This window comes from Chiloscyllium punctatum, chromosome 5, assembly GCF_047496795.1.
Source record: "Chiloscyllium punctatum isolate Juve2018m chromosome 5, sChiPun1.3, whole genome shotgun sequence".
Classification (NCBI taxonomy): domain Eukaryota; kingdom Metazoa; phylum Chordata; class Chondrichthyes; order Orectolobiformes; family Hemiscylliidae; genus Chiloscyllium; species Chiloscyllium punctatum.
Genome location: NC_092743.1, coordinates 87372924 through 88526356, shown reverse-complemented (window position 1 = coordinate 88526356; position 1153433 = coordinate 87372924). Strand labels below are relative to the sequence as shown.

Here is a 1153433-nt window from a genome sequence, read left to right as displayed (position 1 = left end):
ACATGGTGGGAGGTGTCCCCACACGTAATGGTGGTATCCATGTCGACATTCCGGTATTGTCCTGAAAGCTGGGCAGTTTGCTACGAACAATGATCTGTTTGAGGTTTGGTGGTTGTTTAAAGGCGAGAAGTGGAGGCGTGGGGAAGGTCTTCGCAAGGTGCTCAGCCTCATTGATAATGTGTTGCAGGCTGCAAAGACATATGAAAGAACTGAAACCAACATGGTCATTCTAAAAGATGAGAGATTTAACAAACAAGCCAGGTCTTTTTCAAAATATAATTTCAGTTACATTACACTGAACCTTTGCTATAAATTCTGTGTCTTACAATCTTATACTCCACAACCACCTGATGAAGGAGCAGCGCTCCGAAAGCTATTGCTTCCAAATAAACCTATTGGACTATAACCTGATGTCGTGTGATTTTTAACTTTGTACATCCCACTCCAACACCGGCATCTCCAAATCATGACACACATTTAAGAGCCATTATTTTGCCTTTATCCCTTTTTTTATACCCAGTGAATGTACGAGCTGCTTTTTTATTGTGTACTCTGTCTTTGCAGTCCCACTCTGAGTTTCATTGAAACAGTTATCTGGATGTAGTGCATTATCTGCCATTTCTGCCACCTACAATCAAACACCATCACCAGAGATAGATTTCCCTCCCCACCCTTATCTGCGTTCCGCAGAGACCATTCCTTCCACAAATCCCTTGTTAGGTCCACACACATCCCTCACCAACCCATCCTCCACTCCTGGCACTTTCCCTTGCCGCCGCAAGAAGTGTAAAACCTGCACCCCACACCTACCCCTTCACCTCCATCCAAGGCCCCAAAGGATCCTTCTACATCTAGCAGAGATTTTCCTGCATATCTGAACATCTCATCTACTGTGTCCGTTGCTCTTTATGTGGTCTCCTCTACATTGGGGAGACAGGACACCAACTCACAGAATGTTTCAGGGAACATTTCTGGGACACACACACCAAACAACCCCACCACCCTGTGGCCGACCACTTCAACTCCCCCTCCCACTCTGCCAAGGACATGTAAGTCCTGGGCCTCCTCCACCACCAAATCCAAGCCATCCAATGCCTAGAGGAAGAACACTTCATCTTCCACCTTGGGACCCTCTACCACATGGCATCAACATCGATTTCACTAGCTTCTTCATCTCCCCTCCCCCACTTCATCCCAGATCCAACCCGCCTGCTCAGCACTGCCCTCTTGACTTGCCCTATCTGTCCATCTTCCTTCCCACCTATCCAATCCATCTTCCCATCTGATCTGTCACCATCACTCCCCCATCTGCATCTACCTATTGCCTTCACAGCTACCTTCCCCCAGCCTCATCTCCACCCTCCTGTTTATCTCTCAGCCCCCTTCTCTTCCCACTCCCCCGCAACTTTCCTGATGAAGGACTTTTGCTTGAAACGTCGATTCTCCTACTCCTCAGACACCGCCTGACTTGTTGTGCTTTCCCAGTGCCCCACTTTTCAACTCCAGCATCTGCAATCCTCACTTTCTCCATCATCAAAACAATTTTCCTACAATGCCACCATATATGCTTAGGTTATAAGCCCTATGTAACCTCATTAACCAACACCCACCCCCATTTCCCCCAACCCAATTAGTTTACACCCATTTTAACAGCTCTAGTTATTTGATTTGCCAACACACTGGTCCCAGCAACGATCAAGTGAAGCTCATCTGAATAAAACCAGCTCCCTACTACCTCAGTACTGGTGCCGATACTCCATGAACGTGGGATCAGTTTAGCTTAGTTAGCTGTTTGGTTGGTTTATAAAGCAACTCCCATTGCTGGCTGAGGTTACCACTGAAGGACTTTCCTTCTCAACCTCTCCCCTTGTTGGAGATACAGTGGCCCTCCCTTTCTGTTGAGAGAACTGCTCTATGGTCCGGTAAGACCATGATATGCAACATAACATAATACCCGATGTATTGAACCCCATTTCTCCCATACCAATCTTTAAGTATATATTTAATTCCTCAACTTTATTTACCCTGTACAGTTTGCCAGTAATCCTAAATTATCATCTTGGAGGGTCTGCTTTGTAATTTAGCTTTAAACTGTTCAAAATCTTTCAGCAGAACCTCTTTTCCAGTCTATCAATGTTGTTAGTACAGTTGATAGAGGTACAGTTGATAGAGGTCTGATGACTTTTATGAGGGCAGCCTACAGATGGCCTTGCAGGACAGTACATACAATGATGTTTGACACATTATATTGCCAAATGAATATGCAAGATAAATGAGGAGTCTGGCTCCAATGAGGTTACAGGCATTGCACAGATTTTGGAGTCTATTGTTTCTACTGGGAAAAGCAGGAATTCCACAGTCACACCCATTTGGGGTAAGGAGTGTGTGGGGAAGGTGTGCAAGGCATGCTGGTCCTTTCTAGTCAATTAGCTTTCCTTCTGTTGTGGGCCACCTTTTCTGGCAAGGGAGAGGGCAGAATGACAGTGACTGTGGTTGATGTGCTTGGGTTGTGTGCCTGCCATAGTTGAATATCTGTGGGTTTGCAGAGATATGCAATGCTGACATGATTGGAAGTCGTGCTTTCTTGATGTGTGATATGAGCATGAAGAACATCCCTGGTGCTGCTAGGTGTTGCCTGCATTCTGCTGCCCAAAATATTATGCCAGTGGAGGCACATGGAGGACCTTGAGTGGGCAATAACTGGCAATTTAAGAAAACAATAGGCCTAAGGGCGGGCAGGGATTGGGTGATAAGGTGGTAGGCTAGCCACCTGACATAAATTACCATTCTGAAGAAGGGGCACTGGACCCAAAACTTTAACTTTGCTTTCTCTCCCCAGATGTTGCCAGACCTGCTGAGGTTTTCCAGCAATTTCTGATTTCCAGCATTTGCAGTTCTTGTTTTTTGTTAACTTATCTTTCATCTCTACTTCTGTATAGAATCAGCAGCTATTTTTTAAGTTTGACTACAACCCAGAAAAGATTTTGACTTCAAAAGATGGTCTACGTAAATGGAAAATCAAAATGTCTATCTGAACCTGCTGGTTTTTTTTTGTAATATATAAAGTAATGTAAAGTATTGAATGCATCTAGATAAGTCAAAACCTTCCTCTACCACTACTGTGATTCAGAGATTCTGTTCTCTCACTGAGCCTGTATCTTGGTTCAACTGGTTTTCAGCTTCAGCCTGTTCCTGGATGAAATATCAGAAAATAATTCCTCTGCTGCTTTTGGATTTCATGGTGACCTCCAATTTTATCACCCCTCTCATCTGCAACAGAGCCTATGTCCTTCCTGGATCTTCATTCCTGTAAAAATATCCCTTTTTTGCCACCTACCTAGGCTTGACTCCCTGTGAAGTACAGCACCTGCAGTAATTTGTGCATTTCATAGATTTCTGACATTTAGACTTAGACAATCCAATCAGCACCCTTCCATTAAACCATCTGGCAAAACTTCCTTTAATGCTCCACACTGTCCTAGCCCTGAACTCTTATCTTTCTCTAGTTCCTCTTCTAACTTCACCTCCTGCCTTCTCCCAGCTTCTCTTGTAAATAAGATCCACCTCCTGCTCCTTCAATTCCATTCCCACTAAAACTGATCACTCCCATCAGATTTCCATCTCTGAAACTGCTCCTAAAGTCAGCAATGATATTCCTTCTGACAGTGATAAATATAAACATTTATTCCTCATTCCTGTCAACCTGTCTACAGCTGCAACACCTCCTCCAATCTTTCCACTGTCATCCAGCTAGGTGGGACTACTCTCATGTGGTTCTATTCTTAAATATCTAATCATAACCAGAGAATCATGAGAATGACTTCTCTTCCTGTTCTTACACTCTAGATCACTTAAAGATTTATCCTTAGTCCAGTCCTAATGTGCATCTACATCTTGACCCTTAATGACGATGTATCAGCTTGCAACTGCTCCAGTGAAATAAAAATCCTTGAGAAGGGAGGCCTGAAATAGCAACTGAAATAAACAGGACATCAAAATTGGCCAAAATGCAAAGTGTGCTAGGAATGTCTGAACCAAGACAGACACAAGAGACGATCCTAGGAGAAAGTAAGGACTGCAGATACTGGAGATCAGAGTCGAGATCGTGGAGCTGAAAAAGTACAATAGGTCAGGCAGCATCCGAGGAGTGGGAGAATCAACGTTTCAGGCATAAGCCCTTCATCAGGAATGAGGCTTGTTGGTTGGGGCTGAGAGATAAATGGGAGGGCGGTGGAGTTTGGGGGACATAGCTGGGAAAGTGATAGGTAGATGAAAGTGAGGGAGAAGGTGATAGGTCAGAGGTGGTAGTGATGGACAGGTCCGGAGGGCAGTGCTGAGTTGGAGGCTTGGGAGTAGGATAATGTGGGGCGTGGGGGGCAGAATGAGGAAGCTGCTGAAATCCACATTTATCCCGTGTGGTCGTAGGGTTCCAAGGTGGAATGAGGTGTTCCTCCTCCAGGCATCTGGTGGTAACAGTTTGACAGTGGAGGTTTGGCAGCGTCCTGTCTGCCCAATGTGGAGGAGACCACACCGGGTGCAACGGATGCAGTAGATGATATTGGTAGAGGAACAGGTGAATTTCTGATGGATGTGGAAGGATCCTTTGAGGCCTTGGATGAAGGTGAGGGAGTGGTGTGGGTGCAGGTTTTGCACTTCCTGTGGTTGCAGGGAAAAGTGCCAGGAGTGGGGTGTGGGCTGGTGGGGGGTATGGACTTGACAAGGAAGTCGTGGAGGGAATGGTCTTTTTCGGAACGCTGATAGAGGTGGGAGGGAAATATAACTCTGGTGGTGGGGTCCACACCTTTCCCTGCCACTGCAGGAAGTGCAAAACGTGCACCCAGACCACTCCCCTCATCTCGGTCCAAGGCCCCAAGGATCCTTCCGCATCGAAGTCCTGATGAAAAAGCAGCGCTTCAAAAGCTAGTGCTTCCATATAAACCTGTTGGACAATCACCTGGTATTGGGTGATTTTTAACACTGTTTAAGCAAGTGATTGAGAGCCATTAGCAGCATTTCAAGATGGTAAAGCCAATTAATTCGATGCCTCTGATCAAAGTCAGAGGTCAGACAATATCAGGTTATAGTCCAGCAGGTTTATTTGAAATCACAAGCTTTCAAAGCACTGCCCCTTTGTCAGGTGATTGGCCAATTCCTTGGAAAGTTCCATACGATAACTAGGAGGACATAAGAAGACAGCCTGGCAGGATTTGGGGTACCCACTCTCCAGCCTATCTAGTGGCACGTCGGGATGCAGCAGTGACCAGAGCAGCTCACCTCTGATCAGAGGGAGAATCAACCTATGAAGAGAGGAACAGATTGAACAATTTAATGAAGGGCTTTTGCCTGAAACACCGATTTCGCTGCTTGTTGGATGCTGCCTGAACTGCTGTGCTCTTCCAGCACCACTAATCCAGAATGAACAATTTGACAGACCAGCAAATTTATGAGCACCTTGGAAGTATTTCAAGTTTCTAAAGAATCGGATAGTTAGCAGTAGACTTGTTAAAAGCATGAAGTTTAACTCCTAACCTTTGCTGTCTTCAAATAAAGTTTAAGCTGGTTCACTGAATACAGACTCGTGCTGTGTAGTTGTTTCCTGATGAAGAGCTCATGCTTGAAACATCGACTCTCCTGCTCCTTGGATGCTGCCTGACTGGCTGTGCTTTTCCAACACCACACTTTTCGACTCCTTTCCTGATGTATGGTAAGGTGCCTGGGTAAATGAATACTGGATACACTGGTTGAGGAGTCTGTGGGATCTTGGAGACACCTTATTCTGGACATCATCCAAAGGCACAGTGTTAGTTTTCACATGCACACTGAAAATACACAGCTCCACCACATCTGATTCCTCCACTGTTGCTAAATTATCAGACTGCTTATCTGATATCCAGTGCAGATTGTGCAGAAATTTCCTTGAATTAAACCAATGAGGTCCAAAATTTGTTTGAGTAGAGTGCTGTATCAGAGAATTCACTGATAGGGGTATTTCTGGGGAGGATAAAGATCTTGGATCTGTACAGTTTCAGTGAAGGCTACTAAACACAAAAAGTGGCAGAGGCTATTTCTTTTGAATACTGTGGAACAGACAAAAGCCAAAAGAATTAGTTGAATCTAAAGCCAGAGACAAGCCCAGCTGGAGACTGAAATCTTTGAATCACAGGCGCTGTAGGCAGCAATAAAAAGTAGGAAATTATGCAGATAAAGGTAGAGTCTCATATACTTCTTCCAGCACCATTCAGTGCAGAAACATCACGTTGTCCAGTGACATCCAGGAATTAGAAGCTAGAATTGAGAAATCCACAGTGTGGAACTAAACCTTCACTAGAGCTCACAAAGTAAATTGAGAAATATTGCTTTGAACCATATCAGACAGAGGCTATTTAAACCAAGAATTAACTTAAATTTGGCTTAAAATGCACCCAATGTTAGAATCGGGAGTGAAGATTTAGAGGGAAGAAAGAGTATTGAATGAACAGCAGAAGAAGGACATAGACAGATATACATAAGGCTAGATTTTATAGGCACTGGGTTCCCTTGCCCTCCCTTCCACTGACTGAAAATTCAGCAGGGAGCCCTCCCACCCAAAAGCTGACTGCCTTACAGCCACTTTACACTGGAAGTGTCGGAGGAGAAAGTCCCATTTTAGAGAGCTGTCAGTTATGTAACCACATGAGCTGGATTGGACAAACCAAAGGAAGAGGGATAAGGGACTATTAAGGCCCTAGAAAGGGTGATAAATTTGCTAATTTTTTTTTAATCCCATGTCCAAGACACTGACATGTTTGAGAAACTATGATTGTTGTTGGTAACAGAAGGATCCCAAAGTACAAAGGACAGTTGATAGAACAGCCAAAAGCAACATGAAAAAGAATACATATAGTATGTTATTGTGATCTAGAATGCAGCATCTGAAAAGATGGAGAAGCAGATTCAATAATGAAGGGAGATAAGTAGATAAAAAAAATCTTTATTTCTTCAGAGTAGGGAACGTACACATAGCACTTGCAAAAACTATACAATCACATACAATCACCTATTTTTAGACCTCCAACAAACTATGCAATCCAGTAACCAATCAATAACTTACCAGGGAAATCCCATCATTAAATTATTAAGGTGCTGCACATACAGAATCTCAAATACTATGTTTTCATTATCATGTCATCTTCTATAAGTTATTCTTGTTCTTTTGACCTCTATTAATTGGGCAGCTGTCTTGAAACCTTAAAACATAACATTCTTAGTTCCTGCTTGGCATCAGGGATTGGTTCACCATCCAGGAGATAACTATGCTTCTTCATGTGTTTACCACATTCCATCCCAGAGGCCTTGCCTTGTACCCATACACAGATAGCTCTGCTCCATCCCATGTTCTTGCTTACAGCTGGAATCCACTTTCACTAACTTACTCACCATATTTTCATAATGACACCATATCTATTGTCATTAAAAAAATCATCAAAAGCAGTCTGACTTATTGAACTTGCATGGTCCCATACAATCTGCTTCCAGTTAAAATGTTTCAGTTTAATTGAGGAACATGAATCTAACCCTATAACAACAGTCGAGTTATTTTTCTGTCTGCTCTATATTAATGTTTTCCAGTGCTGGAGAATAGTCTTCTGAATATTTCAATTGGCTTTGAGGTAGACAGAAAAAGAATTATCCCAGGCTTCAACAGAGATTATCATTTAGTGATTATACTTTAAGTATGTTGTTGTGTGCCAAATAAAACCTGGAATAGACCATCAAGCCTATAGGTTCAGAGTGATTGAAAAGAAAGTTATCCCTTCACACTGCAATACAATAAGAAAATAGTTGCACTACAAATTTTCTGTTATATCCCTGGGAAAAAGTCCAGGCTGTCAATCAACGAACAAAAGAAATTGAAGGAAAACATAATTTGTAAAACTACCTTTCTTGCTTTATTTCAACGACAGGCAACAGGTGCTAACCCATCACCTATCATTACAAGAGTAAAGTAAGATTAAAAATTCCTACATGAACAGTGATAAATCTGTTCAGCTGTTGCACAAAGCCATTCTTCTGTTCATACAGGGACTATCTATAGAGCTAACAAACATGGAGGTAAAAGTTTGAAACACTGCCATAACTGTTTTAAAGGGATGATCCAATCAATTGAATCACACTATTTTAATGGGAGATTGCAAACACAGTTATTATTGGATTTATAACAAAATAATAAATATAAGTAGTCAGTAGATTAGGATGAATACTTTATAAGTGAAGTAACTGTTTACAAAATTTTATTCACATTAAAGAATGACCAATTATTTTTGTATTTTGATAATATTGAGAGTACCTTAAGAGAAAAAAAAGAGTATAATCAGATCGACCACTTAACTGCTAAAGAGACATCAAATCAGGAAATGATAAAGTTACATCCTGGGGGCTGATGTGACCCAGTGGTAACCTCCCTACCTCTGAGCCAGCAATCCCAGTTTTAAACACCATCAGCTCTAGAGGTGTGTAATAACCTTTCTGAAAGGTTGATTAGAAATTATGTAAAGGTACACCCAGCTAAGTTGACCTTGCAATGTCCTCCTCTAACACCTAGGGACTGATGCCAAAAGGCAAACCATTCCATTAGTCAAGCAGCAGTATAACATAATCAGATTCTCAGAATCATACACATCAGAACCCCTTATTCACCATCTCTAGGTATGTCCTGTCCTATCAGCAGATCTACTACCAGAAGTAGGGGCACAATATCATAGGAAATGGAATAGCTAAAGCTAAAAATACCACAAAATGCTATGGTTTCAGGTCAAACATGGGAAAAGGAATTACCTGATGATTACCATGTACACACTCCCTCAGCTGATGAATCCACATGCGTCTATTTTTGACCATTTAGAGGGAAAATGACAGAAAGCAAGAGGCAGAAAATACCAAGCATGGAGGAGCTTTAATGTCCATGACAAAGTTGGTTTTAATTGCAGCAAAAATTGACCTGTCAGAACCCTCAATGTCACAGCTACCAGTAAAAGAACCAATATGAAGAATAGTCTCATTCTCACAATCTACCCATTACTAGTATGGTTGTCCATGACAACATTGACAGGATGGCTTTAATCCTGGTGGAGACAAAGTCCCATCCTTTGCATACAGAACAACTTCATTGTGTCATATGACATTGCTACCCCCAACCTGCTGTTAAGATGAATAGTTTGGGAATTGAGTCAGCAGATCATACTCTGCATCCATAAGGTACAGTGGGCCCATGATAATCAAGTTAGGTATCCATCACTGGTTCACTGTAAAAGAAAGGACCAAGAGCAATACCAGCTTTCTTGAACATAAAATGCTCTGATGAAATGGCAATACAGGATGATATGCTTGTCAAACAAAAATATCAAGGTATGCTATAAATAGATTCAAGCAGTCGAACAACCAATAAATCAGGTCAAAGTTCTATAACCTTATTACATTTACTTGTAAATGTTAGCGATTAGATTCCCTACAATGTGGAAGCAGGCCCTTTGGCCTAACAAGTCCACAATGCCCCTCCGAAGAGCAACCCACCCAGACCCATTCCCCTAACTAATCTACCTAATACTACAGGCAATTTAGCATGGCCAATTCACCTAACCTGCATATCTTTGGACTGTTGGGAGGAAACCGGACTACCCAGAGGAAACCCACATACACACAGGGAGAACGTGCAAACGCCACACAGATAGTTGCCTGAGGCAGGAATTGAACCCAGGTCCCTGGGGCTGTGAGGCAACAGTGCTAACCACTGAACCACCATGCCACCCTGGTAGTGGATAGTTAAAAAGCTTAGAAGGAGGACATTTCCCCATAAACATTCCCATTCTCAACATTAGCAGAGTGCACTAACTGGGTGCAAATACAAAACTAAGACATTTAACCAGATGTATCAAATGAATGATCATTTTTGCTTCCACTAAAAAAACACAACGAACACAGACAGTGGTGTTAATTCAGTTCATCACAAATGACATCAGTAAATGTAGATAAAGAACTATGTTTGTTGGAGAACTGAAATTCATGCAGAAATTGAGAAAATACGTAGCAGGTCTGTCAAGACCTGTGGAGATCTGATGAAGGGTCATCAGAAATGTTAACTATGTGCATCTCCACAAAAATAGCGCCTGAATTGCTCTGCATTTCATTTGACATCAACAAACAGTCATGTCAAATGAACACAGTAAATATATGATTTGGACAATCACCTGATGAAGGATCATCGCTCCGAAAGCTAGTGTGCTTCCAATGAAACCTGTTGGACTATAACCTGGTGTTGTGTGATTTCTAACTTAGTAAATATATGAACAGAGACATAGCTACTAGACTGAGTCTGCAGCAGGCAGAGAAGAAACCAACAAGAGAGAAAAACATAATAGATTACATTCCCGCAAATCTGTTTCCTGCAGATGCATCTTTCTATGACAGCATTGGTAAGAATGACCACTGCGCAGTCCTTATAGAAACAAAGTCTCAGCTTCACATTGAGAATGCTTTCCATGATGTTGTACAGTACTATTGCCATGCTAAGCAGGATAGACTTTGAACCTATCTAGCAATTCAAGACTGGGCATTCATGAGGTGCTGTGGGCCATCAGCAACAGAACTGTACTCCAACACAATCTGTGATCTCATGTTGCAGTCCATCCCTAACTCTACAATTGCCTTCAAGTGAGGGCATCAACCCTGGTTCAATGAAGAGTGCAAGAAGATATGCCAGGGTCAGCACCAGGTATCTCAAAAATGAGCTGGTGAAGTTACAAAACAAGACACTTACATGCTAAACACCATCAGCAACAAGTTACAGACAAAGCTAAGTGATTCCACAGCCAATAGATCAAACCTAGTCTCTGCTGTCCTGTCAGATCCAAGCATGAACGGTGGTGAATAGTATGAGGAAAGTGATGGCCTTGTGGTATTATTGCTCAACTATTAATCCAGAAACTCAGCTAACATCCTGGGGACTGAGGTTCAAATCCTACCATGGCAGATGGTGGTATTTGAATTCAATAAAAACTATCTGGAATTAAAAAATATACTGATGACCATGAAACCATTGTTGATTGTTAGAAAAACCCATCTGATTCACTAATGTCCTTCAGGGAAGAAAATCTGCCATCCTCACCTGTCTGGCCTTCATGTGACTCCAGACCCACAGTAATGTGGTTGACTCTCAATTTTGCCCTCTGAAATGCCCTAGCAAGCTGCAATTGCTACAAAGTCTTAAAGAAATGAAATTGGACAAATCACCTAGTATCAATCTAGGCACCAGAAAATTCCTGAAGAAGGGTTATACCTGAAACATTGACTTCTCCACCTCCTGACGCTGCGTGGTTTGCTGTGCTCTTCCAGCCTCCTGCTTGTCCACCAGAAAATAAAATGGCAAAAGCAGCCCTGTCAACACTGAAAAATCCTCCTTGCTAACATCTGGGGGCCCAGTATGATTTCGATCAGCAGAGAGTTTGCCTTCTGATACCAATTGATTCCAGGTTTGCTTGGGCTTCTTGATGCCGCATTTGCTCGGATGCTGCCTTGACGGCAAGTACTGTCATTCTCACCTCACCTCTGGAATTCAGTTCTTTCTCCATGTTTGAATAAAGGTTGTAATGAGATTAGAAGCTGAGTGACCTTTCAGAACCCAAACTGGGAGTTTCTGAGCAGGTTATTGCTGAGCAGTTGTTGCTTGATAGCACTGTTGATAATACCTTCCATCATTTTACTAATGATCAAGAGTAGACTGGTGCGGTGGCAATTGGCTGGGTAGGATTTGTCTTGCTTTTTGCGAATAGAACATCCCTCAGCAATTTTCCACATTGTTGGGTAAATGCCAATGTTATAATTGAACAGGAAGAACTTGGCTGGGGAGCAGCAAGCTCTGATGGATAAGTCGTCAATACTATGGCTGGAATATTGTCAGGGCCGTTGCTTTTGCGGCATTCAGTACTTTTAACTATTTCTTGATATCATGTGGAGTGAATGAATCAAATTGGCTGAAGACTGGTATCTATAATGCTGGGGACCACTGGAAAAGATGAGATGGATAACCCACATGGTACTTCTTTCTGAAGATTGTCTTGAATGGTTCAGTTTTATCCTTTGCATTTACGTTTTGGGCTTTTCTATCATTGAGGATGGGGATAGTTATGGAGCCACCTCCTTCACTAAGTTGTTTAATTGTCCACCACTATTCAAAACTGGATGTGGCAGGACTCCCAAGCTTAGATCTGATCCATTGTTTGTGGGATTGATTTGCTCTGTCTATCATTTCCTGCTTATCCTCTTTGGCATACAATTAACCGCGTTCATTAGCTTTGGCAGATTGACACCTCATTTTTACATACACCTGATGCTGCTTCTGGCATGCCCTCCTGAACTGTCCATTGAACCAGGCTAGATCCACTGGCTTGATGGTAATGATTGAGTGGGAGATATGCCGGGCATTGCACTTGATGCTGAAATAAACTTCTGCTACTATTGATGGCCCACAGCATCTCATTAATGCCCAGCCTTGGGTTGCTAGATCTGTTTCAAGTCTGTCCCATTTAACACGGTGATGGTACCAGACAACACGATGCGAAAGTGGGATTTCTATGTCTCCACAAGAACTGTGTGGTTGTCACTCTTAATGTTACTGTCATGGACAGACGCATCTGCAACCAGCAGATTGTTAAGTATGAGATCGTGTATGGTTTTCCCCTTATTGGTTCCCTCACCACCTGCTGCAGATCCAGTTTAGCAACTGTGTTCTTTTGGACTCAACTAGCTCGATCAGTAGTCACTGAGTCACTCCTGGTGGTGGACATTGAAATTCACCACCTGGAGTACATTTTACGCCCTTGGCACCCTCACTGCTGCCTCAAACTGTTGTTCAACATAGAGGAGTACTGATTCATTAGCCAAGGGAGAACGGTACTTGGTAATCAGCAGGAGATTTCTGTCCCATATTTAATCAGAAGCTGTGAGACCTCATGGGTCTGGAGCCAATGTTGAGGACTCCCAGAGCAACTCCCTCTCTACTGTATACCACTGTGCTGCCACCTCTGTTGGGACAGGAGATATGGTGTCCAGTGATATGGTGTCCAGAACATTGTTTATCAGGTATGATTCCCTGAGTAGACTATGTCAGGCAGCTGTCCCAATTTAGGCACTAGCCCCCAGATGTTAGTAAGGATGACACTTTGCGGGATCAACAGGGCTGTTTATATCATTGTCTTTTCTGGTGCCTGGATCAATGCTGAGTGGTCTATCTAGTTTTATTTCTTTGTTTCAACTTTGTAGTGATTGATACAACTGAGTCGCTTGCTAGCTCATTTCAGACAGCAGTTGAGAATCAACCACAGTGCTTTGGTTCTGGAGTCATATGTAGGCCAGAACAGGTAAGAATGGCAGTTTCCTTCCCTGGGGGACATTAGTGAACCAGATGGGTTTTTCCAACAATCGGCAATGGTCGTCATTAGACTATTGGTTCCAGATATTTATTCAATTCAAATTAAACTTTCTGCCGAGGCAGGATTCAAACCCAAATCCCCAGAACATTATCTGGGGCTCTGGATTAACAGCTCAGCGATAATACCACTAGGCCATTGTATCCCCACAGATGACCTATAAAGACAGCAGATTTCCTTCCCTGAAGGATATTATTGAGCCAGATGGGTTTTTTCAACAATCAACAATGGTTTCATGGTCATCAGTAGATTTTTAATTCCAGATCTTTAAAAATTGAATTCAAATTCCACCATCTGCCATGGCAGAATTCAAACCTGGCTACCCAGAACATTAGCTGAGTTCATAATTAATAGTTCAGTGATAAAACTCTAGGCCTTTTGCCCTGTGACAAATGTTATGCTAAAATGGCTTGCAGTTTCCTGCTTCCTATCTCCCTTACCTTTTGAATAAAGGTGTTATATTTGCTGTCTTCCAATTTAATCGGACTTCAGGGAATTCTGGAAAATAAAAAGCATACATCAACTATATCACTAGCCACTTCTTTAAAGACACCACAAACTGCATCAGGACCCAGGATCTGCAGGTGACAAGTACGCAATAATTTAGTCAGCACGTCTTCTTGGGGATTGTAATCTTCCTGAGTTGCTCCCCCTTTCCATTTCTTGCATTATATGAAATAGCGTTGCAGCCCCATGACTAACCAAGCCTCTGACTAAGCTGTCTAGTACAGATACAACACTGGCATATAATATCAAGATGGAAAATTGCCCAGGTATGTACTATACATAAAAAGCAGGAACAAATTTAACTAGCCAATTCTAACCCTTTCAACCTACTCCAAATTATCAGCAAAATGATAGAAAAAAAATCAATAATTTATCAAATGGCACTTACTCTCCAATTATCTCACATTTCCAACATCCATCAAAAATCACTTGGCTCCAGATGTCATTCCAGATTTGCTCCAAACATGGACATAACAGTTCACCAGACGTGAGGTAAGGTTACTGACATTACCTTCAAGGTTGTAATTGACCACATGCTAACAAATTGAGGGCCATGGGAATCAGGACAGGTGGGTTGACTCATGTCTACCAGAAATAAAGGTTGCAGTTATTGTTGGAGAATAATCATTTCATTCCTCAGACATTATCAAAAGATAAGGGTGTGTGGTGCTAACTGCATAATGTTTAGCACCATTTGAATTTTTCACATATTGAATCAGTCTATGCCTGAATGCTGCAAGACCTAAAAACTTCCATGGTCCTCAACAGGGTCTTTTTCTTTCAGTTTTTACCTGGCATTTTACCTCCACCCCTGAGATGATTTAGCCTGCTTAAAATATAAGATTTTTTTGTCGCACCCCACCAACTATAGATTCCAGTAAGACTACCATTTCCTGCTCCCAGAAAACCAGAACTGAACAAAAGAACTATGCAAATCATTTGAAAAATTCACACGTATTCACTTGCTCTTGACAGCAAGCCTATTTCAACATCCATTAAGCTAGGGCAATAAAACCTGGCCTGAAACACAATTGAATAAAGGCAGTGCTCTATTGATATGCAAAAAGAAATTGAAATCCATTACCAAAAATCTTGAATCCAGTACATAATGATAATTCCAAACAGAGTTTGTAAGCTTCCTGATCAGGGCCTACATATGTTGATTAGATTACAGTGTGGAAACAGGCCCGTCGGCTCAACAAGTCCACACCGACCTGCCGAAGTGCAACCCACCCAGACCCATTCCCTACATTTGCCCCTTCACCTAACACTACAGGCATGGCCAATTCACCTAACGTGTTCATTTTTGTCTGTGGGAGGAAACTGGAGCACCTCGAGGAAACCCACACAGACACGGGAGAATGTACAAACTCCACACAGTCAGTCGCCTGAGGTGGGAGTTGAACCCGGGTCTCTGGCACTGTGAGGCAGCAGTGCTAACTGCTGTGCTACCGTGCTGCCCACAAATTATGCTAGAGAAAGTTCAATGATTTTAGCAGCCATGTAGATATTGTATTTCTCGTTTTTTAGGAAGATTTTGCCGGAATTTAGAAAGAAAGTAATTGAGTCATACAGTCATAGAGTCATTGAGATGTACAGCATGGAAACAGACCCTTTGGTCCAACCCGTCCATGCCGACCGGATATCCCAACCCAATCTAGTTCCACATGCCAGCACCCGGCCCAAATCCCTCTAAACCCTTCCTATTCATATACCCATCCAAATGCCTTTTAAGCGTTCCAATTGTACTAGCCTCCACCAATTCCTCTGGCAGCTCATTCCATACATGTACCACCCTCTGCGTGAAAAAGTTGCCCCTTAGGTCTCTTTTATATTTTTCCCCTTTCACCCTAAACCTCTGCCCTCAAATTCCGGACTCCCTCCCCCGCCCCCCCACCGGGAAAAGACTTTGCTATTTATCCTATCCATGCCCCGCATGATTTTGTAAATCTCTACAAGGTCACCCCTCAACCTCCGACACTCCAGAGAAAACAGCCCCAGCCTTTTCAGTCTCTCCCTATAGATCAAATTCTCCAACCCTGGCAACATCCTTGTAAATCTTTTCTGAACCCTTTCAAGTTTCACAACATCCTTCCGATAGGAAGGAGACCAGAATTGCATGCGTTATTCCAACAGTGGTCTTACCAATGTCCTGTACAGCCACAACATGACCTCCCAATTCCTGTACTCAGTACTCTGACCAATAAAGGAAAGCATACCATACGCCTTCTTCACTATCGTATCTACCTACGACTCCACTTTCAAGGAGCTATGAACCTGCACCCCAAGGTCTCTTTGTTCAGCAACACTCCCTAGGACCTTACCATTAAGTGTATAAGTCCTGCTAAGATTTGCTTTCCCAAAATGCAGCATCTCGCATTTATCTGAATTAAACTCCATCTGCCACTTCTCAGCCCATTAACCAATCTGATCAAGATCCCATTGTAATCTGAGGTAACCTTCTTTGCTGTCCACTACACCTCTAATTTTTGTGCCATCTGAAAACTTACTAACTATACCTCACATCCAAATCATTTATATAAATGATGAAAAGAAGTGGACCCAGCACCGATCCTTGTGGCATTCCACTGGTCACAGGCCTCCAGTCTGAAAAACAACCCTCCACCACCACCCTCTGTCTTCTACCTTCAAGCCAGTTCTGTATCCAAATGGCTAGTTCTCCCTGTATTCTGTGAGATCTAACCTTGCTAACCAGTCTCCCATAGGAAACCTTGTCAAACGCCTTACTGAAGTCCATATAGATCACATCTACTGCTCTGCACTCATCAATCCTTTTTGTAACTTCTTCAAAAAACTCGATCAAGTTTGGAGACATGATTTCCCATGCACAAAGCCATGTAGATTATCCCTAATCACTCCTTGCGTTTCCAAACACATGTACATCCTGTCCCTCAGGATTCCCTCCAACAACTTACCCACCACCGACGTCAGGCTCACTGGTCTATAGTTTCCTGTTCCTTCTGTTAAATTTCAATTTTATTTTCTAAAACAGTATTTCCTTACTTGGTGATCTATCCACCGGAAAACTCATTCCCCACTGTGCAACTCCATGACCTTTAATGGAATCTATTGATCTTGTACATGTGCGTAATGACCCAGGCCTACATCTCTCACACTGTATTTATTCACATCAAGAGACTACTGTTCAGCATAGACGCATTTCCGCAAATGTATCCCAACTAGGCGAAGCTAGTGATTCTACTGCACTTTTCTGAGTTATCAGAAAACTCCTATAGGAAAGATGCTGTGAAAATTGAAAGGGTAAGGAAAGACTTACAGGGATGTTACCAGGATTGGAGAGGCTGAATAGACTGGGGCAGTTTTCACTGGAGTATGTCGGATGTTGAAGGGTCGCCTTATAGAGTTTTATAAAAGGGGCATTGATAGAGTAAATAGACATAGGTCTTTTCCCTGGGGTGGTGGAGTCCAGAACTAGAGGGCATAGGTTTAAGGTGAGAGGGAACGATTTAAAAGGGACGTAAGGGGCAACTTTTTCATGCAAACGGTGGTGTGTGTATGGAATGAGCTGCCAGAGGAAATGGTGGAGGTTGGTACTATTACAACATTTAAAAGGCATCTGGATGGATATGAATAGGAAGTGTTTAGAGGGATATAGGCCAAATGTTAGCAAATGGGACTAGATTAATTTAGGATATCTGGTTTGCATGGACGAGTTGGACCAAAGGGTACATTTCCGTGCTGTTAATCTCTATGATGCTATATGTTTGTGTACCTGTAAATTTGGGTGTGGCTGAGTGTGTATTTTATATCTGCATTTGGATGTAAGTCAGTACGCATTTGTGTATTTATGTATTTAGATATGATTTTCTGTGTATTTGAGTCTGTAGTTGTAGAAATATGTATTTTGATGCATGCATGTGTCAGTGGCTGTTGGAGGGTTTGAGCTATAGAGAGAGGCCGAATAGACCAGGGCTGTTTTCCCTGGAGCGTCAGAGGCTAAGGGGTGACCTTATCGAGATAGACCAAGGTCTTTTCCTTGGGTTGGGGAAGTCCAGAACTAGGGGGAATAGATTTAGGGCGAGAGGGGAAAGATTTAAAAAGGACTTAAAGGCAACTTTTTCATGCATGTAAGGAATGAGCTGCCAGAGGAAGTGGTGGATGCTGGTACAACTACAACATTTAAAAAGCATCTGGTTGGGTATACAAATAGCAAGGGTATTGAGGCATATTGGCTAAGTGTTGGCAAATGGGACCAGATTAATTTAGGATATCTGGTCAGCATGGACAAGTTAAACCGAAGGGTGTGTTTCCGTGCTGTACATCTCTATGATTCCATCATTCTTCTACTGTATTATTAATGTGGATCAGACAAAATAGTGTTATTCATGTGGATCAGACAGAACCGCTTTATTAGTGTGGGTCGGACAGAACTATTTTATGAATATGGATCAGACAGAACCTTATTGGTAATGTGGATCAGACGGGGCTATATTATTAATGTGAATCAGACAGTGCTGTGCTATTAATGTGAGTCACACAGAACCATGTTATTAATGAGGATCAGACAGAACCATGTTATTGATGAGGATCAGGCAGAACCGTGTTATTGACATGGACCAGACAGAACCTTGTTACTAATGTGAATCAGACAGTATTGTGTTACTAATGTGGATCAGGCAGAACCTTGTTAGTAATATGGATCAGATAGGACTACATTATTACTGTGGATCAGACAGATTTGTGTTATTAATGTGGATCAGACAAACCATGTAAGTAATGTGAAGCAGGCAGTACAGTTTGATTAATGTGGATGAGACAGTATTGTGCTAGTTATCTGGATCAGACAGTACTATTTTATAAATGTGGATCAGACAGAATCATATTATTAATATGGATCAGACAGTATCATGTTATTAATATGGATCAGACAGTACCATGTTATTAATGTGGATCAGACCAAACCTTGTTAGTAATGTGGATCAGACAGTACTGTTTCATTGACGTAGATCAGACAGTACTGTGCTACTATCGTGGATCAGACAGTACTAATTTATTTATGTGGATCAGACAGAACCATGTTATTAATGTGGATCAGACAGAGTCGTGGTATTATTGTGGATCAGAAAGAGTCATATTATTAATGTGGATCAGACAGAACCTTGTTTATAATGTGGTTCAGACAGAATCATGTCATTAATGTGGATCAGACAGAACTGTATAGTAAAGTGGATCACACACTACTGTGCTATAAATGTGGATCAGACAGTACTGTTTTAGTAATGTGGTTCAGACAGTAGCTTGTTATTAATGTGGATCAGACAGAACCTTACTGGTAATGTGGTTAGGACGGGGTTATATTATTAATGTGGATCAGATAGAATTGCGTTATTAATCTGTATCGGACAGAATCATGTTATTAATGTGGATCAGACAGAATCATGTCATCAATGAGGATCAGACAGAACCATGTAAGTAATGTGGATCTGACAGTACTGTGTTATAAATGTCTATTGGACAGTACTGTTTTATTAACGTGGTCCAGACAGTATCATGTTATTAATATGTGACCATGAGGAACCTTGTCGGAACACCTTACTGAAGTCCATATAGATCACATCTACTGCTCTGCCCTCATCAATCTTCTTTGTTACTTCTTCAAAAAACGCAATCAAGTTTGTGAGACATGATTTCCCACGCACAAAGCCATGTGGGCAAGTTGTTGGAGGGAATCCTGAGTGACAGGATGTACATGTATTTGGAAAGGCAAGGACTGATTCGGGATAGTCAACATGGCTTTGTGCATGGGAAATCATGTCTCACAAACTTGATTGAGTTTTTTGAAGAAGTGAAAAAAGATTGATGAGGGCAGAGCAGTAGATGTGATCTATATGGACTTCAGTAAGGCATTCGACAAGGTTCCCCATGGGAGACTGATTAGCAAGGTTAGATCTCATGAAATACAGGGAGAACTAGCCATTTGGACACAGAACTGGCTCAAAGGTAGAAGAAAGAGGGTGGTGGTGGAGGATTGTTTTTCAGACTGGAGGCCTGTGACCAGTGGAGTGCCACAAGGATCAGTGCTGGTCCTCTACTTTTTGTCATTTACATAAATGATTTGGATGCGAGCATAAGAGGTACAGTTAGTAAGTTTGCAGATGACATCAAAATTGGAAGTGTAGTGGACAGCGAAGAGGGTTACCTCAGAATACAACAGGATCTAGACCAGATGGGCTAATGGGCTGAGAATTGGCAGATGGAGTTTAATTCCGATAAATACGAGGTGCTGCATTTTGGGAAAGCAAATCTTAGCAGGATTTATACACTTAATGGTAAGATCCTAGGGAGTGTTGCTAAACAGAGACCTTGGAGTGCAGGTTCATAGCTCCTTGAAAGTGGAGTTGCAGGTAGATAGGATAGTGAAGAAGGCGTTTGGTACGCTTTCCTTTCTTGGTCAGAGTATTGAGTACAGGAGTTGGGAGGTCATGTTGCAGCTGTACAGGACATTGGTTAGGCCACTGTTGGAATATTGTGTGCAATTCTGGTCTCCTTCCTATCGGAAAGCTGTTGTGAAACTTGAAAGGGTTCAGAAAAGATTTACAAGGATGTTGCCAGGGTTGGAGGATCTGAGCTACAGGCTGAACAGGCTGGGGCTGTTTTCCCTGGAGCGTCGGAGGCTGAGGGGTGACCTTATATAGGTTTACAAAATTATGAGGGACAAGGATAGGACAAATAGACAAAGTCTTTTCCCTGGGGTGGGGAAGTCCAGAACTAGAGGGCATAGATTTAGGGTGAGAGGGGAAAGATATAAAAGAGACCTAAGGAACAACTTTTTCACGCAGAGGGTGGTACGTGTATGGAATGAGCTGCCAGAGGATGTGGTGGATGCTGGTACAACTGCAACATTTAAGAGGCATTTGGATGGGTATATGAATAGGAAGGGTTTGAAGGGATATGGGCCGGGTGCTGGCAGGTGGGACTAGATTGGGTTGGGATATCTGGTCGGCATGGACGGGTTGGACTGAAGGATCTGTTTCCATGCTGTACATCTCTATGACTCTATGGCTCCATGACAGAACCTTATCAGTAATGTGGATAGACGGGGCTTTATTATTAACATGAATCAGACAGAATTGTGTTACTGATGTATTATCAATGTACTTCAGACAGCACAGTTTTGTTAGTGTGGATCAGACAGCCTTGTGTTATCAATATGGATCAGTCAGAACCTTGTTAGTAATGTGGCTCAGACAGTACATTTTTAATAATGTGGATCAAATAATACTGTGTTACTAATGTGAATCAGATACTACCGGTTAATAATGTGGATCAGACAGTACTGTGCTATTCATGTGGATGATAGTACTGTTTTATTAATGTGGCTCAGACAGTACCACGATACTAATATGGATCAGACAGAACAGGTCATTCTGCTATAGTGCACGTTTCGTGAATGCAAATTCACTATAATGTGATTCACAAATTGGAGACACTATTTCTAAAGCATGAACTTCTGAAGCATGAATTTAAATGGTGCTGCTATCACACGATTGCACGGGAACAGAACTACCACATTATAGCAGAACCAACTGTACCAGGAGGAGCAGTGAGATCTTGGGTTCACGTCCATAGATCCCTCAAAGTTGCCACCCAGGTTGATAGAATTGTTAAGAAGGCATATGGTGTATTAGCTTTCATTAGCCGGGGGATTATGTTTAAGCGCTGCAAGGTTATGCTACAGCTCTATAGAGTCTTGGTTTGACCACACTTGGAATATTGTGTTCAGTTCTGGTCACGTTATTATAGAAAAGGTGGGGAAGATTTATAGAGGGTGCAGAGGAGATTTACCAGGATGCTGCCTGGACTGGTGGGCATGTCTTATGAAGAAAGGTCGAGTGAGCTGGGGCTTTTCTCTTTGGAGTGAAGCGGATGAGAAATGACTTGATAGAAGATGTTGAGAGGCATATATATATTGGATAGCCAGAGACTTTTTCCCATGGCGGAAATGTCTATCACAAGAGGGCACAATTTTAAGGTAATTGGAGGAAAATTTAGGAGAGATGTCAGAGGTATGTTCTTTACTCAGAGAGTGGTGGATGTGTGGAATGCACTGCCAGTAGTGGTAGTATAGTCAGATACATTCGGGACATTGAAGCGATTCTTGGATAGGCACATGGAAGTTAGTACAAAGAAGGGTATGTAGGTTAGCCTGATCTTAGAGTAGGATAAAAGTTTGGCACGATGGCCAAAGGGTCTGTACTGTGCTGTACTGTTCTTTGTTCAATGTTCTATGTTAATAATGTGGCTCAGACAGTACTATTTTATTAATGTGGATCAGACAGTATTGTTTTATTAATGTGGATCAGACAGAACCTTGTTAGTGATGTGGATCAGACAGTACTGTGCAATTAATGTGAATCACATAGTACTATTTGGTGTGGGTCAGACAGAACCATGTTATGAATGTGGATTATACAGTATTGTGTTATTAGTGTGGATCAGTCAGAATTATGGTATTAATGCATGGTATTAATGTGGATTAGATAGTATTGTGTTATTAATTTAAATCAAAGTTGGAAATCACAACACCAGTTTATAGTTCAAAAGGTTTATTTGGAAATACCAGCTTTCACAGTGCTGCTCCTTTGTCAGGTAGCGAGTAGGGCAGGATCATAGGACACAGAATTTATAGCAAAAGATCATAGTGTCATACAACTGATGAAATATATTGAACAAACCTAGATTTCTGTTAAGTCTTCCATCTTTTAGAATGGGTTGCAGGTTTCAATTCATTAATGAGTAAATCCCAGAACTTCTTTCAAGTCACATTCCCAAGACAACTTAAGGTTTCATTAAAAATGGTGACATCTCAGCTCAGACAATGCATTAAAGGAGTGAGGTTAGAGACTGTATATATTCCAATCTTGAGTCAGACTGGTTCTATTTCCAAAGTAGGAATTTATGAAGTGTCACATGGATTGACTGCCTACAGATTGTGTGCTTTTTGAACAAAATATGATGTATCTGCAAATGCAATGAGAGTGAGAAACTGTGATTGTGTGTGCATATATGCGTGCCTGATAGTGTGTGTGTGAAGTGCTCTAAAAGCTAGTACTTCCAAATAAACCTGTTGGACTATAACCTGGTATGTTTGATTTCTAACGTTGTCCACCCCAGTCCAACACCAGCACATCCACATAATGTGGATCAGACAGTATCATGTTATTAGTATGGATCAGACAGAACCATGCTGTTAATGTGGATGAGACAGCATTGTGTTATTAAAGTGGATTACACAGAACCTTGTTAGTGATATAGATCAGACAGTACTGTTTTATTAATGTGGATCAGACAGAATCTTGTTATTAATGCTGATCAGACAGTATTGTGTTATTAATTTGGAAAGAATCATGTTATTAATGTGGATCAGCCAGCACTGTGTTATTAACGTGGATCAGAGAGAATCATGTTATTGATGCATGTTATTAATGTGGATCAGATAGTATCGAGGTTTAACGTGGATCTGACAGCATCGTGTTATTAATGTGGATCAGACAGCATTGTGTTATTAATGTGGATCTGACATAACCTTGTTAGTAATGTGGATCAGACAAAATTATGTCATTAATGTGTATCAAACAGAACTGTATTAATTAGTGTGAATCAGGCAGTACTGTGCTATTAATGTGGTTCATACAGTACAATTTTATTAATGTGGATCAGACAGAACCTTGTTAGTAATGTGGATTAGACAAGACTGTATTATTAATTTGGATCAGACAGAATCATGTCAGTAATGTGGATCAGACAGAACCATATAAGTGGATCAGACAGTACAGTTTTATCAATGTGGATCAGACAGTACTGTGCTATAAATGTGGACCAGACTGTACTGCTTTATTATTGTGGCTCAGACAGTATTGTGTTATTAATGTGAATCATACAGTATCATGTTATAAATGTGGATCAGACACAACCTTATTGGTAATGTGGATCAGACAGTATCGTGTTAACAATATGGATCAGACAGCACTGTGTTATTAACATGGATCAGACTGAATCGAGGTTTCATGTAGATCTGACATTTTAGACTTATTAGCATGGATCAGACAGCATTGTTTTAGTAATGTGGATCAGACAGGACAGTATTATTAATGTGGATCAGACAGAATCATGTCATTAATGAGGATCGGATAGTACCGTTTTAATGTGGATCAGATAGTACTGTTCTATAAATGTGGATCAAACAGTACAGTTTTATTAATGTGGCTCAGACAGTATTGTGTTATTATGGTGTATCAGACAGAATCGTGTTATTAATGTGGATCAGACAATACGGTGCTATTAATGTGTATTAGACAGCATTGTGTTATTAACATGAATCAGACAGAACCTTGTTCATAATGCGGATCAGACAGTACTGTTTTATTGATGTGGATCAGACAGAACCTTGTTCGTAATGCGGATTAGACAGTACTGTTTTATTGATGTGGATCAGACAGAACCTTGTTCGTAATGCGGATCAGACAGTACTGTTTTATTGATGTGGATCAGACAGAACCATATAAGTAATGTGGATCATACAGTGCCGTTTTATTAATGTGGACCATACATAACATGTTGTTACTGTGGATCAGACAGTACAGTGCTATCAATGTGGATCAGACAGCATTGTATTATCAATGTGGATCAGATAAAACCTTATTAGTAATGTGGATCAGACAGTACTGTGCTATTAATGTGGATCAGACAGAACCGTGTTAGTAATGTGAATGAGACAGTATCTCATTATTAATATGGATCAGACAGTATCATGTTATTAATGTGAATCAGAAACTACAATGTTATGCTGCACAAGGCAGCGGATGGTCTCACAGATCTCTCTTGCTGACAGATTCAGATTTATTTTGTTCTGTTCATCATCATCATCTAATGATTCTAGCTTTTTCTCTATCTGAAGCAGTCAATCAAATATCAGGTTTCCAATTCTGCTGGCACAATTTCCATGAACAATCATAATAATCAGTAGGAAGAGGAGGATATTCGGCCCCTGAAGACGTTTCCAGGATTCAGTAAGATGACAGCTGATCTACTCCACCTTTGTGTCTGCCAACCAAAACCCAGGATTTCCTTTTTGATCAAGAATCTGTCTAACTCAGCCTTGAATCTTTTCATTGACCTAGTCTGTAGCTCTCCAAGAATTCCAAAGATTTATAACCCTCGGAGAAAATAATTTTTCCATACCTCAGTCCTAAATGAGTGACTTCCTATTTGTAATTGTTTCCCCTCATTCAAAATTCCCCAACAAAGGGAAATATCTTCTCACCACTCACCATGTTAAGCCCTGTAAGAATTTTACATGTTTGAATAAGATCACCTCTAACTCTTCTGAATTCTGATGGACACAGGCTCAACCTTTCCCTCAGGAAAGCTCTTTCATGCCAGGAATCAGCCTACTGAACCTTCTCTGACCTGTTTTTAAGGTATATCTGTTTTAAATAGGAGATCCTTTATTTTTTAATTTTAGTTTTAAATAATTGAAGGCAACACAGGAGAAAACTTCCTTTAGGATCTACCCTGATCAGTCCCCTGAACATCTTATATATTGCAATAAGATTACCTCTTATTCTCTTCAAATCAAGCTGATAAAGGCTCAGACTGTCCAGACTTTCCTTATGAGGTTTTTGTCCTAGGAATCAGTTGAGTGAATCTTCTCTGAAGTTCTTTCAATGCAAGTCTATCCTTCCACAAGGAAGGAAATCAAAACGGTACTTTCAACAGTTGCAGCAAGAACTCCCTTTTATATTCCTTTCCCCTTGCAATAACTTACAACATTCCATTTAACCTTTTAATCCCTTGCTGTTTTACTGTCATCTGATCTTTTGTAATTCATGAACAAGAACACGTAATTCCTTCTATATTGCAGCACTCTGCAATCTTTCTCCATTTAGATAATATTAGATTAGATTCCCTACAGTATGGAAACAGGCCCTTCAGCCCAACAAGTCCATATCGACCCTTCGAAGAGTAACCAGTCCCCTACCCTATATTTACCCCTGGCTAATGCACCTAACACTATGGGTATTTTAGCAAGGCCAATTCACCTGACCTGCACATCTTTGGATTTTCTGCCTATCTATTCTTCCTGCTAAAATGGCCAACCTCACACTTTCTGAGGCCAGGCTCCCTCACATTTCCCCCCTAAAGGAAGACTCTCAGAGGGGAATGAAGGCACAGACCTCACTGGCATGCCCTAACAACCTGCTGTCTTCACTCTGGTGTCAAGCACTGTCTTCACTCTGGTGTCAAGCACTGTCTTCACTCTGGTGTCAAGCACTGTCTACAAACTTGTCTACACAGTCTTACTTGCTGCAGGTACTGAACATTTCTAGTATGGCTGTTTCAGGATGACAATGTAATCACTCACTGAAGGAATCTTTGTGTTTCAGGTACAAATATAGGTTTTGAAGGAAAAAGAGAAAGGACCACGCAATTTTGGGTGAGGGTGGTCAGACCGGATTTTGCTGCTTTCCTAACTCTACCATGATTTGGATTGCACCTGGTTATTGTGGTTCTGTCTCAGCAGTGGATGAAACAGTTTTCAGCAACTCAGGTCCAGTCGTCCCCTCTCATCTGTTCCATCATTCAACAATTACATAACTGATTTTCTCCAGTAACTCAGATTCATGTAAGAATAATAGATGTGGTTCTGTTCGCTGAACTGGGAATTTGTGTTGCAGACGTTTCATCCCCTGTCTAGGTGACATCCTCAGTGCTTGGGAGCCTCCTGTGAAGCTCTTCTGTGAAGCGCTTCTGTGATCTTTCCTCTGGCGTTTGTAGTGGTTTGAATCTGCCGCTTCCGGTGTCAAACCACTACAAATGCCGGAGGAAAGTTCACAGAAGCACTTCACAGGAGGCTCCCAAGCACTGAGGATGTCACCTATTCAGGGGACGAAACATCTGCAACACAAATTCCCAACTCAGCGAACAGAACCACAACAATGAGCACCCGAGCTACAAATCTTTTCACAAACTTTGAAGAATAATAGAATTGTAATAGTAGGGGATTTTAATTTTCCAAACATTTTCTGTCAAAGTGTTTAAGGCTTGGATGGTGAGGAACTCGTTAAATTTGTTCTATTTGTTTTAAAATAATATGGAAAAGGACAAGCCATCCATAAAATCTGAAGTTCTTAATTGAAGTAAGGCAAATTTTAATGGTATGACAGAAGAAATTTTAAAAAGTTGATTGGAGTAATGGGCTGAGGAGTGGCAGATGGAGTTTAATTCAGATAAATGCAAGGTGCTGCATTTTGGGAAAGCAAATCTTAGCAGGACTTATACTCTTAATGGTAGGGTTCTAGGAAATGCTGCGAACAAAGAGTCCTTGGAGTGCAGGTTCATAGTTCCTTGAAAGTAGAGTCACAGATAGAGAGAATAGTGAAGCAGGCATTTGGTATACTTTCCTTTATTGGTCAGAGCATTGAATACAGGAGTTGGGAGGTCATGTTGCAGCTGTACAGGACATTGGTTAGGCCACTTTTGCGTGCAATTCTGGTCTCCTTCCTATCGGAAGGATATTGTGAAACTTGAAAGTATTCAGAAAAGATTTACAAAATTGTTGCCAGGATTCGAGGATTTGAGCTATAGGGAGAGGATGAATAAGCTGGGGCTGTTTTCCCTGGAGCATCGGAGGGTGAGGGGTGACCTTATAGAGGTTTATAAAATCATGAGGGGCATGGGTAGGATAAATAGACCAAGGTCTTTTTCCTGGAGTGGGGGAGTCCAGAACCAGAGGGCAGAGGTTTAGGGTGAGAGGGGAAAAATATAAAAGAAACCTAAGGGGCAACTTTCCACACAGAGGATAGTACGTGTATGGAATGAGCTACCAGAGGAAGTGGTGAAGGCTCATACAATTGCAACATTTAAACATTGGATGGGTATATGAATAGGAAGCATTTGGAGGGATATGGGCTGGTGCTGGTAGGTGGGACTAGATTGGGCTGGCATATCTGATTGGCATGGATGAGTTGGACCTTAGGGTCTGTTTCTGTGTTGTACATCTCTATGACTCTATGACTGACAAGTGGGAGGCTTTCAAAAGTATGGTAATGAGAGTTCAGAGGCATTATGTTACTGTTAGAGTAATAGGTAAGGCTGGTAAGATTAGGGAACAATGGATGAACAAAGATATTGAGGTTCTAGTCAAAAATAAAAAAAAATCATATACAGTGTTAGATATAGACAACTGGGCCCTTGTGAATATCTTGAAGAGCATAAAGAGTGGCGGGATTACACAGAGAGTGGTAAGTTAACTCAGCCACATTAGGGAGATTTAAACAATCCTTGGATAAGCACATTAATAGTGTAGGGTGATGAGCTTGGATTAGTTCACAGGTCGGCACAACATCAAGGGCTGAAGGGCCTGTTCTGCACTGTATTGTTCTATAATCTATCTTTTTAAGAGGAAAATCAGGAAGGCAAAGAGGGGATATGAGACAGCCTTAGCAGATTTGATTAATCCAAAGAGATTGTACCAGTACATTAAGAGCCAAAGAGCAAATGGAGAGAGAATAGGGCCTGTTAAAAATCAATGAGGTCATCTTAGTGTTGAACCTGAGGAAATGGAAGAGATATTAAATGAATATTTCACTTCAGTTTCTACTGTAGAGAACGAAATGAAGGCTAGAGAACTTGGGGAAATAAATATGGATGTTTTAAAAACAGTTCACATTACAAAATAGGAAGTGCTGGGACCTGATCAAGTGTATCCCAGGGCATTGTGGGAAGTTGGGGAGAAAATTGCGGTGCACCCAGCAGAAATATCTGGACCGTCTATAACCAAGGGTGACATCTCAGAGCACAGGAGGTTGGCTATTCTTGTGCCTTTATTTAAGAAAGGCTGTAAAGAGAAGCTTGGGAACTACAGACCTATGAGTCTGACATTAGTGGTGGTAGGTTGTTGGAGGTGTTTCTGAAAGATAGGATTTATATGCCTTTGGAAAGGCAAGGACTGATTAGGGATAGTCAGCATGGTTTTTTGCAAGGTTAATTGTGTCTCACAAACTTGACTGAATTTCTTTGAGGAAATAACCAAAACAATTGGTGAGGGCAGAGAGATAGATGTTATTTACTTGAACTTTAGTTAAGCCTTTGATAAGATTCTGCATGGTAGACTAATTAGAACTGTTCAATCACACGGGATTCAGGGTGAGGTTGCCAATTGGATACAAAATTGGCTTCACAGTAGGAGACAGAGAGTGGTGATGGAGAGTTGTTTTTTTGGACTGGTGGCCTGTGGCCAGCAGTGTTCCACTGGGACTGGTGCTGGGTTTACTTTTGTTTGTCATTTATATAAATAATTTGGATGAGAATATCGGAAGCATGGTTAGTAATTTTGTGGATGACTCCAAAATTTGTGGTATGGTAGACACGAAAGAAGGTTATCTAAGATTACAAAGAGATCTTGATCAATTTGATCAATCGGCTGAGGAGTAGCAGATAGAGTTTATTTTGGATAAATGTGAAGTATTGCACTTTGGTAAAACAAACAAAGGCAGGATTTATACAATTAATGGTAGGGCCCTGAGTAGTGTTGTAGATTGAAGCGAACTAGGTGTTCAAGTACATAATTCTTTGAAATTTGCATCACAGGTAGACAAGGTGGTAAAGAAGGCATTTAACATACTTGCCTTCATTGCTCAGACCTTTGAGTATCAGGGTTAAGACATCTTGTTCAGGTTGTACAGGACATTGGTGGGGCCTCTTCAGCAGTTCTGTGCAGTTCTGGTTGTCCTGTTACAAGAAGAATATTATAAATTGGACAGTGTTCAGAAAAGATATACCAGGACATTGCTGGGAATGGAGGGTTTGATTTCTATAAAATAGGCTGGATAATCAGGTTTTTTTTCACTGGAGCATAGGAGGTTTAGGGGTTACTAGCAACTGTCTTTTTCCTAGGGTGGGGAGTTCAAAACTAGGGGGCATATTTTTAAAGTGAGAGGAAAAAGATTTAAAAAGGACACGAGGGACAATGTTTTTTACACAAAGTGGCTAATGTGTGAAATGAACTGCCAGAGGAAGTGGTGGATGGTTACAACATTTAAAAGCTATTTGGATAAGCACATGGATAGGAGAGATTTGGAGGGATGTGAGCCAAACGCAGGCAAGTGGGACTAATTTAGTTTGGGAACATAAGCATCATGGACTAATTGGACTTAAAGGTCTGCTTCCATGCTTCTATGACTGTAAATCTCTTTTCAATTCTGATAGATTGACAACTTCTATATATTCTTACAACTGAAGATTCCACAAATCAACACTCTTCTGTTAGGCAGAAAGTATTCCCCTGAACTGCAAATTTGATTGTCCTGCAAGGGAAAAGCTTCTTCCTTTCCAAATTAAACTGATGAGTTTTTTAAAATCAAAAGCTAAATTAATGCTTCCTTCGGGTTTATTTCCTCTGTCTGGGTTTAATCAGCTGCATAAACATTCCATCCAAGGGGCTCTTTTGGTATACTAGTTGCGTCTCTACCTCTGAGCCAGCAGACCTGAATTCACATTCCACCTGTTCCAAAGGCACATAATAATATCGCTGAACGGGTAGATTTTTGAAAAAAGTCTAAATATTCCATCTATTAATACAACAGATCTCCTGCTCGTCACTTGACTTATCACATGTCTTCTTGGAAAGGATATATTTCCAAGTGACTTTCTGACCTTTGTAAAGTGCAAACAAACCTTTGCAGATCTGAAACTACACATCTATCTCTATTTTAAAAACCTATATTCCTAAAATGAATATATTTTATGAATATTTTCAAATATGTTAAAGTGACTTCCCCATTTAATTACATAAAAAGAAAATTAGAGGCTTGATCCAATAGTCATAAAATAGTGTCACCAACAAAAGCCTATTTGAATGGGTTGTATTAGTGAAAAATAACCACAATGAGGCAGTGCCACTTTAAGAACCAAAATTACCGAAAAGCAAGGACTACAACCCAATCAAATTGTAAAGGTAAAATTATTAAACTATGAATGTTTCTATAGTTGTAATTGTTGCTTCTTCTGCCTCTAATCATAGCATTCAGCAACACATTTGTAAACTGTGTATGACCATTGCAGTTATTTGGGAGTTTCTGTAACTCAGGTTCATAGATCAGTGGCAAATTTTAAAAAGTGACAATTTTCGTTGATATGAATGCTTCGTGACATAAAATGGTCCAAAACAGAGAGGAAAATGAAAACAGTTGCCAATCCAAAGAAGAGGAGAATAAGAAGAGTAGGAAAAGCCTTGAAGACAGAGTCAGTGAGGGAAAAGGACTCGAGGAAGTGGATAAACCAACCATAGTTAACCGTGTAAGTTACAGATAGCATCAAACTGAAAGAAAAAAAAAGTGGCATAGATCAGTGGTGAGCCAGAAGATTGGGAAGGTTTAAAAACCAGCAAAAGTCAACCAAAAAAGTAGTGAAGAGGAAGGAGATTAGTTGAGAGTAAACATGCAAGAACTTTTTTAAATATATAAAATGGAAGAAAGACGTCAAGGGAACATCAGCCATTTAGAAAATGTGGCTGAGGAAATAATAACACGGAAACAAGAAGTAGCAGAAGAGTTGAATAAAGACCTTGCATCAGTCTTCCCAATAGAAGACATTAATAGTGTTCCAAAATTACTAAGTACTCAAGAGCAGAAGGAAGAGTGGAAATAAATAAAACTATCACTGAGACAAACCGTGCTAGGGGATCTAAAACAGCTAAAAACGAATAAGTCACTTGGACCTTTATGGATGCATCCTAGGATATTAAATGAAGTAGTTATAGAGACAGTAGCTATACAGCAAAAGACTCAGCTGATCTGACAGCATCTGTGGACAGAAAACAGAGTTAACATTTTGAGTCCAGTGATCCTTTTTCAGAACTGACAATAGTGAGGAAAAGGTTGGTATAAATGCTGAAGCTGGGGTGTGGTGAGGTGCAAGAGTAAACAATCGGTGGAGATGGAGCCCAGAGAGAGGGAGGACCATAGTTGGAAAACAAAAAGAATGGATAAAGGTCAGCCTGGGAGTGTCAATACCTGCTAATGGGGACATGGTGAGGACAGTGCAGGAGAGAGAGAGAGAGAGAGAGAGAGAGAGAGAGAGAGAGAGAAAAACACCTGCACAGTTACTGCCTTTGCTGTTTTTGAATTCATGTGTCGCTGGACATCGGAGTGCATCTGGGAAAATTAACAAACAGTGAATTTCACAAATAATCTTGGAGGATCCGATTTGGGCGAAGTTCACAACACAGAATCAGATAAGTTAATTGTTGTTTTAAGTTGGTCCAAGAGAAAGGCTGTATTAGTAAGTAGAGTGGGTTATTTCTTGATTATATATTTTTGGAGATAAGTCTTTTGATTAAACTTAAAATATAAGCCATAGCTCTTAATTTAACCTGGGGCAGTGTTTTGTAGAGGAATAAGACGGTGTTATTTTCTGGGTCTGTAGTTTGTGAAGGAGCAAAAATGGCCTTTGCAGTGATATGTACTTCTTGTCAGAGGTGGAAGCTTAAAGAGAGTTTAAGGGTTACTGCGGATTATATCTGTCTTAAATGCTGTTGGATGCGAATCTTATCAGATCAAGTGGATCAGTTGGAGAGACGGATAGAAGCGATGAGGAATTTGCAACAGCAACAGTATGTGATGGATGGTAGTTATAGGAAGGGGGGTAAGACTCAGATACAGTCACATAGATGGGTTAACCCCAGGAAGGGTAAGAGAGGTAGGCGCTGAAAATGTGTTGCTGGAAAAGCGCAGCAGGTCAGGCAGCATCCAAGGAGCAGGAGAATTGACTTTTCGGGCATGAGCCCTTCTTCAGGAATTCCTCATGCCTGAAATGTCGATTCTCCTGCTCCTTGTATGCTGTCTGACCTGCTGCGCTTTTCCAGCAACACATTTTCAGCTCTGATCTCCAGCATGTGCAGTCCTCACTTTCTCCTAAGAGAGGTAGGCACCTAGGACAGGAGTCTTTTGTGGATATACCAATTTCAAACAGGTATGCTGTTTTGGAAAAAGTAGGGGGTGATGGATTCTCAGGGGAACGTAGCACGAACAGCCAAGTTTCTGGTATTGAGACTGGCTCTAATGCAACAAGGGGTATGTCAGCTTCCAAGAGATCAATTGTATTAGGGGATTCTGTAGTCAGAGTTGCAGACAGACGTATCTGTGGCAAGCAGAGAAAAAGCAGACTGGTGTGTTGTTTCCCCGGTGCCAGGATCAAGAATGTCTCAGAGAGGGTATAGAATGTTTTCACGGGGGAGGGGGGCAGCAAGAGGTCATTGTCCACATTGGAACCAACAATATAGGAAGGGAAAAGATTGAGATTCTGAAGGGAGATTACAGAGAGTTAGGCAGAAATTTAAAATGGAGGTCCTCAAGGGTAGTAATAAATGGATTACTCCCAGTACTACGAGCTAGTGAGGGCGGGAATAGGAAGATAGAGCAGATGAATGCATGGCTGAGGAGCTGGTGTATGGGAGAAGGATTCACATTTTTGGATCATTGGAATCTCTTTTGGGGTAGAAGTGACCTGTACATGAATGACGGATTGCAGCTAAATTGGAAGGGGACTAATATACTGGCAGGGAAATTTGCTATAACTGCTTGGGAGGATTTAAACTAGTAAGGTTGGGGGTTGGGGGGGGGGGGGGGTGGGACCCAGGGAGATAGTGAGGGAAGAGATCAATCTGAGACTGGTACAGTTGAGAACAGAAGTGAATCAAACAGTCAGGGCAGGCAGGGACAAGGTAGGACTAATAAATCAAACTGCATTTATTTCAATGCATGGGGCCTTACAGGGAAGGCAGATGAACTCAGGGCATGGTTAGGAACATGGGACTGGGATATCATAGCAATTACAGAAACATGGCTCAGGGATGGGCAGGACTGGCAGCCTAATGTTCCAGGATACAGGAAGGATAGAAAGGGAGGCAAGAGAGGGGGTGGGAGTGGCATTTTTGATAAGGGATAGCATTACAGCTGTGCTGAAGGAGGATATTCCCGGAAATACATCCAGGTAAGTTATTTGGGTGGAACTGAGAAATAAGAAAGGGATGATCACTTTATTGGGATTGTATTATAGACCCCCTAATAGACAGAGGAAAATTGAGAAACAAACTTGTAAGGAGATCTCAGCTATCTGTAAGAATAATAGAGTGGTTAAGATCAGAGATTTTAACTTTCCAAACATCAACTGGGACTGCCATAGTGTTAAAGGTTTAGATGAAGAGGAATTTCTTAAGTGCATACAAGACAATTTTCTGATTCAGTACGTGGATGTACCTACTAGAGAAGTTGCAAAATTTGACCTACTCTTGGGAAATAAGGCAGGGCAGGTGACTGAGGTGTCAATAGGGGAGCACTTTGGGGTCAGTGACCATAACTCTATTAGATAGAAAAGGATAGACCAGATCTAAAAGTTGAAGTTATAAATTGGAGAAAGGCCAATTTTGACAGTATTAGGCAAGAACTTTCAAACGCTGATTGGAGGCAGATGTATACAGGCAAAGGGATGGCTGGAAAATGGGAAGCCTTCAGAAATGACATAACAAGAATCCAGACAAAGTGTATTCCTGTCAGGGTGAAAGGGAAGGCTGGTAGGTATAGGGAATGCTGGATGACTAAAGAAATTGAGGGTTTGGTTAAGAAAAAGAAGGAAGCATATGTAAGGTATAGACAGGATAGATCGAGTGATTCCTCCGAAGAGTATAAAGGAAATAGGAGTATACTTAAGAGGGAAATCAGGAGGGCAAAAAGGGGACATGAGATAGCATTGGCAAATAGAATTAAGGAGAATCCAAAGGGTTTTTACAAATTTAATAAGGACAAAAGGGTAACTAGGGAGAGAATAGGGCCGCTCAAATGTCAGCAAGGCGGCCTTTGTGTGGAGCCGCAGAAAATGGGGGAGATACTAAATGAATATTTTCCATCAGTATTTACTGTGGAAAAGGATATGGAAGATATAGACTGTAGGGAAATAGATGGTGATATCTTGCAAAATGTCCAGACATACAGAGGAGGAAGTGCTGGATGTCTTGAAACGGTTAAAGGTGGATAAATCCCCAGGATCTGATCAGATGTACCCGAGTATTCTGTGGGAAGCTAGAGAAGTGATTGCTGGGCCTCTTGCTGAGATATTTGTATCATTGATAGTCACAGGTGAGGTGCCAGAAGACTTGAGGTTTGCAAACATGGTGCCACTGTTTAAGAAGGGTGGTAAAGACAAGCCAGGGAACTATAGACCGGTGAGCCTGACCTCAGTGGTGGGCAAGTTGTTGGAGGGAATCCTCGGGGACAGGATGTACATGTAATTGGAAAGGCAAGGACTGATTAGGGATAGTCAACATGGCTTTGTGCATGGGAAATCATGTCTCACAAACTTGATTGAGTTTTTTGAAGAAGTAACAAAGAAGATTGATGAGGGCAGAATAGTAGATGTGACCTATATGGACTTCAGTAAGGCGTTTGACAAGGTTCCCCAAGAGACGCTGATCAGCAACGTTAGATCTCATGGAATAAAGGGAGAACTAGCCATTTGGATACAGAATTGGCTCAAAGGTAGAAGATACAGAATTGGCTCAAAGGTGGTGGTGGAGGGTTGTTTTTCAGACTGTAGGTCTGTGACCAGTGGAGTGCCACAAGGATTAGTGCTGGGTCCTCTACTTTTTGTCATTTACGTAAATGATTTGGATGCGAGCATAAGAGGTACAGTTAGTAAGTTTGCAGATGACACCAAAATTGGAGGTGTAGTGGACAGAGAAGAGGGTTACCTCAGATTACAATAGGATCTGGACCAGATGGGCCAATGGGCTGAGAAGTGACAGATGGAGTTTAATTCAGATAAATGCGAGGTGCAGCATTTTGGGAAAGCAAATCTTAGCAGGACTTATACACTTAATGGTAAGGTCCTAGGGAGTGTTGCTGAACAAAGAGATCTTGGAGTGCATGTTCATAGCTCCTTGAAAGTGGAGTCGCAGGTAGATAGGATAGTGAAGAAGGCATTTGGTATGCTTTTCTATATTGGTCAGAGTATTGAGTACAGGAGTTGGGAGTTCATGTTGCGGCTGTACAGGATATTGGTTAGGCCACTGTTGGAATATTGAGTGCAACTCTGGTCTGTTTCCATGCTGTACATCTCTATGACTCTAACTTTAATGACTGAAAGTAGATTGGTTGTTGTAAGAACCCATGTGATGACAAGGTCTGATGCGTGAGGGTTGGGGTAAAGACATGAGAGAAGGTGCTCAGGCCCTAAAATTATTGAACTTAATATTGAGTCCTCATGTCTGCAGTTCTCCAAACAAAAAAATAGCTATTCTTCCAGCATGAGCTTTGCCTTGCTGGAGCACTGAAGGAAGCTTGAGACAGAGATGTTGGGCGGCAGCACATATCTTAAAACTGAAATGATTTAGAGGTGCCAGTGTTGGACAAAGTTAAAAATCACTCAATACCAGGTTATAGTCCAATAGGTTTATTTGGAAGCACAAGCTTTCAAAGAGCTGCTTCTTCATCAGGTGATTGTCATGAACGATATAGAGAAGATTAGCATGGTCCCTATGCAAAGATGATACACAAATTCATGAAGTTTTAAACATGACTTGTCTTATTATCCACCCAAAGGAGAGACAAAAATATTAAGACTGACATTCATTGCAGTATGGAGGGATTTTTGCACTGTCATAAGTGTAGTTCAGATGAGCCAAACCTTCTCTCTCCAGTGGATGCAAAACAATGCATAACACTACTTCAGAGCAAGAACTTTGTCCCAGTATCCTGGTAAATATTAATTTTTCAACCAATACCCATTAAAATTAATTGCCTAATGATAATCACATTGCTGTTTGTGTGCAATTGGATGCAATATTTTCTACAATATACACCAATGACAACACTTCAGAAACAACTGTAACTCTGTGCAAGGCAGTATATAAAAGCAAGTTATCCTTGTTACTTGATGGAGTTTGTGCTGTTTGTGCCTTGTGCTACTCCATACATCTGAAGAATCATTTGCTCTTTAGGACTAACAGTCTCACATTAAATAGTACAGCCAGCGTTCTCGAATGGAAAGGAGATGAAATTAGTCCAGACGAAGTGGACTGCAATTTCCAGACATAGTGTTCACTGTTTCAGCCATCAGGATCACTCAAGCGGTCAGAACTCAGCCATCAGAGCATGGTTTCTTCTGAATCAATTTTCTGTAAGGCAATTAAGTAACAAGCACATCCAGATTCACTGTCCAAACAGGGATAGCAGTTAAGGAGTATGGGGAAAATCTGAGGGCTGGTACTCTCTGAATTAAAAGACCGCTCTCAGTTCTTGTATCTGCCTGCATATGCCCTGAGGCTTGCCATTTGCACCACTTAAACAGTCAAACTGCCACGTATTTTCGTGAGTCTCCGGACTCCAGCTGTGCAGCCAGCTCCTCTGAACAATTGAGATTTTAACATGGTACTACACTATCAAAATTGCACTGCCCTTACATTTTTTCTGCTATGTGTCCATTAAAAAGTTTGATTGGCCTCTTGGTGCTTTTTAATACTGTTGTGTTAGGGATTTGTCTTAACTACATCGCAGAAGCATAACTGTAACTCTACTGTTGACCTCAAGTTAATTGGAAAATTCATTCTCTTACAATTCAACACTTTGTTCTTCAATATGATGCACCTGCATTTTCTACCTTCAAGCAAGTGCACTTTTGCTGTGCTTTTAGAACGCGTTCAGCCCAATGCAGCCTTTAAAAATATAAGACTGGAACAGTTGCATTTATTATTTCTAAGGTAAACTGCAAATCCTTACTAAAAACTTTCCGCAATATAACCTCTCAAACTCTGCCATTCAAGGCAACCAGCAATGGCAAGGATGTGTCACCATCTCGAACTCATGTAACATCTGTCTAATATCTAGTTACTGGTTTATTTAGAAAAGCCAGATCAAGAAGGCTTGGCCAATTATTACCAATTTTGAATTCCTGATCAAATTCCTAGAATTCTCAAACTACCACTATTGATTATGACCTCAACTGTTAAAGAAGGACTACCTCAACCTTGTCTAAGTAATTAGGCAATTATTGAAGCCTTTTTGTTATCACACTCTCTCACAAATTTTTTTTCTATAAAAGTAAGCTATTAATTTCTACCAACTGCATATTAGTATTTTTTGTAACTAATTTTACAAAGAAACATGCATTACAAACAGTAAATATGAATCCATGAAGATACCTTCAGTAATTTTCCATTCAAACTAAAATATTTCATTTTAAGAGTCCAAAATTAGGGATCATAAACATTTAATTATTAATATATTCAATAAGTCAGTCAAGAATGGGGAGAATATGGAACTCACTATTTATGGTTGAACCAAATGCCATTACTGCATTTCAGGAGAAGCTAACTTTTTTATTCACTCACAGGATGAGGGTGTCACTGGGTGGCCCAGCATTTATTGTCTTTCCCTAATCTCTAAGTAGAGTCAATCATATTGCTGTGGTCTGGAGTCACATGTAGGCCAGACCAAATAAGGACATTAAAGGACATTAGTGAACCAGAGGAGGTTTTCAGACAATTGATAATAGATTCATGGTCATGAAGTCGTAGAGATGTACAGCACAGAAACAGATTGTTGAGTCCAACTCGTCCATGCCAACCAGATATCATAAATTAATCTAGTCCCCTTTGCCAGCACTTGGCCCATATCCTTCTAAATCCTTTTTATTCATATACCCAGCCAAATGCTCTTTAAATGTTGTACTTGTACCAGCCTTCACCACTTCCACTGGCAGCTCATTCCATCCATCACCCTTTGTGTGAAAATATTGCCCTTTAGGTTCCTTTTAAATCTTTCCCTTCTCACCCTAAACCTATGCCCTCTAGTTCTGGACTCCTCCATCCTAGAGAAAAGACCATGTCTATTTACCCTTTCCATGCCCCTCATGATTTTACAAATCTCTATAAGGTCATTTCTCAGCCTCCGACACTCCAGGGAAAACAGCCCCAACCTATTCAGCCGTTCCCTGTAGCTCAAATCCTCATAATTTCAGATTTTTATTTAGGTTGAATTCAAATTCCACTATCTGCCACAGGATTCGAACCAGGTCCTCAGAACATACCTGAGTGTCTCGATTTACAATCCAACGATAATACCACTAAACGTTCACCTCCCTGTAAACTATGCACGTGAAGCAGAAAGGCATCGAATATACAGCATTAAGACAAATCCAAAGTATTTGAATATGCTAGAAATTTGAAATAAAGACAATGAAAATGCTCGGTAGGTCAGGCAGCATCTGTGAAGTAAGCTCAAGAATATTAACAATCTAAGTCAATTTGGATATCAAATCAAACAAAATCAAACCCTGATGTTCCCCTCTACCATTTTCTGTATATTTTAGAAAGATGTTTTGATGGGATTATGACTTGAGGTGCTAGTGTTGACTGGGGTGGACAAAGTTTTTAAAAAATCACACAACACCAGGTTTTCGCCCAATAAGCTTTCAGGGCGCCATTCCTTCATCAGGTGGTTGTCTGATGATGTACCAGCTCTTTGAATATTAGTGCTTCCAAGTAAACCTGTTGGACTATAACCCGATGTTCTGTAATTTGTAACTTTGATGGGATTAGGTGAAGTTTCTGTGGTACGTAAAAAATCAGTGGAGACCTGTTGGGCTGAATGGCCTTTATCTGCGCTATAAATGTACCTTTTGGGCACTCACCCTATCCGTTGCTAGGTGATCGCATTATTTTTTTTAAACCAAAAGCTTAATCGAAATTCTCGTGTTCAACATCCCAGATGCCTTTCCTCACCCACCATCTCATTCCATCCTCACAAAGACCCTAAAATGGTGGAAGAAAGCCGTTTTATTTTTACCCTCCCCGTGTACCCCTGGGGTTAGGCCAGAAGACAAAACTTCAGAGGGGCACGATTGGTGCGTTTAAACGGAGGCGGGGGGGGGCGCGCGCCTGCCTGTTCTGGAAGGTATTTCGGTTGGGCGCGTGGCGGAAGGGGCGGCATTACTGCTCAGAGTGAATAATGTCACTGATGTTTGTTGCAGAGTATTGTGTGGTGTTTCTGCTGTGGGAGTGAGGTGTACAGGAGGTTTGGTTCTTTCAATGTTCCTTTTCTAAATCTGAAAGCGGATGTGCTGTTTTGAACATTCCAAGGAATTACAGGATATTGTGCGGGCAAAACATGCTCTTATCTGAAAAGGGGCAAAGCTTCTCGAGGTGGTTATATTAAACGTAGATTAAACCGTCGTTTTTTTTTGCTGGTTCGACGAAACTTTTCAGAGCCCGCATCGGTCTCTCAGAAGGTAGTCCAAGGATATCTTGAATTTTCTGACCTAACGTGAAAGAGAACCTGCCATACTGGTCTCCTTTCACAAGTCGGAAGCTGGTGCTATACTGTAACTTGGCAGACTTATGCAAAACGGGTGAATGCAGGTTGTATAGTTGCTTTCCAATTAGGGCTGTACGTTGCATTGCCGCTGTTTCGTTTTAATGTGCATTTGGAACGTAGCTTCTGTGTACAGTTCTCATCGTCTTGCTATAGGAAGAATGTACTTAAATTGGTAAGGGTGCATCCAAGATTTGTAGAACGTAGAATAGTACAAGCCCTTTGTCCCACGGTCAACCTAACCTACACACCCCTCAATTTGCTTCCGTCCTTGCACTTGTCCAGTAGTCGCTTAAATGTCCCTAATGTCTCTGGTTCTATTACCACTGCTGGCAGTGCATTCCATGCAGCCCCATAAAGAATCTACCTTTGATGTCTTCCCTATACATTCCTTCAATCACCTTAAAATTATGACCTCTAGTGACAGTCATTTCTGCCCTGGGGAAGTCTCTGGCTATCTACTCTATGCCTCTCATTACCTTGTACACACTATCGATTCACCTCTCTTTCTTCCTTCTCTCCGGTGTGAAAACTCTAACTCACTCAACCTCCATTCAAAGGACAAACCCTCCAATCTAGGCAGCATCCTGGTAAATCTCCTTTGCACCCTCTCTAAAGCATCTACATTCTCTAATGAGGTGACCAGAACAGGATCCAATATTCCAAGTGTCGTCTAACCAGGGTTTTATAGAGCTGCAGCAAAATCTTGTGACTCTTAAACTCAATCCCTTGGCTAATGAAATCCAAAACACCATGTGCCTTCTTAACAACCCAATCACCTTGAATGACAACTTTGAGGAATCTGTGTACGTGAACCCTGAGATTCTGCTGTACTACCACACTGCCAAGAATCTTGTCTTTAACCATGTATTTGGCCTTCAAATTCAACATTCTAAAATGAAACACTTTGCATTTATCCATGTTGAACTCCATCTGCCACTTCTCAGCTCAGTTATGCATTCTGTCAATGTCGTCTTGTAGCCTGCAACAGCCCTCGACACTGTCATTGTCAAACTTACTAACCCACCCTTCCACTTATTCATCCAAGTCATTTATAAAAACTACAAAGAGCAGAGGCCCAAGAACAGATCCCACAATTCACCACTGGTCACTGACCTCCAAGCAGAATACTTTCCATCCACTGTCTTCTTTCGGCCAGCCGATTCTGTATCCTGTACCTCCTAACTTTCTGAATGAGCCTACCGTGGGGAACCTTGTCAAATGCTGAAATCCATATACACCACATCCACTGCTCGACTGTCAACTTGTCTTGTAACATCCTTGAAGAACTCCAGGCTTGTGAGGCATGACTTGCCATGCTGACTATCTTAAATCAAACTACATTTTTCCAAATAGTCATAAATTCTATTTCTCAGAATCCTTTCCAGTACCTTGCTTTCCACAGATGTAAAACTGACTGGTCTGTGATTTCCTCAAGGTGTCGCATTTGCTTCCCTTCAATCATCCGGTACTACTCCCATAGAGAGTGAGGATGCAGTGATCATCACCAGAGGCATAGCAATCTCATTCCACGCTTCCCGTCCCGTAGTAACCTTTGATATATCTGGTCGGCTCTGGGGGGCCAACTATCTTTTTTTTATAGATATTTTTATTAGAAATTTAAAATTTTTACAAGTTTACAAAAATAAACAAAACTCTCAAGTACAAACATTGATATACAATTAAATCTTAAATATATAATAACCAAAATTTAACAAAAGAAAAATACTGAGGAAAAATAAACAAAACTCAACTAACTACTAATCTAACCTACAACTAACCAGAGTGTATATTTAAGTCTCTTACATTATTCAGATAAGAGAAAGGAAAAAAAAACAGCGGATAACATAGAAATTGGGTAGTGAGATACATGCTCAGAATGTGTTAACATCAAATGTAACAAAACCCGTATTCGTGCGGGATTCCTCTCCCAAGGGGCCCTGGACCAGCCAGGTTCGTAATCTCAATTAAATAAAAGCCCTTGTTAGGATAGCCAAAATATCTGTATTCATATAATTCAAGGGCTGCCATATTTTATAAAATAATTCGGTCTTTCGGTGCACCATATTTGTAAGGAAGTCAAGGGAAATACAATCTATAATTAATCTGTGCCAATTTGAAAGTCCAGGGGGACCCTCAGCCACCCAGTTTACCAAAATATTTTTCCTTGCACAGAAAGAGACAATAGAAAATAGTCTCTTCCCATGCATGTCCAGGGAGGATAAGTTCGAAAAGCCCAAAAGGAGAGACACGGGGTCCACTTTAATTTCCGTTCCTAAAATTTCTGTCAGGGCACTTGCTACTTTAGTCCAGTATCTACGTATCTTATGACAGGTCCATAGACAATGTACAAGAGTCCCCACCTCTATTTTACATTTGGGACACATTGGAGATGCCCTGCCTTAAATTTTGCCAATCGATCCAGTGCTATATGGGCCCTATGAAGTATCTTCAGCTGGATAGCCTGAGTTCTGTTACAGATGGTGATTCTTCTGGCGTTTTCCCAAATGTCATTCCACGTTTCTATAGAGATTTCTAGTCCCAATTCCTGATCCCATGTTTTAAGCAGATTGTCCATATCTCCCAATACTACTTCATGTAGTAAATGATAAATGGTACTGATGGAGGATACCCCCATTGGTCGTAGTACTCTACATTCTCTATCTGATTTATAAAGACTATCTAATAACGTAGTCTTCTTCTGTATATAGTCTCAAATTTGGAAGTATCGATAGAGGTCTTTATTAGGTAATCCGAATTTCTGATGCAGCTGTTCAAAAAACATCAAGACCCCATCTTTAAATAGGTCCCTTAGACATGAGATACCCCTGGATCTCCAGAGTTTAAAAGTGGCGTCTGTAAACCCCGGTTGGAATCCCTATGCTCCCACTATCGGTGCATAGGGGGATGTTTTATGTGAATTGCCCTCATTTTGCCGCATTATATTCCAAGCTTTAATTGTATTTAGTATTATAGGGTTTTTACAGTAATCTGTAATGATTTTCCTCTTGTCTGAAAATAAAAGGTTAATAAGTGGGCATTTACTTGAGAAGCCTCGATGTCCAGCCAGATTGATTGTGGATCAAACAAGACCCAATCAGCTATGTAACTTAATAAGGAACTTAACTGATATTTCCTAAAGTCTGGGAAGTCCAATCCTCCCCTTGCCTGTGGAAGCTGTAGCTTCTTCAGCTTAATGAGGGGTCGTCTATGATTCCAGCTATATAATTTATGTAGTGCCATCCTCGGCAGCATCACCGGAAGCATTCTCATAGGGTATAGGAGACGGGGCAGGACATTCGTTTTAATTAGTGCTATTCTACCCAGCCAGGAAATTGGAAGGTCTCCCCATCGCTGGAGGTCCTGCCTTATCCTTTCCAGTAAATGCACAAAGTTAGCCTTGTATAACTGACCAAATACTGGGGTAATAAAAATGCCTGAATATAAGAAACCCTCCAGGGACCAACAAAACGGAAAATGGGATCCATCCACTAAGTGGGGTATCATAGCAAGGCCACCCATTGGCATAGCTTCCGATTTTGAGAAATTAATTTTATAGCCTGAGAATGCGCTAAATGTATTAATAACTTGGATTAAGCGCGGTACGGACATCAGAGGATTACTGAGGAATAGAAGAACATCATCTGCATACAGGGAAATTTTATGTTTACCCGTACCAATCCTCGGGGCCGTTATATTAGGATCAGCCCATATAGCTTCTGCTAGTGGCTTAATTATTAATGTAAATAACAATGGCGAGAGAGGACATCCCTGATGGCAGCCCCTACCCACACTGAAGCTATTCGAACCTAATCCATTGGTAACCACAACTGCTTTGGGATCACTATACAATGTTGAGACCCATTTGGTAAACATCTTTCCAATGCCAAACCTTTCTAATGTGTAAAACAAATATGACCATTCAACCCTATCAAATGCTTTTTCCGCGTCTAATGAAACTACTACTCCTGGTATCTTTCCCTGATGACAGGCTTGAATCATATTCAAAACCCTTTTAATATTATTGGATGATCTACGGCCCTTAATAAACCCTGTCTGATCCTCCTTTATGATATATGGCAGTACCCTTTCTAGTCTCAATGCTAACGTTTTAGAAATGATTTTAAAATCTGCATTTAGCAAGGATATTGGTCTGTATGACGTACAATCTCCTGGGTCCTTTCCTTTTTTAAGGATAAGAGAGATATTTGCCTCTTACAGCGAAGGTGGGAGACAACCCTGACTATATGCATAGTTATACATGTCCATAAGTGGACCAACCAATATTTCTGTAAATTCTTTATAGAATTCAGCTTGAAAACCATCTGGGCCAGGTGTCTTACTGCTCTGAAGTTGCCTGATTGTGTCAAGTATTTCTTGGACTGTTAGGGAAGCATTTAAGACCGATACCTGTTCTGGAGTTAGGCCCGGAAAGATCAAATTTTTTAAAAATGATTGCATCCTCCTAATCCTGCCTTCACAATCCTACGATTTATGTAAATCAGAATAAAATTTTCTAAAGATTGCATTAATCTTTTTATGATTATGAGTCAAAATACCCGTACTTTCCTTGATAGATGTGATGGTTTGAGGGGCCTTTCTTTTTCTTTGCAAGAAATGCGAAGTATATACCCAGTTTGTCGCCAAATTCATATAACCTTTGTTTTGCAAATAATATTTCCTGCTTAGCCGTTTGGGTAAGCGTAGTGTTTAGAGCTGTCCTAAGGGCCGTAATCCATTGCAATTTAATAATAGAAGGTCTATCAGCATATGCAGTTTCAGCTGCTTTTAAGCGAGCTTTGAGCAGACGCTGTTGGTCTCCCTTTAATTTTTTCTGGGTCGCTGAGTAGGAGATGATCAAACCTCGCGCATAAGCTTTGATGGTTTCCCACGTCATTGATGGGTTGCTAGCCGTACCTAAATTAATTTCTAAAAAAGTTTTAAATTCTTGAGAAAAGTACTTTACAAATTTACTGTCTTTCATTAGGAAGGGGTCCATACGCCAGTGCTGAGGGGATGTCCCATTATTCCTCGCCTTGGTTTCCATATATACAGCAGCATGGTCGGAAATTACTATACTACCTATTTTACAGGATGATATGGAATTTTAAAAAATCGAGGGGGCAAAGAACACATCAATTCTGGTATGGCATTTATGTGGATTGGAGTAAAAAGAAAAATCTCTGCCCTGTGGATGAAGACATCTCCATACATCTACTAATCCTAATTCTTTGTTCAGATCCACCAATTGTCTAGATCTGGGAGATACTCCTGCAGTACTCTTGGGAATCCTATCTATTTCTGGATCCATAATACAATTAAAGTCTCCCCGTATAATTGTATGACGGGCACCAAGAGTCATCAATTTTGAGAAGGCTTCAGTTATAAATTTAAAGGGGTGTGCCGGGGGGGGCAGTACAAATTTAAAATCCCATATTCTTCTCCATTTATAAGGGCTTTAATCAGAATATATCGTCCAGATTCATCTTTTATCTGATTTAGGATTTTGAAAGGGAAATTCTTCCGGATAAGAATAACAACTCCCCTACATTTTGAGCTAAAAGAAGAAAAAAAAGGCCTGATCAAATCCACCCTGTCGTAATTTCAAGTGTTCTTTATCCGACAGATGTGTCTCCTGTAGGAGAGCTATATCAACTCTTTCCTTCTTAAGATTTGATAATATTTTCTTCCTTTTGACTGGCGAATTACTCCCCTTGACATTCCAGGTGCACCACTTAACTGACTGATCAACCATAATCATCCAGGCAAATCCGAGACCCCTCGGGAGGGGCAACCCTATCTAAAACATCCCGAGCATATAAAATTCACAAAAATAAAGGCTCTCTAATACACTCACTACAGTATAACAAAAAACTATTTCTAAATAATAAAAAAATAAAACGTATATAACGTATTTAAATGGAGATTTTTCCCCCTTGTTCCCAGGGGGTGTACTTCCTTTCCAAAGGTCCATCGTATCCTCTCCCAACCAGTGCCCCACCCTTGACCCAGGCACTCCTCAATAGAATGAGGAGAATTCAGATATAATACAAAGCTAGAGTTAACCCCGCCCCCCCCCCACACACCTGGATATATTTGGTAATGTTAATATCATGTATAAACATATATAACTATGAAATTACAACCTTAGCAAATAATAATGAAATATAATAATACAAAATAGCAAGGGAAAAACAACCCCGCTCCTAGAGACAGACGTAAAATAGAATAAGGTAACCACCTCCCCCACCAACATTAACTAAACCCCCTGGCTAAGGTAAGAATAAAGAAAAAAAAAGGGGGGATATAAACCGGAATGGGGGAAAGGCAAACCAACATCCATTGTCTCTTACAATTTATCTAAGAGTCCAAGAATTCCTTAGCCTTTTCTGGTGATCCGAAGTTATACACAGATCCTTCATGGTTAAAGCGTAGCATCGCTGGGTAGCGTAAGGAGTATTAAATATTTAAGTCCCTTAAACACTTTTTCGCCTCATCGAATGCCTTCCTCTTACGGACCAGAGCTGGGGAAAAGTCCTTGAATAACATGATCTTGGATCCTTTATAGATCATGGCTTGGGAATCTTTTCCAAGATTTCTAGAGGTTTCTAGGAGTATCTGCCTCTCCCTATAGCTCTGCAGCCGGAACAGGACCGGGTGTGGGTGCTGGTTCGAGCCGGGCCCACATATTGCAACCCGATAGGCCCATTCCACCCTTACCTGGCCTGATCCAGCTTCCAAATTTAAAAGCTGTGGCAGCCACTGCTCGAGAAACACTGTAAGCTGGCCTTCCTCTTCCCGTTTGGGAAGGGCCAGCAAACGAATATTTTTTTCACCGACCTCGATTATCGAGGTCATCAGTATGATTCTCTAATGTCCGGACTCGCTGTTCAAGAGTCTGGACCTGATCCACGGCCGGTTGCGCTGTAGTTTTGGAGGTCGCGGCCTTTAGCTCCACCCCTCCGTCTCGGCGCTCGATTTCTTTAATGTCTCGGTCGTGCTTTTGCAGCGCGGCCGAGAGTGAGTCCCATTGACTTCTGGATTCTTCAATGAAAGTGTCGATCTTCGCACCGAGCCCAGAGATCATTTCCATGAGGCTTGCCACCGTAGGTAAGTCCCCCGGGGCGGCTGCGGACGCCTCTGCTGCAGCTGGGGGGGTGGGGGGTTCCTGCTTGCTGAGAGCTGTGGGCTCCCTTCCCTTTAGTCATTTTTGCTGAAGATTAAATTGTTTAAATTCAACACTGATCAATTAATTAAATTAAACAGTTATTTTAAATGATTTGCTGAGTGTGGTCGGGGTGGGTGACCCACTTTGCCCAAGTCTTGGGAGGAGCACTGTAGACTCAGACTTGCTGGGTCGCCGCCATCTTGGATCCCCCGGACCTATCTATCTTGATGCTTCCCAGAATTTCCAGCACATCCACTTTCTTAATATCAATCTGTTCAAGCCTATTAACCTGGTCCACTGTGTTCTCACTATTAACCAGATCCCCCCTCTCTAGTGAATACTGAAGAAGAAAACTCATTTAGGGCTTCCCTTCAGACTCCAGGCACAGGTTCCCTCCACTATCCCTGATTGGTCTACCTTCTCTGATCATTCTCTTATTCCTCATGTACATGTAGAACACCCTTAGGTTTTCCTTAATCTCCCCACCCCACTCCCCTCTTTTTTGTTTACCCCCCCCCCCCCCCCCCCCCAGGCTTTCTCATGCCCCCTCCTAGCTCTCCTCGGTCCATGTAATCCTCTAAAGCTGTGCTAGATCTTTGCTTCCTCAACCTTAAGTAAACTTTCTTCTTTCTCTTGACGCGAAGCTCCTCTGCTCCTCATCCAAGGATCCTTCATCTTACCAATTCTTGCCTGTCTCAGTGGGCCAAGGTTATCCAACATGTGCAACAAGTGCTCCTTAAACAGTCTTTGCACTTTTGTTGTGCATTTCCTGTGGAACAATTGTTCCCAATTCATACTCCATGTCTAGTATAATTCCACCCCACCCTCCCCCCAATTAAATACTTCCCACACTCTGTTCCTATCCCCTTCCATGGCAGTTGTGGTCACTGACACCGAAATGCTCTCCCATTGGGAGATTTGATACCTGTCTTCGCTAACTACCTAGCACCAAATTCAATACGGCCTCCCCCCAGTCAGCCTATCTACAGATTCTGTCAGGAATCCTTCCTGGACACCTGACAAAATCAACTCCATCCAGACTGTGTGCACTATGGAAAACATGCAATAAAGTGATTACTCCTTTCCTGTTCCTGACTTCCACCCATACTGACTCAGTAGACAAACCCTTCTCAACAGCCTCTTTTTCTGCTGTTGTGATGCCCTCTCTATCAATGCTACTCCCCCTCCTCTTTTACCCGCATTCTTTTTAAAAGATTTTAAATCCTGGAACATCCAGCAGCCATTCCTTTCCCTGTGAAATCCATGTCTCCATTACGGCCACGGCGTCGTAGTTCCAAATACTGATTTATGCTCTAAGTTCATCACTTATTCCTGACTCTCCTTTTATTGAAACAGACGCACTTTAACCCATCCCTTTGCCCTATCAACTGTACATCCTGTATTCTATTTCTTCCCATTCAACAACTGCCCTCTCCTCTGATCTGTAGTCTGGTTCCCATCCCCCTACCAAACTGGTTTAAACCTTCCCGAAGTGTTCTAGCAAATCTCCTGCCCAGGACTTTGGTGTCCCTCCAGTTTAAATGCAACCCATCCTTCATGTACAGGTCCCACCTTCCCCAAAGGTACACCAATGATCTACATATCTGAAGCCCTTCCTCCTATGCCAGCCCTATAGCCACATATTTAGCTGCACTCGCTCCCGTTCTTCGCCTCGCTTGCACTGGTAGTAATCCTGAGATTACTACTCTGCTTGTCCTGCTTTTGAGCTTCCACCCTAACTCCCTGAAATCACTTTTTAGATCCTCATCCCTCTTCCTGGCTATGTCATTGGCACCAATGTGCACCACAATTTCTGGCTGCTCACTCTCTCCCTTCAGAATCTTTTTGTAGATTCAATCAGATACATCCAGGACTGTGGCACCATCCAGTTTCCTAATGTGAGGAGCTGGAGTTGGGTGCACTTCCCACAGATTAAGTCAGTGGGGACACTAGTGGTGACTCTTACCTCCCACATCCTCCTACAGGAGGAGCATGCAGCCGCCCTAATGTGTTCCTACTGTTCTGAATTCTCAAAGAAACTATTGAGGAAAAAATAACTATAACGTTGCCAATTTTGGTGCACAGAACCTTTTTTGGTTAGGAAAAGAGGAAGGGTGGGAGACATAGCCTGAGTAGTGTGCGGCTGCTTTACCCGAAACAAATATATTATCTCACTTACTTAGCAGTCCTGTGTCTGCTCCTGCTCAGCGTGTGCTCTTGCCTAATCACGAGAAGTTATTAAAGAATGAATTTACCTTTCCGGCAGCTCCCGGTCCTTGGTCTCACTACTACTGATGCTGCTGCAAAAATGAAGGCCACTGGAGAGTTCGAGTTATAAAGAGGGCTGGAAAAGCTGGGACCTCTTTCACAAGTTGAGGGGTGACCTTGTAGAGGTTTATAAAATTGTACATAAGGTGACTAGCCAAGGTCTTTTCCCTGGGGTAGGGAAGTCTAAAACTAAAGTGGGTTTAAAGTGAGATGGAAAAGATTTAAAATGGAAACAAGGGGCAACTTTTTCACGCAGAGGGTGGAATGTATGTGGAATGAAAATACAATAGGAAATGGTAAAGGTGAGTACAATTACAACATTTAAGACATTTGGACGGGTACGTGGATAGGAAATGTTTAGAGGGAAGTGAGCCAAATATGTGTTCCAAATATGAATTCAATGTAGCTAAGTGTGAAGTCATTCACTTTGGTAGGAGTAACAAGAAGATGGATTACTGGGCTAATGGTAGACTACTTGGTAGTGTGGATGAGCAGAGGGATCTTGGTGTCCATGTACACAGATCTTTGAAAGTTGCCACCCAGGTAAATAGTGCTGTGAAGAAGGCATATGGTGTACTGGGCTTTATTGGTAGAGGAATTGAGTTCCGGAGTCCTGAGGTCATGTTGTAGTTGTATAAGACTCTGGTGCGGCCTCATCTGGAGTATTGTGTGCAGTTTTGGTCGCCATATTATAGGAAGGATGTGGAGGCATTGGAACGAGTGCAGAGGAGGTTTACCAGGATGTTGCCTGGCATGGTAGGAAGATCGTATGAGGAAAGGCTGAGGCACTTGGGGCTTTTCTCATTGGAGAAAAGAAGGTTTAGGGGAGATTTGATAGAGGTGTACAAGATGATTAGGGGTTTAGATAGGGTTGACAGTGAGAACCTTTTTCCGCTAATGAAGTCAGCTGTTACTAGGGGACACAGCTTTAAATTAAGGGGTGGTAGGTATAGGACAGATGTTAGGGGTAGATTTTTTACTCAGCGCGTTGTGAGTTCATGGAATGCCCTGCCAGTAGCAGTGGTGGACTCTCCCTCTTTATGGTCATTTAAGCGGGCATTGGACAAGCATATGGAGGTTATTGGGCTAGTGTAGGTTAGGTAAGCTTCGGTCGGCGCAACATCGAGGGCCAAAGGGACTGTACTGCTTTGTGTTTTTCTATGTTCAAATGCAGGCAAATGGGACTCATTCAGTTTTGGGAACCTGGTTGGTATGGATGTGTTAGGATAAAGAGCATGTTTCATGTTGTAAACCTTCAAATCCTGCCTGCTTTGTCAGTGCCCTTTGAGGAAGAGAAACTGCAACCTGAATTTCTATGAAAAAAAAATTGTGGATGCTGAAACAAAAATTGCTGGAGAAACTCAGGTCTGGCAGTATCTGTAGCTGGGGTGGAAAAAGACATATATGTTCAGTTTCCAAAGTTATTGAATTCAATTCACTATTGAGTCCTAAAGGCAGCAGAGGAAGGGTTCCTCAGGGTTTTCATCTCATCTGAGGAACCCCCCCACCACCCCACCCCAAAAACCTCCACCCTCTTCCAACTACATACAGCCCACTTCAACTTTCTACCCCAAATCCTCAAATCAGACTGCCCAGGTAGACCTATTGTTTCTACCTGTTCCTGCCCCTCCGAGCGTGTCTCATCCTACTTTGAATCAATATTTTTTCTCCCTTCGTCCAATCCCTCCCCGCTCACATCTGCAAATTTTCTGACTCTTTACATCAGTTTCAGAATTTCCAGCTCACAGCTCCAACATCCTTCTCTTCACCATGCAAGTGCAATCCCATTATATGTCCATCTCCCATTGGGATGATCTTGAGCTCTCCACATAATCATGGAAAGAAAACCTGAACAGTCCCATCCACCACTATCTTTCTCCACCTAGCCGAGCTTGTCCTAACTTTGAAGAACTTCTCCTTTTAACTCCTTTTTTTTGGTGTGGCCATGAGTATCTACATGACCCCAATTTTGCATGTCTCTTGTGGAGTACACGGAATCTTCCTTGTTCCAATGCTACTTCAGTCCCTCCCCACAACTCTTTCACTGGTACGTTATTGATATCATTAGTGCTGATCATTTGGAACTGAAACCATTTATCAATTTCATGACCAATTTCCACCTTGCGTCTCCTCCAACTGGTTCATATTGGACTCCTCCATTTCCGAGATGGAGGATGGAAAAAAATTGTAAGAGCTGCTTTTTTTTATTGTTTTGAAATGTTTTCAGTGTTGGGAATTGATTTTTCTGGAACTCTAGAAGCAGTAATTACTTTTTAAGTTGTTGCAGTGTTTTGGAACTTTGAGCAAGGTGGGGAAGATCAAAACAATGGCACTTTGTCTGTCTTCCTCCTTTTCAAAGGTAATGACCACATGGGCAGTGACTCAAATGGAGAAAGAAACCTATACTGCTGTATGATCCAGCAGTAATCTGCACAGCTGCTTCCTTTGCTGACTGGTTTCAAGTATCTCTAGCCATCAGAGTTTGTTCTAAAAATTGTGAAACTCACAGCTAACATTGGAGAAACCTGTGTAGGTGCTCACAGCACGAGAGCATGTAAAAATAGAACCTTACATTTTCTTTTGTAAATCTACAATAGTGTGTAGAGTTTTTTTTGTGTAGTGTCATAGAGATATGCCTCTTGATAAAACTTTAAAAGTATAAAAACGCAGATACTAAGCTAGCCTGGAGCAGTAAGTCTGTGCTATTTTCTGGGTCTGTTGATAAGATACAAAGATGACCTTTAATAGTGATGTGCTCTTCCTGTCATGTGGGAGGTTAGGGAGAGTTTCCATGTTACTGATTATGCCTGCAGGAAGTGTGTATGGTTGCGGATCCTATCAGATAGCATGGATTAATTGGAGTAGTAATTAGAGGCAATGAGGAATTTACAGGAGCTAGGGGGTGTGATGGATGGAGTTGCAAGGAGGGAGATAGTGAGGTAGATGGGTGACTTCTGGGAAAGGGAGGCGGGTAGTGCAGGAGTTTCCTGTGGTGTAGGGGAGAAGGATTCATATTTTCGGATCATTGGAATATCTTCTGGGGTAGAAGTGAACTGTATAAGAAAGACATTGCATGTGAATTGGAAGGGACGGGATCAAGCCAAGGTGGCAATAGTGAGGAAAGATCAGTCTGAGACTGGTACAGTTGGGGAAAAGGAGTACATCAAACAGCCAGGACAGGCAGGAACAAAGTTGAACGAGCTCGGACTGATAAATTAAACTGCATTTATTTCAATGGCCTAATAGGCAAGGCAGATGAACTCAGGAATGGTTAGGAACATGGGACTGGGATATCATAGCAATTGCAGAGACATTGCTCAGGGCTGGGAGCTTAATGTTCCAGGGTACAGATGCTAGAAGAAGATTTAAAAAGGGAGGGCAAGAGAGGATGGGGAGTGGTGTTTTTGATTAGATATAAACATTTTGGATGTATTCCGGGAATTACTTAAGTGGAACTGAAATAAGAAAGCGATCATCACCTTATTGGGATTGTGTGATAGATTCCGCCCCCCCCCCCCCCCCCCCCAACACTAAACTGAATACCACCCCTGCCTCCAAAATAGTCAGCGGGAAATTGAGAAAAAAAAGTTAGAAATCTGTTATCTGTAAGTATAACAGGGTGGTTATGGTAGGGGATTTTTACCTTTCCAAACGTTGACTGACATTATAGTGTTAAGGGCTTGAATGGAGAGGAATTGTGCATAAAGTTTTTTTTCTGATTCAATATGTGGATGTACCTACTTGAGAAGGTGCAAACCTTGACCTACTCTTGGGAAATAAGGCAAGGCAGGTGACTGAGGTGTCACCTGGGTGAGCTTTGGGGCAGTGACCATAATTCTATTAGATTTAAAATAGTGATGGAAAAGGATAGACCACATCTAAAAGAGTCCAAAGACACTGTTCCTGTTAGGATGAAGGGGAAGGCTGGTAGATAGAGCAAATGCTGTATGCCTAGAGAAATTGAGGGTTTGGTCAAGAATAAGAAGGAAGCATATGTCAGGTATGGACAGCAGAGATTGAGTGAACGTGATCTATATGGACTTCAGGTAAAGAGTTTGGCAAGATTTTTCCCCATGGTTGATAGGTAACCTAAGTTAGATCTCATGGAATAGAAGGAGAACGAGCCTTTGTATACAAACTGGCTCAAAGGTAGAAGACAGGGTGATGTTGGCTTGTTGTTTAGACTGGAGGCTTGTGATCAGTGGTGTGCCTCATGATCACTGCTGGGTCCACTGCTGATTTCGATATGAACATAAGGTGTATGGCTAGTAAATTTGCAGATGACATCAAAATTATGATGTAGTGGACAGCAAAGAGGATTACTTCAGAGGACAATGGGATCTTGGTCAGATGGGCCAAATGCTGGCAAATGGGACTAGATTAATTTAGGATATCTGGTCAGCATGGACGAGTTGGACCAAGGATCTGTTTCCGTAACATCTCTGTTCCCATTTCTGGGGATAGGCTAGCCACTGGAGATATCCACTAGAAATACTGACTCCCACAGTTACCTGAACTATACATCCTCACACCTTGCTTTCTGTAAAGACTCCATTTATTTTCCTAGTTCAACAGCTGCATCACATCTGTTCCTATGATACCACCTTCCACAGGAGTACCTCAGAAATGTTCCTCCACCAAGGATTCCCCACCACTATGGTTGACAGAACTTCTAGCTGTGTCCGACCTATTGCCTCTTTTTTTGCATTCACCCCTTCTCTTCCTTCCCATAACACTGATAGAATCTCCCTGAATTTTATTTTCAATCCCAATAGCATCCGCATCCTAAGTATCATAGCTGCCACTTCTGCCATGTCAAGGTGCCATCACCAGACATTCCTTCCCTTCCCTTATGTCACCATTTGTAGGACTGTGCCCTCTAGGGTGCTCTGATTCACTCCTCCACTCCCAATACCACGTCACACTCCACAGGGCCTTCTGATGCAGTCAGAGAAGGTGCAACACTTGCTTGTTTGACGTCCCCAATATCCAAGAATCCAGACACATTCTAAGTAGCAATTTACTCACCCTTCACTCGATCAAGTCCACTGTATTCACTGATCACATTGTGGTCTCCTCTGTATTTGGGACATGAAACACGTACTGGGTAACACTTTTTGAGGCTCAGCACAAACGAAGAACAGCATCTCATTTCCCACTTGTGGATCTTTACAGTCTTCAGGACTTTCTAAATAATAGAATCAGTACACCACCTTCTATGTCCTATCCCAGGCCCTGTCATGACAAGGGTGGTTTTCAGTACAACCAACCCATTTTCACCTACTTGTGGTCCCCATGATCAGCTTTTCTTTCTCCCTGGCATAACGTAATTGGTTCTGTCTCCATAGGTTCCATTTCTGCCTATTCACTCACTCCTCCCAACACACCCTCTGGCTTTGGTGTATATATGCCACCTTTTCCTAACAGGTCTGAATAACGGTCACTGGACTCAATGTTAACTCCACTTTCTCTTCACAGATGCTGTCAGACCTGAATTTTCCAGCAATTTCTGTTCTGACCCAGATTTCAATTCAGGCCAGCACATGCTTCCAGTTCGAACACTATAGTTCACTCTTAACATATTCCCAACAAATTATTATTTTCTTGAAAGCCTGCTTCAATAGATTAGATTACTTTACAGTGTGGAAACAGGCCCTTCGGCCCAACAAGTCCACACCGACCCGTCGAAGCGCAAACCACCCCCACGTTTACCCCTTACCTAACACTACGGACAATTTAGCATGACCAATTCACCTGACCTGCACATCTTTGGACTGTGGGAGGAAACCGGAGCACCCGGAGGAAACCCACGCAGACACGGGGAGAATGTGCAAACTCCACACAGTCGCCTGAGGTGGGAATTGAACCCGGGTCTCTGGCGCTGTGAGGCAGCAGTGCGAATCGCTGTGCCACCCACAGTAGTATTTTTTATAGCAAATAATACCATTTGTATTCCAGATTTATTCATACAATTTGAATTCTACCAGCCACAGCAGTGGGATTTGAACCCATGATCCTAGATCAATAGCGTGGACCTTTAGATTACTGGTGCAGTGATGTTACCAGTATGCCACTGTCTCCCAGAAGTACAGGGGTATTAATAAGGATGTTGTCTACAATTTTTCTACAGTTCTAGTATAATCTCAGCTTTGGCAATCAATCTTGGCAAATAAAGGAAATTATTTCTTGGCAAATAAAGGAAATTATTTCCTACTGTACCTGTCCAGCTGTTATTTGGAAGAAGTGAAAGTTGTCATTTACAGAGAATCATTGCCATCTTTCCCATTAGAGACAGATGACCTATGGTGAGTTCAACCTGAAGGACACCATATCCCATGCAATAGGTAAGTTTAGGAAGGTAGAGCCTTCATGGTAACGTCAACCAGAGCAGGGATTAAACTGTTGTTAGTGTCACACTCCACACAAACTAACCATCCACCCAGCTGAACTATCAGATATATGAACGTACATTGAGCAGTTTAAATGCTTTAAGTTTTGCATGATATGAATGAAGGGGTTGACTTTAGTTTAGGTGGAAATGTGAGTAGTTAAATGTAGCTGTTACTAAATTGTCACTAATAAAATTCAAAGAATAGATATCAGCTGTTGGTTCTATTCTCCAAAAGTAAACCTTTTTTGTGTAGCTATCTCTTTGATATGAATTCGGGGGTGGAATGGGACTGATTATAGTGCTTTAAGAGACCTGGCATGGATTCTGGGCTGAATGGTCAACTGAGCTGTCATGACTATAACACTAAAATCACTGCAAAATTAACTAATTTGCATTATTCCCTGAAATTATCTAAACACCAAATGTCTAATTTTAAAAGTATGACTTGGAAAATATTCTATAAATGGTAGTTTTTAAGTGATATGTAAGGCTGTTGTTGCATGGTGGTAGTGTCCCTACCTCTGAATCAGGAGGCTAGGGTTTAGGTCTCTCTGCTTTGGGGGTGCATAATACCATCTCTGAACAGGTTAATTTAGAAAATATGTTTGAAGTGGTAATAACCTTCCTGTATTTGAATGTCATGAAAGTTAATTACCTATGTTTCCTTAATTATTTTAAATTCATTGGAACATTACAATTTCTGTACAGCAGATTTAAGGCATCTACACTGAGGTACTTGTTTGATACCTTTTTTGCAGTGCATCAAGTAATAGGAAAGCTACGTGCAGAGACTTGATTCAAGCCACAAAATGAAGTACTTGCCCTATTATCTATTACTCGATTCTTTGCTAGAACAAACTAAAGCTGATAAATTTGTTCCATATCTGTACTTAACTGTGTGTGTACAGTTCCCTGAAGCTGACAGGGCAGGTAGTTAGTAATGAAGACCTAAAAGTTTCTCTTTTTTTTTTAGCTTAGATACACAATATATTGAGTAGGTTGATTACTTTAGAACTGCATAAAATCCTGGAGTAGTCATAGGATGGGAGGGATGTGAAACAAAAACAAATTACAGGAGAAACTCCACTATATGTAGAGAGAAAGTGGAGTTAAAATTTCAGGTCCAGTGACCCTTCAGAAATGGGTTGTGTTTAAGATGTTAAGGTTACCTCAGATTACATCAGGATCTGGACCAGATGGGCCAATGGGCTGAGAAGTGGCAGATGGAGTTTAATTCAGATAAATGCGAGGTGCTGCATTTTGGGAAAGCAAATCTTAGCAGGACTTATACACCTTAATGGTAAGGTCCTAGGGAGTGTTGCTGGACAAAGAGACCTTGGTGCGCAAGTTCATAGCTCCTTGAAAGTGGAGTCGCAGGTAGATAGGATAGTGAAGAAGGCGTTTGGTAGGCTTACCTTTATTGGTCAGAGTATTGAGTACAGGAGTTGGGTGGTCATGTTGCAATTGTACAGGACATTGGTTAGGCCACTGTTGGAATGTTGCGTGCAGTTCTGGTCTCCTTCCTATCAGAAAGATGTTGTGAAACCTGAGAGGGTTCAGAAAAGAATTAAAAGGATGTTGCCAGGGTTGGAGGATCTGAGCTACAGGGAGAGGCTGAACAGGCTGGGGCTATTTTCCCTGGAGCGCGAAGGCTGAGGGGTGACCTTATAGAGGTTTACAAAATTATGAGGGGCATAGATAGGGTAAATAGACAATCTTTTCCCTGGGATCAGGGAGTCCAGAACTAGAGGGTATAGGTTTAGGGTGAGAGGGGAAAGATATAAAAGATACCTAAGGGGCAACATTTTCACGCAGTGGTTGGTGCGTGTATGGAATGAGCTGCCAGAGGATGTGGTGGAGGCTGGTACAATTGCAACATTTAAGAGGCATTTGGATGGGTATATGAATAGGAAGGGTTTGGAGGGATATGGGTTGGGTGTTGGCAGGTGGGACTAGATTGGGTTGGGATTTATGGTCGGTATGGACGGGTTGGACCAAAGGGTCTGTTTCCATGCTGTACATCTCTATGACTATGACTCTGTTAAAATGAATATTTTGAACAATATTGCCTCTCTTGAATTCTAGCTACAAGGAAAACCTAGGAACTATTTGCTATGCAACATAGGTTAGGGGAAATTTAATTGCAGTGTATGAGTGAATATGTCCTTAGTAAGGTCAATAACCAAGTAACATTACTAAATAAGGGGAAAAAAATCAGCATATAATGCATACTGACGATAGCAGTAGAAATCAGGAAGAGAATGTCAAATGCAGGAGCAAGGCCGAGGCTAGAATAAGGAAGGCTGAGGAAGCATGAGCAAGAGATGGCAGGCTACACTAAAAGAAACTGTAAAAAGAAACAGTAAAATGATCTTCATTCATATTAACAGTAAAAAAAAATAAGTGAAGCATAGAGTGGGATCTATAAGGAATACGCAGAGTAAGCTGTTCACTAAAGCAAGGGAAATGGTAGAGGACTGAATGAATATTTTGCTTCTGTCTTATTAAATTAGAAGATGGTGACAAAGGCCGAGTCGAAAATGTGGGCATTGAACAGCTGAACAGTATAGTGATAGATGAAGAGGTGCTTAAAAGGCTGGCAGCAATCTAGGTAAAGAAGTTACCAGCCCCAGACGGGGTGCATCCTAGATTGCTGAGAGGGGTAAGGAAGCAAATTGCAGAGCCATTGACAGGGAATTTTCAGGCCTCTTTGAACACCGTATTGCTCCCTTGGGACTGAATGACTACAAATGTGACACCTTTTGTTTAAGGAAGGGTCAAAGCATAACCCCGGTAACTACAGACCAGTCTGCTTGAGATCAGTTGTGGGAAAACTGGAGGCCATAATACAGGATAAGGTAACTTTTTTTTTCTCCCAGTGTATATTTAATACTAGACAGTCAACATGGCTTTGTCAAGGACAGGTCATGACGAACAAATTTAATTGAGTTCTTTGAGGTGCCACAGGCAATGGTTTAGGTTAGAGCTGTGCATGTTGTATGTTTGGACATTCAACATTTTTGATATGGTGTTGCATGGCAGGTTGGTTAGCAAATCATAAATGTTTGTTTGGGATTAATTGGTCCTTGGCTGTATCAATTCTATTCTAATTCATTCTTTGTGGAAACAGGCCATTTGGCCCAACAAGTTCACACCCATTCTCCAAAGGGCATTCATCCGAGACCCAGACCCCCCTACCCTATCCCTGTAACTCTGCATTTCTCATGGCTAGCCTACACATCCCTGGACACTATGGGCAATTTAACATGGCCAGTTGACCTCGACCTAACCTGTACATCCTTGGACTGTGGGAGAAAACCAGAGAATCCAGAGGAAGCCCACACAGACACAGAACATGCGAACTCCACACGGACACTGAGGCTGGAATTGAACTGGGTCCCTGGTACTATGAAGCAGCAGTGGTGGCCACTGAGCCATTCTGCTGCCCCAGAAGTGAGGGGCTTGTCTGAGATCTGTCTACATTAATCTGCAGACTCTGTCATCCTCATCACTTGATTTCAGACCTATTTTTGTGCCATTCACAAATTTGTCTGTAGTACATATATATAATAAATAACTGGCTCCAGCACTGGTCCCTGTCACACTCCACTAGTTACATTTTCCAAATCTGAAAAGGACCCATTCATCCCAACTTTGTTTCCTGTTAACCTATTAGCATGGATCAGGGTTTGGTTATCCCCAAAACTGAGGTCCTAATATGTTCCAAATTCCATTGTATTCATTGGATCCCAGGATTACACTTGGAGGGCATGTGTATGATGGGAGACACATTTTCCACAATTATTTGGTTGCTCAAGATTAGAAATAAATTTGCAAGAAAGGGTAAAGACATGAGTTGTACAACGGTTCTTTCCACATCTGGGAACTTGATTCAAATCCAGCAAATAGCAATTAGGGACGTCCCCTCTGTCTGCAGAGGTTGTGTGGGAAACTAGCTCCAACTGATCATAAAAATGAATACGAAATTATTTAGTATTTAGTGTTAGTTAACAATTTTATTGATACAGATCAGAGATCGCTGTTACAGGAAACCAATAATTCTGCTGTAGTTGGGAGCTCTCCTAAACGTATACAAAGCTGAAGGTTCTTTAATCTCTCAATTTTGGCTGGGTTGAATGAAGATAAAAGAAAATGTTTTCTGGATATTTCATTGATATAATGGTTTTGTTACAAAGCTTCTGTTTTTAAATCAGATTAATGTCTTCACAAAAGACAATGGAAGTGCATTGGTAAAATAGGCCGAGTCAGCATGCCTTCATCAAGGGGTAATCATGCCTGACAAATTTGTTAGAATTCTTTGAGGAGGTAACAAGCAAGTTAGACAGAGAGACAGTGGACATGATCTATTTGGTTTCCAGGAGGCCTTTGATAAGGTGGCATGCTAAATAATATAAGAGCCTGTAGTGTTAGGGGCAAGGTACTGACATGGATAGAGGATTGACTAACAGAAGGCACAGTGGGGATAAAGAATTCTTTTTCAGGATGGCAGCCGGTGACTCGTGGAGTTCCCAAAGTCCATGTTGGAACTATGACTATTCATGTTATACAATAATGATCTGGATGATGGAACTGAGGGCATTGTTGCTACGTTACAGATGACACAAAGATAGGTGGAGAGAAGTTGGCTACAACATTGGAAACATATAGATAGGCATTTCGCAGATTAGATACTAGTTCTAAATGGCCTGGGGATCACTGTTGTGACCCTTTTACAATTTCTGAGTTATATAAACTATTTGGAGATGGGTATCGAGGGCAAAATTTTCAAATTTGCACACACAACTAAGCTAGGCAGAACAGAGAATTGTGAGGATGACAGAGTGACTTCAGAGTGACAAGTTGGCCGAATGGACATTCACTTGGCAGATGAAATTCAATGCTGAGAAATGTGAGGAAATGCATTTTGGTGGAAGAAACAAACCATATGGGCTCAATGGTACAACTTTAAGGGGTGTACAGGAGCAGAGAGGATTCACATGAATGATTCTCTGAAGGTGGCCAGGCAAGGTGAAGTAGTTAAGAAACCTTATAGGGTCCCTGGGTTTATAAAATAGAGTATAAAAGCAAGGATATGATGCTACACCTCTACAAATCATTGGTCAGACTATATTGGGAGTATTGTGTTCAGTTCTCAGTAGCTTATTTAAGGAAGGATGTTAAAGCCCTAGAGAGGGTTCAGGTGAGGTTACTAGAATGATTATCAGGAATTGGAAATTGTAGATCCAAGGAAAGGTTAGAAAGTGGATTTTATTTCGATTCAATTCCCTCCAGTGTAGAAACAGGCCCTTCGGCCCAACCAGTCCACACCGACCCTCTGAAGAGTAACCCACCCAGACGTGTTTCCCTCTGACTCATGCCCCTAACGCTATGGGCAAGTTAGCATGGCCAATTCACCTGACCTGCACATCTTTGGGCTGTGGGAGGAAACTGGAGAAAACCCACACAGACACTAGGAGAATGTACAAACTCCACACAGATAGTCGCCCGAGGCTGGAATCTAACCTGGGATCCTGGTGCTGTGAGGCAGCAGTGCTAACCACTGAGCTACTGTGCTGCTCCTTTGGAGCAGAGAAGATTTAGGAGGTGACCTTATTGAGATGTTCAAAATTATGAACAACTTTTGACAGTGTAAAGAAGGATATTCTGTTTCCACTAGTTGGTACTACTGTAGTTATGGATCACAGTTACAAGATTCAGCAAGCGAGCTAGGAGTGATATGAGGAATTTCTTTACTCTGACTTGTTCGGATTTGGAATATGCAACTTGGGAGGGTGATTGAAGTGGATTCCATTGGAGGTTTCAAAAGAACTAGAAATCGATTTGAAAGTAATTAATTTAGGTGGCTACAGAGTTGGCTTTGGAGAATGGGGCTAGCTGGGTAGCTCTTTTGGAAGCTTGTACAGACATGATGGGTTGAATAGCCTTCTATGCTGTAACCTTTTATAAATGTACTTTGATTAGGTTGATGCACAGTTTAGCACAGGTAATTTCTCAGTAAACCTGCAAGAGCTGTAACGTAGTCACCAACAAGTAAAGTTTAATGTGCAGTAAAATTTTGAAAGAACATCATTGGTCCATCAAGTCCATTCTTAATCACACAATAATTCCCTTACTGAATTTCTGCAACGAAATACAGTTGAAAGTTCAGTATTTTTAAAAAAGCTTTATCCTGTTTTGAGCTTAATATAACTTGCACAATGCTCTCTGTAATGTACCATACAGATAATTTGAGTTAAACATAGCAAATGACTTGCATTCAACCATTTAATTCCTGTATCCCTGCTGATTACTCCAATATTCCTTTTTTTTTGTTTCAAAATAATCGAAGGTTTTTTTGCAATTTTCTTTTCTTAAAAATGCTCTTTAGAACTTTAGAACGTAGAACATTACAGTGCAGTAGGCCCTTTGGCCTTTGTTGCGCTGACCTGTGGAGCCAATGTGAAGCCCATCTAACCTACACTATTCCATTTTCGTCCATATGTCTATCCAATGACCATTTAAATGTCCTTAAAGTTGGCGAGTCTACTACTGTTGCAGGCAGGGCATTCCACACCCCCTACTACTGAGTAAAGAAACTACCTCTGACATCTATCCTATATCTATCACCCCTCAGTTTAAAGCAATGTCCTCTCCATCACCATCTGAGGAAAAGAGGCTCTCGCTGTTCACCTTAACTAACCCTCTGATTATCTTATCTCAATTAGGTCACCACTCAACCTTCAAGGATCTATGTACATGGACACAGATCTCTCTGCTCATCTACACTATCAGGAATCTTATTAGCACAGTAAAGTATTTCTGTTGCTCCTTCCAGAGAATCACCTCACACTTTTCCACATTAAACTCCATTTGCCACCTCTTAGCCCAGCTCTGCAGCTTATCTCAGACCCTCTGAAACCTGCAACATCCTTCAGTGCTATCATAGCTCCACCGACCTTATTGTCCTCCACAAATTTACAATCCCATCCTTCTACACCCTCGTCTTTGTCATTTATAAAAATGACAAACAGTAGTGGACCCAAAACAGATCCTTGAGGTACACCACTAGTAATTGAACTTCAGGATGAACATTTGCCATCAACCACCACCCTCTGTCATCTTTCAGCTAGCCAATTTCTGGTCCAAACTGTTGAATCACCCTCAATCCCATGCCTCTATTTTGTGCAATAGCCTACTGTGGGGAACCTTATCAAATGCCTTACTGAAATCCATATACACCACATCATCCACTTTACCCTGATCCAATTGTTTGATAACTATCTCCAAAGAACTCAATAAGATTTGTGAGGCATGACCTAACCTTCTCAAAACCGTGTCAACTATCCCTAATCAACTTATTCCCCTCTAGATGATTATAAATCCTATCTCTTATAACCTTTTTCAACACTTTTTACCCACAGCACCCCTTCTTGATCCTCCAGTTTTCTGGCACTATTCCTGTAGACAATGACGACCTAATGATCAAAGCCAAAGGCCCTGCAAAGTCCTTTCTGGCTTCCCAGAGAATTCTGGGATGAATCCCATTGGCCCAGGGGACTTCGCAACTCTGGAAAGTGTGGAAAATAGGTAACACCTCATCCTGATGAACTTCAATCGCATCTCGTCTGTAGCCTGTATCTCCGTATTCTCCTTGACAACATTGTCTTTTTCTAGTGTGAATACTAACAAAAGATATTCATTTAGCGCTTCCCCATCTCCTCTGACTTCACACACAACTTTGCACTACTATCCTTGATTGGCTGTAATCTTTCTGTAGTCATTCTTTTATTCCTGATATACCTATAGAAAGCTTTAGGGTTTTTCTAGATCCTACCTGCCAAAAACTTCTCATGTTCGACTCTTGGCTCTTCTTAGCTCTCTCTTTAGCTCTTTCCAGGTTAAGTTGTAACTCTAGCATCCTAACTGAATCTTCACATCTCATCCTAACATACGCTGCCTTCTTCCTCTTGAGAGATTCAACTTCTTCAAACCATCATCTCCCAGACCATCCATAACCTCATCACCTCAGGGGATCTCCCATCCACCTCCTCTAACCTCATAGTCCCACAACCCCGCACCGCCCGTTTCTCCCTCCTGCTCAAAATCCACAAACCTGACTGCCCCGGCCGACCCATTGTCTCAGCCTGCTCCTGCCCCACTGAACTCATCTCTGCATACCTCGACACGGTCCTACCCCCCGTAGTCCAAGAACTCCCCACCTACGTTCGGGACACCACCCACGCCCTCCTCCACCTCCATGATTTCCGCTTCCCCGGTCCCCAACGCCTTATCTTCACCATGGACATCCAGTCCCTGTACACCTCCATCCCCCATCACGAAGGACTCAAAGCCCTCTGCTTCTTCCTTTCCTGCCGTACCAACCAATACTCTTCCACTGACACCCTCTGACTGACTGACAACTGGTCTTCACCCTGAACAACTTCTCTTTCCAATCCTCCCACTTCTTCCAAACCAAAGGAGTAGCCATGGGCACCCGCATGGGCCCCAGCTATGCCTGCCTCTTCATAGGATATGTGGAACAGTCCATTTTCCGCAGCTACACTGGCACCACCTTTTCCTCTGCTACATCGATGACTATATCGGCGCTGCCTTGTGCTCCCACGAGGCAGTTGAACACTTTACCAACACCTTCCACCCCGATCTCAAATTTACCTGGACCGTCTCAGACTCCTCCCTCCCCTTCCTAGACCTCTCCATTTCTATCTCGGGCGACTGAATCAACACTGACATTTACTATAAACTGACCGACTCCTACAGCTACCTAGACTACACCTCCTCCCACCCTGCCCCCTGTAAAAATGCCATCCCATATTCCCAATTCCTTCGTCTCTGCCGCATCTGCTCCCAGGAGGACCAGTTCCAGACCTCTCCGCCCCCACCCCCACTCCGGCTGATCACCTTCACCTTAACCTCCTTCCACCTATCGCATTCCCAACGCCCCTCCCTACCTTTTATCTTAGCCTGCTTGGTACACTCCTCATTCCTGAAGAAGGGCTTGTGCCCAAAACATCGATTCTCCTGCTCCTTGGATGCTGCCTGACCTGCTGTGCTTTTCCAGCAACACATTTTCAGCTCTGATCTCCAGCATCTGCAGTCCTCCTTTCTGCTCTCATAATACTGTCCTTGACTAACAATTCCAGACCTCACTCTCTTTTACTATTTTCTCTGATCTTACTGAAACATCTATATTCCAGAACCTGCAACAACCATTCCTGTCCCTGCTCCAGCCATGTCTCCAAAATAGCCACAACATCAAAATTCCAGGTACCAATCCATGCTGCCAGTTCACCTGCTTTATTCCGGATGCTGCTGGCATTGAAGTAGACGCACTTCAAACCACCTTCCTGCCTACTGGTGAACTCTTGCAACATTGCCATATTTCTGACCTCACTACTCTCAATGTCCTGGACGCTGGAACTACAATTTAGGTTCCCATCTCCCTGCTGAATTAGTTTAAACCCTCCTGAATAGCATTAGCAAATTCCTCCCCAGGATATTGGTACCCCTCTGGTTCAGGTGTAGACCATCCTGTTTGTAGAGGTCCCATCTACCCCAGAATGAACTGCATATCTGCAGATACTACATATGACTCCAGACCTACAGCAATGTAGTTGACTCTTAAATGTGCAATGAGGGTTGGGAAATAAATGCTGGCCAGTAATGCCCTCATCCCATGAATAATAACAAAAAAAAACCATCAGGAAAAGTAGACTGTTCAGTCCATATTCTGCTCCTCTGTTCAATGAGACTATGGCTGATCTGATGATCCTCAAATCTTCTTTACTGCCTGTTCCCCATAACCTTTGATTACCTTAAATCCATCTGTCCCAGTCTTGAACATACTTAAAGATGCAGTCTCAGCAGTTTTCCATGGTAAATAATTTCACAGATTCAAAACCCTTTGAAGAGATTCCTCCTCATTTGTCTTAAATGTGTGACCCCTTATTCTGAGATTATGCCCTCTGGTCCTAGACACTCCCATAAGGAGAAATTACCTTTCCACATCTACCCTGTCAAGTCCTTTTAAGAATCTTGTATGCTTCAAGAAGGCTCTATATATTTCAACAAGTACTGTCCAAATCTATTCCAACTAAACCAGAGATCTGATCTGGTGTATTCTAGGATGTTGTGAGAAGTTAGGGAGGAAATTATAAGGCCTCTAGCAGAGATAGTTGTATTATCTATAACTACAGGTGAGGTGTCAGAGGACTGGAGAGTGGTTTATGTTGTACCTTTTTAAGAAGGGATGTAAGTAGAAGCCTGGGAACTACAGACCTGTGTGTGAACTTCAGTGGTAGGCAAGTAGTTGAAAGTGAATCTGAAAGCTAGAATTTACATGCATTTGGAGAAGCCAGGAAAGACTGGGAATAGTCAATGTGGTTTTGTGCATGGGAAATGGTGTGTCTCAAACTTGATTGAGCTTTTTGAGGAAGTAACCAAGTAGATTGAGAACAGAGCAGTAGATGTTGTTTACTTTGGACTTTTTGACCAGGTTCTGCATGGTAGATTAGTTAATAAAGTTAAATCACAAAGGATTCTGGATAAACTTGCCAATTGGATACAAGAATTGCTTAATGGCTGGAGACAGTGATGGTAGAGGGTTGTTTTTCAGACTGGAGGTCTGTGAACAGTGATGTTCTACAGGAATCCGTGCTGGCTCCAGTTTTATCATCTATATTCTCCTCTAAATCACTTTATATAAAAGGCATGTTTAGCAAGTTTGCACTTAACACCAAAATTGATTTATAGTAGGCAGTGAGGAAGGTTATCTAAGATTATAAAGATATCTTGATCAATTGTGTCAATGGGCTGAAGAGTGACAGATGGAATTTACTTTGGGTACATGCAAGGTATTGCATTTTGGTAAAACAAAGCAGGCAGGACTTGTACAATTAATGGTAGGGCCATAGATAGTGTTTTAATAGATAGGCTGGATAGGCTGGGAATTTTTTTCCACCGGAGTATCAGAGTTTGAGGGCTGGAAAGAGTGTAAAAGCAGAGAATCTAGCATTAATGTTGGTAAACTATCCTCTTGGTAGAAAATATAGGCGAGTCTCTCCATTCACCTTCTCTATCCCCCTCATGATTTTATAAAACCTTTTAGGTCACCCCTCAATATCCTATGCACCAGTGTGGGTGGGGGGGGAGGGGAGAAAGAGAAGAGAAATGTCCCAGCATATCCAGCCTCTCTTTACAACTCAAATTGAACTTCATCTAATTGCATGATTCAATTTGAAGTTGAGTTTATTAATCCTTAAAGTTATGTGAAACTAAATTTGAGGGATCACATTACGTACGTACCTCTCTGCAAAAGTTAATATCATTGCTATTTTGAATTTCAATACAGGACAAATATTTTAGACTTTCTGGCCAAAGGTAGGGACACTATCATTGAACAGCAAGAGCTCTCTCAATAGTGCATACCATCTATACTCATGTAAAGGTCAATCTCATGGTCAAAAATCTTGCATTTTCCATATCTCGAGTAAAAATCGGCCCTACTATATTGCATTATAAACCTCTTGCAAAGAAACTGTGTTCTCATTAACCCACTTAAACACAAGCACATTCATCCATTCAATCATTCATACTAGTAACTCTCTACTCATCATTCTTTATTCTCTATATTGCGTCTCTAGTCATTCATTCAAACTCTACTCAGCTCACTTAGTTAACTACAGTATGTTTTCATTCATTTAGACCAATGCTACATGTATTGGTACTTATTGCACTTTGTTCACTATACATCCAAAAGTTAATCATTTTAATTGTGCCGTTATATCTGAATAGAAGTGAGATATATTAGCTACATATATCTTTGGCAAATTTAATATTGCTGAGGCTCATTACATATGAGAGTAAATGGGAGGGAAATGGAAGAATTTGGTGGGAAAGTTACGCTTACACATTCAGAATTTAGTAAATGTTTCATTAAGTGTGCCTTTATACCAGGCCATGACTATGTTGAGCAGTGTGATTTTGCAGGAGTTCAGTGAACCATTGACGTTAAATTTTTGTCCAATACGTAAAGTCAAATAAAATTTACTACCAGTAAATCATTCTTGTTTCTCTTGCTTTTATCTGCTAATTATCTTTACCCGGTTTTAGTTGAGCTCTAAGGAAAGATTAGATTGGTTGAGGTTGTACTCCTTGGAGCAGCAAAATTTGAGAGGAAACCTGATGGATAAGATAAGGGACATATATGTAGGATGGATAAGGAGGCATTTTTTCCAATAGTAGCAAAAGGAATAACCAGGAGATGTAGACTATGTTGGATTTAAGAGTTGAGGTATTTTTCACTGCAGATGGGAGTCCAGAATTCACTGCCTAAGAGGGTGGTTGAATTAGAAATTCTTGGAACATTTAAGCTGTATTTAGATAATTTATTTGCATTGCCACTACCTTCAAGGCTTTAAGGTAAAAGCTGGAAAATGGGATTTGTGTAGTCAGATTTTTTGACCAGTGTGGACGTGATAGACTTGGATGTTTGTAGTAAAGAAAGCACCCACCTTAATCCATCAGTTCATATCAGTTTCAGTTTTATATCGCTTCCTTTTTTTTTTGTTTAAATTAAAGAACTTCCTTTCTAATGCTTTGGCATTAGTAGTATCCTCTAAACCCTTCAATGAGAATACTATTTGAGTACAATTTGTGAACTCTAAGCCAAAATATATTGATTGATCAAAGTTTAAATTTAATAAATTTCGTGTTCTCATTGCTACTGATTTGGATACTTTACAGCAATCTTGCTATGATGTGCAACCGGTATTTTATCGAAGTTGTAACTAAAGCATTATTCCAATTGCCATTTGTAAGGTACTTCCTGTTACTTGTGGCTTCCACTTGTAGAGTAATAGAGATGTACAGCAGGAAACAAACCCTTTGGTCCAACTCATTCATGTTGACCAATATCCTAAATTTAGTCTAATCCCGTTTGTCAACATCTGGCCCATTATCCCTCTGAAACCTTCCTATTTATATACCCATCCAGATGCCTTTTAAATATATTAATTATACCAGCCTCCACCACTTCCTCTGACAGTTCATTTCATACGCACAGTATTCTGAAAAGGTTGCCCTTTGGGTCCCTTTTAAGTCTTTCCCCTCACCTTAAACATATGCATTCTAGTTTTGGAGTCGGCCACCCTGGAAAAAGACCATGGCTATTTATCCTATTCATGTCCCTCATGATTTTAAAATCTTTGTAAGATTAGCCCTCAGCCTCCAACACTCCTGGGAAAATAGCCCCGGCCTTTTCTTCCTTTCCCTATAGCTCAAATCCTCCAACCACATCAACATCCTTGTCAATCTCTTCTGCATCGTTTCAAGTTTTGCAACATCTTTCCTATAGCAGGAAGACCAGAATTGAAAGCAGTATTCCAAACGTGGCCTAATCAATGTCCTATACAGCCACAACATGACCTAACTCCAATACTCATTGCACTGACCAGTAAAGGCAAACCTATCAAACATCGTCTTCACTCCCTGTCTACCTGCGACTCCATTTTCAAGGAACTATTAATCTCTCTTCCAGCATCTCTTCGCTGTTTCAGCAAAACACCAAAGGAACGTTCATTACTAACCCAAATAAGTAACTAGATGGAACTTCTCAGCAATCAGTACATTTTTCCCTTTTAAAATATCAATCTAACATATCAATCCTTAATTAACTTTTTGAAAGTCTCTCCCAAACAACCTTTTCTGATGCAGTTATACAGATTTGCAAACACCTACGTCCCAAGTTTCCCTTGCTTATGGTCATTATGTTCTGCTCCATTCATATTTTGCATATTGTCATGACTTGAGATGAGGTTGGGATAGTCAGCTGTACACTTTGTGTTGTCATTTTATTGCAGCTGTTTTATTTGGTATTATTATTGATAAAAGAACAAGCTGTTCTTCCTGAAATAACTCCCCAGAGGCCATTGTATTATCATCAAGCCACCCCTTATTTACATGTGGAGAGTCCTGAACACTGATCCAGCTCCCTCAAAGCTGGCTCTGAGTGAACAGGATGTCTAACTTTTTTTTATATCACTCAGCCAGGGCTCCCTAATTGGTCTAGATTAACAGTGCCAGTCAGTGAAGTCCTATTGATGTCACCTGGCTGACCTTGTTACAATCACTACATCCCTATCCCTCTGAGTCTAAGAACATAGGCCAGTTTTGTTTTTTGGCTTCTCCAGGAGTGTTTTAACAGAGGGCCAGATTCTTCCAACTGCCTCTGATACGGGTGGCATGGAATGCACAGTTGCTCTCTTCTTGTGCCTACTGCACCTTGAAAGAAATTCAGAAAGTAAAGATGTTGAGGTGGCAACATCAGTGTACACCTCAGATTCTGAGGTGATCTCAACACTTGGAGAGGGAGAACCCATGGGTTCTGAAACAGTCAGAAAGACTGTCAAGGGGCTGGGCACATTTTGCTCCTGCACAGTTTGCAAGTTTGTAACTTTTATTCTTTTGCACTAGACCTGACCTCTTGTTTACCATGCCTCTTACCTATGCAGGGCCATTTCCATGCTTCCTTCACCAAACTTCATTCCCTGAAGTAAATTGTTCCCTTCACTTAGTGGAGTCTTATGTCTGGCATTGGTGTCCGTGTTCAGGAAGATCAGATTTAACTCTGTGTGGAAGCTTCTCCCTATTAGCAACACTGTTGGAGCTAACCCTGTAGTTTTATAAGGGGTGGTCATATAATCAAATGGGAACAGGGACCATTTGGTACCTAGTGAAACTGTAGACTGTTTCTACAGCATTTGTCTTCAAAGTTTGGACTGCTCTTTGTGTTAGACCACTGGCTGATGCATGGTATGGAGCTGTCCTCGTGGTGAATACCATTTGATTTTAGAAAATGCTCAAATTCCCTGCTGGTAAATGATAGCCATCATCTGGGCCAACATATCCGGGAATCTGCATATTACAAAAGATGTGCAGTTTTCTATTGTCATCCTCATGTTTGACAAATGAACTCTATGTACATTCAGCAACTGAGTGGCTCAATGCTTTTAGTCAATGAAATGACCTGCTTAGTTGATGTGAAACCAAGTGCAGGGTTTGCCAAGCCATTCCCAAGAATGTGGGGGGGGGGCTGTTAGCATCTGGAGATTTGGCCCCTGTTAGCACTTGGCACTGCCCCATCAACACAGTTATGTCTGCATCCAATCCTGGCCATCTACATAACTTCTTGCCAACATCTTCACAGGATCACCCAGGGATTTCCAAAATGAAGTTCAGCCAATGTCTGGTGGTGACCTTTGCTTGGGACAATCTCACTCTTGCTTCCTGTAATAGTATACTGTCTGGCCTCTCCAAATGCAAAAAGGTTTCAATTCTGGTTGTCATGGCCCTTTGGTTTCCCCCTTCACCACCAGTTGTTAGTTTTGCCAGGACCGGATCTCTCTGCATCTGAAGCCTGATAATGTCAGCTGTGACAGGAAGTCTAACCAAAAAATCTAAACATTAGACTCTTTCAGTGGTGGTGCCATCAGTGGTATATCTGCCAGCGTGAGGCATCTCAATGCATTTGCTACTTGGCCTCCCGAATGGTGTTCCAACTTGTAATTAGATTGGGTTAGTAAATTTGCAGATGACACTAAGATCGGTAGAGTTGTGGATAGTTCCAAAGGATATTGTGGGTTAGAGAGGTGGCCAATGGAGTTCAATGCAGAAAAGTGTGAGGTGATTCTCTTTGGAAGGAGCAACAGGAATGCAGAGTACTGGGCTAACAAGATTCTTGGTATTGTAGATGAGCAGAGAGATCTCTGTATTCATGGACATAGATCCCTGAAAGTTGCCACCCAGGTGGATAGGGCATACGGTGTGTTAGCTTTTATTGGTAGAGGGATTGAGTTTCGGAACCATGTGATCATGCTACAGCTGTCCAAAACTGGTGCAGCCGCCTTGGAGTATTGTGTACAGTTCTGGTCACCATTATAGGAAGGATGTGGAAGCTTTGGAAAGGATGCAGAGGAGATTTACTAGGATGTTGCTTGGTATGGAGGGAAGGTCTTACGAGAAAAAGCTGAGGGACTGGAGTGTGTTTTCGTTAGAGAGAAGAAAGGTGACTTAATTGAGACATATAATATAATCAGAGGGCGGATAGACAGTGAGCCTCTTCCTCGGATGGTGATGGCTAGCATGGGGGAACGTAGCTTTAAATTGAGGGATGATAGATATAGAACAGATGTTGTTTCTTTACTCAGTAGTACGGGCATGGAACGGCCTTCCTGCAACAATAGTAGACTTGCCAACTTTAAGGGCATTTAAATAGTCATTCGATAGTCATCTGGATGAAAATGGAGTAGTGTGTAGGTTAGATGGGCTTCACATTGGTTTCACAGGTTGGCGCATCAACTACATTATGCTGTTATGTTCTATATGCACTTAGCTTAGAGCCCACTGCTGAATTTGGCCTGAAGTTGTGGGTGGGCACTGCTTTGTCCTGTTTATGCATGCCTAGGAGAAATGTCTAAGGTCAATTAAAAGTTCACTAAATGCTCCTTATTTGTCTTCCCTATTAGTAGCATGTCATCTAGATAAATGACGACCAAGGGTAGACCTTGGAAAATGTTCTCCATCATTTGCTAAAAAACTGCACAGCTGACGATACCCCAAATAGCGGTCTTTTATACTAGTACAAACCCTTATAGGTATCAACTCTTCTAGGAATCTGCTTCTAATTGCAACTGCGAGTACGCATGGTTGTTCTCCAGTTTCATGAAGCCAGCTTTGTGCATAAACTGCTTTTCACGGCATAGAGGATTTATCATTTACTTTAAATCCCCACAAAGGCAAACCAACTTGTCAGACTTCACAACCAGTATGACTGATGCTGTCCATTCAGTAAATTGTACTGGTGTGATGATTCCTTCACTTTCCAGCCTTCTGATTTCTGCATCTATGTTGGCTCATAAGGCAAATGGTCTGGATTGGTCTTGCAGAATCATAGATTGCTTCCTGGACAACGTGCAAAGTGACCTTGACTCTTGTGATAATCCTGAAAAATCTCTGGGTATTTAATTAGGACTGCACTCAGGCAGCCATTTTGTAAACAAAAAATTGAGCCAATCTAGGTGAATCTTTCTCAACCAATTTCACTCCAAGCTTGGGTCCAAGCCTTTTACTACAATCAATGGTGCCTGACGCAGCTGCTTCTCATAAGAGGTTGGAACCAAAATTGTACCATTGATCTATAAAGGTTCCCCAGTATAAGATCTGTCTAGCCAAGGTCTTGCGCAAATAGGTTGAAATACAGAGCAAATTTTGTGAAGAATAGGTACTGTTATCACTGAAAAAGCTGCATTGGCATCAACCTCCATTACAACCGGGTGACCATTTAACCAGACTTTCATTTTTGGTTCTGATTTGATTGTTGCTAAGCAATTTAACTGTTCCAAACGAGATGTAGGTGACCTTTCCAGGGTGTATACTAGCCTATGAGTTCTCTTACTCAATTTAGGTCTAGTGGGACTGTTTTGCTGTTTTGGGTCTCCATACCAGTAGCAATTACATTGGCTCACTAGTCTGGATCCTGAAGAAAATTTTAACTGTTTGGCAGAAGCTTGGCTTTATTTTGGGCTGAGCTAGAGTTCCTCTGTTCAGGATATGTTCTGAGTAAGGCTTTGCAATTGCCTTTGCCCAGGGAGTGTCCCCCAAGCTCAGTTGGACTAGTGAGGGTGTCCACTTCTAACAATACTGTGCAACTTGTATGCTGTACTTGCCGTTTTTACTAATGATAAAGCCAGTTGTAGTGCCTGGTTGAAGTCCAGTTGGGCTTCAGCTAGTAGGTGCTTTTGCATGCTTACATCATTAATCCTACATACCAAATGATGTCTCAGCATCTCAGTAAGGGTTAAACCAAAGTCCCATACCTCTGTCAATCATTTTAACATAGTAAAAAATATCCCAATGCGGATTCTGCTGGTTCTCAAATTGGGTAAAAACAATGACTGCAGATGCTGGAAACCAGATTCTAGTCATCAATTTGTGGTGCTGGAAGAGCACAACAGTTCACACAGCATCCGAGGAGCAGTAAAATTGACGTTTCGGGCAAAAGCCCTTCATCAGGAATACAGCTGTGAAAATTGCTGAGTAACACCAATAGTAACTCATTTTCTTTGCCTCTGTCTGATCTCACTACACATTCTGAATAGGTTGCCTTACCATTTGTACTCCTCCACTCACCTTTCAGATTTTTTTCCAAACTCCAAGGGTAGCAAATATGCCATTATTCAAGGGCTGCAAAGAAAAAAAAGCCTTGGAACTACAGACCAGTAAGCTTAACATCTGTGGTGTGTAAGTTACTTGAAGATATACATGCATTTAGAAGACAGGGTTTGATTAGGAGTAGTCTACATGGCATTACGTGAGGGAGATCATGCCTCACAAATTTAAGAGTTCTTTGAAGTGACCAAGAAGGTTGACAAGGGCAGGGTGGTAGATATAATTTGTATGGATTTCAGTAAGGCCTTCATAATGTTCCACATGGTAGGCTGCTCTGGAAGGTTAGATCACATGAAATCCAGGGCAAGCTGGCAAATTGGATACAAAATTGACTTGATGGTAAGAAGCAGAGAATAATAGTGGAAGAACCCTTGTTGGATTGGAGGCCTGTGACTAGTGGAGTGCCTCAGGGATAGGTGCTGGACCCACTACTGTTTGTTATCTATATCCATGATTTGGATGAGAATGTACAATAGACAATGAGGAAGGTTATCAGAAATTGCAGCAGAACTTTGATCAGCTAGGAAGAAATGGCAAATGGAGTTTAATATAGATAATAATCTTGCATTTTGGAAAGTCCAAATCAAGGTAGGAGTTCCTTGGTGAATGGCAGGGCCTTTAAGGAGTGTAGTAGAACAGAGGGATCTTGGCATTCAGGTTCACAGTTCTCTGAAAGTGGAGTCACAAGTAGACAGGACAGTGAAGAAGGCTTTTAGCACACTGATCTTCATCAGTCTGGGCATTGAGTATGGATGTTGGGAAATTATGTTGCAGTTGTACAGGACTTTGGGGAGGGTGCACATGGAGTATTACTTTCAGTTTTGGTCACTTTGCAATAGGAAGGATGTTATTAAACTGGAAAGAGTGCAGAAGAGATTCACAAGGATGTTGCCTGGACTCAATAGTCTGAGTTGTAGGGAGAGGTTGAACAAGCTAGAACATTTTTTTTAAAGAGCTTAGGAGACTGAGGGGAGATCTTAGAGATGTTTAAGATCAGTAGAGGCATGGATAGGGTGAATGCACTTGGTCTTTTTCCCCAGGGTTGGGGAATTGATGACTAGAAGGCATCAGTTTAAAGTTAGAGGGGAAAGAATTAAAGAGAACATGAGCGGCAACCTTTTTAGAGGGTGCTAGTTATATGGAATGAGCTGCCACCGGAAGTGGTTGAGGCGGGTTCATTAACAACATTTAAAAGGCATTTGGACAAATACATGGATAGGAAAGGATTAGAAGGATATGGTCCAAGTGTAGGGAAATAGGGTTAGCGTGGACAGACATTTTGGTCGGCATGGATCAGTTCTCCTGTCTTCCTGTAGCTCCTTGCTTCCTCAATTTTCCACTTGTTTCCCTTTCACCGTGTCAGTTTATAAACTGACATTCTGCTTACAATCCTTTGAAAAATTCCATTGTTGCTAGTTTAACATTAATGTTTAATTAATGCTTATGTATCTTGTTAGCTGCTGCTACCTGGGGAGCTAAGATACAATGAAGTTGGTGAATAAGAACTTTTATTCAAAATTGTACGCCCTTGAATTGGGAGAACTTAAAACTTATTGTCAGGGCATCTCCAATGTTCTCACTATTCCTTCTAACTATCCTAAATATAATGGAATCATTGGGTCCTTGGAATATATCACTTTTTCTTTCTTCATCCTTACTGTTTTGCTTGTGTTGCTATGGGTGAGTCCTAATGCCTGATTCAGTATTGGCTTTCTTGATGTCAAGCGTGCTGACATTTTCTTGTACAAGGGCAAAGTAATCATTCAGCATCTATTACTTTTTATTTCATTGACTAACATCCCTTATTAGTTTTCAAGGTGCTCGTGTTGCATGTAGCCATCTTTCTTTCTTGCTAACAATTTTTTGAAAAATATATCAACTTTGATTCTTTATAAGTTTCATATTCCTTATCTGTTTTCCATAGTGCAGTGTAGTTGGAGAAATTGTGAATGTATTCAAGGCCACTGAAATGGTTTGGTTGGGTGAAGACAGTATGGAATTTGATCCCTAAAGCATTGATTTTTTTTTCCAAAGAGTTCAGTGTGTTAAATTTTTCTTTATCTGTTGCTCCAGTTGTAATGGTTTTCTTTAAAGATATAGACTAGGACTTCTAAAGTTCATTGGTGTGAAGGTGCCGGTTTTGGACTAGGGTGGACAAAGTTTTTAAAATCGCAGTGCTAGGTTATAGTTCAACAAGTTTATTTGGAAATACAAGCTACCTGATGAAAGAGCACCGCTCCGAAAGCTTGTACTTCCAAATAAACCTGTTGGACTATAATCTGGTGTTCTGATTTTTAACAAAGTTCATTGGAACAGTGGTGATTGTAACTCTGCAAAAATATGGCAGGACGAATATAGAGCCAGAAAGAACTAATGCTGTACCAAGCCAGAACATGCTTTTTTTTTAGTTACTTATCATAGAAAACATTAGACTTTTCAGGGACCTAAACAAAAGCTGGTACTGAAATTGAGAAAGTTATGTTGTGAGCAAAAGTTTGCTTACAGAGTGGTTCAGGAGGAAATTCCAGGGGAGTGGGATTGGTTAGTTTGAGACCACAGCTGCCAATGCTTGTATGACAGTAGTGATGCTATGTAATTGTATAGAAGTGGGGGGATAAAGTGGAAAGTTCAGTTGTAGTTCTGGGTGTTAGCATTGTAATGAATTAAAACGGATTCGATTTTTGTCAACATTTTTCAAGTCTTGCTTTAAACTATGCCAAGATGATGCCAATACAGCGATATGGCAGATCAGGTGGAGCACTGAATAAGATTAAACATTTCTGCTCTGTTCCAATTAAGTACCTGGTCTCCCTCCTAGGAAGGATGTTGTGAAACTTTAAAGGGTTCAGAAAAGACCTACAAGGATATTGCCAGGGTTGGAGGGTTTGAGCTATGATTGGGAGAGGTTGAATAGGCTGGGTCTGTTTTCCATGCTGTATATCTCTATTACTCTAGACTCATTAGTCTTAGTATTATCTGAGAAGCAACCACTGAATTTCAGTGCTCATTATCTGCCACCTTTTTTGTAATTTGTTTGATTGCTAATGCTGGTGGAATATATTGCCTTTCAGAACTGAAACTACCCCATTAATCTCTCAATCACCATAGCTAACTTAATTGCTACTGTTGGTCTGTGCTAGAGAAGTAATTTATACTGGTATACAAATGCATGCATTTGATATAGTCCCTGGAATTTTAATTTTAAGTTGTACTTGCACTTGTTTAAAAATGCATTATTAAATTGCTGAAGAAATTATTTTTCCCAATACGCTTTTTCCATTAATTGAAACAATATAAACAATTAATACTCTTGTTCTTTCTAACAGTCATAATTCCATTGAATGCTTCAGTCATTATTTACGAAGTATGGCATACCTGGACTACAACGTCTGTGTGGTTAAGTAATATACCTTTTTTGATCTTTTGACTATGTAGGTGTGGCCTGTGGACATTTTAGAAGTTTCAGTCAAAAGCTGTGGAATGTGAAGAAGCTGAACAAAAAGAGGACATAATCAGAAGACTGTTGCAAAAGCAGTTCTGTTTTTCTAGTTTACATTTCCTATTAAAAGGATATGGGGATCTTGGAATCAAGAATTCCTTAAAGTGGTTTTTCATCCTAATTTAGGTTAGTATTTTTATATAACAAAAAATGCATGAATTATTATTAGTGGAAGAACCTGCCTTTGTGTCTAATGTAGAACAGGTTTTAATTCAGATGTAGTTCTCCCTGGTATGTGCTCAGTGCACTGTTTGTTTTTCATAACCCACATTTTGGAGTTTATTTCATACTTGTGTTTATTTGAACATAATTGTCCAGACAGAGTTCTGTCAGAATGTGCTCTTTAGGTTGTCCATAGAGCCTATACAACTTAATCATGCTAAAAGCTTTTGATTTCTTCAAGGGTGATTCCTGTCCTTGAAAACTAAAGAACAATGTTGCTCCAGGAATATTCTTTGGAAGTGTATTTGTAAATCTTGTTTTTCTCAAACTTTTAAAGGATTAAAATAAAAACATGGACAATTAATGAAACCACTGCCTTGGATTTGGTGCAGGATTTTTGAGAATAAAACTTCGTGGGAAATAGATCTTCTGAAACTTAGAGTTGGTTAAATGTACAATGTTCCTGCTACTAAACAAAATTAAATGTTGTTCTCAGTCTGTAGGTTTTATTATATAACAGATCCTATATAGAAGCCATAACTATTGATTTTTCTCCTTGGTTACCCAGGATCTGATCCTAAAATATTCCTTTTGTTACCTTAGGTTCAATGGGGCATTTTTAGTGAGCTTTGCTCAAAGAATTTCTGTTTCAAATAGGAACTGGTTTTGAAAATTCTGAAAGTCCTTTAAAACAAATTTGAGTAGATGTTTTAAGGTACATGATATTCTCTGAATTGCACTGGCCATTTTACAGTTAAACACAATTGATTTTAATTAGTGCTGATATTGAGGAATGTTGGTCAAGACCCTTGGGAGTCTACTATAGCCTTTGTGCTTTTGACATGTAGGCCCAGAGAAGAATAAATGCAATTGAAAATACACCGTTTGAAACTAATGAGAAAATATGAACATTTAAAACAATTTCTTATAGCTGTTCCATGTTGTCAGGTCTTTCCTTGAGTCATAAAAATGAAATACTGTGGTTAGTTATTGGCTACATGTAAGCTGATTTGTATTTGTAATAGATCATGTCGTCATTTCTGTGTTTTGTATTAAACCCAGATAGTTGAAAATAACATTTAAACAGCACTTGCAAACAACCATCCTAAAGTATCAATGCTTGTGCAGTCATAAAGATGAGTGCATGAACATGTTACTTCAGGTATGCACTTTTTTTGGGGCAGGGGTGGATCTGCTTCATGCATCCAACTTGATCCACATAAATAATTGAGACAAATGAATGGCATTGAATTACAACTCTGCTTGTTCTACTTCAGAAACCTGCCCCAAGGATAAAGTCCTGATGCAACAGACTATATCGGTCATTCCTGATTAAATCGTCTGTGCATTTACAGTGTGATTATTCAGTTTGTACTAGTCAGCACAGGAATTTACTGACATCATAACTTGGAAGTCCACTCACTCTCTTTTTGGGTGTGTTGACTGAATGATTTAAACAGGCGTTGTGCAAAGCTTGCAGATAGAATATTGCCTGCAGTGTACTTCAAAATCTTGGATCTAAGCATAAACTACTTTTGTCAAGTTAGCTGGATGTTTCATGGAAATTCAAGTTTATTTCAAAGCAAAATTCATTTACCAGCAAGATTCAATCATTTTATTAAACTTAATTTTGAAGTTTTTGCTGCAATCTCAAAATCCTATCCTAAAGCTTTGAATCAGAGCTTTCACTATTAATTTCTCACATCAATTTAAAGTTCAAAACTACTTTTAAAAACAGGTGTAATTTAATTGCAATGATTTTTCAGAAGTCTGAAAGGGTGTCAGATTAAAATGCTAATTATTGCATTTTTTGTTTCTAGTGGCACAGATCCCATTTGTTTCTTTTGACTACATTCACATTGCACGGAGCTTTTTTTTTTGCCATAAAATAGACCCTTTCTGTTAAGTTTGTATTGAACCTTAATCCAATTCAAGAATCAGCTTTGTATGATTTGGGCTGGGCCACTTCGCTCTCATTAAGTGTAACTATGTACTGAATCTAGAGCATCTGTCAATGTAGGAGAAAATCACTGCAGATTCTGGAATCTGTACTGAAAACAGAAAAATGCTGGAAATCACAGCAGGTCAGGCAGCATCCGTGGAGAGAGAGAGCAAGCTATTGTTTTGATACTAGATGTCTCTTTTTCCAAGCTGACGTGAAGTTTGAAGGGGCAGCACTTATGCAATTATGTTTGGGGGTGGAGTGCTGGGGGAGAAAGTGTGCTGTTAATGATCAGAATGTGAGAACAACAGAACAATGGATGCCCAACTGCCAAACTATAAAGAACAGATGGTCACACTGGAGTGGGAGGAGGGAAGGGGAAATGGTGACAGAATGCAACAAGTAAAGCTAAACTCAATATTGAGTCCAGAAGGTTGTAATATGCTTACTCTGAAACTCTTCCTCCGGTTTGCGCTGTGATTTGCTGGAGCGTTGCAACATGCTGAGGACAGACAAGTGGGCGTGCGAGCAAGATGCCATGTTAAAATGACTGGCTGCGGAAAGGTTGGACTGGAGCTGTTCCACAAAGTGGTCAGCTAGTCTGTTTGGTCTCTCCAATGTAGAGTAGGTCACATTGGGTGCAGCAAATGCAATAGACCCAGCGTCTCGACCGTTGCTTCAAAAAATACTTTTTCTTTCTTTCAGTTGTCAAGGACTGCAAGCAACTTTATTTTCTCTGACACCAGTCCTGCACTGCCTTCCTCCTTTCCTCCTATTGGACCCCATCCTCTCCTGTCATTCAGAACCGATCCCTTACCCTCCCTTAGCATCCACCTGTTCCAATTCTCGGGTGCCATCTCTTTCTGCAGAGGACCTGACTCGTTTCGCACCCCCCCCCCCCCCCCACCAAATCTCTGAGGCTCAACATACTGTTCTCGGCAAAGGACTCAGCTTCATACTGTTACGCCTCAACCTTAATGAATTTCGGGCTCTCCATGATGTTGAACTGTTTTTCCTCAGTCTTCGTTTTCACTTCAGCAGGAACTCTCCACCCCACTCTCCAACAACCCCAAAGATCCCTTCACCCACTTCCAGTATTCACCCTCCACTTGGACCCCTTCTTCTGGCCTCTTACCTACCCTCCATCTTTTCACTGAAAACTGTCGGCGTGATATCAGCTGAGTCAATTTCTGTGCTCCTCTCACTCACTAACTTGTCCCCTTCTGAAATTGCTTTGCTCTGTCAGGTCCAACCCTAATTTTGTCATCAAACCTGCCCACGAGGATTTGGAGACGTTCAACACCAACTGTCAGGCACTTCTTCATATCTCACCCTGGACTATGACCCCAAGTCAAGCCATTGCTGCCAGGACTGGCACTGACCTTATTACCTCTGGAGATCTCTGTCTGGCACCCCAGCCCTAACTGTCTCCTCTTCACCATGGATATCTAATCTCTATACCTCCATTCCCCACCAGAATAGTCTGACAGCTGTGTCAGCTTTATCCTTGACCAGAGGCCTGCACTATCCCTATTTCCCATCATTCTCCTCTGCGTGGCTAAAGTTATTCCCTCACAGAACAATTTCTCCTTTAATTCATCTCGCATCTGCCATATCAAAGGAGTGGCTATGGACACCCTCATGTGTCTTATACCTGCCTGTGTATGGGGTATGTGGAACAATCATTGTTCCAGGTCTACACTGCCCCCTCCCCCTCCCCCACCCAATTTTTTTTTGAGTACATCGACTGTATCAGTGCTGCTTTATGCTCTTGTCTTGACATTGAAAAATTTGTTAATTCTGTCTCCAACTTCCACCCCTCTATAATTTTTCATGGGGTTGTTCCATGTCCGATACTTCCCTTCTTTTCCTTGACTACTTCATTCCGGGTTATAAACTATCCTTCTTCCATAACCTTAGTTTCCTGCCTATTGTGGTTGACAAGGACATGGAAGATATAATGTCTTGAAACACACAAGTGGATAAATCGCCAGAACCTGATCAGGTGTACCCTAGAACTCTGGGAAGCTAGGGCAGTGATTGCTCGGACCTTTGCTGAGATATTTCTATCATCAATAGTCACAGATGAGATACCAGAAGACTGAAGGTTGGCTAACATGGTGTCACTACTTAAGAAAGGTGGTGAGGACAAGCCAGGGAACAATAGATCGGTGAGTCTGATGTCAGTGATGGGCAAGTTGTTGGAGGGAACGTGGCTTTGTGCATGGGAAATCCTGTCTTGCGAACTTGATTGAGTTACTGAGTACAGAGACCTTGTAGTCACAGGTAGATAGGATAGTGATGAAGGCGTTTGTCATGCTTTCCTATATTGGTCAGAGTATTGAGTACAGGAGATGGGAGGTCATGTTGCGGCTGTACAGGGCATTGATTAGGCCACTTTTGGAATATCGCAAGCAATTCCGATCTTCCTATCAGAAGGATGTTGTGAAACTTGAAAGTGTTCAGAAAAGATTTACAAGGATGTTGCCAGGGTTGGAGGATTTGAGCTACCGGGAGAGGTTGAATGGGCTGGGGCTGTTTTCCCTGGAGCATCAAAGGCTGAGGGGTGACCTTTACTGAGGTTTATAAAGTCATGAGGGGCATGGATAGGATAAATAGACAAAGTCCTTTCCCTGGAGTGGGGGAGTCCAGAACTAGAGGGCATAGGTTTAGGGTGGGAGGGGAAAGATATAAAAGAGACTTAAGGGGCAAGTTCATGCAGAGAGTGGTATGTGTATGGAACATGCTGCCAGAGGAAGTGGTGAAGGCTAGTACAATAGCATCATTTAAAAGGTATCTGGACGGGTATATGAATAGGAAGGGTTTGGAGGGATATGGGACTACATTATGGACAGCATGGTGGCACAGTGGTTAGCACTGCTGCCTCACAGCGCCTGAGACCCGGGTTCAATTCCCGCCTCAGGCGACTGACTGTGTGGAGTTTGCACGTTCTCCCTGTGTCTGCGTGGTTTCCTCCCGGGTGCTCTGGTTTCCTCCCGCAGTCTAAAGATGTGCAGGTCATTTGAATTGGCCATGCTAAATTGCCCATAGCGTTAGGTTAGGGGTATGGGCGGGTTGAGCTTCGGCGGGTCGGTGTGGACTTGTTGGGCCGAAGGGCCTGTTTCCACACTGTAATGTAATGTAATGTAATCTAATCTAATCTAAATTAGGTTGAAATATTTGGTTGCCATGGACGAGTTGGACTGAGGGGTCTGCTTCCATGTTGTATATCCCTATGACAGAACAATCTTACCTAATGAACTATGCTTCTGCCCTTGCCCCTTCCCATCACACTAAACGGTCTGATTGAGTCCTCTTGTCCTCACTTTTCATCCCATCGGTCTCTACATTCAAAGGATCACTCAGTTGAAATTGTCTATGCCACCACCAAACACATGGTCCCTCTGCTCCCCCGTCTGCATTTTGCAGGGACCTTTTCCCTCCAGGATACCCTTGTCCACTCCTCGATGGCCATCAACAGCACCCTCCCTGCCCGTGTAACCGCAGAAGGTGTAACACCTGCCCCTTGCTCACCATCCAAGGGCCTAAACAGTCTTTCAGGGTGAAGCAACATTATACCTGTACCTCTCCAATCTGGTCTATTGCATTCACTGCACCCAATGTGGTCTACTCTACATTGGAGAAACCAAAAGTACTTCTGTTCCATGTCTTCCTGTAGCCAATCATTTTACCATAACGTCCTGCTCACATGTCCACTTGTCTCTCCTTGGCATGCTGCAATGCTCCAGCAAATCCCAGTGCAAACTGGGGGAACAACATCTCAGCTTCAGAATAGGCACTTTACAACCTTCTGGACTTAATATTGGTTCAACACCCCCAGATTGTGAACACTCCCTTTCTTCAAGCTTTGTTTGCATTCTCTGTCACCATGTTCCAATCCCCATCCTCATTCCAGTGTGACCATCTGTTCTTTCCAGTTTGGCAGTTAGACATCATTGCTCTGCCATTCTCATTCTGGTCACTTAATCTGCACGATCAGCCCCCTTTCTACCCCAGCATTCCTCCACCACACTATATTGTGTGAAAGCTTCATCCTCCACTCTTCATGTCAGCTTGGTTGAAGATTCATCTAGACTAGAAACATTTGCTTGCTCCACAGATGCTGCCTGACACAGATTTCCAGCATTTTGTTTTCACTAAAGCATCTCACCTCCACTTGTTGAATCTGTCTGCAGTGCGTACCATTACCTTCTGATATATGCAAATATTCTACCACTAATTACCATTCACTCTATTCATAGTAGTTAAATACCAAATTCTATTTTTGTTTGTTCTAAACAAATGTAGAACTTTCTTCCTTTCAATTTTGTAAAATGTTGGCTCACCAAATTAATCAGCATTGTAAAAGTGAGGCTTTATTCAATTTCATAAGCTTGTACTTAAGCAATGATATATTGAAACACTGTTTGTTTGAGACAGTAAATACAGAAAATGCTAGAAAAACTCTGGTCAGATAACGTGTGCGCAGAACAAATAAGTTAGTTACAATTGTATGCTTTTGTGATCACTGTAGTATTTTAATTACTATCTTAGTCACAGTTTGCATACTGTTAGCTGTGAGAATCATTAGTAGCACCCTTATCTCTGAATTAGAAGGTTGTAGGTTTAAGTGCTACTTTTAAAACTAAATAAAATTTTAAGCCTAATATAATTTTGCTGCATAGTCTGAATGTTTTCTGCTTCAATATTAAATGAAGGCATACCTGCTTGTTTGAGTTGGCTTCCGTCTCATGACACTATTACAAAAGAAAATGAGCATTCAGGCCAACATTTATTCTCAACCAGTGACACCAAGAAAATATTATTTGACCCTTTATCTAATTTCTTCACAGGATCTTGCTGTATGCAAATTGTCTGCTATATTTGCATACATGTTTAAAGTAAAAAAAACTGCAGATGCTGAAATCCAAAACAGCCAGGCAGGACGCTAGAAGAACAAAGCAGACCAGGCAGCATCAAGAGGTGGAGAAAGAAGATCCTGAAGAAGGATTACACCTGAAACATTGACTTCTCCACCTCCCTGATGCTGCCTGGCCTGCTATGTTCTTCTAGACTCCTGCCTGTCTATATTTGCATATATAAACTGACCTCTGGATACTCCACTAGCTGTGAATATTTTTGGATCTGAAATAATTGCTATTTCATTTTTGGTAACATAAGATTTGTATAGGAATTTATATAGCCAGTTCTTTCTACTTGCCCTGATTGTAATTAGTTTCAGCTGGACCTTATACCTTAAAATTCATATTTGAATTTTAAGGTATAATTTTTCAGTTTAGTGCTGCATTGTGGATCTTGCCATCCGTCTGTTTGAAATATTGAATTATTTGGTACAAACTTGAATTTACTAAACATTATTAAAAATGTACAAAAACCTACAAAAGTAAAGCAGGTTGGATCATCTTGAGGCCTCAATGGTCTTGTCAGTCAACTGAAGAGCTAGCAGGAGACATGCTGTCTGTTTCAGAAAGGCCTGCTGAGTCAATAGGTCAGTCAGATTGTGGCAAGGGTGCCAGCAGGCCTTCCATAGTCCTTGGAGGTGAAGCCTGACCTAATGAGTTGTTGACCAACCAGCAGCATCACAGGAGAGCATGGCTGGAAGAACAATTCTTCTGAAGTCCCAGATTGTGAATTAACCACTTATCAATGGTAAATGGTGAGGCTGGTCTTGGGTTGAATCATAAGAGTGTGGCTCACAGTAGGCACCCGTCCGTCCATCCATCCAGTCACTAAATTTAATGCCAGCTACTTTTTTTGAGTGAGACCCCATACACATGTGACAGAATGACCACAGGATAACTGCTGTCATGCATAGTAACAGGCCCATTTGCAGCTAGGTTAATTCCAGGGACAGTGGGTTGAGAACACTTAAGTGGTACTTAATTATCCACTTAGCCTTAGTTGGTGGCAGAAATGGGAAGGCAACAAGGTTCATTTACAGTACCACCCTATCTTTTCCTGTCTCCTTGCTTGCCACTTCTGAGAGCAAAAGGTTGTGCCTGAAGCCTTGCATTTTTGGACTCTGTTTGCCCTTGTGGAATATGAACAAAACAACTCAATAAAAGATTTGATCATTTCAATGTTTTCTGATCATTGCTGTAGAATTTATCTTTATATTTATTATATTGTGTATCGTAGCATTTAATAAATTACCAAATCAGTTGATTTGTGTTTAGTCTGAGTTATTTGTGTTAATTGTCAACAATTCTAAAAGTAAATTTCAGCAAGAGTACACTTAATATGCATTGCCTTTACGTTATGTTGAAAACACTAGTAAATGCTATTGTGGTCTCTTTTGACATAATCTGGTATTTCATACAGAAGACATTATCATTACTATTATAAAGTGATACTAGATGATCAAGCTAAGCATAACTGCAGCTTTCAATCAGGAACAGGGATCCAGTTGGTTCCTTGATTTGAAAATTGGAAGTGTTGTTTCTTTATGTAACTACTGAGTTTAAAAATAACAATACCAGACTTCTCCCTTGCTTTATCTCCTTCCACTTAAACTTTGCTTTTATCCTATCAGACTTGTAGATATTTTTTCCTAATCCTAATTGTTAAATGTCTAATTGAAATCTGAAGATATGCTGTCTGAAAAATCATAGACATTGTTCAGTGTTCTACTGATCCAGATGAAGGGCTTCTTTTCAAAAAAATTAACCTATTTTTCTAATCAACCTGTTCAAAGATGTTATTACACTCCTCCTGGAGGAGTTGGGACTTGAACATGGGCCTCTGAGGTAGGAACACTACCACAGTGCCACAAGAGAGCCGTCACAAAGAACATTTTGTTACCAATTCACCCATCTTCTTTCATCCCCACACTTCTTTAGACATTTAAGCAGATGGTTGATTTAAAAAGCTGAAATTCTCCAGTCTTTTCTCTATCTCGGTCTTTAATACTACAAGTTGCCATTCAATAATGTTAGTGACTGGAGTTGGATGCAGTCTTTGAGATGTGACCTGACCAGAGCATTATGCAATTTGATTACAGCTTCCTCTGACTTCATTGTATAGTTTAACATCTTATTGGCATTGCTTTTCTGCATACTTGGAAATGTGGAGTTCCAGGTCTGTTAAGACTTAATCAGTCAGCTGGTGGCTTAGTGCTTGGACTTCCAGTGCCTCTGTCAGAATGTTGTTAGTTGAAGCCACACTCGAGACTTGGATGTGTAATGCATGTTGACAATGTAGTGCAGTATGAAGGAGTACTGTCTTATGACTAGAATGAGAGGAGTTACAAAACTTGCATTCAGGTGCAAAACAATCCCATGCTGTTATTTGCAGAGAAGAACCCTGGCTGAGCACAAATTAGCAGTAGCAGACTAAGCAAGTAGTCAGATGTATAGTTATCACTCAGATGGCATCCTGATTCTAGAAACATTTACACAGATGACCACTGTAAGCAATAAACTGAATGTCCTAGCCTAGATTCATAATTTTCATCCTTTTAATCCAAAAATGTCTGTGCCATGCTTTACTGTCCCATTCTTCTGATGTCTGCATATTCCAGAGCACCTTGATTCTTCTGGCTCTGTTGACGAGGCAGGAAAATTAGTTCTGTGGAGTCTTCAGAAGTGCAATGGAAAGATACTATTGTTGGAGATGCTCCAGCTATAATATAGTTAGCTGGATAAATGTGGAAGCAAAGAAGGCAATCTCTTAAAACTACACAATGGAGATACAATTGAGAGCTGCAAAACATCAGGATGAACTTAGAGAGATATATCAAGTCAGGCTTCTTTAAAGCTGTGGCAGAGATGGAGTCCTAATTGAATCTTCACATGGAGTTCCGGACTAAATGGGCGTGCATTTGGATGACTTTTGAGAAATCTGGTATACAGAGGAACGTAACTTCCAAGGACCGAAGTCTAGTGTGGGTTTGTGGTATAGATTAAAAACAATTTTGAAGATGAAGCAAGACAGTATATGAGTGTGAACAATGTAAAATATCAGCTAGTATGGAGGTCAGGTTGAACATTTGGTCAGCAATTTAGTGGGATTGGAATCAAATGATCCCACCCCATATTTACCTATATCATCATAGGTAAATACTGAAAATCTATTTTTCATTGATCACTTCATCTGCATATCTCCATCATTCCTAAATGCTCATCCTCTTTTGCATATTAAAGCTCTTTTTCTACATTACCATCTATGAGCCTTTTTTGTTTGGACTGTTGTATTTCCCCTTTTATTTACCAATTTATTGTTTGCCCCAGTTTTTAAATTTGTTAGTCCATTTATCAATGGAGTGCTTATAATTGGCACCAGTTAAGAATCAATTTTGTACTCTGTTCTGTTTCTGTTCTGAATATTTCCATAGTCCCAAAAACTATCTTGTGCTTTAACACTCATCTGGCCCAGATTCCTTCTTTCAGTATTATTATTTTTGCAACATCCTTATCAATACCAAATTTAGTTTCAGACCCACACTAACCACAGGGCACCCTTCGTTTTTGGCAAGGCTTATATGACATAACAGGCTACAAAGCAAAGAGAATAGAATCGCGGACAACAGTACATGAGCTCAATGCAATCTATGCTCTCTTTCAACAGAAAGGTAGTGAAACTATATCGCCTGTCCCATCTGTCTCCGATACACCTGTACCCTTGGTCACTGCTTTAGATGTTAAATCAGCCACCTTAAAGGTGAACCCACAGAAATCAACTGGCTGGGATAGGGTCCCCACTTGTGCAGACCAGCTGGCAGGAGTACTCTGATCTTCAACCTTTCCTGACAATGTAAAGTCCTCACCTGCTTCAAGAAGACACAATCATCCCAAGAAAAATCATGCAATGTGCCTCAATGACAACTGCCTGATGGCTCTGACATCCATAATTATGAACTGTTTTTGAGAGGTTGGTCATGGCTCACGTTAATTCCTGCTCCCAGATTGATTCCTTGCAATTTGTCTACTGGCACAACAGGTGCACAGAAGGTGCCAACTCATCCCTGGAACATCTGGACACAAATACCTGTCAGTTCTTTCTTATTGACTACAGTTCTGCCTTCAACACCATGATTCTAAACAAACTCGTCTCCAAACGGCAGGATCTAGATCTCTGCTCTCCCCACTATAACTGGATTCTCAACTTCCTGACCAAAAGACTGCAGTCAGTAAGGATAGGTGACAACACTACTTCCACAATAATCCTCAACACTACTGTCCCCCAAGGCTGCGTACTGAGCCACTACTATACTCCTTATATACATACAACTGTGTGGCCAAATTATGTACCAACTCTTTTTACAAGTTTGCTGACAACAACATCATTGTAGGTTGGATCTCAAAAAATGACGACTGCATACAGGAAAGAGATTGAATGCTTAGTGGCATGGTGTAAAGACACCAATCTCTAGAGCAACATGAGCAAAATGACTTCATTGACTTCAGAATGCAGAGTGGAGGTCATGCCACTGTCTGCTTCAATGGTGTTGAGGTATAGTTAATAAGTGTGCAGATAACACCAAAATTGGAGGCATAGTGGACAGCGAAGAAGGTTACTTCCCATTACAATGGGATCTTGATCAGATGAGCCAGTGGGCTGAGAAATGGCAGATGGAGTTTAATTTACGTAAATATGAGATGCTGTCTCCCATCAATTGAGGTCGTCTATACATCGGGACAGAAGGTATGAAAGTTTGTATACACGTAACAAAACAGATTCAAGAATAGCTTCTTCCCTGCTATTATCAGACTTTTTGAATGGACCTCTTTAATATTCATACTCTCTCTGCACCTTTTTGTCAGCTATAACATTGTATCCTGTACTTGATTCTGTTAAATATGAAAGTATGACTTGCGTGGATTTTGGACCCAGGAGAAAGCATACTGATAAAATTATAAACTGTTTTAACAACAAAAACAGAAGGTCTCTTGTTGGAAGTCTGTTTAATTATATCTGGAAGATTGAGTGCAAGGGCTTTTCTTCTGTAGCAGGGATAAAAGTCAAAGTAGTTTTGAGACTTAATTGTCCAGCCAATGTACCTGCTGGGACCATAGTATAATGTATAAATGCAGTGTAAGCACTTTTGGATTTCTCAATTAACTAATGAGGAAGTACCTTTTCAGTAATTTGGTATGATTGCTTGTCTATTGAGTAACATAATGTGAAATCTTATGTAATTCTTTTCACCTGTCACTTGGAAGTTTATCTAAGTTATTGGGATCTTGGGGTCATAACAGTTGTTAGCTATGAAGCAGCTGATGGTGAAATTGCAGAAATGTATAAATGACAAATGTGGAACATTATCCAACACCTACAAAGACAGGACAAAGGTGCAAAAATGAGATACAATGAAGCCTTACTAACGTGATAACTGGAATATTGGAACAAGGGGAATGTTTAACAAAATTTCTTTGTGGGTGATAATTGGAATGCAGAAGCAGAGCCCACAAACTTTTGTTTAAAACTTAATTTCTTAAAAGAACTATGTTACAGGATATGGTGAGTGTGCACTAGTATGAAATTAAAATACAGACGCAAAGTGGATCAAATAGCCTGTTGAAGGTCTGTAACATTCCATGATTAGAATCCAGTTTGTCTGTTTTGTCAACTTGCTAGTACTCTACTGTTAAACTATCCCTAATGGCATGGCTAGTCTTTACCTTTTGAAAATTACTATCAATCTACCTGTCTTAAAGTGACCATTCAATCACTCTCCTCTCAAATAATCTCCCCATGTTAAACTTTTCCTTAACCATATAATTGCAACCTAAATGCATACCACTTATTCTTAGTGCTGTCCCTCCCATTGGTTTCAGATCCAACAATAGCATTAGCATTTCAACCACCTTGATCACAAACATCACTGACATCTGTGAGATTGTTAACACGTTGTCAAAGGCAATTGGGGGGGGGGGTTCCTAAGATGGCAGCGATCTGAGAAGATCAGGACGACCCTTTAACCTGCCCAACCCAGCTCATCGGGATTTCTTGGGACTCCAGAAAGATTGTGGAGTCCCAAGAAACGCCTAAAAATTAACATCTTTATTTTCAGCTGTCCAGAGATGCCTAAAAAATGAAGAGCATCTGAGGCCGGGACTGCAGATCAGCCTGCAGCAGCCCCTGAGCCTATTACTCTCCAGGATCTGGTGAACCAGCTCTCGAAGACTCGTGGGATGCTGGGGAAACAGATTGAAGAAAAGCTGGCTCCAATCTCTCTTTTATGCTGCAGAAGCATGAGCAGCAGCTAGGAGACCTGGAGCTGAGGACAAATGAGGTGTAGCACAGGGTCACAGTGGTGGAAATGATGCCAGTTCATCCAAGGATGAGATCCAAGCCTTCAAGACGCAGGTCTGTAATTTGTGTGGCCAAGTGGATGATCTTGAAAACGGGCAGGAGAAAAAACATTCGGATCATCAGTCGGCCTGAGGGTAAGGAAGATGAGTGGCCTGCAGAATTTGTTGAGGATTGGCTTCAAAATTCCTTGGATTTGGAAGCTGGCATGTGAGGATTGAAGATAGAGCAGACTCATTGGGTTGCAGCGCGGAGATCGGGTCTGGGTCAACGTCCTTGTCCTCTCCTGATGAGTTTCCATCATTACTGGGAGAAGGAGAGAGTCATGGAGACCAGGGGAAGGATCCGAAGTCCCTAATTTACGAGGGCTCTAAGATAATGTTTTTTCAGGACTTTTCAGTGGTGGTGATCTGAAAACAAAATCTTAGAATGGTGTCAAGAGGAGACTGAGGGAGCTTGGGATTCAGTACTCCAAGATATCCGGCAGTGCTTTGGATCACCTTGGATGGATCCATGCATCTCTTTGACACATCGCAGAAGGCAAGAGACTTTGTGGACAAACTAACCTAATTTGAACAATTGTAGTATGTATAAATAGTGTTGTTTGGGTATGTGGTTGGGTATGTTTTATCACTTTGTAAAACAAAAAATGGAGGAAATCCAGTTGGAGCTTTATTTTTCCTTTTTTTTTTCTCTATTGATAATAATTTGGTTTAAACTATTTCTAAATTAGGATATACCAAGGGATGGGTGGGGTATTTATTCCCACGCCCTTTTTTATATATAATTTTTTTTATTCATATTGATATTCTATGGGCGGTTTGTTCTTTTCAGCTTGTGTTTGCAGTGCGGCTCTAGCTGGGAGAAATGAAGGTGGTTGGAATGGTTAGATGCCTACTTATGGGCAGTTCGGGATGGGTAGTTGCCCCCTTTGGGCAAGAGGTGAGTTCCCCTACTCAGCGCTGTTGGCACTTTGTATGTTGGTCCTTTTATTTTGGTTTTTGTTTTTTTATGATCATTTTGTAGGTTTGTTAAATGTAGTGGTTTTAATTTAAGTAGTTTTTATATTTGGTGGATCATGTGACACTAAGTCTCAGCAGTTTGTGGTTCGGGTTCCTCCTTTCTGGAATTTAAATGTCATTGGCCATAATTTTCTGCAATGATTCGATTAAATGGTGTATCTGAAATATCAAGGGAAGTCACTCACCAATTAAGAGGAAGAAGGTATTCTTGAGTCTGAGAAAGGAGAAGGTGGATATTGCTTTGTTACAGGAGACACATTTGGGTGACCAGGAACATCTGAATTTACAGCAGAATGGCTTTGACAGAGTTATCTTTCATTATTTAAAATCAGAAGTAGGGGAGCTGCCATATTGGTTAGGAAAAATCTCCCATTTAAATTGTTGGAATGTGTTAAAGACATATCCAGGAGGTTTGTAATTCTTAAAGCTTTGACAAATGGGGAAGAATACAGTGTTTTAAATGTTTATTGTCCCCCCAGCTCATCCCCTTTAAATTTCTGGTAGATGCTTTTTATAAATTGGTATGTCTCTAGTCCCGGCACATCATTAAAGGGGAAGATTTTAACTGTCTCATGGATCCCACAGTAGACAGGTTGCCCAAAGGTCCCTCGATACCCTCTGTATAAACTAAAGTTAGTGGGTTGGTGTGGAGGCATCTCCACCCTACAGGTAGGGATTTCATGTTTTTCTCCAATCCGCACAGATGTCACACTAGGATTGATTTTTATTTTCTGACCCCTGCAGTAACCCTGGATCTGATGGCATCTTGTACGATTGGTAATATTACCATCTCTGATCATGCTCCAGTGTATCTGACGGTTAAGACTAAGGACGTTACAGTGGGTTCAAGGTACTGGCGAATGGATCCCTTCATCCTCATAGATAGTAAGTTTGTGGAGTATTTCTCTAGGAAATTTCAGGCGTTCCTAGACATCAAAACAGACTTGGTTGATAGCTCATTTGTTTTCTGGGAAACTGCCAAAGCCTATGCTAGGAGGTTAATTATTTCATAACTGCCAGTAGGGAGCGGCAGAATGGTGAGCAGCAACGTCTCCTTGAAGCATGATCGAAGGCAGCCGAGAAGGCCTACTTTGACTGACCCTCGTTGGTCAAACTACAGAGGATTACGGCATTGCAGTCTGCATTAAATTCCGTGCTCACGCAGACAGCAAAGAAGGAGCTGGCTTTTGCAAAGCAAAGGTTACACGAGCATGGTGATAAGCCAGGCAAATACTTAGCAAATCTTGCCAGAAAGAGGAGTGCCCCACAAACCATTACGGCGATTAGGGAGGGGTCTGGGAACCTAACCTGTGATTCTAAAAAGATTAATGTGGCGTTCCAGAGATTTATACCAATCTGAGGATTGTGAGGAGGGGCAGGCCAAAATGGAATCCTTTTTTAAACATCTGAAGCTCCCGGGTGTGACTCCCGAACAACAGTTCTTTCTCAATGCCCCATTATCAGAGCAAGGAGTGCAGGAATCTGTGGAGCAGTTTCAGAGTGGAAAGGTGTCCGGTCCTGACTGGCTTCCCAGTGAATTCCATATGTTTAATGACTCATACAGTCATGACTGTCTCCCACCATCTCTGAGAGAGGCCAATATTTCACTTATCCTTAAAAGGGAAAGACCCGGAAGACTGCTTCATACAGGCCCATCTCGCTTTTAAATGTGGACTTTAAAATCTTCTCTAATGCTCTTGTGTTAAGGCTGGAGACTGTGCTACCTTCTATTATTAAAGATCAGACGGGCTTTATAAGGGGTTGTAGGTCCTCCAATAATGTTAGGAGGCTGCTTAACGTAATTCAAGCATGCCAACAGCAGTCAATACAGGGATTGGTGATTTCTTTAGATGCAGAGAAGGCATTTGACCAAGTTGAGTGGCCGTACCTTTTCTATACTCTCAGCGGTTTTGGTTTGAGCGAAGTCTTCATAAAATAGGTAAAGGTCCTCTACGGTGTACCTCTCGTGGCGATCATTACCAACTGGGTACGATCAAGCACTTTTAATATTTTGGCTGCCCATTTTCACCATTGCTTTTTACATTGGTGATTGAACCATTTGGCAGAGGCCATTAGTGGGGATCTCAATATATCAGCTCCAGAAGTGGGATCAAAATTATGTATGATCTTGTATGCAGACAATGTCCTAATTTTTTTTTTGACAATTCCAGCAGTTTCAGTGCCTCACCTGATACAATGCATTCACGCGTTTGACGCTTTTTCAGGGTATAAGATTAATTTTGCTAAATCAGAGGCTATGCCTATGGGTGGTCTTACAAAGGAGCTGGCTCTTGAGGGTAACTATAGATTCCCACTTAAGTGGTCATGGAGGGGTTTGTGTATTTGGGCATATTCATCACTCCAGTTCTCGATTGGCTGTTTAAAGCCGATTTTATTAAGTCTCGTAGTTGGGTCGGATAGCGCTTATTAAGATGAATATTCTCCCTTGTTTGCTATACCCTATATGGATGCTCCCCCGATTTTCAATAAACAAATACTGGGGAGACTGAACAGCTGGTTCAGCTCCTTTATTTGGTATTGTAAGTGGCTCCTCCATTAAATTAACCAAACTGCAGTTGCCTCACAGATTGGGGGGAATAGACCTTCCAGACGTTAAAAATGATCAATTAAACTTGCTTTTGACCTACGTGAGTGAGTGGGTTTGTGGGGATCCCCTTTCAATATGGCTAGATATCGAAGCCTCCTAGGCAAGGTGTTCCCTTACCAGTTTGCTGTTTTGGACAAAATGAGGACAGTTAAGGAATATTGCCATAACCCAATAGTCATCAATACGGCTAAAGCATGATTTAGCAGAGGGAGGGCAATATGGCAAAACATCTTTGGTTACACCTTTAGTGGATATGCCAGGCTTTTTAGCCGGGTATAATAGATTCAGGATAAACATTGGGCAGCTGGGGGTGTGTCTTGCATGGGTGATTTATTTGAGGGAGATGTAATAATGTCCTTTGATCAGTTAGTGCAAGTTATCTAATAGAGGCCTCTTTTTCATTTTATCATTAGGGATTTTATTTAAAAAACCCACACTTTTGACTGATCCCTGCAAATCTGACATAGGCAGGTGCTAAGGGCTAAGAGTACACTCTCTGTCAGTACTTTATATCATCAATTTGGGGGGGGATGCCATCTCATGAGTCTGATCGACTCTACACGATGTGGGAGAGAGAGCTGGGTGTTGAAGTTTCCTCAGAGGCATGGGTGGATATTTGGGAGAATGCAAGGAAGATATCAATTTGCAATGGGACCCATGCTTTACAGCTGAAGATTCTCCACAGGGTCCACTTGGCTCCGGACCGTTTGTCAAAATTTAAACCAGGGGTCTCTTCATGTCCGAAGTGCAAGGTCTGCACGGGCATTCTTACCCATTGTCTGTCTTTGTCTTACAAGAGGCTTCAAACAAATTGGAGTGCTGTGGCAGGCATACTGGAGAGGATTTTGGGTGTAAAGGTGGAGAAGGACCCTATCTCTCTCCTTTTGGGCCTACCCACTGTATTTCCTGCAGACATGCATAAGAAAAAACTTTTCAATATTCTCACGTTCTGTGCAAGAAAGAATATCTTGTTAAGTTGGATATCCGAAAAACCCCCAGGCCTGTCGGGTTGGCGGAAGATTGTTATGGAGCATATTCCCTTGGATTTTCTCACAAATATGGTACACCACAAAACTGAGAAATTTTACAAGACATGGGAGCCCTTTTTGGAATACCTGGACACAGATTTATCTGCCACACTAACAAGGGCTTTTATATAGCCGTAACGATTGTGTTTCACGAGTCCAGTATCCAGGGACGAGGAACTGTGAAGTATGAGTGTTTTGTTTGGCTGAGCTGAGTTATTACTATTTGTTTGTTGGTTATTTATTTAATTAGGTAGCTAGTTTAGTTTTTTAATTTTATATTTTTCTATATGTGTTTATACATTTGTACAGGAGGGTGGGTTGGGGATTTTTTTTATTTGGGTTTATTTTTGTACTGTTTTGAATTGCATTGTTTTGTACTTGATGTAATATTTTTTAAAAATCTATTTTTTCTCAATAAAAATATATTGCTTAAAAAAGCAGCAGAGAGGGTGAGCAGGACATCCGTCCTCTTCAACTGCTTCTCTACAATGATTCACTCCATGGAACTTGTTACAGTTACTATTCAGTTGGTACATCTACAACAGTTTCTCCTTCAGTAATTATCATTTTGTAAACCAGCAACTGCTCAGAACATAACCCACAGTCATCACATAATGAATCACATTTGATTCTGCTTCTTCATCTCCATCATCAGTGACTCCAGCATTGTAGGTGTGCTGAGTCAGTATTATATACTAAATGTTAAATGAGCCAATTTCTTCCAGAGATTGGTATAGGCAGGACTGAAGTATTTTCTTCAACTTCCACCTGCTTTTGGCTCTGATTTAATCAATTCTTCCTACCTCCAGGTAACTCTGTACAAACCTTTTCTTTTACAAATAACAATACTTCCAGTTCACAAACTTCAGATAGCCCATAATTCCAAGTGGTTTATCTATTAGTTCTGTCCAGACCCTGTTTATTTTGTTCTTTATGCTTCTGTAAATTATTTCATGTTCCGTCTCTATTATTGTCTCACTGTATGTGGATTTTGTTTGTAATGACATCCCATTGTGCTAAATGTAGATTGCCACTGCTATCCAATTTCCCAATCTCTCTCTCCCTCTAACTTTGTCCAAACCTCATTAACTCACTACTAATATGCAATTCCTTCCTTTCAATTATTGTTTTTCTAAAATTTCTCTTCTGTCAAATCACTGTGAATGATGGGACATTTATAACTATTACTTTTAGTGAATAATTGAAATGTTTATGAAAGTGATTTGGAGTATCCACCTAGCTTTTTGTCTCTAACAAGACTTAAACCCACAACCCCAACTGTCCATCTTGTTCACTAATGTCCTTTATGGAAGGAAATCTGATGTCATTAATCTTTCTGGCCTACATCAGTCCCAACAGGACTGTACTTGATGCTCAACTCCTATCTGAAATGAGGTGAGTGTGTGGTGCTGGAAAAGTACAGCAGGTCAGGCAGCATCTGAACAGCAAGAAAATTGATGTTTCATGCAAAAGCTCTTCATCACAAAAGTTTTTGCCCAAAACATCAATTTTCCTGCTCCTTGGATACTGCCTGACCTGCTGTGCTTTTCCAGCACCACACTCTTGACTCTAATCTCTAGTTCTAACTTTTGTCTCCCATCTGAAATGGCCTATCAAGCCACTTAGTTGTATCAAAATGTTATACAGTCAAAATGAAATGAAATCAGAGAGATTGTGCAACGTCCATGGACACAGGAAAGTACAATGGCACACCCAAAGGTAAAGGAAGACCCAGAAAAGAGTTCCCTAACACCACAGCTAGAGAACAGGAGCCCTAGCCAAACTGGAATCAATGCGAATCAGCGAGGGAAATCTCCTTGCTGAATAGCTTCACACCTAGCATGAAGGAAGATAGTTGTCCAGTTCAGATTCCAGTTTGACAAGGTCTCCTTTATACCACTAGGCAAAAATGAGGACTGCAGATGCTGGAAATCAGAGTCTAGATTAGAGTGGTGCTGGAAAAGCACAGCAGGTCAGGTAGCGTCCGAGGAGCAGGAAAATTGATGTTTTGGGCAAAAGCTCTTCATCGGGATTGAAGGTTGGGAGCCTCCCGGGTGGAGTTTATACCACACCTGATCAAATACCAACTCATGTTACAGGCAGGCAAACTCTGCCCATCAATTGGGCTGAATCTTGTCTTTTTTTCTTTGGCTCAATATCAATTTCGTCACGAGTCATAAAGGATTTTTCTCAATGAGGCTGAGCAAGTTTCCTGCACTATTATCCAAAACCCACTTCATTAATTACCTACCCCACCTCATGGCATACCTCATATCTAATGCTAGTCCAATAAGTTGTGGCTGTTGGACATCAGTCTTCTCAGTCTGACAATATCACTGCAGGTTCTCTTCAGGTTAGTGTCCGGGGGCAACTATTTCCAGCTGCTTCATCAATAACCCTGGTCAAAAATAGAGATGTTTGCTGATGATTTGCACAATGTTCCGTACCATTCACAACTCCTCAGCTACTGAAGTGGTCCATGTTTATTTGCAGTAAGATCTGGACAATATTCGGGATTGGGCTGTTATGCGGCAAATAATACTTATGCCACATAAGTGCCAGTCAATGACACCTTCGAGCAAGACAAAGTCTAACTATTGCTTGATGTTCAATGTCTAAGCATTCCTGAATTCCCCAATATCAACATCTTAGAGGTTAAAATTGACCAGAAACTAAACTAGACCAACCAAATAAATATTGTGGCTACAAGCCAGATCAGAGGCTAGGAATTCCTTGCCATGTAAATTGCCTCCTGACCCTCCAAAGGCTGACCACCAAAGCTTGTCAGGAGTATGATGGAATATTCTCCAGTTGCCTGAATGAGTGCAGTTCCAACATCACTCAAGAAGCTTGACACCATCCAAGATCAAGTGACATCATTGTTTATCACCCCATCTGCTACCTTAAAAATCTTGTCTATCACTGATGTACATTAGCAGTAATGCGTGCCATCTACATGGAGCATTGTAGGAACTCACAAAACCCTCTTCAACAGTATCTTTGAAATATATGATCTTTCCCATTGAGGAGGACTTGGGCAGCAGATGTGTAGTAACAACATCACCTGCAGGTTCCCATTTATTTTGATTTGGAACAATGTCATCGTTTATTCAATGTCACTGGGTCAAAATCCTGGAATTCCCTTCCTAACAGCACTGTACTGGAACAATAACAAACAAACTGCTGCAGATCAAGAAGAAGGCTCACCATCACCTTCTCAAGGCCAACTAGAGATGGGCAATAAAGGCTGGCTTAGCCAGTGAAACCACATCCCATGAAGTGACTTTATAAAAGTAAATAAATTTGCATTTTGTGGGCAGTTGTGCCTGTGAACTTGGTGTACAGGACTGCATTATTGATTGGTTGCTAGTCTTAATGGATAGCTTGGTGATCAGAATTTTGTAATTAAGTTATATTTGTCATTCAAAAGTCAATCTACAATAAATGTTTGAGTTCTGCAATTAACAGCAGATGGTTGTGTGTTTCAGTATTTCAAACTAGAGAGTGTTGCTGAACAAAGAGACCTTGGAGTGCAGGTTCATAGCTCCTTGAAAGTGGAGTTGCAGGTAGATAGGATAGTGAAGAAGGCATTCGGTATGCTTTCGTTTATTGGTCAGAGTATTGAGTACAGAAGTTGGGAGGTCATGTTGCGGCTCTACAGGACATTGGTTAGGCCACTGTTGGAGTATTGCGTGCAATTCTGGTCTCCTTCCTATCGGAAAGATGTTGTGAAACTCGAAAGGGTTCAGAAAAGAATTACAAGGATGTTGCCAGGGTTGGAGGATCTGAGCTATAGGGAGAGGCTGAACAGGCTGGGGCTGTTTTCCCTGGAGCATTGGAGGCTGAGGGGTGACCTTATAGAGGTTTACAAAATTATGTGGGGCATGGATAGGATAAATAGATAAGGTCTTTTCCCTGGGGTTGGGGAATCCAGAACTAGAGGGCATAGGTTTAGGGTGAGAGGGGAAAGATATAAAAGAGACCTAAGGGGCAACTTTTTCACACAGAGGGTTATATGTGTATGGAATGAGCTGCCAGAGGAAGTGGTGGAGGCTGGTACAGTTGCAACATTTAAGAGGCATTTGGATGGGTATGTGAATAGGAAGGATTTGGAGGGAGATGGGTCAGATGCTGGCAAGTGGGACTAGATTCGGTTGGAATATCTGGTTGGCATGGACGGGTTGGACCGAAGGGTCTGTTTCCACGCTGTGCATCTCTATGACTCTAAGACTCTAAGCCTACCTGACCAGCAATAGGCCAGTGTGAAACTAAAGTAAATGTGTGTATTTTTACATGTCCATATGTGCATGTTTGTACATCTTTGAAAGCAACAGAACAGGTAAATAAGCTGATTAAGAAGACATATGGAATACTTGTCTTTATTGATCAAGGCACTGAATACAACAGAAAGGAGGTTATGATGGAGCTATGTAAATGTTAGTTAGGCTGTAGCTGGAGTACTGTGTGCAATTCTGTTTGCCACACTATAGGAAGGATGTGGCTGCACGAGAGAAGACAGAGAAAAGGTTCACCACAATGCTACTTGGGCTGGAGCTTTGAAGAGAGACTAGATAGGCTGAAGTTATTTTCCTTAGAGCAGAGAGTGGGGGGATCTAATTCAGGTGTAAGAAGTTCAGAGGCATAGACAGGGATAGGGAAAAACCTTTCCCCTTATTCCAGCAGGTCAATAACCAGGGGCATAGTTTTAAGGGCAGGAGAAGGAAGTTTAAACGGGATTTAAGGAAAACATTTTTATCCATAGGGTTGTGGATTTCTGAAACTTAATGCCTGAAAAGGGTGGTAGAGGCAAGAACTGTCAAGACATTTAAGAACAATTTAGATGAGCACTTGAAATGTCATAGCATACGAGGCTACTTGAGGAAAATGGATGAAAAAAGATGGATGTTTAATAACTGATGTGGACATGATGGGATTAAGGGCCTCTTTCCATGTTCCAAAAGCTCTGAATTGTCCTTAAATGTCTTGACTGTTCTTGTCTCTACCATCCTTTTCAGGCAGTAAGTTTCAGAAAATGATTATAGTTTGAGATAAAATGAGGAGTATTCTCTTGACTTTACATATAAAAGAGGATTGACTAATGTCTACTTCACGGTGTTATACTGATTATGTTCATTTTTCAGTTTTATACAAATGAGACAACTTGTTTGTTCAAAGCCTAAATTTTAATCTGTTAAGAGTATGTTTCCAGGATGCTATTGAAGAAAGATGAATAAAACTATTTTGACACATAATAGATCCCAGTAGTATGTAAGAGTTCTCTATAATGAACACTGCAACTGATCTAGTTATTTAATAACAAAAACATTCAGAGTTTATGGGGCATATGTCCACTTGTGTACAATGATACTGAACCTGAGAAAATAGCTAATGTAAAAACTCACCGTGACTCAGACTCTTCCAATTAAGGCAGACAAAAAAGCTTATTTTCTGCCTAGTTGGATTACGATTGCCTTGTTTCTGGATTAGTGGTGCTGGAAGAGCACAGCAGTTCAGGCAGCATCCAAAGAGCTCCGAAATCGACGTTTCGGGCAAAAGCCCTTCATCAGAAATAAATTGCCTTGTATTTAGTGTGGTTCAGGGGGCTCATTTCCTGTTTATCAAAGTGTAAACCTGTGATTATTGAATCTTTGCATTAACTTGAATGTCTTAATTTTCTGTTGGAGGATAATACCTGTCCACAGATTTTAACAACTATATATTTGGAAAATTATCCTTCTTGCGTTGACCTTTGGTGGTCTCTAACTTTTAGTCAATTTTTCTGCTTAAATGTACCAATCATTTACTAACATCTTGGGCAGCATGGTGGTTCAGTGGTTAGCACTGCTGCATTACAGTGCAGGGACCTGGGTTCAATTCCAACCTTGGGCAACTGTCTTGTGTGGAGTTTGCACGTTCTCCCTGTGTCTGTGTGGGGTTCGTCTTGAGTGCTTTGGTTTCGTCCCACAGACCAAAGATGTTCAGGTTAGATGAATTCACCATGCCAACTTGCCCATAGTATCCAGGGATGTTCAGGCTAGGTGGATTAGCCATGGGGAATGCAGGGTTACAGTGATAGGGTGGGTCTGGGTGAGATGCTGTTTGGAGGGTTGGTGTAGACTTGATGGGCTGAATGGCCTGCTTCCACACAGTAGGGATTCTATCAAATGGAGAAATTTTTCTAATGACATTTATTGAGTTTACAATTCTAGAAAATTCCCTACATTGATCCAAATTTTGGGGTAATATTTCACAAGCATTTTTACAGGTACTGCCAGGAATATGCAATTTGAATTCTACCAGTGAATCTTTAAAACATTCTGGAGATGTACTGCTTATGCAAAATATATCTCTGAAAATATTAAATCTAATTAAAACTGTAAATCAAAACAACTTATGGGTTAGTTGAAGGAGATGTGAATTTGTGGTCTAGATTTTGAAATAGTAATGATGATAGAAGTATCAGTGTTCACTTCTCTTAAAATGTCAGCAATGCCTGGAATCCACTCATATGCAATTAAACACAGAAATCAAGAAGTGATTCTATACTTCCCCACTGGGGGGAGGTCCTCACAGACTGCTTAGATCTCTAAATTGTAAAGAATTTGTTATTTTGCACTTTACAGATCCCATTATGTGAGCTGGTGAAATTTAAATATAATTTATACAATCTAATTGAAAACTAATCTCAACTATGGTGACCATGAAATTACCATCAATTGTTGTAAAAATATGTTTGGTTCACTAATATTCTCTCGAAAAGGAAGTCTGACATGTGTCTTCACACAAGTGTCTTCCAATCATTAATTTTTCTGTCTGTAAATTATTAATTAAAATTGAAAACCTAGTGCATTTTATTCCTTGTTTTCAAATCTATAAGTATATTTCAGTGGTCATCTGCCTCACCTGTTTGCTGAGATCAATGCAGCTAAACTGAGGGATATCTTTGAATTGGCACAAGATTCAAACTGACTTTGGGAAAAAGGAAATCCATGCCACAGATAACACTAGATCTTTCTACATAACAGTCAGTGAGCAATTAATATGAGTCACTGGGTTTTAAGTTTTTACATAACATAATCACCGTAACACAACAAACAAAGACAAAAACAAACAAATTGTAATGTCAAGGCAGTATGCCAATATGACTTGTGAACCATTTACGAAGGCACATGGTATCTTATTGTATGTACAGGATCTAACCAGCTTTAGTGCTTCTTCAGTGCAAGGTACTCTCCCTAAAACTTGTTACTTACGCATAAGAAATGCATACATTCTATTCAAATCTGAAAGAGCTTTTTACTCTTCCAGATTTTTTGATATAATCAAGTCACCCTGACATCTTCATTATATTCATTATATACTTTCTGCTGATGTCTCATTATTCTACATCTCCCCCCAGGTCTTTATCCTCCTTATGAGCATCCCTGTCCTTCAAATGTCTCAGACTTCATATAGTTTGTCTTCTTGGTGCTTTGAACAATCTTTGTGATCTGGTCTCATTGTAATGAGATGGATGCCTTTCCTGAATGTTTGTAGAGCTATGTCTTTTCCTCTTCTTCTCATGGGAAATGTTTCCACATTTCTATTAGTTTCTTGTTCAATTATGTTCAATTAATTCTATCACTGCTTTTCCTGTGATCTTATGTAAACAGTTTTCCTCAATTTATCTCATCATCAGGAGTAACTCATGAAATTACTCCTTGTCTGACCATTGAAACCTCTTTTCGTTGCCTTAATCTAGGAGTGGGTGTGGCACTTTCCTTGATGTGTACGAGTGAATTGGTATGATACCTCAGGGTAATATAATACTCTGCTAGTTCTCCCAAACCTTTATACAATACAGCATGGAAACAGACCCTTCAGTCTAACTCGTCTATGCCGACCAGAAGCCCTAAATTAATACAGTCTCATTTGCCAGCACCTGGCCCATATCCTTCCAAACCCTTCCTATTCATATATCCATCCGGATACCGTTTATATGTTGTAATTGTACCAGCCTCCACCACTTTCCCTGGTAGCTTGTTCCATACACAGACCATTCTCTGCATGAAAATTTAGATCCCTTATATCCCTTTTAAATCTTTCCTTTCTCACCTTAAACCTATGCCCTCTAGATTTGGACTCCTCTACTCCTGGGAAAGACCTTGTCTATTTAACCAGTCCATGCCCCTCAATTTTATATATCTCTATAAGGTCATCCCCCAGCCTCTGACTCTCCAGGTTAAATAGCCCCAGTCTATTCAGCCTCTTCCTATAGCTCAAACCCTCCAATCCTGGCAACATTCTTGTGAATCTTTTCTGAACCCTTTCAAGTTTCAAAACTTCCTTTCTATAGCAGGGAGACCAGGACTGCACACAATATTCCAATAGTCCTGTACAGCCGCAACATGACCTCCCAAGTTCTATACTCAATGCACTTAACCAATGAAGACAAGCAGACCGAATGCCTATCCTATCTACCTGCGAGTCCGCTTTCAAGGAACTATGAACCTGAACTCCAAGGTCTCTTTGATCAGCAACACTCCCCAGGATCTTACCATTAAGTCTATAAATCCTGCCCTGATTTGTCTTTCCAAAATGCAGCACCTCATATTTATCTAAATTAATTCCATCTGCCACTCTTCGGCCCATTGGCCCATTTCATGAATATCCCATTGTACTCTGGGATAGCCTCCTTCATTGTCCAATACCTCTCCAATTTTGGTGTCATCTGTAAACCTAATACCATACCTCCTATGTTCACATCCAAACCATTTATATGAATGACAAAAAGCAGTGGACCCAGCATCGATCCTTGTGGCACACTGCTGGTCACAAGCCTCCAGTTCTGAAAGACAACCCTCTACAACAATCCTCTATCTTCTACCATCAAGCCAGTCTGTATCCAAACTGCCAATTCTCCCTCTATTCCATGTGAACCAACCTTAATAACCAGTCTACCATGAGGAACCTTGTTGAATGTCTGTCTGAAACCATATAGATCATGTCCACTGCTCGACCCTCAACGATCCTCTTTGAATTTTTTCTGAAGGAGTAACAATCAAGTTAGTGAGACATGATGTCCCAATTACAAAACCATGTTGACTATCCCTAATCAGTCCTTGCCTTTTCAAATACATGTAAATCCTGTCCCTCAGGATTCCCTCCAACAAATTGCCAACCACTGAGGTCAGGCTCACCAGTTCCCTGGCTTTTGCTTTCCATCTTTCTTAAATAGTGGCACCACATTAACCAACCCCCAGTCTTCCAGCACCTCACCATTGGCTATCGATAATACAAATATCTCAGCAAGGGACCCAGCAATCACTTCCCTAGCTTCCCAGAGTTCTAGTGTACACCTGATGCGGTTACGGGGATTTATCCAATGTTACTTGTTTTAAGCCTTCCAGCCTCGTCCTCTGTAACATGTACATTTTTCAAGATGTCGCTACTTATTTCCCCATGTTCTCTATCTTCCATATCCTTCTCCACAGTAAACACTGATGCGAAATACTCAATTATATCTCCCCCATCTTCTGCTGTTCCACCCATAAGTGGTCTTGCTGATCTTTAAGGGGCCCTATTCTCTCCCTAGTTACCCTTTTGTCCTTCATGTATTTGTAGAAGACCTTTGGATTCTCTTTAACCCTATTTGCCAAAACTATCTCATGTCCCCTTTTTGCCTCCTGATTTCCCTCTTAAGTATATAATCTTATAGGGATTCACTTGGTCTCTGCTGTCTATACTTGACACATGTTTCCTTCTTAATCTTAACTAAGACCTCAATTTCTCTAGTCATCCAGCATTCCCTACACCTACCAGCCTTATCCTTCATCCTAACAGGAACATAGAGTTTCTGGGCTCTCATTATCACATTATTGAAAGTTTTCCATTTTCCAGCCCTCCCTTTACATTCGAATATCCACCCACAATCAACTTTTGAAAGTTCTTGCATAATATTATCAAAATGTTCCTTCCTCCAATTTAGTTCTTCAACTTTGAGATCCGGTCTATCCTTTTCCATCATTATTTTAAAACTCATAAAATTATGATCGCTAGCCCCAAAATGCTTCCCACTGGCACCTCAGTCATCTGCTCTGCCTTATTTCCCAAGAGTAGGTCAAGATTTACTCCTTCTAGAGTAGGTACTTCCACATACTGAATCAGAAAATGTTCTTGTACACAGAGGAAAGGACCTCGTCTGTTTACCCTATCCATGCTTAACAAATTCCTCTCCATCTAATCCCTTAACACTACAGCAGTCCCAGTCCATGTTTGGAATGTTAAAACTCCCTATGTTAACCACCTGATTATTCTTACAGATAATTGAGATCTTCTTACAATTTTGTTTCTCAATTTCCTATTTGGGAGTCTATAGTACAATCTAAATAAGATGATCATCCCTTTCTGATTTCTCTATTCCTTCCAAATAACTTCCCTGGACATATTCCCAGGAATATCCTAAGTACAGCTGTAATGTTATCCCTAATGAAAAACAACACACCCTCCTCTCTTGCCCCCCTTTCTGTCCATCAAACCCTGAAACATTAAGCTGCCAGTCCTGTCCATCCCTGAGCCAAGTCTCTGTACTTGTTATGATATCCCAGTCCCACGTTCCCAGCCATGCCCTGATTTCAATTGCCTGACCTGTTAGGTCTCTTGCACTAAAATAAATACACAACATTAGGTGATTGTCCTAATGAAGGAGCATCACTCCGAAAGCTAGTGTGCTTCCAATTAAACCTGTTGGACTATAACCTGGTATTGTGTGATTTTTAACTTTGTACACCCCAGCCCAACACCGGCATCTCCAAATCATAAAATAAATACAGTTTAATTTATCAGTCCTACTTCATTCTCTGCTTTGTTCCTGCCTTCCATGACTATTTGACTTACTCCTTTACTCAACTGTACAGTCTCAGACTGACCTCTTTTCTCAGTATCTCCCTGGGTCTCCCCCCTGCCGTTAAATCTTCCTGAGCAGCGCCAGCAAATCTTCCCACCAGTATGTTAGTCCCCTTCCAACTCAGGTGCAATCAACCCTACTTACACAGGTCACTTCTATCCCAGAAGAGATTCCAATAATCCAAAATTGTGAATCCTGTATTAGTTCCTCAGCCACGCATTTTTCTGGTCTATCCTCCCATTCCTACCCTCAATAGCTCATGGCACCAGAAGTAATCCAAATATTACTATTCTCGAGGACCTCCTTTTTAAATTCATGCCGAACTTCCTATATACGCTCCTCAGAATGTTGACCTTTTCTTTTCCTGTTGGGTTAATTCCAATCTGTACAATGATCCCTCTTGGGTTTTGCTTCAAAATTCATTTCCATCATTTGTATCTACAATATTTTTGATCTTGTGAATTAAGTTTCTGGTTTAAACACACATCTTAGATTAATAGAGAACATTCTTGATTCTGAATCACACTAAGAAGTTCTGTGATTTCTTTTCCCAATTACCTGAGCTTTGTTGCGAGTTGAAGTTTTATCCTCAATGATGTTCCTCTAAGTCACTGTAATTTCATTGATGAAGACTGCATTTTGATCTTTTTTAAGATTAAGCCAGTATGATAACACTGAGACACATGACTTAATATTCAATTTAGACTTCATGGTTTTCAGTTTGACACTCCAAAATTCATTCCCAGAACCACTGACTTCTCCCAGAATTGTTTTTTTTTCTGGTTTTGTAGCATTTCCACTTTCTGTAGTTGTGGCACACCAAAGACTGGCTGATGGGTTTGATCCTAAAAGGTGTTTAGATGAATCTTCTCTGTATTAAGAGGTCTCTGGTATAAATCATGGGCTATACAAAACTAAGCGTGGTTACCTAGGCCTGATCTCAGAATTTCTCCTATTGTTGCTCTCCTCGATTGGATTCAATGGGGTCCTCCTTCAATGAGATAGCTGACTTGGCAACTTTTGTCTCCTCAATGTGAAAGCTCCTCCATTGAGCCATATTTTGGTCCATGGAGCAAAAAAAACTCATCAACCTTGGTGATCTTTGCAGACATGTACTGGAGTGTTCCTTCAGTGTGGCCAATGCAACTGAACTAATAATAAACTATTCATAAGCCAGTAACCGACTCAATGATGTTACTTGCCTGCACATGACTGCTGTTCTATTGGTGCTGGGGCCCCATCTCCAGCTGCCTCAAGGGAGTCAGAAACAACCTCCTTAATGGTTACCTCTGTCATTCAGAAGCTAAGATCAGACCTGTGGTGTGGGCAGGAGCAGCTAAGACAGCCTCAGGACATACATTCAGAGAGGCTTTTTTGTGATCCCACACCATCTAAATGGAGTGGAAATGTTTCCTGTTCATAAGTGGTGTTCCTGTGGCTACATGTACGCAATGTCACATTTGTTGGAAAATTCATGTGAAATCCCCACCAGATTAAAGAGTACACCTATGATGGTGGAAATGCATGATCAGGCACTCATTGCAAAATGTTGCAAGGATCAGTATCAAGACCTTTGCTTTTTGTGCAATATACATTTGTCATTTACGTCTTGCTGAGCAGGGAGTAATTTCAGAGTTTTCAGATCACAATAAACTTGGAAGAATTGTAAAGTAAGACGAGGAAGGTGTGGAACTCCAAAAGAATGTTAACAAGTTAGTGATGTGAACCGATAGGTTACAGATGAGGTTCATTGCGGAGAAATTTCAGCTGTTGCACTTTGGTCAGAAGAACATTGAAAGATCATTCTAAAGAGGTGCAGAAATAGAGGCATCAGGATATATGTGCAAACACATCATTGAAGGTGGCAGGACAGGTGGAGAGAGTAGTTAATAAAGCATACAGTTTTATCAGTTTATTAATAGAGCATATTTTATAATAGCAGTGAGGCTATTTCAACTTGTACATGACACTTGTTAGACCTCAGCTGAAGTATTTTGTACAGTTGTGGGTACCACATTATAAGAAAGATGTGAATTCATTGGAGAGATTGCAGAAGCGATTTACAAAAATAGTTCACGGAATAAAGAACTTCAGTTATGAGGATAGCTTGAAGAAGTTGGAATTGTTTTCTCTGAAAAGAGGAAAGGTGAGAGGAGATTTTGTCTTGAACAGGCTGGATAAAGTAGATTGGGAGAAGCTGTTCTCACTCATAAAAAAGTGAAAACAAGAAAGCAGAGATTTAAAGTGATGCTTGAACGAAGCAAGAGTGACTTTATCACGATCGAGTAATTAGACCATAGAGATAGTTTTAATCAACCTGTTCAGATATGTTACGATACAGGTACTCTGGCATAGGTGGAACTCAAACCCAGGTCTCCTGGCTCAGAGGTAAGGACACTGCCACTGCGCCACAAGAACTGCAAATTAGGGTATGGATGCATTGCCTAGAAATGTGGTGAAGACAAGTCCCATTAAGGCATTCAAGAGGGCATTGGATGATTACTTACATTGAAATGATGTACAGGAATATGGGAGATTTGCATTTGATGATCCGTGCAGGTATGATCGGCTGAATGGCCTTCTTCTCTGCTGTAATAATTCTGTGATTCTGAGATCTCTGGATCCAACAACATAGAAATTAAGTAACTCACTAACAGTACAACTGTCATGGCATGGGGATCAGTTCAGCATGGTTCCAGATATTGCTGACCATGCTTGCCAGACCATGGCACATCCAATCATTTATTTTGAGACTTATAACCTTTGCCTGCACTGGGTCTTGGTCATGCCAAGATAGGGCCTTCTGAAAGAGTAGACCTTTCCCTCAGGGTAACATTATCTGCTGATATATCATACCCTTCCTCCTTCCTTCTGTGGTCTCTATTGACTCCGGCAACTCCACCAGGCTCTGGATGCATGTTGCCAGTGCTGCACTGCCTCTATGATCCATATATGGGATGATATCACGCCACTTTATTTCCACTTTCGTTTGCTGCAAAAATATGCCCTTCCAATTCCACAGGCTTCACATGCCCCTGACTCCCTCTGGGTAAGCCTCTATGATGGAAAACTTTATGTAGCTAGACTTTAAAATCTATGTGCTCTGCGCAGGGAGGCCCTCAGAGCTTATACGATTTGCCTTACAGTCATGAGTCACACAGGGGTCACAGGACCCAAAATGTTGACCCTGCTTTCTTTGCACAAATGCTACCACACCTGCTGAGTTTCACCACCAACATCTGTTTGTTTTTCATATTTCCAGCATCTGCAGTTCTTTTGTTTTAGTGAGGGCTCGGTCACCTACAGCCACATAAACAGGGATAGGACTTGTGAATCCAGCCACCATCTTGAATGCTTTGCAAAGTCTCCCCATTTGGTTCAAATATTTGGTCTTCATGAAAGTGAGAGCACCTTGATGTATCAAAATATATCATATATGGAAGTGTGCTAGCCCTCTACCCAAACTTCCTATACAATAAGTTTCTCACATAATTGACACCATTGGGAAGGCATTAAATAAAAATGAATAAATGTTCAAACCATGATTTTTGACACCCAATTTTATTGTATTGTGTACATTTTTCTCAACTAGTATCCATAAATTCAGATTGCACTGGGCCCCCCACAGTTCTCTGCATGAGAACAATTAACTGGTTGTTTTCTTTTGGATAACTAATTGTCCTATAATTAGCCACAGCATGAGCTAATTTTGCAGCATACCTTGGAATGAGATATTTGCCCATGCAACGCTGTCCTGCAGACAACACCTAATTTCAAGTTTGCATAGTGCAACTATTTGTCCTCATCAGCAGTCAAGAATGAGGTATATAAATGCTGTTTATCTTTGCTATTGTTTGTACATCATAGATGACTATAATATACACATTTGCATTTGTTTAGCAGAAAGGGGAGGTAGCCTTCAATGCATGAGTTCAAGAAGGACAAGGGAAAGTTTACCTTTGTTACAGTTACATTGCACTGAGCTTCAGTAGAACACTGCAGCAGACCTATGATGGAAATGTTATTATGGGATAAGCTGGTTTGATGAAATGGCAAGCAACTGATAGGTTGGTGTCATTCCCATGAACAGAGCAGAGCAGAGCAAAGCAGTCACCTGGTCAGAGTTTGATTTTGCCAATGAAAAGGAGACAGCTTTGTGAGCAGTGATCACAGGAGTCTAGATTGAAAAAAACATAAGTAAAATATTGCTTCGCCTCTGTGATGACATGGGAATGTGCTATTGGGGAGGGGGTAGGAGTATTGTACCTGGGTATGGCAGAGGGTACAGTTCCTGTGAACAGTAAAGGCAAAGGGAAGATATTTGGCGGTGGCATTCTGCAAATAACAGAGGATGATCTTGGTGGTGAAAACACTGGGTCAAACCTTATGCAACCCCAGCTCTTCACTTATTGTCAGAGTGCTCATTCACACTGAACCCTAGATGCCTTAAGAGGATTGCCTTAACTCAGGGCTCCCAGCACAGAAAGTAAAGGGCAACTTCTAATACCAGGCCAGGCCCGGCTCAGAGCTGTCAGAGTCAGGATTCTCCTTACATGACATGTTGGGCAGCACACCATGTATCTTGACATTTTCTGCCCAGTTGTTTTCATTATAGAATGAGACAGAGCTAGATGTTTATGGGATTAAAATGCTTGACACAGTTATTACTGTTGGTGGATGTAGAGAGCAACTCAAAGCAAGTAGGCAGTGCCAAGGGCATGCAGGACTCATCCCTAGTTGCCCAGATGCAATTAAGAATTAACCACATTGCATTGGTATGGAGTCACATGTAGTCCAGACCAGGTAAGGATATCAGTTTTCTTCCTTGAAGGACATTAGTGAACCAGATAGGTTTTTCAACAATTGACAATGGATTCATTGTCATCATTAAATTCTTATTTCCATTTTTTGTTGTTGAATTCACATTCATGGCAGGATTCAAACCCGCAAACTCCAGAAAATTACCCAGATCTCTGGATAACAATCCAGTGATAATGCCACTAGGCCATTACCTCCCCAGTGTCATGTTCAACTCACTAAAATACTGAATTTGTAAGTGGAGATTATGAATGTACTAGATAAGAATGTTATTAATATGGACATCCAAAAAGTACTCGATAGAACTGTGAGGAAAATAACAAAATTGTTTCGACACAGAAAAATGGCATTTTGTGTGTTCGCACTAACTCGGTGAATGAGCATTATAACAGCAACAATCTCTTGCCTTTTTCCAGTACCCCTAAGTATTATGCTCAAATAATCATTTAATACCCTCTTGAATGCCTCCCACCACCACAAATCCATGCAAGGATTTGGAGGCAGCCTTTTGACACAGGGAGGGAATTGTAGAAGCGAATGTAGGTAATACCTGTTATACTCCATTTGAATATGACTACCAGTATCTCCCACGGAGCTATATTGAGCCCTCAACCTTTTTATGTCTATAAGTTACTCGGATGAAGGAATATTTGCTGATGTCATTAAACTTGGTTTTGCAGGGATGTTTAGATGGGAGCAGAAAGCTTCAGAGACAAAATGACAGGTTAAGAAAGTAATTGAAACTGTGGCTAAAGCAGTTCAATATGGGAACTGCTAAGTCATCCACTTTGGACCAAAGAAATAGCATGGAATTTATAAAAGGTGTGAACCTATGAATTATAAAACAGGAGAGAAAATTGACAGACCCTGTATAGAAAACATTAAAAATCAAATGGAATAGAATATAATTAAAACACTAATGGATTGTTAGTATTCATCTAGCAACTGGGTGGTTCTGACAGGTGGGTTACTTTGGATAAAAGTTATGTTACAGTTGTATAATGCTCTGGTGTTAGACATCTTTTACTAAAAAATTAATTTTACAATCCTATCCTGGTTCTCAAAACATTCTTTAATGTGCATTCTCCTGCATTCGTCAGTCACTTGTTTGAGCCTATACCCTTTGTGTTTGGTGTTCCTCATGACTCACTACTTTTTACATCCAATGCTCTAGTGCCTTTATTTGCTCAAATATAGGTGATTTGTAGTGTGCCCAAAGATCAAATGGAAAACTCTTGATACAACATTCCTGGTGTTATCATTTAAGTTTGTACAATTTCAGAAAGCAACTGAATAAACATTTCAGTAGATAATGGCAGACTATAATGACCAAATGCATTTATTAACAAGAAATGGATAAGCAGACAGATGTAATGGTGTGGTAATTTTACAGTAGGTAGAGGCTTAACTGCCTTTCATTCAAAGAAAGGAAAATAATATTTACCTTGCTTCCACCGAACTGTAGTATAGATCTGTATATTAATCTTATGTAGATCTAGCAGCCAATCATTAATGAGTTTTGCTGTTTATGTATCTCACTCTAATAACTTTAATAGAATGTCCAGTTTGAGCAAAATGCAAAAAATACTTCTCAGAGAGTGATAAAGGACAAATTAAATTTAAAAATGCTCTCAGACCATCTTTCAGCCACCTAGCAGACACACACAGAGCAACCTGGAATTGCCTGCAAGTCCTTAAACCAGCGCTTGTATGGAGAAGGGAAAGTGTTTCTTCTGTCCCTTCAGTTCCTGAACCTAGCTGATTCGCAATGGCCTGGCTCATTTTAATAATTTTGACAGTCTCCAATGTGATTCATAATTCATGTCTGCCTGGGTAGTATTGAAAACACTTTAGGAGCATGCGGCAATGTATATTGAGCAGCTACACCTGGGAATAACTGAAATGATTCTTATATAATAAAATAAAGAACTATGGATGGTGGAAATCTGAAACAAAAATAGAAATTGCTTAAGAAACTGAGCGAATCTGACAGCATCTGTGGAGAGAAAACAGTTAATGTTTCACTGACCCTTCTTCACTGGACCCAAAATGTTAACTCTCCACAGATGGTGTCGCCAGACCTGCTGAGTTTCTCCAGAAATTTCTGTTTTTGAAATTACACCTAGCTTTTTAAAAAAATCTGCAGAGCAAGTTTGATGCATTCAGTTGGTTACACATCTAAATTTGCTGTCAGCACCATCACAATCCAACACCACCAATAAATAAAGCACAGGATTTTCAGTGCCACCATTCCATCGTATAAATTATAGAAATGTTCCATCATTACAATATGTTCGGGAGCTGGCATTACCCTAAGGAAAAATATGTCCCAGTTTCTATGTTAAAAAGCTATCCAGTAGAAATAACCTGGGCTATTTTCTGTGACCCAACATGAACCACACCAGAATAGCAGTAATTACATAATATTTGGGGCAGAAATACTTCAATAGGCTTCCTTTATTTCAGTAGACTGACAGCACAAGGCTGAGTGGATTATCTTGTTGTATCATATCAAATACATTGCATTACTTGCTGTTCCGGCCCATATGGTAAGCATTATGTCCAACTTCTGCCCCACCATACCAAGCGCCATTTCCGGAACAACTTGACCGCTCGTCACTCACCTGGTATCTATCACTGTTTCACTTGTATTTCCATCATCTTTGAAAGCCTGCAGCAAGGCTGGAATAAGATAGCTCCTGACAGCTCCCCTGCCCTGGGGACTCAGAAGACATGGTAGAGAAGGGTATTTGACACCACAGTTCTCCAACAGCCACCTGGTTGAAAAGTTGAAGTAGGGGAAGGCTGTACTCTGCTCGGAGGACCGGCAGAGAAGACTATGACACCAAGGAACGCGGTCCTTAACGGGCACTAATTGCCATCAACTCGCAACTTGCTTCACTCAGCTTGTACAAAGCATAAAAGATGAGGCAAAATGATCTCCATGATAACACACCTGGCCAGACTTTTTACCCGATCTAGCTGCACATCTCGCCATAGCTCCTTTACTCAGACCCCTAAAAGATTGCACCTACTCTTGTTAAGTCTTTCTCCACCTAGGCTTTCTCAGTATGAGTGCCACCATCATGGTAGCTGATGAGGTTTGAAGCTACATTAATTCTAACATTACAACACAGTGCCGTTCTTCTTTTGTGAACCATAATAACATTACTTGACAATGTTGTAGCTTAGACAATCCTAGTTCATCACCCACCATTGTGCTGTAACCTAAATATGGAGCAGCACAATATAATGATTGAGGTCACAATAGAGGTCATGAGTTTGTTTTTTTCCAAAATGATGGTCCACCTTTATGAATGTTGACACAAGTCACATATTTGGAGAATTTAATTACCATATATACTCAAGTAATAGTTGATGTCATGTAAAAGTTGACCTATCTCTGACCAAAAAATCTTGAATTTTCCATATAATCTCATGTCAAAGTCAACCCTAGTTCTTCACAGATAATAAATCAACATTTATGAGTCAGTCTGCCAGTGGTCCCGCTCACTCCGGGTTTTTAGAATTACTGTAACTTGTTTTATTTTCTTTAATTGTCCTGAGATAAATTGAGCTTCTGCTGATGATAAGGTATGAATTTTTACGGGCTTGAATTTCAGCCACTCACAAGTAGTATCGATGTAATAGTCAACGCCATAAATTTAACCTTAAAATGTAGTCAAACAAATTCAACTATTACTTGAGTTTTTATGGTATAAATTTCCAAAGATGCATATTTTTGTAAAATCTCTTACTTATTCTTCCTTGTGAAACAACTGCTGCTAGTAAAGCTGGCTTTTGTTGCCCATTCCTAATTGCTTTAAAGTTGGTGATGGTGAGCCATCTTCCACATGGTGTAGGCAGAACCATCAGAGAGATATTTGAAAGGGAGTTCCAGGATTTTGATGTGGAAATAGTGAAGGAATTATGACATAGTTCCAAGTCACACAACATTGTGACTTGTGGGGTATCTTGCAGGTAGTGATATTCGTATGCATTGCTGACCTTGTTCTTTCTAGAGCTCATGAGTTTGCGGCATTGGTGAATTTCCACAGGGCATTAGATATTTAAGACACTCTGGTGCTAATATGGTCAGTGTTGAGGGAACAAATGTTTAGATTGGTAAATGAAGTGCTGATCAATCAGGCTGCTTTATCCTGGATGATGTAAACATTTTTAATGTTGTTAGAGCCTCACTCATTCAAGACAAGAGGATGATGCAACACCACCATTATGATTGTCTTCAGAATGTGCTGTCAATATTGTTCTTTAGAATTGTAGCCTCTGAATTGTCCTGACAATATTTATACGTTCTTCTTCAATTATTCAATAACTTATTTCTCCTAACAATGGCATACACCTCAAGCAAAGATGTTTTCTCCCCTTAATATAATTTATGTGATTACACAGCACTATTACCCTTGATTACATTGCAATCTTCATGACATTAACTACCCTTTAATAGTACTTCACCAGATGTAAAGCATTTTGGGATATCTTGTGGTAATGGAAGACACCAGACAAATTTTGTTCAGTCTTTGCTTGACTGTGTTAGTGTGAACAATGAAGCTTGAGTAGAAGACGAGTTCGCCATAAAGTCTTCACTTAGGAATTTTCAGTTTACAAAAGTATTTTCTGCATCAGTGGACTAAATCATTTAGTTAGCCATTGCACTTTCCACATTGATCACAAAATATTGTGACTATGCTTTTATAATTGGGAACTATCACTTGTAGAATGGCTATATTGGTTTCCTGGTCATATCGTAAATACAGATCCCAAGCATATCCATATTCATCTGCTCTGTCTGTCTCAGCAGCTGCCTCTCAGCCAAATAATGTGAAGAGAAATAACTCAACCAGATGAATTCTCTACTTCTTGGGTTAATGGATCAATGTAATAAATGAGTTGTCCCTCCTATTAGAAAAGCAGTAATATAAAAGTAAAACTACATCAAGAAAACAATGGTACATCAGGTGACTGCTTTCCAAAGAACACCAGTGTTTAGACTGCAGGCATGACTCAGATTTGATTTGATTTCCACACCACTCTGACCTTTCTTATCCATGACTTGCCACAGTGTTCGAATGAAGTTCACACACTCAGGAAACAACACCTTATCTCCCCACTCGGCACGATCCAACATCCTCAGCATTGTATTCAACAACTTAAGGTGAGAATCTTTGCCTTCATGTTGAATATATGTTTTTTCTGTTGTGTTGCTGGGTTGGTCTTGCCTTGTTTCTTTCTTTATTCCTTCATATTACATTCAGATGGTCACATCAGATCTGGACACAATTTCTGATTCTTTACTACACCCATTCCCACTGTCTCTGGCTGGTGCATTTTGAAGTTTTTTGTTGTTTAATCCCTCGTTATCCACACTATCATGGGCCTTCTCTTTTGTTCTTCCAGCTACTATACAAACCTGCCATCCCAACCCCTTTCCATGTGCTTAAAACTCTAAAATGTATTTCTTTCTTCACTTTAATTAAAGGCTGTTTGACCTCAAATGTCAACCCTGTTTTTCAACACAGATGCTAGTTGATATATTATTTTCTGTTGTTTTTTTAAATTTAAATTGTCATGTACATGGTGAGGTTAGTGCAGGAGAGAGAGAAAAAGAAACCCACACTGCTAACTGACAGAGCAGTGAACCTGCACAGTTACTGCCTTTGCTGTTTGAATTCATGTATTGCTGGACATCGGAGTGCATCTGGGAAAATTAACAAACAGTGAAATTCACAATTGATCACGGAGGAACCTGTTTGGGAGAGGTCACAGCATAGAGTCAGAAAAGTGAATAGTTTTAAGTGTGGCCTTGGGGCCTTGCTGTAAGTCTGCAGGAGTGAATAGAATGGGTTCTTATTTGATTATATGTTTCATTGAGATATATCTCTTGATTAAATTTAAAAATATAAGCCATAAGTATTAAGGTAGCCTGGAGCAGTGTTTTGTAGAGGAATAAGATGGTGCTATTTTCTGGGTCTACAGATTGGAAGGAGCAAAAATGGCACTTAATAGAGTGATATGCTCTTCTTGTCAGATGTGGGAGTTTAGGGAGAGTTTATGTGTTACTGAGGATTATATCTGCAATAAATGCCATCGGTTGCGAATCCTATCAGATCAAATGGATCGGTTGGACAGCAGTTGGAGTTAATGAGGAATTTACAAGAGCAAGGGGGTGGGAGTGATGGCAGTTACACAAGGGGAGAAAAGTCACAGATACATTCACATAGATGGATGAACTCCAGGAAAGGTAAGAGAGGTAGGCAGGTAGTGCAGGAGTCTTCTGTGGCTATCCCCATTTCAAACAAGTATGCTGTTTGAGAAAATGTAGGGTGTGGTGGACTCTCTGGGGAATGTAGAATGAACAGCCAAGTTTCTGGTTTTAAGACCAGCTGTAATGCATTGAGGGGTATGTCAGGTTCCAAGAGATCGAATGTGTTAGGGGACTCTCTAGTCCGAGATGCAGACAGACGTTTCTGTAGCCAGCAACAAAAAAAACAAAATGGTGTGTTGCTTCCCTGGTGCCAGGATCAAGGATGTCTCAGAGAGGGTGCAGAATGTTCTCAAGGGGGAGAGGGCTCAGCAGGTGGTCATTGTACACATTGGAACTAATGACATAGGAAGGGAAAAGGATGAGATTCTGAAGGGAGAAAACAGAGAGTTACAGTAGGAATTTAAAATGGAGGTCCTCGAGAGTAGTAATATCTGGATTACTCCCTAGTGAGGGCAAAAATAGGAGGATAGAGCAGATGATTGCATAGCTGAGGAGTTGGTGTATGGGAAAAGGATTCATATTTTTGGATCATTGGAATCTCTTTTGGGGTAGATGAGACCTGGACAGGATTGCACCTAAATTGAAAGGGGACTAATATACTGGCAGGGGAGATTTGCTTGAGCTTCTTGGGAGGATTTAAACTAGTAAGGTGAGGGGGAGTGGAGTGGTGGGACCCAGGGAGATAGTGAGGAAAGAGGTCAATCTGAGACTGGTACAGTTGAGAAAAGAAGCGAGCCAAACAGTCAGGGAAGGCAGGACAAAGCAGAAAACAAAGTAGGACTGATAAATTAAACTGCATTTATTTCAATGCAAGGGGCCTAACAGGGAAGGCAGATGAACTCAGGGCATAATTAAGAACATGGGACTGGGATATCATAGTAATTACAGAAACATGGCTCAGGGATGAACAGGACTGGCAGCTTAATGTCCCAGGATACAAATGCTACAGGAAAGACAGAAAAGGAGGCAAGAGTGGAGGGGGGGGGTGGCGTTTTTGATAAGGAATAGCATTACAGCTATGCTGAGGGAGGATATTCCCGAAAATACACCCAGGGAAGTTATTTGGGTGGAACTGAGAAATAAGAAAGGGATGATCTCCTTATTGGGATTGTATTATAGCCCCCTGAAGAGTGAGAGGGAAATTGAGAAACAAATTTGTAAGGAGATTTCAGTTATTTGTAAGAATAATACGAAGGTTATGGTAGGGGATGTTAACTTTCCAAACATAGACTGGGACTGCCATAGTGTTATGGGATTAGATAGAGAGGAAATTGTTAGGCATGTATAAGAAAAGATTCTGATTCAGTATGTGGATGGACCTACTAGAGAAAGTGCAAAACTTGACCTACTCTTGGGAAATAAGGCAGGGCAGGTGACTGAGGTGTCAGTGAGGGAGCACTTTGGGGCCAGTGACCACAATTCTATTAGTTTTAAAATAAGAATAAAAAAAAAGACCAGACCTAAAAGTTGAAGTTCTAAATTGAAGAAAGGCCAATTTTGACGGTATTAGGCAAGAACTTTCAAAAGCTAATTGGGGGCAGATGTTCACAGGTAAAGGGACGGCTGGAAAATGGGAAGCCTTCAGAAATGAGATAACAAGAGTATAGAGACAGTATATTCCTGTTAAGGTGAAAGGAATGTTGGATGACTAAAGAAATTGAGGATTTGGTTAAGAAAAAGAAGAAAGCATATGTCAGGTATAGACAGGATAGATCAAGTGAATCCTTAGGAAAGTATAAAGGCAGTAGGAGTATACTTAAGAGGGAAATCAGAAGGGCAAAAATGGGACATGAGATAGCTTTGGCAAATAGAATTAAGGAGAATCAAAAGAGTTTTTACAAATACATTAAGGACAAAAGGGTATCTAGGGAGAGAATAGGGCCCTTGTGTGGAGCCGCAGAAAATGGGGGAGATACTAAATGAGTATTTTGCATCAGTATTTACTGTGGAAAGGGATATGGAAGATATAGACTGTAGGGAAATAGATGGTGACATCTTACAAAATGTCCTTATTACAGAGGAGGAAGTGCTTGAAACGGGTAAAGGTGGATAAATACCCAGTACTTAATCAGGTGTTCCCTAAAACTCTGTGGGAAGCTAGGGAAATGATTGCTGGGCCCTTTTCCTGAGATATTTGTATCATCGATAGTCACAGGTGAGGTGCAAGAAGACTGGAAGTTGCCTAACATGGTGCCACTATTTAAGAAACGTGGTAAGGAAACTAGACCATGTAAGCCTGACCTCGGTGGTGGGAAAGCTGTTGCAGGAAATCCTGAGGGACAGGATGTACATGTATTTGGAAAGGCAAGGACTGATTAGGGGTAGTCAACATGGCTTTGTGCATGGGAAATCATGTCTCACAAACTTGATTGAGTTTTGTGAAGAAGTAACAAAGAGGATTGATGAGGGCAGAGCGGTAGATGTGATCTATAAGGACTGAGGTAAAGCATTCGACAAGTTCCCCCATGCGGCTGTACAGGACATTGGTTAGGCCACTGTTGGAATATTGCGTGCAATTCTGGTCTCCTTCGTATTGGAAGGATGTTGTGAAACGTGAAAGAATTCATAAACGATTTACAAGGACGTTGCTAGGGTTGGAGGATTTGAGCTATCGGGAGAGGTTGAATAGGTTGGGCCTCTTTTGCTTGGAGCGTTGGAGGCTGAGGGAAGACCTTATAGAGGTTTATAAAACCATGAGGGGCATGGATAGGATAAATAGACAAGGTCTTTTCCCTGGGGCTTGGGAATCCAGAACTAGAGGGCATAGGTTTATGATGAGAGGGGAAAGGTATAAAAGAGACCTAAGGGGCAACGTTTTTATGCAGAGGGTAGCACGTGTGTGGAATGGGCTGCCAGAGGAAGTGGTGGAGGCTGGTACAATTGCAACATTTAAAAGACATCTGGATGGGTATATGAATAGGAAGGGTTTGGAGGGATATGGGCCGGGTGCTGGCAGGTGGGACTAGATTGGGTTGGGATATCTGGTCAGTATGGACAGGTTGGACCGAAGGGTCTGTTTCCATGCTGTATATCTCTATGACTCTAGTCTGATTCAGAGTATTAATATCACCAATGTACATAAACATGTCATCCAGAACTCTTGTTACAATGATATCCACTTGCCATTTGGATGTAGTAATGTTTTTCTCATTCCAGAAGAAAACCTCCCTGGCACAGCAAATACAGGCTGTAACTGGTCCTGCCAGTTAGAAAATTGTATTTAGTGTGGAGTTCTCAATTACTTTCTGCCCTACCCACTCAGCTGCCTAAACCCATCTCCATGCAAGGTTCTACTGATGAGTTTGTTGCAGTTATGTGCTTTTTAATAAATTGTTTTATATCACTAAAATCTAGTCTACATTAAGGCTTTGCACCATCAGCAATGCTCACAAATTCTGTGATAGCTGTATGACTTTTAAATCCCAAGAAGAATTGCAAGAGTGGGATGCCTCAACAAAAGAGGGACTGACCTGCTGGAGTTTCCACTTCAGCCAAATTACCATAAAGAGTGTGCCCTCAGTATCAGGAATGCCACTTTGGGAGTTTGCCAATGTGCATGGAAAATGTGCCTGTTTTTACAGGAGTTAGTAACAAGATTCCTATGCAATATCTTATTCAAAACCTTTTGAGAATCTTTTACAGCTTGTGTAGCATCAACTTCGTCAAAACCTTTTATTGTTTCCTTCAAAAATGCTTTCAATTTGTCAGTCATGACTTGCTTTTTTCTATAATTCTGCTTTAACTAATTACACTCTCACCAAATGAATATTAATTTTATCCTTTTAAATTACTTCAACAAGCATATCTATTAAGCCAGCCACTCTAAAGTCACCGTATTTATCACTTTCTTCCTTTTTGAATTAAGGTGTTAGATACTGCTAATCCTCCAGTTTTTCTGAAACAAGTTATTTGAAAGATTCTGCTCCAGGCCTTTGTTAAGTCCACTCTAAATTTCTCAGCATTTTATGCTGCATTCCAGCAGAAGATGTTTCACTATAGGTTGTTGTGAATATTTAATTCATGGTTCAAATATTTCGGAACATTTATTTTTTGTTTTAGGGATTAAAGTTAAATTGTAGAAAATGGGAGAAATGCAATTAAAACAAGCTCTGAGCCTCTTTACTTAGAAGATTGAGATAGCTGGTTTTGCAGAATGAAAAGAGCTAGAGATCAGATGTCTGCAATCCTGGTTCATCACCTACCACACTGAAAACATCACTGTGCTTGTAACCTAAATATGAAACAGCACAATATAATTAGATTACTTACAGTGTGGAAACAGGCCCTTCGGCCCAATAAGTCCACACCAACCCTCCCAGACCCATTCCCCTTCACCTAACACTACAGGCAATTTAGCATAGCCAATTCACCTAACCTGCATATTTTTCGATTGTGGGAGGAAACTGGAGCAAACCCATGGGGAGAATGTGCAAACACCACACAGACAATTGTCTGAGGCGGGAACTGAACCCAGGTCTCTGGCACTGTGAGGCAGCAGTGCTAACCACCGTGCCACCCCATAATTGAGATTACAACAGAGTTTGTTTTTTCCAAAATGATGATCCACATTTGTGAATTTTGACAGTATCACTTATTTGGAGAAATGTCTTGGGACTATATCCAATAAGTGTTCCTTATTGGTCTTCTCTGTTAGTAGCATGTCATCCAAATAAATGACCACCTGGGGTAGACCTCATAAAACGTTCTCCATCATCTGCTGAAAAATTGCACAGGCTGACAATATCCCAAACAGCTGTCTCGTACATTGGTACAAGCCCTCAGGGTATTCATTGTAGCATACTTTTGGGAATCCTCATCTGGGTGGCAGAGTAGCTCAGTGGTTAGCATTGCTGCCTCACAGCACCAGGGTCCCAGGTTTGATTCCAGCCTCAGGCGACTGTCTGTGTGGAGTTTGCACATTCTCCCCGTGTCAGTGTGGGTTTGCTCCGGTTTCATCCTGCAGGCCAGGTGAATTGGCCATGCTAAATTGCCCATCGTGTTAGGACCATAAGTCAGAGGGAAATGGGTCTGGGTAGGTTACTTTTGGAGGGTCAGTGTGGACTTGTTGGGCAGGCCTGTTTCCACACTGTAGGGAACCTAATCTAAAATCTGCAATTACAAGTACGCATGGCTCATGTCCAGCTTTGAAAAATGTGTTGCTGGAAAAGCGCAGCAGGTCAGGCAGCATCCAAGGAGCAGGAGAATCGATGTTTCGGGCATAAGCCCTTCTTCAGGAATGAGGAAGGTGTGCCAAGCAGGGTAAGATAAAAGGTAGGGAGGAGGGACTTGGGGGAGGGGCGTTGGGAATGCGATAGGTGGAAGGAGGTCAAGGTGAGGGTGATAGGCCAGAGAGGGGGTGGGGGCGGAGAGGTCGGGAAGAAGATTGCAGGTCAAGAAGGCAGTGCTGAATCTGAGGGTTGGGACTGAGATAAGGTGGGGGAGGAGAAATGAGGAAGCTGGAGAAATCTGCATTCATCCCTTGTGGTTGGAGGGTTCCTAGGTGGAAGATGGGGCACTCTTCCTCAAAGACTGAATTTCTCCTCAGACATGGTTGACGATGCTCTCCACCGCATCTCCTCCACTTCCCACTCCTCCGCCCTTGAACCCCGCCCCTCCAATCGCTACCAGGACAGAACCCCACTGGCCCTCACCTACCACCAGATACATCGTATCATCCTTTGCCATTTCCGCCACCTCCAAACAGACCCCACCACCAAAGATATATTTCCCTCCCCTCCCCTATCAGCATTCCGGAAAGACCACTCCCTCCGCGACTCCCTCGTCAGGTCCACACCTCCCACCAACCCAACCTCCACTCCCGGCACCTTCCCCTGCAACCGCAAGAAATGCAAAACTTGCACCCATACTTCCCCCTTCACTTCCCTCCAAGGCCCCAAGGGATCCTTCCATATCCGTCACAAATTCACCTGCACCTCCACACACATCATTTACTGCATCTGCTGCACACGATATGGCCTCCTCTATATTGGGGAGACAGGCCGCCTACTTGCGGAACATTTCAGAGAACACCCCTGGACACCCGCACCAACCAACCCAACCGCCCCGTGGCTGAACACTTTAACTCCCCCTCCAACTCCGCCAAGGACACGCAGGTCCTTGGCCTCCTCCATCGCCAGACCATGGCAACACGATGCCTGGAGGAAGAGCGCCTCATCTTCCGCCTAGGAACCCTCCAACCACAAGGGATGAATGCAGATTTCTCCAGCTTTCTCATTTCCCCTCCCCCCACCTTATCTCAGTCCCAACCCTGAGACTCAGCACCGCCTTCTTGACCTGCAATCTTCTTCCTGACCTCTCCGCCCCCACCCCCTCTTCGGCCTATCACTCTCACCTTAACCTCCTTCCATCTATTGCATTCCCAATGCCTCCTCCCCGAAGTCCCTCCTCCCTACCTTTTATCTTACCCTGCTTGGCACACCTTCCTCCTTCCTGAAGAAGGGCTTATGCCCGAAACGTCAATTCTCCTGCTCCTTGGATGCTGCCTGATCTGCTGCGCTTTTCCAGCAACACATTTTTCAGCTCTGATCTCCAGCATCTGCAGTCCTCACTTTCTCCTTCATGTCCAACTTTGTGAAGGTCAGCACCATCCTTGCCAGCTTTGCCTATAGATCCCCTATATGAGGAGCTGGGTATTTTTCCAGCTGAGAAAAGCAGTTTACTGTTTGTTCAAAATCCCCACAAAGGCAAACTGACCAGTCAGGTATGCTGACAAACTGGACTGCTTTCATGATTCCTTCACTTTCTCGCCCTCTGATTTCTGCCTCTACTTTTGCCCATGAGACAAATGGCACTGGCCAGGCCTTGCAGAAACTTAGAATTGCTTCCTGATCAATGTGAAAGGTGGCCTGGTCTCCTTTGATAGTCCCTAGACCTTCCTGAAAATCTTCTGGGTATTTAATTAGAGCTTTACTGAGGGAGCCATTTTCTAATTGAAAGATGTTGGACCAATCTAGGTGAACCTTTCTAGACAGTTACTTTAAACAATTTTCTTCATCCCTCTAATTGCCCTTACTCAAGTTGAGGATACTGATTTGAGACCTGAGTTGCTGTCCCTCAAACTGAACTAAAAATTCTACCATGTTTTCATTGCTTCCCCTAAAAGGATCCTGAACTACAAAATGTTTTTTATTAATCCTATCTCATTACACATTTCTGAATCTAAAATAGCTCGTGCCTGGGCAGGTTATGTAATTAGAGCTCTAAGAAACAATCCTTGATTCACTCTACAAATTTTTCTTCCATGTTACCCTTGCCTCCTGATTTGTCTCGTCAATATGCAGATTAAAATCACCATGACAATTATAGTGCCTTCTTAACTGCTTCCATTATTTTCTCATTTTGTCCTCCAGTGAGCCAACTCTTTGGGGGCCTGTAGAGCACTCCTATACATTTATTTCCTTTATTCTTTCCCTTGTTTTCCTTATGTCATCATAATCTATTGCACCTATATTGTTACTCACCAACTTTAATTAACAACACTACTGCACCTCCTTTTTTTTACTTATTTCTCTAGGAATGTCAAATACCCTTAAGTATTGAGTTCCCAGTCTTAATTTCTCTGCAACCACAACTCCATATTAGTTATCAAGTCATTTTCATTTATTTCTATTTGTGTTGTCAACTCATCTACCTTGTACTCTCCCCCCTCAGCACAGATACCTTTTGCCATCCATCACCAAGCATATAACAACTTATCCCAGTCCTGCTCACAGTTCTTCAGAGTCTTTGCCATGTGAAGCAAAATGGATCTTGCTCTACTCAAAATGATTAGATTTTGGTAATATAAATAACTTAGCAATTCTCTTACTTTTGACTGATTGATGATAGGTGACATCACTGGTGTTGACAACCTCAAATCAGAGACAAAAGAGTAACTGTTACTGGAATGAACATGCAGGAACAGCCAAGAATGGCCTAAGGTATGAGAAAGGTCATATCCCTCTAATCCTGCTGATAGAAGATTCAACTGCACTTTGAATAACCTTAATTTCTGAGGCTGGAAATTCCCTTGAATTTTCCCCATGTCCGGTGTGGCTTAATTCTGCCAGAACAGCAGTAACAAGTGTTTCCAATGCACTCCTGGTATGGGTGAAGGAGCAATGCCTCTAAGGATATTCTTGTCCCTGCCAAGTGTTCAACCACTTAAACGAATGGCAAGACACAAACTCTGAATCATTTTAGGTTGAGGTACCAACATCAAATTTGTAATAGGCTAGCAGGCACTTGCCACAACAAACATATAATTCCCACTTGCTCCACACAATCTGAAGATCTAGCATCTGCCAATTGCAGAATTAGAGAGAGAAGGCTGCTCAGCACCCTTACCAACAAGATCTCAACCGCATTCAAGGAGACTGGCCCAAAAAAAAATTTGGCCCATTATTTTGTTCCAAAATTAGACAATTTTTTTTTGAATAAAGTAAAAGCACATTTCAAAACACGGTCACTTGAAAACTACAGAATTTACCACTAAATTCAACATGTCTCCATTCTAAGATGCCTCAATTCAATTTCAAAATGCTTCATATTTACAATATATTTTCCATGTTAGGCGTACAGCCCAAGGACAAAACATTTTAAATTGAAAATTTCAGGAAGTGTGATTCAAATAAGCTTTTCTCTGTACACCAAGACCCATTACAAGATGCCTCAGTCCAATTTCAACACTCTGAATGTTCACAATACATGTTCCCAATCAGGCATACAGTGCAACAGATTCAATGGTTTTGAGCCCATCAGTATGCTATGGATGGGAACCCCCTTCCCCACAGTTTGGGTATCCAGGACCTTCCTTCTTCCTGGTGAACCCCACCTCCCAACAGCCAACTGGAGTCTACGGCATCTCGTTTTACTCAAGATAAGCGTCCTCAGCCCAATGCTGGGTCCCACCTGAGCCAGGGGAGTGGGATCTCTTGACATAGAGTGGAACTAGCATTGGCTCTGTCCTCTGAGAGCTGCCATACTCTTGACCATGCTTTACAAAACTCTGCTGTGGCCGCACTTGGAGTATTGTGAACACATCTGGACACTGCATTGTAAGATGGAAGTTGAAGCATTGGAAAGGGTGCAGAGGAGATTTACCAGGATATTGTCTGGTATTAAGGGAAGTTCTTATGAGGAAAGGCTGAGGGACTTGACGCTGTTTTCATAAGAAAAGAAAGTGAAGAGGTGACTTAATAGAGAGATACAAGATGATCAGAGGATCACATGGGATGGACAGTGAGAGCCTTTTTCCTCAGATGGGTAGCATGAAGGGACATGGCTTTAAATTGAGGGGTGATAGATATAGGATAGATGTCAGACGTAGGTTCTTTACTCAGAGAGTAGTAAGGGTGTGGAGCGCTCTGCCTGCGATAGCAGTAGACTTGCCAACTTTAAGGGCGTTTAAATGGTCATTGGATAAACATATGTATGATAATGGAATAGTGTAAGTTAGATGGATTTCAGATTGGTTTCACAAGTCAGCGCACTATCAAGGGCTGAAGGGCCTGTACTGTGCTGTAATGTTCTATGTTCAATGTTTTAAATGCTGAGTTCAAATGATGAGTCTCCGTCTTTGAGTTTTTACCATTATTCCTTATTCTAGATCTAAATTCTTCTATACTCTTCTGTTTATATTTTCCCACCTGCCATACTTGGATTATCGTTCATGCCTTCATTACTGTTACTATAAGGCAGTGAACCCTCCTGCTAATTAGACCAAACATCCAGAAAAGCTCACCTTGCCTCGTAAGCTGTTAAAATATGAGTGACAGAGAACTCCAAAATTCCACTATTTAAAGAAAATACTATCAATTTATTCTTTAACTTGAAAAGTTAACATTAACAACAACTATTCACAACTCTAAGCCTCCGTTTCTCTTAACTGCTTATTACCTGCTTCCGACTCTATAACAATATACAGTTCCAATAAAACACTTATTAAAATTACATCAACTTAATTTCAAAACCATACAGCAGCTGTAATCATTGGTGTCTTCCTTCTTCTGGCTGAGGATCTCCCTGGGTTATCTTTTTCTTTTACCTCGAATATGTTTCATACGAAAAGGTACCTTTGATAAAGAGTGTTTCAATGGCAGTTACTCTCTCAATGGCAGTTACTCTGGCTAACTTTCAAACTGTCTGCTTTTTTTGTATCTCCCCAACATCGGATCGTCTCATTGGTTCAATGTTGACAAAAACAATAAATTCAAACTTGATTGGGTTTTAGTATCCTGGGATATAATTTAAACTAATTGGTGACACTTGAATTGTTGTCAAAACAGCAACCAACTCAGGTAGCAATTTCACAGTCAAATGTTACATATTTTCAATTTTCCAATACACTCTGAGACTGCTAGTTAGTCATATAACAGGTGCTTGTCAACTCTCAGTTCAGAATAGCATTCACTCTCTTTTAAAGGAAAGGTACACACCTTCAACATCATATTACTACCCTGTACCATTGATCTCTTGTTTCTTTTCAATTTTTTTTTAAACATCCCTTCATTTGTACTCTTCCTCTACTAATTATTTTAAGGCCTATTTGTAACTCCAGTTATAAGATTCACCAGGACCCTTTTACAGCATGGTTCAAATGAAGCCCACTCCAATGGAACAGCTCTCTTTTTCCCCAATACTGATGCCAGTGCCCCATGAATCAGAATCTATTTCTCCCATGGCAATGTTTGATCCACTCACTTAACTCTAATTTTATTTGCCCTGTGCAAATTTACAAGTGACCCAGGTAGTAATCTTGAGATTATTACCTTTGTGCAGTTTTACTTTCTTAATTTAGCCCAAACTTCTTGTAATCCTTGAGCAAAACCTTTTTCCTGGTCCAAGTTATGTCATTGGTACCTATGAGGGCCGTGAAAACTGATTCCTTCTCCTCCCATCCAAGTTCATCTTGAGGCCAGGAGTGATATCCTGGATCTTGATACCAGCTAAGAGGGTAAATGAACATTTTACTTCTGAGAACACCTGAAGCTAAAGAGAATTCTTGAGAGGACTATGACATACTTTTGGGTGGTCTGTATCAAAATGATTAACTTTAAGACTAATGTATATTGTAAGAGAATTATTGTGGGAAGTAAAAAGTAGACCTGAGTATAAAACATATGGAGTTATAAGTCATGTTGTTGGGTTAATAATGCTTATTTTGTTTAATTGTCTTCATTGAATTTTGTTTTTAAAAAAACTTTGTGATGCAGTTATTGTGGTTAAAATCAAAAATTGTATTTCTCTCCGATCTGTGATCTGCTATGATATCCAGATCTGCAAAAATCATTTCCATCTTCACTCCTTCTGTCTGCAACTCCTCTGATAAACTGGTGGTTGTGCCTTGTCAGAACAATCTTGAAAGGCCACAATATTTTTATTTGCTTGTGGGATGTAGGTGTCGCTGGCTGCCCTTGAATTGAGTGGCTTACTAAGCCTTTTTAGAGGTCAATTGAGAGTTAACCACATTGCTGTGGGTGTAGAATCACATGTAGGCTTGATTTCGTTCCCTGAAGGACATTAGTGAGCCAGATGTGTTTTTCAACAATCTGTAAAGGTTTCATTGTTATCAATAGATTCTTAATTCAAGATCTTTTTAAATTGAATTCAAGTTCCATCATCTGCCAAGGCAGAATTCAAACATAGCTGAGTTTCTGGATTAATAGTCTAGCAATCGTGCTTTCCCTTTAAAATGTAGTCCTCCATCCTTTGTGACACTACTTGTTTTACTGATACTGCCTGGAAATGACTACTTCCTCTGGACTTTTTGTAAAGCATCAGACATTCAATCCAAAGGGGTGTCTTTTTCTGATAACTGAATGTCTGTTAAGACCATACACTTATCCATAGGTGATGTATTATCACAGTCCCACAAGTTAACCTTCTGATAGCCAAATGCTGAAGTAGAAAACCTGACACCAATCTTTTAATTAATACTAGAAGCTTTTTTCCAGAATGCAGTCAATGTCTGCCTCTTCCCAAACCAACATAATGACCCAAAAGACTTTCTTCACAAGTGTTCAAGATGCTTACAATAGCAGATCAGAGGCTGGGAATCAAGAAGTGAGTAACTCACTTCCTATGTTTCCAAAATCTGTCCACCAGCTATAGGATGTAGGGAAGGAGTGTGATGGAATACTCCCCACTTTCCTGGGTCAGTGCAGCTCCAACACTCAAGAAGATTAAAACCATCTAGAACAAAGCACTCCTCTGTTTGATTGGCACCATATCCACACACATTCACAGCCTTCATCACCAATACTCAGTCACAGCAGTGTGCACCATGTGCAGGATACGTAGCAGAATTCACCAAAGTTCCAACTATTTAGAAGGCAGCAGATACAGGGGAACATCACCAGCTCCAAATTCCCCACTAAGCCACTCACCATTCTGACTTGGAAATATATTGCAATTCCTTCCCTGTCACTGGGTCAAAGTCCTGGAACAATCTCCCTCTTGGCATTGTGGGTCTGCTTACAAAACACGGACTGCGGTGGTTCAAAAAGGCAGCCCACCATTACTTTGCCACTGTCGCCTGACCTTTACTTCTGCTGTGACTGCTTTCACCTTAGTTTGGGGCACCTATCAAACACCTAAAATCTCATGGAATTGTGCTATTCTTCAATAAAGAGCTCTTTGTATAGTTTATATTGTTACACTGTTTGGTAGTTTTGCATTAAGACAATAGTATACAGGTATCACAAACCAAATATTTTGGTCTCCAAACTTGTATTTTTTGCATTGGTCAAAAAATGGAGTAATCATGGACTGGCATAAAGAAATTGAGGCAGGAATGTGGATAATAAATTGGAAGAACTTGGGCGAACAATTGTAAGTAATCTAACAGCACATGGTCTACAGTGGTTTAAGAAGGCAGTTCATCACCATTCCCAATGGGAATTAGGGATTGACAATAAATGCAGGACTAACCAGTGATGTCAACATCCTGTGAAGAAGTTTTTAAAAAAGGCAAACTGTACTTGAGGTAAAGAAGCTCTTATATTCAATGATGGTTCCATTATTGTGCACACAGGGCAACATATGATGGGAAATTTAGAAAATTCCACAGCCTTCTGATATTTTTCGATATCACTGAAGAAAGTGTTCAATGTTTACTTGGCAAACAGTGCATCAATCATTTATTTGATACTCATACTCCCGATTGACTTCTATTGCTGACAATACTTTAAGTAGTATATATGGCACTAAATGCAAAAAGGTTCAGGGATATTATTATCTTCACTGCAATTGGTAGTTCTGTGTGTCTCCTGAAGGATGGTGGCAGGTCATCTTGCAATATGTGACACAAGTCTGGCACTGCCATCTTGGCAAAATGGAGCATCTACATTCCCCTTGAAATGTGCAGGAATATTTGAGAAGGTGAGAAAGGAATTAAGCAACCTTATAGCACCATCCTATAGCTTGAACAGCATCTGCTTTCCTCTTCTTTCTCCAAAATTCTCAATCAAAATCAGAATTCTCAATCAAAAGGTGAATCAAGCTGCTAGCTAAGGAGCCAAAATAACTACAGGCGAATTTTAATACTAACCCTTTTTATAAGGTTACCTGACGTAATAATATCCAATATTTCTGCACAACACCAAGAACTAGACATTAAAGGAAGGAAAAATTGAACTGATGTCTTCCCATTTATTTATGTACTTTAAGGCAGCTTTTGCTATTTTTGGATGAGAGCTTCTAGCTTTGCCAACCTGGAAATTGAATGGGCCTGATTTCAAGTACAAGTCATTGTAAATCTGGAAAAGTAATGCCAAATGCACTTAGATTTCTTGGGTCAGCACATTTGCATCTTTATGCATAGTCTGAAAACTTAAAGAAATCCAAAAAATTGGTCAGACTGAATCAATGCTAGCTCATTCTAATTGCATCCTTCCCTAGCAAATTATTCATCATTAAAGTCTTGAATTTTTTTCCATAATTTAACAAAAAGCTCACAAGTCTGCAGTCCAGCATTCATCCTAGCCATGTTCCTTTAGAGTGGTGATCACTGATGAAATTTCTGCTCCCAGAAATGAAGAGCACTTAATTAAGTGAGCGATGATGTACTTTAACTTCACTACCTCCCTTCTCCACTGGAATTAAATTCTGGTCAGGAAGGTCCATGGTCAAATTGACTAAAGTTGAGCCTCAGAAGCTCTGTACCACCTGTAACATCCATTGAAATTGTCCTCTTAGTGTTTGTAGGGAGTTGTCCCACCCTTACAGGCAACTCAAGTAGCTCTCCCACTATGTCAGTGTCAAAACTTTCACAAAATAATGATTTTGTGGTTCTACCACTTCCCTAGCCTTGAGCAAAATGAGTCATTGTTAAAGGTCAATCAGTACCCTATCCTATCTTGCTCCAGATATACTTAGGGAAGTCTTTGTATTTGTCCTTTGCTTACATTCTATGTCTCAGTATTCTGAGATTGTGACTGACATTGATTTTTTTGAACCATAATATTAAAAGTTACAGCACAGAAAAAGGCCATTCAGCCCATTATGTCTGTGCCATCTAAATACACTTAAGATTCTAATTCCACTTTCCAGAACCTGGTCCATAGTCTTGCAGATCCAGGTTCCCTTTAAAAGAGTTTCTGCTTCAACCATTCAACTGGACAGTAAATTCCAGACCACCCACCACCCTCTGGGTGAGAAAGATTCTTTTAATCCTTCTACAATCACTTTAAATCTGCTCTCCACTAGGGAAACATGTCTTCCCTGTACTCTATTCCCAGCCACTCACTATTTCGTACACTTCGATTAAGTCACCCCTCAGCCTCATCTGCTCCAAGAAACCAACCCTAGTCTATCCACTATTTCCTGACATCTGTAATTTTCAAGCCCTGGAAACACCGTAAATCTCCTCTGAACTTTTCTGAACTGTATACAAAACTTCAGCTGTGATCTAAGCCATATCTTGCATAGTTCCAGGATTACATCCCTGCTTTAGTATTCAGTAACTCTCCCAATGAAGCAAAGAATGTTTTCTTTACCATGTTATCAACCTAACCTGCTAATTTCAGGACAAGGTCTCATTCCCTGTACCCCTCTGAATACCCTTTTTTGTGTATTAACCTGCTTTGTTTGCCTTCCTTAATTGCGTAGCCTCACACTTCTACAGAGTTATATTTAGCACTTTTCTGCCTCACTCAATCAAACCATTGATATCATCCTGCAATCAACAGCTGTTGTCTTCACTATCAATCACCTGGCCAATTTTTTGTGTCAAGTGTAAATTTCCCAAAAGAGCCTCCCATGTTTTAGACTAGGTTATTAAAAATAACACAAACAGCAAGGAAGGCAAAATTGAGGCCTGTAGAACAGTGAAGGAACAATACATTTCCAAGACAGGACGGTGAATGGCTTGGAGGGGAACTTGCCAGTGGTGGTGTTCCCACATATTTGCTGCCCTAGTCCTTCTTGATGGAAGTGGCTTATAGGGTGCTGTCTGAGGATTTTTGGTGAATTTCTGCAGTTCATCTTGTACATAGTACATACTGCTTTTACTGATCATCAGTGGTTGATGTTTGTAGATTTAGTGCCAATCAAGTACACAGTTTTGTCCTGGATGGTAGCAAGCTTCTTGAGTATTGGTAGAGCTTCAGCCATCCTGGCAAGTGGGAGTATTCCATCTCACACTGAAAATGTGTTGCTGGAAAAGTGCAGCAGGTCAGGCAGCATCCAAGGCACAGGAGAATCGACGTTTCGGGCATCAGCCCTTCTTCAGGAATGAAGAAAGTGTGATGTCACATTTTCCTCACTCCTGAAGAAGGGCTGATGCCCAAAACGTCGATTCTCCTGCTCCTTGGATGCTGCCTGACCTGCTGCGCTTTTCCAGCAACACATTTTCAGCTCTGATCTCCAGCATCTGCAGTCCTCACTTTCTCCTATTCCATCTCACACCTGACTTTTGCCTTGTGGATGATGGATAGGCTTTGAAGGGTTAAGAGGTGGGTTACTCACTGCAGTATTCCTAGTTTCTGACCTGCTCTTGAAGCCACTGCATTTAATTGTTGAATCCAGTTGAGATTCTGGTCAATGGTAATCCCCAGGATGTTTATAGTGGGAACTCAGTGATGGTAGCACGACTGAAAGTTAAGGGGCAGTGATATTTCTTATCTTTTACTGTTGATGGTCATAGCCTAGCATTTGTGTAGCATGAATGTTGCTTGATACTTGTCAGCCTGGCCCAGATTTTGTCGCATTTGTTGCTTCAATATCTGAGGAGTCGTAAATAGTGCTGAACATTGTGTGATCATTAGCAAACATCCTCACTTCTTACCTTATGATAGAGGGAAGGTCATTGATGAAGCAGCTGAAGATGGTTGGCCTAGGACACCTACCCTGAGGAACTCCTGCAGAGATGTTCTGGAGCTAAGATGACTGACCTCCAACAACTATAACCATCTTCCTATATGCTAGGTATGACTCCAACCAGTGGAGAGTTTGACCCCTGGTGCCCGTTTGTTCCAGTTTTGCTAGGGCTCCTTGACATCAAGGACTGTCACTCTCACCTCACCTCTGAAATTCAGCTCTTTTGTTCATGTTTGAATAAAGGCAGTAATGAGATCAGGAGCTGGGTGGCCTTGTTGGAATCCAAAATAGGCATCACTGAACAGGTTATTGCTGAGCAGGTGCTGCTTGACAGCACTATTGATGACACTTTCCATGACTTTGTTGATGATCGAGAATAGACTGATTAGGGTGGTCATTGGCTAGGTTGGATTTGTCCTATTTTTAATGTACATGATATACCTGAGCTACATTAATTGACACTTCATATTCAGGTATGCCTGGCGCTGCACCTGACATGCCTCCTGCACTCTCCATTGATCCCTGGCTTTATGGTAAAGGTTGAGTGTATGATATGTTGGGCCATTACTTTACAGATTATGTTGGAATATAATTTTGCTGCTGTTGATGGCTCACTGTGCCTTATTAATGCCCAGTCTTGAGTTGCTAGATCTGTTCAAAGTCTGTCTCATTTAGTATGAGTGATCGTGTCTCACAATATGATGGGGGGTATTCTCAATGTGAAAATAGGACTTTGTCTCTCCAAAGACTGTGCAGTGGTCACTCTTATTGACACTGTCATAGACAGATGCATCTCCAGCTAACAGATTGGTAAGGATGAGGACAAGCATGTTTTTCCTTCTTGTTGGTTCCCTCACCACCATAACTATGTCCTGACCAGCTTGATCAGTAGTGCTGCTGCCAAGCTGCTCTTGGTGGTGAACATTGAAATCACCCACCCAGACTGATTTTGTGCCCTTGCCAGTGCTTCCTACAAATGTTGTTCAACATGGAGGAGTACCAATTCACCAGCCAAGGGAGGATGGTATGTGGTAACCATCAAGAGGTTCTTGCTCACATTTAACCTGAAACCATGAAACTTCATGGGATCCAGACTTAATGTTGAGGATTCCCAGGGCAACTTCTTCCTGTCTGTGCACAACTGTACCGCCACCTTTGCTGGATCTGTCCTGCCAGTAGGTCAGAACATATCTCGTGAGGTGATGGTGGTGTCTGGAACATTGTCTGTAAGGTATGATTCTGTGAGTATGACTGTGTCGGGCTGTTACTTGACTAGTTTATGAGACAGCTGTCCTAAATTTGGCACCATCCCCAGGATGTCAGTAGGGCAGGGTCGATACGGCTGTTTCTGCTGTTGTCTTTTCCAGTCCCTAGGTCGATGACAGATGATCCATCCAGTTTCATTTCTTTGAGACTTTGACACAACTGAATGGCTTGTTTCAGAGGGAAATTAAGAGTCAACCACTTTGCTGTGGTTCTGGAATCACATGTCGGCTGGACCAGCTAAGGCTGGCGGATTTCCTTCCCTGAAGGATATTAATGAACCAAATGGGTTTTCCCCTGACAATCAACAATGGTTTCATAATCATCAGCAGATTCTTTAATTCCAGATTTTTAAAAACTGAATTCAAATTCCATAGCCAGTATTTTCGAATCTGGGTCCCCTGAACATTGGCTGTTTCTGGATTAATAGTCTAGCGACAATATTACTAGGCCATTGCCTCCTCTGTTACATCCCTTGGGCTTTAACTTTCTGAACAGTCTTCAAATGCTTTACCAAAATCCGTGCAGACATCCACTGCACAACCCTCATAAATTCTCTTTGTTACCTCCTCAAAAAACCAAATTAATACAACATGACCTTGACTTAACAAAACTACATTCATTATTTCTGATTAATCCTTTCCTTTTCAAGTAACAGTTAATTCCATCACTCAATATTGATTCTAGTAATTTGCCAACCACTGAAGTCAAACTGACTGGCTTATATTTATTTGGTCTATTCCCCCCAATCCCTTTTTACAGCGTAAAAAGTGTAATGTTACAGCGTTAACAGATCTCTTGTCCTCTGGCTCCTTGTTTGTATATAATGAGAATTGGAAACTAACCCTCAGAATATCCATTATTTCCTCCATGGTTTCCTTTAACAGTCTAGGATACAATTCCACCATCCCTGGTGATATATTCACCTTCAAGGCGGTCAATACTTCCCTTATCGTTATACTTTTTAAAATCTAATATTTCATGTTCCTATTCTTCCTAAAATAGGGATAATTACTCATTAAAACACTGCCCTTCTACATCTGCTACAACCATAAGCAAGTTATCATACAAATCTCTGATTGGCCCAACCCTTTTGTCCTTAGTCATATTCTGTTAAGGTACTGATAAAACACCTTAGGATTTTCCTTACTTTTACCAACATTTTTCTTGCATCCTTTCTTTGCTTTCATAATTTCCTTTTTCGCTTTGCCCCATGCTTTCTAAATTCCTCTAAGCTTCCTAAAATATTACATTAATGAGATTGTCATAAACTCTCTTTCTCTGCTTTATCCACCCTGCATGCTTCTCAACAGCAGGGGGCTCTTGGTTTGGCAGAAGCATGCTTTTTGTTTGGGGGGGATATGTCTACACTGCAGACTTTTGCTTTCAAATGCCTCACATTGATTTGTTACTTTCATCCAAGTAGCTGTAACCAGTCCCACTTTTGCTAGATCATCTCTCAGCTTTGCCTTCCCCCAGTTTAGAAATTTTACTCCTGTTATATCTTTGAACCTTTCTGTAATGATGCTAAGTTTAACTGTATTATGATCACTATCTCTAATTGCCCATTGCAATTTCATCTACCTGTCCAACTTCATTTCCTAAGACCATGACTAGAATTATACTCTGTCTATGGGATCAATACTTACTGGCTAAAAAAAAGTTCTCTTGAAAGTAATTCAAGAATTTTTTTACCCTATGCCTTTTACTCTGTTTCCAGTTGATTAGGTAGTTGAAATCCCCAACAATAATTGCCCTCTTGCTTTTGCACTCAGAAATGTACCTATATATTTGCTTCACTAATTCTCTCCCACTTTTCAGAGGCCTATAGTACACTCCTAGCAATGTTTCTTGTTTCTGGACTCAACTCCTATAATTTTATTTGATGTTTCATTTAGTATAGAATTCCTCCTCACAGCTGTGATTTATTCTTTAATAATGCAATGACCCCACCTTTTTTATCCCCTCTATTCTGCATGAAAACACTATATCCAGAGGTGTTGAGCTGTGATCCTTTCCCTTGTGTAAGCTAAATTTCTATTATAGCAATAACATAACACTGCCATTTATATATCTTTATCACCAGCTTTATTCATTATACTATTTGCATTAAATACCTTTTAATCCAGTCAATTTTCTGTTCTGTACATTTTTAAACCTCTGTTGCCTTTGTCTTTCAGAATCACTCGATATGTTTTTACCTATTGTTCCATGCTCTCATTTTTCCTTCAGGTTTCAACTCCCCTGTCAATCTGGTTTGGACCCTCCCCAACAGAACCAGCAAATCTCCCTGCAAGGATATTTATCCCAGTCCTGTTCAGTTGTCATCTATCCAGCTTGAGTGTACAAGCCCAACTTCTCCAAAATTAATCAAATGCCCTCGAAATTTGATGCTCACCCTCCTACATCAGTTTTCCAGTCACATGTTCAATTGTTCAATTCCTCTACTTCTGTGCTTACAGTGTGTGAGTCGGGTACTAATCCTGAGTCTACTGCTTTAGAGGTCTGCTTTTTAATCTTCTATCTGCTTTCAGGATCTCATCTCCTTTCCTACCTATGTGATTACCATCAATTTGGACCACACCTTCGGCTGATTACCTTCTTCGAGGAGATTGTTTGCAGCCATTCCATAGTGACCTTTACCTTGCCACCAGGAAGACAATACGCCACTGGACTCATATCAGTGGCCACAGAAATGGCTGTTTGCTGGTGTAAATTGTTTTGCAGGAGTTACCTCACAGTGCCTTGTGCCTGCCTGTAGAATGTAAGCAAAGGACCCCTTGTGATGAGAACCTTTCGTTCACCGGCAGAATTTCCATTCTTTGCATAAAATGGACTCTATAGAATTGTAATGGCAACCGATCCAATATTGCTTTTATACACCTCCAAGAAAGTTGAAAATTCCAGCTCACATCTATGATACATGCACTTCAATCCTTGTGGAAGCAAGCTTATACCCTGAGATGCGACAATTGAATTGTTTTGAATTGTTGAGCTGTTTTATCTCACACAGAATAGACAATATGACCAAACTCACTGAATTCAATCTGCTTAATTTATCCTTGCATATAATTATGTAAAGAAAAGAACTGTGACTACTCCTCACAACATTTAAATAAGATGGCTTCTAATGATCCTCCAGTATTTCTAACTTCAACAAATGCCTTCACAGCTTTTTCCATAACAAATTTGACTTCAGTCAATGTTATTGGAATCTATATTTAAGGACAGGTATGATAGAATACTTAGTGAAATTTGAGCTTATTAGAGAAGCCAACATTAATTTCTAAATTAATAACCATATCTAACAAACCCAGTTGAAACATTTTGAGAAAAGGACTAAAGTAGTAGACATGGGAACTTTTTGGATGAGGTTTATATGGCCTTTCTTAGGCGTCAGTTATCTCAGTTGGCTGGGCAATTGGTTTGCGATGCAGAGTGTTACTTACAGCACTGGTTCAATTCCTGTATCAGCTGAGGTCAGCCATTTCTCAACCTCACCCCTCACCTGAAGCATGCTCAGGTTAAAGTCATCTTCCTCTCTAATGAGAGAACAGCCCTTTGGTTCACTGGAACTATGGCGTTTTTACCTATGTGGACTTCCGTCAGGCCATTCAATTAAGAAACTGTTAACTAAAAGTGAAGCCCATGGAATTATGTCCTTATGTAAACGATTGAGTGGAGATCTACTGCCGAGGTTGTGTAAAACTCTGGTCAGATCGTATTTAGAATATTGTGAGCAGTATTTGGCCCCGTATCTAATGAAGAATGGGTTGGCCTTAGAGGGGATCAAGAGGAGGTTAACAAGAATGATCCTGGGGATGAAGGGCTTGTCATACAGGGAGTGGTTGAGGATTCTGGGTTTGTACTTAATTTTGTTCAGAAGGCTAAGTGGGGTTCTGATTGCAGGATACTGAGAAGCCTGGATAGAGTGAATGGGGAGAAGATGTTTTCGCTAATAGGGGAGTCTAGGACCCAGGCACAGCCTCAGGGTGAAGATATGACCCTTTAGACTAAGATGAGGATACGTTTCTTCAGCCAGAGGGTGGTGAGTCTGTGGAACTCAATGCTGCAGAAGGTTGTGGAGGCCAAGCAATTGAGTGTATTTAATACAGAGTTTCTTGATTAGTAAGGGCATCAAGGGTCACATGGAGAAGGCAGGAGAATGGGGCTGAGAAAATATCAGCCATGTTCAAATGGCAGAGCAGACTAGATGGACTGAATAGCTTAATTCTACTCCTATTTCTTATGGTCTTATTGACCTGATTAAGAGGTTAGGTGATAGAAAACAGAGGGCTAATTCGGAAGGAAATGATTAAGGAGGTCCCTCATGAATTTAAGCTAGGACCTCCTTAGCTTTGTTTCGCTATGTTTTCATTATGTTGATTAATTAATTAGAATAGTATGTATCCAAGGTTATCAATAACACAAAACAGTATCATCTATAGTCACAGGTAAGGTGCTGGAAGACTGGAGGTTGGCAAACGTGGTGCCACTGTTCAAGAAGGGCGGTAAAGACAAGCCAGGGAACTATAGGCCGGTGAGCCTTACGTCAGTGGTGGGCAAGTTGTTGGAGGGAATCCTGAGGGACAGGACGTATATATATTTGGAAAGGCAAGGACTGATTAGGGATAGTCAACATGGCTTTGTGATGGGAAATCATGTCTCACAAACTTGATTGAGTTTTTTGAAGAGATAACAAAAGAAGATTGATGAGGGCAGAGCAGTAGATATGATCTATATGGACTTCAGTAAGGTGTTCAACAAGGTTTCCTATGGGAAACTGATTAGCAAGGTTAGATCTCATGGAGTACAAGGAGAACTAGCCATTTGGATACAGAACTGTCACAAAGGTAGAAGACAGACGGTGGTGGTGGAGGCTTGTTTTTCAGACTGGAGGTCTGTGACCAGTGGAGTGCCACAAGGATCGGTGGTGGGTCCTCTACTTTTTGTCATTTACATAAATGATTTGGATGCGAGCATAAGAGGTACAGTTAGTAAGTCTGCAGATGACACCAAAATTGGAGGTGTGGTGGACAGCGAAGAGGGTTACCTCAGATTACAACAGGATCTGGACCAGATGGGCCAATAGGCTGAGAAGTGGCAGATGGAGTTTAATTCAGATAAATGCGAGGTGCAGCATTTTGGGAAAGCAAATCTTATCAGGACTTATACACTTAATGGTAAGGTCCTAGGGAGTGTTGCTGAATAAAGAGACCTTGGAGTGCAGATTCATAGCTCCTTGAAAGTGGAGTTGCAAGTAGATAGTATAGTGAAGAAGGTGTTTGGTATGCTTTCCTTTATTGGTCAGAGTATTGAGTACAGGAGTTGGAAGGTCATGTTGTGGCTGTACAGGATATTGGTTAGGCCACTGTTGGAATATTGCGTGCAATTCTGGTCTCCTTCTTATCAGAAAGATGTTGTGAAACTTGAAAGGATTCAAAAAAGATTTACAAGGATGTTGCCAGGGTTGGAGGATTTGAGCTATGGGGAGAGGCTGAATAGGCTGAGGCTGTTTTCCCTGGAGCGTCGGAGGCTGAGGGGTGACCTTATAGAGGTTTACAAAATTATGAAGGGCATGGATAGGATAAGTTGACAAAGTCTTTTCCCTGGGGTCGGGGATTCCAGAACTAGAGGGCATAGGTTTAGAGTGAGAGGGGAAAGATATAAAAGAGACCTAAGGGGCAACTTTTTCACGCAGAGGGTGGTGCGTGTATGGAATGAGCTGCCAGAGGATGTGGTGGAGGCTGGTACAATTGCAACATTTAAGAGGCATTTGGATGGGTATATGAATAGGAAGGGTTTGGAGGGATATGGGCCGGGTGCTGGCAGGTGGGACTAGATTGGGTTGGGATATCTGGTTGGCATGGACGGGTTGGATGAAGAGTCTGTTTCCATGCTGTACATCTCTATGACTCTATGACTCTATTATGGCATAGAAAGCAGCGTAGATAGAAGCATAAAATTACTAAGAGACATTTATTGATTACATGAGTGGACAAAACAGGGATTTTAACAGTGTAAGGTCATTCATTTTGGACCAAAAGCAGATAGATTAAAATAATGCCAGAATGATAAAAGGCTATAAATACTGAAAGTGTAAAGTGATTGAAGGGTCCTTCTGCACAAATAACTTAAATGTAGACAGGTCAAGTATGACAAATAATTCAAAAAAGCAAATAGAAGTTTAGCTTTTATATGTATGGCTAGAATATAAAGGGGCAGAAGGTTTGCTTCAACCATCCAAAGCTCATTTAATACATTTTGTCCAAGTGACTTTCATTTTTTTTTCAGAATACGTTTTACAGGTACTTAAAAAAAATTAAAATGCATTTTCTTTTGGACGCCAAAACAATCCCAAACTATAACATGGCCCTTCATAATATCTGCTTTCTTCTCATTATATTAATTCTTTTTGTACATCATTTTCTTAGCATTTCTCTGCTTACCATTATATTTCTCGTCATTCTGTTCCTTCTCTGAACAATTTGTTCCAACACATCTTTGAGACAGTTTGTTTTTCAAATTGTCAGAGTGTCAGTAATCTGGAACTCATTGCCTGAAAGGGAGGTAGAAACAAAAACCTTCATTACATTTAGAAGGAAGTTGGATGTGCATTTGAAGAATATGGACCAAGTGCTGGAAAGTGACATTTAGACTAAATGGGTTTTGTCAGCATCACCAAGAAGATGGGTCGAATAGCTACCTTCTGTGCTGTAAATTTCTATTATTGTGATTCTATGATTATCTCACTAGTTTGTTTATTACTTATATTGGTTTTACTTTAATTTTATGCTGAATTTGTTTTAATTAGCTGTCTAAGAAATATAAACAAAATACTCTTATTTTCCTCCCATATAATTTCTTTCAAATAGATATTGCCGTTATATTCCCTCATAAAGCCTTTCTGGATCTAGGAGTTAAAAGATCATAGATTGTTTCAACCTTCCTGCACTTGGTACTATCACCGTCTATGTGACATCAAATTCACATGCAATCACTTGATCAGATCTAGTGAACATCTGGTCTAGTACGAAATACAACTTGTCTCATCTCAAGTGCTACCTTTCCTGAAGGACAATACCTTATAATACTCTAAGACCTTCTGGGAAAATTGGAACAATCCCAAACTCCACAGCTAATAATTTCTTCAAACCACCACCTTATATCTTCCATCCTCACTCTTGATGTCAAATACTAGGAGTTTTAAAAGTAAGGTAACCTATTTTGGTAACTTTGATTTGTTTGGTTCAGACCCTGATCCCTTCCCTGTCTAAGTTCACATCTTAGTATAATCAATTGATTTCTCCTGTCTTGCAATTCATAATTAAATCAATTTCATCATAAAATTCACTATTTGATTCTTTGGTACCCCCTTCTACTGCTCCAAATTTGTCATTTGCTTCATGTTTACTGGCAACATGAGTGTACTTTTGGCTTAAGCATTTTTCAAAACTACTGTTAGCAATTCCTCCTCAAAAAAGCTATTCTGGTGTCCCTCCATTCTATCTAACAATTCTGTTCCTCCCACCACCATCCCTAACCTTGCTCTCCACATTTGACATGCATTGTTTTATCATAACTATACTGCTAGCTCGATTATCGTTTAAGACCCTCCTCTGTGGGCATTAATGGGGATACCACTATAGAAGAAGTTAGAAGGAACATCCTATGTTATTGTGATCACAGCTTCCCTGCTCCAATGCATGTGACATCATCAATAGCAACTTTCTCAAACATTTCTTTTCCACAGATCACTCAGCTCTTGGGATGATACTTTGCCCACATAGCCACCACTGGTTTCCATCCTATGCCCATCTCGTCATTAGTATGCTCTCTTTGTATTTATTTAAGAAAAGTATACCCCACTGTATGACATAAAAAACAAAGACACTCAAAGACTTATCTTTGCTTCTGTTTTGACTATATATTTGTTATCACTCTCTCCAACTATCTGTCAACGAATTGTAAATTCCTCCAGCTACATGTTGTCAAATCTGAACCTTTTGATATCCAAAGATGTGCAGGTTAGATGGATTGACCGTGCTAAAATTTGCCCCTTAGAGTCCAGGGATTTCCAGGTTAGGTGAGTTAACCTTGGTAAAACTTAGGCAGGGATGGGTCCTGGCAGGATGCTTTTCAGAGTTGAATGGCCTTTTTCGGTACTGTCAGGATTCTATGATTCTATTCTCAGTAGTCTTGACTCTAACAAATTTCCTAGCTGCTACCTCAGGCTAGGGTCTAAAGAGTTGAACATATTGTGAATTGCTTAACCTTAAGCTCAACATCCTCTTTAGAACTGATTATTTTCACTTTGGAATATCATTTAATTGCACCCATCTCTCCCCCTTGTGATTTTGCATTTTTGCTCCTTGCTATCCTCCCTACCTCCACACAAAATACACAATGCTGCAGTATATGTTCTCATGCAACAAAAGGCTAGATTTCTGCCCTTGATATTGCACTGCCTTCTAACAAAGACGTTAACATGTTCATCTTTGCCTCCAAATCCCTCTATGACTTTATCCTCCTCTTTGATGGAGACTTCTATTGATTTTCTCCTCAACTTGCCACCGGCTTATATCTTGTTGCAAACATTTATCTAGTCGTCCAACAAAGACTGGATCTTCAGCTTTTATGATCCAAATCTTTAGAATCTTCCCCTCTGTCCCACAACCTTTCTATACTGTTATCAAAATCCTTCTTAATAGCATCACTTCTGATTGTGTTTTAATGCTATTTTCCCCTGCTCCCTTATTACCATCTGTTTATCTATTACTTTGTAAAGTTCTCTGAATGTCTGTTTTTGATGACTGCTGTAAAAATGCAAGTTATTATTGTACAGCACATATCGCACTAGTGTTATTACTTTTAGAAGAGGCTTAGACCCTTTAGAAACAGCTCCCTTAACAGTTCAGCCAGTTTATTCATTGAGTTTCTGAGCCATAAGATCAGCAAGATATATTCAATCTCTAAACTTTGCTGAGTTAGCAGCTTTCAGCCAGGACATCAACCAAGGCAGCCTAAAAGCTTCAACATTCCAGATTAGAGAAGGACAAAGTAGTCTGGAGTCACACAACTTATAGTCATGATATATTCTGCTATTTATATGTGCCATGGATGTCAGGAGAGGTTATGTTCAATATTACCCCACATTGTCACATAACTTTCCAGAATATACATGACTAAACACCAAAACAAAGGTCACTTGAGTGAGGTTATACTGGGTAACTCACAAAATTGTGACCATATTTCAACAAGAACAGTACATTCTTAGAGTGATTGTCACCTCCCAAATCGTTGCTCTCCTCTCCAATTCCCAATCTAAATCCCTCAGGTTTCTGAGGTTCTCAGAACCTCAGATTTCTTCCTCCCACCTCATCAAGTAGGCCTAAAACATAATTACAAGTGTATTTTGGTACATGATTCTTCATTAAATACCTAACCTGACTGCATTCTTCGATGCAGTTGATCACATGCTCTTCTCCTCCACTGACCAATTTAATGAGGCTATTCGTGCTTGGTTCACTCTTGCCTATATAATTATAGTAGAATATCTCCAATGATTGTTTCTTTTCCTATCTCTGCACCATTATTCTGGTTCTTCCAAGAACTCATCCATGATTGCTACTAATTTTAATGCAATTGCTGCACTATGCAGTCAACATCAACATGTAGGCTAATGAGACCAAGTCTACCACTTCTCTCTCAGCCCCACCACAGCTACTACACTGTCAAAACACTTATCTGACACCAAGTCATCTGTAATTTCCTCCTGCTAAATATGACAAAGACAAAATCCTCCCAGAAACTAAGTAGCCTTGCCATTTGTCACTGCCTCTGTGCCCTTGAGCTGTGATTCTGACTAGGTAGCATCACGATCATCAAGACAACCTATTTCCATCTCTGTAACTTTGTTCATGTCTGTTCTTTGATCCTAACAGTATATAAACAATGCAAACAGCTAATAGTGATCATAATATAATTAAATTCAATGCTGTGTTTGAAAGGTAGAAATGTAACGCGATTTCTAAAGTTCTATATTTAGGTAAGGCTGACTTCAATAGAGTGAAACAAATAAACTGGGAAAATCTATTCATGTGTAAATGAAGGGAAAATCAATGGGGACAAAAGATGAATTTGACATGACACGGAATATGAGGTAGATGATGGTGTGTGTGTGTGTTCATCCAGAACATCAGCAATGTGGTTGATTAATCTGAGCAATACATGTGAGTCACTCCCACATCCTGTGAATACGTGAGATAATCAAAAAATATAACCTGTCTACCTGAGACTCCATTTTTAAGGAACTATGAACCTGCACTCCAAGGTCTCTTTGTTCAGCAACATTCCCCAGGACCTTACCAGTCCTGCCCTGATTTGTCTTTCCAAAATGCAGCATCTCACATTTATCTAAATTAAACTCCATCTGCCACTCCTTGGCCCATTGGCCCATCTGATCAAGATCCTGTTGTACTCTGAGGTAACCTTCTTTGCTGTCCATTATACCACCAATTTTGGTGTCATCTGCTCTGATACAGTTTTTGATGATCTCATACTTGGCCTAATGCTGAAATCCATTGTCTACGTCTTTTCCAATTAACTTCAACTATCAATATCTGTTTGTAACTTTATGTTTCTATTTACATTGCTTACAATGCCTTCTGTATTTGTGTCACCAGGAAAGTTAGATATGTAGATTTCTATCTTGTCACCCATGTCATTAACAAATAGGGTAAATTATTGAGTCCCTAATACAGAATCCCTGTGCGACGTCATTAATTACATCCTGTCAATTTGCCTAACAGCCCATTATTCCTACTCTCTGTCCTCTGTTTCCTGTCTCTCAACCAATTTCATAACCAGGTCAATAATTTACCATCAATTCTATGAGCTTCAAGTTCAGCTAATTGCCTATTACGAGGCATTTCTCCAATTTCCCACTGGAAGTCCATATAAATAACATTCTCCTATCTGTTATTTTAGTCACCTTGTCAAAAGAATTAATTATATTGAACAGGCATGACTAGCACCTTATAAATACATCATTTCTCTAGTTAGCTGAAAACTTTCAAAGTTTCAATTACAGAATCTCATAATTTCATGATTATATTGTTCGTTATCTGATTTATAATGCCCTCTCTCACCTTTCTTGAATAGTAGAATGAGACATGCAATTTTCTAATATAAAGGAATGGGTCCTGAATGAAGAGAATTGCAGAAGACCCCAGTCAGGACTCCCCTGTGCTCTCTCCTACTTCCTTTAAAACCCTGGAATGTAAACAATCTGGTTCTGGGAATTTGTCAACTTTGACTGTCGTAATTTCTCACTCAATTATTTTGCATACATTGATTTTGGTGAGTTCTGCTGCCATTAAATTCCTCAAGATGACAAGCTATTTGCCCCTTCCTCTGCTCCAAGAACTTAACACAAAATAATTATTTAGCATGTCTGCCATTTTCTTACTTTGACACACACACACACACTCACACCAATATCTCCCTCATATTCTGTGTCATGTTAAATTCTTCTTTTTTTCCGATTGCTTTCCCTTGATTTACACATGAACAGATTTTCCAAATTTACTGTAAACTGTTTGTTTCATTCTATTGAAGTCAGCCTTACCTAAATATAGATCTTTAGTAACTGCTTCACTTTTCTACCTTTCAAACACAGCATTGAATTCAATTAAAATTGAATCGACCAAAATTGGAGGTGTAGTGGACAATGAAGAAGATTACCTTAGGGTACAACAGGATCTTGATCAGTTGGGCCAATGGGCAGAGGAGTGGAGGATGGAGTTTAATTTGGATAAATGTGAGATGCTACATTTTGGAAAGGCAAATCAGAGCAGAACTTATACAGTTAATGGTAGATTCCGGGGAGTGATGCTGAACAAAGAGACCTTGGAATGCAGGTTCGTAGTTCCTTGAAAGTGGAGTTGCAGGTAGACAGGATAGTGAAAAAGGTGTTTGGTATACTTTCCTTTATGGTCAGAGCATTGAGTACAGGAGTTGGGAGGTCATGCTGCGGCTGTACAGGACTTTGGTTAGGCCATTGTTGGAATGTTGTGTGCAATTCTGGTTTCCTTCCTATCGGAAAGATGTTGTGAAACTTGAAAGGGTTCAGAAAAGATTTACAAGGACATTGCCAGGTTTGGAGGATTTGAGCTATAGGGAGAGGCTGAACAGGCTGGGGCTGTTTTTCCTGGAGCGTCGGAGGTTGAGGGGTGACCTTATAGAGGTTTACAAAATTATGAGGGGCACCGATAGGGTAAATAGACCAAGTCTTTTCCCTGGGGTTCGGGAGTCCAGAACTAGAGGGCACAGGTTTAGGGTGAGAGGGGAAAGATATAAAAAAGACCTAAGGGGCAACTTTTTCACACAGAGGGTACGAGTATGGAATTAGCTGCCAGAGGCTGGTACAACTGCAACATTTAAGAGGCATTTGGATGGGTATATGAATAGGAAGGGTTTGTAGGGATATGGTGCTGGCAGGTGGGACTATGAGAGGCTTTGGAGTGACTTTACAGAGGTCTGGTAAGTGGCACATCAGAGGCTTTGGGGTGACTTTACAGAGGTCTCTAAAATCATGAGGGTCATGGATAGGGTAGATAGACAAGATCTTTTTCCTTGGGTGGAGTGTCCAGAACTAGAGGGCACAGGTTTAGGTTGAGAGGGGAAAGATTTAAAAGGGACCTAAGGGGCAACTTTTCACACAGAGGGTGGTGCGTGTATGGAATGAGCTGCCAGAGAAAGTGGTTGAGGCTGATAAAGTTATAACTTTTAAAAGGTATCTGGATGTGTTTTCGAATAGAAAGGGTTTATAGGCCAAGTGCTGGTAAATGGGACTAGATTAATTTAGGATATCTGGTTGGTATGGACAAGTTAGACTGAAGGGTTTGTTTCCATGCTGTACATTTCTATGACTCTATGAATCTACTTTCCAAATGGTGTTAAACTAGAAACAGTGAAGATCCAAACAGATTTAGTTGTCCATGGAGATTATGAAAACATGGAGGATAGGTTCAGAAAATAATCAGAGACGTTGTTGGAATACTGGCCTTTACATCTAAAGGACTGAAAGAAGGGAGCAAAAGTTATGTTATTGTTACAAGAAGCTCTAGAAATATCACATCTGAAGTATTGTGTTCAATTTGTGCATCATATCTTAGGAATGATAGATTGACCTTGGTGCAGTGTGTATTTACCAGAATGATGCCTCAATTCTGCAGTTAATATATGAGGAGTGATTACACAGCTAAAGTTGTATTTCTTGTGTTCAGAAGGTCATTTTATTTAGGATGAATACAGAAAAAATATTTCCACCAGTTGTAGCGTCTCGAACTAAGGGATATAGCCTAAAATTAGAGACAGGACATTTGAGAGTGAAGTGGGGAAATACTTTTCCATGCTCGGTAAATTGTTAATTTTAAATGTGATATTGATGGATCACAGAATATTTTATGGTGCAGAGGAATGCCACTTAGCCCATCGTGTCTGCAGCTGCTCTCCAGAATACTTGACTCCAGCAGATATTATGATTTAGTGCCATTCTCCTGCCCTTTCCCTTTAACCAAAAAACTTTGTTTTTATTCAATTAATCATTTAATGCCCTCCTGAATACCTCAAGTGAACTAGCTCTACCATACTTCTAGGCAGTGCGTTTGAAACTCTAGCTACTCATCATGTGAAAAAAGTTGTTCTCACATTGCATTTGCCTCTTTTGCAAAACATTTTAAACCTGTGTCATTTTATTCTCAATACATTTACAAGTGGGAACATATTTTCCTACCTATTCTATCCAGACCCTTCATGATTTTGAAACTTCTATCAAATCCTCTCTTAGTGTTTTCTTTTCCAAGTAAAACATCCCTAAATTCTCTAATCTATCCTTATATCTGAAGTTTCTCTTCTCTGGAACCAATCCCGTAAACATCTTCTGCAGTCTATCCAATACATTCACATATTTCCTGAAGTGTCATGCTCAGAATTATACAGAGTATTCCTGCTGAGGTCTAACCTGTGTCTTATATAGATTTAACATATTCTCTCTGCTCTTGTATTCTATGCCCCTATTCATGAAGCCAAGGACACCTAAATGTTTTATTAACAGCTCTATCTACCTCTCTTTATTTTGTACTGCCTCTCTGTGTTCTTTCTTACAAAATGTATCACCTCACATTTCCCCATATTGAACTTCATCTGCCATGTAATCTGCTACTTCTATTGTCCTCACAATTTGAATTGTTCCCAAGTTTTTTATCTGCTTCAAACTTTAAAATTGTTCCTGTATATCAAGATCTAGACCATAAATGCATATCAGAGAAAACACAGGTCCCAATACTGATCCCTGGTCAAACTCTATTACAAACTTTCTTCAGCTCACATTGATCGTTACTCTCGTTTGCTATTACCCAACCAATTTTGTATCCATGTTGCTACTATCCTTTTTGTTCCATGAGCTTTAACTTTCCTCATAAGTCCATTGTTTAGATATTTCAAACACCTTTTTGAAAGATCAGTGCACTAAATCAACAGCATTACGTTCATCAACTTTCTCTGATACCTCTTCAAAGAACTAAGCAAGTTGGTTAAACATGATATTCCCTAAAGGAATCCATGCTGGCTCTTCTTAATAAAACCATCTTTGTCCATATGGCTAATAATTCTATGTCGAGTGATTGTTTCTAAAAGTTTCCCAAGCAACCAAGTTAAACTTACTGGTCTGTAATTGCTGGACTTGTCCTTACATCCTTTTTTACACAAAGACTTAAAGTGAAATCTTCCCAGACCCTGAACAATGTGGACATTGGTGAGAAAGTTGGGAGAATTGGGTGAGATTGGCAGTGGTGAACTTTCCATTGTTCCCAAAATAAAACATTCCATTTTCCAAAGAAGGCGAGAGTCCTATTTACATGCATTAGCATGTATTAACATCTTATTATTGTGTCATCTTGTTTCATTCATAGAATCATAGACCATTTGGCCCAGCAAGTCCACACCAACCCTCGAAGATCCCACCCAGACCCATTCCCCTACCCTATTCTTCTACATTTCTCTGGACTAATGCACCCAACCTGCACATCCCTGAACACACTTCATTAAGGTACAGTTTCCTATTCTCAGACCACGAGATAGAAACTAGATGTCAGCAATTCCCAACATGAAAATCAGAGCAAACATCTGGCGATTTCAGTCTGCCACTTGCTCTTCTGGACCTCTATCAATCGCCAACATCTTATGGCATGATCCATGAGCAGTGACCAAACTCAGTTCCCTCCAGTAGGACTTCCAGATTCCCATCAATGAAGCAGGGTGCCTGTTATTCTGTATTTCAACCTGTCAAGGGCAAATAAAACAAACAGTGCAGGAAGCTGTAGACTGTCAGCACTTGACTGGATGCATGATTGGGCTTTAAAATGTTGCCAGTACCAAGAATCCCAGCAGTAGTCAATATATGTGCCTGCACATAGTGGAAGAATAGGACCGCAGGGCATCTCTGGGGCATGGTGTACATTTAACACAAGAAATTCACTAGTGCTTGGAGAGACAAACACATCCAAAACGACACTTAGCCAATATCTGATAAGATTCAAGCCATAATGCTTGCAAACTTCCTCTGAGCTGCACAATAAATAGAGATTTCTGCACATGCCAATTAGTGGGCTGCCATTATAACTGCTCTAGAATGTTTGTATTTTTCTGATTTCGTTGCAGAAGCTACTGCCCCTCATGGATCTTGGAGGTCAACACAGCAAAAAGAAAGATGAAAAGAAATGTTTGTAATTCTCCAGTCCTCTGGCACGATTCCTGAAAGATTATAGCTAGTACCTCCGCAAATTCCACTCCTACTTCCTTCGACATCTATGGATGCTTCTCGGTGCTTTGTCAAGTTGAAGTACTGACAACTTATCCAATAAACTCCTCCTTATCAATTTTTAGTGACAGAATTTCCTCTGCTGTGACCATGGTCTGGGTAGCATCTGTTTTCTCGATAAAGACAGATGTAAAATATTCAATTAATACATCTGCTGTGTCCCCTACTTCCATATGTAAGTCCCCTTTCTGATTCCAAATTGATTTCGTTGCCTTTTTACAATCTTTTTACTGCATATCTGCCAATAGAAAACATTTGGATTCTATTTTATGTCGGTTGCCAATCATATTTCACAATACCACTTTGCTTCTCTTATCTGCTTTTTCATCTTCATTCTGAAGCTTCTGTATTCAGCTTGGCTCTAAACTGTATTTTCAGCCTGAAACCTGTTAAAAAAAACTTTGTTTTATCTTTATTTATATCTTTTTTTTCATTCAGAGCTCTGGATTAATTCGCCTCATCTTTCCCTTCAGCAGGGATATCCCTTGACTTTGTGCAAACCATCTCCCTTTTGAAGGTATTTCATTGTTCAGCTACAGATTTTCCTACTAACCTTTGGTTCCAGTCTTTCCAATCCAGCTCTGTACTCAGTCCCATTGAAGTTTTCCACAGTTAATTATTCTTACCCTCAGTTGCTTATTCTCTTTTCCAGTATTATTCAAAATACAGTGATCACAAATTTCCCCCATTGACACTTTACTTGGTTCACCTAATTCCTGTGAACTGGGTTAAGATGCGCCTCCTTTCTCATTGGACTTGATATGTGCTGCTGTAGGGAATTCTCCTGAACGCAATTAAGCAATGTTTGTCCCCATTTACTCTTTACACCACCAGAATCCCAATCTACATTGGATAATTGAAGTCCCCTATTATAACTGCTCTAGAATGTTTGTATTTCACTGATTTCCGTGCAGATTTGCCCCCTCTACATCCTTCCCACTGGCTGGTGGCTTATTGTTCTTTGGCTCTAGTAAAATCCATTCTGTCCTTGAAACTTTTGGGATATTGTCTTTTTTAAGAACTTCAATGCTATCACCTCTCTCCTTTTCTTCCTTTCCTAGCTTTCCAATATCTTGCATCTAGGAATCTTTAACACCCAGTTCTGCTCTTCCTTGAGACAAATTTTTGTTATAGCAGTAACATCAGAATTCCACATGGCAATCTGTGCCTTTCCTCCTTGACCTATCACCTTCATCCCCTCCCCCACTCACCCATTGTACTCTATACTACTCTCTCCCCACCCCCACCCTCCTCTAGCTTATCTCTCCACACTTCAGGCTCACTGCCTTTATTCCTGATGAAGGGCTTTTGCCCGAAATGTCGATTTTGAAGCTACTTGGATGCTGCCTGAACTGCTGTGCTCTTCCAGCACCACTAATCCAGAATCTGTGCCTGTAGATCACCAGTCCTAATTAGCATACACTCAAGTATAAGCACTGTAACCTTGCTTTAGAATGCTTTAATTTCTCTGATGTTCTGACTCCGCCTATTAACCAACTCCATTTTAAATGTCTGTCCCTGTATTTTGCACATCCTACTATTTCTATCTGATAATATTTCCTGGTCTCTGCACCCCTGCTTATTCAACTTGTGAAATGTTTTTGCTGAACACTGAAATGGATCCCACACATGCATAGAAGTGGGCCATGCCATCAAATCAGCATGGCAGGCTGCAGGAAGTGTTTGTAGATACATTATTAATGTCGCATGTTCCATATGCAGTGATGTCAGCACCTGGCATTGGACACTCATTAATTTGTCAGATCCACAATCAATGAGAGTTTAGCCAGACAGAGGGAGCAATGGAGTCAGCAGCTCTGGAAATTGGCTATGTTAGCCCCAAAGCCTGAAAATAACTTTAAAGAGATAAGACTCCTTGCAGCTTTTGTTTTGTTACTTTGCAATAATGTGGCACTGCAAACCTGTGTTCCTGTACGTGTGTGGGCACTCTGCCTCACAATAAACACAGCCTTCACTTTAAACCCTCCCCAGCAGCACTAGCAAAACGCTCTCAATCCCTTCTCTGTCCAGGTGCAGCTTGCCTGGCTTGTACAGGTGCCATCTCTCTTAGAGTCGGTCCCAAGAATCTGAATCCCTCCCTCCTGCATCATCTTTCTAGACATGCATTCATCTGTCTTATTTTCCTATTTTTGTACTTGCTTGCGGGTGGCATTGGGGATTATCTAGCATTAATTTTCTATCAGACTCCCTAAATTTTGACAGCAAAATCACACAGCCCTTCCTGCCTCTGTAGTTGGTACCAACATTTACCATGACCTCAGACTGATCACCTTCCCTCAGAAGAATGGTCTGCACTAGGGAGGGAATATACCATCTTGGAGTCACATCTATTCCCCGAAGACCTGTCTGTTACCTTGATTAACAAATCCCCAACCACTACTGCTCTTCTGTCCTTCTTTTTCCCCTTCTTTACAGCTGAACCATCCATGGTACCACAGGCCTGCAGCACTTCTCTGAGAAGCCATTGCTCTCACCAGAATCCAAAACAAGAAAACTGATTAGCAAGAAAAATATTGTCTCATGGCACCTTCCACTATCTGCAAGACTATAGAGTCATAGAATTCCTACAGTGTGGAAGCAGGCCTTTCAGCCCATTGGGTCAACAGCAACCCTTCAAAGAGTATCCCATCCACACCCACCCCACCCTCCCCCCACATTATCCCTGAAACCCTACATTTCCCATGGACAATATGGGCAATTTAGTATGGCCAATCCGCCTAATCTGCACATCTTTGAACTGTGAGAGGAAACTGGAGCACCCAGAGGAAACTCACACAGACACAGGGAAAATGAGCAAACTCTTAATCCAGTCACCCGAGTCTTTTTGACTGTCTGACAGTCACCCATTCCCTATTTTGCTCCTTACCCCCATCCTGAGGTGTGACCACCTCTCTAACAGTGCTACACACATGGCTCTTGACTTCGAGGTTGCCCTACAGTGAATCTAGCCGCTGCTCAATCTCTGAAATCTGGGGCTTGGGTTTCTGCAGCCTGTATAACCATTTCCTGTATATGTGCTCACCTAGAATATGTGAAATTTTTGTGACTCCTTACATATCACACTTTGGGTAATCTCAGTGGTTGAACTGTTCTGTCTTACCTTAAGCCTACATTTGGACTATTTACCATGACTGGAGATCAGAAAGTAGAATTGCTCACCCTTATTCACCAATTACTCCTTGTCCTGTGCCTATAAATTGCACATTCAAGACTGTAAAGACCGAATTATCTTATTTTCTGTATTTTTGATAGTGGACTAAGATGGGGAAAAGATTGTTTAAAAACAAAGAACTGTGGAAGGAATTACTACACTTTTAAAACAAGTTACTGAAACTCATTGTATGTGGTGTTTACTCTGCTGTTTTGTTTAAGTAGTATGAGAAGATGTTTGTGGACAGGATGGTACTGGGGTGTGTACAGTGAGATTTGGTCAGCAACCAGTAGTTGATTAGTTTGTGCAATTGTGATCAGCCATGAATGCCAAAGATCATCAACTTTCTGGTACCTAATAACTGAACAGCTTGTGGTTTGAATGATACAGGTAGAAGCCTTTGGACTGCCAGAAGGACAGGCTGTTTGTTTGTGTGTGTCTGTCTCTCTTTCAGTCTCTACAGTTAAAAAATACCTGGATCCTAAAATAAAATGGTTATTTACTCCTATCAGTTGCTGTTAGTTGTTTCTTTTCACTAGTGTACTGTGGATGTGTCGAAAGAAGATTGAAGAACAGAAATCCTGGCAAGCAAAAAGCAATATTTCAAAAAAGAAAATCACATGGTGTGGTGTGACTGAACCATGTTTCACAGTTATTTTCCCTTTTCCCATGAAGCCAATGTCTTTTTTGTTTGTCTGTGTATGTATAGAGTCATCGGAAACAAACCCTTCGGTCCAACCCGTCCATGCTGACCAGATATCCCATTAGCCAGCACTTGGTCCATATCCCTCTAAACCCTTCCTATTCATATACCCATCCAGATGCATTTTAAATGTAGCAATTGTACCAGCCTCCACCACTTCTTCTAGCAGCTCATTCCATACATGCACCATGCTCTGCATGAAAAAGTTGCCCCTTAAGTCCCTTTTATATCTTGCCCCTCTCACCCTAAACATACGCCCTCTAGGGAAAAGACTTTGTCTATTTACTCTGTCCATGCCCCTCATGATTTTATAAACATCTAAAAGGTCACCCCTCAGCCTATTCAGCCTCTCCCTATAACTCAAATCCTCCAAACATGGCAACACCTATGTAAATCTTTTCTGAACCCTTTCAAGTTTCACAACATCCAGAGACCAGAGTTGCATACAATATTCCAAATGGCCTAACCTATGTCCTGTACAGCCGCAACATGACCTCCTAACTCCTATACTCAATACTCTAACCAATAAAGGAAAGCATACCAAACACCCTCATCACTATTCTATCTACCGGCAACTGGAGCTATTAACCTGCACTCCAAGGTCTCTTTATTCAGCAACACTCCTTTACCAGGATCTTACCATTAAATATCTAAGTCCTGCTAAGATTTGCTTTTCTAAAATGCAGCACCTTGCATTTATCTAAATGAAACTCCATCTGCCACTCTTCAGCCCATTGGTTCATCTGATCAACATCCCATTGTAGTCTGAGGTAACCTTCTTCGCTGTCCACTACACCTCCAACTTACTAACTATATCTCTTATGCTCACATCCAGATCATCTATATAAATGACGAAAATAGTGGACCCAGCACTGATCCTTGTAGCACTCCACTGGTTACAGGTCTTCAGTCTGAAAAACAACCCACTACCACCACCCTCTGTTTTTACCTTCAAGGCAGTTCTGTATCCAAATGGTTAGTTCTCCCTGTGTTCAACCAGTCTGCCATGGGGAACCTTGTCGAACGCCTTATTGAAATCCATATGGATCATGTGCACCACTCTGCCCTCATCAATCCTCTTTGTTACTTCTTCAAAACGCTCAATCAAGTTCGTGAGACATGATTTCCCACGCACAAAGCCATGTTGACTATCCCTAATCAGTATTTGCCTTTCCAAACGCATGTAAGTCCTGACCCTCAGGATTCCGTCCAACAACTTGCCCACCACCAACATCAGGCTCAACGGTCTATAGTTCCCTGGCTTGTCTTACCACCTTTCTTAAATAGTAGCACCATGTTAACCAACCTCCAGTCTTCCAACACCTCACCTGTGACTATCGATGATACAAATATCTCATAAAGGGGCCCAGCAATCACATCCCTAGCTTCCCACAGAACTCTAGGGTACACCTGATCAGGTCCCGGGGACTTATCCACCTTTATGTGTTTTGAGATATCCACCACCTCCTCCTCTGTAATATGGACATTTTTCAAGATGTCACCATCTATTTCCCTACATTCTATATCTTCCATATCCTTCTCCACAGTAAACACTGCTGCAAAATACTCATTTAGTACCTCCCCCATCTCCTGTAGCTCCACACAAAGATTGCCTTGCTGGTCTTTGAGCGGCCATATTCTCTCCCTAGTTAACCTTTTGTCCTTAATATATTTGTAAAAATCCTTTGGATTCTCCTTCACCTTATTTGCCAAAGCTATCTCATGTCCCCTTTTTGCCCTCCTGATATCCCTCTTGAGTATATTCCTACTGTCCTTATACTCTTCTAAGGATTCACTCAATCTCTCCTGTCCATACCTGACATATGCTTCCTTCTTTTCCTTAACTAAACCCTCAATTTCTCTATTCATCCAACATTCCTGACACCTACCAGCCTTTCCTTTCACCCTAACAGGAACATACTGTCTCATTTTTGAAGGCTTCCCATTTTCCAGCCATCCATTTATCTGCAAACATGTGCCTTCATTCAGCTTTTGAAAGTTCTTGATTAATACCGTCAAAATTAGCCTTCCTCCAGAATCAGAAAGTTTTCTTGTACACACTTAACAAATTCCTTTCCAACTAAGCCCTTATTACTATGGCAGTCCCAGTCTATGTTTGGAAAGTTAAAATCCCCTTTTATAACTACTCTATTATTCTTACAGATAACTGAAATCTCCTTACAAATTTGTTTCTCAATTTCCCGCTGACTATTAGGGAATCTATAATACAATCCCAATAAGGTGATCATCCCTTTTTCATTTCTCAGTTCCACCTGAATAACTTCCCTGGATTTATTTCCAGGAATATCCCCCCTCAGTACAGCTATAACGCTATCCGTTATCAAAAATGCCCCTCCCCTTCCTCTCTTGCCTCCCTTTCTGTCTTTCCTGTAGCATTTGTATCCTGAAACATTAAGCTGCCAGTCCTGTCCATCTGTGAGCCATGTTTCTGTCATTGCTATGATATCCTGGATAAATGCAAAGCGATGCATTTTGGAAGGTCAAACTCAAATGCTGAATATAGGATTAAAGACAGGATTCTTGGCAGTGTGGAGGAACAGAAGGATCTTGGTGTGCAAGTACATAGATCCCTCAAAGTTGCCACCAAGTGGACAGGATTGTTAAGAAAGCATATGGTGTTTTGGCTTTCGTTAACAAGGGGATCAAGTTTAAGAGCTGCAAGGTTTTGCTGCAGCTTTACAAGTCCTTGGTGAGACCACACTTGGAATACTGTGTCCAGTTCTGGTCACCCTACTATAGGAAAGATACAGGGGCTTTGGAGAGGGTGCAAAGAAGGTTTACCAGGATGCTGCCTGGGCTGGAGGGCTTGCCTTATGAAGAAAAGTTGAATAAGCTCAGACCTTTCTCCCTGGAGAGAAGGAGGAAGAGAGGAGACCTGATTGAGGTGTACAAAATAATGAGAGGAATAGATAGAGTCAATAGCCAGAGACCTTTTCCCAGGGCAGGATTGACTGGTACGAGAAGTCATAGTTTGAAAATATTAGGAGGAAGGTATAAAGGAGACGTCAGAGGCAGGTTCTTTACGCAGAGAGTTGTGAATGCATGGAATGCGTTGTCAACTGTGGTGGTGGAAGCAGAGTCATTGGGGACATTTCAGAGACTGCTGGACATGCACATGGATAGCAGTGAGTTGAGGGGTGCGTGGGTTAAGTTACTATATTTTACATTAAGATTAAATCTCAGCACATCATCGTAGGCCAAAGGTCTTGTTCTGTGCTGTACTTTTCTGTGTGCTATGCTCTATCCCAGACCCATGTTACTAACCATGCCCTGAATTCACCTGCCTTCCCTGTTAGGTCTCTTGCATTTCATTCATCAGTTCTACCTTGTTCTCTGCTTTGTCCCTGCCTGCCCTGACTGTTTGACTCGCTTCTTCTCTCAACTGTACCAGCCTCAGATTGATCTCTTTCCTCACTATCTCCCTGGGTCCCACACCACCCTCCCACCTTACTAGTTTAAATCCTGCCAAGCAGCTCTAGCAAATCTCCCTGCAAGTATACCAGTAACCTTCCAATTCAGGTGCAATCCATCCTTCTTGTACAGGTCACTTCTACCCCAGAAGAGATTCCAATGATCTAACAATGTGAACCCTTCTCCCATGCACCAGCTCCTCAGCCATGCAGTCATCTACTCTATCCTCCTATTCCTGCCCGCACTAGCTTGTAGCACTGGGAGTAATCCAGATATTACTACCCTTGAGGACCTCCTTTTTAAATTCCTGCCTAACTTTCTATAATCTCCCTTCAGAATCTCATCCTTTTCCCTTTCTATGTCATTATGTGTTTACAGGATCTTACAAAGGAGTCAGAGTTTTAACCTGTACAGCCATATGTTGATAATCTGGAGTTATTTAGTTGTAATTAGAGTTTACTTACTTGTAATAAAAGTAGTTCTTCTTAAATTCAGGAACCTGGTCAGTGTTTTCTGTTAAGTTGATTTCATTGAGCAGGTAAATCAGAGACTTTGCATGCTTTGATTAAATAATTTACTTCTGTGGTGACCATGGGAGTGATGGGGCTTGATAATCAGAGCACTTTCCCAAATGAGTCATAACTTGAGATTGGGGGCTTGTGTCTGGATTATTTTTAAACCGCAACAACAAGGATTTGGGTGTGGTATCTGTAAGTGAAAACAGGAGAGAAAATATTAGCTTTACTGCAAATAAAAAATGGCACTGGAAATTCTAAAGGATTTCCTGAAGTTTGTCCCTGATGGTCTGAAGTGAACTTCTCAAAATAAAGTTGCTTGGATATTGGCTTTCTCTGCTAAAACTAAGAAGGCAAACATAATTTAAGTATTAGCATAGCATTTGGGTTTAGTAGAAATACAAATAGTACTCTGGGTAGTGAAAACTTGGAGTCAGGTGATATTCAGTTACAGTTTTAAGTAAATTGAGCATGAAAAAAAGATTTAAAAGTTTTAAACTGGCTAAATTTATGCTCTTATTCCTTTAGTTTTACACTCTCAGCCCATCTGCCACTGAAACTCTCAATCAGGTCTCTATCTGAGTTTGGAATGCTGCTCTGTCAAACATCCCATTCCACACCAAGCTCTGCTTGTCCATCACATCTCACTTCAATGAATTTCACTGAGTCTCAGTTCCCCAGAATTAAGTTTGTATCCTGGTGCTTAAATACCTTCTTTTTGTTCTTCCACCATATTTCAGTATCCCCACTACCAGCCTTACCCCATCTTCTTAATATATCTAATTTTGAACTGTTGCTCATGCCTTTCTGTTCACCTTACATTTGCTGCTTTTAAGCTTTCATTTGCCTAGGCCCTACTGTTTGGAACTCCCCCTAGAAAACTTATGTCTATATACCTCCCTCTTCTAACTTCTTAATGAAGCTTTGGTCCTTTAGCTTGGCATTTCTTGGATTTACATGTCTGTTAAGCATTTGTAAATGTTTTCTGCCATACCAAAGCACATTATCAAAGTGAGGAGGGGGAATGTATTTGAAAGAATGTACAATAATGTGAAATCTTGAGAACTGAATAAGTGTGTTCACCTCTACAGGTCAGCTCACCATCATGGTTGATCTATACTTCAATTCAATTCAATATTTCTTTGCTCCCTGTCCCTTGACATCTTTACCCCCAAAAATCAGTCACATTTATGGTCATTTAATTATCCAGGATTAACAGCTTTGCTATTTTTAAAATCATATAATGACCCCAGTAATAGGACGTATGCATTTAAATAGTTGGAGGGAGTTAGCTAAACTTCTTACTTCTGTTTTTGAGGAGAGTATCCTGCCACTCATGAATTTAATGATCAGCTGTACATCTGCAATACTAAATTAGATCGCTCCCAAATTCGATCCACAATCTATGCTGAGTTAGCCCATTTCAGCCAAAGTAGCAGTGCAGACAATATGCAACTTGTCTCAGCATTCTTGGAAGTACAACATCAACTCGGGTTCCTGCTGTGATTGCTATCCATTAAATGCTACTCAAAGTACACCATTTATTGACGTTTGGCAAGAACAGGTTAACTTAGGCTTGGCTAAGATGCCACCATATTCAAAATGTTGCAAACACAATTTTATTCTCGGATCATACATGAAGAATAAGTACTCAGCTAAATTTTATCATTGGCAATGTGGCTTAATTGTCACTCCCAAGGGACTGCATCCCAGAATTAGTCACCTTGAGGGCTGTAGAGCCAGACCATGGAATAAAGTGTTTTCCATAATGTTGTTCATAATATAGATAAAAGAAAAAAAAGCTGTAGGATGAATCTCACATTTAAAGCGGGGAATTTATATCTTGAAACTCCTTGCATGTGTAGATGTGATGGCATCAAAGACTTTAGCTTTGATACCTTAGTAGCTGGGACAGTGAGAAAATGGGATACTGGAAATCAAGATGGATCTTTCAAGAAAACTTTTCAAATTAATTAACGGCATAACAACCAAATCCAGAGCATACAGCTTATTGTGAATGCACACTTTGAAAAAGAATGTGCACACAAAAACTATAGAAACATAGCAACATCAAAAATTTGGCCGCCCTTCAAGCCTGCTCCATCGTTCAATGTGACCATGGCTACTCAGTATCCTATTTCCGCTTTCACCCCATATTGTTTGTTTGCTTTAGGTTTAAAAACTATATGTCCAATGTGAATTTGTGATGTTGGGATAATTTTGTTTACAGACTGTTTTAAAATGGTGTCAAACTTTGGGAGTCTTGAGTTTGAAAGAATTATGGGATTATCCAAAAAAAACCAAGCAGGACGGGGTAAAGCCTGAGATTGTGAAGTTGATAGGGAACAGGGTGGAGATGGTAAAGGAAGTGTTACATGAGAGAAGCACTAGACTACAAATGAAGTAAGAGGATCAACCTTTTCAAAGCATCAGCAATGTCAAGGGCAACTAGGAATAGGCAACAAAATGCCTACATCCCACAAGTTAATTTTTTAAAAAAGCCTCTATAAATCAAAATAAAGCAATGTTGCAGTATACTTATTTTCAGCACTTGTTGAAGTTTTGTAAAGGACAACAATTCAGAGGCAATAGGTAGAAATCAGCAATATGAACCTATATACTGCCTCATTAGAGCATTTCTGTTTTACTTGTTTCAGTGAAATGACATTGTGGCAAAGCTTCCAAATGTCAAATTGGAAACAGGCAAATGCAGCTTTATCTTCACCACAAACAATAGGATTTCAGAAAACAGGAAGAATAGATTTTCTGGCTACTACTTATCAATGAGAAAAATTGTTAAAACAAATTATTATTGTGTATTTCATTTAGTTTGTGAAATCTTACTGTTGTGTCTGTATACAGCAGTAACTATGTCAAAAGTACTTTAATGCTGTGAAGCACTTAAGATATCATGGGGACAAATAAAAACATTCTGTTTCCTTCTACAGATTCTGTCTCACCTGCTGAGTATTTCCAGCATTTTTTTGTTTTTATATGAGGAGTTTTCCTTAAAAGCCTGATTAAAAGTAAAAGCAGTTGACAGCCCAAAGATACTGCATCATTTCTTCAGTTAAATGACTCAAAAATTTAAATATACATTTCTAAATGGCCTGGATGGGTGAAAGTAGTTGATCAAAAATGCTGATACTCAAATTCTTTAAAAGCAGCATTGCAGTTGGAAAAATCAATTTCAAAAATACCAACGCCATACTCGGTTTAAATAAAGGTATTTAATATCTGCACCACGCATTGGAAGGACCATAATAGGATATTGTGTTGTGTTTTAGGCACCATGTTGTAAATTTACGAGGATAACAGGATGACAGATTATAATTATCACAAGAAACGGGAAAACTGGGATTGTGTTTGCTGCAGCAGAGTAAATTCAGGAGAATCTAACAATAATCGTTTAAAGGACACATAATGAAGGTTTATTGCTGGTCAGCGAATCGAAAGCAAGAAACCAAAAAAAACAGTACCAGAAAGTTAAATCAATGGTTAGAGAAATGTAATGCAGAGCATTATTAGTATAGTTATGCATTATAATGACTGGCCATTGAGCTGAGTCAGTTATGACATTGAAGACGTTGGCGGGGTGGGGGAAGATGAGATAAATGCTTGGAGAAAATAATGTTTACATAGCACAAGGAAAACAGGGTAGGGGATTGAATTAGGGTGGATGTTATCTTCAATGCAAGGAGCTGACACCTGCACAACGTCCAAGCTGCCTTACTTTTTAAATTATGCATGATCCTATCGCATTGCTTTATGAAACGTCTTAAGAAGATTGCGGTGCATCGAGGAGAGGTGGTGAGAAATTGTCATTCTAAACAAGCCGCCTTTAACCCTCCCTCCTAGCATTGTTTGTTCAGAGCTGTGATACTGCTCACTGCTGGGTGTGTTAAGTGCCCTCTTTGCCCCTCTTTGCTGTATCTCGACACACGTGTAGCATTGCGCAAAAGACACAAAAAATGGCAAGATCCCTTGACAACAAGCTCTGTCTTAAGACATAGATAGACGGGGGTGGGTGGGGATTACTCATTTTGGGGTAGGAGGGCTTGACAAGATTGCTGCAGCGCAAGTGGGGGGGGGGGAGAGAAAGAAAGAGCGCCTTTTCTCGCCTCTAATGTACATAATCGATTTAATACGTCAATCATGCCGCCGTTGCCCGGGCAGCGCCTGACGTCATCCCGCCCTGCAGCCCATTGGAGGAAACCCCGTCGCGGCCGGAGAATCCACTCAGGAATCAGCTGAGAGGGAAAGGGGAGAGGAAAAAAAATCCCGCCCGCCCGCACCAATCAGCTCCACCCAGTGTGAAGTGAAGTGAATCGGCGGCAGCTCCTCCTCATTCCACTCACTTAGCGACAGAGTCACCGTTAGAAGCTCACTTGGACCGACACAGGTATCATAAATTTGAGGGAGACAGATCTAAATATCAAAAGGGGGGTGGGGGGAAAATACAGAAACAGTATATACGAGTGGCCGGTGTATTTGTTTTTCGATCCTCATTGTTTTTTCATTCAGGAGGTAGATATGGGGTGGGGGAGAAAAAACAAGAATCCGGATAGTCGGTAAATGGAGGCTTTGTACTGGGGGCGGGCCGAGCCGAGGAGGAGGGAAGCTGCCGCTTTCTGTGTGGCTCTCCATAGACCAGGGGAGAGAGAGGGAGAAGGTACAGGCCCCCGCGTGTTGTTAGACTGACCCCCCCCCCCCCCCCGGCGGCCGCCTTCTGAGGGGAAGTGGAGACCCTCCTCTTTCCCTCTCCTCCTCCATCCACAAGACCCACCGATAATATTGTCTCGGATACCGAGGCGGGCACTGCTCGCTCGGTACGTTTTTTTTCCAGTTTTCCATCCGTTATTAATTGGGGCGTTTTTTTTAAACAATCTCCCTTTTTTTCTTCACTCCTCCCCCTCCTCCCGTTGCGGGGTTTTGGGGGGGGGGGAGGGAGACGTGGGTTGGAGGGCGAGTCTTATCAGTTAATACCATGAGCTTTTAACAATAAATTAAATCTTCCCATAGGTATGAGTAGCCAATTAGTAAAGTCTTTATTTCTAATGGGAGGTATTTTATTTTCACGCTGGTTGATATATTAAGAAAAGCCGTAACCATTTTTCTTTCTTCCCCCCCCCCCCTCCATTTTTTTTTGCACACTGTTCAGAGACCGACAGCCAAGCCAGACCGAGACGAGAGAAAAGACCATCCTCCTTTCCCCTCCCTCTTCTCTCTCTCTCCCCTCTCACGCTCAATCACTCCAATCCCTCTCTCTCTCGTACACACGCATTCACTCTCTTCCTCATCCCCCACCCCCGGGACCAACATGGACAAGAACGAGCTGGTGCAGAAAGCCAAGTTGGCCGAGCAGGCCGAGCGCTACGACGACATGGCGGCCTCGATGAAAGCGGTCACCGAGCAGGGCCTGGAGCTCTCCAACGAGGAGCGCAACCTGCTGTCGGTCGCGTACAAGAACGTGGTCGGGGCCCGGCGCTCCTCTTGGCGGGTCATCTCCAGCATCGAGCAGAAGACAGAGAGCAACGAGAAAAAGCAGCAGATGGCCCGGGAATACCGGGAGAAAATCGAGGCCGAGCTGCGGGACATCTGCAATGATGTACTGGTGAGGAAGAGGTGGTGGGGGGGGGAGGAGGAGGAAGAGGAAAAGGGGTTTACATAATTACTGGTGTGGGATGTAAACTTGCATTTACATTGAATATATTTAAGATAAATTTCGGCATTGTCCTATTCGAATATCATGGGAGGGGGAGAGCAGAGGTGGAGGGTTGAATCCTTTCTCCCACCAACTTATCTGCATTTTTTAATACACTTAAAACATCTAAGGCACAGGGCAGGTCGCCATTTATAATCTTGCACCCCTCGTATTTTAATTAAATCTCGGTTTTTTTTCTCCCTCAAAATGGGAGGGGGGTTCTTGATTTTCTTCAGGGGAAAGGGAGGAGGCAGGCGACTTCTTAGTTTCGATTTCGCATAATGGTCTGGAAATGTTGCGGCCTGCGTTGTTTTATATGTTCAATTTTTCTGCCTCTTCTCTACCGTCTCGTTTCCCTTTCTAAATGGAGGAAATCTGCGGTGGTTCAGTGAGATCTTCGAATCCAGCTCAGGGCGGGGGTGGGGAAGTGAGATGTTACAATCCTTATTATCCAGCAACCGCAGCATTTATTTGTCTCCGCTTTGACCTTGTTCCTGTCAATCTAATAATTTAACAGTTCCTGCAAGAAACCTGATGCTGGGCTCGTCTATATTAGATCTTTTTTGGTGGGGGAGATTCTGGATTAGGTGAATGAAACGCAGCCAGTTCGTTTTGGGCGTTGCCAGTATTTCGTTTTGCTGCTGGTCCAGGCCTTGCAGTAAACCGCCTCCGGGTCATGGTTTTACGCTTTACTTGCTTTCCTCCAATTCAAATGTTTTTTGGAAGAAATTGGATACCTGAGCCTCGACACTAGCGATGATACTTTCGCTATTTAATCAGATTGGGTTTATGTACACGCACATCTACCTCCTTGTTTAACCTCGCATCTTGGTCGCGTTTTATTTTTGAAATATTTGACTGTTTTACTGGCTGCCGGGTTCGGCGGTTTTGGAGTCTTTGAAAGCTGCTGATAACCATTTCTCTTAGGGTGACTGGTAGTGACAATGGGCTAGGGAACTATTGCAAATTGTTAATTTGTTTAATCACTAGTTTGTAAATCTGGGAAAGGGTGGGGATAGGGGAGGTGACTTTGCAGCTGCCCCGTTTCTTTATTTGAGGATTCAGGTGAACTTTTCCTTGTAGGGTTGTTGTTGCAGCTGGGGAGAGTGGCAGGAATTCTTGCATCATGAGGTCATTTCCTGCTGCTTCCCCTGCATTATCCCTGATTTTTCGCTGTAATATGTAGTGCTAGAATCGATTTTCAATAGCTAACTGCAGCACTTGCAAAGTGAGAAGACATTTGAAGACTTAACCAACAAGTTCCCTATCACTTCTAATTCTAGACACTTGCATCTGCGATTTCAGAAGATCTTAGGAGCTAGTACACAGGCTAACAATACTACTTGTTTTCTAATTTAGTTTCTTGCTGTTCAGTTTCAAGCAATTATGATTAATGTTGCTTTGGACCTAAACCTGGAACACTGCAATTGCCAATTACACGTAGCTTGGATTTCTTAAAACCCCATTTGGCTTGTGGCTCATTGGCAATTTTTTAAAAAAATGTTGTGTTCATGTATAACTTAATTATCGTGCTTTTTAAAAATAGTCTTGAAATCAACTGTTAGCTAGAATAGTAAAACAAATGTTCAGTATGTTGAGCAAATTTCAAGTTAGGCTTAGCCAAAGTTTCTGGTTAACACTATACCATTTAGATGCTATTTTGATTAGTACAACACCTAGGAAAGCACTGCTTGATTCTTAGCTACATCATTCAGATAAGGTTTCAAATTGGTTGTCATAATTATTTATTCTGGTTTTTTTCTTGGCTCAAAGAAAGTGGTCGTAAAAACAATGTTTGTTACAGTAGCCAAGCAAGAATTCTGTTTTTGATTCATGGCTACAGGTTGTTTTGATCACCTTTATTGAAAGATTTGTCATTATTTGATTCTGGGGTTTTCATTTGTTTTCCTGCTTGGAGGAAATTTGCGCATCTTTAAATTTACTGAAATAGAAATTTGAAAAAGAATACTGATTAGGTATTGAGTAATTTAAAATAATTTGGTTCCACTGTTGTAGTATTTAGCCAATTAGCTTGAGCTTAGCTTTCTTCTGCTTCCCTAGGCCACCCTCTGATTCGGTCAAACAATGTCTAATATACACCTCAACCTGGTTTACTGTTGGTTCATAATATTCAATACCTGTATCTAAAGCTTTTTTGGTTTTAAATTTCAATGGTCTCAACTTCTGTAACCTTTTTGACGCGTTCTGAATTTCTGGTAACCTTTGTGAAAACTTGGAATTTTCCAATTCACTTAAAGTATTGGGTTCTGTGCAGTTGCAACTACCACTTTATTCTGGTGAATCTATCGGCTTTGATGTGCTCTTAAATCAGCTTTTTTAAAAATTCAAATGAGTTTTTTGAGCAAACCTAAATTCTACATGGGCTTAAATCTTGAAATTGGGCTTGCCAATCTTGGTAAATGTTAATCAACTTATGGGGCTACATTATTTGGCACCCCTCTACCAGCTTCCTTTTTAGCTTTTTTTCCTTTGCATGCTGAGGACAGTTATAAAGTCGTGACTGCTGACATCTAAACCTTTTTTATTACCTTGCCAAACTTGCTGTTTTTCCTTTGGATTATCTGTAATTTAACCAAGATTCTTGGTCTTAGTTAAGTAAAATTATACTCAGTGAGATTTCTCAGCCATGAGTTTGGCTAAATCTTGCAATTTTAACCAAAAGACCTGAATTCAGATTTTACTTCCCCCTTAGTTCCCAAGCTGGGTCAATTTTAAGCAATTTTGGATGTTCCCATATACACATTACAGTAACTCCCTGTTCTGAAACCTCTAGGTTAATTCTGTAAAATAGTAGAGCTAGCTTGCTTTGTGTATGTGTGCCAATCCTGCAGTTATCAAGGTTTTGAAGATTGATATACCCCAACTTCACTGCAGTCTTGAAACTGGCCTTTTTCAATATATGCATTTACCGAACAACCTCTATTATCCGAACAAAATGGGTAGGGAGTACTTTGTTCAGATAATGGATAGCGTTTTTAAGAAGAGTTCGGCTAATGGAGGGAATTCATGCAGCGTACTAGTCTTATTAATAGGGTAGAAAAGCAAGGACTTTGGTTAAACCCATACATAACACTGGTGTGGCCACAACTAGAATATTGCTTCAGTTTCAAGAAGGCTATGAAAGCATAATGCAGAAAAGTTGTATAAGTGGCTCTCATTATGAGGAGCTTCACTTCGACTGATGGAACAGTTAGGATTTTTTCTTTGTAGAATAGAAACTTGATAGGAGATTTTATAATATCCTTGTGTTTGGACAAAGTTGTGGAAAACTGCTTACATTGGAAGAATTAAGACTAAATGAATACAGATTTGGGCTGCTTGGTAGAAGAAGCAATGGTAGCATAAAGAACATAAACACTTGCGAATAGGTTCTGGAAATGGACTGATTTGTGGAGAGCAGTTCTGTTGTGGCTTTTGAGAAAGATCGTTATTTGAAAAGGGAAAAAATTGAACAGAACTGTTGCATGAGATGATTTGCTCCTTTGGATAACCAGCACAGCCATGACAAACTGGATTTCCTCCTGTGCTACAGTATTGTGAAAATTCATAGCGATGGAAGTATTTGATACTTGAAAGCTGATTTAAATTTAAGGACTTTGAAGATGAAGGGTAGGTGGTTGGTTGAGCTTGACAGTTGTCAACAAGCAGAGGTGCTCAGGTGGCTTTTGTATTCTCCTGTTCTGTTTTGAATGTAGTCTGGGAGTTAGATGCCAAGTTCACTGAGGAATGGCTTTAGTATAGGTGATTGTGCTGCCTTTCAGTAACTGGGGAAGTGGATAGCAGTGGCACTTTCAACTGAACTGATCAATCCTTGACATTTGAGCTTGGCTTAGGTGAGGCAGATAAAGAACCATTGGTTAATTTTTTTTCTTTTAAAGCAGATCTTATGGATAGCTAATGCCTTCATCTTTTGAATTTTAGCTGTTGGCAAATCTGTTTTAAGTTGAAGACAATACTGTGTTGGAAATCTGAAACAATGTTGGAGAAACTCCGATCTGGCAGCATTTGAGGAGAGAAACATTTGAATTTGGTAGATTCTTCAGAACTGTCTTTGGCTGTTAAATAGAAGCCTGGTGCAGTCTTGTGGACATGTAAAAGATAACGTGGTGCTATTTCTGAAGCCATCCTGGTGGCTATCTTCCATCAGCTAACTTATCTAGGATTTTCTCATGCAAATTGGTGTGGTCTTCTACAGTAGCTAAACATCATTGACTATAGAAAATGCTATGACTCCTTGATGTATTGGAAGGTCCTGCAGAAATCAAAGTGCTTGTTAAAACAGTTGCAGTGCTCCTTGATCTGAACAATGAAGATGAAGACCATTACAATGGGTAGCACCAGAAAAGATGATTTAATATTTTATGGGTACAGGAGTTGATGTGATGGAGTGGTTAAGCAGATAAACAGCTACAGAAATAAATGGTGAATGTGCACCAAAGGCATGGCAGTTTGCAGCTTGGACCTACAGCTGAAGCTAGTGATCAAGTGGTTTTTCTTTAATGCAAGTTGTGTTCAAATGAAATTCTTTGGTCAACTGGATGGCATGGAATTTGGGCAAGACCTTACTTGTAAAAGGAAGTTAGAGCTGTGCAATTAGGAAAGAAACCAAGATGAATTGTGAAAACTTAAAATATCTGGCCATGCATATTGGCATTATAGAAGCAGAAATGAAAGCAATTATGTATTTTGTGGAATTTGTTCTATAGTGAATTGGGGTCTTAAAAGGTGAGGATCACTACAATCCTTCTAAATGTTATGCAGAGTATTGCATAATGAGAATTTGTATGATGTGAACTTGAGTAAACAGGTCTTAATTTCAATGCTATTGGTTGATTGAATCAAGTTATAAATGCAAACTGTCATAGTATTATGTTTAGAATTCAGTAAAAGTAAATCTGATGAAGAGAAGTCACATTTTGTAGATTGGCTATACTAAATTACCCATAGTGTTCAGGGATTTGTAGGTTAGGTACATTAGCTGTGGTAAATGCAAAGTTACAGGGAAAGCATGGGGGGAGGGGGAGATGTTTTTGGAGTTGTTGGGTAGAACAGCCTGTTTCCACACTATTCTTTTCAAATGCAGGTAAACGTCTAAAATGAGAATTGTCTTTGTGTTAATGTTCAGTATACATCCTAGAATTGTTACTGAAACTATAGTGTAAATTTTGTTCATAGTGGATCCATGTTATATTTTTTATCACATTTGTTTGAACAATTTCTTGGAAGTATTTGCCCATAAGTTGAGGGGCGCATAGAACGTATCTATGACTTTGGCCATTGGATGATATAATTTAATGTGAGCAAGTGTAAGGTGTTTTTTTTTTTGGCGGAGACAAACAAAGAATGGATGCACTCGTGATGGGAAGATGCTGAAATGGGCAAGATTTATAAAGGCACCAGGTGGCGATAGTCAATTTTTTTTTTCTGGATGGAAATTCTTTGAGGAGAAGTTTGGACTATTTCAGGGGCCCTGTGGTCATCTGTGCTGTAAACGTCTATTTATATGCACAAGCTCTGATTCCTTGGTTATTCTATATCAATGCACACTCAACTTGGCAATCCATGGCTGACCTTGCAATATTTTTTCCAAATGGCCTTTTTAATACTAACCTACACAGCTGAGCATGCATCATAGCTAATAAAATCTAATTGGAATGTAGGTATTTTACTTTTACGATCTTGAACTGGCCACTTATTCCTAACTCGATATGATGAGTGCAATTTTCATTTGAAAAATGAATATACATGTTTGGAGACAGTTAGGTGGCAATCAGTAAATTTTTCTACTTGCGAGTAAATGAAAAAGGAATACAATATGGAGCTGTATGTTACTAAGATCTATAGAATGTCTCCTCTCCCTCTACCAAATTAATTAAACCAACTGAGCCTTCTGTGTGAAATACTAGTGTGGCCTTTTGAGTTGTCCTAAGTGTTTGAAAAAAGTCCAAGCAAAGATGTTTACAATTTCATAGAATTGCTGACATGGGTCTTTGGATTTGAGCAGGAACAGGCCATTCCGGCCTTCAAGTTCTTTATGCCCATCAGTCAGATCATGGCTTTTGTGATTTGTGGTCTGCTTCACTTTCCTCCCTTCCAAAGCCCTGGACTCCTTCGCCCATTAAATCCCTTCCCCTCTCTCTTCTCTTTCTGAGCAAGGTAATTGCACGTACTAACAAATCCCCAAGAGGGGAACTGATCTGTCTAAATTTTTTTCATAACTCCTTCATTCCAGGTATGTCATGTAAAGCTTAAACTTCTATCATTATCTCATTTTTTAAAAAAATGCAACAAACTATACAGTTATAGTACTCCTGATGCAGTCTTCACAAATGCCCTGTACATAAGCAGTAAGATGTTCCATTCCCACCTCAATTTAGTCAACGTTTGCATCTGTATTCTACCCTTTCCTAGACACCCAGATCCCTCTGCACCATTTGAATTATGCAATCTCTCAATTTTAAGTTTATCTTTCACATACTGTGTCTGCCATATTTTAGCCTATTTAACCTCTAACCCTTTGCAGATTTTCTCCTTTGCCACCTTAGTTTCCTATCTTCGGTGCCATTGGTAATTTGTAGCTACCTTTTATTTAGTCCTTTTCATCTGAATCATTGATATTGTAAATAAAGATTACATCAGTGGCACTCCACAATTTAGGTGCATACAAAATACCCATTTATCCTGCCCCTGTGCCTCCTGTTAGCTGATGAATCTGTTATCCATGCAAAAATATTAAATTTTTGCCATGTTTTTAAGTACCGTTTCAGAAATCCAAGCACTTTCAAATTTCCCTTCATCTACCTTGTTACTTCCCCCAAAGTTGATTTAGCTAAATACTATCTTATTTTCACAAAGCTATGATCAGGCAGTCAACATTGACTTTATGTATGCTGCTATAACTTCAGTGGATTTGATCAATAGTAGATGTTAGGAAAGTTGGCCAGTAGATTTACTGCTTTATCTCCCTCTTTTGAATAAACATCTATTTTCCAACCTGCTGCAACACTTCCAGAATCAAAGGAAGTTTGAAATGTTATAACTAATGGTTCTACCTCAAGCAGCTGCTTTAACCATCACTTGGGGTGGAAGCCACCCAGGCCTGGGGACTTGTCAGGCTTTACATTTAATCATTTTTCCCAGGATTTCCCTCGTGATTTAGTCATAGATGTACAGCATGGAAACAGACCCTTCAGTCCAACCTGTCCATGCCGACCAGAGATCCCAACCCAATCTAGTCCCACTTGCCAGCACCCAGCCCATATCCCTTCAAACCCATCCAAATACCTCTTAAAAGTTACAATTGTACCAGTTTCCTCCATCCTCTCAGCTCATTCCATACACGTACCACCCTCTGTGTGAAAAAGTTGCCCCTTAGGTCTCTTTTATAATCTTTCCCCTCTCACCCTAAACCTATACTCTCTAGTTCTGGACTCCCCGATCCCAGGGAAAAGACTGTCTATTTATCCTATCTATGCCCCTCATAATTTTGTAAACCTCTATAAGGTCACTGCTCAGCCTCTGACGCTCCAGGGAAAACAGCCTCAGCCTGCTCAGCCTCTCCCTGTAGCTCAAATCCTCCAATCCTGGCAACATCCTTGGAAATCATTTCTGAACTCTTTCAAGTTTCACAACATCTTTCCAATAGGAAGGAGATCAGAATTGCACACAATATTCCAACAGTGGCCTAGCCAATGTCCTGTACAGCCGCAACATGACCTCCCAACTCCTGTACTCAATACTCTGACCAATAAAGGAAAGCATACCAAACACCGCCTTCACTATCGTATCTACCTGCGACTCCACTTTCAAGGAGCTATGAACCTGCACTCCAAGGTCTCTTTGTTCAGCAACACTCTCTAGGACCTTACCACTAAGTGTACAAGTCCTGCTAAGATTTGTTTTCCCAAAATGCAGCATCTCATTTATCTGAATTAAACTCCATCTGCCACTTCTCAGCCCATTGGCCCATCTGGTCCAGATCTTGTTGTAAGCTGAGGTAACCCTCTTCACTATTCACTACACCTCCAATTTTGGTGTCATCTGCAAACTTACGAACTGTACCTCTTATGGTCACATCCAAATCATTTATATAAATGACAAAAAGTAGAGGGGCCCAGCACTGATCCTTGTGGCACTCCACTGGTCACAGGCCTCCAGTCTGAAAAACAACCTTCTACCTTTGAGCCAGTTCTGTATCCAAATGGCTAGTTCTCCCTGCATTCCATGAGATCTAACCTTGCTAATCAGTCTCCCATGGGGAACCTTGTCGAATACCTTACTGAAGTCCATATCTACTGCTCTGCCCTCATCAATCATCTTTGTTACTACTTCAAAAAACTCAATCAAGTTTGTGAGACATGATTTCCTGCACATAAAGCCATGTTGACTATTCCCAAAACATGTACATCCTGTCCCTCTGGATTCCGTCCAACAACTTGCCCACCACAGAGGTCAGGCTCTCAGGTCTATAGTTCCCTGGCTTGTCTTTACCGCCCTTCTTAAGCAGTAGCACCACATTTGCTAACCTCCAGTCTTCTGGTACCTCGCCTGTGAGTATTGATGATACAAATATCTCAGCAAGAGGCCCAGCAATCACTTCTCTAGCTTCCCAGAGTTCTCAGGTACACCTGATCAGGTCATGGGGATTTATCCACCTTTAACCGTCTATTTCCCTACAGTCTATATTTTCCATATCCTTTTCCGCAGTAAATACTGATGCAAAATATTTGTTTAGTATCACTCCTGTTTTGTGGCTCCACGCAAAGGCCACCTTGCTGATCTTTGAGGGGCCCTAATCTCTCCCTAGTTACCCTTTTGTCCTCAATATATTTGTAAAAACCCTTTGGATTCTCCTTAATTCAATTCTATTTGCCAACACTATCTAATGTCCCTGTTTTGCCCTCCTGATTTCCCTCAAGTATACTCCTACTTGCTTTATACTCTTCTAAGGACTCACTTGATCTATCCTGTCTGTACCTGGCATATGCTTCCTTCTTTTTCTTAACCAAACCCTCAATTTCTTTAGTCATCCAGCATTCCCTATATCTACTAGCCTTCCCTTTCACCCTGACAGGAATATACTTTCTCTGGATTCTTGTTATCTCATTTCTGAAGGCTTCCTATTTTCCAGCTGTCCTTCACCTGTGAACATCTGCCTCCAATCAGCTTTTGAAAGTTCTTGCCTAATACCGTCAAAATTGGCCTTTCCCCAATTTAGGACTTCAACTTTTAGATCTGGTCTATCCATTTCCAGCACTTTTAAAGCAAATAGAATTATGGTCGCTGGCCACTGACACTTCAGTCACCTGCCCTACCTTATTTTCCAAGAGTAGGTCAAGTTTTGCATGTTCTCTAGTAGGTACATCCACATACTGAATCAGAAGATTTTCTTGTACACACTTAACAAATTCCTCTCCATCTAAACCTTTAACACTTTGGCAGTCCCAGTCAATGTTTGGAAAGTTAAAATCCCCTACCACAACTACACTATTATTCTTACAGATAGCTGAGATCTCCTTACAAGTGTTTCTCAATTTCCCTCAACTATTGGGGGGGGTCTATAATGCAATCCCAATAAGGTGATCATTCCTTATTTCTCAGTTCCACCCAAATAACTTCCCTGGATGTATTTCCAGGAATATCCTCCCTCAGCACAGCTGTAATGCTATCCCTTACCAAAAATGCCACTTCCCCCTCCCCTCTTGCCTCCCTTCCTATCCTTCCTGTAGCATTTGTATCCTGGAACATTAAGCTGCCAGTCCTGCCCATCCTTGAGCCATGTTTCTGTAACTGCTGATATCCCAGTCCCATGTTCCTAACCATGCCCTGAGTTCATCTGCCTTCCCTGTTAGACCCCTTGCATTGAAATAAATGCAGTTCAATTTATTAGTCCTACCTTGTCCCTGCCTGCTCAGACTGTTTGTTTTTGACTGGCTTCTGTTCTCAGCTGTACTAGTCTCAGATCAATCTCTTTCCTCACTATCTCCCTGGGTCCCAACCACCCCCTGTCCCCCCCACCTTACTAGTTTTAAATCCTCCCAAGCAGTTCTAGCAAATTTCCCTGCCAGTGTACTAGTACCCTTCCAGTTTAGGTGCAATCCATCCTTGTACAGGTCACTTCTACCCCAGAAGAGATTCCAATGATCCAAAAATGTGAATCCTTCTCCCATACACCAGCTCCTCAGCCATGCATTCATCTGCTCTATCCTTATTCCTGCTGTCACTAGTTTGTAGCACATGGAGTAATCCAGATATTACTACCCTTAGACCTTTTTAAATTTCTGCCTAACTCTAATCTCCCTTCAGAGTCTCAACCTTTCCCTTCCAATGTTGGTTCCAAAGTGGACCATGACCTCCTGCTGGCCTATCTTTCCCCCGTAGGAATGTTTTGCATCCTCTGAGACATCCAGGGAAACAACACATCATTCTGCTTTTTCTCTGCTGGCTGCAGAAACTTCTGTCTGTACCTCTGACTACCGAATCCCCTAACACAATTGATCTCTTGGAAGCCGATGTACCCCTCGTTGCATTAGAGCCATTCTCAACACCAGAAACTTGGCTGTTCGAATTACGTTCCCCTGAGAATCCATCACCCCCTACATTTTCCTGTAGGGAAATTTACAGCATACCTGTTTGAAATGGGTATATCCACAAAGACTCCTGCACTAGCTGTCTACCTCTCTCCATTCTTGGAGTTAACCCATCTGTGACTGTTTCTGAGACTCTTTCTCTCTCTCTTTTCTCTTCCCACCTCTTTCCTTCTTCCCCCCCCCCCCCCCATAGCTGCAATCCATCACATGCTGTTGCAAATTCCTCATTGCTTCTCTGTATCTCCAACTGATCCACTTGATCTGATAAGATTTGCATCCAACAGCATTTATGGCAGATATAATCCACAGTAACCCTTAAACTCCCACATCTGACAAGTACATATCACAGCAAAGGCCATTTTTGCTCCTTCACAGTACAGACTCAGAAAATAACACCATCTTATTCCTCTACAAACACTGCCCCAGGTTAAATTAATAGCTATGGCTTATATTTTAAGTTTAATCGAGACTTATCTCCAAAAACACAATCAAGAAAGAATCCACTATACTCACTACTGCAGCCTTTCTCTTGGACAGACTTAAAACCACAATTAACTTATCGTGTTGTGAACTTTGCCCAAACCTGATCCTCCAAGGTTAGATGTGAGTTTCACTGTTTGTTAATTTTCCCAGATGCACTCTGATGTCCAGCGATACACTAATTCAAACAGCAAAGACAGTAACTGTGCAGGTCTGTTCTCTTTCTTCCCCCCCCCCCCCCCCCCCCCCCGTCCATCTTAGACCTACACTCCTCTCTTTCAAACTAAATGCAAACTATCAAATCATGATTGCTGTCACCTAAACACTTTTTCCTAAGGTTATTGATTAATCCTTTCTTATTACTCACTAGCAAGTCCAAGATTGCCTTCGTCCTGTTTAGATTAAAAACAACTCCTGCCATCCTTGGCATTCTTATTTACCCCATCTAAATTTTGATTTAATTCCTCCACAATTGTCAAAGAAGAGATGGGGAAGGAAATGCTTGAGGACAATGGGAATATGGTGGTGAGTCCTGCCTGTGATGGAGCACAAGTAAATAAGTTGTTCAAACCACAATTTGAGAAACCTTGTGTTCTCACAGATTTTACATCTTGTTCTTTGCTAATGTCTTCTCATTGATGTATTAATGACTGCTTTAACAATACTTAACACCTTTCCCTAGTTTTCTATCCTTTCAAAATGCGAAGATTCTTTAATATTCAAATTCAGTCTTGTCTTCCTGCAACAATACTTCTGCAATGGTAATCTGGTCTTTTGATGTTTCTGTGCACAATTCATCCATTTTGATAAACGTGTATTTAGAAACTGTTGTGCAATTTCTGACCTTATCCGTTGATGTGCTGATCATTTGAAGTTTGTACTTTACGCCTACCTGACACACTGGCTATCGTTTTCCAGTTGCTACACTGCTGTATTATTTGTTGCTTCCCTTTTGTGCCATATCTCATTGAGCCCCCCCCACCCCACTCTCACTAAAGTTCAAATTCCCCTCTATTAGCCTAGCTACATAATTTGAAATGACTAGTCCCAGCATTGTGCGGGCAAAGCTGGTTGCAACCATATAACTCATTTTACCTGCACTGTTGCTGTGCCAATACTTCATGAATTGAACCTATTTGTTCCAGTTTAGAGCAGTACAATAAAAGTTAGATAATTATCTTGGAAAATCAGTTGAGAAATGGAGAAAGAACTGTCCCTAAATTTTATAGCTGTTATCTAATCTAAGATGGAGGCAGGTGCTTAAATCATGTGAAGTGCCTTTGAACTGTGTTTAAGTGTTCTAATGAAAGGAGCTGTACAATAGCAAATTTCTAAGTTCTTGATTGTAGATGGGGCTTAAACTTTTATTATTAACTTGATAAAAGTTTAACTAATGCACTTCATTGCTGTCATACATTCAGCTGTTACTGTTGGAAGGCAAGTATATTTCTTGGTGCAACTGAAAGATCTTGGGTCATTACTCTCTGGGCAGATTAATTTTGTACATTTGTTTTCATAATTTTGCTAGTTAACATCAATCTGATTCCTTTTACCCTAGCAAATCTTGTTTGCAATATATTGAAATGGCATGTACTCAACTATAGCTAACATAATCTGCAATAGGACTGGTGTGTTTTAAACGGATTTAGAATGTGTCAATTCTGTGCTATTTGAAAGCTAAATCTGAGATTGTAGCTGCATTCTCAATTAGTTGGGAGCAAAGTAGGTGATTCTACTGGTGTAGGCACTTTTATAGAATTCTCCTGAGTTAATTCCGGTTTCTCAACTACAGAGGAACCTCCTATTATCTGAAGAACATAGGCGGGGAGTATTTCATTCAGTTAATCGAATGCTGGATATTGGGCCAGTACAATGGCACAGTGGCTATCACTGCTGCCTCACAGCACCAGGGACCCGGATTCAATTCCCGTCTCTATGCAAACTCCACACAGAGTTGTCATTCTCCCAGTGTCTGTGTGGGTTTCCTCTGGGTGCTCTGGTTTTCTCCTGCAGTCCAAAGATGTGCAGGTTAGGTGAATTGGCCATGCTAAATTGCCTGTAGTGTTAGGTGGATTAGTCATGGGTAAATATAGGAGGGGTGGGTTTCTCTTCAGAGGGTCAGTGTGGACTTTTTGTAGGTAAGCTAATCTAATAACATAGACAAGTATGAGGACCATGCAATCTTGTTTGGATAATCTGAAATTAGGTTAATCGAATGCTGGATAATCAAGGTTCCTCCATATTTTGGGATTCTTCACTGAAGTACAGCATGTGCTGATGTAATTTGCCTTCTGGAATGTGGAATTTGTGCAGTTAAATATAAGTTTCAGCTGCCAAGTAGAGTTTTTTTGGAATTGTTTGTGGAATAATCCTTAGTGTACCCCCCTCCTATGACTTTTCATGTTGATAATTGAAATTTGTCTGTTATTCCCAACTTGACATTGGACATCTCCGTTAATGGGGCTTCTGTGGTGCAGTGGAAATGTTCCTCTGAGCAAAGAGCCCTGTGTTCAAGTCTTGTCTGCTCCAGATGTGTGGACTTAACATTGGAAAAATAATTTCTCAACCTGTTCAGCAATCGGTTAATTGACTGGACCTTTGAATGTTGTTTCTTGAGCCATCCATCAAACTAGGTTTTCTCGAATATTCTATATTGGACGTATTGCAACTTTCATTGTGGACCAAGTTGGAAAGTGTCTATCTTGAGGAATTTAAATTTATTTATTAATTTGTGCTTATAGAATGTGGTAATGGTTGTTGTGAGCCTACTAGTCTGCTTAAAACATGTGAAATTTAAAATTTCATCTGTAATTTTGAAGCATTAAAATATTGATCATGGAATTAATCTTTCACTAGTTTGCCGTGCATTTAAATGTACTGAGACAGTTTCAGTTGTCAGGTTTTGATTTAAAGTAAACTAAACTGTACTTCAGTCATGTTGAAACAATAGTGAAATAAACCACATGTTAGTTTGTGACCAGGCTAATTTTTTGTTTTGTAATTTTGTTTTTAAAGTTCAATCTGGTAGTGCTGATTGTGTATTCCACTTTCCAGAATTGAGCAATGCAATCAATTCAAATGAAGCTCTAAATATTGCTGAAAATGTTTGTTCCACTTGCACATCAATTTGTCATTGCACCTGAACTTTAGGGTATCTTGCCATGATCCACTTTTGTTCTTTAATTGTATTCCTGAACTCTGTTATGAGGAAAGTAGCAAACAATTTTGCTTGACTCCACTGTGCAGTGTTGTAACTTTGCAGTCCTATTCACAATCAATGATGTGGACTTGCAAGCCTCCATCATATTTTCCATTCTGTATCTTTGTGGCACTTAGACATTACCGATTCCAAAGATGAAACTTAACTGACCTAAATGGAAATTAAGTGAAGTGATGTGCCTAGAGTGCGTTTGCAAAGACTCTTCATTTTGAAGGAAAGGAATAGGAAACTTCAGAGGAATTTCAGTGAGTAGGCTTAATGGTAGTCGCAGTTGAAAGTGAACCTTGTGATCTGTTTTCATTCTGCAAGAGCTATTTTGCTATTGTTCTAAAAGAAATCTGGTATATCTGGAACTTTAGTGAAGTGCCAGTTAGTCAAGTGTCAGTAGTGTTTTAGGACTTTGTAAATTGTAAACTTTTTTCCTAATTTAGTGATGTGATTTCCTGCAGAATTTGCAACTAAACCGTAGTGTTATACCAAAATGGTTTAATATACTGTATATAGCTGCATGTTATATAATAGTGTAGCCCTGCATACCTGTCATATAATCTTTAACTATCCAGAGGTCTCATGGCATTCATACCTTCCATGTGGTAATTAATAGCTACTATTTGAAGTTGGGTTTAAATCTAGTGCTGACTGAGTCTGTTCCAAGCTTTACCATTATTGCATTTGTGTTGCTCTCAGTTTATTGGGCTGATGTACTGTTTCTGATTTTTTTGATAACTACCAATAGAAGAATTGGGATACTTTACACTTGTATTCAGCCTTTTGACCAGGGTATTTAAATGAGTCTGATCAGCAATTGCATAATATACTCAGTTCAGTACAAGAACATGTAGTTTGGCCCATTTTAGAATGCCAAAACATTTGGGAAAACTGAGACCCCATTTTCCTATGGTGGCTAGCAGTGCAGTAAACCTGTTCTATAAACTACATGCAATAACTAACTTTTGTTTTTCAATTGCCAGCTGTATAAAGATTGAGTTGCTGTATGCCACCATGTCCTTATTTGGGTCTTAATTGTACACCTCTCTTGCTTTCTTTGTTAAAAGAAAAGTGGTAGCTACTGTAAGTGGGCTTATTTTGTGACTGACTAGGAGATAGTGGTGGCATTGTCATGTAGTTAGTTACCTAGAGCCTCTGGTTCTAATGTTCTCAGGGCATTGGTTCAAATTCCACAATGGCAGGTGGTGAAATCTGAACTTGATAAAATCTGGAATTTTAAGTTGGCCTCATTGTGGCTAACAATTATCATTTTAAAAAATTCATCTGGTTCATTAATTTCCTTGTTTTAGTGACTGAAATCTACTGTACTTGTAATTCCAGACACATGGTGGTTGCCTCTTAATTACCCTCTGAAAGTTCTAGCAAATGCTGGCTCAGCCAGTGATGTCAACATCCAGTGTACAAATTTTTTAACTCCATTTGCCAGTTATCTTTGTTTCTTCATTCATCCTAACTGACACACACTTCATTCCTTGAATTATTTGAATGAGATAACAATCTGATTTGAGGCTATGTGAAGGTAATACAGACAATCGGTATTGCCACTTCTGATTTGCCAGAGAGCATCTACAATGCTGTAGGTTTCTGATGAACGTGGCACCCTTTAGCTATAATTTATCTCCATTAGTGCATTAACATCCTCCATTTCCTTGGTGTAATGGGCTGTGCTGATGGCATATAATCAATGGTTTTACATTAATATAGTAATTTTTGCATATCACAAATCTAAAAACATTTGAATTAAAGATTGATCTTGTAAAGTTTCTTTATTTTGGATTCTTAATGTAGAAACTTGTGTAAAATATTGCTGAGTGCTGCATTTTAATTTTGTCCTGTACTTCAAATTAACAGGCTCTTCTTGATAAATACTTGATTACCAATGCTTCTTCTCCAGAGAGTAAAGTTTTCTACTTGAAAATGAAGGGAGATTACTACCGTTACTTAGCTGAAGTGGCTTCTGGGGATGACAAGAAAGGTATGTCAAAACCTGAAATTAGTTGAGTATAGATCTAGTACTTGATGCCATCAACTCTAACTTTCTCTTTAAATTTGCATGAAGCTATTTACAGTTTCAATTTAAGAACTAACTTTAATTTTAGCTTGTCTAAATTGAAAACTTGATCATTGTACCAATGTTAAAATGCACATTAAAATTTCAGTCTAGTGATGTTGGCGTTTTAATTTTGCTTAAGGAAACAAATGTTCCTACTTGGGTCCCTGGTTTTTCCCCCTGGGATGGAACATGTGATTTCCTACTGATGGAATGTGGTGTTTATGCTGGTTTCTTGATGTAGCTGCCTGTACTGCATTAGTGTAGTGGGAAGGTAGTGCTGACCTGATTCTTGACAACCCTGTTCCCCACTAGAAGGCACTGCATACTGAGACTGGTTTTTCAGGTACAGAGGGACCTCGATCATCCGAACAAGATGGATGGGCAGTATTTTGTTTGGATAATTGATTATTTGGTTAATTGATTCAATGGCTCTCCTCTTGGGCTCAAGTTTTCTGAAGTTTCAAAATAGTGCACATGGCTGCACATGACATTTTACTGCAATGTTTTGGCAAATTCTACCTTTGCCCTGTCACAACAATGTTGGAGAGATTATCTGGAGAAGGGGGGTTTAGGGTAGACCCCTGAGTAGAACTCCAGGGAAAGTGGGGGTGGCGAGAGGGTGGGGCAGTCAGATTAGATTAGATTACTTAGTGTGGAAACAGGCCCTTCGGCCCAATAAGTCCACACCGACCCGCCTAAGCGCAACCCACCCATACCCCTACATTTACCCCTTACTTAACACTACGGGCAATTTAGCGTGGCCAAGTCACCTGACCTGCACATCTTTGGACTGTGGGAGGAAACCGGAGCACCCGGAGGAAACCCACGCAGACACTGGGAGAGCGTGCAAACTCCACACAGTCAGTTGCCTGAGGCGGGAATTGAACCCAGGTCTCTGGCGCTGAGAGGCAGCAGTGCTAACAACTGTGCCACCGTGCCGCCATTTGGAGCAGGTGCCTGGCCTCCCATCAATGTCCAGGACTGTTCTTGGCAGCATTTCAGTCAGCCGCATTCATTTTTAATCATAAACAAAAGACGCTATCTGTTTGTAATGTTTCTTTCAGGACCATGATCGTCATTGGATAATCGTGGTTCTTCTGTTAACACCTCTACAACACCTGGTGACTAGTCTTCACATGTCAACCCAAATACTAAGGCTTTTTTTTTTGGTGGGTGGAAGCTGTTTAATTGCAGCAGCAACACAGCTAAACTTTAGATTCTGTACAGAGTGGAAACCAGTCCATACTGACCCTCTGAAGAGTAACCCACCTAAATTCATTTCCCCCTGACTAATGCACCTAGCATTATGGGCAATTTAGCATGGCCAATTCACCTAGCCTGCACATCTTTGGTCTGTTGGAGGAAACTGGCGCAAACCCACACACAGGGAAAATGTACAAACTCATATAGACTGTCTGAGGCTGGAATCTAACCTGGGACCCTGCTGCTGTGAGGCAGCAGTGCTAACCACTGAGCCACCGTGCTGCCCTTAAACACCTGCTTATGCATATTTTCACCTGATATCACTTCGTGCCATTTTCTTTCCTTTTTTATTCTTTGTTCATTTGCCCCAACCCCCCTCCCCCTTACAAGATTTAACTTCTGCTGCTGAGCTTTAACAAAGATTAAAAATCAGTGTATGTGGATTGGAGTTCAGGGGGTATGAAGATCACGAAGAAAAAAGGCTGATTTAGAATGGCCCAGCTTCAGGAAGTAGCATTTGCATTTTCTATTGAGGTAGATTGCAAGGGTTGAGCTCATGAACAGTTATGGCTTTTTTTTTTTGGAGAGGGTCAAGATTGCATTGTTAATGGTGTTGAGTGATTTTTAGGGACAGATGAGATGCCCTAGGTTTTCACAGGAAGTGAGGAAAGATTGTTGAGCCTTTGGTAATGATCTTTGCGTCCTCACTGTCGGCTGGAGTAGTGCTAGATGATTGGAGGGAGGCAAACGTTTCTTCAAGGAAGGGAATAGGGATAATCCTGGGAATTACAGAGCAGTCAGTCTTGCATCAGTGGTGGGAAAAGTATTGGAGAGGATCCTGAGGAGTTACGACTACTTGGAAAAGCATAGTTTGATAGTCAGCAAGACTTTGAAGTGGAGGTAGGTACTGCAGATGCTGGAAACACTAGTCAAGATTCCTGCTGGAAAAGCACAGCAGGTCAGGCAGCATCCAAGGACCAAGTAAATTGATGTTTTGGGAAAAAGCCCTTCCTAATGAAGGGCTTTTGCCCAAAGTGCAGATCTTCCTGCTCGGATGCTGCCTGACCTGTGCTTTTCCAGCACTACTCTAATCCAGGCTTTGACAGGGACAGGTCCTATCTTAAACCCTTACTGAATTCTTTGAGATGTGACAAAACATGTTGAAGGTAGAGCAATGAATGTGGTGTAATTGGATTTTAGCAAGGTTTAATAAGGTTCCTCAGGCTCATTTCAGAAACGGAGGTCTGGGATACTAGGAAACCCATCTGTCTGGATACAATCGGCTGGCCCATAGACAGGGTGATAGTAGATGGAAAGTATTCGGCCTGGAGCTCTATCCAGTGGTGTTCAAAAGGATCCGATCTGGAACCTCTGCATTTTGTGGTTTTTTATAAATGACTTAGACAAGGAAGTGGAAGGGTGGGTTTGTCAGCTTGCTAATGACAAAAGTTGGTGTTGTGGATTGTGTGGATAGCTGGTTGCAGTAGAATATTCCCAGCATACTGAACTGGGCTGAGAAGTGGCAGATGGGGTTCAACATGGGTAAGTGTGAAGTGATTCACTTTGGAAGGTTGAATTTGAATGCAGAATACAGGGTTAAAGGAAAGATTCTTGGCAGTGTGGAACAACAGGGGGATTTTGGGGTCCTCGTCCATCGATTCCCTCAAAGTTGCTACCCAGGTTAAGAAGGCATATGGTGTTGGCTTTCATACTTATAGTTTAAGAGCCATCGAGTTATGCTGCAGTTCTTTAGAGCCTTGGTTAGACCACACTTGGAATATTGTGTTCTGTTCTGGTTGCCTCCACATAGGGATGTGGACGCTTTAGAGGAGATTTACCGGGATGCTGCCTGGACTGGAGGGCATGCCTTATGAAAAGTTGAGGGAACTAGGGTTTTTCTCACTGGAGGGAAGAACAATGAGGGGTGAGTTGGTAGATGTACAAGATGCTGAAAGAGACTCTCCCCACCCCCCACTCCCATGTTGGAAATGTCTATTATGAGGGAGCATAACTTTGAGGTAATTGGAGGGGAAATTTAGGGGAGATCTCAGAGGTGCTTCTTAGAGAGTGGGTGTGTGGAATGCACTACTAGCTGTGGTAGTCAGATATATTAGAGACATTTAAGTGACTCTTGGTTGGGCACGTAGAAGATTGTACAATGAAGGGTGTGTAGGTTAGTCGGATCTTGGAGTAGGATAAAAGGCTGGCACAACATTGAGGGCTGAAGGGCCTGTTCTGATTTGATATGGAGTTTTTCTTCCAGTTCTTGTGGATGGAAAAATTGAACTCCTTTTTTGAGTGGGGGAGAATTTTAAAATCTTGCTTCAGAGCAATTTCCACTAAGCTAACAAATGACCTTTTCAGATCTACCAGCAAGTCGATTTGTGTTAACCCCATTTTGTGAACATTTTAAGTGCATGATTCTAATGATGCACTTTTTTCTAGCCCTTGTTTATCCCAACAGTATTTAACCTTGGTGACTTTCTTGCAACTAATTAGCTTTGCAGAATTTTGATCCTATGCAGAAAGATGAATAACATCAGTCAAGATGGTGGGTGACTTACATGGGTTACTTCGACATTGTTTGGCATAGTGCATAAAGTGTATTGTTAGAGCTAATTTTTGCACTTCTGGTTTACAGTGCTTCCAGGGTAGTTGCTTGAAAAAAAGTCTTAATTATATAAATGCTACCTTTTTTAGATTTACTTGAAGGTGATTATTTTCTGGGTGGTCTGCCATTATCGTGTAGGAACATTAGGAGTCTGATTTGTTTCCTAACTTGGTAAGATTGTCACTTAAGACTAAATATAGGAAATTGTTTATCCTTGAGGCTATAGAACCTGAGCCATGGGCCCCTCTAGATACCTGACCTTTTTTTTTAGGCTTTCTTGGTAACCAGTGTTTATTGCAGCTACAGGCCAAACTATTGCTGATAACCTTGTGCAAGTGACTAATGTTATAGAATTATGGAGTCAAGGTCATTCAAGTGAAATACTGTCAGCATTTCAAAAGAACCTGAATATGTATGAAGGTTAAACTTTGCACTTTTTGGATTGCTAAACTGAATTTTTAATTACTGCTCTTGAAGAGCTATAACTGTGTATTTAGGCAGTTTCTTCCAACATGTAAAAATGTGTATTGCAGATGCAAGTAACAGGACAGAGGTGGCTGAAAGGGGGTTCAGATTGGGATATACAAAAATGAGGTAGAGTGAGATAGCTTTTCCCCCACGTGAGGGGGAGGGGTTGGTCTTCAGATCAGGGCATGAGTTTAAGATGAGGAACAAGTGGTTTGATTACATTCCTGACAGTATGGAAATAGGCCCCTGTGCCCTTCGGAGTTGCCCATCCAGACTCATTCCCCTACCTATATTTACACCTGACTTGGCAATTTAGCATGTCCAATTCACTTGACCTGCACTTTGCAAGGAAACCCACGCAGACGTGGAAAATGTGCAAACTCCACACACAGCTGCCAGAGGTGGGAATTGAACCTGGGTCCCTGGTGCTGAGGCAGCAGTGCTGACTACTATGCCACTCCCTGCACGGAGGGCTCCCCTTTAGCAGAGATCAGAGTTTCTGCCCTCCCCAATACTACTCCCTGGTCTAGAGGGTAATAGATATATGCAATGTGCTGCCTGAGGGTGATGGAGGCAAGTACTTGCAACACTTGAGAAACATCCTAATGAGCCCTAAAAATACTAGGGCATAGGGTATGGACCAAGAGTAGGTAAATAGGATTAATGTTATGATGTTTGGACTACATGACCTATTTCTATGTGACTCTCTCAGCCAGAGACTATAAATTAGGAATGTCATTCATATTCTATCAGGTGGGAATTTTTAAAAATTAGATTCCCTATAGCCCAACCAGTCCACATCCTCCCTCTGAGGAGTAACCCACCCAGGCCCATTTCCCTCTAATGCACCTGAAGCTAATGGACAATTTAGCATGGTCAGTTCACCTGACTTGTACATCTTTGGACTGTGGGTGGAAACTGGAGCACCCAGAGGAAACCCACGCAGACACTGGGAGAATGTGCAAACCATAGACGGTTGCCTGAGGCTGGAATTGAACCTGGGACCTTGGTGCTGTGAGGCAGCAGTGCTAACCACATTTATGGTATCTTGAGAGAAGGAAAGCATAGTTTGAGGGTATGCAATTTAAGTATCAAAAGCGTGGCAAGCATTGCTTTAGTAAAGATTTGAGATGACATGGAAAAGACATGAACTATGGGTGCATTTTCAGGGTGGAGCTATTGTTAGCACCTAAAGAGCAAAGTTTATACAGAAGTTTTTCATCTATTAAGTCTGAGAACTTGGAAGTTGTGGGTGAATAAGAAGCCGCACAAATAGGATGCATATTATGGAGGGCAAGCAACCAGCCAGACAAGCATTGTGTTAATCTGCTATTGAGGTCATGGGGACAGAGATTAAGGTTTCAGTAACAGTTGGGCTACAAGTGGAATTAGGTAGTCATTATGATGTAAGTGCTGAGATTGGAAGTGATGTTTAATTTGGTGTTCAACAGGATATTACTGGGAGGGTCTTTGCATGACGTGCTTGGTCTGAGTTTGATCATGGAAAGGACAAGGCAAGCTTTTGAGGATCAGTCATTTGAATGAGATGGTAACAGCAACCATAAGAACTGTTACACCTTTATTGCCAGTAAATGATCTTCATTTAAGATGCCATGACAGCAGTAGGTTGCCATCCCTTGCATTGACTTTGTGCATTGACCCAACTCATTTTATCGTGTCAGCGTGGCTGTGAAAAAGTAAGTTAGCCTTTAACAGAACAACCACATGCTAATTTGAGGAATGTTTCTTATTATAGGATTGGTATGCACTTGAAGGTTTGAACCCAGACACGATCCTTGTAGATGTGCTTGTTGCAATGTGGGTGGGACCTTTCTTCAAGCTTTATTGATTCTATGGTTGTGAACATTGGGGAAAAAATGGCTACCTTTTTAAGATGACAACTTTTGCTTGCTTTTTCTTTCTGTCAAACTGCTTTATTCAGCTACTTTTTTTTTTCTTCCTTTTGAGCTCAAAGGCAAAAGAGACTGGAAACTTCCTTTATGGATTAACGTTTCTGATCCTGTGCATGAAATATGGGTTACATGGATTTTAAGTGATGTCATCTATTTTTAAAACTGTTCCTTTTGTTGAGTAAAACTTTGTAACTAGGGAATGCAAGTTTTCACTTGGTTCCTGAATTCAGCTGGGTGCATATCATCACCCCTACCCAAGTACAATGTGATTTACTGGGTAGTGATGGTACTTGTGCACTTCACTCAATCTGAAAATCTCCTCTTGTATAAACTGTTGGAACTGAGCATTGCTAGAATATTTGGCCATGGCATACTTGTCAGCGGTAGTGTTGGATAAAATTGTTTGGGTGCTCCCAATTAATTCCATTTTAGCAGTCACACTTCATTGACCAAATGAAGTCAATGATATAATCAATTAGCAACTTGGATAGAAAAATGCTTTCCATATTAGAGGAAAGGTGTTCAAGGTTTCTAAACTGAATGGATAAAACCACCCTAATCCAATATTGATATGTTGTAGAGAAACTATGCTTAATCGAATGTTTTATTTTATTAGTTTTGCAAGTAATGCTTCTTGAAAGTAACCTTTTTTGTAACTTGAGCTTTAAAGTTGGTGCTGACGTTTTTTGGGATATGAAGACCACGAGTTTGGGTGGGTGAACAATGGTTGTGAAGCCTCCTTAATTTATTCTCTCCATTTGAGTCTGTAATGTTGCAGTAAGTTTGTGCCATTTACTGTTATCATAGTTGTAACCTAATAATAAGGCACAGATATTTATGGTTTGCCTAATTTATATAAAATTTTTCATGTTTGTTCTAGCTGTTTGAAATAGTAACAACAGCACTTAAAATTTGGATCTTTAATCCAGTGAATCTGGTGAGGTCACCCATAAACTTAAACTCCTTTTTATTTTTGTTTTGGTCATTCTGTTACTGGGAGTAATTGAGAATTTTTCTTACACTACACTACATACACTACACCACAGGTCTGTTTCCTGTCAAAGAATGAAGTACAGTATAGAATTATTATCTGTGCAATAGTGAATTCAAATTGCTTGAGTTTACATTTGAAGCATATGGAAGTAGTGAATAATTCAGCAGTTTGCTGGCCTTTTGGCTTTGTATCCACTAGTTTGATTGGATGAAGTTTTCCTTAAGCATTGAATAGAGTTTGATCTTAACCAACGCCCACTAGAAACTGGATTAAGTATTTTATCTAATTTTGAGAATGATTGGCAACTTCAGTTAAGGCATAGAATGACTGAGGGAAATGGAATGACTGGTACAATATCAAGTATTGGAAGTTGTGGCAGAATAACTATCCAGCCTGGAATTGTCTGTGGGAAATGTTCCACTTGAGTATCAGCATCAATTATGCATTAGGTTATTACATTGCTGTTGTGCAAATCACTTTCGTGCTTTTATTTTGTACTCTACTCTAGCTTCTAGACTTGCATGTCTCTCTTAAAATGCAGAAGTGGGCCATTATGGTTTATATTTTGCTGCTTGTCCTTTTGAGCATTTTGCATGTACTGTGTAAAGCATCTGAGCATCACTTTAATTGTTTGAGGTGTTCAAATAGCTTTTTAAAGTTGGTGGCTTAAATGTTACATTTCTGAACGTATATTAGAAAAACATTGAAATGACTAAATATTTGGTTCACTCAGTCAATTCTGATATCCATATCTATAGGCCTTAATGTATGGTTTTGAATTGAGCTAGAGTTGTCAATTTTTTTTTTAGTCACTGTGGATCATTCGCAAAATGCCTACCAAGAAGCGTTTGAAATCAGTAAAAAAGAGATGCAACCAACACACCCTATCCGCCTGGGACTGGCCCTTAACTTCTCGGTGTTTTATTATGAAATTCTTAACTCTCCAGAACAAGCTTGCACTCTTGCGAAGTCTGTAAGTAAAAACAAAATTCACACTGACAGAGGTTTTACTATGATATTGTATCTAACTGCATTTTCTAATTTCCAAAGGCATTTGATGAAGCAATTGCAGAGCTTGATACACTGAATGAAGATTCCTACAAAGACAGCACATTAATAATGCAGTTATTGCGAGATAACTTGACAGTAAGTACAATATCCTAGAGAAACTTCCCTTAACACATTATATCAGCTGGTGGATGGTTTGGTAATCTGAGCACTAATTTCATTATGGTTTTAGTCAGTTAGTACTTAACTCTAAAAGCAATATAAGCAAATAATGCAGTGATATTGCACTGAGTTGGAGCTTTGTTCCCTATTGAAAGAATCCTGCTCCGAGGGGAACACCTGTACAACTCTTATCCAGCTAAAAATAATTTTCAGACATTTAGGGTTTGGGTCAGCTTGATTCGCTGCATGAGCATTGCTTGTGCTGCAAAGGCTAAGATTTTGTCACTTTGCTAGTTTTCATTCATCCTGTAGTGTATTGATCCAAAGTGTATGTAGTTCTCAAGTTTGACTTTGGAACAAATCCAAACTTTTTTCCAATTTGGGGGAAATTGAGACAAAACTGCTTTTGCATAGAGTCTGCTAACTCAGCCTTTTTATGCTATTGGTTGTAATCAAATCCTTGGATGTAAATTGCAGTCTAAACCAAAGCGCAGTACTGCTGAAACTGGAAATCTGAAATAACATTCCTGGAAATGCCTGGCAACAAAAAAAAACTAAGTTGTACATGATTTGTCTGAATACTGAACTTTTTCTGTTTTTGCATTTGCTGCTAGTACTGATGAGTATTTCCATGCTGATTTTGTTGCAGTGTGAACATTTACACCATGAGCACTTCAGTTTTGAAACTACATTTCCTCCATATTATTTCAGTGCTGATCCTTCATAAAACCTGAAGGAACATGCTATGCTTTAGTGTCTCAAAATAGCCAGTTACCTTTTTAATTTTAGGATACCACTGTATACTAATTTGAATTTGATTTTTTCTAGTTGTGGACTTCAGACAACCAGGGGGAAGAGGCTGACGCTGGTGAAGGAGAGAACTAAACTTCCACCTTCTAGTTCTGTCTGCCTCATTCCTGAATCTTCACCATCAAGACTATTTGTAATCTCTGCTGTCCCACTAGTTTCTATTTTAGGTCTTTTGGAGAGCTTCTGTCACTTCTGTTGGGTCTCTGTGTTTCCCATGTGGTTTGTGTTTGATAGGGGAGAAGAGCCAATTCATATTGGGAACTCTTGTACTGTATGTTCCAGGTGGCCAATGTAAATTCAGGGTGTGGAATTTTTTTTATACCAGTTTTAAACATTTGGTTAGTACTCTTTTTGTAGCTGTGGTTTACCACAAAGCTAATGTCAAATGTTTCCTGTACTAGCAAAGAAGGATGCCCATAACTTAGTGTATGTAATGGGAAATGGCATAGATTCAGTTTGAATTGTGCAATTTCTAAGGAGTTACTAATTGGTAGATCAAACCTGCACCGTCTATTACATGTCTCAGGATTTTTGGGATAGGGCAGAGGAGGATTAACATTCCATGAGTTGCAAGATTCACCATTTCTCATGTCTTCATTTTGCTACACAAATGACATCTGAACATTTTATTTGTATTTAAAAGAAATTATTGTCAACGTAAGAACAAATGTACAAGCAAACATGCAGTTAAAATTAAATGCTTAACTTTGATAATGTATGTTTAAGAGGTAAAAAAAAACCTTCCCATGTGTTTTTCTGGTAACTACCTTTTTAGTTTTTGCTTTGTGGTCTTGATTGCCTAACACGCATGTGGCTGTGAAATAGTTAACAGGGAAGTAATGAGATATATTGCTGTATGGCTAGCTGCATTCATGTCTTCTGGACTTTTCATAAGAACACAAGCATAATTGTTATCAAGAAAATGTGTAAAGTTGATGTAAGTGGAATAAAATGTTTTATGAATGATTTTTTAAAATTTCAATTTGACTTACTAAATTATATGCTGATACTTGTGTCTCAAGTGGAATAGAATTCACAAATGTAGTCTAAACGTATGAGGTTGAAGGCTTTGGAAGAATGCTCAAACTGCTGCCTCATAAATGAAGGAATAATTGTTCAGCATAATTTCAATCTAGATTGGTTTTCTGACTGTCTTGACGTATTCCTTGAAACTGTTGAAACCTAATTGAGTGGATGATATACCTCCATTTTAACTGTAAATAGTACATTGGCAGTGTTTTCAGTATTTGCTGAAAAAATTTGCTGTGCACAATTGTAAAACTTAAGATTATGCATCATCTGCAAATACTTCAGAATTTAAAGAGACCAAGCTTTACTTTTGGTGGACATCATACCAGTAGCTTTATAGTGATATTTTTTCCTAGTTCCCTAGTTAAATGATACCTATTTTAAGATGACCACTCCAATGTACTATGTTATGATGCATCGGTATCCTTTTGAAAATGTTAGCATATTAGATTTTTTTGTTTAACCTTCCACTGATTATCAAAGTTAATAAAAACCCATGCAGAAATGTCTGGCAGAATAAATGTATGGACCATAAGGGATCAAAGACCAAATGTGAGAACACAAATTCAAAGTTGAAAGGAGGCAGTGAAGAAGGAACCAGCTACAGAAAGGTGTAATTGTTAACAGCTGTGATATGAAGCAACAGTTGTTTGATTTTTGACAGCAAAATCTGTACTGTCTTGTCTTTTGGGGTAAAGAATAAATGTACCAAAAACAAAATTAAATATCTGGAATAGTATGAAGAACAGAAATAAGAGTTTCCAGATTGTCTTTGTATTGTCTCTGTCCTCCCTTCCATCCCAGCTGTTCCTTTCTCACTTGTTTAATGCGTTGAATGGTTGATCTTGGCATCCAAAGATATTACTACTTGCAAAGCGACTAAAAGCTAATGTTTTCTTTGCTTTTGTTAGAGCTGGACTTCCTATCTTGTCATTCCTGTTACTAAAAGTTGGCATTAACACAAGTTGTGTAGGCTTTCCCTCTAATGAAGTCACTTGGAGTTTCAAAATATAGTTCCATTTAGTATGGTATCCTGTTTGTAAAATAACTTAAAATTCAAAAACTGAACAGGATGCAATTTTTCCAGAGGTTGTATCAAGACCCAACAGTGAACTTTTTTGCAGCACCTTTCAGAGCATAATGATAGAGACCTGCAACTCATTGGCCTGGCCTTCACAGCCTTCTGTGGTGATGAATTCCATAGATTCACCACTCTGGCTGAAGTTTCTCCTTACCTCCATTCTAAAAGAACTTCCCTTTAATGCTGTGCCCTTGGGTCCTAGGCTTCCCTACCAGTGGAAACACCTTCCCAACATCTACTTTTGTCCAGGCTGTTCAGTATTCTGTATGTTTCAATTAATTCCACCTCAACTTCTAAAGTATAAATCAAGTTCTCAAACATTCCTCATGTGTTTTTTTTGTTCCTGAGACCATTCTTGTGTATCTCCTCTGAACATGTCCCAGGGTCAGTACATCTTTCTGAAATATTGGGCCCAAAACTGTGCTCAATTTGTCTTTTCAACTGCATTGTTATGAAGGGGGCAAAAGTCTTGAAATGAAAGTAAATTTGGTCTTTACTATTTTTAAAAGGCAATTCTTTGTATTCAATAGGCCATCTAAGTCCATCTTTTAAAATGTATTCTAATTTGTTAACATTTGAAGGTATTCCACGTTAAGTTGAAAATTAACGGCATAACGGCAGTGGTTTTGGATTGCTCCCAGTTTTAAAGACTGGCATTAGAATTCTTTGTATACAATGTATTTTTGTTTTCTGTCAAAGGAGTCTCCCTAGAACTTAAATGTTAATTCTGTATGTCTCTTGGTATTTCTCATTCCCACATGGGACATGGGTGTCTCTAGCTGGCATTTATTGCATGTCCCCAGTTGCCCTTGAAGGTAGTGGTTATCCATTGCAGTTGATGTGTTGTAGATTGGCCCACAATGCCCTCTGGGAGGGAATTTCTGGATTTTGATTCAATGACCATGAAGGAACAGCACTTTCCAGGACAGGATGGTGAGCAGCTTGGAGGGCAAATTCAGTTGTCCTCCATCTAGGAGGAAAAGGGCAGCAGAATAATGGGAAGTGGGGGTTTGGAAGTTATTGTTTGAGAATCTGAATTTCTGTAGTGCATCTTACTGTACTGAACATAAGTGGTTGAGCATGATGTACTAATCAAATGGTCATCTTTGTCCTGGGTAGTGCCAGACCTGTGTTGGAACTGCACTCATCCAGCCAAGTGGAGAGTATTCCATCACTCCTGGCTTATGCCTTGTAGATAGACAGGCTTTGAGGAGTCAGGCAAATTACTTGCTCTGGTATTCCTGGCCTCTGACCTGCCGTTGTAGCCACTGGTAACCCCAAGGATGTTGTTAGTTGGGAATTCAACAATTATGACATCATTGAATTTCATGAGTGGTTTGTCTCTAATAGTCAGTGTCTGGTGTTTGTGCAACATCAATGATACTTGTCAGTCCAAACCTGGATATTGTCCAAATCGTGTTGCATTTGAACACTACTTCAGTATCTTAAGTTGCAATTGTCCTGAAAATCGTACAATCAATGAACATCCTGACTTTATGGATGGAATGACATTGACATTGGTTGGGCTTAGGGCAATACTCAGGAACTCCTGCAGAGATGTCCTCCAACAACCGCAACCATCTCTGTCTGGCATGACTCTAACCAGTGGTGAGTTTGCTGCTGATACCCATTAATTCTAGTCTTAATAAGGTTCCTTGTTGCCCCACACATTAAATGTGGCCTTGAGGTCAAGGGCTGTCACTCCTCTTACCTCTGGAATTCTGTTCTTTCATACAGGTTTGAGCCAAAGTATAAAGAGGTCAATTCCTGGCAAAAGTGTCACTAAGCAGGTTACTGCTGAGCAGGTGCTGCATGATAGCACTGTGGATAACACATTCCATCACTACTGATGGAGTTACCTGTGGTGGTAATTGGCTTGGTTGTCTTTGACCTGCATTTTGTATATAGGACATAACTGGGCAATTTTCCAGTGTCAGATAAATGGTGCAACTGCACTAGAAAAGCTTGGCTAGTGCAGTGGAAATTTCAGGAGCACAAGTCTTCAGTATTATTGCTGGAATGTCAGGGTCTATAGCTGTTGCAGTATCCATTTGTTACCAACTTTCACACTGGAACAAATTGGCTGAAGATTGCTATCTGTAATGCTGGAGACCACTGGAGCAGCCTAAGACAGATGGTTCACTTATCTCTTCTGGCTCACAATTGCTGCAAAATCTTCAGCCTTTTGCATTGTGCTGGGCTCTTCCATCATTGAGGATGGGGGCTCTGGATGTAGGCTTGCTCACTGAGCTGGAACGTTTGTTTCAGACATTTTGTCACCATACTAAGTGAGCCTCCAGATGAAGCACTGGTGGCATAGCCAACTTTCCATTTGTTTGAGGATGGGGGATATTTGAGGAGTTGCCTCCAATGATTTCTTAAATTATCCATCACCATTCACAACTGAATGTGGCAGGACTTAGAGCCAGGCTCTAATTACCAAGCTCTATCACTTGCTGCTCATGGCAAGAAAATGTCCTGCTTGGTGCCTTCACCACATTAGCACCCTGTTTTTTTACATATGCCTAGTGCTGTTCCTGGCATGTCCTCTGCACTCTGAACAACAATTGATCCCCTAGCTTGATAACAGTTGACTGGAGGATGTGCAGGGCCTTGAGGTTAACAGATTGTGCTGGAGAACAATTCTGCCTGCTGTTGATGGCCCACAGTGCCTCATGGATGTCTTGAGTTGCTAGATCTGTTTGAAGTCTGTCCCATAGTTAGTGCCACATAACATGAAGGCTGGTATTCTCATTGCAAAAGTGGGACTTCATCTCCATGAGGACTGTGGTGGCTTAAACCAATACTGTGTTGAAAGATGAATCTGCAGCTGGCAGACTGCTAAGGATGAGGTAGGTTTTGCTGCAGATTCAGTCATTCTTTTGGACCCAACCACCTTTAATGAGTGGTGCTACTATGTCACAGTTGGTGTATGTTGAAATGAGTACATTTGTCACCCTTGTGACACTCATTGACAAACACTTGGGCTGAAGCACTATGACATACCAATTTATCAGCCAAGGAAGGACCGTGTTAACCAACAGAAGATTCCCCTGTCCATATCTAACCTGACTTCAGGGGGTCCAGATTCAATGTTAAGAACTCCTGTGGCAATTCCAAAAGAACTGTATACCTACTGTGTTACCACCTCTAGGTCTGTCCTAGTGAATCAGGACATCACTGGGATGCTGGTGTCTGGGACACTAAGGTATGATTATGCTAGACTATTGCTGGAGTAGTCTGAGGGACAGCCCTCCCACTTTGGGCACTAGCTCCCACCTTAGTGAGAAAGATATTACAGGGTTCCCAGGGCTGTTTCTGCCAGTGCCTAGATAGATGCAATGTAGTCTGTCCAGTTTCATTCTTGTTGAGACTGACAGTTGATAATGCTAGACTTGTTTGACTGTTTGGTAGACTGTTTCAGAGAGCATTGAGGGTCAACTATATTGGTGAGGACTAATAGTAGGTTTTTGTTGCAATCAACCTCCATATGAATTATTCATACTTTTAAAGGAAGAAACAATACAATTCCCTTAAATTCACAAACTAATCCTGATATTTTTAGAGTCAAGTTTAGTAAATGTCCTCCTTCCATCTGGCAGTGCACAGAAGTGCTAGTGCAGGTGCAGTAGCTGTAAATTGGGAATTGGTTCACTTCACAGGTAAAATCAGTTTCTTTCCAGAAATGAGACCGATGGGAACTGAGATCAGACTGGGAAAAGGAGAATGGTGGGGACACCCCATGTCTGACTTTATAAAAAGCCAAAGTTGCTGGGTAGGCCAAGTAGCCCACCTTGTTCACACATTTCTGAATGTGGATTGGAAATAGTCCTGTTCAATGCATTTACTTCCCAGTCTGTTACATAATGCCCTGTTTTTGCATAGCTTTTGTGCCAATGTATTTGGGGTCCTTCTGTGGAGACTAACTATGTTGGAGTCCAGTAAAGGCTAGATTGCCCAACTGATACATACTACCCTGCAAGATGGAGAACCAATACATCCATGTCATACACTCCAGCTGATTCCTGTGGATTTCTTTCAATTTCCCAATAAGGCTGGATGCTTTTCCCACTAAAGTTAGTGCTAATTGGTACCTATATTCAAGGATCTGGAGTTTAGTACCTGGGGTTTAAACTAAGAAAATCTCCTGGCTGCCATCAGATCTGTTCACTTGCTAATTAAGTTTAAAATGTGTTTAGTCTCAGTTTGTGATGGTCACAAATGCACTAGTCTCTTGGGATTGCTGACTTTCCAATCTACCCCAATTAATTGGTCACTACTGCCCTAATTTGCCTGTCTAACAATGCAAACACAGTCCTAGAGTGATTATTTCTCCCCATTTACTGTAGGGAATGGTGAAATAATGCAGACTAACCTGTCTCATGTCTGCTCAGAGCACATTGGTCTCTTACCCTTCTTGCTTCCTTTTTACTTCCTTTCGTTCATGGACAGTAGAATTTACAACCTTATTCACACCACCTCTAGATGCATTTTGTGTGTCTATGACTTTGCATTATCTCACTTAATCTCTCCTATCTCACCCTATCATAGGTGGAGGTGGGTCAAGATTAGAGTGCTGCTGGAAAAGAACAGCAAGTCATGCAGCATTCGAGGAGCAGGAAAATTGATGTTTCAGGCAAAAGCCCTTAATTAAGAATGAGGCTGGGAGCCTCTGGGCTGGAGCTGCAAAGACTGTGACTGCAACTGCAATAGGTGGATGGAGGTGGGGATGAAGGTGATAGGTCAGAGAGGAGGCTAGAGCAGCTGGGTGGGAAGGAAGCTTAATAGGTCATGACGATGGAAGGTTGGAACTGGGGAAAGGGGAAATGAAACTGGTGGGGTCCACATTGATGCCGTGGGATTGAAGGGTCCACAGGCGCAAGATGAGGTTTTCTTCCTCTAGCTGTCTGGTGGTGAGAGAGTGGTAATGGAGGAAGCCCTGGACCTGCATGTCCTTGGCACAGTGGGAGGGGGAGTTGAAATGTTCAGCCACGGGCTGCTGAGGTTGATTGGTACAGATGTCCCGGAGATGTTCTCTGAAGCACTCTGCGAGGTGTCCAGCCTCCCCAATGTAGAGGAGACTGCACCAGGAGCAACAGACAATAAATATTGTGTGAAAGTGCAGGTGAAACTTTGGATGTGGAAGGCTCCTTTGGAGCCTTGGATGGAGGTGAGGGGGAGGTCTGGGTGCAGGTTTTGCAATTCCTGTGAGGATGGGTTGATGGGGAAAGTGAGGACTGCAGATGCTGGAGATCAGACCTGAAAATGTGTTGCTGGAAAAGCACAGCAGGTCAGGCAGCATCCAAGGAATAGGAGAATCGACATTTCGGGCATGAGCCATCCTTCCTGAAGAAGGGCTCATGCCCGAAAGGTCAATTCTCCTGCTCCTTGGATGCTGCCTGTCCTGCTGCGCTTTTCCAGCAACACATTTTCAGGGTGGGTTGATGGGCACAGACCTGACCAGGTAGTCACAGAGGGAACAGTCTTTGTAGAAAGCAGTGGGAAAGGAAATATATCCCTGGTTATAGGGTCTCTTTGATGTTGGCAGATGATGAGATTTATGTAGAGGTTGGTGCGGATCTGCAGGGGTGGGGTGCATGGTTCTGTCCTTGTTGCAGTTGGAGGGGTGGGTGGGTCTCCTGTACACTGGGGAGACCGGACGCCTTCTCGCAGAGTGCTTCAGAGAACATCACTGGGACACTCATACCAATCAACCCCACCACCCTGTGGCCAAACATTTTAATTCTTTCTCTTTCCCCCCACCCTCCCCCCGCACTCTGCTAAGGACATGCAGGTCCTGGGCCGCCTCCATCGCCACTGCCTCACCACCCGATGCCTGGAGGAAGAACGTCTCATCTTCCGCCTTGGGACCCTTCAACCCCACGACATCAATGTGGACTTCACCAGTTTCCCCTCTTTCCCCCCTTTCCCCCGCCTTACCCCAGTTAACCTTACAGCTCAGCATCGTCCTCATGATCTGTCAATCTTCCTTCCCACCCATGTGCTCCAGCCTCCTCTCCACCCTATCACCTTTACCTCCACTTCCATCCATCTATTGCACTCTCAGCTACCTCTTCCACCCCCGAGGCTCCCAGCCTCATTCCTGATGAAGGGCTTTTGCCTGAAACGTCTGTTTTCCTGCTCCTTTGCTGCCTGACCTGCTGTGCTTTTCCAGCACCACTGTAATCTTCACCCTATCAAACACCTTTCCATTGCTGCTTCTTCCTCTTTGCTAAAGTTCGTTGCATTTCTAACTTTTCCCAGTTCTGGTGGAAGGTCAAGGACCTGAAATATTAACTTTCTCTCTCCTCATGCTGCCAGATCTTCTGAGCATTTCCAACAAATTTGTGTTTTTTAGTTCATATTTCCAACATTCACAGTTTGTGTATAAATGCAAGTTTGATAGGTTTATCCTCATTGAATGTCATGTGTAATGATACAATTCTGGTTATTGTCTTAACTGTGGTCTTAGATTAAGGGAAGAAGGCATGGTTCCAAATTTAACAAAAGTATGGTCATTGTGAAATGAAAAGAACAACCAAGACAAAAAAGACAAACATTGGATTAGTAGTAATTTATAATTCATGATATCTTTTTCTTTGCCTTTTGATGTGTGTAGTTTTTAAAAATCAATTAGGGAAGCTGCTAAGGTGGGCTAAAACAATGACATCTGCAAAAGAATTGAAGGATTTGTTAAAGAAGCAGTAGGTGGACATGTTATGATGAAATGTCAGAGAAAGAGGCTTCCTGATTTTAAGTTATAAGAATTAGAACAGATGTACATGGAGCTCTTGTGGTGCAATGGTGGTGTCCCTATTTCTGAACAGAAGTCTGGGTTCAAGTCCTACCTGCTCCAGAAGTATGTAATAACATTTCTGAACAGATTGTTCTAGACATTTTCTAATCAATGTTAGGTTCCACTATGCTGATGACACCTAACTTTACTGGACCACTAAATCTCAGAATGACCTGTGTCTCACAAAATGTTCTAATTTGACATCTAGATCTGAATACACAAAAAATCCAATTAATTAACAAGACTGAAACTGTTGTTTATAGTCCCAACCATGCACCCCATTCCATGCACCCGCCACACTGTGTAAAGAACCCACCTCCAATCACCTTAAAATTATGTCTCCTCGTGATAGCAATTACTGCCCTGGGAAAAACTCTCTGGTTATCCACTCTATCTATGCCCCTCATCGCCTTGTACACTTCTATCAAGTCACCCTTCATTCTTCTTCACGCCAATAAGAAAAGTCTTAGCTCCCAAAACCTTTCTTCATAAAACATGCCCTCCAGTCCAGGCAGCATTCTAGCAAATTTCCTCTGCATCCTCTCCAAAGCTTCCACATCCTTCCTATAATGAGGCAACCAGAACTGAACATAATATTCCAAGTGTGGTCTAATCAGGGCTTTACATAGCTGCAGCATAACCTCTCTGCTCTTAAATTGAATCCTCCTGCTGATGAAAGCCAACACATTGTACACTTTCTTAACAACCCTATCAACTTGGGTGGCAACTTCGAAAGATGTATGGCCGTAGAAGTGCCAAGAATCCTGCCTTTAATCCTGTAATCTGTATTCAAATTCAACCTTCCAAAGTGAATCATTTAACACTTTCCCAGGTTGAACTCCATCTGCCACTTCTCAGCCCAGCTCTGCATCCGATCAATGTACCATTGCAACCTATAACAGCCCTGCACAGTATCCACAACTCCACCAACCTTAGTGTCATCAGCAAACTTATTAATGCACTCTTCCACTTCCTTGTCTAAGTCATTTATAAAAATCACAAAGAGCAGACGTCCCAGAACAGATCCCTGTGGAGCACTACTGGTCACCAAACTCCAGGTTGAATACTTACCATATATTACCACTGTCTTCTATGGGCCAGCCAATTCTGTATCCAGACAACCAAATTTCCCTGCATCCCATGCCTCCTTACTTTCTGAATGAGCTTACCATGGGAACCTTATCAAATGCCTTGATAAAATCCATATACGCCACACCCACTGCTCTACCTTCACCAATGTGTTTTGTCACATCCTCAAAGAATTCAATAAGAGTCCTGAGGCATGACCTGCCCCTCACAAAGCCATACTGAATATCTCTAATCAAACAATGCTTTTCTAAGTAATCATAAATTCTCTCCAATACTTTGCCCACCACGGATATTAGAATGACTGGTCTGTAATTCCCAGGATTATCCTTATTCCCTTTCTTGAACAAGAGAACAACATTTGCCACCCTCCAATCATCTAACACTATTCCAGTGGACAGTGAGGATGCAAAGATTATCACCAAAGGTGCAGCAATCTCTTCCCTTGCTTCCTGTAGAAACCTTGGGCATATCCCATCAAGCACAGGGAACTCATCTATCCTCATGTTTGTCAAAATTTACAGCACATCCTCCTTCTTAACATCACGGTGGCACAGTGGTTAGCACTGCTGCCTCACAGCGCCAGAGACCTGGGTTCAATTCCTGCCTCAGGCGACTGACTGTGTGGAGTTTGCACATTCTCCCCGTGTCTGCATGGGTTTCCTCCGGGTGCTCCGGTTTCCTCCCACAGTCCAAAGATGTGCAGGTTAGGTGAATTGGCCATGCTAAATTGCCCGTAGTGTTAGGTAAGGGGTATATGTAGGGGTATGGGTGGGTTGCGCTTCGGCGGGGTGGTGTGGACTTGTTGGGCCGAAGGGCCTGTTTCCACACTGTAAGTAATCTAATCTAATCTAATCTAATCTAATCAACCTGTTCAAGCGTATCTGCCTGTTCTCCTGCTGTCCTCACAACTGACAAGGTCCCTCTCACTGGTGAATACTGAAGAAAAGTATTCATTAAGGACGTCCCCTACCTCCTCCGACTCCAGGCACAAGTTCCCTCCATTATCCCTGAAAAGCCCTACCCTCTTATTCCTCATATAAGTGTAGAATGCCTTGGGCTTTTCCTTAATCCTACCCAGCAAGGCTTTTTCATGTCTCCGTCTCACTCTCCTAAATCCATTCTTCAGTTCCATCTGGCTACTTTGTAATTGTCTAGAGCCCTGTCTGATCCTTGCTACCTCAACCTTAAGTAAGTTTCCTTCCTCCTCTTGACTAGATGTTCCACATCTCTTGTCATCCAAAGTTTCTTCACCCTACCATCCCTTCCTTACCTGTGGGACAAATCTATCCAGTATTTACAGCAAGTGCTTTCTAAACAACCTCCATGCTTCTGTTGTGCATTTCCCTGAGAATATCTGCTCCCAATTTATGCTCCATAGTTCCTCCTGAATAGCACTGACATTTCCCCTCCCCCAGTTAAATACTTTCCCATACCATCTGCTCCTATCCCTCTGCATTACTATAGTAAAGGTCAAGAAGTTGTGATCACTATCACTGAAATGCTCTTCCACCGAGAGATCTGACACCTGACCTGGTTCGTTGCCAAGCACCAAATCCAATATGCCCTCCCCTCTAGTCAGCCTAGTTACGTATTGAGGATACACCTGACAAAATCTGCTCCATTCAAACTATATGCACTAAGGAAGTTCCAATCAATATTGGGGAAATTGAAGTCGCACATGAAAATAACCCCGTTACTTCCGCACCTTTCCAAAATCTGCCTCCCAATCTGCTCCTCTGTTGCTATTGAGGGGTATAGACAAAACTCCCAATAAAATGACTGCTCCTTTCCTATTTCTAATTTCCACCCATAATGACTCAGTAGACAAACCCTCTTTGACAATCTCTCTTTCCGAGTGATTAGGAATGCCACTCCCCCACCTCTTTTACCTCCATCCCTATTCCTTTTGAAACATCTAAAGCCTGGAACATCCAACAGCCATTCCTGCCCTTGTGATACTGAAGTCTCTGTAAAGGCCACAACATCGTAGCTCCAAATACTGATCCATGGTCTAAGTTCATAACCCTCAGTCCTGACACTTCTTGCATTAAAATTGACACACTTCAACCCATCACACTGACTGCAAATTCGCCCTAACAACTATCTATCCTTCCTCACAGATTCTCTGCATGCTGTATCTGCCTGTTCACCAGCTACCCCATCCTATGATCCGTAGCTCAGGTTCCCATCCCCCTGCCACATTAGTTTAAACCCTCCCAAAGAGCTGGAGCAACCCTCCCGCCCAGGATATTGGTACCCCTCCAGTTCAAGTGCAACCTGTCCTCAACAGATCCCACCTTCCCCAGAAGGTATCCCACTGATCCACATATCTGAAGGTCTCCCTCCTACACCAGCTCTGCAGCCACGCGTTCATCTGCACTTGCTCTTTGCTCCTAGCCTCACTAGCCTATGGTACCATTAGCAATCCTGAGATTACTACCGTGCTTGTCCTGCCATTTAGCTTCCAACCTAAATCCCTGTATTCACTTTTCAGGTCTTCATCCCTTTTCTAGCTATGTCATTTTTACCGACGTGTACCACAACTTCTGGCTGCTCACCCTCCTCCTTAAGAATTCTGTAGACTCAATCCAAGACATCCCTGATCCTGCACCGGGAAGCAACACACCATTCGGAAGTCTAGCTCGCGAACACAGAACTTTCTGTCTATCCCTCTCATGACTGAATCTCCTATCACTATTGCTGTCCTATTCTCCCTGCTTCCCTTCTGAGCCACACAACCACGCTCAGTGCCAGAGACCTGGCCGCTGTGGTATTCCCCTGGTAGGCGGTTACCCCCAAAATATCCAAAGCGGTATAGTTATTGATGATGGGAACAGCCACAGGGGGTCCCTGCTCTGACTGCCTATTCCCTTTCCTTTTCCTGAGTGGTCACCCAGCTACCTTTATCCTGTAACTTAGGTGTGACTACCTCCCTATAACTCCTCTCTATCACCCCCTCAGCATGCTGAATGATCCGAAGTTCATCCAGCTCCAGCTCCCTAATGCGGTCTATAAGGAGCTGGAGTTGGGTGCACTTCTCGCAGGTGAAGTCAGCAGGGACAACAGTGGTGACCCTTACCTCCCACTTCTGTATCATTTCCAAGCAGTGTGTTACCTGGCACCCTCCTTTCTTTGTAATAATTTGTTTTGCATGCTGCACATCTAATGGCATGAGCTTCAAAGGGGATAAAAATCTCCTCTTAAAAATATTTCAGAGCTCTACAAACGCAATGATTTAATTAAAATCACATTGCAATTTGTTGTGTTCAAAATTGAGAGCCTCCTTTTTCAGCCATTGGCTGTCACTGTGATAAAGCACTGCAAATCACTCCTTCTGTGTAAAACAAAATCACTTTAGATTATTGACAAAATGTCAATAGATGCTGTTGAAGATGTCACTAATGAATCAGTGAGGTGGAGAGCCCTATTTCCTGTGTAGGGACCTGAAAACCAAAATCAGTTTCAAGTTGTAAGGGACTGTCATCATTCATAGCAAATGTGGTTACACTGTTATTTTTGGGCAACTGCAAACTTCTTTTGCCAAACAATCAGTTTCCTCTGGTTCTTGGCCATTTAGCCATTCGAACAGTTTTTCTCTACCAATTCTGTTGAGGCCACACATTATTTTGAATCTCTATCACAAGGTCATAGAGATGTACAACATGGAAACAGAGCCTTCGGTCCAACTCGTCTGTGCCGACCAGATATCCCAACCTAGTCTAGTCCCATTTGCAAGCACTTAGCCCATATCTCTCTAAACTCGTCCTATTCATATACCTATCCAGATGCCTTTTAAATGTTGCAATTGTACCACCACTTCCTCTAGCAGCTCATTCCATACATGTACCACCCCCTGTGTGAAAAGATTGCCCCTTAGATCTCTATTATATCTTACCCCTCTCACCCTAAACCTATGCCCTCTAGTTCTAGACTCCCCCACCCCAGGGAAAAACTTTGTCTATTTATCCAATCCATGCCCCTCATGATTTTATAAACCTCTATAAGGTCACCGCTCAGTCTCCGATGTTCCAGAGAAAACAGCCTCAGCCTGTTCAGCCTCTCCCTATAGCTCAAATCCTCCAACCCTGACAACATCCTTGTAAATCGTTTTTCTACCCTTTCAAGTTTCACAACATCCTTCCTATGTAAGGAGACCAGAATGGCTGCAATATTCCAAAAGTGGCCTAACCAATGTCCTGGAAAGCCACAATATAACCTCCCAACTCCTGCACTCAATGCTCTGACCAATAAAGGAAAGCATACCAAAACGCCTTCTTCACAATCCTATCAACAGCGACTCCACTTTCAAGGAGCCATGAACTTGCAACTCTTCAAATTTTCGTCTCCAAATTATATGGGAAACTTAAGACCTTCATCCTCAAAACTACTCTTTCCAGCAGTTGCACAATTCACCATGTGCACATTTGGGATAATTATTTTGGTCAGTGCAATTTTTACGAAGGGCTGGATCAAATGATTTTTTTTCCCATCTACAGGATTACATTAAATTATTTCAAAACAATTTCAAAACAATTATTAGTCCAATATACTTGTTTCGATGTTTGGTGGCAAAGTAAAAACAGCTCCATATTTACAGTCATATGTTTCATAATCCACTTTCCCCAGTGATAAAGCATTTGAGATTGGTACATTCCCAAAAATATAGCAGCCGTTTATCAATAACTTCTGAGGAGTTGTGGGTAAGACCTAAGTGCGGGATGTCACAGTGATTAAAGAAATATTTTCATTAAGAGAACTAAATGCTCATTTAACATTCCAGAATTGCCAATTGCACAATGTATGAATGGCTGGAAACGTTGCTTCCAGGAAATTGAAAAAAGGAAATGAAGTACAGGAAACAAATTAAGAGATGTTTGGAAATTTTATGTTAAGTCATGTTTAATATTGTGTGAAATGTAATATTACTTGCATATTTACAGAATATCTAAACATGGAAGAGCGCTATTTACTTTTCTCACTCACTCAAATTGTCTCAGAAATGCGCGCAAGTTATGCTACAATTTTTGATGTATCAAACAAAACATTCAACTTCAGCAGGAATGCAAAATAGGCACTATTACATCGCCTGCCCAATATCAGATCACATGCTTGATAATATACCATGTCAATTTTTCCTTTCAATAGAACCTGAAGCATGGAAGAGCACATGTTTAAATTTAGCAGTTAATCCATATTGTCAGAGAGTAGAGTAGAATAGAAAAAAAATTTATTTTTCATTTCTACAATATACACGTGAAACAGTAAAAATGAGACAGCATCCCTTCAGTACTGAGGGTGCTACATGGACAACACAAACTACACAATCGTACACGGCATAAAGTGCATAATAAGTGAAAAACACACAAATTACAGTGTAATGGAAGAATGATGTTTCTAGCCGCAATACGAAAGAATTTCAGATGGGAAAGAGTCCAATTATACGGTCTTAAGGAGCCTTATGGCTTGGGGGGAAGAAATATTTGCACAGTCTGGCCATGAGAGAACGTATGCTCCTTCAGATGACAGGAAGGAGAAAAGTTTTGAATGGGGAATGGGTGGAGTCTTCCACAATGCTCTCAGCCTTTCGGATGCAGCATGTGGTGTAAATGTCTGTAATGGAGGGGAGAGACCCCAATGATCTTCTCAGCTGTCCTCACTATCCGTTGTATGGTCTTACAATCTGAGATGATGCAATTTCTGAACAGGCGGTGATGCTGCAGCTCAGGGTACTCTCAATGAACCCTCTGTAGAATGTGGTGAGGATGAGGAGTGGGAGGTGAGCTTTCCTCGGCTTGCACAGAAAGTAGAGATGCTACTGGGCTTTCTTAGCTGTGGAGCACATGTTGAGGGTCCAGTGAGATTCTCCGCTAGGTGTACACCAAGAAATTTGATGCTCTTTACGATCTCCACAGGGAAGCCATTGATGTTCAGCAGACAGCTGTCGCTCCATGTCCTGAATTCAATAACCATCTCTTTTGTCTTGTCCACATTCAGACAAAGATTGTTGGCTCTGCACCAGTCCATTAGCCATGCACCTCCTCTCTGTAGGTTGACTCACTGTTCCTTCTGATGAGACCCACTACAGTCGTATCATCAGCAAACTTGATGATGTGATTCGACTTGTGCGTCGTTGCACAGTTGTGTGTCAGCAGGGTGGACAGCAGTGGACCAAGCACACAGCCCTCAGGGGCCCCCGTGTTCAGTGTGATGGTGTTGGAGATGCTGTTCCTGATCCAGACTGACTGTGGTCTCCCAGTCAGGAAGTCCAGGATCCAGTGAGGCACTTAGGCCCTGCAGACTCAACTTTCAACAGTAGTCTGATGTAGGTGTCCTTCTCTAGGTGGGTGAGTGTCAGATGGCGGGTGGTGTAAATGGCATAATTTGTTGAGCGGTTGGGTCAATATACGAACTGCAGGATATCCAGTGAGAGAGGCAGCAGGGTCTTAATGTGCCTTATCACGAGCCTCTTGAAGCACTTCATGATGATGGGTGTAAGTGCAACAAGGCGGTAGTCATTGAGACAGACCTCCAGTCCAAAAAACAATTCACCATCACCACCCTTTGTTTCCTACTGTAAAGCCAATCTTGTATCCAAATGGCAAGCTCACCTTGAATCCCACGTGAACTAACTTTACTAATTAGTCTACCATGTAGAACCTTGTCAAAAGCTTTACTAAAGTCCAAGACAACAACATCTACTGCTCTGTCCTCATCAATCTTCTTGGTTACTTCCTCAAAAAACTCAATCAAGTTTGTCAGACACAATTTTCCATGCACAAAACAGTGCTGACCATCCCAAATCATTCCTCGCTTCTCCAAATACATATAAATCTTACCTTTTAGAATCACGCCCAACGACTTACCCACCACCGATGTCAGACTCACAGAACTCAAGTTCCCAGGCTTCTGCCTACAGCCTTTCTTAAATAAAGGCAGAACAATAGCCACCATCCAGTCCTCCAGCACCTCACCCGTGGTGAGACAAATATTCCTATTAGGGGCCCTGCAATTTCCTCCTTAATTTCTCACAATGTCCTGGAATATACTTTGATCATGTCCTGGAGATTTATTCACCTTTATGTGTTCTAATATTTGCAGCAATTCCTCTTCTGAAATATGACCTGTTCTCAAAACAATATTTATTTGCCTGAGTTCTGTAGCCACCATTTCTTTTTCCACAGTAAAAGTTCATGCAAAAAATTCATCGAATATCTCTCCCATCTTCTGAGTTTCAACATAAAGACAACCTCATTGATCTTTAATGGGCCCTACTCTCTCCCTTGTTCTTAATATACTTGTAGAATCTTTTTGGATTATCCTTAACCTTTTCTGCCAAGGCAACCTCATATCTTCTCTTTGCTTTCCCGATTTCCCTCTGAAGAATGCCCCAACACTCTTTATACTCTTCGAGAGATTAATTTGATCCCAGATGTCTATAGCTAAGATTTGATTATTTTTATTCTTGATAGAATCTCAATACCTTTATTCTTCATTGTTCCCTAATCTTACCAGCTTTACCTTTCACACTATCAAGAACAAAATGCCTCTGAATTCTCACTATTGTGCTTTTGAAAGCCTCTCACTTGTCAATCGTCCCTTTACTTGCAAACAGTATACTCCAATCAAGAATCATGTCTGATACAATTAAAATTTGCTTTACTCCATTAACTTTTTTGGAAGGCTTACCTTTTCCATAACTACTTTAAAAATAATAATATGATCACTAGTCCCAAAGTGTTCTCCGACAAACACTTCAGTCTTTTGCTCTGCCTTATTTCCCAAAAGAAGTTCAAGGTTTGTTCCTTCTCTAGTAGAAACATTTACATACTGATAAGGAAAATTGAACATATTTAACAAATTACCCACCACCCAAACCTTTAATACTATGACAGTCCTAGTCAATGTTTGGAAAATTAAAATCCCCTACTATTATAGTCCTTCAATTCTTATGTATCAGAGATCTCTCTTTGTATTTGCTCCTCAATTTCTCTCTAACTATTCAAGGGTTTGTAGTACAATCCCACCAAGGTGATCATCACTTTCATATTTCTAATTTCAACCCACATTTTTTCACTGGATAATCCCTCAGAAATATCCTATTTACAGTAGTAATGTTTTCCTTAATCAAAAACACTACTCTCTTGCCTTCTTTTCTATCTTTCCTATAGCATCAAAAACCCAAAACATTGAACTGTCAGTTCTATCCTTCCCTCAGTCAAGTTTCTGTAATAGCTGTGACATCCTAGTCGCATGTTCCGATACATACCCTGAGTTCATCAGCCTTACTTGTTGAGACTCCTTGCTTTGAAATAAATGCAGTTTAATTCTTCAAAGTTAACTTGTTCTCTGATTTGCTCCTGTCCGAATTTTCTAATTTATTTGTTTTTTTTCTGATTTAAAAGCATCCTCAACTGTCTTTCTAGTTACTTAGGACTGATCCCCCTGCACCCCTTCACCCCCTTGCACCCTCCCTTCCTCCTCCCCGCATCCCCCCCCCAACACACACACACACCCCTATTGGTTTACAGGCTCCCAAAGTAGAACTAACAAATCTCCCCACCAGGATATTGGTTCCCTTCCATTTCAGGCAAAACCCATCCTTTTTGAACAGGTGTTTTCTACTCCAGAAGAGATCCACAATAATCTAAAACTCTGAATCCCTGCACATTGCACCACCACGTCTGCCACTGATTTATCTGCCCTATCCTTTTATTCCTTCCCTCATTAGAACTTGGCACTGGGAATAAACTAGAGAATACTACTTTTGAGGGTCTGATTTTTTTTAAACAACTAACTTCTTATGTTCTGTAAAGCCTTAACTCTTTCCCAAACTTTGTTATTCCTACCAATGTGTACAACAACTTCAGACTTCATTGAAACTAGAATAATATATTTTGAAATTACAGTATCCCTTTTAAAAAATGACTAATCCTGATAACTGACAATAGTTAAGAAGGTGGCATATAGCATGATTGGATGCCCCTTCAGTTTTCTTTTTAGTGTCAGTTTTCAAAAATTTCTACCACTGTAGCATCTGGCTTAGGCAGTCAAAGAATGGTTGAAGATAGTCCAGGGAAACATGAAAAAAAACGAACAATTTCAGTCAGCTCTGCTAATCATTTCCAATGAAACAAATAACAGGAGAGCAAACTGATAGTCTCCATCACAAGTATGAATGAGGATATGGTCTCACGGTGGGATCTGTTTGCTTTTGTTCATACATTCAAATAGCTTTTAATACATACTTTAATTAATGTTGGACTAACTGCAATATCAATTAGGGATAGAGTAAAAATATAACGTGAAGGTTTCAATTGTCTTCAAAGGGAGATATTGGACATCACTTAGATTCTGTGGACTTGTAGCCCAGTATGATAAGCATCTTCAGACAGAAGTGAAAATAGTTAGACGAAACTTAATTGGAAGCAGATTTGTCTGAAACAAGCAAGCAAAATTGCTTTGTCCAAGCATGAGATTTGGCATGTTTTAGTTGAGTGATACAGTCAGTAGCTGAGTCAGATGGACAGAAGATTTTAAGTTTAATTTCAATGTAGTACTCAGTTGGAAAAGTTTGGCAAAGGGTCAAGTGGTGCTCACAGATATTCTCCAGGTTTGGACTCCTGACATCCCCTATTGAAATGCATATAGTTTATTTGCAGCATTTGGCACAGCTACAATGTTCAAGTGATTGAATAGCCAATTCTCATTGCCAAGACTCAAACAAAGAATGAACACTTGAGGGGTGACTCCAGGAACTATCAAATATACATTGAACTGTACTCCAGCAAGGTACCAACAGCTACCCAGGAAAAGAGGAGGGATTGGAGTTATCTGAAAATAGGATTAAATCCTACCTTCCATATACTCAGCTCTCTTAACACATTTAAATTTATAGTGGCCTTGTGGACACTTAATTTGTATTCATTGCTTGTGCTATGCATTGGAAGAAGAGAATATCAATAAGAATGAACTCTTTGAAGAGAACCAAGAACCAACTACTTTGCTGTCAGGAGCCATGTGTGCAAAACCTCTACATCGAATTTACTGGGACAGAGAACAACATCATTGTAGATGTGCTGCAACTATTGTGCACGCTATTAATAATCACTGACATCACAATTTCCTGGAAATCAGTCCACTATTTAAACCACTTCAAAATTTCATGATACTCTGCCTTATAAAAGCCACTGAAATCATAATGTCATTTACAATATTGCAAAATTACCTTGGTGGGATGAATATACAGGAATCATTACAGGGGCATGCTTTTAAAAAGTGAATAATTCCTGTCTGCTAGTTATTAAAGTCTGAAGTATTCTTGATTAAAGCACAGACCACACCTTTTTGAAAATTAATATATTTTAGAATTTCAAGCTGACCATTTCTGTTTTGCTTCTGAAGGATCTCTTTGATGTTAGTCACAGGTGAAACATTTATTAAATTTATCTGCTGTCGGCCATATCAGATAATCTGTTTCTTCTTGTGGCCATACATTTATTCATTATTTAGTCATCTTTATAACTTTTAGAAACTTGCTATCAAAAATGTTCATTAGGGGCAGCAACAAAATAGAAATGGACACTAACGTGGTACTTAATGGTTTAATAGTGATTAATGGATTTGAAATATACAAACACAAAGCAGGTATGGCCTGGTGAATCCAGATGATTGCAGGCGGTGATGATGTTTTGGAGGTGCCAGTGTTGGACTGGGGTGTGCAAAGTTAAAAATCACACAACATCAGGTTATAGTCCAACAGGTTTATTTCGAAGCGCAAGGTGATGGTCCTGATGACCTGGCATTGTGTGATTTTTAACTTTTTTTTATTAGATTCCCTACAGTGTGGAAACAGGCCCTTCGGCCCAACAAGTCCACACCGACCCTCCGAAGAGTAACCCACCGAGACCCATTTCCCTCTGACTAATGCATGCAACACTATGGGCAATTTAGCTTGGCCAATTCACCTGACCTGCACATCTTTGGACTGTGGGAGGAAACCAGAGCACCCAGAGGAAACCCACGTAGACACGGGGAGAACGTGCAAACTCCACACAGACAGTCACCCGAGGCTGGAATCGAACTTGCGACCCTGGTACTGTGAGGCAGCAATGCTAACCACTGAGCCACCATGCTGCCCCAAGCCACCATGCCGCCTTTGCAGGAGGTGAGGTGGCAACTCATCTCCATTTTGTGAAGACCGACAAATGGTGGTTTTGTTCGACTGTGGACATTGTAGGCCAAGGCGATGTCAAACATGTTTTCCTTCTTGTTGTCATCACCTATATGCCAATAGCGAGATCAGGCAATTACATCATTAGGACCTGGCACCTTCTTCAGTAGTGGTACAATGAGGCATTCTTGGTGATGAGCACGGAAATCACTTGAAATACATTGTGCCCTTGGTAGTGTAATACTCAAAAGGCAGGCAGAGCAAGATCCTTTGTTTTTACACAAAGGTATAATTTTGTTAAGTTTTTTTTAAAGATGGACGTCATGCTACACTGACACTTCAGTTACTACTGATCACTTGACACCAGTTGACTACACTGTTTGATCACCAGTAGCCAGGATAACAAAATCTTACATCCTCCTTCTGGGGAGTCACAGTCCTTGTATCATATAGACATTCCAGCCAAGGTAACACAAAGAACTAATAAATAACATGTCCACCTCAACCAGTTCAGAACAAAGGACACCATCAAAACCCATAATTATTTGTTTTCTCGCTAGTGACTCCATGGTTATCTGCCACAAAACACTAAGTTTTACCTAAGACTTGAAAACTCACCTCAATAGAAGAGTAGCTAGCTAAACTAAGCTGGAAGCTACAGTCATATGATTCAAATCACTTCTTTGCTTGAATGACTTTTAATTGCAGTGCTTTCATCTTAATTTACGAGTCTGCGTATAGTAGAGTTAGCAACTTAACTAAGGCATGTTTCTTACCGCAATATCTCTAGACTCTGATTTCATGGAAAGAACCTGGTATTTTGCCTATGATTTTGAATAATTTCCCAGTATACAACTATTACACCTCCATCAACAATTTAATTGCATCTGAACTCCTAGGAAAGGGCCTTCTAGACACAGCCAATTTTTAAAAAAATCCATTGGACAATGACTTACTGAACATTAATTCACCTGAACCAACTCTGATATATTGGACTTTAAGTATGTGTAATTTCTTTCCTCTCCTTTTATTTTTTTGATACATGCAGATGAGAATGTGCATTGTGCACCACTCTCCAGAAGTTTTGAATGGAGTTATAAATCTTCGCTTTAAGCCCAAAACCTTTGCTGTGGGTCATTTTCAAATGGATTTCAAAACAGGATTGTGAAACATGCCTATTTCTTTAAACATTGGAAAGGAAATGAGAAAGATTATAAGACCAAATGTAACAAACAGGACAGGACTAAAAAATAAATAAAATTAAATTCACCTCTCTCTCTTGACCATGACGGAACTTGGTGTCTCACATGCAGATTGGATACAATAAAAATGTCTGACAATTTGACCAGTGCACAAAAGTCTGAGCATATTCCAAATTTACAATTAAGGCAAAATTGGTTAGTAAAAAGCAATCAATTGTAAGCAAGAGGAAAAAATTCACTGGTTATCTTTTAGATAAAAATAAAATACCACAGCAAGCTCTCTTCATCTAACATCAAAACAATAAGTTAAACTGTATTACAAAGGTGGGTGTCGAAAACAAACAGCTGACTAGCAAGACCGTAGCTTCTCAAATCTGAGAACCATTGAGATTTCAACACACCACCATGTTCCCTGGCCAACACCTGTCTTGGGCTTGTTGCAGTGCTTCAGCAAAATTCAACACCTCATTTTCTATTTGGGGACCCTGCAGCCTTCTGGACTCAACATTGAGTTCAATAATTTTAAGGCATGAGCACATTCTCCCTGGTCCTTACTCCAATACGCACATACCAGGCCTTTTCAGATGGGCTGCTACCACTTACAATCCATTGGCTATAACTAATATTCCCCAATAGCAGCAATTTATTCTCCCAGGCTGACCTTTACCCATTCCTTTGTCCGCTCAATTTGGTTTCTGTCTCTCTCTTGGCTCCATCACTACCTATCATTTACTCCTCCCCAGCTTCCCTTTTTTTTTGGTATATACAGAACAACCTCGGTTATCCGCACATCAATTATCCAAATTTTGGATTATCTGTACAAGATCTCAAGGTCCTGTAAAAACATTATCCGAACAAAATTCTCCCCGTCCGTCTTGTTTGGATAATCGAGGTTGTTCTATCTACCAACTCTTTCCTAACTACAATCAGTTCTGAAGAAGGGTCACTGGACCCAAAATGTTAACTCTACTTTCTCTCCATGACATCCTGGCTTTTGTACTCACATCCTCTCACTATGAAAGCCAACATATCATTTGCCTTCTTCAGTGCCTGCTGCACCTGTACTTGCATGCTTGCCATCAGCGACTGGTGTACAAGGACTCTCAGGTCTCATTGCACCTCCAGCATTCCTAATTTAACTGACATTCAGATAATAACCTGCCTTCCTGCTTTCGCTACTGAATTATCATATTATATGCAGATCATGTACAAAAATACCTCCTGAGGCAGTGACCAGAGGTTTTCCAGAAACTTTGTTCAGTCAAGTTGGAATCAAAATTCAGATCAGATTGAATGTGAACCAAAACTGATCAGAGTCTTACAACCAAATTAACCAGCTTTATCATAAAATGGCAGATTTAGCTGGAAAAGTGGTTAGAGAATGTTTCAATAGAGAGGTAGTGAAAAACAAACTTTCCAGCAAAAGATGCTGGAGATGAAATTAAAAACTTGAAAGGCAATCTCAAAAACAAATCAAAACATGATAGAGGGACATTAGCTTATAAGGAAATGGCTTGGTGATGTCCCAGCTCCTGTGTTCCAAAGTTTGACAACAGTCCACTGTAAAGTAAGTAACCAGAAAGGTTCTGTTCAACTACCCTGAGCTGAAGAGAATCTGATCATGCGAAAATAAAGAGATAGCCAATAAACTGAGAGAAAGCCATTGGAGTTTGAGATGAAATCAGAGTTTAATCGATTAACAGGGTCAGGATGAAAATCACCAGAAGTGAAAGGGCCAAAAGCAAGCCTATAAAGTGCATTCCAGGAGATAGTTCAGAAAAGCTCAACCAACAGCCACCTTGCCAGGTTTTGCAGAGTGGAGCACATTCAGAGATGCTGCAGGGGGGATGTAAAGCAACACATTAGGAATAATATGGCCCAAGAAAAGCTATCTGGATTTAAAAACAGGGAGATTAGGTCAGTAAAATCGAATGGGATCAGGAACAGTAATTTCAAGTGAGTTGAAGGGAGGGAGCCAAAAATTGCTTCCACAAATACATTCTTTAGTAAAATAAACAGAATGAATATTACCCACTGAAAACACGCAAATTTGTCGTGAATGTAAACTAACAAAATGGATTAACTGTTTAGTCTAAACATGTGCTCTTCCATGCCTCAAGTTCTATTGAAAGGAAAATCTAACATGGTATACAGTATTATCAAGTAAGTGATGTGATATTGTGCATATTAGGCAGGTGATGTAATTGTGCCTGTTTTGTGTTCCTGATGAAGTTGAAAGTTTTGCTAGGTACATCGAAAATTTTAACACAAACTTGCCCACATTTCAGAGATAACTCAGGAGAAAGTAAGAAAACACATTCAGTGTAATGGCACCAAATGTCCACATGGTGAATCATACCACTGTTGTGCCCATCTGAGAGTAGTTGTGCAACTGCTGGAAAGAATAGTTCCAACGATGAAGGACTTAAAATTCCCATATAATTTGGAGAAGAAAAGTTTGAGAGATATGATAGAGATTCAAAATAATGTGGGGCCTCAACAGGATTGATAGGGAAAAACTGTTTTAATGGCTAAATGGTCAACAACCAGAGGAAACAGATTGGCAGAAGTACCAATGCTGACCTGAGGAAATCCTTTTTTATGCAGCAATCAGTTAGGACTTCGATTACATTACCCACATTTTCTATGTCTGTAACCACATTTTCTATGAATGATTCTATGAATGATGACAGTCCCTTACTACTTGAAACTGATTTTGGTTTTCAGGTCCCTACACAGGAAATGGGGCTCTCTACCTCACTGATTCATTAGTGACATCTTCAACAGCATCTACCATCTTCTATTGACACTTTTTTCAATAAATCAAAGAGATTTTCTGTTTTGCACAGAAGGGGTGATTTATAGTGCTTTATCAGAATGACAGTCAGCCAATGGCCAAAAAAGAAGGCTCTCAGTTTCAAACATAACAAATTGCCAACTGTGATTTTAAATACATTGTTGCATTTGTAGAGCCCTGAAATATTTGTAGGAGGCAGCCCGGATCCTACAAAACAGATTATTACAAAGAAAAGAGGGTGCTAGGTAACACAATACATAAATCTCCTTATTTCCTACAAAGCTCGGCCACCTGAGTTGCAATTGCTGATTTTAGGATTCCTAAATTTAATTGGATGTATTCCTGGAAATTTTAACACATGACCAACACCTTCTTTCCACATAGTCACCTTGACATATCAATTTTCACAGTGTACTACATCCTCACGCTCAGAGTCAAATATGACTGAGGTTGCAAACAGACTGGCTTAACTTCAGACAGAGATGGAGTCAGAGGCTAGGGAACTGAGTTTGTGGTTGGGACTTTCAACAATGGTGTCTGACTTTCTATTATTTAGTTGGCGGAAATTCCTAATCATTCAGACCTGGATGTCAAATTAAGAAAATTTTGTTATCACAGAAGGAATTCTGAGATTTAGTGGTTCAGTAAAGTTGTGTGAAATCAGCATAGTGGAGCCTGACATTGTTGCAAATATTTTCTGATCAATGTGTTCAGAAGACATTATTACATACCTCTGGAGTAGATAGGACTTGAACCTGGGCCTCATGGTTTCAGGGTGGGGACACCACCACTGTATCACAAGAGCTCCTTGTGCATCTGTCTAATTTTTATGCCTTAAGTAAAATCAGGAAGCGTCCTTGTCTCTCTCTGACATCCCATCATAACATGTCCACCAGTCACTCTTTAACAAATACCTCTAAATTCTTCTGTATTGATGTTATTGTTTCTTGGTGAGTCCACCTAAATATATTCCCTAATTGATTTTTAAAAACTACAATTGTAGCTATAATTGTAGCTTCAATAGATAAAGAAACCACAGAAAAAATAAAAATCATCAATTATAAATTATTGTTAATTCATTGTTTGTCCTTTTTGTCTTGGTTGTTCCTCTAATTTCAACAGGATCCCATTTACTTTTATTAAATTTGGGACCATGCCTTTTTCTTTTAACCTAATGCCACAGTTAAGACAATACGTACAATTGATGGGTTTGTTGTTATTGCATGTCATGTGTAATGGAGCGAATGTGCACTAATACAAAAACTGTGGATGATAGAAATATGAACTAAAAACCAAATGTATTGGAAATGCTCAGCAAGTTTGGCAGCATCAGTGGAGAAAGAAATAGAGTTAACAATTCAGGTCCTTGACCTTCCATCAGAATGGGAAAAGTTATAAATATAATAGATTTTAGCAAAAATGAAAAACCACCAAAGGAAGGTCTATGATAGTGTGGGGCACTGAAAGATTAGATGAGAAAATGTTCCATAATTCAAAACCAAAGGAAGTGTTAATGGGAGAAGCAAAGGCACAAAAAAAATGATCGAGAGGAGGTGTAAATGATAAGATTGTAAATCTGGCTGTTTGCAAAGAAAGGAAGTAAAAAGGAAGAAAGAGAGAGTAAAAAATTCAAGGAAGAGAAGCAAAGATAATAGGAGCAGAGATCCCATTCTAAAGTTGTTGAATTCAGTATTGAATCCAGAGAATAGTAACTGAAAGAAAATAAATCGGTCCTCAAGCTTGCATTGATGCTAAATGGCACATTGCTATATGCAAAGGACAAAAGGAGTAGAAGCAAGATGGAGAACTAAAATGAAATGAAATGTCACATTGGTGGTCTGCACAGATATGTTCCTCAAAGCAGCCAACCAGTTTGTTTTGGTTTCCACACAGCAGGCTCACGCTAATATATGCCTTCCTGGTGTATTTGCAATTATGGAAAATTTTAAATTTTAGTTCAACATCCAGCTCAGTTAATATCGAGTTGAATTGCACCACCAATTGTCATTGCTAATACAGAGATATTCAGGCACTCTGCTAGCTCTTTCCTAATAAGTTCCAACAAAACCCATCAGAGAAGCAAGACACTCTCAATCCTCGCAATCTAAAAAAAAATGCATCATTCCATGTTAGAATCTATTGGGGTAGACAGAAAAGTGGAATTGAAGCTACAATTATAGCTACAAGCTATAATATTATCATATTATCAAACACAATAATATTAAATGGTGGAACAGACTTGAGGGGCTAAATGGCTTCCTGCTGATCCAAATAATATGTTCATATGAGTTTGACAAACTTGATTCTCCAAACTCCAACCATGTCCATAACCACTATGAGATTACATTAGCCCCTTCGCAAACTTGGTGTTCTATCTGACCTTCAGATGGATTACAGAAACCCTCTTCATGATCATGTGACTTCTTCCTACACAGGATTGCACGTCTCCATGCACCTCAGCTCTGCTGCTGCTGAAACGCTCAGGTATAGCTTTGTTAGATTTAAATTTAACCACTTCAATGCTCTTGAGTGCCTCCTACTTTGAATCATAAACTTATCCATCAGTCTGTTACCGATATCCTAACTTGGACCAAGATCCATTCAAAGACCAGCCCTCTGCTTACTGATCTAAATTGTCTCACCATTTACAACTTTGCGTTCAAACCAGTAAAATTTGCAACCTTGTTTTCAAATCCTCCATGATCTCACTAACACCGCACGCCCGCACCTCTGTGGCCTCCTCTAGCTTCACAGCTATCCAAGTATGGTTTCTCTGCTGATTCTGATTGCAACCACACCATCAATAGTGGTCATGCCTTCAGCTGCCAAGCCCCAAAGTCAGCAATTTCCTCCCCAATATTCTCAGCTTCTATTTCCTCCTAGAAGATACAACCCATGTCTTTTAATAATAGGTTTAATAGGTCAAGCTTTTAATAATCTTCCCTAATGTCTCTTCATTTAAATATGTATCAGTATTATTTGACAGCTCTTCTGCTGAGTGCTTTGGGATGTTTCACTTCAATCAAGAATGTAAAACAATGTGAGTTCTTGGTCTTTGAAGCATGGTCAAACTTCACCCAGTTTCATCCTTAACACCTTATGGGTTATTTCATGCTGGCATTACAGTAAAGCTCAATAGAATAAATCTGTTGATACTTCTGCCGCTAGAGGCAGGCAGACTCCATCAGCATGGAGCTAAACATTTGCTTCTGGAAATCACTCCACTTAATTATCATAAAGGAAAGAACAGGATTCAGTGGTGTTACTGCTGAGGTATTTTACCACTGGCACATTATGGGTTAAAGACTAATTATCACAATATTTTTAAAAAAATATTTTTAAATGAATGTTAGTCTTTATTAATTATTAAAAAATGAGCTTGAGATTAAAAGTTGTTTAACTAACAGTCAGGAATGTTCTAATCAATTAATGAAGAGTCTACTTACTCTTCAGTTCAAATTCCTTTCCTAAACCACACTGCCTCTCTCATTCCTTAAACCTTCAACAAACATTTGATCAATCATCTGTCCTAATATTGCATTATTTGGCTCAGTGTCAAATTCCATCTTTATTTTGACTACTCCTATGAAGAAGTCAAGGATGTTGTTACTATCAAAGGTGCTATATAAATGCAAATTGTTATCTTAAATCCTGATACCATGAGTAAGAACAAATAGTTCAGCACAGCCTAGAAATGGAACCAAAGATCTTTCTGGTCTGGAATCAACCATTCCATGGATAAATTCAATGCAAAAGAACAATAAATTAGCTATCATTTCAGACTTTTTAATTGTGCTTCATGCAAGTGCAGTCATGTGCTTTAAATGTAGAAGAGTTTTGCTTTTTGCATGCATTATTCTTAAGCTAGCACATCAGTAGGTGAACATTGAAAACTGTAGCACTGGCAAAAGCACAGCAGGTCAGGCAGCATCCGAGGAGCAGGAGAGTCGATGTTTCGGGCATAAGCCCTTTATCAGGAATGTGGAGGGGGAAGTGGGAGAAGAGATGAAAGGGGGGTGGGGTAGGGCTAGTGGAAGGTAGGTGGGATGGCAATAGGTGGATGCAGGTGAGAGGTAATTGTGATAGTTCAGTGGGGAGGGTGGAGCAGATAGGTGTGAAGGAAGATGGATAGGTAGGTCAGGTAAAGACAGCGGTGCAGGGTTGGAGGTTTGCATCTGGGATGAGATGGGGGGGGTGGGGTGTTATTGAAACTGGTAAAATCAATGTTAATGTTGTGTGGTTGAAGGGTCACTAGGCAGAAGATGAGGTGCTCTTCCTCCAGTTGGTGGGTGGCTTTTATTTGACAGTGGAGGAGAGCCAACATTGCATGTCCTTGGGGGAGTGGAGGGGGAGTTGAAATAATTGGCCATCGGGCAATGGGATTGTTTTTTGCATGCAGACCAGAGATGTTCCCTTAACCACTTTGCCAGTTGGCGCTTGATCTCCCCAATGTACAGGAGACCACATTGAGATCAGCGAATACAGTAAATGCGGTGGTTGGATGAGTAGAAAAATTTCTGCTGGATTTTAAATGATCCTTTAGGGCCTTGGACAGAGGTGAAGGTGGGGGGGGGGGGGGGGGGGGGGGGGGGGGGGAGGTGTGGGCGCAGGTTTTGTACCTAATGCTGCAGCAGGGGAAGGTGCCTGGTGTAGAAGGTGGGGAGCATAGATCTAACATGAGAGTCATGGAGAGAATGGTTTCTGTGAAATGAAGAGAGGGGTGGGAAGGGCATTCCTTCCGCTGTCTCCACCTCCAAGCTTATTTTTCGATCATGACTCCCACCCACCCTCCAGAGATCCCTTCTCCCACCTCCAACATACTCCATCCTCTTGGACACCCCATGCTGATCTCTTACTATGCCTCAACCTCTTCATCTCCAACTGCTGTTGCGACATTGACCACCTCAACGTGTCCATCCCTCACCCACTCCAACCTCTCACCCTCGCAATGCGTAAGCCTCCACCCCTTCCACTCCAACCCCACCCTCACCATTAAACTAGCTGACAAGGATAGGGTGGAGGCACAGTGGTAGTTTGGCGCACGGACCACTACCTCACTGAAGCCAAACACCAACATGCTGACACCTCCTCCTACTGCCTCTTCAGCCATGACCTAATCCAGTCTCATTTGCCAGCACTTGGTCCATATCCCTCTAAACCCTTCCTATTCATATACATATCCAGATGCCTTTTAGATGCTGTAATTGTACTAGCCTCCACTACTTTCTCTGGCCACTCATTCCATACATGCATCAACCTCTGCGTGAAAAAGTTGCCCCTTAAGTCCCTTTTATATCTTTCCCCTCTCACCCTGAACCTATGCCCTCTAGTTCTGGACTCCCTCAGCCCAGGGAAAATACTTTGTCTATTTATCCTATCCATGCCCCTCATGATTTTATAAACCCCTATAAGGTCACCCCTCAGCCTTTGACACTCCAGGGAAAACAGCTTCAGTCTATTCAGCCTCTCCCTATAGCTCAAATTCTTCAACCCTGGCAACATCCTTATAAATCTTTTCTCTACCCGTTCAAGTTTCACAAAATCCTTCTGATAGGAAGGAGACCAGAATTGTACGCAATATTCCAAAAGTGGCCTAACCAATGTCCTGTACAGCCGCAATATGACTTCCCAAAACCTATACACAATACTCTGACCAATAAAGGAAAGCATACCAAACACCTTCTTCATTATCCTATCTACCCGTGACTCTATTTTCAAGGAGCTATGAACTTGTACTCCAAGGTCTCTTTGTTCAGGACCTTACCATTAAGTGTACAAGTCCTGCTCAGATTTTGTTTTCCAAAATGCAGCACCTTGCATTTATCGGAGTTAAATTCCATCTGCCACTCCTCAGCCCATTGGTCCAACTGATCAAGATCCCGTTGTAATTGGAGGTAACCTTCTTTGCTGTCCACTACACCTCCAATTTTGGTGTCATCTGCAAACTTACTAACTATACCTCCTATGTTCACATCCAAATCATTTATATGAATGACGAAAAGCAGTGGATCCAGCACCAATCCTTGTGGCAAACCACTGGTCACAGGCCTCCAGTCTAAAAAAACCCTCCACCACCACCTGCTGTCTTCTACCTTCAAGCCAGTTCTGTATCCAAAGGGCTAGTTCTCCCTGTGTTCCATGAGATGTAACCTTACTAACCAGTATCTCATGAGGAACCTTGTCGAACGCCTTATTGAAGTCCACATAGATGATGTCTGCCACTCTGCCCTCATCAATCCTCTTTGTTACTTCTTCAAAAAACTCAGTCAAGTTTATGAGACATGATTTCCCATGCACAAAGCCATGCTGACTATACCTGATCAGTCTTTGCCTTTACATGTAAGTCCTGACCCTCAGGATTCCCTCCAACAATTTGCCCACCACTAATGTCGGGCTCACTGGTCTATAGGTCTCTGGTTTTCCTTACCACCTTTCTTAAACAGTGGCACCACGTTAGCCAACTTTCAGTCTTCCCGCACCCCACCTGTGAATATCGATGACACAAGTATCTCAGCCAAGGGTCCAACAATCACTTTCCTAGCTTCCCACAGAGTTTGAGGTTACACCTGAACTGATCCTGGGGATTTATCCACTTTTATGTGTTTTAAGATATCCAGCACCTCCTCCTCTGTAATATGGACATTTTTCAAGATGTCACCATCTACAGAGGAACCTGGATTGTCTGACATTCGTTTATCTGAATATTGGATTATCTGGCAAGATTGCAAGGTCCCAATGCTTGGCTAAACTGGGTTATCCGGCATTTGATTATCCAGAATTCGATTAGCCGAATAAAATACTCCCCGCCTGTGTCCTTCAGATAATTGAAGTTCCTCTGTATTTCCCCACAATCTATATCTTCCATGTCCTTCACATTAAACATGAAGCAAAATACTCATTTAGTATCTCCCCCATTTCCTGAAGCTCCCACAAAGGTCGCCTTCTGATCTTTGAGGGGCCCTATTCTCTCCCTAGTTATCCTTTTGTCCTTAGTATATTTGTAAAAACCCTTTGGATTCTCCTGAACCCTATTTACCAACGCTATCTCATGCCCTCTTTTTGCCCTCCTTATTTCCCTCTTAAGTATACTCCTACTGCCTTCATACTCTAAGGATTCATTCGACCTATCCTGTCTATACCTGACATACGCTTCCTTCTTTTTCTTAACCAAAATCTTAATTTCTCTAGACAGCCAACATTCCCTACACTTACCAGTCTTTCCTTTCACCCTAACAGGAATATACTGTCTCTGGACTCTCATCTCATTTTTGAAGGCTTCCTATTTTCCAGTCGTCCTTCTACCTGCGAACATCTGCCCTCAGTCAGCTTTTGAAAGTTCTTGCCTAATACCGTCAAAATTAACCTTCCTCCAATTTAGAGCTTCAACTTTTAGATCTGGTGTATCCATTTCCATCACTATTTCAGAACTAATAGAATTATGGTCGCTGGCCCCAAAGTGCTCCCCCACTGACACCGCAGTCACCTGCCCTGCTTTATTTCCCAAGAGTAGGTCAAGTTTTGCACCTTCTCTAGTAGGTACATCCACATATTGAATGAGAAAATTTTCTTGTACACACTTAACAAATTCCTCTCCATCTAAACCCTTAACACTATGGCAGTCCCAGTCTATATTTGGAAATTTAAAATCCCTACCATAACCAACTTATTATTCTTGCAGATAACTGAGATCTTGCAAATTTGTTTCTCAATTTCCCACTGACTATTAGGGGTCTATAATACAATCCGAATAAGGTGAACGTCCCTTTCTTTTTCTTGGTTCCACCTGAATAACTTCCCTGGATGTATTCCCAGGAATATCCTCCCTCAGTACAGCTGTAATGCGATCCCTTATCAAACACGCCACTCTCCCTCCTCTCTTGCCTCCCTTTCTATCCTTGCTGTAGCATTTGTATCCTGGAACATTAAGTTGTTAGTCCTGTCCATCCCTGAGCCACGATTCTGTAATTGCTATGATATCCCAGTCCCATGTTTCTAACCATGCCCTGTGTTCATCTGCCTTCCCTGTTCGACCTCTTGCATTGAAACAAATGCAGTTTATCAATCCTACTTTGTTCTCTTCTTTGTTCCTGCCTGCCCTGTTTGACTCACTCCTTTCCCCAACTGTACCAGTCTCAGATTAATCTCTTTCCTCATTATATCCCTGGATCCCACCCCCCCTACCTTACTAGTCCTCCAGAGCAGCAAATCTCCCTGTAATATTAGTCCCCTTCCAATTCAGGTGCAATCTGTCCTTCTTGGACATGTCACTTCTACCCCAGAAGAGATTCCCATGATCCAAAAATGTGAACCCTTCTCCCTGCATCAGCTCCTCAGCCATGCATTCACCTGCTTTATCTTCCTATTTCTACCCTCAGTAGCTCGTAGTACCGGGAGTAATCCAGATATTACTCCTCTTGAGGACCTCCTTTATAAATTCCTGCCTAACTCTCTATATTTTCCTTTTAGAATTTCATCCTTTTCCCTTCCTATGTTGTTAGTTCCAATGTGGACAATGACTTCCTGCTGGTCCCTCTCCCCATTGAGAGCATTCTGCACCCTCTCTGAGATATCCAAAACATCATATTTGTTTGAAATAGGGATAGCCACAGAAGACTCCTACACTACCTGCCTACCCCTCCTACCTTTCCTGGAGTTCACCCATCTACCTGACCACACCTGCAGCTTTTCTCCCTTCCCAAAACTGCCATCCTTCTCACCCCATAGCTCCTGTAAATTCCTTATTGTTTTTAACTGCTGCTCCAACCATTCCCTGTGATCCCTTCCTCTCACGCCCACTCAACCAGTCCCCTTCACCAACACGTTCATTCAAGTGGCAGAACTGGCTCTTACCCTCAGCAACTTCTCCTTCGAATCCTCCCACTTCCTACAGATTGGAGGGGTAGTCATGGGCACCCATATAGGCCCCAGCTATACCTGCCCCTTCATAGGATAAAGTGGAACAGACCATCTTCCGAAGCTACACCAGCACTATCGTCCACCTTTGTCTCTGCTATATTGACGACCGAATCAGCACCGCCTTGTGCTCCCACAAACAGGTTGGACAGTTCTTCAACTTCACCGACACCTTCCACCCTGATCTCAAGTTCACACGGACCATCTCTGACACCTCACTCCCCTTCCTGGACCTCTCCGTCTCTGTTTCCATCGACCAACCCAACACAGACATCTATTTCAAACCCACCAACTCCCACAGCTACCTTGACTACACCTTCTCCCACACCACCTCCTGTAAAAATGCAATCCCTTACTCCCAATTCCTCCAACTGCCGCATCTGCTTCCAGGAGGAGCAATTCCACCCCAGATGTCCTCCTATTTCATGGACCACAATTTCCCCTCCCCTCTGATTATCAATGCCCTCCATCGTATTTCCTCCACTTCCCACACTTCTTGAATCCCACCCATCCCAACCACAACAAGGATAGAACACCCTAGTCCTCACAATCCACCCCACGAATCTCCAGATACAGTGCATTATCCTTTGCCATTTTCACTACCTACAGTCAGATCCCTCCACCAAAACCTTACTTCCCTCCTCACCCCTATTGACGTTCCACAGAAGCCATTCCCTCTGTGACTCCCTCATTAAGTCCACGCTCCCCACCAACCCACCCTCTACACGCAGCACTTTCTCCTGCCACTGCAGGAGGTGCAAAACCTGCGCCCGCACCATCCCCCTCACTTCTGTCCAAAGGATAATTTCAAATCCAGCAGAGATGTTCCTGCACATCCACACACCTCATTTACTGCATCATTGTTCTCAATGTGACCTGTATATCAGGGAGACCGAGCACCAACCCGTGGAGCAGTTCAGAGAACATCTCTGGTCCGCACACACCAAAAACTCCCACCACCCTATGGCCAACTGCTTCATCTCCCTCTCACACTCCCTGAAGAACATGCAAATCCTGGCCCTCCTCTACCACCAAATTAAAGCCACCCACCAAGTGGAGGAAGAACACCTCATCTTCTGCCTTGGGATACTATAGCCACACGGCATCAACATTGACTTCACCAGTCTCCATATTTCGCCACCTCATCCTATATCCAACCCACCAACTCGGCACCCCCCTCTTGACCTGACCTTTCTGTCCATCTTCTTTCCCATCTATCATTTCCACCCTCCCCAGAGACCTATCATAATTACCTCCTACCTGCATCCACCAATTGCCATCCCACCTACCTTCTCCCCGGCCCCTCTATTTATCTTTCCACTCCCTGTGCACAGTGACTAAAAGCAAACATGCAGGTGCAGCAAGCAGTAAGGAAGGCAAATTGAGTATTAGCCTTTAGTGTGAAACAGTTTGAGTATAAGAGCTTATTGCAGCTGGATAGGGCCTTAGTAAGATCATACCTGAAGTATTATGTGCAGTTTGGCTCTCCTCACCTAAGAAAAAATATACTTGCCATAAAGGAAATGCAATGAATTTTCATCAAATTGATTCCTGAGATGGTAGGTTTTACTGTATGAGGAGAAATTAGGCTTACCGGAGTTTAGAAGATAGACAGAAGGTCTCATTGAAACAGGATTGGTGAGACTGGATGCAGAGTTGATGTTTCCTCTCTTTGGGGTATCCAGAACAAAGAATTCTGTAAGATATGGGGTAATTCATTTGTGACTGAGATGAGGAGAAATTTCTTAGAGGGTGGTGAACTTATGGAATTTTCATAGAAGGCTGTGACCAAGTCACTGAATATATTTAAGTAATAGATAGATTTCTAGACACTAAAGGCATCAAGAATCTTGCACAGAGAGGGACTAAGGAGTTAAGATAGAGGGTCAGCCATGACCAGATTGAATAATGGGCCAAAAGACCTACAAATACATGGCAGTCAGCGAAACGCAGAAAAGAGGAAGAACCAACTTAGCAGAGAAGGCAACCAACACATCTGCTTTGGCTGGGATATCCATGAGCACCTCATCAACTGCAGTACCAGTGAATACAATCCTAAACCCCTATTCAACAACCATAACCACATCCTACCCTTCCCTGCTTCCCCCACCACTACTGGTCCAAATTTGGACTAAACAATTTTAACATTGATGGTACCAATCTAGAGGCAGTCTGATGAACAACAGCAAGGGCACTGACAGAGTGGCACTGGCTATTATCCTGACAGAGTTCAGCAGGTTTTGTGCTCCAAAGAGACAGTTTCATTCCCCTGGATGATGTCTCAGCTGTCCTAGTTATGTGTTGGTGATTACTGGACTGTTGTGAGACTCTGCAAGCCCCTAATCAGGCACACAAACTGAGCAACACACTTTGATTGCAGCTGCTCAGTCTGGGCTTTCAGTCCTCAGATTCCACTTGAATACTTGTGTTGTGAGTTTCATCATAGTCAGATCTGCAAGTATTCTCTTGGAGTTGGTCAGCACTTCGAAGCACAGGCTCCAAGCACTGCATAAAGCCCTATACCCAATTGCTTCACCATGCTCCTTGACTGATATCAATGTGCAACCTCACCATACTTTTCAGTGCACCTCCAGTCAAAGTTCTCATCTGAATCTTCTACACTAAACCTGCATTACCTCACCACCTTGGGAGCTGGCATCTATGCAACTTGTTCTCCCGACACCAGCTGTATATGTATTAGCATTAACAGTAGCAATACTGATGATCACACATTTGGCTTCAAAGTTTTAAAGCAGAAATAGTATACGATCAAGAAGGCTCCTAGATTCAAAGGACTGCAGCAAAGATTTACCAGACTTGATGGCAGGGTATTGCTGCTGTCTACATCCTCTGATGTGGGTTCTTTAGGGGCTTATGTGATCTAGTGTACATGAGGGTAGCCACCTTCTGGTCTATTGAGAAGAGTCTTGCAGAGTAAACAAGGTGTACTCTATTTCAGCTTTGTGGTTACAGATTATCAGAATAATCTCCACATTACTACAAAGACTGTTGGCAATACCAAACCTTTACTGGATTAGTGGTGCTGGAAGAGCACAGCAGTTCAGGCAGCATCCAACGAATCTTTAGGTGAGCCTCCCCCTACATCCTACATTCCTCTTCCATCAAGTCCTAAAGATATCATCACAATAGGTGATACTTATTGGACTCAAATCAAATATTAACACTTTCAGACTCTTCTAGGAGCATATACATCAGAGTTAAATTATCATGTCGGATTGTATATGTATTTCCTTATGTAGGAAATTAAAAGGTAATCTGGTTGAGGTGCGTTAAAATGTGATAAGGATACTGGTTTGATAGATTTGGACATTGCTCTGCCAGAGGAAGCAATCAAGAACAAGAGGCATGGTGGCTCAGTGATTATCACTGCTGTCTTACAGCGCTGGGGTCCCGGGTTCAATTCCACTGTCAGGATTCTATAATAAGTGACAATGCGCTTAGTACATTCACCAACAATGTCAACTGCTAGTTATATAGCACCTTTCATATAATGAAACATTCTAAGGTGAAATCAAGGGTAGAATCTTCTTCGATAGTCAAGTGTCTCACATGTTGCTTGTAAAAGTTCCCAGACACACTCCACACCCTTAGAAGGCCCAATGGATCTTGTACCCATCAGGCACTTTAGCGGATGCTGCTGGGCCTTCCTCCTAACTGAGGACCCCAGGCTAGACATTCTGCTGTCTGGACCTCTGGGTAGTTGTGTTACAAACTGCCACAGCCTTTGACATGGCACAGTGGCTCACAGTAGTTACTTACCTCTGATTACCTGGCAGCTTCAGACAATGTAGATATTGCTGATCTTTATGAAAGAGCAGTGCTCTGAAGCTTGCAATTTCAAATAAACCTGTTGGACTCTAAACTGGTGTTGTGTAACTCCTGACTTTGTCCATCTCAATCCAACACCAGCATCTTTACATCACTGTGTTGAATGCCTTTTGAAAATCCATGTTCACCATATTAGCTTCGTCAGCCCTCTCTGTTACTGCTTCAAAAATCTCCAGGAAGTTAGTTAAATACAATTTTCCCTTTAGAAATCCACACTGGCTCTTTTTAATCAACCCATCTTTTATGCACGTGACTAGTAACTCTATCCTAATAACTGTTTCTAGAAGTTTTCCTACCACTGACTGGTCTGCTATTATGGTTTGTCCTTACAACATTTCTTGAACAAGCCTTCTGAACCGCCCATGAGTTTAGAGAACACTAAACAATTGTGGCTAGTGTCTCTGCATTGTCCATTCTAAATTTCTTTAATACCTTCCATTCATTTAATTCAGTCCCCATGCCTTGTTGACTAAATATCAACAATCTATCTAACATGTCTTTCTCATCAAATCTGAACACATTTTTTTTAAAAGTTCTAAATTTAATACATAAAAAGTAAAGGATATTTCAGTAACTGGGTAAAGCAATTAAATTTATGTCATAACTAGTGGAATAGTGGGACTAGAGAGAGTCAATTCACTTCTACAACCTCATCTTAACACATATTGTTCCACAGAATGTTAATGGTAAGGGATTCGGATACAGGCATATTTTCTCTTTTTGGAGAAGATCACACCTATCATTTGTGTGTTGTAAAGGTTACTAGCTAATTCTTACTCATAATTTTATGGGGTGCTTATTCTATTGCCAAAACACATGTAGTTGCAGCTTGCTGTTTTTCTGTTCTACGAAATGAGACTCACATGGCACGTGTCCTCTAGAAGTCAGAGACAGTGAGTTTGCCACAGATTGCCCCATCTACATCTACACAGGGCCAGTCCTGGGCATGGAGAACAAGACAAAGTGTCAATGGTCCTGGCATAGGTGTTGAGCAGGGATTATCCCTGCCTCCCTCTTCCCTTTCAGGGCCCTTCACTTGGCTGTTAACAAAATGCGAGTGAACACTTGGCTATTTCCATGTACTTTCAAAGCACTACTGCAACTGACATTTCAATGCAATGCAACATGGCCAAGCTTCTATGTTGAATATTATGTTATTCCTCTGATAAGGCCTACCCTTAGCTGTCACTTTGTCACCTGCTCCTGCTTCCATGTGAAGTGCCCTTCATTGTTCCATCCATTCCACCCACAACTGAAGCTTCACTAATAGGAATGTATCTGCCATTGTGGAGGATGTACATGTCCTCTGAGGTTTGAGCTACCTTATTACCTGGCTCCTACTGCACCTCCAACATTGTCTTTGCAAGAGGGATATGACCTTAGGGAGCAAAAACATTGGTGATAATGGTTGCAAACACTCAAATGTTGCTTACCGTGAATTGTTTTATGAATTCAAATACAGAAGCAACTCAGAATTATTTTCAGAATTACAACATGACTTCACCTTCCTATGCTGCCCTCCAATCTCTCCTTCAGTGATTGCCTGGCCTCCTGCCACCTTAGCTACCATGACATCCTCATCCACTGACTACAAGCAGAAGGCGGCAGTTCTGATGCCTCTCCTGAATGTTTTGCACTCTTTCCTGCAATGAAAAGAAGAATGAGGAATGTGTATTGATCATTCATATTTGATGAATAGGTGCACAAAGCTTTAGGTTCATGCATAAATGAAAGGTATCAAAGGAAACAATCCTTGTTCAATGGGTTTGCCATGAAAATCATGGTTGCAGCACATTCACCATGCCAACCCTCAGGTGCACTGCACCCAGTTCCTGTGCACAATATTATAGCTATTGACCTCATCAGTTTGGTGATGGGAAGGTTGGGGTTGGTAGTATAAGATAGTGGAGACTGGTGAGGGGGAGGTCATTGCTGAGTCAGTTCAAAGAGTAAGAACAATGAAGGGCATTTCACATGGAAGCAGGAGCAGGTGACAAAGTGACAGCTAAGGGTAGGCCCCATCAGGGGAGGGAAGCCAGCTCAGTTTGATCCAGGCGCTCATCTTTGTGGCACAGTGAAGGAAGATATGTGGGTATCTGTCAGTTTTCTGAGAAAATGAGGACCTTGAGACTTAGGCATATGAGTAGCCATCCTCCTGAAGAATTATATGCAGCAGGGCAACAAGTGGATGGAGGAACAACATAAAAGCCTCCATAGACGATTGGCAATGTTGCATTACATTGATATGTCAGTTGCAGTAGTGCTTTGAAAGTACATGAAAACAAAGAATAAGGGCAAAGAAGGGGAAGTGAGTTGGAAGTCTCTAAGTCTATTGCGGAGACGGAGTAATTGTTTACTGGAAGTTTAAACTTCTTGGGAAACTACTCGATAACCAATGTATCAAGACTTCAAAATGGTACAACTTTCAGAATATGTTGCTGCATTGGACCCGAAACATTAATTCCGATTTCTCTCTGCCGATGTTGACAAACCTGCTCAACCTTTCCAGCAATTTCTGTTTTTATTGCAACCATTCTTCTCCCTTTTGATTTCCTGCTTTCAGATCCCCAAAAAGACCCACCAGCCCAGTCACAGTCAACCAAGGAGAAGTGAAAGAGCAACAGCATCCCACTAATAAAGTGACTATACCACTTGATCTGACGCTTGCGCATGCCAGCTGAGATACTGGCACTGTGTGTACCAGGGAGGCTTGCATAGAAAAATTTGGAATCACCACATGGTCTGTCATCAGTGTATGAGAGGGTTGCAGACAGGCCAAGGGAAAGGACATTTGCCAGTAAACTGAGGTCTGGACTCAAAGGACCTTGATGGAGCACACTATGGGGCACACTGAGAATGCTGGGTGCACTGGTTACTTTAGCAGATAGCCTCCTGTCACTGTCAAAGAGCATGGACTGGCACAGTATTTCGTACAGAGTTTGCCCTCCCTATAGTCTCTGCTCCACCTCCCTATTGTGCTGCAGGCCCAGCATCCCTGCTACTATTGACTCTATACCTTTTGAAATGCCTATTTTTGCAGCTTAGTACTTGCTGTTTGTGGGGTAAGTGCTAATTTGTGGCTAGAACCTGTCTGGTCCAAATGAGGTATTCTGGCATTTATTCAGCCAGTCACATTGTGTGAAATCAGGATAGTGCTCTGTTACAGTCTTCCAGTACAGAATCATAGAATCACATCATTGTTATGATGCAGAAGGAGACCGTTCGGCCCATTATGCCTTCATCGGCTCTTCAAACAAGTACATATTGAGGATGCCCCAGCAGCACCCTCTAGTGATGATAGAGAAGAAATCTGCATATCATTACATAGAATCTCCACATTGTGGAAGCAGGCCATTTGGCCCATCGAGTCCACACCGACCCTCCAAACAGCATCCCACCCAGAACCACCCCCTTCCCTATCCCTGAATTTTCATCCTGGACACAATGGGCAATTTAGCATTGCCAATCCACTTAACCTGCACACCTTTGGACTGTGGGAGGAAACCTGAGCAAACCCACGCAGACACGGGGAGAGTGTTCAAGCTCCATACAGACAGTCACCCAAGGGAGGAATCAAACCTGGGATCTTGGCACTGTTAGGCAGCAGTGCTAACCACTAAGCAACTATGCCAGTTCTAAGGAAGGGTCACTGGACCTGAATTCTTGAGTATGGACCAGTTCACTGATTCCAAGCAGTCCTGCAGAAGTTCTTCGGCTGCTTCAGACCAGCACTGTACTATTTTCTGTGTTGGGTCCTCATGTTTCAACTTTTGCTTGCAAGCTGGGAGGAGGAACACAGCATTGTGATCTGATACTCCAAAGTGCAGGCAGGATATGGAGCGATAGGCATAAGTTGTGTCGCAATCATCAAGAATGTTTGGCCTTCTGGTAGAATAGGAGAAATGTTAATGGTATTTTGATAACACCAACTTGAGTTTGGCCTGGTTGAAAGTTGCCGGCTACGATGATTAAGGCCTGGGGGAGTTTCATCTCTGGTGCCCCCAACCATTTCATTGGCATAAATCAAATTGGCTGAAGATTGACATAGGGTCAGAAGTGTGGATGTTCACCAATGATTGCACAAATCCAACACCATTTCCAACTCCTCAGACACTGAAGCAGTCCATGCAACAAGATTTGAATAATATCCAGGCTTGGCAGACAAGTGTCAAGTTAATATTGGCACCACATAAATGCCAGGCAATGATCATCTCCAATAAGAGGCAATCTAACCACTGCTCCATGACATTCAATGGCTTTGCCAGCACTGAAGCCCCAACTATCAACCTCCTGGAGGTTACTATTGACCAGAAACTTAATTGGATTTGCCAAATAAATACAGTGGCTATAAAAGCAGGTCATAGGCTAGGAATACTGCAGTGAGTAACTCATCTCCTAACACCCCATAGCCCATCCACCATCTCCAAGGCATAAGTCAGGAATGTAATGGAATACTACCTGGCTGTTTGGATGAGTACAGCTCCAACAACATTCAAGAACCTTCACAGCATCTAGGAGGAAGCAGCCCACTCAATTGCCACCACATCCACAAGCATCCACTCTCTCCATCACTGACAGTTAGTAGCAGCAGTATGGTTGATCTACAAGATGCACTGCAGAAATTCGCTCAAGATCTTCAGACAGCACCTTCCAAACCCACAACCATTTCTATCTAGAAGGACAAGGGCAGCAGATACGTGGGAACACCATCACCTTCAAGTTTCATTCCATGCCAATCACCATCCCGACTTCCTTCAAACACAAAACTGTAAAGACTCATTGAAACAGTCACCCTTTCTCAATGAAGTTATCCTAGGAACAGGTAGCTAAACAGACCAGGAAAGTCTTAAGTCTTATAACCATCTCCTTTCAATCCTGAACTTCCGGTCACTTGACACTTTTAATTTCTATTCCACTCCCATTATGACTCTTTGTTCTTGGCTTCCTGCACTTTTCCAAAGAGCTTAAGTATCAAGACCTTATGTTTCTGTTCGACACTTTTCAGCCTTCTGGCCTTTACATTGAGCTTGAAAACCTAGATCTTAACAATATCATTTTCATTGTCTTGGAGTGTAACTGCTGGTAATGGAGGATGTCTGTGCCAGAGCAATTGGGAATGGAACAGGGATAAACTGAAACTTGATTGGTACACAGATGGCAGAGGTTATATCCAACATCCTTCACAACTTTCCCTCTTTGCCAAACTTCCCTTCTTCCCTTCCTTTCCTCATCAGCAATTCTGCTTTAATGATTTATACCTCCCTTGGAGCCATCACTTGTTTCATTATTTGTTTGACAATCAATCATTTTGCCTTACACTACCCTTGAGTCATTCATTACTCATGTCCTTCACCTTATCAGACTTTCCTTAATGTTCATTTATCTTGACCTTTTCTCAGTACTTGTTTAAAAACCATTCATCTCTAATGCCTTCCAGTTTGATAAAAGATTATCAACCAAAAAGTATCACTCTACACAGATGCTACCTGCAATTATTTCCCAGAACTTTGTGCTTTGATTTCAGATTTTCATTAATCAGTGTTTTGCTTTCATATTACAGAGACAGGTTGCTCAAATGAATCAGGGACAGGATTGTGTGCTTTTCCTTTAACCTGTTTAGCCTGTTTGAATGCTTTATAAAGAAACAACTACAACCAAGTAATTGACAATTATTCATAGATGACAAATTACAAGAGTTACAGATGATTTTGATTTTTACAGTTATTTCATGGGATGTGGGTATCACTGGCTAGGTCAACATTTATTGCCAATCCCTAATTATTCTTGGTGGGGGTGAGTCACTTTCTTGAAGAATTGAAGTCCATGTGCACATAATCCTGTTAGGAAGATTCCAAGGTTTTTATCCAGCCACAGTGAAGCAACATTGATTTTTTTTATCTCAAGTGGTGTGTGCTTTGCAGGGGAAAATTGCAGGTGGTGGTGCTTCGATGTATCTGTTGTCCTTGTCTTTCTACATGGTAAATATTATAGGTTTAAAAGATACTGTTAAAGGAATCATGGGAGTTTCTGTAGTGCATCGTGTAGGTAGTACATACCTATGGTGGTAGTGAAGGGAATGAATGTTAGAGGAGATAGATGGGATGCCAGTCAAACAGGTTGCTTTGTCTTGGATAGTGTTATGCTTCTTGAGTGCTGTTGGAGCTGCACCTAAGCAGGTAAGTGGAAATGAATGCATCCTGACTTGTGCTTTGTAGATTGTGTACTGGCTTTTGGGCGTCAAGAGATAAGTTATTGGCTGCAGAAGTCCTGGTCTCTGTTCTGCTCTTGTATTTCTTAATCAAGTTGATCCAGATCAGTTTCTGATCAATTATAACCCCAAAACCCTCCACCCCACTGCCAGAATGTTTATAGTGGGGAATTCAGTGTCAGAATGCCATTGATGGGTGGCACGGTGGCTTAGTGGTTAGCACTGCTGCCTCATAGTGCCAGGGTCCCAGGTTCAATTCCAGCCTTGGGCGATTGTCTGTGTGGAGTTTGCACATTCTCCCTGTGTCTGCGTGGGTTTCCTCCGGTTTCTTCCCACGTTCCAAAGATGTGCAAGTCAGGTGAATTGGCTATGCTAAATTGTCCATAGTTGCTAGGTGCATTAGTCAGAGGGGAATGGGTTACTCTTCGGAGGATCGGTGTGGACTTATTGGGCCGAAGGGCCTGTTTCCACAATGTAGGGAATCTAATCTAAAAAAAAAACAAGCAATTACAGTTTCTGCTGTTGGATATGATTATTACATGGCACCTGTGGGAAAATCTTACTTTCCACTGATCAGTCCAAAACTGGCTGTTGTCCACGGCCTGCTGCTTTTGGCCACAGACTGTTTCATTACCTGAGGCAACTGTGAATGGTACTAGATAATGTGCAGTAATTAGCGAACATCCTCACTCTTCCCTTATAACGAAAGGAAGGTAACCGATGAAGGAACTGGAGATTATCGGGCTTGGGCCACCGCCATAAGGAACTCCTACAGCAATGTCCTGGGAGGTCTGATCTCCAATAATCACAACCAATAATCCATCTTCATTTGTGACAGGTATGATGCCAAGTGTGGAGAATTTTCCTCTTGATTCCCTTTGGGTCCTAGGGGATGCTGCTGAACAAAGAGACCTTGGAGTGTAGGTTTATAGTTTCATGAAAGTGAAGCCATAGGTAGATAGGATAGTGAAGAAGGAGTTTGGTATACTTTCATTTAGTGGTGCGAGCATTGGGTATAGGAGACGGGAGGTCATGTTATAGCTGTACAGGGCATTGGTTAGGCCACTTTTAGAATATTATGTGCAATTCTGATTTTGCTCTAATCAGAAGGATGTTGTGAAACTTGAAAGAGTTCAGAAAAGATTTACAAGGATGATGCCATGGTTGGAGGATTAGAGGCTGAACAGGCTGGGGCTGTTTTCACTGGGGCATAGGAGGCTGAGGGGAAGCCTTACAGAGGTTTATGAAATCACGAGAGGCATGGATAGAGTAAAGAGGCAAGTTTCTTTTCCCTGGAGTGGGGAAGTCTATACCTAGAGGGCATAGGATCAGAGGGGAATCATTTAAAAGGGACCTAAGGGGCAACTTCTTCATGCAAAAGGTGGTGCGTGTATGAAATGAGCCAGAGGAACTGGTGGAGGCTGGTACAATTACAATATTTAAAAGACATCAGGATGGGTATATGAATAGGAAGGGTTAAGAGGGATATGGGCCAAGTGCTGGCAAATGGGTGTAGGTCACATTGGGATATCTGGCATGTATGCATCAGTTGGACTGAAGGGCCTGTTTCCATGCTGTATGACTAAGACTATAACTGCAGATGCTAAAAATTTGAAACAAAAACAGAAATTGCTGGAAGATCTCAGAAATCTGGCAGCATCTGTGAAGAGAAATCAGGTTAACATTTTTGGTCCATTTCTGAAGAAGGGTCATTGGACCTGAAACATTAACTCCAATTTCTCTCCAGATGCTGCCAGACCTATTGAAATTTTCCAGCAATTTCTATTTTTGTTTATTAAAGGAAGCATTGAAAGTTTAGATTTATCTCCCCTCCACAAAATTGGGCTCATTCAAAATATTGCTGTCATGTTGCAATTTGCTCCATGTCTATCAGTTCATCATCTATTCTGGCTGATTTACATTAACACGTTTAAAACTCGAAGATTTGGTATAAGTCTATTTATCTCTGTAACTTCATTTAGCTTTGCAATTGTCTGGTTTCTGCATTCCTTCAGTTCTGACCTTTTATGCATTCCAGATTTTAACCACTGTGCCTTGCCTCAGCTGCCTAGCCTCAGATCTGGGAAACACATGATCTCTTCCCATTTAAAACATGTTGAAAAGAAATAAAAGTTTGGTCCTCTGTCCTGCATATCTGCTTATATGGCTTAATGTCAAATTTAGTTTTAGAATGATTTTGAAGGAAGATTTGAAGGTTTTAAAATTAACTGTTTCTCTGTCCACAGTTGCTGCCTGGTCTGCTGAGTACTTCCAGCATTTTCAGATTTACAGTAATCACTGCACAGTATGTGTCACTGTCCACAGCCTGCATTTCTGAATTTCCACTCAACATTCAAAACAGAAATTCAAGGTGATTTACTTTGGACAGGCTTAAGATTTGTATATTTTATTTTAAATTGCAAAAATATACTTTGTTCATAATAAATTCATATATAAGTATATATAACAGGCTGCTATTCTGTTCTGTACAATCTTTCAAATGGGAAAAAAAGAAACCCAAATAATACCACGGAATTTTACATACGACAGAGCTACTATGCAGTTGCAAATAACAAGGGCAGTTTAACTCATGCAGGAAGAAAATATTCACATTTTCAGGCAATGAGGGGGTCTGAGCCAGGAACATGTACTTTGGTAGAAAGATCCTAGATGGTCTTTCCCCACCAGACCTTAATGTGTACCTCAGCATGTAAACCTGGATCTTGAAATATGCCAGCCTGTAAAACCCAGCTGAGACCCAGATAAAGAGTGCTTTTGATGAGTTGATGGACTGTTAAAAGTCAACCACATTGTGGTGGTTCTGGAATCACATGTAGCCAGACCAGGTAAGGATGGCAGTTTTCCTCCCTAAGGGTCATTAATGAACCGGACGGATTTTTCTGACAATCAACAACGTTATCATGATCATTAGACTCTAAATTCCAGATTATTTTTAAAAATTAAATTCAAATTCCACCAACTGCTATGGTCTCTGAATTGACAGTCCAGTAATATTACCATAAGGCCTCCCGACCTGGGTCTTCTGTCACCATGCTTCCCATTGTGATGAGTGATACTCAAGCAAAATTATTTTGCAGGAGCAGTGGGAAGCAATGGCAGGGCTGCTGAGAAGTTGGGTCCAAAACCAACATATAATGAAGAAAAATTGTTATCAATTTGCTCATCTGAGAATTTATTGCTATACAGTGTAATTATACATTCAGATCAGGTGCTGGTACTAGAAATTGAACTTCTTATTTAATACCCGATTACAGGGAACAATGTACCAGTGCTGAGTAACAAACTATACAGTTTAATAAACTTGTTTAATCATCATGTTTGTCAGGGAATAAATATATGAGAAGTGACAATTTTCTCTCAGCAGCAGACACTGAAGAGATTCATTTCAACCGCCTCTCCTCATGAATCAATCCTGCCAAATTTTTCCATTTCATTCCCAAGAACTATTCTCGAGATTATGTGTGGGAACTTTTAAATCTTTCTCATCGGTCTGGAATTGAGCAAGGAATTCATAACTCAGAGTGTAGATCTTTCAGAATTCCATTGCTATCTAATATTGTAGTTAATGTAGTGTTTGGTGCAGATTTCTGAAGAAGGGCTTATGCCTGAAATGTCGATTCTCCTGCTCCTCAGATGCTGCCTGGCCTGCTGTGTTTTTCCAGCACCACATTTTTCAACTCAATATTTGGTGCATATCCCACTTAATCCCACCACCTTTTTTACCTTTTGTAAAACAGTTAAATTGAGGAGATGTTCACAGAAGACAGTTCAAACTAAACATCCTCTATTTTTCGTGGCTCTGTTAACATGACAGCAGGTATTATTCGCGGAGTAATGACTTCTGGATTTTTCAGAACCAGATTTTCAAGATTCTATTAGCATATCAATTAGCATGTCTTCCCTTCCATTTTTACTGCACTACATTGTATATCTGACAGTTTTAATAACTACTACACGGTGTACATATGTGCACATGTAAAAGGTCTATAAGTGCCAATATTCTTTTGCAGGTATGTGTTTCTACTGCATCCTATTTTTGTTTCAGCAATCTTTTTACTTTGCATTTACAGCATCTGTTTTGCTAGTTTCTCATCACTGTCAACTCACGAGACTTGTCCTCCTGGTCTGCATGCTAGATAAAATTTTTAAATCAGACTTGGCAACCACCAACATTCCATAACTGAAGACACATAGCATTGAAATTGAAGAGATTTGTTACACAGATCATGGGTTAGTATATTTTTCAATTATAAAATCAATATTGATTGACAAGCATTTGATGAGTAACTATTAGTAACCAATTTAATTTCAAACAGGCTTGGCCCTTTTCAAAAATGACATTGCTGGATCTGAAAGCACTTTACAAGAATGGTTTAAAAATCCCCAACTTCTTGTCATCTTGACATTTTGATTCTCCATCTTGCTCCCACTCTGTTCCTCTAGTCCTCCAGCTAGTGTTCCAATGAAATGCCATGCAAACTTGAGGAATAGCATCTCATTTTTCAACTTGGCACTTTTATGCCTTCTGGCCTTAATACTACGTTCAACAACTTTAGATCTTCTGCCTCCATCCTGTACGGTGTGCCTTCTTTTATTGACTTGTTTCTTTCTTTATACCTGTATATGCATTTGGATGCCTGTGATGTAGCCATTCACACCTCATCTAGTCACAACTATTGTTCCTTTGCTATTTCCACCACCACTCCCTTTGGCTTTTGTTGTTGTTTAATCTCTTCTGTTCTACTATAGACTTCATTCTGTCTCCCCCCTCCACTGACTTAAGTATTCTTACTTTCAATCTTCCTTATTAAAGCTCATTGATCTGAAATGTTAACTTTTTCTTTTCACCAATCCTGCCTGACTTGCTGAATATATTAAGCCCTTTTTGTTTTAAAAGATCCTGTTGGTGATCTCTGACTCATGTTAAAGAAGGACTCACCCTCCCACCGCAGTAGACTGATACAGCACAGGAGACCTTTTAGCCCATTTTTGTCTGTGCTGGCTCTTTGGCAGAGTTATCCAGTTTGTTGCACTTCCATGCACTCTCTTCAATACCCTGTAAGTGGTGTTTCTTCAAGTATATTTTTCCCAATTTCATTTTGATTACTATCCGTACATCTGCTTCCACCATTCAGACCACCACCAGAATTCAAGTTGGAAAAATTAATAAAAAGAAATGCTTATGGGGTTGGATAAGGAGGGACAAATTGTTTGTTTCTAGTCTCTAGAATGTTTCTTCGGTTCAATTTTCAGTGCAAACATTGCATCAAACTCTCAGAAATGGCATAATTCAAATTTCCAAGTGGATCAGAGGCATCACAAAGTCCTATTTAGATAAAAAAAAAGACTTGGTAGTGAGAACAACAATTCTGTGGCCTTCTGTAACACTGTATTAAAAAGGGAAAGAAAATCTAATGGTCACTAAATCCCAGGACCAAATGGATCTCCATATAGTCTGGCTCAGATTCTCAGGCTGATGCAAATTTAAATAAAAACAGAAAATACTTATTGGGTCTGGCAGTATCTGTGGGTAGAGAAGCAAAGGTAAACAGCTAAATCACCCCATTGAAGGCAGGTTAGGAGGTGGGAGGAGTAATAAAATGGTGGTGAAATGCAATGGGAAGGAAGCCTAACATTTTTACATGGCAAGTGAATACTACCAAAGCAGGGAGGGAGGTTGCTCTGGGAGGTAACTAGGCATGTTAAACACAATTTAACTGCTTTCCAACCAGAGTTGTCTGATTTTTTTTCAGCATGTACATTGAAACAATGGGACTTCAGCACCTTGCCAGCTATAACAAGGCAGCGTCAGTGCTGGATGCCATTAGCAGCGATTGCAAATAGTATGAATTGGCAGAGAGCGCAGAATTAGTTGCAGAGATAACAGTCTGGAGTAGATACTAACTGACCGAGCACAGTAGGTCCGGGTTGCCTGGGTATACTCTCCAATTGATATATTCAGAGCCAGGAGAACGAGAGGCCAGAGAAGATTGTATTCGTTGGAGTTTAGAAGATTAAGGGGAGATCTAATAGAGACGTACAAAATAATACATGGCTTTGAAAAGGTGGATGCTAGGAAATTGTTTCTGTTAGGCGAGGAGACTAGGACCCGTGGACACAGCCTTAGAATTAGAGGGGGTCATTTCAGAACAGAAATGCGGAGACATTTCTTCAGCCAGAGAGTGGTGGGCCTGTGGAATTCATTGCCACGGAGTGCAGTGGAAGCCGGGACGCTAAATGTCTCCAAGGCCGAGATTGATAGGTTCTTGTTGTCTAGAGGAATTAAGGGCTACGGGGAGAATGCTGGTAAGTGGAGCTGAAATGCGCATCAGACATGATTGAATGGCAGAGTGGACTCGATGGGCCGAATGGCCTTACTTCCACTCCTATGTCTTATGGTCTTATGGTCTAAGAATGCAGCTACTTGTCATGTAACTGATCCACTTTGCTAAGAGACCTTTAAAGAGAAGAACAAAGAATGAAAAAATTACAGCACAGGAATAGGCCCTTCATCCCTCCAAGCCTGCGCTGATCCAGATCCAGATGGGCATTCATGTATCTGTCTAGACACATGTTAAATGATGCTATCGTGACTCTATTGACCTGTGTTGCCACCTTCAGGGAACATTGGACCTAAATACCCAGAGCTCTCTGTACATAAATTTTCCCCAGCACTTTTCCATTTACCGTATAGTTCACACTGGAATTAGATCCTCTAAAATGCATCACCTCTCATTTGCCAGGACTGAACTGCATCTACCATTACTCTGCTCAACTCTCCACTCTATCTATACTCAGCTGTATTCTCTGACAGTCCCCTTCACTATCTGCTACTCCACCTATCTTAGTGTCATCTGCAAATTTGCTAGTCAGACCACAGATACTTTCTTCCAAATCATTTATGTATATCACAAACAGTGTTCCCAGCACAATTTTCCATTTTGAGAAACTCCCTTCCACTACTACTCTCCTATGGCCCAACCAGTTCTTTATCCATCGCTGCACCCCATGTAATTTCACTTTCTCCATCAGCGTACCATAGGGAACCTTATCAAACGCCTTACTGAAGTGCATGGATATGACATATACAGCCCTTCTCTCATCAATCAACTTTGTCACTTAGAGTCATACAGATGTACAGCACAGAAAAGACTCTTTGGTCCAACCCGTCCATGCTGACCAGATATCCCAACCCAATCTAGTCCCACCTGCCAGCACCTGGCCCATATCGCTCCAAACCCTTCCTATTCATATACCCATCCAGATGCCTCTTAAAATGTTGCAATTGTACTAGCCTCCACCACTTCCTCTGGCAGCCCATTCCATACATACACACACACCATCCTCTGCATGAAAATGTTGCCCCTTAGGTCTCTTTTATATCTTTCCCCTCCCACCATAAACCTATGCCCTCTAGTTCTCGACTCTCCTCTACCCCAGGGAAAAGACTTTGTCTATTTACCCTATCCATGCTACTCATGATTTTATAAACCAGTGTAAGGTCACCTCCAACACTCCAGGGAAAACAGTCCTAACCTATTCAACTTCTCCCTATAGCTCAAATCCTCCAACCCTGGCAACATCCCTGTAAATCTTTTCTGAACCCTTTCAAGTTTCACAACACCCTTCTGATAGAAAGGAAACCAGAACTTAAATCAAAGAATTCTATTAAGTCGGTAAGACATGACCTTCCCTGCACAAACTCATGTTGCCTATCACTGATAAGCCCATTTTCTTCCAAAAGGGAATAGATCCTATCCCTCAGTATCTTCTCCAGCAGTTTCCCAATGAGTAATGTCAGGTTCACTGGTCTATTACCTGGGTTATCCCTGTTGCCTTTCTGAAACAAGGGGACAACATTAGAAATTCCCCAGTCCTCCAGGACCTTACCAGTGTTCAAGGATGTGCAAAGATATCTGGAAAGGCCGCAGCTATTTCTTCTCGCACTTTCCTCAGTAACCTGGGATAGATCCCATCTGGACCTAAGGACTTATCCACCTTAATTCCTTTTAGAATACCCAATACTCCCTCCCTCCTTATGCCAACTTAACCTAGAGTAGAGTTATCAAGGGGAAGCAAGGCATCAGAAAAGGAGAAAGCGGCAACTACAGGGTGTGTAACCCTGCTAACGAGAGACAATAGAAATAAGAGAAAGGAGATTGCAGAAGGGAACAGAATCAGACTCCTGCCTACAGAAAAACACCACCGACTGGAGAGGTTTTATGGTTGGGAGCCTCATCTTCCTACAACCATGGGAGGAGCATTGTCATTGATGCTTCTCTAGCAAGGACATTACCAAGTTGCCACAATAGTTGATGAGCCGAGCCCTATGGGAAGGAGTGGCCACCCAATGTCTGCTTTGTTAAACATCAACTGGAAATCTCTACACCTCAGGATCATTCTGAGAATCCACTAGAGATATCTGTGGCAGCTACCAATTTCCCCTCATTGTTACATCAAAATGGTCACTAATGCAATTCATTACTGCGATTCATTCAAGAAGGTCTGCCACGGTGTGTTTTTAATTGATCTGGATGGTCAAGATCACAGAGCTGTAGGATTTGGGGCCAATGGTGGATTCCCCAGCGTGCAGAGATTCATTGTGGCCAAAGCTGTTCACACAAAGTTTCCCACTAACAAGACAGCAGCCTTCAATACAGAGATGCTTTCACATCCTCATTATACAAGTGGTTCTTGAAGCTGCCATCACGTCTGTATTCTAAGGCAGTCTCAGGCATTTAATATTTTTCTACATTAACCTTCTCCCCTATCTCAACTCAATACTTTCAAAAGATGGACAAAGTCAAAAATCACATGAGTCCAGGTTATAGAACAACAGGTTTATTTGAAACCACAAGGATGGATACAAGCTGTTAAAAGGACCACACACCAAAGAGATAGCTACTTACACCTGTGAGGAACCCAAACACGGGTGCAGAGAACATATACAAACAGCCGTACAGGACTATTCAAGTTGCCACTACTCTATGATGCCTGAATAAATCTAGCAGAATCTCATACATCATGATGGTATGCAGTGGTCTCCACAACCTGGCCCTAGGAATGGACAACCTCTGAACAGAGTATACCTGGAGTGTGACACCTTCTCACCTAAGGATACGAAGGAGGATTGTAATCAGGTACAATAGGATGAAAACCAAGAGATATCAAGCAAGGTGCAATGAGAGATATGCAAGATGGCCTTGATTCAAAAAAGTTTCATATGAATTATACAAATCAATCAATCTAAGAAATCTTTAATCTTCTGAAGCCCTGTTTTTATGTTGTTGAATACCCTTATCGTCTTCCAAGAGTTATTACATTGATATTTTCCCATGCTTGTGGATGTTTTTTTAAGTGCTCCTATTTGGTGATGTCCTGTGTTGTCACCTGAGACAAAGACTGCTGATCTTTCAGCTCTTTGGCTTTCAGTGATTGTGACAATCATCCTCTAATTTCTTTAGACCAGGAGAGCTTTAATGTATGGAGATTCACCTCCAAAGGTCCAAGAGCCCACTCTGTCTCCATGGCTTCAAGAAGCTTGGTGCCACTATCAGTTGGGCTGAGGAACAGTTATTAATGCAAAAAGCACTCTAAAGGAGTCCCTGCACTCTGCAGATGTCTGCTCCTCTACTCTTACAGGGTCTACTTAACCTTCCTTGCCCACCAGTGGAGTTAGAGAACCTGGTGACAACTTCAGGCAAATCATCTTTCACTTTTGACTTGCTGCTAAAGCTCTCACTGATTCCCCCAGAAGCAGTGTAATATCACATGCTCCTAGTAAGCTCTTACAGATTGCACCAGCATTTCAGGATCTGATACTCCCCTGCGATGTCTCACTGGTTTTATTCTTCACCTGCTAGCCTTAGAATATCACATGCAACTCTACCACCTGTGCATGCTGCATGACTGGCTTGTCATCCTGGCAGCATATCTTGCTTGAGGTAAAAATTTTTAAGCAAGTGTAAAGAGGGAAAGAGCGGGAATCTTATGCAAAAGGGTAGAGAACACAGGAAATTAAAACATAAAACATTTAACTGTGCAGGCCAAAGGGAGTGGCAATAGAATGTATAAAGAAACAAAGTTGATGCAAATGATGAGATCCAGATTAGCTGCCTTCTAAAAAAGGTGGAAGAAAAAAAACCTGTCAGCTGTCCCTTGACTCAAGGATACCCTAGAACTCTGTGGAAGCTAGGGAAGTGATTGCTGGGCCCCTTGCTGTGATATCTGCATCTATAGTCATAGGTGAGATGCCAGAAGATTGGAGGTTGGCTAACGTAGTACCACTATTTAAAGAAAAAGGTAGTAAGGACAAGCCCAGGAACTATAGACTGGTGAGCCTGATGTCAGTGGTGGGCAAGTTATTGGAGAGATGGGATTTACACATATTTGGAAAGGCAAGTACCGATTAGGGAGAGTCACCATGGCTTTGTGAGTGGGAAATCAAGTCTCACAAACTTGATTGAGTTTTTTTGAAGTAACAAAGAAGATTGATAATCTATATGGACTTCAGTAAGGCAAGGTTCCCATGGGAGACTGTTTAGATCTTATGGAATACAGTGAGAACTAGCCATTTGGATACAGATCTGGCTCAAAGGTAGAAGACAGAGGATGGTGGTGGAGGCATGTTTTTCAGACTGGAGGCCTGTGACCAGTGGAGTGCCACAAGGATCGGTGCTGGGTCCACTACTTTCATCATTTATACAAATGATTTGGATGTGCGCATAGGAGGTATAGTTAGTAAGTTTACAGATGACACCATAATTGGAAGTGTAGTGGACAGCGAAGAAGGTTACCTCAGATTACAATGATCAGATGGGCCAATGGGCTGAGGAGTGATAGATCGAGTTTAATTTAGATAAATGTGAGATGCTGCATTTTGGGAAAGCAAATCTTAGCAGGACTTGTACACTTAACGGTAAGGTCCTAGGGAGTGTTGCTGAATAAAAAGACCTTGGAGTGCAGTTTCATAGCTCCTTGAAAGTAGAGTCACAGATAGACAGGATAGTGAAGATGACATTTGGTATGCTTTCCTTTATTGGATAGGAGTTGAGAGGTTATGTTGCAGCTGTACAGGATGTTGGTTAGGCCACTGTTGGAATATTGCATGCTATTCTGGTCTCCTTCCAATTGGAAGGATGTTGCGAAACTTGAAAGGATTCAATAAAGATTTACAAGGATGTTGCCAGGGTTGGAAAATTTGAGCTATTGGGAGAAGTTGAATAGGCTCATGCGGTTTTTCCTGGAGCATCGGAGACTGAGGGGTGTATATGAATGGATATGAATGGTCTTTGATGGATATATGAATAGGAAGGGTTTGGAGGGAAATGGAGCAAGTGCTGGCAGGGGCGACTAGATTGGGTTGGGATACCTGGTCGGCGTGGACGAGTTGGATAGCAGGGTCTGTTTCCATGCTGTACATCTCTATGACACAATGACATCTCCTTAGGGTAATGAGTTTCGGTTGTCGATCATTATGTGACTGAACAGGTTGACTTTTAACCCATGCTTGGGTACATGAGATGGAACATACAAGATATACTTTTTCCTATTCTTCTGTACTGCCACCCTATCTCACCATTGAAACATTTGGATCAAAAGTGTGATAAAGCTTGATGAACAAGTTATCACCACTTTGAAAGTTTTCCACCTCTTCCAGTCATTAATGCCAATTCTGCTGTGCTTCAATGAAAAGTTGTGTGTCTTTGTGGTCTTTTCTTTGTTATCCCTTGGGACACAAGTCATTTGAGAGTTGAGAGAACAGAACCTAGCACAGTGACAATTTTCCACCATCCAGTCACAATGTCCTGTCAATTGTAATTGATTTTGCAGGAACTTCTCCCAAATACTTGGAGAGCTGGCATCAAGGACACTAGCATCTGCTTGACTGTCCTTTCATTGAATCAATAGATGCACTGCTGGTGAAATTTCTGTTGCACTTTTATGTAGTCGCTCACATGTAGTCCATCTGGTATAGGAATATTCTATACATTAGGTAGCTTCTTGAGAGATGTGGCTGGCAAGGTATGGAAAGTGCTCAACATATTCCAGAGATGCTCCTTTCAAACTATATGGGAGATGAAATACCAAATCAGCAAAGAAATGTGAAAGGAAGAGTAACAGAAGAAACAGGAGTTTCAGACCTAAAATATTTTGTCTTGTCACAGACACTGCCAAAGCTTTCTGTGCATTTCTACCATGATCTGTTTTATTTCAAGTTTCCAACATTCACAGTTTTGTTGCTGATTCAAATTCACATGCGCTTTGAATACAGCAGCTGCGTGACACATGGAACAGATCCCCCGCTGCAGTCAGTGCTGCAATGATCTGTACATTGGATATAGTTACACTTTAGTGTCCATTTGGTTGTAATGAGATCTAATTTCAGGGAACGTTGTCCTCAACTAGAGAACATTTAACCATGAGCTATTTTCCCAGAGGTCCAGAAATCTGCCTAAAATGGTGCAGATTAATGTGGGGTCTAATAGCTGATTTCTCAGGGCAACTGGGGCTCAGACATCAGACCTGCTCTGCTCAGCTTTTCCAGGTGTGGCTGAAGCCTAGCCAGTTGCTGCCATTGAAAAAAGTGTGCTTATTTATTGACTAACAATTTACTTGAGACAACAGGAGCTCCACCCAGCTCCAAGCATTCTTGATAGCTGCAATTAACTCCCCTTCCCTTTCCTCTGTACCATCGTTCCTCTTCTCCAGCTCAGCAGCACTTACCCTGAGAGCCTTTAACAGAAGGCAGGTGAGAGAAAACCTTCTGCTGGATCTTTTTTCAGGGTTTGAACTCCACAACATCTTCCCAGTAGCTGACATCTCAGCCTTCCCCTGCCCATTTAATGGTCTTTGCTTCTCAGTGGAGCTCTGCCAGAGTCAGCAAGCAATGTCATGATCTCTCACCTTTCCGAATTTTGTCAAGACTATCAGAATCAGAGCCACGTGCTCAGAGTCCAGATTCAGGGCTGCCCAATGCCAAGTCCCAGACCTGCCACTCAGAATCTGGATAAAGCAGCTTGTGAAGTTTCTTGCAGATCTGCATTGGCTTGTTAACTAACACACTCATACATTTTCTATTTCTCACACCACTAATTAAATCCAGCCTTGCAATATGAGCCTGATGCAGCGAGGAACCAAACAGTCCAAGGTCATTACATCTAGGCTGGACTACAACCCAGGATCCAAAGGTCAAAAACTAGTGCCTAATCCATTACACAATCCAGCTTCAGAAACACTGCTGTCTCAGAAAATTCAAGTCACAAAAATTATATTTAAGATGGGTAGAATTAAATTTGCATTAATTTCTATGTTTATACTTTTTAAAGTAAGTACATCCTCATCTTTTAACTAGGTGTCATGTTCATTAATCAGAACTCTCACTAAGCTGAAGGCTATTCCTTGTAAAAATTTCTCCTCCAAAACCAGCAGCTGGATCTGGGCTTTAATTCCTGGAACAAGTCACTGTTTCAAGTCAGCGTGGATACTGGTCTGAAGCCCTTCCCACTGACTTCAAGAGCTGCTCACCACTGCTGCGTCTCTCATTTGCCCAGTAGCAGTTCCCAGATCATATTTTCTCTTTCTAGGACTTCTATGCTACATAATTATCTTATTCTCGTACTCAGTTGTCACAACCTTTCTGTCTCTGCTGAATGCTTCGTTTCTCCTGTGTAGTAGTGGCTGCTGCTTGGATAAAGGCACACAGCAGAGGACCCAAAGTAATCAAGAAATCATGTTCATTTGTCTTAGCCCAAGAGGAAACTCATTTCTGAATTCCTGTGAAAAAACCACTGAGATTTCAAAGTGCTGCTATGAATGAGACTTCATTTTACTTAGAAAATGTCTTGCAATAAACTCACAGGAGTTGTCATGTCCTAATAAGGTTCCAACTCCTCAGATACTGTGCCCCATTATCAAACCTGCAAATTTCATTCCCCTGCACCCGATTTCCTTAAAAAGACCTATCATTCACTGTCCTTCCATAATACCACCCCCATTTCAATCTTATCTTCCTCTTCGCCTATGAATGTGTTATTGCCTTCCACAGCTGTGTCCATTTTCACACAATTCATGTTTGCATTGCTTGAATTAATTTCTGTTGCTGCAACAGCAAAACAAATTCACATATAACCCTGTGACACACACAGACTAATACTAATGGCGCATTGTTCCTCAGTGTATTTTCAGTCTTTGACATGGTTGACCAGTCCCCTCCTACAAATTATGCCTTCTGTTCAGAGGGCCGACCCTTGCTTAACTCACTCATTGCCTATATAGCTTTTCCAGGAAAACTTCTCCTTCTACTTCAGTGTAAAAATCTGGAGCTCCCTAAGGATCAATCTTCAGCCCTTCCCCAAATGCTCCGCTTTAGTGGTATGATTAGCAGACATCAAGGTCACATCTATTTTGACATTAACAAGCTCTACATTTTCATAATTGTCAGAGACAGCTCAACCAATTTTGTAACATTAGATTGCTTGCGAGATAGCCAGGCAGTAGGCACATCAAAATCACCTAGTGGGGTTAATTAACTAGAAAATACTGAGAGCTAACCTACAGGGATGTACCTAAGACAGGCAACTGAATCAGCCACCCAAATCCAGCAGGGGTCCTTTTAAGATAATTATGTCAGTTCCTGATGACATCATCAGGATCTAGTTGCAATTTTTACCCATAGGCTTCAGCAGGAAATTATATTAATTTCCTGATATGCCTACACAATAAGGAGCTGGGTTGGGACTAGGAGGCCTCCAAAGGGTAAGTTTTAATTTTTTTTGAAAAAAATTTCAGTTTGGCCAGTCTCAGCACAATTCCATGTCTTCCCAGAAGAAACCCCAGATGAGGTACCATGTCCCTGGGCATACATCTCCAGAAGAGACCTACTTTGGGATACTTATTCTGAAAAGAACCATTTTCATAAGTGTTGAAATGTCAAAACTTCTAATCTTCTTGATCAATTAGTAGGTGACATTCATTTGTGGATGCCCTTCCTGGGATTAGCTACTGCTGGCAGTGTGAGGTGGGACAAGTGGTTTCATCTTCATCAGAGATTTAGTTTTCAAAAAGGAACTTCTGTTGTGGCCAAGAGTTGAATTGCGTTAAATTTTACAGTCAGTCATTTCAAGTAAAGACTAAAGACTAATTACAAAACAATGACAGAACAGAGCAGGATAGTATACGGTCATGTCTCTGACAGAAGGTATCACTGGATATCAAGACCCACTACTCCATGAGACATACCAGATGGTCAATTTGTTTCTTTTTGTTCTAGTTGTTATCAAGAATAAGAGGCTTTCACTAAGCTATTAAAAACAACTTTATTACAGGTAAACATTACTCAAACTGACTGCAAACTGGTTTTCAACTCAGATATTAAGGGAAGTCAGAGATATCTCCTTGAATCCCAAACACGCACACATTTATTCAGAGTTAGGGCAAAGCCATATAGAATAATAGCTTAGCAGAATTGTGAGTAATAAAGGCTAAAAGAAAAGAAAAACAACCCAAGTAAAAGGGCAAAATTGAGCAAGTAAAAGATGGTTTGATTTCTCACTGTTCCTTTGAATTTTTGTTGATGACGTGATTGCTTCAAATACAGAAGGACAGAAGATCTTTAGACTAGAATTAAGATTCAGCTGAGAAATGTTTAAGAATTGTGATATTTGAAACTTTCAGTTTTTTTTTTAAAACAGCTTCACAGAGAGCTATAGAGTGCTACATTCAGCTCCAAGCTATAATTGCTACTGATATCAACTATCTCTGACCAGAGGCTGTTTCTAGGCAACAGCAACCTAGATCCATTGTGATTTTCCAGGTCTACTCACCTAACAATTAAATCAATAAATCTTCACCCTTATCTCTAATTAAAACTTTGCTTCCCAAAGTCTGTGTGTTTTGGAAAACAAGTAGACCATAGTCTCCTTGAATTTTTTGACTTTCCAGATACAAGCAATCACATTATAAATCATTTCCAATAAGTAATGTTCAAACGTGTCCACATTCCAATTCTCAATCTATAAACATTGACATTCTCAATAGTATAGGTCATCAGGTTAGGATCTTTACATTTTCAGGCTTCAAAGTTTGAAAGGTCATTAGAACCTGTTTAATGTGTGCTTGAGATACATCATTGGACTATTTTTAAAATCACATTGTTTTCGATTCCACAGTTGGTAGCCCTATGAATTATGTCTACAGATAACAGGTAGTGACTTTGGCACTCATCAGCAATCTCACAAAAGAACAATACAGTTGATCACTTCTGTTCTCAAGTGTTTCCAGACTACAATTGTGTGACGCCTCTGAGAAATCATGGTAATTAGGTCCAAGACCGATGTGCAAACCTTTCTTGAACACTTTTGATGGCTTTACAATGCTGCTTTGTGATTCTGGCTGACTACACAGGCCTGTTTGTTTTTCCTCTAAAAGGAAGCAACTGTTTTAGCTAATAGTGACCAGCAAGATGGTGGATCCTTCAATGAGCTGGACAAAAAATATCACGGAGAAGCCAAGGTTGTGTTGAGAGTTGCTGGATGAGTTGATTTACTTTGTCGAGGAGATCATCCTCGTGCAAAGGTCACAGCAAATTGCATTTTTGTAGGGATTAAGCTCTGAATTTTCTATTTGGAAGACATTTCTAAAATCAAATTGATGAAAAGTGTTTCACATGTTTCTGAGTTTGGAATGGATTTAACGTTGAGAAATTAAAAGTTAGGCTTTGGGAGTGAATAAAAAGATGCAGCACTGTTGCAATTGTCACAGTTATGACATTGAGATTTTTAAAATATACCATGGGCTTGGAAATATTACATTCTTGAATAGTATTATTTCTAATCAATAACTCAATGTTTCAATGATGTAATACACTAGCCGAAAACCTATCAGTTACATTACAGGAATAGCCACATTTTTCTTCACTAAAACATGAGGAAATAAAGCCATTGTCTTGGTCCACATCTTAAAACTCCATGTTTTTTTCTCCAATTCTATTCATATCTCTGGCAGCTGGCTGAGGCAGAAAGAAAGACTGTTCACTACCATGTTATCCAACCACCATTTACTCCATCTCTCCTCCATGGCTTTGTTTCTCAACCTCAGTCTAAAAAGGTCCATCATGGCTTTTGTCAGATGTAGTCCTGACTGTTTCAATGTTCTTAAAAACATTTCAACCTCCATCCACTGCAAACTCCTTGCTCATCTGAAATCCTGACAACCATATCTCATTTTACACCAATTTCTACTCATCCATTGTGCTTTTGCTTGCTGACCTAAACTTTTCTTGCAATTCGCCAATACCTCCAACTTAAAGCTCTCCTTTTGGTCTTTAAATCTACTTAACGACACTTTTCCTTTAACTTCCATAAGCACGACAACTTGCCTGAAACTTTATACACTACACACCCAACCATCTAGCCCCATACTCTGGAACTCCAATAACTCACACTGATTTTGTAGATTCAATATAATTAAAAATCCTAGAATGTTTCATGGGGGCATTATGAGACGAATTTAAATATCTAGCTGCAAAAGGGTATAGTGAGAGAGAGATCAGGAACTCACCTGGGAGTCAAATGTAGTACCAAAGTTGTGAAGAGTCTAGTTTGACCATCGACTATTTTCAGGGAGAGGATGGAGTCAGTTGCAAAGGGAGAAAGTTAGTGACAGAAAGACTAAACATAATAGTTTAATTAATTTATAAAGCTGATTCCTTTTTAAACCCCTTTGCATTTTCTCCTTTTAAGATTCTTCTTAAAATCTACATCTTTGAGTTATCACCACTCCCAAATTTATTTAAATCACTACTCAATGTTTCCATATGCTGCAAAGTGCCTTAATGTAATTTTCTGATAAAGGAGCAACATATCAAGGTGATTTAAAGTATTTTGCAAAACAAACTAATGGGAGGTGAGGAGAAACTATTTCAAACAGCAATTAGTTACAATAAGTTTGTTCTCCACTCCAAGAACACACGAACTGTTTCTATCTCTAGAGATGCTGCCAGGCCTGCTGAGTTTGTCTAGCACTTTCAGATTTCAAGCACCCACATTTCTTGGTTTTATGTTAACGATTACTGTAGTTAAGGTTTGGAAAGCACGGTCTGAAAGTGTGGTGGAGGCTGGATCAGCCGAGGCATTCATGAGGACGTTAAGATGAGTACTGCGATTAAACAAAACCAACATAAGGGCTAAAGGGGAACAGCAGGAGATTGACACTAACTCAAAATGTTCCAGAGGGTCGGCGCAGAAACAACGGTCTAACCCGTACCCTAAATTTTCTGCAATTCCGCGTGTATATTAAAGAATCGAAATGCTTTTGCTACCGGAACAGCAATGCCTGTCCGTATTTCGTCTGTCTTTTCTTGCAAGTTTTCGTTTGACACCCTGCTGTGGCAAATACAAAACATATAAAAAATAGATCAGAGAGATGAAAAAAAATGAAACTTTCGGACGAAATAAAGGCAATAGACGAGAAAAAAAATACGTTCTTGACGAATTGATGACTAAATGTGCAAATAAATCCGAGCAAATCCTTTCAAAGATGATACTTACAGGTGTAGTGGTTATCTCACCTGTCTGACCTGGCTTGCCCTGCCCCTCAGGGCATCCGTTAAAGGCAGTGGCTGTGGGGGCGGGGGTGGGGGTGAAATCTCGCGATCAACGCGGGATTACTTTCGGAGAAGTATAGGACTATTTTGTGGCAAGCGCGGAGGACGCTTGATTGTGACGTCCAACAGCTGCACAGGCGTGAGGCGACGGTCGGCGAGTCCGGGGCGGGGCCTGGACGTGGAGGGGAGAGGCGTGCGCCGCCGGAAGCGACGCGGCGGGCGAAGCTATAAATAAAGGCGAGTTGTGTCGTTTGACCCTCCGATCCCCGGCTGTGTGTGTGTGTCTGTCCGTGTGCACCAGGCTCCATCCGAGCTTTCCCGTCAGCACACTTTTCTGTTCTATCTCTATACATAAATGATTTAAAAAAAAGAAAAAAATTTAAAAAAGCGGAAAAAACTCTTACCCAAAAAATTTAAAAAAAACCCGAAAGAAAAAAAAAGCTGGGTGGGGGTGAAAAAAGAAAAAAAAGACAACCCGAAATCAAGTCTCAACGTCCAAGAAGAAGGAAGAAAAAGAGAGAAGAAAAAAAATCAACCGAGAAGAATATCAACAACCTAAGAAAAGGAGAAGAAAAATATTACGAATTTTTAAAAAAATAAACCGACGACGCCGACAAGGGTGTGTGTGTCTGTGTGAGAGAGAAAAAGGAGAATATAAAGGAATCCTCGAGGAGATCAAAAGAGAAAAGTACCTTCAGATCCAGAGCTTCATTCAGAGAGGAGCCGATTCCCGAAGCCGACCGACCGACCGACCTTCCTGGGCCTCGGCCTCCTCCAGCCCTCCCTCCCTCCCTCCCTCCCTTAGGCGCCATCTCCTCTTCTTCCCGGCCCCTCTCTGTCTCTCTCGACGCTTGAATCCCCTTCCCAGTCTTTTTTAAAAAAAAAACTCTTTATTTCCTCCTTTAAACTGTCCCACCTCTGATTATTTTTTTGCCTCCCCCCACCCCCCGAGGTGTTTTTTTTTTGGAGCGAGTGGAAGTTTTTTTTCCCCCCTCGCTGCTGTTGGAAATCCTCCCTCTTACCCCCTTCTCTTTTTTTTTAAATTTAAACTGACCGAGCATTGAGTCCCTCACCTCTGTCGCCACCATGAACCCCAGCGCCCCCAGTTATCCCATGGCCTCGCTCTACGTTGGCGACCTGCACCCGGACGTGACCGAGGCGATGCTGTACGAGAAGTTCTCCCCAGCCGGGCCTATTCTGTCGATCCGCGTGTGCCGGGACATGATCACCCGGCGATCGCTGGGCTACGCCTATGTCAACTTCCAGCAGCCGGCCGACGGTGAGTGAACCGGGTTGATTTTACTGTGGGGGTGGTGGTGGTGGGGAAAGAGGACATACAGATTGGGGAAGGTTTGGTGTGTCGCCTGAGGAGGGAGGATTTCAGCGGCGGGGGGGGGGGGGGGGGGGGAATACCGGGACTTGACCCGGCCTCCAGAGGCTTCACCACGTGAAACGGCCTCCAGAGGCCAACCCACACTCTCTCCAACTCGACTTCGATCCTCATTTTTTAAAAAAAAACCTCCGCCTCTTACAAGTGCTAAACTCTGGCTTGCCCGCATAGGTGACCCCCCCCCCCCGCACCAGCCACCCCCTCCTCATTTTATATCTCTTCACTCCTTACACACTCCCCATTTCGTATTAAAGGGCCTGAGGCTCCAGCTCGCTCCTCTTTTCCCACCCCCGAGTTTACAGTCACCATGTGTCGTGTCTCTGCGCGGGCCTCCCTCCCAGGCGTTACTTTATTCTGCCTCCTCCAGAGGTGTATGTAGGTGGTTGGGGAAAAAAAAACAACCGACGTGGAATTGTGTATTATCGATCCTTCTGTCACTGACCCCCCCCCCCCCCCCCCCAAAAAAAAAATCCGCTTTTAAGGGGTCCTCTGAATCATGATTAAACTTCGCTGCTGCTCTTCGTTTAGCTTTGCAATTCGACAGCCTAAAGTGATTTGTTTTATGTGTTATCCAGTATGGTTTGCTGCCAACGGCGAAGAGACGGGATCCTAACCGACTCCCCTCTTCCCCCCCCCCCCCCCCCTACTCCCCTCACGTGCTGAGGTCAGCGCAGATTGCATTACTGTGTCCCTGATTTCATATCTGGCAATCGGATCAGGAATCTCAATGATTCAACCGTTTGCTGAATAAACTTGCTGAGCCGTCAGCAGTATTCGTTGCTAAAGGATTGTTCCTCGGCTATGCAGCTGTATATTATGCCATGTTGACTTGCTGATACTGGTGTCAAAAGACTATTGGCCAAGCACACCAGCTTATTCTTTACTATGACCTAATATTTGAGCGCAGACCTTGAGGGAGGTCTTTAGTGTTTCAGGTGTTATCTCGTACGTTTTTTGTGGTTATTGTGTTTTTGTTTGAAGAAATTGTTGAACAGGTCTCAGAAGTCCCATCACGTATATGAGACTTCACCTTTCTGTAGAAAACATCTGCCATTTGTTCTAGTTAGCATCGCTTGAGCAGCATTATTTGCCCATTTAACTCATTGTTGATTCTTTCTTTGAACAAATTATTGCCATGGTTCCCTATATTACAACTACACATCAAAAGTAGCATGAAGTACTTTAGGATGTTCTCAAATCATATAAACAAAACTTAATTTGTTAGTTCCTTGAGTTGTATTTTGCAACTAAATCTAATAAAATTTTGGAATGGTCTAGGTAAACCAGGGCAGTATATTGTAAGTAAATCAGCTGGAAATTGAGAAAATTACTCCTATAACTTCTAAATGTAAGAGGGTATAGTGTTGTCTTTATACTGGGTTATAATCTATTGTACTTTGAGCTGCTGGATGGGCATCCTGCAAGCAATCAGTTTGTGTTGGGTTGAAGTTAAATGTATGTCATATGCCAAATAAGTTGTAGGTTAGCTGCCTCTGAATAAGTTAAACAGCTCAACTGTACCCCTCAACACATTCCTGAGTCTCAGTTTTAATTGATCTGATGAGTCGACCATTGCCTTGGGAGGGTATAAAACACAAGTACTACCATGTTTCTAATTTGATATCAGATAGTAATCCAATCAAAAATCTACATGTTTCAACCACTTACTGAGCCATTAGCAGGAATTTGATGTTACAAGATTGTTCTTGAGGTATGACAGCCTTGTGGTATTGGTACCAAAAAGCTATGGGTCAAGCTAACTTCAGCTTAATCTACAGCATAAAGCATGTATGTTTATACAGTAGGCAATGATAGTAGAGGAGGGGAGTGATTGGCAACTGCATGCTAACAAGCATTGAAACTCATCTTGCTCAAGGTTACCTGTACCCAGCTACTGTATCTCTATACAGATGGTTTCTACAGTTAGCAGAAAATTGACAATCTTGGACATAAAGAATGGACGTAGAAGCTGAACCTGTAACCAATGTGGCATACTGCATTGTGGGAAGGAAATTAATGAAAAAAAAACTTTTGACCCCTCTTATTTTTCAGTTAAACAAATCTGAATTAGGCACATCAACAACTTTCACATTCAGTTTATGATCTCTTTCCAAGACATAAGAACACAGTGATGCATTGAGCATGTCTTTGGCAGCTCTCTGCTGTGAAATTAGTTTTGAGAGTCTAGAAAACAAATTCTGTAGGTATGATTCCATTGTTCAAAATTATTGGTATGGGCTAATTTGAGTCTGTTTCAATAATGTTCGAGTTAAGAGGTAATGCTGAGAACAGTACTTTCCAAACAAAGATGAACTTGATGATCATGTGGAAGGAAAGAAAATGAAGGCATGCAGAATATTCCTTAAAACCATTTTGTAGTGTTGTGTAATAAGACTTAGACCTGTCACCTAAATTGTGTTATTTTGAAATCACTTTTCCTCAGCTGAGAAGTCTCTCCTTTTCATCTAATGGGGCCATTCCTCCTCTTTCCTGAATAAAGTTGCCATTGACCTTCACTGTGTGCCAATTATAGTCCATCCTCCCATTTTTGTCATCCTCCAACATGATGTCACCACTAATCACACCAATCCTCTCATCTCTTGTTTCTGTTATAGCATCCTGATGTCCTCAGCCACCACCACTGGGCCCTTCTTTTCCCATCCTGGACCATCTCCATTCAGCATGAAAATGTGCCTCTAGATTCCAGTTGCCTATTTTTAAATTTGTGGCCTTTCTGTGCTGACCACTTTGCCCTCAGCTGCTAGCACATATCTAATGAAACTCCTTGAACAGCCTTCCAAAGTTAACACTGTTAAGCAGTTTCAGATCCTGACCACTACACCTATTTGTGGCGTGTTGACTATTGGAATTGTCCAGCTCTTGCATTGTACCTTCCAATTGTTTCATCTTTCAATTCTTTAAATGGCCCTTTTGCCTGGAGCATTATCTCTTTTGTCATTTAATCAATCCTTTTTCTATCTATCATTGATCCCTTTGTTCTTTTCCTCTCCTCAGATGCCCCATTCCCTGCTTATGCAGTTAGAATCTGATGTATTTTTTCCAATTCTGGTGAAAGGTCTTTAATCTGAGAGGTTAACAGTATTTTTATCCACAAATGTTGCCTGATCAGCTGAGTACTTCCAGCGTATCTTGATTTTATGACGGTGAATCAGTTTCAGAAATGTTAAGCATGAGCTCAATTATCTTTAGTAGATTGCTCATAGGTCATTTCCAACATACTGAACGTTAACAGTGGATTTCTGTATTTGCCTTTTTATTTGATGATGCAATGTGGATGTCACTGACTAGACCATCATCTGTTGCACATTCCTAATTGTCCTGGAGCATCCTTTAACTGTTACTGTTCTTGTGGTTTAGATGTAGCCACAGTGCTGTTCAGTAGGGAATTACAAGATTTTGACCCTAATAAAGTTTACAAAAATGTACTAAATCTTATTAATATAAAGATGGCTAATCTAAATCACTTAAATAAAATTATGATGAAAAACAATATTTCGCATCAATAATAGAGTATATTCCTGGACTGGACCCAAAGAGAAAATCAAAATCAGAAGTTAGAGAATACTGTGGTGTGCATAGTCGGAACCCTTTATATTACAATACACAGTTCTGATTATATTGTAGGAACAATTGTTTGGGTATAGAAATAAACTGGAAATTTGGGAGTTAATTACATGGAGAATTGAACTGTGGAAACTCGGGCGGATATCTTCAAATTAATGGGAATGTGCCTTTTTAAATCTAAAATGTAGGAATAGATCTGAATAACCTGAAAGAAAAATAGAATGACAGTGGAATGAATATTTTAAATGAATTTAAAGCTATTAAAATGCTCCAATGAAGAAAAGAAATTGAGCACCTTATTATAAGGAGAATTTAGAGATTCATTGAAACGTACAAGTTCTTAGTTATATTAATTCTTACCTTGATGTCTGCAGTGCAGGTTAAACTAAAGGTGGGCTTCCAAGTTGAGTTCAATTTCATTGTTCCCGTCACCTTAAACAAGATTGATGAAGGGTTGTAGCTGTCACTTTCAAAATTTTCTGTAAAGGCCTTTAAAGAGATTTAGTTGAGCAGTATCCTCTCCAAAAAAAATGAATAAACTTTTGCAATTACCAATGGCATATTTCCACATGTGTTCCCTGTCATTAGTCCAAAAAACTCAACAGCAACTTCTAGAGTTTACACACTGACATTGGACATGGGGTGTCAGCAACCAGAGTAATTGGCTGATCACACTGAAACATGCGTAAAGAATAAACCAGGCAGGTGAAATGTATTTGTGAAAATGATTTCCATACGCATGGAAATCCAGAAGGTATTGTCAGTGATTCTGTGCTTCTTAGGGTTGTAGTGCCTGAAGTTTGCAATTAATTAGGAAGTACTGAACTGATAATGTCGACTTTTACATTTAGTCTTGTGAAAATTATTGTTATAAACTGTGCTACAACTGTGTTGCATATGGTATATGAAACTCGTAATTATTGATATGCTGCTTCACTATGTCTGAAAGCTACCTTTTAAATTTGTGGAATGTCAAATTTCTTATGATACATTTGCTATTTCAGCTTTATCTTAAATATATATCCCAATCATTTAGTGAGCAGAAAAAGAAGGATCATAAGGGCATTCACTTCCTGGTTTATACTGTTATGCACTTCAGTGTGATTAGCTAATAACTCTGCTTGCTGACATCCGTGCTGGATGTCTGGAGATCCCCTTGACTTGACACCAGATTCATAATGATGGAAAAGGGAAAACCCATGTTGCACTGTATCTTTGTGGGCAGTTTGCCATGGTCAATGACTTGAGTGTTGACAAATTTGACAAGTTTGTGAAAGTTGAATATTTATATTTAGATGTACATAATTATGTATTGAGGGTAAATATTGTACTAAAAGGGATAGTCATATGGAATTCAGGAATTCAAAGATGAATTGGTTGTGTACCTGTGTTCATGGTATCCATTCATGAGTACTCACTAATTATCTATTGTTCATGATTATTATAGTGTACATAATATGTTATACCGTTTACCTGTTACCCTTTTAAGGTCCAAGAGTTTACCTTTTTTATCCAGATTTCAAACCCCTCTAATAATGTGATGCGGAAGATTCCTAGTTTGATTAAGCTGATGCCGTGAAATGTGAACTCTTTTACATGGTTGACTGGATTTTTTAAATTGTGTATGGAATGAGCTGCCAGAGGAAGCGATGGAGGCTGGTACAATTGCAACATTTAAAAGGCATTTGGATGAGTGTATGAATAGGAAGGGTTTAGAGGAATAAAGGCCAGATGCTGGCAAATGGGACTAGATTAGGTTGGGCTATCTGGTCGGCACGGACGAGTTGGACCAAAGGGTCTGTTTCCATGCTGTATGTCTCTATGACTCTCTATATTCAGAGTTGCAGGTTTTAAAAAATAATCTTTGGGCAATTTGTAAATGTAAACAAGTATTATGTACTAAGTTTCTTTTTTGCCATCTTCCCTCAGCTGAGCGTGCTTTGGATACAATGAACTTTGATGTAATCAAAGGCAAGCCTGTTCGTATCATGTGGTCTCAACGTGACCCATCTTTGCGGAAATCTGGAGTTGGCAACATTTTCATTAAGAACTTGGACAAATCTATTGACAATAAAGCTTTATATGACACTTTTTCAGCTTTTGGAAACATACTTTCTTGCAAGGTAAGAATGAATTGGACCTCAATTATCATTGTCAAATATCTTTCATTTATCAAAAGTTTATCTCTTATGTTTTGAGAACCGTGGCCTCAGCAACACTGAACATCTACCTAACTGTAAAATTTAATTGGTTAGTGTTTTGTCATCTTCTAAATCTAATTAAATCTAAATAAAAATGCAAAGGACGGCAGATGCTGGAAATCAGAAACAAACAATAGAAATTGCAGGAAAAGCTCACCTGCAGCTCTTGGGACATTCTGAGGAAGGGTCACTGGATCCGAAAGGATAACACTGATTTCTTTTCACAGATGCTGTCAGACCTGCTTAGCTTTTCCAGAAATTCCTGTTTTTGTTTCTAGTTAAATCCAAATTGTGTGTTTTTCGTCTTGAAAACTAGAAACCATTTTTCTTCTAGACTTTGGACATTGTGAACATTCTAGAAATCGGTTTGATCTATATTGATACCTTTTAATCATGATTAATACTTTGAGTTGCCTTGCTCCTCTTCCTGCCAGATGATTGAAGCTGAATCCTATCTTTTTGCACCACTTCTAAAACTTGAATGTTGAATAGAATATTCCAGATGTTCCACTGTGACGGTGCTAGAAACGGACTTTCTCAGATAAAGGAATTTGTTACAGCTGCAAATTTTGTAATATTTCCTAACTTTGGCTGTAAATTCTTCTAGTCTGGAGCTGCAACTTCAAGTTTTACAGTACTTCATACATATTCAGAGATGGATGAAATTCATTGCTTTAGGAATGATCTACAGAACTCACAATCCTGTTCATTTGAAATTTATTAAGCCTAGGTCTAACTTGGGTTAAAGTAAGATTTCCATCTACAAACTAGAATCCTGAAATAAACATTTCAGAGTCTCAAATTCTCAGTCATGCTGCTGTCAGCTCCTCCAAAGATATGCTGTTTTGGTCCTTCCAACTTAAGAAACTTAAACTGACACCATCAATTTAAAATTCTCACTGCAGTCTTCAAATTTGTTCATGACTTTGCATGCATCTCCTTCTTTCTTAAATACATCCAGCTCTACCTCAGAATACTGATTATCTTCACTCAGGTATCCCTGGCTCCTTTCAGCCCAACACTGGCAACTGTCTTCAGCTGTCCTCTTACTCCTTCCCTCTACTCTCTATTCCCTTCTATTAAAACCCACCCTCCCAAAACTTTTGATCAACCCCTCCTAATATTTATTGCTTAGGATAATTGTCCTGTTTTGATTTGCATCTCTACCAAGTTCTATTGGACACTTTTCTATGAAGGTATTGTACAAATATAAATGGCTACATTTTATCAAAAAATAATAAGTCAGTATACAAAACTTTGAAATGGAAAACATTTAATATTTGTTGTTAAATAAACATGTGAATCGTGCATTGTTACCCAAGGATTTTGTTCCCACCAGGTGGTTTGTGATGAAAATGGGTCTAAAGGCTATGGATTTGTTCATTTTGAAACCCACGAAGCAGCAGAACGAGCCATTGAGAAAATGAACGGCATGCTACTTAATGATCGTAAAGTGTACGTATATGGATTTTAAATATCCAGATCTCGACTATAGGTTTGCAAATTTTTTTTAACTACAGGAGATAGAAACCAATGCTGAATATTGTTAATTATTAGGAAGCTTTCTACCGCAAGATCTACATAGTGCAGAAAAATGCTAAATAAACACTTATCCTTGCTTTGAGTTTCTGTGGAGCAACTTGACAGGAAGTCTTTATTTTTTCTGACCAAATATGTGGCTGGTCAGAACTAATAACTAGTTATGAGGTGTCTCAGTTAGCTTCAATATATCTGGGCTACAAAGAGACAACATTGATCAGAACTCATCTATCTGGCTGCTTTTCAGTAGCCTCGTTAAAGTGAATGTTTGGATGTCAGATGAGGAAATAATTGCACTGTCTGTAATGGCCCATTTTTGAAGAACTGCCACCTATCCAGGTTCATGAATGAAAACTACTTGCTTAAGTGACATTCAGCATCTTAATGTTAGTAAACATGCCAGAGGCTGTTTACCTTGTAGACTCATACATGAGTCCTGCTCTTAGGGAGGAATAAGAATTAAAAATGCCATTACTAATTTTAACATTCATTCTACAGTTTTGTAGGTCGTTTTAAATCCCGCAAAGAGCGTGAAGCTGAGCTTGGAGCCAAAGCAAAAGAATTCACAAATGTATACATCAAGAACTTTGGGGAAGATATGGATGATGAGAGGTTGAAAGAAATCTTCAGCAAATTCGGTAAGTTTTGTTTCACTTGTGCCTGTTTATTTGATCACTCCAAGTATCAGATTTTGGATCAAAGAAGGGTTGATTTGTTTAATCCCTGCCCACTTGTTTTGTCTGAAAATTGTTACATCTCCTTATTTTTTAGTTCGTGTCATTGCTATGTCTGCTTTAAACACTTGGCATGGTAATTTTTGTCTAACTTTAGGTTTTGTTAAATTTCCAGATATTGGAATAGTTTGAGTTGCCTGAGATGGCCATGGGTTTTGTCTGACATTTTGATTCTGTAACTTGCTCGATAATTACATCTAAAAGTGCACCCCTTGTTTATATTTTAAGTATTTCGGGTTATTAATTTTAACGTGTGGGTACTGTCTAAGATTTATTGTCCTCTGAAGTGACAACACTAAAGCTCATCTAGGTCACAGTCTACAAAAAATAGGATTCTGTTGCCTGTCTTTAAGATTAGTAGGGCAAAGAAATATGTTGCAGATACTGGTACGTAAATGGATTTTTATTCTATTTTCACCTATCATTATGCACTCTAAGCTACTTGATTATAAATGATCTGCAGGAAGATATTTTGATCCATAGCTCTTGGTTTGTACAGTAAGACCTCGATTATCCGAACAAGATCTCAAGGTCCTGTAAAAAAGGTATTAGGCAAGTCAGCATTCAGTTATCAGTTAAACGGCATTATGGCATGCATTGCCAGATAACCAAGAAATGTTTGACAATCAGCTTTCCAATTACTACTTACTTACGATAGATCAGTTTTAGGTTAAATGACATTATGGTGTGCCTTATCGGATAACTGAGAAATATTTGGATAACTAACAGTCATAAATTACCACTTGTTTATGATCAGATCAATTATATGAACGATCACTTCTGTGAACAAAATACTCCTGCCTGTCTCATTCGGAAATTTGAGGTTCTACTGTATTTTCATATTCCCTTGTTTCCCTGTTTCATTACGTGAGATTGTGGCTTCATCAGTTAACTATTTTCCAATGTGTCTGGTCTCCTCCCCAAATGTTTGACACACTTCAGGGCAGAATTGATTAAGAAAGAGTGTTAGATAATTTAAGGAGGCACTTAAATTTGTGCTGCATTGCATCAAGTAACAAACAAAGTCTATGACAATATTGTAAAGCTCTGTAGCTTTATCAAATTCATCAACCACCTTGTGCTATCTTTTTATAGGAGCATTCCTGAGTGTAAAAGTCATGACTGATGACAGTGGAAGGTCCAAAGGCTTTGGCTTTGTCAGTTTTGAAAAACATGAAGATGCACAAAAAGTAAGCTCTATAAAGTCAAGTGATAAATCAATAAAGGTACTTTACTGAAATTGGATTTGTACATAATTTTCAGTTGAGAATTGTTACAACACAGAGGCCACGCTCCTCTGTTAATGAAAGCCAAACACCCAGAAAAGCTTGCCTGGCCTCATAATTTGTTGTGCGAGGGAGTGAATGAGAGCTCCTAATTTCCACTATTCAAAGAAAAGTAATTTATTTTCCGAACAGAACACTAAACAAACACTGGTAACAAATCTAAACCCCTCTTTTCTTAATTACTGTCTGATCCTAACTCTACAAAAATGCTGCTCCAATAATACAATTAAACATTACATTAACTTATTCTCAAGTCCACATAGACTCTGTCTTCTCTGCTGTCTTCATTCTTCCGTCTGCTGATCTCCCTGGGTTGTTGTCTAACCTTTTCCTGTAAAAGCAGTAAAAAAAAAGTATCTTTGATCATCTTCCTTATTTCTTTGAGAGCAAGATGTTAGATGGGCAGTTAGCTCTCTTTCTCCATGGCAGTTGCTCTGACTAACTTTCAAAATGCCCTGGTTTTATATTCATTTGTCCGATGTTGTCAACACAATAAATTTAAGCTAAATTGGGTTTTAGTATCCTGGACACAATTTAATTGGTTAAATTTGAATTGTAGTCAAAACAGCAACCAAAACTCAGGTATTCATTTAACAGCCATTTGCTACATGTATCTATTTTGGAACAACCTGCATCTTAGTTGTTGTGTTCTACAGCTATGGCTGTACTTTAAATTTACTTGAAAAATTCAGAAAACACTTATTTTAAAAGTGAACATAAACTCTTTTGACTTCGTAACACCAACACCACTTAAGAAAAAATGAATGATCATAATTAAAGGAGGGCTTAATTTTTTCTCTAATTCTTAATACCATTACTATGAAATACATATGTCATTAATCTAAGTTATACCTTTCATATTCATTCTGCACACATATGTAATATGGGGATCGATACAGTTCAATCTTGTCTAACCTTTTTAAAATCCATAATGTATCTGCAATCACATTTTTACAACCCACAACATGTACAATTTATAAATTAAAAGTCTGATATTTTTGTCATTCAATCTTTCCATGTACACAACCATCTCCGATACATTGTTTGCCACATAAACATTAAGATCTAAGGCCAGTACCAAACTTAATAACTTTTTTTTCAATGGTTGAGTATTTTCTCTGGTGGATATTGAGTTTCTTTGAAAAGTAGTCAATTGGCCATTCAATTCCATCATTATCTTCTTGCATGAATTTCCCAACTTTATCTTACACAGGGGAACGCTAAATTTCTGTCCACCTATTCCACAAATGATCATCGTCACGGGTAACATGTCAGAAAGAATGCAAATACTTGCATCTCTTACTATTCGAGACTGACTAGATCCTTATCTCTTAAAATTGTAATTTCTTTCCCTTCTCCCCCATTCTTCCTGAGTAAACTTTACCTACAGAGGTAAAGTCTTTCTAGAAATCGGGCACTAACTCACTATCCAGACCCCCTCTTGACAGTGCACTATCCTGCAGCTCCTCAACTTTTCTTGGAGTTTCCTTTACTACTTCCACTAATTCCACTGGCTTAGTCTCTTTTACCACATTTTTTCCCCCAGTGCCTTGCTTCAACGACCAGCACTGGTACTTAGGTGTCCCACTGTACCACAGTGGGAACATCTGAGGCCATTCATCCCTTTGGGCTTCTTTTGTCATCTGTGGTAAACTATTTGCAGTGTGATCTACTGTTTTGAAGTGAAAGATCTCCCTTTCTCCCAATTGCCTATACCTCACAGGATGACATTCCTGTCGGAAGCTAAACTTGCCTTATGCACCCATGCATATTCATCTGCCATCTCTACAGCTCATCTCAATTCATGAACCTTCTTTTCATCCTCAAGTTCTTATCTCTGGAAGTGAGTTTTTAAATTCCAGAAGAATAATCTCTCTTCGAGCTTCATAGATCTTGTCTATTTTCAAGGCACACACCCATCTTCAAAATTACTGTGTTTAATTCTTTCAGACTCAACATAAGTCTGTACTGGTTCCTCCTTTGTTTCTGAACCATTGTCTATGTGCTTCTGGTACCAATTCATAGGCATTCAAAATAGCCTGTTTGATATCTGCATAATCACTTGACCCCTCATCTGACAGCGTTGCAAATACCCCACTAACACTGCCAATCAGCTTAGTCTGATCTAGCATTACCCACAAGTTCTTTGACCACTCCATCTGCCTAGCCAATTTTTCAAATGAAATAAAAGAGACATCGACATCTTTCTCATGAAAACGTGGCAATGCTTTAACATAGTTGTATACGTCCCTACCATCTCCCTTCATCTCTATCATGTTAACTTGACTTTCCTGACTAACTTAAAACTTCTGAAGTTCAAATTCTCTCTCCTTTCTGCTCTCTGCTTTCTCCCTTCTGCTCTTTTATTTTGCGCAGCTAAGAACTTTTTTTCTCCCATTCTTTATCTTCTAACATGGGTCATCTTTCCCTTTCTTTATCTTCTAATTCTAATTGCCTTTTCTGCACGTTTAAATGTTGATCTATTTCGGTAATAACCTCATCTTTTTTCAGAGACATAGGCAATTCCAGCTCCAGTTGTCTGCCAATTGCTGTAGCTTTCTTAAGTTCACTTTTTGTAAAACTTCTAAAGTCACTTCTTTCACCCCAGAAGACACTTAGTACCTGTAAGTGCCACTTTTCTTACTTTTGATCTAACCAGCTACAAGTTACTGAAATTAAACAAATTTTTCTCACCTAAGTTTTATTTGAAGATCTAGGATACCACTCGTCAAATGTGTTTAAATCTGCTGTGACCTTTTGTACCTGAAATCTGTCCAAACTTGTTCAAATCCTGGACAACCAAGCCCCCAAGCTGGTAATGTGCAGAAGCTGAACCCCTCTGTTAATTAAAACCAAATACCCAGAAAAGCCTGTCTGGCCTTGTAATCTGTTAAAAGTATGAGGGAGTGAAAAAGAACTCCAAATTTGCACTACTTACAAAAAAAATATTTTCCTAACAGAACATAAAGCAAAACCATTAACAAATTCAAGTCTCTTCTCCCCCCCCCTTTAACTAATTGCTATCTGACCTCAACTCTATAAAAATGCTAGTTCAATAATACAAGTATTAAACATTACATAACCTCAAGTTCACACAGTCTCTGTCTTATGTTTTGCATCTGGTGAGCTCCCTGGGTCATCATCTTTCCTTTTACTGCTCTTAAAGGAAAAGGTACCTTTTGATAGTGTGCCTTCTTATTTCTTTGAGCAGTTAGCTCTCCGGCTGTATAGCAGTTGCTCTGATCAACTTTCAAAATGCCCTTGTTTTATACTCCTCAACACCATACCCTGTTCTTGTCCAATGATGTCAATACAATAAATTCAAACTTTTAGGGTTTTAGTGTCCTGGCCATAATTTAATTGAGTAAATTTGAATTGTTGTCAAAACAACAACCAAAATTCAGGTACTCATTTGACAGCCATTTGCTACATGTATCTATTTTGGAACAGCCTGTCTTTTAGCTGTTCTGTTCTACAGCTGTGGCTGTACTTTAAATTTATTTTAAAAATTCAGAAAGCACTTTCGATCTTAAAGTGAACATACACTCTGTTGACATGGTTATAGCGTTTAGGATGTATCTAGTACCTAGTCATTCCCGCCTTTGCAGTACATTAGCTAAAAGGATCCTTGAGATGTAGCAAATTACTTTGGCCATCAGTTTATACATTAATTGAAGTTGCACTGGATGTTTCTTCCAAATATTAATGTGTGCACTATATTTATTAGGCTGTTGATGAGATGAATGGCAAAGAAATTAACGGGAGGCAGGTTTATGTTGGCCGTGCCCAGAAAAAAGTAGAGAGACAGACAGAGCTGAAGCGTAAATTTGAACAGATGAAACAGGACCGGATCACAAGGTATCAGGTGAGTAGCAGACTTGCTAGTGTTTAAGTCACTGACCTCAAGCAAACCAAATTATACCTCTGAAAATAGGTGCCAGATATATCTGCTTTTGGATTCAATTTATTTGAAAGTTACTTCTGGTAGTAACTACTATCCTTCAAAAAGTGGCTACTGGAATTAGATTTCATTATTTGTAACAGAAAAAAAAAATTGATTCATTGTGCTCTAACTTGACTATTGATCTTGAAGGGAAATCTTGATTTAATATAATTAGATATAGACTGTCCTCAAGGGGGAGGGTGTACACATTGTTTTCAATAATTAGTAAGTTTGAAGTTAACACTAAAATTAACCATCTATGTGATTTTCCGTTAGCCTGAATGTTTAGGCATTCATTTGCTGTTTTACAGCTACCTGGTATCCCTTGGCAACATAGAACACACTTTTATGTTCCACATGGACACTAATGACTGATTAGTATTTAATAATAACCTTTAGAGCTGATGGTAGCCCACATGAGTTTCTGTTGTCTAGAATTGGCTAATAATCCTGTATTGAAATAAAAGGAGACAATTTTAAGGATTACTTAATCGAACATCTCTGTTGTAGGGCAAAAGCTGATCTCTTTTTTTACAGCATATTCTATGGGCTTTTGGCAAAATCTTTGTTATACATTCTTAGTTGCCTAGGCAAAGGTAATCTGGTTGCATTTTAGGGTTTCAACCCAGAAACAGTAGTTAGGATGGCATGTAACTTGAAGGTGGTAGTGTTTCCACATGCCCGATTGGCAGGTTCTTTAAGCTGATAGATGCGGGTTTGTTTGATGCTTCCGGAGGATTTGCTGAAAGCGCTTTGTAGATAAAACTTCCATGGCCAATCAGTGATTGGGGTGCTGAACAAGCAGATTACTTTGCCCTGGATGTTAGTTTCTTGAGCAGTGCTGTGATGGCATGTGACTTGTCGCTTATAGAGAAGACTGGGCTGGAGATGATTGTCCTAGGTATGACTCCAAAAAATGGAGATAAAATTCATGAGAATATGGAGAAAGTATTAAATGATCATACTCAGTCAATAGCTGGCTTGATGTCAAGGACAGTCTCTCTTCACATCTTTTAGTTCTTCATAGCCTTGGAGCCAGTATGAACCAGTATATCCAGAGATGTGGAAATCACAATGAGCTTTGGTGAACAGGTTGTTGATGACTCAGTCATGTTTGGTAACATGATTATCAGCACATTGCAGGCACGTTGATTGTGCCATATGGGCCTTGTCACAATGTTTGTTTGTTGCCTGAAGATAGCTAGGTAGTTCTGTTTTGGCGAGATGATGAGAGGATAGAGGGGTGGCTCCTTCTGGACCCCAAATCATCAGTACAACTGGAAGCTTGTTACAGCTACATCTAGTGCTTTCAACTACTGTTGAAAGTTAATTGAATTGCCTGAAGTAGCATTTAAGGATGGTGGCAACCTTAGTGAATGCTGCGACAGATCATTGCCAGTCCCCAAGTGTCAAGGCAATGATTCAAGTTTTCAGCCTTGGACTGCACCATTGCTGATAATGCAGATGTTTAAGAAAATACCTGCTTTTCATCGTATGTTACTATATGTAGCTGTATGTCACGTAACTTCGACTTGTGGGGTTGCATAGCTGTATATGTAGCATATAAGATACCACTTTTACTTATTATGTAAATATTGCAATTCACCATTTCCTTAGACCAAAGGGTAAGAAGATCAGAAAGTTACAAGTAATCTGGAAAATGCTGTCCTTCTGGTGCTTATTTCAGTATACTTGTGATTAAATATGGTTTAACTTCAGCCAATTTTCCATTATTAGGGCGTCAACCTCTATGTCAAAAATCTGGATGATGGTATTGATGATGAGCGTCTGCGCAAAGAATTTTCACCATTTGGCACAATTACCAGTGCTAAGGTATTTGTCTATTTTGTTTTCAATTCATAATGTCGTATTAGAAAAGGAAAGATTTAAGCCAGTGTGTTGTAGAGATATATTGGTGGTGAATAACTTTTAAGAATTGTTTTAGTGTTTTGCTTTAATCTCCGGGCACTACTTAAAAAAACTTGGATGGTACGATTTCCATTAAGAATCTATCCATGAGGCAGACAGAAGGGAAGCTTAAAAGAAACTTTTGTGAGAATTAGTCCATTTTGAATAATGTCTGGACATCTGTTTTGATGTTTTCAGTTGATTTAGTTTAATGAGTGGAATAATTCGTAATCACGGTGAAATAATCTCAATGTTATCTGCACAGGTGATGATGGAGCATGGACGTAGCAAAGGCTTTGGATTTGTTTGTTTCTCCTCACCAGAGGAGGCTACCAAGGCTGTAACAGAGATGAATGGCCGGATCGTGAGCACAAAGCCCTTGTACGTTGCTCTGGCTCAGCGCAAAGAAGAAAGGCAAGCTCATTTGACAAACCAATACATGCAGAGAATGGCGAGCGTTAGAGCTGTGCCAAACCCTGTAATCAATCCTTATCAGCCAGCTCCACCCTCTGGCTACTTCATGGCTGCTATCCCTCCGGTAAGTATATACAATATATCACCTGAAGAGCTGGTGGTGAAATGCACATTTTTTTAATTGGAAAAATATAGTGTTGTATAGCATAGCATATCAAAATTTAACATGCAATTAGCACCTACTTTTTAAAAACATGATTGATACTAACAAAGGCGTTTATTCACAAAAGGCACAGAACCGTGCTGCATACTACCCAGCAGGCCAGCTTGCACAACTTCGACCAAGCCCTCGATGGGCTGCTCAAAGTGTCAGACCACAACGTAAGTATATCAGCAAGATGGTGGTTTTAATGGATTGTTTTAATCATATGTAAACATTCATGTTCCGTGATTATGCTTAATTCAAGTTTCCTTACTTTCTGTGCAATTGCTTTTGTCTTTGCCAGCATTCCAGAACATGCCTGGTGGTATGCGTCCAACAGGTCCTCGACCACCAGCACTCAGCTCCATGAGACCAACTTCTGCTCAGGTGCCACGTGTCATGAGCACTCAGCGTGTTGGTGAGTTGACTGTATTTTTTTTGTTCTAACGAATTTCAGGGGCACATGTTTGTCTCAGGTTGATATGTGGTTTGTGTGACGGCAGAAATTTATGTTACAACTTCAGTGTATCTTGGAAACTTGGCAGGAGTCAGTGCTCTCCTTGGTATTGCAAATGATCTGTGGAGAGCCACTGGCCTCAGGCTCACAGCTCTGATTAGATTAGATTAGATTACTTACAGTGTGGAAACAGGCCCTTCGGCCCAACAAGTCCACACCGCCCCGCCGAAGCGCAACCCACCCATACCCCTACACCTACCCCTTACCTAACACTACGGGCAATTTAGCATGGCCATTTCACCTGACCTGCACATCTTTGGAGTGTGGGAGGAAACCGGAGCACCCGGAGGAAACCCACGCAGACACGGGGAGAATGTGCAAACTCCACACAGTCAGTCGCCTGAGGCAGGAATTGAACCCAGGTCTCTGGCGCTGTGAAGCAGCAGTGCTAACCACTGTGCCACCGTGCCGCCTCTGGAAGGGTGTGACCAGCAATGATCCTAGGAAAAGTGCAACTCTGCCCAATTGTGCTTGGTTGCCACTTGAAGGGGAAGTTGTGGTTTATTGATAATGTCACTAGACTAGCAATCTAGAACCCCAGACTATTTTTCTGGGGACATGAATCCCACAGTGGCCTACCATGACATTTCAATTCAATAGAAATTTGGAATTTAAAAAATGGCTTAATGATCATGTAACCGCTGTTAATTTTCATAAAAACCCATCTGATTCACTCCTGTTCTTTAGGGGAAGGTAATCTACCCCCCCGTACTCAGTCTACAAGTGGCTGTAGACACACAGCAATCTGACTCTTAACTGCTCTCTGAAATGTCTTGGGAAGCCACTCTGTTTAAGTGCAATGAGGGGTGGGCAACAAATGATGGCCCATCCAGTGACACGCTACATTTCTATGAACAAATTTTTAAAAATAAAATCATGGACTTTCCCAAAGAGGTGATAGTGTTTTTGCTGGTTGGAAAGCAGGCAGTCAGGACCCCTATTGCCTCTTAAATACTATCCGGTTACCTTCATTACTGGGTGAGGTCTATAGTTCACTCCAGTAGGTGAGCTGGTAACTCATCTATGTGTCTCCTTAAAAGGTGTGGAACAATTGTTTCCTCCCCTTTTTAAATTTGTGAAGAGGCCGAGAGATTGGCGATGGCTGCTTGTCCTTCCAAAATGGTGGAAGATGGTTGCTAGTAAGAAAAACAAGTCTCCAATCTCAAACTCGAAGCTATTTAGAAGTTAAGTCAGTGTTGTACTGTAGACATGCTAATGAAACTACTGCTGTCTGCAAGCAAACAGCAATTTATTCCATTGCATTAATTGGCCTTGTGTTAAACTTGTAAAAAGTAGAAATCTTTAAATGATAGCACAGCCTTTAGATTTAGTTTTGATGTTCGGTTTTATAAACTCTTTTTCCCACTGATGCCATTTTGAGGCTTGGGGCATATCATGACCCTTTGGTTTGGGGGACTAGGTACGCGAAGACCAATCAGAGCATACTAAGCCATTGCTACCTTGAAAGTACTTAGTTTATGATCCCATTTTGGGAATCTGAGGCATAGAAATGTAAAAGCACTGTTTTGGAAAGTACTCTTAAGCTCTGATCAATTTTAGCACTATACTCAAAATGGAACACATCTGCGTTTAGAAAATTGCACTTGATATTTATTTATTGTCTTGAGCATTTAAGGTGGTGATGATTATCTCTCATTTCCATTGAAAGAGAATACCACTTAGTTGAGCACAATTTTATCTATCATTTGCTAATCTCGTCCTGGTTCATTGCTGTTTTATCATGAGTGAAAAGCTCTCCTGGATTGTAGCCCTTCTCAAATGCTACGCTAATATTTCAGTACATTGCTTAGAGCTATGGTGTTTCATTGAGTTAGAGCAGTAATTGCATTTTTGAAGTGCTTTGGCAGCCTCAGTTGCAAAAGTTTGAGTCAAAATGATACGCAAGGGATTTCCCGTTAGTCTGAGATAAATGAAGATGAATCATGTACACGGCTGTGTGTTTCAGGATGATTACACTTTTCTCTCGGGTGGTGCGTACCTGTTAGTCTTAAGTATTCCTTAAAATGAGGAAGACAATTCAGTGGGTTATTAAATGGTTATCCAAAAATTAGCTATTTTTAGTACTTTGTATCAAAACCAGACCATTTGATTTGCCAGAGTATCTGTACTCTTAGCTGAATGGAATATCATTAATTTTCCAACGTTATATGTTGTCTTCAGTTCTTTTGTGTGAAACTGAATTAGCCTGTCAATATTTTGTGATAGCTCAGACCATTACATACAAAGGATTTTGAGAATTTTGGACTTTTGGGAGTGTTTTATCTTTATTATTTTGTAAGCCAACACAGCAACACAGACAATGGGACCTCGCCCTGGTGCTACTGCTCCTGGTGTCCGTTCGTTTACACAGTACAAATATGCTGCAGGAGTACGCAATCCTCAACAGCATCTAAATGCTCAGCCTCCAGTTGCTATGCAACAGGTATGTAGACTATGTTCTTACTCCCAAATAGTTATGCTACAATGTATTGTAAATTAAGCTGTCCAAGTTTATGGAACACCTGATCAGTACACAAATGAAGTCTAATCTGAAAGCTATTATAATTCAGTACTGCCCTGACAGCCATTATCTGGTTCATGCGGATGAACCTAAAACATCCTAATATGTATCCGTTCAAGTGTCAGTCTTGGTTAGTGGTATCAGTTCCATGAATCAGAAAGTTGTGTGTTAGTGCTTTGCTACACCGACTTGAGCGCGTTTTCTAGATTGACAACTGTGGAAGTGGTCTTCTAAGGACTTTTTGAATATTTTAATGAATCTGGATAAAATAGGTTGCCAGTTTAAAGCTTCTGTGTGCTTGTTTCAAATAGTGTAAAATTGTCTATGTTAGCTCAATATTGGCATCTTAATTGTTAACTCATTCCATATTGGCTTCAGTTATCATGGCTATTTGTGCTGATTCTTGAGCTGTTCTCCCAGTTTAATTACATTCTGGTAACAACAAACTTCTATAATCAAGCCTTCCCCACTGCTACCTGCAACCCCTTACTGACCACAAAGCATGGAAATAATGAAAACAACGAATGCTGGAGATCACAGCGGCTCAGACAGTATTCATGGAGACAGCAAGCAAGCTGATGGGAAGAGAAATCTAGACTGACCTGCTGTGATCTCCAGTATTTATTTTCAGTAGATTCCAGCACCTGCAGTGATTTGCTCCCACATGCAGGTTATGAATTGCAGTTGATTGTGAGGGTGATTAAAGGGGTAGTTTGATCTCTGAATTTGCTTTTTCTGAAATATTGTAATTATCTGAAGATGATATGACTTGAAAACTTCATAGGATAAATGTTCTCCCTTTTCAGCCTGCAGTTCATGTACAAGGCCAAGAACCCTTGACTGCCTCCATGTTGGCTGCTGCCCCTCCCCAAGAACAGAAGCAGATGCTGGGTAAGAATCCAATTAATTGTTAGAGACAACATGAAATTGTTCTTTCTCTGTAATGGCAAGCAAGATTTATGTAAGGCAGAGGTGACCATTGCACCTTATCATGTATTAGTTGTAATAGAATAGTAATTATAGTTAAACCAGTGGCATTCAAGAACAAAAAATAGGAGAAGACTAGGTGGCCCATTAGGCCTTTTCTACCATCTGTATGGTCATGACTAAATTTGGGCTTCATTCAACTCAACTTTCTTGCCTGCACTCCATGTCTCTCAATTCAGACTCTATAGCGACTTAAGTATATGCAATGGTGACACATCAGAACTCTGGAGTAGAGAATTCTAGCTGTTCAAAACAGTTGTTGAGAGAAGATAATTAACTCCTTATCCTGAGATTGCACTTATGTTTTAGATTTTCCGGCCAACAAAAACCCATTATCTATCCTGTCAGGGCCCTGCAGAAATTTGAATGCTTCAGTGAGATCACTTGCTCTTCTAAAATTGAGTGTATATATAGATTTGATTTACTCCGTGTCTCATTACAGGATAACCCTCATCCCAGTAGAGTGATGATGTGGACATAGTGCTACAGGGGCTTAAATTGAGAAACATTGAACTGGTTAAGGAAGTTTTATGCAACATGTATCCATGCTGAGTGAGACTACCTTTTGAAATATTTGATGCTGACAAAGTACTAAAGAGCAAAGTGTTTAATTTCCCGCTAACGTTCAGCTTGATTGCAATAAAGCTGAATAAATCTGGAGTATAGGTGATTGGGATATCCATGAGATTTGAGGAGGTGTATTTCTAAATCAGGTTGTATAAAAATGCTTAACATGTAGCTGGTTTTTGCATTGTGCTCAGTTATTCAGTGAAATATTGCCTTGCAGGTGAGCGCCTTTTCCCCTTGATTCAGAATATGCATCCAAGTTTGGCAGGTAAAATCACTGGAATGCTTCTCGAGATAGACAACTCTGAATTGCTTCATATGTTAGAGTCACCAGAATCTCTGCGCTCCAAGGTAAATCTTATGCCTTTGTTTATACAGAAAGTAACATCCATATTGTGATATTTGTTGTTACAATTTAATAGTTGCTATAGGAATGTTGAAAATGTGTCTTCACATTTTCCAGCTTTCAGATTTTTCTATCACAAGTTTGAATAGTATTTGTAATTTCTACAGTTATGTGACTGTAGTATCGCACAATGCAATGATTGTTTTGACTTTTCTAATTCAGGTTGACGAAGCTGTTGCTGTACTGCAGGCCCATCAGGCAAAAGAGGCTGCGCAGAAAGTAGTTGTGCCAAATGCTGCAGGTGTTTAAATTTTTCAGGTGAGCACTGATTGAGGATATACTTTTCACAAAAAACTGATAATTTGATGACAATATATTGCTTCAGATTTTTAACTTGACAGCAACTCCTTCATAAAATATGGCAGTTTAGTCCATGTTCACTTTATGTAGTGCTGGGTAAAATCGGATATGGAACCTGGTTCCAAGTTCTATTATATGTAACTGCAATTAATTCGTCCATTTTCGTTTAATCATTGAAATGTTAGTCATAGAGATGTACAGCATGGAAACAGACCCTTTGGTCCAACCCGTCCATGCCGACCAGATATCCCAACCCAATCTAGTCCCACCTGCCAGCACCCGGCCCATATTTCTCCAACCCTTCTTATTAATATACCCATCCTTTTAAATGTTGTAACTGAGCCGAAATAGTTGAGAAATTCCCCAATCACTGCAGGCACGTGCTGGGAAGTTGATAACTGGAGTTATTTTTTCCGGAATTTTGTAGCATGTTTTTATTCAAGTCTCTGTTTCATTTTCCTTTAGTGTGAAATTACCAAAATCTGCTTATTTCTTTGCAGTGATGTGCCCATTTGTTTAATTAAAATTTTGCAAACCTGTTACAAAATATTCATTAGATTAAAATGTTAAGATGAAATTAAGTTGAAAGAATGAATATGCAAAATAATTCTACTATTTTTCCTTGTAGGAGGAGGACCATGAAGCTTGCATTTATTGAAGAAAAAAAGTTAAACATTGGAAAAAGCTAAAAAATTTTAAAACATCGCAAAACAAAAAATGTATACAAAAAAAGAAAGGAAACCTCTAAGCTTATGAAACAAAGTCACTGCCAGGTCTGGCATAAGTGATGCTAGTCCTAGACTTAATGGGAAAATAACAAAAAAAATTGTAAAATGAAAAGTTTTCTAGGCCGGGGTAGGTGTTTTATGGACAGAAATGTTGTTTGCATTCCTTTCTTTAAAGTTTTGTAATCCATTACTGTGGAAATGCTCAGCAGATCCACACTGTTTTTAGTTAGCAGTGTGTTTGATGGTTGAGCATTAGAAACTGAAACGGAACGTTTGGATTATAGAATGCTTGCTTTAATAAAAATGCTAAATAATAATGTGTGGTTCTTGTTTCATGTTACACTTGAATTAAATTCTTTTGGTAGTAAGTGTTCTAAAATCTTTGATTATAATTAAGTGAATAAAAATAATTTGCTTGATTGAACAAAGGCCCATTTTCCAAAGAGTTTAGGACACCCATCTTCTACAACCATACTAGCTACTCGATGATATTTTCTTTTGGAGTATTCATACTCATTGAAGGTGTCAGTATAGAATGACAGAATCCAACATCTTGACTTGTGTGAAAATTGGAAACCATCAGTAGTTGTCTCTCTTTGTAAGTCTTGCTGTCAATCTATAAAATAAAATGCTTGGAATACAGCATCATTCAAACTTTATGAAAAGGATGCATCTACCAGCTATTTTTAGAGTAGAATTCTAAATTTCATTGGTAGATACAATGCATCCGGAAAGAAACAGTTTTAAATTCAATTAGCAGCAGCCCTGAAAGTCTAAGTATTTATTTTTCCTTTCATTATTTCCATGTTGTGGTCAGGTTTATGATCGCTCCAACCATTGTTTACAATTTTTATTGTGTTACAAATGTTCTAAATGTTGCACAATTAAAAATGATGACCAGTATTCGATACTAAATTCTTGAACAGGCCTCTGGAAATCCCTTGAACAGTGTAGATCTTTGTATGCCTTACTACACGCTGACAAACTGTTTTGAGCAGTTACCTGGGCTTGATGTTATCCCTGTTATGGCAGTATAACCCAAGATAGTTTGGTATTTAAGTGACATATGTTGTCAGTATTATGAAGTGATTTCTACATCAGTAATCAGGTTATAGAGATCCAAAACACTGAAATCTAGATTTCAAATCTGAACATCTTTCAGTGATAAGATGGAAATATTAGACTTTTGATTCCACCAGACTGTGGTATTAAAGGGAAAATGTGCCTGTTTTGGGTTTTCTGGAAGATGTGCATTCCCCTTTAGTGGAGCTGGAAAAAGCAGTCCTGGAAAGCTACTCAAAGTGTCACTAGCACATGTGGCAGCTACACAGGAAGTAAACAAACAGGATTTTGGAATATCTGGGGGCTCCATCTGTAACCGGTCTTTCATGATCATACAGAACTGACCTAATTTGCTAATGTGAAAGGGAGAAATCAAGGTAGTCCAGTTTGTGCTATTTTGTGTGGTATTGTTATACCAAATACTTACTTGGTAAACAAGACTAAGTTTAAAATAGGTAAACCAAATTATCAAGATACTTATGAAGCTTTTGAGGGATAGGGTCAACTTTTCTTTTGGCAAATATAAAAAAGTGACTGGGGCCGTTTCAATGTGTCCAATACAATTGGGAAAATGGCCAATTTTGTTTTATTGAAAAGGTTTTTATTTTTATAAAATTACAATAAAAAACTACTACTCTACAAAATATTTTTTAAAAAAGCTGCCATACCACAATTCTAAGTAATTGAGCAAAATGCTCAATCAGTGCAACCCCCCACCCCAAAGCTCCCCATCATCAGGAGCATCAGTGTGAGCACCTCCACATACCCTGTGTTTATTCAGAATTCTTCCTCTCTGGGCACCTGGATCTCGTGGCTAAGCAAAAACCCTTGTTAATATGGCTGACCAAATCTGCTTCAAGATGGTTCAGAAAGGGCTGCCATGTTTTGCAGAAAAATTCTGTTTTCTGCTGCACCACACTTGTAAGGAAGTCCAGGAGGATGTATTCCATAACTGGCAGGTCCAAAGAGCTTTCTGAGACCATCTCATCAAAACGTTCTTCCTCTCACAATATACAAAAATATTAAATAGCTTTTTCCCATGCTCATCTTATGCAGACCCAGGACAAGAGACACCAGATCTACCTTGACCTCACAGTCCCCAGGACCCCCTCCATGACATTTGCTATAGTGCCCCAAAGCCTGTGGCATGACCACAAACAATGGACAAGAGTACTAGAACCTATTTTGCATTTGGGGCACAGTGGAGATGCTCCCTCGCATGCCGCTCTGGGGCCAGATGAACCCTATGAAGGACTTTCATCTGTATAACATGCATTCTGTTGCAAATGGAGATCTTTCTCAAGTTCTCCCAAATGTCAGTATTTTGAGGCACCTGTAGTCTGAAGAACTCTCCTCTCTACTTCTGATTGATTCTTATAGGTTTGATTTATAGCGCCTTCTGGATAATGTCCCTAACCTGAAAGTAACGAAAGAGCTGGGTAATTCATACTTGCAACTCAACTGATCGAAAGACAATCATGACCTCCCCCTTAAATAAATCTTCCAGACAAAAAACTCCTCTCCACACCCGTAACTTAAAACTAGAGTCTGTCCAACCCTGGCTGAAATCCTGATATTCCTACTACAGAAGTAAGAAAGGAGATTTTAGATAAATGCTAGTGACATTTTTTTGCATCACTTTCCACACTTTAACTGTATTGATGACAATTGGGTTTCAACAATACACCATGACTGTCCTCACCCATGAATAACAGATTAATAAGGGGGCACTTCGCCTGGGCGGCCTCGATACCCAGCCATATTGACCTCTGGTCAATAGTAGGGAGCTTATTTGATACCTCAATATCTGGAAGGTTTACCACCACCACCTCCACATTCCCCAGGGCAGCTGCAGTTTGGTAAGCTTAAATGAGAGGCTGCCTTTGATACCAAATAAAAGAACCGAGCCAACAATTAAGTGTCTGCAATGTTTGCCTAGGCAACAGCAGAGGGAGCATTTGCATGAGATATATTATAAGAAAGGAAGAACATTAATTTTAATAAGAGCTATTCAGCCTAACCAAGATATTGGAAGAACCATCCAACACTGAAGATCCTGCCTTAACTTATCTAGCAATATCTTGATCAGATGGGCCAATGGGCTGAGAAGTGGCAGATGGAGTTTAATTTAGATAAATGCAAGGTGCTGCATTTTGGGGAAGCAAATCTTAGCAGGACTTATACACTTAATGGTCAGGTCCTAGGGAGTGTTACTGAACAAAGAGACCTTGGTGTGCAGGTAGATAGGATAGTGAAGGTGGTGTTTGGTATGCTTTCTTTTATTAGTCAGAGTATTGAGTACAGGAGTTGGGAGGTCATGTTGCGGCTGTACAGGACATTGGTTAGGACATTATTGGAATATTGCATGCAATTCCGGTCTCTTTCCTATCAGAAAGATGTTGTGAAACTTGAAATGGTTCAGAAAAGATTAATAAGAACGTTGCCAGGGTTGGAGGATTTGAGCTATTGGGAGAGGTTGAATAGGCTAGGGGTGTTTTCCTTGGCCTGTTGGAGGCTGAGGGGTAACCCTGTAGAGGTTTATAAAATCATGAGTGGCATGGATAGTATAAATAGACAAAAGTTTTTTTTCCTTGGGCATAGTTTTAGGGTGAGAGGGGAAAAATATAGAAGAGACATAAGGGGCAATGTTTTCACACAGAGGGTGGTACGTGTATGGAATGAGCTGCAAGAGGAAGTGGTGGAGGCTGGTACAGTTGCAACATTTAAAAGGCATCTGGATGTGTATCTGAATACGAAGGGTTTGGAGGGATATGGGCCGGGTGCTGGCAGGTGGGACTAGATTGGGTTGGGATATCTGGTTGGCATGGACAAGTTGGATCGAAGGGTCTGTTTCCATGCTGTACATCTCTATGACTATGGCACTAAATGCATAAAGCTAGCCTTCTAGAACTGGTCAAAGGCAGGAGTAATGAAAATGCCTAGGTACAGAAAACCTCCCTTTGACCGCCTGAAAGGGAATCGGATTTCATCTTCGAGACCGGTAGTCCAAGACCCCCCTCTGACTTCATAAAATTAATGTTATATCCTGAGAAAGAGCCAAATACGTTGATACGTTGTATTAAATGTGGCACAGACACTGTCAGGTTTAATAGGAAAAGGAGAACATCACCTACATAGAGTGTGATCTTACGTTCCTCTGAACCCACCTCCAGGGCAATCATATTGGGGTCCCTCTGGATAGCCTCTGCCAACGGCTCAATCACCAGAGTGAACAAGAGTAGTGAAACAGGACAACCTTGTCGGCTGCCTCTCCCGATACTAAAATTATTAGATCTTATGGCATTAGTAAGGACCGCTGCCATAGGATCACTATGTATTACTTCAACCCATCTGATTAAAAACCCTACCGAGACCAAACCGCTCCAGAACATAAAAAAGATACAGCCACTCCACCTGGTCAAGCACCTTATCTACGTCAAGGGAGACCACCAAGCCTGGAATTGACCTCTGTGGATACACCTGGACCATATTTAGTACTCTTCTAATGTTATTACAGGATCTACGGCCCTTAATAAAACCTGTCTGGTCCTCCTTTACAATACAGGACAACGTTTTCTGCAAATCTCAACTCAAGTGTCTTAGATAAAATTTTAAAATCTGAGTTTAGAGCAAAATGGCCTGTATGAAGCACAGTCCTCCGGATCTTGAGGATAAGAGAAATGTTAGCTTCTCTCAAAGAGGGTGGGAGGTGGTCCTGACTGTATGAATAATTGTACATGTCCAGCATCGACCCAGCCAACATATTCATAAATCCCTTATAAAACTCATTTGGAAGGGTATCTGGGCCTGGTGCCAGTTTGGAGCTGTCTTACCACCTCCTGTACCTCTTGCAATGTCAAGAGAACATTCAAAAGAGATGCCAGCTTCGAAGTCACACCTGGAAGAATCTTAAAGAAGGATTCTATCCTCACCAACCTGTCCTCACAGCTCTCTGACTGATACATCTCAAGAGTAAAGTTTCCTAAAAGCCATATTAATCTTCTTGGAGTCGCAAGTGAGTCCCAGTGCCCTCTCTGATAGATGTGATAGATTTGGGGGGTGGGGGGTGGGTGCTCTTTATTAGCCGAATATGCCAGGTATTTACCTGGCTTATCGCCATACTCAAATAACCTTTATTTTGCGAAAGAAATCTCTCCTCGTTGTTTGAGTAAGCACGGAGATCAGAGCAGCCCCGAGAACTGTGATTCGCTGTAATTTAATTACGATGGCCTACCGAAGTATGCGATCTCGGCTGCCTTCAGCTGGGTCTCGAGCAGACATTGCTGCTCTCCCCTCTGTCGTTTCTGACTACCTGAATAAGAGATGATTATACTCCTTGTGTAGGCCTGGGCAATCTCCCAAAGCACAGAATGGTTACTGGCTGTGCCCGAGTTGATATCCAAAAACACTTTAAACTCCCACAAGAAGTATGCGATAAACTTACTATCCTTAAGGAGAAGGCTTCTGGGTAATCCAAGATGGAGAATGGGAAAAATTTCTGGCTGTAACAGGCTGCTCCTTTTTTGAGGTATTTTAGGTGTTAGAGGTGATTTCCTTGAATTTCAGGAGCAGCAATTACTGTTTTATATGCTGTCGCATTGTTTCGGAATTTTGGAGAAGGCACAGTGGTTCAACAGTTAGCACTGCTGCCTCACAGCGCCATGTACCCAGGTTCAATTCCTGCTTCGGGCGACTGTCGGTGTGAAGTTTGCATATTCTCCCTGTGTCTGCGTGAGTTTGCTCCGGTTTCTTCCCACAGTCCAAAGATGTGCAGGTCAGGTGAATTGATCATACTAAATGGCCCATAGTGTCAGGTGCATTACACAGAGGGAAATGGGTCTGGGTGGGTTACTCTTCGGAGGGTCGGTGTGATCTTGTTGGGCCAAAGGACTTGTTTCCACGCTGTAGGGAATCTTATCTAAAATGGCACCTTTAAAAGGGAGGAACAGACGAAAGCAGCACATGGTCAGATCAGTGCAGAAGAGAGAGTGAGAAAGAAACACACTGCTAACTTACACAGCAGTGAACCTGTGCTGTTACTGCCTTTGCTGTTTGAATTCATGTATCACTGGACATCGGAGTGCATCTGGGAAAATTAACAAACAGTAAAATTCACAACCAACGAATCCTGGAGGAACCTGTTTGGGAGAGATAACAGCACAGAAACAGACACATGAATAGTTTGAAGTGTGGCCTTGCAGTAAGTCTGCAATAGCGAGTAGAGTGGGTTCTTTCTTGATTATATGTTTTATTGAGTTTGCCTCTAGATTAAACTTAAAAATATAAGCCTTAAGTATTAAGTTAGCCTGGAGCAGCGTTTTGTAGAGGAATAAGACGGTGCTATTTTCTGTGTCTACAGATTGGAAGGAGCAAAAATGGCACTTAATAGAGTGATATGCTCTTCTTGTCAGATGTGGGAGTTTAGGGAAAGTTTACGTGTTACTGAGGATTATATCTGCAATAAATGCCATTGGTTGCGAATGCTATCAGATCAAATGGATCATTTGGAGTGACAGTTAGAGGCAGTGAGGAATTTATAAGAGCAAGGAATATGATGGATGGTAGTTATAGGAAGGGAGAAAAGTCGCAGATACAGTCACATAGATGGGTTAACTCCAGGAAAGTTAAGAGAGGTAGGCAGGTAGTGCAGGAGTCTTCTGGGACTATAAGGTAAAAACAATGCAGATGCTGGAAACCAGATTCTGGATTAGTGGTGTTGGAAGAGCACAGCAGTTCAGGCAGCATCCAAGGAGCTTCGAAATCGACGTTTCAGGCAAAAGCCCTTCATCAGGAATAAAGGCAGTGAGCCTGAAGCATGGAGAGATAAGCTAGAGGAGGGTGGGGGTGGGGAAAAAGTAGCATAGAGTACAATGGGTGAGTGGGGGAGGGGATGAAGGCGATAGGTCAGGGAGGAGAGGATGGGGTGGATAGGTGGAAAAGGAGATAGGCAGGTAGGACAAGTCTGGACAAGTCATGGGGACAGTTACTGAGCTGGAAGTTTGGAACTAGGGTGAGGTGGGGGAAGGGGAAATGAGGAAACTGTTGAAGTCCACATTGATGCCCTGGGGTTGAACTGTTCCGAGGCAGAAGGTCAGACGTTCTTCCTCCAGGCGTCTGGTGGTGAGGGAGCGGCGGTGAAGGAGGCCCAGGACCTCCATGTCCTCGGCAGAGTGGGAGGGGGAATTGAAACGTTGGGCCACAGGGCAGTGAGGTTGATTGGTGCGGGTGTCCCGGAGATGTTCCCTAAAGCGCTCTGCTAGGAGGCACCCAGTCTCCCCAATGTAGAGGAGACTGCATCGGGAGCAACGGATACAATAAATGATATTAGTGGATGTGCAAGTAAAACTTTGATGGATGTGGAAGGTTTTTTTAGGGCCTTGGATAGAGGTGAGGGAGGAGGTGTGGGCGCAGGTTTTACAGTTCCTGCGGTCGCAGGGGAAAGTGCCAGGATGGGAGGGTGGGTTTAAGGGGGGGCGTGGACCTGACCAAGGTAGTCACGGAGGGAACGGTCTTTGCGGAAGGCGGAAAGGGGAGGGGAGGGAAATATGTTCCTGGTGGTGGGGTCTGTTTGGAGGTGGTGGAAATATCGGCGGATGATTTGGTTTATGCGAAGGTTGGTAGGGTGGAAGGTGAGCACCAGGGGCGTTCTGTCCTTGTTACAGTTGGAGGGGTGGGGTCTGAGGGCGGAGGTGCGGGATGTGGACGAGGTGTGTTGGAGGGCATCTTTAACCACGTGGGAAGGGAAATTGCGGTCTCTAAAGAAGGAGGCCATCTGGTGTGTTCTGTGGTGGAGCAGAACACACCAGATCCTCCTGGAAGCAGATACGGCAGAGGCGGAGGAATTGGGAATACGGGATGGCATTTTTGCAAGAGGTAGGGTGGGAAGAGGTGTAATCCAGGTAGCTGTGGGAGTCGGTGGGTTTGTAAAAAATGTCAGTGTCAAGTCGGTCGTCATTAATGGAGATGGAGAGGTCCAGGAAGGGGAGGGAGGTGTCAGAGATGGTCCAGGTAAATTTAAGGTCAGGGCGGAATGTGTTGGTGAAGTTGATGAATTGCTCAACCTCCTCGCGGGAGCACGAGGTGGCGCCAATGCAGTCATCAATGTAGCGGAGGAAGAAGTGGGGAGTGGTGCCGGTGTAATTACGGAAGATCAACTGCTCTACGTAGTCAACAAAGAGACAGGCATAGCTGGGGCCCATACGTGTGCTTATGGCTACCCCTTTGGTCTGGAGGAAGTGGGAGGATTCAAAGGAGAAATTGTTAAGGGTGAGGACCAGTTCGGCCAAACGAATGAGAGTGTCGGTGGAAGGGTACTGTTGGGGACGTCTGGAGAGGAAAAAACGGAGGGCTTGGAGGCCATGGTCTTGGCGGATGGAGGTGTAGAGGGATTGGATATATCCCCATTTCAAACAAATATGCTGTTTTGGAAAATGTAGGGGGTGATGGGTTCTGAGGGGAACGTAACATGAACAGCCATGTTGCTGGTATTGAGACTCTCTAATGCAATGAGGGGTATGTCAGGTTCCAAGAGATCAATTGTATTAGGGGACACTCTAGTCTGAGACACAGACAGACGTTTGTGGCCAGCAACGATAAAACAGAATGGTGTGTTGTTTCCCTGTTGCCAGGATCAAGGATGTCTCAAAGATGGTGATGTCTCAAGGGGAAGAGGGCCCAGCAGGAGGTCATTGTACACATTGGAACCAATGACATAGGAAGGGGAAAGGATGAGATTCTGAAAGGATGATATAGTGAATTAGGGCAGGAATTTAAAAAGGAGGTCCTCGAGAGTAGTAGTATCTGGATTACTCCCAGTGCTGCGAACTAGGGTAGGAATAGGAGAGAGCAGATGAATGTTTGGTTAAATCTCTACTGCAGTATAAGTGCCCTGTCCAAGAAGGACGGATTGCAACTGAATTGGAAGGGGACTAATATACTGGTGGGAGATTTGCTTGACCTGCTATGGAGGATTTAAACTAGTAAAGCGGCAGGGGGAGGTAAGCGGTGAGACCCAGGGAGATACTGAGGAAAGAGATCAATCTGAGACTGGTGCTGTTGAGAACAAAGGCGAGTCAAGCAGTCAAGGCAGGCAAGGACAAAGCAGAGAACAAGATAGGACTGATTAATTAAACTGCATCTACTTCAATGCAAGAAGCCTAACAGAGAAGGCAGATGAACTTAAGGCATGGTTAGGAACAGGGAACTGGGATATAGCAATTACAGAAACGTGGCTCAGGGATGGACAGGACTGGCAGCTTAATGTTCCAGGATACAAATGCTACAGAAGGGCAGAAAGGCAGACAGAAAGGGGGAGTGGTGTTTTTGATAAGATATAACATTACAACTGTACTGAGGGAGGATATTCTTGGAAATACATTCAGGGACGTTATTTGGGTGGAACTCAGAAATAAGAAAGGATCATTACCTTATTTAGATTGTATTATAGACCCTTAATAGTTAGCAGGAAATTGAGAAACAAATTTGTAAGGAGATCACAGTTATCTGTAAGAATAATAAGATGGTTCTGGTAGGGGATTTTAACGTTCCAAACATAGACTGGGACTGCCATAGTGTTAAGGGTTTAGATAGAGAGAAATTTGTTAAGTGTGTACAAGAAAATGTTCTGATTCAATATGTAGATGTATCTACTAGAGAAGGTGCAAACCTTGACCTACTCTTGGGCAAGAAGGCAGGGCAGCTGACTGAGGTGTCAGTGGGGGAGCACTTTGTGCTAGTGACCATAATTCTATTAGTTTTAAAATAGTGATAGAAAAGGACAGGCCAGATCTAAAAGTTGAAGTTCTAAACTGGAGAAAGGCTAATTTTGACAGTATTAGGCAAGAACCTTTCAAAAGCTGATTGGGCACAGATGTCTGCAGGTAAAGGCTGGAAAACGGGAAACCTTCAGAAATGAGATAATGAGAGTTCACAGAGGATATTTCTGTTAAGGTGAAAGGAAAGGCTGGTAGGTATAGAGAATGCTAGATGACTAAAGAAATTGAGGGTTGAGTTAAGAACAAGAAGAAAGTATATGTCAGGTACAGTCAGGATAGATTGAGTGAATCCTTAGAAGAGTACAAAGGCAGTAGGAGTATACTCAAAAGGGAAATCAGGAGGGCAAAAAGGGGACATGAGATAGCTTTGGCAAATAGAGTTAAGGAGAATCCAAAGGGTTTTTGTAAATTCATTAAGGACAAAAGGGTAACTAGTGAGAGAACAGGGCCCCTCAAACATCAGCCTTCATGTGGAGCTACAGAAGATGGGGGAGATACTAAATGGGTATTTTGCATCAGTATTTACTGTGGATAAGGACATGGAAGATATAGAACGTAGGGAAACAGATGGTGACATCTTGAAAAATGTTCATACTATAGAGGAGGAAGTGCTGGATGTCTTGAAATGTATAAAAGTGGATAAATCCCCAGGACCTGATCAGGTGTACCCTAGAACTCTGTGGGAAGCTAGAGAAGTGATTGCTGGGCCTCTTGCTGAGATATTTGTATCATCAATAGTCACAGATGAGGTGCCGGAAGTTTGGAGGTTGGCAAACATGGTGCTACTGTTTAAGAAGGGCGGTAAAGACAAGCCAGGGAACTATAGACCAGTGAGCCTGACATCGGAGATGGGCAAGTTGTTGAAGGGAATCCTGAGGGACAGGATGTACATGTATTTAGAAAGGCAAGGACTGATTAGGGATAGTCAACATAGCTTTGTGTATGGGAAATCATGTCTCACGAACTTGACTGAGTTTTTTGAAGAAGTAACAAAGAGGATTGATGAGGGCAGAGCAGTAGATGTGATCTATATGGACTTCAGTAAGGCGTTCCACATGGTTCCAAATGGGAGACTTGTGAACAAGGGTAGGTCACATGGAATACAGGGAGAAATAGCCATTTGGATACAGAACTGACTCAAAGGTAGAAGACAGAGGGTGGTGGTGGAGGGTTGCTTTTCAGACTGGAGGCCTGTGACCAGTGGAGTGCCACAAGGATCGGTGCTGGGTCCATTACTTTTCTGTCAATTATATAAATGGTTTAGATGTGAGCATAAGAGATATAGTTAGTAAGTTTGCAAGATGACATCAAAATTGGAGGTGTAGTAGACAGCAAGGAAGGTTACCGGAGATTACAACAGGATCTTGATCAGATGCGCCAATGGGCTGAGGAGTGGCAGATGGAGTTTAATTTAGATAAATGCGAGGTGCTGCATTTTGGGAAACAAATCTTAGCATGACTTGTACATTTAACGGTAAGGTCCTGGGGAATGTTGATGAACAAAGAGACCTTGGAGTGCATGTTCATAGCTCCTTGAAAGTGGAGTCGCAGGTAGATAGGATAGTGAAGAAGGAGTTTGGTATGCTTTCCTTTATTGGTCAAAGTATTAAGTACAGGAGTTGGGAGGTCATGTTGCAGCTGTACAGGACATTGGTTGGCTACTTTTGGAATACTGCGTGCAATTCTGGTCTTCTTCCTATCAGAAGGATGTTGTGAAACTTGAAAGGGTTCAGAAAAGATTTACAAGGATTTGAGGGTTGCAGGATTTCAGCTATCGAGAGATGCTGATTAGGCTGGGGCTGTTTTCTCTGGAGCATCGGAGGCTCAGGGGTGGCCATATTAGAGGTTTATAAAATAATGAGGGGCATGGATAGGAGAAATAGACAAAGTCTTTTCCCTGTGGTGGGAGAGTCCAGAACTTGAGGGCATAGGTTTAGGGTGAGAGGGGAAAGATATAAAAGACACCTGAGGGGCAACCTTTCATGCACAGGGTGGTATGGAGTGCGCTGCCAGAGGAAGTGGTGGAGGCTAGTACAATAGCAACATTTAAAAGGCATCTGGCTGGGTATATGAATAGGAAGGGTTTGAAGGGATATGGGCTGGGTGCTGGCAGATGGGACTAGATTGGGTTGGGATATCTGGTTGGCATGGACGGGTTGGACTGATGGGTCTGTTTCCATGCTGTACATCTCTGTGACTCTATGACTCTCAAAGCATCCAATATCGCGAAACTACCCCATTATCCCGGCCTTAACCTCCAAATACACCGCCACGTGATCAGAAATGGTTATGTTCCCAATTTTACAAGACAGCACAGAATCCAAAAAAGACAATGGAGCAAGAAACAAATCAATCCTTGTGTAACACTTGTGTGGATTGGAGAAAAAGGTGAAATCCCAACCCGCCGGGTGAAGACATCTCCATAAACCCACAAATCCCAACTCCACACATAAGTCCACCAATTGTTTAGATTGTGGAGATGCGCCCTGGGAACCCCTGGGCATCCTATCCACTGTGGGATCCATGAGGCGTTTGAAATCTCCCCTTATAATAGTATGGCATGTTCCAAGGGCAATCAGCCTAGAAAGCGCATCGGTCAGAAATATAAGGGGGTGTGCCAGGGACGGGGTGGGGGGAGGCAAGCAGTAAACATTCAGAATACCGTATTCCTCATCATGTATTAAAGCTTTGAGGATCTCAAACCGCCCATATTCATCCTTAATATGACCGAGCAACTGGAATGGGAGATTTGTCTGAACAAATAAAGCCACTCCCCTGCTTTTAGTGTTAAAATGAATGAAAAGAACACCAGGTCAAACCTCTCCTGCTGCAACTTTAGATGCTCCTTGTAATCAAAATGGGTTTCTTGTAAAAGAGCGACATCAACCCTTTCTTTTTTAAGGCTTGAAAGTACTTTCTTTCTCTTAATTGGTGAATGACTCCCCTTAATATTCCAGGTGCACTGAAAATGGCCAATTTAGCAAACGACAACTTTGTATTGTGTTGATCTCAACAGTAGACAGACCTAAAATAAAATGTAAGGACAACTAAGTTAAAAATAAAGTTCCGTACCCATGGGGAGGACCTCAACCGGGACCTTGGGTTCATGTCACACTACAGGTGACCCCACTGCATTACACACACAGACACACACTCCTACAGATCCTCTCTTATATATAAGCTCTCACTCATACATTCACACATACACCCTCTCTCAGACTTTTACCCCTTTACAGTCACACACACTCTCTCAGAGACATTCATACCATCCCCCAACCCCTGTATACACACACACATATAAGTTTGTGGAGTGAATTTGTACCTGCAGAATTATATTTTATTTTGCTCAAAAACTGCATGAATCCATGGAAGATTCTGTTCCTTTTTTAGATTAGAATCAGTCCGAACACTGTGGCACAGACAGCCTCACACAGGGCACCTCACACCTTCAGTTCATTATTTGGACCAACATGGCACCTATTGTTAAAGTTCACTGGAGAATGTAATTTTAAATTCCGGGATTTACTTTTGAAAGAACTGAAACCAACATGCCCGTTCTAAAAGATGAGAGATTTAACAAACAATCCAGGTCTTTTTCAATATATAATTTCAGTTACAGCCCACTGTAAACTTTTGCTATAAATTCTGTGTCCTAAGATCTTATACTCCACAACCACCTGATGAAGGAGCAGCGCTCCAAAAGCTAGTGCTTCCAAATACTGTAAACCTGCTGGATTATAACCTGGTGTTGTGTGATTTTTAACTTTGTACACCTCAGTCCAACACTGGCACCTCCAAATAAGGACAAATAAAACCTACTCTTGATTTAATACCAATGATTGAAAAAGATTGGAGAGCTGTTTTAAAAAAGAAACTGGGTGCGCTATTTAAATGAAGAAGGTAGAGAAAAGGAGGTAAATTAAAACTGGTTAGTCTGGCATGGATAGCAGAGAAAATGCTAGAGTCCATAATGAAACATTTAATAGCAGAGCATTTGGAAAACAATCACAGGATTGGATAGAATCAATATGGATTTACAAAAGAGAAAATAGTGCTTGACAATTTGTTTCTGGAGTTTTTGCAAGATGTAACTAGCCAAGTTAATAAGGGGGCGGGGGGGGGGGGCATGGCTCTGGTTTATTGGAACTTCCAGAATGTTTTCAATAAGTTTCAAATAACAGATTAGCATATAAAAATGAAACTTCGAATTGAGAATACAGTACTGATAGGATTAGAGACTGGGTTACAGAAAGGAAACTAGGAATAATCAGGGACATTTTCCAAATAGTAGCCAGCAGGGTTCAGTGTTTGGACCACAAGTACACTCAATATATTATTCATATAGATGAGGGAACTAAATCTCCAAGTTTGCAATGACAGTTGGGTGGGAGGATGAGCTCTGAGGAAGATGCAGAAATGTTTGTGTGATTTGACAAGTTGAGTGGACAAATGCATGGTGGATGAAATATAATGTGGATAAGTGTAAAATTATCTGCTCTGATAGCAAACACAGGCAGATTATATCAATGGTGATAGATTGTGAAAGAGAATTGTACAACAAGACCTAGGTGTCTTTGTGAAAAGGGCTGGTGCATTGAGACCTGGTTGTCTTTGTACATCAATTGTTGAAAGTAAGCATGCAGGTGCAGCAGAAGTTGAAGAAAGCAAATAGTATGTTGGCCTTCATAACAAGAGGATTTGAGTATTGGAAGGCATGTTTTGCTGTAATTACAGAGGACCTTGGTGAGCTCATACCTGAAATACTGAGCAGTTTTAGTCTCCTCATCTGAAGATGGATGTTCTGGCTATGGAGAGACTGCGACTAAGGTTTACCCGATGGATTCCTGGGATGGCAGGTCTGAGGTATGAAGAGAAATTGGATCCGACTATATTCACTGAAGTTTAGAAGAATGTGGGGAGATCTCAGAAATCTATAAAATTCTAACAGGACTTGACAGAGCAAATGTAGAAAGGATGTTCCTAATAACCGGGGAGTCCAGAACCAGGGGACGTGTTTTAAGGACTATGAAATCGAAAGTGGTGAGCCTCTAAAATTCTGTATTACAGAAAGTGGTTGAGGCCAAAACATTGAATGGTTTCAAGGAGTTAGATATGGTTCTCGAGTCCAAAGTGATCAAAGGATATGGGGAGAAAGTGGGAGCAATATATAGAGTAGGATGATCAGCCGTGATCACATTGAATGGCAGAGCAGGCTCAAAGGACTGAACAGCCTACTCCTGTTCCTCTTTTCTATGTTTTTATGTTTCCCTGGATGCAGTGGTAGCACCCAGTATATTAAATAAAGTAGTTGAAGTTCTTTTAATATTCCAAAAACCAATTAAAGAATTGTTTGCTTGGAAAACTGTCAGTGAAACCCCATTATTTATTCTCTTCAACTAGGAACTATAAGCCTATTGCTCTGATGAAAAAAATTACTAAAATTGGTAGTAAAATTGGTAGATTTGAGGATTTGAAGTTATGCATAACCTAGTTAGATATTTTTGCAGATTTATCTAATGTTAACGCTAAGGCATTCCTCAATTTCCCACCTACATTTAAAGATGAGAGCAGAGTATCGAAACAACCTATTGGCCTGGAAAAGTTGTTACGGTGCACTAAACTGATGTAATACATTCAAATTAGCAGAATGTTTCCCGGCAGTCTACTAAGTCCACTGCGTATCGTTATACTTTGATATAGATGAATGGGCTTTCTGATAAATCTAGTCCCGTTGATCTTAATATGAAGCAATATTCATGTCTCCAGTTAATTTACAAAGCTCAAAGAGGTGCTCTTTGCTTCAAAACTGCTTTTGAGTATCAAGCTTAACCTCTAATAATTTGGTGCCCAAATGGGACTCAGGTTGAGGTTCAACATTGTCTTAAAAATATCTTCTATCGTTTTGCTCAACTTGTCTGAGCAAACACCTGTCCTGATATTTTTTCTTAATGGTTAAAACAGTGAAGGAAGCTGTTCATCTGCAGTATTCTAGCTGACTAAAGAAGCAGTTCAGATAGTTTAACTCTGCCACCTTTTCCCTGTATCATAGAGATGTAAAGCACGGAAACAGACCCTTCGGTCCAACTTGTGCATGCCGACCAGATATCCCAACCTAATCTAGTCCAATTTGCCAAAGCCCCCTAAACCCTTCCAATTCATATACCCATTCAGATCTCTTTTAAATGCTGCAATTGTACCAGCCTCCACCACTTCCTCTGGCAGCTTATTCCATACATGCACCACCCTCTGCATGAAAAAGTTGCCCCTTAGGTCCCTTTAAAATTTTTCCTTCTCACTCTAAACATATGCCCTCTAGTCCTGGACTCCCCCACCCCAGGGAAAAGACTGTCTATTTATCTTATCCATGCCCCTCATGATTTTATAAATCTCCTTCCACATTCTTCTCTTTCAGATGATCAGTTGCCCCTTGAATGACTCAATTGAAGCTGCCTCCACAGCACACTCAGGCATGGCATTCTGGATCCCAAACATTTGCTGAGTGAAATAGTTTAACCTATTGTCTGTCACCTTTACTTATTTTGCCTTAAAGTTATAGAACATAGAAGAATACAGTGCAGTACAGGCCCCTTGGCCCTCGATGTTGCGCCGATCCAAGCCCACCTAACCTACACTAGCCCACTATCCTCCATATGCCTATCCAATGCCCGTTTAAATGCCCATAAAGAGGGAGAGTCCACCACTGCTACTGGCAGGGCATTCCATGAACTCACGACTCGCTGAGTAAAGAATCTACCCCTAACATCTGTCCTATACCTACCACCCCTTAATTTAAAGCTATGTCCCCTCGTAATAGTTGACTCCATACATGGAAAAAGGTTCTCATGGTCAACCCTATCTAAACCCCTAAATCATCTTGTACACCTCTATCAAGTCACCCCTAAACCTTCTTTTCTCCAATGAAAACAGCCCCAAGTGCCTCAGCCTTTCCTCATACGATCTTCCTACCATACCAGGCAACATCCTGGTAAACCTCCTCTGCACCCGTTCCAGTGCCTCCACATCCTTCCTATAGTATGGCGACCAAAACTGCACACAATACTCCAGATGCGGCCGCACCAGAGTCTTATACAACTGTAACATGACCTCAGGACTCTGGAACTCAATTCCTCTACCAATAAAAGCCAGTACGCCATATGCCTTCTTCACCGCACTATTTACCTGGGTGGCAACTTTCAAAGATCTGTGTACATGGACACCAAGATCCCTCTGCTCATCCACACTACCAAGTATCCGACCATTAGCCCAGTACCCAATCTTTTTGTTACTCTTACCAAAGTGAATCACCTCATACTTCGCTACATTGAACTCCATTTGCCACCTTTCTGCCCAACTCTGCAGCTTATCTATATCCCGCTGTAACCTGACACATCCTTCCTCACTGTCAACAACTCCACCGACTTTCATATCATCCGCAAACTTGTTCACCCAACCTTCTAGCCCCTCCTCCAGGTCATTTATAAAAATGACAAACAGCAATGGTCCCAAAACAGATCCTTGTGGAACACCGCTCGTAACTGCACTCCAAGATGAACCTTTACCATCAACTACTACCTTCTGTCTTCTTCCAGCCAGCCAATTCCTAATCCAAACCTCCAACTCACCCTCAATGCCATACCTCCATATTTTTTGCAGTAGCCTACCATGGGGAACCTTATCAAACGCCTTACTAAAATTCATATACACCACATCTACCGCTTTCCCCTCGTCCACCTCCTTAGTCACCTTCTCGAAGAATTCAATAAGGTTTGTGAGGCACGACCAGCCTTTCACAAAACCATGCTGACTATCCCTGATCACATTATTCCTATCCAGATGTTCATAAATCCTATCCCTTACAATTCTCTCTAAGACTTTGCCCACAACAGAAGTGAGACTCACCGGCCTATAGTTACTAGGGTTATCCCTACTCCCCTTCTTGAACAAGGGAACCACATTTGCTATCCTCCAGTCTTCTGGCACTATTCCTGTAGACAATGAGGACATCAAAATCAAGGCCTATGGCTCTGCAATCTCCTCCCCTGCTTCCCACAGAATCCTGGGATAAATACCATCAGGCCCAGGGGACTTATCTATTTTCACCCTTTCCAGAATTTCCAACACCTCTTCCCTACATACCTTAATTGTGACTCAGTATTCACATTGGCAACAATGTCCTGTTCCTGAGTGAATACTGACAAAAAGTATTCATTCATAATTTCCCCAATCTCTTCAGCTTCCACACACAACTTCCCACTACTATCCTTGACTGGACCTATTCCTACCCTAATCATTCTTTTATTCCTGACATACCTATAGAAAGCCTTAGGGTTTTCCCTAATCCTACCAACTAAGGACTTTTCATGTCCCCTCCTTGCTGCTCTTAGCTCTCTCTTCAGAACCTTCCTGGCTACCTTATAACACTCAATCGCTCCAATTGAACCTTCACGCCTCATCTTTACATAGGCCGCCCTCTTCTATTTAACAAGGGATTCCAATTCCTAATTAAACCACGGCTCCCTCACACGACCCTTTCCTCCCTGCCTGACAGGTACATACTTATCTAGGACACTCAATAGTTGCTCCTTGAACAAGCTCCACATATCGATTGTGCCCTTGCCTTGAAGCCTACTTTTCCAAGCCACGCATCCTAAGTCATGCCTCACCGCATCATAATTTCCCTGCCCCCAGCTATAACTCTTGCCCTGCAGTGCACACTTATCCCTCTCCATCACTAGAGTAAAAGTCACCGAATTGTGGTCACTGTCCCCAAAGTGCTCACCTACCTCTAATTCTAACACCTGGCCTGGTTCGTTACCCAGAACCAAATCCAGTATGGCCTCACCTCTTATTGGCTCTCATTTTCAATCTTACTGCAATGGAAACAGTCTTTGTTTATGCTGTCCTGCACCCTCAAATTTGAATACCTTTAAACTAAGGATAGGCAATGGCCTAGAGGTATTATTGCTGGACTATTAAGCTGGAGACCCAGTTTCACATCATACCATGGCAGAGGTGGAATTTGAATTCAATAAAAATTTGGAATTAAGAATCTAACAATGACCATGAATCAATTTGTCAGGAGAAAAAAATCTGGTTTACTAATGTCCTTTCAGGGAAGTAAACTGCCATCCTTAAATGAATAAAAATAATCTTCTCTCCACCTTTTCCCAAGAAAGAATCCCAACTTCTCCAGTCTGCTTAACTAAAATTGTTCATTTTTGAAACTGTTCACTTGAATCTTTTCTGCACCCTCTCTAATTCTTTATATTCTGTTTAAAGTGGTGTGCTCAGAACTGGGCGCAAAACTGCAAGTTTACAAGTTTAATGTTACTATGTTGCTTTTGTACTCCATGGTCCTTTTCATAAAAGCTTCAGACGTGGTTTTCCAAAGTGAAGTGTCAAAACCTCACTTCTAAGCTCCTAAAAAGCTGCGCAGTTTTGATGAGTTATATCAGCTGTACCCCTATCTCTTAGCGCTCCCCACAACCCACACACAACTTTTGCAGTTCTCAGAGGAATCGCAACAATTTCCAAACATGGAAGTGGAGTTACAGTGGGAGAAAGTTTGGGAAGCACATTCTCAACATGTCCTGCTACTACCTTCAATGATTTATACTCTTTGGTCCCTCTGTCCTTGAAACCCATGAACCTTTTAGTTTCTTTGTTTGCAAATTTTGAAATTTGCTCGGTACACCATTGGATAGGTCAGGAAGAACAACAAGAATTTCAGTCTAAAATCTTCCTTCAGTCCAAAAAAAAAATCCATTAGCCCGTATTCTCTTGTGTCCTTCTGGCCACTCAACAATTTTGTTTCCATGTTGCTATTTTACCTTTTATTCCATGAACTCTAACTTCTCTCACAGGTCGGTTACGTGGCACATCGTTAAATGCCTTTGCAAATCCATGTACACCACAAACAAAATCATTACTCTCACCAATTGCCTCCTCAAAAAACTCCAATATGTAAGTTAAGCACAATTTTGGATAGACTGGGAGGTTTTTTTTCCCTGGACCATTGTGGGGTGACCTTCTGAGGTTTATAAAAAATCATGAGGAGCAAAGACAAGGTCTGCAGCCAAGGTTTTTTCCCAAGGGTAATGGTGTCCAAAACTGGAGGACATAGGTTTAAAGTGAGAGGGGAAAGATTTAAAAAGGACCCGAGGAGTAGCTTTTTCACACAGAGAGTGGTTTACCTGTGGAATGAGCTGCCAGACGAAGTCGTAGAGGTGGGTACAATTACCATATTTAAAAGACATTTGGACAGGTACATTAATAGGTAATTAAACATATATGGGCCCAATGCAGGCAAATGGGACTACTTCAGTTTAGGATACCTCGTCAGCATGGATGAATTGGATTGAAGGGTCTGTTTCCATGTTACATGACTCTATAATTTTGAGCTTTCCTTAACCCTTGTTTGTCTTAGTGACTTAGTTCAGGACAAAATTATCATTTTTAGATGCTTCCCCACCACCCACCAAGGTTAAAATAACTGGCCTGTCATTTCTGACCTTACCTTTGCATTATTTTTATAATAAGGCCATAAGGTTTGCAATTTTTCAGACCTCAACTGGTACTGTTCTGGAGACTAATGAAAAGTTGAAAATGATGAGCAGAGCCTGCAATTTGTGCTCACTTCCCTCAGTATCTGGTTAGAATATCTTATACATTTTAAACCTTAAGTGTTTGCAATTTTTAAAACTTTGTTTAGGTGCTTTGACCAGTAAGCAATATTTGCCATTTATAGTGTTCAATTTCTTTTATGGACTTATGTAAGAAGCAGCCATAAGTAAATATTTTACTGTATTCTTGATACTAGTAAAATAACCTACTTTTAGAAAATGTGCCCCTCTGCAAGAGAACAATTAATTTATATGTAATTGATTGGAAAGATAGATGCAATGTGGACATTGATAACAGAGTTCAATCATCAGTTTTAACTCTACAGGTATGTTAAAATCAATATTCCATGTAATTGTACCTTAAATTTATCTTTAAAAAAATCAAAGTACAACTATTTAAAATTATATTCTCTGGGTTCATCTAACTTTAATCTTCTGTTGCTCCTTAAGGTTTTAGAGCAGCTTTTTCCACACAGTGGAAGTCCTCCAATACCATGACAAATTGGCCTTTTTGTGAGCTTTGATGTCAGTGGTGACTAGTAAAAAACACAGCAGGACTGACACAAATTGTACACACAGGCTAGAACAATTTATAAAGACATTGCTACTGCTAACACTGCCCAATTCAATTCACTAGTCTAGAGAATTGTAACAACTTAGAATCAGGGATTCAAATGTTTTGAGATGGGTTTTCAGGTATCACTTTTGGCATACGTGTAAATTTCAGTAGTATAATTCTAAAAGAAAGCTAGTGATTTTTTGTGATTTCCTGGACTCCAATTGCCAGGAGTTGTTGTTTTCATCTATTTTTCCTAGTCAACCTGTTCAGAGACGTTATAATATACCTGTGGAGCAGGTGGGACTTAAACCCAGGTCTCTCAATCAAAGGGCAGGGACACTACCCTTGGTCTCAACTGGCCTCAGAAATATGCAGCAATTAGTCAGGGTGATAACATAGATTGCGCAATACACAAAGTCCTGATAGGTGAATATTGCTGTAATTATAAAGAATATCCTTCGACTTGGAGGAAGTACTGCTGTTATTGCTGTTATTCATTTATCAGCATTACTTTGGCAATATCAATGCTGCAGTCATAGAGATGTACAGAACAGAAACAGACCCTTCCACACAACTCGTCCTTGCCGACCAGATATCCTGAACTATTCTAGTCCCATTTGCCAGCACTTGGCCCATATGCCTCTAAACCCTTTCTATTCATATACCCATCCAGTTGCCTGTTAAATGTTGTAATTGTACCAGCCTCCACCACATCCTCTGGCAGCTTATTCCATACACACACCACCCTCTGCATGAAAAGGTTGCCCCTTAGGTCCCTTTTAAATTTTTCCCCTCTCACTCTAAACTGATGACCTCTAGTTCTGGACTCTCCCACTCCAGGGAAAAGACCTTGCTATTTATCCTATCCATACCCCTCATGATTTTATAAACCTCTATAAGGTCACCCCCTCAGCCTCCAAAGCTCCTGGGAAAACAGCCCCAGCCTATTCAATCTCTCCCTGTAGCTCAAATCCTCCAACCCTGGAAACACCCTTGTAAATCTTTTCTGAACACTTCAAGTTGCACAACATCCTTCCAACAGAAGGGAGGCCAGAATACTCCAAACATGTCCAGCTGCAACATAATCTCCCAACTCCTATACTCAATGCTCTGACCAATAAAGGAAAGCATACCAAACTGCAGTCTAAGTGACTGTCTATTCCAAACCTGAACATTTGAAGCACTGGAATCTCTACCATGTAAAGTATATTTACAGTTAGGAAATGGAGGTAATTTATTCTTTTCCTGATTATTATCAAATGATCCTTCTTAATGGACAAAGATAGGAGTTAGAATAGAATATAGATAACTTCAACAATGTTGACACACGGTATGCTGTCAAGCCACTAATTTAGCAAACTATGTGTCAACATATGTGAAGCTATTCTATGTTCTATTCTAACGCATAGCTGTGTCCATTCAAACTCATATAAGAAGGATCATTTGATAATAATCAGGAAAAGAATGAATTACCTCCAGTTCCTAACTGTAAAGATACTTTAGATGGTAGAGACTCCAGTGCTTCAAATATTCAGGTTTGGAATGGACAGTCACTTACACTGGCCAAAAGTTAATGACAATTTCATTTTACTTGGTATTTCTGAAACTGAGATAGTTAAATGAATGCAGTTTTTCCTGTATGACAGAGCTCTTATCATTTGTTTGCATTCAAGGCCTGGAGTTTTGCCACTCCCTTTAGAATTGCATAAGTCACTATTAATCATTAACAAACTAGTTAGAGTTTTTGGCTGGGTACTGTTGACTGAGTTACAAAGAAATGTAGGTTTAATAAAGTATAGCTGCTGTTAAAATTCATTCAATTGTAAGAAGATATACTTGAAAGGAAAGGAACTTGTAAAAATTCTGTTCTCTATTTGTGCTGTGAAACAGGTAGATATGAAACTTTGGAAACTAATACAATAGAGTCCTGAAGATAAACACAAAATGGCACAAATATTTAATAGACAAGGCAGCATTTGTAGAGAAAGCAAGTTAATGTTTCATGGAAGTGTACCTTTCATCAAAACTGTCAGAAATTAGGAGTGTAACAGATTTTAAGCAAGTATGGAGCAGCACTGGGGTGTGAAAGAGGAAGTGACATAGTGGAAGCCACTTGTCTCATCACCATCTCCTTTGCCTACCCATTGTATTTAATCACACTTGCTTTCCATCCAATCACAAACTCTCTCCTTTATTCTTTACTTGCCTCCATCCTTTCCCTGCTATTGCTCTTGTTTAAAACCTTTAATATACTTGTTTTCAGTTCTGACAGAAGGTCACCCAATCTAAAGTGTTAACTCTTTTTTTATATCTCTCCAGAAATTCTATCAAAACTGCAGCCTACTTCCAGATATTTCAGATTTCTGGCATCCACAGTATTTTAATTCTGCAATGACCAGGCAGTTCTCAATCCCCCCGATAGATAGAACAGTCTGGTTGCCATCCAACTCCAGGATCTCATCCATCAGGTTTCACTGGCTACCAAGTTAAATAGAGGTTAAACTGTGTTCACATGAATGTATTTACTAAAGAGTTGTTCTTGTGACCCTTGAGTGAAACCGAAGTCCACTTCACTATACAAGACTCTATTTGAGAAAAAGCAGAGAATTGTCCTAATTAATATTTTCCCTTCAGCAGCACTACTAAAATTGGTGATTCATTTTATTTGGGGAGTCACAAATTGTTTGCAGCATTAATCTAGATAACAACAGAACATAACAACAACTAACACAACAGGCATAATGTTAAAAGTCAACCCCAAGGATAGAAATGGGCAGAGACAACAATAAACTGGAGATGAAGCCTATGGTCTGAATATATTCTTATTTACCTCTCTGCCTGAAGCCAGGTCTAACCCAAGCTCCATGATCAGCAGACGAAGCAGAGCCCACATTTGCCAGTCAACTGAGCAAAACACATCAATCTCACCCTAGGAATCCAAATTGTTGTGGGAAAATAAACTGCTACATATTATAGACTAGAGCCATGGATAAAGATGGTAGAGATTCCAATTTCTTTCTATAACATGACTGAGCAGGAATCTCTCTGACTCTTAGATTAAAGTAGGTGCTGTGTTGAAAGGATGACACTCAATCATAAGTTAATGCTCCATCTGTTTAGCCACGTTATGTACGTACTGCATCTTCCTTTGCCAAGTAATGCATTGTATCCATGTGTGTTAACATGTCAGAGAACAGATAGCAGAGACACTATTACATATAAAAAGCAATTCTTCAGTAATAGGAATACCAGAGGAGGGAAACGTTTTTAGACAGAGGGTGGTACACATATGGAATGAGCTGCCAACGGAAGTGGTTGAGGCAGGTATAGGAAAGGTTTAGAAGGATATGGGTCAAGTGCAGGGAAATGGGGTTAGCATGGATGGACATTTTGGTCGGCATCGACTGGTTTGGGCCACAGGGCCTGTCTCCATGCTGTAGGACTCTATGACTGGCAGATCACTAATGTTACTCCCACATTAACAAAGAAAATTACAACAAATCCAGGAAACTATTAAACAGCTTAATTTCAGTGTTAGGAAAGATAATGAAATCTCTACTCAAAGATATTCAATTGACATGAATGGCTTTGATACAGAAATTGGAAGTGCAAACAATTTGTGGATGACACCAAATTGACAGAATTCATAAATGCAAAGGAAAACAGGTGACAGAATATAGGAAGACATTGGTAGGCTTGCCAATGTGTAAACAACAAATAAATTTTAACCTAGACAAGGGTACGATCAAGCATTTTGACAGGAAGAATAAGTAGACCATTTATTGTTCAGAGAATAAAAATCTGAATGCGTTGGAAGAACAAGACGAAAGGGAACAGAGCCATAATCACTAAGAGTAGAGTGCAGACTAATAAGAAGGTTGAACCAAAAAGCAAACCATGCACCAAGCTTCTCAGTATTGAAAAACAGTGATGTTCTGCCAAATTGTTTTGAACCTTGATTAAACCATCCAGAATACTGTCTACAGTTCTGATCTTGATATTATAAGGTGGAATTGGTGGCATTGCAAAATGTGAAAAAATTACTCAAAGGATGACTTTAAAAAAACAGAATAATTGTGAACCACAAATTTATGTGAAACGCCAGTTCCTACCTACCTTTCACCAGTCTCAGTAGGTACCCTTAACCCCTATTTTGTTCAGTATTTGACAGCAATTGTTGCCATCACAATGGTTGGGGGCACACTCACCATCTATGTAGTCACAGTGTCTACGATATCATAGCCAGCACTACTGCAGCAAGGTATTTGCATCAAAGAATAAAAATGATAACATCAATGTTTTCTAAATATTTTAAATGAACACGAACCTGTGATTTGTCTCACTGCCTTACTTCAAACACTTGTTTGTCAGTCCTGCACCTGATCTCTCATTGCTTCTCTCCTCCTGCTTATTGCCAATACACTGTAGTATGTTGTAATGTGCTTGCTGTCCACTCTCTAAAGTGAGTAGGTTGAGGGCTACCTGATAGAAATCTTTCAGACAGGATTTGATTGGTCATCTCGTTGAAAGTGTATCCAGCTGTGGAGAATTCAAAACTATAATAACAAAAAATATAAGTGGGCTCTTGTGGCACAATAGTAGTGTGTCTCCTTGAGTCAAGGAGACCTTGAATCAAGTTCCACCTCCTCCAGAGATGTGTAACAACATTTCTGAACGGATTGATGAGAAAATATTTAACAGTAAGTATAGGCTAGTCATTAATAAAATCAAAGAGAATTTGAGAAACTTCTTTCTACATAAATAGTAATCAGGATGTAGAACTATCAACTATGTGGAGTTGAGGCAAACAGAACAAATGCATTTAAAGGGGAGGTGGGAAAAAAAACAAATAGAAGGATATTGAACTTTACAGAAGCAAACAAGTATATGTTTGTAAAATACCAATCAGCTATGATTTAATCTGATAAGGAACTACATGGGTAGCCCTTCCACAAAGTCAAGTGAAAATTCAGGTAATAGGTCAGTCATTTTAAAAAGGAACCCAGTACATGTTTAAGGAGGAAAGATCTACTGAAAGGCTGAGACCAGGCAGATGGAAGAAGAGGAAACTCATGTGGAATTTCTTTGTTAGCACAAAGTGCATTATCTCTCACTTTCCCAGACTGAATTCCATTTGCTAGCGCTGTGCACACCTGTCTAGTCCATTGATATCCTCCAGCTGTTTATTGCTATCCCTCTCCCCATTTATCACCCTACACGTATCACTTGGGCCAAATGACTCATTTCTGTACTGTAACAATCCAACTGGACAATGGAACGGGCTCAGTGGGTTGAATGGTTGACTGTTGTTCTCATGGGAAATACTATTTCGCAAATTATAGAGAGCAGTAAAGTTTGACAATTGTGGAGATAGGGGATAAGTAACTGTCTGGATAGCAGCTCGGTTTGTAAAGAAATAACAAGTGGAGAATAGTGATAGAGAAATGTTATTTAGATTGGAGATGCATGTATCAGTGCTAGGTCATATACCTTACATTAATTATTTGGTCTTAGGAAAAAAAACAATCAAAATTTATGAATGAATACCAAACCAGAGGGACGAACAAAAAGGAGAATGCAGCATCAGACTTAATTAAACTTGAAGACCAAACGATTAGGTAGCAAATGAACCATCAACAGATAAAGGTGGTCAGTGAAACCTTAGGAAATAAGAAAATGAATGTTGTGGAAGAGTATAAAAGATGAAGGGGTACTGGTGAACAAGTAAGCAAAGCAATTCAAAATGCTGACAAAGCACCGGAATTTTGTTTTAGAATTGCAGAAGTCAAAAGCAATGAATTTATATTAACATCAAAAGATACTTGTGAGCATGTAGTTGAGCACACTGTTCAATTCAGGTTACCACAATATTGAAAAGACGTTAAAGCACTCGAGTGGATATACATGGGAATGGTCAGGGCCAATGACCCTCTCAACCACGTCTCAACAGACGAAAATGAAAACTCAGGTGTGAAAGGGGACAACCTTAGAATAGATGCTAGGAGAATAAAATAGTCACCCATAACAACCTGCTTTTATATCACACCATTAACACAACACAGCACCTCTTGAATACTTCAACACAAAATTTAACACAATAGATAATGGATAAAGAGCCAAAAGCTTGGTCGAGGTGAGAGGTTTCAAAAGGTGTCTTAAAAGGAGAGAGATAGAGAGTAAGGTAGACATTTGGCGGGGGTTGGGGTTCCAGAGCTTAAGGCCCAGGTAAATAAAGGCCTGGCTACCAATTTGCAATGACTAAAAAGGAATGCTTAAGATGGCATATTTACAGGAGTACAGATATCTTGGAGAGTTGCACAGCTGGAGGAAATCAGAAAGATAAACAGGGAGAGACCTGTGGAAGATGTGGTCCAGAACTAGAGGACATAGGTTTAGGGTGAGAGGTGATAGCTATAAAAGAGACCTAAGGGACAACCTTTTCACACAGAAGGTGGCACGTGTATGGAATGAGCTGCCAAGGAAGGAGGCTGGTACAACTGCAACATTTAAAAGGCATTTGGATGGGTATATGAATAGGAAGGGTTTGGAGGCATATGGGCCGGGTGTTGGTAGGTGGGACTAGATTGGATTGGGATATCTGGTCGGCATGGACGGGTTGGACTGAAGGGTCTGTTTCCATGCTGTACATCTCTATGACTGTATGTGAAATCAAAGGGTTTTAAATCAAAGTGTTGCTTAATCAGGAACCAATGTACATCAATGAGCAAAGGGTGGTGGACGAATGGGTCTTTAGTACAAGAAAGCACACAAACAAGATAGTTTTGGATTAAGTTTACAGAGAAAAACAAATGTGAGAAGCTTGCCAAGACTATGAAAATAGTCAAGTCCACAGATGGCAAAGGTGTTGATGAGTGTTTCAGCAGCAGATGAACTGAAGTATGGGTAGAGTCAGGATAATAGAGTCAGGACAATCGAGTCATAGAGATGTATAGCACAGAAACAGATCTTTCAGTGCAACTTGTCCATGCCGACCAGATACCCTAAATTAATCTAGTTCCAATTACCAGCACTTGGCACATATCCTTCAAAACCCTTCCTATTCATGTACCCATCCAGATTCCTTTTAAATGTTGTAATTGTACCAGTCTCCACCACTTCCTCGAGCAGCTCATTCCATTCACACACTACCCTTTGCGTGAAAAAGTTGCCCTTCTTCGCTATCCACAATACCTTCAATTTTGATGTCATCTGCAAATTACTGATTGTACCTCCCATGTTCACATCCAAACCATTTATATAAATGATGGAAAGCAGTGGACCCAGCACTGATGCTTGTGGCACACCATTAGTCACAGGCACCAGTCTGAAGAGCAACCCTCCACTACCACCTTCTACCTTTGAGTCAGCTCTGAATCCAAATGGCTAGTTTAGATTAGATTAGATTAGATTAGATTAGATTACTTACAGTGTGGAAACAGGCCCTTCGGCCCAACAAGTCTACACCAACCCGCCGAAGCGCAACCCACCCCGACCCATTCCCCTACATTTACCCCTTCACCTAACACTACAGTGTAATTTAGCATGGCCAATTCACCTAACCTGCACATTTTTGGACTGTGGGAGGAAACCCACACAGACACGGGGAGAATGTACAAACTCCACACAGTCAGTCGCCTGAGGCAGGAATTGAAGTCGGGTCTCTGGCGCTGTGAGGCAGCAGTTCTCCCTGTATTCAATGTGATCTAACATTGATGACCAGGCTACCATGAGGAACCTTGTCGATTGCCTTTGTGAAGTCCATATAGAACATGCCCACCATTCTGCCCTCATCAATCCTATTCATTACTTCTTCAAAATACTGAATCAAGTTTGAGAGTCATGATTTCCCATGCACAAAGCCATGTTGACTATCTCTAATCAGTCCTTGCCTTTCCAAATACATGTGAATCCTGTCCCTCAGGATTCCCTCCATTAACTTGCCCACCACTGTCGTCAGGCTCATGGTCTATATAGTTGCCTGGCTTTTCTTTACTATCTTTCTTTAATACTGGCACCGTGTTAGCCAACCTCCAGTCTTCCAGCACCTCACCTGTGGACTATTGATGATACAAATATCTTAGCAAGGAGCTCAGCAATCATTTCCCTAGATTCCTATAGAGTTCTAGTCTGCACCTGATCAGATCCTGGGATTTATCCACCCTTATTCATTTCAAGACATCCAGCATCTCCTTTGTAATATGGACGGTTTTGAAGATGCCACCATCTGTTTCCTCACATTCTGTATGTGTCAGAGATGAACAGCAAGCAACTTGAGAGTATATAGAAAAATCAAGATAGAATGAGAGTTGTTTAAATGAAAGTAGACGTTGGTGAACAATCTATTCAAAGAACTGAAGATAAGAATTAAGGAAGTATGTCAGAAATGGATCATGAGTATTTAAAAAAGCAATACCATTCTTGTTTGTTTGTTTGCAAGTCAACTATTTGGTGCCCTCTAGTGGTCTACAAAAATGGTTTACTTTTAACAAATCAGATTGGAAGATTGTGAAATTAATGGCACGTTTCTTTTATTTCAAAAATGTACTTTATTCATAAAATACTTTAATGATCTGTACAACTGGACATGCCATACATATGTAAACATTCCATTTGTTTGCATTCCGAAAACAGAGTAATCATTCCTATTTACAGGTCTGTATGATTACATTTTTAGCTGAGGCGTCAGCAGAGCCCAAATGACTGCGCGGGACCCCTGTTCTTCTTTAGTCAGGCAGATGTTACACGGTGGTCTTTCCCCACTGTGCCTTGGCGGCAGCTGATCCAAGCTTCATCGCGTCCCTCAACACGTAGTCCTGGACCTTGGAATGTGCCAGTCTGCAACACTCAGTCGGGGTCAACTCCTTCAGCTGGAAGATCAACAGGTTTTGGACCGCCCAGAGAGCGTCCTTCACTGAGTTGAGATCCTCCAGGCACAGTTGATGTTTGTCTCGGTGTGCGTCCCAGGGACCGGGCCGTAGAGCACGGAGTCCCGCGTCACGGCGCTGCTTGGGACGAACCTCGACAAACACCACTGCATTCCTCTCCAGACTTCTTCTGCGTTGGCACATTCCAGAAGGAGGTATGTGACAGTCTCGTTCCCCCCGCAGCCGCTTCGAGGGCAGCGTGCGGTGCGGCTGAGAGTCCGGGCGTGCATAAAGGCAGAGCCCTTCTCACCACCAGCCAAGCCATGTCTTGGTGCTTGTTGGAAAGTTCTGGCGATGAGGCATTCTGTCAAATGGCTTTGACAGTCTGCTCAGGGCACTGCTCGATAGGATCCACCCTCTCCTTTTCCCGAAGGGTCTCAAGGACACTACGTGCTGACCACTTTCTGATGGACTTGTGGTCAAAGGTGTTTTTCTTCATAAACTTCTCCACGAAGGACAGGTGATACGGAACGGTCCAACTACTCGGAGCGTTTCGCGGCAGCGAGGCCTGGCCCATCCTTCGCAACACCGGGGACAGGTAGAACCTCGGTACGTAGTGACACTTGGTGTTTGCGTACCAGGTATCCACGCACAGCTTGATGCAGCCACACACAAAGGTGGTCATCAGGGTGAGGGTGGCATTGGGTGTATTTTTTCCCCGTTGCCCAGATCTTTGTACAGCGAGTCCCTTCGGACCCGGTCCATCTTTGACCTCCATATAAACTGGAAGACGGCCCGGGTGACTGCAGCGGCACAGGTTCTGGGAATAGGCCAGACCTGTGCCATGTATAATAGCAATGATAGTGCCTCACACCTGATGACCAGGTTTTTTCCCGCGATGGAGAGCGACCGTAGCTTCCATCTGCCCAGTTTCTGCCTCACTTTACTGATATGCTCCTCCCAAGACTTGGCGCACGCCCCAACCCCCCTGAACCAAATACCCAGCACCTTCAGGTGGTCGGTCCTGACGGTGAAAGGGATTGAGGATTGGTTGGCCCAGTTCCCGAAGAGCATGGCTTCGCTCTTGCCTTGGTTTACCTTAGCCCCCGAGGCCCACAAGGATTGAAAAAATACTCACAGTTATTTAGAAATTCTGAGGTCCAGTAGACATCTTGAAGCACTTTACAGCCAAATAAGCTCTTTTGAATTGTCGTGACTATTTAAAATGTAGGAAAACAAGCAACCAATTAGGATGCAGCAATGTGATAATGACAAGATAAGATTGTCTTGCAATATTCTCTGTGGATAAACACTGGCCATTACAGCAGGGATAACTCCCTTGCTCTACTCTGAAACAGTGCCACGTGATCTGTTACTGGCTCCAAGGCATGCACAAACAGACTCAATTTAACTTTTCATCTGAAAAACAACACTTCCAATGGTGCACTACTTTTCAGCACTATACTGGCACATCACCCTTTAGTTTTGTGCCCAGGGTCTGGAATGGGAATTGAAGCCAGTACATTATGACTCAGGGTCAAAAGTGCGATGAGCAATGACCAGCTAATGCTGCTGATGGAGAATGAAATGCAAAGAAAAACAAAGAACAATTCAGCACAGGAGCAGGCCCTTCAGCCCACAAAGCCTGCGCCGATTCATATTCCTTATTTAGACTCACTACTTTCCAATATGCGATTTCTATTCCTTTGTTCACCTCCCATTTATGTGTCTATCAATACGTCTTAAATGTTGCTAATGCACCTGCTTCCACTACCTCCATTGGCAGTGCTTTCCACCACCCTGTGTGAAACATTTTCCCTGCATTTTGGACCTAAACTTCCCCTCTCACCTTGTACCTGTGCTCTCTTGCAGTTGACCTTTTCACACTGGGAAAAAGCCTGACTATCCATCATATCAATGCCTCTCATAATTTTGTAGACTTCTATCAGATTGTCCCTCAGCCTCCATCTTTCCAGTGAAAACAATCTGAGTATATTCAACCCTCCAGACCAAGCAAATCCTGGTAATCCTTCTCTACACTCTCTTAAGTATCCATATCTTTCTGGTAGTGTGAACTGCATGCAATATTACAAATATGACTTTACTGAAGTTTTATACAGCTGTCACATAAATTCCCAACTAATATATTCAATGCCCCGGCTGATGAAGGAAAGCGTGCTGTATGCCTCTTTGACCACCTCATTCATCTGTGCTGCCACTTTCAGGGATCTATGCACCTGTGCACCCAGATTCCTCTGTATGTCAATGCTCCTAAGAGTCCTGCCAATTATTGTATAATTCACACCTGAATTTGATCTTCCAAAATGCATCACCTCATATTTGTCTGGATTAAACTCTATCCGCCACTTCTCTGCCGAAATCTGAAACCTATCTTGTATCCCTTGACAATCCTCCACACTATCTGCAATTTTGCCAATTTTGGTGTCATCCGCAAATTTACTAGTCAGACCACCTATGATAGACTTTGGCTGAAAGACCTTAGACGGTGGTCTTTCCCCATTGTGCCTTGGCGGCATCTGCCCCAAGCTTTAGTGCATCCCTCAGCACGTTGTCCTGAATTTTGGATTGTGCCAGTCTGCAACACTTAGTTGAGTCAACTCCCCCTCCCACTCTGCCGAGGACATGGAGGTCCTGGGCCTCCTTCACCGCCGCTCCCTCACCACCAGACGCCTGGAGGAAGAACGCCTCATCTTCCGCCTCGGAACACTTCAACCCCAGGGCATCAATGTGGACTTCAACAGCCTCCTCATTTCCCCTTCCCCCACCTCATCCTAGTTTCAAACTTCCAGCTCAGTAACTGTCTCCTTGACTTGTCCGACCTGCCTATCTTCTTTTCCACCTATCCACTCCACCCTCTCCTCCTTGACCTTCATCTCCTCCCCCACTCACCCATTGTACTCTATGCTACTTTCTCCCCACCCCTACCCTCCTCTAGCTTATCTCTCCATGCTTCAGGCTCACTGCCTTTATTCCTGATGAAGGGCTTTTGCCCGAAACGTCGATTTCGCTGCTCGTTGGATGCTGCCTGAACTGCTGTGCTCTTCCAGCACCACTAATCCAGTATTTGGTTTTCAGCATCTGCAGTCATTGTTTTTACCTTGTTGATTTTAACACTTAGTTGAGGTCAATTCTTTACACTGGAAGACCAACAAGTCTTGGGCAGACCAAAGAGCGTCTTTCATTGAGTTGATGATCCTTCAGGCACAGTCAATGTGTATCTCGATTTGCGTTCCATGGAACAAACCATACAGCACGAATCCTGCATCACAGAACTGCTTGGAATGAACCTCGACAAAAACCACAGCATCTCTCTCCAGACTTGCTTTGCAAAAGCACATTCCACAAAGATATGTGTGCCAGTCTCTACCCCATGCCCCCACAAACACTTCAAAGGCAGTGTGCAGTGGCGCAGAGTCCAGGCCGTACACGAAGGATCTCATACGTAGTGCCCTTCTCACCACCAGCCAAGCAATGTCTTGGTGCTTTTTGGAAAATTCTAGCAATGAGGTATTCTGCCAAATGACATTGACAGTTTGCTCAGGGAATGACACATCAGGCTCTTTGATACTGAGTGCCTGTCACAAGGTCCTCACTTCATCCATTCCTCTCTCTTAAAAGTATATACTGACATACTAACTGTGAGACGGAACAACATTTCAATCATTAGCTGATGCAGCTCACTTTCTCCTTCATGATGCTGAAGGACTTTAGTAGGGAGTGAGTCAGTGAGAGTGGTTTACTTGGGGACAGGAAGGGGGGGGGAGGAATTGTGATCATTGGAGCTGGAGGATTTGCACTATAGGGTATGAACTTGGATGGAGTCACATTTTGATTCCAGCATATCAATGGGAGCAGAGTGCGTTGCCTCCATTGATTCTGGTGTGAAAGTATTTTTGTGATTCGCCAGAAGTCCTTTCTGAATTTCATTTGCATGGGGGTCTTTATTTTGATACCATACAGCTCTGTTCTAAATTAGTGTTAACACAACCTCAGAATCAAACTTGAATGAGGAAGCCACTGGGCTGACACTTCTGAGCACTGCCAATGGGGAGTTCTACAATCTGCAATCAGCTTTCTTTCAGCTGAGATGTTAACATGAAAGATCCCATGGCACATCAAAGAACAGCAAAGCTCTCTTGGTGTCTTCATTAACATTCATTCCTTCGCATACATGAAGTGGGTGATCTATCATTCATTTTGTTGCCTTTTGTGGGCACTTGCCAACAGTCCACAGTTTGCTTTTCACTAGACTGACCTAATCTGCTCTTGTCCTGTTATAATTTAAAGTCATGGCTTTTGGATTCATTTTTTCCATACTGTTATGCATTTCATGTAATGTAGTGCAATCTTATGTAATAGATTAAATCTTTCCAAGGCCCTCAAGTTCTTCTAACTCAGACCACTGATGTTAAGGTCCAACTGTGGAGTCTTCCTTGCAAGCTCAAGTATTTGCATGTTTATGTGACAATTACTGGATTAATCTTTAAGACATAGTTGACTAAAATGAAATGATATTATAAGTTTTATTGAGGGATGCAGGTAACAGTATTGCTTAAATTAGCTACTCCAAGCATAATACAGTACTATAAAGTCAATGCACTACTGCTCTGTCAGAGTTTGGTAGGTCACCATTCTAGACTCATGATTGTCTCCACTAAAAATTCTGAGTTTCAACTATACTGAAAAGATGATGTCCGCACACAAGTGAAGAAACAATCATGAAACGGCTATTTCCAAAGCACACGGGTAAGCAGTGGAAAACTACTTTCCCTCTCTTCCAGAATCTTAGTCTCTGATCACTCAAACTTTCCCCAAATGTTTTGTAGAGAATCCGAATTTGTATTTGCTGGAGCAGACGACTTTTTGTTTGGAATGTAGTCCTTGGCATGCAACCATGCTGTCCTTTGACGGCTGCTTTTAAAACAACTCAAGCATTTTTTTTCTAATTATTCAAAATGGCTACAAATTACCTTGTTGACCCTCTTGACCATTGCAATGATCTACTTCGTTTCTTCAGTTCTATATAATAGTACTGTGCTTGAAGACTGGACTGGGATCACCCACCAGTACGGTTCAGCTGCAAACCTTCAGAAAAACATTACATCTCAGAAGCTGACACGTGAAGTGTGACCAAAGGAACAAATGGCAGCCTTCTCTCACGGGAAAACATTGGAGTTGACCCAATCTGTGGGTGTGTCTCGGGGCCAGAAGGAGGTACTTGCCTGACTGTGTTTCGTGTTCTCGATACTGCGTCGTTCCGCTCTCTCGCTGTGACTACAGAATACAGTGCAGGCTTGAGAAACCGAGTGGGGGGAGAAATGAGCCGGTTTCATTCTTCCGAAAGTAACATTCAACTCGTGATGTTGTAAGCGCACTGACGCAGAGTTGATTTAGCCATTTCTGTCGAGCCACGAAGGTCAGAGAGCAAACCGGAACCTGGGGAGCTGGAGCTTCTCACGGCAGGCTCAGGGAGTCTCCGCCTTCGTGCCTCAGTACCGGCGAATTAATGTCCCAATATTGCCAGGAGACTGTCGTCAGGAGAGAAATCTGGAACGATTTTGTCGCGTTTGCTCACGAGCAATCATTTTAACTCTTACCTGACCTTTCCCCAGCGACATAAAGCGATTCATGGAACCCTATTGAAAGATAATTTGATTCAGAATCTGACTAAAATCGTCAAAAGCCAGTAAATGTAATGTACAAATTGCTCACATTGCCACACGCATGAGCGCAAAACATGTATCTTTAACCAACATTGAGACAAACTAATGGGTGGCATAAATGAAATAAGGTAGAGTCGATTACAAGATCATACGATTGTTATAGCGCCGAAGGAGGCCATCCGGCCCATCATGACTGTATCTATTCTCTCACTTGGTGTTAATCTCTTACCTTTTCCCCATTTTCCCACACGCTGTGACAGGATTAGGCTATTCAGCTCCTGAATGCGATCATGACTGACTGATCTGTGACCTAAATTCATATACCTGCCTTTGGCTCATATCTCTTAATACATTTGCTTAACAAAAATGTATTAAACTCAGATTTAAAAATAATAACTGATACGGCATCCTCAGGAGAACCTTAAGGGGAACAGCTGCTTTCTATTTACCCCGTCTATGCTCCTCATAATCTTTCACATCTCAATCAGGTACCCCCCCCCCCCCCCATCATCACGTTCTCTGCTCCAGAGAAAATAACCTGAGTTTATGCAGCTTCTCCACACCTGAAATGCTCTATCCTGGTCAATCTCTTCGCACCCTCTCCAGTGCAATTACATCCTCCTTCTAACCTGACAAGCAGTACTCTAGCTGTGGCATTAGCAAAGTTCTGTACAGCTCCAACAAGACCTTCCTGCTCTTATAATCTATGCCATGACTGATGAAGACTCCAAGACTGTATACCATCTTAACTGTCCTATTAACATGTCCTGCCCCCTTCAGGGATCTATAGGTTAGCACCCCAAGATCCCTCTGACCTTCCAGATGTGTTTCCATTTATTCCATTATTTGTTCCCTCTTCCAAAGTGCATCACCTCACATTTCATAGTGTCCCTAAACTGTGGAAGTAGGCCATTCTGCCCATCAAGTCCACACTGATCCTCCAAAGAGCATCCCACCCAGACCCTTGCCCCTACCCTATCCTACATACCTTGTATTTCTCATGGCTAATTCAGCTAGTCCACACATCCCTGGACACTACAGGCAATTTAGCACGGCCAGTCCACCTAAACTGTGCATCTTTGATGCTATGGGAGAAAATGCACGCAGATACGAGAAGAACATGCAAACACCACACTGCCCGAAGCTAGAGTTGAACCTGGGTCCCTGGTACTGTGAGGCAGCAGTGGTAATCATTCAGCCACCAGGGTTAAATTTCATTTGCCACTGATCTGCCATTAGACCAATGCAGTTATATCCTCCTATAACCTAGCACCTTCTTCCCCATTGTCAACTACCCAGGAGAAAGTGAGGACTGCAGATGCTGAAGATCAGAGCTTAAAAATGTGTTGCTGGAAAAGCGCAGCAAGTCAGGCAGCATCAAAGGAGCAGGAGAATTGACATTTCGGGCATAAGCCCTTCTTCAGGAATGAGGAGGGTGTGCCAAGCAGGCTAAGATAAAAAGTAGGGAGTAGAGACTTGGGGGAGGGGCGTTGGGAATAAGATAGGTGGAAGGAGGTTAAGGTGAGGGTGATAGGCTGGAGAGGGGGTGGGGGCGGAGAGGACGGGAAGAAGATTGCAGGTCAAGAAGGCGGTGCTGAGTCCGAGGGTTGGGACTGAGAAAAAGTGGGAGGAGGGGAAATGAGGAAGCTGGAGAAATCTGCATTCATTCCTTGTGGTTGGAGGGTTCCTAGGCGGAAGATGAGGTGCTCTTCCTCCAGGGGTCGTGTTGCTATGGTCTGGCGATGGAGGAGGCCAAGGACCTGCATGTCCTTGGTGGAGTGGGAGGGGGAGTTAAAGTGTTCAGCCACGGGGCGGTTGGGTTGGTTGGTGCTGATGTCCCAGAGGTGTTCCCTGAAACGTTCCGCAAGTAGGCGGCCTGTCTCCCCAATATAGAGGAGCCACATCGGGTGCAGCAGATGCAGTAAATGATGTGTGTGGAGGTGCAGGTGAATTTGTGATGGATATGGAAGGATCCCTTGGGGCCTTGGAGGGAAGTAGGGGGAGAGGTGTGGGTGCAAGTTTTGCATTTTTTGCGGTTGCAGGGGAAGGTGCCGGGAGTGGAGCTTGGGTTGGTGGGGGGTGTGGATCTGACAAGGGAGTCCCGGAGGGAGTGGTCTTTCTGGAACGTTGATAGGGGTGGGGAGGGAAATATATCCTTGGTGGTGGGGTCCGTTTGGAGGTGGACATGGTTGACGATGCTCTCCACCGCATTTTCTCCACTTCCCGCTCCTCCGCCCTTGAACCCCGCCCCTCCAATCGCCACGAGGACAGAACCCCATTGGTCCTCACCTACCACCCGACCAACCTTCATCATTTCTGCCACCAACCCAACCTCCACTCCCGGCACCTTCCCCTGCAACCGCAAGAAATGCAAAACTTGCGCCCACACCTCCCCCCTCACTTCCCTCCAAGGCCCCAAGGGATCCTTCCATATCCGTCACAAATTCACCTACACCTTCACACACGTCATTTTACTGCATCCGCTGCACCCGATGTAGCCTCCTATACATTGGGGAGACAGGCCGCCTACTTGCGGAACGTTTCAGAGAACACCTCTGGGACACCCGCACCAACCAACCCAACCGCCCCGTGGCTGAACACTTTAACTCCCCCTCCCACTCCGCCAAGGACATGCAGGTCCTTGGCCTCCTCCATCACCAGACCATGGCAACACGACGCCTGGAGGAAGAGCGCCTCATCTTCCGCCTAGGAACCCTCCAACCACAAGGGATGAATGCAGATTTCTCCAGCTTTCTCATTTCCCCTCCCCCCACCTTATCTCAGTCCCAACCCTCAGACTCAGCACTGCCCTCTTGACCTGCAATCTTCTTCCCGTCCTCTCCGCCCCCACCCCCTCTCCAGCCTATCACCCTCACCTTAACCTCCTTCCACCTATCGTATTCCCAATGCCCCTCCCCCAAGTCCCTCCTCCCTACCTTTTATCTTAGCCTGCTTGGCACACCCTCCTCATTCATGAAGAAGAGCTTATGCCCGAAACATCGATTCTCCTGCTCCTTTGATGCTGCCTGACCTGCTGCGCTTTTCCAGCAACACATTTTTAAGCTGTCAACTACCCAGCCAATCTTTGTGTAATCCACAAACTTAACTTGTGATCTCCTTTACATTATCATCTACAGCATTCATGATTATCAAAAATAATAAGGGACCCAGCATGGATCCCTGTGAAACACCACTGCACCCTGGGCTCCAGTCACATGAACAACTTTTTATTACCACACTCTGTCTCCTATCACTAAGCTAATTTTGGATCCATCTTGCCATGTTACCCTGGAATCCATGAGCTTTTATCTTCTTTATCAGTTTCCCATATGGCACTTTGTCAAAGACATTGTTGAAATCCATATAAACTACATTTTCATAGCTGTAACAAACTGCCCAATCCCATCCAAACACTTGGTCACTTCTTCGAAAAATTCAACCAGATTTGTTCGTCATGACCTTCCTCTGACAATGCCATGCTGACAATCTCTGATCAAACCTTGCCTCTCTAAATGGACATTATTTCTTTCCTTCACTGCTTTCTCAATAGTTTCCCTACCATTGATGTGAGACTCACTGATCTGTGGTTTCCTGGTCTATCTCAACCACACATGTGACCAACTGGAAGGCTCCCTTTCCAGAATGTTTGTTATGCAGTATTTTATTTTGAAAACTGTGGACTCAGAGAAGAGAGTCCCTCAGTCTTTAGGAGCTCTTTCTTTTCTACCTGCAATGGCAGCACCCCATCCATAATGGTTCTGCAGCAAGGCAGCCTGCCTTGATTGGGTGGCCAGCATGCCCTCTAACCACTGATTGGACACCTCCTTTGAAATCATAGGAGCGAATCTGTACTGAAAACAAAAAGTGTTGAAAATCACAGTGGGTCAGGCAGCACCCAAGGAGAGAGAGCAAGCTAATGTTTCAAGTCCAGGTGACTTCATCAGAGCTTCATCGCCAGATCTAATGAAGAGTCATCTAGACTCAAAACGCTAGCTTTCTGTCTCTCTCTCTCTCTCTCTCTCTCTCTCTCTCTCCATGAATGCTTCTGACCCGCTGGGATTTCCAGCATTTTTTATTTCCTTTGAATTCACGCTGTGCTTAACTTTAGAAGTGTTGTCTTTTGGATCATATATAAAGCCAAGGACTGTGGAGAAGGATATTGAAGATATGGAAGATGGGGAAATAAATTGCAACAACTTGAAAAATGTTCATAATACAGAGGAGGAGGTGGTGAACAGCTTAAGATGCATAAAGGTGGATAAATCCCCAGAAACTGATACCCTATAACTCTGTGCAAAGCTAGGGAAGTGATTGCTGGGTCCCCACCTGAGATATTTTTATCATCAATATTCTCCGGAAGACTGACGTGGTGCCACTATTTAAGAAAGGTGGCAAGGAAAAGCCAGGGAACTATAGACCGGTGAGCCTAACATCAGTAGTGGGCCAGTTGTTGGAGGGAATCCTGAGGGACAGGATTTAAATGGATAAGGAAAGGCAAGGACTGATTAGGGATAGTCAACATGGCTTTGTGCATGAGGATTTATGAAGACAGAGTGGTGGACATGATCTATATGGACTTCAGTAAGGCATTCAACAAGGTTCCTCATGGCAGATTGGTTATCAAGGTTGGATCACATGGAATATAGGGAGAATTAGCTATTGGATATGGAACTGTCTTGAAGGTAGAAGACAGAAGGTGTTGGTGGATGGTTGTTTTTCAGACTGGAGGCCTGTGATCAGTGGTGTGCCACAAGGATCCATGCTTGGTTCACTGCTTTTCATCATTTATATAAATGATTTGGATGTGAATATAGGAGGTATGGTTAGTAAGTTTGCAGATGATACCAAACTTGAAGGTGTAATGGACAACGAAGAAAGTTACCTCAGATTACAACAGGATCTTGATCATATGGACCAAATGAGCCAAGGAAGGGCAGGTCTTATACTCTTAATAGTAAGGTCCTGGGGAGTGTTGCTGAACAAAGAGACCTTGGAGTGCAGGTTCATAGTTCCTTGAAAGTGGAATTGCAGGTAGATGGAATGTGAAGAAGGTGTTTGGTATGGTTGCCTTTAATGGTCAATGCATTGAGTATAGGAGTTGAGAGGTCATGTTGCGGCTGTACGGGACATTGGTTATGCCAATTTTGGAATACTGCGTTCAGTTCTGGTTTCCCTGCTATAGGAAGGATGTTATGAAACTTGAAAGCATTCAGAAAAGATGTACCAGGATGTTGCCAAGGTTAGAGGAGAGGCTGAATAGGCTGGGGCTATTTTCCATGGAGCATCAGAGGCTCAGGGGAGACCTTATAGAGGCTTATAAAATCATGAGGGGCATGGATAGAGTAAACAGACAAAGTCTTTTCCCCAGGATGGGGGTGTCCAAAGCTAGAGGGCATAGGGTTTAAGGTGAGAGGAGAACGATTTAAAAAGGACCTAAGAAGCAACTTTCTCACACAGTATGGAAATGTGCATATATGAAATGAGCTGCCAGAGAAATTGGTAGTGACTGGTACAATTATATCATCTAAAAAACATCTGAATGGGTATATGAATAGGAAGGTGTTATGGACCAGGCCAGACCCCCTCAAAACATTTCAAGAAAGTAGCCCAGACCCAACTTTATTATTTATTTTAAACAGATGTAACACAGATGTTCCAGGAGGGATGCAGCTGGTCAAACCTCTAAGTTTGAAACAAAACAGAATTTATTTACAAAGTTGCTGAAAGAAACACACACAAAAGAATAGAATGAAGCTACTTGGATGCTGCCTGAACTGCTGTGCTCTTCCAGCACCACTAATCCAAAATACAGAATAACTCAACCTATCCAAAAATCCAACAGATTATACCAACTTAATGATGCTGTTCCCAATACTTGCAACAATCCCCATAAACACCCCTCGGTACAAAAGGTAAAATCAAACACAGGGTCCTACAGGAGAGAAATCAGAGAGAGAGGATCAGCATGGACCTGTTTCTTGGGTCCAGCAACTTCACAACTTCCTGACTGCTTTCAGTGAATAACCTGATCAAACCAAAACCAAATCAAACCAGAGAAAAGCTGAGCTGGGAGAACTGGCCACTTCCCTTTCATCATAGACATTACTTTAAACTTGAAAGCCTTCTTTTTCCTGAGGCAGTATCTCTTAGCTATAATCAAACTGGTCCTAAAATCCTTCAAACTTAAAATTTTTCGTCTATCTTTTACGACCTCTCTGAATAAAATGCCAAGGACAGTAAAACCTTGTTAAATGAGAAGCATCATCACAAAGGGTTTAGCAGGATATGGGCCAAATGCTGGCAAAAGAGTTTAGATTTATTTAGGATATTCAGTCAACATAGACAAGCTGAACTGAAGGGTCTGTTTCCGTGCTGTACTTCTCTGTGAATGGTCTAGTCAACAACTTTACTTCAATCAAAATCACAAATTAGTCATCTGATGATTATCACATCCCCATTTACTGGAGCTTACTGTCTATAAATTGACTGTCACAGTTCCAACATCATATCTATGACTTCACATTGGCTGTAAAACCTTTGGAACATCTGGTGTCCTTCGGCTTCAAAACTGACAAGTGAATGCAATTCTTCCTTTGACATGGTATAATCTTTTTAATAAACTGACATTTCTATTTACTTTGATATGATTTCGGGGTTTATAAAAATAAAATTAGGAACAGGAGTAAGCCACTCATCCATTTGATCCTTCGCCACCATTTAATAAAGTCATAGCTGATTGGATTACTCAACCTACTCCTTAAAGAGCCTATCTACCCCGCCTTAAAATATTAAAGACCTCTGACTCTAAAGTGAGACGCTATATAACGGCAGAAGTCAATCCTTACAGCACATCACTGGTTACAATTCGCCAACAAGAAAATGAGCTATTTATGCCTACTTGCTTCTTCCTAATTGCCAGCCAGCCTTATGTGCCACTTCCAGCATCACGTGCTTTCATTTTCCACAATACATTTTGACGTGGGACTCCAGAAATATCTTTTAGACATCTAAGCCCACCAGTTCCCTTTCATCCATAACGTGTTACTTTAAACAACTCAAACTCGGATCTCTTTTCACAAGGCCATCGAAAAGAACAATGTTGCTGTTTTTTTTGGCTTGGTATTGGTGGTCTCTTCAAGCGGGAAGTTTGATAGGGGTCTTTTCTCAATATTAGAGTCAAAATTCACACTACACCGCGTTACATAGTCCAACAGGTTTATTTGAAGCCGTAAGGTGCCGAAGGAAGGAGCTGGGGCTCCGAAAGCTTGTGATTTCAAATAAACCTGTTGGACTATAACCTAGTGTCATGTGAATTTTAACTTTATCCAACATGGGTACTTTCACCTCCTTATCTCAACTATTGGAGGTTGTCTCTATAATTAGGAGTTAACCTGAAACAAGGAATGATCTGTTTGTGTTTGTTTTTTTAAACGAGTTTCTTTGCCCTCGGGGAAGCAAACGGCTGTTGTTTGGAATACAGTTGCAAAAGGTTGGAACTGCCCTCTGGAAAAGCTCAGGTATTTACACAGGTAAATTCCTTAACTAACTTCATCCTCCGAAACAGAAATCTCCGCCTCTGCTACCGCCCAAAATCTCCCTGGAGGCTGAGAAGGAGAGGATTGTAGCATCTCGGTATAAACAGACGCGTGCCTTGAATCGTTGGTGAGATTATCCTTGAGTTGAATGCTAGAATGCAATTCACCATCGCCCAGACTGAGAAGGGGAACGACTCTTTGGGAGTATGCTATATGGTAAATGGCTTGTCACTTTTCAAAACACCGTGGTCTTTTCCAGTTTTGTTTCTTTCTGAAACGTTGAATCATTAAAAGTGCCTTTGTGTTTTGTTTGCCAGATTTACGACATTTACCTGGAGGGATTTCTCTTTTGTAAACTAAGGTATAGCCAGCTCCATAGATGGAATGAAAAGGTAAGTGATTGTGTGCCTCTGAAGTAAAGATAGGTGAGGTGAGTTAGCTCGTCCCAACCTATATTTAGACCAATTATGTTTTTTTTTCTTCCTGAATTGAACCCAAGGTTCTTTAATTGGTCTTCAATGACTAAGTAGTTGCACCTACTTTAAACACTATTGATGACCCATTTCATCGCAGAGCTGGCCTGAGATCTTGCAACTTTAAAGGGCTTTCAAAATATTTCACAGATTAAAATCTTCAGAAAAGGTGCACTATTGTCATCTTTCCACATGCTTAAGAATGTGCCTGCCCTTTCATTGTTCTTGGTCTTAATATTTGTATGAAGATCTTTATCTATGGAACTAGAAAACAAATAACTTTGCTTCAGTTATGGCTCCTGAGAACAGAACAAATAAAGGTAGGACATATGGCCCCTTGAGTTTGTTTCTGCCAGTCTATTTGAGTATTTTTGCGATACTGATTTATAATGCAGCAAAAATCAAAATAGCAATTCATTTAAAACAAATAGGCTTTCTTTCTTCAATAACCATCCCAGTTAGAAACATTGGTCAGTTAGCTGGATGGCTAGTTTGTGATGGAGAATAATCCCAGGCTGTTGGCTACAATTTTCACACTGGCTGAGGTTACCATGAAGGACCCTCCCTTTTCAATCTCTCTCCTTACCTGAAACATAGTAACCCTCAGTTGAAACCACCACCAGTTCTCACTAATAAGAGAGCAGCCTTATCTCTAGTAAGAGCATAGTGACCTTAGTAGGAAACAGCAAAATAATATTTTTTACAATGACAAATGCACAAAAATTCACATTTGCTCTGTTATCTAATATTAGTGTCCTCCAGGAGGCATACAAATGAACACCTTTTTGTAAAGGTCCTCTGCCCTTTTTGAGCCAAAAAATGAATTGTATAATCAAGCTATCTTCATATAACCATTTTTATTATGTGAAATAATATCTAGAAAGCAACAATCTGTTGGTCCAGCGATGAAGAAATCAGTCTACCTATTTTGTGCTTATTAGTTGGGAATCATGATGTTTCAACCTTCAGTTTCCTTTATCTCAGATCAGCATCACTCCTTCTTTCTAAAAAAAAACACTGTCCCTCCAAATTCAAACACCAGCTTGTAACATCATATGTGATAATTGGTTTATTTGCAAAGAAACAAAATAGCTAACTTTAATCAAATTGGAAATGCTACTGACTCTAAAAGGCCTTAAACATTTTACAGTTTAAAAATATTAAGAAATTTCTCTACATCAAAATGGAAATGCACACAGAAATAGTCAGGAATTCACTTTCACTTCCAGCCCATTCTATTAAGTCAGTACTCGCTAGGATACCAGATGTAATGTTTTGTTTTTCTTGTATTTTTGTGACACCCATCTCTTATTGCGGTTATTGGCCAAACTGCATTGTTTATCTATCAGATTACTTGTTTCACCTGTCTTGTAATGAAATATCTTAACTGAGTTGGGAGTTCAATTTTAAATGTCATATTGCTGTTCCCCTTTGAAAACACGATTGAAGTCACTAGTAGCATACCAGAACTTCTAGAGAATCAAGGGTGGAGGTGAATGAAGTGGCCATCGCTGATGAGAAAGTGCTGGAGAAACTGAAAGGTCTGAAGGTGGATAAATCACCTAGACCATATGGACTACACCTCAGAGTTCTGAACAGGGTAGTTTGAGATTATAGAGGCAGTGGTTGTGATATTTCAGGAATCACTGGAGTCAAGGAGATTTCCAAAGAACTGGAAAAATGGCTAATATAATATCCCTCTTTAAGATGGGAGGGAGGCCGAAGACCAGAAATTATAGGCCGGTTAACCTGACCGTGGCCATTGTGTTAAAAAAAAAAATTTAGAGTCCATTATGAAGGATGAGATTACAGAGTACTTGGTAGCATGGTAAAATAGGGTTGAGTTAGCATGGTTTTGTCATACCTGACAAATCTGTTAAGAGTTCTTTTGGAGAACAAGCAATTAAACAAAGGACAGCCAGTGGATGTCATCTATTTGGATTTCCAGAAGGCCTATGACAAGATGCCACACAGGACACTCTCTTAAATAAGGCAAGAGGCAATGTACTCACATGACTAGAGCGGAGATAAAGGAGTATTTTTCAGGATGGCATCTGGTGAGTTCTGCAGGGATCAGTAATGGTATCACAACTATTCGTGCTTTACATTAACAATCTGGATTAAAGAACTGATGGCATTGTTGCTAACTTTGCAGGTGTCAGAAAGATAAATGGAGGGACAAGTCGTATTAAGAAAGCAGGAAGACTTGGACAGGCTAGAAGACTGGGCAAACAAATGGTAGATGGAATTTTACAGGAAAGAGCGAGGTTATATGTTTTGGTTGGAATGATAGAGGCATAGATTTTTTTTTAATTGGGAAAGGCTTCAGGAATCTGAAGTATAAAAGGACTCTAGTCTGAATTCAGGATTCTCTTAAGGTTAACATGCAGATTTAGTGGCAGTTAGGAATCCAAATGCCATGTTCGCATTCATTTCAAGAGTTAAAATACAAGAGCAAGGATTTATTTCTGAGGCTGCCTAAACCTCTGATGGGACTACTTTGGAATATTGTGAGGAGTTTTACACCCTGTACCTAATAAAGGATGTGCTGGCCTTATAGGGAATCCAGAAGATGTTCACAAGAATGATTCTGGGAATCCTGATCTTATGAGGAGTGGTTAAGGACTTTGGTCTGTACTCAGTGGAGAATAGAAGGATGTGTGGAGATCTCATTGAAACTTACCAACTATTGAAAGACTTGGATAGAGTGGATATGAAGATAATGTTTACACTCCTAGAAGAGATTAGGACTGAGGGCAAAGTCTCAGTGAAGGGACAACCCTTTAGAACTGAGCCAGAGGGTGGTTAATCTGTGGAACTCATTGCTACAGTGGGCTGTGGAGGAGATGCCAGGTCATTTAGTATATTCAAGACAGAGATAGGTTCTTGAGGAGCAAGGAGTGGGGGTGGGGGTCGAAGGCTTTGGGGAGAAGGTGGGAGAATAGGATTGAAAAACATGAGTCATGATTCAATGGCAGAGCATATTTGGGCTGAATGGCTTAATTTTGCTCCTATATCTTATGGTCTTGAGATCTAAAACTACAGTGTAAGTGTACCATCATGGAGAGAATATTGCTTTTTGCATAATGTTATATTTGCAGTTAGATCTATCACGTATTCAATCAAATAATGAAATAATTATAATGTCCCTCATCTGGATATTCATATCAGATAAAATTTTAAGCAAAACCACAACAACAGCTCTAATATCAGGGGGGAGAAATACTCATGATCATGGCTGATTAGATCTTGACCCAACTCCACTTTACTGCAAGTTACCAGTGACCCTCAACATCTGTTTGGCTTCAGACCTTTCTGTCTAACTGCAAATGTATTCAATGATCCAGACTCCACAAATCCCTAGTGCCAAAATTTCCAATAACTCAAACCCACAGAAGAAATAAATCCTCCCTCTTCAATATGATACTGTGTCCACTTGTACTAGATTATCCCCCATAACGAGGAAACATTCAGTATTTACCTTGTTAAATCTGTTCAAGATTTTGTTTCAATGCTTTATTGTGGGAAGGTTACATTGGTAGATCAAAGCTCTGACAAAGTAGTAGGCATCATTTGAAGACTAATTATCCCTGTGTTCTGATGGAGGGTCACTGGACTCCAAGTTTTCTGTTTTTCTTTCGACCGATGTTGCCAGACCTGCTAAGTTTCTCCAGCACTTTGGTTTTGCTTCAGATTTCCAGCATCCGCAATTTTTTGGTTTTAAAGTAATTGTCTCCATGATCTAATATTTATCTACCATGCAGCACCACTAAATTTCATTAGCTGGTTATTCATGTCATTATTGTCTACTGTGCCCAAATTGACTTATGTTTTAACAGTGACGGCTTCAAAAGGTGCTTAGAATCATGGGAGAATGCACACACACATGTATGTGGAGTGGTCACTTTTGTGATAGCATTTTTATCTAGTTGATTACAATAGAAGATTAAAGTTATCACCTTTCACAATTTTTTTTGCAAAATTTCCTGACTGTCAGAAATATTTCAAACAAGCAGATGTTTGAATTTGGAAGGAGTGTATTTAAAGAAGTAATCATTTGGTTCTTTTACCTGTGTTCATTCATTTGAAAGTGATATAAATTCAGTTATACTTAACTCCTCATTCCCCAAAGCTCTGCAAGCATTTCTCCTTCAAACATATGTCTATTCCCTTTGTGCAAGTTAGCATTGAATTTACTGTCCCTCACCTTTAAAACAATGCATTTCAGATCACCACAACTTCATATACATATATATTTCAAAAAAAACTCCATCTAGTGTCTGATACTCTTCCAATTACTTTAAATCTGTGCCCTCTGATTACTAACCACTGGCAATTAATTGTCTTTAATTACACAATATTTTTCCTGATCTTCAACATCTTTATTGCATTTCCTCTTAAAGTTTCTTTCTTTACTGGTGATAAAGTGCTCTGGATCAGGCTTTATAAATATGTAAGTTTTGATCTTTTTAAATAGCTGGAAAGGGAAGAGATTACAATTGGAGAGGGAGAAAAGAAGAAACCAATACACCATTTAAAAAAAAATTTTCAGAGCAAATCCCATGGGACAAGGGTAGAGTTTAATGGGCCTATTATTTCCCATAAGTGAATTTAACTTCAAAGTGGGGTTGATGTGATATCCATTTGAAAGGGACAAATATAAAATACATCAAAAAAATAAATGCCACAGGAACGCTAGTAACTAAATGAAATGTTTGATAATTAAATTATTGCCTTGTTTTCCTAAATTATGGATTAAAATTGTGAGATGCTGTTACATTAGTCAAACTAGATTATCAGGTGACCCCAAATGAAAGAAATGTGACATCTCCACACATACAAGTACCGAAAGATAAGCAATCTGTCCATTAACAATATTTGATATCATGTACAGATTGACTGCAGAGGGTGTTAACCTCAGCAGAATGTCAGTGATTGCTTGCTGTGTATTTGATGTCAAGTGGTATTTTTGAACTGAGAGCTGAACAGAACTTGCTAGTCAGTTATGCTTGGAAGTGATAGCCGCCATGAGAGAGTACATCATTTTTACCAGTCATGGAATTTTAAGTCACGTTTGTGAGTTAAACACATCCTGCTGTCTGGCAAAGAACAGGGGAAAACACTTTTAATGAAGAATTTACATTTATGTATGCCTTGTGATAACATTCTGCAGTATATTAAAATGGTAACTTCTCCCTGTAACTAGAAATGCAGGTTTTCTAGAATGAATGAAGTAGTTAACTACATAAGGACATTTCCTCTGTTCATTTTTCCATAGCTCCTCTTCAGTAGTGCATGAGAGCCTTTCATTTTCGATTTCAAGGAGATATGCATGGAAAAAATATCAATGAGGTAGTTTCTTATTGACTTTCTTGCTTATTTAAGGAAACTCCTCTTCCTAGAGGATCCTTCACCTGTGAACAGCTGGTGTCCCTCAAAGTTCTACCTCTTCCACCAATACCACTGAAAATTTGTTGGTTCTGCCACTAGTCATGCTCATTAATCTTAAACACAGGATGTGAGATGGGGTTATTTTATGTCAAGGCAATAATTGACTAAGTATGTCATCAAGGAACCCAGCAAAACTGGATTAAATAAAAACTGGGGGAAAATATCCTTGGTTAGATTCCCACCTGGCACAAAGGAAAATGTTTATACTTGTTAAAAGTCATTCATCTCTGTCCTGATCAGAAGATCTGCTTAGGGTGGTGTCTAGGCTCCACCACCTTTGGTTCCTTAATAGAAATTTTAAAAAAAGCAAAGGAGCAAATCTACGCCATTTGACCCCTGGAGCCTGCTCCACCATTCAGTATGATTATGGCTGACCATCAAACTAAATACCTTTTTTAATGCTATTCTGGAAACCACTCTCACCCCCAATTATTTGAATCTGTTAGCCACGAGCTATATCTACCTCTCTTGGGGAAAAAAAAATGTTTTGGCCTCAAACACTTCCTGTGGTCATGAATTCTACAGGTTCACCACTCTCTCTGAAGAAACTATCTTCCCTTCAGTCCTAAAAGGTTTACACCTTCTCTTTTTAAACAGTGACTACTGGTTCTAGACTGCTCTTACCATCAGGGACATCCTTCCTGCATCTAACCTATCTAGTCCTACTAGAATTTAAGGTCAGAAATGGGGGTGTTTGCTGATATTACATAATGTTCTGTACCATTTATGATGACTCAGATATTGAAACAGTCTGCGTTCATGTGCCGAAATCTGGAAAACCCAGATTTGGGCTAATAAGGGGCAAGTAACATTCACACCACATAAATGCAGTCAATGAATATCTTCAAGGGAGAATCTAACCACCTCAACTTGACATTCAATGGTATTGCCCATCACTGAATACTCCCCTTTCAATATCCTGGGGACTATCATTGGCTAGAGACTAGACAGGACCGGCCATAGAGGTTGGGAATCTTGCAACAAATAACTCACTACTTATTTCTTCCAAATCTGTCCATCATCTACAAGACACAAGTTGAGTGTGTGATGGAATACTTGTCACTTGCTTGTATAGTGCAACTCAACAACACTTGAAGCTTGGCATCATCCAGGACAATTCTGTACACTGCACAAAGCACCCACAACGTTCAAAATTTACTCCCTCCAATACTTATATGGTGATTGTGGTATGTATCATTTGGTATACACTGCAGCAACTCCTCAAAGTTCCTTCGACAGCACGTTCCAAACTTGAGCGCTACCATCTGGAAGGACAAGGACACCAATACACCTCAACCTGCAAGTTTCCCTCCAAGCTACACATACATTCACAAATTTGCTACACTGCAAAGGGAGGCCATTCTGCCAATCATTTCTGTATAGTCTCTTTAACTGAGAATCTGTCTTAGTGCCATTCTTCTGTCTTCCCCGTGTAACACTGCAAATTGTTCCTCTTTGGACATAAGCTAATTCTTTCTGGTTGCCTTTGTGGATACATCCTTAGGCAGGACTTATTGTATGAAAAAGTTTATCTTTGCTTTTGTCTTTTAATAATCTGTGCCTCTCATGAATGAGGACGCTTTCCCCTTATTTACTCTGTTCGGACTTCCTGTCATGTTGAATATTTCAATCAATTTCCTCAGTTATCTCTTTTCCAATATAAACACTCCTAACCCCTCCCATCAATCTTCCTAATTGTTTGCTCAACATGGTTATGTATCACTTCTACCTTGGTAGTCTTGAAGATAAATGGGAGAGTTGAAATATTGAAACTCCTATTAGTTTTATTGAATACAACAAACTCCCATTTTAAATTTAAAAAGTGCAACATGACTAGGTGGATGTGGAATTGGTTCTTATGTATGTTATTCATATGTAAAGTTTAAGTTCTGATAATCCACCAAAGGTGAAAAGATGCAAACTTATTACCTAGCATGACTCAATGGGGTCATTGTTGTTCTACAAAGATTTTGATCCTGAATTCCATAATAGCCTCCCTCCTTCCCATCTTGATAACCTTCCCCAGCCTTCAAGTTCTCTGCAATATCTGCACTCCAGTTCTGGCTTTTTACTTATCCCTGATTTCAATTGCACGCCTATTAAATATCTCCACTTATCCAAGTCTTTCTCCTTTTTAAGGTACTGCTACCTCTCTGACCAACATTATAGTCACCTATTGCAATATTCCCTTTTGTGAATCTATCAGATTTGTTTGAAAACTCTATTGTGAAGCTCTGGGATATTTTACTATGGTTGTTGCAGTAAATTAGAAAATTGAGATTTAGATGATCCCAAGGATGCATTTAAATGGGTCTAGGGGAGGGGAACCATTTACATCTACAGCAAAGCAATTAAAAGTTTTTTTTTTTAATAGTATTGTTTCGTCAATTTTGCCAAATAGCAATGTTAATGAGCTTCACTTTGCAAAGTTGACTAAGGGAGGGAATACATGAGATGAAAGAATCTTTTGAATTGAGTAAATGGTTTGCCCCTCGTTGAAATGTATGTTTTGGGCACTAGGGGAATTTATTTGGTACTAGAGTGTAAAGGAATATTGTAGTGTAGGTGTTGAATGATTAAACTGTTTGCCCTTACCTTTAAATAGTACATGATGTAATCTAAAATGTAGTGTAATTCTACCTGTTATAAATACTATTTCGGTTGACGTAATGCCTGTAGCTGTTTACTAGCTGGTGTGTTTGATTTTGATTTCGTATTTTTTGATCTTCGGGAGCCAAACCAACAAGACGGTCTACCAGGCTCCAAGTACTTCGTGAATGTTCTGGGGCACTCCCATTGTGGTGTTGATTTCCAAAAGCATTATGTTTCAATAAAATGAAATAGTCCCTGAGGACTGTGTACTTTTATGTTTCTAACTATTCTGTGCTGACACAGGTGATATCCTGGTAATTGCAGCAACACAGTGACATTTCAAAGATCACTGTGTAGAAAGGAGGCACTTTCTGACCATCCCAATATGGAGCTGAATGTTGAAATGGTAGTGGGAAGAAAACCTTTTTAATAATGAGGAAATGTTTAATGTATATTTTTCTGTTATGGTTTCAGAGAAGACACATGAATATGTAGATATTATCTGTCTTTGTGGTGACACTCCCTTTACCTGCACAGCTGAGTTTCTACAAAGGCAGCATTGTGTCTTTTCTTTAATTAGATTGCTCCTTTGTCATGAAGGCAAGAGGTTATGCTAAAATATAGTTTTGTGGTCTGTATCCCATCTTACTCAAGTGGTTTCTCTTCAACAGGGACTGATTTGATGGACTCAGTTTGACATTTCCTGATGGTCAATTTTGTATAGTCACATTTGATTTAGCGGATGTTGGTGAGTCAATGACACACAAAGTATTGTAGCCTAATGCTGACCGTAAAATGTGTTTGTCAGCAGGAATTACTGAATATTTCTCAGGAGGGTAAAGCCTTGCTGTTGTCTCTGTTCCAACCCCCACTCAGCCAGGCCAATTACTGTACCCTGACTGTTTTCATTAAGAAAAGGGAATTTAGCAAAAGATCAATTTGGACCTGCATGGCATCTCATTTATTTCTATTCTACTGTATTTTTCTGGGATGCAGGAAGTGATAGCAACTTTTTTCCCTTTATTGTTTTGCAGTCTACACGTTTCCTCCTCTTGTTGGACTGCAACTTCAAAGTTATTTTGCCCAAGTGGCTGTTCTTTCACCAGAAGTTGATGAATGAATGATGTATGCGTTCAGTATGTTCACGCTAAGCTGCATGGCCATACACAGATGGCCCAGGTCTATTCATTACCATGATCAGCATGTAGAACCTATTGCCATGCACTATTTGTTTGACGAAAATTAGAGGAATACAGCTCGCAAGCACACCTAATCCTATTGTCATTCACTTCCCTAAAGAGCATATGTATCACCTGATATGATCTATATATAACTCCAGACCCACAGCAATGTGGTTGATTCTTAACTACCCTCCTGAAATGTCTGATCAAGCCACTTAGTTCAAGAGCAATTCGTGTTGGACAATGCATGCTTGCCCTCCCATGATAAAAGTGAATTTTTATATATGCATCCTTACAGTGGGAGTGACTAGATAAACATCAGATGCACTTTTTAAAATTCCCACTACTAGCATGTTAAAGATCACAATACCAGGTTATAGTCCAACAGATTTATTTGGAAGTTCTAGCTTTCAGAGTTCTGCTCCTTCAGGTAGTTAGTGGGGCAGGTTCATAAGACACTGAATTTATAGCAAAAGATCACCGTGTCATGCAATTGAAACAATAGATTGCTGTTAAGTATTTCATCTTTTCGAATAGGTTGCAGGTTTTGGTTCAATAATATGTAAATCCCAGAACTTCTTTCAAGTCACATTTGAGATAACCTAAGGTTTTATATTTTTTAAAAAAGTGACATCTCAGTTCAGACAAGGCATTAAAGTTGTGAGATTAGAGTCTGTCTGTATCCCAGTCATGAGTCTATACTGGTTCTATTTCCAAAGTAGGAATTTGTAAAGTGTGAAATGGATTAACTGCCTGGAGATTGAGTGCTTTTGGAGCAAAAGTAGAATCCAGTCTGACTCAAGATTGAGATAGAGACAGACTCTAAGCTTAAACCTTGAATGCATTGTCTGAGTTGAAATGTCACTTTTCTTTAAAAATATATAAAACCTTTAAGCTATCTTGGAAATGTGACTTGAAAGAATTTCTAGGATTTACGTATTAATGAAAGACTTAACAGCAACCTAGGTTTGTTCAATATATCATTTTATTTGCATGCCACTGTGATCTTTTGCTATAAATTCTGTGTCTTATGATCCTGCCCCACTAGTTAGTTGATGAAGGAGCTCTGAAACTAGTACTTCCAAATAAACCTGTTGGGCTATAATCTGTTGGTGTTGTGTAATTTTTAACATCCAACACTAGCAATTCTGCATCGTGATCAATTGTAGCATTTGATCTGTGAGACTTGGCTGTCTGACCATAAGGTACTTTGTTCCTGTTAAGTTTGCATATCACCAATTTATTACAAGGCTGTGGGGTATAAATGGACATGCTGTTGATGCTTATTTAAATGTTTACAATGTTTAATTTGCAGATCTAATACCATGAAACAAAATTACTTTACAAGTATCAGTATAAAATCGAGCTGCTTGCCCAGTGACTGGTGAGAGATTTTCTACTCTTCTCTCAGACTGAGCTCTCCAACTGCATTGTTGATTGCATTCTCTGTTTCTCAAATGTGCTGACAAAGTGGAAGCCTGTAGTTTTGGAATTAATTTGCAATTCTTGGAGAAATATATACTGAGACTGGTCAGATCATTAGGACTGTCACAATTAGCGATATAAATTGCTTTCTTGTCTGTCAGTGCATGTAACCATTTGGGCAGGCAGCTAAAGGGCTCACTGTTAAAACAAGAAATACACATTATAGCTCCCTAACCTCATATTCTGACAGGGCCTTTGCCAGACCTGGGAGACCCAGTATATTCAATACACAAACACCTTGAACTATTGCAACTTTACAGTTTGCTTTTCCTCCATTTGTATCTGTTGGATGAATGGTTCTTCAGTTAGATACCATTTTTAAAAAAAAGGATTTAGGATATCAAAGTCGGACGAAAGCATAATAAAAAGTAATGTGAATATAAATTTATGTACAACCACTAGATACCATTACAAGGAAAACTCGGTGTGATGCAAGTGCCAGATTAGGGTGGTGTGTTATGAAGATGTGGCTGTACATTTTGAGAGTTAAAAGCAGCAGAACTACCAGACATGGTAACAATGGATGTAACGCTGGGTTGAACAACTCTAGTAGTTTGCTGTCTGGAGACAAAAACAAATTAAAGTTCAGCCTATCAGTTTAAATGATACCCTGATTAAAATTAACAATTTCCAATCAAGTTTGAATTGAGTATATTGACAATCTTAAAAGCCAATCTGATACTCTGGGGTTTAAGATTTGGGGGGGGGGTGCGATATTTACCAGTTGAGGGGAGAATTACCAAGCCTAGCATGTACCAGGCTGCTTGGAAAAAAAACATCTCTCTTCAAAGTACTTTTTCAATCAGTAACCTGTGATGCAGAAATTCCTAACAAGGAGAAAAGAAGACACAGGAAGATCGAAAGACAAGAACTTGCAGCTGCCTGGTTTTGAGACAAGTGTTGTTTTGTAAACCTTAATTGGGAGTTTTATTGGGCTAGTGTTACAGAAGGAAAGGTAGAAGACGGGTTAGAGAAAGAAATCGTAAATAGTGTTTTGTTACTTTATTGTTATAGTTTAAGAAATAAAGTTGTTAATTTTTTACTGGAAATAGATCTTGGCCACTCAAACTTTTACAGACTACTGCATGGGATAAGTCTTTTGTGTTGCTGGTTTTAAATTAAGTAGGAGAGTTTACTCCATGTTGTAACAGGTGAAATCTGTACATTTTCAGTGTAGTCTTTAATGACACCGGTTTGTCCTGAGGTGAGGTAATGGTAGGTAATTTGTATGCGAAAACACCCGCAAACAACATTGGGATAATGGCCAGATCATCTATTTTAATGTCAGTTGAAGATTCAGGGCACCAAAGAGAGATCTCTCCTTGTCCAAAATAGTGCAATGGCATCTTTTATACAATGGAACCTTGATTTAACAGCTAGCATGAGATGATGAGCGAGGTACTCCCTTGGTTTCCAACAGGGAATGCCAGCCTACATTCTGTGCTCAAGGCCCTGGAGTGAGATTCGAGCCCATAGTGTTCCAAATAGGAACTGAACTTGTCACAACTGAGCCATGGTGGCATAGTTCAGTTCCACAACTTTTCTGTTCAGATCAGGAACAAGAATTTCTTGGGGCCTAAAAACCATTTTTTTTTTTTGTATGGTTTACCAAACAGGATTCATTTGAATGTGTTGTTGCTTTTATAGAGTTTGACTTTCAAGACAATGGCTCAGATTTTATTATTGCTTTTCTCTCCATATGTCATAATCGTAGAGCTGTACAGCACGGAAACAGACCCTTGTCCATGCTGACCAGATATCCCAACTCAATTTAGTCGCACCTACCAGCACACGGCCTATTCATATACCCATTCAGATGCCTTTTAAATGTTGCAATTGTACTAGCCTCCACCACTTCCTCTGGCAGCTCATTCCATACATATACCACCATCTGTGTGGAAAAAGTTGCCCTGTAGGTCTCTTTTTATAGCTTTTTCCCCCTTCACCCCAAACCTATGCCCTCTAGTTCTGGACTCCACCACACCAGGGAAAAGACTTTGTCTATTTACCCTACCCTCACCTCTCATGATTTTATAAACCTCTATAAGGTCACCCCTCTGCCTCTGACACTCCAGGGAAAACAGCCCCAGCCTATTCAGCCTCTACCTGTAGCTCAGTTCCTCCAACCCTGGCAACATCCTTGGGAATCTTTTCTGAACCCTTTCAAATTTCACAATATCTTTCTGATAGGAAGGAGACCAGAATTGCACGCAATATTCCAACAGTGGCCTAACCAATGTCCTGTACAGATGCAATATGACCTCCCAACTCCTATACTCAATACTCTGACCAATAAAAGAAAGCATACCAAATGCCGCCTTCACTATCCTATCCACCTGCAACTCCACTTTCAAGGAGTTATGAACCTGCACTCCAAGGTCTCTTTGTTCAGCAACACCCCCAGGACCTTTATTATTTAAGTGTATAAGCCCTGCTAAGATTTGGTTTCCCAAAATGATGCACCTTGCGTATATTGAAATTGGCCCATCAGATCAAGATCCCATTGTAGTCTCAGGTAACCATCTTCGCTGTCTGCTACAACTCCAATTTTGGTGTCATCTACAAACTAACTCTTACGCTCACATCCAAATCACTTATATAAATGATGAAAAGTAGTGGACCCAGCACTGATCCTTCTGGCACTTTACTGGTTACAGGCCTCCAGTCTGAAAAACAACCCTCCTCCACCAGCTTCTGTCTTCTACCTTTGAGTCAGTTCTGTAACCAAATGGCTAGTTCTCCCTGTACTCCATGAGATCTAACATATGTATTCCAAGACATCCAGCACATTTTTCAAGATGTCATCATCTATTTCCCTACATTCTATATCTTCCATGTTCTTTTCCACAGTATATACTGATACAAAATGCTCATTTAGTATCTTCCCCCATCTCCTGTGGCTCCACACAAAGGCCACCTTGCTGATCTTTGAGGGGCCCTATTCACTCCCTAGTTACCCTCTTGTCCTTGATGTATTTATAAACACCTTTTGGATTCTCCTTAATTCTATTTGCCAAAGCTATCTCATGTCCCCTTTTTGCCCTCCTGATTTCCCTTTTGACTATACTCCTACTGCCTTTGTACTCTTCTGAGGATTTACTCAATTCATCCTGTCTATACCTGACATATGCTTCCTTCTTTTTATTAACTCAACCCTCAATTTCTTTAGTCATCCAGTATTCCCTCCACCTACCAGCCTTTCCTTTCAAACTAAAAGAAATATCCTCTCTCTGGACTCTCGTTATCTCATTTCTGAAGGCTTCCCATTTTCCAACCATCCCTTTACCTGGGAACATCTGCCCCCAATCAGCTTTTTTATTCCTGATGAAGGGCTTTTGCCCGAAACGTCGATTTCAAAGCTACTTGGATGCTGCCTGAATTGCTGTGCTCTTCCAGCACCACTAATCCAGAACTTGAAAGTTCTTGCCTCAAACCGTCAAAATTGGCTTTTCTACAATTTAGAACTTCAACTTTTAGATCTGGTCTATCCTTTTCCATCACTATTTTAAAATAATACAATTATGGTCATTGGCCCCAAAGTGCTCCCCCACTGACTCCTCCGTCACCTGCCCTGCCTTATTTCCCAAGAGTAGGTCAAGTTTTGTACCTTCTCTAGGAGGTACATCCACATACTGAATCAGAAAATTGTCTTGTATGCACTTAACAAATTCCTCTCCATCTAAATGCTTAACACTATGACAGTCCCGGTCGATGTTTGGAAAGTTAAAATCCCTGACCAAAACCACCCTATTATTCTTACAGAGAACAGATCTCCTTACAAATATTTGTTTCTCAATTTCCCTCTGACTATTAGGGGGTCTATAATGCAATCCCAATGAGGAGATCATCCCTTTATTTCTCAGTTCCACCCAAATAACTCCTTGAATGTATTTCCAGGAATATCCTTCCTCAGTACAATTGCATGTTGTATCTTACCAAAAACACCACATCCCCTCCTCTCATGCCTCCTTTTCTGTCCTTCTATAACGTTTGTGTCCTGGAACATTTAAGCTGCCAGTCAGAGATGTACAGCATAGAAACAGACACTTCAGTCCAACTCGCCCATGCCGACCAGATATCCCAACCCAATCTAGTCCCACCTGCCAGCACCTGGCCAATATCCCTCCAAACCCTTCCTATTCATATACCCATCCAAATGCGGCACGGTGGCACAGTGGTTAGCACTGCTGCCTCACAGCGCCAGAGACTGGGGTTCAATTCCCGCCTCAGGCAACTGACTGTGTGGAGTTTGCACATTCTCCCCGTGTCTGCGTGGGTTTCCTCCGGGTGCTCCGGTTTCCTCCCACAGTCCAAAGATGTGCAGGTCAGGTGAAGTGGCCATGCTAAATTGCCCATAGTGTTAGGTAAGGGGTAGATGTAGGGGTATGGGTGGGTTGCGCTTCGGTGGGGCGGTGTGGACTTGTTGGGCCGAAGGGCCTGTTTCCACACTGTAAGTAATCTAATCTAATCTAATCTAAAAAAAATGTTGCAATTGTACCAGCCTCCACCACTTCCTCTGGCAGCTCATTCCATACACATAAATCCCTTTAAGTGAAAATGTTGCCCCTTAGGTCTCTTTTATATCTTTCCCCTCTCACCCTAAACCTATGCCCTCTCGTTCTGGGCTCCCCGACCCCAGGGAAATGACTTTGCCTATTTACCCTCTCCATGCCCCTCACAATTTTGTAAACCTCTATAAGGTCACCCCCCAGCCTCCGACACTGCAGGGAAAACAGCCCCAGCTTGTTCAGCCTCTCCCTATAGCTCAAATCCTTCAATCCTGGCAAAATCCTTGGAAATCTTGAACTCTTTCAAGTTTCACAACATCTTTCCGATAGGAAGGAGACCAGAATTGCATGCAATATTCCAACAGTGGCCTAACCAATGTCCTGTACAGCCACAACATGACCTCCCAACCCCTGTACTCGATACTCTGACCAATAAAGGAAAGCATATCAAATGCGTTCTTCACTATCCTATCGACCTGCGACTCCACTTTCAAGGAGCTATGAACTAGCACTCTTTGGTCAGCATTACTCTCTCGGACCTTATTATTTAAGTGTATAAGTCCTGCTAAGATTTGCTTTCCCAAAATGCAGCACCTCACATTTATCTGAATTAAACACCATCTGCCACTTCTCAGCCCATTGGCCCATCTGGTCAAGATCCTGTTGTAATGAGGTAACCCTCTTCACTGTCCACTACACCACCAATTTTGGTGTCATCTGCAAACTTACTAACTGTACCTCTTATGCTCGCATCCAAATCATTGATGTAAATGACAAAAAGTAGAGGGCCTAGCACCGATCCTTGTGGCACTCCACTGGTCACAGGCCTCCAGTCTGAAAAACAACCTCCATAACCACCCTCTGTCTTCTACCTTTGAGCCAGTTCTGTATCCAAATGGCTAGTTCTCCCTGTATTCAGTGAGATCTAACCTTGCTAATCAGTCTCCCATGGGGAACCTTGTCGAATGCCTTACTGAAGTCCATATAGATCACATCTACCTCTCTGTCCTCATCAATCCTTTTTGTTACTTCCTCAAAAAGCCATGTTGACTATCCCTAATCAGTCCTTGCCTTTCCAAATACATGTACATCCTGTCCCTCAGGATGCCCACCACCGACATCAGGGTCTCACTGGTCTATAGTCCCCTGGCTTGTCCTTGCCACCCTTTATCAATGGCACTACGTTAGCCAACCATCCTGTTTTCCGGCACCTCACCTGTGACTATCAATGATACAAATATCTCAGCAAGAGGTCCAGCAATCACTTCTCTAGCTTCCCACAGAGTTCTAGGGTACACCTGATCAGGTCCTGGGAAATAATCCACTTTTATGCATTTCAAGACATCCAGCACTTCCTCCTTTGTAACCTGGACATTTTGCAAGATGTCACCATTTATTTTCCTACAGTTTATATCTTCCATATCCTTTTCCACAGTAAATACTGATGCAAAATACTCATTTAGTATCTCCCCCATTTTCTGCGGCTCCACACAAAGGCCGCCTTGCTGATCTTTGAGGGGCCCTATTCTCTTCCCTAGTTACCCTATTGTCCTTAATATATTTGTAAAAACTCTTTGAATTCTCCTTAATTCTATTTACCAAAGCTATCTTCTGTCTCTTTTTTTGCCCTCCTGATGTCCTTAAGTATACTCCTACTTCCTTTATACTCTTCTAAGGATTCACTCGATCTATCCTGTCTATACCTGACATATGCTTCCTTCTTTTTCTGAACCAAACCCTCAATTTCTTTAGTCATCCAGCATTCCCTATACCTACCAGCCTTCCCTTTCACCCTGACAGGAATATACTTTCTCTGGATTCTCGTTACCTTATTTCTGAAGGCTTCCCATTTTCCAGCCATCCCTTTTACCTGCGAACATCTACCCCCAATCAGCTTTCGAAAGTTCTTGCCTAATACTGTCAAAATTAGTCTTTCTCCAATTTAGAACTTCAACTTTTAGATCTGGTCTATCATTTTCTGTCATTATTTTAAATCTAATAGAATTATGGTCACTGGCCCCAAAGTGCTCCCCCACTGACACCGCAGTCACCTGCCCTGCCTTATTTCCCAAGAGTAGGTCAAGTTTTGCACCTTCTCTAGTAGGTACATCCACATACTGAATCAGAAAAGTGTCTTGTACACACTTAAGCATTTAGATGGAGAGGAATTTCTTAACACTATGGCAGTCCCAGTCTATGTTTGGAAAGTTACAACCCCCTACCATAACCACCCTATTATTCTTACACCCTATTATTATCTCCTTACAAGTTTGTTTCTTAATTTCCCTCTGACTATTAGGAGGTCTATAATTCAATCCCAATAAGGTGATCATTCCTTTCTTATTTCTTAGTTCCACCCAAATAACTTCCCTGGACGAGTTTCCGGGAATATCTTCCCTCAGCACAGCTGTAATGGTATCCCTTATCAAAAATGCCCCCCTGCCCACCCCCCCCCCCCCATTACCTCCCTTTCTATCCTTCCTGTAGCTTTTGTATCCTGGAACACTCAGCTGCCAGTCCTGACTATCCCTGAGCCATGTTTCTGTAATTGCTATGATATCCCAATCCCATGTTCCTAACCATGCCCTGAGTTCATCTGCCTTCCCTGTTAGGCCCCTTGCATTGAAATAAATGCAGTTTAATTTATTAGTCCTACCTTGTCCCTGCCTGCCCTGACTTGTTTTTAATTTGTCTGTCTGTGTCTCAGATTGATCCCTTCCCTCACTATCCCCCTGGGTTCCCCCCGGCCCCACACCTCACTAGTTTAAATCCTCGTGAGCAGCTCTAGTAAACCTCCCTACCAGTATTAGTCCCCTTCCAATTTAGGTGCAATCCATCCTTCTTGTACAAGTCACTTCTACCCCAAAAGAGATTCCAATGATCCAAAAACGTGAATCCTTCTCCCATACACCAGCTCCTCAGCCACGCATTCATCTGCTCTATTCTCCTATTCCTGCCCTCACTAGCTTTGTAGCACTGGGAATAATCCAGATATTACTACTCTCAAGGACCTCCTTTTTTTAAAATTCCTGCCTAACACTGTAATCTCCCTTCAGAATTTCCACCTTTTCCCTTCCTATGTCATTGACCCAATGTGGACAATTACCTCTTGCTGGTCCCTCTCCTGCTTGAGAACATTCTGCACCCTCTGAGACATCCTTGATCCAGTCTTTTCCATCCCTGAGCCACATTTCTGCAATTGCTATGATATCCCAGTCCCATGTTCCGAACCATGCCCTAAGTTCATCTGCCTTCCCTGTTAGGCCTCTTGCATTGAAGTAAATGCAGTTTAATTTCTCTCCCAGTGCAGTTTTATTTTGCTTTGTCCCTGACTGTTTGACTCGCTTCTTTTCTGAACTGTACCAGTCTCTGATTGATCTCTTTCCTCAGTATCTCCCTGCGTCCCCTCCACACCTTTTATTAGTTAAAATCCTCCCAAGCAGCTCTGGCAAATCTCTCTGCCAGTATATTAGTCACCTTCCAATTCAGGTGCCATCAGTCTGTCATTGTACAAGTCACTTCTACCCCAGAAGAGATTCCAATGATCCAAAAATGTGAATCCTTCTCCATACACCACTCCTGTGCCATGCATTCATCTGCTCTATCCTCTTCTCACTAGCTCGTAGCAGCGGGAGTAATCCAGGTATTACTACTCTTGAGGGCCTCCATTTTAAATTCCTGCCTAACTGTCTTTATATTCTCCCTTCAGAATCTCATCCTTTCTATGTCATTGGCTCCAATGTGTACAACGTGTTCCGGCTGGGTGCTCTTCCTCCTTGAGAACATTCTGCACCTTCCTGAGACATCCTTGATCCTGGCACCATTCTGATTTTGCACTGGCCACAAACATTTTCTGTGCCTCGGATTAGAGGGTCCCCTAACACAACCCATCTCTTGGAACCTGACGTACCCCTCATTGCATTAGAGCTGGTCTTGATACCAGAAACTTGACTGTTCGTGCTACGTTCCCCTGAGAATCCATTCCCCCCCCCACCTACATTTTCCAAAACCGCATATTTGTTTGAAATGGGGATAGCCACAAGACTCCTGCACTACCTGCCTACCTCTCTTATCTTGCCTGGAGTTAATCCATCTATGTGACTGTGTATCTGCGATTTTTCTCCCTTCCTAACTGCCATCCGTCACACCCCCTTGCTATTGTAAATTCCTCATTGCCTCTACCTGTTGCTCCAACCAATCCATTTGATCTGAAAGGATTTGCAACCAATGGTATTTATTGCATATATAATCCTCAGCACGTAAACGCCTGCATCTGAAAAGAAGACACCTCACTTTACTAAAGACCATCGTGGAGAGTGAAGAAGGTTAGCACAAATTGCAGCAAGACCTTGATCAGCTGGGAAAGTAGGCTGAGAAATGGCAAATGGGGATAAATATAGACAAGTGTGAGATCTTGTATTTTGGGAAGTCAAATCAAGGTAGGAATTTCATGGTGAATAGTAGGCACTTAAGGATCTTGGAGTTCAGGTGCACGGTTCTCTAAAGGTGGAGTCACTGGTAGACAGGGCAGTGAAGGCGGCTTTTGGCTCACTGGCCTTCGTCAGTCAGGGCATTGAGTATAGAAGTTGGAAAGTTATGTTGCAGTTGTACAGAATGTTGGTGAGGCCGCATTCGGAGTATTGTGTGCAGTTTTAGTCACCTTGCTATTGGAAGGAAGTTATTAAACTGGAAAGAGTGCAGCAGAAATTTACGAGGATGTTGCCTGGATTCAGTGGTCTGAGTTATAGCACAAGCTAGGACTTTTTTTTTTCTGTTTAGAGCATAGGAGACTATAGAAGTGTACATAAGATCACGAGAGGCATGAATAGGGTGAATGCACTCTTTTTTTTTTTTTTTACCAGGGTTTGCGAATCAAGGACGAGAGGACATCCGTTTAATATGAGGGGAAAGAATAAAAGGGAACCTGAGGGGCAACGTTTTTACACAAATGGAATGAGCTGCCAGCAGAAGTGGTTGAGGCAGGTACATTAACAACATTTTAAAAGACATTTGGACAAATACATGGATAGCAAAGGTTTTGAACAATATGGGTCTAATGCAGGGAAATGGGGTTAGCATGGATGGACATTTTGGTTTGTATGGACCAGTTTAGGACTCTGACTCTGACTCTGACTCCATCCCATGTCCACCTTGTCAAGACCATTCAGGATTTTCTATGCTTCAATCAAATCACTCTTCACTCTTCTAAACTCCAGTGGAAACATGTTGTCGTTCACAAGACAATCTGCTCATGCCAGATATTAATCTGGTAAATCTCTTATGAACTGCCTCCCATGCATTTACATCCTCTCTTTTTAAATAGGGGGGCTAAATCAGCTCTTGGTATTTAAGATGTGGACCTACCAACGTCCTTGTCATTGTTTAGCAATTACAGATTTCTAAATACCAATGATGGATAGGAATATGGGGCAATGTCAAATAAAAACCTTTTTTTGAATAGGGCGTTCAGCTCTGACCATATTGGATGGTAGAACAACCTCGCTGTCTAAATACCTGACTCTTGTTTCTGTTTTATGGTAACCAGCTCATAAATGAACTGATAATGAATGTGGTTTTGGTGCGGTGCAGTGCAGTGCAGTGCCTGGTGTGTGACTTGAAACTGAGCCTCATATGTAATCTGTTGTCCATAATACATGATTAGAGCAATCATTTGAGTCCATGAAGAATTATTAGCCAATCTCTATGACTACTAACTTGTAAAGTGAATTAAAACCATTAAATGGAGAAACAATATTTTCTTTTGTTGTGCAGTGACTGATATTCACGACAGGGACTATATATATTCCAGTCTTTTTCTTTCACGTTGTCTAAAATAGATACTAGAAGACTGTCTCCTGTGTTCATAGATTTAATGTAAAATAATTTGAAGTTGGCCCTAAACACCTTCTGGATGAAGGACAATTCAACAACAGATATAATTGTGGTCTCAAGATCATACTAGATGCAATGCTAGAATAACTATACAGTTATACAGGATAAGTGTCCTTTGAATCTGACAGAATATCTCATGAAAGTCGGGGATATATTTTGAGTAGATTTACTGGTGAGTATACCTTCATCCTTAAGTCTTGGGATTCACCACTAAACTTCTCTCTGCTTTTCTAATGTGCTCATCTCCTTTGAGACATTTCTTAAATTCTATCTCTGTGACCTGGTTACCTGTTGCCAATGCTGTCTTTCAGATAAGATGCCAAACTGAAGTCCCACCTGTCACTTTCTTTTGAATGTAAAGGATCCCTTGGCACTAATTTAAAGAGCAGGAAGTTCTCCCTGGCAAACATCTGTCCCTCAACTAATGGCTTTAAACACTTTTTTTTTTATTTTAAAAGCAAACCCTAATTAGCTGACCATTTTTCATGTCGTTGTTATCCCCACTTCACCACCCTGCCCTTTATCTGCAGCTCCCCCCATACCCACCCAGCCCTGAAGAAGGGTTACACCCAAAACACCGACTACTGCACCTCTTGATGCTGCCTGGCTTGCTGTGTTCTTCCAACTTCCTGCCTGTCAACTTTGGATTCCAGCATCTGCAGTTTTTTTTGTCTCGATGGAATGTGCTCGGCATTAAATTGGCTGTATTTTCTATTCTTTAAAGTACATCATGGCTGTAAGTTGTTTAGGTTTTTAAGAGGTCAAGAAATGCACTGTCAATGCAAGTCCTTTTTAGTTTTACAACATTTTTGTATAAATCCGTACCTGGGTTAATATAGTAATATTTGGTTCATTTTAGTTGAGGCGTTATTTTGGGAGCAATCTTGTGCCACCTTTTCCACCTAAGAGTTATCTCGCACAAACTGAGTCTACAGCTGAAGAAAGAAGACTTCAATTACAGCAGTATCTTCAGAAAGGTAAGTCTATCAAATTGTTTAATCTTTTATAGATGACCTAGTTGTCTTGTACAAGTGCCCCTTTGGCTCAGTTAAGTATGTGTTTTCGGAGTGAGAGGGGAGAGAAACAGCCAGCGTTCCAGCTCTAATCCTGACACCCTGAAGTGGGTTGGGACATGCTATCCTTCTCCGGCATGTTATCCTTGTCCAACATTCACATGTAATCATTTTATTTCTTCACTTCCCCAGTCCCCAGTTTGTGGTCTGACTCTTCTCCTCATTACTCCCTATGAAAAATTCTGTGGGAAAATAAGCAGGAGAGCTCCTGCAATTCAGTGGACTAAAGTTCCAGCAATTTCAAAAGTTATTGCAATATTTCAATACCCTTGGTTAAATTTAAAAAAAAATCAAAAATGACTCAAACCAAAGCCACTTTTGAATTAGTCTTGCACCAATAGTTTTCATTGAGTGGCTGTCATCGGTGAAAGTGGAATAGTGTTTAATGGAATTAAATTAGCTGAATTCAGGTCTCTCTAACACACTGAAGCCACAGCATAGTTATGTAATCAGCACAATTTTAACTGCAGAAATTTGAAAGCACTCAAGGTGCCACAGCCATTGGAAAAACTTGGTGGGAGGCAGCAGACAGGCTAGAAGAAGCTAAGATACAAAATAAATTGAGACATTTCCTGGTAAACCAGAATGAAGAAGCGAAGGGGCAGCGGTGCTTCAAAGGGATCTTTGGACCACCAAACTGGCGATTCCCAGCACCAACCTTGTGTGGAATCTATTCATTTGGGTCTCTGTTGGCTGGCTTCTGCCAGCATTGACTGAACTCCTACTGCAACTGGATGCTCAGTGATTTGGCTCTATTTGAAAGAGGCCTAGAAGTTAATTTATCCATGCTCCACACTCTAAGTAGAGGAGAGCGTGAGAGTCGATGGATCAATCACTTTTCTCATTCTCCATTCTAACCTTGGGTTAACATCCAGCTAAAATCATCATTTGTCTTTTGAAAGATTCTTTAATTTGAGTCAAATACCCTGTGGTAGCCAAAGTTTCATTGCTAGGTTAATAAAGTCTCTTGCAATGTTGTGACTTCAGGCAGGTGCCTCCTCATCACATGCGATTTTCAGTGATTGACTGACTCACAAAGCAAATTTATCTTTGTGATCACAAAATTGATATGCACTTATCTTAGATGAAATATAAAATGAAAGATGTGATATCGTGAGAAATGTTTTACAAACTTTCAGAATGACTGACTGTAAATGACAAATCTATTCCAATAGAGATCATGTGAGGTGGAATAGGAGTTACCTAAACTCTGGAAAATAAGTATCTGAGTAGGAGAAAGATGTAAAGGGATCTGAGGGCACAGAGACACAAATCATTAGAAGTAGGAATGCAGGTTTACAAAATCATCAGTACAGCTAAAGAACTGGGGTTAATTATAGAGGAATTGAATTCAAAGTGGAGAGATTTTTCAGTGTGAATAAATAACTCCAACTTAAAGAACTTGAGGCAACTGGAATAGATATCTTTTAAAGGGAAGATAGATAACTACAGAGGAGAGAATGTAATAGAAGACTATATTGTTGGACTTGGAGAAAATAAGGCAGAATTAAGTTTGTGAAATATAAATTTTGCCATAGATCAATTGGACCAAATGATGTATTGGTGTGTTGTGTAATGTAGTAATGTGTTCTCCCTACCTAGGGAAGGGCATATTAGCCGTGGATGTAGTGTAATGCAGCTTCATCAAAATGATACCTGAGATGATTGCCCTTTTTGAGGAGAGATTGGGCCTACATGCTGTACCATTTAAAAGAATGTGGTGCAATCGAATCAAATCCTTTTATGATCAGCAGGGTAGATGTAGGAACGTTTTCACTGCCTGTGGAATCTAGAGCCAGGTTAAACAGTCTCAGAATAAAAAGTGGGCTATTTGGGACTGAGGAAGAAGTTCTTCAACCAGAGGGTAGTGGATCTTTGAAATCCTGTATCCCAGAAGGTTGCAGAGGCTCAGGCATTGAGTATGTTCATGACTGAGGTTGATATCCTTTGCTATCTTTAATATTTAGAAATATATGGAGACAGTTCAGGAAAAATGCATTTAGATAGCAGATTGAGATGAATGTTGGAGCAGGTTCAAGGGGCCAAATGGTCTGCGCTTGCTCCAATTCCTTTGTTACTATGTTTAACAAGTATACTTGGAGCCAGTATGCCATGCAAATATGAAAGCGGCATTAATGGGCTGAGGACCTGAACCAATATCTTTAATTTTAATCTGCAAAAATGATAGTCTGTTAACTTGATTTATAATCAAATTTAACTTATAACTAATAAGATACAGGAGAAAGGACGAAGCTTGGAAATTATTAATACAACTTATGCCATGAAGCAGGCCTACTTGCGCTGTTATTTTTTCAGTGATAATGATCATTCTTTGAGTTTTATGTTTGTACAATAAAAGGTTTAGTATTTTAGCTTTTAAAATAGATATTGTTTTGAGGGGAAGGTGATGAAGTGATAATGTCACTGGATTAGTAAGCCAGGCCCACACTAATGCTATAGGGACATGGATACAAATCCCATTGTAGCAACTGTGGAATTTAAATGTTACTGCAATCAATAAATTTAATCAATTACCTGAAGTGAAAGAATAGCTCCACAATGACATTTATGAAACTATCATGGGTTGTTATTTATATAAAAGAAAAACATCTTGTTCACAAATGCCTGATCTGGCCAACATGGTCCATGGCTAAGTGATTGTCAACTGCCCTTTTGAAATGACTTAGTAAACTACTTGGTTGTGACAGTTAGGATGGGCACTGATTGGTGGACTTGTCATGGGATATGGACATCACTAGCAGCATTTAAAAAAAAAATCAAGGTACAGCATGAAAACTGAAGAAAAGGATTGGATTAATGGTCATAACAAGTGGATGTTTTGGATGGAAGGTTCCTTGGTTTTCTTTTTGAAAAAAACATATCTATTCAAAGATACCTTTTGGAGCCAGTGACACTTGAACCCAAGCCTTCTCTTTCAGAGGAAGAGAAACTTTTACTACATCACAACAGCCCTAAGTCTTCAGTGTAATTTTTACATCCTGAAGTTCTCTTACACAAAATAAACTTTTTTTTTCAGTCACCAAATCATCTGTGATATTTTTCCCTCTTGCTAATCTTCTCCAATAACAGATGATCTAACCAACACCCCTTGACTTTCAATGGTATTACTATTGTTGGATCCCTCATTATCAACATCTTTGGGGTTACCACTAATTAGAAATTCAACTGAACTCATCACATAAACATTGGCTACAAGAGCAGTTCAGAGGCTAGGAATACTGTAGTGGGTAACTCACCATCTGATTCCCCAAAGTGTGTTCACCATCTAGAAAGCACAAGTCAGGAGTGTGATTGAATACTCCCCATTTGTCTGGATGGCAACAACTGTCCAGAAGCTTTTCATATCCAAGACAAAGCACCACACTTGGTAGTCACCACATCCACAAGAAACCACTCTCTCCTCCACTGATGTTCAGTAGCAGCAGTGTGTACTATCTACAAGATGCACTATAGAAACTCACCAAAAATCCTTAGAAAATACCTTCCAAACCCATGACCACCACTATCTAGTAGGACAAGGATGGTAGATGCATGGGAATACCACCACCTGCAAGTTCCTCTCTAAGCCACTCACTATCCTCACTTGGCAATATATTGCTGTTCCTTCACTTGTTGCTGGGTCAAAATCCTAGAATTCCCTCCCTAAGGGCATTGTGGGTCAACCTACAGCATGTGGACTTCAGCCCTCAACAGGGAGACTCCAGACTTCAGCAGCAACCCAGTGCATCATCTTGTTCCAGAAGTGAATCAGCATCTTGAATTTTTCTAACGAAACCAGGAGGAGGAATCAAAGGTACTAGCTGATACCACAGTGTGGAGGCAACCAGTTGGTTTATGACCAGTACTTGGCCCCTGTAAGAGACCACTTGGAACAGTCCTGTCCAGCAGGCCAGGTGAGCTGAGACTTTGGCCTCCAGCTCCTGCTAATTTGTTGGCCAGGATTCTTCAATTGGGCTAAGGTAGGCCCCAGATGCAGGAGATGGATAGTACTGCAAATAAACCCCCATAACTCCTCTGACAAAGAATTAATCCACCAATAGACTAATCGGAATCTAGAAAGTTTGGCCCACTAAATCCTGGTAGAAGACTGCCTGGCACTTGCATATCCTCCTCAGGTCAGCTGGATTGGTGAATATGAGGATATGTCATAGGCCAAAAGAGCCAGCCCTATGCCAATGTCCAGACAACTACCTCCACAAGAGGCACAGGAAAGGCCCCAAACAAAGGGCATACATCCAACTGGACAAGGGGCAACCTTAATGCACCCCTTTCCCAAAGTAACATGGATACAGTGACATGTTAAGTTTAATCCGACACCCTGGTGGTGTATAGATGCCAGGCTTAGGCAATGACTGCATCTCAAACCTGAATGCCTGGAGTCCTAAGTAGAGACTCATGATTGACTCTGCTCAATGCCTTGTCCTGATTTGAGGGACAAGACAACGCTTTCCTGACCAACCCTTTGGGAAAAGTGAATCAGATCTGGACTAGATCGATGCTGTCATGGATCCTCTGGCCTGGGACATGTACAACTGGTCAAGATGGATCATGTCATCCAGCACGGATGCAAGGCAGGATGACAAAACCCTGGCAAAAATCTCTTAATTCATGCTGAAGCGAAAGACCAGATGCCAGTTTTTTGGCCAGCAGAATGATGACCATCCCACGTCAAGAAAAGGGATAGCTCTCTGGCCTCAAAACATTCCTCCAGGACCCATGTGTAGTCACTTCCTAGGACATGCCAGAACATTCTGAAGAACTCCACAGTCTTTCTGTCCAGCCTCGGGGACTTGCCTCTCTAAAGTGGCAGGAGCATCAAGCATCCTGTTGGTGTTCCCACAGAAGGAATTGGATCCATAACCTCTCAGAAGCACATCAGGTCCCAACAAGCAACAATTCCCTGTGCACTCCCTTCCTGTCATTTTACACACCTCACACAGCTGGGTCCATATCAGTCTGACTAAGACATGACTCTAGGTTGAGCAGTTCTTTCTCTCGACCCCCTTGCGTGCTCCTAACAAGATGCAACCGTGAGTCTTGTCCATTTCCCACCACTGCCTCCAAGGAGGGGAAGCCCTTCAGCTTCCTTCTGCAGCTGGCCCTGAATTGACCAGAATAAGTCCTGAAACTACTTGTCCTGCAGAGGCAGGTTATTAGGATGGAGATTTTGCCGGACTTCCCATCAGGTTGAGGCATTTATCCAGATCTCTCCACCTCCTACTCACTGCTAGATACTGCCTTGGTCCCGCTCTTCAAGGATGAAGTTAAACTTTATAAGGGAATAAGGTTTTTTGTTGTTTAGTCTTTTCACTAAATTCACTGTACAAATGTTGTACAAATGAGTCCCAAATGTTGTATTTGTCAAATTTTGCTTTGCTAGCATGATTCTAAAGAAACAAACCAGCTACTAAATATTATATTCTTGCTTTTGCAGTTGGAGAGGATCCTGTTATATCTGTCAGTGAAATATTCACCACTTTGTTAAAGAATGCACAACAGGTAGGAAACGATTTTAACTTTTCAGTCCTGAATTAACATTGTAAATGAAAAAAATTGTGCTCACTATATACATTGTACTTAATATGGTTTTATTGAAAGGATTCTCTCCCATTTCCACATTATCTAAGAAACGAGCCTTTGCAATAATCACCTTGCAGTCATTTTTTAAGCAAATGGCTGTAACCTGATCTTCACTCAGATATTAGAGTATGAAAGACCTTGGAGATTGGTTTGCAACACGCATCCTACATGCTAATGCACTTTAGTTCGTGTTTTTTTCCCATTGGATAGCTTCAGATGTTGTGCATCAAATCCTTGGTATGTGCAAGGAAAATATTATAACAAAGTGAGGAAGATACTTATTAATTAACTTGGGGTGAGGAAAGAATCAGTCGCATGGGGAAAATTGGATTGATTAAGAAGAGTCAGCATGAATTTCTAAAGGGGAAGTCTTTATCCAACTTTTGTACTTTTTGAAGAGGTACCAGAAAGGATTGATGAGGGTACTGCTTTTGATTTGGCTCAAAGCATTTGGTATAGTCCCTCAGAAGAGACTTATGAGGAAACTTGTAGGTTATGGTGTCAAAGGAACAGTAGCAACATGGATACAAATTTTATTCAATGACAAAACAGAAATGGTCAATAGATTTTTTTTTTGGGCTGGAGGAGGTTCGGAGTGAAGTTTCCCAGGGATTGGTATTGGGATCCTTGCTTTTACTGACCTATTTTAATGACCTGGATCTTCATGTGCAGGGGGGGTAATTAAGGTTTACAGATGACCCTAAACTTGGAAGAATTGTATACTGTGAGGAGAATATTGAGGAACATCCAAATTAACATTGCCAGGACTGGGCAGATGAAATTCAATGCAGAGAAGTGTGAGATGATGCATTTTGATCAGAAGAATGTTGTGACAAAATAAAAAGGGAGTACAATTCTAAAGAGAGACTTGGGTGTATACATTCACATATCATTGAAGGTGGTGGGACAGGTGGAGAGAACAGCAAATATAGTGTGTTTTTGGCTTTATTAAAGAGACATAGTACAAGAGAAGGGAGGTGATATTGAACTAGGACAAGAAACCTATAAGAGCTCAGCTGGATTACTGTGTAGTTTTAAGTGCCACAAGATTGGAAAGTTGTGAATGTAGTGGAGAGATTGTAGTAGGGGTTACAAGAATAGTTCCAGAAGAGAGAAACTTCAGGTATGAGGATAGAATGAAGAAGTTGAAATTCTTTTCCATGGAGAAAAAGCTGAGAGGCCAACTCATTTAAGGGTTTTCAAAATCATGAGCAGGTAGGGTGACATTGTTCTACTTGTAAAATAAATAAGAACAAGAGGGCATAGATTTAAAAGCATATGCAAATGAAAAATGGGTGATGTGAGAAAAAATATTTTCATACAGTGAGTAGCTAGAGCGTGGAATGCAGTTCCTGATGGAGGCATTTGAGGCATTCAATGGGCATTGGATGATTATTTTGGAGAGTAATGGTTTGCAGATATGTTGTGAAAGAGTAGGAGATTGTTGATAAGAGGAGGTGCAGTCACAATGGGCCAAATAGCTTCCTTCTGCACCTTAATTTTTCCGTGATTCTGCATTTCACCTGATCTCTCGATGCCAAATCTCGACTGGAAAGATCACGTCAAGCCAGGCAGGGTTAACAACAGCTTAACGTCATTTTAAATGCTAGATTCAGTCCAACAATGCTTTTTGTCTCTAACAGTCAGACTAATGCAGAGAATATAGGGTTACTTGGCTTATCCTGATGCCAAATAGAAGAAATTTTTAAAAGAATGAGTGTTCTATGGCTTCAGTATGCTCTGGAAGCAAAAAAAAACAAACTATGCAGTTACATTCTTTTTAAGTAATGTAATACAGAAGTCTATATAATGTGGTGATGCCTCATGCATTCCCAATGTGATGAATGATTTGACTGGGACTAGGTTATGTGTTTTGTTTAGGTTTCTCATTGAATAGCATTGTGTTGTATCATGCGGGGGCTGCGTATTCTAATTATCTGATTCATTTTTGTGTGCCCACAATTTTAAATTGCTATGATTTATGAAATCATAAGGCATACATTAAATAAAGATTTGCATTCTATTTCTGCAGTAAGACTTACAACACTCACACAGTAACTTAACTAATTAACTGATCATGTAATGTCAACGGAGACTGCTTTAAAACACACAAGTAACTGATTATTTACTCCTTCCTGGTTTGTAGACTTTAGAATACCTTCAGGCAGTATTGGTATGGAATTCACAGCCAGTCTTTAAGCAATAATTACTTTAGGATGAGCACTTCCTATATTCAGAAATGCAATACAGTACTGTGAAGAATCCTTAGATTTAAATGGCTGTTTCTGAGGCTTGGACACTTCACAATTCATAGCCTGAAAACTGAGAAATTTTCTTAATTTTTCTGCCTTGTCCCAAACTTTGTTCAGAAAAAAATTGATTGCCCTGACTGGACTCACCTGAGAGTTCTACTTGGACTTTTGTTGCTCAGTTTTGTCTTTGTCTGTGCATATACTAACCAAACTACTTGGTTAGCATAATGGTAGCAATATAAGTTAGTAGTTCTAGACATTTGTGATCACGTATTGAATAATTTTAGGATCTGGATACGGTTTTCATGTAAAATGGATAAAGGGATTTTGTATTTATTAGGGAGTGCTTGTACAATTACAACCACCTTTTAATTCCCAGAATCTATGTGGACACTAAGAAGTACAGTTAGTAAGTTTGCAGATGACACCAAAATTGGAGGTGTAGTGGACAGCGAAGAGGATTACCTCAGATTACAACAGGATCTGGACCCAATGGACTGAGAAGTAGCAGATGGAGTTTAAATACGATGTGCTGCATTTTGGGAAAGCAAATCTTAGCAGGACTTGTACCCTTAATGGTAAGGTCCTAGGGAGTGTTGCTGAATAAAAAGACCTTGGAGTGCAGGTTCATAGCTCCTTGAAAGTGGAGTCGCAGGTAGATAGGATAGTGAAGGTGTTTGATATGATTTAGTTTATTGGTCAGAGTATTGAGTAGAGGAGTTGGGAGGTCACGTTGCAGCTCTACAGGACATTGGTTAGGCCACTGTTGGAATATTGCATGCAATTCTGGTCTCCTTCCAATTGGAAAGACTTTGTGAAACTGGAAAGGGTTCAGAAAAGATTTCCAAGGATGTTGCCAGGATTGGAGTATTTGAGCTATGGGGAGAGGCTGAATAGGCTTGGGGCTGTTTTCCCTGGAGTGTCCGAAGTTAATGGGTGTCTTTTATTGAGGTTTACAAAATCATGAGGGTCATGGATAGGGTAAATAGACAAAGTCTTTTCCCTGGAGTGGGGAAGTCCAGAACGAGAGGGCATAGGTTTAGGGTGAGCGGGGAAAGATAAAAGACCTACAGGGCAACTTTTTCCAGAGGGTGGTGCCTGTATGGAATGAGCTGCCAGAGGAAGTAGTGGAGGGTGGAACAATTGCAACATTTTAAGAGGCATTTGGATGGGTATATGAATAGGAAGGGTTTGGAGGGTTATGGGCCAGGTGCTGGCAGGTGGGACTAGATTGGGTTGGGATATCATGGTCGGCATGGACACTTTGGACCGAAGGGTCAGTTTCCATGCTGTACATCTCTGACTATGACTAATGAGTAGTGGTGTAGCATACTAACATAATGGACTAGAAACAACATTCAAAGAAGGGCAGAAATCATTAAAGAGAAAAGAGACTTGAATGAGGTGAAAAGGTGAGGAGCATTAAGTGTGTGGCTTATCACACTTTTCTCGTGGGGAGTTAAGGATTAGCAGTCAATGTTGACTATGTCAGCAATGCAAATCAAATTTATATTTCAAGTTTGCTGACCACACAACTAGGTAGGATTGTAAGCCATGTAGAGGATGTAAAGAGGTTTCAGGGTGATTTAGACAAGTGGAATGAATTGCTAAATATGTGGCAGATACAGTATAATATGGGCAAATGTGAAGTCATCTACTTTTGGTATGACAACCAGAGTAGCAGTTTTTTTAATATACGATGAATGACAAATATTGATATACAATGGGATCTGGGGATCCTTGTAAACTGTTCACTGAAAGCAAGCAGACTGGTGGATTTACGAAGTTTGGGAGAAAGTATTTGGGATGCTTTTGTAGGTTACATAGAAACACGGAAACATCGAAAATAGGAGATGAAATACATCATTCTGCCTTGCAAGTCTGAACCACTATTAGTTATGATCATGGCTGAGCATCCAACTTCTCCCACATATCCTTGTGATCCATTTAGCCCCAAGTGCTATATTCAATTTCTTCTTGAAATCATACAATGGCTGTTTGTTGTGATAATGATTTTTCACAGGTTCACCACTGTCTGGGTGAAGAAACTTTCTGTATCCTTTGACTGTGGCCCCTGGGTCTGGAATACCCTTCACTGAAAACATCCTTCCTGTATCTACCCTGTCTGGTCCTGTTAGAATTTTATACATTTCAATGAGATTCCTCCTCATTCTTCTGAACTCCAGCAAATATAATCCTAATTGATTTAACCTCTCCGATGTCAAAACTGCTATTCCCAGGAATCAGTCTGCAATTTGCTGCACTCCCTTTGGAACAAGAACATCCTTTCGCTGAGAAGGAGACCAAAACTGTAAGCAATATTTCAGGTGTGGTCTCGCCTCCCTGCTCCTGTGCTCAAATCCAGCCACTATGAAGTTGAAAACCAGGTTATAGTCCAACAGGTTTAATTGGAACCACTAGCTTTTGGAGCGCCGCTCCTTCATCAAGTGGTTGTGGATGAAGGAGCGGCGCTCCGAAAGCTAGTGCTTCCAATTAAACTTGTTGGAGTTTAACCTGGCGTTGTGTGATTTTTCAACTTTGTACACCCCAGTCCAACACCAGCATCTCTAAATCCTGTCACTATGAAGGCCCGCATATCATTTGCTGCCTTAACTGCCTGCTGTACCTGCATGCTTACCTGCAGTTACAAGGACACCTAAATCCTGTTACATGTTTTCCCCCTCCCCTTCTCAATTTATAGCCATTCATCTAATAATCTGCCTCCTTGTTTTTGCTCCCAAAGTACAAATCTCTGATTTATCTACTTTACACTACATTTGACTTGCATTTGTTCACTTGTTCCGCTAGTCCAAATTACACTGAAACATCCCACATGATATTATCATCTGAAAATTTGAAGATATTACATTTATTTCCCACATCTAAATTATTAACATTGGAAATAGTTGGGGGTCCTAGCACTGATCCGTGTGCTGACCCACTAGTCACTGCCTGCCATTCAGAAAAAGACTCATTTATATTTCTATTCTCCTGTCTGCCAACGAGTTCAATACCTAGCTCAACAATACTGTCCCCAATTCCATGTACTCTAACTTTACATGCTAATCTCTTATGTGGAATCATGTCAGAAGCCCTTCTGAAAGTTTAAATAAACAACATCCACTGGCTCCTTCTCATCAAGTCTGAGTCATATCTTCAAAGAAGTGCAGTGGATTTGTCAAAGCATAATTTCCCTTTTGTTAATCCATGCTATCTCTATGTTCCTGGTCACCGGTTTCCTAGTGCTCTGCTATTACATCTTTTATTATAGACTCCAGCATTTTTCCCACTACTGAAGTTTGACTCGCCGATCTGTAATTCCCAATTTTTCTCTGCTTTTTCCCTTAAATAGAGTCGTATTAGCTACTCTCCAGTTTGTAGAAATGTTTCCAGAGCATATAGACCCTTAGGAGATGACCACCAATGAATCCACTATTTCTAGGACCACTGAAGCACTCTGGGATGTGAATTATCAGGCCCTGATTACTTATCAGCCTTCAATCCCATCAATTTCCCCATGCCACTTACCTACCAATATTGATTTCTTCCAGTTCCCCTCTCTCACTGTTTCTTATGTTCCCCAATATTTTTGGTGTGTTATTTGTTTCCTCCCTTGTAAACACAGAACCAAGATATGTATTTAGTTAGTCAGCCATTTCTTTGCTCCAATTATAAATTTCCCCCATTTCTGACTGGAAAGGATCTGCATCTGTCATCACCAATCTTCTTCTCTTCACATACAAACTGACTGCACAAGTTTCTATAGGTATGTTCCTGCAAGCTTACTCTTGTACTCTATTTTCCCTTTTATTAATTAATCCCTTTGTCCTCCTTTTGCTGAATTGTAAACTGCTACTATTCGTAGAATTTTGTAAAATCCCACCAAATTCACACCGACCCTCCAAAGATCATAGTCTACCTACCCCAGTACCCCTGCATTTTGCACTGCTAGCCCACCTGTCCCAGGACACTGGGTAATTTAGCATGGCCAATCCACCTAACCTGCACACCTTTTGGACTGTGGGAAGTATGTTGTTTTCTGGCGAATTTGTATTATAACCAAGTTGGTCTTCATTGCTAGAGGGTCTGATTATAGAAGCAAGGAAGTTTTACTCCAGCTGTACAGGGTCTTGATGAGACCACATCTAGAGTAGTACATGCAATTTTAGTCTCCTTACCTCCGAAAAGATATAATTGCCATTAGAGGAATTACTAGGAGAAATTGAGGAAAAGCACAGCAGGTCAGGCAGCATCAAAGGAACAGGAGAATCGACGTTTAGGACATAAATTACTGCAAAGATTGACCAGACTGATTCCTAGGCTTGCTTCTCTGCACTGGACCTCTAGCCAACATCACTTGGGAACCACAATGGCTGCCATGCTCCTCATGATGCCATCACTGCTGCTGCCTCACATGGAACAGAAACCCTGACATAATCTAAACAGATTGTTTCTGTACTTCTTACATATATATAGCTTAACCTGATTTTAAGGGTAAAAAGTCCCTTAGTTTTTTTTTAATAAAGAAAATTTTCTAATCAACCTGATCAGAGGTGTTATTACACATCATGGAAAAGGTGGGACTTGAACCTGGGCCTCCTGGCTCAAAGGTTGGGATACTACCGCACCAGCCCCCTTAAAAGGACCCCTTAGTGTCAGATGTTATTTCAATCAGCTGAATAATAACTGATTACTTTATTGAGTATTTGTTTGTTTGAAATTCATTTGCAGTTGTTCATGTTGTGCCTGGCTATTGATTCTCCTTTAAAACTTGTTTTGAGCTACGTGTAGACAGCCAAGAGAAATAGCCAAGCATACAACCCATTAAGCCGATTGCTACTGTATTTATCTCCAGCAGACACCAAATGTGAAGGCTTGTAATTTACTTACTCCAATAACTAATAATTATTTTATCTCTAAATCTAAGTGGATGTAAAACATTTCAGTGCAAATGCTGCTTCCTATATATTCAACATAGATGGAAATATATAATACAATAGTCAGTTATAATAATTAAAGAAATACCACTGAGCCGTTTCTTTTCATTATTTTTCCTTGTAGGAAACTTTTAAAATTTGTGCACGGGCTATTCTCTTGGAGATTCTTCTTGCAGATGGGAAAAAGCTTCTGATTGACACCCACACAACTCACTCAGCAGAGCGGATGTTGGAGGTAAATTTTCTCATTGAACTCTGTTAGCCTCCAACTCAAAGCAGTGCATATTGTTCTAACAGAAGAGGTCAAGCAATTGTTTGACATAGTCTCATGACTGTTTTATATTGCACAACAAATGCCCATATTCTCTCTGGTCACTATTAAGGGAGTACTGCTATTTAAGAAGAAAAGCTGAATTGAAGCCCTGCTGCGCTATTGCAATGATGTGAAAGATCTTTTGACTTGACTTTCATGAAGAGCAGGGAATGTTAACTCCCAAAGTCCTGGCTAATAGTTATTATTCAACCAATATTAGTGAAGCACATTATCTGATCATTGTTTATGGAACATGTACATTTTAAAAAAAAATGTAAAATCCAAATGGACGACATTCAGCCCATCATGTTTGTTATGCTGAAAAGAAAAAGCTATCAGTCAAATCTAATTTTTAAGTTCTTGTTCTACAGCGTTGCAAATTATAGTACTTAAAATTACTCCAGGTAGTTTTCAAGTAGTAAATTTTTAATCCCCGCTGCTACTTCCTGAAAACATTCTTCTCAACTTTCCTTCAATCTGCCCATGAATTTCTCAGACTGTACTTACTCTTAATTGACATCACCATCAATGGAAATCGCTCCTTATCCACTTTATCTGGGTGCCTCATCAGTTTATACACTTTAATTAAATCTTACCCTTCTTCTTTGTTTCAAAGGAAGGAAGGAAAATGTGATATATCTAATCTTTTCCCTCGAGTTAATATTTCTTCAGTCTCTCTTGTTGGAGATGGTCATTGCTTGGCATGAAGATTATTTACCACTTATTCCAAACTGGTCTGGTGGTCAGCTTTTCCTGCTTGTGGGTATGAATTGCTTCAGTACCTGAGCAGTTGTTAATGGTAATAACACTGCACAATTATCAATGAACTTTTGAATTAAGAACAGAATTTTGGAGACACTCGGCAGGTCTGGCAGCAACTGTAGAGAGAGAAACAGATAACATTTCAAGCCTGATGTGACCCTTCAACAAAACTGAAGCTCTTGTGATGAAGAGAAAGTAGTTAATGAAACAGATAAAGGAACCGTATTGCTGATCTGAAGAACAGTAATATCATGTGATTGAGATAATTGACCTTCAACAATCGCAACCACTTTCCACAGGAGAAGTTTGCCCATTATGGCTGTACTTCGGGAGGACATGCCTGGGAATATGCTCAGGCAAGTTATTTGGGTGGAACTGAGAAATAAGAAAGGGATGATCACATGTTTGGGATTGTACTATAGACTTCCCAACAGTCAGTAGGAAACTGAGAAACGAATTTAGATTTAGATCTAAAGAAATCTCAGTTGTTATCTGTAAGAATAATAGGGTGGTAATGGTGGGGTTTTTAACTTAACAAACATAGATTGGGACTGCCATAATGTTGAGGGTTTAGATGGAGAGGATTTGGTTAAGTGTGTACAAGACAATTTTCTGATTCAGTATGTGGATACACCTACTTGAGAAGGTGCAAAACTTGACCTACTCTTGAGAAATAAGACAGGGCAACTAAATGAGGTGTCAGTGGGGGAGCACTTTGGGGCCAGCAACCATATTTCTATTAGTTTTAAAATAGCGATGGAAAAGGATAGAATGGATCTAAAAGTTGAAGTTCAATTTTGACAGTATTAGGCAAAACTCTCAAAAATTGATTGGGTGCAGATGTTCGCAGGTAACGAGATGGCTGGAAAATGGGGAGCCTTCAAAAATGAGATAACGAGTTCAGAGACAGTATATTCCTTTTAGGGTGAAAAGAAAGGCTGGTAGGTGTAGGGAATGCTGGATGACTAGAGAAATTGAGGTTTCGGTCAAGGAAAAAGAAGGAAGCATATATCTGGTATTCAAAGTTTGTGAGAAGATTTGTAGCTCGGGTGCTCGTTGTTGTGGTTCTGTTCGCTGAGCTGGGAATTTGTGTTGCAGATGTTTCGTCCCCTGTCTAGGTGACATCCTCAGTGCTTGGGAGCCTCCTGTGAAGCGCTTCTGTGATCTTTCCTCCGGCATTTGTAGTGGTTTGAATCTGCCACTTCTGGTTGTCAGTTCCAGCTGTCCGCTGCAGTGGCCGGTATATTGGGTCCGGGTCGATGTGCTTATTGATAGAATCTGTGGATGAGTGCCAGCCTCTAGGAATGCCCTGGCTGTTCTGTTTGGCTTGTCCTATAATAGTAGTGTTGTCCCAGTCGAATTCATGTTGCTTGTCATCTGCGTGTGTGGCTACTAAGGATAGCTGGTCGTGTTGTTTCGTGGCTAGTTGGTGTTTGTGGATGCGGATCGTTAGCTGTCTTCCTGTTTGTCCTATGTAGTGTCTTGTGCAGTCCTTGCATGGGATTTTGTACACTACATTGGTTTTGCTCATGCTGGGTATTGGGTCCTTCGTTCTGGTGAGTTGTTGTCTGAGAGTGGAAGTTGGTTTGTGTGCTGGTCGCAGTAGTCTGGCTATCAGTTCAGAAATGGTCTTGATGTATGGTAGTGTGGCTAGTCCTTTGGGTTGCGGCATGTCCTCGTATAGCATGGTACTCATCCACAGATTCAATCAATAAGCACATCGACCTGGACCCAATATACTGATTACTGCAACGGACAGCTGGAACTGACAACCAGAAGCGGCAGATTCAAACCACTACAAATGCCAGAGGAAAGATCACAGAAGCGCTTCACAGGAGGCTCCCAAGCACTGAGGATATCACCTAGACAGGGGATGAAACGTCTGCAACACACATTCCCAGCTCGGCGAACAGAACCACAACATACATCTGGTATAGACAGCAGAGATCAAGTGAATCCTTTGAGTATAACGCCAGTAGGAGTATACTTAAGGAAATCAGGAGGGGAAAAGGTTGTCATGAAATAGCTTTGGCAAATAGGATTAAGGAGAATGCAACGGGATTTTATAAACATTAAGGACAAAAAGGTAACTAGGGAGAGAATGGGACACCTCCAGGATTAGCAAGGCAGCCTATGTGTGGATCTTTAGGAGATTGTGGAGATACTAAATTTGTATTTTACATCCATCTTTACTGTGGAGAAGGATATGGAAGATACAGAATGTGGGAAAATAGATGGTGACACCTTGAAAAATGCTCATATTTTGGAGGTGTAGTGGACAGCAAAGATAGTTACCTCCAATTATAACTGGATCTTGATCAGCTGGGCCAGTTGGTTGAAGAGTGGCAGATGTAGTTTAGATAAATGTGAAGTGCTGCACTTTTGAAAGGCAAATCAAGGCAGGGTTTGTGTACTTAATGGTAAGGTCCTGGGGAGTTTTGCTGAACAGACAGACCTTGGAGTGCAGGTTCATATTTCCTCTTAAGTAGATAGGATAGTGGAGATGGCATTTGTATACTTTCCATTATTGGTCAGAGCATTGAGTATGGGAGATGGGAGGTCATGTTGCAGTTGTTTAGGTCACTTTTGGAATATTGCATGCAGTTTTGGTCTCCCTGCTATAGGAAGGATGTTGTAAAACTTGAAAGGGTTCTGAAAAGATTTACAAATCCTCCAATCCACGCAAATGTCTTTGAGCTATAGGGAGAGGCTGAAAGAGCTGGGACTATTTTCCCTGAAGAGTTGGAGGCTGAGGGGTGACTTTAGAGGTTTATAAAATCATGGGCATGGATGGGGTAAATAGATAAGGTCTTTTCCATGGGGTGGGAATGTCCAGAACTAGAGGGCATAGATTTACAGTGAGAGGGGAAAGATTTAAAAAGGGACCAAAGGGGCAATTTTTTTTTTTCAGACGTTGGTGTGTCTATGGAATGAGCTGCCAGAAGAGACTTGTACAATTACAAGATTTTAAAAGGCATCTGGATAGGTACATGAATAGGAAGAGTTTTTAGCGGGATACAGGCCAAGTGCTGGTAAATGGGACTATGTTAAGTTAGGATACTTGTTTTCGTGCTGTACAGCTCTGACTCTGACCAACTTCAGTTTCGCTGCAGCTCCTTGATGCCTTACTCCGTTAAGTGCAGTCTTTGTGTCAATGACAGTCATTCTCATCTCATCTCATCTTTGTAATTCAGCTCTTTTGCCCATGTTTGGGCAAAGGCTGTAGTGAGACCTGAAACAGTGGTACACTCCGAACCCAAGGTTAGGGAGCAATGAGCAGGTATTAGTCCCTATGTGCCATTTGATAACACTGTTATAGAGACAGATGTACAGCACGGAAACAGTCCCTTCAGTCAAACTCATTCATGCTAACCAGGTATCTCAGCCTAATCTAGTCCCATTTACCAACACTTGGCCCATATTCCTCTCAACCCTTCCTATTCATATACCCATACAGATGCCTTTTTAAATGTTGCAATTGTACCAGCTTCTACCATTTCCTCTGGTAGCTCATTCTATACGCACACTACTCTCTGCGTGGAAAAAGTTGCCCCAGTCTCTTTATTTTTGTTTTATATCTTTTTTTTCCTCCCCTCACCCTAAACCTATGCCCTTTAGTTCTGGACTCCTCCACCCCAGGGAAAATACTTTGTCTATTTATTTGATCCAAAACCTTCAGGATTTTATAAGCCTCTATAAAGTCACCCCTCAGCCTCTGACACTCCAGGGAAAACAGCCCCAGACTATTCAGTCTCTCACTGTAGCTCAAATCTTCCAATCCTGGCAACATCCTTGTAAACCTTTTTCTGAACCCTTTCAAGTTTCACATCATCCTTCCAATAGGAAGGAGACTAAAATTGCACGCAATATTCCGAAAGTGACCTAACCAATGTCCTGTACAGCCACAACATAACGTCCCAACTCCTGTAATCAATACTCTGACCAAGAAAGGAAAACATAGCCTTCACTATCCTATCTACCTGCAACTCCACTTTCAAGGAACTATGAACCTGCACCACTAGGTCTTTGTTCAGCAACACTCCCTTGGACCTTATCATTAAGTGTACAAGTCCTGCTAAGATCTGCTTTCCCAAAAATGCAGCACCTCATATTTATCTAAATTAAGCTCCATCTGCCACTCCTCAGCCCACTGACCCATCTGATCAAGACCCCATTGTAATCTGAGGTAATCTTCTTCGCTGTCTGCTACACCTCCAATTTTTGTTGCCATCTGCAAACTAACTTACTATACCTCCTGTGTTCACCTCCAAATCAGTTATATAAATGACAAAAAGTAGTGGACCCAGCACCGACCCTTGTGGCACTCCACTGGTCACAGGCCTCCAGTCTGAAAAACAGCCCTCCACCACCACCCTCTGTCTTCTACCTTTTTTTGAGCTAGTTCTGTATCAAAATAGCAAGTTCTTCTTGTATTCCATGAGATCTAACCTTGCCAACCTTTCTCCTATGGGGTAACCTTGTTGAACGCCTTACTGAAGTCCATATGAATCACATCCACTGCTCTGCCCTTATCAATCCTCATTGTTACTTTTTCAAAAAAATGTAATCAAGTTTGTGAGACATAATTTCCCATGCACAAAGCCATGTTGACTATCCTTAATCAGTCCTTGCCTTTCCAAATATGTGTAAATCCTGTTGGACTCCCTCCAACAACTTGCCCACCACTGACGTCAGGCCCAACAGTCTAAAGCTTCCTGGCTTGTCCTTACCACCCTTCTTAAACAGTGGCACCACGTTAGCCAACCTCCAGTCTTCTGACACCACCTCACCTGTGACTATTGATGAGACAAATATCTCAGCAAGGGGCCAAGCAATCACTTCCCTAGCTTCCCACGGAGTTGACAACACTTTCCATTGTTTTGATGATTTGGAGGTGCTGGTGTTGGACTGGGTGAACAAAGTTTACAATTCACACACTGTTATATTCCAACAGGTTTATTTGGAAGCACTGGCTTTGGAGCACTGCTCCTTCACCAGATGATGGTTGACTGGGCACTAAGTGATCAGATTGGATTTGCCTTTTTTTGGGCAGCACATCCCTGGGCAGTTCTGTATATTGTCAGAGGTGTCAGCAAAAGCTGATCAAGAGACAGGCATGGAATAAGTGGCAAATAATTGGTGCCAACCAAGTCCTGTGTGGAGACTGTTAGATTTTCTCTTATTGGAGGGAATCTTCCTTTAGATGGTCAGCCATGACTGAATCACGTGCTGTCAATGTCCTGGAACATTAATTGGACAATGATATATATATATATTTTTTTTTCTGTGGTAACAAGTAGATCAGAACCTGGAAAAACTGCATTGGGTAATTTTGCGCCTCGACTTCCCATTGCTTTGTAGTTGTTAAACAGACACAAGTTAGTAGTACTTTACTTTCCTCTGTTCAATAGTTCAAAACCATCCAGATATAGCTAATTTGACATCATTCTCACCACCTTTAAATATTCACTCCCTCCATCACCAGTGTTCTATGGGATCAGTGTGTATCATCTGCAAGGTGCATCAAAGCTCCACAACAAGGCTTCTTTTGATAGTACCTTCCAAATCTACAATCTATCCCACCTAGAAGGACTAGGGGTGCAGGGCACATGGAAAAAACCATGCAAGTTCATCTTTTTAAGTTGCCGACCATCCTGAGTTCAAACTATCACCATTCCTTTACAGTCTGTATCAAAATGCTAGAATTCCCTTCTTAACAGCATTGTGGGTGTATCTGAAACAGATGGATGGCAGCAGTTCAAATGGTTGGTTCAGCACCACCTTCTCTGGCAATTAAAGATGGGAGACAAATGCAGGCTTTGCTAGGGAAGCTGAATCCCCCCACTATCAACATGCTGGGGTTATAATCGACCAAAAGCTCGATTGGACTCGCCACATAAACAGTGGCTACAATGTCAGTTCAGAAGCTAGGAATACTGTGGTAAGTTGCTCTCCTCCTGATGACTCAAAGCCTGTCCATCATCTACAAGGCACAAGTCAGGACTGTGATTGAGTACTCCCCACTTGCCTGGATGAGTGCAGCCCCAACAACACGCTAGAAGCTTGACATCATCCAGGTCAAAGCAGCCTGCTTGATTGGCACTAAACTCTTAAACATCCACCAATGCTTAGCAGCAGTAGTGTATACTATCTACAAGATGCACTGCAGAAGTTCACCAAAGATCCTCTGACCCACCTTCAAAACCCACGGCCATATCCATCTAGAAGAATAAGAGCAGTAGATATATGGGAACACTACCACCTTCAAGTTCTCCTCCAGGCCACTCCCCATCCTGACTTGGAAATATAATCCAGTTCCTTCATTGTCACTGGATCAAAATCCTGAATTCCATCCATAATGGCATTGTGGGTCAACCTACAGCAGGCGGACTGCAGTGATTCAAGAAGGCAGTTCACCACCACCTTTTAAAGGCAACTAGGGATGGGCAATAAATGCTAGCCAGCCAGTGATGCCCATATACCACAAATGAATGGGAAAATAAATTGCATGGGATAAAGGGTTAAAGATTAACTTTGAAAAAGGATTGGCTAATTAACAAAGCAGAGGGTGGGGATAAATGGGTCTTTTTTGGTTGGCAAGCGGTAACTGGTGGAATACCAATGTGTTCAGTCTTCCTGCCCCAGCTATTTGTGTTCTATATGAATGACTTGGATGCAGAGATAGAAGGTACAATACCCAAATTTGCAAGCAATGTAAAATAGGCAGAAAAGTAAATTGCAATGAAGAAATAAGTTTACAACTCAATCTGGATAGGTTAGGTGAATGAATGGGCAAAAGTTTGGCAGTTTACGTTTCATGTAGATAAGTGTGAGGTTCTCCATTTCATTGGAGGAATAGAAAGGCAACTTATCTAAATGAACATAAACTAGAGAATGCTTCAGTGCAGAGGGATCTGGGTGGCCTTGTACACGAATCACAGGGAACTAGTATGCAGGTCCGGAAGGCAAATGTAATTTTGGCATTTATTTCTAAAGGAATAAAGTATAAAAATAGCAAAGTGTTGCTAAAACTGTACAAGATAAGACCCCACCTGGAATATTATGTATAACTTTGGTCCCCTGCTTGAGGCAGTTCACAGGAGATTCACTTGATTTAATTCCAGAGATTAAAGATTTCTCTTACAAAGAGAGAATGAGCAGTTTAGGCCTGAAAATTCAAGTTTAGAAGAAAACTGAGATATAATTGACTGTATTAAGATGTTAAAGGGGATTAACAAAGTAGATGTAGAGCAAATGTTTGCCTTTTATGAGGCAATATAGACTTTTAGAATTTTTAGAATGAGCAGAAATTACTTCTCTGAAAGGGTTGCAAATCTGTGGAATTCAATATCTGAGTGCATTTGAGGCCAGGACACTGAATAAATTTTGAGGAGATAGACAGATTTTTACTTAGTAATGGATTGAAGGGTTATGGGGAATGGGCAGGAATGTAGATTTGAGATGGAGATGAGATCAGCGTAGTCACATGGAACAGTAGAGCAGGCTTGAGAGGCTGAATTGTCCACTCCTGATCCTAGTTCGTGTGATTTATATTCCCAGAGTATCAACCAGAGCTGCCTCGATTACTAGTGCAGTGGCAATATTACAATGCCACCATATCCCTTTGTTTATGCCTACTTGCATTTTTGGAAGGTGTATATTTAGGTGAATAAATGGATTTTAGCTATCAATTGTCCTGTTTTAAATTAATATTCTGAAATAAACAGTGATTTTCAACTTCATTACAAGATCTATCAACAGTTCAATTATTTAAGTGAGACATTCTTTTAAAAAAAGCACATGTTCAGCTCCTAGTGGAGAAGCAAAAATGTGGGTAAAGCTGCTATCTAAGGAAGTGGAGCTGTGCCACACAAATCGGGTATAGCTGACCTATGTAGTGGCAGAAATTGGGCTGCTTCAGTAGGCCTTGGAGTCTCTTGACAAGGTGCAGACAGCAGTTCTGGAATTATCCTGATTGTGTACTGCCAGGGAGGAGAAGAGGGAGGGCAAGTTGAAATAATTTACTGCAAGAAAAGCATCTTGGTTTCTTCATTAAGCAAATATTCTTTGGCATTTAATGGATATGAACTTTTCTAGACAGGCTGCCCCAGTGGGATTTAATATAATGTGAAGAAACAAAATGATTATTTTATTTCTGAGCTGTGAGTGGACAGGTGTCCTATGCATTAGATAATTTCTGTCTGTCAAGCTCTTGTCTTATTGCTCTGGCAAATTCCAATTCTGCTCTTTGAGGTAGCAAAGTACCTTTTTGGGATATGGGATAGGGAGTGAGATTTCAGCAGTACGATAATGCTCTGGGGACCTGGGTTCAAATCCTATAATGGCAGCTGATAGAATTGAATTAAATCAATATATTGTAACCAGAATTAGAATCCTAGAATCTCTAGAGTGTGGAAGCAGGTCATTTGGTCCATTGAGTCAACACCAACCCTCTGAAGAGCATTCCACCCTCCAACCTTATCTCTGTAACCCTGCATTTCCATGGCTGATCCACTTAACCTGTGTATCATTGGACTGTGGGAGGAAACAAGACACAAAGAAACCCATTCAGACATGGGGAGAACATGCAAACTCCAGCCAATCGAACCCAGATCCCTGGCACTGTTAGAATAGAATATCCTTTATTGTTACCTTTTTATTGATAACCACTGAACGACCATGTGACTCGCTGAAAATTAGTCGACCATGAAAATCCTATCAATTGAAGTTTAAAACCCATCAGGTTCACTAATGTCCTTTTTAGGGAAGGAAGTTTGCTACACCCTGTCTAGGTTCACAGTAATGCAGTTGCCCAATAGCTGCCCTCTGTAAAGGCCTAAAACGCTGCATAGTTCACAGACACTTAAGGATGGACATCAAATGCTGGACTAGCCAGCAATGCCTACGTCCTATGAAAAAGAATACATCACATCAAAGATTACAATACAAAATAAGAGCTTGTGGTGTATTGGTTAACATATTGGAATCAATAAGGGATTGTCATCTATTATTTAATAAGCTTAAGTCAGTCATTTTCAAGTTGGAGAAAGTGAGGACTGCAGATGCTGGTGAGTTAGGGTCAAAGTTGTGGCGCTGGAATGGTACAGCATGTCAGGCAGCATCCTCCTCCTTGGGTGCTGCCTGACCTGTGCATTTCCAGCCACACTTTTGACGAGTTTTCAAGTTGGCAAGATGTGGTGAGTCTCTGGGATTAGGGCTGGGCTTTACTCATTTACAACCAATATTCGAGTCCTAGAGATGTACAACATGGAAACAGACCCTTCGGTCCAACCCGTCCATGCCGACCAGATATCCCAACCCAATCTAGTCCCACCTGCCAGCACCTCGCCCACATCCCTCCAAACCCTTCCTATTCATATACCCCTCCAAATGCCTCTTAAATGTTGCAATTGTACCAGCCTCCACCACATCCTCTGGCAGCTCATTCCATACACATACCACTCTCTGCGTGAGAAAGTTGCCCCTTGGGTCTCTTTTATATCTTCCCCTCTCACCCTAAACCAATGCCCTCTAATTCTGGACTCCCTGACCCCAGGGAAAAGACTTTGTCTGTTTACCCTATCCATGCCCCATATAATTTTGTAAACCACTATAAGGTCTCCCCTCAGCCTCCGCTCTAAGGAAAACAGCCCCAGCCTGTTCAGCCTCTCCCTGTAGCTCAAATCCTCTAACCCTGGCAATATCCTTGGAAATCTTTTCTGAACCCTTTCAAGTTTCACAACATCTTTCCGATAGGAAGGAGACCAGAATTGCATGCAATATTCCAACAGTGGCCTAACCAATGTCCTGTACAGCCGCAACATGACCTCCCAAGTCCTGTACTCAATACTGACCAATAAAGGAAAGCATACCAAATGCCGCCTTCACTATCCTATCTACCTGTGACTCCACTTTCAAGGAGCTATGAACCTGCACTCCTAGGTCTTCGTTCAGCAACACTCCCTATGACCTTACCATTAAGTGTGGGCAAGTTGTTGGAGGGAATCCTGAGGGACAGGATGTACATGTATTTGGAAAGGCAAGGACTGATTCCGGATAGTCAACATGGCTTTGTGCATGGGAAATCATGTCTCACAAACTTGATTGAGTTTTTTGAAGAAGTAACAAAGAAGATTGAGGGCAGAGCAGTAGATGTGATCTAAATGGACTTCAGTAAGGCGTTTGACAAGGTTCCCCATGGGAGACTGATTAGCAAAGTTAGATCTCATGGAATACAAGGAGAACTAGCCATTTGGATACAGAACTGGCTCAAAGGTAGAAGACAGAGGGTGGTGGTGGAGGGTTGTTTTTCAGACTGGAGGCCTGTGATCAGTGGAGGGCCACAAGGATCAGTGCTTGGTCCTCTACTTTTTGTCATTTCCATATATTATTTGGATGCGAGCTTAAGAGGTATAGTTAGTAAGTTTGCAGATGACACCAAAATTGGAGATGTAGTGGACAGCGAAGAGGGTTACCTCTGATTCCAACAGGATCTGGACCAAATGGGCCAATGAGCTGAGAAGTGGCAGGTGAAGTTTAATTCCGATAAATACGAGGTGCTGCATTTTGGGAAAGCAAATCTTAGCAGGAGTTATACACAATATTAGTGACTCAAATAGTGGGGCTGAGCTATGTCTGCTAAATCTGCTGATGACAATGTAGGAAGGAAAATAATTTAGTAAGAGGGCCTTGGAATCTGGAATTGGATTTTGATTTCAATGAATGGACAAAAAATTGCCAGATGAAGTATATTGTGGAAAGTAGAATAAAAGTGCAATATATTATTTGTTGTATTATGGAACTCTGCGGTATTGTAGGGATATGGATGTTCTGGTAATTGATTAACAGATGTTAGTATGCAGATATAGTAAGTGGTTAGAAAAGCAAATGGTTTGTTTGTTTATTACAAAAGGAAAAGTATATAAAATGTAGTATATTTTGCCACAGTTGCACCGGACCACAACTGGACTGCTAAAATAGGGTTCAATCTCCTTTTATTTTGCAAAGGAAATAATTGCATTTAAAGCAGTTAAGAGGAGACTCCATAGGCAGGTTCCTGACATGACAGCTATTCTTTAAGAAAAATTTGGATTGAACCACAAGATCCTGATAGGTCTTGAGAGGTTGGATCCTGAAACAATGTCTCCCCTCTGGGAGAGACTAGCCCTTAAGGACATAAGGTGGAATTTTCTCAACCCTACTACAATATAAACAATGGTGATAAACTTAGAAAAATATGGTGGGATTGGGGGAAAAATTTGATTCTCAAGAAAAAAGTTACAATTTTCTCCTGAAGGTTTAAACTGGGAATCTTGTTTAACAAGCAACGACTTCCTTAATTCCATGCATTACTCCGCATTATTAGCTAAATTCACCTAATTTCTGAGCAGCTCTTGATTCTCCCCTTCTCTCTTGAGGACCTACGCGATGATGATTCTTGACTTGAAAATCAGCATGGCTACTTGCTCCTCTAGCCCTCTATTTTAATGTCTCTTCACCAACATCTGCTCCTGTGACGACAACCTCCTCCACCCTTCATCAGCTAAAGTTGTTATTGGCAAACCACCAGCACGCCTCTCATTTTGCTCGGTAATCTAGGACCAACTCAGAATTCACTTCTTCAGTCCATGAGGAGTTCACTTTAGAATTCTGGGACTCCTTTTAATCTGCATGCTCCTGCTAAGTCACTTTGCACACAGGAATAAATAGCTATCTCGTGCATCTATTCGGGATGCATCTTGTAGCTTTTAGCTTCATTCCTTAGTATTCAGTCACTTTATACTTATTTAGAGGCTACCAGCTCATGTGGATTGTGTAGTTTTTCTTAGCCAGAGGGCAGGAGGGATTAACTGTTGTGGAGGATGAGGCGAATGAGAGCAGCTGCATGGAAATCCTGCATACATTAGTCAGACTGGTAGCAAGTGAGCATTGGTGAGGTTTATAAAACAGTTCAGGTGAGTGCGAGATAAGTGACACTTATCTCTATGGAACATAGAAGATGTGGAGACCGCATTGACCCAGATTGTTTTTTGTGTTTGGTACCTTGGTCTCTTTTGGTGGTCTACTAGAGAATGTTGGCAAGAGGCTGGCTGGCTGCACATTAATGAGTGAGTAACTGAAGGTACCAAGAAATGTCACTCTGAACCATGATGGGACATATGCTATGAAACTCCCTGAAAATAACATTTGGTCTAAAAATAGAAAATTTCTACAGAATTTTAAAGATAATGGGGTCTCCATTTAAGATGGAGATGAATTTTCTTTCTCTACGGGATTGAGTCAATGAAACACTGTTCTCAGAATGTGGCCGAGGTAAGGTAATTGAATATGCTTAACACAGTGGTAAGTAGACAGATGGACTGATTTTAATTGATTCTAGGCTAACAAGGGACTCTAATGGTATTGGGGAGTGCAGGAAAGTAGAGTTGTTACCACAATCGTATCGTCCACAACTTAATTAAACCATTTAAAGTTTGGGAGAAGATTTGTAGCTCGGGTGCTTGTTGTTGTGGTTCTGTTCGCCGAGCTGGGAATTTGTCTTGCAAACGTTTCATCTCCTGTCTAGGTGACCTCCTCAGTGCTTGGGAGCCTCTTGTGAAGCGCTTCTGTGCTGTTTCCTCCGGCATTTATAATGGCCTGTCTCTGCTGCTTCCGGTTGTTAATTAACCAATAAAGGGGCTGAATCCTGTTCCTAGTTTGTACATTTTTAAGTTGTTCAGACAAGGTTTACTCAACTCCCTCCTGGGATGGAGGGCTTGTCCTATGATGTAAAGTTGAATAGGTTGTGTGTATGTCTGTTGAATTTCAGAAGAATGAAAGGGTGGTCTTACTGAAATATGTCAGATCCTGAAGGGGCTAATTGGGTGGACACCATGAAGTTGTACCTTCGTGTGGATGAGACTAAAGCTAGGTGAGTCAACTGAAAAATAGGATGTCTTTTCAAGACTCAGATGAGGAATTTTTTTTTCCTGTGAAGTTTGTGACACTGCAGATTCTCATCCGCAGAAAGTAGTACAGACTATTGAATTTATTCAAAGTTGAATTAAATTTGATATCAGTCATGACCTTAGTGGCTAGGCTCAAATGGCTGAAAAGTCTAAACGTGATAGAGACCAATGGAAATGGCCAGTTGATTAATAAAGATGAGTACATAGTGCTCTCTCTAAAACAATGTCTGTTGTGTTGGGGGGCTGTGAAGTTTTGGCTGGGTTCTAATTTCTAACTTGATACCCTTTCACTCTGCTTTATTCATATGTGATCCTTGCTGATTGTTGACTAGGTATCCTGAAAAGCAATACAGAGGAAAGCAATCCTAAACTTAACCAATGTCTATGCATACACTTCCAACAGGGGTCATCAGATGACTGTCTGTCTGGACTGGAAGTTTTCAGTTAATAACAATCTCTCTCTCATTCTTTTTGGAGTGTGGAGGAAATTTGTCTAAGCATGTGGATCCTTTTAAATGTTTTTGCGCACAGTAACATAAATGGTCCAACTTCTGCATAGCGCCTCAGAACCAGAGAAGTCCATCAATTCTGTTCTTAACTAAAGTTTTGTCAACTTACTTCTGTGTGCGGTTAAATGATCTAGTTTTAACAACTTTTGATGTCTGTTGCCTCCCTTTTGCTTTGTAAGGCAGGAAGCAGATTTTCCTTAACTGTAATCTTTTGAGGTCAGTGTTTTTACCCCATGCTGCAGTCTTCTAATCGTAGATTAGCTAAGGTAACCTACTTTGCTGCTCGTGATGCTGTTTGCCACTTGAAAGGAGTGAGTAATGTCACTAAACAACATTCTTTTTTCTAATGGTAAGTTCAGCTTTTGCAGCCTGGCCTCCATTAATGCGAGGTACCAAACAATCATTCTCTGCTTTTCAGATAGCAAAAAAATTTCCTTAACTTAAAAGAATGGAAAATTTCTGAGGATGTGAGGTGGCAAGCTTAGCTTTCAACACTACTCTCCTGTTGCTGTGATATTAGTGCCAACAAGCAAAGCATAATAATTTAACTTTCATAAAACAAAGTAGTTAAATGCTGTGTGTAATGCCACACAACCTGCCTCATGGCCAAAACATCCTTTCTTTTTAGGTAGTTGCACCTTTTTAAATGTTGTCCCAAGTTTGGATAGTTCAATGACACTCCTTGTTCACATTCATGTGAGAGAATGGCCCTTTTAGTGAGTTGGCAGTAGGTTCTTGACAGTTAGAAACAATGAAAAATTACATCTTCAGAATAGAGGTGGTGGTCCACCATGAGGAGAAATATGAGAAAACTGTGTTTAATAGAGAAAAATAGATCCGGCTATCACCACTGCTGGCCTGAAAGGATTGTTCATAAACAGGGGCTTTCAGTCATGTGCCATTGGTTAATAGTCTCACATTTGTAAATTCCTGATAATCCAGTGCCTTTTATTTCCAAACCAGATGTCCACACTAATTGCTAATTAATTTTTATTTTTAAAAGATTGTTGCCCAGAAGGTTGAATTGTCACGGCAGTTTTTGGAACACTTTGCCCTCTACCTCGTCCGTGAACTTCCTAATCAAGGATATTCTGGTAAGGTCCAAACTAGTTTAGTTTAAATCTTAAGGGCATTCAATGCAGTCTTGTGGGAGAGACATTATCTTCATGAGTACACTTTATCTCAAGTCCTCAGATGTTTGAGTTGGTAAAGTCCTATATAAATGCACATATTACATTTTCACAGCTGATCCTTGATTTACTATGAGGCTGCCGTTTATTCACTGAATTACTTTTAAAAAGATGCTCATTGTAGAACTGATAATATCTATAAACTTCGATAACTACAAAATCACTGCACTTTCTAGTGCAATTATGTGAAAGGGGTCCTGTCTCCCTACACCATGTTCTTATCTAGATTATAATTATAATAGACTCTTCAAGTGAAATGAATGTATATAGTTTCTCAACAAATTTCCCAGCAAATACCAAAGCCAATCCTAGTTTTTCTAGTTCTTTTCTATTAATCTGCGTTTTCAGAGCCAAAAAGTGAGATGACAACTTTGAAATTATTTGATCTTTTGCAATGCAGCAATAATATATTTAATACTGTTATGAAGATGTGGGTGTACGAACCATTTTTTTTGAGTTGAAAAGCTAGCAAGGACTTCAACGAGCTCAGTGTACTGGAAAATTTAAAATTTAACAGTGGATTGAAACAACTAGCTAAGACCTGGGCTGCCAGGATACAAAAACAAATTAGAGTTTGGCCAGTCACTCTTAATTATGTCCCAAGTTACCAAAATCCAAACATTATTGAAAAAATGTTTTGACAACACTAAACCAATGAAATGACCCAATGTTTTGGGGAATGAATATCAAACATTTTGAACAGTTACCCAGAGCGGCAAAGAGCATCTAGTACCAACCACTAGAAAGATTGCTTGCAGGAAGATCTACTCTCTTAAAGGTACCTTTATCTATCCAAGTCCTCTGAAACAGAATCCCTAAGAAGAAAAGAACACAGAAGAAAATCTACATAGGACACTTTGGATTAGAAACTGGCTTTCTGAAAGAAGGCAGCGAGTGGTGGTTGATGGAAAATATTCAGTCTGGAGTCCAGTTACTAGTGGTGTGCCACAGGGTCTGTTTTGGGACCACTGCTGTTTGTTATTTTTATAAATGACTTAGACACAGGCATAGGTGGATGGATTAGTAAATTTGCAGGCGACACTAAAGTCGGTGGACTGGTGACAGTGTGGAATAATGTTACAAGTTGCGGGGGACTTGGATAAACTGCAGAATTGGGCTGAGATGTGGCAAATGGAGTTCAATGCAGCTAAATGTGAGGTGATGCACTTTGGGAATAATAACAGAAAGGCAGAGTACTGGGTCAATGGAAAGATTCTTGGTAGTGTGGATGTGCAGAGGGATCTTGGAGTGCATGTGCATAGATCCCTGAAAGTGGCCACCCAGGTGGATAGTATTGTTAAGAAGGCATACAGTGTGTTAGGTTTTATTGGTAGAGGGATTGAGTTCCAGAACCGCAATACCATGCTGCAACTATTTTTAAAAAAAACGTTAGTGCGGCCTCACTTGGAATATTGTGTACAGTTCTGGTCACCACATTATAGGAAGGATGTGGAAGCATTTGAAAAGGTGCAGAGGAGATTTACCAGGATGTTGCCTGGTCTGGAGGGAAGGTCTTACGAGGAAAGGCTGAGAGACTTGGGTCTGTTCTCATTCGAAGAAGGCGGCTAAGGGGGGAATTTGATAAAGACATACAAGATGATCAGAGGATTAGATAGGGTAGACAGTGAAATACGTTTTTTCCTAGGATGATGACATTAGCTTGTACGAGAGGGCATAACTACAAATTGAGGGGTGGTAGATTTAAGACAGATGTCAGAGGCAGGTTCTTTACGCAGAGAGTGGTAAGGGCATGGAATGTCCTCCCTGCTAATGTAGTCAACTCAGCCCACGCTAGGAAGATTTTAAACAATCCTTAGGTAATCACATAGATGATTTTGGGATAGTTTAGGGGGACGAGCTGAGAATAGTTCACAGGTCGGCGCAACATCGAGGGCTGAAGAGTCTATTCTGCGCTGTATTGGTCTATGTTCTAAAGCTGACTGGTTTTGAAATGTGATTATGATTTATTGGAAATCATAATCAGGATTTTTATCGGACCAGTATTGTAGAGGAGGAGGTAGATAGGTTTAAGAGAAAGGAGTTGTAAATAGTTAGTCACAGATGTGCAGCACGGAAACAGACCCTTCGGTCCAACCTGTCCATGCCCACCAAATATCCCAACCTAATTAAGTCCCACTTTCCAGCACCCAGCCCATATCCCTCCAAATCCTCCCTGTTCATATACCCATCCAGATGCTTTTTAAATGTTGTAGTTGTACCAGTCTCCACCACTTCCTCTGGCAGCTCATCCCATACACGTACCGCCCTCTGCATGGAAAAGTTGCCCCCTAGGTCTATTTTTATATCTTTCCCCTCTCACCCTGAACCTATGCCCTCTAATTCTGGACTCCCCGACCCCAGGGAAAATACCTTGTCTATCTACCCTATCCATGCCCCTCATGATTTTATTAACCTCTATGAGGTCACCCCTGAGCCTTTGATGCTCCAAGGAAAACAGTCCCAGCCTATTCAACGTCGCCCTATAGTTCAAATTCTCCAACCCTAGCAACATCCTTGTAAATGTTTTCTCGCCCTTTTCAAGTTTCACAACATCCTTCCAATAAGGAGACAAGAACTGCAAGCAATATTCCAAACATTTTTAGTTAATATTCTCTGTTAGACTTCAAGAATAAAGTTCTTACATTTTTACTTTAAATAGTGATTTTTGAGATTGTCCTTTGCCTCTCAAATTTTAACAGATTACAGCATAGGGTGAATTTAATCTGTGCTGGTTTAGATTAGCAAAGGGGTTTATCCTGTGTCATAAAATACCCCATTATTTAAAGATCTGTTTTTACTAAAACCTAAACAAATTGTATATTCAGTCTACTTCAGATTCTCTAAATCTGTCCTGTATAATCTGACTTTATAATTGTATTATACTCTTGAAGTGGAACTAATGCAAGCAAAAGAGAACAGCAACGTAGTGATTATCTCTAGGTCTGCACAGTTGTTTTGAAGGCATGAGTTCAAATCCATAGCACTGGGCACTATGATAAGGCACATTGTTATTGTTTGATAGGGGATTTGGGGAGATATAACAAAAACTCTATGGGTTAAGTGATTCAAATCAACATGTTTATTGGCAGTTTTATTTATATAATGAATATATTAAGCAGTGATTGAATATATTGAATGGTAAGGTGCATTGAGTTAGCAACAAGTCTCACTGTTGTCTTCAAGTCGCAAATCCCAGTCCGAGGTGAAGTCTGACAGGGTCCCTGGAGTTGTTAATGTTCTGGTTTCATGCTATTTCATAGTACGTTCGTACATTTCCAGATATTCCATCGTGCAGACAATAAGTTGAAAACTTCATCGAAGTGGCCCTATGTCAGCGAGATAAGAGTGGTTCCCGTAGACAAGATGATGTGATTACCAAAAGCCAAAATAAGTTGTTTTTGTACTAGACCATTAATCTTACACTTGTTTCTAAATGCTCATTGTCATGTGCTTAAATGAAGATGTAATTATATCTTCAGAGGATATATTTTTTAATCATACCACTACACACACCCCCAGCCCTATAGGATTTGAAAAGGCCAATTTACTAACACATGTGGCCTTTGCCAAAATTTGGAGATCTGTCCCAAAGACTAGTCGAGCATCAGAATCTAAACAATCAGACATCCTGGACTTCTCCATCACCTGGAAATATCCTGTCCCAACAGCTGGATGAACACACCAGTGGTATACAGTCAGTAGGACATAGCCATGGGGGTCTTCAATATTGATTCCAGATCCACAAAGTTTCATTGCATCAGGTCATAGATGCGTGAGGTCACCTTCTATTAATTGCCAACTACAATTAAAGGATGAGTCAAAATGCCACTAGATGTAATGAGGGTGCAGGGGCACAGGATGTACTCTGGGGAGTGATTTCATTGTCCATCACCAAGAATGGCTCAGTAGCATCGTCGCCGGCTGAGTTGTTCAAGTCTTAGAGTCGTGGACCTCCAGTGGTGAGAGAATCTGAGGGGAAAACCTTACTTAACCTCAACCTCAACCTCATCCTCACCAATCTGTCTGTCGCAGTTACATCTCTTAATGATAGTACGATTCAAAAACAGGATATTCTATCCACAAGGATTATGCTGCAGTCACTCCTATCAATACTGTGTGGTAGTACTATTCATGCCAAAGGAATGAGATTCAAAACAGAACTAGCAGCTGAAACCTAGGTACCTGCTGGGTGCTGTGGGGTCATCAGGAGCAACAAAACCTAATACACCACAATTTGTAATCTTTTAAAGCTTGAAATGTGTCTTGGGTAATCTTTTCAAATTAGCTCAGGAACCCACACTGACTCAATGAAGAGAGCAAGACAGTTTGTCATGAGCAGCATCAAGCAGACCTAAAAATGAAGCGAAGCAACAGAAATGGAGTGTAAGCATGCTATAGGGAAGGCTAATGGATACTTAATCAATGGATTGGATGAAATGTCTGCTGTTCTACAATAACTAACTGGAGGCAGACTCCATCTACAATCATGGAATACTCAACATAGTGCTGAAGGAAGAGATGAAATATTTGTAATCATTGTCAGCCAGAAGTGCCAAGCTAATGATCCATCTCAGGCTCCATTCGAAGACTTCAGCATCACAGTTGCCAATGTTCAGAAAGTTATATTCCGCCAGAAGAAGGGTTGATACCTGAAACATTGACGTCCCCACCTCCTGATGGTGCCTGGCTTGCTTTGTTCTTCAAGCCTCTTGCTTGTCTACTTTGGATTCTAGCAACTGCAGTTTTTCTTTCTGTCTCAGGAGTTAGGAAAAGCAGTTTTAGTGACGAATGTATGATCTAAAAACTCCCCCCTCGGACTAATATCACACCAAGGTTGTAAATGGCCTGGTTGAGCCATAGACAGTATCAGTTGCTAATGAGTGGAGTTTGTGGTGCTGATGGAAACTAATGTCTTCAGTTTTCTTTATTTAATTTTTCGAAGGTTCAGCTTTTCTGGTTCTGGATGTATCAGAAACTGTCTTATAATTTTGGCATCACTGGAGTGATTGAGGTGGCTGAAATAGAGCTGTGTTGTTGCTATGCTTTCAGATGATTTTGCTGAGAAACATCATGTAGCTGAAAAATGGGAGGGGTGGTCAAGGATAGAAATGTGGGGGTAACTAAAGTTGATCATTTAGGAACAGGAAGAAAAGACATTGGTGATTCTCTGGCTATGATTCAATAGATAAGAATGAAATAAATAGTCTGTCAGGTCAGGTAGATGACAATAGAAAGGCTTTGGAGGAAAATGCCGTGGTTAACAATGATAGGTTGCAGGCAGATCGAAAGATGAGGATGGATAGTGTGCCTTTGTCATGGTCACAGAGGGCATCACTGTTGACTTTAAAAGTACTGTTTCAATACTCTGATAGGAACAGAAACCTGATTGTATTATAGTCACATATATATAAACAACACACGTTTTCCATAATGAAGGCAAAATAATTATTATGTTGAAGAAATACCCAGCTTTTAATGTCTGTTAGCACAGTGCCAGGTTGGTCTTCAGAAAGATTTGCGTATAAGCCTAATTCATATTAGAAATGGTTATCCATCCCATTCTTTGGGTGAATATTGGCAGCATGTGCTCTATTGTCTTGAATTGGCTGAGTAGGTACAATTTATTAGTAAGTCGTCATCTTTAACTAGAGAATAGAATTAACTAGAGCTGAGCTGTTGGTTGTAATCCAATATTCTAAATAACTCCATGTTGAGTTATAGATCTTGGACAAAGATGGCATCTTCATAAAATAGTGGTTTGACTGTGTACCTGGTCAATTTCTAAACGCTTGAGAGATTTTGTGGGTATGGTCTACAAAACTGTGTGTGTGTGTGTGTGTGTGTGTGTGTGTGTAGACGAGCCTGAGAATCTTACAACAAAGGAGGTGTTTAGCCTTGTGCCTGTACTAACTCTTTGGAAGAGCTGTTGAATTAGTCCATAGCGTACCTCTTTTCCCATAACCACGTGGTTAAACCTTCCATTAAAGCGAATTGAACTTTTTCAATGAAATCAAAATTGTTAAGCATATTTGTTTATGGATGCAGGTCTGCTCACCAAGCTGGAAGGTTCATTTTCAGATGTTTCATCACCATACTAGGTAACATCCGTAAAGCACTGAGGGTATGGCCCGCTTTCTATTTGTGTTTAGGTTTCCTTGGATTGGTGATGTCATTCCTGCTGTTTTTCTCAGGGGTTGGTAAGTGGGATCCAAGTCAATGTGTTTGTTGATAGAGTTCCGGTTGGAATGCTATGCTTCTAGGAATTCTTGTGTGTGTTCTCAAAATTTACATTTATGTTGTCTATGTCTTGGGCCAGTGCTGAAAAGGTTGAATGCGTTTGAACTGCCATATGTGAGTCTCTGGAGCCTGCAGGATGAGAACTGCAAAATAATGATCAGGAAAAGGTGAGTGAAGCATATTTTCCTCAGCAGCAATTTTTAAAACTGGTTGTTTCTTCTTGATATTCTGTTGCTATGTTTCCCAGCTGGACTGATCATTATCCTTGGAGAAGGTAATGAAGATGCACGTTTTTCTGCAGTTGATTAAAGTGAGCTACACTCATCAGTCACAACAGAACTACGCTAATAAAAGGTTTGCTGTAATAATTTGAGGGTAATATCCCATAAGTGAAGCCTTTGCTGAGTCTTTGTGGATCCAACCTTTTTCTTTCCAGCTTAATATTTCTCCTGTATGTCGTCTTCCTGTGAATGTCTTTTAATAACTCCAATGTTTTTCTTTCATAATTTATCATTATTTGACTTGCAATGTTTGGAGTGAAATCTCATTGAGGCATTCAGGGTCAGTCTTGCCCTTTGGGGAGCTGGCACGAGATCTGCTCTGCCTGTTTTTAGTAAGGTCCACTTACCATGTCAGTCTGGCAGTGACAAGGCCACCATCAGGCCTTCTGCCTCAAATCAAGACGTGGGGGAGCAGGATTGTTAGTCTTACTAACCAGAGGCCTGCAGCTCTTGTGCCCAGCAGCACATCTGAGGAGGCTGTAGCTGTTACTGGAATTGGGATTTTTGGAATATCCAGGATGCATCTAAGTAATTGGGGAGGGGATTTTTGTCTGTATTTGGGGTTCATACAGAGAAGGGAGCAGGGGTTTGGAAAGAAACATGAGGCTATGGTTCTCATGGGACAAAGCCCCCTTTCTTGATTGCTCCCTTGATGAGGCATGGATTGCCTTTGACCAAGGAATTCCCTTCCCCAACAATCCAGGGAGGTGAGCAGCTTGCACCTTACTGTTTTAACAGTGCTGCATGGTGAAAGCATGTCTACAGCTGGATGAATCCTTGTGGTTTTACCAGTAGCTTCCTTTTCCAGCTGTTTGTGACAGAGGCAGGAGGGCAGTGGGGTTCAGGTAAGATCTCTCTCATTTCTTCCCCCACACCCCCCTAAATCCCAGCTAGCTAGGTAAATGCCTATCTCACCTCCTAAGCTCACCTCCATTGAGAGTGGAAGATTTCTCCAGTTTTACCAAATGATTTTGTTTGACTTTTCCATTCAAACTGCTTTCTTGTGCTTTTTGGGTGTACTGGATTAGAGGAATATCTAAACTCCGCAGTGTTAGGGAAGAGGCCAATAATAAATGAGCATAATAAGGATAATATTAAATAACTTTAATAACTAATACATATTTTATTGAATGCCTTTTAGTATTTAATTTAAATAATCTTTTAGAAAAGAATGTGAAATCTGCTACTACAAAAGATGCTTTAATTCTGCCACCTCTAGATGGCATTGGTTTGTCATTTGTGGAACCAGCTTTGAATGGCTACCTAACATTAATATAAATCTATAACAGATTTGCTTAGGTTAAGTACAAGACCTTAATGTACATGCTTTATGCATGAATGTTCACTATAAATTAAATGAAATTCAAAGCACACATACTTCAAGGATTAAAGAAAGTTTTGGATTTGAAGAGCATGTTTTTCACAAATTTGAGAAGTCACAAAATATTTTGTGACCAATTGAATAGTGCGTCTGTGTAGTCACACTGCTATAAAATCTCAAACAACAATGTGATGTTAACATAGTATATGGGTATTGGGGGGGGGGAGGGTTGCTTTTGTGTTGCAATGATAAAATCCCTACATATGGGCAAGGAGACCTGGGTTCAAGTTCCAATTGCTGCAGAGGTTTGTAATAACAAAAATATTCATGCAGGCACCTCCATATCCAATGTAGGTCTTGTTGAAGGATTAGTATTCGAGGTGAGGCAAGTTGAGAAAATACCTCTGGTCATCTTTGAAGTAGTGCCAGGATCTTTTACATCCACCTGAGAGGTTGGATAGGTCTTGGATATTTTTAATGTGCTTTTTAAAACAAATCTTTAATTTGATAAGATTTGTTGTTATTTTTTTCTCTGTCCATGTTGGAGTATCACCCTTAGTCTTTTTCTGCTTAGGCTTGGGGAAATGGGACTTGATCCCATAACCTTCTGATTCTGAAACGAATACGTAACAACAGCTGCCTCAGATCTGCATTCTTTCAGACTGGTATGGAACAGGAAATAAAGCTTGCCTTTCCCTCCGGCTCACAAGAGAGCCCTTTGAATTCAGGAGATTTTTTTTCCACTCCACCTCTCATTTCCACACAGATTTTCTTGTGCATTTTGTACAAAGGCGATGAGGACCAAGAAAATGCTTCCGCCTTGAATGGAATGATGCGAGATAGAGAAAGTGGCCATTACTTGAGATGCTGTGGTTGCGATTGGATACACAAGTGTGGAACTGAGAAATTGTCGTCTGAAGGTGCAGACATTGTTAGTAAGCGACAGAGGGTCATCTATGACCAATGGATTGAAACATATTCACGATATAAGTATATGTATATATTGAGTTTGCACCCCCTTTAAAACAAATTCGGATTCATCGATATGATTGACCGCATGTATTGTGGCGAAAACAACTTGGACACCAGTTCAGAAACATTTTGTCCAATGTGGTTTAGGGAAGGAAGTCTGCTGTCATTGCCCAGTTTAGCCTACGTATGACTCCAGGCTCAGCAATATTGAATGATAGAGTTGTACAGCATGGAAACAGATCCTTTTGGTCCAGCCAGTCCATGCCGAACATAATCCCAAACTAAACTAGTTCCACCTGTCTGCTCCTGGCCCATATCCATCCAAACTTTTCCTATACATGTACTGATCTAAGTGTCTTTTAAACATTGTAACCGTGCCCACATCCATCACTTCCTCAGGAAGTCCATTCTGCATGTGAGCCACCTTTTGTGCTTTATTTTAAAAAAAGCCCCCATGTCTTTTTTAAAAAAATATCTCTCCTCTCACCTTAAGTCCCCTAGTCTTGAAGTTTCCTCATCCTAGAGAAAAGACATCTACCACTAACCCTTTCAACAGCCTTCATAAGCCTTTATAAGGTCACCTCTCAACCTTCTACAGTCCAGTGAAAAAAGTCCAAACGTTTCCAGCCTTTCTTTATAACTCAAACCTTCCATACCAGGCAACATGTAAGCCTCCTCTGAACCCTCTTGAGCTGAATAATATCCTCCCCAAAACAGGATGACAGAATGACACTGCACCAGAAGAAGGCTCACCAATGTCCTGTACAACTTCAATATAACTTCCTAACTCCTATACGCAAAGGACTGAGCAATGAAGACAAGTATGCTAAACATGTTTTTAACCATCCTGTCTACCTGTGATGCAGATTTAAAAGAATTATGTATCAGAACCCCTTCGTCCCTCTGTTCTGCAGGACTACACAAGACCCTACCATTAATTGTATAAGTCCTACCCCTGTTTGTTGTTCCAAAATGCAGTGCTTCACACTTATCAAAATTAAATTCGATCTGCCATTTTTCAACCCAATGACTGACTAATCAAGATCCCTTTGTAATCTTAGTAGACAGCGAAGGTTTTCTATGCCACCAATTTTGTTGTCCACTAACCTTTGCCTTCTAAATTCTTATCCAAATCATTTACATTTCTGACAAGTAAGAGGACCGATGGTCGACTCTTAATTGCCCTATGAAGTGGGCCTAGCAAGCCACTCAGTTAAAGGGCAATCAGAGGTGGATAAATGATGGCCTTTTCAGCAAGGCCCACATCCCAAGAAAGCATAAATAAAATAATGTATATCAACGTAGATGAGCATGAGGAAAGAGGTCTACTAGTGGAAAACTAGTACTGTAAATGTCCTTGAAATTAGATTACTCTGCATTGTGGTTTTTGGCCATTCAGTAGCCTCCATGATATGGTGGACACTAAGCTTGTGCTTGTTACAAGCCAAAAGTGCACTATCCACCGTATTAAAATGAACACGCAAAACAAAATCAGCAAAATTCCAAAACGTATGCTTATGCCTTAATTGCGTATGCAAATAGCACTGGTTATGGGTGCTTGGGTCACCTTCTATGAAGCAGGTAGAAGCTACTACCCTCTGGAAAGCCAGGTCTAAGTGTGGCCAAATGGGCAATTGCAAAGTACAACCAACAAGGAAGGTTCTTTGTAAAAATAAATGTGCTTCATTGAATATGGAGCAGAGAGGACAATGTTCAGAGAATGTAAGGCATTGGACAAGATTCCACATGATAGATTAGATTACTTTAGTTTAGATTACTTAGTGTGGAAACAGGCCCTTCAGCTCAACTAGTCCACACTGACCCTCCGAAGAGCAACCCACCCAGACCCATTCCCCTACATTTACCCCATCACCTAACAGTACGGGCAATTTAGTATGGCCAATTCACCTAACCTACAAATGTTTGGACCATGGGAGGAAGCTGGAGCACCCGAAGGAAACCCACGCAGACACTGGGAGAATGTGCAAACTCCAAACAGACAGTTGCCTGAGGTGGGGATTGAACCCGGGTCTCTGACGCTGTGAGACAGCAGTGCTAACCACTATGCTGCCGTGCTGCCCATTAGTTAGATGAGTTAGCAAGGTCAGATCACATGGAATACAAGGAGAACTAGCCATTTGGATACAGATCTGGCTCAAAGGTAGAAGACAGAAGGTGTTGGTGGAGGGTTGCTTTTCAAACTGGAGGCCTGTGACCAGTGGTGTGCCACAAGGATCTGTGCTGGGTCCAATGCTTTTCATCATTTATATAAACAATTTGGATGTGAACATAAGAGGTATGGTTAGTAAGTTTGCAGGTGACACCAAAATTGGAGGTGTAGTGGGCAGCCAAAAAGGTTATCTTGGAGTACAACAGAATCTTGATTAGATGGGCCAGTGGGTGGCAGCTAGTTTAATTTAAATAAATGTGAGGTACTAAATTTTGGAAAGGCATATCAGGGTAGGACTTATACACTTAATGGTAACATCCTAGGGAGTATTGCTGAGTAAAGAGTGCAGAAATATAGTTCCTTGAGAGTTGCAGGTAGATAAAATAGTGAAGGTGTTTAGTATGCTTGCCTTTCTTGGTCAGTGCATTGAGTATAGGAGTTGAAAGATAAGTTGTGGCTATGTAGGACATTGGAATACTGCTTTCAATTCTGGCCTCCCTGCTATAGGAAGGATGTTGTGAAACTTGAAAGGGTTCAGAAAAGATATACAAAGATGTTGCTAGGGTTGGAGGGTTTGAGCTATATGGAGAAGCTAAATAGGCTAGGACTGTTTTTCCCTGGAGCATCCGAGGCCGAGGGGTGACCTTTTATAGAAGTTTATAAAATCATGAGGGTCATGGATAGGGTGATTAGCCAAGGTCTTTTCCCCAGCATGGGGGAGTCCAGAACTAGAGGCATAGGTTTAAGGTGAGAGGGGAAAGATGTAAAAGGGACCTACAATGTTTTCATGCAGAGGGTGGGGTTGGGTGTATGGAATGAGCTGCCAGAGGAAGTGGTGCAAGTTACTACAATTGCAACATTTAAAAGGCATCTGGATGGGTAAATGAATTGGAAGGGTTTAGAGGGATATGGGCCAAATATTGGTAAATGGTACTAGATTAATTTAGGATATCTGGTAGACATGGACAGGTTGGACTGAGGAGTCACATTTCCATGCTGTACAACTGACTGTATGACCTGTTCTCACTCTTGTAAAGTAGTCTCGATCACTCGGCTGAAATTTCACATCGTTACTCCTGGGTTGTTACAGGCCCAATCTAAGGCTTGCAAGGTTTTGGGTTTTGGAGTTGTGAATACCCTAAATAGGTAGTGGGGTTTCAAAAATAACTAATGTGTCATATGTAAACTAAATAGAATGAAAAAGCATACAACCTGTGCAGAGTGATCCTAGAGAGTGAAGACCTGTTTAACACGAAGTATGCTAATCTCCATAGCCTGTGACAACATTATTTTGCTCTTTAGTTGAAGTTTTAAGGACATCTCATTGTCTACCACCCTTTCCCCTCATCTGCTCCCTCACCTTTCACCCTGCTCAGGATATTGGTTCAAGAATATCTGTATAGCCTAGTAACCTCTGCACAGAAATTACAGCCTTTTTTACCTTAAACTCTGCCTTTTCTTGGTCTCTGATTATTTATGTTTTTCCAGCGAGAGAATGAACGCTATGCCAATTAAATCCACAAGAGTTCTTTTATTCTCAAAGTATCAGTATTAAAAGAAGATGGTTTACATAAGGTAGTGATAAAAGACAGGACTGGGATGGTTTTTGGAAGAAGCAAAGGACAAAAAAAGTACTCTCTTTGCTTCTTGCTTTGAGACAATTTTTAACATCTAATACCGTGGTATCTCTTTTTTTAGATTCTCGAAATCCTGTAAGTTAATAAAAATGTTTGTCTGTTTTAAGATCTGTACATGTGAATGCACATACAGTAATGTAAGAGAAACCCTGGAATTCTGATTGAGGTTTTTTTGGGGTGGGGATTTCTGTTGTTGATTGTATATAGTGAAAGTATATACTTAAGATTTCACTCTAAGTAAACTTCCTATTCACCCCTGCAGAAACTTTGAAGTAGTTATGTTTATGGTTGAAAAAGAAACAGGGGACTGTTCAGTGTGTTGCACCTGTGCTACCCTCTGAAACATATCCATTTTGTCCGACTGTGCTGCCTACCCTGATCTCCTCACGTGTGACACCTTTTTAAAATAAAGTTTCTCTTGAAAATATTTGTCCATTTGCAAGTTGAAATGGAATTCTTTGCCCCCCCCCCCCCCCCAACAATTCTGTTTCAATCGAGTATCAAGAGCGTATGGCAAATCTAATGAAAACACCTCTCAGTTCAAAGCTACAAGTTAACAATGAATCATTCAAATTTCACCTGATAAAACAGGAGATGGAATTTTGCCAGTTCTTGACTCAGTTAAGATTGCCTGAAAAGTGTATCTTTTTTGAAAGAAGCCAATAATACTCTCATCTGTATGATTTAATGTCCAGAAATGCATCAAAGTCCTTTCACAGAAATATAAACAAAGAACAGTGCCAGGCCAAAGAGTGAATATCAGTATTGGTCAAAAAATGGGTGTCAAAGTGTGGTGCTGGAAAAGCGCAGCCGGTCAGGCAGTATCAGAGGATCAGGAGAGTTGACATTTCAAGCATGAGCTGTTCATCAGGAAGAGCTCTAGATGAAGAGCTCCTGCTTGAAATGGTGACTCTCCTGCTTCTTGGATGCTGCCTGACTGGCTGTACTTTTTCAGCACCACACTTTTCAACTCTCCAGCATCTGCAGTCCTCACTTCCTCCCAAAAAACAAGACTGTGAAAAGGAACAGAGGGTCAGTAGAGTGATTAGTCACAAAGTCCTCAGTGACTCCATGACTAAAATGTTGAGAGCTGAAGGCATAGTCATCATTGCTTGGGGGTGGGGTGGGAAAGGAAATTGGACTCATGCAAGAAACTGAAATGGATGGAATGCTTAACCCTTGGAGATTGTAGAGTTGAAGGAGACTACAGAAATAGACAAGGATGAGGCTATAAAAATATTTGAGCTCAATATTAAAATGCAAGAATTTTTGAATGGAAAGTAATGCTGGTCAGTGAGCACTGGGGTTCTGGATTTGGTTTCAGTTCAGATATAGACAACTGAGTTCTGCCTGTACTGAAATCTTAGGCTGGTAGTAAGAAACTGAGATGAAATTCGATATGAACAATGTTACAGACGGTGAAGTAAGTAATATCTGTGATGAAGAGAAGCTCAGTTGGTGTTGCTGAGATTACAAACTTGAGCTTCAAACTGACTCAGTGACTGGGTTGGGGGAGCTGGATTCGGAGGTAAGGTTGTAGCTGTGTCATTTCATTGTAATTCAGAAAAGATGGGGACATGTTTTAAATATCAGAGGAAAAACAGCATGGCCTTTTATCCAGAATATGTACACAAATAATTGCAGGCCATAGTGCATGAGAATGTAACAGAGCCTTGAGAAAATGTCTCTATTCTAAGAATGAATTCCAAGGGTGTTTGTGTTTTTACAAATGATACTTTAATAAGATTTAGATACAAGTAGAAAATGTGCCAGTCTTTTTAAAAGAAAGTTAGGATTTCTTGTACAAAATGAATCAGTGACTCATTTTAGAAGGAAAAATGAGACCATGCATAGGGAACTAAAATATTACATTTAAAAGTGGATGCAGGAACAGAAAGACATGGGGTTTGCATATGCAAAGCTTTAAAGGCTGGGACAAGTTTGATAAAGCAGTTAAGAACACATACAGATCCTTTGAATAAGGCAGACATAAAGTACAAAAGCAAAGAAATTATTGTAAACTTCGTAAGTCACTGGTTAGGCCTTAGCCAAAATATTGGTCTGGATATTTATCTGGTTAGGTGATTGGGAGACCTTTGCAAGCACCAACACAAACCCTATTCCAGGAATTTTGACCATATTTCTAGCATTTCAGATTTTCAGGAGTGTTTGTTTTTAAAATGCACAGGCTGCTTCGGGTCTTGCTGAAAATCAACACTTCTGACTGGCCAGCATCATTACATGGATTAGAATCCCCTTATCCTCAAATGTTTGTTTGAGTCAGGCCGGCTTTTCAAGGACTTGCAGTTCACAGGACCTCAAAATTGTGAACCGTAGCAAGCATGAGGGAACATACCCAAAGGTCCTTATGTTCCCTAGGTCAGCTATGGCACTTCCATATCCATTTCTGACTGTATAGTATATAAAACAGTTAATAATATCATGAAAAGTGAACATGTATCATAGCCATTTTTCTGAAAAAACTCATTGCTTTCCACTTTTTAAAAAAAAAATCACTTGACATTTTATTTGGCCTAGAGTGGATCATTCCGATCCTTTCAAAGTATCAGTAGCAGAAATTGTAAGCGCTTGACATCTTTCAAACTTGTTTAAATAAACATTGACTGAAGAGATCAGAGAACCAAAGCTGTCAATCAAGTAACTTTTCCTCAGTGGCTCAAGTTGTTACTTTTCAAACAGGAATTTAGATTTTGGGATTGATGCAAGATGTGGGTGTTTCTGGCTAGGCCAGCACATATTGTCCCTCCCTATTTGCCCTTGAGAAGATGGTGAATTGTGTTTAACGGCTGTGGTCCATTTGGTGTATGTGAAGTCACAATGCTTTTCAGGGAGGAAATTTATGGATGTTGACCCAGTGATGCTGAAGGAATGGTGATATGTTTCTAAGTTTGGATGGTGAGTAGCTTAGAGGGGAACTTTTGAGGTGGTGATGTCCTTATGTATCTGCTGCCCTTGTCTTTCTAGATGGCAGTGGTTGTGAGTTTGGAGGGCACTGTCTAAAGAGTTTGGTGAATTTCTTGGTGAATGATTAAAATATTTGAAAAGGGGAAATTTCAAAGCTATGAGAGAGGACAAGGGAGTGGGGCTAATTAGCTAACTCTTCAAAGCATTGGCACAGACAATCTGCTCAACAGCCTGTGGTCTTTGATTTATGAGTATGACTGACTTTACAATTGGGCTTGAAATAGAGCAAAGCTATTCAATAACCAAGGATTTGGCCAATCCTAGTCAACTCTGAAGGCACAAGAAAGGATTGTTTGGGATAATTATGTTGATATCCAAATCTCCAGTGAAATCTATTTTGTTAAAGAAACTAATTGATGCAAAACAAATATGGTAAAAAGAAAATTTATTTTTGGACTGATACAACACCAGTTTGAGAGTGATTAGCAATGTATGAGAAGAAAAGCTGAATGATGGTCGAGGGAGCATGACACAATAACAAGAGAAAACCAACTCACTAATAAGGAAGGCAAAGAATGGCAATATCCTATCTCCATAAAATGTGCAGCTGGAAAAATACAGCAGGTCAGACAACATCGGAGGAACAGGAAAGTTGACGTTTATGGTCAGGATCCTTTTAGTCCTGATGAAGGATCCTGACCTAAAACATCTACTTTCTTGCTTCTCTGATGTTGTTTAACCTGCTGTGTTTTCCAGCTACACATTTTATCCACTCTGCACTCCCTACTATCTCCAAGCGATATGCTGTATTTGGTTCTTTACTCCCAAAGTGTTTTTCTTACACTCTGTCACTCAGATCAATTTCCCCAGCAAACTTTCACCCGATTGCTCGTGTGTTTTTACCTAATCAAAATCTAGGCTGTTTTTTCATCAGATCTGTGGTTCTAACCAGAAATCCACTTCGTTGTCTTCATTATACTTGTGGAAGATGGAGGAATAAAAATTTCCCCAGACTGTGTTTAGGAATTATCATCAGCTATTAATTGGGTGTCTCAATATTGCCTTCACATGAGTTACACATCCCATAGTGCATCAACTTCTATTATGAGAAGGGGTATGTGATAAATGACGAGAGATTGATGGCACTTCTGAGTCTTTGATTTATCCGGATTATGAAAATTAACAAGCATTCAGTGACTCTGTTATCTGAATCTACAACTCTTAAGGTTTCTCCTGAGCTTACTGAGAGAGATTTCTAAGTAAGCTTAATGTCCCAGCTGAATGGATGATTCCTCGAATCTGACTCCTAATGGTGTTTTATTTCCAAAGTTCCAGGAACAACGGAACTAATTCAGCTGCATCTTGGCACTCTTCCGCCTTAAACATCAGCAAAGCATGCCATTAGTACTACAACATATATTGTGTTTCCTGTCTGTATCATTCTTATCCAAAAACTTTTTCCCTGGAATTCTGTTCCTTGCATGTAAAACTTTGAATTCAATAACTGTGGCCACTGTGTGAAGCAAAGATACTGTAATACTCTGAAAATGTAGGAAAGCTGTTACTTATTGGTGTGTGTTCTGTGCTGTTAGTGCAAAGACAAAACAAAATGTTTAGCTGGATCATTTACAGGTGTCTTGGTGTGGTGTGGAGGAAATGGCTAGAAAATAACTGCATTCTATTTAGGCTTCTAAATACCCACTTTGGAAAAGGGAGACTATTTTCACTGATTATTAGGTACAGGGAAAGTGCCTGTTTGAGATTTAACTCAAAGTAGATGGTCAGCTTGTGTGGAAAAAAAACATGACTTGCCATAGCTCTTTAAGGAACATCTGTTCAAACCCTTGAGTTAGGTCTGAACATTTCAAACTCTGCCTAATAAAAAGGGATGCAAATATTTTTTGACAGAATTAAGCAGATTGTTTGAAAAGTGCACCTTTTGAAAGGAACTGTAATCTGAAACTTGCATTTATATAAGCACCTGAAACATAAGCATTCAATGTGCTTTGCTGAAAAGTAATCAGGCAATGTATTAGGAATGTATGAAAACTTTAGACAAGTGAGAGAGGGAGGAGGACTTTGGGGGTGGGTCGAAAAATAATCCAGAGCCTAGACAATGGAGGAGACAGAAGCCAATGGATAGTGTTAGCAAGTAAAGGAAAGAATTGCGGATTGTTTTGGTTGGATATGGTTACAGAAATGGGGACTGGTGAGGCCATGAACTAATTTTAGAATGGAAGTATATCAGCTATGAACATAGATTGAAAAGGTTGAGACATTTTTCCCCTGGAGAATAGAAGGCTAAATGGAGATTTGTCTGAAGTTTGTTTTTTAAATCATGAGAGGTCAGGAGAAAGTAGACAGGGAGAAACTGTTCCTGCTCCTAAATGGATCCAGAATGGCATGGTGCAGGTTTAAAATACTTGATATCATTTTAAGATCTGAAATTCACTAGCGATTATTATTATTTAAATGATCTAATGTGTGGGGTTTAGGTAAAGGGTAGAAAAATGGCACTAAGTCATAACGCTCATTTGGAGAGACAATGCAGACATAGTGGGCCAAAGAGCCTCTTTTTGCACCATCATAATCCAGTGCTGCTGTGTCTGGCTTCTAGTATAGTTCAGAATGCACAGAGGCAGAGTTTGGGATGGGAGGGGTACATCAGTGGCCCAAGGCTGTAGGGGTCCCCACTGTGCCTGGGTAGAAGGTCTGGGCCCAGAGCAGCATCAGGGTCAATTATTTATTTCTATCCCTGCTTATACTTGGAGGTGACAGATAAGTAAGATTTTCAGCAAGTTAGGGTGTGTACAGCAGCACTCTTGATGAGTTGAGATTTTAGGATGTTGGAGACTGGGAGATGGCCAACCAGGAGACATTTCGGAATAGTTGGGTCTGAGGAAGAGAGGCATAAATGAAGGTTTCTGCAGCATGTGGACAGGGATACTGGCAGTGCTGTTTGAGAAAGTTTAAGAAGGGTATCGGGGATAATCCAGGAAATTACAGGCCTGTGAGCCTCATGTTGGTGATAGGGAAATTATTAGCAAAGATGCTGTGGGATGAGATCTATACACATTTCAAAGCAAATGGACTTATTACCAATTGACAGCATGGTTTTATGTGAGGGAAGTTGTGCCTCACTAACTTGATTTAAGTCTTTTGAAGAGGTGACAAAGATGATTGAGGGCAATGTAGTGAATGTTATCTACGTGGACTTTAGTAAAGCCTTTAAGGTCCTTCGTGATAGACCAGTACAAATGGTTGAAGTCACGTGGTATGGGAGGGTGGGAGAGCTGGCAAGATGGATACAGAACTGGCTTAGTCATAAGAGCCATGATATGGAGATGCCAGTGTTAGACTAGGGTGGACAAAGTCAGAAGTCACACGACACCAGGTTATAGTCCAACAAGTTTATTTGAAATCACAAGCTTTAGGAGCGCTGCTCCTTTGCCAGGTGAAGCCCTTAGTCATAGGAGACGAGGGTAATGGTGGAAGGACACTTTTCAGAATGGAAGGTTGTGACTAGTGGCATTCTATAGGGATCAGTGCTGGGACTGCTATTTGTGGTCTACATAAATGACATGCCTCGTCTAATTAGTAAGTTTTCAGATGATACAAAGATTGACAATCCTCCTCACTATACACAAATCCTCCAGAGGATACTGCTGGACATAACCAGTTGGAAGCATGGGCAGAAAAATGACAGATGGAGTTTAACCTGGACAAATGTGAGGTGATGCATTTTGGAAGGTCATGTACAGGTGGAAATTATGTAGTGAATGGCAGAACCCTTATGAGTACTGATATGCAAAGGAATCTCGGTGTACAAGTCCAAGGATTACTGAAGGTGGCAGTGCAGGTAGAAGTAATATTTTAAAAATCCTGCATATCTTTGGATTGTGGGGAAAACCCACACATACACAGGAGAATATTCAAACTCCACACAGACAGGCACCTTCGGGTGGAATCAAACCGGAGTCCCTGGAGCTGTGAGGTAGCAGTGCTAACCACTGAGACACCATGCTGCATGTATATTTCATTTGCTGGTTTTGCCCTGTTGATTCCAGTGACCCTAAAGTTTGGACAAGACTGTTTTTAGCATTTTGCCTCATTGATCTATCTGAATTCTAAATTGGAAAGGAAAACTCTCTAATAGCACTGCCCCATTCAATGTAAAGGATAGGTGAATTTAAACTATACATGTGATCATTAGAGCTCCATCATATTGACTGTGAAGGTCAAATACACAAATGTGTCTCATCTTTTCTAACCGTCTGTTTCTAAGTAAAACTGTGAACAACATGTGTTTCGTAAGTGTTGTCTCATATTTTCTGTTTTAAAAATTGTGGTGGTCATGTCTGTCTGAATCCATATGACTCATGTAAGGACGATCCTGCAATATATTGACTAAATGCTACAGGGATTTTTATTTTAAGGATTTTTTTTGTTTGAAGTTCAATTTAGGTTAGTTCAGATTTTCAAGGTGGGGGATGGGGGTTGGTGAATTTGCTGAAATTAAGGCAGTATGAACTGGTTTCACCGCAAATTGAAATTGGTTCAGTGTTTTGCCACAATTTATGGGCAAACTCACTGTGTCAACACATTTGCTTGTGAATTGATTCAAAAACAATGGAGGTTCTATGTAAGCTTGGTAGCTCATTGCTGGCATGTGTTCCGAAGTAGCTGGAGAGTTTCGTGCAGTCAGCCCCAGAAGCTGTGGGGGAGGTAAGACACTGAAGAGAGAAGTGCTGTGTGATGACAGCTTTATTTTTCCATGAATTTCGGAAAGAAATTGCTGTTCATTTTACATTCTACCACTTGGAAAAAATATGGCTTGTTCAAACTTAGCAATGATCCCATTACCAAACTGGGTTTTATGTTGGGCTTAAATTATTTATAGGTTTTACTTCAGAAAGGATGTACTGCAGCAACACCCATGCACCTTTTGGATGTTACCATATTGCTTGGCTTGCTACTACACAGTTTCCTTACTGTCTGAACATTGTGTTTCATAACAAATGTTAGTTATTGCCAAGCATCTGCTATCTATTTCTAGTCACTTCATGTCGGGTTTGGTTGCAAGCCAGTTTTCATTTCTTAATGCCTGGGATTTTGTTCTTTTCAAGCTAGTTCCAAATTTCCTCCTTAAACAGATGCATTTTATCAGCAAAAACCATAATTTCTATTCTTTATGACTTGATTTTAAATTAGCAATCAGTCTCTGTAGATATAGATGATAATTTGACTGATTTTTAATGAAGTGGATAATTGCTACTAATTCATTAGTCACCTTTCTTGGCTCCCTGTTCGAATCTATCAGAGTCTCATACCCTGATTCGAATAGCATACACAGCAATGAGAGAAGCTCATTCTGTTGTGGGTAGGAACATTTTGCATCATATTCTGAAATGTCAGCATTGCTCAGTCACAGCATTCAAACCTCTTCAAGAGGATTCAAGTCGCATTTCAGGGGTTTTCAGTTTGTAATCTAAATTAACATTTCACGGAGGGATGAATGCTATGCTGATAAATGTGCTGTCTTTTTTTAGAATAAACTGAATCCCTGTCAACTAGGTGAACTTTGTGGCCCCATAGTTTGGACAAGGTTCTTTCAGCACTTTAGAATTTGCATATTGTTGGGAAGAGACAGACTTTGACACATATTTTTGTCTTGTGTTCATGACAACTTTTGATTCTATGAATATTATTGAAAGAATTCCTACAGCGTGGAAGAAGGCCATTTGGCCCATTGGGTTCACACAGCTGCTGATTCTCCAAAGAGCATCCCACCCAGACCCACATCCCCTAACCCCTTCCTGTAACCTTGCATTTTCAATGGCTAATCTATCTGGCCTACATATCCCTAGAAATTATGGTATAGTTAGCATGGTCAGTCCACCTAACCTGCACATCTTTGGACTATGGGAAGAAACCCACACAGATGTGGGGAGAATGCATAAGCTCCACACACACACGGTTGCCTGACTGTGGATTTGAACCCAGGTCCCTGGCACTGTGAGGCAGCAGTGCTAACCACTCATCCACTGTGGATGTGGGAGTTGTTGGCTTGGCCAGAATTCATTGTTCATCCCTAATTGCCTAAGGGGACAGTTAAGAGTCAACCTGCTGTAGATCAGGAATCTCCGAAAGTCCGAACCAGGTCCCTAAAGGATGTTAGTAAACCAGATGGGTTTTTCTGGACAGTTGACAAATTTTCATCATTAAACTCTTAATTCCACATTTTAATTGAATTCAAATTCCACCATGGAGAGATTTGAATCCAGGTTCCCAGAACCTTACCCAGGTCTTTGGATTAAGAGTCTAACGATAATACCACAACGCCATCACCACCTAGTTTTCACTGTACCTGTCACTGAAAACTCACAAACAGCCCTAAGGCAGTTATTCTTAGTCCTGAAAAGTGCCTAGCATATCTCTGATTATTGTGCAAGTGTATGGTATCTCAAGGTTTGATTAACAGATGAAAACTGCCTGATTCAATCTGATACTATATGGTAACCACGCCAGTGGCGTTTGCTACTAACAGGATGCTGCCACCAAGCCAAAATACATTCTGCCTATCACAAGGATTAAGTAACATGGTATATGAATTTAGGTGCCTGGTATGTAGGCTGTAGGTCCAAAGACAGGTGTTTCATAACAAACTACGTGTCCACTTAGCTGCTTGCGATAAGCAAGGCACTGACCAACCTGCACTTTCAAAACTCATAACATACTGTCTCAAATTGGATGTATTTCCGTATTAGGACAACATTTGGGGCTTGATAATCCTGACTGTGTATGGAATTGCATTAACAACCAATTTAGTTTTGTCAGTTGGGCTTACGATATGGCACTCTTAATATATACAGCTTCCAGTATACCTAACACATGGGACCCTTTTTTTCGGACAGAATGTGTACATGCACAGTGATGTTTTGAAACAACAAAACAAGTGACAGCTCTATGCTAGTTTATTTCTCAAGGCAATGACCTGACCAATCAGAGTCTGGTTTAAAATTTAAATAAAGCCGAGCTATTAAATGGATACATTGTTCATCGCAAGGCCTCTGCTGATCAGAGTCATTTGACAACTGATCAGCGGTCTTCTCTCATGCAGTATTCATGATTTTCCCACTGAATTTGGTATTCTTGCAAATGTCCTGATGAGTAAAAGATGAAAAGCTTGACAAAATCTGAACCAATCTGAAACGAGGGTTTAAGAGGACTAAAAGGGGTCATGAGAGATTGTCAGCAAGCAGGATTAAGGAAAACCCCAAAGCCTTTTATCCATATAAGGAGCAAGAGGGTAACTAGGGAAAAGGTTGGCCGACTCTAGGACAAAGGAGGAAAGATATGCATGAAGCTACTGGAGAAGATCTTAATGGATAAGATCTATTCCCCATTTGGAAGAAAATGGGATTATCAGAGATAGGCAACAGGTTCTTGAGCAGGGAAGGTCACTTCTTACAAACCTAATAGCATTCTTTGAAGAGGTGACAAAGTTGATTGAGGGAAGGGAGTAGATATCATATACATGAACTTTAGTAAGGCATTTGATAAGGTTTCCCCGTGGTAAGCTGATGAAGAAGGTGAAGTCGCATTGGATCCAGGGTGTTCTAGCTAGATGGATAGAGAACTGGTTGGGGAATAGGAGACAGTGTAGTAGTGAAAGGGAGCTTCTCAAAATGAAGACCTTTGCTCAGTGGTGTCCCACAGGGATCCGTGCTGGGACCACTGTTGTTTGTGATGTACATAAATGATTTGCAGGAAAGTGTAGGTTGTCTCATTAGCAAGCTTGCAGATAACAGTAACATTGGTGGAGTAGCAGATAGTAAAGGGGACTGTCAGAGTATACAGCAGAATATAGATAGATTGGAGAGTTGGGCAGAGAAATGGCAGATGGAGTTCAATCTGGACAAATGTGAGGTGATGCATTTTAGAAGATGCAATTCCAGAGTGAACTATACAGTAAGTGGAAAAAACCTGGGGCAAATTGATGTACAGAGAGATCTGGGTGTTCAGGTCCATTGTTCCCTGAAAGTGGCAATGCAGGTCAGTAGACGGTCAAGAACGCATACGACAGTCTTTCCTTCATCAAATGAGGTATTGAGTACAAGAGTTGGCAGGTCAGGTTACAGTAGTATAAGACTTTGGTTCAGCCACATTTGGAATACTGCATACAGTTCTGGTCGCCGCATTACCATAAGGATGTGGATGCTTTGGAGAGGGTGCAAGATGTTGCCTGGTATGGAGCATGGTAGCTATGAGGAGAGGTTGAGTAGATTACGACTATTTTCATTGGAAAGGAGGTTGAGGGGGGACCTGATTGAGGTCTACAAAGTCATGAGCGGTGTAGACAGTGTGGATAGCAAGAAACTTTTTCCCAGAATGGAGGACTCTATTACTAGAGGTCACAAGTTCAAAGTGAGAGGAGAAAAAGTTTAGAAGAGATATACATGGAAAGTTCTTCGTGCAGACAGTGGTGGGTGCCTGGAATGCATTGCCAGTGGAGGTGGTAGGGATGGGAACGATAGCTTCATTTAAGATTTATCTGGACAGATACATGAATGGGCAGGGAGCAGAGAGATACAAACCCTTAGAATATAAGTGGCAGATTTAGATAGAGGATATGGATCAGGTAGGTAAAAAGAAGGACTGCAGAATCTGGAAACCAGAGTCTAGAGTGGTGTCGGAAAAGCACAGCAGGTCAGGTAGCATCCGAGGAGCAGGAAAATCGACGTTTCTGGCAAAAGCCCTCTATTCCTGATGAAGGATTTTTCCTGTTCCTCGGATGCTGCCTGACCTGCTGTGCTTTTCCAGCACCACTCTAATCTAGACCGAGAATATGGATCAGCACAGGCTTGGAGGGCCGAAAGGCCTGTTCCTGTTTGGTAATGTACTTCGCTCTAAAATGTCTTTTTTTTTTCAGCAATACTAAAGTTCTTATTGCAAATTGAAATTCTGTGAGCATTTGTCAATTTCTGATAAGATATGTTGGTTTAAACTTTGCATGTAACCATTGGACTTCCATGATGTAGACTGTTTGGCTTGTGAAGGCAAAAAAATAATAGAAAGTTCTCTTCTCTTCAAAGTGTTTCTTTGTTAATTAGCTGTGATACTACAGGCATGTTCCACGATTTGAAAGTGCTATATAAATTAAAATATCTCTAACCTTTAGCTTTATTCCATTTTTAAAATTTCAATCTGTTTCTCTAAATTCTGCATTGTACTTTTCCACTTCATTTGCGTTCACATTTTCTAACTTGGTCATTCTTGCTGTCACAATTGCTTTCTCTAAGGTACTTTGCTCTCTGTCAGGAGCCGTCTTTCTTTTTTCCTATACCTTCCCCCCTCTTCCCCCCTCTTTCCCCCTCTTCCCCCCCTCCTTCCCCCCCCCCCATACTCTTTCACTTACTTTCTGACTCTTTTCCTAATTCCTCTCTCCTGCTCACCCTCTTTCACATGCCTTCAATCTCTTTCCTGCCTAACCTCAGTCAGTCCAGGAATAGGTCCTTTGACCCTCCAAGCCTGAGCTGATCCAAATCCATTGTCTAAACCTGTCGCTCAATTCCTAAGCATCTGTATCCCTGTGCTACCCACCTACTCATGCATCTGTCCAGACGCATCTTAAATGAATCTACCATGTCAGCCTCTACTATCTCTGCTGGCAATGCATTCCAGGCACCTACCACCCTCTGTGGAAAGTACTTGCCATGTGTATCCTCCTTAAACTTTCCACCTCTCACCTTGAAAGCATGACCTCTCATTATTGAATCCTTCACCCTGGGAAAAAGCTTATCTCTATCTACCATGTCAAACCCTTCATGATTTTGTAGACCTCAATCTCCTCTTTTTTTTTTTAATGAAAACAATCCTAACCTTCTCAACCTCTCTTCATAGCTAACACCTTCCATAACAGGTAACATCCTAGTAAACCTTCTCTGCACCCTCTCCAAAGCGTCCACATCCTTTTGGTAATGTGGCAACCAGCACTGTACACTGTATTCTAAATGCGGCCGAACCAATGTCTTCTACAATTTTAATATGACCTGCCAGCTCTTATACTCAATACCCTGTCTGATGAAGGCAAGCATACCATATGCCTTCTTGACCACTCTATCCACTTGTGCAGCAACCTTCAGGGTACAATGGACCTGAATTCCCAGATTTCTCTGCTCATCAACTTTTCCCAAGGCTCTTCCGTTTACTGGGCGAAAGTGAGGACTGCAGATGCTGTGGATCAGAATCCAGATTAGTGGTGCTGGAAAAGCACAGTAGGTCAGGCAGCATTCTGAGCAGGAAAATCGACGTTTTGGGCTAAAGCCCTTCCTGGTGAAAGGCTTTTGCCTGAAACATTGATTTTCCTGCTTCTCAGATGCTGACTGACCTGCTGTGCTTTTCCAGCACCACTCTAATCTCTTCAGTTTACTGTATAATTCACTCTAGAATTAGACTTCCCAAAATGCATCAATTCACATTTGCCTGGATTGAACTCCATCTGCCACTTCTCCACCCAATTCTCCAGTCTATCTATATTCTCCTGTATTCTTTGACAGTCCCTATACTTTTTGCTACTCCACCAATCTTCGTGTCATCTGCAAACTTGCTGATTAAACCAACAGTGCCCTCTTCCAGATCATTTCTGTATATCACAAACAACAGTGGCCCCAGCAGTGATCCCTTTGGAACACCACTGGTCACCTTTCTCCATTTCGAGAAACTCTCTTCAACAACTGCTACTCTCTCTACTGTTGCTCAACCAGTTGTTCTTCTACCTAGCTAGAACACCTGCACACCATGTGACTTCACTTTCTCTATTAGTTTACCATGGGGAACTTATCAAATGTTATAATAAAGTCCATGTATATGATATCAACAGCCCTTTCTTCATCTATCAGCTTGGTCACTTCCTCAAAGAACTCCATTGAGTTGGTAAGGCATGATCTCCCCACAAAAAAACCATGTTGTCTATCACTGATTAGCCCATTCTTTTCCAAATAAAAATAGATTTTATCCCTCAATACCTTCTCCTCCAGCAACTTTCCCACTACTGACGTCAGGATAACTGGTCTGTAGTTACCTGGAATATTGCTACTACCCTTCTTGTACAGGGGGACAACATGCGCAAACCTCCAGTCCACCGGCAGCTCACTTGTACTTAAGGATGCTACAAAAACATCTGTCAGGGCCCCAGCATTTCCTCTCTTGTTTTGCTCAGCAAGTTGGGATAGATCCCATCTGGTCCTGGGACTTTGTCCACCTTTAATAACCACTAGCCTACCCAACACATCTTCCTTCCTTATGTCAACGTGATCCAGATTAATCAAACTTCTATCTCTAATCTCAACATTAATCATGTCCCTCTCCTCAGTGAACACTGATGCAAAGTAATCGTTCAGAATCTCACCCATTTTCTCAAGTTCGACACACAGCCTTCCTCCTTTATCCTTTAGTTACCCGCTTGCCTCTTTTATAAGAATAATAATCTTTTGGATTCTCCTTAATTCTGCTCACTAAAGCTATTTCATTACTCCTTTTAGCCCGCTTGATTCCTCTTTTAAGACTGGTCCTAGTCTCCTGATATTCCTGCAGGGCCCGTGCTGTTAGCTGTCTGGACCTTATGTACGCTTCCCTTTTCCTCATGGCTTGTTGTACGATTTCTCCTGTCATCCATGGTTCACGAATCTTGCCCTTCCTATCCTTTGCTTTCAATGGGACATGCCTATCCTGCACTATCTTTTACTTATCTTTGAAAGCCTCCCAAATATCAAATGTGGACTTCCCTTCAAATAGCTGTGTACAATCCACATTTCCCAGCTTCTGCCTAATTTTGATGGCCTTGGCCCAGTTTAGTACTCTTCCCTTAGGACCACACTCATCTTTGTCTATATGACTACGATTGTGGTCACTGTTTCCAAAGAAATGCCCCACTGCAACTTCTACCACTTGGCCTGGCTCATTCCCTAACACCAGGTCCAACATGGTCCCTTCCGTCATCGGACTATTGACACCCTGCTCTAGAAAACTCTCCTGGACGCTTCTTACAAATTCTGCCCCATCCAAACCTCTGACTAAGTGTATCCCAGTCTCATACTTTCATATGCTCTCTCTCCCCTGATTGCATGCACACATCTGTAATTTTGCTGAATCTCTCCCTTTATCCCATGCATAGGAGTAAAGCCAGTCTTGAAGGAGAATGAGCTGGGAATTTGTCTTGCAAACGTTTCGTCCCCTGTCTAGGTGACATCCTCAGTGCTTGGGAGCGTCCTGTGAAGCGCTTCTGTGCTGTTTCCTCCGGCATTTATAGTGGCCTGTCTCTGCCACTTCCGGTTGTCAGTTCGAGCTGTCCACTGTAGTGGCCGGTATATTGGGTCCAAGTCGATGTGTTTGTTGATAGAGTCTGTGGATTTCTGCAAATTGCATTAAAGTCTGATTTGTCAATTATTCTGCTAAAATGAACGTTTAAATTCAATCATTTTATACCTGTCTTTCCTTTTTTAAGACTAGGTTTAATGCATGTGCAGGTGAGCCTTTGAGGTAAATTGTGACCTGAGTAATCCTGAGATAGAGATTCTGTTAGAAGGCTGGAACTACAACAGCTCCAAGCAGGGCAACTCTGCTCCCATATGTCTGTACTGTTAATAAACGTTCTTCAAGGCAACTTTTGAGGTTTGACCTGAATATATGTGAAGAACCCATACTAAAACCGTCTTAATTGGAAACAAAAACAGAAATTGCTGGTAAAACTTAGCAGGTCTGACAGCATTTGTAGAGAGAATTCAGAGTTTTGGGTAAGTGACCCTTCTTCAGAGTTCAGAACTGTTTCTGATTTCCAGCATCTGCAGTTCTTTGCTTTTGTACAGTTTTAATTGGTATGTTTTACTGTATGTTGAGAAACTGTGGCTGGAAACTATATAAATAGGCAGTTGACCTTGACCTTCCCCAAAGAAAAAACCCAGTGCATATTCAGCTGGTCCGTTCAAAGCATGTGGCTATAATTCTTCATAATATTTGCATATTTTCAGTTTTTTTAATGTGCATGTGTGGATGTCACTGGTTAGGCTAGACTAACATTTATTGCCTGACGCAAAGGTAAACTTGCTTTGTGTCTGGAGTCACATGGGACCAGACCAGGGAAGGACTGTAGATTTCCCTCCCTAAATGACATTAGTGGAGCAGATGGATCTTTTACAGGAATTGATAATGATTATATGGTCACTGTTAGGATATCTTTTTATTTATTCTAGACTTTTATTGAATGCAAATCTCCTCATCGGTCCTGGTAGGGTTCAAATTGATATCCACAGAATATTAGCTTGGCATCCTAGATTGCTAGTCTATGCCATCCTCTTCCCTTGCTAATCGTTTACTTTTATTTAAAATAGCCATGTTCCTGATTTTATAAAATGAATCTGCTTTAGAATCTTGTGAAGGCTTGGATGAAATTTAATTGAATTCACATGGTGCAGCATTCAATAATTTTCCATGAGTTATGAAAACATAAATGTGCAATATGACAGTTTCGAACTTTATTTTATCATTGGTTTGTTCCAATTTAATACAGTTTACCGATAGCGCAAAAAGAAACTTGAAGAATAAGCTTAAAGGGAAGTAATACAGATGTACTTTTTAATATTTAAAGGAAGTAAAATAAAGAAGTGAAAATAGGAATTTGGAAATGTTGAAGTAGATTTAACAGTTGCAGCAGAATCCAAAACATCCCTTCACGAATGTTATGGATGGATTCAGTGTTTCTGCCATATTATAGCAAATTAACATGCCAGGATATACTCCCAATATTTCATTTCCCACCATTGATAATTGTAATTTTGAGAACTCTGATTTCAACAATAAATATGAGCTCCAAAACCAAAAAGTCAAGCTTTCATTCCAGTTGCACCATTTGATCGAAGTACTCAGTCTACATTGTTTGCATAAAACACTGGTCCAAAAGTTTAAAACTATTTATAGACATTTTAAGTTCAACTTCATTTAGAAGACTGTTTGTCCGTTTTCTTTGACACAAAGAAATAAGGAGGGTGCTTGTGACTTGTGCATCATTTCAAAATGATTCTAGCATTCTGTTTGATTTGTCAAGTTCAAACTTGTCCACAGTGTCTTGCAATTTGACAAACAATTTGCACCTAAACTATTGTAAAAATATGATTGGTCCGCTTTGCAATTAAGCAAAGATTTTGAAATGGCTGATTTAAGGTTTTCAACTTCCTGCCATGCAAGATGTCCTTATTGGTGATGCCTCAGATTTAGTCATCACTGTTTTGCCGAGAACAAGTAATACTCCATAAAATCTGAGGCTTTTAGGCTTTATCAAGCAATGTTGTATGGATTATGTCTGAATTTGCAGCCCTAAATTCACCAGTGGTTCAGGCTAGATTTGCATAAATGTTATCTTGTGCTTGAGCTCGTTGTAGAGTCACAAGACCCTGGAGAATTTGAAAGTCAATAAGTAAAAGCTTAGTTGGACGCATTCTTGGAGGTCTGATCACGTGACATTCTGATCTCTCAACTTCTTCTAATCTGAATATGTTTATTTTTCTCATGAAGTTTAGGTCCACATAGTTTATCATCTTTGCTCAGGGTTTCATGCCAAATGCTATTGTGCACAAATTTGAGAAGTTTAAATTGCAAATTTCCTGAGTTGCTCGAGGCACAATTTTGTGGAGGAACCCCTCCCCAGTAATGCCAAAATAAACGCTTAAAACATTGGTGTTTTGGTGTTTAAAAAAACATTTTTTCAAAGGTAGATTGACCATCACTTTACGTTATGTATTGTTTAATCTCTAACATACCAGAGCTCTTTACAGAAAATATATAAGGCATGTGAAATTATTCATTTAATGTTTAAATGGACTAGACTGTCATGTATAAAATGTTTATGCATATGACCACTGATGGCCATAAGATGTAAGAGCAGAAGTAGGCCATTCAGTGAAATCATAGTTGCTGTGAGAGAGTTCTCACCTGCTTATCCCCACAACCCTTGTTTCCATTGCTCATTACGCAAAGTCAAGACAGACATTCTTATATTTAATGACTCTGCCACTATAGCCCTCTGTGGTAAAGAATTCCAGATTCACTATTCTTTGAGAGAATAAATCTTCCTTATCTCTGCTTTAAATGTGTGGCTCCTTATTCAGAGATTATGTCCCTTTAGTCTTCAACTCTCTGAAGGAGAAATCAACTTTCTATTCTACACTCTGTCAATTCCCCTAAAAAATCTTGTGTTTCAATAATGTTCCCTCTCATTCTTCTAAATTCCAATGTGTACAAGCCTGATACTCAACATCTACTCATAAGGCAGCCCCTTTTTTGTATGAGCCTAATGAACATTCTCTGAACTGTCTCCAATGTCAATATTTGTTTCCTTAGATAAGGGAACCAAAACTCTGTCCACTACTTCCCTTTTTAATATGTTGAAATTGGCCTCACTAAAATATACCTATCGTTGAGTTTTTCCTTTTCAGTTTGGTGGTCGAGTCAACTTATATTCTAGTCATTGTGTCTAAGATGTACCTCTAGAGAAAGCTGAAAATTCTGATTCCACTTAAATTTGGCATCAATGCTGTGTGTGCATTTAAAAGCAGATAAAAGGGAAAACCAGCTCAGCAAATCTCTTCTTTTTACCAACCCTCCATTCTCGCAACTCCCCAGCCCTACTACCACAATGTTATCATGCTCAAATTGGCCAAATAACTTATTCAAACAATTTTGTCTTCCTTTCTGTGGCTATAGCTGTGCTCCTTTATTCTGCTAATTCAGTAATTTTCCTTGCGATTGATAGATAGCTAAGGTCATTAAGTATGATTTGGAGACGCCGGTGTTGGATTGGGTTGTACAAAGTTAAAAATCGCACAATACCAGGTTATAGTCCAACAGGTCTATTTTGAAACACTAGCTTTCAGAGCGCTGCTCCTTCATTAGGTGATTATTCTCCACAATCACCTGATGGAGCAGTGCTCCGAAAGCTAGTGCTTCAAAATAAAACTGGACTATAACGTGATGATATCGTGATTTTTAATGCCATTAAGTATGGAATCAAGTCAGTTAGATACTGTTAGGACACAGTTCAACAATAAGATATCTGAAAAGAATTAGCTATTTGGTACATTTGAATCTGCTTCATCATTCAATCAGTACTAAGGTGACTCTCAACCCCATTCTCCTGCTCTCTCCCTGTAACCTTTGATCCCCTTTCTAATTAAGAACCAATCTTAAAGAACTGACTTTACCTCTGCAGCAGTGAATTCCACAGATTCATCACCCTCTGGCTAAAGAAATTCCTCTTCATCTTGGTTTTAAGGGGTCACCCCTTCACTCTGAAGCTGTGCCCTCTGGTCCTAGTCTCTCCTACTAGTGGAATAATAATCTTCAAGGCCTCACTATCCAGGATTTTCAGTATTCTATAAATTTCAATGAGATTTCCCCCCTCATCCATCCTAACTCCATTGAGGACAGACCCACAATCCTCATCCACTCTTCATTTTCCAAGGATTGTTCTTGTAAACCTCCTCTAGACCCCCTCCAAGGACAGCATGTCGTTCCTTAGATACAAAGTCAACAAACTGTTTAATTAGCTCATTGAATAGTGAAACAGCTTCATAGGACTTGATGTGCTCTTCCTGTTCCTATGATCAACAGATGCAGCTAGATATACCAGTTATCCTTGATATGGAATGCTTTGTGTTTTGCAGATTCTTCCACTGATTGATGTCATGTTCAGGTTTCTCAGAGCCCTTAAAAACACTGTCAGATAAGTTTCAGGCACCCTCTTGAATCTTATTCTAGTATGATTATCTTTTTGGGAGACCAACAGTTATCAGACTACTTGTTCATTTAGATTACTGCAACAATGCCAAAGCCTTTCACTTTGTCTTCGCATCCTTTTTTTTTTGTTCTGCAATTAGCAGCAATTGGGAGCCCTGGCAGATCATTTTGACTCGCCACCCAATTTCCCCACCTGACCCCCTACAACCTCCCTTTCCCCAAAACCTTTGGTGGCAGCACTGAACCTAATTGTAACACTGTTGCCCAAAATTAGCTAACTCAGCACAGACTAAGACTCGAGCCTACTATCTTATGGTTACCGTGGTCCAGCTAAACATTGATTTAACTGGCCAAGTTGTCCAAGATAAACAGCTACCTGTGTGAACAATGGAAAGCCTTTACTAGGCACTTGGCATTTATTACTTTTGACTGATCATCATTATGAATAAAGACAATTTTCCAGTCTGTTCAGATGATGCTTTTCTGCCCAATGAGAAATTTCTATGTAGTGAGTCTCTGCTCAAAAACTCTTTTTTTTTAAAGGATAGTTTTGAAAAGCGTTATTGCTGCTAGAATACATGGCATCTTTCTCCGATTCTGAACCTGTGTTTTCATGCACAGTACAATTTGTGGTGCTCTGTCGCTAACCCTCAGGAAGGCTTAGTTCTTCTGCACTCTAAAAAGGATAGGGGGCATCCACTGGAAGTTGGTGGAAGGGTGAAAACTGTTCCTGAGTCTCCAGTTATGTAGGAGAAAGTGAGGATTGCAGATGCTGGAGATCAGAGCTGAAAATGTTTTGCTGGAAATGCGCAGCAGGTCAGGCAGCATCCAAGGAGCAGGATAATCGACGTTTTGGGCATGAGCCCTTCAGGAATCATAAAGAAGGTCTCATGCCCGAAACGTCGATTCTCCTGCTCCTTGGATGCTGCCTGACCTGCTGCGCTTTTCCAGCAACACATTTTCACCTCCCAGTTAAGTAGGATTTATACCACTTTAGAGCTCAGCTTTATTTTCAAGCTTCCCTAAAGTAGAAAATAAGTTATAGGTAGTTCATCTGTGGAAACAAGCAGGACTTTGCATTTAAAGCTACATTGTTCCTTCCTGAATTGAATTTGCTGACTGAGCCAAATTTACTGTGTGTTTTGTAACTGAGGTAGTTTCCAGTCTTTTTAACTCGATGAACAAGATTTTTTTTCTCTTCTCAGTTATTTGGATCCATTAGAAAACAAAATACTCATGCAAAGTAATGGTGGTGTCTCATTATTATACAGCCAGGTAAGTGAAATGGATCTCTGTGGACATCAGTAGTAAAGTTCAGGGTATGAATGCAAGTAGCCTGGTGAACTCCATCATTGCCAATACATGAAAAATAAAGAACAGGACATTCAGTCCACTAAGCCTGATTATCCCATGGGCTGGATATAACATGTATTATTATACCTTCAATCTTCTGTAGCAAATGACTAACCTCCAAAAACATCATTAAAAGGTTTGAGTCTCAAGTGCTGTATTTTATTGGGATATACTGCTTTCCCACCATCCATGTGGTGAGTGCTGCAAGTATCTCCATAAATAAGAGTGAAGGACAGTGACCACAGGCAAATCCAGGAAATTTTGGTTAGGCAGAGATTGGGCACCCGAGGGAGGGGAGTAGAGGGCATGAAATTGGGTGTCTGCGCATGGAAGAATAATGGGTTGTAATATTCTGTTTGGGTACTGAGGGAATGGGTTAGTGGTACCCCTGATGTGCACAGGTTTAAAAACAACTTTTGCTCTTTGCCCAGTGTTTTATGGCAGTGAAGGAAGCTGGAGGTCCTTAATTGCCACTTAATTGGCATTTAATAAGGCAGACTAACCAGATTCACATGTCGAAATTGGGTCACATTGAAAAGCCTTAGGAAGGTGTGGCTGTATGTTGATTGACGTGAATGGTGACCATTGGGAGCAGTTGAGGGGAGGAGCAATTGAAGATGTGTGGCCCTGTAATGACCTGTCCTTTCACAGTTGGCAAACTTGTTCCATTGATCACTCAAGAGGTCATCAGGAAAAGAAGCAATCAGTGCCCAAACAGTATCGTATGTCCAGAATTACATGTCTCATGAAGATGGCAAGGGGTTGATTGGTGAAGGGTACAGGTTTGTTGCATATGAGGAGTGTCTGTGGGAAGGCAGACAAAATCTCTCTGGTTTTCTTCTCTGTCTTACCACCACCAGCACCCCCCACCCCCCGCCGACTTTCTGTTTAATAAGGAAAAGGTCAACATCCATGGCATTTGAGCTACTTTCAAGTAATTGTACAGACACCAGAACTAACACAGCAAAACCAGGATTTCTGATGACTCTGAGCGAAGGGCCTCAGTACCAGGAACACACTGGGGATATTTTACATACCTCGCCTGTTGAAATAAATGCACAGCAGAAGTCTGCAAAATCCAGTCCCAAATATCAGGGTGTTTGAACATCAATCTGACTTTACCATCTCTGGCAACTTTGCATCTCATGAGACAATGGTTAGCACTGTCATGGTTCAATTCTGTCAACATTGCCTAGTGTGACTCAGCAGCTTTGCTTTGGCACAACAATCTCCAATGAATTTGTTGCTGTAGGAAACAGTGGCTAACAAAATACAGGATTTGCTGGTCTGTGTTTTATCTGGGTCCTCACCTCAGCTGACTGAGCTTTTTTTTTTAAAAAAGATTTGTTCATGTGATGCCCACATCCCTGATTAGGCCAGCATTTATTGTCCTTCCCTAAAGAATCCACCATCTTGCTGTGTGTATGGGGTCACATGTAGGCAATTCCAGTTAAGGATAGCAAATGTTTTGGCCGAAAGAACATTAGTGAACCCAATGGTCCTTTTTATGACAACCCACAGTGGTCTCCTTTAGAATGCAAGATATTTATTGAATTCAAATTTCACCATCTGGCCTGATGGGACTCTAAGCCGTATCTCTAAATGTTAGCCTGGAGCTCTGGATTAGAAGTGCATTATCACTGTCACTGCCTCCTCACCTATTCCAATGCCCTCTAAACAGCCCTTAAATGGCACTGACATCACCATCTGCCTCCCAATTGTGTGTATAGACATCTGTCACCTTCATGCTTTGATTGCAGATCTCCTATCATAGAGATATGGGCATCAAGCAGGTCTTAACCCAGGGGCTAGGTCACTGGATGAAAGTCTTTGAGGATATGACTGGCAGTTGCAAATAGACATAGATTTTCCTGTTGCCCTGAGTCTTGTATAACTAATAATCTTTTTCAGAACCAGCCATGCAACAGTATGTGTTGGTGGTATCCACGTGTCCTGATCATCACCAGACGTGACTCTCTTTGAGAGCATTCTTAGCACACATTCACTGCTACCACAGTGCTGACTGACAGATAACTCCCTGCTGTTCACCAGGTTTAGAATGCAACTTTTGAAATATTTCCACAGGACGTAGGTGCAGAAATTAGGCCGTTTGGCCCATCGAGTCTGCTAAGCTTCTCAACCCCATTCTCCCTCTTTCTCCCTGTAACCTTTATTCCTCTTGACAATCTTGAACGAATCCTTTGTCTTAAATATACTCAATGACCTGACCGCCACAGCCTTCTGTGTTAATGAATTCCTAGATTCACCCCTCTCTGGCTGAAGAACTTTCTCCTCATGTCTGCTCTAAAAAGGTCTTTCCTTCACTCTAAGACTTCTGCCCTCAGGTCCTAGTCTCTCCGTCTTCGCAACATCCACTGTCCAGGCCAATCCAACAATATAACCTCTGTTATTAACTACCACCAGTTGTATTATGTAGATGAAGAACATACTTTAAATCAAAATTCCAGTAAACATGGGGTAGATTGAAAATAAAACTGTATTTGTGAGTGTCATTGTTTGTGCACATTGTTCCGGGATACAAGAACTTGTGATGTGTTTTAAATATCTATGCAAGGCAACTGTCATGTGGGGGAGGAGTTTCTACTAGTCTGTGCTTTTCTTCCAATATAATTCACCTAAAACAGCAAAAGGTTGTGAAGTTTTTAAGTGCACATTATGTTCAGTGTAAATTGCACATATATTTTTTTAAGATTCCCTACAAAGTGGAAACAGGCCCTTCGGCCCAACAAGTCCACACTGACCGTCCGAAGAGTAATCCACCCAGACCCATTCTCCTAAATTTACCCCTGACAAATGCACCTAACACTGCGGGCAATTTAGCATGGCCAATTCACCTAAGCTGCACATCTTTGGACTGTGGGAGGGAACCGGAGGAAACGCACGCAGACACTGGGAGAATGTGCAAACTCCACACAGACGATTTCCAGAGGTGGGAATTGAACCTGGGTCCCTGGCACTGTGAGGCAGCAGTGCTAATCGCTGAGCCACCGTGCTGTCCTTTTTTTTTTTTTAGTGTGCATCAATATATAACACAATAACAAGTAACGAAGTCCTTTTTTCTGTTAGTTACAATTAAAAAAACTAAGAATACTTAGCTTACCAAGATTTTAATTGACCATTTCAGATTACTATCCACTGGTTATAAAACTTAATCGTTATTTAAGTCTCTTAAGAGCATAAGACATAAGAGTTGAATTAGGCCATTCGGCCCAATGGGTCTGCTCTGCTATTTCATAATGACTGATATCTTTCTCAAATCCATTCTCGTACCTTCTCCTCATCTTTTAAAATGAATTTAACAATAAAATTCTTTGTGAGCAATACAGGCAGATGACAGAGTTAAGTAGCATAGATAAGTAAATAATAGGTAAACAGCGGTTAAAAATAAAAACACAGGTACAGGCAAATATTAAGCGTTTGCGAGTCCATTCAGTATTATAACAGTAGGGTAGAAACTTTCGAACTGGATGGTGCGTGTGTTCAAGCTTCTGTACTTCTCCCCAATGGTAGAGGTTGTAGAAAAACATTGCCAGGGTGGGATGGATCTTTGAGAATACTGGTGACTTTTCTTGACAGTGGGCCTTGACATTCCACTTTCCTTCCCTATTACCTGCTGAAGTTGGGTTCTAGATTTTGTGTGATATATGCACAAGGACTCAAATTCCTCTGTGCTGTAGCTTTTTGCAGTATTTTTCCAATTAAATAATATTTGGGTCCACTATTCTAAATGCCATAATGAAATATTTTGAGATTTTTTTTTACGTCAATGAAACCAGTAAATGGTTCTATATAGTTTCTTCACATCATTTTTCAGTTAATTTTTAGTTACTCCCAAACGGTGAAATAAATGTTATAGAACGTTTATTTTTGTGTAGAAAATATTTTTTCAAATTTTAAATTGCACGAGGTTACCAATGTTTTAAGTGAGGTATATAATGCAGAGGTTTTAGAAAATTAAATTATAGAACTTCACCCTATTTAACAGTTTCATGGCAGATTTTTAAAAAAAATTGTCGTTAGTAGAAAATTGAGAAATAAAAGTATTTATTACACCTATGACAATTTGTGCCAAAACAGAGGTTCTTGGCAGAGTTTGGATGATCATTTATCAAGATCCACCTTTCAGTTATGTATGATTTTGAAGCTCTTTGGATTGCCGTTGTGTAACCAAAATCAGACAATAATTATCTCTCATCTGTTTGTTTGTGTCAGCTGAAGTGAAGACACAGTGGAATTTTGCCTTGTTTGTGTAAGATATTTACAGGAATTCATCCTTTGGAAAATTGTGAAATATAAACAGGAATTTTATTATTTTTCTTCCCTCTTATTCACCTAATCTCAGGCTACATATGAGCTGGAGCGAGGCTGGGTTAGTCCTACTGAGGAACAATACCAGCAGCTGAAAGCTTTCCAAGATGCAGAAATGAAGAGAGAGGTAATATTAATTTTATGCAAATTGTTCAGAACCTTGTGACAAGGAAGGGATTAACCCATAAATAAACTGCCACAATATTTCTATCCTTCGACTTTTTTTCATTTCAACTTTTTATTTACTTTCTGTACATTTGAATTTATCCTCTTCCTCACTCTTCCCACTGTTAAATCGCATATTGATTAACAAGATACACTGACACTTGATGTATTAAAATTCCTAGCTCCCCTTTTTCCTGCTGAATTGTACCCATTGTCAGCAGATTTTAGTAGCCAGGCAGGCCACAATGCTTCAATCCAGCAAATTATTTTCTTTATAGCAAGAATTCATAATGTATGCACTTGTGGCAGTGATGATGCTGACTAATGATAATTAATTAACAAGCAGTCAACTGGAGGCCTTCCAGTGAGAGAACTTTATTGCTTCTGTATGGATTTGGTGAGGTCTGAAAAATATAATGTTTATCCATAGGGCGGCACAGTGGTTAGCACTGCTGCCTCACAGCGCCAGAGACCTGGGTTCAATTCCCACCTCAGGCGACTGTGGAGTTTGCACGTTCGCCCCATGTTTGCGTGGGTTTGCTCCAGTTTCCTCCCACAGTCCAAAGATGTGTAGGTCAGGTGAATTGGCCATGCTAAATTGCCCGTAGTGTTAGGTGAGGGGTAAATGTAGGGGTATGGGTGGGTTGCGCTTCGGTGGGTCGGTGTGGACTTGTTGGGCCGAAGGGCCTGTTTCCACACTGTAATGTAATCTAATCTAATCATAGCACATTTTAATTCCTCTAATAAGATTCTGCTTCTGCAAAAGTACCGAACCAACTCTACCAAAGTCACAAGTAGCACCTTGTGTGTTTTGTCACAAAAAGGTAAATTTTCCCTGTGTTGTTCGTGACTTGGCTGCAGCCTTTCATACCATTGTTTTTCAATACTGTCCAACTGGCTGGGTTCTGCTCTAATAAATCCAATTGTAGCCAGGATACCACTTACAATAGATTTTATTTGTGCACTCTTACCTCTTGTGTCCCTCCAGGATTTATCCTTGGCCAACTTCTCATCTACATGCAATTCCTTATTTAAGCATTATCCAGGAGCAGTATTTGACACCTAGCTTTTCCAACCTCTCGTGACGACTCCAATGTTTCTAACTTATAAGACTGCTTCTCCAACATCAAGTTTTGGATAGACAAGAATCTTTAATTGACTTTCACCTTGCAGGTTCATGGTTTTTAAAGCCCAAATCAAACCTCAGCCCCACCATCCTTGCAAATACTGCCCCATTCATTTTGCTGTAATGTCTTTGGACCTGTTGACTCAAACAAATTTGTCTGTCATCCTTGGAGCTCAAGTTCAAATAACTCCAGTCATGTTTCTGCCCCTGCCCACAGAACCTGTTTTTACAAAATCACAAATGATGTCCTGTGTAACTGTGATAAATCAATCTTAAGAGATTGTACAGGCATTGCTGGTGATATTTCAGGAAAGACTGGATAGAGTTGGGGAGAGTCAGAGGACTGAAAAATGGCTAATGTAACACTCCTGTTTAAGAAGGGAGGGAAGCTGTTAAATAAGATAAGGTGTTATTGGATTGAGGATTGGCTGACTGGCAGAAGACCGAGAATGGCGATACAGGAATCTTTTTCAGGAATACAGCCAGTGACTAGTGGAGTTCCCCAGTGACATTGGACTACAATGATTCATGTTATACATTAACTATCTGGACAAAGAAACTGAAGGCATTGTTGCTAAGTTTGCAGATGTCACGAGGATAGGTGGAGGGACAGGTAGTGTTGAGGAAATGGGAAGGCAGCAGAAGGAATTGGGCATATTATGAGTGTGGGCAAAGAAGTGACAAATAGAAGACGATTATCCAGGAGGTTATGTACTTTGGTTGGAAGAATAGATGTGTAAACTATTGTTTAAATGGGAAAAGGCTTTGAAAATCTAAAGCACAAAGGGACTTGGCAGCGCTAGTTCAGGATTCTCTTAAGATTAATGTGTATGTTCGGTTAGCAGTTAGGGAGGCAAATGCAATGTTAGCATCCATCTTAAGAGGGCCAGCATACAAGGGCAGGGATGAGGTTGTACAAGGGTCTAGTCAGACTGCATTTGAAATATTGTGAGCAGTTTTAGGTCCCATATCTGATGAAGAATATGCTAGTATTGGAGAGGGTCCAAAGGAGATTTACAAAAATGATCCTAGGGATGAAGGGCTTGTCAAATGAGGAGCAGTTAGGGACTCTTGGTCTGTACTCAATGGAGTTTCCAAAGATGAGGCAGGGATCTCATTGAAACTTTCAGAATGCTGAGAATTCTGGATAGATTGGATGTGGAGATGATGTTTCCACCAGTAGAAAAGCCTAGGACCTAAGGGGACAGCCTCTGAGTGAAGGGACAATAATTTAGAACTGAGATGAGGAGGGATTTCTTCAGCCAGAGGGTGGTGAATCTGTGAAACACATTGCCACAGAAGTCTATGGAGGCCATGTGCTTGAATGTATTTAAGACAGAAATAGATAGGTTATTAATTATTAAGAAGCTCAAAGTTTATAGGGAGAAGGCAAGAGGTTGCAAAACACGTCAGCCCTGACTGAATGGTGGAATAGACTCGAACAGAATCAGGCCATTTGGTTACTGTATATTATCGCCTTATAGCCTGTTTGCAGACTTTTGAGTTGCTTGACCAAAAGATCATGTTATAACAGGTCTCAACTGTATTCCAGATTGGAGGGAGGGGGAGAACCGTCATGCTAACTGATTTTTGCCTAATTCTTAGGCATTTGATAACTGGAGAAACACGGATAATGGACTCTCCTCCGACTACTAAGCTATCCAAAAATCTGCTATCTGTGTCCTCGTTCATGCAGTTCTTGTTCATTCATTGTCCTTCTGGACCAACATTAGTTTCTGGTTTAGCAACTCCTCAATTTTCCTATCTATCTTTTTTATTGGACAGGCATATGGAATGGGCTTCAGATTAGTATGACAGGGCGGCGCAACATTGAGGGCCAAAGGGCCTGTACTGCGCTGTTATGTTCAATATTCTTTCCAATTTCATCCATGGCCACACACCATCATATCTATATAACCTCCTCCAGCCAACACCCTCAATATTGTCAGGCCACAATTCTGGTCCATGAGTATTTCCAATTTTTAAACTAAGCATTCCATATCAAGTAGATCAAGATGAAAACTAATTGCTATAGAGTATTGCAAATGAATACACTTGATAATGGATTTCTAATTGGCACAGTCCCCAATGCACTCACTTTGTCAAGTGTGATCTTTGCAGTAGACTTCCCTTCACCATTGTTGACCATAATGCTCTGTAGTTCCCTTTCTGCAATTCACCATCTTTCTTTCTAGCTTTTAAGACACTCCTCACTCCTTATAATTTGTTGCTTATCTATCCTGACTTTTTTAAATGGCGTTTTGTATTAAGTGTTGCTTGATAATGGTCCTGTGAAAGGCGTTGGAATATTCTTTTGTTGAAGATATGCATGTTGTCCATTTGCCAGCAGTGTTGCTGAGTTACAGAGAAAATTGTTATCTTTCAGTTCCTTGAAACTATAGAGGAAGTAAAGTTCTATGGATATGTACTGTTTGAGGCCTGCACCTGTGATTATCCAGAACCCAATTCTCCTTCTGTTGTTCGTGTGGGCAATGATGAGATTAATTGCTGCATCCAATTACCAAGTAACCACATCAAGGAGGTTAGCTTCAAGGTTAATAGAATAAGATGCTGGAAAATCTGTCTGCAGGTTAGTAACTTTTTAAAATATTTTTAGCCAAATTTTTATCAAATATGTCAGGTCGATTTAGGTGGACGTAAAAGTATGTTTAAAATACCAGTGTGCCATCTGTCATAGAATCATACAGCATGGAAATAGACCCTTTGGTCCAACCAGTCTGCGCTGACCATGTTCCCAAACTAAACTAGTCCCGCTTGGCCCATATCCCTCCAAACCTTTCCGATTCATGAAGTTATCCAAATGTCTTTGAAAATGTAACTATGTCTGCATTCACTACTTCCACTGGCAGTCCATTCCACACCCAAACCACACTGTATTCAAAAAGGAAAATTGCTCCTTATGCCTTTTTAAAACATTCTCCTCTCACCCTAAAAATATACCCCTAGTTTTGAATTCCCCCATCCGAGGGACTTGATAAGGTTGCTGCATTTCTGGTGAAACGTATTGACCTTCTGTGAAACTTTGGACAAATATTTTCTCATTGTTTTATTTACATTTCTATTTTTGTTGCTGCTACATCCTATGAGGAAGAGGTGTTACTCCTACCTTTTCCAAAATATTTTGGAATAAACAACATTGAAGTGTCAAATAAACCATGTATGGCTGTCACTTGGTTAAGTCTATTCACTGATCGTGAGAAGGAGCATCTGTATTTAAGATTTATTTGACAGTTGGAAAATAAAACAGACCATTTCTTGCGAATTAGTTCTTTAAACAACTACCAACCCTTTGAGGCTTGAACAACCTTTTTAAGATATCAATATTTGGAAACTGTATAAACAATGAGCACTTACTTAGGGATAAAGTCACTTTAAATTACTTTAAGCTGGTGAAAGAAATTCAGCCTGGCAAAATATTTACTAATCTATTTTGATTCTTCTGGGAGTTGCCTACATGCATGTCCAAAAGGTATCTCATAATCTTCTGAACAAGGGAAGACAATCGAAAATGTTGAATGCAGAGAATTGGAAATAACTGAGGCTTATTGTTTGGTTAGAAAACACAGTATTGCATAAAATAACAGTTCTAAAAGGATTATTGTTGGAAACTGAATGGACTCCACCCAATAATAATATCATCACAGTTGTGGGTGGAGAATTGGAGAATCAAGCATGTGGTCCCAATGGAGAAGACATTTGAATCCTTGTAGTCTTTTTGACAAGTTAGGCAAAATTGCAAAACTTGTACATACTGGTATCATGCATTAAATTATATTTTCTACACCTCTTGTTAAGTCTCAATAATGGTTTATCTCCATCCTACAAATACATAGGTCCTTAGACTCAACATTAATTACAGTATCACTTAGGGTGTCATTTGGACATGGACTGCTTCAGTTTTTGAGGAGTCATGAATAGTACTAAACATTGTGCAGTCATCAGCGAAAACCCTTACTTCTGACCTTTAAAATGGAGGGAAGGTAATTGGTGAAACAGCTTAAGATAGTTTGGCCAGGGACATCCTTCCCTTCAGTTTTTGGAATTTTGCCTTTTAAGCAGCACTTTAAATGCTTACAGTACTCCTGCCCTGAATTGCTTTTTGTGCAGTCATGAAGTCAGACAATTTGCCATGTTTGTTATCAGAGCTGACAATGTGTTACTGGAAAAGCGCAGCAGGTCAGGCAGCATCCAAGGAGCAGGAGAATCAACGTTTCAGGCATGAGCCCTTCTTCAGGATTCCTGAAGAAGGGCTCATGCCTGAAACGCCGATTTCTCCTGCTCCTTGGATGCTGCCTGACCTGCTGCGCTTTTCCAGCAACACATTTTCAGCTCTGATCTCCAGCATCTGCAGTCCTCACTTTCTCCTCCATGGTGGTTAACAGTCAACATGTGGGGTGGGGTGTTGGGGGAGGGGGGAGGAGGAGGAGGAGGAGGAGAAGGAGGAGGAGGATAGTGAGGAAAGAGATCAATCTGAGACTGGTACAGCTGAGAACAGAAGAAAGTCAAACAGTCAGGGCAGGGCAGGCAGGGACAAGGTAGAACTAATGATATAAACTGCATTTATTTCAAAGCAAGGGGCCTAATGGGGAAGGCAAATGAACTCCGGGCATGATTAGAAACATGGGACTAGGATATCATAGCAATTACAGAAACATCGCTCAGGGATGGGCAGGACTGGCAGCTTAATATTCCAGGATACAAATGCTACAGGAATCATAGAAAGGAAGCCCAGAGAGGTGGGGGAGTGGTGTTTTTGATAAGGGATAGCATTACAGCTGTGCTGAGGAAGGATATTCTTGGGAATACATCCGGGGAAGTTATTTGGGTGGAACTGAGAAATAAAAAAGGGATGATCACCTTTTTGGGATTGTATTATAGACCCCCTAATAGTCAGAGGGCAATTGAGAAACAAATTTGTAAGGAGATCTCCGCTATATGTAAGAATAATAGGGTGGTTATGGTAGGGGATTTTAACTTAAACTGGGACTGCCATAGTGTGAAGGGTTTAGATGGAGACGAATTTAAATGTGTACAAGACAATTTTCTGATTCAATATGTGGATGTACCTACTAGAGAAGGTGCAAAACTTGACCTACTCTTGGGAAATAAGGCAGGGTAGATGACTGAGGTGTTAGTGGGGGAGCACTTTGGGACCAGCGACCATAATTCTGTTAGTTTTAAAATAATGATGGAAATGGATACACCAGATCTAAAAGTTGAAGTTCTAAACTGGAGAAAGGCTAATTTTGATGGTATTAGGCAAGAACTTTCAAAAGCTGATTGGGGCAGATATTTGCAGGTAAAGGGATGGCTGGAAAATGGGAAGTCTTCAGGAATGAGATAATGAGAATCCAGAGAAAGTATATTCCTGAAAGGAAAGGCTGGTAGGTATAGGGAATGCTGGATGACTAAAGGAATTGAGGGTTTGGTTAAGAAAAAGAAGGAAGCATATGTCAGATATAGACAAGATAGATAGAGTGAATCCTTCGAGGATAAAGGCAGTAGGAGTACACTTAAGATGGAAATCAGAAGGGCAAAACGGGGACATGAGATCACTTTGGCAAATAGAATTAAGGAGATTCCAAAGGTCTTTTACAAATACATTAAAGACAAAAGGGTCACTAGGGAGACAATAGGGCCCCTCAAAGATCAGTAAAGTGGCCTTTGTGTGGAGCCGCAGGAGATGGGGAGATACTAAACTAGTATTTTGCTTCAGTATTTACTGTGGAAAAGGATATAGAAGATGTAGAAAGTAGGGAAATAGATGGTGACACCTTGCAAAATGTCCATAGTACAGAGGAGGAAGTGCTGGATGTCTTGAAACGCATAAAGGTGGATAAATCCCCAGGACCTGATCAGGTGTACCCTAGAACTCTGTGGGAAGCTAGATAAGTGATTGCTGGGCCTCTTGCTGAGATATTATTTTCTAGATTAGATTAGATTACTTAGTGTGGAAACAGGCCCTTCGGCCCAACAAGTCCACACCGACCCGCCAAAGCGCACCCACCCAGACCCATTCCCCTACATTTGCCCCTGCACCTAACACTACGGGCAATTTAGCATAGCCAATTCCCCTAACCTGCACATTTTTGGACTGTGGGAGGAAACTGGAGCACCCAAAGGAAACCCACGCAGATACTGGGAGAATGTGCAAACTCCACACAGTCAATTGCCTGAGGCGAGAATTGAACCCAGGTCTCTGGCGCAATGAGGCAGCAGTGCTAACCACTGCCACTGATAGCCAACCTCCAGTCTTCCAGCACTTCACCTGTGACTAACATGGTGCCACTGTTTAAGGGTTGTAAGGACAATCCAGGGAACTATAGACCAGTGAACCTGACGTCGGTGGTGGGCAAGTTGTTGGAGGGAATCCTGAGGTACAGGATGCACGTGTATTTGGAAAGGCAAGGACTGATTAGGGATAGTCAACATGGCTTTGTGCATGGGAAATCATATCTCACAAACTTGATTTGAGTTTTTTGAAGAAGTAACAAAGAGGACTGAAGAGGGCAGAGCGGTAGATATGATCTGTGGACTTCACTAAGGTGTTTGACAAGGTTTCCCATGGGAGACTGATTAGCAAGGTTAGATCTTACTGAATACAGGGAGAACTAGCCATTTGGATATAGAACTGGCTCAAAGGTAGAAGACAGAGGGTGGTGGTGGAGGGTTGTTTTTCAGACTGGAGGCCTGTGACCAGTGGAGTGCCACAAGGATCAGTGCTGGGCCCTCTACTTTTTGTCATTTAAATAAATGATTTGGATGTGAGCATAAGAGGTACAGTTAGTAAGTTTGCAGATGACACCAAAATTGGAGGTGTAGTGGACAGCGAAGAGGGTTACCTCCGATTACAACAGGATTTTGAGCAGATGGGCCAATGGGCTGAAGTGGCAGATGGAGTTTAATTCAGATAAATGCGAGGTGCTGCATTTTGGGAAAGCAAATCTTAGCAGGACTTATACACTTAATAAGGACCTAGGGAGTGTTGCTGAACAAAAACCTTGGAGTGCAGGTTCATGGCTCCTTGAAAGTGGAGTTGCAGGTAGATACGATAGTGAAGAAGGTGTTTGGTATGCTTTCCTTTATTGGTCAGAGTATTGAGTAGAGGAGTTGGGAGGTCATGCTGCGGCTGTACAGGATATTGGTTAGGCCACTGTTGGATATTGCGTGCAATTCTGGTCTCCTTCCGATCAGAAAGATGTTGTGAAACTTGAAAGGGTTCAGAAAAGATTTACAAGGATATTGCCAGGGTTGGAGGATTTGAGCTATAGGGAGAGACTGAACACAGTGGGGCTGTTTTCCCTGGAGTGTCAGAGGTTGACGGGTGTCCTTATTGAGGTTTACAAAATCATGAGAGGCATGGATAGGGTAAATAGACAAAGTCTTTTCCCTGAGGTCAGGGAGTCCAGAACTAGAGGGCATATGTTTAGGGTGAGAGGGGAAAGATATAAAAGAGACCTAAGGGGCAACTTTTTCACAGAGGGTGGTGCCTGTATGGAAATGAGCTGCCAGAGGAAGTGGTGGAGGCTGGTACAATTGCAACATTTAAGAGGCATTTGAATGGGTAAATTAATAGGAAGGGTTTGGAAGGTTATGGGCCAGGTGCTGGTAGGTGGGACTAGATTGGGTTAGGATATTCGGTTGGCATGGACAGGTTAGACTGAAGGATTTGTTTCCATGCTGTATGTCTCTGACTCTAAAACTCTCAGATGACCACCAGAGATGTTGGCATATAAAGAAGTATTAGGCTCCTTGTGACAGTTCATAAAGGGTGTAATATCCATTTCAAGGTTCCTCTCAGAAATGTCACATGCTTCCTCTACCCTTTTCAGGTTCTTGCTTAGGGTTAGCCAGCATCCCTTTAAAATGGCAAGTTCTTCAGTTACGAAACATAGAGACAGTAATGGCAGGGGTTCCACTTTGACCCTGTTGCTTTCCTGATTGGAAGCAGAACATGGTTGTATTTCATACTATCATGTACCATTTCTTTAAAAAGAGAACTTCAATAATGCCTTTTTTTTTTTTACACCATTTTTCTCAGATTATAAGCATGATCTATATAATTGCAACTCAATTATGTCAAATCCCTCTCCTCCCCTATCCTTTTATTTTTCATTTAAATTTCCATCTAACCAACCTATGCTCCAAACTCTCTTATCCCAATATCCACTATTACCAAAGACTTTTTTTATCCCTTTTTGAATCTTCCACAACCTCCCCATAGCTAGCTGCATCCCAGTGTCCTCTCCATTATTAATTATTTCAAATTCTCCCAATCAGCAGCCCAGTTCTCCTGAATTGTTTACTGTCTACTATTACTTATGCACTCATTAATCTACTGTTTTGTCCTTTACTCTAACCTTATTACTGACACCCTCTTCCAAATTCCAAAGACTTACCTTTCCAGGTTATTGCCACTTTTCCCAAACTCTGCACTTACTTAAGAATTCAGAGCGGGAGTAAGCAATTCAGTCTCCTGAGCCTGTTCTGTCACTTAATACGATCTAATCTTGGCCTTAACTTCTCTTCCCTGCCCACTCCTCACAACCCTTAGATTTTTAATTAGAAATAGGTCAATGTCCTCATTAAACTTATTCAGGGTCCCGGAATCTCCCTCGCTCTGGAGTAGTGAATTCCACTGATACACAATCCTTAGGGAAAAGTAATTTCTCCTCCCCTTCGTTTTAGGCTAAGGGGTTTAAAACAATTACCTCTCTTTCTAGACTGCCCCACAAAGGGAAATCACCTTCTACATCTACTTTGTCAATCCCCTTTAACATCTTAAATACCACAATTTGATTTCCCTTAATTTTTCTGAACTCGAGCGAGCATAAGCTTAAACTGCTCAAAATCTCCTTAAAACGAGCCTTTCATGTCTGGAATTTTAATCTAATGAACCTTTTTTACTGAACCGCTTCCACTGTAATTACACTCTTATTACTCTTCAGCGCTTCTCACTGCCCCCAAACTAATTATGATTTGGAGATGCCGGTGTTGTATTGGGGTGTACAAAGTTAAAAATCACAACACCAGGTTATAGTCCAACAGGTTTAATTGGAAGCACACTAGCTTTTGGAGTGCCGCTCCTCCTTCAGGTGATCCGAAGGATCGGTGCTCTGAAAGCTAGGGTGCTTCTAATTAAACCTGTTGGACTATAACCTGGTGTTGTGTGATTTTTAACTTTGCCCAACTAATTAACTATTGAGATTCAGTGCAAATCCTTCCAACCAACTCCAGCAGCTGATAAACAATTAGGGAATTAGCCCTTTAGGGAACATCTCCAGGACACCCGCACCAATCGATCCCACCGTGGCCGAACATTTCAACTCCCCCTCTCATTCTGCTGAGGACATGCAGGTCCTGGGCCTCCTCCACTGCCACTCCCTCACCACCTGGCGCCTGGAGGAAGAATGCCTCATCTTCTGCCTCTAAACGCTTCAACCCCAGAGCATCAATGTGGACTTCACCAGTTTCCTCATTTTCCCCTCCCACCACCTTACCCCAGTTCCAACATGCCAGCTCAGCACCATCCTCATAACCTGTCTTACCTGCCAATCATCCTTTCCCACCTATCCGCTCCACCCTCCTCTCCAACCTATCGCCTTCATCCCCACCTCTATCCACCTATTGCATTCTTAGCTACCTTCTCCCAGCCCCAGCACCTCCCATTTTTCTCTCCACCCCGGAGGCTCCCTGCCTCATTCCTGATGAAGGGCTTTTACCCAAAATGTCAATTTTCCTGCTCCTCAGATGCTGCCTGACCTGCTGTATTTTTCCAACAGCACTCTAATCTTGACTGCTGATTAAACCATGTCCTTTCTTCACCATGAATGCTACAACCAATCCAATTCATTACTTGGAAACCAAAAGCATATCTTCTCATTGCACATGGGCAATGCTTCCTGATTTTGTTCTGGTGGATGTGGTTTGTCCAGAAAGCTGTTACATTACATATTACTGTATTTGTGAAGGCTTAAATCTCTAATGGTGCTTTCTTAAATTATGGAAAAGTAGATGCTTCAATATTAGAATTTGGTTTATTGTCACATGCACTCAAGTACAGGGATACATGAGTACAACAAAAAGCATACAAAGAAGCCATTTCCAAAGCCACCTTAGGTACAAGGCTAGGAGTTCACACCAGGCCACCTTGTGTTTTTGTGTTAATTTTGAATAAAAGAGCAGCTGCCTGTAACAAGGATGGGTGAGAAACAAAGGACCTTAACTTTCAGAATTGTCTTTAATTATAATCAAAATCCAATGAAATGATTAGGGTTTTGCTTTCAGTGTCAAGAACATTACAATTAAATCTAGGGAATTCAGCTCTTAATGATCAACTCTTGATTTGATTTTTCATGTGTTTACTGTTGTCTGATTTTAACACCATGCAAATGATTTCCAGTTTTTATTTTTCTTTCATAGATAACAGAAGAAACAGAACTGAAACCGAAACTGAGTTTTGAATACCAAGATAGTCAAGATTTCAGGCAATGGATTACAATTTACACTTACCAGGTTGGTTCAGTGCTGGTGCTGTAACAGTATAGTGGATTTTAGTCAGACTGAGCTATATTTTGATGTTTCTCTAGCGTGTTTGTTAACCGTGTTTTAGTCTATTAAACATTAATACAAATCTTGAGGCAACAATTTGCGTGCAAGCTTTCTGAAGCTTGTGCTTGTTGGAATTGAGGATGTTTCTCCTTTTTCATTGATAAACTACTATATAATATTAACATGTATGAGCATAAGATATTTTAATGAAGTTTATAAGTACACTTTCTATTCTATCAATGTCTTTCAGTTTCATGCAGGAACTTTGAAGCAATGCTATGATCATCACCATGGTCAATTATTAAATAAACAATTTTATTATTGCTGTAAAAGCTGGGATCTTTGATTTCTGGCTTTTTAATGATGGATTGGAAAAGCCTTTCTTAATTCATGGGACATGATTTTGTTGGCAATGCCACCAGGTGTTGCTCATCCCTAACTGAATTTGAGGTAGTGGTGAGCTGCCATCAGGAAACTCTGCAGTCCATCTTGGGGTGATGCCCTGAGCAGTACTAATAGGCAGTTCCAAGCTTTTGACCCAACATCGTAGTGGCACTGTCATATTTCTCTGTTTTAGTGTACCTGTGTCACTCAATACTAGGATTTGAAAAACCTATGTTAAATCGCTGACTAAGCATGGACAGTGGGGCCATGTAGTCAACAGAGATCCTTTTTTTTTATTTCAAAAATATACTTTATTCATAAATGATTTGATGGTCTGTACATTGGATCATGCCATACATATGTCCATATTTACAAACACAGATTCGACTTTATTCTTGTCCTTTACAATCCTGTGCATTTTTTCAATCTTGTATATATACATATATTTGGCTGAGGCATCAGCAGAGCCCAAAAAAACGTCTGTATGGGCCCCCTGTTCTTCTTTCGGCAGGCCGATCTTACACGGTGGTCTTTCCCCACCGCGCCTTGGCGGCAGCTGCCCCAAGCTTCAGCGCGTCCCTCAACACGTAGTCTTGGACCTTGGAATGTGCCAGTCTGCAACACTCGGTCGGGGTCAACTCCTTCAGCTGGAAGATCAACAGGTTTCGGACCGCCCAGAGAGCGTCCTTCACCGAGTTGATGATCCTCCAGGCGCAGTTAATGTTCGTCTCGGTGTGAGTCCCGGGGAACAGGCCGTAGAGCACGGAGTCCCGCGTCACGGCGCTGCTCGGGACGAACCTCGACAAGCACCACTGCATTCCTCTCCAGACTTCCTCTGCATAGGCACATTCCAGAAGGAGGTGTGTGACAGTCTCGTCCCCCCCGCAGCCACTTCGAGGGCAGCGTGCGGTGCGGCAGAGAGTCCGGGCGTGCATAAAGGATCTCACAGGCAGAGCCCTTCTCACCACCAGCCAAGCCACGTCTTGGTGCTTGTTGGAAAGTTCTGGCGATGAGGCATTCTGCCAAATGGCTTTGACAGTCTGCTCAGGGAACCGCTCGACAGGATCCGCCCTCTCCTTTTCCCGAAGGGTCTCAAGGACGCTACGTGCTGACCACTTCCTGATGGACTTGTGGTCAAAGGTGTTTTTCCTCATAAATTTCTCCACGAAGGACAGGTGATACGGAACGGTCCAACTACTCGGAGCGTTCCGCGGCAGTGAGGCCAGGCCCATCCTTCGCAACACCGGGGACAGGTAGAACCTCAGTACGTAGTGACACTTGGTGTTTGCGTACCGGGGATCCACGCACAGCTTGATGCAGCCACACACAAAGGTGGCCATCAGGGTGAGGGTGGCATTGGGCGTGTTTTTTCCCCCATTGCATCGGTCTTTGTACATAGAGTCTCTTCGGACCCGGTCCATCTTTGATCTCCAAATGAATTGGAAGATGGCCCGGGTGACTGCGGCGGCACAGGTCCTGGGGATAGGCCAGACCTGTGCCACATATAGCAATACTGAGAGTACCTCACACCTGATGACCAGGTTTTTTCCCGCGATGGAGAGCGACCGTTGCCCCCATCTGCCTAGTTTCTGTCTCATCTTCCTGATCCGCTCCTCCCAGGTCTTGGCGCACGCCCCAGCCCCCCCGAACCAAATACCCAGCACCTTCAGGTGGTCAGTCCTGACGGTGAAGGGGATAGAGGATTGGTCGGCCCAGTTCCCGAAGAGCATGGCCTCGCTCTTGCCTCGGTTTACCTTGGCCCCCGAGGCCCGTTCGAACTGGTCGCAGATGCACACGAGTCTGTGCACGGACAGCGGATCCGAGCAGAAAACAGCGACGTCATCCATGTACAGGGAGGCCTTAACCTGCAGGCCCCGGCTGCCAGGAATAGTCACCCCTCTCAGGCTCGCATCCTTCCTGATGGATTCGGCAAATGGCTCTATGCAACACACAAACAAGGCGGGTGAGAGGGGGCATCCCTGCCTGACTCCAGATCTTACAGGGAAGCTATCTGATTCCCACCCATTGATTGAGACTGCACTGACAATGTTGGTGTAGAGCAGTCTGATCCAATTTCCGATTCCCTCCCCAAAGCCCATTTTGGAGAGGACATCCCTCATATATGTATGCGATATCCTGTCAAAGGCTTTCTCCTGGTCAAGGCTGATGAGGCAGGTGTCCACCCCCCTGTCCTGCACGTAGGCGATCGTATCCCTGAGGAGTGCGAGACTCTGAGATCTTCCTGCCCGGTACAGCACAGGTTTGGTCCGGGTGGATCACCGATCCCAGAGCAGACCTGACCCGGTTGGCGATGACCTTTGACAGGATTTTGTAGTCTGCATTTAACAGTGAGATCGGTCTCCAATTTCTAATTTCCTCCCTCTCCCCCTTCCGCTTGTAGACGAGGGTGATGATGCCTTTCCTCATGGATTCACTCATGGTACCTGCCCGGAGCATACTGACATACACCTCCAGCAGGTCCTGGCCGATCAAGTCCCAAAGAGCGGAATAAACCTCGACCGGTAAGCCGTCGCTTCCGGGAGTTTTATTCTTTTCGAAGGACTCGAGGGCCTTGGTCAGTTCATCCAGAGATAGCGGCTGGTCCAGCCTCTCTCGTGTTCCGTCATCTAGGACCTCCGTGATAGAGGACAGGAACGACTGGGAGGCCGCGCTGTCGGTCGGCTTCGAGTCATACAGGCTGGCGTAGAAGGATTTGCTGATCCTCATGACGTCAGCCTGAGATGACGTTACCGAGCCATCTTCTTTCTTCAGGCTGCTGAGCACGGAGCTCTCTTTGTGCACCTTCTGGAAGAAGAAACGTGAGCACGTCTCGTCCTGCTCCACCGAGCGGACCCTGGACCGGAAGATTATCCTGGAGGCCTCCGAGGCAAAGAGCGAGGCTTGCTGGCCCTTCACCTCCTTGAGGTCCTCCGTGACATCCACCCCCATCGTCTGCAGCAGGAGCTGCATACTTTCCTGGAGCTGGGACAGTTTTCCCCGCCTCTCTCTCGCCTCCTGGACACCTTTGAGGATAAAGAACCTCTTGATGTTCCCTTTTACCGTTTCCCACCAGTTCGCTGGAGACTCAAAGAGGGGCTTCACGGTTCTCCAACCTGCGTAATCCCTCTTGAGCTCTTCGATGTTTCCCGGGGTCAACAGCTTAGTGTTCAGTTTCCACGTTCCCTTGCCCGCCCGCTGTTCGTCCTGTAGGTGACAGTCGGCCAGCAGGAGGCAGTGGTCAGAGAAGAACACCGGCTTGACGTCGGTGGATCTGACCGAGAGCGTTCGGGACACAAACAGGTAATCTATCCTTGAGCGGATAGACCCGTCTGCCCGTGACCAGGTGTATCTACGCTGCGCTCCATCTGCAGGGGCGCTGAAGACGTCGTGCAGCTTGGCGTCTTTGACCGTTTCCATCAGGGCCCTGGACGTAGCGTCCGGTTTACTGTCCCCCCCGCCGGATCGTCCATCAGCATCAATGATGCAGTTGAAGTCTCCGGCCACAATGACCGGCCTGGACGTAGCCAGCAGCAGTGGAAGCTGTTGCAGGACGGCCAACCGTTCACTCTTACCCACTGGGGCGTACACGTTGATTAGTCTCACGGGAGCGTTTCTGTATTTGACGTCCACGACGAGGAGGCGCCCGCCCACCACCTCCTTAACCTCGGAGATGGTGAAGTTGCCTCCCCGCAACAGGATACCCAGGCCGGAGGCGCGGCTATCGTTGCCCCCCGACCACACTGACGGCCCGTGGGCCCACAAGCTCGACCATCTCCTGTAACTGCTGAGGTGCGGTATCCCGCACTCCTGCAGAAACAGGACATCGGCTTTGACGTTGGCCAGGAAGGCCAGCGTTGAAACACATCGCGTAGCCGCTTTAATGCTACGCACATTTATGCTGGCAATTTTAAACCCCATTTTAACAGTTTGCGGGGTTACCAGTGTCCATTTTCTTCTGGTCTTGCTCCAGCGGGGTAGCTGCGTGCATCCCCGTGGTGACAGCAAACTGCTGGACCTTCCCAGGGCTGAGGTAGTTGTCCGGCTCCACGCTGGAGTCATTTCCCCGCTCTGGTGTCATCGTGTCAGACCCAGGGTCCGCATCGCCCCGTTCTCCATCTGACATCAGGGCTGTCACTGGGACGCTGCTCCCAGTTCCCTGGAGCTGTGGGCCGGTGGGTACCCCTTGGTTCTCACCGGGTCGGGGGAGGCCTTCACCCATCCCCTCAGAGGGATCGTCTTTTCCTTCTTGGGCGGTGTTGCCCTCCTTTCTCCCCACGGCGCTCTGCCTCTTCCTCCGGAGGCGACCCTTCTTGCGCCCGTCCTCACCCTCGGAGGAGCTGCCTGTATCCTCCTCTTGGAGGTGTCTCTTCCCCCTTCGCTTGGTGGCTTTGGGGCCCTCGAGAGGTTTCCTTTTCCTGTTTTTAACGATAATCCACTGCTCTGCCTCCTTTGATCCCTCCTCTTCCATTTCCTCCGTCTGTCTTGCAGGAGCTTGGGTCGGCTGCTGCATCTCCCCGCTGTCTGCTGCCTGCTCCTCTACAACTTTCCCTTCCTTCTGGGTGCCTCCAGGCACCGTTCCTTTGCTGATTCGCGGTACCTCGTTAGACTTTGTCGGTCCGCGGCTCGTGTTGCCACCTCCGGCCATCTGTGCGTAGGTGGCGGCTCCTCGTCTTGGGCAGGCCTTGTACATGTGGCCCGCCTCCCCGCACAGGTTGCAGCTCTTTTCCTCCCGACAGTCCTTTGTCAAGTGACCCTCCTGTTTGCAGTTCCTGCAGATGGTCACTTTGCAATCCACCGCCACGTGTCCCGACTTCCCGCAGGTTTGGCACACTTTGGGCTGCCCTGCATATGTCAGGTAGCCTCTGCTCCCTCCGATTGCGAAGCTCGAGGGTGGGTGGAGGATGTTCCCACTGTCATCGGCCCTCAGAGTTACCTTGACCTGCCTCTTACTGGTCCAGATCCCAAAGGGGTCGATCACATCGGTGGCTTCTCCCTCGACTTGGACGTACCTTCCCAGGAAGGTCAGGACATCAGCCGCTGGAACGTAGGGGTTGTACATATGGATTGTAACAACCCGGTTCCTCTGTGCAGGAAGCACACACAATGGCGTCGCCGACAAGATGGAGAACAGCGGCTCCCCTTCCTTCTCCTTGAAGACCTTCAGGAGCTGTTCGCACTGCTTCACGCTTCTGAAGGTCACATCGAAGTAGCCTGCCCCAGGGAAATCCTGCAGGCAGTACACGTCTGCGGCTGCAAGGCCGCAACACTCCAGCAGAACTTTCTTCACAAACACCGTCCGATCCACCGGTGTGTGCTCCTCCACCTTCTTCACAGTCACCCTGACTGTGTTCCGAATGCCCTGGCCCGGGCGGCGAGTGGCTGCTGAGGCCATAGCTCAGAGGTTGGCTGGTCCCTGAATTGGCGTTAGGCCGAAGCCAGCATGAAGATCCACCAAGAGCAGGTCAGCACAACCAAACAATCCTCCAACGTCCAATCACGATCCAGCGATGGTCTCCAGCAGCTCCGACAACTCGCAACACGACCCCCGCAGTTTTTCCCCCGCCAGCACGCTTCTGCTGCGTCGAACCTCCAACACTCGAGCAGAATCTCTTCCTCTGGTCCTCAGGAACGACACATATTCCGAGCCAAAAGGCCGAGAAGCGAGTCAACAGAGATCCTGTCCTACTGCATTTGTAGTATGTAGCAGTTTCCAAGGAATATGAGTGAGATTCTTGCAACCCTTTCAGCAATGAAACACCTTGCAGTTGTTGTGTTTTCTTTAAACTCTTAGTCTGTACTCTGCTCAAAAACATGTGTTGGTTTGGGCCACTTTGGTAACTACCATATGGAATGAATACTCCTCACATAGGATCTTAATTAGGATCTTGGCTCAAGTTTCTTTCAAGACCAGTATAGTTGAAGGAGGTCATTTGTCCTATCAGGTTCATCCTTCATTCTATTGGGTTTTTCTCCTTTTGAGGGGCTAGTTTAGCTGGAGTTGATTTGATCATTAGGAGGACAATGATAAACCATGTCTAAGGAACTCTGCTCCTGTATTGTTCAACAAACAACCACAGTGTTGATTAAATAAAAACTGCCAGCAATAATGATTCAAAATGAAAATGTCAACAAATAATAGAGTGGAAGCTTTTCTTCAATAGAAGAAAGAGAAAATGAAAATAGGATTGGAAATTTCAATCATTTTGTGAAATCTGCATTAGATGCCATTAATTTTTCTTTAGTGTTACCCTTTACTTTCATTAAATTGGTAAAAATTACTTCTTCCTTGTGAATTCCTCTACCCTCTGTTCCCTTTTGAAATTAAGTTTACCAAAAATTGTTTTCTCCACAAATGCCTAAACATTTTCCCATTTTTAGTCATGTATCACAAATTTGCCACGTACTTTCAGATTATCACTATAACTATTCCCCTCCTTTCTTGTCTAACTTTTATTTCCAAACATAGGACATTCTAAGTTATAAATTTCTGTGTGGTTCCCATCTGCTATAATCCCGTTTAGTTAGTGATAAAAATATTAAGAAAACTATATTTTTGAATTTGAAGCAGCTATTTCCTGTTCCATAAACTCCATTTATAATTAATCTATAGAATGTGCAGTGAGATTAAAAGCAGCATTGGACAAGGTTGGAGGGGATGGGAGGAGGTGGGTTGGGTGTGTTGTAGTGAGGTTCAAATAAAATTGCCCCACCATTTAGATGTTCACCACTTGACTGCTAGGAGTACAAAAACAGGACAAGGTAATTTAAGCCCCTTGAGCCTGTTGAGCAAAAAAGCTACCAAAGCTGTTAATTTTATGGACATGGCTTCTTTATTGTCCCTTTTTGTCAGACAAGGCACACCACTTTTAGCAATGAGCTTGAAGTGGGCAACATATTCCTCAGCTCCATAAATGGCAATTTGAGGTTGACCTTAGATGGACAAACGAAGAGCATGAAAAACATCTGAACCTCTTCCTACCAATATATAGGAGGCACTTGGCCTTTGTTTTTACTTTTATGTTAGCACATGTCCAAACTCAATGTTTACAACTACATTGTATTTTTAACCCACTAATGACCACCCTGCCACTCAATACTGCAGTGCTTTGGATCTCTCGCTTGTATTTCTTGCAGCTCTGCTTCTGAACAAAATTACTTTTTGCATTTAGTGGAGTGGAGCTCCCTAAGCATTGAACCACCAATCCTCAAGGTTGATGAGCAAGAATAATTTGATGCTCCTAATCCATTTGACTTAGTTCCCACTCTGAGGTGTGTCAGGTAAAGAGATATTGTGTAAAGTTGGATGATTGGAAGATGCAGTGTGAAAGGAGAGAGAACAAGGTAATTGGGAATTTAGTTGGGAATGAGTTCAACTGTCCATGTTTTGCAATTAGCAAATCGATAAATAACAAATAATGGTTCCATCGACCTAGCAGTGTATGTACTGAAATGTGAACCAATAATTGTTTCTGGTATAACTATTGATAAACTTTTGCAGGCCTTTCTACTTAGTAGATGCATACAAGAAATTGTAAAAGAGAAACTGAAGATATCTGCAGGATATACAGAAATGGTAAGTATTAAAGAATGTGCCTAATTCTGTCACAGCATGTTAGCGTTGTGAGTCTTTATTAACACACATATCAGCCCTACGTTCAGACATTGAAGAGAGATACTAAAAATTGCAAATCTCCAGAACCTACCAGTTGATTTGCACCACTTTTTGTTCTACACAAACAATACCTCCCTTTAGCCTTTTCGTTTTTAAAAATGATGAATTTGCACAAGCCTAACACAAGATCAAACCTACCACAAGTGCTATTAAACACTAACAATGAACATACAATTGTGTTCATTGTTAATGCAATTCCAGAATGGGAACAATTTAAGTATTTGGTTGCATGTTGTAAATTAAGAAATGTTCAAAGTGTCAAAGTTTTACATTTGTGTTTTTTATTCATTTTGTCTCTCTCCATCTTTTTCCAATCACTCTTTCCCTTTCTATTTCTTTCTGAATCTAATTAATTCTCTTTCCTTGTTGCTCTTTCTCTGTTTCTTGCTTATCAATTAGAGAGAGAGAGAGAGAGAGACTGCTTTCCCATTGTTCACAAAAGTCATAACTTTCCTATTGCCCTGGCTGTAGCTTGCAATACCTGCAATGCTAGGGGCTTCAGCAATACTCAGGCTAGTGTCACAGAAGGCAGATAGTCAATACTGAATTTACAAAACTTCCTGTTAATCAGGAACTTTGTCAACTGTGTTGATACAGAACTATGTTTCTTTCACACCACTAGTTTGGTAAAACTTTAAATACTGTATGCTACAAATGTAAAATCTGTAAATTGTCATGGCTTGGAGTTTTGTCCATACTTGGATCAAGATTCCCCCAAATCTGGCATAAGAACATCACATTACTTATTTTTTCTGTTTAAATGAGTTATGCACTTAACCATGTGAAGTCTGAGTTTTTAATATATCTGTCGAATGACTCTCCATCCTTGATCTTTTGAGTATTTTGAAAAATGTTGTCCTCACAGATACCAACTGTGTAAATGCATGATCCAATGCATTTCTTTTGGGCAAGTTAAGATTGTATTCAAATATTGAAAAGCTTTAAACCTTGGGAAATAAAGCAGGGCAAATGACTGAAATGTCTGTGAGGGAACACTTTGAGGCCAGTGATCATAATTCCACTGGTTTTAAATCCTTATGGGAAAAGGATAGACCTGATCTAAAAGTCAAACTACTGAATTGGATTAAGGCCAATTTTGGTGGTATTAGGCAAGAATTTCAAAAATTGACGAGGAGAGACTATTTCGTAGGTAAATGGGTGGTTGCAAATTGGGAGACCTTCAAAAATGTGATAACGACAGTATGTTCCTGTCACTGTGAAGGGTCTGGCTGGAAAGCTGTAGGGAATGCTGGATAATTAGAGAAATTGAGGTTCTGGTCAAAAAGAAGGAAGTAGGTATAGATGGCTGGGATTGAGTGCAAGAGCCTTGAGTATAAGAGCAACAGGAGAATACTCATGGGAAATCAGGAGGGCAAAAAGGGACATGACATAGCTTTGGCAAATAGGGTTAAGGAGAATCCAAACAGATTCCACAAATACATTTCAGGGCAAAAAAGTACCTAGGGAGATATTAGGGCCCCATAAAATCAATGAGGCCGTCTATGTGTGGAATCACAGTAGATGGGTAGAAATGAAACAAGTATTTCACGTCCGTATTTACTGTGAAGAAGGTTTTGAAACCTAGAGAACTTGGAGAAATAAACAGTAATATCTTAGTGTTCATATTACAGAAGAGGAGGTACTGGATGTCTTAAAATGCATAAAGCCAGATAAATACCTAGGACCTGATCAGGTGTATCCCAGATATTTGTGGAAAACTGGGGAAGTGATTGCTGGACCTCTTGCTGAGAGATTTGTTTCATCCATAGCCATGGATGGTTAATATGGTGCTGTCATTTAAGAGAGATGGTAAAGAAAAGCAAGGGAACTACAGACCAGTGAGCCTGACGTTAGTAGTGGATAGGTTGTTGGAGAGGTGAAGGAGAGGATTTACATGTATTTGGAAAGGCAAGGACAAATTAGGGATAGTCAACGTGGCTTTGTGCATGGGAAATCATGTCTCACCAACTTGAGTTTTTTGTATAAGTGACAGAGAAGATAGAAGGTGGAGCAGTGGATTTTGTCCATGTGGATTTCAGCCAGGCATTCAATAAGGTTCCAAAGATAGACCGGATAGCAAGGTTAGATCATGTGGAATCCAGGGAGAGCTAGCCATTTGGATACAAAATTGTCTTGAAGGTGGAAGCCAGAGGGTGGTAATCGTGGGTTGTTTTTTGGACTGGAGGCCGGTGACTAGCAGCGTGCTGCAAGGATCAGTGCTAGTCCACTGCTTTTTGTTATTGATAAATGATTTGGATGTGAATATAGGTGGAATGGTTAGTAAGTTTGCAGATTACATCAAATTTAGTGGGGTAGTGGACAGTGAAGATTATCTCTGAGAACAACGGGATCTTGAGTGGCAGGTGGAGTATTATTTAAGTAAGTGTTCGGTGTTGCATTTTGCTAAGATTTAAACATTTAATGGTAAGGTCATTGGGAATACAAAGTTAAAAATCACACAACACCAGGTTATAGTCCAATAGATTTAATTGGAACCACTAGCTTTCGGAGCGCTGCTCCTTCATCAGGTGGTTGTCTTGGGAATGTTACTGAAAAAAAGAGACCTTAAGGCACAGGTTCATAGTTCCTTTGAAGGTGGAGCCACATGTAGACAGGTTTGTGAAGAAGGCATTTTGGTACACTTGCCTGTTATTGGTTTGACTATAGGAGTTTGGATATCATGTTGCAGCTATACATGTTATCAGTTAGGTGACTTCTGGAATACTCAATTCAATTCCGTTCTCTCTCCTATAGGAAAGATATTGTAAATCTTTCCTGCATTCAAGTTTAACAAATATGTTGGAGGGTTTGAGCTTTAGGGAGAGGCTGAATAGGCTGGGTCTGTTTTCCCTGAGCTTTGGAGACTGAGGTGACCTTTATTGAGATTTATAAAATCATGACTGACTGGCATGGATAAGGTGAATAGCCAAGGTCTTTTCCCAAGAGAGGGGAGTCTAAAACTAAAGGACATAGGGTTTAAGGTAAGAGGGGAAAGATTTAAAAGGTACCTGAGAGGCAATATTTTCATGAAGCAGGTGGTGTGTATGAAATGAACTGCCAGAGGAAATAGTGGAGGCTGGTACAATTACAACACTTAAAAGGCATCTGGATGGGTATATGAATAGGAAAGGTTTAGAAATATAAGTTAGGTCTGGTCGGCATGGGTGAATTGGACTGGAGAGTCTGTTTCTGTGCTGTATATCTCCATGACTCTATGACCTGGTCTGCTTAATGTATGCAAATGATGATTAAATAATGAAATTTAAAGTCTAAGACTCAAAGAAGAAATATACTAATGTTGGTTTGAACCTTGGGATAGAGTTGTTTTTCTTGATTTCCATCCATTTACCTACAAGTTAGAGCAGGTCTGTTGTTTATGTATTTTCTTGAATAGCTAGCGTACCCCTTAAGAGAGGTAAGGTACTCCTTTTAGACTGAGTTCTAGGACACCATTGGAAGAAGTAAGTTGTCCTTGTGCACTTGGGGATTCTAAAAGAATACATGCTTTATGTGTAAGAAGTACATAAACTTTGGGACTGTGAAAACTGTTAACTGTTTAGTTTAATTTTTTTTAAATGAGAAAATTTGGGATTTATCCTCAGTAACACAACCTATTTTCACAGCATGTTAAGTGGGCATTTTTTTTATGCATCTAGAATAGAAATGTTTTCAGAAGAGATTAATTCAAGGAATTCCCTTGCATTGATTTTTTAAAAATTAATGTGAACTGTTTTAATAGGGATATTTTAAAACTGACCAATAGAGACCAATTTCATGTTATGTCAGTATGCTTCTTCAGGTGTGTCTATGGTGGATAGTAAGTGAGTTGGCATGGAGCAGGCAGAGTAAAGTGTGAGGAGTGTCATAATTTGGCACTAAATTAGTACAGGGACTACGAAGATAAGGGAGAGCCAAGATTGGTGTAATAGGAAGAGGGACCATGCCAGGTGGGTTGAAGGGCATAGTGCAGCAAGTGTATCTCACACAAATGCAATAGCCATGAACTTGTTTGAGTCAGTCGACTTGTCTCTGTGATCCCAATTTAGAGCAACAGTTCAGATCTGGGTTCACACTTAAGAAGATTGCTGGATTCTGGAGACAAACACACATGGCCAGGATTTACTGGCATGGAGTTCAATTGGTTAGAATGTTCATTTAGCCCTTACACTCATTGATCTCTCTTGTCAGTTAGTGGAGGTGTGAAGCAGCATGAAGATACAGGGAACCTAAATGAACAACAGAACAGTCTGGTATTACCTTTTTAATTCAGAAGATTTAAGGATTGAAAAACAAAGGGAGAATTGAGAAGAAGGGTGAAATGGGGTTTGTGAACTTCAAGCCCAACAATTTAGAGAAATAGGGTGGGAAATAAAGTTTCAATTGGAGACAGCAAAATGAACAATGCAGATATCTTTAGCTGAAGGAGTAAGACTCCACACATTCTAATTTTGCAGGGGCCAATGTAGGGCTGGGTTATACAAAGTTAAAACTCTCAACACCTGGTTATAGTCCAGCAGGTTTATTTGGAAACGCTAGCTTTCAGAGCTCAACCACCTGATGAAGGAGCAGCGCTCTGAAAGCTAGTGCTTCCAAATAAACCTGTTGGACTATAACCTGGTGTTGTGTGATTTTTAACTCTGTACATTCTAATTGGTTACTTGCTGGGCTAGAGGAATTGATAGTCATTCACAGTTATCTCATTGTTACAAGGACATTTGCAAGTGTAATTACTCACGTGATTGTATGTTGTGAGTTTGCTGAACAAATTGTGTGAAGGTGTAAGAAGTTCATGAAACTTGCAGGGATACTATAAGTGAGGTGTCATTTAGACCACTTAGAGTCATAGAGATGTACAGCATGGAAACAGACCCTTCGGACCAACCTGTCCACGCCGACCAGATATCTTAACCCAATCTAGTCCCACCTGCCAGCACCCGACCCATATCCCTCCAAACCCTTCCTATTCATATACCTATCCAAATGCCTCTTAAATGTTGCAACTGTACCAGCCTTCACCACATCCTCTGGCAGCTCATTCCATACACGTACCACCCTCTTCGTGAAAAAGTTGCCCCTTAGGTCTCTTTTAAATCTTTCTCCTCTCACCCTAAACCTATGCCCTCTCTAGTTCTGGACTTTCCCCACGGAAAAGACTTTGTCTATTTATCCTATCCACGCCCTTCATAATTTTGTAAACCTCTATAAGGTCACCCCTCAGCCTCCGACGCTCCAGGGAAAACCACCGCAGCCTATTCAGCCTCTCTCTGTAGCTCAAATCCTCCAACCCTGGCAACATCCTTGTAAATCTTTTCTGAACCCTTTCCAGTTTCACAACATCTTTCTGATAGGAAGGAGACCAGAATTGCACGCATTATTCCAACAGTGGTCTCACCAATGTCCTGTACAGCCTCAACATGACCTCCCAATTCCTGTACTCAACACTCTGACCAATAAAGGAAAGCATACCAAACGCCTTCTTCACTATCCTATCTACCTGTGGCTCCACTTTCAAGGAGCTATGAACCTGCACTCCAAGGTCTCTTTGTTCAGCAACACTCCCTAGGACCTTACCATTAAGTGTACAAGTCCTGCTAAGATTTGCTTTCCCAAAATGCAGCACCTCGCACTTATCTGAATTAAACTCCATCTGCCACTTCTCAGCCCATTGGCCCATCTGGTCCAGATCCTGTTGTAATCTGAGGTAACCCTCTTCGCTGTCCACTACACCTCCAATTTTGGTGTCATCTGCAAACTTACTAACTGTACCTCTTAAGCTCGCATCCAAATCATTTATGTAAATGACAAAAAGTAGAGGGCCTAGCACTAATCCACAGGCCTCCAGTCTGAAAAACAACCCTCCCACCACCACCCTCTGTGTTCTATCTTTGAGCCAGTTCTGTATCCAAATGGCTAGTTCTCCCTGTATTCCATGAGATCTAACCTTGCTAATCAGTCACTTGCTAATGAGGCTAACAGTGGATTGGCAGATATCACTTGACTTGATTTGAAATTTATTGGGTACGTATTCCTCACCAAAAGATGTCCAAAGAGTTAATTAAATATTAGAATCAACAGGACCCACATGAGCTATCATGTATTGTTATTTTCAGTGATTCTGGTAACAATTTTGTTAGGTTTGAGTCTCTCTATATAGTACAAAGCTGTTGTGATTATTCTCATCTCCAAGTGTGCTGCTAACATTACCCTGGGACAGCAATCAATAGTTTCTGTTAATACCTTCCTTCGGATGTTTGCTTTTGGACTTTTTTGTCCCTTAGATCCTGCCAGCTCCATTAGGTGCAGTTTGTAATGGAAGCACCTGTTTTTGTTGATGGCTGATTTGGACACTAATAGCATTGTATGTCATTTGCCCATCTTTCGTAGGGTAATTTGCTGCAAAGATAAATTTTATATAATAAACAAACTAAGGATGACAGTAATGTACAAACCTCTAGGCTAAAAAGTGTGGAGACAAGTCCCACCTGCCCTGGAGCTGTCATCACATGTCCAATCAAGTGAATATAAGAGACAAAAATAAACAGCAGATTTGGGAGTGACAGGTGATCATAGTGACATATATAAGCTTCGGAGGGGGTCTGAGATGGTAGATATTTCAAGGATATCTCCTCACTTGGGGGAATCTAGAACTAAAAGATACAGTTTCAAAATAAGGAGTCAGCCATTTTAATGTGGAGAAAGAGTAGAGATTTATTCTCTGAAAGAATCGTTAGTAGTTGGAATTCTGTCCCCCAGTTACCAACCGAGAATGGGTCCTTGAACGTTTTCCAGTTAAGGTTGAACAGATATTTGATTGACAAGAGATTGTGTTATGAAGAGTAGACAGGCGGTGAAGTTAAGGCCACAACAGATAAGCCATTATCTCATTGTCTGGTGGAGCATATTCAAGGTTCAAAATGGCCATCTCTTCCTATTTCTTATGTTATTAAGTTGGTATTCTATTTAACTACAGGGAATACTGTAGCTGTGGTCAATTCTGCCCCCATACCTGTGAGAATGTAGGTAGGGAAAGAGTTAATTTTGAGTTTTGTGAAACAAAAGGTTCAGCTGAGCATGCCTCAGATCAGATAAGAACTTGCAGTTAACAAAGGGGTGCTGAAGGCAAGGGTAATGGGTTAACGATGTGGAAAAGCATTCATTATGTAGAGCCATTTAACAATATTATAAGTATTCAGTATGTAAAGTCAGTTAACAAGGTGAAAAATATTCATTATGTTAAGCCAGTTATTCATCGTGTAACAGCAGATGGCTTAATCTTTACTATTGATACTTGCTGATTGTAATGATCACCCAATCAATATGTACGTTGCCTTATTTGGATGCTCCTCTCTGTAAAATGACTTCATAATTCATTAAGAAATTGCTGTTCGAGAAAGAAGACCGAGTATTCATGTCTCTGTGCACATGGGCAATCATTCTCTCTCCCTCTAGGGCCTGGAATAAAGATGGAGATAAAACTATACTGTGTCTCTGAGCGTTTTGTTTTGACTGAGGGGAGAAATGGGATGACACCTGCAAATGCATAGTATTAGTGCCTAGGAGTTTTCTTACTGGTAAATTGGGGTGGGGAGTGTAGGGTAAAAGGGAAAGTTTACATTGTCTTTTCACCCAGGGACAAAGGCCAATTATAACTCCTCTGTTGTCACCTTGGAAAAGTAAAGTTGTTGACTCTGATTGAAAGTACTCCTGAACAAATGGTTATGGGACATAGGGTTTAAATATTCCAGATGAGTTGAATTTTTACTTACTTTTAATTCTTCTGGATTTTTTAAACAAAACGTATAATTGAAACCTGCTTATTTCACATTTACACCTCAAAATGCTGTTCCTTCCTAATTCATGAAGCTGTCTTAGAAACTGTAAACATTTAAGAGGAATTATAGGTTGGGTTTCTGGTATGTACATATTTCACAACAACTAAAACTTGCAACACACTTCAACTTTACTGTATCCATCAACTGAAATGAAACTGCTAACTCTGAATTATTTCCTCAAAGTGTAGCATACGGCTGCTATCAATTCATCTTTCTCCACAGTGCATTTATACTTGGTATGAAACACAATTTATACAAGCCGTGTGGGAAATTATGGAAGCCTTCCAGTGGGTTCCTCACTGGGCCAGTTGGGCCTTCTTTGCTCCTTGGAGGGACCCCAGAAGGCAATAGCTGCCCCTCTAACCCAAATGCTCTGACTGAAATACTAATGTCTCCAATTGCCAAGACTTGTCTGTATTGCCCTGACAGAGTTTAACTAAAAAAGTGCCTTGCTTGGCCTTCAAGGGGTGTCAACAACAAAACCCTCTTCTTCCAGCAGCTGTTACACTTTCAGTGGTGCCGTGGAGCTGCCAAGCCTCTGATTGTTCTAGCATTTCTGAGGAACTGTCCTCAGTTGAACAGCAGTCCTGACAGTAGCCTCTTAATTGGTTGCACTGGTAATGTCCAGCCCTAGTTTCCCATCATCTTTCCCTATGAGCTCGGGACTCACTTTGGTTCTGATGGTGGGACCAATTATGATATGGTAATGTTTGAACCTTGTACTTTCATTTACCCTTGATGAATATGGGTTAAATTTTCACTGGTACTGCACCTTTTTGAAAATGTTTGTGCTTCTAAGAATGAGGCATCTTATTTTGGTGTAATCCCAAGCATTTATCCTCTATCAATCTGGCATATGTCTATTTATGAACTACCTTGTTTAACAGAAAAATCTAGTGCAATAGCATCATGCACTTAATATACCTACTATGAACTGCCCTGGACTAGAACTTGTCTCTTGAATTAATTAAATCTGTTGTAACTTGTCCTGCCATGATAATTTCAATTAACTGCTGAACTGGATTTACATTCTATAGCAGATTGAAAATACAAAATCAGAATGTAGGACCACACCCTGGAATCCGTTGACTGCTTTGGTGAGTAGCTGCTCATTGTTCGGAGGGACTGGATGGAATTATTAGGTAGATTTTCATTATTTATATTATCTGTATCCATCCCTTCTCCTGTATACGATTACCATAAGAAATTCCCACTCATGCAACTGTGTCAACATCAGCACCTTCAGGAATGGAAATTGAGGAATGGTGATGGTAGTACATTTGTATTTTAGTCAATTTTATGGCAAACCACTGGAACAGGTGGGACTTGGACCCAGGTTTTCTGGATTAGAGATAGGGAGACTACCTCTACACCATAACAGCCCCCTACGGTGAGGGTTGTAAGACATATGCATTGTTAAATTGTTTTTAATGTTGTTAATAAATTTAATTGTCAATAAATTTAATGTAACTTCTAAATGCTGTTGTCTTCAAACATTTGTGCATGCGTGCCCCCATCAGGTGTGCCTATGTGCATTCCCCTGAACACTTCCTATTTAGGTTGCATTTCTTCTGCACATTGTTTCTACCAAAATCCTGTTACATTTTTCTATGTTTAAAATTAATCAGTCTTGTGTCTGACCATTTCATCAGTGTCTGCATTCATCTGAAGTCTGTTACAATCAACAACCACAGCATTTATATAGTGTCTTCAATAAGATAACAACCCTTCAGCCTGAAAAACTTTCATTATATACTACTTCCTGCCCCTTAGCTAATTTTGTATCCATATTGCCTCTGCCTTTTAAGCCCATAGGTTTAAATTTGATAAAGGTTCATGATAAGCTTAATAAAATACCTTTTGAAAGCTCATAGAACATAGAACATAGAACAATACAGCACAGAACAGGCCCTTTGGCCCACGATGTTGTGCTGAACGTTTGTCCTAGCTTAAGCACCTACCCATGTACCTATCCAACTGCCGCTTAAAGGTCACCAATGATTCTGCCTCTGCCACTCCCGCAGGCAGCGCATTCCATGCCCCCACCACTACCCAGATAAAGAACCTACCCCTGACATCCCCCCCATACCTTCCACCCTTCACCTTAAATTTATGTCCCCTTGTAACAGTCTGTTGTACCCGGGGGAAAAAGTCTCTGACTGTCTACTCTATCTATTCCCCTGATCATCTTAAACCTCTATCAAGTCACCCCTCATCCTTCTCCGTTCCAATTGATGCCTATTTCAGTGTGTGGAGCAACTAGCAGGTGAAGGTTAGTTGTAGGAACACATAAACAGGAGTGGGCCTCTCAGCCCCTTGAGCCTGTTCTGCCATTTAGTGAGATCACAGCTGCTTGGTGGCCTAACTCCATGTAACTTATCTTTGGCCCATATACCTTTAATAAATTTGCTAAACAAATATTATAAATCTACTGCAGTTTGTGGAAGGGAGTTCAAAACATTGACCATCCTGTGTGTAGAGGTGCCTCCAAACATCGCTCCTAAGTAAGCCATGTTTGGAGTAATATGTGCAATTCTGGGGCCTCTCCTATCGGAAGGATGTTGTGAAGCTTGAAAGGTTCAGAAAAGATTTATAAGAATATTGCCAGGGTTGGAGAATTTGAGCTATAAGCAGAGGCTAAATAGGCTGGGCTGTTCTCCCTGGAGCATTGTAGGCTGAGGGGTGACCTCAGAGGTTTATAAAACTTGACTGGCACAGATAGGGAAAAGACCTTGTCTATTTACCCTGGGGTGGGAAGTCCAGAACTAGAGGGCATAAATTTAAGGCAAGAAGGAAAAATTTAAAAGGGACCTAAGGAGCAACCTTTTCACACACAGGTTGGTGCATGTATGGAATGAGCTGCTAGAGGAAATGGTGGAGGCTGGTACAATTACAACATTTTAAAAAGCATCTAGATGGGTATATGAATAGGAAGGGTTGAGAAGGATATGGGCCGAGTGCTGGAAATTGGGACTAGATTAGGTTAGGATATCTGATCAGCATGGATGAGTTGGACCGAAGGGTTTGTTTCTATGCTGTATATCTCTATAACTTTAAGTAGTCTGGCCCTAAGTTTTAGACCATGGCCCTTGGTTATAAAATTACCAACTAATGAAAGTAGTTACCTTGATTTCTTGTTAAACCTTAAAGACTTGTAAATGCTATTTTAAAAAAAACTAGTTTGTATAATGTCTTCCAACTTAACCCCTGAAGTTCAGGTATCAAATATACTATCATCAACAATTAGGGTGGCATGGTGGCTCAGTGGTTAGCACTGCAGCCTCAAGGCCAGGGACCAAGTTTGATTCCATCCTCTGGTGACTGTGTCTGTGTGGAGTTTGCACGTTCTCCCTGTGTCTGCATGGGTTTCCTCCGGATGCTCCGGTTTCCTCCCACAATCCAAAGGTGTGCAGGTCCAATGATGGATCTGATGGATTGGCCATTGTAAATTGCCCATAATGTTAGGTACATTAGTCAGAGGGGCGTAGGTTGCTCTTCGGAGGGTTGGTGTGGAATTGTTGGGTCGAATGGCTTCTTTCCACACTGTAGGGAATCTAATCTAATTCAACCAAGTTAAATGAATGCAATTTGTTTCAGCACCGGTGTTGACTTTTGTTTGTTAGAGTATAATTATCCAGATGCGACTTAACATTTTTCATGTGATATTGCCGTAAGAGCCTTCCCACCACTGACTTTAGACTGGCAGTGATAGCCATTCTTAATTTTTTTAAAAACTGAGATACATTATTAGCACTCCTCCAGTCCTCTGATATCTCCTGAATATCAAAGAAGGATTTGAAAGTTGCAACCAGATCATCTGTAATTTTCAACTGACTTTTCTCAGGATCTTGGGATACGTCATATGCAGCTCAGGTATCTTGTGACTAAGTTTTTGAGAACCTCTTTCTGTTCTTTTACTATTACATTAGCAGCATCTTCCTTTTTGCAAAGTAAGTGCAGAATGTTCCTTACTACCTCAGTTCTTCCCTCGACACAGTTTATATTCCGTTAATTCTCGTCAAGAGAGATCTATGATATTGACCATCTATGATATTGACTCAGCTTTGAAAAGCTGGCAAATTTGTACATTTCATTAGAATGCTAACTTAACCAAAATGTATTTAACTTGCTATTTTAAAACTTAAAGCATAATAGCTGCATTAGTTCTAGATTCTTGCTTGTTTCAGCAAATGGTTGATTGTGCAGGGTCCTCCACCCCAAATATCCAGTGTTGCAAACATAATTACAGTATACCACTGCAGTACCAGACATAAACCTTTCTGTATATGACCTGGTAAAGACTCCATAGTTGGTACGTGATTCTATTTTAAAAATCCTTTTTAGAATGGATCTTAATTCTCTGCTTTTGTTTAGTTCTGTTCTAAGGTAACTTTCAATGTCAATTCAGCTTAACTGTAAAAGCACATAATAGATTCTGCTTTACCCATTCCGTTTTAGAAAACAACAAAATCCTACCTCGCATTATGTTGTTTTGTCCAGACAAAAGCTTAGTTCCTTTCATTTGCCCTCAGATTACAGTGCTGGAGTTCCATGATTAGAGTTGTCATGGTGCTAAAGTTGGACATAAATTCACTATCTCATTTACTATCCAATTTACACTGCTTTAGACCTAATTACTAAAGGGAAATGCATATACTTTAGCACTGAGGATTAAGATTTCCATTTTGAGATCCACACCAACACTAGATGGTAACAGATGGCTCATGCATAACATGGTCAAACAGGGTGATTATCAACTAGCTTGGTGATCTGTTTTAGGATATATTAGCTACCAAAAACAGATGCATAGGTTTCATCCTCCTTGTGCATTTCTAGACTTAGAAGACTTTTTGAATACTAATGAAATAATTTATAAAATTGCTAGACTTTGGTGCTTTACCATGAGACCTGGGGTGGGGAGGAGGGGGGTGGGGATGGGGGTGGGGGTGGGGGGTGGGGAGGAGGGGCGGGGGTGGGGGTGGGGGGTGGGGAGGAGGGGCGGGGGGGGGGGGCGCGGCAGAAGTAGACCATTCAGCCCATCGAGTTAACTTGACTGTTCCGTGAGAACAAGCACATCATTCAATCAGAAGTTATCTTGTCAAACAGCTAATGGTTTACCATTTTGTTTAAAAAATAATTCTGTAGTGTTAGTGGTTTTTGTGTAATGAATGAAATTAAGGATGTGTGACCTGTTTTAATTTCATGTAATCCTTCTAATTCTTTTAGAGTAAGTATTCTGGAGCTGTGCTACAGAAAAAGATACTCAAGACATAAAAACCCAGAGAAAGCATATTTGAATAAGTCGCTGATGAGAACTTGTGACCACAATCAGAGTCTGAAAATGCAATATTAACACATTTGATTGTACAATGCTTGATTGCATTTGGAGTGGATATTGCACATAATCTGCTTCCATTATTTAACAGAAAAGTATACCTCAGGAGCTTTAATCCCCCATTTGGGAAGTCATAAACCATTGAAATTGGGTTTGGTTCAGTCTGAGCTATTTTGACTTTTCTCTGTTTAAATGCATGTTGAGGATTTCTGTGCAATGGATTTCTCTGCAATGTATGTGTAATTTCTATGATTTGAGGTTAATGTCACTAGGAATTCAATGGATTTACGATTTATTTTCTCCACTTAGTATTTGGCTACTCGCAAACTTATCAATGATACAATAGGTCATATTAATTGCTCAGTTTCAGTACTTGAATTAGGTCTTTATAGATCCTGATTGTCTTTACATGTATTAATTCAAGAAATGTGCAAATCTGTTTATCTATGTAACGTTTGTTTAAAAGTTTAAATTAATGTTTTCCATTTGAATCAATATTTTTGGTAGGCGTCCCTAAGGGGCCTCCTCAAGTCTAACATATAGGTAATGCTTACGGTTGATCTGCGGAAGAGTTTGGCCTTTGAGAGGAATAAACCAGCTTTCGTTATCTTGTTTCAGTATTTCAGTTCCCTTTCTGGGTTAGGTATATTGTTTGAGATGCAGAAATTTAGACTAGACAATAGCAGCACAAACAAACAAATATTTAGTATTTCTGCATTTTAGACGTCATTGTACTTGCAGGCAAATTTTGGATACATCTGCACAAATTTCTACACCCCAGCTTTATAAAAAAATCCACCTATTGTTATAGTCTGTGATATTGCTGGGATACAAGAAATAAGACATATAAATGAGAAAGATCCATCACTGACTACAGAGTAATATCTGAAATATAAACAAATTCTGAAGTATTAAAGTTAATTAGCATGTCCACTTCCCAAATTTCTGAATTCTTTAGTAAATCTTGTCCCTGCTAATATTCTGAAGACATCAGTACCTGTCTAGGTATCCAAGTATTTAGTTACAAGTTAACTCTTAATATTGAAGATTTACGAATTAGAATAAGCTATTTAAGGTATTTTCATTATTTTGATCTGTAGAATTGGGGAAAAAAATGTTTAAGCTGCTTTCACTGGTGGTGACACAATAGAAGTAGGATATGCTTTCTTTTTGAATTGACTTTTAAAATTGAGTCATTTGACAGCTTGTATGTTGAAGCTCAAAAACTTTGGGAGATTTTTGTATTGAAAAGTTTCATGATAAATCATATTACTAATGCACATGTTGAACAATAATAAACAACTATGTTTTCTAAAAGCACAATGACGTTTGTGTATCGAAAACAACAAATGCTGGAGATCACAACAGGTCAGGCAGCATCCATGGAAAGAAAGCAAGCTAACGTTTCAACTCTAGATGAATCTTCAGCAAAGCTGAAGTGTAGAGGGGGAAACATTTATGTTATAGTTGGTTAGAAGTGGTAGGGTATAGGGTGCTGTGGGAGAAAAGATAGTTCAGATTAAGTTTGTGTATTATTCTTCTTGAAGTGTTAGATCTGTCATGTGCCTCACAATTTTCCACAAAAATAGTGACCTGATTCCCACTGTTACACCATTATTTGCTTTCACTACTCTCCATTCCAGGAGTACACAGGTTGACTGTAGTACCTCAACTTCCATGGCAGCTAAGATTTGATAACTCCGCACAGCTCAGATATAAAATCTTGCACCTTTCGATCTGCTACACTTTGTCTTTATCAACTCAGCTCAGCTAGATCACAATTGTCGTTGGTTCCTTAACGTCCACTGGCATGCAGATTCATCTGTTCGAACGGCAATATTGTTGAGGAGCAGTAAATTTGTTCCATTTTTGCTTAGGTCGATAGATTCTGTAGCACAATCTCTTCTCTGAATGAAATCCCCAGCAATAACCAAAGTTATTCCCTGTAAAAGAATAATCTTAAGTAACAATCCTCTTTCCATCGCCCTTGGTCCCTGATTCAAGAACACGTTTGGAGCCTCCTATCTTCTCTCCGAATACCAACTTCTTTCCATTTTTGTTTGAATGTACAAGAGGAAACAAACTTGCACATTTACACATTTAAGTATAGTCCAAAGAGCTTCTTAGCTTATTCAGTATTTCAATGGGCTTTGCTTCCATCTCTTAATGTTAGTTTGAATAACATTCAACTGCTTTAGAGGGGATTTCTTTACAGGGGAAAAGTTCAAGTCAAAGTAAAAATTGACAGTGTTAGCAATCCAAATGTCCACCTGCCAAGAAAAGCATACGTGCCTGCTTGGCTCTGTTTACATTTTGGAGGCAATTTCAACAGCCAATCTGAATCAGTCCTTCACCCAATGTTAATAAATGCCAACGATTCGAGGCAACTTCAGCATTCAAAGCAATTTGATTCACCAGAAATTAAGGTTTTATGTTTGCGCCTTTTCTTTAACTTGCAGGTTACACTGTAGTGAGGAGGGTGGGAGGTGCTGCAATGTTAGAAGGAGAATGTCACATTTACTGGATGGCCTGGAATGTATTGGTTTTAGCTCTGTATTGAACATAATAGTCAGATTTAACTAATAAATGGATAACTACCCAAATGAGAAATGTCATTTAAAATAAAACAAAGAGCTGCAGATGCTGGAAATCTGAAACAAAAACCGAAATTGCCGAAGAAACTCAACAGGTCTGGCAGTATCTATGGAGAGAAAGCAGAGGTAATGGTTCAAGTCCAGGAGCCTTTTATAGAATGTTACTTAAAATATAAATCTGAGGACAGTGAGTATCAGATGGATCATGCAATTTATCCACCTTTGCACATTAATTTTTGGAACTGGTGCAAAATGTCAATTCGAACTACACAACTAGTTGGGACGGAGACAGTCTAGATTGCATTTAGTCAATTGCAGCTTTGAGGTTGCGCAATTACCCATCCAAGTTTAACCCAGAAGTTCAATTTTTAAACGTAGTGCCTGAAAATTACATCGGGGTAAGAGTAGGCAAGATTTGAGTGAACAATAGTCAGGAGGATTTAAATTGAACAAGACAGTAGACAGGTGAATCTTGTCCTCAATTTATTTTGATTTTTTTTCCAGCCCTGGATACATCATGGCATTAACGTAGTTTGGCCCTAATCTATTCTCCCCATTGGAATTTAGCCCAATAAATCAAGTTAGCTTTTCAACAACTCAAACTATATTATGTTTTATAGAACTACACTAAAACAAAACTTGACATTGAAACACATGGGAGCTTGATCAGGAGTGCATTGGAATGAGAAAATCAAAGGAATTAAGTTGTGATTGAGGGTTCAGTATCAGATGAGAAAATACAGGGATGAAGTTGTATCAATCCCAGTGGTAGAAATAGTGCTCTTATCAATGGCACAGATATACATTTCGAAATTCGTTTCCAGATCAAACAGTCGAGCTAAACCTTGTTTGCCAGGGACACGTTGGGAGTTGCTGGTGAGGAACCAGAGCTTGTAATAGGGACTGAAGGCAATGGCTTCAACAGTTCAAATAAGTGGTTGGAGAAAATGCTACTCCTCCAATACCTGGACCTAAAAGCAGTCTGACCATTGCAAAGACAGAAGAGGGATCAGAGGTACTGAGGTAGAGCTGGGTGTCATTGATGTGCATGTGGAAACTGTTGCTGCATTTTAAGTTTTTGTGAGCACCATGTAAATAAGCAACAGAAGGAGAGGGTTTGAGCCTTTGGTGACATCAGAGGTGGTGGTGCACAAGTGTGAGGAAAAGCTTTTGCAACATCTATAATTAAATAGGAATGGAATCAGGTAGTACAGTCCCACCCAGCTGAATGACAATGGAGAGGTGTTAGGAGTATAGTTTCATCAACTGCCTCAGTGGTTGATAAAGGTATAAATTGATTGCTCACCTTTGTCACAATCAAATAGGATTTCATATAGAAGTCTCAGAGCCATTTTGGCACTATAAGCAGAGAAAAAGCCTGAATGGAAAAATCCAAATGTGGAGTTCCAGGAAAGACCAGCATAGCTTTGAAAGGTAAAGCCCATTGAAGAATTTTTATGAGGAAAGTGAGTTGGGGGATGGGGTGGTAGTTTGCAAAGTTAGAAGGCATCAAGTGATTTTTTTTTTTGGATGGGCAAAGGGGAGGGTACTGGAAGGGACAGAACAATTGACATTAGCTAATAAGCAAGGGAAGGTAGGTGGTCAGCAATCTAGTGGGAACATGAGCTCAGAGATGACATGAGGGTTAATAGCAGAGGAATCAACGATCAATACAAGTTGAAAGCTAGAACAGGAGAGAGAACCTTAAAGTTTGACAGTGATTTAGAGGAAGGGAGAGCAGCGCGGTAGAGGCCAATGATTGGAGCTATCCAATGTCAGGGCTAAAAAGCTCATGAGCTGCTCACACTTGTTGGAAATGGTGTAAGAGACAGAAAGGGGTGTTAAGGAAGATACTTTACAGTACAGAACATTTTGCATTCCATTGATCATTTTGGCAGATGATTAAGATCTAGTTAGTAATTTGTGGTGCAACCAGACCTGACAGCAAATGATTCACGCAGCTGTTAGCCATTTCATTTAATGTCTCCATCCCTTGGACTTGAGGGAGTGGAGATCAGCATCGTACTAGGGAAACAAATAGAGTAAGAGAATGGAATGTTTAACGGAGACCAGGGCATGGATGTTGGAGATGGAAGTGCAGTGGAGCAGAATAGCAACTCAAGAAATGTGGTTCATAACTTGGCAGGTGGAATTTCAGTGCTGTTGAGGGAGTTAGTGTGTCATTCAAAAAAAATCTTCAGCATCACTGAGAAATGAAGGAGTTCACTTGTGGAATTTGATTATGTTCTTGCGTTAGCAAATCAGTTTGGTGATTTTAATTAAAAGTGCTTTAAAAATTTGTGCAGAATATGGGATATGTGGATTTGTACATCATGGCTATGAATACAAAAACAAGGCAATCATGCCATGTCAAAGCACATATTGAACTTCTTTAAATGGTTGTATATTTTGGCTGTGAATTACCAAGGTCTTTCTTTCTCAAAGTACATTCTTTTTTTATTACAATTATCCTTTGGTACATTAAATGGAAACATTAGCTCAATGGTTAATGTGCTGGATCAGCAATCCACCATGATGAGTTTGAGAAATTCTACCTCTCAAATCTAATATATAAAATGAAGACTGTCTGTTTGACATCATAACACTGCAATCTCCACCTGATCTAGCCTACATGCTACTCCCCAACACAATACTCTGTTGAATCTTAAATGTCTGAGAGTAATTAAGAGTGGGCAATAACTATGGGCTTGCTTGTGTTATCTACATTCCAAAGACATTTTCTTTTAAAAAAACCATGGTGGCTGAATAGGTGAAATAAAACTTACATTTATGAAGCACCTTAAAACACGATGTGAATGTGTTGACATCAGATGGTCACATTCAGAATGTACTTTTCCAGAAAAGGCAAAAATTAATAATCTGAATTTTGAGATTTACACTATTTATTTGCTTCCTTTACGCTAACCCAGTATATCATAGTTGTTTGTGTATTTTAAAAAGAATAGAGAACTTGATTCTGTGGTATAAAAATAAGCCCAGTACAAGATAAGATATTGGGTGTGGTTTTACGAGTAAACTACTGTACTGTGGTTTCCAGCACTGCTGCAGAAAGCAGATTGTGGTTCATTCTCTGCTTGGCATCCTGGGTGCCTCTACCCCTTATCATGTTTTCATTGCAAAGCATACATAAAGCGGTCAAGTTTATTAGGGGCTAAGAAAATAAATGTTTTACTGCTACATTTCCTTTCAATATAGGTGAAAATCCGTTAACACAGTGCAGTGTGCATGTTCCAGACTATCTGTTGTCTTCTATTAATTTAATAAAGCATGATTTTAAAAAAAAGTTACAAAACAATCATTTGCTTTCATGGCAGCCAGAGCCAGGTTAAATTATACTATTGTGTACAGGGAATCTGTTGTATGGTCTACAAAGGGGGATTAAAGGATTATGAGGATTAACTGAGACGCTAGAGTTTATATATAAACAAGAACAATAGCTGTTGGGCCTGTAAATGACTTCTGTCATTCCTACGCTCATTAAACGCATTCAATGAAGATGGTGCATATTAAATCTCCTTAGCGTAAATGTTGCAACATTTAAGCAAAGCTATTTTATAATGTAAAGAGCTATTTTCTGTGCCCTTTTGGTAGAGCTGTGAAAGAATTTGGTTTGGGACTCTTAAATTTTACTCAATACCAATACTAAGTGCATGCAAGTACCCTGAGTTATTAGATTCACTTGGAAACTGTAATTGGGGTGGGGGGGCATGGTGGCACAGTGGTTAGCACTGCTGCCTTAAAGTGCCAGGGACCTGAGTTCAGTTCCAACCTCAGGTGACTGCCTTATGTGGAATTTGCATGTCCTTCTCATGTTTATGTGGATTTCTGCCAGGTGCACTGGTTTCCTCCAACAGTCCAAAATATGCAGGTTAGGTGGATTGGCTATGCTAAATATGGGGATAGAGTTGGGTCTGCATCTATTCAGAGTGTCCATGGGCTGAATGGCCTCTTTCCACACTGTAGGGATTCAATGTTCCTTTAAAGGAAAAGGGAGCCTTCACTGCTTGGGGTGCAAAGCCATTTTATGACTTGCACAATCTTAATACTACCCCTGTTAATTACTTGTTACTTGATAGATAGGCAGTGAACACAGCAAATGATTAATCTTTTAGTGAGATCATGTCTATAGTGTCAGCACAGTGTGGTAATGAGCCACACAGATGAAGTCTAGGAGACTGAGTGAGTAACTTGCAGTCAGAAACTGGGCAAACATCACTGGGACTGGCTCCAATTCCAGTCTACATATGGGATGTGGACTTCTCAATTTGACAGCCATGTTGAAATAAGTTCACGCAGTTTCCAGCTTCAAATGGACACCCAGGAAAAACTGTGCCAAGCTGACAGTAAACTCAAAGGTCACATAACGATTGCTGCAAGAATGGAAAATGACAGATTGATGCATATGGTTGTCTTTTCATAAAGATGTACTAAAGCAGAATGTTAAAGCAGAACTGAGGAAACTTAAAACATTTGTTTAGTCATGAATCTGATGTATGATTTCTTGACACTAACTCAGAGTACTTAAAAATAGTGTGTTTCTCAACAGTAAAAGTGCTCGAGTGAAAAATCTGTTTTGAAATACAGAAAAATAAAACAAGAACTAAACATGCCGGAGCTCTTAAAAATGTCAATAACAGACATTGTTTGAGAAACTTGAGATGTCTGGCTGCATCTGTGAAGATGTTTTTCTCTGAGTTTCTCCAGCAATTTCTGTTTTTGCTTAATGCTAAAATACAGATTAGCGTGACTGTTACTTGCCCCACAATAAACTTGCTAGTAGTTGCTGTTGCAGGCCAAATGTGAAGTCTGTATATTTGAGAGAGATAACGTGACATGAGGCAGAATAGTTGGCCAAAAGTGAACAAATACATGACTCATTTTGATGAAGTATAATGGTAGGTTGTAAAAGGGGTATTGCTCCTTTTGGTAAATCCAACAGGTAGGACCCAAGTTTTAGTTAACTGTTACAGCTATAGGCACTTTTAAAGAGAAACATGACCACAGCACAAGTAAATCAATTTTACACCGTTCAAGTAAACAATGTTAAAAAAATCTCACAATACCAGGTTATAAACCAACAGGTTTATTTGGAAGCACAAGATTTCAGAGCACTGCTCCTTCAGGTGATTGTGGAGAATAAGATTGGAAGACACAGAATCTATCACAAAGGTTTACAGTGTGATGTAACTGAAATTAAATATTGAAAGAGACCCGGATTGTTTAAGTCTCTCATCTTTTAGAATGACCGTGTTGGTTTCAGTGCTTTCATATGTAAATCGCAAAACTTTTTAAAGTTACACTCTCAAGTGCATTTTAACAATTGGTGTGATGTCGGCCCAGACAAGGTATTGAAGGTGTTATCTCCCTGTGAGGCTGTCTGTACCACAATGGTCAGACTAACTCTAATCTAAAAAACCGGATTTACAGAACCTTACATGGATTCATGCAGTTTTTGAGCAAAGTAAAATATAATTCTGCAAGAGCAAATTCACCCCACAAACTTGCATGTATGCGTGCATGTAGGTGTATGTGTGTAGGGGAGGGGGGTTTGGGAGGGGTCATGAGTGTCTGTGAGAGAGTGTGTGTGAGTGTAAAGGGGTTGAAAGCTGTGAGAAGGTGTGTAAAAGAGTGTGTGTGTGTATGAGAGAGGATCTGTGAAAGGGTGTGTGTGTATAGTGCAATAAGGTCACCTGTAGTGTGACATGAACCCAAGGTTGAGGCCATCATCATTCAGAAAGAAGATTACTGCAAGTAACAAGAAAATCAATGTTTTGGGCTGGAGCCCTTTATCAGGAATGATGAAGAGTTCCTGCCTGAAACACTGCTTTTCTTGCTCCTCAGATGCTGCCTGACCTGCTGTGTGTTTCCAGCACCACTCTAATTTTGACATTTTTCGTTGTCATCTGTTCCAAAGTCTGCCTTGGAGGATGGTCACTCGAAGGTCCGAAGTTGAATGTCCTGGACTGCTGAAGTGCTTTCTGACTGGGAGGGAACGCTCCTGTCTGTCGATTGTTCTGCGGTGTCCATTCATCCATTGCCATAGCCTCTAATTGGTCTCACCAATGTACCATGCCTCAGGGGATCCTTGCCTGCAGCGTATAAGATAGATGACGTTGGCTGAGTCGCATGAGTACGTGCCAAGTTCATGATGGGAGGTGTCCCCATTTGTAATGGTGGTATCCGTGTTGACATTGACACACCTTGTAGCATCTACCATGGCAAGGTTTTTTGGTAATGTGCTGAAAGCCAGGCAGTTTGCTACGAACAATGATCTGTTTGAGGTTTGGTGGCTGTTAAAGGCGAGACGTGGAGGTGTAGGGAAGGTCTTGGCGAGGTGCTCATCCTTATTGATAATGTGTTGCAGGCTGCGAAGAACATGGCGTAGTTTTTCTGCTCTGTGAAGTACTGGACAATGAAGGGTATCCTGTCGGTTGCAGCTTGTGTCTGTCTCCTGAGGAGATCATTATGGTTCCTCGCTGTGGCACGCCAGAACTGGCAGTCGATGAGTTCAGCATCGTACCCCGTTCTTGTGAGGGCATCTCTGAGTACTTCCAAATGCCGGTCACGTTCCTTCTCATCTGAACAGATCCTGTGTATGCATAAGGTTTGTCCATAGGGGATGGCTTTTTAATATGTTTCGGTTGGAGGTCCGGTGTAGAGAAGAAGTCTTGTTCAAACCTGTGCATGAAATGTTGGCATATTGGGGTGCAAATTTGGTCTCCATGGCTGTTCCATGTGTCTGGATGAAGAACTGGTTGTTAAAGGTGAAAACGTTGTGATCGAGGATAAAGCGGATGAGTTGTAGGACGGTGCTCGGAGATCGGCAGTTGTTGGTGTTGAGTACTGAGGCTGTTGCCGCTATGCCGTCATTGTGGGGGATGCTGATATAGAGTGCTGAAATGTCCACTGTGATGAGAAATGTTCCTGTTCGACTGCGACTGGTCCGTGGGTGCTGGGTTTCTGTAAGAAATCTGTCACGACAGAAGCTGGGGGTCCCCTGTACAATGGGTTTTAAGATGTCTTTGACATAGCCAGAGAGGTTCTCACACAGAGTCCCACTGCCTGATACGATGGGACGTCCAGGTGTATTGGCTTTGTGTATCTTCGGAAGGCAGAAGTCACCTATACGAGAAATACGTGGGATGAGTGCACTTGGGGAACGCTGAATAACTGGGTCCAAAGTCCTGATCAATGTGTTTAGTTCACAGGTGTGCTAAGTTGGTTGGATCAGCCGGTAGTTGCCTATAGTGTTCCTGGTTGTTCAGTTGTTCACTTGCAGTAATCTGTTCTGATCTGAATGACGATGGCTCCTCCTTTTTCTGCTGGTTTGATGAAAATGATGTGATTGGTTTTGAGAGCATGGATGGCATTCAGTTGTGATCGGGTGAGGTTCTGCTCTACTTTCTGGGTACGGCTGTTAAATCTGGCATTTATATATTTCCTGATGGTTTGAGCATACATGTCAAGCTTCGGGCAGCGGCCCTCCAGTGGGGTCCAAGTTGACTCCTTTGGTCGCTCCTCTATTGATCCCTGTGATGACTGTTCAAGTTTGTCCGTGCGCTCATTGGGATCACTGCTGGCACCTTGAAAGAATTCCCGGAGTCTCATTCATCTGATGAATTCCTCAGTGTCTGCCGCAAGAATCATGGAGTCCATTTTAGCGGTGGGGCAGAAATTGAGACCCTTGCTAAGAACTTCAATCTCTTCCGGTTGAAGGGTGAGGTCCGACAAGTTGACGTTCAACTTCCTGCGGTGATAACATTATCCACTGTGGTGCCAGGGTGGGCTTGGCTACTGCTGGTGGTGATGCCAAGGTTCTCCAGTTTTTTGTTCTTGGTGTGCATGTATGTGGTGTAGTTTTATCTTGCCTGGTTGGCACTGTCCCATAACTGTACTGCTGTATCCTGAGTGTAGGCTGAGAGTGTGGAGTTCATCTTAGTTTCAAGGTTGTGGCGTCTACTGTAGAGTTGGTGCGCAAGCTGATCGATGAATTTGCAAGAGGTGCGGTGGCAAAGTTTGTCCACATTGTCTGTGTTGTAGGTCGACTTGAGTGGGTTCATGATCCATAATCCTTTTGGGATCTTTCCTGCTTGTCTGCATTTAGGTAATATGTTTTGGGTGGAAGCTGGAGAAGTGTAGCATCGTGAGGTTATCCATGGGTTTGCGGTGGAGTGTGGTGCTGAGGTGCCCATACTCGATGGAGATGCATGTGTCCAAGAATGAGACAGATAGTAGAGAGTAATCCATGGTGAGTTTTATGGTGGGATGAAACTCATTGATATCACTGTATAGTTTTTTCCAGTGACTCCTTTCCATGGGTCCAGAGGAAGAAAATGTCATCAATGTACCTTGTGTATAGTGTTAGTTGGAGGTCCTATGTCGAGAAGTCTTGTTCAAATCTGCGCATGAAAATCTTGGCATATTGGGGTGCAAATTTGATCCCCATGGCTGTTCCATATGTCTGGATGAAGAACTGGTTGTCAAAGGTGAAGGCGTTGTGATCGAGGATAAAGCAGACCAACCAACCAAGACTATACACCAGTACATTGACGACATTTTCTTCCTCTGGACCCATGGAGAGGAACGCTGAAAAAACTATACAGGGATATCAACGAGTTTCATCCCACCATCAAACTCACCATGAACTACTCTCTACTATCTGTCTCATTCTTGGACACATGCATCTCCATCCAGGATGGGCACCTCAGCACTACAGCAAACCCACGGATAACCTCACAATGCTACACTACTCCAGCTTCCACCCAAAACATATAAAGTAGCCATCCCCTATGGACAAGCCCTATGCATACACAGGATCTGTTTAGATGAGGATGAACGTGACGGGCACTTGGAAGTACTCAGGGATACCCTCATAAGAACAGGGCACAATACTCAACTCATCAATCGCCAGTTCTAATGTGCCACAGTGAGGAACCGTAATGGCCTCCTCAGGGGACAGACACAAGCTGCAACCGACAGGATACTCTTCATTGTCCAGTACTTCACAGGAGCAGAAAAACTACGCCATGTTCTTTGCAGCCTCAACACATTATCAAAAAGGATGAGCACCTTCCCTACACCTCTACTTCTTGCCTTTAAACAGTCATCAAACCTCAAACAGATCATTGTTTGTAGCAAACTGTCTGGCTTTCAGGACAACACCATAAAACCTTGTCATGGTAGACACTGCAAGATGTGTCAGAGTGTCGACATAGATACCACCATTACAGGTGGGCACAACTCCCACCATGTAAGTGGCAGGTACTCATGCAACTCAATCAACACCGTTTATCTCATACGTTGCAGGCAGGGTTGCCCTGAGGAATGGTACATTGGCAAGACCAAATAGGCTACGGCAACGGATGAATGGACACCGCAGAACAATCAACAGACAGGGGTGTTTCCTCCCAGTCAGAGAACACTTCAGTGGTCAGGGACATTCGACCTCGGAGCTTCGGGTGACCATCCTCCAAGGCAAACTTCAGGACAGGCAACAACAAAAAGTGGCCAAGGAGAGGCTTATAGTCAAGTCTGGTACCCATGGGGATGGCCTCAACCGGGACCACACTACAGGTGACCCAATGCACTATACAGGCAAAAAGACAGACAGACACACACTCAGACCCTGTCTCATACACTCACTCATACACTCCCACACACACCCTCTCACAGCCTTAAACCCCTTTACACATTCACACACATACATACTCCTCTCACAGACAATCATAATACCCCCAACCACCCCCCACGCACTCCACCCACATGCACACATACACATATAAGTTTGTGAGGTGAATTTGTACTTGCAGAATTACATTTGACTTTGCTAAAAAACTGCATGAATCCACCTAAGATTCTGTAAATCTGTTTTTTTAGATTAGAATCAATCTGGCCATTATGGCTCAGACAGTCTCACACAGGGCAGCTCGCACCTTCAATGCATTATCTGGGCCGACATGACACCAATTGTTAAAGTTCACTTGAGAATGTAACTTTTTAAAAAAGATTTGTGATTTACATATGAAAGAACTGAAACCAACATGATCATTCTAAAAGATGAGAGACTTAACAAACAATCCCGGTCTTTTTCAATATATAATTTCAGTTACATCACATTGTAAACTTTTGCTATAAATTGTGTGTCTTACAATCTTATTCTCCACAATTACCTGATGAAGGAGCAGCACTCCGAAAGCCAGTGCTTCCAAATAAACCTGTTGGACTATAACCTGGTGTTGTGTGATTTTTAACTTTGTACACCCCAGTCCAACACCAGCATCTCCAAATCACAAGTAAACAATAACACTAAACACAAATCATGCACAGAATCTTGTAGTACAGGGGAACAGTGTCTCCCTAATTACATCAAAAACCCTTGTTTGGATGCTCAACTCATCAACCGCCAGTTCTGATGTGCCACAGCAAGGAACCGTAATGACCTCCTCAGGAGACAGATACGTGCTGTAGCCGACAGGGTACCCTTCATTGTCCAGTACTTCTCAGGAGCTGAAAAACTACACCATGTTCTTCGTGACTTGCAACACATTATCAATGAGGATGAGCATCTCGCCAAGACCTTCCCCACACCTCCACTGCTTGTATTTAAACAGCCGCCAAACCTCAAGCAGGTTATTGTCCGTAGCAAGCTGCCCGGCTTTCAGGACAACTCCATACAACTCTGTCACGGTAGGCGCTGCAAGACGTGTCAGAGTATGGACATGGATACCACCATTACACGTGGGGATACCTCCCAACATGTATGGGGCAGGTACTCATGTGACTCAGCCAATGTTGTCTATCTTATACGTTGCAGACGAGGATGCCCTGAGGCATGGAACATTGGGGAAACCGAGCAAAGACTACGGCAACAGATGCATGGGCACCGCACAACAATCAACAGACAGGAGGGTTCCCTCCCAGTTGGGGAACACTTCAGCGGTCCAGGACATTTGACTTCAGATGACCATCCTCCAAGGCCGACTTTGGGACAGGCAGCAGCGAAAAGTGGCCAAGCAGAGGCTACTAGCTAAGTTCGGTCCTCATAGGGAGGGCCTCAACCAGGACCTTGGGTTCATGTCACACTACAGGTGACCACCAGTGCTCTATACACACACACGGACACTCCTACACACACACACACATACACACGGACAGACACTCACACACACCCTTACAGACACACACATTCCCGCACTCATATATGCACCCCCTCACAGACTTAGATACTCTACACTCACATACACACGCTCTCTCACATTCACAACCCCCCACCCCAGACAGACAGAGAGAGAGAGACACACATCCACACAAAGACCCACATGCACACATATACATCTAAGTTTGTGGGGTGAATTTGTACTTGTAGAGTTACATTGTACTTTGCTCAAAAACTGCATGAATTCATGTAAAACTCTGTTATCTCACAGTTTAGATTAGAATCAGTCTAAATGTTATGGCACAGACAGAGAACACAGGGTGCTAACACCTTCAACATATTGTCTGGCTGACACCAGTTGTTACAGTTAACCTGAGAATGTAACTTTTAAAAAAAAGTTTTGTGATTTACACGTGAAAGAAATGAAACTATCATGGTATTCGAACAGGTGAAAGACTCAACAAACAATCAAAGTATTTTTCAATGTATAATTTTAATTACATCACACTATTTTTGCTATAAATTCTGTGTCTTACAATTGTGTCCCCCACAACCACCTGATGAAGGAGCAGCACTCCGAAAGCTAGTGCTTCCAATTAAACCTGTTGGACCTGGTGTTGTGTGATTTTTAACCTTGTTTGCAACACCTCTATCAAACTTCCTTTTAATGTTCTCTGAACCAAGGATAGCAGTCCCAGAATTACCAGATGACTGGAATCCTTTATTCTAGATATCTCTTTATATTTCTTTGCTACCTCACAAAATACATTACTTTGTACTTTGTCTTAAATTTCAACTGCCACGTGTCCATTTTAAAAATTCATTATAGGATGGGATGTCTCTGGTTAGGTCAGCTTTTATTGCTCATCCCTAATTGTTTAGAGGGCAATTAAGAGTCAATCATGTTGCGATGGGTCTGGAGTCATATATAGGCTAGAGCAGGTAAGGACATTAGTGAATTAGATGGGATTTTACAACAATTGACAGTGGTTTCTTGGTTGCCATGAGGCTAGTCTTTTATTACAGATTTTTAAAAAATTGAATTCATCATCCACTGTGGAGGAATCTGAGCACACGTCCTTGGAACTTTAGTCTGGATTTCTAGATTACTAGTCCATTAATGATATCATCTCTCTTAACCAGTCCATGGCTTCTAGAAATCATTACATTATTAAATTTCTCAATTTTCATTATATTTGAATATTGGCCCAGCTGCATACTGTGAAGAATGCCCTATACACCCAAGTCCAAGTGATTAACCCCTAGCAAGAACAGTTATCATTTTGGCTGAGGAGCTGGTCTATGGGAGAAGGATTCACATTTCTAGACGGTTGGAATCTCTTTTGGGGTAGAGGGAACCTGTACAAGAAGGACGATTGCACCTAAATTGGAAAGGGACTAATATACCGGCTGGAGCTTGTCAGGAGGATTAAAACTAGCAAGATGCGGGGGAGGGGGGGAATGTGTGAGCTTTTGGGGGGGTGGGGTGAGCAAGGGGAGTGTAGTGGGGAGGTGGGATCCAGGGAGATTATGAGGAAAGATTTCAATCTGAGACTGGTACAGTTGACAACAAGGGCGAGTTGAACACTCAGGGCAGGCAGGAACAAAGCTGAGAACAAGCTAGGACTGACACAGTAAACTGATACAGACAACTGGAAGTGGCAGATACAAATCACTATAAATGCCAGAGGAAACATCACAGAAGCACTTCACAGGAGGCTCCCAAGTACTGAGGATGTCACCTAGACAGGGGACAAAACGTCTGCAACACAAATTCCCAGCTCGGCGAACAGAACCACAACAACGAGCACCCAAGCTACAAATCTTCTCCCAAACTTTGAACAGTAAACTAAACTTATTTCAATGGAAGAGGCCTAACAGAGAAGGCAGATGAACTCAGGGCATGGATAGGAACATGGAGCTGAGATATCAAAGCAATTACAGAAACATAGCTCAGGGATGGACAAGACTGGCAGCTTAATGTTCCAGAATACAAATGCTACAGGAAGGACAGAAAGGGAGGCAAGGGAGGAGATGGTGTTTTTGATAAGGTCACCCCTCAGCCTCCGATGCTCCAGGAAAAACAGCCCCAGCCTGTTCAGCCTCTCTCTATAGTTCAAATCCTCCAACCCTGACAACATCCTTGTAAATCTTTTCTGAATCTTTTCAAGTTTCACAACATCTTTCCAATAGGGAGGAGACCAGAATTGCACACAATATTCTAACAGTGGCCTAACTAATGTCCTGTACAGCTGCAACGTGACCTCCCAACTCCTGTACTCAATACTCTGATCAATAAAAGAAAGTATACCAAATGCCTTCTTCACTATCTTATCTACCTGCGACTCCACTTTCAAGGAGCTATGAACCTGCACTCCAAGGTCTCTTTATTCAGTAACACTTCCTAGGACCTTACCATTAAGTCCTGCTAAGATTTGCTTCCCCAAAATGCAGCACCTCGCATTTATCTGAATTAAACTCCATCTGCCTCTTCTCAGCCCATTGGCCCATCTGATCAAGATCCTGTTGTAATCTGAGGTAACCTTCTTCGCTGTCCACTACACCTCCAATTTTGGCGTCACCTGCAAATTTACTAACTACACCTCTTATGCTCACATCCAAATCTTTTATATAAATGATGAAAAGTAGTGGACCCAACATCAATATTTGTGGCACTCCACTGGTCACAGGCCTCTAGTCTGAAAAACAACCCTCCACCACCACCTTTGAGCCAGATGGTGGGTTCTCTCTGTATTCCAAACCCACATTGCTGACTGACAGAGTTAGCAGTTATTGCCTTTGCTGTTGAATTCATGTATCGCTGGAAATCAGAGTGCATCTGGGAAAATTAAAAAAACAGTGAAATTCACAACTGATCTTGGACAAACTTGTCTGGGAGCGGTCACAGCACAGAAGCAGATAAGTGGATTTTAAGCGCGGCCTTAAAATAAGTCTGCAGTAATGAGTAGAGTGGGTTATTTGTTGATTATATGTTTTATTGAGCTATGTCTCTTGATTAAACTTTTAAAATATAAGCCATAATTATTAATTTAACCTGGAACAGTGTTATGTAGAGGAATAAGATAGTTCTACTTTCTGGGTCTGTAGATTGAAAAAAGCAAAAATGACCCTTAGTAGAATGATATGCTCTTTTTGTCGGATGTGGGAGTTTAGGGAGAGTTTACTGGTTACTGAGGATTATATCTGCAATAAATGCTGCGAGTCCTATCAGATTGAATGGATCGGTTGCAGAGGCAGTTAGAGGCAATGAGGAATTTACAAGAGCAAGGGGATGTGATGGATGGCAGTTATGGGTTAACTCCAGGAAAGGTAAGTGAGGTAGGCAGGTAGTGCACGAGCCTTCTGTGGCTATCCCCATTTCAAACAAGTATGCTGTTTTGGAAAATGTAGAAGGTGGTGGATTCTCAGGGGAATGTAGCACGAACATCCACGTTTCTGGTATTGAGACTGGCTCTAATGTAAAGAGAGGTATGTCGGGTTCCAAATGATCGATTGTGTTAGGGAACTCTCTAGTCCGAGGTACAGACAGACATTTCTGTGGCCAGCAGTGAACAACCAGAATGGTGTGTTGCTTCCCTGGTGCCAGGATCAAGGATGTTTCAGAAAGGGTGCAGAATGTTCTCAAGGGGGAGAGGGCCCAGCAGGAGGTCATTGTACACATTGGAACCAATGACATAGGAAGGGAAAAGATTGAGATTCTGAAGGGAGATTACAGAGAGTTAGGCAGGAATTTAAAAAGGAGGTCCTCGAGAGTAGTAATTTCTGGAATACTCCCGGTGCTACGAGCTAGTGAGGGCAGGAATAGGAGGATAGAGCAGATGAATGCATGGCTGAGGAGCTGGTGTATGGGAGAAGGATTCACATTTTTGGATCATTGGAATCTTTTTTGGGGTAGAAGTGACCTGGACAAGGAGGACGGATTGCACCTGAATTGGAAGGGGACTAATGTACTGGCAGGGATGATTTGCTAGAGCTGCTTGGGAGGATTTAAACTAGTAAGGTGGGGGGGGGGACCCAGGGGGATAGTGAGGAAAGATTTCAACCTGAGACTGGTACAGTTGAGAAAAAGATGAGCAAACAGTCAGGCCAGGCAGGGACAAAGCTGAGAACAAGCTAGGACTGATATAGTAAACTGCATTTATTTCAGTGCAAGAGGCCTAACAGGGAAGGCAGATGAACTCAGGGCATGATTAGAAACATGGGACTGGGATATCATAGCAATTACTGAAACATGGCTCAGGGATGGGCAGGACTGGCAGCTTAATGTTCCAAGATACAAATGCTACAGGAAGGATAGAAAGGGAGGCAAGAGGAGGAGTGGCGTTTTTGATAAGGGACAGCATTACAGCTGTACTTAGGGAGGATATTCCTGGAAAAATATCCAGGGAAGTTATTTGGGTGGAACTGAGAAATAAGAAAGGGATGATCACCTTATTGGGATTGTATTATAGACCCCCCTTATAGTCAGAGGGATTTTGAGAAACAAATTTGTAAGGAGATCTCAGCTATCTGTCAGAAAAATAGGGTAGTTCTGGTCGGGGATTTTAACTTTCCAAACATAGACTGGCACTGCCATTGTGTTAAGGGTTTAGATGGAGAGGAATTTGTTAAGTGTGTACAAGACAATTTTCTGATTCAGTATGTGGATGTACTTACTAGAGAAGGTGCAAAACTTGACCTACTCTTGGGAAATAAGGCAGGGCAGGTGACTGAGGTGTCAGTGGGGGAGCACTTTGGGCCAACGAACATAATTCTACTGGTTTTAAAAAAGTGACGGAAAAGGATAGACCAAATCTAAAAGTTGAAGTTCTAAATGGAGAAAGACCAATTTTGACGGCAGTAGGCAAGAACTTTCAAAAGCTGATTGGATGCAGATGTTCGCTGGAAAATAGGAAGCCTTCAGAAATGAGATAACCAGAGCCCAGAGGAAGTATATTCCTGTTAGGGTGAAAGGAAAGGCTGGTAGATATAGGGAATGCTGGACAACTAAAGAAATTGAGGGTTTGATTAAGAAAAAGAAGGAAGTATATGTCAGGTATAGACAGGATAGATCGAGTGAATCCTTAGAAGAATATAAAGGCAGTAAGAGTATACTCACCAGAGATATCAGGAGGGGAAATAAGATAGCTTTGGCAAATAGGGTTAAGGAGAATCCAAAGGGTTTTTACCAATACATTATGGACAAAAGGGTAACTAGGAAGAGAATTGGGCCCCTCAAAGATCAGCATGGTGGTCTTCATGTGGAGCTGCAGGAGATGGGGCAGATACTAAATGAGTATTTTGCATCAGTATTTACTGTGGAAAAGGACATGGAAGATATAGAATGTAGGGAAATAGATGGTGACATCTTGAAAAATGTCCGTATTACAGAGGAGGAAGTGCTGGATATCTTGAAGCACATAAAAGTGGATAAATCCCAGGACATGATCAGGTGTACCCGAGAGCTCTGTGGGAAGCTAGAGAAGTGATTGCTGGGCCTCTTGCTGAGACATTTGTATCATCGATAGTCACAGTGAGATGCCAGAAGACTAGAAGTTGGCTAACATGGTGCCACTGTTTAAGAAAGGTGGTAAGGACAAGCCACAAAACTATAGACCAGTGAGCCTGATGTCGGTGGTGGGCAAGATGTTGGAGGGAATCCTGAGGGACAAGGTGTACATGTATTTGGAAAGGCAAGAACTGATTAGGGATAGTCAATATGGCTTTGTGCGGGGAAATCATGTCTCACAAACTTCAATGAGTGTTTTGAAGAAGTAACAAAGAGGATTGAGGGCAGAGAGGTAGATTTGATCTATATGGACTTCAGTAAGGTATTCAACAAGGCTCCCCATGGGAGACTGATTAGCAAGGTTAGATCTCACGGAATACATTGAGAATCAGCCATTTGTATACAGAACTGGCTCAAAGGTAGAAGATAGAGGGTGGTGGTAGAGGGTTGTTTTTCAGACTAGAGACCGGTGACCAGTGAAGTGCCACAAGGATTGGTGCTGGGTCCACTACTTTTCATCATTTATATGAATGATTCGGATGTGAGCATAAGAGGTATAGTTAGTAAGTTTGCAGATGACACCAAAATTGGAGGTGTCGTGGACAGTGAAGGTTCCTTCAGATTACAACGGGATCTTGATCAGATGGGCCAATGGGCTGAGAAGAGGCAGATGGAGTTTAATTCAGATAAATGCGAGGTGCTGCATTTTGGGAAAGCAAATCTTAGCAGGTCTTATACACTTAATGGTAAGGTCCTCAGCAGTGTTGCTGAACATAGACACCTTGGAGTGCAGGTTCATAGCTCCATGAAAGTGGAGTCGCAGGAAGATAGGATAGTGAAAAAAGCATTTACTATGCTTTCCTTTATGGGCCAGAGTATTGAGTACAGGAGTTGGGAGGTCAAGTTGCGGCTGTACAGGACATTGGTTAGGCCACTGTTGGAATATTGCCTACAATTCTGGTCTCCTTCCTATTGGAAAGATGTGGTGAAAATTGAAAGAATATTATTCTTTGCTTTCTACCCAATAGCCAATTTTGCATGTAGCACAGTCAATCTTTCAATCCGATGGGCTTCAAGTTATTACAGCATGACTAAAAACTGCTAGAGATTTCTAGTTTTAAATTTGTTGAAGGAGTAATAGCAGAAAATCCAGATAAGAAATTTAAAGGCAAGCAGAAAAAGGGTAGAGTTAGCTAAAACTTTAAAGGCAATTGTTTTGTAGCAGGAAAGATTTTCCATTCACTGTTATCAGAATGCCATAATTGGAGTAATTATATAATCTAAATCTTGCTGTAGTATTAATTACAGGCTAATGCTGTTTGAGGTAGTTACAAATTAGTAATAACATGTTCTGATTATGATATAAATGGTAAATTCAAAATTGAACAATTGCCTTTTGCCCTACTGCCTCCATTTGTTACCCTTCATATTTCAGTACAAGATATCCCACTGGCATTTCTCTTGGGTAGTTCAGAACTCATAATGAAACAAATAAAATGGGTTCAATCTTGACTTTACATTTGTAGGAAGTCAGCAACCCATTTTTAAAAATTAAATAGGATGTGGGTGTCACTGGCTAGGAGAAAGTGAGGACTGCAGATGCTGGAGACCAGAGTTGAAAAATGTAGTTCTGGAAAAACACAGCAGGCCAGGCAGCATCTGAGGAGCAGGAGAATCGACATTTCGGGCATAAGCCCTTCCTCATTCCTGAAGAAGGGCTTGTGCCCGAAACGTCGATTCTCCTGCTCCTTGGATGCTGCCTGGCCTGCTGTGTATTTCCAGCACCACATTTTTCAACTCTCGTCACTGGCTAGGAGGCCGTTTATTTATTGCTCAAAGAGCAGTTAAGAGCCAAACTTTTCACTATAGATCTGGAGTCACATGTAGGTAACACAAGGATGACAGATTTCCTTTTCCAAAGAAGATTCATGAACCAGATGGGATTTTATAACAATCAACAATGGCTACACAGTTGTCATTACTTCAGCTTTTCTTTAGTCCAGGTTTGCAATCACAGACTGCAGAACATTAGCTGGGGATCTGGATTACTGGCCTAGTGATAGTACCTCTATACCACCACCTCCATCTTGTTGGTGATGGTGTATTAGAAGAATATACAGGACATTGTCAAAAGACTTTTAAGAGGAACTAAACCTCTCAATGTTTAAGGTTAAGAGGGATTTTGATGTGTTCATATAAGGAACACAGAAAGTTAGCATGAGGCACAACAAACAATTAGGAAAACAAATAACAAGTTGGCCATTATTGCTAGAAGCTTGGAGGACAAGAGTAAGAAGGTCTTGCCGCAGTTGTTCAGGGCTTTGGTCAGAATATACCTAAAGCACCATGCAGTCTTGATTTCCATGTTTAAGGAAAGATATACACATAATGAAGGTGGCATAGTAAAGGCTCACTAGATTGGTTCCTGAAATGAGTGTCCTTTGTCAGGACACTGAGTAAATTTAACCTACATTCTCTAAAGTTTCAAAGATTAGGAGATTATTTCTTTGGAACATACAAAATTCTGAAGGAGCTTAATAGGGGAGACACTGAGAGTTTGTTTTCCTTGGCTGCAGAACACATGGAACAGTATCAGGACAACAGGCTTGATTATTTAGAACTGAAATGAGAAGGAAGCCCTTCACTCAGGTTGTGAACCTTTGGAATTCGCTGCCTGAGAGGTTTGTGGATGTGCCTGGCACTGAATATATGTAAGGCTGAGATTGACAGATACTTGGACTTTTGTGGAATCAAGGAATATGGGAAGTAGTGGATGAAAGTGGAGTTGAAGTCACAGAATGGCCATAATTATATCAGCTGGCAGAACAGCCGATTTCTCATGTTGATTGGTGGACAGAAAAATCGCAAATATAATTCAATTTGGAGAATTCTGAGACATTTCATTGGGGAAATGAAACAAAGCGAGAGAATGCACAATAAACAGGGAGGATTCTGAGTTGTATAAAGCCTGAGTTGGAATGCCAGTCAAGGCAAGTAGGTAAATCAGTTAAAAAGGCCTGGGGTACTTTCCTTTATCAATTGAGGCAGAGAAAAGAGCAGGAAATTGTACTAAAAATGTGTAAAACACTAGCTAAAGCATTAGTACAAGTATTGTTTGGAGTTGTGGTCTCATGACAGGAAGGAAGTAACCACATTAGAAAGGATGCAGAATAGATTTTTAAGGATCTTATCAGGAATGGAGATCTTTAGCTATGAAGAAAGATTGATTAGGCTGGGGTGCTTTTTCTTTAGAACACAAAGGGCTGATGGGAGATTTAATTAGAGTCATAGAGTCCTACAGCATGGAGCCAGGCCCATTGGCTCAAACTGGACCATACCGACCAAAATGTTCGTCCACGCTAACCCCACTTCCTCGCACTTGGCCCAAAATCTTCTAATCCTTTCCTATCCATGTATTTGTCCAAATGCCTTTTAAATGTTGTTACTGTACCCGCCTCAACCACTTCCACTGGCAGTTCATTCCATATGCATACCGCCCTCTGTGTAAAAAACGTTGCCCCTCAGGTTCCCTTTTATTCTTAACCTTAAACTACTCTAACCTTAAACTGATGTCCTCTAGTCCTCGATTCCCCAACCTTGGGAAAAGACTTAGTACAATCACCATATCCATGCCTATCATGATCTGATACACCTCTATAAGGTTCCCCTCTCAGTCTCCTACGCTGTAAAGAAAGAAGCCCTAGCTTGTCCAACCTCTCCCAATAACTCAGACCATTGAGTCCAGGCAACATCCTTATAAATTTCTTCTGCACTCTTTCCAGTTTAATAACCTCCTTCCTGTAGGAAGGTGATCAAAACTGAATACAAGACTCCAAGTGTGGCCTCACCAACGTCCTGTACAACTGCAACATAACTTCCCAACTTCCATACTCATTGCCCTGACTGATGAAGGCCAGTATGCCAAAAGCCTTCTACACTGCCCTGTCAACCTGTGACAGAAGCTTTAAGAGAACTGTGAACCTGAATTCCAAGATCCTTCTAATCCACCACACTCCGTTAGGCCCCACCATTCACCATGAAACTGTTACCTTGATTTGACTTTATAAAATGCAAGACCTCACACTTATCTATATTAAACTCCATTTGCCATTTCTTGGCCCACTTTCCCAACTGATCAAGGTCCTGCTACAATTTCTGATAACCTTCCTCATTGTCCACAGTACTGCCTATTTTAGTGTCATCAGCAAACTGACTAATCATACCTTGTATGTTCTAATCCAAATCATTGATATTGATAACAAACAATAAGGGGCCCAGCACCGACCCCTGATGTGCTCCACTTGTCACAGGCCTCCAGTCTGACAAGAACCTTTCACTATTACCCTCTGCTTCCTACCATCAAGCCAATTTTGTATCCAATTTGCCAGCTCCCTCTGGATTCCATGATATAACCTTCCAGAGCAGCCTACCATGTGGAACCTCATCAAAGGTCTTATTGAAATCTATATAAACTATATCTACCACTCTGCCCTCACCATCCTTCCTGGTCACTTCATCAAAGAACTCTTAACAAATTTGTGAAGTGTGATCTCCAATTGACAAAGCCATGCTGACTACTCCTAGTCAAATCCTGTCTTTCCAAATGCACGTACATCTTATCCCTCAGAATCTTCTGAAGTAACTTATCTACCACAGATGTTAAGCTTACTAGTCTATAGTTCCCAGGCTTTTCTTTGCAGCCCTTCCTGAATAATGGCACAACATTCGCTATCCTCCAGTGGCTAACGATGATGCAAAAATATCTGCCAGGGTTCCCACAATTTCTTCTCTAGCCTCTTGCAGTGTTCTTGGATATATCTGGTCAGGACTAGGAGATTTATCCATATTCATACATTCTAATATATCCAACATCTCCTCTACTGTGATATGGACTGTCCCCAAGATATCACCACTAACTACCCCAAGTCTTTATGTCTTTCGCCATGAGAGGAGAAATATTCATTGAGAATCTTGCAGTTCTACACATATATGTCCATTTGATCCTTGAAGGGCCTTATTCTCTCTTTTAGTTATTCTTTTTCCTTTAGTTTACTTAAACAACCTCTATGGATTCACTCTAATCTTCTCAGCCAGGACTATCTCGTGCCCCCTTTTCATCCTCCTGATTTTGTTTCTTCAGTAAACTGCTGTATTCCCTGATTCTAGTTGACTGTACTTGAGTCATACCACCTTTCTTTTAGGTCAAAGCCTCCAGGGATCCCTATATTCCTGCCAACATTGCTCTTCACCCTCACAGGAACATACAGACTTTGAACTCTGGATATCTCACTTTTATAAGCCTCCCACTTGCCAGAGGTCCCTTCGCCTACAAACTAGTCCAAACAACCTCTGCAAGCTCCTGTCTAATTCCATCAAAAGTCACCTTGCCCCAGTTTTGGGACCAGTTTTGTCCCTCTCCATAGCTATTTTAAAATTAATACAACTATGGTCACTGGTCACAAAGTGCTCCCCCATTGTCACCTGTCCTGTGACAAGTAGGTCAAGTTTTGCTCCTTGTAGGATTCTTTATATACTGCTTGAAGATATCTTCCTGAACACACTTAAATTCCATCCCATATAAGCCCTTAACGCTCTCGCAGTCCCAGTTTAAGTTAGGAATATTAAAATCCCCTACTACAACAACCCTATTGCTCCTGCAAGTCTCCCCAATCTTCGTGCATATTTGTTCCCCTAATGCCCATTAACTATTTGGCTCCCGAGTAGATTCTTTATATACTGCTTGAAGAAATCTTCCTGAACACATTTAAATTCCACCCCATATAAGCCCTTAAACTCTCGCAGTCCCAGTCTAAGTTAGGAATATTAAAATCCCCTACTACAACAACCCTATTGCTCCTGCAAGTCTCCCCAATCTTCGTGCATATTTGTTCCCCTAATGCCCATTAACTATTTGGCTCCCGAGTAGATTCTTTATATACTGCTTGAAGAAATCTTCCTGAACACGTTTAAATTCCACCCCATATAAGCCCTTAAGCTCTCGCAGTCCCAGTCTAAGTTAGGAATATTAAAATCCCCTACTACAACAACCCTATTGCTCCTGCAAGTCTCCCCAATCTTTCTGTATATTTGTTCCCCTAATGCCCATTGACTATTTGGAGGCCTATAGTAACATCACCATCCCCTCCTTATTTCTTAGCTCCATCCACAAAGCCTCACTGGGTGATTCTTCAGTTATTTCATCTCTTACTACTGCTGTGACACTTGCCTTAATCAAAAATGCAACTCCCCCTCCCCTCCTTCCACCACCTCTGTCCTGTCTAAAGCACGTGTACCCTAGCACATTAATCTGCCAGTTCTGTCCCTCCCTTAGCCATAGGATTCTTACATTGTGGAAACAGGCCATTTGGCCCAACAAGTCTACAGCGACCCTCAAAGAGTATCCCACCCAAACCCACTTCCCTACCCTATCTCTTCACATTTCTCCTGATTAATGCATCTAACCTACACATCCCTGAAAAGTATGGGCAATTTAGCATGGTCAATTCTCCTAACCTGAAAATGTGTTGCTGGAAAAGCGTAGCAGGTCAGGCAGCATCCAAGGAACAGGAGAATCGACGTTTCGGGCATCAGCCCTTCTTCAGGAATGAGGAAAGTGTGTCCAGCAGGCTAAGATAAAAGGTAGGGAGGAGGGACTTGGGGGAGGGGCATTGGGAATGTGATAGGTGGAGGGAGGTCAAGGTGAGGGTGTTAGGACGGAGTGGGGTGGGGGCAGAGAGGTCAGCAAGAAGATTGCAGGTTAGGAAGGCGGTGCTGAGTTCGAGGGATTTGACTGAGACAAGGTGGGGGGAGGGGAAATGAGGAAACTGGAGAAATTTGAGTTCATCCCTTGTGGTTGGAGGGTTCCCAGGCGGAAGATGAGGTGCTCTTCCTCCAACCGTCGTGTTGCCATGGTCTGGCGATGGAGGAGTCCAAGGACCTGCATGTCCTTGGTGGAGTGGGAGGGGGAGTTGAAGTGTTGGGCTACGGGGTGGTTGGGTTGATTGGTCCGGGTGTCCCAGAGGTGTTCTCTGAAACGTTCTGCAAGTAGGTGGCCTGTCTCCCCAATATAGAGGTCTCCTGGATTCCTGTTTGCAGCCATAGAATCTCCGATCTGTCCCCCTAAATATGGAGTCTCCTATCACTAAGGTCCTTTTTACCTTTACCCTTTCCCACTGTGCCCCAGAGCCTGTCGTAGTGCCACCAACCTGGCTACTGCTGCTTTCCCCGAACGGTCATTCCCCCCCTCTTCCCTACGCAGCACCCCTGGCCCCCGGCTCTCCCACCCACCCCCCCCCCCCCCCCCAAAACACCACACCCCAACCACAATATCCAAAATTGTTTTCAAGGCGAATGGCCACAGGGGATTCCTGCACTCTCCGCCTCTTCCCTTTGCCTTTCCTGGTGGTTACCCTGCTACTCTCTGCCTGCACTTTAGGTGTGACCACCTCACTAAAACTTATCTATCAAGCGCTCAGCATCTCGGATGATCCTGAGTGCATCCAGCTCCAGCTCCCTAACACAGTCTCCCAGGAGCTGCAGCTGTGTGCACTTCCCACAGGTGTAGTCATCAGGGACGATGGAAGTCTCTCTGAGCTCCCACATCCTGCAGGAGAAACATGCAACTGCCCTAACTGTCATCTCAACTGCTGTAAAGTAAAAAAACAAAGTTAAAAGACGTCATTGCTCTCCGAAGCACCTAAGGCCAAAGCCTTACTTCTTTCTCTGTTACCAACAAATGTTGCAATACCACATCTCTCTCCTTTTTGTTTGGTCAGAGGAGCAGGGGGAGGGGGGGGGAAAGAAAGAGGAAAACACTACAGTGATTTTTTTTTTATTTCAAAAATATACTTTATTCATAAAATGATTTGATGGTCTGTACATTTGATCATGCCATTCATATGTCCACATTTACAAACACAGATTCGAATTTATCCTTGTCATATACAGGTCTGTGCATTTTTCAATCTTGTACATATATTTGGCTGAGGCATCAGCAGAGCCCAAAAAAAAACGTCCGCATGGGCCCCCTGTTCTTCTTTAGGCAGGCCGATCTTACACGGTGGTCTTTCCCCATCGCGCCTTGGCGGCAGCTGCCCCAAGCTTCAGCGCGTCCCTCAACACGTAGTCTTGGACCTTGGAATGTGCCAGTCTGCAACACTCGGTCGGGGTCAACTCCTTCAGCTGGAAGATCAACAGGTTTCGGACCGCCCAGAGAGCATCCTTCACCGAGTTGATGATCGTCCAGGCGCAGTTAATGTTCGTCTCGGTGTGAGTCCCGGGGAACAGGCCGTAGAGCACGGAGTCCCACGTCACGGCGCTGCTTGGGACGGACCTCGACAAGCACCACTGGATTCCTCTCCAGACTTCCTCTGCATAGGCACATTCCAGAAGGAGGTGTGTGACAGTCTCGTCCCCCCCGCAGCCACTTCGAGGGCAGCGTGCGGTGCGGCAGAGAGTCCGGGCGTGCATAAAGGATCTCACAGGCAGAGCCTTTCTCACCACCAGCCAAGCCACGTCTTGGTGCTTGTTGGAAAGTTCTGGCGATGAGGCATTCTGCCAAATGGCTTTGACAGTCTGCTCAGGGAACCGCTCGACAGGATCCGCCCTCTCCTTTTCTCCACGAAGGACAGGTGATACGGAACGGTCCAACTACTCGGAGCGTTCCGCGGCAGTGAGGCCAGGCCCATCCTTCGCAACACCGGGGACAGGTAGAACCTCAGTACGTAGTGACACTTGGTGTTTGCGTACCGGGGATCCACGCACAGCTTGATGCAGCCACACACAAAGGTGGCCATCAGGGTGAGGGTGGCATTGGGTGTGTTTTTTTCCCCATTGCACCGGTCTTTGTACATAGAGTCTCTTCGGACCCGGTCCATCTTTGATCTCCAAATGAATTGGAAGATGGCCCGGGTGACTGCGGCGGCACAGGTCCTGGGGATAGGCCAGACCTGTGCCGCATATAGCAATACTGAGAGTACCTCACACCTGATGACCAGGTTTTTTCCCGCGATGGAGAGCGACCGTTGCCCCCATCTGCCTAGTTTCTGTCTCATCTTCCTGATCCGCTCCTCCCAGGTCTTGGCGCACGCCCCAGCCCCCCCGAACCAAATACCCAGCACCTTCAGGTGGTCAGTCCTGACGGTGAAGGGGATAGAGGATTGGTCGGCCCAGTTCCCGAAGAGCATGGCCTCGCTCTTGCCTCGGTTTACCTTGGCCCCCGAGGCCCGTTCGAACTGGTCGCAGATGCACACGAGTCTGTGCACGGACAGCAGATCCGAGCAGAAAACAGCGACGTCATCCATGTACAGGGAGGCCTTAACCTGCAGGCCCCCGCTGCCCGGAATAGTCACCCCTCTCAGGCTCGCATCCTTCCTGATGGATTCGGCAAATGGCTCTATGCAACACACAAACAAGGCGGGTGAGAGGGGGCATCCCTGCCTGACTCCAGATCTTACAGGGAAGCTATCTGAGGTGCAGTATCCCAACTTTTTTTTTTTTTTTTTTTTTTTATTTCAAAAATATACTTTATTCATAAATGATTTGATGGTCTGTACATTGGATCATGCCATACATATGTCCATATTTACAAACACAGATTCGACTTTATTCTTGTCCTTTACAATCCTGTGCATTTTTTCAATCTTGTATATATACATATATTTGGCTGAGGCATCAGCAGAGCCCAAAAAAAACATCTGTATGGGCCCCCTGTTCTTCTTTCGGCAGGCCGATCTTACACAGTGGTCTTTCCCCACCGCGCCTTGGCGGCAGCTGCCCCAAGCTTCAGCGCGTCCCTCAACACGTAGTCTTGGACCTTGGAATGTGCCAGTCTGCAACACTCGGTCGGGGTCAACTCCTTCAGCTGGAAGATCAACAGGTTTCGGACCACCCAGAGAGCGTCCTTCACCGAGTTGATGATCCTCCAGGCGCAGTTAATGTTCGTCTCGGTGTGAGTCCCGGGGAACAGGCCGTAGAGCACGGAGTCCCGCGTCACGGCGCTGCTCGGGACGAACCTCGACAAGCACCACTGCATTCCTCTCCAGACTTCCTCTGCATAGGCACATTCCAGAAGGAGGTGTGTGACAGTCTCGTCCCCCCCGCAGCCACTTCGAGGGCAGCGTGCGGTGCGGCAGAGAGTCCGGGCGTGCATAAAGGATCTCACAGGCAGAGCCCTTCTCACCACCAGCCAAGCCACGTCTTGGTGCTTGTTGGAAAGTTCTGGCGATGAGGCATTCTGCCAAATGGCTTTGACAGTCTGCTCAGGGAACCGCTCGACAGGATCCGCCCTCTCCTTTTCCCGAAGGGTCTCAAGGACGCTACGTGCTGACCACTTCCTGATGGACTTGTGGTCAAAGGTGTTTTTCCTCATAAATTTCTCCACGAAGGACAGGTGATACGGAACGGTCCAACTACTCGGAGCGTTCCGCGGCAGCGAGGCCAGGCCCATCCTTCGCAACACCGGGGACAGGTAGAACCTCAGTACGTAGTGACACTTGGTGTTTGCGTACCGGGGATCCACGCACAGCTTGATGCAGCCACACACAAAGGTGGCCATCAGGGTGAGGGTGGCATTGGGCGTGTTTTTTCCCCCATTGCACCGGTCTTTGTACATTGAGTCTCTTCGGACCCGGTCCATCTTTGATCTCCAAATGAATTGGAAGATGGCCCGGGTGACTGCGGCGGCACAGGTCCTGGGGATAGGCCAGACCTGTGCCACATATAGCAATACTGAGAGTACCTCACACCTGATGACCAGGTTTTTTCCCGCGATGGAGAGCGACCGTTGCCCCCATCTGCCTAGTTTCTGTCTCATCTTCCTGATCCGCTCCTCCCAGGTCTTGGCGCACGCCCCAGCCCCCCCGAACCAAATACCCAGCACCTTCAGGTGGTCAGTCCTGACGGTGAAGGGGATAGAGGATTGGTCGGCCCAGTTCCCGAAGAGCATGGCCTCGCTCTTGCCTCGGTTTACCTTGGCCCCCGAGGCCCGTTCGAACTGGTCGCAGATGCACACGAGTCTGTGCACGGACAGCGGATCCGAGCAGAAAACAGCGACGTCATCCATGTACAGGGAGGCCTTAACCTGCAGGCCCCCGCTGCCAGGAATAGTCACCCCTCTCAGGCTCGCATCCTTCCTGATGGATTCGGCAAATGGCTCTATGCAACACACAAACAAGGCGGGTGAGAGGGGGCATCCCTGCCTGACTCCAGATCTTACAGGGAAGCTATCTGATTCCCACCCATTGATTGAGACTGCACTGACAATGTTGGTGTAGAGCAGTCTGATCCAATTTCCGATTCCCTCCCCAAAGCCCATTTTGGAGAGGACATCCCTCATATATGTATGCGATATCCTGTCAAAGGCTTTCTCCTGGTCAAGGCTGATGAGGCAGGTGTCCACCCCCCTGTCCTGCACGTAGGCGATCGTATCCCTGAGGAGTGCGAGACTCTCAGAGATCTTCCTGCCCGGTACAGCACAGGTTTGGTCCGGGTGGATCACCGATCCCAGAGCAGACCTGACCCGGTTGGCGATGACCTTTGACAGGATTTTGTAGTCTGCATTTAACAGTGAGATCGGTCTCCAATTTCTAATTTCCTCCCTCTCCCCCTTCCGCTTGTAGACGAGGGTGATGATGCCTTTCCTCATGGATTCACTCATGGTACCTGCCCGGAGCATACTGACATACACCTCCAGCAGGTCCTGGCCGATCAAGTCCCAAAGAGCGGAATAAACCTCGACCGGTAAGCCGTCGCTTCCGGGAGTTTTATTCTTTTCGAAGGACTCGAGGGCCTTGGTCAGTTCATCCAGAGATAGCGGCTGGTCCAGCCTCTCTCGTGTTCCGTCATCTAGGACCTCCGTGATAGAGGACAGGAACGACTGGGAGGCCGCGCTGTCGGTCGGCTTCGAGTCATACAGGCTGGCGTAGAAGGATTTGCTGATCCTCATGACGTCAGCCTGAGATGACGTTACCGAGCCATCTTCTTTCTTCAGGCTGCTGAGCACGGAGCTCTCTTTGTGCACCTTCTGGAAGAAGAAACGTGAGCACGTCTCGTCCTGCTCCACCGAGCGGACCCTGGACCGGAAGATTATCCTGGAGGCCTCCGAGGCAAAGAGCGAGGCTTGCTGGCCCTTCACCTCCTTGAGGTCCTCCGTGACATCCACCCCCATCGTCTGCAGCAGGAGCAGGTTCTGCATACTTTCCTGGAGCTGGGACAGTTTTCCCCGCCTCTCTCTCGCCTCCTGGACACCTTTGAGGATAAAGAACCTCTTGATGTTCCCTTTTACCGTTTCCCACCAGTCCGCTGGAGACTCAAAGAGGGGCTTCACGGTTCTCCAACCTGCGTAATCCCTCTTGAGCTCTTCGATGTTTCCCGGGGTCAACAGCTTAGTGTTCAGTTTCCACGTTCCCTTGCCCGCCCGCTGTTCGTCCTGTAGGTGACAGTCGGCCAGCAGGAGGCAGTGGTCAGAGAAGAACACCGGCTTGACGTCGGTGGATCTGACCGAGAGCGTTCGGGACACAAACAGGTAATCTATCCTTGAGCGGATAGACCCGTCTGCCCGTGACCAGGTGTATCTACGCTGCGCTCCGTCTGCAGGGGCGCTGAAGACGTCGTGCAGCTTGGCGTCTTTGACCGTTTCCATCAGGGCCCTGGACGTAGCGTCCGGTTTACTGTCCCCCCCGCCGGATCGTCCATCAGCATCAATGATGCAGTTGAAGTCTCCGGCCAGAATGACCGGCCTGGACGTAGCCAGCAGCAGTGGAAGCTGTTGCAGGACGGCCAACCGTTCACTCTTACCCACTGGGGCGTACACGTTGATTAGTCTCACGGGAGCGTTTCTGTATTTGACGTTCGTCTTGGCAATAGTTTACTAATAGCTTTTCTACAGATTGGTCATGAATCATGAATCTAACTTGAACTTGCAGGGTGTCTTGCTGAGGTCCTCTTCTGGTAGTGGTGACTGCACCAATGCAAATCTTCACCTTGATAACCAATCTGCATTGTCGTGGTCCTCTGCTGGTCCTAGACTATATTGAGCTGTATAAAATGGGTCTAGATAGCATGCATAGGAAAGACAATGTCCACAAACAGTGATATCACCTTGTTATTCCTAACAGTACTGTGATGTTCCTACAACCAAAACCTCAAGTTCAAAAAGTCAGCTCACCACCACCTTCTCCAGAGCAGTTAAGGATAGGCAATAAATGCTGGCCTAGCCAGAGACACCCACATCCTATAAATGAATAAAATAAATTTTGACTCCCATAATTATCATTATAAGATGATAATAATGATTGAAAGAGGTATGGTTACATTGTTTGTTATTGACCCAGTATTTCTATAATGTTGCATGTCATTTTTTACTGTAACAGAACATACCGAAACCCAAATAAGATTAAACCATAAATTTGGAATATTGTTTGAATTATATATTGTATATTATTGTTATAAATTACTTGAATTGCTGGCTGGTTTTAGCTCCTTCATTTCACACATGAAAGCCAGATTAATTTGATGGAACAGGATGTTGCAACCTTTTATTCAGTCAAGACAAAATTCATGCACAACTAGCTGTCTCTTTCTATTTCAACAATGCACTGCATTATTCAGAAATATTTCTTTTGTGGTACAGAAAGGAGCTGGAGGTATTCGCAATGGTACTCCTAGCAACCAGTATCATGGCACAATGCTGCACAGTTGGGGTTTGTAAACCTCTTACACCCACACGCAAAAGACATGAAAGAAAAATAGTGTTTTTACTTTTTTTTGTTTTGTTGTTCTGTTACCAAAGTTAAAAGACCCCAAGGGTCAGCAATATAATGATTGTCACTAATGTAGGACTGCTATGCTGTGATCTGTGGACATTTTACACAAGCAGTTCATGTCCATTGCTTTCATATAGTGCCGACTACACAAGTTGGCTGTTATGGAAGGAGAGGGAGGCTTGGCAGTGAGACATCAGTTCCCATGGAGCTGCTGCTTGTAATTAAAGGTGAGGCTTTATTATGGGAGTCAAAATTTATTTTATTCATTTATAGGATGTGGGTGTCTCTGGCTAGGCCAGCATTTATTGCCTATCCTTAACTGCTCTGGAGAAGGTGGTGGTGAGCTGACTTTTTGAACTTGAGGTTTTTGGTTGTAGGAACATCACAGTACTGTTAGGAATAGAGGTCCAGGAGTTTGGCCCAGCGGCAGTGAAGGAATACTGATATCATTACAAGTCAGGTCATTATGTGGCGAGAAGGGAATTTGCAGATGATGATGTGCCAGTTTTTGCTGTTGCTATTTAATTAAGGAGCAGTTCTTCTCTTGTCAAAGTAACACAATATTAGGTAAGTGTTTTGGAACATAGGGAGGCTATTTAGTCCATTGTGTCTGCATCTCAGGTAGCCATGAGATTGTCCACGAGAAGTCTTGCAAATGAGCCAAAAGGTTTTCCCCATTCAGAAACTGCCTGGAAGCAGGCTTAATCAGTACGGACTCTTATATGTATAAATTGTGGATGAAGATACTGAAAGAATTTTTTATAGATTAGCAATAATCACCCATTTTTTTTTCACACAAAGCCTATGATGATGGTTAAAATCATCATTTTCACCATGCTGCACTGAGCCCGAAAAGTACTGTGACAACTTGGGGTGGCACGGTGGCACAGTGGTTAGCACTGCTGCCTCACAGCGCCTGAGACCTGGGTTCAATTCCCGCCTCAGGCGACTGACTGTGTGGAGTTTGCACGTTCTCCCCGTGTCTGCGTGGGTTTCCTCCGGGTGCTCCGGTTTCCTCCCACAGTCCAAAGATGTGCAGGTCAGGTGAATTGGCCATGCTAAATTGCCCATAGTGTTAGGTAAGGGGTAGATGTAGATGTAGGGGTATGGGTGGGTTACGCTTCGGCGGGGCGGTGTGGACTTGTTGGGCCGAAGGGCCTGTTTCCACACTGTAAGTAATCTAATCTAAACTTTTCAGCCAGAATGAATGTTTTTTATACATGTTGGTGCAGAATTAGTATGATATACTATGGATGAAATCTTATGGTTTTTTTTTGCTAAGTACAAATCACATTTAGTTTGGTGAGGTAATTATATTGTGAGGCCGAGTTTGCTTTTTTAGCCATATCTTACCAAACTCGCTGCAGTACTGGATGTTTCAGCCCTACGGTGAGCATTATGCCCAATTTCTACACCATCTATTCACAGACCAACTCATCACTCACCAGACATCCCAGATTTGACCAGCCTGCATAGCACTGGCACTATATTTATTTTAGATTAGATTACTTATTAAATAGCCATTGTGCACTTGGGGAGGTACTGCCCCTTCAGAGCTGCCCTGCATGGATCCAGACATTTGCCCCAGATATGGCAGACAGTGAGAAATTGGTATCTGGCTTTGTCATATGATCCTGGAGCTCTTGATTGTTGGGGTGATGTATGGGTGGGACACCCTCAATCTCAGAACCAGCAATAGAAGCAAAACTAGACCATGCCAAGCTCAATTAGAGCAGTATCAGCCATCTAAAGGAATGCCCAGCATTTTAGGAAGATCAATGTCCTTCTCCACATCATCCCAGCACAACCGCCCTCAATGTCACCATCTTCTCAGTGATCTTCACATTCACTCGACCTCTGCTACTGGACCAACCACCCCATCAAGGCTCACGCCCTACCATGCTCACTAAACATCCAACAAAAAGCAAAGAATACAGATGCTGGAAATCTGAAACAAAAACAGAAATACCTGGAGAAACTCAGAAGTCTGGCAGCATCTGTTGAGAGAAAGCAAAATCAATGTTTTGAGTCCAGTGATCCTTCTCCAGAACTTTAAACTTTATCCCTCTCACCTTAAGGTCATGACCCTAATATTCTCAAGATTGCCATGTACAAGGCCATGCTAATCATCCCTAATAAGTCCACTGTTTTCCAAATGTGAGTAAATCCTATATCTAAGTATCTTCCCCAATAATTTTCTGACCATTGATGTAAGACTTTCTGGCCTATAATTTCCTGGATTACCTCTGTTGCCCTTCTTAATTAAAGAAACATCATTGGCTATTCTCCAGTCTTCTGGGACCTTGCCTGTGGCTACAGAGGATACAAAAATCTGTTATGCGCCCAGCAATCTCCTTCCTTGCCTCCCTCAGTACCCTGTGATAGATCCCGTCAGGCCTTGTGGACAGTCTTACCTTAATGTTTTCCAAGATACCCACCTCCTCCTTCTTCATATCGACATTCCCTAAAATATCATTAGACCCCTCCCTAAACTTAACATCATCCATGTCCTTCTCTTTGATGAATACATATGTGAAGTATTCATTAAGGACCTCAGTACTTCTGGCTCCACTCATAAATTACCTCCTTTGTCCTTGAATGGACCAACCCTTTCCCTACCCTCTTGCTCCTAATATAAATATAAAATGTCTTCTCCTTAATCTTTCATGACAAGGACATTTCATGGCCTGTTTTAGCTCTCATAACTCCTTGTTTTAATTCTTTCCTGCTTCTTTAACATCTTCCTTCGCTCGCTGTCACACACCCCAATCCCTGACACTACCAACCCCGCTTTCCTTCTGTGCAGCCTACTCATTCACTTGGGAAACCTCTTCAACTGCACTAACATTAATAACTGTGGGTACCCTTCTATCTCCTGTAAAACCTGCTTCTCCCTCATTCCAACAGCAAAACAGTCCACAGTAGGGGCTGAAAGAGTAAAGAAAGAGTGAAAATGGCTAGTTTGCTCTCTGTCATTTCGCTCCTAACAACTTATGAAAAGAGGATCCTGACTCTGATCACCACGAGCAGGGCGTGGGTTGGTATTAGAGGCAGTCCTTGAATTATGTGCCTGGAGAGCCCAGAGATGCAGCCTGGTCCAGGCCATTAACTGGGTGTGTATCCTTTAGTGCAATGGAGCCTTGCTACAGCATAACAATGATAATTGCTGGTGCGGTGTGAGCTGCATAACTGAAGATCTGAAGTGGATTGGAGATATGCTAGGAGGGCTCATTGAGGCTGTCATTTGTTGAATGCCAATATCTGTGGATGTTAGATGTTTGTGACCAGTGCCAGTGGAGCATACCCATGATGTTGGTGCCCAGTATCTAACATGGAAGTCTTTTGGAGAAGGTGGTGAGTTAAACCCACCAAGTGCCTGCTCTGGTTCCCATGTTTTCCTAATGTAAGTTTGTATAGCAAGTTTGGTAAGATCACAACTCATACGAGTTAAATGTTTTGTTTAACAAGTAGTCATGAGAGTCAGTTGGGGACTGGCTGCTACCTAGCAAATACCTCACCACGCCACTTGAGAAAAGTGTACAAAATGCAGCAAAATGATCTCCCAAAATTGAGGTGGGACTCATCAAACATCTTGCCTGATACCAACACTCACTCTGATTCATCAAGCCACAGCCAACGTTATTCTCAGCCTGATAAGATTCTGCCCTACGTTACCAATGCACAACTCTGCTTCAAATGTTGAATATACATCTTGCAAGTGGATTCCCAGTCACAAGGCCACAGAAATTACTTCAATGCTGCATATGTGCATACTCAGAGATGGCATCTTAGCTGTGCACAAAAGCAAAATACTGTAGCTGCTGGAAATCCAAAATAAGAACAGAAAATGCTGGAAGTACTCAGCCTCTGCAGAGAAAGCAAAATAGTTAGTATTTCAGGTTGATGGCTTTTTAATAGTACTGGCAAAAGTTAGACATTTAACAGACTTTAAGCAAATAAAAGACTTGGGCCGGAAAGTGAGAGTGGACAAAGAACATTTGAGAAGATATATGTAAATGACAAAGTAGTTGAGGCAAAGCCAAAGGGAATGGCAATGCGACGCGTATAGAAACAAAAAATGTTTCTGCAGGAGGTGTGAATTGCAGAATAATCAACAGAATAATGCTGCCCAATGGCAATAAAACAGGAAAAATAAGGGAGTAGACCATAAGATATTGTGTAGAATTAGGTCATTCAATCCTTGAAGTCTGATCTTCCATTCTATTATGGCTGATACGTTTCTTAACTCCATTCTCCTGCCTTAGCCTCACCATCCTTGATCCCCTTACTAAGCAAAACCAAACACAGAAAGATAAGGGAGATAAAACAAGGGCAGAATGTTAGCCTGAAATGGTTGAACTCAATATTGAGTCTGCCATGAAAAAAAATCACATCACCTCAGCATGACATATTGTCAATTATCATGAAAGCTGTTTCAAACTGTCCTTTAGTCATCATTCCAACCTACAATTGTCCATTTTTAAATTACTTACAAGGAAAATACCCAAGATACTTTTAAATGCACTGTTGCCCAGCACCTTACAATACTCATTCATGGATAGAACCTCCATTCAGGCAGGTTCCTTTAACTCAGAATAATCCTGAAGGACAGAATGTACATGTATTTGGAAAGGCAAGGACTGTTTAGGGATAGTCAACATAGCTTTGTGGGTGGGAAATCATGTCTCACAAACTTGATCGAGTTTCTTGAAGAAGTAACAAAGAGGATTGATGAGGGCAGAGCAGTAGATGTGATCTATATGGGCTTCAGTAAGGCGTTCGACAAAGGGTCCCCATGGGAGATTGGTTACCAAGGTTAGATCTCGCGGAATACAGGGAGAACTAACCATTTGGATACAGGACTGGCTTGAAGGTAGAAGACAGAGGGTGGTGGTGGTGGAGGGTTGTTTTTTAGACTGGAGGCCTGTGACCAGTGGGGTGCCACAAGGATTGATACTGGGTCCTCTACTTTTTGTCATTTATATAAATGATTTGGATGTGAGCAGAAGAGGTATAATTAGTAAGTTTGCAGATGACACCAAATTGGAGGTGTAGTGGACAGCAAATAAGGTTACCTCAGATTACAACAGGATCTTGATCATTTGGGCCAATGGGCTGAGAAGTGGTAGATAGAATTTAATTCAGATAAATGTGAGGTGCTGCATTTCAGGAAAGCAAATCTCAGTAGGACTTATACACTTAATGGTAAGGTCCTAGGGAGTGTTGCTGAACAAAGAGACCTTGGAGTGCAGGTTCATAGCTCCTTGAAAGTGGAGTCGCAGGTAGATAAGATAGTGAAGGCGGCGTTTAGTATGCTTTCCTTTATCAGTCAGAGTACAGGAGTTGGGAGGTCATGTTGCGGCTGTACAGGACATTGGTTAGGCCACTGTTGGAATATTGTGTGTAATTCTGGTTTGCTTCCTATTGGAAAGATGTTGTGAACTTGAAAGGGTTCAGAAAAGATTTACAAGGATGCTGCCAGGGTTGGAGGATTTGAGCTATAGGGAGAGGCTGAACAGGCTGGGGCTGTTTTCCCTGGAGTGTCGGAGGTTGACGGGTGTCCTTATTGAAGTTTACAAAATCATGAGGGGCATGGATAGGGTAAATAGACAAAGTCTTTTTCCTAGAGTCGGGGAGTCCAGAACTAGAGGGCATAGGTTTAAGGTGAGAGGGGAAACATATAAAAGAGACCTAAGGGGCAACTTTTTCACGCAGAGGGTGGTACATGTATGGAATGAGCTGCCAGAGGAAGTAGTGGAGGCTAGTCCAATTGCAAAATTTAAAAGGCACTTGGATGGGTATATGAATAGGAAGGGTTTGGAGGGATTTGGGCCGGTTGCTGGCAGGTGGGACTAGATTGGGTTGGGATATCTGGTCGGCATAGACGAGTTGGACCGAAGGGTCTGTTCCGTGCTGTACATCGCTATGGCTTTTTGACTCTATGTTATTTTTGATTAGCAGGAGTGATCATTGTTGGATTAAGAAATGACAGTCAAGATCTGAATAGAACCATATAAACAATTTGGCTACAGGGTCAGCTTGAATGGACTTGATCTACTAAAGATAACTCATATATCAGCACCAGTGTTTCATGCAGTATTTTAAGAGTGGGAAAACCTGAGAGTGAGGAAAAGGATTGCACTAAATTCATTTGTGGCATGATGCTTGATATCATAATTAACTAAAGAGGCAGCAAAAAGAACAGTCAAAAGCGCCGTCTGCAGTAAAACTTCATGCCATTCAATATGATGAGATTGAGTTATTCGCAAGAATGCTCCAACTATAAGAACATAAGACCTAGAAATAGACAAAGACCATTCAGCCCACTATGAGTCTACTCCATTCCCATTTAAGACAGATGTTTTTGGTGTCAGAGGGTAGTGAATCTGTGGAACTCTTTACTGCAGAAGGCAGTTGAGATTGGGTCATTAATATTTCAACACTGAGATAACTGAGGGAATCAAGAGTTATTGGGATAAGGCAGGAAAGTGGAGTTGAGAAGTATTAGATCAGCCGCGAACTCATTTAAATGGCAGAGCAGACTTGTTTGTCCAAATGGCCTACTTCTGCTCCTAATCTTATGGCCTTGTAATCATTCCACAACATCATTCTAAGATGATTTCCTGTTATTATACTTATTTCATTTTTTACTAACAAAGCTACCCTGACATAGTTCTTGAGCATTCTTTCAAAGAGTTATATAGCCCTGAATATTTAGTTCCCAACTTTGATCTCCTAGTTATGATGCTTCCTTAATGGTTATAAGTTCATATCCATTGACCTCTACTTGTGTAATTTATTCATTTATTTTGTTCTAAATGCTGTATGTATTAAAGAGTCATTAATTTTGTCTTTTTACCATTTCCCCCCCTTTGACCCTGTTTGCTGCTATTTTCTCTGCTTGTACACTGTCCCTTTCTATCCACACAAATAATTGACTTGCAATGCTGCCATGTCCTTTTGCTTTGCAACTATATACTCTGCTCGCAAGAGCTTCTCACAGCCAGCTGTATTAAAGCTCTCTATGTAGGCCTAGTCACTTGATCACTAGGACATTGGTTTCAGTACTGTTCAACTAAGACCATCCAACTAGAACAGCTCCTCTTGACCCAATACTGATGCCAGTGGTCCATGAACTGAAACCCATTCCTTCCATACCAATCTTTAAGCCATGCATTTAACACTTTGAATCTACATACCTTGCAAGTATGCTCAGATAGTAAGCATGATTATTACCTTGGGGGTTCTGCTTTTTAGTTTAACTGCTAACTGTTTAAAATCTTTCAGCAGAGCCTCATTTCCAAATCTATCAATGTCATTAGTACCAATGTAGATAAAAATAACTGGATCCCTCCCCTTTCACTCTAAGTTCCTCTCTAGTCCTGAAGAGATGTCCTTAACCCTGGCCCCAGGCAGGCCACACAGTCTTCTGGACTCATACCCACAGGTGCAGAGAACAGCATGCATGCCCTAATTATACTGTCCTCTATTTCCTTTTCCTCACTTGAATGACTTCATGTATGACTGTGTCACCAGCAATCATAGAACATAGAACATTACAGAGCAGTACAGGCCTTTCGGCCCTCGATGTTGCACCGACCTGTCATACCAATCTGAAGCCCATCTAACCACACTATTCCATGTATGCCCATATGCTTGTCCAATGACGTCTTAAATGTACTTAAAGTTGGTGAATCTATTACAGTTGCAGGCAAAGCATTCCATACCCTTACTACTCTCTGAGTAAAGAAACTACCTCTGACAACTGTCCTATATCTATCACCCCTCAATTTAAAGCTATGCCCCCTCGTGCTCGCCATCACCATTCTTGGAAAAAGGCTCTCCCTGTCCACCCTATCTAAACCTCTGATTATCTTATATGTCTCTATTAAGTCACCTCTCAATCATCTTCTCTCTAACGAAAACAACCTCAAGTCCCTCAGCCTTTCCTCGTAAGACCTTCCCTCCATACCAGGCAACATCCTAGTAAATCTCCTCTGCACCCTTTCCAAAGCTTCCACATCCTTCTTATAATGCGGTGACCAGAACTGTACACAATACTCCAAGTGCAGCCGCAATAGAGTTTTGTACAGCTGTAGCATAACCTCATGGTTCTGGAACTCGATCCCGCTGTTAATAAAAGCTAAAACACTGTATGCCTTCTTAACAACCCTGTCAACCTGGATGGCAACTTTCAAGAATCTGTGTACCTGGACACCGAGATCTCTCTGCTCATCTATACTACCAAGAATATTACCATTAGCCCAGTACTTTGCATTCCGGTTACTCCAACCAAAGTGAATCACCTCACACTTGTCAACATTAAACTCCATTTGCCACCTCTCAGCCCAGCTCAGCAGCTTATCTATGTCTCTCTGTAACCTACAACATCCTTCGTCACTATCCACAACTCCACCGACCTTAGTGTCATCTGCAAATTTACTAACCCACCCTTCTACGCCCTCATCCAAGTCGTTTATAAAAATGACGAACAGCAGTGGACCCAACACCGACCCTTGCGGTACACCACTGGTAACTGGACTCCAGGATGAACATTTCCCATCAACCACCACCCTCTGTCTTCTTTCAGCAAGCCAATTACTAATCCAAACTGCTATATCTCCCCCAAACCTATTCCTCTGCATTTTGTACAATAGCCTACTGTGGGGAACCTTATCGAACGCCTTGCTGAAATCCATATACACCACATCAACTGGTTTACTCTCATCTACCTGTTTGGTCACCTTCTCAAAGAACTCAATAAGGTTTGTGAGGCACGACCTACCCTTCACAAAACTGTGCTGACTATCCCTAATCAAATTATTCTTTTCTAGATGATTATTAATCCTATCTCTTATAACCTTTTCCAACACTTTACCAACAACTGAAGTGAGGCTCACTGGTATATAATTACCAGGATTGTCTCTACTCCCCCTCTTGAAGAGGGGAACCACATTTGCTATCCTTCAGTCTTCTGGCATTATTCCTGGAGACAATGACGATTTAAAGATCAATGCCAAAGGCTCGGGAATCTCCTCCCTGGGTTCCCAGAGGATCCTAGGATAAATCCCATCCAGCCCAGGGGACTTATCTATTTTCACACTCTGCAGGATTTCTAATACCTCCTCCTTGTGAACCTCAATCACACCTAGTCTAGTAGCCTGTATCTCAGTAATCTCCTCGACAACACTGTCATTTTCTAGAGTGAACACTGTTGAAAAGTATTCATTTAGTGCTTCCCCGATCTCCTCGGACTCCACACACAACTTCCCACTACTATCCTTGATTGGCCCTAATCTTACTCTCGTCATTCTTTTATTCCTTAAATACCTATAGAAAGCCTTAGGGTCTACCCTGATCCTATCCGCCAACAACTTCTCATGTCTCCTCCTGGCTCTTCTGAGCTCTCTCTTTAGGTCTTTCCTGGTTACTTTGTAACCCTCAAGCACCCTAACTGAGCCTTCACATCTCATCCTAACATAAGTCTGCTTCTTCCTCTTGACCAGAGATTCCACTTCCTTTGTAAACCACGGTTCCCGCGCTGTACAGCTTCCTCCCTGCCTGACAGGTACATACTTATCGAGGACACACAGTAGCTTTTCCTTGAATAAGCTCCACATTTCGAATGTTCCTATTCCCTGCAGTTTCCTTCCCCATCCTATGCGTCCTAAATCTTGCCTAATCACATCAGAATTGCCTTTCCCCCAGCTGTAACACTTGCCCAGTGGTATACACCTATCCCTTTCTATCACTAACATAAACATAACAGAATTGTGATCGCTATCACTAAAGTGCTCACCAACTTCCAAGTCTAACACCTGGCCGGGTTCATTACCCAGTATCAAATCTAATGTGGCCTCGTCCCTTGTTGGCCTATCTACATACTGTGTCAGGAAGCCCTCCTGCACACACTAGACAAAAGCTGACCCATCTATAGTACTCGTACTATAGTGTTCTCAGTCAATACTTGGAAAGTTGAAGTGCCCCATGACAACTACCCTGTCTCTCTCACTCCTATCGAGAATTATCTTTGCTATCCTTTCCTCTACATGTCTGGAACTATTCGGAGGCCTATAGAAAACTCCCAACAGGGTGACCTCTCCTTTCCTGTTTCAAACTTCAGCCCATACTACCTCAGTTGACGAGTCCCCAAACATCCTTTCTGCAACTGTAATACTGTCATTGACCAACAATGCCACACCTCCCCCTCTTTTACCATCTTCTCTGTTCTTACAGAAACATCTAATTCCTGGAACTTGCAACAACCATTCCTGTCCCTGCTCTAACCATGTCTCCGAAATGGCCACAACATCGAAGTCCCAGGTACCAACCCTGCTGCACGTTCACCCACTTTATTCTGGATGCTACTGGCGTTGAAGTAGACACACTTCAAACCAACTTCTTGCTTGCCAGTGCCATCTTGCATCCCTGAAACTTGATTTTGGACCTCCCTACTCTCAACCTTTTCTATACTTGAACTACAATTTTGGTTCCCATCCCCCTACTGGATTAGTTTAAACCCACCCCAATATCCTTAGTGAATTCCCCCCACCCCAGGATATTGGTACTCCTCTGGTTCAGATGAAGGCTATCCTGCTTGTAGAGGTCCCACCTACCCCAGAAAGAGCCCCAATTATTCAAGAATCCAAAACTCTCCCTCCTGCACCATCCCTGTAGCCATGTGTTCGACTCCTCCCTCTCCCTATTCCTTGCCTCACTAGCAAGTGGCACGGGCAACAAACCAGAGACAACAACTCTGTTCGTTCTAGCTCTAAGCTTCCATCCTAGCTCCCTGAATTTCTGCCTTAAATCCCCATCTCTCTTCCTACCTATGTTGTTGGTGCCTATGTGGACCACAACTTGGGGCTGCTCCCCCTCCCCCTTAAGGATCCCAAAAACACGATCAGAGACATCACGAACCTTGGCACCTGGAAGGCAACACTCCAAACGTGAGTCTCTCTCATCCCCACAGAACCTCCTATCGGTCCCCCTAACTATGGAGTCCCCAATGACTACTGTTCCGCTCCTCTTTCCCTTTCCCTTCTGAGCAGCAGGGACAGACTCTGTGCCAGCGCCCTGTACCACACTGCTTTCCACGATAAGTCATTCCCCCCCAACAGTATCCAAAACGGTATACTTATTGTTAAGGGGAATGGCCACAGGGAATCCCTGCACTGCCAGCCGGTTCCCTTTCCGTCCCCTGACAGTAACCCATTTTCTTTTTTCTTGTACCTGAGGAGTGACTACCTCCCTGTAACTCCTCTCAATAACCCCCTCTGCCTCCCGAATGATCCAAAGTTCATCCAGCTCCAGCTCCAGTTCCCTAACGCGGTTTTCAAGGAGCTGGAATTGGGTGCACATCCCACAGATGTAGTCAGCAAGGACACTATTGGTGACCCTTACCTCCCACATTCTGCAGGAGGAACATTCAACTGCCCTCACCTTCATTCCCACTATTGTAAATTCCCAAAGAGACTGATGAAAAAATAAGGAATAAAAAAAACTCGTTACCTTACCAATCTGGCACACAGGTCCTTTTTTTTGGTTACAGGAGGAGGATGGGTGGGAGACATTACCCGAGTAGTGTTTCGGGTAACGCAACCACACAAATATATGTCTTCCCTGAAGTCCTTCGCTCCTTTGGCAAAATGGAGGCCCGATTCCCGAGGTAAGTCCCTTTTAATGCGGAAAACTCACCCTTCCCAGCAGCCCTCACTTCACCTCTCCTTCGCTCCTCGCCGCTCTGGCAAAATGAAGGCCCGTCTCCCAAGGTAAGTCCCTTTTAGTGTGGGAAAACTCATCCTTTCTGGCAGCCCTCACTTCACCTCTCCTTCTCTCTTCGCCACTCTGGCAAAATCACACCCTCACATCCTTGATCACAGACCTGGTCCAGTGTAACATCTGCAGTTCAGACTCCAGCTGCTCAACTCAGATTTGAAATTGCTCAAACTTGCTACAGATGTCTTCGCTCTGATTACCTCCGTGTCCAACAGCTCTCACAAGCTGCAGCTGCAACACATCACCCAACTTGATATGTTGATCACATTTCATTGAAATTATGAATCAAATCACTCTGATATTCCTGCTCTTTACACTTGAAAAATCCTCATTCTGAACACGTCACTGCATTTGTTCCTTTCTTTAGATATTATTATCAACCTTAACAAACCATTCATAAGAAAAAGAGAAAAAAATGACCAAAGATCTAAACACAAATTAAAAATCTTTCTTTTCATAGAATCCCTGCAGTGTGGAATTAGGGCATTTAACTCATATGGTCCACACAGAACTTCCAAAAAGCATCCCACCCAGATCCACTCCCCTGCCCTATCCCTATAACCCTGCATTTCCCATGGTTATCCACCTATCATGTACATCTCTGGACACTATGAACAATTTAGCATGGCCAATCCACTGAACCTGCACATATTTGGACCGTGGCGGGAAACTGGAGCAACCAGAGGAAACCCATGCAAACACAGGGAGAATGTGCAAACTCTACAGAGGCAGTCACTCAGGGTGGAATCAAATCCAGGTCCCTGGCACTGTGAGGCTTCAGTGCTAACCACTGAGCCACAAGGATCTGGTTTCAGCCAGTACTTAATTAGGCTGCTTATTCAATGCACCCCTTGAAAATAAAACCCGCTCAAAGCACACAAACACAGCATTTTAAAACGATAGATTTGTACATGGTAAGGTTTTACACATTTACCATACCAAATGCACATAGTCTGCTTGACCAGCCTAATTTTAATTGTCTGCAAGTGAACAGGTTTTGAATCAGCTAAACTCTCACCCACCTTATGGCTTTATGCACATTCATCTTTTTTATGTAATTTCAAATTACCAGCAAATGATTTGAGTTAGCCATAACACAAGGGTTCATTAAACTGCAACTGTCCCACATGGTCACTTTTCATGCAGAAGGTGTAGTTTAGAAGTTGTAGACATTTCACACTTTTGCAAAGAGCAACTTAGTGCCTGGTAATACACAATACAAATGTGCATAGACCTCAAAACTTATCAGAGGCCATTCAGGCAATCATATCTGCCCTGGCTGATTAAACTAACCATTCATTCCAATCCCATTTTCCACTACCTGGTACATAGTTTTGCAGGTTACAGCAATTCAGATGCAGTTCCAGGTTTCCACAAAACTGGGTAGTGAATTCCAGGCACTCATCACCCTCTGAGAAAAAGGGGCTTCCTCATGGTCCTCTAATCCTTCTATTAATTACCTTAAATTTGTGTCCCTGGTAACTAACCTTTCTATTAGGGAAACAGATCTCCCTGTCCTCTCTATCGAAACCCCTCATTAATATTTTACCTGAATTAAGTTATCATTCAATCTGCTATGCTCAAAAGAAAACATCCCTAGCATAAATAATCTTTCAATTTTCAAGTCCTGATAACACTCTTGCAAATCTCCTCTGTACTCTTTTTTTATATAGCAGCTGTATTCCTATTATGTGGTCACCAGAACTATTTACAAAACTCCAGCTATGACCTAACAGCGTGTTATAAAGTCTTAACAATACATCCCTGCTTTTGTATACATTACCTCACCAAATGAAGGAAAGCTAATGCCTCTTTACTACCTGCTACCTTGAGGGATCTCTGGACATGCACCTAAGGTCTCTGCCAGCTCTCAATCTCCTCTCATTTATTGTTTGTTCTGTTGCTTTGTTTGCCCTCCCCAAATGTATAACATCGTACTTCTCAGGACTGAATTCCGTTTGCCCCTGTTTTACCCACTCAACCAAACAATTAACATCATCCTGCAGGTTATCCTGGGAGCAATGAAGGTTATGGGTTCAACACTCACTCAAGAGTTTGAGCACATAATCTACACCTTCTCTTCAGTGTTAAGTGAATGCAATCATAACAGAGATGCCATGTGATGTCAAATGAAAGCTCTGTCTGACAACAGTGGAGAGTTGATTCAAGGAATTCAAATGAAGAGCTATTGGGGAAGTGGAAATTATCACAGGGGTCAAATGTAGACCTCCTTAAGAGAGGGTGTTAATACGGGATGCCCAGGGTGCATAACAGTTGGAGGCGTATATGGTTTTGCTGGGAATGAGGGCACTGAAGATCAAGGTGAGGGAGTGACAGCTACAGAGATACGTTAGTAAATAGAGTGCTAAGAGTAGACAGTAGGAGTCAGAGTGAATTATAAATTACGAGAAGAAATATTTTGTTCTAGAAGTGAATGAGGAAGGAAATGGACTTGAAAGAGGATGGATGTAGCTGGGGATATAGGTAGGAGAGTTTATATGGATTTGGAAAGGTTATATGAATTTGGAGAGTTTATATGTAATTTTAGAGAAAATAGGAAAACAGTGTTCTTGAAGGAGAGAGAACAAGGAAAGGAAGGAGTAGTTTAAATCAGCCATGGACTGGAATCATTCAGCATGAAAATTGACAGAGGAATGGAGACCAATACCTCAGTGAATAACAGGAGTGACATATAGAGGGTATAAGGGCAGCAGTAAATAGCAAGAAAATTAAGGAAGAGGTGAATGGAGTGATTCACGGCAAGTGCTCAATGGTGAAAGATTCAAGGGCAATGTGAAGGTGTGAATTCATGATAGGGACCTGCATTCTGCCAACAATGTCAGAGAAATGGAATGGTATCAATAATACCTGATATAGTATATAGTGGCGAATTAGTCTAATAGGCTGAAACCAATGAGTACATGTCCCTGATTTCCCAACATACTTATTCTTGTTGGATATTATTGGGTGCACACATTTAAAAGATGTACAGTACTACAAAGGGTATTTGTCATTGGGCCTAGGAAGTCATGGCTCAACTCACCTTCAGTTGTATGCTAATACCAAACTTTAATGCTTCATGTACTTGTTGGTCTTTTCAAGTTCTCCAACTATTAGGAAGTGACGATAGTCCAGTTTTTATACAACGAAGCAAATTAAACAAACACAATTCTGGAGAACGATTGGCTCTATTGTTTTTTTTCACTCTCTGGGGAAGTGTCTAGTTTCCACTTGGCAACTTCCCACAGAGACACGATTGTGGAACAAAAACAGAAAATACAGGAAATGTGCAGCAGGTCTGTTGGCATCTGTGGTGAGGACAAATAAAGTTAATGTTTCTTGGCTCTTCAGAACAAAATTGGAATTTTAGGGGTAGTCTGGGGCTTATATTCCTGAGAGTGGTCTTCAAATTGGTACTGTAAATTAGGACTGTAGCACTTGTGAAAATTCTAGAGAGCAAAACTGCTCTTGAGATTGATGAAGGATGGCATGAGAGAGATTAAAGCTGCGCCAAACAGTAAGTTTGAAAGAAAAACAATTATAGCAGTCAATTAGTTAAAAATTGGATGAGGAAAATGAAACAACCCTTCCTGGCAATTTTCCAAGGCCTGTTGCAATGACAAAACCTTCAGTACATTTTAACATGACAGAATTTTCGGATAAAGACATTTTAAATCCCTCAACTTGAATTTCTAAATTAGTTTTGTTATAGAGTATAGGATTGAAGGTTTGTCCAGTTCAAATGATAACGTACTATAATCACAAGACCATAAGACCATAAGACATAGGAGTGGAAGTAAGGCCATTCGGCCCATCGAGTCCACACCGCCATTCAATCATGGCTGATGCGCATTTCAGCTCCACATAATCATGATGCAAGTGCAAATTGTTGCATTCATGTAACCTTCATGTGTCTCTATAATGTACTACTTGCATTTATAATCATTCATTAATTTTAAGATTGATATACGATATGATATGTATGTAGAAAATAGTGGAACATTGGGCAGAATCTTGTTTATGGAGCAGAGGTCTCAGCAGTCAGTTGAAGAGCCAATGAGCTGCCTTTTCCAGGGAAGGCCTCACCAATGCCTACCAGCACATCTCCTCTACTTCCTGTACCTCTGCCCTTGAACCCCACCACCCCTCCAACCGCAACAAGGATAGAAGCCCACTCCTCCTGGCCCTCAGCTTCCAACCCATTAATCTCCAGATACATTGTATTATCCTCTGCCATTTCCACCACCTACAATCAGACCTCACTACCAGAAACATATTTCCCTTCCCACTCCTACCTCTCCCCTCATCTCTATTCAAGGCTCCAAAGGATCTTTTCACATCTGGCAGAGATTTTCCTGCACATTCACCACTTCATCTACTGTGTCTGTTGGTCTTGATGTAGTCTCCTCTGTGTTGGGGAGACTGGACACCAACTTGTGGAGCGTGTCAGGGAACATACCTGGGACACATGAACCAAACAACTCCACCGCCCTAAGGCTAATCACTTCAACTCCCTCTTCCACTCCACCAAGGACATGCAAGTCCTGGCCTCTTCCACTGCTAAATCCAAACCACCCGACACCTGGAGGAAGAACGCCTCATCTTCCACTTTGGGACCCTTCAACCACACACCATCAACATCGAATTCACTAGTTGCCAAATCTCCCCATCCCAAATCATTCCCGATCCCACCCTCCAACTTGGCACCACCCTCTTGAACTGTCCTATCTGTCCATCTTCCTTCCCACCTATCCACTCCACCCCCCACACCGAAATATCTTAATCACCCCCCCACCTGTATTTACCTATTGCCTTCCCTCCGGCCCCAGCCCCACTCTCCTAGTTATCTACGAGCCCCCTATTCCCCCCCCCCCCCCCCGACTTTCCATTCGAAGGGCTTTTATGCCCAAAGGTTCACTCTTGCTCCTCAGATGCTGCCTGACCTGCTGTGCTTTTCCAGCGTCACACTTTTTGACTCTAAGCTACATGTCAATCAGGTAGTGGTGAGGCCACTGGCAAGACTTTACCTGGAAGAACCCATGTCCTCTTGCATTTAGCAGCACCATGAATAAGACCATAGCTACTGTAAGAAAAAAACCTCTTGAGTTGCAGGATCTCAGAAGACTTAGGACAGTGTTGAGTGCGGAGGGGGGGGGGGGGGAGGGGGTGATGTGAGGTGCTCTTAGATTGGGGGTCATTGGCAGAATGATGGAGTGGCCAATCTATGGCCAACCCTGTACCCAATGTCAAGTCCCAAGGACCAGACATTGATTGCCTTTGATCAATAGAAAAACCTCTGTCTGCTCCCTCAAATGCCTGCACAGGTTGATTTGCAAATGATGATAGGCTTGCCTGCAGCTGTGTCATCCCCAGTGGCAGTGAGTTGAGGCCATTAAGTGGTCCTCAGTTGACCACTTAAGGGCTCAATTTGCAATGTGGTGAGAAAGTCAAACATGCACTTTCCCTGCAAGGTCTTGGCAAGAAGTAACTTGGATCAAAATTCCAGACTGTTAACTTAGAATTACCCAAACGCATGCAAGCTTGTCTAGCCAAGCAACTAGAATAGAGTTAGGCCATGCTACAGTGCAAAATCATAGCTTGTTGACATTGCGATCCCTCTTGTGAAACTCTGCAAATATGACTAAACCTGTGATAAAGTTAAAAATACCCATTGATTGGAAACAATTTGAAATTGATACATCAAGGGGAAAATCATGTTATGAAGGGAAAGTCATGTTACGAAGCAAAAAGTGGACATTGCAAAGGAGTGAGAGGAATAGTTTGTCCATCATTCACAAGCACAAGGTGAAAATCTTGGAACAATTTCATGAGCAGGTATTCTCTCCAGCAAGGAACAGGATGAAAATAGCTACCTTGTAAAAGATCTGCTAATATGATTCAAGGCAGCTCAAGCAGAGAATGATCTGATCTCTGATTCAATCCTGCTGGAAAGGGGTGTTGTCCTGCAAAGAGGTTGGGCTGCAAATACTTCACCTGCAGCAACAAATGCCTGGACTGTCCAAGACAAGGCACGGCATCATGTTCAATGTTGACAATGCAGTAGCCATGGTAGCAAAAAGAGATAATTAACTGGCAAAATGGCCTCACCCATGTCTTGAACAAGGATGTGTCAAGAAACATGTTTAATACATTTTGAAACTAGACTGTTCTACTACAATTTACCTGGACACTCTTTAATGTTTAAACATGAAAACGTGTATTGATGGAAAACAAAGCAAAGGACATGCCACCACCATGCACTATCATGGATGCACTGAAAAGTTGCCATTTCTTATGATAGTAAAGTCCAAAAAACTATGTTGCTTTGTGAAATTCAATATGCTACCCGCACAGTATGAAGCTTAAAAAAAACACCTGAATGACTTCCAGCATTTTTGAGGCATAGATCAGAAAAGTCAACTAAATACATCAACGGAAGAAAAGGAAGCTCATCATCATTACAGACCACCATCGCACGTGCCACAACACTGGCGTACCACATTGGCATTCTTGCCTTCCAATGCCACACACAGCTAGCCAATTGGTGACAGTGTGATAAGGAACCTAAAAAGCAACTACTAATGGCAATTAATTACTCAGATGTTGAAGCCATTGTTAAGAGAAGTACAATGCAACTGTTCTCAAGGCCTCTTCCATAATGGAGATGGCAATGGAAGATGAATATGAATCACCACTGCACAAGACGCTAAGAACAAAAATGAGTGATGTGAAGTCAACGATCTCGATGAAGAGGCTCTTTTCACTCACCTGCGGAAGGCTGTCAAGGAAACCCTGTGGAGACAACCATGGAAACTAATGTTGAGGAGCACAGCACTGCATGCTGCACAGAGAAAGTTGAGGTAGTCATAAATGCAGTAGATTCTTCAACTGAGGAAACTGAAGAGGCCGATGAGTCTGAAGAGCCTGATGACTGCCTGGTTTTTCCCTAATTGCAGCCACAGGGCCATAGAGATGCCCCAAAATTTTGCGCTGCAGCATACAAACATGGAAATGATCTTTGACGACATTGATGACATGGTGGACTGTTTCACTCATCCAAAGACAGCATACTAAGCAGAAAATGATTACTGAATTTTTCCAGAGTTAACTCCCGACATTCTTCAATGCCTTTTACTGTGCAAGGTCAAGACATTGTAACATGCAAACAAATTGAAAAATAGAAACATTCTTCACATATTTACTGCATTACTCGTTTCATTTTTTTTGACATAGAGCACATTTTTAGGCAAAACTGGCTTGTGCAGGTGTCTCCTTGGCCACTTCAAAGTTCCACTTACTGTGGATTTATGCACAGGCGCAGGGTAGCTAAAATGTTGTCAAAATATTTTTAAATGTGTTACAGAAGTATGTTTTTCAAATGTCTTCTTTCTTTGCCTGATGGCACAAAATTATGTTAAGTTGTGGTTTACCAGTCACTCTCGAGGTGGTTATTTTACTTCTGGAGCAACAAAACATTGAAGTAACATCAATGGCCATTCCAAACAAAGGGTCTTCATAGGTTACTTTACAACTCACCAAAGTGATTTTCGTTAGTAAGTAGAATATACCAGGATTTAGAAAAGAAGAAAAGGAACAAACGAATCCAAAATATCATGAAAACCAAATTTAAGAATCTGGATAACTAAAATGGAAGGAGAAAGACAGATGGATTTGTTAAATTTCCCAATCCCCTACCCAAAGACAGAAACAAATGGGACACTGGACTGGCTAGAATTCAATAACTGCCAGCGCATAACCAGGGTCATTTGCAAGGCCTTTATTTATGTTTTATACTCATATTTAATGGTATTTTAAAATCAATCTATGACAGTCACCTGTCCGCTTCTGGTTATGAGCCAACAGTCAGCCTGAAGCAAGTCAACAGCAACCTAACCACAGTCACTTAATAGCTAATTATCGGTGGTTGGACAGGAATTTGGAGACTGCCTGAAAATGACCTGGTCATTGTGGTTACACAATGAACAGATAGAAGGAAAAGAGGAAGGTTGTATGCAAAATAGTCTTGTTTCAAGATTCTTGAGGATCCACTTTCCACTTCTGGTATTAAAGAACACTTCAATTGGAATATGTTCTTATGCAACATTGAGTCACAAGTTCTACAGAAGTATGACCAGAAGGATTTTGTTTTCTTAGTAACTGACTCTCAAAAGGATCAGTTTATATTAAATGTTTACGGTTTATTTCAATGCTTTGCAATCTTCAGTAGGTACAATGTTAATCTCAATAATATGTTATAGTAGCTGTACAGAAAGGATTTTATCAGATCTGATTGTTAATTTACAATTGTAAGTTGTATCTATAGTAGGCTATTGTATTCTTAACTTGTGTCGAAATATCACCAATGTATCATTGCAACGTAGGACATGACAGCAAGCTTATTTCCTATCTGATCTTACCTAACCTTGAATAATATGTTAATGTGTTGAGAAAGAGAATTGGTTTTGATTCAGTTAACTGTCATCACCATCTGCTTCAGACATCACCACAGAAATATAAATATGTTATATTTCTTTCTCTGTTGGAGGTAATGGTCTATATGAAATTATTTTGGGTAGTTCAAACTAAATGGCTGTGCTCTAAACTATCATGTATTGTATCTGCTGTGGAACCAACAACCATATTCTAATGGTCTGGGTATAGTGCTGACATCAATCCTCCTTTCTACTCTTTTAACCAAGACAGCCCCACTCTAAAATACAGCTTAACAGAAACTTGCATAGGAAACAGAAACTCACTAAATCAAAACAACATTGTCTGGAGTGAATCTTTGCAGAGGATGTCACACAAACTAAACTCTATAGTAGGTCCACTACCTTACCTGGAGGGCCCATGTGCCCAACAGTCTCTGAAGGCCTCTATTATTCCAATGAATACCACATGCTCCTTTTTCAAGGACACCAGAGTGCAGATGATCTCCTCCACGGCCCATTGTCTGGACCTGTTAATGGACACTTTGGTTAGATCCATGAGCAGACCCATGAGGAGGCCTTCTAATCTGTTGCACCACCCTGCCACAGAGTGCTCATCATTCAGAAGTGTGGAGCTGAAGTGTGAATATTACTGTTCGATTCTGGGCTACTAATCATTACCACTACACCATTCTTAATCCTCCTTTCTACATTGGGTCAAAGGACCGACTTGGTTAACAGTGGTAAGGATGAATCACAAGTGAACTTCATAAGAAACAAGGTTGCACAATATCAATAGGAACAAATTACATTCTCTATAGTTAATAAGACTAACAGGAGCCAGGGATTTCATATCTAACCTATTGGAATCTCAAGCTAGATACCACCTTCTCCACCTAACACTACATTATCAGATTGGGTGGAACCTCATGATGTCTCCCAATATTAACACTTTCAGAAGTTTATGAAATTAGACGGTTGTATAGTGGTAATGGATTTGACCTAGTAATCCAGAGGCCCAGGCTTATGCTTTAGTAAAAAAATGTTCAAATCCCATCACAGCTAGGGGAATTTAAATTTTATTAATAAACCTGGAATTGAAAACTAATCTCAACAAAGATGAACATGAAATTATCATTGATCTTATGCACCAATGGAGACAAGGAAAATTATCTGGCCAACAGCTGACTTCAGTTCCACAGCAATGTTGTAACTTCTTAAATCCTCTCACCTTAGCAAGTCACTCAGTTCAAGAACAATCACGGATGGGCAACACATGCTGACTTTGCTGGTGAAGCCCATATTCTATTAAATAATAAAGGACAGCAATAAATTATCTTATATCCCCACCAAACTTTTATCTCCATAGCAAATATTTATACATTCAGGTATATAACTTTTATGTTTGCTATCATCCCACCTCCCACCGACTTCAGACATACAATGCGGAGGTTTTGCAATTCTTTCAGAACACATTCTCTTCAGACTTGAGAGATTGGTAAATCTTTGGCTTGAGGACTATGACCTTGATTCTGATTGCCTGCAAATTGTTTCTTCGCTGGAGAATCCTTTATGGAGGTCCTTTGCAGAGGATGTCACACAAACTAAACTCTATAGTAGGTCCACTACCTTACCTGGAGGACCCACAACCTCCTGAATTTCCTTTGCAGAGGAAGTCTTCAACCAGGACTCTCGCCCACCCTCTGACGACCCCTTCTCCCACCTCCAACACACCCCATCCATCTGGACACCCCGTGCTGGCCTCTTAGCCGCCCTCGATCTCTTCATATCCAACTGCCGCCACGACATTGATCGCCTCAACCTGTCCACACCTCTCACCCACTCTAACCTCTCACCCTCACAACACGCAGCCCTCCACTCCCTCCGCTCCTACCCCAACCTCACCATCAAACCGGCAGACAAGGGAGGCGCAGTGGTAGTTTGGCGCACCGATCTTTACACCGCTGAAGCTAGACGCAAACTCGCGGACATCTCCTACTACTGCCCCCTTGACCATGACCCCACCTCCCACCACTAAACCATCCATAACCTCATCACCTCAGGGGATCTCCCATCCACCACCTCCAACCTCACAGTCCCACAACCCCGCACTGCCAGTTTTTACGTCCTGCCCAAAATCCACAAACCTGACTGCCCCGGCCGACCCATTCTCTCAGCCTGCTCCTACCCCACCGAACTCATCTCTGCATACCTTGACACTGACTTGTCCCCCTTAGTCCAAGAACTCCCCACTTACGTTCGGGACACCACCCACGCCCTCTACCTTCTCCATGATTTTCGCTTCCCCGACCCCCAACGCCTTATCTTCACCATGGACATCCAGTTCCTATACACTTCCATCCACCATCATGAAGGCCTCCAAGCCCTCCGCTTCTTCCTCTCCCACCGACCCAACCAGTACCCTTCCATTGACACCCTCCTTCGACTGACTGAACTGGGCCTCACTCTTAACAACTTCTCCTTCCAATCCTCACACTTCCTCCAAACCAAAGAAGTAGCCATGGGCACCCGCATGGGCCCCAGCTATGCCTGCCTCTTCGTTGGATACGTGGAACAGTCCATCTTCCGCAGCTACACTGGCACCAGCCCCCACCTTTTCCTCCACTACATCAATGGTTGTATTGGCGCTACCAGTTCATCCACTTTACTAACACCTTCCACCCCTACCTCAAATTTACCTGGACCATCTCAGACTCCTCCCTCCCCTTCCTAGACCTCTCCATTTCTATCTTGGGCGACCGACTCAACACAGACATTTACTACAAACAGACTGACTCCCATAGCTACCTAGATTACACCTCCTCCCACCCTGCCCCCTGTAAAAACGCCATCCCATATTCCCAATTCCTTCGCCTCCGCCACATTTGCTCCCAGGAGGACCAATTCCACTACCAAACAGCCCAAATGGCCTCCTTCCTCAAAGACCGCAATTTCCCCTCCGATGTGTTCGACAATGTTCTCCACCGCATCTCCTCCATTTCCCACACCTCCGCCCTTGAACCCCGCCCCTCCAATCGCCACCAGGACAGAACCCCACTGGTCCCTCACCGTCCACCCCACCAACCTCTGGATACATCATATCATCCTCCGCCATTTCCACCACCTCCAAACAGACCCCACCACCAGGGATATATTTCCCTCCCCTATCAGCATTCCAGAGAGACCACTCCCTCTGCGACTCCCTCATCAGGTCCACACCCCCCACCAACCCAACCTCCACTCCCAGCACCTTCCCCTGCAACTGCAAGAAATGCAAAACTTGCACCCACACCTCCCCCTCACCTCCCTCCAAGGCCCCAGCGGATCCTTCCATATCTGTCACAAATTCACCTGCACCTCCACACACATAATTTACTGTATCTGCTGCACCCGATGTGATCTCCTATACATTGGGGAGATAGGCCACCTACTTTGGAATGTTTCAGGGAACACCTCTGGGACACCTGCACCAACCAACCCAACCGCCCTGTGGCTGAACACTTTAACTCCCCCTCCCACTCCGCCAAGGACATGCAGAAGCTTGGCCTCCTCCATCACCAGACCCTGGCCACACGATGGCTGGAGGAAGAGCGCCTCATCTTCCGCCTAAGAATCCTCCAACCACACGGGATGAATGCAGATTTCTCCAGCTTCCTCATTTCCCCTCCCCCTACCTTATCTCAGTCCCAACCGCCGAATTCAGCACTGCCCTCTTGACCTGCAATCTTCTTCCCGACCTCTCCGCCCCCACCCACTCTCCAGCCTATCACCCTCACCCTCACCTCCTTCCACCTATCGTATTCCCAGCGCCCCTCCCCCAAATTCCACCACCCCCACCTTTTATCTTAGCCCACTTGGCACACCAGCCTCATTCTTGAAGAAGGGCTTATGCCCGAAACATCGATTCTCTTGCTCCTCAGATGCTGCACTTTTCCAGCACTACACTTTTCAACTCTGGTCTCCAGCATCTGCAGTCCTCACTTTCTCCCAAAGGAAGTCTTCCCAGCTAATGCAGGTAATTAACCCATAACTTCATCTGGTGGCCCTCTAATCTCACATATGTCCATTACGGTAGAAATCTGCTCTGTTGAAACAAATTTTTTCCTCCACACAGGATCCTGAATGTTCACACCAGGCAATTTCTTCTATGAAACTTCTTCTATGAAATTTCTTCTATTGATCTAGTTTTCATGACGCCACATGCAACTCATACACATTTTGTTCTACAAATCTTTATTCTCAATCTGTGAATATTTCTGTGTTGAAAAACGTAAGCTTTTTACTTCAACTTGTTGAGGTGGCTGCACATTTTCATTTGCCCTCTCTGGATGACTTTCCAGTGAACCACATATCCTCAGTCATGGATTGCTGCGCACTTAGAGTTATTTGTGTCACTTGTACTGGTACTTCTTTTGAAGACAAAGAATTGAAATATTGCTCTTCAACTTGTGGTGCCTTATCATTGAGCAACAAAGTCACTGTATCAATTTGTAAGCAGACAATTTTGTGGTCTGAACAATTTCAATTAAACATTTACCAATGAGCCCAAATGGGTTATGGTGCTCATTCTTTTTTTCAGTATTTACTTCTTCTGGCAAATTCCTTTTCACTAGAAGGTTCTTGAGTGATGATAGGAGTGTAATTCATTTCCATCAATCCTGTAAAGTCACAGGCTTCGTTTCTGTTGACAGTATGATACAATACTTATATACCCGCTAAGTTATTTCAGTAAATTATTTCTTCTTTATGAGTTCCACCATGACTCTCGGAAGCCCAATGAAATATTTTTATTGGCTACCCTTTACTGGTTGATTGATAGCAACTTGTCCCGGAACCAGTTGCTCTCAAGGAAATGTTTAAACTCCTTAAATAACCTCAAGCAAGTTGAAGTCAAGAAATGAATGCAGGCTCAAAAGTGAACCTGCATTCAACATCTACAAACATACAAACAGATATAAATGGCTATAGATTAGAAGGTATATCTTATTTCTTAAAAAAAGGGAGGCATACCTGACAGACAATTTCCCAGACACCAACATCACCATTCCTGGACATGTCCTGCCCGACCATCAGGACAGACTCAGCAGAGGTGGTGGAACAGTGGCATACAGGCAGGAGAGAATTGCTCTTGGAGTCCTTAACATTGATTCCAGACCCAACCAAGTCTCATGGCTTCAGGTTCATGGGCAAGGAAACTGCCTAATGATTACCATGTACTGTCTTCCATTGGCTGAAGAATGAGTACCTCTCCAAGTTGAACAATACTTGGAGGAAGCACTGAGGGTGGCGAGGATGCAAAATGTACTCTGAGTGGGGGATTTCAATGTGCACCACCAAGACTGGCTTGGTAGCAATACTACTGGTCGAGTCCCAAAAGACATAACTGCTATACTGAGCCTGGGGCAGGTTGTGAGGGAACCAACAGGAGAGAAAAACATTCTTGACTTCATCCTTACCAATCTGCTGGCTGTAGGTGCATTTGTCCATGACAGTATCAGTAAGAGTGACTACTGCACATGCTTGTGGAGATGAAGTTCCACCCTCACATTGAGAATAACCTCTATCATGTTATGTGGCACTGTGCTAAATGGGAGAAACTTCGAACAGATATAGCAACTCAAGATTGGGCATCCATGAGGCCCTGTGGGCCACCAACAGCTGCAGAATTGTACACCAGCACAATCTGCCTGGCATATCCCCCACTCAACCATTACCATCAAACCAGGAGATCAACCCGGTTCAATGGAGACCGCAGGAGGGCATGTCTGACAAGCAGCACCAGGCAACCTGAAAATGAGGTGTCAACCCATTGAAGCTACCAAACAGGATGACTTTCTTGGTAAACAGCACAAGTAGCAACTGATAGACAGAGATAAGTGATCCCACAAGCAAGGATCAGATCTAAGCTCTGCAGCCCTGCCACATCAGGTCATGAATGGTGGTGAACAAGTGAACAATTCACTGGAGGACAAGGAGGCTCTACAAATATCACCATCCTCAATGATGATGTGGAGAAGCCAGTGTTGGACTGGTGAACAAAGTTAAAAATCACACTAGCTTTCAAAGCACTGCTCCTTCATCAGGTGGCTGTGGAGAATAAGACCATAAGACGCAGAATCTATAGCAAAAGATCACAGTGCCATGCAACTGAAATGATATATTGAACAAGCCTGGATTGTTGTTAAGTCTTTCATCTTTTAGAATGGGTTGCAAGTTTCGGTTCATTAATATGTAAATGCCAGAACTTCTTTTAAGTCACCCTCTTGAGATAACTTAAGGTTTTACAATAAAGGTGACATCTCAGCTCAGACAATACATTACATGCATGAAGTTAGAGTCTGGCTGTATCCCAATCTTGAGTCAGACTGGTTCTATTTCTAAAGTGGAATTTACAAAATATTACATGCATTGACTGACTGCAGGTTCTGCATTTTTTGAGCAAAGTACAATGATTAGATTATGATTAGATTCCCTACAGTGTGGAAACAGGCACTTTGGCCCAACAAGTTGACATCAACCCTCCAAAGAATAACCCACCCAGACCCATTCCCCTCTTCTGTATTTACCCCTGACTAATGCACCTAACACTATGGGCAATTTAGCATGGCCAATTCACCTGGCCTGCACATTTTTGGATTGTGGGAGGAAACCAGAGCACCCGGAGAAAACCCATGCAGACACGATGAGAATGTGCAAACTCCACACGGACAGTCGGCCGAGGCGGGAATTGAACCCAGGCCCTAGCACTGTGAGGCAGCAGTGATAACCACCGAGCCACTGTGCAACCCCCAATGTATCTGCAAATACAAATTCACCCCATAGACTTATACGTGTGTGCATGTATGTGTGTGTGAGAGAGAGAGAGAGAGAGAGAGAGACATTGTGTGCGAGTGAGTGCACGTGAGAGTGTGTGTTTGCATAAGTGAAAGCTCAGTAAAATGTGTGCATGCTTGTGATGGAACATAAGAGAGAGAGAGAGAGTTTATAGTGTAGTGGGGTCACCTGTAGTGTGACATGAACACAAGGTCCCAGTTGAGGCCATCCTCACGGGTACCAAACTTGGCTCAGCCTCTGCTCAGCCACTTTGCATAGTTGCCTATCCTGAAGTCAGCCTGGGAGGATGGTCACATGAAGATCCAAAGCTGAATGTCTCTGACTGCTGAACTGTTCCCCGAATGGGAGGGAACACTTCTATTTGCATTTATATTTATGGATATATTCTATTTTGCTCAAAAAAATGCACAATCTGTCAATGCAGGCAATCAATACATGCAATATTTTATGAATTCACTTTGGAAATAGAACCAGTCTGATTCTGACTTCACATATGTGATGCCTTGTTTGAGCTGAGATGTCACCTTTTGTTACAAAACCTAAAATTATCTCAAGAATGTGACTTAAAAGTTCGTGGATTTACATATTAATGAACCAAAACCTGCAAATCATTCTAAAAGATGAAAGATTTAAATGCAATCCAGGTTTGTTCAACATATCATTTCAGTTGCATGGCACTGTAATCTTTTGCAATAAACCCTGTGTCTTATGGTCTTATCCTCCACAACTACCTGATGAAGGAGCAGGCTCCAAAAGCCAGTGCTTCCAGATAAACGTGTTGGACTATAACCTGGTGTTGTGTGATTTTTAACTTTATCCTCAATGATGAAAGAGCCCAACACACAAGTGCAAAAGATTAGGCTGAAGCATTTGCAGCAATCTTCAGCTAGGAGTGCCAAATGGATAATCCATCTCAGCCTCCCACAGTGGCCCCCAGCATTACAGATTCCAGTCTTCAGCAAATTCTGTCCACTCTGCGAGATCAAGAAACAGTTGGAGACACTAGATACTGCAAAGGCTTTGGGCGCTGCCAACATTTTGGCAATAGTACTGAAGTCTTGTGCTTCAGAATTTGCTGCTCCCTAGCCAAGGTGTTCCAGTACCTTGGAACTGGCATCTATCTGACAATATGGAAAATTGTCCAGGTTTGTCCTGTACACAAAGTGCATGACAAAACCAACCCATCCAATTACTACCCCATCAGTCTATTCTTGATCATCAGTAAAGTGATGGAAAATGTCATCAATGGTGCTATGAAGTAATACCTACTCATCAATAACCTGCTCACTGACGTTTGGTTTGGGTTCCGCCAGGGCCACTCAACTCCTGATCTCATTAGAGTCTTGGTTCACATGCGGAAAAGTACTGAATACCAGAAGTGACAGTGACAACCATTGATATCAAGGGCACATTTGACCAAGTGTGGCATCAATAAACCCTAGCAAAACTGGAATTAATGGATATCAGAGGGCAAACTCTACACTGATTAGAGTCATACCTGGTCATTGTCAGACATCAGTCGTCTCAGCTCCAGGACATCTCTGCAGGAGTTCCTCAGTGTAGTGTAATAGGCCCCACCATCTTCAGCTGCTTCATCAATGACCTTCACTCGATCATAACATCAGAAAGGGGGATGTTTGCTGATGATTGCATATGTTCACCATCATTTGTGACTCCTCAGATACTGAAACAGTCCAATCACAAATGCAGTAAGATCTGGACAATTTTGCAGGCTTGGGCTGACGAGTGGAAATAACATTCGTGCCAAGCAAATGCCAGCCAATGACCATCTCCAATAAGAGGCATTCTCATCATTGTCCCTTGACATTCAATGGTGTTACAATCACTGTATCCTCCGTTAACAACAAATTTGGGGTTACCGTTGACCAGAAACTCAAGTGGACTCATCACATAAATAGTGGCTACAATAGCTGGTCAGAGACTAGGAATACGGCAGAGAGTAACTCACCTCCTGACTCCCCAATGCCTGTCCACCATCTACAAGGCATATATTAGGCATGTGATGGAATACTTCCCACTTGCCTGGATGGGTGCAGCTCCAACAACATTCAAGAAGCCTGACACCATCCAGGACAAAGCAGCCTGCTTGATTAGAACAAAGAACAAAGAAAGAACAAAGAACAGTTACAGTCCAGGAACAGGTCCTTCAGCCCTCCAAGCCTGAGCCGATCCAATCTACTGTCTAAACCTGTTGCCCAATTCCTAAGCATTGGTATCCCTCTGCTCTCCACCTACTCATGCACCTGTCCAGACACATCTTAAGTGAATCTACCATGCCTGCCTCTACCACCTCTTCTGGCAACATGTTCCAGATGCCCACCACCCTCTGTGGAAAGTACTTGTCTCATGTATCCCCCTTAAACTTTCCACCTCTCACCATGAAAGCGTGACCTCTCGTTATTGAATCCTTCACCCTGGGAAAAAGCTTGTCTCTATCCACCCTGTCTGTACCCTTCATGATTTGGTAAACCTCAATCAAGTGCCCCCTCAATCACGTTTTTTTCTAATGAAAACAAGCCTAACCTACTCAACTTCTCTTCATAGCTAACACCTTCCATACCAGGTAACATCCTCTTAAACCTTCTCTGCACCCTCTCCAAAGCGTCCACATCCTTTTGGACAATGTGGCAACCAGAACTGTACACAGTATTCTAAATGCAGCCGAACCAATGTCTTGTACAATTTTAACATGACTTGCCAGCTCTTATACTCAATACCCTGTTCAATGAAGGCAAGCATTCTATATGCCTTCTTGACCACTCTATCCACCTGTGCAGCAACCTTCGGGGTAGAATGGGCCTGCACTCCCCGATCTCTCTGCCCATCAACTTTTCCAAAGGCGCTTCCGTTCATTGTATAATTCACTCTAGAATTAGCCTTGCCAAAATGCATCACCTCACATTTGTCTGGATTGAACTCCATCTGCCACTTTTCCGCCCAACTCTCCAGTCTATCTATATCCTCCTGTATTCTTTGACAGCCCCTTATGCTTTCTGCTACTACACCAATCTTCGTGTCATCTCCAAATTTGCTGATCATACTAACAGTGCCCTCTTCCAGATCATTTATGTATATCACAAACAACAGTAGCCCCAACACTGACCCTTGCGGCACACCATTGGTCACCTTTCTCCATTTCAAGAAATTCCCTTCAACAACTACTACTTTCTGTCTCCTGTTGCTCAACCAGTTCTTTATCCACCTAGCTAGAACACCCTGCACACCATGTGACTTCACTTTCTTTATTAGTCTACCATGGGGAACCTTATCAAACGCCTTATTAAAGTCCATGTATATGACATCAATAGCCCTTCCTTCATCTATCAACTTGGTCACTTCCTCAAAGAACTCTATTAAGTTGGTAAGGCACGATCTCCCCCATACAAAACCATGTTGCCTATCACTGATAAGCCCATTCTTTTCTAAATATAAATAGATCCTATCCCTCAGTACACTCTCCAGCAACTTTCCCACCACTGACGTCAGGCTTACTGGTCTGTAGTTACCTGGAATATCCCTACTACCCTTCTTGTACAGGGAGGCAACATGAGCAACCTTCCAGTCCTCCGGCACCTCACCTGTATTTAAGGATGCCACAAAGATATCTGTCAGGGCCCCAGCTATTTCCTCTCGCCTCCCTCAGCAACCTGGGATAGATCCCATCCAGTACTGGGGCTTTGTTCACCTTAATAACCTCTAGCCTACCCAACACAAAATCCCTACTTATGTCAATGTGATCCAGAGTAATCAAACTTCTATCTAATTTCAAGATTTATCATGGTCCTCTTCTCAGTGAACACTGATGCAAAGTAATCATTCAGAATCTCACCCATTCTCTCAGGTTCAACATACAGCCTTCCTTCATTATCCTTTAGTGGACCAATCCTTTCTCTAATTACCTGCTTGTTTCTTATATAAAAATAAAATGCATTGGGATTCTCCTTAATTCTGCTCACTAAAGCTATTTCATGACCCCTTTTAGCCCACTTGATTCCTCGTTTAAGACTTGTCCTACTCTTCCGATATTCCTCCAGGGCCCGTTCTGTCCTTATCTGCCTGGACCTTATGTATGCTTCCCTTTTCCTCTTGGCTAGTTGTACAATTCTCCTGTGATCCACGGTTCATGAATCTTGCCCTTCTTATTCTTTGCCTTCAACGGGTCATGCCTATGCTGCACTACCTTTAACCTATCTTTGAAAGCCTCCCACATATCAAATGTGGACTTCCCTTCAAATGGGATTGTCACCACATTCACAAGAATCTACTTGCTCCACCACTGATGCTCATTAGCAGCAGTGTGTGCTATCTATAAGAGGTACTGCAGAAGTTTACCAAAGATTTTTAGATAGCACCTTCAAAACCCACAACCACTTCCATTTGGAAGAATAAGGGCAGCGGATACATGGAACACTGTGACGTGTAAGTTTCCCTCCTCATCGTTGCTGGGTCAAAATTAGAATTAGAACTCCTCCAGTGTGGAAGCAGGCCCTTCAGCCCAACAAGTCCACACCATCCCTCTGAAGAGAATTCCATCCAGACCTAATTCCCTATCCTACTACTCTATATTTCCCCCTGACTGATGCACCTAACCTACACCTCCCTCGACATTATGGGACAATTTAGCAAGGCCAATTCACCTAACCTGCACACCTTCAGACTGTGGGAGGAAACCGGAGCACCCAGACACAGGGAAAATGTGAAAACTCCACAAAAACAGTCGCCCAAGGCTGGGATTGAACCTGGGTCCCTGAGACTGTGAGGCAGCAGTGCTAACCACTGAGCCACCATGGTTTCATTTATTCACCTGTGGAACGTGGGTGTCGCTAGCAGGCCAGCATTCACTGCCCATTCCTAGGTGCTTTTGAGAAGGTGGTGGTGAGTTGCAACTCGGGAAGTGCAACCTGTAATGGCATTTGCAAAGAAAATGGTATTTGCTATGACTGAAATTTACAATCTCTGAGTCACTCTGTATTCAGACAATAGGTCATAATTCATTTCACAAACCTTTGCAGATCTTTACAAGTCACTGGCACTCACCATCATGGAGTAATGTCTAACTGGTCACAGAAAAGTGTTAAAGTAGAACAACAAAAATCAAGCTTTATAGCAATGGATGAGGGTGGCTCAGGCTGAGGGCAAAGATTGGAAGGTAGTATTGATATCATATGTGGTCAGGTACAGAGCATACACACCAACACAAAATTGTTATTTTGGTTGCAAAATGTGCATTGAGGTGCCAGACTTGAACTGGATCAGTGTTGAACAGGAGGTTCAAGATCATGATGTTGAGAAAAAGGATGATGTAAAGTATACAAACCACAGAAGAAAAGCTAGCCATTTTAATGTGATGACAGTGATGAAATAGTACTGAGTCAGCGTAAGCCATGTCAGCCATCACTTACTGTGACTGTACAGTTACTAGAATGTATATTATAGGACTGAAATTCTTTACATTCAGAACATATCAGAGTGACAAAACAGCAGATGAACTAGATGCAAGTGCTGAGAAGAAGCTGACATCCAACAATCTAGAATCCAAAGCAGTGATGTGCAAGTGAACAGCGTGCTATCCAGAGAAAACATCATCAGTTTCAGAGAGGATGACAAGACTTCCTAAGCTTGTCATGATGAATAGAGTTCCTGACTCAACAGGCAAATCACCTAGGAAGAGACAAAGTAATATGAAGATTTTTCTGTTTAGATCATGTTCAAAATAAAAAGGGCAAAATGATGGTCTTGAAAGAAAATGTGTTGAATGAAAGAAAGTATTGAACAAAAGACTGAAATTACATTGGCCTGTAATACTCTAAACCTACCTGACATTTGTAACTGAAGAAATTCATTTACTCAATGAGTTAGGAAAATAATACTTTATTAAGTTTGTTTGCAAAATCTATTACAGTACGTTGGTGCAATACCAGAAAATCATGAACATGTTTCTTGTTGAAATAAGGGCAGGATGTTGGATGATGGCTTGAGCATCAATAGTAAGTGATGCTTGAACAAATAACTGAAAATACTCTGGGTGTCACATAGAAAGAAGACATATAAAAGCAATAAGTAGCAGCCTCCATTAAAGCTTTCTAAAATTTTGTTCAAGTTATATCCATGACTTCAAGAGCATTCTCTCAACCTGAGATGTGCCACAGAATTCTAAGGAAACAGAAGTGGTGAGATTAGAAACAGGATGTGACTAAACCACATTATTAGTAAATTCTTCTCTTATAGTAAAGTTCAAGTTAATGCAGAAGTTTTAAGAGACACCACAATCCCATAACTGCAACCTACCATAAAAGCTGATTGAACATGCATTGCTTGTTGCCTTTTACATTCTAGATTTTACCAGCAAATATCAGTTAAGAAGAGGGTGTGATTATTTCAATCAGCAGCTTGCATTTGTCTAGCAATTGTAACACAGGCAAAAATTCCAAAGAACTCAGTGGTGATGCACGAGCACAATAGAACTGCACAGAAGTCAGATCAGCCTAATTGGAAATTAATGAGGTGGGTTGAGAAGTTGATAGAGATAGGTACTGGGGAGGCTATGAAAGAATTTAAATAGAAGGATGAGAATTTTAAGATCTTTGGGGTCACTAGTCACCAATAATGGTGAGCAAAGACGAAGGTAATATTAGAATAAGATTTTATGCAGGATATCCATGGACATTAGATTTTTGGGTGGGGGGGGGGGGAAGTTATCATAGGATAGCCACTTTAGATGGAGTCTGAAGATGAGAAATGTGTAAGCAAGGTTTTTTGGCTTGTGTACCAAAGATGTATATTACAATAAAATGATCTAATTGATGCAAGAAACAAGTCAACTGAAATAATCTGTAACATACCAATTGCAGAGTGCCACCTAAAGAATCAATATGTCCTACCATCCAACTTGCTGGAGGTGAATGCCAAGTGCTAGCTAAGGAGTCGATATTCCTACTGTCCAGCTTATGGAGGTGAATGCCAAATGATAAGGGAGATGAAAATTACATAGAGTGAAACAGAAAGGCTGCAGTTTTGTCCGTTACTAGTTTGCATAATTTTCATGTTGACAAGACGCTAAATTTGTTAATTTCTTTAGTAATTTTTATGCTTATCAAGGACAAGGACACCTTAGTTAGAAATGAATGTTTTTGCCATTGAAGTCCTAGATCGACACCTGGTATAAAATTCAAGTCTTTCTTTATATTACCAACAATGTACTTCAATCCTGACTTCAAGTTAATTGTTCCAGTGTGACATTTCCCCTTCCCACAAAAATCATCCTTGAGACATTTTTAAATGAGATTTAAGTTTAGTAACTATTATGGTATGGCAGTAGTTCTGACAGAGTTAATGTTGAAGATTGCACAGTGCTTTATCTAATCTAATCACATTTTCAGTCTTGAATGGAGAAATAGATATCTAGCTCAGATCTCTCAGTGACAATAAAAATTGAAAATTCTGGAAACACTCAAGAGCATCTGTACAGAGAAAAACAGAGTTAACGTTTTGAGTAGTGGTCTAATGAAGGTCATTGGACTCTTTGAATGAAGAAATCTCTCCTTCAGTCCAAAATCAATCCTAAATGGCCTATTCCATATCTTTAAATGTTATCTTTGGTTCTGACTCTCAGGTGAAAAGGAACATATTTCCTGCATTTTCCCTTTCTAGTCCTGTTAGAATTTAATGAGTTTCTATGAGAACACCCCTTATTCATCCAAATTCCAATGAGTATAGTCCTAATCAATCCAGTACCTCTCTGAACATCAGGAATGAGTCAGATAAACCTTCATAGTGCTCCCTGCGCAGCCAGATCATTCATCCTCAGATAAGGAGCCCAAAACTGCACACAATACTCCATATATGACCTCATCAAGGCCCTGTATAATTGCAGTCAGACATCCCTGCTCCTGTACTCAACCCCTTTTGCTATGAATGCCAACATACCATTTGGCTTCTTTACTATATGCTGCACCTGCATGTTTACTTTCAACAACTGGTATACATTGACAACCAAGTCTCTTGCACCTCCCCCTTTGTCAATCTACCTCCATTAAGATAATTATCTGAGTTCCTACTTTTGCTACCAAAGGGGAGAACCACACATTCATCCATATTATATTTTATCTACTATACAGTTGCCCACTCAGCCAATTTGTCCAAATTACATTGAAACATCTCTGTATCCTCCTCACAGCTCACCTTCCCACCTAACTTTTGTGTAATCAGCAAACTTGGAGACATTTCATTTAGTTCCCTCATATAAATCATTAATGTAAATTGAGAGTAACTGTTGCCCAAGCACATATCCCTGTGATACTTTACTAGTCACTGCCTGCCACTGGAAAAAGACCCATTTTGTTCCTAACCTTTGTTTCTTGTCTGTCAACCAGTTCTCGATCCATGTTACTACACTGAACCCAGTACCACATGTTTTAATTTTGCACATTAATTTCTTATTAGGAAATTTATCAAAAGCCTTCTGAAAGTCCAAGTAAACCACAACTTCCAGTAGATTTGTCAAGAATTATTTCTATTTTGTAAAGTCATGCTGATTCTGTCAATCCTGTCATAACTTTTCAAATGCTCTGCTATTCAATCTTTCATCATGGACTCTAACATTTTCCCCACTACCTAGGTTAAGCTAACCATTCTATTATTCCCTTTCTTTTCTCTTTCTCCTTTTTGTTTACTTGCCATGCATAGACATTGTTGGCTGGCTGGGATTTTTATTGTCTGTCCCTAGTTGCCCTTGAGAAGGGGGTGGTGAGCTGCCTTCTTGAATCGCTGCAGTTCACGTGCTGTAGGTTGACCCCCAATGCGTTAGGAAGGGAATTCCAGGATTTTCCAGGAGCAGCATTGTGGCTCAGTAGTTAGCACTGCTGCCTCACAGTGCCAGGGACCCGGGTTCAATCCCAGCCTTGTGCAACTGTCTTTGTGGAGTTTGCACATTCTCCCTGTGTCTGTGTGGGTTTCCTCCCGGTGCTACGATTTCTTCCTACGGTCTAAAGATGTGCAGGTTAGGTGAATTGGCCTTGCTAAATTGTCCTGTAGTGTCTAGGGAGGTGTAGGTTAGGTGCTTCAGTTGGGGGAAAAATAGAGTAGTAGGAATAGGGAATTGAGTCTGGGTGTGTTACTCTTCAGAGGGTTGGTGTGGACTTGTTGGGCCGAAGGGCCTGCTTCCACACTGGAGGAATTATAATTCTAATTTTGACCCTGCAATGATGAGGAGGGAAACTTACATGTCATGGTGTTCTATGTACCTGCTGCCCTTGTCCTTCCAAATGGAAGTGGTTGTGGGTTTGGAAGGTGCTGTCTAAGAATCTTTGGTAAATTTCTGCAGTACCTCTTATAGATAGTACATACTGCTGCGACTGTGCATCGGTGATGGAGGGAGTAGATTCTTGTGGATGTGGTGACAATCAAGCAGGCTGCTCTGTCCTGAATGATGTCAAGCTTCTTGAGTGTTGTTGGAGCTGCACCTATCTAGGCAAGTGGGGAGTATACCTTGTAGATGTGGGCAGGCATTGGGGAGTCAGTTGGTGAGTTAGTCTCTGCAGTATTCCTAGCCTCTGACCGGCTATTGTAGCCACTATTTAGTTCACCGTGAACTAAACACATTGATCAGAACTTTGGATCCAGTCCTTCAGAGTTCCTTACGCGCCCTCATCCCACATACTTCTCGCATAGGCGACATTTACTGCCTTCCAAAGATCACATCAGGCAATGGGACCCTGTATAAGAACCTCTCTGGCCATGTCAAAGGTATCTTGAAACCCATTGTACAGGGGATCCCCGGCTTCTGTTGCGACACTACGGATTTCTTACAGAAACTCAGCACCCACCAGATCAATCAAACTGGGAACATTCCTCGTCACAATGGACGTTTCAGCACTCTACACCAGTATCCCCCACAATGACGGCACCATGGCAACAGCCTCAGTACTCAACACCAACACCTGCCAATCTCCAAACACCGTCCTACAACTCATCCGCTTTATCCCCGATCACAATGTCTTCAGCTTCAGTTCTTCATTCAGACACATGGAACAGCCATGGGGACAAATTTGCACCGCAATATGCCAACATCTTCACGCACAAGTTCGAACAAGACTTCTTCTCTATGCAGGACCTCCAACCAACACTATACACTTGATACATTGACAACATTTTCTTCCTCTGGACCCATGGAGACGAACACTGATAAAACTACACAGTGATATCAACAAGTTTCATCCCACCATCAAACTCCCCAGGGACAACTCTCTACTATCTGTCTCATTCTTGGACACATGCATCTCCATCAAGGATGGGCACCTCAGCACCACACTCTACCGCAAACCCACAGACAACCTTACAATGTTACACTTCACCAGCTTTGACCCAAAACATTTTAAAACAGCCATCCCTTATGGACAAGCCCTACGTGTACACTGGATCTATTCAGATGAGGAGGAACATGACAGGCACTTGGAAGTGCTCAAGGATGCCCTCATAAGAATGGGGTACGATGCTCAACTCATCGACCGTCAGTTCCGATGTGCCACAGCAAGGAACCATAATGACCTCCTCAGGAGACAGACACAAGCTGCAACCGACAGGGCACCCTTCATTGTCCAGTACTTCCCAGGAGCCGAAAAAGCCATGTTCTTTGCAGCCTGCAACACATTATCAATGAGGATGAGCACCTCGCCAAGACCTTCCCCACACCGCCACTGCTCACCTTTAAACAGCCTCCAAACCTCAAACAGATCATTGCTCGTAGCAAACTGCCTGGCTTTCAGGACAACTCCACATAACACTGTCATAGTAGGTGCTGCAAAATGTGGCAGAGTGTGGACATGGATATCACCATTAGGCATGGAGACACCTCCCACCATGTACGTGGCAGGTACTCATGCGACTGAGCCAACATTGTCTATCTTATACACAACAATCAACATACAGGAGTGTTCCCTCCCAGCTGGAGAACACTTCAGGGACCAAAACATTCGACCTCGGACCTTCGGGTGACCATCCTCCAAGGCATGAATCCATATAAGATTCTGTTAACTCATTTTTTCGATTAGAATCAGTCTAAACATTATGGCACAGCCAACAGCACACAGGGGGCTAACACCTTCAACATATTATCTGGCTGACACCAATTGTTAAAGTTAACCTGAGAATGTCACTTTTAAAAAACGTTTTGCGATTTACATATGAAAGAAGTGAAACTAACATGGCCATTCTAACAGATGAGTTACTTAACAAACAATCAAGGTTCAATGTATAATTTCAGTTACATCACACTGTAAACTTTTGCTATACATTCTGTGTCTTACAATTGTGTACTCCACAACTGCCTGATGAAGGAGCAGCGCTCCAATAGCTAGTGCTTCCAATTAAATCTGTTGAACTATAACCTGGTGTTATGTGATTTTTAAACTTTGTACACCCCAATCCAACACTGGCATCTCCAAATCTTGGATAAGCACATGGATGATGATGGGATAGTGGAGGGGGATGGGCTTAGATTAGTTCACAAGTCAGCGCAACATCGAGGGCCGAAGGGTCTGTTCTGCGCTGTATTGTTCTATGTTCTACATTCTGTGCACACTTCCAGTGTTCTCTGCACACTCTGCTCTATCACTCATTTCAGTGTCATCTGTGAATTTTGACACACTACACTTGGTCCCTAACTCTAAATGATCTACGTAAATTTTAAACATTAAAGACCCAACACTGATCCTTGAGGCACACCGCTAGCCACTGATTGCAGACCAAAAAAACACCCATTAATCCTCTTTGCTTTCTGTTAATGAACCAATCTTCTATCCATGCCAGTACCCTTACCTGTAATGCCATACATCTTTATCTTATGCAGCAGTCTTTTGAGTGGTACCTTGTCAATGGCCTTCTGGAAATCCAGATACATCATATCCACCAGTTTCCCTTTGTCCACTGCACTCACAATGTCCTCAAAGAATTCCAGTAAATTAGTTAAACATGACCTGCCTTTCAAGAACCCATGCTGTGTCAGACCGAGGGGACAATTTCTATTCAGATGTCTTACTATTTCTTCATTTATTATAGATTCAAGCATTTTCCCCATCATAGAAGTTAAGCTAACAGGCTAATAGTTACTCACCATTTGTCCTGGGGCTGTGACCTCTCCCTGAGCTTGGTGCATCTCATCCTTCATGTTAGCCTGCTCCTAGGCTTGCCGTCAGTCCTACTCCACTTGCATCATCTTCTTAGGCAGGCAGTCACAACAACCACCATTCCAACAGGCAGGCCCACTACTTTTGGTGGAAAAGACCTAAATTTGGCACAGAGGGAGCAGAAGAGTTTCTCAGATCTCAGAACAGCAATTGGTGGAGCATGAAAGCTGTATATAATTCATTGTGCAATATGTTGAATGTGTATAATTGGGGCATTATTGTTTTGGACAACCACATTCCACCTCAGTGTGTATAATCACTTATTGAAGATGCTGCACTGATTGAGTGACCACAATATGTAAGTAAAAGGGAATGCCTACAACTCAACGCCACTTTCAAAATCCTACAAATGCTGAATCTCATATTACATTTTGCACAATCATTAAAGGACAGATAAAGACATGAACTTCTGTGGCTCACACAGGGCCCTTGGAGATGGAGTCAATAATAGATTCCCTTCAGCCATCATTGGCCTTTTGTACCATCATTTCTGCTAACTTCGACATTACTGAGATGCCCAGGTTAAATTTGCAAGGCAGGTAGCAAATTGTCTTTGATCACCATCTGACCCCCAAGCATCCTTGACCTAAATAGGCAATGTAATAGTTGACAGTCTAATGTAGTTGCATTATGCAAATGGCTCCATCATGCCTTTGTCAGTGCAATGTCTCGGGGGCATCTAGTAAACATGGATTCTGTGCTTTTGACCATCAAACTAAAACATAGTCCACCCACCTGGGTGCAGTTCCAGCCATTCTTAGGAGTACTTCATATGTAGAGAAAGGAAAATTACATCAGGAGTGCCGATCACACTAACCATTATCAACACTTGAATCTGCCTGATTGCCAGATACCTCTCCAGAGCCTACATATCTCCTGTTATGTTGCAGTACCCTGACAATCCATTCAATCCCCCACCAATGTGGAGCTCCACCACATTGAATTTCATCAAAATTGACCTTCCTGCTGCCTGAATCCTGCAATTACATCTGCTGATGCCCACCTTACTCCTTTACATTCTCCCTATGGAAGCCATGATGAATACAGTCAAAAACCATCCCTCCTGTAATTTTCTATGCCCTCCGATACAGTTCTGAATTGAACGTGTTTCTCCCCATTGGCGTCTTTATTCTCAATGTTATAAGTGCCACTGCATCCCACCACAAACCTCAACTCCCCCACCCCTTCTGTCATTTAACCTTTGTTGCTCCTACAGTCCTTAACGAACAATGGACTGACACCAAGGAATGCTGCCCCTAAACTCAGATCAACTTCAACAAACAGATACTAACAAACAGATACACCGCTGATTGCAGTGTTTAAATCTCCCTGAATATCAAATCTCTGAACAGTCCATGGATAGTACGAGGACAGATCCCCTGTGTTCATTCAAAGGGGGTCTGATTGTGCTGAAACCCTTGGACTGCAGGCTGATAATATGGGACACCCAAGTGTCTACGGTCCCCTTGGCAGTACTGAGGACTATCCTGCACCAGCTTCCCACATAGATATTTAGTTGAATGAATGTGGTGTGCTTGCATCACATTGTATAAGTGTTACATTCCATCTCCGTGTGCCTTTCACTGAGGTGTTCACCCCGTCCAGCATGATAAGGAGCCTGTCTGTGTTTGCACACCCATAAAATAGCAGTAGTGAAAAACTTTAGCTCTGGTTGAAGTACCAACACAATAATACACATGATATGGCAAGGTAAGGTAATTTTGACATAGATGGTGCAAACATGCAGGTGGTGCTAAGAGAACAAACAAGCAGCCCTGGGCTGCAGCCTGGTCAATTTATTGAGCTGAGTGCCTGTCCCTGTGCACAAATTGACTCTGTTGCAGCTCTCTAAATGCTAGTTGCCGGTGTACCCTGCAATGTTCATGAGCAGAGTGCCAGTGCATTGAAGAAGAACCATGATGCTCATTATAGGTTGGCAGATGCCAAATGTGAATATCTATCGATGAAGGTGCATGTGGCTGGTGCCTGTAGATCAGGCATGGTCTGTTGTTGCCCAGTGTCCCACCTGGAAGTAATTTGGAGCAAAGAAAGAGCTTAATTCACGAGGTACCCGCTCTGGTTCTCTTGTTAAACTTTCCTGACATCGAGATTGTTTAGCTGGTTTGATAAGATGTTAATCTGAATATAAATGAAATGAACTGTGGAGTTCACAAGGTATGTAACAGGTATTAATCCTCATCATTGACATCTTGCTACTGCCTAGTGAGAATCTCACTGCACCATTTGTGAAAACCATAAAAGATAGAGCCAGATTATCCCAACACTGAGGTGGACTTTGCCACACTTGTCACCCAATTCAGCCACAAATCCTATCATAGGCCATATCAGTCAGACTATTGTAAGATTCTATCGATTGACCGTCACTAGAGAAGAAAACTGAATAGTTCATGCAGTTTGAGCCCATGGTACACTCAAATAAAGAGAGATTGAAAGAGAGTCAGATTAAGATCCAGAATTGGATGGCATCAGACACACACACATGCCATCAAATTAGATGCAATATTTGATGTAGATTATATACAAGTTTAGGCATTCGCCATCCACAGTGTAATCCCTAAATGGCCACAGATAAAGAAGTGGCATGGTAAACCAAGCATTAGAGAAACGGACAAAGATTGCTCAGACTGAGGTCAAATAGTGGAAGGAAGAATTGGTATGTGGTTAGATATAGAGCAACCCCACACATTCTGACAGAAAAGAGCCCACCATATTCTGGAGGTTTTGTTTCAAGCCAACAATTCCCAAATGATTCATATGAGTAAGCATCATAAATCTAGGCCTAACACTACAAGTCTATTGCCTCTGAAAACACACTTCTCACAATTTATCTTGTGTAGCAATGAATGCTTTTAATTGCAATTCTGCTATTTTCCATCTTGGAGTCTGTCTGATTTCATCCAATTCTAGATCCTTATCTGTCTTTCAATCTCTCTCATTATCACTGTTTTGAGTGTATCAATTGATTTACCACAAACTGCACAAATTACTCAGCTTTCTTCTCTAGTGAACGTCTGTATGTTTGATCTTCCCTCACAGTAGGTTAGCAATGTTCATTTTTCCAACAATCTGAATGAACTTGTTCTTCTACAGCTGGGATCTCAGAATATAACTTTCAATTTTGGTATATGATTTAGATCTGGGAGTATAAATTGTATCCAATGGCTCATGATCTATTACTAGTTCAAAGTCAATGCTGATCATGTTTGCATGGAACCTTTCACACATTTACATCAATTCTAGGAACTTCTTTCCGTCAGAGAATATCTCCTCTCCACATCTGTCAGAGATCTGATAACATAGGTAATAATTCTTTGGCCCTCATCATGAATTTACACCAGGACTGCTTCTAATCTTACTGGATGAGTGTCTACCATGACTTCCATTGGTTCATTTGGATCATAGTGTTTTTTAAGTGCTTTTTAAGCTGTGTTTTGAATCCAGCTTTCTGTTCTTCATCAAACTTGAATCATTCATTCTTTCTGGTCATCCTCCTCAATAGATCAGGCAATGGAGTGAAGTTTGGGATAGACCTTGCACAACTGTTTCCAAGTCCCAGACAATTTCTTGCTCTGTGAGTCTTTGGTGGTTCATATACCTGAGTTATTCTTTCTACCTTATCTTTGATTTGATCAATTCTACTTATGAAGAATTCATGTCCAGGGACATTATCTCTGTTGTGTTCAACAAGCATTTGTTAGAACTGACCCTAAATCCTGCTGACTCCAATCTAATGAATATTAATTTCCACCTCTTGTCATGATTCTCTCTATTGGCTCTACAAATCATGATGTCTTCTGAGATATTAACTGTTCCTGAGATCACTTGTATCACCCTAGGGATTTTTTATTGGTAAATCTCTGGTGCTGCACTGATTCCAAATAATGATCACTTATATATTAAAGTCCACAATATTAAAGTATATTAAACTTGTCACATTTTTTGAATCAGGATGAAGGTTCAACTGGTGATACTTAAGTCTAATTTGGACAATATCCTGCTTGTTGATACCTCTTGAAAATCTTCATTCACAATGAGAAATGGGTGATGTCTCTCATTATCACTTCATTTCTCCTGTTGCATGTTAATGCAGAGTTTAATGTCACCATTTGGTTTTGGAAGGGTTTATCCATGGCACTGATCTTTTAATTGTTTCTATGATATCTAAATTGAAAAGCGTGGCACTGGAAAAGACACAGCAACACAGGCAGCATAAGCCCTTCATCAGAAATGTGGAGGTGGAAGGGGGCTGTGCCAAATTGTAGGGTTGAATCGAGGATAAAGTCAGGGGTGGGGAGATTTAGAAATTGGCGAAGTCAATGTTGATGCTGTGTGGTTGCAGGCAGAAGATGAGGTGCTCTTCCTCCAGTCATCAGGTGGCTTTAATTTGGCAGTGGATGAGGCCCAGGATTTGCATGTCCTTGGAGGGAGTGTGAGAGTGAGTTGAAGTGATGGGGTTGTTTTGTGCGTGAGGACCAGAGATGTTCTCTGAACTACTCCGCGGGTTGGTGCTCTGTTTCCCTGATGTAGAGGAGACCACATCGAGAGCAATAGATGCAGTAAATGAGGTGGGAGGATGTGCAGGAAAATCTCTGCCAGATTTGAAATTATCCTTTAGGGCCTCGGACAGAAGTGGGGGTGAGATGTGGGTGTAGGTTTTACACCCTGTGGGGCATCAAGGGAAGTTGCCAGGTGTAGAGGGCTAGGATGGAGGTGAGGGGGGAGGTGTGGACGCAGGTTTGCACCTTGTGCTAAGACCGGGAAGGCAACCCGTGGAGCGGTTCAGGGAACATCTCTGGTCTGCATGCACCAAACAATCCCACTGCCCTGTGGTCAACCACTTCAACTCCTCCTCACATGCAAATCCTGGCTCTCCTCCATTGCAAAATCAAAGCCACTCACCAACTGGAGGAAGAACGACTCATCTTCCACTTTGGGACTCTACAATCACACAACATCAACATTGACTTCACCAGTTTCCAAATCTCCCCAGTCCCCACCTTATCCCAGATCCAAACTTCCAACTTGGCACCGCTCTCTTGACCTGACCTACTGGTCCATCTTCTTTCCCACCTATCCTCTCCACCTTTCCTATCGACCTATCACAATCACTTCCTACCTGCATCCACCTATGGCCATCCCATCTATCTTCCCTCCAGCCTCACCCCCAACCCTCCTATTTATCTCTCAGCCCCCTTCCTCCTCCACATTCCTGCCCCAAACATTTACTCTCCTGCTCCTTGGATGCTGCCTGACCTGCTGTGCTTTTCCCAGCGCCACACTTTCGACTCTGATTCTCCAGCATCTGCAGTCCTCACCTTCTCCTAGTCTGTGATGTTTTAGTCAATCAATTCCTTGATCTTTGCTTCAACTCTCAGAACACAAGATGTTGTGTATACACGCAGATCTGCACAGGTCTCACACTCTTATCAATGGTGACTGTGCAATTCTTAAATTCCTCTAAACACAGGCCCAAACTAGATTCTAAGATGTGCATATGATTTTAAGGAATTCACTTTCAACCTGATGCATAGTGCCATCAATGCTTGGACTATTTCTGTGTTCAGAAGAGGCTTCCCATATTCCTCAATCACGACTAAATCTGCCTTTATATTCTGATCTGCAGTTCTCACATCCACAATAATACATTCAATAGTTTGAACCATGATTTTAGTGATGTAAGGATACAGCTTTTTCTCACATTTGAGAAGCACACATGATTCTCTTTACTTTCAGACCTCTCAGTGCTCTGGCATTAATATTACTGTCACTGCCTAAAGCTACAAAAATGCACATTTCATTACCACCTATGATCATTGGCATTTTTTCATGGTCGCCCCCAATAATGGAAAATGTGTAACCACGATTATTCTTTGTCCTCATTCTTTGCATCTTCTTTGATTCATTCAGTTGTGCTGCTTCAGCTTTGCTTCTACATTTCTTAGCAAGATGTTTTTTGCACCCCTCTTCCTCCCAGATTGTACATTTCTTTCCTTGGGAGATCAGCTGGCATCTCTTCCCTGGTGTTAATTTCCCACATCTGAAATGCTCTCCCAGATTTCTGTTGCTTACATTTACATGGACCTGGATTCAGTTGTGCAACTCAGTTAACTTCAGCTTTTGTCATGCCACTGGCAGAGCTGGGTCAAAGTTTCATGCTGTGACATTATCCATTCACAGCAACTATTATTTTCAAAGTGTTATCCTACACTGTTACAACCTCTTTCCAGCAGCTTGTACCTCAACTGATCCAACTTGCAATATTGGATCACCCCTCCGTTATCTGGTTATTCAGATCTGTAATAGTTGAGCTAATGTTTCCCCCCCCTCCCCCACTTTCTATCTCATTTGATGTAAAACATGCTTTTGGAATGTGGCATTTGGTGTCACCATATAATGGTCCTCCATATATTTCACTGTATGCTAGTAATCCAACTTTTATCACCAAAGTACTTGCATTAAATGGCAATAGCCTGTTGCTATGTTTCCTGCACCATTGTTACCACCCCTGAAAACATATCATGATGTCAATATAACTTTGAATTCCTTCAGCCACACTTTCCATTTCACACTGTCAGTACGAGCATTAGCCAATGAATCAAACGGCACAATTCCCAGAGTGAAGACACATCAGCTCCAGCAAATGTTATGAGACAATTCTAAACACCACTGCATTTACCCCCATGTTTTCTTTCCCCCACCCCTGCACTTCCAATGTCATATCACAGGCTGAGAGAGCATATTTGAAGTCACAAATTTAACAATGATTAAGAGAATTTTAACAGAGGTTGTTTCTTACTGCTGCACTTGTGTTATCTCTTTCCCAAGTGGTATCCAGTGTATTCAAGAACTATTTAGCACCTAATTCTCAAATTATTACCCTTAGATACTGAACACTCTACCCCAGCCTCAATATCTTTCCCCTTTCCCTTAGTCAGATGGTAACTGATTGCTGGTTGATGTGCTGATAAGCTGTAGACTAGGTGATAGTGATGTTTGGTGATCAATTTGCAGATGGGTACATGCTCAAAGTGATAGCACACTAATCTCATACACACAGCCCACACGTTTTTTTTTAACTTTCAATGAACCTTCTTATTGCTGGATTATAAAAATAATCCTCAGGCAGCAATTGAAGGAAACTGACCTGACTGATAAAGGCACAGTCTGAGTGATGGGGATGCCTGGAAAACATGCAAATAGTTGTTTGGTCAAGAAGAGTAAACCTCAATTGCTATACTGTTTGGAGCATAAGTAAGCAGAATTTTCATTCCAGGGCATGGTACTCCTATTAGAATGAAATATGAGCTGGTGCCTCTAAGTGATGACAAGACGCTGTGAAAAGTTTTGGTGGAGTCAGCCAATTCAGAGGCTGCCTCTTGGAGCCCATAAGGCTCTGGGTGACCTGGAAGCCCTTCAAAGAGATAGACGATCCTGTTGTAAGTGGCAGACTATCATGGCAACTCAAAAGGGAGATGCCCTCTGAAAGCTTTGCAATATCTGAAAATCAAATTGAAGAACAGATCCACATTGTTTGGGGACAATATTTCATCCTCGCTAACACTCAACACTGGAGTCCCCCAGGGATGCGTACTCAGCCCCCTATTGTACTCACTGTGTATCCAAACTGTCACCAAATACCAGACTAATGCCATTTACAAGTTCACTGATGACACCACCATAGTCGGTCGAATCTCAGATGGCAATGAAACAGACCACAGACAAGAGGTGGAAGACCTGGAAAAATGGTGCACTGAGAACAACCTAGCTCTCAATGCCGGCAAAACCAAGGAACTCATTATTGACTTTCAGTGGGATGTTACTCATGCCCCACGTTAACAGCACAGAAGTGAAACATGTAGAGAGTGTCAAGCTCCTGGGAGCGGTCATCCACAACAAGCTTTCTTGGACTCTTCATGTGGATGCACTGGTTACAAAGGCCCAACAACGTCTCTTCTTCCTCAGGCAGCTGACGAAATTTGGCATTACAGTGAATACCCTTGCCAACTTTTATAGGTGCGCAATCGAGAGCAGTCTGTCTGGATGTATCACTACTGGATATGGTATCTGTACTATTCAAGATTGGAGATGGTTACAGTGAGTGGTGAACTCTGCCCGGACAATCATAAAGGCCAACCTCCCACCTACAGAATCCATCTACTAGGCCTGTTGTCAAGTAAAGTCCACCAGCATTCTCAAAGATCCATTCCATCCTGACAATGTTTTTCCACAACCTCTACATCGGGGAGAAGGTACAGAAGTCTAAACACATGCCCCAACCCCACTGTTGTTAGAATATTGAATGGATTCACAAACTCTTAACATTCGCCTGTACCTGTGTTTTTGTTTTTGCCACTGTCCACCTATTATTTACTTATCTATGCTATTTAACTATGTGATCTGCCTGTATTGCCCACAAGACAAAGCTTTTCACTGTGCCTCAGTACATGTGACAATAAATTCAATTCAATTCTTTGATTCCTAGTCCTCAGGTAATCACAGCTGCAGGAGAAGAGGGAGAAATTAAACAAGGCTGCTCCCTCACCCTTTGTGGTAGTCACCCAGCAGAAACAGCCTCCAATAAAATAGCACAAAGGTGGTAACACAGTGACAGACCAGAACTGTGGCTGGTAATACAAAATTGCCAGCATGCTCACCCCCTGCTGTTAGAAGAGTTCAGTTCATTGCCAAATAACAAAGCTAGTGATCCAGAAAAGAGGTTTTCCCATGGAGCAAAGTTACTGCGATTTGACAAGTGCTGTTCCTTGTGAGTAATAGTGTACCATATTGAGCTCCATATGTTAAAATGAGTTGCCAGTCTAATACGTTATTGCAACTCATTATTCAGACTCTTGACATTTCCCTGACGCACCATTCTTGGTTGAATAACCTACATAGCTGCCTACCAGTTGAGAATTTTGAGAATATATATCTTGTAAATCTGTTTCCAAATTTCAGACTTGTGTGCCATTTCACCAGAACCCAACTCTTTTACTGAATGGTTGCCTCTGCTCAGCACTAACTGCTGAAAAATCTTCAAGAGAGATAGACATGATCTACAAGTTAAAGTTCCAAGCTGGAGGAAGGCCAATTTTGATGGTATTAGGGAAGAACTTTCAAAGGTTCATTAAGGTGGATGTTCGTAGGTAAAGGAATGGCTGGAAATTGGGAAGCCTTCAAAAATGAGATAGAGAGTCCAGAGACAATGTTCTTGTTAGGGTAAAAGGCAAGGCAGGTAGGTGTAGGGAATGCTGGATGACTAGAGAAATTGAGGGCTTGGTTAAGAAAAACAAGGAAGCATTTGACAGGTAAAAACAGCAGAGATCGAGTGAATCCCGAGAAGAATATAAAGACAGGAGGAGGGCAAAAAGGGGACATGAGATAGCTTTGGCATATAGAATTAAAGAGAATCCAAAGAGATTTTATAAATACATTAAGAACAAAAGGGTAACAAGCGAGAGAATGCAACCCCTCAAGGATCTGCAAGACAGCCTATGCGTGCAACTGCAGGAGATGGGGGAGATACTAAACAAGTATTTTGCATCAATGTTTACTGTGGAGAAGGATATGGAAGATACAAAATGTGGGGAATTGATGATGACATCTTGAAGAATGTCCATATTACAGAGGAGCCCTAGGACTCTGTGGGAAGCTACGAAAGTGATTGCTGGGCCCTTTCCTGAGATATTTGTATCATCAATAGTCACAGGTGAAGTGTTGGAAGACTGCAGGTTGGGTAATATGGTGCCACTATTTAAGAAAAGTGGTAGAGCCATGGATGATATCCATATGGACTTCAACAAGGCATTCGACAAGGTTCCTCATGGTAAACAGGTTAGCAAGGTTAGATCACATGAAATACAGGGAGAACTAGCCATTTTGATACAGAACTAGCTCAAAGGTAGAAGACAAAGGGTGATGGTAGAGGGTTGCTTTTCAGACTGGAGACCTGTGACCAGTGGTGTAACACAAGGATGATAGATCAGTATACTGCTTTTCATCACTTATAGAAATAATTTGGATGTCAACAGAAGAGATATATTTAGTAAGTTTGCAGATAATAACAAAATTGGACGAATTGTGGTCAGTGAAGAAGGTTACCTCAGAGTACAATGGGATCTTGATCACATGGGCCAATAGGCCAAGGAGTGGCAGATGGACTTTAATTTAGATAAATGTGAGGCGCTGCGTTTTAGAAAGGCAAATCAGGGCCGGACTTATACACTTAATGGTAAGGCCCTAGGGAGTATTGCTGAACAAAGAGACCATGGAGTGCAGGTTCATAGTTGCTTGAAAGTAGAGACTCTACTGTGGCTGGGAATACAAAATTGCCAGCGTGCTCACCCCCTGTTGTTAGAAGAGTTCAGTTCATTGCCAAATAATAAAGCTAGTGATCCAGAAAAGAGGGTTTCCCATGGAGCAAAGTTTAGTGAAGAAGGTGTTTAGTATGCTTTCCTTTATTGGTCAGAGCATTAAGTACAGGAGTTGGGAGGTCATTTTGCGGCTGTACATGACATTGGTTAGGCAACATTTGGAATATTGTATGCAATTCCAGTCTTCCTCCAATGGGAAGGATGTTGTGAAACTTGAAAAGGGTTCAGAAAAGATTTACAAGGTTGTTGCCAGGGTTGGAGGGTTGAGCTATAGGGAGAGGCTGAATACCCTGGAGCTGTTTTCCCTGGAACATCACAGGCTGAGGGGTGACCTTATAGAGGTTTATAAAATCATGAGTAGGCTAAATAGACGTCGTTCCCCTGGTTTGGGGGAGATTAGAGGGCATAAGTTTAGTGTGAGAGGGGAAAGATTTAAAAGGGATCTAAGGGGCAACATTTTCACACAAAGGGTGATATGTGTATGGAATAAGCTGCCAGACAAAGTAGTGGAGGCTGGTACAGTTACAATATTTAAAAAGGCATCTGGATGAGTATATGAACAGAAAGGGTTGAGGGATACAAGCCAGGTGCTGGCAAATGGGACTAGATTAATATAGGATATCTGGTCAGTTGAGCTGAAGGGTCTGTTTCCGTGTTTTTTGTCACTATGCCTCTCTGTGGCAGTGGTTGGTCCAACTGAACCATTTACTAGACTGCAAAGAGTTATTTAAGTGGACAGTAGATGTAAATCATGGGACTAATTCATTTTAGACAATGGAGACAGTGTTTTTTATTTACAAATTGGGGGGAATACTGACAACAATCAATGCTTTAACAGTGAAATCATGTTTCCCACAAGTAGTCAAAGTGAGTGCAAATATGCAAGGTTGACCTTAGAAAACCATACAAAGACTCAGGCTGACCAATGGGACAATAACAGAGGGGTAAAGAACTGATCATTTGATACTGGCGCATTGAAAATGTTTTGATATTATGGGATGTAGAAGCCTAAACAACAACCATTTACTTGGCATACTCTCACATGCATGCAGTGCTCAAAGCCAAGGCTCAAAACGGAATTTTTTAAACTAATTTAATTAAGGGTCTGCTCTATAATGCAGATGAAGCACCTGAGCTGCTTTTTGTATTGCAATGATGCATTGGTGTCCTTTATCTTCCAAAGAGCCACTCATTTGTATTTCATTTCCGTTCTTTGACCTCTTAAATGAAAAGATTGTTCTTCCTGAGTCTGTTCATTATGGCAGTAAAGAACAAATCGTTATGTTGTAAAGGCAGTCAACATTATCTGTGTGTCATCATTGAGACTGGGTTATTAGTTTTTTATTACCTTCAGTGCTTTCTGTTACTCCTCTTGCTCTACCTGCGTTCAAGATTTCATTGGACCATTTTTGCACGTTTTTATTCAATACTCTGTGAGGGACACAAATTAATCTCATTGAAAGAAAAGCATCTCACCTTTGGTGCTTCTCAGAGAGTCAAATTTTTGTGGTTGCAAATGACTGGAGACAAGATAAAGCATGATTACTCCTAACATGAGGTTTCAAAGATGGAAGTGGATTTAGGTATCGTATTTGCCACTACTGTGGTGACTCTTCTGTTTTTCAATAGCATGAGGATATAATAAAGTTGGTTGCTGAGAAATCGGGGAAATGTGTTCAGGTATTCAAAAAGAATGGGTACTCAATGAACACAGTCCGCCAATTTCTCAGCAACAAACCCAAACAAGCAGACAAAACGTGTTCAGAATACCTCGCCACTCTCCCCTACATCAAAGGCATCTTGGAAATGACTGCCACACTACTCAGGCCCCTTGGCATCATGGTAGCCCATAAACCCACCAACATAGTAAAAGAGTAGCTAATGAACTTGAAAGACTCTATACAGACAACAAGCAAAACTCATGTAATTTACAAAATAGCGTGCAAGAACTGTAACAAACACTATTATTGACAAACTGGCAGAAAACTAGCCACCAAGATCTATGAACACCAACTAGCCACAAAACGACATGACCCTCTCTCACTAGTATCCTTACATACAGATAAGGAAGGACACCACTTCGACATCCATCCTAGGACAAGCCAAACAGAGACACACACGTGAATTCCTATAAGCATTGCATTCCAACCGGAACTCTATCAACAAATACATTGACTTGGACCCCAGTTACCACCCCGAGAAAAAGAACAGGAAATGCCACCACCACAAGAAATGACATTATCAACTCAAAGAAACCCAAACATACAAATAGAAAGCAGGAATCATCAGCAACGCTTCATCTGGAGGCTCACTGAAGATGTTACCTAGTATTGTGATGAAACGTCTGAAAATGAGCATAACAACTCAGCGGGCAAACCTACATCCTTAACCTCAACCTGAGCTACAAATCTTCTCAAAATGTGCTCATATAATAAAGTACTATGCAAATGTTAGATTTTTCTTTTCTTCATTTAATGAGTTTTTCTCTGTTGGCATGGACAATGTGCAATGAATTCTAATACTGACAGGAGAGAAAGAAATGCCACCATGACAGAGGTACTAAACAGGAGACACTCAAACAGAATTCTGGCACTTGCTGACTACTGGAGGGCTAACCTCCAGAGGGTGATTCAAGTTCACTGAATTTCACTCACATGCAACAATAACGTCATTGGTAAAGCAGTCATGAGCTGTTCTCTTGGAAGGAATAGGTAAAGATGGAGGAACCAGTATGGAAAATTAATCTGTGTCTTTGTAGGGAATACCTATCCTATTGAGTATGAAATGTAGCAAGTGAAGATTAATTGTACGCTCCACCTTAGGAATACAGAGCATAAGTTTTACTTTCTGAAACAGAAAAGTGTATTTATGATTCACACTTGCTAGGATGCATCTTATAGTCCATGCCTGACTGTCCTGAGAAGTTAGTGGTGGACTTCTGCCTCATACTGTCACAATTATTAAATAGCGAATTTTAAATGTTTTAATTAGACAGTGTGAACACAGCAATATATTTAGTAGTATAACTCCGAGAGGGCACTTGGAGATGATAGAAACCCCATGATGATACTGTTCATCCTTCTCAGCTGTGGATGGCAGGGACCCCAGAGTTGCTGTCAAAGTCAGCTCATTTAGTTGCTGCACTGCACTCCGTCCTTAGCACATGCAGCTGAAGTGGGAGAGAATGAATATTGAGTTCAATGGATCCAGTGAAGCAAAACGAATTAATTGTTGCAAAGGCCTTGACGTTAATGAAATATTCTTTACGATGGTTTTTAAATTTTCTCAGAAACTAATGCACTCAACTACGTATCCTTTCTGATTGTATTAAGTGATTTTGCTACTTGTTGAACGTGAGAAAAGAACTGACATACCTGACTGGTTCAAAGTTAATACAATGATGTAAATGTGATTCATTTTAATTTAACAAATTGACATAGTTGACTAGTAAATTGGCAGATATGTTATTTATACAATTTTTTTTATCACAGATGTGATATTCCTGGCATGTGATTCCATAAGTATTCACAAGGTTAAGGGATGATTATGGATAATAACTGCTTCATTGATAATTTATACTTTCAAAGACATAGTAAAGTCTTATTCACTTTTTCAAAAAAAATCTTATTCCTCCCCTTTTCCCTGTATTAATCTATCTACAAGTTTATTCACTATTTATGTGCTTAGTCATAACGACACCTTTTCATAGTTGGTACCCGTGTCCTCAAAGTTTAACTTAAAACAGTAAAGCAGGTCAATCTTTTTTGAAAGATATTTCCAATCATTATGTTCAGATGTGGTACACATCTGGAGCAGGTTAGCACTTGAAACCAATCCTCCTGTCCCAGAGGTAGGGATGCTACTACTGTGCCACAAGAGTCCCTCAAAGATATTTTTATATCTTTATTCTTATAGTAAGATCACCTCTAACGTGCCTTGTCCCAGGTTGAAACATTAAGTTCCTCTACCCATTGCTCATGATACTTAGATAATATGTTGTGGGAATTTGGGAAATGCTCACATGATGTTTTTTAATAGGGAATATTTTGCAAATAGAATTGAGTTCAACCGCAAACCAAATTCTATATCCCTTTGTCTGCCTCAGAGATGAAAGTGCCTGGGTGAAGTATTTTTAACACATGGATAAAGTGTTGGAAGTCTGGAGGGAGGCTAATATTAGGCTGGGAAGGAAAGACCTATGAGCCTAATGTGAGTGGTGGGTAAGTTATTGGAAGGGAATAGGATTTATGTGCATTTGGAAAGGCAAGGACTGATTAATGATAGTCAACACGGCTGTGTATGTGAGAAATTGTGTCTCACAAATTTGATTGAGTTTTTTGAAGAGGTTATCAAGAAGACAGACGAAAGCAGAAGAGTAGACATCATCTACATGGACTTGAGCAAGGCCTTTGACATGATAGATTGGTTAGGAAGATGAGATCATATGGGATTCAGGGAGAGAAAGCTAATTGGATACAAAATTGGCTTGATGATAGGAGACAGAGCGTGGTGGTAGAACGTTGTTACTTGAATTGGAGGCCTGCGATCAATTGTGTACCACAAGGATCAGTGATGGGTCTACTGTTGTTCGTCATTTATATGAACAATTTGGATGGGAATATAGGAGGTATGGTTAGTAAGTTTGCGAATGACACCAAAATTGGTGATATAATGGACTGTGAAAAAGGTTATCTAAGAATACAAAGATCTTGATCAGATGTGCAAATGGGCTAAGAAGTGGTAGATGGAATTTAATTCAGACAAATGTGATGTGTTGTAGTTTGATAAGTCAAACCAGGGCAGGACTTATACAGTTAATGGTAGGACCCTGAGGAGGTTGTTGAACAGAAGGACCTAGGGGTCAGGTTCATAGTTTCTTGAAAGTTGCGATGCATGTAGCCATGGCGTGAAGAAGAACACTTACCTTCATTGGTCAGAGCATAGAGTACAATTCTAGTCACCCTTGCTATAGGAAGGATTTTGTTAAACTAGAAAAGGTGCAGAAAAACATTTACAAGGATGTTGGTGGGACTGCAGGGTTTGAGTTATAAGGAGAGGCTGAATAGCCTGGGACTGTTTTCCCCTGGAGTGTCAGAGGCTGAGAGTGACTTGACAGACATTTGTAAAATCATGAGGGAAAAAGATAAAATGAATAGCCAAGGTATTTTCCCAGGATAGGGGATTCCAAAACAAGAAGGTATAGGTTTAGGATGAGAGGGGAAAAATTTAATGGAGACCTGTGGAGCAATATTTCAGACAGAGGGTGATACGTGTACAGAATGAACTGCCAGAGGAAGTGGTAGAGGTGAGTACAATTATAACATTAAAAGACATTTGGACAGGTACGTGAAAAGGAAAGATTTAGAGGAATATGGACCAAATGCAGGCAGATGGGACTTGTTAAATTTGGGATACCTGGTTCGCATGGATGAGTTGGACCAAAGCTTCTGTTTCTGGGCTATATGACTCTATAACTCATATCTTTGAGAATAATGTTTAGCCTCATGATTCTTCTCTGTACTAGCATTTGCACTAGACTGATTCCTGTTCTTGGCAACCAGAACCAGATACAACAGTTAAGGTGGTTGTGACCTTTTACATTCTCTGATGTTTATTGTAATGATTCAGCAATATAGTTCCAACATTCCCCTGCTAATTTCTGTCATGGTTGAATGTACTGAATTTACTAAAATCCCCAGGTCTCATCCAGCATCACTCTCAGTTATTTCAACATCAACAAAGAGACCTTGGAGTACAAGTTCATGGTTCCTTGAAAGTGGAGTCACAGGTAGACAGGACAGTGAAAAAGGCATTAGGGATGCTTGCCTTCATTGGTCAGTGCATTAAGTATAGGAGTCATGTTGCAGCTGTAAAGGCCATTCGTTAGCCACTTTTGAAATATTGCATGCAATTCTGGTCCCCCTGCTGTTGGAAGGATGTTGTGAAACTGGAAAGGGTTCAGAAAAGATTTCCAAGGATGTTGCCAGGGTTGGAAGCTTTGAGCTATAGGGAGAAGCTAAATAGGCAGGGGCCGTTTTCCCTGGAGTGTTGGAGGCTGACAGGTGACCTTATGGAGGTTTATAAAATCCTGAAGGACATGGATAGGGCCAAGGGACCAGATATTTTCTCTGGGGTAGTGGAATCCAGAACTAGAGGGCATAAGTTTAAGGTGAGAAGAGAAAGATGTAAAAGGACCTAAGGGACAACTTTTTCACACAGAAGGTGGTGCATGTATGGAATGAGCTGCCAGTAGACATTTTGGAGGCTGGTACAACTACAACACTTAAAAGGTATGGGTACATGAATAGGAAGCGTTTAGAGGATATGAACTAAATGCTGGCAAATGGGACTAGATTTATTTAGGATATCTGGTCGGCATGCATAAGTTGGACCGAAGGGTCTGGTTCTATGCTGTACAGCTCTATGACTTTATGGTTCACAGGAAAAAGAAAGGACAATACAAATATTCTATGCACATTACATTGCAATTGTTGTCACTAAATTCTGAGTATGATTGTTTTGCCCACTTTCATATCTATCTGTTACATTCTGTCATTTCTAAACTATCTCTTTAACTGCACCTCCAATTTAATGTCACCTGCAAGATTGATGACTCAGCACAGAGATTCCTAATCCAGGTTTTTCTACAAACGAAAGATTATTGTGGTCCCAGCATTGAGTGTGAGACAATGCATTTGTATCTTCTTCACCACTCCTCAAACTGACATAACTGACAAAAATAGTTCATTGTTTGCAGTTTTAGAATGTTCTATTGTTGTGAAAGGTGTCATATAAATGCAACAATACTTCTTCCCTCTAACATGCTTATCTTCTTTTAACCTCAAATCGATTTCTCATCCATTCTTCGTGTTTACCCTGAATGTCCACAGTTTAGAATTTGATACTAATTTTTTGTCTGTGTTAATATACAGTGCCCTTAAGAGACGTGCTCTGTCCTGTTTCTCTTGCAGAGGAGTGTTGTTACAGTGTTGCTGGAATTCTCCTGCAACAGGCAATTGGAAAACAGCTTTGAGTCCTTTCTTTTTAAAAAGAGAGAGAGTCGGCAGAGTTTGACTCACTCAGAGACTGAGACGATTTTGGTTTTGCTTTTGTTTTTGGTTAGTTGGTGCCTTTAGCTGGCTGCTGCAGTTGAAAGCTTGAGTTTTCTGCTGCTACAGTGAAGCCTTAAACAGAGAGGCTTCCTCTTAAAATCAAAAGGGACAGGTTGTTTATTTCGGTGTTCCTTTGTACTGGACTGGAGACAGACATGAGAATAATCATTATATTGCTGAATTGACTTGACCAAGGGTTTGTTTATGGGATACTGCCTGTATTGGAACATTGATGATTAGAGGTTAAATAATACATTATCTTGTTAAGTATTTTAACAGAGTTATGGCATTTCTTCTTTTTGTTGTATTTTAACTGTTGCAAGTATAAATCTGTTTTGATCAAAGCTTAGCAGTGGACTAATCGAAGCATATCTGGAACACCTTCCACTTGCCTTTTAAAATATATAAAAGTTAGGGTCTAGTCTATCTCTATAATATACTTTGGGAGGTCTGGTCTGGCCCATTACGTGTAACTTTATCAAAAGCTTTTTAGAAGTCAGGTTACACAAGGACTCTTGTGGCTGAGCGGTCATGTCCTTATTTCTGAAACGGGAGCCCAATATCAAGTCCCACTTGCTCCTAAAACCATTTCTGAACAGAAAATATCTACATCATGTAATAGGGATTACCACAGCCCACTTGGATTATCACTTAATGAAATTGACAATATTCTACAGGTAAAATCTTCCCCATCTGAACATGTTAATTGCTATTACGTAATTGTGGATGATTCTCAGTTTGACTCCAGATATGATTTCTATTTGTAAGGATCCTTTATTATGATTATATGATGAAAGGAATATGTCTCAGTATTTTCTTGTGTCCGTTTACCAATTTTTCTGAAAAAGGAACCATATTCAGTTGTTTTCAGGTCCCATATATCTCTTGAGTATGTAATGATTTCTTTACAATAATTGTCAATACTTCAAAAATTTCTTTGCTAGTTTCCTTCCATACTGAGATATCATTTATCCCAAATTATTTACTTGTTTTGAGCTAATCAATCTACATAAAATTTCCATTCCATTTTAAGAATCATTCATTTTACTTGGTGTGTCTTTGTTTGGAAAGATCATATTGCCCATGCCTTTCATGGTGTACATTTTGTGGAATGATTTGTGGAACCTCAGTTTTAAACCCATTTCATTTTATCTTACTGTTTCAATGACAGCTGTCTTGCTGCAGTGATACTGAATTTTTTTACTCTTACACTTAGCTACTGCAATTAGATGTTTCCAAGTTCGCTTTCTTCATTTGGTTATAGTTTCAAAATTTCTTATGTGCATCCTAGGTACTCCAATATCTTTTCATTTTGCAGATTTTTCTCATAATGTTTTCCACTTCATAAGATTTTTAAAAACATACTTAGGGTTATGCTTGTTTTGTCAGAGTTACTGGTTTTCTCAAGATATTTAGAAATGACCTGCCACCAGATATCCATGTCATACCTAACATGTCATTGTAACATTGTCCACTCCTGCTCCTGCCTCAATTCATCTGCTGAAGCCCTCAGAGTGCAGAGTGTGTTGCTGGAAAAGCACAGCAGGTCAGGCAGCATCTGAGGAGCAGGAGAATCAACGTTTCTGGCAAGGGCCGTTCATCAGGAACAAGGCTTGTGAGCTGAGGGGGTAAAGAGATAAATGGGAGAGGGGTGGGGCTGGGGGGAAGGTAGCTGAGAGTGCGATAGGCAGATGGAGGTGGAGGTAATGATAGGTCGGATAGGAGGGTGGAATGGATAGGATGGAAAGAGGATGGACCGGGAGGAAAGGTCATGAGGGTGGTGCCGAATTGGAAGGTTGGAACTGGGATAAGGTAGGGAGAGGTGAATCCCACTCATCTATTGTTCTTGTGTTTTCTGATTCACCTTGCTTTTAAAATTCTGATCCTTGTTTTCAAATCCCTCCAAAGTTTAACCATCCTGATAGAGCCCTTTGAGACTATACGTACTCATCTAATTCTGGTGCTGCCAATTAGCTATTGTGAATTTAAATTGGTCCAATACTGGCTGCTGTACCTTCAAACATCAAGGCCCTAAACCCTTGCAATTTCCTTCTCAAACCTCTGTGACTCTTGCGTCTAGATTTTCGTGCCTCCAGTTGAATTGGAGTAGAGACTTAATGAGGACAGGCAATCTAAAAATAGCAGGCAGGATATGATCCTGGGGTTCCTTGCCTCAGCAAGTTTTGCTGGTCCAAGTTAAGGATGTAGGTAGCAGGCCATACCTGGTTCTTTGGAGTTGGTCAGTTCCATATCTCAGGGTTGGTATTTCATGCTACACTGCCTGCAGTTTTCATTGAGTTGGGCCTACTGCTCAAGGATTCATTGGTTATATCTCTCAGAAGAGTTGTGAACCACAGTCTGGATTTGAGAAGTCTATGGAAGTTATGTCTAAAAGTTCTTATCCATGTTTTGACCTGCAAGCCACCTCCATGTCGACTCAGCCCAATATGAACTGTAGTTAGAACCCATTAGCTTTATCATAAGAGTGACAAATCATGGAAAAAAAATCACCCATTCAGAAATTTGATCTAAAAAAAAACCCTGCTGCCACAAAAAATTGAGTCATTAAAATTGGGGATAGTGAAGGGAATTAGGGGAGCATAGGTATCTCAGAGGATTGTAGGGCTGGAGGATAATAATGGAGATGGGGGGGGGGAAGGAGAGAACATGGAAATATTTGAAAACAAGGACAAGTATCAATCAACAAATACATTAATCAGGCAAAAAAAATTGTAAGAAACATTTCAACAACAACAGAAATGCATCTCAACTAGATGAGGCAGATAAGGGTTGCAGGAAACAGAATCTTAGATCTGATAGAAATCGGGAGAGTAAATCATCAGTTAGGTTTATCCAAATACCCAGATAGAGAAACAAAAATCAGAAACCAGGATTAGGCAAGCACAGTGTTATGTGACTGCTGATATTTCCACTACATTGTAATTCCATATTGCCACAACAGCCTTCAGCACTGGGATCATTCACGGGGATTCATCATAATGGAATAGCTTCCACTCCTTCATTTGTGAACATCAGATAGCAAACGTGCTTCCACAAATTCATCTTATATTCTTTCAGCTTTTCTGTAATACCTTCCTTATGCTTTTGGTTTACCTTTAAAATGACAGGTATTTCTTTAAATTTTAATTTCCCTCAAGTGTTTTGATTTACCTTTTTTTCCCTCAGGTATTATTTAATTTTAACTATTTTGGGAGGTTCCCCTTTTATCATCTGCTCTTTCATCTTTGTTTTGCTCCACTGCACCATTAACCTGTGTTTTCCTTTCAGATCTACTTCTGTAGCTCTTATTTAAAAAAAAACTAACTTGTATCACACCTTTAAAGTAATGAAAGACACAGTAGTTACAGTTACTGTCTGGACCTGTTCTTCCTCTCCCCCATTACATTTGCTGAACTTGTTAAACTTCACACTATTCAGAGGCTTTGGAGAATTCAGTTCTCTCAGTTGCAAAATATATTTCCAAATAATTTACCAAGTTACTAATTTGAGAAGCTCTCAGTCCTGTCTGACATCCTTTGGGTGAGTCTTCTATAAGATTGATTAAAAGGTTGACTGTGGCTCTTGGGTAATCCAAATCATCTACCTTCATTTTATGTGTAATTTGTTATCAATTACAAAAAGAAATACAGCATCTTTAATGTAATAAAACATCCCGAGATGCTTCATTGGGACATTACAAAATCAAGAATAGTATCAAGACAACCAGCAGATCTGTTAACAATTAAGGTGGTCTTACAGAAGGAAAGCAGAGAGGTAAGGAAAGAATGCCAAGTCTTGGACTTAATAATTGAAGGTACAGTCACCAATGGTTGAGAGACTCAGTCCACTGATGTTCATTTATATAAATGATTTGGATGGGAATATAGGAAGCATGGTAAGTTAGTTTGTGGATGACACCAAAATTGGTGACCTAGTTGACAATGAGGAAGGATATCCAAAATTACAAAACGATCTTGATCAAATGGACTGAGTGGCGGCAGGTGGAGTATAATTTAGATAAATGTGAAGTGTTGCAACAAGGGCAAGACTTACGCAGTAAATGGTCTGGCCCTGGGAAGTGTTGTATAACAGAGATCTAGGCGTTCAGGTACATAATTCATTCAAAGTTATGTCACAGACAGATAGTGTGGCAAAGGAGGTGTTTGGAACACTTGCTCAGACCACTGAGTTTAGGAGCTGAACCATCAATGTTGGAGTTGTACATGACGTTGGTGATGCCACTTTTGAAGCACTGTGTCACCCTGCTATGGGAAGGATATTATTAAATTGGACAGGGTACAGAAAAGACCTAGAAGGACATTACCTGGATTGGAGGCTTTGAGTTAAAAGGAGTGGCTGGATAAGCTGGGACTTTTTTCACTGGAGTTTAGGAAATTGAGTGGTGACCTTGTGGAACTTTATAAAATCATGAGGGACATGGATAGGGAAAATAGGCAAGGTCTTTTCCCTAGGAGCGGGAATCCAAAACTAGAAGGCATAGGTTTAAAGTGAGAGGGGAAAAGATTCAAAAAGGATCTGACGGGCAACTTTTTCACACAGTGGGTGGTGCATGCATAGAAAGAGCTGCCAGAGGAAGTGGTGAAGGCTGGTGCAATTAAAACGTTTAAAAAACATAAGGATGGGTATATGAATAGGAAGGGTTTAGATGTGGGCCAAATATTGGCAGATGGGACAAGATCTGATCGGCGTGGACAAATTGGACTAAAGGGTCTGTCACAGAGCTGTACAATATATAGTCTCAAACTCTATGCAGCCCGCCGTTTGCCCCTCATCCTGACTTTTGTATTTAAAAAAAATGTTTGGAGTACAAAAAGTACTCATTGACCAGCGAAGCACTTTGAGGTGTCGCAAAAGATGCTATATAAATGTAATTTCCTTCTTTCTTTGCAATTGTCAGCGATTTAAAATAAAACCGAAGTAGACAATTTTCTAGAAATGCGATATTTAAACGGCAGAAAAGAACTTAAATAATTCCCTACGACGCTTGTGACTGACTTATCCTCATTTCAGCCCATGACAAGTTAACCTGTATGTGCGGTTCCGAGAAGGATCATCCATTTTAAAACAAGCAGGGCGAGCGATGAAGCTGCACCACTCCCAGTCTGACCCCTCCCCGCCGGGTGAACAACTACGCATTCTTCGCGCGTGAGTAAACAGCTTAGCCCTGCGCGCACTCCTCAGAAATGCAGCAGGGCAGACCGTCCCTCCCTGCGCGGTTCGTGCAGAAAGGACATTTCAGCTCCAAATCAGTTCGAACATCATGGACGGCCGAGCAAGCACGCGCAGACCGCGGTGATGCGCGCGTACGCGTCAGCAGAAGGTGCGGAGTGGGTGGAGCGGCGGCCTGTGTGTGTGTGGGGGGGTGGGGCTGGTGATCTCGGAGGAGGGAACTCTGCGAGGCGGTGGACAGATAGACAGACGGGGGGGGACCGACGGACCGTCTGAGACTTCAGTTGGTGAGTGTGAGCTGGAAGGAATCGGGCCAGAGTGGAGGCGAATGCAGAATTTAGATTGGGGAGGGACGGGAGTAGACAAGGGCTGATCCGAGTGGCCTGTGTCTGGGTTTCTTTCACTGGATCGTTCAGACCCTCTCTGGCTTGGGCAAGGCCCCCCTTCTCCAGGAATGTAAAACGGTTGGTGTCTGGATCATTATAGTCCGGGTCCCGAAGGAGGATACTCGTACTCTCTGGGATGGCTCTTGGGTACAAACATACTCCCTTCCCCCTTCCTCCTTCTCCTTTCCCCTTCCTCCTTCTCCTTTCCCAGACACCGTGCTGGGGGCTGCAATCTTGAATTCTTTTCCCATCTTTTCTACTTCCTTCCCCCGCCCCCTATTCACAATAGGGTAAAGTAGAAACAGATGTTGGAAGGGATAAGTCATGGAATATTGCCAGGACTGTTTTTTTCTTTCGAATGAACTTGTTTGGGAATCCGGGTGCATACTTTCCAAATATTTGCAGCACCTGAAACGTGAGATTGTTTTTTTTTCTTGTCTTTTTTTTATTTCTCTTCGGAAAAGACTTGGTGACAAAATTAGAAACTGCACGGGGCGAAGTTCACGCAGAATGTTTACATTTTCCGCCAGTGATCTGTTGCTTCTGGCAAACCGTGAATGTCCTTTTAAATCACATGGTTTAAAATTGAAAAAAAGTTGTGTCGTGGATGCGTGATTTATTTGTTAAATAGCATGGAGTGCATTCGACGCTTCTAATCAATCTAAAGCTCAAGATTTGACGTGGGCAGGGGATCACGGAGGGGAGTGGAAGTGCACTTGACCTAATGTATAGTCAAAGTATGATTTGCTAAGATTACAACTAAATATGTTCCACCTTAACTCTGAGCATTCATGCATATTTTATTAATTTATTTTGGTGGGGGCACAATTATGCATGGCTAATAATTCACTCTAGAGTTGTAATGGTTTAAACATCTTTCAAGAAATGTGTATTTTGAGATTGTGCCGCTTTGCAGATTTTCATATACTATAAAGTAACATGTTACTGGCAATGTTTTAATTAGCATGTACCTGGAGAGTTGTGATAATGAGTTGCATTAGACCTATTCAGTTAAAAATCATACCAGGTTATAGTCCGAAAGGTTTATTTGGAAGTACAAGCTTTCGGAGCATTGCTCCTTTGTCAGGAAACTAGCCAGCTGATGAAGGATAGTGGTCCGAAAACTTATAGTTCCAAATAAACTTGTTGGCCTATAACCTGGTGTGATTTTTAACTTTGTCCACCCGAGTTCAACACTGGCACCTCCACATCATCGACCTATTTAGACCTAGAAGATTTCCAGATTTGATGTAAAGCTTTCTCGTTTAACCTCTGGCTGTCTGGTGACGTTGCCATTCAGCATATTGCATAATGGATATAAAAAGTTCTATACGTAGATGCTCAAACAGCCTATGACTGCTGTTGTACTGGTTTTTTTCAATAACTGAAGAGAACTGATAAGCCAGACACCACCTTTCAGATTTTAAGTAGTGTAAGGAAGACCTATTTTTACTTTCAATGCTTATCATCTTTGGCTGACTTTCATTCAACTTCCAAGTACTCTTGCTATAATAAAGTTTAATCTTAAATATGTATTTGTGTGTCATAAGCAGTAATTTTGGTGTTGGGTCAGTACTGAACAGGATGTGGCACTGATGCTAAAAACAAGTGCTTGCAGGTCTGAGGGCTTTGACAGTGGTTTGTGAAGTATTACATTTTTGCGGAGGAGGATCTGTTTCAAATTCTAGGAGAGGGAAGAATCTGCCTTGGAACAATTCCAGATGTGTGGAATGGACGTGTCAAATTTCCTATTATATTTTCCCAAACAACAGCTGGCTTTTTTCTTAAGATGGCTGGTTTTGTGCAAAGTGTGAACTCAACAAGTTCTTACATTTTATGGAATTTGGCATTACTTTCTAGATAAACATTGATTTTAAAAACTTTTTTACCTTATTGGATTGATGTTTTTGGTAACAGTCTATAAAATGTTGCTAGTTCTTTAAATAAGATACAAAAAAGGCATCATACAGCAAAGTCAATCACTGTCTGGATGAAGCAAAATGTTGTAAAATAAAGATTAGCACAGTGCAATCGATATTATACTGAATTAAGATGGAATGTGATGACATGTTTTTTGGTAGTGCGTTGAGCATCATGTTGGTGTTGCTAGACCCTTTACTCAGTTCTTCTTTTAAATGCATTTTTTACGATCTCAAAAAATCTTTGAAGGTTATTAGACAGGATTGTATGATTTTTGAACAAGTTGAAAGAGTAATGTTTTGATGAAATTTTGTCACCTGGCCCATAGAGAACCAGGACAAAGTGAGGATTTCAGATGCTGGAGACCAGAGTTGAAAAATGTGGTGCTGGAAAAACACAGTAGGCCAGGCAGCATCTAAGAAGGGCTTATGCCCAAAACATCGATTCTCCTGCTCCTCGGACGCTGCCTGGCCTGCTGTGTTTTTCCACAACCACATTTTTCAACCATAGTGAACCATTTAAACCTAGGTCGTCTTAGAATTTCACCTAAGCCTTTCTTTGGCTTGTTGCAATTTTAATTGCAGTAAAAGCAATGGAACTAAACATGTTGATTAAAGTTGGTCCTTGTTCCTAATTCTGGTCAAGATTGCTTTCTGGTGATGCAAAGACTGAAAACGTGAGGGTGCAATTTTATTTGGCTACCAGAGTTCTGTACCATTGACTATCATGAAAATCGAAAGAACTGGGGATGCTGGAAATTAGAAACAAAAAACAGAAATTGCTAGAAAAACTCAGCAGGTCTAGCAGCATCTGTGGAGAGAAATCTGAGTTAATGTTTCGGGTGCAGTGACCCTTCAGACTAAAGTAAAAGTGAGATTGAACTGAACTGAGAGTAAAGGGACAGATTGGGTAAGAGTGCATGATAGGTCACAGCAAATTGGATTTTATTTTTTCTCTGCTGCCAAATTGAAGTTGTAAAGAACCAGATGTCATTGAAAAAGGTAACAAGTTGATTTTGCATTTTGCATATGATGTTAAGGTAATTTTTCAAGCACAATATTTCAATTATCATTTCAGGTTCTTGCATCATTGAAGGAAAATGAAGTGCAAGACAATTGGGTCTTTTCTTTGCCATAATTACACTACGTTTTGTGCTTGAAGAATTGTAATTGAGAATGGGTGGGGGTGAAGGTGCAGGAGTGGATCAGCATGAGATTGAGCTTCAGATATATTTAAGTACCATAAACCGCAGCATTTATTAAGAGGTCTGTATGGCAGCTGAGAGTTCAGTAGTACCATTGGTGTAACAAATATTTTAGTGCCTTCGTACTGTCTGTGAAACTTTTGTCTGACAAAAGTCTTTAGAGTCATAGAAATGTACAGCATGGAAATAGACCCTTCAGTCCAACCTGTCCATGCCGACCAGATATCCCAACCCAATCTAGTCCCACCTGTCAAAACCGGGCCCATATCCCTCCAAACCCTTCCTATTCATATACCCATGTCTATTTATCCTATCCATGCCTCTCATAGTTTTGTAAACCTCAGCCTCCGACACTCCAGGGAAAACAGCCCCAGCCTGTTCAGCCTCTCCCTGTAGCTCAAATCCTCCAACACTGGCAACATCCTTGTAAGTCTTTTCTGAACCCTTTCCAGTTTCACAACATCTTTCCGATAGGAAGCAGACCAGGATTGCACACAATATTCCAACAGTGGCCTCACCAATGTCCTGTACAGCCGCAACATAACCTCCCAACTCCTGTACTCGATACTCTGACCAATAAAGGAAAGCATACCAAATGTCGTCTTCACTATCCTATCTACCTGTGACTCCACTTTCAAGGAGCTATGAACCTGCACTCCAAGGTCTCTTTGTTCAGCAACACTCCCTAGGACCTTACCATTAAGTGTACAAGTCCTGCTAAGATTTGCTTTTCCAAAATGCAGCACCTCGTGTTTATCTGAATTAAACTCCATCTGCCACTTCTCAGCCCATTGGCCCATCTGTTCCAGATCCTGTTGTAATCTGAGGTAACCCTCTTCGCTGTCCACTACACCTCCAATTTTGGTGTCATCTGCAAACTTACTAACTGTACCTCTTTTGCTCGCATCCAAATATTTATATAAATGATGAAAAGTAGTGGACCCAGCACTGATCCTTGTGGCACTCTATTGGTTACAGGCCTCCAGTCTGAAAAACAACCCTCCCACCACCACCCTCTGTCTTCTACCTTTGAGCCAGTGCTGTATCCAAATGGCTAGTTCTCCCTGTATTCCATGAGATCTAACCTTGCTAATCAGTCTCCCATGGGGAACCCTGTCGAACGCCTTACTGAAGTCCATATTGATCACATCCAAACACAGACAGAAACCCTAACCACCTTACCATACATCAAAGAAGTTTCAGAAATGACAGCCAGACTACTAAGACCCCTCAGAATCCTAGTAGCACACAAACCCACCAACACTCTCAAACAAAAACTAACAAACTTAAAAGACCCAGTGCAACCCATGGACAAAACCAACATCATCTGCAAAATTCCATACAAGGACTGCCACAAACACTACTTAGGACAAACAGGAAAAAGTTAGCCACCAGGATACACGAACACCAGCTAGCCACAAAAAGACACGACCCTCTCTCCCTCGTAGCCCTACACATGGATGAAAAAAACCACCAATTCGACTGGGACAACACATCTATCCTGGGACAGGCTAAGCAAAGACATGCCAGAGAATTCCTATAGGCCTGGTAGTCCAACCACAACACCATAAACAAACACATAGATCTAGATACCATCTATCAACCTCAGAAAACGAACAGGAAATGACATCACCACAAACTCCAGGAACCCCATCCAGGGCAAACATCTGAATAGAAAGCAGGAGACAACAGCTTTGCTTCACTTGGAGATTGCCACTGATGATGTTACCTAGCCAGGTAATGAAATGTCTGGATATCAAACCTACAGCTCAGTGAGCAAAGCTACACCCTAAACCTCAACCTGAGCTACAAACCTTGCAGATCACATGACCCTCATCAATCTTCTTTGTTACTTCTTCAAAAAACTCAATCAAGTTTGTGAGACATGATTTCCCACCACAAAGCCATGTTGACTACCCTAATCAGTCCTTACCTTTCCAAATACATGGACATCTTGTCCCTCAGGATTTCCTCCAACAACTTGCCCATCACTGAGGTCAGGCTCACCGGTCTGTAGTTCCTTGGCTTGTCTTTACCGCCTTTCTTAAACAGTGGCACCACGTTTGCCAACCTCCAGTCTTCTGGCACCTCACCTGTGACTATCGATGATATAAATATCTCAACAAGAGGCCCAGCAATCACTTCTCCAGCTTCCCACAGAGTTCTCGAGTACACCGGGAACTCAAGCAGTTGTAGTTGGTAATGATCTTTAACCTTGTTTCAATAAATTCTACAAAAAGTTGTAACCGTTTAACAAGATGCTTTTTGACATGCATCTTTGAGGATCTATTCTGTTAAAATCTCTCAGAATCTTGTACTTTTCAATGATATCAGTTGACCACCTTTCCATGTCAAGAGTGGTGCTGGAAAACCCCAGCAGGTCAGGCAGCATCTGAGGAGCAAGAGAATCGACGTTTCGGGCATAAGCCTTTCATCCTTTCCATGTCCAAAGAATATAATCCAGTTCCACTCTCAGTCCTTTAATGTGGTTGCATTCTCGTTCTAGGATTCAATTGAGTGAACACTCTGCTTCCTTCCTTGGGTCCGTAGACCAAACCTGTATAATACTCATTGGATGCTTTCTACAATTACAGCAAGACTGCAACCTCCTAGCAATAATTACCAACATATAATTTTTCTTCCTATTAGATTACTGGGCCTGCATGTTAACTTTCATGTAGAACAACTCCCCCGTTCCTCTGAATATCAACATAGTAAACTAGTTAGTAAGGTTAGCTAGCATGAGATTCGGGGAAGCTAGCCAATTGGATATAAAGTTAGTTTGAAGGTAGGAGGCTGGTGGTAGAGGGTTGCTTTTTGGACTGGAGGCCTGTGACCAACAGTGTGCCACAAGAATCGGTGCTGGGTCCAATGATTTGAATGTGAATATAGGAGGTATGGTTAATAGGTTTTGCAGATGACACCAAAATAGGTGGTGTAGTGGGACTGTGAATAAGATTATCTGAGTACAATGGGACCTTGATCAGATGGGTCCACGGCCAAGGAGCGGTAGGTTGATTTTAATTTGGATAAATGTGAGGTATTGAATTTTGGTAAGACAAACCAGAGTTGGACTTGTATAGTTAATGAATAGGGTGTTGCGGAGTGTTACCAACAAAGAGACTTAGGGCTACAGATGTGGTGTTCCTTGAAAGTGGAGTTGCAGGGTGATGAAGGTATTTGGCATGCTTGCCTTCAATAGATTCTTTACTGAATTCAGATTTCACAATTTGCATAGCAGGGTTAGCTGAGTTTCTGGATTAATAGCTTATCGATAATACCACTAGGCATCGCCTCCCCATTTACAAAGATATTGCTGAGACTGGAAGGTTTGAGTTATAGGGAGAGGCTGAATAGGCTGGGGCTTTTTACCCCGGAGTGTGACAGGTGAATTTATAGAGGTTTATAAAATCATGAGGGGCTTGGATAGGGTGAATAGCCAAAGTCTTTTTCCTTGGGTGGGGAGTCCAAAGCTAGAGGGCATAAGTTTATGGTGAGAGTAGAAAAATTTTAAATGACCTGAGAAGTAACTCTTTTGTGTAGACGGTGATGCATGAATAGAACCAGCTGTCAGAGGAAGTGGTGGAGGCAGGTACAATTCCAACATTTAAAAGACATCTGGATGAGTATATGAATATGGAATTGTTTAGAGGGATATTGGTCAAATGAAAGCCAATGGGACTAGGTCAGATTGGGATGGCAGGAATGGATGAATTGGACTGAATGTTTTCGTGCTATATGATTCCATTTATTTATCTTTCCCATTTCTTAAAAATCTGTGTCTTCCATTCTAACCACCAAAGTGAATAATTATGCACTTGTATCTGGCACCTTGCTCAAAACCTTAACTGGCCTATATTCGTTTGTAGCCTCCTTACTGCTGAAGTTCCCACCCTCCTTTGTGTCATCAGCAAGCTCTATTGCATACAGTCCACTTCTGTAAGTAATAAAAGCTCTACATAGTTGAAGCACTAGTATTGATTCTGTGGCACTCCATAATTTACACCCTGCAAATAATCTGTTTTCTGTTCTCTGCCCATTAACTAATCCTTATGTGAGTGACTATCTTTTTGTTGTACTTTGACAATCTGTATGATGATGCAAAAAATCAACAAAATGATTGAGCCGTCAGAAACTTGGCAATTTTGTGCAGGCAAGTAAATTTGCACATGTTTTTAAATAACAGAATTGTATCTATGCCTTAAAACTGAATACAATTGCAGTTTTCTATTCAACTTGTTCATGAAGGTGAATGCTGCTTTTATCAAACTGCTTAATTTGAATTATTTGTGCCAACAGGGATAAACTATATTTTGATTATTGGATTAAAAATGTCTGGCAACTGTAGCCTTTTTATGTTTGTGTGGATGCTTTGAGATTTTATACCTGTCTTTGGTGGGAGTGCTGGTGACTGTTCAATAAGATCTTAATCTGACCTGATATCTTTCAGTGAAACTGTGTTCATGATTTATTTTTAGTTTTAGTGCAATTTACACACAAACTTGGACCATGAAGATTAACCCCAGAAGGATATGCACGGAAAATGCTCAACATCATAATTTTAAGTGATTTTTACATTGGCTTAGTTTCCTGCAGGTTTTTGTTTCTAAACTCTTGCATATAGCTTTGGCATTCCAAACTTCATCTGTGTGCAGGTTTGCTCATTTGTATAAATTGCTTTTCCCTCGGCTCTGGAGACTCGATTTGTCAATTTAGGAGAAAAGTACTCATTCTGAGAACATCTGGCACTCTTTTCTGATTTAATAAACTTTTTCTTTTGAACTTCCACTTTTTGCATTGATAATCACTTCAGGTTTATATTTCCTTAGGTGAACTGAAAAATTGGATGGAATAAGTTACTTCATGCTGGATGTCTTGGGGTTAATTGTGTTTTTCCGTCTATGTCAATGTGTGCAAATAGACTGGTAATACGCTATGTAAACTTAGTCTAGTCTTGTCTGTTCTTTTGCTATCCATCCTTCCTTGAGTTTAATCAAAAGTCTGCTCTTGCTTTCAGTTACCAGTAAAGAGACTAATCAAATCCTACATAATTGCAAATCTTGAAGGCCGAACAGTGCATGTCAGAATATTTTCTGTAAACATTTTTATTACGAATGGGTTTTGTCTGCCTTAATGCAAAAAATACTTTGTGAGAGTTCTTACCACAATACTTTGTGGTACTCTTGGTGCAACAAGCTGTTGGTAACAAATTATCAGTAATGTAATATGAAAAGCATGCAAACTGCATAGCAAAAAAAAACACTGATATAAAACCATATTATGAGAGATATCAGTGATTTATCTAACATGATAACGTTCTTTCTCTCTGCGAATATGGTGACGAGCAGTTAAATGTTTGCATTTTTCTTACTGTAAAATGAAAACTGTGATATCGAAGTGAAATCTTGTTTCTTTGTATTTGGTCTTGTGTTTCTGTGAGGCAATTTGTAAGTGAATAACTGCATCATAAAACTCATAACGTTATGGAAAATTGCTTAGGGTTGTTTTTGATAAATGTCATTAGCCTTGCAAATAGAGCCTGAGAATATGTTTGGAAAGAGTGGAATTTAACTGTTCATGGTAAGAAGTCGGCTAATCGTGGAAACTCCAATGAATTCACTAGTTAACACTATATTGTTGCCTGAAAGTAGGAATAGCTAAAGAAATTGCTTTTGTTGATCCTCACAACAGTGTTCTTCAGTCTGAGTTCTGATGCAGTGTCCCACCCAAAACATGAACCTTTACTTCCTTTTGCTTACAAAGTGATCTGTTATAAAGTCATAGTCATAGAGATGTACAGCACAGAAGCAGACTCTTCAGTCCAACTTGTCCATGCCAACCAGATATCCCAACCTAATCTAGTTCCACTTGCCAATGTGCAGCCCTTATCCCTCCAAACAGTTCCTATTCATATACCCATGCAGATGCCATTTAAAAGTTGCAATCATGCTAGCCTCCAATTTCTCTGGCTGCTCATTCCATACATGCACTACCTGCTGCGTGAAAAAGTTGCCCCTTGGGTATCGTTTATAGCTTTCCACTGTCACACTAAACCTATGCTGTCTAGTTCTGGACTCACCCACCCCAGGGAAAAGACTTTGTCTATTTACCCTATCCATGCCCCTCATTATTTTATAAACCCACTATAAGTCACCCTTCAGCCTCCTCACTCCAGTGAAAACCACCCCAGCCTATTCAACCTCTCTGTATAGCTGAAATCTTCCAACCCTGGCAACATCCTTGTAAATCTTTTCTGACCCCTTTCAAGTTTCACAACATCCTTCCGATAGGAAGGAGACCAGAATTATTGTGCAACTTCAATATTTATTTTTCATTTTGGAATCTTAGTATTGGTATACATTGTAGTGAACAGAGGAAAATTTATGACAACCTTTAATTCAGAGTGTTAAACTCTTAACATCCTCTTACAAGCCTGCAATATGCCAGCCAGAACATTATTAAAGAAAAAGTCCAGGTTTTTTCTAGTTTGTTACAGTTCTAGACCAAGAAATCTGTGTAATTTGCATTTCTCACTTTTTAATGTTTCGAGATTTCACAATATTGTCCTGTTTTTAATGCTGGAGGCTCAAGTCTACTTAGTTACAACTTATTAACTAATTTCTCATTAGTCAAAAAAGACCTTGTTCCAAATCTTCCAGCATGCCCTTTAGGCTGTTCTGGACTGAATTTATTGTAGATGATGAACCACTCCATTTGTAGGGTCTTATTGAACAGCTGCCTCCTGGCTAGTGGATTGCAAGGTCTTTTTCTGTTTCATAAATGTATCATGCTGACCATAACAAGGCTTAGGCCTAAAACAAATAAAAGCTTGCAAAAATGGGGCCTGATTTATCCAGTACATAATGGTGACTGTCATGGGAAATAAAAACTGGCACCTTGATTTCAATTTCTTGTGTGTGAGATGACAGACTTTCAAGTAATTTCTAATGTATTTGATGGCTTGTAGCATTGCACAATAATGTTTCATAAAGAGTTTTCTACTTTTGATGGAACTATTTTTGCATTTTTTTTTGCTGCAGTGCTGTTGTAAAGGGCCACATTATTGAATTAATAAAGAATTTAAACTTATCCTAGGGCAGTCATACTTTGTCAACTGTAGACCCAATTAGCCAACAAAAAAGAATGAAGGAGCCACCCCTTCAGCATTGCAGTGAGCAATTACTCAGCAATTCAAATAGGCTCTTGTATACATCATGTTATCTTAAGGTTCTTTTACAGTGAAGGAGTGCAATTGTTGGTAAGTGTATCGTATTTCAGTGAGGATCCTTAATACCTGATTATGAAAGTCTAAATCTTTTGAGTATGGTTACCATTCAAAACACGCATCTAGCTTCCTTTTTTGACCTGATGAGAAGCAGGAGTCTCTACCCTCTTGATTTAAAGGAATGTGATGTAAAGAGGTTGGGAATCTTTGTTTGAGTGCTGCTTCTCCAGACTAATTTGGGAATACAAGAGTACATATGTTCAGTTTGGTTTTTCAGGAATGTTCAGCAGCAGTATGTTCATAAAGACATTTTATGATTTCTGAATCTTACCTCTTAGAAATTGAATTTAGACAGACAAGATATGAATCTTTGGTCCCAAATGTTGGGTGGAGGTAAATGACCCTAGAAAATAATTGAAAATTTGATTTCACTTTGTATCCTGGCCAGCATTTAGCCAGCTAATGTCATCACCAAAAATGCAGCATCTGATCTGAAATTATGACTTGCATCTATTGATGCACTATAAGTTAGAGGTAAACAGCAATCCAGATGTATATAATTTGACAACTACATTTCAATTGTGTTGCTTTAGTTAGAAAGGTTTGAGACATCGCATACAATATAGGGCACTGGTATCAAGTTTCACTTATAATATTGTTAAACGTGATCATTTTCTTTCAGTAGATTATCATTTAAATGTATGTGTATATTGGAGGGGGTTTAATTATGTTTTAAATTTATGGTATGTGAGTGCCACTAACAGGACCAGTATTTATTGCCGATTTCTAATTGCGTTTATAGTGGTGAGTTGCTGCCTTGAACCGCTTCAGTCAGTGGATGAAGACACGCCCAGGTTTCTGTAATGGAAGGTATTAGGTGCAACAGTGGTGAAAGCAGAATGATACATGTGGTGCTTTTGAGGTGCTCATGTTCTTAAATGGCAGGTTGCTCATTCACTCTGTTGAAGAACTCATGGCAAGTTGTGCAATGCTTGTTGAGATTGGTGTGATGGTAGTGTAGGATGTTAATGTTTAAAGTAGTGAATCAAGATGGGCGGCACGGTGGCACAGTGGTTAGCACTGCTGCCTTACAGCGCCAGAGATCCAGGTTCAATTCCTGCCTCAGGCAACTGACTGTGTGGAGTTTGCACATTCTCCCCGTGTCTGCGTGGGTTTCCTCTGGATGCTCCGATTTCCTCCCACAGTCCAAAAAATGTGCAGGTTAGGTGAATTGGCCATGCTAAATTGCCCGTAGTGTTAGGGGAATGGGTCTATGTGGGTTGTGCTTTGGCGGATCGGTGTGGACTTGTTGGGCCGAAGGGTCTGTTTCCACACTGTAAGTAATCTAATCTAAAAAGTGGCATGCGTTTTTCTGAATGGTGTCAATCTGTTTAAATGTTTTTAAAAGTTGGATTCCAGACAAGTGGAATATGTTCCAACATGCTTCTAAATTTGATTTTTAGCTATTGGAAGACTTTGGGTGTTCTGACTATTTGTAGCTTGGCCCAATTATATTTCAGCTCCATATCCTATCCTGTTCACCTTCAAGGATGTTGATGATGGTGATGATATTACCATCGAATATTAAGAGGAAATAAATAGACTCTCTTCTCATTAGAAATGGTTGTTACCCAGAATGTGCAGTGAGAAAATCAGCATTTCAGGCGCAGGTATTGTTCTGTATTTGGTGTGCACAGTCTATTTGTTTATTTGTGGAATGTATAAATATTTCCACTTTTGATCTTATGCATGAGGGAAGTTCCCTGATGAAGCAGCTGAAGATGACTGCAACTAGCACATTGCTTGGAGGAGTTTTAGCTGAGGTGAATGGTCTTCAATAATCCTTTTCCTTGTGTTAAGTATCACTCAGCCAATGATTTCATAAAATTAAAATCAATGGAAGACAGCTTGATGTCTTGCATGGTGAGGTGCTGCCTTGATGTTAAGGACAATAATTCTCACATCTTGAATACAGTAATTTTGTCCACAACTATGGCTATATAAGGTTTGTAGCTAAGGGGTTCTGGTGGAAATTATACCAATTGGTGAGGAAGTAATTTGTGAATAAGTGCTATTTGATAACACTATGGATGCTGTCTTCCACCACTCTATGCTGATTGACAATATGTAATTGGTAGCGTGCGATTTGTTCTATTTATAGACAGGTCACACCTGGGCAATTTTCCAATTTCTGGTAGATTCTAGTGTTGTGTAGGGTCAATTTCGCTAGAGGCATGACTAATTATGAAACATGGGTCTTCAACATTGCAAACAGGATTTTGTTGGAACTTGGAACCTTTGCTCTATTAATGTGTTCAGATGTTTCTTGATAGCATATGGAATGAATTGAGTTGGCTGCAGACCAGCTTCTGTAGGAGTGCTGGAATGAATCACTCACTTAGTACTTCTATCTGAAATTGGTCACAAAAGCATTAATATTCGTTGTGCTCATGATTACTGTAAATTATTAATTGATATGGTGATTACTAGGAAACAATGCTATTATTATTGCTATAAACTCATTAAATACATTTGTGTTTGAAAGTGCCATTTGTTTTGAAAGAACCATCTACAGGGCAACCTCGATTATCCAAATGACACAGGCGGGGAGTATTTTGTTCAGATAATCGAATGTCAGATGACACAGTTTACCCAAGCATCAGGACCTTGAGATCTTGTTCGGATATTCCGAAATTCAGATGATTGGTGTTTGGGTAACTGAGGTTGCACTGTACCTTAAATTGAATTGTGGTTTCTTGAATAGGTTTACAGTTATTAATTGTACATCAAAGGTCCCAGTTTTTAAAAAAAACTTCTCACAACTATATAACTTTTAAAGTAAATCCAAAACTTAATAGTAGTTTGAGAAAAAAGCAATCGAAATATCCTGGATTGCTGTTTATCACTTATTTATTTATGGTGCCTCAATAAATGCTTATTACTATGTTATTGAATTATAGTTGTGAACTGTTTACCACTTTTTGCTTTAACTCTCCAGACCCCTATTGCTGTTATCAACCCATGACCATTTAAGTGTAAAAACAGCTTCACGACAATTCTTTGTGGTCTTATGCAGACTAGCACAGATCAGGAGGGCTGTTTGTGAGACATGCACTGCTTTTGTCAGGAAGAACTTTTGGATGTACTGTAGACAAAAGTTTTTTCCCCACAAGCTAGGAAGCTATTTACATTGCATTGTAAGGAATGTCAACAGTAGGAAAATATCCTTGAATATGTGAAACTACCAGCGAAAGTGTGAAGTTAAATAGAGTTAAGTAGCACATTTATTGTATTTACACAATGTTGAAGAACAAATCTGGTTGTGTAAAATGGAGTTTGAGAATATTTACCTTTGTTTGAAGTCATCAATGAGGTTTCTAAATAATAAATTCAGTGGCTGTGAAGTTTAAGCCTAGCAGATATTTCAAAATAGGGCCAATTCTTTGTGATTTACATTTTTTTTCTCCCGTTATTTTCCACAACATAGTATAAAGATTTGAAATTTGCTTTTAATCTGTCTGATCACTGACAAAACATTTTCCTCCCATATTAGATATAAAAGGGGGAGACATTTTATTTTAGTAATACAGAGATAGTGAACATGTGAATAAAGTGCCTTAATGAATGGCTAGCATTAAAGACAGTCCTAGTTTAAGCAGTTTGTGGGGATTACGTTTCATAATGGTTGGATTCCTTATATGGAAGGTGTTCTGTGGCCTTGGGTAAGAGGAGGAATATCGAAAGGAAGTGTGCCGAATGTAAGGTTATTTTGAATTGTTGTTTTTTTTTAATCTGTAATTTAGTAAATGTTTGTACTAAGTGATCGTTAATCTTCTAAATAATGAATCTGCCACATAAGTAAACAAATATGTCTTCGGGTTCTTCATATGCCTTCAAGTCTTAATGTTGCTGTTAATGAAAATTAAACCTGTTGACACACCAATAGATGTGTACCTTTCACATGGTACAAATAAAGAATTGTATTTGATTTGAGTGGTTACACAGCTGAAACACAATTCAAATGATGTCATGCACCACAAGAGAAAAGATGATCTGAATCCTGTGGTTTTAGATTATTCAAGCCAGCTGTTAAATACTAGGAGACTGCTTGTACTGTTAGGGATAGGCATGCAGTAGTCTCTCTTTTAGATTGTCTGGCTGGTATAGTTAATGAGAATCCATTATTACTGTTAAACCACAATTACGATTTGAGTCACAACCTGACTTTTTTTTAAGTGATCTTTTATAGGACTCTGAAATTGCTACTGAAATACATGCTAGATAACTTTTCAGAGTCCTATAATTACAGAGACACGGCTGCAGGGTGACCAGGGATGGAAACTAAACATTTGTGAGTATTTAGTGTTTAGGAATTTCAGACATAAAGGAAAAGGTGGGGAGTTGCATTGCTGATTCAAGAGGACATAAACATAATATGGAGGAAAAATGTTAGCTCAGGCAATGTAGAATTTATGTATGTGGAATTGAGAAATACCAAGGAGCAAAGATCGGGGAGGGGGGTGGGGCACAGGAGGTGGTATGTAGACATGGAGATGTTTGGAATGGCATTAAACAGGAAGTCAGACATGCATGTGGTAAAGGAAAACGGAACATTGGTTAGGCCTCTGTTGGAATATTGCGCGCGATTCTGGTCTCCTTCCTATTGGAATGATGTTGTGAAACTTGAAAGGGTTCAGAAAAGATTTCCAAGGATATTGCCAGTGTTGGAGAATTTGAGCTATAGGGAAAATTTGAAAAGGCTGGGCCTGTTTTCCCTGGAGCGTCGAAGGCTGAGGGGTGACCTCATAAGGTTTATAAAATCATGAGGGGCATGGATAAGGTAAATAGACAAGGTCTTTTCCCTGGGGTGGGGAAGTTCAGAACTAGAGGGCATAGGTTTATGGTGAGAGGGGAAAGATTATAAAAGATAACTAAGGGGCAACGTTTTCACACAGGGTGGTGCGTGTGTGGAATGGGCTGCCAGAGGAAATGGTACAATTGCAACATTTGAAAGGCATCTGGATGGATATATGAATAGGAAGGGATTGGAGGGATATGGGCTGGGTGCTGGCAAGTGGATGGATGAGTTGGATCGAAGGGTCTGATTCCATGCTGTATATCTCTGACTCTATAATATCTGTAATTATGGGTGACTTTAATCTGCATATAGATTGGGCAACTCAAATGAATGACAATACTGTGGAGGAGGAATTCCTAAACTGTATATAGGATACTTTTTCTGGACCAAAATGTTGAGGGGTTGGGGAGATACAGATGTGCTAAAAACCTTTTTGAGGCATTTAGATAGGAAAAAGATACGTACAGAGTTGATAAAGTGTGATGTTGGAAGAAGCACTGCAGGTCATGCAGCATTTAAGAAGCAAGAGAGTTGGTGTTTTAGGCAGGATGTTTCTTCAGGACTGGGGAAGGGAGCTGAGAGATAAATGGCATGGGGTGGGACTAGGGAAAAGGTAGGTGGATGGCAATAGGTGGGTGAAGGTAGGAAGTAATGGTGATAGATCAGTGGGGAGCATGGAGCGGATAGGTAGAAAGAAGGTTGCACAGGTAGGTCAGCTCAAGAGGATGGATCTGAGTTGGAGGGTTGGACCTGGGTTGGGGTGGGGAGATATGGAAATGAGTGAATTCAATCTCTGTACTGTGTGATTGTAGGCTCCCGAGGCAGAAGATGTGTTCCTCATCTAGTTATCTCTCAGACCCCTTGCCCCTCCCCAGCAGTGAAGAAGTGTCCTGCCTGAAATGTCAACTCTCTTGCTCCTTGAATGCTGCCTGACATGCTGTGCTTTTTCCAGCGTCACGCTTTATCAAGTTTGACTCTTCAGCATCTGTAGCCCTCACTTTCTGCTATTAGATGGACACACGTGATGTGCGGGTAGATGAGTTTAGTTCAGAATGGCAGTGTGGTTGATACAGACATGGAAGGCCTAAGAGCCCTGTTCCTGTGCTGTACTGTTTTATATTCAGTTAAAATTTTGCATCTCTTTGATCATCTTCACTACCCATTTCAAACTGTTTATGGATTATCCAAATACTACTGACATTGCACTAGAGACTGATGGTCTCACTAACTTCCACATAGTGGGGCTTCCAACTTTGATATTGGGCCATACTCTGAGCTGAGTACTGTACGTCCTCCTACAGCAGAACTATTGATATCATTTCTAGCATCCTTTGATTTCCCTCAGTAACAAATTCTGAGTGTGAAAATTTAATCTGTACAACTTAGATGCTCTATGTAGGAATTTCAGCATGCTACCTTCCTTGAACTGTTTCCTTGAACCGCTGCAGCCCATGTGCTGTAGGTAGACACTCAATGTCCTTAGGGAATTCCAGGATTTTAACCCAGTGACATTGAAGGAATGGCAATATATTTCCAATTCATGATGGTGAGAGGCATGAAGGGGAACTTACAGGCGATGGTGTTCCCATATACCTGCTGCTCCAATAAATGTACGGTTAATCACTTGCGTGGTCATGATGCACGGAGTACTTTCTTTCCATGTCATTGAGATCGAAGTCCTGATATTTCTTAGCATTCATTGACTACAATAGTTTCACACTAGGCCTAACATAATATTTCTCACTACCTCTTACTTGGCTTGTAGTTAAATTTGATTAATGTAACTTGTCAAGCAATCACTTAGAACATATATTTGCTGCCAAGACATCTTTTTGCTTCCTGCTACCCTATACTTGCTGTTAGTAAATCTGTGGATATGCACGTACATTTTTATGGTGGGAAATTATTGCATTTATTTATAGTTCCGCTTAAGTCATATTCCAGAACCAGTTGTACATGTGGCATATGAAACTGTTCACACCCTACTTAAAACATCAAGCCACAAAAAGAGAAACCAATACCTGAACCCAACATATAAGAAGTGCTTTATGCTGGAATGTTGTACAGTGTTGCAATTGTAAATGCTGAAAAATGCCTTTTTCTTTCCTCCAGAAAATTAAGTTTTAACCTATAACTTCATTTTAGGAAGTTCACAGTCCCTAATAGGGTTTCATAATTGGCATACAAGTCATGGCATGCAAATGTGATGCAAGCAAATATGTTTAATAAATAAGAAAATACTCTGTCGAATCAACTTGAAGTTTTAAAAAGTCTGTAAAGTCATGTTGGGGAAACAATATCCTTCATATAAGGTTGAAAGAAAGTTCTGCACTTCACTGCAGTGAATTGTGCTCTGGGATCACATTAACAAGGGAAAAAAGTGGATTAAATGCACAGTCATAGAGTTACACAGCACAGAAACAGACCAGCCAATCCAATCTGACGTAATCCTGTTTGTCAGCATTTGGCCCACATCCCTCTAAACCCTTCCTTTTCATATTCTCATCCAGATGCCTTTTAAATGTTGGAATTATGCCCACTTCCATCACTTTCTTTGGCAGCTTGTTCCATACATGAGCCACCATTTGCATGAACAAGTTACTCCAGTCCTTTTTTTTAAACTTTCCCCTCTCACCTTAAACCTATGCCCTCTAGTTCTGGACTCCTTCCATCCTAGGGAAAAAAAAACATGGTTATCAACCTATCTATGTACCTCATGATTTTTATAAACCTCTATAATATCACACCTTGGCTTCCCATGCGTCAGAGAAAAAAGCCCCAGCCTATTAAGCTTCTACCTGTAACTCAAACCCTCCAATCCCAACAGCATCCTTTGTAAATACTTCCTGCAACCCTCTCAAGTTTAACAACACCTTTCCTATAGAAGGGTGAGCAGAATTGTTCTAGTAATATTCTAAAAGTGGTCTCACAAATGTCTTTTACAGCTGTAACATGACTTCCCAACTCTTATACTCAGTGTTTTAACCAATGAAAGTGAGCCTGCCAAACACTGCCTTCACTATCAAGAAACTCTGCATTTGCACCTCTAGCTCTTTTCGTTCGGCAACACTCCCCTGGGTCCTACCATAAACCATATAAGTCCTGCCCTAGTTTGCCTTTCCAAAATGTAACACCTCACATTTATCAAAATTCTATCTTCCACTCCTCAGCTCATTGGGCTATCTGATCAAGGTCCTGTTGTACTCTGAGATAACCATCTTCACTGTCCATTACACCACCAATTTTGGTGTCATCTGCAAATGTGCTAACCGCTTATCCTATATTCACTCCAAATCATTTATATAAATGACAAAAAACAATAGACCTAGCACTGATCCTTGTGGCACACCACTGGTCACAGGATTCACTCCAAGAAAATCCTCTATCACCATCCTCTGTCTCTGACTTTCAAGCGAGTTTTGGATCCAAATGGCTAGTTCCCCCATGATCCCATTTTATCTAACCTTACTAACCAGTCTGCCATGATGAACTTTGTTGAACACTTTGCTGAAGTCCATATAGACAACGTTCACCTCTCTGCCTCCTTCAATCACCTTTGTCATCTCTTTTTTAAAAAAAACTCATTCAAGCTAGTGAGACATTATTTCACATGCAAAAAACCATGTTGACTATCCCTAATCAGTCTTTGTCTTTGCAAATGCATGTAAATCCTGTGCCTCAGAATCCCTTCCAAATTAACATTGCACTGTATTATTAAATTTCTGATTTGGATGCAGATCAGCGACAATGTGCTTTAAGTCAGTGGTTGAACTGTATGTCAGAAAGTTTTTGTAAGTTCAACCTCTGGTTTCTAACATATCAAAATGGCAAAAGGAATGCTACAGATGTCCTCAGTACCCAAGGGCTTGTTTTTTATATTAAAACAATTCCCCCCTCCCCCCAAATGTGCGCACACAAAATACTATAGAAGAAGGAGAAGAGTTAGTGCTCCCGATTTCTGCTAATCTGTGCTGAAAATTTGTGTAAAGGTTGGGTGAGTGCATATTTTGGCCTGATTGTGAATACCTGCTTTCGTTCACTTGTGTTTTAGCATTCACACATGAATAATAGTTTATTAGTTGATTTTACCTTTCAGTAACCTAGCCTCAGGTGGAAAGGGTGAATTGGCAGAGAGCAAATAAAGTGATCGGTTTACATCGTGGAAAAGAACACTGATAGTTTGAGCTGGATGGCCTAATTATTTTTTCTAAATTAATAACTGCATTATTAATTTTGTTTTAAAACTCTATTGTCTGGAAAATCAAGGAAGTTCTTGTTTAATAATCATCAAGCTTAGAATGTTGGTGGGAGAATAGATAGGGCAAGTGAAGGGTAACTATTTCCTCTAGTTCGCAAACCAGGATGAGGATATTAATTTTGCTCTAGGCGGTAGGCCAACACGAGTAAAATGAAAAACACTTTTTTTCATAAAAGGTAGTGAAAATCTGGAATAATCTATTCCAAAACTCTGCATTCTGAATCAATTGAAATCTTAAAACTGCAATTGATAGACATTTGTTAGGTAGAGTGTCAAAGGATATGGAAAAAACATGGGTTAATGTTGTTCTGCTACAGATCAACCATCATCCCATTGACTAAACAGGCTTTCAATGTTTTAGCAACCAGTTACAGAAAACAAATCTGGAAATGTATGTATTTACAGCAAACCTGATATTCAAATATAGTCAACCTATTCTAAGAAAAGTATGGTTTTTGTGCCGGTACGTATCATGTTTCCCTGATTTAACAGGAAGTTTTGTACATTGAGTAACAACTATCCACCTGCTGTAACTATTGTTTCAAGGTCTACCATTTCTCTCTGACCTTCAGTTATCTTTGGTATTTTTTTGTTATCAGCATGAGTGTGTTCAGCATTTTGAATGTTTAAAATCATTTAGCAACACAAGCTGAATAGCTATTCTTTCAACTTGATGTTTCACGTTTCAACCTCAGTACTTTTAGAGCTGTGGCCAGTTGCTAGGTGCAAAGTATGCAAGTTAAACCATGTCTGCAAATTTTCAATTCTTTATGGCTGACGCTTCACACCTGGTGTATTTCAGAATATGAGGTAAGGAATCAAGCTTCTTATATTTTCCCACATGCAGGTTTATTGGTTGCTCTGTTACGATGTGGAATTCTGTTGTAAATCAAAATAGTATATTTTAAAGAGATGAGATTGCAAATAAAGTGACATGGAATGGTTGTATTTCTCTTCATACTAATGATATTTTGGAGAAATATGGATGGTTTTGCATAATGAACGTCTTAGACTTGATTAATATTTTGTGACCTTCGCCCCCCCCCCCCCCCACTCGTTTCATGACAATAGTTTGTGTTTAATGAGACACAAATGAGAGGATAACTATTAATTCAGGTAGTTTTCCCCCATCCAAAAAATAACTTTATTGATTAGAGTGTTAGTAGCAAACAGTGGGGTACTTAGAACATTGAACCCTCTAGAATTGTTCATGTACAGGTGCTTCCCACTGCCCGCCCGCCCCCCCCCCCCCCCAAAAAAAAAACTATCTGTGGGTGATAAGTTACAAGACCTACCATGGATACCTGAAACTGTGGATGGTAACAATCCCTCCCATTTAAATAGGAAATTTACCTCCATGGCAGCCCCTGGAATTATTTCTGGAATGCTCCATGTAATATTTTCGGGCCGTGGTAAACCACAGATAACTGAAACCGTGGATGTGGACATTCTACTGTATGTACATCAGCTTATGATTCAGTCGGATGCAACATTCTGTAGCCCCAAAGTAGTACCTTGCTAATACTCCTTGTTTATATTTGTATGTAACACCATGGAGTGCAGTTGTAGAGACTAATCTGGGACTAGTGAAATTGTACCAAAAGAATGTGAATGACTGATGAAAAATATTTCAAAGAATTGTTTCCACTTTCTCCTTCCCTCACTACATATTATTTCTTTTGTAAAATTATCGTTTTAAAAAAAGCACCAGTTAATAATCCCCTCTTTGTTTTGAAACTGAAGCATTGATAGATTCTTGTGGGGAGGACTCATTGATCTGATGTAGGCATGAAATCTCAAACTTTCAAGGCAAAATTTATTCTCCAATAATTTGAACTTCAAGACTTGAAGGCAAGAAAGACATGTTTCTGCTTTATTTTCTTGTGCATCCAGAAGTACAAAATGAACAGTACCAGAGACCCGGGTTCAATTCCCATCTCCGGCAACTGTCTGTGTGGAGTTTGCACATTCTCCCCGTGTCTGCGTGGGGTTCCTCCGGGTGCTCTGGTTTCCTCCCATAGTCCAAAAATGTGCATGTTAAGTGAATTGGTCTTGCTAAATTGCTTGTAGTGTTAGGTGAAAGGGTAAATGTAGGGGAATGGGACTGGGTGGGTTGTTCTTCGGAGGGTCGGTGTAGATTTGTTGGGCCGATGGGCCTGTTTCCATACTGCAAGTAATCTAACCTAATCTAATTCCAGGTTTCTATGGAGTATAACACTTTGCAAATAACCTCTTACTAGAGGATTTAAGTGGGGTGATAGAGCAGGGAGGCGATTAAATATGTTTCCTGAGATGGAAGGGTGGAATTTGATAGAGGGATGATATGGGTAGATGGGAGTGTGCAAAGATATTAAAGGCATTTTTAAGAGAGGGCTACTAACGGTATGTTAGCAACCGTTATGACTGGCAAGTTATTGGAAACAAAAGGGCTCGTGAAAAGGTGGACGTAAGGAATATTCCGGACAATTCATATCTAATATACATGCACCTAGATTGAGTCCCGTTTCTTAAAAAAAAGCTTTAAAATCCAACTGTTTCCTATTGACTGGATTACAGCATTCATTTCGATCAGAACAAAATTTAAAAGAAAAATTGTACTTTCAAGGGACATCTTTAAGTAGATTTTTATTCATCTCAAACAGAAGTCCTTCTAGTGAACTCATTTAAGTTAAGCTGATAACATTGCACCCTAATGAATCCAGCCACAGTGTGTCTCACATCTACACACACACACACACACACACACACACACACACACACACACACACCCATGGGTGCTGGGGAAAAAAAATAAGCACTACTGCAGTTAGGTGGTAGTTGAAAAAAAAGGCAGAAAAAAAAAGAATACAACAGGCAGCATCTGGTTTCACTAACCCAGTGATTACATTGAATGTGTTGTGTGATTCTCTATCCTTTAAATCAAGGAAATACCTGATTTGACCTTAGTGCACTGAATTTATTTCCAGAACAACATTCACTATTTACAGGCCGATGGGGGTCGTGGTTGGAACAGAATGGAAATAAATGTGATCACTCCTGCTTGCTCAAAAGTGATTTCTGCAGGAAATGTCTGCATGGAAACTGGATACCTAATTAGCAAAGGTGACAACTTTTAAGTGTGCTGGGATATCGACTGCAACTTCCCTGATCTTGCTCTAAACTGTGCTCTCAAAATATTAACTACCTTTAATTTTAAAAAGAACATTAGGACATTGAGCCCCTAGAAGCTGCTGTGACTTGTGTCTGAAATCTCCTTCCTTGTGTTTATTTCTGTTTCAATCTCCAAAGTTGTCGCCCCTTCATGCATGAGTTTCCTTCATGCTCCAGTTCATACAAAATCTGTAATGGGACCATTTTCTGAATATAGTGCTGTGTATGAAAGTATTTTTATATCCAAAGAGAAGGATTGATGAAAATTCTGGTGTAAATGAACTCTATAATTTCTTGGGAATTGTATAACAATTTCCGTGTGTTCTCACAATTTAAAAGCAAAGTCAACTCTGTAATGTATGTAGGCTAGTATGTTTTCTTAGTCAGCAACTGCAAATGCTAGCTATGCTTGACTCAGATTTTGCCATTAAATGTTTGACACAACTGCCTCACTTTAGTGTTGCATTTTTTCCACTGATAAAGTTGAAGTGTTAGTAATGTTATAACTTATACTAATTCTTGCATCAAAGAGTGTTTTATTTTTGCTTGTGCTTATTTGTCAACTTTTTCAATTAAAGATTGAAAGCAGCTAAACCATGTGCGTATGTGTTTTGGTAGACTATCAATGCCAGTTAAACTGAATATAAAAATCAAATCCACCATTTTCTAAAGTATGTTTTTTTTTGGGTGACAAAATGTATTTTTGAGAGGATAAAGACTATTAAATCATAATGGTCAGCCAAGACTGTTCTTGGTGCAAAACAAAAATTGCTTTCTATTCCATACAACCTATTAGTCAAAACCCTTCTGCTATCTCTCCTTTTTAAGATAAATAACTTCCTACTTTATACTGCTCCTGTGAGAGATCCTCTTAATGTCAATTAAGAAAATATACAATTGCACACGCATGTACACACTCTGAACACCTTCTCATTTCAAACCCACCCCAACCTAGGAGAAAGACCTTGGCTATTCACTCTATCCATCCCCATCATGATTTTATAAACCTCTATAAGATCACCTGTCAGCCTCCGATACTCCAGAGGGAAAAAAGCCCCACGACTATTCAGCCTCTCTTTATAACTCAAACCATACAACCCTGGAAACATCCTTGAAAATAGTTTCTGAGCCCTTTCAAGTTCAACGACTCATTTCCTGCAGCAAGGAGACCAGAATTGAACATAGTATTCCAAAAATGGCCTAATCAATGACCTATACAGCTGCGACATGATGTCCCAACATTATACAGAATGCACTGACCAATGAAGAAAAGCGTGCCAAACGCTGCCTTCACCACCCTTTGCATGGTGAGTGTGGCATGGGTTTTGAGAATCTGAGGTAGAATGGGCTAGCCTGGTTTTGTTGTCAGTACTGTTGTAGTGTGTCCTTGTTTCTGTAATTGCAGATGGGAGCATAGGCTTATTGATGTGAAGAGAATCCAGGACCCTGGAACAACCTGTGATAACGTGGAGCTGCATGTCTGAGTACAAGTAGTGTGGACAAGAGTTAGGACCATCTACACTTTTCAATAGACCAGACTGGACTGAATGACACTACTAGGTGAAAGTGAGGACTGTAGATTAGAGTCAAGATTGTGATGCTGGAAAAGCACAGCAGGTCAGGTAGCATCCGAGGAGCAGGAGAATCGACGTTTTGGGCAAAAGCCTTTCATCAGGAGTGAAGAGCATCCTGATGAAGGACTTTTACCCAAAATGTCATTCTTCTGCTCCTCTGATGCTACCTGACCTGCTGTGCTTTTCCAGCACCCCACACACTATCCTTAGTGACACTACTGTCTGGAAGCCACGCATGAGTACATGGCTATGAACTTGAACATAGCCTAATCTTGTGGCTATTAAGTCAAGTTATGGTATATCTGTGATTACTATGTATAGCAGTAATTAGCATTAATATATAAAAGTATTACTTTGAAGTCTAAGCTTGGACACTGTTCTTGACTTTTATTATCATGTGGTTTGATGGCAGCTACAAAGATGTTCTACAAAAATAGAGTGCAAGCGGATATTTTATACATTACAGAAGATGAGGGAGTTCCCGATTTTGCAACTGTATGGCACTGTTGGCTTCATTTGCAGTCATCTGACTCGATGGATAGTTTGCATACTGTCTACAGCTGTCAATTCACTGGTCTCAACGGCCCTACTTTCCCACTGCTATATTTTGTGATCTGAACAGATGTAAGATCATTTCAGCTGGGGTTACAGTGGCCTCTTAAAAGTCTATCAGACTGGTTCAATCTATACTTCTACCGCAACATTTTAAGCCCCAGATTTGAGTTTGTCTTGAGATTATTGCCCATGAAGCCAAGCTAGGAGTGTTGACTACCTTTTGAATTATATAGGATTCCTTTGCAATGTTCTGTTGAAATAATATTTTAAGGAATGGATTCACAAGGGTTGTGCATTTCTGGTAAACATTCTGAGATATCTTGAAGATCAATTGTGTGCAAAATACTTATGGATGTTTTAGTGGCTAATTAGATCCAATTGTACTTTCTATTCTGTTTGTGCCAAACAAGAAATTTCTTTACTACTTTAAAGAACTCCCACAATATTTAAAAAGAAACACACACCCAGGAAGGCATAATGTTCTAAATAAATCTTTAGCATGTTCCCTCGCAATTGTCTGAGACTGCATTAATTTTATAATTTAACTTTTAAGACCAAATTGATATGACTGGCTTAATGTTAAAAATGTACAGATTAATTTTTAGTTCTTATTTCAGCATTTTGAGTGCATGCTTACTTTGAGAATGTTAATAATATTGATGGAAGTTTACATTAATATGCTTAAATTTTGAAAATCCAGACTTAAGGTGAGAGTATCACTAGTAAGGCCACTATTTATTGCTTATTCCTAATTGCCCGGAAGAGGATGGCAGGGAACCACTTTGTTGAACTCCTGCAGTCTGTCTGGTATAGCAACACTCTCTGAGCTGTTTGAAAGGGCATTCCAGAATATTGAACCAATCGTGGTGAAGGAGTGACAATATACTCTAAGTCAAGATGTTGCATGTGTTGGAAGAAAACTTGACAGGTGATGTTCCCATGTGAATTTCTAGTTGGTTGAGGAATTATGGTTTTGGAAAGTGACATCAAGGGTGGTTTGGTGAATTACTGCAGTGCATCTTGCACATAGTACACATTCTAGGTACTATGCATCATGTGGAATGAGTGAATATTTGACGTAGTGAATCAAGCAGCCTGCTTCAGCCTAGATGGTGTTGAGTTTCTTGAGTATTGTTGGAGTTGCACTCATCCAGGGCAAGTGGAAAATGGACAGGATCTGGTGAGTTGGCAGGTTCTAGATTAAAGTGGTGCTGGAAAAGCACAGCAGTTCAGGCAGCATCTGAGGAGCAGGAAAGTCGACGTTTCGGGCAAATCTATTCCTGATGAAGGGCTTTTGCCCGAAACATCGATTTTCCTGCTGCTTGGATGCTGCCTGAACTGCTGTGCTTTTCCAGCACCACTCTAATCTAGAATCTGTTTTCCAGCATCTGCAGTCTTTGTTTTTTACCTGAGTTGGTAGGTGAGTTGTTCACTGCAGAATTTGCTACCTCTGACCAGTTCTTATAGCCACAGTATTTATAGGGTGATACCAACTAAATTTCTGGTGACCGGTAACCAGAAGTCAGTAATAGGAAACACCCCCTTAATGTTAGCGCTTAATAAGCCTTTTGGACCTGACTGGGACAACTGCTATGTACAGCTCCCAAAGCGCCTCCTCCACTGCCAAATCAAAGCCCTTGCCAACTGGAGGAAGAACACCTCATCTTCTGCCTTGGGACCCTACAACCACATGACATCAACATTGACTTCACCAGTTTCTAACCCCCCCAACTCCCCAATCCCAGATCCAACTCTGCATCACCCTTTTGACCTGACCTACCTGTCCAACTTCATTCCCACCTATTTGCTCCACCCTCACCACTGACCTATCACAATCACCACCTACCTGCATCCACCTATTGCCATCCCATCTACTTTCACCCAGCCACACCCCCTATTTATCTCTCAGGCCCCTTTTCCCCCTCCATATTTCTGATAAAGTGCTCATGCTTGACCCATTGACACTCTTGCTCCTCGGATGCTGCCTGATCTGCTGTGCTTTTTCCAGTGCCACACCTTTCAACTCTGATTCTACAGCATCTGCAGTCTTTTCCACCTGTTTAACATGCCTCGTGGGGCACGTAGTTCTAGTATGGAGGTTTCAAGGCTGTTCAAGATTATCACATGTCTACTCAACTCCTTTGTATTTAGGCATCTTTGAAGCTAGTAGCATTTATATTGCTGTATATTTAAACATACGATGGCTGTAATTCTGCAATGATGGTAAAGTTTTGAACGAAACTTTAGGGAATTAGAACAGAAGGAAAATTTACCTGAGCTTGCTTTGTACCACAGTTAACAACATGCTGATCAAAAGGCATGTTCTTGGGATGGGACAAGTTCTTTTTTTTTGAAAAAGCATGCCATGTAATAAGTTGAGTTTCCATAACTAAGTTTTTCAGGTTTAAATTTACAGTTGGCTCTGATATAACGTGACAGTTGTGGTCTCATTCGATCTCGTTTTATAAGAAACAAGAGCTGTGTCGTTCAAACTAATGGGGCAGAATTGTGGTATAACCAATGCGGGGTAAGGAAAGTTAGAGTTCTACAAATAGCGTTCTAAATTCTTCAATCACCTTAAAGCTGTACAGCAGAACTGACCACCTTCTGTTTTGAATTGCTTTCTAAATCTACAAGAATTTGTTTGGATGCAATGTTGAGTAAAGCAATCTCTTCAGTAAATTAGAAGTATAGCTCATAATTAAAAAGAAACAGCTCAAGATAAATAAAGCATTATTAAAGCCCTAATTACAGCTCTAAAGTATCTCGTGCACATTGTCTGAGAACTCAAGTGCATCTCCAGCCTGGTGTGTTGCCTTTGAGTGTTAAATTGAGAGGCAACACCTCTTCAATCAGCATGAAGGTTGGCTGAAACATTTTGTTTTGCGAGCACACACTTTTCAATTGGAATACTAAGCATATACAGATTCATATACAGCCCCAAAATTGACACACAACTGGAGAAATTGAGACTGACAAGAACATTGGTCAAACGAAATTAAACAATAATCAGCAGTTAGCAGCAGCAGCAGCAAACAGTGGAAACCAAAGTCAAAGAGGTTACAAAGATTCAGGGGAACCAGTTACAACCAGAATTGGAAAGGTTTTGGTCAGACTGTTTAGCACCTTGACTTGGCTGCTAGTGCCTGATGACATGCATTCTACACCTCCCTGGCATGGTAACAGTGAAGGGCTTTGGCATGACTCCATGGGATGCTTTGAACCCCACTCATGACCCCATTGAGTTAAACTACGACCAGTCACGTCTGTCTAATGAGAGAGCAGCCCTTTGGTTTGATAAGACTATGGTGATGTTACCTTTTCTCAGTTATAACTAAAATCTTGTGAATGAGTTAATTCTCAGTCTTAAATAAAGGATTGTGAACAATGTGGAAAACTTCAAGCTATAAAAAAGGCACTGTCTTCTGGGAAAAGATAAATTTAATTTCCAGTAATATTCAGTGGAATGAACAAGGAAATTGTCTATTCGGAAATGCTGACTCACCAGTTGAGGTCACATTTTGATGTCACATTTGAGGGATGTTGCAAGAGAGCAAATGTTTTTCACTCCTCAGATGTTTGCCATTTAGTTTTATTGTAGTCTGACTGAAATATGAATTCAATTTGTGGGTAAATGGTAGTGTAAAAACCCCTTTTGGTGTTTCAGATTAGAGTTATTTTTGGCAGTTTCTGCACCCTGTGGTTGATGAGCATGCAGATAGGCAAGAGATCAGCTGAGATATCATTCTTTACTCTTTCTGTCCCTTTGGTGTCCTTGCAGGATGATTCGTAATGGCTCAGTACTCTGATTTAAATAATGTAATATTTATCCATTTACACTGCCAATTGTGACTCTGCCTCCTTTTCTCTGCTACTCCTCTCCCTAAAATCTGTTTGCTCCCAATCCCCTTCTATTTAAATAAGATGCAGACTGAGAATATAGGAATGATTTGTTTACAAGTGAGGCCCCTTTACAGTTTATTAAGATAGGGATGTGCCCAGGTGATTTTTGAGGAACCTAATTGTGTACAGCTGTATAGGATCTTCCAGGTTGCTGTGCATTAATGGGGTGTAGAGAAATGTAAGTATTGATTAAGTGTGCTTCTTTGAAAAATGTAGAGAGCCATGGTTTGGATTTCAATCCAAAACCCACCTCCCTCTCAACATCCTTTGCCTTCTTTAAGGTTTTCCTCCCAAATCATAGACAAACTTTTATAATGGCAATAACTTTTTTTAGCACATTAACATAATAAACATCCTAAAGAAACTTTCACATTTCATCAAGCGAAGTTTGACACCAGATTTGAAGAGATAACCAAGAAGTCTAAGCAAAGATGTAGGTTTTAAGGAGAATCATAAAGACAGGTAGAAATGTTAAATGGTTTATGTTTTCAATAAAAATCTGGTGTAAGGTTAGACAGCTGAAGGTGTCTGGCAATCAGTTTAAAAAAAATGCTAAGTAAGTTCTGATTGTTGGAAGAAATGAGCTTTAAAGTTTGCCTCAATTTGGAAATCACCTGAAATGCCTTGAATAGGTTTGACATACTGCGTCTTTGTGTTGAGAATTATTTCGCAATAAGTTTCTCGGCTTTATAAAAAAACTACGTGGACCACAGTCTACAATGCATGACAGTACACTAATGTTGAAACAAAGTAAAAAGAATTTACAATAGAAAAACTCTGGCATTTGACCACATGGCTGTGCTGTTAGTTCGCTTTTGCAAGTAGAGTTATATAACGAAGACGAGATAAATAAAGAAGTAGAGATTAGTTTGTTCAATGTTACACAGTTCAGTAGCATAGTTAATATATTCAGCATTATATTAAATTTAGCACTGCGTAAACAAAATGCTTAAAGCCAGTAATGACACAGTGGTTCTGCAGAAAATTCGACCTGCATGTTTTTTTTCCACTGTATTTCAAGCTTTAATCCAGACTGAGAGTTTGAGCACTGTTGCGTAGCTTGCATTCAATAGATAACATGTGTCTGTGAATTCATTTTTAGCCATGTCTTTTGTATAGATCTGTAAGCCAATTTGTGATCTTAATATTATCAATTGTTAACTTAAGTTTGACCAGATCCAGAGTAATTGCGTGCATTGTTTCAATTGACTTAATTCACTGTGATACTTTCAGGAAATGATTATCGAATAAATAGTCAAATAATTTTGTACTCTTTTTTATATAATAGTGTGTGCAATGCTAAACAATACAGCATGTTCCTCTTTCTCTTGAATTGTAAAGTGAGACCAGGTATAATTAAAAATTTCCATATATCTAGGTTTGATTATGTTTGTTTCTTTAGGACAATATAACTAAAAGTGGATTTTTTAAAACCATGTAAATATTTATCTTTTCAATTTTTTGCTGCAAAAAAAACTGCAAATACTGAAATAAAGTAGAAAATTCTGAAAATATAAATATTCGTGCAGTTTCTATAGTGTACTGTGGGATTTGTGTTAATAAATGTTTTGTAACTGAATTATACTTTAGAATCCTTGCAGTTGCAAATTTAAATTCTTTAAGTGAGAAAATTTGAGTTTGTTCCTTCTTTGACTGCAGATAAATCTGTGTTTAAGAGGAAGACTATTCCCTTTTAAGTGAATTACAAGGTGGTAATCTAATCAGGGGTTACATGAGGCTGTGACACCAAAGTAGGTTCTCTGACCTCATGAGATTGAATTACTGCATTTAAGTATATCTAAAGGTATTTGATCTATGAATTTACATAACAAGTTTCCCTACCCCATTTTTGATGGTGAGATCTACAATTTACATTTTAAAATTAGCACTATTGAACAGGGAAATATTTATCTCTAGTTAGGTTCTGGCAGTCTATATGTCTACATCATCATGTTGCATTTTTTGATTATACAAAATGGCTCTGCATGGTTCAGAGATATCATTTTTGCCTTAGTTGGGTTCAATTTTCATTCTGTGATGTGAGACATATCCAAACTTGTCAACATTGAATAGTATGAAGTGTTAAACTAAAAAAACTGCAGACAGGGTTTTGGTTTCGCAGAGCAGGGAATTCTTGCATTCGAGCCAATATTCTGTTTCTGTCAACGCTACCAGCCTAGATTAATTGGTAATCCTTGCTGTGAGGAAACTCTTCTGGTCCCCTAGAAAGTACCAAAGACTGCATTTGAAAAGTAATGTTCATTTAGTTCAGTTTTGGTGAAGAGGTTTGAGGTTTCTCTAAATTAAAGATAAATGTAAATCATTATTGGTTGTGATGTACTTGGGGGATAATGTGATGAATGTACTATGCCACTTTATTTTATTTATGAGAATTATTTCGCAATAAGTAGAGAAATGTTATGCTTGTTTCAAAAAGGTTTTAACATTTATCTGTGGTTACATTCTTGGAGATTGTGACTAAATTGACCATTTGCTGCTTTCTTTACGAGGTGGCACAAAAGTTCAAAAGTTGAATCTGAAGCATTTGCAGTAAACTCCAGTCAGAAGTGCTGAGTGGATGATCCATTTCAGCCTCTTCTACAAGTCCCCATCATCTCATAAGTCCCCACATCTCACATGCCAGTTTGATTCAGTCCACGCAATAAGAAATTGTTGGAGGCAATTGTTACTGCAAAGGCTATTTGCTCTGACTATATTCTGGCAATAGTACTAAAGACTTGTCCCTCAGAAGTTATTGGTCCTTTAGCCAAGCAGTTCCACCACAGCTACAAAATTGGCATGTGACAGTGTGGAAAATTGTCTGGGTATGGCCTGTATAACAAAAAGCAGGAGAAATCTAATCCGCATTTATCCGTCCATTCTCAATCATCACTAAAATGATAGTACTGCTGGTGACAGCTTTTGTCAATCAGCACTTGCTTGGCAATAACCTGCTTAATGATCAATTTAGATTCTGCCTTGGCCATTTGACTTCTGACCTCATTACAGCCTTGGTTCATACATAGACAAAGGAGCTAAATTCCAGAAATGAGGTGAATGTGACTCCCTTTATTTATCAAGGCTATATTTAACAGTGTGGCATCAAGCATCCTTAGCAAAACTGGAGTCAATGGAAGTCAGGGAAAACGCTCCACTGGTCAGAGTCGAGGCACAAAGGAAGATGATTGCAGTTGTTAGAAGGCAGTCTCTCAGTCCTTGGATATCTCTGCAAGAGTTCCTCAGGGCAATAGCCTTGGCTGAACCATCTTCACTTCATCACTTCCTTCCATCAGAAGATCAGATGTGGGGGTATTCACTGCACAATATTCAATACCGTTCCCTCAAATACTGGAGCAATCCATTTTCAAATGCATCAAGACCTGGACAATATTAAGGTTTGAGCTGGCATGTGGCAAGTAACATTTGTACTACATGAATGCCATTTAATGACCATCTCAAACAAGATAGAATCTTAGCTGTTGCCCCTTGACATTGAATGGCGTTGCCATCATTGGATCCTGCACGATCAGCATCCCTGGGGAGTTACCATTAACAAGAAACTGAATTGGACTAGACATATAAGCATGTTGCTACAGCATCAGAGGCTAAGACTCTTGCAGCAAGTAATTCAACATCTAACTCTCCCAAGCCTGTTCACTGTCTACAAGGTACAAGTCAGGAATGTCATGAAATACTTCCCATGAGTGCAGTTATAAAAACATTGAAGAAATTTGACTTCTTCCATGACAAAGCAGCCTGCAAACTTTTATGGAATTCTTTAGGTTTGAGATTATATACCAATTGGATTGAAGCCTCCATATATCGTTCTGTTTTTTGAGGCAGGCTGGAGGCGAAAAAAGTTACTACAAACTCCTTATAGTTTCAGTTGGAGGACTTACTGGAATCGTCAGAGACTGTGGCTAAGCATTTGGACAAGTATCAGCTGATAAATGAATCCGCATAGGCTTGTGAATAGTAGGCTCTGTCTGATTAACCTAAGTGGATTGTTTTGGAGATTGCATCATGAGGTTTGGAAAGAATCGGACTATATGAACTTACAGAATTCACTTGATAAAATACTACAAGTGACTGTCAAATAAAGGCTTAAGTCCTGCTACATAAATAATGTAACAAATGCAGGTCAGAGGCTTGGTATTTTGTGGTGACTTGTCTCTTGTGCTTTGTGCCTTTAGGAAGTCAGGTCAAGAGTGAGAAAATATTCTCCATTTGACTGGACAAATGTGGCTATTACAACAGTCAAGAAGCTTGGCACTATCCAGGGCAAAGCAATTCTCTTGATCTGCACCCAGCATACAGATTAAACCTTCACGCCTTCCGTCACTAACTCTGCATGGCTGAGATGTGAAATACTTAAAAAATGCAGTGCAGCACTTGCCAAGGTTTCTTTGACAGGACCTTCCAAATGAGGACAAGGGCAGCCATAAGCACACCACCACCACCTGCAAGTTGCCTTCCAAACTCCACACCATCCAGACTTGGAAGAATTGTTATAGATGCTGGGTCAACATCTTGATGCTCCTTGTCGAACAGCATTGTAAATGTATCAACACCATAAGAACTACTGCCTTCACAAGTACAGTAAGGGTGCACAAATGTTTGTCTTATAGTAATGTCTCAAATTCACATAAATTAAAGAAAAATGCAGCTAATGAAGCTTGCTTTATGATGTGAATTGGCCTTGGTTGGGAAGCAGAGTGCCAAGATAAAGGAATTTCTCTCCAATTTGCAGGATCTGGCATGTGATGTCCTCTCTGTGATCTGTACTGAGACTTTATTACATACATTAGTGGAGGCTGACTCTCGATGTTTGTAGGTGGCACTTGGGTGCTGTAAACTGCAAGGGATAAATTACTTAAATGAGCAAAATTGTGATATGAGAGAAGTGTTTGATCATCAATTTAGGATTTGGAAAACAAATTGGAATATATCCTTGAATTAGGAACTATAGAGGAGCAAGACATTTAGATAAACATATATTCAAATCATGGATTTGAAAGATAATTGACAGGGCTCCTGGAATGTTTGCCTTTATTTTGAGGAAGTTGAAAGGAGTGGTGCTTCAGTTATACAGTTTTAATCAGACCCGCTCCCTGGTACCAAGGTTAATTTAGGGTGAAATGCAGGTGAGTACAGTTTGAGGTATTGATCAGTAATGATCTGATTTGAATGGCAAGAGAAGATAAAGGGAAGCATGTGAAGGTATTTCTTGGATATTGCATGTTCTGGCATCGCGGTTTGTTTATAACATCACTGAGGAATGAGCGTTTCGAGAGCACTTACCTCTGTTGGCAATAGCGTCACTCCAGCGGTGATCATTTGCATGCTGCATTCTGCATGTGCCAATGTTCATGCCGTTCTGCGCATGTGCTGATGTCAGCATCGGTCTTTGTGCCGTTCTGCAGGTTTGCCCATGTCAGCTTTCTATGAGAGATACATTGAGCAGCTTCCTGTGAAAGGTACACTAATCTTAGATTATCCCTTTTTTTTGAAAAATGGAGGGGCATAGTGACAAGAATGTTAGCAAGAAGCATCCTGGTGATAAAATTGCAAGTGGGGAATGCAAGTCTATAACACTGGAAGAGAAGCTAGATATTTTAAGTATTTTGAATGTCAGGAGAGAATGTTATATAGCTGGCTTAACAGGAATGAGGGAGTTTGTCTTATGCACCATCATGACCCTCTGTCCCTGCATTAACAATATTTTTTAAATATACTGTGTTAAACTTAATTTTGTTTCATTGATAAATGTAATTTATACCTTCATTCAGGCTGTACTATACTTTGTGTTTGATTTTTGGGTGATTGTTGAGCGATCGTGAGTGGTGTTTTTTGCTGGTCTGCGAGGTTTTGTTGGAATGCAACTATGGCATTATAGGAGAGCTACCTGTACTTATGAATTATTTTGAACATTTTAGTGTTTTAAGCACAATGTTGTGAATGAAAATGTAAAATTAAGTTAGGTGCCAGCCAACTGTCTATGTACTCCTAAATCAAATGATTTGTGGTTTTGTAATGGATTTTACATAGGTAATATAATCTGAGAGTTGATTTTCTATCCTGATTCATGTACATGTGACTCCAGCAGAGTAGTCCTGATTTGATGCAGTTTAAATGTTCAGAGCAACTGTGGGTGAACTGTTACACACATAGGTACTCTAGATTCCTTAAAACTCTGAATGCTCCTCATATGGTCCAAGATGAGAAGGGAACTTGGGTTATAGTTAACTAGCATGAGGGTGATGCAGTTTAATCCATTTATTATTATGCCAATCCATATAAGTATCAGAGTAACAACTGTTAATTGAAACAGGACTTAAGGATTTTTGTCTTGTGCCTAGTAATACAATAATCTTCTATTTTTATCATTCATGGGATGTGGTGTCACTAACTGGACCAGCATTTATTAATTAGAGGGTGTTAAGAGTCAATTTATTGATACTGGTCTGTTAGAAGCCGTTGAATTATCTCTGATTTGCTTTTAACGTGATGAACTTTACTGAGCTTTTGCACACACATTCAGAAGAACACAATTTGGTTAACTCTCTGAAGGCAGTGACTATTCAGCTCTTTGTGTGGTGATGCTAACTTCATACCTGCTAACTTAATGACACTTTAATAACTGCAAGGGTGTGTCTTAATATGCTTTACTGGTATTTAAGCTGGAGTAATTTTGAAATGAATCTAATCTACTGTTATGCATTGTGCAATCTTGCACTAATGAATCACATCCTTGTAAATCTACCTTCAAGTACAAGTAAAGAGCATGATAAATCTCCAACATGTGCATTTACGTACTTCAAAATGTTTAAAGAAAGCCAAAGTTGTCTAAGTGACATAGAACATAGTTATCAATATATGACACTTCATGTACTGCACTTTCTATTTGTTTTTTATTTTCATTTGTTCTCTTAATGACTTCTTCAGTTCCACACCCCAGATGTACTTTGATCCCTTCCCAATTTTAAAATCAGTAGTTGACATGGGTTATTCATATTTTTCAGTTTTAAAAGTATTAAGGAGAAAGGATCCTTATTACAAGGAATAACAGGGTGAAACAGAACCCACAGGATCTTTTGTGACATAATGAAATCATGAAATAATCATGAAATTGCCTTCATTCTTGCCTATGGCTTTTCCTTTCCTTGATATTGTTTTTAATTTGCTATAGTTGGACAGGTGAGTATAGAACAAATCAAAGGCTGTCCCAACAAGCTGGACAACAGAGGAGGGTCAGAGGAAAATATTACACTTTGTCTTGTCACATTTTGCAGCCTAACATAGAAGGGAAGACATTGTTCGTTGTTTGATTTAAGAAAAATAGTTTGCTCATGGGATTAGGGTAGCATTTATTGCTCTTCCCCAATTGCCCAGAAGGTAGTTATGAGTCACCCACATTGCTGTGGGTCTGGAGTCACATGTAGGCCAGACCAGGTAAAGATGACAGATTTCATTCCCTAAAGGACATCAGTGAACCAGATGGGTTTTTCTGACTATCAACATTGGATTCATGGTCATTATTAGCTTCTTAATTCCAGATGTTTATTGAATTCAAATTCCACTATCTGTAGTGGGATTCGAATGAGTGTCCCCAGAATGTTATCTGGATCTTTGGATTAATAGACAAAGTTAATATTACTAGGCTATCTCCTCCCGTGAGATCTGTTTCAGTGCTGAATCTTAGAATTGTACAACATGAAACAGACCCTTCGATCCAACTTATCCGTGCTGTCCAGATATCCTAAATTAATCTAGTCCCATTTGGCCCATATCCTTCTAAACCCTTCCTATTCATGAACCCATCCAGATGCCTTTTTAAATGTGGTAATTGTGCCACCACTTCATCTGGCACACACCACCTGCTTGAAAAAGTTGCCCCTTAAGTCCCTTTTAAATCATTCCCCATGCACCTTAAACCTATGCCCTCTACTTTTGGACTCCCAATCCTGGGGAAAGATCTTGACTATTCTCTCTATCCACGTCCTTCATGATTTTATAAACCTGAGGTCATCCTTCAACCTCTGACCCTTCAGGGAAAATAGTCCCGGCCATTCAGTGTCACCCTGTAGCTGAAACTCACCAACCTTGGCAACGTTCTTGTAAGTCTTTTATTATTTCTTTTAAGTTCAACAACCTCTTTTTTCGTTAACAGGAAGACCAGAATCGAATGCATTATTCCAACAGTGACCTAACCAATATTCTGTGCAGCCATATCATGACCTCCCAACTCCAGTGCACTGACCAGTAAAGGCAAGCGTACCAAACATAGTCTTTGCTACCCTGTCTGTGATTCCACTTTCAAGGAACTATGAACCTGCATTCTAATGTTCAAGGGTAGATGACTGTTTGGAGAACTTTGGACTCAGATTTAGGAAATGATGAGCTGCTCCTAGGATTTAGGTTGGAAATGTCTGAGAGTTTGCAGAATCAGAGATGTTATCTTTGAGTATGATGGCAGTTTTGAAAACGATGGGAGAATAAACGAGAAGAGAAAAATATTTACAATGTTGTTGCTAGTAGCAGCCAAGAATGAAAATCGGGTGGTCATGATTTAGTGTGGTGAGAGTCAAAGACATAATGGGACCGGAGCTATGTAAAGTTCTGTTTACAGCTCAGGCAGGACAGATTTGAATTGGAAAAAATGAGAAGAGCAGAAGCATCTGAATGTATAATCATCAAATGACCATGCTTATCTATGTCTGTTTGCTGTTTTTGTGGTTATTATTGTACACATCAAGAAGAACTGTCCAAATTATTTCTCAGATACTTAGTTTATCACTGAATTAATTATTTGATAATATTGCACTGGTTCTTGCTTTTTTTTTTGTCAGCATGTACAACTAAAAATCTAGCAAAGTAAAAAAAAAATCTTTGTATTTAATACTAAGAAATTGAGCATATTAACATTCAGACTATTAGAATTTCAGGCTTTTGGATATTTGGGATCTGGTTTTGGGGATGATCACTTTCAAACTTATTAAGATGCTTTGCAAACCTGACGTGATCAAATATGACCATCAGTGATTGCAAAAATTGGTTGAAATTGCAGACTGCATTTTTCTACACCAAATGTGAATACTTTTGTTAGTGGTTAATATGTTTGACTTGTTAATAATTCTAGGAGAAAGTGAGGACTGCAGATGCTGGAGATCCACCATTAATAATTCTTACAACTATTTTGTTTAATCATAACTGGTTGAGTCTCAATCAAATTATCGGTCTGTATTTTGTACTTAGTGAGTGGTAAAGTGCGAACATTCACCACTGGCCTCAACTTTCCTGTAGGACGAGATCTTGTGTGGAGATTATCTTTCCCAACATTAATTCTGGCACTGTTTGGGGAAATGGTAGAGTCTAGAAGAATTCTCAAATATACTTTTTAAAAAAGATTTACAGGGAGCGTTTGTGATTAATGTAGAGGTCGATTTTAAAATTCTGTGGATTTTTAATTTTCTAAAATAATAGAGAAGTTCGTCATTCCATAATGATGAAGTCAGATTTTAAAGCCAGAGGATTTACAAGCAATTGTGACTTGGTATGTTACTTATTATATTTGTTTCCAAAGGGAATGGAGTATTTAAAAATAGGGAGGTATTTAAAAACTATCCAAGGCATTTGTCAGATTACACTTGGAATATTGAGAATATTGATACTTTCCCATGACACAGTTGAGATTTGTGCTTGGCAAGTTGGAGATACCCAACATGAAGTGTCTCTTTCTACTCATTTCTGTAGTTGGCATACTTTTACATCAGAAATGTTTTTGTATGTTATGATTCTTCATAAATAATCTGTGACTCCCTCTCCTCCCTAAAGCTTATATAATGTCTCATAGCTTCCTGCGCAGAATTTGTCATGATTTTTAAGAAGTGGCTCTCTTTCATTTTTTTGTTATCTGGTCATTTTCTAATCTTTTTGAGCTGGTATTTGGACATCTTCATATCTATATATATATATATATATATATATTAATTTTCATGAATATTTCTGAAATTTTATTTTGATTTTTTTTTAAATGGCCAACAGTGCCAGAAGTTATACACAAATTATGTATCATTCACAAGTGGGTACAATTGAATGATTTGACTGTTTCCTGTTTTCTTTTCCAGAAATTCCTGGATTTTGTTTTCTGGTAACTTGTTTTGTGATCACCCATTTGACGAATGAAAATTTATAGAACATGGATTAGCACTTGGAATATCAACATTCTGCAGCACATTTCCAAGACTGGAACCTCTTGAGAGAGGGGTGCAAGAGAAATGAGTTTGCATCACAATCAGCAAATGGGATCAGAACGCGATCTCCAGTCCTCTGCATCTTCTGTTAGTTTACCTTCTGTTAAAAAGGCGCCAAAGAAACGTCGCCTTTCACTTGGGTCTCTGTTTCGAAGAAAAAAAGAATCGAAGCGAAAGTCTAGGGATTCAAATGGCGGAGTTGATGGGATTGCAAGTATTGAAAGCATTCATTCAGAACTATGTAATGATAAAAACTCAGTGTCAACCTGCGGTCCTTCTGAAAATGGGACCGCATCTACTGACAAACAAGATGGAGACTTTCTTGAATGCCCCCTGTGCCTTTTGCGTCTCTCTAAGGACAAATTCCCAGATATAATGACTTGCCTCCACAGGTCATGTGCAGACTGCTTACGGCAGTACTTGAGGATAGAGATCTCTGAAAGTCGGGTTAATATCAGCTGCCCAGAGTGTACCGAGAGATTCAACCCACATGATATCCAGTCAATTTTAAACGATGATGTACTTATGGAGAAGTATGAGGAGTTTATGTTACGCCGGTGGCTGGTAGCAGATCCAGACTGCAGATGGTGCCCTGCTCCAGATTGTGGGTAAGGAAAGACCATATTCGATGAAATGGTTCACATGGAAGTGAAGAGGCAAAAGAGGCAATATGTGGTTACTTGTTCAGTGTTCGAAATATTGCTGCTTTGAGTTATTAAATGCATTCTGTGAACTGAGCAAAGCACTGTTCTGTAGTTAGGTAGTAACGTATGTTAACAACTGTTGTCATAGATATTTATGCCCTTCTAATGCTACAATTACATTAGACTGACCTAATGAAAATATTTAATTTTTCACAATAGAGGGGAGAACTTGTGTAATGAGGTCTAAGGCTGTTTAACACCACAGTTAACAAGTTTTGATGCTTGGATGTCCCTGATTTAGAATGTTGCTTTTCGTATGGCAACTTTCTGACTCTACTATGCACTTGAAACAAGTTTTATTTTAAACTAAGTTAGTGCACCAGTTCACGATTCAGTTTTGAATATTTTCCAAAATTTTGAATGTAGGTTCATATAGACAATAGGTGCAGGCATAGGACATTCGGCCCTTCGAACTGGCACCATCATTCATTATGATCATGGCTGATCATCCACAATCAGTATCCTGTTCTAGCCTTATCCCCATAACCCTTGATTCCACGTTAAGAGCTCTATCCATCCCTTTCTTGAAAGTATCCAGAGACTTGGCCTCCACTGCCTTCTGGGGCAGACTCTCTGGGTAAAGAAGTTTCTTCTCAATTGTGTTCTAAATGGCCTACCCCATATTTTTAAACTGTGTCCTCTGTCCTCTGGTTCTGGACTCACCTATCAGCAGAAACCTGCTTCTTGCCTTCAGAGTGTCTAATCCTTTAATATTCATATACATCTCAATCAGATCCCCTCTCACCCTTCTAAACTCAAGTGTATACAAGCCCAGTCACTCCAATCTTTCAACATATGATAATCCAACCATTCCGGGAATTGACCTCATGAATTTATGCTGCAGTCCCTCAATAGCCAGAATGTCCTTCCTAAAATTTGGAGACCAAAACTACACACAATACTCCAGGTGTGGTCTCACCAGGGCCCTGTACAGCTGCAGACAGACCTCTTTGCTCCTATACTCAATTCCTCTTGTTATGAAGGCCATTTATAGTATCCTTAAACTCTAGGGAATTAACATGACATGCTACTTAGAATAGTTTGTGTAATTTAAAAGCCAGCAATACTAACTTTAGCCATAGGTAGAAGGTCACTTCAGCCAGTTTAGTCCATAAATTAGTTAATCCTTGGCCTCCTGGCTAGCTATTGCCTCTTCCACTTCAGGTGGAAGAAAACAAAGTCATGGTTTTCACTACTGATTGCTTTTCAGAAACTCCTTTTGGAAATCTGTGTTTTGGGCATTGTGAGACTTGAATTGGAATCTACACTCACCGTCAGAATAGTTTGGAAGGATGTGGCAAAGCTGTTATTTAGGCAGATGAAAGGTGTGAAATGTTTTGTGTTAGAGGTAGAAGGAAATTGTCAGATTTGTATTGTTGAGTTAGGAGATTCTTTCCCTTCATGCATGTGAGTGTAAAGCGACTCCAGAAATCATCATTTCTGGATGCCAGCTGCACCTGTGCTAGCTAACCCAGGAAACAGTTCAAGCATTGTTTGAAAGGCTATGGAATTTGGTTACTGTCACCTGATACCCCTCCATTCCCATTGGAGAGTTGCAGAGATTTACGGATATTTTAAGGCTGCAAGGGAGATTGAGAGGGGCTTACATCATGGAAGGATTTACTCTCTCTAATTTTAAAGTTGACTCTAATGTTTTAGAAACTACTGCACAGAATCAAATGGGTTTGGTCATACCACATAGAGATTGGTTCCAATCTGGAATGCACTGTCTGAAATTGTGGCACAGCTTCAATTGTGACTTTCAAAAATAAATTGGATATCTTTCTGAAGCAAAGTTATTTGCAGAGCCTTAAGGGACTTGGGGCTAGTTGAATTGCTGTTTCAGAGAATGTGCATGAACACTATGGACCAAATGGCCCTTCCTATTCTGTAATAATTCTAGAATTATATTAAAACTGACTTTTGTTACTGTTAAATGCTGAAGTAAATGCTATCTATTAATCATTTGGACAATTTCTTCTTTTTTTGGAAAAGGAAAGTTCTAAAACATTTTAATCTTACACTTATTGACAGATCAATAATTGGAATATTTTGAGGAAGTTGTTTTGAGCACTTATGAAATTTATTGAATCTAGATTTGTTTTGAATCTCAAACTTGGATTTGATTCTGGATGCTTTGGCATATTCTAATTAGAACTTGAACATTCATTATCATATCTCGGCCTGTGGATGTAAAGAATTAAAAATGACTGCATATATTGTTCACTTGCTGCTTTCCTACACATATGGATTGCATGTTGGGTGTTTTTTGGGTGTTTGTCGCACTGTGCTACATCCACAACCAATCTTTATTTAATTGGGAGACTCAATAGTGATACTATAACTATTCACTGCCTAGTAGTTGCAATCAGAAGAGGGAGTACTGATCGGTTCTAAGATCCCCTTTGGGATCATTCAGTAGAAGCTGCAGATATTTGAACAACCTGTTGATGTGATATGACACACACTTCAGAAGCAGGTGGGACTTGAACTTGGGCCTTCTGGCCCAGAAGTAGGAACACAATTGCTTTGCAGCAAATCTTACAGTTTGTGGCTTTATTCCTATCCACCAGCTACCCAAACTTAGATCATTAACCAGCATAATCAAGTGATGGTATTGACTCACTGCAGTAACTCTGCTGAGCCCTTAACTGAAATGAGTCTTATTGGTAGTTTGCATCTTTTCATGCAAATAGGATTATTTGAGATGTCAGACTTGTGTGACTTCATCTGTTTATCATGCTCTGTCTGAAAATGTACTGTAAATCTTCAAGATAACTATAGAAAGAACTTTGTAGTGGTTATACCGTACACATTTTTGTATTCCGACTTCTACAATTGTCAACTTTTTTAAAAATCCTGCTTGTGATGTTTTAACATCAAGAATAACTTGCATTTACATAGCATTAACATAGTGAAGTATTTAGTTTTACTGAGCCCATGAGCTGCAAGAGGCAAGACTTACAGCTGCCATTATTAATGATTCCTGGCCCTCAAAGTAAAAATTAAATGCTACATCAGACTAAACATCCCTGCCAAACATGAAGCAACCAAAGTATTTCCCTACTGATGCAAAGGCAATCTAAACAGCATACAACCTGTTGCCTTTCTGGTCCCCATTAGTTAGTTAATACCAATTAGATAAATTGCTTAAGGGTATTTCTAATATTCTTCATGATTATTTGCAACCAGCGTGAAACCATGGAACAGAAAACTGTTAGATATTCCCAAGTACAAGACTTCTGTTACATTTTAGAATTGCATGTAAAGATGGGTATGTGATATTTTAATACTAATATCTTCATGACCACACTGCAAACATTTAAAATGGGTACCATAAATTTTAATTGAAGGGTGTAGTGCTGATAAAGCAGAGCCGATCTGGCAGCATCCTAGGAGCAGGAAAGTCGATGTTTCGGGCATAAGCCCCTCATCAGGAATGAGGCTTGTGGGCCAATGGGAGCTGAGAGATAAATGGTAGGGAGGGCGGGGGTGGGGCGAAGGTAGCTGTTAAAGCATTAGATAGATGAATAAGGTGAAAATGATAGGTTGCAGAGGAGGGTGGAGCAATAGCTGGGAAGGAAGATGGATAGGTAGGACCGTTCAAGATGGTGGTGCCGAGTTGGAATGTTGGGACTGGGATAAGGTGGAGGGAGGGGAGATGGGGAAACTGGTGAAATCCACATTGCTCCCGTGTGGTTGGAGAGTCACAAGGTGGGAGCTTGGGAAGTGCATCTTGACATTTCTCCTGAATGGTCTGACCCCAATTGTTAGATTCTGCCCTCTAATATTTTAATTTCTAACCAAGCAATAGTTTATTTTTCTATTTACCCTTATTTTTCCTGGTAATATCATGAAGACTTTTTATCAGACCCTTTCCCCCTTATCTTTTTAAATTCTAGAGAAAATGGGCCTAATTTATGTAATGTCTCCTCATAACATAATTCCAGGTATCATTCTTGTAAATCTATATTGTACTTCCTCCAAGGCCAATACATCCTTCCTAAGCTGCCATGTCTGTATATGCTCTCAGTACTCCAAGTTGGGTCTAACTAGGGTTTTGTATGACTGCAGCAACATGCCTACATCCTAGTACTCCACTTCTCTCGACATAAAGGCCAGCATGTCATTAGTTTTCTTGATTATTTTCTGCACCTGTTTGTAAAATTTTAAAGATCTATGTTCTTGAACACGCAGTCTCACTATATTTAATCTCCTCTATTGTTCTTTAGTCCCAAATGTGGAACCTCCCAATTGCTCATGTTGAAATCCACATTTTGCCCATTCACTTAGGTTGTCAATAATTCTTTGTCGACAGTGTTGATGAAAGCATAAAATTACAATGCTGCCTAACTTTGTGATCAACAAGTTTGGATATATGATTTTGTATGTGATTATCTAAGTCATTAATAAATAAAGTGAATAATTGAGGCCCTATTACAGATTCTTGTCACCACTGGTCATGTCTTGCCATTTTGAGTTCCTTTGCATTATTACTACTTTCTGTTGCCTACCACTCAACCAATTTTGTAGCCATGTCAGTAATTTTGCCTCATATCCATAGGCTTCTACTGTAGTTATGTTTCTTATGTGGGCCTTTGTCAAATGCTTTCTGGAAGTCCATATAAACAGCATTCATAAACATTCCCCCTATCCACTATACAGGCCATATTTGAAACTTTGAACTATGTATTTGACGGTTAAGATGGTTTGTTTAAAGGTCACAATGGCTTAGAAGTATTACATATCTTTGGGTTGCACTATTAAATGAGAATAGCTATAGAGCTGTGAGAGTCAAACCCATAAAGTAAGGTGCTTTGGTACAGTCACTGAATGGCATCTGTGATTGTACCAAACTTGTAATTTGGTTTAGTTCAATTTAAGGACTGGAATTTAGGTCAAACATTGCTTTGTAATAATTTTGAGTCTTGGTAAGGTAAATTTGAAGGTTTGCATGAAGTTGTTTAGTGATTCAAAGTTGCAAAATCCAAGCATCCTTTGGGATGCATGCATGGCTTGTCTATGATTTGAGGAACTCTCTTGATGCCCAGTAAAATAAAGCAGTGATAAGGACTGAACTTGTTTTTCTCACAGACCACAACTAATATCTTTTTACTTTTTCAGTTATGCAGTGATAGCGTTTGGCTGTGCCAGCTGTCCTAAACTCACTTGTGCCCGTGAAGGATGTGGCACTGAGTTCTGTTACCACTGTAAGCAAATATGGCATCCAAATCAGACTTGTGATGCAGCACGTCAACAGAGAGCACAGAGTTTGCAATTAAGAGCAATACGCTCTTCATCAATCAGCTACAGTCAGGAATCTGGTGCAGCAGGTACAGAAAACTGGACTCTTCGTAGATACGTTCAGGACGAGATTTCGGGAAGAAAGGGGTTACCTGAAATAAACAGCCTCCTGGTCAATCAGATTTTACCATCTCGCTCCACAGGTAACCATTTTTTCTTAATGGAATCTCCTCCCATAGAAACGCACACAATGTTTTCAGCTTTCCAGTGTTGCTGTCCTATTCCCCAATCATGCTAGAAACTGTATTGACATTTTAAGAATTATCTTGTCCAAACAGGCAACTAACTCAGTGTATTTTTGTTTTGAACCTCACCTGTGAAGATGATGTTGGTATTTGCCAAGTTGTACATGTTTGATCTTGCTGGCGAGGAAAAATAAATACTTAAAAACAAGTGGCTCATTTTCAACCTATTTGCTTCCACCAAACCATCATACTATACAAACTCAGAATCGGATCTACTCGTCCAATCATAAATTGTATGATCTAATTGTCTTTAAAAAAATTACTTACAATCTTGTAAGAACATTGAGTGTTCCTTTGTGTCCAATGGCACCATGTTCCCACAGAATCTTTCTATACAACCTTGGCTACAAATAGGTGAGTTCTCCTTGTGACAACTTCTGTCAAGGATCAACAATAGCAGAAGTTCTTACTTTGTCTGGACATTGGGCAGACAGTGGCACTGGGTAACTTGCATAGTGTTTGTGAAACTGGTTTCGATTCTATTTCATTGCCAAATTGTGAACAAGCATTGGACTGGGTGGAAAATATGGTGGCTTTTCATTGGAGCTGACTCAGAAATATGACTTGTGGGTGGTGAAAGGGGGCATTTTAGTAAGACTGTTTGTTCTTCTTGGCTCCAGAAAAATCCAAATGGAAATTTAGATGACTTTCCACAAGTTTTCCTTAGGCACTACATATCTTGCTGCAATGGATGACGTGTGGGATTTATTCTCCATTGTTTAGAACCTAAAGTTACACCACAAAAACAGATTATTCAATCCAATTGGTCTCTGTCGGTGATTGTAGTCAACATGGCTGTTCTCCCACCTTAGTTCAAATCTGCTGTCTCGTATTTCCCTTTTAATTCATCTGTTGTTTGCCTCAATCATCCATGTGATAGTACATGCCACACTTTAACCACTCTGGGTGAAGTTTTGCCTAACCTCCTTGTTTGATTCACGTTACAAGGAGGGCCCTCATTTTCAACAGGCAGGTGCCCGAGTCTCCCAGATACAAGTTCGAACAGACAAATGAGTGGCAGACCAGGGCTGTCACTCTTTGAAATGTAGAGGTAAAAACAATAACTGCAGATGCTGGAAACCAAATACTGGATTAGTGGTGCTGGAAGAGCACAGCAGTTCAGGCAGCATCCAACGAGCAGCAAAATCGACGTTTCGGGCAAAAGCCCTTCATCAGGAATAGATGAAAGGCTTTTGCCCGAAACATCGATTTCGCTGCTCGTTGGATGCTGCCTGAACTGCAGTCGTCTTCCAGCACCACTAATCTACTTTTTGAAATGTACCCATTGAGCAGGAGCTGTGAACATCAGCTTCTAAGCCCTGTATACTTGGCCTTTCTTGAATTAAGTTCTGCAACATGAATCATCATCTGACACAGAGTGGGGACATGCCTAATCACAGCAGGAATCAAATAATGAAAAAGCCTATGTACTGGAAAGTGAGGGAACAAATAGAAATTAAGGAGTACTTATTGGTCTGATGGTTCAAGAATTTGAAAAGCTGGTTGCACACAGTTTAATTCGGTTTACGAAGATTGATGCAGGGTCCTTGTGCTTAGTCCCTTTTGTATATTTATATTTTTCAATGTGGTTTATCATTGCCTCTTATTTTACAGCAGATGATATTAAACCTTGTCCACGATGTGCAGCATACATAATAAAAATGAATGATGGAAGCTGCAATCATATGACTTGTGCAGTATGTGGTTGTGAGTTCTGTTGGCTCTGCATGAAAGAAATCTCTGACCTACACTATTTAAGGTAAGTCTTTAACAGTGGCTGATTCCAGAATTGTGGACACTTTACGTTTCTTTCAAAATGTTGAATGTTAGCAATAATTATCATTTCCATAGAATCTTTTTTAAATGGTAAAAGTTCCCAAGACACTTCATTATCAACCAAAATTTGACACTGGTTAAAGGGAAGAGATGTTAGAACATAAGGTCACCAAGAGGTGGGTCTAGAGTGAGTGTTGGTGAGTTGGAGAGATTTATTAAGGGAATTCCAGAACTCCAATCTAAATGGCTGCCACTGGTGGAGTTTTGAACAAAAATTTGTACGAGGCCTTAATTGCAAAATTGCAAAGGTGTTGGAGGAGATTATAGAACAAGGGAGTAGTGATGAAATGAAGGACATGAAAAGTTCAGTGAGAGTTTTGAAATCCATGTTTTGTTACATCTGAGCTAATTATATCTGCAAACATGACGGGAATGGCTGAATGGGACTTGGTGCAAGTCAAGATACCATCAGTTGAGACTTTGGGATAGATCCATTTTAGAAGCATTCGTGAATAGTTGAGTCTGAAGCGCAATCATGGCACGGTTGAGATTCTACCAGCACAATGTTAAAGATTGAAATGAATGTTCTTGGTGATGGAGAATATATGATGTCAGAAGTTTCATTCAGATTATCGAGAACGCCAAGTGTACAAAAAAGCTCTTGTCAGCCTCTGACAGTGACTAGAGAGGATTAATGTCTAGGAAATTTAGTTTTTGGTGGGGATCTAAGATGGCTATTTCTGACTTTTTAGCATTTAATTGGAGGAAATATCTTTCATTGGATATGGAGAAGCAGTGGGACAAATTGGGCATTGATGGTTTGGTTAGAACTCTATGGGTGCTAACAGGTTTTCCATGTCTGAGACATTCCTGTCCAGTATCCATCATTTTCATTATCTCCTCATTTAGAAAAAAAAATTGCTTTAGTATTGTGGTTTATCGCTGCTCGAGTGGAGGCATTGTAGCACCACCACTGACTAGAGATTGTAATTACAACACGACCATATTACATCGGCAGTTCTATTATAAATGCAGACAAAAAGAAATTTAAATTGCAAATATGGAATTTTACATACTTTTGCTTTAACCGAAGACTACACTTGATCTTAACTGGTTAAAAATCTTGTCATTGCACAATTCCTTTAATATCAAAATATTTGTCTTAGTCACGCTAATCAATTATCCTAAGGAAGTTGCAATGACTCCAAAATTCACACTTCAGTATTTAAAAAGTCAACTGACTACAGTCAATATCACATGCTTACTTACTAGTAACAAAGTGAACTGGCAGGTTGTCTCTGACACCAGACTGTTCTAAAGCCTGGAAAGCTGATTCTGCAAATATTTGATGGAAAAGTCTTCACATCGATTTGAAATGCAACATAAATGGGCTTGGAAGCTTTTTTTTCTGAATTGAATTGAAATAACTTTCAGTGAAACACTGTTACCCTTAGGGACCAATATTAAAATTATAGTCAAGTTCTGTAGGATTTGTCTTTTCAGGAGAAAGCAAATGTTATACCCACAAAGTTGAAATACCTACACTGGTAAATGAGGGTTTTAAGATAAGTTTAAAAATATGAAAGTAAAATGTAACTTGAAATTTGGATAACCTTCATCTCATCAGTAATACTGCTTCCTGATCCTCCTGGTCACTGTAAACCTGCCTTGCTTCCCGACTCTGAGTTGTGGTCTCATCCCTTTGCTTTACCTTCTGAGTACTGACCATCATGTTGCCCAGTCTCCTGTTGTCCTTCTTAGGACTTGCATTCGCATTCAAGGTCTAGGTGCAATCTGAAGGTGGAATGCTGATGTTGTAGAAGTGAGTTCTGATTGTTGAGAAATGCAGGAGCTTTTAAGATCATGTCTTGAAATATTCTCGTTTACAGTTTTCCCTCTCTTGAGCCCTGATTGTGACCAAATGCTTGGAAGAAAAGTGTGAGGTAGGAGTAGTTTTGAAAGTCAGTTGTAAAACCATGTTGACTTCAAAAGCAACAATACTGCTTAACCATCAGGACTCGCACTGCCACAACATTGGATCTCCAGCTTCTAATCAAATCTGAATCTTGATAGGGGTGTGTGGCTAACTTGCTCAGGAGGGAGGGTCATGAGTCTGCATCTGGGAGGAACTAGAGAGTAGAGCAAGAGGCTGCAACTCGGAAGGTCACTGAATAATAAGGGTGCTGCCAATCGTTTGGGTAGGAAATAGCATTAAAATGAATCTCCCAGCACCAAACGAGATTAAAGACCCCATTAAAGTACTGACAAATTCTTTGTCATTGTCTTGTTCATTTTGAATGAAATCCATCATATTTGAATACCATATCTTTGGGAATATAACATAAATTCAAGTAGGAGCAGGCCTCCTTAAGCCTGCTCGCTCAATCAGTAGAAGTCATGCTGTCAACTCTAGTTGCTTGTCTCCTTGACTTCTGTTTTGATCAAAATTTTTGTTTAACTGATCTATGGATATATTCAATAACCCAGCCTTCAGTATTCTCTGGAGTAGAGAATTACAAAAATTAACAATCCTCTAAGAGAAGGAAGTCTTCCCCATCTCTCTCTTAAATGAGGGACCCAGTGTTTGAAATTGCTGTCTCCAAATTGTAGATTTCCCCATGAGGGAAACATCATGTCAGCATCTACCCTGTCCAGCTCACTCAGATGCTTACATAATTAAATTTTTTAAAATTCTCATTATCTTACTCTTCCTTCCACAGTGGATAACTTCACAATTTCCCACATTATACTCCAGATGCCAAATTATTTTCCACTCGTTTACATATGGAGATGAATTTATCGAAATTTGTGCAGTGTTTCCATTCCATAGTTTTGTGTTTGACCAATTGTGTTTAATTTGGTCGTCTTGGAAAAAATATGCTCCATCCTTTTCTAATAATTTTAGCAACTTTGATTGGAGGAAATAAAAAGCGGAAACAAAGAAAGGAACTTGGAATTAACACGTTTTCTTGTCAGTCTAATTGCAACATAATAAGACAAGTTTTTAAAGAGTTGCACCATAATCACCACAATTTAGCCTGTCCAAAGATTAGTCTGTAGCTTGTATTTGTGTTGGTAACTGAGTGCCATTGAAATAACAATTTGAAAGAAAAGTGATGGAACTTTTTTTATTACTTGACCTGGTTGCTGTAGTTAGTCTCTGTTTGTGATTTGCTGAGGGAGTTTTTTTTTTGTTCACACATTGCTCAAACAAGCATCGATAACAGATGAAATAATGCATTCTGTTTTTGTAATTTACATTGGTTTGTTCAGGTATTCTTGAGTGTAATCTCAATCAATGTGAAATAATTTCATGAAAGGGTGAAAAATCAATTGTTTACACCTTCTCCCCATGAATTTGTATCAACTATGGATTTCAGGTGTCAAATGATCCTCCATTTATCAGCATTTGAATACTTTTTGAGTACTTTTGTTCAGTAAGTATGCTGTCATGTACATGTCCAAGTGGTGAGTTTTAAAATATATTGATATTTTTAAAAGTCGTTAGAAAAGTGCAATTTACTTGATTTTTTTTTTGTTTTTTTTTATCTCCCATTTAGTCCTTCTGGCTGTACATTTTGGGGAAAGAAGCCTTGGAGTCGTAAGAAGAAGATTCTGTGGCAGCTTGGCACATTGGTTGGTGCTCCTGTCGGAATAGCTCTCATTGCAGGGATTGCCATTCCAGCCATGATTATTGGAATTCCTGTATATGTAGGCCGAAAGGTATAGTAACGACCTCAGTTTTGATGCTTTAAAATCTGTTGTGCTGATTTGGAACTTTTTTCTCCATATCAATGAAAGCTGCATTGCCCATTGGAGGAATTTGTTCCTGTGTTTTGATTCCTGGATCTGAAACAGGGTGACTCTTGTCTTGTAAATGAAGCTCCCTACAATATTACACTTTATATAACTCTTGGTATGTGGAAAAAATAATTTTGAAGTCAGATGTTAGTCCCTTACACCCAGAAACAGAATAAGTTATAATGGGAAACAAAGAGATGGCAGATGAATTCACATATTTTTGGTTTGCCTTCACAAAGGACACAAGTAGGGGAAGCCCTAAATGAGTTTTTTGCTTCTGTCTTTAATAAAGAAAAGGACCTTGTAGTGAATGAAACCATTGGGGAGCAGGTAAGCATGCTGGAATGGATAGAGATTGAGGAAGCTGATGTGCTGAAAATTTTGACAAACATGAAGATTGACAAGTTGCCAGGGCCAGACCAGATTCGACTGGTTTGGGAAGCGAGAAATATGATTGCTTCGCCACTTGCGAAGATCTTTGCATCCTTGCTCTCCACCGGAGTCGTACCTGAGGACTGGAGGGAGGCAAATGTAATTCCTCTCTTCAAGAAAGGAAAAAGGGAAATCCCCGGCAATTACAGACCAGTCAGTCTCACGTCTGTTGTCTGCAAGGTGATAGAAAGGATTCTGATTATGACCAAATGGAAGAGCATGGCTTGATTAAATGCAGTCAGCACGGTTTTATGAGGGCAGGTCATACCTCACAAATCTTATTGAGTTCTTTGAGGATGTTACTAGACAAGTTGAGGGTCGAGTGGTGAATGTGATGTATATGGACTTCAGCAAGGCATTTGACAAGGTTCCCCATGGTAGGCTCATTCAGAAGGTCAGGAGGAATGAGATACAGGGAAATTTAGTTGTCTGGACACAGAATTGGCTGGTCGACAGAAGACACCGAGTGGTAGTGGAAGGAAGTATTCTGCCTGGAAGTCAGTGGTGAGTGGTGTTCCACAGGGCTCTGTTCTTGGGCCTCTACTCTTTGTAATTTTTATTAATGACTTGGATGAGGAGATTGAAGGATGGGTCAGCAAGTTTGCAGACAACATAAAGGTTGACAGTGTAGAGGATTGTTGTAGGCTGCAGCGTGTCATTGACAGGATGCAGAGATGGACTGAGACGTGGCTGATGGAGTTCAACCTGGATAAATATGAAGTGATGCATTTTGGAAGGTCGAACTCGAAAGTTGAGTACAGGATTAAAGACAGGATTCTTGGCAGTGTGGAGGAACAGCGGGATCTTGGTGTGCAGGTACATAGATCCCTTAAAATTGTCACCCAAGTGGGCAGGGTTGTTAAGAAAGCATATGGTGTTTTGTCTTTCATTAACAGAGGGATTGAATTTAAGAGTCGTGAGATCTTGTTGCAGCTCTATAAAACTTTGGTTAGACCGCACTTGGAATACTGTGTCCAGTTCTGGTCGCCCTATTATAGGAAAGACGTGGATGCTTTGGAGAGGGCTCAGAGGAGGTTTACCAGGATGCTGCCTGGAATGGAGGGCTTATCTTGTGAAGAGAGGTTGACTGAGCTCGGACTTTTTTAATTGGGAAAAAAAGAAGGAAGAGAGGGGACCTAATTGAGGTGCGCAAGATAATGCGAGGCATAGATAGAGTTGATAGCTAGAGATTTTTTCCCAGGGCAGAAATTGTTAACACGAGGGGTCATAGTTTTAAGCTGTTTGGCGGAAAGTATAGAAGGGATGTCAGAGACGGGTTCTTTATGCAGAGAGTTGAGAGAGCATGGAATGCGTTGCCAGCAGCAGTTGTGGAAGCGAGGTCATTGGGGATATTTAAGAGATTGCTAGACATGCATATGTCACAGAAATTTGAGGGTTCGTACATTAGGCTTACCTTACATGAGGATCAATGGTTGGCACAACATCGTGGGCTAAAGGGCCTGTTCTGAGCTATACTGTTCGATGTTCTATGTTCTAATAGCACCTCAAAAATATCATGTAAGTTATAGTGAGAGGGAGGAACTGAAGGAAATCCATATTTGTAAGGAAATATTGGAGAAATTGATGGGATTAAAGAGAGCATGAAGAATTCCATGCCCTCATAATCCACATCCTAGCATACTTAAGTGGCCCTAGAACTGGTCAAAGCAATAGTGGTCAACTTTCAAGATTCTGTCAACCAAGGAAAATTTCCTGTGGATTGGAGGGTAACTAATGCAGCCCCACGTTTCTAAAAAAAAGAGGTGGAATGATAATAGGGAATTATAGACCAGTTAGCCTAACGTTGGGGGAAAATGCTAGAGTCTACAATAACAAATTTAATACCAGAGCGCTTGAAAAACAGTTACAGGATTGGACAGAGCATATAGGTTTTAATTTCCCTCTCTTCTCCCCATTGACTTTTGGCCCAATTGCACTGTTCTTTTACTTAGACTGGCCTGTCAGAACAAAGTCCAACAAGCCATTAAGGTAATCCTAAATTTTGTATAATTCTAACTGTGATCCTTCCAAATAATTTCTCTAATGCTCACCTTTCTTGAAGGACCAAACACTCTATAGCAGAACTGTGCATGTTTAAGTCTTTGAAGTATAGAATTCATGCATCTAAAGCAGCTGACTATCTCTGTACAGTTCTCCTGCAGCATGTATATCTGTAATTTAGTTTACACATGTACTATCTGTGATTTTTTTTCAGCAGAGTGATCCAATTTAACCAAAACTTTACTGTCTTCTCTAACTTGCATCCAATTGAATCTAAGGCATTTTGTTTTCTCATCAAATTAAAAGCTTCATTTAAAATGTTTTTGAAGCCCCTTCCTTTGCTGCCTTTAATAGAAAAGAATTTGGAATGAACTCTAGAAAGGATGAGTATGCTTTAATAAAAAAGGTATGATTTAATGCTTAAAAGCTCAGAAAACTGCAGTTCATTCTGAGGAGCTTTGGCTTTATTTCTGTTTGTTATTAGATTCATGTTTGCTTCATTTTTTTTTGAGATGAGGACCAAAATATTTTGTAAACTAAGTTAATTATTTTAAGAGTCTGTTTGTGAGAAATATGATTTACTAGTCCACAAAGCCATTGCTGTCCATTGGAAGGATAATAGTTTATACGTAATTTAAAGGGCAATATTCTGCCAACATGGGGCAAGGCATGGAGGTGGGTCTCCATGGACTACCATGGCTCTAATGAGTATTGGAGCCATGCCTTTGTTGTAATTCTCCATTACATTTTGACCATCCAGTCAGTGAACAAACCACCCCCAATGCGCGCACAAATAGGCCTCCCAACAGACAATACTGTGCATGTACTTAGAATAAATGTTCTTTCTGTGTAGAATCTGGGAGGAATATTGGGAATTACCAGTGGAAAAAACTGGGCAGAAAGTAAATAATTTGACTGTTAACCAAGAAAAATTTCACTCCCTTTACTTCAGAATCAGTTATTTGTGCAGAACAAGTTATGAAAGATCTGACAAATATTTAAGCTGATACTTTCACAATGTACTATTCATTTTAAGATGAATGTAGCCAGGATTTTTCTGGTTGACCAAAGGTCTGAGGCAGCACTTGCTAATTTGGCTAGTTGTAGTAGTGGCTTTTGACATTTGCATGTATCATTGCATTTTGTTTAAGACTCCGAAATTCTAATAACTTTCAAAACCCCCACTATGATCCTATCAAAGTTCAGGAAATTAATCTACGTTCAATAGTTAGTTCTCAATTTTAACAGTAATATTAATTTCAGTTCTTTATTAATTAAGAAACTCACTGTTTGCCTAGGGAAAGCATTTAAAGCTTGAACTTGTAGACAGTCATAATATTACAGACAATTCCATTGAGTGTGGAGTCTGTATTTATACTGACTATAATACTATTCAGTGGTTCAGCATTCGACATGTGGGAAAGGATAGAGCATACACCCTTTCTGTCTGGTTTTTGGAACCGGTCTCTAATACTTTTTCTGTTTAAATATGAGCAAATAATCCCTTGGTGCGCTGAAGGATTTTTTTATCAATATTTCATTTCTAAATCCCAAAAAAAATCAAGTTTTCATAAATCTCAGCAATTTGGGTTCACTTTTTCAAGTTCCACTATTGGGGCCCAATTTACTATCTTATTTGAGGAGAAAATAAGAGTTTTGTCAAATATGTCAATTGATAATGTCACTGTTAATGAGATTGAATCTTGGATCAGAGAAGGCCCCATTTCTTGACAGACCTGGTGTTCAGCCACTTGTGTCCAGTATTGTTCATTGCTACTATCAGTGAGTTGCCTTCAATTTATAATCATAGAATCCTTAGTGTTGGAGCAGGCCATTCAACCCATCCACACTGACCCTCCAAAGAGCATCCCACCTAGACCCCTCTCCCTACCCTATTCTTGTAACCCTGTGTTTCCAGTGCCTAATCCACCTAACATGTATCCATTGCTGGGGAATTCTGGAACCAAGGCGTCAGTTGTACAGTATGGACATGCACCCTTTGGTCCAACTCATCCATGCTGACCAAGTTTCCCAAACTAAACTAGTTCCATTTGCCTGCATTTAGCCCATGTCCTTTAAACCTTTCCTATTAATGTACGTCCAAATGTCTTTTAAATGTTCTAACTCTACCTGCATCTCCTACTTCCTATGGCAGTTCATTCCACGTATGAACCATACTCTGTGGGAAAGCATTGGCCCGCCAGTAACTTTTAAATCTTCCTGTCACCATAAATTTATGCCCTCTAGTTTTGAACTCCCTAACCTTTCTTTTCACCTTATCTATGCCTCTTCTGATTTTATTAACCTTTAAAAGGTCACCCCTCAACCTTCTATGCCGCACTGGAAAATAGTCCCAGCTTTTTCAGCCACTCCTTATAGTTTAAACCCCCAGTCCCAGTAACATGCTTGTAAATCTTTTCTGCACCTTCAATTTAATAATATCCTTCCTAAAGCTTGATGACCAGAACTGTACCCAATACGCCAAAAGTGACCTCGCCAATGTCCTGTATAACTGGAGCGTGACATCCCAACTCCTATACTCAATCATCTGAGAAATGAAGGCGGGTGTGCCAGATGCCATTGTTACCATTGAAAACAGCCTCAGAATAAGTAGTAATCTGTTTATGACTGAGATGAGGAATTTCTCCATTAAGAGTGATGAATCCTTATTATTCTCTACTTCAGAGGTCTGTTGAGGCTCAAACAGTTGAATATATTCAAGATAGAGGTAGATAGATCTCTGGATATTAAAGATGTTGAGCTGTGTGGAGATGTGCAGGAAAGTGGTATTGAGGTGGATGATCAGCAATGATCTGGTTGAAAATGGAATAGGCTTAAGAGGCCAACTGACCTATTCATGCTTCGATTTCCTGTGTTCCAACCTAGAAGGGACAGACTTAATGTTCAGACTCTTCATTGTTGTTCGGAGCTGCACTGTGCACTACTCTTACCCAAGAGTAGTAGTTTATCAATGAGTTTTCAACTTCCTCCAAATGATCAACACTTAATTTCGACACATAGTAACATTTTAATAATGAATTGGTTTGCAGAGTTAGGACTGTAAAACAAGAAAACAGTAATTAAATGGGGTGAAGAATCTGCCACGAAAAGTATTCTGATCTTTTCAATGGGGGGAAATGGCAACTGCATTCATTTTTTTTGTGAGGCTTACATTTTCATAAAGCAAGATTAATGTTTCGAGAAAATATTTGCACATGTACATATAAGTTAAAAAAGGGCTGTCCTGATTTGCTTGTTCAAAATAAACCTTTGTGGTAAGCAGGAAACATACAAAATCAGTAATAAGTAGATAGTGCCAGTTATGGAACGTTTTGGCGTTATGGAATACCCTGTGGCATTCAGCCCAGCTTAATATTTTTCATGCGGCCATGATGTCGGATTTAATTGTTTTTCAGCCTTTATTTTGTCTTTTGGGCTCAGCATTTATTGATGGGAGGTCCTAAGATAGAACTTTGTCACTAGAAGTATTTGGTGGGGCAATGGCAGTGTACTAGTTTGCTTAGTTTGTCACTGATTCTATTAATGACGGTCTCTTTAATTGTTTAATTAGGATCTCTTTCTTTCTAGCTGACTTGATGTTAAATTAATTAATCTTTGATTTGTAAAAGTTATTTTGGTCAGTTGAAGGGAATTTCTCATTTAGAATTGCAAATGTTCTCATAGTGGGTTGTGGGGGGAGAGGTGCTTGGGCTGTCAAATCCAAGAGAATTTCCGATAAATGACAAAATAAGCTACTGACTTCGAGAAGGCCTCAGTCAGACAGGACATTTGTCTGCAGGAACATTTGAGAGGCTGGAAATGTAACAGAATTTTTAGGAGTTGCTATAAGCTACTATGTAGAGATTATTCCTGGACTACATTTTAGTTATGACTGCCTTATCCCAGGAAGGGCATTCTTTGGAGGGAGTGAAATGAGGGTTACTGCAATTAATGAGTTGTTTTAACTGGGGAGATTGATTAGACCAGCTCTCTCTCTTTTCTGTAGTTTAGGAAAATTAGAGGCAATCTCATGAAAATATTACAAATTCTTAAGGGGCTTGACAGGTAAATGCTAGGAGAATGTTACCCCCTGGTGTGGAGTCTCTAATGGATTGCACACATAGAATTGAGATAAGAGATTCCTTCACACAAGGGAATATGAATCCTTGGAACTCTGTATCCTAGAGCCCTATAATTGCTCGGTTATTCAGTACATTTAAAACAGGAAAGTAGAATTTTTATAAGAGTTCAGATATGATCTTGTTGATTGACTAAGCTGAGTATTTTACTCCTTCTCCTACTTATTATACTGCCTGACGACTCATCTGCGACCCATCACTACCCTCCATCCATGCTGCTTCCTATTTCTCTTGCAGTGGTAGCTTTGTATATCGCACTTCTGAATGTAAAAACAAATAAAGGTGTTTCATTAGAGCTGAATTGGACAAAAGATGTAGCTCCTTCATTTCTTCTCCCATGGAGAGCCCAAATCAATGCGTGCTATAATAAGGAAATGCTGAGTGATTGCAATGAAGGAAAGCTTCTTACACATTGAAGATTTTTTTAAAATTTCAGATTCATAATCGCTACGAAGGAAAAGATATTTCGAAGCATAAGCGAAACTTGGCAATCACTGGCGGTGTGACGTTATCAGTAATTGTTTCTCCTGTTGTTGCTGCAGTAACTGTAGGTAAGCAAACAGACATTTAACAATGTTGAATTCTGGTCAATAATTATTGGGTAATAGTTATGTTTTTTGATAATCGATTTCAAAATCGGAACAAAGAAAACATTCCTTAGTATACAAGGTTCCTAGCTGTTGAATCTGAACTGTCTGCACCATTATTTTTCTGCGATCTATCGTGCCTCCCTCCACTCAAGTTGTTTACTGGTGTACACAATGTTAACTGTCGTCTTATTACAGGAATTTATTGTTGTATCTGTGCCAAAGGTTTCATTTCCTATAAATGTTTGGTAGTGAAACGCAAGAAGAGCTGTATACTTGCTCATTCAATTAATGTTAGAATAGTAATGATTTGTCAAATTACACAGTTTCCATCTTTATCAAATATTTGTTTAAAGTTGCAGTGTTTGTCATTTACATTAAAAAAAACTGCTGCCACTTCTCCACAATCCTAACTGTAAAGAATATTTGCTTTAATAAATGTATTAATACTGCATGCCTTATACATTTTTGGGCTTGAAAAGGGTAAAGAAACATTTTGAGAACAACATTTTTGTGGTATTTCTCGCCTACTGCAACACTTTAGAGATCCTGGCTTCTCTGGTTCTCTTGGCAATTTTCACTTTTTATTTGGCACAATGTGAACAAAAATGAACAAAAGTAAAATTTCTAATTGTTTCAAAATTTCAAAAGGACTTGCCTTTGAAAACTTTTGCAACTCATGGTATATTTTGTATATTAATTTTGTTTAATGGGCTGCATTGTACATAGCCAGACCACACAATTTGGTTTTGATTTTGCTAATTGAGAGAGACTAGGACACTGGGGAGAACCCCCCAATCATGATATTTGTCAAATTTATAAACTGCAACCATGTAAAATGAGTGATAACCAATCAGCCACTAGTATACACATAGGGCCTCATTTATCCTTTCTCTGAACTCCTGACAATGATGAAAATTCTGCTTCTTGGGTTTTTAAATCTGAGCAGATAATTGAGACCTTGAAAGCTGAACCTTTTAATCATACAAACCTCTACACTGAAGAATTGATGGCTATCACTCAAGCAAAGATGTTTCTGAAAGTTTTATGATCATCTGTCTTGATTTTAGATGGTCCTGTTGGATAATATGAGGGGATATGGACATTGTCAGTCTGCACTCAGTTTTTTTTAATGATCAGGTCATGTTGGAGTCAGCAAAGGCAAGTGCTGGACTCAAAGTTATAGTGTGCTAATCATGCAAATTGACATAGGATTTTCTTCAGAAGCACTCATGCTGCAGCTAAAGTGTTCCCTTTGGATCCAACCATCAGGTCCTGGGGTCTTAGCTAACTATAATCCCATTACTTTTTCTGGTACATTTTTCTCAAGTGAGTGTAGTTGTATACCTTCCTTTGTGTCCTGTTCTTTATGACTGTTTCTGAGAATTTGTTTTGTTCTGTTGTGCAGACTAATAGAAAATACTTGTTCAAAGACTTTTCCACTTCCTTATTTTCTAATATTGCTTATTAGATTCGCTGAGTATAAAACTAGAGTACCAAACTGTATTGCCCCTTGCAATGTCACTGTCCGAATAGTGGATGTTGCTTTAGTCTTTTTATGTATTTAAAACTATGTTGTTTTTCTTAATGTCTCAAGTCTCAGACCATTCAAAACATGTGCTTTTTTTATTTTGTTTGGCTAGCAATTCTTTATCTTTCCTCCTACCTCTGCATCTAGCCCTTGCAAAGGTTGACGGATATTCTGTCTTTAATTTTGATGTGGTACCCAGTTTACTTAATGAAATTGACAGTGTAATAAATGTCCTTCATTAATTGGGTGTGTTTTTAAGTACATTTGTTTTCCTGTTTTGCTTTTACAGGTATTGGGGTTCCCATTATGCTGGCATATGTATATGGAGTAGTCCCAATCTCTTTGTGCCGTAGTGGTGGCTGTGGTGTTTCTGCTGGCACTGGGAAGGGTGTGCGGATAGAATTTGATGATGAAAATGATACTGCTGGTGGAGGAAATACAGCATTGGGTAAGGGCTATCTTTTATAAGAAGTTCACTTACTAAAATGGTTATCTATAGTATTCATCTCCAAGAACATGATTGTGTATGTGCTTAGATACTTCTAATTTATACTATTCTTTGTGTAGAATTGCATAAGCAACACTTTTAACAAAAGTCTATAGGCAGCACTGTTGACTGTCTACCATGATCACTGAGTATAATTTGTCCAGCACTAGCTTGACAACCTACGAGATTTAGTTGCTGCTTATTGTTTACAAGAACTGGTAAATTCATGCCTTCATGATCACACATTAATGTTATTTTAGCAATTTATTTGCTAACCTCCAGGGCTATTTGTGTACTGTACAAAAATATGCCTGCTTAACTCTACAAAAGCCTATTTATAAAAAGATTCATTTGTTTAACTCACTACCTCTCACCCCTACATATTGGAGATAATTTTTCTCTTTCCATAATGTTTGAACAACTATTTCCACTTTATGTAACTGACTGCCATTAGGATGCATTCTTTTCCTTTTAGTTTTGGTTTGATTCTTCACCCTGTAACTGGGGGTAGTGTTTTTCATGGTACAGTGCAAAGGTATTCAAACTTTGTCCTTGGGATAATATAGGTGTATACCATGGAGCATTATATATTACAAGGGAAATGGAGAACAAGAGTTGGAAGAAAGCATGTAACAAATTTCATTCTGCATTCACAAATTTACAAAAGTTCTCGTTTTGCTGATATATGGTTTATGCACCAAAGAACACCACTAACAGCCTTTTAACAATTCTCTTGATCCACAAAATCAAGTGCACCATAACAACAAATAAATCTGAGTTGCTAAGCCTTGGGAACTATGGCCAGGAGGACATTCAGATAATGGGGTTTCCAAACTATTTTTGTCAGCCAGGTTTGTGTGGTGGGCCTGAAGAAGAAACCAGATTGAAGTAATGACTGTCTTGGCTCCAGTGATGAGGGGATTAAGGGGGTGGGTAAATTCGTGCTGGGGTAGCATGAAGCTGTTAAGTGCCTTGATAGGCCGAAGGGCATGCAGGTCACATTTCCACTTCCCCTTGTAAAATGGGGAGGCAGGTTTGGGTTAACAGTTAGATGATGAACTCTCAAAACAATGTTCCTTCTCAGCTGTCAAATTAATCTCTGGGGGGGATAAGATTCAATCTTCTTATTTCAAAATCTCTGTCCTGGTATCTCTGCTTTTGAACCACACTTTTCAGTAAAGGCTGGAGAGTTCTCTGTTAAAATACAATTGTGAATCAGTTTTCATGATTAGCTGTGTGCATTTCTGTCTCTGTAATTGGTTTCTGTAACAACAGGCTACGTAATAGGTCAGCACTCTTAATGTAGAGCAGTACTATTTCTTTTCGATGACTTATTGTTCCTGTTGCGTGTAGGTAGCTGTGCCCATTATTCAGTTAGATTGCACACCTGCAGAACTGTTCAGTTTGTACGGTCTATTCTTATAAAACTTCTTAGCGAGGCTCTTGACGTTACAAATTTGTAGAAAATATTCCTTTATAGGTGCTGTATGATTTTTTTAATGTGAATGCTCATGCAGGATTTATGTCCATTAACTGTATGGCTGTAATACATAAGGAACACTTCAGGAAACTTGTACTAGTTCATATTTGTAACTTAAAACATCCACTTAATGTTGCAATTGCTAGCAAAAAGTGAAATGAACCAAAGATAATAAACTGCTGCTATGTCTCTTCCTGCCCATTTAGATACCACTTTTGTTGTTGAGGCTCGCAATAACCCCAGTATTGGAGAGGGCAGTGTTGGGGGCCTAACGGGCAGTTTGAGTGCCAGTGGCAGTCACATGGATAGAATAGGTGCAATACGAGACAACCTGAGTGAAACAGCAAGCACCATGGCGCTGGCTGGAGCTAGTATCACAGGCAGCCTTTCTGGAAGTGTGATGGTCAATTGTTTTAATAGGTAAGCCACACTTGATTTTTTTTTAAATACAAGAAATCCTTTTTACTGTCTGCAGTATTTTCAAGCCTGTACTTTTGAATAATAAAAACTGCAGGAGTTGACCCAGAGGAGGTAAGGAATTGAATGCAACTGAGTGCTGATAAAATGATTGTTATTGACACGTCCATGGCCAAGAATCCTAGCAATATAGAAATAGATGATCTGACCCATCACATCTGTGTTCCTCTCTCCACTGACCTCTCTCTCTCTTGCTGAATCCCCATCTCCATCATATTTCTACTTCTCAGTTTCTCTAATGGAATTTATGGGCTGTTTCAACAACATTTTGTGACAGAAGTTCACATTCTGCCCATCCTCTGAAAATTAGTGCACAGACCCTTTTAATTTTGCAAATTGTATATTGATATCTTATTATTTAATTGATTAAAATAGTTGTGATCCATTACATTTTAAAGCATCTCTTATCAGGTTGCCCCTTGATCTATTGAATTCAAGTGGAGGGTGGGGATAAAATTTGCAATTTCTCTTTCAATTATTAATCTCCTTTCCTATTGAATCTACTCTGCCATTTTTTTTTCTTTACTTTCTCATCCTTCCAATAATGCCAAGTTTAAAAGGTCACAAATATGTATTTTGTTTATGTCTGAGGTATTCCCAGTGATGATCTTGTTTTTGTTGAGAAGGGTACTTTTCCTGTTATCTCACTAATTTTGACCTGATTTTCTTAGATTAGAGGTGCAGGCAGATATTCAGAAGGAAAGGTGCAGTCTCAGTGGTGAGTCTGGCACGGTCAGCATTGGGACCATCAGCGACAATGCCAGCACAAGGGCCATGGCAGGATCGATTATCAATTCCTACAACCCACTGGACAGGTATCCCACCTGGGCATTTATTTTTAAAAATCTGTTCACCAACTTGTGATCTTTTAAATATATAACATTTATTGTTGCTATTTGGATTAATAATTGCTTTTAAGTTTAAAAAGCATGGATTAGAAAATATGTATAGCAGTCAAAACAGTTTATAAATTCTAATGTAAAGAAAAGTGTACTCTTTAATTGTTGCCCAAAGAATAGCCAATAAATAGACAGCAAAAATACTGTGAGGAAGGTCCCCTGGTGAATTATTGTGCAATCTTGAACATAGCATTTTTCATGATCCTAGGGTGTTTCAAAGAACCTTCCAGCCAATTATGTATTTTCAATGATACCTATTATTGTAATATAGGAAATGCAGCAGCCAGATTACAAACAGTAATGACTTAAATGGTGAGGAAATCTATTTTAATATGATTTTTGTGATCAGCATTGACCATTCAGTGGGAAAATCCTCTGCTTCTGTCCAACTAGTGTTACTGGATTCTGTGTGCCTTCCTGATGTGACAGGTAGATCCTTGGTTCATATAAAATCACCATTACCCATTGCAGATCTTATTGGGACTTTAAAGTCTGCTGTTCTTGCATCTTCATTCCATGTTAGAAGTTGAAGAAATCATGAAATTGTACTCTGATAAAATAAAATCAGAGAATGATGGAAAAACTTACAAGTAGAAAGATATCAGAGCTGAAATGTCATTGGTTTGAAATGTTACCAGAATTTGTACTGTTTTCTGGCGGTGATTAAATCAGAAGTATTGCATATATCTGTCTTCTGGGTTACAGGGCAATAAACAGGAATGTTGATCCTGAGTCCAATGAGCAGTTCAAAATTTCTGTAGCATTTAACTAAGTACTAAGTATGAAATGGTATTGTGAGTTTTATTTTTGTCACCTGCTTGCTAAAACAGTCCAGGTTATATCACAGAAGGATGTAGATGTATGATCCCATATGCTATTCCCAGACATGTTCCTTCACAATGCAGTTTACACATGACTTCTGAAAGTTAACTCTGAAATTACACTTAAGTTTTAAACTTTAAATACCTTATGAATTTTTTCACTTAGTCTGTTCAAATAAATTTGTTGTACTTGAAACACATATCTCAGATGCACCCCTTTGTACTCCTCAAAACAGAATACCTGGTTGCTGAGAAACCTTTGTACTTTACTTGAGACATGTAGTAGGTATATTTAAAAAGACGCAAAATGCTGTAAATGTGCTGTACAGAAGCTTCCTGACCTGCTGAAAGAAACAGCATTTCAGCTCAATGACCCTTCAACCAACATTAGGTGTACGTCCTGTCAGCTGGGTATGTTGCCTTAATGAACAATCAAACTGGCAGAAATGATTACCCTAATCTGAATTTGTCTTGTGAAAAATTGTTCTAGTATCTGCCTCTATTTGATATACAGTGAGTTTTGATCAAAAGACCACCTGCATGGATTTATAATCAGATTGGGCCTAATTGACAATAACTAAAAATTGCATCAGAACTCAAATAGAATTTCTAATTGGTGTTATATTAATTCATTTTTAAATTAATAGTTCTGAGCAGATCTAAGTTTCTTTGTCTACTTTCACATGAATCGATTAGGTAAAGAAAGTCGCCAGTTTCACTGGTTCTGTATTTCAGTGAGTGACATACATATTCAGATTTAAAAAGGGTAAAATAGAAGAACACACGTAGTACTCTTTTCACTCCTTGAAAGAGTTTGGGTTTAGTCTGTTGAGTTGTGCTCCATTACCCAACTTCAAACAGCCTTTAACTTCCCATTTGAATAAAATATGGATTTAGAACTTAAACTGCTTGATGCAAGGGGAAGATTTTATTGCCAAGATTATTGTTGACCTGTTTTCTGAAATATGCTCCATGTCAGAAATTCTAATGGTCCGAATGAGCTGTGTAAATGAAAGCACTGGTAGATTTAACCATTCTGTACTTTGTATCTCTGAATGGATTTCCTGGTCTGAATCATGTTATATGTAAAGCAAAGCTTTATTCTGTCAAATATTGAACTTTTGAATACACTGATGCAGCAAAAAAACTGTATTTAAGTTAGCATTGTTAGGTAAAATTTAATACAGGTGCTTTCAACATAAAGCTTTCCTTTGCAAAAATCAACTTTTAATTCCATGTTTGCAGATGATTGTTCCCTTAATAAATTGGACAAATACCGTATATGTATTTTCCATAGGGATCCAGTTAATAACCTTAAAGGAGAGCACAATTGTGCAGAACTTCAAATGAGTCGTTCTGTTAATTTTAATATTCACTCAGATAGTGTGAATTGTATTATTTCTCCTTAAACATTGATTCATTTAAGACCTGGCATGTAGACTTTACTGGAGACTCTCATTTTTAGAAGTGCTGTGGTTGTGGAGGTATCATTTGTTTATCCACCTTTCATTAAAACACGAGCAGTGGCAGCCATGTGGCAAGAAATAAATCTAAGATATTGCAGCAAGGGAATGAATTACAAGATGCAAGGTGGGTTGATTGTGGGGAGACAATGGCCAAGTGGTATTTTTGCTAAACTATTAATCCAGAAACTCAACCAAGTTCTGAGGACCCTGGTTCAAGATGGTGAGTTTGAAATTCAATAAAGAATTTGGAATTAAGAATCTAATGATGACCATGAAACCATTGTCAATTATTGGAAAAATCACAATTTGTTTCACTAAGATCCTTATGGGAGGAAATCTGTCATCTTTATCTGGTCTGGTCTGCATGTAACTCGAAACCCACAGCAATGTAGTTGACTCTTAACTGCCCTTTGGACAATTGGGGATGGGCAATAAATGCAGGCCCAGCCATTGATGCCCTCATGCCATGCGTAAATTTTAAAAAAATCAATTTTCATCACCAATTCAGAATCTGAAATTGTTGAAAATACAAATATATTTTGCATTTTCTACATAATGTGCTACATTTGAATATATTTTTGTGTGAATGAATATTCTTACAACTCACCTGTAATGAACTTGACACTTGTGTATGCATCTGCTTTCAGGGAAGGAAACAGTTTGGAGGTGCAAGTTGACATTGAATCAAAACCTGCCAAGTTCAGACACAACAGTGGAAGCAGTAGTGTAGAAGACAGTAGCGTGCCTGGACGCAGTGTAGCAATTTTACCTACAGCCCCTGTTCTGGACAATCGATGCAGTACCACCAAGTGGCCCAAAGAAGCAACGACTAAAAAGTGCAAGGGAAAGTTGCAGAAGAGAGGTAGTATGAAGATAAATGAAACTCGGGAAGAAATGGATGCACAGTTACTTGAACAAAGAAGCACCAATTCAAGTGAATTTGATTCTCCTTCACTTAGTGACAGTATATCATCTGTGGCAGATTCTCACTCCAGCCATTTTTCAGAGTTTAGTGGATCTGACATGGAGAGCATGAAAACTTCTTGTAGCCATGGTTCGAGTGACTACCACAGTCGATTTTCAGCAGTCAGTCCCCTACCAGAGGTGGAGAATGATCGTTTAGAGACGTGCCCATCACAGGGTGGTTTCATTGCTTCTGTTACAACTGGGCCAAGTGCAGATGTCTTGCAGCTGAGCTTCATTGCAGAGGAGAATGGGGCTGCAACTTCAGGAGTGTCAAATTATGCCACTGAGGAGGCAGAAAATGTAACCAATAATAACCAGTTGCAACAGACCAGTGCAATTCAAACTGAGATTTAATCCTTCTATGCTGTGATTCAGATCGTAAGATATTGCTAATCAGTCCTGCTTACAGTTGATCATATGGTAATTGATATAAAAGGAAACTAATAATTTGGAAACTGAAACCGGTGCTTATTAACCAACAAGATCATGGAGTTTGAAAGTCAGGGTTAAACATGTTATTTCAGCATGTCTCCCAGTTCACTGAAAGTTTGGGGAAATGGGTAAGTGCAGTTTTGTGAGAGGTGTTTATTGGACAGTGCTGATGTCTCTCAGATAATGTGAGAAGTGATGGTCTTTCTCTGTCACTAAAATGTGCATGATGTGTTGTAAAACATTAAAACAATGTGCAACTGAGTTGGTAAAATCCCAGAGTGCAAGCAGAAATCAGTAAAGATTACATCAGGAAAAAAACGCTTTCTTGACTGTGGTTCCCTTCGGTTATCAACAATCTCCCTTACTGTTTCCTGGTGCCTTTGGAAAAGACTGTTTAATACCAATGTTATTAAGGATATATTTATACTTTTAAAAAAACTGTATTGGACTTCAGTATGTCGCAGGAGAATGCTAAGAAAATGCAGTTGGATAAAGGTTGTGTATAATGAATGATCTTAAAAATATAACCCCATATTAGCCTACCAAAGACAGTACTCAGGCTTTAGAAAATGTTTTGCGTAACAGATTTAACTGGTTTCATTGTTCTGAAATAGCAAGTGTTCAAAGCAAATGAGTGCTGCTGATGCAGTTTGTTACAGGCTGAAAGCACAGTGCAAAATCTGCACATTGCTTTGTTGGAAGCATTAGAGAAGATAGGTGAAGACTATGGCCTTTTTTCCTCATATGTGGCAAGACACTAAAAAAAATTTCTCAAAGGCTGTCTTCAGCCTGTAATGGTGCACTGTTAAAATTACAACATACTTCACTGAAATGCAAAATAAGTTCAGTAAATGTGAGTATGTTTTGCGCATTATGCAGTGTTTAGTTTATGTTGCCATGTTGATAATGCTTGAAATTTTATCTTTCTGAACAGAAGAATAAAAAAAGTCCGAAGTTGCAGTCTTTTTAATTTTCTTTAAGCTTTGGAACACTAGTGCCAGTTACAATATATGTTGCATAATGCTTGTTTTGATTTTTGTATATTTGTTTGCAAGCTGGTTTGCCTAACAGGATGACTGTAAGATGCATATCTAAAATAAAATACAGTTAAAAATCAGCTTCATGTTTAACTTCTAATCTGCAAGAGGATTAATAATTTGACATTCTTGAAAATCGTACTCAAGTACAGTACCTCCATGGCTCAGTCAGTCACTGGAGGCATACAAATCAAGAACTCGGGTTTTTCTTTGAGGGTGGCATGGAGGATTAGCAATTAGCACTGCTGTTTTAGTGCCAGAGACCAGGGTTCAATTCCACCCTTTGAAAACTGTGCGAGAAACATTCTCCCCGTGTCTGTCTGGATTTCTTCCCATTGTCCAAAGATGTGTAGGTTAGGTGGATTGGCCATGGTAAATTGCCCAAAGTGACCAGTGATGTACAGGCTAGGTGGATTAGCTAGCCATGGGAAAGGCAGAGTTGTGGAGTAGGAGTGGGTGGGGGTCTGTTTGGAGGGTTGGTGCAGGTTCAATGGGCCAAACTGTCTGCTTCCACACTGTAGGAATTCCATGATTCTCTGAATAATGTCAGGTGTTACTTGTTTGGCTTCAGTGTCCAGGTTAGGAAGAAGAACATAAACCAAGCTTAGTATTTTAAATAGCCTTCCAGTGCCTCAGTGAAATTCTTTTGGCTATTTAACTTAAAATATTTGATTTTGACTGTCATATTACTACTTAATGAAATAACCACTGAGGATGCAAACTAAGAGCCAAAAGCTTCACAAGAGGAAGATAAATTGGTGATTAAGAAAAATAAACTTTAATTGTCTGAAGTCATTGATGTTAATTTATCTGGATTTCCCAAAGTGGGGGAAGACTCTCCCACAAGGGAACACAACCTCTCCATGGTTACCCCTGTTGAGCTCCCTAATAATCTGGTGAACTCCACTAAGTACAGGATCAGCCTACTCCACCTTTCATCATAAGGATCAACCAACTAAACATTTTCTGATTATCTCCAATGCCAGTATATTGTTCCTTGGATTGGTATGCAAAAACTATTCATGATATTCTAAATGTGGTCTAGTAATTACTTTGTATGGTTTTAGCAAACCTCCCAATTTTTATACTCCACTCCCTTTGAAATAAGGCCAACATTGCAATTGTCTTCCCTGTGCTGAATTTGTATGCTTTTGGTTTATGCACGAAGGCCCCCAATTCATCTGTGCTGCAGCTTTCTGTAGTTTTTCACTATTTTAAAAAAAACTCCTCTTCCTGTCAAAGTGCATCACCTCACATTTTCCCATATTGTATTCCATCTGTTAAGTTTTTGCCCACTCATTTAGCTTGTCTTTTTTTGTAAATATTTTTATTGAAAAGAAAAAAATTTTTTTTTTACAAAATCACATAACTAATACAAAATAGTATAACCACTTTACAATATAATGGCAACAATATAAATAAAACAGGCTACTAATCTACTCTACAAACTACCAAAACACAAAAGAGGATATAAAAAAAGCTCTATATATTTTAAAAAAATACAGTATGGTAAATAACTAACAATAAATAAATAATCATAACAAGATAGCTTAATTTACATTCAATAAAATTACAACACTCAACACATTCTCATTGCAGCTCCCCATCAATAGCAAGTAGACCCGTATTTGTACTGGATTCTTCCTGCCAGGGGTCCCCAAAGCGACAGACATCATCCTCACGGCTAGACAAAAGCCCTAGATAGTATGACCGATACATCTACATCAATATAACTCAAGAAGGGCTGCCATGTACTATAAAACAATTGTTTTCTAGTGCGCCACATTTGTAAGGAAGTCCAGGGGAATGTGTTCCATAACTATCCTATGCCAGTTTGAGAGTCCTGGGGGACTTTCCGATATCCAGCTCACTACAATGTTTTTCCTGGCACAAAAAGAGAGGATAATAAACCATTTCTTCCCATGTACATCTAAAGAGGTAAAATTTGGAAAACCTAGAAAAAGAGACACTGGATCCAAACCAATCTCAGTTCCCAAGATCTTTGGCAAGGCATTCGCTACGCTGTCCCATACCTGCGAATCTTGCGGCATGCCCACAAACAACGGGTGAGGGTACCAACTTCTAATTTGCACTCAGGGCAAATTGGGGACGTTCCTATCTTAAACTTTGCAAGCCGTTCTGGTGCCACGTGGAGTATCTTCAATTGAATAGCTTGAGTCCTATTACAAATAGAGATTTTCCTAGCATTTTCGCAGATATCCTTCCATATCTTTGAGGAGATTTCCACCCCTTAATTCTTGAGTTCAGGTTGATGAGGGGGCATTTTGCCTGGGAAGCCTCTGTCCAACCAAATTGGGCCCCTCGTGATCCACGATCAATCAGCCACATGTGATAGCAAGGAGCTCAGTTGGTACTTCCTAAAAATTCAGGTAAGCTAGACCCCTTTACCACCCCACCTTTCCCCCCCCCCCCCCCCCCCCCCCCCCCCAAATAAGGGACCATCTACGATGCCAAATAAAGGATCTGAGCCAGGCATAAAGTCTATGCAACGCTTGCTTCGGCAATATCAAAGGAAGCATTCTCATGGGGTAGAGTAGGCAAGGGAGGACATTCATCTTGACCAGAGCTGCTATTCCCAACCAGGATATTGGAAGATCCTCCAAGCGCCGAAGGTCCTGCCTTATTTTCTCTAACACCTGCACATAGTTAGCTTTATTATAGCTGATCGAAAGCTGGGGTAATAAAAAATGCCTAAGTACAGAAAACCTCCCTGTGACCACCAAAAGGTGAAACGGGTTCCATCCCCAAAGTTGGATATGCTGGTAAGACCTCCCACAAGCGTGGCTTCTGATTCATGAAATTAATTTTATATCTTGAAAACACACCAAATAAATTAACCACTTGTCTTAAGCAGGGCACAGATGTCAATGGATCAGTTAAAAGAAGGACATCATCTGTATAAACAGTAATTTTATGCTTGCCTGATCCTACCTCTGGGGCCCTTATGCTGAGATCCATCTGAATGGCTTCTGCCAGTGGTTCAATCACTAGAGTAAATAATAGTGGCGAAAGAGGGGCACCCTTGGTGACAATCTCTGCCAATACTAAAACTATCTGATCTTATACTATTAGTAAGCACTGCTGCTTTTGGGTCACTATATAGCACTGCGATCATTTGGTAAAAACCTCTCCAAGGCCATACTGTTTCACGAAAAAACATTTAGCTTGTCTATATCCCTCTAGATTCTTTGTCATCCTTACTGCCATTCTGTCTATTTGTATCATCCACAAACTTGGCTATAGTACATCTCCACATCCTTGATTCATTTTATAAAATCTAATACTGCTTGTTGAAAACTTAAGTTAAATTTAAGTTGTCTGCCCCACAGGTTTTAGCAGGGATAAATAAGCATCTGGGGAGCAACTGAGATTAGTTAACTAGCTAAATGGCCTAAATGGTTCTGTAAACTGCCAAATTGATTTTTTTTTCCAGTAGTTTAAATAAGACATTAGGTGCACAGTGTTGATCTCAAAATTAGGTGAAGGGACTTTGTTTCTTATGAACATTTCCCAGGGGAGGGGTTGGAAAGCTGCATGAGGGAGGCTAGGGATCAGAAGCACATTCTCAATACCCACTGACCCCACCCCCTCTTCCATTCTCTCTCTCTTTCTCTTCCCCCCCCCCCCCCCCCCCCCCAAAAAAAAACACAGTTGGTGAATAAAAAGTGACAGGACGAGGTTGAATTATTTTTGTGGTGAATATGCTTCTCATTTGGCTTCCTTATAAGACTTTAGCAGAAAAGGAGCCAAGAAATCACTTCCTTTTTATATTTTAAAAAAACCCTTTACCAAGATTTACAATTGTTGTAATAATTGTAACTTCTGTAAAGATTGTTGGCAGTGTTAAACCTTTTTAGGGAAGTGTAGGGTTTGTTCATGAATTTATAATTAACATGACACAGAAGATGTGTTGCAGCTATAGAAATATCTGCTCAATCATTGAGCTGGAGGCTGAACTGCAGACACTGTGGTACATCAGTGAAGAGTTGCACTTGCACTTCATTCCAGAAAGCAGTCACATCCCTTTAGAATAGGGAGCTCTGATTTGATTACTAGTCAGAGAAAGAAGGCAATGACTTAAAAACAAGGCAGGTAACCAGAGTGCAGGAGCCTCATGTTTTGTTCAATAGGCTTGTTTGGATGGGCATGGCACCCACTAAGCCATTCAAACAGGTGGGACAACAGAATGGTGGTAGGTAATAGTATAGTAAGGGGATTGACTCTTCTCTGCAGTAAAGCGAATGAGTCAAGACACCTGTGTTGTGCCAGGGCTTCAGATATCTGCATTGGGTTGGAGATGAACTTGCAAGGGAAGGTTACATTGTTATGGTTCACATGACATGGGTAGAACTAGGAAAGAGGTTATGCTAAAAGAATGAGAAGCTAGGCATTAAATTTAAAAGCAGAACCTCGAACATAATGATCTCCAAATTACTATTTGCGCCATGGGCATAATAGTACAGACTGATCTCCACTGAAAACACAGGATTTATTCCCAAAGCAAATAGAATGAACTCTCCAAGCCTGTGTAACACTTGTGACTGCGCACTAACTACAATCCAGACTTTAAGGAATTGGCAGCTAGCCATTTAATAGACTCTGCATGACTAGCAGTCTCTATCTGTGAGGAACATTCCCTCTAAGCTTTGTGGCTGCAGCTGATCCAAAGTTCAGTGCTTGGCAAATGGTATCAGTACATTGATCCAGGAGTTACTACCAGGCAGCTGGGTTAAAAAATTAGAGGGAGTGTTGTACATGAGGCATGGACTTGACTCTCTTTATTTGTCAGAATGCTGTCTTAAGGTATATAAAACAAAGTTGTCATCTTAAAAGCATATGAGCATATCTCTATTAATAATTGTCTCTCCATTTGACTTTGAACTCTTATCATTTTTTCAGAGTAGTAGCTCCATAAACAATTCCACTGTTTTGAAAATCAAACACCTGTTGGAATTTTGTGGCCAACGCTTTACTGTCAACTTGAAGAAATAGATTTGAGACAAGCATGATTATTTGTTCCATCACATCAAGTTCTTGAAATCACCCATTGAATTCCTCTGCTCTCTTCCTCAGGTGTGCAGCGAATAGTGTGAAACTATGGAGTCTGGAGAAAAGAACTAGAAAAAAAATCAAAGCAAAGTGTTACAGTACTTTATTTTTAGTTGGGATGACCAGAGAACCAGTTTCAATTTGAATGCATTCACAGCAACAATTGGTTGTGCTGTTTCTGAACCTTTTCTTGCAATTTACAGTTCAGTTTTGATGATTGTCTGGAAGGAATCTGAAGTTGAGCAATTAGCATTTACTGGCCTGAGCTCATCTTCACTTTTTGAACAACAACTCCTTTTTAACTCCTCTTTTATTTAAGGTCAAAGGTGTGGTCATGGGCCCCAGTAATGCATTCCTTGTTCTACTCTTACTCTAGCCCCCACCACACAACTCTCTCTCCAGTAGATTGATGATATCATTTGGTGCTGCTTCACTCACTTGTCCAGATTTGGAAAAGATTATCTATTTGGCTTCCAGGTTTCACCCTGCTCTGACCTGGTCCATCAGACTCCTCCCTTCCTCAACATCCTTGTTGGTAGCCAGCTTATCCCCAGAAATTGAAACAATCACTATAAACTCACCGACTTGTAGTTACCTCCACCGTCATCCTGCTTCCTGTAAAGACTATTTCAGTCTCTTTCTCCATCTTTCACATTTGTACCAAAGAGGCCACTTTGTAGAGGCTGGCATCAGAAATGTCCACCTTCCCAGCACGGTGGCTCAGTGAATAGCATTGCTACCTCACAGCACCAGGGACCTGGTTAGATTCCAGCCTCTGGCATCTGTTAGTGTGGAGTTTGCACATTCTCACTGTGTCTGTGTGGGTTTATTGCGGGTGCTCCGGTTTCCTCTCTCAACCCAAAGATGTGCAGGTCAGGTGAATTGGACATGCTAAATTGCCAGAGGGAAATGGATCTGGGTGGGTTACTCTTCAGAGGATCAATGCGGACTTGTTGGGCCGAAGGGCCTGTTTCCATACTATAGGGAATCTATTCTAAACTGAGGATTCCCCATCACAGTGGTTGACAGAGCCCTCAGCTGTGTCTGATGCAGCTCCTGCATTCTCTTCCCTCCTAATTTTGTTTCAGGTTTCCAGCAGCCGCAATGATTTTATTTTAACAGGTTATACTTCACTTGGTGTTGCATAGTGTGACAGAATCCATTTCTATTGAAAGGGAGCAGAATACATCTAAAACTGGTATTTTAAACATATAATGGCAACGACATGGGAATTAAAGCTGAGCTAATTGAAGTGAACTGGGATATAAAGCCACAAGATAGATCAATAAAGAAGCAGTGATGATTATTTAAAGGAATACTTCAAAATATTTTAAATATACTTCTACTATTAAGAAAAATTCCAGGGGAAGAACCCACCTCCTACATTTGCTTAAAGCATCAAACTTAATTGTTTTTTCTTTATGTAAAGATGAGTGGAAGGTCAGATGATTGGTCAGAGAATAAAAAATACAGCTGAGAACGATTAAAAGGTTAACTTAATACAGCACAGTAACAGGCCTTGGCGCTCACCATGTCTGCACAGACCATACTACCAATCTCAACAAATCCCATCTGCCTGCACATAGTCTCTATTCTCTGCCTATTCTTGTGTCTGTCCAAATGCCTCTTAAACTTATCAAACCTGCTTCTACTGTCTCACCTGCCACCACATCCTAGGTACCTTCCACTATGTGTATATTTTTTTTTAAAACTGCCTTGCTCATAAAGTCTTTGAGTTAGGAAGCACCCTTCGGTCCAGCCCATCTGCTGACCAGATATCCAAAATCAATCTAGTCACATTTGCCAGCATTTGTCCCATATCCTTCTAAACCCTTCATATTAATGTATCCATCCAAATGCCTTTTTAAAAAAATATAATCATACCTACCTCCACCATTTCCTCTAACAAATTATTCCATGTGCACACCACCCTTTGTCTGAATAAGTTGACCCACATGTCACCTTTAAATTCTAACCCTTTAGTTTTGGACTTCCCTACCCTGTGAAAAAGCCCTTGGTTTTTTCAACCTATCCCCTCCCTTTGTGATTTAATAAACATCTTTAAGGTCACTGTTCAGTCTCTGATGCTCCAAGGAAAAAAGCCGCAGCCTATTCAGCTTCTTCCTATAGCTCAAACCTTTCAACCCTAGCAACATCCTTGTAAATCTTTTCTGAACCTTTTCAGATTTAGCAACAACTTTCCTATAGCAGGGAAACTAAAATTAAAGGCAGTATTTGAAAACTGGCCTCATCAATGTCCTGTACAGCCACAATATGACATCCCAATTTCTATATGCGATATACCAACCAATTAAGCACGTGTGACAAACATCTTTACCATCCTATCTACTTGTGACTCCACTTTCAAGGAATTATGCATCTGCACCCTTAGGTCTCTTTATTCACAACAGCCACCATGGCCCTACCATTAACTGCATGGTTTGCCTTACCAAAAAGTAACACCTCACATTTATCTAAATTAAATTCCATTTGCCACTCCATGGTCCATCTGATCAAGGTATGATGTACTCTGAGATATTCCTCTCACTGTCCACTTCACCATGAATTTTCATATCATCTGCAAATGTATGAAACATATCTCCTAGATTCACATCTAAATCATTTATATAAATGACAGAAAGCAGTGGACCTAGGGCTGAACCTTGTGGCACACTGCTGATCACAGTCCTCCAGCCCAATAAACAACCCTCCACCACTACCCTCTGTCTCCTACCTTCAAGCCAGATTTGTATCCAACTGACTAGTTCCCTCTGGATTCCATGTGATCTAATCTTGCTAATCAGACGGTCATACCAGTTGAATGCCTTGCTGGAGTCCATACAGACATCTACCACCCTGCCATCATCAAACTTTTCACCTCTTCAAAAAACCTCAAGTATGTTACTAAGACAATTTCCTACACGCAAAGCTAAGCTAACTTTCCATGTTTCAGTGTGGACTGAAATATCAAAAACATCTTGTCATAACGTATGTACTTCCCATCAATTATTCTGAATCTAAATGCACAATATCTCAGATAAATCATTCCTAGTTAGTTTAAACCTTCAAAGATTTTCCCCTTAAACATACATAATGGTTGCTGTCTTTTATCCCAAAAGAGTTGTCCTTCACGTAAAAAGTTGAAAATATTTCACAGAAGTACTCCATGCCACTAACCTATAATCCAAAAAGTACCTTATGGAGTAATCATAACAGAACACCCCCAATGGTCAGCTGGAGTTCAGTTCTGGGAGAAAGTGAAGACTACAGATGCTGGAGATCAGAGTGAAAAAGTGTGGCGCTGGAACAGCACAGCAGGTCAGGTAGTATCCAAGGAGCAGGAGAGTCAACGTTTTGGGCATGAGCCCTTAATCAGGAATGCTTAAGCCCAAAATGGCGACTCTCCTGCTCCTCGGATGCTGCCTGACCTACTGTGCTTTTCCAGCACTGGAGTTCAATCCTGTTCAGCTTGCTCGTACTAGAAAATCTAGAATATCAATTTAACAGTTTACATATACCCAATAGGTACAGCTTCATTCAAACTGAATGAAGTAACAAACAAATCAAGTATAGTTGTGCTAACCCCAAAAATAAGTTTTGATAAAATGTACTGTAATGTGGGTTTCAACTTGGTATCCATGTAATTGATTAAACTCTTTCAAAAAAGAGGTTTTCACATGTTTTACAATGGATAATGTTTGCTTCATGTTATAGCTTCAGCTACCACAATTTTAAAACAACCTTAAACTAAACAATAACTAGATTACTCTGTATAAACTTAGAAGTGTTTAAACTCCATCGGCCACTCCTCGGCCCATCTGGTCAAAGTCCCGTTACAATCTGAGATAGCCTCCTTCACTGTCACTACATCACCAATTTTGGTGTCATCTGCAAGCTTATTAACATTCCTCCTATTTTCACATCCAAATCATTTATATAAGTAACAAATAGCAGTGGACCCAGCTCCAATCCGTGCAGCACACTGGCCACAGGCCTTCAGTCCAAAAAGCAATCCTCTACTACGACCGTCTGCGTCCTGCATTCTAGCCAATTTTGGATCCAAATGGCTAGCTCTCCTGGATTCCATGTGATCTAACATTACTAATCAGTCTACCATGTGGAACCTTGTCAAATGTCCTGAAGTGCACATGGACAACGTCCATCGCTTTGACTTCTTCAATCTTATTTGTCACTTTCTTCAAAATACTCAATCAAATTAGTTAGACATGATTTCCCATGCACAAAACCATGTTGACTATCCCGAATCAGTCCTTGCCTTTGCAAATGCATGCAGATACTGTCCCTCAGAATTCCCTCCAACAACGTCCCCGCAACTGACATCAGGCTCACTGTCCTATAGTTCCCTGGCTTTTCTTACTACCTTTCTTAAATAATGGTACCACATTAGATCCCCTCCAGTCTAGTAGTACTTCAGCTATGACTATAGATGATAGAAACATTTCAGCAACAGGCCCAGAAATCACTTCCCTAGCTTCTCACAAAGTTCTGGGATACACCTGATCAGGTCCTGAGGATTTATCCACCTTTAATTGTTTTAAAACATCCAGCACCACCTCCTCCACAATATGAACACTTTTCCAGATATCACTGTTTATTTCTCCAAGTTCGCTAGCTTCTATATTCTTCCCCACAGTAAATACTGACACAAAATATTCGTTTAATATCTCACTCATCTCCTGTGCTTCCATTCAGATGGCCATTGTTGATCTTTAAGGGGCCCTAGTCTCTCCTTAGTTATCTTTTTGCCCTTGGAGTATTTATAGAATCTCTTTGGATTCTCCACAATTCCATTTGCCAAAGGTATCTCATGCCCCCTTTTTGCCCTCCCGATTTCCCTTGAGTATATTCCTACTGCCATTATATTCTTTAAGTGATACACTCAATCCCAGGTGTCTGACATATGCCTCCTCCATTTTCTTGACCAAAGCCTCAATTTCTGGAGTCATTTAGCATTCCCTATACCTACCAGCCTTGCCCTTCACACCAATAGGAAACATACCACCTCTGGATTCTCATTATCTAATTTTTAAAGGCTCCTACTTTCCAAACTTCCCTTTACCTGCAAATAGCCTCTCCCAATCAACGTTCGAAAGTTCTTGCTTGATGCTGTAAAACATGTAAACTTTAATCAGGTTTATCCTTTTCATACCTATTTTATAACTAATAGAATTATGAACATTGGCCCGAAATTGCTCTCCCATTCAAACCTCAGTCACTGACTCTGCCTTATTTCTCAAGAGAAGGTCAGATTTTGCTCCTTCTCTAGTCCCTTTCTATCCTTCCTGTAGCATTTGTATCCTGGAACATTAAGCTGCCAATCCTGTTCATCCCTGAACCATGTTTCCAATGATCCAAAAATGTGAATCCTTCTCCCATACACCAGCTCCTCAGCCAGGCATTCATCTGCTCTATCCTCCAATTCCTACCCTCACTAACTTGTAGCACTGGGAGGGCAGGAATTGGAGGATAGAGCAGATGAATGCATGGCTGAGGAGCTGGTGTATGGGAGAAGGATTCACATTTTTGGATCATTGGAAACATGGCTCAGGGGTGGGCAGGACTGGCAGCTTAATGTTCCAGGATACAAATGCTACAGGAAGGATAGAAGGGGAGGCAAGAGAGGAGGGGGAGTGGCATTTTTGATAAGGGATAGCATTACAGCTGTGCTGAGGAAGGATATTCCCGGAAATACATCCAGGCAAGTTATTTGGGTGGAACTGAGAAATAAGAAAGGGATGATCACCTTATTGGGATTGTATTATAGACTCCCCAATAGTCAAAGGGAAATTGAGAAACAAACTTTTAAGGAGATCTCAGCTATCTGTAAGAATAATAGGGTGGTTATGGTAGGTTATGATTTTGCTGCTCATTGGATGCTGCCTGAACTGCTGTGCTCTTCCAGCACCACTAATCCAGTAAAGAAATTGAGGGTTTGGTTCAGAAAAAGAAGGAAGCATAAGTCAGGTATAGACAGGATAGATCGAGTGAGTTCTGAGAAGAGTATAAAGGAAGTAGGAGTATACGTAAGAGGGAAATCAGGAGGGCAAAACAGGGACATGCGATAGCTTTGGCAAATAGAATTGAATTAAGGAGAATCCAAAGGGTTTTTACAAATATATTAAGGACAAAAGGGTAACTAGGGAGAGAATAGGACCCCTCAAAGATCAGCAAGGCAGCCTTTGTGTGGAGCGACAGAAAATGGGGGAGATACTAAATATTTTGCATCAGTATTTACTGTGGAAAAGGATATGGAAGATATAGACTGTAGGGAAATAGATGGTGACATCTTGCAAAATGTCCGGATTACAGAGGAGGAAGTGCTGAAAGACTTGAAACGGTTAAAGGTGGATAAATCCCCAGGACCTGATCAGGTGTACCTGAAAACTCTTGTGAGAAGCTAGAGAAGTGATTGCTGCGCCTCTTGCTGACATATTTGTATCATCGATAGTCACAGGTGAGGTGCCTGAAGACTGGAGGTTGGCTAACGTGGTGCCACTGTTTAAGAACAGTAAAGAAAAGCCAAGAAACTATAGACCGGTGAGCCTGACTTTCAGTGGTGGGCAAGTTGTTGGAGGGAATCCTGAGGGACAGTATATATATATATGTATTTGGAAAGGCAAGGACTGATTAGGGATAGTCAACATGGCTTTGTGCATGGCAAATCATGTCTCACAACTTGATTGGATTTTTTGAAGAAGTAACAAAGAAGATTGAGGGCAGAGCAGTAATGTATTCTATATGGACTTCAGTAAGGTGTTCGACAAGGTTCCCCATGGGAGACTGATTAGCAAGGTTAGATCTCACGGAATACAGGGAGAACTAGCCATTTGGATACAGAACTGGTTCAAAGGTAGAAGACAGAGGGTGGTGGTGGAGGGTTGTTTTTCAGACTGGAGGCCTGTGACCAGTGGAGTGCCACAAGGATCGGTGCTGGGCCCTCTACTTTTTGTCATTTATATAAATGATTTGGATGTGACCATAAGAGGTACAGTTAGTAAGTTTGCAGATGACACCAAAATTGGAGGTGCATTGGACAGTGAAGAGGATTACCTCAGATTACAACAGGATCTGGAACAGATGGGCCAATGGGCTGAGAAGTGGCAGATGGAGTTTAATTCAGATAAATGCGAGGTGCTGCATTTTGGGAAAGCAAATCTTAGCAGGACTTGTACACTTAATGGTAAGGTCCTAGGGAGTGTTGCTGAACAAAGAGACCTTGGAGTGCAGGTTCATAGCTCCTTGAAAGTGAGTCACAGGTAGATAGGATAGTGAAGACGGCATTTGGTATGCTTTCCTTTATTGGTCAGAGTATTGAGTACAGTAGTTGGGAGGTCATGTTGCAGCTGTACGGGACATTGGTCAGGCCACTGTTGGAATACTGCGTGCAATTCTGGTCTCCTTCCTATCGGAAAGATGTTGTGAAACATGAAAGGGTTCAGAAAAGATTTACAAGGATGTTGCCAGGGTTGGAGGATTTGAGCTATAGGGAGAGGCTGAACAGGCTGGGGGGGCAACACATCATCCTGATGCCCTACTGGCGGCTGCAGAAATATCTATCTGTGCCCCTGACTAAAGAGTTCCCTATCACAATCAATCACTTGGATGCTGACATACCCCTCATTACAACTGAGCCCGTCTCAGTATTAGAAACCTGACTGTCAGTGTTACATTCCGAAGACAGCCCATCGTCCCCTATATTTTCAAACAGCACACTTGTTTGAGGTAGGGATAGCCACAGGAGACTATTGCACTACTTGACTACCTTTGCTACTTTTCCTAGCAGTAACCTATCTACCTGACTGCATCTGCATTTGTTTTTACCTTCCTGAAACTTCCATCCATCACATCCCCTGGTTCCTGTAAATCCCTCATTATTTCTAACTGCCACTCCAAACGATCTAATAGATCTGGTAGGATTTGCAACAACATACATTTCCTGCTGACACAATCATCAGGAACCTTGAAATTCTCCCTAATCTCTCACGTCCAACATGAAGAGCACATCATTGTGTTAAAGGCCATCTCTGCACCTTAACCTGTAGACCCAGAAAGTAGCATAGGCTTTACTTTCAGGACTCAAATCTTATTGAATTCTCTTGGAAAGCCTGTTTGACTGTTGTTAATTGTTATGGGGAAGTGGACCAAATTAATTCTCAAGTTTTGATCCTAGCTGCTTTTACTGTCAATCCATAGGAATGCTTTGATCTGCGTCATCTGTGGGTGAACAAATGTATCGTTTATGTTAAAATGAGACTCTTTACATCAAAAGCTTCTAATTTTCCTCTATATTTCCTGCATGAATTACAGTTCTTTTCACTAAAATAAAAAAAATTAAAAACAAATCGAGTAAACGTCATCATTCATTTCAAAATATTGTAATTTTTCTTAAGTTAATCACACTGCTCAAAGGTTCATATCTGCTTTGCCTTTAATTAGATTTCAAATTGAACTTCATGCATCCTTTTCAAAAAAGGATGCTTTGAAGGCACTATTTATTTTCCCATTTGAGTTGGTTTTCAGATTCATCACAGGTTGGCAAAATTAAATAAGTTGGTTTTTAAAGTTTTATAGGAAGTTTACAAAAGACTGATGTAAAACTTTAAACAAAGAAATACAATAAGATAACTATTATGCTAGAATATTTGATGGTCTGATGGGCCAAATGGCCTTACTTCCGCTCCTACGTCTTATAATTAGCAGTAAGTAACTCCTTACAGTTTTGCAAACTGTGCATCCTTTTTCAAATGACTGTTTCTCCCTGCATTCACAAAAGCTAACATGTAACTTTTGTCACTATACGATTACAAGACTAAACTGCTCACAGATAACCATTGATACATACTTACATTAGTTAGTGAAGCAAGTTTCCACTTAATTTTAAGACTGCTGTGTTTCATGGGTGATTATGGTGTGCCAGCCATAGCTTTATTTGATATCAATTCCCCTCCCTTAATGACAATTGAAGTTTCAGTTCAACATTAAGTTGTGATAAATCATATAACAAAATTAACATCCTATGGTTAATACCCGTGTCTTTGGAGTGGGCCATTATTCATGTATTAGAAGTTTTTTTGTTACCATATGAGTAGACAACATCGTTTAAGGCAGCTGCAATCATTTTACAACCTATAGCATTGTAAATGAGCAATGACTGGTCAGGACCACTTCAGGAACCTAATCTGGGATTTAAATTAAGAAACTAGAGCCAGGTAATTATAATGGATTTCAGAGGTGGAACTGTGTACATTTTATAGTTAAATATTGAATACCGAACAAATGAATTTCCAGTTTATATTGATAACTTTTAAAATGTCTTAGTCATTTGTTCAGTTTCCACCTCTGAATTACAGATAATGACTATTTTATTATTTTTTTTAAATATAATCAATTGCATTAGACTGAATCACAAAATCAGAATTAATTGGCAGGATTGCTTGGTTTTATTCCTTTACACATTGTCAGCGACCTGCCTCATTGCCTCATGGTTAATTTGAAGTATGGCTGCACTAATTTATTGCTAACGAAAGAATGGAAAGATACCTTACTGGCCAGTTGAAGGAATTCTGCATGTGATTGGGGGATAGAGGTATGTATAGCAGATGGAACTCCCAAAAGATGGGAGGTGTTGTGAATGGGTGGATGAGAAACAGTGTAAGGACACTAAGGCTGAGGAATGTACAAACAGGGTTAAAGCAATAGCGCTGTAAAATAAAGAACTTCGGCTTGGGATTCCGAGTAGAACCTATGTCTGGCAAACTGACCCTATTAGTGGATGGGGATTTTGTTCCTCGATACCTGCTGAGCCCCTAACATCTCCTGATTGTCCCCAGCACACCCTATTATTACAAACCTTTCCTTCTTTTGAAAGTGAAGCATCCAGTCTTCATAGCTGATCTGATGGAGGTGAGTGGCCTGCACCATCCTAAACCAGGGCCCATCCTGGGAATTAGAGTAATGTTAATGAAGCATGCCCCTGACCGCAAGAATGCACGGACCTAATTTGCTCGATTTGTCCAAGGGTGATACGGATATAAAGGCACCAAAATTCTGGGAATAGCCTGAATGCAAATGGATTGTGTTACAAGACTGAAATATGTGGCTATCTATCTGACGGAAATGGTATACAATTGAAAAATAATCAAGAAGCTCAATTACCTTTGTTTAACCCTATGCTTTTGCAATATTTTCCACCTGATGTCACTGACATGATTCAGACAAACAGTATGAACTAGTCCAGGAATTCCCAGTCACAAATGAAGTGAGAGGCAAGTTACAGGTAAAACCTATTATATCCAGCACCCTCGTGACCCCAAATGTCGTGTGCCAGCCCAGACAGGGTTGATTGGGACCAGGATACTCACTGGGGGAACCTACCTCAGATGCCCACCCAGTGACTACTGCTGTGCAACCCTTTCCCGGGGGTACCCTGGAAATGGGGACAGGCAGCCCCAGTATTACACGTTTGAGACTGGGAACAAGACAGCAAAATCCCCCAGTGACAAATTGCTGGCCCTTGCTTTAACTGTGGAAATGTGGCCACTGGGGAGTGATGTGTCTTTAATGTTACCTTGGAGCTAACATGGGGAATCAACATGCTTGCATCTTAGCAAAAGGAAAATCTGATAATATACATTGAGTCTTCATTGTGCGGTTGGTGTGACCCATGATTTTGGAGCCGTGTGGGAACATAGAGGATTTTTAACCCCCATGGGGCGGCATTATAATAATGCTGTTTTGTCCAATCAATCTGGCAGTCATCAAGATGTTCGGCACACACTGATGTAACTGATACAGTTTTCAAAGTAATGGGCAGGTGGATGCTGCTGCCAAGTAGGCAGCCTTACACTCCAAACTTCTGGTCCCATTGGACCCCAGCAAAACCTGGATAGAGACAATATGGGGACAGGTATGCCAGACCTGGGTAAAGTTCTGAAATCACAGGGGAACCTCCCTGCTGAAGAGCACAAACTATGGCCTCAAATAGGGTACTCTCTTGATACTCAAACCAAAATATGGGTGACTCCTGCTGGATAAGTTTGTGTTCCTTCTTACTGCTGTCTATTTTAGCTAATTGTTAATTTAGTTATTGAAGACACTTGGGCAAGGAGGGAATGGTTTATATTCTATTATAATGGACACGCTGTGGCCTCCAACCTCGATGGGAGGGGCTCTTCCAGGTTCTCCTCACCACCCCTACTGCTGATAAGGTCACCAGGCACCTCCATCATTGCAAGGTGATCAGACCAGCCCTCTACAAGGGGGAAGATGATGATGATTGAACTAACCCTGCTATATGGCCTCGGCATTGGTGCTCAAGAAGGGACTGTTTACCTGTGTGATGCTGAACAATCAGAAACTGTGTACCATTTATGTCGAGAAGATGTCCTTGTGTGCCGGGAGACTGACTCTTTTGATGCATGGAACGTTACTAAGAATGACTGGCACAATGGTCAACTCTATCAAGATCGACAGTTTGTTTACTGGACAAGGTCTTTAACGCTGTCAAGGTTTTATGCCAGTTTGATTTCAGTTGTACAATGGGCGGCCCCAGCAAGCCTTGCCTGTATTCCGAGGTCTAAATCTGCACGTTGCAAAAGAGAAAAGGGGGAAATGTTATCTTTCACTAACAATTTGTTTCTTCAAAATCACAATAAAATATTCAGCCAGGATGAAGTGTTCTATCACGCCCTTGACTAAGAGGGTGGTGTTAGCGTCACAGTAAAGAGCAAGTATATGATGAGGGTTACTGACCTCATCGAGAATATTACCAAGCATGTAGATAACATCTGCACCTTCGTCAATCAAAAGACAGAAGGCACTGGATGGAGATTGGCGTTTTGGCTCTTGGTACAACTGGTTGATAAATCTGGGTAAAAACAAGGACTGCAGATGCTGGAAACCACCATTAGAATGGTGTTGGAAAAGCACAGCAGGTCAGACAGCATCCCAGGAGCAGGAAAATCGACGTTTGGGGCAAAAGCCCTTCATCAGGAATAGAGGCAGGGTGCCTGCAGAATGGAGAGATAAATGAGAGAGGGGTGGGGCGGAGAGATAAATGAGGGGGGGTGTGGCAGAGAGATAAATGAGGGGGGGTGGGGCAGAGAGATAAATGTGGTGGTGGGGGGGTGGGTTGATTCCCCCCAGAAAATGCTTCTTGTCAGTCCAAATGAAGGTGAGGAGGAACGGTTGCCTTCTCAATTAGGAGGAAGTATGGCATTTTCGAGCATCCATTCAATGGACTGATCTAATCTATACCCTCCCATCCTTTGGTGTGGTCATGGAATGACCAAAGTGGAGAGATGAGGATCTGAAATCTGAATACATGCTGAGGTAACTAGTTGTTATCAGGAACAACCACTTAACACATATTCTTACTAACTTAGGTAGAAGTAAAATGGCTTCCTAATGCAATTAACATAACAAAATGGCTTCTCGGCTGCAAATTGACAATTCTGATTAAAGCTGCATAAAATGGCTTTTAACCCTGCTAAAAGTTGAACTAACCACAGTCTGTATCAACAAAGATTAGCAGACAATGCTTCTTTTACAGCAAAGAAATAACTAGACTAGATAAGACATTACTAGCCATCTTAACTGACCTTGCAGAGAATAGGTTTGTGAGATAGGAGTACTTGGATGTTGGAAAACAAGGTTGGTTCCCAGGAAATATCATTGGGCTATGTTGCTGTCAATAAAGTCATTTCATTAAATTAATTGGTAATTGTTTGAATGTGCCTGTGATTATGGCCTGTACTTCTCTCTCAAAAAAAGTATAAAACTGTCTTTGTGTTAAGCCATGTGCACAGTTCCTCTGAGGAACACAGAAATGTTTATCCTCTGTGTTTCTGGACGATCTGTTTTCTGCCTATTAAATAAAGTGTGTAATCTTAAAGGGCCAGACCGATTGCGAGTGTTTATTGACTGATCATGAAACAGAGAGACTCCCTGGGGTCCAGATCTTCAAAGAGAGGAGGATGAATGTATACCAGAAAATTTTCTGATTCAGTATGTGGATGTACCTACTAGAAAACGTGCAAACCTTGACCTACTCTTGGGAAATAAGGCAGGGTAGGTGACTGAGGTGTCAATGTGGGAGCACTTTGGGGCCAGCGATCATAATTCCATTAGATTTAAAATAGTGATGGAAAAGGGGAGACCAGATCTAAAAGTTGTAGTTCTAAATAGGACGAAGGCTAATATTGATGGTATTAGGCAAGAACTTTCAAAAGTTGACTGGGGCAGATATTTGCAGGTAAAGAGACAGCTGGAAAATGGGAAGCCTTCAAAAATGAGATAACGAGAGTCCAGAAACAGTATATTCCTGTCAGGGCGAAAGGAAAGGCTGGTAGGTATAGGGAATGCTGGATGACTAAAGACATTGAGGTTTTGGTTAAGAAAAAGACAGATGCGTATGCCAGGTATGGACAGGAGACATCGAATGAATCCTTAGGAAGGTATAAAGGCAGTAGGAAAGAACAAAGAAAACTTACAGCCCAGGAACAGGCCCTTTGGCCCTCCAAGTCTGAGCCGATCCGAATCCACCATCAAAACTTATCGCCCAATTCCTAAGCATCTGTATCCCTCTACTCCCCACCTACTCATGCATCTGTCCAGATGCACCTTAAATGAGTCTATCGTGCCTACCTCTACTACTTCTGCTGGCAACATGTTCCAGGCACCTACCACCCTCTGTGTGAAGTACTTGCCACGTATATCCCCCCTTAAACTTTTCACCTCTCACCTGGAACGGGTGACCTCTCTTTACTGAATCCCTCACCCTAGGAAAATGCTTATCTGTACCTATGCTGTCAATACCCTTCATGATTTTGTAGATCTTAATCAGGTCCCCCCTCAATCTCCTTTTTTCTAATGAAAACAGTCCTAACCTACTCAACCTCTCTTCATAGCTAGCACCTTCCATACCAGGCAACATCCTCGTAAACCTTCTCTGCACCCTCTTCAAAGCATCCACATCCTTTTGGTAATGTGGCGACCAGAAATGTATACAGTATTCTAAATGTGGCCGAACCAAAGTCCTGTACACTGTTAACATGTCTTGCCAGCTCTTACACTCAATACCCCGTCCAATGAAGGCATACCATTTGCCTTCTTGACCACTCTATCGATCTGTGCAGCCTACTTCAGGGTACAATGGACCTGAACTCCCAGATCTCTCTGCTCATCAACTTTTCCCAAGGCTCTTCTGTTTACAGTATAGTTCACTTTAGAATTAGACTTCCTCACATTTGCCTGGATTGAACTCCATCTGCCACTTCTCTGCCCAATTTTCCAGTCCATCTATATTCTCCTGTATCTTTGACAGTCCCCTATGCTTTCTGCTACTCCACCAATCTTTGTGTCATCTGCAAACTTACTTATCAGACCAACAATCAGACCAACATCATTTATGTATGTCACAAACAACAGTGGCCCCAGCACTGATCCCTGTGGAACACCACTGGTCACCTTTCTCCATTTCGAGAAATTCCCTTCAACTACTACTCTCTGTCTCCTGTTGCTCAATCAGTTCTTTATTCACCTAGCTAGAGCAGCCTGCACACCATTTGACTTCACTTTCTTCATCAGTCTGCAATGGGGAACCTTATCAAACACCTTACTAAACTCCATGTAAAGGACATCTACAGCCCTTCCTTCACCTATCAACTTGGTCACTTCCTCAAATAATTCTATTAATTTGGTAAGGCACGATCTACCCACACAAAACCGTGTGGCCTATCACTGATAAGCCCATTCTTTTCCAAATATAAATAGATTTTATCCCTCAGTACCTTCTCCAGCATCTTTCCCACCACTGACGTCAGGCTCACTGGTCTTTAGTTAACAGTATATCCCTACTACCCTTCTTGTACAGGGGGACAACATGAGCAAACCTCCAGTCCTCCAGCACCTCACCTGTGTTTAAGGATGCTACAAAGATATCTGTCAGGGCCCCAGCTATTTCCTATCTCGCTTCCCTCAGCAACCTGGGATAGATCCCATCTGGTCCTGGGGATTTGTCTACCTTAATAACCACTAGCCTACCCAACACATCTTTCCTCCTTACGTCAACGTGATCCAGAGTAATCAAACTTCTATCTCTAATCTCAATATTCATCAAAGTAATCATTCAGAACCTCCCCCATTTTCTCAGGTTTGACAGCCTTCCTTCTTTATCCTTTAGTGGGCCAATCCTTTCTCTTGCTTCTTATATGAGAATAAAAGGCTTTTGGATTGTCCTTAATTCTGCTCACTAAAGCTATTTCATGACCCCTTTTAGCCTGCTTGATTCCTCGTTTAAGATTGGTCTACTCTCTCGATATTCCTCCATGGCTCATTCAGTTCTTAGCTGCCTGGACCTTATGTACGCTTCCCTTTTCCTCTTGGCTAGTTGCACGATTTCTCCTGTCATCCATGGTTCACGAATCTTGTCTTTCCTATCCCTTGTTTTCAAAGGGACATGCCTATCCTGTACTATCTTTAACCTATCTTTGAAAGCCTCCCACATATCAAATATGGACTTCCTTTCAAATAGCTGTGTCCAATTCACATTTCCCAGCTCCTGCCTAATTTACTTAAGTTTAAAGTTTGTGAGAAGATTTGTCGCTCGGGTGCTCGTTGTTGTGGTTCTGTTCGCCGTGCTGGGAATTTGTATTGCAGACATTTTGTCCCCTGTCTAGGTGACATCCTCAGTGCTTGGGAGCCTCCTGTGAAGCGCTTCTGTGATGTTTCCTCTGGCATTTATAGTGGTTTGTCTCCGCCACTTCCTGTTTAACGATGAGGATCGTTAGCTGTCTTCCTGTTTGTCCTATGTAGTGTTTTGTGCAGTCCTTGCATGGGATTTTGTACACTACGTTGGTTTTGCTCATGCTGGGTATCAGGTCCTTTGTCCTGGTGAGATGTTGTCTGAGAGTGGCTGTTAGTTTGTGTGCTGTTATGAGTCCTAGTGGTCATAGTAGTCTGGCTGTCAGTTCAGAAATGTTCTTGATGTATGGTATCGTGGCTAGTCCTTTGGGTTGTGGCATGTCCTCATTCCATTGTCTTTCCCTTAGGCACCTGTTGATGAAATTGTGGGGGTATCCATTTTTGGCGAATACATCGTATAGGTGTTCTTCTTCCTCTTTTTGCAGTTCAGGTGTGCTGCAGTGTGTTGTGGCCCTTTTGAACAGTGTCTTGATGCAACTTCTTTTGTGGGTGTTGGGGTGGTTGCTTTCATAGTTCAGGACTTGGTCTGTGTGTGTGGTTTTCCTGTAAACCTTTGTGGTGAATTCTCCGTTCGGTGTTCTCTGTACCATCACGTCTAGGAATGGGAGTTGGTTGTCCTTTTCTTCCTCTCTAGTGAATCGGATTCCTGTGAGTATGGCATTGACGATCTGGTGTGTGTTCTCTATTTCTATGTTTTTAATGATTACAAAGGTGTCATCTACATATCTGACCCAGAGTTTGGGTTGAATTTGCGGTAAGACTGTTTGTTCTAATCTTTGCATTACCGCTTCTGCTATGAGTCCAGAGATGGGTGAGCCCATGGGTGTGCCGTTGATTTGTTCATATATTTGGTTGTTGAATGTGAAGTGTGTTGTGAGGCACAGGTCCAATAGTTTGAGTATGCAGTCTGTATCCATGAACACCAACTAGCCATGAAACGACACGATCAGCTATCCTTAGTAGCCACACATGCAGATGGCAAGCAACATGAGTTCGACTGGGACAACACTACTATTATAGGACAAGCCAAACAGAAAACAGCCAGGGAATTCCTAGAGGCATGGCACTCATCCACAGATTCTATCAACAAACACATCGACCTGGACCCAGGAGACCGGCCACTGCAGCGGAGAGCTGGAACTGACAACCGGAAGAGGCAGATGCAGGAGGAAACATCACAGAAGCGCTTCACAGGAGGCTCCCAAGCACTGAGGATGTTACTTAAGTTTACTTAAGAGGGAAATCAGGAGGACAAAAGGGGGACATGAAATAGCTTTGGCAAATAAGATTAAGGAGAATCCAAAGGGTTTTTATAAATACATTAAAGACAAAAGTTTAACTAGTGAAAGAACAGGGCCCCTCGAAGATCAGCAAGGCAGCCTATGTGTGGAGCCGCAGAATAAGGGGCAAGATACTAAACGACTATTTCGCATCAGTGTTTACTGTGGAGAAGGGCATGGACAATATGGAATGTGGGGAAATAGATGGTGACATCTGGAAAATATCCATATTACAGAGGCGGCAGTGCTGGATGTCTTGAAACACATAAAAGTGGATAACTCCCCAGGACCTGATCAGATGTACCCTAGAACTCTGTGGGAAGCGAGGGATGTGATTGTTGGACCCCTTGCTGAGATATTTGTATCATCGATAGTCACAGGTGAGGTGCTGGAAGACTGGAGGTTGGCAAACGTGGTACCACTATTTAAGAAGGGCAGTAAAGACAAGCCAGGGAACTATAGACCAGTGAGCCTGACCTCGGTGGTGGGCAAGTTGTTGGAAGGAATCCTGAGGGACAAGATATTCATGTATTTGGAAAGGCAAGGACTGATTAAGAATAGTCAACATGGCTTTGTGCGTGGGAAATCATGTCTCATGAACTTGATTGAGTTTTTTGCAGAAGTAACAAAGAGGATCGATGAGGGCAGGGCGGTAGGCGTGATCTATATGGACCTTAGTAAGGGGTTCGACAAGGTTCCCCTTGGGAGACTGGTTAGCAAGGTTAGATCTCATGGAATACAGGGAGAACTAGCCATTTGGATACAGAACTGGCTGAAAGGTAGAAGAAAGGTGGTAGTGGAAGGTTGCTTTTCAGACTGGAGGCCTGTGACCAGTGGAGTGCCACAAGGTTCGGTGCTGGGTTAATTACTTTTCGTCATTTATATAAATGATTGGGTGTGAATGTAGGAGGTATAGTTAGTAAGTTTGCAGATGACACCAAAATTGGAGGTGTCCTGGACAGTGAAGCAGGTTACCTCAGAGTGCAACGGGATCTTGATCAGATGGGCCAATGGGCCGAGGAGTGATAGATGGAGTTTTATTTAGATAAATGTGAGGTGCTGCATTTTGGAAATGCAAAAACAGCAGGTCTTATACACCTAATGGTAAGGTCCCAGGGAGTGTTGCTGAACAAAGAAACCTTGGAGTGTAGGTTCATAATTCTTTTAGACTCGCAGGTAGATAGGATAGTGAAGAAGGTGTTTAGTATGCTTTCCTTTATTGGACAGAGCATGGAATATAGGAGTTGGGAGGTCATGTTGCGGCTGCACAGGAATTGGTTTGGCCACTTTTGGAATATTGTGTGCATTTCTGATCTCCTTCCTATTGGGAGGATATTGTGAAACTTGAAATGGTTCAGAAAAGAAAGATTTACAAGCATGTTGCCACGTTGGAGGATTTGTGCTATAGGGAGAGGCTGAATAGGCTGGGGCTGTTTTCCCTGAAGTGTTGGAAGCTGAAGGGTGACCTTATAGAGGTTTACAAAATAATGAGGGACATGGGACAGGGTAAATAGAGGTCTTTTCCTTGGGGTGGGGGTGTCCAGAACTACTGGGCAGAGGTTTAGGGTGAGAGGAGAAAGATATAAAAGAGATCTAAGAGTCAACTTTTTCACACAGCAGGTGGTGCGTATATGGAATGAGCTGCCAGAGGAAGTGGTGGAGGCTGGTACACTTACAACATTTAAAAAACATCTGGATGGTATATCTGGATGGGTTTGGAGGGATATGGGCCAAGTGCTGGCAAATGGGATTAGATTAGTTTAGGATATCTGGTTGGCATGGACGACTTGGACCAAAGGGTCTGTTTCCGTGCTGTACATCTCTATGAGTCGATGTCTTTGATTACTGACCTCCCTGCTACCAGAAATACATTCTTCATAGCCACTCTATTTAGGTCCCCCATGAGTTTAAATTTCTCCCCCTTTAACCATGCCTTTCTAAACGGTGATTTGTATTGTCTTTCAGACTATTTAAAAAGTAACTTGCCCACCAATGAGATTTGTGTGACTAGTTAACCCTTTCCTCCTTTCTCCAAAACAAGGCACTCTTGCCTTCATTGCTCAGAGCACCAAGTACAGCAGTAATGTTTATAATTCTTGTCACCCTGCTATAGGAAGGATATTACTAAATTGGAAAGGATGTAGAAAAGAGTTACAAGGATTTTATCGGGACTGGAGCGTTTAAATTATAATAGAAGGCTGGGATGCTTTTTTCACTGGAGCACAGGAGGCCAAAGGGTGACTTTATTTAGGTTTATAAAATCATAAGCAGCATAGATAAGGTGAATGGATTTTCCCTAGGGTGGGGCATATCAAGACTAGTGCGCATATATTTAAGGTGAGAGGAGAAAGACTTTAAAAAGACATGAGGGGCAATTGTTAATACCGAGGGTGATCAGATGCGGCGATAGTTGTGTGAGGAAAACCTCTTCAAATACAAAAGCTCCAAATGATGCAAGGTTCCTGGTGAACAAAGTTCTATACTGAGAATATCGCCTTGCAAAATTACTATTCCACCAGTACAAATAATCTGGGATAGACAAGAAGGAATCGGTACAAGTATAGTTTATTTCAGTGCATAAATACAATGGGCTGAAGTAACGTTTGTATTTCCCGGACCTTAATTCTGAGAATACATTACAGTGCATCAAGTTATTAAACATCACAATGTTTTAAATATTGCAGCAGTAAAATCATCTGCACAAATTTATTGCATTCTAAAGAAATATGTTTTACATTCAAATTTCAAGTTTTTAAAAAATAATTGCCCTTGCTGAGGTTAATTCCTGTTCATTCAAGGGATAAGATAACATTCTGGGCCAGGCAATCCGTTAACAAAAGCTACTGCATTCCAGATTAATATTAATCAGAGTATAACCACTTCTGGAATATAAAAAAAGTTACCAGTGCTGTCTATTCTATATTTAAAGCTTTGTAAAAATTTAAAATTAAATTACAAGGTGATATTTCTAAAGGTAGAACAGAGTTGAAGTTATAACATAGCAAAAAATAATGGTTATTGAATTTGTGTTACTAGCTGAAACATACAAAAAAAATGTTGAACCCCAGTTCAATTTGAAGAAACCACAGAAATAATATGCTGGAACTATCAAAGTCTGGTTAACTGTAGAGGGAGAAAGAGTCAACATTTCATGTCAATGACCTTTCATTGCAACTTTCTGTCACTGAACATTGGCCCAAATCTTCCAATCTGGGTTGGAATCCCTATTTCTGACAAATCAGACAAAATGTTGCCCACTTACCTTGAGAGCTGTATTCTGGCTGAACCATTGGGGCAAGAGCCTTCCCAGTTGAAACTACTCAGTAAAGTGTGGCAAGCCATGCAGACAGCAGTGGAATAGTTCTGTGTTGAAACCACAGCAGTAGCTGCACTCTTCTGTAGATAAAAGCTCCATAATTATTTTGGGAGCTACTGACAGAAGATAAATTTGTAAGGCAAGTGAGGGGGTAAGGTGGCAGGTAGGCAGGCAAGGGTTTAGCATAGGTCAGGAGGAGAGGTGGAGAATCAAGTCTGCACAGGAGTTTGTAGGTGTCCAGAGTGGTGGTGGTGGAGTGGTTGGGCGGCATATGGTGCATGGGTATTGTCAATAGCAGAGTTAACCAGAAATTGGAAGAGATTTTAATCCTTTTCTCTCCTTGTGGCTAATGTTTGAGGTAAGTAAGTCAGAACTATCCAAAGTCTCTGACTTTAACTCAGAGTAGGGGAACTTTTGAAGGGTTCCAGATGTCAGGTAATTGCCCAGAGAAATTTCAAGTTTCTAAACAGTCAGCTGTGACAAAATTTCAGATGATTTTGACATTCAATTCCAGTGTACGCTTTAGTAATGACTATCCTTGTAGTGTACAATCTGGGTTATTAACTCCTGTTTTTTGTCATAAATGCTACCTGAATATTCCCAGCATTTCTTGAGGTTATTTCAGATTCCTGGAATTTGCAGGATTTTGTTTTTGAATGAAGAATTAACAGGTCTTGCTTGCTTGTTTATATTTCAGGAATGAAGCCCATGACAATGAACATTACTTAATGTTTCTTTAGAGCAAACCAACATAGGCTAACAAATAATAAAAAAAATCATTATTTAACAGTTTTATACAGATGGACTTTTAGGTGGTGTACTTTTGAACAAACAGTTAAGGGAAGGATAAGGAGTAAACGATTAGTAATATAATTTCTAGGTCAATATTTGCTCATTTCAAGGAAAAATAAAGTAGAAATCAAGTATGTAGCACAAGCCGTACAATTTTTAACCTCCTGAGTTGCACAGACAAAATATTAACCTTGTGATTCTTGCTAAGTAACTAACATTGTACATCATAGTTTCTTGCTAGATTTTGTACATCTTCAGAAGTGAAGTCATCACTTTTCATTTGTGCCAGACAGCTGAAGAGTTGTTGCACTTGTTCTCTTTCTTTACCTATAAGCACTGACACCATCTGCATAAAAATAAAATTCATTTTATTTAGTCGATTATCCCCATAATATTAAAGTTATCCAGCACTGAGGTAACATGTAGATATATCAGACATAAAACGTAATTTGTTAGTAACTTTGCCAAACATTCATATAGTCGTGGTTTTATGTAAAGTGGAAGTCTCCTCCCAATTTTTACCCATTCTTTAGAGATACCAACATGCATAAAGAAAATCAATGACCTAGAAACTGGATTGTAAAATGGTGATTTTTTTTGGACGGACAATGGGGGTAGTAAAATAGGAACTGAAAGATCCAAACTGAATGCACTGTGTGCTCAAACTACACCAAAAGAGTTCCATGCCAAATTCAACAGTGTTCCCTTGAAGTATTCGGAATGCTTGCAGAAATTAATGTTAGGTCCTACACCTTTGCAGATGGAGGCACTAACATCTGTTTCAGGCCCCTTTGGAAAGCTGTTCAGTCTATTTTTTGTGGTTCAATTTTCTAAAGACTGCCACTAAAATGCAAGTAAAACATTACCTTGCTCCTAACCTGATGCAGGTGCACTTCCAGGAACTAGGCTCTAGATTGAGACTTCAGACAACCCCCTTTGTCCATTAGATCCCAATTCAGGAATTGTATAAGTTAGTGACCCTGCCGAACAGTTTTCTCCACTTTGCTACTAGGGCACTGATGCAGGGTATAATGTAACCAAATTTGTGAAGTTTGCTTGATTGTCAGTTTTATGTCTTGTTATCCCTGCTTATTTCTATGGCTGTATTTCAATACTTCAAATCTTCTGTCTCCTATACTGTTATAACGTGAAAGTCCCTCAAGTATGTAGTGCTACATATACCTTCTTGTCTCCTGTAATGCTAGCATGCTATTTCTTTCATATGGCTCTTTCCCACTTACTTTGAATTGACAATTTCCTCACCACTCAATTTTCAGACTCAGTCATTTTGATCTGCACTATATTTGGAATACTGGGTAATTATCCAGAACTTACTGACAAACCATGGTTATCTGATATGGATTTCAGACCTAGAACCACATTTTACCTGTTTCTGCCCACGTGATTTTTTTTCCTCATTCACATTGGCCTGGCCTATCTGTCTAACTTCTATGGTCGACCTTTGCTTCCTAATGAGAGACCTTTTTAGATGAAATTGCAGATAATCAGAATAATTTCCCAACAATGAATTCCAAAACTCGGGTTAAACCTTTTGCATTGACAGGAAGTGTCATTGTCAATTGCATCTTCAATCAAATATGGAAGAGCGAAGGCCTGTAGAGATTTGGGAGGTGGGAAGGGAAGAGAGCTATGGATATGGCTAATCATAACAGTAAAACTCAATTAATCATTCTTGTGTACTTGACTATTCATTCAAAATTATTTTGCTGATTTAACAATAAATATTCAAATTACAAGGACTTTTGTTTTGAATATTTCTAAACAGAAAAGACAGATTGGCTCTACTTAATTGCATTTAGAAGCCTTCATCTAACAATTGTTATTCCCATCTTTGAAAAGCAGCTGATTATAACCAGAACACTACAGATTAGCACAGAGTCCTGGATGACTGATTTTTTAAGTCAAATCCCATGTACAAGGAAGATTTCAATTAGTATTAAGTACATCAAATCTGTGGAAAACCTAAAACTAAAGAATAATGTTTGTTTTGTAAAGATTAGGCTCTTTTCTGAGCTGTAGAGATTCATAGCTTGCCAGGTAAAAGGAGGAAAGTATAAAAGTAGGGAAATGTTGCTGCAACTGTACAAGGAATTAGTGAGATGATCTGGAGCATTGCATACAATTTTAGTCCTCTTGTGGAGGGATATACTTGCAATAGAGGTAATTCACTACATTGATTCCAGAGACTAGGGGTTTATCTTATGAAGAAAGATTGAGCAGTTTAGGTCTATGTTCTCTGGAGCTTAGAAAAGTTAGAGGAGATCTAATTGAGTTTATAAGATGTTAAAGGGGGTTGACAAAGTAGATGTAGAAAGGATGTTTCCTCATGTAGGGTAATCTGAAACAAGAGGTCATTGTTTCAGGATAAGAGATTGCAGATTTAAAAGGGAAAGCAGTGATAAGGAGAAATTCCTTCTCTCAAAGGGTTGTGAAATTTTCATTACGCCAGAGTGTGGTAGATACTGGGACATTGATAATTCTATCTCCTTCTTAAATTTACTCAATGTGTTTTGGGGAGTGGCAAGAAAATGGAGTTGAGACCAAGATAAAGATCAACCATGATCGTACTAAATGGTGGGGTAATTGCTGAATTGCCTACTCCAGATCCTAGTTCTTAGGTTCTAGGTGTCTGCTTAGAACAATATATAGTTAATTCTGGTACTATCCAAAGACCTTGCCTGAGATGAGCGCATGTGATCTTATAATAGTCATAGAGTCATAATCTATAATAAATTCTTAAGAAACACATCCAGGACGCCATCCAATTAATTAATGCTGCTCCACTATTCAATAAGATTATGCCTAAATTGATTGTGGCCTTCACTCCAATTTCTTGTCTGCTCCCTGAATTTCTTTGTTGATTAAAAAAATCTGTCAATTTCAGTACTGAATATATTTGATGCCTCAGCCACTACTTACCTTTGTGTAAAAAATTCCAAACACCGATTACTTTCTGGGAGATGAAATTCCTGCTCTTTTTGAGGAACAGGAGAATTGACCGTTTGGGCATAAGCCCTTCATCAGGAATGAGGCCTCATTGCTGATGAAGAGCTCATGCCCGAAGCATCGATTCTCCTGCTCATTGGAAGCTGCCTGGCCTGCTGTGCTTTTCCAGCACCACATTCTCTCTCTGACAACTCCCACCAAATCTGACAAACCCGGTTGCCTCCTCCTAACCTGATCTAACCTAAGAAGACCCTCACTAACATGACACTGAACATGACCCTTCTCTACCCCAGTCTGAACCTGTGATTGAATCCAGTATGTGCTGCCTACCTCGACCTACTCTAAATGTTCCATCACTTGACTTGTCCCTTGAGCCCCTATTTCTGACCCCCTACCGACTTGGCACCTGACTCACTATCCAGCTGGCAATCTATCCTCCTGGTCATCCAGACTTACACCGATCTTATGTATCTACTCCTTCACAGCTGTCTGTGATGATGGATCTTTAAATCACAGAATATTTCAACTGACTTGGGTAAAGAAAAGGGGTGTGATTAGCCTGCACTATGAGGGACCTATCTAACTTAAAGTATGCTCTGCAATTCTAAAGGAGCTTTGATCAGGACCTCTGATCAGAAACATGGAGTTCTTTCTTAACGTTAAAAAGGAGTGGAGTGACAATCTGATTGTGATAGCTGCTCTTTGGAATATCCAGCCCCTTATTTTTAAGCTGTACCGACAAGTTCTAGATTTGCTGTTAACAAGTTGTGAACAGAAATCGTGATTTAGAAGGCTGCTAGCATTTGTTTGTAAAAGAAAAAAATGGGGGAAGACTGTGTGGTTCCTTTAAGAGATAAAGTGCTTTTTTAAGCTTGCAGATTTATATAGAAAATCTGTCTTTAAGTAGCTGTAGATTACAGACAGTTCTGAAATTGAAACATGTATCAATTGGCTGTGTGATTGGAAACTTTTGCCCTGTTTTGATGTTTTGGCGATTAACTTAAATTAGCCAATTAATTTAAACCAAGCACTTAGAGATTGAAAGCCAATTGAATTTTATACTGATGGTTTTGACAACCTTGGATCCAAACTGATGTATGGAAATTGACATGTCATCCAGAGTACATAAGGAGAGGGCTTCTTATGTCCTCTGAATGAGTATATATGGGGGAGAGCGAACTGTCATCTAAGAAATACACATCTAGCTCTCACAAGAAGTCTCTAAGTTCTCTAAGAAAGCATCATCTATCCAATTCATGATTAATCTACACAACTTTGTAATATCTCCTGAGACAGAAAATCCTCTAAGAATGCACCCTGCCAATCCCCAATCTTAGAATGCTACACATTTCAATAAAATTTATTCTTTTTTTTAATCACACTCAAACTTTCCTCATGAGACAAACCCTTCAGTTCTGCATAGTGAATTTTATCTAAACTGTTTCCAATATAAGTGGATCACAATTTAAGTAAAGATACCAAATCTACACACGCAAATCCAAGTCCAGTCTCAACAACGTCCTGGACAGTTGCACCAAGGTTTCCCTCTTTTATACCTGTTATAATAACAATTAAAAATGGATTATCAATATTCAACGTCTGTCATGCGATTGTCAAAAAAGCAGCTTCACAGAGAGATACAGACAGCAGGGTCAGCAGCTTCTCAAACAACATGAGAGAATGGGGACAGCATCTTCATAAAGAAAAGAGTGGAGCTGCATGAGAAGGGCAGCAGCAGCAGACAATATAAATTGGCAGCAGAGGGCCCTCCAATGAGTTTCTCTTGTCAAAACTAAAAGGTAATGTCACAGGAAAAATGCTAGGTAATTGCTGGGTTTTCTTCTGTATCTCTTTTGAAAGGTCAAGGGGCAACACAGTAGCTGAGTGGTTAGCACTGCTGCCTCACAGCGCCAGGAACCTGGATCTGATTCCAACCTTAGGCAACTGTCTGTGTGGAGTGTGCACATTCTCCCCATGTCTGTGTGGGTTTCCTCTGCATGCTCTGTTTCCTCCCACAGTCTAAAGATGTGAAGGTTACGTGAATTGGCCATGCCAAATTGCCCAGGGATTAGTCAGGGGTAAATTTGGGATAATAGGGTAGGGATCTGGGTGGGTTACTCTTCAGAGGGTCGGTGTGGACTTGTTGGGCTGCAAGGCCTGTAGGGATTCTAAAAAAATGTGTTTTAAATAGAGAGACGGTACTTCAGGTGAGGAGCGCAGTTAAGGAATTCACTTTTAGATTGGATTAGATTCCCTACAGTGTGGAAACAGGCCCTTCAGTCCAACAAGTCCACACCGACCCTCCGAAGAGTAACCCACCCAAAACCATTTCCCTCTGACTAATGCACCTAACACTATGAGCAATTTAGCATGGCCAATTCACCTGACCTGCACATCTTTAGACTGTGGGAGGAAACCAGAGCACCTGGAGGAAACCCATATAGACACAGGGAGAATATGCAAACTCTACACAGACAGTCGCCCGAGGCTGGAATCGAACCCAGGTACCTGGTGCTGTGAGGCTGCAGTGTTAACCACTGAGCCACCGTTTCAAATTTCAGAACTATGTGTAATCTAGAGCTACTTAAAGGCAGACTTTTCTATATAATTTGTTAAACTTAAAAAAGCACTTTTTCTCTTAAAGGAACCACACAGTCTTCCCCCGTCAAGGGTATCAAACAATCATACCCTTTAATTACACCAATTCTAGCTTGTGGTCAGGGACCGGGAAATGTGACTATGAGTGAGGGATCCAAAACTTACTCTAAAGGAGCATCAGTCAGTGGCTTTATTCCATAGGTACAAAGTTCCTGAGTCAAAGCGTGTGGTACTGGAAAAGCACAGCCGGTCAGGCAGCATCCGAGGAGCAGGAATTGGGCATAAGCCTTCGACAAGCGCACAGATTGCAGGGAGGATGAGTGAACTGACCATAGGACCAAGGTCCAGAGCACCATTCAAGTTGGGGGAAGAAAGTTAAATGCAGTCATAATAGTGGATAGCATACTTAGGGAAGACAGAATATTTTCTGCAGCAGAGTCCCATAAGTTCTGTTGCCTATTTCGCATAAAGGCTCATGACATCATTTTGGGTCTGCAATTTGAATTGGGAGGGGAAAGATCCATTTGTTGTGGTCCACTTAGATATCAATAACACAGACAGGAAAGAGGTTCTGCAGAGGGACCACAAGCAGCTTGGGGCTAAATTTAAAAGCAGAACCACAAAAGTAATGATTTCTGGATTGCTACTACCTGATCCTTGTGCAAATTGGTGTAACATAAATAAGACTAGAGAACCAAATGCTAGTTCAAAAGTTGGTGTGTGAGAAATAGCTTCCAATTTATGGGGTACTGGCACAGTGTTGTCCAGGGGAAACATTAAATACAAAATCAACTAGTTACCAAAAACTGAAACCATATTAAATAAATGCTTCCACTGCTGAAGGTATCTCTCAACAACTAAACAACTGTTGCCTTATTTAAAATCTAAAACCTCAAGTGTACTGATAAGAAGCCTTTATTCTTCCTGTCTATGCCAGACATACACTCTTTTTTCCAAAAAAAAGGACTTGCTGTCAGAATTTGAGTGCTTGACATCAATCTTTCTTTTTCTCTGATTTAGTGGTTAATAAAATTCCTATTTCTTTCACTCAACAAAACCTTATCATTGTCTATTCATTTTGATTTTGTAACTACATGTTTAATCAACACATGTTATAGCCACATACTAAAATGAAATTAGAATACAGGTATTTGTTGTAACTGGCTGAGAGGTGGTTAAAAAACTGAGAGCTGAACCAGCTTTCCTGACCTCACTGTAAGATACTCCAACATCCTTGCAATAAAAATTCTCATTGTCTAAGTAATTGCTGTACATGCATCCTAAACTTTGTGGTTCATATACAAGGATACCCAGAATACCCTGTACTTCAAAATTCTGCAGTATGCTTCCATTTAAATAATAATCTGCTTTTCTAATCTTCTTGCCAATAGACATCCTCACATTTTCCCAGATGATTTTCCACTTGCTAAATTTTCATTCACTCACTTAACCTATCAATATCCTTTCACACATTTTTATATTTTCCCCACAACTTGATTTCCCATCTATCCTTGTGTCATCAGCATACATTGCAGTCAGAACATTCATTCAAATCATTACCACAGACTGTAAACAATAGAAGCCCCGGCAATGATCCCTGTAGCACTCAACTAATTTATGAACCTGAAAACTACCAATTTATCCCACTGGTTCCTGTTAGTTAGCCAGTTTTCTATTCGTGTTAACCTAACATTAGCTCTTACCTGGAATGTGGCATCTTGTCAAATGATTTTTGGAAATCCAAATAAATTACATCAATGAAATCCTTTTTATCTTCAAACCATTGAAAAGCTCTAATAAAATTGTCAACATTATTGACCTTTTTTCTAGAAGTCCTGCTACTACCTCCTTAATACTAGTTTCAATATTTTCTCAACAACTAATGTCATACTAACTGGCCTACAGTTTCTGCTTTTTGTCCACCTCCTTTCTTGACAGAACCTAGGGAATTTTAGAAGGTTACAACCAACATGTTCATCATCTCTGAAACCACTCCTTTTAAGAATCTAGGATGCACGGCATCAGGTCCAGTGGACCTGTCAGCCTTCAGTCTCATTAGCTTTCTTATTTTTTCTTCCCTCCAGTGATGATGATCATTTAAATTGCCCTCATTTGCTTTTCTATTGCACCACAACTTTTTAATTAAGGGAACTAGAAGCAGGAATGCTGTATTTTGATGTTATTGAAAAGGTATTATTATTTGTTTTGAAAAAAAATGTTTAATTTAGATAAATACAGTATGTTAGATGCATGTTTAATTATTGCATATAACTGTATTACATAGGGGATATGTACAGCTATTTACCTGCTTGATGTCAGTGATACACTAGCAAATATTAAGGTAATATTTAACTACTGCTAATCAACTGCTTCCTTGCCACAACTGATAGGTTACTAGAGCATTTCTTTTCTCTTTTGAAAGATTATCACTCTCACTATATTTGCCTCATACCATCAACATTCTCAACACTGCAATACGCACTGCATATTTCTCTGATACGCTCTGTGACCCAGAAAACTGACCTCAAATATTCAACTTTAAGTAGCTCCTGTAGTATCCACTACTGGTACTTCTCTTCAACTAGCTGCTTCTTCTCTTATTTCACGTTTACTTTGTTCTACCATTGTTGGCTACTCTTTTAGTCATCTTGCCTTCTGAGCTCACTTGCAGCACACTTACCTTGCTATCTTCCTCCCTCCTTCAAAGACATTTTAAATAAATTCTTCTGTATTTTTCTTTCGTCTTCTCTTGATCGCTCTCTGGTTTCAGCATCTACTGATTATCCACTATTCTGCAAAGCGCTACTTGATGCACCTCAGTGCTTGAAATTAGTAGAAATACTAATTATGTTTTTTTCTTTTCATCAATAAGCAACAACACATACTTAATTTTAGAAAAGGATACATGGGAATGATGTCAGGTTTCAGTTTTTGACAATGATTCCACTACTTGTTCTTGGATTAAGCATGCTGCTGTCTTCCAAGACTAAGCACCTCTGGAGTTTGTTAGCAACAGATTATTTACATGGGCCAAGTGCAAATGTGTCACAAGGTGCTTCTTCAGGTGTGAAAGCTACCTGTGGGAATGAAAAGGACTGCAGGGTTGATATGCAGACTGATATGGCATCTCAGTGCAGGATGCAATTCAAGTAGGAGGAGGGAGAAGGTATGAGATAGTGCTCGGGACAGTAAAGTCAGAGGAATAGAAAATGTTCCCTGCAGCTACAATCAGGAACTCCAAAAGATATGCTGCCTACCAGGTACCAGGTTTTTAGCTTATCGTGGTCAGAGACGTTTGGGAGTAGGAAAGGGAGAATCTGATTGTTATTGTCTGCATAAGAACCAACAACATAAGTAAAACTAAGAACGACATTCTGCTGTGAGAATTTGAAAAGTAAAAAGTCCAAAGTAAACACAGAGCATCAAAACATTTGAAGAAGGGTCATTAGATGTTGACAGACTTAATTTTTCCAGCAATCTCTGATTTTGTTTTGGATTTCCAGCATCTGTAGTTCTTTGTCTCCCCCAACCCATCGCCACCACCCCACACCAGTACTGAATTCTTCCACCAATAGTGAAGTTTCTCCCCACATATTCTCTACTGATCTCTCACAATTTTAACAACCTTACCACATCTCCTCTTAATCTTCTCTTCTCCAAAGAGAACATCCATCTTCTCTAACTACCCACAAAGCTGAAGTTCCACATCCCTGTAACTACACTCATGGTCTTTTTCTGTAGCCTCTCTAGAACCTTCACAATGTATTCAGTTCTGGTCTTCAAATTTTTAAAAAAATGTGAAGAACTGGAGAAGGAAGATTTATAAAGGTGATCACAGAATCATACAATTCCTACAATGTGAAAGCAAGCCCACTGACCCCACACTGACCCTCTGTCCTAAGCCTGCATATCCCTTGACAATTTAGCATGGCTAATCCTCCTAAATTGCACATCTTTGGACTGTGGGAGGAAATTGGAGCATTAGGAGAAAACCCATGCAGACACAAGGACAATGTGCAAACTCCACACAGTCATCTGAAGCTGGAATCAAACCTGGGTCCCTGGCACTGTGTGGCAACAGTACTAACCACCATACTGAATGATGTTTTGAGCATTGAGGCTCTCAGGAAAGACAGAAACACTGGATGTGGTAACAGTCTTTAAAATTATCAAAGGATTTAGTGAGGTTGTTGTAAAGATGTTTTGTCCTATCTTCCTTTAGTACAATAAATTGAACCTCCTGCCATGTGGAGTAGATGAGGCAAATAGCACAGGTTCATTTAAGGGGAAGCTAGTTAAGTACGTGAGCACAAAATAAACAATTAATATATTGATAAGATAAAGTGAAATAAATATAAGGAAGATTGTATAGAACATAAACATGCTCACATATCTGTTGAATGAAACAGTTCATAACTTCTATCCAACTTTTAAAAATGTGGTTAAACTTTAAACAACACACACCTTAAACCTTTCTGTTTTGCACAGGTGAACAAGATGCTGATACACAAGGCTGGGGTTCTTTTCTAAAAGGTGTCCTTTCAAAGTCTGAATAAGTATAGTGAACACATCACCCTCTAGTTTATTGCTCATCATGGATGGTAAGTCCTCTGGTTCTACATTTTTTAGCAGCTCCGCACAGGCAGCAAGATCCTTCTTGGCCTGCAACAAATTTAAGGCTTGACCAAATTCATATGCATTCGTTGGCTTTAAGTTAGCTCCTTTTTCTGGTGGTGGCTGAGAATTTTCAAAAGTTTCTTGTCGAGTTGATGCATCCTTCTTTATTACAGAATCCACTTTTCCAGTTTCAGGGTTACTTAGAATTTCTTGCTCACAGGTTTTTTTGATTACTTTCTCCTCCTCTTCATCACTATCAGCAACCTTTTGAAGGTAAAATGGTAGAATTTGAATAGAAGATATCTGGTCTTTAGAAACTGCAGAGCATTAAACATGATCTGAAAGGTATTTTTAAAATCTGATGTAATATAAACTGTATACTCAACAAGTATCCTTTCGTAACAACTTGAAAACCCACGACCTTTACAAATTGAGAAGGATCGAGCTTATACATGGGAACAGCACAAACTGCATTCCCCTTCAAGCTACACATCATTCTGACTTAGAACAATATCTTTGTTCCTTTGCTGTAGCTGAGTCAAAAGTCTGCAATTTCATTCCTGACCGCAGTGTGGGAGTCCCTGTCCCTTCCCAAGAGTTATTAGGGATAGGCAATAATTCTGGTTTAGCTAGCATTAATCACAGCCCATGAACACAGAAAAATGTAGTTAGGATTATGGATTGAGTAGGGAGGCTGCTGAAAGTCCAGGCAATAAACCAAAAAGAGTGTTGTTAGTTCAGGATCCAGGTTCCCCTCCATCAGGACAGCATTATTTCTGTGGTAGGTTTTCGGCCTGCTCTTGCAACAATAGTAATTATGAGGCTGGTTTAGTTAAAGTTTTGGTTCTCTCTTGTTGGAATTCCCTGAGTTTTAGATGGTTCAATACTTATCCTGCATCTTAAGCGCAGTTGGTACAGATTATCCTGTCTCAGCTAGGAAAAAAGCCTTAGTTGTGACTTCTAATAACTATTCATACATAAGATTGTGTTTTGTTTCCCTCCACTGTTATCTGGACCTTGCATGCAACCTTTGAAATATATGGGGAAATTTCAGAAAATGAGAAGCCTATGGATATAGCATATTAAGCAGCATTAAATTTATTTATCATTACTGGAGAGTAAACTTCGGTATTTGCACCGAGGCAATGAAAGTGTGTAGTGCGGCAGGACATTCCATCTCAGGTGTCTGGACTAGCATATTCCAATTATTATATGTTCTGATTTACAGGGGAATGTATAGAACCATGTAAAAGTTACAGCACAGAAAGAGGACATTTAGCCCATCATGTCTTTGCCAGCTGAATAAATTTTAATTTTCACTTTCCAGCACCTGGTTTGTAGCCTTGCAGGTTACAGTGTTTCAAGTACCGATCCAAGTTAATCTTAAATGAGCTGAGGGACATTAATAATTTGAATGAAAGAACTGAATACATTGTGGCTAGGTTTACACATGGACCTGGACAGGCTAGGAGAGTGGTCAAAGAAAGTAGCAGATTGAATACATTATGGGAAAGTGTGAGGTTATGCATTTTAGTAGGAAGAGTAGAGGGGTAGACTATTTTCTAAATGAGGAAAGGCTTCAGAAATCTGAAGCACAAAGGGATTTAAGCATTCTTGTTTAGGATTTTCTTAAGATTATCATGCAAGTTCAGTTAGCAGTTAGGAAGGCAAATGCAATGTTTGCATTCATTTCAAGAAGGCTAGCATACAACAGTAGAGATATACTGCTGAGGGTGTTTCAGGCTTTGGTCAGACTGCTTTTGGAATATTGAGAGTAGCTTTTGGTCTATATCTAAGGTAGGATGTGCAGGTCTATAAGAAGGATCGCAGAGATGAAGGGCTTGTCATATCAGGAGCGGTTGAGGATTCCGGGTCTCTACTCAATGGAGTTTATAAAGATGACGGAGGATCTCATTTAAATTTACAGAATACCGAGAGGCCTGGATAGAATGGATATTGAGAAGATATTTTCACTAGTACGACAGAGTAGGAGCCGAGGGCACATCCTCAGAGTTAAGTGGTTACTTTTTAGAACTGAGATGAGGAAGTATTTCTTCAGCCAGAGTGTGATGGATCTGTGGTACTCATTGCCTCAAAAGACTATGGAGGCCAAGTGGTTGAGTATATTTAAAAAAGGTTCTTTATTATTAAGGGGGTCAAGGGTTACAGGGAGAAGGCAGGAGAATGGGGTTGAGAAACATATCAACCATGATTGAATGGCAGAGAAGACTTGATGGGTCAAATGGCATAAGACTGATCAGTTTAACATCAGTGGCTGGGAAGAAACAATTAATTGGCATAGAATTAGTAGTCACATGGAAAAAGGATGATTGATTAGGAAGAGTCAGAATGAATTTTTAAGGGAAAAATGGTGTTTAATTAAGTTCCTTGAGTTTTTTTTTGAAGAGTTAACAGAAAGGGCAGATGAGGATAACACTCTTGATGTGATATAGATGGATCTTTGGCATGTGCATCATAACGCTACAACAGACTTGTGAGGAAAATTATATAGGTCATAGAATAAAAGGACAGAAGCAACATGGATACAAATTTGGCTGAGTGATCAGAAACAGAGAGCAATGGTCAAAAGAGGAAAATTTGCAGTGGAATTCCCCAGAGGTTGGTATCGGAAACCTTGCTTTTTATGATACATATTAGTAACCTAGATCTTGGTGTGCATTGGAAAATTTCAAAATTTGCAGATAACATGAAACCTGGAAAAATTATAAACTGTGATAAGGACAGTGCAGACCTCCAAAGGGACAAAGTCAAGCTGGTGGAGTAGGCAGATGAGTTTCAATGTAGAGAAGTCTGAGGTGATGCATTTTATGAGAAAGAAGACTGCATGATAATATAAAATAGGAGGTACAATTCTAAAGGCAACAGGGAGCAGGGTATATATCTGCACAAATTATTGAAGACAGCAGGACAGGTATAGAGAGCAGTAAGTAAAGCATACAACAACCTTATCTTTATTAATAGAGGCTTAGAGCACAAAAGCAAAGGGTGATGTTGAAACTAAAAACTAGGAACGGGATGGGCAATTCAGCTCCTCCAGCCTACCCTGTCATTTGCTACGATTATTGTTTGACCTCAACTCCACCTTCCTGTTCACTATGCATATCTCTTCAACCCATTAGTACTTAAAAATGTACTCAATGTCGCAGCATTCTGGGGGTGAATTCAATAGATTCACAACCCTTTGAGAGAAGTAATTTATCTCAATTTGGCTTTAACTGTAACTTTTAAATTTATCTTTAACTTCCTTGCCTAGCAATGGACGTTTCTTCTCCCTCTTTACAAACTTTTTTCCTTTCTGGAATCAATTTTAATTGGGAGCAATTGAGTATTTCCTTAAACATCTGACAATGCCCTACCTTTTAGTCTTCCCGCCTAGTCCACCAGGGCCAGATCTGTCCTCATGCCTAGGTAATTAACTTTGTTAACTCCAAATGTGAATCTGTGACTCTAGTTTTGCACCTTTCAACTGCATTTGAAATTCTAACATGCTATAATCACTCCTTCCAACAGGATCATTTACTCTGAGATCAAGAATTAATCCCACCTCATTACACAATATCAAATCCAAAATAATCTGCTCCTGGTTGGTTGCCCAACATATGGCTTCAAGAAACAATCTCTAAAACAGTTCGTTGGGGCTAAACGGTTGCCAGCTTGATTAAATCCAATCTATATGCATTTTAAAATCACCCATGATTATTGCTGTACCTTTCTTACAAACCCTCAGTTTTTCTTGTGGCACACTGTAGGACTACTGTTTGGGGAGAAAGTGAGGACTGCAGATGCTGGAAATCAGAGCTGAAAATGTGTTGCTGGAAAAGCGCAGCTGGTCAGGCAGCATCCAAGGAGCAGGAGAATTGACGTTTCGGGCATGAGCCTGAACATTCCTGAAGAAGGGCTCATGCCCGAAACATCAATTCTCCTGCTCCTTGGATGCTGCCTGACCTGCTGCGCTTTTCCAGCAGCGACTACTGTTTGGGGACGTATAGATTACTCTCAACAGGAACTTCTTTTCCTTGTTATTTTTTATTTCTACCAGACTGAATCAGTGTCTGGATCTCCAGTGTTTACTTCATTTCTGACTACATCACTGATCTAGTTCTTTACTAACAACACTATACCATGATTTGGGGATGCCGGTGTTGGATTGGGGTGTGCAAAGTTAAAAATCACACAATGCCAGGTTATAGTCTAACAGGTTTACTTGGATGCACCAGCTTTCGGAGCGCTGCTCTTTCATCAGGTGGTTGTAGAGTGTAAGTTTGTAAGACACAGAATTTATAGCAAAAGTATACAGTATGATGTAACTGAAATTATATATTGAAAAAGACCTGGATTATTTCTTAAGTCTTTTATCTTTTAGAATGCTCATGTTGGTTTCAGTTCTTTCATATGTAAATCCCAGGTCTTTTTTAAAGTTACATTCTCAAGTGAACGTTAACAATAGGTGTCATGTCGGCCACCTCCTTTTCTTTCCTGCCTAACTTTCTGAAATAGAGTACCCTTGGATATGCAATTCCCAAATCTGGTCTCCCCACAACATCTTAGTAACTGCTACTAGATCATAACCACTTGTCCATTGGTGTTGTTCACTTGTTATTTTTATTCTGAATGCTTTGTGCATTCAGATATAAAGCCTTTAAGTTTGTTCTATTATCAAATTACCCTACATTTGGACGATAACTTGAACAAGACACTTCTTAGACCTCAGCTGCAGTACTATGTACAGTTCTGGGCATCACACTATAGGAACAGATTGAGACAGCACTGAAGTGATTTACAGAAATGGCTCCAGGAATGAGATATTTCAGTTATGAGGATAGATTGAAAAAGTTGACACTGTTCTGCTTGGAGAGAAGGTGACTGAGAGGAGATCTAATAGAGGTTTTCAAAATCATGAGCAGCTAGAATTAGTGGATAGGGAGAAACTGTTTCTGCTTATGAAAGAAGCAAGGTCAAGAGTTCTTAGATTTAAAACAATTTACAAAAGAAGAATGGGTGGCATGAGACAAAACGTTTTCACTCAGTGAGTAATTAGGATCTGGAAGTATGTTGGAGGCTGATTCAATTGAAACATTTCAAAGGGATACTGAACAATAATTTGGATAAAATAAAATTCAAGAGTATTGAACAAAGCAGGAGATTGGCACTGGGTAATGATATTCATTTGAAGAGCTGTTGCAGGCACAATGAGTCAAATGGTCTTCCTTTGTGCCTTACAGTTTCTGTGATTGAGGTTGGAGGCTGTTTAGAGGAGGTTTAGTGGATTGATATTTGGAATGAGCCAGCTGTCCCATGAGGAAGCTTTTTTTATTTATTTACTCATGGACATGGACATCACTGGCTGTACCAGAATTTTTTATTGCCCGTCCCTAGTTGCCCTTGTGAAAGTGGTAGTGAGTTGCCTTCTTGAACTGCTATACTCTGATATTTTGTAGGTTGACTCACAACGCCCTTGGAGAGGGAATTCCAGGATTTTAACCCAGTGACAGTGAAGTAACAATGATATCATAGAATCATAGAATCCCTGCAGTGTGGTACAGGCCATCCAACCCAACAAGTCCACATCGACCCCCTGAAGAGTATCCCACCCAAACCCATTCTCCTACTCTGTTACTCTACATTTCCCTTGACTAATGCACCTAACTTACACATCTCTGAACACTATTAGCAATTTAGCATGGCCAATTCACCTAACCTGCACATCTTTGTGACTGTGGAGGATACAGGAACACCCGGAGGAAACCCACACTGACACGAGGAGAATGTGAAAAGTCCACACAGATAGTTGCCTAAGTGCCAAACACTGAGCCACCATGCTGCCCTATTTATATATTTCCAAGTCAGGATGATGAGTAGCTTGGAGGGGAACTTATGGTTTAGTGATGTTCCCATCTGCTGCCCTTGCCCTTGTTGGATGTTGGATGAGCTGTATATTGGACAGACTAGTTTCCACTGGCATTTAGAAGATTGAGAGGTGACTTGACTGAAAGATACAAGTTCCTAAAAAAACCTTGACAAATGGATGTGAAAAGATTTCATGGACAAGTCCAGAATAAGGGGGCTGGGTTTAAAAAAAAATTGGATTATCCTTTTATAAGACCTTTTTTTCTCTCAGAGGATTGAGAAACTTTGGAATGCAGTCCCTCAGAAGGTGATAGAGGCAAGGTTATTGATTTTCTAAGACAGAAAAAGACTCTTGTTGGGTAAAGGAGTAGATAAAAATGTGGAATTTGAAATGCAAAGATAGTTCAACCATGATTGTGCTGAGTGGCAGAGGAGTCCTTCAAGGGTCAAATGGTCTACCTCTGCTCCTTATTGATATGTTTATCTGTAGATTGCTTCATACTATTAAAAATAGAAAGTGAGCAGGTTGTTTAAGATTTTGTGAATTTTAATTTTTGACCCCACTACAATCCACCTATTTTTGGGAGCTAAGAGTCAGTTCTTCCAGTCTACAACTGACAAATACATAAATTTACAAGTTGATAGTGAAAAGAAAACCAGGTTGCAAATAGCTTGGCATTGTCTCAGTGTCCGGACAGCACAATGAAATTAGTCGCAAATTTATTGTGTGCACCGAAAGGAACAGCTTCAGTTTTTCCAAAGTTCAGCTGGAGAAAGTAATGACTTAATCAAGAGTAGATGTCAAAAATATGTAGTCAAGAGATTAGATGGGAATGAAGATTAATAGCAAACAGTGATTCCGCAGGAGACTGCAACCAGAACTAAGGCTGTGGTGTTGCAGGCATCTCAGCTGTGAGCGTGTGTGATTTGGGCCACAGTGAGGGGATCAGAAGATGTTTTGATGGCAATAAACTTGACTCCAGGATGGAGCCAGGGTCAAGAATGTCACAGAATGTCTGCAGTACATTTCTGGTGGGGATGGAATTCAGCTTTAAGTCATGGTCCATACTGTCACCAACACCATAGGTAAAAAGATAGCTGAAGCTCTCACAGATTTCAGAGAGCTAGGAAGGAAATTAAAATGTAAGACCTCAGAATTGTAAACTCAGGATTCACCAAGTAATATGTATTAATGTCTGTAAGAACAAATAGGTTGATCAATTGAACACATGGTTGAAGAACTGGTGTAGGAGGATGAGCATCAAATTTGAGGCTTGAGACGAATTCTGGGGCAGATGAGATCTGTTTAAGTGGGATGGGTTACATCTTTACAGAGCTGGGACTGATGTCCTTGCGGAGAGATTCGCTTGTGCTGATGCAGGGCTTAAACTAGCTTGTGAAATGGTTGGGGAATCGAATAGGTAATCCAAATTAGAATGAACCCAAACAAAGCCAAGCATTGAGAATGCCTTGAATAGAGAAATATGTCAAAATTACTCAACCTAAATGCACAAAGCATTCACAACAAGGTAGATGATCTAAAGGCACAAATAGAGGTAAATGGTTACATTTTGCCATTGTAAATGCTTGCCATTACAGAACAGGACTGCATGATGACGAGGACTGAAAACTGAATATTCAGGATATTCAACATTTAAGAGCAAACTAAAAGCAAAAGGAAGTGAAGTTGTACTGATATTAAGTACATTAGTAAGGAGGATCTTAGATTGGAAGAACAATGCGCAGAAGTTGTTTGGGTGGAGCTAAGAAACAACAGTGTACAGCAGACATTGATTGGGGCTATTTAACACCTACCACAGGTAGTTCTGGGTAAATGCACATTTTGGCAGTGTGATTTGGCTATAGGGAACTGCATTTTTGAGAATGCTTTCCTCTGTTCATAATAGCGCGATTCCAGAGGGGATTGGTTTATGTGCTTTGTTCTGCAAATGCACTGATGTCCGTGCTCTTCTGTGCATGTGCTGGTCCTCATGCTGTTCTGTGCAGTTCTACATAAACGCGATATCAGCACCAATCTTAGTGCCATACTGCGCATGTGCCGATGTCAGGTAACGACAGAGCAGCTTGCTTTGAGAGGTACTGTACACCCAGCAGCTTTCTTCCACTTTTTCAATGTACAGTGTTAAATTTACTTTTGTTTCGTTAATAAATATGATTTCAATCTTCATTCAGGTTGTGCTATATCTTACGTTAGACTTTTGGGTGAGTTTTGAGTGATAGTCGTTCCTGGTCTGCTGCTAACCCTACTTTTCCCATAGGCCCTATTAAGTAATTTTCTAAATCAGCGGGATTTTGCTGGAACGCAACTACGGCGTTATAGGAGAACATCTTAAAGTAGTGATTGTGAGGCATGATATTAATCAAGAGATGATCAAAGCATGTAGCATGGGTAACACAGTAATCACGAGTGACATCTGGATTTAAACAAGGTAAGCTAATTGAGCACTAAAACAATGGAGGATAAGTTTCTGGACACTGTTGTGGATGATTTTCTAGAGTTGTGCGTTAAAGAGCCAAATGGAGGATGTGTTATCTTGGATTAATGTTACGTAATGAAAGAGTTAATTAATCTTTTTGTAAATGAATCTTTATGAATGAATGACCATGGAATGATAAAAATTTTATATTATGTTTAGAAATGAGTGGTTCAATCCAAAACAAACATGTTAAAACTTTAATAAGGGAATTTATGAAGGCATGACACATAAATTGGCTGGAGTGGAATGGGAAAATACAATAAAAAGCATGAATATACATAGGTGATGTATGGTAATGAAACAACTGTCGCAAGGCTTACAGCATCTATGAATACCTTCGCAGAACACAAACTCAAAAAATGTCAGCCAACTGTGTTGACAAAGGAATTTAAGGATTATAAAAGATTAAAGGAGAAGGCCAATAAAGTTGCATGAATTAGTAAATCTAATGACTGAAATGTTTTTAGAATAATGAAAAGGAGGGACAAGAAACTGATAAGACAAGGGAGAATTGAATACAAATGTAGACGAAAAGACTGTAAAAGCTTCTATAGGTACATAAAAAGGAACTATTTTGCTAAGAATAATGTCGATCCTTACTGATGGAGTGAGAATAATTTATAATTAGGAGTAGAAAAATGGCAGAGAAGCTAACTGATTATGTGGGCTTTAATGAGAAAGATAAAATATATCTCCAGAATTAAAGATCCAAATGATAGGGAGAACAAAAAGTTGAAGGAAATGAGTATCAGTAAAACAATATACTGTAGAAACTAATAGGGTGCAAAGGTGATAAATTCCCAAGGCCCTGATATTCCACAATCCAGAGTGTTGAAGGAGGTGGCTACAGAGATAATGGTTACACAGGTGACCACCTTCCAAAATTTTACTCATTTCTGAATAATTCTTGCTAATTGGAAGCTAGCAATTATCACCCCACTATTTAAGAAGGGATCCACAGAGAAAACCAGGGAACTACAGACTTTGCAGACCAACATGAGTGGTCGGGCAAGTGCTGGAATCTATTATAAAGAATGTGATAAATTGACAGTCAGATAATAATGAACTTTTCGGAGATAGTCAACATGGACTTGTGAATGAGAAGCCATACTTGATGAACTTGTTGGACTTTTTTTGAGACAGTTACGAACAGGATTAATTAAGTGAAGTAACTGGACAGTCTCCTACAGGAGATTGGTTATTATGCCTGTGTATAGGAGGTAACATACTGGCACTGATTAAGATTGGCTGACAGACAGGTTGAGAGAGTGTGACTAAATGGACCTCAGCTGTTATGAGTGATTTGGATGTGGGTACCAATTGTACAATTATTTCCTCATTTGTGGATGATACAAAACTAAGCAAGAATGTGTATTGTGAGGAAGCTATAAAACAGTATGAGGAGGATTTGGACAGATTCAGTGAATGGGCAAGAACATGGCAAAGGAATATTATGTGGAAAACTTTAAGGTTATCGAGGAACAGCTATGCAGAGTATTTTTTAAATGCTAAGAAGTTGGAAAGTCTAGGTCTACAAAGGGACCTACTGTCCTTGTCAATAGGTGAGAAGCCAACATGCAGATGCAGCATTAGGAAGGCTAATGGAATTATAGCACTTTTTGTAAGAGGATAAGTACAGGAGTAGTGAAGTCTTTCTTCAACTGAACAGGAATTTGGCTAGAACTATGAAGAATTGTGTGTGGTTTGGTCCCCATACCTCAGGAAAGATATTTTTGCTAGAGAAATGCTACAAAGATTCATTGACTTGTTCCCGGAATGGTCCTATGAAGAGAGATTTTTGAAACTGGTTTGTGTTCTCTGGAGTTTCAAAGAATAAGGTGATCTCTTTGAAACAATTCATAAAGGGATATTCAGGATAGATGCAGCTAAGATGTTTCCTCTGTTAGGGAGTGTCAAAACATATCCTGCAACCTAATCAGCTGATTTAGTAAAAGAAATTACCTCCTTTATTTCGATACTTTTTCTTGGTTTTTCTTGATTTCTGATCTTGTAAAGAGGTTCTCCTTCTTCCCTTTTTTTCAAAAGTTCTGTTACCTCCAGTAATTCTTTTTGAGCTTCAACAACATTTACGTCAAGCTTCAGTACTTTCTTGAGATCTTCAATACTAGATTTGTAGCACTGGAAAAGAAAAAATACTTTATCAGAAGCATAGATCTCTGTTCTGTCAAAGCGGCTGAAGCATCTGAGCAGCACTAATTGCTCAACGCTCATTAAAAAAATGGGAGTATTAATATATCTTTTTTACTGGGTAACTTCAAAGGAACATTTTGTTTCCTTTAGGAAGGTTCATTATCTTTCAAAATCGATAAATTGTGGAGCTGGATAAAGTGTGGAGTTAGATAAAGCACAGCAGGTCAAGCAGCATCAGAAGAGCAGGACAGTCAACATTTCAGGTTGGGATCTTTGATCAGGACTTTCAGACAATGCCAGTATGTTGCATGCCTCTGGCCCCTAAAATCAACATGGTCCATTCACAGCTTGTATCTGAATTTTATTTTAAAAAGTGTCCCTTCCAATTCACCCTGCAGCCTCCCAATCTCCCCTAAAACTTCCTATCAATCCAAAGCAAAAAGAAAAAGAGGCTGGTTCCCTACTACTTCAGGTGCAGGACACCCCAACCTCCAAATTCTGGCTTCCCGCAGTACTACTCTCACTCATAGCCTTTTTATTGCTTCCCCCTCCCACCCTCTGTCATGCTCCCACTGGGGCCAAAGCCACTGCCTTGCCTCTTCAAACCCTCATTAGCAGCCCTTGCACTGATGATGATGAGAAGGCGCATGGAATGTGTCTGGTCATGTCACAGCCAGTTGATATTGCTGGTCATAATTGCTCATGGGCAGTTGCCATTTTGCATTGTGGGTCATCACTCCTTTTTATATAATTGTATTGCATGAATGACTGATGGTCATGGAAGAATCTTAGTACAGGATTTCCAGAATCCTATAAGTTGCCAAGATCTCTGCACACAGCACAGCTATTAATTTACTAAACAAAAAAATTCCATTGTTCATTTGATGTAAATAATCCAGTGTCTTACTTTTAACCCTTTGTAAGCCAGGGCTCTTCGGTAAAATGCTTTTATATTAGCGGGCTCCAACTGCAGAGCTGTATTACAGTCCTCTTCAGCCTCCTTATACTGATTCAGTTTCAGATAACATAGAGCTCTAAGAAAAATACAAAGCAAACATTTCTTTAATAATATTCATTTGTGACGGCTTGAGAAATTTCCAGATTCATTTAATGAACCTAACAATTCCAAACACTGAGAAGAAAAATTGTAAGTGGTTCACATTCAAGAACCTTCATAATGAAATTACAAAACCTGGGATTTAGATATTCATACATAAGAAGAGAAAAGGACGTGAGAAACATCCTACACCTTCAACAGCCAGCGGTCCACTCGAACAAACCCAGTGGGCTATGGTGGGTTCAGGTCTCTTTGGCTATCTGTGAAATCTGAGCAATGGCAAGGGGTGGCTCCTAAGTAGGCATTAATTATACATTTAAGGCCTTAATTAGTCTTGAGTGGGTGGAACACCTGAACATTCACTGCCATTCATAAAATCATAGTGGGGTGGATACTCAATTGCACAGCATCCTAAGTTGAAGTCCATACACCTACTTCACCACCTCCAGGTTGCCCATAGTATAGCCTTTATAAGTGTATCTTTGAGACTATAGGAGTGGAGTTTCAGTTTCATGCATTTTACTAAAACATTACCCTGGTCTGGTTGATTGGAGACCATGAGGATCAAATGGTTGGTGGCACAGTGGTAATGTTACTGACTACTAATAGAGGCCCAGTCTAGTTCTCAAGATATAATGGTTCAAGTCACAGCATGGCAGCTGGTAGAATATAAATTTAATTATTAAGTATGTAAATAAATGTTAGTTTCAGTAATGTACTAAAATGTAATAAAACAATTGGAATACTACTCATTAACATCTGCAGGGAAGAAAATCTGCTGTTCTGGCATATAATTCCAGACCCACCTTAGTGGTAGCACAATGAATTGCAATCATGAGGGAAGGAATTGCTGTGAGTCCTCAACAATTACTTTTTTATCTCACTGTAGCACTGTGCTAAGTGGGATGGATTTAGAACAAACCTAGCAACAATTCTTAAAAATACATTCCTTTCAGTTTGGTTTTGTAATTGTGATCTGATCTCTCTGAGAGTTACACTTGAAAGCATTCCCTATCAGTTTAGCATTTACTCTCTCTGCAAACCCAGAAATCTTCATGTGGATTTGAGCCCTCACCTAGGCCTCAATTTGGTGACTGTGCCTTCAGTCATCTGGGTCCAATAATCTGATATTCCCTCCCATTTTCCAATGCCTCTCCACCTTCTCATCCTTTAATTCATTCCTTAATATTTGCAAAATTCATCAAGCTTTGGATCATGTCTACAAATAGTTCCTTCTTTGGCCTGGCATTCATTTGGAATGGTGCCATTGTGAAACAATTTTTGGATGACTTTTTCTGTTTAAATAAGCCATGATATATAAATTCATACCGTTGTTGTAAGGTTTACTATCAACTAAATGCTCCAAACCTAGTTCACAATAAAATCCATTTTTCCTCACATTTTTACTCAACTCCAGCATATTTGCTGACAAGATGGAGGCGGAGCAAGGTTTCATTGTTGGAAGTACTAAAATGCAGTACCATTGAATGATCGTGCTCAATCCTTCTACAATGCTTGACCATGATCTCAATTGTGCTGAACATCACTAAATGGAGTCTAGTATATCCTCAGAGGGACAGAGGCAAAAAAAAACAGGAAAAGTCACTGCTGGACTGCAGTAGCATACCTCAGAATAGAGCAAGAAGTTGGGCCATGACACAACTTCACCTAAAATCTCTTGAAGTGATTTTTCAATGTGACAAACCTAGTTCATGCAATACCATGACTAATAATTGCTCACACACTTTGGAAATTTTGCTGCAGGACGTACAGTGGAGAGGGGGTGTGGGGAGGGTGGCTTGGTACCTTACTGTGAAGGCCATTGCAGAGACAGTAAATATAGGTGGATGTGGACCTGGCTATAAATAACTGTAATTTCTGTCATCAGGAAGAGTTTTTTTATTATTCATTGTTATTCAGACCAGCACTTGTTGCTCATCTTTAAGTGAGGTGGTGGTGGTTTGCTGTCTCTCGAACTGATATTCACTTGGGGAGGGGAATAGTCACATCACAATGCTATTAGGAATGGAGTTCCAGGATTTTGACTCCTTTCTTGACTACCTTACCTATCACTTCAGGATGCTGTATGGCTAGGAGGGGAACATGCAAGCAGGTGCATCTGTTGTCCTTGTCCTTCTAGGTGGTAGAAGGTTTCAGGTTTGGAAAGTGCTGTTGCTGGAGCTTTGGTGAGTTGTTGTAGCGCATCCTGTAGGTGTTATATACTGTTGCCACTGCGTGACAGTGGTGTTGGGAGTGAATGATAAAAGTGGTGGAATGGGGAGGGGTGCAAACAAGCTGGGTGCTTTGTCCTGGATGATGTCGCTCTGCTTGAGTGCGATTAGAGCTGCACTCATTCAAGTATTCCAAACATGCTTATGCCTTGTGGATGGTGGACAGGTCTTGGGATGTTAGGTGGCAAGTTACATACTAAGTCCTGGTCTCTGATGTATTCTTGGAGGTACAGTACTTATATGACTGATTAAGTTTAGTTTCAGTCCATGTTCACCCCCAGGGATGTTGATGGTGAGGGATTCAGTGATGTAATTACTCATTTTTAATATTATTTTTTGTTGAGACTTAGGCATTTATACTCCATCACTAAATGCTCTTGAACTAATAACTTGCTCGACCTTTCAAACAGTAGTTAAGAGTCAAATACATTGCTGTAGATCTGGAGACCACGCAGGGATGGCAGATTTACTTCACTAAAGGACGTTAGTGAACCAGATTTTGAAAACAATAAAATTATAGCTTCTCAATCACCAGTACTGAGATTAGCTTTCAATTCTTGATTCAATTGGATTTAAATTCCACTAGATACTCTCCAGTGATACTGTCAATGTCTTAGCATCTCTGCAAAAGTCACCCCATTGTCAAGGATAGTTGGTTACATTCTCACTTGTTGGAGATGATCATTGCTTGGCACTTGTGGGGCCAAGAATGCCAAATTAAATTTAGGGTGGGGTGGCACCCATTTCTCTTTATGATTTATGGAAAGAGAGGAGAATTCTCGCAGCTGATAAGGGTTTTATACCCATTCCACTTAATGCCTCCTTTCTGTAATGAAAATGCGGCATGTGTCATATGCCTGATTTGGCAATGCCAAACTTTGTTTGATATGCCCAATTAGGAATGTCTGTAAGTCGTGGAATACTCTGTGGTTAAGGAGTCAGCATCTTACCTTTGGTGTTCCTTTTTAAATTATCTAAACTTGTACAGCTATAGGAATCCCAAAATGAATAACCATTGAGTTTCTACCTTGTTGCAATTTCAATAAATAAGGAAGATGCAAAATGATCGCTTCCAATACAACAGAGATTAATGCAAGTAGAAAATCCAACCAATATTTTATATTGAAAAAAAAATCAACCAAACCAATAACTTTTACAAACCCAATTTCAACTGCTCAGGGTAAGGGTTTAAATCACCTCATGCTTATTTAATGTGGGTGAGCTGAGTACCATGTACAAAACTTTCCGACAGAATGTAGCACTTGGCACAGCGTCAGTTGATGTAATACTTGAGACTATAAATGAGAGTTGGTTTGTCTCGACAATGTTAAAACTGTGCATGTGCCTACAGGGCTTATTTTCTAACTTGCATTTACCTGTGTGGGGCACTACACTGCCAGGAAGTTTAGACCATACCCCTTTGATTTACTTCTACTATGTTGCCACACAAGTGAGAACAGTACAGTAACAACAGTAATCATGACAATATATTCTTCATCACAAAATGTGAAGAAAGACTGTCTTGAATAAGAGGGATTAGTTTTTTAGTAGGGACACACCTGTGACTCACTTCAAACTACATATACCATTGCACCTAAAGGGTACTTAAGACCAAATAGGGGTTTAAAGAATTCAAATAGCCAGGGTGTGTTCTGTTAAGTTTGTGCATCAGCTATCATGGGAGCTTCTTCTTTGGGATTACATTCCTATAAGTCCTTTTCTTATATTGTACTATGAAGTTATAAATCTTAAGAGTGTAAAATTATACTTCTCACCGGTTTGTGTAAATTGTGCTTTCATTGATTTTCAATTTTAAGCATTCACTGTACTTTGCAATGGCTTCTTTGTACTGGGTCATCTTCACAAAACTATTACCTTCCTGCTTCAAGGAAATAAAATGTTCTTCTACATTTTTACCTGGAAGAATTCAAACAAAACAGAAACTCTTAAAACAAATCTTCAGTTATAAATCTGAGACATTAAAGATTTTCAAGCATATGATGCTGCATATGTGATAGTCCTTTAGAAAGTGATCAGAATATTTATTGTATGTAGAAATAGAAGCACAAAAGCAGGCCTTTTGATCCATCATGTTTGTGCCAGCCAAACAATATATCATCCTGCCTAATCTCACCTTCGTGCTCTTGGTGTGGAGCCTTTCAGTTTTTGGCACTGAGGATTTCTACCTTGATCATCAGCAGGACTTGCAATGGTGATATGTGTATGGGGATTGAACCAGTATTGTTGGCTCACTCTGCTCTGCAAAGAGACATCCAGCTAAATAACCTAACCAATGTTCCCTGCACCTTATCTACTTTCCAGTGACTATATGGACATGCAATCCAAGGTCCATTACATCCTTCAGACCTCTCAGAATTCTACCACTTATTGTGTATTCCTTTGCCTTGCTTGTTCTCCAAAATGCATTACCTTACACCTCTCCTGATTGCATTTCATTTGCCATTCTTCTGCCCCTTTGATATCCTTCCACATGTTCTTGCTTTATGCAGTTTTCTTAATTACATCATATGGTCAACTTTACTGTTGACTGCAAATGTGTTCCCTATGTTCGTCTAAATCATTGGTACATAACATGAAGTGCAAGGGGCTAAATTCTGTGAACCCTATTAATCCTCTGCTGTGAACCCTATTAATCACAAAAACGCCTATAATTACTTTTGCTTCCTACCTCTGAACAAATTTAGCATCCAGTTTCTCACTTTTCCCTGGATCTGATGAAATTTTTATCTTTGAGTGGTCATTCATGCAGGCTATTGCTAAAATCCATGTATTTAGACTGCATTAAATACATTATCCTCATCACCCTCCTTAATCCCCTAAATAAAGGCACAGCAGAAATAAAGCACTTTACTGGGGCTTTCCAATATGAAGCAAGTGAGGACTGCAGTTGCTGGAGATCAGAGCTGAAAAATGTGTTGCTGGAAAAGCACAGCAGGTCAGGCAGCATCCAAGGAGCAGGAGAATCGACGTTTCGGGCATAAGCCTGAAGAAGGGCTTATGCCTGAAACGTTGATTCTCCTGCTCCTTGGATGCTGCCTGACCTGCTGCACCTTTCCAATATGGAATGTGGTACATAAACTGGTCGCCATGAGTTCTTACATTGATTAACCAATGAAAACATAGCTCCCACAATCTCCAGTTAAAAAGCATTTCTTTGCATCAATATCTCAACACTGTTATTAGCTATTATTGTACTGCACTTGGTACAGTACTAAGTGCAAGAATGGTTTAAAGGAGCACAAAAATACAAACAATATGAAAATTATTGAAAGAATGCATCATTTGTTTCTCCCAATTGTAGTGTCATAATCATAAAATTGAGGGCTCTTTTCAATCAACATGTGAAGAAAATGACGCATACCTGAAGTCATCATCCAGATAGCTATGGAGAAAGATTAAAAATGTGGAGGAATATCGGTGACAACAACCTGAGACAGTATAATACTGCTGCTGCTGTAACAACCTGATTTTCCTGTTACAGGTATGAGTAATTAGGCTTTTTTTAAAACTGGCCTGTCACTGTGGCCTAGCTAAGAAAGTAATCGTTGGCAGCTGATGTAGAAACAGTACAGGGAAAATTACAATTTTGCAAAAAACACACAAGTGTAATCCCACTAAAGTGTGAATTGTTTTTGTGAGACATCTTATAAGGAAGGATGGAAAGGCCATGCTCCATTGGCAGAAACAAGAGGACAGATGAGCAAATTTCACATCTGAGGGAACAGGGGCATCTCCTGCACAAGTACCTGACCAACAGCAGAGACTTACACCAGAGGATGAACCTGGCCCAAGCACTCCTGGGTTAATAAAGGTAAGCTCATGCTCATGCAGTACAGCAGGCACGTATGCCAGAAGGCAAGAACAATAACTATATCAATCATGCATGTAGCATTGTGTGTGGCATTTACATGGGCTACAGTTGATGTTAGACAGAGCAGAGGAATAAGGCAAGGTGAGATGGTCCACAAAGGATGTACAAGGCTGCTAGATAGAGGCAGCAATGCACCAGGCTTGTCAGGAGAGGCGGCAACGACTGTCCGATCAACAGTACTAATAGGTCTCAGTTAGTGTAAAAAGCGAAACCACAATGTTGGTCCAATGAGCCAACTAATTTTAGAAATACTTGGAATTCAGGGTAAGTACACCTAGATTGTGGCATTCAGTTATTGCGTAGTAAATAATAATTAATTATATTATATATCATGTATCATCTCAAAACGATAGGGTGGTGAAAACATTAATGTTAAACAGATGTCAGTCTCAATACACACACAGCAGTTATTTTGGATGTTCAATATTCAAAACATAATTTTTAATCAGAACACACAAAATAAACAGCTATGAACAATGCCAAAGGAATTTATTTTAAGGTGCTCACATTCCTCATTAGTAACCAAGATTTAAGCATTTTAGGCACACACCCTTAATTTCCTCTTAGATAATACTGCCTTCCCTCCCTCTTGTTTAGAACTATTTTTAAATGTTATTTCTTTGATCAAGCTTTAGACTATACCTCCTGGTTTTGCTTTTTATGGTTTGCCACGTATTTTTGTCTGTCTGTGAAAAAGTGCTATCTAAATGCAAATTTTTAAATTGCAACATCGTTGTTATGCCAGATATCAAGTTAAGAAATAAAAGATATTATAAAACTGCAAGCTATGTTCTCAGCATATCTTGTTTTTTAGATTACTTACAGTGTGGAAACAGGCCCTTTGGCCCAACAAGTCCACACCGACCCGCCGAAGCGCAACCCACCCAGACCCATTCCCCTACATTTACCCCTGCCCCTAACACTACGGGCAATTTAGCATGGCCAATTCACCTAACCTGCACATTTTTGGAGTGTGGGAGGAAACCGGAGCACCCGGAGGAAACCCACGCAGAAACGGGGAGAATGTGCAAACTCCACAGTCAGTCGCCTGAGGCGGGAAATGAACCCGGGTCTCTGGCGCTGTGAGGCAGCAGTGCTAACCACTGTGCCACCGTGCCGTAACTTAACAGTCATTATTGTGTTGTGACAAATGTGGCAGTCAAATTTTTCACAGCAAAGAAAGATAAAAGTTAAAGTAATATATCTTGGGTTTTGTTGAATGTGGGCTAAATGCTGGCCAGGTCCTCAGTCTTCAAATAATGCTACCATTTTTTGTCCATTCGCACAGGCATATCAGACTTAGTCTCATTCAAAAGATGGAACCTCCAAAATACATTATTCCTGCAGTACTGCACTAAAATGTTGGCTTGGATTATGTATTCCACTCTTGCAACGTGATGCAGAAATCCAGGCCAAAGCCGATCTCAGTTAGCAATTTGACTGCAAGTGTTAGGTTAAGTTGGCATCCACTAAACTCAGAGCATTCTGTTTCAGGTACAACTGTAAGTACTCATTCTGGCCATCTAGGCAAATTTCTATATATGATGAGATCAACATTTCATAATCATAAGTCAAAATTATTTGCAACAATACCAATAATAGTTGATGTGTTTTGCCATTACCATGGTTTGGAGATGTGTGTTGGTTTTCATTCGTCATCTGGATTTTACTTTCAGCAGCATGGGAAATAGAATCTTTCTCCCACCTATGTTGCTGTGCAGATACAGGGACTACTGGGATTGCTGAAACTTTTTCTCTCCAATTTACACCATCTTCTTCTATTAGTGTCTTAGTTATCCTGCAAGGGAAATTGCATGGTCATTAAAACCATTTGAACCTATCTAACGGATATTGCTAGAAAGCACAGAACTTAGTACAGATTTTCCAGTTGCGCAATGCCAATTTTCTAACATATATGCGACAACAATGTGTAAACTTTGGCAGAGAACCCAATATGCTCGATCTCTGCACAATTTTATAATCAGATATGCACAGGCTTCAGGAACTATTTGCTGAGTTTATGGATGGAATAATGAATGAATACACAATCACATCATTATTCTACACATCTTTTACTAAAATTTCACAATAAAAGAGACAACAAAAAATACAGTTCCAGTTGCTTAAAAAAGGATAAAGAAGACCAAAATACAAAAATTCTTACAACTGGTGATTGGAAGACTTAGGATGACACATTTTTCCTCTCTTGCACTAAGAACTGATTTGTATCTAAAAGGCAGTCTTGCCGACAGAAGAGTAAAGTGAAGGGAGGGACAGATATTTGTTCACCTTTTATTTTTCCAATACCAGCAGTTGAACAGTCTGACATTCTGGCTCTTGGGTAGGAACCCACGCTCTCTCCTGTGACTACGGTCTACAGTCTGTCCACAGTACTTGCACAATGAATCCAGGCCGAGCTAGCCAATTTGATACACAATTGTCTTGACAGTCGGAGGAGACGGTGATGGTCTATTATTGTTCATCAGAAAGTTACCTCAGATTACAATGGGATCTTGATCAGATGGGCCAATGGGCTGAGGAATGGCAGATGGAGTTTAATTTAGACAAATATGAGGTGCTGCATTTTGGAAAAGCAAATCAGAGCATGACTTATACACTTAATGGTAAGGTCCTAGGAAGTGTTGCTCAACAAAGAGACCTTGGAGTACAGGTTCATAGTTCCTTGAAAGTGTAGTTGCAGGTAGATAGGAAAGTGAAGAAGGCATTTGGTATGCTTTCCATTTTTGGTCAGAGTATTGAGTATAGGAGTTGGGAGGTCATGTTGCAGCTGTACAGGACATTGGTTAGGCCACTCTTGAAATATTGCATGCAAGTCTGGTCTCCTTACTATCAGAAGAATGTTGTGAAACTTGAAAGGGTTCAGAAAAGATTTATAAGAATGTTGCCAGGGAAGTAGGATTTGAGCTATAGGGAGAGGCTGAATAGGCTGAATTTTGCCTGAAGAGCCGGAGGCTGAGGAGTGACCTTATAGAGGTTTATAAAATAATGAGGGGCAAGGATACGATAAACAGACAAGGTCGTTTCCCTGGTGTGTGGGAGTCCAGAACTAAAGGGCATAGGTTCAGGGTGAGAGGGGAAAGATATAAAAGAGACCTGAGGGGCAACATCTTCACACAGAGGGTGGGTGTGTGTGGATTGGGCTGCCAGAGGAAGTGGTGGAAGCTGATACAATTACAGCATTTAAAAGACATCTGGATTGTTTCATGAATAGGAAGGGTTTAGAAGGATATGGGCCATGTGCTGGCAAATGGAATTGGATTAGGTTAGGATATCTGGTCGGCATGGACGAATTGGACCGAGGGTTCTGTTTCCATTTTGTACATCTCTGACTCTATAACAGGATCTTGAACAATTAGTCCAGTGGGCTGAAGAATGGCCGATACAGTTTAATGTAGATAAGTGTGAGGTGTTGCATTTTAGCAAAACTAACATGGGCAGAACTCACACAGTTAATGGTCGGGCCCTGAAGAGTGTTGTCAAACAGAGATACCTAGGATTGCATGTACATAGTTCCTTGAAAGTAGCATCACAGGTAGACAGAATGGTGAAGGTGGTGTTTGGCATGCTTGCTTTCGTTAGAGGACTGTGTACAGGAGTTTGGACATTATGTCACATCTGTACAAGACATTGGCAAAACCACATTTTGCTTACAATTCTGGTCGCCCTGTTATAAAAATGGAAAGGGTGCAAAAAAAAAGTTAAAAGGAGGTTACTGAGCCTGGAAGGTTTCAGTTTTCTGAACAGACTGGGCCCTTTTCCTGAAGGCGGAGGGGTATCCTCAGAGGTTTATAAAATCACAGTCTTTTCCTCAGAGAAGTGGAGCCCAATACTAGAAGGCAAAGGTTTAAGGTGAGAGGGGCAAGATTTAAAGGACCTGAGGGGTCTTTTAAAACAAGGGCCTGTTTTTCAAACAGAAAGTGATGCATATATGGAACAAGTAGTCAGAGAAAGTGGGAGAGGCGGATACAATTACAACTTTTAAGAGAAATTTGGACAGGTACATAGCTAGGAAAGGTTTATAGGAATATGGGCCAAATGCAGACAAATGGGACTAGTTCAGTTTAGGAAGCCTGGTCAGCATGCATGTTGGGCTGAAGGGCCTGTTTCCATGCTGTACGACTCTATAACTGTTTGCTGCTATTCTTGTTCCCTTTTGATTGCTGTTCATATTTCTCTTGGGACACTTGCTTTCATCAGTTGTGGCACAGAGTATAAGAGCAGGCAGGTAACGTTGGAGTTGTACACAGCATTGGTTAGGCCACAGCTGGAATACTGGGTCACCTCACCAAAGGAAGGATGTGATAGCATTAGAGAGAGTACAAAGGAGGTTATACCAGGATGTTGGAATTAATAAAATTTGGAGCTGGAAAAAGCACAGCAGATCAAGCAGCATCAGAGCAATAGGAGAGTCAACGTTTTAGGTTGGGACCTTTTCATCAGGGCTCCTTACAGCCTTGAATTTTAACAAATTTAGTCATTGATTAAGGAGAAGTGAGGCAGCATCTTGTCCATTTCAATTAATGCAATCAGTTCTCCACTAACACTGTTCAGTGGCTACTGTGAGGCGGATGTGAGTGGTCAAGGCATGGCTGGATTGAGCAATAATGTTGACATCATCTCTTCAAACCCTTCCTCCGACTACAACCCCCCAATCCAATATTGCATAAATGCTGTGCCCTCCACACTTCACTTTAGCTCCAATGATCTCCAACACTTATTTGTTTTCAGTTCATATTCTATCTGCAGCAATTTGATCCTACATTGAGAAACAAAGTTTAGTTTGTCAAATCTTGAATGACTCTTTTTCAGTCTGAATTTCTCCAGCATTCTGTTTGTTTGGGGTAAATTAATAACCTGATTGCACTGAAATTTAAGTGTACAAGGGGTGTGTTTGCAACAACATGTAACATAGTTCATTAGGTGCCATAAAACAACATAGTCACTTGAAAAATGTAAGGTGTTGCAACTGAGCTCATATTTCTAAGGGTGTGACATGGATACTTACAGGATAACTGAAGAGGAGATTACATTTCCTACTCAAGAGTTATCATACTGTTAAATGTTTCAATTGGTTAGTTTTAATAGTTCTTCTCTGCTGAGCCTTCAGGATGTCCCCCTTTAGGATTCCCCTTATTTTGGTTGGGAGCCATCTTTCTCCAGGGTATAGTTTCACAATGAGCACCCCATGATCACAACCTTTGCAACTGTTGCTCAGTAGCACATTCCTAGGTCTCAGAACCCAAAGTATTGACTCAACACAGGTGCTCTGTGATGAGCTGGTATTGTATCCTTATTCAAATAATGTAATTGGATTGTGCAGTGGTGTCATAAATCATCCCTGCTCAAGAAACCTTGTTTTTGCAAGAGCTACTTAGAGACTTGCACTAAAATTTCCCTCTGCTATTCTACCATTTTGGGCACAATACCGACAGAAACAGGAAGATAAATCAGGCAGCAAAGCAATGTAATGCCTCGCATTCCTAAACTTATTTTTGTTAGAACAATGTAGATTATGGGCAACACAGCAGAATAAAATCAAAGCAGTGTATTTTCAATAGTAAAAAGATCATGAATATAAGGCCTTGGTCTCAGGCTAAATATAAGCAAGGTGAAAGAGTCAGCAGGAGAAACATTTTTACATTGCTCATTGTAAACCTGAATTCATTTCTATGGTTAAAGGTTGAAACAGACTGTTGAGACAGAAACTTCAACAACATTCAAGATTAGATTGTTTTTAGGTGAATGAAGGAAAAGGAAATGAATGGATTATGGGGATAAGATGAATAAATAGAATGATCATTGGCTTGTTTGGAGAAGCACGTGTCTTTGGAATGGCTAAATTGAATATATTCCCTTCCCCTTCATTTTCAAATCATTGTTGCTGGCATTTCTTGACCGCTGCATGTAAATATGAGTGAAGCCACAGGGCCAAGGTTAATTTTTCTCCAGCCTGTCTTTAAGATTCTCAAAGTGAAGATTGGTGGTTGGCCCAGAGTCAAGGTGGGATGATTCTGAGGTATCCTGATGGAGGTACAGCAGGACTAACAAGAGTATGGCCCAATCAATTACCTGAAGGGATAGCCGACTGTCTTAAAACAGAAGCAATGTTTTAATTGCCTGGGAGTTCTGCTCTACTATCAGAATTCATTAGTGATGGTTAGAGAAAGAAACTAGTATTGAGAAAGCATTTGGGTAGGGAAATATGTTAATGGAATAAATGAGTTGTACAAATGCAATCTGTAAAATTGCATTGCTGTTGTTTGTTGCCCAAAGAAAAATAAATTGCTTGTGAGAGCAAACAGGCATCGGGGATTTGCTTTATACATCAATGAATGATTCATCAGTTAATAACATTGATGACTTGAGTGAAATCCTTAAATTAGCCAGCATAGAAGTGACAAATTTACTATTTTTCCTCATCCCTCTTGAACTAATGGTGCCCAATCCACGTAAATCAAAGTAATATTATTTATCTTTAACGTGCAATACTTACATTTGCTAGAATAAATTTACTTTTCAAAGTGAATTTCCCACTCACATAATGCAAATACAAAACAATCACTTTAATATTGGCAAAATGCATCCTGCCAATGTAATGAAGATGCTGGTACTCAAGTTCATATAATTTGATTCCGAAGTGAACACAACCTTACAGTTATGCTCAGTCAGAACTTTATTCTGAATTTATCTGATTGTCAAGTAACCATTATAGAGGTTTACTTTATCCAGATGTGTGCCTTGGGATTTCAGCCAGGTCACCTCTCCCAGAGATTCATTAATATCGTCAAAGCCACAGGATCTTGGCATTCTCAAAATAATTCTGCAAGATATTTATATAAATATTTCTGGCAGAATTTTGTTTAAAACTAAAAGATTGAGAACTCTTACAAATGATGAGTAATTATACCTTTTTTTAAATCAACCTATTCAGAAGTGTTATTACACACCTCTGGAGCAGGTGGGACTTGAACCCAGGCCTCTTGGTTCAGAGATAAGGGCACTACTGCCATTCTACAACAGGGCCCATGACTCATGCAGAGATAACTACCATGGCGCAAATCATCATCTTATGCAGTAATTTAATCAAAATAAGTTATGTCCACAAATATACAGGTTATGGTGATTAAATAGAAACACACTTTTAGAGTCATATTGTAGAATGGTACAAACACACTTTAAAAGATTACAGTTAATACAATTCAATTTTTCAATAGCAGATATCTTATGAGGAGCAATTTTGCGGGGAGGATTCCCAAACTGAGGATACATTTATTAAAGTATTTTTAGCTGAAGAGCATATGCCGGTAGGTTCAATCATATGAAGGAATTTACTAAAGCAGTCAGCACAAACATCAACTGCTACACAACTGAGGATGACATTCAATTAGTTTACAAGGGGGGAGGGTCAAGGTAATTCAAAATGTTAGAAATTTCATCCATCTCCTGGCCTCTCTCAATCTTATATCTATCACTGGCCAAATCTCAGACTACTTAGACATGCAATGAGGAACTTCTACAAACACTGAAGCACTATCCTAACTTACAGCCATGCTTTCCGTTCTTATAGACTCTCAATAGAGATCCTACTAGTCTAGGACAATGCAGCTGTATTTTTTATCATGCAACATATGCATTAATATGGGTGAATACAACAGGAATCATATTTCACCTTAATATTATTTTCTCTCCTAATAAAAGGCAGTGCAAACTGCAATTAGAGGAGCAATATTAATCTTGATAGTAAAATAGTTACAATGGGCAGGAGGCTCTGATGGAAGATCACAGACCTGAAACATTAACTTTCAAGAAATAATATAAAACTTGCTTCCTCATGCTATGGTTGAAAGAAACAGTGTGAATGCAGATAAGGGAAGCTACTGATTGGCTTATAGGGTTAGATGAAGTAAATAGAGTAGGAGAAAGCTTATCTATAGCATTGATTGTTCAACTGAATGACTTATATTTGTGTTGTAAATTATATTGATGTAAAATATGGATGTGTAGTGCCTGATTTTTGAGTACAATAAGCATAATAAAAAGTCAAGATGGTGCACAAAGTGTACACATACACTTTCAAGTGAAGCAAGAGAAGGAAGATTGCAATGTCAATCAGTGCACAAAGCTGACCTGACAAGAACATCGACATTTTGGAGTTCAAAGTTCCAACTAATGCTCTCTCTTTCTTACTTTCAAGACTGAACACATGTTCAGCAATAAGAAAAACACCCACACTTGTCCTATTTAAAGGGATCATCAAATACTTTCAAATTAATTGCAGATTTATTTCTACTGGAGGGAAAAAAAACTACAGATGCTGGAATCCAAAGTAGACAAGCAAGCCAGGCACCATCAGGAAGTGGAGAAGTCGACATTTCAGGTGTAACCTTTCTTCAGGACTGGGGGTGGGTGTAAGGAGAGCTGCAGATAAATAGGGTGGCAGGGACAGGGTGGTGAAGTAAGGATAGGTGAAGATAGGTAGAGGGTACGACCGGTCAATGGGAGGAATGAATTCGATAGGTGACTGGGAGGGGTGGCAGGAGGGGGAAAGGCTGAGAAGGGAATCGGGCAAAGGGACAAACAGTCCTTCCAAGTGAGAAAGAGGTTCACCTTCCTCTCTTCCAACCTAGTTTACTGCATCAGCTGCTCCCGATGTGGTCTTCTCTACATTAGGGAGACCAAACGTAAACTTAAGGAATGGTTCGCTGAGCATCTCATCCTGCAGGGACTGACCAGACCCCCCAGTCACCATGCATTTTAATTCCCCGACCCATTCCCTTTCCGACATGACCATCCTTGGCCTCCTCTATTACCAAAACAAACCAAACTGCAAATTGGAGGAACAACACTTCATCTTCCGCCTGAGCAGCCTACAGCCCGGAGGACTCAACATTGAGTTTTCCAATTTCTAATAAGCTTCCTTCCCTTCCCCTGACTCCCTTCCCAGCCCCTCCCCCTCCATTCCACTCCTCTCAGCCACCTCATGGATTCATTCCTTCCATTGACCAACCAGGTCATACCCCCTGCATGTCTTCACCTATCCCCACCTTCACCACTCTGCTCCCGCCATCCCCTTAATCTGCACCTCTCCCTGCACCCACCCCTAAGCCTGAAGATTGATTTCTACTAGCTATTGTTAGTGTACAGGTATACAGTGTTTTTCAAAGTTATTTACAGTTGCTAAAGCCTACAAAGAATGATGTGATAAACTTGTTCCTGACGTCATGTCATCTGCACGATAAGATTGAAGACATGGTACAGTGGTAGGTATCTTTTTTCAAACACAGCATCATTAAAAGAATGAGAAGAGGGACAGGAGCAGATGGAGAGCAGGACTCATCAGAAAGCCATACATGCCCAGGATGGTCAGTGGGCAATACCCTTCACTGAATATCAACAAGGAACAACATGTGTGTGCCGACTGAAGTCTGCTACATTTGAACAAGAAAGGATTGAATGATTAATCATATCCTAGTAACAGTAATAGAGTCATTGAGTCAGAGTCATACCGCATGGAAATAGACTCTTTGGTCCAACTCATCTGTCCAGACATCCCAATCTGACCCAGTCCCATTTGGCTGATATCCATCTAAACAATTCCTACACATATACTCAACTGGACGCCTGTTAAATTTTACTCACCTCCACCAATTCCTCTGGCAGCTCCAGACACATACCATCCTCTGCATGGAAATATTACCCTCAAGTCCCTTTTAAGTATTTCCCCTCTCGCCTTAAACTATGCCCTCTAGTTTTGGACTCCCCTACCCAAGGAAAAAGACTTGGCTATTAACTCTATTTATGCTCATGATTTTATAAACCTCTATAACGTCACCTCTCAGTTTCCCATGCTCCAAGGAAAAAAGCCCAGTCTCTCCATATAGCTCAATCCCTCCAGTCCTAGCAACATCCTTGTAAATCTTTTCTGCACCCTCTTGAGTTTAACAACATCCTTCCTATTGAAGTGTGACCAGAACTGTATGCAGTATTCCAAAAGTGGCCTCACCAATGTCCTAAAAACCCACAACATGGCCTATACTTCATGTTATAACCAATGAAGGCAAGCATGCCAAACACCTTCTTCATCACTCTATCTACCTGCAAACTCCACCTTCAAGGAACTATGTGCCTGCACCCTATTTGCTTGGCAATACTCCCTAGGACTCTACCATTTACTGTGTAAGTCCTGCCCTGGTTTGCCTTAACAAAATACAACACATCACATTTACCTAAGTTAAATTCCATCTGGTCCTCGGTCCTAGGCTCTACACCTCTCTCTCTACCTCTCCTTCTTCCTTTAATACATTGCTTAAAACATACTCTTTGATCAAGCTTTTTGCTTTCTAATGCAAAGTGCTTTGACATGTTTTATTATGTTAAAGGCACTACATAAATCTAAGCAGTTGCTGTTTAGACTATTCAATACGTAATATCAAAGAGTCAACTTTAATACTAAAAACTGCAACTCAATTTGGCATCCCACAACTTGGCAATATATTCTCAACGTGCAGTGAGAATGTAGCTTTTCCTACTTCAGTAGAAAGTGTACTGTTTCATTTACAGGCTCTCTCTAAAAATATCAGTCAGAGGTAGGCAATCACTTAAATTTCAACTGCTTGAACATCCCTCATCCAGCAGAAATGGGCCAGCCAGTAGTTGCTGTTTACACAGGCAATAATTACTAACCACAACTAGCAATAGGTGCATGCTGTTTTATTTAATCAAGTTAATTTATATGTTTAGTCTTGTTTTCTCACTGCTTCACCAACTATTACTTATTTTTAGGACTCTGTCAAACATGAGCCCTAAAGTAGGCAAGTTGCAGCAACACAATGAACAATTTAAATCAATGTCTCTCACAGTATGACAGCCAAGAACATAAAATCAGTCTTCATGTACAGATAAAAGTAACTGCACTGTAATTTGGGCCTGTGATTTGTTTTAAAATATATTCCTGGTAGTGAACAACTGAGTTCTTGCAGAGACATTGTGAAAATATAATCATCAGATTTAAATAGATCAAAGCTCTAAACTATCTTCTCAATAATTTCCCTTTTATTCTTGTGCACTGGATCACCAAACTGATGATACTGTCAAAAGCCTGTGAAAAAACTCAGGTTTTGAGAATGTACAGGTAAGCATGGGTGAACAAGCAAAAGGCAAACGGAATGTTTGGAAGACAGAAGTATTGAGATCACTCAATAGTCATGGCAGCAGTGTAGACTAGAATTGCATATTTTACACCTTTGCTACCAGACATTCCCCAAATGACTCTACTGGGTTTAGTTCTTTTAAATTGAACTATGGTTATGTAGTAAGGGATCTATTAAAATTGATTAAGGAAAAGTTTCTAGGCAAAGAAGAGGAATCCTCAATGTTGGATCATGTATCCATATTTATGGACTCTCATGAACGTGCAAAGTAGCACAGGAGCATTTAGAAACTACACAGTCAAAAATGGAAGAATGGGCAGGCAAACATGCTAAAACCAGAACATTTGAAAGCACGAATCAGTAATCTATAAAGGCAGTTAGGAGGGTTAGTAAAATAACTTATCTGATAGATACTCCTGATTGCAGAAAGAACAATCGATTATATCACATAAGCATGTTTAATACATCTCATCATAGAAAACAAGTTAAGAAAGAGCAGGTATGACAGATGGTAAGTCGTGAAGTTTAATAGGGAAAGTGAGAATGAGATAAAAGCAAATTGATAATTCACAAAGTCAATCTCCTACAATCTGACTAGTGAGGCAGAAATACTAGGATAGTTAGACAATGTATTTTTGTAATTAGAGGATAGACAATGTGAAGATCCAGTAAGGTTACCTAGGAAATTGAAAGAAATCTGTAGAGACGTACAAGGTTTACCACAAATGGTGTGGGTGTAGGGGATACAGTACTGATAAAACAATATTGTTATCAGTCAAGCCTGGAAAAACAAGCTCAGGTGAAAATGGAGATTCAATATATGCTGGAAAATCACCTGGACCTGCCAAATCTGGAGTTAACCAGATAGGGCAGCACACTGGCTCACTAGTTAGCATTGCTACTTTACAGCGCCAGGGAGCAGAGTTTGATTCCACCCTTGGGTGACTGTGGAGTTTGCACATTCTTCCAATGTCTGCATGGGTTTCCTCCCACAGTCCAAAGAGGATTGTCCAAGTTGAATTGCTCATAGTGTCCAGGAGTAGGTTGGTTGGGTGAATGATAGAAAGTGTGTGTGTAAGAGAGAGGTTGGGATCTCTTCGGAGGGTCGGTATGTCCTGCATCCATACTGTACGGATTCCGTTATTCCAGGTTGATTAATAGATTCTGCGCAGATTACAGAAAAATGAATGCCCTCACAAAAATAGATCATACCCAATTCCTTGCTTAGGAGATTGTATAAAAAATGCTCCGCTAAATTTCATAGACTTATGACTCAAGTTGTAGCTGAAGTGCCTAACTTTGTAGTTTATGCGTATATTGTAATTTACAGTATCAACTGGGAAGAACATATAAAGCAATGAGAAGATCTGTTGAAGCAATTATAGTTAGCTGCCTTAATAATAAATTCCACCAAGCAAATTCGCTTCAATGAGGGTAGATTACTTTGGGCAAGAGCAAGTTTTGCCAAGAACTGAATCTGTTCAAATTTCCTGTTCCTAAGATGCAACAGGAAATCATGAGATTTCTGGGAATGTACGGGTGTTATTGGAAATCTGTGCCTAAACTTCAGCACAATAGCTGTACCTAACAAATTTGTTATGAAAACATGATGTAGAGGTGTTGGTGTTGGACTGTGGTGGATAAAGTTAAAAGTCATACAATATCAGGTTATAGTCCAACAGATTTCTTTGGAAGTACAGCTTTCAGAGCACTGCTCCTTCCTACTTGCAAATAAACCTGTTGGACTATAACTCGGCGTTGTGTGAAATATTAACATTATGAAAACAGGCAAAGAGGGTATGGACAGCAGAATGTCATGCAATCTTTGGCACGTTGACAGCAATTCTAACAACTGAACCAATGCTGGCTGTCCTGACTTTATGAAACCTTTTAAAATGACAACTGACACTAGTGGCTCAGGTAAGTTATCATCTTGCAATAGCACTGGAATCGGGAAGAGGCCAAATGAGGTCCTTATTAAGAAATCAAATTAATATCAGAGATGCTGTACAGTGGAAAAGGAGACAGTAATTATTACTGGCTCTTCAACATTATGAAGTTTATGTCTGTTGCGGGTGCAAAGGAACAATAGTATACAGGCATAATTCCTTAACTTTTGTAATGAAATTCAAGACAAAAATGTGAGATGGAGCTTATTAACTGAACTATTTAATGTTTGAAAAAATGTTTATGTCATGGAAAAGGTAAAGGAATAGCCCACATGTTATCAAGAATGTGACTGTACTTTTTAATATTTAAAATTTGGAAGGAACATCACAAGAAATTGGAGATGATCATTTATGTGGCATGCATGTTAACTGCCACTTGTCAACCCAAGCCAGGATATTATCCAGATTTTATTGCTTTCAGTATCCGAGATGTTGAGAACATTGTGCAATCCTTGGCAAACATCCCTACTTCTGATCTTGTGGAGGGAAGGTCATTGATAAAGCAGCTAAAGATCTTGAACCTAGTATACAACCTTGAAGAACTCCTGCAGAGATGACTTGGAGCCAAGATGACTGACCTACAACAACCACAACTATCTTTCCACGTGCCAGGTAGGATTCCAACCAACATAGAGTTTATCCCCTGATATGCACTGATTTCAGTTTTGCTTGGGCTCCTTGATGCCACACTTGGTCAAATTGATATCAAGGGCTGTCACTTTCACCTCACCTCCGAATTCAGCTCTTTTGACCATGTTTGAACCAAGGTTGAATGAGATCAGGAGTTAAGATGCCCTGGAGGAACCTAAACTGGGCTTCACTGAGCAAGTTATTGCTCAACAGGTGCTGCTTGATAGCTTCGTTGATGACATTTCTCATTACTTTACTGATGATAGAGAGTAAATGGATTTGGCGGTAATTGGCCGGGTTGGATCTGTCCTACTGTGTGTGTCCAGGACATGCCCAGGCAATTTCCTATATTGTCGGTTGAATGCCAGCATTGTAACTGCATTAGAAGAGTTTGGCTAGGGATGTGGTAAGTTCTGGAGCACACATCTTCAGCATGGGTGCTAAAATGTTGTCAAGGCTTTTGGTGCGTTCAGTGCTTCCAACTATTTCTTGATATCACATGGAGTGAATCGAATTGGCTACAGATTCGTATCTGTAATGTTGGGGAATAGTGGAGGAGCCTGAGAAGGATCTTCCACTTGGCACTGCTGGCTGAAGATTGTTGCAAATGCTCCAGCCTTATCTTTTGTACTTGTGTGTTGGGCTCTTCCAACATTGAGGATGAAAATATATGTGAAGCCTCCTCCACTGAATTGTTTAATTGTCCACCACCTTTCATTACTAGATTTGGCAGGAGTGCAGAGCTTACATCTGATCCACTGGTTATGGGATCACTTAAATCTACCTATCACCTCCTGCTTATGCTGTTTGGCATGCACATGGTCCTGTTTATAGCTTCACCAGGTTGACACCTCATTTTCAGGTATGCCTGGTGCTGCTCCTGGCATTCCCTCCTGCACTCTCCATTGAACAAGGGTTGATCCCCTGGTTTGATGGTAATGGTTGAGTGGGGATATGCCCGGTCATGAGGTTACAGATGTGTTGGAGTACAATTCTGCTGCTGATGACTCACAGTGTCTTGTGGATGTCTAGTCTTGAGTTGCTAAATCTGTTCCAAATCTGTCCCATTTAGCATGGTGATAGTGCCATACAACACAATGGAGGTTATTCTCAATGTGAAGGTGGGACTTCGATTTCTTGCAGTGGTTATTCTTACCAATACTGTCATGGACAGTTGTGCCTGCAGATGATAGACTGGTAAGGATGAAATTAAGTATGTTTATTTCTCTTGTTGCTTTCCTCACCACCTACTGCAGACTCAGTTTAGCAGTTACATTTTTTAGGACCGAACCAGCTTGATAAGTAGTGCTGCTGCTGAGCTGCTCCTGGTGGTGGACATTGAAATGCCCCACCCACAGTACATTTTGTGCCTTTGTCACACCCAGTGCTTCCTCCAAGTGTAGTTCAACATGAAGGAATACTGATTCTTCAGCTGAGGAAGAACAGTAACTGATCATCAGCAGGAAGTTTCCTTGCCCCAGGTTTAACCTGAAGGTATGAGACTTCATGGGATCCGGAGTCAATGCTGAGTACTCTCAGGGCAATTTCCTTCCCATTGTATACCATTGTGCTGCCATCTCTGCTGAGTCTGTTCTGCTTGTAAGTTGGACATACCCAGGGATGTTAATGGTGTTGTCTGGGTCATTGTCTGTAAGTTATGATTCTATGAGTATGATATATCAGGTTGTTGCTTGACTAGTCTGTGAGACAGCTCTCCCAGTTGTGGCACTAGCCTCCAATGTCAGTCAGGTGTACTATGGATGATTAACAGGGTTGCTTGAGCTGTTGTCTTTTCTAGAATGTCTAGATCAATGCCAGGTGGTCCATCCTGTTTCATTTCTTTGTTCAGATTTGTAGTGATTGATACAACTGAGTGGCTTCCTCGGCCATTTGAGGAGGCAGTTGAGTCAATCACGTTGCTGTGGGTCTGGAGTCACATGTAGACCAGACCTTGTGAGGAGAGATGTATTGAGTTGATGTATATCCTCGAGGAGAAAGTGAGGACTGCAGATGCTGGAGATCAGAGCTGAAAATGTGTTGAATCCTGAAGAAGGGTTGATGCCCGAAACGTCGATTCTCCTGTTCCTTGGATGCTGCCTGACCTGCTGCGCTTTTCCAGCAACACATTTTCAGCTCTGATCTCCAGCATCTGCAGTCCTCACTTTCTCCTTGAAGATTTTAACCTACTGCGAATCCTCTTACAAGGATGCCTTCCTTGAAGAAGCTCTCTTCCTCCCTCTACAAGGATTTCAGTGAGTCCCTCTCTCACTGCACACCCCAGGTCATCTCCTCTGCACAGAAGCTCTTCAGCCATTCCTGAAGAAGGGCTGATGCCCGAAACGTCGATTCTCCTGTTCCGTTGATGTATATCCTCCCAACTTTCCTTCACAAAGTGAAATTCGATTTTAGAAAAGGTGATCTCTTTTTGATGGATCACCCCACCTTCTCATCATACCATTCAGTCCCTTCTCAATCCAGAAACCTACTTAACTGCCTATTAATCACATCATTTTGGTTTTACTTCAACAACTTTGATTGCTAACTAACGGTTTACATCATTCATCCTATAGTTCCTAAAATCTTCCCTGAAAGTTATGGTAAAAGGCCAAGAGAAGCTATGTAAATTAAAGATGAACGAGGGCATTATAGGTTAAAAATCTGTTTGACTTTAAACTTTCAAAAGCTCGAACACCAGCAGGCCCTCACCGTGTAAAATATGACTCATTTTTGTTGATTGAGGCAAGTGAAAACAAAATATTTAGGCAAAGCAGGACAAAACTTGTATAAAAGTCCAAGGGCTGGGTGATTAAATATTATGCAAGTATGAAGTATTTACCTCTAATCTTCTATACACTAACAAAAAAAAGGTTAGCCATTATATTAGTTACATGTATAAATGCTCACCTGTTGACACTGTCATTTGCAAGTTGGATCCGGCTATCCACCTGAAGTACTGTTTTATAATCCACATAAGCCTGCCGATAACGTTCTAGGGATTCATAAGCCATGGCCCGTCGCAAGAGAGGTTTCACTGAAAATGGCTGCAGCTCTAAAGCTCTAGGGAAATAAAATCAAACTATTACACAGTATTCACAGTGCAAGGAAAAGGCCAACAGATCCATCCCAGTGCTTCTGCCTTACACAAGTCTCCACATATCCTCTTTCATCTGATTTCATCAACATACCTTCCTGTTCTTTTCTCCCTCGTTTATCTAGCTGCCTCATCCAAGGCATTAACATGAATCATTTCAGCTGCACACTGTGGTGTCAAGCTCCATATTATGAAATATTATGTCACGGTAGCAGCAACTTGTAAACTTTTCACTATACTCATGTGAGTACATGTCACAATAAATCTAAGCATAACTCTAATTCTATTAGTGCTGGTGTCTGAATACATTCCTTCAGAAAATGTAACATTAATCTAGCCTTTTATGCCATTTGACTGTCACCCATGATTTCTTTGGAATTTAAAATGTGGCCAAAATACAATGGTTGGGACTTCCCATATTGGTCTTTTTTTTCTCTGAGTTCTTCAACTTCTCCTTCATTAACTGTAATTATTTTCATTTGTCTCTTCTACCAACTCCTACAAAGCAAGCAAGAATGATTGCAGTGGATTAGATAGAGTACTATACACTGGCAGCCTTTAATGAGAGATATATAATTATAGACTGAGAAGAAAGTAGGTGTTTTATTTGCCTCATATGCCACTAGATGCCAGAAAAAAAAGAACTGGTTGGTGAGGCAGCAATTGTGAAATGAGATCAGGGTGGAATATGCTGACTGACGAATATCACAGGGTGAAGAGAAGTTTCTTTATTAGATTACAAAAAGGGAAAAGGGAGAAAAACTGGGGTACACATTACATTAAAAAAAACCTAGAAAGACCAGTATAACTGTTACATTGAAAAAGTCATTTTTAAAAAAATAGATATTTTAATTGAAAATTTAACGTTTTTACAAATTTACAAAATAAAAAACACAAATACAAACATTAATGTACAAACATTATATTAAATAAATAATAACCAAAACCTATCAAACAAAAAGAAGAAATTAAAAAAAGAGAAAACAAAACTCAACTACTAATCTAACCTATAGCTAACCAGAACGTATAATAAAATATCTTACATTACTCAAGAGAAAAAAAAGGATAACATAGTAATTAAAAAGTGAAGTACATGCTCGGAACGAATCAACATCAAGTCATAATAAAACCCGTATTCATGCGGGATACCTCCCCCAAGGAGCCCTGGACCAGCCAGAACTGCTACCACAACTAGATGAAAACCCTTGACAAAATGGCCAAAATATCTGTATTTATATAATTCAGGAAGGGCTTCCATGTTTTATAGAATAATTCAGTTTTTGGTGCACCATATTTGTAAGGAAGTCAAGGGGAATACATACCATGATTAACCTGTGCCAGTTCAGAAGTCTTGGAGGGCCCTCAGCTACCCAGTTTACTAAGATATTTTTCCTTGCAAAAAAGGAGAGAACAGAAAATAATTTCCTCCCGTGCACATCCAGGGAAGGCAAGCTCGAAAAGTCCAGGAGAAGAGATACTCTAATTTCCGTTCCCAAGATTTCTGTCAAAGCATTTGCTACTCTGACCCAGTATTTGCAGATCTTATGACAAGTCCATAAGCAGTGTGTGAGAGTGCCCACCTCTATTTTACATTTGGGACACACTAGAGATGCTCCTGCCCTAAATTTTGCCAATTGTTCCAGTGCGATACGAGTCCTATGGAGTATCTTTAACTGAATGGCCTGGGTTCTATTACAGGTGGAGATTTTTCTAGCATTTTCCCAGATGTCATCCCACATTTCTGTGGATATTTCCAACCCCAATTCCTGATCCCATGTTCTAAGCAAATGTTCCATGTCTTCCAACACTTCATTATGTAATAAACGATAGAGAGTGCTGACCAAGGGTAAACTCATTGGCCACAACACTCTACGTTCTCTATCTGATTTATAAAGGCTATCTAATAACGTAGTCTTCTTCTGTACATAATCTCGAATTTGGAAGTATCAAAAGAGGTCGCCATTAGATAGTCCAAATTTTTGGTGCAGCTGTTCAAAAGACATCAACAGCCCCTCATCAAACAGATCCCCTAAACAGAAGAAATACCTGGACCTCCAGGATGTAAATGTGGCATCTGTGAGCCTTAGTTGAAGACCCCATGCTCCCACTGTAGGAGTATAAGGGGAGGTTTTATGTGAATTACCCTCGTTTTGCTGCATTATCTTCCAGGCTTTAATTGTGTTTAATACTATTGGGTTTTTATAATGGTCCATAATGACTTTCATCTTATCTAAAAATAAGAGGTTAATAAGAGGGCACTTTACTTGTGAAACCTCGATGTCCAGCCAGATTGATTGCGGGTCAGACGAGACCCAATCGGCTATGTAGCTTAATAGGGAACTCAGCTGATACTTCCTAAAGTCTGGAAAATCCAGCCCTCCCCTTACTTGTGGAAGCTGCAGCTTCTTTAACTTAATGAGGGGCCATCTATGATTCCAGATGAAAGAATCTTTAACTTAATGAGGGGCTGTCTATGATTCCAGATGAAAGAATCAAGCCAACCATATAATTTGGGCAGTGCTGGCCTCAGCAGCATCACTGGGAGCATTCTCATAGGGTAGAAGAGACGGGCAAGACATTCATTTTAATTAGAGGTATTCTACCTAGCCAAGAAATTGGAAGATCCCAACATTGAAGGTCCTGCCTTATCCTTTCCAGTAGATGCACAAAATTGACCGTGTATAGCTGGCCAAATACTGGAGTGATAAAAATAAATATAAAAAACCCTCCAGAGACCACCGAAAGGGAAAGTGAGATCCGTCCAATAAGTGGGACATCCTAGCGAGACCACCCATCGGCATGGCCTCCGATTTTGAGAAATTAATTTTATAGCCTGAGAATGCACTAAATAAATTAATAACTTGGATCAGGCTGGGCACGGACATCAAAGGATTCTAAGAAAAAGGAGAACATCATCTGCATAAAGGGTAATTTTATCTTTACCTGTGCCAACCCTCAGGGCCGTCATATTAGAATCAGCCCATATAGCTTCTGCTAGTGGCTCAATTATTAGCATGAATAGTAACGGTGAGAGAGGACAGCCCCTACCCACACTGAAGCTATCCGAGCCTAAGCCATTGGTGATCACGATTGCTTTGGGGTCATTATACAATGTTGGGACCCATTTAGCAAATACCTTTCCAATACCAAACCTTTCCAGTATATAGAACAAGTATGACCATTCAACCCTGTCAAATGCCTTCTTCGCATCCAACGAGACTACTATTCCAGGTATTCTTTCCTGTTGACAGACTTGAATCACATTCAAAACCCTGCTAATATTATTAGACGATCTACGGCCCTTGATAAACCCTGTCTGGTCCTCTTTTATGATATATGGCAATACCCTCTCCAGCCTCAATGCTAATGTTTTAGAAAGAATTTTAAAATCTACATTTAGCAAAGATATTGGTCTATATGATGCGCAATCTTCTGGGTCCTTTCCTTTTTTGAGAATGAGAGAGATATTCGCTTCTCTCGATAAAGGCGGAAGGCAGCCCTGACTATATGAGTGGTTGTACATGTCCATAAGTGGATCAGGTAATACTCCTGTAAACTCTTTGTAGAATTCAACCTGAAGTCCATCTGGACCAGGTGCCTTACTGCTCTGAAGCTGTCTGATTGTGTCAAGTATTTCCTGGGTTGTTAGGGGAGCATTCAGGACCGACACCTGTTCCGGGGTTAAGTCCGGAAAGGACAGGCTTTTAAAAAACGTCTCCATCTTCCTGGCTCTATCTTCACAATCCTGCGATTTATACAAATCAGAGTAAAACTTTCTGAAGATTGTGTTGATCCTTTTATGATCGTGAGTCAGAGTACCAGCACTTTCCTTGATTGACGTGATAGCTTGAGGGGCCCTTTTTCTCCCTTGTGAGAAACGCTAGGTATCTACCAGGCTTACCGCCAAATTCATATAATTTTTGCAAATGATATTTTCCTCTTTGCTGTTTGGGTAAGCGCGGTGTTGAGGGCTGTCCTAAGGGCTGTAATCCTTTGTAATTTAGCAACAGAGGGCCTATCAACGTACGCCTTTTCAGCTACCTTTAAGCGAGCCTCGAGTAGATGCTGTTGTTCTTCCTTTAGTTTTTTCTGGGTCGCCAAGTATGAAATGATCAGACCCCGCGCATAAGCCTAATGGTCTTCCACATTATTGGCGGGTTACTAGCCATACCTGAATTAATTTCCAAAAAAGTTTTGAATTCTTGAGAGAAATATTTTACGAATTTACTATCCTTCATTACGAAAGAATCTATACGCCAATGTCGGGGGGGCCATCTCATTGTTCCTAGTCTTGATTTCCATATACGCTGCAGCATGATCAGAAGTTATTATATTACCTATTTTGCAGGATAATATGGAATTCAAAAAGGTCAAAGGGGCAAAAAACATATCAATTCTAGTGTGACACTTATATGGATTAGAATAAAAAGAGAAATCTCTGTCTTGCAGGTGGAGGCACCTCCACATGTCTACTAATCCTAGCTCTTTATTCAAATCAGATCTGGGGGATATACCTGCAGTACTCTTGGGGATCCTGTCTATCTCCAGGTCCATAACGCAATTAAAATCTCCCCTTATAATTGCGTGACGAGCCCCGAGAGCCATCAGTTTGGAGAAAGCTTCCATTATAAATTTGAAAGGATGCACCATGGGAACAATAAAGATTCAAAATCCCATATTCTTCTCCATTTATAGGGGCTTTAATCGGTATGTACCGTCCAGATTTATCTTTTGTATGACTTAAGAATTTGAAAGGGAGATTCTTCCGAATGAGAATGATTACTCCATTACTTTTTGAACTGAAAGGTGAAAAGAAGGCCTGATCAAATCCACCCTGTTGTAATTTCAAATGTTCTTTATCCAGTAAATGCGTCTCTTGTAAGAGAGGTATATCAACCCTTTCTTTTTTGAAATTTGGTAGTATTTTCTTCCTTTTGATTGGTGAATTACTCCCCTTGACATTCCAGGTGTACCATTTAATCGAATGACTAACCATAATCCTCCAGGCAAGTCAGAGACCCCCTGGGAGGAAGAACCCCATCCAAAACACCCTGAGCATAGAGCATAGAAAATTCACAAAAATGGAGATTCTTTAATACACTCACGCCAATATAGTAAAAAAACTATTTCTAAATAAAAAAAACATATAAAATATAAAACATGCTTCCAGGGGGCATCACTTCCTATCCAAAAATCCATTGTATCCTCTCCTAACCAGTGCCCCACCCTTGACCCAGGCACCTCATAATAAAATAGAAAAATTCAAGTGTACTATAAAGCTAAAGTTAACGGTGAGTACCCTACCCCCCCCCCCCCCCCCCACACCAACACCTAGATACATTTAGTAATGTTAATACCATGTATAAATATACAAAACTATAAAGTTACAGTCTCAGCAGATAATAATTAAGTATAATAACACAAAATAAAAAGGGGAAACAATCCCGCTCTAAAAGAAAGAAATAAGGTAGGACAAGGCAAACTCCCCCCCCTACCCCACCTGAATCAACTAAACCACCCGGCCTATATAAAAAAAAAGAAAATCACATAGTGGATAACAAATAAGCCTCCCTTCCTACCCCCCAGAGATGATATTAAACAATAAAGGAAACAAGGGAAAGAAAAAAGGTAAACCGGGGGTGGGGGAGCAGAACAGCATCATTAACCACATGGATTAATTCTTATAATCTATTTAAGAGAGTCCAAAAATTCCTTGGCCTTCTCCGGCGATCCGAAGTTATAGACGGACCCTTCGTGGTTAAAATGCAGCGTCGCTGGGTAGCGGAGGGAGTACTGAATGTTTAAATCCCTTAGACGCTTCTTCGTTTCATCAAATGCCCCCCTCTTGCGGACCAAAGCTGGGGAAAAATCCTGAAACAGTATAATCCTAAATCCCTTGTATGTCATGGCCTGGGGATCTTTCCCAAGAGTTCTGGTGGCTTCCAGGAGCATTTGCTTCTCCCTGTAACACTGAAGCCGGAACAGGACCGGGTGGGGGCACTGGTCTGACCCGGGCCTGCATATTGCAACCCGGTGGGCCCATTCTACCCGCACCTCGCCTGACCCAGACTCCAGCTTCAACATGTGAGGGAGCCACTGCTCCAAAAATACTGCAAGCTGGCCTTCCTCTTCCCATTTGGGAAGGCCCAGCAAACAAATATTTTTTCGACTACCCCAATTCTCGAGTGCACAACTGTCTTTTCTCCTTGTACAAAACAGAAATGTACTGGCCCTGATTTTACTGGTAGCAAATTTAATGACAATGGTCATTATTAATGTAGAAATCATCCAGTAGCTTGTGGCAAAAAAGTGACTTATGAATTATGAATTGTCACATGTTGCACAGAGGGAAGCCTCGTGGTATTATCGCTGGACTATGAATCCAGAGACACAGATAATGATTTGGGGACCCAGGTTTCAATCCTGGCATGGTGGATGGTGAAATTTGAATTCAACTTAAAAAAAATCTGGAATTAAGAGTCTAATGATGGCCATGAAACAGTTGTTGATTTTTGGAAAAACTCATCTAGTTCACTACGTCCTCTAGGGAAGGAAACTCCAGACCCACAGCAATGTGTTTGGCTCTTAACTGCCCTCTGAGCAATTACGGCTGAGCGCTAAATGCTGGCCTAGCCAGTGAAGTCTTCATCCTGTGAATAAATAACATAAAAAGAAAATTTGTGCTTCTCAGTTGGCCGCACAAAGAAAACATTGTCATCAATTTTCCTATGTGCATGTCCAAACATTTCCAGGGTCAGCAAGCCCAACTGTTGCTGTTCCCTGTTCCTGTTGCAATGGAGATCACATCACAGAGCTAATAATTCCCTGAGGTGGGCGTGTGAAGTCAGGAATTTTTTCATCTCATGTTGTCTGCCTGAATTATGAAAACCTGGCCCTATGTTCCAGCAATACCACTCTCCGGTCTGAAAAAAGATGAATTTAAATCAAAGAAGTTTCATTTCTAACCTCAATAAGTTGCTGTTGAAGGTTTTTAAAATCATGGATGTTTAATTATTTCTCCCTTTAACCTCTGTCTTTTATTCTTTCTCAATGTTATTTCCATCTCCTTATTTCTCTTGCCTTACTCAAATTTGTTATAATTCCTCAATTTTATTCATTATATTTCTTTTCCTTTCATTTCTTTGCTTTTTTCTCAATCCTTAAACCTCATTGATAGGTTGTTGATCCGATTATCCACCAAGGTCCAAGAGTTGACCAAATTATCCATTAGCACTCCAGAAACTCCAGAGGTAAATATTTTGCAAGCCAAAGTGTCAGAGAAATACCTAATAGATATCTGGCTCCAACTTTCTTCCTGACCAGGTGGCTACTGAAGCATGCAGCACTCGAGACATGACTTCTTGCCACTGTAACAAAGGAAAGTCCTGCATTGCCATTACAAGGCACTTGCTGCATCATCTCAACTGGCAGAGCAAGTTTTAAAGACAGTACCAGTCTAGGCTAGGGTAGGCAGTATGGGTTTGGGGTTATTGGCTGGCCAAATGTTTACTGCCACCCATAGTTTCCCTTGATAAGATGGCTTGATAAGATGGTGGTGATCTGCTTCATGAACCAGTCCCTTTGGTGTAGGTGGACACACAATGCCATTAGGGAGGGTGTTCAAGCATTTTGATTCAACAACACAAAAGGAACATCAATATATTTTCAAGTCAAGTCACTTTGCAGCAAGATGACTGGGGCACTTTCTAAGTCCTGCCTTTTCTGCATTGTTAATACAGAATCATAGCTATATATAGAAACTGCATCAAAGGACAGGCTGTCAAGATCCCTATCAAAGGGGGAAAAAGTGGGGCAGAGAAATGTGAAAAGACCATGAGAGATCAAAACAGAATTAAACTATTCAGCTTACTGAATCTGCTCTGCCATTTGATCAGGGCTGATGCGCTTCTCAACCACTTTTCTTGCCTTCTCCCCATAGTCCTTGATTTCTTTATTCAAGAACCTATCTGTCTTACACACACGCTATAAACTTAGCTTTCTGTGGCAATGAGTTCCAGAGATTCAGCATTCTCTGGTTGAAGAAATTTTTCCTTATCTCAGTTCTAAAGGGTTACCCCTTCATTCTGAGGCTGTGCCCTCAGGTCCTGGTCTCTTCTATTAGTGGAAACATCTTTTCCATGTTCATTCTATCCAGGCCTCTCAGTATTCTCTAAGTTTAACTGAGCTCTCCCTCATCCTTCTAAAATTCATTGAATATTAACCCAGAGTCCACATCTGCTCCTCATATGATAAGCCATTAATTCCCAGGATCATTGTTATGAACCTCCTCCGGACCCCTATCAAGGTCAGCATATCTTTCCTGAGACAGCAAAACTGCTCGTAATATTCCAGATATGGTCTATCCAGAGCCTTATACAGCCTCAGCTCTTGTATTCTACCCCTCTTGAAATGAATGCTAACATTGCATTTGACTTCCTAATTGCCACTGAACCTGCATGTTTATTTTTGTAAATATTTTTATTGAGTAAAAAGGTTTTATATTCTTTACAAAATTACAAAATCAAAATGGTATAACAACCTTATAATAAAACGACAATAACAGCAAACAAACTACTACTCCACTCCACAAACCATTGAGGAAAGGAAAATAAAAGCCTATAACTACTACAATTCAATACATAACTAAAACTAAGTTAGACCAAGGTAAATTAAATTACTTTCAGTTAAGTTACTGCACTCAGCGCAATCCCACCAAAGCTCCCCACCACCATCAGTATTCTTCCTCCCAGGGGCTCCCGGACCGGCAGACATAGCCGTCCTGACTACACAAAGGCCCTGACCAATATAGCTGAGAAGTCTGCTTCTATGTAATTCAGAAAGAGCCACCATGTTCTATAAAACAGCTCTGTTTATTGGTGCACCATACTCGTAAGAAGGGGGGAACGTGCTCCACAACTAATCTATGCCATCCGAGGGTCCCAGGGGATTCTCTGACACGCAGGTCATTAGAATGTTCTTCCTCACACAGAATGAAAGAATATTAAACAGTTTCTCCCCATGTGCATCCAAATAGGGAGATTTGGCAAGCTGAAAAGGATTTGGCAAGCCCAAAACTGGATACACCTTAACCGGAGTTTCCAAGACCCCTTCCAAAACACTTGCTATAATACTCCAATACCTATGAAACTTGTGGCATCTCCACAAGCAATGAGTAAGAGTGCCAACATCTGTTTTACATTTGGAGCACATTGGGGATACTCCTGCCTTAAATTTCACAAGCTGCTCCGGTGCCAAATGAGCTCAGTGGAGAATCTTCAATTGCATAGCCTGTGTCCTGTTACAAATCGAAATCTTCCTTACGTCCTCCCAAATATCCTCCCATGCCTCTGACAAGATGTCCGCCCCCAATTCTTGAGTCCAGATTCCGCACAGCTGCTGAATGTCCTTCAAAACATTGCCTCCTAACAAGTGATAGAAGGTGCTGACCGAGAGAGCGCCTTTAGACCGAAGCACTCTCCTCTCCATATCAGACTTATAGGGACTAACCATCAATGTAGTCTTTTTTCTGTATAATGTCCTAACCTGAAAGTAACAAAAAAGAGGTCCCTCCTAGCTCATATTCCTGACTCAGCTGCTTGAAAGACATCATGACCTCCCCGTCAAATAAATCTCCCAAACACGAGACACCTCTAGACTCCCAGAGCTTAAAGCCAGAATCCATCGACCCTGGCCGGAATCCTAACATTCTTACTAAGGGAGTGAAACAGGAAGTTTTTTGTATGCTGCCCTCACCTTGCTGCATTTTTCTCCATGCTTTAACCATGTTAAGGACAATCAGGTTCTGCAATGGTCCATAACAGTCCTCATCTTGTCCATAAACAACAAATTGATAAAAGGGCATTTTGCCTGGGAGACCTCGATGTCCAACCAGGTTGACTGCAGGTCTGGCAAGCCTAGTCAGCCACATAGGGTAATAAGGAACTCAATTGATATTTCTTAAAATCCAGGAAATCCAAACCCCTCATTCCCTGCGGAGGCTGCAATTTGGCCAGCTTAATAATAGGCTGCCTATGATGCCAGATGAAAGATGCAAGCCAACTGTAAAGCCTCCATAGGGTTTGCTAAGGCAACATTAAAGTGAGCATTCGAATGAGATATAATAAACGAAGAAAAACATTCATTTTGACCAGAGCTTTTCTACCCAACCAATATATTGGAAGATCTTCCCAACACCGAAGGTCCTGCTTTATTTTCTCTAGCAACTGCACAAAGTTTGCTTTATATAATTGATCGAAGGCTGGGGTGATAAAATGCTTAAATACAAGAAATGTCCCTGTGACACCTGAAAGGGAAACGGGTTCTATCCCCAAGATCAGATATTCTAATAAGTCCCCCAACAAGCAACGGCTCTGACTTCATAAAATTAATTTTATACCTCAAAAACAAACCAAATAGATTAGTCACTTATATTAAATGGGTCATAGATGCCATTGGATCAGTTAAACAGAGAAGAATGTCATCCACATAAAGGGCCTGCCTGACCCTACCTCCGGGGCAATTATGTTGGGGTCCCTGTGGATAGCTTCTGCCAGCGGCTCAATCACCAATGTAAATAATAATGGCGAGAGAAGGCACCCTTGTTGGCTGCCTTTGCTGATACTAAAGTTGTCCAACTTTATACCATTAGTGAGAACTGCTGCTTTCAAGTCACTATTTAACACTGCCACCCACCTTGGAAAAACCCCTCCAAGACCAAACTGCTCCAGTACATAAAAGAGGTACTGCCACTCTACCCATTCAAATTCTTTCTCTTATCCAGGGAGACTACCAAGCCCGGAATCGACCCTTGCTGGCATACCTGGACCATGTTTAATACTCTTCTAATATTATTAGTCGACCTATGACCCTTAATAAAAACTGTCTGGTCCTCCTTTAGAATCAAGGGCAAAACCCTCTCCAACCATAACATCAGCATTTTTGACAGAATTTTAAAATCCACGTTCAGTAACGATATGGGCCTGTACAAAGTGCAATCCTCTGGGGCTTTCTCTTTCTTGAGAATAATAGAAATAGTTGCTTCTCTGAGAGAGGATGGGAGGCAGTCCTGGCTGTATGAGTAGTTGTATATATCCTACAGTGGCCCGGCCAGCGTGTCTATAAACTCCTTATAAAACTCACTTTGAAATCCATCTGGACCGGGCACTTTACCACTCTGGAGCTGCCTCACCGCCTCCTGTATTTCTTGGAATATTAGGGGAGCAATCATAAAAGATGCCTGATCTGAAGTTACACATGGAAGGTCCAGGGTCTTAAAAAAGGACTCCGTCTTTGCAAATCTGTTCTCACAACCCTCCAATTGGTACAACTCAGAGTAGATCTTCCTAAATGCTGCATTAATCTTTTTGGCATCACAACTAAGAGTACTAGCACACTGTCTGATGGACATGATAGATTGGGGGGGAGGGGGCATTCTTCCTTCAACCCAGGTATGCTAGATATCTACCCGGTTTGCCACTCACTCAAATAACCTCTGTTTTGCAAAAGAGATTTCTTTGCTGTCTGGGTGAGCGCAGCATTCAAAGTAGCCCTAAGGGCTGTAATCCACTGCAATTTGGTTACAGGCAGTCTGTCAAGGTATGCTGACTCAGCTGCCTTCAGGCAAGCCTCGAGCAAATGCTGCTGCTCTCCCCTCTACTGCTTCTGAATTGCCAAGTAAGAAACAATCAAACCAATTGCATAAGCCTTGGCAGTCTCCCAGAGCATGGAGGATTACTGGCCATACCCAAATTAGTGTTCGAAAAGATTTTAAATTTCCCCCCAAAAAATGCTGTAAATTTGTTATCCTTCAAGAGGAAAGGATCCATTCACCAGTGCTGCGAGCCTGTCCCGTTACCACCAACCTTGACCTCCATGTACAATGCTGCATGATCGGAAATGACTATGTTCCTGATTCTGCAAGACAGCACCGAATTCAAAAAGGTCAATGGGACAAAAAAAACCATGTCAATTCTGGTATAGCATTTATGTGGATTAGAGAAAAAGGTGAAATCCCAATCTTCAGGGTGAAGACATCTCCACACATCCACCAACCCCAGCTCCCTGTTTAGGTCTACCAACTGTCTGGATTGCGGGGATATAAGTGCAAGGCCCCTAGGCATCCTGTCCACTTTGGGATCAATAAGTTGATTAAAATCTCCCCCTTTAATTGTATGACGCACCCTAAGGGCCATCAACCCGAAAAGCACATCTGTTAAAAATTTGAGGGGAAGTGCCCAGGGGCGGGGGGGAAAAATACATTCACAATCCCATATTCCTCTCCATGTATTAAAGCTTTAAGGATCATAAACTGCCCATGTCCATCCTTAATTTGGTCTAAACAGTTGAAATGGGAGATTCTTCTCGATGAGCATAGCAATTCCTCTACTTTTCGAATTAAAGGATGAGAAAAATACCCGTCTGAATCCTCCCTGCTGCAACTTCAAGTGCTCTTTATCGGTTAAATGTGTTTTTGCAGCAAGGCTGCATCAACCTTCTCTTTTCTAAGGCCTGGAAGTATCTTTTTTCTCATAATTAATGAATGACTCACCTTAACATTCCAGGTGCACCATTTAAATGAATGGCTAGCCATAGCCATCCGAGACAGTCTGTGACCCCACCCCCCCCTCGAGGAAGAACCCCTCCCATAGCGCACTGGGTGAAAACAGTTTTTTATAAATTTGAAAATACAACTACCAAAACAAAACATCCAGCAGCTACTTCTACAACAGACCAACATATAACATACATGAAAGGAGACTTCCCCCCCTTACCCATAAGGGTGCTCATACTACCCACTAACCCCTTCATAACTCCTTCAAGCTAAAACCATTCCCCAGCCCCAGACAACAGAAAATAAGAAAATGTTACACACATCTTATAACAAGCAAGTTAAAAGTGGGCACTCAACTCCTCCCATCCATACTGTAACCCTAGGCACTCCTGGTAGAACAGAAATATGTAACACCCATCGCCTCCCCCAACTGCAACCCCCTGCCATCCCATACTAAGACAGAAAAACAAGAGGAAATGATAAGAAAAAAGAACATCAAGAGGGGAAAGAGAATGGAGGAGAGAGAGAAAAAGAAAAAAAACTATGACCCCCCACATATATTAAAAAAAAACTCGACAACCGGGGTAAACCAGATAAATTACAGAGAAAAACAAAGTAAACATTATTGTTCATATTATTCGAGCCAACCAGTCTATTTTAAAGCATCCAGGAAGTCCTTTGCCTTTTCCGGTGAGTCAAAATTAAACACAGACCCTCCGTGGCTGAAACGTAATATTGCCGGATATCTTATGGAATACTGGATATTCAAGTCCTTCAGCCATTTTTTTACCTCATCAAAAGCCCTTCTCTTATGAATCACGAATGTAGAAAAGTCTTGAAAAAGCATAATTTGTGATCCTCTTTATGCCAGAGCCTGTGGATCCTTCTCCAGTGCTCTGGAGGCTTCCAGCATCATTTGTTTATCTCTTATGCTGGAAACGCACTAGGACCAGGCAGGGGGGGTCCGTTCTGGGCCTGTGCATTGCGCCCTGGTGGGCCCACTCAAGCCACACCAGGCCTGCCTTCACTTATAGCTTCAAAAACTATGAGAGCCATTGCTCCAAGAAGCTGATGAGCTGGCCTTCCTCGTCCCATTCCGGAAGCCCCATCAGATGGATATTATTCCGACAGTCTCGATTTTTGAGGTCGTGGACCTGCTCCTCCAAAGCCCATACCTGCCATTGCAGGGCCTGGACCCGACATGCTGAGGATTCCGCTGCAGTTTTGGAGACTGCGGTCCACTGCTCCACCACCACAATATTTTGCCCAAGACACTGGATCTCCTGGATGGTACAGAGAACACCGAACGGAGAATTCACCACAAAGGTATACAGGAAAGCCACTCACACAGACCAAGTCCTGAACTACGAAAGCAACCACCCCAACACAAACAAAAGAAGTTGCATCAAGACACTGTTCAAAAGGGCCACAACACACTGCAGTACACTAGAACTGCGAAAAGAAGAAGAAGAACACCTATACAATGTATTCGCCAAAAACAAATACCCCTGCAATTTCATCAACAGATGCCGAAGGGAAAGAAAACTGAATGAGGACATGCCACAACCCAAAGGACTAGCCACGTTACCATACATCAAGAGCATTTCTGAACTGACAGCCAGACTACTGCGACCACTAGGACTCATAACAGCACACAAACCAACAGCCACTCTCAGACGACAACTCACCAGAACGAAGGACCTGATACCCAGCATGAGCAAAACCAATGTAGTGTACAAAATCCCAGGCAAGGACTGCACAAAACACTACATAGGACAAACAGGAAGACAGCTAACAATCCGCATCCATGAACACCAACTAGCCACGAAACAACACGACCAGCTATCCTTAGTAGCCCCACACGCAGATGACAAGCAACATGAATTCGACTGGGACAACACCACTATTATAGGACAAGCCAAACAGAGAACAGCCAGGGAATTCCTAGAGGCATGGCACTCATCCACAGATTCAATCAATAAGCACATCGACCTGGACCCAATATACCGGCCGCTGCGACGGACAGTTGGAACTGACAACCGGAAGCGGCAGATTCAAACCACTTCAAATGCCGGAGGAAAGATCACAGAAGCGCTTCACAGGAGGCTCCCAAGCACTGAGGATGTCACCTAGACAGGGGATGAGATGCCTGCAACACAAATTCCCAGCTCGGCGAACAGAACCACAACAACTGGATCTCCTGGTTATGCTTCTGCAGCATGACCAAGATCGGTTCCAGCCTGGCCCAGGTCTCCTCCATTGCTGAATCCATCTTCTCTTGGAGTTTCAAAAACTCCAAGATCAGGTTCTGCTCCACAGGCAAGTCCCCTGGGGCGATGGCGGAGGTTGATGCCATGGCCATTGTTGCGGGGGGGTGCCCTGCTTGCCGTGATCCTCGTGGGTCCCTTCCCATTAGTCATTTTTAATAATTATTTTAAACTAACACTGAACAATTCTGGTGGTCAAAAAATGACTATTTCTACCATATTGGGTAATAAAGGGAGGGTGAGCACACCACTTTGTCTGAGTTCTGGTGTGGAGCTCAGCAGGGCAGACCTACTAGGTTGCCAACATCTTGAATCCCCCCCCTTTTGAACTATGTTAAACTTTTTAAAACCCTGAAGGGACTCCCAACTGTCTTTGTGCTTCAGATTTCCAAAGCATTTCCCCATTTAGAAAATAGTATGTCTCTATTATTCGCATCAAAGTGCATAACTTCACACTTTCCCACATTGTATTCCAAATGCTATTTCTTTTCCCACTCCCTTAGCCTGTCCAATTCCTTCTGCAGCCTCCCTGCATCCTCAATACCATCTGTTTGTCCACCTATCTTTGTGATATCTGCAGGTTTAGCAAGAATGCCCTCAGTTCGTTTATCCAGATTGTTAGTAGATAACGTTGTGGTCCCAACAATGAATTCTAACAGATTTGTCAAAAATGAACCCCCTCACCCGGGGAAGCCATGCTGTCTCAGGCTTATTTTACCATGCACTTCCAAATACTCCACAATCTCATCCTTAATATTAGACTATAAAATTGTACCAATGACCAAGTTCAGACTAACCAGCCTATAGTTTCCTATCCTCTGCCTCCCAATCTTCCTAAACAAGGGTATCACATTCAGTCTCTGGGACCCTTCCTGACTCTAGTAATTCTGAAAGATCACCACCAATGCCTCCGCAATCCTCCTCAGCCATCTCCTTCAGAATCTAATTATGCAGATTTGTCAAAATACCTTTGTATCAACTCCCCCTCCTGGCATGAGCTGGTTAGCTGGAGAAATATATTAAGTCCACAAAAATGTATGATTCTAAGCCAAAGAACAGGTTCACTGCTTTTAATTGTAAGTTCACTTCATAAAAATTGTGGAGTATGATACAGTTAACCAATGTACTGATCACTGCAAAACTGTCTTGTGGTGTCCAATTCCGCAGCTGCAGCAGCTCAAGAAATTGCTGTGTTAGTCAGATTTTTCCTCCATTGCAGTGTGCAACCATAGCATTTTGTCAATAAGTAACCAATGACTTCTGCACTTCAATATAAATATAAAATATTCTTTTCTTTTTAAAATTTTTTTTTAAGATGCATTTTGAAATAAAGCTGAATTAAAAATATGATAGGACATTTTCTGGGAATTTGCAGATTATGTGATCTGTGCTAAGTTTCTCTATAAATAAACATTTTGAAACTAAAGGCAATATAAATTATAAGTTTTCATATTAGTTTTCAACTTAATTTCATCTTTGACTCCTGAAAGCACTTTGCTAGATGATACATCAAGTTCAAACCCATGCCAATTTTTCAAAATAGCATTATTTCAGATGGCTCCTGTTTGCAAACAGTGAATCATGATGCACAATACACATGAGACACATATGAATTCTACAAGGCAGCAAGCTATGCAGCTTAATTTCTCATACAAAAATGTCAGCATTGAGTTTGAATTATGAGTGGATCTGAGACTAACATTAGTAATCACAAGTCTAAAATAATCCAAGTGTGTTTTTAGCAACACATTGGAGCATCAGCAGTTACTGACAAAAACTGAAAAGTCAAAAACAGTGCCATGATGCAACTATAATAATAATCATTCTTTATATAGTACTGCTAATGCAAAGACACATCACAAAGCAATTCAAAAATCAGCATAAGAAAAAGGATGACAAGAGACAGAGGGAAATATTAGAGTGAGACCTATCCAAAAGCTTGATCAAAGACATTCTGATTTGGGAGGGAGATGCACATCTGTGTGTATGAAGGAATTACATACCCAAAGTTAGCAACAAGTCAAAATCCTGACATCGGCCTGCTGCATTCACAGTTTCTGTGAGCTAGGAATTGAAAGTGAGGAACCCCACTAGATTTTTTTTGGTCAGTTATTAAGTTTATTTCCAAACCAGTTAAGAACTTATTTAAGACTCTAATCTGGATCTCCCAGTCAGAGCACCTGTTCTTAGTATGCCAGCAAGTATCAGAATCATCGAAGCAACAGCAGAGCAAGAAGAGCTTGTATAGCTTTGTTTCTGCCTCTCAAGTTGTGTGCTCTCTTCTCTTTAAGGAGAGAAGGCAAAGAAATGCAGAGTATTCACAGTAAGCTGTAGGGATAAGAAAGAAGGACAGCATTTATGGAGAATAACTGAGAGGCAAGCGGCTGTGATCATGTAATGGAATATTTTGGCTGCTCAAAGGGGCTTGTAGAAATCAGAATGATTGGAACTTACCTGAGGACAACTGAGCAGCAGAATGCTGTGAAAGTTAAACTTTAGGACTTGGCACATTAAAGTATTATGCAACATGTCTATCATGGCCTCCTGAGATCCCAAATCCTCCTGGTGCACTGTCTCCAGACTGAAGTGACCACACTCTGCTTTCTCCCTCATCAAAGCCTGCTTTGCTAGAACAACTGTCCCCTCCTTTCAGCCCATGAAGACCTCATGTTCATGCAGCGCCTGAGACTCTATAGCAGTACCTCCAGTTAAGAGCGAGAAACGTGGGAAACTGCCTTTCAAGGTCCTTTCTCCATTTTCTGTGATTGCTACAGCCTCAAAGCTCCATGTGTAGATCAGTCATTCAAACACTGGTTGTGGTCTGGTTATTTAGAAATTCTGCCTTTGACAGAATGGATGCATCATCGCACCCACTCTCCTTAATTAGTTAGGAATATTTTAGGGAGAGGTTTTCTAAGGCTACGCCTCGGAACAAACTGCAGCAAAGCATGTAGGGACTAATTGCAAAGACTTCACATATGACGTTTATGTGAGGAATTTCAAAGAATAAGACTCAACTGGTTGAACATTCTGCAATTTAAAGTAGGATAAAAAGAACAGAAGATGCAGCATAGAAAACTGGAGTCACAGTGCTGGAAACTTGTGAGGATATTTAGAGTCAGAGGCAATTGAGAGATGGGGTACCCTCACAAAGAGATTTATAGATAAAGGTAGATTTTTTAAAGAAGTACTTATGACCTAGGAATCTGACATTTTGGCCATTCAGAAATTATCAGTGCATTGCTGGGTTGTTGAGGCTCTGAGTAAACCTCAAACTTCATTGTTATATAAACTAGGCAGGGCAAAGGCCAGCCATGAGTAATAAGGGTGGATGCCAGATCAGACATTGACTTTCATGTAGAGTTAGTGGGAGAATTCCTGTCTCTCCTAACTTCATGTCCAGCTGACTTACTTCCTTTCTTGTTTTGCAGGTGATTATCACTGACTGCCTCAGGGCAAACCAATGTTTGCGACAGAGACAAAAACAGAAATTGCTGGGAAAGCTCAGCAGGTCTCGCAGCAACTGTGGAAATAAATCAGAGTTAATGTTTTGGGTGCAGTAACATTTTCTCAGAATTAAAGAGCTATCAAGCAGGAGTTCTATTTCTTATTTGCATATGCAAAGAATCTTACTTTCGTTTTGGAGTAAAGGATGTCTCTTGTTATAGAATCATACTGTACGGAAACAGGACCTTTGGCTCAACTCATCCATGCTGACAAGGTTTCCTAAACTGAACTAGTCCTATTTGCCTGCATTTGGCAGATATCCCTTTAGACCCTTCCTGTCTATATATGTGTCCAAATATCTTTTAAACGCTGTAATTGTACTCACCTCGACCACTTCTTCTGGCAACCATTCCATATACTCTGTGTGAAAAAGTTACCCCTCAGGTCTTTTTAAAATCTTTCCTCTCTTAAATCTTAAACCTATGCCCTTGAGTTATGGACTACTCTGGGGAGAAGACCTGGCTATTCATAAGGTCCTCATAAGGTCATCCCTCAGCATCCTGTGCTCCAGGAAAAAGATCTCAGCTTATTCAGTCTCTCCTTATAACTCAAACCCTCCTGTCTCAGTAATATGCTTGTAAATTTTTTTGCATCCTTTCCAGGTTAATAACATCCTTCCTATAACAGAATCCACTTCCACCCATAATTGCATGTGGACTTCATATTTTGGGACCTAAATATGAAAGAGTTACTATTGAACAAGTGGTACATGACTCAATTTAATAGGATGAGATTGCTTAGATCACTGATAAGAGGGACTGGACATACAGGATTTGGTGAAAAAAAGAACATACAGCTGAAAATTAGATAAGTTAAGGTTTATGAAGGATGAAAGCTGGGGTGGCAAAAAGATGAATATATAGACAACAAAAGCCTGGAGGTGATGTGCTTGCTATTAATTATGCTCACCTAGATTCTAATATTCATTACCCACAATGATGCCCCATTTGGATTCCCATTGTGATTCTTACATCCAAAATAAAAATAGCTGTCAGCATTTTGCTTAATTTATCTATTTTCTTCAAATATTTTCTGCCCCTTTCTTCATATTCCTAGATAACCAAAATAAGCAGGTAATTTTGGTTAATGGTGAATATCTGTATGTTCGGATAAAACTCCAAATACCCGAGGAGTATCACTTGTTACTGTCTGTCAATTTCCCTTTTATCTTGACATCATGCATCCAAACTCCCAGCAGTCCTGATTTCCCAGGGTTAATGTTGTGGAACTTATAACTCACCAAGATGTTTTAAATTGGTTTTGAAGAGAGCAGAAAATTACAGAAGAATGTAGATCAATAAATCAAGACATCTATTAAAGAATTAAATATGATCTACTTTTCAAAAAAATTACACTACATCTCCCTTATGATTCTAATCTTTGCTAAGTACTCAGTTTTTCTATTGCTGATGAGTTATTGAGATTTTCCCACATGGCATTAAACCTATTGATGTGTTGTTAACTAGATGAAACTTGATTTGTTTCAACAACCTACTTTTACATTGAGTCTTTGACAGAGTTAAAATTTCCAAACAATATAATAGCAGCAGTATCAAAATGAATTTGACACCAAACCACATGATGGAATATTGGGTAAGATAACTAAAACTTGGTCAAAGTGATAGGTTATAAACAGTGTCTTAAATTAGGAGGTAGATCTTGAGAGAGAATTCCAGAACTTAGGGAAATGGCAGCTTAGGGGGATGGCTACCAATGGTGGCATGATTAAAATCAGGCAAACACCAGAGTGCACTGAGATCTCAGAGGTTTGAAGGAAGGAAGACCGAACAGTTACAGAAGTAGGGTGCAGTGAGGCGATGGATGGACTTAAAAACAAGGATGCAAATATTAAAGATTTTGCCGAATTAGCTCAGACATACATTAGCAGGTACAGGAGAGTTGGACAAAAGGGACTCGATGTGAGTTAGAAACAGAAAGTAGAATTTTGAATGAACTCTAGCTTATATAACATGCAAGACTGAAGGCTGGATGTAGAGTATTATGATATTCAAATCCAGAGGTAATAAAAGAACAATAAGGATTTCAGCAGTAGATGAGTGGAAGCAAAGTGAGCTCAGGCAGTGTTTTGTAAGGTAAGGCTGATCGGGGTGATGCAGTGGATTTGAGGCCAACTATGACACTAAGGTTGCAAAAGGTCTGGTTTGACCTCAGACAACTTGATCCTGCAGTTTCTTCTTGCTTTGTTGGTTAAAAGTGCAAATTTTTCTACTTACAACTCTGATAGTATCAACCAAGCTAGTAAATTTTGGAGAATTATAGCAGAAGCACCCAAATTTGAGCTTATTAGTCAGCTGCTAAAACAGCATGTAGCAGGGGGTAAGATATCTGACTGAACAGCACAAACAGCAATAACATTGTTGTGAACATGAATACTGTTATTGAGTGCTGCTCAATAAATTAGAAAAGCCACAAGAAAAGCCAACAATTCCAAGACAGCCCCTGATGGCAAAAGGCAAGCACCATCTAATCATGATCTGGATGAGTAGGTAAGACACATCTGTGTTTAAGTTGACATTCTAAGCCATAATGGAAAAAATACATTGCATCTAATGAATTAGTGATAGAATTTTAAACTTTAGTGTAAATAAAAGATTAAGTTTTGTGGTAAATGGATGCTAAGATATACATTCAGACTGGAGATCTGTGACCAGCCGTGTGCCACAAGGATCGGTGCTGAATCCACTCCTTTTTGTCATTTATATAAATGATTTGGATGTGAACAAAGGAGGTACATTTATTAAGTTTGCAGACACACCAGAAATGGAGATGTAGTGGACAGCAAAGAAGGTTGCCTCATAGCACAAAGGGATCTTGATCAGAGGGTCCAATGGGCCAAGAAGTGGCAGATAACCTTCTACACTGTCCACTATATCACCAGTCTTGTTGCCATTCACAAACTTAGTAACGATGTCCTCGATATTGTCATCAAAATCATTTATAAGTGACAAATAAAAGTAGGCCTAGCACTGATTCCTGTGGAACCCTTCTGGTCATAGGCCTCCAGTCTGTAAAACAATCCTCCACCATCACACTGGTTCCAGGTGTTAAGCCAATTTTATATCAAATTGGCAAGCTCACTCTTAATCCTATGTGATCTAACTTTATTAATTCATCTACCGTGTAGAACCTTGTCAAAGGCTCTACTAAAGTCCAAGTGAGTAAGTTTGAGTGCTCTGTCCTCATCAATCATCTTAGTTACTTCCTCAAAAAACTCAATCACGTTTGTGAGACACAATTTCCTATGTTGACTCTCCCTAATCATTCCTTGCCCCTCCAAATGCACATAAATCCTCTCTTTCAGAATCATTCCCAACAACTTACCCACCACCAAAGTCAGACTCACAGGTCTATAGTTCCCAAGTTTCTCCTTACCTCCTTTCTTAAACAAAGGGACAACATTAGCCACTCTTCAGTCCTCCAACACCTCATCCATATTTATATATGATACAAATATTTCTGCAAGGGGCCCTGCAATTTCCTCCCGAAATTCCCACAAAGTTCTTAGACACACTAGATCAGGTCGTTCTACATTTTTGTTTGATGAGTTGAATGGTGAGCTACTCCCGGTGAGTCACACCGTTGATGCCTCTGGCCCTGAGGACAAGCGATTTTTCAATTTACAATTTGTGCAAGGCTTTCTGTGTGGCAAGCAATGTAGGAATCTTGATTATAGAGGTTATCACACATAAATTCCAGTCTGCAAGCTTTCCTGTACATTAATTTTAAAATTACGTTTGCCCCTATGAATCAGTATATATTCTTTAAACTAGCATTTTGCTGGAGTACACTGGCATTTGTGCTGTATTATTTTCACATCTGGCAAATTCTATATTAACTTGGAAACATAATTCTGTCAAGAAAAAAATGATAATAAACATTACACTCACCTAGTACAATCCTTGATACACTCAGTGCAATTTCCATCCTTCAGATAGCATGCTGCTCGATTTGAGTGCAAGATGCTCAGTTCTTGTGGACTTTCCACCCCTAATAAAAAGAAACAACACAAGAGCATTTATTTACTCTCTTACTTATTTTTTGAAGGTATGTTGGGATATGATTTCATTTGCAGGTCAGTAATCTACTTCAAAGTGAGAGCCAGCTTACTAAAGCAGTCCAATATTCAGGCTTGGACTAAAAGGCAGCAAGCAACATTAATGCTAGGCAATGACCATTTCCAATAAAAGACAATTTTACCACCAGCCCTTGACAATGAATGGTGTTACTATCAATGAATCCTCCGGTATCAACATCTTAGGGGTTACCAATGACCAGAAACTCAACAACAGGTTAACAGCTAGGAATACTGTAGTGAGCAACTCGCCTTCTGACTCCCCCAGAGCATGTCCACCATCCTTAAGGTACAAGTCAGGAATGTGATAGAATACTCCCCACTTGCTCAGATGTATGCATTCCAAGAACATTCATGAGGCTTCACAGCATCAAGGACAAAATAGCATGCTCAGTTGTCATCACATTCACTCCCTCCAACACGGAAGCTCAGTAATAACAGTGTATCTGATCAATAAGGTGTACTGCAGAAATTCATCAAAGATTCTCAGACAGCATCTTCCAAATGCACAACCCCTTTCATTTGTAAGGACTAGGGCAACAGATGTATGGGAACATTACCACTATAAGTTCCCTTCCAAGCTAGTCACGATTCCGAATTGGAAATATATCGGCGTTCCTTCATTATCATTAGGTCAAAATCATGGAATTCCCCAACTAATGCATTTTGGGTCTGCCTACAGAATACGACTGCAGCAGTTCAAGACAACTGCTCACTACTACATTCTCAAGGGCAACTAGGGATGGGCAATAAATTCTGGTCAGCTAGCAATGCCCATGTCCCATCAGTGAATTAAAAAAAAACTCTAAGCAGGAATTGCTGTCAGACAAACTCTAATCTGTGAATTTGCAGCAGAGGACAGTCTTAAGTAGTAGGAGAAGAGATCCTGGCTAATTTTCTCTCCCTTGTCCAAGGATATCAATGCAATGTATAGTACTCTCACTGATCTATAGCATAGCACTGACAACAGACTGAACATAGGAATTTCTTAGCTTACATGACAGTTGCTTCAATCTGACTTGATCTGATCTGAAGATTAATGATCAGAAAAAGTCTTCGGCTGTTTTACTAAGACAATGTGAAAGATATTTACATTTGGAATCAAAGCAGTATCTCTATATTTGCAATATTTAAATTGTGAGTCTCCTGAAGTCCCAGAAAAGGTACTGGGTTATAAAGAGCTGTGCTATGAATTGTCATTTATATTTCAGATGAAAAGAGATTTAGTATACAAAAAAATTGCTTTCAGCCATTTGTTAAAGATTTGTGAAATCTTTACATGACATTATTTCAGCTATTAACTATAAGTTCAGAATTATTTTTAAAAGTAATCAGTCTCTATGGAGTATATTTAGCCAATGAATCATTTGGAGAAAGGCAACTCATAATTACTCTGATTTAAGAAACCATATACTATGAGATGGAGGAAAAATAAATGACCATATATATTTGAAGTTCTCTTATTCTCTTCTCCAACCATTCCTTTTTCAACACCACTGCAAGTGTCACAGGCATTACCTCTGGATCAAAAAGTGATTCCTTTTCTTATGTTTCTTCCATTCTCCTAACAGTTACATTATAGACTTTTCAGTTGAGCTCAGATGTTCAGTTTGGGAAGGGAGTGGAAATTTTATTTTGTCAGTCATTGTGTGACAAAATATATTAATGTAAAATTAGCCACAACCAGAGTTTTTTTTAAAGCTTCTCATGTACATATGATGTGCAAATTCATGCATTAGATTTCTACTACCAATACAGTGGACTCCCATATACCTTAGCAATGATTTTGTTTGACAAATCATAGATAAGTATGCTTTCATTTTCTCCTCCAATTATAATTTTTTCTCCTTTTCTCTAAACCTGGTAATCCAAAGTTCAATTGACTGCCCTCTACTCCATGGGTGTAGCTTCTTAAAATGTGTTAATTCATTGTTCTACTTTGACAGGCATCACACAGTGGTTCTATTCTGTTAATATTCAAATCCATAAACGTTTGAACAAAGAAATCACTGGTGGATTGGTGCTTAGGAGCAAAAACAGCAGACATTGCTCACTTCTTCCCCTTTGTAACACACAGACACTTTGGCAAACCCACATCCTGCCTAAGAAACTAACTTATTACGAATCAGTAATTGAAATTAGATTTTTTTTAAGATTTGAATTGCTACGCTTTTAGAATTGGATTTGTTGCACTTATAAAGATCCTTGATGATAGTAAAATAAAAATTGAAGTATTTGTACATCTAAATAACAGTAACAAATGCCTCCGCTATCGCATGCACTTCACAATAATTTGATTTCACTGTGAATCTTTGCAGTTTATAGGCTGTTTTAGCACTGTATAGAGGACATGAGATGGTCAGTAATGTGATATAATGAATAGTTTTGCAAGTGAATTCTGATCTGCTTTGAGAAAAAAGATCCATTCTACCTTTACATTTGAATCCCTATTCAACATCTATAAAATAGAATCTTAAAAAATATTAAAAGTAATGAAGACATTTTAGCCCTCAAGATTGTATATCACATCATAAAAATAGAATAAATACATAGGTGCATGCAGATAGAGAAGTCAATACATTAGAAGGTACCTTACCTGATTCAAATAGCTCTGCAATGGCTTTTGTGTATTTGATCACTGCGTCTCCAAACTGTCCATTTTTAAACAGCTGATTTCCTTCACTCTTAAGATTTGCCACAGCAGGGGGCAAGGCCCATGTATTATTCTTTCCTTTTTCTGTCTCTGAACTTGACCCAGGTGGAAACATTTGACGCAAATCAGTTCTCGGAGGTTCATGACCTTTTCTTGCCTCAGGAATTGTAACATTCTTGACATTTTCACCCTTAGTTTCATGCCCAAATTTACTTGGCTCAGTTCTGCTCAGTGCTGATGAATTAGCTTCAGCTTCTTTATTAGTGTTGTTCCATGTTGTAGCACTGCCACTATCCTTTCCTTTAGTGCAGTTCTTTTCATTAGTCTGACCTCCCCGTTTGTGAGAATACTTTTTCTGTGTATTCCCCATTACAGTCTTTGCTTTTGATGTCCTTCCACCCACCGGCTTACTAGATTCTGTAAGGAAGTGAACATGTTACAGGCTAAATTGCATCAGTGGAAAGAACTACTGCAGTCTAAGTGGGGGGAGGAAAGGAAATTACATTCAAAGCTTAGTGTGTAAACAACGTAACATTCCATACTGAAAACAATGGCAGAAGTATAAAAACTTAGGTAAGATATGCAATCAGTTGATCTGTGAAAGGAGGTCATAAGTAGACTCGTATCTAGTTGAATGATAAAGCAGTCCATTCCCCTTTGTCAGTGCAATCAGTGAGCATTTTGGTTTATAATAGTGAGTCAAAAACTAAGCACATTACAACACGAACTTCAAGTTAACCCTAAGAAGAATAAAGTGTTTCAGCAGCCTCTGCAAGATCTTTAGCATATATCTTTAGTTGTGTCATTAACACTTTGGTGACTGAAAAGCTTTTCCTTCTCTATAACATTTACAAAATTTATTTCAATTTAGTGCCATCAGGCATATCATGTGGTGGAGGTGGAAGTCTTGTCAGTGAGCTGAGAGGCCAGTGAGCAACGATTTGATGTCGGTCAGGCATTGGCAAAGCCATCAATCAGCCTTTGTCTGGAATTAGGACTTGAGGGTGAAGGTTCCACCCAGCAAGAGCTGCCAGCCAATCAGAGAAAAGGAAAAGGAGTGTTGGAAGCAGGGCATGTGGCTGGCTTCCAGCAGGCACTCTCTCCCCGTGTCCAGTCCCTCAATCAGGCATTGATTGCTTTCAGTAAAATAGCCACTACATCAGCTGACAAGCTGCTAGTACAGTTTTACCCATTGGGTATGCTGCATTGCACAGCCTCACCTACTGCTGGGTCAGTCTCATTGCTGGCAGGCTGAGGATCCTATGTAATCCTTAATTGGCATTTGAAGAGCCCCAGTTGGTGGTAAGGACAACCATGAACCTTTCCACCCAGATCTTAATTCTGGTGGATGTGGGAAGGCAGCATGTTTCTGGTTTTGCTCCTCTCTACCAAATTAAATGTTCTAATCTCCAAGCTCATCATGTAAGGGTGACAATGTTCAACCCACAGTGTTATGACAGTACGGGAGGAAATGATTTAGCTCATGAACATGACAAGAGAGGCAGAATTTAGAAACAAAATCATCAAAGCTCTTTTCCCAATCTCATGAGGGCTAGGAGATCTCAGGCTTTTCGCATGTGTTCCAAAGCCAAAATGAGTTCTCATGGAGGTATTAGCTGCAAGCACAGTGCTTTGACAAAAGGGAGATTGTAAGCTTTGTAAATCACAAAAGAACACAATCCTCTTTTCCCCATTCTCCCCACACACCATCCTCAACCATTCTCTCTGTCAGCTCCTTTCTTAGTGCCCAAATGCTACTCAACCATTCTCCTCCAGAAAAAGCTTTATCTTTTAATTTTTATCTTACTTCCCTATTACCAAATATTTGAACCATGCTCATTTTTCTGTAAATTTTTCCAACATAGCCCTCTCATAGTGATTACAGGATTTCTCCAATGTACAGTTATCTGACGACAAATCACTCAGAGTCGGAGAGATGTACAGCACGGAAACAGATGCTTCGGTCTAACTCATCCACGCTGACCAAATATCCTACTCAATCTAGTCCAGGTTGCCAGCACTTGGCCCATATCTCTCTAAACCCTTCCTATTCATATACTCGTCCAGATGCCTTTTAAATGCTGTAATTGTACCAGCCTCCACCACTTCTTCTGGCAGCTCATTCCATACATGCACCAACCTCTGTGTGAAAAACGTTGCCTCTTAGGACCCTGTTATATCTTTCTCCTCCCACCCTGAACCTATGCCCTCTAGTTCTGGACTCTCCCACCCCAGGGAAAAGATCTTGTCTGTTTATCCTATCCATGCCCTTCATTATTTTATGAACCTCTATAAGGTCACTCCATCAGCCTCCAACATTCGAGGGCGGCACGGTGGATAGCATTACTGCCTCACAGTGACAGAGACCCGGGTTCAATTCCCGCTTCAGGCAATTGTCTGTGTGGAGTTTGCACATTCTCCCTGTGTCTGCGTGGGTTTCCTCCCACATTCCAAAAATGTGCAGGTTAGGTGAATTGGCCATGCTAAATTGCCCGTAGTGTTAGGTGAAGGGGTAAAAGTAGGGGAATGGGTCTGGGTGGGTTACTCTTCGGAGGGTTGGTGTGGACTTATTGGGCCGAAGGGCCTGTTTCCACACTGTAAGTAATTTTAAAAAAACAATCCCAGCCTCCTCCTATAGCTCAAATTCTCCAACTCTGACATTAACTTTGTAAATCTTTTCTGAACTATTTCAAGTTTCACAATATCCTTCCAATGGGAAGGAGACCAGAACTGCACGTAATATTCCAAAAGTGGCCTAACCAATGTCCTGTACAGCCACACCATGACCTCCCAACTCCTGTATGTAATTCTCTGACAAATAAAGGAATACCAAATGCCTTGTTCACTATCCTATCTACCTGTGACTTACTTTCAAGGAATTATGAACCTGTACTCCAAGGTCTCTTTTTTCAGCATCACTCCCCAGGACCGTACCATTAAGTGTGTAAGTCCTGTTCTGATTTGCTTTCCTAAAACGCAGCACCTCGCATTTATCTAAATCAAACTCCATCTGCCACTCCTTAGCCGATTGGCCCCATTTAATCAAGATCCCATTCTACTCTGAGGTAAGCTTCTTTGCTGTCCATTTTGATGTTCACATCCAAATCATTTATATAAATGACGAAAAGTAGTGGCCCCAGTACTGATCTTTGTGGCACACTGCTGGTTACAGACCTCCAATCTGAAAAGCAACCCTCCACCACCACCCTGTCTTTTACCTTTGAGCCAGTTCTATATCCAAATGGTTAGCTTTCCCTGTATTCCATGAGATCCAACCTTACTAACTAGTCTCCTATGAGAACCCTTGTTGAAGGCGCTATTGAATTCCATGTAGATCACATCCACCGCTCTGCCCTCATTAATCCTCTTTGTTACTTCTTCAAAAAACTCAATCAAATTCATGAGACATGATTTCCCATGCACAATGCCACGTTGACTATCCTTAATCAGTCCTTGCCTTTCTAAATACATGTAAATCCTGTCCCTCAGGATTCCCTCCAACAACTTGCCACCAACAATGTCAGGCTTACCAGTCTATAGTTCCCTGGCTTTTCCTCACCCCCTTTCTTAAATAGTGGCACCACATTAGCCAATCTCCAGTCTTCCAATACATCACCTGTGACTATTGATGATACAATTATCTCAGCAGGGGGCCCAGCAATCACTTCCCTAGTTGCCCACAGAGTTCTAGGGTACACTTAGAGTCATAGAGGATTTATCCACTTTTATGAATTTCAAGACATCCAGCACCTCCTCCTCTGTAATATAGACATTTTCAAGATGTCACCATCTATTTCCCCACATTCTGTGTCTTCCATGTCCTTGTCCACAGTAAACACTGATGTAAGATACCCATTTCCTGACGATCTTTGAGGGGCCCTATTATCTCCCTAGTTACTCTTTTGTCCGTAACATTCATAAAAATCCTTTGGATTCTCCTTAACCCTATTTGTCAAAGCTATCTTATGTCCCCTTTTTGCCCTTCCAATTTCCTCTTAAGTTTACTTCTACTGCCTCTATACAAAAGGATTCACTCGCCCTAGTACATACATCCACATACTGAATCAGAAAATTTTCTTGTACACACTCAACAAATTCCTCTCCATCTAAATTCCTTACACTACGACAGTCCCAGTCTATGTTTGGGAAGTTAAAATCCCCTACCGTAACCAACTTATTATTCTTACAGATAACTGAAATCTCCTTCCAAGTACAATCGCAGTAAGGTGATCATCCCTTTCTTATTTCTCAGTTCCACCCAAATAGCTTCCGAGTGTATTCCCAGGAAATCCTCCCTATGTACAGCAGTAATGCTATCCCTTGTCAAAAATACCACTTCCCCTCCTCTCTTGTCCCCATTTCTATCCTTCATATTGCATTTGTATTCTGAACATTAAGCTGCTAGTCCTGTCCATCCCTGAGCCACATTTTTGTAATTGCTATGATATCCCAGTCCCATGTTCCTAACCATGCCCTGAGTTCATCTGCCTTCCCTGTTAGGTCTCTTGCATTGAAGCAAATGCAGTTTAATTTATCAGTGGTACCTTGTTTTCTCCTTTATTCCTGCCTGGCCTGACTGACTCGCTCCCTTTCCCAACCGTACCAGTCATCGATTGACCTCTCTCCTACTATCTTCCTGGGTCCAACCCCTGCCACCGTACTAGTTTAAATCCTCCCGAGAAGCTCTAGCAAATCTCCTTGCCAGTGTATCAACCCTCTTCCAATTCAGGTGCAGGCCGTCCTTCTTGTATAGTCACTTCTACCCGAGAAAAGATCCCAATGATTCAAAGATGTGAACCCTTCTCCCATACACCAACTCCTCAGCCACGCATTCATCTGCTCTATCCTCCTATTCCTGCCCTCACCAGCTCATATCACCAGGAGTAACCCAGATATTACTCCCCTCGAGGAACTCCTTTTTAAGTTCCTGCCTAACTTTCTATATTCTCCCTTCAGAATCTCATCCTTTTTCCTTCCTATGTCATTAGTTCCAATGTGTACAATGAGCTCCTGCTGGTCCCTCTCCCCCTTGAGAGCACCCTCTCTGAGATATCCTTGATCCTGGTACTAGGGAGGCAACATACCATTCTGATTTTTTGCTGCTGGCTACAGAAACATCTCTCAGCGCCTCTAACTAGAGAGTCCCCTATCATAATCAATTGCTTGGAAGCTGACAGACCCCTTATTACAGTACAGCCTGTCTTATTACCAGAAACGTGGCTGTTCATGTTACATTCCCTGAGAGTCCATCACCCCCTATATTTTCCAAAACAGCAAACTTGTTTGAAATGTGGATAGCCATAGAAGACTCCTGCACTACCTGCCTACCTCTCCAATCTTTCCTGGAGTTCACCCACCTACCTGACTGTATCTGCAGCTTTTCTTCCATCCTATAACTGCCTTCCATCACCGTCCCCTAGCTCGTCTAAATTTCTCATTGCCTCTAACTGCCGCTACAACCAATCTATACGATCTTATAGGTTCGCAACCAAAGATACTTCCTGCAGACATAATCACCAATAACATGGAAACTCTCCCTAAACTCCTACATCCTACAGGAAGAACATACCACTCTACTGAAGGCCATCTTTGCTCCTTCACAATCTATAGATTCAGAAAAAAGCATCGTCTTTTTGTTCTTAAAAAAGAGCTCCAGGCTAACTTCATACTTACAGTTTATATTTTTAAAATTTAATCAAGATTATAATAAAACATATAATCAGGAAAGAGCACACTCTATTCACTATTGCTGACTGACAGCAGGGTTACATTTAAGAACTGTTCCTGTGCTGTGAGCTCTCCCACACAGGTTCCTCCAAGGTCAGCTGTGAATTTTGGTGTTTGTGAATTCCAATGTCCAGAGATACATGAACTAGAGTATCTGCACAGTAACTGTGCAGATTCACTGTTGTGTCAGTTAGCAATGTAAGTTTCTTTCTCTCTCTCTCCCTCACCGACCAACTGTTCTCTCTGTCCTCTTTGCTCCTATCTCAAGTCCCGCTTTCCCAGTGTATACGCCAATCTCAGTCTTTCTATCTTTGGCCTAGATGTTCATAGTAGTGAGGAGAGTCCTAGGATCTTTACAAAATATTCTACTCTGAAAGACATTCCCATTTCTGGCAAATCTTCCATTATAGAAGCCTGACAACAGCAACGACATGTGAAGTCAGTACTAAGTTTAAACAGGCTCCAAATTAATTCTAAAAAGGATCTTATCCAATGTGAGTTACAAACTTTTACAGTTAACTTATGTGCTCATAAAGGGCACATAAGGTATGTAGGAATTGTAATTTGTGAAGCTATTTAAATATACTGCACTTTTTAAAAATAACACTGCCTGCATGAGTTGAAAAAAAAACTTTACTAGCAGCTTCAATCTCCGTTTGCTTTCATTATACATTAAATCTGCTGGTCTGCTTTCAACAATCTTTCGTTATTAAAGTGGGAGAGTTTTAAGTTCACAGTTGCATTGATAACTCAAACAAAGAAACATCTGTTTTAATGTGGAGTTATAAATAGAAACTTTTATTTTTATAAGTGAGTAAGTAGATTAGGGGATTTAAGTGTATTTAATGATCTTTCATGAATGAGTATTTATTCTGCATAGTGAAGTCTGTGATAGGTATTAACTTTGTTTAAGTTAATCGCAGCATGGCTACGAGGTCTATGCAAGGTGGCTAGTTGGTGAGTTGACATGGCGGGCAAAACCAAAGTGCAGTGGTTGTAGGATATGAGTTTTCACTAAATTGGGGTAGAGGTTACTGGAGTCATTAATTGGCACAGGGGCCACCAACTACTGTTGAAGTTTATGAACTGACAGTTGATCTATTTCAGCTTTTGTTCTGAATAAAAAGCAACATATGATCAATTTCTTGGTGTTTTAAGAGTTTGTCTCTTGGTAATGAGATGCTAGATTGGCATGTTTGATATTACAAAAGCAAAAGTCAAAACTGTACTGAAATAAATAATCTATATCTCTAAACTTATGGTACTCTGGGAATGAATCAAAATATTATCTGGAGTTATTTTGATTTAGAAACATACTGTGCTATCCAAGAGTAAAATAAAGCAAAATGTAACAGTAAAATTATCATGCAGTTTAATCCAGACTTAAGTCCTACATACAAAATGCTGGCCTAGTCGGTTTACGATATAGAGGAAGAACATTTGGTTCATTTAAGTCTATGCCAGCTCTTTGCAGGGCAGTTTAATCACTCCCGTTCCCCTACTCTATCAATGTAGCCCCTTAACGTCATTTCTCTCAAGGGGTTATCTAATTTTCATACCATTCCTCATCTCTCCAAATATTTTAAGACACCTAGAAAGATCACATGCCTGAGAACTAGAGTTGTAATGAAATATTGGGTTCTTAGCTTGGGATAACAATTATTTTGTTTATTCCTTCATAAGGCGTGAATGTTACTGACTGGGCCAATGTTATCACCCATTCTTAATTGTCCTTAAAATAATGCTGAACCGTGCTCTTGAACCACTGTACGTTCTTGGGGTGGAGGGACATCCACAGTGCTATTAGGAATAAAGCTCCAGGATTCTGACCAGCAACACTGAAGGAATTATGTTTTTTTCATGTCAGAAAGGCACATGGCTTGGAGCATGATGCTATTCCCATGTGTCTACTGCCCTTGCTCTTCTAGATAATAGAAGTTGCAAGTTTGGAAAGTGATGATGAAGGAGCCTCTGTAGTACATCACGTGTGGATGATACACAGACTGAAAATCTAAGATTGTAAATGTGGTGCCAGTCAAGTGGTTGGCTTTTTGCTTGGATGATAATCAAGCTTTTCAGTGTTGTCGAAGCTGTACTTATCCAGTGAAATGGAGCGTATCCCATCACAATCCTGACTCACGCCTATACATGATTGTCATTCTTGATGAAGAACTTATGCTTGAAATGTCGACTCTCCTACTTCTCAGATGCTGCCTGACTGGCTATGCTTTTCCAGTGCCACACTTTTTGACTCATAGATGGTTGACATGGTTTGCAGAGTCAACAGGTGAGTTACTCACTGAAGAATCCCCAGTCTCTGAATTCCCTATTTTTGTAGCCACAGTATTTGTATGGCCATCCCAGTTTAGTTTCTAGCCATGGTGACTACCTGAGATTTTGAGTTTGCTATTTAGTGATTTAATGCCATCGAAGGTCAAGGGGAGATGATTACATTTTCTCTCGTTGGAGATGATTATTATGAGGCAGAAATGTTACTTGCTCACCATCAGCTTAAGATTGAAAGTTGTACAGGTACTGCTGCACATGGAATCAGACTGCTTCAGTTCTGAAAAGTCAAATGGCATTGAACACATTGTGCAATCATCAGTATGCATTCCCACTTCTGACCTTATTGAGGGAAGGACATGTCCTGTTAATGCAGCTTTGTCGGAGGGCTTTACTCTCAGGATCTGAGATGAATGATCTTCAACAAAAGCAACAATCTTCATTTGTGTGCTGGATATGACCTAACCAACACCCAACCAACCCTGACTCCCACTGAGACCAGTTTTGCTAAGGTTCCATGATGTTATACCTAGTCAAATAATGCCTGTTGTCAAGGCAGTCACACTCTTCCATTCATTTCATTTATTTTGTTTATCTTTGGACTAAGGCTGTAATGAGATTAAAGCTGAGTGGCTTTGGCAAAACCCAACTTATGCTTCAGTGAGAAGGTTGTTGCTGAGTAAGTATCACTTGATAGCACTATCAATCACACCTCTCATCACTTTGCCTATGTTCGTGAATAGACTGAATGGGTGGCAGTAGGGTATGTTGTATTTTTCCTGCTTTTAGTGGATAGGACTTTGCTGGGCAATTTTTCCACACTGTCAGGTAGATGCGGAACTGAAACAGCTTGCCGAGAGGTGTGGCTAGTTGTGGAACACAAAGTTTCAGTACGATTGTGAACATAGTCAGGGCCTACAGTACTTTCAACCATTCTTTGTTATCACATGAAGTGAATGGAACTGCAGAAGACTAGCATCTATAATGCTGGGAACTTCAGGAGGAGACAGAGATGGATCAACCACTTGATATTTATGGCTGTAGATAGTTTTTAATGCTCTAATGCTCCCTTTGCTCTGATGTGGTTGGCTCTTCCATCAGGATATCATAGATATTGTGCAGGCCTTGTTGCATTTAGACATTGATTCCTTCAGTATCTGAGGAGTCATGACTGGTGCTGAACATGGTGGGATCATTAACAAACTTTCCCACTTCTGACCTTATGATTGGAGGGAAGATCATTGTGAAGCAGCTGAAAATGGTTGGCCCTGGGCCAACAACCTGAGGAACTTCTGCAGCGATGAGTGACCACCAACAACCACAACCATCGCCCTTTGTGCCAAGTATGTCTCCAGCTATTGGAGATTTTGTTGGTTGAACTCTAGACTAATACAATGGCATAGAGCTTGCTGGAGTTGTACTGAAGATCAGATAAATATCTAGTGAAACTGTTGAAGGTTACAGGCCATATGTGAAAGATGGAATCTACATGGACCATGTCACCGGCATTTGTGTGCATGGCTTCCTCCAGTTGAGAGATTTACAACTCTTGTAGAGAACTAGATCTAGCACATCACCCAGTAGATGTCAGGGATATGTGCAATTATGCATATCATTCCCTTGCCCACAAATTCAATGCAACAGTGGCAAAGCAGGAGGGGAAAAGAAACCACTACCATCTTCTTCAGTTGCTATTCCAACTCGAGAATGGAGGTACACATTTGTCTTACAAGAGAAGAGGGGCATTTTCCGATTGCATCTGGGGTTTTCTTGCAAGGTGCTAAATGTGCACCTACAAGAATCCCTTCAATATGCTGGGGTCCTCCAGGCCTCAAGCAGGTATGGGGCATCCATTAGTGTAATTCCACTTGGCAACACAGTCAACAATCTGCCTCCAATCCATCTGTTAATGTAAGAGTTGCCCATGTGGAAACAGGGTGAAGGGAAGACAGGTAGCTTTGATTAAGTCCAGGATACTATGGACTAGTATTGGAACCAATTGCTGCAACCCTCTGCCACAAGTCTACTCTCCCTTTCTGTAGCTTGCCAAAATAGAGGCTGGCCCTCTTTGTCTTGTTGCTGCAATAGTGCCTCTAGCACCTGATCCTGCCTCTCTCTGTCCCATTCTTCCTCCGCAAGGGTTCCGTGAGGTTTAGGTAGACAAGGTTATTGGTCTGATCAGTTTTGTGCATTGTCCTCGAAGAATATTTCCCCATGAATCCTGGATAGGTAACTCCTTTAGACTCAACTGCAAGAACAGTATGGGGCCTTGTTAAAAAGCCATAACAACAACTTGCTCCCCCTGAGGTTAACCACAGACTTCTTCCTATCAATCTAACCTCCACATTTCATTCTGGCAGTGACCTCCTCTCCCTTTTCTTCCTAATATGACTGACTTCCACAGGTTAACCTATGGCAGCTATTTACAATCCCTGTTGATTCAAAACCAAGCACTAATTCACAATCTGCAGCTTTTAGATGAGTCAACTGACTATACAGATGGTATAATTTGCTCTCTGCCACATCCTAGCCGTAATATTGCCCTGTAGGATTCCCACTACTGACACATCACAGACCAAATATCATGCCTTCAGGATTCTACTCCAGTGTTTTGATTTCACATTGCCCCCGTTTCGTAATCATTGAATCACAGAACCCCACAGTGCAGACTGAAACCATTCGGCCCCTCGAGTGTGCACCACCCCACCAAAGAACATCCCAACCAGGCCCACCTACATTCCACAACCCTGCATTTACTGAAGTTTATTCCACCTAGCCTGCACATCCCTCGATATGACATGGCAATTTAGAATGGCCAATCCACCAAACCTACACATCGTGAATGGTGAGAGGAAACTAGAGCACCCGGAGGAAACCCATGCAGATATTGGGAGAATATGCAAACTCCATACAGACAGTCGCCCAATATTAGAATTGAACCTGGGTCCCTGACGCTGTGCAGCATTAATGCTAACCACTATGACCCTTAAAAAAGGTTACAACTGTACATTTAGAAAACCTCATGAAAAACTAAGAAGCTGATAAGAAAAGGAAGATTAGAATACAAATGCAACCTGGCAAAAGAAAAAAACATGAAAATAGGTATATAAAAAGGAAACATTTGGCTGAAACAAACGTAGCTGTAATAAAGATTAGGAGATGCCGGTGTTGGACTGGGGTGTACAAAGTTAAAAATCACACAACACCAGTTATAGTCCAACAGGTTTAATTGGATGTACACTAGCTTTCGGAGCGATGCTCCTTCATCAGGTGATAGCGGAGGGCTCGATCGTAACACAGAATTTATAGCAAAAATTTGCAGTGTGATATAACTGAAATTATATATTGAAAAATTGATTGTCTGTTAAGCCTTTCATCTGTTAGAATACAGTGATAGTTTCACTTCTTGCATGTGTAAATCACAAAACCTTTTTTTTAAAGTTGCATTCTCAAGTTAGCTGTTAACAATGGTGATGGCTAGACAATACATTGAAGGAGTTAGCCCCCTGTGTTCTCTGTCTATGACCTGATGTTTAGATTGATTCTAATCTAAAAAATGAGATAACAGAATTTTACATAAATTCATGCAGTTTTTGAGCTCAGAGTTCTACATGAATGTATGCAGTTTTTGAGCAAAGTGCAATGTAACTCTGCAAGTACAAATTCACCCCACAAAAAATGTGTGCATGTGGGTCTTTGCCTGTCTGTGTGTGTGTGTGTCTGGGGTGGGGGTTGTGAGTGTGAGAAAGTGTTTGTGTGTGTAGTGAGTGCAGAATGTCTTAAGTCTGTGAGGGGGTGCATGTGTGAGTGTGGTAGTGTGTGTGTCTATAAGGGTGGGTATGGGTGTCTGTGTACGCGTCTGTGTGTAACTGTGTCCGTGTGTATGAGAGAGTGTGTGTGTGTAGGAATATCTTTGTGTGTGTGTGTAGTGCAATGGTGATCACCTGTAATGTGACATGAACCCAAGGTCCCGGTTGAGGCCCTCCTTATGGGTACCGAACTTAGCTATCAGCCTTTGCTCAGCCACTTTCCTCTGCTACCTGTCCCGAAGTCCACCTTGGAGGATGGTCACCCGAAGGTCCAAGGCTGAATGTCCTGGACCACTGAAGTGTTCCCCAACTGGGAGGGAACCCTCCTGTCTGTTGAACACTACAGGCAACTACCAGCTGATCCGACCAAAGAACACACCCGAGAATTAAACACACTGATCAGGACTTTGGATCTAGTTCTTCAGAGTTCCCTACGCGCCCTCATCCCACGTACTTCTCGTGTTGGCGACTTCTACTGCCTTCCAAAGGTACACAAAGCCAACACACCGGGACGTCCGATCATGATGGGCAATGGGACCCTATGTGAGAATCTCTCTGGCTATGTGGAAGGCATCTTGAAACTTATTGTACAGGGGATCTCCAGCTTCTGTCACGACATTACGGATTTCTTACAGAAACTCAGCACCCACAGACCAGTCGATCTGGGAACATTCCTCATCACAATGGACGTTTCCACGCTCTACACCAGCATCCCCACAATGATGGCATCGCGGCAACAGCCTCAGTACTCAACACCAACAACTGCCAGTCACCAAACACCATCCTACAACTCATCCGCTTTATCCTCGATATAACGTCTTCACCTTTGACAACCAGTTCTTCATCCAGACACACGGAACAGCCATGGGGACCAAATTTGCACCCCAATATGCCAACATTTTTATGCACAGGTTCGAACAAGATTTCTTCTCTATGCAGGATCTCCAACCAACATTGTACACCAGGTACATTGATGACATTTTCTTCCTCTGGACCCATGGTGAGGAGTCACTGATAAAACTACACAGTGACATCAACAAGTTTCATCCCACCAACAAACTCACCATGGACTACTCTCGACTGTCCATCTCATTCTTGGACACGTGCGTCTCCATCAATGACGGACACCTCAGTACCACACTCTACTGCAAACCCACAGACAACCTCACAATGCTACACTTCTCCAGCTTCCACCCAAAACATATTAAAACAACCATTCCCTATGGACAAGCCCTACGCATACACCGGATCTGCTCAGATGAGGGGGCACGTGACGAACACCTGGAAGTACTCAAGGATGCCCTCACAAGAACGGGGTACGATGTCAACTCATCGACCGCCAGTTCTGACGTGCCACAGCAAGGAACCGTAATGACCTCCTCAGGAGACAGACACGGGCTGCAACTGACAGGGTACCCTTCGTTGTTCAGTACTTCCCAGGGGCTGAAAGATTACGCCATGTTCTTCGTGACCTGCAACACATTATCAATGAGGATGAGCACCTCACCAAGACCTTCCCCACACCTCCACTACTTGCCTTTAAACAACCGCCAAACCTCAAACAAATCATTGTTCGTAGCAAACTGCCCGGCTCTCAGGACAACTCCATACAACCCTGTCACTGTGGACGCTGCAAGACGTGTCAGATTGTGGACATAGATACCACTATTACACGTGGGAACACCTCCCACCTTGTACATGGCAGGTACTCATGTGACTCAGCCAACGTTATCTATCTTATATGTTACAGGCAAGGATGCCCGAAGGCATGGTACATTGGGGAAACCGAGCAAAGGCTACGACAACAGATGAATGGGCACCGCACAACAATCAACAGACAGGAGGGTTCCCTCCCAGTTGGGGAACACTTCAGTGGTCCAGGACATTCAGCCTCGGACCTTTGGGGTGACCATCCTCCAAGATGGACTTCGGGTCAGGCAGCAGAGGAAAGTGGCCGAGCAGAGGCTGATAGCTTAGTTCAGTACCCATAGGGAGGGCCTCAACCGGGACCTTGGGTTCATGTCACATTACAGGTCATCACCATTGCACTGCACTGCACTACACACACACACACACACACACACACACACACTTTCTCACACTCACAACCCCCACCCCAGACAGACAGACAGACACAGAAAGACAAAGACCCACATGCACACATTTTTTTTGTGGGGTGAATTTGTACTTGCAGAGTTACATTGCACTTTGCTCAAAAACTGCATACATTCATGTAGAACTCTGAGCTCAAAAACTGCATGAATTTAAGTAAAATTCTGTTATCTCACTTTTTAGATTAGAATCAATCTAAACATCAGGTCATAGACAGAGAACACAAGGGGCTAACACCTTCAACATATTGTCTAGCCATCACCATTGTTAACAGCTAACTTGAGAATGCAACTTTAAAAAAAAAGTTTTGTGATTTACACATGCAAGAAGTGAAACTATCACTGTATTCTAACAGATGAAAGGCTTAACAGACAATCAATTTTTCAATGTATAATTTCAGTTACATCACACTGCAAATTTTTGCTATAAATTCTGTGTTACGATCGAGCCCTCCACTATCACCTGATGAAGGAGCGTCGCTCCGAAAGCTAGTGTGCTTCCAATTAAACCTGTTGGACTATAACCTGGTGTTGTGTGATTTTTAGCTGTAATAAAGGCAGAGTCAGGAGAATTTATAATGGGCAAAGGAGAAATGGTAGAGAAGCTAAATGATTTGTGCCTGTTTTCACTGAGGAAGATGCAAGAAATCTCCTAGAACTAGAGACCTAAGTACCAAGGAAGAATGAGGGGGGAAGGAAATTATTGTTTTAAAGGAAACTGTACTAGAGAAATAAATGGGGTTGAAAGTTGATGAATACCCAGGACCTGATATTCTACTTCCCAAAGTATTGAAAGATGTGGCTATAGAGATAGTCAATGTATTAGTGATTGTTTTTAAGATTCCCTACAGTGTGGAAGCAGGCCCTTCAGTCCAATAAGTCCACACCGACGCCACCCACCCAGACCAATTTCCCTCTGACTAATGCACCTAACACTATGGGCAATTTAGCATGGCCAATCCACCTGGCCTGCACAAGAACCCAGGTACTGGATTAGTGGTGCTGGAAGAGCACAGCAGTTCAGGCAGCATCCAACGAGCAGCGAAATCGACGTTTTGGGCAAAAGCCCTTCATCAGGAATAAAGGCAGTGAGCCTGAAGCACATGCTTCAGGCTCACTGCCTTTATTCCTGATGAAGGGCTTTTGCCCGAAACGTCGATTTCGCTGCTCGTTGGATGCTGCCTGAACTGCTGTGCTCTTCCAGCACCACTAATCCAGTATTTGGTTTTCAGCATCTGCAGTCATTGTTTTTACCTTCAAGAACCCAGGTCCCTGGCACTGTGAGGCAGTAGTGCTAACCACTGAGCCACTGTGTTGCACATTCTCCCTGTGTCTGCGTGGGTTTCCTCCGGGTGCCCTGGTTTCCTCCCACGGTCCAAAGATGTGCAGGTTAGGTGAACTGGTCATGCTAAATTGCCCATAGAGTTAGGTGCATTAGTCAGGGATAAATATGGGGAATGGGTCTGGGTGGGTTACTCTTTGGAGGGTCAGTGTGGTACTAGTTGGGCCAAAGGGCCTGTTTCCATACTGGAGGGAATCTAGTCTATGGACTGTGGGAGGAAACCCATGCAGACACTGGGAGAATGTGAAAACTCCACACAGATAGTAGCCAGAGGCTGGAATCCAACCCAGCTCCCGGTTGCTGTGAGGCAGCAGTGCTAACCACTAAGCCACCATGCCGCCCCATTATCTTCCAAAATTCAATAGATCTGGAATGATTCCTGTGGATGGAAGGTGGAAAATGTCAAGAAGGGAGGAAGAGAGAAAACAGAACTAAGATCTGTTAGTTCAAATCAATGGTAGCAAAATGCTAGAATCTATTAAACAGATTGAGATGAGCCTTATTGGCCATAGTCAACATGGATTTATGAATGGGAAATCATGTTTGACAAACCTGTTGGATCAGTTCTTGGGCACCAGTTGTTCAAAATATGTATCAATGATTTGGAGCTGGGAACCAAAATGTAATATCTCCAAATTTGCATGTGATTACAAAGCTAACCAGGAATAAATACAGTGAGGAAAATGTAAATGGGGATTGGACAGGTTTCATTAATAGGCAAAAAAATGGCAGATGGAATATAATGTGGAAAAATATATGGTTATTAACTTAGGCAGGAGAAACAGCCATGCAGATTATTTCTTAAATGGTAAGAGGCTGGTAAGTGTAGATGCAAGAGACCTGGGTGAGTCAATGAAAGCCTAATGTGTAAATTATAGGAAGACAAATGAAATGTTAGCTTTTATTGTAAGATTTGAGTACAGGAATAGTTAAATCTTGCTTTAATTGTATGATAGCTTGGTTAGACCACACCTGGAGAACTGTGTGCAGCTTTGCTCTCCTTATTTTGGGAAAGAAATTACTACCTTGGAGACAGTGAAATGAAGGTTCATCAGATTGGTTTCCAGGATGGTAGAACAGTCTTATGAAGAGAGATTTGGCAAACTTGGTTTGCATTCTCTAGACTTTCAAAGATGAAAACTGATCTGATTGAAACATACAAAATATTTAAAAGGATGGAAATGGATAAGATGTTTCTGCTGTTTGGGTAGTCTGAAGCCAAGAGGCATAATTTAAAAATAAGCAGAATGCCACTTAGGTCAGAGATGATGAGAAATGATTTTACCCAGAAAGTTGTGAACCTTTGGAATTGCCTACCACAGAGGCTGTGGAAACTCAGTCTTTGAGTGAGCATAAGGCAGAGATGAATAGATTTATAATTACCAGTGGTGAACAAGTTATGGGGATGCTGCGACTAAAAGGCATTGATGTGTTCCATCTTCAATGATCATATTGAATGGTAGGGAAGAATGGTATGTTGCGAAGAAGACATATGGATTTTGCAGGAGAAAGTGAGGACTGCAGATGCTGGAGATCAGAGCTGAAAATGTGTTGCTGGAAAAGCGCAGCAGGTCAGGCAGCATCCAAGGAGCAGGAGAACCGACGTTTTGGGCATGAGCCCTTCTTCAGGAAGAAGGGCTCATGCCCGAAACGTCGGTTCTCCTGCTCCTTGGATGCTGCCTGACCTGCTGCGCTTTTCCAGCAACACATTGTCAGCATATGGATTTTGCAGCTTGGTCTAGATTGTTTAAGTGAGCAGGTAAAAATCTGGCTGGTAGAGTATAATGTAGGAAAATGTGACGTTATTCACTTTGGCGGAGAGAATGAAAAAGCTGAGCATTATTTAAATGGAGAACCACAGTAGAATTCTAAAATGCAGAACAATTTAGGTGTTCTAGTGCATTTGGTTTTTAATACATTTGTAGGATGTGGGTATTGCTGACTGACCAGCATTTATTGCTCATCCGGAGTTGTGCTTGAGAATGTAGTGGTGAGCTGTCTTCTTGAACTACTGGAGTCTACATGCTGTAGATGGACCCACAATGCATGAGTTACAAAATGTTAGTATGCAGATAAAGCATGAAATCAAGAAGGCTAAGGTTATGTTATTGTTTTCCACGGGAGGAAATTAAAGATTTTATGCTTTAACTATAGAGTATTGTTGAGGCCACATCTTAGTCTTATGAGAAACTCCAGGGTTCCTTTTTAGAGGAAGGATGTAAATAGTCTTTACAGAGATGCACAGCACAAATACAGACTCGTTGGTTCAACTCATCCATGCCAACCAGATATCCTAAATTAATCTAGTTTCATTTATCAGTATTTGGCCCATATCCCTCTAAACTGTTCTTATTCATACCCCCATCCAGATGCCTTTCCATTCTTGAAATAGTGCCAACCCCCACCACTTTCTCTTGCAGCTCATTACATAAGCACACCACCCTCTACATAAAAGTTGCCCCTTTGGTCCCTTTTAAATCTTTCCCCTCTCACCTTAAACCTTTTCCCTCTAGTTTTAGACTCTCCTAACCTCGGCTATTCACCCTATCCATGCCCCTCATGCTTTAAACACTTCAATAAGGTCACCCATCAGCTCCAGAGAAGACAGCGCCAGCCTGTTCAGCCTCTTCTTATAGCTCAAACTGTTCGATTCTGGTTTCATCCTTGTAAACTTTTTCTGAACCCTTTCAAGTTTCACAACTTCCTTCCAAAAGGACCAGAATGTGAAAGAGGTGGTTCAGAGCAAATTATTAGATTGATACCTGATAAGTAAGTTAATCTTATGAGGCTATGAAAGCTTGTACTTCCAAATAAATCTGTTGGACCATAACCTGGTGTTGTGTGGTTTTTAACTTTATTAGGATAGGTTGATCAGGCTGGGATTATTTCCAGAAGTTTAGATGAAAACAATGACTGCAGATGCTGGAAACAAGATTCTGGATTAGTGGTGTTGGAAGGGCACAGCAGTTCAGGCAGCATCCGAGGGGCAGCAAAATCGACGTTTCGGGCAAAAGCCCTTCATCAGGAATAAAGGCAGAGAGCCTGAAGCGTGGAGAGATAAGCTAGAGGAGGGTGGGGGTGGGGAGAAAGTAGCATGGAGTACAATAGGTGAATGGGGCAGGGAATGAAGATGATAGGGCAGGGAGGAGGGTGGAGTGGATAGGTGGAAGATAGGCAGGTAGGACAAGTCATGGGGACAGTGCTGAGCTGGAAGTTTAGAACTAGGGTGAGGTGGGGGAAGGGGAAATGAGGAAACTGGTGAAGTTCACATTGATGCCCTGGGGTTGAAGTGTTCCGAGGCGGAAGATGAGGCGTTCTTCCTCCAGGCATCTGGTGGTGAGGGAGCGGCGGTGGAGGCGGCCCAGGACCTCCATGTCCTCGGCAGAGTGGGAGGGGGAGTTGAAATGTTGGGCCATAGGTCTGTGGGGTTGATTGGTGCGGGTGTCCTGGAGATGTTCCCTAAAGTGCTCTGCTAGGAAGTCAGGGGTGAGTTGATTGAAGTGTGTAAGTTCCTGACTGCTCTTGTCAATGTAGAAAGGATGTTTCCCCGGAGGGTAAGCACAGAGCTAAGAGGGATTATTTTAAAATCGGGAATCACTCTTTTAAGTCAGTAGTGAATGGGAGTTTTGCTCCCCCCTCAGAGTCATAAGAGTTTGAAACTCTCTGCTTTAGAATGTTGTGGAATGGGTCATTGAATATTCTTAAGACATCGGTAGATAGATTCTTGTTTGGCAAGGGCATAAAAGGTTCTTGGGGTACATGGGAATGTGGAATTTGAAATGTAACAAATAACAGCCATGCTCGAAGGGCTGAACTGTCCATCTCCACACTTATTTTGAGAGAGTTTAGGGGAGCTTGTGAGACATTAGGATAATGCTCATGGGAATGGGAAAGATGAGAGGCAACTTCAATGGAAACATTGTAGGGAGGGGTTACCATTTGGCAAATAAAAGTGTTTGAGGTGTTTTTTATGTTGGAATAGCTTGCTCTGATTCCTCTTGAGATTTTTTTTTAACACTACATTTTGATTTTTGGGGGCAACTTCATCACTATTACATTCACTTATTTGTTGACATTTTGTTTAGTAACAATACCTTCTGTATTTATGGTGAAACATGGGTAGTTGGACTCTTACATAAACAAATCAAAATAATTCATCAACATATTCAATAAGTATCAACTCTCTACTAAACCTAAGGTTACAGAATGAAACCATTAATTCCATAGACACCACAATATTTGAACTGGTACAAAATAGCAGCCCTAAGGTACAACAAAGATTTTCTTCCCCCAAATTAACAGACACACAAATCTATACATGAAACGCCACCGCACTACCTATCTTCCGCAGACTGGTGAAAGTTGCAACTAATACATTTCCGTTATGTATGAACAAAGCTGGAACCTTTTAACCAGGCCATTACAGACTTAATTACTGCACCTTGGATCCCAATTTAGATTTAAATTTAATTGTTGACAAGTGTTCATTGTGGTAGGATCTACTACTTTTTTTTGCCAAGTTTGGTAGCTCCTGAACTTGGACAAGTCTACAGTAGACATTCCACATTCATTTGCAAGGAATTCATTACCTCAGTGACTTAAAACTTTCTCAGATCCCAGCTAACTGAATACTCCCTGGTAGGTAGATTTGAAATCGTTCACTCTATTTTCAGCCTGCTCCTCGTTCCCACCTCCATTGCAGTCTTCTTGACCACTCCTAATCCTCATTGAATGGGACAACCAGGCTATCACCCTGGCTTCTTTTCCCACCCACTTCCTTAGCAGCCTCTGAATTTCACCGTACCTCTCGTTTTCTCCCAAACTCCTTGCAGCCTCCTTCTGACCCATACTCTTTTTGCAGCCTTCCTCACCCCTGTACCCCTTCGAGTTTCCTTCTTATCCCTACTCCTCCTGTAATCTCCTTCACAGCCATTTCAATTCTTTCATTGTCTTTGAAATGTGTGGCGGTCCTGAAAGACATAATATATATGTAAACCTTTCCTGCTGCATCATATTCAATTTACAAAGAAAGTCTATTATTTACCCCAGTCAAAATTTCCCATCCCTTGAAAGAAACAGGTAGGCTTCCAGTAGAATTTATAAATTAAGATTGGCTCTCTGCTGATACAACCAATCAATGCTGCAAGTCAACACCAGTTGCACACAGAAATCATATTAATGAGCAGGTAGCACTTACATCAAATGTACTCTGGTTTTTCACATATAATTGTCCCTGCATGCATTTTTGATGGTTAACCAATTTGGCCCTCAATATTTGTGACAATGCTGCATTCTCTCATTATTGCTTTGATTCCTCAACCCAGGTTATGTACTCAAATAATTGAAATTGGGTTTGAAATCTCAAGCTCAGAGTCAGAACTAAATGGTACCACTGAACCAAGCTGACAACTCTTGGTAAATGTATGTAGTTATAATTTAATAACAATATAATTTGGATTAAAACAAGTAAAATGTCAAAAATAACAAAAACATTATATTTAAAGTCTACTTGAAGCTACTTTAAAAATATTTGTTATTGAATTTTTAGTAGCTTGTTAGAAGTTATGATTGCTTTTTTTACATAACAAGATGGGGATGGGAAAAAGCTGTAGATGTGAGAGCTGCTTCTTTTTTGAGATATTTTCAGGGATGGATCTGCTTCCTCGAATTCTAGGAACAGTAAATACTTTTTTCATAATCTGCTGTGTTGTTTTGGAACTTTGGGTAAAAAAAGATGAAAACAACAGCATTTTAAAAAGGAGGAAGACAAAAAGGGGCAGTGACCACATAGGCAGTGATTCAAACAGAGAAAGAAACCTGGACTGCTGTCTCATCTGGCAGTAACCCGCCACATCTGCTGCCTTCGCTATCTGTTTTCAAGCATCTCTGGACATCTGAGTTTGTTCCAAGAAAAATAAACAAACAGCGAAATTCACAGCTGCCCTTGGAGAAACCTGTGGATTAGAGCTCACAGCAAGGAACAACTAATTGGCTTTTAAAATGTGTAACTTTACTGGTTTTCTTTTGCAAATCTATAATAGTGAGTAGAGTGGGGCTTTTGTGATTGTGTTGTTATTGAGCTCTGTCTCTTGATTAAACTTTAAAAATATGATTACATAGGTACTAAGCTAGTCTGGAACAGGTTCTAGAGCAGTAAGACTGCTATTTCCTGGGTCTGCAGAATTGGATGTGGGAAATTAGGACAGTTTCCATGTTACTGATGATTATGTCTGCAGGAAGTGTGTTTGGTTGAGAATCCTTTCGGATCGCATGGATCTGTTGGAGCAGCAGTTAGAAGCAATAAGGAACTTACAGGAGCTAGGGGTGTGATGGCTGGCTGTTGCAGAGAAGGTGATAAATTGAAGATATAGTCAGGCTTATGGATGACTTCCAGGTAAGTTTGGAGAGGGAGACAGGTATTGAAGGAGTCTCCTTTGGCTATCCCAGTGAAAATGTCAGGGGTGATAACTCTCAAGGGAGTACAACACTGACAGCCAGGTTTCTGGTACCAAGCTGGGTCTAAAGTAATGAAGGGCACACCAGGTTCCAAGCGACTGATTGTGACAGGGGACTCTCTAGTTAGAGGCACAGACAGACAATTCTGCAGCTGTCAACAAGACATCTGAATGGTATGTTGCCTCCCCAGAGCCAGGATCAAAAATATCTCGGAGAGGGTGCAGAATATTCTCGAAGGGGAGCAAGACCAACAGGAGGTCGTTTTACACATTGGAACTAATGACATACAAAGTAAAAAGGGTGAGACTCTGAGGAGAGAATATAGGAAGTTAGGCAGGAATTTAAAAAGGTCTTCAAGGGTAATATTATCTGGATTATTCCCACTGCAATAAGCTAGTGAGGGCAGGAATAGGAGGATAGAGAAGATGAATGCGTGGCTGAGGAGCTAGTGCAGGGGAGAACGATTCACATTTTTGGATAATTGGAATGCCTCTGGGGTAGAAGTGACCTGTATAAGGACAACAGATTGCATCTAAACTGGAAGGGGACTGAGATACTGGCAGAGAAATTTGCGAGATCTGTTCAGGATTTAAACTCGTAAGGGGTGGTGGGATCCTGGGAGATAGTGCGTAAAGTGATCAGTCTGAGAATGGTGTGTTGCCTTCCCAGAGCCAGGATCAAAGATACTCGGAGAGGGTGCAGAATATTCTCGAAGGGGAGCAGGACCAGCAGGAGGTCATTCTACACATTGGAACTAAGGACATAGGAAGTAAAAAGGGTGAGTCTGTATTTGGGCAGAACTGAGGAGTAAGAAAGGGATGGTCACTTTATTGAGATTATATTATGGATAATAATCAGCTAGAAATTAAGAAACAAATTTGTAAGGAGATTTCAGTTATTGTAAGAATAATAAGGTGGTTATGGTAGGGGATTCTAACTTTCCAAACAAAGACTGGGACTGCCATAGTTTTAAGGGCTTGGATGGAGAGGAGTTTGCTAAGTGTGTACAAAAAAAGTGCTCTGATTCAGTATATGGTCATATTTATTAGAGAAGGTACAACATTTGACCTACATTTGGGAAATAAGGCAGGACAAGTGATTGAAGTGTCAGTGGGGGAGCACTTTGGGGCCACAATTCTATTAGTTTTTTGAAAAAGTGATGGAAAAGAATAGATTAGAGTTAAAGTTAAAGTTTTAAACTGGAGGAAGACCAATTTTGACAGTATTAAGCAAGCACTCTCAAACGTTGACGGGGGACAGATGTTCACAGATAAAAGGACAGCAGGAAAGTTGGGAAAATGAGATAACCAGAGTCCAGAGACAGTATGTTCCTGTTCGGATGAAGAGCAAGGCTGGTAGTTGTAGGTAATGCTGAATGACTAGAGAAATTGAGGTTTTGGTCAAGAATAAGAAGCAAGCATATGTCAGGTAGAGACAGCAGAAATTGAGAGATTTTCCAGAAGAGTATAAAAACAGTAGGAGTATACTTAAGAGGAAAATATGGAGGGCAAACAGGGGACATGAGATAGTTTTGGCAAATATGGTTAAGGAGAATCCAAAGGGATTCTAAAAATACATTAAGGACAAAAGGGTAACTAGGAAGAGAATAGGACCCTTAAAGATCAGCAAGGTCACTTATGGGTGGAACTGCAGGAGATACTAAAAGAGTATTTTGCATCAGTGTTTACTGTGGAGAAGAATATGGAAGATAAAGAAAATGGGGAAACATCTTGAAAACTGTCCATATTATAGAGGAAATGGTGCTGGACCACTCAAAACACAAAAAGGCGAATAAAACCTGGGACTTAATCAGGTATATATTAGAACTTTGTGGGAAGCTAGGAAAAAGATTGCTGGGCCCTTTGCTGAGACATTTGTATCATCAATAGCTACAGGTGAGGTACCAGAACACTGGAGGCTGGCTAATGTGAGCCTAACATCACTGGCGGGCAGGTTGTTGGAGGGAATCCTGAGGGAGAGAATGTACATGTATTTGAAAAGGCAAGGACTTTTTAGGAATGGTCAACATGGCTTTCTGCGTGGGAAATCATGTCTCACGAACTTAAGTGAGTTCTTTGAAGCTGTAACAAAGAGGATGGTTGAGGGTAGAGTGGTGGATGTGATCTATATGGACTTCAGTAAGACATTTGACAAAGTTCCTCATAGTAGACTGGTAGGCGAGGTTAGATATCATGGAATACAGGGAGAACTAGCCATTTGGATACAGAACTGACTCGAAGGTGGAAGACAGAGGGTGGTGGTGGAGTGGCGCTTTTCAGACGAGGCGCTGTGACCAGTGGTGTGCCACAAGGATTGGTATAGGGGTCACTGTTTTCTGCCATTTATATAAATGATTTGGATGTGAAAATCGGAGGTTTGGTTAGCAATTTTGCAGATGACACCAAAATTGGAGGTGTGATAGACAGCGAAAAAGGTTATCTCAGAGTACAATGGGATCATAATCAGATGGGCCAGTGGGCCAAGGATTGGCACATGGAGTTTAATTTAGATGAATGCAAGGTGTTTCATTTCAGAAAGGGAAGTCAGGCTGAACTTATACACTTAATGATGAGGTCCTGGAGAGTGTTGCTGAACAAAGAGACCTTGGAATGCAGGTTCATAGTTCCTTCAAAGTGGAGTCAGAGGCAGATAGAACAGTGACGACGACATTTGGTGTGCTTGCCTTTATTGGTCAGTGCATTGAGTATATGATTTGGGAGGTCATTTTGTTGCTGTATAGGACAACGATTAGGCCTACTGGAATATTGCGTGCAATTCTGGTCTCCCTGCTATAGAAAGGATGTTGTGAAACTTGAAAGGGTTCAGAAAAGATTTACAAAGGTGTTGCCAGGGTTAGAGGGTCTTAGCTATAGGGAGAGGCTGAACAGGCTGGGGCTGTTTTCCCTGGCGCGGCAGAGGCTGAAGGGTGACCTTATAGGGGTTTATAAAATCAGAAGGGGCATGGATAAGGTAAATAGACAAGGTCTTTTCCCTGGGGTGGGTAAGTCCAAAACTAGAGGGCATAGATTTTAGATGAGAGGGGAAAGACATACAAGAGACCTAAGGGACAACTTTCTTTTTACACAGAGGGTGATGCGCGTAAGGAATGAACTGCCAGAGGAAGTCATGGAGGCTGGTACAATTACTACATTTAAAAGGCATCTGAATGGGTATATGAAGAGGAAGGGTTTAGAGGGAAATGGCTGAAATGCTGGCAAATGGGACCAGATTTATTTAGGATATCTGGTCAGTTGGTGTGTATCACTATGACTCAAAAAGACGGATTTAGGTTTTAGCATTCAAAGCACAAACAAATCAGCCATGGTCTTATTGATTGGTGAAGCAAACTTGAGGGGCTGAAAAGCCTACCTCTGCTCCAAATTCATATATTTGCAGATGTGGACTAGCGAGTGAACTGAGCAGATACATGGCAGATAAAATTTAGTGCGGAGATAAGTTGAATGACATGTTTTGGTAAGACACGTGAGGAAAGAAACGAGAAATAAAATGATACATTTTTAGAGAGAGGACAGGAACACAAAGCCCTGGGGTTGCACGTACACAGGCCCTTGAAGGCATGAGGATAAATGTCGTGAAGAAACTACATTTGATCTTCCGTGTCTATTAATAGAGGATTAAAAGCGAGAATGTGAAGTAAATTGAAACTGAGAACTGAGGAACTCAGAACTGAGCAAATACAATTTTTCTTAGTGTTGACAGTGCCACCATGTGAAAAACAATTGAACTACATCTGATATTACATAAATTGATTTTGATCAATTGAACACGTGATGCACACGCAAAAATTGTATACACAACTATTACAGACATGCAGCACATGACCAAAGAACTTACTTTAATAAGTCTGGATTGTCCAACCTTTCCTCATCGGACCAATTTATTGCAGGCCTCAACCTAGTAAGGTTGCACTGAATTACTCACAATGTATTTGATCCTTCTTTGAATAATGAGACCTAAACTGCAAGAGGAATTCGAGATGCGATCTGATGCTTGACGCAATGCTTAATTTCATAATTTCCTCTCATACCGAAGGATAGGTTCCCATTAGCCTTCTTAATTTTTACTGTACTTACACATTAACCTTTTGTGACTCGTGCTCTAGAACACATCAATCCCTCTGCATTTGGAATTCTGCAGCCTTTCACAGCAAATCCTTTTTTTTGTTCTTCCTGTTAAAATAACCAATTTTGTGTTTTCCCGAAATGCACTCTCTTGTATTTTTGCCCATTCACTCAACTTATCTACATTGCTCTGCAACTTTAAGCCCTCTTTACCATACTTTCTTACCTACTTTTGCATCATCTGCAAAGTTAGCTACTATACCTTTGTTCCCCTCGTTCCATTAACTGATATATATTATAAAAGTTGAGACTCCTGCAGGACCCTACTTGCCACATTCTGCCGATCAGAAAAAGACATTTATATGCAAACTCTGTTTTCGGTAGCCAGCTAATCTTCTATCCATGCTAGTATGTAACTGAAACACTATGAGTTGCTGCTTTGCACAATTAACTTTTGCGGCACCTTGTCAAATGCTTCCTGAAACCTAAGTACCACATATCAACGGCTCCATTTTATCCACAGCACGTTACTCCTTCGAAGAACTACAATAAATTGGTTAAACGTGATTTCCCTTTAAGAAACAATGTTGACTCTTCCCAGCTATCTTTAATTTTTCTAGATGCCCAGCTATAGCATTCTTAATTATGTACTCTAAAACCATCAATCACAAGAGACTGCAAACTAATTGACCTGTAGTTTCTTGCCTCCCTTCCTTCCTTCCTGAATGGAGGAATTCTGCTGTTTCCTTATTATCGTCCATTAACTTCCCATCCTCACTCTCCAGAGGACACACAAATTTTATTTATTCTTCTATTTGTTAGGTATCTATAGAAACTCTTACAATCGATTTTTACATTGCTAGCTAGCTTCCCATCACACACTCATTTCTTTCTCATGATTAATGTTTTAGTCATTCTCAGCTGTTCTTTACATTCTGACCAATCATCGGACCACTCATCTTTGCACTGTAGTGAAGAGGGATTTTAAAGAGGAGTCTGAGTCCCATGTTCAACAGCACAAATGGTGATCTTTATTCAGAGCTCCTTACCATCACAGCATGGGAGAGGATTCTAAGACACTCCAGCCTTCCCAATAAGGTGCAGGATATTTATACATATAGCATTATTATGATTACATGCAACATTGACACATCCAATCCTGTGAGCACACAAGCAATGATGGACAACTTTGTGGTCAACCTTTGATCCTTCCATCATCTGATGATGCTTGCCAGCACCTTAATCACCTGTTCTTGAGCTCCTATTGACCACATTCCAATATTGATTGTTATGTCCCTTCTTAGACACTTGCCAGTTGTATCCTATGCTTGCTTATTATTAATGACTTTTCAAATTCTTTCATGCAATTCATATTACTTGCTAACCTTAGTACAGAAAATTAGAAAGGATGCTAATTCCTACCATTGTGATAATATTTGTAATATCAGCTAATATAAAGTCACTTAAAAAATATATAATTACACCTAATACTGCGATTCTGTGTTAATGCTGGCAATTTTGGGAGTAGCTTCCCTCTCACTCAACTTTAAAAGGTGAAATAAACAGTCACTCAGTCCAGCAGCTATCACTTACAGTTTAAAACAAATTTGAAAACAGGATAAACAATTGTCAAAGCTTTAAATATTTTTCATATAGTACCTTTTCAAATCTCAACAACAGGAATGAAACTCAAATCACTTTTATAGCTCTATCAAGTTATTAAAAGAAGCTTATTTGGATTCTTTAAGGCTCTAGGTGACAATGACCTCTTTTTCATCTTAGTCTTATAGTTTTCCTCTGTCATTTTTGCCAAGTTCATTAGGTTGCAATGTGGTGACTATTCTCTCAAAGTCACAGTGACCTGGTTTCACAATTGTTTCGAACCCCTTGCTATGTTATTTGTCTCTTGGGACTCTTACAAGATTATTCTGTTTAGACCTTTTTGTTGCTGTAATCTCCCTGCAGATGGAGTGAAAGTTTATCCCTGCTGCCTACGGTTATTGAATTAAAGAAAATTCAGCTAAATCTCTTAATTTTATTTTGTCAGTTGTGTATTTACTATGTCGCAACCGTTCCCTAAATAGTCTTGATTACTGTGGGATCAGACATTTCTTCTAATCTCAAATATCAAACTTTGAACTAGCTGGTACCAGGCCCTGATTGAGGATCTCTTAAGGATTTTATCAAAACCAGCCTCTATGTCCAAGGCTGCCTCCCTACAGAAATCTAATCAAATTTTCCAGTGTCCAACACATTATTGTATGAATATGTCTACTTTAATATGCAATTATAATTACTTAGAGGGTCACATTCAGTCATGGTCAGCTACAACTCCTGCCCCAAGTTTGATGTTTTCTTAATTTATTTAGTTAAGCACAGATGGTCTGTCCCTTGGGTTTTTTTCTTTATAATAGAAATACATTTGTTCTGAGTATTTTGAGATGTTCTCATAAATATCACTATTGAACTATCCCCTACTTAGTATCCCAGGACACTTGAATAGTTCAGCTTTCGTGTTAGTTGTCATGATAGTTGTCCTTGAAACTTTAAAATACAATACTTAGACTTATTCTTTTCCCTTTCAAACTGAATACAAAATTCAACTATGTTGTGATGAATGCTGCCGAGGGGTGCCTTTACTCTGAGGTCAATAATTAATTCTGACTCATTATAGAATATCAAATCGAATTTAATCTGCACTGTGGTTGCTTCCAGAATGTGCTGCTCAAAGAAATTCTCAATATTCAGGATACTGTTGTCAATATTTTCAGTTTATATCTCAATTAAAATCACCCATGATTATTGCTAGCCATTTATCATAAGCACATGATATTATTTGCTTGAATATTTTGTCCCACATTGTAGTTAATATTAGGGGTTAATGATAATGTTAGTATAGACCACACCCAATGGTGACATTCTGCACCTACCATTCCTCATCTCCACTGAAACGGATTCTACATCCTGACCTCATGAATAAAGATCAGCTCTAACTATTGCACCAGTTTTATCATTGATTAAAAGTACTAGTGCTCTAACTTTAACCCAGCTTCATTTCTTCTTCAATATCATACACTCCTCAACAAACAGGATCCAATCTTTGTCATCCTGCAGACATGCCTGTGTCATGGTCTGCAGATAATATTTATTTATTTCAAGATGCGCGATCAATTCATTTACTTTGTTATGAGTGCAATGTACATTTAAACACAGACGCTTTACTTTTGTCTTTTTGTTATCTTTGTGATGTGTAGTTTGTTTGTGTACGTTTTTTTTTGGTCTTAGTCCCTTCCCACAATTCTGTGACTTTTGCTGTCCATATTATGATGTTGCTCTCCTGCCCTGACCTTTCCTCTTCTTTTCCTACATCTACCCAAGATTACTCCCTTATACCCTCTTATTTAGTTTAACTTTGGAACTGTGGCTGTAGAGCCAAATGTAATGCATTGATACACAGCAAAAAAATAGAAAATACCTTGGGATCACTACTGTAATCTTTACTGCTGTCTCAACTATTCATAGTTAGTCTCTGCTTCAGCCCCTTTAGCTAATTTTGTATCCATGCCACTGGCCTCCCTTTAAGTCAATGGGCATTAATTTTGCCAACAAGACTATTCTGTGGTATTTGTGAAACAATTTTGAAATTTCAAGTTCATGACATCCAACCATACTCTATTTGGGTATCAACATGCTCAATCAAATTAATCAACATACCTTGCCCTTGACAAATCAATGCTTTCATTTATTCATCTTTCTTGTCCAAATAACAATTGTTTTTGTCTCAGAATATGGTTTCTAAAAGTTTCTCCACCATCAATGTTGGAGTAATAGACTTGTAATTGCCAGACATAATCCTCTTCTCTTTTCTAAACAGGAGTGTATAAGATTGACAATTCTTCAGCCTTCTGGCACCTCCTCCATATCAAAACAATATTTAAAAGACTGTGTAAGAATGTCCCTTAATAACCTAGGAGGCATTAGGTGGGATGTCATATGTATTTTGAGAACTGACAATCTTTTAAGTGCCTTCATTATATTTAAGATATTCTATCTAGTATTGTCACTGCTTTCTCATTTACTGCGGCATTGACAACATCCTCTTCTCCAATGAAAACAGATGCACAGAACTCATTTGGTACTACTACAGCCATATCCTTGGTTTTCACAAGCTGTTCGGCTTTTGGTCCCTGTTTGGCCAAATCCCTACTTGGACAAATCTTTCACTATTTATGTATTTATGAAAGACTCCTGGCTTCCCATTTCTGTTAGTTAACAATCTCTTATACTCTGGCTTTGGCTCATTTTTCCCTTTCTTCAGCATTTTTTTATTCTCCGCTTGATCCAATTTGTTAAGCTTGTACAAGAAATTTTTCTGATTCAGTATGTGGATGTGCCTCCTAGAAAAGGTGCAAAACTTGACCTACTCTTGGGAAATAAGTCAGGGCAGGTGATTGACGTGTCAGTGGGGGAGCACTGTGGGGCCAGCGACCATAATTCTATTGACTTTAAAATAGTGATGAAAAAAAATAGACCAGGTCTAAAAGCTGAAATTCTAAATTGGAGAAAGACCAATATTGATGGTATTAGGCAAGAACTTTCTAAAGCTGATTGGGGCAGATGTTCGCAGGTAAACGGACGGCTGGAAAATGGGAAGCCTTCACAAATGAGATAACAAGTGTCCATAGACAGTATGTTCCTGTTAGGGTGAAAGGAAAGGCTGGTAGGTATACAGAATGCTGGATGACTAAAGAAATTGAGAGTTTAGTTAAGAAAAAGAAGGAAGCATATGTCAGGTATAGACAGGATAGATCGAGTGAATCCTTAGAAGAGTATAAAGGCAAGAGAAGTATACTTAAGAGGGAAATCAGGAGGGCAAAAAGGGGATATGAGATAACTTTGGCAAATAAGATTAAGGAGAATTCAAAGAGTTTTGACAAATACATTAAGGACAAAAGGGTAACTACTGAGAGATCAGGGCCCCTCAAACATTAGCAAGGCAGCCTTCGTGAGGAGCCGCAGGAGATGGGGGAGATACTAAACAAGTATTTTGCATCAGTATTTACTGTGGAAAAGGACATGGAAGATATAGAATGTAGGGAAATAGATGGTGACATCTTGAAAAATATCCATACTATAGAGGAGGAAGTGTTGGATGTCTTGAGATACATAAAAGTGGATAAATCCCCAGGACTTTATCAGGTGTAGCCTCAAACTCTGTGGGAAGCTACGGAAGTGATTGCTGGGCCTCTTGCTGAGATATTTGTATCATTGATAGTTACAGGTGAGGTGCTGGAAGACTGGAGGTTGGCTAATGTGGTGCCACTATTTAAGAAAGGTGCTAAGGACAAGCCAGGAAACTATAGACTGGTGAGCCTGACGTCGGTGGTGGGCATGTTGTTGAAGGGAATCCTGAGGGACAGGATGTACATGTATTTGGAAAGGCAGGGACTGATTAAGGACAGTCAACATGGCTTTGTCCATGGGAAATCATGTCTCCAGGACTTGATTGAGTTTTTTGAAGAAGTAACAAAGAGGATTGATGAGGGCAGAGCGGTAGACTTGATCTATATGGACTTCGATCAAGTGTTCGACAAGGTTCCCCATAGGAGACTGGTTAGCAAGGTTAGATCTCATGGAATACAGGGATATCTAGCCATTTGGATACAGAACTGGCTTTAAGGTAGAAGACAGAGGGTGGTGGTGGAGGGTTACTTTTCAGACTGAAAGCCTGTGACCAGTGGTGTGCTACAAGGATTGGTGCTGGGTCCACTACTTTTCGTCATTTATATAAACGATTTGGATATGAACATAGGAAGTCTGGTTAGTTGGTTTACAGATAACACCAAAATTGGAGGTGTAGTGGACAACGAAGAAGGTTACCTCCCATTTCAATGGGATCTTGATCTTGATCAGGTGGGGCAATGGGCTGAGGAATGGCAGATGGAGTTTATTTTATTTAAATGGAATGGTGGCTCAGTGTTTGCACTGTTGCCTCTCAGCGGCAGGGACCCTGGTTCGATTCCAGCCTTGGGCAACTGTCTGTGTAAAGTTTGCACATGCTCCCAGTGAGTGTGTAGGTTTCAAAGATATGCAGGTCAGGTGAATTGGCCATACTAAATTGCTCATAGTGTTAGGTGCATTAGTCAGAGGGAAATGGGTCTGGGTGGATTACTCTTCGGTGGGTCAGCGTGGACCTGTTGAGCCAAATGGCCAGTTTCCATTCTGTAGGGAAGCTAATCTAATCTAAATAATTATGAGCTGCTGCATTTTGGAAAAGCAAATCAGAGCAGGACTTACACACTTAATGGTAAGGTCCTAGGGAATGTTGCTGAACAAATAGACCTTGGAGTACAGGTTCATAGTTCCTTGAAAGTAGAGTTGCAGGTAGGTAGGATAGTGAAGAAGGCGTTTTGTATTCTTTCCTTCATTGGTCAGAGTATAGAGCATAGGAGTTGGGAGGCCATGTTGCAGCTGTACAGAACATGGGTTCGCCCACTTTTGAAATATTGCATGCAAGTCTAGTCTCCTTCCTATCGGAAGGATGTTGTGAAACGTGAAAGGGTTCAGAAAAGATTGACAAGGATGTTGCCAGGGTTGGAAGGTTTGAGCTATAGAGAAAGGCTGTATAGGCTGGAGCTATTTTCCCTGCAGCGTTGGAGGCTGAGGGGTGAGCTTAGAGAGGTCTATAAAATAATGAAGAACTTGGATAGGCTAACAAGGTCTTTTCCCTGAGGGGGGGGGGGGGGGGGGGGGGCGGTAGAGGGGATGGGTTCAGGGTGAGGGGGAAAGATATAAAAGGGACCTAAGGGGCAACGCTTCCATGCAGAGGGTGGTCCATGTATGGAATGAGCTGCCAGAAGAACTGGTGGATATTGGTACAATTACAGCATTTAAAAGGCATCTGGATGGATACATGAATAGGAAGGGTTCAGAGGGACATGGGCCAAGTGCTGGCAAATCGTTAGGTTAGGATACCTGGTCAGCATGGATGATTTGGACCGAAGGGTCTGTTTCTGTGCTGTACATCTCTATGACTAGTATTTAATCCAAAAATGTTAACTAAAATATCAGAATCAAAAATTGTAAGAATCTGCTCATTATTACCTTCATTCTTATTCATCAATTCTCTTTCATTCTCATCATCAGAGCCCTCTATTTCTTTGATTAACATCTTTTTTCCCTTCTTCTGTGTTTTCCCAACAGGCTGAGAAGCTTTCAGCTTCTGTTCAACTTGCTCAAGCAAATTCTGAAAATGGACATTTGGTTACTCAGATTCAAGCTGCAATGTATTATTTTTAATCACTGATAATGGTAGCCTACAAGTGCTACAAATGATTTATTTTTAAATAAAAGGTTAAACAAACTTGTTGTTTGAATTAGAAAAAAATCATTATACTGCTCATAAATCTACATTAACATGCACCATCATGACTTGTGGAAATAGGAAGGATAATTCAGGTTTGCAGAACTGTAATATGATACGGATTCCATTTCACTATTTTCTATGGAGTACTACCACCTGAACCATGGGTAACTTGCTTTTCCTTGACCTTTTGCTCCAAAGTTTAAACTAGCTAACACATGCCCAATTTAGTACAAAATCTTATACTGTTGTATTGCTTATACTTTGCAATACAGTTTGGGAAATTAAGTTGATACCTTTGCTATCGAATTGTCTGGTTCAGCTTGTAATACCATCTTCAAATCATCTTTTGCTTCTTGATAATTACCCAGTTGTTTATGAACAGTGGCACGACGTAGATGTGCTGTAACACAATGTAGGACAACGCAACAACCATATCAATAAACATTGTTAGAAACCCACAATAAATCCCTTCAGATTAATTTAACATGCTTATTTCAGTTTAAATAAATATATCTTGCCAGCTATTTCTAAACATTTACCTTAAGACACCTAAATTTACCATAACTTACTTCTTCAAGGCCTTGTACATTTTCTATAGAAACGATGGAACAGCAGGGACGTTTTCTTTGAATAATTGAAGATTATTGAAATTCAGAAGTAAAATATATATATATGTTTGTGCGTATTCCTATTAATGTTCTTTGCCACATAAAGCTACCATAAATTGCCCTTCTAGCATAAATCCTCTTCTGCACTTTACAGGAAACTTTATAAATTGTGATAAAATCATTTTTAATTTTTTGTAGTGTATTTTCAGCACACATGGAGGGTGACCTGTAATTGACTGGAGATTGTTAACAACATTTGAGGTTTAGACTGCGTGCAGATTTGGTCCATTTGAATCAGCCTAGGACCAGGGGCAGAGGCCTGATGGGATATATTAACACGCACATCAGTTCAAGGACCACCGAACAGCAGTTAGTGAAGTTAGTTGGGAGCAGACAACGAGCTTCTGTGCAGCTGATGTGCTGCTGTGACTTATGATGCTGATGGCTGGGCTAGGGCTCATAGAAACCTTGGGAGCAACAGATAGCTCCGTTCAGCTAAGTTTGGGGTTTTAAGAAGCTGAGATGGCAGGCGGTTGCTGAGAAGTTAAGAGGGTGCAGCCTGGCCAACACAGTGGGGGTCACAGAGTCTCACTAGAAGGTCATCTTGGCTAGAAAAGAAGACCATGGCAGCTGGACTTGGAATCGGATTTGAGAGGGGCCTTGAATAATCTGCTCTTTGAGGATTATAATTACAGAATTTAGGTACAGCATTGACTTTTGGCTGGGGATCAGAATGCCTTTCTGAGGAGAGAAACTTAAAATTCTCTGTAGCAAGTCAGCCTTTGTAGAATGTTTGCAAATCACTGTTTTCTGGGTGGGTTACTGAGAACATCTAGGGGACCTGTCTTGGTTGTCATTAATTGTGAAGTGTGTGATGCCCTCCATCAGAGTTTTCCTGTTACTTTACCTTTAATTCTGGATGTTACTGACTCTAAGAACATATTGACTGTCTGCTTTCTTAACTAATGTATTGTGGAATATCTTCAGTTTATAAAAAGTCATTTGGTAGTACAGCACTAGTGCTGCTGAAAAAGATACATTTTATTGAAGCTGCTGTCTGACATTCTTCAGGGCAATTCACAAGATAGCGAATTAGTAATCACTGACACTTAACTGCTAGGCTTTTTGAATTTGAAATCGGATAAATTTAAATAAAGCTTCGTAGTGAATCATGATGAATTATTGTGTTCTCCAAGGCAATGTTCTATTAATCAGAATCTATTTTCCACTCAATCAGCATGCTCCTCTCAAGCTGTATAAATGTTATTTTCCCCTGGAACTGGTATTTTGCAATTTGTCCTGCTGAGTGCAAGACAGAAATCTTCAACAAATTGTTTAAAACCAGCAATTTCAAATTTCAAAAGTAGTCAATAGGATTGGCAAAGTTAATTATTCAACTGACACTCCATTTTGGTGGCAAAAGAATAGACTGTCATATTAACATGTTGAAGCAATACCATTATCAGGAGGAGTATGAAGTTATCTAGGCAGAAAGAACACTTAAGAATGAAAGGAATAGTGAGAATGTGGCAGTAAGAGGACTAGACAATTGTCAAAATGAACCACCTAGATTCAGTCTGGGTGAATAAAACCGTCAGTGCAGCAGCCAGTTAATGGTGTTGGACCAATATACAATTACTCACCTTTCAAGTTGCCATGGTCTAACTCCAACACTTTTTCAACATCATTAAGGGCATTCTGCCAGTTCTGAAGCTTAATTTCTGCTTGAGCTCTGTTGTTAAATGCAGCCACGTTTGGTATGACTGATATGCTTCTGGGTTGAGGAGAGGGAGAGGAGGAAAGCAAATTAAGTAACACTTTCTAAACATAGAAGAAACCTCTTCCTTTAGAATAACATAGTGAAGACATTAGATTGAGTCACAATATGTCAAAATAACAATGAAGTTAACGACAATCAAATGCTACAGCAACTTAAGGAAAGTACAGATGCTTGGTTAAACATGGAAATCAAAAACTGGTGACCAGGCTGCAACAGACTACCACCAGAAAGTAAGAAAATAACATCTCCTTGCCAAGCTCACCATTGAAATGCACTGATTGACGTATTTATGTAACAGATATAAACTAAACTCATCTCGTCCACTTCAAGCTGCCTGAGGAAACTTATATTTGACAACATTTTAAAAGTTATTTTGGAGTAATTAATTGGATGGATAACTTCTCAGCAATGCAGCAGATGCCCTTTTAGAAGGTGTTTTGATAAGAGGTCTTGAGGAAACCTCTTCCAAACAATTAGCAATATGTCACAAAGAACTGTAGAAATCTGGACAAGAAGTTGGCAGGTGGACAAAATGAAGGATAATGCCTACATTCACTTGTATTCCTCATACATAAATTTGAGTTAGACCTGGGTGAAGAGGAAATTATTTAACATTTAATGATCATATAAAAGGAGTTTAGAAAGAAGATTAACTAAAAATACTTCAGGAGGTCTAAGGTAGATTATTAGAATGGACAAATAAGGTCCTGAAGTAATTTATACCATTAAATTTAAGGTATTAATTAATCTCTGTTTTCCCTTCATAATAGAAACATAAACTGTAAAGTGAAGGCTCGAGGATGTGAAAAATGGAGCAATCTTAGTGACAAATAAATTTTTCCTAGAATATACAAATGTCCATGATAAAGCTGTTAAACTGCCTTAGCATTTGGGGAAGTGCAGTACTAATGTAAAGAGGTAATGATCAATTTTACATGGATGCAAGAAATAGGAACAGGAACAGGCCCCCAAAACTGCATCACCTTTCAATGTAATCATGCCTGATTGGATCTTAGCGTGATAGTCAACTTCCTGCTTGCTTTCCACAACCCAGGACTATTTCTAGTTCAAAAGTCTTTCTATCACAGGCTTGAATATATTTAATGAATAATCAATAGCCTAAGAGAAGAAATTCCTCCTTATCTCCCCTTTAGTGGTTACCCCTAATCTGAAACTTTTGCCAGGTGTTTCAGATTCCCTCACCAGGCTTAAAGTCATCTCTCAGTACACAACTGCTAAGGCCTCTCTCAATCTTGTGTTAAGACGACCATCCTTCACTCCTGTCAACTATTCTTCATTATATATTTCCTTCCCAGAAATCGACGTAGTGAACCCTCTCTGAATTGTCTACAAAGCATAAAGGAAGTTGGTTTGGTTCAGTTGGCTAGATGACTGAAGTTTGTAGTGCAGAGTAACACCAACAATGGGTTCAATTTCCACATTAGTTGAGGTTGCTCACAGAATCAAGGGAAATAGGAAATTATGAGAAAGCGAACGGAGGTCAAACATTAGCCATTATAAAACTGAATGGCAGAATAGGTTCAAAGGGCTGCACAATACAATTTTTTCTTTATTTCTTATATTTTATAATTTCTTCTTTCATGACACTAATTCCATCTGACCCAATCCATTCACTGGCATTTAGAAACAGAGTGCTGTCAAATATTTCGAGCAGACGATTATATTGACAAATTCCCACAGGTAGCAAACTTGCAAGTAATAAATGGGGCTTGAGGAAGAGACTGATATATCATGAATAAACTTGAAGGAAAAAAAAGCAAACAACTTTTATAATTTTAAGAGTCACAATGATAGAGTCATACAGCACCAAAATAGACCCTCCAGTCCAGCTCCTCATGCCAACCAGATTTCCCAAACAAAATTAGTGCCTGCGATTGGTCCATATCCCTCTAAACATTTCTTATTCAAATATCGATCCAAATGACTTTTAAATATTATAACTGTATCTGCATATACCACTTTCTCTGGCAGTTCTTTCCACGCGTGAACAAGTTGCCCCTCAAGTCCCTTTTAAACCTTTCCCCTCTCACATTTAAATTAGCTGTGTAAGTCCTGCCCTTTTCGATTAGCAAAATGCAACACCTCATATTTATCTAAATTAAACTCCATCTGCCACTCCTCAGCCCAAGATCCCATAATAACCTTAGATAACCTTCATCACTAACCACTATACATTTTGGTGTCATCTGCAAACTTACTGACCATGCTTCTTATATTCTCATCCAAATTGTTTATATAAATGACAAACAACAGTGCTCTACCTCATTTAAGGCTATCTAACTTACTCAAGAGTTTTTACAGTCAGAATTAATGATGTGACAAGTTCATGTCAGTGATTTTCAACTAAATCATAACAGTGAAATGAACTTACCAAGTCAAATTATCAAGCAACATAAAAAAAACAATAAGGTGTTCTTTATATTCATAAAAGTAAAGAAAAAGGAGCAAAATTTGGTTGGTTGATCCATAGAGTCCTCTCCGCCATTCAATGTGATCATGGCCAATTGTCACTCAATGCCATGCTTCCATGCTTTCCCTATACCCCTTTCAGGATTTTTAAAAGGCAAAGATATCTATTTCTTTCTCAAACCATGTTCACTGGCATTGCTTACACAGCATTCTGTGGTAGACAGTCCACAGGTTCACCATTCCCAGTGAAGAAAAAGTTTGCTTCATCTCAGTTTGAAATGGTCCACAATAGATCCTCAAACCATGATTCATTGTTCTGAATGTGCTGGTCAGAGGAATCATTATCCTGCAGCAAATCTGTACAGAGGTCTGTCAGAATTTTACGTTTCGATGAGATCTCCTCTCATTTTTTCTAAACTCCAGTATATTCAGACCCATGTGACCCAATCTCTCCTCTATCAGTTTGGTGAACTTTCACTACACTCCCTCTCTGGCAAGTATATATTTTCTTAAGTAAGGAGATTAAAACTGTATAAATACATCAGGTGTGGTCTCACTAAGGTGCAGTACAGCTGCAGTAAGACTTCCTTCTTCCTGCACTCTCACCTTCTTGCAATGAAGGCAAAATACCATTTGCTTTCCTAACAGCCTGCTACAATGCACGTTTGCTTTCAATGACTGGTGCTGAAGGACACCCTGATCCCTTTGTCTATTAAATCTACTCAATCTATCACCATTTATATAATGGTCTGACATTGGTTTTCCCACTGAAGCGGACAATTTCACATTTATCCATGCTCTGTTGCATCTGTGATGTATTTGCCCATTCACTCATTTGTCTAAGTGGCCCTGAAGGCTCTTTATGTCCCACTTACCACTCTCACTCACACCTAGTTTTACGTTGTCAGCAAACCTGAAAATATTAAATGCACTTTACTCATCCAAATCATCAACTATATTGTGAATAGTTGGGGCTCAAGCACTGATTCCTGCAGCAACCCTTTTGTCACCATCTTCCTCTCTGAAAACAACCCATTTATTTCTACCATTTCCTGTCTGCTAAACAATCTCAATCCATGTCACTACTATTACCAACAATCCCATGATTTGGAGATGCTGGTGTTGGATTGGGGTGTACAAAGTTAAAAATCACACAACACCAGGTTGTAGTCCAACAGGTTTAATTGGAAGCACACTAGCTTTCGGAGCGACGCTCCTTCATCAGGTGATCGTAACACAGAATTTATAACAAAAATTTGCAGTTGATGTAACTGAAATTACACATTGAAAAATTGATTGTTAAGCCTTACATCTGTTAGAATACAGTGATAGTTTCACTTCTTTCATGTGTAAATCACAAAACCTTTTTTTAAAAGTTGCATTCTCGGGTTAGCTGTTAACAATGGTGATAGCTAGACAATATGTTGAAGGTGTTAGCCCCCTGTGTTCTCTGTCTATGACCTGATGTTTAGATTGATTCTAATCCAAAAAGTGAGATAACAGAATTTTACATAAATTCATGCAGTTTTTGAGCTCAGAGTTCTACATGAATATATGCATGAATGTATGCAACTTTTAAAAAAAGGTTTTGTGATTTACACATGAAAGAAGTGAAACTATCACTGTATTCTAACAGATGAAAGGCTTAACAGACAATCAATTTTTCAATGTATAATTTCAGTTACATCACACTGCAAATTTTTGCTATAAATTCTGTGTTACGATCGAGCCCTCCACTATCACCTGATGAAGGAGCATCGCTCCGAAAGCTAGTGTGCTTCCAACAATCCCGCGTACTTTGATTTAAAAAAAAAATTCTTTCACAGGATATGGCATTACTGGCTAGGCCAGCAAGAATTGCCCATCCTTAATTGCCCAGAGGGCAGTTAAGAGTCAATCACATTTCTCTGGGTCTGACCAGACCAGGTGAGGACAAAAAATTTCCTAAAAGTCAATGGCGAACCAGATAGGTTTACACAACAATTAACAGTTGCAATTGGCATGGTTACTGTTAGGCCAGCTCTTTATTCCATTTTTTAAAATTCAAATTGCACCATCTGCCATTGTGGGATAGAAACTCATGTCCTCAGAGGATTAACCTGGTGTGCCAGTGCAGTGACATTACCATTATGTCACTGCCTCTCTATAATGTTTGTTCATTACTGTGCACACTAACCTCTTATTTGGGACTTCATCAAAAATTTCCTGAAAAATCAAATACACGACATTCACAGATTCCATCATTTATTCTCCTAAGTACATCTTAGAAAACTCCAGTAGGATTGTCAAACACAATTTCCCATCAATAAGTCTATGCTGATTTTGTATAATATATTTGGTATTTTTAAGTGTCCTGTTTTTAAGTAATCAGATTCTTTGCAATAGACTCCAGCATCTTCCATCCTCCTTATGTTAGGCTAACTGGACTCTAATCCTAGTTTTCTCCAACATTTTTGAAATAGTGGTGTTATATTTTCACCCTCCAATCTGCTGAAACTAGTGCATAATTTACATAATTTTGGAAGATGACAATCAAACGCATCTACTCTTTCCAAAGCCACCTTTTTTAGTGCCTGGAATCTAGATTAACAGGTTCTGAGGATTTATCAGCTTTCAGACCCATTAATTTCTTAAGCACTTCTTTTTTACTAATACAGAGGAACCTCATTACCCGGCGTTTCACTAACTGAATTTCGGATTATTGCAAGGTCCCAGTGCTTGGCTAACTACATTATCCGGCATTCAATTAACCGAATGAAATACTTCCCGCCTGTGTCCTTCAGATAATCGAGGTTCCTCTGTACTAATTTCCTTCAATTGCTTCCTCCCAAAAGATTCTCGATTCCCTGGTACTTCTAGAAATTTTGTGTCTCTTCTTCTGGTAGCTGTTCAATTGATCTCCCATTTCCTTGTTCTATATGATCTATTCTTCAGTTTCCAATTGGTTGAAATTTAAATTCTCCCAGTCGTCAGGCTCGCTATTTTTTTGGGCAACTTTATATGACTTCTTTTTGTATCTTAACATTATTCACTTTATTTTGCTAAACATAGTTGGGTCACTTTTTCTGTTGTATTGTTTCACACAAAACAAATGTATGTATTAGTTCCTTAAAATATTAGCTATTGCCTATCCACTGTCATGCCTTTTAATAAGTTTTCAAGTCAACCTATTCCTCTATATCTTCAGTTTCCTTTGTTTAGATTAGGGTGATAGTTTTGGATGGGACTACTTCATTTTCTATCCCCAAGAAGAATTCTATCATTTTATCATCAGTTTTCCCTAAAGGATATCTCACAACATTGTTGATAATTAACCTCTTCCCAAAACCAAATCTAGGATAGACTGTCCTCAAATTGGCTCCTCAAAGTATCTGTCTAAAAATGTATCATTTACATACTCCTGGATATCATCTGCCACCGTGTTATTGCAAATTTGGTTTGACCAGTTGCTACGCAGATTAAGATCACCCATAATTCCCGCAACACTCTTGTTACATGCACCTTTAATCTTCTATTTAATGCCATCACCAAGGCGGAGTGAGACTGATTTTTGATCCCTAAAGAAGTCACGGGTTATAGAAGACGGGGAAGAATGTGGACTTGAGGCCATGATTTTATTGATTGACAGACTGGATGGGTCAAAAGGGCTCTTCTTGCTCCTATTTCTTATCTTCTGATTTTCATCTAAAGATTTCATCAAGGGACTCTCTGGAAGGGCAAGGAATACTGCATTTGTTGCACATGTTTGATGCCAGAACTCAGTGATTAGCATTGCTGCCTCACCGTGCCAGGGACCCAGGTTTAATTCCTGCCTTGGGCCACTGTCTGTGTGGAGTTTGCACATTCTCCCCATGTCCGCTTGGGTTTCCTCCAGGTGCTCTGGTTTCCTCCCACAGTCCAAAGACATACAGATTAGGTGAATTGGCCATGCTAAATTGCCCATAGTATTGCCCATAGGTCCATTAGTCAAGGGTAAATGTAGGAGAATGGGTCTGAGTGGGTTATTCTTCGGTGGGTCAGTGTGAGCTTGGGCCAAATGGCCTGTTTCTACACTGTAGGGAATCTAATCTAAACTGGCTGCAGGTAATACAGAATAATAGCACAGCTCTGCCATTAGTAACTTACAACAGCAAAAGTGGGTTATACAGCCAATCTATAGCCTACAAAACATTTCATGGCTGTTTACAAAATATGATGTTGTGCGCTCATAGAACAATAGTCATTGCTTTTCAAAGTAACGCTTGCATGTGAAATGGTTGGAGACTATTCTGAGAGATTAGATTACTTACAGTGTGGAAACAGGCCCTTCGGCCCAACAAGTGCACTCCGACCCGAAGTGCAACCCACCCATATGCCTACACTTGCCCCTTAGCTAACACTACGGGGAATTTAGCATGGCCAATTCACCTGACCTGCACGTCTTTGGACTGTGGGAGGAAACTGGAGCACCCGGAGAAAACCCACACAGACACGGGGAGAATATGCAAACTCCACACAGTCAGTCGCCTGAGGTGGGAATTGAACCCAGGTCTCTGGTGCTGTGAGGCAGCAGTGCTAACTACTGTGCCACCGTGCCGCCCACAAATGTATCATATGAATGAAAATCATTCTTCAAATTACATCAAAAATTAAGCACCTGGTGTAGTAAAGCAAAGCCTCCTTGTGGTCACCAGCTCGGAAAGCTTCATTTCCCTTGTCCCTCTCTCGATCAGATAAAACCATCTTTTCTTGATCAGTCATGCCTGACATAAAGACATTACAATCAAATCTGTTTCAGCACGAAGTTCACTCAGACGAAACCATCACTAAATGAATGGCAATTCTAATAAATTAATAAGGTTAATATTAAATCCTGCGGTTAATTGTTATAAGGTTTTTGAGCAATGCTTTTATGACAGGTACAAATGGCAAGTTCCTGTGACAGTATTCACCTCATAATGTAATGGATTTCCTCCCTCCAGGTGGTTCAAGATTACCTACCCCTTCCACTTTCCAGATGCAAACCCTAATGTAAAGTTTCATTTTCATACTCCCAGCTCCAGATTCTGTATTGTCTCTCCTTATCTCTTTGAAGATGAGGGGTAAGGATAAACAATACAAGATATATAACACAAAAGTACATGATTTGTTACAGCTGAACTTTAATTACCTGTTGTGTCAATTTCCTTTCCTAAGCCAGAAATGCCATCATTGACAATTGTTTTGGAACTGCTTTTTAGCTTTCCGTCATCAATTTTGGAACACTCTTTCTCCACATCAAACCTGGGATCAATATTCACAATATTATAACTTATAATTTAAATTAAACTTTGGCATTATCACATTAATTATTTTAAAAACAGATCAGTACATGAATCATTTAAGACACTATTCAAGAACTGTTGCTCCTGATACTATTTTGACCGATTGTGTTATTTTGCCTAATTTCAAAATGCACAATATTGTGTTACTCAAGTTATTCACCATATTACAAATGCAATGTTTCATAAGATTGTTACGTTTTAGGACTCTTTCATTTAGAGTAAAATGGAAGAAAGAAAGGGGTCATGCGACCAATTCCAGATTCAGCTGTTCGCAAGTTTGGGCAACTTGATTGTGAAATGATTAAAGGTGGGCTCAGATCGATTTCTGGGAATAAATTACAAGGTGTTCATGTCTGCAACAATTACCAAAGTATCTGTGTTGATGATGTTTGGACTATTATACCAGGATAATTGCAGAAATTGAGTCATGTAAAAATGCTAGGCATCTGATACTGGAATTCCTCTGCCTATTCACAGTGAAGGGCATGAGTAGCAAGTTTGTCCCTGCACTCATGACTTGGTTTGCTTCAACGTGGGAGTAAGCATCTTCTAGTTCTCAAGAATTTTCATGAATTCAGACCAGGTCCTCAAGGACCTGCTTCACAACTCCTCAGAGGTGGTCTGGATTCAAATCTTTTGAAAAGCAACTTCAAAAGGTTCTACCTATGTCCTTTTCATTTTGGTGCATTGTCAATGTATGCCCTCACTGATTCCCCCTCATATTCTTCATGTCAACTCATGTACTCATGACTAAACATAAAAAAAACTGGCGATGCTGGAAATCATAAACAGAAATTGCTGGAAAAAAACTGCACCTCTAGCAGCACCTGTGAACAGAAATCAGGGTAAATGTTTTAGGTCCAGTGACCCTATTTCAGAAATTCAATATTTAGTTATCAGGATTTACAGATTGACAATATTTCAGTTTGCTCACATTATGAATGCACTTTATAAGGTCAACAAGTGTTGCCGAACAAAGAGACTTAAGGTGTATAGTTCCTTAAAAATGGGGTTGCAGGTTGTCAATTCTGGTCTCTTGTGAAACTTGAAAGGGTTCAGAAAAGATTTACAAGGATGTTGCCAGAGTTGGAGGATTTGAGCTATAGGGAGAGGCTGAACAGGCTGGGGCTGTTTTCCCTGGAGCATTGGAGGCTGAGGGGTGACCTTATAGAGGTTTACAAAATCATGAGGGGCATGGATAGGATAAATAGACAAAGTCTTTTCCCTGGGGTCAGCGAGTCCAGAACTAGAGGGCATAGGTTTAGGGTGAGAGGGGAAAGATATAAAGATTCCTAAGAGGCAACTTTTTCACACAGAGAGTGGTACGTGTATGGAATGAATTGCCAGAAGAAGTGGTGGAGGCTGGTACAATTGCAACATTTAAAAGGCATTAGGATGGGTATATGAATAGGAAGAGTTTGGAGGGATATGGGCCGCGTGCCGGCAGGTGGGACTAGATTGGGTTGGGATATCTGGTCGGCATGGACGAGTTGGACGGAAGGGTTTGTTTCCATGCTGTAACCTTTATGATTCTAGCTTACCACAGAGTTCTAGGGTACACCTGATCAGGTGCTGGGGATTTATCCACCTTTATGCATTTCAAGACATCCAGCACTTCCTCCTCTGTAATATGAACGTTTTTCACGACGGCACTATTTGTTTCCCCATGTTCTATATCTCCCATATCCTTTTCTGCAGTAAATATTGATGCAAAATACTCGTTCAGTATCTCCCCCATTTTCTATGGCTTCACACAAAGGCCGCTTTGCTGATCTTTGAGGGGCCCTGTTCTCTCACTAGTTACCCTTTTCTCCTTAACGTATTTGTAAAAACCCTTTGGATTCTCCTTAATCCTATTTGCCAAAGCTATCTCATATCCCCTTTTTGCCCTCCTGATTTCCCTCTTAAGTACAGTCCTACTGCCTTTATTCTCTTCTAAGGATTCACTCGATCTATCCTTACGTATGCTTCCTTTTTTTTCTTAAACAAACCCTCAATTTCTTTACTCATTCAGCATTCCCTATACCTACCAGCCTTTCCTTTCACCCTCACAGGAATATACTTTCTCTGGATTCTCATTATCTAATTTCTGAAGGCTTCCCATTTTCCAGCCGTCCCTTTACCTGTGAACATCTGCCCCCAATCAGCTTTTGAAAGTTCTTGCCTAATATCGTCAAAATTGGCCTTTCTCCAATTTAGAACTTCAACTTTTAGATCTGGTCTATCCTTTTACAAAAGATATTGGAAATCATAAGATGTCCTAAATTATTCTTCCTTTCTGCTGCATTCCTAGTCTGCCTCAAGTTTAAACCACCTGCACACATGCTATCCTGCTGCTTATCTTTCCATTTAACTCCATACTCTGTCGCTTTCCCTTCCTCTCAACTCAGACGTTTAAAGTCCTACTGACCACCTTATTTATGTTTTTCGCTACAACACTGGTTCCATATTAGTTCAGATGGAGATTGTCCCAACGGTACAGAAGCCCCCCACCCTGGTTCTAAAACTGATGCCAATGCCCCATGAAATGGAATCCCTCTTTCCCAGACCAATCTCTTAGCCACATGTTTACTTCCTTAACTTTCTTATCCTATGGCAATTGGCACGTGGCTTGGGCAGTAATCTGGAGTTTATGATCCTTGAAGACCTGTACTTCAATTTCCTTCCTCGTGCTTGATACTCCCCAGTCTGGTCCTCCACCCTAGCTTTGCCTATGTTGTTAGTCCCAATGTGGACCGCAATAACTGAATCCTCCCCCACCCGCTCCAGTATCCTTTCAAGCCGGTCAGAGATTTCCGGTATCCTGGCACCGGGCAGGCAACACACCATGCAGGATTCCTGATCTGGCTTGCATACAATACTATCTATCCTCTTAATCATAAAATCCCCTTTAACAACTACTTGTCTTTTTGCTCTCCGCTCTTGAAGGGCCATCTCCACCATGGTGCAGCGATCAGCTGGATCATCCTGTCCACAGGCCTTTCCCTCATCCATACAGGGAACAAGAATCTCATACCTGTTGGACAAGATCAAGGGCTGAGACTCCTGCACTCCTGAACTCAGAATCCCTCTACCTGCCTCACTTATAGTCACTCCCTGTTGTCCCTGAACATTTACTGAATTTGAATTACTTAATCTACCGGGTGTGACTGCTTCCTGAAACAAAGTGTCCAGGTAACTCTCCCCCTCCCGGATGTGCTGCAGAGTTTGAAGCTCAGATTCCAGATCATCAATTCTGACCCAGAGTTCTTCCAGCAACCAAGACTTGGTGCAGACGTGGTCACTGCCGTTCACAATGGGATCAGCCAGCTCCCACATCATACAGCTACAACACATCATCTGTCCCAGCCATAACTACTTATTTAATTAACTTTTACAATTTATATAATAAATAATTTATTGTACTTCTCTGATCCTGTCTTATTCAATTCAATTAACCCATTAAACTTTTAGTCAATCACGATACATAACAAACATAAATTGAAAAGCCTTACATTAACAACACACCTCATTCAATAGCAATCACTTGCCTTCCCAACAGCCTCCTTGCTCCGACCTCACTTCTGTAGAGTTCATGCCAATCTCTGCTGTAAATAAAGACTGCTGGCTTCGAGCTAAGTGCTTAAATAGCAATCACTTGCCTTCCAAACAGCCTCCCTGCTCCGACCTCACTTCCGCCCAGCCCCCACTGCTCTCTGCTGTAAAAAAGGACCCTGGGTGAACGGTCACGCAAGGACCATAAGTTGGCTTTATGATGGCATGTGCTAGAAAGAATCATTGGTGGAGGGAATGAACAGGCATTTTGGCATGGAGGATTAAAGGGGCATAGATGGATGAGTGCTAAGGCCTAAAGGGCCTAAAAGCTTTTAATACAACTGAAACAAAGGCAGGTCTACTAACAAGGCTGCCTCAGTTGACACCTAACGCCTCATTTTCACCATGGACATCCAATCCCTCTACATATCTATCCCCCTCCTCTCCGATCTATCACTCTCACCCCACAATCATCTACCTATCACATTCCTAGCTAACGCCACCGCCACCACCACCAACCCCCACCCCCCACCCCACATTTATCTCTCAGCCCCCAAGCCTCATTCCTGATGAAGGGCTTATGCTCAGAACGTTGATTCTCTTGTTCTTTGGATTCTGCCTAACCTGCTGTACTTTTCCAATGCCACACTGTTTGACTCTGATCTCCAGCACTCACCTTCCCTCAGCTGACCCCACGTGGCTATATTCAATATGCTTCTAGAATTTCTGGGCCCAGCTCAGGATCCCAGGAAAGGTTCATAAATTTTAGATTTTTAAACAGTTATACTTTGTACTGTGTATTTAGTTTCAAAATAGAATGAAGTTGGGGGGACAAAGAGTATCTAATTACCATTTTGACCCTACGTGATTCACACTGCCATGTAAATTTGCTTCAGGGAGGGGCGCGGGGGGGGGGGGGGGGGGAATGGTGATGGTTGGTAGGAAGCCATTGTAGGACTCACTGGGCCTCACAGAGTCCGTCTTCAAAAATCTGAGACAGACAGCCAAGAGATAAAGGCAAGTTTCCATGGCTCACAATAGAAGGTTGCAGGTGTGAGCTTGAGCTTGGATTGACAAGACTGGCTTAATCAAGATTCAAATGCAAATTGGAAAGGTTGCTTAGCTGTAGGTAGAGGATGAATCTTCAAATCGTTCCTCACCACAAAAGTCAATTTGAGGAATAGCTGGAAAAGGAAACAAGTTCTCAGGAGCTAAGCTTTACTTTGAACTGGCTCTGTAAACAATAATCATGAAGGGAGATTTAGTTTATGTGGCAGAAGAACCTTAAAACCTGAAATTTTGTGTATTTTTTTTACACTTGTCACTGGAAATTCAAATTTCTTTTTAAAGGATCAGTCTCTACATGGATTGCAACAATAGTGATTGGTCCGGACTTAATGGATTGTCTCAAGATTGAGTGTAACCACAGAAATAAATACTCTTTGAAATTACAATGCATATTTTTACAAGTACTTTGGGACATGTTCAATGATATTTGCTGCTAATGTTAATCGTCCATTAGGCCTAGTTATTAAACAGTGTCCTTGGTTCACATACTTATCCCATTCTCTGTAATCCCTAGGGATAACTCTCCTCTTCTTTGTTGATTTTTGATCACCAAAGCCACTCTGTGAAATAAATAATATAATTGTCAGACATATAAATAAAACAAACTACTTTCATTAAAGCCCATCTGCACCATACACAGAAGTTTGGAACCTGGTAACTGAAGGCACTCGATAATAGTGGAATATCTATGACATTTACTGTCTAGCATTGCCTCTTGAATGAAAGATGGATGGGGTACAGGACCGGGATGGTGTTTTTTTTTCCTCCTGAGGCCAGGGAAATTGAGGTAAATTGCAGTATGTGAGCCCTAACTGAGATCAATAAATGGCAGTGACTACAACTTAGGCCAAAACACATATGTTTCCATGGAAAGTTTCAAATTCTAAACTGTATTTATGCTTGATTTCATTTTTTGCTTTTTGCCATCTGATGTCTATACAGCTTAAGCAGTTCAATTGTTTAGTTAAATCTGGCAAATGCCTTTATTTCAAAGGAATTCTACCTTAGGATCACATTGTGTCTTTTGCACTATCATGAAACCTCTCTCCCTGAAAACTAAGTGACAATGTTCTCACAGACGCTACATCCACAATAATAATATCCATCAAATCAAGAACAAATTTTACAGGATTGTTTTAACCAACTAGGTTTCTGATTGAACCAAACCAGAGTAATTTTAAATTTTAACAGCAATACTCCAGCAATAAATTAGGTCATTTGATATTAGTTGCTTAAATTCTAAACAAGTACTTTACATCACCATTTTGTTTTTCCATGTTTTGGAACTTAGCAAGATTTTCTTTTGTGGCAAATTCTGTTTGACACAGTTCTTGTGAATTTTGCCATGGGATGTCTTATTATATTAAAAGGGACTTTATAAATGTACGCTGTCGTGAAAATGATTCTTTCTTATGCTAAACATAATGTTGTATATCACTGCAATATTACATTTATATCTTCCTTTGGTCGTCTGTGTAACAAACTGCATCCTTCCAAGCAACAGGAAACAGGTTATTTGCTTCCAGGCATTCACAAGCTTCTTCTCTCTTGTAGCCTGTGGGACAGGAGAGTGCAGTATCTCCCTTTGTTCGCTCTACACAGATCTGAATCTTAAAGTATTAATAATGAGTTTGTTGAATAAAAAGTGACATTTTTACTGCAGGCAACAAAACAGTGAACAGTTTTTTTAAAAATAGAAAATGAAGCCAAGGAGGAGGTGGATGAAAAATGCCCACTTTTACCTGCTGGGAAAGAACTGAGGCATTAACACCACGAACAGGTGCTTGCTTTTCGGAATTAAAACATTCAACTTTTGTATATTTTGCTTCATTTTCCTTTTGCTTCATTTCATCTGTCCAACTCTAGTCAAGACAATGTAATAGGAGAATAACATTAGAAGAATTAGAAGAAGAGTGCAGCTTGCTTCAATCTACAATAGGAAAAGATACAGAATAGCTTCATTCTTAAAATGAGTGCAAAATTTGTAAAGATGAAATGTGATTGAATACTTCAGTTTAATTCAGATGTTTAAATACACATGCCATGCTGATGTATGTCAAGAAATGAAACTTTAAACTAAGTAAAACTAAGTTGAGAAAAAATTAAAGCTATTCCCTATTTTCACACATTTCTTTTCTGGAAATTCCTTCTACTCTGTAGAGAATGGACTGCAACCTTTCTCTAAGACCTCTAACAACTTTGTTGTATAGTTGACCAAGGAAGTGAACAGCAGCTTGGGATGGTACCTCCCCAGTAAGTTTTTTCTTCCACTCCTTCCCACTATGTCTAAGTGCAGTGCTGACCTTCACAGCTGGGATGGAAGGAGCCTGCTCTTTAGTTTGTATTTTCAGGTAAAGCCCGTGCAAACACACCCTCGACTCATTACCACCATTTTATATTTAGTGGGACCACAATCCTAAATTTGATGAACATACTTTCTTTTTAAAAAATTGTTCTCCCATTGTAAAATCAAGTCACTATCCAAGATGTTTATTCAGCTTCAGAGTAGAAAACTATGGAAATTAAAAAGTGCAGCAAATTTCTAGAAAATGATTCAATGACAGAGCCAGTTCCTGATTTTGAAAGATTATAGATCTACAGCATTCTTACCAAAGATCCAACTTGTGTGTAATCACCCACTTAATTTTGAGATCAGAAACAAACCTTGGTATTTTTGAAACTTAATTTGTTGTCCATGATGCATATGTTTGTAAACATTGTACTGAAACCAGAATTACCTCATTTTGACCACTATAGACAGTTACAATGATCAGAAATACGAATGGAATGTCAGCCTTCATAACTAATGGGCTATAATATAAAAGAAAGACATTTTTCCACAGCTGTTCAAAACCCAGATTAAACCACATCTAGTATAGTCTTCACACTTTTCTACATATCATTTAGAAAGAATACATTGGCTTTGCAGTGCACAAACTAATCAAAATATTACCAAGGTTCTGAGGATTAGATTATGAAGAATGATGACAAATTAGTTTTGAATTCCCTTGCATACAGGTTTAAGCAGTTACCTAAAGATTACTGGATTTTTAAAGGAATGCTCAGGATAGAGAGCAAAAGAAACTTTCTCCATTGATGGAGAACTCTAGGTCAAGAAGCTGTAACACTGAAAACAAAGCCAGGCTATTTAGCAGCAAAGTTAGGAAACATTACTTCGTGCCAAAGGTGAAAAAGTACATAACACTGTTCCACAAAAAGAACAGCTCACTAATCAATTTAAATCTGAGAAACATAGAATTTTGTTAGTTAAATAAATGAAAAGCTAGTATTGAAGCTAACTTCCAGATAAACTACTATCTTAGTTATTGATGAAACATGCATGTATTAAAAGAATTTTGAGGGAAAATTAGAATAAATAATTGAAGACAGTTGTGTGTCAGGTGGGTATTTTGAAATTATTTAACACACACCTGGTTAAAGTTCATATCAGGACAGCACTGCTGTTTAAAATTCCAGCATGTTCAGTGCTATAAAATGTTTAATACACCTTAAATTAGTTGGTGGGATTGAATAATTTGATGAAGCCGATGCTATTAACAGGACCACTACTTCCTAACACACATCAGCAACTTGATAACCTGCTTTTTTTAAAATTCTGAGATCCATCTGAGTAATATTCCTTCATAAAAGCAGCAATGGAGCAAATCATATCACCATTCTATTCAATCATTACAACTATACCCTTTTTTTTCTAACCAAAGTTGCATCCTCATCCTTTGTTAAGGGTATGGCGATGGTGATTTCTTGTTTAATTGTGATTGGTGATTGGAACTCTGCCCACAACCCCTCCTTCAAAACAAATTTGAGAGCTTTTTTTAAACCTTTAACAAAAATGTTAGAAAGATTAGCAATTCTGGAAATAGATTAGCTAACATTGAAATTCAAAGATGGACATTTTATTCAGTGGTCTAGTAAATAAAAACAATGTCAGAGGAAGTAGTAGAAGCAATTACAACATTTAAAATACATTTTGACTGGTACACGGATAGGAAAGGTTAGATAGAAATGGGCCAAATGCAGGCATATGGGACGAGTTTAGTTTAGGAAACCTGGTCTGCATGGGCGAGTTGGGCTGAAGGGCCTGTTTCCATGCTGTATGACTCTATGGCACTATGACACTAATTGCCTGGCAATGATCATCTCCAGCAAGAGAAATCTAACTACCTTCCTTTGAGATAAAACAGCACTACCCTTTCTCAATCTTACACCAACAAAATCCTGATGATTACCACTGACCAGAAACTGGATCATTCAGCAGCAAATTGTTTTGTAAAATCCGGAGATCCATATGAGTAATACTACTTCTGAGTTCTGCCCACCATCTGCAAGGCAGAAATCAGGAGCATGATGGTATACTCTTCCTCCTCTTGGATCAATGCAGCTCCAGTAACACAAGTGACTTGATGCCATCCAGGTCAAAGCAGCCCAGCACCCATCTGCCACCTTAAACATCCAGTCCCTCCACTATCAACACATAGTACTAATGCCACACTACCTACAAAAAGCAGATGCAACAAAGCTGCTTTAGCAGCAACTTTATGATCTCTGTTATCCAGCAGGACAAAGGAGGCACCAAAATCTGCAAGTTGCCCTCATTTTCACACACAATCCAGACTTCGAATTATATCGCCATTCTGTCACTGTTGCTACATCAAAATCTAGGAACAGTTTACTAACACCACTTCGGTTGTACTTATGCCCATGGATTGGTGTAGGCCAAGATGGTAACTCATCGTGACCTTCTCAAGGGCAAGAGTTGTCCTAGTCAGTGACACTTGAGTATCTTGAGCAATTTTTAAAAAAAAGTTGATAAAGGAGAGAAGATGAAGTAAATCAATAATAATGAGACAAAATCATGACTGTAGATTTGAGCTGGGTGGTATTAAGAAATTTCATATTTTATATAGTCTAATGGGATTACAGTTAAATGAATTGATTCTTTTGACAGTGCCTGCACTAACCAACTGACTTATTGTGCTAGCAAATACAGTAAACAATTTTTACTAAATTCTTGTGAATGTTTTTAGTACCACACCAACTCAGTATGACATATTCATTTGTTAATCACTTAAAGGCAATGTATACCTTCAGGTCACTGGTGATCTCTTGCCATTCTTCTTTGGTGAAGCTAGCAGCAGTTGCTGGTGGGTTGTTTGTTCGAAGGATACGACTTTTAGGATTCAGCTTTTCAATTTTCTTCTCACAAAATCTGATCAGATCAGGATAAAATCCCTCTTCACCTGATCTTGAATATTGTACACAAAAACAATAGTAACACCAATATCCTGAACATATACTGAAGTGACAGTTACATAAGTCATTTTCATACATGAAACATAAGCCAAACACAAAATCGACTGACTGCCCATAGACTATTAGAAGATCCACCATGATATGGTTTTATAAGTGCCAAGTTATTTATCACAATTTCCTAACAAATTCAATAAGCTGATACAATCAAATTTGCGTGATACCTAATAAAAAAATCTTATTTTCTTCATGAAAGTCAAAATTATTGTGCAAATTTCAGAGGTATCATTATTGAACACGTATAACGATATAGGATTGTGTTTGCTCTACATCCCACACAAAAACATGAGCTAGACTGTCCTTGGACTACTTAGTTGCATTTTTTCTCAAGTTATTTTGTATGGTATGACTTTACGTAAATGTCAACTAATTCATAAAAGTAAAAATGTTTGAAAACTACATTAAAATCTTTATTTCAAACCTATTTTGATTGCAAATTTCATGATTCATTGTTCAAGTCTTAAACGGTCATAACTTCTTTCAAATAATATATGTAATACAAGTACTATGAACAATGATAAATAATTGACACAAAAGCAGTCCACACCGACCCTCCGAAGAGTAACTCACCCAGAACCATTTCCCTATGACTAATGCACCTAACACTATGGGGAATTTAGCATGGCCAATCCACCTGACCTGCACATCTTTGTGACTGTGGGAGAAAACCAGAGTACCCGGAGGAAACCCACACGGACACGGGGAGAATGTGCAAACTCCACACAGACGGTCACCTGAGGCTGGAATCGAACCTGGGACCCTGGTGCTGTGTGGCAGCAGTGCTAACCACTGAGCCACCATGCCACCCCATAACACAGATCTAAACTGGAGGAAGGCTAATTTTGACAGTATTAGGCAATAACTTTAAACAGTTGATTGGGAGCGGATGTTTGCAGGTAAAGGAACAACTAGAAAATAGAAAGCTTTCAAAATGAGGTGGCAAGAGTCCAGAGGCAGTACGTCCCTGTTAAGGTGAAGGGCAAGGCTCGTAGGTGGAGGGAATGCTGGATGGCTGGAGAAATTGAGGTTTTGATCAAGAATAAGAAGGAAGCGTACATTAAGTACGGACAGCAGGGATCAGGTGAATCCCTATAAGAGTATAAAAACTTAAGAGGGAAACCCAGAGGGCAAAAACGGGACATGGGATAGCTTTGTCAAATTGGGTTAAGGAGAATCCAAAGGGATTCTTCAAATATATTAAGGACAAATGGATAACTAGGAAGAGAATAGGGTCCCTTACAGAACAGCAAGTCTGCAGAACTGCAACCTTTCTGGGGGAGATACTAAACAAGTACTTTGCATCAGTGTTTACTGTGGAGAAGGATACGGAAGATATAAAATGTGGGGAAATAAATAGTGCCATCTTGAAAAATGTCCATATATTTTTCAAGGAGGTGCTGAATGCCTCAAAATGCATGAAGGTGAATAAATCCCTGGGACTGCATCAGGTATACCCTAGAATTCTGTGGGAAGCAAGGGAAATAATTGTTGGGCTCCTTGCTCGTGTTTTTGTGGGATATACAGTAAACGCAATTCCGTTTCATTATATCTGTTCGATATTTGTATTATTGATAGCCACAGGTAAGGTGCCAAAAGACTGCAGGTTAGCTAACATAGTACCACTATTTAAGAAAGGTTGGTAGAGAAAGGTCAGTGAACTACTGGCCAGTTGTTGGTGGGAATCCTGAGGGACAGGATTTACATGTATTTGGAAAGGCAAGGACTGATTAAGGATAGTCAACATGACTGTGTGTGGGAAATTATGTCTCACTAACTTAAATAAATTTTTTGAAGAAATAACGAAGAGGATTGATGAGGGCAGAACAGTGAATATGATGTATATGGACTTCAGTATGGCATTCAAAATGGTTACTCATGTAGACTAGTTAGCAAGGTTAGATCACATGGAATATAGGAAGAACTAGCCATTTGGATACGAACTGGCTTGAAGGTAGAAGTCAAAGCATGATGGGGGATACCTGTGACCAGTGGCCAATAAAATCAGTGTTGGGTCCACTGCTTTGTCATTTATATAAATGATTTGGACATGTGGGATAAGGAGGCATCATTAGTAAGTTTGCAGACGCCTCCAAAACTGGAAGTATAATGATCAGTGAAGACAGTTACTTCAGCGTACAAAGGGACTTTGATCAGATGGGCCAATAGGCCAAAGGTGTAGCAGATGGTGTTTAAATTTAGATAAACGTGAAGTGCTGCATTTTGGAAAGGCAAATCAGGGCCAGACTCATACACTTAATGGTCCTAGGGAGTGTTGCTGAATAAAGAGACCTTGGAGTGCAGGTTCATGGCTCCTTGAAAGTGGAGTCACAGGTAGACAGGATGGTGAAGGCGGTGTTTGGTATGTTTCCCTTTATTGGTCAGAGCATTTGAGTATTGGAATTGGAAGATCATGTTGTAGAGCTGTACAGGACAGTGGCTAGGCCACTTCTGGATACTGTATTCAATTCTGATTTCCCTTCAATAGGAAGGGTTTTATGAAACCTGAAAGTTAAAAATCACACAACACCAGGTTATCGTCCAACAGGTTTATTTGAAAGCACTAGCTTTCAGTGCACTGCTCCTTCATCAGGTAGCTGTGGAGCAGGATCATAAGATACAATTTATACCAAAAGATTAGTGTCGTACAGCTGAAATGATATATTGAACAAACCTAGACACTGTTAAGTATTTCATCTTTTAGTTCATATGGACACCTGAAGATGCTCAAGGATGCCCTCTTAAGAACAGTGTACGATTCTCAACTCATTGATCACCAGTTCTGACGTGCCACAGCGAAAAACCTGGTGGCGTGTGATTTTAACTGTGTCCACCCCAGTCCAATAACGGCACCTCCACATCGTGAAACTTGAAAGCATTCAGAAAGGATGTTGCAAGGATTGGAGGGTTTGAGCTATAGGGAGAGGCTAAAGAGGCTGGGGCTATTTTCTCTCAAGCATCAGAGGCTGAGGAGTGACCTCACAGATGTTTACAAGATCATGAGAGACACTTGATAGGTTAAATAGATAAGGTATTTTCCTCAGGGTAGGGGAGTCCAAAACTAGAGGGCATAGGTTAAAGGTGAGAGGGGGAAGATTTGAAAGGGACCTAAGGGGCAATCTTTTCATGCAGAGGGTGGTGCGTGTATGGAATGAACTGCAAGAGAAAGTGTTGGAGGTTGGTGCAATTACAGTATTTAAAAGGCATCTGAACGTATGAGTAGGAAGGTGTATGAGTAGGAAGGGTTTAGATATGGGCCAAATGCTGGTAAATGGAACCAGATTTATTTCGGATATTTGGTCGGCGTGAAAGAGTTGGACCTTAGGGGCTGTTTCCAGGCTGTACATCTCTATGACTATGAGTTACAATTGAGAATATATGAGACAACAGATGAAATCATCCAAAATTAGCACTGTGAATCAGACTTTTTGTTTTAGAAAAGTGTTTAACAGGATCCAAGACACATTAGTGGTTGTACCAGATATGACACATTAATCACATTTCTGGAATATCACACATTTTAGGAAAAGATTATTTTGTTGAAGTACAAAACACTTGACTAAATTTGCACGATAATATCGCGCAATAAATTTCCAGACAACCTTCCCAGATTTCAAAAATGCCATTTAATATTACTGACAACATTGTTTCACGCCACAGATGTGAAATATTTCTAATCTGTGTACCTTAGCACAATAAGAACTTTTTCCAAATACTTCACATCAGTGCATTTCTCCACAAAGCTATAATCCAGGTGCTCGATAGGAAGTTTGTATGTCTTGGTTGTTCCTTGGCTCATCAAAGAACAAGCTGGTTCTGTGCTCATGGCTGAAAAGAATTTCCAAAAGTCATTATCCATTTTTGTGTCCTCCAATACCAAATTTATTGTATTTAATTTCGTACAATGTGCTGAATTATTACATTACAAAGTACATCTGAAGTGACTAAAAAGTGAATAGATGGTTTGTTTAAACAAGAGGAGAAGAGGAATTTACTGGAGTACTTTATCTTAGCATCTGCGTAGAATGTGGATTCATTTTTAAACAGTAAACTTAAGCAGCAGGACATCACAACTTCTTATGAAGCACTCAGCACTCAAAGAAAATAGTTTATACATTAAGATTCACTAGAAAAAGTTTATAATCTTTGGATGAAGGCAATAATTACTGATAAAGAGTAACAAATATTTTCAAGCCAAGACCACACAAGAGCAGAATTAATGAAATCATAACCATTCTTACTGTTCTAGCCAGAAAACAAGAAAAATCTTGGTTTGGTTTAAACTATATGATCTTGTTAATTTTTTTTAGAATGGAATTTTACAGGATTTAAAATGACTTATCTAACATAGTGGATACGTTGATTATTTCTAAACATTTTCAGCAATTATCAGGACAAAAGCCAATATGTTGAGGCATGAATCAAGCATTGAACTCAGGCATTCGAGACGGCATTAAATGATTATTTGGATTTAAGAAATGTGCAAAGATATGGGGGGCAAAAAGAAGATTAACACGAGGTAATGATGCATATTTAATGAGTTAGGCAGGCATGATGGGACAAGTTGATTTCTACACTGTAACACTTTTGTGATCTCTGTAGAAATGTCACACACATCATTTACATGAACAGCTCTGTCAAGTCAACACAAAGGAACCGGAGGCAAGGGGGCAAATCTTCCAATGGCCAAATGGTCATTATTCCATCATAGATGGGATTTGCACATGGAAACCCTGCAGAATTCCCATCATAGTACATTGCAAAGGAATTGCCTGTGATGGGAAATTGAATTTTCCTTCGGGAAATTCCTCAATGCCTGGAACACAGAGTCTCCACAAAAATTGGAAACTTTGGATGGCCCCAATGAAATGAAGTAAAATAGTTACTCAGGAAATGTTAGACCATAATCTGGCTCCTCTAAATTCCTGCATTTTGTTTTAGTTACAAAGCCTCAAGCTTGAAGACAGTACACCAGACTTTATCAGAAGGGCTTTAAAAGGTTAAATTATAAGAATAGATTACATGCATGTGGTTTGGATACTTGAGTTTTGAATGCTGAAGGATGATCTAATTAACCTACTTCACGTGACAAAGCAATTTGACTGTTTCTTTCTGTCTATCCTATTTCCTATGGGCATGGAATCCAAAAAAATGTAGATACGCCATTTGATTGTAAAATCAGGGAGCATTTTTCACTGAAACAAAAGCTCCTAAAAGAAACAGTGGATGCTGTAGCAATTGAAATTGTTTCGACCAAAACTGTTGTTCATTAAAGGATCGCAAAGGATGTGAAAGGTCATTTGGTAAATGGGCTGGGTAATGAGTAGCAGACACGAGGCCTGAATAACTCATTCAACACATCAGTACTAAATCACAGAACTGTTACAGTGAAGAAGGAGGCTTTTCGTCCCATTTACGTCTGCATTGGCACTAGGTAATGATGCTCATTTAATGAGCCAATTACTTTTATCCAAATATTCACCAAATGCTCCCTTAAATGCCTCAATTGAGTCTGCCTCTATCACATTTCGAGCCAATGAATTGCACAAACTAACTACTTGGTAAGTGAAAAAGTTTTAGCTGTTGCTTCTTTTGCAGATCATTCATATTCATGCCTTCTTGGCTCTTTTTATGATAGGAAGTGTTTCTCTCAATTTAGTCAATGCACACCTCATCAGATCTCCTCTTAGCCTTCTTTTCTCCCAGGAGAATAGTCACAAATTCTTTAATTTATCCTCATAACTGAAGTTCCTCAGTTTTGGAATTATTCTGCATTCTCTCCAATGTATTCACATTCTTCTTACAAACCTGTAGCCCGGAACTGGTACGATACTCTAGATGAGGTGTAACAAAATATCTTGTACAAGATGAACATCATGACCTTGCACTTGTACTGTGACCATAAATAAAGCTGAGGATAATGTCTGCTTTACTTACTATACTTCTGTCCAGTCACCTTCAATGATCTGAGCAAAAAAATCATCTGGGTCCCTCTGCTCCTGCGCCTCCCTTAGAATTGTACTCACCATTTTGTATAATCTTTTAATTTTTTTTGGTATCAAAAGACATCAGTTCACATATGTCTGCCTTGAAGTAGGCTGTAAGGTTTACAATTTTCCAGTCTTGACTCTCCCCCAAATCCAGACAAGATGATGTGGCTAGTGCCCCTGTACAACCACTCTAATTTCCTTTAAAATCTGCAGATGCATCTCATCTGGTCCCAGTAGCTTATGAACTTTAAATACCAATATTTGATCCAACACTTTGGCCCTTCAATTTTGAACTCTTCTAGTGTCGAAACTCCTGCCCAACAGCATCTCTCTCTTTAGTAAAGACAAAATGCAAATTTAATACCTTAGCCATCCCTTTTTAATCCCTAATCAGCCCCGATTCTCCTTTTTCCACTATTTTACTTTGTATATGGCCATAGCAGGCTTTTGTATACTTCATAATAGCTGCCAGTCAGAGTCATACAGCATGGAAACAGACCCTTCGGTCCAACCATGCCAAGCATAATATCAAGCTAAACTAGTCCCACCTGCTTGCTCCTGGCCCATATCCCTCCAAATTTTTCTTATTCATGTATTTATCTCAGTGTCTTTTAAATGTAACTATGCCTGCATCCGCAACTTATTCAGGATGTTCATTCTACACATGAACTGTCCTCTGTATTAAAAAAATTGCCCCTCATGTCTTTTTAAAATCTCTCTCCTCACCTTAAAATATGACCCCCAGTCTTGAAATCCCCCATCCTAAGGAACAGACACCTACCATTAACCCTACCGATATCAGTCATGATTTTATTAACCTCTAAAAAGGTTACCTCTCAACCTCCTAGACTCCAATGAAAGAAGTCCCAAACTGTCTGTTTCTTTTACAACGCAAGACCTTTTTTCTCATAATTCCTCTTTGCTTCTCGTTTTTCTTCTTTAATCATAATTTCTTCCTCCGATGTCATCTAGGGAACTCTTGATGTACCTGAACCATCTCCCTTTTGAAGGTAGCCTATTGTTCATCTACTGTTTTCCTGCGAACCTACTGTTCTAGTCAATTCTGTCTAGCTCTGCACTTGCCCCTTTGAAGTCACCTCTCCATTAATTGATTTGTCTTATTCTGGACCACCATTATTCAGAACCTTACAATACAGTGATCATTGTCCTCAAAATGTTCTGATCCACTTAGCCACATTGTTGCCAAGAACCAGATCTAACAGTGCATCCTTTATTGGCTGCAAATTCCCGAAATGAGCAGGGATAAGCACTTTTTCCATTCAAATGCTAACTATTAAAGGTTCAACAACAACCCGCTTAGGTTATGAGTCTCCCAGAATTAATTGTTACCACAGCATCAAAGTTGACAACACGGAATAATTGTCTGGCAATAATTTAAATACTTCACACCATTAATAAGGTATTGAAATTAGGATGGGCAAGTTTTAATATGGTTTATCTGAATTTTGCAGTCAATTATCACATAAGAGTAACAACTTCATATCTGGTTTTCAATGCCAAATCTTCTGATCAGTGGTGTTTCTGCAACAGCAAGGCAATTTCTCAATTTTGGTGTTTAATGACGGTGAGCACTATTTGCCTGACAATGATTTCACTACAAAATCCAAAACCTCAATTAACCTAAAATATAGGAACCAGAAAACATATATATCTTGTCTCTAAAAATCTTATCAATGATTTCAAAGAATATTGTTTTGCACAATTCTACATTTCAATTCACATTTCAGTAACCATGTCACATTGACGCAGGACCTTAGGGGCAATGAATATTGTCATTATCCAAAAAAACGTAAACCTCCATCTTTCAGATAGTACAAATTATAAAAATTCTTTAACAGTTTTCATGATTGGAAAATTTGACTGATGTATCTATTCTGATCACTGGGATGTTTCGAAACATTTCAGGGAGCTTGTTATAAAACAAGCTGATTGTAGGTCAACGATATGGGTAGGTATGCAGATGCTATACTCAAGTTTACAGTAACCTGCAGTTTTTGATTGGGAAAGAAACAGTGAAGCAGAACAGAAAAGAACTAGCGGTATAACTTCATTGATTAAAGAGTGCAGGTAAGGGACCTAAAAAAGCAATTCAGACGATATATATTATCCAAAATAAATCAAGGATAAAGAATTAATTACAACCTGGTTGAAGTCCTCGCACTGAGGGACTGGAAGCCTCCCTCCATGTGATTTCACATACAGGGCAACTGTTGCTACGCTGCCATCTTGAAAGAGAAAAATATACTTCACTCGACTTCTTGTGCATCAGAAAACAGTTTTCTGACTCTCATATTACCTACGATATGCCTGGATGTGTAATATTCTACAATGATCACAATTCATCCTGATGAACAGCACATAAAGGCTCTTCTCTTGCTTTTAAATTTAAAAAGAAAATTCAACAGTTATTAAACGGTGCGACGCGTTTCCACAGCAACCGCCGAAGCCACGGCGTGACGCCGGTAGAAAGGGTCCAAAACAAAACCATGAACAATGATAACAATAAACGGTAATAATAACTCGAAACCCACCTTCACCTCTCGCAGGCGACTCCTCAACTGCAACGACACCTGGATTGCCTTCAAATAGTCGCCGTTCCCAAGCCCAACTCCACCAGCACGTTCGCAGTGAGCGGAAACAGATAGAATCCACGTACGTCACCGGTGGGCGGGAAATTTGAAATCATCATTCCTAAAGGTACAGGGAGTGACAGGCAGAGCGAGCAGAAAGTTCCTCCTCATTGGTACTCAGTTCTCCTCAATATTTATCTTCATTCACTTTGCAAAAGGCAGTGAGTATCCGGAAGACATAAATCTTTCATAACACATCCGCAGGACGTTAACTTCACAGCTTGGCTCGCACTTATTCTCCATCCCGTGTGGTTAGCACTGCTGCCTCACAGCACCAGGGACCCAGGATCGATTCCAGCCTCCGCCGACTGTCTGTGTGGAGTTTGCACATTCTCCCCGTGTCTGCGTGGGTTTCCTCCGGATGCTCCGGTTTCCTCCCTCAGTCCAAAGATGTGCAGGTCAGGTGAACTGGCCATGCTAAATTTCCCATAGTGTACAGGGATGTGTGGGTTAAGTGCATTCGGCAAGTCTAAATATAGGGCAGGGAAGGGGAATAGGTCTGGGTGGGTTACTCTTCGGAGGAATTGGTGTGGACTTGTTGGGCCAAAGGGCCTGTTTCCACACTGTAATGATTCTATGATTCTAAGTTGGTAGTGGCAGTAATGAAGCATCATCCTATATGGTTGTAGTCCATTGGTCCCATAACGCTTTTAATGAGAGAGTTCTGGGAATTTGACTCAACAACAGTGAACAAGCCATAATAATTTTCCAGTTCAGATTAGAGGGAAACTTGGAGCTTGTGGTATTCACATGCATTTACTATACTTTTCCTTCTGGTAATAGAGGTTGTGGGTTTGGAAGATGTTGTCGAAGGAATCTTGGTGAATTTCTGCAGTGCATGTGGTACACGTTGCTGCTACTGAGCATTGACCATGGAGGGAGTGAATGTTTATGGATGCAGTGCCAATCAATCAACTAACACAGTCATAGAGATGTACGGCATGAAAACAGACTCTTCAGACCAACATGTCCATGCTGATAAGATATTCTCCATAAATCTAAGTTCATTTGCCAGCATTTGACCACTAAACTCTTCATTCATATGTCCATCCAGATGCCTTTTAAATGTTGTAATTGTACCAGCCCTCTCCACCTCCTCAGGCAGCTCATTCCATACATGCACCACATTCTGCATGAAAAGGTTGCCCCTTAGCCCCTCTTAAATCTTTCCCCTCTCACCTTAAAACTATGCCCTCTAGTTTGGACTCCCTTACCCCGCAGAAAAGTCCTTAACTACTCATCCAATCCATGCCCCTCGTGATTTTGTAATTTCTATAAAGTCACACCTCAATCTCCAATGCTCCAGGGAAAATAGTCCCAGCATATTCACCCTCTCCCTAAAGCTCAAGCCCGAGAATCCTGGCAAAATCCTTGTAAATCATATCTGAACACTTCAAAGTTTAACAATACATTTCCTACAGCAGAGACACCATAACTGAAAGCAATATTTCAAAAGTGGCCTACCTAATGTCCTGTACAGCTGCAACATGACCTTTCAACTCCTACATTCAATGCACTCACCAATAAAGGTAAGCTTACCAAATGCGTTCCTCATTACCCAGTCTACGTCCAAATCCGCTTTCATGAAACTATGAACCCGCACTCCAAGGTCTCTGTTTGACAACACTCCCCAGTACCTAAAGAGAAAATGCTGGAAAATCTCAGCAGGTCTGGCAGCATCTGTAAGGAGAGAAAAGAGCTGACGTTTCGAGTCTAACTGACCCTTTGTCATGGCTAAAAAAAAGGGAGAAATAGGGAGGTATTTATACTCCCCAGTACCTTATCATTAAGTGTATAAGTCCTGTCTTAATTTGCCCTACCAAAATGCAGCACGTCACATTTATCTCAATCAAATGCCATCTGCCATTCCTCAGCCCATTTGCCCTTCTGATCAAGATACCAATGATTTTTCTTCAAAAAACTCAATCAAATTAGTGAGACATGATTTCCCCATGCACAAAGCCAAGTTGATTATCCCTAATCAATCCTTGCCTTTCCAAATTCTTGCAAATCGGGTCTCTCAGAATCCTCCCCAACAACTTATCCACCACTGATGTCAGGCTCATCATAGTTCCCTGGCTTTTCCTTATCACCCTTCTTAAATAATGGTACCATGTTAGCCAACTTCCAATCTTCCAGCACTCCCCCTGTGACTATCAATGATACAAATACCCCAGCAAGGGGCCCAGAAATCACTTCCCTGGCTTCTAGGGTACCTTTGATCAGGTCCCATGGATTGATAAAATTCACTGCTTTTGCCACAACAAATGCAATGAGACCATCCCTTCTCAGCACATGCTATTAACTGCAGTTTTCATCATGGAGCCAATCGAGCCAGCATGACAGCAAGAGATGAGACCCACCATCTGCAGCAGTGGTGAGAGCAGGCAACCTAAGGTTGTGATAAGAGCAGGGAGCCCGAGATTTCCCAGCACCTGTGATAATGTCGAGTGCAGGGAGATCAAACCCTTGCGAGGCCAACATGGCTAAGCACTTAAGAAGAACTAGAATCTTATCCAATATCTCTGTATGGAGACCACAAGTCTGGCTGTGAAAATCTGTGATGTGTGTCTGGATGTCAGACAGCGCCAACTGGAGAAACAGAGAGGGAGAGATGAAGGTTTGAACCTGTTTCAGTTTTAGTAATTTTAATTCAATACTAATTTATTCATATTTTATCATTTATACAATTTGTTTGGTAATTTCTTTTGTAATCCAAAATGGTGCTGGAATGTGGTGACGTTATACACTTCACAGTACCTAGGTGACAATAAAGGCTTCACAGTTAATCAGATGGACTTGGGTATTTTTGTTATTTTAGAATTCTTTAAACTTTCTTTATTTCTGTCTTTCACCCCCATTTTCCTGTCAATTGTAAACTTACTAACCATGTTTCCTATATTGTCATCCATATTTATGTATAATTAACGCACAACAGTGAACCTAGCACTGATCCTTAGGGAACACCACTAGTCACAAGCCTCCAGTCTGAATAATATTTTACCACAACCCTCTGTCTCTTACCATCAAGCCAATTTTGTATTCAATTGGCTAGTTGTCCCTGGATCCCAAGTGATCTAACCTTACTAATCAGTTAGCAAGCTTTGAGAAGATTTGTAGCTCAGGTTGAAGTTCTGGATGTAAGTTTGCTCACTGAGTTGGAAGATTTGTTTTCAGACATTTGTCACCATACTACGTAACATCAATGAGCCTCCAGTGAAGCACCAGTGTTATGACCCGCTTTCTATTTATGTGTTCAGGTTTCCTTGGGTTGGTGATGTCATGATTTCATGAGAAATAATTAACTATGCCCACAACAGACTCCATAAATACAACTGGAAAATTTTGTGCCAAAAAACTTTACCCATTAATGTAACAGACCATGAATGGACAGATACAGTAGGACAAGCCATAGACATTAGACAGCAACAAATACAGAAAATGAAAAACTAGACCAGCAGAAAAAAACTCAACAAACTCCCAATATAACAACACAGACAACCTAGAAGCATGGATTTAAAAAAACTTATCCGACCAACCCTTAACAGACACTGAAAAAGCTGTCTTAGTAAAAGGATTAAATTACAACTTCCGGGATGTGGACAAGAAAGATTTCTTCGCATCATTAGAACCAACACTGAAAGACAAATTCATGGAATAAACCTAGCAAACCATCAGACAGATAGTTTCATCAACACTAAGCAGGAAAAACAAGGGAACACGCTCAATATACATGAAAGGAAAGTACTAGAAAGACTCAAAAATGATAAAAACATCATTATCCTACCTGCAGACAAAGGATACTTGACAGTCATTTTAAACCCAACAGACTACACTGAAAAAGCGAATGCACTGCTTGCAGATACCAACACTTACCAACAGGTGGCAATAGACCCGATCCCACAGCTAGAGAACTGAATCACAGCCCTACTCAAAACTTCAGAAATCTGGAGAATTAAAGAAGACAGACTTCCAAAAAATGAAACCAGATGGATCCAATATACCAGGCTTCAACAGACTACCCAAAATTCACAAACCAGGAGCCCCTCTCAGACCCATAATCTCTCTACCTGGAACACCAAAGTACAGCTTAGCCATGGAACTACACCAAAGACTAAAACACTTATTAGAAGACTCACACCACTCCATTCACTCCACCCAAGAATTCCTGAACACATCAAAGACACCAAGATAGAAGGGGATGTAATAATGGTCCCTTTTGACGTAACGGCCCTGTTCACCTTCATCAACATCAACCTGGCCAAAGAAACACTGACTACACTATTAGAAGAACCAAAGGTGCATACACCAAACACCACCAACTTTATTAGCAAAGACAACATTGTCAAGCTAGTGGACCCACGCCTAGTGGACCACCCAATTTCAATAACAAAACCTACAGACATACCAACGGACCAATATCAGGGTTCTTAACAGAGGCAGTAATGCAGAGAGTCTAACAAACTGCTCTGGCAACCCAAACTTTGAGTCCACTATGTGGATGAAACTTTTGTCATCACTAAATGAAACCAATTAAAGGAAAACTTCAAGACCATCAATGATATCCTTATGGGATAGAATTCACAAAAGAGGAGGAAAACAACAACAAACTGCCATTCCGAGATGTCACAGTAGAGCAAACAGCCAATAGGGAACTTAAAACTAGCGTCTACAGGAAAACAATACATTCAGACCAAATACTGAACTACAGAAGCAATCATCCCAACACCCACAAATGAAGCGGCATTAGAACATTATTTCAACGAGCGACCACACACCGCAGCACAAGGGAACTATGAAGAGCAGAGGAAAATCACCACTACAGCGTATTCAAAAAGAACAGGTACTCAATGAACACAGTCTGCTGATTTCTCAGCAACAAACCCAAACAAGCAGACAAAACACATCCAGAAACCCTAGCCACTCTCTCCTACATCAAAGACATCTCAGAAGTGACTGCCAGACTAATCAGACACCTTGGCATCATGGTAGTCCACAAATCCACCAACATACAAATAGCAGCTAATGAATTTAAAATACACTATACAGACAAGCAAAACGAATGTCATTTACAAAATATCTTGCAAGAACTATAACAAACACTACATTGGACAAACAGGCAGAAAACTAGCCACCTGTATACATGAACATCAACTAGCTACAAAAAGACATGACCCACTATCACTGGTATCCTTATAGACAGATGAGGAAGGACACCACTTCAACAGGGACAACACATCCATCCTAGGTCAAGCCAAACAGAGACATGCACGAAACTTCCTAGAAGCATGACATTCCAACTGGAACTCTATCAACAAACACATTGATTTGGATCCCATTTACCCCCCTCTGAGAAAAAGAACAGGAAATGACATTACCAACCTAAGGAAACCTAAACACATAAATAGAAAGTGGGTCATAACACCAGTGCTTCACCGGAGGCTCACTAATTATGTTACCTGGCATGGTGATGAAATGTCTGAAAATGAAACTTCCAGCTCAGCTAGCAAATTTGTATGCTTACTGATCAGTCTACCACACAGACCCTTGTCAAAAGCCTTGCTAAATCCATGTAGACAACATCTACTACTCTGCCTTCATCTATCTTCTTGATCACCTCTTCAAGAAACTCAACTAAGTTTGTGAAACATGATTTTAAGATCTCCAGCACTTTCTCTTCTGTAATGTGGACTCTTCAAGATATCATTATTTATTTCCCTGAGTTCCATGTCTTTCTCCACTGTAAATACTAACTTGAAATATTCACTTAGGATCTTAACCATCTCCTATGGTTCCACACAGGCAACCTTGTTGATTTTTTAGGTTCTCTCCCTAGTTACTCTTTTTCACTTAATACGTAGAATCCCTTCAGACTCTCCCTAAACTTAGCTGCCAAAGCTATCGACTCCTTTTTGCCCTTCATATTTTCTTCTTTACTGTACGCCTGCACCCTCTATACTCCTCAAGGGATTCACTTGATCCCAGCTGTCCATACCTGACATATGCCTCCTTGATTTTATTGACCCAAGCCTCAATATCTCTAGTCATCCAGTGTTCCCCACTCCTACCAGCATTGCCGTTCATACTAACAGGAACATGTTGTCCCTGAACTCTCATTAACTTGCTTTTGAAAGCCCCCCACATGCCAAATATTCTTTTACCTGCAAACAGCCTCCCCTCATCCAACTTTGAAAGTTGGTCTTGCCCCATTTTAAAACTTTAACTTGTTGACCAGGCTTATGCTTTTCCATAACTGTTTTAAAACTAATAGAATTATGGTCACTGGTCCCAAAATGCTTCCTCGCTAACACCTCAGTCACTAGCCCTGCCTTATTTCCAAGTGAAGATCAAGTTTGATCCCTTTTCTAATCATGCCATTTACATTTTGATTAAGAAAGGTTTCTCGAACACACTTAAATTTCTTTCAGATCTATGCCCTTAATACTATGGCAGTACCAGTCTATGTTTGGAAAGTTAAAGCCCTACTGTTACAATCCTATTATTCTTAGTTATCTGCGATCTCCCTACATTTTTTGCTCCTCAATTTCCTGCTGACTACTGGGGGTACACTCCATCAAATGATCATCCACTTATTTCTCAGTTCCACCCATATAACTTCACTGGACAATCCCACAGAAATACCCTAATATTCTACGATATTTTCCCTACACAGAAACACCACTCCACCCACCTCCGTTGACTTTCCTCCTATCTTTTCTATAACATCTGTAGTCGAGAGTGTGATGCTGGAAAAGCACAGCAGGTCTGGCAGCATCCGAGGAGCAGGAGGATTCCTGATGAAGGGCTTATGCCCGAAACATCGATTCTCCTGCTCCTCAGATGTTGCCAGATCTGTTATGCTTTTCTAGCATCACATTCTTGACTCTGATCTCCAGCATCTGCAGTCCTCACTTTCTCCTACAGCATCTGTACCCCGGAACATTCAGCTGCCAGTCAAGTATACTCAGGACTGAAATTGACAGATTTTCAGTTAGGCAATTAAGGGTTATGGGGATGTAGTAGTAAAGTGAAGCTGAGATCTAATAGAATGGTGGAGCAAACTTGAAAGGCTGAATGACTATGGTCTAATCATCTCAGTCCCAGATTAGTGCAGGTCTTCTTCAGGGTAATGTCTGAGGCCCAACCATCAACGATTCAATTACAGATTTTCCTCCATCATAAGAATGAAATGGGAGGTCAGCTGACAATTAGTGTATCGGTGTTAATCTGCAACTCCTCAAAAAATGAAACATTCTACTCCCCTATTTAGTGGAGATGAATGATATTCAAGTTTGAGTGATAAGTACCATTTGTATCAGAAAGGGAAATTACCATCTCCAATGTGAGACTCTCACTATATGCAAAGGTAATATTGATTGGTTGATTTAATGTTGTCACATACCAAGATAGAGTGAAAAGTGTTGTTTTGCATGCTATACAAACAGATTGTACCATATGAAGTGCATCAGGTCAGCAGAACAGAGTACAGAGAGAAGGTGCAGAGACAGGTAGAGAGAGAGAGATCAGAATTTAACATTTGAGAGGTCTATTCAAAAGTCTGATAACAGCAGTGAAGCTGTTCTTAAATCTATGTATATTCAAACTTCTTTATTTTCTGCCTGATGGAAGAGGGTGGAAGAGAGTATAACTGGGGTAGAAGGGGGTCTTTAATTATGTTGGTAGCTTTTTCAAGGCAGTGGGAAGTACATAAGAACCAGGAGTAGGTGTGGGCCATCTAGCCTTTTGAGCCAGTTCTGCCATCAATAAGCTCATGGCTGATCTTTTCGTGCCCTCAGTTCTACTTACCCTCTCACATAACCCTTCATTCCTTTACTGCTCAAAGTTTAAAAACATTCAACGAGGAAGCTTCAACCACTTGACTGGACAGGGAATTCCACAGATTCTCAACCCTTTGGACAAGTAGTTTCTCCTCAATTCAGTCCTAAATCTGCTCCCTCTAATTTTGAGGCTATGCTATCTTGTTCTAGATTCCGCCAGTGGAAACATCATCCCTGCTTCTGTCTTATCCAGTGAATATAATCCCAGTCTACTCAGCTCTCTTTATAAGCCAACCCTCTCAACTCCAGAATTAACCTTCTGAATCTCCTCTGCATCTCCTCCAGTGCTAGTACATCCTTTCTCAAGTAAGGAGACCATAACTGCACACAATACCCCAGGTGTGGCCTAACCAGCACCATGTACAGCTGTAACACAACCTCCCTGTTTTTAAACTCAATCGCCCTAGCAATGAAGGACAAAATTTCATTTGCCTTCTTAAGTAACTTTTGCACCTGCACAAGGACACCCAGGTCCCTCTGCATGCTGCAACTATTTACCATTCAAATAATACTTCTTTTTAGTGTTATTCCAACCAAAATGGATGACTTCACATTTATCAACATTGTACTCCATCTGCCAGACTTTTACCCATTCACCTAAACTATCTATATCCCTTGGCACACTTTGCTCTATCACTCATCTTAGTATCATCAGAAACTTTGACATATGAGACATGGACCCCAATGCCAAATTATCTATGGAAATTGTAAACACTTGTGGTCCCAACACTGATTCCTGAGGCACAACATGAGTCACTGATCACCAAACAAAGAAAAAACTTATTTATCCCATCTTTGTTTCCTGTTAGTTTACCAATTCTCTATCCATGCTAATGCATTGCCCAAAATGCCATGTAGCTTTATCTTAAGCAGCAACCTTTTGTGCAGCACCTTGTCAAATGCCTTTTAGAAATATAGATACACCACATTTACTGGGTCCCCGTTGTCCATCCCTCTAGTAATGTCTTTGTAGAATTCCAGTAAATCAATTAAACGTGACCTGCCTTTCCATCTGCCCAACGGGACAACTTCTATCTAGATGCCTTGCTATTTCTTCCTTGATGCTAGATTCAAGTTTTTCCCCGCTACAGAAGTTAAGCTAACCAGCCTATAATTTTCCATCTTTTGTCTACCTCCTTTTTGAAATGGTAGTGTCACATTTGCTGTTTTCCAATGTGCTGGAACTGTCCTAGAGTCTTGCAAATTTTGGAAAATTACCATGAGTGCATTTGCTATTTCTCCACCACCTCTTTTAGTACCTTGGGTTGCATTCCATCAGGGCCAGGAGACCTGTTTACCTTTAGCTCCATTAGCTTGCTCAAAACTCTCTCTTTCACAATAATATTTTCTAGGTCTTCACCTTAGCCTCCTTGTCATCAATACTGGCATGTTATTCATGTCCTCCACTGCAATGACTGACATAAAACACCTGTTCAATGCCTCAGCTATTTCCTCATTTCCCATTATTAAATACCCCTTCTCATCCTCTAAAGGACCGACATTTATCTTAGCCACTCTTTTTCATTTTATACATTTGTAGAAACTTTTGCTTTTATATTCTGTGCTAGTTTACTCTCATAATCTTTCTTTATTGCTTTTTTTTGTGGTTTTCTGTTGACCTTTAAATTTTTCCCAATTTTCTAGTTTCCCACTGGTCTTTGCCACTTTCTGTGCCTTATCTTTCAATTTGATATCCTCCCTGAGACATTGGTGGCTGATTACTCCTTTTTACTGGTAATGTACTTTTGCTGAACACTTTGAAAAATTGCTTTGAAAGTCCTCCACTGTTCCATAAAGTCTTTTGCTTCTAGACTACTTTAGCCAACTCCTCTCCCATCCTATTGTAGTCTTCTTTGTTTAAGAATAGGACCCTAGTATTGGATGTTATCTTCTCACTTCCCATCAGCAATCTAAATTGATCCATACAGGGAGCCCCTTGGAAGGAGTGATCACAAACTGAGACCATTAACTATTCTTGTCTCCTTACACAGGATGATGTCAATGGATGGGAGGCCGGGCTGTGTTCACAACTCTGTTGCGTCCTTCAGAACAGCAGTTGCCAAACTAAGTTGTGATGCATCCAAACAGGATGCTTTCTGTGGTGCATCTATAAAAATTGGTAAGAATCCTCAGACATACCAAATTTCTTTAGCCTCCTGAGGAAATAGACAGTGTTGTGCTTTCTTGACCATCATGTCGACATGGCTGGACCAGGATAGATTGCTGATGATCGTCAAAAACAGGAATTTGACACTTTCGACCATCACCACCTCAGCACCATTGATAACATTCTACTTCCTGAAGCCAACGATCAGCTCTTTTGTTTAGCTGATGTTGATGCAGAAATTGTCATCTTTACACCATGCCGCTAAGCACTCGATCTCTTTCCTATATTCTGCCTTGTTTGAGATCCAACCTACCAGTGGTATTGTCAGCAAATCTATAAATGGAGTTGGAGTGGAACTTGGCCACACAGTCGTGAGCCTAAAGGAATACAAAAAGTAGCTGAGTACACAGCTTTGTGAGCACTAGTGTTGAGGATTATGGTGGAGGTGGTGTTGTCACCTATTCTTACTGAGTGCAGTCTATGGGTCAAAGTCGAGGATCCAATCACAGTAGGGAGTCAAAACCCAGGTCTTGGAGTTGAGAGATGAATTTGTTTGGAATCATTGTGTTGAAGGCAGAACTGTAGTCAATAAGCAGGCACCTTACATAGGTATCCTTGTTATCCAGATGTTTCAGGGATAAGTATAGGGCCAGGAAGATGGTATTTGCTGTGAACCTGTTGTGCCAGTAGGCAAATTGCAAAGGATCAAGGTAATTTGACAAGCTATCAAATTACCTTGATCCTTTGCAATTGTGAGAGCTGTGACTAATCTATTGAGGTCAGAGCCACTGGGTGGTACTTAATGAGGCATGCTGCATGATTTTTCTTTGGCATCTGAGGTAAGATTTATTCAACCTCATTCAACCATCCACCACCACCAGGCTGAAGCAAGACATCATCATTAAGAATATAATTAGACAAGCTACAAACATTGTAGCAACAAAGACAGGGCATTCTGCAGTAAATAATTCACTGGATTACACACCAAACCATCTACAAGAAACAATGATGTGATACTGCCCTCTTTTTCAAGTTGTGGGAATGTGGGAATCACTGGCTTTCCCAGCATTTATGGACCATTCTTTATTGCCCAAGAGTGGTGGTGTGCTGCATTCTAGAAACACTGCAGTCCACGTGGTGTAGGCACATCCAGAGATTGCTGTCAGGAAAGGACTTACAAGACTTTGATCTAGCAATAGTGAGAGGATTTCAAATCAGGATGGTGTCTTGGAAAGGAATTTGCAGGTAGTATCCTTCCATGCATCTGATGCCTTGTTCATTGTAGTGGTAGGGATCAGTGGTTTAGAAGATGCTGTTGAGAAGTCTTGGTAACTAACTGTTGTGCATTATATGGACTGTACACAGTGCTGACACTGAGTGTCAGTGAAAGGAGTGGCAAACTCCACACAATATAAGTACTATTGGTAGGCACCCACCTAAAACCTTGAACATCACCAGCATTCTCCTTCCCCTCCCACGTTCTGGAGACAGAAGTTTGAATTCCACTATGGTAAACAAATCGAACAAAAAGCTAGCCTATCGGCAGATCTTGTAACCACAGCAGTAAAAACCTATCCAGTTCAGAAATGTCATTCTAGAAAGGAAATATGCCATTCTTATCGAGTTTTGCTTACATGTGTTGAAGGCCCACAGCAATGTACTTGACTTTTAACTGCCGTTTGGGCAAGCAGAGACGGGCAAATGCTGGCTTAGTCAGCGATACCTACAAATAATAAAAAAAACTTCTGCTGGAAAAACTACAAAATAAAATCAATCTTGCTTCACTTTGTCTTGAAGGACGAGTCTTTGGATGGTGCCATATCTTGGCATTTGCAGATTTGTCAGACATAGTTACTGTTATTTTGATAAAATGTTTCCTTTTATGCAGTTAATCCTCAGTGAGTTGAGAGGATCACATGATATTTTATATTGTGAATAATCAAAGAAAATCAAATAGTCGTGTAACATACTGGAAAATATCAATTATGTAAAGCAATTTATTTCCATCAAATAAAACAGAACATCTTGTAAATACTTTTTGAAGAATGTGAGAAATAACAACAACAAAAAGAGAGACTTCCAATCTGAAATTTACATGAGAAACAAGGCTGGACAGAAACACTTGCAAATCTTTTCGGTGCAAATTTAAGAAAGATGTTGAATTTCACCGGGCATCAAAAACAACCACTGCAAAGATTCAAGTTAAGGAAGAAAATAAATTTTAAAACTAGAGCTACTTAATACAGTTAAGTCCCCAAAGTTCTCATAACATTACCAATGCAAATAAAGCATTGTCAATATATTCATTTAACATGGAGTTTCATGTTAACATCATTATGACCTCTGCAGTGATTATGGTCCTTCCCAGGTGCTGACATGACCATCAATTGTTACTTTTAAAGTTCCGAGTGTCTGTTGTAAGCACTGGACACTTCAGCTGCTCCTGTCACACTGCCTGGTTTTTTGCTTGGGCTCCTTCCATTATTCTCTTTTCTGTATTGGTCCTGGGTTTGTTCTGCAGTTGTTCTCAGCTTGTGGCTGCTCCCTCCCATTCAGCACTGAGAACACAGGATCGATCTACTGACGAAAGCTGTTTGATGCAGGACTTGCCAGCAAATACCTGAACTGACTAACTGCCATTCATTGGCACCTGGCCAATCTAAAAATACAACACTTCAAGAAATTCTTTTAAAACATAAGGTGTTCCACTCAATACAGTATTTATTTGATATTTAGTGACTTATTTTAGTTTGCAAGAACTTTTAACTAGGAAAATGTTTACAGTTCAGTATTTCAACCTGTGTACTTTTTTCCCCTCACCGAAACAATTCTGACATTAATTGTTTTGGGAAATCATGCTTCATTTGAAGCCAGTTGTGTGGATGCTGAGATCTAAAACAAAAATACTATGTGATGGAGAAACACAGCAGGATGGTGGCATCTGTAGAGACAGAAAGAGAATGAGGGTAGTGAGGGAGTAAGAATTAAATATTTGAGCCCAGTACGACTTTTCTGCTGACCAGACCTCAGAGTTTCTGCACTTAGTTTTTATGTTTCACTTAAAATCACATCTCTAAGAATGTAAATGTAAGTGAAGACTTGCTGTAGCTTTCAACAGTTAATAGTTTTACTACGCTTAATTCAGCAATCTAAGCTCAAACTTTGATATTATTAATAAAAATGCATAAGGAAAAGGACTTAATAATAGTTAGGTTTCAGCTTAGATCCCCATATACACAGCTTATATTACAGGCAAAACATCAAGATATTAAATCACTGTATGCTAAATTGTTTAAGGATACATCTCTTTGTTCTCTTCTTGTACATTATTCTGTAACCACATTCTCGGCATCGGATTGGATCTCTTGCTTTAATTTCATTTTCAGTATGACATTCTGTAACAAATAAATAATTCAAGTGTTCAACTTCTGTCTTAGTTATACTGGTGTCAGATTAATTTTACTTTTTGTTTTAAAAAGGTGCATAAACATATATGAATGGTGTACAGTCCTGTGTACATGTAGGAAAAAACTGGTTTTCTGAATAACAGTTACACATCAAGAGGAATATGTTCTGCATTTGTCAGTGAGACCTGTTGCCAGTTTATACAGACAAATCTACTCACTTGTACTGGTATCAATTTGAACTGTCAAATGTAAAGAAAGATTACTAGGCACATGCATAGGTCTTTAATGTACAATGATGATGCTCCATTAGAAAATGGTATGAGAATCCTGTAGCTTTAAAAAATGGAAAAGATTCTGATTGCAAACAGTTTACCAAATGAAGCATCAATTTGGCACCTTAACTAGCTAAAATGAGAATACAACAATTTATTGACCTCAAATTAGGAGGCAAAAGGTGGTACATTCAAGGTGATCTCTTGTAATTAAGATTGTACAGAAAATTTAGACAGTGCAAAAACGTCAAGAAATCATATATGAGTAGTCACTCCCAAATGAAAGAAACACCAACACAACGCATACAATTGTGAATTATTATGGTTGTAGGATCAACAAGTTATTTTCTTGCATGGTACATCTAATGACAAGTTTAATTAAAGATAATACATTTTACAGACAAGATATCTAACTTTAAATTCTCCTAACTGGATAAAATGTGTGGGGTGTGAGGATGAACAACCGAGATGGCATGGAATCTATGAAGAAGCCAAGGAAAATTAACAAATACTTTAACTGTTGTAATGTTAAAAAAGTGATACTATACATTTATATTTGAGTTATTAATGTGAGGGTTATCTTTGTGCATGAGGTTAATAATTAACTTTTAAGTTGCCATTGTGACTTATTTTCTGAATTGAATTGGCTGTCACATTTATTCAAATGAGTACAACGAAACATTATACGTCACCACTTTGAGGCCTGGCTTTAGATTGAATAGGTTTTTGTGCACTATTAATGAACTTTTGTTTATTTTAATTTGTTTTGAGACCTACCAAGATGAATATTGGGAGCTTAAGGTTTGCTAGACACTGCTGGAATTTGGTTTTGTTTAAGTTTAAGGAAGATACTGATAGCTTAGAGAGAGACCGACCTTTGGTTTTAGTTTACTTGAGTGGAGCTGTCCTCTGGTTGATTGGATCAGTGAGAACATCATAAAGTGAACTAGGCTACATTACAGTTATTATTAGTTCATCGCCAGAAATAAAATCCTGAAGAGGTTACTTAAAGCTAAGTACATTTAAACTCAAGTATCTAACAGCTTCAGGACGAAGCTATTTGCAGCTCCAGTCTAGAAGCTGACGTCACAAGGTTTTGGGTACTGTACAGGTTTTTCTTTATTTTTTCAATTTATGTTTTGGAATTATTGGGACCATATTTTTTATGGTGCTTGAAAATATGAAATTATAAATTGTTTTGAAGTTTATTATATAAAAGAAATTTTAATTTTACCAAAGCAAAACCTGCAAGCACTGCATTCTTACATTTTAATAAACAACACTTTGTTAAAACCAGAATAGATCAAAATATTATCGATCATGCCACGTTTCAGTCTAGAATGTTACTTGTCCAATACTACTTGTCAGCTGAAAATAATACTACTGATGCAAATACTGAAGCTTTTTTTTCTGATGTCAAAATCACTCTCATTCTATTTTGTAGTTTTAAATATCAGAGGCAGCAAATGCTTATGACATAGTACTGGAAGCAATCCGCAGTTCCTGCTATCATACCTACCTCAATGGATGGAGAAGGTAGTGATCAGGAAATAGACACTTTGTTCAGTTTCAATTGCAGTGGCACAACTGCATTTTTCTTTGTCACTTTATCATTGAAAATCAGGGCAACAACAAAATAAATCCAACATCAATTTATACAAGGTATGTTCACTAAAACTTAACGCAACTGGTTTTTCCCACTCCACCCAATTTTACTAACCTCAAATTACAATGTCAATGCAAACATTTTTGTTTCCTTTCTTTATAGCAGGCATGTGAACTATGACACCCATTCTCCAGTTGCAGTGCATGCTGTTAAGTCAGTCACTAAACAGTGCATCAGACCAACCTGACAGCAACTTGCCTTTTCTTCCTGTACCATTAAATCCCAAAAGTGCAGCACATTTGTCCATAACTTTTAAAGAAAACTGGCAAGTTTAGAGGTATAAATCTGCCATTCTAGACTGCTGCTTTGCTTATTTTTTTTAAAGAGGACACCCTGTTACTTACTAATTTTTCCAGTTGTCTGAGACAGAAACTTGAAATTGCAACAACACAAATGAAACAAACAATCTCACAGATGAGATTTGTTTCCAAACAGGCTGGATGACAAAATCGATCCTCAAGAGGAAACCAAATAATGATGAATACTGCATTACAAAAGCTGAGTCACAAGATAATATTTTCTGTAGGGTGCTCGTCGCTGTACTAATTATAGTTAATAAAAGCAAATTGGATACCTTGGAGAAATGCTAGGGCCTGCTTTTGTAATTTGATAGTATATGAAAATAAAAACAGCAAAGTCAACATGAAGGATGAAATATCCATAAATTTAATATGTATTGCTTTGAAGTGGAGAGTTTCACATAATGTGCATGACAAGTTTTCAAAGCTTCTGGATTTTGTAAGAACTCTATAGTGATTAGAATAACTAAAAAATTTCATCACCTTATCCCTCATCATCAGGGAAATGAAAGGACTGGAAGCAAGGTGGAGAGCAAGCCCTATCTACAGCAATGAAGCGGAGGTGGAGATGGTCGAATGCATTAAGTTCTTAGGAGTGACAGTCACCAATCTGATACAACAGTGCTTCTACTTCCTCAGAAGGCTAAGGAAATTTGGCATATCTATAAAGACACCAAACATCTTTTATAGATGCACCATAAGAAAGCATTCTGTCTGGATGCATCACGTCTTGGCATGACAACTATTCTGCCCAGGACCATTAGAAACTACAGGGAGTTGTGAACACAGTCCAGGCCATCATGCAAGCTGACCCTCCTTTCATTGACTCCACCTATACTTCCCATTGCCTTTGAAAAGCAGCCAACATAATCAAAGACCCTTTGCACCCCAGTTAAATCTCTTATAATCTCTTCCATTGGGCAGAAGATACAAAAGCTTAAATACATATACCAACAGATTGAAGAACAGCTTCTTCCCCATTGTTATTAGAATGGATTTCTCAAATTTCAAATTTAATGCTGACCTCACTCTTTGTGCACCTTCTCTGCAGCATAACATTGTATTCCTCGCTCTACTGTATTACCCTTATGCATTCTTTTTTAATGGTATGATCTGCCTTTACTGCATGCAAAACAATACTTTTCGCTGTACCTAGGTATATGTAACAATACATCAAATCAAGAATGTAACAAAACAGATTGTGCTGTTATTCAAAATGAGAAATGTCAACTGTAGTCTAAGTTGTTATCATTACCTCCACAAATATACACCATGGGTTGTTGCTTTGGAGGCTGCAAGTCCTTCTGGATATCCATTTCTATCCAATTTTCAGTTTGGACTGAAAGACAATCAAATGTGAATTATTACATAGTCATCAAGTTTTGTCTTAAGAGTTTTTACTTGGTTTTTCTAATATCATTTGTCTGATGTTAAAATCCTAGCTTTGACATTTGTCACCAAATCCATTCAATTAAAAGATAAAATGGTAAACCTGACATGCAATTCTATTTCCAATGATAGTGGCAAAAGTTTAATATATTACTTTGCATCGCCAAACTTCAAAAATATAGTTCCTTTAGACAGCCTTCAACAACTGCAGATATCCATTTGTCTGGATAACAACAAGAACATTCGAGAATCTTCATGCTACAAAATACGAAACAACCAACTTGATTGGCACTGTACCTACAATCTTAAATATTAGTTCCCTCTATCATAAGTACATCCCACATGACACTAACAAACAAGGCAACAGAATGTAGCACAATGGATTGTTTATTGGCTTCAAGATAAAACAGCAAATAGGAGTAGATGGTAATTATCAAGAATGGCAAGAAGTTGAAAGTGATTTTCCAAAAAGATCAATGCTAAAAACACTGCTTTTCACAATTTACATTATGATTTGGACTTAGTAATCAAAGAGAGTAGTTAAAATCATGGGCTTTTAAAAAAAACACAGGGGAGGACACTAAAATTATGCACAATGGGAAAAGAATTGGCAGAAGACAATAGCTGTCATAGACAAAAGCTGAGAGGGTGCATTTTAATAGGAACAATGCCACCAGTTTCTGTATCCTCATAACAGTTGAAGTAAACACTCAGACAGAGCATGAGTCTACCTTTTTTAACCTTTATTCCGAGCCATGGAAAGAGAAATGATCACGCGTGTACACATAGATAAGAGTTCTCATTCTTGTCTTAAACAGCAGATTCTTAAGGAATTATATAGTCACCTACGGGGAGCAGCACCCAAATAAGGCAACATCAAAATTGACTGGGCGACCATTATAATCAGCGAGCATCAACAGTAAAGATTAAGCCATTTCGCATTACACAATGGATGTTCCTCACCTTGATAACTGACATTATACAATGGATATTCTTTATCTCATTACCTGACATTACTTAATGGATGCTCTTTACCTTGTTAAACCACCACCCTTGTGACTAGCACCTCATTGTTTACTGCAAGTTCTTATCTGGTCAAAGTCACGCTAGCTGAGCCTTTGTCAAGCAACCCTAAATTTAACTCTTTTCTACCTGCTCATACCTTCTACACTTTCTCATTCCCTCCTTTTATCACTTCATGATAACCACCTAGATGGCACTACCAGCTTTCATAAGAATCTTACTGCCAGTTCTTAACACACAATTTGCAATGATAACAACAAAGATTACTAGTCCATGCAGTAGATAGAATCTGCAGAATCCTCCCAAATGGAAAACGATTCACCAGTAAAGTTCTTAAATCCACAGTCATTAGAGACCACTCCACCCCTTCCAAGTCAAGTGGAAATGAGTCAGTTATCCAAAATCTTCTTCAGTAAAGTCCAACCTGAAAACCAAATCCAGTCTGTCCTTCTGCATCACTCCACGGAGAAATCTGAATTTTTGGATAAGAGCAGTTAAATAATTAGAGACTTCAATCTTGGAGATGTTTCAGAAGGAGGATACCAGCGCATCTGAGCATGAAGTACAGCAACAGGCTAGGTGAACGCAGCATTCTTTGGTGCTTCTGCTCCCACTCTGCTGTCAAATGTAACAAAGCCAACTGGATCACTGAACCTCCGTATCCCATAAATGATCAAAAGAGAAGGTAAAGCTAACATGGTTTAACGTCCATAAGAAGGCCACTGACTAAAAGCCTCCAGACCTCCTCTTCACTTTTTGTGCTCATGACTGAGGAGCTGATTGAATCTGCTGGGTCAGGTTGTGGAGGGGAGGGTGGTGGTTCGAATGTGAATGGAGAAACTCTAGAGATGATGTTAGCTGCTGAAAGTATCTTAGCATTTCCTCTTTTCTTACTCTGTACGTCTGGGGACTCAAACCCGTTTGTCAGTGCATTTACGAAGCGGTGTCTCTCGATTGAACAAATTATTGTTCGAGGAATCCATAGAAAGCGACTGATCGTTTCTGATATACAGGAATATCAAGAGGGATCAAGATTTAAATATCACCTTGTGGGTCCATTAATCTCCAGATACCGATGTTCCAGGTGATCGTTGACATTGTCCAATCGTAACTATTCACTTGGACTCCTACCCAGCTCACCATACTGTCACCCCGTTTCTGTATCCACATATCAGTCGAAGCAAACACTCAGACATAGTATGGCTCTACCTTCTTTACCTTTATTCTGAGCCATGGAAAGAGAGCAATTGCCCATGTACACAAAGACATGAGTTCTTGATCTTCTCTCTCGAACTGCAGATTCTTAAGGAATTATATAGTCACTTACACTCATTTCCAAATAAGGCAATATCAAAATTGATTGGGTGACCTTTATGATCAGTAAGCATCAACATCAAAGTTTAAACCATCTGGCATTACACAATGGATGTTCCTCACCTCGTTAATTGGCATTACACAATGGAGGTTCTTTACCTTGTTAAACCACTACCCTTGTGTCCAGCACCTCACTGTTTACTCCAAGTTCTTATCTGGTCAAAGTTATGCTTGCTGAGCATTTGTCATGCAACCCTAAACTTAATTTCCATACATGCTCATACCTTCTATACTTTCTCAGAATAAGCAAGTCAGTTATCTGGAAGGTGCAGGTCTCAGTGGGGTACTAATACAGAAAGCGTTACAAGTTCAGCTACAGATTACAGGTCATAAATAAAGTAAATTAAGCACCAGGCTTTACTTCTAGAGGGATAGAAGTTGAAAAGCAGGGATGTTATGCAAAATCTGAATTGAAACATAGTCATAGCATTGTGTGCAGTCTGATCATCATATCATAAATAGGAATTGGATAGAGTGCAAAAAAAAAGAGTATATATAACAAGAAAGTATTAAGAGACTGGATTTCTCTCCTTTGAAAAAAATGCTTATGGTGGCCAATGTAAACGTTTAAAATTATTACTTTTTCTTAAAATAGAGTGGACACATTTCCTTTTGTTGAGAGAATGGCCATTTATATAAGATAATTACCATGAAATCCAACAGAAATTTCAGAAAGGTGGCAAGAATGCAGAAATTCCTACCACAGGGTGTGACTGAAGCAAATAGTACAGATATAATTAAGGGGAAGCCAGGCAAGATAGGAGGGAGAAACAGACTTAGCGTTAAACTTGTATAAGAAAATTTCCATTTCAGTTGGACAACTGCAACAACTTCTGGACTTCAGAATGTACCTGAAGAATTGGAGATAAGTGCAGAAACATTTCATGAGAATGGTTCAGGAATGAGGAACATCTGTACAGAGATATACTGCAGGACATGGGACTATGTAACTTGGACAGGAGATTTGACAGAGGTATTCAAAATCATGAGGTGTTTGGAGAGAGATGAGAAGATACTGGTGCCCTAGTGTAAGGATTGAGAATGATAAGACAATTTTAAAATAACTCAAAATATACAATAGGACCCTGAGGAAAAACATAATTAGTTAGGGTCTAAAAATATGGTGGAGACAGGCTCAATTGAGACATTCAAAAGGGAATTAGACTTATTTGAAAAGGAAAATAATACAGTTACAGGGAAAAGGCTGAGGAAAGGTAGCACAAGGTGCATACAATGAACTGAATGGCCTCCATCTGCACAGTGACAGATTAAGACAAGGCAAAAGTAAACCATAAACCAAAGCAAATATGTCAAAACAGGGTATGCCTGTGCCATATGCAAGCAAGTTCCTTCAACAGTACATTCCAAACCCGCAACTTCTTCCCACATTTGACAACAGATGTACAGGAGTACCAGCAAATTCAAACTCCCACTCCCAAGACCCAGGCATGATTCTTAATGAAGACTTTGCACTGTGCTCATTAAAGAGGCTGACAATGTAGTCATGTGAAAGAAATATTACATAGGATAAACATGCATATATGTACACTAATTTAGCAAAAAATAGTATCAAGAGGTTTATCTTAGAAGTGGATAAATTGCCAGGGCCTGTCCAGGACGGAATATATTATACTTTAACAGAAACTAAGCAAGGAAAGTGAAGCTGTGTCATTTTCCAATCCTCTGGTCACAGGTTTCAGCCAGTCAAATCATTGTTTAAAATTGGAGGAAGAATATTACAAGTCAAAAAAAAATCTATCCAATGAAAAACAAATTACGAGAAAAAATTCAGACAGTATAAAGCATTTTGAAGGATGCAAATTAAGCAACAATAGTCAGCATTTACAGAAAGGTAGGTCATGTGAGAATGTGTAAATGTGAGAATGTGTTGTTTTACAAAGTAACACAAGGACAGTCAATGAAGACAACTCATATGGAGCACAACTAAGCTTACAGAGAATACAAAAATTAGTCATAGCTCCTAGTGAGGAAGGAATCTGTATGAGAACAATCAATGCAGTTGCTAGCCAAATAAGGCACAGAAATACACAAAAACCTGTTAGGACATATTAATGTAGAGGAAGAGGAATGTTGGATACAAGTTCACAGATCCTTGAAGGTAACAGTGATAGTTAAGGTGATCAGGGAAATGTACAAGATATAGTCTACACTCAACTAATAAAATTAACAGCAGGGAGATAATGAGAGAACTAACCAGAACACTAGTTAGATACAAACTGATTACAGTTCTGGGCATCATTTTGCAAGAAAATCATATAAGATACTCAGACAGGACCTTTCAAAACCATGACCACTTCCATCTAGAAGGACATGGTCAGCAGATACATGGGAACACGACCACCTGCAAGTTTCTCTCCATCCCAGTCATCATCCTGACTTGGAAGTATATTGCCATTTTTTCATTGTCAGAGTCAAAGTCCTTGAAGCGCCTCCCTAATGGCATTGTCAGTGTTATCTACAATAAGTGGACTGCATGTTCAAGACGACAGCTCGCCATGACCTTCTCAATGGTAACTAGGGATGGGCAATAAATGCTGGCCCAGCCAGCGACGCCCACGTACCACGAGTAAATTAAAACAAAGGACAGTGCAGATTAACAAGAGTGTTAATAATCATACTGAATTCAAAACATGAACGAATGGTGAATAGCATTCTATTCCACTCTCGATTCTACCGCTCCACTCCCTAAACCTTGTACAGAATAGGCAGAAGAGAGATTTAAATGGGCAGTTAAAGAAGTGGTGTAAGCATGAGAAAGTGTGATTTTTTTTTAAACAAGCGATACATCGAGCTCATTTTCAACTAGACATGACGGGCTGAATAGCACCTAGCAGTGGCTCTGCTGTAGTTCCCTAGAACCAGTAGCCAAACAATACGATATAACTCAAAACAGAAGCCACAATGACCCTTTCATCAATGTGCCCCGTATGATTTCCAACAACTCACATTTCACACTAAACCAGAGGCCCTGTTACCAAGAACCTGTCTCCTATCCCTCTCTCCTCCCTTAAGGTTTTTCTTTTAACAATATGAGACCAAATGCTTCGAGATTATTTAGGAGATCGATCTGTTTCTCTTCCTTCATTCCCTCCCTTCTAACCCACCCTAACTATACCTACCATCTCCAGCTGAACCGTTTGGAAAATGGAACCCTCGCAGCAAAAAAACCACTCGCGCCGCTTGCTCCACTACTTCCGGTTGCCGTGAACAGTAATACGGCCGCTGATTGGCCACCCGGAGTAACCAATCAGAGTTTTGGATACGAAATTCGAACAGCGGAGCAGATTGTCAGCGGCGGCACTGGATTATGAGGAAGGTTGAGGGCGGGGGTGGGGATGTGACCGGTGAGAGAAGAAACTTCGGGAAAGTAGGTTGTCTGACACGGAAATGTAGGTGCCGTTTAACTGGAAGGCCCTTTCTCGGTTCTTGGTGGATTGAAAGTTTCTCCTGTAGCAGTTGTGTAAGTACGTGGTTGTGGTTTAAATAGAGAGTCGTCCGTCTCCACCAGTCCAGCCCCCAGTATCTGTTCTATTGGACTCCTTACTGGGCCTTGCGGCGTTTCCACAAACTCGAAAGAACTTTGAGTCAGTCTTCGCTTCAGCAAGGTGTACGTTTGCGTGCTCAAAGGAATTCTTTCCTGCAACTCTTAGGGTTTGGGGGTAGTGGGCTGGGGATGGTCGTATATGGGATATTTGAGGGAGAGTGGGGATCCACATGTGGGAGCAGGTGATGAAGGAGGGGGAGCGCCAACCTGGGGGAGAGGAGAGCCAGATGGAGCTTTGTCGGGGGGGTGGGGGGAGGGAAATGGAGTTTTGTGTGGGGAGGGAAATTGAGTTTTGTGTGGGGAGAGGAGGAGGAGGAAGGGATGTTAGAAACCACGGGTTTGCACCAAAACTAGTAAACATCCTGTAATGAGAGACTCTGCATTGTACGTGATGCAAGCAAACATTTGTGGGTTTTGGGGCACGTTCACATGGGAATATTCAATTTGACCTGACCAAATTTAGAAAGAACTACATCCACATTCAGACTCTAGCACCATAATTGCTACTAATCATTTTGTCAAATGCTGAATTATGGCTGTGTGAATTGTTGTTTTGGTACAGATGATGCGAATTACAAAGAGCAGCGTTGGTAATAGCTTAGGATAAATATTCACAGTAATGTATTTTAATTGAATAACAAAATACTTAAAGGATTCAGACCGATTGTCTCTATCCCAAGCCCCTCCAAACATCAACATTTTAATCCCATTGCACGTTGCTTGACTTCATTTCATCATATTCCACTGAATCATTTGTTTGTAATCATACTTTCTTATTTGAATAATTCTGATCATAGTTTCAAACCTTTGCATTTGGATCTCAAAAGTAAATTTCCTTTTGATTGTCATTGATGTATGCTGATATGAGGTTGGATGCTTGAAGGAATCTTTTGCACAGGTCCATTGTAATGATCTCTGACTTTAAGTTTCCAGAAAAAAAATCGTGTACTTATGGATCCATAAACAGCACTTTTGATTCAATGAAATTTCACTAGATACCAAAGAGATCTGCAGTTCAAGATGTTGGATTATATGTTTCACTGGTAGTCAGTATGATCTTGGCTAGTTCACTGTTGTACATGTGTTTTGGCAAGTGAGTGAATGTGAAATATTTGTAGGGGTGTCAGTGCTTATAAACTATACCCCAGCAAGCCTCTACCAAATTTAGAAAAGGAGAATGCTGAATCCTTGTAGGTACCAGCGAGAAACTTTAATTGTGTGTACAGTTATATGTAAGGAAAAGTTGAGGAGTTAGCATTTTTTTGTTCAAACTACTGAACCCTATTAAAAGAACATTTTATTTTGTCTATATATTCATTTTAACTAGAGCACCTTAAAGCATGATTTTACTGCCTGCTAAATTGAACCTTTTTGTAGAGTATTCCAAAGCAGCTCCATTGAAGGCCTCAAAGATGTATGTTTAAACCAGCTGTAGGCTTGATCCAAAGATGCTCTACTGGGATATAATGGTGTAGGTTGAGGGGAATGCAAACTCAGGAATGTGTTCCTGGGGTCAAGTGCAGATTTGCAGTATCTTTTATTTTCTGCAGCTTTATTACAAGTCAGTTAGCAAAGACGTTTCCCTGGGATATGTGAGCATTTTTCTCACTTGTTTGAGCAGTTTATTTTCAAGAGGGACATTTACAAAATTCCAGTGGTGAAAGTTACAGCATGTGTTAAAATCAGAAAATACCTTGAAAAAAGATATTTTTAATCAGGGGTTTTCAATATTCATAATGTATTTACTTGGAAATCTACTGATTCACTAATTGTATGTTGGTAATTCATTTTTTAAGCTAAATATAATAGGACATTGCGATTCAAGCACGTTTTTCATACCAAAATTCCAGAATTGGAAGATAGCTATGAATCATTTCTCCAAATGAGAATAGATATAACTGCAGATGTTGGCAATCAGAAACAAAACCACAAATCGCTGGAAAAGCACAGCGGGTCTGGTAGCATCTGTGGAGAGAAATGAAATATTAACAATTTGTACAAAGGAATTGAATGCAATATCTCTGAATTTGCAGAAGATGCTAAACTGGGTGTTGTGTGCTGTGAAGAGAATGCTAAGAGTCTTGAGGATGACTTGGACAGACTGGCTAAGTGGGCAAATACTTGGCAAATGCAATATCATGTGAATACATATAAGGTTATGCACTTTGGTCACAAAAACACTAGGGAAATTATTATCTGAATGACAGTTTAGGAAAAGGTGAGGTGCAATGAGACCTGGGTGTCATGGTGGAACAGTCACCGAAGATTGGCTTGCAGGTGCAGCAGGCAGTGACAAAAGCTAATAACAACATCCTGGCTTTCGTAGTGAGAATCTTTGAGTATCCGAGTAAAGATATCTTGCTGCAGTTGTACAGCTCCTTGTTGAAGCCACATAAAAAGTCAGATGTACAGCATGGAAACAGACCCTTTGGTCCGACCCTTCGGTCCAACCCGTCCATGCTGACCAGATATCCCAACCCAATCTTGTCTCACCTGCCAGCACCTAGCCCATATCCCTCCAAACCCTTCCTATTCATATACCCATCCAAATGCCTCTTAAATGTTGCAATTGTACCAGCCGCCCACCACATCCTCTGGCAGCTCATTCCATACATGTACCACCCTCTGTGTGGAAAAGTTGCCCCTGAGATCTCTCTCACATCTTTCCCCTCCCACCCTAAACCTATGCCCTCTAGTTCTGGACTCCCCGACCCCAGGGAAAAGACTTTGTCTATTTATCCTATCCATGCCCCTCATAATTTTGTAAACCTCTATAAGGTCACCCCTCAGCCTCCGATGCTCCAGGGAAAACAGCCCCAGCCTGTTCAGCCTCTCCCTATAGCTCAGATCCTCCAACCCTGGCAACATCCTTGTAAATCTTTTCTGAACCCTTTCAAGTTTCACAACATCTTTCCGATAGGAAGGAGAACAGAATTACATGCAATATTCCAACAGTGGCCTAACCAATGTCTTGTACAGCCGCAATATGACCTCCCAACTCCTGTACTCAATACTCTGACCAATAAAGGAAAGCATACCAAATGCCTTCTTCACTATCCTATCTACCTGTGACTCCACTTTCAAGGAGCTATGAACCTGCACTCAAGGTCTCTTTGTTCAGCAACACTCAATAGGACCTGACCATTAAGTGTTTAAGTCCTGCTAAGATTTGCTTTCCCAAAATGCACACCTCGCATTTATCTGAATTAAACTCCATCTGCCTCATCTCAGCGCATTGGCCCATCTGCTCAAAATCCTGTTGTAATCGGAGGTAACCCTCTTCGCTGTCCACTACATCTCCAATTTTGGTGTCATCTGCAAATTTACTAACTGTACCTCTTATGCTTGCATCCAAATCATTGATGTAAATGACAAAAAGTAGAGGGCCCAGCACCGATCCTTGTGGCACTCCACTGGTCACAGGCCTCCAGTCTGAAAAACAACCCTCTACCACCACCCTCTGTCTTCTACCTTTGAGCCAGTTCTGTATCCAAATGGCTGATTCTCCCTGTATTCTGTGAGATCTAACCTTGCTAATCAGTCTCCCATGGGGAACCTTGTCAAACACCTTACTGAACTCCATATAGATCACATCTACCGCTCTGCCCTCACCAATCCTCTTTGTCACTTCTTCAAAAAAAACTCAATCAAGTTTGTGTGACATGATTTCCCAAGCACAAAGCCATGTTGACTATCCCTAATCAGTCCTTGTCTTTCCAAATACATGAATATCCCGTCCCTCAGGATTCCCTCCAACAACTTGCCCACCACTGAGGTCAGGCTCACTGGTTTATAGTTCCCTGGCTTGTCCTTACTAACCTTACTAAAGAGTGGTACCACGTTAGTCAACCTCCAGTCTTCCGGCACCTCACCTGTGAGTATTGATGATACAAATATCTCTGCAAGAGGCTCAGCAATCACTTCTCTAGCTTCCCACAGAGGTCTAGGGTACACCTGATCAGTACATCTTGAGTATTGTGTGCAGGTTTGGTCTCCTAATCTGAGGAAGGACATTCTTGCTATTGAGGAAGTCCAGCAAAGGTTCACCAGACTGATTTCTGGGATGGCAGGACTGACATATGAAGAAAAACTGGATCAACTGGGCTTGTCTTCATTGGAATGTTGAAGAATATGTGGGGATCTGATAGAAATATATAAAATCCTGATGGGACTGGACAAGCTAGATATGGAAAGAATGTTCCCAATGTTAAGAAAGTCCAGAATCAGGGGTCACAATAAGGGGTAAGCCATTCAGGACTGAAATGAGGAATTTCTTCATTCAGAGTTGTGAACCTGTGGAATTCTCTCCAACAGAAAGCTCTTAGGGCTAGTTTATTAGATACATTCAAGAGGAAACTGGAAGTGGCCCTTATGGCTAAGTGGATGAAGGGGTATGGACAGAAAGCTGGAATGGGATACCAAAATTGCATGATCAATCATGATATTGAATGGTTGTGCAGGCTCGAGTCGAGTAGCCTACTCCTGCATCTACTTTCTATGCTCTGCTTCATTTCCGGTGATTCTCTCTTGTTCAGAATATTTTCTCCCACTTGCATCAAGGTTAAAAAAACCTAGAATTTTGGAAGGACCACCATAGATGAGGATATTAAAAGCTCTGGATTTTAAACTTGAAGCAAAGTAACTTTAATGAGCACAAATGAATTTGTAATGGTTTCTAGCAAACTGGATGGCAACTGCAATTGAAAGTGGTGTGGGCACAAAAAAAATCAAAACATGAAATTTTCAGTAGAACTATAGCTACCTGTTAACAAAGGTATTCAAGTTGCTTTCCATCAATTGGTATTTTGTGCATTAGGAAAATGATAGACAATGGAGGGCAGAAACCAAAGATTTTATTGGTATTTTCAGACTGCAAAGATGTGATGAGAGATGTTGCACATTGATCAATGTTGGCGCTTTCACTCTTGGTTTTCTATATGAGGGTGTTTCATTGTCTTAAGAGTGTTTACTGGAAGATTGTGTGGATAAGTAGCTGGTAGATGTGATTTAACACAATTGAGAGTTAATATAAAAGAAATAGTAGCAGGAAAGGGCTGTATGACTCCTCAAGCCTGCTACACTGTTCAGCAAGGTCACAACTAATCTTCAAATTTAACTCTCCTTTTCTCACCAATTTTCCCCATTTGCCTTGACTATCTTACATCCAAGTAATCTATCAATCTCAGCCTTGAATTTATTTACAAATCGCTCCAAGCCTGTCCTCCAATTTTTCCAATTAGCTTTGTATCTTCAACTTGAATACATTACACTTGGTTCCCTTCTTCCAGTTATTATTCTAGGTTGTAACCAGCTGATACCAATTGATTAATTGATTCTTGCAGCACCCAACTAGTAACAACCTGATAATAACCTGTTTATTCCTGCCGTTTTCCCTCCTTTATCCAATTTTCCATCCATTTTATATGTTACCCCAACCACACAAACCTTTTACCATGTATAACAACTTTTCATATTGCACTCTATTTTAAATAAAGTATATTGAGATGAAAGGTCATAGAAATGAAATGTTAACTGCTTTTCTGTCGACAAATGCTGGCAGGCCTACTGAGTACCTTGAACATTTTTTATATTGCTTGCTTTTAATACTGTAAATGGAGTGGGGCAAATAATTCCATTTTTTCCTGCAGATGGATTGGTTTCAGTGTAGAAGTGGAAACCAATGACAAGATGACTAAAAAATGAGCATTCTAGACTCAATAAAAATCCATATGAATTTGACATTCAGGAATGTGACAAAATTAACTGTGACAAAATTAAATGTAGAAAGGTTACCATGACCAGGTCATTTTAAGAATATAAAATGTATTCAAATGAAGTGATACTTTCATCGCAATTAATGAGAATCAAAGGAAAACCGATCTTAATTAACAGAGGATTAGAGAAGTAATGAAAAGGGTCAGAATCAATTTGATAGAAATGGGGCTGATGTAAGCAAATCTTTATTTTCTTCAAAGCAAATGGAATGTGGAAGAAAATTTCAAGAGTTAGATTTACCCCATAATTTACTCAAGGGGACAAGGTATTGCAGTGATCATGTTGCTGGACCAGTTATCCAGAAGCCACTAATGTTCTGTATACATGGGCTCAAATTAGAATAAAAGTTCAATTAATACAAAGCTGGAATTAAAATCTAGTTTCTGCAATTATTGAGTCATAGAACTCAATGATTATAAAACTTATTTCAGTTTGCTGTAATAACCTATCTGGTTCTCTAAAATCATTTACGGAAATAAATCTGCCTTCCTTTCCCTGTGTGGCCTACGTGTGACCCCCAGATCTGTGATGATATAACTGATGTTAAATACACTCTAACTTGAGTCAACACGTCATTCAATTCAAAAGTCGATAGTGATGAGCAACAAATACTGCTCTTGCATATTTTCCACAAAAAACAAAAACAAAAAAAAATTGAGGAAGAATCTAAAGTGGAGGGTGAAGGGACTGAACGAAATAAATTTGCATTGATATTTTAAGAAAGATGGAGGTAAGAATATACAATTTTTTTGCTGTAGCTAGAACATGATACTGAAGGAAAAAGGTTTAAACTATTTACATAATGTGGATTTTAAAAGCTATTGGACAAGCATAGTAGGGAAAGGGTTGATATGGGACGAAATTAGGTGCAGGCAATCTAAAGTTTTGGATGAGTTGGAGCTTGGGAGGATCATGTTTATGGTGTTTTGGTTGCGAATACTTACCATTGTTCAGAGAGCTGTTCCTCGTGATTCTGAGTCTTGTGACCGTATGAGTGTTGGAATGCAAACAAACTGTGACCGTAAATTAAGAGAACTTCCAATAGCATGTGTGGTCATGCTATGTAGATATTTTTCTCCTGGTGATTTTTTTTTCAAACTTTGTATGAGTTTGATTTTGATACTAGTGAAATATTTTTTTCCGGTCCAGAATCTTGTTTTAATCCTACATATTTAGTTACGTTTTTCAATATAAAGTTGTGCCATTAGGGAAACTCCATTACAAAGCAAGAAAGAAAGCCTTGGTTTACAAGTATGAAATATTGAACTCTTTTCTGTATAACTTGTAGCCAAGGATACAAGTTCTAGTTCAAAACAAGGGAGGATTGAGATGTCCATTGTTGGAGTTATCACTTAATTCCACGAACCTCCAACTCACCGATCTTGTTTCTAACACTGGATTTACATGTATGTCTCTTTGCCTATTTTGCATTTCTCTCTCTTTGATTCCCTGTTATTTCTATTGGTCTTGATTATAATGTTATTTGTCTCTCCTAATTCTCTCAGCATTTTATCCCTCCAATGTTTCATCCTGGTATTAACTGAAACCCTTTCAGCTTTAAAACCTTTCAACTCCTGTGAGAACACTGGTTTCCGCCCTGTCCATCTTTGTCAACTCCTGACTGCATCAGAGGTCATCCCAATGCACCAGAAATCTAAAACACTCTGTTTAACAATTTTTCAGCCACATGTTAATTTGCTTTATCATAATGCTCCGAAACAAACTAGCAATTGGTGTTGAGAGAGATTGCTGCTCCTCCTCTGGGGACTTTTAAACTCAACAATAGTTTTCTTAGCTCCAGTTTAACTGTGGGACCTCAATGATTTTTGATACCAATTCTGATTACAAAATGGGCTATAACACATGACACTTCAGTAAGTGGAAAGTTCTACATGTAATCGATTTATGGAAAGGAAGAACATTTATTTGATTCTTTTCCTGCTGCGTTATACAAAATAATGGGATTATTTTGTTCCTTCTATATGTCACTTGACTCTCTAGTAGCCCACCCACCCAGAAATATTGCACACAAATTCATTTCATAGATTCATAGAGTCATAGAGATGTACAGCATGGAATCAGATCCTTCGGTCCAACCCGTCCATGCCGACCAGATATCCCAACCCAATCTAGTCCCACCTGCCAGCACCCGGCCCATATCCCTCCAAACCCTTCCTATTCATATACCCATCCAAATGCCTCTTAAATGTTGCAATTGTACCAGCCTCCTCCTCCTCCTCTGGCAGCTCATTCTATACACATACCACTCTCTGCGTGAAAAAGTTGCCCCTTAGGTCTTTTTTTTATATCTTTCCCCTCTCACCCTAAACCTATGCCCTCTAGTTCTGGACTCCCCGACCCCAGAGAAAAGACTTTGTCTATTTATCCTATCCATGCCCCTCATAATTTTGTAAACCTCTATAAGGTCACCCCTCAGCCTCTGATGCTCCAGGGAAAACAGCCCCAGCCTGTTCAGCCTCTCCCTGTAGCTCAAATCCTCCAATCCTGGCAATATCCTTGTACATCTTTTCTGAACCCTTTCAATTTTCACAACATCCTTCCAATAGGAAGGAGACCAGAACTGCACGCAATATTCCAACAGTGGCCTAACCAATGTCCTGTACAGCCGCAACATGACCTCCCAACTCCTGTACTCAATACTCTGACCTATAAAGGAAAGCATACCAAACGCTGTCTTCACTATCCTATCTACCCGCGACTTCACTTTCCCTCCACTTCCTTGCTTTTTTATGGTTGTTACATATTACTGTACCCCTTTCTACTTTTAAAAGGTATGGGTGCACAGGAGTACACAATATACAGAATCCAAAGCACTTCTCGAAACACCTGACTCTTGGGAGCAATAGTGCTCCAGAAAAGGAATCCTACACATGTTAGTGTAGAGACAGGACGGATGATAAAGTTCTGCGCTATCTCTCTGTCTCACTGTCGGTTCTTCACACCATGACAAACAGCAGCCAATATTGCAGTCGTATTTTTCAGGTGCGCTGGCCATCAGCACCAAACGTTTGTCTGTTACAAACTTGGCATATTTTGGTGCAGCAAGGTAACACTTACCCAGACCAAAACAAAACATGAAATCCAACAAATTGACTTCTTGTTAACAATGTAACACGAAACAGCAATCGGATCAGTGACAAACTTCGTGAGCGCGTTCAAATAACAATAATCCTAAAATTCAACACTGATATGCCAAATGACTGCTCAGAACTTTGCGCATCAACAAAATATAAGGAGCGCAAACGACTTTTTGTATTTTTTGCGTTTTATGAAACCAGTAGCAAAATTTCCATGATTTCTGACGCACTTAAACACCAAATCTCTTTAAATTTCACTTGTACACTGCCCTTGAAGACAGTTGCTCGGCTTTTTTTTTGCGTTAGAAGAGACTGGCAGCAACTTTACTGATCGACTAATAAAATATGCTGAACAGTACATGGAGCCAATTAAGCATTTTAAACGACCTGACTCTCGGCGCTCTGTAGACTACCTATTCTACAGACGGCACTTCGCGTGTGTGTGTGCGCTTTATTTGGCGGTGGTTTCAACAGATTTAGCGGGCATTTGCAAACGGCCCAATTAGATCGCAGTGGCGCAAATTTCAAATCCAAACGAGGGAACCAGCAAAGAGGGCTTCGCGTGGAGGCAGCATCTGGTTCCCAAGACGATGAGGAAGAGGGATTGGAGCTCTGGGCGCGTTGCTATAGCAAAAGCATCTCTTGCAGCAGCTCTTCTTTGCTCGGGCACCCGCAGCGTAACCAACTTAATCTGCAGCGTTCGTCAGAACCAGCTCTGTGTTTGTACACGGTGTTTATGTCCACGGACGTCAAACGGTGGAACGAATGTATAATGTCCACGGATGGGAAAAGGTGGAGCGACTGTGCAATTCTGAAAGGTGACTCTATTTTAAGTAGAATCAAAAAGTAGTTTCAAATTAAGGCCAGAAAGTATAGGAGCAGACATAGGCGATTCGGCCCATCCAGTCAGGTCCTCTGTTCGATCATGATTGAAATGTTTCTCAACTCCATTCTCCTGCCTTCTCGCTGCAAACCTTGATCCCCTTACTAATCAAGAACTTATCTGTCTTGAATGCACTCAGTTACTTGGCCTCCTTGCCTTTGCACCAGCAGGTCTGGTTGAAGAAATTCTCCCTCATTTCGGTTTTAAAGTGCCGTGCCTTCGACGGCCTGCGCTTGGGTCCTCGTCTCTCCCACTAGTGAAAACATCTTTATTGGAGGTTGACAGGTGACCTTACAGAGATTTATAAAATTGAGGGTCTTTGGGAAGGTGAATAGCCAAGGTATTTTGCGTAGGTTAGGGGAGTCCAAAATGTCCCTACCCTAGTCATAGGTTTAAGGTGCAAGGAATAGATTTAGAAGAGAGCTGAAAGACAACTTTTTCACCCAGGATGACATGTGGAATGATCTAGCAGAAGCAGGTCCAATTAGAAAATTTAAAAGACATTGTGTCAGGTATACAAAAGGGAAAGGTTGAGAGGGATCTGGGTCAAATGCAGGCAAGTGCGACCAAATTAGTTTAGGAAAATTGGTGTGGGTGAGTTGGACTGAAAGGTCTGTTTCCATACTATGTGACTATCCAGGCTTCTCAGTATTCTGTAAGTTTCTAAATGCTCCTCATATGACAAGCTGTTGATCTCCTGGACCACTCCTGTAAATCTCTGCATCCCTCCATGGCCAGCATATCTCCTTCGAAATGAGGCCCACAACTGCCCTCAATATTCCAAATGTAGTTTGATCTGAGCCTTATGCAGCCTCTGCAGTGCATCTTTGCTCTTTTATTCCAGCCTTGTTGAAATGAATGCCAATGCTGCACCTGTTTTCCTAACTGCCAACCTTACGAGAATCCTGAACGAGGCTCCTAAGTCCTTTTTGTGCTTTGGATTTCTGAGGCCTTTCCCTTTTTGAAAAATAATCCATGCCTCTAATTTTCCTACAATGCACTTTCCCACCATGTATTCCATGTGCCACATCTTTGCTCACTCTCCTTGCTTGTTCAAGTCCCTCTGCAGCCTCCCAATGCTACCCGTCCTTTCACCTATCTGTTATCTGCAAAAATGCCCTAAGTTCCTTCATCCAGATTCATAATGTATAATATGAATAGTTGTGGTCCCAACACTGAACCAAGCAAAACTTCGCTACTTACTGGCTGTTATCTCTTATCCCCATTCTCTGCCTTTTGCCTGTCAGCCAATCCTCTACCCATGCCATAACTTGCCCCTAATGCCATGGAGTTCATATTTTATTCAGCAGCCTCCAGTGCAGTACCTCATCAAAAACTTTCTGGAAATCCAAATAGATCATGCCCACTGGCTGTTCTCTGCCTAATCTGTTTGTTACCTACTCAATTCTAACAGATTTGTCAGACATGACCATTCCTTGACAAAGCCTTGCTGACTCGACTTTATTTTACCATGCACTTCCAAGTACTCTGCAACCTCATCCTTAATAATGGAGTCTAGAATCTTAGTAACAACTGAGGTCAGGCTAGCTGGGCTATAGCTTTCTGTCTTCTGCCTGCCTCCCTTTTTAATGGTGTTACATCAACCATTTTACAGTCCTTTAGGACTCTCCCTGACTAGTAATTCCAGAAATATCACCACCAATGCCTGTACAATATCCTCAAACATCTCCTTCAGAGCTCTGGGATGTAGTTCATTTGGTTTAGGTGATTTATCCACCTTCAGATCTTTCAGCTTCCCCAGCACTTTTTCCTTTGTGATCGTCACTACACTCCCTTCTGCCACCTGACTCTCTTAAAAGTTCCAGTCCAATTTTGAGCTTTATTGGAGTTTGTCACAGTATTTCTTTTTTTTCTTTTGCTTGTAGGTGGTGGCTGCTCGTGCTGTCCTATCCTGGATAAGGGGGTTATTGCACTCCCATGGGAAGTCGAACTGGTGCTGGTATGGGGCCGTGTTCTGTACTTGCTACTCTTTCACTAGAAGTCTGTAAGGAATGCTTAAAGCCTTTCAAGGAGTAGTCTAAACATCCGTGTATATTTTTTACTCATCAGAGGTTGGGGTATACCAAAACCCATCATCACCTTCATAATTGTTTTTGTAAAAACTTGGATGATCTCAGATTTTAATCTGGTCTGTGTTGTTAACTGGTTTATGATTATTGCCATAATATGCTGTCTTGCTCTGGGTGGGAGCTGAAGTATCTTATCACATGGATTGGTCCTGTTGGAATGTATTTGGCCTGTTGTAATATTTATAAAGTAAATGTAATGGGCAGGAAAGCTACCATGTCATTGGTTAGACTCTGGATTCTGATTTTGCAAGCACATGAAGAATCCTTAATTGAATGTGGAGTTGCTGGTATCTTGAACATTTTGCTCATTGTAAATACAGTAGAAAGTCTGAATTGAAAACATTTATTTGAACATATAAGCTATGAAAGGGGGAGGGTGTGCTGTCAAGCACTAATTCAACATTTGGTGTGATGAAAACCTTTTCAACCACTGCCATTTAAAGCAAATATTTGGTTGATTAATAAAGTACATTAATTTTGTAAAATATGTGACTTGATATGAAGAAAGTATATCCTTGTTTTTTTAAATTGTGAAATGGTACTATTCATACTTGCACAACTTGAATATTGTTGAGGAGACACTTCATTTGAACTTTCTATCTGTCCTCTCTTCTTTCCCATCAAAGCTTTAACACACATGGTTGTGCACAAAAACTGATGACATGTGTTCTGATTTTTTTTCTGTCCAAATAAACTTTAAATAGATGCAATGCACACTGGGTATTATTTGCAAAAATTGTGGCTGGTATGACTTCTGGTGAAAAGACTGTTTGTGGATGCGGGCAGATGATTAATCTTGATCAGGTTTTTGACCTATAAAAGTTATTGATCAGCAGAGAAGCACAGCAAATTTTATTTGCGGCACAGTTCATAGTGCAAATAATCAGCAGAAGTGCACACTTTTTTTTTTATTATACAAAAATATCAGAACAGTGATAGGCCAATTTAACCCTTATGGTCTCATCTGCCAAATTGGGTTATCTGTACCTCCACAGTTAGCTGCCTTTGCTCCTTATCTATTGTGTGGCAAAAATCTGCCATTCTGAATCCTGAACACATCAGTCGATTCCAATTGGGCTTGAGCTCCACACTTCCACTACCTCGTGTGTGTGTGTGTGTGTGTGTGTGTGTGAGAGAGAGAGATGGTGGATGATGTGTGGTGCTTTTTTCATGTACTTCATAGATAAAATTGAGGCATCACCTCAATCATGGATGATTGGTTAACACAATATGCATGTTGTTTTATTGAATTGGTAGCAGTATTAAACATTTGGAGAACTTAAGTTGGTAGCTTCTTCAGAATGAACAAAGTTTTAATCATACATTTCCCTCTAATGAATACAGAAAGGTTAATCACTCAAGTGCATCACCAAAGCTCTTACATGACTCTGCTCTCAAAAATGGTGTGGCCCCAACTTTTTTAGATGATCCTCAATCCTTCTGAATTTAGTATTTCAATTTTCCTATTGGTAAATAGTTACATTCTTTATCCCATTAAATGTGTTTTAATGTTTAAACATCAGTTTTCTCTCTCGAATACATTAACAAACTTGTATCACCAAGGTTACTTTCAATTACATGCAATTTGCAAAGTCATAGCTCCTTGAAAGTGGAGTCGCAGGTAGATAGGATAGTGAAGAAGGTGTTTGGTATGCTTTTCTTTATTGGATAGAGTACTAAATACAGGAGTTGGGAGGTCATGTTGCAGCTGTACAGGGCATTGGTTAGGCCACTGTTGGAATATTGCATGCAATTCTGGTCTCCTTCCTATCAGAAAGATGCTTGAAAGTGTTCAGAAAAGATTTACAAGGATGTTGCAAGGGTTGGAGGATTTGAGCTATAGGGAGAGGTTGAATAGTTTGGGGCTGTTTTCCTTAGTGCATCGGAGGCTGAGTGGTTACCTAATAGAAATTTATAACATCATGAGGGGCATGGTTGGGAGAAATAGACAAAGTCTTTTCCCTGGGGTCAGGGAGTCCAGAACTAGAGGACATAGGTTTAGGGTGAGAGGGGAAAGATATAAAAGAGACCTAAGGGGCAACTTTTTCACGCAGAGGGTGGTGCGTGTATGGAATGAGCTGCCAGAGGATGTGGTGGAGGCTGGTATAATTGCAACATTTAAGAGGTATTTTGGGTATATGAATAGGAAGGGTTTGGAGGGATATGGGCCGGGTGCTGGCAGGTGGGACTAGATTGGGTTGGGATATCTGGTCAGTATGGACCGGTTGGACCGGAGGGTCTGATTCAATGCTGTACATCTCTGACTCTACGACTCTGTTATGATTTACTTTTACACTTTCTATATTACCATCTTGATTTGGATCATTACTCTTAGAGTTTATATTCAGTCTGCTACTCAGTCAAATCAGAATTTTTGTTATGTTACAGCAGTTAGTGAACAATAAGAATTTTCTAACATAATTGAGCTGAAAAGCATATACAGTACACAGGTCTACTTTTGGGAGGAACAATTGATATTGAACTGAAGGAAAAGTCGCCAATACTTTAAAAACCCCAGAAAAGTGAGCTCAACTTTAAGAAAATCTTGTGGCCTAGCTCTCTTGTTGATTCTGCTCCTTGCCATAACACACGTTCTTCAGTCATAGTAAACCATTAAGTGTATGACGGTTCTGGGTATCGTCCAAAGCAGCCAAAGATATATCTATATCCTTGCAAACAATACTTGGAAGTACTGAATGAGTGAAAAAATGTTTTAGAACTGAGAAAGTCCTGAGATTGCTGTGGAGGTCATTGGAGATGCAGAGGCTGAAATGAAAAACCTGGGCTTGTTTTTTTTAAAGTTAGAAAGAGATAAAAGCTCTGTAAAGAAAGAATTCCCTGCATGGGGTAGATGCCAAGGGAATGTTTATTTGTGTCTGGTGGGTTGTGGTATTTGTGTCAGTGATGCATGTACTTGAATGAGCAAGCTGCATTGCTGGGATATACCTCAGACATGGTTGCAATTTATGCTGTCAGACACCCAGAATAAACCACTGCCTTCCAAGCACAAGTCACAAGAAAGACCAGATTTTGTTTAAACTGTGGCCTAAGTCTGTTACATTTGAGTTAAGGAAGAAGTGTGTATTGTTTTGCATCATTACCTTTCTTTAATTAAATTTTTTAGTTATTACTGCTTGTATTTGTTTTAGTCAAGTAGTTATATAGTAGTGATTCTTCAAATGATGTGCTCTATCGAGCCAGATCCTAACCAACATCTGGTTTGTCCAATATTGATATAACTGAGATCATAACAAATTGCAGAATTAAAAAGGACTCTTGTTTTGGTTTCCTTCTTTCCATGTAGTTTGTATTTTCATTTGTTTCCAACAGGCATACAGCACAGAAGCAGTCCCTTGTCCATGCTGACCATTATCCCAAACTAAACTAGTTGCACTTGCCTGCGCTTGACCCATATCCCTCCAAACACGACTTATTCATATTCATCTGAATGTCTTTTGAATGTTGTAAGTATACTCGCATCAACCACTTCTCTGGAAGTTTAATCCACACACGAACTGCATTTTTTTAATGTCTTTTCTAATCTTAAAAATATTCTCTCTAGTCTTGATTTCCCTCCCCTAGCAGAAAAAAAACACCTGCCTTTCACCTTATCTCTCATGATTTTATAAACCTATATAAAGTCACCCCATAACTTTCTATGGTTCAGTGAAAACTCTCCGTTCCCAGCAACGTTCGGGCAATTTTTTTCTGAACCCTGTCCAGCTTACTAATGTCCTTCGGATAACGGGCAATCAAAACTGGATACTATTCCAGAAGAGGCCTCATTAAAGACTTGTACAATCTCAACATAATGTCCCAACTCCCATATTCAAAGATCTGAGCACTTGAGGAAAGCGTACTAAATGTCGCCTTAACCACCCTTATCTATATGTCATGCAAACTTTAAATAATTATGTACCTGAACCCCTAGGTCTGTATATTCTACAATACCACCCAAGGCCCCAACTTTAACTGTATAAGTTTTGCCTTATTTGTTTACCAAAATGCAATACCTCACATTTATACATCAAACTCCATCTACTGCTCTTCAGCCCATTGATCCAAATGCTCAAGATTTCTTTGTAATCCGAGATAGCTACTTTACTGTCCACTTTACCACCACCTTTGGTGTCATCTGCAAACTTACTAACCATGCTTTCTATATTTGCCTGTAAATCATTTATGTTAATGACAAACAAAAGTGGACCCAGCATTAATCCCTGTGGAACACTGCTGGTCGCAGGCCTCTAGTCTCAACTGTCACACTCTGTCTCTTGCAATCAAGCCAATTTAGTATCCAATTGGCAAGCTCAGCCTATGTGATCTAACTTTACAAATTAGTCTACCATGCAGAACCTTGTCAAAGGCTTTCTTAAAGTCCATGTAAACAACATCTATTGCTCTGCCCTCATCACAGTCATAGAGATATGCAGCATGAAAACAGACCCTTCGGTCCAACTTGTCCATGCCAACCAGATATCCCAACCCAATCTAGTCCTACTTGCCAGTACCCGGCCCATATCCCTCCAAACCTTTCCGGTTCATATTCCCATCCAAATACCTTTTAAATGTTGCAATCATACTAGCTTCCACCACTTTCTCTGGCAGCTCATTCCATACACGTATCACCCTCTGCATGAAAAAATGCCCCATAGGTGTCTTTTATATGTTTCCCCTCTTACCCTAAACGTATGCCCTCTACTTCTGGATTCCTCCACCCCAGGGAAGAGATTTTGTCTGTTTATCCTATCCATGCCCTACATGATTTTATAAACCTCTATCAGGTCACTCCTCAGCCTCTGACACTCCAGGAAAATAGCCACACTCTATTCAACCTGTCCCTATAGCTCAAATCCTCCAACCCTTGCAACATCCTTCTAAATCTTTTCTGAACCCTTTCAAGTTTCACAACATCCTTCTGATAGGAAGGAGACCAGAAGTGCACGCAATATTCCAAAAGTGGCCTAACCAATGTCCTGTACAGCTGCAACATGACCTTCCAACTCCTGTACTCCATACTCTGACCAATAAAGGAAAGCATACCAAACACCACCTTCACTATCTTATCTACCTGTGACTCCACTTTCGAGGAACTATGAACCTGCACTCAAAGATCTTCGTTCAGCAACATTCCTTAGGATCTTACTATTAAGTGTATAAGTCCTGCTAAGATTTGCTTTCCCAAAATGCAGCACCTCGCATTTATCTAAATTAAGCTTCATCTGCCACTTCTCAGCCCGTTGGCCCATCTGATCAAGATCCTGTTGTAACCTTCTTTGCTGTCCACTACACCTCCAATTTTGGAGTCATCTGCAAACTTATAACTACACCTCCTATGTTCATATCTAAATCATTTATATAAATGATGAAATGTAGAGGACCCAACACCGATCCTTGTGGCACTCTACTGGTTACAGGCCTCCAGTCTGAAAAACAACCCTCCACAACCACCCTGTCTTCTACTTTCAAGCCAATTCTGTATCCAAATGGCAAGCTCTCCCTGTCTTCCATGAGATCTAACCTTGTTAACCAGTCTCCCATGGAGAACCTTGTCGAATGCCTTACTGAAGTCCATACAGATCACGTCCACCGCTCTGCCCTCATCAAACCTCTTTGTCACTTCTTCAAAAAAAACTCAATCAAGTTTGAGACATAATTTCCCACACACAAAGCTATATTGATTATTCCTAATCAGTCCTTGCCTTTCCAAATACATGTACATCCTGTCCCTCAGGATTCCCTTCAACAACTTGCCCACCACTGACGTCAAGCTCACTGGCCTATAGTTCCCTGGCTTGTCCTTACCACCCTTCTTAAAGAGTGGCACCACGTTAGCCAACCTCCAGTCTTCTGGCACCTCACCTGTGACTATCATGATACAAATATCTCAGCAAGGGGCTCAGTAATCACTTCATCTTGGTTACTTTCTCAAAGTTTGTGAGATGGTAGTTAATCACAGCATTAGTTTCAAAATTTGAAACTGGAGTATGCCATAAATCCAAATCCACAATGAGGAATGTGGAATACACAGAAATTAATTGTATATAGGTATCCAATTTTTTTTCTTTCACTTTTTTGTTTAGATAGCAGGGAATTTCATTTTTGTAAATTTAAGCACTTTTCTGTTCACACTTTTTTTTTGTAAATGAGTCAAACTTTCCGGTGGAGTTGAGGAAAGGGGTGACCCGCTTAAATATTCTGCAATTAACTGAAAGAATGAGTGATTTGAACATGTTTTTGGACTCCAAGCTAGCCTACAGATATGTGTCTTTGGCATTCCATTCATTCCTGTCCACATTTACATGATGCTAAAGAGAATACTGTGGATGCTAGAAGACTGAAATAACAGGTCAATGATCTGATGTGTCAAGTTTCTGTTCGCACATGGTGCCTGACCTGAGTATTTCCAGCTTGCTTTGACATTTGCATGATGATGTGTTTTCATTTGGGCGAATCAGGTCCCATAAAATGTTCTCCATGCTTCCTTCCTTTAGAACTTGGTACTTCTATTATCTTGCCAGATAATCCTGAACCTTAGAATCATATCGGTTACAATGCAGATAGCAGCCATTCGATCAATCGTGTCTGCACCAGGACATTGACCACTTTAATTTAGTGCCATCTTCTTGTATTTACCTCATTCCCTTGCATATTATTTCAATTTAAACTATCCAACCGATTCCCATTGATTGAACTTTCCCCACCCAAACCTCTAGGCAGTGCATTCCAGACCGTAACCATAGTATGTGAAAAAGATTTTTATCACATTTGCTAAGTTTGCAAGTTACATTTAATCTGTACCCTGTCAGTTTTGATCCTTTTTTAATATGCAGAAACAGTTTCTCCATATCAAGATTATTAAAGTTATTGGATCTCCTCTTAGTTGCCTTCTCTCTAAAGGAGAGCAGTTCCAGCCTCTCTCATTTGTTTCATAGCTGAAGTTTCTCATTCCTAAAACAATTCTAGTCAATCTCCTCTGCAGTCTCCAATGCATTCAAATCCTACCCTTCCTGTCCCAGCACTGTACAACAAGTGTCTGGTCCAAATTCAGCTTCAGCTCCTTGCTCTTGTACATTATGCTCCTATTAACGAAGGCCAGGATACTGTATGCTTTGCACCTATACTACCACTTTTTCTCTGGTCAATGCACATCTACATCCTAGTCCTCCTCCTGCATCCTGTATGAAGTTTAATTCTTGAGTGAAAACATGCAAAATAATTGATTACATTCAATTTTTAAATCTCATTACTTATTTTAGTTGCTGCAAATCATACAGTCAGATATGAAGCAATAGTTGGGATCAAGCTTTAAGAAAAGTGCAACCACAAAGTGCAAAATATAAGATAACCATATTGCTACGTGATAAATTTCTACATTTGCTGAAGGTTAATACTGTTCCATTACATTTGCATGAAAATTCTGGATTTGTTCAAGTTTTTAAAATGGCAAAATGTAATTATTAATTGAATGTTTTAATACAAGTCTGTTTTTTTTCTCATAGGACTGGATGTTGTGTTGTCCTTTGTGCCAAGATGTTGCGATTACTGAAGCATTCTTGTGATTTGGCAATTAGCTCTGAGCAACAAGTGACTCATCATACTGAAAGTTTTAAATCTGGGTGTCGATTGTTAGAACAGGACAGTAACTATGATGAAATAGAAAGCACAACTCCCTCAGTTAATTATTCCAGCGAAACTGTAGAAGAGCTTGAATCACTTTTGGCCAACATGTCTCCTGTAGTGTGCAATGAAAATCGATTGTCTGCTAGTAGGTCATCATCCTTTTCAGTTGAAAGAAAATGGTGTGATCAGAAAAGAACTGATTTAACTTTACCAGCTCATTTTGAAACCCCTAGGAGAACTTATAAAACAATTGCATTACGGCGGCGACTTCTTGAGTCGCACCTGTCCTCAAGTGGAAGTGTAGAATTAAGTGGAACTCTTAGCCAATCGAATGAAGCCAGTGTGATGGAATTGTCTTGTACCAGAAAAGGTTATAAAGACTCTTTTTGTTCAGATAGTTCACTGGACTCACCTGAGGACTTTAACTCTCAAGCTTTGGCAACAAGCACTTTAAACAGCGCGGAAAGTGGCATTTCATGTAGAACTAAAAGATATTTATTTGCACAGCAGCGTACCTCTACAATAGATGACTTGCAGGATAAAAATGAGTTAGTACCTGCTGAATACATAACCCTTGAGCAATCCACTATAAGTAGTAAGCTTGATTTGAACAGTTTCTCTTTTTCTGAAGACTATGATGAATGCACTTCAACTGAGCCTTTTACATCGCCATCAAACCATGGGCAATCTGAAATACATAAAGGCAACCAGTTTCTTACTCCAGTGAACAGCTTTGTAATGAACCTCAGTATAAACTCAGCAGAGAGGGCATTATCCAGAACTGCATCAGATGGCAAATTAAATATCTCAACAACTGAGGACAGTGGCTACAATTCTCTTGGCTTTGAAAAATCTGATTCCTTTTCAAACCATGAATGCTCCCTCCAAGAGTTGGTGCAAAACCAAAAAAGAACACCCAGGATGCTAGATTGCAAAAATTCCCAAAGAAGCTTCGAAAGAACCAAGCGGTTATCCACTCTTCGTGAGCGAGGTTCCCAGTCAGAGGCAGATGATGAAGATAGAGCAGCTTTTCTACTGAGGTCGGACTGCAACTTAGAATCTTGCATTAAAGAAAATGAATCCGTGTTTGAGGAAGAAATTTGTGAGGAACCTCTAAAATTGAAGGATTTCTCTTGCACTCCTGCTTTAAAGTTAGTACAGGAAATGTGCATGAGAAAAAGAAAAAGACTTAGAGATGCCGCTGTGCATGATCCCCATCAGTCAGAGGAAAAGACATTGAGTGAATCTATGCCATCACTGTGTAGACTCATTGGCAGAAAAATGGGTTTGGATAAAGTGGATATCCTAAAAGAACTATTGAGCAGAAATCTGACCCATGTTCTTGCTACAATTTTGTGCCACTTAACTATACATGATCTTGGCAGGTAAGATGTATTCCATTCCAGAAAACCATTGGTGTCAGTTAGAACTGAAGAACCTTTTTACGCTTTAAAAGCCTTTTATTTACATTTGTACATTTCAGTTAAAAATTAACAATATGCAGTGTTCTCTAATTCTTTCACTATATATTTCTAACTGGTTTTGCAAGTCTTTTATATTATCCTCCAAAAAAATTATGAACTCTGATGTGTAGTAAACTTACTGTTGTGTGACTTCAGCAAATTGTCGTACTCTTGGAATAATAGGGATTCTTTTTGTACCACCTCTCAATAACTTCACCATCTATACTAGCAAGGTTAAAATTTTCTGTTTCAAAGGCTGTAACTTGATTTTGATATTTTTGCGCTATCCTGCTGTCTCTCTCCCTGCTCCAAACAAACCATTCCTCAACTTAATTTTCATTTGTTCATGGGATGTGAATGTCAGCAGAAAGCTTTATTGCCCTTGAGATGCTAAAATCTGGGCTAAAATTAACTAGAGTGCCTATCTCCTGTCTGAGAAGCACTGAATATTTGCTTTAAATGTCATTTGCCCATACTGTGTTTTGCTTGACGCCATTTTGTTTTGCAAATGAAATGCTTGTATATTCATGCCAGAATAAGAATGGTGAGCAAAATCTGGAAGAAAATTGTCAAGCAAGATCAGGCATCATATCTTAGAGGGAAGGACTATTTGGACGAAATTCGAATTCAAAGAATGGTATGTGCAGTTTTTGGTCCCCAGCCATTTTTCATAAAGTTAATCTCTAGGAAAAAGATTTTGTTTATGCACCATTGTACTAACAGATACATCTTCATGTTGTTAATGTGGCCTTCAAATTTTTCCTTTCAATCAAGGATCAATGTTTTAGTAAATTTTATGAATATGCCTTAAAAGCATTGAGTTTTACAATAATTGTGAAGCTCTTCAGTTTTGCTTCCAGTCTTGTATTCCAAGTTATTAAGACACCAGGAAGTACAATTAACCTGCAAAGCAAATCTTCACAAAAATATCAGACTGCTATAGAAATAAGAATGCTTTCCATGGAAAAAGAAAGAGATTAGAAAAATGTACATCTGGTTAATGTTGTATGGATGAGAGTTGGAATACAAGACTGGAAGCAAAACTAAAGGCAACACAGTAAAGAAACATGATTGGGAAGGTTCTGAAGGATATGAGTCAAAAGCAGGCAAATGGGACTAGTTCAGTTTGGGAAACCCATTCTGCATGAATGAGTTGCACCAAAAGAGCTATACAACATAGAAACAGACTCTGGACTCTATGATGAGCATTAGTTGGACAAACACACACACTGCAGTTTTAAGAAAAGCCAACACAAGAACATTTGTAAATGATCACCAAGAGATGTTTCCTTTGGCAAGAGAAAAACTAAACATTTTCGTAGTGACTAGTAAAATTTGAAGGGGTAGAACAAGAGAGAGACAAAGGAAGTAATACACTAATAGTTTAAGCAGAACAGGTATAAGATTGAAGATTAAAACCCAAGATGTTGTTTTCAAGGATGGTAATAGATGGAGAACCATATTGTCAAACCAGATACCTGAAGCAATTAGGGCAGAATAATAAATCTACAAAATATCCACCCTGGATATGCAACCTAAAATTGAAAAATAGTAAAAGAAAACTAATCTTGGATTATAATTCAGCAATTTGTGTATCCCCATGAGAGAATTCTGCAGACAACTCAGAATTTTACCTGGAATTTTACTATCATCTAACATGTCTGTGCTATTGCAGAAAAAATATAATCAGAGATAGTTGGGCAGCCATGCATCTTGTGCAACAGCTTGAAACAAAGTGCTTAGGGTCATACAGATGTATAGCTTGGAAACAGACCTTTCCGTCCAACTTGTTCGTGCCGACCAGATATCCTAAATTAATCTAGTTCCATTTGCGAGCATTTGACCCATATCCCTCTGAACTCTTCATATATCCATCCAGATGTTTTTAAAATATTGTAATTGTACCAGCCTCCATCACTTCCTCTGGCAATTCATCCATACATACACTACCCTCTGTGTGAAAAAGTTGCCCCTTGGGTCCCCTAAACCTTTGCCCTCTAGTTTGTGACTTCTTCACCCTGGGGAAAATACCTTGTCTATTTACTCTATCTGTGCCCCTCATGCTTATATAAACCTCTATAAGGTCACCACTCAGCCTCCAATACCCCAGGGAAAGTGCCCCCAGCCTATTCAGCCTTTTTCTATAGCTCAAATCCTCCAACCCTGGCAACATCCTTGCAAATTATTTTCTGAGTCCTTTCAAGTTTCACAACATCCTTCCTATAGCAGGGAGACTAGAATTGTGCACTGTATTTCAAAAGTGGTTTAACCAATGTTCTGTACAGCCGCAACATGACCCCTCAACTCATATATTCAATACATTGACCAATAAAGGCAAGCATACCAAACACCACCTTCACTATCCTGTCTACATGGGACTTCACCTTGAAGGAACTATGAACCTGCATTCCAAGGTCTCTGTTCAGTAACACTTGCCTGGTCCTTACCAGTGAGCATTTAAGTCTTGCCCTGATCTGCCTTTCCAAAATGCAGCACCTCACATTTTATCTAAATTAAACTCCATCTGCCACTTCTCAGCCCATTGCCCACCTGATCAAGATGCCATTGTACTTCACTGTCCACCACGCTTACTGCTTTTGTGTCACATGCAAATTTACTGACTATACCTCCTACGTTCACATTCAAATCATTTACATAAATGACAAAGCAGTGGACCCAGCACAGATCCTTGTGGTACAACACTCATCACAGGCCTCCAGTCTGAAAAGCAACCCTCCACCATCGCCCTCTGTCTTCTACCTTTTGAGCCAGTTCTGTATCCAAATAGCTAGTTCTCCTTCTATTCCATGTGACCGTTATTTATTTCCTCATGTTCTCTATCTTCCATATCCTCCTCCATACTAAACACTGATGCAAAATACTTATTCAGTATCTCCCCCATCTCTTTCAGTTCCACACATAGGTAGTCTTGCTGACCTTTAAGAGCCCTACTCTTGTCCATGCTACCCTTTGTCCTTAATGTATTTGCGGAATCCATTTGGATTTTCCTTGACCCTAATTGCCAAAACAATCTCTTGTCCCCTCTTTGCCCTCCTGATCTCACTCTTAAGTATACTCCTACTGCCTTTAAACTCTTCTAGGGATAAGACCATTAGACATAGGAGTGGAAGTAAGGCCATTCGGCCCATCGAGTCCACTCCGCCATTCAATCATGGCTGATGCGCATTTCAGCTCCACTTGCCAGCATTCTCCCCGTAGCCCTTAATTCCTCTAGACAACAAGAACCTATCAATCTCGGCCTTGAAGACATTTAGCGTCCCGGCTTCCACTGCACTCCGTGGCAATGAATTCCACAGGCCCACCACACTCTGGCTGAAGAAATGTCTCCGCATTTCCGTTCTGAAATGACCCCCTCTAATTCTAAGGCTGTGTCCACGGGTCCTAGTCTCCTCGCCTAACAGAAACAATTTTCTAGCATCCACCTTTTCAAAGCCATGTATTATTTTGTACGTCTCTATTAGATCTCCCCTTAATCTTCTAAACTCCAACGAATACAATCCCAGTATCCTCAGCCGTTCCTCATATGCTAGACCTGTCATTCCAGGGATCATCCGTGTGAATCTCCGCTGGACACGTTCCAGTGCCAGTATGTCCTTCCTGAGGTGTGGGGACCAAAACTGGACACAGTACTCCAAATGGGGCCTAACCAGAGCTTTATAAAGTCTTAGTAGTACATCTCTGCTTTTATATTCCAACCCTCTTGAGATAAGAGACAACATTGCATTCGCTTTCTTAATCACAGACTCAACCTGCATGTTTACCTTTAGAGAATCCTCGACTAGCACTCCCAGATCCCTTTGTGCTTTGGCTTTATTAAGTTTCTCACCATTTAGAAAGTAGTCCATTCCTATATTCTTTTTGCCAAAGTGCAAGACCTCGCACTTGCTCACGTTAAATTCCATCAGCCGTTTCCTGGACCACTCTCCCAACCTGTCTAGATCCTTCTGTAGCCTCCCCACTTCCTCAGTACTACCTGCCTGTCTACCTAACTTTGTATCATCGGCAAACTTCGCTAGAATGCCCCCGGTTCCCTCATCCAAATCATTAATATATAATGCGAACAGCTGTGGCCCCAGCACCGAACCCTGCGGGACACCGCTCGTCACCGGCTGCCATTCTGAAAAAGAACCTTTTATCCCAACTCTCTGCCTTCTGTTAGATAGCCAATCCTCAATCCATCCCAGCAGCTCACCTCGAACACCATGGGCCCTCACCTTGCTCAGCAGTCTCCCGTGTGGCACCTTATCAAAGGCCTTTTGAAAGTCCAGATAGACCACATCCACTGGGTTCCCCTGGTCTAACCTACTTGTTACCTCTTCAAAAAATTCCAACAGGTTTGTCAGGCATGACCTCCCTTTACTAAATCCATGTTGACTTGTTCTAATCAGACTCTGCTCTTCCAAGAATTTAGAAATCTCATCCTTAATGATGGATTCTAGAATTTTACCAACAACCGAGGTTAAGCTGATTGGCCTATAATTTTCCATCTTTTGCCTTGATCCTTTCTTGAACAAGGGGGTTACTACAGCCATCTTCCAATCGTCCGGGACCTTTCCTGACTCCAGTGACTCTTGAAAGATCTCAACCAATGCCTCTGCTATTTCCTCAGCAACCTCTCTCAGAACTCTAGGGTGTATCCCATCGGGGCCAGAGATTTATCAATTTTAAGACTTTTTAACTTTTCTAGCACTATCTCTTTCGTAATGGCAACCATACTCAACTCAGCCCCGTGACACCCTTTAATTTTTGGGATATTACTCCTGTCTTCCACTGTGAAAACTGACGCAAAGTACTTGTTAAGTTCTCCTGCTATTTCCTTATCTCCCATCACTAGGCTCCCTGCATCAGTTTGAAGTGGCCCAATGTCTACTTTTGCCTGTCGTTTGTTTCTTATGTACTGAAAGAAACTTTTACTATTATTTCTAATATTACTGGCTAGCCTACCTTCATATTTGATCCTCTCATTTCTTATTACACTCTTTGTTATCCTCTGTTTGCTTTTGTATCCTTCCCAATCTTCTGATTTCCCACTGTTCTTAGCCACTTTATAGGATCTCTCTTTTTCTTTAATACATTTCCTGACTTCCTTTGTCAGCCAAGGTTGTCTAATCCCTCCCCGGTTAATCTTTCTTTTCTTGGGAATGAACCTCTGTACAGTGTCCTCAATTATACCTACAAACTCCTGCCATTTTTGCTCTAGTGTCTTCCCGGTTAGCCTCTGCTTCCAGTCTATTTTAGTCAGTTCCTCTCTCATGCCCTCATAATTACCTTTATTCAACTGTAACACCATTACATCAGATTTCGCCTTCTCCCTTTCAAACTCCAGACTGAACTCTACCATATTATGGTCGCTGCTTCCTAAGGGTTCCCTAAGGATTCCCTTCAGCCTCTGTCGTCTATACCTGATGTATGCTTTCTCCTTTTTCTTGATCAAAACCTCAATTTCTCTAGTCATCGAGTATTCCCTACATCCACCAGCCTTGCCCTTCACCCTAACAGGAGCATCCTGTCTCTCAACTCTCCTTATCTCATTTTTGAAGACTTCTCATTTTCCAGCCATCCCTTTTACCTGCAAATATCCATCCCCAATCAACTTTTTAAAGTTCTTGCCTAATACTGTCAAAATTTGCCTTCCTCCAATTTTAAAGCTTGAGCTTTTAGATTCAGTCTATCCTTTTCCATTGCTACTTTAAAACAAATAGAATTATGATTGCTGGCCCCGAAATGCGCTCCCACTGACACCTCAGTCACTTGCACTGACTTAATTCACAAGAGTAGGTCAAGCTTTGCACCTTCTCTAGTAGATACATCCACATACTGAATCAAAAAATTTTCTTGTATACACTTGAATTCCTCTCCATCCATGTGCTTAGCACTATGGCAGTCCCAGTCTGTTTGGAAAGTTAAAATCCCCTACCGTAACCACACTTCATTCCTGCAGATAACTGAGGTCTCCTTACAAATGTGTTTCTCAATTTTCTGTTGACTATTGTGGGGTCTGTTGTACAATTTCAATAAGGTGATCATTCCTTTCTTATTTTTCAGTTCCACCCAAATAACTTCCTTGGACATAGTCCCAGGAATAGCCTCCCTATGTACAGCCGTAATGTTATCCCTAATCAAATGTCCCACTCATGCTCCTCTCTTGCTCCCCACTTCTATCCTTCCTATAGCAACTATACCCTGGGACATTAAGCTGCTAGTTCTGTCCATTCATGAGCCGTGTCTCTGTAATTGCAATGCTATCCCAGTCCCATGTCCCCAACCATGTCCTGAGTTCACCTACCTTACCTATTCAGCCTCTCACGTTGTAATAAATGTAGTTTGATTTATCAGTCCAACCTCCATTCTCTGCTTTGTTTCTGCCTGTCCTGACTGTTTGACTTGCTGCTCTACCCAACTGCATCAGTTTTCAACTGATCTCTTTCCTCATTATCTCTTCGGGTTCTCCCCTCCCCTCAAAACAAATAGTTTCAATCCTCTCGAGCAGATTTAGCAAATATTCCCGCCTGTGTATTAATGCCCTTCTAATTCAGGTGCAATCTGTACTCCTTATCCAAAAATGTGAATCATTCTGCCCTGCACCAGCTCCTTATCCACATATTTATCTGCTGTATCCTCCAATCCTACCCTCACTTGCTTGTGGCACTGGGAATAATCCAGATATTATTGCCCTTGAGAAACACCTTTTTAAATTCTGCCAAACTTCCTAAATTCTCTCCTCAGAACCTCATCTTTTTCTCTTCCTGTGTTGTTAGTGCCAACATGTACAATGACCTCCTGCTGGTCCCTCTCCTGTTTGAGAATATTCTGTACCTTATCCGAGACATTCTTGATCCTGGCACCAGGAAGGCAATACACCATCTTGATGTCTCCCTGTCGGCCGTGCGTCTAACTAAGGACTCCCCTATTACAATCGATCATTTGAAATCTGATGTATCGTCGTTATATAGGAGCTGGTCTTAGTACCAGAAACCAGATGATCTGTGTGACATTCCCCTCAGAGTCCATCACCTCCTACGTTTTCCAAAACAGCATACTTGTTTGAGATTGGGATAGCCACAGGATACTGCTGCATGAGCTGCCTTCCTCACCTACCTCTCCTGGAGGTGACCCATCTACCTGACTATATCTTCAGTTTATCTTTCTTTTTGCCACTGCCATTCATCACACCCCCTAGCTCCTGTAAATTCCTCATTACCTCGAATTGTTGCTCCAAACGATCCAATAGGATTCGCAATCAAATATGCTTCCTGCAGACATAATCATTAGTAACATGGAAATGCTCCATAATCTCCCCTATCTAACAGGAAGAGAACTGGACAACATTATGGCAGACATATGACAAGTAACATTTGCACTACAGGTGATGGTACTCTCCAATAAGGGACAATCTAACTACTGCCCACCAACATTCAATAGTGTTACCGTCAATGAATCCCTCACTACTAAGATTCTGGGGGTTACCATTGACCAGAAGCTCAACTAACTTAACTCATAAACACAGCAGGCAAGCAGGCGGCTGGAAGAACACAGAAGCCAGGCAGCATAAGGAGGTGGAAAGTTGACGTTTTGGGTATAACCCTTCAGGATTCCTGAAGAAGGGTTATACTTGAAACACTGACTTCACAACCTTGTGATACTGCCTGGCTTGCTGTGTTCCTCTAGCCTCTTGCTTGTCTACTTTTGGATTCCAGCATCTGCAGTTTTTTTTTTTGTCGTCAACACAGCAGCTACAAGAGCAGGTCAGAGGAGTATTGAGGAGAGTAACTCGCTTCCTGACTCTCCTAAAGCCTGTACACCATTTTAAAGGCACAAGTCAGGGTTGTCATCGAATATTTGCCACTTGCCTGGACGGGTGTAGCTTCAAAACATTCAAGAAACTTGACACCGTCCAAGACAAAGCTGCCAACTCGATTGGCACCACATCCACAGACATCTGCTCCATCCACCACAGATGGTTAGTAGCAGAATTGTGTACCGACTACAAGATTCACTGCAGAAATTCACCAAAGATCCTTAGCACCTTCCAAAACCATTACCACTTCCATCTAGAAGGAAACTGGCAGCAGATGCTTGCATGTTCCTCTCCAAGCCACTCCCCATTCTGACTTGGAAATATATCACTGCTCCTTCACTGTTGCTGGGTCAAAATCCCGGAATTTCCTCCCTAAGGGCTTTGGTCAACCTACAGCATATAGAACATAGAACATAGAAAAATACAGCGCAGTACAGGCCCTTCAGCCCTAGATGTTGCGCCGACCGTAGCCCAATAACCTCCATATGCTTGTCCAATGCCCGCTTAAAAGACCCTAAATAGGGAGAGTCCACCACTGCTACTGGCAGGGCATTCCATGAACTCTCAACCCGCTGAGTAAAAAATCTACCCCTAACATCTGTCCTATACCTACCACCCCTTAATTTAAAGCTGTGTCCCCTAGTAACAGCTGACTCCATACGCGGAAAAAGGTTCTCACTGTCAACCCTATCTAAACCCCTAATCATCTTGTACACCTCTATCAAATCTCCCCTAAACCTTCTTTTCTCCAATGAGAAAAGTCCCAAGTGCCTCAGCCTTTCCTCATACGATCTTCCTACCATGCCAGGCAACATCCTGGTAAACCTCCTCTGCACTCGTTCCAATGCCTTCACATCCTTCCTGTAGTATGGCGACCAAAACTGCACACAATACTCCAGATGAGGCCGCACCAGAGTCTTATACAACTGCAACATGACCTCAGGACTCTGGAACTCAATTCCTCTACCAATAAAAGCCAGTACGCCATATGCCTTCTTCACCGCACTATTTACCTGGGTGGCAACTTTCAAAGATCTGTGTACATGGACACCAAGATCCCTCTGCTCACCCACACTACCAAGTAGTCTACCATTAGCCCAGTAATCCATCTTCTTGTTACTCCTACCAAAGTGAATGACTTCACACTTAGCTACATTGAATTCCATTTGCCACCTTACTGCCCAGCTCTGCAACTTATCTATATCGCACTGTAACCTGCCACATCCTTCTTCGCTGTCCACAACTCCACCGACTTTCGTGTCATCCGCAAACTTGCTCACCCAGCCTTCAAGCCCCTCCTCCAGGTCATTTATAAAAATGACAAACAGCAATGGTCCCAAAACAGATCCTTGTGGAACACCGCTAGTAACTGCGCTCCAAGATGAACCTATACCATCAACTACTACCCTCTGTCTCCTTCCAGCCAGCCAATTCCTAATCCAAACCTCTAATGCACCCTCAATGCCATACCTCCGTAGTTTTTGCATTAGCTTGCCATGGGGTACCTTATCGAACGCCTTGCTAAAATCCATATGCACCACATCTACTGCTTTACCCTCGTCCACTTCCTTGGTCACCTTCTCAAAGAATTCAATAAGGGTTGTGAGGCACGACCTGCCCTTCACAAAACCATGCTGACTATCCTTGATCACATTATTCCTATCCAGATGTTCATAAATCCTATCCCTTACAATTCTCTTTAAGACTTTGCCCACAACAGAAGTGAGACTGACTGGCCTATAGTTACTCGGGCTATCCCTGCTCCCCTTCTTGAACAAGGGGACCACATTCGCTATCCTCCAGTCTTCTGGCACTGTCCCCAAAGACAACGACGACCTAAAAATCAAGGCCAATGGCTCCGCTATCTCCTCCCTAGCTTCCCAGACGATCCTAGGATAAATGCCATCAGGCCCAGGGGACTTATCTATTTTCATCCTTCCCCAGACCTCTTCCCTACGTACCTCAAGGCCATCCATTCTAATCACTTGTGACTCAATATTCACATCAGCAACAGTGTCCTGTTCCTGAGTGAATACTGACGAAAAGTATTGATTTAGTGTCTCACCAATCTCCTCCGCCTCCACACACAACTTCCCACTACTATCCTTGACTGGACCGATACCTACCCTAGTCATCCTTTTATTCCTGACATACCTATAGAAGGCCTTTGGGTTTTCCCTAATCCTACCAACTAAGGACTTTTCATGTCCCCTTCTCGCTGCTCTTAGCTCTCTCTTTAGATCCTTCCTGGCTACCTTATAACTCTCAATCGCCCCAACTGAACCTTCATGCCTCATCATTACATAGGCCGCCCTCTTCCCTTTCACAAGGGATTCCAATTCCTTATTAAACCACAGCTCCCTCACAAGACCCTTTACTCCCTGCCTGACTGGTACATACTTATCAAGGACACCCATTAGCTGTTCCTTGAACAATCTCCACATATCATTTGTGTTCTTTCCTTGAAGCCTATTTTTCCAATCCACGCATCCTAAGTCATGCCTCACCGCATCATAATTTCCCTGCCCCCAGCTATAATTGTTGCCCTGCAGTGCACACTTATCCCTCTCCATCACTAGAGTAAAAGTCACCGAGTTGTGGTCACTGCCCCCGAAGTGCTCACCTACCTCCAAGTCGAACACCTGGCCTGGTTCATTACCTAGAACCAAATCCAGTATAGCCTCCCCTCTTGTTGGCCTGTCTACATATTGTGTCAGGAAACCCTCCTGCACACATTGGATAAACACCGACCCATCTAACAAACTCGAGCTATAGCTTTGCCAGTTAAAGTCCCCCATAACAACCACCCTGCTACTTTCACTCTTCTCCTGAATCATCCTCACAATACTTTCCTCTACTTCTCTCGGGCTATTAGGAGGCCTGTAGAAAACTCCTAACAGGGTGACCTCACCTTTCCTATTTCTAACCTCTGCCCACACTACCTCAGATGGCAAGTCTTCCTCCATCACCCTTTCTACTGCTGTAATACTATCCTTGACAAGCAATGCCACACCTCCCCCTCTTTTACCCCCATCTCTGACCCTACTAAAACATTTAAACACTGGAACCTGCAACAGCCATTCCTGTCCCTGTTCTACCCACGTCTCTGTAATGGCCACAACATCGAAGTCCCAGGTACCAACCCATGCTGCAAGCTCACCTACCTTATTTCTTATACTTCTGGCATTGAAGTATATACACTTCAAGCCACCTTCCTGTTTACAGGCACCCTCCTCCTAACCTCCCTACACTCAAGGTCCTGTACCCTAAAGCTACAGTCCAGGTTCCCATGCCCCTGCAGAGTTAGTTTAAATCCTCCCAAACAGCACTAGCAAACCTCCCCCCAAGGATACTGGTGCCCCTCAGGTTCAGGTGTAGACCATCCTGTTTATAGAGGTCCCACCTTCCCCAGAAAGAACCCCAGTTGTCCAGAAACCGGAATCCCTCCCTCCTGCACCATCCCTGTAGCCACGCATTTAACTCTTCTCTCTCCCTATTCCTCGACTCTCTATCATGTGGCACGGGTAACAAACCAGAGACAACGACTCTTTTCGTTCTAGCTCTGAGCTTCCAACCTAGCTCCCTGAAAGCCTGTCTAACATCCTCACCCCTCTTCCTACCTATGTCGTTGGTGCCAATGTGGACCACGATCTGGGGCTGCTCCCCCTCCCCCTTGAGGACCCGGAAAACACGATCAGAGACATCACGTACCCTTGCACCTGGGAGGCAACATACCAATCGTGAGTCTCTGTCGCCCCCGCAAAACCGCCTATCTGTGCCCCTCACTATTGAGTCCCCAATAACTATCGCTCTACCTTTCTCCGCCCTTCCCTTCTGAGCAACGGGGACAGGCTCCGTGCCAGAGGCCTGAACCTCGTTGCTTACCCCTGGTAAGTCATCCCCCCACAAGTATCCAAAATGGTATACTTGTTCTTGAGGGGAATGACCGCAGGGAGTCCCTGCACTGGCTGCTTCCTCCCACTCCCCCTCACTGTCACCCATCTCTCTATAACTTTCGGAGTAACTACTTCCCTAAAGCTCTGATCTATGACCACCTCTGCCTCCCGAATGATCCGCAGTTCATCCAACTCCAGCTCCAGTTCCCTAACACGGTCTTGGAGGAGCTGGAGATGGGTGCACTTCTTGCAAGTGTAATCAGGAGGGACGCTAATGGCTTCCCTCACCTCATACATGTTGCAAGAGGAACATTGCACTGCCTCCGCTGCCATCCCTCTAAAAGAGAAACTTTAAAAACTAGATCTAAAGAAACAAACAAGCAAAATGCAGCACTTACCTGCTTGTCACAATGGGTCTTATTATTAGGTTAGAGGAGGAGGGCAGGTGGGAGGCTCTACCCCTGTAGTGCCTCGGGTTCCTCGTTTGCACGCTTTTCTAAGAAAAAAAACCTTCCCGGGTAAGCTAGCGCGACACCAGCTTCCGGGTCCGCTAGGCGCTTAAAAAAAACTTTACATTTTAGCCGTTAGAAAAACAATAACTAGACTATACCGTGACTTACAAAAACACCACCCAGACAGCCGTTACCTGCTCCGCTGAGAGAGTGAGCGGAGTGACTGCAACAGTTCAAGAAGGCAGCTCACCACCATCTTCTTAAGAGAAGCTAGGGATAGGCAATAAAATGCTGGCCAGCCAATAACACCCATGTCCCACGAATGAATAAAAAAGTCACATTTCCTGTTTAGCTTCATATCATCTGTAAATTTGGAAATATTACATTTGGTACCCATGTCCAAGTCATGCACATTATGAACAGCTGGGGCCCAATTTCTGATCCTTACAGACCCCAATTTCTGATCCTTACAGACCCCACTAGTTACAATTCCTTAATGTGAGGATGACCCATTTACCCGTTTTCAGTCTTGGAAGAGGTTGACAAGAAATAGTGGAATTTTGCTCTAATGGTATCATATTCTGAGATAACTTTAGTTCTTTGGGGAAGCTTGGGTTGCAACCCTTGGAGTCTGGAAGAATGAGGAGATTTAATGGGTATTAACAGTAAGGTTTTTGATAGAGTATGTAAGGAGAAACTTTGTTTCCAGTGGCAACTCAGTAACCAGAGAACCATCATGAGAGGACTGGCTAAAGAACAAAGGACATTGTGTGGTATGTTATCTTTACAGTGAGTTTTTTGGCTCTGGACTGTGTTACCTGAAAGGAAATGAGAAAGAAATTAAATAACATAAGAGTGAACAAATAATTGGAAGGGGATGTAAAAATTAAAATTGTATGGGAAATAGCAAAGGAGTTGGATTAATTGATTATCTGTACCAAACAGCTGGAATAAACACATGAATGTGATATCATTCTACAATGTTTGTGAATGTCAACTGAATGTTTATTTCTTTTAGAAAGATTAGACCAGTCCCAGTTGACAAAGTACAATGTAAAACTGACCTTATTGGGATCAGGGTTTTTTTTTGCAAGAGTTAGTTTGACTTTTTCCACTCTCTTGCAATTCCAGCTGTCCAATTATTCAACAGATCCCAGTGAAATTTTATATGGAAGTGCAAATTATACCAAATCTAGAAATGTCCAGAAAGGTTTCATTTAACAGTAAGGAACTTGCATGATTTGATAGAGTCATGTTATGACCAACAAGTTGGGATACAAATCTGAATGCCTTTGTTCAACAGCATAGTGTTCCTCAGGCTGCAGATGCTGAAACCAGATGTAATCTTCCAAGTCGTTCTGCTTTGAGAACTGTTCAGGCCCAAGCAAAAACTGCCTTTACTCCAACTCCATCCCCTCATCAAGAAATCACCCCTGGTGGATGCAGTACTGTTTCAAAGTCAACAAGCAAACATGAGGAGTTTTTAAAGGTTAGTTGAAATAAATCTCTTGGTACCTTATGTAAGTTATCAATCTCCAGATAAGATTGTAAAAATTCAGTTTCCAAGCAAGTAGAATTGTAATATCATGTGTATCAGCACTGTCAGCTGTGCACACTCAGCATTGGTAGGGCAGTTACTTTGAAGCACCTATAATTAGGAATTATAACATGGAAAATAAATCCAAACATTTGCTGGTGATGCCAGTTTTCATTTCCTGTCTCTTCGCAGGTCTATTATATAAATTGCAATATATCTTTTGTTCTTTCAAGATAATTTTTTGACAATTTTTATTTTTTGGAATCCATTCTTGATATTTGGCATTTCAATTTGCATTTACAAACCCATGAATTCAGAGTCGACGTAGGACATTTGGTCCTTTGCCTTCTCGTCAATCAATAAGATCAAGGATGGTTCTTTTATGCTTCAAACTCTACATTCTCATCTACCTTCAATTTCCTTTGTCAATAAAGAATCTAAGGTTATCAATCTAATTCCATCTTTTAAAAACAACTTCAAAGATCCCACCTGCATTGCCTTCTGAGGCTTTGTTCCAAAGTGTCTCAACTGAGAAATAAAGAAATCTCATCTACCATAAAACAGTGACTTCTAATTATAAAACAGTGCCCTCTAATTCTGGCCTCAGCTGCAAAAGTAAGCATCTTTTGTTATGGACCAGGCCCAGCCCCTCAAAATATTTTTAAGCATGTGGCCCAGACCCTAACTTTGCTATTTGATTTACCTAAATGTATAGCAGATTTTCCCAGAGAAAATTAGCTGGTCAGACTACTGAGTTTAAACAGAACAGAATTTATGTTCAAGATTACAGAACCAAACACAACAGAAAATAGAATACCAAAACATATCTGATCTGCACCTGACAGGCTATCCTGATGTAATGATGCTATTCCAAAATACTTGCAACAATCCTAATAAACCTCCTTTTAGCACAAAACGTAAAAATGAAACAAAGCTTTACAGGCTCAAAGTCAGAAGAGGAGAGAGAGCGGCAGCTTTTCTCTGACTGCAGTTGAACTCAACTGACTAATCTAAACGAAGGCTAGAAAGCCTTTTGCCAGACACATTATCTGTTAGGTGTAAACAAAAAGGGCCCCAATAAACTATCCAAACCCAGTTTAGTTGGAGGTAAAAACAATGACTGCAGATTCTGGATTAGTGGTGCTGGAAGAGCACAGCGGTTCAGGCAGCATCCAAGTAGCTTCGAAATCGACATTTCGGGCAGGGCATTTGCCTGAAACGTTGATTTCGAAGCTACTTAGATGCTGCCTGAACTGCTGTGCTCTTCCAGCACCAGTCTAGTTGGAACCTGGCCAATTACCCCCTTTCTGAAAAAAAAACTTCTAGGCACAGATTTGGCTTCGTCAAATCTCGCCCCTTGAAAGAAAAATGAACCATCAATTTCCAAAGATGGCTACATTTTTCAAAACTCCCAGAAAAAAAGTGGTTAGTACCCTAACCGCGCACACGTGCACACAAGCGCACACGCACACAGACTATAAACATACTCAACTACTCAGTCTGAGACACTCCCACTTTCGAATGCCTCTGTATCTTAGTCGAGTTTTGACAATGCATCAGCAATCGCGTTTTCTCAACCTGCCACATGCATAATTTTCAAATTGAATGGCTGTAACAACAAGCTCCATCTAAACAGTCTGACATTTTTGTCCTTAAGTTTCTCCACAAACTTCAATGGTTTATGATTAGTGTATATGATTGTCTCAGGTGTGTTACTGGTAACACTCTCTCTGAAATGTTGTAACATTAATACCAAGCTTAGTCTCCTCAACTGCCAAATACTTCTGATGAACATTCAACTTCTTGGAGAAATACTTGATAGATCTTTCTCTCTCCTTGTCGTTTTCCTGCAGGATCACAGCACCAACATCCTTATCGCTTGCATCGATAGCCACCTTGAAATGCTTTGCATAATTAGGCATGGCTAATACTGGGGCAGTAGTTAACAGTTTTAAGGCTGTCAAACACCTTTTGACAGTCCGCTGTCCACTGAAACTTCTTGCCTTTCTTCAAAAATTCAATGAATGGAGCAGCCATGCTGCTAAAATTTGTCTCAAATATTTGATAAAATCCACTTGATCCCAGGAGCTGTAGTACTGCTCTTTTTGTCGATTGTATGGGAAACTCCCCAATTGCCTTTGTTTTCGCATCCTGAGGGGCCATTTATCAGTGCCCAATAATATAGCCTCGGAAGATGACTTGGGCTTTGGCAAATTTACTTTTCGCCAGGTTTATCACCAAGCTTGCCTTACAAAGCCGATTGAACAAAACCGATAAATGTAAATGTTCCTTCCACGTGTGACTAAAAATCACTAGATTATCTATGTACATAACACAGTTGGGTAATCCAGCAATGACCTTATTGGTTAATCTCTGAAATGTGACTTGCACATTTTTCATACCAAATGGCATGACTTTAAACTGATACAGTCCATTCGGCATTACAAAACCCAAAATTGCCTTTGCTCTTTCTGACAAAGGTACCTGTCAATATCCTCTGACTGAGTCCAACTTAGAAATATAAGTTGCTTGTCTCGCCTTTTCAACACCGTCTTTCAACCATGAAATCGGATCTGCATCAGTCTTTGTAACTTCATTGACTTTGTGATCGTCCACACATAACTGTTGGGTACCATCTGCCTTTGGCACCATTACTATTAGTGAGCTCCAGTCACTGTAACTCATTTTGATTATGCTGTCTTGGAGCATACGTTCAATCTTCTTTTGAACCTGTCACAACATTGGAGGATGTTGCTTAATCAGAACATCATCTTCTATATCTATATCATGCACAATTAGATTAATACTTCCTAGTTTATTTCCGCATATCTCCCCATGTTAGTAATAACTATTTCAGGTCATTTTGATTTTCCTCAGTAAGGTAACTCTATTTATCCCAATTTTTGACAACTTCCTCGTTGTCCAATTTAATTTGAGGAATGTCCAATTCAGAATCCTCTGAACTTGGTTCTTCCCTCCGTGCTGTAATCATTAACACTTTCTCCTCTTGCTTTCCTTCCCTGTCAAAATATCTTTTGAGCATATTCACATGACACACTGTGAGATTTCTTCTTGTCTGGAGTCCCCATCAAGTAGTTCACCTCACTCCATTTCCTTTTGATTTGACAAGGTCCACTAAATCTTACTTTTAAAAGTTCACCTATCCACGATAGATAAATTGCGGATTTTTGATTTCTTGTTTGCTTCCTGTTTCATTGCAAGCTGCGATACGTTTAAATGCTGTCTTGTCAACTCCCCAGTTCTATTTAATCGTTCCCTAAAATTTGGTACATAGTCCAAATGTGTGGTCACCAAATTCTGACTTACTAATTTCTCCTTACTCAATTTTTATTGATCCTCTCACGTCATGCCCAAAAACTAATTCAAATGGACTGAATTTGGTTGATTCATTAGGTGCATCTCTGATTGCAAAAACTACAAACAGAACTGCCTTATCCCAATCACCTGGATAGTCTTGACTGTAAGCCCTCAACATGGTTTTAAAGTTTGATGCCACCTTTCTAGTGTTCCCTGCGATTCTGGATGGTACGCAGTTGCTTTGAATTGTTTTATTCTTTAACTGTCCATAACTTGCTTGAATAGTTTTGATGTGAAGTTTGAACCTTGATCTGACTGTATCTCTATTGGTAGTCCATATCTAGTGAAAAATTTTGAGTCATTCCTAGACAATCCTTTTATAATATTGCGTAATGGAACAGCCTCTAGAAATCTAGTTATTGTTAGCAAATACTGATTCCCACTTCTTTGAGGTAGGGGACCTACACAATCACTTAAGACTCTCGTAAAAGGTTTCTCAAATGCTGGAATAGGTATAAAGGTGCAGGTTTTATTACCGCCTGTGGTTTTCCAATTACTTGACATGGTGGGGTATGACATGCCTGGCAAAATTCAACTACATCCTTGTGCAGTCCAGGCCAGTAAAAATGTCTGTGTTTTAGCCTGTGTTTTCCTCACCTCTAAATGACCTCCATGTTAGCTCATGCGCCTTCGCAACACCTCTTTGTTTTATACCCCACTGGCAATATGATTTGATGAATTTCTGTCCATTTTCATCTCCCTGAATATGTGATGGTCTCCATTTCCACACAAAGACATAAATTTTCAGGTAATAATGTTTAGGGATTTCTTCTCTGTAATTGCCTTTTGATACAACTGCTTTAAGTTTACATCTTTCTGCTGTAACTCAAATATTTTAGCTGAGCTAAAGATGTCTGCATTGTCATTTATTTGCTTTCCGTTTTGAAGTGGCTAATGCCACTTCAGCTGTCTTATCTGTACTCTTTGATCTCTCCTATTTCAACTGGTGGCTTTGTGACCTCGTTACCACACAGTCAGGAAAAATTCCAGGATGTATGTCCTACATTTTCAGTTGCCTGAACTTCCACTGGCTTTTCAACCACAGCAGGCAGCAGTCCTATCGGTAAGCCAGCTATATCATTAACAAAGACAAATTGTATTCCTGGAGCTGAGAGTTTGTCCACTACCACAAATTCTCCACTCTTTTCTGCTCACTCTAGCCTCACTTTACAGAATTTAAGCGCTTTTTGTCTCACCGTGAATTCCCGTTATCAGTACCTTTGCTGGCAATAGTCCTTCAGAAGTACATATCTCCTCATGTCCTCATCTTTCAGCATCACAGACTGAGAGGATCAGGTGTCTCTTAATATTGTAACCTCTTTACCTGCCACTCCTCTGTGAATAAACTTCACCTTTGCAGGTATATATTTTTTAAGCAGATCTGGCACTTCCTCCCTCCTTAACCAACCTCCGATCAGCTTGTACATTCTGGTGCAGCTTTCTAGCCTCTAATGGGCTTTGTGTTACCACTCTAACTAAACTCCCAGGCTTGTCCTGTTTTTCTATATCTGGCTTTTCAGTGCTTCTCCTAGCCCACCAACACTGATTTCATGTGGTCTGCTTTGTTGCAATGGAAACACCAGAGCTATTTAAATTCTTTGTCCCCTTCAAGGGTTTCCTTTTTAACCTGTGATAAGTTATCCTTATGATCTTCACCAAGATCTACCTTTCCCTTTCCACGTGAGGATTTCTCTTTGCCCCAATTTCTATCCCTCATAGTCTGAATTTGATTCTGGAAGCCAAACAGTGCGAGTCGGTCCATAAAACAATCATCAGCCACTTCAGCTGCTAACTTTGCAGTTTTAACACTCTGCTCTTCCACATGAGTTTGCACTACATCAGGAAGTGAACTTTTGAATTTCTCCAAAATAATTGTCTCTCTAAGAGCAACATAGGTTTGCTCTGTTTTTAATGCTCTTATCCACCTATTAAAATCATTCTGTTTGATCCTTTCATACTCGATATAGGTTTGACCAGGGTCCCTCCTTAGATTTCTGAAACATTATCTTAGGCTTCTGGTACAAGCTCATATGCACTTTAAGATGGCTTTCTTCACCTCAACAGACTCCCCAGATACTTCCTCTGATACTGATGCAAATGCCTCACTAGCTCTACCTCCAGGTTTGTTTGGATCAACAAAACCCACATAGTCACTGGCCACTGCATTTGTTTAGCCACTTTTTCAAATGAAGTGAAAAAGTCTTCTACAGCCTTCTCATAACATTTAGGCAATACTTGAACATAAACCGTTTCTCACCAGGCTTTTTTGACTACCAAGGGCTTGCTCATCCCCACTCTCTTCCTTACTAGACATTTCTTCAGCATTCATCTCCATCCTTTTAAACTGACTTTCCTTACTAAGTGTCATTTTCTGGAATTCAAACACTCTCTTGTTCTTTCTCTTCTGCTAAAGCCCATTGTTCTTTTTCTGTCTCTTCTGCTTTTAATCGTAACTCAAACTGTTTCATTTCTGCTGCCCTTTCCTTTTCTCTCACCTCCAACTCCAGCTGTTTCATTTGCAATTAAATTTTAGCCATCTCTACAGATCCGGGTGGTATTTCCAGCAGATTTTAAATGCTGAGCCATTGCTGTAATCAACTCCACTTTCTTCACGGAAGGAAGTAGCTTCACCTCCAGTTTGTCTGCTAATTCCCGCAGCTTGACCTTAACTACCTTGTGTAAAAAACGCAAGGTTATATCTTCTACCTCCAGAAAACTCTTGGTGACTGAAAGAGCCTTTGCTATCCCGAGTTCAGTTTAACCAACCAATTCAACGTTCAGAATGAAGACGCTAACACCTACCACTCACTGGCTCCAAGTCCAAACAATTTGAATCCCAAATCCCAATTTAGAAATACAGATTAGCCCCCAATCTGTTATGGACCAGGTCCGAACCCTCAATGTTTTTAAGCAGGTATACCAGACCCTGACTTTGTGAATTGATTTACCCACGTGTACAATGGATTTTACCAGCAAGAATTAGCTGGTCAGACTAATGATTTTTAAGACTTGAAAGCCTTCTGTTGGGCGTATTATCTGTTCAGTGTAAATAAAAGGGCCCCTATAATCTATCTAAACCCAAACTAGTTGGAGCCTGGCCAATTACTCCCTCTCTTGGGGGGAAAAAAAACTCAAAGGTACAGAAATCGTGAGAAAGGGCCAGCTTTGTCACATGTTTCCACCTCTATCTTAAGACTTATATACTTGCTATCTTTTAGCTCTAGTGGAAATGAGTCCAGGCTGTCGGGCTTATCATATGACAACTGATTAATTCCAGATATCAATCTATTAAACCTCCTCTGAACTGTTACTAAACACCATTGCATTCTTCCTTAAATAAAGACACCAAAACTGCACAAAATGTTCAAGATGCACCCTGCATAATGAGGCTTAAAATCTTTCTTTTATGTTCAACTCATCTTGTGATAAAGGATTGCTGTTACTGGCTTGATTATCCGAGTTAATGGAAAGAAAAAATCCATTGTTTGTATTGTTCTATTTGTTAGTTTCCTGCTGGAAGTGATAGTATTGTGCTGGATGTAAATGCTTTCTGATAATTCTTCGAAGCAGCATGGTAGACTATTTCTGCTCTGAAATTGTATCTTAAGAAAAGGAGTTCATTTTTGATGAGGACTAATTGTAGGAGATCATGTGACATAAATATTTACTTTTACCACCAGGTTGCACAAACTCTCTTTAATGATGAAGCTCTAAAACCATGCCCACGATGTCAGTCGCCAGCTCGGTACAATCCAATGAAGAAACGAGGCCTCTGCAGTCGAGAAGGGTGCGCATTTGACTTCTGCACTCAGTGTTTTTGTGGTTTCCATGGTTCTAAAGAATGTGTCAGCAGGTCTACAAAACGTTTGGTCAATAAAGGAGGACCACCAGGAAGTGCTCAAAGCAAGCGGAATTTGAAGAGATTGTAATCTTGTGTATATATGAAAACAGATGAATCTCCCCCAACACTCTTCAACCTCTTGGGTGTTATAAGCTGTTTGTGCACCTGTATGCAAACATTTAAGAAAGAACTACTTGATGTTTACCTAAATGAGTTTGTATATAATGAATAAGTGGGGAGGGGGAATTTGTAATGCTGAGATTACAACCATTCCCCTTTCACTTAATTGTAAATGCATATTTGATTTTAGCAATTTTATTTTCCTGTTTTCCAAATAATTCTGTATTCTTTGTGCACTATGTAATAGAAACAACTTGCTCCAAAGTCACTGAATTTTTATGAACTACTTTAGGGCAACAGTTAAACAAGCCAATCCAAAATTAATGAATATATGATGAAAATATAATCATAAACCACTGAACCAACTCTATGAACTTTGGGTTATCTTAGATTAAACAAATGGTGATATAAACTTGTCTATTTTCCTTCTAACTCCCTCCTCCTCAACCCTTTTTCTTTTAAGTTAAAAGAAAATGTTATTGGACACTGAAAAATGAAGACCATAGAGTTTGAAATCTAACTTTCATCCATTGTTTCAGATGTTTGTGAAGAACTGTTAATTGTTGGCTCTGCCCAAATTCGAGACAACAGGTATGTGTAAATATATAGTAGGTTTCAAATGTATATAGTTTTTATGTGTTAATAGAAATTGTCTTTTAAATGGTTTTAATCTGTATGCTTAATAAAGTTATTTTAATAAAACTTTTAAAAATGTTGTGAATGCATTTTTTCCTTGCCTCCAAATTCTTCAAATTTGTTTTTGAAAACTTCAAGCTTTTGCCAAGTTTCATTGCCTTCAGGCATTTCAAGCTTATTTATTGCAGATGCAATTTAATTCATTGCTATTGTCAAAGACAGAACTAGCTTTACATTTAGAGCTCTATATAAAATTGATGCAAAAAAAACAGCATTGGCTCACGTCTGTGTTTTTATTTGCGGTAACTTTCAGTAATATGGAAGGTGTTATATAGTGTCATTTTAAAAATCAGCCTTTGCACTAATAAAAATAGCAAGTTTTGAGAAGATTTGTAGCTCAGGTTGAGGTTCTGGATGTCAGTTTGCTCGCTGAACTGGGAGGTTTGTTTTCAGACTATTTGTCACGAGGTAACATCAGTGAGCCTCCAGTGAAATATTGGTGTTATGATCTGCTTTCTATTGATATGTTTTGGTGTCCTTGGGTTGGTGATGTCACTTCCTGTGGTGAAGTCGTTTCCTGTTCTTTTTCTCAGTGGTTGTAAATGGGGTCCAAGTCAATGTGTTTGTTGAAAGAGTTCTGGTTGGACTGCCTTGCTTCTAAGAGTTCTCTTGCAGGTCTCTATTTGGTTTGTCCTAGGATGGATGTGTTGTCCCTGTCGAAGTAGTGTCCTTCCTCATCTGCATGTGATAGTGGGTCGTGTCTTTTTGTGGCTGGTTGATGTTCATTTATCCTGGTGGCTAGTTTTGTCTGTTTGTCCAAATATAGTGTTTGTTATAGTTTTTGCAAGACATGTCGTAACTGATGTTAGTTTTGCTTGTCTATATAGGGTCTTTTAAGATCATTAACTGCTGTCTTAGTGTGTTGGTGAGTTTGTGGGCTACCATGATGCCAAAAGGTCTGAGTATTCTGGCAGTCGTTTCTGAGATGTCTTTGTAGGGGAGAGTGGCTAGAGTTTCTGGAGTGTTTGTCTGCTCCCTGACATCAGAGATCAGAACTCTATCGACAAACACACCAACTTGGAGCCCATTTACCTCCCTCTGAGAACAGGAAATGACATCAACCCAAAGAAACCTAAACACACAAACAGCAAGCAGGTCATAACACCAGTGCTTCACTTAGAGGCTCATTGATGTTACCTAGTATGGTGACGAAATGTCTGAACACGAATCTTCCAGCTCAGCAAGCAAACTTATGTCCAGAGCTAATACAAATAACATAACCAGCTAAAATGATGTATCACTTTGCATTCTGTCAACTATTCTGCATATTGGTTATCTTGTGGAGTGTGTGTGTGTAATGGTCATAAATGATCTGGGATTGAGAGACCTGTGGTGAATATTCTGTGAGCAGCTAGTAGTTTGTAAGAAATGTAACATTTATGGGAAGTGCAGCAATAGCTTATTCAAAATTTCTCGATTCTGTGACATGTCTTTACTGCATGCTCTTGAAAGAAACTGGTAGTTTCCCTGCTCACATTATTCAGTTCATTTTTGGATATCAGAAATTTATAATTTACTGCTGGAAAGACACACTTTTTTTTGTTTGTTTCCCCAACCCAAAATTAGCACCTGCAGCTTTTCTTCTACCCCTTTCCTGCTTGATAATCCTCGCCATTTTCCCTTTGTGTCCCAAGTATGAAAACTCCTGATGGCACTCCTCCTTTTAACATTTTCTCACCAGTGTCCCTGCTATCTTCACATCACTATTGCTATTTCAGGATCACTTTCTCAGTGTTTCTATCTGTCTTGAATATTTTTCTAATATCTTGAATTGCATACATGCCCAGTGCCTGCTGTTATGTCCTAGCATGGCTGCAGCTTAGAACTCTCGAATATTCATTCTCATTTCTGCTATGTTTCTTCTTATGATTATAGAATTTCAAATTCGAATGCCCTTCTATATCTGCCTCATCATTATTGTCCAAACGCCATCAAACTACTGAGTACAGGCAGTCCCGGGTTTGCAAACTGATTCAGTTCTTGAGTATGCTTGCAAGTCGGAACATGGTACAAGGCAATTTACAATAGCCATTCTTAAGTAACAGGAAATCTTTGTGTCAGATCTTTCAATATTAATGTACAATTGTAAGGGATTTGTTCATAAGTAGGATGTTTGTAAATCGGGGACCACCTTGGAATGCACTAGTCTTTCTCACTTTTTTCTTTGTCAAGGAACTATTCTATGACTGGACTCCCTATCTTTGGTTTTCTTTCTTTAATTTAGTGTATTGTGCTTTTTTTTTTAAATGTTCTCGAGATCATTTGACCTAAGTATTAAGCCTCTCTTTCTTTCCCCCCCCACCCCTCACTTGAAATATTGCCTGACATTTCCAGTATTTTCTTTCCTCATGGATATAATCAAGGTCATTAGTTACTTGCACATGCTTATCCTTTATGAAACTTAAATCCTTTATCTTGAGTCAAAGCTTACTGTATCTTGTACTGTGTAGAATAAAATGCGCTTTCTGGTTTGAATAGCAGCTTAACTGTGGTGTTTTAATTTCTTACATGGGAATGAAATCTATCAAAAACCATTTAGAATAGCCAAAATGATTCAATCATTGTAATAGTTACAGGGTCAACAATGTCTAGTTTTAGAGGCTAAAGTGAGGACTGCAGATGCTGGAGATCAGAGCTGAAAATGTGTTGCTGGAAAAGCACAGCAGGTCAGGCAGCATCCAAGGAACAGGAGAATCGACGTTTCAGGCATCAACCCTTCTTCAGGAAGAAGGGCTGATGCCCGAAACGTCGATTCTCCTGCTCCTTGGATGCTGCCTGATCTGCTGCGCTTTTCCAGCAACACAGTATCCAGTTTTAAACAATGCAATTTCCACCATAAACAGAAATTTCTGAAGAAACTCGGGCATGGCAGCCTCTGCAGTTAGAAAGCAGAATTAATGCTTCAGGTCCAGTAACCCTTCTCCAGAACGCTTCCTAGCTAGAAAGAGGTAAAATATACACTAAAGATGGAGGGGGGAAGGAACAAGAAAATAGAGGGTTATGTAATCCAGCAAGAGTGAGTGACAGGCAGTCAAAAGGATGGATAATGGTAAGCCAGGGAGAAATTTCAGCTGATAATGGAGACCATAGCGAGGTGAAAATGGGTTGGCTATGCTGAAAGCAGCTTATTTCATGGTAGGATCTTGACTGTGGCTTGGGTAAAGGTGTTCAGGTTCTAAAATAATGGAACTCTACTGCACAGTTCCCAAACAGAAGATGAGGTGCTGCGGTTCCAGCTTGTCTGAATTTTGCTGGAGCACTGCAGAAGGGCAGAGTCAGATGTTTACCAATCTCAATCACTAAACTTCTGGCTCCAAGCAATGGAATGTGGACAAGTGCAAGTTACAATACATGTTGGAGAAAAATAGAAGACCAAATATTATTTCTTTATCCAACTTGACTTGCATACTATTTTAGCAAGTTGACCAGAATTGAATAATTTACAATTCTATGGTGGACCTTCTTGGTTGTATGGTAGGATTATAAAATACTGATATTTGATGTCTCAATTTGAAACGTATGATTATTCAGAAGTAGCATTTAGACTAATACATTTTCCAATTTTGTATCAATGCAGAAAGTCCAAAGACGACTAAAATTTTAATATATACACATCAGTTAACTTCTGCTGGTTTTCCACTGATGATCCCAGACAAAAATAACATCTTCCTCAGCTGTGAATTAGAAAAACCTGGCATTCAAAAATGAACCAAATTGTGCTAACGGGGAAATTACCCATTTTCCTTCAAGTGCTGGTAGATAATATATTTTGCAGTGACTTTCATGACCTTGCTGCCTTGTATTTGATGTAGATACCTCCACAGTGTCATTAGGAGCAATAGCCAGAATTTTAACTCTGCAACTGTAAAGGAATTACACATTTCCAAGTTTACATACTGTATGATTTGGAATGGGTCTCAGTCATTAATGTTTTCCATATGCCTGCTATCCTGGTCATCTTAGTTGATCATGTGGCATAGCATAAGAAACCAAAATTGATGTTCAATATTTGCAAGTTGCCAACCACACCTAATGTAAATCTTGTTTAAATTGATAGCTTTGTCGAAAACAGAATTTCCCAAAATATTATAAAGAACAATACAGCACAGGAACAGGGCCTTTGATCCTTCAGACCTGTGCCGAAACACTTTGCCTTTCCATATTAAAACTGACTTCACTTACAGGATCTGTATCCCTCTATTGCCTTCCTACTTGTGTATTTGTCCAGGTGTTTCTTGAATGCTGCTATTGTGTCTGCTTCCACCACCTCTTCTGGCAGCGTTTTCCAGGTACTCTCCACCTTTGCCTCGTACATTTCTTTTAAAGTCCACCCCCACCCTTTGCATTTTGAACTTGTGTACCCTAGTAATTGACCCCTCCACTGGGGGGGGGGGGGGGAGCCTCCTATTTTCCAATCTGTCCATGCAATTCACAATCTTTTTAATCTTCCATCAGGTCACCCTCAATCTCCTGCATTCCTGTGAAAACAAATCTAGTCTATCCAACCATATTCTAAGATTATCTAATGCTATACTAAGGCCCTCAATGTATAGCCACTTAAGTTGTTTTTTAATTATGTAAATATTAATTCTGATTCATGATTTAAACCAGTCTTTTAATTTTGGTTGGTGTTATGCATATGACATTTTTTCTGTGGTAGCCCAGTAGTAATGGTGGGAGATTGCAAAGTTCAAAATAATCTTGTCTTGGGTTTGCCTTTCCTCCTGTGCATTGTTTGTGAATCTCATTGTTCTGAAGATATTTGCTTTGTAATGCGAGGTGAAAGAAATAAGACGTCCAGACGTATTTAATATGTGATTTGATACTAGCTGTGCTGGAGTATTCTGGATTTGCAATTGAAAATCAAATGAGCTTGCCTGAACTGACTATATTTTTAAAAAGACTTTCTTTGTGGATGGGGTAGGACCATGCATCAGGTGTTTTTGCTGAGTACTTCTAGGTTAAGCAGCAGTTGTGCTGACCAAACCTGGCAGGTTGGACCATTGTTCATACAAATAGAAAAACAGCTCAATAGGTCCACATCAGCATTTAGGGTCCACATGAGCCTCTTCCTACTCTCCTCTATCTAGCACCATCAATCCACTTTGTTTTGTATTTATCGATCTTCACCTTAAATGTATATGTGCTTGTCACTTTACCTTTTGTGGTGATTTCTGTATTATAAACACTATCTAGTAACATATTTTCCCAAATGCTCTGTCGATTCATTGATGACTATTTTCTATTCATATGCTTGTTTTAATCTTGATGTGTAATGTGTTTTAAAGAATATGCTAAAAGCTTTTTCTTTAAAAACATCTATATGCTGGAAATTAAATTGATAAATATGAGGGACACCATAAGCCATATCCATTGTAGTGAATAGTTTCATAGCCTTTAATCTAGTTGCCTGGATGGCTGATTTGTAGTGCATTGTGAGGCTAACAGCACAAGTTCAATTCCTGCTTTGGCTGAGGTTACCATGAAGGTCCTATCACCTAAATCTCATCTGAATCACCAGGAATTGTCTTTCTCTAATGTCAGTGGACTATGGTGACGTTACTTTGTTGGTTAGTGACAGAACCACATTGCAACATCAGATGGCACTACCTACAACTCATCCACCTGTCCCTTCTTTGTAACATAATAAATTTCACAAGCTTTGTTACTCTAGTTAAAAATCTCACAACACCAGGTTATACTGAAAAGGTTTATTTGGAAGCAATAGCTTTCAAAGTGCTGCTCCTTCATCAGGTGGTTGTGGAGGATAAGATTGTAAGACAAAACTTATAGCAAAAGTTTACAGTGTGATGCAACTGAAATTATATATTGAAAAAGACCTGGATTGTTGTTACGTCTCTCACCTTTTTAGAATGACAGTGTTGATTTCAGTTCTTTCATATGTAAATTGCAAAGTTTTTTTAAAGTCACTTGAATGTAATTTTTTTAAAAAGCAGCTATACGAAAGCTAGTGCTTCTAAATAAACCTGTTGGACTATAACCTGCTGTTGCGTGATTTTTAACTTTGTCCACCCTAGTCCAACACTGGCGTCTCTAAATCAGATGTTAATCGAAACAACCTCGGATACTAGTTTTAAACTTCCTTTGGAATGCTACAATGAAAAGTCAAAGCTGAATTTAAAAAGTCAAAGTGTGATACGCTGGAAAACGTATCGAATGCATGTTTGTTTTTCTGTAAACTCATTCCTCTCACTTTAAACTAACAAGGCCCACGTTCCGCTGGTTTGTGATATCACCTTGCTTTATGACGCTTGACTGACACGCTCAATGGGCGTTCAGAACAAAAGACACTGGCAGTTTCCATCACTTTAGCCAGGTTCCTCGGAAATTAAGAAACAACAGCGTTTCAGTACGACAACTTTCACTGGGACACTCCTATTAACTGGAGTGACAATATTCACCCTCGCTCCGCTTTCACTGGCATTTATCCTTTGTCTGGTCAAACATAAGTTGATTACACACAAAAGCGCGAAGTGAGAAAACTTTGTATCTAAGTGATGGAACACGGATTGTGGGAGCATTGTTTGTTCAGGTCATGCTTACCGCTTTTGTGTGCAGCTCCATAGCAACCCAGACAGGTACAAAAGCATTCATTCTTGTTTGTTTTCGTACGTCCAGCAGAACACGCTGCCCCTTTGCCGAAAATTATACAGCAAGCAGATTGCTGTAGCACACCACCGCCTTCGGGAAAAGCTTTGGGGAGGTTGAGCCTGAAACTTATGTAGTCCAAACAGGCACAAGGTCACAAGCATCGAATTCTCATAAACCCTTCGCTTTCTGCCTGATCTCGGTTCTGAAATTGCACCATATCAATGGAGAAACGAAACATATCGCCGGACAAACTGACCACTGGTAGGTGGGCGTTTGATCCGGAGAACCGTGGGAGATGCTCCGCGACCTGTTTCAATGTAAAACGAAGAGTCTGGCGCACTGTATGAAAATCGAAGATAATAGGTTTTATTGTAGATACACAGACCTACTCCTACGGCTTGTCACTCGGCGACGGGCCAAGGAAAAATTTCAGCAAATAAAGCAAAATACAGGCCAAATAAAATACAGTCTCTTAGCGTTTGAAATGATTGGTATGAAATTTCAGAAACACTGGCAGTTGGTTCTAAGGCGCTGAATAGGACCGTGGTTTGGTTTCTGCGTTTTAGTCGACCTTTGCGATATTTATTACTTGTTTATGAGGTTAATTTTAGTGAGCTCAAGATTCCGAGGACGGCATTCTAAACATCTTAACTCAGATTTCTTTTTGTTTTTCAGAACCTCCTGATATAACAGCGGATGACTTTGTAAGTGCACGCATCGAGGCTGAAATTATATGGTAAAACAATTTATTGCAGATGTTAGGGATCTTAAATAAAAACAAGAAATGCTGGAGAAACTCAGGTAGAACATTTCGAATCCAGAATGGCATCTCCAAAACTGAAAATTAAAACTACATTTAGGAGCAAATTACTGCAGATGCCGGAATCTGTGCTGGAAAAAAATATGCTGGATATCACAGCGGGTCAGGCAGTATCCATGGAGCGAAAGCAAGCTAACATTTCGGGTCGAGATAACCCTTGATCAGATTTCCAGCATTTTTTGTTTTCAATGAAAATTATGTGTTGGGTGAATGCATTCTCTCCTTCCCATTTGGGAGTATCTTTTGAATGCTTTCAGAAAAACCCTACAAAAGAGAATAATGTGTACAAGTGCATGGGATTGGGGTAGTGTTTTGGGATGGGCAGAAATTTGTTTAACAAATAGGAATAAATGGTCTTTTTCTGAATGGCAGGCATGAAATAAAACAATGTACTGGAAGTGTTTCCTTATAAAATTCACACCTTTTAAACAGAATAGTTTAATTTTATATAGTAAGAATTCTCTAAATATGCCTGAAACTAAGATATATCTAAAATTGTATATTCAAAGCTTTTTGTTGATATTTGAAGAACATTAAAGAAAGTCCTCACCAAAGAACAGATATTAGAGAGGTGGCTAAACAGCTGGTTTAAAGGTAGGGTTTAATGAGGATGTTAAAGTAGGAGAGGAATGTGGAGACACAGAGGGGTTTAGGGTGTTAATGAAGAATAGATTATGTGATTGAAACTTCAGTCACCAGTGATGGAGCAAAATGAAGTTGAAAGGACAATTTTTGGATTAGATCCTTCAACAGGTCTCATATCCTATATCTAAAGATTTTCATAATTGTTTTAGGCATCCACCAATTTAACAATGGGACTAATAGTTTTTACATTGACATGCATTCTGGCTATTATATGTTACAAAAATAGACACATTGCAACAATTTTTCAACCTATTATATCTTATTTGCATTCATCATTGTCCTTACTCAATTTCCAAGCATACACACCATCTTCAGTCAATGAGTAGAAGCGAGAAGCTGATTGTTTGATTTCCTTAGGCCAGGAAGATCGAGACATCTGTATCCTGTACTGTATACTATAAAATTATAGATCTTTTGGATCAGGTGCACTTTTGTGCTCACCAAGAATAGTCTTTTTCCATTTCAGTCTTTGAGGAAAAGGTCCCCGCAATCTTCCATAACAATGTAATTTAGCCCCAATCTCAAAAAACAACATTTCCATCTCAAAGGCCACCTAGTCTCTTGATGATGATAGTTAAATAAGTTGTTGGGGTGGGGGAGGGAGCCTTCAAGGGTAGACCTGCATTCACAAGGAGGCTTGTTCAGACAATCACAACTCATTTTACACAGGGCATCAATCTGGTTGATTTGAATCCATATCTCAAAATGAAAATATATTTCTGCCGATTGTACTACTTCAATTCTCTGAAATATAGACATAAAACTTTCAGCTTGTGATCTATATTTCTCTATGTAATTCGTTAATGCTGACTATTTTAACTGCTTTGTTTACAACTCTGTTTGTTTTATTCTGTACACTGCTTATTATTTAAAAAAACCTTGTCCATTCTTATGTGCCTCAAATATTCTGCCATTCATTTTTATAATTGGGTTACATAAAATTAAACTATTAGCTGAAAAATTAGTCCCAAAGACCAATTTGTTTTTGTCTAAATGAAATACTAACCAGGCAAAAGCTAAAATGCCTAAACTCACTAAATACATAGTAAGATAATTCTCCAGTAGCCCAGATTAGTGGGAGAGAGGAGTTCCATTTCATGGGGCATTGGCATCAGTATTGGAACAGGAGGGATCTGTACCAGTGGGACGATCTTCACCTGGATCGGTCTGAAACCAGTGTTCTAGTGAAACACATAAATAGGGTGGTCACTAGGACTTTAAATTAGTGAGTGGGTGGCGGGGTGGAAGGGAAAAGGAAAATGACAGGAAGTATGATGGTAAATAAAAAGGTAAGCAGCAGGTTAGCATCTGCGGAGGAGGGTTTAAGTACAAGGCAGACTACGAAAGAAGTAAAAAGGAAGGATAACACAGGAGATATTATTAGGGATGTTGGAAATCATGAGGGCATGAAAACTAGCATAAGGGCACTTTACCTGAATGCTCGTAGCATTCGTAACAAGGTCGATGAATTAACAGCACAAATCATCATGAATGAATATGATTTAGTAGCCACTACAGAGACATGGTTACAGGATGGTAAAGACTAGAAGTTAAGGATCCAGGGGAATCAGACTATTCAGAAGGACAGATAGGAAGGTAAGAGAGGTGGTGTAGCTCTGATATTCAAGGATGACATCAGAGTGGTGCTGAGAGATGACATAGGTTCTACGGAAAATAAGGTTGAATCCATTTGTGTGGAAATTAGAAATTTTAAGAAGAAAAAGTCACTGATAGGCATAATCTACAGACCACCAAATAATAACATCACACTGGGGCAAACAATAAACAAAGCAATAACTAACGCCTGTGAAAATGGTATGGCAATTATCATGGAGAATTGTAATCTACATGTCGATTAGTCGAACCAGCTTGGTCAGAGTAGCCTTGAGGAGGAGGTCTTTGAGTGTATCCGTGATAGTTTTCTTGAACTGTATGGAATGGAACTGACAAGGGAGCAAGCTATCCTAGATATGGTCCTGTGTAATGAGAGAGGAATAATTAATGACCTCATAGTTAGGGAACTTCTTGGAGGGATCGATCACAATATGGTTGAATTTAGAATACAAATAGAGAGTGTGAAGATAAAATCCAATACCAGGCTCCTGTGCTTAAACAAAGGAGATGACAATAGGATGATGGAGGACTTGGCTAAAGTAGACTGGAAACAAAAATTTTATGGTGGGACAGTCAACGAGCAGTGGAGGACTTTCAAAGCAATTTTTCAAAATGCTCAACAAAAGTATATTCCAGTGAAAAGGAAGAACTGTAAGGAAAGGGGTAATCTGACATGGCTGTCTAAGAAAATAAGGGAAGCTATCAAATTGAAAGAGAAAGTATACAAAGTGGCCAAGAACAGTGGGAAGCTAGAAGATTGGGAAAACTTTGAAGGTCAACAGAGTCATAGAGATGTACAACATGGGAACAGACCCTTCAGTCCAACCTGTCCATGCCAACCAGATATCCCAACCCAATCTAGTCTCACCTGCCAGCATCCAGCCCATATCCCTCCAAACCCTTCCTATTAATATACCCATCCAAATGCCTCTTAAATGTTGCAATTGTACCAGCCACCCACCACATCCTCTGGCAGCTCATTGCATACACGTACCATCCTCTGTGTGAAAAGATTGCCACTTAGGTCTCTTTTATATCTTTCCTCTCTCACCCTAAACCTATGCCCTCTAGTTCTGGACACCTCGACCCCAGGGAAAAGACTTTGTCTATTTATCCTATCTATGCCCCTCATAATCTTGTAAACCTCTATAAGGTCACCCCTCAGCCTCCAACACTCCAGGGAAGACAGCCCCAGCCGGTTCAGCCTCTCCCTGTAGCTTAAATCCTCCAACCCTGGCAACATCCTTGTAAATCTTTTCCAAACCCTTTCAGGTTTCACAACATCTTTCCGATAGGAAGGAGACCAGAAATGCATGCAATATTCCAACAGTGGCCTAACCAATGTCCTGTACAGCCGCAACATGACCTCCCAACCTCTGTCCTCAATATTCTGACCAATAAGGGAAAGCATACCAAACGCCTTCTTCACTATCCTACCTACCTGCAACTCCACTTTCAAGGAGCTATGAACCTGTACTCCAAGGTCTCTTTGTTCAGCAACACTTCCTAGGACCTTACCATTAAGTGTATAAGTCCTGCTAAGATTTGCTTTCCCAAAATGCACACCTCGCATTTATCTGAATTAAACTCCATCTGCCACTTCTTAACCCATTGGCCCATCTGGTCCAGATCCTGTTGTAATCTGAGGTAACCCTCTTCACTGTTCACTACACCTCCAATTTTGGTGTCATCTGCAAACATACTAACTGTACCTCTTATGCTCGCATCCAAATCATTTATGTAAATGACAAAAAGTAGAGGACCTAGTACCGATTCTTGTGGCACTCCACTGGTCACAGGCCTCCAGTCTGAAAAACAACCCTCCACCACCACCCTCTGTCTTCTACCTTTGAGCCAGTTCTGTATCCAAATGGCTAGTTCTCCCTGTATTCCATGAGATCTAACCTTGCTAATCAGTCTCCCAGGGGAAACCTTGTCAAATGCCTTACTGAAGTCCATATTGATCACATCTACTGGTCTGCCCTCATCAATCTTCTTTGTTACTTCTTCAAAAAACTCAATCAAGTTTGTGAGACATGATTTCCCATGCACAAAGCCATGTTAACTATCCCTAATCAGTCCATGCCTTTCCAAATACATGTACATCCTGTCCCTCAGGATTCCCTCCAACAACTTGCCCACCACTGAGGTCAGGGTCACCGGTCTATAGTTCCCTGGCTTGTCTTTACCGCCCTTAAACAGTGGCACCACGTTTGCCAACCTCCAGTCTTCCAGCACCTCACCTGTAACTATCAATGATACAAATATCTCAGCAAGATGCCCAGCAATCACTTCTCTAGCTTTCCACAGAGTTCTTGGGTACACCTGATCAGGTCCTGGGATTTATCAAACTTTAACTGTTTCAAGACATCCAGCACTTCTCCATCTATTTCCTTACAGTCTATATCTTCCATATCCTTTTCCACAGTAAATACTGATGCAAAATATTCATTTCGTATCTCCCCCATTTTCTGTAGCTCCACACAAAGGCCGCCTTGCTGATCTTTGAAGGGCCCTATTCTCTCCCTAGTTACCCTTTTGTCCTTAATATGTTTGTAAAAACCCTTTGGATTCTCAATTAATTCTATTTGCCAAAGCTATCTCATGTCCCGCTTTTGCCCTCCTGATTTCCCTCTTAAGTATAGTCCTACTTCCTTTATACTCTTCTAAGGATTCACTCGATCTATCCTGTCTATACCTGACACATGCTTCTTTCTTTTTCTTAACCAAACCCTCCATTTCTTTAGTCATCCAGTGTTCCCTATACCTCCCAGCCTTCCCTTTCACCCTGACTTTCTCTGGATTCTTGTTATTTCATTTCTGAAGACTTCCCATTTTCCAGCTGTCCCTTTACCTGCGAACATCTGCCTCCAATCAGCTTTCGAAAGTTCTTGCCTGATACCGTCAAAATTGGCATTTCTCCAATTTAGAACTTCAACTTTTAGATCTGGTCTATCCTTTTCCATCACTATTTTAAAACTAATAGAATTATGGTCGCTGGCCCCAAAGTGATCCCCCCACTGACACCTCAGTCACCTGCCCTGCCTTATTTCCCAAGAGTAAGTCAATTTTTGCACCTTCTCTAGTAGGTACATCCACATACTGAATCAGAAAATTGTCTTGTACACACTTAAGAAATTCCTCTCCATCTAAACCTTTAACACTATGGCAGTCCCAGTCGATGTTTGGAAAGTTAAAATCCCCTACCATAACTACCCTATTATTCTTACAGATAGCTGAGATCTCCTTACAAGTTTGTTTCTCAATTTCCCTCTGACTACTGGGGGATCTATCATACAATCCCAATAAGGTGATCATCCCTTTCTTATTTCTCAGTTCTACTCAAATAAGTTCCCTGGATGTATTTCCAGGAATATCCTCCCTCAGCACAGCTGTAATGCTATCCTTTATCAAAAATGCCACTCCCCCTCCTCTCTTGCCTTCCTTTCTATCCTTCCTGTAGCATTTGTATCCTGGAACATTAAGCTGCCAGTCTTGCCCATCCCTGAGCCATGTTTCCGTAATTGCTATGATATCCCAGTCCCATGTTCCTAACCATGCCCTGAGTTCATCTGCCTTCCCTGTTAGGCCCCTTGCATTGAAATAAATGCAGTTTAATTTATTAGTCCTACCTTGTCCCTGCCTGCCCTGACTGTTTGTCTCACTTGTGTTCTCAGTTGTACCCGTCTCAGATCGATCTCTTTCCTCACTATCTCCCTGGGTCCCCGCCCGACCTTACTAGTTTAAATCCTCCCAAGCAGTTCTAGCAAATTTCCCTACCAGTATATTAGTCCTCTTCCAATTTAGGTGCAATCCATCCTTCTTGTACAAGTCACTTCTACCCCAAAAGAGATTCCAATGATCCAAAAATGTGAATCCTTCTCCCATACACCAGCTCCTCAGCCATGCACTCATCTACTCTATCCTCCTATTCTTGCCCTCACTAACTCGTAGCACTGGGAGTAATCCAGATATTACTACCCTTAAGGACTTTTTAAATTTCTGCATAACTCTCTCTAATCTCCCTTCAGAATCTCAACCTTTTCCCTTCCTATGTCATTGGTTCCAATGTTGACAATGACCTCCTGCTGGCCCCTCTCCCCCGTGAGAACATTCTGCACCCTCTCTGAGATATCCTTGATCCTGGCACCAGGGAAACAACACATCATTCTGCTTTTTCTCTGCTGGCCATAGAAATGTCCGTCTGTACCTCGGACTACAGAATCCCCTAACACAATTGATCTCTTGGAAGTAGACATATCCCTCGTTGCATTAGAACCAGTCTCAATACCAGAAACGTGGCTGTTCGTGCTACGTTCCCCTGAGAATCCATCACCCCCTACATTTTCCAAAATAGCATATGTTGTTTGAAATGGCTATATCCACAAAAGACACCTGCAATAGCTGCCTACCTCTCTTACCCTTCCTGGAGTTAACCCATCTATATGACTGTATCTGAGACTTGCCCCCCTTCCTATAACTGCCATCCATCACATTCTGTTGCTGTTGCAAATTGCTCATCGCTTCTATTTGTCTCTCCAACTGATCCACTCAATCTGATAAGATTCGCATCCAACAGCATTTATGGCAGATATAATCCGCAGTAACCCTTAAACTCTCTTTTAACTCCCATCTCTGACAAGAAGTACATATCACTGCAAAGGCCATTTTTGCTCCTTCACAATCTACAGACTCAGAAAATAACACCATCTTATTCCTCTACAAATACTGCCCCAGGTTAAATTAATAGCTATGGCTTTAATTTTAAGTTAAATCAAGAGACTTTCTCCAAAAACATATAATCAAGAAAGAACCCACTGTACTCACTAATACAGCCTTTCTCTTGGACAGACTTAAAACAACAATTAACTTATCTGATTCTGTGCTGTGAACTTCGCCCAACAGTTCCTCCAAGATTAGTTGTGAATTTTACTGTTTGTTAATTTTCCCAGATGCACTCCGATGTCCAGCGATACACGAATTCAAACAGCAAAGGCAGTAACTGTGCAGGTTCTCTCTCTCTCTCTCTCTCTCTCTCTCTCTCTCCTGCACTGTCCTCACCATGTGCTTCCTTTGTCTGCTCTTCTCCCTTTTAAAACTGTTGTTGCTTTGACTTTTTTTTTTCCAAAGTTCCAAAACAATGCAACAGCGTATAAAACAATAATTGCTGCTCCTGGAATTCGAGGAAATCACCTCCAACACCTAAAATACCTCAAAATAAAGAGCATCTCTTACAGCCAGAATTTTTTCCTGTCCTCCATCTTGGATTATCCAGAATCCAATGAAAGCCACAAAAAGAGCTATAAAGAAAAGTAAGAGAACATGACAAAAAAAACTGCACAGAATATAAAGACATAGCAAAAGTTTTTATAAATACATAAAATGAAAAATAGATGGCGGGAGAAATACCAAGTCCACTTGTGATAATTTTCCAAAATTCGCTGGACTCTGGGGCAGTTCCAGCAGATTGGAAAACAACAAATGTGACGCCACTTTTTAAAAAGGAAGGTAGACCAAAGATGGGGAATTATAGAACTATAATTATAGACTTATAAAATTATAATTTTACTTCTGCAGTGGGGAAGATGCTTGAGTCTATTATCAAGGAAGAAATAGCAAGACGTCTGAATAGAAATTGTCCCATTGGGCAGACGCAGCATGGGTTCATGAAGGGCAGGTCATGCTTAACTAATCTTTTGGAATTCTATGAAGACATTATGAGCAAGGTGGACAACAGGGACCCAGTAGATGTGGTGTACCTAGATTTCCAAGAGGCCTTCGACAAGGTGCTGCAGCACAAGAGGCTGCTGCAAAAGATAAAGATGCATGGCATTGTGGATAAAGTATTCGTGTGAATTGAGGATTGGTTGACTGACAGGAAGCAAAGAGTAGGGATAAATGAGTGCTATTCTAGTTGGCAATCAGTAGCTAGTGGTGTGCCTCAGGGATCAGTGTTGGGATCACAATTATTCACAATTTTTATAGATAATTTGGAGTTGGGGACCACGTGTAGTGTGTGAAGGTTTGCATGTGACACTAAGATGAGTGGCAGAGCAAAGTATGTAGAGGACTGTGAATCTTTGCAGAGGAACATAGATACTTTAATTGAGTGGGCAAAGGTCTGGAATACAATGTTAATAAATGTGAAGTCATTTATTTTGGTCGGAGTAACAGTAAAAAGGATTGTTACTAGAGTGGTAAAAAGTTGCAGCTTGCTGCTATGCAGAGGGGCCTGGGTATCCTTGTGCATGAATCACAGAGAGTTGGTCTGCAGGTACAACAAGTAATTAGGAAGGCAAATGGAATTCTGTCCTTCATTGTTAAAGGAAATTTAAAAGCAGGGAGGTTATGTTATAGCTGTATAGGGTACTGCTGAGGCCACATCTGAGTACTGCATGCAGTTTTGGTCTCCTTACTTTAGAAAAGACATCGTAGCACTACGTGAGAAAAGATGTAGTAGAGGGTGCAGAAGGGTTCACTAGGTTGAATCCAGAGTTGAGGGGGTGGCTTATAAGGAGAGGCTGAGTAGACTGGGATTATATTCATTGGAATTTAGAAACATGAGGGGGATCTTATAGAAACATATAAAATTATAGGAATAGATAAGATAGAAGTAGAAAGGATGTTTCCATTCGCAGGTGAAACTAGGACAAAAGGCCACAGCCTCAAAAGTAGGAGAGAAGATTTAGGACTGAATTTAGAAGGAACTTCTTCACCCAGAGGGTTGTAAATCTATAAAATTCCCTGCCCACCAAAAAGCTTTACATTCTAAAAGCAACATTTAGCCCATCATACTATCCAAGCATTTTTTTTAATTTTGAAAAATGTATGTGAAGGAGGTTATGAAGGTGTAGAGATGTAGTATAATTTAAGAGAAAGAGGAAGCTAGCAAGAACTGACTGAAATCACCAAGTGTCCTGAACAATTTAAAAATGTAACACTTGGTTGAAACAAATAGCTAAGCTGTATTGCCATGGAGCAAAAACAAACTCAAATTTGGCCGGAGGAGTTTAAAATCTCATTTCCAGAGATGCTAAGAATTCACGTGGATGAACAGCAAGTTCGGGAAGTGAGAAGGGCAGCAGAATTAGCAGATGTTGGTGCATAAGACACGCTTCCAGCCAGACCTTTGTCCTGTGAGGAATAGAAGTTGGGAGAAGGGTAGATTGTACACTACAAAACAGAGTAGACAACACTAGTAAGTGTTTACCACAGGTTAAAAAAGTAGCCCAAGAGTTTGGGAAGGAGGTGAAAGGCCTCAGGTGTTTCCACTGTGGTAAAGTGAGACAAGTAAAGTCACACTGCTGTTCGTTAAAGAAAGGCACTGTGGGAAAAGATGTGGTCAAAGACGTTAAGCCAGTGGCATTAGTGAAAGTAGTAAAGGAAACCTCAAGAAGAGCCGAGGAGCTGCAGAAGAGTGCACAGCCTAGGCAGGGGCTGGGTACAGAGTTGGTACCTGATCTCAATGAAGAATTCGCCTCTGTGGGTAAAGTTTCCTCAGAAAGAACAGGGGAAGACGGCAAGAAGTTATAATTTTGAGAGATACAAGATCCAACTAGTCTCTAATAGTAAGAGATGAGTGAATTTGCACTCTTTTTGATGGACAGAAATTTAGCTTTCCTCTGTAAGATCAGGTTGGAGTGCCAGCTCAAGACTGAGGAAGTAAAGTGGAAGTGATTGACTGAGTGTCAGTTTCAGGAATCCAGTTTGTTCTTGGGAATGATTTAGCAGGTTGCAAGGTCGGAGTGACACCCCTTGTTGTAAGAAGCCCAAAGAAGATCACGAAACTGAGGAGTTAAAAGAAAAATATCCTCGTATTTTCCCAGACTATGTAGTAACAAAATCCCACTATCATAAGTGACAGCACAAAGCAAAAACTAAAGAGAAAGATGAAGGAGTTGAGGTTCAGTTTGCGGACACACTGTTTAATGTAATGCAGGAAAAGCCTGAACAGGCAGAGAGTCAGACAGCAGTGTCTAGTCCTGAAGGGCTATGGGACTGCAACAGAAAGACAAGAAAATAAAAGATATATATGTGGATGTGTTTTCCAAAAAGGAGGTAGTGAATATTCCTGAGGATTATTATCCGAAAAGTAGAATCCTAAAACTGAAATGGAAACCACAGCAGGTTAGTGCCGAAGAGACATGGGCCGAAGTGCACCAAATTGTGTTGCCGGTAACATACAGACAGGAAGTTTATGGGTAGCACATGAACCAACTGTAGGAGGTCATCTAGGTGGACAAAAAACTCAGGCTAAGGTACAAAAACATTTTTATTGTTTTGGAATGCACAAGGATGAGGTTAACTTTTGCTGTTCGTGTCATACATGCCAAATAGTAGATAAGCCACAGGCGGTAAGAAAACCAGCACTTTTGTTGCCAATTCCCACATTTGAAGAACCTTTCATATGGGTTATAATTGATTGTGTATGTCCCCTCCCGAGAACTAAAAGTGGGAACCATAATGACTGTGTCTACCAGATTTCCGGAGGCAAGTCCATTACGAAGTATTAAGGCAAAAAGGGCGGTAGATGAGTTGGTAGCTTTCTTCACGTGGTATGGACTACCCGGAGAGATTCAGTCGGACCAGGGGTCTAATTTTACTGCGAGGCTGTTTAAGCAGGTCATGGATAGCTTAGGTATACAGCACTTTAAATCAAGTGCGTATCATCCTGAATCCCAGGGAGCTTTAGAAAGGTGGCATCAGACCTTGAAGACCATGTTGAGAGCATATTGTCAGGATTACCCGAATGGTTGGGATAAAGGTATCACATTCGTATTGTTTGCCATTAGTGATGCCCCAAACAAACCTACTGAGTTTACTCCCTTCGAGTTAATATTCGGGCATGAAATGAGAGGCCTTTTGAAATCAAAGAGAAATTAACAGGAACAAAGTTGGAGATCTCATACTTAGAGTATGTATTGGAGATGAGGGAGAGATTAAATCAAGTAGGTGAGTTAACCAAACAGTACCTAAGTAGAACACTGCATAGAATGAAACAGGTGGCAGATAAAAACTCTGAGACTTGGATGTTTTCTTGAGGGAATGACATATAGTACTGTCACTAGTGATAGGAGATCCCTTCAAGGCGAGGTTTAGTGGTTAATATCAGATTAAGAAAACGTTGAGTCAGGTGAACCATCTAGTAAAGATGCCAGATAGGAAAAAAACTGTATTGAGTATGTCATGTGAACATGTTGAAACTGTACTATACTAGAGAGAAAGAACTGGAGAAACAGGTGTTAGTTACTGCCCCACAGAATGAGGAATCAAATCCAGATGTTGTGGATTTTGATGTGCCTCAAAATATGTTAAAAATGAAGAAGTCCTTGAGGAGTGGGATAGATTAGTAAACTTTCTGTCTCAAGAGCAAAGAACGCAGTTGAAAGGTTTGTTACTGCAGTATGAGGACATATGTAGGAATCAGATGGGGAGAACTAATGCTATTGTACATGAAGTAGACGTAGGGAATGCTGTTCTGATAAAACAACACCCCTACCAACTTAATCCTTTCAAAGTCAGACAGGTCCAGAAGGAGGTGGAGGCTATATTCAACGAGAATATTATCGAACCGAGCCAGAGCGAGTGGAGCTCGCCAATTGTCTTAGTTACCAAACTGGATGAGACTAAACGATTCTGCATGGATTATCAGAAGGTCAACGCCATTACAAAATCGGATTTATATCCAATACCAAGATTGGAGGATGTATTGAGAAAGCTGGACAAGCCCGTTAGATCACCAAGTTGGACTTACTGTGTGATTACTGGCAGGAAATTTTACCAGAGACTGTGAAAGAAATTTCTGCGTTTGTCACCCCAAATGGGCTATATCAATTCAAAGTGATGCCCTTTGAAATGTAGAATACACCCACCACATTCCAAAGGCTCATTAACAGAGTTGTGCTGGGTTAACAAACTGTTCAGTCTGTTTGGAGAATGTAGTGCTCTTTGAATGAGTACAAGAAGGAAACATTAGTAGTAAACTTACACAAAACTGAATTCACGAAACCAGAAGTGACATTCTTGGGACATAACATCAGTTATGGAAGGTTGACCGTACGGAACACAAAGATGAAGGCCTTCAAGGAATTTCCACGCACAACCTCAAAGAAAGAAGTGCTTAGATTCTTGCGACTAGCGGATTCTATTGGAAGTTTGTTCCAAACTTCAACAGTGTAGTTGCACCATTAACCAATTTGCTGAAGAAGAACACAAAGTTTCAGTGGGCAGAACAATGCCACGGGGGAATTCAACCATTTAAAAGCAATATTAACCACCACACCAGTTTTAGCTGCACCAAGCTTTTTGAGACCTTTCAAAGTTGCCATCAATGCTAATGACTAGGAGTTGGAGCTGCAGTGCCACAGGAAGATGATGATGAGATTGAACTGCCAGTTGGTTTCCTTTTCAAAGAAACTCAACATCTACCAGAAGAAATACTCCATGATTGAAAAAGAACTTTTGAGTTTGGTACTGGCCTTACAACATTTAACGTGTACGTGAAGAACAATGTGTTGGGGATGGTTGCGTACATGGATCACAATCCTCTAACATTCTTAGAAAGCTTTAAAGACAAGAATATGAGACTATTTCATTGGAGTCTTATGTTACAGACGTTTAATTTACAAATCGTACATGTGTGTTGTAAGAATGTAATTGCAAATGCATTATCACAGATTTAACTGATAAATTTAGATAAGATTGATATCTATTCAATGTTATATATGTGTGGTAATAAGTTAATATGAATTTAGACTAAAGTTATGTATATGTCATGATAATATGGTTAAGGAATAGAGAAAAAAATGAAGCCATCTTTTCATTATGATGGTTTTTATTTTCTTAAGGGGGGAGGTGATATGAAGGTGTAGAGGTGTAATGTACCTTTAAGAGAGAGAGGAAGCTAGCAAGGACTGACTGAAAGCACAGAGTGTCCTGAACAATTTAAAAATGTAACACTTGGTTGAAACAAATAGCAAACTCAAATTTGGCCAATCAGTTAAAATTATGCCCCAGATACCAAAATCCAATCAAATTTGAATTTATTGTTTTTATGACATCAAACCAATGAAATGATCTGATGTTTCAGGGTATAAAACTGGACATTTTGAACAGTTAGAGGTAGAATTGCCAAGAAAACCAACAAGTATGGACTGCTATCAGAATAGCTCTCTGAAAAGTACCTGTCCGTAAGAAATTAATGCAGCAGAACACCAAAGTCAACCTAGAGAAAACTCTACAGAGGAAAATCTACAAATGAGAGTGGACAAAGCTGACTAGTTATGAAACATGATTTTTTTTTTGTAAATCTTAATCGGGGTTTTTTGTCAGACTGGTATTGTAGAGTGGGAGGTAAAAGATAGATTAAAGGGAAAGAAGTTGTAAATAGTGGTTTTAATATTCTCTTAAAGAATAAGATTGTTTATTTTTACTTTAAATCGTGAAATTTGGGATAGTTCTTTGCCTCTAGAAATTTAACAGATTATGGTGTGAGGTGAACTTCTCTGTGTGTTGGGTTTAAATTAGCAGAGGTGTTTACCCTGTGTTGTAACAAGGACCATGTCCATTGTACCAGATATAACCATAGTTGGAAAGAGAAGAAAATAGAATGATTTACAAGCTTTAATTCTTTTACTAACATCTATTTATCCTCCTAATTCTAGGAAGATTACTTGCTAACAGATAAACTACTGGTGGATTATTTCAACATGTTTCTCAGTCTACTGGTGAGTGGTTTTTTGACTTAGAACTCACTGAAAACAAATGGATATTTATTGACGTGAGTAAATAACCCACAAGGTGAAATATACAGACAGTACTCTGAAACCACAGACTATTGCAAATTCTGAATTATGGACAGCCTTTGAAACAGCAATCCCCTTCGCAATTTAAAAACATCTGACACCCAGGACAGCACAAAACTACAGTGAACTACAATTACAATGGAATTAGCTGCTGTACAATGGGAAGCACTTTACACAACCTCAATTGGTGTGAGAATTGAACCCATAGTATTGGTCTTACTCTGCGTTGGCAAGACAACCAGCTAAGCCAACTGAGCTAACCAATCTCCTAACACTATGTAAGAATAACCTCTTGTAAGGCTTTTTCATGCAAATTTGGTTCAACACCATAAAGTGTAAATTCAGTACAGTATCAAACCAGGTTTGCAAAGTAAAACATTGTGAAAACCTTCTTTTATTTAATACAGAGAGTTGAGATATCACACAAACCATTTCATAAGTGTTGACATTATCATCTTTGTGATATGTATTTAAATGAACTCATATCAGTAATATTTTAAAATGCAGCAATAATGGAAAGCTTTATGTCAGAAATTAACTTCCTGGAACTCCTGCTAGTCCCAATATTTAAAACATTACAGGGTTACAGAATACTCTTACAAGGTTTTAATCAACCTGTTCAGACAGCTTATGACAAACCTCTACAACACTTCTGAACCAGAAGTAGGAACACTACAAGGCACTTTAAACATGGCAATCTATGTTAATATATAATAGCTTCAGTAGAAGGGTGTTAAACATCTAGTAGCTGAAGGCAACAAGATAAACAGGTGTTAGGATTTTATTAGTTGATTATTCTGAAATGTGTCGTGGAGGGTTCTTCTGGAACAGTGATGGTGTCCCTACCTTTGGTTCAAAAGACCCAGGACCATGTCCCATCTGCTGTCTTGGCATCTCTGAACAGATAGATAAAAAAAAACAAATTAGGGGCATATATGGACAGAAACTATAGGGTCCAGAATGCATTATTTCCATCATCAATGACACTTTATTTAATCCCTAGTTAAGCAAGTATTAACCATTCATTGTGAAAATGATATCTTCATTCTTCTTATTTGTGATTTTTCTTTCATACAAACATTTGAGCCCTATTTTCGAATGGCCTTGAAAGCTCCATTAGTGGCGTCACAGCCAACAAGCCCATTCTGCCATAAAAGTGTGCAGAAATAAATCATTTTCCAAAATGACTTTTAAGACTTCTAACATCGAATCAAAGAAGAATGAAGATATAATTTTCCCAACTCTTAAGATGGCAGGAATTAGGAAATTATGGAAGAAGGATGAACTCCAAGAATAACAAATGAATAGTTAATACATGCTTAAGATGTTGCATAAATAATTGTTATGCACTGAATTTATGCCCAAAAAACAACATTGTTTTTGAGATGACCCATAACCTGGAAAGTATAGAAGGAAGGTATACTGACTAATCAAAAGAAATCATATTGGTTACCAGAAGCTTCGTTTAAAAAATGAGCACCAAGTAGCAGATTCATTCAATTGCGCTGTTTTAGATTTAAAGAAAAAATAATTAATGGGATGTCAGCATCACTGGCTAGACCAGCAATTATTGCCAATCTGCAATTAACTTTCAAAAAGTAATGGTAAACTGCCCTCTTGAAACACTGCAGTCCATTTGCTGTAGCAGATCCACAATGTTCAGGAGGGAATTCAAGAATTTTGACCCTCCAGGATTTTGATCCAGTGACAGTGAAGAAATGGCAATATATTTCCAAGTCTGGATGATGATGGCTTGATGAGGAACTTGAAAATAATGATGTTCCCATGTATGTGATGCCCTTATCCTTCCGGATAGTAGTGTTTTGGGTTTGGAAGGTGCTGTTGAGAAACCTTGCTAAATTTCTGCAGTGCATATTGTAGATAGTACACACTGCTGCTGCTGAACTTCAGTGTTTGATGGACTGAATGTTTCTACATGTGGTGCTAATTAACTGGGCTGCTCTGTCCTGGATCATGTCAAGCTTGTTGAATGATGGTGGAGCTGCACTCATCCAGGAAAGTGTGGAGTATTCCATTACACTCTTGACTTGTGCCTTGTAGTTGGTAGGAGAAAGTGAGGACTGCAGATGCTAGAGATCAGAGCTGAAAAATGTGTTGCTGGAAAAGCGCAGCAGGTCAGGCAGCATCCAAGGAGCAGGAGAATCGACATTTTGGGCATAAGCCCTTCTTCAGGAGTGAGGAAGGTGTGCCAGGCAGGCTAAGATGAAAGGTAGGGAGGAGGGACTTGGGGGAGGGGCGTTGGGAATGCGATAGGTGGAAGGAGGTGAAGGTGAGGGTGATAGGCCGGAGAGGGGGTGGGGGAGGAGAGGTCGGGAAGAACATTGCAGGTCAAGAAGGCAGTACTGAGTCTGAGGGTTGGGGCTGAGATAAGGTGGGGGGAGGGGAAATGAGGAAGCTGGAGAAATCTGCATTCATCCCTTGTGGTTGGAGGGTTCCTAGGCGGAAGCTGAGATGCTCTTCCTCCAGGCGTCGTGTTGCTATGGTCTGACGATGGAGGAGGCCAAGGACCTGCATGTCCTTGGCGGAGTGGGAGGGGGAGTTAACGTGTTCCGCCACGGGGTGGTTGCGTTGGTTGGTGCGGGTGTCCCAGAGGTGTTCTCTGAAACATTCCGCAAGTAGGCAGCCTGTCTCCCCAATGTAGAGGAGGCCACATTGGGTGCAGCAGATGCAGTAAATGATGTGTGTGGAGGTGCAGGTGAATTTGTGACGGACATGGAAGGATCCCTTGGGGCCTTGGAGGGAATTGAGTGGGGAGGTGTGGGTGCAAGTTTTGCATTTCTTGCGGTTGCAGGAGAAGGTGCCGGGAGTGGAGGTTGGGTTGGTGGGGGGTGTGGACCTGACGGGGGAGTCGTGGAGGGAGTGGTCTTTTTGGAACGCTGATAGGGGAGGGGAGGTGGTGGAAATGGAGGTGGTGGAAATGACGAAGGATAATACGATGTATCTGGAGGTTGGTGGGGTGGTAAGTGAGGACCAGTGGGGTTCTGTCCTGGTGGCGATTGGAGGGGTGGGGTTGGTGTACAGATTCTGAGGAGCCAGGAGGGGAATTAGTGGTACAGGATTCCTAGCCTCTGACTTGCTGTTTAGTTTTTGTATTGATATGGCTAGTCCAGTTCAGTTTTCAGTCAATGGTAACTCCCATGAGTTTAGTAGTAGGTAATCCAGCAATGGTAATGTCAAGGGATGATGGTTAGATCCTCACTTATTGGAGTTGGACGTTCCTGGCATTTGTGTGGCGAAATATTACTTGCCACTTGTCAATCTAAACCTGGATATTATCTTACTACGTTTGGACACGGACTGCTTCAGTACTTGAGGAGTCAAGAATGATGCTGAACATTGTACAGCCATCAGCGAACATCCCCACTTCTGACCTTAAGATGGAGAGGTCATTGATGAAGCAGCTGAAAGTGACTGGGCCATAGACGTTCCCCTAAGTGTCCTTCTCATTTTTGTACAAGCAAATATATAACAGACAAAAAATATATCTGGAGCTATTTTCTTTAAAACACAACTAAGCCCTGGTTTAATATTAAAATAGTGAATTCAATGATGGGCAGTTTTGCTTTGCCAACCTCAATCAAACATTTATACATACTAGATGCATTCTTTTTCAAAACAAATTGTTTATCTCTGAATGGTGTAGGAAACTGTTGACGTGTTTTAGGAATAGCAGGTATTCATTGCAGTAATCATACAGAAAAAGTGGAGCTCATCTGGAATCATAGCCCCATATTAAACTTTATTATTCATCAAGTAATTTACTGTGTAAGGTGGTGACATTCTAGCTTCCCAAGTCATTTCGAATCCTGCTCTAGACCCTTGAAAGCACTTTTAAGACCAAATGAAACTTTAAACTGAGGCTTCATCTGTCTTTCTGACTGATACAAAAGTTTCCACACTGCCATTCAGAAGATCTGATGAGTTGCACTGACCAACATTTACATTTGCACAGCATCAAAAACAGAATTCTAGTCAGGATTGCATTACTGTTGATAGGGCTTTCTCTTCCCATGTTAGTTTCTAACTTTGACTAAAATGTAACCTTAAGTATACTTTGTAAAACAGTTCATTGGCTGTAAATTGTTTTGTGACACTCAATGGTCAAAAATGCAACACACAAATTCAAGTATGATTTTCTTAATTACTTTTTAAATCAAAATTTTTGTTTTTGACCAGCACATACTCATTAGGCTGAAGGGTGTTTTCTGCACTATAAACCTCTGTGATCAGTGAATGATACGAAAACAGCAAAGGTTGTTGGAAATGTTCTGTTTCCACTACTTTCTCATGCATCCCTTTGCTCACCCTATGGAGTGGTGCACAGAGGACAATTTCTGCTGCTATAATGTGTGAGAGTACTTCACTGTGAAAAGATGAGTGCTTGTTGCATTTCCAACTTTCCTAAGCCTCTAAATGACAAGCACTTATAATTCCTCTAAGAATGAATTCATTTTCAATTCTAATTCAAGTTTGGAAACTGATTTTTCATTTCTTCAGTCTATTTATGAATCCCAGCTTTTCCACATTTAAGAATGTAGAATCTGTAGTTCAAATGAATTTCTAGGATGTTAAGCTGTACTATTTATTAGTGACAGAGGTTCTTGCCTTTGGTAACATTAACATTTCACCAGCAAAGGATACTTTGGCAATGAGGGGATTTTTCTAAAGGCAGGGCAATGAGTATTGTTTAGTTCTGCTTACAAACAATTAAATTATGTGTGACCTGACAGCTCTGCCTTAGTTACAAAACAGGTTTATTTGTAGCTAAAGCGAAGTGGAATTTCAATTATAGTTTCAGTGCTTATTAAAGAAAGAATAAAATAGAACTGAAAATTTGGAATTGCAATAGGTTAGGCAGCATCTGTGTAAAGAGAAATAGAGCTAACCCTTCATGCTGATGATTCCATATAAGGTCATTGGTTAGTACTATTGAGGATATTAAGATAAAGTAATATACCTGAATAAAAATTACAATGCCAATTTAAGATTGTAAATAAAGTATATTAATGATAGACTTTCATAATGATGAACTTTCCATGTATTAAAGCTATGCTTCTAATCTTTTGAAGTCAAAGTAAAAACATACCAGAAGCGAGTCAAACAGTCAGGGCAGGCAGGGACAAAGCAGAGAACAAGGTAGGACTGATAAATTCAATGGCATTTATTTCAATACAAGGGGCCTAACAGGGAAGGCAGGTGAATTAGAGTCTCACAAACTTGATAAGGTTTTTTGAGGAAGTAACAAAGAGGATTGATGAGGGCAGAGTGGTAGATGTGATTTATACAGACTTCAGTAAGGCATTCAACAAGGTTCCGCGTGGGAGACTGGTTAGCAAGGTTCGATCTCACGGAATACAGAGAGAACTAGCAATTTGGATACAGAACTGGCTCAAAGGTAGAAGACAGAGGGTGGTGGTGGAGGCCTGTGACCAGTGGAGCGCCACAAGGATTGATGCTGGGTTCACTACTTTTCGCCATTTATATAAATGTTTTGGATGTGAGCATAAGAGGTATTGTTAGTAGGTTTGCAGATGACACCAAAATTGGAGGTGTAGTGGACAGCAAAGAAGGTTACCTCAGATTACAACGGGATCATGATCTGATGGGCCAATGGGCTGAGAAGTGGCAGGTGTTTAATTTAGATAAATGCAAGGTGCTGCATTTTGGGAAAGCAAATCTTTTAGCATGACTTATACACTTAATGGTAAGGTCCTAGGGAATGTTGCTGAACAAAGTGACCTTGGAGTGCAGGTTCATAGCTCCTTGAAAGTGGAGTAGCAGGTAGATAGGATAGTGAAGATGACGTTTGGTATGCTTTCCTTTATTGGTCAGAATATTGAGTACAGGAGTTGGGAGGTCATGTTGCATCTGTACAGGACATTGGTTAGGCCACTTTTGGAAGATGTTGTGAAATTTGAAAGGGTTCAGAAAAGATTTACAAGGATGTTGCCACATTTAGAGGATTTGAGCTGTAGGGAGAGGCTGAACAGGGTGGGGCTGTTTTCTCTGGAGCATCAGAGGCTGAGGGGTGACTTTATAGAAACTTACAAAATCATGAGGGGCATGGATAGGATAAATAGACAAAGTCTTTTCCTGGCGTGGGGGAGTCCAGAACTAGAAGGCACAGGTTGAGGGTGAGAGGGGAAAGGTATAAAAGAGACCTAAGGGGCAACCTTTTCACACAGAGGATGATACGTGTATGGAATGAGCTGCCAGAGGAAGTGATAGAGGCTAGTACAATTGCAAGATTTAGAAGGCATCTGGATGGGTATATGAATAGGAAGGGTTTGGAGGGATATGGGCTGGGTGCTAGCAGGTGGGACTAGATTGGGTTGGGATATCTGGTCGGCATGGATGTGTTGGACTGAAGGGTCTGTTTCTGTGCTGTACATCTCTATGACTCTATGACTCTATACAACCAGCATAATTGCTAAAATGACTTGTAAAGAACTCACTCACCAAATATCCATCTTAATAAAGATTTCCTCTGATTTAATGACCTCTGCTATAATTGAATTCACCCAAACTCCTCCATTTTTCAATTATTTTGTATTCTAGAATATTTTTAGATATTCTCCTGGGATGGGAGCTTCCCTATAATAAAGGAATGGTAGAATGAGCTGTACTCTGATTTAGAAGAATGAGAGCTGATCTTATTGAAATGTATAACATTCTAAGAGGATAGATGCTGAGAGGCTGTTTCCCCGGCTGAAGACTCTAGAACTAAGGGTAATAACCTCGGGATAAGAGTCCACCATTTAGAATTGAGGCGAGGGAACATTTCTAGTCTGAGGTTTGGATTCCTTTGGATTTCTTTCCCCCAGAAGACTGTGGTGTTTAGTCTGCTAATATATTTAAGAAACTTTGATAATTTTTTGGATTCAAAAGGAATGCGGGAATGTGGAGATCTGATTATGAAGTGTCATTGAGGTTGAAGTTCAGCTATAATAATGAATGGCAGAGCATGTTCAATAGGTCACATGGCATGCTCCTTTTTATGCTACTTGCATGAGAAAGCATTACCTAAACCAGAAACAAGTGAGCAGTTGAACTATGGATTCAGCCTGTGCTACCCTATTGTTAGCAAGCACAGTAGCCAACATTGATTTGTCTTCTTATTTCCTGTCCCTCTGTATAGGGAAAAACTATTGCTACAGTTTGTTACCTCCTGTCAGCATTCATCTAAAATTGGAGAAATTCAGTATTTGGAAACTGACTCTTGCTGGTTATAAGGTTTTGTAATAGAAGATTTTTGATGTGAATAATGGCTGTCTAAAGTGAGGAATTGTAAAAAAAAACTAAGGACTAAAACTGAGGGGGAAAATCCAGGAAAAAAAAATACAGAAGAAGAATAGAGTGGTTGTTTGCAGCAGTGTCTAGAAGTTTAATCACTAATTCCTGAAGAATTCAGGGCCAATCCTAGAGAGTTGACAACATATTTGGAACGTATTTGGAACAAGATCAATGTTCTGTCTGTATGTATTAAATTAGCTTTTACTTTTTATTTCGCAGAATTTTCCAATGCCAATTTGGTTTAACAAACGAATGGAGACATTTGAAATAGTTGACAATGCAAAGAAAAATCTGTTGAAGCAGTTAAAACAATTGGTACATACATATAGTCCTATGGACCCCATCTACAATGCGACACTCAAATCCCAAGAAAGACATCCTCAGTTTGAAAAAATTACTGCTCTGGATCTAAAATTTGAAAACAAGTTCATTGTAAAGGTAAGTAGACACCCCTCCCCACCTCAAATTGTTATTACATCCTTAATAATGTGACCAGTGATGGTGTACTTATGAGTACTAATGATTGAAAAGAAATCTGAGTTAAAAATAGAATTCCCTGTTCAGGTACAATATTTTAACAAGAAAGGTAGGTATAGATCAGATTACATTACAGTGTGGAAACAGGCCCTTCGGCCCAACAAGTCCACACCGAACCACAACCCACCCATACCCCTACATTTACCCCTTACCTAACACTACGGGCAATTTAGCATGGCCAATTCACCTTACCTGCACATCTTTGGACTGTGGGAGCACCCGGAGAAAACCCACACAGACACGGGGAGAACGTGCAAACTCCACACAGTCAGTCGCCTGAGGCGGGAATTGAATCCAGGTCTCTGGCGCTGTGAGGCAGCAGTGCTTACCACCGTGCTGCCCTAATGTATTACCATTCATCAGAGGAGCAAACAGAATATAACATTGGGTCCTGTTTTTCTGTAGTCATGGAGCAAAACTGGTAGGATTCATCATCATTACCACTTTAAAACTGACAGCAACATCTGCAGTCTGTAAGAATTACTGTCAGTGATTCAATGCTTCTCCACAGGTTGCGTTTTTGAAATCTCCGCACACTACAATTGCATAGAAATGACTGAACTGACAGAACTTTCTCTCTTACTTACAGTATAGAAACCTTGAAAAAATTTCCTTTTTATTGAAGTGTAATTAAATTTTAAAGGTGAACCAAGTTCCTAATTGCTGCTGGCAAATTTCTCCAGCCATAAGAATATAATTTCATATTTGTGCAAAGTTAAATTTCTCCATTATAATAAAAATATTCTATGCTTCTAAAATATTGTATTTTTCTGAAATGTATTAATAATATTTTAGTCATGTTTATGTCCTAAGTATTTCTCTCTCTGTGAAAAGTGAAGAATACCTCTGTCCTTTACTTCCTGGTTTGCTGTCTCTGAGAAAACTTCAATTTGATTGATTTACCCTGTTTGATGACAATAATGAAATATGTTAAATAATCTACTCACATGTTTCAAATATCTTTGCTTCATTGTTTTTAAAAAGATTGTAATTCGATAAAGTCAAACAACATTAATTTTATTTTTTCTCCAATATTAGTACCTTGATCCTGTACAGGGCATTAAATGGATAAAAAATGAGAGACTCCCAGCATTCCTTTTGAGTGATTGTTACTTTGAGTACAGGTAAAAAAGTCCAAATCTTTTTCTTTGACTGATTGTTATGATAATATTCACCATATACAAATATAATCATATTTTTAAAAACTTTGAATAAATGTACACTTTTCTATAATAAAAAGTTATCATGCTTTAGTGCATTGCATAGTACTTATTATTTAGCTTGTATGGGTGATAAGAAAACAATCTTGCAAAGATGTAAAACTAGAATGAAGCCAAGCCATCTGCCAAAGGTATATTTCAACTAGCTATTGGGGCAGAACTTCCCAAGGTTGGTCGCTGGACAAATTTTCAGAATCACAAGCACCAAGGCAGCAATGTCTGTCATATAGCTCCAGTTGTGTGCTAACAGCTGTATAGTCACTTTAGGTTTCTGCTTTAACTATTGGTGTTGAAATCATTCCACAGAGGCTAGTATTCAGAAACCAAGTCACTTGTTATTTACACGTGCATAGTATTTGACACTGGTCTGGCTCTTTTATCCTCAGAGCCAACTCTCAGAGAGAGTAGAACCTCTGACACCTGTTTATACCTGTCAGCCAGGGATCCCTAATTGGAAGAGGCTAACAACCCCAATCAGGGAACTCAAATTTTATGAGGTCATCTGGCTGATTTCATTACAATGACTACATTTCTTCCCCTCTAAGCTTGGGAACATATGCCTGTGGCTTCTTGTAACTTTTCCTGGAGTGTTTTGCATTGGATCTGGTTCCTTCGACTTAGCCTTAGATGCAGATGGTAAATACTGGACCTCAGCACGTCTTACACCTAGACCATCTTGGAAGAAACGTATGCTCTTCTTTAGGCAGTAAAGGCATTGAAGCTATGACATCCACTGTGTCCACCTCAAACTCAGAGGTTTCTTTGATGCTAGATGGAGGAAGAAAACCCAGTTTCTGATAGACTTTCTGGATATCGACCATGTCTCTTACCCATGCAGGGCTATATCTGTGTTTTCAGCACCAAACCTCATCTCCTGAAGTAAACTATCTTGCTCCTTTAGAGGAGTCTTATTGACTGTATTGGCATTACTGTTGCTGTTTCACTCTCCCAACCAGGTCCAGGAAGATCAGGTTTAACCTGGTGTGCCATCTTCTCCTCCTTAGCAAATTTGCTGGAGCTATTCTTGTAGTAGCATCAGAGGTAGTTCGATAATCAAATAGGAACCCAATTAATTTGGTAACAAATGAAGCTGTGGGCTGTTTCTTTAAGCCTGCCTTCAAAATTAGGACTGCTCTTTCTGCCAGACCATTGGACAATGGTCCTTTTTATACCGAATACCATTCAACTTTAAGAGATACTTAAATTCCCCGCTGGTAAATGATGGCCCATTGGATACAGGACCATTTCTGAGGCTGACCAAGTTGTAAAGGTGTCAGGATGGAGGCCAGGTTACTTTCCATAATAATTCACTAATCTGAGGAAAGACTTAAAGTCTGGTATAGATGTGGGAGCTGGGACACCTTTGATCGCCCTCATTTGATCTTCCAAATAGTGTAACCTGGCCTTGTCAACTCTGTAGCTCAAATAGCTCATTTGGGGTACCTGAAACGCACGCCTTGGAGAAACATCTAAAGACTATGTTCAAGTTCTCTAAATGTTCTTTATTGGTCTTTCCTGTTAGTGACAAGTCATCCAGATAAATGCCAACTGAAGTGGGAAATGGCACAGGGCAGGGTGACAATAGGCATATGGACACACAAGATAGCTGCTGAACCATAAGTTGGCCATTTGACACACAAGATGGCCGCTGGACCACAATATGGAGAGAGACGGCAGAGTAATCACAGATGCTGCCAGGGGCCACCAGGATGCCAGTACAATGCACTTACAACCTAGTTGATTAGTTTAAGGCAGGTGGAGGAAAGAATACACATAAGTAGTGTATACTGCCTGCCTAAGTGTCTGGATCCAGCCAACATCTTTGATAGAAATGCTAACTGTTTGATACAGACTCATTACAAAGTGTTAATAATTGTCCTTCTCAGGAAGAGCAGTTAGTGGCCATTACTACAGCAATGGACTTCCACCAGACAATTGAAACTGGCAACCATGCTGAAATTAACAAAGGCTGCGCTGGACCTGAAATTGACTGCACTGAAACTATTAACGATTCTGCAATGTTTACAACAAACTATGTTACAGAGACAATAACATCATCACTGACCTATTATATCACAAAATGTATAAAAGTATCTTGACATGTGCTCCAGGTTGAGAGAAGAATCGCAGCTGACCACTCTGCTGTTGGTGTCTTTCTCTCCCCAGAGCTTCCTTAACTCTGTCGATGAACCCCGACTCTGACTCCGAGACTGGTGATTTTCTCCAAAACACAATCTATGATAGACCCTGTAAAACATTCTCCATCATCCACTGAAAAATGGTGCAGGCTGATGATACTCTAAATGTCAGTCTTGTATGTTGGTAGAAGCCCTTATGGGTATTAATTATAGCACACTTTTGAGAACCCTCATCTAACTTCAATTGCAAGTATGCATGGCTCATGTCCAGCTTCATGAAAGACAGCAGCCCCCAAACCCCACACCCAACTCCAGATTTGCATACAAGTCCTCTATGTGAGAGATTTGGTATTCATCTAGCTGCAAGAAGTGGTTTACTGTTTGTTTTAAATACCCACACAGACAAACTGACCCGTAGGGCTTCGCAATCAATATAATTGGATGCAGCAAATTCTGCAAACTGTACAGGGTTGATAATTTCTTCACTTTCCAGCCTCCTAGGCCTTGCAGAATCATGGAAATGCTTCCTAGTCAACATGTAAGTTGGCCTTGGCTCCTTTTGGTCTCTAGACTAATACCATGAATTCAAGATGGCGGCAAAGTAGCATCACAGCATGCAAACTCTGATCTGGAACTCATCTGCTTCGTCTGCTTATACTTCTTTTTTCTTCTTTTACTGATCTTTTCTTTATTTCTTTAATCTACTTACCTTCTGTGGAGAATGAGTTTGTACAGCATGGAGAAGGTTGAACCAGCGTGGCAGTGAGGCAGTTCCCCCGGTATCTGTGGCAATGGCGTGACCAGGCAGCCTCAGGCCTGACAGCATCTGCAGCAACATCAATTGTGGGGCGATCGAGCCCTTGTGGGGATTGCATGGCCAGCATAGCTAAACACTTAAGAATGGCTAGAATCTCATCTTATCCAGTTTCTCTGTATGGAGACCACAAATCTGGTTCTGAAAGTCTATAATGTGCACCTGGATGTTGGACAGTGGTGACTGGACTGGAGGAGCAGAGAGGGTGAAGTCTGCAGAGATGGAAAGATGAATTTTAGAAGTTGTTTCAGTTCTAGTAATATTAATTCAATATTACCTTACTCAGTATTTTACCATTTGTACAATTTGTTTAGTAATTTATTCTGTAATCCAAGATGGCGCCAAAATGCAGCGACACTAGCCATTTTTCACTATAGCTAGGTACAAGAGACAATAAAATAAATAAATAGACCTTCCTCAAATACTTACGAGCATTTAATTAGGACTTCAGTCAGGCAGTCATTTACTAATCAAAAAATGTTTGAGCCAATCAAGCTGAATCTTTCTCAACCAATTTCACCCCATCAGGCTTGGGTCTGAGCCTTTTACTACAATCAGTGCTAACTAAACTGCTTCTGATACAAGACCAGAACCGAAGGTGTACCCATAATTATAAAGGTTCTCAGTATATGTTCTCAGTCTTGTCAAGGTTTCGCACAAACCTAAGGGTTTGAGTCAGAGCGAATTTTGTTAAAGGTTGATTCTGCAGTCAGCTGGTATCAATCTTAATTAGAACTGGGTGACCATTTAACCAGATGTTTATTTTGATTGATGCTGATTTGGATATTGCTGAGCAATTGAGCTATTCCGAGCCAGATGTAGGTGGGCTTTCTCAGGCCTATTGTGACTCTTTTGATGTCTCGAGTCCACCTATTGGCAGCAACTACAATGGCTTGCTGGCCCAGATTCTGAAGAAAATGTTAACCATATGGCTGTAGCTTGACTTTGTTTTGCTGAGAGCTGACCTACAGTCCCTCAGTTTCAGATATATCCTGAGTGAGGCTATGCAATTGCTTCACTCAAGTGGTGTCCTAAAACTCAGTTGGTCTGGTGAGGATGTCAACTTCCATTGACACATGCTGTAGCTCATACACTCCACTTGTCATGTTTTCCATTGACAAAGTCAGTTGTAGTACCTGTTTGAAGTCCAGTTGGGCTTCAGTTAATAGGCGCTTTTGCATGGCTACATCATTCATCCCACATACGAAATGGTCTCTCAGTATCTCACTAACAGTTAAACCAAAATCACATGCCTCTGCCAGTCACCTTAACCTCTTCAAAAATTCTGACATAAACTCCCCTGGTTCTCGAACTGCTGAGGAAAACCCGATCATGTCTCAGAATTAGAGGATGCTTTGTGCCATAATGTTCCTTAACTAAGTCAGTCAACTCTTGGAAGTTGTAGTATCTGGTGCTTTAGGAAATGTTAGGCTCCTAATAACTGAAAAAGCTCCCAATACATAAGCTGTCAGAAGAATTACCTGTTGAGTTTCATCTGCCCCAATGTCAATAGCCTGGAAAAAAGTAACACATTCTTTCCACAGAATGGATCCAGTCTTCAATGGCTGGATCAAATGAGTCAAGCTTCCAAAATGGTGTCAGATATGCTTCCTTAACTTAAAGATGACTGTTGCAAGTGAATGTTTTCGGGAGAATTTATTTTTCTCACATCACTACTGAAATAGTTCCACAAAGCCCTGTATCCTATCACCAAGTCACCGGTTATTTACACATTTATAGCACTTGACATTGTTCCAGCTTCCTCAGAGAGAGAGCAGAACATCTGACACTCCTGTTTTTTTTAATTAAACAATTCACAGTTTACAAAAGAATTAACATTAACAGCTGTACACAAAGAAACAGCAATTTTACAAGGGAGGGGAATGGCAAAGCCAGGTCCCAAACCCTGACAATCAACTGGTTTTCAGGGAAATGAGGACAAACCTCAAATCCCAGTTTCAATCATGACAAACAGTCACAATGACATTTATACATACAAGACAGTCCAGTTACATTAAAAAAGTGCATACAATACAGAGACTCTCCTGTTTATATCTGTCAGCCAGGGCTCCCTGATTGAACGAGGTTAACAGCCCCAGTCAGGGCATTCATATTCTATGAGATCCACCTGTGTAAATCCATTACAAGCACTACAGGTGTGGCCTAATTAGCTGAGACCTGATGAGTGTTTTGGAAAACCCAGTCCAAAGTAGGTGCTTTCTGTTAACACTCTGGATTAACTGGCTTGGTCCCCCAACTCTCTCACTTTACAAGTTCTCCTTCCCTTACAGATTCTCCCACCCCCATTCCCCACCATTCTAACCGATCAGTAGTCATGATCACTTCAAGTGCCAAAACAGAGCCACAATGAAAAAAACTTTGGGAAGCACTGTATTAGGAGGTGTGCTAAAATTAGTATAGAATCACTCTTTGTTTTCGTTTCTCCATCTTCTGTGGGGGAAGCTTCCATTTGGCAATTTGGTGGAGCACTGCTGAATTTAGGATTTCAAATTGATGATTGTGAAGATGTGTAAAAGTACAATGCACTCATTGCTTCTTGTGTTTTATTCCTATTTTTCCTTTTTGCTTTTACTTTTATCAAGAATTCTTGTCCCCTCTTTCCATGAATGCACTGTTGTACGTCCATGGCTATGACTCCAGTATCTCAGCCAAAAATGCAATTCTTCTAGTTTAGACATGAGGATAGAATTTTGGAGTTCATGTCTCGTGCAATTTGCAATTGGATTTGCAATATTGCAGTCAGAAGCTTCTCTAATCTACTATGTTCAGGTCAACTACCATTGTCTCAGCTGAGGTCAGCTAGCTCATTACAAACTGGGAACCAAACTTCAACGCTTCCTCAATAAAAAGCCAAAGAACTGCGGATGCTGTTAATCAGAAACAAAAGCAGGAAATTTCTGGAAAAGCTCAGCATCATCTGTGAAGAGAAAACAAGTTAACATTTTGGGTTCGGTGACCCATCTTCAGATATTCCTCACTCCTCTGGTTGAATATTTGCTGACAGTTATATTTATATAACTGGCCATTATAAAACTGCATCTGTCTTCTAGCCTTTCTTTAATGAATGTGAAGTTTATTAGATCAGCTTTTCAGCATTTTAAATCACCATCAGTAATACAAACACATTCATTCTTTACAGATACTGTATAGTAAAGATATTCTATAGAATGAATGCAAAGACTAGTTTTACAACCTTATAATGCTTAGTACATGGCCAGAGGAAATCTTCAAAACAAGGTTTTGAACAATATTTAATTATCAAAGAGTACATTGTTAAAAACATTGAAAATGGGAGAGGACTAGGCTATCAGCCTACTTTGTGCCTGTTCCACCATTTAATATGTTGTGGCTGCTCATCCAACTCAGTACCCTATGCTCACTTTCACATTATATTCTTTGATCCCTTTAGCCCTAATGATGCCAAACCAACAATGCTTAAATGTATAAATGTATTAATAAAACTTATCATTGGTAATGTATTGAGCACCCTTATTTCAGCAATTTAAGTTCTCTTCACAGCTACTAGATGTATTGTAGCGAATTTTGACTGCTACTGTTGCTTTGTCTAAAAATTACAAATGCCTATGACATTCGATTGGAGTGAAAAAGTTGGTTGTTTCTTTGGCCCAATTTGGTTTAAGTACAGCCGGTTCTGATATAATGCAATAGTTCCATTCCCGTGACATTCTATGTTATAAGAAAATTACACAATTACTTTGCCATTTAAACTAATGGGGCTGGAATAGTGTTATAGCCAATACAGGTAAGGAAAATTCGTGTTCTACAAATAATGGTCTAAATTCTTCAATAACGTTAAAGCCAATTCGCATTGAAGAAACACGCATTATAGCACAATTGACTGTAATCCTTTAATTTGTCTTAACGTTAGTGTGGGAGATACATTGTTTCAACTTCTCCTGCCACTGTGCAGACCTCCAAGGTCCTTGTGTGGTAGCAGCTTCTAGAACCTCAAGTCAATGAATCCACTTGCTGCTTGCTTTGCATGGACCATCGAGCTGCTATGCAGCTATGAGGGAACATTGTGTGGGAATAGGGTAACTGGCACCATTGCTGTCAATGAGTAATTTCCTTGACTTATGATTTTGTAACATAAGGAATGATTTGGTTTTTTTTCCAAATAAGTAGTGTCTCATTCTCATCCATTATTATTTAGCTAATAGCAATTAAATTGGCTTTCATGGTGCCCACTGGAATTGTATTATCATATCTGCAGTGATGTTTGGGACTTCCCTGCAATTTTTAGATACTAACAGCCAGATAACATCACTTTGGGAACAGAATGGCTTAACTAGCTGCTAGTCCATAAAATGATCCTTCTGGGTACAGCAGTTGTCACACTGCCTCATAATGACGTTTTCCTCCCCTCTCCAAAGAATACCATTTTGATTTGACTCTGCCTTGAAATTTCCAGAATCCATGAAGTTTGAAATAATATTGTCATAACAATGGACCAGAACCACAAAGTACAATGGATGTTATTAAAATTTTAATTGCAAAGGATACTTTTTAATCAAGGACTCTTACAGACAAAAAACTCCCAGGAGATGTTTCAGTGTAGTCTGTGAAAATTGTGTGTGGGTTCATGGAATGTTGTCCCTGTAGAATGCCAAGGCTATTTCAAACAGAAAGTCATTATGGATAAACCAATGATCTCCCCTTTTCAACATAAAGCCATGTCTTTTACTTTTTGGGTTTTTTTCCTTCCAGGGATACATAAAATAAAATGGTTAAAAACCAGCTGCAACTTAGTCTATGTGTACTAGTGAAAGATGGTCTGCTAGTGGAAGGTGCAATGTTGAGCCAAGGTTTGTATGTATTTACCCTGGTTAGACGACAAGTGTGCTGTCAAGATCACAGTTGAAGGATATCAATTGTCACCCCCTGCATTGCAGGTACCAGGAGCATTTCATTCTAACTGCTGGAAGTCAAACACCAACAAAAGGAATAGAAGAAAAGTATGTTAATAACCTGTAAAAACCAAGAATTCTGAACTCAACCATTCAACTAGCAATTTTCTACTTTCTATACTTCAGGAACTACCCAAGAAATGGATCAAGATAATCTTTTAGCTTTTATCTTTTTCTTGGAATCATGCCATATTTCTGATCTGTTGATATGTGTGTTACATTACTACTTCTTTTTGCATTTAGTAACCAATAATCTCACTCTTTTGTTAGCTCAGTAAATACTCAATTATTGGGTCGTATCTGGGGGTTGGTTAGTTCAGTTGGCAGGACAGGAGTTTGTATTGCAGAGTGATGCCAACAGCATTCAGTTTCTGCATTGGCTGACGTCAACATGAAGGACTGACCTTCTCAACTTTATCCCTCACCTGAGGCATGTTGAGCCTCATGTTAAACTCACTCACTCACTCATTAATGAGCAACTCACTCTGAGGCTATGGCAACTTTACTTTTTACTCAACTCTGGTTAAAACGTAACTCCTTTTAAAACATAATTTCATTTATTCTACAAAAGAGGGATCCTCTATAAGTTAACTTTGTTGCAACTAACAGAGGGGGTGGATGGATAGTGAAAGGAAGCTCATTCATCTGTCCTCACTCAGGGGCTTAACACTTCAATCCCAGGGCATCAATGTGGACTTCAACAGTTTCCTCATTTCCCCTTACCCCACCTCACCCTAGTTCCAAACTTCCAGCTCAGCACTGTCCCCATGACTTGTCCGGACTAGTCCTACCTGCCTATCTCCTTTTCCACCTATCCACTTCACCCTCTCCTCCCTGACCTATCACTTTCATCCCCTCCCCCACTCACCCATTGTACTCTATGCTACTTTCCCCCACCCCACCCTCCTCTAGCTTATCTCTCCATGCTTCAGGCTCACTGCCTTTATTCATGATGAAGGGCTTTTGCCCGAAACGTCGATTTTACTGCTCCTTGGATGCTACCTGAACTGCTGTGCTCTTCCAGCACCACTAATCCAGAATATGGTTTCTAGCATCTGCAGTCATTGTTTTACCCAGTTTAACAATTTGGACCATCTGTCTGGGATTGGAAGAACTTTGGGAACTTTGCCCAGGGATGAGTCGTAACAAAACTAATGGTTCACTGGTTTAATGTGAATGAAATCTGTTCTCCATAATGGCTTAAACATTTTGGCAGGGACTTTAGATCAAAGTGTAATAACCAACTACCACCCACCTGATATTCATGCACAAGTTAACTTTGACCACGTGATGAATTTTTCAGGGGCAATCGTATCGGAGCCTGAATGATGTCGGCAAGGTCAAAAAATGTGGCAGAATCCCATGAGAAGTGCAGCAAGGCCTATCTTGATGTTGGGAATAACTCATTGCACCTTTAAATTCTAATCTACATGTCGAGACGAGATTCTCGAGATTCTCGCTCAGCAGCAGTCAGTTGTCTATTAAGAGGGATTATTATTTATTAATTACTTTATTAGCTGCATACTTTACCTCATTAATATGCAGTTTCTATGATACTGACCACCACCAAGAAAACAGGATACAGACAATTTTAGTTGTGGAAGTTCTGGTTAGAGCGGGTAGATGATTTCAACTTGCCGCTTACTCAGAAGGATCTCTATATTGGATGTCAACATCATAGTGCACACTCCATGAACACTGGCCACATGCACTCTTTGACCACAGACATTGGCATCCAGTACATGCCAGCTTCTAAAAACACTCAATGCACATTTTGGATCTACATGTGAAACACCTTTGTACCTCAGGATGCACTGACAGCTATCATTGTAACGCTGCAGCAAGGACATTGTGTGCTCATAGATCGGACCAAGCTGCATCTACAGCCTGTTTGCTTGCTCTCATGGTGCTCACTCACTATGAATATGCCTGAATGCTCAGAGCATCCCTGCCTTGCCTAGAGATTTTGAGTCTTGCCCCTCAACCAGGGCTAGCAGGCTCATAATGCTACTGTGTTGGCATACTGTAGGCACAGACACAAAGCCTTCCAAAGACACAAAGCTTGTCATTGTTGTCAACAGTCCTCAGTCAAGTCGAGGCAGATATCCTTCAGACAGAGGGTTCTGGTGTAGTAAGTCAAGGACATCCTCCAGTATCAGTCCAAACGTTTGAATGCTGTCAGTCAGCTGTACGGGGCAGTTAGAGTCAGAATCTCCTCCTCATAAGGGGTAAGGGACCAAATGCCACTTTTTATCTTGACTGTTTCTGCCCCATTGTGCACTGGTTCCCTACTGGAATGAGAGAGAGGCAGATAATGATGGAGATAGAAGTGGGTGGCACAGCTATTACTGCTGGTACAGGTGAAATAAATAGATAGCAGGCAGGTTTAGTGGTATTAGGTTTAGGTTGGAGGAGAGCAAGAGAGAAAGATGTTGCAGGCAATGGTGAGAGTGGTAGAATATGAGCTTTGATGGGAGTTGAATGCAGTATCTGAGATAGAGTGATTCTGAGGTATTAGAAATAAGATAATGGCACTTATGCTTGTAAAATGGAGAAAATCAATGAAGTTCTTCCTATAGTGCTATGCATTTCTCCAGATGGCTCAGATTGCACTGACCCTATTGGCAAAATTGGACCAGATTGATAGGGCCTGCTGCTGTGGCCTCCATTACTGGTGTTGGGGAAAGAGGACATCCCAATCCTCCAGCACTCTGTCTAGCAGGATCACAAAGCAGCATGCCAATTTTCCCTGGGGAGCCATGTCTGAGGCAAATGTCAGCAACTATGTAGGGCAACTTTAGACTGACCGTGGATTTTAAAGATGATATCAGCACCAGGAATGCCAGTTCATTTCAGAATTCCACTTCCAGGAACAACAAATGGAGCTAGATTTGGACAAGAGGTGAGTTATAGGGGTACATAGTTGATGAAGTACATTTGTGGCAAGAAAACTTGCTATGCCTTGTGGAGAGAAACCCTTCATGAAATTTGGAGAGACCGACATTTAGCCAAAACAACGTACGATTCTGATCTACTTCACTAAGTGTGAGTTTTGTCAAGATTTATGAACAATTTCTCTCCTTGGGACCTAACAACTTTACTTGCTGCATGTTCCCAAATTTGTTGCATTAACTAACAACAGGTACACCACCCTTTGGTGTCCTCCTTGTCCAATTCTAGCTCTATTCTACCACTCATCATGCCCAAAACAACTCTCCATTGTTGGGATATCTGGAATGGATTGGCACCCCTGTTGCTGACGCCATCTTTCAAAGGTTGTTGTGCACCTGTATACCGAGAGCTCAGACCTCCCTCGTACAATTCCTGACATTTGTCTGGTACTTGGCAGCATCAGGAAAGTAATTTCCCCTGTTTTGCAAGCAGGGACCTGGAGGTCCTGCTGGTTGGGATGGTTGCTGTTGGACATCCTCTTCCCCCAGGATCAGATTAGATTAGATTACTTACAGTGTGGAAACAGGCCCTTCGGCCCAACAAGTCCACACCGCCCCGCCGAAGCGTAACCCACCCATACCCCTACATCTACATTTACCCCTTACCTAACACTACGGGCAATTTAGCATGGCCAATTCACCTGGCCTGCACATCTTTGGACTGTGGGAGGAAACCGGAGCACCCGGAGGAAACCCACGCAGACACGGGGAGAACGTGCAAACTCCACACATTCAGTCGCCTGAGGCGGGAATTGAACCCGGGTCTCAGGCTCTGTGAGGCAGCAGTGCTAACCACCGTGCCGCCCAGTGGAGGACATGACAGCAGACCATGTCAGCCTGGTCTGAGTTTGTCACCCCATTCAGTGCGGTGTCAGCCATGTGGAGGAACGCACAGCAATGTAGAAATAAAGCCAGTAACCTTCTCCACTCTGCCATTGTAAGTGACACCATCTTCTCTCTGATATGTCAGATTCACCCTAGCCCTGCAACAGTACCCACCTCTCACCAAGGCTCACGTTCTACCATTCTCAATCTTGCCTGCAGCAATTTCACTCACTCACTGTTATCCACCCTCAACCAACACCACTAATCCTGCGTGCCCTTTGCATTACCTACTCACCCCTGCACCAAAATAACAGCTGTGCCACCTACTTTCATCTCTCATAATAACTTCCTCTCTCCCATTCCAGGAGGAAATCAGCCCACAATAGGCCAGAAAGAGTCAAGACAGGTGGTGAGCTGATCTACATTTGGCTCTTCATCCCTAAAGAGAATTCTTGGCATCTAGTTTGCTCGGGGCAAATGGTATGATAGAGCACAGCATATTAATGAGGTGAGAACTGCAGTTAATTTTGTGAACAAGCAATAACCACCCAGAATAGGCAACTCATATTACCTTCGAGGAGAAAGTGAGGACTGCAGATGCTCGTATTACCTAATGAGAATCTTGTTTTGACGCCCAGAATTTAGTTAAAAGATACAGCAAGTTATTCCTGATGTTAAGCTGGACTTTACATGATTTTGTACCATTTCTTGCCATGGCCCACTTTGCTAAGGCCCCTATAGCATTCTGTGCCATATCTACTTTTCTATTGAAATATGCTATTTCCACTCCTCTGGATTGCTTAAAAATTGCTCTCAACTAAGTGCATAATGTCACTGACATACAAAAAAATGAAGAACATAGAGGTTAAGGGAAGGTATTTTAGTCAAGTAAAAACTAATTCAGTTATTCTTCCTCGGTGTAATGAATTAAATAAATTTATTCACAATGCTCTTTCCACTAAATATTAAAGCAGGAGAACATATGATCAAGATTGAGCACATAGTCAATGTGATCTCTCCTTTAAATTTAATCTGAAATCCAGGTATCATTCCAGTAAATTTACATTACTGTCCTTCAATAGATCAATAGATCTTTCCTAGGGTGTGACAGCCAACCTGAACACCATACTCCTGGTATGGTCTAACCAGGGCCTTGTTTAAACAAAGCATAACTTTGCTCACATTGTATTCTGGTTCTCTAGCCATAAAGCCCATTGTTTTAAGAGCCTTTTTGATTTTTTTTTGTCCCTGCCCATGACCTTTTAATCTATGTACATGGACCCCAAGGTTTATTTAGACCTCTGCTATTTTCAATTTTTCACAACTTGGAGTTTTTTTCTGTTCTGTCATTTATAGGTCCAAAGTGACCTTAAATTTGCTTACAGTAAAATTCATTTATCAGAATTTTGCTCACTCACCTAATCTATTACTATCTATTTAGAGTCATAGAGTCACAGAGATGTACAGCACAGAAACACTCCCTTCAGTCCAACTTGACCAGATGTCCTAACCCAATCTAGTCCACCTGCCAGCACCCGGCCCATATCTCTCCAAACCCTTCCCATTCATATACCCATCCAGATGCCTTTTAAATGTTGCAATTGTACTAGCCTTCACCACCTCATCTGACAGCTCATTCCATACACGTACCACCTTCTGCATGGAAAAGTTTGCCCCTTAGGTCTCTTTTATATATTTCCCCTCTCGCCCTAAACCTATGCCCTCAAGCTCTGGACTCCCCCACCCCAGGGAAAGGACTTTGTCTATTTATACTATCCAAGCCCCTCATGATTTTATAAACCTCTATATGGTCACCCCTCAGCCTCTGATGCTTTAGGGAAAACAGCCCCAGCCTATTCAATCTCTCCCTATGACTCAAATCCTCCAACCCTGACAACATTCTTGTAAATCTTTTCGGAACCCTTTCAAGTTTCACAACGTGCTTCTGATAGGAAGGAGACCAGACTTGCACGCAATATGTAAATTAGTGATTCCATCAAGACTACGTACAATGCAATCTATCTTTGTATCATTGGCAAACTTTTTATCCCATCATCTAAGTCATTAACCAATATGTTGAATTGTTGAGGCCTCAACATAGATCCTTGTGCAACCCTAGTATTCACATCCTAACAATTGGTGTATTTTCCCATTATGCAGTCGGTTCTAATATAACGCGATCGTTCCATTCTCGTGTGATCTCCTGTTATAAGAAAATTGTGCAATTGCCGTGCCATTTACACTGATGGGGCCAGAATCATGTTATAGCCAATACTGGTAAGGAAAGTTTGTGTTCTACAAATAAAGATCTAAATTATTCAATCGCGTTAAAGCCAATTCGTGTTGAAGAAACACGCGTTATAGCAGAACTGACCGTGCCTAATGTCTGTCTCCTGCCATTTAATATACTTCCTGGCAGTCAAAAATTTGTCTTCAATTCCATGTGTGTTAACCTTAATTACTATCCTTCATGATATATTTATTGAGTGCCTCTTTCTGATGCAGCTGAATATTTTTCAGTCTCTGTGTTCTGTCCCTCTATCCTGAATAAAAGAGTGACAGAGTAATTTTATCCTGGAAATCACAGGCCAATAAATTTCAACCAACAATGATTATTATGAAACAATTTTATAGATAAATTCAACTACAATAATTTGAGAACATATTCAAGACACAATGGTTTCTAGGTTAGTAAACAGCATCAAAAAACTGTCTTGAAATGCATAAAAGTGGATAAATCCTAAAGACCTGATCAGGTGTACTCTGTGGGAAGCTAGGGAAGTGATTGCTGAAATATTTGTATCATTGATAGTTGCAGGTGAGGGGCTGGAAAACTGGAGGTTGGCTAACATGGTGCCACTATTTAAGAAAGGTGGTAAGGAAAAGCCAGGAAACTATAGACTGGTGAGTCTGACATCGGCGGTGGGCAAGTTGTTGGATGGAATCCAGAGGGACAGGATTTACATGTATTTGGAAAGGCAAGGACTGATTTGGGATAGTCAACATGGCTTTGTGTATGGGAAATCATGTCTCACAAACCTGATTGAGCTTTTTGAAGAAGTAACAAAAGAGATTGATGAAGGCAGAGCGGTAGACGTGGTCTATATGGACTTCAATAAGGTGTTCGACAAGGTTCCCCATGGGAGACTGGTTAGCAAGGTTAGATCTCATGGAATACAGGGAAATCTATCCATTTGGATACAGAACTGACTCAGAACTGGTGGAGGGTTGTTTTTCAGACTGCAGGCCTGTGACCAGTGGAGTGCCATAAGGATCGGTGCTGGGTCTATTACTTTTCGCCATTTATATAAATGATTTGGATGTGAATATAGGAGGTATAGTTAGTAGGTTTGCAGATGGCACCAAAATTGGAGGTGTAGTGAACAGCGAAGAAGGTTACCTCAGAGTACAATGGCATCTTGATCAGACAGGCCAATGGGCTTTGGAATGGCAGTTGCAGTTTAATTTAGATAAATGCAAGGTGCTGCATTTTAGGAAAGCAAATTTTAGCAGGGCCTATACACTTAATGGTAATTTCCTAGGGAGTGTTGCTGAACAAAGAGACCTTGAAGTGTAGGTTCATAGTTCCTTGGAAGTGGAGTCAGAGGTAGATAGGATAGTGAAGAAGGCATTTGGTTTGCTTTCCTTTATTGGTCAGAGTATTGAGTACAGGAGTTGGGAGGTCATATTGCGGCTGTACATGACATTGGTTGGGCCACTGTTGGATTATTGTGTGAATTCTGGTCTCCTTCCTACCGGAAGATTGTTGTGAAACATTAAAGGGTTCAGAAAAGATATACAAGGATGCTGCCAGGGTTGGAGGATTTAAACTACAGGGAGAGGCTGAATAGGCTGGGGCTATTTTCCCTGGAGCGTGGAGGCTGAGGGGTGACCTTATAGAGGTATATAAAATCATGAGGGGCATGGATAGTATAAATAGACAAAGTCTATTCCCCGGGGTGGGGGGAGTTCAGAACTCGAGGGCATAGATTTAGTGTGAGAGGGGAAAGATATGAAAAGGACCCAAGGGACAATGTTTTTACACAGAGGATGGTGCATGTATGGAATGAGCTGCCAGAGGAAGTGGTGGAGGCTGGTACAATGCATCATTTAGAAGGCATCTGGATAGTTATATGAATAGAAAAGGTTTACAGGGATTTGGGCCAAGTGCTAGCAAATGGGATTAGATTAGGTTAAGATGAATGAGTTGGTCTGAAGGGTCTGTTTCCATGCTGTACATCTCTATGACTCTGTGATTAAAAAACCTTTTCACCATATTTTTCTCCAACTGAGAAGATTCAAACATATGTTATTTATTATTTTTATTCTTACAGACTGAGTAATTATTTATACATCTTGAATATTTAAATATTCAATTTATCCCATGGAACTTAGTATAGAAACAAATACAATTTATTATCTTCCTTTCTCCTGCAATCTGATATGTGTTGTATAAGGTAATAGTTCTTAGCCAATTGGCAGAATAGTGCACCCATTCTATTGATGTCACATACAGACTGTGGGTGGAGACAAGAAGTTTGACTCTTGCTTTCAGAGGAGGCAGATGTGCCTGGACCAGTTCAGTCAGGAGTATCAAGCAATGACCCTTCTTGTTATCTAAGATCACCCACTTCTGTAGATACTTGAAAGTGATGTAAATTCTCCCAATGAGCTAGGTCCAAGACAGATACAAAAGAACTCTGGTGGCAACAAACTCTCACAAACAGCCCTTATCCAGCACCAAATATTGGTACAGCTGACAAATACCACAAGATACCAGGAGTGGTCATCTGAGAAAACATTTCAATGTACATTGCTGAAGTCTCTGTGAAGAGGGAAATTATAAATGCATATTGTTATGTAAAGTCATGTGCAGTGCAAGGGAATATTGATTTTTAATAACTTGGAATGAAAGAATGTACATAGACATATAATACCAAGCTTGTGTTCATGATATTAATTACAGGCTTGCAAAGTTGCTGTCTCAGTTAGGGAGCAACACCGGACCTGGCATGCCACAAATCGATCCTGCTTACCGCCCTTGGGTTACTGAGAAAGAAGAAGAAGAAGAAGAACCCTTGTCCAAAATTGTAGATATGATTGATGATACTTCAGAAGAAATATATGATGATGAGGAGGAAGAAGAAGAAGAAGAAAAAGAAGAAGAAGAAGAAGAAGAAGAAGAAGAAGAAGAAGAAGAAGCAGAAGACCTCATGTCCAAAACTGTAGATATGGTTGAAGATAGCACAGCAGAAATCCATATCAGCCATGAAGAGGGAAATGATCTGGTTCCTGTGAAAAGTGAGGCAAGTCTGCTAATGACATCTTTATGCCTTCCTATGTTGCTAAGCCATTAACCTAATTTGTCTTCTAATTTATTTGTAATCCTGCACTTAGAGCATAGTAAGGGACTGAAAGCCAACAGAAAAAGTACTTTCGGCAATTTTCATAAAACCCAGATTATTAGGAGATGGGTTCAACTTAAAACAGACGTATATTTAACATGTTCAAAATAGTAGGCATTGATCAAATATGCATATATGGGGAGGCAATAGCATAGTGATAATGTCATTGGACTAGCAACCCAAACCACCAGACTAATGTTCTAGAGACAAACATTCAAAATCCACCATGATAGATGGTGAAATTTGAATTCAAAGGAAAAAGAGCTAAAATAAAAGCAAAATACCACAGATGTGAAAATCTGAGTAGTTCAGACTTCTTTTTCATTTTCACAGCTAACATTTCCCTCTATTTTATGTACATATCACTTCTTTACCAACATTATCACTGACTTTGTCTTTTGCTCTGGGCACACTCAACATCTATTCTATTTGTCCCTTTTCACCCTACTGTCAACAGCATAAACCCTATCATTTTCCAAACCCATTCAATTCTGAAGAAGAATCCAACTGAACTCAAAATATTAGCTGTTTCGCTCACCAAATATGCTGCTAGTCCTGCTGAGTTTTTCTAGCATTTTTTGTCTTTTAAAAAAGCTGATTTAATGACACCTATAATCACTGTCAATTGTTATAAAACCTCTTCTGTCTCAGTAAGGTTCTAATTTCCTGATTAATGTCCTTTCTGGAAGGAAATCTGCCATCCTTACACAGGCTGGCCTACATGTGACTTCAGGACCATAACAATGTGGTTGACTCTTAACTGCCATCTTGAAAATTAAGGATAGATAATAAATGCTGAGCTAGCCAGTGAAGCTGACATCAATGTAAAAGAAAATATAGAAAGATGATATTCAAACAGGTATATGGTATAAAAAATATATAGGCCACTATTGTAACTGTGGGAAAACAGGAGTTGTCATCCATCAGAGGAGTAAGATATTGACTCTGTCAGAGATTTTGTATCCAGGGCACAAGGTTGAATCTTTCACTATCAACTGGCAAGTTTGGTAGCGTGGAACATTTTCTAAGGCTAAGGTGTAGTGAGAGAGGGCCATACTACATTGTGACCTTCAACCTGATTAATTTCAGTTTATGCCCATTCTGGTCCTCATTCTGCCAGGTATGTTTCAGCCATGCTGAGAGCATGACAGGCAAACTTGCCAAGTTTGTTGGTAGCCTCCCTGATGGTGGTGATGGTGGAGACAAATTGATTCAAAGGCATTCAGTGCCTGATCAAGGGATTTGGTAGCAAGAAAGGGTTAACCCACAGCCCCCTTTGGCCTATCACCTTCTTCCCTGTGACATCCCAACTTACCTCTGCCTGAGGTCCTTCTCGAGCTGCGGCCTTGGATGACGTGGGGAACTGTAAACATCTACCATGTCAGTGGTGTTAATACTAAGAACAGAAGTTATTACAGCCTCTGATTGGCTGGCACTTCTCAGCAGGTGAGACTATGCCTCCCCACCACTAACCACCCAGCTCCCTTAGACCTTCATCCCACGGGAAGGCTTGTCGTTGACCAGCGAAGTGCCTGGTGGCACAAATGTGGCAGACCTTTTGAAAAAAGGTGATGTGAGGAGGATCTTTCCAGCTCTCCAGCCAGTGTCTACTTAGATTACACCAAGGCTTTTGATAAAGTCTCACATAGGAGACTGATAGCGAAGGTTAGAGCCCATGGGATGCAAGGAACTTTGGCTAATTGTTTACATAATTGGCTGAGTGGCATGAAGCAGAGGGTGCTGGTTCAGGTGTGTTTTTGTGCCTGTGACTGTCCAGTGGGATTTCACAGGGAACAGTCTGAGGCCCTTGCTGTGAAAGCCAAATATAAATAATTTAGAATTGAGTTAAAATGGTTGATCAGTAAGTTCATGAATGATAGGAAAATTGGTTTGTCTAAGTAGTGAGAATTTAGCATTAGATTATAGAAGGATATAAATGGGGTGGTCAGTGTCTAATGGAATTTAATTCAAATAAGTGTAAGGTGATGTAGTTGGGCAGGAAAACAAGGTAAGGCATTACATAATGAATGGTAGGGCCCTGGGAAGCACTGAAGATCAGAGGCATTTTGATGTCCATGTCCATAGGTCCCTTACAGGGACAGGTAGTTAAAATTGTTAAGAAGCAATTTGGATACTTGTTTTAATAGCTGAGGCATGGGGTTGGAGAGTAGAAAGGTGATACTGGAACTGTATAAAATGTTGGCCACAGCTAGAGTACTGTGTGCAGTTCTAAAATTCACTTTATAGGAGGGATGTGATTGCACAGGAGAGAGTACAGTGGAGAGTTAATAGGATGTTGCCTATGCTGAAGAGTTATAGTTATGAAGAGAGCTTGGATAGACTGGGAGTAGAGGAAACTGAAGGAGGATGTGATTGAGATGAATAAAATTGTGAGGGGCATATTCAGGGTAGATGGGAAGAGGGGTCAGTGATAAGGGCATAGATTTAAGGCAAGAACCAAGAGGTTTAGAGGAAATATGAGGAAAATTCTTTTCATCCAGAAGGTGATGGGCATGTGGAACTCATTGCCTGTAAGAGTCGTAGAAACAGAAACCCTTGTAACATTTAATAAGTATTTAGACCTGGACTTGTGATGCCAAGACATATAAGGCTATGGGCCAAATGTTGGAAGATAGAATTAGAATAATTAGATTATTTTTTAACCACTGCAGAGTTGATGGGCTGATGGGCCTTTTTCTGTGCTGTAGACCTAAAGGAACATAAAGAGAAACGTAGGCCTTTCAGCCCTTTGAGGCTATTCTACCATTTGATGAGATCAGGTTTGCTCTGTGGCCTAACTCCATATTTAGTCCATATTCCTTATTCAGTTTGCTTAACACAAATGTATCTAGCACAGATTTAAAATTGAAAACTGATCCAGCATCCATTGCCTTTACTGCAAGACAGTACCAAACATCTACCATCCTTTGTGTCTCGAACTGCATCCTAACATTTCTCCTGAACGGTTACACTTGCTTACATTGAACGCCATGTGCCACAGTTTTGCCCATTCACTCAGACTATCGCTGTCCCTTTGCAATTTTATGCTATCATCTACACTGTCTACAATGCCACCTAAGGTTGTGTCATCAGCAAATTTGGATCTATGACTTTCCATGCCACTAACCAGGATGTTAATAAATAATATGAATAATTGAGGCTCTAGCATAAATCTTTGTGAGACACTATTGGTCGCATCCTGCCAATTTGAGTCCCTAACCATTACATCACCTTTCTGTTTCTTGCCACGCATCCAATTTCCCAACCATGTCAGTTAATTTGCCCTTTATTCCATTCAAATAAAACAATGAACTGTGGATGCTGGAAATCTGAAGCTAAACTAGAAACACCATTCTGGAGAAGGGTCACAACACAAAATGTTAACTCTGTTTTTTTTCTCCACAGATGACGCCAGCACTGCTGAGTTTCTGTTTTTGATCCATACATTCACCTACCAACTACCTTAGTCACCATCAGGCATTACAAACTTATCATGAAGCTACACCGGCTCTCCATGACTCCAACACTTTCCTCACCACAGATGTTAGGCTAACTAATTTATAATTCCTGGTTTTTCTTTTTCACTCTTCTTAAAAAGCAGAGCGTTATGTACAATTTTCCAGTTCAGAAGGACAACTCCTCTATCTAGGGAACTCTAAACGAATATAGTTAGGCTGAATATAATGTGCTCTCCTAAATCCTTTAACACTCTTAGATTTAAACCATCAGTTTCTGGGGCTTTGTTACTGTTTAATTCCATTAATTTCCTCATTACCAATGTTTTACTTACGTTAATTTTATTCTGTCCCTGAACCCAATTCATGATTAATATCCTAGGGACTTCTGGCGAGCTATCTTCCTTTTCCACTGTAAATACTGAGAAAATGATTATTAAACATGTCTGCTATTTCCCATAGTCGCATTAACAGTATCCCCACTTTCAGCCTTTAGTCGGCAAACATTGCTTTTGACCACTCACTTTCCCTTAATGTATCTATAAAGTTTCTTCTTATTGATTTTGATGTCTCTGGCAAGTGTCTTCTCATAATCCCATTTTGTAGTTCTTATAAGCTTCTTTGTGTCTTTTGCTGTCTTTGTATCTTTCCCATTCAGCAAGATCTGTGCCGTTTTTTTACGCTTTTGTAAAGTACTTTCTTTTAGTTTTATGCTGTGCCTTATGCCTTCAGTTATCCGTGACTGTTTTTTCTGTGAAATGGAGCTTTCCACTCAGGGATATTAACAGGGTCTAGACCTTTATTATGTGCACAGGATTTCACCCAAGGACATTCATTTGGACAAGAAAGAATTCTAGGTGGAAGTGGGTACTGCAAATGCTGGAGATTAGAGTTGAGTCGCTTTTCCTGTTCCTCGGATGCTGCCTGACCTGCTGTGCTTTTCCAGAACAATAAAGTCTTCTGACCAGTGTCAATGCATTTTGGGCGACAATTTTACTGGGGAGCAAAATGTTGTGTTGAACATGTATGAATGAGGTATAGAGGAAAAATGTGCTTTCGAACCATTACTAACTTCAGGATTTCAAATTGTGCTTCATGGTCAATATGGTACTTATTGTAATTCTTGCTGCAATACATTAAGCACAATAGCCAATTTGTGTGCAACAACATCTCACTAACAGAAAAGTGGTAAATGATTAGATGATTTTAGTAACTTGTTTAACAGATTAATGTTAACAAAAACGTCTGAAATATATCCATAATCTTTCTTGATTAGCAACATGGGCGGCACGGTGGCACAGTGGTTAGCACTGCTGCCTCACAGTGCCAGAGACCTGGGTTCAATTCCCGCCTCAGGCGACTGACTGTGTGGAGTTTGCACATTCTCCCTGTGTCTGTGTGGGTTTCCTCCGGGTGCTCTGGTTTCCTCCCACAGTCCAAAGATGTGCAGGTCAGGTGAATTGGCCATGCTAAATTGCCCGAAGTGTTAGGTAAGGGGTAGATGTAGGGGTATGGGTGGGTTGCGCTTCGGCGGGTCGGTGTGGACTTGTTGGGCCGAAGGGCCTGTTCCCACACTGTAAGTAATCTAATCTAATGGAGTATTTTACAGCTATCTGAGAAGGGAGACAGAACTTGGGTTTAACCTATCAATCTTTCAAAAGATAAGGCCACCATCAATGAGACATTTTACTATTTTTGCAGTGCAGTAAGGCAACAATGTTACTTTGCAAATTAAGGTGTCAGTGCAATAGGCCCTATGATATGCAAGTGACCTGGCTGGTTGGATTGCATTAAGTGCTATGAGTCTTTCTGCCCTCCTGTTGAAAGTCCTCACCATTCCAGGGTCATCTTAGAGACCAAAGGTTATCGCTGGGTTATTTCTTCTCCCTTAGTATCATCTTCCTAAGTGCTTTTCCCCTGTGGCCTCCACCCTCACCTTTAATAGTATGGATAGAAGTTCATGGTCTTCTTTGTGATTGGATGGGATTAAGCCATCTGTTCAGCTGCTTCTATTGCTTGCTTACTAGACCAAATATTCCCTGGGCTTCCCTTTGCTAACCCTGAAGACCCTTCTTTCTCAAATATCTCTTCCAACGCCCTTTAGTCCTAATCACTGAATTCACACTTTGGTCTTCATGCTATCTGATGCTCTAACATGTTTCTTCTGCTCAGGTAATAACTATGCCCTTTTCAAAATCACTGTCACAGTTCAAAAACTTTACAAACTCTACTGCGTTTTTACATACCGGAGCCGATCATAATATTGAACCTTGCCAATGAAAATAGAATAAATGGGATGGAGGAAATGAGAACTACATAACATCAAATGAGTTCTACCCATTTCTCAATTCTGTCCCATTTTGTCTGCCATCACTTGTCCCTGCAGGAATTGATGATGATGATCCTTGTGGTGGAGGCTCAGCATTATAGGCTTCCACGCAACTTTTCAACTGGTTTATTCAGTTCCCTTCCTTTTGGATTTGCACTCCAGAACTTCAATGTTTCTGAGGAAAGTGGAGGTGGTAACAAACAATGTATTCTTAAACAATTCAATGCATCCTTATAATGGTTATTTTCTTAATATAGAGTGTGATCATGTGGAAATGTTTATTCATTTACGTTAATAACAATGTGGGGAACAGCACAATTCACAACTGCCCTAGGGGCAATGACTTAGGGAATAAAAAGGAAATTTGCTGAGGTACACAGGAGATAGTGACAACATATAGGGAGAGATAGGAAAGTGAAAAATCTATGTGTTGAGCATCCAGTGAAGAGCATATTAAGGGTCGAGTCCAAAATTTCCATCTTTCAGAAATAGTAAGTAAAGATCCAGATCCTCAAAACACATTTATGCTGCATATTTCCATTGAGTCATTGCTATTACCTTAGATGAATAGTGCATTTTAACAAACTGTAAATTTGTTTCTGAGAATGTTGCCTGAAATAATTATTGCAAAGGAAACAAATTTGCCTCACTAGGCTTCCATTGTACAAACCGAAACAGTAGAAGAAGCTCCAATGGTTAACTTCCAAACTGAACATGAAACTGTAGTCAAATTTAAGGAAGCTTCATCCACTCCTGCAACTTCTGTGAAGATTGAGGACAATGTTGCAACTGGTAAGACACTTAAGCTTATAGTTACTGCAAAGAGACTTAACTTAGAGTGTTCTGTTTTTTTCAAAGAAGGGTCACAAATCATGGAATTTGGTGAATACCATTGAAAATGGTGTGTGACCCAATTTTCTTGTAAATGGTTAGTGGACCATGAATTTGTTTTTAGGAATGATGGGTTCTAATAATATTGCTTTAAAACTGAAATCACAACTTAAAGGACATTATTACCAAAATATTATTCAAACTAGTATATATATCCACCCAACAAAAACTGAGAAAATATAATTTCACCCCACTTTAATCTCAATGTAAAGTCTAAGGGAATTTTCGGTGAATATGTTTGACAGATCCCGAATACAGATCATTTTAGTTTTCTGGATCATTTTATGCAATAATCAGTCATCTTTGTGACAGGCTAACATGGTGTAACATGGCTGGTAAATCTGTTAACGTCCCATTTGTCAAAACCAATTTCACCTACACCATTCCTCAGGAAACAGAATATGTTCAATTTACCAATGCTCCAATTAATCTGCATAATTAATAGTAGACTGTCAAAAACTTTCCTGAGCAAAGTGCATGATCATAGACTCTTGAAGCAGCAGGAAAAGTAGATAAGGTGGTTAAGTAAGTATAAAGGGTACTTTCCCTCAATAATGTCAGAGGCTGAGGGGTGACCTTATAGAGGTTTGTAAATTTATGAAGGGCATGAATAGAGTAAATAGACAAGATCTTTTTCCCTGGGGTGGAGGAGTCCAGAACTAAAATGCATAGCTTTAGGGTGAGAGGGGAAAAATTTAAAAGGGACCTAAGGAGCAACATTTTCACACAGAGGGTGGTGCCAGAATGGAATGAGCTGCCAAAGGAAGTGGTGGAGGCTGGTATAATTATAACATTAAAAAAGCATCTGGATGGGTATATGAATAAGAAGGATTTAGAGAGATATGGGCCAAGTGCTGGAAAATGGGACTAGATTAGTTTAGGATGTCTGGTTGGCATGGGCGAGTTGGACCGAAGGATCTGTTTCCATGATGTACATCTTTCAGTCTCTATGCCTCTATAATGAAGGCAAATAATATAAATACCAGGAGGATGTGCTGGAACTGTGATTTAATCAAGGTACCATAAAATTATTAGGGGCCTAGATACAGTGATCAAGGACCTGTTCTGACCTGTTGTGCTTTTCTAGCACCACTCTGATCCAAAAACCATTAGCTGAGAGGTCAATCAAGGACCAAGAATAAAAATAATTCATACAAGAATTAGAGAGGGTTTAAGCAGATTTACTTCTATTTAACAGGTAATGGTGATCAATGCCTGAAGGAATGCATTGCTGGCTGGTTTGCCGAGCCGGTTGGTTTATCTTGCAAACGTTTCTTCTTCAGTGCTGTGTAGCCTCTGGACGAAGGGCTGTTGTTATGGTCCACTCTGAATTCATAAGGTTTTGTCTGTTATGGTGGATGGTTCTTCTTCTGGTTTTGTACTGCAGTGGTCTGCAGATGGGGTCTATTTTAACGTGTTTGTTTATAGAACCAGTGGATGAATGCCAGGCCTCCAGGAACTCCCAAACTTGTCTTTCTTTAGCCTGTCACAGCATCGTGATGTTGTCCCAATTATCAATACACACTGACAATGAAAGACACCAATTGAACTGGAACAACTTCACAACACTGGGACAGGCTAAACAAAGATAAGCTTAGAAATTCCTGGAGGCCTGATATTCATCTACTAGTTCCTTAAATAAACATGTTGAAATAGACCCCATCTACAGACCACTACAGTACAAAACTGGAAGTAAAACCACTCGCCATAACAGACAGTGTCATATAAATTCAAAGTGGATCACAACGATACTGTTCAGTCTAGAGACTACATGGCACAGTACTCGAGGGAGACAAAATGTTTACAAGAAAATAAACCAGCTCAGTGAACCAACCAACAACTTTAACCACAACCTGAGCTACAGATCTTCACTAAAACCTTAAAAGAATGCATTGCAGCCAAGAAAGTACTTGAATATGTATTTGAGTTGCAGCAACCTGCAAGGCCATAAACTGGAATGTGATATTAGTTGCTTAACTCTTTCTCAGACTCTGCACTGGCACAGTATATCATATGGCCTCCTTCTGTGTTCTAAACTGTCTAAAAATCCTATATGGGAATGTTAAGATCTTATCTGTTTCTTCTAAATTTATTGAAATATGCATTCTAACATCATGTTCAGAACAAGAGTCAATGTTTTGCCACATGTGCGCTTATAAAATTGGATTCACTTTTTAAAAAAAATATTTCTGGGATGTAGGCACTACTGACCGAGCCAACATTTCTTGTTCAAACCAAACCTTGAGAATGGAATGGTAAGCTGCCTTCTTGAACTGCAGTGGGTTTGAGGGGGTGTAGGGGTAGGAGGAGTTGTACACATCCATATCAGCCTGTAACAATACTGTTTAATTTTCATTAGTTATTGTGGTCTTTACATAGCCTATTTTACATTCAGGTATAAGTCATTTTAAATTGAGACACAAAAATTCCAACAAAGGCTCAGAGGAGAAATGCACATAGGAGGTACAAGTGTTAGATGGAGAGTATTTAAATGTTTGTGAATGTGGCTGAGCAACAATCACCTGAACTGCTCCTTTACATTACAAGCTGTAATATTAGATTAGATTAGATTAGATTACTTACAGTGTGGAAACAGGCCCTTCGGCCCAACAAGTCCACACCGCCCCGCCGAAGCGTAACCCACCCATACCCCTACATTTACCCCTTGCCTAACACTACGGGCAATTTAGCATGGCCAATTCACCTGACCTGCACATCTTTGGACTGTGGGAGGAAACCGGAGCACCCGGAGGAAACCCACGCAGACACGGGGAGAACGTGCAAACTCCACACAGTCAGTCGCCTGAGGCGGGAATTGAACCCGGGTCTCTGGCGCTGTTGTTGTAATCTGGAAAAGCACAATCAATAACAAATATTGACTGTACAGACTGGATTTTCACTCCAGTTTGGGCATAAGCCCTGGAGAAAGTGCTTGCAATGACAGGAGTTTAGTTCCAGAGGGACAAGTAGTATCTAGAGTCATGGGGTGGCACAGTGGCTTAGTGGTTAGCACTGCTGCCTCACAGCACCAGGTTCCTGGGTTCGATTCCTGCCTGTCCGTGTGGAGTTTGCACATTCTCCCCATGTCTGCGTGGGTTTTCTCTGGGTGCTCCGGTTTCCTCCCAGGTCAGGTGAATTTACCATGCTAAGTTGTCCATAGTGTTAGGTGCATTAGTCAGGGGTGAATGTAGGGGAATGGGTCTGGGTGGGTTGCTCTTTGGAGGGGCAGTGTGGACTTGTTGGGCCGAAGGGCCTGTTTCCACACTGTAGAGAATCTAATCTAAACCCTTCATTGCGGAAAAAGTTCAGAGGCAGCACCAAAGGCTGCCAGATGCCAGGCTGGGCTGTTTAAAAGTCCCTTCCTGGTGCTCTTAGACTACTCCCAATTATAATAATAGAAGTGAAGACAAAGCCCTTTATTTCTCAGACAGACACACATGCACATGTACATTATTATCCCAACAAGTATGTGGAAGATTGGTAAGAGACCGAGGGAGACCTCTCAGTAGTCTTTGATGCTGCAATGGAGCAGACAGTGATTTTCTTGGCTCAACATTCAGTATTTTATAGACAATTTGTCCTTTATAGTGGTTGCCTCAATCAGAAGTTAAGTCCTTTTGTTTGCATACATAAAAAAACCCAGGAGTCATGGTGTACTGGTACAGTATTATTTATTGACATTTCAGCAACACTTTCCAAAACAAACATCAATACGGTAATTATTCTTTACACTCCAGATAAACCAATTAAAATAATTTTTATAGTGATATGTAAAAATATGTTTCTCAAAGATTAAGTTAAATTTGTACTTCTAAAAACTTTAACTAGAAGAAAGATTAGGTGGAATCATACAGGGAGTTTATAAGTGTTGTGGACTATAGTGAGATTTGTGGCAGATTTGAATCAATCAATCATAGAATGTGGAAGCAGGCCATTCAGCCCATCGAGTCCACATTGACCCTCTGAAGAGCATCCTACCCAGTCCCACCTCAGGACCTATCTCTCTAACCCTACAATTCCCATGGCTAACCCACCTAGCCTGCACATTCCTGGACACTATGAGATAATTTCCTGTAGCCAATCCACCCAACCTGCACATCTTTGGACCGTGGGATGAAATCAGAGCACCCAGAAGAAACTCACACATACATGGGGAGAATGTGCAAACTCCTGACAAACTGTTTCCCAAGGAATTGAAAATGGGTCTCTGGTGCTATGAGGCAGCAGTGCAAACTACTAAGCCATCTTGTTGTCCCAACTGAATGAAAATAGGTTAAGGCCTACCTCGACGTTGGTTGCACCTGACTTCATTTTTTACATTTTTTGTGAAAAGGTGAGCAAAATTTCTCACCAAGCAACAGGAATTAAAGCTTTTAAACATCATATTAATGCCTATAAGCACCTCATAAATATTCAGCATTCTATTTTACAAAAAGGCGTGGAACAAGCTTGATGTCAAGAGTTCTTGCTATGGAAATCAGAGTGGATACCTGGCAACTTCAACTCGCTGTTTGCTCTGAAGGATCTCCATATAAGTCACATAGCACCAACTTGTACGGACACCAGCCATAAGTACCTCATGACCATGAACACTGGCATCTAACATACGCCAGTCTCTAAAAACCCTCATAGTACAACTCCGATCCACTTACAGGATACTTCTGCACCTCAGCTCATACCAGCAACTATCATTGTCATTCTGCAGCAAGGGCACTATGCTCAGGGACACACCCAGCTCACAGGCTGGATCAGGCACTTCGCTTGCTCTCATAATGCACTCATTTGCCCTGAGCCGATCTGGAAGTTTCCAGTGTTCCTGCCAATGTTTTGTTTTTCCTTGCCTTTTTGTGCTTTGTCCCTCAGTCACATATATGAGGGTCATATTACTTCTGTCTTGTCTTACCATTTAGAGTAGACACAAAGTAAGCTTATCATGTTTGTCAGCAAGCTTCAGTCAAGCCAAGGGAGGTAGCCTTTGATCAGGGATTTCTGGTACAGTAAGTGAGGACAGCCTCCATTCCAGTCCAGGAGTTTGGACAGCCAGTCAGCCCCTGGGGTGGTCAGAGTTAGGACCCTTTCCTCCTAATGAGTGAGGAGATGAATGTTGGGCAGCTCACCATGTGTTTTGTGTCTTTCTGCCTTGCTGTGGGCTGGTTTCCTCCTGGAATGAGAAAGAGGTAGATTTTAAGGGAGGTGCAAGTGGGTGACACAGCTATTACTTGAGGTAGGTGGGAGGTGTTCTGAATGAGAGAGTTCAAAGGTTATACAGTCAGTGTTAGCGGCATTGGGATTGGGAAGCTGTGAGCAAGTGGGGACAAAATTGCAGACAATTGTATAGAGCATGAGCTTTGATAAGAGGTGCGTATAGTAGTGGAGATAGAGTGAGAATGAGGAATCAGAGGGAAGATAGTGGAGTGGAGAAGGCCACTTATCCTTTTTGCAGTGCTGTGCAATCCTCCAGATATCTGAGACTGCCTGAACCAAGTGGCAACCTTCGACCAGGTTGGCATATTCTGATATTATGGCCTCCACTGCCAGTCCTGGGTGTGATGATGCTGCTCCTTTAACAAGGTTATGTTGTCCTTGGTTTTTTTCAAAGAGGTTGTGAAAGACGCAAGTTCCGAAAAGTTTGATTTTCGAGGATTTTAGGGCCAGTTTGATTATAGCGAACAGATACTGCCTCAGGAAAAAGACTTTCAAGCTGTTAAAATAAAACATGTACAATGAAAGGGGACTGGCCAGTTACAGTCATAGGGTTATAAAGATGTACAGTATGGAAACAGACCCTTCGATCCAACCCCTCCATGCCGACCAGATATCTCAACCCAATCTAGTCCCACCTGCCAGCAGCTGGCCCATATCCCTCCAAACCCTTCCTATTCATATACCCATCCAAATGCCTCTTAAATTTTGCAATTGTATCAGCCTCCACCACTTCCTCTGGCAGCTCATTCCATACACGTACCACCCTCTGTGTGAAAAGGTTGTCCCCTCCCAGCTCAGCTTTTCTCTAGTTTGGTTTAGTCTGGCTTTTCACTGAGACCTGTCAGGCAATTTTAGAATGCTGGACCCAAAGAAGCAGGTCCCTGTTAATCCTTCTCTCTCTCTCTGACTTCTCTCCTGTATGACCCTGTGTTTAATTTTGCCTTATGTGCCAAGGTGTGTTTAAAGGGATTGATGTAAGTTTTTGGAATAGCATCTTTAAGTTGGGATGATCTGTTGGATTTTTGGATACGTTAAGTTATTCTGTATTCTGTTCTCTTTTGTTTGTGTTTCATTTGGTAATCTTTTAAATAAATTATGTTTTGTTAAAACTAAATGGTTTGACCAGCTACATCCCTCCTGGAATATCTGTGTTACACCTGCTTAAAACAACCAGCAAAGTTAGGGTCTAGACCACTTTCTTGAAATGTAAGGAGGGGGTCTGGCCTGGTCCATAACAAAGTGGAAGAGAATATCTTGCATCTGTGCCAGCTCAGTCAGCAGAATCTCCAGGACCCTGTCTGCAAAACGGGGTGCCAATTTCCACCTGTCTGCCATGTCCAGGCCAAATGTCAGAAACTGTGCAGGACAACTCTGAACAGACAGTGCTTGTTTGGGTGAACAATGGTCTTTTAGAGATGGTGCAGACACAAGGAATGCCAATTCTTTTAGCAGATATCCAGTGAGAGGCAAGTTATTGTAGGAATAGTGTGTCACAAAGATAGGTGTAGGTAGTTAATGAGGCGGGTTTGGTAAGCTATGACAAGAAATTATCCTGGGTCTTTCAGCATGACAGCTTGTTAAAAAAACACAACTTCTACTTATAGAATCATAGAGTTTTTCAGTATGTAAAAAGGTCCTTCGGTCCACTGTATCTGTGCTGGTCATCAAACATCCATTTATTTTATTACCATTTTCTAGCACTTGGCTTGCAGCCTTATATGCAATGGCATTTCAAGTATTCATCTAAATAGTTCTTAAATGTCTTGAGCATTCCTGCCTGGACCACCCTTTCACATGTTGAGTCCCAGACACCCACAACTTTCTGAATGAAAAATATTTTTCCTGCCCTAAACCTTCCCCTCCTTACTTTAATACTATGCCCTGGTTACTGATCCTACTCCCACTAAGGGGAAGAGTTGTGTCCCATCGACTGTCTATGCTTTCAGAACATTGCCTCAATCAGATCCCTCTTCAGCCTTCTCTGCTCTTAAGGAAAATAACCCCAGCTTATCTAGTCTCTGAATCATTCCAGCCCAAACACCATCCTAGTGAATCTCTTCTGTACTCTCTCTTGCACGATGATATCTTTCCTATAATAAAGTAACCAGAACTGTGCACAGTACGCTAGCTGTGGCCAAACTAAGGTTATTTACTGCTCCATCATATACTCCTTGCCCTTGTATACAGTAGCCAAAAAAGTAAGATTCAACCTGTTGTGTTTGAAAAAATTATCGTATTTTTGATTTTTTTGAAGAATCAGCATGTTTATATCAAGTAATAAATGCAATTATATAATTGATTGTAAATATCTCATGCAATTTGATGATTGTTTATTTTTGATGTTGTATGATTTATTAGCTGCATTCACTTAGAGTCATAGAGTCATAGAGATGTACAGCATGGAAGCAGACCCTTCGGTCTAACCCGTCTATGCCGACCAGATATCCCAACCCAATCTAGTCCCACCTGCCAGCACCTGGCCAATATACCTCCAAACTCTTCCTATTCATATACACATCCAAATGCTTCTTAAATGTTGCAATTGTACTAGCCTCCACCACATCCTCTGGCAGCTCATTCCATACATGTACTACCCTCTGCATGAAAAAGTTGTCCCTTAGGTCTCTTTTATATCTTTCCCCTCTCACCCTAAACCTATGCCCTCTAGTTCTGGACTCCCCGACCCCAGGGAAAAGACTTTGTCTATTTACCCTATCCATGCCCCTCATAATTTTGTAAACCTCTATAAGGTCACCCCTCAGCCTCCGACGCTCCAGGGAAAACAGCCCTAGCCTGTTCAGCCTCTCCCTGTAGCTCAGATCCTCCAACCCTGGCAACATCCTTGTAAATCTTTTCTGAACTTATTGTAGGATCTTTGCATGCAAGCTTGAATTGACAAATTATAATTGTTTCAATTCATTACTCTCATTACATTTTGTACTACTCCCCTTCAGAGCCCGGTGAATGCATTATCCAGCTAGTACGATACGTATCATAGAACACAGAACATAGAACACAGAACAGAACAGGCCCTTTGGCCCTTGATGTTGTGCCGACCTGTGAACTAATCTAAGTTCATCCCCCTACACTATCCCATCATCCTCCATGTTCTTATCCAAGGATTGTTTAAATCTCACTAATGCGGCTGAGTTAACTACATAGGCAGGCATTCCACACTCTTACCACTCTGAGTAAAGAACCTGCCTCTGACACCTGTCTTAAATCTATAACACCTCAGTTTGTAGTTATGCCCCATCGTATAAGCTGACTTTATTACCCAAAGAAAAAGACTCTCACTGTCCACCTTATCTAATCCTCTGATCATCTTGTATGTCTCTATCAAATCCCCTCTTAGCCTTCTTTTTTCCAAGGAGAACAGACCCAAATCTCTCAGCCTTGACTCATAAGACCTTCCCTCCAGACCAGGCAACGTCCTGGTAAATCTCTTCAATCCTTCCATATCCTTCTTGTAATGGGGTAACCAGAACTGGACACTTGATTGAGGTTTTTTTGAAGATGTAGCAAACAAGACTGAAGAGGGCAGAGCGGTGGACGTGATCTACATGGGCTTCAGTCAGGTGTTCGACAAGGTTCCCCATGGGAGACTGGTGAGCAAGGTTAGATCTCAAGGAATACAGGGAAAACTAACCATTTGGAAACAGAATTGGCTCAAAGGTAGAAGACAGAGGGTAGTAGTGGAGGGTTGTTTCTCAGACTGAAGGCCTGTGACCAGTAGAGTGCTACAAGGATAACTACTTTTTGTCATTTATAGGTGATCTGGATGTGAGCATGAGGTATAATTAGTAAGTTTACAGATGATACCAAAATTGGAGATGTAGTGGATAAAGAAGGTTACCTCAAAATAAAACGGGATCTTGATCAGATGGGCCAATGGGCTGAGGAGTGGCAGATGAAGTTTAGTTTAGATAAATGAGAGGTGCTGCATTTTGGGAAAGCAAATCTTAGCAGTACTTATACACTTAATGGTAAGGTCCTAGGGAGTGTTGCTGAACAAAGGGACCTTGGAGTGCAGGTTCATAGCTCCTTGAAAGTGGAGTCACAGATAGATAGGATAATGAAGAAGGTGTTTGGTATGCTTTCCTTTATTGGTCAGAGTATTGAGTACAGGAGTTGGGAGGTCATGTTGTGGCTGTACAGGTCATTGATTAGGCCACTGTTGGAATATTGCATGCAATTCTGGTCTCCTTCCTATCGGAAAGATGTTGTGAAACTTGAAAGGGTTCAGAAAAAGATTTACAAGGATTTTGCCAGAGTTGAAGGATTTCAGCTATAGGGAGAGGTTGCACAGGCTGGGGTTGTTTTCCCTAGAGCATTGGAGGCTGAGGGGTAATCTTATAGAGGTTTATAAAATCAGGAGAGGCATGGTATAGGATAAATAGACAGTCTAGGGAGTTCAGAACTAAAGAGCATAGGTTTAGAGGGAAGAGGGGAAAGATATAAAAGGACCTAAGGGGCAACTTTTTCACACAGAGGGTGATTTGTGTATGGAATGGGCTGCCAAAGGAAGTGGTGGAGGCTGGTACAATTGCAACATTTAAAAGACATCTGGATGGGTATATGAATAGGATGTGTTTGGAGGAATATGGGCCAGTTGCTGGTAGGTGGGATTAAATTAGGTTGGGATATCTGGTCGGCATGGATGAGTTGGACCAAAAGGTCTGTTTCCATGCTGTAAATCTCTATGACTCTATAAGACCCCCTCCCACTCCACCAAGGACATGCAAGTCCTGGGCCTCCTCCACTGCTAAATCCAAGTCACCCAACAGCTGGAGGAAGAACTCCTCATCTTCCACCGTTGGACCCTCCAACTATATGGGATCAATGTCGACTTCACCAGTTTCTTCATCTTCCCTCACCCCTCCAGCACAGCCTTCTTAAACTGTCCTGTCAATCTTACTTCTCACCTGTCCGCTCCACCCTATCACCATCATGCCATTGTCATTTATTGCCTTCCCAGCTACATTCCCCCCAGCTCCACACATTTATGTCTCAGCCCCCTTGGCCATATCTATTGGATTTTGAGTTTGATGACTGTTCATCAGAGCACCATTCATTAGACTCAAAGTGATAGGTAAAAGTGAGGATTGCAGATGCTGGAGACCAGAGTCAAGAGTGTGGTGTTAAAAAAGCACAGCAGGTCAGGCAGAATCTGAGGAGCAGCAAAATCCCTTCATCAGGAATGAGGCCAGGAGCCCCGGGGTTGGAGAGACAAATGGGAGGGGTGGGGCTGGGAGGAGTAGCTGAAAGTGCAACAGGCAGATGAGGTGGGGGAAAAGGTGACAGATCAGACAGCAGGGTGGTGCAGACAGGTGGGAAGGAAGATGGACAGAGGGGACAAGTCATGAGGACGGTGCTGAGCTGCAAGGCCAGAACTGGGGCAAGGCGGGGGCAGGGAAATGAGGATACCGGTGAAGTCCACATCGACGCCCTGTGGCTGGAGGGTCCAGAGGCAGAAGATGAGGCGTTCGCCCCCCAGGCATCGGGCGGCCAGGGAGTGGCGATGTCATGTAACAAATTAGTTCAAATTGCAAAACATCCACTTCCAAACCTGTTGACGTAAGGCTTAAGTTGTAGAGTTGCCTGTCCCTCTAGGCCAAAAGCCATGATTAATAGACAATTTTATGTTCCAAGTTGTCCTGACATTTTGGGACTTGCAATTTACAGAAGCAAAAAATAAAGGACAAGACAGGAAAAACCCAGGAAAGATGTTCCCAATGATCAGTGTTTCAAGAAGGAGACAGATATAGTTCTTAGAGCTAAAAGTTGAGGAGAAAATAGGAACAAGGTAACTAGTTGGATGATTACCCATAATCATATTTAATGATGGAGCAGGTTTGATGGGCTGAATGGCCTACACCTGCTCCTATTTTCTAAGCTTCTATGAAATATAGGTAGAAATAAATATGTGTCATAACATACTAATACTTTACCTGTGCATTCTTTTCCTATAAAAGGGGAACAAGAAGCTGGGGTGATCTTCTTAGGGTAGAGAAGGTTCAGGGCAGCTTTAATAAAGGTGTCCAAAATCATTTAGAGTTTCAGTCAAATGAATAAGATGAAGCCATTTGCCTTGCTACAACAATTGGTAACCAAAGGAGATAAATTTGCAGTGCCTATTAAAAAAAACAGAAATGATATGAATACACATGTTACATAGTGGGTTATTATGGTTTTCCCTGCCCATGAAGGGGTGGAGTTTGCTAAGCAGATTCACTAATCAATAAAGATTGGGTTAAACACTTGAAAATAAAAATATACAAGGTTATTTGATCAAGGAATAGGACAAATTCAATAGCTCCTTCAAAGAGCTGGCCAAGGCAAGATGGGCTGCACGGTTTCCTTCTGCACTATGTCAGTGTATAACTCTATGATTAACACTTCTTAATATTAAATTGCTCTAGATGTTTCAGCAATGGAAGAAATTATGTTACGTATTGCTGCTGAAAAGATACCCCACCGTAGCAGAAAGGCCAGTGGCAGTACACAACATAGTTGCATTCCTGGTTTGTCCAAACCAGTAATTGTGGATGACGAGCTATTTGAATCTGTTCCTGGATACGATTTCAATGGACAAGAAATTATTTACCTTGAACCAAAGTCAGAGGATGAAACTAAACATGGCCAAAAGGTAAAGAGAAGAAACAAGAAAGAGGTAAGCACTGATAATAAGGCACCATTGAATGAAGATAAGGTCAATGAAAAAGCAGAATTGCATGATCAGAAGATCCACATTGACACTAAAACAAGAACTCATAAACAGCTGGTCAGCACATTTGATAAAGCAGCAACTCATGGAACAGAAACCAACCTGTTTTCTGAGAATGACAAAATGAAACTTCACTTGGAGGGTGATACTTACCCAGCACCAAAGTCTAACGTTTCTCAAACAGCTCAGTTGGGTGTACAGCAATCATCTATAGTCAGTGATATTATAAAAACTCAAAATCTTTCGGATGGTATGGGCGAAGATAGTATGGAATCTGACTCTACTAATGAGGAAGGTGATATCAGATATTTCTGCTACGTGGAACCACCTCATAGCTTCAATTTCAAGAACCGAAAGGGCATTGAAAAATTCAAGAAATTTCTCCATGGAACTGCTGGTGAGAAATACTGGTGGCTATGGATGGATATTGAAAGATTAAAGGTTATCAAGGATAGCAAAAAGAAGCAAAGGTTAGTCATAGTTTTAATGTAAAAGATCTGATCATTATTTCTATAAAACAGCTCTCAATTGAAATGAAAACATAAATGCTTTTTATGTAGCCTTTACATGTGACATTAATCATGCAAAAGTTTGAAATTTGTTTTAGACTTGTCACATCAGCTAAATCCAATTGATAGTATTCTCCCCTTAATAACAAAATATTGCTTTTATCTAGCACCCTTAACAAGTTGTTAAAGTCAGAATAAAAACGGAAAAAACTGCAGATGAAGTAAATCAGAAACAAAAACAGAAGTGGAAAAGCTCAACAGGTCTGACAGCATCTGTAAAGAGAAATCAGAGTTAACATTTAGGTCCAGTGACCCTTCCTCAGAACCGGACCCTAAACGTTAACTTTGATTTCTCTGCACAGATGCTGCCAGACCTGCTGAGTTTTTCCAGCAACTTATGTTTTTGTTGCTAAAGTCAAAAGACTAATAATGGAATCTAAGCTTTATGGAAGTTATTGGAGTTCCCATCATTTAGGTGCAATGTTAGACTGATGTTTTGCCCAACTGATTGGGTGGGAGTTGAGGAACTCACAACACTATACGAAATACAGGGACCTCTTCCAGAGCCTGATCAAAATTGTTTTCTCAATCTATTATGACCAAGTGAGATGGATGAATCAGTTCCCCTTTTCCCAATCTCCTATTTGGTCAACAAGGTTTAAGTTTTTTCAGACCTGTCTCCAAGTAAAATGATATTAACTAATTTTTCTTGTAGCAGTAAAATTTTTGTGGAGTTAAAAAATAACAAGTTTATTGCCTGCAAAGTTAAAACGGGATAGCATTCAATGCAAAAAGTAGTAAAATAGTCGCCAGTTAAGGCTCTGGAGCATCCTTGAGGTGTAAGAGTTTAACCTGAGACCACAGTTGGTCAATTGATTTCTGGGACCATCAGCTGGTGAGAATCTTGCAGTTAGGTTTTAAGTTCTCCACTTCCTGGTGTTTCTTTCTATTCAATCAGTGTTGTTATTAGCTTTTCTTCTTGAAAGACTGAGGAGAGAGAATAAAAGAGAGGAGGTTTTTGGCAGCCTGTTTCAGTTCTACAGTCAAACCACATCTTCCATCCTTTTTTTTCAATAACCTCTTTGAAGTACAAACTGCAAGTTTTGCTTCTTTTCCAAATGTGAAAAATTCTTCATAATGGTGCAAATAAGATTTGAAATGGGGACCTTTTCACACTCCTCATAATATGTTGGGTGTCATGGGAAGCTGCAGTGTTGCCTGGTTTAATTGCCTTTAGATAAATGTTAATTTTAATTCCAAAATTAAACATCACACAACACTAGGCGATAGTCCAACAGGTATATTTGGAAGCACTAGCTTTCAGAGCACTGCTCTTCCATCAGGTGGTTGTGGAGTATAAATCGTAATTCACAGAATTTATGCCAAAAGTTTACAGAGTGATGAAACTGAAATTATATATTGAAGAAGACCTGGATTGTTTGTTATGTCTGTCATCTTTTAGGATGAACGTGTTGGTTTCAGTTCTTTCATGTGTAAATGACAGAACATATAAAAGTTACATTCTCAAGTGAACTTTAACAATTGGTGTCATGTTGGCCCAGATAATGCATTGAAGATGTGAGCTGCCCTGTGTGTGACTGTCTTTGCCACAATGGTCAGACTGATTCTAATCTAAAAATGGATTTACAGAATCTTACATGAATTCATGCAGTTTTTGAGCCAAGTAAAATGTAATTCTGCAACTACAAATTCACCCCACAAACTTATATGTGTATTGTGTATGTGGGTGGGTGTGTGTGTTGGGGGTCATGCGAGGGTTATGAGTGTGTGTGAGAGTCTGTGTATGTGTGTGAGTTGAAAATGTGTTGCTGGAAAAGCGCAGCAGGTCAGGGAGCATCCAAGGAGCAGGAGAATCGACATTTCAGGCATGAGCCCTTCTTCAGGATTCCTGAAGAAGGGCTCATGCCCGAAACGTCGATTCTCCTGCTCCTTGGATGCTGCCTGACCTGCTGCGCTTTTCCAGCAACACATTTTCAACTCTGATCTCCAGCATCTGCAGTCCTCACTTTCTCCTATGTGTGTGAGTGTAAAGGGATATAAGTCTGTGAGAAGGTGCATGTGTGAGTGTGGGAGCTTATGTGTGAGTGTATGGGTCTGTAGAAGTGTGTGTGTGCATGCGTGTGTAGGAGTGTCTGTGTCTGTCTATGTGTGTGTATAGTGCAATGGAGTCACCTGTAGTGTGACATGAACCCAAGGTGAACAAGATCCAGACCTTCAGAGTTCCCTAAGTGCCCTCATCCAACGTACTTCTCACGTAGGTGACTTCTACTGCCTTCCGAAGATACACAAAGCCAACACACCAGGACGTGCCATTGTATTAGGCAATGGTACCCTGTGTGAGAACCTCTCTGGCTATGTTGAAAGCATCTTGAAATCCATTGTATAGGGGACCCCCAGCTTCTGTCGCAACCCTACAGATTTCTTACAGAAACCCAGCACCCACGGACCAGTTGAACTGGGAACATTCCTCGTCACAATGGACGTTTCCGCACTCTACACCAGCATCCCCCACAACGACGGCACCACGGCAACAGCCTCAGTACTCAACACCAACAACTGCCAGTCTCCAAACACCGTCCTACAACTCATCCGCTTTATCCTCGCCCACAACATTTTCACTTTTGACAACCAGTTCTTCATCCAGACACACGGAACAGCCATGGGAACCAAATTTACACCCCAATATGCCAACATTTCCATTCACAGGTTCAAACAAGACTTCTTCTCTATGAAGAACCTCCAAACAACACAATACACCAGGTGCAATGACAACATTTTCTTCCTCTGGACCTATGGCGAGGAGTCACTGAAACAACTACACAGTGATATCAACAAGTTTCATTCCACCATGAAACTCACCATGAACTACTCTCTACTATCTGTCTTATTCTTGGACACATGCATCTCCATTGAGGATGGGAACCTCAGCACTTCAGTCTCCCTCAAACCCACCGATAGCATCACGATGCTATACTTCTCCAGCTTCTACCCGAAACACATTAAAACAGCCATCCCCTATGGACAAGCCCTACGCATACACCGGATCTGTTCAGAAGAGGAAGAACGTGACGGGCATCTGGAAGTACTCAAAGGGATGTCCTCATAAGAATGGAGTACGATGCTCAACTTCTCGACTGCCAGTTCCGATGTGCCACAGCGAAAAACTGTAATGACCTCCTCAGGAGACAGACACGAGCTACAACCAACAGGGTACCCTTCATTGTCCAGTACTTCCCAGGAGCCGAAAAACTACATCATGTTCTTCACAGCCTGCAATACATTATCAGTGAGGATGAGCACCTCACCAAGACATTCCCCACACCTCCACTGCTCGCCTTTAAACAGCCACCAAACTTCAAACAGATCATTGTTCACAGCAAACTGCCCAGCTTTCGGGACAACACCATGCAACCTTGTCACGGTAGACGATGTACGACGTGTCAGAGTGTCCCACCATGTACGTGGCAGGTACTCATGCGACTCAGCCAATGTTGTCTATCTCATACGCTGCAGGCAAGGATGCCCTGAGGCATGGTACATTGGTGAGACCAAGCAGAGGCTACAGGAACGAATGAATGGACACCACACAACAATCATCAGACAGGAATGTTCCCTCCCAGTGGGAAAACACCTTAAAATCGGACCTTCAGGTGACCGTGCTCCAAAGCAGACTTCAGGAGAGGCAACAGCGAAAAATGGCTGAGCAGAGGCTGATAGCCAAGTTCAGTACCTATGAGGATGGCCTCAACCAGGACCTTGGGTTCATGTGACACTACAGGTGACCCCTTTGCACACCACACACACACACACACACACACACGTCGACCCTCTCTCATATGGTCACTTATACACTCACACAAACACCTTCTCACAGACTTTTACCTCTTTACACTCACACTCACACACATAAACAAACACTCTCTCACAGGCACTCATAACCCCTCCCCAACACACACACCCACCCAGACGCATACATACACGTAAGTTTGTGGGATGAATTTGTAGTTGCAGAATTACATTTTACTTTGCTCAAAAACTGCATGAATCCGTTTAAAATTCTGTAAATCCATTTTTTAGATTAGAATTAGTCTGACCATTGTGGCACAGACAGTCACACACAGGGCAGCTCACATCTTCAATGTATTATCTGGGCCAACATGACACCAATTGTTAAAGTTCACTTGAGAATGTAACTTTTAAAAGTTCTGCTATTTACATATGAAAGAACTGAAACCAACATGTTCGTTCTAAAAGATTTCAGTTACATCAGTTACATCACACTGTAAATGTTTGCTATAAATTCTGTGTGTTAGAATTGAGCCCTCCACTACTACCTGATGAAGGAGCATTGCTCCGAAAGCTAGTGCTTCCAATTAAACCTGTTGGACTATAACCTGGTTTTGTGTGATTTTTAACCTTGTACACCCCAGTCCAACACCGGCATCTCAAAATCATTCTAAAAGATGACAGACTTAACAAACAATCCAGTTGTATTCAATATATGATTTCAGTTACATCACACTAAACTTTTGCTGTAAATTCAGTGTATTACAATCTTATACTCCACAGCCACCTGATGAAGGAGCATTGCTCCGAAAGCTAGTGCTTCCAAATAAACCTGTTGGACTATAACCTGGTGTTGTCTGATTTTTAACTTTGTACACCCCAGTCCAACATCGGCATCTTCAAATCAATTTCAATTCTATTGCTCTTTGACTAATCCACGTGGTTTAATGACACTTCAATTAATGTGGATCAGGTGATGCCTGTTGTCATTTTAAGTCAATGTTTTGTCCCCTTTTTAAAACCATTTCAGTGCATGAAAGTTCAAGGTTTTAAATTGGATGATGGAATTTAAAAATCAATAGTCCATGTTTTACGTCATTATGATGGAATGAAAGTTACAAAAGAAAATAGATTGGCATGTCTTCATTGCCACTTGCGGATCGTGATGTGTACACTTTGGCTGGCATGTCTAAGTTTATACTAATGGTAACTCCAATTCAAAGATAAGTAATTTGATAACACAAAAAATATTTATTTCTACATACATTAGTGATTAAAATTTGGAATACACAACCTTCTCCACACAGATTCAATGTAATGTAAAGAGCCATAGTCCAGAAAGGACCAGAGGCGACTCTCTTCAATAGATATATATATAGAGAGAGAGAGAGAGAGAGAGATAATTGATTATGTATAGTTTGAGAGTAATCACTGCACAAATGTGGGGTAGATGAGATCAAACCTGCACGAACTACCAAAGCTGAAAAATGTGTTGCTGGAAAAGCGCAACAGGTCAGGCAGCATCCAAGGAGCAGGAGAATCAACGTTTTGGGCATAAGCCCTTCTTCAGGAATGAGGAAGGTGTGCCAAGCAGGCTAAGATAAAAGGTAGGGAGGAGGGACTTGGGGGGGGGGGTGCGTTGGGAATGTGATAGGTGGAAGGAGGTTAAGGTGAGGGTGATAGGCCGGAGAGGAGGTGGGGACGGAGAGGTTGTGAAGAAGATTGAAGGTCAAGAAGGCGGTGCTGAGTCCGAGGGTTGGGACTGAGATATGGTGGGGGGAGGAGAAATGAGGAAACTGGAGAAATCTGCATTCATCCCTTGTGGTTGGAGGGTTCCTGAACTACCAAAGCCAGATTGAACCTGCACTTTAACTTTTATTCTGCACCACACCTAGTCATTTAGGCAACTGAACTCATTGACTCACATAGATTCAGGAGATTTTTATAGGCCACAGGATAAATTATCGAATAAGAGAAAATTCAGGAATGCATGGAAAAAAGAGAGGGGAATTAAATAGGTTATTCCTCAAAAGATCCAACAAGACCTGGTGGGCCAAATGTCTTCCTCCTCCTACCCACAAACAACTGATCTTCCTGCATGAATGCCTCAGGAATCAGATACTGCCTAAATGTCTAAAATACGCCACCTTCCTTCTGTGCTAAACTGTTCTATAATTTTATGAAAATATAATTTCCTTCTCATTGAATAAAAGCCTCCCAAAGCTACAAGTGTGGTTTGGTAAAGGGAAACTAGAGCAGCAGGTAACAATAAATCACCATCTAATTTTACAAGTAATAGAATCAATTCAACTCTGATGTCATCTCACATGTAATAATTAGTTCAGTTTCCCAGTTACTTTGCAACAATTGAAATAAAATTGAGTCTTGTCTTCACTAAACGTAAACACTGTTTCGTGCTACCCATTGTTATGGAAAAAGATACCAAACTGCGTGATTGAGTTGTATGACTACTAAATTGCCAGGGTCTTTAATTAAGGATAAGATGACTGAACACCTCAGAAACTTTTAACTGATTGGAGAGATGCAGACTTGACTTGTAAAGGATAGGTTATGTCTGACAAAGCTGATTGACTTTTTTTGATGACCAGAAAGGTGGACAGAAAAATGTCTGTGAATGTTATCTCCATGAACTTCCAGAAGGCATTTGATAAAATCTTCCAAATCAAGCCTGTTAACCAAAGCTGAACTCATAGAATTGAAGGCAAATTGTTGACCTGGTTAGTAATTTGACTGAGCAGCAAGACCTGTGCAAGTGCTTTATTTATTCACTATATTAATTCATGGCCTGAGATGGGATAGAAAGCCACATAATTCAATACTATAAGGTGTACAATTAGAAGCATAAAATTGCAAAGAGATATTGAATAAGTAAATGATGAAAACTAGTAAATAGATTTCAATGTAGACAAATATGAGGATATCTACTGAATTGGAACTCTCCAGTAATACTTTGTCCTTATGACTGTCTATTCATTTCTACTTAGGACCCTGGTCCCAGTCAGGTTCAGCTGGAGCCCATCCTGACAGTATACAGTTCCTTCCTGCCACAGAATTAAGTTCCATGAAATGAAATACTTCTTCCTAACATCATGAACAACTTCCTACCCCTTTTTTTCAGTATGATGTACTTTTGGCAAAAAATTATTGTGACTGGGTTTAAAAGAATTCCAATTCCAAAGAAAATGTTGACTAATCTTTTCCTGATCAGTCCAGCCCAATTAGAGTCATAGAGATTCATACAGTCATACAGCATGCAAACAGGCCCTTTGGCCCAACTTGTCCATGCCAATCAGGTATCCTAAACTGAACTAATCCCATTTGTCTGTGTTTGGCTGATATCATTTTAAACCTTTCCTATCCATGTACCTGTCCAAATTTCTTATAATTGTTGTAATTGTATACACCTCTACCACTTCCTTGGTCAGTTTATTCCATATATGCACCATGCTTTGTGTGAAAAAGTTGCCCCTCAGGTCACTTTTAAATCTTTACCCTTTCACTGTAAGCCTATGCCCTCCAGCTTTGACCTCCCCTACACTGGGGAAAAGACCTTGGCTATTCACCTTATCTATGCCCCTCAGGATTTTATAAACCACCGTAAGGTCACCCTTCAACCTCCTAGACTTCAGGGAAAAAGGTCCCAGCCTATCCAACCTTTCCTTATAACTCAAAAACTTTCTGTCTTGGTATCATCCTTGTTCATCTTTTACATCCTTTCCAGTTTAATAGCATCCTTCCGATAGCAGGGTGACCAGAATTGTACGGTACTCCAATTGTGGCTTTACCAATGTTTTATATAACTGTAACATGACATCCCAACTCCTGTACTCAACCAATGATCTAACCAATGAAGATAAGCAAGCTAAATGCTTTCTTCACTACCCTGTTTACTTGAGAAACCACTTTCAAGGAACTATGTATCTACACCCCTAGATCTTTCTGTCTAACGACACTCCCCAGGACCCTACCATTAACTGCACAAGTCCTGCCCTGTTTTGTCTTACCAAATTGCAAATCATCACATTTATCAAAATTAAACTCCATCTGCCATTTCTTGGCCCACTGGCCCAATTGATCAATATCCTATTCTCCTCTGAGATAACTTTCTTCACTGTTCCCACTACCACCAATTTTCCTGTCATCTTCAAAACTTATTAACCATGCTTCCTAAATTCTCATCCAAATTGTTTACATAAATGATGAACAACAGTGGATCCAATATTGATCCTTTCAGCACACTGCTGGTCACAGGCTTCCAGTATGAGCAACAACCCTCTCCCACCACCTCTGTCTCCTACCGTTAAGCCAATTTTGTACCCAGTTGGTTAGCTCTCCCTGGATCCCATGTAATTTAATCTTGCTAACTAGTCCATCACATTGAACCTTATCGAAGGCCTTGCTAAATCCATGTGGACAACATTTACTGCTTTACCTACATCTATCTTTGTCATAACCTATTCAAAAAACTCAATCAATTTATTGAGACATGATTTCCCATGCACAAATCCATGCTGACTATCCCTAATCAGTCCTTGCATTTTCAAATGCATGTAGATCCTGTCTCTTAAAATGCCCTCCAACAACTTACCCACCTCTGATGTTAGGTTCACCGGTCTGTAGTTCCCTGGCTTTTGCTTGCAACCTTTCTTAGATAATGACACAACATTTCACCTCACCTGTGGGTGTTGATGCTACAAATATCTCAGCTAAGGTCCCACAGTTTTTTCCCTCGCTTCCCACAATGTTCTGGTATACACTTGATCAGGTCCCAGAGATTTATCTACCTTTATGTACTTTAAGACCTCCAGCACCTCCTCTATTGTAATTTGGATTCTTTTCAAGATATCATTATTTATTGCTCCAGGTTCCCTAGCTTCTGTGTATTTCTCCATAAGTACTCATGCAAAATACATTGACAGCTTTGATGTTCTTATTATAAGGGATCTTATTATCTCCCTAGGTGCTCCTTTGCTCTTATTTGTCGAATCTCTTTGGATTATCCTTTATCTTATCTGTCAAAGCTATTTCATGTCCTCTTTTTGTCCTCCTGATTTCCCTCTTAAGTGTACTCCAAAATTCTCAATACTCCTTAAGTGGTTCACTTGATCCTAGCTGTTTATACCTGATGTATACCTCCTTTTTTTCTTGACCCGGGTCATCCTGCATTACCTACTCCTGCCAGCCTCACCCTTCACACTAATATGAATATGTGGGCCCTGAACTCTCATTATCTTGTTTTTGAATGCTTTCTACTTGCCTGACAGCCCTTTATCGGCAAACAGCCTTCCGCAGTCAACTTTTGTAAGTTCCTGTCTAATACCATGAAAATTGGCCTTGCTCTAACTTAGAACTTTAACTTGTGGACCAGGCTTATCCTTTTCTGTAAATTATTTTAAAATTAATACAATCATGGTCACTGGTCCCAAGGAACTCCCCCACTAATACCTAAGTCATTTGACCTGCCTTATTTCCCAAGAGGAAATCAAGTTTTATCCCTCTTCTAATAGGGCCATCTACATATTGATTGGGAAAGCTTTCTTGAACACATCTAACAAATTCTTCCCCATCCAAGCCCTCAGTCTAGTCTTTGTTTGGAAAGTTAAAATCCCCTACCATTACAATCCCATTATTCTTACTGCTATCTGCAATCTCCCTGCAAATTGCTACTCAATTTCCCACTGACTACTGGGGAGGTCTATAGTACAATCCCATCAAAGTGATCACCCCCTTCTTATTTCTCAGTTCTGCCCATATCAGTTCACTGAATGATCCTTCCCTGAAGCTACTATCTATCATATTCTCTGCCTCCTATCTGCTCCTCAGTTCTTTCAACAAATCCATGCAGCCTGAGAGGAGCTGCAGCCAGACACACTTCCTCAGACGTAATTGCCAGGGTCACTTGACTGGTCCCTGATCTACAGCTGAAAGGAGGATTATACCACTCCACTGACTGCCATCTCTTCCCATTTAAAAAGTAGCAGAATTAGGGACAATTACTTTTCCCTTATCTTGTTGCTGCTCACCCTCCTCAACAAAGCCCACTATTAATCTGAGCCCATTCTTAGATCTAACTAGCAGCAGCTTTACTACAAAGCAGCCCCTTGCATAAATGGCTAGAATAAGACACAGCAATGCCTCCTTCCCCAACAACCCAAAGCACTTAGTTTAACTCCCAGAATTTTCACTTACTAAAAGGCGTGCAAATTAGTTTTAATGTATGTCTGCTCATTGTTAATCTGCTTTTGTGTTAATGTATAACATAATGTTTATTATTCCGTATCATGAAAAGTATTTGTTTAAATTATTCTCCTATTTATGCTTTCATTGCTCTACTCTGTTCTGTACAATGTATTTGATTATATTTTGTCCTTTGGCTTGAAGTTACCTGAACAAGATACGGAATCGATATTTATTTAATGGGGGTGAATACTGTATGAATGAGGAGGCACGTGCAAAGCTGGGTCTCTCATCTGTCTCTCAGTGGACTGTAGAAAACCTGAGTCAAGTTCAGTCAGATGTAGTCTCGCCTCTGCTTCTCTACTGGTGAGTACAGACACAAGGCTGGGAGATATAGGCTATGATATTTAATGGATATCTATTTATATTTCATTAATATATTGCATAGAGTGGAATCTATTAACTGCAAATCACATAAAAGAAGCTTTATGCTCAGGTTATGAAATGGGTTTACCCACGATACTGTCAGGTCCAGATTATGACAGTTGTATACTTTAAAACAGACACACTATCTTTAAAATAGACACACTATGGTAACTAACATCTGTAAGTATTGATTATTCCCAATCAACTTTTTTGATGAAGAGCTCATGCTAAAAACTTTGGTTCTCCTGCTCCTCTGATGCTGCCTGACCGCTGTGCTTTTCCAGCACCACATTTTTCGACTCTGATCTCCAGCATCTGCAGTCCTCACTTTCTCCTAGCTTTTAATCATTCTCTTCACTGCTATTAAAGTATGAATATGATATTCCTGAGAAGCTAGCAACAGAAATAGCCACCTATGTATTGTTACAAACATGCATGTATTGTTCTGAACATTTTCATTGTTTTTTTCAAACTATTTCAGGGGTCCAAGGTACTGTATTAATAAAGGATTTCCCATACGGCAAGCTGGTATTGCCTTGAAAGACTGGGAAGATCGTCAGTTGAGACCAAAGTCTGATGTAGGCCCATTTCCTATGATAATGCCAAATCCTGTCAAGGTAGAATGCATTCCAAACAAGGTTGGCATCATGTTGTGGTTACAAATTGAGCTTTTCTGAAAGTTTTATTTTCTGTAACAAATGTTCTTATTTCCAATGGACATCTACCTATCCGGGTTAAAAATTGCTCATAACAATGCTTTTTGGCTCAAGAATCAAATTATAACTCTTTATTCCTATTACCAAGAGAGGCTAGAATCAAAAGATATGAGGAAAGTGACATATTTGCTAACTCCTTTTACTTTCTTGCTCCAACTTTTTAATCTATTCTTTTGTCTTGAAAGTATTAGTGATGAGGTGCTGAGATTTATTTGGTGTAAAAATAGTTTAGTTTTGTGGTATGACTAGGTGAAGAGATGGAATTACACATCTCTCACCCCACTCATTTTCTCAGTTGGTTGTAACAAATATGGTCTAATTTATTTCTCAGCTTACAACAATCACACCTCAATTAAATTGTAGTTCATGGTACGTGTATGGAATAAACTGCCAGAGGAAGTGGTGGAGGCTGGTACAATTGCAACATTTAAGAGGCATTTGAATGGGTATATGAATAGGAAGGGTTTGGAGGGATATGGGCCGGGTGCTGGCAGGTGGGACTAGATTGGGTTGGGATATCTGATTGGCATGGACGGGTTGGACTGAAGGGTCTGTTTTCATGCTGTACATCTCTGTGACTCTATGAAATAAAGACAAATTTTATGACTAACTACCTTGAAGAAAGAATACAAATGTGACATCAAGCAAGCACACACAAAAGCAATTAATAGGTTTGACAAGACAGGGGAAGGCACCTTGTATAAACAAAACAAGGGAGATGCGGTGGTAGTTTGGCACATCGATCTTTACACCGCTGAGGCTAAACGCCAGTTCGTGGACACCTCCTCCTACTGCCCCCTTGACCATGACACCACCACCCACCACCAAACCATCATCTCCCAGACTATCCATAACCTCATCACCTCAGGGGATCTCCCATCCACCACCTCCAACCTCATAGTCCCACAACCCCGCACCACCCATTTCTACCTCCTGCCCAAAATCCACAAACCAGGCTGCCCTGGCCGACCCATTGTCTCAGCCTGCTCCTGCCCCACCGAACTCATCTCTGCATACCTGGACACGGTCCTGCCCCCCTTAGTCCAAGAACTCCCCACCTACGTTCGGGACACCACCCACACCCTCCACCTCCTCCATGATTTTTGCTTCCCCGGTCCCCAACGCCTTATCTTCACCATAGACATCCAGTCCCTGTACACCTCCATTCCCCATCACGAAGGACTCAAGGTCCTCCGCTTCTTCCTTTCCTGCCGTACCAACCAATACCCTTCCACTGACACCCTCCTTCGACTGACTGAACTGGTCCTCACCCTGAACAACTTCTCTTTCCAATCCTCCCACTTCCTCCAAACCATGGGCACCTGCATGGGCCCCAGCTATGCCTGCCTCTTCATAAGATATGTGGAATAGTCCATCTTCTGCAGCTACACTGGCACCACCCCTCACCTTTTCCTCCGCTACATCGATGACTGAATCGGCGCTGCCTCGTGCTCCCACAAGGAGGTTGAACAGTTCATCCACTTTACCAACACCTTCCACCCCGACCTCAAATTTACCTGGACCGTCTCAGACTCCTCCCTCCCCTTCCTAGACCTCTCCATTTCTATCTCGGGCGACTGAATCAACACGGACATTATCTATAAACCGACCGACTCCCACAGCTACCTAGACTACACCTCCTCCCACCTTGCCCCCTGTAAAAACGCCATCCCATATTCCCAATTCCTTCGTCTCCGCCGCATCTGCTCCCAGGAGGACCAGTTCTAATACTGAACAACCCAGATGGCCTCTTTCTTCAAAGACTGCAATTTCCCCCCAGACGTGGTCGACGATGCTCTCCACCGCATCTCCTCCACTTCCCGTTCCTCCGCCCTTGAGCCCTGCCCCTCCAATCGCCACCAGGACAGAACCCTACTGGTCCTCACCTACCACCCCACCAACCTCCATATACATCATATCATCCGTCGTCATTTCCGCCACTTCCAAACGGACCCCACCACCAGGGATATATTTCCCTCCCCTCCCCATCAGCATTCCGAAAAGACCACTCCCTCCGTGACTCCCTCGTCAGGTCCACAACCCCCACCAACCCAACCTCCACTCCCGGCACCTTTCCCTGCAACCGCAAGAAATGCAAAAACTTGTGCCCACACCTCTCCCCTTACTTCCCTCCAAGGCCCCAAGGGATCCTTCCATATCCGCCACAAATTCACATGCACCTCCACACACATCATTTACTGCATCCGCTGCACCCGATGTGGCCTCCTCTATATTGGGGAAACAGGCCGCCTAACCCTCGAACTCAGCACCACCTTCCTAACCTGCAATCTTCTTCCTGACCTCTCCGCCCCCACCCCCACTCCGGCCTATCACCCTCACCTTATCACCCTCACCTTAACCTCCTTCCACCTATTGCATTTCCAACGCCCCTCCCCCAAGTCCCTCCTCCCTACCTTTTATCTTAGCCTGTTTGGCACACTTTCCTCATTCCTAAAGAAGGGCTCGTGCCTGAAACGTCGATTCTCCTGTTCCTTGGATGCTGCCTGACCTGCTGCGCTTTTCCAGCAACACATTTTCAGCTCTAAACAAAATAATACAAAGTACAAGGGATCCTCAAATTACAAATGTCCAAGTTATGTCTGCTTACACTTACAAACACAATGCCATAATTGCAATTTTAAAGATCTGGCATATGAATATTGCCTGTCCTTACAGGCAATAGTTGACTATTCTTAACCTAAATTGTTTATTTGTTCATTTCCCACTATTATCCTAAAACTTATGATACAATAATCACTGTCCTCTGAATGCTCCCCCTTGGTTAGCTTAATTTCTAAGAACCAGGTCTAGCAGTGCCTCCTTTCTTGTTAGACCGGACACGGACTACTGTAGGAAATTCTCCTGATCACAACCTAAGCTTGTCCCTTGCTACACATCACACTACCATTATTTCAGTCTTATACTCTGGGAATTAAAAGTCCCCCATCATAACTACTGTATGATGTTTGCACCTATTGTTAATTTCTTTGCAGATTTATTCCTCTATATCTTTTCCATTAGTAAATGGTCTATAGATTACATCAAGCAATGTCATTCAGCCTTTTTGTTCCTTAACTCTAGCCATACTAATTTTGTTTTTGAACCCTGTAGCACATCCTTTTTCAGCAGTTCTCCTTAATCAAAATTGCCACCTTCCTTCCTTTTCTTTTTCTTATGAACCCTTGTAACCAGGAATATTTAATACCTAAACCTGCCCTTCCTTGAGTCAGATCTCCATTATGACCAAAACATAATAATTCCGCAAGGCAGTCAGTACCTTTATGTAATAAGAATTCATATATTTGCAGTGTAACCCTGATTTAAACTTCACTACTTTCTCTTACTCTGCTTCCACTATACCACAGCATAGATTGTTAAGTTGGCCTGAAATACTTAAGCATGGTGGCTTAGTGGTTAGCACTGCTGCCTTGTAGCATCAGGGACCCAGGTTAAATTCGAGCCATTGTCTGTGTGGAGTTTGCAGATTATCCCCATTTCCTTCAGGTGCTCTGGTTTCCTCTCACAGTTCAAAGATGTGCAGATTAGGTGGGTTGGCATGCTAAAATTGTCCATGATGTACAGGGTAGGTGGATTAGCCATGGGAAATGTAGGATTACAGGGATAGAGTTGGGGGTTTGGCTCTGCGTGGGATGCTGCACGGAGGGCTGGTGTGGACTCAATGGTCTGAATGACCTACTTCCACACTGTAGGGATTTTGTTTCTATTTCCTTACTTCTACTGTAGTGTTATCTGCCTCTCCCAGTATTTCATCCACCCTGGTATTATTCTCTAATGTTTTCTCTGGGTTCTCACATCCCTGCTGAATTAGTTTAAACCTACTGCAACAGCATGAGCAAAATGCCTGGCAAAGAACTGAGTTCTGGCTCTGTCCAGTTTGTACAACTGCAATCTGTCTTAGATCTGTTCCCTTGACAGAGGAATCTAAAACCCTTTCTCCCATACCTCTTACCAGCTACACATTCATCTGTCTGATTTTCTGATTTTTAACACTCACTGACATGTGATCCTAGGAATAATTAGGGGTGACTGATTTTGAGGTCCTAATTTCTAATTTCCGACTTACTGATTGCAGGACCAAATTAGACCACATTATAACCAAACTGTTAGGTTGCCCTGAAATACTATTGGTTAGCACAGCATTGAACCTGTGAGGGGCTGCACTCTGCCTTTCTCAGCAGACCATTGTTTGATAGACAGTGGATATGTAAACTGCCCACTGTACATTTTCCAGTCTTGAGTGTTACAGTGCTCCCTTGAAGAGCTGTAACTTAGAATTAACCTTTCTTTCAGAGATATGTGCAATCATCACAGATTCCCTATCCTCACTCACAAAGTGGGTGTAAGTGAAGAATGATGTGCACGGCCCATTGTGTTTAGCCTCATTGTTGTCCATTTTATGGTACAATGCCTGGCTAGGTGTGAGTGATGAGCATTGCTTGGCAATTACAGCATCTTTTACCCTTTGGGATGCTTGAAGTGGCTGCTCAGCTCTCATGTAGATGTGACTTATCTAGATCTGACAGTGAACATCATACTGTTGCAGACTTTGAAATAGTGCAAGTGGAAGTGTGTGAATAAAAGTGATGTTTTTCCATACTAGCAATGTGCCCAAAGTATGTTTTCTTCTTCCTCTGTCTCCCAGTCCAGGCAGGTAGATGCCCAACTTCTGTAGCTGGAGTAGAGGGAACTTGTTGTGTGGTTTACCGTATTGACTCAAAAGACTTGGGCAGTCCTCTCCTTGTGAGTTTAGGTCCGGGCCTGTTAAGAGACCTCTACCCTGATGAAAGCTCACTTCCTCAATTTGTACTGCCACAGATGTTGAAATTATGGGCAGAAGAAGATGGAGGGGCCTGACACCTCTGTTGTGCACCTCCTGAGAAGATGCAATGTAGGGGGCATCTGTCTGTCACTCCTCCATCCTGTGAGTGCCTGTGCAGTAGTCTGTCTTGTGGGATATTTTTTGCTTCAACTAAATTACATTGTATTAGACAGTGTTAATTGGGAGGAGCTGTTATCAGGCAAGTCCACATCTGACACATAGAAACTATTTAAAGACCAGCTAGGGAAGGTTCAAGACCGGCATTTACCATTAAGGAGGAAGGATGAGGATGGCAAGGTAAGGGGCCCTTGGATAATGAGGAAAATCATGAATTTAGTCAAAAGAAGCATATGTAAGGTTTATGAAGTTAAACCGACAGGGCCCGTGAGGAAAGCAGGAAAGTACTCAGACAGGGATTTAGGAGATCAAAAGGGGGCCAGGAAATGACCTTGGCAAGTAGGGTCAAAGAGAATCCCAAAGCATTCTACACATACATTAAAAACAAGAGGATAACTAGGGTGAAGGTAGGACCACTCAAGGATAAAGGAAGGAACTTGTATTTGGAGGCAGAGAATGTGGATGAGATCCTAAATGAGTCATTTGCAACAATATTCATCCTGGAAAAGGATATGGAGCATACCAAGATTTGTGTGGAGCATGCTAAGATGCTAGGGCATTTTGAGATCAAGAAAGAAATGGTGGATCTCTTGAAGAGGATTAAGGTGGATAAATCCCCAGGGCCCAATGATATCTATCCAAGGTTATTAAGAGAGGCAAGAGAGGAGATTGCTGAGGTCTTGACCAAGATCTTTGTATCCTCACTAGCCACTGGAGAGGACCTGAAGGACTAACGAGTAGCTAATGTTGCTCCTCTATACAAGAAGGAAAATAGGGATAATCCAGGAAACCACAAACCGGTGAATCTCATTTCGGTGGTTGGGAAGTTTTGGAGAGAATTCTTAAGGATTGGATTTATGCGCATTTGGAAAAGCATGACCTAATTAGAGCAGTCAGCATGGCTTCATGCAGGGCAGGTCATGTCTTACTAACTTGATTGAATTTTTCAAGGAGGTGACAGAAATGATCAATGTGAGTAGAGCAGTGGATGTTGTTTACGTAAATTTTAGTTAGGCTTTCAACAAAGTCCCTCATGGTAGGCTCATCCAGAAGGTTAAAATGCATGGGATCCACAGTGACTTGGCTGTATGGATTCAGAATTGGCTTGCCCATAGAAGACAGAGGGTAGTGGTAGAAGGTTGTTTTTTCAGGCTGGAGCTCTGTGACTAGTGGTGTTCCACAGGGATCCATACAGGGACCTCTGCTGTTTGTGATATATATAAATGATTTGGATGAACATGTAGATGGGTAGTTTAGTAAGTTTGCAGAGGATACAAAGCTTGGTGGAGTTGTGGATAGTGTAGAAAGTTGTCAAAGGATACAACAGGATATATAGAACAGTTGCAGATATGGGTGGAGAAATGGCAGATGGAGTTTAATTAGGATAAGTGAGAGGTGCTGCAATTTGGGAAATCAAATGTTAAGGAAAAATATACAGTTAATGGCAGGACTTTGAACAGCATAGTAGCAGAGACTTGTCGGTGATATGTTCACTAGATTGTACCCCTGAGGCTAATTTGAATAAACTATCCAACCCAGGTAAGCTTCTGGTGCTGCTGGAGAGTGCAAGTCAGTGCCTCATTGGTGGAACCTTGGGTGTTTCACTCCCTTCCTCCTTAGAGTCAGAGCTGGAGCTGAGGCTCTCCACTGCAGTCCTCTTCTTGGTGGAAAGTCACTGGGTGCAACTAGTGGCCGTGTGAGAAGAGAGGGAATTTGTTATCCAAGGTGGATAAAAGGTTGTGCAGAAGAAGTATGTGTTAGCATTAGTGATAATGGGAGAGCAGCACAGCACAGTGGAATTTAATGGGTTGGTTGGTTGCCTATTGATTCTCCAGGAAAAGCATGCAATGTGTTGACTGCCTAAGGAATGATATGGAAAGCAGAATTTCACATAAAAGATTTGCCCCAGATCAGAGTAAAATCTGCCATGAAACTTACTTACCAGAGCTTTTTAAATGTGAATGGAAAAATCCAACCTGTTAACAAGCATATGATGTACAGTCTAACAATAATATTTAATCAAATTATACAATATGACTCCATATGATTATATGAGTCATTGAGTATAGTCAGATTGAGATAGACTGATATAGATTTTTGAACCGAAGGAGAGCTAAAGCATTTTGAGGAACAGGCAAGTAAGTGGAATTGCAGTCAAGATCAGATCAGGCATCACAGAAGTTATACAGCATACTCCTTCTCCTATTTATTGTATTGTATTGTATACCATGCATTTAATCTTTACATTCATGCCTATTGATATGATAATAACGAGTGGTAGATAGCAGACGATGACACATTCCTCCCAGGTCATCTCAATGCCTTCTATGCTCGCTTTGAGCAGAATTTCGGCGGAGAGGTAACACCTATTCCAAGAAGTCCTGCCAAACCTATCCCAACAGTCCCTGCATCAGAGGTCAGATCAGTTTTCCTTTGTGTGAATCCAAGGAAAGCAATGGGACCAGATGGAGTACCAGGCCATGTACTCAGGGCAATGCGCAGATCAACTGGCAAAGGTCTTCTCGGACATCTTCAACTTCTGTCTGCAACAGACCACTGTCCCTGCCTGTTTCAAAAGGGCCAACATCATCCCTGTGCTGAAGAGGGTTCATGCAGCATGCCTCAATGACTGCGGCCCAGTGGCTCTAACTTTGGTGGTCATGAAGTGCTTTGAAAGGCTGGTCATGGCATTAATCAACTCCAGCCTCCCCACTACTCTTGAACACTCCAATTTGCCTAACAGACCAACAGATCCACGTCAGATGCCATAACACTTTCCTTTCACTCCTCTCTAGAACATCTTGACACCAAGAACAGCTACATAAGAATCCTATTCATTGACTACAGTCAGCCTTCAACACTATTATCCTCTCAAGACTGCATCGCTAAATACCAGACTAATGCCACCTATAAGTTCTCTGATGACACCACCATTGTCGGTCGAATCTCAGATGGCAACAAAACAGACTATAGACGGGAGGTGGAAGACCTGGAAAAATGGTGTACTGAGAACAACCTAGCTCTAAATGCAGGCAAAACCAAGGAACTCATTATTGACTTGGGTGGGATGCTACTCATGCCCCCCTACACATTAACAGCACAGAGGTGGAACAAGTGGAGGGTGTCAAGTTCCTGGGAGTGGTCATCCACAACAAGTTTTTTTTGGACTCTTCATGTGGACGCACTGTTTACAAAGGCCCAACAATGCCTCTTCTTCCTCAGGCAGCTGAGGAAATTTGGCATGATGGTGTATACCCTTGCCAACTTTTATAGGTGCGCCATCGAGAGCATTCTGTCTGGATTTATCACTACCTGGTATGGCAACTGTACCATTCAAGATTGGAGACGATTTCTGAGAGTGGTGAACTCGGCCCCAACAATCACAAAGACTAATCTCCCATCTGTAGAATCCACCTAACAGGCCCACTGTCAAGGAAAGGCTGGCAGCATTCACAAGGATCCATCCCACCCTGGCAATGTTTTTCTACAACTTCTACCAGAGGGGAGGAGGTACAGAAGCCTGAATACACACACCAGCAGTTTCAAAACAGTTTCTACCCTACTGTTGTTAAAATACTGAATGGACTCACAAATTCTTAACATTCGCCTGTACCTGTATTTTTGTTGTTGCCACTGTTTACCTACTATTTAATTATCTATGCTGCTTAACTCTGTGATCTGCCTGTATTGTTCACGAGACAAAGCTTTTCACTGTGCCTCGGTACATGTGACAATAAATTCAATTCAATTCAATTCAATGAACCGTCATTCCCACAATTTGTATACATTTATGTTTTCATTTTCACTGCTTTTAAAGCTGCCTATTTAATGTCAGTGAAAAGATGAATATGTAAATCTATCCCATAATTTAAATCATGAATAAATATTCTGTATAGTTGAGGCTTCTATAGTGGGACACCACTGGTTATATTAAAGCCAATGAACTTACCCAGTAAATTTCCATTCCACATGCTGGCAAATGATGTTATGATTTCCATTCATTATAACAGCATTATGGACAGCAAATCAATTCATGGATAATATTACATTAATGGTAGTAATAAAAAAAACTAAAAATGAAAGGAAGAGAAACAAAAGAAAATGAAACACAATGTGCTGGAAGTGAGAGTACTTTTGATAGAGCCTCTCTTGTGTGTATTATAGTAATACTGACTTCAGACTTCTGAATTACACTTCTGCTAATCTCCGGTTCTATTCATTTGCTGAAACAGCCAAAGAAGAAGTGTAAATCACGGCCACGCCAAAGAGAAGTTCCACAGAATAGATCATCACCAAATAGGCACTGCACTAGGACAATGTCCAAAACTGCTCTCTGCAAGCCAGAGGCTAAGAAGTAAGTTTGAATGCCAATACTTGCTGGGATTGTCTTATCAATAGTTTATTGGTGTATTGGATTGGGGTAAAAATAGATTTTTGCCTGTTTTGGATTTTTAACTTCATTTAGTTGCTCAAAACAGTATTTGCAAGGTTAACACTCATGGTGACACCAAGTATTCATTGACAAAAAGAGCCAAACAGGCTGACAACAAAGTAGTCCAGGAGGATGTGAAATCTTGTACCAAGCACATGCACGAGTGGATATTTGACCTAAAAACAGAAAATGTTGGAACATTCAGCTGGTCTGGCAACATCCTTGGAGAGGAAATCAGAGTTAACGATTAAAGTGTGATATAACCCTTCTTCAGAATGGAAAGGGCTGGAAGTTGTGGTTTTTATGGATAGAGTGGGAGGAAGTGCGATTGGAACGGCTGATGAGGGTGATGAGGGTGTCCAGAACAAAAGACAAAGGGAGTGCTAATGATGATAAGGAGAGAGACATAAAATAGAAGGAAATGATAGGTGTGAAAAGGAGAAAATGGATCTGTTATACTTAGAGCAAAGTCGACAAGACACAAGACTGGAGTTGGAGGGGTGGGTGTTGAAATCAACATGGAAGATAGAGGTCATGGCTCTGAAAATTGTAAAACTCAGTGTTAAGTCCTGGAAGCTGTAAAGTCCCTAAGCAGAAAATTAGATGTTGTTCCTCTAACTAGCTCTGTTGGAAAACTATAGCAGGCCTAGGTCAGATATGTTTGCAGGGAACAAGATGTTTTAATGAAATTTCCAACATCTGTAGTATTTGCTTTTTTTAGATGTATTTGACCTGTTGTTCCCGTGTTAGATATATTAAAGAGCAATCATAATTAGTCCCATATCCCTGTTTTTGTCCCTTTTTAAAGTTGTTTATGTTATCAGCTTATGCCATGCTGTTAGGTACAACTTTCAAGATCTTGAACATTTTCCTAATTTCCCCGCTAGGTGTTTTCACACTGTTTTAAATCTCTGACCACATGGTTATTAACTCACTCTGTATTCTCTATCTACTCTATGAAAACTTCTCATAATTTTGAAAACCTATATTGGATCAATACCTAATCTTCGCCATTCCATGGATAATAGCCCTACTCTTTTCAAAACTGAATTATCTAACCCCTCCTCTGTACCCTTTTTAAAGCAATTCTGTCTTTCCTGAAGTGTAGTGTTCAGAATGGCCCACAATATTCACAGGAACATGATGAAACTAAAGTTAATACTGAGTCAGATAGAGAAATGAAGACAATGCAAGCAGATAACTGCAGATGCTGGAAATCTGAAACCAAAATAGAAAAAGCTGGAGAAACTCAGCAGGTCTAGCAGCATCTGTGGAAAAAAGTTAACATTGCTTAAGAACATCAGAACTGAAGAAGAATCATAATGGAATCCAAATGCTGCTTTTCCTCAGATTGTTGGACAGGTGACCAAGAGAATGGCAAAAAAAAAGTTAGGTTTTAAAGAGCATCTTAAATGAGGTGAGGAATGAAACAATGCTGAGAGATTTAGGTAGACAATTTCAGAACTTCAGGTCTTGGAAACTTGCATTATGGCTGCCAATGTTATGGTGATGGAAATGTAATATTTTTGTTTGGAGAATGAAGGTTTTTTATGGCTTTCAAGGAAGGGCAAAGTTGTGATTGAATATTTTTGCTATATTTTACTTTTTAAATTATTTAGGAAAACAAAAGTACCAGATGATAGGAAATTTATTTCCAGGGCTAAAAAATAAAGGATTTTTTTAATGGCTCAAATTTCTAAACATAGGGCTTCCTCTAATATGTTTTACTTGTATTTTGTTGCAACTCTTAAGAACATAGACACTACTTATATGTAAAAATATTTAAAATATATTGGATAATATATATATATCTCACTCTGAAACATCCTCCAGCTCTTTATAGCTTATAGTTATCTATTTCATTGGCATTATTTGCTAAAACACCTCCTCTGTATAGTACACCTAATACCCTGTTATTGGTACAATATCATAAGCTAGTGTATGTTGCTTTCTACTTAAAATAAATGAATGAATGAATCATTCCTGCATGATACACTATTTATATACTGCTCTTTAGAAAAAGAGAGGTGATCTCCTGAAAACAGACTGAACTCCTAAAGAACTTTACAAGGTACAATACAAGGAAGGTGCTTCCCCTATGTACAGAGATAAGATCTATACCACAGTATCAGAATTAGGGTTCAACCATTTAGGAATGAGATGAGGAGAAATATCTTTACTCAAGTCTTTGAAACCATACATCTTTGGCATTCTTAACTACAGTATAGAAATTTAGAAAACAGAGACAGGAATAGGCTATTCATCCCTTCAAGCCTGCTCCACCATTCATTGCAATCATGGCTGATCATCCAACTCAGTGGTTTCTTCTCACTTTCCTCCCAGTTCCTTTGATTCCTCTCGCCCCAAGTGCTGTATCCAACTCTCTCTTGAAATCATACAATAGTTTGACCTTGACTGCTTTCTGTGGTAGCAAATTCTATAGGCTTATCACTCCCTGAGTGAAGAAATTTCTTCACATCTCAGTTCTAAATGATCTATCCCATATTTTTATGCTTTAACTCTGGCTCTGGACTCCCCCATTATTGGGAATACCCTTCCTGCATTGACTCCATCTGGTCCTGTTTACATTTTATAGGTTTCTATGAGATCCCCTCATTCTTTTGAACTCAAGTGAAATTAATCCTAACTGATACAAACTCTCCTTACATATAAGTCCTACCATCCCAGACATTAGTCTGGTATTGGGACTGAGCATATCTAAGACAGGGATCAGTAGATTTTTGGATACAAAGAGAATCCAGGGACATGGGATAGTGGTGGAAGATAAGCCACAGTGCTCTTGGACAAAGTGAGAACTGCAGAGTCGCGTGTGTGGTGCTGGGAAAGCACAGCAGGTCAGGCAACATCCAAGGAGCAGGAGAGTCAACATTTCGAACATAAGCCCTTCATCAGGAATAAGGCTTGTGGGCCGGGGCTGAGAGATAAATGGGAGGGGGGTGGGGTTAAGGGGAAGGTTCCTGAAGAAGCAATAGGTGGATGAAGTGAAGGAGAAGGTGATAGGTCAGAGAGGGGAGTGATGGACAGGTCCACAGAGCGGTGCCGAGTTGGAGCTTGGGACTGGGATAATGTGGGGGGAGGGGAAATGTAGAAGCTGTTGAAATCCACATTTATCCCATGTGGTTGCAGACTCTCAAGGCACAATATGAGGCGTTCTTCCTCCAGGTGTCGGGTAGTAACGGTTTGGCGGTGGAGGAGGCCCAGGACCTGCATATCCTTGATGGAGTGGGAGGGGGAGCTGAAGTGTTCAGCCATGGAGTGGTGGGGTTGGTGGGTGCAGGTGTCCCAGAGATGTTCTCTGAAATGATCCGCAAGAAGGCATCCTGTCTCCCCGATGTAGAAGAGACCACACTGAGTTTCTGATGGATGTGGAAGGATCCCTTGGAGCCTTGGATAGAGGTAAGGGGTGTGGTGTGGGTGCAGGTTTTGTACTTCCTGCAATGGCAGGGAAAGGTGCCAGGTGTGGATGTGGATGTGACGAGGGAGTCGCAGAGGGAATGGTTTCTCTGGACAACTAATAGGGATAGGGAGGGAAATATGTCTTTTCTGTGGGGTCCGTTTGGTGGTGGCAGAAGTGACGAAGGATGATACAATGTATGTAGAGGTTGGTGGGATGGAAGGTGAGGACCGGGGGGTTCTGTCCTTGTTGCATTGGCCGGACTGGGGTTCAAGGGCAGTGGTGTGTGAAGTGGAGGAGATGCCTTGGAGGGCATTGTCAACCACGTGGAAAGGGAAGTTGCAATCATGGACGAAGGAGGCCATCTGGGACTTCCTGAGGTGGAATTGGTCATCCTGGGAACAGATTTTCTGATGAATGTGGAAGGATACCTCAAGTTGTCTGATGGATGTGGAAAGATCTTCTTGAATGGTGAAGTAGTCTTAAATACTGTACTCCTTTTCTATTACTTCTGTTTGCATTATGTTGTCCCAATGAATCAAGTTTGTACGCTCATAATCCTAGATGTAACAACTACTGCAGAGTTTCCCAAAGTGCAGGTTGGATCCCAAGTGGGTTCAAAAGCTGAAATTCTGGGGTCTAAACCTCTGGGTAAACAATGGGGACTGTGAAACTGTGACCATGTTATAACAGCTGCACACCTGTTCTAATCGGTGTACACCTCTTGCTCCCGTTCACTTCTCAAATCCCCATGGTCTCTCAGCTCTCATTGAGGAGAGTGGAGGGTCACAAAACTTTCAAACTGTAAAGTCAGATGACAGAGGGAAGTAGTTTGGGAAGCATTGATCTTCTGGTTAAGGATTCTGTCAGCATTAAAGGTATCTTTAAAATATCTTTAGGATTTATATCTGATTTATAGACAACTTATTTTCTGTCTTTCTATTAAGTTGTCATTAATTCCCTTCCCACAGAGAACTTCCACCTCCAAGCGACACAATTCAATCACAAGTCTCAAAAGAAAAATTTGATGAAAAATTTATGGAAAATTTGGAAAACCTAGAGTTACGTAAAACGAAGGACCTCCGCAATTTAGAGACATTAGTAAGTATTCAGCTAAAACCTAAAACCAACAGGAGATAATTGGGAAATCCTTACAAGGTAAGAGCTATTTTACATTCAACCACTCAATTCTCCAGAGGGAAAATAAAACCTATATTCAGCAAATAACAGTGAAGATGTCTTATTCTCAGATTGCAGTTGACAGCCAATGATTTGATGTTGCTCTTTTGCGAATAGTAGTTGTCATGTCAAACCATTGATTGTGATGAAAAATTTGTGACTAGGACAAAAGTTTGTTGCACTAGCAATTTGAATGCCAATGATAATACTAAACCTGCGGCTGATTTTTATCTCATTATTGTCTTTAGGGATTAACTGTTTTCTTTTTACTTAAATCATGTTTAAGGTCAACCCGACTTGATTGGAGAGCTGTCCTTTCAATGTGTAGTCAGTGCTGTACCCCATGAAGACTTAAATACACATTAAATTGGGGCACATGCCACTTTTAAGACTGTCGTGAAGCCTTCGGGTGCAAATGAGTGGCACATACATCTGTTTATTCATAAAGCACCTGGATTGATGAATCTCGAGAGGCCTAAACAGCAGTCTTTAAAGGGGTTCCAGCAGACTGCTCAGACAACAGAATAGAAAGCACAATGCCTCTAAACATTGTCAAAAATTACACAACACCAGGTTATAGTCCAACAGGTTTGTTTTGGAGCACTGCTCCTTCATTAGGTAGCTGTGGAGCAGGATCATGAGATACAATTTATAGCAAAAGGTGTCATGTATGCAACTGATACAATAAATTGAACAAACCTAGACTGCTGTTAAGTCTTTCATCTTTTAGAATGCGTCGTAGGTTTTGGTTCATTAATATGTAAATCCTAGAACTACTTCCAAGTCACATTCTCGAGGTAACTTAAGGTTTTATTAAAAAAAAGGTGACATCTCAACTCAAACAATGCATTAAAGGTGTGAGGTTAGAGTCCATCTGTATCCCAATCTTGATTCAGACTGGTTCTATTTCCAAAGTAGGAATTGACTGCCTAAAATGACTGCCTGCAGATTATGTCCTTTTTGGACATAATAGAATGTATCTGCAATTACAATTATGCATATGCAAATTCACCTCATGGACTTATATTTGTGTGTGTGTGCATGCATGTGAGGGAGGGAGAGAGAGAGAGAGAGAGAGAAAGTGAGAGAGAAAGTGAGTGAGTCCATTTGTTTGTATATGTGCACCTCTCAGGGGATGTATGTGTGTCTGAGAGAGACGGAGCGTATGAGAAAGGGTCTGCGTGAGTGTGTGTCTGTATGTGAGTGTATGTGTTAGATTGTATAGTATAGGGGGTCAACTGTAGTTTGACATGAACCCCAGGTCCTGGTTGAGGCCATCCTCATGGGTACCAAACTTGGATTTCAGCCTCTGCTCGGCCACTCTGGGTTGTTGTGTATCCCGAAGTCTTCCTTGGAGGATGGTCACCTGAAGATCCGAGGCCAAATGGCCCTGACCACCAGTGTACCATGTACATGTTCCCACGTGTAATGGTCATATCCATGTCGACACTCTGACACATCTTGCAGTGGTTGACCTGGCAGGGTTGTGTGGTCAGAATCAAAAAGTGTGGTGCTGGAAAAGCACACCTGGTGAGGCAGCATCGGAGGAGCAGGAGAGTCGACATTGTGGTCGATGTTGTCCTGAATGCTGGGCACTTTGTTGCAAACAATGGTCTGTTTAAGGTTTGGCGGTTGTTTAAAGGCGAGAAGTGGAGGTGTACAGAAGGTCTTGGCGAGGTGCTCATCCTCATCAATAATGTGTTGCAGGCTGCAAAGAACATGGCATAGTTTCTCCGCTTCTGGGGACACCACCACCATGTATTCAGCAGGTACTCGTGATTCGACCAACATTGTCTATCTCATATGCTGCAGGTGAAGATCTAAGACCCCTCAAAAGAGGCCTCTTGATTTGAGATCAGTCAAAAGAATCAACGAATACGGTCTGTTCAAAAAGCAAGGGTCATTAGTTTATTGAATTAAGGTACCTTGATGCAATTCTATCCAGCAACACAGAGGTTAAGGCTTCTGTGTTCCGTGGTGAAGTTGCGCAATTACATTTGAAAATTACACATTACTTACATGTTTTTAAAGAAATAGTACAGCCTTAATTACAAGAAAGACCAATCACCCATAATAAGGTGACATGATTTACAGCAAGTTAATCCAACAGTATTTCCTGGGAAAGGGTTCTTAATTACAAGAGAAGTCCAATCAACTGTAATATGATTAAATTCTGGATTAGTCGTGCTGGAAGAGCACAGCAGTTCAGGCAGCATCCAAGTAGCTTCGAAATCGACGTTTCGGCTAATCCAATGGTATTCTTTGGAAAAGAAACCTTATTTACGTAAATTGTCATGCAACATATCAGTTCAAGGTTAGTTCGAATGGTCAATTAATGTGTCAATATTCATTCTATGAAAACTATTGTCCTCTTTGAATTTCAGCTTAATTCTGCAAATGAGCAGTACAGGTTCACAGGCCATTTATTAGTGTTCTTTTAAATTGAGGAACCATTTTGTGGTAAATAAAAATCTACACATACTTGTTGCCTAAATTCAAATTTTAGATCCTCACAGGCACGGATGCCCCAAGGCATGGTACATTGTCGAGACTAAGCAGATGCTACGACACCACACAACAATCACCAGGCAGACATGTTCCCATCCAGTTGGAGAACACTTCAGCGCTCAGGGACATTCGGTCTCGGATCTTCGGGTGACCATCCTCCAAGGCAGACTTCAGGATATGCAACCATGCAGAGTGGCCAAGCAGAGGCTGATAGCCAAATTCGGTACCCATGAGGATGGTCTCAAATGGGACCTTGGGTTCATGTCAATGTACAGACACAATCTGCAGGCAGTCAATTCATGTAACATTTTATAAATTCCTGCTTTGAAAATAGAACCTGTCTGATTCAAGATTGGGATATAGACTGACTCTAACCTCACAAGTTTAATGCATTGTCTGAGCTGAGATGCCACCTTTTTTTTAATAAAACTTTAAGTTATCTCGAGAATGTGACTTGAAAGAACGTCTAGGATTTATATAGTAATGAACCAAAATCTGCAACTGATTCTAAAAGGTGAAGGATTTAACAGCAATCTAGGTTTGTTCAATATATTGTGTCAGTTACATGCATGACACTGTGATCTTTTGCTATAAATTCTGTGTCTTATGATCCTGCTCCACAGCTACCTGATGAAGGAACAGTGCTCCGAAAGCTAGTATTTCCAAATAAACCTTTGGACTATAACCTGACATTGTGTGATTTTTAACTTTGTCCACCGCACTCCAACACTGGCACCTCCACATCTAAATATTGTGGACTTGGAGGAGTGCAAATGCTCCCAACTATTTCTAACCACACTCTCACTCACCATTCAATTGATTCACTCACCTTGTGGCATTTAACATACCATTGATCTTCATACAAAACATTAGTGAATCTTGACAAAAAAATTAATTTTCTGGGCTTGAAATCTGACTGGATTGCACTCATTCGCCAGCTGTTGAGGGAAGGCAGAGGAATCAAGAGAGTTTAAGTCATCTGAAAGGGTGCTGTGGCATGTAAGACCCAATCGTGCTCCTCACCCTTGTGGAATCTGCTCCATTAACAATAATAAAGCTGAAGCTGCACAGGCAATGGAAGGATTTAATTTAAAAAATACAGTGGATGGGGCAGTGAAAGTTGGCTGAATTAAGGCTTGATGTTGATTAAGGTGATGTAAGTTTGAATGTACTGAAGCTTATGAATGGCAGAATTCTGGAGGCATTCAAGGTGAGAATGGAGTTGTGAAGTTCGTGATAGCTAAGGTATAGATGTGCATTTCATCAGCACGGGAGAGGTGATATACAATCAAAGATGAGTGATGATGTGTCCAGTCATGGAGATAGTAAAAGAGCATGAAATTTGAAATTTGGTTTAGGATTCGATTGATCTTAATCGAAGGGAACTGCATGAGATACAGAGGGCACTGCATGCAGAGGTCTATGGTAAGGAATAGAATTTTAGATTGGTGTTAACCATTACAGTTCCAGCCCTGTTGATGTAATGTTGAAGGAAACACTTCCTGCTTCAGCACTTGGTAAAGCTGGGTGTCAGTGTACAGTGAATGTATACGTACAGATGCCAAATTATAGAATCTTGATGGTGTGTGTTTCTTTAGACGCAGGTCAAAAAATACCATGACGTTCCATGTGATACTAAGTTAGATGACCTACTGCAGGCCCTGCACAATGAAAGCAGAACTGGATACTACTTCACATGTTTTTGTGAAAAAACAGGGAATATAGTAAGTGAGATAAACCTCAGATTATTGGGCACTTGGGTAATTTATTCTTCGATTTTAACTCATCCTGGGAACAGAGCTAATATCTTACTTTCATTACTCATTGAAAATCAATGTAAACACCACTTTCAAATTGGCAGATTAGAATCATTGATTGATGCAGCAAAGATGAAGACCATTTGATCATCATGCCCATGCTAATTCTATGGAAGAGCTGCTCCTTGCACTTTCCTCACAATCCTATAAATATTTTCACTTCAAGAATCTGTCCAATTCCTTTTTGAATCTGCTTCCATCATCTTTTTAGCAGAGAATTCCAAATTGCAATCACTCACTTCTTTTTATCAATCTCCTTTTCCTATTTTCTACATATTTTCCTTCTTCTTTCCTGGGATGTGGGTGTCATTGGCAATGGTGAGTATTTGTTGCCCATGCTTAATTACCTTTGAATGACTTGTTAGATCATTTACAGAGCGCAGTAAAGAGTTAAGCGCATTGCTGAGGGTCTGGAATTACATCTAGGTCAAGTATGGATGACAGATTTCTTTCCCTAAAAGATATCAGTGAACCAGATTTTTTAATTGACAATTGATAGTAATTTCATGGTCACCATTACAGAGACTAGTTTTTAATTTCAGATTTTATTGAATTCAAATTTCATCATCTGCCATTGTGGAATTTGAGCCCATTTACCCAGAGCCTTAGTGTGAGGCTCTGGAGGGCTGGTCCAGTGATATTAACACTGCATGTTGTTCCCGACAATATCTGTGTCCTCTGGCTAATGATGCTCCTGCCATGTTGTGTTCTTCTTTCAGAATCAAAACCATTCAGAATTGCTATAAACAAGTCATTGCCATTTAGAATATTAACTAACATTCCTTCCTATCTTGCAGTTATGGAGGAATAGTGTGAGCCTGTGGTTTGACCTGAAAGAGTATCAGCGACTGTTTTATGCGGAAATCTTTCAACCTTTTAAACTCAAGAGACAAGCTCAGGCAAGCCAAGAAATTTTTGCTGTTTTGATGATGATCATATCTTGGTGGTGCATAGAATATGCCAGGATTGTAAATAGAAGGATAAGGGGACCAGCAGTATTATAATAGACAGCATGATTGTAACCCCAAAAAGGGAAGGGTTCGTGATGCATGAAATATTAACGTTTGTAAACTTCCAAAAGTGGACTCAAACCCTATTCAAGCCAATCATTTCTGAACTTCACTGAATTGAGGGAGGGATTGTGTCTGGCCAATTTATTCCTTATTTAAATATTTTAATGAGACTGTTTGCTTCAGATTTTATTTTACTTTCTTCTTTAATGTTAGCTGGCTACCCAACTACAAGGGAGACAAGAACATGGAACGCAGAATCTGACGTTGTCTTCAGCCCGAGTCCACACCGACCCTAAAAGAGCGACCCACCCAGATCCATTCCCCTACATTTACCCCTGACTAATGCGCCTAACCTACACATTCTTGAACATTATGGACAATTTAGCATGGCCAATTCATCTAACTTGCACATCTTTGGACTGTGGGAGGAAACCCACGCAGACACGGGGAGAATGTGCAAACTCCACACAGAAGTCAGCATGGAAAAGATAAATGCCTTTTTCCACATCTGCTTTATGCTGGGAATGGTTCGTCCTTGCCTTTCAAGCTAGCCTGTTTCACCTCACACAAATAACCTCTCCCTACAATCAGGTACCCTTCCCAAATTCTTATCTGTGCTCCTGAACAGTCCCTTTAAGATTGCCATGAGCTAAGTAAAGGCACATCTTAAAGTGACCAGTGCTGATGTGTGGCCTGATGGGTACTGCACAACAATTCTCAATTCCACAGTCATGCCCCATGCAGCTAAAAGGGAATGTCACTCCATAAATCTTCAATCCACACTGTAGATTCAGTCTGTATGTTGATATTATGACCATCAAAATGCTTAAAAAACAGCCCCCACACATGCAAATACATGGTCCATGATGTTAGCTACTGCAAAACGCCATAAGAAGTACCAATGGCACCATGCCAAGATATGCCTGCATATGCATGTAGCCTCCCCTCATGCAAGGATGCGAGGGCTAGAAAGGCTGGGGCTGACCACGGTACCTTCCCCTTCTTGGCTCTGTCTGCAGAATGGGCTTCTTTGATAACTGCTGTTCTTCAGTGATCACCCTGCCATCACTCCTGGCTACCCAGCTATCTCCAGCCTCCATGCTGCCTTTGGAGGGGCCCTTTCTGGAGCTAGGAGGCCATAGCTGCGAGCTGCACCTGCTACTCACCTGCCAGGGGTTACACATGCTCTTCACTACACCCCTGCCTCCCTAAAATCATTGTTGTTGAAGAAGGAGTGATCCAGAAGTATGTTGAAACATGATTATCATTTTCCAGTTAGAGACTGCACTGTGTATCCTCCAGTTACATTGCTGCTGTGTGTTTAACAGCCTGATATCCATATGTTAAGTTAGGCAGCAGAAGATTTTCAGGGATTTTAGAGTTATATACTCATAGAGATATACAGCATGGATACAGACCCTTCGGTCTAACCCATCCATGCCGAACAGATATCCCGACCCAATCTAATTCAACCTGCCAGCATCGGCCCATATCCCTCCAAATCCTTCCTATTTATATAACCATCCAGATGCCTTTTAAATGTTGCAATTGTACCAACCTCTACCACTTCTTCTGACAGCCCATTCCACACACGCACCACCGTCTTGCATGAAGAAGTTGCCCCCTAGGTCTCTTCTATGTCTTTCCCCTCTCACCCTAAACCTGCCCTCTAGTTCTGGACTCCCCAACCCCAGGGAAAGAAACCTTGTCTATCTATCCTATCTATGCCCCTCATGATTTTATAAAGCTCTATAAAGTCACCCCTCAGCCTCTGATGCTCTAGGGAAAACAGCCCTAGCCTATTCAACCTCTCCCTTTAGCTCAAATTCTCCAACCCTAGCAACATTCTTGTAAATCCTTTCTGACCCCTTTCAAGATTCTTAACATCTTTCCGATAGGAAGGAAACCAGAATTGCATGTAAATTTCCCAAAATGCAACACCTCACATTTATGTAAATTATTTGCCACTCTATCTGCCACTCCTCAGCCCATTGGCTCATCTGCTCAGGATCCTGTTGGAATCCAAGGTAACCTTCTTCACTGTCCACTACATCTCCAATTTTGGTGTCATCTGCAAACCTACTAACTATACCTCTTAAGCTCACATCCAAATCATTTATATAAATGACGAAAAGTAGTGGACCCAGCACGGATCCTTGTGATATTCTACTGGTCACAGGTCTCCAATCTGAAAAACAACTCTCCACCACCAGCCTCTGTCTTCTACCTTTGAGTCAGTTCTGTATCCTGTTTTACAAGGGTCTGATTGTAAAATGAAGATTTAGCACAAAACAAGCTTGCATCTTTCCCTGTCTAGAAATCAACTCCCTATGGGGAAGAACACAACTCTTCATTTTTTTCATTAACCTGTTCAGAGTTGTCATGACACACTTCTGAAGCAAGTGGGACTTGAACCTAGGCATTTTGGCACACAGGTACTACCACTGTACTAAATGTGTGTTAAGAACCCAACTAGTTTCTTTATATCCAAAGTGCTTTTACAGACAACTAAATAGCTTTTCCCACCACCAAACCTCCCATTGTACCTTCCACCTATTACCCATCACCATTAAATCATTCATGTTTTCCAATTAATCAAAGTAAGCAAAGACCCAGCTTTAACATATTTTCCTAACTAACCTGTTCAGAGATGTAATTAATGCCTCTAAAGCAGGTGGGATTTGAGCCCAGCATTCCTGGCTCAGGGGTAGAGATACTGCCATTAGATCACAAGATCCTATTTTAAGAAAATAGTTTTTTTCTATTATCCAGAAATTATCTTACTCAATGTTTTTTCAGTCACCAAATCACCCATGGTATTTTTTTCAGTCGCCATGTTTTCCAATTAATTAATGCGCAAAGCCCATTAAGGGAAATGTAAGAACCCAGCTCATTTTTTAATATCTGACTTGACGTGCTCTTGCACTTTTACCCCCTCTGTCACCAAATCATTCGCAACACCTCTTCATCTATTAACCAAGAAACCAGCTATTGGACATTTATTAATCAACTTGTTCAGAGATATTATTACACATCTCTGGAGCAAGACTTGAATGTGGGTTTTGGTATTTCTTTCATCCATTAACCACCACCAGTAAATCACCTGTGTTTCCAATTGAATAATTTATATGCAAAGCCCATTATGGACAATACAGAATTAGAATTAGCCTTTATGAATTAGAATTAGAAGCACCAAAGGTAGGAAGAGGTAGGGAGCTAAATCAAAATAGAGTTGGAAGGGGAAGATTACAGTTTATTTTTACTTATAACCAGAAGTGCTCTTACACGCAACTGAATGGCTTTCCCACCAGCAAATCACTGTGACTTTATTCTTCCTTTCTTTAAGTATCAACTGCCACCAGTAAATCACCCACATAGCCAATTAGATATTTACATGCAACGCTCATTATAGGCAATGCAAACCATCAACAGAAGGTAGAGAGACTGAGAAGGGACTAAATCAAAATGGAGTTGGAGAAAGGAATAAAGCATTGAATCCTCTCTCCTGGTGCCCATTTCTCTCTAAAGACCTGGAGAGCATTGATGGACACTGTGTGCTTCCTCTCCAATGACTTCTGGCAGAATCCCTTTTTTTTATTATTAGCTTATTTTTCTAATCAGCCTGTGCAGAGATCTTATTATACACAAAATCAAGAGCAGTGATTGCTAGAAAATTTCAGCAGGTCTGACAGCATCTGTGGACAGAAATCAGAGTTAATGTTTCAGGTTAAGTGACCCTTTTTCAGAATTGATGGTAGCTAGGAAAATGCTGTTTTTATGTAGAAGATGGGCGGGTGAGGGTAAGGTGTAAACAATAGGTGGAGATAGAGCCCAAAGGGAGAGAAGAACAGTTGGGTAGACAAAGGAGTGGATAATGAAGTAAAAACAGCCTAGGAGAATGAATGCTGCTAATGGGGCTTGTTAGTGGCTAACAGTGGTTGTGTGTTATAGCCGACCATGTGATAACAAGGCCTGGTGTATAGGGTGATTTGGAAGGTTACATTGTACTTTGCTCAAAAACTGCATGCATTCATGTAAAACTCTGTTATCTCACTTTTAAGATTAGAATCAATCTAAACATCGTGGCATAGACAGAGAACACAGGGGGCTAATACCTTCAACATATTGTCTAGCTATCACCATTGTTAACAGCTCACCTGAGAATGCAATTTTTTAGATTAGATTAGATTACTTACAGTGTGGAAACAGGCCCTTCGGCCCAACAAGTCCACACCGCCCCGCCGAAGCGCAACCCACCCATACCCCTACATCTACCCCTTACTTAACACTACGGGCAATTGAGCATGGCCAATCCACCTGACCTGCACATCTTTGGACTGTGGGAGGAAACCGGAGCACTCGGAGGAAACCCACGCAGACACGGGGAGAACTTGCAAACTCCACACTGTCAGTCGCCTGAGGCGGGAAAAAAAAGGTTTCGTGATTTACACATGAAAGAAGTGAAACTATCATGGTATCCAAACAGATGAAAGACTTAACTGACAATCAATTTTTAAATGTATAATTTCAGTTACATCACACTGTAAATTTTTGCTATAAATTCTGTGTGTTAGGATTGACCCCTCCACTATCACCTGATGAAAGAGCATTGCTCCGAAAGCTAGTGTGCGTCCAATTAAACCTGTTGGACTATAACCTGATGTAGTGTGATTTTTAATTGGTGTATAGGGGTTGGGGTAAGGACATGGGAGAAATTGTTTGAAGTTCTAAAACTGTTGAACTCAATATTGCGTCTAGAAGGCTGTAGTGAAAAATAAAGTGCTGTTTCTTCCAGCTTGCACTGAGCTTCGCTGGAGCATTGCAGCAAGCTTGAGACAGAGATATTGGCCAGGGAACAAGATAGTGTGTTGAAGTGTCAGGCAACTGGAACTCAGGGTCTTTTTTACAGACAGAATGTAGGTGTTCTGTGACACGGTCAGTCAATTTACTTTTGTTTTTCCAGGGTCGAGCAGACCATGTTGTAAGCACTGAATGCAGTTGACTAGATTGAGTGAAGTGTAGATAAATCACTTGGGCCCTCGGATACTGAGGACAGAGGAAGTAAATGGGCAGGTGTTACACCTCACCTTCTGCAGTTGCAGAGGAAAGTGCCATAGAACTCTGAGATGGAGTGGGTGGTGAGAGTGAAGGAGGAATTGGCTAGGGAATGGTCCTCTGGAAGACTGACAAGGGAGGGGAGGGGAATTAAGTGTCTGGTGGTGGCATCCCACTGGAGGTGGCTAATGGTCTTCTGGATATGGATGCTGGTAGGATGGTGGGTGAGGATAAGGGGGACCTTATCGCTGTTGTAGGAGGGAAGAGATGACTGAAGTGTGGGAGATGTGTCGGACCCAACTGAGGGCACTGTCAATTCTGGTGCTGGTTAGTCATAAAACCATAAGCAATAGGAGCAGAAATTAAGTCATTCAGCTGATCGAGTCTTCGCCATTCAATCATGGCTTTCTCCCCATAACCCTTAATCCCCTTGATACTCAAGAACCTATCTATCTCAGTCTTAAATATACTCAATAACCTGGCCTCCACAGCCTTCTGTGGCAATGAATTCCATAGATTCACCATTCTCTGACTGAAGAAGTTTCACTTTATCTCTGTTCTAAAAGGTATCCCTTTAACTTTCGGATCCTAGTCTCTCCTACCAATGGAAATAACTTCCCAACATCTACTCTCTCCAGGCTTTTCAGTATTCTGTATGTTTCAATTAAATCCTCTCCCTCACTCTTCTAAACTCCATTGAGTATAAACCCAGAGTCCTCAAACATTCCTCATATTCCTGTGACTATTCTCGTGAACCTCCTCTGAACATGCTGCAGGGCCACTATATCCTTCCTGAGATAAGGGGCCCAAAACTGTGCACAATATTCCAAGGGGCATGGCCAGAACCTTACAAAGCCTCAGAAATAAATCCCTGCTTTATATTCAAGTCCTCTCAAAATAAATACCTTCATTGCATTTGCCTTCCTAACTACTGACTCAACCTGCAAGTTTATCTTGAGAGAATCCTGGACTAGAACTCCCAGTCTCTTTGCACTTCAGACTTCTGAATATTCACCCAATTTTGAAAATAGTCCGTGCCTCTATTCTTCCTACCAAAGTGCATGACTTCACACTTTCCCTTGTTGTACTCCTTCTGCCACTTCTTTGCCCACTCTCCTAGCCTGTCCATAACCTTCTGCAGCCTCCCCACCTCCTCTATACTACCTGCCCCTCTACCTATCTTTTTATCATCTGCAAACTTAGCTAGAATGCCCTCAGTTTCTTCATCTAGATCATTAATGTATAAAGTGAAAGGTTGTGGTCCCAACACTGAGCCACATGGAACACCACTTGTCACCAGCTGCCATCCTGAGAAGGACCCTTTTAACCCCACTGTCTGCTTTCTGCCAGACAGCCAAGCTTCTAGCCATGCTAGTACCTTGCCTCTAACACCATGCGCCCTTATCTTACTCAGTAGCCTCCTGTGCAGCACCTTGTCACAGGTCTTCTTGAAGTCCAGATTGATTACACCCATCGGCTCTCCTTGGTCTAACCTGCTCGTCACTTCTTCAAAGAGTTCTAGAAGATTTGTCAAGCATGACCTCCCCTTGATGAAACTATACTGACTACCTTATTTTACCATATACTGCCATGTATTCAGAAATCTCATCCTTCACATTGGATTCCACGATCTTACCCATGAGCAAGGTTAGGCTAATCATTCTGTAATTTTGCATCTTTTGTCTTATTCCCTTTTTACACAGGGGTATCACACTAGTGATTTTCCAATCCTCCAGGACTCTTCCGCATTCTAGAAATTCTTGAAAGATCACCACTTATACCTCAACACAATGCTTCAGCTATCCCCCTTAGAACCCTCACTCTTGTATTTTTGGGATATCACTCATTTCTTCCATTATAAAAACTGACAATAAGTCATTATTCAGTTCCTCAACCATTTCCTTGTTGCCTACTACTATTTCTCCAGTATCGTTTTCCAGTGGCCCAATGCCCACTTTTGCCTCTCTTTTGCTCTTTATATATCTAAAGAAACACTTCCAATCTTTCTTGATATTACTGGCTAGCTTACCCTCATATTTAATCTTCTCCTTCCTTATTTTTATTTGTTGCCCTCTGTTGGTCTTTGTAAGCTTCCCAATCCTCTGGTTTCTACTGCCCTTCACTACATTATATGTTTTCTCTTTTGCTTCTTTGCTATCCCTGACTTCCCTAGTCAGCCATGGTTGCCTCATCCTCCCTGTTGAAAATGTGTTACTGGAAAAGCATAGCAGGTCAGGCAGCATCCAAGAAGCAGGAGAATCGACGTTTCGGGCTGCGCTTTTCCAGCAACACATTTTCAGCTCTGATCTCCAGCATCTGCAGTCCTCACTTCATCCTCCCTGTACCATGCTTCTTTTCCCTCAGGATGAATCTCTGCTGTGTCTCCTGAATTACTGCCATTACTGTTCGACTGTCCTTCCTGCTAGGCTCCTCTTCCAGCCAATTCTACCCAGCTCTTCCCTCATGCCGCTGTAGTTGCCTTTATTTAGCTGTAATATTGTTAACTCTGCTTCTATCTTCTCCCTCTTAAATTGCAGAGTAAATTCAATCTTATTATGATTACTACCTCCTCACGGTTCCTTCACCTTGAGCTCCCTGATGAAGTCTGCCTTATTGACAACACTAAATCCAGTATTGCTTGTTCCCTAGTTGGCTCCACCACAAGCTGTTCCAAACAAAATCTCATAGGCATTTAACAATTTCCTTTTCTTGCAATCCACTACCAACCTGACTTTCCCAGTCCACCTGCATATTGAAATCTCCCATGATCACTGTAACTTTGCCTTTCCTACACCTCTTTTCTATCTCCTGGTGTATCTTGTGCCCCAGCTCCTGACTACTGTTTGGAGGCCCATAAGTAACTCCAACTATGGTTTATTTTAACTTTGCGGTTCCTCAATTCTAGCCATACAGATTCTACACCACCTGACCCTACTTTATTTCTTACTATTGATTTAATTTCATTTCTTACTAATAAGGCAATCCCACCCCCACTGTCCGTCTGCCTATCTTTTCGATTGGATGTATATCCTTGAATATTCAGCTTCCAACCCTGATCCCTTTGCAGCCACATCTCCATGATGCCCACCATATCATACCTGCCAATTTCAATCTGCGCCACAAGCTCATTTACCTTATTGCTTATACTGCGTGCAGTCCTGTACTAACTATCCATCTTCTCATTGTCATTCATTTGTCCAGTGTTCTTGAAGTTTAATTATTAACATTTTCCATATACTCTGTCCTATTTGTGTCTGTGCTAGAGATTTTAATAACCTCTCCTTAGTTCTGCAGTCCTATCTCATCCTTTATTTTGGGTTTTCTAATTTCCCCTATAACTGAATCCTCCCCCTACTATTTAGCTTAGCTATGCGATTCACTAGGACTCTGGTCCCAGCACGGTTCAGATGAAGACCGTCCCATCAGAACAGGTCCCTTCCTCCCAGTCCTGGTGCCAATGTTCCATGCATTCAAACCCATTTCTCCCACACCAATCTTTGAGCCATGCATTTACCTGCTTAATATTATTGACCCTGTACCAAGTAACTCATGGCTCAGGCAGCAATCCAGAGATTATTTCCTTTTCGGTTCTACTTTATAATTTAGCTCCTAGCTGTTCATACCCCCTTAGCAGAATTTCTGCCCTAGTTATATCTATGTCATTGGTATCTACATGGACCACGACCACAGAATCGTTAACCCCCTACTATAAGTTCCTCTGTAGCCCAGATGAGGTATCCCGAACCTAAGCACCAGGCATTCAACACAACCTTTGGGACTCTCGATCCTGGTCACAGAGAACAGTGATTATGCCTCTAACTATATTGTCCCCAATTACAATTTTTCTCTTCTCTTCCCCCATTTGAATGGCTCCCCTGCACCACGGTGCTGTGGTCAGTTGGTTCATCCCCCCCAGCAGTCCCCATTCCTGTCCACACAGGGAACAAGACTCTTGAACTCTTAATCCTCAGTTGAGGAAGAATGTGGACATTTTGGAGGTGCCCTTGTCGAAACTGACATCATCAGAGCAGATGCAACAGAAACAGAGGAATTGTGAGAATGGAATAGAATCTTTCCAGGAGGAAGAGTGTGAGGATGCATACTCAAGGTTACTGTAGAAATTGGTTGGCTTGCAATGGATATTTGTGGCCAGCTTATCTTCTGAAATGGAAACAGAAATATCAAGGAAAGGAAAGGAAGAGTCAAAGCTGGACCAAGTGAAAGTGAGAACGGGGTGAAACTTGGGAGTGAAATTGATAAATTTTTCAATTCCAAGAGAGGAAAGCAGCATCAATGATATCATCGATATACTGGAGAAATAATTGTGGGTGGCGGCCAGAATAGGACTGGAATGAGGAATGTTCCATGTACCCCACAAAGGCATAACTGGTGCCCATGGCCTGAAGTTACACACCTCAAGAGCAGGTGCACCTCAAACCTGCACCTTCTGATCCAGCAGTAGGGACATTACCACTGTGTCATAAGAAGGCCCTAAAAATTACAAATTGCACATGAGCCAAGTTGAAATTGAACTTACAAACTTCCGATCTGTAGCCCATTGCTCCACTAGCCCCATCTATAGAATTCAAATCTTGAGTACAAAGTCCAATGAGCATCATCTGCTTTTAACCAACTCTGGAGCTGTTCTGTTTTACCTTGACATGGACCTCCATTTCCAATGTTGGTGCTTTGTGCCTGCACAGTAAACTCCTGTTCTGTGGTAGGGGACAATTATAGAGATGTACAGTTATGGAATTATACACACTTCTATTCTTACCAAATGACATCAGCTTTCTCTTTGCACATGCGTACTGTTTTCACCACTCAGAGATGGCATCTATGTGTTATTAGTCTTTATGAGTCAGGACTAACTCTGCAATCCAAGAGTAAATATTATCATTTATGATGAAAATGCAAATTGTTTGTACCATTTCAAAAAACCCACTAATATCCAGTAGTTGGGTATTGAGTTTCTGTGCTGCAAAAGGTTAATATGAATATGTAAATAAGATAGTCTACTTCATTGTTGGCAAATGGTGTAACACAATTACTGGAAATCTGTTCTATCCAGCAGCGTTGTGATAGAGGTGAAGTACTGTCCTATACATAGTTAATATTTATTATGAGAATTTAAAAAACAATTATTTGCCAACAATCAAGACTCTTGCAATCTTAATAATTAGAATAACAGCATTTCCATCAGCAAACTGACATTTCCATGATTCATTCACTTGTTTCAGTTCATTTTTGCAACATACACTATTGAAGAGGCCCCAGCAGACATCCAAATGGATGCAGAGAACAAGAAAGAGATCTATAGCAAACTAGATCCACCATTTGAAGAGCTCTTTGATCAATTAGAGGAACACATTCTTATCTTGCTACTAGTGCCTTGGATCCAAATGATTGAAGTGGAAATGGCAAGTTACAGTAAGGTAGGTCAATACATCCAACTGCTTTCTTGGATGAGTTTTTCCAAATGGTCCATTTCATTTTTTTACTCAGTATTGTATCAGATACATATGCTTTAACACCCCACATTTTAAATTTGTTCTTTTTTCTCCATATCATAAACAATTTTGTGAAAGGCAAAATGGGCAGAGATGTGTTCTGTAGTCAACCAGCAGCGACAGTGTGACAGTGCAGGTACTCAGAGCCCTCCTTGTGATGATACGGCTGCTCTCCAACTGCAAATATGACTGAAATGAGCTTTGAATGCATAATGCTCAGAGGCTCACTAGTAAGTCTGTACATGTTAATGGCTTATTTAAAGGGTCACAATATATGTCCTCTGGAGTCAGATCTGGAGAGAGATGTTTTTGTTGAGGTTCATCCCAAGCAGCTCCGTGATGTTGGACTCTGCTCTATGGTCTATTCCCTGGGATGCACACTGAGACAAAGATCTGGAGGACCATCAACCAGTAAAAGATGTTTTATGGTCTGCCCAAAACTCCAAGGTCTTCCAGTGAAAAGGGTTGACTTTGTGTGCTGCAGACTGGCACATTCCAAAGCCCAGGGCTACATGCTGTAGGATGCAGCTTGGGGCTGCTATCGCTGATATCTTTCTGCCAAAGTATAGCAGAGATCAGTTGTCAGACCCCTCAAAATAAATATTTTGTAAATACTTTCTTCCTCTATCGTATAAAACAGCCCTGTTATTTGCACAGTAGCTCTGTGTGATGTAAAATTCCAATGTATCATTTCTGTTTCTTTTTCCTTGTTGGAAAGGTTGTGCAGAACAGAATGATAACCTTTTGTATGTACTGTACTTATACATTATTTGTAAGAAAAAATCATCTATATGTTTGCAAACCAAAAAATCTCCTCTGAGGAAGAAGGGTAGAAAGACTAACAAGCAATCTCCTGATAATAGTGCACAAAACAGTATAGCACAAACAGTTGAATATTTGTTCGGACAGTAACAGACAGTCACTGATCAGAAAAATATACAAATTTTTCAAATGATCTTGGTGCACACTTTCCCTCCTGTTCATTCTCTAGTTTGCATAGATTCTCCACTTAACCTGTGGTATGGCTGTCACATTATAAGAAAAGCTGTAAATCTGAACCAAACACAAAAAGTGCCAGAGAAACTCAGCAGGTCTGGTAGCATGTGTGGAGAGATATGGAATTAACATTTCAAGTTTCATTTCAATGTTTTTCAGAACATTGTATTTAGTGTTGTTCCTTGCTACTCAGTGAATATCTTTTATTTCTAGGTGACGGTGGCAACGAAGATTGAGCGTCTGGACTCAGTATACTACAAGAAGCTTCAGGAATTGCAGAGGAAGTTTCTGCCCAATGAAGTAATTACTTATTTGGTTCTTAAAAAACAGGTTTAGTAATAAACAACATAGGAACAGGAGAAGGCCACTTGACACAAAGCCAAGACAGCAGTCACTTTCTAGTTTTTAATTAACTAACCCTCAGTGACAAATGTATTTTTTTTGTATATGATGCTGGAATGTTTTCAGTAATTACCACTCTGAATTTAAACCCAGCTTGAACCAATATTCCAAATATTTGATTAGCATTCTATACTATCCAAAGCCAAAGGCTACAATTTATATTATTTCTATATACTACAGGACTTTTGCCATCCTTGGAGATAGGAAGCCTCTACATATTACTGATATGTAATCATTATTAATGCTCCTCGCTCTCCTCCACCACCCCAAGAGTCAGCCTTTCATAGAGTGTGAACAATAGTAACTTCAAAGGCCTTAAATGTCAACTTTGTGAGTGAAGGTGTGTGTGCAATGTGCACTCACCTATCTAACAGTCAGGGTTCGGCTTCCACTTGATGGTTGTAACTTATGTTTCCAGAAAAAAAGTTTGAATAATTAAATGTGTCACCATTTGAAATCCTTTTTTGATGTAGGTAGGCCCATTCCACATGTAGATGATCTGCTCGATTATTTTCTTGGTAACAGTGAAGGGCAAAAGAGTAACTATGGAGAGAATAAGGGCTATTAAAGATCATCTATAAGTGGAGCCACAAGAGACAGATGAGATCCTAAATGAATATTTCTTGTCAGTATTTACTGTTGAGAAAGGCATTGATGCTAGGAACTGTAAAATAAACAAATGTGACTTGAAAAGAGTCCATATTACAGAAGGTGAGGTGCTGGACATCTTAAAATGCACTAAGGTAGATAAATCCCCGGGATCTAATGAAATGTATCCCAGAACTTTGTTTGAGGTTAGGGATGAAATTGTGGGGACCATAGCGGAGATTTTTGTGTCAATAGCAGCCACAGGTGAAGTGCCCAAAGATTGGAGAGTGGCAAATGTTGTATCATTATTTAGAAAAGGCTGCAGAGAAACACCTGGGAACTATAGATTGATGAGCCGAATGTCTGTGGTGGGTAAGTTGTTGGAAGGGATTCTGAGACACAGGATCTACAGGCATTTGAAGAGTCAAGGTCTCATTTGGGATAGTCAGCATGGGATGTCATGTCATATGAATTTGATTGGGTTTTCTGAAGGGGTGACCAAGAAAGTAGATGAGGCCAATGTGGTAGACATCGTCTATATGGTACTGCATGGAATTCAGGGAGAAGTAGCCATTGGATACAAAATTGGCTTGAAGGTAGAAGACAAAGGGTGGTGGTAGGATGTTTTCTTTTGAAACTGGAGGCCTGTGAGCAGTGGTATGCCATAGGGATTGGTGCTGGGTTTACTGTTATTTGTAAATACTGTAAATGATTTGGATGAGAATTTTGGAGGTATGCTTAGTAAATGTGCAGATGACATCAGTATAGTGGCAGTACAGTGGATAGTGAAGAAGGTTATCTGGGAATACAGCAAGATCTTGATCAACTGGGCAGATGGAGTTTAATTTAGATAATACTGGATTAGTGGTGCTGGAAGAGCACAGCAGTTCAGGCAGCATCCAACGAGCAGCCAATCGCTGCTCGTTGGATGCTGCCTGAACAGCTACGCTATTCCAGCACCACTAATCCAGTATTTGCTTTCCAGCATCTGCAGTCATTGTTTTTACCTCTTTAATTTAGATAATGCAAGGTGTTGCATTTTGGTAAATCAAAGCAGCATTGGAGTTACACTGTCAGTGGTTTGGCCCTGGGGAATGTTATAGAACAAAGAGATCTAGAAGTATGGGTTTATAGCTCCTTGAAAGTGGAGTCACAGGTAAACAGGGTGGTGAAGAATGTTTCCAGCAAGCTTGCTTTCATCGGTCTGAGATTGAGTACAAGAGTTAGGTTCTTGTAGCAGCTGTAAGGACACATTTGGAGTACTGTGGACAAATCTGGTTGCCCTATTACAGAAAGGATATTATTAAACTAGAAAAAGTGCAAAAAAGTGCCATCTCTACTGAAAGGTTTGTGTTATCAGGAAAGGCTGGATAGTATGGGACCTTTTACCCTCGAGCATAGGAGACTGAGGGGTGACGTTATAGAGGTCGATAAAATCATGAGAGGTGTAGATAAAGTAGATAGCCAAGAGCTTTTCTCCATGGGTAGGGAAATCTAAAACCAAAGGGCATAGGTTTAAGGTGAGAGGGGAGAGATACAAAAGGTTCCAGAGAAGCAATTTTTCACACAGAGGGTGGTGATGTATAGAACAGGCTGCCAGAGGTAATAATGGAGGCAAGTATAATTTCATCATTTAAGAAATATTTGGACAGGTGCATGAATGGGATCAATATGGAGGGATATGGACCAAACAAAGGCAAATGGGACTAGTTTAATTGTGAAAACTGGGCAGCATGGACAAGTGAGGTCAAAGGCCCTGTTCCAAACTGTAAACCCCTATGACTGTATGACAGTCATGCTGAATAGGCACATAAACTCTGTTTTCTCTGACAGACTGTATGAAAGCATAATCCTGAGAGACAGCTGTCACCATTCATATTCCAACTGTAACTGATTAGCACAGCCTTTCATCTGCAACAGGACTGACATTCAGGCAATTAAGAGGGTCAGGATTTCCTGTATTTGGGCTTGGTTCACTGAGTATCCAGGAGAAGGATAGGACTGCAGATGCTCGAGATTAGAGTCAAAAAGTGTGGCATTGGAAAAGCACAACAGGTCAGGCAGCATCCAAGGAACAGGAGCATCGACGTTTCGGGCATAAACCCCTCATCAAGAACGTGATGAAGGAATGATCAGGAAGCCCTGATAACATTGACTGTCCTGCTCCTTGGATACTGTCTGACCTACTGTGCTTTTCCAGCACCACACTTTTCATCACTGAGTATCCAGTGTGTTGAAGACAAGCGATTGAGACAACAGTGAGAAGAATCCATCATAACTGCACAAAACAAGTTACCAGGCTTGGGCACCGGCTACAGTAGGAGCAGATGGAGACAGGAAGCTGCATTGGGGTGGGATGAGACGAGGGCCTGCATTAGGAACAGGGTATGGGAAGGCCTTAATTGGGACTATGTGGGGTGGCCTTCAGAGCGAGGATGGTGTGGGGAGGCCTCCAAAGGAGCAGGGTGTGGGAAGGCCTGAATTAGGAACAGGGTGTGGAGAGACTGTGCAAGGAGCAGGGTGTGGAAAGGCCTGCACCAGGAGCAAGGTGTGGGGATGCCTGCACTAGAAGCAGGCTATGGGAAGGCCTGCACCAGGAGCAGAGTGTGGGAAGGTCTGCACTAGGGCAGGGTGTGGGGATGCCTGCACAAGGGCAGGGTGTGGGGAGGCCTGAACTAGGAGCAGGCTGTGGGGAGTCTGCACTGATAGTCAGCCTATTTTTGCTTGGGAGAGATGGGAAGGTTAAAGGAAAATCGAGAAATCACAGGGTGTGTGGGGAAGGGAGAGAGAGGTTGCTAGGAGAGAACAAACTAAATTTATTTTATCCAATTGTGCAAGCTACATCATTTTGCATCTGGCAGTGCCATCTTTAGACAGGCAGTTGTTTGTTGTCACTTGAGATTGACTTCAGTTTCCTTTCCGGTCTTGCTGCCACTTAGAGGTAGCATTTCTAAGAACTCAGCCAGTTAATGAAGCTAAATCTGTCATGTTACCAGTGTTTTCAATCTTCTTTGCAGTTTCCTGTTCAATCAGCTAGCCAAGAAGAAATTTTGGAGGATCCCAGGACCTCATGGAAATTTGTTCCACAGCAGTTCAAAGATTATTCATTTCAAACGCTTCTTCACAATCGCTTAGAACTTGACCAATTTCAGATATTCCTTAAAGAAAATTTAGCAGAGTAAGTGTCTAAGAATGTTTATGTAACACAAAACAGTGAATGTTACTGTAAGGGGGGAGGGGGTTACAGGGAATGCTGCACGATGTAAACTTTCTCATACAGGCATGGCAAGCCTTTGTTAGCTATCCTGATTGTGGTGAGTGTTTGTATATAGAATCATCGTTTTAGCACATTTGCAAATATTAACATGTCACATTGCCATCAGACTATTTCTTGCATAACCTCTCTACTCAACTGTTGCATGTTCCAATCAGTCATGCACACTAAAACCACTGAGATACATGCCCAATGAAAAACTGTTTCTCTTTTCTTTAAAGGCAAATCATAATGGCTTGGTAAAGGAGGAAGAACTGTTTGTCATATTCTATGTTTTAATGTTTATGGCAGTTACCAAGTCTTTTCTGGAGCAGTGTGGTATATTTTAACATGGTTTATGGTTTTGCATTACTTAGAAAACCAAGTATTCTTCTGTTTGTTCAGAACTTTTTGATAACAATGAATCCAATGGAAATTCACAAAAATGTTATTATAGTAAACCTCCTGTTATCCGGCTTGTATGGGGCAGGCAGTTGGGAGAGATGGGTGGCAGCGCCGGTTACGTGAATCTGATGGTTCCATGAAAAATATTCTTGTGGACACCCAACACTTCAATATTCTTTGAATAGAAGAAAATCTTAAATCTAAATGTCAAAGGGACAGTGCAATTTACTTGCTGTGTTCTGGAAACTCTGCCAATATTTCACCAGGGTCATCACCAGAACTAGCACTTGTATCTTGAGTGGCAGCAGCAGCAGATGTTGAAGGGTGAGGAGTTGGGGATCACAAGTTCAACTAGCCATGACTATAATGTAGCCTGCATGCAGGCAGTGCTGATAGTGGTGGCTAGAGAACTGCTACATAGTGCATGAACTATACGTGCATTGAAACTTGGCGCACCAAATTCAAACACATGTTTTTGAAGAAACTATGCAAAAATGGTAATTTTTTAAAAAGGTGTTTACCAGTTGCATGAAAATTCTTGTTGCCTGAGTATCAGATAACAGAGTTTGCTGTATTTCAATATGATTCCAAATCCAAGGCTAATGGTTGTTGTTACTGTGCAGTAAATACTCTAAATCATGATATGCCACCGTCCCCCCCCCCCCCCCCCCTATTAACTTGATGCAGTAATAAAATTGCAGTCCTTAGTTGCTTTGATAATTTTTTTAACAATGCAGTATTGTCAATATATGGAAAACTGCCTTTCTTGTAGCATGGATCTCAACTGCTGGCTGGACATTGAACACTATGTAAATATATCTCACCATGAAAAAGACAGTAAAAATATCAAATCCAAAGAGATCATCAACAAATATATGAATCGAAAATATTTCTTTGGACTCAGCAGCCCTGCTACAAAACCACAACAGGAAGAGGTAATTGCCTAAATGTTTTAGTGCTTCAGTCTGAGATTCAAGGTATTGGGAAGATAAAATTTAAATGTTCTAATCAAAGTGGTTTGCAGATGATTGCTTGCCTACCTAGTTTCTTGCCATGTGCAGGTCTTCAGCTTTTACTCTGCAATAATGGATTTCCTGAGAATCGGGTATTTTGACTGCTTCATAAAGGCAATTCAGGAGGTAAATTGGTCCACCCCATGTTCCCACTAAAGGTATCTACTTAGAGTCATAGAGATGTACAACATAGAAACAGATCCTTTGGTCTAACTTGTCCATGCCATCAGATATCCTAACCTAATGTAGTCCCATTTGTCAGCACCTGGCCCATTTCCCTCTAAACCATTCCTATTCATATACCCATCCAGATGTCTTTTAAATGCTGCAATTGTACCAGCCTCCACCACATCCTCTGGCATCTCATTCCATACATGCACCACCCTCTGTGTGAAAATATTGCCCCTTAGGTCTCTTTTATATCTTTCCCCTCTCACCCTAAACCTATGCCCTCTAGTTCTGGACTTCCCCACCTCAGGGAAAAGACTTTGTCTATTTATCCTATCCATGCCATGATTTTTAAAACCTCTATATGGTCACCCCCCTCAGCCTCTGACACTCCAGGGAAAACTGCCCCAGTTTATTCAACCTCTCCCTATAGCTCAAATCCTCCAACCCTGGCAATAGTCTTGTAAATCTTTTTTGAACCCTTTCAAGTTTCACAACATCCTTCCGACAGGAAGGAGACCAGAATTGCACACAAGGTTCCAAAAGTGGCTTAACCAATGTCCTGTACAGCTGCAACATGACCTGCTAACTCCTGTACTCAATACTCTGACCAATAAAGGAAAGCATATCAAATGTCTTCTTCACAATCCTATCGACCTGCGACTATACTTTTAAGGAACTATGAACCTGCACTCCAAAGTCTCTTTGTTCAGCAACACTCCCCAGGACTTTACCATTAAGTGTATAAGTTGTGCTCTGATTTGCTTTTCCAAAATGCAGCACCTCACATTTATCTAAATTAAACTCCATCTGCCACTCCTCAGCCCAATGGCCCATCTGATCAATTTCCTGTTGTACTCTGAGGTAACCTCAGGCTACTCAAGGAGTGTCAGGGGACTTAAGTTGGTGTATAAATAGGTTTTTAATTCAGTTTGTGGGAAAATATATAAGCTCTAGTTTGCAAAAGAATATATGAGAGATAAGTACATTGTTTAATACATTAATAAAGTAACATGTGAAGTTATAAGAATTGACTCCTCTCTGCACACACCAGCAGCCAGCAATGGCCTTAGAAAGAGTCCAGCAATATTCTCTGGAATTATACCATAGCTTTTGCTGAATTTTAAGGTGTATTTCATAAATTCGCATTGTATTCCTTTGAGTTTAGAAGGTTGAGGGGGTGACTAAAATACTGACAGTATTTATTATGGCTAATACAGAAAAAATATATTTCTTCGAGTGAGGAAATTCCGAACATGTGGGCATGATCTTTAAATGAAAATAAGACCTTTAAGGAGTGACATCAACAACTGGCTATGGATACTGGGTCAGGTGAAATTTTCAGATCTAAGATTGGCATTTAAAAAAAAATTATGGTGTCAAGAGATGAGAACCAAAGGTGGGAAAATAGAGTTGAAGTAAAGATTAGTGATGCTCTAAAGGAAAGGTAGGCTCAGATTAAGGGTCTGAATGACCTACTCCTACTTCTCTGTTTGCTTAGCAATCATTCTAGAAACAAATGATGTTAGTCTGGAGATGGGACATTCTAGTTCTAGAGCAAAAATTATACAAAACGACAGGGAAATTAGAATACAAGAGTGAGTAATATGAAAAGCAGTTGTGATATGGGAGATATTAAAACTATTAAAAAGCATTGCTTTAACTCATTGAATAGTTTTTAAGTGATGAATATTCAGGAGTGATGAATATTCAGGAACAAAGCTTAAAGGCCCCTAATAATTGACTATGCCTAATTTAGTTTAAAATTTAAAACAAATCCATTAAACTGTAATATGAGGAGATCAGGATTTTTGGGGGGGAATTATTAAAGCCATCCCCCAAGTCTGAGAGTACTGATCTTCCAACACATGATGACTGACTTCCTTAGGACGTCACTTGAAATCCTTAACATTTTGCTTCCTTGAATTTAGTTTTTTACATCTCTGTCACTTTAATGATCAGAAACTCTAAGTTCTGGTTACCTGATGCTCCTCAGTCTCCTCACAAGATATATATCCAATTAGTAAGTATAGACTGATGGGTAATTTCATAAATGTTCAATCTTGATGTACTGGGTAACACATACTGGGAATTCAGGGACTTCGTATTCACGCAAGTCAATGGATGTAAAGTCATTGAAGCACATGGTAAAGGTGGGAGAGTGTATGCTCACATTTTTTTCTAAGTCCTCTCTGCATGCAAACTGTACATCAGAGGCAGGAATTCATACAATTCAGTATTGCTTGTGAGGGGATTATAGATAAATATCGAGGATTTGTTTTGGTGGAAAATAAATATTAGCAAACTTTGATGTTCTACATGCCATCTGACTTTTCTTGCTATTGCTTTCAATGGAACACCAAGTTGGTGGGATATATGGTTCAGGCTTACCACCTGCTTTTCCTCACTCCTGGAAGTTAAAGTCAGATCCTAAAGGTTTTGACCTCTCCCTGCATAAATATTCTCATTGATTTTTTATGAGAAATGCAATGTTTTATAATTAATAGGAAATCTGAAACTTCAGATAATTAACTGCTTAAAAATAAATACAACTTATTGAGCTTCATGTACCAAGACCACATATTGGGAATTTGAGTCCACGCAATTATTGTTAATAGGTGCAAAGTCACACACCCACAAATTTACAACTAAAGCTTTGTAACAGAAGTACAAGTGCATAATATTGTGGAAGAAAAGTGTTTAGTAGTAAACTTCAGCAAAAATGAAGAAACATAAATATAATTCTTCTATCTAGGTGTTGGCATTGGCTGGTGGACAAGAAAATTTGCTCCACAATCTTTTGTCTTCAGAAGTTGCACTGGAGGTGCAAAGATATGCAAAAGAACGTATGGAAAGACAATGGCTGCCAATGTTCCTATCCACACCAGAGTTTGCTGAAACTAATCAGATACGGGTAGGTTAGTCCTGTATTTGACCAAACTGTTTTACCAAACTTCAAAGTCAATACTAAGGGTCAGATTTTATGAAGTCAGTGAGATTCTGTGGATGACAGATGAGGTCCAGATGCAGCGATTCAGCCCCCATTTCCAACAGGCCTAAACTTGTCAGTGAGGGAAGGGGTGGCATTGGTGTCACACAGGTGGGAAACCCAACTCAGGGCCATCACAAGATCCCATTTTGGCTGCTTTGGCTGATCTTTGAAATGATCCTTGATCATGGCGTAGGAGTTACAAATTGATGAATAACATGTAAATATTCTTAAGGGTAGGTAAAATCTGTCTAAATATCTAAATTTGAAGCTTTTTCTTTAAATCCGGCACATCTTAAATGTGATTTTAAAAAGGCTGAAACTGGCAGGAAGAGTTAATTAAAACACTGTCTGCTGGACTGATTTGATTAACAAGCTCTTAGTTTGAACAGAAAATTACCATTTTTTCATGTAGTTTCAATCAGGTTCATTGTATATATTTCCCAAGGCTTGTTATGGTGTTGTAATAAATGCCTACCCGAGTTTTAAAAGGTTTGGCAGCAGGTTTGAAGTTCATAACCAGATTGACAGTTTGAAATAGACAGGCAGGAAGCTGGAAGAACACAACAAGCCAGGCAGCATCAGAAGTCGACGTTTCGAGTGTAAGCCTTCTTCAGGACTGGGGGTGGGTGTAAGGGGATTTGTCGATAAAGAGGGTGGCTGTGGCAGGGTGGTGAAATGGGGATCGATGAAGACAGATATAGGGTTCAAATAGACGCATTTTTTAAATAACAGATTAACATCTTGTGGTTTTAAAGCTTTGAATGGATTTCACAAATGATAGTTTGTCAGGAATTCAGTTTGTCAGTGAAGGATACCACCACCTAGCATAGTCAGTCAAGGGTTTATCTGATTACAGTACGGGGGTTGGTCAAGGGCATTCAGTCACGTGATCCTTCCAATAACTGGGGATCATTGACTCTGCTGTATTGCTGCATAGGGATTGGGGCCTGGTCAGTCCTGCAGGTCAGGCCCAACCAGTTTGATGATTATACATCAGAGTCACAGAGATATACAGCACGGAAACATACAGCCTTTTAAATGTTGTAGTTGTACCAGCCTCCTTCACCTCCTCTGGCAGCTCATTCCATATTTGCACCACTGTATGAAAGATTTATCCCTTAGGTCCCATTTAAATCTTTCTTCTCTTACCTTAAATCTTTCTTCTCTTACCTTAAATCTTTGCCCTCAAGTTTTGGACTCCTTTACCCTGGGCAAAAGACCTTGACTAGTCACCCTTTCCAAGGCCCTCATGATTTTACAAACCTCTATAAAGTCACCCCTCAGCTTCTGCACTCAAGGGAAAACAGCCCCAGCCTATTCAGCCTTTTCCTATCGGTCAAACCCTCCATACCTGGCAACACCTTTGTAAATCCTTTCTGAACCCTATCAAGTTTCACAACATCCTTCCCTTAGCAGGGAGACCATAATTGAATGTAGTATTCAAAAAGTGGCGTAACCAATGTCCTGTATAGCCGTAACAAGACCTCCCAATTCCTATACTCAATGCACTGACCAATAAAAGCAAGCATACCATATGCCTTGTTCACTACCCTGTCTGCCTATGATTCTGTTTCAAGGAGCTATGAACCTACACCTCAAGGTCTTTTTGTTCAGCAACACTCCTCAGGATCTTACCATTAAGTGTATAAGTCCTGCCCTGATTTGCCTTTTCAAAATGCAGCACCTCACATTTACCTAAATTAAAGTCCATCTGCCACTCCTTGACCCATTTGCCCATCTTGTTAAGGTCCTGTTGTACACTGAGATAACCTTCTTCACTGTCCACTAGACTACCAAGTTTGGTGTCATCTGCAAACTCAGTGGACAGAGCACTGATTGTTGCAGTATGTTGTTGGTTACAGGCCTCCAGTCTGAAAAGCAACCCTGCACCACCACCCACTGTCTCCTACCTCCAAGCCAATTTTGTATCCAAATACCTAGTTCTCCCTGTATTTCATGTAATCTAACCTTGTTAACTAGTCTCCCCTGCGGAACCTTGTCGAACGCCTGACTGAAGTCCAAATCTACACGTACATCAGTTGGACACATCAGTCTGGGGCTATTGTCACAAGTTAGTCTGGAGTTGACACATGGTCAGTCCGGGGGGGTTTGGCCAGTAATAGTCAGGGGTATTATCAGGAGGAGTCGATAGAATTTTGAGCAATGTGGGAAACTCAAATCTGGGGAAGATCTGCATTATGTTGTGATGGGGACACCTCTAAATGTAAGAGTGGAATCTGATGTAGCACAGGAGTCTACCGTGTACTGCAGGAGTTGGGTATTTTACTAGTCACCACCATTCTGGCTTCAAATGGGAAGACAGTGGACCACTACAGTATGCATGACAATGAGGTAAGACATGGACAAAGGGGAAAAATTGGGAATATTTAAATGAAAGAGAACATGGGGAGCCTGAAAGATAATGGGGATGTCACGGACAGAACACAAAGCAGAACATGAGGGATTTTATCCTGACTATCAGATAGAGCTTGTCACATACTCACACGAGTGTGAACTGGATAACATGCCATCTTTGACCAAACCTCAACTGTGCTTTAGAGAAGGAAAATGGTTGTCAACACATTCACAGAAGGCAGACAGATTTTTTTTTGATCTGTATGAAGGAGTGGGGACATGTTGGTGACATGAGGCACTGCTTGGGGAAACTGCAATAATCAGACATCTATAGATGCAGTGATGTCATCTGCCATCAAACTACACTTCACCTGCAGCTCATGCATTAACCAACCATGCCCACATTAGAAACCTTAGCCTCAAGCAATCATGATTGTTCTTTTACTTATAATAATTGAAACCTTGTGAGCTTTGCAAAGGTCATGTGATCACAGGCAAATTTAAAATTGTTGCCTGCTTTTGCCAATTCACAAACACATTCAACAGATCTTGTTGCTGCACAGTGCCTTGAAGCTGCTATCTCTGTACACTTTTGTAAGAACATTGTCTGTTATAGTCAATGGTCCATTTCTTGGTGTATTGATGTGGTGGTGTTTGGGCGAGCTGTAGGGGAAATGAGGGTGTAGTTCTGCCAAACCTATAACATCCTAACATTGTTTGGTGAAATAGCTTGTGTTGTAGCTGAATAAGGTGAAATAATGCAAAGGTTGTATAGAGACAATATGTTGTCCTTCTCATCTTTTCTCTGAATCACATCCTTATTTTGATATTCTCCAAATAGGATCATTGCACCCATTCTGAACGGATACAGCAAAGGCTAGAGTTATCGCTGTTGCAGTAAATGTAGGAGGCAACACTACTGATAATGTTGGTGGAGTCCTCCAACCTTTGATTCAGTTTGTCAAATGTCTCTGACAAACCTGCCTTCTGTTCATCTGCCTGACTGTATTTGCATAAAGTTATTAGTGGCCAACACCATGGGATCATCTTCAGCCTGGGTTTGAGCAGATGCCTGGTCTCTGACAATCTTCTGAATACTAATGACATGAGGAGTTTCTTCCTTGAACAGCTGCAGAGATGTGTCAGTGGTGTGTTCACCAGATTGTTTTCCTGATTCTAATATAGACAGAATACTCAATAAGGAAGAAAGTTTCTAAATTGGTGGAGAGTGCAGGAGAAAGCCTTGCTGGTGCATCCTCTGGGATTTAGTAGCCATCTCTTTGGAGGTAGAGGAGGAGTTGATGTGTTATTATTATACTGTTTGCATAAGACAAGAGAGACTATCAGTGTGCAGTAGAGGTATAAACTTGAATATCTTAAGAGAGAGTTAACAATGGTAGTAACGACAGAGCAGCACAGCTCAGACAAAAGAAGCTTGCTGAGTTAGCTGGAAATAGAGCTTTCATCATCATCACATGAACAGAGTTGATCCTCTCTAGAATACTGAGGATCTTCTAGAGGGGGAGGAGCAGAATGTCTTTCTGAACCAATGTGTTATTTCTACTTCTCAAGCAGATACCCTATTTTGCATCTGATTAAGAATTCCAGTTTAATAGTAATTATAGCAATTGTGAGTAGTTTTGTGCAAGGTCTCAAGTAACTGAATAAAACATAATTTTAGTATCCTTTCAGTTCAAAGTTTAAAAATATCTTTTGTATGTTTTGTTCAACATAGAATCATGTGGCATTACAGACCATTCAGTCCACTGTGCTTAAGAGCTTTGGAATGGCTATCTAATTTATTAATTAGACAATACACCATTACCTTTGCAAGTTTTCTCTTTTTAAGCATTAGTGTACATCCAATTCCCAGGGCTCTGTGGCACAGTGGTAGCATCCCTACTCTGGACCAAGAGGAAGGGGTTTAAGTCCCACCTGCTCCAACTGTGCAATAACATCTCTAAACAGGTTGGTTAGAAAATATCTAAATACAATGCCATCTTGCACATTCAAAATATATGGCACGACTAAGTGAAATATATTGAAATCTGTAATTTGATCTTGAAATTTTATTGGTTGGCATCTGTTCTCCAGATAAAATTGCAAGAGGTGGTAGAGGACCAGATGTTACACAAGAGCAGGAAGAAGCGAGATGTAATGAAGGTGAGAACCTGCACCTCAAACATTATATGTTGGCAATTCAAACAAATCATTACTGTATCTGAATTGTCAGTGTCTGAATTTACAAATGGTGATATAGCTGAGATATAGCTAATTGAAAATACAATAAGCTGAATAGTTTTGTTTCATTGTACATCCCTTTTACTTTTGGAAAACAAAGATTGATACTGGAAATGAAAAAAACATGAACATACAAAACTGACAGACATGAAAAGATCAGCTTCTTCAGCATCCTGTCTACATGTTTCATATTAATTTAAAAATTAACTCTGTTACTTCTATTAATGTGGGTCAGGATGGAAGAATTTTTAATTTATATAGTTTTTGGTAGAGGGTGCAAATGGAAAACTTTTAATTTAGGTGTCGGCAGGGACTGATATCGGAGAAAAATGTGAATGCTTGCTGCCTCTAACCAATATATTCAACTACATGTGAGCAACCTCATTGTGAGAGGTCGCATTTCAACTTCAATACATTAGTTGCTCAATTTGAGAAATATAGCAGTTTAATTTTGCATCCATGGATTCTCTGGGATTCCTTGAACTCACCAATTAAAACAAGAAAACATGGAAGCTATTGAGAGGGGGTTTGTGAAGTAATGACAAATAAATATACCTGTTTCTGGGAAAAATATCAAGAAGAGAGAAAAATACCACGGAGTACTCCATATTGATGGCTGTTTTCCAAACTGATTATGTGTAAAGAGTGACTATGAAGGAATGATATGATATTGCATCAGGTTGAGATGAGTGTTGCTGGTGAATAGACTTCACAATGTGAGGAAGTGCACAAAGAAGGCTGGTAGCACTTGCAAGATGAGTTATAGAGTTATAGAGTCATAGAATTAGTCTACACCTAATACACGAGAGGAATGAAAGGTGATATGCATATCAGCATCTAGATGAATGTACTGCACCTTTCCTGCCAAGTTGAAAGTATTGAACTACATCTTGCCTTGGACGTAGGGATGTAACACCCTGCTGCTGAGCAATATGCTAGTTTCAATCTATCGTCTTGGCGTTCTCAGTCGTCTGCACTCGAAACACTAACTTGTTCTCTCTTCATGGATGCTACCTGACCTGCTAGAAGGACAGGGTATCCTCAGTTTAAGCTGAATTTAACAGCAGGACCTGACTTCCTATTTTGACATTGATTTACCAGCCATAGTTAGTTAGATGGAGATTCAGGGTAGAATGGAGGGTGGCAGGGCGCACTGGAATTGGGGGGGGTGGGGGGAGGTGTTGAGAGGGCAGCATGGAATGGAGTCCCCATCATATGGCCACAGCTAAATGTAAGACAGGATGGAGGGAGTGATCATGGTCCTGAGGTATTTGATGGGTGGTGCTGAGAAGGATTGGAGTTTGAGGGACATTAATGTGACCCGGTGAAATGTCAGAGAGCTCAGAGACAGAACATCATGGAGAAGCCCAGAGAGATTAGGAGACTCAAAAGGCAATCATGCACCATTGAAGGCATCAAAAAGGCATTAATTCATAAAGTGAAAATTCAATTGTTAGGGAGAATAATGGGGTTGCCTATGGGGCTATAGGGTGGGAAGCATTCCTGTTCACTTTGTCAAGATCACAAGCAGTGCTGGATAAGCACTTACCTCTTCCATGAAGTAGTCCTTGCTTCCCTTTAGCCCTCAAAGGCCTGAAAAACCACTCAGCCATCATCGGCACAGTAGCTCACTGGTTAGCCTTGCTGCCTCACAGAGCCAGGGTCCTGGGTTCAATTCCAGCCTTGGGTGACTGTCTGTGTGGAGTTTGCACATTCTCCCCGTGTCTGTGTGGGTTTCCTCCCACATTCCAAATACGTGCAGGTCTAAATTGACCATAGTTGTTAGGTGCATTAGTCAGAAGGTCGCTTTGGACTTGTTGGGCTGAAAGGCCTGTTTCCACACTGTAGGGAATCTAATCTTAAAAAAAACTCTAGGATGAAAATACATTGGAGCCATGCATATCTCACTAAAATTTCCTTAGAAGTGTTAGCCCAGACATTAAAGGCCAAATGGCTTCATTCTATGGTATTCTAATAATCAATATAAGGAGATTGAGTTTTGTGAAGAGAATTGATGAGGGCAGAATGGTGGATGTGATCTATGTGGACTTCAGTAAGGCATTTGACAAGGTTCCGTGTGGTGGACTAGTTAGCGAGATTAGATCACATGGAATACAGGGAGAACTAGCCTTTGGATACAGAACTAGCTCGAAGGTGGTGGAGGGTTGCTTTTCAGACTGGAAGTCTGTGACCGGTGGTATGCCACAAGGATTGGTATTGGGTCCAATGCTTTTCGTTATTTATATAAATGATTTGGATTTGAAAATAGGAGGTATAGTTTGTAAGTTTGCAGATTACACCAAAATTGGAGGTGTAGTGGACAGCGAAGAAGTTATCTCAGTTTGCAACGGATTTTGATCAGATGGGCCAATGGGCTTAGGACTGGCAGATGTAATTTAATTTAGCTAAATGTGAGGTGCTGCATTTCGGATAGGCAAGTCAGGCAGGACTTATACACTTAATGGTAAGGTCCTGGGGAGTGTTGCTGAACAAAGAGACCTTGGAGTATAGGTTCATAATTCTTTGAAAGTGGAGTCGCAGATCGACAGGATAGTGAAGATGATGTTTGGTATGCTTTCCTTTACTGGTCAGAGTTTTGAGCACAGGAATTGGGACGTCATGTTGCAGCTGTACAGGACATTGATTAGGTCACTTTTGGAATATTGTGTGCAATTCTGGTCTCCCTCATATAGGTAGGATGTTGTGGTTGGGTTTGAGCTATAGGGAGAGGCTGAATAGGCTGGGGCTGTTTTATCAAGAGCATTGAAGGCTGAGGGGTGACCTTATAGAGGTTTATGAAATCATAGGGTAAATAGGTAAGGTCTTTTCCCTAGGGTGGGGGAGTCCAGAACTAAAGGGTGAGAGGGGAAAGATTTAAGAGGGCCCTAAGGGCAACTTTTTTCACACAAAGGGTGGTGGGTGTATGGAATGAGCTGCCAGAGAAAGTGGTGGAGACTGGTATAATTACCACAATTAAAAGGTATCCAGGTGGATACATGAATAGAAAGGATTTAGAGGGATATGGGCCAAGTGCTGACAAATGGATCTAGATTAATTTAGGATATCTGATTGGCATGGATGAGTTGGACTGAAGGATCTGTTTCCATGCTGTACATCTCTATGGCTCTATGACTTGGATAACAAGCTGATTTCTGGCAGCAGATTGGTTGTTTCCCTATTATTCCAAAGTGGGCACGTTTGACACAGACTGCAATACAGTTTGAATTTTCTTACATGTCAACATCCCACCTGATTCAAACCCATTCAATATTGGAGGTGGAGGTAATATTCCCCACTATGTTCCACATAGTGATCTGTCATCTGAAGTTAATTGAAAATGGAATTATACATGGTAGATGCTTGATGACCGGCAGGGACACAACATTATGTATAACTCTCTAACATTAATAACAAAAAGTTTAATTTTAATTCTGGAAATTTTCAAAGCTCGAATCATCATATGGAGATAATTCAGTTGCATTGGCTACAATCTCATCTTTTTAAAACCACAATGTTGCTTCTCTCCAAATGCTATTGAATCGGTTTCCAAGAGTTCATTGAATCTTTATACGGAAACTGCACAGGTTTGAAAATACCGGCAGCAAAATGTTTACAGAATGGCTGTTCTTTTTGAATGGTTTGTGAAACTGTGGATTATGTAAGTGATTATGAACATTTATATTTTCAACAGCACATGGATAACAAATGGACTGCCTCATCAAAAGAAATCATAGCATTCCGTAAAGCTTTGTTAAATCCAGTAACGGCACTTCAATTTCGGAAGTTTGTATCAACAAAAGGACAACTGATGGAGAATAATGTACTTTTTTGGCTTGAGGTTCAAAAATACAAGGTAAACAAAATACTAGAAAATGAAGAATGATTTTAAAAGAATTAAGTAACAATTCAAAACTACTTCCAAACGAGTCAGATGTTTAACCCACACAAAATTACTTGAACAAAGAATATTGCTGAAAAAACTAGTGTGCTGAGATAATTGTGTACATGGATTACATTTCACATAGTGTGTGGGTGGTTTTAAGGTGGGTGGGAAGGTATTCCTCATGGCTGGGTGAGGTATTGCCTGCAACTGGCAGGAATCCCTGCATCTTTAGTTTTGGAGTATATGTGTTTGTGTGTGTTATTATGTTGGGCTCCTGGGTCATCTCCCTTTAATCCATGTCAGTGGCCAGTTGAGACGGACCACTCAACTTACCTTCCAACCTGCCCCCCTCACTGAGACCCCTAGTTCTAGACTTCCATGGACGTCTCAGCTTGGTGCATCTGCCTGTAGCCAAGCAGTGACTGACATTCCTGTCTGGTACTGCAGGTACTGCAGAGATGTCCCATATGTGATTTGTTGGCAACTCTCCAAGGTGGGACTTAAAGCAATTTACATTGCCCCACTGTTAAATTGCTATGGGACAGCCATCAGGATCATGTTGAGGCTCCCCACTTTGACTTTTTTGCCAAAGAATAGGAGCATGGGGACTGCAGCCTTTTGTAAAATCTAGCCCTATTCATTTTTGTTTGCATGTGTGTGCATGTGCATGCTTTTATTATCTGCAGCTGTCTGACATAGAGAGAGTACAGACCCCTTTTCTGTGTTTATTTTTCCTCCAGGACTTATGCCATTCCCATGCAACTGTGGAAACCATTCAGAATAAGATCATGGTCATTATCAACTGTTTTATCAACTCCAATATTCCACCAGCTGTGCAAATTGATATTCCTGAAGAACAGGCAAACAGAATTATTAGTCAAAAGGATCAGCAGGGTCCATATATCTTCAGAGAAGCACAGGTACAAAAAGGAATGTGAAGGTGCCCAGAAAAATGGCTAAACAGCATTTTGGAGCAATGTGCATGATCATTCATAAACTGTAATGCAGGATAGTCCATTTAGTCTTTAGTTGTGTAGCTTTTGTTCACACCTAGCTCACTGAAGCCAAAACTTCTACATGTCATAGTATATTAATACTATTTGGTTCCCAATGGGAAACCATTTTATTTGTGCAATGTAGGTATGTCAAAAGGAAAAAGACATTTTTTACAACATTACAAAGTACTTACATTACAAAAATAAGTTTTTGAGCTTTTTAAGCTCATGCGAATGCTTTTAACCCATATGAACCCATCCTCAACTTCATCCCACACCATCAACATATTCTCATAGAATCCCCATTGTGTGGAAATAGGCCATTTGGTCCAACAAGTCCACACCGACTGTCTGAAGAGCATACCACACATGACATGGTGGCACAGTGATTAGCACTGCTGCCTCACCGCGCCAGAGACCCAGGTTCAATTCCCGCCTCAAGCGACTCTCTGTATGGAGTTTGCACATTCTCCCCGTGTCTGTGTGGGTTTCCTCCGGGTGCTCCGGTTTCCTCGCACAATCCGAAAATGTGCAGGTTGGGTGGATTGGCCACGCTAAATTGCCCATAGTGGTAGGTGAAGGGGTAAATGTAGGGGAATGGGTCTGGGTGAGTTGCGTTTCGGCAGTGTAGACTTGTTGGGCTGAAGGGCCTGTTTCCACATTGTAAGTAATCTAATCCTTCCCCCTCCCCTATCCATGCATTGCCCATTGCTAATGTACCTAACCTACACACCCCTGGACACTATGGACAATTTAGGATGGCCAATCCACCTAACTTGCTCATCTTTGGATTGTGGGAGGAAACTGGAGAACCTGGTGGAAACCCACACAGACACCGACAGAATGTGCAAACTCCATGTAGACAGTCGCCCAAGGATGGAATTGAATCCAGGTCCCTGGCACTGTGTGAGGCAGCAATGCTAACCATTGAGCCGCCGTGCCTCTTATTTTCACTCTTTCTCATTTGAATATTTATCCAACTACCCCTTACATACATCAATGTCAACTCTTCAATAATTTCATGTGGTAAGGAGATCCTCATTATAACCACTCTCTGTGTTAAGACCATAAGATTTAGAAGCACAATTGGGCCACTCAGCCTATTGAGTCTGCTCAGCAATTCAATCTTAGCTAATATATTTCTCAATCCTATTATCTTTCCTCCTCCCAGTAGCCCTTGACCCCCTCACTAATCAAGAATCGATCTATCTCTGTCTTAAATACACTCAGTTACTTCACCTCCACAAACTTATGCAGCACTGGCTGAAGAAGTTCTCCTAATCTCAGTTCTAAATGGAGGTCCCTTCACTCTGAATTTGTTCCCTTGGATCTTAGTCCCTCTTACTGGTGGAAACATCTTCTCCACATCTGCTGTATCCAGTGCTGTCAGATTCCTGGTTCAATGACATCCCTCCTCATCCATCTAAACTCCATCAAGTACTGATCCAGAGTCTGCTCCTCATATGACAAAACGTCAACCCCTGGATCCTTCTTGTAAATCTCCTCTGGGCCCCCTCCAATGCCAGCACACTCTTCCTTAGATACAGGGTCCAAAACTGCTCACAATATTCCAAATACATTCTGTCCAGAGCCTTACATAACCTCAGCAATACATGTCTGCTCTTGTATTCTATCCATTTTGAAATGAATGCTAACATTACAGTTGCTTTCCTAACTGTCAACTGAAACTGCATGTTAACCTGAAGAGAATCCTAAACTAGGACTCCCAGCTCCCCTTGTGCTTCACACTTCCAAAGCATTGATTTAGAAAATGGTCTATACATCTATTCGTCCTACAAAAGCACATAATCTCACACTATACCATATTGTATTCCAACTGCAATGTTGTTACCCTCTCTCCTAGCCTGTCCAAGTCTTCTACAGTCCCTCTCCTTCCTCAACGCTATGTGTTCTTCTAACCTTCTTTATATTATCTGCAAACTGAGCAACAATGCCCTCAGTTTCTTCATCCGGATCATTAAAGTATACTGTGAATTATTGTGATTCCAACACTGACCCCTGCAGAACTAGTCAGCAGTTCCCATCCTGAAAAAGAACCCTTACTCCACGCTTTGCCTTCTGCCAGTCAGCCAATCCTCTATCCTTGCCAGTACCTTGCCCCTAACACTGTGGGTTCTTATCTTATTTCACAGCCTTCTGTGCAGCATCTTGTCAAAGGCCTTCTGGAAAGCCAAATCCATCACATCCACTGGCTGTCCTTTGTCTAACTTGTTAAATACCTCCTCAAAGAATTCTAACAGATTTGTCAGGCATGACCTCCCCTTGATGAAGCCCTAATGACTCAGCATTATCCTCACTTCCAAGTCCTCTGCAGTCACATCCTTAATAGTGGACTCTAATATCTTACCCAAGACCAAGTTCAAGCTAATTGGCATATAAATTCCCAACTTCTGTCTCCCTCCTTTCTTAAACAAGTGTGCTGTATTAGCATTTTCAGACCTCTGGTACCCTCCCCGACTCCAGTGATTTCTGGAAGATCACCACCAATGCCTCGACAATCTCCTAAGCCATTTCCTTTGGAACTCTGGTCCAGTGATTTATTCATCATAAGACCTTTCCGGTTCCCCAGCATATTCTCCTTAGCAATGGCCAGTACATTCCCTTCCACCCCCAACTCTTTTGAAGTTCTGGTATATTACTGGTATTTTCCACTGTGAACACTGATGTAAAGTGCGTATTCAGTTCCTTCACCATTTCTTTGTTCCTCTTTACTATTTCTACAGTATCATTTTCTAACAGCTCAATGTCCACTCCTTCTGTTTCAATAGCTGAGAAATAATCTTGCAACCTACTTTTTATATTACTAGCAACTTACCCTCTTATTTCTTCTTTCTTTCCCCATCTCCCATTGCTCTTTTAGTTTATCCTCTGACTTCCCACTAATCGTTACCACATTGTATGCTTTTATTTTCATTTATTCTGTCCCTGACTTCCTGTGTCAGCCATGATTGCCTTTCCTTCTCCACAGCATATTTCTTCTTCCTTCAGATGAATTTCTGCTGTGCTTTCTGAATTACCCTCAGAAACCCCTGCCATTGCTGCTCCACAGTTTTCCCTGCCAGGCTACCCTTCCAGGAGAAAGTGAGGACTGCAGATACTGGAGATCAGAGCTGAAAAATGTGTTGCTGGAAAAGTGCAGCAGGTCAGGTAGCACAACTCTGGCCACTTCCTCCCTTGTGTCTTTGTAGCTACCTTTACTCAATTGTAATACCATTACATTTGATTCCACCTTCTCCCTTTAATTCTGCAGTGTGAATTCTATCATATTATGGTCAGTGTCCCCAGGGGTTCCTTCACCTTAAGCTTCCTAATCAAATCTGCCTCATTACACATCACCAAATCCAGAATTGCCTGTTTCGTAGTGGAATATACACAAGCTCCAAAAAATCTTGCAGACAGTCCTTTTCCATAAATTCCTTTTCTTAAGATCAACTACCAACCTTCTTTTCCCATGCCACCTGTATATTGAAGACCTCATGATTACTAGCTTTTCTTTTCTACATCCTAATTACTGCTAAGAGGCTGTACACAACTCCCATCGGTGTTTTTCACATCTACCCATAAAGAAGTTTTTCTCTTGTTTGTCTTACAGCGTTTACTAATATTTATAGAACTCAGTTTGGTCTTTTCGCTTAGATGGTCATGTCCTTTTCATGTATAACCTATGGCCCTTTTTAAACACAACACTGTTCAGAATTTTCTTTTCTAGGGAAAGAGCCCAACCTGTTCAATCTGTGCAGATGGTTTTAATCTCTTAAGCTCTGGCATCATCCTATTGAATCATTTTTGCACCATTTCCAATACCTTTATATTATTCTTGTAAAAAGAAAATCTGAAACATTCGTAATGCTCCAAGTACGATCTAACCGAGGTTTTATGCCAATTTAACATACTTTCTCTGCTTTCTAATTCTTTTCCACTAGAAATGTGCTCCAGTACATTGTTTGCTTTTTTGTGTCTTTATCAACTTTTGTTGGTTTTTTACTGATTTGTGTGACTGTATCTGGAAATACCTTTGCTCCTTGACATCACTTAGACACTAGCTTTTCAAGGAGTATATTGTTTCCTTATTCTTACTACCAAAATGTACTATTTCACATTTATTTATATTAAAGAGCAGTTGCGAATGACATAAATATTCTGTAATTTATTAATATCACCCTAAAGTTGCTGATGTATTCCTCTGCATTAACTATGTCAACCTTTTGATATCTCTTGCAAATTTTAAAATCATATTTCTGATTTAGAGTCCAATTTGTACATTGTGAGTAACTTTGGCTTCTACTTTCTACTTTTACCCCTGACTCCCCATTTTGGGAAGGAATTTACGCTGCAGACCTTTTGATAAATCCAAGTTTACTACTACCAATGTCTATCTTTTTTAAATCACTTATTCATAAAATTCTAAAAGGCTGGCATAATGCTTATTGAGAAGTCTAGCTGCACATATTCTCAATTCATTGATTTGATCATTTAAACTTTTGAAATCTATAAATGTGTCAGTTTCTTAGAAATATTTAATCATAATATTAATTACATTTCACTTCACAGATGGCAGTTTTTGATATCCTCTTCAAGCTATGGCCTCAATTTTCTGGTTTCCGACGCAGTATTGCTGTTGAAAGCATAGAGAACAAAAGGGAAAAAGAAATAATGCAAAGTAAAAATACAGAAAAGAGCTTAATTCAGCAGAAGGTAAATCCAATCTCAAAAAAGAAGAGTTGTTTTTAGATGGATCGGATGTTAACATTTTAAAAATCTGAAACATAATATAGTTTTTAATGGAGTTGGCATAGCGAAGTGGGCAAAACCAGTTTCCAGAAGATAGACTGACAATTTAACTGTTGTAAAGAGGCCGAAAGCCTTATATAGTAATTAACTTCAACTATGTTTAAGAAATCTGGCAGTTAAAGGGACCCCTTTGTGGGAAAGCAGTGCTTCTTGTGAACTAAGAGGACCTGAGTGCTTCATCCAACCCACCGTACTTATCTTCCTCCCTTTGCACTATCAGACTCCCTCTACCGATCTAAAGAAAGCTCTGTGATCAGAACTTCTGGTATCATAAACCAAGGCCCTTCTTCACCTCAATGAAGATTGCTTACCCCTTTAGGTCCATGTATTGTACCCCAGATTACTATGCCCAGGAATTACCAATCGCCGCACATCACAGCACTGAATTCACTCCCCAGATAGTTATTACCATTACCTCATCAGGATTCTGACCATGCACTCCAACCCCCCTCCCCATCTCCCCTCACACTCTCCTCCCCCACTTCCCCATCTGCTTTCGCTACCCTAAGTTGCAGTATCCCTACTTGTTCCTGTCCCACATCCTCATACAAGACCAAGTTTCTGAATCAAACTGACTTCTGGACAGAGGAAAAGAACACATGCCTCTGTAGTTCTAACTTTAAATCATATATGGAAACTTTGATTTCAGTACACTATTTAGACACATGAACATTTAAAACATATGATTTTGATGTGTTCACAAAGGAATTGGGTAGCATCACCAGCACATTATGATGTAGCATTGACATATAGCACAGCCTGCAGGTTTTAGCATCCTTACTCATATGTTCAGCTCAAAATTATGTGGTCCAGTTAGGGACAAGGGAAAGGTCAGGAATCTTCTCAAGGAGATCAGGAAAAGCTTAGAAGTGTTTCCTTCGCCACCATCCTCATATGCCAGGTACCAAAATATAGCAACTGGGACACAGGTTTCTTTCTTATCCCTTAAAGTGGAGAATTTATAGAAGGAGAAAAGAAGCATTAAACAGAATTTTTGTGCTCTCAATTGCACCATCAAAATAAATTTCAGTTTTCGTAAATCAATTAAATCTTGGTGCAAGTATATGTGATTGCAATGTGTGCAACTCAGTGGCAAAATAACTGAAGGATGACATGTTGACATTTAGTTGACAATTCTATTAATTTTCCCCTAACACTTGATGTTGAGACAATAGATAAATAGTGATCGTAGAAATTAAACTCAGAGTAATACTTTCAAATTTGCAGCAGTACAAATGGGCACAGTGTCAAGGTTGTATATATTTTCTTTGAACAGAGTGACGAGCAGCCAGAACTGCTTGCAAAGAAGTGTAAATGCAGTTAGCATGCTGAGAAAGAAATGGATGAGGAAAACATAGATTTATTTTGTTTCTCCAGTTACATCCTGTTCCACTGTTATTGATTAACTATTCAACATCCAACCCTGAATAAGTGGAGATTTCCTCTATCTGAATATAGGGAAGACTGAACTACAGCCCTTGTTACCTGATGTAAACTTTATTCTCAAGCCTTCAATTCCGTCTTGTCAGGTAACTGTGTAGGGCTAAACTGGAGTACTCCTCTGTGGTTTGCTACATGATAGCAAGAAGAGCTTTCCAACATGGATCAACTCATCACAACTGCCTACTTCCACTCCCGTAACATGATCTAACTGTCCCATCTCAGCAATCTGTTGCTGAAATTAGCTGAAGAAATGTGGGGGTAGAAAGCCTGGAAATAACTAGTAGGCCCAATTTCCACATTGTGTATGAACAAAAGAAACTTGGAATAATGAAAAAGTAACAATATACAAATAATGGCTATGAGGGAATAATTAGGTTCTACAGTGAAAGCTCTCAGTTTATTAAATGTAATTTTTCAGTATATTCGTGAGCTGCTAACCTTTATCTATTTATTTTCTCCACTCCTGTCCAGAATAGAGTATCTCACTGAAGATAACTGATTGATTTTATTTTTCAGAGTGTTCAGGATCAAAAATCTTCACTTCAGCCAGCTACTCTTGATCCTGAGAGCAGGTCCAGTGGAAGTCAATTGTCCTTAAAGGGTGAAAGTGATAAACCAACACAGGATCAACAGGAAATGAAGCCAGGAAGTGCTGAAACCGATCAGGTCAGACAGCACATACTGAGAGGGAAATAATGTGTTAAATAACAGCACTATTCTAAAGCATAAACAGAGAGATCTAGATGTATATGTGCCTGTCATTAAAGGTAAAGAGAGCCCTTATAAAACACACAGTATTCTAAGCTATGCTGATAGGGGTATGGCGTACAAGAAAGTGGAAGTTAAGATAAATTTATATAGGTCACTGATTAAACCTCAGCTAAAGCATAGTTGTGTACAGTTCTTAGTGGCACATTATAGGAAGGATATCTGTACATGGAAAGGTTTCATGACACACTTCAGTTATAAGGGCAGATTGGAGACTGTTTTCCTTGGAGTGGAGAAGGTTAAGAAGAGATTTGATAGAACTTTTCAGTCATAAGAGGATTGGACAGACTAGATAATAAACAAATTGTTCCTGCTCGTAAAAGTATGAGGAACCAGAGGGCACAGTTTTAAAGCATTTTGTAAATGGAACAAATGTGAGGTGAGAACTTTTTCACATAGCAAGTATCTAGGGTCTGGAATACACTGCCTGGAAGTGTGGTGCAGGCAGGTTCAGTTGAGTATATCTGGTTCTGGCACCATTACTGTGGGTGAACTCTAGTCGCTGCAACTCACTTTAATTATGCTGTCTTTGAGCATGCGTTCAAATTCTTTCTGAACTTGTGCCAACCTTAGAGGGTTAAGTCTATAAGGATCTTGCTTAATTGGAATAGCATTTCCTGGATCTACATCATGCATAACTAAATTAGTATTTCCAAGCTTATTCCCACATATGTCATTTGATGGTAATAACTCTTCCAAGTCATTTCAATTTTCCTCTGGAAGGTAACTCAATAATTTATCCTAATTTTTCTGAACTCCGTCATTGTCCAGTTTAGTTTGAAGAATGTCCAATGCAGAATTCTCAGAACTTGGTTCTTTATTCTGTGTTGTAACCAGTAACACATTTTCTCTTTGCTTTTCTTCCCTAACAAAATACCTTTTGAGATTTCTTTCAACTTGGAATTCTTACCAAATAATTCATCTCACTCAATCTTTTTTCAATTTGATAAGGTCCACTAAACCTTGATTTTAAAGGTTCATCTATCACTGGAAGTAACACTAACACATTATCTCCATTAGCAAAATTGCAAACTCTTGATTTCTGGTCTGTTTCCTGTTTCATCATATGCTATGCTACTTTTAAATGTGATCTATCTAACTCCCATTTTCTATTTAACCATTCCTTAAAATATGTGGTCTCTGAACTCTGGTTCATCAATTTCTCCTCAATTAATTTTAGTGGTCTGCTCATCTCATGCCCAAAAACTAATTCAGATGGACTGAATTTGGTTGATTCATTTAGTGTATCCCTGACACGTGTGATATTTCTGACAAAATTTAGCTACATCCTTATGCAGTTCAGGCCAGTAAAAATGTTTTTGTATTTTGGCTTGAGTTTTTCTTACCTTTAAATGACCTCCTACTGGAGTGCACTGCTTGAAATGGTATTTGAGCAGTAATTTTCAAAAGGGAATTGGAGAAATAGAATAGCTTGCAGGATTATGAGCAGGTGGACTGATTGGGAAGCACTTTTACAGGGCACAGTGGGCTGACTGACCTCATTCTGTGCTGCATGATTCCATGAGACCAGCCTTGTATCAGAGGAGTTTACTGTCTTATGTGAAGGAGGCAATGTGATTACTGTTCCAGGAATGCTGGGATGTGGTGATGTTGTGGTAATCTTGTCTAGAAATCCAGAGCCCCATGCCTTTTTTTTTGGAGACATGAGTTTGGATCCCACCAGGGCAGACACTGAAAATTTGAATTCAATGAAATTCTGGAATTGAAAGCTGGCCTAATGACAACATGGTCACTTGTCGACTGTGTACAAACCCACTAATGTGTCATCTTCACCTGGTCTAGCCTACACACGAATGATGGGTGCATTTTCCCTACAGCAGTTGATTTCAAAGCTAGGAGGCAAATTTTCATGGTGACACGGGAAAGATTTTAACAAGACATGGGGACATTTTTTTACATAGAGAGTGGTTCATGTGTGGAATGAACTTCCAGAGGAAGTGCTGGACACGAGTACAGTTACAATGTTTAAACATTTAGATAAGTGCATGAATAAGAAATGTTTGGAGGGATATGGGCCAAGCACAGGTAGGTGGGACTAGTTTAGTTTGAGATTATGGTCAGCATGGACTGGCTGGACCGAAGCGTCTGTTTCCATGCTGTATGATTCTATGACTCTATGGTAATTCATGTGCTACCTGCAACACTTCCTTTATGTAACTCACTGGTAATACAATGTGATGGTCTCTATTTCCTCATCAAGACATCGTTTTTAAGATAGTAACATTCTGAAATACACTCAGATTCTTCTTCTATGTACGCTTTTTGATACAATTGCTTCAGTTTTCATCTTTCGGTTGTAACTCAGTTAATTTCTGAAATGTCCACTTTGTTCTCCACACGTTCTTGATTTTTCTCAACCATTTGATCAAACAAATGATTGTTTTCTCTTGTTTCAACCTGTGGCTTTGGTGACCTTGTTATCACACAGTCAGGAACTATCCCAGGATATACTTCCTGGATTAGCTCAGTTCCTGATTTTCTATTGGCCTTTCAACCACAATGGGCAGCTGTGATCCAGCTATATCATAACCAAGGGCTAAACGTATTCCTGGAACTGAGTTCCTCCAGTATTTCCACCATCACTTCTCCACTTTTCACCAGACACTCCAAACTCACTTTATATAATTGAGAAGTCCTTGTCTTTCCATGAATTCCACATATTAGCACTTTTTCTGGCAATAGTCTTTCTGAATTACTATCTCCTCATCTCTGGTACAATTGCAACATTTAAAAGGCATTTGGATGGGTATATAAATAGGAAGGGTTTGGAGGGATATGGGCCGGGTGCTGGCAGGTGGGACTAGATTGGGTTGGAATGTCTGGTTGTTTTGAACGGGTTGGACTGAAGGGTCTGTTTCCATGCTGTACATCTCTATGACTCTACGACTCTAAATAGCGACATGTTCCCATATCTCTTAAAATTGTAATTTCTTTACCTGCTGCTCCTGGCCTATGCAAGTAAACCTTAATTCACTGGGTTATCCTGTTTTCTTACATCCATCTTCCTAGTGCTTTTCTAAACTACCAACACTGCAATATCATGTGGTCTATTTTATTGCAGTGAAACCACCTGAGCCTTTTTACTCCTTTTTATCCTGTGGTAAACTATCTTTATTATCTTCAATGATACTTACCGTTCCCTTACCATCTGAGGATTTCCTTTTCCCCCAATTTCTATCCCTCACAGATTGAAATTGATGTTAGAAGCCAACTTTGGATTTATGAACCAACTCATAATCATCAGCCATTTCAGCTAGTAATCTTGTCGTTTTAACTCTCTGCTCTTCCACATGCATTCTCACTATTTCAGGAAGTGAATTTTTGAACTCCTCCAAAATAATTGTTTCTCTAATAGCGTCATATATTTAATCTATTTTAATGCCCTTATCCACCTATCAAAATTACTTTGTTTGATCCTTTCAAACTCAATGGATGTTTGACCAGGTACCCTTCTTAGGTTCCTGAAACACTGTCTGTAGGCTTCTAGCACTAGCTCAAATGCACTTAAGATGATATTTCCCCCTGCTCATATTCTCCAGATATCTCCTCTACCTCCCAATTTTGTTTGGATCAACAAAAGCCACGTAGTCACTGGCCACATTTGTTTAGTCACTTCCTCAAATGAAATGAAAAAGGTTTCTACATCCTTCTCCTCAAATTTAGACAATACTTTGGCATATTTAAACAGATACCCACCAGGCCTTTGGCTATGATGCATTTACTCATCATCATGATCCTCCTCACTAAGCCTACCTTCTGCCTTCACCTCCGCCCTTTTAAGTCAACTTTCCTCTCTAATTGCCAACTTCTGGAGGTTAAATGTTTCTCTTCCTGTTTTTCTTCTCTTTCTCTCTTTTTTCTGCAAAGTCCAAGCTTTCCTTTTCGTTTGTTCTGCCAAGGTTATTCTTTCCTTTTCTCTTTCCTCTACTTTTAATCATAATTCAAACTGTTTCAGTTCCTTTTCATGTTCATGTTGTTTCATCTGCAATTGAATTGCAGCTATTTCCAAAGATCCTGATGACATTTCTTGCAAATTTAAATGCTGAGCTATTGCTGTATTTGCTTTTCCTTTTCTCAAAGTCAAAGGCAACCCAACTCCAGCTTGTCTGCCAATTCCAACAGCTTTGCCTTGCTCACTCTTTGTAAGACTCCCAAAGTCACTTCTTCCGCCCCAGAAACTCTTAGTGACTGATAGAGCTATTAGTACACAAAGCACTCCCTGTTTAAACCAACCAAATTCAACAAAACAAAAGACAATAACACCTACCACTCACCACCTTTTGAGTCCAATAATCCTAAACCCAAATTGGAATTATAGAATTATATCTTGACAAAAGCTCCCAATTTTTTATGGACCAGACCAGACCCCCTCAAAATATTTTAAGAAGCAGCGTAGGCCCTGTTTCTTATTTTAAAGGTCAATGTGAAATACGTGTTCCAGATGTAATGCAACAGATCAAACTACTTAACATTAAACAAAATACAATTTATTTAAACACTATAGTTAAAATACAAACAAAAGAAAGAGGAATTTAGAATAATTTAACAATTGGAAAACATAACCAAATAATAGATACAGTACCTGTTACTAATTAACTGTTCCAATATATTAATATCCCACAAGGTAGCAAGGTAAATTCAGGTACAGATCTTAGAATTCTCCAGGAGAAAACAACATCACGAGTGATTTTAGAGAACATAGCAGTTAGGAATCATTTTACTAAAGCTCCACCTCTTTTTGGACCTCAACAGCTTCTGATTGCTAGAGTTAAAAAACTAGAAAGCCTGAACTGTGAGAACTGGCCACTCCCCTTCCATTGTTACAGCTATTTTAAAAAAACCTAAAGGACTCCTCTGATTGTTGACTTAGGTTGTCTCCCGTAGCCACTTCATCACCTCTGCGTTTGAAACCTCTCTTCAGAAAAACCCAAGATAAAATAACCTTTTTAAAGTGACAGCATCATCACACCTGCCAAATTGAGCCACAGTCCAACTGCTGTAAGGGAAAACCAGTGGTAAGGTGCCACAGCCAAGGACACTTAGGAAGGGAAAGGTGAGGTTTCAAGGATCTGGTATAGCTGCGAAATATAGTGTAGTCAGAACTGTATACAGTCGGAAGTATAGAGGACAAGGGAAATGTACCCGTTCCTCCTGACCCACAAAGGTTGCTGTTCAAGGGCTTTACCTTTCTGTGCTAATAGTTCCATTTCTTTTTTGGGTTTCCCAAATCTTGGAAGCTAGGCCAGTAACAGGTAAATTTAAATCAGGCTCCTGATTGCCCTCTGAGATCTGAAATGAATGTGTTAATGAGGTGCATCCTCACCTCATGATGGAGCTCTTGCACAACAAAATGGTGACAAGATGCAATATGCTGCGAGTTGGAGATTCATACTGAGTTTTTCGACTTTTAATGCTTATCCAATGCCCCCTCTCACCAATGCCTGTCATGGAGGGGATACTAACAAGGTCAACTTTTCAAGTAGATGACCTTTCATTGTGAAGTGAAAGAATTTCAAGATTAACCAACCTTTTTAAAAAAGAATGATCAGGGAGAAACAAATGTAGCGACAATGAAATAAAACAGCAGTGAGAAAGGCCTGCAATAGGGTGGCCAGCTGGAATGACTGAATAACAAAGGGGAATAATACTACAAAGCACGAAGAATGGAAATGAGACAAGTATAGTAATAATGATGGGTCCAAAGGGGCTATGTTTAAACATTTAGATCAGGACTGTTCTTAGTACTTCCAACCTGTATAAAATGGGAGCAGAGATTGTGACCTGAAATTGTTGAACTTGACATTGAAACTAGAAGAATGTAAGATATTTGATCAAGAGCTCAGGACATGCTGAAGCTTCGGTTTGGTTTCACTGGAGCAATATAGGAAGCTAAGGACATAAGAGTGAGAACAAAGCAGAGAATTAAAACAGCGTTCCACTGGAAGCTTGGGATCGAACATGTGAGTGTACAGAAATACTCAACTTCTATACTGGCTGAAGCCATTATGAAAGTTGTCTTCTCACCCTTGCCTCTTACCTGAGGCATGTTGACCCTCAGGTTGAACTCTAATGAGAGAGCAGCCTGTATTCCTCCACATCTGTGATGACTTTCAATTTCACTACAATGAAGTGATCCCCCCATCTGCAGTTAGTCTCCCTGACATAGAGAAAACTGTACTGGAAACAGAAATAAAGTATGCTAAATTGAAAGCAGTAGAAGTTGTTATTTCATTTGGAAGAAGTATTTGGCACCCATGATAGAGGGAAGGGACAAAGGTGAAACTGCAGGATCAATGTATATGTGGTTATGGTCCTGTTCTTTGGTGCTTCAGTTAAGACATTACTTTGATAGAGATCAGTTGCTTGAGCATGAATAGGAAAAGACATTCCTTAATGTATAGTTGGTCTTGGACCTCAACCAAATGGATGCCTGGTATTCTGTGTGCAGCCATGGCAGCTTTAGTTATTTTATGGTGGTCTATTACACCAACATGATTTGAAGATGCAGGGAGGTTGGACAGGTGCAGCTGAATGAGGTTAGGAATACAACATTTGTCAAATGCATGAGATGGCTATACAGAATTGTAGAAATTACGATGAAGGTCCTGCTGATGCTCAAAGACATCCTTCTAGTCTTCTCCCAAAATGTCAGATTACAGGAGAGAATTCTGACTGAGTGCACCTCCTTCTACCATGTCCATTGCACAGAGAAGATTCCCTCATCTCCAGTATGACCAACCTCCTCTGCCATATCTCTTCTAAAAGATCTCAGGGGTCTTCATTGAAGGTGGAATTTTTCTTTATCCATTTTCCATTCTTGTCACTGGATAACAAAACTAAAATGAACCAGCTTTCAATGAGAGCTGTTCTTCAGACCTTGTGTTTTTGGAACCTCTGTGGGGAGTTAGACCATCCTTGAGGTCAACCTTTACTCTTGCAATGTGTAATTTCTGCAGAAGTGCATTTGCTAAGTCAGTTTTCTAGTGATAGATGCTCCAGTCAACTTTAATTCTGTTACCCTGTTCTGCAGCATGGTTTCAGAGTGTTGGGGACAAGTTATCGTTGAGAATTGAATGCCTTTGAGTTCTAACTGAGGCAAGTTTGATTACTTTTTCCTTCAGGTTCCTCACCTGAAGATCATCTTGACTGAGAAACTTGGGAGCTTGTTGATCAGGTATAACTGGAGTCTGGGTGCTTTAGTGATGGTATTGGGGAGAGATTGTGGATGGGATAGAGGGTTTAGATATAATCTATTTTGTTCAAAAAACACACAATCTTTAGGCAGTCAATCCATTTGACATTTTATAAATCCCTACTTTGGAAATAGACCTAGTCTGACTCAAGACTGGAATACATATAGTCTCTAACCTCATTCCTTTAATGTACTGTCTGAACTGAGATGTCACCTGTTTTTAGAGAACCTTAAGTTATGTCGGGAGTGTGACTTGAAAGAAATTTTGGGATTTACATATTAATGAACCAAAACCTGAAACCCATTCTAAAAGATGAAGACCTAACAGCAATCTAGGTTTGTTCAATATATTGCATCACTTGTGTGACACTAGGATCTTTTGCTATAAATTCTGTGTCTTATGATCCTGTTCCACAGCTACCTGACGAAGGAGCAGTGCTCTGAAAGCTTGTACTTCCAAATAAACCTGTTAAGACTATAACCTGCTGTTGTGTGATTTTTAACTTAGATCGTGTTGGTCACCCTCTCCCCCATACCATCACTAAAGCACCCAGACTTCAGTTATACCTGATCGACAAGCTGCCAAGCCTCTCAGTCAAGGTGGTCGTCAGATGAGGAACCTGAAGTGAAAACTAATCAAACTTGCCCCAGCATTAGAACTCTAGGGCATTCATTTCCCAACGATAACTTATCCCCAAAACTCTGAAACCATGGTGCACTGAATACCTTAACAAACATGTTTATTAGACCTATGCAAGGTACCATAGAAGGTGGACAGGCACAGATTGCAGCTTGTAACAGCTTTGGTCTGCCATAGAAATTTGCTTTAAACAAAACACAAAATATGATATTTGAAATTACCTGAAAAATAACACAAACTTTTATTAAATTTTTAAACTAAATTTCTTCATTTTTCTTTAAATTTTCTTGGCAGGATTCAGGGCACAGCCAGAAGGTAAAAAGAAATTACTGAAACAATCTTCTCATTGCATTTCCATTTTGATGATCTTATTAGCCTGGTTTGTTTATTATGGTGACCTACATATTGTTGTGGCACAAGATGTGGATTCTTAGCATTTGTACTTTTAATGCTACAAGAGTGGTTTCATGTCCAAATAGCATCAGGTATGTATATTTCTGGTGAGAGCTGGGTCAATTGTTAATTTGGGTGCATTGTTAGTGTCAAAAGTATGTAACAGAACTATGCAGAGTGGTTAGTGTAAGTTGTTTTTCTGCTGTAATCATAAACTTAGAATGCTTCTGAATAACTTGATTAATAGATCATTAAACAAAATGTTACTTTTTGACAATGTTCACATAAGACTAACAGTGCTAAAGAGGTAGTTCTCATCAGTTCAGATACTTCTCCTTAGATTGCAGTCTGCAGGATTTTAACAGTGTGCCTTGTGACGAAGCATAGGATCACTGATAGCAACATTTGGACTTTAATGTTTAACTGCACATATGTGGACTCCAGAATTAGCTGTTAGTTTTAAAGAGATGATGACAACAAACACTATCAGTATCATTATCAGTACGATTTCAAATTCCAAGTCATCTGTTTGAGCTTCTCCTTCGTTGCTGTTATCAGCGTAATACTCCATTCCCCTCACCTTCATATTTATTTGGCATAGCCTTAAATGAATCTACACAGTTTTCCACTTTTTTCTGCTATTCCCATTTTGATTTCTTGGTGATTAGATATGTTAATAGTCTCTAGTTTTATTCTTCCCACACTTGTAACTATTCTCTTTATTTATTCTAACCAATCTATTCATGATTATAAACACTTCTATTACATTGCGCCCTCAGCCTGTTCTCTTCAAGAGAAAATCCATTGCTTTTTACAGCCAACGTTCCATTGTCTTCCTTACTGTGATCTATTCAGGGGCCAAGCAGCTTGTAGCTATCTTCTACATAGCCCATATTTTTAAAAAATCAGTTGCTGGATTATAAATGTGTTTGAAATGCATGTGTGTTTATTTATTATTTAGTCAAAAATGATAGATTTTGTGCTCTGGATCAGAATCCTTATTCCACTTTTTCTCCATCAACAGGTTTCCTGGTCTTTTTCCAAATACCTAGAAGCACTAAACAGAGAGGAATCACTGATTTTGAGAGCACGCGAGGTGGACAGAATGGAGTCAAGCAGAATAGAAGCTCGTAGAATGGAGGCTAACAGAGAGAACAGTAGCAGAGTGCAGACTGCAGCAATAAATATTCTACCTCCAGGTAATTAGTTGGCAGACAAGAAACAAAGAGTCAAATCCTTTTCCAAAACAGGAGTCAATATCTAGATCCTACCATGGGGATCAGTGCTTGGACCGCAGCAATTCACAACATATATTAACATCTTAGATGAAGGAATTAAATGTGATATCTCCACGTTTGCAGTGGACACAAAGCTGGTTAGGAAGGTGAACTGTTAGGAGGATGCAGAGATGCCTCAATATGATTTGGACAAGTTGAATGTGTGGGTAAATGCAAGACAGATGAACTATACTGTGGATAAGTGTGAGGTTATCTATTTTGATTGCAAAAACGGGAAGGCAGATTATTATTTAATTGATGATTGATTGGGAAAGGAGAAACTAGACCATAAGACAGAGGAGCAGAAATTCGGCCATTCAGCCAATCAAGTCTGCTCCACCATTCAATCATGGCTGATATGTTTCCCATCCTCATTCTCCCGCTTTCTTCCCATAAGCCTTAATCCCCTTGATATTCAAGAACCTATCTATCTCAGTCTTAAGTATACCCAATGACCTGGCCTCCACAGCCTTCTGTGGCAATGAATTCCATAAATTCACCACTCTCTGGCTGAAGAAGTTTCTCCTTAGCTCCATTCTAAAAGGTCTACCCTTTACTCTAATGCTATGCCCTCGCGTCCTAGTCTCTCCTACCAACGGAAACATCCTTCCAACATCCACTCCGTCCTGGCCATTCAGTATTCTGTATGTTTCAATTAGATTCCTTCCCATCCTTCTAAACTCCACCGAGTATAAACACAGAATCCTCAAACATTTCTCATATGTTAAGCTTTTCATTCCCAGGACCATTCTCGTGAACCTCCTCTGAACACGCTCCAGGGCCAGTACACTCTTCTTTAGATACGGGACCCAAAACTTCACACAATACTCCAAGTGTGGTCTGACAAGAGCCTTATAGAACTTCAGAAGTACATCCCTGCTTTTATATTCAAGCCCTCTCAAAATAAGTGTCTTCATTGCATTTGCCTTCCTAACTACTGACTCAACCTGCAAGTTTCTCTTGAGAGAATGCTGGACTAGAACTCCCAAGACTCTTTGCACTTCAGACTTCTGAATTTTCTCTCCACTTAGAAAGTAGTCAATGCCTCTATTCTTCCTACCAAAGTGCATCATCTCACACTTTCCCTTGTTGTATTTCATCTGCCGCTTCTTTGCCAACTCTCCAAACCTGTTCAAATCCTTCTGCAGCCTTCCCACCTCCTCTATACTACCTGTGCCTCTACCTATCTTTGTATCATCTGCAAACTTAGCCAGAATACCCTCAGTTCCTTCATCTAGATCATTAATGTATAAAGTGAAAGGCTGTGGTCCCAACACTGAGCCTCATGGAACACCACTTGTCACCAGCTGCCATCCTGAGAAAGACTCTTTTATCAAAACTCTCAGCTTTCTGCCAGACCACCAAGCGTCTATCTATGCTAGCATCTTGCCTCTAACACCATGGGCCCATATCTTACTCTGTAGCCTCCTGTGCAGCACCTGGTCAAAGGCCTTCTTGAAGTCCAGATTGATAATATCCATTGGCTTTTCTTGGTCTAATATGCTCGCTACTTCCTCAAAGAATTTCAGCAGATTTTCAGCATGACCTCCCCTTGATGAACCCATGCTGAAATGTAACAACACATGGATGTTCATATATATTGGTTGCTGAAAGTAAACTCGCAGGTGCAGCAGAAGGTGAAGAAGGCAAACAGTATGTTGGACTCCATAATGAGAGATTCAAGTACAGGAGCAAGACATCTTGCTGCAATTATACGGGACCCTGATAAGACCACACTTGGGAGTATGCTGTTCAGTTTTGGTCTTCTTATTTGAGGAGGAATGTTCTGGCTCTGGAGGAATGCAGTGAAGGTTTACAAGACTGATACCTGGAATAGCAGAACTGACGTATAAAGAAAGACTGGATTGGTTAGGGCTATATTCACTGAAGGTTAGAAGAATTTTATAGAAACCTATACAATTTTAATACAGGAAGGATATTCCTGATGACCAACAAGTCCAGAACCAGGGGTCACAGTCTAAGGATAAGGAATAGGCCACTTAGAACAGAGTTGAGGAGAAATTCCTTCACCCAGAGAGCAGTGAGCCTGTAAAAGAGGTAGTTAGAAATTTATTACCGGCAGTGGCACAGATGTGTAAAACTGGATTGGAGCAGTTAACCACAGCAGTTGATATCCATTTCCATTGTGATATGGATGTTGCTACTTTTATTTATACTTGCTGACAATATTAGATTTAATTAACAAAAGAAGCGATTTGAGAAGTAAATATATAGGCAAAGCTCCAGGTAGCAAATTGGCAATCTGTACCCCATAAGCTGTTTCAACCAATAGCCAGGCTGTGAGAATATCCCGCATTTTTCCACCTATCTACGACTAACAAGATCCCTGCCTATGTTGTATGGTGTGGGCAAAACCTCAGTGAGGGTAGTATATGCAATGAGTCTTTAAAAGTTTGTTGCAAGAGAAATTGGCAGGATGTAGCCACTGAAATACACACACGAGAGAGCAAAAACATCATGGCCATTCTAATGAGCACAGGTAATTAAAATACTTGACAACCCCTGCAAAGGCTGAATGGACAGAAAAACACAGCTGCCATACTCAAGGGAAAAGAAATCTGAAGGTAAGACATTTTGCCTCTGAATAACTGCGAGTAAACAACACTGCAAACAAGCTTGCTTGATGAAGAGAGATTCTGCTTTGTGAGGTGGTTGTCAACTTTACCATCTGTTAGGATATCTTCCCAGGAAGCAGAGCAGCCATACTCCTAGCAGAAGATGGTGGCCAGTCTTATAGATATTTAAATTATTTCCATTACCTGTGAACAAATGCAGAGAAGGATAGCACATCTTAAAGAGATTATCAAGGTCACGGGTAGTATTAACACTCGCCATCACCATACTTGGAAAAAGGCTCTCCCTGTCCACCTTATCTAACCCTCTGATTATCTTATATGTCTCTATTAAGTCACCTCTCCACCTTCTTCTCTCTAACGAAAACAGCCTCAAGTCCCTCAGCCTTTCCTCGTAAGACCTTCCCTCCATACCAGGCAACATCCTACTAAATCTCCTCTGCACCCTTTCCAAAGCTTCCACATCCTTCTTATAATGCGGTGACCAGAACTGTACACAATACTCGGAGTGCAGCTGCACCAGAATAGTGCTGTAGCATAACCTCATGGTTCCGGAACTCGATTCTCTTTTGATAAAAGCTAAAACACTGTATGCTTTCTTAACAACCCTGTCAACCTGGGTGGCAACTTTCAAGGATCTGTGTACCTGGACACCGAGATCTCTCTGCTCATCTACACTACCAAGAATCTCACCGTTAGTCCAGTACTTTGCATTCCGGTTACTCCGACCAAAGTGAATCACCTCACACTTGTCCGCATTAAACTCCATTTGCCACCTCTCAGCCCAGCTCAGCAGCTTATCTATGTCTCTCTGTAACCTACAACATCCTTTGTCACTATCCACTATTCCACCGACCTTAGTGTCAACTGCAAATTTACTAACCCACCCTTCTACGCCCTCATCCAGGTCGTTTATAAAAATGACGAACAGCAGTGGACTCAACACCAACCCTTGCAGTACACCACTGGTAACTGGACTCCAGGATGAACATTTCCCATCAACCACCACCCTATGTCTTCTTTCAGCAAGCCAATTACTGATCCAAACTGCTATATCTCCCACAATCCCATTCTTACGCATTTTGTACAATAGCCTACTGTAGGGAACCTTATCGAACACCTTGCTGAAATCCATATACACCACATCAACTGGTTTACTCTCACCTACCTGTTTGGTCACCTTCTCAAAGAACTCAATACGGTTTGTGAGGCATGACCTACCCTTCACAAAACTGTGCTGACTATCCCTAATCAAATTATTCTTTTCTAGATGATTATTAATCCTATCTCTTATAACCTTTTCCAACACTTTACCAACAACTGAAGTAAGGCTCACTGGCCTATAATTACCTGGGTTGTCTCTACTCCCCTTCTTGAACAGGGGAACCACATTTGCTTTGCTCCAGTCTTCTGGCACTATTCCTGTAGACAATGACGATTTAAAGATCAATGCCAAAGGCTCGGCAATCTCCTCCCTTGCTTCCCAGAGGATCCTAGGATAAATCCCATCCGGCCCAGGGGACTTATCTACTTTCACACTCTGCAGGATTTCTAATACCCCTTCCTTGTGAACCTCCATCACACCTAGTCTAGTGGCCTGTATCTCAGTATTCTCCTCGACAACATTGTCATTTTCCAGAGTGAATATTGTCGAAAAATATTCATGAAGTGCTTCCCCTATCTCCTCTGAGTCCACACACAACTTCCCACTACTATCCTTGATTGGCCCTAATCTTACTCTCATCATTCTTTTATTCCTTAAATACCTATAGAAAGCCTTAGGGTTTACCCTGATCCTATCCGCTAACAACTTCTCATGTCTCCTCCTGGCTCTTCTGAGCTCTGTCTTTAGGTCCTTCCTGGCTACCTTGTAATGCTTAAGCGCCCTAACTGAACCTTCACATCTCATCCTAACATAAGCCTTCTTCTTCCTCTTGACCAGAGATTCCACTTCCTTCGTAAGCCACGGCTCCCGCGCTCTATAGCTTCCTCCCTGCCTGACAGGTACATACTTATCTAGGACACTCAGGAGGTTTTCCTTGAACAAGCTCCACATTTCTAATGTGCCAATTCCCTGCAGTTTCCTTCCCTATCCTATGCTTCCTAAATCTTGCCTAATCGCATCGTAATTGCCTTTCCCCCCAGCTGTAATGCTTGCCCAGTGGTATACACCTATTCCTTTCTATCACTAAAGTAAACATGTCAGAAGTGTGATTGCTATCACCAAAGTGCTCACCAACTTCCAAGTCCAACACCTGGCCGGGCTCATTACCTAGTACCAAATCTAATGTGGCTTCGCCCCTTGTCTGCCTGTCTACATACTGTGTCAGGAAGCCCTCCTGCACACACTGGACAAAAACTGACCCATCTATAGTACTCGTACTATAGTGTTCCCAGTCAATATTTGGAAAGTTGAAGTCCCCCATGACATTTATTCAACATAAGTTGAAAGCTTTGGCACGTACTTTCAAATTCTGTACAAAAATATTTTATAATCTTAATGATTTATGGCACTGTTTGAGGTATGAATCTTCAATATATGCAAATATTTCAGTAAGTACTGGTGCTCATTATGGCAGGTTATTTTCTAGACTTGCAAATTTAACATTAACATTAGCAATAACTTCTCTTTTCACAGAATCTTCAACCAGCCAAAACATATCAGGCAACTTGAACATAAATTAATTGTAATTTATCACAACTTATTGAAGCCCAAAATGAACTTATCGTACAGTGGATATCGCAAACTGAATTTTAAAAAATGTATTTATAATCATTTGCTGTGATAAAATAAAAGCTATGACAATTAGCCTTAATTTTTAGTAAGGAGACTGGGAATCTATAGTTAACGTAAAGGTAACATGTCAAAGTTATGTCCTTGAAGAAAACTGAATAGATGATAACTTTGTAATACAATGTGTCCCAATATCATTGGAAGTATGCTTTGAACCACACTACAAAAGAATTTCGGGTATATTGTTGAGAGTTAACAGCCAGATACTCGAATGTCTTCCCTGCCAATTATGAAGTCAGTGATACCTTGGCAGCAGTAAAATTCAAACTGGTCTAAACCTGCTGTTTTATTTATAAATTTGTGGCGGTATCTTTCTACCCGTCTGCCTGTGCAGTAATAATGTGGAGTGGATTGCCTGCCAGTTATGGGGCTTGTCTATTTTAAACAATTGATTTAGGGCAATTTATTCAACATCAATACTACCTAGAGTTTGAATAGAAAATTACCACCAGTATATCCTTAGATTCTTCAGGATCTAATCTATATGACAGTTAAAGAAGTATTGGCTATAAAAATTTGGAGTTCTAGCAATCAGATTTTAAGTGTTACTGTAAGCTTTTAGATCATAATATTCAAAAATGGTATTAAATACAAAGTCAGATACGATTTCCTGATGTAAGTTCCTTGCAAACAGTGTCCTCACAAGACCCTAGGAAACTCTGAGGAACAGAGGGATAATGGATGCCTTTCCTCAGATCCCTGAGATAGCAGGGCAGGTTAATAGAGTAGTCAAGAAAGCATACAGGACAGTTGTCTTTTCACTTGAGGCATAGATTATAAGAGTAAGGAGGTTATACTGGAGCTGTACAGGTCTTTGCTTAGACCACAGCTAGAGTATTGTGAGTATTCTTGTCACCCCAATATAGGAAGGATGTGATTGCACTGGAGGAGGGTACAAATGAGATTCACTAGGATATTGCATGGGATGAAGCAATTTGACTATGAAAAGAGGCTAGATAAGCTTAGGTTGTTTTCTTGAGAAGAGTGTGCAGGGTTTAGGCCAGGATGGATAGAAAGGAGCTGTTCCTCTAAATTGAAAGGTCACAACAATAGGACACAGTTTTAAGGTGAAAGGCAGAAGGCTATTTAAGGAAAACATTTTTCACGCAGAAAGTGGTGGGGATCTGAAATACACTGCATGGAAGGGTAGTTAGAATGGGAAACCTCACAATCTTTAAAAAATACTTGGATTACACTTGAAATGTCATAACACTCAAGACAATGGACCAAGTGCTGGGAAGTGGCACTCGTGTAGCATTTTGGTGGATCTTCTTATTGGTGCAGACTCAATGGGCCAAACAGCCTCTTCTGTAATGTTTGATTCTATAAAAGCTCCAAGTTGGGAGTGCAAATTTGTAACATAAACCCACAGAACTAGTCACTTCCTATTAGTTTATTCAGACTTTGTAGAGGAACTAGTATCCAGTCAGCAGGTAAATGTATTCAATCATTTAATCTTTAATTTATCTCCAGATGTGCATATTCAGAGCAATTAGCACTTGGAGACAGATCAGGTTACATGAAGCTGCAGTGTAGCCAATGAGTGACACTTACTTCATAAGTTGCTAACAGATACATAAGGACTACACTAAATAGGATTAAAACTCTCAAATAGGCTTTAAGGGTCTCCAGGCTGGCATATGTTGATAGATGTTTGACAATGATTTAGTGTCACTTACATCCTCAGTTCAACTGCCATCTTGGCTGGTTCCTGGAAAGAGCACCCACCTGTTTCAGGAAGGAGCTCTCATGGATTATGGAGATCCAAATCTGGAAACGTACAATTTTGAGGTGTAATTGAGTTGTCCATTTCTCTCCATATTGTAAAAAGACATATGAACTGACATTTTCCTAGCTACCATCATTTCTGAGGAAGGCATACTGGACCTGAAATGTTAATTTCTCTTCACAGATGTTGAACTTTTCCAGAAAATTCTGAGTTTTTTCTCTCCATATTGTGTCTAATATTGGGACCTGTATTATGCCTCTCCTGTCCTGATACGACAATAGAGATCTTATTTAACTTGCAGGCAGGCAGGCAGCTGGCAGAACACCAGTTCTTGCTGAGTGACCTGAGCTGATTTAAACTGCATTCATGGTATGATGAGAGATTACTAACTACCAGTTTGGAGATAATGGTGAGGTTCACACAGGCTAGTAGCGGCCCCATTTTCCCATGGACATGAAAGCAGTCCAGTTGGCTGGCCCCTAAGAATTCAAGTTTAAAACTAAATGACTCTTTAAGGGCTGATGGTTGTGCTTGTCAGTGCATGGGGCAAATGGGCTTAGCCAGCAAGACATGGAGCATCAAATGAAGGATCATGAACCTGAAATGCTGTAGAAACATGCAGCCCCAGAGAATGCTGAAAATGGCCAGAGGAATGTAACTGGACAGGAGGCCAATTTCAGAGTCCTGACCATGGGATAAACCATGCAAGTAAGTCCTCCAAACCTTAAAAGAGGGGTCAACAGTGGTCTTGTGAAACAAACCTGTGTGAATTTGCATCTCATTGAAAGGTTGGCTTGTCAGAGTTCCTACCTAACTCAGTTCTCCTGAACTGAGAAATACATGCATTCTGTTTTCTGACTGCATATGAATAGCATATGCCTAGATGAATAAATAAAAAAAAACTCTTGATATACCAGCATCTCTCCAGGCCTCTTAGAACGACATTCCATGTGAATCTGGAGACACACTATGTTTTGGATTGACTTCCAGTTCTTGGTGTTATGGATAAGGACATGAAGGAAGGAGTCAGCTGCAAGCCTTAAGGGGCTTATGTGGCAAATGCAACAGTCTCCAATACTGGAATCACCAGTTTCATGATACAGGTTGTTCTGCTATAGCATGTGTTTCATGAATGCGAATTTACTGTCACGCGATTGACGAATGGGGACATTGTTTCTGAAGTGTGTACTTTCAAAATGTGTGTTGGCTGTAACGCAATTACATTGCCAACACTTTAAATGCTGTTTCTAAAATGTGATTTTTCTATAGTGCTGGGTTGCACAAGAATGCATTCACCACATTATAGAAGAACTACCTGTAACTTCTCAATGCAGAGTAGTGACTGGTAGGTCTATGATAGCAAGGCAACAGAGGACAAATACTAGGTCCAGGAATCTACAGAGGTTTAACAGGAGATTTAGAGGGAAACTGTCAAAAACATATGCTGACTAGATAGATCAATGCCCTGTATTTGCAGACCACCTGATTCTGATCAAATGGAAAACCTGTCCTTCTCCTAACTATGCTGCAGCCAAAGAGGATCTAGAATAGAAGGATATAGGAGCAGTAACAGCAGACATGGGCAGTATACTAACTTGCAGAGGGGAAAGATCCAGGAAAGCTGGCTTCACGGTGATGATGAGCATTGGTTTGAAACAGAATATAGAGAAGGTGCTTCACCTGACCAAGAGGGAATTCGGGAGGGCCCTTTGAATGTGGTATATTCTATATTCCAGCTGTTAAAGGAGAACTGGCACTGCAAAGACTAGAGGACAATCCATGCCTTGAAGGTCACTATGGCCCTGAACTACTTTACCAGTGGCTTGTTTCAGGGTTTGGCTAAGGACCTTTGAGGACTCTTCCAGTCAGCAGCTCACAAGTGTATATGAGATGTCACAGATGTCTTATTCAGAATTTTCCAATAATTTGTGAGGATCCACTTGGATGCAGACAGCCAGGCAGTTAGGACAGCAAAATTTGTTGGTAGAACAGGATTCCCTCAGGATCAAGGGCTAGAGATCAAACACAACAACAATTAGGAACCTCAACACCATCCAGGACAATACAGTCTGCTTAAGTGGCACCTCATCCACCAGCTTCAACATTCATTCCTTACACCAGTGATGCGCAATGGCAGCAGTATATCCCATCTATGAGATGCACCGTATTAACTCACCAAGGCTCCTTCAATAACCTGCAACCCCTACCACATAGAAGCACAAGGTCAATGCCATCATAGGAACACAAACACTTGCAAGTTCCTCTCCAAATCACATATCATCCTGACTTGGAATAATGTCATTCCTTCACTGTTGCTGGGTCAAATTCCTGGATGTCTGTCCTGACACACATGGCCTGTAAAAGTGCAAGAAGGGCAGCTGACCACTACTTTCTCAAGGGCAATTAGGAGTGGGTAATGCTGGCCTAGCAAACAACAATCACATTCTGAGAATGACTAATAAAATGGTGCTTTAGAGCACCCATGGGTTAGCCAATTGGCTCCCAACATAAAAGGTTTACATTCCATTAATGTGAAGTTGATTGGTGACCAAAATGGACAAAATCTCTAGGTTAATGTGTAATACTTAGTGAGCATTCAGAAGTGGTTGAAGTGTTTAATGCCACACATTTCCTATAGAACTGATTGCTGGGAGTCAAAGGCTATTCCCAGAAGGTTTGAATGGCAGTACCAATTCCGAATCTGCAGAGTGCTGCTGAGGTGCCTTATGATGTGCATGTACCTGTGCGTGGGTGATCCACTGGCCTTCTCAAAATTAGATTTAGATCTTTGGATCATTAAGGTGGTGCAATGCAATACACCCCATTGAAGAATGTTTGGCATCATTGTAGTAGTCTGTGCCCTTCATGAGGAAGCAGACAGTGATGGAAGTAGACCAGGAAGTTGCAGATGAATAGGAAGTGGGGAGACAAGGCAGACATGCTCCTGAAAGCCGTATTGATGACAGATTCCAAGCTGAGTAAATTATTCATGTACCCATCCAGATACCTTTTAAATGTTGTCATTGTACCAGCCTCCACCACCACCACCTCTGGCAGCTCATTCCATACATGCACCACCCTCTGCATGAAAAAGTTGTCCTTTAGATCAAGCTGGCATGGTGGCTCAGTGGTTAGCACTGCTGCCTCACAATGCCAGGGACTTGGGTTTGACTCCAGCCTCACCTGTGTGGGCATCCTCTGAGTGCTCCGGTTTCTTTCCACCATCCAAGGGTGTATAGGTTATGTGGAATGGCTATGATAAATTGTCCATAGTGTCCATGGATGTGCAGGCTAGGTGGATTAGCCATGGGGAATGTATTACAGGGATAGGGTGGGTCTGGGTGGGATGTTCTTCGGAGGGTCGGTGTGGCCCTGATGGGCCAAATGGCCTGCTTCCACACTGTGGGGATTCTATTCCATGATCTTTTTATATCTTTCCCCTCTCACCTTAAATCTATGGCCTCTAGGTTTGGTTTCCCAGACCCCTGAGGAATAGAGTTTGGCTGCCTATCCATGCCCCTCATGATTTTATAAACTTCTATAAAGTCACCTCTCAGCCTCCAACACTCCATGGAAAATAGTCCCAATCTGTTCAGCTTCTCTCTATAGTTCAAACCCTCCAACCCCTGCAACATCCTTTAAATCCTTTCTGCACCCTGTCCTGTTTTGCCGACATTTTATTCTGTGAATATTTTCCCTGCCTCATGAGACCACAGCTGGGGGAATGCTTATTCCTGCCTCTGCTCCGCATAGCCTTTTCAGTTGTCCTGACGGCATTGATAGTCTCACCATGTTCTACAATATAGCATAGAATCATACAATTGTATTGCATAGAAACAGTCCAACCTGTCCATGCCAACCAGGTATCCTAAATAAATCTAGTCCCATTTGCCTGCATTTGGCCCATTTCCCTATAAACCGTTTCTATTCATATACCCATCCAGATGCCTTTTAAATGATGTAATTGTACCAGCCTCCACCACTTCCTCTGGCAGCTTGTTTCATACTCACACCACCCTCTGTGTGAAAAAGTTACCCCTCAGGTCCTTTTTACATCTTTTCCCTCTCACCTTAGTCCTATGCCTTCTAATTGTGGATTCTCCTACCCTAGGAAAAAGACCTGGGCTATTCACCCAATCCATTCACCTCATGATTTTATAAACCCCCAAAATGTCACCCCTCAGTCTTTATTTTGTAACAAACATCACTGAACAAAGAACAGGCGTTGGGCCTTTGCAAGTTTATAATAACTGAAGCAGCTGCACTTAATGTACCATTCTTATGTTTGCATCAAAAGGGCTGTTGGCAGGTAACCTCAAATTTTTCTATTACCTCAAAACAATCTGCACTGAATACTAGTAATAAACCTTCATTCATGGCTTCTCCTGGCTGTGAAAGCTTCTTATTCCCAAACACTGGAACTTTCAAGTTTGGCAGGGATGTGTCAAATGAAAAATGTTGGATTACCTGCCCTTTATACGCTCTGTTCAATTTTATTTTCAATCATAGTTAATAAAATGCATAACACGATTACCTAGAAGCTCTGCTGTTACTGGAGAGCCTACTCAAAGGTGTATGGATTGGAAATATGGTTATATCAGATGGTCTCACCTGTATTTCCTTTGAGGTCAGATTGACAGCAAGTCATAGAGTCATAGAGATATACAGCATGGAAACAGATCCTTCAGTCCAACCCGTCCATGCCGACTAGATATCCCAACCCAATCTAGTCCCACCTGCCAGGACCTGGCCATATCCCTCTAAACCCTTCTCATTCATATACCCATCCAAATGCCTCTTAAATATTGCAATTGTACCAGCCTCCACCACTTCCTCTGGCAGCTCATTCCATACACGTACCACCCTCTGTGTGAAAAAGTTGCCCTGTCGGTCTCTTTTATATCTTTCCCTCTCACCCTACACCAATGTCCTCTAGTTCTGGACTCCCGACCCCAGGGAAAAGACTTTGCCTATTTACCTTCATAATTTTGTAAACCTCTATAAGGTCACCCCTCAACCTCTGATGCTCCAGGGAAAACAGCCCCAGCCTGTTCAGCCTCACCCTATAGCTCCAATCCTCCAACCCTGGCAACATCCTTGTAAATCTTTTCTGAACCCTTTCAGGTTTTACAACATCTTTCCGATAGGAAGGAGACCAGAATTGCACGCAATATTTCAACAGTGGCCTAACCAATGTCCTGTACAGCTGCAACATGACCTCCCAACTCCTGTACTCAATACTCTGACCAATAAAGGAAAGCATACCCAAACGCCTTCTTCACAATCCTATCTACCTGCGACTCCACTTTCAAGGAGCTATGAACCTACAGTCCAAGGTCTCTTTGTTCAGCAACACTCCCTAGGACCTTACCATTAAATGTTTAAGTCCTGCTAAGATTTGCTTTCCCAAAATGCAGCACCTTGCATTTATCTGAATTAAACTTCATCTGCCACTTCTCAGCCCATTGACCAATCTGGTCAAGATCCTGTTATAATCTGAGGTAACCCTCTTCGCTGTTCACTACACCTCTAATTTTTGTGTCATCTGCAAACTTACTAACTGTACCTCTTATGCTTGCATTCAGATAATTTATGTAAATGACAAAAAGTAGAGGACCCAGCACTGATCCTTGTGGCACTCCACTGGTCACAGGCCTCCAGTCTGAAAAACAACCCTCCACCACCTCCTTCTGTCTTCTACCTTTGAGCCAGTTCTGTATCCAAATGTATAGTTCTCCCTGTATTCCATGAGGTCTAACCTTGTCGAACGCCTTACTGAAGTCCATGTGGATCACATCTACCGCTCTGCCCTCATCAATCCTCCTTGTCACTTCCTCAAAAAACTCAATCAAGTTTGTGAGACATGATTTCCCACGCACAGGCATGCTGACTATCCCTAATCAGTCAGATAAAAGCAAATTACTGCAGATGCTGGAATCTGAAACCAAATAGCTGATGTTTCGAGTCTAACTGACCCTGTGACAAAAGACTCGAAACATCAGCTCTTTTCTTTCCTTACAGATGCTGCCAGACCTGCTGAGATTTTTCAGCATTTTCTCTTTTGGTTTCAGATTCCTAATCAGTCCTTGCCTTTCCAAATACATGTACATCCTATCCCTCAGGATTCCCTTCAACAACTTGTCCACCACCGACGACAGGCTCACTGGTCTATAGTTCCCTGGCTTGTCCTTACCACCTTTCTTAAACAGTGGCACCACATTAGCCAACCTCCAGTCTTCCGGCACCTCACCTGTGACTATCCATGATATTTAACTTTTTTTGTCTCATTAGCCACATTGGGATTGAAAGAGAACCAATAGCTAGAGAATGATACTGTGCTGCCTCACAGTGCCAGTGACCCAGGTTCAATGCCAGCCTCAAGCGAATGTCTGTGTGGAGTTTGCATATTCTCCCAGTGTCTGCGTGGGTTTCCCCCAGGTACTCCGGTTTCCTCCCACAGTCTAAATGATGTACAGGTTAGGTGGACTGGCTATGCTAAATTGCCCATAGTGTTAGGTGTATTAGGTGGGTTACTCTTCAGAGGGCCGGTAAGGACTTGTTGGGCCAAAGGGCTTCTTTCCACACTGTAGGGAATCTAATCTAATCTTGCAGAAATGATGCAAAAGTTGCCACCTTATAATTTTGCTTTCACAGAAAGATTAAGGGATAATCTACGATTCAATGTATTTGCTGAAAGTATTACTGCTTTTGCCTCTGGGACCTGGATTTCAATCCATCCCAGACAGCTGAATGAAAGTCTTTTCAGTCTCCTATTAAAGTTTGTGTTATTTAATTTTGTAGTGATATTGTCCACAGTACAAAACTTCTGCTTATATAGTAAGTATGTACTAAATTGTAAATTTCATATGGAAGGTTCACATGGGAATTGGAAAAATGTAACTTTGATATTGTTTGTGATGCTTTCATGATGTCAGAATTGAATCTCATTGAGGAGACAAAGGATACTTTGTATCTAACCATAATATTTCACCTGGTGATGCTTCTTGTTTTGAGTTATTTGAATATAGGTGCCTCCCCTAACATCGTAAAAACTTTATTGATAAATGATTGACGTCAACACTGAGTCTAACCTGTGCTTCAAATATTATAACAAATTTTGCAAAGTATCAATCTGACAATACATATAATATTATAAAACAATACATTATTCTAATTAAATTGTTGTCTCTTCTTTTGTTGCTTGCTTTTGTGAAATTATTCCATCCTTAACATTATAAAGTGCCAAATGTTTCCAATCTTCTCTAACATATTGAAATTTAATGTTTAAATTTGGACAAAAATACTCAGACTCAAATGGCTGCAATTTGGCAAAGGTTTATAGTGATTGTAGAGGCATACTTGGGTTGAGAGGTCAGAGTTTTCAGGATAGAAGTAGTGAAAGGTTGAGATGAAGGAAACTGAGACTCAGTTGAAAGCTTTGAGGAAAAGATTGACATCTCTGGGGTTAAGAAGCATTTTTCTCTTCCTAAAAATTCTCAGAACTGATTGCTTTCAGCAGAACATCACAGGTGGCACTCTATTTATTGTTCCTACAATAGTCTAGTCATCATTATATAAGCTATGTTAAGAATGTTAACAAAAAAAAGTTTGAACAACGTATAAAGATAAAAATTAGGAACAGTAGACCTCTGGCCCCTTTAACCTCTGCCATTCAATAAGATAATGGCTAATATAATTACTCCAAATTCCTGTCTATTCCTGATAACCTTTCTCCCCCTTGTTTATCAAGAATCTGCCTTTAAAAATATCCAGACTCTGCTTGCACTGTCTTTTGAGAGTGTTCCAAAGACTCAATATCTTTTTGAGGAAAATGTTCTCCTCATCTCTGTAAAGACAGCCTTTTCTGCTTGGAGGATTCTGTTCTCTGACAAGATGTCAGTTGGCTGAGCTTCCAGAAATGCAGACTCCCAGAAATGCAGCTTGAAATACACTTGCAGAAAACTAATCAAATGAACCCTCCAACAGTGTATCTCTCTGCAGCAAATGGTTACTGGAAGCATTGTCCATTCAAGCAAAATTTGCCCATCCATGAAATCAAAAAGCATTTTGGGAGATATGCTGTTTGTTATTTATAGGTTTATGAAAGAAGGCAAAGTACATCGATCAGATATTTGAAGCTGTTAATGTAACTACTGTACATATGAATAATATGAACCTAGAATTTAGCATGTCAGTTATATTGGTGAAAAGATTTTTTAAAAGGGTTTTCATTGATTCATTTTTTAAATTTGTAGAATTGTAGTTTCCCAATTAAGTATTTTGTGCTTCAAACTTAATAAATCTTTAAGTATTTTTGTTAAAATTTATTTAATTCATCTTACAAATAATTAAAATTGTTACCAGTAAAAATGGCGGAAGGCATTGGTTCAATGAGAGATTGTGAGTGGGAAATTCAGAGAAAGGGAAATAAAATTGTAATTGGAAATGTCTAAAAATGTCATTAAATCAGTCAGTTGTCCCTTTGTTTTAATATTCTTATGTAAATAATTCTTCAACGTGGTTTGAATGGAGGGAGTGGAGGAATGGAGTCCTAATGCAGATTCCTTTAGCACAGACATTAGTAAGGATTGTTAAAAAGCGATTTTCAAATTGAACATTATATACTTATTACTTTTCACTCTTTTGGTGATTAAACTGGAAATAATAACTGCTAGAAATAACAGAAGCCCACCAACAGGAGGAGCAAACCTCAGAATGCCAATAGAAACAACACCACTATCAACTTCAGAGACACATTCTCAGGTGGTTTTGAAGCTAGTGCTTCCAATTAAACCTGTTGGACTATAACCTGGTATTGTGTGATTTTTTTTACTTTGTACACCCCATTTCAACACCAGCATCTCCAAATCAATGGTAAACAAAGTAGAATTCTCTTCATTATTGTTTTATTTATAGATCCATTCCCTAAAATAGTCAAATTGAAGTTGCTGTGAATAGACTGTCTGTCATGATTTAAATTTGTATATTTTCTCTAAACTGTCCTCAAGAAACCAACATGCCATTGCTCTTACCATATTTCATTAAAACAGCTTACTTATCTGTTTGTGGGACTATCCTGTGGATAAAATCGCTGTTGCTTTTCCATATATTTCATAAGAGACTGCACTTCATTGGCGATATAGGACTGTGGTGTGTCCTCAATACACGTTCCCCTTCAAGCCACTCACATGGAAATTTATCGCTGGAAAATATGCGCAGAGTTCCTGGAAAATTTCAGGGCTGGATGCCGACCCAGATTTAGACAGAGATGAATTGCGCAAAGGGTTGAACTCAAGTATTTGCACTTGTTTGGGAAGGGCACTACATGGGAGCACCGTGTAAATGATGGACACATTGCGACATCTAAAGCCTTACTGACTGATTTGATACATGACATAAAAACCTGAACTTGTTATCACCTCTGTTGTTGAAACGTCTCTGAAAATCGAACAGAATATTTTTTACCGAGATGGTATGTTGTTGGATTGGACAAGGAATGTTGCTTCATCCTTAAGTGAGGGGCGAATGGACAGAGGATTTGGTGACCTGCTGGAGCTGTGAGAGGAGCAAGTCTGAATGTTGCCAAATGCTACATTGAAGCCAGATTGCTCCGTGCTCCTCGACAGTCACAGGAAGCTGTCCTGCAGTAGATGCATGGAAACTTACCTTTTGGTCCAACTCATCCATGCTGACCAGATATCATAAATTAATCTAGTCCTATTTGGCCCATTTTCCTCTCAACTCTTTCTATTCATATACTCATACAGGTACCTTTTAAATATTGTAATTGTACCAACCTCCACCATTTCCTCGAGCAGCTCATTCTATACTTACACCACCTTGTGTGCGATAAAGTTGCTCCTTAGGTCCCTTTTATATTTCTCCCCTCTCATCATAAACCTTTGCCCTCTAGTTTTGGACTCACCCATCTCAGGGAAAACACCTTGGCTATTCACCCTATCCATGCCCCTCATGATTCTATAAGGTGACCCCTCAGCTTCCAATACTCCAGGGAAAATACCCCAGACTATTCAGCCTCTTTCTATAGCTCAAATCCTACAAACCTGGCAACATCCTTGTAAATCTTTTCTGAACCTTTTCAAGTTTCACAGCGTCCTTCCTACAGCAGGGAGACCAGAATTGAATGCAATATTCCAAAAGTGGGTGGAACTAAGAAATAAGGAGGGGATGGTGATGTTATTGGGGTTGTAGTTTAAGCCCCAAAATAGTCAATGGGAAATAGCGGAAAAAATATGCAGAGAGATTCAGGAGACTTGCAGGAGCAATATGGTTGTCATAGGGGATTTTAATTTCCTAACATAGACCGAGACTGCCAAAGCATTAAGGGCATAAATGGGATGGAATTTGTTAAGTGCGTTCAGGAAAGTTTCCTCAATCAGTATATCGAGGGTCCTACTCAAGAAGGGGCAGAACTTGATCTACTCTTGGGAAATAGGGCAGGACAGGTGATGGAGATGACAGTGGGGGAGCACTTTGGGACCAGTGACCATATTCAATTAATTTTAAAATAGCTATAGAGAGGGACAAAACTGCTCCACAGGTTCAAATTCTAAACTGGGGCAAGGCAAATTTTGATGGAACTAGACAGGAGCTTGCAGTGGTTGATTGAAGTAGTTTGTTTGCAGGCAATGGGACCTCTGGCAAGTGGGAGGCCTTTGGAAGTGCGATAACGAGAGTTCAAGATCTATATGTTCCTGTGAGGGTGAAGGACAAGGTTAACAGGAATAGGAACCCTGGATGACAAGAGATCTTGAGACTTTGACCAGAAAAAAGGAGGTGTGGCTCAGGTACAGGCAGTTGGGATCAAAGGAATCTTGGGAGGTTTACAGGGAATACAGGAGTTTACTGAAGAAGGAAGTCAGGGGAAAAAGGGGACATGAGATAGCCTTTGCTGAGAAGATTAGGATGAATCCAAAGAGATACTTTAAATATTTTAGAGGAAAAAGAATAAGTAAAGAGACAATATGGCCCTCAAGGACGAAAGTGGACATGTATGTGTAGAACTGCAAGAGATGGGTGAGGTTCTCAATGAATATTTCTCCTCTGTGTTTACCATGGAGGAAGGCATGAAGTCTTGGGAATTTGGGGAAATTAGTGGTCATGAAGGGCTTTTGCCCGAAACGTCGATTTTCCTGCTCCTTGGATGCTGCCTGACCTGCTGTGCTTTTCCAGCACCACTCTAATCCAGCCAGAGACCTTTCCCCAGCACAGAAATGGCTGTCACTAGGGGTCATAGTTTTAAGGTGATTGGAGGAAGGTAGAGGGGAGCTATCAGAGGTAGGTTCTTTACACAGAGAGTGGTGGGTGAGTGGAATGCACTGCCAGCGGTGGTAGTAGAGTCAATGACATTAGGGAAATTTAAGCAACTGCTGGACAACGACATGGACAGCAGTAAGTTGAGGGGTGGGTAGGTTAGGTTTATCTTAGATTAAGATAAATGCTCCGCACAACATTGTGGACTGAAGGGCCTATACTGTGCTGTACTGTTCTATGTTCTATAACTCTCTATGACTTTCTAAGTGGCCTGACCAATATCCTGTACACCTGCAGATAGCCTCCCAACTCCTATACTCAATGCACTGACCAATAAAAGCAAGCATACCAAACATATTTATCATTATCCTATCCACCTGCGACACCACTTTCAAGGAACTATGAACCTGCACTCCTAAAGTCTCTTTGTTCAGCAACACTCCCCAGGATCTTACCATTAAATGTATAAGTCCTGCCCTGATTTGCCTTTCCAAAATGCATTACCTCATATTTATCTAAATTAAACTTCATTTGCCACTCCTCAGCCCATTGGCCCATTCGCTCAAGGTCCCATTGTAGACTGAGGTAATCTTTCTTTGCTTTCCACCCCAATTTTGATATCATCTGTAAACTTACTAACCATACCTCCTGTGTTCACATCCCAATCATTTATGTAAATGATGAAAAGCAGTGGACCCAGCACCGATCCTTGTGGCACACCGCTGGTCACAGCCCTCCAGTCTGAAAAACAATCCTCTACCACTAGCTCCTTCGAGCCAGTTCTGTATCCAAATGGCTAATTCTTGCTGTATTCCACTTGATCTAAACTTGCTAACCAATCTACCATGAGGAACCTTATCAAATGCTTTTGCTGAAGTTCATATAGATCAATAATGAAGTAAACACAGAGAATGACGGAGAAACCCAGCAATTCTGGCAGCATATGAAGACAGAAACAGTTAGTTTTTCAAGACTGGTTTGACCAGGGAAGTGGATGCAGGATGTCCATAGTCACACCAACAGCAGCTTGCTAACCCTGTCAGACACCAGGATAACAGGGAGAATTGGGAATTGAGAGTGGACAGAAAACAGGGCATAGAGTCATCTTCAATATTTCCAATGATGTCAGCTGTTAGAATGAGACATGTAATGCTGAGAATCATCTCCTTTGTAAGGCTTAGGAGACACAAATGTCCATTTTCACCTGCTCTGTTTTGGTCCCCTATATAATATGTTGCTTTGCCCTGTAAGAGACAAGGCACAATCTCAGTACAGTGCTATTCTTGAATGATGTGCTTGCCATAGCTGAATAGCTAGAGCTACGTGAACATAGCAGAACTGGATGATGACATAATTGGAATGGTGTATATGTGTGTGCGTGTAGAAATTTGGATATGAGGCATGCGTTCTGAGTGCCAAAAACTGTTGCTGGCTGAAGAATGGGGGTTTGGTGCCTTGAGCAGTCTGGCCCATTGGTGGTTCAGTTGGTTGGAAGGCACTTTTACTGATATTACCACCAATACGAGGTCATTACAATTCCTGAGGTCTTGCTGCACAGTCCTCAGGTCCAGATTATAGTCAATGATCTCCCTGGTCTCTGTGTCCACTTCCTTTATGCTTCTAGACCCTAGCAGAAAGTCTCTTTTTGCCAACCTTCACCATTAAGATCTCAAGTGCCTGTGCGATCAGGAGTGCACTCTTTTCCATGGTTCTCCACTCATAATGCTCCCACAAACAATTGCATCAGTGTACACAATAACTCCTTTACGCTGTATGCAGTTTCCCTTTAAGAGCGACAGGCTGTCTTTAAGAGGAGCAGTCTAGCTGCTGGTGCTGCGCTACGTGTGATCTACACCCTGCTTAGCTTCCTGATGAGCACTCTGTGTGCCCTGCTTAAACCGTAATTCTTTTAATTGCTGATGCAGGGCCAGGTTTGTGCATTTCCTGCCTCAATGACAATGAGCAAGCCTAGTTTATGATCTGTGAACCTCGCACTCAATTACGGGCTGAAAATTCTTTTCTCTGCATGTCTACTAATCACGTAAATGTTGCAAAAGGACACAGTCTTTGATATCTAATAATACTGCTTCATTATCAAATTTTCTAAGTAAGTTGATGCTTTGATCAAACAAATAGATCACGTTTGGATTTTCCATTTTTGGACTCACTAGTTGCACCATCTGTTCAATTGGTTGAAAGTCGTGACTTGACAAGTGTGAGAAAGGAAAATAACAATCATGATTTTTTATTAAATGCACTAAAAATTCAGAAAGCTTGTCACAACTTTCACTATAAATATATCTAAGTTCATGGAATATTTCTGACATTCGCACAATTTTTAACTCCCATGTTTACACCAGCAAGCTTTCGAAAACACAGAAAGACTTTAAACATTTTTGAAAGCTTTCTGATGTCAAGAAATTTTGCAAATTTTTTTTGAGTGAACACAAAACACTTTAGGTTAACCACAGCAACTTCAGCATTCATAAGCTACAACATGGTAACCAAAATTGTTCACAATTCTTCTCAGAAGCCAGGAAAGTTTTCATATTAATTTCTATGAGGCTATGACTGTGGCTCTATCTTATCTGCATAAACAGAGATGAATCATCACTTTGCAGTGGTATCTAAAGTCAGACATTGATTCCTTTCTACAAAACTCTGGCCAAGCCACATTTTTATTTACCTTTATTTTCCATAGAATGTGGCTATTACAAGCGAGGCCATTATTAGTTTCTTAACCCTAATTGTCCTTGAACTGAACATTTCAGAGGGCAGCTAAGAGTCAACCATATTATTGTTGCTTCTGGGTCCAGATGAGGTTAGAACGGCATATTTTCTTCTTCAAAGGGCAAGTGAACAACGATCAAAGATAGTTACCTAAGTCAAAATTACTGAGACTAGCTTTACATTACAAATTTATTACAACTGGCAGTTGCTGTGTGGGATTCAAATGCTCGGCCCTATAATCCTGGGTTCTGTGGATTGCTAATCAAGTGACACTGCTACCATGCCACCATCTCCCTTATAGGTAGAGTCATAGAGATGTACAGCGTGGAAGCAGACCCTTCAATCCAACTTGTCCATGCTGACCAAATATCCTAAATTAAACTAGTTCTGTTTCCCAGTATTTGGCCCATATTACTCTAACCCCTTCCTATTCATATACCCATCCAGATGCCCTTTAAATACTGTAATTGTCCCAGCCTCCACCACTTCCTCTGGCAGCTTATTCCACCGTACCACCCACTGCATGAAAACATTGTCCCTGAGGCCCCTTTTAAATCTTTTCCCTCTCACCCTTTAGTTCTGGACTCCCCAACCCAGGAGATTTGTCTATTTATCCTATCCATGCCCCTCATGATTTTATAAACCTCCATAAGGTCACCCCTCAGCCTCCAATGCTCCAGGGAAAATAGCCTCAACCTATTCAGCCTCTCCCTATAGTCAAACTCTCCAACTCTGGCAACATCCTTGTAAATCTTTTCTGCAGCCTTTCAAGTTCACAACATCCTTCATATAGCAGGGAGACCAGAACTGCACAGAGTATTGCAAAAATAGCCTAACCAATGTCCACTACAGCTGCAACATAACCTCCCAACACCTACACTCAATGCACTGACCAATGCAAGCATACCAAAAGCCTTATTTACTATCCTACCCACTTACGACTCCACCTTCAAGGAACTGTGAACCTGCACTCCAAGGTCTCTTTGTTCAGCAATATTCCGTAGGACCTTACCATTAAGTGTATAAGTCTTGCTAAGCTTTGCTTTTCCAAAATGCAGCACCTCACATTTATCTAAATTAAATCCATCAGCCACTCCTCAGCTGATTGGCCCATCTGATCAAGATCCCGTTGTACCCTGAGGTAACCCTCTTCGCTGTCCATTACACCTTTAGTGCCATCTGCAAACCTACTAATGCTACCTCCTATGTTCACATCCAAATCATTTGTATAAATGACGAAAAGCAGTGGACCCAGCACCAATCTTTGTGGCACATGCTGGTCACAGGCCTCCAGTCTGAAAAACAACCCTCCACCTCGATCTTGTGTCTTCTACATTCAAACTAGTTCTCCCTGTATTCCATGTGATCTAACCTTGCTAACCAGTCTCCCATGGAGAACCTTGTTGAAAGCTTTGCTGAAGTCCATATTACATTCACTTTTGTGCCCTCATCAATCCTTTTCGTTACTTCTTCAAAAATCTATCAAGTTTGGGAGACATGATTTTCCACAGACAAAGCCATGTTGACTATGCCTAATTAATCCTTGCCTTTCCAAATATATATAAATCCTGTCCCTCAGGATTCCCTCCAACAACTTGACCACCATTGATGTCTGGCTCACCGGTCTATAGTTCCCTGCCTTTTCCTTACCACCTTTCCTAAATAGTGGCACCTGGTTAGCCGACCTCAAGGATCTGTCACCTCACCGGTGGCAATTGATATAAACATCTTAGCAAGGGGCCCAGCAATCATTTCCCTAGCTTCCCACAGAGTTCTTGGGTACTCCTGATCAGGTCCCGGGGATTTATCCACTGTTATGCGTTTTAAGACTTCCAGCACCTCCCCCTCTGTAATATGGACATTTTTCAAGATGTTGCTATTTATTTCCCCACATGCTCTATCTTCCATATCCTACTCCACAGTAAACACTGATGCAAACTATACGTTTAGGGGGTACCTCACTCTTCTACACACAGATGGCCTTGCTTTCCTTTAGGGGCCCAATTCTCTCGATAGTTTTTCCTTAAAGCATTTGTAGAATCTCTTTAGATTCTCCTTACCTCTATTTGCCAAAGCTATCTCATGTCTCCTTTCTGCCCTTCTGATTTCCTTCTTATGTGTGTGTGCGTGCGCGTGTTGCTCTTTATATGCCAAATAGTTGAACAGTTCTTGGTGGACCTATTTTAATCAACATCTTTGTTCAACGTTATTTTGGATTTCATTATAAGGTAAAGACTGTCACAATCATTTCTCAATGTATTATGTTACCCGCAGCAACTAAGGGTGTCATTTACATGGGAATACATAGCAGGAAATGACTCTTCTTAATTTGGTGGAAAAACACTCGGAATGCTCTTAACCTTTCCTATTATTACACCTTGTGGACAAGCTATGGAAACAATCTCTGTAAAATTTATCCTCTACTAAATTTGTCATATTTCAGGATCACTTCACTGTTATCCAAGGGAACAGACATGGCAGATTTTAGACCAGTCAAATTGAAGATGCTTTTTACAGACTTATTGTGCAGTTGCTCATACAATTTATCCAATATTGAACAAGGCACCAAAGATACATGTTAAACTAGGATAGATTGGTAGAAATCGTTGACCGAAATGTAAAGTTGGGTGTTTATGTCTGTCACTCCTTTCCTGCCACAGGTATTTTTGAGAGCTGACCCAGTTGTTGGGGAATGCTGCTGGCATTAGTGAGCCTCACTAATATGAGCTAACTGGGGTCCTTTAAAAAACTACAATGGAACTTTACTAGCAGTTGAGTGGGGCTGAATAAATGAACTGGAGGTGATGGAGATTGAAGATTTAAATTAAACTTTCTGGGGCCTTAACGCCCAAAATAAAAATCCTCTGATGCTCAGGCTGTTCTCTCCTTCTACTTGTGACTCTGAAAACACACAGTACCTTGATTTACTTAAAGCACAGATTGCCTCCAGTCGTCTAACTTGCCAGCTGCCAACAACTAATCCACCATCTCTTTATGCTGGTTTGGTGGTCAGTGGGAGGCAGTTAGTTTCAGGTGAGTTCCAGATTTAAAACTTCCCCTTCAAAATTTAAGTGATTCATCCCAAACACTTAGAACTGGGTTTTCACTTCTATATTGAGCAGTGGGAATTCTCCTCATTGCTGCAAACCAATCAAAATTCCAATCCAACTGCCTGCATCAAAGTTTGCAATTTACATATTGCGGGCCCCAGGTGCAAGCTCCACTGCCAAACACTGATGAAGACTCATATTTAAGTAGGATGGAGCAATATGTTTTTAGACTCAAGCTAACACTGAGGTATAGCTATGTTATTGGAGGGAATGATGACCAATAGCAAGTCTTCTCGTTTCACTGATAAATGTTGGGAATTTAATACTACTGTCTCAAGAACTAATGTGACATCCCCTGATGGGTTCATGAGGTCTTGGATTAAACCATCTGCAGGATACACTGTAGTAACTCACCAGAATTCCTTTAACTGCATTTCATAATACCGTGACCTCTACCACCTAGAAAGACATGGCAGCAGATGCATAGGAGCTCCACGACTTGCATATTCCCCATCAAACCATATACAATCCGTTTCTTTACTGTCGCTGAATCAAAATCCTGGAACTCCTACTCTAACAGCACTGTGTGTATCTCTATACCTCAAGGACTGCAATGGTTCAAGAAGATAGCTCATCACCACCTTCTCCATGGTACTTCAGAATAGGGAATAAATTAGTCAATGACATCTACATTCCAGACAATAAAACAAACAGCTGCTAGGCTATAGGTACTTTGTTGTGCAATTGAATGCCTAGAATATGAAGGACGCTAATAAGTTACTCTATTGTGTACCCTAAAACAAAAATCTTGATTTGATGACTGGAAAAGGTGCTGTGTGAACACTGAGTATGGCAAAACGATCTTGTATCCATGACTTAGTGTCTGCATGATTGCTTGCATTAAGCTAGAAACATGTGGCTGGCTAATGTGTGTTCACAGTGTGAATACAGTTTGGTTTTTAGGCATGCTCACTTCTCTGCCTGATCAAACCTGGATCACAGAAGTGCAGTAAATGATGATAGGGGACGGATGTTTGCAGGTAAAGGGATGGCTGGAGAATGGGAAGCATTCAAAAATGAGATAATGAGAGTCCAGAGTCAGTATGTTTCTGTTAGGGTGAAAGGCAAGGCTGGTGGGTGTCGGGAATGCTGGACGACTCTAGAAATTGTGGTTTTCGTAAAGAGAAAGAAGGACCCATTTGTCAGGTATAGACAGCAGGTATCGAGTGAATCCCTACGAGAGTATAAAGGCAATAGGAGTTACTTAACAGTGAAATCAAGAGGGCAAAAGGGGGCCATCAGACAGCTTTAGCAAATAGAGTAATACAAATATATTAAGGACAAAAGAGTAACAAGGAAGAGAATAGGGCCCCTTAAAGATCAGCAAGGCTGTCTATGTGTGTGGAACCACAGGAGATGAGGAGTTACTGAAACAGTATTTTGCATCAGTGTTTACTGTGGAGAAGGATATAGAAGAGAGAGAACATGGGGAAATAAATAGTGACATCTTGAAGTATGTCCATATTACGCTGTGCAGAGGAGGAGGTGCTGGAGGTGCAGAGGAGTTTTAAAATGCATAAAGGTGGCTAAGTCCCTTGGACCTGAACAGATGAACTCTAGAACTCTGTGGGAAGCTTGTGAAATGATTACTGGGCCCATTGCTGAGATATTTGTATTATCAATAGCCACAGGTGAGGTGCTGGAAGACTGGAGGCTGGCTAATGTGGTGCCACTATTTAAGAAAGGTCGTAAGGAAAAGGCAGGAAACTGTAGACCAGTCAGCTTGACATCAGTGGTGGACAAGTTAATGGAGGGAACCCTGAGGGACAGGATTTTCTGGAAAGGCAAGGATTAATTAAAGACAGTCAACATGGCTTTGTGCATGGGAAATCATGTCTCATCATCTTGATAACTGTTTTTTGAAGAAGTAACAAAGAGGATTAATAAGGGCAGAATGGTGTTTGTGATCTTATATGGACTTCATTAAGGTGTTTGACAATGTTCCGCATGGTAGGTTGGTTAGCGAGGTGAGATCACATGGAATACAGGGAGAACAAGCCATTTGGTTACAGAACTGGCTTGAAGATAGAAGACAGAGGGTGGTGGTGGACGATTGTTTTTCAGACCTGGAGACTTGTGACCAGTGGAGTGCCACAAGGATAGGTGCTGGGTCCACTGGTTTTCATCATTTATATAAATGATATGGATGTGAACATGGGAGGTATCATTAGTAAGTTTGCAGATGACACCAAAATTGGAGGTGTAGTGGACAGTGAAGAAGGTTACCTCGGATTACAACAAGATCTTCATCAGATGGGCCAGTGGGCTGATGGAGTTTAATTTAGATAAATGTGAGGTGTTGCATTTTGGAAAGGCAAATCTTAACAGGACTTATACACTGAATGGTAAAGTCCTGGGGAGAGTTGCTGAACAAAGAAACCTTGGAGTGCAGGTTCATAGCTCCTTGAAAGTGAGTCGCAGGTAGATAGGATAGTGAAGAAGGTGTTTGGTATGCTTTCCTTTATTGGTCAGAGTATTGAGTACAGGAGTTGGGAGGTTATGTTGAGGCTGTACAGGACATTGGTTAGGCCACTTTTGGAATATTGTGTGCAATTCTGGTCTCTAGATGTTGTGAAACTTGAGAAGGTTCAGAAAAGATATACAAGGATGTCACCAAGGTTGGAGGATTTGAGTTATAGGCTGAGGTTGAATAGGCTTGGGCTGTTTTCCCTGGAGCATCGGAGGCTGAGAAGTGACGTTATAGAGGTTTATAAAATCATGAGGGGCATGGACAGGATAAATAGACAGTATTTTCCTTGGAATGGGGAGTCCAGAACTAGAGGGCATAGGTTTAGGGTGAGAGGGGAAAGATAGAAAAGAGACATATGGGGCAACTTTTTCACACAGAGGGTGGTGCGTGTATGGAATGGGTTGCCAGAGGAAGTGGTGGAGGCTGGTACAATTGCAACATTTAAAAGGCATTTGGATGGGTATATGAATAGGAAGGGTTTGGAGGGACATGGTCTGGGTGCTGGCAGGTGGAACTATTTTGGGTTGGGATATCTGGTCGGCATGGACAAGTTGGACCGAAGGGTCTGTTTCTGTGCTGTACATCTCTATGACTCTAAGATGGGCCAATGGGCTGAGGAGTGGCAGATGGAGTTTAATTTAGATAAATTTGAGATGCTGCATTTTCAAAAGGCCAATCAGGGCAGGATTTATGCACTTAAGGTAAGGTCCTGGGGAGGGTTGCTAAACAAAGAGACTTTGGATTGCAGGTTGACAGTTCCTTGAAGTGGAATCACAGGTAGACAGGATAGTGAAGAAGGCATTTGGTATGCTTGCCTTTATTGGTCAGTGCATTGAGTTTAGGAACTGAATAGTATTAACTTCAGCCCTACAAAAGTAGTATCTATGTAATTGTTGACCCCATAAATTTAACCCTAAAAAATAGTCTAAAGTATTCGACTTCTGCACAAGTGTATTTGGTATTTATTTCCTGCGTATCTTTCTTATCATTGATGAAATTGATTAAGGATTAGGCTGTCTGTTATGATTATAGAGGTTAAACAACTGCAGTTCTTTAAATACCTCTGAAACAGTTATCAGGGTTTCCTGAGTTTTGAATAACTTTTCAGAACTATAAGCTGCTGTTGTGTATCTGTTGATAACTCAAGGTTACTTCATTTGAATTATTGAGTAAGATGTTTTCTTTAGCACAAAAAGTGAGTGAATTAACAGTAATACTGTACAGTATGTTGAGAAACTGGTTGCATTTAGATCAGAGGTTCTTTAACAAAACTTTCCATTGCCCCATACAACCAGTTGTGGAGTGGATTTGGTAGATTGGAAACTTGAGGTTGCAAACATAACGGTGAGACAGGATGTCAACTTCTTGCCACTCTTCACCACCTCTGTTACTGGAATTGGATGCATTAAGTGGATTTATTATTTTTTAACTATACAACCATCTGCTTTTCCTCACCAATGCTTTGGAAATACTGGGCTTTTCAGCACTGCTATACCACTGGTGTCGCAAGGTGATGGGGAAGAGTTTTTAAAATAGACGGGGATGCCATGCTTAGTGCAATTGATCACTCCACAGTGTCTTCTGTCACTTACTGGATTTTCTAATGAATGTGTGAGCAAATGCCGATTTTTTAAATGTAAGAATTCTTAGAACATAGAATTATAGAGCTGTACAGCATGGAAACAGACCCTTTGGTCTACCTTATCCATGCTGACCAGATATCCTAAATTAATCTAATCCCATTTGCCAGCATTTGGCCCATATCCCTCTAAACCTTTCCTATTCTTATACCTGTCCAGATGCCTTTTAAATGTTGGAATTATATCAGCATCCATCACTTCCTCTGGCAGCTCAATCCATACACGCACCACGCTCTGCATGTTAAAGTTGCCTCTCAGTCCCTTTTCCCTCTCACCTTAAACTTATGCCCTCTAGTTTTGGATTCCCATGCCCCAAGGAAAAGACCTTGTCTGTTTACCTTATCCATGCCCCTCATGATTTTATAAACCTCTATAAGGTGCCCCTCAGCCTCCAATACTTCATGGAAAGTAGCCCTAGCCTATTCAGCTTTTCCCTACAGTTCAAATCCTACAACCCTGGCAACATCCTTGTAATTTTCTTTTGAATGCTTTCAAGTTTCACAACATCCTTCCTATAGCAGGAAGACCAGAATTGCATGCAGTATTCCAAAAATGGCCTAACCAATGACCTGTACAACTGCAGCATGACTCCCACCCCCCCCCGCCCCCCAGTTCCTATACTCAATGCACTGACCAATGTCGTTTGTTCATCTTCTGAAAAATAATTTTGCTTAATAATTTCATTTTCTAACAGGTCTGAGATAATGATGCTTCCTTTACTAATATTTGTTATATTCATTCATGAGATATGGGTGTCACTAGCTGAGCCAGCGTTTATTATCTTTAAGAAATTGGTGGTGAGCTGCGTTCTTCAACCACTGCAGTTCATGTGCTGTAGGTAGACCCACAATGCTATTAGGAAGGGAATTCCAAGATTTTGACCCAATGAAGAAACAGCAATATATTTCCACAGTAGGTTGCTGGGTGAATTGGAGGGGAACTTTCAATTGGTGTATCTGTATTTCCCATGTATCTGCTGCCCTCGACCTTCTAGATGGTAGTAGTTGAGCCATCAGCAGCAGCAGAATCATACTCTGACATAACCTACAACCACATGGCCTAGCATACTCCCCAATTTCTCATTACCATCAAGCCAAGGGATCATGCCTAGTTCAATGAAGACTGCAGGGGGGCATGCCAGGAGCAACATCAAGCATACCTAAAAATGAGGTGTCAGTCTGGTGAAGCCACAAAGATGGAGTTGAGACATGATGGGAGATAGATCTTTTGAAGGTGGTGGATAACTTTAGGAGTTGCAAAACATTTAGCAGAAAGATTTCTATCTGGATCTCTTCAGTGAACATTTATCATGGCTGCTGCAGCTGTCCTCTGGCAAGCTGGAACTCACCCATTAGAGTAAGCTTAGGAGGCAACAAAGTTACAAGGATAGAACAGAATAAGAACTCTTAAGGTGCAGTGTTAGTGTCTCTGAACCAGGAGGCCTGGATTTAGGTTTGACAGCTAGCATCAAGTGAATCTGGAAAGGCGTATAAGGACAGTAAGAGTATACTTAAAGAGGAAATCAGGAGGGCACAAAGGGGACGTTAGATAGCTTTGGCAAATAAAGTTAATGAAAATCCAAAGACATTCTATAAGTACATTAAGGGCAAAAAAGTATCTAGGGAAAGAATAGGGCCCCTTAAAGATCAATGTGACTGTCTTTGTGTCCAACCAGAGGAGATGGTGAGCTACTAAATGAATATTTCGCATCAGTATTTACTGTGCAGAAGGACATGGAATCTTGAAACCTTGGGGAAATAAATACTGATGTCTTGAAAAAAATTTTGTATTACAAAAGAGGAGTTGATATCTATATGGACTTCAGCAAAGTTTGACAAGGTTCTGCATGGTAGACTTGTTGATAAGGTTAGATCACATAGGAGGCAGGGAAGCTGCCAATTGGATTCGAAATTATCTCGAAAGTAGGACACAGAGGGTGTTTTTCAGACAAGAGGCTTTTGACCAACAATGTGCGACAAGGATCGATGCTGGGTCCATTACATTTTGTCATTTATATAAATGATTGGATGTGAATATAGGAGGTATGGCTAGCAAGTTACAGATGACACCAAAATAGGTGGTATAGTGGAAATAAAATTATCTCAGAGTACAATAGGACCTTGACCAACGGCAAATGGAGATTCATTTAGATAAATGTGAGGTGTTGTATTTTCGTAAGGTAAACCAGGTTAGGACTTACACAATTAACAGTAGGGCCCTGGGGAGTATTGTGGAACCAAAAGGCCTAGGGGTGCAGTTGCATAATTCCTTTGGAAGATTGGAGATTTGGGGGTTTGAGATCATCAAATGCTGAAACGTATTGGACAAAAATTCCACTGATATAAGGACCAAAGGACATCGATTTAGGATAACTGGCAATACAAGCAATTGCAACATTTTCATGCTGCAAAGTTGTTAGGATCTGGGTTGGATTGCCTGAGAATGTGGTGGAGGTTGCTTCATTTGAGGCTTTCAAATGGAAATTGTATTATTTAAAAAGGAAGAATGTGCAGGGGAGAAGGCACCAGCTGATTGCTCCACCAGAGGGCCAGCTCAGACACAAATGCAGCAACCGTTCCACGAAATTTTTAAGGGGACATTTTTGCTGAGGAGCTTACAGCATGACGCTTGAATAAACCAGAAGGAGTTCAAGAAGCTGTATGTTGTTGGATTTTATGAGCACACACCAATAACGAAGCTCAACCTGGGCCTCGGCGCAACGTGAGGGCGGGGCCGAAAACGTTCCCCTGGCAATGACGTAATCTGAAGGCGGGGCCAATGAAACGCACTGGGGGCGGAGCAATGACGTTGGCTGAGGGGCGGGGCAACGTGGCACGGTCTGCTGGCATGTGACCGGAAATAGCCCGACCGGAACAGGCAGTTTGGCGGCTGCGCATTGACTCGTGGCCTGAATCCTCTAGGGTAGCTTGTACTGGGAGGAGAAGGAGTGAGTGTCTCAGCTTTGTTAAGGCCTGGAACCTGAAACCGCTCCTTGGCCAGAGGGCGGTTGGCAGCGCTCAGCGACTGTGTAGCCCACGAGCCGCCTTAGGCCCGAGCTGCGGCCTGCGCGGGAGGCGCGGCCGGTCACCTTGGAGCGGCTTCCCAGGGTCAGAGGAGGGTAACGGGGAAGAGCAGACTCTGAGCTGAGCTCACCCACACCCACAGCCGGCGGCGGGAGCAGGGAAAATGACTCACGTTTTAAATATCGTGGGGGGGAATAACGGACGGCTCTGTGGGGGTGGGGAGGGTCGAGGATATTTATGGGGGGGGGGGGGGGCGGAGAGGAGGAGTGGTCAAGGGCGGAGGATGAGAAAAGGGGAAGTTGGGTGTTAGAGGGGCGTGAGTAGGAAGAGAGGTGCTAGGGAAGGGATTTGGATTGCATTTAGGAATCCTGAGGAGAAGTGGGCTCGTGAGCAATAGAGGACTTTAGGGAGAGATGGTGTAGGAAGATGGGGCTTGTTGTGGTGTACCCTTGGGAAGTGGGTTTATGAGGGAGGGAGTTCATGGGGGGAGCATTGGGAGGGAAGGGGTATCTGTGAAATAGGGGCAGGTGATGGCCTTGTTAAAGGCTGAGGAGCTTTGGGGATAAGATGTTATGGAGTTGGGTGTGGGATGGAGAGTTAGAATGAGGGTGGAGGATGCTTGAGAATGAGTTGCAGATTGAGAGCTGTGTACATAGTTCCCGTTGTTTGCAATACCCCGGTACTATGTGGTGAACTGGCTGCACAGAGGATGTTTTGTTTTCAGATGTGCACAAATGTTGCTACACAGGAATTCTATAGAAATTGTGTAGTGCAAGTACTGGGCTGTTGAAAGTAAAGAGAAATTAAAAGTACTGATCCTGAATTGACCTAAGAATATGGAGAAGGATCCAATTGCTATGGACTGTATTGGATCAATGATATGGAAAGACAAATGGTTGTGGATGATGCAGGAACTAGGAGTAAATAGTAGTACTTTGTCTGTAACATTTTACATGAGAGCAAAAAAAAACTGCAAATGCTAGGTTTCAGGGTAGGCAGGCAGGAGGCTGGAAGAACACAACAAGCTAGACAGCATCAGGAGGTGGAGAAGTCAGTGTTTCTGGTAGAAGGGTTATACCTGAAACGTTGACTTCTCCACCTCATGATGCCTGGCTTGCTGTGTTCTGCTAGCTTCTGCTTGTGTACCTCATGTAAAATGAGCAAATTTTAAGGTGGTAAACAGGCACCAGGGGTTGATCAGTTGGCTCATTGGATAAAATGTTACCACGGCAAATGCACCAAAGGAACATGTTCGACCAAGGTATATTGCTGAATCTAACAAAGCTTTGGTGTCAATAGTTCTCTAATCTTTAGTTTTGTCAGGGTGTTCTGGAAGGCAAAGGGGTATGGGGAGGGGGTGTGAGTTGATCCCTGGGATATGGTGGGTAAGGGTCTTTTGAATGTTCTGAATTTGATAACTGCAAATAATGTATTAATGGATTTATTAAATTCATAAACTATTTTATCCAATCTTAAATGAAAGAATTGTTTTATACACGTTCATAATGGCTGCCTGTTTTTCCACACCAGATAAACCATGTCTTCTGCTGTGATTGCCAAGCCTGTGATGCGAGGCCTATTGGCCAAACGTCTACGATTTCACTTGGCTGTGGCTTTTACTTTAGCTTTTGCAGCAGCTGGTACCTTCAAGGTAATCTTACTACTATGAATAATAATTTGCAGAAATCCTTTTTTCTTCCATCTTCCTCCATCCTGGACACTATTACTATGGAGATTGCTCCTTTATATTTTTTTAAAAAGGGGTGACTGCCCACAAAGTTGTATTGTACCATTATCTTAAAGGTAAATCTTATTTGGCTGACTTGATTAAATTCTTTTGACATCAAGAAGCAGGGGATTAGGGATGGTGCGGTTGATTTTATGGCCTTCAGAAGATGTTTGTCAATGTACAGCAATGTAGCATACTAAAATTAAAAGCCAGCATTATTGTCCACAGCTACAGAATAAACTAAAGAATGTCAAGTTTTTTTTTCAGACTGGAAAGAAGTATAGTGTTTCCTGGGGATTGGTATTAAGGACAGTGAATAATAATTTATAGATTCGAGGCATGATTAGTAAGTTTGCAGGTGATGCTAAAATAGGTGGTATTGTGGACAGTGAGGAAGGTTATCATAAATTGCAGCAGGATCATCTTCAGCTGGGGGAGTGGGCTGAGTAGTGGCAAATGGACTTTAATATAAGTGAGTGTGTTGTGTTTTGGAAAGTCAAATCAACATAGGAATTTCTTGTTTAATGGTCGGGCTGTGAGGAGTGTAGTGGAACAGAGGAACCTTTGAGTTCAGGTGCACGCTTGTCTGAAAGGTAGACAGGGCAGTGAAGCCTTCATCAGTCAGAGCATTGAGTATAGACGTGATGTTATGTTTCAATTGTACAGGATGTTGGTGAGGCTGCACTTGGATTATTCAGTTTTGGTCACCTTGTTATGGGAAGGATGTTATTAAACTGGGAAGAATGCAATAAAAAACTTACAAGGATGTTGCCAGGACTGAGTGATAGGGAGAAGTTGGACAAGCTAGGACTTTTTTTCTTTTAGAGTTTTGGAGATTGAGGGGGGAATCGATCGTGAGAAGCATGGATAAGGTGAATGCACTCAGTCTTTTCTCTAGGCTGGGGGCACACAAGGTGGTAAGCATATGGAATGACCTGCCAGTGGAAGTGATTGAGGTGGGTACGTTAACAACATTTTTTAAAAGGCATTTTGACAAAGTGTGAGTGGGAAAGCTTTAGAAGGATATGGGCCAAGTGCAAGGAAACATGGTTAGCGTGGATGGAAATTTTGGTCAGCATAGACTAGTTTGGGCCGAAGGGCCAGTCTCTGTGCTGTAGGATTGTATGACTCTTGTGAAATTTTGAAAAATACTCAGCCATGAGGGTGGTGACGCATTTCTGGAATACAGGTAGACATGTGGCAAAGGGGATGCAATATCAGAAACTTGAATTTAATGTGTCCAAATCTTAGTGGCAAGCTGAGTTGAGAAGATAGTTTAAAACAAAAAGCAGTATTATTTTATTTAGAGTAAAAAGTAAGGAAATGATGCTGAAACTTCATAGTTCTTATCTGAGCTATTGTTAACTTACAGGAAGTATACTCTTCAAGCAATGTTGAAATCATGTAGGTGTAGAATACCTTCAAAATTGTACCAGGAATGAAGGTTATTGGGGATGCTGGTGGAGTTAGGTGTTTTTAAAGCACTGTATATTGAGAAGATTTGATAGAAGTGTTCAAGCTATAGTTCCATTCTGAGTAAATAGGTAGAAATTTTTCTCAGTTGTACATTTGGTAACCAAATGACACCAATCTAAGGTGATTGGCAAAAGTATCAGAGCTGACTTGAGAACACTTTCTCAAAAATCATTAAAATGAATGTGAATTCAATAGTAATAACAAGTGAGATTAATTGAAAGTTGAATCAAAGAGCACATCTGCATTGTTTTGTTGTGTTGCAATCCCTTTTAAGCAGATTGCTGCATCTTAGAAATGCATTCAAAAATATACATGTAGACAGGGTCATTAAGAAGGCATTTAACATGCTTGCGTTTATTGCTGAGACCTTTTGAGTATAGGAGTTGGGATGCCATGTTGAGTTTGTATAGGATGTTGGTGAGGCCCCTTCTGGAGTACAGTATCCAGTTCTGGTTTCCCTGTTAGAGAAACAAAATTATTTAGCTGGAGAAGATTCAGAACAGATTTACCAGGAAGTTGCTGGGAATGGAGTGTTTGCTGGTTAGGATAGGATTTTTTTTTCCCCACTAGTTTGGAAGGTTAAGGGGTGACCGTATATGTATAAAATCATGAAAGATATAGATAAGATGAATGACTGGTATCTTTTCAATAGGATGAAGGCTTTCAAAACTATAGGCCCTATAGTTGAGAAGATGAAAAGATGAGAAAGATTTAAGAGACATGAGGGGTAATTTTTTTTTGATGTGTTAAATTAACTTTGAGGAAATGGTGGATGTGGGTCCAGTTACAATGATAGTTGGATAAGTACAAAAAATAAAATGTTTAGAGGGAACTTGCAAACCCCACACAGTCGCATGAGGCTGGAATTGAACCTGGTGCTATGAGGCAGCAGTGCTAACCACTGTACCACCCAAATGTTTGGAGGGATATGGGCCAAGGAAGATGGGACTAGTTTAGTTTGAGATTATGGACTGGTTGGACTGAAGAGTCATACATCGGAGAAACAGGTTGTATCATACACATTGAGAGCGTAAGTTGCTGTTGTAGTAGGGAGCATAAATTGTCAAGAATGAAGATATTTTTCTCATTTTCGTGAACAGATCTGTTACTCTTTTCTCACGATTCTCTTTACTGATGTAGCATATTATAAAAATCACTTTATGCTTGTTAATGATATTTGGGAGCTAATATGAGTGCTGAGCAAGATGCTGATTGTTCATTCACATCTGCACTTTAATTGTAAAATTGAGCACACGGTGATTTCTACCACTGGTAGGTACCACAAGGCCTTAGACTTTAATCTCTCTTCCCCCTCTTTTTTTTCTCCCCCGCCTCCCCACCCCCCCCCCCCCCCCCCCCCACTCCCTTCTCCCCACTTCCACCAAGTTTTATTTTATCCCTCAAATGAAACCTTTTTTGTATTGAAATTTGGTCTCATGTGACTTCATGTAAGTTGGTGTTTGTTAAATTTGTTGAAAGAATACATGATGTGATTTATTTTTTCAATCTGATTGACCCAAACCTGGATACAATTACATTCTGCATTTGCTTCAATAAGCTGGAACTTTTGATTGTGAAACATTCCGTTTAAACAGTTGTTTCATGCTTAACTTCATAAAAATGTAAACTTGTCCTATTTCTTAATTCATTGCAGTTTGTAGTAGGTGATTCCAGGAAGAAAGCATATGCTGACTTCTATAAGAAGTATGATTCAATGAAGGCTTTTGAGGCCATGAGGGATGCTGGTATATTTGAAAGTGTGAAACCAAAGAAGTAGAGTCTTTCAAAGGTAATCATTTACATTGCATTTAAATAAAAGTGTCAACTTGTATCTGAACAGTTCTTTACGATGCTGAAAATTGCTTCCATTGCTTCAATTGCAACAGGCTATTGGAACTTTTTTTGAGACCTGTGAATAGTGAGAAGCCTTAGTATTTCGGGAAGGAGCTCGTGGTCGTGATGCATGTTTTTTTTCAGTGCATAAACTGTCCAGATTACTTGCTGAACCTTATTAAATTATTGGAAGAATAGAATACAAAAGTAGGCAATTTAACTTGCTATGTGGGGCATTAGTGTCTGCAGTTCACTGCACAGTATTGGTCACCTTATTGAAGGATGTAATTCCATCTGAAGCAGTTCTGAGAAGGCTTACCAGACTGATGCATGGAATGAGAGGGTTTTACAAGGAAGAGGTAGTTTAACCTCTTGGTTATCCTGCACTACAGAGCACCTCTGGTGAATTGGAGTATACTAAACTTGAAGGAATTGGGGTGAGGATTCTTGGCTACAATGCAAAGCTCAATAAGGAAAATGAACAGGTTGCTTCTCACTGGAATTCAGTATGAAAGGAAACTATTCTCCTGTGCTTAGTCTATTCCTTTAGCCAACTGTTTCAAGTGGGTGGATTGACTGCAGGTTATTTGTATACAAATGTGTGGCAAGTAAACTTGTTCATAAGTGTAGTTCTGTGAAAGGCTCACATCGTAAATGTCTGTTCAGTGAGGCTTACAGCTTGCTAAGGCACAGCAACGTTTGTTCTTAAAGGCTTGCTACTTCAAATATTGGACAAATACTGTGGCTTCCTAGACTGACAATAGGGTTGTATTTTGCACAAATTCCAGGAATATCAAAGTTCCTATAATCAATCAATTTCTCCTTTGAAGAAAACAGCTGTTTTTAATGTTATATATAAAATTAATGTTTGACTTTAGTTCATATCTGCTACTTTTTGATATCACTGGTACTCATTTCTTTTTGAAGATTTGTCAAAATGATCTTGATGCAACATTTTTAGGTAAAAGACTTAGTGTTTGATAATGATTTTCTTTCCTATTTAAAACAGGAACCTTGGAATGAATGACAAGATTGCTCCTCTGTCTTACACTGGGGAACTGGAAATATATGCTTTGTGCATTCTATACCTGATTTATAAATAAAATATTGAATTATCTGACCTGGAACACTTGCATTTTCATTGCCATTATCCACACAACTTTGAAACTTTAAACCTGATCTTTCTCTAAAATAGACCAGGGAGTAGTGGAAGACTGAATTTCCCATTGGATGATTTACTGATATTGAGCTGGAAGAAGGTGCGATAAAGTAATTGATTAGGAAATGCTACGAAGGAATGTGGCTTATTTTTGAAGCAAAAAGCTATCCATATTGACTTTTGAGAGAAGCTTTGTAGGATTTTAAAATTGAAATATAGAAAGTGCATTTGTACGCATGTTTACTGGTACCATGACAGTATTGTTGCAAGTCAAATGAAATCATGAGAAACCTTAACCCTTGTCTGCTTGGTGTGTTCCTATTGATGATTATGAAACTCCACAAAGATTATGGATCTCTTTTCTCACGGATGAGATGGAAAACAGATGCTTTCAATTTTACAGCAGAGGAAGTAAACAAACAAGGCATTCAACCTAGCAAAATTAAAACATTTTCTATTTTGTCAGCATTGTTTCTAACTAATGACTTATTGCTGTGGAGTTTCTACTTGATTTCCCTATTTTTAACATTTACAGACAATTTTGCATAGCTATTTCACCTAACTTGCCCATCTTTGAACTATGGAAGGAAACTGGATCACTTAGCAGAAACCCACACAGACGTGGGGAGAATGTGTGAAGTTTGCAGTCACTGGACTCTGGAATTACACCTGAGTCCTTGTTGCTATGAAGCAACAAAAGGATTTGAAATTCAAAACACATCTGTGCTAAATAATTAATCCTCTAGCCTGAATCTGGGTTTTCTAAATTCTCCAGCCAGAAACGACCTTCAGTGCTTGGACACTCGACTGACTTAATTAGTATCTATCCAATTTGACAAACCTTCATCTGGGCATCAATCCAGTGAACCTTTGCTGTACAGCCTCCAAGGAAAGTAGATTCTTCCTGTTATGGAGACCAACTGTGCATTCCAAGTTTGATCTCACAAACACTAACTGTAGCCTTTATTGTATCCAAGCTAGAGAATAACGTCTCAAACTTTGAATACATTCAATACAGCATACACTATCCTTTAATGTAGAGAATATAAAAGATGCAAGATACTTAAGTTTTCCTCACTGTCCTTAATTAATCAATTCCCTTCGCCTACGGCTGACCCCTAGATTCCAATCGCCATCTGTGTTCTGAGCTCTTAGGAAATTAACTAATTAAACATTTGAGTCTGCTAAGCCAATAGTCCACATTACTGAAAAGTAGGTCCTCATCTCCAGTAAGACTCATCAGCCTTAGTAGCAGCAGAATGGGCCAGAGTTTAGTATGTCTCAATAGTTTTCTCGCAAATCAATGTTAAAATCTCTCCCTCTGTCTTAGTATTGCCTATTGTAATTGTAACCTGGAAACTGAATAGTTTAACTGCAAGTTATAATGATAAGACAGTGTTATCACAATGTACTTAAACAATCTAAACACCCAGGATAATACCAATTCATTTTTTGAAGACAGAAAAGGCAGGTTAGGAGAGATTTACAGGAAGTGTTGGATCTAGTTATCTGTGGCTTATGAGTCTAAGGCTGGACATATGAGAATATATAAAGCAAAAATGTGCACTAGTTGTTAAGGTACAGCCATACAGTAAGGGACCAGATAGGAATTAAAAATAAAAGGTAGATATCTAAGCAGTAATTAAAAACCAAGCAAATGTTATCCAATCCCTTAAGGGAGGCCTAGTAACTACAGAATATTGTTACTACTTCAGCCTTTATCTGGCAGATATTCACCAAAGAAACCAGTTTCCTACATATAATTGAAAAAAAATTAATCAGGTATTTATCCAATACTTAATTTGATAGTCAATGCATTGACTTTGTTCATATAGATGAATGTTGTTTCAATGCCTTTGTAACATAGATTGATAATAGGATATGGGTTGGCGATTCTGATAGGTGTAAATGTAAGGCAAGGAGAGTGATGGAAATGGATTGATAATGAATTCTGAACATCAACCCAGCAATAAAGAGGATACCAAAGTTGAAGCTGAAGAGGAGTATGAATTTGGGCGTGATAAGTTAACTTTAGCCACTGGTTGGATGGCTTTGGTTTTGCTGTTTATGTTGGAAAAACTTGTTCACGTAGGCAGTCAGCACAATATTTAGAAGCTATGTCACTCTCTCTCTACCCAAGCTGTAGCTTGGGGCGGTTTGTAGGTAAAGGAAAAGAATGATTTGTTGATAGCAAATAATTCAATCTTGCTTCAGGATTGGTATAATATTAAAAGGTGAGCCAAAGAGAAAGTGAAGCAGCAGAAAATGGCTATTCATGCTGAAAGTGGTGGCATAAGGGTAATACACCACAGTATTAACTTGGTCTTGGAATAAGGAGGATGGAAGTTAGATCACCAAGAAGGATCAAAGGATAGCTATCCCACTGGAAATTGTCCTCAGCTTTAGAAGTATTCAGAGGGAATTCTGCGAGTACCTGAGACAGGATACAATAATACGTAGGCAAGTAGGAAATCTGCTTTTTACAAAGTGGGCATTGTCCATAGAATCCCTACAGTGTAGGAGCAGGTCATTTGGCCCATTGAGTCAAAACTGACCTTCTGAAGAGTATCTCATTCAGACCCACAACCCTACCCTATCACCTCACATTTACCATGGCTAATCCACTTAGCCTGCTCATCCCTGGTCACTATCGGAAATTTAGCATGGCTAATTCACCTAACCTACACCTCTTTGAACTGTGGGAGGAAACCCCACAAACACTGGGGACTGTCCAGGTGGAGTTTGCATGTTCTCCCAGAGTCTAGAATAGAACCCAGGTGCTCCTCACTGTGAAGCAGCAGTGCTAACCACTGAGTCACTGCATTGTCTCAAGCTTCATATCTTTCCTGACCCTTCTCAGGGAGGCAGCATACGCAAACAGTTTGGACATGTGACATAGCTGCTGACTTCTAGTTTCAAGACAGAATGCGGGCATCGATCTCACTACCTCTTACATGCAAAGCCAGCGCTCTACCATTTGAGCTAATATCCCTAAATTATTAGATGCTTTAGAAGCAGGCCACTCGACCCACAGAATCCACACTGACCTATCATGCAGACCTACACCCCTACCCTATCGTTGTAACCCTGCATTTCCCATGGCTAACCCACCTAGCCTGCAAATCAAGCAAAAATATCAAGAATCTATGTTTACTATAAATAAAGTTGAGAAAAAACTATTATTGCCCATAAAACAAAGCTGTGAGCAATTTACCGTGACCAATCCACTTAACCTGTACAATTCTGGACTATGGGAGGAAACTAGAGCACCCAGAGGAATCCCACACAGACAAGGCAAGAATATACGAACTCCACACAACAGTCACCTGACGCTGAATTTGAACCCAAGTCCCTGGCATTGTGAGACAGCAGTGCTAACCAAGGAATCGCTGTACTGTCCCAAAAAGTGTTTTCAAACCGGCAGGAGTTGAACCTATAATCTCTCGAGTCCTGTCAGATACGTTGTCCACTGTGCCATTGGCCTAGCTAGTGTCCCCGATGTTATCTCGTTACAGCAGGAACATTGGTGATAGTTAGCTCAAAGCTACACTGACTAGTTTTCCATTAGCAGAGCCCAAAATAAAATGGTTTTAAGGAAATATTAGGAGCCTAACACTAACAAATTACAATGAAATAAGTTTATGGTTCAAATGACAGGTATTTTTTTCCTAAAATTAGTTTATTTTTGACTAGGTTACCCTTCATCTCTCTCCTTAATAATAGTTTGCAACAATCCTACTGTGCTTTTCTTTTAAATAAATTATCAAACTAAATTTGCAACCCTGCAGCTCTCTTCCATGATTCACACAGAGGTCACTAATGTCCACAAGGTGACTCCAGAAACTACTACTCAATGCAACAGATTGATGGTAAAGTGAAACATGTAATGTGCCTCAAACTAACTTTGGAAGAACGAAGAGATTGCACGTGGTACGACATTTGTGCAGGTAGTGACATAGGTCCTTGCAGTTGCACAAGATTTACTAGCAATATTTAAAATTAATATAAACAATTGTGTTGTATTTTAAGTAAAAATTACAAAAATGTGGAACCTTGTTTTTTTTCCCCCATGTGGAGGGACATTCTGTAAAGTTGGGCATTGTGGTTTACAGTGCCTCCACAGGAACTGTAACATAATCTTAAACTGAATGAAGATACTTTCGTCTCTTCTCTCCTCTTGCTATCGATTAATCAGTTCAAAGTTGTGAATTATAGTATACTAGTAGGATTTAAAAATAATGAATTTTTAACAATGCTTTGTCAGGTTCATTCTGAATAGGCAGATAGAAAAGTTTAGTACAACACTAAAAATCAAGCAAAAATACCAAGAAATGATTTTCTCAACTTTATTTATAGAAAACAATTATTGCCCATAAAACAAGCTAAATGTATACTCCAGCATAATGAAATGAGTTAGTACATCAATAAGTGGTTTTGACAACAAACTTGCAATGGTAACCTCTGTACTATAAAAAGTGGAATTAAAGTTACTTATTAGCATTTTACTCAAACTTATTCTAGATTTAGGATTTCCATCAGGACTAACTCTAGATTGAAGTTGATAGGAAGTTATTCTAAAATTTGATGTGAGGTTTTCGATTTTCCAGGATCATTGCCAGTGATCAGATCATTTACTTGATATGAGGAGGATAGGCAGTACCTTTTAATTCCAAATTAGGTTGATTTGTTCCAAATCAGTCATAGATAACTGGAATCTTCCATTTTGAGTTTAAGGTAATTTATAGGCCATCTATATTGCAGAAATGCATAATAGGCAATCTTTGTCGAGATAAAATTAAAGATATGAAGATCCATTTACTGAAAAAGGCTCGAAATGGACAGAGGCATGATTGTCATTCAGTTTTTTTTGGCCTATATTCAGTATTCCCCTTTATACAAATGCAAGAGTAACACTGAAATATACTTCCATGTTATAATGAAATTTATAATGAAGCCTATCCCACTGAGAGGCACATTATTCTTCAAAGAGTTGTTTTATCTTTTCACTTCTCTATTCAGTAATTTTAACACCAATAGTTATGTTATATAAAATTCATAAATTAAAACTTGTGCCATTCTTAAGATTGTTGTTATATTGTTTTTGGATACACTGAAACAAAACTAAACTTTCACATTGGTCAATATGCCCTTCATATATTATATGGCAAGGACCAAGTACTTACATTAATCACATTCTGCCTTTATTTCGTCATTATAAACAAACCTTTTTTCTGGAAGTTTCTATAATCTATGTATTTATTATAAGCGCAGTTCAGCAGCTAGCAAAATAAAGTGGTTTCTGCATTACAGGGTGTGTATACTTAAATGTTATGACTTTTTGAGAAAGATAGGATTTATCCTAGAGATACCATTTTCTCTTTCTCAGCCTTCATGCTAAAAATACTATTCCATTCTCCCAGAATTCTCCACACTCACCCAAATTTCCATTTCTTATGTGCAAACCAGGCAGCCATTGAAATAAGAGGGTATTGCAATATAGCTCAATCGTATTCTCACCTCAGTAGCAGTAGCCAAGAGTGAGAAACATTGTTGATTTCTTCCTCTAGCTTATCAATACAGAAGAAGTGGTTTTTTTCTACTACATACTGAAGTTGAGATGGCTAACTAAACACGGTGCAAGAAACAAAGGGTGCCATTTTCTGGTCCCAATATCATGTCATGTAGCATATTTATCTAATAGACCAAAGCAGCCCAGAGGTCCATATTTGTATAACTTCATACTGCTTAATTTGCAGTATCCCTATATGGCAGTAAACAGATAAGATCAAGTTATGCATTAATTGGATATGCTACTGTTGAAATCAGTGGTTTGTGGTAATAACTGGCTTAGATAAACTGTTGCTGATTTAAACACTAGGTGCAAAGAGCTTTAACAGTGTCATTTAGATCTTAAAGCAACATATTTAACATTATCTTAAGGAAATGCTTTAATTCTGTAGCTGCATTGACTTAGTTGGTTCTATCTCCACCATACAGATGCTGCTGAAAAATCTACTTCTGTTTTGCATTGGAGCTTCAGCCTCATAGAAACAAATTTAGTCTGCACTATGATACTTTGCTTAGAGGTGTCTTAAAAATATGTATGGAGTGACTTTAGATGCCGCTTGTACAAGGTAGAGTTTAGACCCTAAGCAATGCTGTACCTTGGACATCTGACTTTAAGGAGGTGGTGTTGACATCTCTGCCGATATAAGGTAGGTGCCTATCTTTTGGGGAGCCTGTAGAGTTGTTTACAATAACTGTACATCTTATAATTAATGACCAGTATTAAGATACAGTGTTCATGGGGAGTTATTTTATATGCGTTAAATTTGAATACAAGTAACATGGCTAGATAAAAACAAAAAAAACCTGGTTATAGTTTTAAGAAGAGTGAAACAGCTATTTGAGTTTAAACTGAAAATATTAGCATTTTCCCCTGATCTATTATTAGTGAGTTCTTCAGTAGCAGTTCACTTCCTATAATAAATTGAAGCTTCAGCCGCTGCAGCAGCAGCCTTTGGGTTATATTTCTTTAGATGTCAATATTTTCCTAGATTTATTGCAAAGCTATAATAATAAAATTTGATTTAAAATTTATAATTGTCAAAAACAAAATTACAAAATAATCACATCTTGGTTTTCATTCTTTGTTCACATAGTGAGAATATGGATACCGGATTAATTCCTTTGGTAGTAAAATGAATAATGTAAAAGGTGAACTTGAGGAAACCATTCATTTTACATTCAAGATAACCTGGCATGAATTTTTCCAAATCCTCCGAAGTCTCTAATTCCAGTTATAATTAAAAGCAAATAGCAATCATGGAAAAGTATCAATTATACCCGAAAGATTAGTAAGTAGTCTGCACCTTCTAACACAGTGATGCATTTCCTATTTACAAAAACAGCCAAACACCCAGAATGACCAGGCATAATGACTTTCACTAGCAGTTTTCATTTTATTGACAGATAGGAAGAATGGAGTGTTGAATTGGTGGAATAATGCACAAAAAGAAGCTGCCCATAACGTGAACTATTTTCCCACAACCTCTTAAATCATCATTTTTATTTTAAAAAACAACAGTGGAACTCTTACACTTGCCAGAATTTTTTGCTACACAAGATCTTGTGTAAGATATCATCTCACCTCTCTGCACAATCTTATTTTTACTTGTCTTCATCCTATGACTTGGATATTATGCCCAGATAAAATTCCATCACCAGCTTTTAGCTATTCAGGCAGTTAAAAAGTTCCATTGTGACTCTCTGCAGCTAAGGAACAAAATTTAATTTACATGATCATTCAAACTCATTTAGTTCAGATGTCTTTGAATGGAACATCAATCAAACTGTGGAAGACAAAAAAAAACTTGCATCATCTTTCCAACAGTGTTCACTGATGTTAAAATGTAATATATACTCAACCATTTAGAAATCCTAAAGGAAACTCAGCATTTAAGCACGCATTAATCCCTTTTCTTTTCTACCATGCTTTTCTCTTCCACGTCTTCACCTTTGTGCTCTTTAGAACTTTCTTTATCTCCATTAACATCTTTGTGATGATCATCATCGTTTTCCTCCTTTTCATCATCACTGGCTTCTGCATCTCCCTGTTCGATGGCTTCATTCTGAAGCAGTTCTCCTTCTTCTGGTTCATATTCCCCATCGGCTGTCCAGATTCCATAACACATTATGCTGATAACACCCAAAGGTAGACCAAAAAGAAAGCAACCCAGTAGAGGAGAAGTCTTAAAAACAGACTAAAACAAAGCATAAGAGAATACAAAGAGATCAATTTCTTTAACCATCACACATGAAAAACAATAGCAAAGCCATTTTAATGAATCGTACCCAACACATACTAAAATAATCACTGAAATCAAACATTGTTTTCTTGGTCATGTAAACCTGTTATGTATTAGTTTTACACCATCAAGAATTGTCATGGAGTCATAGAGCTGTACAGCATGGAAACTGACCCTTCTGTCCAACTCATGCATGCCAACCAGATATCCTAAATTAATCTAGTCCCATCTGCCAGCATTTGGCCCATATCCCTCTAAAGCCTTCGTATTCACGTATCCATCCAGATGCCTTATAAATGTTGTAATTGTACCATCCTCCATCACTTCCTCTGGCAGCTCATTCCATACAGGTACCACCTTCTGCATGTAAAAGTTGCCCCTTAGGTCCCTTTTATATCTTTCCTCTCTCACCTTAAACTCTAGTTTTGGACTCTCCTACCTTGGGAAAAAAACCTTAACTATTCACCCTATCCATGCTCCTCATGATTTTATATACCTCTAAGATCCCCCTCAGCCTCTGACAGTGCAGGGAGAAAAGCCCTACCTTATTCAACCTCTCCCTGTAGCTCAAAACCTCTAACCCCTGCAACATCCTTGTAAATGTCTTCTTTCAAGCTTAACATCTTTCTTACAGCAGGGAAACCAGAATTGAAAAAAGTATTCCAAAAGTGGCCTAACCAATGTCCTGAACAGCTTTAACATGACATTCCAACCCCTATACTCAATGCACAGACTAATAAAAGCAAGTGTACCAAACATCATCTTTTCTACTCATTTTACCTGTGACTCCACCTTCAAGGAACTATGAATCTGCACCCCATGATCTCTTTGTTTGGCAACACTCCCTAGGACCTTACCATTAAGGCCCTGATTGACCTTTCCAAAATGCAGCACCTCAAATTTATCCAAGTTAAATTCCATTTGCCACTCTTCAGTCCTTCAGCCTATCTGATCAAGGTCTGTTTTACTCTGAAATAACATTCTTCACTGTCCACTACATCACCAATTTTGGTATCATCTGCAAACATATTAATTATTTCTCTTATATTCACATCCAAATCATTTATATAAATGACAAAAAGCAATGGACCCAGCACTGATTCTTGAGGCATACTGATGGTCACAGGCCTCCTGTTTGAAAACAACCCTCCTCCATCACCAGCCTCTCTGTCTCCTACTTTCTAAGCCAATTTTGTATCCAAATGGCGAGCTCTCTCTGGAGTCTGTGAGATCTAATTTTGTTAACCAGTCTACAATGCAGAACTGTGTCGAAGGCCTTGCTGAAATCTATACAGACAATGCCCATTGCTCTGCCTTTATAGATCTTCTTTGTCACTTCTTAAAAAACTCAAGTTAGTGAGACACAACCTCCCCCCAGAAAGCCATGTTGATGATCCCTAATCAGTCTTTTCTTCCAAGTAAATCCTGTCCCTCAGAGTCTCCTCCAACAACTTACCCACCATTGATGTCAGGCTCACCGGTCCATAGTTCCCTGTCTTTTCCTTACCACCTGTCTTAAATGGTATCACATTATTCACCCTCCAATCTTCTGACACCTCACCTGTGGATTTTGCTGATACAAATATCTGAGCAAGAGATCAGCAATCACTTCCCTCACTTCTCACAAACATCTGGGACAGACGTAATCAGGCCCTGGGATGTATCCACCTTTATGCACTTTAAGGTTTCCAGCACTTCCTCCTATGTAATATGGACACTTTTCAATACATCACTTTCTCCAAGTACACCAGTTTACATATCCTTCTTCACAGTAAATGCTAATAAGAAATACTCATTTAATATCTCACATCTTCTGCATAGACAGCTTTCTTAATCTTTATTCTTTTGTCTTTAATGTATTTGTAATCTCTTTGGATTCTCCTTAACCCTATTTGTTAAAGCTATCTCATGTCCTCTTAATTTCCCTTGCGTATACTCTTAATGTCCTTATACTCTTAGAGAGATTCACACGATTCCAGCTGTCTATACCTGCCATTTGCTTCCTTTTTCTTGACCAGAACCTCAATTTCTCTAGTAATCCAACCCACACTAACCAGCCTTACCCTTCACATTAACAAGAACATACTGTCTCCAGAATCTCGTTACCTCATTTTTAAAAGCCTCTCACTTTCTGATTGCCTCGATCAACTTTCAAAAGTTGACTGTCTAAGTTTTTGCCCAGTACCATCTTTTTGGCCTAACCTCAATTTCAAACTTCAAGTTTTAGACCCAATCTATCCTTTTCAATAACTATTTTAAAACTAATATAATTATAATCCTTAGTCCCAAAGTGCTCCCTCACTGACAACTCAGTCACTAGCCCTGCCTTATTTCCCCAAGATAAAGTCAGGCTTTGCACCTTCTCTAGTAGATACATCCAGATATTGAAGAAAGTTTTTTCAAATACACTTAAAATTCCTCTCCATCCAAGCCCTTAACACAATGGTAGTCCCAGTCTACCATTTGGAAAATTAAAATCCCCTACCATTACAACCCAACCATTTAGAAATATTGAAGATCTTATTCCAAATTTTCTTCTCAATGTCCTACTGATCATTGTCTTATTTCTCAGTTCTGCCCAAGTAATTTCACTGGATGTACTCCCAGTAATACCCTTCCTAGGTACAGCCTTAATGTTGTCTCTAATTTTGTACCAAAAATGCCACTCTCCCTCCTCTTTCCTTCCCAAAGCTGCCAGTCATGCTCTCCCCTGCTACATTTTCTGTAATAGCTACGATATCCCATGTTCTGGATTAGTGGTGCTGGAAGAGCACAGCAGTTCAGGCAGCATCTGAGGAGCAGTAAAATCGACGTTTCGGGCAAAAGCCCTTCATCAGGAATAAAGGCAGAGAGCCTGAAGGGTGGAGATGTCCCATGTCCCCAGCCATACCCTGAGTTCATCTGCCTTACCTGTCAGGCACCTTGCATCAAAACAAATATAGATTAATTCATCAGTCTATTGTCCTTGATAGAATCACATGATATCTTTGTTTAACCTAACAGACGTGTATTCATTTTCTTTTACAATTCTTTCTGCCTTTCTTAACTCAGAGTCGGACCTTTGTTTTAGCTTATTGTCAGAGAAAAGACTGAGTTTCAAATGATTTTGAGAGGTTGCTCACTAGCATTGACCGGATAAAATCATGGTATCATACAGAATTAACAAATAGAAATTTCTGTTAGTTACTTTTAGCTACTAGAGATTTCCTACACAATTCTCTCTCTACTTTAAGCAGCAATAGTTTTCAACAATTAAAACATTTTACTTCAAATTAAAAAGCAAAAGGGGATACACGCGGCAAGTACTTCACACAGAGGGTGGTGGGCATTTGGAACGCATTGCCAGCAGAGGTGGTAGAGGCAGGCATGGTAGATTCATTTAAGTTGCGTCTGGATAAATGCAGGAGTAGGTGGGGGAGTACAGGGATACAGATGCTTAGGAATTGACCAACAGGTTTACACATTACATTTTGATTGGCTCAGGCTTGGAGGGCTGAAGGGCCTGTTCCTGGGCTGTAAATTTTATTTGTTCTTTGTGTACACAATCAAACAAAACTTATTGTAGACATTAAAAAAAACAAAATTCTCCAAATGTGTTGACAAACTCAAGACTAAATTATGGATAACCATAGTTTTTTTTATTATTCACTCATGAGATGTGGATGCCACTGACTGCCCAGCATTTACTGCCTGCCATTAGTTACCTTTAAGAAGGTGGTGATAGCGAACCGCCTTCTTGAACCCCTGCAGTCCATATTCTATAAACAGAATCACAATACTATTAAGGAAGAATTCCAGTATTTTGGCCCAGTGACAAGAACCGTAATGTATTTACAAGTCAGGATGGGGAGTAGCTTGCAGGGGAACTTGCAGATGGTGGTGTTCTCATGTATCTGCTACCCTTGTCCTTCCAATGAAAGTGGTCCTGAGTTTGGAAGGTGCTATCGAAGGTGAATTCCTGCAGTGCATCTTGCAGACAGTATACACTGCTGCTCATACGCATCGGTGGTGGAGTGTTTTGCCAATCAAGTAGGGTGCTTTGGATGGTTCTCAAGTGTTGTTGGAGCAGTACTCATCCAGGCAAGTGAGGAGCATTAAATCACACTCCTGATTTATGCATTGTAGCTGAATTACTTGCTGGCTTCTAACCTGCTCTTGTATCCCTATACTTATTTGGCAAGTTTGGTCAATGGTAACACCCAGCATGGTGATAGTGGGGGATTATGTAATGGTAACACCACTTCAATGTCAAGGGACTGTAGTTAGATTGTGTCTTATTGGAGATGACTACTGCCTGGCATTTGAGTGGCACAAATGTTACTTGCTACTTTTCAGCCTAAGCCTGGATATTGTTCAGGTTTGGTTTCATTTGAACATGGACTGCTTCAGTATGAGATATCTTAAATAGGTGGACATTCCCCATAATACTTTCAGTTTACATGTTTACAGTGGTCTCTCAATGGTGGAAGATAGAGTGAGTATTGGTATAGCTGAACAGAAGTGACAAAGACAGAGAATTAGATTTCCAACAGCAGATGGACTTGTGCAGGTGGCAATGTTGCAAAGCTGTAAATAGGCAATCTTGTAACATATAGAAGAGTACACAGAGCTAGTAACTCAACTCAAGGTTGAACAAACATCCTGGAAGCAGAGATCCCAAATAGTTTGGTTTCAACCTTGGACAGTAGCTGGGGAGGTTTTGGAATGTGTGATGAACAAATGAGGCTATGCCTATGTGTAAGTGTGAGGGAGTCACGGCTCATCCATTATTGAATTTCTAACAAACAGACTGACAACACAGAGAAAGTGCTAGTCAAAATAAAGTGGGGGACAAGTGGCTTGTGTGTATCATCAGGGCAAATGTAGAAAGCTGAGCTCCTATTTGTGAATGAAGCTTTCAGGCAACAGCACATGGAGGTGGATGAGTTAGGATCAGGTACTCATCCTGTGCAGAACTCAAAGCAAAACTGTGCGAGTGGAAAGCAGTAAGAGAAGGAATTTCTGGAAATGCCATGACTCCAAATGGATCAACAAGAGTAGCACAAAGAGTAATTTTGTGAACTTGAAGAAGGGCGTTGGTCATGCAGTCTCTTCAGCCTGCTCCAATATTCAATTAGAACATGACTGATCTTCTACATCAGCACTATTTTCCTGCAATGTTCCCACATCCCTTGATATCTTTAACATTGAGAAATCCATCAATCTCTGTCTTAAACATACTCTCCGCCTGACCTACCATAGTCACCTGGGGTAAAGATTTAGAAATATTCACCACCCTGAGTGGAAAAAATTCCTTTTCACCTCAGTCCAAAATGCCCTGCCAATATTCTGAGACAGTGTCCCTGGTCCTAGACCCCTCACCTCCAGGGGAAAGATTGATTGAGAAGAATAAGGGCTATCTATCATTTTCATACAGAATGTTATTTGTGATTTTGGTTTTGGGGGGTGGGGTGGAATTCACATGCAGGTTTGCAGAGAAGATCAGTGTGCATTTGACAGGTGACATAAATTCTGTAGAAGTTGGAGAGGTAAAGCATATTTAAATGGGTTAGTAGTTCACCAGCTGAAAGAGATTATGTCAATATCTTGAGGGAGTAGTTCAGACAGGGTTTTAAAAAAGGAAGATCAATGCCTGAAAGGAAGGAACTGTTTTCAATGTCAGTTAGCATTGGTATTGGACAAGGTACTTGGCTGTTCAGAGGTTTAGTGGCAATATGCACAGGTCAAAAGTGTCATAGACAAGATGAGGTAAAAAAAAAGAGGATGTTTAGAAAATCGTAGCTTCAAGGGTTAGGGAAAGAGGTCTGGAGGATGTTTGGACTGATGGCAAGAGCTGATCAAAGGACTTCAGTGTTGCAGACAATACCATTCAGAAGTTTTTTACAAATGCTCTTGGTAACAATTGTGGAGGATACAGGGGAGGGTTGCTCTTTAAGCAGGTTATTGAGAATGGAGGAAAAACTGGTGATTTTGGCAGAGGAGAACAAGGCCCACTAGTGCGAATTGTGGTCCAGAGATGGACAGTAAATCAGTTGTGTTCCAAGTGTCTTATTTTTGTAGGGAAGGGTTATCATATTTTAAAACATACTTGCTTTTGAATTTTACATTCCAAAGTTCATAGAGGTATGGGTTTATTTTAAACTGAAGAAAATGTTTTGCAAATTAGCAAAACTGTGATTCTTTTAAGAATACAATCCTTATATTATTGTGCAAAGGTTGGAATCATGACTTTGCTTCCTTTACTTATTTGTCTCCAATTTAAAGGCAAATCAACATGTGCTGGTTGGATGAAGATAAATACTGTTTAAGAAAGAGAAAGAAAATCCTTTCAGGCTTAGACTTTAGGGGAGGCCTTTTGGGCTCAGCAGGCACATTTTAATGACTGAATAAGCTGAACTGGAAGGTCAAAGTCTACTAAGTGTCTCATGGCAATGTCCATTGCTGATGACAAGATGACTTCTACTCATGCCTTAATTCCAGGACTGGCTCCTCTTTTGGAGCAGTCGTTGATAATAGGATATTCCTTCCTTAAGGAATAGGTTTTGGTATGCAAAACAATAGTTCAGTGTATATTTACATTTAAGAACAATGCTATGTACTTCTGATTAACTTTAATAAGATTGTTTGGCACAACCAATATAGAAAATTCTTTTTAAACAATTACTAATTCACCACCTAAAGCATTGAAAATAACTGTGCAGACAAATGACTAGCATTTTACCAATGTCATTTTAAGTGCAGCTTGGTGCAAATTTTAATAATCCTGTAATGTATAGCGGATTGCTATTTCCCACCAGTTAATTTAAGGTTATATTTTGATTCCTTTCAGTGATTTCCTACACAGATGTAATGTTCAGTTATGATATATTCACAAATTGAACAATGTGGCTTGAATAAAACAAACAGTGGCGTTTGAAATAATTTTGCACAACTGAGGAGAAAGAAAATGAAATTTAAACCTCATCCTAAATTGCTTAACCATCCAAATTAGGATAGCTGTAAGAAGGACAGCTGCCTCCCAAAAATTGGATATTGTCAGTTTAGAATGCTAATTTAAGCAACTGTATTGTTTATGTGTGGGCAAGTTGCAAATTTACATGCTTGGTATGCTGTTCTAAGTGATGCTTGGGAGAAACATATAGATGAAAAGTGATGAATTTTGTTCTTGATCTATTGTGTAGATGCATCAGATCTTGTACTCGCAGCACAAGTTCACTTGATTAGTTTAAGCAACAGTAGTTTTTATCAACAACTATTTTGAATAGAGACGCCCAAAGGTTTGTCACATTTATACATCACCATTCATAAATCCCACTTCCTAAGAGTCATCAGAAGGATTTGTTTTTTGGAGGTAATTTCTTTAAATTGCAAAAGTCATCACAGATCCTTTGCAAACATAAGAAAAAAGGGCAAAGTTGAGCATATGGCTTCTTAAAGCTGCTTTGCTATTCAATATGAACACAGCTAAATTGCTTGCGTTTTGAATTTCATATCCTTTCTACCACTGACTAAACCTTAGATTTTCTTTCCAAATGGGAATTTATCTACGTCAGCCTTAAAAATATTTAGCGACTCCATCGCCACTACTTTGCAGTAATAAATTCCAAGATTGAATAGTCTTCAGAAACAAGTTCTCTTCTCTGTACTAAAAATGAAACCCTAACTTTAGAACAATGGTCTTAGTTCTAGAATGACCCACAAGAGGAAATACCCTTTCCACATTCACCTTGACTATTTAGGATCTTGTAAACCTCATTCAAGTCAACCCTTACTCCTCTTGTAATAGAGTCAGAGGTCTACAGCATGGAAACAGGCCCTTTGGCTCAACTTGCCCACGCTGCTCAGTTTTCACGATTAAACTAGTACCATTTTGCCTGCATTTGGTCAATATCCCTCCATACCCATCCCATCCATATACCTGTCTAAATTTATTTTTAAATGATGAAATTGTATTTTCTGCCCAGAGGTAGTGGTGGAAGCCTGATCCAGACACTCGCGATGCTCTATGTGAAAATATTTGCCCCTCTGTACCCTTTTGTATCTCTCCCCTCTCACCTTAAACCAATGTGCTCTAGTTTTAGATTCCCTCCAGGGGAAAGGCTCTTGGCTACCTACCCTATCTATGCCTTTCATTATTTTATAGACATTTACAAAGTCACCCTAGTCTCCTATGCTCCAGAGAAAGAAGTCCCAACCTATCCAACCTCACCTTCTAACTCAAACTTTTCATCCCAAGTAGCATCCTAGTAAATCTTCTCTGCACTCTTTTCCAGTTTAATGATATCCTTTCTACAGTAGGTGACCAGAACTGTTTGCAGCCATCTAAATGTGGCCTCACCAACATCTTGTACAGCTCTCCAGTAGACACAAAACCAATCTATCCTCCTAAGCATCGTGTTCATTCCGGGTATGAATCTGATAAATCTCTTGGTATGAATTTAATACATTTCAGTGCAGGCTGTTCCTGTGCTGTTCTGTTCTTTATTCCATCTGCAGAGCCTCCATGGCATCCTCCATAATTAGTATGATGACAGCGAAACAAATGCTGGTGGACAACCTTAATGGAGTGGACACTGTCTGTATGGCCAAAAAAAATTCTCTGCTTCTATGTAATGTTTTTCCATCTCTCAAATGACAAACATTCATGAGGCCTCAGTGCATCAGGTCAAACATAAACAAAGAAACGTCCTGCTAGTTATCAGGTACCACCCACCTCTCAGATGATGAATGAATGAATGAGTTACCAAAGAAGCTGGTGGAGGTGGTTACAATTACAACATTCAAAAGGCATCTGGATGGGTACATGAACAGGAAGAGTTTACAGGGATATAGGTCAAATATTGGTAAACGGGACTAGAACAATTTAGGATATCTGGTTGGTGTGGATGAGTTGAACTGAAGGGTTTGTTTATGTGCTGTATAACTCCATCACTCTTACATAACTACAACCGTGCTGTAAAACCATTTTTGTAAAGCTTTGTGTTTTTCTTAAAAAAATACACAAATGTTGAAAATTGTTAAGTTTAGACTTTTTTTTGGTAAAGGTCACAAAACCATCAAAACGTATGAAATAATTTATTTTTCAGACAGAAATTCTAAAAATGCAAAAACAACAAAGTTCCATAACCAAGCATTGCATTTCTTTTCACAAATTATCTTTTCTCCAGAAGTTCTACTTCAGAAATAAAGTGCAAGGGGAATGAAATTTGCAAATACTCACTAATATGGTGGATTTTCCATCATATAATAATCTTCTAACACGATAATAGAAACTGTCTCCACCTTGGGCCTGAAAATCAAGTGCAAGAGTATCTAGAATAACTGTCAAACATTAAAACACAAATGCAAGGCAAACGGTATTCCAGAAATAAAACAAAAATGGACTAAATTTAAGACAATGAACTGGGCTTGAATGCTACAGAGAAAGTTTGCAACGAACTTCCAAATTTCACAGTATAATTCAATCCAAGTGGCTGCATTTGGTAATCTGAAAACATCCATTAGGACAAATCCACCATCCTCTGAGCATCATACCCAGACCCATCAAGGAGAACTACTTCTGAAACTGAAATATTTCCCATATCCTTCACAGAAAAAAATCAAATTTAAACTCTCTCAAAAAGGTTTTCTTCTATTCAGTACAGGAAACTCCCAAAAACAAGCCCACACCAGCTCTGTACCAAATCTTAACCTTACGTGTAATGTAGCTTATGACTGTGGCAGTGATGAAATGGTGAATATGGGGAAAAGAGACTGGGAGAAATTTGTAGAGGTTAAAAATACTATTTAAAAATACGTGTATTGGAACTATTTATTATTCTTAAAACTTACTTGTGCTGACCCTTCCATTATATCATTAATAAACTTAATCAAATCCTCGATGCTCTCAATTGCAGTTTCTGGTATAAAGTACTGTTGGTTTGAAGTATTCAATACAACAATGGAAGGAACGATGACCTCGCTGAAAGAAAATGTACAAGGAAATATTTTAAATAAGTAGTAACAACTTACACAAAATAATTTAACATTTCAGCTTACATTTCCATTGAAAGTTTTGATAACTGTTAAATAGAACGGTTAATGAATACATATAAATTAGCTTGTAGTGTACTTACTGTCCCATCTAGTGTTGGCATCTAGAAATACACTTGCAGATGGTGTACATACCTGCTGCATGTCAGTGGTGAAGGAATTGAATATTTAAGTTAGTGAATAGACTGCTTTCTTTTGGAGGGTATTGAACTTCAAGTTCATTTGCATTGCATCAATCCAGGCAGTGAGAAGTACGGTATCCTGACTTACGTCTTGTAGATGCTAGATAGATTTTGAGGAGTTAGTCACCAAGATTCCCAGCGTCTTAGGTGCTCTTGCCAAGAAATATTGGGCTCTTCCTAGAGATCAGTAAGTGCACGTAGCAAGTTACCAAATGAGCAGCTAGAGAGCTGGGTTTGATCTTGCAACTGTACTGACTTGGTTGTACTGTAGCTGTTATGAAGGAAGCTTGGTTAGCGATTTCCAAATCCACAACTTCAACCACCTACTATGGAAGCAATACCACTTACAAGTCTCACTCCAAGCCACATATCATTTTGACTGGAAACTACGTCACTGTCACTACCACTGAGTCAAAATCTTGGAACTCACTTCCTAACAACACTGTGGAAATACGTACACTGCATGGACTGCAGTGTTTTAAGAAGGTAGTCCACCATCAGCTTCTCAGGGACAATTACAAATGGGCAATAAATGCTGACCTTGCCCATGACATACTTATCCCATGAATGAATCTAAGAGGTCTTTAAAGAGTTATTTTTATTTTAGCTTCACGTTCTACAGTAATCAGCTTGTTTCTTTGTAAATATGATCCTATTCAAAATGTAGTGCAGCAAACGTTTATTAACTGGTACCTATGGGACCAGGAGTGTACTGGTTCATCAAATAATTGGTTGATCAAGAGGCCCATATAGTCAACATAAAAACACACATGAAGTAACAAATGTAATGCAGGGGGTATACACATCACTGTTATACTTTAGTGATTTTAGAGAAGATTGTAGCTCAGGTTGATTATAAAATATGTAAGTTAGCTCACTGAGCTGGCAGATTTGTTTTCAGACGTTTTGTCACCATACTACGTAACATCATCAGTGAGAGTCTCTAGAGACTGTCAGTGATGTTAACTAGTATAGTGATGAAGCATCTGATAACAAATCTTCCAGCTCAGCAAGCTAATTTACATACTTACTGTTGTACTTTATTCACTTAAATAATAATGCAACTTTTTCTTAAATAAAACTTAGCAGCAGAGAGCCTTCTCATTTACACTCTGAACTGACCACTTAGACATTGCGATAATACATTAAATTTCCAGGATTTCAGATATCTAATTTTTGCCGGTTTATCGAGAGTGCCAGTTCATAAAGTGCAAGTTAAAACAAAGTTTGCTGCAGTTTTGAAATCTACACAAGTAACATCCACACCAAGTTTTAGTGTAGATATCCTATCAATTTAGTGAATTTTCCAAAGGTTAGAGTAATAGTAATGGATAACAAAGAAATGGCAGAGGAACCGAATAATTTTCAGCCGAAAAGTCTGAAGGTGGATAAATCACTCAGAGCAGTTGGACTAAACCCCAGAGGTCTGAAGAATCTGAAGGGAAGTGGGAGTGTCATTATTGGTGTGAAGACTTCAGGGGGTTTGCAGAAGTGTCACGGGAAGAAAATCCATTCATGTATTTGCCTCTGATTGCTGCCCAAGGATTCCACTGAAAAGGTGAATGGGTGCAAGAGGCAGGATAAGGTTTGACTATGCCGTTCATAATAAAGTAACCTGTTGGCATACACCATCTAAAACCACTTCCATGAGACACCAGAAGGCTGCCAAGAGTCATCAAACTAGAAAGTGTCTTCATAAGGCTAACAAAATATAAAATATAAGCTTTACTGGCAGTGGGACCATTTTCACCCGAGGGACATTTGAAATTTGCTGCAAGGTCCTATTTATTAGACAACCCCTGAAAAATTAGCAATAGATAGTTCCTTATCCCAGTGTCATCAACATTCTAGAGATACATAAAAGCTTTTCTGTGTTACTGTCTTTTTCTCTGCTAATCTATGTGCAATGTCCCACACAGAAATGAAGATAAAGTCTTTCAAAAGATTAAAATATGTGGCAGAATTCATAATGCTAACATTACACCTTCTCAGTACTCCAGTATCAGACTCCCTCCCCCCTCTCCCCCAAATAAATATCTGCAATACCTAAGCTCACTATTGAGAAATATTTGGTACCTTTGTTCCTCTTTAACTGTCACTCACTGTTCCAATAATCTCCCACTTTATTTTTGAACTCTATTTTTAAATAGAAATAGGACAAGAAATCAAATCTCCATTTCTGTCTGTATATTCAGAGAATCTCTTTCTCTCTCTCTCTCTGTGCAATTTTCTTTTCCTCAATATTTACAATTAAAAACAATAGTGGGTTCCAATGGAAACGAAACCACAGTATGAAGAATGGTCCCGTTGTATTCTTCATAAACGTATTATCAAAAATCAACAAATTAAGAGTGTGAAAAGGCAAAACAAGTCACAAAATACAGAAGATTAAAATTAATTACTATTTTGCATTGACCCCACCTCCATTCTAAGTTATTTCAACAAAGTTTCCGACAAGACAATCACCAATCATTTCAACATAAAAAAACATATACTGTTGAAGTCATTAGAATTAACATTCAAAACAGATAACAGTACATTAAGAAAGGTCCTGGCACATCTTAAAATTTCATTATGATTAATTAGTTAAAAATGAGTAAATACGTACTCCATTATGACACTGTTGATATAGTCAGCTCCATCTATATGCCCAAACTGGAAATTCCTGTCAACAAATTGACACAGAACACTTCAAGTAAACATATTTTAAGAATCTTTAGCATACCCCATAAAATAGGGCTCATTTCCACAGATTAAAGCTGTGTTGATGATGAACACAAGTTTTCACCTTCAGTGCAATGCTCAGTCAGTGCTGAACTATCATAAGTTGTTGCACTATAATTCAGATTTTAAGCTAAGTGCTCATGTTGATGTTGAAAATCCCATGGTACTATTCAAACAGGAGCAGGAACGCTCACTCAGCAATCAATCAATATCACTTGAACACAAATCATCTGTCCTTTATTTCACTGTTATTTGTGCAGTCTCATCTATGTAATGTGACATGTGAGTTTCTGTGAATTACAATGGATTGTTGTTGGCCTTGGAGCATGTTGAGATGTCATGGCACTTGGAAACGTGCTTTATAAAGACAAGGTTTTCTTTCAAGGAACAATAGGGTTTTAAAAAAAAAATCATCCTGTTCGGAGATGTTATTATATACCGCTGCTGCAAATGGGACTTGAACTTGGCTCACCTGACCCAGAGATAGGGACACAACCACTGTGCCAAGCCAGCCTGAAGGAATGACAGAACGATAGAAATTTCAAAATCTTGCATCAGCTCTTTTTCAAAAAAATATATTTGCCTCAATCTGCTGTATGTTCACCATATCCTTTACATATTTTCATCAAATCATTTCTTAGTGATATTTAATAGCTTTCAATAAGGAAGTGGATAAATTTTCAGACATGTAACTTCTTAAAACCTCTTAAGTAATGATCTGAAACCTATGCCCTCTATTCTTTGGATCATCATAGAGTCATGCAGTACGGAAACAGACCCCTTTGATTCAACCAGTCCAAGTTGAACATAATTCCAAGCTAAACTAGTTCCTATTATAACTCCAGATGCTCACCAACCAAATTCCCATCCAGGAGCATTGAATGTATCAATTTCCATCACACATTTAGACTGTATTCTAAATTCAAACACTCATTGTATTTAAGTTTTAGCTCATTATTTGTTCTATTGTCAATTACCCTAAATCGGTTTCTACTGGTTATTTCCTTTTCCACCAATAGGAACAGTTAGTCTCCATCATTTATGTCCAAATATCTCATGATTTTGAATACTATCAACTTTCCTCATGGATCATGGTTTCCCATTGGGGAAATGAGTCACCTTTCTCAACAACTGCAGAAACAGGTGACTGGGAAGACGGTTACTTTAAGCCCTTAAATGATTAATAATGGACTATGCAAAAGGTCCTTAAATGCTAGCGAATTGAGAAAGTCACCTATTGACCATCTCATTTAAAGACTTAATTGCTGAGGCAGAGTTAACTTGCCCCACTAATTCCCCTTCTCTCATCTCTCCAGGAAGCAGAAAATCATGGCCATGATCCTATGTGACTTTTAAAACTGTTCCTCAACCTTCCTTACTCCATTCAACAATTTCAGTACGGATGTCTCTTTTCTAGCATTCACTCGAGAATTGTGTTCCTTATGCTGCCTTTCAGCATTCCTACCAAAATATTCCACTTTTCTGCATTAAATTCCACCAGTCAATGTATTCTTGAATTCTATCACTACCCTCCTAGAGTTCACAATTCCTCCAAGTTGTGTCAACTTCATGGTTTGAAATTGTTTCTTGTATAACCAAACCTAGGTAATGAATTTAAATCATGAGAAACAGCAGTCCAACTACTGACTTCTGGAGATCCCTCACACAATAAAAAACAACTTTTACCACAGAGTTAAACAGCATGGAAACAGACCCTTTGGTCTGGTCAGTCCATGCTGACCATAATTCCAAACTAAACTAGTTGCACCTGCCTGCACTTGGCCCATAACCCTCCAAACATTTCTTACTCATGCACTTATCTACATGTTTTTTAAACGCTGTAATGGCATCTACATCCACTACTTCCTTTGGAATTTCATACCATGCACAAACCACTGTCTTTAAAAAAAGACCTGCTTCTCATGTCTTAAATCTTTCTCTCCTCAGATTAAAAATATGCCCCCTAGTCTTGAAATTCCCCACTCTTGGGGAAAAGACACCTTAGCTATACTCCTCTTTATTTTATAAACCTCTATCAGGTCACCTCTTGACCTTCCATACTCCAGTGAAAAAAATCAGAGCCTATAATAACTCAAACCCTCCATTCCCAGCAACACCCTGGTAAATCCCTCATGAACCCTCTCCAGCTTAATACCACTACCCTCCATTTCCTGTCACTCAGCCAATTTCTCATTCATGCTGCCACTTTCCTTTTTATTCCATTTTGTTCAATTTTGTTAGTCAGCTTACTAAATGGTGTTTTATCCAAATCCTTTTGGAATGTTACCCCCAAAAACCATCTCTCTTACATCATCAAAAATTGATGAACGTTAGCTAAATACAAATTGCCTCTTTTAAAAACCATGCTGGCTTTCGTTAAAAAAACTGGACTTGTTCAAGCATCTCATAACTTTATCCAAGAATGTTACTTTCAAAACTTTTCCAGTACCAAAATTAAACTGAAATCTGGAGTTGCTAGATAGATCTTCACACCATTCTTCAAATAAAGGTATAACATTTCTTAATTCACAAGTCCTTGACTGTCACTCCCTTAACCAAGAATTGATGGGAAATTATGGCCAGTACCTCCATGAATTCCAACCTTCCTTCTGCATTATCTGATGCACCGAACATCCCATTATCCTGGTTTCTTATCAACTCCAAGGGCAACCCTACTTTCTAATACCTTTGTTTCCCAGTTCTTAACCCATCCAACATCGTGCTTATCTCCTATTTTGGCAGCATCTTCTTTCTTTGTAAAGACAGGTACAAAGTATTAATTTAGTACCTCAGCCATGTTCTTTGCCTCCGTCAGCAGATCCCTTTTTGGTGCTTCATCAGCCCCACCCACCTCCTCTCGCTTCGCTATTACTATTCATATTCTGGAAATCCCTTCATATTTAAAGAGAAGATAGATAGGAGTTAGATGAAGTTGTTTTGGGAATTTGGCAGTTCTCTCTTATAGAGAAATAATTTATTTGTGACTGTATATTAGGGCAGGACTGTCATGTAAGTAGTACAGACAGGTATGCTGGCAGTTTACGATTAGTGATAAAACATTCACAACCCTTTTACAAAATCATTATGGTATGTTTATTTGGAATTATTTATGGGCCATATCAAATCAAATACATATATTAAAATACAAACACTACATTTGACAAATAGGTAGGTTTCTGTTTGATATGTAGCTTTCCACTTGCATATTTCTCCACTCCAAGTTGCTTCAAAAGGTTATGAAATGATTATGAAACACTGCAATAATACCTTAACTAGAATTTACTTTGTTAAAATGTGATGTTCCTTTTGCTACAGCCTATTCTGGTCTGATTACAGTATTGATTAGATGGGAGTTGAAATTGAGTTCAATATCAGAACTTCAATACTGAAATAAATATGTACATGGAAAAGGTGCAGAAGTAGGCCATTTGGCCCCTTGAGTGAGACTGATCATCTTGCACAGTACCCTATTCCCATTTTCCTCCTACACAGTTTGATCCTTTTTGCTCCAAGAACTATATTTAACTCCTTCTTGAAAACATTTAATGTTTTGGCCTTGACCAATTTTTGTGGCAGAGAATTCCACTGGCTCACCATTCTTTGTGCGGAGAAATTTATCATCTTAATCCTAAATGACCTCACTGTATCCTTAAATTGTAACCACCTTGTTTTGGACTCCTTGATCATCAGGAACAGCCTTCCTCTGTACCACAAGTATTCCAAAGAGAATGAATTATGTTTTCAGAGGTTTCCTTTCAGACAGGTAGTATTTATAGAATCATAGAATTACACAGTGCATTTGGCCTGTCACAAAAACCTTTTCAAAAAGAGTTAGCCAATTAACCCCACTCTTTCCCCATAGCTTTTTTTCCCTTTTGAAAGGTATTTCAGATTCTTTTTTTGAATGTTAGTATTAAATCTGCTTGAGCCGTTGTTTCAGGCAACGTGCTCCAGACCATCGTAACTCATACACAAAGAACTTCTCACCTCCCCTTTCGGTCTTTTTTCAATTGTCTTAAATCAACATCCTCAGTTTATTGACTCTTCTGGCAGTGCAAATAGGTTCCACTTATGTTATCATATTAAAACTCATAAGTTTGAGCATCACCAATAAATATCCCTCAAATATTGAATCAGAGTTTCTCTAGTCTATCGCAATGGAGTCCCTCAGCCTATTTGCTCTGCACCCTTTCCAAAGCCTAGCATCTTTCCTAAAATATGGTCCTCAGAAGTGAGCACAATTCAGTTGGGGCTGAGTCAGCGTTCAATAAAAGTTGAACATAAATTCCCTACTTCTGTGTTTTATACTTATCATTTTAGGGCCTAGATGCATGGTGTTTTAATCTTTTTAAGCACGCTGTCACCTTCAAAGATTGTGTAAGTGAACCCCAGGACTCAGTTTCTGAAACATCTTTAAGATTCTACTAAATTGTTTAAAATGTTTATCCTAAATGTTTTTCCTTCTAAAAATGTATCAAATCAATTTTCTATGCACAAAATTTCACCTGCAGTGGGTCTTGCCCATTTCATCAGGCTTTGTCTTCCTGAAGTCTGCTACTATCTTCTTCAATGTGTTTACTACACCCTCAAAATATTTAACAACAAACCTGTGAAACTGTTCCCTGTATCCAGTAGCAACTTCATGAGTAATAGCTTTTAAGCTGAAAAAAAGTAAAAGAAAAATTAAATATTTTACACCATACATATGCACTGCAGTTTATCTTGCATTTTATATATAATACTGATGCATGGAATAAGAACACTATTTATTCAGCAAAATGCTGATATTCTTCCAGCGCATTCCTTTAATCAACTAACTAGTTTGTGTAAAATTTCAGGTGGAGGTGGGTACTGCAGATGCTGGAAATTAGAGATTAGATTAGAGTGGTGCTGGAAAAGCACAGCAGGTCAGGCAGCATCCAAAGAGCAGGAAAATCTACGTTTCAGACCAAAACCCTTCATCAAGAATGAGACTGGGAGTCTTGGGGGTGGAGAGATAAATGGGAGGGGGGTGGGGCTGGGGAGAAGGTAGCTGAGTGTGCAATAGGTGGATGGAAGTGGGGGGTAAAGGTGATAGGTTGGAGGGGAGGGTGGAGCAGAGGGGTGGAAAGGAAGCTTGACAGGTGGCACAGGTCATGAGGACAGTGCTGAGCTGGAAGTTTGGAACTGAGGAAACTGGTGAAGTCCACATTGATGCCATGTGGTTGAAGGGTTCCGAGGTGAAGATGAGACGTTCTTCCTCTAGGCGTGGGTGGTAAGGGAGTGGCGATGGAAGAGATGCAGGATCTGTATGTCCTCAGCAGAGTGGGAGGGGGAGTTGAAATGTTGGGCCACGGGGTCAGCAAATGATGTAATGTATACGGAGGTTGGTGGGGTGTAATGTGAGGACCAGGAGGTCCTTGTTGCGGGTGGAGTGGTGGGGTTTGAGGGTGGAGGTGTGGGACGTAGATGAGGCACTGGAGGGGGTCTTCAACCACGTGGAAGGAGAAATTGCGTACTTTAACGAAGGAGGCCATCTGGTGTGTTCTGTGGTGAAACTGGTCCTCCTGGGAGGAGATGCGGCAGCGGTGGAGGAATTGGGAATAAAGGATAGCATTTTTGCAAGAGGTAGGGTGGGAGGAGGGAGGTGTTATCCAGGTAGCTGTGGGAGTCAGTGGGTGAGTAGAAAATGTCAGTATTGAGTCAGTCACCGTTGATGGAGATGGAGAAGTCCAGGAAGGGGAGAGAGGTGTCAGAGATGGTCCAGATGAATTTAAGGTCGGTGTGTAATGTGTTGGTGAAGGCGATGAACTATTCAACCTCCTTGTGGGAGCACGAGGTGGTGCCTATGCAGTCATCAATGTAGTGGAGCCGATGTAACTCTGGAAGATAAACTGTTCTTTGTAGCTGACAAAGAGACAGGCGTAGCTGGGACCCATGCGGGTGCCATGGCTACCCCTTTCATTTGGAGGAAGTGGGAGGATTAGAAGAGAAATTGTTGAGGGTGAGGACCACTTCAGCCAAATGAATAAGAGTGTCAGTGGAAGGGTAATGGTGGGATGTCAGAAGCAGCAGCAGCAGAGGGCTTAGAGGCCCTGGTCATGATGGATGGAGGTACAGAGGGATTGGATGTCCATGGTGAAGATGAGGTATTGGGGGCCAGGGAAATGGAAGTCTTCAAGGGGTGTAAGTTTTCGAGGAGGTGGAGGGCGTGGGTGGTGTCCCAAATATGTATGGGGAGTTCCTGGACCAGGGGTATAGGACAGTATTGAGGTAGGTAGAGATGAATTCTATGGGGCAGGAACAGGCTGAGACTGTTGGGGTAATCAGGTGTGTTATGTTTCACTTGAGTTATTGAAGTTTTTCCCTGAACTACACTGAAGCATAGCAGAAGACCATTGCTTCTCATGTGCAACACTTCAAAAACAAATGAAGGACAAGAAATTGGGCAGCACGGTGGTTAGCACTGCTGCCTCACAGTGCCAGAGACCCGGGTTCAATTCCCGCCTCAGGCGACTGACTGTGTGGAGTTTGCACATTCTCCCTGTGTCTGTGTGGGTTTCCTCTGGGTGCTCCGGTTTCCTTCCACAGTCCAAAGATGTGCAGGTCAGGTGATTTGGCCATGTTAAATCGTCCGTAGTGTTAGGTAAGGGGTAACTGTAGGGGTATGGGTGGGTTGCGCTTCGGCGGGTCGGTGTGGACTTGTTGGGCCGAAGGGCCTGTTTCCACACTGTAAGTAATCTAATCTAAAAAAATGGAAGAACAAATGGAAAACAAAGAAAAGTGGGTGAATATGGTACACAAGATGGTCAAGGTACATAAGGAGGATAGAATACATAAGGATTAAGAGATAAAAGATGAAAAGTGAGAATACAAGGAAGAGAGAATAGAAGAAGAGAGAGTTTTGTGGTGGGCTTGTTAGGCATGAGATTCCTATGGAGATAAAAACAGATATACTAGGAGCAAGATTTGCCATTTCACTCTGACCAGTTAGGTCGTTCAATACGATTATGGCTGATCTTCTACCTCAATGCTAGATTCCTGCTTTCTCATCATACCCATTGATGGACTTTAAAAATCTAAAAACGAATCTATATTTTTCTTGAATGCATTCAGTAACATGGTCTGTACAGCCTTCTGTGGTAGAGAATTTCACAGGTTCACTACTGTTTGAGTGAAGCTCTGGTATCCACATTATAAAGGGGACATGATTGTACTGGAGAGGGCACAGGAGATTTACCAGGATGCTGCCTGGACTGAAGAGAGAATGGCTAGCTTGGAGTTGTCTTCATGGGAACAAAGGAGACTGAGTGAGGGCTTGCTAGAGATAAATCCTCTTCATTGGGGAGACAGGCCACCTACTTGCGGAACATTTCTTAGAACACTTCTGGGACACCCGCACCAGCCAACCCAACCGCCCCGTGGTGGAACACTTCAACTCCCCCTCCTACTCTGCCAAGGACATGCAGGTCCTTGGCCTACTTCATCGCCAGACCATGGCAACACAACGCCTGGATGAAGAGTGCCTCATCTTCCGCCTAGGAACCCTCCAACCACAAGGAATGAATGCAGATTTCTCCAGCTTCCTCATTTCCCCTCCCCCCACCTTATCTCAGTCCCAACCCTCAGACTCAGCACCGCCTTCTTGACCTGCAATCTTCTTCCCAAACTCTCCGCCCCCCACCCCCTCTCCGGCCTATCACCCTCACCTTAACCTCCTTCCACCTATCGCATTCCCAACACCCCTCCCCCAAGTCCCTCATCCCTTCCTGTTATCTTAGCCTGCCTGGCACACCCTCCTCATTCCTGAAGGGCTTATGCCCGAAACGTCGATTCTCCTACTCCTTGGATGCTGCCTGACCTGCTGCGCTTTTCCAGCAACACATTTTTGAACATAAATAAAATTATGAATAGATAGGGTATACAGGATAGAATGTTTCCCCTTGGTGGAACAATCTATGGCTGGAGCATAGATTTAAGGTAAGGGGCAACAGGTTTAGAGGGGTTTAAATGCTGGAAAATTGGATTAGAATCGTTAGGTGCTTTGTTTTTAACTGGCACACATTTCATAGGCTGTAGATTTCTATGACTCTGTGTCTATGCTGTGTCCAGAGACTGAGTCCCCTAGTTCTGATCTCCCCAATTATGGAAAATATTCTCCCTATATTTAGTCTGCCCAGCCCTGTTAGAGTTTTATAAACTTCAATCAGATTCCTTCTCATCCTTAAACTCCAGTGAATATAGGCTCAACTAAATAAATCTCTGCTCATAGGTTAGTCCTGCTATCACCAGTATAAGGCTGGGGAACCTCCGCTGCACTCTATACAAGTATACTCTTTCTCAAGTAGGGAGACGGAAACTGCACATAATATTCCAGGGGCAGCCTCACTAATGTCCTGCATAACTGCAGGAAGACATCCCTATCTTTGAACTCTATTAAAAGGAGGGATGAAGCAATGAGAGATACAACTGGAGGGGTGGGGAACAGAATAGAGGTAGGAAAGTTTTGGGTTTCAGTGAAATTTATAGAGAATAGAAGATGGCCCATCAGAAAACGATTGGATCAATTGAGTCTAAAGGAATCAAAGGCATAGATGAGGATTTCAGAAGAAGAGGGAGAGATTGGGGCATAAGCAATGTTATGGGAGATGTTCGATGAAGAGTGGATGCTGGACAAACAATTTGGCATTTCAGAGGCATTGGAGAGGCAGAGGTGGCGGTGAGGATTTAAGATTCTGATCCATGTCTGCAGATGAAATTACCAAGGGAAACGTCCAAATATGAAGGGAAAGGAGAGGATCAATGATTAAGTCATGGGCGATTGTGGAGATAATGATGTGATTTTGAAAGGGATCACATTGCCATAGCATCAATAGCAATGACTGGATAGACAAGAGTGTAAAATGAAATCAAGCAGGAGCAGGGTACTGAGCTGGATAACAGTGAAAAGAAAAAAAAATGGTTTGTTGAACAATGTCAAAGTCTCTCCCAATTTGAGAAGGGATAATGCACCATAGTTATTCAAATGATGGCACTCATTGTGCTATAGATGGAAACTGGATTGTAGAGATTTCAAAAGGAATGTTCAACAGCATTATTATATATAAAAAAATGCTGTAAACAGGATGATAGTTTTCAAGAACAGGGGATCAATGGTGAGAGTTGAGGGCAGGCGATGACAGTGGTTTTCAAAGTCAAAGGGTCAGTACCAATGGTGAAAGAAGTATTTACTAGTATCAGTTAGTATGATGGCCAGGAAGGGAGTTGGATAATCTCAGGATTGCTCTAGTAATATAGAAAAAGGAAGATTGAGCAAATGAACACGCGGCTAGAAAATTGGTACAAAAATTGTAAATGTTAAGATTTCTGGGCGAGATGGGACCTGTACAAGGATGATGGGTTACACCTTAGCACCTGGGACTAATATTAATGTAACAAGATTCGCTATTGCTGTTGCAGAGGATTTAAACTGTCAGGTGAATGGGAATCCAAGAGGGAATTCAGATAGAATTAAAACAAAGCTATAGTTATAGCTGGAAAGTGGAAAGTAGCAGAAATAAATCTGAGTCAAACTACAGTGTAATATTAAGGCAGCAGGTTTAAAATCCTCCATTTTGAACAGAGTAGCGAGAAGAGAGGGTAGAGAGAAGAAAGAAGCTGTTGGGAAGTTTTAAGTGGGTGAGATCTTCGCTGTAGGGCCTCCCTCCCACCCATCTCCTCTAACTTTACAAAGAATCTGTAAACTCAGGAAGCTTTCCGGTTTTCTCTTTTCTTCTCTTCCTTGTTTTGTCCTGTGAGGGCTTTCAAATTAGAGGGGTATAGCTGTTAGGGCAGTTGCATGGTCCACCTGAAGAATGTGGCAGGTGAGAGACACGACACGTCTCCGCTGACCACATCTGCGGGAAGTGCACCCAACCACCGAGTCAGGGAATTGTAGCTGAAGCTGGATAAACTACGACTCATTCAGGAGGCTGAGAGAGAAATTGAGAGGATGTACAGAAAGGTGGTCACTCCTCAGACAGAGGATAAGGACAGTTGGATTACAAGCTGAAGAAAGGGAACTGATGGACAGAGCAGGGATCCCCTGTGGCCATTCCCCTCAGCAATAAGTATATAGTTTTGGATACTGCTGGTGGGGATGGCCTACCAGGGGAAAGCCATTGTTGTCAGGTCTCTGGCACTGAGCCTGGCACTGTGGCTCAGAAGGGAAGGGAGGAGAATAGAAAATCGCTAGTGGTAGGGGACTTAGTAGTTAAACAGATTGACAGGAGATTTTGTGGTCAAGAACGGGACTCCCAGAAGGTATGTTGCCTCCCTGGTGCCAGGGTCCAGGATGTCACCGATCGGGTTTACAAGATTCTGAAGGGGGAAGGTAAGCAGCCAGAAATAAGGTACATATTGGCACCAATGATATAGCCAGGAAAGGGACTGAAGATCTGAAAAGTGACTAGAGAGAGCTAGATTGGAAGCTGAAGAGCAGGACGAGCAGAGTAGTGTTCTTAGATTTGCTATCAGTGCCACAAGATAATGAGTTGAGGGACAGTCAGCGAGTGCGGCTTAACACGTGGCTGCGAGGCTGGTGCAGGAGGGAGGGCTTCAGATACTTAGACCATTGGGATGCTTTCTGGGGAAGGTGGGACTTGTACATGAAGGATGGGGCGCACCTGAACTGGAAGGGCACAAATGTCCTGGGTGGGAGATTTGCTCGTGTGGTTCAGGAGGGTTTCAACTAGTTTGGCAGGGAGGTGGGAAACAGAGCTACACATTGGGGGATGGGGGACACTGACAGGATGTATTGAATCTATTGGGAAGGTTTTTCATATGATGGAACAAAAAGGATCCGTTAAAGTTTGTCTGCTTGAACACAAGGAGTGTCAGAAATAACTTGTACTTGGGAATATGATGTTGCAGCCATAATGGAGACGTGGGTTTCACAGGGGCAAGAATGGTTGCTAGATGCTCCAGGATTTAGACCATTTAAAAACAACAGGGAGGGTGGAAGAGGAGGGGTTGGAGCATTGCCAATTAGAGAGTGCATCACAGCTACAGAAATGAAGGTTGTCCAGGAAGGTTTGTCTACTGAGTCAGTATGAGTAGGAGTTAGGAACAGGAAAAGAGCAGCCACCCAGTTGGAGGTTTTCTACAGACTCCCTAATTTCAGTAGGGAGATCAAAGAACTCATAGGCCAGCAGAGTTTAGAAAAATGCAGATGTAGCAAGGTTGTTGTTATGGGTGACTTCAACTTTCCAAATACTGATTGGAACCTCCTGAATGCAGATGGTTTGGATGGAGCTTTTGTCAGGAGTGTTCAGGAAGGATTCCTTACAAAGTATGTAATCAGGCTGACAAAGGGAGAGGCCATTTTGGATTTATGCTCGGCAATGAGCCAGGACACGTGTCAGATCTCGCGATGGGAGAACACTTTGGTGACAGCGAACATAACTGCCTCACATTTACCATAGCCATGGAGAGGAAAAGGAGTAATTACCATGGGAAGATATTTAATTGGGGAAAAGGAAATTATGATGCTATCAGACAGGAGTTGGGAAGTACAGATTGGGAGCAACTGTTCCACACAAAGGGCACAACAGACATGTGGAGACTGTTTAAGGAGCAGTTGTTGCGAGTGATGCATAATTTGTTCCTCTGAAACAGACAAGGGGTAAGATTAAGGAGCCTTGAGTAACGAGAACAGAGGAGCTTCTTGTCAAAACGAAGAAGGCAGCTTACATAAGATGGAGGAAGCAAGGGTCTACCACAGCTTTAGATGATTACAGGCTTGCGAGAAAGGAGGTCAGAAATGGACTGAGAAGAGTCAGCGGTGGGGGTGGGGGCACGAGAAAGTCTTGGCGGGAAGGATTAGGGAGAACCCAAAGGCATTTTACTCATACATGAGGAATAAGAAAATGATCAGGGAGAAGGTTGGGCCGATCAGGGATAGCGTAGGGAACGTGTGTGTGGAGTCTGAGCAGATAGGGGAAGCCCTAAATGAGTTTTTGGGTTCGGTTTTCACTAAGGAAAGGGACCTTGTTGCGAATGAGAACTTTGAGGAGCTGGGAAATAGGCTTGAACAGATCAAGATGAATGTAGTTGATTTGCTCAAAATTTTGGCAAACATTTAAGATTGATAAGTCCCCAGGGTCAGACTAGATTTATCCTAGGCTGCTCCGGGAAGTGAGAATGATTAGATTAGTTTCCCTATAGTGTGGAAACAGGTCCTTCAGTCCAACAAGTCCACACCGACTCTCCGAAGAGTAACCCACCCAGACCCATTTCCCTCTGACGAATACAACTCACACTATGGGCAATTTAGAATGGCTAATTCACCTGACCTGCACATCTTTGGACTGTGGGAGGAAACCGGAGCACCCAGAGGAAACCCATGCAGACACTGGGAGAACGTTCAAACTCCACACAGACAGTTGCCCAAAGCTGGAATCGAACCTGTGACCCTGGTGCTGTGAGGCAGCAGTGCTAACCACTGAGCCACCGTGCTGTCCCATGGAGGGTGCTAAGCGGCTGGCGAAGATCTTTGCTTCCTCATTCTCCATGGGAGTCATAGAAGAGGATTGTAGGGAGGTGAATGTTGTTCCTCTTTTCAAGAAGGGTAATAAATAGGGAAATCCCAAGCAATTACAGACCAGTCAGTCTTATGTCTGTGGTCAGCAAACTTTGGAAAGGATTCGGAGGGATAGGATTTATGACTATTTGGAAAAGCATAATGTGATTAAAGGCAGTCAGCATGGCTTTGAGAGGGGCAGGTCATGCATCACAAATCTTTGAGTTCTTTGAGGAGGTGATGAGAGAGATCGATGAAGGTCGAGCAGTGCATGCATTTGATAAGGTTCCCCATGGTAAGCTCATTCATAAAGTCAGGAGGTATGGGATAGGGAGATTTGGCTGTTTGGATTCAGAATTGGTTGGCTGACAGAAGGCAGAGAGTAGTTGTAGATGGGAAGTATTCTGCCTGGAAGTTAATGGTGAGTGGTGTCCCGCAGGGCTTTGTTCTTAGGCCTCTGCTCTTTACAGTTTTTATAAATGACTTAGATGAGGAGGTCGAGGGTGGGTTAGTAAATTTTCCAATGACACAAATGATAGTATTGAGGGCTATTGCGGGCTGCAGCGCGATATAGACAGGATGCAGAGCTGGCCTGAGAAATGGCAGATAGAATTCGACCTGGATAAATGCGAAGTGATGCATTTTGGAAGGTCAAACTTGAATGCTGAATATAGGATTACAGACAGGATTCTTGGCAGTGTGGAGGAACAGCGAGATCTTGGTGTTCAAGTGCATAGATCCCTCAAAGTTGCCACCCAAGTGGATAAGGTTGTTAAGCAAGCATATGGTGTTTTGGCTTTCATTAATAGGAAGGAGACTTGATCCCCCTATCAGAAGAATGATGTGAAACTTGAAAGGGTTCAGAAACGATTTAGAAGAACGCTGCCAGGGTTGCAGGATGTGAGCCAAAGGGAAAGGCTGAATAGGCTGGGGCTGTTTTCCCTGGAGTGTTAGAGGCTGACAGATGACCTTCTAGAGGTTTATAAAATCATGAGGGGCATGAATAGAGTTAACAGACAAAGTCTTTTCACCAGGGGTGGGGGAGTCCAGAACTGGAGGGCATAGGTTGAGGGTGAAAGGCGAAAAATTTAAAAGGGATCTAAGGGCACCTTTATCACGCAGACGGTGGTATGGAATGAGCTGCCAGAGGAAGTGGTGGAGGCTATTACAATTGCAAGATTTAAAAGGCATCTGGATGGGTCTATGATTAGGAAGGGTTTAGAGGGATATGGGCCAAGTGCTGAAAAATGGGACTTGACTAGGTTAGCATATCTGGTTGGCATGGACAGGTTTAACCAAAGAGTCTGTTTCCAAGCTGGATATCTCTATGATTCTAATCTATTTGCATTTGGTACTTTTCACACATGTTGGGACCACTTCACCTTGCAACTAACAAAGAAGTGAACGCAAATTTATGAAGACAATAAAAATCCAGATAGCCAAGTTCAGTACCCATGGGGATGGCCTCAACTGCGTTCTCGGGTTCATGTCACTCCACAAGTGACCCCACTGCACCACAGGCACTCCTACAGACACACACACACACGCACCCTCTCTCAGACTTTTACCCCTTTATACTCATACACATACACTCACTCTCTCACAAACACTTATACCCACTTCCGCATGCGTATGCGCGCACACACACACAGAGTTTGTGGGGTGAATTCATACTTGCAGAATTACATTTTATTTTGCTCAAAAGCTGCATGAATCCATGTAAGATTCTGTAAATCTCTTATTTAGAAATAGAATCAATCTGACCATTGTGGCATAGACAGCTTCACACAGGGTACCTCACACTTTCAATGCATTATCTGGGCCAGCAAGGCACCTATTGTTGAAGTTCACTTGAGAATGTAACTTTTTAAAAGGTCTCGGATTTACATATGAAAGAACTGATACCAACATATTCATTCTAACAGATGAGAGACTTAACAAACAGTCCAGGTCTTTTTCAATATATAATTTCAGTTACATCCCACTGTAAACTTCTGCTATAAATTCTGTGTATTACGATTTTATACTCCACAACCACCTGATGAAGGAACAGCGCTCCGAAAGCTAGTGCTTCAAAATAAACCAGTTGGACTATAACCTGGTGTTGTGTAATTTTTAACTTTCAATAAAAATCCAATAATTGAAGTTTCCAAAGTTCAAGAATTTTTCTTCAATGTCTTAAAATTTCCTGTTTTCTACCTTAGCTTACTTGTTCTGTTTGGAATATAGGTGTGGAAAAAACATTCAAATTTCAATACACTGGATTTTTTTTAAAAAACAGAAATGGTATAATCTCTTTAATGTGCAAACATATTTTATATATCCAGTATTTTATGTACATCATCAATACTGCAACAGAAAAGCAATAATCAAGTGAAAAATATTTACTGGAAATTGAATTGATGACAGTGATAATATTGCATGTAAATATCCTATCTTTATGCAGTTAACTATTCTACATTCGTCCTGAGGAGTGTGAGGCATGCCTAAATCAATATAGGAGTTGATTGAGGACCAACATAAGCCTCTAGAGTATGATGTTGAAAATCTAATGATAGATACATTGACTGAAGTGAAAGCAAAATCACTGTGTATGACAATTTAGTGTGCTATTCTGTAATTCTATGTACACCAGTTAATCTGATTTTATCATATGTAAGAATTCCCCATCCCTACATGATTTATTTTAACTTCCACAGGACAATGGCAATAAAACCATTCAGTGACAATTATACCATAAGTATCTTTGGAGTGTGTGGGGTATGACTGAAAAGTTGAAAACATTGCTTCACACTATGATTCTCATGAAAAGTAGTCGAGATAAAATATGTAATATACTTTTGCACTACAGTAACTGGATCATTTGCATTAGTACCCAAAACACAAGGCTCAACTCTCCTCATTTGCATTACCCTGTTTATCACAGCACAGTTTGCAAGATGACAAAAAAAAAGGCTTGTTGTGGAAAGGAAACTACCAGCCCAATATTAAATACTTACTTTGTTCTAGCAGGGTGACACAGAGGTAATTATAGAAATGTAATTTTTTTGGAGTACACAGCAATACTCAACTGAATTTATATAGTTGAGGATACATGAAGGCTGTAATCATGATCAAACATATTTTCAAGGTTTTGTTGCATGTTCACGCCACCTAACCCAGCAAAAGCAGACTTTGACACGTACTCTCACCCAACCCTCACCTGCCCAATAACTGGATTCAACAGCCATCAAAGAAAATGGGACGGCATGGTGGCTCAGTGGTGAGCACTGCTGCCTCACAGCACCAGGGACCTGGGTTCGATTCCCGCCTGTCTGTGTGGAGTTTGCACATTCTCCCAGTGTCTGCGTGGGTCTCCTCTGTGTGCTCCGGTTTCCTCTCACAATCCAAGGATGTTCGGGTCAGGTGAATTGGCCATGCTAAATTGCCCACAGTGTTAGGTGATGAACAGAGGCACAGCAGTTCAGGCAGCATCCGAGGAGCAGGACAATCGACGTTTTGGGCAAAACGGGAATAGAGGCAGAGTGCATGCAGGGCAGAGAGATAAATGCGGGGGGAAGAGAGAAAGTAGCATAGAGTACAATAGGTGAATGGGGATAGGGATGGAGGTGATGGGTGGGGTAAGTTAGTAAAAAGAGTACAATGGGTAGATGGGGGATGGAGATGAAGGTGATAGGTCAGAGAGGAGGGTGGAGTGGATAGGTGGAAAGGAAGATAGGCAGGTAGGACAAGTCATGGGGACAGTGCTGAGCTGGAAGGCTGGAACTGGGGTGGTGGGGGGAGAATTAGGAAACTGGTGAAATCCAGATTGATGCCCTGGGGTTGAAGTGTTCCGAGGCAGAAGATGAGGCGTTCTTCCTCCAGGCGTCAGGTGGTGAGGGAGCGGCGGTGATGGAGGCCCAGGACCTCCATGTCCTTGGCTGAGTGGGAGGGGGAATTAAAATGTTGGGCCAAAGGGTGGTGTGGTTGATTGGTGCGAGTGTCCCAGAGATGTTCCCTAGAGCGCTCTGCTAGGAGGCGACCAGTCTCCCCAATGTAGGAGGGGACCGCATCGGGAGCAATGGATACAATAAATGACATTGGTGGATGTGCAGGTAAAACTTTGATGGATGTAGAAGGCTCCTTTGGGGCCTTGGATGGAGATGAGGGAGGAGATGTGGGCGCAGGTTTTGCAATTCTTGTGGTGGCAGGACGGGAGAGTGGGTTGTTGGGGGGGGGGGGGGGGCATGGACCTGACTAGGCAGTCATGGAGGGAATGGTCTTTGCGGAAGGTGGAAAGGGGTGGGGAGGTAAATATATCCCCGGTGGTGGGGTCCGTTTGGAGGTAACGGAAATGTCGTCAGATGATTTAGGAAGGTGAGCACGTTGGGGGGGTGGTGGTGGTGTTCTGTCCTTGTTACAGTTGGAGGGGTGGTGTCTGAGGGCAGAGGTGTGGGATGTGGACGAGATGCATTGGAAGGCATCTTTAACCACATGGGAAGGGAAATTGCAGTCTCTAAAGAAGGAGGCCATCTGGTGTGTTCTGTGGTGGAACTGGTCCTCCTGGGAGCAGATACGGTGGAGGCGGAGGAATTGGAATACAGGATGGCATTTTTGCAGGATGTAGGGTGGGAAGAGGTGTAATCCAGGTCGCTGTGGGAGTCAGTGGGTTTGTAAAAAATGTCGGTGTCAAGTTGGTTGTCATTAATAGAGAGATCCAGGAAAGGGAGGGAGGTGTCAGAGATGGTCCAGGTAAATTTAAGGTCAGGGTGGAAGGTGTTGGTGAAGTTGATGAATTGCTCAAGCTCCTCGCGGGAGCATGAGGTGGTGCCAATGCAGTCATCAATGTAGCAGAGGAAGAGGTAGGGAGTGGTGCCAGTGTAACTACGGAAGATGGACTGTTCTACATAGCCAACAAAGAGACAGACATAGCTGTTCATACGGGTGCCCATGGCTACCCCTTTGGTCTGGAGGAAGTGGGAGGATTCGAGAGAGAAATTGTTGAGGGTCAGCCAAATGAATGAGTGTTGTTGGAAGGGTACTGTTGGGGACATCGGGAGAGGAAGAAATGGAGGCCCTGGTCATGGCGGATGGAGGTGTGGAGGGATTGGATATCCATGGTGAAGATGAGGCGTTGGGGGCTGGGGAAACGGAAGTCTTGGAGGAGGTGGAGGGCTACATCCACACCTCCTCCCTCACCTCTATCCAAGGCCCCAAAGGAGCCTTCCACATGCATCAAAGTTTTACCTGCACATCCACCAATATCATTTATTGTATCCATTATTCCCGATGCGGTCTCCTCTACATTGGGGAGACTGGACGCCTCCTAGCAGAGCGCTTTAGGGAACATCTCTGGGACACTCGCACCAATCAACCCCACCGCCCTATGGCCCAACATTTCAACCCCCCCAACTCAGCTGAGGATATGGATGTCCTGGGCCTCCTCCACCTCTGCTCCCTCACCACCTGACGCTTGGAGGAAGAATGCCTCATCTTCCACCTCGGAACACTTGAAGCCCAGGGCATCAATGTGGACTTCACCAGTTTCCTCATTTCCTCTTCTCCTCTCTCCCCCCACTCCCACCCCAGTTCCAGCCTTCCAGCTCAGCATTGTCCCCCATGACTTGTCCTACCTGCCTATCTTCCTTTCCACCTATCCACTCCACCCTCCTCTCTAACCTTTCACCTTCATCCCCACCCCCACTTACCCATTGTACTCTTTGCTACCTTCCCCCACCCTCCTCCTTGACCTATTACCTCCATCCACCTATTGTACTCTATGCTACTTTCTCCCCACCCCCACCCTCCTCTCATTTATCTCTCCAACCTGTAGGCACTCTGCCTCTATTCCTGATGAAGGGCTTTTGCCTGAAACGTTGATTGTCCTGCTCCTCTGATGCTGCCTGAACTGCTGTGCTTTTCCAGCACCACTCTAATCTAGAATCTGATTTCGAGCATCTGCAGTCCTTGTTTTTACCTAGGTGATGAAGGGCTTTTGCCCGAAACATCAATTTTCCTGCTCCTCAGATGCTGCCTGACCTGCTGTGCTTTTCCAGTGCCACTCTGATCTAAACCAGTGTTAGGTGCGTTAGTCTGGGGTAAATATAGGGTAGGGGAATGGGTCTGGGGTGGGTTTCTCTTCGGAGGGACGGTGTGGACTTGTTGGGCCGGAGGGTCGGTGTGGACTTGTTGGGCCGAAGGGCCTGTTCCACACTGTTTCACCAAGATTGATATATCCAGTAGATTAAACTGACAATCCCTGGAGTTTATCACACAATTCTGAAGGGCAGTCAACTCTAAGGGGCATCATCTTACCGAGTGTGCACTTCTGATGAGTTCTTGCTGTCAATAACTGCAACTACCACCAGTTTTCCTGGAGAAACAAAGTTTTAGAAGTGAAGTGATTCCATTAAACATAGAACAATTTACAAGGAATAATTTTGCTACCAAATTACCTCAATACATGAACTCTATTTCTATTTTAGTTGAACAAACACAGCATCAAAATCAGAAGTATTTTAAAAATTAGGTTAGCACACAAACAGTAGTTTTTCAATCTGATTTCCTGTTGGCTATTAACAGCATCTCACTTCTACATTTGTTAAATGTGTAACATTCCTTTTTTTAAGTTTCTCTACACCTACCTCTTTTCCCTCATATTACTGACTTTCCAAAATTTCCCATTTGCAAAGCCCCATTTAACTACAAGTTTAAGCTAATGCAACAAGTCAATTTAAAACCATTAAACACAAACTTAAAAAAAAAACCAAGGCACCTATGAGTAGGCTAGCATTTGTCAACCAAATAATGATCTATGGTATTTTTGATTCTGATCATAAGTGCAATGCCCAATGTCTTTGAATTGATTGATTATGGAAGATTTTCACAATTACTGCAAAATGTTTTCTTATTTCTAATACAAGAGAACAAATCAGAAAACAGATGAAACAGCTGAAAAAGGCAAAATTCTGTGGGTCACTTGAGTTCAACAAATTTTGAAAGGTGGCGCAACACTAAGTTCTGAGCTCACCATTAATCAGGTATTAAGTCGAGGGGAAAAATGCACATCACCAAGAATGAAAGTTATGGTGCATGGGACAGGCACCACATTGTGATTAAAATGCATGGCTGAGAGACACTCATGAAAATCACTCAGCTAAATTGGAAGCATTTTTCTTTACAATCAAATTACTGTATAGATTTCACAAATAAAATTTCATCCATTTTTGATTTCATGGATCTTTAACTTTAGTTTCCTTCCTTTCTCCTGGGGGTGAGATACCATGGAATTACTCAGTTAAAAATAGTTGTCAGTGTAACTATTCCTTACGGAGGAACTTAAAGCTTAAATGAAGGGTTACTCTATACTGTAAATCCACATTTTTAAATATGCCTTCTGCTACCCATTAGATTTCCTCAATGAACATGATATTTCCATTACTAGCCTCTTAGATAAATGGTCCATTGCTCTTCTGATTCATTAACATGGACAAAGTGTAATTTTTCTATGTGTATCAGCTCACCTTTCACTTAGTAAATTCTGCAATAATTTAAATAAAGCTATGAACTTAGAGTATGAGGATAGAGGGCATAAACCTAGCACCAAATATTAAATCTTGCAAGTTTAACAACTTTAAATCAAAGAACCATGAATTAAGGTTAAGAAAAAAAAATGAGATGCAAGAATGAAATAGTACCAGTCTCTGCTAGTTCATATAAAGTGAAACCATCAATTTGAATGTATCCTAAAAATCTCTCTTTGGTCACCCATGAGGACAGATCACCATCTTCATATTCTGAAGGGAGAGAAAGTTTAAAGCAGTCAATTTTGTCAGTGAATTAAATGTGAATTCAACACATCAACAAAGAACAATTTTCAACACATAGACGCAATCTAGTTGTTCATTCTGTTGATGATATTCAGCCTTTGTACATAACTGAGGGACTAGGTTAATCCCACATATTTGTTGACTTGTGGGAGACAGGCAGCATGCGAAGAGAATGGTCAGTTAGCCCCTCAATTTGCTCATTCCACAGCCTATATACATTGTGCATCCTCACAGCCTCCAAATAACCTCAATAATATCTCAAGAAAACTTCTGGAATGTTTGAAAATCTATTCAAATTTTTACTTTAAGGAATATTATTTTGGGAGAAATGTACTCAAGTTCCTGTTAGTTCTGTTCATAAGTGAAATGCCCAATGCACTATAAAGCAGCGGTGCCCTGAGATTGTCTTCGGTAAACTCTGCTATGCTAGCAATAACAGAACTCAATTTAGCCTCAGTTCCCTAGACTAAGAAAGAAAAACAAGATTAAAACAATGACTGCAGATGCTGAAAACCAAATACTGGATTAGCGGTGCTGGAAGAGCACAGCAGTTCAGGCAGCATCCAACGAGCAGTGAAATCGACGTTTCGGGCAAAAGCCCTTCATCAGGAATAAAGGCCCAGATGAAGGGCTTTTGCCCGAAACGTTGATTTCACTGCTCGGTGGATGCTGCCTGAACTGCTGTGCTCTTCCAGCACCACTAATCCAGTAAGAAAGAAAAACGATCAGTGTTCTGAGGTTAACTGAATGGTGGGCCATGCTAGAAATACAAATGCTTGATTGAAAGGATTTAACTTAGACAGTCCATCATCAAATACACTATCTTAATCCAACTTTAGAAATGCCTATTTAGGTGAAGTTAATTGGATGCACAAAAAGGAACCGAGCTGATTTTCTAGCTACCAACTGAACAGCAAACTGGGCAAACTCCATTATCATTTCATTTTCTTCCACTTGCTGCTGTAAACATGGGAAATCCCGCATACTCAGGACAACTAGAAATCCTCAACTAATATTTTACATAAATGCTAGATAAGTGTAGAACTTGTGTCTAGAAGCCAAACACAACATTGGAAGCCTTATGAAGCTTGCAAAAGGAATATGATCAATTATATTCTAAGAATTAAAGATTTCTCGACTTTCCTTCATCGTCTACTCAGAAATGAACATTAAGAAGACTCTTCATAAAGGAAAGAGAAAGGGCACACAATCAACAGTGAAACAAATTAAAAACTGGTCAATAGGTCAATAGCAGAACACCAGCCTCAGAGCTCACCATTTATAATAGGAGGTCATGCCATTATTTAATAACATCATCATTTACCGGTGGTAAATTTGCAATAGTGTTCAGTCTTGATAGTGAAATTGTGATGAACATTTTTCAGTTTCAACAGACATAATACTGCCACTGTACTGGAGCTCTGAACAAAAAAGGAGGAATCATTGCTTCAGATGTACAAAGCACAGGTTAGCCCATAACTGCAGTAAGGGTACCATTCTCTGCACCATACCTTAGAAAAGGATATGTTAGCTTTGCAAGCAGTTTAGTGCAGATAGCTGTGCAGAGGCATGGTTCAAGCGGATTGGAGATATACAATGATGTGGTGAGGCCGATAAGTATCTGATGCCAAGGTTTGTGGACGTAGGATGTGTGTAGCCACTGCCAACAGAGCTGTTGGTGCCAAGTGCCAAAGACGAAGATCTGGAGGTGAAGCAGCATTCAGGAGTCAACAGGTGCCCAGTTCGATTTTCACAGCAGGATCTTTCAGCATCTAGTTTCCTCAATGGAAGTGGTAGGCTCGGAAGCTGCACATCACGGAGGTAAACTCTGCAGTTAATGAGCTTGATGACAAGCAATAATCTTGGTAATCTCATTGTTCCCTGGCAAGAATCTCATTTTAATGCCTGGAACTCTGATGAAAAATGCAACTTGTTGCTTCCAACATCACGACAGATCTCACTGGACTTCTCCAATGATTCTCCTAGATTTCTTGCCACAGCCAACATTGTTCAGGCCTCTATAAATTTCTGCCTAATCTGTTCTGAATGGTGCAAACAAACTCAAAGGGCTGAGTGCCTTATTCTGGTTTCTAAGCATTAAATGCAAATTCTACTCAACTACGAAAGACTTGAGATATACACAAAACCCGTCAACACGTCGTTAAATGATAGAAAGATAAGTAGTACTTATAGCTTATTCAAAGACTGCGTCATCAATTTTAGTCTATGCAAATTTAAATTTGCAAAGCTCATGACACATTTGAACACATACTCTAGCCAATAGAGACCATTACGCTGTCTCTATTGACAGAGGGAGTTACTTGCTGGAACAATCAACATCTCACTAACACAATTTTACCACTAAACCCAGTACTTATTGCACATACAGAATTGCTAACAAGGATGTTGGAATTTTACTAAACTTGCAAGGACAAAGTAAAATGAACAGATGTGTTACCAACTGTTAAGTTAGATACAAGTTTCAATCAGCCAATTATCAAGTCGGGAAGTAGGTATAAAAATACATTCAAAGCTCATTTTGCTAAAGTCTTCTGAGTCAAATCAGGTAGGTTATTTAACTTTTTTTTAAAAATTATAATATTACACTGAAAACTTAAACTAAATATTTCAAAGTTTCAGCTTATTTAGAGAGAAAGAACTGAGCCAGGGATGTTGTAGAACCTGAAGTATGTTGAATACCACGTAAGCCTGTAGGAGTGATATCCATACCTACCTTATGGCTGGGAGACGGGAAAATGTTGGAAGAACAAGGACAAATGTTGCTGTCAGTATGCAGATGGTGAGTAAGGACAGTATCAACCGGTGCCGTGTTGCTTCCTGCAGTCGAATTTCACATTGGAAGAATAGTGACTTAGCCATGGCACCAGTGTGCAACTTTGAACTAAACCTTGTCAAAAAAACAAAAGTCTCCAAAAGATGAATAGACTAATGCAAGTTGATAATAAAAAAGGTAGAAAAGATTAGTAAGGGAGGGTGTAACTTGGTTCAACGAGACCTTTTGGCAAACTACAGGAGGGGAAATCTAGTTGGATAACTGTGAATTGGATATTTTATCAGGTGAGTTTAAAAGAGGGGTTTGAAAGAAGAAAAAGGAGTTTAAACAATGAATTCCAAAATATTACACCGATTTTAGAAATAAGGGAGGCCAGATTAAAAGAATGAAGTTGTGGTATTCAAGGAGCATGCAAAACCACAAAGAAATAGGAGGATGTGAAATTTAAATTTTAAATGTTGGATAACTAGAAGCCAGTGACATAGGGGTAGTGGGTAAAATGGAACTGGTGTAGGGGCAGGGGCAAGTACAAACAAATACCTGAATGAGCCAATATTAACAGTGTAGAGATGGGAGGCTTGCAATTTACGTGCTTTCCTTGCTGAGTCTAGAAAAGAGGCATGGCTCTGTGTTTCTGCAGATGGGCAAAAGACAAGTGATGCTATGAGAATTGGTGATTTTTATGAGATGGAATATAGTGTCAGAAACTGAGCTTGGACACTGAAAACAGGCTGGCTCCTCAAGATAGTCATTGGGAAGAGAAGTGAACCAATACAAAGGGCGTGGAGTTTGTAGTGATGGCTGAAGGTGGTCTTCTCTATGCTTAAATGATGATCTCATCCAAAACTGTAGATGAACAAATAGTTTGAGAGCACAGAGCTACTGAAGGTAGGGATAATGGCAGGTAATACTAAGTGAAAGTGAGGCCTGCAGATGCTGTAGAGACAGAGTCGAAAAGAGTGGCACGAGACAAAGCACTCCAGATCCGGCAGCATCCAAGGAGCAGAAGAGTCGTTGTGTTGGGCATAAGCCCTTCATCAGGAATGGAGGGGCTGAAAAGATAAATTGGGAGTGTGTGGGAGAGGCTGAGGGAAGGTAAGTGGGATGGCGATAAATGGATGCAGGTAGGAGCTGATTGTGATAGTTCAGTGGGGAGGGTGGAGCGGATAGGTGGGAAGGACGATGGACAGGTAGGTCAGGTCAAGAGGGCAGTGCTGAGTTGGAGGGTTGGATCTGGGATGAGGTGGGGAATGAGGAAATTTGTAAACTGGTGAAGTCAATGTTGATGATGTGTGGTTGTAGGGTCCCGAGGCGGAAGATGAAGTGTTCTTCATCCAGTTGGTGGGTGGCTTTAATTTGGCGGGGGAGGCCCAGGATTTGCATGCCCTTGGAGAAGTGAGAGGTGGAGTTGAAGCGGTTGGCCACAGGGCAGTCTTGTTTTGCTGTGTGCAGACCAGAGACGTCCCTTAAACTGCTCCACGAGTTAGCGCTCAGTCTCCCCGATGTAGAGGAGATCACATCAAGAGCAACCAATACATGAAGTGGGAGGATATTCAGGAAAATCTCTGCCAGATTTAAAATTATCCTATAGGGCCTTGGACAGAGGTAAGGGTGGGGGCGTTGGCGCAGGTTTTGCACATCTTGTAGTTGTTGGGGAAGGTGCCGGGTGCAGACAATGGGTCGGTGGGAAGTGCAAATCTAACAAGGGAGTTGCAGAGGGAATAGTCTCTGCGGAACGCAGATACGGGTGGGGATGGAAATGTGTTTTTGGTAGCAGAGTCTGACTGTAGGTGGCAAAAATGGTGGAGGATAATGTGCTTTATCTGGACATTCATGGGGTGGAATGTGAGGATCACGGGGTTCTATCCTTGCTGCGGATGGGGTTGGGGTTGAGGGCGGAAGCATGGCATGTGGAGATGGTGTGACGGAGGACATTGTTGATCACATGGGAGGGGAAACTGCAGTCCTTGAAACAGGAGAACATCTGGGAAGCCCTGGAGTGGAACTGCTCATCCTGGGAGCAGATATGGCACAGGCGGAGGAATTGGGAGTAAGAGATTACATTTTTACAGGAGGGAGATGGGAGAAAGTGTAGCCAAGGTAGCTGTGGGATTCGGTGGGTTTGATATAGATGTGTGATTGGTGGTGTCACACAGGTATTGGTATCGTGGTCCACTGTACTCGTTAATGATCTATTTAATGGACTAGAGAAGCACACATCCCCTTTTTGCAATGATGAAAAGCAAAGTGGCAGGGTAAGCTGTGTAGCTGTAAGCATAAAAGTACGGAGGTGTTTACTGATTAAATAAGAGGACAAAATTGACAGAAATAGATTTCAATGTAAGCAAAATGTGATTCATCTGGGCATAAGAAGAATAGAACAGGTTATTTTGAGTGGCAAACGTTTTAAACTCCCTGAGGTACGAAGAGACTTCGGTGGCCCTTGTATAGAGGTAACTAAATTGTCACGTACATTTGCAGAAAAATAATAAAATAGAAAATACTAGCCTTTATATTAAAAGATCTGAAATACAAAAATGCATCAGTCATTCTTAAAATATGGTAAAGCCTTGGTTAAACCACCGCAATCCTGTGAGCAGCTCTGAAACAATACCTTCTGCTACAACACGTATTTACTAGAATAATACCTGGAACCCAAGTATCAAATTACAAAGAGTTAAAACAAATTAGCATTGTACTTCTAGAATTCACTAGATTTAAAGAGTATTTGACTCAAGTTTTCATGGTATTAAAAGGGAAACACATCGGGTAAATTGGGGAAAAAAAAATTCTGCTCTTTGGAAATCTAGGACAAGGTGGTATAATTAAAAATAAAATCAGACCTTTCAGGGTGAAAGCTTTATTAGAAGGCAAAAACGTTTGGGAATTTTTCTCACAAATGGCAACTGATGCTAGATCAATTGTTAACTTAACAACTCGGATTGATAAATTTAGTTAGCGAAAGGTATTCAAAGATAATGGAGTGAAGGCAGGTACATTGAGTTCAAGCACAGTGTTCTGAGCATACCTCAGGAAGAATATATTAGATCTGAAGGAGGACAACATAGATTATCTGAAATTATACCTATAATTCAATGGTTGCATTTCGTCAAATTTAGAAAAGTAATCAGTGATTTGGTAGATTTTCAAGACATTACGGTGAACCATAATAGAGATAAACTTTCAAGATTAAATAATATAGGGCTCATGGAGCATACATTTTTTTTTAAAAAAAGCCAGGACTTTCAGAAAAATGAAATAAATACCTTTTATCCTTCATCTTTATTTCTCTCCCTTACTTGTAGTGATTGTAACAAGGTCAGCCAGGTGGACGTCATAGAATACAAGTTCCCTGACTGGGGCTGTTAACCTGGTCTAATAGAGGTTTTGATTACTCAGAGCTGGCTCTAAGGAAAGCTGACCAGCGTCCGGTATTATACATGTGTAAATAAAGGGTGACTTGGTGATGGGATACAGGCCTCTGTGGCATTATTTCAGTGGCAATGAGAGTGGATTAATGATATAACCATGCAAAAGCATTTGTTAGCTGAAGCACAGGCACTACAACTGAGTTTGTCATTAGAAAATGTGACAAGTGGAGCACATAAGTTACATGGTATGGCATTGGAAGTGAACAGTTTTGCTAGGCTGACTGAACATAGTTGGATGCCACTTGAGTGAAGGCAATTGCAAAACCTCACTCAGAACATATTCTGAACAGAGGGACTCTAGGTCAGCCTACAACAAAAGCCCAAAACAAAGCCAAGCCTTCTGCCAAATGGTCAAAATTTTCTTCAGGATCTTCAAGCCATTGTAGTTGCTGCTGGTATTTGGATTTGAGACAGGAAGAGAGTTCCACTGGAGCTAAATTGATTAAGAGAACTCATATCCAGGAGAGTTCACACCCTGGAAAGCCCACCTACATCTTGCTTGGAACAGTTAAATTGCTTGGCAACATTCAAGTCAAATCAAAATCAATGTCTGGTTAAACAGTCACACAGTTCTAATAGAGGTCGATACCAGTGTGGCTATATCAATGATTGCAGAACCAGTCTTTAACAAAATTCACTCTGGACTCCAAACATTAAATTTGCTTAAGACCTATGCAGACTGAGAACCTTTACAGATTAAGGGTACAACTTTGGTTCTGGTCTCATATGAGAAAGAGCTAGTTTGGTTAACATTGATTGCAGTAAAAATTCGGGTCCAAGTCTGAGGAGGTGAAATTGGTTAAGAAAGATTCACCTTGATCGAATCAACATTTTTTGATAAGAAAATGGCTGCCTGAGTGATGTCCCAATTAAACACCTGGAAGATTTGCCGGTTGGTCTACAGATTATCAAAGGAGCCAAGGCCACCTTGAATGTTGACCAGGAAGCAATTCCACAATGCTGCAAGGCCTGTCCAGTGCCATTTGCCTTACTTGCAAAAGCAGAGACAGAAGTCAGGAGTCTGGAAAGTGAAGAAATCATCAAACCAGGACAGGTTGCGGAATGGATAGGAAAGGGTCGTATTGATTGTGAAGCCAGACAGGTTGGTTCACCTTTGTGGGGATTTTAAACATATAGTAAACTGCTTGTCGCAGCTGAATAAATACCAATAGCTCACAGAAAACGTGTAGGTAAAGCTAAGGGAATTTTGGGGGGGGGGGGCGGGGGTGAGATGCTTGTGCTTCACAAAACTGGACATAAGCCATGCATACCTGCAGCTGCAGTTAGATTAGGATTCCCAGACATATGCTACAAACGATATCCATAACGGTTTGCACCAATATGCAAGACTGCCATTTGAGATATCAGCAGCTTGTGCCACTTTTCAGTGGATAATGAAGAACATTTTACAAGGTCTACCTCAGGTTGCCATTTATTTAGAGCATGTGCTAATAAAAACAGAATACCAATCAAGAGCACTTTGAGGACTTGGACATAGTCCTTAGACATTTCTCCAAAATGGGTATGCGCCTTAGAAGAGAAAAAGGCATTATAAGTGACCTACTTGGGCTACAGAATTGACAAAACCGGGTTAGACCAGTTGGCAGATAAAGTGAGGGCGATTAAAGGTGCCCCAGTTCCCACAATTGTCCCAGAGCCAGAACAGCTGATGGTGAAGGGGGAAACAAAAGGGCCATTACAACCAGAATTGAAACCTTTCTGGACACAAGATCAGATCATCGTAGATGATGGCATTCTAATATGGGGAGCAAGAATAATTGCCATGAGCAAAGATCACTGCTAGAAATTGGCTGAGCTCCACAAGGGTTATTCCAGGGGTGTTCACGTTGAATACGCTAGCAAGAAGTTATGTCTGGTGGCCAGGATTGCATGCAGACACAGCTGCTTTGATGGAGCATTGTTGAATGGTCTGGTAGAAAGAGCAGTCTAAACTTAGAAGGCAGGTTTAAACAAATAGCCTCCAGCTTCGCTTGATACCGGATTCTCATTTGATTATCAGACCATCCCTCATGCAATTACGGGGATAGCTCCAGCAGAGTTGCTAATGGGGAGAAGACTCCATGCCAGGTTAAATCTGATCTTGGACGGGGTGTGGGTGAAATGATATCAGGACTGCCAATGCCTTACAAGATTCCTTTAAGCAAGAGAAGCAGTTTACTTCACGGAATTTGATGTCAAAACCTTGGAAATGGCCCTTGACTTAGAGGGAGAGGAATGTAGTGATTGTAACGAGGTCAGCCAGGTGGACCTCATAGAATGAGTTCACTGATTGGGGCTGACAGATATAAACAGATATAAACAGAAGTACTGTTCACTCGGAGCTGGCTCTGAGGAAGCCGGACCAGTTTCATGCACTATGCACGTGTAAATAAAGGATGACTTGGTATCGGGATACCAGTCTTTGTGGAGTTATTTCGGCACCAACGTGATGGAACAGGGAATTTAGTTCTTTTAATTCACCTCTATCATAGGCCATCTGTTATTTATTTCCCAATCTTCAAATTTCATCAGGTAAGGAAATATTCTGCTGGCTGCCTTTTTCACTCAGGACCTAACACACTGTTGCCCTTTGAGTAACTTTGTTTTTTTTTGTAATTTTTTTTGTTTTCTGAAGGTGGAATTGCAAGTTTAATTATTGGCAGACACCATTTGGCTTAACATTTTAACATTTCCACAAAGACACTGAACTGAAAAAAGGATAAGGTTTGACAAATGCTAACTTTTTGGTTAATGTAATCTAGAGATGAACCAATTTGAAACCACTATTTGTTGACGAGTTAGACCTAACTGAATCTAGATCAAAGTGTGTCTTTTGGTAAAGAACCTTCAAGGGAAGAATTTAATTTATCTCTCCCTATTTTCACTGATAGTTTCTCTCTTACCATACAGGTATCTCCATTAATTGATGTCATGGCTCAATCTCACAATGCAGATCACCTGTCAATTAAAGTACTTGAAGATGATGCAGAAAGTTCCATGTTCGTGGTCCAGGCAACTTGCAATAATGTCATACTGTTACAATATTGGTCAGAGAAAGCATTTTTTGATAATACTCAGATAAAACAAACCCAGGCTCTGCTTTCAGACACAAATGGCAGCATCCAGTTTGTTTTGAAAGTCTTACATCGCTCACCTTCATTGCAGAACTGTGACTACTGGACACCCTTTGTAATTGGACTTGTGTTGGATGCACTATCACGAGGTTATCAACTGCCTTCCAGAACAACATGGAATGGAGACATTAAGCAACTACTTAAAGACAAGGCTATTTTATTAATGAAATAACAATGCTTGGGGTTTGCTCAAAGATCATGCATTAATCTCAGTTTCCTTGAATTATAATCAAAGCATACAATTATCAACTCAAATTCCTCGTTGGTGAGGTCAGAGTACTGTGTAAATTTGGTTGCCCTGCTATATAGGAAGGATATTATTAAATTGGAGAAAGTTTGGAAAAGATTTCTCAGGATGTTGTTGAGACCGGAGGGTTTGAGTTATAAGGAGAGGCTGGATAGGCTGGGAGTTTTTTCACTGAAGCATAGGAGGTTGAAGGGCACCCTTAAAAGACGATTATAAAATCATAAGTGGCATAGGTAAGAAGAATGGCAAACTTCTCTTCCCCAGGGTGGGGTAGCTCAAAACTAAGGCGCATATTTTTAAGGTGAGAGGAGAAAGATTTAAAAGGGACCTGTGGGGCAATGTTTTCACACAGAAGGTGGTTCATTTGTGAAATGAACTGCCAGAGGAAGTGGTAGATGGAGGTACAGTTACAACATTTAAAAGACATGCAGACAGTAATATGAATTGGAAAGATTTAAAAGGGATATGGGTGAAATACAGGCAAATGGGACTGGTCTGTGTGGATGAGTTGGACCGAAGGGTGTTTCCTTGCTGTACGACTATGACTCTGCTTTAGGGATGTCCATGCTTGTTCATCACAACAGATCATCAATTAGCTAAATAGCAAGCTATTCAGTTCCCTCAGTCATTACGAGGTTTCAAAGAAATGAAACCAGACAGATCACCTGCACTGGAAAAGGCAATGGCAGAAACAGTCTTGTCGACCCTGCAGGGTCCTCCTTACCAACATTTGGGGGCTAGTGCTAAACTTGGGAGAGCTGCCTCGCAGAATAGACAAGTACTCGTGGAACCATAGCTTACAGACAGTGTTCCAGACATCACCATTACCATCCCTGGATATGTCCTGTCCAACCAGCAGGACAGACCCAGCAGAGGTGATGGCAATGTTAGGAGAGAGTTGCCCTGGGAGTCCTCAACATTGACACAAAGTCTCATGGCTTCAGGTTAAAATTGGCCAAGGAAACCTCCTGATGATTACCACATACTGCCCCTCCCTCCCTCCCCCACTCGGCTGTTCAATCGATACAAATTGAATAACATTTGGAAGGAGCAAGGAGGATGCTAAGGGCATAAAATATACCCTGGTTGGGGGATTTCAAGATCCACCACCAAGAGTGACTCGGCAGCAATAATACTGATCAACCTGGTCAGGTCCTAAAGGACATAGCTGCTAGATTAGATCTGCAGTAGGTGATGAGGGAATCAACAAGAGGGAAAAACACATGTGACCTCATCCTTACCACGCTGTCAGCTGCAAATGCTTCTGTCCATGACAATATCAGAGAGAGTGACCACCACACAGTCCTTGTGGAGACGATGTCCTGCCTTCACATTGAGAATAACCTCCATTGTGTTGTATGGCACTACCACCATGCTAAATGGCACAGACTTCAAACAGATCTATCAACTCAAGACTGGGCATCCACGAGATGCTGTGGGTCATCAACAGCAGCAGAATTGCACACCAATACAATGTGCAACCTCATCACTCAACCATTACCATCAAGCAAGGGGATCAACCCTGGTTCAATGGAGACTGCAGGAGGGCATGCCAGAAGGAGCAGCACAAGGCATATCTAAAAATGAGATGCCAACTTGGTGAAGCCATCAAACAGGACTACATGCATGTCAAACAGCATAAGCAACATATGAAAAGAACAGCTAAGCGATCCTACAATGAGTGGATCAGATCTATGTCCTGGAGTCCTGCCACATCAAGCCGTGAATGGTGGTGGTCAATTAAACAACTGGAGGAGGCGTCTCCACATATACCCCCATTCTCAATGATGGAAGAACCCAGAACATCAGTGCAAAAGATAAGGCTGAAGCATTCACAATAATATTCAGCCAGAATGATCCATCTCGGCCTCCTCCAGTGGTCCCCAGTATCAGATACCAGTCTTCATCCAAATTGATTCTCTCCATGTGATGCCAAGAAATGGTTGGAGGCACTGGGTACTAAGGCTATGGGCCCTGACAACATTCCAGCAAGAGTACTGAAGACTTATCCTCCAGGAGATTTGCCACTCCCCTAGCCACACTGTTCTAGTACAGTTACAACACTGGCATGTACCCAACAATGTGGAAAATTGCCCAGGTATATCCTATACATAAAAAGCAAGACAAATCCAACCCAGCCAATTACTGCCCCATCAGTTTACTCTCAATCATTGGTAAAATGATGGAAGATGTCATCAACAATGCTATCAAGCTGCACCTGCTCAGCAATAATCCGCTTAGTGTTGCCCAGTTTGGATTCTGGCAGGACCATTCAGCAACTGACCTCATTATAGCCTTGGTTCAAACATGGACAAAAGAATGAAATTCCAGAGGTGAGGTGAGAATGTTAGCCCTTGACATTAAGGCCACATTCAACCAAGCGTGACATCAAGGAGCCCCAGCAAAACTGAAATCAATGGGTATCGGGTGCAAACTCTGGTGGCTGGAGTCATACCTGGCAGATAGGAAGGTGATTTGTGGTTTAGGTCAATCATCTCAGCTCCAGGTCATCTCTGCAGGAGTTCCTCGGGATAGTATCCTATGTGCAACCATCTTCAGCTGCTTCATCAATGACTTTCCTTCCATCATAATGTCAGAAGTGGGGATGTTCGCTGATTATTGTGCAACATACAGCACCATTCAGAACTCCTCAGATACTAAAGCTGTCCATATTCAAATGCAACAAAATCTGGACAATACCCAGGCTTGGGCTGACAAGTGGCAAGTATCATTCACCTTTCATAAATTCCAGGCAATGACTATCTCCAATAAAAGACAATCCAATCATTTTGATGGTCAATTATGTTACCAACACTGAATCCCCCACTATCAACATTCTGGGATTGCATTGATCAGAAACTCAACTGGACTTGCCACATAAACACAGTGGCTACAAGAGCAGATCAGAGGCTTGAAATACAAGTAACTCACCTCCTGACTCCCCAGAACCTATTAACCACACAGAAGGCTTCAGTCAGGAGTGCAATCGTATACTCCCCACTTGCCTGGCACAACATTCACAAGCATCCAATCCCTCACCAAAGATCTCAGAGAACACTTTCCAAACCCACGACTACTTTCATTTAAAAGGATAAGGGCAGCATGGTGACACCACCACCTGCAAGTTCCCCTCCAAGCCACTCACTATCCTGACTTGGAAACATCTAAGTCAATATCCTGAAATTACCTCTCTAATGGCATTTGTGGGCCAACCCACAGAAGGTGGACTGCAGCAGTTCAAGGAGGCAGCTCAACACCACCTTCTCAAGGGAAACGAGGGAAAGGCAACAAATGCTGGCCAGTCAGAGATGCCTACATCCAACAAATGAATTAAAAAGTTATAAATTAATCAATCATTAGTCAATTAATAAGTCAGAATTTACCTGAATGTTATAGATAAATTCCCTTTAGTTAACTTATTCCATGTTGCTACCTTTCTCTGTAGAAATAGTTCAAGTTGACAAAATCTAATGCTGAAACTATATTATTGGCCCAGCAAGTACAGCCAAGTAGCTACGGCTTACACTTTTTTGTGAAATCACGATTAATATTGCAAATTTACAGGCTATTGAATGTGACTTCCATTATACAGATTTTATTCCTCGAATGTGGAAGTGATTTATATGTAACCTTTTATTCTATACAATATAGAACAGAGATTGTACAGGGAGTAATGCAGAGATAATACAATATACAATTGCTGACCTGCAGTAATTGTTTAATTGATGGAATCTAATAAATTTTACACCCATGTAAACATTTTTCCAATTTCATGGCCCAGATCTTCTGGTCTTCATAGTCAGAAATTGGAAGCATTCTCGAAGTTGCACATATGGACCTCCTAGAAGGCCCAATGGGCAGTCTCTCAGCATAATAACCTACCCCCTTCTTTTAATACTGAAGCTATCATGAAAACAAACTTTATGCTCCACCTTCAGTGTTACCAAAGTCTTTGGTTCCACTCACCAGTGTTCCTTGACAAAGGAACACCTTGCTAACAGTCACACTCAACCTCCATCATTATTTCCCACTCTGAGCTCCAATTTCCAGATTTCTTCCATGAACCACAATTTCAAGAATCATCGCATGAAAAGCCCCTCCCTAATCCATTATCCTCCAACTGGTCTGCAGATAGAATGGAACTGTAGCCAGTGAAAAGCTCCATGCAGATTAATTTGATTCAAAATTAATACAGTAAAACCTCCTTCTGAATCCCGATACAGGCCAACAATGAATGACTTGTTATAATAATTAATGCAAATACCAGTGATTCACATGGCTTACACAGTTGAGGGAAATTTAAAAAAACAAAAAAAAAATTGACAAGCTCCCAGGCTGTTGGATACACCACTTGGCAAAGGAATCACCAACTTGGGAACCCATCTGTTAAGGCCATTTCAGAGAGTCATTAAGAGATGACCATGTTGGCATGAGGCTAGAAACTCATATCTGTCTTGACTTAGTAAGAATGGCAAGTTTCATTACATTAAAATGGGACATTAGCGAAACATTAAGTTCTCATATCAGTCTGCTTTCTTGCTCACTTTTTATACCTGGAAATAAAAAACAGGTATAATTTAAAAATGGAACTAAAATTCTCAAAACATCATGGTAGCATTTGAACTTTCTTTTGCTGGATTATTAGTCCAGGTTGGTTTACGAATTCAGTAACAACTGTACCTGTACTATATCCTGTTCGGAGTAATAATGTGCACTTCCTTTATATCCACCTGAACGGGCAAGGGGTGGGGCAAGACAACACCTTGACAACACAATTCTGCCCTGAAATGAAAGCAAAAACAGCTGGAAATCTGAAACAAAAGCAGAATGTATCTGCCAGGTCTGCTGAGTTTGTTCAGCAATTCCTTTGTTATTACATCACTGCCCTCCTTCAGTACTGACATCATGTTAACGGAGGTTATACTCTTAAATCCCAGAGGGAGGCATGAATCAATAACAACTAGAGGTGACAGTGTTATTACTGAGCTAAAGGTTGGGTGAAGAATTGAGGGGAGGTCGGTATAGCTTAGTTGGTAGGACAGTTAATTTTGTGAAGCAGTGTGATGTCAATAGCATGGATTCAATTCTCATCACTGGCTGAGGTCACCATGCAACACTGCCCTTCTCAAACACTCCCTTCTCCCTCGGGTATAATGGCCCTCAGGTTAAATCACCTCCAGTCATCTCTCTCTCTCTATATATATAATGAGGCAGCAGTCCTATGGTCTGATAAGGCTATGGCAACTCGACTTGACCTTGAAGAATGGAAGTCAAGAGTGTGGTGCTGGAAAAGCAGGTCAGGCAGCATCCGAGGAACAGGAAAGGCCTTCAGTCCGAAACGTCAATTCTTCTGCTCCTCAGATGCTGCCTGACCGGTTATGCTTTTCCAGCACCACATTCTCGACTCTAATCGTCAGTATCTGCAGTCCTCAGTTTCGCCTTGAAGAATGGAAGGCGAGTACATTACAGTAGGACTTTAAACTTCTGAGTTGGGGGGGAAGGGAAAGTGAAAGCAACAGGGAGTATGGCGTTAAATGGAAAGACAAGCAGCAGGGTAGCATGTGTCCAGGCGGATTTAAAATTGAGGCAGATTGGGAATGCAGAAAAAAGCAAGGATAACTTAGGACATCATATGACTTCCAAAGTTAGCATTAGTTTTACCTGAATGCTCGTAGCATTCATAACAAAGCAGATGAACTAATGGCACAGATCATAGTGAATGATTATGATGTGGTAGGCATCACAGAGACTTGGTTACAGGGGGGTCAGGACTGGCAGTTAAACCTCCAAGGATTTTCAACTTATCAAAAAGACAGGGAGGTCGGCAGAGGGGGTGGGGTTGCCTTGTTAGTTAAGAACAATATTAAATCCATGGCACTGAATGACATAGCGTTAGATGATGTGGAGTCTGTGTGGGTGGAATTGAGGAACCACAAAGGCAAAAAAACCATAATTGGAGTTGTGTACAGACCTCCTAACAGTGGTCAGGAGCAGGGAAGCAACATGTACCGGGAAATAGAGAAGGCATGTCAGAAAGGCAAGGTCACGATGATCATGGGAGACTTCAATATGCAGGTGGACTGGGTAAATAATGTTGCCAGTGGATCCAAAGAAAGGGAATTCATGGAATGCTTACAGGATGGCTTTTTGGAACAGCTTGTCATGGAGCCCACAAGGGAGCAGGCTATTCTGGACCTAGTGCTTTGCAATGAACCAGACTTTATAAAAGATCTTTAAAGTAAGGGAACCCTTAGGAAGCAGCGATCATAATATGGTAGAAATCAGTCTGGAGTTTGAAAGAGAACAGGCAAAATCGAATGTAATGGTGTTACAGTTAAATAAAGGTAATTATGAGGGCATGAGAGAGGAACTGACAAAAATAGACTGGAAGCAGAGGCTTGCGGGGAAGACAGTAGAGCAAAAATGGCAGGAGTTTGTGGGTATAATTAAGGACACTGTACAGAGGTTCATCCCCAAGAAAAGAAAGATTATCTGGGGAGGGATTAGACAGCCATGGCTGACAAAGGAAGTCAGGAAATGTATTAAAGAAAAAGAGAGATCCTATAAAGTGGCCAAGAGCAGTGGGATATCAGAAGATTGGGAAGGCTACAAAAACAAACAGAGGATAACAAAGAGAGTAATAAGAAAGGAGAGGATTAAGTATGAAGGTAGGCTAGCCAGTAATATTAGAAACAATAGTAAAAGTTTCTTTCAATACATAAGAAACAAACGACATTGGGCCACTTCAAACTGATGCTGGAAGCCTAGTGATGGGAGATAAGGAAATAGCAGGAGAATTTAACAAGTACTTTGCGTCAGTTTTCACAGTGGAAGACAGGAGTGATATCCCAACAATTAAAGGGAGTCAGGAGGCTGAGTTGAGTATGGTTGTCATTACAAAAGAGATAGTGCTAGAAAAGCTAAAAAGTCTTAAAATTGATAAATCTCCAGGCCCCGATGGGATACATCCTAGAGTTCTGAGAGAGGTAGCTGAGGAAATAGCAGAGGCATTGGTTGAGATCTTTCAAGAGTCACTGGAGTCACGGAAAGTCCCGGATGATTGGAAGATCGCGGTTGTAACCCCATTGTTCAAGAAAGGATCAAGACAAAAGATGGAAAATTATAGGCCAATTAGCCTAACCTCGATTGTTGGTAAAATTCTAGAATCCATCATTAAGGATGAGGTTTCTAAATTCTTAGAAGAGCAGACTCTGATTAGAACAAGTCAACATGGATTTACTAAGGGGAGGTCATGCCTGACAAACCTGTTGGTATTCTTTGAAGAGGTGACAAGTAGGTTAGACCAGGGAAATCCAGTGGATGTGGTCTATCTAGACTTCCAAAAGGCCTTTGATAAGGTGCCACACGGGAGGCTGCTGAGCAAGGTGAGGGCCCATGGTGTTCGAGGTGAGCTACTGGGATGGATTGAGGATTGGCTGTCTAACAGAAGGCAGAGAGTTGGGATAAAAGGTTCTTTTTCAGAATGGCAGCCGGTGACTAGCGGTGTCCCGCAGGGTTCAGTGTTGGGGCCACAGCTGTTCGTATTATATATTAATGATCTGGATGAAGGGACTGGGGTCATTCTAGCAAAGTTTGCCGATGATACGAAGATAGGTGGACAGGCAGGTAGTACTGAGGAGCTGGGGAGGCTGCAGAAGGATCTAGACAGTTTGGGAGAGTGGTCCAGGAAATGGCTGATGGAATTCAACGTGAACAAATGCGAGGTCTTGCACTTTGGCAAAAAGAATAAAAGCACAGACTACTTTCTAAACAGTGAGAAAATTCGTAAAGCCAAAGTACAAAGGGATCTGGGAGTGCTCGTCGAGGATTCTCTAAAGGTCAACATGCAGGTTGAGTCTGTGATTAAGAAAGCGAATGCAATGTTGTCACTTATCTCAAGAGGGTTGGAATATAAAAACACCGTTGTGCTACTGAGACTTTATAAAGGTCTGGTTAGGCCCCATTTGGAGTACTGTGTCCAGTTTTAGTCCCCACACCTCAGGAAGGACATACTGGCACTGGAACGTGTCCAGCAGAGATTCACACGGATGATCCCTGAAATGGTAGGTCTAACATATGAGGAACGGCTGAGGATCCTGGGATTGTATTCATTGGAGTTTAGAAGATTAAGGGGAGACTTAATAGAGACGTACAAGATAATACATGGCTTGGAAAGGGTGGATGCTAGGAAATTGTTTCCGTTAGGTGAGGAGACTAGGACCCGTGGACACAGCCTTAGAATTAGACGGGGTAAATTCAGAACAGAAATGCGGAGACATTTCTTCAGCCAGGGAGTGGTGGGCCTGTGGAATTCATTGCCGCAGAGTGCAGTGGAGGCCGGGACGCTAAATGTCTTCAAGGCCGAGATTGATAGATTCTTGTTGTCTCGGGGAATTAAGGGCTACGGGGAGAATGTGGGTAAGTGGAGTTGAAGTGCCCAGCAGCCATGATTGAATGGCGGAGTGGACTCGATGGGCCAAATGGCCTAACTTCCACTCCTATGTCTTATGGTCTTACATACACAATAGAAAAGTCAGAAGTAATGCTACTAGTTATGTGAAAGAGCAAATAACTGATTATGTACTAAAAAATCAGAAGGCATTGTACCATATGAAACAAACATGTACAGATTTACTCTTCTCTCTCAATGTTAATGAACATATAATCAATACATGATTCGTTGAATAAGGCAGATCAGTATCTTATCTCTGAATAAGCCATGCCATAGTAATTAATTCACCTTATGAGCAATGAAAGTTATGTATAGAAATCTTGACTCAGGCACAAGGAAGCAACATTTAGTATAACCAAATTAGTTGATGCAGGTTACTGATATAACTGATGACACCAGAAGAAACGCCTGGTCAACAAGCATACCGCAACTTGAAAAGCATTTACAAGAACCAACAGCCCAAGGAGAGGAAATGTTTTATGTTTGACAAAAAACCAAAAGTAATCCAAACACAGCAACACAGCACATCTAAGTACATGAAAACTGAAAGAAATGCAAATCTGCACTCATGTTGCTATACAGCAAGAAAGCCATTAAAGTAAAGGCAGTGTTTTTTTCACACGGACCATGAATAAAAGTTTGAAGTGACAAAGAATGACTTATTAGCTGATAATCTCAATTCACCTTTTTAAGATTTTAGTGGGATCCATGGATGAAAAAACCACAAAATTAGGCTGAAGATTGCTCAGGATTGGCAATCATTTATAGCATTTCTACCACCCTCACCAATCTAATTCAGGACTCTCTGCTGTGGAGTTGGATTTCTGCCCACACTTCATGTGCCCCATTTATCTTGGTTGCATTCGGTTCTGAAGAATTTTCAATCGGAAATTAAGCATTCATAAACAGAAAAATAAGGCAAACTTCTTGATTCAAAACTATTTTTACATTTTCAAAACTAGTTAAACTATTGAGACCTACACATGTGCATAGAATTTATGCCCCAGAAACTCCTCCATAGTGAAGTGTTGGGTCTCACTTGGTGGCTGGCCCTAGTGCCTTCCATGCAAACTGCATAAAACAAGATTTCAGTTGTCTCCAGGCAGTTGCATGTCATTATGAAGCACCCATCCATATTTAGATCAGCACAATTTGCCAACAGAAAAGGTAATGACAAAAATGGCAAAGGAAACAAGATACAGCAAGCCATGCACTGGGGCAAGAACATAAATCATGGGCCCTGATGATGTTCCTGGCTCACATATCAATCTCAGCCCTCCCTAGCACAGGGTCCACAAGGCCCCAGTTATTGGGCCCTGATGTACCACCCCAGATAGGATGGCGTGAAAGAAGAGACACAAAGCTTAGCGAGTGATTTTAAAAAGAAGTCTTCACTCATGGGACATGGGCATGGCTGCTGGATTGACCCAAACTAAATACATTTCATAACTGGGGTAAAAGTCTCTTCTCTATATTTTGAAAGTCATAATCCAGTATTGCTGCCAATTTTAGATTTTAGACTCACAATGGGGGAAAAGGGAACTGAAAGAAAGTGAAGTGCTTCAGAATAGCAACAGAAAGTGTTCAAGAAGTGGCAATGATAGGTTGACTGGCATCAAAGAGATACCCACCCTTTTGCCACCACCTTAGAAACTAGGTTCTGGACAGTAAGAAAGGTCCATGGTTGATCTTCTTGTCCCACCGCCAACTAAAGTCCCTAAAAGGATCAATTAGCAACAACTCAAGAGCCCCATCCCACCAGGGCTGCAAGCCCAGAAACCCAGCCTCTTCCAGGGGATTGAAGGATGAAGTTCTGGAAGTGCCAGTTTGAATGGCCAGCAGCTCCAGCAAGGTGAGATGTTCTGCTCCTGGTTTGTAATTTCAGCACACTAATCCACTTCCTGATCCATGCAAATCTGATCAGACTTTTGACCAAGGTAGGCTCTGGATTTCTATCCAGGAAACTTTTAGACTTTGCTTAGCATGGGAAAATTTCACCCTCAGTAATGTTTTGATTTTTACTATGAGGTGTAGAAGAGTTAATATGATAAATAAGAATGGAAAGATACGTTTAGAATAAAAACCTTTATGAATACACATCACTCCAACTTAAATGCAAATGTAAGCAATTTAACAAATTTTAAAAGTATCAGTGACCCTTTTAGGAATAAAGACCTTCAGTTCACCACAGATTTTTTTTTAAAACCCCTCTTGTATAAACTGCAATACATACTGAAAAAGGCTGCTAAAGCTTGTTGTGGCATGCATTTCCTGACTGCATAATTAATGATTTTCGCTTTCATTTTGTAATGAAATGAAACACAGTTGATGTAATGGGACTTTCCCCAAAATGGATTACCCACATTTATATAAAAGCAGGTGGAACAGAACCTGTCACATGTCTCAAAGAACTCCTACTGCACTGACTGAAGAAATGCTGCTTATAATGTTGATATTTCACTTGTAAGTAACTCTTTTCATGTTTGATGTTTTTCACTTCAATTGAATTCCTGTTGATTTTTTTTAAAAAAGGAACACTCAAGATTGTTTTAAATCCAAAATAAATCAACAATTTATTCGCATTGTTTTCACTCTATCAGACTTAAAGTATTAGCTGTCGTTTTATGTTTGAATTAGAAATACAATATTTCTTCGCACTTGTGTAAACTCAATTTAATTATGAATTTAGAACAGAAAAGCTATTTTCTTTCGTACAGTGTTAATGATGACTAGGACAAGCATTCTTAAGTAGCAAACATTTCCAATTTTCAGAAGACATGCGTGGATAAACCCACATTTGGCAACCAGGAATAATTTTCCAACCGAACAGATTTTATCAAATCCTTTCCTGTAAATAATAATGAATCATTTCAAATAAAAGGCTGGAAAAACTCAGGTATGGTAGCACTAGTGGAGATATAAATAGAATTAATATCGAATATACGACTCTTTCAGAATTTTTTTTCTACAAAGTTTCATCTATTTTAAAAGTCAGCCCCAAATATGTTTGAGTAATACAGGTATGCAGCTAGGACTTCCATGTACCTACTGACTTTCCAATCACATTTAATAACAACAACCCAATAATTATTAACTTTACTAAAACTAAATTTTTATATAGCTACAGATTTTTGAAAATAGAATCTCTCAACAAATTTGAAAGTTAGTGGTTTTCAATGATTAAATTCTGCTGCATTAATTGATCTATTTTGCATCTGCAGGGGGTGTCACTGTCTGCACCCATTCACAGTATCTGTTGAGCACAATGCCATTAAGCAAAGAATTACTTTACAAGCAACCTGTCAAAAGAAAACTATAATCAACACTTTAAAGATGATTTCCTACAATCTGCCCCTTGATATAAAACAGGATGTAACAATAGTTAGCAACAACATCAAACTTTCTGTCGACTTTCTAACTGCAAATACCTCATTAGATGTCATTGAAGAATACAAAACATCAATTATCAAACAACTGCTATCCAGCTTGTCAAAACAAGGGTACAAACTTTATAAACACAAAGATCTTTTCAAGAAGCAACAGGACTACATGCTGGTACATCCCATGTGCTTGAAACAATGTTTATCATTAAAAAAGACATGGACTGCAGAACAACAAAAAGATATTCAGCTACTGAAATTGTAACTGAAAATACTGATTCCTGAAGGATGCGAACTAAAAACTCCGTACTTAAGCAAAACTCTGCCTTGAAGTTGAAGCAATGGAGCAAACTCTACTTTGAAATTCAAATAATGCCAAAACGCAAACCTAAGACTTCAGTTGATAATGCCTAATATACCCACGTTAAAATTGTTTAGTCAAATGGATTGTTCAGTTGATCTGTAGCTCCTTTTCTTCTGCCCTTTATGTATATCTGCTGTCAAGTGAAAATTGAGTGAATTTTCCACAGATCAAGCTGCCTTTGAATCCTCCCACTTCCTTCGGACCAAAGGGATAGCCATGGGCACCTGCACGGGCCCCAGCTTTTGCCTGCCTCTTCGTAGGATACGTGGAACCGTCGATCTTCCGCAGTTACACTGGCACCATCACCCACCTTTTCCTCTGCTACACTGATGTTGAGGTGGTGAACAGTTCATCAACTTCATTAATACCTTCCACCTTGACCTCAAATTCACCTGGACCATCTTGGACACCTCCCTCCCCTTTCGAGACCTCCCCATCTAAGTCTCCAGCAACCGACTCCCACAGCACTTAGAGAATGCACAGATCAGCTGGCAGAGGTCTTCATGGACGTCTTCAACCTCTCTCTGCAGCAGGCCACTATCCCTGCCTGCCTCAAGATGGCCAACATCACCCCTGTGCCAAAGAAAGCCCATACAGTATGTCTCAGTGACTACCGCTCAGTGGCCCTAACTTTGGTAGTCATGAAGTGCTTTGAAAGGCTGGGAATGGCATTAATCAACTCCAGCCTCCCCACTACCTTGACTCACTCCAATTTGCCTATCGGACCAACAGATTCACGTCAGATGCTATATCACTTGCCCTTCATTCCTCACTAGAGCATCTTGACACAAAGAACACCTACATAAGAATCCTACTCATTGACTACAGTTCAGCCTTCAACACTATTATCCCCTCGAGACTGATGACTAAACTTAGTGATCTCGGACTAAGCCCCACTCTCTGCAACTGGATGCACAGTTTCCTGACCCACAGGCCACAATCCGTGAAGACTGGGGACAATATTTCATCCTCACTAACACTCAACATTGGAGCCCCCCAGGGGTGCATACTGAGCCCCCTCCTGTACTCACTGTATACCCATGACTGCATCGCCAAATATCAGACTAATGCCATTTACAAGTTCGCTGATGACATCACCATAGTCAGTCGAATGTCAGATGGCGACGAAACAGATTACAGACGGGAGGTGGAAAACCTGGAAAAATGGTGCGCTGAGAACAAGCTAGCTCTCAATGCCGGCTAAACAAAGGAACTCATTACTGATTTTCGGCAGGATGTTACTCATGCCCCCCTACACATTAACAGCACAGAGGTGGAACAAGTGGAGAGTGACAAGCTCCTGGGACCAGTCATCCACAACAAGCTTTCTTGGACTCTTCATGTAGACGCACTGTTTACAAAAGTGCAACAACATCTCTTCTTGTTCAGGCAGATGAGGAAATTTGGCATAACGGCCATTACCCTTGCCAACATTAACTGTTGCGTCATTGAGAGCATTCTGTCTGGTATGGCAACTGTACCATTCAAGGTCAGAGATGGTTACAGAGAGTGATGAACTCGGCCTGGACAATCACAAAGGCCAATCTTCCATCTATAGAATCCATCTACCAGGCCTGCTGTCAAGGAAAGGCCGCCCAGCATTCTTAAAAATCCATCCCACCCTGGCAATGTTTTTCTACAAACTCTACCATCAGGGAGAAGGTACAGAAGCCTGAACACACGCACCAGCCGGTTTCAAAACAGTTTCTATCCTACTGTCGTTAGAATATTGAATGGCCTCACAAATTCTAAACATTTCCCTGTATCTGTGTTTTTTGTTTTTGCCGCTGTTTACCTATTATTTACTATGTTATTTAACTACATGATCTGCCTGTATTGCTCACAAGACAAAGCTTTTCACTGTGCCTCGGTATATATAACAAAAAATTCAATTCAATTCAGCTACCTGGACTACACCTCCTCCCACACCCCCTCCTGTAAAATCGCAATCCCTTACTCTCAATTCCTTCGCCTCTGCCGTATCTGCTCCTAGGAAAAGGAATTCCACTCCAGGATATCCTGGATGGCCTCCTATTTCAAGGATCACAATTTTCCCTCCCATGTAATCAACAATGCCTTCCAGTGTATCTCCTCCACTTCCTGCATGTCCTCCCTTGAACCCCCATCCCTCCAACTACAACAAGAACAGAATCCCCACCCCCCGGTTCCTCACCTCCAACCCCAATCATTTCTGGATACAGAACATTATCTTCCGACATTTCCGCTACCTACAATCAAACCCAACACCAGAGATATATTTCGTTCCCACCCCTATCTACGTTCCACAGAGACCATTCCCTGCATGACTCCTTCGTTAGGTTTCTCCGCCACCTCCCCCCCCACTCCGACCCACACACCCCCTCCATCACAAAATCTCACCCCCCTAACCCTGCCTCCACTCCCAGCACCTTCCCTTACCACCACAAGAGATGCAAAACTTGTGCCCACACCTTTCCCCCCATCTCTGTCCAAAGCCCCATTTTCACATTCAGCAGAGATTTTCCTCCACATCCAAACACCTAATCTATCGAGTTCTTTGCTCTTGGTGTGGTCTCCTCTGAGGAGACAGGATACCAACTCACAGAACATTTCAGGGAACATCTCTGGGATACATGCACCAAACAACCCCACTGCCCAGTGGCCGATCACTTCAACTCCCCCTCCCACTCTGCCAAGGACATGCACGTCCTGGGCCGCCTCCACCACCAAATCTAAGCCACCCAACGACCAGAGGACAAATGCCTTATCTTCCGCCTTGGGACCCTTTAACTACATGGTATCAACACTAACTTTGCCAGTTTCCTTGTCTCCCCTCGCTCCACCTCATCCCAGATCCAACCCTCCAACTCAGCACCGCCCTCTTGAACTGAGGTCCCTGTCCATCTTCATCACACTTATCCACTCCACCGTCCCCTATCACTATCACCCCCCAACTGCATCTACCTATTGCTTTCGCAGCTTCTTTCCCCCCCCAACCCTCACCCTCCTATTTATCTGTCAGCTTCCCCCCCCCCCCAATGAAGAGCTTATACCCGACATATCGATTCTCTTGCTCCTTGGATGCTGCCTGACCAGCTGTGCTTTTCCAGCACCACACTTTTCGACTCTGACTCTCCAACATCTGTGGTCCTCATGTTTTCCCAATTTACTACAGTACTCATATTTACACATAACAGAATGTACAATTTAAAATGTACTGTTGTTTTCTCATTTTCAATAAATAAACCATTAAATTCCTATAAGTCTAGCCTGTCCTCGAAGCGGTCTTTTGCGAAAAGAGTTCAGGTGAAATTTTATTTGGATTTGCCATTGCCGATGATGGAATGATAAGTACTACATGCATCACTTTCCATCTCTTACTTTTCCCATACAAATGCAATTTAAATTTTAAGTGCCAACAGTTTGCAGAGGAAACCTGAGATTCTGATGTGGAAGCAGCTTGCAGTGGTGAAACAGTTCTTGAAAATGCTGCAGGTTTTGTTGGGTTAAGGGAGCTTCCTGGTCAATCAGGGAATTTCTGCATCATAGCTACAACTTTGCTGCCCAACTCCATTCCAATAACACAAAAGCCTATGGAGAGCATAGAGGTGGCAGGGTGACTTCAAATTTAAATTACAGTGCTAAGTATCTCACACTATACTTAGTTCTTAAGTATCTCACACTATACTTAGTTCTTAAGTATCTCACACTATACTTAAAGTGGGTTCACTTTATTCATATGAGCATCACTGTTATTTGTTGAGACTAACTTGGTTGGAGAACAAAATGTACCAGCGCTCCTCACATTTAAAATGTATTGATGGCTACAGGGGAGTCAGGCATTTGCTTCATTAATGAGGAAACCATGTTGTGTTATTTCATTCATTCCTTTATTGAAAGCTCATGTTAATATCCAATCTGTACTCAAACGTATGTGGGATATGGCTGAACTGACAGGCTCAGTTGGCCCTCCCTTCAATGAATGCAAAGGATATTGTCCAAGATCACTCAGCAGGGATAATGAAATATTGTAGGTGAACTCAAAGTCCTGTGAGGACTTTCGTCAGCCACCACCCTGAGAAAGATGTATATTTAGATGGCACTGTCTTTTAGGTTCCTTATTTTCTTACCTTGACTGACTCACTCACTAGTGCCACCATAACCAGATGGCAGGCCCTATCCTTCACACCCCTGACATCACCCTGTGCCACAGTATAGATCTCTCTTCCACTGCTCTATGTACCATAGCCCCAACCTTTCAATTCCCAACCCTAATCCTTGCTGGTCCTGAGTCTTCCTGTAAGCTGCTACTCTCCTGCTCAGCTTTAACCAAAAAAAACTGCTTACTTCAGACAACAGCACAAAGCCACTAATATAGCCACCTTTAAACAAATGTGAAAGATTCTCATGTACCACTGAAGATCAACCCAATTTTAAAAGGTTTTACGCTAATAAGTAGTCATAGCTGACAAGACTATTAAAATATATTGTGAACCTGCCACAGAACGGCTAAGGCCTGACTTTTTGCTTATGTGCTGTGGACATAGGCTGTGAAGTTCTGATTTTTATGGTGCCAGTTGAGTTCCAGAACCTATCTAATTCAACTGCACCACACCCCACAACAGGATCTCCCTATAGCTTAATTTTAAATATCCCGATTTACAGAAATCCTCTGATAAATAAATTCACAAATTGCTGCCTTGTTCACACTTGAATACATTTTACAAAAGAATTTGGTTTGTCAATGATGTGATTAATTCAGGGACTTTGGGTACCAGTTGGTTTCAAACACAGGCTTTTCCCACAAAGACGCACCAAAAAGATACTAAAGAATGAAATGCATTTCATAAATCTCAAATGCAATGAATTAGTATGTAATCCAATGACTATTATGCAAATACAACTGTAATTTAGTAAGCAGCAAGACTTCACAAACAGCAAGATAAATCAACTTTTGAATGTACTGGCTTAAGATAAATGTAGATTTCAACACAAATAAATCAACAATTTCTCCCAAACTTTGCCAAAACAGTTTTACTATTCAGCTGGAGGAATGCAGCAGTCTGATTAAATGTTTGACAGTCCTGTGTTTCATCTCTACACTCCCCTCCTAACTCCTCAACTGCCTCCATCCTTCCGCTTCCCACACAAAAATACACCTCCAGACGAATGCTCCTCTGACTAGCCTCTTGTACATTCCATGTTCTCCCCAAGTCCATTATCCTGAGCAAACCACCAGCTGCCTAGCACACAAACAGAAAATAGGTACATGCACTACTCAAAAGTGCCAAATCTAGGTTCAGAACACACATCGTAGAGTTTATGTTAAACATGCTAAGCTTAAAGATCTAGTCAAAACGAAACAATACTGCTGAATTTGTTGAATTCTTCAAGCAGCAGATTACATGCAGAGTGAATGCACACTATTATGCCTTCACTACAGCAAAACACAGACAAAAAATATTTCTGGAACAATTAGTTTGACAGTAGCTTAATGTTAATAGAATCGATTTAACAGGACAGGATGTGGGTTCACACCCATGACTTTCTGCATCGCACATTTACTAATCTGCACATCTGTTACTTCACAACAAATGGGCAGAGGCCTGATGATTTCCGAGAATGGTCGAGTCATCTTGACATTTTCGAGAACAGATAGTGGAATCCTTGCTAATGTCAATGAAGGGTTTAGTGACTATTTTCAAAGTTCTTGGAAAACTGAGGTGCCCCAAAAAGGGGAACTATTAGGTCTGCATTGATTAGGATTTGTTAATGTGGATACAACTTAACAGTGATCATCAATAGTCAGGGATGTACGTTAATAAAAAAATGTTTGCTTAATTATGATGATTGTGGGTCTGGGAGGAAGAGTTCTTATTCTAGGGTCACAACATTTTTAGTAGCTTCAATTCTACTTTTCTCACACTCCTCTCTCACAAAAGGTGTTATCTGGCCAGAAAACGTTTTGGGTATGGTGCCCAAAAGGAACCCAAGGTGCAACTTTTGCACGCAGAGGGTGATGAGTACATGGAACAAGCTGCCACAGGTGGTCACAGAGGCAAATACAATTACAACATTTAAAAGCCATCTGGATAATAATATGAAGGGATTAAAGGGATATGGGCCAAATGCTAGGAAATGGGACTCGGTCAGTTTAGGATATCTAGTCATTGCAGATGACCTATATCATTGAATCAAATAATCCATACTGTGGAAACAGGCCATTTGGTCCAACAAGCCAACACCGAACCTCTGAAGCATAACCAACCCAAACCCATTCCACTAACTCATTACTCCACATATACCCCTGACTAATACACCTAACCTATACATCCCTGAGCACTATGGCAATTTAGCATGGCCAATTCATATAATTTGCAAATCTTTGGACTGTGGGTGGAATCCAGAGCACCCAAGGAAACCCATGCAGACATGGAGAGAATGTGCAAACTCCGCACAGACAGTCACCAGAGGCTGGAATCGAACCCGGGTCCCTGGCGCTGTGAGGCAGCAGTGCTAACCACTGAGCCACCGATCGAAAAGTCTGTTTCCACTCTGTACAACTTTATGACACTATAACTACCTGTGGAGGTGCTGTGGATGCCTGCGAAAGTGTGCAATATTTAAATAAAGCCTGATGCACAACTTCACATTACACAGAAAAAGGCAACTCTGATATAATCCAAACTGCCACATGATGCAGGAGTGTATGGTCATTTTAAAAGTCTTTCATGTGCCTGTTCACTCCCCATCTCTAACTTTCTCCAGCCCAAAATCCAATGCAAACACCCCACCTACTCCCACCATTAAGCTGGGAAAAATGTCTAGGTACTTTACAGAGATCTAGTTAAGCAAAATGGTGCTAAACAAAATAGAAGCAGTCTGAGGTGTGACAAAAAGCTTAGTTAAAAAGGAACATATTAATCATGATCTTAATATGGAGTGAGTCATAACTTTAGGTAGGTTATATTTCAAGTAGCAGTAATTGCCTGAGGACAGCGAGACTGAGACTAGAAACATACAAAGATGTCTATTAGTAAACTGGGGAATAACTTCCAGAGTCCCATTAAAATTTTAAGGACCTTGGCCCGAGCTTACCAAACTAGATTGTCATGCTAACCATAGAAAAGGAGAGTACACATGTAGCACAATTACACAAAAAATTGACATGTTTAAAAGATCAGTTTTTTTAAAGCCATCAGATTCAGCAGGACAATATTTCAAGCAAGTAACTCAATTAACCATACTGCATATTGTTACAACAATGCATTTGAGCTCGGCACAACTTTGAGCTTTTCTCCATCACCTTTGCCTATGCAACCAATTTTTTGTGAGGGGGGAGGTTTGAATTACATACACTGTGGATTTGAAACTTGTAGGTGATGGAGAGGCCTTGAGAACCAGATCATAAGTTACTGTTAAAAGAGTTTCCAACTTCTGATGTTCTTTTGTAAGCATCTGTCTTGTTCACTTATCTTTCTGGTCAATGGTGATCTTCAGGATATTGATATTAGCAGTGTTCGGTGAAAACGCACATTCCTTATTTAACACAGTAGTTCTATTCATAAAATCCACTAAATGAGAAAACTCACAGTGAATCATGAGATCCCACAAGAATCATTATTAAAGCCAGAATTTGGATTTCTGAACAGGAAAATGTCTGAAGGGAATGGATATACAACGTGAAATACTGTATTGTACATGTGCAGCACTGTATTCTGAGCTGAAATAACTTGCAAATCGAACCACTGAACATGAAAAATATTGCATAAATTTAAATTAGACAGTAACATAAAAAATGAAAGACAGGAAGAGCTTCTTTAAATATACAAAAAGGAATAGGGGCCAAATTAAAAAGCTCCACTACAGAATAAAGCTGGGAAAATAATCATGGGGAACCAGAAAATGGTTGAGGAGTTAGATAAAATGCACATAAAATGCACATATTTTCCATTAGCCTTCACAGTAACAGCATTAATAGCATTTCAAACATATCAAATCATTAAAGAGGGACAAGAAATAAATGCAGTAATTATCCCTAGAGACAAAAAGTACTAGCAAAACTAATAGGTCTAAACTCTTAGGTTCCCTGGACTTGATGTTGCATCCTAGAATATTAAAGGAAGGAGATACAGAGATAGTGGCTACACTGGTAGAATCCTTGGATTCTGGCAAAGTCCTACAGGATAGGAAAACTGTCAATGTAATAATTATTCAAAAAGGGAGATAAAAACAAGTAACTATTGGCCAATTAGCTTAACATCGGTCATTGGGAAAATGTTTCTATAAATGATGTAATAACAGCATTTAGAAGTACACAATATAATCAAACAGAGTCAACGTGGCTTCATGAAGGGATAATCATGCCTGTTAAATTTCCTAGAGTTATTTGAGGAGGTTACAAGCATATGATAGATAAAAGGTGAAGCAGCAGATGGATTATATTTGGATTGCTAAAATGTGTTCAATAAGGCACCACATATAAGGATAATGAATAAGATAAGAGCCCATGGCGCTGGGCACACTGTATTGGTGAAAGAGAACTGGTTAACAATTAAAAGGGGGCATTTCCAAGATGGCAAACTATAACTAGTTGAGAAGGATTAGTGCTGTGGTCACAATTATGTACAATATATTAAAACACTTAGATGACTGAAGTAAATGTAGTATCATCAAATGCTCAGATGACTCAAAAATAGGTAGGAAGCCAAAAAGTGGGGATGATATACAAAGTCTACAGAGGGATATAGACACATTAAATAAATAGACAAAAACCTGGCAAATGACTGTGGAAAAATGTGTTAGGCACCTTGGCAAAGAGCTGATCATTTAAATTTGGATTTGGGAGTCCCTGTGTATGAATTACAAAAAAAATCAGCATCGAAGTTCTGCTAATAATAGGGAAGGCAAATGAAATGTTGGCCTTTTATTTCAAAGGAAATGGAGTACAACAAAATGGAGGTTTTGTTAGAACTATACTTAACACTAGTCAGAAATCACCCAAAAAAGTTTTGGTACCCTTATCTAAAGAAAAGCGTACTTGCATTGGAAACAGTCCACAGAAGATGCACAAGACTTAGCTTGGGTACGGAGGGATCTTCTGTGAAGTTGAGTAGATTAGGCTTGTACTCATTGGGGTTTAGAAGAATGAGAGGAGATCTTATTGAAACATACAACACCTTAAGGTGCTTGACAAGGTAGGTACAAAAAAAGTTTGTTTCCCTTTTGGGAGAGTCTAGGACCAGAGGGCATAATGTCAGAAGAAGGGGTCACCTGATTCAGATAGAGATGAGGAAGAATTTCTTCTCAGAGGATAGTGGATCAGTGGAATTCTTTATCATGCTATCAAGGCTGGGTGATCAAGTGTATTGAAAACGGAGATAAATAGATCTTTAATTATTAAGAGGACCAAGCATTATGGGAATAATGAAGCAAAGTAGAGTTGAGGATGATCAAATTAGTCATGAACGGCAGAACAGACTTGATAGGCTGAATGGTCTTTCGCTGCTCCTATATTTCACTGTCTTCTGGTTAGAGAAGGTTTACTAGATTGATACCTGAATGAGCATGTTGTCTTATATTACTAGAAACCATCAGATAGACTGGACTTGTTTTCATTAGAGTTTAGAAGTAATTTAATTGAAGTTTACTAAGATTATGATCATGATGGTTCCCAATTGGATTTAGAAAGGACATGTACTCTTAATGATGAGTCCAGAGCTATACTACAAATTCAAATGTTCATGCAAGTACTGAGAAGCCCTGCTCCTTGGTCACAAACTCTACCCTTGATGGTTGTTCTAAGTTGAATCTTTTGAGACAGATTGCAATCTTGGTGTCATATTTCACCCTGAACTAAGATCCCAAGTACATACTAACTCAATCATCCAACATAATAATTCTATTTACTTCTATAACACTGCCCAACACCCTGCCTCGCCCACGATCATCATGCATGCCTTTGTTAACACTACACTTGCATGTTTCTCTGTCTCCTGGCCTCCTGCTCACTACCTCTCCACTTATGCAAAATGCATTTCATTATTTTAACTTTGATTTAAAGTTAATTCAGCAAATAATATATCAGCTCATCTCAAAAACCAATAAATGCCACAGACTTATTCTCAAGTTGTCTAATATCCCAGATATTCAGCAGAGGTTCACATATAATCTTGTGACCAATTTATTCCTCAGTCAGCCTTTGAGAAGATTTATACAACACATGAAGGCATTAGAAAAACACAATATCCACAACAAAGTGCAGCCTTAGTATACCCACAACATACTATCATCAAATAGCTGCTAGGCAACAAAGCTCCATTCCAGCATGAAAAAGGTGTATAATTCATTCGCAGGAGGTTCAATTGCATTGAATCTCATTAGTCCAGTATCTATAGTAGACAACGTTTGGCATTTCCTCAGTGTTCTCTTTTATTACCAAAAAAAAGCACAGAAGCTTACAGATGTTTTTTCCCATTTATTCTAAAATTGCATGATTTCAAAATAATACTGACCATGGTGATTCACAGAAATTTTCCAACAAAATTCAAAAGGTTGATTTATTATATTTTTTTAAAAAATCACCATACAGTTTATCATGTGGATGCATATGATCTCAGAGTTTTAATAAAATTGTGGATGTATTAGTATTTCATAACTCAGGAGGTAGTGCCTACTGTTTTACTGAACATTTCATTATCTTAAGAATATATGAAGCATCACCATACAGGAGTTAAACCTGAAGACCAACACTGTAACTGACTGTATATTTTAACTGCATGTGTTCAAAAGTGTTGACCAAAATGAAGGTCTGATTAATTTCCAGTAGTGACACATTAGTATGGATTATTATGATAAAGGTGTATTATATTTCAGGAATTTGGAATCTTAAAATAAAGATAGATGGATTTTAGTTTCAGTTTTGTGGAGAGAATTGTTTTGCTTTTTTAAGAGGTCAGAAATTCATTTGGAACAATGAACTAACTAAAATATTTTCAAGAAAACATGCTGAGCAGGATAACTAGGATGCCAACTGATGAATGGTTTACAAACTTGAACCAAGATAAAGAAAGCAGGCAAGGGTCCATGAGTAATATGAGCTCATTTCAAAAGATATACATTGAAGAGACTACTTTTAACCAAGCAGGAGTTTTCTTATTTTATGAAAACAAAGCTGTGAGATTTTGTGTAGAAGCTTTCAAGCTGTAAGGGGAAGAAAATGATCAGAGTAAGGTAGGAGTGACACTTCGCTAGAATGGAGTATCCATAAAAGGATATTTGCTGGGAAACACTTGCAACTTTGTTTTGCTGTTAATATTAGGGTCTTTCTACATTGTATTTTATTGTACATATATAGTTTAGTTTTGTATGCAATACACTTGTGGTTATCAGTACTTAATGTACTAATGGAGCCTTGTATGAATGTGCTCAGGAACTAATCACCCCAACAGTCAACCATGAAAATTTAAGCTTATGATTTATGAAGTTGAGCTTCACTCAGGAATTTGACTCGTCCAGTACTGAGATCATAAATTGTGGTTCTTGGTGGGATAATATTCAGTGCATTTAACACAGATCTGTGAATCTTTGAATAAACAGCTAAGTGAAGGAATGTAAAATAGGAATGGTGTTAGAATCAGAATCACAGAAACAGACCCTTTGGTCCAAGTTGTCAATGCCAACCAGGTTTCCTCAACTGAACTAGTTCCATCCAGTATTTGGCCTGCAAATCTCTCTAAATCTTTTCTATCAGTGTACCTGTCCAAAAGCCTTTTAAATGCTCTAATTATTTTCATCTCTACCACTTCCCTCTGGCAGCTCATTCCATATATGCACCTTCCTCTGTTTGAAAATGTTGCCCCTCAGGTTCCTTTTAAATCATGCCTCTCTCACTTTAAACTTATGCCGTTGAGTTTTGGATTCCCCTACCCTGGGGAAGAAACCTTGGCTATTCACCTTATCTTTACTCATGATTTTATAAACCCATATAAAGGTCACCCCTCAGCCTCCTAAACTCCACAAAAAAAGATCCCAGTTTATCCAGCTTCTCCTTATAAATCAAACCCTCCAGTCTCAGTAAAATCCTGATAAACTTTTTCTGCAACACTTCCAATTTAATAGCATCCTTCCTAAAACAGTGTGAACAGAATTGTACCCAAAACTCCAAATGGGGCTTACCAATGTTTTGACAGCTGAAACATGATGTCCCAATTCCTGTACTCAATGTTCTGACCAATGAAGGCAAGTGCGCCAAATGGTTTCTTCATCATCCTGTCTACCTTTGATGCCACTTTCAAAGAACTATGTACATCCACGCCTTAGATCTCTCCGTTTGACAACTCTCTCCAGGGCCCTACCATTAATTGCCAAGGTCCTACCCTGGTTTGTCTTACCGAAATGCAACACCTTGCATTTATCAAAATTAAACTCAATCTATCAACCCTTGGCCCAATGGCCTATCTGATCAAGATGCTGTTGTACTCTTAGATAACCTTCTTTACTGTCCACTATATCAGCAGCTTTGGTGTCATCTGCAAACTTACTAACCGTGCCTCCAATATTCTCATCCAACTAAATGTTTGTATAAATAACAAACAGTAGTGGACCCAGCACCGATTCTTGTAACATACCATGGTCACAGGCTTCCAGTCTAACAACCACCCTATACCACAACCCTCTGTCTCCTATGTCAAGTCAATTTTGCAACCAACTGGCTCGCTCTCCCTAGATCCCAGGTGACCTAACCTTACTAACCAGTCTACCATGCAGAATCTAGCTAAAGTCCATATAGACAGCAACTACTGCTTTGCCTTCAATCTATCTTCTTGGTCACTTCTTCCAAAATCTCAACCAAGTTTGAGAGATTCAATTTCCCATGCACAAAGCCAATACGGATTATCCAAAATGACATCTTATCTTTCTAAACGCACGCAGATCCTGTCTTTCAACAACTTATTCGCCACTGACATTATGCTCATCAGTCAGTTGTTCCCTGGCTTTTCCTTGCAGCCTTTCTTAAACAATGGCACAATGTTAGCCACCCTCCAAGTCTTCCGGTATCTCACCAGTGGCTATTGATGGTACAAGTATCTCTGCTAGGAGTGCCATAATTTCTTTCCTAGCTTCCCACAACGTCCTGGGATACACTTAATCAGGTCACAGGGGTTTATCTATCTTTATGCGTTTTAAGACCTTGAGCACCTCCTCTTCTTTAATGCGGATTCTTCAAGATATCATTTATTTCCCGGAGTTCCCGACCTTACATGTCTTTTTCCACAGTAAATATTGATGTGGATCTCACTAATCTCCTGTGGTTCCACACATCGATGGCCTCTTTGATTTTTAAGGGGCCCTATTTTCTCCATATGTTGCCATCAGGACAATTCTGAAGAGCACCAATGTAAAGGGAAAAAATATACTCAGAGTTGAAAGCTGATTGAGAATCAAACCATTGAAGATTGAATGTTTTATTTCCGAGAGATATATATTCCCTTATTTGTCTAATCAAGGAGGTAAGCAAATAATGAGCCAATGGTGCAAGTCAGTCGCTGACTGATGATACAATGTCTTCCATTGGAGCTAAAAAAAGGAGAAAATATGAATTGGAGGCATATACAAAGGTTATATAATTGAACCAGTTTGCACAGTTGGATTAAAAAGTGATTTAGAAAATGGAAAGGTGTAATTTGATGGGTACAACAGATCAGTATAGAAAAAAAAAATCTATCTTGGGAGAAGGGCCTTGTTGGTTCAAAAACATTGGCCTCACAGAGGGTGATGGGGCAACCAGCTGAAGTAAAGGAAATTCAGATGCTAATCACAGAATTCCTAAAGTGTGGAAAGAGGCCGTTCAGCCCATCAAGTCTGAACAGAACCTTTGAACAGCATCCCACCAGATCCAGCCCTCACCAACTCATCTCCACATTTTACCATGACTAATTCATCTAGCATGCATTATAGAACAATTTAGCATGGCTAATCACCTTAACCTGCATACCTTTGAACTCTGGAAGGAAATTAGAGCACCTGACAGAAACACAGACACTGGGAAAATGTCCAAATTCACAGTCACCTAAGACTTGAATCAATCCTGGGTCTCTGGTGCTATGTGGGAGCAGTGCTAAAGTTTGTGCCACAATGCAGGAACATTCTAGATTGTTTCCTGACTAGATTGTAGGTTAACGCAATTAAACAAAAGGAGGAGTCTACAAAAAGGAGATGGCTTGGAAATTCTGTTACCTGACAATTTTCAAAAGCTGAAACACAAATGATAAAGGTGAAGATGAGTTGACATGCTTAACCTATCTTTGTTCATTATAAATGCAACAGAAGCATTCTGAATTGGCAGAGCTATATCAAACCGCCTACTCAAAAACTGAATCGGAACCAATACCAAAACTATTATTTAAAAACCAAATGTGTTAGTGAGAGAACGGAAACCAACTCAAATACTACCCAAAGCAGAACTGGCTGTAGAATTAGAACTAGCTTTAGTGTCACATACTCAAGTCAGTACAGCGAAAAGTTTATAAATCATCACTTACAGCACCACCTTAGGTACAAAGGTACCTAGGTACAGCTTCTTCAATTACAAGATTAGTTTCAGGGTAACAATGTTACCACCACATGGCACCATCTTAGGTACAGGATGCCTAAGTACAATCCTTAGTTACAGAATAGAGAAAAGAAGAAAAAAATAGTTACATTACAGCTATACACAGTATAACCATTATACCAGTATACAGTAGTCCATTAAGTGGTAGTCTCATCTGAATACAGTCAGTTATTTCATAGGTTTAGAAAGAATGCTTAAAGTTGTGGCGCTATAATTGCATTACAGTCAACACACGTTAAAAGCTTACTCTGTAGAAACAGTATCCCCAATTTATCAACCGTGTTATAGCAAATTCCTATTGATGAAACACATATTATAACAGAATGACCAATACTGTAATGATATTTCATGAGTGGCTCAGGAAATTCCACTGGCAGCTCAGTTAGGCATGAGGAAAGTGCAGGCTCAAATACTAACACATTTTAATGGCCAGAATTGCATAAAGTTGTAGTGAAATTTTGCTATTATGTCCCACAACACACCCAGAAATCCTAACCACACTACCACACAAAGACATTTCCGAGTTGATTACCACACTACTCCACAAGCCTACAACACACTGAAACAGCTACTGATGAACCTGAAGGACTCTATACCAACAACCTGCAAAACTAATGCCATTTACAAAATAGGATGCAAGGAGTGTAACAAACACTACCTCGGACAGACAGGCAGAAAACTAGCCACCAGAATACATAAACACCAACTCGCCACCAAAAGACATGACCCACTATCACTAATATCCTTACATACAGATGAAGGACACCACTTCAACTGGGACAACACATCCATCCTCCCACAGGCTAACCAAAAACATGCACGGGAATTCCTAGAGGCCTGACATTCAAACTAGAACTCCACCAATAAACACTTCGATTTGGACCCCATTTACCAACCTCTGAGAAAAGGAACCAGAAATGATATCGCCCACCTTAACAGACCAAGACACAAACAGAAATCAGGACAGAACACCAGTGCTTCATCAGAGGCTCACTGATGATGTTACCTAGCATGGTGACGAAACATCTGAAAACAAACCTTTCAGCTCAGCGAGCAAACTTACCATCTGATTATGTGTTATGTTGGAATTAAATTGTTTATACTGACCATTTGGCTGTGTTCAGCCTAACCTGGGAAGAACATGCACACAACTTTAATAAATAACTTAATTGGTCACAAAGTGCCAAACTGGTCATAAGTTTGGCCAAAAAGTGAATTTACCAAAGTGACTTATTTGCACTAAACTATTGGATGAGGTCAATTATTCCCCAGGAGCAAAAATAAGGGCAATCCTGGATTTTCAGACCAGAGGCCACTAATGATTTGAGTTCAGTTCAGAAGAATCAGGCTTTTTGATTCAGAAACCAGTTTCACGCAAGCAGAATATTAATAAGGTATAGACATCATGCATCTTTGTATGGATGCGAAGGGAAACATGCTAAGTCCTAGTTCATCAATTTTAGTTTTAGCATCATCGCCCCATCATTTCTCCCCACAATAACAGATATACAGACATGCTTTCTGGACTCACCATCATATGTGTAGTAGGTTCCATCTTTGAACACCAACACAGCAGGAAGTTCTTGGACAGAGACATCCTGGTAGAAAAGCATCACCACAAACATTTACAAACTGTCCAAAATCATTCTCAGTGGTATTATACTGATAGATGAAGAGTATCTAATCAACCTGGTTGTTATTTGAAGCAAGTAGGTCTGGATCAAATGTGAACATGTCCCCTCTTGAAATAACATTTAAACTTTTCTATTTGAGATTTATCTTGTTGTAAGTTGTGGACTTTGTTAAGTATGAATTCATTGCTGTATTTCCTTAACTAGTTCATTTTTTGCTGAATTACAAGGTCGGCTTGAGGAGCCAAATGGTGAAGTTTTGTGCTTTTATGGCTCACGAAAGCTCCTGCACATTTTGGTGTTAATTTTCTGTGTGGTTACACATTTTCTCCACAATCTCCTACAACATCAACAGCCAAAGGGCAATTATTCACAAGTCTCTTCCTACAATCATCTTATCAGTGGTGACATTAGTCTTGGCTAATTGGGCAGAGATAGTGTGTAACTGCAGGAAAACCATTCAGGATAGATGTAATTTCAACCAAGAGTAGCCCTGGATTCCAAATATAGATATTTTGATCAGTTAATTCAGACATGTTATGATACACCTCTGAAGCAGATGGGACTTGAACCTGGGCTTTTTTGCCACTGAGGTAGGGACACTACAATTGAGCCATGACAGCCCTTAATGTTTTAAATCCACCATCAACTTCTCTGCTCTACTAACTGAGATACAGTATATAGAAAGCTGGCCCCAAATATATGCTTAAATGTAAGCCAATTATTGCATCCTAAAAAAACCCTTTCATATTGGCTTTATAGGCATTAGAACTCCAATATTACACTAAATATTCAAATTAATGAAAAATCTAAATACTTTCCACTTGCCAGGTATAAAGAATATCCAGGGATCTTCAAGGACAAGTGAGAACAGTATTGGAGTTTTTTTTTATTCATTCACAAGATGAAGGCATTGCTGACTAGGCAGCATTTAGTGCCCATCCCTAATTGCCCATAGGGCAATTAAGAGTCAGCCAGATTGTTGTGGGTCTGGGGTCACATGGGCCAGGCAAGGATGACAGTTTCCTTCCCTAAGGGACATTAGTGAGCCAGATGGGTATTTTCGACAATCAACAATGGATTCATGGTCATTATTAGACCCTTAATTTCAATTTCTTTTATTATTGAATTCAAATTCCAAAACCCGGGTTCGAACATTATCTGGGTCTCTGGATTAACAGTCCTGCAATAACACTACCAAGACATCACCTCCGCAGTTTAACCAACTAAAAACACCCAAGTGCACTAGCAATGTTATTGTTGCTTGTCCAACTGCTGATGTGAGAAACTCAAGTTGGGTGAGAGTGATCTCAGTTCTCAGTGACAAAATTGCATCTCAATTCCCAATAAACTGCAGTCCAATTAGCCAATTACCATGAAAACCTTAAAGTACTGGATCGCCTCACTAGTTTAGGTATACAGTTAGGGGCCTACTGCAGGGATCACTTCAAACTGAATCTTGGTAAAGCCCTTGTTGTACAAAACTAGTGACTCTGCCTTTGAACCAGGAGGCCTGGGTTCAAGTCCCACCTGCTCCAGAGTTCTCTCAAGCAGACGGATTGCAAAATATCCCTAAATTCAATCTTGTCTATCCAAACAACTTGAACGAAACATACAATCCTCTCAAAGAATAAGCTCCAACAAAAGTAGAGAGTGTGGTGTTGGAAAAGTACAGCAAGTCGGGCAGCATCAGAGGAGCAGGAGAATCGATGTTTCAGGCATAAGCTCTAAGTTTATGTCCAAAGGGACCAAGATCTGGTTGTTCATAATGTTGATGAAGGGCTTATGCCCGAAACATCAGTACTTCTGCTCCTCGAATGCTGCCTGATGTGCTGTACTTTTCCAGCACCACACTCTTGACTCTGGTCTCCAGCATCTGCAGTCCTCACATTCTCCAACAAAAAGTAGCCAATATGGATTTTTAAAAAAATAAATACAGACATGGGCTTTGTGCTCAAATCTTTGCTACCATGTTATGCAGCTCTAAAGTAATTAGTAAAGCACATGGAATCCTGGGCTTTAAGTACAAAGGTCACAAAGCTTTGCTAAACTGAAATGAAACACCACTTTAACTACAGCTTGAATACTGTGTATGCAGACCATAACTGAGGAAAGGCATCAAGGCTTTAGAGAGAGATTTATTAATGTTCTAGCGATAAACAACAAGCATTAAAAGGAAAATAGAATACATTGCTCTTCTTCAAGCAAAAAGGCCAAGAATATATTTCATACAGATGTTAACTTTTTGAGGATTTCCATAAATATGAAGTTTTTCCAGTGCTGAAGGGCTGGTAATGACAGGGCCTTGTGCTACTTGGTAAATGAACCAGAGACAACATGAGCAATGATGTAGGAATGGGCCATTCAGCCCCTCAAGTCTGCCCTGCAATTCTAGAACATGACTGATACATTTTCATGTCACATTCAGGCGCTATCCTCGAATCCCTTGTTGACCTTAGTAACTAGAAATCTATCACTTTTAAGGACACACTTAATAGCAGAGTTTCCACGATCTTCTTGGGCTGAGAATTCCAAACATTCATCACCTATAAAACGAGGGAGTTCCTCTTCATCTCAGTCCGAAATGACTTGCCTTTTATTGAGGCTATGTCCTCTAATTCAAGACATCACAGCCAAGAGAAACATTCAATTTGCATCTACTCTGTCTACCCCTTTAAAGAATTTTGTAGGTTTTTTTGAGATCACCTCCCATGTTTCTAAACTCCTGAGAATACAGGCCCAGTTTCCTAATTCTCGTCTCGTAGACTAATCTCATCACCTCAGAAATCAGACTGGTAAACTTCTGCATTCTCATCAAGAAGTATAGTGCTGGAAAAGCACAGGTCAGGCAGCATCAGAGGACAGAAGAGTCGACATTTTGGGCATAAGCCCTTCATGAGCCCCTCATCAACATTATGAACAACCAGACCTTGGTCCCTTTGGACATAAACAAATTTCTAATCTGTCACCATTGAGAAGCACTGCACCGTCATTCCATCAAAGTGATAACCTCACAACTACCTACATTACATTCCACCTGCCATGTTCTTGCCCACACATTCAGCCTAGCTAAATTATCATGAAGCCTCTTTGCATTTGCCTCAGAACTCATATTCTCACCAAATTTTGTATTGTTTTCAGATGTGGAAATATTACAATTGGTGTCCACATCCAAATCATTGATATAATTTATGACCAGATGGGCCCAAGCACTAATTCTTATAATACACCACTGGTCACAGGCAACTGCATCCCAATCTGAAAATTATCTATTTTTTGCTACACTCTTCTTTCTACCCATTAACCAATCCTCAATCTATCCTTGTATATTACTCCCCAATCTTTCATGCCTGAATTTTGTTTACTAACTATGTGGGACTTTATCAAAGTAAATCCAAAAAGATCGCTTCCAGTGGTTCCCTTTAATTGACTCACTAGGAATATCCCCAAAGAAACAGTAGATTTGTTAACATGATTCACCCTTCATGAATATACGTTGACTCTGTGATGAGTGGGTTAGAATTTGGAAGGCATTAAATGATACTGCTGTGGGAAAAAAGGTTCAACTGGAAGATTCAAAAGAGAATTAATTTAATATTTGAAGAAAAAAAATTACAGAAACAGTGAAATTTCAGGGGAGAGTGCCCTGAAAGCTAGTTGATGAAGGAAGAATTCAAATTCTTCACTTGGGTAGATTAATTCACATAATGAAATATTACAAGGTTCTACTCAACTAATATCTTGATGTAAACATATATTGTTAATTAACCAATTCAGACATGTTATGACACACCTCTGGGGCTGGTAGGCCTTGAACCCAGACTTCTGGTCCAGAGTCAAGGACACCACCACTGCTCCACAAACTTTGAAACCAGTGGCTCAGTAGTTAGCACTGCTGCCTCAGTGCCAGGGACCGGGGTTCGATTCCAGCTTCAGGGGATTATCTGTGTGGAGTTTGCACATTCTCTTCATGTCTGCGTGGGTTTCCTTAGAGTGCTTCGGTTTCCCCCCACAGTCCAGGTAAGGTGAATTGGCCATGTTAAATTGCCCATAGGGTTCAGGAATGTGTAGGCTAGGTGCATTAGAGAGAGGAAATGTAGAGTAATAGGGTAAGGGAATGGGTCTGGGTGGGCTACTCTTCGGAGGGTTGGTCTGGACTTGTTGGGCCAAATGGCCTGTTCCCACATTGTAGGGATTTTATGATCTATGACTGAAACTAAAATTTGAACAATTATGGAAAACCAAAATTAAAAGGGGTTAAAAAAAAAACTTTTGATAAGCTTAATAAAAGAGATAATGCTGCTGTAAATAGTAAAACAAGATCTTGCAATTATTTAATGCTTTTCATGACTATCTATTGTCTCAAACTTTACAGTTTATGAGGCACTTTTAAGCATAGTTAGTTACAATATAGGAACTCAGGAGCTAATTCATGCTCAGCAACCAAGCACAAACAGCAATGGCACAATGATTGGATATTGTTCTTTGTGATGTTTATTGTAGTATAAATACCGACCTCAACATCAGAGATAATTCCCCTGCTTTTTTTGACATAGTATCAAGGGATCTTTTACAATCACTTCAGCAGGCAGAGCCTGGGTTTACCTTCTCTTTTGAGAAAAGTATCACTGATAGGGCAATATTCACAACAATGACAGCCTTGATCATTTTTGCACTTAAGGCTTCAAGTATGACTTCAACCCAGAACCTTATGATTCAGAGGTGTGGGTGTGCAGGAAGGGAAAGAGTTAATAATGAACCCATTTGTGTGTGGAAGACTGAACAGAAGGTCTGACTGGTATTTGCAGCAGGGAAAGAAAGAGAGACGTATCATTACAATTAACACACACACACACACACACACACACAAGAATTTTTAATAAATTACCTCTGGTAAAGCATCCTCTGAAGCAGAAAAGAAGTAGGTATACACAATCAGTTCTGATGCCACTTCAAAGAATTTTTCCTGGTGGGGGGTAAAATTATAAGAATGCCAAGCATTAAAACATAATTTTTGACAAGGTTTCACCTATCATGTAGCTCAAAATTTATATCACGCTAAAAATTAACAAATAGATTTTCTAGATACACTTAAAACTTGCAACTATCATTTTTGAATCAGCTATACTTCTGGTTTGGGACATAAATTCTTTCAAATCTGTAAAAATATAGAAAACACAGAAATACAGATTTCATTCAGTTTATTCCCTTAAAATTTTTTTTCTTACTATTCAATTAAAAAAAACGTAGTTTAGAAGCATCGTAAACTGGAGAAGGACAATGTAGAACTTCAAAAGAGCATTGACAAGTTACGGAAACGTTAGATAGGTGGCAGATGAAGTTCAATGCGGAGAATCGAGAGGGAATACATTTTCGTGAGAATAACATGGAGAAACAACATAATGTAACATAATGTAGGTACTACTACAAAGGGTATGCAGGACTAGAGACATCTGGGTGTATACGTGCAACAATAATTAAGAGGTGGCAGGACAGGTAGAGAGGGAAGTTAACAAAGTAGACCATATCATATGTTTTCTTACAATACTAAAGCAGCAAGGTTTCACTAAATCTGTATAAGGCACTCATTAGGCCAACTGGGGTCCTGTACACAGTTCTGGGTGGCATACTTGCAGAAGGATGTGAACAAATTGGTGAGAGAGCAGAAAAGGTTTTTGTAAAATGGTTGCAGGAATGAGAAAATCTCAGTTAAGAACATAGATTGGATAAGTTCAGACAGTTTTCCTCAGGACAGACAGTCGAGGAGAGACTTAATAGAGGTTTTCAAAAATCATGCAGGGTCTAGACAGAGCAGACAGAAAAACTGTTCCTGTTCATAAATAGAGCAAAACAATGGCAGATTGAAAGTGACTTGCAAAAGCAGTGAATGCATTGTGAAAAAACTCTTTTATAGATGACGAATGTTTCAAATCTGGACTGCATTGTCTGGAAGTGTAATGGAAACTGATTCAATTGATGCATTATAAGCCTGAATCACATGATTATTTTGACAGAAGTAACTTGCAAGGTTACAGGGAAAGGGTGGGATAAAGACACCAAGTTATGATGACCCACTAAGTCGTGACGCTTATTTGAAGAGTTGGTGCAGGCACGATGGGCTAAATGGTTGCCTTCTGCACCGTAACAATTCTATTATTTGACTTTTCAGAAATTGGGTTGTTCTCTTATGTTTGACTCCTTTGGAGTCTGACTATCTAAGTTCTGAAAAATAGGTTTACAGCATAAATGGACATTAGGCCAGATCAGAGATGCTTGTTTACTGCAACCAAAAAATAAATCAGACAAAAAAAAAGGTGTTATTGCTACATTCTGCTTTAGATATCTAAGCACCTGCCCTCATAAGAGGCAATGGGACAATCAATTGCTCCCGTGATAAGGATGCCACAACAAGCCTCTGTACAGAAATTTTTTGTACTTCTCTCTTTAAGGACTTATTAATAACTCTAACTTAATAACCCTATGACATTAACTCCCCAGTTGTAGGAATGTCTTTACTTACTTATTCTACTAAAACGTTTGAATTTTTTTTATTATTAATCTCCTTTCACCTTTGCTGTTCTACTGAATATTATTTCTGCACATCAGTGTCACTGTGTAATTACAATTTCCTATTCCTGGCAAATTCCAAAATGTGATCCAATCAAAATCAACATAATACATGATACAGAAATGTGTCATCGATTCTTGACTCTTATTACCCATCTCTAGTTGCCCTTGACAAGGTGGTGGTGAGCTGCCTCTGCTGCAGTCCATTTGCTGTAAGTAGACCCACAATGTAATTTGAGAGGGACTACCAGGATTTTGACCTAGTGACACTGAAGGAATAGCAATATATTTCCAAGTCAGGATGATGAATGGCTTTTTTATTCATTCATGGGATGTGGATATTACTGGCTGGCCAGCATTTTATTGCCAGTCTCCAGTTGACCTTGTGAAAGTGGTGGTGTGTTGTCGTCTTCTTGAACTGCTGCAGTATGTATGCTGTGTGTTGATCCGAATTGCCCTTAGGGAAGGAATTGCTGGATTTTGATCTAGCAACAGTGTAGAAACAGCACTATACTTTCAAATCAGGATGGGAGCGGCTTGGAGGGGAACTAGCAAGTGGTAGGGTTTCATGTATCTGCTGCCCTTGTCCTTCTAGATGGAAGCAGACATGGGCTTGGGAGGTGTTGACTCAGGATCTTTGGTGAATTTCTGCACTGTCTCTTGTCGATAGTACACACGGCTGCTAAGTAGTGTTGGAGGGAATGGATGCTTTGTTCTGGATAGTGTGAAGTTTTTTGAGAGTTGATCGAGCTGCATTCATCCAGGAAATGGTGAGTATTCCATCGCATTCTTGACTTCAGCCTTGTAGATGTGAATTCTTAGCCTTTGACCTGCTCTGGTTGATAGGGCAAGTCCAGTTGAATTTCTGGTCAATGGTCACCCCCAGGGTGTTGATGGTTGGGGATTCAGTGATAGTAACACGATTGAATATCAAGATGATTGGATTGTCGCCTCTTGTAGATGGTCATTGCCTAGCATTTGTATGGCACAAATGTTGCTTGCCACTTGTCAACCCAAGCCTAGATATTGCCCAAATCGTGTTGCATTTGCACATGGTCCGCTTCAGTATCTGAGGAGTTCACAAATGATTCAGAACACTGTGCAATCATCTGCAAATATCTCCACTTCTGAATTATGATTTAGTGAAGGTCATTGATAAAACAGAAGATGGTTTGGCCGAGGAAATTATTCTGAGGAACTCCTGCAGAGTTGTCCTGGACCTGAGATGACTAACCTCCAACCAACCATAGAGCCATAGAGATGGACAGCAAGGAAATAGACCCTTCGGTCCAACTCGGCTATGCCGACCAGATACCCCAACCCAATCTAGTCCCATCTGCCAGCACCTGGCCCATATCAGTCCAAACCCTTCCTATTCATGTACCCATCCAGATGCCTTTTAAATGTTGCAATTGAACTAGCCTCCATCACTTGCTCTGGCAGCTCATTCCATACACGTAGCACCCTTTGTGTGAAAATGCTACTGCTTAGGACTCTTTTATATGTTTCTCCTCTCACCCTAAACCTATGCCCTCTAGTTCTGGACACCCCCATCGAGGAAGTCTTTGTTTATTTATCCTATCCATGCCCCTCATGATTTTATAAATCTCTATTAGGTCACCCCGCTGCCTCAGACACTCCAGGGAAAACAGCCCCAGCCTATTCAACCTCTCCCTACAGCTCAAATCCTCCAACCCTGGCAACGTCCTTGTAAATCTTTTCTGAACCCTTTCAAATTTCACAACATCTTTCCGATAGGAAGGAGAATAGAACTGCACGCAATATTCCAAAAGTGGTCTAACCAACATCCTGTACAGCCACAATATGACCTCCCAACTCCTGCATTCAATACTCTGACCAATAAAGGAAAGCATACCAAACGCCTTCTTCACTATCCTATTGACCTGCGACTCTACTTTCAAGGAGCTATGAACCTGCACGCCAAGGTCCCTTTGTTCAGCAACACACCCTGGGACTTTACTATTAAGTGTACAAGTCCTACTAAGAGTTTCTTTCCCAAAATGCAGCACCTCAATTTATTTACCTAAATTAAACTCCATCTGCCACTCCTCAGCCCATTGGCCCATCTGATTAAGGTCCCATTGTCATCTGAGGTAATCTTCGTCGCTGTCCACTACACCTCCAATTTTGGTGTCATCTGCAAACTTACTAACTATACCTCATTTTCTCACATCCAAATCATTTATATAAATGATGAAAAGTAGTGGACCCAGCACCAATCCTTGTAGCACTCCAATGGTCACAGGCTTCCAGTCTCAAAAACAACCCTCCATCACCACCCTCTGTCTTATACCTTTGACCAGTTCTGTATCTAAATGGATAGCTCTCTCTGCATTCCATGAGATTTAACCTTGCTAACCAGTCTCCCAAAGGGAACCCTGTCAAACAGCTTACTGAAGTCCAAATAGGTCACGTCTACCCTTCTGCCCTCATCAATCCTTTTCATTACTTCTTCAAAAAATTCAATCAAGTTTGTGAGACACGATTTCCCACACCCAAAGACATGTTGACTATCCCTAATCAGTCCTTGCCTTTTCAAATACATGTACATCCTGTCCCTCAGGATTCCCTCCTACAACCAGCCCACCACCAAGGTCAGGCTCACCAGTCTACAGTTCCCTGGCTCGTCCTTCCCACCTTTCTTACATAGTGGCACCACATTAGCCAACATCTAGCCTTCTGTCACCTCACCTGTGACTATTGATGATACAAATATCTCAGCAAGAGGCCCTGCAATCACTTCCCAGCTTCTCACAGAGATCCAGGGTACACCCCATCATCGACAGTCACAGGTGAGGTGCTGGAAGACTGGAGGTTGGCTAACATAGCACGAATATTATTTGCCAGTTTTCAGCCCAAGCCTGAATATTTTTCAAGTCTTACTACATTTGGACATGGACTGTTTCAGTATCTTAGCAGTTACAAATGGTGCTGAACATTGTGTAATCATCAACAGACATCTCCATTCTGACTTTATGAGGGGAAGATCATTGATGAAGCAGCTGAATACACTCTACTCATGAAAACTCCTGCAGAGATGACCTGGAGCTCATTCAAATACTACGTTGATGTCAAAGGCAGTCACTCTCACTTCACCTCTGGAATTCAATTCTTTTATCCATGTTTAAACCAAGGCTGTAATGGAGATCAGCAGATCTTTGGAACAACCCAAACTAGGTGATAGTGAGCAGTTATTGCTGAATTAAGTGCTGCTTGATAACATTACTGACAATTCCTTCCATTACTTTGCTGATGACTGACAGTAAGACTAATATGACAATAATTGGAGGTGTTGGATTTTCCTGCCATTTGTGTACAGCACACACTTGCCCAATTTTCCAAACTGCTGGGCAGATATTCATGTATACGAGAACACGTTGGCTGAGGTGCTATAAGTTCTGCAGCACTTGCCTTCAGTACTATTGCTATGTTGTCAGAACCCACAGTCTTTGCAGTATCCAGTGCCTTCAAACATTTCTTGATATGGACAATACCAATGTTAAAAAAGCCGTGTGCACTCCTTGTATGCTGTCCAACTAACTTGCAAACTGTGACAACAAAATTGGATCTCACACTGATCCTTGGAGTGCAGTACTGCAAAACCTTTCTAATCCAAGCAGTAACCATTTCGCTAAACTTTGGTTCTTGTCAGCCAACAATTTTTCTAACTTTTGTACTTAAATTTTAAATGTTTTGAAAAAAGCTTTTTGTGAAACAATTTGTCAAATGCCTAAAATCTACGTGCTGCATCCAACACATTGGCTTTACTTGTTCAGTTTTATAATTTTTCAAAAATAACTCAAACTTTATTAAACCATTTTCGAGCTGTTCCACAGTAATTCATACAATATAAAACTGATATGGGAGATGTTTTACATATTTTATGAAAGTATCAATGGTTGACCTTAGATTTGCATGCATATGCGTTTTATCATTCGCAAGCAGACACCACTTTGACTACTCTGGAGTCAAATGGTACAATTTGCACATAGGTACTTGAGAAATTATCGTCGAATTGTCTTAGCTTCTCCTTAATTCTTTCAGTAAGACATGGTAATGCTAAAAGTATCTGACCTACTTCCTATCCTCTCACCTAATATGCCGATACATTTTTTTTGCACTGTTTCTCCCAATTGCTTAATATAAATTCAAAGGAAGATTAGAAGAAGCCTGGTTTCCCTTTGTGTTTGAGACATCATCCAACTTCAAAACTTATGGCAGTTGATTAAAAGAAACTAAAAGTGAGACAGTTCTGTATTTAAAATACACATGTTCCAGACCTTCAGTGGAGATTCACCGCCAACATAGACAAAGAAGACTGGATGTCTCTTCTGCCAATGATCGAATAGCTGCTGAGAGGAAAGTGATCTGACCAATGGCCTATTAAAAAAAAAACAAATTTAAAATCAATTAAACATCCATTTCACAAGCCAAAGACCAAACATAATTCACAAGCCATTAAAGATCAAATCCACATTTATTTCTGTTTCTACATGTCAATTGCAATTCTTTATGTAGAGGTAGCTTGACTGCTTGACGTGATGAACTTTGGCCCAGAAGCAGAAGCAAGGAAAATTTATAATTTCTTTAAAAGGTTTATGGAATCTGTAATTGTTTTTTAAGAACACCTGAAAAGAAGTTAAGAGTCAGTTGTAAAGGAGCCATTTATAATTTACATAGAGAATAAGAAACACTGTTCCATGTAGCTAAATCTAAATAGAGAAATTAAATGTAGAGAACAATTGGGAAACGAAGTGAAGAGGCGCACCCAGCCAACAAAGAAGCACTTTATAAACAAATAATTTAAAAACAAATTGATATATAATTAAACCTGGCTGTTCAATACTTTTGCACGGGTCTTTTCAAAACTCATGCATGCCTGAAAACCAACGAAAAAACAAGCTGGTCTTTCTTTTGCACAAATTCCAGTGTTCGCTTCTGCTACATGGAAGTCTTCACAGAAGAACACTGGTAGTAAGATAGTAACGAAACTAGTAAAAGCTTGCATATAAACAAAACTATTCTGCAAAAGGTGACAAAAAACAGATAATGGCACAGATTCACTATATTGCCAATGGTAACATTTAAAAACAGCTATGCCTTTACACTGCAGATCAGGAAAGGGATTTGGTCTGTTGAATCTACTTTACAGTCTAAATGGCACAGGTTCAAGATACAAAAACTGGTGTAAATCGAGCTTCAAGAGCAGTTCAGACACAAAACAGTTACAGCTGATCATGGGTTGCATCCCCGTTCTTCTAACTTTCTGCCTTCCTGAAGCAATGTTGCTGATTGGCCTAGCTGCAGCACTGAAGTCTGTCTTTCACTATTACAGCTTACCAACCTGACAATTACCCATCTATCCCAAATCCTTCAATACAGAGAAACTAAACTGATTCAGGAGATGCATTTTTCAGTTGTGCAATGAAAGATGTGGTTCCAGCTTCTAACTTTACTTTTGGATAAGTTAATTATTCATACTTATAAACTATCCCAACATCACTGACGGATTGTTAGGCAAACCAATACTTAATTTAATTTAGTTATATTCATACAGAGTATATTCATTGGTGAACCTACTATTAGAGAATAATTAATATAGATCATAGTAATGTAACATCATGTGACTCTGCTTAGCTTCATTCGATGAAGAAATACACAATCATATTGCAAACAGGGTGGAGGCAAAACCTAATGTTCAGATTTACAGTTGCAAGGATGGAAGGGATCTATTTAGTTTCAGATCCAATCATCCAAGGTTGAATAAGACAATGGGCTCATTGGCCCTCGCCAAAGAATCATCACCATAACTGTGTATTGTTTTGGTGTAATAGAAGCACTATATAGTAAGTGACTAAATACAACCTGTATATTAAAATAAACTTTATAAATAACGTGTTTAAGTTTGTAATTGTCCAATCTTCTGGACACTAAAAAAATGATAAAGTAGCTTCTGCATTAGTTTTATGGTAACAACTGTTTCCAAACATTCAAACATAGCAGAAACACAAGTGTAACTAAGTGTCTGATTTAACAGGAACCTTACCAAATTAGGTGATATTCAGACATGATTTTATGGGGCCTTAAATGCATATGCCTCTCTTTCTGTTTAGAAACAGGCAAATACCTTAGTAAAAAAAATAGTGACATAACAAAAGGATTAATGAACAGGAGGGACCCATAGGTGCCTGACAACTTAAAGGAGCCTGTATGGAGATCATAAGAATGACATCAGTCAATATCCATCATCCTTAAGATCCAATTAGAGATTGATCATGCATTCCTTAAACCAATTAGCTACGAGTCTTGCATTGTCTAGGCCAATCACAACATATTGATGCAACTGATCATAGCATGGATTACAGCTTTTAACGATCAAGGTGCATGTGAGAAAGTCTGCAGTATCTGAATTCCAATTGTGAATGGCAGGCCCTCCAGAAATTAGAGAAAGACAGAAAAAAAAGCGTTCATAGTTCCTTGAAAGTGCAGTCGCAAGTAGATAGGATAGTGAAGAAGGTGTTTGTTTTGTATGCTTTCCTTTATTGGTCAGAGCATTGAGAATTGGAGTTGGGAGGTCATGTTGTGAACGGTCAGGACCTTGATTAGGCTACTTTTGGAATATTGTATGCAATGATGATCTCTCTCTTATTGGAAAGTTGTTGTGAAACTTGAAATGGCTCAGAAAAGATTTACAAGGATGTTGCCAGGGTTGGAGGATTTGAGCTACAGGGAGAGGCTGAATAGGCTGGAGCTGTTTTCCCTGGAGCATCAGAGATTGAGAGGTTAGGGGGACAGATAGGGTAAATAGACAAAGCCTTTTCCCTGTGGTGGAAGGATCCAGAACTAGAAAGAATAGACTTAGAGTGAGAGAGGAAAAGTTTAAAAGGGACCTAAGAAGCAACATTTTCATCCAGAGGGTGGTGCATGCATGAAATGAGCAGCCAGAGGAAGAGGTGGAGGCTCGTACAATTACAACATTTAAAAAGCATTTGGATGGATATAGGAATAGGAAGGGTTTAGAGGGATATGAACCAAGTGCTGGTAAATGGAACTAGGTTAGGTTACAAAATCTGATCAGCATAGACAAATTGGACTGAAGGGACAGTTTCTGTGCTGTACATCTGTATGACTATGACTCTGAATTCAGGAGATGTATCTTCCAGCTGTGCAATGGTAAATGTTGCTCCAGTTTACAGCTTTACAAAAGATCAATAAATATGGTAACTATTATATTATTTCATGTACACACAACTTTGACAAGTTCCCTTTCACCTGAAACATTAATCGTTTTTCTCTCTCCAACAATGCTGAGCATTTCTAGCAATCTCTACTTTCATTTTAAGGTTAAATTAGATTGAATTATCATCAAATTCTGAGCTCATGGTTGAGCCTAATCAGTTTAAACTTTAAAGTCAGAATGATGAGACATTAATCAATTCTGAGCACACATGCATACAGACAAGTGTTATCCAGCAGATGGCAGGCTTACATACTTGTAAGGTGTATGAAATTATAAATAAGCATGATCAAGTAAACAACTGCATGGAAACAAAATTGTCAAATAAAAGCATTGGAAATTCAACATAAAACTTTTGAATAATATTAAGTATAAGTGGTGACAAATTGAATATAAACGCAGAAAATGTGCAATCAATTGTAAAATCACTTTGCATCAACATAAAAAGTAGCATATTTAGCCAATGCCACTTAATATTTCTTTATGCTGATTCTTGAAACCATGAACTATTCATAATTATAACCTGCTCACAGCTTTCCAGCGCTATTACTAAATACTCTGCCCCTTCATGGTATCTCCTGTTATGAGGTTGAAGGTGTACATTTGAGAGAGAGTGAATGCTGTTCTGAACTGAGATTACAAGCACCTGTGATATGATTAGATGGCAGTCTCAGTGTACTGGAAAATTGAAAATATGTAACATTTGGCTGTGAAATGAATACCTGAGTTTTGGCTGCTGTTTTCACTGACTTGGCCAGCATTATCCTTGAGAAGACAGCAAATTTGTTTACTCAATTACCAAAATGGAACTTGCCTCACTATAGTTCAACTTACCAAAAATTAAACTCCAGCAGACTTCTTCAATGAACTGAAAAAAATCAATTTATTATGAACAAACTCCATTTTTAAAGCAAGTGGTAAACTCTGATAAAAACCCAAAGTATGATGCAGAATTAAATCTATCCCACAAATTCCACACACAGATATACTTATAGCACAAGGATGACAAGTCTGTTGAGGTGGTTTTTAAAAAATACAAAAAAGAGAAAAAGCATCCATGTGCCAAGGGTCTGGAAACAAAGGATAAAATGCAATGTCTCTTACATCGACTAGATTTCCTGTTGATGAAGCTGATTTGTTGACAACTGCTGACTGAAATCAGAACTGGACGTTTACCAACAAGCAACTTGGATTAGAGCTGTTGTGAACTGGTCACAGTCTGTTCATTTAGGCTTTACCACATAGAGAAAAAAAAATTGGTATTTAGAAAATCTACTGGTTTCTCAGAAACTTCAAGTAAAAACAGGATTGTAGGAGAAACTTTCAGCTTCAGTGGTGTGGTCTGTTCTACAGATACAGTAGTCAAAGTCCAGCGAGAAGTATCAGACACCTATTAATCCTCTCAGCCAGGCTTGGTATTTCAGTAATTAATAACAAACTATATCTCTTTGAAAACTTTGTTTAGCTGTTATTTTCAAAGTTACTTGATTTCTAGCATAAAGCAGGTGGCTTGTGGCACATATTAAACTATTGACTTCAGGTTACAAGAAGTCACATGGGAAAAACCCTTCTCAATTTAAAGAATAGCCAAATAATCCATAATCTTCTAGTTTTTGCCCCAGATAGTTTTGTAAGCCTCAATCATATTTTGATATGGTAGGATTACAGACCATTCAGGTTTTACCAGGTTGACAGAAATACTGATATTTAGAAAATCCATTAGATTTCCAAATCTGATCTGTTCACTGTAAATTGTTTAACACAGTCTACTGAATGCTGCTTCCACAGTTTGGCATGGAAATAGTTCTGTCCAAGTCGCATCTTCATGTGGTGACAGCTCATGTGGTGCTGCTCCTGACATGCCCTCCTAGGCTTTTCATTGAAACAGGTTGGTCCTTTGGCTTGATGGTAATAGTTACAAATTGTGGCTGAGTACAATTCTCCTGATAGTGTCTTAAGGATGCCCATTTAAGCAGTCAGATCTATTCTAAACCTGTCCCACTTAGCACAGTGGTAGTGAAAGTAGGACTTCATCTCCATAAGGACTGTGCAATAGCAAATCCTACAATATTGTCATGGATAGGTTTATCTGTGACAGGTGGACTGGTTAGGACAGGATAAAGTAGATTTTTCTTGCCTTGTCAGTTCCCTCAACAGACTATAGCAAGAGAACCAGTCTAGCAGCTATATCCTTTTGGACTTGACTCAGTTATCAACAGTGGTACCACGCAGCCATCCTTGGTAACTGATGTCTTTTCTGTTCCTTTGTCACCTTCACTGCTTATTCCAATTAATGTTCAACACTGAAGAATCCCAATTTACCACCTGTGGGGAATAGTAGGTGTAATCTGCAGCTCGTGTTATACCTGGTGCCATGAGAATTCATTGCGCCCACAGACAATGTTGATGATTCCCAGAGCAACTGACTCCCAATCATATATCGCTTCTTCTGATGGGTATGCCCAGCAAGTAGGACAGCACACCCTCAGGTAATGTGATGTCTGAGATGATTAGATTTCCTACAGTGTGGAGGCAGGCCATTTGGCCCAATCAGTCCACACCAACTCTTTGAAGAGTAACCCAGCCAGACCCATTTCCCTCTGCCTAATGCATCTGACACTATGGGCAATTTAGCATGGCTAATCCACCTGACCTGCACATGTTGGACTGTGGGAGGAAACTGGAGCACCCAGAGGAAACCCACAGAGACATGGGGAGAATGTACAGACTCCACACAGACAGTCGCCTGAGGCTGGAATTGAACCCGGGTCCCTGGCGATGTGACACTGCAGTGCTCACCACTGAGCCACCGTGTCGTCTGAGATATTAAGGTATAATTCCTGTAAGGTACAATTCCTAGAGAATAATTATGTTGCTTGGCTAGTTTATGGGACAGTTATCCCAATTTTGGTATAAGATGTGAGTAAAGAGGACTTTGAAGGTTTGTTCTTTCTATGCCTTCCTGCTCTTTACCCATTTCTGTTATTGTCATTGTCTTCTATTATTATTCCTCTTTCTTCAAAGTGGCAGCAAATGGTGGTGGAAAAACGCGTTAGCATTTTCCGAGTGCTGCAGGGAAAATATAACCTGAGGTGCTCGGTTATTTCTTTCAACATATATAATTCTCCCATGACGTTCCAACCTCCCTTTCCCATCTCTTGTTTTGAAAAATATACACACCCAACAATTTCTCCACATGCTAAAATCTCCTTAATAACATTAAACCTGGCCTCAATCCCAAGGGCTGTTGCCACGGCTTTCCGAGAATTTTCTATATACTGCCCTCAAGAGGTTCGATCTGCTTCCAAAATTAAATATGCCGTATTTAAAAAACTAAAATTGAGATGATCATCTCAATCCGTCCCTTGTGATCAAAGATGTATTTGATTAGAATGTTTACATTTCCTACTCAACAACTTAATACAGGTGATGTAGATGATCTAATTCAAATTCCAGCTTTTGTTTTATTGAGGAAGAAAGACATTCTTTCAGCCATTATGCATTCTGAAGCTTATAGGAAACAAACAGAAGCTGTAACAAATATCTAATCAATATTAAATTAAGTAACATCGTACTGCAGACTAATGTACAAGCTTCTTATAACTTAAAATTTCAAAGGGAAATAAAAATTTCACTTACCCTGATACTCTGCCAGCAAACTCAATTATATCCTCTTTGGTACGAGGTCCTCTATAATTGTAAGCAAGGTCTCCTTTTAATCTAAGAGGGGAGAAAAAGAACTTGAACAAACAAATACTACAATTCATTAAATAATATTTTCCCTTACAAGTGAGAGAAGAATGGTAGATTAACTTCAACAGAAAATACATAGATAGAAGCTAAATAAATACAAAAGTGCAAGACTTACCAACAACATACAATTAATTAAGAATAGAAACAACCATCATTGACTTACATTGTTAATTAGACACTTGAATTATAAATGTAATTTTTCATTACTAGTTCAATAATGCATTCAACAGTGCCATATTCACAACCCTTAAATTTAATAATTATTTTTAAATTCAACTTGATTGTTTTGAATGTGAAAGGTAATCCAGTTATCTGTTGACAAAACATATCGCAAAACTCTACTGTTTCCTCTTTGATGTTAACAATGACCATGGATGGAATGAGTTGGGTCCTTCCTGTTCTCTACTATGTTACAAACAGTCATCCAAATGCTGTGAATGGGAAGTGGTACACAAGATTCTTTCACCCTCTGCTCCCCTAACACCTTGCTCCTTTTATGGTCTGTGAACTCCAACTAAATTCAGCTTCATATTCAATAAGAATTTTTAGAAATCTAAAATCATGAAAAGTTTCTGATAAAGGCAATTCTTTTCCTTTCATTTAAAATCTTGCATGCATGCCAGGAATCTTATTTGATTATGAAACAGTCTATTCTTGTAACTGAATCAATAATTGTTACATACTTCACCACAATAGTTTTCCACGTGTTCCCCTAAAATGCACTCACCTTTAGGTATGCAAAGATAACTATCCCATCCCATTCTTATTGGACCACCTGCTACTTTTGACATAGTTAACTACACAATTCTCCATCTCTCCACCGCTGAGCTGGGTTGGACTGCTCTCGCCTGGCTCCATTCTTAACTAAACAGAGCCAGAATACCACTTAAAATGGATTCTCCCCCACTCCTCAACATGTATCACTGGTAACTCTAACAATCTGTGGCTACCTCCTATAGCTTATCCAGAAGCAGCGATTTGGCAACACTATCTAAATGCACGGTATTGTTCTTATGTATTCTGACACAACCCAGCTCTTTCTCTCATCATCACTTTCTTGATGAATCCACTCTTCATCTGGCATCCAGTATACAGCAGAAATTTTCCCCATTTAAATGTTAGGAAGACTGAAGCTTGGTCTTCAACCAGAATTTCAAACTCTGTTCCTAGTGACTGGGGACATCCTCCTTCCTGGCAAAAGTCTCACTAAACTAGTCTGTCGCAATTTGATGTCACATTTGAACCAGAGTTCAAACAACTATCTGGCCAGGAGTTTCAAAGACTCTTAACTCTCAGAGAAGAGATTCTTCCTCATCCCAGACACTCCCATGAGAAGAACATTCTCTCTGCATTTACCCTTTTAAGGCTCTTAAGAATCCTATCTGTTTCAGTGAGATCATCTCTCAAATTCTTCTCAATTCCACTGAGTAGAGACTCAACCTGCTTAGCATTTGCTATGATTCCCAGTGCGTATGACCACAAATCTCAGCATGCACCATGCCAATGCAATACAATTAAGCAGCATGGGCTTGTGAACTTGCTGAGTTGCAATTGTAGAACAGTGCAAGTAGAAGGATAGCAATTATGGATAGTGTAAATAGAAGGCAATGGTAGAGCAGGATCCTCAACAAACGAGACAGAACTCAGCCATGCTAATTTACCCATAGTGTTCAGGATTGTGGAGGTTAGGTGCATTAGACAGGAGTGCAAGGTAGGGGATTGGGTCTGGGTGGGTTACTCTTCAGAGGGTCAGAGTGGACTTGCTGGACCAAATGGCCTGTTTCCACACTATAGGGATTCTATTAAAAAAAAACTCACAAAGCACTGATATGCTAATGGAGATACTTGTCTGACAATTTCCATCATGTGAAATAAACAACCAGGATTACAAGAATGTTAAACTTTTAATAGCGTAAAACAATTTTAAAAGGTATACATAGCAGGCACTAGTTGCAGTACTCTGCAAAAGAAGTTCAACTAATTCTGTACACAAGATAACTTTCTGGTTATCATCAATGGCCTTTTGGTGAAACAGATGTGATTATTTAATTAGTACTTAAACACCTAAAATTTTACATTACCAAAAGCATCTTAGCTGTACATCAATTTCTACAATGTACAAGGAGTATCTCAAATAATTGAGCATGGTAATATAAAACAGCAATGCAGATAAAAATAAAATTTCTGTTCCACAATCAAATAAAAAATTAAATAAACAAAAGAAAATGTCCACATAAGAGCTACAATCAGCAAGCTTCAGCAATTTAGCTTAACACATCTTAAATTCCATTAAATCAAAATTTTACAGCACAGGAAGCAACTTATCTAATGGGTCAGCATGTGGCAGAAAACCTTATTTTTCTGTCCTTTACTCTCCCCATAACCTCAACCTACCAAGGCCACCATTTATCCTCTTTGCATTCAAAATATATTAGGCATGCTGCTTCTAGAATCATAGAACGGTTATGGCAGAGAAGAGGCAGTTAAACCCATCGTGTCTGGCGGAATAAACTAGCCAGCCATTTAATTCCACTTTCTAGCACCTGGTCTGAAGCCTTGAGGACTACAGTGCTTCAGATGCAAATCCAGGTTCCTTTTAAAAGGAGTGGAGGGTCTTTGTCATAACCAAACCGGGCAAGAAATTCCAGACAACCACAATAGTCTAGGTTTAAAAAAAAAACCTGCTCTCATGTCCCTTTTAATCCTTCAACCAAGCACCTTAAATCTATGCCTCCCGGTAATTGATCTCTCTGCTAATGGAAATAAGTCTTCCTGTTCTCTCTACCCAAGCCCCTCATTATTCGTACAACGCCAACAAATCACCCTTCATCTCCAATCTTACCTTAAAAGTGCAATTTTCAAGCCTTGGCAACATTGTCGCATATCAGACTCTCAACTGCAATTACGTCCTTACTATAATGTGGTGACCAGAACTGTACACAAAACTCCAGCAGTGGCCTATACCCCAACCAATGAAGGATAGCATCCCATATGCCTTTTGTTTTAAAACCACCTTTTCTATCTGAGCTGCCACCTTCCAGAACCGGTGAATGTGAACTTCAAGTTCTCCTAGTTTCTCTCTCTCTCAAAACGCCCCCCCCCCCCCCATATTGTCCATTCCCTTGCTTTCTGTATTCTCACGAAATGCAGCAACTTGGCACTTTTGGCAAATTGTCACTATTTTCATGCTCTTGACAGCCAACTCTGTGACATTAACATTTAAACTAACCATTAATGCATTCCCCAGACAGCAAAGGACCCCAAAAATTGAGCTCTGGGGAACACCACTTTAAAATATCTTTCACTCATTAAAAACATACTGAACTTTATCTTTGCCTCCTGTTACTGATGTAATTTTGAACCAACTCTTCCACATTCCCTTGTAACCCATGGGCTTTAATTTTTAAACAGTCTGTCAAATGGGACCTTATCAAATTCCACACAGACACCATCCACCGTGCTATCCTGATCAATCCTTCTTGTTACTCAAAAAAATTCAAGTTATTAAGCCCTGTTCCTCCCCTAATTTGTGTCCACCACACAAATAAATACAAACTGCTGTATGAATGCTAAAAGCTACCTCAAAGGTTAATGAAACATTGACCTTTATCGCAGGAGCACTGAAGTATGTAAAAATTGCATTTGTTGTCAGTGTGACGCAAAAACCATTTTCATTATCTGATTGTTCTTTAGGACTTTGATAGCTCTGTAGTTGACTGCTAAGTCCAATCCTGCAAGGTTCTGCTGCAATTAGAATAAGATAATGCAAATGACTAAATTTTGAATGAGTTGCTGGCTCGATTTTTCTCTCCTTGCCGGCTCGATTTTTCTCTCCTTGCCTTGCTCTGTGCCTTTGGTATGAGCTCTCTTTCAATGAAGATTGCACCGGGTGAGTTTCCCCTAGAATTTGAAGGCTATATCAAAAATCCTAAGGGATCCCTTCAGACAGTGATGTCTTTAACTGCCTTAAAAGTGGACCCAAACTCAAGTCCTCCACATATATTCATTTTGCTCAGCTTGTGTCAGACATTCTCACTACCTGACCAGCGTAACTCAGTTGTGTTGGGTCTCAATATGTTGTGGATACTTGGCATGCCAGTTCAGATGAGCACCTCAGCATCTGGCATTTTTTTTCTCATCTCCCAATCTTCATGAGCTTCTGAAAGAAGCTTACTAACCTGGCTTTTATAAGTACATATGCAGAATTTTGGTTCAAATGTTAATTATCCACATTCAGTCCAATTTCTGCCTTTGATTAGAAAGACTGTTCAAATTGGTTAAACATTTCAAAACAAATCTCCTACAATGAGTAATTATGTTGATTTATTAATATTACTTAATGCCAATTTCAAAAACTGACTAATGAAGCTGCAATAAAATTCAATAAAAAGTATTCCGTATCAATTGCAATCTTTTCCTGTATAAGCAACCCTGTCAACTCCCTATTCACATAGGAATTACTTGAGCTTCATGAGAGCATGTAAGAAGGAATGCGATTGACAGTTCCTAATTATATTGACATAAGATACTATAATCCTTCACTTACAGTTTGATAGTTGGATAACCTCTGACTCCAAACTGTGAAGCAATACCTGGGGAGGAGGAAAAGAGTGGGAAGTTAGAAACAACTGGAAAGACAGATTTAGGTTACAAATGGTTTCTGCAAATGCTTACATTGAGTATTTTTATCTCTAATCAATTTATCTGAAAAAGTTTTTTTCAAACCTAATATAGTTAACCACTATGTAACAACTCTATATAAATGGTCTTGTAGTTTGCTAACTTTAAAACATTGCAATTTCTTTGAGCACAAAGATGAATGGAATGCACCTAGTTACATGAATTTTGAGTGGCTAGAAAGAGTAGACTAAGCTGACGTCCATGAAATCCCTAAACAATTCTTCATTGCCACCTTTCTGTGACAGCTTATTGTAGCATCAGTCAATGGTGAATCAGAGACTCCAAACAGCACAAAGGTATGCTACTATGGAGAATGAAGGAAAAGAATTACACAGCAGTGAATGGAGTCCAGCACTTGTCTTCTTTTTTCAAGTATCCACTTTCAGATTAGTATTATGAGAAAAAGCATGTTCCTGGCAGGTTTATTATGGCCACTTGGTCTCCATTATATACTGTTACATTGACTATAAGGAACCGTTTTATCCACAATATGTTGGTTCAAACTGGCTGCCCAAAAATGCGGGTCATCTGAAAACAGAACATTTTGTACATAAATCAAAATATTTTACTTTGAAGGTGCTCAGATTTTCAAGGGCACCCATTTCATTTTCAGGGGTTATCTTTTCATTCTCACTAACTCATTTATTAGGTGATGCAGATATTAATAATAACATCTGCTATTTGTGAGATGGCATATGAGGTACTTGGACTTGTCAAGAGAATTAGAAAATGTCATCAATATTCTCAGTAATAATCAATTATTAAAATTGAAACCACAACATTTCCAAGATAGCACAGTATTAAAATTGGTATAAGACAACAGGCCTAAGTTAGCAACAAATGATTTTTTTTTAAAGTAACTGACACATTTCTATATCAAAAATTATCATCTAAACACACCTTCCACAGACTAAGGAAATCACAGCTCCATATTATGATCCCAACTATGTTACTGCTTTACAAGTCAGATCTTTTAACATGAACTGGCTTGGTAAATCATATTTTTATTTGTTTTGGTTTTAACTATTGCTGGACCACAAGTTCATAATGCTGCAAATTTAGCTTCAACAATAAAATACAAGTTTATTACAAAAGGCACTAAGATAAAATAGTATAAAACAAACAATTTATCATACAAATTCAAAGATTTTAAACACAGTCAAAGTTCTGGGCATTACGGTGGCACAGTGGTTAGCACTGCTGCCCTACAGCGCCAGAGACCAGGGTTCAATTCCCGCCTCAGGCAACTGTCTGTGTGGAGTTTGCACATTCTCCCAGTGTCTGTGCGGGTTTCCTCCAGGTGCTCCTGTTCCCTCCCACAGTCAAAAAATGTGCAGGTTAGGTGAATTGGCCATGCTAAATTGCCTGTAGTGATAGGTGAAAGGGTAAATGTAGGGGAAATGGGTCCGGGTGGGTTGCTCTTCGGAGGGTCGCTGTGGACTTGTTGGGCCAAAGGGCCTGTTTCCACATTGTAAGTAATCTAATTTATAATCCCATTAGTCCCAAAACTCTCCTTTATAAATTGAAAAGAAACAAAATCACTTTTGGACAATATCCAAAATACATATGGTATAGCTCCTAAAACACCATTCATAATATTCACACCAGAATTCCAGTATCTAACATCTTTGTGGGATTAAGTCACCTACAACCTCAAATGGAACTGCAGATAACTTCTTCCCAAAACCATCACACATTTCAGTTTCCACGTACTGTTTAATAAACATTCCCAGGCATTTGTCTGGTCTGTAACGGGCACTAATTCTTCACTTTAAGGATCTAATTAGCGATTTCTTGTCCTGTTCTACTCAGCAGCACTGCTTTATACAGCTATGCTATTGAAAAGGTCTTCACAGGACTAACACCATCCAAAGTTTAGAGTGAAACTAAAAGTATCACCTTTCAGCTAGGAGTATTTCCTTTAAGCTGAACAATATTCCACAACATTTGAACAAATCTTTGCAGCCCCATTATTTATCATGCTGGGTCACAAACAAACTAACTAAAATGAACAAAAGATCATTAGTGCACAAAATACATTAATTTAAAAAACAGGCTTCAAAAACTGCTTTTGAAAGGAATTGCTATTGTTACAGAACCACTTACAACTTCACACACAAACAAAAACACACCAGTTGCTAAGTCCAAACTAGAAATCCAAGCTTAAAACAACATTTAATATTATATATAAATCCGAGTTCATGTGACAATATGCACAAAGCTTGAATGCACAAGACAGTAATGACTCTTTTCACTTCAGCTCAGATCTCAATCTGACTTAAATTTAACAACTAGCAGCATTCTTTACAGTAGGATCCAATACATTACTTACACAGCCTTCAAGTAGAGTCCACATTAATTTACAAATAATTCATTATCTCAGGCATCCAGGTTTTCTTGAATCCTGATTCACTGGTAAATCATTTGCTGCGAAGTTTAAAACCATTATCTTCACTGAATCCCAGTTTCCCCTCTATATTCATATTGGAGCCGCTTCGCTACACCCCCACCCACAACCCTCTTACAGCCTCCTTCTCCCATCCACTCATGGCAGATTAAATTTGTAGATCTGCCTAAAGGTAGCCCAAACCCTGGCCTCAGCTACTGATGGTGACTTGTTCATGGCTATCACTTACCTTCCTAGCTATCTGTTGTTCCTTCATTCAAAGGTTGCTTCTCTCCTATGATTGTTGCTGAGTGGTTCATTAATTCACTGACCAACTGAAGGCATGAGAGAACTGGTCTGTGATTGCAGGAACAGCTTCTCACTATTTCTTTTCATTCTATTCCCAGTGGTGACTTTTCTATTCCATGAGTAGATTTGCTAGGTAATATAGGGGTTTTAAGAATTGGATTCACCCACTGCTCCCATACATTGAGTGCCAGTTCCATACATCAATTTGGTAAAATAGAACACTTATACTAGGGCAATTACACTAGCCGCTTCAAGGTGCAGCATGGCTCCAGATTACTTATTGGCTTTGCCACTTTGTATGCCATTTTATATCATTCTCCAAAGGATTCTTGATGCCACCAGACACAGCTGAGGTTGCAACCTAAAATGCACATCATATTGGCACCTTTTCCCACTGACCTTTGCAAATCTGAATTATAAGGACAAGTTAGCAAACTCAAACAACCTGGATAGCCTTTTTAATTATAAATTGCAATACAGTTGATTTAAAATTTAAACAAACAGATCTGTTAACATTCAGGTTGTAGAACCCAATTGTAACTAAACATTCAAATCCAAATCTAACAATACTGCACTATCAAATGTAGATATTTTTACTCCACCTGTTCACATGTTTGGTTAGATTGGTGGATGAAATGAAGACTTCCCAGTGGTGTTCTCGACATTTTTGTTGGATTTGTGTGGGAACAAAGACTGTTAGAGATTCTGCTGGAAATTTTGAAAGAACATGCTGTCTCTGAGGGAAAAAAAACTTCTCAGAATTCTGGTAATTTAGGAGAATGTGGCAGCATTTTTCCTCACATGGAAAAGAGGGAGATATTTCTAAATTATAATTTGTCCCCCCTCTTGATGGTTATAATTGTCATATTCCTAATGCAGGCATGAAATTTTTCCTCCACATCTATATCATGGGTGCATGGACTTTTGACTTAAATAATTATTTTCAGGGCATTTGAAAGGGAAGAGTAAAAGTTGGAAGTGTTTAAAAGCAAAAGGTAAAACAAGAGCAAAGAAATAACAGGCTGGAGCGTCGGAGGCTGAGGGGTGACCTTACAGAGGTTTACAAAATTATGAGGGGCATGAATAGGGTTAATAAACAAAGTCTTTTCCCTGGGGTCAGGGAGTCCAGAACTAGAGGGCATAGGTTTAGGGTGAGAGGGGAAAGATATAAAAGAGACCCAAGAGTCAACTTTTTCACACAGAGGGTGCTACGGGTATAGAATGAACTGCCAGAGGAAGTGATGGAGGCTGGTACAATTGCAACATTTAAGAGGCATTTGGATGGATATATGAATAGGAAGGGTTTGGAGGGATATGGGCCAGGTGCTGGCAGGTGGGACTAGATCGGGTTGGGATATCTGGACGGGGTGGACCAAAGGGTCTGTTTCCATGCTGTACATCTCTATGACTCTGTGACTCTAAATGAATCAAGAGAAATTGCAACTTATTGATATATGTTACAGACCTCATGCCCTCTTGACTCAAATGTGCTTTTTTAAAAAAAATTGACAGTAAACTAGAAAATGACATCCTGCCACCCAAGCACCAGCCATATATTACCTGTGAAGGGCTCTTGTGCCACAGTGGTAGCATTCCTACCTCCTGCGGCAGAAGATCCAAGGCTCAAGTCCCATTTCTGCCAGAGTGGGGATAAATGGGTGTTTTTCTGGTTGGTAATCAGTGCCTAGTGATGCACCTCAGGGATCAGTATTGGGACCTCAATTGTTTACAATTTACATAGATGAAGAGGAGTTGTGGACCAAGTGTAGTGTATCAAAGTTCACAGGTGACACTAAAATGAATGGTAGAGCAAAGAGATCAGAGGACAATGAAAGTCTGCAGAGGGATATAAATAAGTTAAAATAAGTGGGCAAGGATCTGGCAGATGGATCACAATGTTGGTAAATAGAAGGTTGTCCATTTTGGAATAACTGCAAAATGGACTATTATTTTAAAAGGGTGCAAAATTGCAGCTTATCCTGTGCAGAAGAACCAGGGTGCCCTTGTGCATGATTCAAAAAGTTGGTTGGCAGATGCAACAGGTAATTAAGAAAGAAAATGGAATTTTGCCTTTCATAGCTAGACAGATGGAGTTTAAAAATAGTGAGGCAATGCTGCAAATGTTCAGGATGATAATACTCCAAGTGTGACCGTACTATGTCCAGTTTTGGTCTCCTTACTTGAAAAAGGGTGTACTAGCACTGGAGGAGGTGCAGAAGGGGTTTGCTAGTTTAATTCCAGAATTGAGGTGTTGCCTTGTGAGGGGAGATTGAGTAGACTGGGACTGTACCCATTGGAATTTAGAAGAATTGATTTGGTGGTGGTGGTGGTGGTGGTGGTGGTGGTGGTGGGGGGGGGGGGGGGGGGAGTGGGGAAGAGAAAGAGAGTCTTTTATAAAGATATAAAATTATGAAGGGAATACGTAGGATAGAAGCAGGGATGCCGTTTCCACTGGTGTGTGAGACTAGAACTAAGGGGTGCAGATTTAGAACGGAGTTGAAACAGAACTTCTTCACAAAGGGCTGTGAATCTTGGAATTTCCTGCTTGGTGAAGCAGGTTGAGGCTACCTTATTGAATGTTTTTAAGGCAAAAATAGATTTTTGAACAGTAAACAAACTAAGCATTATAGTTGAGCAGGTGGGTAAGTGGAGGTGAGTCCATGAAAAGATCAGCCATGATCTTAATGAATGGCAGGGCAGACTTGATGGGCCAGATGGCATACTCCTGTTCCTGTTTCTTATGTTCTCATGATATCACCCATGCTTTTTAAAGTCCACCTAACAATGGGTGTTAAGCCTCAAAAGATAAACTACTCTTTGGTGTTAGCATTAAACACTATTTCAATAGAAAACTGCAACCTCAGCCACCTGTAGCAAAATTAAGCTGACCACTATATGTACAGAATGACAGTTTACAGCTGATTGCCTTGTCATGAATGACTCCACACAATATTTGGATGCCACTCTCTCTTCAGTTCTGCATACAAGACACTCAATCTGCCTTTGAATGTTGCCATAACAAAACACTCAACCCACATTTAGTCAGCCAAATGTTCCACCTCCAATATATGTTGAAGGGCTCTGGAACAGGTTTAACACTTCCCATACCACTGTAGTGACTTTTCCGAAAAGGGGACCATTTATGACATTGTAGAAGATCAACTGTGTACAAACTACAGCAGTTAAACTTTGTCACACAGATAAATGAGAGGTGCTGTATTTTGGGAAAGCAAATCTTAGCAGGTCTTATACACTTAATGGTAAGGTCCTAGGGAGTGTTGTTGAACAAAGAGAACTTGGAGTGCAGGTTCATAGCTTCATGAAAGTGGAGTCGCTGGTAGATAGGATTGTGAATAAGGTGTTAGTATGCTTTCCTTTATTGGTCAGAGTACTGAGATCAGGAGTTGGGAGGTCATATTGCGGCTGTACAGGACATTAGTTAGACCACTGTTGGAATATTGCGTGCAATTCTGGTCTCCTTCCTATCGGAAAGATGTTGTGAAATTTGAAAGGGTTCAGAAAAGATTTACAAGGATGTTGCCAGGGTTGGAGGATTTGAGCTGTCGGGAGAGGGTCAACAGGCTGGGCTGTTTTCTCTGGAGCGTCGGAAGCTGAGGGGTGACCTTACAGAGGTTTACAAAATTATGAGGGGCATGGATAGGGTAAATAGACAAAGTCTTTTCCCTGAGGTCAGGGAGTCCAGAACTAGAGGGCATAGGTTTAGGGTGAGAGGGGAAAGATATAAAAGAGACCTAAGGGTCAACTTTTTCCACACAGAGGGTGGTGCATGTATGGAATGAGCTGCCAGAGGAAGTGGTGGAGGCTAGTAATTGCAACATTTTAAAGGCATTTGGGTGGTTATATGAATAGGAAGAGTTTAGAAAGATATGGGCCAAGTGCTGGCAGATGGGATTAGATTGGTTTGGGATGTCTGGTCGGCATGGACGGGTTGGACCGAACAGTCTGTTTTCGTGCTGTACATCTCTATGACTCTTTGACTCTAAATGAACAAATGTCCTAATGTACAAATGAGCTGTTGTCACCATAGTCCTATACTGCATTGACTATGCCAGTGACACTCAAGAGTGCTAGAGGAATTCTACAATAATGCCTCCATCACATCTACACATTCAATTAGGTGGGAAGAAGAGGAGAACTGAGGTATTCTTCTTGAAGCCAGTTCCACAAGCAGTGATGCAACTTTCTGCATAATTAATTAATTGGGCACGGTTAGATGTCTGAAGAGCATTCGCCCCCCACCACATCCTCTCCTCTAAACTCTCAAATGGCTAACATTTCAGAGGAAGAGAAAGTGAACACTTCAAAAAGACATTTAAACTCTCTCTGAAGCATGTCGGTATTGACATAATAAGTGGGACCAACTGACCACTGTGACAAAGAACATGGCCACCAAGCTGCATCGTGCTTTTAGTAAAAATCTTAATGATGAGGCAAAAGGATTCATAGTAGAAAACAAAAAGTAGATCCTGAACTCTAGACCCCATTCCCTCGCATGACATCCTATTCCATGTGCCCAAAGATTAAGGGTCAAGGAGCTCCTGTTCAATCACACGAACAATCATGGAAAAAACTTGTGTTCTTGAGTAGGAGTGTGTTTGGCTCTCTCTCTTGAATTAAGGAACTGCCAAGTTCAGTGAAGTTGGGAGTTACCATAGCATCCTCTTCTCATAGCACACTGCTCAAGTTAACCAACATGCCACCTCCCATCCACGAATGATGCAAATCTGTCAATTCTGCTAATACAAAAACAAGGCTTTCAAATGGAAATATTTTCCTGACAAAAATATACAATATTTGTTAAAAACTTTCATTGGGTTATTCATTGAAACAATTTTCTTTTAACTGATCAATCAGCGAAAATAAACCTCAAAAGGAACTGCTCATTTTGTTAAAAGGGTGAAACTGCCATGATTTTTAAGAAAATGGAAAAATATCATTGGAACACAAACAGTGAGTTGTCTAGTCAATAAGTTTCTAGAAATGTTACAACACTTAAGCATATGCCTATATTTTATTCAGGATTGAGTCAGCAATCCCTTTGTACAAAAAGAGTCATCTGACAAGGGCATTAAACATAAAAGCAACAGATGCTTTCAGTTAGACATGCCAGAATAACGTTGGTACATGGAAGTTTCAGTATACAGGTATTTTGAACAGAACATCTGATATCTACTAAGATCAGAGAGTGTTGAAAATTGCAATGAATCAAACACTGACAACTTCTAGGCTCACCCTACTAAATGGCACCCAAAGAATGTTAGAGTACAGAATAGATACAAGTCCTGTAACTTGAAGGCACATGTTGCCTCATTATCCAATTCCCTAGTTAACAAATAGTGAAACCAATGATTTCAGAAACAGCAAAACTAAATCCCATTGAGAATGCTAACTAGTGCATCTGTGTCCAACTTTAATTGCAGCATATACTCTTATGGAACAGTTAAAAACATCCAATTCTCAGAAGACCAACAGGACTGTAAGTAGAAAATACATACTCTTTTTTTCAGAAAAGGGTAGCTGAATTTAATTGCAATGTATCACACCGAAAGACTCCACAAATCTAGATTAAAATCTTTACATTGATAATTCACTCTAGAATCACAGAACCTAGATAGTCCAAATGGAGGCCATTCGGCCCATCAAGTCTGCATCAACCCTTCAAATATCATCCCCTGCATCCTATCCCTACATTTACCATGACTAATCCACCTAGCGAATGGGACCATTTGGCATGGCTAATTCACGTAACCTTTGGGGTGTGGGAGCGAATTGAAGCACACAACAGAACCCCATGCAGACACGGGAAGAACGTGCAGACTCCACAGACAGTCAACCAAGGCTAGAATTGAATCCTCGTCCCCGGCACTATGAGGCAGCAGTGCTAACCACTGAGCCACCTGTGTCACCCACAATATAATTATAGCAAAGAGCTGATAATGCTACACCTGTGGTGCTAAAGCTAAAGTCACTTAATTCAAATGATCAGATTTTTGAAGCATCAATTTCCTATTTTGTTGCGATATTTGCATTGATTACTTCAAATGACTGGTTAATTCCAATATGTTTTAAGGGTCTGCATTATCATTAGCCATCTGAACTAGGTTATCAGAAGTAGAATGAATTAAAAAGGAAACTGAAAGAACTGTGGGTGCTGGAAATCAGAAACCAAAGCAGAAATTGCTGGAAAGACTCAGGTCTGGCAGCATCTGTGAAGAGAAAGCAGAGTTAACGTTTTGGATTCAGTGACCCCTCTTCAGAACTCCGTTCCGAAGAAGGGTAACCTAATGCAAAACTTTAACTCTGTTTTCTCTTCACAAATGCTGCCAGATCTGCTGCCTTTTTACAGTGAGTTCTAATTCAAAGGAGATGGTTTATGACAAATAGAAAAGAACAAAAGTTAAGGTTTCCATCTATCTAACATCTTGATTTGATTGGCTACAAAATCCCATCAACAGAGCTGAAGAATATTTTTGTAGCTTCAGCTTAATCTATTATTTAACCAGAACTCGGTGCTCAGTCTGTGAGGAGGAGTTGAAAAATGAAGTAACCAGAGTTTCAAATTATGAAGGTACAGACTAAGGAACTTAAACAGTTTTGAAATCATGCAACTAAATGCTGTAATAAAATTTCTACACAACTTACTTATCCAGTTATGAGATGTAGGTTCCAATTTCAGATATCAAGAGATTGCAATCCTTGCCAAAATAAAATGATATGAAAAATAATTTTCTACCTCAGATTGATACTGATGACTTGGAAAACAGAATTAATGGTTTACAACTGTCTAAAGTAAACAACTGGACTGAAATGTTCATATGATCAATCTTAGAAATTATTAGATAAATTCTGCAAAGTAACCAGCTGTTTTCATTTAAAAAATCTATAATTCATTCAGGTAGAACTTGAGATCTTTGTGAATTGTTATGAATTCCACACCCCTTCAAGTTCTAAAAATATAGAATGTTTACAAGTTTGCACTCAAATATGATCACAGACGACTCCAAATATGCACACATTGAACACGTCAAGTCATATTATCTAAATGACTAACCTGAATTATAGTTTTCAAAATGTGCATTTTTCCTTGGACTAATTAAGTAGCTGTCATTCAATATATTGTTAAAGCATAAGCAATGCGACATACACTATCCTCTTCTGTAGATTAAGACAATGGACCAAAATGTGTGAAATGACTTCACTCCATTCATTTCAGCAAAGCAAGTATGATTTACACATTTTCGGACTCTTTTGGGCTATTTATTTGCCTGATCAGTAAAGAAGCAAAAGACAACATGAAAAAATTCAGTTTCCCAAACTTCTCTCAACACCTGTGTTAAAACCAGTCAAGAATTCCATAATATTAACACTAACAACCTTGACACTGCTAGCGTTCATATGAAAATGCAATGTATAGGAAACAGTACTCCTCATTAAAAGACAGCCCCATAGAGAGTTAGATGTTTTCAATTCATTCTACACAATATTAAAATAGTACAATTAGCAGGTGTCACAACAGCATTGTACAACATCCACAGTTGACAATTCTACAATTCAAACGAGTTAATTTGCATGCACACATTTAACTGGCAATCTGTTTTTATTAACCCAATATTTGTCATGTTTCATTTTGAAGTAGTGAACCAGCACAATACTTGCATCTGATAAGAGTTTAATCCACATATCTAATCTAAACATAACACTTCAGAAATATATTAATAACTATTTGAAGTTTAATTGCCTCACTTTATGGAGTTTTGCAGAATTTTAAATGGATTTTTCTCCACATTTTTTGTTATTTTTCTCCCCAAACAGAATCTCAAGTTGGTGCTCCCTCTATTCCCTGCATACTTCCTGATGGGCTTGACAAGTTGTCTATTGTCCTACAGTATTGAGCTCAACTGTTTTTTTTTAAGATATGATTTTGAAATAGCTGTCAGCTTAGGGAATCAGCACTGATTCATAGCATCTCCACATTGTGGAAAGAGGCCATTCGGCCCATCGAGTCTACAGTAACCTCCCGAGGAATATTCCTCCCAGCACTTTATCCTAATCCCAAGATCCCACATTAACAATGACTAATCCCCCTAGCCTGCACATCTGTGGACACTATGGACCATTGAGCAAGGTCAATCCAATTAACCTGCATATCTTGTGGGAGGAAACTAGAGCACCCCAAGGAAACCTACAGACAGAGAAAAAGTGCAAACTCTAAACAGTCATCCAACGCTGGAACTGAACCCGAGTTCTTCGTGCTGGGAGGCAGCAGTGCTAACCACCATGCCACCCACAACATAATTACAGGAAAGAGCTGATAAGCTGCAATGCCGAAAGTCACTTAATTTAAATGATAAGATTTTATGACCACTAATTTCTTACTTTGTTGTGATATTTACATCAATTACTTCAAATTACTGGTTAATTCAAATTTAGTTTGAAAAATCTGCATTATCAGCTGCCAATATAATCTAAATTGTCAGAAATAAAATTAAAATGGAAACAAAAGGAATCCTGCTGGAAATCAGAAACAAACCAAACTGCTTCAAGGAACATCTGAATATCAATACACCTGACTGGACTACAAAGGAATAAACCTCTGTCCTGTAAAAAGCAGCCAAAAAACTATATTTGTGCACGCTGCAAATAATCCTTTTTTTTCTCATCAAAACTAGAAGTTTGTCAAAAACTCTTCAGGTGACTTTTGAAGATAGCTTTAAAGAGAAGAGTGGGCAACACACCTTTTGGTTAGTTAACCAACCACGCCCATAAAAGGTATTCCAAACCGCTAATATCAACTTTTGAGCTTTAGACGCCATTTTAAAAATTAAGGACATTGTACATAAGTGGTTTCTAACTGAATAAGCTCAATTTTTGGTTGATTCTCTTTTATTACATGCTTGTGACTGAGATGTAAAGCAGAGCATTCCTCCTTCCCCTCATCTAAGAAGGTATAAAATAAACTCTACTTCTGGTTTTAAAATTTACCACAGCGCTGTTATGATCCTTGTAAAATTAAATCCGAGCCCACGAGAGAGTAGGAAAAATACCGCACTACTTTCAATTAAAATGAGAGAAAAATAAAATCACCATTTGTTTACAGACAGGTGCTGAGGACAGGGAGAGCACAGTGGGCGGCACAGTGGCACAGTGGTTAGCACTGCTGCCTCACAGCACCAGAGACCCGGGTTCAATTCCCGCCTCAGGCTGTGTGGAGTTTGCACGTTCTCCCCGTGTCTGCGTGGGTTTCCTCCGGGTGCTCCGGTTTCCTCCCACAGTCCAAAGATGTGCAGGTCAGGTGAATTGGCCATGCTAAATTGCCCGTAGTGTTAGGTAAGGGGTAGATGTAGATGTAGATGTAGGGGTATGGGTGGGTTACGCTTTGGCGGGGCGGTGTGGACTGTTGGGCCGAAGGGCCTGTTTCCACACTGTAAGTAATCTAATCTAATCTAATTTGTTTTAAAACTTGCAACTGGCCTGTGAGCTACTCAACTTGCAAACAATAATTTTCCAGAAGAAATGATTAACATCGCAACAGCATTTTCAATATTTGGTGATGTTTTTAGTTAAAAGCAAAGGCTGTTGTTTTCTCTAAGAATCATTCAGTTTCCTTGTGTCTTATGACAATCAAAGCAATGTCCAGAATTGCATTTTGCAGTATAATACATAATCAGTATTTTGTGGGGAGAGAAAAAAATATGAGAAAATTGGCAGTGTTAGGTTGATATGCACAGCATCACAGTTGATGCATGCACATCGGGAAAAATATATCAGAAAGAAAGGTGAAGGCAAATGCTCTGGTGGTCTGTATAAGGGAACGTTAGCCTGAGGAATTACAAAATAAATGTTAATTTATAAATAAGATTTCTTTTAAAAATAATAATTTGACTTCATTATGTTCTAAACTTTAGAACTTTAGAAGTTGGTGCTCAGCTCCAAAAGAAACACATTAACTAATTGAAAGAGAGAATCAACCTTAAAAAATATTAAATTTCTGTAATCCCATGCAATACAAAACAAATTATGCACTTTTAAAATCACAATGCTTAATAAAGCACTAAATGAAAGTCATCCTATACAAAAAAACCCAGCATATTAGAATTTGATTTCAGTAAAGTAGTAGACCTGGTTGAAATGTAAAGTTATTTTAGATGAGACTGAATGGAGTCATTTTTCATACAGTTCTTTGTATCAATTCAAGGCATACTATGGTGCACCTCACCTGCATAAATTGTTGCATCCATCTTCCCCACTTTTATAGGAGAACCTGATGTAAACATTTCAGCAGCTACCTCATCCCATATTGGTTCCAACTTCTTGCAGTGGCCACACCAAGGTGCATAAAACTAAAACAAACATAAATCATTAGCAGTGGATAATTTATTCATTTGAGAAGAATTAGGAAAATAAACTCAAACAGAACAATTTTTAACGTTAACTAATTAGATCAAACTGTTCTCCACCACCAAAATCTTTACCTTCTTTACATCAGCCAATTTCAATAATTGACTGAGATAAGAGTCTTCACAATGCAATTACATTCAATGTGCAAACAGAGGGGTTATCAGGAAAGCATGAAGGTACATGGGCTTTATCCCTGAAATCCCATGTTTGCCACTGCACAGCACCAAACCCTTACTCAATATTGTGCTTGGGCATTTCAGCATTCTCTAGCTTCTCCACCATATAATTAACATGAGAGATGTCGGATGTTCGATAATTTCAAATAAATGAAAGTTTGGTTTGAAGTATAAAGTTGAGTGTGTTGATTCCAAAGTCAAAACCAGTAAAACAGAGGGCTTGCTTAGAATAGCAAGAAATTCAGCAAGCTAAAACCTCACTGCAGACCAAACATCTTTCCTTCAAAAGCATGATTTTTTTCAGCCAAATCTCACTCAAATGAGAAGGACAGGGGACCTCGGTTGTTGGTAAAATTCTAGAATCCATCATTAAGGATGAGGTTTCTAAATTCTTGGAAGAGCAGAGTCTGATTAGAACAAGTCAACATGGATTTAGTAAAGGGAGGTCATGCCTGACAAACCTGTTGGAATTTTTTGAAGAGGTAACAAGTAGGTTAGACCAGGGGAACCCAGTGGATGTGGTCTATCTGGACTTTCAAAAGGCCTTTGATAAGGTGCCACACGGGAGACTGCTGAGCAAGGTGAGGGCCCATGGTGTTCGAGGTGAGCTGCTGGGATGGATTGAGGATTGGCTATCTAACAGAAGGCAGAGAGTTGGGATAAAAGGTTCTTTTTCAGAATGGCAGCCGGTGACGAGCGGTGTCCCGCAGGGTTCGGTGCTGGGGCCACAGCTGTTCGCATTATATATTAATGATTTGGATGAGGGAACCGGGGGCATTCTAGCGAAGTTTGCCGATGATACAAAGTTAGGTAGACAGGCAGGTAGTACTGAGGAAGTGGGGAGGCTACAGAAGGATCTAGACAGGTTGGGAGAGTGGTCCAGGAAATGGCTGATGGAATTTAACGTGAGCAAGTGCGAGGTCTTGCACTTTGGCAAAAAGAATATAGGAATGGACTACTTTCTAAATGGTGAGAAACTTAATAAAGCCAAAGCACAAAGGGATCTGGGAGTGCTAGTCGAGGATTCTCTAAAGGTAAACATGCAGGTTGAGTCTGTGATTAAGAAAGCGAATGCAATGTTGTCTCTTATCTCAAGAGGGTTGGAATATAAAAGCAGAGATGTACTACTAAGACTTTATAAAGCTCTGGTTAGGCCCCATTTGGAGTACTGTGTCCAGTTTTGGTCCCCACACCTCAGGAAGGACATACTGGCACTGGAACGTGTCCAGCGGAGATTCACACGGATGATCCCTGGAATGACAGGTCTAGCATATGAGGAACGGCTGAGGATACTGGGGTTGTATTCGTTGGAGTTTAGAAGATTAAGGGGAGATCTAATAGAGACGTACAAAATAATACATGGCTTTGAAAAGGTGGATGCTAGAAAATTGTTTCTGTTAGGCGAGGAGACTAGGACCCGTGGACACAGCCTTAGAATTAGAGGGGGTCATTTCAGAACGGAAATGCGGAGACATTTCTTCAGCCAGAGAGTGGTGGGCCTGTGGAATTCATTGCCACGGAGTGCAGTGGAAGCCGGGACGCTAAATGTCTTCAAGGCCGAGATTGATAGGTTCTTGTTGTCTAGAGGAATTAAGGGCTACGGGGAGAACGCTGGCAAGTGGAGCTGAAATGCGCATCAGCCATGATTGAATGGCGGAGTGGACTCGATGGGCCGAATAGCCTTACTTCCACTCCTATGTCTTATGGTCTTATGGAAACAAACTTGAAGAATTTACTGTTGTTTGAGTATGGTGAACAATCTGGTCTTTGTATTAGGAAAAGAAAGGCACACTGGAGAAAGTGTGGAAAAAAATTATGTATAAGACTGGAACTGAGAAACAAAACAAACTAGGGAGCCTTTCTTTTAGAAAAAGAGAAGATCAAAGGATGACATGACAGATATCATTTAAGCTTACAAAAGGATTTGATAAGGCAGATATAGGTTTTCATTCACAGGACAGATCAGAACTAAGGCATTAAGTACAAGATGGTCACTAATAATTGGAATAGAGAATTCCCTTTTCAGTTTCTCTGTCCTATTACCATCTATAGCAAAACATTATATGATCACTTTTTCAAATAATGTTTCCAGGTTTTACTAAACTGTTTCACTGATATGTGCAGTCTTCAAATGAATTTAAGTTTTTTCTGCATTGCAATAGTTATAATATTTTCAATATGCATGAAAATTACTGATGTTGCCAAAGAATCTTTGCTGTAGAGTAGGTATGCACTGCAAGACAAGAGATTAATGGTGTTACGGAGGAAAAACCTGGTAAGGAAATTCAATGGTCCATGTCAACAAAGTTTGCTGAGATGCTCCTTTTGTTTGTCAGGATCTCCTGAGCCTCTTCTCCAGGTACTTTCATTTGCTTGCAGGAACATGAAGTTCAGACTGACTGGTTCATAATTTAATAAGTCTGACTTATTGATTAGAAACAACAGGGCTTAGAGCAAGTGGCAAATGAAAATAAATTTGCTTTCTTCAGGCTTTAGGTTTTTTTTTGAATTGATGAGAGAAAGGCAGTAACGTTTTTTGCCCCAGAAGTCTGAATATATGTAAGATTATGTCATTCATATCCTCAAGCTACCTGACAGCCAATCACATAGTTGTTGGCAGGCAGAAGGCCTTTGTCAGCGGCATCTCATCACCACTCCACAGACCAATTAGCTGCTTGTCGCCAGCCAAACCTTCCTTCACAAATACTGCCCCAATTCCTACTCATCTACAATAATCTCCAATTCTTGAAGAAATTGTAAGTGCTGTTTACACTTTTGAGAGTGTCAATAATCAGCTTTTTGAAAGCACAGTAATCCCTTGGCTTGGTCCTCCATCAGGCTTGGTTTATAAAACACAAACTTTTTCCTATTTCAGTCAACAAAGAAATAAAAACAAAAAGTATGCGCTCATCACAGCACTAAAAGCTGATAGAGCTGCAGGTTGCCAAATCTCTAGGTCCAGCGAAGCTTTGCCCAGGGTAGCTAATGAGATAGTAGCTGTGTTGGCATTAAATTTTACAGAATTCCCCAGATTCACGAAATACTTTATTGGACTGGATATCAGCAAGTACAACAGCTCTATTCACGAAGGGGGAGCAGTGAGACAGCAAGGGAGAACAGGAAACTATAAACCAGCTGGCTTGATATCTGCCAAGAATAAGATGTGAGAATTGATAACTGAAGAGATTATGACTGCATACTTAGCAAAACTCAAAGGACTCAGGGAAAATCAGCATGGTTTCAAAGGGAAATCAAGTTTAATAAATTTATAGGAGTACTGGAGCTCTTTGTCATAATATACATTGTAGATAGACAGAAGCTTGTGGAACTAATTATTTTGATTTTCAGAAGGTGTTAGATAACATGCATCAAGGGTTATTACAGAAAATAAAAGCACATGGTGTACTGAGTATCCTATTAACATGGACTGAAAATTGGCTAGTTGGCAGAAAACAGACTATGTATGAATGGATCTTTGACTGACAGGCAGGATGTGACAGCTGGTATTACCCAGGGTTCTGTGCTGTGGCCTCAATTTTTTTTTTACAATTTACATCAATGTCTTTGAAGAGAGCAAAAGAATGGTAGCTAAATATCTTGGTGTCACCTGCAAAGTACAATGTGAAGGAGACATAAGAAGGTTGCAGAGGGAGATACATGGGTTGAGTATGTGGGCAAAAATCTAGCAAGTGAAATACAATGTTGGAAAATGTGAAGTTGACAGGAAAAATTAAAAGCAGAGTATTGTTTAAAAGGAGAATGACTGTTGAATTCTGAGGTACAGAGGGATTTGTAAGTTTCAGTACATGGGACATAAAGTTAATTATGTAAGTATGGCATGCAATTACCTAGGCTAATAGGATGCTATCCTTTATGACAAGGATTGAACATAAAAGGCAGGACATTATGCTACAGTTATAAAGGGCATTGATGACACTACATCTCAAATACTGTGGTAAATTTTGGTCTCTTTATTTACAGGATAATGTAAACGCATTGGAAGCACATAAGAGTCACACAACACAAAGATTCTTTGGTACAACTTGCCTGCACCAACCAGATATCTTAAACTGATCAAGTCCCATTTGCCAGCATTTGGCTCATAACGTTCCTGATTTGTGTACCCATCCAGATGCATTTTAAAATGTTGTAATTGTACCTGTCTCTACCTACTCTGGCAAACTTGTTCAGTCATCAGTTGAGAGGTGGGTGGTACCTGGTAACTAGCAGGAGGTTTCTTTGTTCATGTTTCACCTGATGCACTGAGGCCTTGTGAATGTTTGTTATTTGAGAGTTGGGAAAACACTACCTAGACGCAGGGATTTGTTTTAAGCTATAAAGGCTGTATTCACTCCATTAGTTGATTTTTCAAGGGTTTTGCTGGAATACTCATGGAGCAAGTATCAAGAATAATGTGCACATTTGTTTCACTGTACTCCCTCTAATTATGGAGGATGCCATGGAGGATAGCATAAGTGCAAGTCTTTCAGCCCAACAATACTGCACCAAAATTTATTAGCTTCATATGAAGTGATACGCCGGATTCATACCTGAAATGAGTGGGATGTTTAGGAGAATAGATTGGATTTATTTCTACTGGAGATTAGAAGAGGAGGAGTGAGGGTTGACTTGAATGAAATGTACAAGATCATGAATGGACAAGGTGAACGTGGAAAGAATGTTCCCTCTTGTGAGTAATTCCAGAACCAAGGCCACTGTTTTAAAATTAGGGCTTCACTTTTATTACAGAGAAGATTTTTTTTTCTGAGGGCTGTAGGAATTTGGAATTTGCTGCTGCAAAGTGGTGACGGTGGGATAACTAAATAATTTTAAGGCTGAAGTAAATAAATTCCCATTTGGAAAGAAAATCAAAAGACAATCAGTGGTAGAAGGGATGTGAAATTCAAAACACAAACAATTTATCTATGTTCGTATTGAACAGCAAAGCAGCCTTGAGGCCAAATGCTCAACTTCTGCCCTTATTTCTTATGTTTGCAAAGGATCTGTAATGATGTTGCTTACAGTCTAAAAGAAATCATTACCTGGAAAAATTAAATCCTTATCAGTGACTCTTAGGAAGTTGGAACTATGAATTGTGACATATAGAAGTGACAAACTTTTGGGCATATTTATTCAAAACAATTGTTGATTGGGATGGCATTAAAAGACTAATGTTGCTTAAACTAGTCAAGTGAACTTGTGCTGCGAGTACAAGATCTGATGCATCTATACAATAAATCAAGAACAAAATTCATCACTTTTCATCGAATGTTTCTCCCAAGCATCACTTAGAACAGCATACCAAGCATGTAAATTTGCAACTTGCCCACACATAAGCAAATACAGTTGCTTAAATTAGCATTCTAAACTGACAATATCCAATTTTTGGGAGGTAGCTGTCCTTCTTACAGCTATCCTAATTTGGATGGTTAAGCAATTTAGGATGAGTTTTAAATTTCATTTTCTTTCTCCTCAGTTGTGCAAAATTGTTTCAAACGCCACTGTTTGTTTTATTCAGGCCATATTGTTCAATTTGTGAAGATACCAACTGAAGATTAAATCTGTGTAGGAAATGACTGAAGGCAAATCAAAATTTAATCTTAAATTGACTGGTGGGAAATAACAATCCACTATACATTACAGGATTATTAAAATTTGCACCAAGCCAGGTTTAAATGACATTGGTAAAATTCTAGTCATTTGTCTGTACAGTTGCTTTAGGTGGTGAATTGGTAATTGTTCAAGAGGAATTTTCTCTTCTGGCTCTGCCAAGCAGTCTTATTAAAATTAATAGTATAAGCTTTACTCTTAAATGTAAATACACACTGAGTTATATCTGTTGCATACCAAAACCAAGGCCACAAGGAAAGAAAATGCTATTATCAACAACCATGAGGGTAAAACAAAGCTCCAAGAGGAGGAGCTAGTGCTGGAAACAAGGCATGAGCAGAAATCATTTCATTACCGGCAAAGGACATCACGATGAGCCACGCGTTAGAGACTTTGTCCATCGAGATTCAGCTTGTTTGGCTGTTAACATGTGCCAAATGATTTCAAATGGCTTTACACAAAGTCTAAGACTGCATCCTATTGTTGTTTACAGATGGAGGGATACCAAAACTAAACATCCAGCATAAATTGCTTTTTCACAAGTAAACTAAATTGATTATTTTGCGAAACTCAAATTGAGTACAGGACTTTTAATTTGGGCAAGAAGTTTTGAATGAGAAAGATTACTAGGCTATTAACAAATCACGTGTTATACAAATTGATTAAAAACTCCATACGAATCATGAAATTTGAAGAGTTAAAAATCAAGGATACTCTGATGTTATGGTTAAAAAAGAATCAATAGTCTATTTAGTAAAAGAAAATTGATTCAGGTATGAATAATTAAATTACCTACAAGATGTACGCATCCATGACCTGGATGTAGAGATACATTGATATTTAAACATTTCCAAAATGATCAGCAACAATTTCAGGGTCATGAATATATCCAGGTCGTTCATAAGTTAGCAAAATAGGTTTGCTATGTATAACCTTTGGAGGAAACATTTCATATTTATGTCACAGACCAGTCTAGACAGTGCATTAAACAAATCTAACCCTTTCAATTCTATAATCACACATAGATGTATGACAAGCATTATAATACAATTGATAATGAAGTTCGTCCTGCATAAACACAAACATCGTGCTGAAAAACAAGCTACTCTTAATCCTCTAAAGATCACTGTTCAACTGTGATGTAACTTTTGGCAGAAGTATGAGCAATGTTGGAAACATTTCCACGAAAATTATGTCAGCATTAAGTGGCTGCATTTTGTTTTTATTAAGTTCTACAAAAGAAAAGTGCATACTCACATCTACTAACCAAATTTCATCTTCTCTATTATCTTTAAACCTGTAATAAAAATCAGGCTGTCAACAAATATAATCACTTATCTTATAGAACCCACTGTATAAAATGTTGCAATTAATTCCTCCAAACTGTATACTTTGCAAGCTCTGTAACTGTAAAAATAAAATTAATTTTTGGTAGTAACACATGCAACTCATTCACTTGGAAACATGGCACAGGATGAAAAAAAAAATCAATATATAAAAATGTTACACAAAATGTTTGTGTCATAGGTACAATGGCCAAACCAGCTCAGAAGAACAAATATCGGACTTTCCAGTGCAAAACCTGACATCTAGTCATAGGGACTCAATTACCAATTTTTGTTCATTCACAGGCTGTGGATGTCACTGGCCAAGCCAGCATTTATTGCTTTTGCTTAATTGCCCAGATGGCAGTTAACAGCAACCACGTTACTGTGGGTCTGGAATCATATGTAGGCCAGACCAGGAATGGATGGCAGATTTCCTTTCATAAAAGGATATGAGTGAACCAGAGGGGTTTTTCTGACAAATGACAATGAAATCAATAGACTCTTAATTCCAGATTTTCATTAAATTCAAATTCTACTATCTACTATGGCAGGATTTGAACCTGGCTTCCTAGAACATTACCGGGATCTCTGCATTAGTAGGCCCAGAGGTATCACTAGATCATTATTTTTACTGGTAAAGGATCACACAGCAGGCTAGCATGGATAAATAAACTAATTAAAAATAAGTGTTTATTTTAGTAGACATGTCAATAGTTTCCAGAATTAAAAAAAGTACTTTCAAATCTACAATATAACTACACAGTCTTCAACCATGAAATATTAGGTCAACCTTTTAAGTTTTTTTTTATCATTCCTTGAGAATACAGCTCAAACTGCAAGAATGCAATTTAAAAGAAAAGCACAATACACATCATCTTCTGATAGCATCAAGTCCAGTGAAATAGCTCAAGCAATAAAGAGTTATTTTTCAGAACAAAGTAGGATGAAGCCGCTTCAAGACAAAGTTTGTGCTTTTTCCTCCCTCATCACCAAACATATATATTCTTGCATCTTCAAATTCCACTCCATAGATTTGAATACAAAACCTGGCACAATATGTTAATATAATTCCAAGGGAACGCTGCACTGTCAGAGTTGCAGTTATACAAATGAGATATTGAAACAAGGCCTGGTTTGCCTCCTTTGGTGGATGGAACTGAACAAACTATTTTGAAGAGGACAGGTGTTGCATCCTGGTCAATATTTACAAATTCTACAATATGTTTTCTTCTGTATAATGATCAGCTTGTAAATTTGTTCTCAGCTTACAATGCTTCAGAGGCAAAGGTAACCTCTCTTCAATGGGAGTTAAACACTGAGAAATTAACGAAAGCACCACCTTCCAAACACAATAACTGTGGATGCACCTATACCAAATACACCAGTGGTTCAAGAAGGAAGCTCACTACCATTTTATCTAGAGATGGGCAATAAATGCAGACCCAGTCAAAGCCAATATTCTAGAATGAATAAAACAAACCTGACAAACCTCACCATTCCTTGTGGCTAGATTATAATTTCCATTAAATAAATCTGGAATTTCAAGTACTAGACTTCTGGATTAGATAGCTTTTCCACTGACTTTGCAGATTATCACAGGCACATTCTGTTAATGATGTGGAATGATCATTGATGCATCGTGCACAAACCATGCATGGCATAGTGTGCCTTCTCAAGCTCCACCAATGTAGTGACCCTAATTCCTGCACGAGTGACAAAAGATTTGCTACTTCACATAGCTTTGGCGCTTGCAATTCAATGCTATTGCTTCTTTGCTGTTTGCTCTCCGGAGACCAGATCGAATTGAAATGGAATCATTACCACTTGCACCATGCCACGATGCTTCATTTTCAGCCCACAACATTAAATTCAGGATTTTCCCTAAATAATGAGTTGGAAGCACAGACCCAAATCTTTGCAGTGCAGCATGCAACAGCTTTCCAGAGAGTGATGCTCAAACAAGACGAGTGAAAAAGTTTGCAAAGTATCACGTCCAGTCAGAATCTATTTCAGGATTTACGAGGTTTCTGTTTGGGGTAAGTCAATATTAATTAAAATTTCTAATTGTGCTCAACTAGCAGATCTAATGTAACGTGATCTAAAGCACGTAGCTGCCTATTGTTATAAACCTCGCAACCCAATCAGAACTGTTATATTTAATCCACTAGCAATTTGAGCACAAAAAAATTGCTGAAGAGGTCTTCCACTTTTGACCTTCGACACAAATCACCCCTCCGCCACTTTTTCAGCTGCAGAGCCTTTGATCTCCAGATCCCTCCTGTCATTTGGAATAAACTCACTCGGTCTTCTGCATGATTGAATTCAAAATTTTGGAAATGAGATATTAAATAAAGTCTCCATCTACCCTCTCACATAAATGCAATGATTTAAACCTCAACCGTTACTTCAGAAATTATTTAATGAATTGTTCAAGAGGCCTGTGTTCATTTGTTGCTGTTTTTCCTACATTGCATCAATTTAGAAGTACGTTATATATTAATTTCTCTCAAAATTCACAGAACCTCAAGTTTAGTAATTAATAGCGTATGCTCCATTACAATAATGTGATAATCACATAGTTAAATATTTAGTTATTATCTTTAGATAAAAGAACAAACTGCTCCTGGAACACTACCAAAACTGAATAAAGCTGTGCCAAAGATGACAAGTAGAGCTTCAAAGAAGTTTTGTTGTGAGGTTACAATAGGATAGGCACTAATTAAAAAGCAGAATCTCAAAGGCAATAATATCTCGATTACTACCTGAGCCACGTGCAAAATGACAAAGTACATAAGATTAGTGAAAGCAGAATCAAAGACTGGAGTGGGCGAAGTCAGTTGCAGTTCGTTGAATATTGACAATATTGGGGAAAGTGCAATCTATACAGTTGGAATGATCTTTGCTGAAGCATGCCCAACATGGTGTTCTAGTGAGCCTTGTACCTAGGGAAGAGGGGTTTGGATGGGGAAGGGTGTTCTGGTGGTGGTGATGTGAGGGGTCAAACTTGGAGAGATGCATCAAAATCAAGGGGTAGGATCAGGATAGGATAGCAAAATAGCAATATATTAAATGAGAATAACATCAGAGAATGGCAGGAAGGAACAGAGGAGAAAATCTAAGAATATATCATAGGTCAAGGCTACATCTCAAAGATAACATGGACCAAATTAATGCATGTGGCATTCATAATGTAAATGAATCAACAGCACATACTGAAATAGATGGCTTCATAGCCTTTAGGAAGACATGGTAGTTGGATGACAAGGAGTAGGTCCTGAATGTTGAGATTATAAGATTCTCAAGAAGAATAGGAAGCTAGGTAAAATGCAGAGTGGTGGCACTGTTAATAAAGGTGCCATTGATGCATTAAGATGGTATTGGTTTAGCAGATCAGGCTGTACAGTTAGTTTAAGTGGAGAGGAGGCAGAACAGGAGGGAAAAAGATTCCTATAGGGAGTGATCTATAGGATCGCTAACAGTGACACATCACAAAACAACGTATACAAGAAATATTGGGTGCTGGTGATAAAGACAGCACAATAATCTGGTGATTTCAATGTATATATAAACTGGGAAAAATCAGATTGGCAGTTGTCAACTGGATGAGGTAGTTTTTTTTTAATAGAGCAGCATATTCCAGAACCAACCAGAGAGCAAGTTATATAAGGCTTAGTATTGTGTAACAAGACAAGATTAATTAATGACCTCAGAGTAAAGACACATCAAGGTAGAAGCAACCACATCCAATTTAAAATTTACCAGTCCTAGACCTAATCTAATTTAGGCCGAGGACTAGTATTGTAAACTTACATAAGAACAACTTAATAGACAAAGTTGAGCTGGCTGAAGTGAACTGGATATTAAGGTGGGAGAGAGAACAGTACAGAAGCAGTGCCAGATATTTAAGAAGATGTTTGAGTACTCAGAATAAGTATACTCCTATTGTAGATAAAAAATTTCAAGAGTACCCATCAGCTGCGGTTATCTCAAATTAGGAAAAAAAGTATCTAACTTATTTGAAAAGCATACAATTCTGTAAATATAATGATTGGTCAGAATTTAAAGAATAACAGAGAAAGACTGAAAGATTTGTCAGGAAAAAGGAAATACAGCATGGAGAAGATAGTTAGAAACAAAAATGGATTTCAAGAGTTTCTGAAAGTATCTAAAAAAGGTAAAAAGAAGAGTAAATGGGCATTTGATCCTGAGGAGAGAGAATGTGGAATTACAGTAGATAAGATGTACAAATATTTTTGCTTTACTGCAAATGATGCAAAGGAAAATAAAAACATTAAACCAATAAATTAGTAGATGGAAGAAACTGAGGAACATAGTGAAATTATAATCACCAAGGAAGCAATGCTAAACAAACTGATGGAGTTGCAGGCCAGCTTCAGTGGATTCTGGAAATGTTGCATCAGACTGGAATGTAGCAAGTATAACCTTTCTACTCAAGAAGGGAGGATAGGGAAAACTTTTGTTAGTTAGCTTGCCATCTGTCAAGGGAAAAATGTTAGAATCCATCATCACTGAGGCTACTGCTCGGAACATGGAAAAGCTGTAGTATATGGGAAGACTCAACATGGTTTTGAGAAAGGGAAATCATGCTTAACTAATTTACTAGAGTATCTACACAATAGGAGACAGTGAGGTCCACAGATCCTGGAGATCAGAGTTGAGAGTGTGTGTTGCCGGAAAAGCACAGCAGGTCAGGCAGCATCCGAGGAGCAGGAAAATCGACGTTTCGGGCCGGAGACCTTCATCAGGAATGAGGCTGGGAGCCCCGAAGATGGACAGATAAAATGGGAGGGGGTGGGGACAAGGGACAGTCCACTGACATACTGCACTTGGAATTCCAGAAAGCATTTGACAAAGCACCACATAATAAGTTATTGCAAAATGCAGAAGCATATGGCCTGATTGGTAGGATGTGATGAGTATAGTTCTGCAGTCTCTGTGTTTTATAATGTACATCAATAACTTAGATAAGGGAAGCAAGGCATGTGGCTAAAATTTGTGCCATTGTCAGAAAGTATGATATGAAGGAGGACACCAGGAGTTTGTGGACTGATATAAATAGGTTGAATGAACTAGCAAAACTCTGGCAGATGGGGTACAAATGAGAGAAAATGAGAAATTGTTCACTTTGGTAGAAGAGCAAAAGAAACAGAATTACCGAACTGGAATATGCCTGCAGAATTCTATGGTGCAAAGGTATCCAAGTGTTCTTGTGCATGAGACAAAGTGAGTACAGAGGTTTATCAAGTAATTAAAAGAGTGTGTCAATGGAGTACTCTCCTTTATTGAGATTGTATACTTTTATTACATAAAGCATTGGTGATACCACAACATCAGTACTGTCTGTCACTTTTGTTTCCTTTTTGAAGAAAGAATGTAAATGCGTGAGAGGCAGTTCGGAGGAGGTTTATTCGATAGATACTTGGAAGGAATATATTGTCTTATATGAGGAAAGATTAGACAGATTGGGTATGCTTTCACTGTAGGGAGGGATATACTTCAAATCAAGTTACCAGATCCTGAACAGTCTTGGATGTGGAAGTAACATTTCCTCTTGTGGGAGAGTACAGAACTATGGGCACTCCTTTCCCACTCCTCACTTAGTCACAGATGTACAGCACAGAAACAGACCCTTCAGTCCAACTCATCCATGCCAGCCAGATATCCTAACCTAATTTCGTCCCATTTGTCGACACTTGGCCCATATCCCTCCAAACCCTTCCTACTCATATACTCACCCAGGTGAGAGGGGTACCAAAGCAGCATGGCACACAGTTAACAAGGTAAATCTCAGAGAAATGCACAAGAAAACTCACAAAGCCATGCAGAAAGAAATTTTCCATGAAACTTGATGAATATGACTCCTGGCTGACTGCTGGTAAGATCGAGCCCTGTGACATTCTTCCCACTTTAAAGTATATCTTAAAACTTTTCTTTTTGTTCAATTTAGCATATCTAATGTAATATGCTGCGAAATGGTTTATAATTGGTCCTGTTGGGTGTTTGCTTTGTTAACATATGTTACAAAATATAAGCTGTTGTTCTTGGCTGTCAACCTGCCTCAATTAGCCATAGTGTGATCATTTAAACTGTGGAATCATCCCTTAAAAGACAGTGAAATATTTCAATTTATTTTCTTGTTTTTCCTCTCTATTTCACTTTCTGTATCTAACTAGCTGGCTAATTTAAACTCCTCAGTCATTCACTTGTTTATTTAGAGTCATAGAGTTGTACAGCATGGAAACAGGCCCGTCAATGCCAACCAGATATCCCAATCTAGTCCCACCTGCCAGCACCCAGCCCATATCCCTCCAAACCCTTCCTATTCATATACCCACCCAAATGCCTCTGTCCCTCAGGATTCCCTCAAACGTGTCCACCACCGATGTCAGGCTCACTGGGCTACAGTTCCCTGGCTTGTCCTTACCATCCTGCTTAACAGTAGCACCACGTTAGCCAACCTCCAGTCTTCCGGCACCTCACCTGGGACTATCGATGATACAAATATCTCAACAAGAGGCCAAACAATCACTTCTCTAGCTTCCCACAGAGTTCTAGGGTACACCTGATCAGGTCCTGGGGATTTGTCCACCTTTACCCATTTCAAGACATCGAGCACTTCCTCCTCTGTAATATGGGCATTTTGTAAGATGTCACCATCTATTTCCCTACAGTCTATATCTTCCATATCCTTTTCCACAGTAAATACTGATGCAAAATACTCGTTTAGTATCTCTCCCACTTTCTGCAGCTCCACATAAAGGCCGCCTTGCTGCTTTTTGAGGGGCCCTATTCTTTCCCTAGTTACCCTTTTGTCCTTAATGTATTTGTAAAAACTCTTTGGATTCTCCTTAATTCTATTTGCCAAAGCTATCTCATGTCCCGTTTTTGCCCTCCTGATTTCCCTCTTAAGTATACTCCTACTTCCTTTATACTCTAAGGATTCACTCGATCTATCCTGTCTATATCTTACATATGCTTCAATCCTTCAAAGTCTTTAGTTAGAGGTGGATGTCCTTGAACATCTGAGCAAGGCTATTTGCAGTTGCCTTCTTGGTGTTTATAGAAAGCGGTTACTTTATGACCTTGGAGTCAAACCATACAAATTGGATTTTCATATGGCTATCCATATCAAGTATTTTACAATTCATTTCTGATGCAATAAAAATTGACAGACCAAGACAAAGTTTGATGAACTTGTTTTCTGCTGTGGTCCATGACAATCAGAAGGAAGCAAGAAAAATAACAAACTTATGTCTCAGTTAAGAGCTTGTACTTTGCTAGATTTTCTTTCCATCTATATCCCGATCAAGCGTAATGTTTTAAGATCAGTTTTCTTAGCAATGAACCAATAATGGATTCTACTATGCTGTTAGTTCTACTCAGCAACATATTGTGCTGAGCCACTTCGAGACTTCACACTTCAATATCTCTAAGTGATATCTATTTTAAAAACAAAGCTTGAACTGCTTGCTTTGATGGAACTTTCAGTGTTTATATATAACCAAATTTAGCAGTTAAAAATATTTATACTGTGAACACATTAAAACAAAATCTAAATCTATTATTGAACACATATTTAAATATTAGTTTGCTTCAATTTTCACATGACAGGAGATGTTGGGTGTTGGTGGGGAAGAACCATTCACATTAGGTCATACCCATGCCTACATAGGCCGGCTACGTACAAATATTGCATTGCTATCTGATTTGAAGAATTATTGCTGTGTTTACCCAACAGCGGCCAGTGCTGTCAGTTTAATGCATAGCTGTCAGAAATGAAGTGCAAGCCATCCTGGACTACCTGCATTCTATTCCACTTCCCTCCTTATATCAAATCCTTCCTTTCTAATTTTCTATTTCAGAAATCCAAGAACTGCTAATCTCTAAAGAAGCTATGTAACTTAACTTGACACTCAGCCACTAGCTCAGACATTGTAATAGGTCTCACATTCCACCATTGCCAATACACATACAACAATGAACTCGTCTTCTTTCCCCCTCCACATTCTAACCAGTGCAAGACTCCGCCCACACAGTTATAAAGCCATCCTCCCCCATATTCTGGATTAGTGGTGCTGGAAGCGCACAGCAGTTTAGGCAGCATCCAAGGAGCTTCGAAATCGACGTTTCAGGCAAAAGCCCTTCATCAGGAATAAAGGCAATGAGCCTGAAGCGTGGAGAGATAAGCTAGAGGAGGGTGGGGGTGGGGAGAAAGTAGCACAGAGTACAATGGGTGAGTGGGGGAGGGGATGAAGGTGATAGGTCAAGGAGGAGAAGATGGAGTGGATAGGTGGAAAAGGAGATAGGCAGGTAGGACAAGTCCGGACAAGTCATGGGGACAGTGCTGAGCTGGAAGTTTAAAACTAGGGTGAGGTGGGGGAAGGGGAAATGAGGAAACTGTTGAAGTCCACATTGATGCCCTGGGGTTGAAGTGTTCCGAGGCGGAAGGTGAGGCGTTCTTCCTCCAGGCGTCTGGTGGTGAGGGAGCGGCGGTGAAGGAGGCCCAGGACCTCCATGTCCTCGGCAGAGTGGGAGGGGGAGTTGAAATGTTGGGCCACGGGGCGGTGTGGTTGATTGGTGCGGGTGTCCCGGAGATGTTCCCTAAAGCGCTCTGCTAGGAGGCGCCCAGTCTCCCCAATGTAGAGGAGACCGCATCGGGAGCAACGGATACAATAAATGATATTAGTGGATGTGCAAGTAAAACTTTGATGGATGTGGAAGGCTCCTTTAGGGCCTTGGATAGAGGTGAGGGAGGAGGTGTGGGCGCAAGTTTTACAGTTCCTGCGGTGGCCATCTGGTGTGTTCTGTGGTGGAACTGGTCCTCCTGGGAGCAGATCCGATGGAGGCGGAAGAATTGGGAATATGGGATGGCATTTTTGCAAGAGGTAGGGTGGGAAGAGGTGTAATCCAGGTAGCTGTAGGAGTCGGTGGGTTTGTAAAAAATGTCAGTGTCAAGTCGGTCGTCATTAATGGAGATGGAGAGGTCCAGGAAGGGGAGGGAGGTATCAGAGATGGTCCAGGTAAATTTAAGGTCAGGGTGGAATGTGTTGGTGAAGTTGATGAATTGCTCAACCTCCTCGTGGGAGCACGAGGTGGCGCCAATGCAGTCATCAATGTAGCGGAGGAAGAGATGGGGAGTGGTGCCGGTGTAATTACGGAAGATCAACTGCTCTACGTAGCCAACAAAGAGACAGGCATAGCTGGGGCCCATACGTGTGCCCATGGCTACTCCTTTGGTCTGGAGGAAGTGGGAGGATTCAAAGGAGAAATTGTTAAGGGTGAGGACCAGTTTGGCCAAATGAATGAGAGTGTCGGTGGAAGGGTACTGTTGGGGACGTCTGGAGAGGAAAAAAACGGAGGGCTTGGAGGCCCTGGTCATGGCGGATGGAGGTGTATAGGGATTGGATATCCATGGTGAAGATGAGGCATTGGATGCCGGGGAAACGGAAGTCTTGGAGGTGGTGGAGGGCGTGGGTGGTGTCTCGAACGTATGTGAGGAGTTCCTGGACTAGGGGGGATAGGACAGTGTCAAGGTAGGCAGAGATGAGTTCAGTGGGGCAGGAGCATGCTGAGACAATGGGTCGGCCAGGGTGGTCAGGCTTGTGGATCTTGGGAAGGAGGTAGAACCGGGCAGTGCGGGGTTCCCGGACTATGAGGTTGGAATCTGTGGGTGGGAGATCTCCTGAGGTGATGAGGTTCTGTATGGTCTGGGAGATGATGGTTTGGTGATGGGGGGTGGGGTCATGGTCGAGGGGGCAGTAGGAAGAGGTGTCCTCAAGTTGACGTTTGGCTTCAGCGGTGTAGAGGTCAGTGTGCCAGACTACCACTGCGCCCCCTTTATCTGCTGGCTTGATGGTGAGGTTGAGATTGGAGCAGAGGAATTGGAGAGCTGCACGTTGTGAGGGTGAGAGGTTGGAGTGGGGGAGGGAGGTAGACAGGTTGACATGGTTAATGTCCCGGCGGCAGTTGGAAATGAAGAGGTCGAGGGCAGGTAATAGGCCAGTGCGGGGTGTCCAGGTGGATGCAGTGTGTTGGAGGTGGGCGAAGGGATCCTCGGAAGGTGGGCGGGAGTCCTGATTGTGAAAGTAAGCTTGGAGGCGGAGGCGACGGAAGAAGTGTTCGACGTCACGGCGTGTATTAAATTCATTGATGCGTGGACAGAGGGGGATGAAGGTGACTCCAGCCCATATGATTATTCTGCTCTCTTTGACTCCAGACACACTGCAATCAGCCCTTTTCTCCAATTTTTCCTCATTTGCCAGTGTCTGTGAAGCAGAATCACCAACTTGTGGTAAAGTCCCTGTACAACAGTCACACAAGAACATAAACATAAATTTTCAAGTTGTTACTCAACTTCCTGGATCAACCACAAGACCTGCCTACTTTTACCTACAGTCAATACTGAGCTACACTTGTTTTATTATTCTATACCAAATGATTCAAGTCCACTCAATACCACTCAAAAATGTGCTTGAGCTTAAAGAATACTTTGTGCTCACATCAGCCAACTTATCACTAAACAGATAGATTCAATTCAGTGGGCCTAGGGCTGTCCCATCAGTGCCTCCAGGCTGGGTAATCTCTGTACAGTCACTATTGCTGTTTTGAAGGAAGCAAATCGCTATGACCTACAGAATGGGAACTGCTGCCTTTGCTGGTACTAAATGGAGAAATGGACCATGCCTTCAGCATTGCAACCAATTATCGTCTTGTTCAACTACAATATATACATAACACCTTAAACATCTGTATCTGGGCCAGAAGGCCTGGTTCAAGCCCCAATTGGCCCAGGTACGTATTGTCTGAACAGGTGGATTAAAAGTTTCTAGAAAACCCCAAGTCAACAACGTAACTGTTCAGCTGATTTATACATTGTAAGTCACTTTTGTACTGTTAGTTATTTAGAATGGATTCTGGATATCTTGGAATTGGGAAACAGAAGTGGGCATTTACATGACTGCTGTCTTATCATGGGCTAGAATTATAGATCTAGTCTGAGAGTCTGCAGCCAAAATAATACAACTGGTTTTAGTTTTCAAATGCAAAAATATAGATTATTCCAAAGACCATTTGCAGATCATGAGAAACTTAATGGGAACCTAAGCACCGTTAGACACAGTCTTGTTTCGAACAGCCTCACAAAGCACAGAAAGGTAGAATTACCATATAGTGAACAAGAGTTCTATCTACTGGGCCTACCTGATCAGCATTACCCATTCTAATTACAGTATACTTAAGTTGTCTCCTTATATCTTTCATTTTCCCCAAAATGTTGATTTAAGCTCCCTCTTCAGTAGTGCAATTGATGCTGAAATCAACAATAACTCATTTTAGTACCCAAGGATAAATTGCAACTCTTCTAAACAAGCCCCTGTAATAATCCTAAAAAAAAATTACTGTTACCCATTCACCAAAAAGTTTAGGAAATGTTTTATTTGTACTCTTTAATCTTTTCAAACACTTGTTTAAGATGCTTCCACAAACTATGAAAACAGCTTTTTTTAAATAAGCTTACAATCATATCCTTTCATCCCCATCATTGTGCTTGTAAATTCCCAATGCATTTTCCCACTAATATCCTCTAACATCAATTTTTCAACTAAATGATGTCATTCATGCTATAGAGTGGCATAGTGATCATATCAAGGCTTAAGACTGTTACCAGGAGGACATTCATTCAAATCCCATCAAAGCAGACGGGTGAATTGCAGTAGGTTAAATCAATTGCAACAGGGTAACCGTTGTAAAAATGCAAGTAGTTATGAATGTCCTTTAGGGAAGACCATCGGTTGTTCTTACCTTGTCTGGCTTATATTTGACTCGAGATCCACTACATGCTCCGGTTCTTAACTATCCCTTGGCTTAGCAAGACATTCACTTCAAGGATAATTATGGAAGGGCAACAAACATTGGTCTTACTGGCATTGCCCAAATCCCATGAAAGAATAAAATTGAAAAAAAACCTTGCTGCTTACTTTGCAATTGTTGTCCTTTCAGATAAAAGAGAGAATGCTTTTTGCCTTTTCCATAACATTTTTAGTTAAATAAACTTTGAAGTGAGAATTTTAAGTTTTTTTCTATGCTTAGCCGTCTCTCCCTTTAAAAAAAAAATTTTTACTTGCTGATTATCAGTGAGACTATGCAATAGCAGAGGTCGAATTCTGTTACCATGAGTCCAGAGATCTTAAAATCACCTTGGCAAAAAAAATGTTCCTCCAATTTGCTTTGAACTTTGTTGAAGCACTGCAGCAAATCAACGATGGAAATATTAAGCATGGGAGCAAAGTGGTTTTCTGATGGCCACTAATACTAAGACTTGAACTTTAATTCCACCAGCTTCCATAATGGCTTTTGAAACCATGATCCCAGTGCAGGGCCTGGGCTTCTGAATTACGAGGGCACTGCAAATACAAGTAAAGCACACAACCAACAAAAACATCAGCTCTTGTTTACAATAATCCCAAAATCACTAAAAACTTACACATAGCAAAAACTGCGCACAGGCTTCGTGACAATGACTAAAAACCAAACAAAGGTAAGTGGACAAGGTCGAAGATACAAACTTTAAATTTCATTAGGAGGGATGAGGGGACAATGATACATCCAATTTCTCCCCATGGTGCCCACCTATCTTGAAAAGCTTCAAGTTTATCAATGAATACCATGCAGTCCCTCTCCAAGGGCATCCAGTGAGGACATAACCGCAAAAAAGAGAGAGACAGGTAGTCAAGAACCATCCTGCTCTTTTTTATAAATGCATATTATTTAACTGTAGTAATCCATTAACTGGACAATGCACCCAATCAATACCAAGTGTGAACACTATCCACCAGTTAAGAAAACAAAAATCAAGCAAAGGGCTGGAAAGGAGAAATAAGTGTGTGGACTAAATTAAAATGCTGTTGATAAGGAAAATAAAGCACCCCAGCTGCTAATTACAGCAGTTTTCAAAACAAAATTATAATTTCACCACCTAATCACAAACCCAGCTCTTTTAAAACAAAAATGTTATGTCAACTCTGGAGCAGGTGGGACTTGAACCCAGGCCTTCTGGCCCAGAGGCAGTGACATTACCACAGTGACTGAAGAAGCAGCTTTTGTTTTGATACCCACCATGAAATCACTAGTTTGAGAAGTTAAACTATTAACAAATTATAAGCACGTGTATCAGCATGCTCTTCCTGAGCTTTTAAATTCTGGCCTTTTGATTTCAAATTGTACTTCAAATGTCAATGAGTTGTACAATTTACTTCATCAACAAGTTCTCCCACATTCACAGAATTTGAAAATTCATAACTCACTTCCACTACCCATGATGAATGGAGCATTTATCATCAGATTCCCATCATGTTATTTACGTTCTTCTGTCACATCCAATAATTTTTCCTGCCTTTTCCATTCCTGTGCCCTTCTTTCTTTTAGTAAACTCTTCCCCGATAGTCTGTTGTAATGTATCAATGCACTAATTTTTGCTGACCCCTCAGTTTTAATGAATGCTTTTCTACTGGCATAATGCATTTAGATGGGGGCAAACAATTAAAAAGCAATTATTGCATGATTTCTTTTGCAAAAGCTGTTGATAAATGGGCTTTTTCACAGCAGTGTGCCTGAGACATTCTGAAATTTGGAATTCACAAATTCACCTTTGTTATCCATTAAGAACTTTATTAGTGATCCAAGGCCATGCCATTACAATTGTCTTTATTGCTTAATCACCAATGTGTTAAATCTGGTCTACATATCTAGAAGAATGTCACTAGCATTCAATCTTTGTCCTACTTCTTCAGATCTATGGCTATACAGAATCTTATAGCGAGCTAGACTCCTACCTGCAGAAGACAATGAAACTTTTTGGATGACACCTTGGTCATCACAAAACTTAACAAATTACAGGAAATATTCAACACAACAATATCCAGACAGGCATAAAATGCACAAAAGGGAAAAATGACAACAGACTCCCATTCCTCGATCTGACAGTTGAATGTACAGTTAGCAAAGAGCTTCAAACCAGTGTCTACAGAAAAAACAAAACAGACCAAATACTTAATTTAAGAAGCAATCATCCCAACACCCACAAACAGAGCTGCATCAAGGTATTATTTCAATGAGCTACATCACACTGCAACACCCAAAAACTACAAAACAACAAAAGAAAGATGTCTACACAACGTTTTCAAGAAAAACAGGTATCCAATAAACAAAATCTGACGATTCCTCAGAAATAAACACAAACAAGCAGACAACACAACCAAAAACTATAGCCACATTACCTTACATCAAAGTCATATCAGAAATGACTTCCAGACTACTCAGATCTCTTGGCATCATGATAGCCCACAAACATACCAACATACTTAAACAACAATTAATGAACGTAAAGGATCCATAAGATACTACCAGCAAAACTAACATCATTTACAAGATACCATGCAAGAACTATATAAAAAAAATCACACTACATCGGACAAACAAGCAGGAAACTTACCACCAGGATACATGAACACCAACTAGCCACCAAAAGACACGACCCACTATCACTAGTTTCCATACATATAGACAGACAAAAAAGGACACCACTTTGACTGGGACAACACACATATCCTAGGACAGATGAAACAAAGACACACATGAGAATTCTTAGAGGCATGGCATTCTAACCAGAACTCCATCAATAAACACATTGATTTAGATCCCATCTATCCTCCTTTGAGAAAAAAAACAGAAATGACATCACCCACCTTAAGAAACCAAGGCCTATAGAGAGAGAGAGAGAGAGAGAGAGATGTGGGACATACCACCAACGCTTCACCGGAGATTCTTATTGATGTTACCTAGTCAGGGTGACGAAACATCTGAAAACAAACCTTCCAGCTCAGCGAGATAACTTGCATACTTCTTGGATCTCTTGACGAGAAACCCCAGGTTTCAATGAATACAATAATGTCTGGATCCCATGAATTGCAAACTTACTGATTTACTGAATACAAATGCTTCATCAAACCCATCAAATTTTCACGATTCTCATTGAAGACTTCCTCCAAAATAATGATACATCACTCTGGATGACATCAGTTCCGGTGAACTAATGCAAACCTGAAATTTCACCAGGGTAAACCGTTCTCTTTCAAAGGTGGTCATGATTGTCACTCCTGAATTGAAAACAGGTAGGTCTTTTCATTATTGTTTGACCCTATTTTTGTCTGCTTTGCCCGTGGATTCCCATCAACTCACCATACGCTGTTGAGGTGCACCAATTACTGAATAAATCAGCTCTTGGATCCACTTAAATCTTTTGTTACCTAGGCAATATTTTCTTGTTGTTCATCCTCATCATATTCGTCCTCAGTACTATCTATTTCACAAGTTGTAAATCTATAAATTAACATAAACAACAAGTTTCAACTTGTTCATTCTGGACTCTTTGTCCGGAAGCCAACTTCCCGCTCACTATGAGATATAAAGTCCAATGAACATTACCTACTCTCAAATTAACATTGACACTGGTCTGGTTGGCCTTCTAGGGATCTGCACTTCTAATGCCCTACATCAGTCCTGGCTCATAATAACTTTAGAATGAAACTCGTGATACTAAATGAGAACTAGGGCCACATTCAATGAATGATTTGAAAGTGAAATAATGAGGTTGTACTGCATATTGAGAGAGACAAAATTGACAAGGCAGGGCCTTCATGGTGACCTCAGTACAGGAACTGAACCTGGTCTGTTTCATTCTGCAAACCAGCTGTCAAGCAAAATGAGCTAACCTACCCAGTCAAGTAGCTGATCTTGGAAAAAAAACTGCCACAATTATATACAAATACTACGCCATCGGCTTCTTCCTCTGTGGAAGCTTATTTCTAGCATCATGCCAAAGGAATGTCCAGACATCCAGCAAAAGTAATGACATCAATAACAATGAAATATTCTCACAGACAACTAACAGGAAAATAGAGAGTGAGGGCTGCAGATGCTGGAGAGTCAGAGTCGATAAAGTGTGATGCTTGAGTGTGTCAGGCAGCATCTGAGGAGCAAGAAGCTGACGTTTCAGGCATAACCCTTCATCAGGTCTGGGGAATGAGCTATAAATAGGGGGGGAAAATGGGGATAGGTTGGTGGGATGGTGATTGGTGGACAAAAAGGTAGCAGGTGACTGTGATAGGTCAGTGGGAAGTGTGCTTTGGATAGGTAGGAAGGAAGATGGATAGGTAGGTCAGGTCAAGAAGGCTGTGCTGAGTCAGAGGGTTGGATCTGGGATGGGTTGGAGAGATTTGAAAATGGTTAATTCAGTGTTGAGGCAAAAGCTGAGGTGTTCTTCATCCAGTTTGTGGGTGACCTTATTTAGGCAGTGGAGGCAGCCCAGAATGGACACATCATTTGAGGAGCGGGAGGGAGAGTTGAAATGGATGGCTACCAGAAATTGGAGTTGGTTGGTCTGTATGGACCAGAGACATTCCCTTGAACCATTCCATGAGTTTGCACTCGCTCTCTCCGATGTAGAGGAGACCACATTGAGAGCAATGGATGCAGTTAAGTGAGGTTTGAGGATATGCAAGCAAGGGAAGGTATCAGGTATGGAGAAGGGTTTGGTGGGGAGTGTGAACGCCTCAATCGCATCTTCTTCATTTCTTGCACTTCCACCCTCGAACCACACCACCAACCGCAACAAGGATAGAATCCCCCAGACCTTGCATTCCACCCCACTAATCTCCAAATCCAATGTATCATCCTCGCCATCTACAGTCAGACCCCACCACCAAAAATATATTTCCCTCCTCACCTCTATCTGCATTCCAGAGGGACCAAATCCTCCATGATTCGTTTGTTAGGTCCACATTTCCCACTAATACCCCTCTTCCCATGCTGCACCCACACCTCCCCCCTCATCCCCATCCAACGCCCCAAAGGAACACTTCAAATCTGGCAGAGATTTCCTTGCATCCTTGAACCTCATTTACTGCATCCAACTGGGATTCACCACTTTCCAAATCTCCCCAACCCATCCCTGATTCAACCCTCCAACTCAGCACCACCCTCTTGACCTGACCAATTTCCTTCCCACCTATCTGGTCCACACTTCCCTATCACAATCACATGCTACCTTTGTCCACCTATCAGTACCCCATCTACCTTTTCTCTCGTCCCACCCCTCAATCTATTTCTGAGCCACATTTCCAGTCCAGATGAAGGGTTAAATGCAAAACGTCAACTCTCTTGCTCTTCAGATCCTGCCTGACCTGTGTCTTTTCCACCACCACAGAAAAATAGAATAATGGAATCTGTTTACTTTTTAGGCTTTTCAGATAACAAAATGAATGACTGACTAAAAATCTTACATTGTTCTCTTTTTTAAATGTGAAATGTAAGATTCAACAAGGATAAAATTGAGTTTTGAGGGCCAGTGAGGCTATTTGGCTGAAATAAAATATATTTAGAGAGCTCATTATGTTAAAAACACTGTCTCTAGACACTTCACAGGAGCATTAGAGAACAAAAGTACAAAAGTGAACCACAAGACGTTAGGTCAGGTGAACAAAAGCTTATTCAATGAGAAAGATTTTAAAACAGTGTTTTAAAGGAGAAAAGCAAGGTAGAGAGGCAATGAAGGGCAGATAGGGTATTCCAAAGCTTGAAGCCTCAGCAACTTTGATCGCAACTAATGTTGGGAATGTACAACAGGCTAAATTAGAGGAGCACAGATAAAGGCCATTAGAGAGATGGTGAGCTGCAGTGGACAGATTTGACAATTGGTAATTTACTAAAAAGAAACTGGATGTTGATTTTGCCACGGACCTATGTAGATCATTTAGCAAAGAGATGACTGTATGAAAAAACTGCTCCAAGTTAAGAATTAAGACAACAATTTAAATTCAAAATATCAATTAAAGCCTAGTTGCACCTCATTCTGCAAGCGGCAAATAGGAAAAGTTTTTCTTAAGGATTCTTTCAGTGAGAATAAGATTAAGTTCTACTTGTTCAATGACTGCCACTTGGGGGGATACTAAATGAACACCCTCAGGGAGGGGGAGGGGGAGGGGGAGGGGGAGGGGGAGGGGGAGGGGGGAGGGGGAGGGGGAGGGGGCGGAAAAAAACTGTATAATCACACAGCATCTTCTGAGCTGCCACATTTAATTGTACGTACCATAGACATTGCTGTCAGTTTTCAAACAGTCATAATCGTTGAACACGAACAGGTTCACTGACATTACCAAAGAATCCAACTCACATTTACTGCATTTTTCATGTTTGCAGATGATTTGCTCCAAAGAATTCAACTGCATTTGTAAAGCATAACATATCTGTGATATCTGTTGGTTCTTTCTCATCTACAGCTTCTCTTTTAGAAAATGACATTTACAACTCAATCGTAGTTCAAAAGAAAATGCAGCTTATTTAAAACATCTTCTAAAATCCTGAACTGATTTGGTTGTTTGAAGCAATATACAAGGAAAGCCTTGAAAACTATAACGGTGTCATCAACACCCAATGACATGGTGATATGATGCCTAATGTGATTCAAAATCACTATGGTAAAAATGAGATAAACTTTAATTCAGCTACAGCATCAGTTTGAATATTACAACTAGCCACAGTAATCTAGCCAACAGAAAGATAAGGGTAGAACCATGTCTAATCTTGTCTGCAGAAATATAATTTTAAAGAAAACATAAATTGTGCATCAACAGCACTTTCATTTTCAACTTTAGCTCAGATGTATTTTCTTTAACAGCAAAAGTAGCTTGGTTTCTTGCTAGTATAAAAGAGGCTGCTCATTTCCAACAAACATAAGGACCAAATGGTCTCCCAGCTTGAATCATTGCAACTTTATACCAACACTCATACAAATCATTTACTGTCCAGTAAAGGCAATTTACAACTCCAGCATATGTACCTGGAAGCACACTTGACCTGCACAGTTTCAAAGTACCTGCAGCTACTCCCACTTACCCCTCCAGTTGTAAAATATCAACGAAGGAATTGGGAATATGGGATGGCGTTTTTACAGGAGGCAGGTGTAGTCTAGGTAGCTGTGGGAGTCGGTCGGTTTATAATAAATGTCCGTGTTGATTCGGTCGCCCGAGATAGAAATGGAAAGGTCTAGGAAGGGGAGGGAGGAGTCTGAGACGGTCCAGGTGAATTTGAGGTCGGGGTGGAAGGTGTTGGTAAAGTGGATGAACTGTTCAACCTCCTCGTGGGAGCACAAGGCAGCGCCGATACAGTCATCGATGTAGCAGAGGAAAAAGGTGGGGGGTGGTGCCAGTGTAGCTGAAGATGAACTGTTCCACATCTTCCTTATCCACAACGCCTTATCTTCACCATGGACATCCAGTCCCTGTACACCTCCATCCCCCATCACGAAGGCCTCAAAGCCCTCCGCTTCTTCCTTTCCCACCGTACCAACCAGTACCCTTCCACTGACACCCTCCTTCGACTGACTGAACTGGTCCTCACCCTGAACAACTTCTCTTTCCAATCCTCCCACTTCCTCCAAACCAAAGGGGTAGCCATGGGCACCCGCATGGGCCCTAGCTACGCCTGCCTCTTCGTAAGATATGTGGAACAGTCCATCTTCCGCAGCTACGCTGGCACCATCTCGGGCGACCGAATCAACACGGACATTTATTATAAACCGACTGACTCCCACAGCTACCTAGATTACACCTGCCCCCTGTAAAAACGCCATCCCATATTCCCAATTCCTTCATCTCCGCTGCATCTGCTCCCAGGAGGACCAGTTCCAAAACCGTACAACCCAGATGGCCTCCTTCTTCAAGGACGGCAATTTCCCCCTAGACGTGGTCGACGATGTCCTCCACCGCATCTCTTCCACTTCCTGCTCCTCCGCCCTTGAGCCCCACCCCTCCAACCGCCACCAGGACAGAACCCCACTGGTCCTCACCTACCACCCCACCAACCTCCATGAACAGCGTCATTTCCGCCACCTCCAAACGGACCCCACCACCAGGGATATATTTCCCTTCCCTCCCCTATCAGCGTTCCGAAAAGACCACTCCCTCTGACTCCCTTGTCAGGTCCACACCCCCTACCGACCCAACCTCCACTCCCGGCACCTTCCCCTGCAACCGCAAGAAATGCAAAACTTGCGCCCACATCTCCCCCCTTACTTCCCTCCAAGGCCCCAAGGGATACTTCCATATCTGCCACAAATTCACCTACACCTCCACACACATCATCCATTGCATCCGCTGCACCCGATGTGGCCTCCTCTATATTGGGGAGACAGGCCGCCTACTTGCAGAACGTTTCAGAGAACACCTCTGGGACACCCAACCAAACCACCCCGTAAGCTCAACACTTCAACTCCCCCTCCCACTCCACCAAGGACATGCAGGTCCTTGGACTCCTCCATCGCCAGACCATAGCAACACGACGGTTGGAGGAAGAGCGCCTCATCTTCCGCCTAGGAACCCTCCAACCACAAGGAATAAACTCAGATTTCTCCAGTTTCCTCATTTCCCCTCCCCCACCTTGTCTCAGTCAAATCCCTCGAACTCAGCACCACCTTCCTAACCTGCAATCTTCTTCCTGACCTCTCCGCCCCCACCCCATTCCGGCCTATCACCCTCACCTTGACCTCCTTCCACCTATCGCATTTCCAACGCCCTTCCCCCAAGTCCTTCCTCCCTACCTTTTATCTTAGCCTGCTGGACACACTTTCCTCATTCCTGAAGAAGGGCTTATGCCCGAAACGTCGATTCTCCTGTTCATTGGATGCTGCCTGACCTGCTGTGCTTTTCCAGCAACACATTTTCTCCTCCCTTTACAGAAACAATGCGTTTGCATTAACTCGTCTTGGGGGGGGGGGGGGGGGGGGGGGGTGGAGAAAACGAATTTTAAGAGGAATTTCACGCACATTATGGAGAACAAACTTGACTACAGCAGGTCCACAGATCCGAATACAATTTTGTCCTATAAACATAAATGCTAAAATTCCATACTTACACAGCTTACTGTAATAATGACAATTACATCGGCAGAATGAAAATCAAGCACCAAACTATCGTATAACACGCGTGGTCTGTCAGAATCAAAGCTGAGCAATCCCTTAGAATTAGACAACTGTAACAATCTGTTCTTTCCAATAGCAACATCACCTGTCACTTTTAAAGGCTTGGGCCTTGCTTACAATCTAAGGAAAACTGAAAAATCACCTATCATATCTTCAAGAGTTTGGGAGCAACACCTCCCTTACATGTGGGACCAATATATCAGCATTCCCCTCTGGTAAGGAAAAGAAAATGCACTGTGTTAACATCCATATTCATCCCATTCCTGACAAATGCACGTGGACTCGGCTTGTTTTTCAGCCTATCGAATGAAAAAAAGCACTATTTTCCTCAACGCTAGCGCGAAGCGTCAGAAACGCTGAGGGAATCACATACAGTCATCAACTCGGTGTTACTTACGTTTCATCGAGATCTATGGCAAAGGAAGAGACCGCAACGCTCCGGAAGGCTGTAACTGCAACAGAACAGAGAGACAAAAAACACATCTGGTCAGATAAACACCCGAAGGGACTCACATCTTGGATAGTCACTCGTCTTCTTTTAATGTAAAAAAAACATTAGTCATGATTCAGTAGAGGTAGAAAGAATAAGCCCAGACCGCGGGACACTTACCTCCCCACAACAACAACACCAGATGCACCACCGTTCCCGGTTCACTCGCTGCCATTTTGCTTGTGAAGAGGCTGAGCCTGGCCAATTCGGCGCATGCGCTCAACCGTACGCCCCGCAGCGGCTCCGTCGTCATGGAGACCGGGCCTGGTCCACCGGGCGGATTATGGAGGTATTCACATTTGGCATGGTCTTTTGTTTCCGATCTGAAATGGAGACTCGGGCGAAAGACAGCAACCAGGGTGTTTCTTGATGGAGTTGTGTGCCGTCCAGAAATGCACTGCAGGCATTCATCTTAGACAGCATCTTCCAAACCCACCACGTCCATCTAGAAGGACAAGGGCAGATACATTGGATTACCACCACCTGCAAGTTCCCCTCCAAGTCATTCAACATCCTGACTTGGAAATATATTGCTATTCTTTCAGTGTAGCTGTGTCAGAATCCTGGAATTCTCTCCCCAATGGTGTTGAAGATGTATCTACACCACGTGGACTGCAACAGTTCAAGAAGGCAGCTCACCACCAATATCTCAAGGGCAACTAAAGATGAGCAATAATTGCTGGTCCAGCAAGCGATGCCCACATTGTACATGTGAATTATAAAATGTATATAATACGTATAAACAGTTCAATATTGGAAGCATTTCTGGCGGTATCTAGAGAGAAGGCAAATAAATCAATGTTTCAGATCTGTCATCAGAGGTGGGAAAACAGAGTGAAACCTCACCTTTTCATACACTTTGTAGGACAAGGAAGAGACAGCAAGCCGCATAGAAAAGACACAAGCCCAACTCAACTGGTTGACTCCTATTTAAACTTAATAAC

The 1153433-nt window shown here is 40.8% G+C and overlaps 10 protein-coding genes, 3 long non-coding RNA genes and 1 pseudogene across 31 annotated transcripts; 9 read left to right on the top strand and 5 right to left on the bottom strand.

Moving 5' to 3' along the window:
* The first annotated feature begins 36484 nt into the window (after nucleotides 1-36484).
* LOC140477533 (U6 spliceosomal RNA) lies at nucleotides 36485-36583 on the top strand (annotated as a pseudogene).
* Nucleotides 36584-39969: 3386 nt separating this feature from the next.
* LOC140477213 (uncharacterized) lies at nucleotides 39970-96221 on the top strand. The gene is made up of 3 exons (XR_011960673.1): nucleotides 39970-40075; nucleotides 77878-78067; nucleotides 93083-96221. It is a non-coding gene; the product is annotated as an uncharacterized lncRNA (long non-coding RNA).
* A 67256-nt stretch (nucleotides 96222-163477) lies between these two features.
* On the top strand, nucleotides 163478-191475 carry LOC140477212 (14-3-3 protein beta/alpha-1). 3 transcript variants are annotated; one of them, XM_072570708.1, is made up of 6 exons: nucleotides 163478-163650; nucleotides 164410-164862; nucleotides 181123-181246; nucleotides 189323-189486; nucleotides 189564-189659; nucleotides 190512-191475. In XM_072570708.1, the coding sequence occupies exons 2-6, from the start codon at nucleotides 164569-164571 to the stop codon at nucleotides 190566-190568; spliced, it is 735 nt and encodes a 244-aa protein (XP_072426809.1). In that variant the 5' UTR covers nucleotides 163478-163650; nucleotides 164410-164568; the 3' UTR covers nucleotides 190569-191475. The 3 variants fall into 3 exon arrangements, with proteins under 3 accessions (XP_072426809.1, XP_072426810.1, XP_072426811.1); XM_072570709.1 differs by lacking the exon at nucleotides 163478-163650 and adding an exon at nucleotides 163924-164077; XM_072570710.1 differs by lacking the exon at nucleotides 163478-163650 and adding an exon at nucleotides 164141-164270.
* A 51998-nt stretch (nucleotides 191476-243473) lies between these two features.
* On the bottom strand, nucleotides 243474-253479 carry LOC140477211 (uncharacterized). Of its 6 annotated transcripts, none has more exons than XR_011960667.1 (4): nucleotides 253197-253479; nucleotides 252913-253031; nucleotides 252208-252259; nucleotides 243474-246715 (listed from the first exon to the last, which is right to left on the bottom strand). It is a non-coding gene; the product is annotated as an uncharacterized lncRNA (long non-coding RNA). The 6 variants fall into 6 exon arrangements; XR_011960670.1 differs by having other exon boundaries at nucleotides 252968-253031; XR_011960669.1 differs by having other exon boundaries at nucleotides 252913-253028.
* Nucleotides 253480-253536: 57 nt separating this feature from the next.
* Nucleotides 253537-276797, top strand: pabpc1b (poly A binding protein, cytoplasmic 1 b). 2 transcript variants are annotated; one of them, XM_072570706.1, is made up of 15 exons: nucleotides 253537-254531; nucleotides 260157-260350; nucleotides 261768-261883; nucleotides 262466-262605; nucleotides 263797-263891; nucleotides 267715-267852; nucleotides 269668-269763; nucleotides 270104-270376; nucleotides 270543-270633; nucleotides 270759-270872; nucleotides 273281-273414; nucleotides 274299-274383; nucleotides 275267-275397; nucleotides 275615-275710; nucleotides 276381-276797. In XM_072570706.1, exons 1-14 carry the CDS (start codon nucleotides 254339-254341, stop codon nucleotides 275699-275701), a joined length of 1887 nt encoding a protein of 628 aa, XP_072426807.1. In that variant the 5' UTR covers nucleotides 253537-254338; the 3' UTR covers nucleotides 275702-275710; nucleotides 276381-276797. The 2 variants fall into 2 exon arrangements, with proteins under 2 accessions (XP_072426807.1, XP_072426806.1); XM_072570705.1 differs by having other exon boundaries at nucleotides 253538-254531; nucleotides 273272-273414.
* On the bottom strand, nucleotides 263912-311832 carry LOC140477210 (uncharacterized). Its single transcript, XR_011960666.1, has 3 exons — nucleotides 311353-311832; nucleotides 307500-307577; nucleotides 263912-264318 (listed from the first exon to the last, which is right to left on the bottom strand). It is a non-coding gene; the product is annotated as an uncharacterized lncRNA (long non-coding RNA).
* A 7815-nt stretch (nucleotides 311833-319647) lies between these two features.
* On the top strand, nucleotides 319648-443120 carry LOC140476750 (sorting nexin-31-like). The gene is made up of 14 exons (XM_072569563.1): nucleotides 319648-319796; nucleotides 319898-319972; nucleotides 342022-342139; nucleotides 347691-347755; nucleotides 355150-355260; nucleotides 370560-370650; nucleotides 377063-377150; nucleotides 404283-404352; nucleotides 408794-408886; nucleotides 412437-412640; nucleotides 420494-420586; nucleotides 428505-428579; nucleotides 437548-437607; nucleotides 441737-443120. Exons 1-14 carry the CDS (start codon nucleotides 319737-319739, stop codon nucleotides 441782-441784), a joined length of 1251 nt encoding a protein of 416 aa, XP_072425664.1. The 5' UTR covers nucleotides 319648-319736; the 3' UTR covers nucleotides 441785-443120.
* A 93732-nt stretch (nucleotides 443121-536852) lies between these two features.
* On the top strand, nucleotides 536853-604775 carry rnf19a (ring finger protein 19A, RBR E3 ubiquitin protein ligase). Of its 5 annotated transcripts, none has more exons than XM_072570703.1 (10): nucleotides 536853-536975; nucleotides 575985-576718; nucleotides 581939-582261; nucleotides 583978-584122; nucleotides 587700-587862; nucleotides 594949-595063; nucleotides 596920-597078; nucleotides 598804-599017; nucleotides 599746-599889; nucleotides 602908-604775. In XM_072570703.1, the coding sequence occupies exons 2-10, from the start codon at nucleotides 576135-576137 to the stop codon at nucleotides 603578-603580; spliced, it is 2520 nt and encodes an 839-aa protein (XP_072426804.1). In that variant the 5' UTR covers nucleotides 536853-536975; nucleotides 575985-576134; the 3' UTR covers nucleotides 603581-604775. The 5 variants fall into 5 exon arrangements, with proteins under 5 accessions (XP_072426804.1, XP_072426805.1, XP_072426800.1 ...); XM_072570704.1 differs by lacking the exon at nucleotides 536853-536975 and adding an exon at nucleotides 537040-537111 and having other exon boundaries at nucleotides 583981-584122; XM_072570699.1 differs by lacking the exon at nucleotides 536853-536975 and adding an exon at nucleotides 537040-537111.
* A 24541-nt stretch (nucleotides 604776-629316) lies between these two features.
* On the bottom strand, nucleotides 629317-762533 carry LOC140477207 (sperm-associated antigen 1-like). 3 transcript variants are annotated; one of them, XM_072570697.1, is made up of 19 exons: nucleotides 762439-762533; nucleotides 757583-757724; nucleotides 753675-753834; nucleotides 750311-750430; nucleotides 749058-749128; nucleotides 743813-743925; nucleotides 743300-743405; nucleotides 736097-736227; nucleotides 734139-734245; nucleotides 733584-733725; nucleotides 700610-701083; nucleotides 697829-697928; nucleotides 675410-675562; nucleotides 660378-660553; nucleotides 656639-656780; nucleotides 652483-652609; nucleotides 651387-651563; nucleotides 640906-641322; nucleotides 629317-631222 (listed from the first exon to the last, which is right to left on the bottom strand). In XM_072570697.1, the coding sequence occupies exons 2-19, from the start codon at nucleotides 757720-757722 to the stop codon at nucleotides 631088-631090; spliced, it is 2991 nt and encodes a 996-aa protein (XP_072426798.1). In that variant the 5' UTR covers nucleotides 757723-757724; nucleotides 762439-762533; the 3' UTR covers nucleotides 629317-631087. The 3 variants fall into 3 exon arrangements, with proteins under 3 accessions (XP_072426798.1, XP_072426799.1, XP_072426797.1); XM_072570698.1 differs by having other exon boundaries at nucleotides 762445-762487; XM_072570696.1 differs by lacking the exon at nucleotides 762439-762533 and adding an exon at nucleotides 762050-762150.
* Nucleotides 762534-774461: 11928 nt separating this feature from the next.
* Nucleotides 774462-785159, bottom strand: polr2k (RNA polymerase II, I and III subunit K). Its single transcript, XM_072570695.1, has 4 exons — nucleotides 785053-785159; nucleotides 779382-779465; nucleotides 775785-775877; nucleotides 774462-774669 (listed from the first exon to the last, which is right to left on the bottom strand). The coding sequence occupies exons 2-4, from the start codon at nucleotides 779440-779442 to the stop codon at nucleotides 774647-774649; spliced, it is 177 nt and encodes a 58-aa protein (XP_072426796.1). The 5' UTR covers nucleotides 779443-779465; nucleotides 785053-785159; the 3' UTR covers nucleotides 774462-774646.
* A 63-nt stretch (nucleotides 785160-785222) lies between these two features.
* On the top strand, nucleotides 785223-828038 carry fbxo43 (F-box protein 43). 4 transcript variants are annotated; one of them, XM_072570690.1, is made up of 6 exons: nucleotides 785223-785393; nucleotides 800654-800787; nucleotides 804826-806331; nucleotides 806944-807046; nucleotides 819880-820065; nucleotides 827172-828038. In XM_072570690.1, the coding sequence occupies exons 2-6, from the start codon at nucleotides 800783-800785 to the stop codon at nucleotides 827418-827420; spliced, it is 2049 nt and encodes a 682-aa protein (XP_072426791.1). In that variant the 5' UTR covers nucleotides 785223-785393; nucleotides 800654-800782; the 3' UTR covers nucleotides 827421-828038. The 4 variants fall into 4 exon arrangements, with proteins under 4 accessions (XP_072426791.1, XP_072426793.1, XP_072426794.1 ...); XM_072570693.1 differs by lacking the exons at nucleotides 785223-785393; nucleotides 800654-800787 and adding exons at nucleotides 794844-795168; nucleotides 797120-797193; XM_072570692.1 differs by lacking the exon at nucleotides 800654-800787.
* A 6509-nt stretch (nucleotides 828039-834547) lies between these two features.
* Nucleotides 834548-977487, top strand: LOC140476797 (regulator of G-protein signaling 22-like). Its single transcript, XM_072569592.1, has 27 exons — nucleotides 834548-834747; nucleotides 835436-835464; nucleotides 849503-849565; nucleotides 857177-857395; nucleotides 858533-858618; nucleotides 875358-875547; nucleotides 882234-882372; nucleotides 894099-894873; nucleotides 905122-905283; nucleotides 905825-905981; nucleotides 915249-915370; nucleotides 919835-919964; nucleotides 924149-924274; nucleotides 925165-925266; nucleotides 935676-935870; nucleotides 937155-937241; nucleotides 940949-941109; nucleotides 942362-942524; nucleotides 945526-945684; nucleotides 950212-950280; nucleotides 954050-954211; nucleotides 954982-955161; nucleotides 959809-959952; nucleotides 962008-962157; nucleotides 970407-970427; nucleotides 971530-971704; nucleotides 977015-977487. Exons 1-27 carry the CDS (start codon nucleotides 834705-834707, stop codon nucleotides 977059-977061), a joined length of 4056 nt encoding a protein of 1351 aa, XP_072425693.1. The 5' UTR covers nucleotides 834548-834704; the 3' UTR covers nucleotides 977062-977487.
* A 25458-nt stretch (nucleotides 977488-1002945) lies between these two features.
* cox6c (cytochrome c oxidase subunit 6C) lies at nucleotides 1002946-1009311 on the top strand. Of its 2 annotated transcripts, none has more exons than XM_072570688.1 (4): nucleotides 1002946-1003070; nucleotides 1004677-1004797; nucleotides 1008006-1008140; nucleotides 1009194-1009311. In XM_072570688.1, exons 2-3 carry the CDS (start codon nucleotides 1004684-1004686, stop codon nucleotides 1008126-1008128), a joined length of 237 nt encoding a protein of 78 aa, XP_072426789.1. In that variant the 5' UTR covers nucleotides 1002946-1003070; nucleotides 1004677-1004683; the 3' UTR covers nucleotides 1008129-1008140; nucleotides 1009194-1009311. The 2 variants fall into 2 exon arrangements, with proteins under 2 accessions (XP_072426789.1, XP_072426790.1); XM_072570689.1 differs by lacking the exon at nucleotides 1002946-1003070 and adding an exon at nucleotides 1003098-1003230.
* A 4364-nt stretch (nucleotides 1009312-1013675) lies between these two features.
* LOC140477203 (protein disulfide-isomerase TMX3-like) lies at nucleotides 1013676-1152696 on the bottom strand. Its single transcript, XM_072570687.1, has 16 exons — nucleotides 1152610-1152696; nucleotides 1152397-1152451; nucleotides 1130877-1130916; nucleotides 1123652-1123775; nucleotides 1110586-1110631; nucleotides 1105926-1106006; nucleotides 1099330-1099429; nucleotides 1093350-1093427; nucleotides 1088362-1088428; nucleotides 1050304-1050402; nucleotides 1048922-1048979; nucleotides 1034697-1034750; nucleotides 1029974-1030030; nucleotides 1026983-1027112; nucleotides 1026372-1026440; nucleotides 1013676-1017106 (listed from the first exon to the last, which is right to left on the bottom strand). Exons 1-16 carry the CDS (start codon nucleotides 1152662-1152664, stop codon nucleotides 1016813-1016815), a joined length of 1407 nt encoding a protein of 468 aa, XP_072426788.1. The 5' UTR covers nucleotides 1152665-1152696; the 3' UTR covers nucleotides 1013676-1016812.
* Between the last annotated feature and the right edge of the window lie 737 nt (nucleotides 1152697-1153433).

Bases quoted from the DNA above. Each gene is read 5' to 3' on its own strand.
- LOC140477212 (XM_072570708.1), top strand. From the start codon at position 164,569: ATGGACAAGAACGAGCTGGTGCAGAAAGCCAAGTTGGCCGAGCAGGCC. The intron at 164,863-181,122 runs GTGAGGAAGAGG...TCAAATTAACAG, and splicing joins ACATCTGCAATGATGTACTG to GCTCTTCTTGATAAATACTT. The intron at 181,247-189,322 runs GTATGTCAAAAC...TTTTTTTTTTAG, and splicing joins TTCTGGGGATGACAAGAAAG to TCACTGTGGATCATTCGCAA.
- pabpc1b (XM_072570705.1), top strand. From the start codon at position 254,339: ATGAACCCCAGCGCCCCCAGTTATCCCATGGCCTCGCTCTACGTTGGC. The intron at 254,532-260,156 runs GTGAGTGAACCG...ATCTTCCCTCAG, and splicing joins CTTCCAGCAGCCGGCCGACG to CTGAGCGTGCTTTGGATACA. The intron at 262,606-263,796 runs GTAAGTTTTGTT...ATCTTTTTATAG, and splicing joins AGAAATCTTCAGCAAATTCG to GAGCATTCCTGAGTGTAAAA.
- LOC140476750 (XM_072569563.1), top strand. From the start codon at position 319,737: ATGCAATTCACCATCGCCCAGACTGAGAAGGGGAACGACTCTTTGGGA. The intron at 408,887-412,436 runs GTAATATTAATT...GTTATCTTTCAG, and splicing joins ATGCAGAAATGAAGAGAGAG to TTCCTTGAAACTATAGAGGA. The intron at 420,587-428,504 runs GTTGGTTCAGTG...AAACTTTTGCAG, and splicing joins TTACAATTTACACTTACCAG to GCCTTTCTACTTAGTAGATG.
- rnf19a (XM_072570703.1), top strand. From the start codon at position 576,135: ATGAGTTTGCATCACAATCAGCAAATGGGATCAGAACGCGATCTCCAG. The intron at 584,123-587,699 runs GTAAGTCTTTAA...TCTCCCATTTAG, and splicing joins TCTGACCTACACTATTTAAG to TCCTTCTGGCTGTACATTTT. The intron at 597,079-598,803 runs GTAAGGGCTATC...CTGCCCATTTAG, and splicing joins TGGAGGAAATACAGCATTGG to ATACCACTTTTGTTGTTGAG.
- LOC140477207 (XM_072570697.1), bottom strand. From the start codon at position 757,722: ATGAGCACAGAACCAGCTTGTTCTTTGATGAGCCAAGGAACAACCAAG. The intron at 743,926-749,057 runs GTATGTGAACCA...TATTGATCCCAG, and splicing joins GATTACAGAGAATGGGATAA to GTTTGATGTGGAGAAAGAGT. The intron at 660,554-675,409 runs GTGAGCATTTAT...TTTCCCTTGCAG, and splicing joins GCAAATGACAGTGTCAACAG to GATAACTAAGACACTAATAG.
- polr2k (XM_072570695.1), bottom strand. From the start codon at position 779,442: ATGGATATCCAGAAGGACTTGCAGCCTCCAAAGCAACAACCCATGGTG. The intron at 775,878-779,381 runs GTAATGATAACA...TATTTGTTACAG, and splicing joins CATGGTGTATATTTGTGGAG to AATGTCATACTGAAAATGAA. The intron at 774,670-775,784 runs GTATCCTTAAAC...GAATCTTTGCAG, and splicing joins CAAGAAGAGAACAAAGAGAT to TGGTTGTTTTTGATGCCCGG.
- fbxo43 (XM_072570690.1), top strand. The intron at 806,332-806,943 runs GTAAGATGTATT...TATTCATGCCAG, and splicing joins ACTATACATGATCTTGGCAG to AATAAGAATGGTGAGCAAAA. The intron at 807,047-819,879 runs GTATGTGCAGTT...TTTGTTCAACAG, and splicing joins AAATTCGAATTCAAAGAATG to CATAGTGTTCCTCAGGCTGC.
- LOC140476797 (XM_072569592.1), top strand. From the start codon at position 834,705: ATGCTTACCGCTTTTGTGTGCAGCTCCATAGCAACCCAGACAG. The intron at 835,465-849,502 runs GTAAGTGCACGC...TCCTAATTCTAG, and splicing joins ATATAACAGCGGATGACTTT to GAAGATTACTTGCTAACAGA. The intron at 905,284-905,824 runs GTGAGTACAGAC...AAACTATTTCAG, and splicing joins TCGCCTCTGCTTCTCTACTG to GGGTCCAAGGTACTGTATTA.
- cox6c (XM_072570688.1), top strand. From the start codon at position 1,004,684: ATGTCTTCTGCTGTGATTGCCAAGCCTGTGATGCGAGGCCTATTGGCC. The intron at 1,004,798-1,008,005 runs GTAATCTTACTA...AATTCATTGCAG, and splicing joins CAGCAGCTGGTACCTTCAAG to TTTGTAGTAGGTGATTCCAG.
- LOC140477203 (XM_072570687.1), bottom strand. From the start codon at position 1,152,664: ATGGCAGCGAGTGAACCGGGAACGGTGGTGCATCTGGTGTTGTTGTTG. The intron at 1,130,917-1,152,396 runs GTAAGTAACACC...TTTTTATTACAG, and splicing joins GCCATAGATCTCGATGAAAC to GTTTAAAGATAATAGAGAAG. The intron at 1,106,007-1,110,585 runs GTAAGTGAAGGA...CTCCCCTCTTAG, and splicing joins GGTTATCCAACTATCAAACT to ATTAAAAGGAGACCTTGCTT.